Raw genomic sequence first — 1,080,189 nt, 5'->3', positions numbered from 1 at the left:
TTCTAGTGTAGAAATGCATGTGAATTCACTTCAGGCCCCACGTAATGCTATCATGAACCTAGAACAATAGGAATTCAATAAAAAATGTACAGTTTTCCTAAATAAAAGTTTTTAAACAAACCTGCTTTATACCAATTTTCACCAGTTTAGTTACTTACATAATACAACATGTGACAGTGTTTGATTCACTTAATATTATATTTTATTTGAGGAATATAAATGCAAACAAAGAAATCATATTCCATAAATAACCCCTTTTCAGCAATCTGATTTGCACTGTTTTTTTTTTTTTTACTTATGTCACAACAGGGACAAAACTGCTTTTCCCCAGTGTGTCATCTATCACATTTAAAAAGTGTAGGAAACACATTTTCACCACTTTGTCCTATGTAAATATAGCAAACATAATGTGAAATCTGTGGCATTTTGGTCCTGGAGCAAATATCATTTATTCTATCCTTTATTATTCTAGTAAAAATTGCTATTGCTCATGCAGGCTTACATATTTATGTGGGTGGTTAGTCAAAACTTGATAGGCTCAGAGGAGTTCGGGGAACAGCAGTGTACTTTACCCAGGTCCGTAGGAATCTAATTCATGGGTAAATAGAAGGGAGCGGAAAGAAAATTTGGAACGTTTGGTTTTTGATGAGAATTGTGGAAGAGCCAGAAGATTTTCTGTTTCCTGGCAATTTTCATATGAACACGATATTGGGCAAGCCACCAAAAAAATTAAGTGAAAAACAATAGAAATTAATTGTTTTCGATGTACAGTGATAATATTTATTTGCAGCCTGCAAGAAAATAGAAAAATGGTGGAGACTTTATTTTAAACAACTTCATGTAGGTTTTGATCACAGAGACCTATCTCTTTTGACATTAAATTAAGGTTCAAATATTCAGGACACGTTTTGGAATGCACCATTATATATTGATAGTTCACAGGATGAACGTCTGTCATTTCCAGTTTTACAAATGTTTGTACAGCATATTTTCCTCATATATTTAGAGGCGGATAACATTAAACATAATGTTGAACGCTTAATTATATCTGCCACTCGGACTGAGCTGCTTCTATTCCACCTCTCCCTTCTCATATATGTTTTAAATTGTAGCCATGTTTTTAGAGTTTGTATACTGTACCTTTAATTACAGCCAATATTCTTTTTTGTAAAACTATCAGATGTTTAAGATAAATATTTAAATCAAGAAATGAGTTCCATATATTTGGGAGAAAATTGATAAAACGTATGGTGGTTGTGACAGAACACATGAAAATTCTGGGCTTTGGAAACAAGCTGGTCTTTCTTCTAACAGTTTATGGCGGGAAATATTTTTTCAGAGAGAGAATACAATATGTAATGTACAGGATATTGGACCAGATGCACAGTGTTTTTTTCCATAAGTAGTTGTGTTTTCCTTTATTCATATCTTGTGTAAATTACTCATGAATATACAATTCTGAGTCACAGAGTACTCCCTAAGAGTAATTGTGTCATAAACCAGGCTTAGATGTGACTCATGTTTTCAAGAGAGAGACATGGGTGCTCGTGGGAAACATTTTGTAATTCACAAAGTTTTTTTCCACTACTGTATGAATGCCTTTCAAACACACTGGAAATTCAGTTGTGAGACATCTGTTTTACGAATTGTGTTCAGTGAAGCAAAAATGTATATAATAGCGAGGCAGTGAGACAAACAAATAAAGAGGAATTTTAGATGTGTTTATTTTCACTACTGAAAGGTTCTGTAACATGGTCTGTTTGCTATGGAGACTACCTTGGATGTATGTGTTGCATCCTTACATGCTGTGATGAAAGGACATTAGTTTCGGAATCCACATAATCTGTTTTAGCTGTAAAACAGATTAGACCGCATACCCTCTGCAAAGTCATGCCTGGCAACACTTGGAGGAAAAAGGACCAAAGGCACAACATACTTCTAAATTGCTGAGTCCCAGTTGCAGGTCCATTCTTGCAAAGCTGAATCTTTTGAAATTTCTAAGACCAAAGCTTGTACTTTCAGGATTTAGACAGAAGTGGAGCAAAAAGGAGAATAGAGTGTAGTGTTGTGTTGGATAGGAATGACGCAACTCTTTTAGTTCCTAATGGACTCTATAGAAATGTAATGTAAGTGTTAGAGCATGGTTAAGTGAATGCAGGTTTAGAATGTTGAGTTCACAGTTACACGCAGACAAATAAAGAAGTGTAATACACAGCTCCATGTGAGGTGTAGTCATTGGTAGGTAGACAAGATGCTACAACCGGAGACGCAATAGGGGATTGCTCAAGAAATAGACTATACAACTTCTGTAGGCAATATATTTTAGGTTTATCAAAAAAAAAGCCGGTAGGTCATTCAGCTCCATGGAACTGAAAACTAAACTCAAACTTAGTGCACACAAGCAGTGTCTTATATAGTCTCAAGACCATATTTATGTCATACATGTGTATTACCATATTAAGTCGAGCACTTTCTCAAGCATCTTGTTATCGCTATAGTTTCAGCAAGAAGCAATACATTTGCCAAACCACAAGTTACAGAAAATAACTAATCCACAAGTTACAGGATGTGACCATAGTCGACATGTTATTGATACATTTCCATGTACTTCGCACCACCTGGGTCCTTGAACTGTCTTTTTCTTTGAAGCCTAGAAGCCTTGTCTTTCCTACGGGTCTGCTGTACTGCTAAGCTTAAACGTTCGCCAATCAAGTTTCCTGCGTATCTACTTTGAACTGTCTTCATCTACATATTTTCTATGCATGCTGTAACTTTCCATTTTGTGATGCTTATTAATTATGTATCTCTTTCTACTAGAACTTGTGTACTGCTTTTCCCACTAGAGCCCCACTCTGTCCTCTCTGTCTATTCTGGCTCAGTAAACATCCTGGTCCTGTGCTTTTCTTTGACTACATACATTTCTACATTTCTCCCTGCTGTTGCCTGCATTAGCATTGGTAGGCCTTCTGTGTTTTTGACATTCTTCTTACCATTTTCCCCTTTAGTTGATATTTCAACTATTTCCTCACCTTCCTTTCCAGTTGTAGACATCAGTATGTGTATATGTACTCCTCAACATCGTCCATTTTATTGACTACTCTAGTAGTAAGTATTGCTCCCATATTCTGGATAACCCTTCTGCAGCATGCTATCACTACTTGAAAGGCACAATGCATCACAAACAACACCACAATGATGGGCAGCAAAGCTTTAAATAGTCCTGACACCCAGGATGGTATCTAGTTAAACCACCCCTTGAACCAGTCGTAGGGGGCATCTCCCCATCCAGCTTTTTCTTTAGCAAGGTATGCAAAGTTTGTATGGCCTCTGTTATTGTTCCATTGTCTGCATCGTTGGCCGGGAAAGACGTACAGTAAGCAGTCCTGATTTTGGCACATACTCTATGGCTGTCATCACGTCAAGCACATACCTATGCGGCATGAGAATTACTCTCAGCTCGCAGTTCTTCTTAGAAGCCATTAAAGCCATCCTCAGTGGTGTTGATCACCTTCAGGAGTTCCCAATGAGTTATTTGCAGCCAATGTGCATTTGCTTTTGCCTGAACAAATGAAAAGACACTTCCGAAGAACATCTGGGCATCAGTGAACCACTGTACTCCTGAAGGACGCCCTTCCAGGTTGCAGTGCCAAAATACTCTGCTGTTGTTTTGTTCCAGTGATGATGAAGCAAGGTAGTTAGACGGCTCACGGGATGGTCATGTAACTTTGAAATGTCCACTTCTGGAATCACCAGGGAGGGGATGTGCAACGTGACCAAAGAACAGAGAGCACTCCAAACTGAAGGAAGTTGCGGGTATAGCCACTCTCCGTATGGCAGTAGTCATTAAGTTGGAGGTGCCCAATTGCAATTCAATGTTATCCATTGTGGTACTGAAATTGATCTTCCCGACCTTTCTTCTGAACCACAAAGCAAAAATAATTGGTTTTCTACCTGCTCGGATGGTCGTAGGTGTTTCTACTAAGGTTAATCTGGATATATTTTCATCCCTTACTGACTGACACTTCTTTTGTGTACTATTGTCACTCTGGTTTCTGTTCCACAGAGAAAGAGACCTGCATGTGAATGTGGCGCCATGGTGTCGGCGATCATTAACATATACTGATCCATTTACTCAGAAATATGGTCTCTCTTGACAGTTGTAGGGCCGAGGTATTGCTGTGTAATTTTTACAGAAAAGTGTGGGTCTAGATACTCCTAAAAATCCCTGTTGCAATATCTTAGCTTTTCACGTTTCACCCCTTGGTTTTATTTCAAGGGCTGATATTTCGAACACCATATCAGGTTTTTCTGTAGGATCCAAAGGCCTGCCTGGTATGAATAATAGCTCTTTTGCTATTTGCACTGTCACCCCCAGTAGTGTTGGTGTGTGCACTATTAACACATATATGCCACATAAAAAGGCCTCTGTGTCCACAGGAATTGATCTGACCAGTTGTCCCATGTCCTTATGAGCTATCAGTGTCAGAAACCTTCCTGGTGTTATACTGCGTGTGTAACATACCATTGACCCATCTTCCAGAAAGGAGATGGTCCTATTCAACTTATTCATTAGATCTCTTCCGAGAATGTTGACTGGTGCCGCTGGGGAATACAACAATGGTCCTTCAATTTGTGTGACTCCTACAGTCGTGCTTACTGACTCAGTAAATTGAACCCTCCTAACAGCCCCAGAAAACCCCTTTGTGTCCATTGACTTGTGAGAGGGTGGTAGTCTTCTTTCCTTTATACATGATTTGGTGGCCCCAGTATTGATTAGAAAAGTATATGGGTGACGTTCTATGGCTACGGTCACAGTGGGCTCCTCATCTGACCTGTGGGTTACAGATAGTATTGGATACATAGTGGTTGTCTGTGGGCATTTTCATTGAGTATAATTGCTGATCGGTGTCCCTCCAGACATCTGAGGTTGTGCATAGAAGGGATTACGTCCTTGCACCATTACTTTTCCCATCTGGACCTGTGTTGGTCCTCCTGCAATATTTCAGACAACCTCAGGTACATTCTGTGGTAATTGCCCCTGTTGTGTGGTCCACTAAACCTGTGGCAAACCCTGTGTTACTTGTTAGGGAGTCCATTGCATCTGTTGTGGCCTCATCTGCCTTTGCAGGGTGATCCATCCTTGCACTTGCTCATCGTTCTTTTTCATTCTACATTCCCTCGCAAAATGACCTATATTTTTGCAATATTAACACTTTTTTCCTATCCTATTTTCTCCTTGTCTTCTTCCCTGCGCCGACCCTTGGCCCCCTGAAAAACCTCCTCATCCCTTTCCCTTGTACTTGCTTGCTGCCTTCCTGGTGCCTGCACTGGCATTGCGACAGCCATTAGTGGTACTATAACAAGTGCCCCCCTCTGTAGTTGCATTTTTGGGTTTCTGTTGCACCAACTTAGTTGTGGCCCTCTCTGCCTGCTCTGTCCTTTCCTTGTCCTTATCTTGTTTTTACCTGAGATATTGTATTATATGGGCTTGTATTTCTGGCCACGGTTTAGCCTTTATTCCCACTACTCCATCTAATCTTGTCTGTATTTCCGTAGGCAGGCCCTTTTTCAACACATTATAAAATAATATTACATTTACCCCCCCCCCCCCATGTTTTCCCAGTTACATCCTACTTCCTGTACCCATCGTTCTTTCATTCTGGTGATGAATTCTGCAATGTCCTCAGTCGGTTTTATGCTTGCTGCCATAAGAGCTCCAATGTCCGGTCTGTCTGGATATGTTCATTGGTGTGCCTCCCAGACATATTGACTGACGTTGTTAAATGAGGACCTGTCAAACTGTGTATCAGTCAATGTTATTTGAGGGAACCATGCTAGAGTAAAATTAGTATTCACTTCATCCCCCACCAAGGAACTTATCAAGCTTTTAACATCACCTAATGTGAGGTTCACTCCTGCAGTGTGTTTTTCAAAGCATCCTATCCATGTTTCTACTCTCTCAGGCAGTGAAGGCAGTGCCCTCTTTAAATTCTCTTTATCCATTTGTGTCCACGGTACATAAGTTGGCACTTGCCCACCTTTGAAAAAAATGAGGGGTAACTGAGTTATTGGTTGAGGGTTTACTGGTCTTGGGCATAACTTTTGGTCTGTTCTGTTACTTCGCATAACTTTGGTTGATTTCTGTATGGCATATTCCTCTCAGACTGCGAGACACTGCTGCATGGAGGGGTAGTTCCAGTCTTGGAATAAAGTCTTCGGCAGTTGCTAAGTCGAAGGGGTGAAAAGACCCTTGTTGGGGTCTGTATGAGCCTGGCCTGGTTTGTAGTAGGTATTTAAGGTTCTTGGAACACACAAGAACACGAGAAAGAAGATTATGCAAGAACCAGAAGAGACTGCAAGACACCAACAATGGATTCCTGGACCTGAAGACCTGTGGAAGAAGGGGACCAAGTCCAAGAAGCACTGAAGAGTCCAGGGAGAACAGGAGCCCCTGCTAACCCGCATGAAGGTGCAAAAGAAGAACCACCGGTGAAGAACAGTGAGTACTGCACCCAGGAAGACTGATGCGGGTTCCTGGTTGGTGCAGATGATGCCCCATGCCGGAGAGATGATTGCAGTCTGGTTTGCGTTGCTGGATTCCCCCAACAAGCACACGCAAAGCTCGCGGTTAGCGGAAAATGGTGCTGCCTGGGACCAGGAGGAACCAGGGGGACTCTACCCAGGAGGGGAAGTCAGAGGGGGCTCTCGGCAACTCAGAGAGCCCTCAAAAGGCCAGGCAGCACGCACAGGAGTCCCACAGCATGGGGACAAAGAAGGTGCAAAAGGAGGCCCACACAGCACTACATAAAGGGATCCCCACGCTGCTGGAGAATCACTCGGGAAGCTGTGCGTTGAAGGAGGGAGTGCTGGGGGCTGGAGCTGCACGGTGCATGGAGAACTTCGTTGAAGGATGCCAACAAGCCTTGGCAGCTGCAAAACACGCAGTGCACTGGGGTACTGTCTTGCATGGGGAGGCAAGCTCTTACCTCCACCAAAGTTGGACGTCAGGACCACTTCAGTCCACCACTGGTGTTGCTGGATCCACACACTTGGTCAGGAGAGGGGACCCACGCAAACCGTCGTCGCTGCAGAGGGGTGCCTGCTGAAGCAGGGAAGTGACTCCTTCACTTCAAGGGAGATTCCTTTGTTCTTCTGGTGCAGGCTGAAGACCGGCAGTCCTCGGACGATGCACAACCTGGAAACAGTTGCAGTTGCTGGCAGGAGCTGAAGATACAATGTTGCAGAAGTTGTCTTTGCTTCTTTGGAGCAGTTTGTAGAGTTCCTGGAGGGTCCAGATGCAGTTTCTTCAGTGAGAAGGTGAAGTGAAGGATGCAGAGGATTCCCGCTGGAGTCTTGCAAACTGAATCTGAAGACCACCCAAGAGAGAGACCCTAAATAGCCCTGAAAGGGGGATTGGTCAGCTAAACAGGTAAGCACCTATCAGGAGAGGGCTCTGGCCACTCAGATGCTCCCAGAGTGCCCTGCAAACTTGGAATCCAAGATGGCAAAACCCAGGGACCCTCTGGAGGAGCTCTGAGCACCACCCCTGGAGGTGGTGGTGGACAGGGGAGTGGTCACTCCCCTTTCCTTTGTCCAGTTTCACACCAGAGCAGGGACTGGGGTACTCTGGACCGGTGTAGACTGGATTATGCAAGGAGGGCACCATCTGTGCCCTTCATAGCATTTCCAGAGGCTCTGGGAGGCTACACCTTCCAATCCTGTAACACCTATTTCCAAAGGGAGAGGGTGTAACACCCCTCTCCCAAAGGAAATCCTTTGTTCTGCCTTCCTGGGCTCGAGCTGCTTGAGCAACAGGAGAGCAGAAACCTGTCTGAGAAGTTGCAGCAGCTGGGGCTGCCTGGAAAACCTCAGAAGGCTGTAATGGCAGTACTGGGGGACTGGGGAGCCCCCAGAGTGCATGGAATCATACAATCAATGCTTGCAAAAGCCTTGGTGTATGATTCTAACAAAACATGTTTGATACCATACATGGCCATATTCGGTGTTACCATTGCGGAGCTGGATATAGGTAGTGATTTATGTCCAGTGCACCGTAAAAGGGCATCCCCGAACTCACAAAGTCCAGGAAAATGGTTCTGGAGCTCGTGGGGGCACCTCTGCTAGTGCAGGGGTGCCCTCACACAAAGGTACTCTGCACCCTGCCTTCATGGATGGAAGGCCTACAATAGGGGTGACGTATAAGTGACCTGGTACAGTGTAAATGTCAGTGAAAGGGTGCATGCACCATTTCGCCCAGGCTGCAATGGCAGTCCTGTAGAAGCCTTTGCACGGGCCCCATATGGGTGGCAAAAGAAATGCTGCAGCCCATAGGGATCCCCTGGGATCCCAATGCCCTGGATACCTAGGTACCATATACTAGGGACTTATAAGGGGGGACCAGTATGCCAATTTGGGGTGAAATACTGGGTTACCAGTATGCAGTGACAATATTTAGAGGAGAGAGAGCATAATCATTGGGGTCCTGGTTAGCAGGATCCCACTGAACACAATCAAACACACTGACATGAGGCAGAAATTGGGGGTAACATGCCATAAAGAGGATACTTTTCTACAGGGTCATGGCCTTCTCCCCTCCTTTTTAGTCCAACTTGCCAGTTTGTCCAAAAAGGGTTAGCAATAATAACTACCCTCCTTTTGTTTTATTATCTCTATGGGTCTTAAATCTAACTTACTAGCTTTTAAAATTGTTTTTAGAATTGAATCCTTCCTTTAGGTTGATGTGTTTCCCACTGACATTTGTAACCTCTGCATAGGGCATGGATGGAAATTATATGGTCTCCGGTTTGTTTCCTGTTTATCTACACCCTGTGAGGCCCTTCTTCCCACTCCCCTCCTTTCTCTGCCCCTGCTGTATCTGGTGTCTCATTCGGGGTTCATTATACTGAAGCGTCTCTGCCCCTTTCCCATCCTCCTTCTTTTTTTATCCATTTCTTAGCTGCCTCTTTCAGAGTCTCTGCAGAAATTTCTCCCAGCCCAAGAACAACATGTCCCGTAGAACATTGTCCTCGGAGTGGGGGCAGAACTTCTGGGTCTTTCTGCCTGTCTCACAGTGTGCTGCAATTCATTTATGAGTCTGTCTCTTCGGTCCAGTTCTGGACTGGTCCGAGGAGTTGTAGGGGTGGGGTCCAAAGTTGCCTTGTTTCCCTGAGGTTTTTGTCACTTTTCCTTAGGCACAATTCTGACGGGATCCTGGTACACAACAGCTGGCAGACTGGGGTAAATACCATACAGCGGGGGTTCCTCTGCAGGCTTCTATTGGGGCAGTGTTATTGCCTCTTCGGCTGTTGATTTCAAGTTTTAGTGTCACAGAATACCGCCATAGTGACAGGGCGGCTTCCCTTTTCTGTCTTTACTTCCTTGTGCAATTAGAACATGTTGGACCTGGCCCTTTTTGCAGGACTATCCCCAAACGTTTTGCCTTCTTCCTCATATTTTTTCCTGACCTGTTTCTGTTGGATTTAGAACTCTGGGCACTTTACCACTGCTAACCAGTGCTAAAGTGCATATGCTTTGGATTTAAATGGTGTTGGTGATTGGTTTCTACATGATTGGCATACTTGATTTACAAGTAAGTCCCAAGTAAAAGTGCACTATGAGTGCCCAGGGCCTGCAAGTCAAATGCTACTAGTGGGCCTGCAGCACTGATTGAGCCACCCACATGAGGAGCCCTGTAAACATGCCTCAGGCCTGCCATTCCAGTGTCTGTGTGTGCAGTCTCCTTTTACTACATGTAAGTCACTCCTAAAGTAGGCCCAAGGCAGCCCCATGTTCAGGGTGCAGTGTATATAAAAGGTAGGACATGTACTGATGTGTTTTACATGTCCTAATAGTGAAATACTATTAAATGCGTTTTTCAGTATTGCAAGGCCTATCTCCCCCTTTGGGTAACATGAGGATTGCCTTGAAATATCTTTTAAGTGTAATTTCCCGTTGGGAGCAGATAGAGCTGTGGGGGTTTGGGATCTCTGAACTCACAATTTAAAAATACATCTTTTGGTGAAGTTTGTTTTCAAATTGTGAGTTTGGAAATGCCACTTTTAGAAAGGGGGCATTTTCTGGCTCAACTATTATGTGCCTCTGCCTGTCTGCCGAATACACGTCTGGGTCAGGATAACAGCTGGGCTGTTTGTGAATTCGCTCTAGACAGTCACACAAAGGGAGCTGAGGTGTGCCCTGTATATTCTGATGAGTCTTCCTGAGCTAGAGTGGTAGGAGTAGATAACGCTCCTAAATAGGGCTGTGCCTGTCCTCACACAAAGCAGTCTCCAACCCCCTGGAGTGCCTGGGGCCAGGGCAGGGAAAGGCATGGTCTTGTGCACTAGAAAGACTTTTCTTTGACGAGTGCCTACTTCAAAGACAGACATGGGTATAAGTACAAGACCTCTGACACCACACTGATAGAATCCTTCTGGACTGAGGACATTTTTGCCAGGAAGAAGAGCTGGATGCTGTAGAAGGGACTGCCACTCTGCCTGTTGTGCTGGCCTCCTGATCCTGTCCTGAGAGTGAAGGGACTGGCCTTTGCTTTCTACATCCTGTTTCCAAGGGTTGTTCAAGTGCTTAGACTGAGCTTCCCTCCTGTTACGAAGTCTCAGGGACATCAAAGGCTTCACCTGCCAGAGTCTGGGACTTGCCAAGTGGTGCTAAATCCAGTTCCTGGGCCCTTGGAAGTGAGCTGTGGTGCAACCATAAAGAAATCAAATACATCGAGTCCAGTGCAACCTCTGAATGGGCACCGCTGTCCGACTCTGTGGCACTGCCTGCACAGGAGCCGTGGTCCCCGCTGAGTGCAACGACCGTGACCATTGCTGCCACAGCACCTCCGAAGTCCCACCACAGCGTGAGTCCACAGTACTGTGTCACGACATCCGTAGCATTCGACTCCACTGCAGCACCTGCGGCCTCGTGGTGTGATTGAGACATCGCAAGTTGACACCTCACGTCTTGACCTGTTGGATTCATCGACCCTCGCAATGTTAAAAAGAACCAGCGCCTCACCGCCAACGTCGCACCGCCTCCCCTGCAACCATATGGAACTGACGCCTCAACTCCCCTGCCTAGCAGTAAGTATCCGACACAGCACCGGTTCCAGTCTGTTTCCTCATCGTCTTCCAAGGTACTGTACCCGGGGTTCATTTGACACCATGACTGGCCTGCACTCCCTCGCGAGTGGTGCTGGACTGTTAGAAACAACTCCGTCAAGATGTTGTGATAGCCCCAGTTGAAGCAATTGTGTTTCTAGGTGCTATACTAAGAGTTAATCTTTGAAAATTCATATCATTGCTTGTGTATGTTGGATTTTTTGTCATTTTGGTCTTGTTGTACTCAGATAAATATTGGCTGTTTTGCTAAACTGGTGTGAAGTACGTTTGTGGTGTTCTCACTGCATTACTGCATGTGTACAAATACTTTACACATTGCCTCTGAGATAAGCCTGACTGCCTGACCCAAGCTACCAAGGGGGTGAGCAGGGGTTATCTTAGCTGTGTGAATCCCTTACCCAGACTATAGTGAAAGTCCCAACTTAGACAGGGTGCAAATCACTGCCAACTAGAGACCCCCTTTCTAAAAGAACGAATGTAAGTCAATGCATGTTCAGTTATTTCTTCATTGAACGTCACTTCCTTTGGCTGCAGCTGAGCGTGATCCTTGGTACCTTTATACCATTGTTTACAGTACTTTTGGATCCTCTTCTTGTCTGAAGGGAAAGTTTTTATCATGTATTCCAGAGGGGTCTTGATGGTCCACTGAGGATGTGTGTTTCCTCTGTGTAGTTGAATTGTTACTTTTAATCCCTTGTTTGTTCAATCACTGTCTTATGCCCTTCTTGGACCTCGTCTCCTTTACTAATATATTTGGCTTTTATTAATATTGCAAACCTAGGGCAGTGGTAACTGTGTTGATCTCATGCAGTGTTACTTGATTTCACATATATTGTTGTGAGACCAAATCGGTGAACATCAGACATACTTATCGCTAGCCTGTGTAACACTTCTTCCATTGTTATATCTAGAGCGGGTACGTTTATGGGAGATCCAAGTGGATTGTCACTTGGCGCAATACGTGTTGCAACTTTATTGTGAACATGAATTACTATTTTCGGCGCTTGAGGATGCGGTCTCCCACTCATGTCCTATACTCCTAAATTCTATATTGTTGCGAGAAATACATTAGGAAGGGCTTCTAGTATCACAGGTGACTATTATTTCAAAATGAGGGGCGACACAAGGGGTGTCCATGGGCCCCCTGAAATATTAATTTTAATTCAATATCATCTGTTACCTGCCGCTGTGTATCATCAGCCTCACTCACAGGGAAGTACTTATTAATCTTTAGACCTGTCTTGGGATTTTTTTAGTTTGGGCTTTTGTGTTTTTATGAGGGATAATGTTTCCCCATTTCCAGGGGTTTCTATTTGAATATACAAAATATTGAAGAGGTCTTGTTGTGTTTCTTCCTCACTTATATTAGACTGTATGACAATTGGCTGTGAACCCTGCCACTTCTCTATCCTTTGTCTTTTATGATTATGGAAAGATGTATTACTTATGTTATCCTCCTTATTCACTGAGGGATATCCACTGTCATCCTCCTTATTCATGGAGGGATACCCACCTGCAATTAATGCACATTTCTGGTTTGCAGCCAAGGGTCTGACTGTGCTCAGGGTAAAGTCAATTAACACCAACCATCCGATTGTTCTCTTACCTAAACGCCCGACTCTTCACTGATGCCTCTGTCATTTTTCCCTTAGAGACTCCTTTCAGATATACTAAATCTGGAATTAAGGAGCCAGGCATCTGACTTACTCAGAGTAAGGCCTGTTGGCGCCGATCAACTGACCTCTTTATCACGTCAGACTTCACACTTGTTACCCAGTCCCCGTCTCACTACTTCTACTCTATCCTTCTGGATCTAACCTGGACGTCCGTGGCCACTACCCGAAGGAATGTCCCTTCCAGGAGCTTTCTTCTTGGTAATACACTACTGTTTGCTATTCTTCCCTTTTAATACAACAGGGATCCACTCTATCTAGTCTTCCGGTCTAACCCGGGAATCACCACACATCATTTACCTGACCATAACATTTCATATTAAAAGATACTCATGAATCATGCATGCATTTTCGTATCCCTCCATACTATAATTGTCAAAGAATCATGCAATTAGAATTTTAAGGTATGAAGTGTCGGACATTTTCTCATCTTTTTGATGGCAACCTTGGAGCCTACTTGCCCATATGAATAGGCAGAACTTTAGTGTAAAACTTGGTGTCTGCTTACCTGATTTGTTTGCACAGTAATCTATTCAGTCAGGGCAGACAGCTTCTCCATCGGTTTCTGTCCAGGTAGGCGAGATGGACTCCTGGCTGGTTGTGCCAAATGTTGTTCAAGAAATAGAGACAACACGACCTCTGTTGGCAATATAGTATAGGTGTATCAAAACACGGTTGGGCGGTCACTCAGCTCTGTGGAACTGAAAACTGAACTCAAGCTTAGTGCATGCAAGCAGTGTGCCTTATATAGTTTCAAAACCGCAATGTGTCATTCATGTGCATTACCATCTTAAGTCAAGCGCTTGCTCAAGCATGGTACTATCTCTATAGTTTCAGCAGGCAGCAATAACTTTTGACAAAAATAACTAAACCACAAGTTACAGGAGGTGACCCCAGTTGATGTGTTATGGATACATTTCTACGTACTTCGCACTACCTGTGTCCTTAAACTGTCTTTTTCTTTGAAGCTTAGCAACCTTGTTTTCCCTCTGTGTCTGCTGTTCCGCTATGCTTAACCACTTGCCTGTCTGGTTTCCTGTGTATCTACTTTGAACTGTCTTTATCTACATATTTTCCCAGAAACGTGTCCTTGCACTGTGAGTATGTGGTGCATGCTGTAACTTTCCATTTTGTGATACTTATTAATTATGTTGCTCTACTAGTACTCGTGTTCAGCTTTTCCCCCTAGACCCCCACTCTGTCCTCGCTCTCTATTCTGTAAACAGCCTGGGCCGTGCTTTTCTTTGACTATGTACATTCCAACATTTCTCTCCACTGTTGCCTGCATTAGTATTGGTAGGCCTTCTATGTTTTTGATGTTCTCCTTAACAGGATAAATAACCCAAAGATCGATAGTGCTGTCCCAGAGAGTTTGCTGTGGACCAAGCAGACTGCATGTACGTGCCACATGTGCCTCCGTCGAAGTACGGAATCAACATTTGACGTTTGTGGAGTCTAAGTGCAACTCCAGCCGGGGTGAAACACTTGAAGATAACAGTTTCACTGGCAAGATTACATATCTTTGGACAAAAACCTGTTGGCAAGGCCAGAAAGAGGTACTGTGCTATTACACAACATAAAGCTATAAATCATATGGAGTTATAATGCTGAAGGCAGATACAACCAGGTTTTGAAAGTGCAGCAAATAAAGCCAACAAAGATAACGCTGTGATCAGAAGCTGAGGGAGGTAGAGATCAACCAGGCATCAAAAAGCACAAAAGGACGCCTAAAGACAAAGCCATTCAGACACAAGAAATCGTCATCTGCTTACCAGAACAGATTATTGAGAGTCATTATACTACAACACTGGGGAAGTGGCCCAAGGAGAAGTGACCAGTGTTGTGCTAACAAAGCATTCATATATGAAGTGCCACACCACTAAAGCTGCCGGGTGGTGGCTCAGAGCAACTCTAGAGGTCTCCAGAAAAGTGAAGGAGACTAATGCAGACTGAGAAAGAGGCCACAGTTCCTCAGACTGTCCAAGATGACCCAGAGGCCAGCTCATCACAAGGCCTTAGACATGGCACGGAAGAAGAGGGTCCTAGTGGACAGCAGACATTATTGGAGAGAACTTCACTGTCAATGTCATTCAATCCTTGAAACCGTTATAATGACTCCACTTTCCTGAAACCACCACCATTCGATACCACCAAAATGCAGAATATTGGCGACAATCTCAAATTTAATCCAGTGCTGAATGTAGATTACAAAAGGTATATTTTCAGTCAGGAATGAAAGAGAGTTGGTGAAACAATAGACTAATTTGTTGAGAGACAATACGCCCATCAAACACTGTAAGTCCAACTAATTTAATGATGAGCAAGCAATACTTCTCAGAGTTATTGACGGATGCCTGTCAGATTCATTCAGATGAATGCTGAGGGAAACTGTTAGTTCTCATGGCTGCCAGAGCTGAAGAGTGTGCCAATCGACAGTTTGCTGGCATGGAGGCCACAGGTACCCACAGTAAGTCAGTATTGAACATGAAAAGTAAGCAGAAGCACAAAGATGAAGGTCATAAAGTGATGTCTCCACAGAAAAAGAAGTTGTTTCAGATGTGGATTTTTGTTTTCACACGAAGGTAAATGTCCCGCCGTTGGACAGCTATGTAAAAGCTGTGGGAAGGAGAGCCATTTTGTAATGGTTTGCAAGGCACAGGAAAAAGTAAGTGCATCACAGCAAGAACACAAAATGGCCGCCTGAACGTGTTCCAGAAGCGCTGTTCGATGCACGACCACATGGCCAAACAACACCACCAGTTAAGACAAATTGACCCCAAATGAAGTTGATCGTCATCTAAATCATTGTCAATAAGTTCTTCAGTATTAATATCAAGTAAAAGTGAAGAAGAGGGTTGAGCAATGTCGATGTTTCCCTCAAAATAATGTGCACATGTTGGACCGGCCGCATGTCAAGAAAAATACCAGTCAAAGAAAAGCTGACATGAAAAAGCACCAAAGTAATTCAACATTTTCCAAAGATTACATTGAAAGTAAATGGTTGTTCAATAGCTTTCATGATCGAAAGTGGCACATCGATAAACAGTATGCCTGAGGAGAAACATAATGAACTATCTCCATTGCCACAACTGACACCATCAAAAACTAAAATATATAAATAGGCTGCATCAATGTCATTGAAAAGTCAAGGTTCATTTATAGCGACGATGAAACACAAGAAGACAAAAGTGCAAGCTCCCATTCATGTGCTTCAAGGTATGGTGTCAAGTGCCTGTTCACTCAGTTTCAGCAGAGCTGCTGATATGGGACCGATCTCAGTGAATTACAGCATGAATGTTCATCACACCATAGTAAGTCAGGTCCCTTCATTGTTTCATGGGTTAGGAAAATTTAAGACTATGAAAGTACAATTACATATGAATGAGACCGTCCATCCTGTTGCTCAAAGACACAGACGAATTGCATTCCAATTACAACAAGCTGTTGAAAAGGAACTCGAATCATTACTTAAACACGATATTGAGAGTTCTACTGGTCCAGCGCCATACGTTTCTCCCATAGTGGTAGTACCCCAATGTAATGGTGTGTGAAAAGAGGATTAAGATTTGGTTTGCCCAGTCAGTGGTATGTTGGTTTTCATTTCGACTTTTTTAAAGCAGTTCTTCATTTTATGTTTTTGTTCCACAAGATGGTTCTCAGCTGACATATTTTCAGATTTTAGCTGTTTTGAGATTGGCTTTAGGTAGGCTGGGAATTTGTTCAGGGGATTGTGGCACAAAGTATTTTCAGATGTGAGCTGCTACCACAGCGAAACAGAGTCCTTTCAGAAGACATGGTAAGGAACATGGGTAGATACAGGTTGAAATGTTATAAGAGATATATTTGTTCTGATTTGGTTTCAGGTTCTAAGTATTATAGGAGTGCTAGTTAAGTACATGCATGTTCCATTTGGGTGGGGGGGGGGGGGGTTGTTAATCTTGTGTTTTCTTTTCTAGGTTGTGTTGCGGGGCCATACAATAGTCTTTCTATGGTATGGACTGTGGAACATTCGTTGGTCCATTGGGTGGCAAAGCAGGCGGGTCCTGGATATTTGGACGGCAGCTTGGATTGGATGGGGCCAGGATAGTGGTTTGCTTGGGGGGGGGGGGGGAAATCGCAGGAGATTGGGGTGAGCTTTTGGGTACACTTTCAAAGATGTTGATGGGGGTTATTGTCCTGGTTTATTGGTATTACATCTTAGAGAGAATGATCTGGTTGCTTTGGGTTATTGAAACCAATGAAGTTGGATTTAGAGCAGATCAAATCTAGGTGAACAGGTACACACATTCTTTGGTCTGAGTTACTGGCTAGGAGATTTTGGAGAGGTGCAAGGAAGAAAGCAACTATTGAAAGATTGTGAAAGAAGATTAATAGGGAAAGGAGAGGTTTTTTTGTACAATGGGTATTTTTGTTTTGCAGCACCTAGACGTTGTGTAAGAGGATAGGTTGCTTTTTCAGCAGGATGGTGTGCATTTATCTTTTTTAGGCAACAAGTTTTACATGATATAATAGTGGAGCTTCTGAGTGGGAGGTTGTGTGATTGAGGTCAGGTTCCAGTAGGTTTTTCCTTTCAGTGGAGCAGGAAAATACTGCTAGATAGAAGACATTTGTTGGATGGGAGGGCATTGGAAAGGCAGAGCAATGAGAGGTCAGTGATATTGGACAAGGACCAAAGGGATTGACAGGGCAAGGGTAATAACTTAAGGTTGCAAGCATGTCAGAGGGGTACAGTGTTTGGGTGGGAAGGGTCACCCCTGGGGGTAAGAGCTCTTAGAGGGGTAAATTGGGTGTTATAGTTGTTCAATGTTTTACTGAGGTTATTTTGTATGGCATTTGCAGGTGTATTGACATTACAATTTAGGGAACTTTTCTATAAAAGCAGCCTTTAACCCCTTACAACATTTTAAAATGCCAAGAAGTGTGATTCAACAAAGAACAGGCTTTGCTCTGACAGAGAGGTTACACTCCACGCCCCCATTCAATTAAGAATCTGCTTCAGCTCCAGCAGTCAGACACAAGCTGAAACAAAGTCGCAGTTGAATGTCAAGGTCTTTCATACCCGGGTCCCCGCCAATTGACATTTATGCAGCTGACCTAACAAGCTGGCATAGATAGGTCCGATTCGGAAACCAGTGTGAGGTCCACTGCTGTCTTTTTTCTTCACAAGTAGTATTGGGTCCTCGCTCAGTCCTCTTTCTATGGCCATTAGGGCGCACGGTTGGTTATAGGAATCTTTAACTACGTAGGCAGGCCGCTCCCCCAGCTCCCACCAAGCAGCCGGAGTAGCCGAGCACCGAACGGCAGCTGTGGTCGAGCGTCAGCTGCCGGTCTGGAGCCGGGCCGTGGAGGCAGCGAGCGTCACCGAGCCACCTGTAGCGGCGCACCCTAAGGCCGCGGGGAGTGAGGCGGCCATGCGGAGCCCTGGGCGTGCGCGCTGATCTTGGGCGCTTAGTGTGGGCTCGGCTAACCCCGCGGGTGCCTATTGTGACCTGGCGGAGGGCTGAGCCCCGGGGAGGAGAGCTGAACGGCACTGGGCGGAGAGCATGGCCAACCAGCCCGTCATTCTCAATGTGTACGACATGGTGAGTGGTGCGAAGTAGGGTGGACGGGTTAAAAGGAGAGCACGGGATCGACATTCCACAGTAATGTACTGTAATTGCATTTACAGAGCACTTTACACTACTGATAAGATGACGAGGCCATGTGTGTAATTGGAGCTGTGCGTAGTGGGAGATCATAGGAAGTGTCTGTAATCAGTATGCATGTTTGTGTCTAATTAGATGACTAGTATGTGTATGGGGGTCATAGATCGTTTGTGTGGATTTTTTGTGGGTAAATGGTAGCTGTGTATGGCGTAGCTGCAAGGTGGGCGATATCGGGTGCATCGTGTTTTTAGTTATATCTGGCTTTTTACTCAGTAAGCCTGGACGCTTAATGTTAATCTCATGCAATTATAGACCTAAAGAAACCAGAACTCACAGTTTCATTGATCTGGCTCACCTTGGCATGCATGTATTGAATCAGTTTGACACATGGAGGAGAAATGTTTAAATGATTTGGTCTCGAGACGTGTTACTTGGCATGAAGCTTGAGTGTGTGCATGGGGATTATAGATGTATGCGTTAGCTTCGAGGTAAATTTTAGAATAGGCAAATTAAGTCCACAGTTGTTGATACAGTGCAACCCTTCATCCGAACTACCTTTTGAATGGGCCATTCTGTTTCAATAATATTTTGTGACTTTAAATACGAAATAACTAGTTAAACATATTTATACGATATGAAAGGGGCAAATCTATGATGTGAATGATATTGCACTAAAAACAGAGAAGGCCACGCCGTACCAATAGTACTCGGCCTCGAATGCCTGCTCAGATAAGAGATTCCAAGCCCTTTCTTTTAGCCGAACGTAAGTATTCTGTATCTTCCATCAGAGGTGGTACGAAATCAGCATCTGCGAAGGATCTTTCTTTGTCAGTTCGTCAGAAAATCACACTGCCTTCTTTATTGTATGAGGTTAGGTGTATAGGAACCGGTGAAAGGGCAGACAGCAGTTTTAAGCTGTTGATCTGCTTCAAGTTAGTACCTGTTTAGAGAAGGGAGTCTTGCATTTACGTGGCGGTCCTGAGGCTGACGAAGAGATGAGTCAGAAGAACGAAATTTGCCAATAGTGAATGAGTAACCCGTTTAGCTCTTGAACTAACGTGTTATTTTCCTTCCATAGAAGGTAGTTTTACTCTTGGTACTCACTGCAGGCATTTCTCTTTTACAAAATAATGCATTGGTTCTCATCGGTTTAATTTCAACATATTGCTGATAATTGGTGAAATCATTGAATGTAATTAATGCCTGCGACAGCACATGACCCTCACTCATCGTATTTCTTTATATGACATTTCTATAAAAATTCCTTGTAAAAGTACACGTTATCACAGTTTCAAAAGAAGTGTAATGTGTCCTAAGTGATAAAAAAAGAAACCACAACAAGGAGACAGTATAAGGAAGAAAAACAAGAGAAATTGTGTTAATAACAAGCTACTAATCAATATTAAAAAGTCAATTGGCAAAATTTGCCTTGTTAAAAAAATACAATGAAATAAGGTAAGCAATGTTCAGATTTGCTGTCGTAAGTATTAGTTACGTGTAGTGATTTCATTAATTATCAGAAATGTGTTTAAATGATACCAATGAGAACCACTGTTTGCTTGATATAATTGTATTGCTCTTGTTGCTTTAATACAATAACACTAGAACATAGAGCCCTTCCTAGAGTTGCATTATTTGAGTTTTCATACTTTTTTTTTTTTTTTTTTTTTTTTTTTTTACTGCTTTTCCACTTCGAGCTACAACCATGTTTTCGGAATTCTATCCGTTAAGCGGGACTCCTTTTATTACTATTATTAGGTCTTGGAATGAAATAATTAAACTAGTTACTGTTTGGTGATTGCTCATGTGCTGCATACCCGTCTCTTCAGTGTGCAAAGAAGAGAGCAGAAGTGTAGTAAGGGAGAAGTGATTAAAAACAAAAAGGTTGTCCAGCATTTTTTTTTTTTTTTTTTTTTTAACAGTCACATTTTTGTTACAGTTTTATCAGGTTGCACCTAACGCGGATGATGGGCTTCTCCCTGGAGGGCCATGTAGCCACAACATGGTTAAGTGGGTAGGTTCTCCCTTACTTTGCCATTTGGTTCTTGTTCGGAGTTGTAGGAAGCCTGTAAAAAAAAAAGTTGGCTTGATTATTAGGCGTCTTTGTTTTGTTTTTTTTTGGCAGTGCAGCTGTCAAATGTTATTGCTAAAAAATAAAGGTGGCGTGGACTATCGGTCTGCCTCTTCAAACCTTTGACTTTCTTCAACCGGTCTCTTTCGGCTGTTGGCATGAGACTTTATCAATTCCCTCTCAGCTTAGTCCAGTAGAATATTTCTCATTTAATTCTGTTGGCTATTTGGGTGCATCCTTCTGCCTCCAAACAAGTGGTTCCATTGAACTGAATGAGGGACTGCTTTATAGCTACCTTTTCAGGCATCTCCTGTTTGGTGATAGTCTGCATCGCAGCAAATCAATACAAAGGGTGGAACAAACGGAGCTTCTGGGCTGTGGCTTGGCATGCTTCAATGCGCTGTGCAAGCATATTCCATCCTTTGGTGTGTGTGTGCAGTGTTTGAGGTAATTATGATTAGTAACTAAGGATGCACCCTACACCTTCAGCTAACAATTGGTCGAAAATAAATGTGTATATTCTTAGTGGTATTGTTCATTCAGAATTGACTTCTCCCAATCTTCAATGTTCTCGTAAGCATTAAGTGCATCAAGAGTACTTAACCGCTTGAAAGCTTAGGTGTTTGTGCTCTCCTCTGTCAGACACATTCTCTGGGGTTCTTCCAGGCACTGGAGAGGCACTTCTCTTAATGCTTGTGGCTGGTCCCTGTGATGGATGTGTGTGCATGTGTGTATAGATCTATATCATAGTGATGTTTTCGGCGCATCACTTTATGACATAGTATATATCACTACAGCAGTCACGGGGTTTACAGGAGTTAAACACTTGTTTATGTTGTGTCATACCTGGACTTACTGTACCGTGGGTGGGTTATATTTATTCGTTCTGGCTGGGCAATCAAACGCAGCAAGGCTCAAGCATATTAAGGTGGGAGCACCCTTTAAGTTTTGATGTATGTTCCTATCACACAGGTCTCTTAGTGTTTTGTGCACCTCAGTTCTCTGCTGCCAGCGTTAATAATGATGAGCAGTTTGCCCACAGTCGACTTTGTTTCTAGGTCTTGGCATAAGAGAAGAAAATGTACAATCCGTGGTTTTTACATACAGACAAGAATGCTACATCCAATTAAGCCATGTTCTTGTGCGAGGTGAAAGGATCTTCTGCGGGTGCCACTAATGAAGTGACCTATAAGGTTGCACATAAAATGATTGTCAACCTCTAGCATCATATTATAATTAATTTCTGAAGACTCCTCTTACTGTGAGTCATCGGAGTTGAAAGCCAGTTGGCGATTACGCAGATCTGTTAGGAAACTCGCATGCATTTTGACCTCATTCTGTTTCTGAAAGTAACAGCACTTAAAACAGTGCCAACCATTTGTGCTTGTAGGCTTTTTAGGATGTCTTTGTTTTTGCATTCAGTTGGTTTAGTGAGTGTGTGGGTGAATACAGTTTGGTTAGGCGTTGTGATCTCTAGTATAGGAGAGGTGACAAATGCAGAAAGAGAACACTACTTGTGTGCCTCTGCTTGAGCACAGTTGTATGTTCGAATTCAGATGATACATTGATGTGACAGGCGAAGGAGTAGTTAGAGTTAAAGATTTGGAGAATAGCACATGCGTTTGGGCTCTCCTTGCAAAACACAAGACGGTTCCTGTATTTGTTCTTGAATTCCATACTACCAGTTAATAGTTAAAGGCTTGTTTAAAATGCCGTTTTCGGGAGTTTCTTTAAGAATCGATTTTTTCTCAGATTGGATACGATTATTTCTTAGTCTGTATTCATGTACTTCAAGGGCCTGTCCCTTTGCTGCTTTGACAATTGTTAGTCTGTCTTGGGTAGGACCATACTTGCCTGGACGTAATCGTATAAAAGTCCAATTCTTGAAGTTTAGCTTTGCTCTGGTAAGCCCTGTACATATGCACAGGAATTTGAACTTATTCAGCACTTCCACATGATTTTGATATTTCTTGTTATGACCTCTTTGACTGCTTGTTTCCAAATTTTGTGCAGCTTGTTTATGGGCGTTTCGCGAGTCAGGGTTGTGAAACATCGCACTAGTCTGTATGCTTTCTCACCACAGTTGTAATGAACGCCATTTGGTTATTTATTTATATTTTTTGGTATAAGTGGTAACATATTTTGGAATATGAAAAGTTAGGAGTCTAGACTTTTCACGTCTCAACTTGGTTTGTGGGGTTGGTAGTTATGTTTGAGGCCAATATATCTAATTATCCAGTTCCTTAATCTTTTCTTGTAAGCCCTAAGGCTGCAGCTCCCAAGAAAGGTAACTTGGCATCTGTGCTTTCCTGTACCAAGATCTTCATCTAAGCAGATACCTTTTTTCTTAAGCAGCTGTAAACCACACCTGGGCAGTTTTATATTACATTCTGCTATATATTACCTGATGCAAATAATAATATATATGAAAGTAGATAACCTCAAAATTCGGTTTTACTAAATGAGTTCCATGATTTAAAAAAAGTAGGAACAATTAATCTTGAATACAGTTTAATTATTTGTTTTCTTTGACTGGAAAAATCTACCGGAATTAATGACATCAACTTTGGTTTTCCCCCATCCTGCAATTCGGACAATGGATTTCGACAAGGCTTCTCGAGAATGATTGCATGGTGGGTATTGTTCTTATCTACCGATTGGGAAGCTCTCGAGATGGTGCCAGAATTGCTGGCCAATGGTCACTATATTTTTGGGAAGAATTGGATTTCATTATTTTACTTAATTAAGAATTTTTTTAATGTGCTTACCGTTTAACCTTTTGGTGCACAGGAACAATTTTGTTATGTTATTTCAGTTCTATCCATAGACTCTTCTAGGTGGTCCCCATATTTGTGGAAATCAGCTTGATCATACACCACAAATGATGGTTGTGATGGTAGTTATGTTAGATATGTTTGTAGATGATTCTGCTGCTTATCCTTGGGAGCATTTGGGGCTGATGTGGCTCACTAAGCTGAACACTTTATTGGGACATTAGGTAGTAGTCAGGCCTATGGGTGAGGGCAATGGGAATGGTCCCTCTAACTGGAGATCCTGCTTGAGGGCTAATTTAACAATCCTATTTTTTTTTTAGATCTCTCCTTATTATTTGACAGTGTGGTTGGTCCCTAAGAGATTGGACAATGTTGTGCCTTTAGTGTCTTCTGTCTTTTCCCCAATCTCAACTTCTGTGGGAGTGTGGCGGGAACAAAATGGCATGTGAGGACGTAAGTTATCTGGTGAGTTGATGATCATATTAATTTCACCACCGTTGTGGGTAGCACATAGAATTAGAATATTTGCTACTGCAGATCCAGTGCAGTGTCTTCTGGAAAGAATTGCATGATAGTATGAGGTTGAATCACAGTTTAGCCATGTTGATTTTTATCCGTTTATACTTTGCATCTGTTTTCATCATTGTTATGGATATGGATATTGCTGTGACCAAGAAGAAGGGAATCCATATGCTGCTTGGGTCGTGCTGTTTAAATCTTGGGGTGATAAGAGTAATTTTGCTGGATTTTCACAAAGGAGAGCTTCTTGGTGCTGAGACCACACCAGATTGTAGAGGAATGGAGGCTGGTTTGATACTTGAATTAACTTTTTTCATGCTAGATTTGAACAGGAAGCTTTTGGAACTTGAATATCATTTCATTTTACCTCTTTACTGAGTGCATGGCTATCATGGGTTGTAACCAAGGGCTGCACAAAATGACAAACGGCCAGAGTTGAAGAAAAAGAATTGGAGAAACTGTGAAAATTTGTGTAATAAAATGATGTTATCAAAAATGAACACCAGAGGAAAGATAAAGGGATCTGTTGCATGTGTTGGACTGTTTAACTCAGGAGACCTAATGGCAGGTTGGGGATGAGTTAACAAGGGAAGGATAGTCTGTGGTAATTTTTACCTATACTCAATGGCCGGTTGATGGGGAAGCAGGCATATTTGGTCATGCAACTGAGAGATGTGCAGTTTTTGCAACAAATGTGATGGTTGACATACCACATGTGCCTTATGGTGATACAGTAGTGTGCTCTGGACTGTATTTAGTAGTATAAAGGGAATTAGTATAACACAACTGTGGTCAAAATATAGATTTTCCTAGTAAGTTATGAAGGAAAGTCTTAATTTTATTAAAGACACAGAGGCGAGTAGTATGCTTTCTCTTTTCTTTATTTTTAAACAGCAGCTGCAGTCAAACTACAAAACCCATAAGGCAAACGACAGTAGCAAATGGGAAACGATTAGTAGTTCATGAAAACACACCAATGACCATCGAGCTGACCCAATAATACATATCTTGACTGAGAACAGCCCTCTTTTCTTGCGCAAGCTTAATAAGTAACGAATAAAGAAAAAAATGGTACAACAAATACATATAGCCATTAGAATGGATAACATCTCCTGAAGAATCAACAAAGGTCCAGCAACAGAGTTCGGAAGAGTCTTTGGTTGTGGGAGTTGAGAATTCCAGGAAGAAGGATAGGACGGAAATCCAGCCGGTGGAGAAAAGAAGCGATCCTTAGGCAGAAGTCTGAGTCGTTGAGGAAGCTGGAAGGGAGGGAATAAACACAATTGTGAGAATTGTAGAGGTGGGCTAATACTCGCCTCAGTGTCTTTAATAAAATTAAGACTTTCCTTCATTACTTACTAGGAAAATCTACATTTTATGACAAGATCGGAGGCTCCTATTATGCTGTTTTAAAGCGAATTGACAACTATTAATGAAGCATGGTGATTTAGTTTACAATAAAACACTCTAAAAACATTGCCATTAGACCAATCAGCCGATCTGAGAATGTCCTCAAGGCGAGAACCGGCCCAAATGGCTTTAGAAGCCATAGCTCCTCTGGCTGAGTGGGCACCAAAAATGGAGGTATCCGTACCAGCAAGGGACATAACCCAATGGACCCAACGGGCCAAAGTGGGAGAGGAAACAGGATTTAAAGGTTTTCTAAAGGATATAAGGAGTTGGGAAGAAGAGGAATTCCTCAAATCAGCTGTCTGGTGTTCATAAGCTTTCAAACACTGGCCCATACATAACCTGGGGTGATCAGGGAAGAAAGGGTAAAAAACTGATGAAAGGTTGGTTTTGGTACATCTATAAACATTAAAAAGAACACCTGTTGGAGTAAACTGACGAGCTGTAACATCTAACGCTCTAACATCGGATAAACGTCTAAAGGAAACGAGACATAGTAACATGGTAAGTTTGGTGGACAATTGTTTTAATGAAAGCATTGAATTATCAGGCCAAGAAATAAAAAGATGTAATACAGCATTTACATTCCATAAAGAACTGTATTTGGGTTTAGGAGGATTAGAAAACTTTACTCCCTTTAACAAACGGCAGACCAATGGATGTTCTCCAACCGGTTTTCCATTGATGTAAGAATGGTTAGATGAAATTGCTGATCTGTACAAATTGATAGTATGAAAGGAATTACTTTTGCTGGCTTCCGCCACCAAAAAATTAACAATCAAAATTACATTTGTTGTAAAGGGATCAACGTGTTTTCCCACACACCAGCTATTCCAGAGCGACCAAGCTGATCTATATGCCTTTTTTGTTCCTGGAGCCCAGGCCAGATCGATGAAGTTTGAAGCTTCCAACGAAATAGGAAGGATAGATTGGGGTTCCCTGAGATTTTCTTGGCTGAAAGAGAGAGTAGGTTCTGAAGAATTAGACGGTGGGGGAGGCCGAGGGGATTGGTCAAGAGATCTGGAAAGGAGGGAATTAAGAGAGGAGCATCTATTGAAAGTTCCAGGAGGGTGGGGAACCATACCTGGGAATGCCAGAAAGGAGCTAAGAGAACTAATGTTGCCTGTTGACGTCTGACTTGAGCCAGCAATCTGGAGAGCATGATGAACAGAGGGAAGGCATAGTTGAGGGTAGAAGACCAATTTTGAGAAAAAGCATTGAAGGCTAGCGCTAGAGGATCTGGGCGCCAGCTGAAGAATTGAGGGAGCTGTGCATTGAGACAAGGTGCAAAAAGATCTATGGAAAAAGGACCCCATTTGTGCTGTAGAGTTTTGAATACTTCGGGATGGAGCTTCCAATCTCTGGAGTCTCGAAAATGGCGAGAATGCCAATCTGCTGCGGAATTGAGACTGCCCGGAAGGTATTCCGCTTGCACTGAGATCTTGTTTTGAAGACAAAACTCCCAAAACCATTTTGCCAATTCCGCTAAAGGCTTAGACTTTGTGCCTCCTAGGTAGTTGATGTCATGAACTGCCGAAATGTTGTCCATTCTGAGAAGAACCGAACAACAAACTCTGTCTCGTGCCAGGCTTTTGATTTTGATTTGATTTGAAGGAGCTGGCAAGCATCTCTAAACAGTTGATGTGCAACCTTGACTCCCCTAAAGTCTGTGTGCCTCCCGTCGAGATTGGACCGGATCGGGCTCCCCAACCTAGCAGGCTTGCATCTGATTCTAACACAAGATCTGGGGCTGATGCGAAGATAGTCCTGCCGTTCCAGGCATCTAAATGGTCTATCCGCCACTGGAGTCCCAAACGGGAATCTTGGTCTAAAACGATGGTGTCGGAAAAGGCAAGACCTCTTTGGAGATGACAAATTTTTAATCTCTGAAGAGCCCGATAATGTAGTGGCCCTGAGAAGATGGCTTGAATTGATGATGAAAGGAGGCCTACAATCCTTGCCAGAGATCTGAGGGAAAGGAGAGAACTGCAAAGGATCAGAAGGATTTCTGATTTGATAGATTATATTTTCGCTGACTGAAGAAGGGTAGCAGAGTCTGAATCTACTAAAAAAAACCTAGGAACTCAACTCTTTGAGCTTGGTCTAGAAAAGATTTCTCGTAATTGATAACGAAACCTAGATCTGAAAGAAGGGTGCAAGTGAGATGACCGTGAGATAGAAGAGCCATGCGGTTCTGGTTCATGATGGAGAATGTCGTCCAAGTAAATAATCAACCTGATTCCTCTGTCTCTGAGAAAAGCCACCACTGGTTTCATTAGCTTTGTAAAGCACCATGGGGCTGACGACCGGCCAAAGGGTAGGGAAGTGAAGTGGAAAGTTTGGTGGAGCCATTGAAATTGAAGACATTTTTGAGACTCTGGGTGCATGGGGACTGAGAGGTACGCATCCTGAAGATCGAGACGCACCATCCCCTCGCCCTGGAGCAAAGAATCTCTGAGGTGGAGAATAGTCTCCATCTTAAAATGGCGATATACAACAAATTGATTGAACTGTTTTAAATTGATAACAGGACGCATCTTTTTATTTTTATTTTGGACCAGAAAGACTGAGCTGACGAAACCCGAGGGATCTAGGGAACAAGTGGTTGCTTGTTTCAGTGACATCAATTGAATTTCCAGGGAGATCAATTCCGATATTTGAACGGAAAACTGAGGAGGATGTGGGAATGATTCTTGAAAAGGTTCTGAGTAGAGCTCGATAAGATAACCTTGAACGGTAGTTAAAACCCAAGGATCTGCTGTTAGATCTCACCATTTTGGAAGGTACAGAGCAATGCGGCCCCACACGACAGGAGAACAAGATATTCGACTTACCGGGTTGAGAAGAGAATCTGGTGTTACGATTTCCTCTGTTCCTGAACCCCCTGTTTCTTTGGGGGTCAAATTGTGGCCTGTACTCCTGGTAACTGTTGTTGGTGTACTAGCCACGGGAACCTTGGTTGGTTGGAGTAGCCACAGCTGGCAAATCTGTTCCTGCCTCTGCCGGCCCTGGAGAAAACCTGAGATGAGAAAATTTTCCTCAAGGATTGGTGAGGTTTGTCCAAGGATGCGAAAGTATCAACGTATTTGCTCAGTTCCTTTTATAAATGAGTCACCAAAAAGAAGACCCTCAGCCTTGGTGCCTGGATCAGAACCTGCAAGGTTGACTAACTTGGGGTCCAGTTTAAGCAGGAGACCCTTCCTCCGTTCATGAGTTATTGCCACATTGGCGTTGCAGAGGAGACATAAAGCGCGCTGAGCCCACAGCGACAATTCCATAGGATCAACTGTGGCGTGTTCCAAACGGGCAGACTCGGCCATGTCGAATATATACGGGTCAAGGGCCCAACAACGTCCAAGAGTTTATCTTGGCAGCTAGACCAAGCTTTGTCCACATCCTTACGAGGGTCTTTCCCAAATTTTATAAAAGAACGTAATTAGAGAAGAGTCACTAGTGGGAGTAACGGTAATCTTAGAGGGTAAAGCAGGACGTGGGCATTCAGACTTCAACTTTGCACGTACTTGCTTGTCTAAGGGGGTACGTAACCTGGAGGTAACATAATCTGCCACATGATCAGCAGGTAACCACTCAATAGAGTGTGGGTGCTGAATATCGTTGGGGTCAAGCATTAGAATCTCCTCCGCATCCATTATTTTGCATGATCCAAAGAGCTCTTGGCTCTCACGTTTAGATTTCTTGGGAGGAGGAAAGTAAAAAACATCTCCGTTGTCCTTATCAGAATTATCCGAATCCGACTGACGATCATGCAATTCATCATTTGTGTCAAGAATTTTTGTAATAATAATCGGGGAAGACACATGGTTAGATTTGTTAAAAACATTTTTTAGAAGGTCTGGATAAGTTTAACCCCTCCTTTGATGGAGGCCTTTGAGGAGCCACGTCCTCTGTCCAGTGTGAGGAAACCTTACTTCCCAATAGTGTCGTTTTTAAATCTTTTGAAGTACTAGGACGCTTTCTGCTATCCCCCGCAGATTGGGCCATCATGGTTTTTTAAACCAACTTAACTACACAATTCACTAAGTTTTTAGATAATTTGTCCCAAGAAGCTGAAACAGCTTGCTCAACTGAAAAATGAATAAAATCATTTAAAGTGTCTTTAAGGACTTCTTCCTCCTCCTTCTGGACAAGCTGAGAAAAAGGGGAGCTGTCCATGGTAGAAAAATGCAGTATTAAATAGTAAAAGAGCAAAAACAGGATGGAAGGGGTTAATTTTCCTCACAGGATAGGCTAGGCCCCGCCTAAGGGCGTGTACAAGCTGATTTGAGGAAAGCTGAGGCTCATGTGAATGAAAGAGCACACTCTGCTGCCGGAGGGTAGATGGAAAACACGCTCTATGCCGATGGAGCAGGTCCATCGAAAACAACAGCGGTAAGGTGGCAAGACATTTACACATTTCCCCTCAACTGCCGGTCAAAAAGGCCACTGCGCATTGAGGGGAAAACATTAAAAACAAAGGAACGGGGAGCGCACGATGCTGGGCACGAGGGTATAAATGCAGCTACAAGCCGACTTCAGAGAAAATAATCGCGCGAGAGCAAAGTGCTTAATAATAATCAAAACACATAATGCAGAGCACCACATAATAGTTTAAGAAACAGATAATTCTTATCTTGACTGCAAGCAGCTAGAAAAGAGGGCTGTTCTCAGTCAAGATACGTATTATTGGGTCAGCTCGAAGGCCGTTGGTGTGTGTTCATGAACTACTAATCGTTTCCCATTGGCTACTGTTGTTTGCCTTATGGGTTTTGTAGTTTGACTGCAGCTGCTGTTTAAAAATAAAGCAAAGAGAAAGCATAATAGGGGCCTCCAGTCTTGTCATAAAATTATCTGCATCTATGCCTAAACGGGCAGCAGCTTGTGGAAGAGCCAAAGGTGACCTTAAAACTGTCATAATGGCATGTATTAAAGCAAAGGCGAACATTTCATTTTTAAGAGGATGACAGAAGTGTGCACTGTTTAAACAATCTGAGATATTGGTTTAACAGTCCATAAGTCAGTTGTGAAATCATTCAGTCTTGAGTGGCACCAAGACAGTCCACCAGGAGGTGAATGTTTCCACAGACAACTGGGAGAATGTGCCTGAGCCTGCACTGGGTGCCTGATCACCTCCATGTAAATGTTGGTGAGCGGAGAGACCTGCAAGACACTCCACACTCAACAGTGATTACATTGGACCCAGGTTAGTCGGCCTGGTCAAATTGGCCGGGGGTGGGGAGTGCAGGGGAAATCCTGGGCTCTGCCTCTCTCCCTATGTGGAGATGATGGGCAGAGGTGATTCAAAATAACCATGCCAAACATTGCTGAGAAGTTCATCATGAGTACAAATTGGTCTGTGCTTCCCATGATCCAGTACCTGCCTAGAGTTGCCCACCAAATGAAAGGTAACTGTTAATGCTGCACCCATAATAAATGTGTGACATAATAGATTTAACATATGATAGGCTCTTGGCAATTGGTGATTGTTTTTTTTTTTTTCCTTTACCTTACTTTTAATTTTGCAAGCAGATGTAGACATAGGCGTCACCAGCATACGTTTGTAAATACATACGGTGCTGTTGCTTACTTGTGGTATTTAGCAGTTATCATTGCCTTCTAGCAAGCCGTCAGGAAGAAGCCGAAGAAATGACTTCTTTACATTAACACCTTGAAAGCAGTAGAGGTTTTTTTTTTTTTTTTTTTTTGGCATCTCCTCTTTATTTTCATTTCAAAGTATACCTTTATTTTACATACTGGTATGTTCATTCTTGACAGAATGTATTGATGTGTTGTCACGTTTTCATTTTGAGGCAGGACTAGTGTTGCCATGCTCTTGCCTTCTACAAATATTTGCCACTTCCGTTGTCAGCAGTTTTGGCTGGATCCAGTTGAAAATTTGGTGATAATGAATTCTATGCTGTACAAAATGGGATCTCTTTTCTTATAGTGGGCCGAATCCTTTTGTCAGAATGAATAGATGGCTGGGGTTGAGTCTCATATAAAGGCGTCTATTCACTCTAGTTATATTGTTTGAACCATTCTTTTGCTGAAGGATTTTGTGGTGATACACTCGGGAACAGTGCGCTGGTCTTGGCCGCTATCGATTGTTCATTGAATTGTGTAATTGTGCTGGATTTCTTAGGAGTTGGCCGTTACGTAGTCATATTTTGATTGAAGGATTCTTTTGTTTGTCCACTTTGTGTGCTTTTTATAACATATCCTCAAGGTTGTTTCTTTGTCACAGTTACTCGGAATGCATGTTACATGTTGGACAGTGCCAATCTGCAAATATTGATGCAATGTAAGTCACCTGTCATTTCTGCTTGTCCTTTTCGGACGTCGGTATTTAAAATATATTTACTTTTAAAACGTTTGTATTGGGGTAGGGACTTCGTTGTTCAAGGTGATGGGAAGCATAATGCTGCTCAAGTATCTTTCCTTGGCCATGGATTTATAAACCTTTTGAGAATTTACAATTCATGGGACTGTCAAAGCATGAACAAATGTTTTCACTGTTTCACCTATGCATTGGTCAAGCATGGTACTTGTCCATGGACGAATTTATCGGCAAGTTCATGGTTTTACGGCCTATAAATTCACAAGGTATACTCCTGGAAGAGCTTTAAGCTGTCTTTGTTTTCTACTAACAGTACCTGGGACTCGTGCAGTGGTTTCGGAGATCGTGCTTTCTCCGTGGCTTCAAGAGGTTGGAATGCTATCCCTTTGTATGGTCACAGTGAAACTAAGATGCTTATATTTAGTAAGCTCCGTAAAGCCTGGACTTTCACCAGTAAATGATTAATTTTAATAGTCTTAGTGTTTTATTGTTTATCATGAGGTAGAAGTTTCTGGTAAATTCAACAGCATTGTCGTAAAAAAGCTTCACTGCAATGTTGCACTTTGAAATATTAAGGAATATAACCTCTCGTGGATACTGGTCTCAAGCTTCATTCGTAATGTATGAACTTCTTTTTTTGTTCACCTTTTATCTTTTAAACATTGTGTTAGTTCCGAGATGTCCTGCGTGTGTAGCATGTCCATGCTAGCAGCACTATGGAAGCCTCCTGCTGTGCAGCTGCTTGAATTATGTATGAGAAGTTTGTTGTGCAGAGTGATAAAACACAGGAATCTCATGAATCCTAGGTACATTGGCTGCCAACACCAAGGGACTCAATTGGGCTCAAAATATCAACGATTTCTTGGCAGGTTTTGCGCAAATGCAGTCTTGTCGATCTGTGAAACCCTTGTCCACAATGACTGGATGCATCCTTGAATTCACTCAGGATAGTGCAGAAGGCTGTTAAATGGACATGCTTTCCTCGCAGAGTTTGAAGTGGACATGAGTGGGAGGAAATAACGCACGTGAAATGCTAAGCTAATGACTGTGCTATCGTATTGTGAAAACATAAACGCAAAAAGTGGCACTAAAAAACAGATGCAGCACGTTTACTAGTAAGGAAGTCTCCTTTTTGTATCAAAAGTACCTTGGGCCTTGATGTTACAGAGGAAGTTTTCAGTTGAGTAGTTAAAATACAACCATAAGTGTGGCCCAGTGGACTCCTCGCGCTCCTGGGCCCCACTGCGACTGCACCTGTTGTACTATTAATAGCTATATCCCTGCCCCCAATCCACAACACTTAAAGCCAGATTATGACCTTGGCATATGGAATACTGTTTGTGACGGATATCCTATCTGCCATATTAAAAGTTCCATTGTGTTCTATGGAACTTGTGAAACGGCGGGCGGGATATCCATCCGTCAAGATCGTAATCCGCCCCTTAGTGTCATGTCCTTGGCCTTTGTTGATTCCAGTGGTTGTTGGTTTGATGAATGGTCTGGGTAGGAACACATTTAGAAAGAGGTTCTCTGTTAAGGCACCTCTTCATCTCAAGTAAATCTAATAGTTCAATATTTTGTGTCTGGCATTTTTATAGTACTGGGTTCTTCACGCCCTTACAATAACACAACAGCATGACATAACTAGAAATCTAAATAGACTAAGAGTATCTGTGTATTTAAATATTACTTGGTACTGTGTGGTGAACCATTTGCGCCATAAGGTTTTGTACACATTATCAACACAGTACTGTGGGGAGAGGTAAATAGCTAGTTGGGTTTTCCTAGAGGTCAGCAGAGAAGGGGGTTTAATATATTCATTTTATGTTGCCACCCCTTTTTGAAATACATTTATTGAGACCCTAGTGGAGTCTGCCAATGACTGTGACCGGTACAGTTCTGAGCGCCCCCGTATATTGTTTAAAAGTTATTTACAGCCTTGTAACATCAAAATGTGAGGCATGGGGATACTTGTTCACTTGAACTTGGCTTACAAAGACAAATGGTGTCACGCTCATGAATTGAACCAAAAACTTTCCTTAAACCTGGGCAGGAGGAAATTCCAAGATGCCTAAAGCTACTGTAGTTGGAGGTTGGTGCTTACTAAATCACTCATTATTTCATGTTAATTTGAAGATGACATCATAAATAAATAACTGTTTTTCTCTCATACCTCGTCTTTGAATTACATGTAAGACCATGAAAATAGCTTTCAAAAGGATTCTGGAATAATGACTTTGATACAAGGACCAAGCATAGGCAAGGCATGTGTTTTTTTTTTTTTTTTGTTTGTTTGCTCTGGGGTGTTCTATTAATATGTTGTTTGGCCACTTTGCGGATGCCTTTGTTATAGGTTTGACACCAAAACTAGGCATCGTCAAACAGATATTCTTGGACCCTTATTGTTGATGTCTTTGACATGAGATTAGATGGGAGGACAAGGTTTTTACCTCTCACTGACTCAAACGTAATAGCTGGAGCCCACTGGGGGAGATGCACAGAATGCACCGCCCCTCCCCTTGTTTCCTTCCAACCTTTCTTGAGGTGAGCTTGAAGCGAGCATGGATGTGAAACTAATACCCCAGATCAAGTCTTAAATGTAGCATCTGTACTTGTGATGTGAAAGGTGAGCTTTCTGTTGGCTTGCCAGCAGTCCAGGGCAGAGCCGATGAGAGAGGCGTCAGGGAGTGTGTTGGAGGAGCTCTGCCATGCGTTTTATAATGTGCCGAACCTACACTTGGGGGAAGTGCATTGGTTGGCTCAACAAAGCGCGTCAGCTGTGCGGTGCCACAGATATGGGTAACAATGAATATTATAAATGTTCAGAAACGTGAATGAGAGGTAGTTGTTTATTTTCAATGACTCGATATTCCTCTTTTTTTTATTTTATTTTTTACACTTGCTAGGACAGGAATGTGTTGGCTTCACGTAGATGTATTGCTCAGGCTCAATATGCTTTTATTTCCATACAGAGCTCTTTTGCAGGAAGGAAAGAAATGCCCATTCGACTTTTTTTTTCCCCTTGTGATGGAGCTGTGAATTTATAGTGTCCGGGATAGTACAACGTTTGCTAAGGTGTCATACGTGATACTTATGATCCCATTGTATTTGAATACCCAAACGTAAAAGTCCCATTCGTATGCTTTGTTGATATTCTGTGGTTACTAACTCGTGATTGCCCCATTTGAGAATGCTTGGAAAATAAACAAGTATAAGGGAACGTTTTCTTTGCCAGAGTTTTTTTTATTGGACAGTGGGTCAGCCCTCTTAATCCTTTGATTAACCTCCCAGTAAGTAATAGCATTCTGCCCTTTCTCATAGAGCACATCCACACACAAGTAGTTCCATTAAGAGCAAGGGACTACTAGGGCAATATGTGCGTTGTGATCAAAAAATATTTCTGAATTTAGCAGGTGTCCACAATATTTAGATTGACAAGGACCAAGCAGCTTTGCCTACAATAATGTTTTGTAAAAACATGACCCAGTTGAACAAACATTGTCCAAAGCCAAAAGGCCGGGAGCAAACTCTAGGCTTTTTGGCCTTGTGAATACTTGTTTTTGTGTGTGGCAGTTCTGATGCTATCAGAAGTGACATTTAAGAACTGCTGCCTCACAATCTGGTGTTTTTCTTGGGGATGGGAGTAGGTGGTGGCGGTGGATGCCCTGACATAAAAAAAGTGATAGCTGAAATCTTTGAAATAATCTCAACCACTGGTAATTATTCAGCTGCATCCCAGTCCATCGTTTTTTTTTGTTTTTTTTGCATTCCATGCCATCTCAGTTTAGACCCGCCATATGCTGATCAGTATTCACCCTGCTCCAGTAGGAAGGTTGAGGTCAGCTCCTCCTTGAACCAGAACACAAGCATACAAAGACCAGTTTCACCTTTATTAGGGCTCATCACTGATTCCAGTGCTGGCACAGTTGAGGCCCCTCCAGTCTCCCACTCTTATTAAATGTACTGTAGTTGTGCAGTACAAAACCTTTAAATAATCCTGATATACTCCTGTGTTTAAAAAAATAATAATAATAATTGTCCAGAGATTTTCATTTTAGATTTGTGTTTTTACATCATTAGAGAAGTAATTTAGCTTCGGTAGACATTGCGAATCCGGACTGCAGTTTTCTGGACGACATTTAAAAAAAAAAAGAAAGTGGTGGACGTGTTGAACTGATGTAATATTTAGGGAACTAAATGGTAATCGGGTTTTAAGAGGAAAGGGTAATTTCCAGGAATGGTACTCACCTAGAGGATTAGAACACTGTTTATGCAAAATAATGCCCACCATTCCCCAAAGGATTTTTTTTTTTTTTCTTTCAGTTGAACTACAAAAATATGTTTTCACACACTTTATTTCCTTTCATCGAGTGTCAAGAACAAGTCTGTGAAATCAATGGAAGGAAACTTATAGATTTTCTTGCAGCCTATTTCATTTTAAGGGTTTGATAACCATGGGCCAAATTCACTTAACATTTTACTCACCAGAGTATAATTTAGATCCTCAAAAACGTGTGATGTGTTTGTAAATTGCCAGTCCTGATTTTCGCTTCCGGATTTGTGGAATAATACATTCAGAACGTATACTGATGAGTGTGGTGGAATTACTACATCACAGCTTCGAATTTAGGGACGAAATTGTTGGTGTTTTGTGGTGCACTGTACAAAAGTAAGTGAACTCCCACAGCGTCATATGTTTGTGGGTTTTCACATACCTCTTGCTGGTAGTGTTCAACCTTCTAAGCACAAGCACATTTTATTTTTTTAAATGCGTTCTCAGTGTGGAAATGGGAAGAAAACCGAATCTTTAAGTTTGTAGGTGAACCGGCCTTTCCATGAGAACTGTTTTCCTCTTGGAGAAACAAATTAATATGCCCCTGCACTCGTGCGTCAAGTAAGGTTGCAGAACTATCTGTCTACTTGGGAATCCACATGAGTAAATTAAAAACACGTTGGAGTACTACAGGAAATCGGATTTCTTTGAGTATTCCTGGAATCATTATGTAAATTCCATAAATATTAGTCTGATCCAAAAGTAGAAATAATTATTCCCGTGAATATTAGTTTGATCAAAAAGTAGAAATAATTTATATAAATTCCAGGCTTTTCTTTCCTGGGCTTTGGTGAATCAAACCCTTTATGCTTGAATGCAGTTTGAAAAACCCATGGGTCTCGACCTGAATGGGTTTACCAAAAGGCTATGATGGATGTACATAGGTACGGTAGGATTATATGTTACAACATGGCATTTTTTTTTTAATGATTGCACCCTTGGGTCAGTTGATCGGTTTTAATCATTATGCTAAAAAACAAAATATATTACTTTGTCGTCATCTTAAGATACATTAGGATAGGTACATATATTCACTTCTTTTTTTTATCAGTGGTCTCTGTTATATGGTTACCTGTTTTTTCTAATCAGCTTCATCTATATCAGCCTGCATATGGGCATATTTGTGAAATGTTTTTATTGTTTTTGTTTTTTTGTTTTTTTTGTTTGGTGTAATAATAGATTGTCAAAGTCAGTACAGAAATCACTTAATTTTCCCAGCTGTTTAACAATAGTTAATGTAAAGTTGGTATATGATCCATTAAAGACAATGCAGCATCAAACCTTTTTGGTACACTTGATGGTCTCTGAAGTGTGGGAGTAAAATATCTTTTCCCTCTTGTCTCCCTCTGACTCTCGCATACATTTACATTTCCCCTTTCATGACTGCCCAAGACGTCAGGACCAGCAATATCCATAAAAAGACTATGTGAAATCTCCAGAGACAGCCCCTGCTTTAGTACGTCACTTTTCATCCCCCAAGTATAGGTCCATGCTGTTTTGCCACTCTTGTTTCATAGTTATAGTCTTGGAACCCCATCTCAAGGGAAATCCACGACATTAAAGATCCCCAGAATTGCAAATTGAAGCTGTGGGAAGTAGTGGGGAATTTAACTTTTTTTTTTTTGGATGTGCTGCAATTTGTATAGAATGATGTTCCTGGATTCCTGTAGGTTATTGCATCACTATATTGTCTGCAGAAAGGTGACCTCCTCTATTTCACTTTTCAAGAAAATATAGTGATTGGGCCCATCCATTCTATAGAGACAATGTTTATTGTAATAATATAGCTTATGAAGGATTTTCAGCTGGATCAAGAGCATGGCATCTTCCCAAGGTGCATCAATGTGGCCTCCCAGTCTTTATCTTCCATTACCCCCAAGTTGCTCTCCCACCTGGTACTCAAATTCGGTAGCTCATCCAGCAATCCACCCTGCTACAGGAGGATTACATTGGCTTTTTCCTAGCTCCTACATGGACACACTGTTTTAAAACTGAGCATATTCAGGGATTTCAACCTAGTCCGGTCCTCGGCCTGCAGGCCATGCCTTAACTGTGTGTTAGTTTGGATCAAGCTATATATATTTTGCTGACTTGAAAATGGTTTAAGTTGCCCTTCCCTTCCCTCAGGTCACCTAATTTGAAGTTTCCAATACCATTCCTTGAATTCTTATATGGAATTATTTTAGCACAGTCCCTTTCCACAGCAGTGTTTCCTTTGTGACACCTTACTCTTCCATTCCAGACATCATGTACCTCTGTCAGTCAGATGCAATTTGTAAAGCACAGGGCTGCCTCAGATGCTGCATCCTGGTGCTCAAAAGCAGAGTCTGAAGAATGAGACTTGCTTAAAGAGTTAGGTTTTGCGATCTTTCCTGAAGTAGAGCTCGGAATCGGCCGTACGGAGGTTAGTAGGCAAGGAGTTCCACAGCTTAGCCCTCAGTAACGAAAAAGACCTGCCACCCCTACGAACTTTGGGGAAAACTTGGAATGTGCAAGAGTCAACAATGATTAGATCTCAAGGATCTTACCTGTTGGTATCGGATAAGTCGTCTTCTCAGGTATCAAGAGCCTTTGCCCCAGTGGCTCGAAACACCAAATTTAGGGCTTTTAACTCAACCCTCTTAGCAACCGGAAGCTCATGAAGCTGTTTCCGGTGAGGAGAGATGTTGACAGAAGCGGCCCCGTTGTATCTCCTGGGTGCTGCATTCTGTATGGTCTGGAGCCTATGGATCAGGCAAGCAGGAAGACCAAGATATAAGCTGTTAGTGTAATCCAAACTTTGTCAAGCGTGGATTACAATTTTTTGGATCTCTTCCAAAAGTAGCAGCAGTAGCTTCCTGACTGACCTTAACTTTGAAAAGCAGGAAGATGAGATCTGCCTGATATGGGTAGCGAAAGAAAAGTCGGAATCAAACATGATCCCTAAATTTCTTGCTGATGCCGACAGTACAGGTGATGGGTTCAGTTCAGTGGGCCACCAAATGCAAACAGGCGGCGTAGCCATCTGGCTGAAAAAGAGCACTTTATTTTCTTACGTGTTCAATTTAAAACAGTTAGCCTACATCCAATTGGCAATGCCTTTTAAGCCCTCTGTAAAATTGAAAAGGCTGTTTCTCCATGTTCAAGAACGAGAAAACGAGAACAACAGTTGCGTGTTGTCCGTGTAGGATAACCTCCTTCTCTCCCCAGTTTTAAACAAGGGTGGCCAGAAGGGCCAGATAAAGGTTAAAGAACAGCGGACTGGGGGCAGAGCCCTGAGGCACTCCACACACCAGAGGTTTTGGAGAAGATGAAAACAGGTGAAGGAAAACGTGCTCAGAGAGTCCATCCATAAATGAACAAATCCAGGTCAGCACCGTGCCCTGAAAGCCAAAAAGGCTTTCTGTTCTGCAAAATGGAATGTGGCACAGTGTCAAATACTGCTTATAAGTCAAACAGTACCACCATGTCTGAGGCACCGCAATTCAGTGATTCCTTGACTGTGTCCGACACTTCCAATAAGGCAGTCTCTGTGCTATACTCTGCACAGATTCTAGATTGTGTCATGAAGCAGATTGCAAGCTTCCATGAACGATGAGTGATGGCTGTATACCAGCTTTTCCAAGATCTTTGCTGGCTCGGGCGTTAATGAGATGGGCTAAAATTGTTGAGCACCCAGTGGTCAGCATTGTGTTTCCTTAGAAATGGCAGCAGGAACACCTGTTTCCAGATAGCTGGAAAAATCCCTGTTTTTAAGGAAGCATTGCAAATGCTATAGAGAAGATGGTTTATTGTCGAGGCAGGAAGTCCAAAAACTGGGTAGGGTAAGGGGGACACGGGTCCACCCGGGAGCCTGACTTGCAGTTTCATAGCTCCATAGGCTCCAAGGCTGCCAGTGATGACTGGGTGGCTGGTGGAAGTTTTTATTTCTTCCCTTTACACTGTAAATGTAGTGCATAACTGAGGGCGTTTCCATCATCTATCTTTCTAGTCTAACTGAAGGGTCAATCATTTATTGGTAAAACCTGAATAGCTCAGTAATAGGGTCCTCTATTTGGTAAAGCGATCGATCCATTGTATGTGAACCTACTAAGCATTTTCATTGCTGTTCTCTGGGTGCCTCCATCCTCCAGTAGCTTCCGCAGTTATCTGTCTAGCCAGAGGAAGATTGCCTCTAGTATGGGGAAGGGCGTATTTCCTATTACATAGAATAGTTTTAGCAAAGTGACTGTTTTGAAGTTCACAGCTTGTCCTGTTATTGTGAGTGAGAGGGATCTCCAGTAACTTTCATCTGTCTGGAAATCCACCAATATCTTCTGTTTCTTTCTATAAATAGGACTGCCCCATGTGGTATATTAATCCCCAGCATGTTTGAACCCTTCTTCGGAGACTTTAATTCCCGGGAGGAAGTTCTCCCATCATATCCCAGCCACTGTTTTTATGTATAATGGACTTCTTCCAGTTAATTTTACGTCCAGCATGCTTGTCATACTCTTCGAACAAATGGAAAATATTTGGTCTGGTTCATGAGGTTGTGCAGTATAAAGCAAGAACTCACTGGCATACAGTGAAGTATTTGACTCCGCATGCTAGTGATTCTACATACAGTGCAAAAAAATGCGGGAAAAGCAGGCACCCTTGTCATCCTGTCCATAACTACTACAGATGGATCCAGATATAAGAGGGCCACACAACTGCAGAGTGTCTGGCCAAATTCAAATCTTTGTAATGCCGAAACCAGAATGGCCAATGCCGGAATCAGATGCTTTTTCTGCGTCTTCAGAGATTATCGCTTGCGGGTTCAGTCGTGGATTGTATTGTAGCAGCCAGTTTTGTAATCTTGCAAGGCTGAGCCTGAAGGAATGCCCAGGCATAACTCCTGGCAGATCTTTGTGTATGATCGCGTTTATAATTCCCAGCATTCTGGTTGTCAATATTTTCATTTCTACGTTTAATAATGAAATTGGCCACTAAGAGGCATGTTTATCTTTGGGTTTACCTTCCTTATGGATCACCGTGATGACCACATGCCCAAGATCTGGAGACCAAGTCCAATTCTCCTTAGCTCCTCTGTATCCATAATGCAGCAGCTGGGTCACTGTATTGCTGAGTTTTCACATTTTTTTTGTTGGTATAATTGCTATGATATCCAGTTTGGACCAGAGGTTTTCCACTTTTTATGTGTTGATAGCTTCTGTGACGTCTTCTGACTTTACATCACTTAACATCTTTTCCCTATCCTCATCACTTAATGTTAGTATGTGCAGTTGACTCAGCCATTGTTTAATTTATTCCTCCCCAGTCAAGTTTACTGCTTCATAGAAGGCACTATAGTGTTGTCAGATGTGCATGCTATTTCTCGTTGGTTTCTATTGTCTGCCTCATGCCCTCTATTAACACTCTTACCCATCTGGCTTCTTCCTCCTTCTTACTATCTCGGAACAAAAGTCTGCCCTCCTTGTTCCTCCACCTCATATAATCTATGCTGCATTGCCAGGAATTGCTAACGCTTCGTGTCTTGCACCACATTTTGGGAGTCTTGTTTAAGTATCTCGAATAGCCTCACCAGCTGTGGGGTCAGTCTAGTGGTCTCTGTTATTCCAACTTGAAGATCTTGGACTCTGGCACCCTAATTTCCTCTAGCTTGCATTTCTTATTACGGGTAATGGGCTGCATTTATGTCCCTGAGTGTACTACCTTGTGTTCCTCACAGGGCTCGAAAAATTATAAAAATGTTACTAGACCTGCAGGTCGAGTATCTTAAATAATCTGCTTGACCTAACTGTAATGTACTTGACCCGTAAACAGGTCTCGAATTGTGCGATCCTAGTCAAATAGTTTACATAGTTGCCTTTTTCCTAATTCTCACATATGATTGCACCTTCAAATATGTGAGCTCAGCATTTCTGCAGTTCAAATAAATCTCTTTTGTTTGATTAAGTAGACTAATGTTTGCTGCATGCATCACAATAATCTAGCCCACAAACCCATGAGGTCTAGCCCACATAACCTAGGACTTCTTTTAGTTTACAAACAACATTGCCATCAGGGCAGGAGTGTTTCTCAGTTTGTTTAAGCACTCAATTTTAATAAACATATTACTAAACCATTATGTGGTAACATATTGTCATCTACACACAGTAACTTTCCAAGAAATGTCCAAAATCCTCTCCACTAACTTGCAGCTTTACTGATGAAACTATATAGTGTATTAACAATCTGTGAAAATTGGGTTTCAGAGAACATAGCCTTTGCACATCAACACGTAAAATATTCTAAATTGTTTTCATCCTATTAAAATATTTTTTCATCACACAGAAATATAAAAAAAGGTATTTCACAACTGCTGAAATGTATTTTGAAATGTTTGCACAGTTGACTGTCATTTAAATGTTGTGTGTTAGGAAAAATCTGACACCCTATATTGTTTTATTTTACATTCTGAGCAGCAGGTCACACAGTTCACCTTACAAAGTCCTGCAACTCTGCTCTCAGAAGGACAATTAATTGTAAGAAAAACCAACTTTTGACCTCTGTCTGTGAACACAGAGCAAATGTGACATAAGAACAAGATTTAAAGGTTTATTGCCCCTCCACTTTTTAACTGAATAGAACACCTGTTCAGTGTCTACTCGCCAGAAGGGAGGAGTGAAAAATAGCTCGACCTGATCAAGTTAGACTCGCCAATGTGAGTGGTCGAGTGGCTTTTTCGAGCCCTGACGGTGCATCACTGGGGAGTCAACAGTTACCTCATTCTCTTCGAAGTATAAAAGGGGTCCGCCCTGATCGATGTCTTGATTGGTAGGCCTTTTAGCTCCCATGCTTTGCTCTCATATCAGAGGAATTTCCACCATCAGGATAATTATGCAATCTCATCTGGAGAATGTTTTATGTAGACCAGAAAAATATGAGTATTGTTGTTTACTAAGGTGTTTCAGCCTCCAAACATATGTGAAGCCATGGCCCTAGCAAATTGTGAGACTGAGAGGTGCAGTAAGTGAAGTGTGCCTTTTAGTGTATGGACTGTTCTATGTATTTCAGGTAGCATAATGCAATTGAAATCCCCTCTCAGTCCATGCAGTAAGGAATTGCCTTCAATAAGTATAGCACCACCTTTTCTAAAACACTCTGCTGTCATTTGAGTGGAGCATAGATGTTCATTGTTAATTGCTGTGCTGTTTTGCCTCCTTCACATTCCCTGTATCCCAGTATAATATCCTTTAGATCAAGCCATTTTTAGCTATTTGAAAAGTTTCCTAGGCCATTTATACTTCAGGAGTATTTTTTATTTATTTATTCTGTGTTGTGGTCTATAGGAGTCATTTTATAGGGTTCCCTTTCTCCTGTGCTGTACCCCAGCCTCTCCTGATATCATTGTCATGAGCACTGGGTGATATGAGAACATAAATTATGAATTGTAACAAACATTCCCAACCTCTTTTCCCCATCCCACTTTTCGTTTTTGTTCCCATGAGCTGTAGAACTGCACGTATTCCAATTCTGGGAAAGTTTGGTCACCCCGCCGCAACATTATTTCTCCTTAAATCCAAACCAACACGGTCCCACCACTTTACCACTCCTCTGTTTTCTGTAATAGCAGTAATCCAAACCACTAATCGGCGGACAGGGATGCAGATTCATGCAGATGCATTATTGCAGGTGTTTTTTTCCTGCTGTCCAGAGCCCTGGAGAGCTGAATATGTGCTCCCAAATGATCATATCTCTGTATCATACCCACTTGACTTAATCATGAGTTCATGGGGACAGGCATGCTGTATAATCTATTTGAGGTGCAAATGCCTTCATCTGGTGTTCCTTGCCTCGTCTCTCTTCTTGCTTTGACCATGCTTGTGACTGGATGTCCTCCTTCCGGGTCCAATGAGACTTCTCCTGAGTGTCTCCTGATATGTTAATAATTTTGAGTACAAAAAGATTGGGCAGGTGGTGGGGGGGGCTCTGGGTCATCTTTGTCAGACCCTAAAATATCTATACACTTGTATTTGTTTAGGGTTTGGCCTTACTACCAGTGATGATGATGGTCTTTAGTCAGTCATGATCCATCGTCCCTCACATTTAAGGGATCATCCTTCAATCCATGCCCTGTGCATCCTCTGACTTTTTGAAGAAGTGGGACTGAAATATCACCTTTAACTAGGGAGGATACAGCGGCATATACTCAAGTACAAGGCCTCTTATTTTTTGATTCCCCCGATCATGTTTTGTATTGCACCATTTCATATAGTCTGGTAAAGCCACTATTTTCATCAATATGATGGTCTTTTGAGGCACTCTGTGTGGTTTCAGTGATAAAGCTGAGCAAGAAATATCTATGGGTGAGGCCATCCAGATTTTCAAGAACTCCTCCTGATTTTCCCCTTCTGCTCCCTCTTGAAAACTGATAAATTGGAGATACGTTTCTTTGTATGCCTCCTTCTGCATCTTCCACTCGAAGTGCTGAGTCCTTGGTGGATGCTGACAGGTGTATCACAGTGTTATTGTGCTCTTTGACTGTATCCTCAAGCTCACAGATTTACATTCTAAAGCTTGTTGTGTCCTTGTAGCTGACACAGGTCAGCCAACTAACCTTTGGAGTTATTCCATTTAGCCTTGGGTGAAGGCAAGCAGGTTTAGTCTTCCTGCTCAGGCAGCAAGGCTGTCCTCTAACTTCTACAGGTTCAGGAGTGTTCTGATGAGTGGCTCTGGAGTTCCAGTATTTATACCTGGTGCTAGCCTTTGTGTGTGGGGAACTCCCTGCCTTACCACCAGTACTGATTGTGAAAAGTTTGCCTCCTTTTCCTGGTCGAGTCTCTAAACTGTCTGGGGTTACAAAATGCAGGGCTGGCATGGTGTCAGGTTCCTTTGTGTGTAAGGTCGGCAAACCCTTATGAAGTGTAAGTGGGGTTGGGTGCAACTCGTCCTCTAGCCATCCTGTCCACATCTATGCCCCATTTATCTTAATGTCTGGAAGCAATCAACAAACTCCAACAGCCGTTCACATTCATATTCATGTGTCCCAATATACTGCCAGAACGGCACAGTTGCTTGGGACAAGAAAATGCCAACTTTCTAAAAGTGGCATTTTCAGAATTGTAATTTAAACCAACTTTACCAACCAACTTTACTGAGGCTTCTGTGTCAGGACCCAGAGGCGAGGATTATGCTGTTCTTTCTTTACTTTTATTAAACAGCAGCAGTTAAACCACAATAACCACGAAAACAAAACTTAATTTACCAAGAGGCTTATGTAAAGGAAGAGAAACAACATCAACAAAAATCCCTGCAATCCGTGTCCATCGTATTCCCCCAAGAGCCTCTGTAGACCTTTTCCCCCTCTTTCTTTGGTGCTCCAGCATCCGGCAGTTGAGTACTCCTATTTTATATTTCTTTGCCTGTCTTGCTTTGTAGTTACTTTAGTTCTTGTGACTGAAGTGTTGCAACGCAACTGCACTGCTTATCTGCAGTGCGCTTTTGCCTTGTGCTAGCTTCTGTGCTTTCCCGTTTTTTCTTTCAGGCTACCAAGGAAACGCTCAGTCGCTCCTTGGCAGCCCCACCTCAGAGTTCCTTATGGTGTGATCAGGGCTTTCGGATCCACATGAGGTGTGTTCAGGCTCTTGCATTGAACAGTCTTCTCACCGCTTGAGGGCTTATTCCTAACAGACCTCGTGGAGCTGGTCCTCTCTACCAAGGTGGCTGACCTGCTCTGTGGCCATTTCAGCATGAAGCTCGACCGGCCACCATTCTCCCTGCAGGTGTTTCTCGGTTTTTCCAAAACTGTCGCTTTTGTTGGATCTGCCGACTTAAGTCACAACTACAACCCACCCCTTCACACTCACTCCTCTCAACATTCCCCGTAACTGATCATCTGTGTTCGGAAGAATGGACACACATGCCTAAAGTGGTAGCCTACATTGCGGGGTGCTTAAGAAAGCCAGTTGGCAAGATGGTTCGTAACCGCCTTGTGGCAGAATGCTTTCGACCTTCCTTTGAGGGCAGAGTAGCATTGATGCCAGAAATCGATACACGGATCACCATCTTCCTAAATAAGTACATTAGAGACCCTAAAATAGGCTTAAACCGGTTGTGGCGCCATGCCGGTATAAGCTTTTGAATGTGGCCCGAACCTCTGTAAAATTTTGGTCATGACTAAAGTCGCCAAAGCACCCTGGGCCTTGATTTCCCCAGAGGCCTTATCTAACTAGGCTCAACAAGCTGTCATATTTTTGGGAAATGCAAACCCTGCCATATCCTTTCTAGTTGAGATTAACAAAGGAATCTATTCAGAGACACTTTTGTCAGGGAACTAGGTTACTTTGTTGCAACCTTCGACTCCCTGGACAAAGCCCAGGCATCGGTCAAGAGAATTTTCACCCCCTGGGTTTTCCCTGGCGCTGCCTGTGGCATGGGGAGCTCAGCCGGCCGTGCTTCATTCCAATCCTCCGTCCAGGGTTCTTCTTGTCGTGGAAAATGGCAGGACTCCCCCAAGTTTGGCTCCTTCTACCCCACAAGAAACCAACCTCGCCACTGGGCGCACATGCATTTTATCAAGGCACATGTGCACACCCTGCAGCAGGTGCATTTAGGGGACAGATTGAGAGAGTTTGTTCACAACTGCGAGGCTGTATTACCTCAGACATGTTGGTCTTTCAATCTGTTCTGGGTTACCACAAAAAGTTCTATGGGTCCCCCCACCAACACATCAAGCCATGCCCTCTCACCTTCTCCACTGCGCAGGCTGCCCTAGTGGACTCTGAGGTGGAGGACCTCCTGGCGAAAGGTGCGATTGTTCTCACTCGGACCCCCCTCGGGTTTCCGCCGCAACTTGTTCTTGATGGACAAGAGGGGCAAGGGCCAATGTCCTCCGATCGGCCTACAGGAATTTAACGATTGGTTGGTATTTAGCCACTTCAAGAGGCAGGTGATCCATCTTCTCTGATCTTTTGCAGGTGAACGATCAGATGATGCCCCTGGACCTGAAAGATGCATATTGCACAGTCCTGATCTACCCTCCTCTTTCCTGTTTTCTCCAGTTCCAGTGGCATGGCCAGACATTGGAATTCACAACACTCCCTTTCAGGCTCTCTTCGGCACTGTGGTGTTTCACAAAAATCTTGATGCCTGTGATGGAACCCCTTCTGGCCAGGGGTATCAGCCTCATGGTCTACTTCGACATCCTCTTAATGGGTCAATGTCTTTTAAAACCTACAGAACATCTGCAGACGATGGTAAACCTCATGAAGTCTCTAGGGTTTGTCATCAGCAAACACAAGTCAGTTCTATCACCAACCATCTCCTTGCTTTTCCTGGGTTTTGTGGTGGATGTGGTTAAGCAGACCCTCAGTCTTCACTCTCGGAAGTTGTTGAAGATCAAACATGAGCTCAGACGGACAGTGGACGGACCCTTCACATACCTGCAACATATCACTAGTATTGTGGGTCTCCTGTCCTCCATCATACAGGCCATAGCCAAGGCCCCTTGCACTACTGTGCCTTACAGCCTCTTAAGGCCTTTTACCTCCGGTGCAGCCTCACCTATGTGCAGCAGGTTCTGCTGTATGAGGAGGCCAAGGAGAAACTGAGGTGATGAATATCGCATGTTGAGGCCTGGAACGGCCAGGCTATCTTTGAAGCTTAGCCCAATATAGTCATCCAATCTAATGCCAGCACCAATGGATGGGGAGCACTCTGGGGGGCGTTCTCCGCAGCAGGAAAATGGTCCCCTTTGTGGCCTAATAAATATCTGTCTTGTAAATAAATGTCAGCAAAACTGGTTACCTCGTAATGCCTCATATCATGTAGGAGGGTTTCAGATGTGTTGGGGCCCTCGACATAACAAGTAGAGTATTTAACTCAGATGGGGTTACTTGCCATACTTCCCGGAGAACTAAATGCAATTCTCATGTGGTTTTGTTTCCTAACTTCTGTGAGGGTCCCTAAGTTGTGCGTGGTACAACACATTTGCCCTCAGGAGGAGCGCCAGCACCTCATTGTCCTGACGAAGCCCCATAGGGGGAGGTTTCTTCACCCTCCATTGCTAAAGGGGTCATGCAGAAAGCAGGGATTCACATTTGGAGCGCATTCAGCGCAGGGTTCTATGGCCTCCAAAGCTTTTATGCTGGAAGCACGCCTTGATGACATTCTTAATGCGGTGGATTGATCTGCAGACTCCATCTTTTTAAGCGGTTTTATTTTAAACCAGTCCATGATACAGTGTCTCTGGTTTTCGTGAAGCTTTGAACAAGCATAATCCTCACCTCTGGGTCCTAATGTACTGTGTAAAATTCCCTAGCTATTGTAATGGAGAGTTTTAGTTCTAATAAGGGCACAGAGGTGAGAATTATCCACTGTAACCCACCAAGACGGGATGGTCATGTTTAATTACCAACTGTGTAAACATAAGTAAACTCTTTTCTTCTTTGGTTTCAATCATTGGCGCCTTGTTCTTGCATCTGAAAGCTTGCTTTTAAAACGTTCAACTGTTTCTGCCCTTATGCCAGACTGTTAGAATTCAACTCAATTTATGTTTAGTTTATATGGAAAGCTAGACTTTCGATGCTAAGGGCACATTTTTCTTCCAAGGACAGCGTCTTCCAAACAGGATTGATGTGTACCTTCACCAACAGGTGTCACTGAAGAAAAAGGGGGAAAGAAGGTCTCCAGAGGCTCTTGAGGGAAAACGATGGACACTGTTTGCATGGATTGTTGTTTCTCTTTCTTTCCATAAGCCTCATGGGAAATGAAGTTTTGTTATCATAATTATTGTGGTTTCTTAATGGCTGCTGGTTAATAAAAGTAAAGAAAGAACAGCATAATCCTCGCCTCACTGTCCTTAATAGGATTGAAACTTTGCGTTACAAGAGCTAGGAAATGTTACATTCTGAATTACAATTTAAGTGTAAACAGCGTATTTCAATCCAAATCAGAGTTAGCACTTATTAAATGTAATAGAGTAACCGTCATTGTGAGAGAGGCACTGCAACAGTATAAAATGACCATAGGAGTTTTTCACTGGCAGGGCATGTAAAACTGAACGATACGTCCTGCTTTTTAAATACAGTGCACCCAGCCTTATGAGCCTTCTTTAGGAGTGATTTATATGTTTTAAAAAGGACGTTTTGGGACTAGGGAGAGGTTTATTTTGCCATGTCGAATTGGCAGTTTAAAACTTGCCTGCAGTGGCAGGCCTGAGACATATTTTAAAATGCTAGTCTGGTGAGAGACCCAATGAGTGCTACAGGCCCACTGGTAGCATTTAATTTACAGGGCCTGCTTACATGTAGTACCATTTATTAGGGACATACAAATAAATGAAATGTATTAGCTGGGCATATCGTTATTATACTATGTTTTAAGGAAAAAGCACAACCACTTTACCACTGGTTAGCATGGAAAACATGCACAGAGTCCTAATGCCGTCAAACTGGTACAGCAACAGACAGCAAAAAGCCTGCAGAAAGGGCCAGGCCACACATCCCTTATGTACTGGAGTCATTGGATCAAGATCTCGTGATCAGTAATGTTGAAAGATTTTCATTGATCTAGTATCACTTGCAGTGATGCTTTGCCTAGTTCAGACTAAGGCAGGAATCGTTGTCCGTCATCTGCCAATACTCCTCAATCCATGTGTGAAGAAGAAAGGCAAGTTCACAGTTGTTCAAAATGTTTTTTAAAGAATTTGTACTGTAATTCTTTTCTGAGTTTTTGTGCAAAGAAAGAGCCTTGACAATTGTCTAAAGCTACAGATAGCCCTGTAGTCTCTTTAAGAGAAGCTTTTTCAGTTAAGAGTGTACACTAGCTGGCTTAAGCTCCACCTCTAAGGTATCCTATGCAAAGGAAGTGTTGTTAATTTTCCAGAAAATAGGGACATATTCCAAATGTCTTTAAAGATCAATTGTGTTAGCACAAGCTCCCCTTCAAAAAAAAGTTCTTCTTCCGGTTAAAAGACCTTTTATTTGATCAAATCTTGTAGGACTGTATTGAAAAATATTTTCCTTAGGGGCGGCTTGTGTACTATCAGGGCTATTAAAATTTACAAGTGTCTCACCTTTGTTATATTGGATTTTAAAAAGACAGTTTTAAGTTTTGCAAATATTGGTATTCAGGAAAGTTTGAATACGTTGCAAGCCTTAGTTGATTTGTCTATTCTTATTTAATTTGGGTTTATCTCATTTTCAAATAATTCTATGCACTGGGATCCTTTTGATCTAAATTATTTTCTTGCACAGTACCTCTATTCTGAGCAAGGATGATTTTGGTTGTAAACCTAATCCTTACGTTTTTATTCTCAACTATGCTTCACATTCTATGATTTTTGCCAAATGTGTTCTGTTTTACAGCTGTGTGTAGGTTGCTGATAACCAGACAATGTTTTAATTTGTGATGTCACACTGTAGATGTTGTAATTTACATTAGGTAAATCTGTCTGTGCCCCGGGCACCTTCAGGGTGGCCCAAAATCAGCACTTCCTGTGGTCATTACCACTTAGATATCACTTCTGTCTTGAAACACTGATGTTGCTTTGTTTTGTACTCCATCACCATACACCTTGCTGCTTGCTTTCTGTTATTTGTTACAAATCACTAGAAGGTTTATGTGCCTACTTTGATATGACTAGGTATTTTGTTTGACATGCAAATTGAACAAATAATGTTTGTTCAGTCTCTCAGTTTACTACCTGTGTTACAAAAAGAAATTCCAATTGTTTTGAAAATACAATCAGGGACCATCCTCTTTATTCTTCTATTTCAGTATTGGATAAATGAATACACCTCAAATCTGGGAATTGGAGTTTTCCACTCAGGAATTCAAGTATATGGCCGAGGTATGTATGAGAAATCTATGTGATTTGTTAAAACAAAGACACTCACTCACAAAGTGTGAAGAGCTCACTGCAAGTCCCCTTGAATTGCTTTTTACACTATGGGAATAAATACCTTTTTGGGTATTGTCTTCCTAATTACAATAGATTTCTGGAATATCTGACTTTTGAAGCGCCTGTTACAGAGATCTATTTATTAAATAAAAAGTGGTGTACATTTATTGCAAAAATTGTCTAGGATTTACCAATACAGGACCCGAAAAATCATAAAAATGTTTCTGGACCTGCAGGTCAAGTAACTTGAATAATCTACTCAACCTAACTGTAATGTACTTGACCCGTGAAAGTATCTCAAATTGTGTGATCCTAGTCAAATATTTTATTTTGCAGTTGCCTTTTTCTTCATTTTCACATGAGTGCACCTTCAAATGTGAATTCAGCATTTCTGCTGTACAAAAAAATATTTTGTTTGATTTAAATAGAGTAAACGTTTGCTCCATGTATTGTAAGAATCTAGTCCACATACATGGCACACATGATCCATGACTTCTCTTAGTTTACTAATAAATAGCATTGCCATCAGGGCAGGAGTGTTTCTCAGTGTGTTCAAACACTCACTTTAAAAAAATATATATATTACTAAAACATGATGTGGTAGCACACTTTCATTTACAGACAGTAAAACTCCAAGAAATGTCCAAACACCTTCCCACTAACTTGGAGCTTTACGTATGTAGACAGGGCAAGCCATTATGTGGCAAAAGGAAAATAAATATAAAAAAATGCAAAAAATAGGATTTTTACAAGCCCATTAATTTAGCACCAAATACACCAATTATAATGAAAGGAAAAGAGAACATTATTTGTTAAATAATTTTTTTTCTCCATATTTGACTATATTATTGTGCATTGAAGTGTGAAATTTACATAGACTCTGGCCCAAAAAGATTAATTAAAGCTGTTGTACCAAGCCTCAAGAGTTTTGCACAGCCATTACAATCTTTATAAAGTATTCATGTGGAGGTTATCAGTGTGACCAAAAATAGGACAGAAGGGCATATAATAAGCAATGCACATTTGCTCATGTGAAAAAAATGACTATGTTATAAAGCCACAGTATAACCAAACAAGAACATAGACCAGACTCTCCGGTTAAGAATGGGTATAATAAAACCTTATAGGATTTGAATTGTGGTCATACAACCTTCATCTGTATTCCATAAGCAGTTCAAATGAATTGATGTGAAATTTCGGAAAAGTGAAAGCCATAATAAGGTCACCTGAGAAAATAGGACAAGAAATAAAACAATAAAAAAACAAAACTGGGGTGGTGAGAAAAAAGTAAAGAAAGCAATGATGCCATTCTTGTACAAAGTGATTGTAATCATATCAGTAAGATACCAGGCCATTAGAAATTCCCCTGGATCACTGAATAATAGAGAAAAAGTTGGTGTGTTAAATGTTATTCTATATTTAGGCCAGGATTGTCCATCATGATAGTCAAAACGACCCACAAACATAGTAGAGGAAGTATGGCTCCATGTTTATAGTTTCAAATTAAAGTCACAGCTACTAAGTAACATACTCACAACAACGATGTGCATAAATGCAGTAATAGTGATGAGAAAGGCCCGGTTTTCAAATTACTTTTGAGGCATTCGAGCCCTGAAGAAAACCTGTTCTTTACTTGCCAAGCGAATTACAGAAAACAAAGCCCACAATAAAAATTGTAAAAAATATATATATATATGCGAAGGGGGATTTAAAACACTATATTGGTTATACTCGGAGAATTTTGTGCAACCCATATGCCACAGTAGAAAAGTTTATTTTAGCACTCTTGAGCTGTTCAGTAAGCAAGCAATGAAAGTAAATTTTACATTGGTGGAATATTTTCATTGGCGTACAGGAATTTGATTTGTGTATCTGATTAAATGCTTATGCCGTAAAAATCTAAGAGCGATTTTGTTTTTACAATAAATTCATACATATTGTAAATCTATATATCTCATTATTGGGTATTACCAACTCAGTCATTTGGTTCATATTTCTCACAGCGGGAAGGTGACTGGTGTGTAAGGACTGCCCTGATGCCGGACACGGTTTCCCTATTCACCTTTATATTGTATCCTAAATTATAAATATCTTGTTTTCTAATCTTAATTTTAATTCTTCCTTCAGCTGTCCGTCCCACCTGCTTGATTTGTAATGGTGTTGACCCTAATTCATTATTCCTTCTAGATGTCTGTCAACATAGTAAATGTTTTCTTTCACTAAAACCAGTGCAAAGGATATTGGAAGTGTTTGAGTAAATGCTGTGGTTCGCGTAAATGCTGTGGTTCGGGTCAATGTAGACTTTATTGTTTCTGGTGCTTAAAATGGAAGTTAAATTATTATTGGTCTCTCAAGCACTGAATTCTGTATGGTATGTATACTCGCAGATTCCTCAAGTTGTGAATCTCCCCAGATGACAGACTAGATCCAGAAAGTCTTGCATTGGCTCCTGCGTGCCGGCAGATGGCATCATCAGCTTCTGTTGCTACTCCAACTCCGCTTCCCACATGCTGTCACAGAACCACATAAAAACTCCAATTGTCCTGATGTCAGTTCTTGTTTATCCACAACTGAAGACTCGTATAGTGAGCTCCGCTCTTAATGATTAAGGTCATCCCTACCACCCCACACAACCCCACCCAAACTAATCATATTGTATTTTGGCAGTTTGCATGAATTTCTCTCCTGAACACGACAGGAATAAACCTGTGCCACAAGCACATTTTAGTTACACACCTGCATGATGTCCTCTTATACTTGGTCCCGAGTCATTCATGACTCCTAGTCCTGTCCTGTTGTAAATGTTCCCTGATGCAGCTGAATGCCTCCGGGAATGAGAGTCCAAGCTCTGTAATACATAATATAAGAAGTGGGGCTGATTTCAGTCAAGGTTGTCCTTGACAGGTTAAGTTTAAGCCAAAGTCTAGGGACAAGTCGAAAAAAAAAACCCACAAATTGCATCCAAAGCCCCTAGGCATTCCAGACACTCTGATCCATAGAGAGATCACACAGTAGGTAGACATCGGACTCAGACTTTAGCCTTAATTTGCAGCTGATGTGTATCAAATTACCTGGCTGTTTGTCTACTCTTCAGCAAATTGAGGACTTGGAGGCCATGCTGCAAATATTTAAAATTATTCTATTCGTGATGGTTTATATAGTGCATGGCTACTGGAGGCCTCCCACTGCTGCCATAGACACTGTGGGTGGTCAGAATAGTGCTGGCGGGTGGGATTCAGATGCCAAAAACCCAGGTCTTTAAAACCTTGCCTTGCAGAAAGGAAGCTCACACACCAGAAGACACAGTTCCAGGGGTAGAGTGTTCCAAAGTCTGGGGGGCAAAAAAGAAGTGGATCTGCCAATCCTGTGGACATTAAGTAGATGGACAGATGAAGATCAAAGGGCTCTCCCAGTACCCCCGGCCCATGATATAACTCCTTAAAAAATTGTTGTCCATAGATTTAAATTTTTGATTTGTGTTTTGGATCATTAGACAAGTAATTTAGCTTGGGTAGACATTGCTAATCCAGGCCACATTTTTCTGGATTACATTTTTAAAACTGGCAGATGTGTTGCAGTGATGTTGTAATATTTCAGGAACCATGAGACCTACATACTTCATTTTGGTATCAAACTATACAAATAATGATTTTTAATTTGTTTATGTATAGAACAAACAATGTTTATGATCTGAATATGGAAAAAAAAAGTTTATCACTCCTGTTTTAGACACATTTTCATAGTTCACTTTAATTGTTTCAGCAATCTCTTGTGGCATATTTGAAGAATGTTGAACATTTGAGAAGAGCATATTGGCAGATGTCTTTTTGTAGCACAGATTTTGCAAGTACATGTATGTGTAAGTTCTGTGGGTAGAGGCTTTAAAAATGTTGTAGGATTTCGCACCCCATCAATATTTTCCCAGCAAAATTGACATTGATATTTCTCTACATATGCATGATTGAAAACATTTACATATCTTCTGATCAAGTACAGCACTCTTTTAATTAGAAGAACATCAATGGAAGGTCACTTAGCAGGATTGATCTCTTGAACTCGCTGTACCAAAGATAGTCAAATGTGTGACAGTCCGACTTCTTTAAAGTCAAATTTTTCTTCTGTAACAGCAAATCCTTTTAGAAACTTCACAGGTTCAGCAGTTAACGCTCCAAGCTTTGTTCCAAATTTGCTCATAGTGTCATTACCTGTAAGAACACTGGGCATGTCTGGGTCAAGATTCTTCTACAGAATATGAAGCAGAATTAGGTGTCTTTTTATCACCTGTTCTATAACGTATCCATAACTCTAATCTTTGACTTATGAACAATGAAATAAATCTAAGTAGCACAAAAATATCCGTCATTTGGCAGTACAATGACTCAATTGGAACCATTTCGAACAGCCCACTTGACATGTGGCACAACACGAAGTTCAGCTTCCTCCAATTTGCTGTTAAGTTATTTAACAATATGGCCCGGACTTTTTGAATGTTATCTCTGCAGGCACCAACTCCTCATTGACGATCGTCCCACTTGCAATAATTGGAATTTCAGTATTCACTGAAACATCAGCAATGTTTTGGCAAGTTAACATCTCCAAGTTCATCTTGTTTGTTGTTGATGACCAGAATTAATCAAGTTCCATAGGTATAGGTGTCGAATTTTTTATGCAGCAAGGTCAGTTGTTCCACTTGTAGACATTCGTCTGATTCTGTCACATTCTTTCAAGATAACTATCAAAGACAATGTGCAGTTCTTGCAAGGCGCACACTGACTTTGATATCTGTAGAACAGTCAGATCAACCTCTCGAAAGTTTTGCATGGATGAAATCTTGACTATTCTCAATTGTGACATGTGATCCACAGCAGCAGCAGTTGTCAATGAGGACACCTTTTCGAACAGAAATTCTTCAAGGTAAAGTTTTTTTTTTTTTTTTTTTTTTTTTTAATTTAATTTTTTAGCTTTTGTACAAGTCTGTGCTTCACTTGTTTGGCTGCAGCATCTAAATCAAATAATGCGTTTGTTGGAAGAAGATCATACAGCAGAATGTCCTTGATAAAATCACCCCTTTCTTTTGCTATATCGATCTCTGTGTGCTTGCAAAAGGTGTTTTGTAACCTGTTTTGTAGTGGCTGGTTGGACAAAACTCATTCTGTGGCAATTAAAGCATGGTAGTTTAGCTTTAGTGATTATGTCAAACATCTTTTTCTCTTTCAATAAAAATTTCTACTGCCTCCATTCTGCGTATAGTTTGGATCCATCTTCCACGACATCTAATAGGTGGGACTTTATATCGTTATCCACATATTGTTTGGTCACGAAGTTGTGTAGTCGCACAGGCTCAGTCATTTCAAACGGGTTTCTTTGCTGCTTGAAATGAAGAAGGCTGTCAGCATGTTTATTGAAACATTTTCCTCTTTCCCACCAGTTTGCGGTGAGGAACAGTTTCATGATGGTCCACTAATTTTGAATTTGTCATCTATCTGAAAATATTGCAAATAGAAAGGACTGCATGGTAAACTAGCTGCCATTGAGCAACATATTCACTTTTATGTGCCTTACCAACAATTACCTTGGCGCGTTTCTGCAATCTCTAAATCATCTGTTCCAGTTTCATATTTGGAGCCACAGCATTGAACCTTCCCTCTCTGTCTTTCACCACAAAATGTCTGTAGCTGAATTTTCTGTAGAGGTACGGTTTTTCCACCTCTAGCTTCTTCACTCTTTCCAAATACCAGGACCCATATCTCAGATAGTTTATGCAGTTAAATTTGCAAAACACAGTAATTGGTGACTCCACAATCTTCATGTGCAGCGCCCAATCACCTTCCCGATCAACATGTACCAAGGTTTGCACTACACCTATCATGTGTAAAACATTTCCTGAGTACTTGCAAAGTTCTGATTTTTCTTCACATTCTTTGACAAACACTACGAACTTGGTTTTCAGGCTTTCTGTTTTTGAACTTGGTGTTTTGAACATTGCCTGGCTTTGCGTTATTATTTTTTTTTTTTAAAGAAGTGCACCCTGTACCTTGTTTACTTGTGAGATAAGGTATGCAAAACCTAATTTGTAATTCTTGTTCCAGAAAGCATTCAAGGGCAATGTTTCTATAGCCTCAGATATGATGAGCATACCTTTTAACAAACAAACTTAATGAGGTCTGCTCAACACTGACTGGACAGTTTTGCTTCCAAAGATTTCAGCCTCAATAAGTGCATTGTCTATGCCACATCCACTGAGAGAACTTCCTGCACACGGCAATGCAATTTCTGTCATGTGGAAAACACCCATCATTGGATAGAGATCATTAAATTCTACTGGATTGCTCTTAAAAATTTAAGCTACAATACAGAAGAAACCTTCATTGCATAAAATTGGCAGGATAGGCTGGTCTTCAAGGTGAGCAGTTACATTTTAGAATTTTTTCAGAGCTTTATATACTGTTGTGTAGTTTTGTGACTGTAGGTGGTATTACTGGTAAAATCTCAACCTTCAACATTGGGACAGTATTCTGGGAGATCAGAGCATGAATTCCAGCCCACGGAGGATCTGGCTTTTTTGCATCCTCCAGTCTGCACCGAATAAGCAATATGATCAATTCAGTTAAATCAGATTTGCGGACTGCAGCATTCATCAAAAGAAGATCTATGTCCTCAGCCACTTTTGAACTTTCTGGTAGACTGGGACGTGTTGATGACTTGCAGTGATTTTGCATATGTTGGCAAGGCAGTTGGGTTATAAGTTTTCAGCTTTGTTTATGCCTAGAGCTGACAGAGCTGGTTTTCCAGCAGCTCCTTTATTGGTGCCGTCTTGAAAAAGCACCATGCCGTGGATGTTCCAGATAAAGAAGAGGTGTCTTCAAAATTAAAATGATCAAGACCAGCAATTGTAAATCCTTTCCTAGTAAAGTGACTTAGAAGTGGTGTGCTGTCAGATTCTCAAGATTTTACAGCATGAGCTGCTAACAAGTTCCTGTTCCGTACTATGTCATTATAACTTGTTGATACACCAATTCTATTCATTGAAGTGATTAGCGTTCTACTTTTGCACTCGTCATAGATTGCGTGGGCAGTCATCATTTGTAGGGAAGTTTTCTTTTTGCCATAATGTAGTTCATAAAACATGATTTGGAAAAGACTGTACATTTGCACTGCATAAGCCTGTTGGTTCATGGGATTGTCTTCCACTCTGCTTATATCTTCAAAGCCATCATCAATGTTGTCGGCTTCTGTTCTGAACTCAAGAACTTTGGTTTGTTACAGTTTTGCTTTGCTGATATTAAACAGTGGTGTAAAAAAATGTTAAGACAACATCGGGCGTTATTGTTGACTCCTATGATTTGCGGAGCTCTGGAGCATCACAAAATCTGTCATTAAGTCCAAAATCTAAATCTTTCAGATCGTTTCTTAAAATGGTTCCTGCTGATTTTACTGCATTCTGTGATTTTACTTTGGCAGCAAGAATTTTGTTAGACTGATAAAATCGCATTCTGTCATTTTATGTTCTCACCAGAAAAATCTTAATTTATTATTATGGAGCAATATAGTTTCATCAATGTTGACCATTAATTCTCTGATCGCATTGAGTGTGAACCCATAGCCAGCCCCTTGCGTGGCTTTAAATCTTAATTTGCTTTTTCAAAGAGTGCAAACTTAACTGAAAGCTGGCGGTTACGTTGCTGCTGGAAACTCATTCTAAATTCATATTTTTGAATGTATGCACACATGCAGTTCAGATGGGCATACAAATCTGTTGCAGATATATTCACCTCGCTGTTTAGATCAGCTATTCGGCTGAAAACGTAATCTTGGAAAAACGAGCTGCAGATAAAAACATGTTTGCCCTTTGAGACTCTCATACTGTATAGTTTGGTCAGTCCCTTTGGCCCTTGCTCTGGCTAAAACACAGGTAACACATTGAAGAGCCTCTGCTTTCTGAGCCATCAATCTTCTAAGTGGATAGGCATTGGGTTTGTCTGTCTTCACTTTCTCAGAAGACTCTGTTTCTTCTTGTGATTCACTGGTTTCCTCTATTTTTTTTTTTTTTTTTTTTTTTTACAAATTTGTTTCCAGGCTTTTGTCCATTGTGTAAGACTTGTAGCACTTGTATTTACACAATGATAAAATATTTGATCCTCTTCACCCAGTAGCTTCAATCTTTTGTGAACTTTGTCTTGCCGTATTTCTGCAGCATCTCAGACTCTCTTCTGTCTAGCCGCAGTTGATGTTAGCTTTTCTTTCAGATTAATTTGAAATATGACACATTTTTCTTTGTTGAGGGAGTCCTCAGATTTTGTAGTTAGCAACATTGTCAGGAGATAAGGCTTCTCTACTACCACCTCCTTTGCTCTTGTTTACAAATTTGAATCGGTGAAAAACAATATTAAAATTACCAATATGATGGCTTAACACATCATTATAGAGCTGCCATTTTGGAAAATGGCGCAACATTAGCTTTGAGAAGTTAATTTCTGTCTCTCTAAGACTACTTGAGCCCCATAACCTTTGTTTTGACACCAGATTGAAGTATGTAGATCTCATGGTTTCTGAAATAGTACATCATCACTGCAACACGGCCACCATTATTAAAAATGTTCTCCAGAAAAAGTTGGCCCGTATTAGCAATGGTGTACCTAAGCTAAATTACTTATTTAATTATATAAAAACACAAATCAAAAATGAAATTCTCTGGACAACATTTTTTTTTACAGATGTGTATCAAGGGACCAGGTCTACAGGGAGATATCGGGAGGCTAAAGATCTTAACATTGAGGGGTCCTAATTATTGACTGTGCTATGCATGCAGCAGATGGGCTTGAACTGCACTCAGTGTTCCACAGTAATCCATTGTAGGTCTCTCAAAGCCCTGGTGTCCGAATCATGTTAAGGAACGTTCATCAAGAGATGTGCAGCAGCATTCTGCACAATCTTCAGCTTCCTGACAACATAACAAGGTGAGCTTAACAGCAGGGCATTCCCATAGTCCAGATGGGGCGACACAAGGGCCTGAAGGACCATTCTTCTGGCTGTAAATGGAAGGAGATAGAAAACCTTCTGCAGCAATGTCAAAAAACGGTCACAGCTGGCAGTGTTTTTTTTTTCATTGAATTTTTGGGAGTGAGCAGTTTACTCAGACAGTCTGAGAACCAGATTACTGAGATTGTTGCCCAATAACAAAACTTCTGTTTTGCCTTTATTGAGTTTTAATTTGCAACCAGACATCCAGCTGGCTAATTCCTGAAGACAAGAAGTCAAAGATAAGTGACCAGAGTTTAAGTCTGGGGAAATTTATATGACCAGCTGGGTGTAGTCGGCATAAGAAAGCAACTGTTACCTGTGCGATCCAACTATAGCAGCAAGAGGGCTTAAATAGAGATTAAACAAGATGGAGCTCAGGGAAGAGCCCTAGGGCACTCCACAACATGGCGGAAGGCTGGCTGAGAGGACCTGAAAGGAGCAATTCTGTAAGGAGGAGGAGAGCCAATCCAGTGCTCTGCCCCGATACTGACTTTAGAAATTCTCTGCAAGAGAGTAGGATGGTCTACGGTATCGTAGGCTGCACCGAGATCTAACAGGATAATGTCTGCCGATTTTCACCCCCCCTCCTCTCTCCCTCCCTCCTCCCCCCCCCCCCCCCTCCCTCCCTCTTGATCAAGGAGGCGCCGGAGTTCCTCAATGACTGCCAACAGGGCTGTGTCAGTACTATGTAGCAGTCAAAAGCCCATCTCGGTGGGGTAAAGGAGTTACTTTGATTCAAGAAAGGTAGAGAGATTTTATTTAACATATTTTTCTTGCAACTTCAGGTAACAGGGAGATTGGCCTATAATTACTTAGATTAGAAGGGTCTTTGAAAGTGCCATAACCATTGAATGTTTCCATTGCTGAAAGATCAACCCACAAGACAGGGAGAGATTGAATAGATCTGTCAGTACTGTAGCAGTGGCATCAGACCCTTGGTAAAGAAAGTGAAGAGGAGCAGGATCCAGGTGCAGGCCTGATTTTACAGTATTTAAGGGATCCTTAACCATGCACACGGTAAGATGTGGAAACGGCAAAAGAGAACACTCTTGAGGGTCCTGAGGTTGTTTGCTAGGGTAAGAGTCTGCCGTATTAGAAGTATTTGGGAAGGATTATTAGATGTCCATGATTTATTTTTATTTTATTTCCCTGAAAGAAACAAAGTCAATACGTCACAATGTTCAGCTGATGCCATCGAAGTAGGGCCAATTGCAGTAGGCTCAGTGATAACTTCAAGAACCTTAAAGATTTCGTTTGAGGAGCTGGAGTTTTGGAACCCTTTAGTGTGCCTTTCCTGCCCAAATGATCTGTCTGGGCCACCAGAAGGGCGTTGACTTATGGGCCTTGCACAGGCATCAACTGACCTCGAACAAGATCAACTTCACGTGTCAACTTCTCTGCCCCAGGCCTTATTGCTTGATCGTCTTGATAATCTGTAGGGCCCATGTCTGGCTCCAGTGAAACCAATTTTATATCTGTAGCTCCAATCTCTGATCTGGCAAGTGTCTGTCCAATGTCAAGGTACACTGTCACCAAAGCTAATCCTCAAGATCCCAAGGGCTCTCCTCGAGTCCCTGCGGCTGGGCAGCAGTATTTCTGAATGTTGGCAGACATGATTGGATCACATTCTGACCCCATAGAAGGCCTTCTAACATGTTACTACGGATAGGATAACTATGAGGAGTAAAATATTGCCCCCCCCCCCCTCCTCACTTCACTGATGCTGCCATTTATCTTGAATTGGAAAATGTCAGTAGCTTTAATACTTCTGTGGAGTCTGCCCTGGATTTGCTTTGCACCTCTCTACAGACGAAAATGCTTCTTTTGCAGTAGTGGTGCAGGGCTTCAGAAGTTCTGGAAATGCCATTCCTTTCTGAGGAGACTGGAACACTCCTTGCAGAAATTCTGTAACAGAGACTACCCACCTCTGAGCCCTCATTATCTTTCAATGAAGCCCTGTCTGACCCAATCCTGTCAGTTGCCCGAAGCCATTGTGTGTTTTGGTGGTGGCTCCCCCAGTTGTAAGAAGTCACAAATTAACACCAGATAACTCTGAGGTCTTGACACAGTGTCAGACTTCAAACAGCCTTGTTATGTACATCTCCAGAGGTAACACAAATTATTTTCTGACTACTCATCAGACAGGATGTCTAAAATAATTGATGCAATGGCCAGAAGTCTGTGTTTTTCTGATAGTTGGCTTTGTACATATTAGATGCACTTTGCCCCCCTGGCTTTCAAGATGTTGCCTGTCTTGCTAGAGGATATGCAGTGTGTTTGTTCATGCAGTACAGGATGCTGCTAAGTATGTTTTACATTGAACACTACAGATTCTCAGTGCGATGGACAGCAAAATTATTACCCAGAGATTGCCTGGCTTTCCTCCATCAGCATCTCTGGGGACAGCCAAGCCTCCTTAATGGGAAAAGCTGTTCGGATGATTTAGTCTTTTCGATGAGAAAGATGATGCAGGCTTAAAGAGATTTAATGATATAAGATCTACAGCTCGTCGACTGGCTACCCACTCCCACTTGCCATTTCCATTTCGAATTCAGAAGGGACTTGAGGGGTCTTGTGTATCACCAGCATCAACCCTCAGGTATCACCAGCATCAACCGTCAGCTGTACAGCAACCGATGCAGACTTTTCATGGTTGCAAGGGTGGTGCCAAATAGTTCTCAGAAGGACTCCTACAGAAGCACTCTTCGCCCTCAGTCTCCAGGCACCACTGCTATACCAATTTAGTTAGTCCTCCAGGCACCCTATAAGGTCAGTAGGCAGCAGTATCCATCACATCAAATCTATGGGTCCTTTCTGTTTTCCAGTTTGGCCTTGCCCTTCGTTTTCTGGATATTCCTCTCTACATTCCCCAGTTTGTACCTGGCCATTGGTGTATCATGCAAATATTCTGTCCAGTGAAGCTTTGCTAATGCTTGCCATAGGATTTCTTGAATTCATGCCTGAGGTAGAGAGAGGGCTGGGTTGCGACTGTGTACTTTCTTGTTCCCAAGAAGGAAGTTTGGCAGAGATTGATTTATTGACCTTCAGATTCTTGGATTTTTTTCCCCAAAAACGAGCTGTGCAAAATAGCAGTTGCTCATGTGATTAAGCTACATCTTCACAAGTCAGACGTATACCTATTCTTGTACCTTGATTACTGGCTGCTGAAGGCGACCTATCTTAGCTAGGTAATAGTCAATATCGTACTCTCTGGGATTCTCTTTAAAGTCCAAATCCCATCTCCAGTGCTGAGCAGCAGATTGTTTTTCTTTTTCAGGCTATTCTGATCACAACTGCTTTCTGCAGCAAGTCTGAGACATTTAGGCTACAATCTTGATTTTGTAGGTGAGAGTTGCTGTTCCACCCTTGATGGTTCTGAGGCTTCTAGAATTCTGGACATCATGCGTCCTTCTGACACCTGCTGGCAAATGCAGGCTTTTGAGCTGAGTTTCTTGTTTCAGCTTACTCATTGGGGATTCCTGTTGCACAATAACCATGTGTTAGATACTCTGGACCTTTTAGTGGTGGATGAATGATGGCAACTTGACCTGTAGCAGTCTTTTTTTTCTTTGCCCTCTCTAGATCTTACAGTAGTGGTAGTCTCATCTCTGGGATGGGGAGGTCACCTGTACAAGGTGAAGATCATAAGTCTCTGGTCCAAGACGAAACAGCATCACCATACATATCACCTGAAGCTGCCGGCCATCCAATTTGCCCTAGAGGCCTTACTGCCTTCGGTCAGGGGCAGGTCGGTTCAGGGGCTGCTGCACAAAACTACCTGAACATGTTAGCGCAACAAGCAGTGTGGAGTGAGGAGGTGGCTGTGGGTGGCACATGATTGTCAGTCACCGTGCGGGATCCCACAACAGCAAATCAGATGAGCTCAGCAGTCTCCATCTGTCTGTTCATGAATGGATTCTGCACCTGGAAGTAGTGCAGAGTATTTTTGCCCAATGGGTGTGCAACCTCAGTAGATCTATGTGCCACTTCTAAAAACACTCCGTGTCCAGTCTTCTGTGCTGTAGTTTTTCCTCTTTTGGGGTTTCTAGGAAACCTATTCAGCCTTTGGTGGAATCCCAGCCTCCTGTACACATTTCCACCTCTGCTGTGGATCCCAGAGGTCCTGAAGAAAGTAGAGTGGGACCAAGCACAGCCGATTCTGGAGGGCTGAGTGGGCCAGGAGACTTGGGTACACCGAAATGCTGATCTTGAGCTTCTGCCACGCCTTTCAACTTCCTCAGGATCTAATTTCCCATTTGCAAGACATATGTGGAGATTGAGTGGATTCATTTGCAAGGTTTTACTGTTGGAGGTGGTGGTTTTTTTTCTGGCTCATTGTCATACTTCTGCCAAATCTATTTTTTCGGGCCACTTGTCCACGTTTGTTGCCTGATGTGAGTAAAATCGGATTGACTCTACATGCTAGATGATCCAATGTTTTTCTGTTTTGATTATATTTGGTCTAGAACGACTTTGCTGTGAGCACCAAAAAGGTGACTTGTCAGCTTTTTCAGTGTTTGCCTGACCAACAGGAAAGACAGATCTGGCTATCCCTACAGCGTGCCAGTGCAAGATGGACATGGGTGCGAGGTCAGGTTGCCATATACTTGAAGGGAGCCTGGCCTCATAAAGAGCTACTAAGCTGACAGCGTAAACGTTTGCAAAAATAAGGCTAGTCTGCCCTGTATTGCCAAGACATTCTGTAGCCAGCATCTAACAGGCTGCAGACTGCCAGCTGTGTGGAACACTGAGGCGACAGACAGGGAATGGAACTATTGAGGAAAGAGGAGCTGAACAGTGAACGGGGAAAGGGAGGTAGGACATGAGCTGCGGTGGAAGAGGGTTGCTTTAGCTGATGAAAAGAACAGCTAAAACCTGAAGGAGGGAAAAGGTTAGTTGTGAAAAGACAATAGAACCTAAAGTAGTGAAAGTGCTCAGAGAAAGGAAAGAATTATTGGGTGAAGTGACAGGCCATCATATGAAAGAGAGAAGGTGTGTCACCATGAAGAAGGGAGATAAAGCAAAAGGATTGTTAAAGTAGTTAGGCTAAATTAAAGGGGCTGAAGTAAAGGGAAAAGGAATAAGGGGTGCGGGAGGTGAAGAGCAGTGACAAAACGGGGGTCAAGTAAGGAAACGGGAGCTGAAAGTGGCACATAAATGTAGCCATTAGCCCTAATAAATGCACAGAAAAGTACCGCCAGTGGTTGGGTAGTAAAAGAAAGCCACAATTAAGGGGCAATAGTCCCTTACTTCCTGGGCCCTGGTGCTACTGGACTTGCTGAACTAATTATAGGTATACCCTTTAGCAGCAGAGTCAACAAGAGGAAAGAAGGGTGGGGATGAAGGAGGGAGTTAAACGCTAGCGCAAAGAAAGGTGAGTGTAGTATTTGCTGAGCTACATCTGGCAGAGGAAAAGAATATGCAGAGATAAAGGAAGATGAGAGAGCTGGGGTGAATTGGAGTAGGAGAGCTGAGTCCAAACACTCTCCCTCATACCCACTCTCCACTAAGCTTGGTACGGAATTCAAGCAGGACTGTTAATCCTGTTGGCACATAACAGCAGGTACTCTGTGGTTCTTAATGGTTCTTACTAGAACCCTGTTTCAGCTTTACTCTGGACTGGCCGTACGCGGTATTCCCAAATGTCTTAAGTTTGTTGTATTTTTCTAATTTCTATGGTGCATATTCAGTTTAAATTTCTTCTAATGAACAGATGGAAATACTTTCAAACGTTGTCACTACTCTTAAGAGAACGGTTACCCTAGGAGCGTCTGCCCACTTCTAAACACATCATTGTACAAGCAAAAACTGTTATGTATCTATAGGGCTGAGGTATGCAAGGGAAAGAAATGAGAGGCATTATACTTACTAGCTGAATGTGCTCCAAAATACTATTTACTAATTACTAAAAGATTATTTCAAATAAAAAAAAAAACACCATTATCCCCCCACCCACCCAAATTAAGGTGTCTTTCCATTACATTCACTACCAGCTCATTGATACTGACAAAATTATATGAACCATTTTTGAAGCAGTGCCTTTGCATTTCTGGTTACATTGTCTTTAAAATGTATCTATTTCTAATGTCTCTAAAGTAGCCTTTAAGCATTATTTGTTATGGCTCACACTATTGGCTAAGGTGCTTTAAAACATTTTCACACAAATTAATAATTTTTCATGTAACATAGTCTTTAAGCGATCTCATTTTTGACCATTGTGACTATTCTGAAGAGCCTGATAACGCATTTCTGACATTTCGCAGCTTCAGCTACCTGTACCTCTGCAACCACATTTCTGTCTTGTAAAGTTGACAGAGGTGCTTTGATATTTTCATTTGAAACTGTGTCAGACCTAAAACCTTATTCTTGAAATTCCCACTCAACTGCCCCCAGCCCCTAAGTCCTATCCAGTCCCTTCCAAGCCATGGTCACTACTTCCATTCATGGCCAAGCAAAACTCCAGTTAAAACAGCCCACATCAAAGCCCCACCCCCCCCTTCAAGCTCCATCTAGACTACAGCTCGCTGGATATATAACACCACATTGGCATGATATCACTAATTCCACACTATTGCATTTTTACTGGAAATGAGAGCTTAAAAATGTGTGCAGACACTTATAAGAAGTATTACAAAATACTTTCACAGTCTATCAGCCTTCCTACTCACCTCGCTTTTTCAAATGGGCACTGTCTTCATACACAGAGAACAAAAGAAAGCTGCAAAAAAGCCCAACTGCTTTAAAAAAAAAAAAAAAAAAATATAAGAGCTAAAAGCACACAAAAACAAGACCTGAAAATCCACAGAAGAAATTGACTGGGTTTCATTGTTGTGGGACTCTTGCAGCCTCATTCTGATGGCTCCAACCCCGCCTACATCCAAGCAGGTGTGCCCCACAGTTTGTTGACCACTGTTTTAAACATAATTCCCAAGCCCTATGTTATAACTTTACTTGTGTCTACACTAGATTATCTGGTAATCTTCCCAACCCTTCTTTACCTTCTCCTTGGGCCTTCAGGAAGGAAGGTAATTTGTATGTAATACAAATAATCAGCTAGGAGGGTGCTTGGTGGTGCAGCCAAGATGGGTGTAGGTGTCAAATTTGTTTGTCCTGTACTTAAGGCCTCTTTTACTTTTGGGCACTTCTGCCAGTAAATGATTGGAAATCTTCCTGCTCCTCTGTGAACAAGATTACCATTTTTGCAATATATTAGTTAGTTTCCACCCTCTTCTACGAGAGGGGTAAAAACAGAATAATTAAAAAGTGGAACACCGACAACTAATCTGAAGACATACGTGCATTCCAGCTGTGGTACCTAGTTGGGCTAGTGACGCCTTTCCAACTGGGCCTATGATCAAAGTAAGGGAACACCTTTAGTGGAGGATGCTTAAATTTCCAGATGTTTGTGTAAATTGCTGAGGCAGCCTAGGTGAAATCTGGTCTTTGCCTCATGAGGCCGCATAGGTGTTAAGGTCTCAAGTGATTCTAGCTGCTAATGTGCAGGAAATGGGGACATTTGGTTGATAAAAGTGCATGGTTCTAGTCCCAACAGCAAAGCAAAATAACTGAAGGAAAATATGTTCTGTCCTCAGGAAATCACTGCTGAGGAAGTGTTAGTACACCCTCTAGATGCTGGTTCTCTGTGAAGGTTGGCTGTAAGATGTTATTTCCCTCTCCTTTAACTGACAGAGCTGGATGCAGGTGTAGGGAAGTACCTATTGTTCACAGGTGGACCTTTGGGATTGGCGAAGAGTCTCACATTTCTGTTAGAAGGCCTTGGTTTGGAACCTTGTCCAAGTCCCCCTCTCCTTTGTTGCGTAAGCATCTAGACTCTTCATGCATCTTTGGAGCATAGGATGTTATGCTCAAGCATCAGAATGATGATAGCTGGATTTATAAAGAGCTGAGTACTAAGGTGCAATATGCGAGCTCAGAGTCCCTGCTGATCAACTTTGAGAGGAGCCTGGAAGCTGCCTCCAGCTGGACAGAGGCTTTCACTGAAGCACGTAGCTGGTAGAATGGTCCCCTGATTCCCAAGCTCTGTGACTTTTGAGCCTAGGTAAGTACTGGAATTTCTGAATTAGACTTCTAACCCCAGTTTCCATACCGTAGCATATTCCCCAGGCGTCCAATTAGATCTGGAAAGTATTGAGCAGTACCACTGTAAACCAGTAGGTGGCGGCAGGAGCTCCACTTTGTCAATGCCAGGTGTGACAGGCATGGTGCTTATGCCCATAAAGGCACACCGGCCCTCCCCAATACCACCACCTGACCCCAGCGCACTGACATTTCCTTTCCTTCTGCTTCAGCAGTCACATATCCGAAGAGATACCTCAGACACTTTTTGACCAACCGTTTCACAACTTTTATCAAGCAATTTTATTTAATTGTTTCCATTGTGCTAGGGACATGCCATCTTAACCTATGGGTTTTAAGCTTTGTGGGGAATGTCCGAGACAGATGCACATGACTGATCCCACTTGGTTTGTCTGTGGTACTTGAGGTCTTCCTACGACTCCAAGTTTTGCTCAGACTGTCTCTCGATGCAACCAAAGGTGATTCGGGAGAGGGTGATAAAGCTCCTCACAGCTTGGCAAAAAAAAGACCCTACAATGCTCCCACAGCCATGGGGAGGTCTAGGTCCTGCAGATGATCTGTGGTCCACTCCTGGAGCCATTCCCACAACCAGTCATCCTCTCTACGTCATAGCCATAGTTGGGTAAGTCTCTGTCAAAGCTCCTCTAGACTGCCCTGCGCCCTACCACCCCTTGAAGGAGTGCAGGACTGACCTCGTGCCTCTAGGATTTGCACGCCACCTACGGAACTGGCACGACCCATTCTGTGCCTCGTCGAGAATCCTGGTGCCAGTGACCCCTGCCTAACTTCAGTTTTATGTGGTGAAGGCCTGCATCTTAGGGCAGCCAACTCCCTCTGGCACACGTTCTGGCCCCCAAAGAGCCAAGAAGTGTTCCACCTAGATTACCCTCAGTGGGCTTTCCACTATGCTGGTTGAACCCTGTGGACCCGTTCCTGTATTTGTGCAGACTCTGGTCCAGAGTTTCATTCCAGCTCCACAAAACTTGACAGAGTTCAGTCACTCTATGCAGTTACAGGCTTCACAGACACCCCACAATGGCAACCCTATTCTGTCCAACTCCAGGACAACGCCGCAACAGCCTCCTCAGAGGTCGCGACTGGCGATGACCAAGTCACAACAACCTTCAGGTTCGGATACAGTGCCCATGTCTTTTGGAGGGCCTAGATTTAAGGGCAAAGCAGGAGTATGGGGCCTTTGACCCCACTGATGATATAGCTTAATCTTTCCCTGAGCAAGGAGTTCGGAAATACTGGCGACTAGCCACCTCTCCAGACTCCAGTTTGGTCTCTTCACCTGGTCAGGCCCCTGAGGGGAGTGCGTAATTTGCTATTGTCGTGAGGAGGGCAGCTGGGGCCCCTGATCTCCAGCTCCATCAGTGAAAACTAAAACTGTTTTAACTGAACTGCTTCACCCGGGCAAACCAGTTTGGAGCCCCTGCTTCTATTTAACAAAGCCTTCACAGATGTCCAGATAACCATTATGAGAAGTGCAGTGGCTACATGCCCCAACGTCCATCACCGATCGTGTGAAAACAGCTCATACGGAATGTGGTCTACTGTGTCCACTAAATATTAAGTACTGCAAGAAGCATCACTTGAACGAGTCGAGCTAGTACACATGTCCCTACATTGAATCCCACATGCAACTCTTGTACACCCATGCTTGTGAATGGAATCTAAGAAACGTAACATGCAAAAACATGCCAGCATCTAATAACACTTACTATTCAACATGTAGATGACAATGCATCAATAGACCCTAACCATGGGAACTTTCGTACAAATGCATGCACCCAGAAGTGAAATACAGAAGCTAAAGGGGTAGTCCTGTTACTGGCCAGTCGACAGCCTGCACAGCCTTAAAGGGATGAACAATACCATTGAGATGAATGTGATGTACTTGTTTGCTAATTATGACAATCTGAATAAATTGTTGCCTGCAAATTATGACAATGATTATATAAAAACAATGAATGTACAATGTACGAAATGAGACGTAAATTAATGCACGTATCCTACTGTCTGTAGAAGATGTTAGGTATATGAGGATCATATGAAACAACTATGGTGTCTTGTCATGTATTACCCCTACTATTCAACAATTACATCACCGCACAAGGTGAAGTCCCAAAGTTCTAAGTTAGAGAATGCATTTCCACCACCTGGAGTAGAATAGTAAAAACACAAAGAAACGCATGTATTCCAGCTTGTCATTCATCTCATTAGGTTACATGGTATCCAGCCATTTAATCCATTAGAATTCCATTTGTGAAAGCTTTTTGTTATGATCTGTATCTGCCCTCTCTTTGACAACTTTCAGAACCTGGTATCTTAGTTGAGAAATGTTGTGACCAGCTTCCACTCTTTCCTAGTTGATTTCTTTGATGTTCCTTGATCTGCTGTGTGAACAAAGGTCTATTGGTTCATTTTGGTGTATTTCCCATCTTTTGTTAATAATTCTTTTGAAGGAATGAACATTTGTTGAGTATTTTAGCACACATACCATCCTCTGGGGGGCCTCTTTCTGAGTTTTTTCACCAGGTTTTTTTCTGTGCAATTGTTCAGCTTGGGTTATGGATCGATCAAGTATGTGTTGGGGATAACCTCTGTCTGAATCCGGCCTTAAATTCATCATGTGATTTTAATAAAGCTTCAGGGTCTGAGTTAATTCTTTTTGATCTGATAAGTCGTGATAATGGTAGGTGTTTTTTTTTTTTTTTTTTTAATGCCGGTTGGTGAAAACTTTTTAAGTGTAAACTGTTTCTGTCAATGGGCTTAGTAAAAATCTTAGTTTGAACTCCTGTGGAGGTAATTTTTACCTTTACGTCCAGGAAGTATATTTCTTGTTTGTGGATTTGATCAGTGAACTTAATGTGATCACTTATAGAATTGAGAGTATAAACATTCTCCGTAAGTTTGTGTAGAGCCCACTCCACTGCATCCAGTCCTTCATTGTGTGGCATGGACGTATATAATGCATTGACGTCAATAGTACATAGCCACCAGTCGGCAATGTCATGTGTGGGTAAATGCGTTTGCTATTGTTGTACAAAAGGTTGACAAAAATGATGTAATTAACCCCCTAAGATTCATGTCTGGATCCGTTTGATGAAACAGTCTGTCTGAATGGTGGATAGTGGGGATTTTTGTGTATCTTCAGGATCATATACTGTTTGGGTCTCTTTGGGTATTCAGTGAACAGTTCAGCCTTAGTGCGTTTGCTGATCCAATCCATGTCAGCTGCATTGAGGAGAATCTCTTTCAGGATCATTTGAAATGTTTCTGTAGGATCTGAATTCAAAGGCATGTAAACGTTGATGTTGTTTATGTTGTTTTCACTTTTTCCACATAGTATTCAGTATCCATCATCACTAAAGCTTCACCTTTATCAGCGGTTTGAAACGTTAATCTGGAATTATTTGCCAGTGACTGTAAAGTGCTCTATTCATTGTATGATAGGTTCATTGGAACTCTTGCATCAAAATTCAACTGGTTCGTGATATATATAATCTCTCACATAAGGTCCAATTAAGGCGAGCTCTTCACGTCGGTGCCCACACCAGGGAAGGACCCTATATTAATCATCACACAACTTTGACACTCGGTCAACGACGCTGCACTCACAGGATTGTTGAATACTTCTTTTAATGTGCAAGATGATACCTCCAACACCAACGCGTTTTAACCTACAAGGTCTTGATCTTGGTGATACATTAGTCCATCCTGAGCTATATACAGGGAGTGCAGAATTATTAGGCAAGTAGTATTTTTGAGGATTAATTTTATTATTGAACAACAACCATGTTCTCAATGAACCCAAAAAACTCATTAATATCAAAGCTGAATATTTTTGGAAGTAGTTTGTAGTTTGTTTTTAGTTTTAGCTATGTTAGGGGGATATCTGTGTGTGCAGGTGACTATTACTGTGCATAATTATTAGGCAACTTAACAAAAAAAAATATATACCCATTTCAATTATTTATTATTACCAGTGAAACCAATATAACATCTCAACATTCACAAATATACATTTCTGACATTCAAAAACAAAACAAAAACAAATCAGTGACCAATATAGCCACCTTTCTTTGCAAGGACACTCAAAAGCCTGCCATCCATGGATTCTGTCAGTGTTTTGATCTGTTCACCATCAACATTGCGTGCAGCAGCAACCACAGCCTCCCAGACACTGTTCAGAGAGGTGTACTGTTTTCCCTCCTTGTAAATCTCACATTTGATGATGGACCACAGGTTCTCAATGGGGTTCAGATCAGGTGAACAAGGAGGCCATGTCATTAGATTTCCTTCTTTTATACCCTTTCTTGCCAGCCACGCTGTGGAGTACTTGGACGCGTGTGATGGAGCATTGTCCTGCATGAAAATCATGTTTTTATTGAAGGATGCAGACTTCTTCCTGTACCACTGCTTGAAGAAGGTGTCTTCCAGGAACTGGCAATAGGACTGGGAGTTGAGCTTGACTCCATCCTCAACCCGAAAAGGCCCCACAAGCTCATCTTTGATGATACCAGCCCAAACCAGTACTCCACCTCCACCTTGCTGGCGTCTGAGTCGGACTGGAGCTCTCTGCCCTTTACCAATCCAGCCACGGGCCCATCCATCTGGCCCATCAAGACTCACTCTCATTTCATCAGTCCATAAAACCTTAGAAAAATCAGTCTTGAGATATTTCTTGGCCCAGTCTTGATGTTTCAGCTTGTGTGTCTTGTTCAGTGGTGGTCGTCTTTCAGCCTTTCTTACCTTGGCCATGTCTCTGAGTATTGCACACCTTGTGCTTTTGGGCACTCCAGTGATGTTGCAGCTCTGAAATATGGCCAAACTGGTGGCAAGTGGCATCGTGGCAGCTGCATGCTTGACTTTTCTCAGTTTATGGGCAGTTATTTTGCGCCTTGGTTTTTCCACACACTTCTTGCGACCCTGTTGACTATTTTGAATTAAACGCTTGATTGTTCGATGATCACGCTTCAGAAGCTTTGCAATTTTAAGAGTGCTGCATCCCTCTGCAAGATATCTCACTATTTTTGACTTTTCTGAGCCTGTCAAGTCCTTCTTTTGACCCATTTTGCCAAAGGAAAGGAAGTTGCCTAATAATTATGCACACCTGATATAGGGTGTTGATGTCATTAGACCACACCCCTTCTCATTACAGAGATGCACATCACCTAATATGCTTAATTGGTAGTAGGCTTTCCAGCCTATACAGCTTGGAGTAAGACAACATGCATAAAGAGGATGATGTGGTCAAAATACTCATTTGCCTAATAATTCTGCACTCCCTGTATACTGGTTATCTCAACATGCCTTTACGTGGCATTCTGGGATACGTAGTTCATAAAATTTAAACTTGTGAATAAAGAAACCCCCAAATCATAACGAAAACTTAAGTGCAATCTACATAACTCTTGTATACATTTTTTTTTTTAAAAAATAAAAAAAGGGGAAATAGGAAATCTACTTATTGTTTGTTCTAGTCACAACATCTATTGTTATATGCTGCTATCTCCATGTACAACACATATATTGTCCACAATAACATTATTCCATTTGTCACATCATTCTTCTATTTCATACCCATTATTTTACTATTATATTTCTTGGTCGGATTTGCATTACAGGTCTAGTACCCAGTCAACATACATCAAATTAATTTCTCCTATGTTGTAACTAATATCAGACCTATTCTCAACAATTGGTGCAATTAATTCTTTATATCTCATCACTTTTCTATACATATTTACAGGTGACAATATAATTCCTCATCGTCATTAATCCCAAATGGAATCTTTGTTTTTAGTCTGATGACGTACCTAGATTCTAAACATCTCAATTTCTGAACTCTGTCCCATCCACGTTCTTGTGTTTTTTATTGTTGCAATGCTGTAATATCGCATATGTAACCAATCTGATTCTGGATGACTTTTTAGATGTTTGGTTCTGGCATAGTTGTAATCATCGTTTTGTACCACCCTGATGTGCTCCAAAATACGCTTCTTCAGGGGGCAAATGGTACTGCCTACATATCTTAACGCCTCAAACATTCTAAGACATATACAACAAAAGTGGTTTTGCATGTAATTCTATCTTTAATCGGGATCTCCTTTCCCCGAAAATCTGTCACTATCTCCTTGTTGCAACCAATTTTGCATGCTTTGCACTTGTTGCAACAATAGAAATCCTTATTGCCATCTACTAACCAATTAGAAATTGTCAGGGTCTCAAAATGACTTCTCACTAATATATCTTTCAGCTATGGCACTTTCCTATATGTAACTGATGGGCGTGTACCAATTATTTGTCTAACATCACCATCCTTTTTGATCATATGCCAATGCCTATTTAAAACATTCAATATCTGTTGATTCTCTTTACTGTAAGCCAAGCCAAGTCTTATCTTATCAGTTTCTGTCACTGTCTCATCTGGCTCTTTTTTATTTTTCACCAATACCTGTGCTCGTGTTTTTGATCTTGCCTTTGCCTCTCCTTGTTTCACCTCTCTCAATTTATATCCTCTTCAAGAATCTGTGTTCAGTTTCCCTAAATTTGATATCCATATCTTGTTCATTTCAGCAATGTCTTTTGATTCAAACAAATTCCCCATATGAAATGCTTTTTATAAGTGACTTAGGGTGAAAGCTTGATCCATGTAGGGTACTACTGGTTGCTGTAGGCTTTCTATGTAAAGTTGTCTGTAATACATTGTTTTCTATGTACACCATTACATCTTGAAACTCTATGGAGGCCTTACTTGTTTTACATGTAAATTGAAACCCAACATTGTTCATATTTAATCCAATGAAAAATTCCTTAAACAATTCTACAGTACCATTCCAGATCAAAAATAGGTCATCTATATACCGTAACCACATCACTACTTTTCATGTATTTCTCATTCTCCTGACCCCAAGCTATGCACTTTTCCCACCAACCCATCATGAGGTTCGCATAGCTTGGAGAAAAGGAAACTCCTATGGCTGTCCCACAGGTCTGCTTGTGAATCTGATGGTTGAATATGAAAACATTATTCCTTAAACACAATCCTGTCATTTCCAATAACATCTCAGAATGTTTTAAAAAAATGAATACTTATTTGTTGTAAGAAAGATTTCACTGCATTCATACCCAATTCATGCGAGATTGAGGTACATAGGGAAACATCTATAGTAACCAAGAGGTAGTCAGATTGCCATGCCACTCCATATAGTAGTCTGAGAAAGTCCCCTGAATCTTGTATGTACGAGTTCAGATCTTTAACCATGGGTGCCAAAAAGTAATCCACATACTTGGACACCCCTCATACAATGATCCACAACTGGAGATAATTGGTCTACCTGGGTTTTTTTTTTTTAGGGTCTTGGGAATCTTCGGTAAAAAGTATATGGTCGGCATAATCGGATTTTCATTCATCATGAATGTTCTTTCATTAAAACTTATCAGTCCTTCTGAGTATCATTTTTCCAAACTCTCATTCAAGTACAACACTAACTCATTCATAGGATTCTTAGTTAGTTTACAGTAGTTTGTCTCTATATTCAATTGACTGTATGCTTCAACCATATAAGCATCTCTTTCCCAGATTACTATGTTTCCTCCTTTGTCCGCCGGTTTGGTTATTATTAATTGATTTTCCATCAGACCCTTGAGTGCATCTTGTTGGATTTTGGTTAGTCTCTTTACTTCCTTTACTATAAACCTGTATCCTTTCTAAGTCATTGATGACAAGATCATAAAACTCATCTATTTTGTTTCCAGGTGACAGGACTGGACAAAACTTAGATTTAGGTTCGAATTTAGTATATTCTTTTTGCCCTGTATCAATACCTAAAGTAGATAATATTTGTGTTTCCGTCATTTGATCATCTTCCAAATGTTGAGATAAACAGTATATATAGCTCAGAATGGACTAATGTATCACCGTGATCAAGACCTTGTAGGTTGAAACGTGTTGATGTTGGTGGTATCATCTTGCACATTAAAAGAAGTATTCAACAATCCTGTGAGTGCTGACTTGTTGACAGAGTGTCAAAGTTGGGGGGGGGGGGGGGGCGGGGCCTGCCCATACCTCCCAGAGCTAGGGACTGGCCCGAAGGCAGGGCTCTGCCGACTTCGATTTATCATTTGTGGCACTTGGGGAGTGCCACGCAATGAGGGAGTTTGGGGAAGCCCACGGTACACTACATTGGGCACCTGCCCTGCTGTATCTGGACACTGATTTCCCAACCCCAGTGGTGCGAGGACACTCCAGAAAACTGAGGAAGGTCTGTAATGGGGGTTTGAAGGTAGGGTGTCTCTTTACATATACGTACTAGTAAGACCTCTCTGGCAGGCCCTGGCCCCCTCAAATTTTAACCTCGCTGGGCACCCTGACCCACCATCATACTGTGACGAGGGATGCAAAAGATTGTGGAACCCAGCCCCTAGGGGCCTGCGGGACATGCGCCCTCTGGTTGCCTACTGGCTGTTTATGGGCTTCCTTATTTCCTGTGACATGTTCAGGATCCAGTCACACAAAGTGCATAGACTAAAAGACCCTGGTTGAGAACACTACAGACACACTACTCATCAACAGTAGTTTTGTCAACAATGAGCAAATTAGATGCTAGACAGGCCAAGCTGCACTTTGAGGCAAAAAAGGCGAGCATCGCACAGTCTGTGGAAAGAACATCCACCAGACAAGTAGTAGACATGTACACACTGAGGCTCCGCATAAAAAAATAAAAAAGTTTCCCTCAATAGACACCAAGATACACTCTCCAATAGAGTGGAAAAGCTGAAAGTGCCCTTTATAACAAGAGAGTACATCACTATGGTGGAAGGCCTATCTCCCAACTAGAGGATGACACATCTGGCTACAGTAAAAAGTTGCTAAATGTGAGTAGGTACTCAACATCATAAGAACAATGAAAGAGGACCTGAAAGTAAGATTGCAACATAACCTATTCATAGTAGGCCTCTCCAAATCAACAGACCCTGGAAACATGGGCAACAATGTGGAAGCCCTCCTACAAAATCTGCTGGATGCTGAAAACCTCTTCCAAATTATTGCAATGGAAAGCGCGCCCAATAATAGCTGGACTCTTTAATCATAAAGATAGAGACTTAGCTCTATGGCTCACCTGAGAAAAAATGTGAGCTGACATACGGGGCGGTGGGATCTGCGATATCTGTTTTTTTCCAAACATTAGCTTGATGGTTCAAGAAGCTTGTTGTGAATACCTGCCCATCAAACAGAAGCTGCAACAGATTGGAGTGCAGTATGCAATGCTGTACCCAACACACCTGAAAATCACATACAGGGAGAATGTTGACATCTTTGCCACACCCCAGAAAGCTGAACCGTTTGTTAAATGACTCATCAATAATTCAAAAGAGTCCATGCACAACAAATCAGACGTCAGAGGAAGGTGCAAGCCTCCTAGTATGAGGGAATCCTATTCATTGCCACGAGTGGCTGGAGGCCATGTCATGCTGTCCTTTGAGTAAACACAAGCCGGTACACACCAGAAACATTCAGACTTGATGCTGAGGGGCACGCACTCCTACCAATAGGATGTCACTCGTTATTCCTAACTTTCACACAGGGACCTCCATATTCAGATTCCATCTAGGGGTAACCCCATACCAGATCACAGTAAAACTGATAATGTTGGGTGTTATATATGGGTTAGGATGCAGATGGTTCAATGTTTTGAACTGGGTATTTTCACTTGCAAGTTGGGGTGGCTGGCGTAGAGGGTTAAAGGGATGTTCCACATCTTTGTTGACCGATTACTGCAGAACCAACACAAGCTTAAATGACAAACTATAAGTCAGTTCCAGCAGGTACACAGGCTGGAGGGGATATGCTGCTGTTACGTCTCTCTTCACCGTACAGCCTGAAAGAATAGCTCATCCTAGCACCTCCCTCTCCTCCTGCTGATGTGGAACGTGAGCGATTTGGTTTTAAAAACCCTTGTGAGATGTGACTGGTGTTGGCATATCTCGACCGTCACAAAATAGATCTCGCTGTCCTACATGAGACACACATTCCAACACACGCCCAATCCCATCTAATATCCAGGTTGAGCACTCGTTACTTTTCCAACTATTCATCATATGGCCATGTGGCGGCCATCCTGGTGCACAGAGGACCACTCTTGATTACTACATGTGGTAAAGGACACCCAGGGCAGATATAACATCCTACTTGGGGGAAGGGATGGCGCATAATTCCTTACTTAATTCCTATGGCCCTGACACAGACTACACCGATTTTGTTCAAAACCTATGGAGTAAATGTTGTACCCTGGCTATCCTCTCAAGTCCCACAGACGCATTCAGGCTATTATCCACCTACATAGGGAAAATGGTACCACATTATATGATGCAAGCAATATATTAACAGAGATTGTTGATTACTACTCCACTCTATATGCTCTACAAGTCTCCCTACAGGGCGACTAATATACCTAATATCTCAAGTGTATATGTCTGGCCTGGATCGAGGGACCACGTAGATAGTTCTTGGAAGAACTGTTCATCCTGTAGGAGGTTCGGGTGGTGATAATGGGGCTTCCAACATGTAAGGCACTTTTGAAGACCGTTTCCACGTAGAATTCTACAAAACATATGCAGCGGTTCTAGCCCCATAGCTCCTACAAGTTTATAATAATGCACTGAAGTGGGGGCACTCCTCCCCCTCACCCTTTCCAGTGCACAGATCTACACTTATTATCTTCCTTAAGCCAGGTAAGCCACCTGAGAGCACACACTCTTATAGACCATTACCACTAATAAATATTGATGCTAATAACCTGGCCATGGTACCTGCCAGCATACGGAGTCGTCTTTTACATAAACTGGCCCTTCCAACCCATTCAGGTTTCATCTCCGGCAGCTCCACAGTGCACAATTTAAAAACTCTATTGCCCTTATATACCAGTTCAGCCCTCATGCTGGAGGTGGCATCCATCTCCCTGGATGTGTCCAAGGCCTTTGAGTGGCAATACCTCTTTTCTGTTGTGCCAAGTATGGGCAGCCGGCATTATGACTGCTGTATGCATCTGAGTTCCCGTATAAGACAGGGAGCCCTACTGTTGTAGTCCTACTGTTGTAGCCCTACTCTAGATAAGCCTGCCCACTGTCACCCATACTCTATGCCCTTGCCTCTGAGCCGCTGATGTGTGCAGTTGGATAACTGCATGGGCAACATGGGTGGCATTCTCTCCCTGGAAATTAAGTGTTGCTTTACGTAGATCAGTGGTTCTCAACCTGTGGTCCGGGGTCCCCTGGGGATCCGCGATGCCTCCTCAGGGGTCCGCGACTGCTTAGAAAATTAAATAATATTAACAGTTTAGTTCCCCAGCTTTCAGTAATGACTCAGTCAGGGGTCCCTGGATTCCAATAAAGAATCAGTGGGGGGTCCCTGGGCTCCAATAAGGATAAAGTGGGGGTCCACAGAAGTCAAAAGGTTGGGAACCACTGATGTAGATGGTATCACAATGTACCTATTGGAACCAGTGCAAAGCTTAAAGGCGGTCAAACAGAAATTCACCCTCTGTCTGGCGATTTTGGTGATCGCTGCAAACTAGAATAAATCTACAGTTTTTCAGCTTACACCAGACAGGCTCCCCAAAACACTGGACTTCCTACTATCCAGGGTTACACACTCAATTAAATCCCTGGGGTTTGGATCCACCAGGATAAAGAGACAGTAATTAGGGACAAATACGGGACTGCTGTGCATCTCATTGACTAGCAGGTCTGCCGCTGGGCATCCCTTCCACCTTCACAGACTGGGCGGATAGCACTCATTGAAATTATCATACTGCCTAAGCTGCTTTACTTGTTCAACAAGATCACCAGACCATTGATTCAACACTTCTTTAAAACCTTCAAATCACATTTCATTACACTGGCTTTGGTGGTCCAATAATCGTGAGTAACAGGGGAATTTTTGACACTAGGAAATGAAAGAGGCAGCCTCACGGCCCCTGGGTTTGAGCTCTACTAATACATGCAAGCTCACTTTGCATACTTCTGGTATAACCCCCACCCCATATATTGTGCACATAGCAATAGAACATGATGGTACACACACCCAAACTGCTTGAAAGTGCTCTTGGGCCAGGCTCTGATGTGCAATCGAGCCGAGATGGAGACAGCGTACCGTATACAATGAGCTCGGATAAAGATCCGGAAACTATTACATTCACCGATTCTCTGTGCGCCCAAACAATCACTAACCAAATTTTCTGTGATGACCCTCACATGTAACAAAACACTCTCTCAATGGATACTTACGTGGGAAATAGCTGCTCTAGGCAACCTCTTCTCCGGCGGTCAGTTTCTGGGCTGCCTGACCGAAGTAGACTGTGCTACACAGTCTCCACTGGACATTTTGTGCATATCACTTTCATGCTGTGTGTAGAGCTCCACCCAGCCTTTTCTCAAGCACCTCCGGTATCCAATACGATGTTGATGTTCTTGGCTGGCCAAATGGACAGACACATGGTGACCAAGCTATATTTTCTATTCAGGCTGAGACCCCAACACCCGTACCTGGCACCAGAGCACAATGGGATACCAACTTAGAGGCTCCCATTTCCGATGTGTAATAACCATACCTCTGTGGACAAATAGGGGTGACTGTACCCAAATGGCAGATTGAGTCTCATCCATTTTAAATACCTCCACATGATCCACCACGTCCCTCAAACTATTTTCACTCAAACTAAGAACATTCCCTCTGCGTTTGGTGTGGTGAGGTAGAGACCAACTTTTTACACCTTGCAGGGATCTCCTGAAGGGTTGCAGAATACTGGAGTGGAGTGAGCAGGGCCATATCAGATATGATTATGGTAGACCTCGATCTGACGCAGATTGCAGGATACACGAAAGGGGTGCCACTCGCTATTTGATGCTTTGCATCAGTGGCGCTACTACTGACCAAGAGGTGGGTGTACTGTGTGGGGATAGGGGAGACAGCCACGAAGGTGCAGGGCTGGCTGCATGACATGTTGTAATTTAATGACCAGAGGGAAATCTGTTATTTTATGATACCTCCGACGCATTGTCCGAAGAACATTTAGGAACCTATCCAGACATACCTGCTAAGCCACAACATCGAACCGGTCTAGAAAGCCAGGGTGAGCAGAAGAGATAGGAATGGATACATGATAATCCTGTGACTCATGAATGGTGGGTCTGCATTGGACACGATGCAGATGTGTTGTGTTTTGCTGGGAGAACCCAATTGGCATTTTGTGCCACATGTTTTTTGGCGACTGTGAGTGATGGTCCCACCCCTGAGTAGATCGAGAGATCACTATTGAAATCCCACTTACACAGATACTTCCTGTGCCCTATATACATTGTTAGGCCGTTTTGCGGTGTTCTGTTTTGTCTTTTTTAAGATGTACGATTACAAAATGCCAATAAAAACAATGAAAACATTTTATTTTAAAAATGATTGCTGGGTGACAACCCACTAATTGTGATTTTTTGCCAACTGCATTAATCCTTACATCCCTTTTGTGGATATGTTAGGACTTTATCCATGCCAATACCATCTATACCCACAAGGCCAGCAGGCTTCCCAGCCTTTGTGTCCATAGCAGAGGCTCCAAAAGACCTCGAACAGTAGGGGCACCATACTGCCTAGTCCTCAACCCATCCTCCCGCCACCACGATGTGCACCCTCCTCAACTCCCCGGCATCCAGTAGGAGGCAAGATCCAGCACTATTTACCAGAGTAGAAGACTGTCACCACAGACAAGTGGACGTTGCTGACTGTTCGTCTGGTTTACGCCCATCCATTCCATGAAACCCTGCCCTCTATGCCACTGTCCTTACAATGGCTGTCGAAGGGCCAAATGTCCTTGTTACGTCAAGAGGCTAAGGGACCCATCAAGAGTTTTGACACCAGAGCTAGGTTGTGTTCAATGCTACTTTCTAGTGCGGAAAAAGGACAGAGGCGTCACCATATTTTTGACCATTTCCCTCTAAATGCCTTCCTGAGAAAAGACTGGTTCAAGATACACACCCTTGCCCAGGTTCCGTCTGCTCTGAATCCTGTTAACTGAATGGTGGCATTGGACCTGGAGGATGCTTATTTTCATGTCTCCTGTTAGATCTGCCATCTTTTTGGTGTGTCTCCCCTTTGTTTTTGCCTTCTTGCCTCCTGTTTTTATGGTATACTGGACTCTGTTTTTTTTTTATTGTCTCTGCACACTTTACCACTGCTAATCAGTGCTAAAGTGCAAGTGCTCCCTATATAAATTGTACTGTTGATTGGTTTATCCATGATTGGCACATTTGATTTACTGGTAAGTCCATAGTCAAGTGCACTATAGGTGCCCAGGGCCTGTAAATCAAATGCTACTAGTGGGCCTGCAGCACTGATTGTGCCACCCACATAAGTAGCCCTGTAAACATGTCTTAGACCTACCACTGCAGTGTCTGTGTGTGGCGTCTTGCACTACAAATTTGACCTGGTAAGTGTACCCACTTGCCAGTCCCAAACCTTCCCTTTTACTACATGTAAGGCACCCCCAAGGTAGGCTCTAGGTAGCCCCAAGGGCAGGGTGCAGTGTATGTTAATGGTGGGATTTGTACTGGTATGTTTTTCATGTCCTAACAGTGAAATACTGCCAAATGCAGTTTTCACTGTTGCAAGGCTTATCTGTCTCATAGGTTAACATGGGGGCTGCCTGTAATTATCGTTAAAGTGCAGTTTCCCTTGAAGAGCAGATAGAGATGTGGAGTTTGGGGTCTCTGAACTCACAATTTAAAAATACATCTTTGGTAAAAGTTGTGTTTTAAATTGTTTGTTTGAAAATGCCACTTTTAGAAAGTGGGCATTTTCTTGCTTAAACCATTCTGTGCCTCTGCCTGCTTGTGTATTCCACGTCTGGGTCAGACTGACAATTGGGCTGTTGTGACTTCCCTCTAGAGAGTGATGCAAAGGAAGCTGGGGTATAACCTGCATATCCTGATGGCCATCTGGGCTAGAATGATCACTTACACCTGAAAGGGCTGTACCTGCCCTCACTCAATGCAGTCTCCAACCCCATGGAGTGTGTCATGGGCAAGCCCTGGGCAAGGCAGGATCTTGTGAACACAGGAGACTTTCCTTTTGAAGTATGCCTACTTCAAAAGCAGAAAGGGGGATGAGTAGTGGACCCAAAACCCCAGACATTTAAAATCTTTCTGGATTAAGAGGAAGTTCTGCCAAGGAGAAGAACTGGTAGAGGAGTACTACCCCTTTGCTTGGTTGGCCTGCAGATGCTGCATCTGCCTGAAAAGTGAGCACAGGATGAACTTTGCTGTGTATCCTGCTTGAGAAAGTTCTTCAAGGGCTTAGAGTAGAGCTTGCCTCCTATTCGAAGTCTCAGGGACACCAAAGACTTCAGTTTCATCTGCCTACAGCAATGGGAACTGTGTGTTTTGTGTTTTTCAGGAAGAAAAATCACTGCAACGCTGCCAATGACGCCTCTGGCCTGCACCATGACCTGCCAACGCCACACAGAGCTGCACTGCCCCGCTTTGCACCGTAACCCTGGTCTCACCGATGCAGCCATCTGACGCTGCCACTGTCGTCACCAGGCGTCTCTGCCTGCACCGCGACCCATAGATGCTGCACGGAGCCTGTCTTGCGCCACACAGACTGCATTTTAGCAACGTACCCGCACTGTGACCTGGTGACATTGCACCACCCTGCTTCACACCGCAGCTCTGGTCTGACCAACGCCGCTGGACGCCGTCCCCGAGCCGCTGCATGCACCGTGAACTGTGGACATCACACGTCGCATCGTCCCGCTTTGCACTGCAGCCTCCACGCCATCCACGCCAGCGCTCCTCACTTAATCAGCCCGGAGCTCGATCTGCAACGCGTGAGACTTCAAGGGCCCAACTACCTCTGGAACCAATGCCTGCGACGCCGCTGTCCAGATACCATTGCAAGGATCACAATGCTCTGCATTTCCAAGGTATTGTTTGCGGGTCTTCCCGACCCCGTAGCTGGACCGCGACCGCCCTTCACTGTTGGTTTTGTTGAGCACAATGCCGCAATAGCCCCAGGTGGAGCTATCACCGTCAAGGAACTGCCGTGAACCACAGGTAACATCTGTGGGTCTGCAAGACAGTGATGTTAGAAATGGGGTCTCTAGTTGGCAGTTGGTTTGTACCCTGTCCAAGAAGGGACCCTCACTCTAGTCAGAATAAGGGAGATACCCAGATCAGATAATCCCTGCTCACCCCCTTGGTAGCTTGGCACGAGCAGTCAGGCATCCCTCAACAAAATCTCTATGTGCCTGCAGTTGGGATAAGTTTGTGGCATGGTGCTCAGACAAGTTGACTTTGTTCATGCCAAACTGTCTGAGGTGTTAATGTTTGTGTTTTCGTTGGCCTGGCAAGGTCTGGCTCAGGGTGATGCTAAAGGGTATTTGTCTCTTCTCTATCTCTTCTTTTCTGTGACTTTCGCATCAGCCTTCCCTGTTTGTCACTCTCTATGACTCTGTTCTTGAAGGTTGCAGCTTATCTCCACCTTGCCTTTTCATTATGCTCCAGTGGGACTTAAATTTGTTTTGACTTATCTGATATGTTCTCCCTTTGAACGCATGCATAGCTTGCCCTCAGACCTTCGACTCAAGTTTGTCTTCTTGGTGGAGGTTATTGGCCCACAGGCAGAGCGCGCTTCGGGCCCTCTTGGTTAAACCACCGTATTCTACCTTCTACCAGGACAAACTGGTTCTTTGAACATGTGTGTCTTTTCTACTTAAGGTGATGATCTCCTTTCACTTAAGTCGGACAATCACCCTTCTGAAGTTTTTTTGTCACCCCTCTTAGAAGAGAGGCTTCCTCGTTTGGATTCAAAGACAGCCCTTAGTTTTTATATCTATTGCAACCAGGAACACCGATCAGACGATCATCTTTTCATCAGATTTCCCAAAGCAAAGATGGCTGTGCAGAAGAGGACCATCTCTTGATGGATTGTACGCTGCATAAAAATGCTTCATATTAGTAAAGGGCAGCCTCAAGAAGGCTCGAAGTGTCATTCCACTCGAGTCAACGCTGTGGCTACTGGGTTAGCACATGGGGTGTCTGTCCTCGTCATCTGCCAAACGGCTATTTTGTTGTCGCTCCATACGTTCACAAAGCACTGTTGCCTGGGCAGTCATGTGGCCATTTGCTCATTCTCTCCTGCAGGGCTTTTTCACTGTTCACAGTTCATCCTCCAAGGAGGTTATTGCCGTGGTATATATTCTAAAGTAAGAAATCTGTGGTTAGAAGTCTGTTCCGGAAGATCAAGTTACTTACATTCGGTAAAGCCTTTTCTGGTCGAGACTCTAATCGTAGATTCCTTACCAACCCTCCCTTCCTCACCACTCTGTGAACTTCCTATGGAGTCCTTCCACTGGAACGTCCTCCTTAGATTCAGCACACTGGTCACAACCGTTCTGACATGGCTCTGCATCTGTAGGCACAGAATGTGTGACCCAAGAAACTGACACCAGCACACTTGGGTGGTGCATATATAGGCACTGTCACCACAGAGCCTTCTGCTCCACTTGCTGGCGTGCAAAGGTACTGCTCAAGATTTTCCCAAACCAGTCTAACGCCTGGGAAATATTCTAAGGTAAGGATTCTGTGGTTGGATAGTCTCTACTAGCAAAAGCGTTACCAATGATAAGTAACCTGTTCGTTTGCTGTTGCAGAGAGTAAGATTGTACATTTTTAGAAGGTGCACTGAGGAGTGTGATACGAGGCATGCACCCAAGAATCGGGGAAAGTGGAATTATGCAATAGCAAATTCGAGGTTAACAACAAAAAGACTTATAAGATGCTCTGGGAGTTGAAGTCTTTTGAAGATAACTAATTTGAAGCACCAGGGCAGCTGAAAAGCCCAGTGAAAACTTTGGATGGAAAATCAGAAATTGATGGCCTTAATGCTTTAGAATAAGTGGCAAAAATTATGTAATCTGAGTTTCAAGAGAAGGAGTTTGCTGCAGGAAATATTTTATATATCGTGAGAAGTGATTTAAGTCGGCTTTTTTGGAATCCGAGACTCAGTTGAAAAGACCAGGAGATGTTAAAACAAAGCACACTTGATCAATTCATTGTTAAATAAGGAGATTGTTCTAATCAATGCTGTAAAACGATGAGATTCTTTATTTATTAATTGGATATTGTATTGAATTTATCAGGGGTGCAAGAAGGTGGATACCAGCAGTGGTCTTAGATTCTACAGTTTTGAGTGTTGCTCTTTTGAGGTTATTCTGCTTTGGGAACGGTTTAAGGTGAACTAAGAGAATTGCACACAGCTTCCAAAGGACTAGGGTGCTGTTTGGGTTTTGTAGGAAGTTGGCTCTGTATATACTATTTCAAAATCTGAAATAGTGTGCACAGAGTCCAAGGGTTCCCCTCCGAGGTAAGATAGTGACAAAATTAGACAGTTCTAATGCTCTATTTTGTGGTAGTGTGGTCGAGCAGTAGGCTTATCAGAGGGGAGTGTTAAGCATTTGTTGTACACACACACAGGCAATAAATGAGGAACACACACTCAAAGACTTACTCCAGGCCAATAGGTTTTTATATTGAAAAATATATTTTCTTAGTTTATTTTAAGAACCACAGGTTCAAGATTTACAGTTAATCCTTTAAATGTAAGGTACTTCACTTAGATACTTTAGGAACTTTGAATGAAAACAATATCATGTACAGTCTTTGTAAAAATTGCAATAGGCTATTTTCAAAGTGGACACAGTGCAAAAATCAACAGTTCCTGGGGGAGATAAGTAAAGGTTAGCTTAGGAGGTAAGTAAAACACTTACAAGTCTCAGTCCTGGGGCATAGGCAGCCCACCGTTGGGGGTTCAAGGCAACCCCAAATTTACCACACCAGCAGCTCGGGGCCGGTCAGGTGCAGAGTTCGTCTGCCAGCAGGTAAGTACCTGCATCCTCGGGGGCAGACAAGGGGGGGTTTTGTAGAGCACTGGGGGAGACACAAGTAGGCACACAAAACACACCCTCAGCGGCACAGTGGCGGCCGGGTGCAGTATGCAAAGCAGGCGTCTGGTTCCAGGTAGGAAACAATGGAGGGACCCGGGGGTCACTCTGGCGGTGCAGGCAGGCACAGGGGGGGGCTTCTCGGTACAGTCACCACCTGGGCTAGGCAGAGGGTCGCCTGGGGGTCACTCCTGCATCAAAGTTCGGGTCCTTTAGGTCCTTGGGGCTGCGGGTGCAGTGTTGGTTCCAGGTGTCGGGTCCCTTGTTAGAGGCAGTCGGAGTCAGGGGGAGCCTCTGGATTCTCCCTGCAGGCGTCGCTGTGGGGGTTCAGGGGGGTCGTCTCTGGTTACTCACGGGCTCGCAGTTGCCAGGGAGTCCTCCCTGAGGTGTTGGTTTTCTGCAGATCGAGCCGGGGGCGTCTGGTGCAGAGTGTAGAGTTTCACGCTTCCGACGGGAAACGGGAACTCCTTGGAATTGCTTCTTTGTTGCAAAGAAGTAGCTGGTTTTGAACAGGGCTGCTGTTCACAGGAGTTTCTTGGTCCTGTAGTCCAGGGCAGTCCTCTGAGGCTTCAGAGGTCGCTGGTCCCTGTCAGATGCGTCTCTGGAGCAGGTTTTTGAAGTTGGAGACAGGCCGGTAGGGCTGCGGCCAAATAAGTTGTCGTCTTCCTCCTTCTCTGCAGGCTTGTAGGTCAGCAGTCCTTCTTTCTTCAGGTTGCCGGAATCTGATTTCCTGGGTTCTTGGGTGCCCCTAAATACTAAATTTAGGGGTGTGTTTAGGTCTGGGAGGGCAGTAGCCAATGGCTACTGTCCTTGAGGATGGCTACACCACCGTCTTTGTGTCTCCTCCCTGAGGGGAGGGGGGCCCATCCCTATTTCTATTGGGGGGATCCTCCAAAATCATCAAGATGGAGGATTTCTACAGGCAGGGGTCGCCTCAGCTCAGGACACCTTAGGGGCTGTCCTGACTGGTGGATGACTCCTCCTTGTTTTTCTCACTATCTCCCCTGGACTTGCCACCAAAAGTGGGGGCTGTGTCCAGGGTGCGGGCATCTCCACTAGCTGGAGTGCCCTGGGGCATTGTAACACGAAACCGGAGCCTTTGGGGCTCACTGCTAGGTGTTACAATTCCTGCAGGTGGGGGAGGGGTGAAGGACCTCCACCCAGAGCAGGCTTTGTATCTGGCCTCAGAGGGCACAAAGGCTCTCACCACATGGGGTCAGAAACTCGTCTCTCAGCAGCAGGCTGTCACAGACCAGTCAGTCCTGCACTGAACACTTGGGTAAAATACAGGCGGCATCTCTAAGATGCCCTCTGTGTGCATTTTGTAATAAATCCAACACTGGCATCAGTGTGGGATTATTATTCTGAGAAGTTTGATACCAAACTTTTCAGTATTCAGTGTAGCCATTATGGAGCTGTGGAGTTCGTTTTTGACAAACTCCCAGACCATATACTTAATATGGCCACACTGTACTTACAATGTCTAAGAATAGACTTAGACACTGTAGGGGCATATTGCTCATGCAGCTATGCCCTCACCTGTGGTATAGTGCACCCTGCTTTAGGGCTGTAAGGACTGCTAGAGTGGTGACTTACCTATGCCACAGGCATTATTTTGTGTGCATGGCACCCTGAGGGGGATGCCATGTCGACTTTGCCTTTTTCTCCCCACCAACACACACAATCTGCAATGGCAGTGTGCATGTGTTAGGTGAGGGGTCGTTAAGGGGTGGCACAACACATGCTGCAGCCCTTAGAGACCTTCCCTGGTCACAGGGCCCTTGGTACCACTGGTACCTTTTACAAGGGACTTATCTGTGTGCCGGGGGTGTGCCAGTTGTGGAAACAATGGTACATTTTAGGTGAAAGAACACTGGTGCTGGGGCCTGGTTAGCAGGGTCCCAGCACACTTCTTAGTCAAGTCAGCATCAGTATCAGGCAAAAAGTGGGGGGTAACTGCAACAGGGAGCCATTTCCTTACAGGTTTGCTGAGCATACAGTGACACTGGCTGGTCAAATAGAACTTCTGACTAGAAACTGCCGAAAATACAGAACGTCTGACTAGAAGCCTCTGAAAATGCCCATATTGGTTCCCAATCTTCCTTATTGTAATTGGGTACAACATGTTTGACAGATGTCAAAAATACTCTTCCTGACCCATCAAGTCCAAAGTACACTGGACTTGCAAAATACTGATGAACATCTAAATCTAACAACAGTTTTGGGTGGAATGCTTGTATTAATCTCAGCCATTGGTATTTGCTCTGGCCCCACCCCAGTCCATTATTTTGTTAACAATTTCACCTCAGAATAGACCCAACTATATGCAAATCAGTGTTGGTCTTGCTCCAATCAGAACAGTTCAGCCTAAACCGCCAAGCCAGGGCCTCTCAGAATTGGAACACAAGCAACCCAAGACTGGTTTTGCACTAATTGGGACTCATTAGTGAGTTGCAGGTAGATACCAATGGCACTCATTTGGTTTATGAAAACCTCTTATTCTGTATGTTAACTAGGCTGACTCTTCTGTTCAGATCCTCCGATAATGTCACTTACAATCCCCTCAGAGTTTTATGTTGTGAATTATTTCATGTCTGTGGCCTGCAGTCTGATTCACAACAGTGAGTCATCATAAACAACAAAGGAATGGATGCTTTTCGTTCTGATTTCACAGAAAAGGTAGCGGGCGTGAGCAAATGTTAATTATACATAGATTCATATTATGCTCTTTAAGAGGGCAGTGGTATGGGGGAGTTGCAGGTTGAGGATTTAGGAATGGAATCATGAGGTTTTGAGACAATTGCAGCTTTGCTGTGGACGTTAGACTGAGAGATCAATCCCCAGGGACATTGGTGAACAACAATAGTTTCCCCTCTGGTTTTGTTTGAAAATGGTTTATTTCAGGTGTATACACATAAAACATTGACATCATAAAAACATATAAAAATTATAACAAAAAAATACACCATATTGTATATTGTTTAAAAAATAAAAATATACAATGTCATTAGACCTAATCTGAAACACAACTGGATGAAAGGTCTATTGGATGTGAGCATTGTCTTTGAAATCCATAGTACTAATGAGCGTAAAATGCAAAGTGCCCAGGCCCTTTGAATGCCACCACCTTTAGTACTAGTATTAGATAATATGTTGTGAATATTCTTCATGGACCAATCAGATAATTTAGCCTGACTTTCCAATGCCATAAAACGAAGTAGGAAACAGCAAAAATGATAGGATTAGATTTATCAGACTTATTAATATGGTGCACAGTCTGATGATTCTTTATGCCCATATTCCTTAGTAATGAAACAAACTATTTTACTGATGTTCACAAAAAAGTGGGCAAAACAACAAAAAGTGAACCTCTTTAACTCTGTTACAAAACAGGCAGTATATTGAAGTTGCTTTACTTGTGGGCCACTTGGACGTAAATGTAGCCAGTGGCGGAATGCCTATTCTAAACTGTATGTACAGATGTTTAGCAAACTGGGGTTCAGAAGTGCCTAGGTGTACTTCTTGAAACTAGAATTAATTTTTAAGTTTAAAAAAAAAAACCTTGATAGTCCAGCACATCGGGCCTCCATCCGAATGCGAAACAGGATATATTCCTATGATATACATTTTTTTTAAACACAGATAGAAAGGAAGAGTTCAAAGAACCCGGCTGATACCAAAAGGTGGCTAGGCCCAATGTGTTAAGTCTATGACATATAATGTTAAAAATGGTGTTGTTGGTTGACTGGGGTGTGAACCTTAAGTCAAACAGCAACCACAATCCTAGTTGGAGGTAAGTGCACTGCAAAACCTAAGTTAACCTTTGCCGCGTTTTAGGCAAGCTCCGAGCCCTGCTGAAAATCTGCCAAATCCCCCTGGCATCGGCCTGAGGGTTTTAACGTGGACTTACTGGGACAGACTGGGATCCGACTGGACCGGTCACCTGGAAGTGGTGCTCCTCCCTCCTCTCCCCCGCCTTATACTTGAAGTGCCTCACCTCCCCCTCCACCCTGCAGGGACCATGATGTTGTGGTGGGCCGCCAAGAGGGCACCTGTGTTGAAGACCAGACAGCTGGTAGCTGTCCCCTGGACTGCCTCCAGGCTGGTGCTGGTTGCTGCTGGTGTTTGACCGGCACCGTTTATCCTCCACCCTTTGGCCTGGAGAGACGGGCTGCCTGGCCATGGCCCGGACCAGGCCATCACCACCCGCGCAGACACCGACAAAGATCGATCAATATACAATTCTCAACCCTGCTGCGGTTGATACTGCTGGAGCGGCTGGTTCCTCCCTGGGGCCCTCCGCACCACAGCCGGAACTCAATGCCATCCTTAAAGCGATTGTGACTCAAGGGAGGCTGTTGAACACAAGGTTGACAAACTCTGTATAGACCTCTCACTGATCCTTCAGGGCGTGCGGGGTGGACATGGAGGGACGCCGAAATCAAGGAAGAAGCGATTCCGTTTGTGGAAGTCGCAAGCTGAGGGGTGGGGAGCTGAATGGTCGCCCAGAGGCCTCACTGCTGCATGAGGTGCAGACGGAGATTGGCCTGGATGCTGCCCTGGTGGCCATCTCCCACCCTTTTTGGCTCAAGGGAGGAGATGCTGATTCCTTCAGACTGACTGCAGGTGCTGTGGGCTGGGCCAGGAAAGACCTTCCCGGTAAAATGGGGCCTGGGCCGGACTATAAGGCGGCTGATGGAACTGGGGTGACTGTCACGGCCTGGGTGACAGGAACTGCTTCTTGTTGCTTAATATGTTGTTGTCAGGTGACCCATCTGTATCTAAGGCATCATTTAACCGCAAGGACTCCCTAAACTGAGTTGTTTTAGCTTGCTGGTTTGCAAAATGTATTGGGATGGGGCGACAGATGCTTTGGGGGTAGAAGTTTGGGGTGGCGGGTTCACAGGAAGTTTTGTTGTGTTGCTGTTTGTGTTAATAGCTTGTTCTCTATGTTAGCTGTGTTCACTGTAAGTGTCCTATTTGACAACATGTTGACCCTCTGCCTGTGGCAGCCCACGTGCTCAGCAGCTTTGCTCTTATGAGGAAGCTTGGCTGAGCCCACCACATTCATACATTCTAAAGCCATGACCTCAGTGCTCTCTTGGAATGTTAAGTCTGCTAGACCGCATTAAGAGATCAGATGTTCTGCGATATATATCAAAAGATAATGCCCTGGTGTTGTTCTCCTGCAGGATACCCACATAGTGGGTACCCACCTTCATTTATAGGTTGTTTTGGCCATGACCAGGTGTACCATGCTGGATTCTCTAGAGGCTCGAGGGGGTAGCCCTCATGCTTTATAAGTCATTGCCCATGTTGGTGGCCAAGATCCATGCTGATCCTCAGGGGGAGGTATGTTGGCATAGAGGGCTGGTTGGCCGGCAAACAAATCAACCTGGTTGCCTGTTATGTCCCTTCACAGTTGCTACACCCCACTCTGAGGTGCAGAGCTTACTGTTGACCCTTCCACGGGGTACTACGATCGTAGGGGGCGACTTCAATGCTGTTCTAGATCCTTTCCGAGACCCATCTGCTGACCCTCACCAAGGTCAGTGGTCTAGATCGACATGCTTGTCAACATGGGCGGACTCCTTGGGCCTATGCTATGCGTGGCATTTCTGGCACCCGCATCTGCAAGCTTTCACCTATCAATCCGTGGCCCACCACACAGAGGCATCGATAGACCTGATATGCATCCTAGGAGTGGCTCTTCTGGCCTTGACTTCGGTCCAGATTCTCACCTGTGGTATCTCTGACCATGCTCCTATTCTGATGAGTTCGGTCACCCCCTCACAAACCTAGCTCCTGAAGTGGTGCTTCAGCACATGGTACCTAAAAGACCCTGAGTGTGTTGACTTCATAGACCAAGCTCTAAGGTATTAGGTCAGTGGCGTCAGCAAGGACCATCTGGGCGGCTCCCTGAGGAGAATTATCAAAGAATATGTCAGGAGGCGAGAAGCCTGGCAAGCGTAGCTGATAACTGAGTTAGGGAGCAAGATAGTGGACCTGGGGCGTCTTGATCTGCAGTCAGAAGGGGAAGAGCAGGGTAGACCGCTGGTGCTTCTACGCGCAGAGTTTCGATAGGTGTCTCTTTCAGAGGCTAGACAGTGCTGGCAAGCCTCGACACAAAGTATATGTGCTAGGTGACAAGACCGGGAGCCTGCTATACTGGTTGGCTACCCGCGATGTCCTGACCCAGGTGGTACCGCTCTTCAGGAACCTGGCGGGCTCTGTACAGGAGGAGCTGCAGGCGATCACCCACACTTTTGCCTCCTATTTTAAGGACCTACCCCGGGATCAATGTTCATCTTATTGCCCTATTTCACTGATCACCGCAGGTTTAAAAATATATGTGAAGATTCTGGCGACCCAATTGGCCAGCACATTGCCCTATTTGATCCATCCTGATCAGTGCGGATTTATGCCAAACAGGAGCACGTGTCATTGTATAGGGCGTGTACGGATTTATGTCGAACAGGAGCACACATCATTGTATAGGGCGGGTCCAGGTGACGCATCCGCAGAGGGAAACTGGAGGGTGTGAGGTTTTTGATACCCTGGCTGGGAACTTCCTAGAAGATGTCCTGGTGCAAATGGGCTTTGGCCCGACATTTCGAAAAATGGTCCTCCTTCTCTACCATGACCCATCGGCGCAGGTCCAGGTTAATGGCATTATGTCCTATCCCTTTCCGATTCAATGTGGGACACGTCAGGGACTTTTCTCCTCTACTATTTCCCCAGGCCATCGAGCCACTGGCTTGTCTTCTACCCTGTGTCCCGTGTAGCAGCAGCTGGAGATGGGGGATCAGTTATGAAGATCGTGTGTCCCTATACGCTGACATCCTGGTGTTCCTGGGGGAGCCCCAGAGCTCCACACCCCGTTGTCTGGAGCTCTTGACGCTATATGATGAGGCCTCTGGCTGCGACTGAATCCCAGGAAGCTGCTACTAATGGAAGTACGAGGAAGTGCGGCGGGCAGTGTCTGGGGTCCAGATATGCAGATACTTGGGAATTCACCTTTCCCCGCTCCCAGAAGTGGCTTGGCAGTTAAACTTTCAGCCCCTATTCCGGGCTCTAGATGGGGACCTGACCCACTGGCGTCTCCTGCCCCTGAACCCATTAGGCCACAATGTCCTCTTCAAGATGATCTGTCTCCCTCGCTATCTGCATGTCCTAATAAACTTCCCATTTTCAGTGCCTCATACCTGGTTCCGGTCCCTCACCTCCAATCTTACCTCCTTTATATGGGTGAGAGGGCGACAGAGTGGCTTTTTGATCCGCAAGGAAATCTCCCTACGAGGGTGGACTGGGGATACCAGACATCTATATATATTATCTTGCTGCTCAGTTGGTACCGATCATTGAATGGTTCAATGGTGGGTGGGACGATCCGGCTTATCGTCTGGAGCTCTACCACCTGGGATTTGATGGCCTACTGGACTTGTTGTACAGTGGTCCGAACCCACAGGCCACCCCTGACTGCACGCGTGTGGTGTTAAAGGGCGGCCCTACGACTAACTGGGTGGGACCGGCGTTTTACTAAGCTGACGCCCTTATGGCAGGGCACAAGGTTGAGACAGGTGTCCCAGTTGATGGGCTTTAGGCAGTGGGACAACATTGGGATTATCTACCTGAGGTACGTGTATGATGGTGACCACCTGATACCTTTCCAGCAGTTAAAGGACTACTAGGCCCTGGCCAGTACCCAGTTCTTTCGCTTCCTCTAGCTGCGCCACGGCCTGCAGGCCCACCTGCTGTCCAAACTATCCCTCCGGATCCTAGCCCTCTTGAGGCAAAACTTCTTACGGGCCACCTGGGGAAGGGAGCTATTACTCAAATTTACTGTTCGTTTCTTACCAATGCCACTGACGGCCTCGCCAGGCTGCAAGACAGGAGGACGGCCAGGGTGGGGGAGCTGGGTGAGGATGACTGGAGAGAGGCTTACCTTGCACCCAGAGAACTGGCTTATGGATTATACAGATCATTTAATTCCACATGACATATGTCCCCATTGGACCAGCAATGCATATGTCCATTGACACCTGTTGGCTGTTTGAGATGTGGTCACCTGGAGGTGCACATTCTGCACGTAGCATGGGAATGTCGGGAGAGCGTCCCTTCTGTGAGGCGGTGGAGCAGGAAATTTCTGAAGTTGTGGGGTGACCAATTGAGCTGACTGTTAAGGTGGCACTGCTGGGGCTTCTGGTGGAGTTAGGGGTGGTGAAGAGGGGGGGCAACAACTGATCAAACCTTTGTGGGCGTAGCATGCCTGGTGGCCAAAAGAGACATTGCACAATTATGGAAAAGCCCGGTGGCACCATCCATGTCTAATTGGCGGGCTGGTGCTCTCAAGTACAAAAGGCGATATATGAAGCACAAGAAAATTTGGAGGAAATGGTGAACTCATCATGGATTGCCCCTTTTGAGTGAGATGCCTTTGTGGGGAAACAGGAGAAGGGGATGTCTTCAACTGTATTGATCTGTTTCAACGGATTGAACTGTTATGGGCTCACTGTCTTGTCTTACTCCCAAAAGAAATAAAATTGGTTGTATAAAAAAAAAAGTAAAACAGTTAAAGCATCACACCAAGTTAGAAAAATAGTTCTGACTTTAATAAATGAAACAAGATCAAAACGACAAAAAAACAATAAGTAAAAAATGATATTTTTACTTCAAAGGGTTTTGAATGAATATAGCGCTAGGAAGCGTAAAACACTAAAATGGGTTGTCTGATTGTGCCAGACCGGAAGTAGTGGCAGTCGTTTAGCAGCACAGCAGTTCCTCTTCCTGGTAGTATCTGCACAAGTCCAGAAAAAATACTGAAGTTGTGGTGTTAGAGATCCTTTACTAATACCCAATTGTGTCTTTGAAGTAGGGGACACTTCAGAGACATGTCTTTGAAGTGCACAGAGTCCTTGCCCTTTCTGCCCTGGCTCCAGACTCTCTAAAGTAGGGTATGCAGCCCTTTGTGTGTGGACAAGGCACAGCCTAGTCGGGTGTAAGTGAGGCTGTGCCCTGCTCTTCCCTCCCGTCCAGTAAAGATGGCCCATCAAATCGCACCTAGGCTCCCATTGAGTTGGCTGTCTAGGGAGAATACATGGAGTTCAGCGGTCATCCACTCCAGACTTGTGATCAGAGACAGCCAGCAGACACCAAATGGTTACAGTACGAAAACGCCAGCTTTCTAAAAGTAGAGTTTTCAGAGTTTCAATTTAAAATTCAACTTCGCCATGGGTTGTTATTTTAAATTGTGATTCCGGAGACGCCAAACTCAAAGTATATCTCTTCCAAATTGTGAATTACACTCGTAAAATGTAATAAGGTGATGCCAATGTTATCCTATAGGAGCAAAAGGCCTTGCAGTAGTGGAAGACTACTTTGGGAGCATTTCACTACCTGGACATGTAAAACTTAAAAGTACATGTCCTGCCTTTTTACATATATTGTACCTCTGGGCTCTCTGGGGCCTACCCTTTTGTTGACTTACTTGTATGAAAAGGGAAGGTTTCCACCTCGCAATAAGGTTTATTTTGCCAGGTCGACATGGCACTTTAAATCTGCACACACAGACCCTGCGGTGGCAGGCATGAGACATGGTTAGAGGGCTACTTAAATGGGGTGGCACAATCAGTGGCGCAGGTCCACTGGTAGCATTTAATTTATAGGCCCAGCAAGGGTGTGGAATTTAATGAAATATCTACTTGTTCATGGGAAATTTTGCTTTATAAATCTACTTATCCTAAAAAAAAAAATGTTACTTGTCCCTTTGGTGCCATGTAGTGCAGCAACAAATTATGGCAACAATCTCATTATATTAGAGCTCCAATAATAGCCTGTCTGATTATGCCAGGGCTAATACTATTGTAGGGCTTGAATACTAGCAGTGTTCTTATTTTGCCACCTATCTGAAGATCTACATACTGGCGCTGGAGGTAACAGTAAGCAATCGTTCCAGGGTTGGAATGCCCTTTTCAGTCTGTGCAAACCTACTAACTTGAATGTTTTAATTAAGGGTTTCCACAAGCTCTTCTCTAATCTTTTCCCATACTGAGAAAGGTTGGAAATTTACATCTTCTAGGGATGGTTAAAAAAGTGGTTGGAGCAAAAAGTGAACTTGTAAACGCTCAACAGTTTTTCGTATGAGCAAATCTACATGTTCATACATGCTTGTGCTAAAATACAGGTCACAGATATTTTGTAGGAGTACGATTTTCTGTCTACTTCTGTAAATTCTTGTGCATTCATCAAATACGTAAATGCGCACTAAAGCAAAGACATATACCATGGGTCTTTTCATGTGACTTTAAGAACTGGGCCCCTAGTGTGCTTTTGAAACCAAAAAATATTTTTGCCTTTTACCAATGTTTGTTACAATGGTGAGGGCCCGACATAGTCCATAACAATAAAGTGCTACAAAAGCCATGTCAAAAGAAAACACACACTGACAAAACAAAAAGGCTGACCTCCATTGTGGGATTGGCTTTGCCCATGCATGTATATTTCCGTGTTTACCATAATCTTGTGGTAATTGGTTACACTGATTTTCCATTATGAATATTTTTTGGTATGCATTAACACATCTTACTGAATAATTCTTCAAAGAAATGGTGCCTAAAATTTCACAGTAATTTAGCAAAACATTTTTCCCCAGTTGCATTCTTTTCTGAACATCTTATTTTAAAAGCAAAGGGTCATCAATCTTTCTTTCAAGCGTCTGCAAATATTTGCTTATAACTAGAGAGCCTTCTGGGAGCATTATACGTAGTCTAATATTGTTCAACTCTGCAAACGTGTGCATTTTTTTTTTTCTTACTGGAACCACTGTCAGTAGTGCAGTCTGAGCTTACAACATTTATTTATAGAGGTCGCCTTAGTAATAAAGGCTTTGTTTTAATGAATCATAAATACAAGTTCGAACAGCATTGATATGTGGACACATATTAGAGACAATTGCCTTATATGCTCCATAATGTGGTACTATAATCTGGGAGCCAAAGGGTTTATGCTGAAGGAGGTTACCCCTACGTGTCCTAAGGACAACAAACATGGAAACGTGTTATCCTCAACCCCAAACAGAATGTCCCGGGCCATAGTGCACTTTACCAGCGACTTATAGGTAAATTAAATATGCCAGTTGGGTGTGATCCAGTGATGTCATGTTTAAGGGGAAGAGCACAAGCACCAGGTCTAACACATTCATAATTAAACCATGGTAAGGTGTAGGTATCCATTACTGCCAAGACCTCTCTAGAGTTGTTTTTAAAAGGCTTTATGGAAGTACTCTGCCAGAGGCGAACCCAATATAAAGGTGGTCTTTGTTGTAATATGATCAATATTCTTCTTCCCCAAATCTAAGAATAAGAAAACAATTGGTGTGCTTAAAGTTAAATGTAACAGTGACTTTAAAAAAACAAATACTGAAGTTTTCAGTCCTCTGCCTCTTCCCTCATGTTTCAGGGACTCCCAGTCAACAAAGTGCTGCTTATTGGTCTTGAGCTCTGTATACCTTAGTGGAACGCGAAACAAGCAGTGGTCCTAACTGTAGGAGGCTGGACTGGCTTGTAGTGAGTACCTAGGGGTACTTGCACCTTGCACCAGGCCCGGTTATCCCTTATTAGTGTATAGGGTGTCTAGCAGCATAGGCTGATAGATAATGGTAGCTTAGCAGAGCAGCTTAGGCTGAACTAGGAGACGAGTGAAGCTCCTACAGTACCACTTAGTGTCATATGCACAATATCATAAGAAAACACAATACACAGATATACTAAAAATAAAGGTACTTTATTTTTATGACAATATGCCAAAAGTATCTCAGTGAGTACCCTCAGTATGAGGATAGCAAATATACACAAGATATATGTACACAATACCAAAATATGCAGTAATAGTATTAGAAAACAGTACAAACAATGTATAGTTACAATAGGATGCAATGGAGACACATAGGGATAGGGGCAACACAAACCATATACTCCAAAAGTGGAATGCGAACCACGAATGGACCCCAAACCTATGTGACCTTGTAGAGGGTCACTGGGACTATTAGAAAATAGTAAGGGTTAGAAAAATAGCCCACCCCAAGACCCTGAAAAGTGAGTGCAAAGTGCACTAAAGTTCCCCAAAGGACATAGAAGTCGCGATAGGGGAATTCTGCAGGAAAGACACAAACCAACAATGCAACAATGATGGATTTCCAGTCGAGGGTACCTGTGGAACAAGGGGACCAAGTCCAAAAGTCACAAACAAGTCGGAGATGGGCAGATGCCCAGGAAATGCCAGCTGTGGGTGCAAAGATGCTGCTACTGGACAGTAGAAGCGTAGGTTTCTGCAAGAACGACAAGGGCTAGAGACTTCTCCTTTGGAGGACGGATCCCTCACGCCGTGGAGAGTCGTGCAGAAGTGTTTTCCCGCCGAAAGACCGCCAACAAGCCTTGCTAGCTGCAAATCGTGCGGTTAGTGTTTTTGGATGCTGCTGTGGCCCAGGAGGGACCAGGATGTCGCCAATTGTGTCAGGGGACAGAGGGGGCATCGAGCAAGACAAGGAGCCCTCTCAGCAGCAGGCAGCACCCGCAGAAGTGCCAGAAACAGGCACTACGAGGATGCGTGAAACGGTGCTCACCCGAAGTCGCACAAAGGAGTCCCACATCGCCGGAGAACAACTTAGGAGGTCGTGCAATGCAGGTTAGAGTGCCGTGGACCCAGGCTGGACTGTGCACAAAGGATTTCCGCCGGAAGTGCACGGAGGCCGGAGTAGCTGCAAAAGTCGCGGTTTCCAGCAATGCAGTCTGGCGTGGGGAGGCAAGGACTTACCTCCACCAAACTTGGACTGAAGAGTCCCTGGACTGTGGGAGTCACTTGGACAGAGTTGCTGGATTCAAGGGACCTCGCTCGTCGTTCTGAGAGGAGACCCAAGGTACCGGTGATGCAGTTCTTTTGGTGCCTGCGGTTGCAGGGGGACGATTCTGTCGACCCACGGGAGATTTCTTCGGAGCTTCTAGTGCAGAGAGGAGGCAGACTACCCCCACAGCATGCACCAACAGGAAAACAGTTGAGAAGGCAGCAGAATCAGCGTTACAGAGTTGCAGTAGTCGTCTTTGCTACTATGTTGCAGGTTTGCAGGCTTCCAGCGTGGTCAGCAGTCGATTCCTTGGCAGAAGGTGAAGAGAGAGATGCAGAGGAACTCGGATGAGCTCTTGCATTCGTTATCTAAGGAATCCCAAGAGACCGAGACCCTAAATAGCCAAAAAAGAGGGTTTGGCTACCTAGGAGAGAGGATAGGCTAGCAACACCTGAAGGAGCCTATCAGCAGGAGTCTCTGACATCACCTGATGGCACTGGCCACTCAGAGCAGTCCAGTGTGCCAGCAGCACCTCTGTTTCCAAGATGGCAGAGGTCTGGAGCACACTGGAGGAGCTCTGGGCACCTCCCAGGGGAGGTACAGGTCAGGGGAGTGGTCACTCCCCTTCCCTTTGTCCAGTTTCACGCCAGAGCAGGGCTAAGGGGTCCCTGAACCGGTGTAGACTGGCTTATGCAGAAATGGGCACCATGTGTGCCCATGAAAGCATTTCCAGAGGCTGGGGGAGGCTACTCCTCCCCTGCCTTCACGCCATTTTCCAAAGGGAGAGGGTGTAACACCCTCTCTCAGAGGAAGTCCTTTGTTCTGCCATCCTGGGCCAGGCCTGGCTGGACCCCAGGAGGGCAGATGCCTGTCTGAGGGGTTGGCAGCAGCAGCAGCTGCAGTGAAACCCCGGGAAAGGCAGTTTGGCAGTACCAGGGTCTGTGCTACAGACCACTGGGATCATGGGATTGTGCCAACTATGCCAGGATGGTATAGAGGGGGCAATTCCATGATCATAGACATATTACATGGCCATATTCGGAGTTACCATTGTGAAGCTACATATAGGTAGTGACCTATATGTAGTGCACGCGTGTAATGGTGTCCCCGCACTCACAAAGTCCGGGGAATTGGCCCTGAACAATGTGGGGGCACCTTGGCTAGTGCCAGGGTGCCCACACACTAAGTAACTTAGCACCCAACCTTTACCAGGTAAAGGTTAGACATATAGGTGACTTATAAGTTACTTAAGTGCAGTGTAAAATGGCTGTGAAATAACGTGGACGTTATTTCACTCAGGCTGCAGTGGCAGGCCTGTGTAAGAATTGTCAGAGCTCCCTATGGGTGGCAAAAGAAATGCTGCAGCCCATAGGGATCTCCTGGAACCCCAATACCCTGGGTACCTCAGTACCATATACTAGGGAATTATAAGGGTGTTCCAGTAAGCCAATGAAAATTGGTAAAATTGGTCACTTGCCTGTTAGTGACAATTTGAAAGAAATGAGAGAGCATAACCACTGAGGTTCTGATTAGCAGAGCCTCAGTGAGACAGTTAGTCATAACACAGGTAACACATTCAGGCACACTTATGAGCACTGGGGCCCTGACTAGCAGGGTCCCAGTGACACATACAACTAAAACAACATATATACAGTGAAAAATGGGGGTAACATGCCAGGCAAGATGGTACTTTCCTACACTAACCTTTTGGCAAAGCCCAATTTATTATTATTATTATTATTATTATTATTATTATTATTATTATTATTATTATTATTATTATTATTATTAGCCTTGGTTTCAGTTTAATACTTGTATCCACTTGTTTCAGCCATAAACAATTAGTAGACAACCAGGTGCCAAAATAATATAAATCATAAACCCTCTCCAATCTTATTTTCTCCAAATAGATGGGACGATTAAAATGTCTAGGGGGATTGTACAGGATACATTTTGTTTTGCTACATCTTTGAAAGTCCTTAGATGCATCAGATTTCAGAAAAGGTATTTAGGATATTTTGAAGACCGATCAGGGATTTGGAAAAATGTAATGAGCAAATAGGAAAGTGCCAACTCCCTCACATGCCAGAGCCAGGTGCATTATGTACATAATTGTAAAGAAAACCATCATCTCCGTTTACAAAGAAAATAGAGTTGTACTAAAACACAGCCTTGGAATACCTCGATTACTAGGAATTCAGTTTTTGGTTCCTATCTTGCATCTGCACAGTTATTTGTATGTAGGTGAATGATTACATTTAAAAGGTTTTCTGGCCTATTTTTCACATTTCCCCTCTGCAAAAACAAGTACCATTTCAATTGCTGAGTTTAAATCTACCAACACCGCATACAGTCTGCTTCCTCAAGAAAAATGTACTGGACAAGTAATCAGCTCTTGTAGCAAGGGATGAACTTGGGTAATGTAGCCTCACCTATAGGAAGCTGACAAGCAGAAACGAGCGCTGTTTGCACAGCAAGTCCTTAGAGCACTCTGTGTAGCACTCCTCTTATTGATACAAGAGCATTGAGCTGGATCAACAAATGGGTCAGTGGGTCCCACATTTATACAAAAAATGCAGACTGAAGTTGGATCCACTGTATGCACTTCCAGGACCAGATTGGGGTGGTTCTCCACACTGCTCTTAGGAGCTTGCCTTTGAGGCTCCTCATACCAGAGTGGTGCCCAGCATGGAGCACCCACAAAGGCTCAAAGAGGTCAAGCTTTCTACATCTTTCTGTCATCACCCTCACTGAAGAGTGATCAACAGAAAGTCAAAAGTCTGACCCCCAAGGTGCCTTTTACCTAGAACAGCAGAGACTGTCTTCCTGCCTTCTACCTAATGGCAATTCTTCAGGACGACTAATCGTCGAGTCAGATTGTGTGGCAGCTTCCATGCAGCAGGGAAAGTTTGACCTACCTGTTTTTATTCCTCAAAGGCAAGAGGCAAAAGTCAGGTGCCGGTTGCGCAGAGTCCAGGCATTTAGTTTGTCTGTCTGTTTTGCATGTGTTGGCACATTAGAGACAGACCTATTGATTTTGACTATTATTATTATTATTATTATTATTTTTGACATTATGCCATCTTGCACTGTCAGTCTTTTCGCCTCATTGAGATATGTGCCCAGTTTTGTCCCAGACAGACTAAGATTTCATAGCGAACTTGTAGTGAAGGGAAGGGCTGGTTGTTAGCATAGAGAAGATGGGAATTGTGTTTCTCTGCTTTCTGGACCAGTATTGTGCATTGAAGCCGCCACCTGAGGTGTTTTTTTTTTTTTTTTTTTTTTTTTTTTTTTTTAAATAAGATGCACCTTTTAAACGCTGTGTAGTTAAAGTATGTGGCATTGTGGCAAAAGCTGCCGACTTTGGAACTTGGTAACCAGGTTTGAGTCTTGGCATCAGTGTAACATCCTGTGATTCTTGGCAAATTGCAAATTCCTTAATCTCTTTGTGCCTAAAATAAAATTAGTATAGCCTTGTGTACTTTAACTGGTGCTCACGTAAAGTGCTCCAATACCTTTGAGTCAAGTTTGTGTTATATAAATCCTTAAAAACAAGGTTACCTACTATTTCTGTTAAACAGATGTATCTTTTTTGTCTTTCAGAATTTGCATATGGTGGTCACCCCTATCCCTTTTCTGGTGTCTTCGAAATCTCACCCGGCGATTCTACTGAACTAGGAGATACCTTTAAATTTAAGTGAGTGTGGTTGGTTAGAATGCCTATTCCCAAAAAAATCTGCATTCCATTTTAAATGATTGCAAAATGTGGAAGTTCATTGTTGAAAATCATCAAATTTGGCGGTACAGTATATTTTAAAACAAATACTCACCTATCCTACTACTATATCAATGTACCCACTATCTACGTGACCGTATCCATTTCCTCATCCTTAATTCTGTTGCTAGTCTGTGTCCCACGTGTTTCTCATAATTATAAGGTTATTGCACTCTGGTTTAAAACCGGTCAATATGCTTCTGCAGTACAGCTTCCATTCCATCTTGGGTGACTGAGTGACTTTGTTACTCGATGTTTTTACGTACGATTGGATCTCAAGCAGAGAGGATAAGTTCTATTGTATTATAGCACGTAGTTAGCACTTTATACCCCAGATGGGGCAGAAAAGAGCTATTTACATCAGGTTCCTGGGTATTTTATATCACTTGAGCTTACTTGAAAGTTACTGGTTGAGTTGTGATATATACATACACATATACATAATTTGGGCTATCTTTTTTGGGGGGAACAGTATAGGAACAAAGTATGGTATCACATTTGCTACTATTTATTGAATTTATTAGCTTTCTTTTGTAAATCAGCATCTTCAAAATAATACTGTTTTTAAAAACTTCAGCTAAATCACTGAGTGGCATGAGTGACCATCCCTAAATTCGGATTCCTGAGTACATGTTTTTAGCTTTGTTTCGGGCCCAATTTTTGTTCATTAGACTTTTCGAGAGATGCGTGATCAGTTCGCAATGAAAACTCTTTGTAAGCCACAACTCTATTTGGCTCTGGGTGTCAAGAATCTCTTCACCTTACAATACTTTCAAAAAAGAACTTTGAGTGCTATTATTTAATTGCACTTTCAACGTGGGATGCTCACCAGATGATTACTGCAGAAACGGAAATCGTATCGTCTAATGGAATTCCAAACAGACTGAGTTACTTCGTTATTTATGTTTTACAGAGGTAGAAATTGTTTTTCCCTTTATGTGCTTCCAATCTCAGAATTTCTCTCGATAGGTTACTGTTACTAGTTGCCTATTTGCTCTGGTATATGCTGCTCTGAGACTTTTTGTGTCTGGTTCACTTTATTCAAACCGGAACACAAATAATTGTAAGTAAATACTAATTGTTGGACGAACTGAGCGAGAGAGTTGTGACGGACTTGAGGATATATTCGTTTGAAACTCTTCCTACTGTACTTTAACTATTTTTTTTCAGTAATTAGTTTTTGGGAAAACCTTGGGAAACCTTTACAAACGACGCCTTTCTGAATTTAAAGTCCGTCCTTTTTCGGAAGTGCCTAGCCCTCTAAGTTCATGCATGTTTTTTCCTGAAAATCGTGTAAATAGTGTAAGTGGCTAGATAGTGGAAAAATAGAAAATTGCTTTGGAAATTACAATAACAATGATGAAAACAATAAATTTTTGAAAGTTGTGAATAGTGATCATTTATGTTGATGCAATTTTTGGGGGAAAAAGGTCTTCCACAGTGTTTTTTCCTTATCGTTTTTTTTAATTAAAAATGTTGCCCAGCCTTGACTCTTTTTAGACCTGTCTATGAAGAGTCGCAAACCCAGGGTACCTTTACAATCCCCAACATGATTTGGGGTTGAGGGAAAATGCATACCTGGCCTGGGTATCATTTCTAGAAAAATGTTATGGAGGTTTACGTGCAAACTGTCCCAAATGTCTAACACAACGGTTCAGCTCCGTGAGGACCATTAGTGTATAAGTGGTTAACTCTCTAGTATTGCCACTTCTAAGCATGAATGCAGACAGGTCACTGTGAGGGATCGCTGGCAGAGGCAAGATTAAACACAGCATCCAAGGGCATGCCAGGGCTTTAAAAAAAGCGTTGAGGAGTATTTGCACCCAGGAGTAACAGTCACGTTTTCTGAAAAAAACTATTTTACTTTCCTTGTTTAAGGTGTCAGTATGCAGTCTCTAGAAGGTCATTTAAGAGTTGTGCTTCCAGTAATTGCCAATTCCAGCCATCGATTTTTTTTACTTTTCTCTTGGCTAATTCGGCCTCTGGTTTTCAGGGATTTTTTTTATTTGGTAGGTCAAAGCTTGGATTAAACCTGTGATGCAGTAAAGGTCTGAAACCAAAGCCTACATTCTGAATAACATGGGCAAGCCACTCGTAAGCCTACTCAGTGTTTAAACCACATGTACATTTAACAGAGTGAGCGGTTTGGAAAATGTGTTGTTGTTTCACCTGAAAATAGGTTTGAATTCACATGGGAATCAAGGTCAATCAGTCAGTTTCACCACATTTTCACATCCAGTCAAGGAAAGTGAGACATGATGCCACGGTTTAAAGAGAATACTTTTTGGAGTGGGAGTGTGTGGGTAACAGTACATAAGCCATTGGAGCACACTGGCAAATTGTTTGCATGGATTGGGGATTCTGAAAGACAGCAGTGAGTATCTGGAAGGTCACTGCAAGCATGGTGCTTATACGTTCTACTTGTAGCCTAACTGTTTTCAAATTGTTCTGTTAGTCTTAATAATGACTTGTTTTTTTATCACAATTCTGTCATTTCTAAAGCCAAAGGTTAAATACAAACATTTATAGGACAATGGATAGGATTAGTCATCCTTTCTAGAGCCAAGTGAGGAAACAAAAAAACACTGTTAATATGTTTGCACCTGCTGTAGACCCTTTGAACTCTATTATGACTTTAAGTGGCTGAGTCTTTCTGCTGCCAACAGTAAAGTCCACAATTGAGGCATGCAACTGAGCGTCTCTCTCCTTTTTGGAAATAATGTCCTTTTCCCAAGGTAGAAAGAATATTCTGCCCTGGGTGACAGAGCCAGATAATTCTTCCCAATAAGCCACCTCAGCCAACAAAATGTTAGTCACCTCTCAGGCCCTACATCAAACCCGGTAGAGGCACTGAATTTATCTTGTTGTGATATCATCTGATGCTGTGCAGCTAGGAGGCTTCTTAGCTATTGAGCTCCCACCCTTGGGGGAAAAAGTACCAAATTTCGAACTCTTTCTGTAGTAAGTTATTACAGGGATGGACTGCAGAAGCACTTCTGCACAAGATGCACACAAGAAGCACAAGAAAAAGGAGAGAAGTGCAGCTCTACAAGCCTTGCTCCCAGGCAGCAGACTGGTGACAGCATAACTGAACAGGGGACTCAGCAGCCATTCTTCAGGACATGGAGCAACTTACTGACTATAGCACACCACTGATTGAAATTAAATACAGTAAAGCTACCCTAGTAGGTGAGATGGATTCTTCCAGCATATAGCTGGATTTGATGCGAAAATGAGTTGACGCTGTTACAAGTAGCTGGAGAAATGGAAGAAGAGTTAGTTCCAGGAAACAGTACGTATGTTCACTAAGGAACTTGGTGGCAGGCGTATGATGCAAATCATAATTTGCAAGATTTACAGAATCGCAAATTAGAAATCGCTGTTTGGTATGTATGATAGCGTTGGGTAAACATTTACCGAATAGATTAGATTTGATTCACATTCTCTATTTACTAAATTGCATTTTGTGATTCAGTAAATTGCAAATTGAGTTGCAGATACCGAAAGTCGCTTTTTGGCATTGACCTCCTAACAGGAAGTAGTAAATCACATGCTCTGTCAAGGACTGGAGAGCCCTCAAGTTAGAGGATGATTTCACAATCCTTCAAATATCTTTCATAGCTTGAGCCATCCACTCTTGTAAAACATCAAAATGTCTCAACAAGAACTCAAGAAAGATGCAGGAGGCAGAAAAAGAAAATTGAAGTTCTCTAAAAGGAATCGGAAATCCCTAGAGATGTTTGTTGCACGTTATGAAGACTTACTTGGGAAAAGATTACTTCCTGTGACGGATTACCAGAAAAGGAAAATTTAGATTAACTCTGTTGGGGCAAAACACAGAACTATTGATAAAATCCAGATGAGATGATTTAATCTATGATTAAGGACCAAGGAGAAGGTGACAACTTGGCTAAGTGAGGCCTGTGCAACAAGAGGAGGACTGCTCCCTCAACCACCAACAACCACTCTTGAGGAGTTGATTATATCAACCCTGGAACATAAAAGTGTCTGGCTTCAGCAGCATAGGCACACCTACTGCATCAGAAATGTCTCAAGGTAGGTCTTGTAGATTGCAGTTCTCTTTTTCTAACACATAATTGATAACATTCATGTTTAGATGTGCAATTGTTTGGCAATTGCTGTTTATAATGAAGTATAAGGTATATTGTATCAACTGTATAACACATGTTGTTTATTTTAATAAGGTGGGAGATGTAGTTCCACGTACCATGTAAAGTCCTCCAAAACATACATTTATTCAAGCTCAAAAGTAAAGTCCATGGTTTAATTGTGCCCTTGGACTGAACAAAAAAAATAAATCTTCAGCTTCTGTTTTTTTGTAACTAATAACACATCATTATTGAGCTAAAATTATGAATCACCACTAGTCCTGAACATTATATAGCCAGTGCAAGCTGATCCAGGACAGATGGTTGAATGAGAAATACCTGTAACAGAATTGGTTAAAAATTACGTATTAAGAGGTTTTCGTTTTGCCTTCCCTTATCTTTGAATGTGTCTGCCCTAACTCATTCGATATTGCTCCAAGCTCCATAGATTGACCGGGTCTCCTTAAGAAACCAATACAGTTAGAGATGGGTTTTTTCGTCTCAGTGCCAGAAGTTCGCTATCTCGGGTGTCCCTGTATAGCATGCCAATTTGGTATTAGTCGGATTGAAATTAGCCTATGTCAGTGGACTCTGGTTTCCTGGCAATTTGTTTGGGTGACATTTATGCTTCAGAAAGCAGCTTCAGGTGCAGAATGTAGCTGTCACTATGTCAGTACTGTTGACATCCATTAGAGAGGTGACTTACAAATGGGATCCTCAGTCTAGTTCATCACAAGCTCTATTGCTAAACTTGTCCATTTCTGCAACAACAACAAAAAACGGGCGAAACAGGTGTTGTTTTTTTGCCAACTAGAGCATTACGGACTTCCTCGTGAGATTTGGTTACAGTTCCATTTTGGTCTCTGACTCAGATGGGTGACCTCTCCTTTTTAGTTTCTGTGTTATGGTTTTTGTGGCACTCGTTGCACCCCGATGCTCAAAGACAGGCACACAGTCTGTTCACCCTGCATCAGATATTGAACACGCACTAGATCTGTATTTTCAGACAGATACTTCCTCCATCAGTTATAGGAGCCCTTGAGTGACAGTAATGCTCGGCCAATCTAAACGTTTGCATGGAGACCCGACTCTGAAATGTATATTCTTACTGAGGGTCTACCATCAAGTGTCTGACTTACATTAATCTCTTTTGCACAGTGGACCTGGGAAAATAGCTAAAAAGTGGTTGCCAAGCCATTATGGAATACTAAGGAAGTGTTGCCAGTTGGAGCATTACTAAAAGTTTGGAAGTGTACTCACTGTAATGTTATGGCACCTGAAATTATTCTAATTGGCCATCATGGGATTTGGAACGCATGCGTAAAGCTAACATTGTGAAAGTTTTTAAAGTGGGCTAACATTAGAATTTTGGAAAACTTCATAGTGAATGTTAGAGCATTACTGATATAACCTGAGCTACAGTTAAGTTAAGAGTCGGCAAGAGCCCTTGATGGATAGAGCCTTTCAGCCAGCTGCAGGGGTCTTTTTCACACAGGCATTACAACGTAATTCCTTGACCATGCATTGCCTCATGTTTTTACCACGCTCTCTGAATATATATATATATATATATATATATGAAAACAAACTGGTCCTGCTTCTGGCGCGCTCTTTCATGTTGGTGCAGGTGTGAGGAATGGACCATTTCCTCTCATAAATCCAAAAACAAACAGTTGCAAGCAACTTCACCACCGCACTCCAGGAGGAAGTTATTTCTTTTTATTGCAGTCAGGATAAAATCACCAACCTTCACCACCGACGAGTTTCGACCTACTGGTCTTGATCACAGTAACTTAGTCCTATCTCCATGTCCCCTATTTATAGTGTCTCACCTATGAACCCTATTAGTGCATTGTGGGACATGTAGTCTATTAACCCCTTAGCTGCTGGGCCGTTCTCTCTCCCCCCCCCCCCCCCCCCCCCCAAAGTGCTGAGCCCTTTTTTGGCTATTTGGGGTAGTGTGAGCTTAGGCCTTCATAACTTTTTGTCCACATAAGCTATCCATGCCAAATTTGCGTCCTTTTTTCCAACATCCTAGGGATTCTAATGGTACCCAGAGTTTGTGGTTTCCCCTGGAGGAGACCAAGAAATTAGCAAAAATACAGTGAAAATTTAGTTTTTTCCAAAAAATAATGGGAAAAAAGGGCTGCCGAAGAAGGCTTGTGTTTTTTTTTTCCCTGAAAATGGCATTAACAAAGGGTTTCTGGTGCTAAAATCACCATCTTCCCACCTTTCAGGAACGGGCAGACTTGAATCAGAAAAACACATTTTCAACACAAATTTGGCATTTTACTGGGACATACCCCATTTTTACTATTTTTGGTGCTTTCAGCCTCCTTCCAGTTAGTGACAGGAATGGGTGTGAAACCAATGCTGGATCCCGGAAAGCTAAACATTTCTGAAAACTAGACAAAAATCTGAATTCAGCAAGGGGTCATTTGTGTAGATCCTACAAGGTTTTCCTACAGAAAATAACAGCTGAAATAAAAAAATATTGAAATTGAGCTGAAAACAGCCATTTTTCTTTATGTTTTACTTTGTAACTTTTTCCTGCGATGTCAGATTTTTGAAAGCAATATACCGTTATGTCTGCTGGACTCTTCTGGTTGCGGGGATATAAACGGCTTGTAGGTTCATCAAGAACCATAGGTACCCAGAGCCAATAAATGAGCTGCACCCTGCAGTTGGTTTTCATTCTATACTGGGTATACAGCAATTCATTTGCTGAAATATGAAGAGTGAAAAATAGGTATCAAGAAATCTTGAGCTCATTTTGGAAATGCAAAGGTTAAGGTTTTGAGGAGCAGGGGGTATTTGCACATCTCTAAATTCCGGGGCGCCCATACTAGCATGTGAATTGCAGGGCATTCCTCAAGTAGACATCTTTTTTTACACACTCTTATATTTGGAAGAAAAAAATGTAGAGAAATAACACTTGTTTTGCTATTCTATGTTCCCAAAGTCTCCCGATAAAAATGATACCTCACTTGTGTGGGTAGGCCTAGAGCCCCTGACGGGAAATGCCCCAAAACACAACGTGGACACATCCCATTTTTTGACCGAAAACAGAGCTGTTTTTTGCAAAGTGCCTACCTGTAGATTTTGGCCTCTAGCTCAGCCGGCACCTAGGGAAACCTACCAAACCTGTGCATTTTTTTAAAACTAGAGACCTAGGGGAATCCAAGATGGGGTGACTTGTGGGGCTCTGACCAGGTTCTGTTACCCAGAATCCTTTGCAAGCCTCAAAATGTGGCTATAAAAACACGTTTTCCTCACATTTCGGTGACAGAAAGTTCTGGAATCTGAGAGGAGCCACAAATTTCCTTCCACCCAGCGTTCCCCCAAGTCTCCCGATTAAAAATGATACCTCACTTGTGTGGGTAGGCCTAGCGCCCACGACAGGAAACGCCCCAAAACACAAAGTGGACACATCACATTTTTTCATAGAAAACAGTGCCTACCTGTGGATTTTGGCCTCTAGCTCAGCCGGCACTTGTGGAAACCTAGCAAATCAAACCATTTTTGAAAACTAGAAACCCAGGGGAATCCAAGATGGGGTGACTTGTGGGTCTCTGACCAGGTTCTGTTACCCAGAATCCTTTGCAAACATCAAAATTTGGCCCAAAAAACACTTTTTCCTGTCATTTCGGTGACAAAGTTCTGGAATCTGAGAGGAGCCACAAATTTCCTTCCACCCAGCGTTCCCCCAAGTATCCCAATAAAAATGGTACCTCACTTGTGTGGGTAGGCCTGGTGCCCGCGACAGGAATAGATCACACAACGGTCAATGTTGGTCCTTACATGAGGCAGCTGTTGACCCTGGGGTGATCCATTCCTGACGCAGGCACTAGGTGTAGGCACTCAAGTGGGGTAGTGTTTTTATCAGGACAGGTGAGGAATCACTGGGTGGTAGGAATTTTGTGGATCCCAGCATATTCCTGTAGTTTGTATGACAGAAATGCGAGAAAAATAGTGTTTTTATTCAACATTTCAGCTTTGCAGGGTATTCTGGGTAAGAAAACTTTGGGGAATCCACACAAGTCACACCTCTGTGGACTCTCCCGAATGTCTAGTTTCCAGAAATGTTTGGGTTTAGTGTGTTTCTCTATATGGCCGCCGAACCCAGGACCAAAAACACAGGTGCCTGCCTTACAAAACCAGTTTGTTTTGTGATAGATAATTTTGATGTCTCCACAATACGATTTGGCTGTGGAATTTGGGGCTAAACTAAATTGGGGAGCTCCCAAGAGAGCACTCGCGCTCTCTCTCTGCTTGCCGTCGCACTCACCTGCTCTCTGGGTTGGGCTAACCCACTATTACCCAGTTGCACAGACTGCTTGCGAAGGGACAGCAGGACTGTCCTCATCACCTCCCTCATAATGTACTGGAAGAGGAGTTATCGAATGGGACTCCTCCGACTGAAAAATCACTCCCAGGGTCTGCACCATTGTCCTATCCCTCAGATGCTGTCTCAGTATCTGATATCTCAGTCTCTGATCCTATGTCAGAGCTGTCCTCTATAACCCGAGTGACGGCAGCAGTCATCCATCAAGATGCCTTCTCTGCTATTGGCTAAACTGTTGCTCTAAAACACTAGCCTACGTAGACAGTCACAAAATTGATGGTGTGTGTGAGATACGTGCAACAGTAGAGGCCACCTTACCTGCGCTTCTTCCCTCAATCAGCACGTTCTTTCAAGACACTCAAAAAAAACCTTGTCACATACCATTCGTCACAGTCTTTAGCACCTCCAACCCACCAGTCCAACAATCATTATTGGTGCTCCCACTCCCTCCTCCTCGGATTCCCTCATTACCACCCAGCCAAAGTGCCCTTCATCTCTCCATAGCCGCCCTCCACCCCGCACATACATTTCATTTGTATTATAGCGCAGGTAATGGCTGACTTTACTAATGTACTCGGCTATTTACATAAAATACAGATTTGCTCTTTGCAGTAGGCATATAAACCTTCTGCGCTTCTTTATGGCACTAAAACTGCCACTAGACAAGTCTGACCCTTTTGTAGAAGAAACATAATCCCAATACTTACTTGACTTTTTTATTGCTGCCTAAAAGCTACAGTTGCAAAGCGTCAGTTGAAGTATTTGCATTGCTTTGAAGACGCAAGCTGCAACTGCAAGACAACTGGTGATATATATATATATATATATCACTTTTATATGTGGGTCTGGTTTTCCTGGGGGCCGATCGCAGCCCCCAGGGAAACCACACACATATTGACAAAAGTGATCTATATATAGATCTATCTCTATATATATTTATATATATATCTATCTATCTACATAGATATATCTATAGATAGATCTATATACATACATATTTATATCTATATATATCTATAGATATGTACATCGATATATCTATATATATACATATATATATATATATATATTTTAGTTGTTGTATGGTTTCCTTGGGGGGCAAAATTGCCCCCAGGGAAACCCTACAACAACTAAAAAAAAAATATTGCCCCCACAGGGGGTCGCCCTGCCCACGGGCGACCCCCTGTCCATTTTTTATTTTTTGAAAATAAATTATATATATATATAGCCCCAGAGGGGGGGAGTCACGGTTCATAATACAGCTCAAAACCAAAAGCCCGGGGGGTCTCAATGGGGATGAAGAATTGCATTATCATCTGTAGGTTGAGGATATATAACGCTCTTGCTAACAGTTATTAGATAAGATTACCTGTGGATGTGTGGATAGAGGACATTTATAGATAAATATCAAGGAGAAAATGAGGTAAATTTAGGATGTATATGAGAAAGTATGAAAACAATAATAGATAAGTGCACCAATCTATTATCCGGTATATATAGCAATCACAGAGGTAATTGCATCAAGTAAGGTTAATAGTACCAACAGAATAGAAATGGACATAATGATTGTTGTGAATAGAGATATTCTTTGCACATATTAATTTAGACAATTTGTGTAGCGTTGGGCACGTTCTGTGGTGGTGGGGAGCTTGGTTTTTAATGCACAACATTTAATTTATTTTCAATAGACTACATGTCCCACAATGCACTAATAGGGGTCATAGGAGAGACCCTATAAATAGGGGACATGGAGATAGGACTAAGTTACTGTGATCAAGACCAGTAGGTCGAAATGCATCGCTGGTGAAGGATGGTGATTTAATCCTGACTGCAATAAAAAGAAATAACTTCCTCCTGGAGTGTGGTGGTGAAGTTGCTTGCAACTGTTTGTTTTTGGATAGATATATATATTGCCACTCCTCACAGGCATTGAAAAAACTGCACTCCAAGGTTTCAGATGCAAAGCAAATTTTAATGGCGACGCGTTTCGATCAACAGATCTTCCTCAGAGCTATGCCTGTGAGCAGTGGCAGTTTCTTTGTTATAAAATAACTGATGCTGGTGACTGTGATCTGCAACGACCCCGAGAGGCGAAAGTAGCTGGGCAGACACCGGGATCATTTTATTATATGTATGTGTGGGTGTGTGTGTGTGTGTGTGTGTGTGTGTGTGTGTGTATATGTATATGTATATATATATATATATGTATGTATATATATATATATATATATATATATATATATAACTAGCTACAGGTACACCATTGGATGTGACTGTAAAATGTTATTGACATCTGAAAGCTCCAAAATTCCAATGCCATATCTTTGTTCCAATGACGATAAAACAAAGTGAGACCAGGGGTGGAGATGCTGAACAAAGCACTGCTACAAGGGTCTGTCTTTTTTATTTTATTTTAATTTTTCATACAAGGTGACCTGAGAATTCGAGCACAAAGGAGATAAAGGTAACAGATGACCAAATATCCAGATTTGGGTGGGGTGAGGCAGCTATTTTTCTCCATACCTCTTTTTACAGAGTGACTCTTAGCATAAACAAGCAAAGGGAAAGTTGCTTCTTTGTTTTGATACTACTTGAAAACCAGGGAGGAATCTGGACTGTCCTCATTCCCCTAAGGCATCGGTATTAAATGAAAATCCTAGCTGTCTAGTGTCTGTTATTCGACTAAAAAACATATGATAAGCTGTCGGCTCATGTACAGGTGGAGGAAAAAAAAATCAAGAAACTACATTTGCAACTGAGACTTGTCTATTACCAGTTTATCTCTGGAGGCAATTGCATATTTCTGTTCCCAGACGTCCCCTTGAGTGTTTCAACAGCAGGTGGTGTATGTTTAATTCCATTCCTATTATAAACGTATGAACTGCCTAAATCCTAATCTAAAGTGATTTATAAACCTTCAGAGGTCACTACCCACGAAGATGTGTACAAGTCCACAGAAAACGTCAAGAATAGAGGGATTTGGAGGATTCGAGGTCCAGTGTATGTCCTCCTATATAAGTTACTAATAAAGTGATACACTGTTCCTGAAAGAAAACATATCAGGGGACTGTAAGGCACGTGTTATGGGGTCCTATTAGTTAGGAGCATGAGTCCTCACACACCCAGTTGGGTGTCATGCTTCATCATCGGACAGGCTCCTCGTCAGACTGGCGCTGCAATGTCTGACGGGCACCACCCAACGGGGGGCTCTTTGCCGGAGATCTTTTCTCGATGATGCCACACTCACCCTAAGGAGATCAAGGGGAAGACACTGAGGAGGGTTGAAAAAAGAAACTAAAATTGGTTCAGAACCCTAGCTATATATTTCACTTTATTCGATTTGTATAGGGTGGAGACCAAGATTAAAATATTAGTTACGAGAGTTGGACAGAAATAATGACCAGCCACTCTCTGACTAACTGTCTTATTATGGGGGTCAAGAAACTACAAGACCCACCTCAACAATCGGGTCGACATGTTTCGCGTCTTAGCGGTCCACACGGATCCAATGACGCTTCCTCAGGACCTAGTATAAAGAAACTCCTCCTACTAAAAGCTGAGTAAGCTATTAACATATCAAATTTGACAGTCAAAAAACAGGTAAGTAACGTCAGTCACTTACATCAGTCCATTATGACCATTGGTTTGCTGCCTAATCGTCACCCCTTCTAATTCAAGTAAGGGCTTCCTGGGATCACGCAAACTTTCGGGAGCGCGACCACGGGTAGGTGTAATCCACCCCCAGCCGGAGAGCTTCAACTTGCTATATGAACCTGGCTATAGGCTTGCGTGATCCCAGGAAGCCCTTACTTGAATTAGAAGGGGTGACGATTAGGCAGCAAACCAATGGTCATAATGGACTGATGTAAGTGACTGACGTTACTTACCTGTTTTTTGACTGTCAAATTTGATATGTTAATAGCTTACTCAGCTTTTAGTAGGAGGAGTTTCTTTATACTAGGTCCTGAGGAAGCGTCATTGGATCCGTGTGGACCGCTAAGACGCGAAACATGTCGACCCGATTGTTGAGGTGGGTCTTGTAGTTTCTTGACCCCCATAATAAGACAGTTAGTCAGAGAGTGGCTGGTCATTATTTCTGTCCAACTCTCGTAACTAATATTTTAATCTTGGTCTCCACCCTATACAAATCGAATAAAGTGAAATATATAGCTAGGGTTCTGAACCAATTTTAGTTTCTTTTTTCAACCCTCCTCAGTGTCTTCCCCTTGATCTCCTTAGGGTGAGTGTGGCATCATCGAGAAAAGATCTCCGGCAAAGAGCCCCCCGTTGGGTGGTGCCCGTCAGACATTGCAGCGCCAGTCTGACGAGGAGCCTGTCCGATGATGAAGCATGACACCCAACTGGGTGTGTGAGGACTCGTGCTCCTAACTAATAGGACCCCATAACACGTGCCTTACAGTCCCCTGATATGTTTTCTTTCAAGTCCACAGAAAACCAGCACAAACAAATTGAAAGTTGTGGCCCCTACATTCACCTTATAAGTAGCTAATTAAGCTCAACTCAAAATATGGAGCTATTTAAAAACCAAATTATGTAGGCCACTGATACAAAGATGAGGAGCACTCATTGCTATTGTAGTTGATACATACAGAATCATGCAGTATTGTCCTGTGTGTTCAGAGAAACTGAATATTAGTCTAACTGAGTAACAAGGTGTGGAGGAATATGTTCAGGCCTGTGGGCCTTATGAAATTGAGAAGAATCTGCACTGAGGAGTGGGGTGGAAGTAAAGGCTGTGGTAATCTGTTGCGTAAACAACAGAAAACCTGCCAGAGCACCTATGGTTGAGCAAAGTTCTGAGAGTGAAAACTTCACCCATAAAGAAGTTAGTGATTTTTTTGCTACGGTATTCTTCTTCCTTCCCCAGTGTGCATGTTCATTTTTCTGTGTACATCCCAAATGTAAATCCCTTTTAACAATGACCTTGGTGGATGTCTTGCATGCAGATGTTCTTCATTTTTGGAGTAGTCTGTGCCATACAAGTTTTTATCACATAGAATTTGGAACACTTGAGGACTGCCCAGAGGCACAAAGGGTGCTTACATCAGGAAGTTCAATTGTACATCAACTTTAGCTTATGCACTGTGGAGTCTACCTAAAAGCATCAGAGAAACAAAGCATAAGAATTGCTATTATAGTGCAAGCCATTGTATGTGTTCTGTGAGGACCCAAACAGCTAAGTCTGGACGCACCAAGTAGGAGTGAACAGTATACAGCCAGTTGTGATTTTTTTATTTTGTATTTATTTTATATTTTTTGGGGCAGGGGTTCTACTCGGGAAACGGCACAGAAGCAACCATTATACAGCTAGCCATGATATATGCCCAAGAAGACCATCGGTGAGCAGCTACAGGCAACCCATAGAAACGGGCCATTTAAGAACCAACCTTAACATTTGGCCTGAGGAATCCACCTAGAAGAGACATAGGAGCACCTGTAGGAACATCCAGTGTAAAACCAGCCACGGTGTAGACTCTGAGCATTGCATAGGAATAGGCAGTGCGTAACTAGCCACTGTATCCAGCCCAACCTGGACTAGCGGGAAGCAACCCATAACAATGGAATGTATACAACCAGCCATGTCACGTACCAGGAGGAGTACAGCAACGAGTAGCAGAGGAGCTATCCTTAGGAATGAACAGTGTGCTACTAGCCGTGGTATGTGCTCTGCGCATTCCTCTCATGAATGTTGGGGAGCAACCCATAGTAGTGAGTATTGTACAGACAGCTGTGTGGTATGCGCTCCAAGTATTCCACTCGGGAGCAGGGGGTGTAGTTTTGATACACACAATCTAATATGTCAATAATCGTCCCAAGGTGGCAAAGGTGGAATTACTGTGTATGTAGTACAGCTGTCTATTAGGAGTCAAATGCCATGGAGAGAAATGATTAGTGTGAGTTGAAGAAGGGATTAAGGGAGGAGAGGAGTTGACGAGTGTAGAGTGAATCCATCCAGGAGTCCGTCGGTGCCTCACACAGTAGTAGCTACACTAGCCCTTTCAGGGCCGCACACATGACATTGTAGCGCAATTAAAGTGCTTTAGATGAGTAGATCATTTTTGGTGTTTTCTCTGGCAGCAGCACAGATTGGAGAAAGGCAGTCATAATTAACCCGCATGTTTTTTTAGGTCTGGCTTGACAGTGCAACTATCACATGACCTTTTAAACCCTGCTAATATTATTCTACAATTCTTTGGCTCCATACAAATACATATCAATTTCCTTGCTATTTGCTTGCAGTGCTTCACTTTTCCATACGACTTTCCATTAAAGCCAGATCTATTGGCATTGCCAATGTGTGTTTAAAATGTATTTATTATTTTAGGCCTAAATTAAATAACATTGACTCTTAGGACTTGTGTGAATAGTGTTGATGTAGTGCATATATTGATGGAGTGAGAATGGAGGAAACCAAAGTGGATGTCTTTTTAGCTATCTGATGTCAACTGTGGGTTCATAGCAGCAGGGCCTAACTCATGAGGCTCTCCTCTATTAGCTGCAACATCTTCTAGCATACTGGTGCTTTTGTGAAAGGCCCTAATCATTAGAATTACCATGGAATAGAGCACCAACCATTTTGTCATATAGTACTTTAGGGAAAGATAGAAAGGCAGGATCCCTATTGTCTGCGTCCACTGTGCTCTCCATTGTGACTCCTATTATTGTAATGTTTGGCTTCTGTGAGTCCAAGAAGCTCTCACATTCACATATATTGCACTTGTAACTTTTGTCCAATTCTTGTGATGTAACTTTAAATTATAATGAGGTAAATATTCATGAAGTGTAACTGCTCTCACACATAAATTTTTGTAAAGCTAGGTGGCCTGTACATTTTGCCTATATGGCTGGGTTTGTAATCAGGGTGAGCTGGATCCTTAATGGTAATTGCATTGTTTGCTATAAGAGCTGAAGAAATGAGCTGAACAGTCGCCGGTATCGGAACTATAGTGTTGGGTGAGTGCGCATATAAGCAGGCAATCTGGCTAAACGTCAGAAACCCTCACACACATTACACACACAGTGGCACAATTCCCCCCCCCCCCCCCCCCCCCACACACACACACACACACACTTCCCTACATTCATGGTAACAGCCCTGCTGGATAAACTTCTATTTTTACTATGTTTTCCTCATGCACACCATATCCCTTTCTTCTGGGTTCTGCAGTCTTTGTCTTGACTAAAAGGGTGCCACAGGCGCGAGAGCTAATAATTTTTATCGCGGTGGGGCTCTCAGAAGGTATTTTTTTGGTTCTGGTATTTCGGCACAATGGATGAAGTGCAGAACCAGGTCGGATACCCGATTGTGTCAGCACTATTGTTAGGGGACGGTTCTGACCATCAGGACTGCCCTGATTTTTCGATTTTTGACCACCTGGTTTTTGACTGTTTACTGTGAGGAAGCCTCCTATGAGGTGACTACCACACAATAAGCACATGGTAAAATGGACTACACATGTTTACCGCTGGTGTCGCCGTGCTAAGGAAAGGCTGCTGTGGCTCAGCAAGGCAGGAGGCCCCAGGCAGGTTACATGTGATCATGTGTGCGCATGGATGTGCACCCATGTGAGGGCTGTGGGAGGAGGATTCCTAGTGTGCGCAGCCCTAGAACTGCGCCTAGATAGTCCTGGTGCAGGAGGAACTATGCAGAGTGGGTGGTGACCTGGAGTAGGTCTCATGAGAGGGGTGTATACATGTGAGGGAGAGTCAGTGTGCTTACTGTCTTTTCACTGTAGGGACACCCAGTTCAATGCCAATGTCAGGGTGCTTAAGGTATTTGCATTGGGGGATACTCCATTGAATGTCAATGGGAAAGGAGGGCCTACTCCAGTTCTCTGGGGTCCACCGAGACCAGAGTCACACCAAAGTACACTGTAACCTGTAAGAAAAGAATGATGCAGTAGGTTACAGGAGCATAGTTGTACAACTTATGGGTCATCCAGGGATGTCATATTTCTCTGCCTCAGCTCAGGATTAGGGCCAATTACTGCTCTGTCCAGTTGCTGGAGCAGGGCCTAGCATCAATCAGCCAGCTGTCATTCAGTGCCAGGAGCAGGCTGGAGAAGCCCTGCGAGGAATGTCAGGTAGGAGGGGCTGAGACTTTCAGAGCACATGTGGCAACTAACTCCTGGAGGATGCCATCTTGAGCTATCCCAGAAGACTGTGCAAGAAGGAGGGGATGGGAGCAAGGAAGTGATGTGGCACATCTGGATAGGCCAGAGGTGCAGACCTGCTGGACACTTCCGCCCCCACTTAAAAGGCCCTGCACAGGGGAGAGCTCTCTCTCTTGGCTGTGCTTCACTGCTGGACACTGGGACTGCAGACGGGCGTCATGGACAACTGGAAGGGAGAACCTCCTGACTGCCCTTGGGGCAGGGACTCTGCCCCTGAAGGATCCCAGGCCAGAGAGGCGAATGCCAGGGCCAGGCAAGCTGGCCCCCTTACCCCCCCAGAGGACTAGTTGGGGGAAGGACTGGGCTAGCGCAAGGAGAGCGCGCTGCCCAGAAGGAAAAGAGGGAACCCAGAGGAAAGAGTGGCGCAGGAGTCAGTGGGACTGGCTCCCTGATGATCTGGGACCCTTCCAGGCCAGGCGGCCTAAGGAGAGTACTCCTGGTGGCAAGCGCTTGTCACCAGGAGCGGAACGACACAAGAATTAAGAAAATCGGCCCTTGGGGGCCCGAGATATCACAGGACAAAGAATGGGGACCTTTGACCTTTTTGAAAGCAGCTACGAAGCGCATGGAGCTCCGCAGCTGCTTGAGACTGTGCCCCCAGGGTGGGCCAGGGCCTGGGGGCTGCCCAGGAGAAAGAGGAGCAAGGGGGGTGCCGTTGCACTCCCCCTCGCAGAAGAGAAAGGGACCCCGGACCCCATCCCGGGGCCCCGTGAAGCCTGGTCCATTGGAGGTTTAAGAAGGGGGGGTGCCGTCGCGCACCCCTCTGCCGCTGTGGCCCCGACAAGCCGGGGAGCGCCGTTGCGCTCCCCGTGAAGAAAGGGTGAATGGGGGAGGCGCCGTCGCGCACCCCCCAGCAGAAGGGAAGTCGGGGAGCGCCGTCGCGCTCCCCGTGAAGTCGGTCGAAAGGGGCCCCGGACCCCATCCCGGGGCCCCGAGAAGAGGCGGGAGTGGGGGTGCGCCGTCGCGCACCCCCAGCCGAAGAAAAGTCGGGGAGCGCGACGGGCCCCGGACCCCATCCCGGGGCCACGCGCAGAAGAGGGCCTGGGGGAGCGCCGTCGTGCTCCCCCCTACGAAGGAGAGGGGCCCCGGACCCCATCCCGGGGCCCCGAGAACAGGAGGACTCCGGGGAGCGCCGTTGCGCTCCCCGTCGTGGAGAGGAGGGGCCCCGGACCCCATCCCGGGGCCCCGACGACGGCAGGATGAAGGGGGAGTGCCGCTGCACTCCCCCCGCACGGCCCGAGCGGCCGCCAGCATCCCGAGTCTGCCCGCTGGAGTGGGCAGACTCCAAATCAGCTGGCCGGCTCCCGCGGCAGCACCCGGAGGTGCTGGCCGTGCGGGGAGCCGGCGGGGGCGGCCAGGGGTGGGCTCCCTGAGCCGCCCTCCCCCGAGGGATCCTTGTTCTGGCTTGGGGGGTGTCCGGGTGGGACCGGCACCCCCAAAAAGCAAACGAGAAAGGGCCAAAAGGAAAAGAAAAGGAATTGCAGCTCTCCCCTCGCAGCGGGAGAGCCGCTCATCATTTATGCAGCCGCCCCAGCATGCTTTGCGGGGTAGGGGCTGCTTTTTGAGCCCTTAAAACGCCTGTGGTGGTCCCATTGAGATGGGGGCCACCACCAACGGAGGACTGGGAGACAGGGGGAGCTGCAGGAGCAGCGCAGCCTCCCCCCAACATCTGTTGGTGTCCCCACCCTAGGTAGGGTGGGACACCTGAGAGATAACCCCTCCAGGGTTTGAGGGATGTTTGAAGCACAAGCTTCAGTGAACTTTTGTTCCTGTTTGTGCAGGGGTGCCTACCATAGGTGTAGGTTGGTAAGGCCCCATGTATTCTACTGTTATTTTATGGTTTAGTAAGAGTAATCCAAAAGTAATCAAAAGTAATCCTAAAGGTTATAATGCTAGAATTTGGTCTCTTATGTTCCCTGATTATGCTAATTTGAATAATCATACTGACAGTCACATCTTGGCAGGATGAAAATATTTATTCACAAATGTAGGTGTCATAATTGCACTGTACTGTTGAATACCGTCGCAAGGGGGGCACTGGGATTGTTTTGCCATGTGGGTTGTTGGATTATATTCTCCCTTAAGGAGACCTGAACGATTACATACTGTTGGTCCAGAGTGATTTTATCACTTTGTATATATTTGTAGATTGTTGCATAGTATTGAGTAGTGTGTGTGAATAATAAATGTACTTTTGCTTTATCAAAAGAAAAAGCACAGACTGGACATTCATTTATTAAGAGTCATGCTTGCGTGCTTGTGAATGGGGATTACTAGCCCACACCACCTCCCTTGAGTAAGCCTTGGACTGCTCTGCAACGCTACCCTATGAGAGTCAAGCGCTACAATGGGGTGTTTGGTTCCCAGTGGCGGTCGTGTGCGGACTCGTTACTTGTGCAGGCCACACAACTAATGACCCACCTTCCAACAACTATGTATAAAATGTGGTAAATGATTGCTGACGGATGTGCACCATATAGCCTAACGTAAGGAGGGGGCAGCAGACCTAACTCGAGGCTGTAAACAAAGGGGTCCTGGCAAGGCTGCATATTCCTGAGCATTGCAGCACGGGGTACGCCCCACCCCCATTGATTCGTAGCAGTTATTCTTAGGCAAAGCAGCTGCATCCTCTGTATGTATACAGGTGCTAAGGGAGAGCACGCGCAATAGTGAGAAACTGCACAATCCTGATTGCATAACATGGGTGCTAAGGGTAACTGCGCTGAGAACACTGTAATGTAGCACCGGGGTATCAATGTCGGTAATAATGCAGCTTTGGCTGATTCGGTTAGTGCTGCTGGGGAGGTAGATTTCAGAAATGTGGGTGCGGTTTCCCTGAGGGAATAAGCACTGCAGAATTGAGGTAAAGGAGGCTTGGGGGCACATATGGATTGACTTTTAGTATATTTTTTCCCTTAAACCTACCATTTAGGAAAGAACCGTAGTTGTCTACAGGCGGAAAACAAAACCAAAACGACATTACTTCACTTTCCAGCCCTGCTGCCTTTCGTGAGCTATGCAGTTATTTTTTGCAGCAAACTCCGCAGTGCCGCTGTCTGTGTTCGTTAAACACTTAAACATTTGCACTGGACCCACCCAGGGTACCGGTGTTATGAGCGCCCAATCGAGGGGAGCCAGCTGAGACGGGGTTAGTCTTCCAAATGGGTGTGAACGCCCCTAACAGCAGCACATTAGTTCTCTCATTTCAGAAGCATTTCGAAACTAATTTGATGTTGTGAGAGGCCTAAAATGGATCTTCTCTACAGAGAATAGAAGTGTAGTATTATAAGACTTTACTTTATTTAAATTGCTTGTGCCAGTCATCACCTTGGCCTGAATTCTGTCGCAGTTCGCACGACGATCTATAATTTTACGGCTTGTGACGCAACAAGCTTTCTCAATAAAGGGATGTAAAAGGAACATATTCCACTCTTCAGCAATCAGTAGAGCTCAGTGAACTTGCAGTCCTCTTTGCAGGGTTGAGTTGACAGGCGATGGGCGTTTTCCATGTTTTTCTCTTCATGACTTCAATTCTTGTCTTTTAGAGAAGCCATAGCCTTGGGGAGTACGGATTTCACAGAGAATGACATCGAAAAGATAGTGGAAGAGCTTGGAAAGGAATTCAAAGGGAATGCCTATCATCTAATGCACAAAAACTGCAACCACTTCTCTTCGGCACTATCGGAGGTAATCCTGCTGGCATCACTCTTGCATTTCATATTAAATGAGAACATGTTATTTATTTAATACTCTAGGAATTCTTTTTTTCAGCTTTTCGAGTTCATATTTTGTTTACATTATTTAGTATTTTCGGCCACATTCTGTTACATAACCCTAGCAATATTGCTACGTGTCAATTACCAACCAGCTATGCTTTAGTAATAACGTACGTTTTGGGTCACTTCATTGCATTTTGTCGTCATTTCTGTAAGCAGCCACTGTGCCCTTAGCGTAGGTTTGGAGTGCAGTCGGCGTAAAGGAATTGCCGTTCCACACAATGACAGACATTTTGGCGCTTTTAACTAACCGTTTTACCCTTTTTTGTAGGCTAGTCAGAGCATCACTAACAAAAGCTACATCTAGGTGAATATAATGTTTTTACCCCCGATTTATAAAATCTGCTCCAAATTTCTTTTAAAATACACAAATACAGTGCTGCATTGAACCAGCAGTATGTTTTTTTTTTTTTTTAATGTTCACTGGCAAGCTATGGCGTGTCTTTATTTCATTGGAAAATGTTTTGACGCGCTGTGGACCTCTGGTTCCTTCAGAGCGCTGTGCCCAACGTCAGCACGGTGCGAAGCTGGGGGAGCTAACCGAGTGAAACAAGCTGTTTACCTCTTTATCTTCTTTGAGTTTTACCTGCTGTGAATGTGCTGGGGCTGCTGGCCCAAGTCTCCTTGCTATATTAGAAGTAGTCATTTAATGTGCGGATTCATAAAGTTCTGTAAAAGAAAATCCTTAAACCCGAAGTTCCTGTAAGTAAGATTCTAGAAGATTCCGACTGAACCCTGTGAACAGAAATGTATTACTAATAGAACACTGTGGTAACGGACGCGTCAACGTTAAATACTTTTCACCTTATTATGCAACATTTTTAGGTCTCAGCTAGACAGCACATGCGCTGTCTCTTTGAGACATTGTTTACGTCAGTGAGCTTACAGCCCTCCTGTAACTTACCGTTTGTTAGCTTGAAAGTTGCTGTCAAATCCTTCATTCCAATTTGTCTTGGCATTCATGCTCCATGCCTGTTCTTGTATTTGACACGCCCCTTGACCATGAACCCAGTCCTTGTGTCCATCCACTGCTTCCGTTTTTGGAGCAACTTTTTGATTTGTGTTTAAGCACTCCACGAGTGCTCGTCTTTCCAGTCGCCCCTTTCCCCTCTCACTTGTCCCCCATTCCTGTTGCAAGCTAGGGCGTGAAGCACTCTCCAGTCTCCCCTTTCCCCTTGTGCTTACTCGTGCCCTTCCTCCTTTCTCTTTCTTTCATGCAACACCCCAGATACTTTGCCTTTCTCTGTGTCATTTTTTTAATAGAGAGCATCACCAGAGTTCAGAAAATATGCAACTGCGAAATTGTCACTATCCGCTAATGCATTATTATTCACTTTTGTGCATACAAGGTGCATCTGGATAACGCAGTTTGCTGTAGAACCCTATTTTCCAGTTATACAAGGCAGGTGAAACAAACATTGTTAGTTTATGAATGACTCGCGTACAGCCCTGTTCTTTCGTCACAAGAATCATACATTCTGGAACTTGTAGTGCAGTTAGTTCAAGTGCAGCTTTAACCCCTTCGCTGCCAGGCCTTTTCCCCTCCTGTGCAAGCCTTTTTTTGGGGGGCTATTTGGGTTATTTTGCACTTAGGCCCTCATAACTTTGTCCATATATGCTATCCGTGCCAAATTTGCATTATTTTTTTTCCAACATCCAGGGGATTCTAAAGGTATCCAGAGTTTGTGGGTTCCCGTGGAGGAAACCAAGAAATTAGCCAAAATACAGGTACAATTTGGTTTTGTTTTTTTAGGAAAAATGGGGGAAAGTGCTGCAGAAGAAAACATTTTTTTTTTCTGCAAATGGCAACAACAAAGGGTTTGCAGTGCCAAAATCGCAATCTTCCCAGCTTTCAGGAACAGGCAGAGTTGAATCAGAAAACCAATTTTTTTCTATAAGGTTTTGGCATTTTACTGGGACATAAGCTATTTTTACTATTATTTTGTGCTTTCAGCCTCCTTCCAGTTGGTGACAGAAATGGGTATGAAACCAGTGGTGGATTCTAGACAGCGAAACATTTCTGAAAAGTTGACAACATTTTGAATCCAGCAAGGGATTATTTGTTTAGATCCTTCAAGGTTTTCCTACAGAAAATAACAGCTGAAATAAAACAATTTTGAAATTGAGTAAAAGAAAAAACAGCCATTTCTGTCTGTTTTCTTCTGTAACTTTTTCCAGCTATGGCAGATTTTTGAAAGCAATATACCATTACGTCTGCTGGATTCTTCTGGTTGCGGGGATACATAGGGCTTGTAGGTTCATCAAGAACCCAAGGTGTCCAGAGCCAATAAATGAGCTGCACCTTACAATAGGTTTTTGTTGTATAACAGGTATAAAGCAATTAATTTGGTAAAATATAAAGAGTGAAATATAGGTTTTCAGGAAACCTTTGTTCCAGAATGGGCACAAGATAAGTTGTTGAGAAGCAGTGGTTATTTGCACGTCTCTGCATTTAGGGGTCCCCATACTAGCATGTGAATTAAAGGGCATTTCTCAAATAGACTTCTTTCTTACACACTGTCTTACATTTGGAGGAAAAAATGTAGAGAAAGACAATGGGCAATAACACTTGTTCTTCTATTCTGTGTTCCCCCAAGTCTCCCGATAAAAATGGTACCTCACTTGTGTGGTAGGACTACTTCCCGCGACAGGAAATGCCCCAAAACGCAACATGGACACATCACATTTTTACATTGAAATCAGACGTCTTTTTTTGAAAGTGCCTAGCTGTGGATTTTGGCCTCTAGCTCAGCCGGCACCTATGGAAACCTGGCAAACCTGTGCATTTTTTTTTTTTTTTTTAAACTAGACACCTAGAGGAATCCAGGATGGGGTTAGTTATAGGGCTCTCACCAGGTTTTGTTACCCTGGATCCTTTGCAAACCTCAACATTTTGCAAACAAAAAACACACTTTCTCCTCACATTTCGGGGCTGCAAAGTTCTGGAATCTGAAGAGGGCCAAAAACATCTTTCCCCTCAACATTCCCCTAAGTCTCCTGATAAAAATGGTACCTCACTTTGGGTAGGCCTACTGCCCGTGACAGGGAAGTGTCCAAAACACAACATAGACACATCAAAATTATCTATTACAAAACTACCTGTTTTTGCAAGAGGGTCATCTGTGTTTTTGGTCCTGGGCTCGACAGCCATCTAGGGAAACCTACCAAACCCAGACATTTCTGAAAAATAGACAACCGAGGAAGTCCAAGGAGGTGTGACTTGCGTGGATCCCCTAGTGCATTCTTACCCAGAATCCCCTACAAACCTCAAATTTAGCTAAAAATCATATTTTCCTCAAATTTCTGTGTGGGACCACCGCACTGGCACAAATTTCCTACCACCCAAACGCCCCTCTGTCTCCCTATAAAAAATGATACCTCACTTGTGTAGGTGGGCCAAGTGCCTGTGACAGGGAAGAGCTAAAAACATGTAGAAATTGAAAGGGAACCAAAGCGGGTCCAAAAGGGCAGTTTGAAGAAAGAAAAAAGAAACTTTTTAGGCTGACAAGTGGGGCAGAATTTTATTTATCCGTATAGATGCGATAGGTGGTAGAAATTTTGTGGGTTCCTGCTAATTCCAGAAGGTTCCATCTAAAAAATGTAGGGAAAATGCGTGATTTCAAACAAAGTTGGAGGTTTGCAGAGCATTGTGGGTAAGAAAATGGTGATGGGTGCATGTGAAGCACACTACCCTGGACTCACCCATATGTTTTAGTTTTCAGATTTGTCTAAGTCTGGTAGATTTTGATAGGTGGCATCGTCCCAAAGTCTAAAAAGTGCAGCCGCTCACCATTCCAAGTGGGGACGGTATTGGGAGTTAGCCAAGCTCTCTTGGCACAAATGTAAAATCAAAAGCCAAAATAATCATATGTCCTCTTGCTTGCCGTTAGGATGTGATGCTTTAGTTTTCAGGGGGGCTGAAAGACTGTTACCCACTTCAGTTGGGGTAGGGGCATAACCATGCCCATACTGGTTGGCAGCCCCAATCCCTCTATTTTTTTTTTTTTTAATGCACTGGCATCTAGCAGTCTTTCTGCCCCCCCCCCCCCCCCCCCCAAACTCCCAAAGGGGTGAATTGGGGGTAACTACCCCATCTTCCCACTGGTGGGCAGAACAAGTTTGTCCCCATTTATTTGGGGTGGGAGTATGACCTCTTTTATTTATTTATTTGTAATCTTCCCTGGTGTCTAGTGGGCTTTCTGTCCTTCTTGGGGGCAGATGTGCCTTACAGAAATAGGCTGATCTGCTTTAAAGAAATAAAACCAGTTGTATTATCTTTCCAAAACATACACAAATGACATTTTGGAACCTTGTGAAAGGCTTTCTCACAATAAGGAGAGAAGGCTGAGAACAGAGAGCCAGTACGTCTGGTGTACTTAATTATTGCCATGGCAAGGTTTCTACTGGTGTTTTGGAACTAAACGCTACTTTGGAGTTAAATGATCACTCGGGGGTAGCAGAGTGAACCAGTTCGGAGGTGTTGTAACTTGGCATTGAACAGTTGTTGCACAGCAAAACTGTCTTTTTAGAACGTGCTGGAGGCAGCTTTAACTGAATCACAAGAGCTTATACCATCTTTACCAAGAATGGGCAGCAGTTCAGCCCCTCTCAGCCTTTAGTTGCTAAAAGTGGTGTTCATTTATTGATCAGCTAATATCAATCGGCTTGATTTTAGTTCAGCCTTGGTGTATTAAGTATTTCCTACTTATCACCATCAGTTTACTTAGGGGAGAGGCAAGCAATACAAAAGAAGCAGCGTCAGAAATGCAGCAGCCTTGTTAACAAAGGGGACAACATCTGTGGCGCTGCCTCGCACTTAGCACCATTAAACTGTGTGCATGTTAGGAGGTAGAAACAAGTGGCTGCAGAGACTGGCTTGGAAAAAGAGGAGTCGCCCACTACACATTCTTAACGAAATTGCACTGTGTACTGTACATACATGAATTCTAACTCTTTATACTGCTGTAAAAGCAAATAGCGTGTTTCTGAGCTGCACTATCAGCAACTCGTGCTTCCACTTGTAGAGATGGAGTTGGTACGTGTGTTCCGAGGGAAGGCATCCTGTAGTAAAGAGCCACTCTCCAGAGACCTGCCGGGCCGCCACATGCGGGCCTTCCTAGGAGACTGCGCTTAGGGACACAGCCAATGAGGCTGGAGACGCCCCCAAGCTCTCCATTGGGGTGAGCCATCAGTGACACTATGTGACGTGTTACTGCCAGACCCGTACTGGCATCATGACGTAGAAACAAGCACACAGTAGAGAGTAGAGCAAGGACCCTATCGTGATTTCACTATTCACCCTTGCACAGCTGCGGATGAGGGAGGCGAGTGGTAATGCTCCATTTGTTTTATACAATTGCGCTGTCTCGAGCACGGGTGCAGAAAAGAATTATGGTGCAACCAAAGGGCAGAGTAACCAAGGCACCCAAGACCAATAAAGGGCAGTATGCAAAGCGGTAAAGGCAACTCCGAGGTTTGCCATTTCTTACTGCCCACGTGTCAGATCCACATTTTAAATCCCAGACTCTGAGTGGTTGTCTGAGTCATTTCTCAGAAAATAGGTTGCAGAGGTACATTGTTAAGTGTTTTTTCATCTTGTGCCCTGAATAATTTATTTACTCATATTGCTAATACGTCTTATAAAGCACAGTTAAACCACTTTTTCATTGTAAATTGTGTGCTTTCTTATTTTATCTCTGAGTTGGGGTATGAATGGATGGTGACTGCAACTTGCTTTCTTTTTGTCTCATTACCTCTATTGCTCTGGTGACTTTATGAACTGAAATATCTCGAATGACTTCGCAACTGAGTTTAAAGAAGCACTGGGGAAATGTACAATAGCCTCGTCTTCAACTGGAAAAAATAGTCTGTGTGTCTTAAGCTAACCAATAGTTATTTTGAACACTGAGAAGCTCAGTATAGTTGTTCTACGTTCTCGCTTCAGATTGTGATGACAAATAATGACTTTGTTCCTCTGTAGATCCTTTGTGGAAAAGAGATTCCTCGTTGGGTGAACCGCCTTGCATACTTCAGTTCGTGTGTGCCATTTCTGCAGAGCTGCCTGCCCAAGGAATGGCTGACTCCTGCGGCGCTTCAGTCCAGCATCAGCCAGGAGCTTCACGATGGATTTGAGGAAGCGGAGGATGCAGCTGCGTCGGCTTCCTCGTCTACCTCAAACACAACACTGCCCAGACCGGGACGCCACACCAAGCTCTAAACATCTCCATAGGGTTACTCATTCAGAACTCAAGTCTTTAAAGTTGTCCTCAACATATGGCTACAGTACACAGCATCAAATGGAGAAACATTTTAGTATTCCTTTTGATGTAATAAGAACTCTTCCCCCCACCTGGTTTCTTGCACTCAGGATTATATTTCTAATTGGCGGAATCGGTGGAGGAGGTTGAGGAATTTCAAGGAAGCACCCCTTTTCACCTTACTTACTCAGTAAATTGTTTACCTTTGTTCAATTGTTTGCGAGATCTGTAATGTTTGTAGTATTTTGGATTGTTGTTTACAGGCCATGCACCACAACCTTCTGAGGGTGGGAAAACACGAAGTATCGTTTCAGAAAAAGCAGGATACACGTTGTTTACCTCAAGCAGCTGTCTTGGACATGGCTGAATTGATTGTATACTGCCTATCGAGAAGGTGCACACTAACACATTTCTGCAGTCGCTGTCACAGGAAGAAACAAGAGAAAGCCAACTAATTCTAAGGACAGGGTATTTAAGAGATTACAGGGAGAGGTTGTAGTTCAATATCACAGGACATATTTAACGACAGATTGGCAAGGCCTTATGGTGGCTCAGGTGTCTGTCTTTTGTTGCCCATAGTGGGGATAGAGTATATTGCACTTTGTGTTATGCATGTCATTAAGACCAGAGATTAGATTCCAGCAAGGGCATTATATTTTCACAGTTGGCATGTTCTGTTTGTTCCTCCTTCGTTGAAGGCTGACGTCCCCCTCATTTCTAGGGTCAATGAAGAAGTCTTTGAGGATTCACAGAATTTTGGCAAGGCTCTTTGTTGGCAGTTACAGGTGCTTAAGTTTTAAATATGAAAAGTTGGTCTATGTTAAAATCAAAATCCACCTGGGTAGTTATTCCACTACTGTTTGCAGGGATTCTTTTTTTACTAAGTGGTTTGTTATTTTTTTAAATACACTGCAAAGTTAAAACTGACTTGTGTACTTCCACTTTATTTCTGAAATCATGTACGTGTTATCACTTATATACATGTTATTTTTCCAGGATTTTTTGCATCGTTGTGCTATTTGATTTGGTAGCCACGTCCAGAAGAAGGTTTAGATTTCGGATTCTCGTCTTGAAAGCAATAGCAGAACTTCATAACTGTCCTTCCCCATCCAATATGAAAGACGTACCACCACCATCACATGCTACCAGCTGTGTGTGTACCTAGAAGGTGGTTTTATTGAAGGGAATCATTTTTACAGAGGCGTGAGAAGGAAATGTAATTATTTTTAGGAAAGAAATTCACTACTTCTATTTGACCTGGTAAGCTATGCAAATATCACCTGCGCAAATAACAGGTGACACAATCTGGAGGCCATATGCACTGACATTTTTAGGGAGATATTTGAGATTTGCTTTCATTTCTGTTTTAAAAAAAACAAATCACCAGTTCGAGTTATGTGGACAACCTTTTCATTAAAAGCAATTCATGGTAAGGGTGTATTTTTGCTTATCCTCTTGTGTATTCACAATGGGTGTGTGGGGGCTTCCATCAGGTTTTGTGAGGTTAGAAACTTTCCAGCATTTGGCAGCCCTGCCCTTCTGTGTCTCATTTTTGTGTTCAATCCGAGAGTTTATTGACGTTCTTATGAATCCCACTCTTCTCCCTCAAAATTAGACTCTTGGGAGCCCACAAACATACCACTAAAACCATGTGCATTTCTGGTGCCGTGGTTTAGATCTCTGGAGCATAATGCATAGCCTTGTTTCAGAAATGGTTATTAAACTTCAGATCTTTTTTTACATGAAAATGTTGAATATTTGATTCTGGGAGCTTTTTAATACGTTAGTTCTATCAGACAAGCTCGTCGGACGATGTAATGAGTGATTTTGTACTATGCCTATTCTATGTACATGCCCCATACTGTCAAGAATGTACCCATCCAGGCAAATAACGATTTTGCGTCACACTGTTGTGATATATTTGAAGTTAACCATTAGTTGCAAAAGTGCAAATTCCGTCACCACACTCAGTGACTGAGGCAAGGTAAATAAAATTAGAGAACAACGCTACAGCAACATATTGGCCCTCCAAACTTACTGATCAACAGTGTTGGCTGACGGGGGACGTAGGACAATTCTCAAACACTGCCTATAATCTTTGCAGCCTATGATTAACCCAATCTTTTCTCCATCATTTTGATTGAGAACAATCACTGCTGCTGTGCTAGCATCGAGGTAAACTGTTAAGAATATACAGAAGATAATCTTTCCTCTCTCTGAATGAACCACTTGATATATATATATTTTTTTTAAAAAGCCGTGCGTGTTGCAAGGTGGCAAGGACTAAGTAGTAGATAGATCTAAATGTTATTATGGCCTAATGCATGTATTGCAATGGTTTTGGGGTCTCTGGCGTAAACAATGAGAACATTGACTGAAATTTTGCTTACTTTGCATGCAACCTATTTGGTTGCTGAGAGATGTTTTGCTTGCTCATAGTAACATCCCCTCTAGCATTTTAGTTTTATCGAAATAAGTTATTGTTTGTTATGTGCTGGCATGCCATACATTGGATTTCAGGAACATCATTGTGCACACTTAATGAGTAACCAGGTCACGTAAGTGCAAGATGTCAGACATTTGTGGCCTTAGAATTTTCTTCCACTGGACGAAAGATATTTACCTGTTTTTTGCATCTGCAATAAGACACTAATTTATTTGATTTGAGTCCCCTTAGCTTCATTCATGCAAGATATTGCAGGTACAGCGTAATGTCATTTCACTAAGACATTTCAGTGCAGTAGTTTCAAGGAGATAGTTTTAAAAATACGTTTTAAGTGTTAACATATTTAATTTTTAGCATACTTCCTAATTGTAAAACATTGTTGGCTATCTGTTTAAGAACAATTTTACAAGTAAGGGTGACATTTTTTACACTGTATATCAATTGTTTATAGTAGCAAAACAACTAACTACACTTAGTAACCGAAACTTGTTCAATCTCTAAACTGCAGGTTTTTGCACCTTAAACTACAAGCAAGATTTTTACTAACCCTCTTTTTTTTATATTTGTGATGCATGAGTCTGATTTTTGACATGAGAAATGAGTGCTTAAACCCTTTTTCCTGCCCCCAAGTGAAGAGTTAGGTTTTGGGCACCTGATTGTCCCATAATGATTCCCACAGTTACCTTTGGCTACTGTGTCTTCAATGCAAATATTTTTCAGCAACGAACAGTATGGGTCAGTGGGACTTTGCCATGGAGTTACTTCAGTAAGAATGCATTAGAGTAGTAGGGCCAAATGATAGATGATAACTACATCCTTTCTACTTGAGCTATAACTTCATGTCACTGACTTTGGTACTTATTGGTGTCCCGCAGATACATTGAACACCCCACAGTAAGTAAAAATGAATTCACAGCCACCCCCAAGTCTTTGCTCAGTTAGCCTTCACAGTGTACCAGTACATTTCACATAAGAGTTTTGGGCAAAACACCACGATTTGGTGAAGAAAACACTGTATTTGATAGGAATATTGTCAAAGGCTAGATAGGTGGGTTTACAATTTATCCAATGTTTTGGATTTTGTTGCTCTGCAGCAATAAAAACGACAGCACTCATTGGTATCCCTCATCAAAATCTCCATAGTGCATGATCCTGTCTTTTCAAATTCTTATCAAAGGATGTTACGATTTTTATAGAAAAACATCCTTGTTTGGCCAGTTAGAGAAGAGCTTGGGTGTACCACATTTAACAATGTAATGGTGAAACCACTGCTTTCCTTGCTAATTTACCATGCTAATTTTCTTAAGCAGAGCGCCTCCTTTCTGCATCATGCAGATGTGTATAATGTGTTTCGTATTGGTGAGACACCAATTCATGTTAGCAGAATCAGTTCCAGCCTCCATAGAGTTTATGGCAAATTATAATTTCACATCCTTGCTATTCAGGGCTTCTCAAGGAATGAATGCATGTATTTTAAAGATCTTCAGGAAACTTGTGGGAAGTATTTCCTTCTCTATGCTAAGCATTTTATGAGAAGGCCTACACGTGGCTACAAGACACCTTCAGTACTTTTATTTTGTAGCATCTCTTTTGTTTATTTCCAAAGAAACATGAAACTTGAAAATATGAGTCAGCATGCTGCACCATACTGCACTGTTGCCAGGTGCTGGAATATAACACATTTAAAGCAGAATTTTTTTGTTATTTTCTTATTTTTAAATCTTACCTTGAAGTTTCTAAATTTCTACCTGTGATCTCCATCTGGGTCTTGAGCACCAAAACTGCAACTCACTTTACCTTCTGCATAGCTCTTTTCTGAGCTTTGAAACCGTACTTGATAGGCTCCCTCCTGTCACTTATCCTGCAGGATGGCTTTGTGACTGTTTGATTATTTGCTCTGCTTCCAAAAACACTTCTTTCTAGAACGGTGGCTGTAGCTTTATGCACCCTTTAGTCATTACATTTTTAGTAATCAATTTTTCTGAAGCGTACCTCTACTTTCATCGCCTTTGTTGTACTTTTGATTGTTTGTGAAATTTTTTAAAGGACTTCAGTAACTCCTTTGTGTTCTTTCACTTCCAGATTACCATTTCTCACGATCGTCAACAAAGACATTATACATTTTGTATTTTACGTGCCAGCTTTTTTAAGGGAACGTGAGGCATCTACATATTACTTCAAAGCCAATCCAGTTCATGGAGATCTTAGCCTTACAGTGTTGGTGCCATTGGGTGTTTATAGAGTTGTGTTATACCATGCTGGGTAGAGAGGAGCAGAAGGACCATCCATTTCAAGCAACTGATCTTTTTTGTGTTTGTGTTTAAAATGTGTGTAACATCTTCGAGAACATTTGGGGATTTCATTTTTACTAAAGGTTTTGACCCAATACATTGCACCTGTGGTCAGTAAAACACTGTATGCAAAGTTTGGTAAGTGGGTGCACTGCTTTCAGCAGATGTACTACGTAGCCACACGTGCTGGTCTCTAGTAGTCCAGTTAGCCATACACATACATGTATTATTTAAACTTGATCAGTACTTCCAGTCCTAGGGGAGCCATAATTTAGAATAGCACTTCACATAACTTGTGCTATACTGGTCTGCCTAAAACTGATGCTGGGGTCCGCACCCAGGCCTTTTAACAAAAGTCCAGATGTTTTTAGATCTAGTGTGTTGAGCTTACAAAAGTAGATTTCTGTCTTTGAAAGAAGTATGCTCACTTCCCTCAGAAATCCTAAAAGTGACAGGTCTTCTATAACTCCTTGGTACCTCCCCATATTGTGTGTATATTTATAGGTACACACATGCTCACATATTTCCTCAGCGCTTACCAAGATACCACTAACAGTTGCCTCTAAAAATTTGCCACTTACCCCTACGGTATTTGTTTCTCAGCATTGTCCTTTTGTTGCCTTGCAAATTGATGATAGATTTGTGGCTGCTGAAAACAGATGGGTTCCTTCACATGTATAAAATGCCTTCTCCAAAGAGGGCGATCCTGAATGTGCCCTGAACATCCTTCTAAGTGAATGTTTTAATGAATTAATTGGAATTATTTTCATCATGTTGAAGTACACGTTTTCTAGTTCGGGTGGGGGGGGGGCTGTTGAGAGCTAGCTAGATGAGCAGGCTATATCGTTCTCAAGCTTTGTTGAAGTGATAGGCATGCCAGTGTAACTTACATTAAAGCCCCCTCTCTGATCTGCCATTATATTACACTCCGAGGGGACTGCGAAAGTGTGCACACACACTATGCACTTGTTGACAAGCCCCATTAGTTATCAGGATTACTAGTGAATGTGCAAGTAACAATGATGTTTCCCCTTGCATACTAAATTGAGATTAATGTAGTACACTTATCTAGAACTTCCTACATCTTTTGATGGGAACCGGTCATTACATTTCAGTCTACTTGAAGAAGGTACCAAACTTGAGGCCTAGTTGAATTCGTGCCCAATGCCTTTTTTTCATTTCGTTTTGTTGCAAAATGTATCGAGCATTTTGGGTACCAAGTGTGCTACTAATGTCCTGTTGGCCCAATAACTCTGTTTCACATATCTGGTGTAGGTCAAGTGAAATGTATGCTTAAACAAGTGAAGTCGCAGTAACTGTAAGCCTTTAAATAATCACAATGCAGTGTGTGGAGGTTGTTCCCTTTACCTTGATAGAACATCCACGCCTTAAGAATACAGTACTACATTTTGATATGTGCAGATGTTGGCCTGGTGTAGAGACCAACCTCAACAGGAAATCACAATTTCTCTCCTTTCTTAAGGCTGCTGGGAACTGAAGGCTCTTCTGACCAGTTGGTGGACTGGAACTTTTATTTTATCCCTACTTAGAACTCAAGACACTAATGTTGAAATTTAGGCACAGTTGACTAGAAGTTGAACACTAAAGCTAATCGGTTTGACCGAATTGTTCAGTAGAATGATTAATGTTGGTGTAGCATTGCCAGTGGTCATGTTTGTATCTTCTTTGCTAAATACCCTGGTTAGCACTAACGCCAGTGTATAACTTTCATCAGATGTGTAAACTGTTTACTTGAGGCCTATCTGAAACACGGAAATAACTGTCCTGCTTTAGCACTTGCTTTTGGTATAGATTTGCTTCACACATCAATCTGGTGGTGACTATTTCCAATTTGTTAATTCTGAGACTTAGTACTAACACATGCACAAAAAGTTCAACAGTGTTCCATTATTTTGAGCTCTTTTAACTCTCCTGCTGGTAAAGACATTTTACGACCTGTAGTTAAGAATAAAGCTTAAGTCCATAATGCTCCATTACATTATGCATCAATTATGCACCCGACTTCATTGTATAGGATGCTGCTTCCAGGTTTGCGCAACTTCTTATTAAATCTTTGGAAATAAAAATATCTCTGCTTTTTCGACCATGGGAAGGGATTTGCACCAGCATTTTTCTATAGCTAAGATAAATAATACTGAAAAGCACTGATATGTAGCAAATGCAAGCTGACAAGTGACTACATCCAGACCAGTGAATTATTTCCGTCCTAATAAGAGTCAAAAGTATTCAACTGCTTCAGGGTACAAGGAAGTTTTATGACTCCTTCCATAAGCTGTTCTTTAATATATTTTGTACTTTTGATACTTAATGTATTTTCCTTTTTTAAATCGTTCTTGTTTAAATAAAATAAATGCAGTATCAATAAGCCGATAACCTTATGCTGACAGCGTGCTAACATCATATGCTTTGAATGGATTACATGGATCATGAAGTAGGAGTGTTTGAACCCCTTACTGTGCTGTTGATTTGAGAGATGTGTATACTTGCTTTGAGGTTTACAGTATTTCTGTCTTGGTACTAAATGTCAATTCCTGTTATTTCCTTCTGTTTATTAGGAAAATGGACTGTCTTTGCAGTAGGATTCGAAACCATACGACTAAATGTCAGTTTGGCTGCACTTCTAGTATTTTGCAAACGTTTTTAATCTGACTCTGTATTCCCAGAAAATATGGTTTAAACTTTCTCTTAGTTATGTCGTTTCCTTTCCAGAAGGTGTACAAAAACTTTCCTTATTTTATAGTAGGTAACTCTGAGCAGAAACCGCCTGTTTAGACTTTTTTTCCACAATGAATTTTGTATTTTTTTAAGTAAAAAAAAATACTTGCGTTAAATTAAAAAAAAAAAATAAAAAAAAAATCAAGTTGTCACTCATTTGAATTTCGTCATTGGCTTAATTGTTAAGCGCCTTCAACGTTCACTTAGACTTGTTCTGTAATTACTAAATAAATTAAATACATTTTGTAATGGAATAATTTAGTTAGGCTTTTGCTATGCAATTTGAAGAATTTCAGAAATATTCCTTTGAGCTGTGTTTAGACAAACAATTCAAACTCTTCTAGTTAGGTAAGCTGTTTCAGCAGAGATGAAAGCTTGACCCATGTCGTAACCTTGTATAGTTCATAAATATTTTTCTTACAATTCGTACTTAGTATTTACACAAATCGAACTAATACTGCAGATGCTATATTGGTTTCCTCATGCAAATGTTGAGTGTAGTCATCTAAACTGCGCTCGTGGATACAGTTACTGCATCAAAGAGGTCGAGGGATGACGGGGCGGGGAAGAGAAGGAAATAACCTCAGTGGACAGTGATTCCTCATTTAACAAACTGTTCTACTCAGCATAGCAAGGACAAAGGGTTGTCCTATAGAACTCTCGGGCTGGTGCGAAAAAAGAGTTACTAGGGAATTAAGAGTAGTTGCAGGATGTTGTATTGACGGGTAAGATGCACGCTGAGTTCATGAGCTCGATATAATGTAAAGTGAGAGAAATGTTACATTCCATACGTCTTTCAAGCACATGAGCCGTATGCACCCAAATGAAGCCCCTCTCAAGCCGGAGTCTTGCCCGCCCCAGCCTAGCATGGTAAGCCTGTAACTTCCCTCTCCACGGGTTCCCAAATGTCGACTTTCATCACTTTCAGGAACTCATATCGTGCATTCAGGGATGGGTCAGATTGGGGGGGGGAGGGTGTGTGTGTGTGTGTGTGTGTGTGTGTCATTTCGAGGTAAGGTATGGAGTGGTCAGGGTAGTGTCCAGGATTAGAGTGCTACCAGTCAGCACAAACTCTAAACTGGGTCCAATTTAATCTGATCCAAAGAATGGCAACCATGTTTTTTTGTTGGAAAGTAGGCATTTGATATTACAGTCTAACGTATTGTGCTTGTCAGACACCATCTTGTCCACCTTTATCATGCATTCCCGAGTATTGAAGGTGTGGGGCAAGTACCTTTATCTCAGTATACATACATACACAGCCACCTTCCTTGGCACTGAGGTGTCTTAGGCATGTCCGAAGTATCATGCAGCAGGGCTCATCTTTCAGACTGTAATTTGGGGAATGTAGGTGAGTCAAACAATGTGTCCCATGAAGGTCTGGTCAAGACCACCATATGTGTTTTGGATCGCAGTTGCACAGCACATGCTTCCAGGACTGTGAATCCCCCAATATATTGGCTTCTAAAAGAGTTTTGGATGACTAGTATCATTTGTGCCGCATTCTGTAGTGTATACATTTTAAGTAAGCTTCGCAGTAAAGCCCATCTTAGGTGATTTTAGGTTTTTGGACCAGTCACCCATTCTGAAGTCATGGTCAAGGGCAGTTTGCCAAGCAAAGTGTAGGTTGTCTCCCACTGGGTTTTGAAAATGTTTTGTTATGATGCCTTTATACAGTCTCTGCTCACTTTCCTGTATCAGCCTCATTTCTCCAGGTAATTCAATATTGGAGACTTTGGTAGGGCCAGTGGGGGAGACCCTAATCTGTTCTAACACAATGTGCATGTTGCACTCGTCGTCTCTGGTAACTATGTCTTGATGGGAGCAAAACTTCTAATTTCACCCTCCACTATGATTTAATCAATTTTTCATTATGCAGCACTATCCAGGTCTACCAGCAAAATGGTACTGACTCTGTTGCATATTGCAGATTTGTTCCAAACTGAAGCTTTTATTTCGTGGAAACAGTTCCTTTTTCAAGGACTTGTAGGTGGATTTCCATATTCACTATGTCACTCTGGCTGATGGTTTAACTGCCAGCTGGAATGGTGAGTAGTGGTCATACAGTAGCAAGAGGCCTTTTAAGTTATGGATAGCCGGCGTCTCCAGTAATACTCATAGCAGGGTTGCTTTGGAGTGTGGGATGCTTGGTAGTAAGATTCTATATGTTTCAAGCTCACTATGAGTTTTGTGATTTTCAGGCGAGGTTGCATGATTAAGCACATGAGTGTGATGCCTTGGTTTATTTTGCATAGTTTTTGCGTCTTGGATGGTTGCATTCCCGGTGCGTAATTGAAATGCAGTGACATCTTAATTATCAACACCTCGTTCCACAGCTACATTTGCAATTGCAACCACCTGGCATAATCATCATCCATCTTCGCAAGAAGCAGACTTAGGTTGTCATACGCCGTTCATTCAGTGCTATGTTGAAGAAGCTTCCCAGGTTCTTCAATTCCTCTCTTTTGCACTGGAAAGTGTAACCTGCAATGGGCACTAGCTCAGTGCCTCAGTTTTGCTCCAGTTTACTCTATTCCCAGCAAAGGAAGAAAAGTCATCATGACCGTTGGTAGTGACCAATCCGAGGTCTGTCAAAGTAAGAAGAATATCATTCACATACAGTAGAATTTTGGAACACCTACTATCCTTTTATCCTGCTTGATTGCTGCTGCCAGAGGTTCAAGGGCTAGCTAGAACAAAAGAGAGGGACAGTGGATACTCTTTCCTTATGACTCAGTGGATGAGGAACTTGTCAGCAAGCCACCACAACTCAACTGGCCCTCCAGTTATTCGTACAGATATTTCACTTTTGCAATAAAGTGATGATCCAGGCCTGCTCTTTCAAGCCTACGGTACAAGTGCCCGCTCTCTGTGCTGTCAAACACTGTTTAGAATTAAGAGACAGGCAGGTTTTTTTTTTCCTTAGGGGGAGTTTGTGGTTAAGGTAGGACAGCATCTGTGGATTATTACATATGCAGCTGGGGGCAAATCCCCTTTCCGGTGAGTTTTTTTTTTTTTTGCCAGTATTTTCATACCCACGTTCATTAATGAACTACAGTAGTAACTCTAGTAGTGTAGTCGACTGTTACGAGGCTTGGGAATGACTGAGATCATGGACCTATTTTAAAGCATTGGCAGTGTGCCAGTGTCTTTTGCTTTCTTGTGAGTATCATGTAGGAAGTGTACCAGAGTCACCTTGTTCGATTTTGTAAAATTAATTAGAAAGCAATTCATCCCACCCACCCCCATTACCCTGCCCCAAAATCTCTCAAGGTGTGTTAGAGGGCAGAGCCACCGTGGCAACCGGGGATTCATCCTTAATCATCCCATCCGCCAGGAGATCACATCCTTCCTGCTACAAAGTCACAAGAAGAACCTCACTTAATCTTGCGTTGTTTGTGCCTCTGAGCTGGATTGGCTCTTTTAGCAGAAGGCAAATGTGCTCAACATTGCCTGTGGGGTCACTGTCTGTGTCTCTTCATCATATATAGCCAGTATCACAGATGCTGCCGTACTCTGCTGAAGGTGAGCTGCCAGTAGTCCGTTTGCTTTCTTTCCATATTCATAGTGATGGCCCTTTAGGTGATAGACTTATTCAGCTATCGAATAAGGAGGTGAGACAGAGCTTGAATTTCTCAAGTGCTCTTGCCAAACTCAAACAGCACCACCAGCATTCTGGTCAACCCCTATTAGGGGACCATTTGGAAAACGGGGTCTATTTAACTACAATCATAGTGCTTGGGGTAGTTTGCCACTGGCTTCCTGGGGTGTGTATTATATGGCTTTGCAAATTGGGCTAAGTATACGCTTTTCTGCATTTGATCCTCCAGATAGTAAAGGTGAGCAGTCAAAGGCTTCTCAGGAATGTACTGTGGGAGCAGAGACTCAAAACTCAACAGACCACTATAAATCACTTTCTAGCATAGAACTTGACTTTTTTTGTTAAGCCATATTATGCAGTTTGATAGGTGTTAATAACTACAACGTTAAACTCTTACCCAAGGGCTCTTAAAGAAGCACTGTACCGGCTATAGAGCTTCCTCCAAATTTTGATGTGTCCCTCAATGTCTGTGGTAATCTCCCTCCAAGTCTATTTAAAAAAAAAAAAAAATAGGCATCGGTGCAGGTTTCTGTAAGCTGTTGCTACCCTGGTAAGTTGTAGGTCACTTTGAACAGTTCAAACCCCAAAGTGTCTCACAAGAAGAACCGATCCATGTTGCATCTTATCTTTGTTTGTATTACAGTCTCTGGTGGTGCTTTGCATTTACCTAACAGAGATGTGGTTAGGCTGGCGCGGGTGAGATTTTACGCATTGGGTTTCTTTGTTACTTGACCGTAGTGGTAGTCTCAAGTCTCGCTTATAGCCTGCGGCATGTCTTTGGCTGCTGTGGCCTCTGGGCAGTTCTCTTGCTTCAATGGTGACAGTCCCTCTAAGTTTGTCCCTTATGTTGGCAGAGCCAGCACAAGTCATTCGGGCTACAGAGATGCTTGATGTTACATTGTTGTTTGCTTTAAAAAGTTTTTTGCGCAGTTATCCACAAGAATCACACTCTTGGAGACAGAAGAACCCCTCGCAACAGATGTTGATCCTGGTGGCACTGCCTCTTGGCAGGCTGCTTCGTCTAGGTGTCCCACACACCAGGGACATGGCTTGACTTCTCTTGGAAGTCTCTCTTCCTGCAGTGTTAAGTACTTTCCTCACCTCTGTAAGTAGGCTGGCAGGCATCTAGGCATAAAGTACACCCACAGCTTCTCTTGTTAGTTGAGCACTCTTTAGGTGATGTCCTCTCACCTCTGGGAGAATGGCATTCAGATATCGTCCCTGGTCTCACAGCAGCTTTTGAGTATTCTGCAGAACATTCCTTTCATTGGTCAAAAAAGAACATGACATTGAAACATATTGAGGTGGTTTGGGTCCCACTTTTTATATTTATTTTTCAAACAGGAGGATGTTGAACCACTGTCCAAGGCTCAGGAACCAGTTTGGGGAGTTTCGCTTTCAAATTTAATTTTGTACCTCTAGTCCAGAATCAGCTTTTGTGTAAGGTGATGGCTCCCACAGCAGGTACTGATGATAATGGCTCAAAACAGTGGTATCCAAAACATGGGCACAATGAAGTGTGAAGACTCTTCACCTGGCTGTCATCAGTGTTTGTGAACTAACAAACAGACAAAAGGACAGCTTCCCCACCTTTATCAATGGAATTTGCTGATTCTCCTCTCCTTGACCATCTACCAAGTGGCAGTGTGGAGGAATATCTAATCAGCAATCTCTTGCTAAAAGGTCCTTGCAGAATTTCAAGGGTAGCCATCTCTTTGTCCTCCTGTTCAGTGACTAGTTATCTACCCTCTAGCTTCAGTACTGCAAGTCATATTCTTCCACTGTTAGTTAGGAGGAAGCTGTATCTATCCTGTAGCTTTTGCCATTCTAACCTAGGGACAATCCAAAATGGAGCCCAATGGTCCTGGTAAACATTCTCCTATTGCACACAGCAGCACTCCCTTGTATATGTCACATGTAGACACTGAACACTAACACACTCTACACACAAACTGAATGTCAAGGGCCTCGGGACAAATTAAAACAAAAGGTTTACTTTAGCAGGGCCAGTAGGCCACACTCCTTTATGCCACAGGAAAAAAGTGCTGTATGAATTAATGTAATTTGCAAAAATTGGTATGCTGCCACCACTGCTTTAGCTCAACAATCCAGGACAAGGACACTCGTCCCATGTGGACAAAAGAAGCCATGCTTTATGCATCCCCCTTCAGGTCACAGAACTATTTTTGGTCATTGGCATTACCAGGAAAAGGCTGAGGCCGCAGCAAGAACACCTGATTAGTGTGTTAGGTGGGTCTGAAAAATGTCAGGACAGCAGATTTACATGCAGTTGGATCATTTTGGGCAGGTGTACATGCCGTTACACCATGCTGAGGTCATTACCTTCCAGTTTGTCTTGATATTATCCCTTAGCAATTGCTTCTTGATCAGTAGCTTGTACTTTGAAGTGTTCATGTACCACGGTTTGTGAAGTAGCCTGTTTAAGCCCCACTCCATGTGGAACACTGCAGGTGCATGATCAGACTGGGCCATCTCCCACTCCATCCTTTGCACCAGACTCCACGATGTAAGCATCCGCGGCAAAGCACAGGAATGGATTTAATCTTTCATGACCAGAAGAACCCAGAGTGTCAGACTCCCATCATACACTTTAGCACCCAAAGCAACCTACTGTGGAGTGCCCTAGGGATCCTCACTAAGCCCTACCCTCTTCAACAACTACGTGGGCTAAACATTGTCTCCTATGTTGACGATGCCCAACTAATCCTCTCCCTGACCAACGACCCATCAACAGCCAAGAGAAACTTTCACAACAGTATGAGTGCAGTCGCTGCCTGGATGCAAGTGATGAGTGAATATTCTGTACGAAAGGGAGCTCGTGCACGTACATGACAAGATCTTAAAGGAAAGGTCTTGGCCAATCGGGGCAAGAGGAGCAGAGGCTTAATGGCTAAAGTGCTTGGTGCCCTGCTCTAGGAATGACCAAGACTAAGTTTTGAGATATTCCTCGTACACAAATGGATACATCGAGTTCACAACACCTAGGAAGGACGAGGAAATTTAAAGCTGCTATAATCTAGTCAAAATACACATAAGGGATATAGGATGCATCAAGGATTAAACATCTGGAAGATCAAGCTATTCTGGCTACAAATTTAACCAAGCCAAATCTCGGATTTTGTTAGCAGGAAGAACGCATTCATCTGACCAAAGGGTGGCAGTGATAAGAAAATGTTTGGGAGTGACACTGACCAATGAAGAAACCGATATTTTTAAAGTGAAGTATGACAATTATATGCTAGTGATTAAGCGATAAACTCAGGAGCATACTTCCATAAGAATGACCCCTTAATTGATGTGCCCAAAGTTAAAAGCATTAAAATGGCCTTTACCAGTAATAACTTGTATATGCTTTCCAATCTGTTTATTGTAAGAAACTTCCTTTGGTAGAAAGACACACACGCTTAAGTGCAGAATCTCGTGGTTTGGAGACCCACCTTCAAAAAAGAACTATGAAGTAAGACTTTTCTGCAGATGCCCCAAAGTATGGAGCCCCATCCCTATGGCTATGAGGGCAAACTTTCCCTATTACAATTTTCAAAGAGATCTTAAGGATCTCCTTTTCCTGCTGTATTTCTAGATATAATGGATGCCAATTATCCCTCTTTAATCTGAGATGAGAGAAGCTGAAGTTCTGTCATTTTTTTAAAAACATTTTTTTTAATAGCTATCTGAAGACGTCCGGGATACTAGACTGATCACTGAGATCTTGTGTTTGTTTACTGTACTAATCTTATAATTTATCATAGGGTAACATGAAGATATGTTTGCCCTTCTTGTATTACTATTTGAGAATTATCTTGTTTGTCAGAGCTTGAATTCCCTTACACATTCGCAATTTTCCCCAGAGAACAATCTGTATTTGTTTTCTTTGCATTATATCCTACGCTTTTACTGCTGGACTGTATTTGTTTGGCGTCTGCTGTCCTATTTAAAGCACTTTGCTACCCTGGTGTGTCCGGTTTGTATTATATAAAATTACTAAATAATTAGTAATAAACTCCTTGGGACGCTATTAATTTGTATGCACCATACATGGCTTTCCCCCTCCCTCTATGGAAATACTCCCTTGCCAGTTTCATTCTTTTCATTGAATTAAGCCAAGCAGAGCTTGCGTCTTCTGCAGTTTCCCATGCTGGGCTGTAGCCTCTCGATTTTTTTTTTTTTTCTTGTTGTTTTTCTCACACTTTCCATCTTCCTTCAAATCCAGTAGGTAATGCAGTGACTTCAAACCACACTTGCCTTGTCACTGATCATTTACAGTATTTGACTAGTATTACAACTGAACATCTCCCCTTCTAGTCAGTTACTCAGTGCGTGCCACTGCTCTTTGTGCTACCTTTTATATGTGGCCACTATGGAACTACCTGGTTTGCAGAAAGGGCACATGTTTGCATGATCCACTTGAGACTTTGGAATGAATCAGCAGGAAGTATAATATAGAGGCGAGTACAGGGTTCTGGTCAGTGGTGGGACATAGTGTCGGTGATGTAGCAAAGCACCCTACCAAGGGGTCCTCCATTATACGGTTCATCCCCACTGGCCTTATATAAGAATGTGAAAGCGCTCTGTCATACAGACATTTTCGGGTGATATTAGACATTGTTTTTGCTGGATTTGGTTGTCAAGGTTCATAGAACGGGCTCTGAGCCCACATGAGCTGGCACCATTTGGAGAAAACAACTTCTTTTGGTCTAGAGTCTCATTTGCACCAAAGGATTGGGCAGAGATCCATTTCTAGCTGTGGATATTCCACCTTCACACCATGGAATTTACCCAATTTCTCTTTCAAGCTATGGTGCAAAAGGCCTATCAAATCAAGAAGGTGAGCAAGCCTGCTTCCCATGCATGCTTTGGGGAACTTAGGCTTGGTTCTGTCCACATGCTTGTAGCAGAAAGTAGAGCTCAGTTTGTCATGTGGTCAGTTTGCCGCACTAGGCACTTCCCTTCTCTGTTGACTCCCCGAGGCACATATGTTCTCCAGCATGGAACAGGTGGACATTGAGAAGGATGGTGCTCCTCAGTCATTGAGTTGAAAACATTGTCAAAATAAAGGGTGGGCACGTGCCTCTTTCATTGTTTGGGCTCATCACTTCTCTATGCCAAAACAACAGCCACAGGAAGAAGAGGAAGCATGAGGCGATAGAGAGTCCTCACCTTAGTCTGGCTGACAGCTACAATTTTCTGGGGATGTCCTGGCACTGGACTCAGGACAATATTTGACCCACAAGCCTTCCTGTCACTCCACATCTTTGAAGAGCAAGACTTGGCATCAATCTTTTCTGGTGAAACTGCAGCCTTTGTGCTCTGAGGAATGTCTGCCAATAGGGGCAGTAAATTTCCTTCTGGCTATGTTTTTGTTTGGATTCTACCATAGCTCCCTCCCTCTCAGGAAATGTAAACTCCACTGGGCAAGTCAGACTTGAGTGGGTCATCAACCAGAAACAGTTGGGTGTGGAGTTAACTTTGCTGACTCCCCTTGAACCAAAGTACAGGTTTTACCTTTGTCTTGCCCTCCACTGTTAGTGGTAATTCTTTCATGAATACTCCTAATGAAAAACTAAATGCCAAGGAGGCCTTCCCCACTCAGTGTTTGGTGCCCAAACTGGAACTCTTTTGCACACGAATAGCAGCCCCTGGACCCTCTTTATCTTCTGGCACAAACAATAACCAACTCCCCATGTGCCTGCCCGAGGCCCATTCCTGGCAATTCATAATAATTCATTACAGGTGGCGAATGCTCCCTTATATTCATCACCTAGGCTGCTTCCTGCCAAAGGTAGTGCTTGGACGATTCTGCACACTAATGTTGAGGCTGGAGACCACAAAGGCCTGTACCCAACCAGGCATAAAGCTAAGGCCAGAACTTTGGGAGGCTCTGTACATTGAGGAACCATCAAGCTAGGAAACTAAAAAAAAAAAAGATGAAGGTATTTATGCCTTTAGGACAGCTGTGGCTCCCCCGAATAAACTTAGTCTGACCTTGGAGCAGTAAGTCTTCAAAAAGGCTGAAGATCTGGAGGATGCCATAGTTCGGTCTGACCATCTCAAAGTCACTGAACAAGTATTGGGATGATGTGTTTTTGTTTAAGAGAATGTCCACCTTATTGTATGGTGATGATAGCCTCTTTTCTAAAGGGTGAAGCTGTGTCCTCCAATATTGACGGTGAGCCAAATCATTCAGTTACATTTGGGAAAATTATGTGCCAATCATGTAGTCTCTCCTTCATATAGGCAAGTAGCATCCTAGCATCATAGTTAACTATGATGTTTATTAGTGGCACAACCTCGAGCTATATTCTTTGCTGCTCTGAGTATATGATGGAGGACAAAGACCATGTCATGTCTTGAGACCTCATTGGTACTGCAGCCAGGAACATAAACATATTTCTTTCTGTAAGCATCTTTAGCCTCTGTACCGCAAGATAGAAGCCCATGATTAAATCATCACACTCCCCTTTGAAGGGAAGAATTCTTTCAGTTCTCCAATAGACTGGCAAAAATAGGCAGTCACTGTCAAATCGCAGAAGCATCTTTAAAAGTGGTCACACTGATACCCAAGTCTCACTTCCAACCAATGAAGGCTTTCTGGTTTTTTGAAGGCCTGAGCTCTAAGCATCTGGTAGAAATCTTCTTTTCAAGTGTTACATGCCAGCCAGGAGTAGACATTTCAGGGGGAAAGAAGTAGTCTGCCCAACTGCATGAGCAGAGGCCAAGAGGACCCAGTTACTTCCTTAAGGAATCCTTGTTCACCTTTCGCCCATTACAGATGGCACACTGTACTCCAGCTAAGCACGCGGTGAGCTTTCAAGCAAGAGGTGCAGTTCTCCCTTCAGTACAGTCAGTGAACCCATATTACCCCAGGTGCATTGGGTCCTCCTGGTTCAGAACATCTGTGCTTTACAGCTACTTCAACAACTCCAATCAAGGTCATCTCTTTCTCACAGCATCCAACGAACGTCTGAAATAGACAGAGGCTTCTCCTGTCAAAAGCAATAGAGCCAGTCCATTCCTCTGAAAGTGAGCAGGGAATTTAAACCCACAACGTCCTGTTAAGGAAAAACAGGTAGAGGACTCAGCCTCATTCTTGATTTTAACAATATAGATTAGTTCCCTCCACTGTATAAGTCAAAAAATGTTGAAGTTGGTTTTAAGTCCTGGTATCCATTTAGTAGTAAAAGCAGGAACACAGAATGGCTGGTTAAAACCAACACTTCCAATACAGACTTCTTCCCTTAGGTATGAAATATGCCCCTAGGTCTTCACAGAGTTTCTGGGAATGGTTTCTGACTTTCTCTGCAGCTATATATCCTCTTCTGCTATTTCTTTGAGAGCAGCTACCGCCTCAGGGCAGCGTCGTCTAGAGACTCTTGGATGTATTCACTATTGGGTTCTCTGTGAAATACCATAAATCCTTCCAAGAACACTTGGTTTGTCAGGGCAATTATTCAACAAAGAAGACTGCCCCATAGCGTAGGCTAGTTTCTACCAATAAGACTATTTCTGTATGATGCCTGATGCTTCTGGGACTATATTCCTCCTTCAGAGTGATGGTCCTCTATGGTAAGTTGTACATGTTTTACTCGCACCTCGACATGGTGAGGGGGGTCATTGGTATCAGTTGAATAGGGAATTGAAGCCTGCCCCAGTGCTTTGACCTTTGATTCCAATAATGTGATGATGACATACACCCCAAACCTCATAGCGGGCTGCACAGGTGACAAGTCATGGTCTCAGTCTACTCTTCGTAATATGGGTAGGGCTGTCACTGAGGGGAACTTCTGCATCAACACCTTTCAAGAACAGAAAATGCATCTCTCTCCTCATAAACATGTTGAAGCTGAAGGAAATCACAGTCAACAAGACCTCCACCTGCATGAGAAAACAAGTAGTGTTCACTCCTAACAAATCTATTGTGTGGAACTGGAGCTGTGGAAGTGAGTGATTGAAAGCACGCTGTGTTTGCTAGTCTCTAAATTGCAGAAGCCTGTCACCATATCAAGGGTCATGAGCAGGTATTTGTACTCTGCTCCTGTGCATTGACGAGGTCTGGCGATGACTGATAGGCATCATTGCCACTCATCTGAACTCAAAATGTGACCCGTTTCTCTCCCAGATTGATAGTGGTACCTGTGGTCCTGGGAGATAGCTTGATGCTGGACAGGAACTCCTTTGAGTCCTCTCATCCCAAAGGTCCTGCAAAAGATCAAGGACGGTTCAGAATGTTCAGCCCTTCCAGTGGTTCTATCCTGACCGTGGCTTGCCGCCTTAATGGCTTCAGTGTGGGCCTCGGCCACTGGCCGACACCAGCACTACCTCCCGGGTTCAGGTCACGACCAGTGACCGACACCAGGGAGGGGGTTTAAAAAAAAAAATTAAAAAACGGGAGACATGTATTCTGTGTCTACCCCCCTCCCACCCTCCCCACCCCTGCCCCTTTGTGACATCAGCACACCACGAGGCCGCTTCCTGCTCTGGTGGGGCAAACAGACCCAAACGGGCCTTCCCGACTTTCTGGAAGGCCTCGTTTGAAAGGGGACATTCTCCCCTTTCAAACAAGGACTTCCTGAATGCGATCGGGGGCCAAGAACCACTAGACACCAGGTATTTCACTTGGTGGGGGGACGGCCCCCTCAGAAAACAGGCCACTTCCCCCGTGCAATTTTTGCTAAATGTCATAATTGTGTTAAAATGTGGTTTTCTGATTCAAGTTTGTCTGTTCCTGAAAGCTGGGAAGATGGTGATTTTAGCCCCTGCAAACCCTTTGATGCCGTTTTCAGGGGAAAAAAAAAACATGCTTTCTTCAGTGGCCCTTTTTTCCAATTTTTCTGGAAAAAAAAAAAGCTGTATTTTGGCTTATTTCTTGGTTTCCAGGGGAACCCACAAACTATGGATACCTTTCGAACCTCTTGGATGTTGGGAAAAGGATTCAAATTTGTGGATAGCTTATGTGGACAAAAAGGTATGAAGGGCTTAGGAAGGGGGGGCAGCAGCTAAGGGGTTAAACTGTCTCCATGTGTTGCCAAAGGGATGATCTTAGCTTTCCCTGGAGGAGGCACCTTCTGTCCACACAAAGAAGGGAATGTGCTACATGTTTCATAGCCGTGGCTCAACTTAAGTGCACGGCTGTTGAGAAGTTAGCCTGCACCTACTGTGGTCTTTCTGCAGAAAACATGTGTGCCCTGGTGGCTGAAAGAAAGTTCTCCACCACTGACCAATACAAAAGGAAATGGCTGTGGTTCTGCTGCTGTATTTTGCCAGATGAGTTCTACCCATTCACTTGCTTTGTGAATGATTTTATGACATTGTCATGGGTGCATGCAGATCCCTACAGAACACACTTCAGTTATTGGGACCCATTAAAACAGACCATAGTTTTCCTTTTCTTGAACCACTGAGAATCTCAAGGCACCTGAACGGCTTAATGCACCTGCTTCCACAGTCTGGGAACCCTGTGATACCTCAGTGTTCAACCTGGGCCAAGTCAGACTGATGCAAACGTGGTTTGAGCCTCTTCCCTTGAGAAATGAGGGTCCTTTCCCATACACGTTTTATTTTTATTTTTGATGGCTGTGGTATCCACTAAGTGTGTACATTTGATGAAAACCCTCTGCACTAGAGAACCATTCACTGGAAAAGGTGATACCTTTGTCCATAATGTGATGATGGAATTTCATTTGATGGCTGATGTTTTCCCTACATTTTCCTCCCATCTGTCTGCCTTCTCAGTTAGAGAAACTTCATATTCTGGGTGTGTCTTCTACTGATCCACGTTTGTGACCCTTAGTGGCAATCATGGTGTCTAAGTAGTTGCTAAGGCCACAATTGCCATGTGGATAACTTTGTGTACCATCTTTTGCTGCAGTTTGCATGGTGCTGATACCTCCACCCGGTGTCTGGGCATTCTGCACCAAAGCCAAGAATTATTCTACGGCATTATCCAGGCATGTGACTGTTGGAGAGAAGGGCTGTTCCACAAACAATGCCATCTTCTCTGCTGTGGATTAAACACACGTATTGAAAACAGACAAGAGCCAGGCAGTCGAATGACCTACTATTGACTCAGTTACTCGTAGTCCACAAGCTGTAGACTAGGAATAACCCTAAAGATATCTTTATCCCTTTTCCCTTACTCGAAAAATGTGTTGCTAGGGGAATGTGTTGTTTGTAGTTAGTTACAAACCTACGTCACTACATTAAAAGGCAGGGGAAGCTGCCAGAAGTAGAACTTTCCATTAGGACTAGGAGGGAAAATTGTGCTGCGGTGCTCTGTGGAAAGAGAAAGTGTGAGATGAAAATATTGTGCAGTAATCCCCAGGCAAATGGCGAGGCTCGACTAAGAGACACATTTCTCCACATGGCGGTGTGAAGGCTTGGCAGGGGGGGGGTGATGGGGGCGGGGTCCTGTGCCAGAGTGAGAATTCTTGTATCTCAAATGTCAAGTACAGTCATCAAATAACTCTTGTCATTGGTCATAGGTACAAGAATGTTTGTTGGACGACAAGGAGAGGGGTTGAGGAGCTATCATTTACATTAATTACCAGAACATTGAAGACCAATTGGGACTTCACAAGAATTAAAATTAATTTAAAGGAACACATTTTTCAAACAAATCAATAGTTTATTAAGTACTCAATCTTAACCATTGTTTACAGATCCAAATATTCTAAAAGTCGATATCTCGTTTATGCAGCAGGTTTGTTCCATAAAAGAAAAACCCTGATCTAAATGAAAGAAGATTTGGGCGAGAATTACATTTACATTCGGTAAGGAATCGGCTTCAGAAAATTTAAGGTTTCTGATGAGAGACTCTGATGAGAGACTAGCAATGCATAGGCATGAAACCTTAGAACCTAGGCAGTGGTGATTTGCAGGGACTAGAGCAGTTTTCTCAGCTTGAAGTCAGCTGACATCTCTAAGAACTGCTTCCTCTAATCTAAGGAACACACGCTATTATAATTCAACGAAAACTCTAGTTGCAACATTTCTGCCCATTTTGACTCCTGTGAGCCAGTCAGTTTTCACCAAACTCTGAGAGCAGGGAAGACCCTTAACTTAGAAAGCCGACCTGTGCCAACTCCCAGTTCCCATTAGAGCCCAATAGCCCCAGAGGAAGACAGAAGTTGACTGGAAGAAGAAATAGAAGATACTCTTTAGAGGTGATGTCCAGGAGCCAGGAAAAACATAAGGTTTCTACCAAAGAGAAAGTGTGAAAAGGGGGCTTCTACAGACTCACTGAGAATGTCAAAATGTAGAAATTCACAGAGGTGAAAAGCTTATGCTGAGTGGAGCACAGCCAAAAAACATGGAGAGAAACTCCATTACTGCAGAGTACTGGCCAACTCAGGACCCTATCTTGATATTTAAAAAGAGGAATTGCAGAATTTCAATAGTTGCCACCTCACTTCACGGTTCCAAATGTTATGGGCATACACAATGAGATATTGCGATCAGCGAAACAGTCATGCTTGTTAAACCTTTATGGCATCTTTTTTGCCATGTGTTCCATGACCATACAGTTGTAAGGGAGAAACTGATGCAGGATCAAGTCATGGTAAGTTGGAATGGACAATCTAGCTCTTTGGTGGGGGAAGGGAGGGGGGGGGGTCACTGTTGCGGAGCTGCCAGGATTTAAGAGGATGCATGTTATTTACAGGGATATTTTAGAGTGGATGGTCATGTTCGTTCATGTGAGCACCACATTTATTGGGTCTTACCTGAATTTTACTGTTTTTCACTTGAAATCTTCAGCTAAACTTGTTCAACAGTGGGGTACTCATTGATTTTTCCAGTCTCATCTTTCACTCACATATCAGTGCAACCTGTTTCACTCTTGATTCCACATGACTCCTTAATGCAATGCCTGACTTTGGTGGTAGTGAGGGACCTTTGTTTCACTTCACACAGCCTTGTGAATGAAGGAAAAGGCCGGATAATATTTGCTGTTAAGCAGACAGCCAGAGGCATGCCACCAAGGCAAGTGAGAAAATGACAGAACCTCTCAGGTCTAGCTCATAACCTGGCTATTTCTGTATTCTCAATATCTTTTAGATTTTAGTTTTGAATAGTAAGATAAAGACCACGTTGCAGTTGTCAAGTTTAGAGAAAGTGGTGAACTCCACCAGATAGTTTATCTTGACCAACAAGAAAGCTTTCCATTTTATGTAGAGCTAGGCATTTGCTCCTTTACACCACTGTGTTCCCCTGTAGGCCAATTGTTATTTTGACATCAATACACACCCAGGTATTTCAGGGTTTTGCTTCAGCACTGTTGTCATGGTCTGCGATTGAGGCAATTGTGGGGAGTTTAATGGGATTATGCCATTGAAAAGGACTGTCAATTTTTCTCCAGTTTAAATAAATGTAGGTTTTCCTTAATCCAGATGAAAATATGCTTCAGGCAGTTTGGAGTGATGGTATGCGGATCTAAAGAGCGGGAATAAAGCAGAATCCCACAACAATGTTCTGCCATTGAATTACAATGTGTCACTGTACATGATGTTAGTTTTCAAGAATGGACCTGATTCTGGATCCACATCCAGTGCCAGAAAAAAAAACAACAAAAAAAAACACACACACACTCTCTGACTCGGTCTCTCTTTCTCTCATACAAATGAGCAGAATCTAATGGTTTACTGTCAACAGAGGTGGATTTAGAAGGACAACATTCGCCGTGGGGTTTTTGTCTAGGGTTGTGAGACTTTTCTTTTTAATTTAGACAAACTTTATGGCTCTACCAATTCTTAATCACTATTAGCCAATCATGAAATATATTGTGGATCTCAAGATGCCCTCACAAATGCTTCAAGGCCTCTCTTTTCAAGACTTTCCTTGTGACTGTAAAGTTCAGTTTTCACTGGGTATTGGAAATGGTCTTGGGATTTACTGAGAACGTAGACAAGGTAGGTTTTTACTGCATGTTTGAGCTCATTGACAATAGATCCTTAAAGAAGTGCATTGTTCTTACCTCTGATGTTGAGCACAAGTGTGAGGAAGAACTGTCATTGATCAGCATTAGTGAGCAGGGATATTTTCATTTTCATCTGACAATCTTTTGTTCTTGTCATTGAGTAATTTCATGAAATGTATATTTGACACAGTTGCTGATGCTTGGGTAACTGTGGCTACTTTCTACCTAATCTTTGACTCAAACAATGACATGAAGCCCCCATTCAGTTCTAGTGGGTGATGGATACATTCTTCATAAACACTTATAATGAATGATTTCACTGAAGATGTTACTTTATTCGGAGATTTAAATGTCTCTCTGATCTGCTTAGCAAAAAAAATTTCTTGGATCCTATGATGGCTTTATAGTATCATCTGTGGATAGTGCAGCAGATCCTGCGCATCTTGTGTACTGATTTGTACAAGCTGTGTTCTAGTTTGCAGCCCATTATATTCTGGGTGATGGGTCTGTAAAAAGAACCTTTTGTTGGGTAATTTAGATTGATATGTATGATTGCTCGTCTGGAACAGGACAGCTAGATCGAGTGTATTTGAGATATTGACAAATATGCACTTCAGAATTTGGTGGGCTCTCTTCCAGAATGGTACTCAGGTGAGTGTTGCTGGGATGGATCTGATTTCTATCTAAATCTTCTAGTCTTTAACTGAAGCCATCAGAGCTCTGAATCCGAGAAAATTATGAGCTGGTTCAAAGTAAGATGGTTTAAAAATGCTGCCTTTGAAAAGAAAAAAAAACTTTGCTTAGCATGGGGCAGAACAATGATGGTGCTAAATTAAGATGATATACAATAGGTATCCGTGTTCAAGATGTCAGCTAAAAACGCTGATGGGAAAAATATGAATTTGAAGCAGAGGAATATGATTAATTTAAAAATATCATAGCGAAAGGAGTGGTTCTGAAGCCATTTGTAGGCCTTCTGTAGGAGGTCTTATAACAAAGAGACCACAACAGAGCCTCTGTGAGGAATCCCTTGCAGTTTTAGGTTCTATAGAGATACTGTATAGCCTGCACTGGTGCAAAATGAAGAGGCAAAACTGAATAGGATTCAGAGGATAACTTAGTGGATTGCAAGTACCTGTCCCAGACCACTCAGTGGAAGGAAGGACACTGACACATCATGCTGAAGCACAAGAAAAGACATTACTAAAAAATAATGGCATAGTGAGCACCCGGTAGTACTAAATTCTAAACTAGTAGGAAGGAGATACTTCTTTTTTAGGAAAAGAAGCTGTCACCCCCTATCTTGTGGCATGCTTCATCACTGGGATTTTCCCACATCCAGACACATTCTTGTGTTTGGAGGGGCTCAACCATGTAGTGGGAGCTCGAGATATTATAATTAGGGATCAGATTATTTCAGGTATTTTATAGATTAAAACTGCCTAGGGTTCACGCCCACACCATAGTTTTAATTTCGGCTGTCCTTCCAGGCCCACAGCAACCTGTTTTTAACTGTCTCCATCGGGAACCTGGTGTCCCCGTAAGGTGCAGTTTGGGCTCTTGTGGGACATTTGGGGTGCATTCTTTGGAGAAGGTTGTTTTTTTCTACCTGTTTCTATTTGCACGGACTTTTGTGCATTTTTTTCTTGACAGCCGCACCAGTGGGCCGACATCCACAATGACCCTCTCTCTCCTGGACAACTCTCTCGTCCTGCTTTTGCTGGGATGGGGCCCATATTTGCCAGCGAGCTGATTGGGCACAAGGGAGCCTACAGAGAGTTTGTTTACCCGAATCCCCCTCTTCTCTTTGCTCGTTTCAGGTAACAGTGATGGCCACGCTCCATGTGAGTATTAGTGTGGAGGAAGTTGATGCACGTTGTTGTGGTCTTAAGAGCGCATTACTGCAGCATCTGTGAGGGCCCGGTACTTTAAATTCAGGATCCCGGGGACTGACCAGGCAGAGTGGTACTGGGTTTCCCCAAAGCTCTGACGTGATCATACTGAAAGGATCAGTAGAAATGCAGAAAAATGCACGATGGAAACAAGAAATTCAAGCAAACAGTCCCTTGTGAAAACAGATCATGGTTGGTAGAAAATACCTTACAGCACTAATAAGGAAATGAAAAATAGAATACTTTAGTAAACGTCGACAGAGAGGAAAATACTTGTGAGAAGCAGTATTGTGGAAGTGAGCAAGAAACCACACATCACGGTGGGTAAGTCATAGGCGAAAAATACTGCAGTGGAAGTACATGGATGACCAGAAACACATGCAGGGGACACACCAGAAACAACCATCTCTAGCACATTAGGGAACATGTAGGGACCAATAACATTATCCTTTTTTTTTATTAATGTTTTTTATTGTGTTATAAAAAAGTACACGAAAAGAAAAACAAGTAACCAGCAACAATACCATAAGCTCGTGGTGGTCATTCCACACAGCATCGGCATTTCCCGAATAACTGCATTATGCATATGTGACTATATATTAACACAGCAAACCACGATTCGAACCACAATCACCTAATTGCGAGGTAGAACATTGTTCCAATGGATCAGGAGATCAGAAACTTCAGGGAAGAAGTTGAGACTAGAGATGTGACACAGGGAGGGTTATCTACTTAAAAATCCTTCCTTCTTAAAGAGAAAATAGTCACTGAAAACAAGGTGCAGCTAAAATATATGGAGAGCGAGACTTTTCTCATCCATGCAATGCTAATGCATAGAAAATATATGAAATGGGCTGAAAAACAGGACAGAAACAGAAAAACAAAAAGAGAGAGAGAAATTTGCAGAATGTGAATGTGCTTAATTTACAAGCTCTTCCATAGAAAGATTGGCAGCTGGAAATAACACTGAAAGGTGATAGTAGCTTCTCATGGTATGTCAGATAGAAATAGGTTAAAGATGTCCTGATAAATTAGAGTAAACCGGAAAGAGAACGTGAACACGTTAAAAGAAGCCACAATGATGATTTTCCTTGCTATCTTGAAGAAAATTCTAGATTTTATTAAAGACACAAAGCAAGCATCATGCTGATCTATATCTTTTTTTTTCTACCGACGGCATCACTGAAAAAATACGTTTCCCATCCACCCCTGGAAAGATGGCTTAAAACTAAAATTACAAGACCATATTAGCCAACAGAAAAATGTCTTATTGTATATTATCATAAGCACCTATTAACCAACAATTTCTTTGTAATGCCAATGGTGGTTAATTCAAAACGCAACGTCAGTCCTCCGATTTTAAATAGCTTCGTGTCTACTCCTGAAATAAAATAACCCATGTAAGGGTGGGTCATTATTATGCATTATAATCTGAAAAGAATGTGTGATAGAACCACCATCCCCTAATAACTGTTCATTATTGAAAGCAGAATACAGCATAATAGGAGTTGAAAAGGAATAAATTCAATTAAGCCCGCCCTTAATAGAATACAGAATTTGCTTAAAGATACCTGTGAAACTTTACATTCTGAGGCCGAACAGGAGGTGAGCAGATCCCGTTTTAATGATTACTCCCCACTGATGATGCCATATGAGGAATTGGTGCAAAGTAAAACCGCTTTAAAATGTAATGTCACAGCCAAATCTCCATCCTAAAAATATTTTCCGATCTAGCCATAGCAAGGAAAGTCTGAGAGGCCATAGACCACGTGGTAGAACATGCCACAAAAGAAACGATATTACCAGTTTCCTACATCACTCATCTGACAATTCTAGCAAGGGCCGTAAATGAGAAGACAGGTTTCCTAAACACAATGAAAAGTGGAGTATGAACTGGGGAAACCAGCAAAGAATGATGTCTGGCACTATGGGTGTTCTCTCAGAGACACACCTTTAACCCCCCAAAAAGTGCATTAATTAATTGTATATTTGATAACTCATTGAAGGTAGCTAACACACACACACACACACACTGCATCATACGAGTTATATATGTTCTTTACTATGCCTTTACGGGCTTGATCATTAGTGTTAACATGACCTTGCAAATAATTACCATTGTTTTTGCAAATTTCAATGGTCATTCATTAGCTAAATTTGGGTTTTCAACAGCCAAATAGCAAACACATATTTCAAGGATTAAACCGGATTCTTCTTTCTCGTGGCTGTAGAGTTTGGATATGTAGTTTATAGTTCCAGTCTGGTCCCATCCAGAAGGCTTTGTGTTTTTATTGTGGTCTGTTTGTGAGCTAACATTTCCATGTGGAACTAAACATTATCGATGATAGCAAATCGAGAAACCCCATGATACAGCCTATAACTAAATTCAATAAGGGTGCCAGTAATCCCCAAAGCTATGGTATCGTCATTTTGTAGTCTGCGTATTTGTTACCTTACTCTCTATCACTGGATGGGGACATTCCACCCAGAGACAATAAACCACCTTGTTATCCCGAGGTCACTGAAGTCTCGTCTAAAAAAAAAAAAATATTACATAATTGGCCACCGTTGGTGATGGCATCAATTCTGACAAACCAGATGTTTTATCTTATCCAGGTCAAGTTTGGGCACCACGTCGGTTGGCTTCTTTTCAGGGCTACCAAGGCTGAAATAATATATCACCACCTCCATTTCTAATCGAAGGACCCCTCAGTTTGGGCCAGCTGTTGCTTAGAAGGCCTTGCACAACTCACGAAAATGATCCATGACCTTGCCAGCCTTCACTAGGGACCATCGGACGGAGGCGTGCCTATTTTTATGACATGCTAGAGCTTCTACTTGAATGTCCCCTTGTAAATAGGTTTGGCTTCAGCTGCCCCACCACACTCCTGTGACTGTGACCTAGGGAATACCCATAAGGGAGTCCAAGGGTTGCTCCAAGCGAGCTTGCGAACAGACTGCCAAGTACAAATAGATTTCATTATGCAAGCCCCCAGTTTAGAGTAATTTGCCTTTTTGTAAATTTAGCTGAGAAGCCTATTCCGGGCAATTGTCAAGACACTGACTATTAAAGGAAAGGAAAACTTGCAGCATAATGACAGAGTGGCAAAGGTTGCTGGATGTTGATGTAAATCTCATAGCACCGTCTCTGTGATGTATAATTTTGTAATGATTGTGATTCTTACACAAATGTGCTAAATAATGAATGCCTGTGTCTTCCTTTATTATGAGGCAAAGCAATTGGAAGTAACAATACTAGACACAGGCCTAAACAACAAATACTTCCTGGTAGCACTGTTCCATTTAAACTAAAACCTACAGTAAGTGACATGCCATCCTTACAGGTCAAAACTCTTATCTCTTTTTCACTCTAATATGAATTGAACTTTAAAATATATGCATTGCATAAGGCAACAAAAGACTATTTCAGCCACAAGATAATTTAAAACAAATCATAATTTGGCACATTGACCACCTTCTTGCTTGTGCTCGCCTAGCTTGTGAGTTATGCTAAACTAGCAGACTGCTCGCTACTAATGAATTTTCTTATGTGGTGTGCACTGCTAACATATTCTAATATAGACAAACCCAATAACCTAGTCAGCATGATTTGCCAACATCATCAATTCTTTCGAGGGGGAAACAACAGACACACAGTCTCATGTTGCTGAGGTCCTCAATGTGGTCACATAACCAGTCAACTGTTGACCCTTTCTGGTCATAGTCCTTTAACAGGTGATGTCCAAAAATTTACAAATTGTCTGGTGTATGTATGGCATGGAATTTGGAACGGTTGTCTGGACCATTATTTAGAGTGAGACTACCATCTCAAACTTCACCATCTTCTAGACACAACACAATCAGGATTCAGAAAGAACAGCAGCACAGAAAAGCACTCATTGTGGCCTCCAGCGACATTTGAAACATCCTGGGCTGAGGAGAAACAGTGGCCCTCATTCTGCTCAACATCTTCACCACCTTTGATGCTGCTTCCCACAACACCCTCATCAGAAGACTCCACAAGACTGACATACAAAGATCTGCTCTCAAAGGGATCTGTTCCTTCCTCACTCAAAGAACCCAAAGGGTAGGCTGCTGCCCTTCATATCAGAGGCTAGGAAACTGATATGGGATGTCCCATAGGGATCATCCCTCAGCCTCACCCTTACCCTTTTCAACATATACATGACTCACCAACATCATCCGATCACAAGACATCACTGTCATCTTCTACACCGATGACACCAAACTCATCCTGTCCCTGACGGCAAGACAAACACCACAAGAACCAGCTTCACCAACTGCATGACCATGGTAGCAAGCCTAATGTAAACCAACAGCCTGAAGCTCAACTCTGACCAGACCAAAGAACTGGTCCTGGGCAACAAGACCTCCCTATGGGATTCCACACGATGGCTGTAGGAGCTAGGACCAACACCCACAGACCATGTAAGAAATCTAGGGATCTTCCTAGGCTACAATCCCAACATGACAGCTCAAGTCGAAGCAATGTGCACATCCAGCTTCCACATCCTACGCATGCTGCAAAAAATCTTGAAATTGTTGCCTCAGAACACCAGACAGACCGTCATGCAAGCACTCATCAACTCCAGACTGGAGTACGGCAACACTCTCTACACCGGAATCTCCAAACAACTCCTACACAGACTTCCGACCATCAAGAACCCTGTCGCAAGATTCGTACTCGACCTCCCATGCTGCATCTACATCTCACCACACCTTGTATATATTTGTAAATATCACAAGTGCACTATAAGTTCACTCATTCACTTTCACTGTGTGATTATTCGCTTCAGGAGCACATATATAAAAAAAAATTATATGTATACTTTTAATGGTTTTATTTTTTATATGATGTGATGTTGGATTGATAATGGACGAACCAGGCATGAGGAAATTTGCTTTTGCATAGGCTGAAAATAGTTAATAATAATTTATTTAAGCCTACCATGGGGGGCTTCATTTAGACTATTGCTGTGGAAGGTGAGGCCTGCACTTCCCCTGCAGGGACTATTTTGGAGTTTTCAGAGCTTCCTGCTTTACAGTGTCCTGTGGACATTCTGGAGCAGAAATGTGCACTGCCTGCTGCTATCACTACATGATATCAGGCAACCAGCACACACCACCCCACCCACCCGCACTGCCCTTAGAGGCTTTTTAGTACCAGCAAAAATGATTCCTGCTGAAGTGAAGGGCCTGTTGAAGCTGCATTTTTATTATAATTTGCAAGCTTCATGTTTCTAATGATTTGTTTCTACTTTTTGTCTAGATTAAGTTCTCAGACTTGGGCACACAAATCACTCAAGCATGAGAATTCTTTGTGTTTGCACCCAAATAAGATCTCTGGAGTGTTGTAAGAAATATCGGAAAATGTAAGTGAAGTTTTTTGCCTTCCCCTAACTGTCATAAAAAATAATCTGCAAATTAGTTTTTAAATGTTCCTTTTTACTACCTTCCCTCTAACAATGCAAACCCCACCCCAAAATAGTGCAGGCATGAGCACAACAAGCATTTGCAATGCAATAGGTCTCCCCTTTGCTTGTGTTAGAGCTATTATCATTGTAAATTCATAATTGGACTTTTCTTGCCACATAAATTTGTCAACCCTGCCTCATAATTTCTTTTTTTCCAGCCATATAATTCCAGTGGCCCTGCATATAACTAATGCACAAAAAATGAAAATGTTGCCATTTAGCATCCTCATTTAAATCTGCCATGCTAATTCCAGTAGAATACCACTTTCACCACCACACCATCAGAGTTGCTGCCTGGCTAACACAATTCCCCCCAAAAAGACATAAGACAGCCACAGAGGAGAAATAAACCAAAAGGGTCACCCAAACATTTAAAGAGTGTTCAAAGAGTCATAGTGTAATAAGGAAGTAAAGTTGGCCTGAATCATCGCCATAATCGTAATAAGGAGAGCTTATTAAAACAATACAATGATATAAACCTTTATCAGAAAATATTGGCATTAGACTGTAATGCTCAAAACAGGCTCTAGAGGGCACCATAACAAAAATATAATTTGTATGAAACATGGTCATGTAACAATACTGTTAGCCCTTAGAGGACATAACCCCATGGAAAAAAGGAGGAGAAAATAATGCAGTGTAACCATATACTTAGCCCCTAGAGGGCATTTTTAGGGCTAGCAGGCCTTCTGCAATGATATTGCAAACAAGGCCTCGAAAACAAAATTCTACCAGCTGTAAAACAAAAGTTATAACCATGTGAAAGTTTAAAATACACTGATTGGTAGGAGGGGTTATTATTTTGGGGTCCCTATTAACCTAGTGTGGGGATCCAGAGATAATGTACACAGAGCGTTTTAAAGGTGGTCCCATTGTCGTAGGACCACCACAGGGTGAGTTATGACCAAAAAGGTTTTGTGAAAGTAATGCCCTGCAAAGTATTATGGGGTGAGTATTTTTGCTGCAAATATTATATGTTGACCGCAATGCTCAGAACAGCCTCTAGAGAACACCATAATGAAATACCATTTGGAAGAAACATGGTCATGTAACCATACAGTCAGCCCTTAGAAAGCATAACCACATGAAAAAAAAAATGGGAGAAAATAATGCAGTGTAATCAAATAGGTAGCCCCCTAGAGGACGTAGTACATTAGCCATTTACAAGGATAATAGGGCTATTGCAATGATATAACAAACAAGGACCATAAAACATAACTTCTTCCAGCTGTAAAACAAAAGCACCAACCATAAGAGAGTTTAACAAGATATTGAATGATGGTAGGGGTTATTATTTTGGAGTCCCCACTAACATAGTGTGGGGACCCAGAGGTGATGTAAACTGAGCACATTGTGTTCAATGTTTTGAAGGTGGTCCCATTGTCCTAGGACTACCACAGGGTGAGATAGGAGCAAAAAATGTTTGTAAAAGTAATGCCCTGCAAAGCATTATGGGGCAAGTTTCAGTGCTTTGCATATTTTAGTATGTTGCTATGACTGTAACTCTTAGAACAGCCTCTAGAGGACACCGCAATGCAAATAGCATTTGTAGGAAACATGGTTATGTAACAATCTAGTCAGCCCCTAGAGGGCATAGCCACACAAAATGAAAATGGCAGAAAGTAATGCACTGAAACCATATATTTAGCCCCTAGAAGGCATAGTACATTACACATTTTCGGGGGAAGCAGGCCTATAGCAATGATTTTAGAAACAAGGTCCTTAAAACAAAAGTTATTCCCTGCTGTAAAGCCTCACGGTGCTGACATCACAGATGGGCGGGAGGGTGTCAGGGAGAGACTCAGAAGCGATTGCGCCTCTCCCCTCAGGAGGGGGGAGTGGAATTCTCCAGTGCTTTGCACCAGATGATTTTTTAAAGCCCTATCAATGGCCATCAGACGCACCACGGAAGGTGTGCGTCTGATGGCCATTGGCCGTCAGATTCACTAAAGGAGTTAACTGCACCATGCATTCTGATACATGTAATTCACAGTGTTCGCATTAGCGTACAACCAAGCCTGTGTTGTATGTAACATTAAAAAAAAAAAAACAACTGTGTGTGTGTGTGTGTGTGTGTATATATATATATATATATATATATATATATATAAATAATTTACCTTCTGGCGATAGCCAGTAGATATAGTTAGGATCCAATTTCTATGGGAATTTTTTTTTGTTTGCCTATAACTTTGGCGCTGTTTGAGGGATCGTTACAAATTTTTCAAAACTAGAACACTAGTCACTTTAGTTGGTTTGTGGGACGTTTTGGGGTGATGTGTAAAACGGGGGCTGAGAAAAAGGCAGGGTCTCAAGACGTAATTTCCCCATGCAATATCCTGTAGAGATTGTAGACACGACTACAGCCTGAACCACTGGAAGGAAATACATCAAATTTGGCAGAATGCTAGTGCTTGGTCCAGAAAGAGCCTTTTTTGTAATTTGGTGTAAATCTGTTCAAATGTTTTGGAGTTATTAAAGGAGAAAGGAATAAAGATATCTGGGGACGCAGATCCTTCACGGATTCCCTGGTACCCATGGGTGCCCACGGATCCAAAGCCCAATAGGGGAAAAACCTCATCCCTTCACACACCATGCCCCCTGACACTGGCAAAGACCGTGCGCAGTATGGGGTTGTGTGCATGTTGGGAGGCGGAGGGGGTTGGCTGTGCATTGCTATTGGTTGGTTGTATTAACATACAGTATGTATATATTACATTTCATTAAAAAAAATAGAAATTCACTGAAAAACCAAGTGTTTCAGGGATGTTATAATTAGGTTCACATTTTACCCACAAAAACCATAGAAATTTAGCAGTTATACTTCTACTTATAGTTCTACTTCTGTGAAGAAACTATAACTCATGCCGTTAAGTAACTTTAGTCCATGAGTGATAGTTTCCTAACATAACTATCGCTATAAGTATAACTATAACTGCTAAATTTCTATGATTTTGTGTGGGTAGAACGTGAACCTAATTATAACGTCCCTGTAACCGTTGTTTTCTTCAGTGAATATATATAATCTTTTTGTCGGTAAACATTCTTGTTATGAAAAGACATTAGAAAAGGCAAAATCAGTATAAAGCTTTATATAAGATAAGTTACAACTCAAAATGCCCAGTGTAAATTGGTCTTGATTCTACATCGAGGAAACCTAGCTGTAAATTGAAGGACCTTCATTTGCTAAGGGTAGTGGAAAACCAGTTATGAGGGCAGACAAGGGGACCCCTGTTTATGACGTAAAGTGTGAGTCCAGTTATGTGTTTGTGGTGTTTTGGAGGCATAATGGAAGGACGCCGGAAATGACACAGTGGTGTTTAGGGCAGGGAAGATATAGCATGATGCCAGGTATAGTGCTGTGGTGTTTGAAGGTTAGGGCACAGCACCAACTATAGGACAGTGATGTTAACAGAGGTTATGGCATGATGCCAGATATAGAGCTGTGATGTGTAGGCTCTGTGGCAAGGCACGAGTATGTATTGTGACCTTTGGGTTAGAACAGGATGCCAGGTTTTCAGAATGTTGTGATTCATTAACCGCATATGGACCTGTTCAAGGTGGGGTTGCAGGGCAACCAGACAGGTATGTGATATTTTAAGGGTGGAGATGGCAGGACATCCATGTATGGGACATTTTTAAGCTTCATTTTATGAATGGATTTCTGGTATGACAGCCAGGTCTGGTAATGCTTGAAATAAGGGACAGGCAGGCCTCTCTGTATTGGGGTATACCGACTACCTGTGATATTTTGCTGAATCTGTTGCTGTCTGCTTTGTCTAGACTTTAGGAAAGTTTTCATAAAGGGATGATTAACAGAATCCGCTCTTGTTTTTGTTTCAACATGTGTATTTGAAAGTGCGATATTGTGCTGGACTGGTTAGCATTCTTATAAGAGTGAAAACTGCACAACTAACGGATCTAAATAAGATGCTCTAAAATAATCCAGTAGCGTGCCACAAAATGTAATAAGATGGACTACTACATTTGTGGCAACTCACCTATCTAAATCCACAAGAAGAAACTGCACAATCCCTAAAAAATCCAATCAGAAACATCCCAGACACAGTGGCTGTCCCAATACCAGGGAGATTAGATTTTTTTTTGTCGGTACGATAGCCCGCTGAATGTCTTGCATCAAGTTGCTCACCGGGGTTCAGAGCACACAAGTTTGTTTAATTGTTTACACCCTCTTCGATTTTACACACTAGTGCAGGGCTTCTGCGTAAAACTAAAATAGCAAATTATTCATGAAATATTGTGTAATAAGCCACCTGGACTGTTACTGGTGCCCTGTTGACCTGGATATGTATCTCACACATCCTCTGGCGTGGCGTGGCCAGAGCCTATAGATAAAAGGGCCATGGACCACACAAGGTATTTACGCCTATACCCGCATTCTAGTGTCTGTGTGTGTTTTGTATCCGCTCCTCCCGCCCACAACCCCTGCATAGTGCACCCATCAGAGAAGGCCCATGACGAGGCCCCACCACACTTGGAGACGAGGGTGCACACATCCTGCTTGTCCACCGACCTATCCAGCTCCAGCATGCTTCTAGGAAGCCACTGCAAGCCTCCCCTACCTCACCATGCCCCTGCCATGACCGATGCCACATCGGAGATCCGGTGCAAATTCCTGACCGCAGCTGATCACCTGGCACCGCAGTCATCTGCAGCGTCACACCTCCATATGCCCGCTTCCTGCTAAAGATGCCCAGCCTTGCGCTGATCTGCAGGGCTTGTCGCACAGCAGTTACACGGCGCACCCTAGCAGCTTGCTGGCACCATTACACAATACAGCAAACAAGAGGGCAAGCCAACCAGTGCTCGTAGAGAGTCAGTCAAGCAATCAAGTGAACGATTAGAGGGTATGCAAGCTATAAGACAACTAAGAAAATAATAAAACAAATACACAAGTGACATTAGTGTCAAATCCTTTGCCTAAACTCAGGCCTATGTACTCTGCTGCACCCACCTGGTAGACATAAAGATCGTACCCCCACATTTCAAGTAAGTTAGATGTGCTGCTCTGCAGTAGTCCAACGTACCTCCAGCCTATTATCGACCCCCACAGCCACCTCTTTTGCTTGGGGCACACCATTTGAGAGACATCATTGCACTATTGACACTATCCCAGTGCACCCTGGGACTTCAACCAGCCCACTCGTAGCAGTGCATCACACCACACTGCTGCCCCTCACAGGCCTTGCTGTAGACTTAACACAGTAACACAATGGCTGATTACACAAATGCACCCGTCCAGCCTGTGCAGCAACACGTCAAGATCCTGCCCCAACATGAGCTCATTGGGGTCATGTAGCCTTTCAGCGAGCTTGCCAACCCAGTCATAGCCACACCCCTAAGGGTCATTTGGATAGAGAGATGAGACAACTATTTTATGACAACTGGAGAGACCAACTGAGCTGTCAAGTGCTCCCTGCTGCTTCATCATGTTATGCAGGAAATCTATAAACCATTCAAGAACCTTCCCAACACTGGTACAGCAAACAATTAGGAAGTGCAGCATGGGCACTCAAAGCTTATTTTGACTCCCAATTAAATCCTAACTTTGAACGCTTCAATCTCCGTCAAGCCCACAGCATAAAGGTGAATCGATTGACTCTTTTTATGCGCCACTACATGAGTTGCCAACACATGCACGGCCGACGACGAGCCCAAGGAGATAAGAGAACAGTTAATTCAAGGTTGCCACAACAAGAAAATCAGGGGCCTCATCACGACAGCCCAATAAGAGTTTAGATGACATCCTCATGATGGCCAGATCACGCAATCTCTCAGCCACAAGGGCCTCTGAAATGGACTTAGCTATCACTCAAGCACCAGAAAAGACCCCTGCCATAAAAGTGGAACATGCGGATGTAATGGCCACAAGAGGGAAGCCCAACAAACCCAAAACTTCTACTGTCACCACATCAAGGCCTCACTGTGGTCACGAGGAACACCCCCAAATGACTGCCCTGCTGAAGGACACACATGCTCAAACTGTGGAAAAATCAACCACTTTGCGTTTGTATGCCGAGGGAGACAACAAAGCAGAAGACCAAGAGGAAGACCTGCCCCAACCAAAGCAGTACAACAGCTGTTGCTAGGTGAACCCGACCCACTGGAGATGCCAAACATCCGCAGAGATTCCAACAACAACTTGATGATTCACAATCTGAAGATGAAGTCTTTCTCATCTCCTTCACTAACGAACTAAAGAAACACCACAGCCCACATGCTTGATAGAAATAGCTGGTTCCGAGGTTAAAGCTCGCATTGACACAAGGCCTCTGTTAACATAATGGGCATCCAGCAATACCGTCGCCTCAAACTTAAACTGATGCTCATACCCTTTCACACCAAAATATTAATGTATGGCAGCCACGCTCCCCTACTTCTCAAATGTTGCACTACCAGGAGATCCACACGACATTCTATGTAGTCGACAGAGAGGCCGACACCCTGCTCAGGAGCCATGCAGCTGAAGACCTGGGGCTCGTATCATTCACAGGCAGCGTGAAGGCATGTCAGATGGACGAACTGCTGCAGCAATTCCCTGGATTCTTTGAAGACCTCAGATGCCTCTAGACTCCCCCAGTCAAGTTGCATATCGACTAATCTATCAAACCAGTGGCACTTTGCCACCAAAGGGTGCCCTTCCACCTGCAACCCCTGGTGGAGAAAGAACTTGAGAGACTCGAGAGTCTAGCAATGATCAAAATAGTCTCAGTACCAACACCGTGGTGTCTCCCATGGTGATTGCACAAAAGCTTAAACAACCTGGCATGTTAATCTACCCAATAAAGGTATCAAACGAGAGACCTATCACGCTGACAATAGACATTATCGCTGATCTCAACAGGGCATGATGATTCTCCAAGATGGACCTGAACTCTGGTTACTATCTGCTGCTCCTGTCAGAAGAAAGAAGATGCATCATGTGCTTCTCAACTCACCTAGGCCTACGACAGTACACATGGCTAAACTTTGGAATCTATTCAGCAGCTGAACTATTCCAAGTCGCGATCAAAGAAACTCTCTTGGGGCTCCGGGAGTTATGAATAGTAGCAACAATATCCTGATCTTCCCAATGATGGTGGAGGAACTCCACAAGCACCCGTGGGCGACTCTGAAACGCCTGTGGGAACACGTTACCCTGCACTGAGAAAAATGCTCCTTTTTCCGGATCTCATTTGAATTCTTTGGCTATGTATGCAACCAAGATGGAGTGCAAGTTGACCCTAGGAAATCATATGCCACCAAGCCAGCCCCGGCACCCGCCACCATCATATCGGTCCGCAGCTTCCTTGGGATTGCCACATATTGTGGCCGATTCATCCCTAATCTCGCAATGATTGCTGAGCTGCTGAGAGCCCTCATGAAGGCCAACGCTTGCTGGAAATGGGACCAGCCAGAGGAAGAAGAATTTCAGAACATCAAGACCTCCCTGCTGAACAAAGCAAAAATGGCTTATTTTGACCACAAGAAACAGACTGAACTACTTGTAGATGCCAGCAATGCAGGCCTCAGTGCTGTGCTCACCCAAGAAGTCGAACCTGGCAGAATGGCACCACTGGCATTTGCCAGCAGAGTCTTCACCCAAACCAAGATGAGATACGCACAAATAGAGGTCGGCCTTGGCCATTCAGTAGGCTTGTGCTCACTTCCACCTGTACCTCTGTGAGAGACCATTCACAGTCATTACCGACCACCAGCCACTGGTACCACTGTTCCGAGGCACCACCTAGGATAGAGCCCTGGGCCCTTCAAATCCAACACAACAACTTCAACATTGCCTACCAGCAAGGTTTTAGTGCTCAGCCTCGGAAATTAGGACGCCAAGTCATCTGAGAAATACATCTACTTGGTGACACAAAGTGCATTTCCGAGAACAAGGAGCCTGAGTGAAATCGAAGAAGCCACAAAGGGTGATGCCCTACCGACAAAAATTACAGAGACACTGCAGCAAAGCTCATGGCAAAACTTCCTCAGTGATGCCAGCAGCTGGCAAGGAACAGACCGAGAAAACCTCATACAATTATGGAGAGTCCTAGACGAACTCAGTGCCACTCCCAATGGCTTCACACTACAAGGTTGCCAGTGTGTAATCCCAGAGAGCCTACCACAATGGTCAGTGCTACTACCCATGAAGGACATTAACGCACAGCAAAAGTTAAGTCACACCTTCGGGCAAAAATATGGTTCCTAAACCTTAAAGCGATTATTGACGATCTAGTGCAACGGCGCCCAGCCTGTCAACTCACCAGCTCTCAAGAGGCCATTATCACTGAAGAGCCCTGCACCGCCCCATGGTCTAAAGTGGGCATGGATTTCGGGAGTCTTCCTGATGGTAGAATCACAATGGTCCTAGTAAATGACTATTCTAAGTACCCTATACTGGATGTCATTGATTCAACAGCATTTACCAATGTGGCACCAGCCCTAGATCTTTGCACTATTTGGACTACCAGTCGAAATCAAGACAGACGATGAGCCCCCGTTTCACGGAACAGAATTTAAGGAGCTCCTTGAACACCTTGGAATCCGATATCAACGCATAACCCCCCAGTGGCCGCAGAACGTTTCATGCGCACTCTCAGCAAGGCCCTAAGGACTGCCACTTTAGAGAAAAGTGACCCCGAACTCGGGTTCCTGCGAGACTATAGAGGATCTCCGCTCTGTACCACACAACAAGCCCCATGGACCATGATGCTCAAACGAAACAGGAGAGATACCATCCCATTCCACCCTGATTGGACCCTACTGAGTTATGACTCTCTGTGGGCACAAGTCAGGTGCAAAAAGAACAACACACATGTAAGTGTGAAAAGGCAGGCATTTTACGAGGTGACAGCGTGATATTCAAAAATCGAAGGCCAGGGAAGAAATTCCAAATGTATGTCACAACCACGCATGCCTTAACAACGTGATCGGAACCACAACCATGTCTTTCCCATGCATGCCTTTACAACGCATGCCTTTGCAATGAATTTCACTGTAAAAGAATGCTTAGTAAAGGCATATGTGGAAGCCGCATGCGTAGTTGTGTCATACAACCCCCCCCTTAACTTAAAAAACTACCTCAACCCCCCCATCTGCCCTGAGGCCCAAAACTACCCCCACCCCTAAAAACCTCCCCTCCAAAAACCCTGGCTGCTGTTTACATAAACAAAACCTAACCTGACCCACCACCCACCCTCAGCTCTTAGTCCTCCCCCACCCCTAAAAACTAAACTTCTCCAACATACCCAGCCCGCCCTGAGCTCTAAAACCTTTCCCCACCCCTAATAACTAAACTACCCAAACCCCCACCAAACCTAAACCCTAAAAAACAAACTACCCTGACCCCCCAATGTTTTGCTTCACTAATGACCGAGCTGAAACACTCATGCACTGACAAAAATCTATGGAATGTGCTTCTTAGTCTAAAGAAGACATTTTATACACTTCGCAAGGTTCGTAAAGGAAGGTCAGCATTCGAAAAGCACACGTTTAAAAATGGTCACAGCAATGAAATGAGAACATGTACAAATGATTCTCCACTGCCATATACACAGCAAATATTAATGTGCAAAATACAAATACCTATATTTGGATATATATATTCATACACAATGCAAAGCAAATAATTAGTAAATATTCATCACCGTGGGGCCTATCTGGCACTTCATCTTTCTCCTGCCAGCAAGTCATTGACCCTGGTTCGACTGCAACGAGAAAGAGAGATCTACCCTCATGGGAAATATATCAGGCATTCAACATCTCAATCCTGATTGAGGTCTCTGAATCTCCCCACCGTTGACCAGGGTCTCTTATATATATTCTTTTAACAAAGAGAGGAGAATTGTAGAAACTCCCTCCCACTGCATAAGTATTACAAAATGCTGGCTACTTGAGGTCACTTTTGAAAAGAACACGTTGAAAATTGGCCAAGGTCCCAAGGTGCCCTCCCTCAAAACAAAACTGTTCCCTGCTGTACCGTCAGTCTAGTCAATTCTTATCATCCTAAGCCCTTGGTGAGAAAGAACACGCAAACATGCAGAATATAAACATGAGCACACTGTATAACGTGTGCATGGAAAATTACTTGCAGATTTTAACGTGGCGGTGGCTAATGCTAAAATAAAGTCAATAAGCACAATGAAGTTGGTGATCACTAATGTGACGATGTGCTGCTAGGCTAAGAGCAACGTGGAGTCAGTGGTCAAAACACAAATATCATTACACACTACCCTTTTGACAAATTACTCATATACTCTATAGTCCTAAAATCAACCTCTTTTTTTTCTTTTAAAACATTACAAGCAAATTAGGTATGCATTGTACACAGCAACATAATGAATAAATACGAGCAATCACTATAAAGCAATAGAAGTATAAATAATTTTTTTTAGCCATTAGACATGCTAGCTTATTGATCATTCAGATATTATGAACATCTAAACCAGACACACCTACAATAGAAAGACTTAAGCTTAAATATTGTGATTGGGATAATAATTGAATCACCGTCTTCACTTAATTGAATAGTGTCTGTAGGATAACAAGTCAGTATAGAGTTAGATGGAAACATCATGAGTCCTAATCATGTAAAGGTACACGGTTCACCTGTAATATTTGCTGGAATGTAGGTAAAAGTATGGTTCCCAAACGAGAATAGCAAAGCAAAATATAAACGCTGTGGGATAGCGTAACTGGATGGACGGAATGCGGAACCAATCAAACATTCACCCCCAGTCACAGATCTGGGTTTAATCCATCCATTATTTTGCTCACCATGCCACCCCAGTTTGAACCCAGCCATATGCAAATCAGTCTTGACCCTGTTCCTCATGGGAACAGTCCAGCCCGAACTGCCAGGCCAGGTTCTCCCTGGACCGGAAACAAGCATCCTGGGACCGGTTTCGGGGTTTCACCCCTCATCAGCCAGGCTAGCTTGAATAGTCAGCCAACTGGCAACTTAAAAAATGCTTAATGTGACTGGCAGCAGACACCAGGTTATAACAATCCATGTGGTTGGTTCTATTAGAATTGCAATCAAACAGGTTGATAGGACATCCATGGTACTCTGCATTATTCCCAGGCAGAACGTTGATCTGTGAAGCACAACTTGCGCCACATGGATCCATAGGTATTGCCCTTCAAAAGCAGCAGGGATGTTGCACAACATGATTGATCAATCAGGTTCAGGTTGGGGGTGGTGTCCCCCCCTGCCCCATGCGCACACACCTGAAGGGAGACCACACAGCACACTCATGGTCAAAGGCAAGTCGTAGTATGACCTGTAAAAGAAACAAGTATGATCTTTCTTGCAAATAACATTTGTCAGCTGAAATGTGCTCCCATTTTCCTTTCCTAGTTTTATGATCAGGCGGACATTATTGGGGCACTTTGCTATAATTTCTGCAGGTTCTGGAGGGCCATTTGGGCATTCCACTCATACTTTAGGGTTTTTGCCAGTTGAACTAAAACCTCCCTTTACTTGTACTGTCAGAAGGGCTAGGGCAGTCCCCTTCCTCACCAATGCTCCATACACTAGATAGAATTATAACAAGTTGGGCAATTTTGTAAGCATGTAGGTCAAGACCTGCAGATTCTGGTGTGGCTCTGTAAGGATCTGAATCTCCAGGTTTTATTTCCCAGTACGCAATGGTGTTGGTGGCCACATTTGGTTGTATCAGGGGAGTTTCAGCATTTTGTAGTGAGCTGTTATTCAGAATCTGGAGGGCTTCATTTAAATGCTTTCTCCAGTTTTTCAGAGTTCCATCAGATAATTTGTTAGTACAGAATCCCAGGGACATTCCTGTTCTTCTCTGCTTTTGCCACCTGCTCCAGTCTACTTATTGTCCCTGGATAGTTATGTGCAACACAATATCTCCTTCCTGCACTGTCCACAAGTCTAAAGCCTGTTGAATTGCTTCTTTGGCCAAATCAAAAGCACACTTCTGCTCTTCACTCCATTTAAACTCATGTTTTTTTCTGGTCACTTTGTACCAAAGGGTTAAGATTTTACTCAGATGAGGGTCATGCTGTCTCCAAAAATCAAACAATCCCATGAATCGCTGTGTCTCTTGCTTAGTGCGAGGAGTAGCAAACTCCAAATTCTTTTGTTTTGCCTTTAGCAACACCTCTTGATCTCCTGGATTCCACTGAATTCCTAGAAACTTCTCATTTTGAGATGGTCCCTGTGTCTTATCTGAATTAATGAACCACATTTTACTCTGCAAAAGCTCAGTGAATATATCTTTAACATCCTTAACTTCTTGCTGGGTGTAATCTTTTAAAGAATGCATTTTGGTGGGCTACTCTGTATTTTTCATCCCAATATTGGCTGAGCACAAACTACGTTCTGCTCATGTTGCTGACACTGGCCCCCACCTTTTTTAACCTCCTCATTACTGGAATGTGAAAAATCAGCTTTCCCTCTGACCGCTTGGTAGATATCAACCTTATTTTGTAATGACTTATTCTGACAAGACAGCATAGTTACAATGTTTATTGTGTCATCAAGTTGTTTCTATAAGTTCTTATTTTCATAACTGCTTACACCTCTCATGCATTTCTCTGTAAGCAGACAAAAGTATCCAAACCACCCTGTCAAGAACAAAAGGGACATCATCCCATTCAAAAAGCACCTTTTTAAAACATGCAAGAACAGTAAATAATTCTGTTTTATCCCAGCACCCATCCCAAAATTTAGAAAGTCCTGATAAACAAGAAAATGCATTTGCCAAGACAGTATAAGGCATTTTAATTTCACATGCATTTTCAGAAATGGTTTGCGGTGCTTCCTTTAACTCTCTGCCACACATATTTTCAATTTTAAATCGTACAATTTCAACCTCCAACCTCCCTTTAGACTCTCTGACCTACGCCAAACTGTTTTGTTTCACTAATGACCGAGCTGAAACACTCATGCACTGACAAAAATCTATGGAATGCACTTCTTAGTCTAAAGAAGACATTTATGAATTCACTTCGCAAGGTTCATAAAGGAACGTCAGCATGCTAAAAGCACACGTTTAAAAATGGTCACAGCAATGAAATGAAAACATGTACAAATGATTCTCCACTGCCATATCCACAGCAACTATGTACACGCAAAGATACAAATACCTATATTTGGATATATATATATTCATACACAATGCAAAGCAAATAATTAGTAAAAATTCATCACATTGGGACCTATCTGGTGCTTCATCTTTCTCCTGCCAGCAAGTCGTTGACCCCGGTTCAACTGCATCGAGAAAGAGAGATCTACTCTCACGGGAAATATATCCTGATTGAGGTCTCTCAATCTCCCCACTGTCGACCTGGGTCTCTTATATACTTTTAACAAACAAGAGAGGAGAATTCTAGAAACTCCCTCCCACTGCCTACGTTTAATATTAAAAAATGCTGGCTACTTCAGGTCAGTTTTGAAAATAACATGTTAGGAATTGGCCAAGATCCCAAGGTGCCCTCTCTCAAAACAGAACCGTTCCTTGCTGTACCATCAGTCTAGTACATTCTTATCAGCCTAACTCCCTGGTGCAGAAGAACATGCAAATACACAGAATAAAAACATGAGCACAATGTGTATAACATGTGCATGGAAAATTACTTGCAGCTTTTAACGTGGTGGTGGCTAATGCTAAAATAAAGTCAATAGGCAAAATGAAGTTGATGGTCACTAATGTGATGGTGTGCTGCTAGGCTAAGTGCAACGTGGAGTCAGTGGTCAAAACACAATTATCATTACACTCCACCCTCGGCCCTAAAAAATAAACTACCCCAACACCCTCCACCTGTCCTGAGCCCTAAAACCTTCCCCAACCACCAATAACTAAACTATCCCGACCACACCCCACCCTAAGCCCTAAAAAAAAAAAACTACCTGGACCCCCTCACCCACCCTGAGCCCTAAATCTTCCCCCACCCCTAATAAGTAAACTACCCAGACCCTCTCACCCACCCTAAGCCCTAAAAAATAAACTACCCAGACACCGCACCTACCCTAAGCCCAAATCTACCCCAACCACTAAAAACGAACTCCCCAAACCATGCCCCAGGCCCACTTACCTCACTGCGTCCTCTCCCAATCCTTCCTTCTCTCCTCTCCGCCGTTCTCCTGCCCTTCCTTAAACCTTCCCCTAAAAAATAAAATACCCCTGACCCCCCTCACCCACCCTAACCCCTAATAAATAAACTTCCCCAACCCCACCACCCCACCCCTAAAAAATAAACTACACTAAAAGCCCACCCACACTAAGCCCCAAATCTGCCCCTCACCCCTAAAAACTGCCCCAAGCCCTGCCCCAGCCCCACTTACCTCACTGCATCCTCTTCCATTCTCTGCCTTAACCGCGCATGCGTGGTTTAGGCACATGCGTGTTTAAGGTAGAGAAAAAAGCAGTTGTTGTTTAGGCAAGCGTTGTTCCACATGCGTGGGAAACATCCACGTTATTTAAAATGTGTTGTTTATGACATTTTCCATTCTGAACACCAGGAGGCTGGAGGGTAGTCAGAGTAGATGGCACAATGGTAAGAGCATGCAAGGGCCACAAGACTGTTCCAAGGAATGTCTCCTGGTTCCACAAAGTGATAACTCCCAAATGCCAGAAGAAATGGCACATGATACAATACCCTATGGACAGTTTCCCTATGGATGAAAGGAGCCATAGCATACTGCCAGGAGAAGACATTCCTGAACAGAGCCAGAAGATGGAACTCAGTAATCAAGACTGTCACACTGAATTGAACCGGGAGAGAAGGCCTGACAGCACACACCATCACAGATCTATTCTGAGGCCAAACCCCACTCCGAGCCAGTGACTGAAAGACTATCTAAGTTAGATTCAAGTTTAGGGTTCAGTACCAAGGTGGGGAGGGATGTAATGAGCCACCCAGACTGTTACCGGTGTCCTGTTGATCCGGATATGTATCTCACACATCCTCTGGCCAGGCGTGGTCCGAGGCTCAAGTGACCAGACATCCCAGATTTCCCCAGACAATCCCGGTGTTCTGATGCTTTTGTTAATTTTAAATAAATGTCCCGGTTTTTGAGAGGAAGGTCAGGTCATGCTGCAAAGCAGAATTGAATGGTATGCATTTCTTTCCACAAGCCCCGCTAAAGTCTGAAATTATTTAAGTAATATATCTGTTTCTGTCAGGCAGCACAGGAGGAGCCTGATCCTAGCAGAAAGATAGAGTGAGCATACAAGGGCAAAGGGTACAGGTCCTGCCATTGCTAATGTTCAGTTAACATAGTCTTGTAAATGTGTCTGTGTGTACATATATGTACTTGTAAATGTGGGTGTATATATGCACATATTTACAAGATTTACAACCCTAGTGCCTATGTATGTATGTATATATATACATACATATATATATATATATGTTCCCAAACAATGTACTTTTGAAGGATCCCCCTAGTATACCCTCAGCTCAGTGTCAGCTGAGACTCTTATGGCTTTTCCAGACCTTACTGTGAACCTTCTCACGGATATCCTCAGCTAATAAAATCAAGGTAATCTCTTGACCCAACCCCCTTCACATCTCAAAACTGGGATCAGATAGCATAGCCCCAGTATTGGCAGACCTACTCAACCTTTGCCCCATTAGTGGGCAGGTTCCTTTACACTGTAAGCATGCAGTGGTTAAGCCACTCCTAAAGAAATCTGGTCTTGACCTTCTGTGTCTAAGCAGCAATAGGTCTATCTCCTTGTTGCAGAGTGTTTTGAAGCTTCTAGAAAAACATGCCAACAAGCATCTTTCGGATGTTTTTGGAATCGCACCACATCCTACACTCTACTCAAATGGGGTTTTCACCACAGCATAGTATGGAAAGAGCACTGCTGGTAGCAACAGAGGAAGCTAGACAGCTGTTGGACCAAATGAGGGTAGTAAGGGTGAGAGGCGCCGCACCTCTAGGCAGTAAACAAATAGTTTTAACAAAGTAAAGAAGTACGAGCGAAGTTCGGTGCAAAGCGGCCCAGTGCCTTACTACCCGGTAGGCACCAAAACGGGTAATAGAAGTACCCTAGAACAAAATGGGACAAGATGACCACAGCACACAGAGAGTAATGTCCAACAGTAAAACAAGAATAGATATTCCTGGTGTCGTTCTGTAGGTTGGGAGAAGTATGAAGTCGAAACGAGTCTCAAATCCTGTTTGCAGATGGTGTCTTTATTTGTAGGTGTTTAGAAATCATCGAGTCATCATGGAGATACAGCCAACACGTGTTTCGTCACACAGGTGACTTCATCAAGGCTTAGTACAGTCGTAAAGCTGTAATTAGTATGGCTGCGCCAAGCAGCTGTAGGTGCGTAGGTAGAGAGCTTGTGTGATACTGCAGATAGAGGAGGCCCTGATAAGCCTGTAACCATAACCAGGAAGAAGAGTAGCAATGAGCTTGAAGTAGTCGCGAGGTCGTGTGACACGTACACGAAACACGTGTTGGCTGAACCTAAGGAGTAAGACTAAGAAGCTCCTCGCACTGAGTGTGAACCAAAAATAGAGCTGTCTATACCTGCTTCCAACAAACTTCATTTAACCCAATGAGCTAACGTGGCGAAAGACACTTGTTGAAAGGGTTTTTGAAGGTCAATCAAGAGTTGACCACTGTTGGACTGTCAAAATTCTCATGTGTGGTCTTTGTACTCTTTTAGACAATGTGCAACACAAAGTTTCTGGTTTTCATGAGAGCAGTTGATGTGCAGTTGGGATTCCTCTTGAGACCATGGAGATGTCGCCGCATCTGGCACCCCAACCCCACCAACTAGTGTTCGATTCCAGAACTACATCTAGTTGAGAGCCAAAGATGGCCCTGCCATTCCTTGCCGACATGTGTTTTTGCCACCACTGAACTTCGTCTCTTGCCTCTGAGTTGAAAGATATGAGATCTGAGTACCGTAATCCCTTCTGGAGGTGCCTGATCTTCAATCGTTAAAGTGCCCTGTAATATGGAGGGACAGGAAATATCGCTTGGATCGAGGATGACAGGAGACCCACAATCCTGGCTAGGGATCTGAGGGAGATTTGATTTTTGTGGAAGACAGAGTTTATTTCTTTCCAAACAGTTTTCAGTTCTTGAGGAGGGCGAGAGAGAAGAGAGGACTGAGAATTGATCTGGAAGCCTAAAAACTCCATGCAACTGGAGGGAAAAAGGACCAATTTCTTCTCGTTGATAAGGAAGCCTAGATCCTGTAACAGCGGAACTGTCCAAATCAGGTGGACCATGAGTGTGTGAAACTGTTGGGCCATTATGAGGAAGTCATCTAAATAAATTATGAAACAAATGCCCCGGGAGCGAAGGGTCTCTACCACCGGTCGCATTACTTTGGTGAAACACCAAGAAGCGGATGATAAACCAAAAGGCAGAACTTTGAAATGGAACCACTGGCCCTTCCATTGAAATTGAAGGAATTTCCAGTGAGGATGCCAAATTGGAATCGAGAGATATGCGTCCTTCAGACTATCTAACTCCCCCATTGAAGGATATCCCTCAGAATATATATTCCCTCCATTTTGAAATGGCGATAGAGCAGCCAACCATTGAAATCTTTCAGGTTTATGACAAGACAGGAACCTCCTCCTTTTTTCTTCACTACGAAAATGTTGCTGCAGAAGCCGAAGTTTCCGGAAGGCAGTGGCATATTGCATTTTTCAACAAGAGCTGATCTATTTCCTGTTGAATAAAGATCTGATCTGTTTGGGGAGATGGTGGAAGGGTTGGGGCTACGGTTGGCGAAGAGTCCGGCAATCGACCTCTGTAACGACCGGCCTTCTCAAAAAGGTGCTGGTTCAACACCTTCTGGATAGAGCTCTGAGCCTTGTCTAAGGTTGTACAGGTGTGAACAAACTTTCCTAGATCTTTTACAAATTTGTCGCCAAAGAGAAACCCATTGGCAAGGGGTCTGGGTTCTGCATGTGCTAGCTCTGTCAGTTTGGGCTCTATGCACATGAGCACTGATCTTCTGTGCTCCACCGATAATGTGCAGTTTGCATTGCCTGAAAGGCAGAGAGCGCGTTGAGCCACAGCCATGTCCAGGATTTTACATAATGGGCCCTAGATGTCTAATAACTTATCCTGGCAGGCCTTCCAAGATCTGTCAGTCCCCTTCTTAGGGTCTTTTACGGAACATTTAAGAAAGGTGACCAGGTTTGCATCAAGCTCAGGTGTCTCAGTGACCCTGTGTGGGATGTCGGGACGGTGACATTCAATTTTAAGTCTGTTGTGGACTTCTTTGTCAAAAGCCTTACAAAGTCTGTCATGGGCATATTCAGCAACAGGTGGAAGAGGAGACCCGTGGGAAGAGGGTGGATGGACAATATTGTCCAGGTCGAAGACAAGGGAGGAGCCTTGTGGATAAGGGGAGTCTAAGGGAGATGGAGTGTGATCTGTGGGTCTTGTTTGTGACATTTGGCGACTCTGTATGAGTCAGCATCGTCTGAGTCCAAATTGTTGGAGTATGAGGCTCCTGTGTTACAATCTGGTTGGAGGTCTTCAAGGGAGGCGGTGCTGGTGGATGCTTTGGGATTGGAATAGGCATGCTCTGAGGCAAAGGCCTGGGAAATACGTGCCATGGTCTTGTCGTGAGGCCAGTTGGAGGGGTGGGGAGCTTCGTCTCTCTGGGAAAGGGAAAGGGGGAATCAGGTTAGCATCATAAGGAGGCACAGAAAGAGCATATCTTTTCAATTGGTGCGCTATGGGTTGAAGAGCGACCGCCAAGGCTCTATTTACAGATTGTGTGACAGAGGCATCTACGGCATGGACAATGTCACCTGCAAGGAGTAGGTCTTCATCGGTCTGGGGTAGATTGTCTGTAAGATCTTTTTGGGACATGATAACAGGCAAAATGACAGACAAATAACCTATCAGAAAGTCAAGTGGGGGGCAGTCCACTTAAATATATATGTGTCGCTATGGGGGTAATAAGCAAGTGTAACAAAAACAATCCCAGCTGCAAAAAATTGCAGGCTTATAAGATATATGCCCCTCAGGATCAACCTGTAATTACCTGTACTTGCCCTGGCATAGGGCATAAGGGAGACGTTTCTAGGCTGCCAAGATTTGATCTATTTATGGTGCTGGCAGATGGCTCTCACTAGCTGAGCCTCAGCGTGTGTAGCTCGCGTCCCGATATGCCCAAGGGACCGCCTGCCATGAGGAGGACATGCAGGGGGAGCTAAAAATAGGACTGGACGTCTTCGCGCTAGAGTGCGTCGTCTCCTAACCCCAGGCGCCCAAGTCGGGTGTCGGCAGCGACTTGGCGAGCGGAGCACTCGCCCGGATACAAAATAGTCTGTGAATATCCTAACAATAAAGAATTCAAAAGGTCGAGAAAGTACTTATCTTTTCCTCGTGGAGCAGCAAAGAAAGAGGAGGAATATGGCCCTGGTTTAAGCACTTACAGGGCAATTCCCGTCATTGGCGCAGTGGACTTGACGTCATGTTTATGGAAAATGTAGCTTACAAAAAAGTTTATTTTGATTGGCTGCTGTGTTTTTTACATATAATAAACAGCAAAGAAGGAAAGCATAATACGAAGCCTCCGGTCCTGACATAGAATACAATTGGTTAAGCTGCCTGTTATAAACATATGTATTACAGATGAAAATCTAGACACGTCATTTATGTGCCCACTATATGGCAGAATAATACATTGGTGCCTGATTTCGAACAAATACTATGTGCTTAAATGTTTTTAAGCTGATGAGTTGTTAAAAAAGTTATAAAATTGCCCTTTTGATAATTTGTGTCTATATTTGTGAATTTTGCACATAATATAAAATGTGTACGTGTCCTGTTAATTTTGGTGCATATACTTCAATAAAGAGAAACCCAACATCCTAGAGTGCCTGAGTCCCTTGTTTTGAAGTATCCGACTGTGGTGAGATGCCAAATATCACCTTGGTTTTCAACAGGAGCGATATGATAATCATGAAGTGTGTTCCTAACTTCCGTCATCACCACGACAGCCCAACCATGTCAAAGCCAATTCCTGGAACAAGGGGGAAGAAGGGAGGGAAGAGAAAGAAACACGGGTCAATGAAGGTATGTATGTGTTACACAATTCTTTTCTGCATGACTTCCTGAGTAAATCCCCCCTTCAGTTTAGCAGATGTGAAGTTGATTGGTAAGAGATGGGCAGAATCTTATTGCTTTCTGAATCAAGCACTTGAAAAGAGCTCTCGTAGTTTAAACAAGTAACCTCCTTATAAAGTCCTCTGTACTTATATCTTTGCAGTTTCAGATCCTGTTATATATTCACAGGATTTCTTCTGTTGTGAACAAACTCAAAATAAGTCATAGATACTACAGAATGCTGACTTCAGGTAAGTAATTGTGCACAATGACCACAAATGCACAACATGTGACCTCAACGAAAATGTTGATAATAAAGGGTCTATTTGGGTTCTCAATGATCCTTTTCTTTTTACAGGAATTAAAGAGAAGAGGTGAAACAGCAGAGAAGTCCCAGGAGAGAAACACTGCTTAGATAAGTATATGCACCAATATAAATCACGCTTGCAGCGCGAGTTACCGCTATGTAGATGTGAAAATAGCGATTCTTGTTTGTCCCTTGCTTTCCTCAGGTTCAGAACTGGGAGAATAGCAGGAGCAGCTTCCAAGTAACCAGGATGAAGAAAATGAAGCTGACGAAGAGAGACGACGGCGAGGCAGAGAGTGGCGTGTGACTCGGAAGCAGGAACGGTGAGTAAAGCTGTCAGCAGGAAACACTAAAATGCCTAGCAGTTTCCTGCAGTCAGAAACGTTGTTATGCCTGCTACGCTCTGCCTCCGCTCAACCCGTTAACGGCAAGCACGACATGCGGCTGCTGGCATGTCCCGGTTTTTGCTTCTCAAAATCTGGTCATCCTACCAGTAGCTATAAATAAAAGGGTCGTAGACCGCACAAGGCCTTTACGTCCATATCACTATTCTAGTGTCTGTGAGTGATTTGCATCATCTCCTCTCGCACACAACCCCTGCGTAGTGCACCCACTCAGGGAAGGCCCGTCCACTTATTGGACAAGCCTCTCAGAACCGCCCCAGCTCTTTACTAGCCGAGTTTGTCTACCCTTTCACTTGTCAAGCTCTAAGGCAATAGCTGAAGGGCATGACGTGGCGTGGTTTTATTGCCACCTAGTGGAAGTTTGTACCATTATACTATAAGACTAGGTCTTGGTGGTCATCGCCTTTTCTGTTTTGACTGCAGAGGAACTGCCCATACGCATCTTCCTCATTCTAGCCAACAGGCCTCACGCCTTAGTGACCTCCATTGGCAGAATTACGAATAGTAAGAGTACCTACCCCCTAACCGGTGCTTTCCAATGAGGTCCAACAGCATCACCAGAGATTTTCGGAACTGCGATACCACACCTGGATCTATGCACAGCATGGATACAAGGCACTAAAGCAAGGGATACGTACACAACACTAGAAACATTAAATCAATGTAAAACTTTTCATTATATATATCAATAGCACGTCCTCAATGACCAGCATCATTCACTGTACTTACCTGCCATTAGCAGCCAAGGAAAAGGCGGTCCTGTTACCTGCAAAACATTATGGAGTAGTAGGGGGGAAGCCGGGCGAAAAGATTCAGCGTTAATTTTATTACAAGACCGGAGGCTCATATTATGCAGTCTTTTCTTGCTTTAATTTCTAATAGCAGCCAAGTAAAAAACTACAACACCCAGTGAAAATAAAACTACAACAATGACATCATAGCTGAACAGCCAATAGGATATCGAACACCAGTATTAATATCTTAACTGCGAGCAACAAGTCCTCTTTTCTTGCTGCTCGCAGTCAAGATAAGTACACATATTTTTCTCCGCTTTATTATCTTGTGAGAAATGTATTATTATTATGTTCCTATTTAAAGTTGTCAGTATGTATGTCCTTGTACGCGCGTTTTATTTTTATAAGCGGCGCGTCTTTTAAGCAGCGCTCAAGCAGCGCGTCTTTCAACGGTCTTCGGCCGTTGGAGACGCGCGCATTCTACTGCATTCCTCTCATTCCTGACTGACCTGACATCGCGTCGCGTCACAAGAACAGTTCAACAGGAGTATTTTTCGAGCGTATTTCCGCTCGTTTTTCTCTCCCCTTCAGCCAGCCTCCGCATTTCGAGCTGTGCAGCTCCCGGCTTCCACTCGTTTCCTCCCAGAAGTTTGTCCTTTCAGGACCGCCCCTAATCTTAGCTCCTGCCCCCCCTTGGCCACTCCCTCTCCCCTTTGCCTCGGAATTAACCCATATTCGACCAAATCTTATTTAAAATCATTTATAAAGCCTTAATACATTTACTTTATTTAAAATGTATATTTATCATTCTTACCTGTTGTCAGCAATATGGCTGAGGAAGAAGATTCCCAGGTTTTTCAGGAAAATTTAAAATCTTTTATCAAAGACTCAGTTCAGCAAGCAGTGGCTGTCTCCATGTCAGACATAACAAAAAATTTAGAGGCCTCCTTTTCTAAAATAATGTCCACTTCTAAAATGCCTTCTAACAAAGGCAAGAAACGTTCGGCTACCCTCCCGGTGCCTTCAAAAGGCGTTTCTGCTGGTCCTTCCACCCGAGAGGTGTTGAAATCAGGTCCCTCACCTTCCCCAATCCATATTACGCAGTTGAGAGACACTGATGATGACGATGATGACTCTCCTAGCCATACTGACTATATGGACGGGTCTTCTGATCCTTTTTCGTGTGGGCCTTTGGAGAAAAGGCGTAAAATTTCTCCTAGTGACAGTGGTGACGTTCACCCTGTGTCTCATATTTTGGTGGACCATGCTGGTGAACCTTTATTTGACCCTTCCCTCATGGTTCATCCAAATTCAAAGGAATGGTACCCGTCTGATCATGTGGCTGACTATGTCTCATTCTTTTTACGCCACCCCCTCGACAAGGCTACCGCAATAAGCTTAAGTCTGAATGTCCTCGTCCCTCTTTACCAGACAACATTACTTCTACCCCGATTATTGATCCCAATATGCTTATGTTTTTTACCAAATTTGGCAAGGATCCTAAGAAAGGCGTTGATAGAGCTTGATCAGGTTGTCAAGACAAGCTCCTGGATTTGGTGGGCCCTCTCACCAGAATTTTTGACTTGGCGGAGGAAGCCAAAATGGATAACAGTCCTATAGACCCTGAAGTTCTCTCGAACTGGGCGCAACGCGCTATCTGCATGCTGGGCAATGCCAATACTCAGCTATCTATTGAAAGGAGGAAAAGTCTCCTATTGAAAATTGATCCTAAGCTGGCTTCTTTAGCCTCTAAGGATGATGGCCCATCTGCTAAGGGCCAACTTTTTGGAGATTCTTTTATTAAAGAGCTTGGGAAATATGTGTCCACCTTTGCCTCCCTGGACAAAGCCCAACTTTCTATGAAGAAGATCTTTTCATCTCGGGTTTTTGCCAGGGCCGGCAAAGGCAGGAGTCGCTTTGCCGGCCGTTCCATCAGAGGTCAGTACGCCAACAGAGACTCCCACAATCAGCAAGCCCAGCTTGAGACCTACACGGCATACAAGCCAAGATTCTATCCCCGTCGATCAAGAGGCTACCGTCACAGAGGCTACGCCAACAGGGGAGATCAAACCTCCGGTAAGTCTTTCCAATTCTGGCCTTCCTCCAGTAGGAGGCAGATTGGCTCTGTTTCTAAATTCATGGCTTTCTCTCACTTCAGATCCCTGGGTAATTCAATCCATTCAAGGTTACCCGTTAGAGTTTTACCAAACCCCATTTCAATCCCGCTTTCCTCTACCCCTAGTTTTTTCCCAAGATCAATCCGAGCTTCTGTACGTCGAAATCCAGTCTCTCCTTGTCAAGCGTGCGATCAAACCCGTCCTGTTCGACCCTTCTGGTTTCCTCATCACCATATTTCTTGTCCAAAAGAAAAATCAGAAATTTCGTTTAGTGTTAAACCTAAAAGCTTTCAACAATTTTATCATTTACCAGCACTTCAAGATGGAAACTATTCTCCATCTCAGGGACATTCTGCTTCAACACGACTGGCTGGTCAGATTAGACCTGCAGGATGCTTACCTCACAGTACCGATTCATCATTCACACAGGAAATTCCTTCAATTCCAGTGGCTAGACTCCTTTTATCAATTCAGAGTTCTTCCTTTCGGGCTTTCTTCCGCTCCTTGGTGTTTCACCAAAATTCTCAAACCCGTCGCGGCCTTTCTCCGCTCTCACGGGGTTCGCCTAATCCTTTATTTAGACGACTTTCTTTTGATGGCTCAAGACAAACGTCTTCTTCTAGACCATCTTCAACTTTGTCAGAACCTTCTTCTCAGCTTGGGCTTCCTTATCAATTTTCAAAAGTCGGTCCTAATTCCAACTCAAAAATTGGAATTTCTCGGATTTCTAATAGACACTACTCAGTCAGTGCTGCAGCTTCCTCAACACAAGGTATCCTTGATCAAAAAAGAGATTCGTCAGTCCCTATCCCTTCCTCATATCTCCCTCAGAACTCTGGCACGTCTGGTAGGACTTCTGGCTTCCTCTATCCAGGCCATATTTCAGGGTCCTTTACACTATCGCTCCCTTCAGCGGCTCAAGATCCGCCATTTGCACAAGGGTCTCGCTTATTCGGATCCCTTGGTCCTAGACGCTGAATCCAAGGAAGAACTTCTATGGTGGTTGACGCATCTAGACGCCTGGAATGGCAGAACTATCTTCTCTGCCGCCCCAGATCTTGTATTAGAATCCGATGCAAGTCGGACCAGTGGTCAGTTCTCGACTGGAGGCGCATGGTCTCTGAAGGAGTCCTTCTTGCACATAAACAGTTTAGAGATGCTTGCAGGTTCCTTTGCCATCCGCACTTTTGCAAAAAACAGAGTAAGTTGCACCATCCTTCTAAGGATGGACAATTTGTCCGCGGTCAGGTACATCAACCATCTTGGCGGTACCAAGTCCAAGATTCTCTCCACTCTGGCAAAACATCTTTGGGAGTATTGTCTTCCTCGTCGGATCTCGGTCAAAGCAGTATTTCTGCCGGGCAAGTTGAATACCGTAGCAGATTGGTATTCCTGACATCTTCACGATTCCAGCGATTGGCAATTGCACCCTTCAATATTCAAGCATCTTACTTCCATCTTTGGCGAAATGTTCATAGATCTTTTCGCTTCTCGCCTCAACTCCCATCTTCCTTCCTATTTCAGTTGGAGACCAGATCCGCAGGCACTAGCCACGGATGCTTTCCTTCAGACTTGGCCGTCATCCCTTCTTTACGCCTTTCCTCCTTTCCTGTTCATTCCTCGAGTCCTAGCTCAAGCACGCAGACAATTATCCTCTCTAGTACTTATAACTCCCTTCTGGCAGGCTCAATCTTGGTATCCAACTCTATTGGAGTTGGCAATCGATCGCCCCGTCTGGCTTCCTCATTTTCCCAACCTCCTCCTGGATCCCCGGGGCCAACAGCATCACTTGATTCTCAGCGGTTCCTTGTTCCTCGTAGCCTGGAGGATTTCGGGTCGTCCTGGAGAACCCCAGGAATTTCGGAAGATGCTGCTAAACTCATCCAGCAAGCCAGGGCCCCTGGTACCTCCAGAGCCTACAAATCCGCATGGGCCCTTTGGAGCAGCTGGTGTTTGGACAGTAATTCAGATCCCTTTTCAGCTAATGTAGTTTTGGTGGTAAATTTCCTGGCTTCCTTAGCCTCCCAAGGGAAAGCCTATCGCACTATTAATATATACAGATCTGCCATCTCTGCCGAACATCAAAGAGTCAATGGCAGGCCAATTGGTGAACATCCTCTCATCTGTCAATTATTAAAGGGAGTAAGATAAGTTTTTCCACCATCTCCTAAATATAATGTCATGTGGGACGTTAATCTAGTATTACGATTTCTCACCACTTGGCCAGATAATGATCTACTCTCTCTCAAACAACTTTCGGCCAAGTTGACCATGCTTTTGTGTCTAGTCTCTATCAAACGTGTCTCAGATGTCAAAGCATTGGATGTTACTTCCTTTTTCTTCTCCCCCCTTGGTGTTTCTTTTCAGATTAAGAGACGTACTAAAACGAATTTAGCTTGTGTTAATTATCCATTTTTTCCATCTCAACCCAAACTATGTGTTGGAAATTGTTTGAAAAGTTATGTGACTCGTACTGCAGATTTGAGATCATCCTCTGCCTCCCAATTGCTTATTTCCTTTCAGAAGCCCCATAACCCTGTTTCTTCCCCTACTCTAGCTCGTTGGGTTAAATGGGTCATGTCCCTGTCTGGCATTGATATAGAATCTTTCGGTGCCCATTCGGCTAGAGGGGCTATGGCTTCTCGTGCCTTTTGGGCAGGATCCTCTTTACAGGATATTCTCAAATCTGCAGATTGGTCTAATGAAAATACGCTTAGGACTTTTTATTGTAAGCCGATTTCTCTTGTTTCAGATTCAGTCATTGCTATGCTATGCTTTGAACATGCATAATATGAGCCTCCGGTCTTTTAATAAAATTGAGATTTTCCTAGCCTTGGTGTCTGAAAGGCTAGATTTTATTAAAGACACAGAGGCGAGTATTATCCCACCATTTTTGTAACCCGCCCTGTATCTTTGTTTCAGTGCCAACTCCCTCTGCCAGCGTTGGCTCGTCATAATTCACACGGACAACTCATACCGTCTTTGGATTCGGCCTTCAGGGACCAATCTTCCCAGACTGCGCTCCACTTTCGCTACCTAGGAAAATCTCAATTACATTGAGACATATTTTTTGTAAGTGGTGACTTTTATTGTGCAGCTATGTACTAGTCTCTAAAGAGAGGTCTTCCTGAAGTGCAGGAAGGGTTGCTGCAGTTTTTGTTTCAATGTGGATGCGTTTCCAGATCCAGGTGGGCATTTGGGCAAGGTTTTGTGTACTAGTTTTCTATTTTTGCACACTCTTAACCCCTTAGCTGCTGGGCCTTTCCCCCCCCAGTGCTGAGCCCTTTTTTGGCTATTTGGGGTAGTTCGCGCTTAGGGCCTCATAACTTTTTGTCCACATAAGCTAACCACGCCAAATTTGCGTCCTTTTTTTCCAACATCCTAGGGATTCTAATGGTACCCAGAGTTGGTGGTTTCCCCTGGAGGAGACCAAGAAAATAGCCAAAATACAGTGAAAATTTAGTTTTTTCCAAAAAAATGGGAAAAAAGGGCTGCCGAAGAAGGCTTGTGGTTTTTTCCCTGAAAATGCCATCAACAAAGGGTTTCTGGTGCTGAAATCACTATCTTCCCACCTTTCAGGAACGGGCAGACTTGAATCAGAAAACCAAATTTTTCAACACAAATTTGGCATTTTACTGGGACATACCCCATTTCTACTATATTTGGTGCTTTCAGCCTCCTTCCAGTTAGTGACAGGAATGGGTGTGAAACCAATGCTGGATCCCGGAATGCTAAACATTTCTGAAAACTAGACAAAATTCTGAATTCAGCAAGGGGTCATTTGTGTAGATCCTACAAGGTTTTCCTACAGAAAATAACAGCTGAAATAAAAAAATATTGAAATTGAGCTGAAAACAACAGCCATTTTTCTTTATGTTTTACTCTGTAACTTTTTCCTGCGATGTCAGATTTCTGAAAGCAATATACCATTTTGTCTGCTGGACTCTTCTGGTTGCGGGGATATAAAGGGCTTGTAGGTTCATCAAGAACCCTAGGTACCCAGAGCCAATAAATGAGCTGCACCCTGCAGTTGGTTTTCATTCTATACTGGGTATACAGCAATTCATTTGCTGAAATATGAAGAGTGAAAAAGAGGTATCAAGAAAACCTTTGCATTTCCAAAATGGGATCAAGATAAGGTTTTGAGGAGCAGTGGTTATTTGCACATCGCTGAATTCCGAGGTGCCCATACTAGCATGTGAATTGCAGGGCATTTCTCAAATAGACGTCTTTTTTACACACTCTCTTATATTTGGAAGGAAAAAATGTAGAGAAAGATAAGGGGCAATAACACTTGTTTTGCTATTCTGTGTTCCCCCAAGTCTCCCGATAAAAATGATACCTCACTTGTGTGGGTAGGCCTAGTGCTCGCGACAGGAAATGCCCCAAAACACAACATGGACACATCCTATTTTTTTTATAGAAAACACAGCTGTTTTTTCCAAAGTGCCTACCTGTAGATTTTGGCCTCTAGCTCAGCCGGCACATAGGGAAACCTACCAAACCTGTGCATTTCTGAAAACTAGAGACCTAGGGGAATCCAAGGAGGGGTGACTTGCGGGGCTCGGACCAGGTTCTGTTACCCAGAATCCTTTGCAAACCTCAAAAAGTGGCTAAAAAAACAAGTTTTCCTCACATTTCGGTGACAGAAAGTTCTGGAATCTGAGAGGAGCCACAAATTTCCTTCCACCTGGCGTTCCCCCAAGTCTCCCGATAAAAATGATACCTCACTTGTGTGGGTAGGCCTAGCGCCCGCGACAGGAAACGCCCCAAAGCGCAACGTGGACACATCAACATTTTTGGAAGAAAACAGAGGTGTTTTTTGAGAAGTGCCTACCTGTAGATTTTGGCCTCTAGCTCAGCCGGCACCTAGGGAAACCTACCAAACCTGTGCATTTCTGAAAACTAGAGACCTAGGGCAATCCAAGGAGGGGTGACTCGCGGGGCTCGGACCAGGTTCTGTTACCCAGAATCCTTTGCAAACCTCAAAAAGTGGCTAAAAAAACAAGTTTTCCTCACATTTCGGTGACAGAAAGTTCTGGAATCTGAGAGGAGCCACAAATTTCCTTCCACCCGGCGTTCCCCCAAGTCTCCCGATAAAAATGGTACCTCACTTGTGTGGGTAGGCCTAGCGCCCGCGACAGGAAACGCCCCAAAGCGCAACGTGGACACATCAAAATTTTTGGAAGAAAACAGAGGTGTTTTTTGAGAAGTGCCTACCTGTAGATTTTGGCCTCTAGCTCAGCCGGCACCTAGGGAAACCTAACAAACCTGTGCATTTCTGAAAACTAGAGACCTAGGGCAATCCAAGGAGGGGTGACTCGCGGGGCTCGGACCAGGTTCTGTTACCCAGAATCCTTTGCAAACCTCAAAAAGTGGCCAAAAAAACAAGTTTTCCTCACATTTCAGTGACAGAAAATTCTGGAATCTGAGAGGAGCCACAAATTTCCTTCCACCCGGCGTTCCCCCAAGTCTCCCGATAAAAATGATACCTCACTTGTGTGGGTAGGCCTAGCGCCCGCGACAGGAAACGCCCCAAAGCGCAACGTGGACACATCAACATTTTTGGAAGAAAACAGAGGTGTTTTTTGAGAAGTGCCTACCTGTAGATTTTGGCCTCTAGCTCAGCCGGCACCTAGGGAAACCTACCAAACCTGTGCATTTCTGAAAACTAGAGACCTAGGGCAATCCAAGGAGGGGTGACTTGCGGGGCTCGGACCAGGTTCTGTTACCCAGAATCCTTTGCAAACCTCAAAAAGTGGCTAAAAAAACAAGTTTTCCTCACATTTCGGTGACAGAAAGTTCTGGAATCTGAGAGGAGCCACAAATTTCCTTCCACCCGGCGTTCCCCCAAGTCTCCCGATAAAAATGATACCTCACTTGTGTGGGTAGGCCTAGCGCCCGCGACAGGAAACGCCCTAAAGCGCAACGTGGACACATCAACATTTTTGGAAGAAAACAGAGGTGTTTTTTGAGAAGTGCCTACCTGTAGATTTTGGCCTCTAGCTCAGCCGGCACCTAGGGAAACCTACCAAACCTGTACATTTCTGAAAACTAGAGACCTAGGGGAATCCAAGGAGGGGTGACTTGCGGGGCTCGGACCAGGTTCTGTTACCCAGAATCCTTTGCAAACCTCAAAAAGTGGCCAAAAAAACAAGTTTTCCTCACATTTCGGTGACAGAAAGTTCTGGAATCTGAGAGGAGCCACAAATTTCCTTCCACCCGGCGTTCCCCTAAGTCTCCCGATAAAAATGATACCTCACTTGTGTGGGTAGGCCTAGCGCCCGCGACAGGAAATGCCCCAAAACAGAACGTGGACACATCAAATTTTTTCATAGAAAACAGTGCCTACCTGTGGATTTTGGCCTCTAGCTCAGCCGGCACCTGGGGAAACCTAGCAAACCAGCACATTTTTGAAAACTAGAAACCCAGGGGAATCCAAGATGAGGTGACTTGTTGGGCTCGGACCAGGTTCTGTTACCCAGAATCCTTTGCAAACCTCAAAATGTGGCTAAAATACCACGTTTTCCACACATTTCGGTGACAGAAAGTTCTGGAATCTGAGGGGAGCCACAAATTTCCTTCCACCCAGCGTTCCCCCAAGTCTCCCGATAAATATGATACCTCACTTGTGTGGTTAGGCCTGGTGCCTGCGACAGGAATAGATCACACAACGGTCAATGTTGGTCCTTACGTGAGGCAGCTGTTGACCCTGGGGTGATCCATTCCTGACACAGGCACTAGGTGTAGGCACTCAAGTGGGGTAGTGTTTTTATCAGGACAGGTGAGGAGTCACTGGGTGGTAGGAATGTTGTGGATCCCAGCATATTCCTGTAGTTTGTGTGACAGAAATGCGAGAAAAATAGAGTTTTTTTTCAACATTTCAGCTTTGCAGGGTATTCTGGGTAAGAAAACTTTGGGGAATCCACACAAGTCACACCTCTGTGGACTCCCCCGAATGTCTAGTTTCCAGAAATGTTTGGGTTTAGTGTGTTTCTCTATATGGCCGCCGAATCCAGGACCAAAAACACAGGTGCCTGCCTTACAAAACCAGTTTGTTTTGCCATAGACAATTTTGATGTCTCCACAATATGATTTGGGTGGTGGAATTTGGGGCTGAACTAAATTGGTGAGCTCCCAAGAGAGCACTCTCTCTCTGCTTGCCGTCGCATTCACCTGCTCTCTGGGTTGGCCTAACCCACTATTACCCAGTTGCACGAACAGCTTGCGAAGGGACAGCAGGACTGTCCTCATCACCTCCCTCATAATGTACTGGAAGAGGAGTTTTCGAATGGGACTCCTCTGACTGAAAAATCACTCCTAGAGTCTGCGCCATTGTCCTATCCCTCAGATGCTGTCTCAGTATCTGATGTCTCAGTCTCTGATCCTATGTCAGAGCGGTCCTCTATAACCCGAGTGCAGGCAGCAGTCATCCATCAAGATGCCCTCTCTGCTATTGGCTAAACTGTTGCTCTAAAACACTAGCCTACGTAGACAGTCACAAAATCGATGGTGTGTGTGAGATATGTGCAACAGTAGAGGCCACCTTACCTGCGCTTCTTCCCTCAATCAGCACGTACTTTCAAGACACTCAAAAAACACCTTGTCACATACCATTCGTCACAGTCTTTAGCACCTCCTGCGCCCAGTCCAACAATCATTATTGGTGCTCCCACTCCCTCCTCCTCGGATTCCCTCATTACCACCCAGCAAAAGTGCCCTTCATCTCTCCATAGACTTTACTAATGTACTCAGCTATTTACATAAAATACAGATGTGCTCTTTGCAGTAGGCATATAAACCTTCTGCGCTTCTTTATGGCACTAAAACTGCCACTAGACAAGTCGGACCCTTTTCCCCCCAGGGAAACCACACACATATTGACAAAAGTGATGTATATATGACAGCCAACCACCTGAAACTCAACTCAAGCAAAACTGAAATAATCCTCTTTGGCCCTCACCAAAAAAACCTGGGACCCCCCATGGTGGCCCACCACGCTAGGCCCTGCACCCACCCCCGCCAACTACGCACGCAACCTCAGCATCATCCTAGACTCCTCCCTCTCTATGACCCAACAAATCAACGCTCTTACCTCCTCATGCTTCAACAAACTCCGTATACTGAAAAACATTCAAATGGATCCCCACAGAGACCAGAAAAACTGTCACTCACGCACTCATCAGCAGCAGGCTTGATTACAGAAACGCCCTCTACGCCGGCACCACTCTAAAACTCAAGTGCAAACTACACGCATCCAGAACTCAGCAGCACGACTCATCCTCGACCTCCACCGACACGAATACATCTCTCCACACCTCAAATCCCTCCACTGGCTCCCCATTGACAAAAGGATCACCTTCAAGATCCTCATCCTCACACACAAATCACTCCACAACACAGGCCCTGCCTACCTCAACGACAGTCACCTTCCACACCCCCACACGAAACGTCTGTTCAGCTGACCTCTCTCTCGCCTCTGACCCCCGCATCAAACACACCACCACCGGGGGCAGATCCTTCTCCTACATTGCACCCAAAACATGGAACGCACTCACAACCCACATTCGCAAGACCCAAAACCTACTTCTTTTCAGGAAGGGCCTCAAAACCTGGCTTTTTGAACAGTGAACCTCCTAGCCCCTTTCCCTCCCCCCCGTAGCGCCTTGAGACCCTCACAGGTGAGTAGCGCGCTTTATAAATCTCTTTGATACAGATCTACCTATATATATATATATATATAAATATATATCTACATAGATATATCTATAGATATATCCATGTACCTAGATATATCTATCTACATAGATATATACATATATTTTTTTTTAGTTGTTGTATGGTTTCCTTGGGGGCCAAAATGGCCCCCAGGGAAACCCTACAACATCTAAAAAAAAAATTGCCCCACAGGGGGTCACCCTGCCCACGGGCGACCCCCTGTCATTTCATTTTTTTTTTTTGTATTTTTTTTTTGAAAAAAAAAAAAATCCCCTGGGGGGGGGGCGCGATCGCGCCCCCCCCAGGGGGCACCTACCTTTTTTTTTTTTAAAGAAAATTATGCCGGGGGGGGGGGCGGCCCGTTTTCCGGGGGGGGCCGCCCCCCAAAAGTGAAATCCCTGGTGTCTAGTGGGGTTTCCTGGCCCCCGATCGCAGCTGTGCTGCGATCGGGGGCCAGGAAACCGTTTCAGAAGGCCTCATAAGAAAGGGGAGACTCTCCCCTTTCTTACGAGGCCTTCTGAAACTGTTTCTGGCCCCCGATCGCAGCTGTGCTGCGATCGGGGGCCAGAAACAGTTTCAGAAGGCCTCGTAAGAAAGGGGAGAGTCTCCCCTTTCTTACGAGGCCTTTTCAAAATGTTTCCTGACCCCCCCGATCGCAGCTGTGCTGCGATCGGGGGAGCCAGGAAACCTGAAAGTGTTTCCTGGCCCCCGATCGCAGCACAGCTGCGACCGGGGGCCAGGAAACACTTTCAGGAAGGCCTCGTAAGAAAGGGGAGACTCTCCCCTTTCTTACGAGGCCTTCCCGAACGTGTAAAAGGCCGTTTTCCCCATGAAAGCAGGAAGCGGCCGCAAGGCTGCTTCCTGCTTTCATGGGGAAAACTCCTTTGCAACGTCAGCGCGCCTCGCGGCGCGCTGACGTCACAAAGGGGCGGGTGGGGGGCGGGGGGAGACACGGTAGCTTCCGTGTCTCCCGGGGGGGAAAAAAAAATAAAAAATAAATCCTCGGGTGCGACGCACCCGAGGATTTATTAATGCCCTTCCTGGTGTCGGCCACTGGTCGTGACCCGCACCAGGGAGGGTGTGTGGGCGTCGGCCAGTGGCCGACGCCCGCACTTAAGAGGTTAATTACTAGTTGTCAATGTCATGTTTTCTTTTATGGTGGTGTACGCCTGAGATAGTTATTTTCTTGTAATATACTCTTGTAATATACTACAAATGCTAAGAACACCTGTGGACGAAGACCATCAGCCCCTTGGGTGAAATAGAATGCCGCAACATGTTGGCTAGATAAGGTGGATAGATGATTTTCATTTACAATCCACACATACTTTGTTTTTAACCATATATAGGGTATACAGTTATTAATAGGGAAACCTCATATGTACAGTCTGAGATATTTTTAGAAAAAAATAGCTGGATCCCTGCTCTTGTCCAGAACCATTTACCAGGAACCCCTGAATAGTGCAATAGTCCGTCTTGGTGGTAGCTATCTGCCATGGCGCGGTTAGGTCACCAGTGATGAAGGAAGCATGCTAAAAACTATGGATGAGGTGTCCTATCTAAATCTTTTTGTATTCTGGCAATTATACAAGGCTAAAAAAAAAAAAACTCTTCTGGTGTAGAGATCTTAGTAATTGTAGTGTCTTTTTTTTTTTTGAAGGCTGTCTATAGGCCTATAACCTCTCAAACTCTCTAAGTGAATATAATTATTTTGTTGGTCGGGTGGGCAAGGGTGCCATTTCTGATGGCCTTGTATATGATGCAGATGACCTTGAAGATGCCACAGGCATTTCTGAGGAGCCTATGTAGTTCTGTGAGGGTTGGGGTAATGTGGTTAAACTTCTTCAGTCCTTTAATGAGGCATACTACTTATGTAGTATACTTTTCATGGACCCAATATGGTGTCTGAGAGATTATAGCACATGGTGCTGCCTCTGTCCACGTATGAGAAGACTAAGGCTTAAACTCTTTTTCTGAATTTGGTTTCAGTGATTTGTGGATTCACTGGGGGGGAGCGGGAGAAGTGAGATCATTCTGTCTTTATTTCTTGGGCATGTGTGGTTTCAGGTTGGTGTCAAGGGTTAATCCAAGTGATTTTGCATTGATTGTCAGCTGGGAGTTGATACTGTCTAGGTTTATTTTGGAGATCTAGGCTTGAATTTGTAGTTGTTTTTTGCTATAAGGGAAGAGAAGGAATTTTGTTCTCATGGAGTAGAGTCACTTGACATCAAGCTCTGAATGCGATCGAGGCAGGTTTTGAGTCACTGATTGTAATGAGCAGTGGAGATTGTTAGGCAGAATTGCATGTTGGCAGCTTCTTGTGGATCTTGATGTTGCTGTCCATGAGTAGGGTCCCAAGTGATTCCATTTTGAGGTTAATGTCAGTGGGCAACAGGATGGAGCCATGGGGTACTGCAAAGGAGACACTGAGGGGGTCATTCCGACCCTGGCGGTCGGTGTTAAAGCGGCGGCCAACCCGTCAACAGGCAGGCGGTAAAAAAAATGGAATTCTGACCCTGGCGGGAACCGCCAACACAGCCCGTCACTTTAACACTCCGACCGCCACGGCGGGGCAAACAAACAGCGCGGCGGTCACCGCCAACAGACAGGCGGCAGACAATGTACCGCCCACCCTAACACGACCCACCAATCCGCCACCTTTTCCGGGGCGGGAGCCCCGCCGATAAAAACACGGCGGAAAAAGACCACGAACGGGAAAACGCTCACCTTTATACACTCCACGAGCAATCTGGACAGCATGGAACCCGAATTAAACATCCTACCAGCGATTGTCTACCTTCTCCTCTACCAGGAGCACGAACGCCGCCGCAGGAGACAACGGTGAGTACTGCACCTACGACACAGGGGAGGGGGGAGGAGAAAAGGTAACGGGCACACACATACGCGACACACCCACCCCCCCCCAAATCCCCACACACCAAAGCAGAGCAACAACTCAGATTTACACCCCCCAAACCCCCCAGAATAATTCAAAGACACAATAAAATGATCATTAAAATAGAAGTATATTAAAGCATATTTGAACTGAAGTGAAATATGAGATATTTAAAATAAATAAATCACAACATGAACAATGTATACATGGTTCCGAAAGTCCGGCACATATTGGGTACATGCCATTGTTCGTGGGCCAATGTGCATTAACACATGGGGAAAGCCCACACACGAGACCCGATTCCATTGGAGAGAACACTGCTGGGGCATCAGATAATAAAACCACAGGCACCTCAGGGGGAAGGGAAGGGGGGGCACCTCAGCCACATGAGTCCACGACGCCAGATCCACGAGGGGCCTCCATGCCCACTGTACCATCCTGGGGAGTGCAAAGTCACAGTCTCTCAAGTCTCTACAGTGGGTGGCTTGCCCACTGTACCATCCTGGGGAGTGCAAAGCCACAGTCTCTCAAGTCTCTACAGTGGGTGGCTTGCCCACTGTACCATCCTGGGGAGTGCAAAGCCACAGTCCATCTGGTGGATTACAGACTCCACTGGTTATGGAGAAGGCATGGTGCCCAGAGTGCTTCGTGAAGCCCTGCCCGACACAGATCCGGCCCTGCCAATGGGCGAGCGGTGCTTGAGATGAAGGGCCTAGCGGAGCGGTGCTTGACAGGAAGGGCCCAGCGGAGCGGTGCAGAGACGGCGGGGCCCAGCGGAGCGGTGCTTGAGATGAAGGGCCCAGCGGAGCGGTGCTTGAGATGAAGGGCCCAGCGGAGCGGTGCTTGAGATGAAGGGCCCAGCGGAGCGGTGCTTGACAGGAAGGGCCCAGCGGAGCGGTGCAGAGACGGCGGGGCCCAGCGGAGCGGTGCTTGAGATGAAGGGCCCAGCGGAGCAGTGCTTGACAGGAAGGGCCCAGCGGAGCGGTGCAGAGACGGCGGGGCCCAGCGGAGCGGTGCTTGAGATGAAGGGCCCAGCGGAGCGGTGCAGAGACGGCGGGGCCCTGTTCAGCGGTGCTTCTCTTGGCGGGGCCCTGTTCAGCGGTGCTTCTCACGGCGGGGCCCTGTTCAGCGGTGCTTCTCACGGCGGGGCCCTGTTTAGCAGTGCTTCTCACTGCGGGCCCTCTCCAGCGGTGCTTCTCACGGCGGGGCCCTGTTCAGCGGTGCTTGTCTTGTGTTCCTAGGGAACCAGATCTGGGCAATCATTCCCGCACAGTCGCCATCCGACCTATCGCTTGCGGGGCCCTCCTGTGCAGGACTCCTGGGCCCGTGGGTGTCCTCCGTCACACCCCAAATGGGGCTGGTGGGGCCCTCCTGGGCAGCTCGCCTGCTGCCAGACTTGTCCGCCCTGCTGCCCTTGCCCCCCTTGGCGGAATCTCTGGGGCCCTTGCCTCCCTTTGTGGATGGGCCAGGTGACGGTGCAAGGGTGGTGTCCTTGGGGGCAGCCGTCTCAGGCCTGTCGCGCCGGCTCTTCCCTTTTTTGTTTTTTTTCCCAGGGGGTGGGCTGGCTGTCCCCTTGCTGCTGGCCGATGTTCCTGCCCTAGGAGCTGGTGGACTCCAATAGCCCTGAACGATGGTCCTAGTAGGTGCAGGGCTTGTGGTGGCTGAGGTGCTGTTTGGACTCTTACGAGATGGAGGGGGTGGGTCAGGTGATGCAAAGAGGTTAATTTTGGAGAGGAACAACCTTTTAGGAGCAATGGGAAGGGTAGGTGCAGTGGGTATGGGAGTGGAGGGAGAGGACGTGGTTGTAGGAGAGTCAAGTGTGCTGTGTTTGGGTGCAGGTGCTTGTGCTGGAGGCTGTTGTGAGGTGGATGGCTGTTGGGTGGGTGACTGCCTGCGTTTGTGTGGTTTGGAAGAGGGGGTGACAGACATAGTGGGAGAGGACACAGGGGACGTGTAAATGACAGTGGGGGTGGTGACTGCACGTGTGCGGACTGTTCTTGTGGGTTTGGTGGTGATGGACGTACTGGCTGATGGTGGTGTGCATGCAGGTGTGAGTGGAGACGTCACAGGGAGGGAGGAGGGAGACGAGGAGGAGGGGGACACAGAGGAGGCAGTGGCTGTTGGCATGTCTGCATGTGGATGTTGCTTGGGTGAATGCTTGTGTGATCTGTGGTGCTTATGTCTGGATGAGCTGCCCTTGGGTGTTGAGGTGTGTGCAGGCTGGTCTGTAGGTGTGTCTGGGATAGGCAGAGGAACAGGGGAGTGGGACTGGGTTGAGGAAGTTGGAGGGGGGAGGCTAGACACAGGGACAATTGCTGCCGTCAGTGCTGAGGCCAGAGCGTTGAACGATCGCTGATGGGCAGCCTGACCCGAATGAATGGCCTCCAGGTATGCATTGCTCCGATGCACCTCCCTTTCTACCCCCTGGATGGCATTCAAAAGGGTAGACTGCCCAACAATGAGCGTCTGGAGGAGGTCAATGATCTCCGCACTGAGGGCAGCAGGGGTAACTGGGGCAGGACCTGAGGTGCCAGGGGCAAAGGAGATGCCCGGCTTCCTGGCCGAGCGGGCATGGGGCGAACGCTGAGGGGCTGCTGGGAGGGCGGGGCTGGTGCGCTGGGTGGCGGCTGTACCTGTTGTTGCGGTGGGCACGGGTGGTGCCGCCACCACAAGGGAGCTCCCTTCCGAGGACGTGTCGGTGTCGCTGACGTCTCCACGGGTCCCCGTTGTGGAGTCCCCCTCGCCCTCCGTCTCACTGGTGTACTCTGAGTCGGTTGCATGGCCCTCCCGGGCCATGTGAGATGCAGCTCCCTCGTGCGCCGATGCCACTTCTCCTCCGCCTGAAGATGCTAATGCACACATGAACAGGAAAACCAAAAAAAGGGGGGGAGAAGAAAGAAAGACATGTTGAGTGCATGCATTGGCGGCACCGTTGGCGGAGAGGACAGACACAGAAGCCCCCTGCACTACGCCGCGCACTCGGGGTACACTACTCAATTATTGTGACTTGGCCTACAAGTCAATGGACGACAAATGCACACATAGGTGAGGCCCAACCATGGATATCTGTACTTAGCACCCTACAGAGGTGGGGGGCGGGGGCACAGGGCCATGCCTAACGGAGGGGCCTAGCCTACAGAAACCGCCCTGGCCTAGAGATAGCCACAGCCCTCCTCCCCCACCCAGACACCTCCACTGTGCGCTAATATAGCAGAATGTGCTGATACTCACCCCCTTGTGTCTGCTGTGATGTCCTCACGCGCCCATCCAAATCGGGGTAGGCCACCGCCAGGATCCGGGACATCAGGGGGGTCAATTGCCGTGTGGCACCCCTCCTAGGTTGGGAGGCCATCCCCAGCAGAGCCTCGGCGGTCTTTCTGCTCCCGTGGCGGATGTCCTCCCACCTCTTGCGGCAGTGGGTGCCCCGTCTGTTGTGGACCCCCAGGGCCCGGACGTCCTTGGCGATGGCACGCCAAATGTCGATCTTCTGATGGGCGCTGACCTATGTGACATGGACAGGATGGAACAAGAAATATCACTTTCCTGCATGGTCGATGTGAGTGGCCCCCCCTCCCCAACCTTGCCATGTGGCACATGCTCTCATCTGTCGTGCGTTGCACTCCCCATTCGCACCCCTCCCCACCATCTTACACCCCACACTCAACACAGGCATAGCCCATACTACGTGCTCCCTGTGTACTTACCTGTTGGTCTGGAGGACCGTAGAGTAGCGCATACTGGGGGAGGACCCCATCCACAAGTTTCTCCAATTCCTCAGATGTGAAGGCAGGGGCCCTTTCCCCAGTCGCAGCAGCCATTGTATCTCCCAGACCGGGGTCACAGCAGCACTTGCAGTATAGGTCCTCTCCTGTGGATGATCAGGTCTCGAGTGATTAAGCAGTTAGAAAATGGCGGTGCGTACCGCGGCGGTGCGTACCGCGCCCGCCGGTGCCCATCGTCATTGGCTCCTGAGACCCATAGGGTTCAATGTTAACCAATGCTGCTTTGCACCGCGGTCTTCGACCGCCTACTGCCACGGTGTGCCACGCCAGCGCATTGACCTCACATCCCACTGTCACACTTCACAGGTCAGGCAGCCGCTATTTCAAGGGCCCACATGGCTTAATTTGTACTGCGTCACTCAGGCCTAGGCCTTGCATTGCCACTCATACAAGCCATTCAATGCATAGCGAATCGTGTTTTGTGCAAGCTGTGGTTACGTACCTGTGGGTTGCTTGACTCTGTGCTCCATGTTGTCCTTCCTAGGCACCGTCCGCTGGGACTTGCGAGGAGATGGAGGAATCCTCCTGTGTACAGACCACTGGTGGACCTGTCGACAATGGAAGAACGACATGTCATACTTACATACAGACTTGACCGAGCCACTATACAGGAACTGTGTGCCCTGCTGGAGCCAGACCTGATGTCCCCCATTCGCCAACCCACAGGGATTCCCCCTCTGGAGCAGGTTCTGTCAGTACTCCATTTTTTGGCAAGTGGCTCATTCCAAACAACAGTGGCCATATCATCAGGGATGTCTCAGCCTATGTTTTCTAAGGTTTTGTCCAGAGTGTTGTCTGCCCTGATGAAATACATGCGGAGCTACATTGTTTTCCCTGAGGTGGGCAATTTGGCTACAGTGAAGGGTGATTTCTGTGCCCTTGGACATATCCCCAACATCATTGGTGCCATTGATGGGACCCATGTGGCTTTGGTTCCCCCCAGTGGAAGTGAGCAGGTGTACAGGAACAGAAAAAGTTATAATTCGATGAATGTCCAGGTGGTCTGTTTGGCTGACCAGTACATCTCCCATGTAAATGCCAAGTTCCCTGGGTCAGTGCATGACGCTTACATCATGCGAAATAGCAGCATCCCTTATGTGATGGAACAGCTACAGAGACACCGTGTGTGGCTAATAGGTGACTCTGGTTACTCCAACCTGTCGTGGCTACTTACCCCAGTGAGGAATCCCAGGACAAGGGCAGAGGAACGCTACAATGAGGCCCATGGGCGAACTAGGAGGGTTATAGAAAGAACCTTCGGCTTCCTGAAGGCCAGGTTTAGGTGTCTGCATATGACAGGTGGATCCCTAATGTGCTCACCAAAGAAGGTGTGCCATATCATCGTGGCCTGCTGTATGCTTCACAACCTGGCTTTGCGACGCCAGGTGCCTTTCCTGCAGGAGGATGGTCCAGATGGTGGTGTTGTAGCAGCTGTGGAGCCTGTGGAGAGTGAAGAGGAGGAAGACGACGGGGAAGACACAGACAACAGGGACACAGTGATTCAACAGTATTTTCAGTAGCACACAGGTACGATTCAACCACGCCATTTTACATTTACTTAAAGTCTCCTGCCTCTCTACTGTCTGAGTTCCCCCCCAGTTCCTGTTAACTGAGTTGTGACTTTCCCTTCCGTTTTCAGAGCTGTGGGCCCCACTGCGTGACCTCTGCTTTGTTTGCCCATGGACTACAGCTGTGTGACAGTGGTATGTTGTCATCACAATGTAACTGAACATTTTGGCACTGTTATGTCTAATACATTTGTTCAAAATACAAGCAGACTCCAGATTTTTTTAGTGCAAGAAGTGATTTAATTCAAGTGCTAAATTTAAGGAACATGATTGTCAAACGGGGATGGGTGATGGTGGAGTAATGTCCATGGCAGAGTCCAGTTCTCAGTCGCACAGGTGCATTGTCCATATGCCTGTGGAAGGATGGAGCAGGGGCAGTTCAAGGTTGGACAGGGTGACAATGTGGGACAGTGGGATGACATCGGGGGTATCGTTTGCTGGCGGGGGTCTTGGCATCCTACTCTGTCTTCTTGTGAGATCTCAGGTTCCGCTTGCGGGGTGGTTCTTCTTCTGCAGGAGGTGGGGTTCTGGTGGCCCGTCGTTGTGTGGGGGCCTCCTGTCCACTAGCGCCGGCGGAGGTGGTAGTCTGTTCCTGGTCCAGGCTAGTGACAGGGGCCCTTTGTGGTGCCACATGGTCCCGCAATGTGGTGACTATCTGGGTTAGGGCCACGACGATGGTCCCCATTGCGGAACTAATGTTCCTCAGTTCCTCTCTGAACCCCATGTACTGTTGCTCCTGCATGACCTGGATCTCCTGGAACCTGGCCAGTACCGTAGCCATCGTCTCCTGGGAGTGATGGTATGCTCCCATGATGGAGGAGAGGGCCTCTTGGAGAGTGGGTTCCCTGGGCCTGTCCCCCCCCTGTCGCACAGCAGCCCTCCCAGTTCCCCTGTTTCCCTGGGCCTCTGTCCCCTGGACGGTGTGCCCACTACCACTGCCCCCAGGTCCCGGTTGTTGTTGGGGTGGTGGGTCAACCTGGGTGCCTTGTAGTGGTGGACACACCGCTGATTGACGTGTCCTGGAGACAGAGGCATGGGCCCGCTGGGTGGGAGCTGTGCTGGTGTTCCCAGAGGGGGTTTGGTCTGGTGTAGCCTGTGGCTGTCTGTGGGGAACCGACTGTCCCGAGGTCCCCGATGGGCCGGGCTGGTCATCAGGGTCCAGGGAGACAGAGCTGCTGTCATCACTGGGGGCCTCTTCTGGGGGTGGGATGGACATCTCTGGACCCTCCTGGGCGGTGTGGTGGCGTTCGGGTCCTGCAGGGGTATAAGAGTATGGTTATTGCTTCTGTGTGTGGCATTTCGTGTAATGGGTGGGTGGCCATATCCCCCAGTGCTGGCATTCCCTTGTGGGGGCTTTTGTGACGGTAACTTGTGGGGGTGATGGGTGTGTGCAGTGGGCATGCTTTGGGAATGGGTGTCCATGCTTTGGGGACGCACGCAGGGCTAGGTTTTGGGATGGGTGGGATGTGATGGTGAGCCATTTGCAAGGAGTTGGTGTGATGGGGGTGGGGGTGAGGGTGGGGGTATGATTTGGCATGCAGGTGGGGTGGGGGGAATGAAGTAGTGGAGATTTGACTTACCAGAGTACATTCCTCCGCCTACTCCTGCGAGGCCCTCAGGATGCAGGATATGCAAGACTTCCTCCTCCCACGCTGTGAATTCTGGGGGAGTAGGTGGGGGTCCGCCGCCAGTCCGCTGTACCGCGATGTTGTGCCTTGATACCATGGAACGCACCTTCCCCCGTAGGTCGTTCCACCGCTTCCTGATGTCGTCCTGATTGCGTGGATGCTGTCCCACAACGTTGACCCTGTCCACTATTCTGCTCCATAGCTCCATCTTCCTGGCAATGGTCGTGTGCTGCACCTGTGCACCGAAGAGCTGGGGCTCTACACGAACTATTTCCTCCACCATGACCCTGAGTTCTGCGTCAGAGAACCTGGGGTGTCTTTGGGGTGCCATGGGGTGGTGTGGATGAGGTGAGGGGTGGTGTATGTGTTGTAGAGTGTGGTGAGTGTGGTGGTGTATGGTGTTTTGTGCGTGGAAATTGTGTGGGTGATGTTGTGATTTGCCTCTGTGTGATGGTGTACTCTATGCTGTGCTCTCTCTCTCTCTGTCCTTCACTCGTAATTGTGGTCGTAGGGGTTTGTGGGTGATGTGGGTGTGTGTTTTATAGTTAATTGGGTGTGTGGGAGTGGTGTGTGTATGTGTCTCAGGTGTGTGTATTCTGAATTATCCAATGTGGTAGTGTTTTGTAAAGGTGTGTGTATTTTGAGCGCGGCGGTGTGTACCGCCAATGGAATACCGCGGTTGAAAGACCGCTGCAGGGATTTGCGGGTCGGAATGGCATGGGCGTATTTCTGTTGGCGTGACGGTGGAGGTTTGGTCATCGCCAGTTTCCCGCTGACCTTTGGTGTGGCGGACTTTTGTGGATGTCGGGTTTTTGGCGGTTTGCCAGTTGCGGGTCAGAATGACCGTGGCGGTTTCCCGCGGGCGCGGCGGTGTTATGCCGGCCTTCTGGCCGGCGGTAAGCGACTTCGGAATGACCCCCTGAGTTTCCTGGGATCTTGAGGTTTCTATCGACACAAGTTGGAGCCAGTTAAAGTAGGAGGTGAACCACTGCAAGACTATACTAGAAGTGTATGCATGTTTGAAGTGTACTTGGTTGTAGACTGTGTCAAAAGCTGTGGGGAAATTATGTAGAATGAGATAGGGTTCTTTCTTCTCAGACATTAGGGGGGCATTATCTACTAGATGAAGAGTAGTTATGCCTATGCTAAAGCATGATCTAAAGCTGGGTTGGTAGTCCTGGAGAAAGGTGTTTTACTGAGCTTTGGGAGTAGTTAAATTGAGAATGATTCCTCAATGGTTTTTGCTGCTGTGTTGAAGCAGGTGATGCTGCAGTAGAAGGCAAGATTGTTTAAGTTCTTTAATACGTTCCATACTAGACATCCTTGTTGGTGATTTTCATGTCTCAACAACAAAATCAAACATGTGCCAGTCCTGCAATTTGGCAAGAGACGTCCCTGACATTCAGTTGTTCTAGAAGACACACCCGATGAGCAAGAAATGCCAAGTTTTGTGGCAGTCATGGATTCCACGTAGCTCATTCAGCATTGACGTGGGAGAGGCAATAAAAGTGAGCAGGAAATCCCCTCTGCAGATTGAGGAGGATGTGGTATGAGGGGCTGAAAAAGATTCTCTATGGAGGGACCTTAGTGATATTGAATGCTCGTATTTTAGCTCCTATGAGTAATGTGTTGGCAAAGGAGATTCAGGAAGCGATACAACAGAGACATCTGACTGATGGGGTCCTTAATGCAATAATGCAGCGGAATCTGTAGGTGGATAAGCAAAAACAAGATGCACACAAGAGAGGACTTCACTGGGGCATAAGGTTGTGTGGAGTGAGAGGCACCCTGGGGAAATGTCAGTACACATCTTACTCCACATTGTGCTGCTAATTCTCCTGGTTACTTTGTTGTGCATGGCACAGATCTAAATAGAGTGATTGATATGGGAAGTCTAACTCTTGCTAGAGGTGTACCAGGACAGTCCTTCACTGGCATTGTGGTGGGTCATGTTGTGAGTGTCTGATTTGGTGTATTTGAAGGGATTAGAAAATACTTCCAAAGGAATTAGGATTTGGTGCAATCATAGATGGTTCTCAGGGAGGCAAGACTTGAATCCATACTTTTACAATTAAAAAGAGAACAACTAGAGGATGATGGGACAAATTTCCTCTGGAAATTAGTGACACAAATGCAGCACAAAGACTAAATAATTTTTACAGAGCCATGCAAAGCCACTTTGCGTGGCTTTGAATGACCTCATAAATATGGAGTAAGGCAAGGTAGCGCAAATTGCTGCATTTCTTTACTCTGTGCTAGAAAGGTGCTCTATGGGCGTTATGGTTGGTGATCCCATGTAACACTAATGGATTTTGACACATCCCCTGATTTACAAGACGTTTTAGACCTGAGGTACACCAACACCTTACACCTCCCCAAGGAGGTGCAACGAGGAGAAATATCTTTATTCTGCCTAGTTTTTTCCTCTTTCAATGTGTGCACACAGAATGAGAAAAAAGCCTCCCAGGACTGTTTTTGTGAAGAAAGGTGCCCATTCCTGCACAAAACAACCCTGCTTGCAGTGCAGGCAATCCCATGGTGCAAGGGTACCTGCTTTGGCAGTAGGCCGCTAAAACGGCACCTGCGCAGGGGGAAAGGACAGGAATGTGATATACTTGTTAAATACAGTGCATTCCTTTCCTTTCCCCTTGGCGCAGGGCACCCCAGCAAGGTTACTTGCTGCGCTGTGCCACTTCCCCATAAGTGTGCCCCGTAGTCTGGTGATTGATTGGGCCTTCAACCATTTGAGCAGCTTTTTTACTTTGTTTATACATATTCTTCCCATATAATAAGGTAACCTCCTGAAATATGATAATAGCTTCTGACACTAGTTCAATATAAACAAACGAAAAGCCATAGGTTAGCGGACAAGCGCATACAGCATAATTTTGTGTTGATATATACAATCAGGGGCCCAGGCTCTGTGTGAACCACTCGGTGGTAGACACTGACCAAGTCTAATTTTGTGAAGGTTTTTTGGTTCTCCCAATGTTAATACTGTCTTATGTAGACAGCAGTGAAAATACACCCATATGCACTCTCTGAAACTCCTTGCATTCGCATGCAGTTTTGATAGGTCATTGGCTTTTTTAGCTAAAACTGGTTGTGAAAGCTACTCTGATAACTCAGTTGCTTTGATGAGACTTTTCACAATTCGACAAATATATGAGCAATTCCTTTCTAATTTGTAGTAGGCTATGAAATGTCTAGAATTGTTTATCTGCTTCCAAAGTTGAGAATTCCAGACATGTCATAGCCACAAGAACCAGGGTACAGCCCCACAGATCTGGACCACATGTTCTTTGAGTGTGTTAAACTGATCCCACAGGAACCAGGGTACAGCCCAACAGATCTGGGCCACTAGTTCCTTGAGTGCGTTAAACTGATCCCATTAAGGGAGCATATTGAGGATTGGTGGCGTAGCTGTTTAAGGAGAAGGCTGTTTTTACTTTACCGCAAATGCTTTCGTGGGTAGACTCTTCCGTTACAGGGGACACAGGGCAATTATATTTCATGTTTATCTCCACAACTGTGGCACGTTTACTAATAGCAACTGCCTGGAAGGATGAGGAGCCACCAACTATACAATGGTTTTCCAAGGCAGTTGGTATTAATAAACAGCCTTCTTCTGCCTACTTGTCAATAGCCTTTCTTTTACGTGCACAAAGAGGCTCCTCCATTTTGTGAATCGGTCACCACCTCCTTTGAGGTGTTTGTAACTTTTCAACATTTTGTGGCTGGATTTTGGTTGCAAAACATTTACACATAGCATACTGATTCTGTATTTGGAAGGACACCTACAACGTGCCTCTTCTAGATACCAAATCAGTATCCATTCTCACTTTAATTTTATGATCAGAAAAAGTTTTCTGACTCTAAAATGGAATTAGTACATCTGAAAAAGCATTCTTACAGCCACAAACACCAAATCGGACTATTTGCAACTGTAAAAATGCTTAGTACATTGTTGTAATCAATGGTGGAGGCTTGTAGGTTATAAGAGAAGTAGGTTTATTTGGCTTAGTTGTACATTACAGATAGAGCCCCACCAGGAGCAGCATCCTGCTGCTCAGCCCTTCTCACTCCAACTGTCCACTCATCCAAGCACAAACACTCTCAACACTCCAACCATACATTGACCTCACTCACTGGCTGTGCAGCAGGAAACATTAAGACTGTGGGGAGAATGCATAAGATAGGAAGAGGCCACAACACATCCCCCTCTTATGAAATCAATAGAAAATTCAGCAGACCAAAAGATTGCAAAACACTCCCCACAAAACATCCTTCAAAACTATAAGTACCACCCCAATTAAATAAGCAGAAAAGGTTAAACTACCACTCTCTGCATTACTTCAATGCTCCAATGGGATGTAAGATGGTGAAAACACAGACAATCAGTATGTTCCACAAATTTACAATACACGTATACAAATAACCCAGAACTTCCCTGTTCATCCAACAGAGAACACTAACTACCTGTTCCCCTCCACATCACATACACTCTAACAGAACCAGCCCATTGCCCTCCACAACCCAACACTCAAACAGGACTAGGGCTTCTTCCACACTCTATTGCTTTTGGGTGTAACCACGTGTCCCAATCACCATACTCTTAAACAGAACCAGGGTTTCACTGAGAGCAGCATCCTGCTGCTCAGCCCTTCTCACTCCAAATGTCCAGTCATCTAAGCACAAACACTCTTAACAGTCCAACTGTACGATGACCTCACTCACTGGCTGAGCAGCAGGGAACATTAAGACTGTGGGGAAAATGCATGAGATAGCAAGAGACCACAACATAAATCTTGCCCTAATTTCTGCACAGGACCTCAAAATGCTGAAGAAAATGCAGCAGTCAATTCTAAGTCCTGTTCTAGATTTGAGTTCCATAGAAAATTGATGGCCTGTAGAAGAACCTGTAGTGCTATATACAATTTAATAGTGTCACACTCCATAGTCTAATCGAGTCACTTCATTAAAATTTGAAAGTAAATCTAATTATATACCCACAATGTACTCCAGAAAATATCTTCTTTTTGGTTCCCCTTCCGCTACACTCCATGCTTGCCCATCCAATTGTCCTGTATGTCATTTGATAAACATTGAACAATGATACTTTAAAATATTTTTATAGCTATATCGTAAGGATGATGAACGTTTAACCTATGTCTCGAAAAATGTCAACAGCTTTGTCATTTACCCTACAATAATTGCATAATGCAGATATATCTATGTCCTTTGTACACCATCAGAACCAAATTGCCCATATGATCCTCATATCATTCACAACAATGCCTACCTTTCTACTTTGCCTGATTTTGCTTACCCTTGTGAAATACCATTTGTGATTACATACTTTTGACATCGTACGCCAAACAGGATGTACTTTGAAAGATGTTGTATCTTATGTCTCCAACTGTTATACCTCAAAGACACAGTCATCTTTGTCTGTATTCTTTCTTTATACCTTCTAATTTCTTTACATTCACGATGTCATCATAATTAAAATGTCTTTTATACTCCACTAACGTGCTTTTCTTCTTGCACTTTCAGTATGCATTTATAGTGCATTGCTGCCCTTAGTGTGGCCTTGAAGCACTGTTAATAGGTACTCAGAAGGCATGGAGGTGCACGTGTGTCGGGATGGGAGTGATTTTGTTTATTGTGAGTGTTAACGCAGGGAAATCCTATCTGTTCAGTCATGACAGACCAAACAGCAGATTTCATCCCCTAGGTCGACGGACCGAACCCTGTTTGCTTTAAAGAAAACGACACAATCAAAACGTCATAAGCAATAAATAATAACCATCAATAATTAATTAGTGCTCCAATAACCACACCAATTTAGTAAAAAGTTAAAGATTTATTTCCCTATATTAACAACGCTAAGGTCATGAAAATCATTCTCAGGGACAAATGATACATATACAAGAACAATGGCTGACACAATCTACGCATGAATCTAAGTTTAATCAATGCAATCAAACACAATATCTAGCTGATTATTACACAGAACCATAGCAACAGAATTTGAGCAAAAGTAATTGAATACATTGGATTCAACAAAGAGAATACATCAATAATCCCCAAGAATATGAAAATAACCTCACTAACCACTAATTACCATTAACATGTTGGACTTCATGTGAAAAGAATTTAGTAACACAAATTTAGAAAAAACATCTTGCTAAAGAGCTATCACAAATATAGCAGCAGTATTATTTCATTAGCAGCTGGTACCTGAAAAACAAAAGACAAACAAAAATATGCATTTTCATACAATTACCCATTCACTAAGGAATTCAGCAATAACGTCTACTTCATCAAGGGGACATCACATCAGACATCAGGATCGGAACAGGAACTACATGAGGGATATGGTTTAGAATTTGGACTTTAAGATTACTAAACCATTAAAGCATTTGATCAGTATTGAACAGACTAAGCAAACTCAGAAAATAATAAACATTAGCTAAGGCAAATAATGCAAACAAACTTCCCAAGTTGTCTAGGAACAATAACTAACCCCGAATCAATGGTGACTAAACATTAAATTAAACTTACTAAAACTCTCTGATTGGTTTAAAGAAATATGCTGAGAGAAGTATGTCCCATCAAAACACTAACAGATATCAAAATTATATAGAATGTTAACTCTAAACCTTTATATTTGCTTTTATTCCATTGAAGAAACTCAAACTAATACATTTGTTATTTCTTCTTCTGTTGCATCTGTAGACCCTTTGTTCAAAACTCCATTTACGTAATCTTGTCACTCTTTGCCGCTTTTCTCTCGAGGAAAGAACATAGATTAGTAACATAACTACAAGCAAAATATACAAATACAATGAATGAAGTCAGTCAGGCACGGAAACACAACTCTTGAATAGAACACATTAGAAACCTTTATTCTGATAACTTCTACAGCGACCTTTGTTTATGCGTCTGCTTTTCTCCAGCAGGGGCCACTAAATACACACTAATTCTAACAATTGTTTTAGTAAAGAAACACACTCTCCTTGAAAAGACAAAATAATTCAATTAGCTTAAGTTAGCAAATAAAACGAAAAGTAGGCCTTGCATATGATGGTGGCCATTCAGTTGATCACAAAACTCGACTTCACATTAAAATTAGTAACAATGATTAATATACCATAATATGAGTATTGTTACTTATGTGAAAAATAAACACAAAAATCAAGGCTCTTACATGAGCTTTAAGTATGCCTGGGGTAATATGTAGTGGAAACCTGAGAGGCCTGCCAGTAGTGTCACAGAGGGTGTATTGCAGTATAATGTGTGGTAAGACTGCATGCAATTGAAATTTTTGGGGTCTTTATGTGTTTCTGATCTAATGCATACTTAAAGAAAGTGGATCGTCAGGAGGAGTAATATGCAAAATTAGGTTGAAAAGCAGAGTGAGACCCTTGACGAATGTGACTACAAGGCTTCTCTCATGTATTCTTCCATATAGTTTACTTAACCTTAGGCAAGGAACCTCATGGGCCTTATGAAATCAACCCATTTCCTTCCGGCAAAAACATAGTACTGGTACTGAATGTATCTAAGCTGGTGGTGTATGGTTGCAGTCAGGGAAATAACGTAGGGAGACAAAGGGATCTTGTTTCTGATGAATGCCCATGATCCCCAATGGGTGCCAGATGGAGAGCTCAAACATGTTGACCTATTGGATGCAGGAGCAATACTCTCTCTTGCACATCCACTTGTTTTTAATGATCTCACTGCCATTCCACTATTAAACGGGCAGTTCCATAGGTAGGTTTTTGAGATTTGAATTTCTTTCTGGATCCTCTTTCCTCATTTCCTAATTTTCCTGCAAAAGTACCCTCTAATTAACAAGAGGGCCCGCCAACAGTGGATTCTCTGACAAGCGAGGGATGACCAATGATGAAGCATAACACTCAGGCCGGTGTACTAGGTCATCCCTTACATTTTTTATTAATGTCCGGGTTTTGTGTATGACATTAGAACATATTTGGTTCCTTACAAAAAAGGGAACTCCTCAAACTGAGGACATTGAGGACTTATAATTGCATGTTGACTTATTTGCCTTGTGTGGTTTTGATAATTAGCTGGGAGGGTGCAAATGGAGACAGACTATTTTCTCCTCTCATTTCTCCGATCCCCCCAAGCAAAGGGTTTATGTATGTTGAAATATTTGTTTCTAATCAAATATACAGGTGCACTGTTCCAAGGAGAGAAAAATAGAGCCTAATCCTACAGGAGTGAGAACCCTCGCACATCACATTGGATGACTAGCATCATCATCGGGAAAGCTCCTCGTCAGGCCGGTGCTGCAATGCCTGACGGGCTCCCCGAAGGGGGCTCTTAACCATATTGCTCTGAATGTAGCAAAGAAAAACAGGTCATATAGGTGAACTACCTAAATCTGAATACCTGAGCAATAGGGAGAGAAGAAGAGTTAAAACTGGTTACTCATCTTGAACGTACATCATAAGTTTAATCAGCAAACAAAAGATGAGGACCAAGGTTAAAATCACAGGAAAGAGTACATGGGTGAGTGGTGATGCTCACTTCCTCTCTGTAAGAACACAAGAGGACCTAACCAATTCTGGTGCCTCACTTCGTGGGTCTACATGTTTTGCGTCTAGTGGTCCAGCCGGATCCATTGACGCTTCATCAGGACCAGTACAAAAATAACAACTTCTCCAAACAATAATTTAATGCCAACCCTAATAGGGAGGTCAAAAGTAAAGAGCAGTCACTTACTTTAAGTCTACCTGCTACGTCAAAAAAGGTCGCCCATCCCCAGTCTCAGGAAAGAGCTCCATGGGTAACACGTCAAGAAGCGGAACTACTATGAACAGGGACGCTGTCAGGAGGGTAGGTGAATCGGCCTATTGCAACTGCGGGACTCAGATTGTTTGTTCCGCTTCCGCAAAACATGTAGACCCACGAAGTGAGGCACCAGAATTGGTTAGGTCCTCTCGTGTTCTTAGAGAGAGGAAGTGAGCATCACCACTCACCCATGTACTCTTTCCTGTGACCCCTGCGATAGGGCTGGAGTTGTGCTGCGATTGTGGCTCAGTGTGCTGCGAGAAGTTTTGGTGGAAGAGCGCCTTGACACCTAGCAGTATTCAGTGGGAATTGTCTTGGTTCCATGGGTTGCTCCTCCACAATGGCAAAAGAGCTTCGCCCCACTGGCTCAGAGCCAGCAGCTGAAAAATAAAATTATATTTAATTATCCTTTTATTTTTCAGCTGCTGGCTGAGCCAGCATGTGCAGGGAGGGGTGGGGCTGGGGCATGCGAGGTGGGAGGAGGAGTGGAGTGAGTGCACTTAAAAGTGCGCATGTCAGTTTGGCCAGCTGTCTTAGGCTGGCAAACTGACATGCGCACTTGGGTTTCTCCACCCTGGCTGTTTGGCACAGCCGGGATAGAGAAACAGCACAGACTCTGGTACACTGTCTGAGCGACAGACCAAGTCATTCAGACCAATCCTGACCATGTTGTAATGCTAGGTAGAGCATGGGAGCAGTGCCAGGATTGCATGGGGATGTGATGGTGTTCCAGGGACTGCTGGGACACCAGAACCATCAGGAGAGGAGCGAGGCGGCCTGCAGCTGAGAGGTAAGTTTATAAAATATATAAATATATTAATCCCTCCCCCTTGCCCCCCTCTCCTTGAGATTTGCGGCAGCCGCCACTGCATGGTACAATCCATGGAATAAACTGTGGTGATGGTGAAATCACGTTTTCGAGATCGACTATGTGTTAATTGTGATGTGGAAGAGAAGAATTCAGAGTCATCACTGCTAGACAGTACGTGCTACTTCCGTACCGATAACTAATTTGCTCAGGTTAATTATTGCAGGTGGCAGGCATGATTAGAATCCATGCAATAGCTAGCCCACTGACACAGGAAAAATTCATCCCGATGAAAAGGATAGCATTTTGCGATTAGCATGCAGATTCAGAACAGATCAACTCCCAAGTATCATAAGTGGTACCCAGATGATATTCAATCAATGACACCCAGATGGGTTGAGGATAAAATAACTCATAGGTAGCACTTAGATTGGAATGAGGCCTGAGAGATCACCAGTGGCTGAGATTTCTTTTTTTATTTAAGCACCTTGGTGTTTTCCTCAGTGCAACTGCTATGCAAAAACCTCACCCCACATTCAGTGTTCCACAAGACGCACACTGCATCTCACTGATCAGCCAAAAATGCAGAAACGCTCCGGGGTTGCTTGTTTTCCTGTTCAAAGGGGACTGGGCATTGCCATTCGGGGTGGATCAGAACAGGACTGTCTGATTTACTTATGGCTGGTTTCTGTCTGCAGTGGGGAAAATGGAGTAAAAGTTGGATGAGGAATAACCAGTGACTTGCAAATATTACACCCACCGTCTTTGTGTTTTCCTCAAGACACATAGGAAGACATGCAATGTGTTTGTAGACTTCATAATGAGAGTGACAGTTCATAAAAAACGTCTAAAAAAGACTTAGAAACCAGGATACTGTTTAGGGTTATAGTGCGCTTTGCAAATACACATAACATAAGAGACAGTTCACATGTGGTACTAAGATGCAGGCAAAGCAGTATTGCACTTACATGTATACGCATGGCAGGCAGCACCCATGTGGAAGTCCACGATCAGCTATGCACTGTGAGCTTTACATTCAAGGGATGAGAACCCATCCACAGCATGGTCTGTGGCAGCGCTCTCTATGTACTGCACAGTACATTCTTGACGGAATACACACAGGGTTTGGTTTCTAGTGCATAGCATGCACATACATATTCAGCATTGTGTATTTAGAGCAGGGCCTTCTACAAACCTCACACATGATATCAAATATAAACACTATCAGACCCACTAAGAAAATTAGTTACTCACTCTCCGATTTAAGTTCTTGACAAGCAACCCAATCATGCAGTCTAGTTTTTTTATCCACCTTCTAAGTATTTACTCACTTGCACATTCAGACAATCACTATTCCAACCAATAACTTGTCCAATCAAGCACCCACCCTTAGGGGCTCATTTATGAGAACTGAGGCATCGCTTTGGCAAGTCAGCGATGCATCAGAAAAGTTGCTGGTACAACATTTCCAAACGCCATGGAAGAGACATATTTAGGGTTCAGCGCACCATGTTGTAAGGTCCCAAGGTGCATCAAAAAAAAATAACACATCTGTGGGATGGATGCCACAGAGAAAAGTGACACATGTGCAGCCAAAGTGACTTGAAGCTCCTTTGCGGATCATAAATCAACGCGTACGTGCCACAAATCACCATTGCGTCACAATGGAGTGTATCATGCATCAAAAATCCCATAAAAAGTGACACATTGTATAAAAAAAATGTTTACAGCTCTAAAGGGAAAGATGGAGCAGGCAGCAGGAGACAGCAGCAATCAAGGTAACAATCCCAACAACCCCAACTCCATCCAGAATGTCCAGACAACCCCAGGAGAAGAGGAAGAATAATTTTAGTGAGGATAAGAGTGAAATACTAATAACAGAAGTGACAAAACACGAACATCAGTTCTATGTCACCTCCAAATAGCCACTAGGTAAGAAAGAAACAACTTGGCAGTCCATAGGGAGAAGATAAAGAGTGCAGGGCAAACTGAAAGGACAGTGCAGAGTGCAAGAAGTGCTGGCATGATAAGTGTAGGGCCAAGGAGAAACTGGCCAATAACCTGAGGGCAGCTATGCAGACCAGAGGAGGACCTGAGGACCTGGAGGAGCTGGACCCATTGGAGAAGCAGGTGGCATCAGTCATCCCAGCAGAGTTGGTGGCAGGAGTGGAATGACACAACAGAGCTGCAGTTGAGGAACAGCAAGATGAACAGGGTAAGTGGCGACAAAGGACAATATGCATAAAAATATCATACTGTGCAGCGCAGAAAGCTATGTTCCTGTGCTGTACTTCGTTGTGTGCCAGGGAAATGGCAGGAATCACATGTTCTGTCATACATCACATAAATGTCATGCTGCTTAGCTACATGTTGTAAAGCCTAGTCCAGCTCTGTCAACTTTGTCCATTCCATGTGTGATGCGCAGCACCAGTCCAGGTTTACCTTTGAATACTGGGACTTGTAGTGGAATGTATAGCAGGTGTGACCAGGACTGCAAGTCCCACACTAGAAAGTAAAAATACCTGTTCTGGAACAGCACATCATACATGGATTCTTTGAACCCTGCCCAACCTGACTTTGACAATGCAGGCCCCCTTGCACCATAAGACTAGTGTGTCTTTCTTAAGCCCATGCTGTTAAATCTACACTGTAAAGCAATAGAATGGAATGGGGTTGTCAGGTGATTAACTCCTCACCTGAGAGTGCCATCAGGTGTGGCTAATGAGATGTTTCACCATGTAGGATTAAACAGAGCTACATGTACAGTCACTAGCATGAAACTACATTGAATGTTGCTGTCATGATGTTTAGGATGAGAGCACAGTGGTGCTGTCTGAAAATGGTAGAGACCACACTGACTCCTGTCATCTACAAATTCATACTTCGATTGGGAGTGAATGCAAGTGATGCACACCAGAGGACCTTGAGTGTTTGTTGGAAGAATAGATGGATGTGAGCCTGTTGTGCCCCTGGAAGTGTAGTGCAATGTAGGTGTGGCTGAGCACATTGAACTGCCACTGTGTCTGAATGGGGAGACATTGCATAGCAAGGAGGTGAGTTGTGACATGTGTATTGCAAGGTAGCCTGATCGATACTCACATACTGCTGTGTCTGATAGTGTCACACTTGTGTTGCAGCTGTGACGGGATGCAATAGAAGAAGGTACCGGTGTCCTACATGGAATGTGGACATGGATGAAGATGTATTGCATGTGGGAGCTGTACAAAAAAAGTCTGATTATGACACATATGTCAACACAGGAAGATGTGAAACCAGGAGTAGTGAAGGGACAAGATGAGATAGGTTCCCATGATGATGGGCAGTTTTTAGGGATGTTTGGATGGTGAACTGTATGGGCCTAGTTGTGCGGCCAACCCGGGCACGTATGTGTAGCAGAATATCATTACTACTAACATCTGGGGTACAGATTAAAGCCATAGTTATCAAATTCAGGTAGCCATGTTGGTTTCTTGCATATGGTAACTTGAATTGTTGGTATTGGGGTCACATGAGAGTCATTGTATGATCGGGGTGCCATCACTGTGTGACAGTAAGTTGAGTCACTGTGTCTAAATGAGGATTGCCAGAGGGCTCATGTACAGGTACAAGTAAGCAGGGCTGAGTTAAGAGATGTGCGATGCTCTGCAGATAACCAACTCTTGCAATGATGAAATGGGGTGAGCGTCAGTGTTTGAAATTTTCTTAGATTGACTGGGCATGTCCCCTCAGAGTTGTGGCACAGTGCCTACTCTTCTGAACTATGGAGACAACTGTGTGTGTAATGAATTTACATGACTACATATGAAAAGGTAAATCCATTGTAAGTACATGCTCTTACACATTAATTCCCAGCTAGCAAGGTTGCTAGCTGGGTAGAGTTGTGTGGAAGTGTGTCAAATATGAGCCCTTGGTGCCATGAATGCACAATGTTAATGCAAGACAGCAAAACATGGCAGACTGGCATGGTGTACAGTGTGTAAGGCAGACTGCAGGATCAAATCAAACACAAGAAAAATCCTACAACATGTTTCCAGGAGATGTGGGCTGAGTAGTGGCTAGAGAGAATGCAGGCACCCTGCTGACTTTGTGCAATTTGCACAGTAGTGGTGTCAATGAGTGAATCACTAATGAGTATAGCCATCATGGAAAATAAAGATATTCAACAAGGCAAAAGTGGACAGTCCCCCAACCTACCTTCACCACCTGGCAGGCAGGCCAGAAAGCTGTGTAACTGTGTTACAAGGTGTGGTATGACACAAAATGTCATCCTTGTCACACAGTGGTCCTGTAAACAATGTAGAGATATTGCCATCTGAAAGGCAACTACAGTGAAACTTGGCCTCAATTCCTAAGAGTAACATATGTCCTACACATCAATGCTGAACTGAAAGTGAATGAGAATTACATCTGTATGTCAACCAAACTTATGTCAACATCTAGCATAGATCACCATTAACATATTCCAATTTCATTGCAGAGGGAGAAACAACACTTCCTGACCAGCAGCCTGTCCTGGATGACCAATATGTTCACAACAACATCCTGTTCCCCCATGGTCAGTGATACCTTTCAGCAACTCCTGAACTCCATTAGAATACCTTCTGCAGTCCCAGCATCGCTGGGTCTCCAGAGGAACTGCTTACCACAGAACATGCCCCATCTGCCAGCCAAAGCCCAACCCTGGACTCAGGTGACCCCCAAGTCGTCTTCCAATGGTGAGCGGCAACTGGTAGATGATGTGTGGGCGTGGATGGAGACCATCACGGGCACCCTATAGCTAGTTCGTAGGTGCATCAGTCCCAATAAGGACACCTCTGAGGCAATCAAAGGCACCTACACTACGCTGGGACTGTCCCTGGCTGAGCTTACTGGTTCCACGAGGCAGAGGTAACAACAGCCCTGCCAATGAGACACCAGTGAGATTGCCACCCAGCTGGGGGCCATTCGCACCATCCTCCAATCTATGGAGCAGAAGCAGAACTCTTATATTGCAACTGTGGGTGCATTCCACCACAATGTTGTTGCTTTGCTGACAAGCCAGTGTGGTGCTGCCCTCCTTGTCACAGACAAATGCTTCTGGGGACAATGGAGCCACATTTTCAGCCCCTGATTTGTGTATGCCTCAGATGTCTCCTGCACAGACACCACCACCATCAGGGGAGGCACAACACACATCAAATGGTGAAGATGTGGACTACACTATTTTCCAGCAGCAAACTGCCCATTAACATTTGTCTGTGCCTCTTGGCCAGTTTCCCATTGGACATGTACTACGAAAGAGTAGGTGAAACCACCCAAATTTAGATGTTAAAATAATTCCTGGATGATGCATTTAGGAGCAATTTAATCAATTTAGATGTTCAAGAGCAATCAAAGCATGGTTGCAGTCATATTGTTCATCCAAATTTCTTTTAATGCATGATTTGATAGAGACAGCCAATGTGTTTCACCACTTACATGGTTGAAAACCTGGGTCTTTCTTAAGGCTTTGTAAGATCTGTCATTTCCAAGAGTCCAATCAATTGAAGCAAATATTTCTTCTGAGTAAAGTCGTGGTCCTGGGTTGAATCCTGTGCTGCCATGGCTCAGACCTGACAGCTTTGTAGTCGCTGTAGTCCGTGTTTATCATCATTCCACCTCCCTTGTCACGTGGTACTGTCCCTTATTTGTATGCCCACTTGTTAATCTGATCCATTTGTGGACTATTGATGATGCCTACCTTCCTTAATGGCAATTTTGACCTCTTTCTCACTTCAATACACCTCACTTTAAAATGTTGCATGGCATGTATCCCCTATGAATGCTGTCTGGACATCCTTTGGACTTGAACAATGTTAGGGTTGTTGCTGCAAGGACTGCTACTTTGGAATAGACTATGTACACACCTGTAAATAAATGCACTATCATGAACTAGTGTGTTGTCTGTCTGTGGCAGATAGGATAGGACTACTAGATCATGGTGAGTGTGTCAATACAAAAGCCGTTTCTTATCATCTCAAGGTAATTGTGCCACAGTGCCTATCACATGCTCTGGGTGGACATGGGCAAGCATCATGTACATCCATTGCCCGAGCATTATGTGGAAAGTCCCATTTAGCTATTGAACGTCATGGTGAGACAATACCCATGAGTAACTTTACTGGCACACAGTGAAAAAATGAAGCTAATCACAGAAATGCCTACCTGCACAAAATGGTCCTGTGAGACATGTGAGCCACTAACACAGTTTCACAGAAGCACAGATATCTTGCTCAATGATCACAACAACACAATCACACACATATGTCAGCCTCAATGCTTACATTGAAGATATCTCATAAGTACTATAATAATTCATGCACTGACAGCATGCAGATACTAATGCCAGACTCCTTCCGATTTTCTATCATAATTATCCTATTGAAGGATGTTGAAGCTCAGTGCTACACCTTGGATTTCACTAAGCATTAACTACAACAACTAACTATTGGTGGTCCTGTGTCAACTGATAAATGGTGTCATAAGACACACGCGGATACGTAGGGTCAATGTGTTCCTCTGTCCCTGAGAGCTCTGCCATGCATTGAGTGTGAGTGTAGCTTCACATACAATATACGCACATAACAAACATTAGGAGCCATGTCACAGACCCATGAATCAAGCTGCACATCCCTAGGATAAGAAGAAACAGGAGACTTATGGTTTACTAACTTAGCAAGTTGTTGCTTGCAGCAAATCCTCCACTTAGCAAGTACGCAATCCCAAGGATGCTTGACGTTTGGAGGCAGCTATAGACTACATTCATGGCAACTAACCAGCTAACAACAAGGACCTACCAGTACAATGGTGCAAGGGTGAGTTTATAAGTCACAGGCGCCAGTGTGTGTGTCAGCACAACCAGGAAAGGGGACTCTGGAGTCACAGAACCATCTCTACTATACATACAGCATTTCTCATACACACAATGCTACAGCAGATGGCTAACTATGTTGGGCTGTGCGTCAAGTCACACGAAGAGAACTGATGACAGTGCCTAAAGAATTGTGAAGAGCCCTCAAGTGATTCAATTGTGAGGTAGACTGACTATTGTTCATAGGCCTCTCAGTAAGTAACACTCGTGAAGAGACACACAGGAATAATGCTAAACGACTGTAGCTGTTTTTAAGAAGAATCTTCTAGTTTTAGTAAACGTCCAGAATGGTATGTTTCACTTGCAATGCCTGTGGGGAATCCTTGAAGAACGTGCAAATGGAAAAGCGTTTAAATGTATGCCGAAGCAGTACATGCATTTCTTGTATTGATTGTGGCAAAGACTTTTGGGTTGATGATTTTAAGCATCATTTGAAATGCTTAAGTGAAAATCAGAAATATTGTGGTAAGGGCTTCGAAGCAAAAGCTAACAAAGCGGAGGTGAAACAGCTGCAATGGATTCAGAAAGTCCATGAAGTCATGAAAAGCCTAATACTGGTCCAAGCCAGAAGGACATTTTAAATGAAATGAGTACTTATGACACTGTTCCCAGGAAGAGTACAACATTTCAGAACTGGATGAAGAACAGTTTGAAAATGTATGATCAAGGCACACTGGAAAACGTGTGGGAGATTTGTTTTGAAGCAAACAGCAGTAACAATGTAAATCCCCAGGAACAACAGCTCAACAAAATAGAACCACCCCCTGTTGAACTGAATGAAGAGACTCCTGAAGGTCCTGAGAAGAAGAGTAAGAGGGAGCGCAAAGAAGAGAGGCAGAAAAACAAAACAAAAGGGAAAAATAATCAAAAGACATTTTGCATGGGTATTTTCAAATTAAAAAAGACAAAAAGTGTAGGCATGAAATTGAAGAAACTGTTGAAGAATAGGAACCCCAAGAAGTTGCTTAGAGCAATCGAAAGGAAGGCAAAGAAAGAAAATAAATCATGGCAAGGAGAGCAGCGGGGATGTGGAAGTGACTGAGAATGGCCATAACATTGAAACAACAGAGTATAGGAAAACCAAGGACAATCTCAACAAAAGAATACACTGTGGGTCTGAAGATGAGCCCCATAACAAGCAAAAGAAAAATTAAAATGGCCTCATTTCTAAAGTGGAGGAGAATGAAGATGCAGATGAGAGTGTGGGAGTGTAGCTTCTTATACTCAGAATTAACATTAAATGTTTATGAACTAATGCATAATAATGCCGCATAGAAAATGTATTAATGTGTTATTGCTAAACACGCGCTTGAAATGTGCCCACGGGGAGTGGCCACCAATATATACAATGACTAATGAAGCTGACTAATAATGAAATAATTATACGTTATTGTATGATTTTACACTAATATTAAGAGTTATATGTTAAGGTTTTGCTAATAAATCAATAGGCCTTAGTTAGCATGAGCCGAGGTTGTTGGTGATGTACGGACCCGGCGTGGTCTAAGACTCCGGAGTATATTGATAAGTGTATGACACACTTGGTTTATGTTGTAATTTGGGCAGTTTAATAGGTCAATCGGGCGTGGTTGACAAGTCGAGTTTGAGTCAAATTGTGTGAGTGAAACTTTGATGGAGATTTGGCAAGTTCTAAAGTGCACTAGAACGAACCATTGACAAGTCGAGAGTAGAATTTGCGGGTCGAATTCTGCTTGCGGGTGCGGGAGCTGAGAAGGAGAGAGTAGCGGCCGAGGTTTCAAGTGAAATCTCTGTAAAGTTCTGAAGCAATTGTGTTACCCTTCCCATAGTAAACCGGCAAAATTTGGGTTTTTATTGTTAAAGGTGCTCGCAATATATTGCATTATTTTTTGTGTGAGGAGGACAAGCCGCAAGACTTTGTCAGCCGCAGTGTGTGTGAGTGTGACGTCATTTGAGCCGCGCTGGGATAGGTCAGTTGCTGAGAAGGGTCACGCACGGATTGTTAGCCATCCATGAGAGGCAATTGGTTGAGAAGGTAGGCGAAGAGTGTTCTGGGAATTAAAGTCACTTCCTGATTAGATTCTAAACAAAATAAAAGATGCAAAAATGAAGTTTTTCAAGGCTCTGAAGTGTGTTTTGAGTAGAGATACATACATTACAGCAAGTGTGGGGGAGCCTACACCACCAGAGGATACTCCGGCTTATATCGTAATGGAGGAGAAGGGAGTCGCGCCATGTCTTTGGCTAAAGCAGTGGTGCAAACTGACAGAGAAGGAGGGATGTTTAGCGTTCCCGGAATACGGAACGTTTAATATAAGGATTTTGGAAAATCTGCAAAGGGTGCTAAGTGAGCAAAAGCCGCCCCCCAGACCAGCTCAGTATGAGGCATTATCAGTCTGGGATTTAATGGCCATACAACATAGGCAGCAGAAATTTATGAGGAGAATGAAAAGAGCAGAAAAGACTCTAGCGGAGGCTAAATGGGATAGTGAGACCAAGATGTGGAGAAGGGGAATAGTTGACGGAATTAAGATGTTTCCGGCAATAACTCAAGAAGATGAGGCACAGGGAAAGAAGGCCACTTGTAAGACAGACAAGGGCTCTAGTAAGCCAAAAGATACTCGGAGGTCTTGGGCAGATGCGGATGATTTAGACGATGAAGAGTTTCTTAATCAGTTGTTACATGATTGCCCGCCACCACATGCCATAAATGATAATGGACAGAGTATTAATGCGGGTCTTGAAGATCCGGCACAGAATAAGGGAATCACGAATACAGTGCAGACAAGTGATACAGTTTTGATACAGAATGGTGTCAGTGTACCCACTGCACCAGACACACAGATACAGTTACAGCCACCACAAATTCAGAGGCTCTATCCTGATGTCCCAGCATTAGAGACTACTACGAGTTTGAGGGTGCCGCCTGATCCAGTATACACAAGATCAAAGTTAGTGCAGATTGAGCCAACTCCACAATTGCTGCCCCAGCCGCAGCAACAGGTGGTTTGAGTTACACTTCTGTTGCAGGACCGCAGTCAGTAGCTACAGCACCCATGATGAATCAAGCTGTGGGAGTTAACGCTCCACAGGGTTTGGGAAATGGACAGTCTCCAGCTGCTATATCATTGCCAATTACAGTTGGTCCGCTAGTACCGCTGTATGCTCAAGCTAAGCCTGGCGTATGTGATCAGGGAGTAATGACCCAAGAGGCAATAAGAGGAGGGTCTACTGGAAACTTGCAAGGAATGACACAAGGAGGACAGACAGCCGAAAGGTCTAGATCCTTGTTGAACTTTAGTCCGATTGGGGTTCCTTTGGAGACAATGAGGCAAGCAGGGTTGGGAACGCTAACCCCACAGGTAATGAGTAAAAATACGACGCAGACACCAGTAATGCAGTCTGGAAATGTTTTGTTGCAAGGCTTAACAGCGCAACAATTGAATGAGTGGTTAGATAAGCTCAACACTCCGCAGACTACTTCAGTGACCGCAGAGAGGTCAGAGAGAGAAGAATATCTAAATTTTGTGAGACTGGGTGTAGAAGCCACAGAACTAGTAGAAGGAACGATGGGGGTGAACAGATTAGAGTCATACAAGGAAGCAGAGTTGAGGTATCTGTGCCCCAAAATAACCAAATAAGTGAGCAGGGTACATCAGAGATTGGCAAACCTAGCAGACAAATACGGCATAGACATAGAGAATACTAAGCATTTGAAGAGGGGTTATAGGTTAGACTTTGAGCCTAAAGATTTCGATCATATGAGATCTACCGGAATGAAGGCACATCTTAAAGAGATACTGCAGAGTGCTCAAACTTGGGGAGCATTAGAGAAGTGGGAAGGCAGATGGGCAAAGAAGAGAGATAAAGAGAAAGGTGACGGCCCAGAACCAAAGCAGGCGAAAGCTGCACCAGACACGGGGACAATAAAGATGTTACCAATGAGAGAAACAGCTGGAGGAGTTTTAGTCCATGTACCATGGTCTAGGGGTGACATCCTGTCATTTACAAATGATTATCCCAGGTTGAGGGAGAAGCCGATAGAGTGGTACCAGCAGACGGACAGGTTTGTGAAGCTTGCGAAATGTCTCTGGGAAGACTTGAATACCCAGTTTGAGATAATAGTTCCAGCTGACTTATGGCTTGATTGCAAGAAAGGTGTGGATTGGCCGACAGAGGAACCGGCAAGGGACAAGGTTACTGGAGCACCGTCTTCTGAAGTGATGAGGTATTATCATAAAGTGATTGAGTTTTTGAAGCAGAAAGTGTCGCCGAAAGTGACTGTTTGGCAGAAAATTGATCGAACGTCACAGGAGGGCAAATAATCGATACATGCTTACTATGAGAGGTTGCTGAAGGCATTCAAACACTATAGTGGCACTGAGGTCATAGAACCGAAAGACATGAATCACCTCGTGTTCAGGTTTGTTGAAGGGCTCAGACCAGAGATTAACCAGATGATTAAGAATCATTTGATCTGTTGGCAAGCGAAGCGGATTGATGAGGTGTTGCAGTATGTGAAATACTGTAGTGATGAGATTGAGCTGAAACAGAGAAAGTTGAAGGAGAAAGTGATGTTGGTGCAAATTAAGGCAGCACAAGCAGGGATGCAGGGAAATGGAATACAGCAGATGGTCCAGCAGCAACCGCAGGGAAATGGAATGTTTCAGGCACAACCGAGAGGACAAGGTCGAGGAGGTTTTGTGAACCGTGGTCCAGATATGAATACCATTGTGGTTCAAAATGATGTGCAGGGGATGAAAAAGATGTCACCATGTCACGCGTGCGGGGCGTGGGGCACTGGAAACGGGAGTGCCCAATGGTGGTGCAGGATGGTCTTATTCTACAATGCAATGATGTCGGCACATATCAAAATGTGAGGGGTTCAAAAGTGAGGGGTCAAAATCCGAACTTCCAGAATAATATGGTGCAGATGCAGGGTCTTCAACCCATGCAACAAATGCAAATGCCACGTGTTCAGCCAGCACAGATGCAGCAGGTACAGCAGCAGATTCCCATGGTACCTAGACAGCAAATGCAGATACCATTAGCTCCAATGGAACAGCAACAGGTGATGCTTCCTCAACAGGTCACAGGTCAAACAATGAGTCAAAATAATACAGCACAGCAGTTCCCATTGTGTGGTGAGGATGGAATAAACGATGAATGGTCAGTTGATTGTTCAGATAGTGAGGAGTGCAGGCTTGTAGCGTCCCTAGAGGTAGATCAGAGGGGTCCTTACATAGAAGGAAAGGTGATGGGTCATAAGGTTTCATTCCTGATTGATACAGGAGCTACACGCTCTACAGTCAGAAGTGCAGAGGTTCTGAAATTTCCACTTTCGGCGCGTACTATAAGGGTGGTAGGAGTAGCAAATCAGTTCCTGACAAATCCGATTACAGATCCGGTCCAACTTGAGATTGGTACCTTCCAGGGATTACATAGATTTGTAGTCTGTGACTCGAGTCCCGTATCCCTACTGGGAAGAGACTTACTGTGTAAAACAAGGTGTTCGATCATCTGTTCCAATGAAGGGATTGAGGTGCAGACTAACAGTGATGATGAAGGGGACAATGGTCAGATCTCAGAGTCAGAGAAGGAGACCGCAAATGAGGAGTACCTTTTGATAACCTTATTCCTGATGTTCACAGTGACTGATTTACCAGCCAAATTACAGGGAACAGTGAGAGAAAAGGTGTGGGACCTGACAGGAAAAGAAGTGGGACTAATAAAAGGAGTAGAGCCGGTCAAAGTAGAGGTAAAACCAAATGCAGTGTTTCCCCAGGTGCCGCAGTATCACATGGTACAAGATGTTCTCATACAGGTGACGCAGATAATTGCAGACTTTGTAAAGCAAGGGGTTCTAAAAGAAGTGATGAGCAGCCCGTGTAATTCACCAATAATGGGTCTGAAAAAGCCTTGTGGGAAAGTTCGAATTGTTCAAGACTTGAGAAAAATCAATGAAATTGTGGTAAAATGTTGTTCCATAGTGCCAAATCCAGCCGTGATTATGTTTCAGGTTCCGTGTGATTCTTTTCGGTGCCTATTCATGGGGATAGCCAATTTGTTTTCAGTTTCAAATTCCTGGACAAGGTTTACAGTTGATGCCGAATTCCTCAAGGGTTTTCTGAATCACCTTCCATCTTCAATCAGATATTGAAGAAGGACTTGGAATCATTAGAATTGCCTTTTAGTTCGACTCTAGTACAGTGCATTGATGATTTGTTGATTGCATCCAAAACAAAAGATGACTGCAGGTATGATACTATTGCCTTACTGAATCACTTGGGAAAGAACGGACATAAGGTGTCCCCAAAGAAGCTGCAGTACTGTCAGAAAGAGGTGAAGTACTTAGGTCACCTGATTGAAAAAGGGTCAAGGAAAATATCCAAAGAAAGGGTGACAGCCATATTGCAGATGAATCCTCCGTCAACCAAAAGAGACGTTAGGATGTTTTTGGGAATGGTGGGCTACTGTCGTCAGTGGATTGCCAACTTCTCGATTATCTCTAAACCTTTGGTGAGATTGACTGTCAAGGAAATTCAGGATGGCCCGGGTGCCATAACCATGTCCGAGAAAGAGATGAAGGCATTCATGGAACTGAGGGAAAGCATGTGCAGGGCACCAGCTTTAGGTATGCCTATTTACACAAAGCCTTTTGTACTGTTTTGTCATGAACGTGATGCTTGTTCTTTGTCTGTCCTGACACAGGTCCATGGAGGTGCAAACCGCCCAGTAGCATATTTTTCAGCTACTTTGGACCCAGTTGCAGCAGCCTTACCAGGTTGTTTACGTGCAGTTGAAGCAGTTGGTCAAAGCCTCACTCAATGTGAAGGTATAGTGATGGGACATCCTTTAAAAGTAATGGTCCCGCATTCAGTTGAGATCCTATTGACCCGAACAAAGACTCAGCATATGACAAATGCGAGACTAACTAAGTATGAGACAATTATACTGGGGTCACCAAATGTATCCCTGAAAAGATGTACTGTGTTGAACCCGGCAACTTTGCTTCCTATTGAAAATGCAAACATTGATGTTGCTGAGGAGGTAGAGCATGATTGTCTTGAGGTAACAGATCTGTGCACCAAACCAAGACCCAACATTAAAGATACTCAATTGGAAGAAAATGATTACATTATCTTTGTTGATGGTTCATGCCTGAGAGACTCAGTAGGAGTACTGAGAGCTGGATATGCTGTATGTACAGTCAATGGTATCTTAGAAGCATCCTGGCTTGAAAGAGTATACTCTGCTCAAGAGGCTGAATTAATTGCTCTTACTAGGGCATGCCACGCAGCCGAGAACCTGAAAGTCACTATCTATACTGGCAGCAGATACGGATTTGGAATTGTACATGATTTTGGCCAACTGTGGTCACAGAGAGGTTTCCTGACCTCTTCTGGTTCACCAGTGAAAAATGGCAAGAAAATTAAGGATTTGTTACACGCGATTCAGTTACCTCTTGAAATTGCTGTGGTGAAATGTAGTGCTCATATTAAATCACAAGACTTTGTGTCAATGGGAAATGGATATGCAGATCAAGTCGCAAGTTTTTTTGCATTGAACTGTATATCGTTTCAAGACCAATGGGAATTGTTACTTGAAACTGAAAATGAAACATGCTCAGGGTATGCATTAAGGGTGGTTGACACACTAGATGAGTTAAAATTGTTGCAGGGACGTGCCAGTAAAGAGGAGAAACGTTCTTGGCTCAAAATGCAATGCGTACAAAGATCTGATGATTTGTGGGTTTCAGAGGAGGGGAAATGGTTTTGCCAAACAGCCTTTTGCCACAGTTTGCGAGGTTTTACCATGGTCAAGCACATGTCGGGAGAGACGCAATAATCAGGTTATTCAAAGTCGACTGGTTCAATCCAAAATTCAGACAAGCTGCAGAAGTCATCTGTCACAGGTGCATCATCTGTCAGCAGATGAATGCAGGGAAAGGGACCGTGGTGAATTTGAGCCAAATTGGGAGAGCAGGAGGTCCATTTAGCAGAATGCAGATGGATTTCATTGAGATGCATGTGTGTGGAGGTCTGAGGTACGTGTTGATGATTGTGTGCATTTTCAGTCACAGGATTGAAGCTTATCCTACACGTAGAAATGACAGTCTCACAGTAGCAAAGCTGCTGCTTAGGGAGTTGATACCACGTTTCGGGTTTCCGATCCCTTTAGAATCAGAGAGGGGAAGACACTTCAACAATGAGGTGATTAAGCTCTTGTGTGCTGCATTGAACATTGAACAGAAGTTGCACTGTAGCTATCGCCCTGAAGCATCAGGACTAGTGGAGCAGATGAATGGTACCTTGAAGTCGAGAATAGCAAAAATGTGCGCAGCTACCAATTTGAAATGGCCAGATGCATTGCCCTTAGTGCTGATGTCAATGAGAAACACACCCGACAAGAAAACAGGACTGTCTCCTCATGAAATTCTTATGGGCCGAGCTATGAGATTGCCCGCAGTGCCTGCAAATGTTCTTGTGAATATCACAGATGATATGGTGTTGGACTACTGCAAGGGTCTGGCTGACGTGGTCCGCTCTTTCTCTCACCAGGTGGAAGCTACCACATTGCCACCGATAAGTGATCCAGGTCACACCCTGAAAGCCGGTGACTGGGTTGCTGTCAAGAAACACGTGAGGAAGTCCTGTTTGGAGCCACGTTGGAAGGGGCCATATCAAGTAATACTGACAACTACTACTGCTGTGAAATGTCCAGGACTTCCAAACTGGATCCATGCCAGTCACACAAAGAAGGTGACGTGTCCAACTGATGAGGAACTTGAATTGGGTAAAACAACAGCTGCAGAGAAGGAAGTCTCAGGGCCAGAGAGTAATCAAAGGGGAACTGAGACTGAAGGAGAGCCCGTTGAGGACGGCTTAGTCACTCAAACAGCAAACGAGATCCAGGGGGGTAACAGTGAGCCTATCTCAGCTGAGGCATCAGGGTAACCGACGCAAAGAGAGGTTCTCCCAGAAGCAGACGGATACAGGTTTAAAGTCGAGCCTTTGACAGACCCTGAAGGCGAAGGAGGGGAGGCAGAAGGAGGTCAAAGTGTTCCGACTCCTCCTGAGTCGCTTGCAGGTCAATCAAGAGAAAACACCATAGCACAAGAGGAGGGCACTGTTCAACATCCTGAAAGGCCGAGCGGAAAGAAAACACTTAAAGGAGATAATTGGCCGGAGCCACAAGCTGCAAGGGAGAAAGTGATCCCTAACGAAACAATAGAGGAAGAAGTCGACACAACCAGGAAAGAAGATCTCAGTGAAGGAGAGTTACAGGGTGATCGCAGACTGAAAAGAAAGAGAGTTGCAAACAGAAGGTACGCAGGTCCTGAATGGGCGTATGCAACATCAGCTGAATGGCAACAAGAATTCTTGGCATTCTGTTTTGATCAAGAAATTCCAGGTCAATATTACGGTACCTGAATTCAACCACAGAAAGAAACTGTGATAAAGCTGAAATTAAATAAATAGAGAAAAGAACCTGAGAAAAGAGGCTGATAAATTATCGGATGTGACACTGTTAACCTGAACTGAAAACTGAAAAAACGATTATGACAAGCTTCTAACCTGATTTGACAAAGGGTCCTGGGAGTGAGTGAAACGCTGTAAATACTTGCTAAGAGAGAGACTTTGCACAACGAGAAAAAAAAAAAGAGCTTTTAAATCTTCCTCAAAGTTGATTGTTTGCTTTATCTTATTCTGCTCTCTGATTCTTTACAGATCATGAGTAACATTAGAAATAATGATAGGGGTAGGATGCTTGGTTGGTTGAGTGTTATTCTGGGTATTGTATGTGCAATAATAATTATAGGTATGATTGTGGGAATGCCATTGGTGGATAAGAATGTGACTAACAATGCTCCAACTCCTGAAACTGCTACACTAACACCATGGGAGCGGTTTGAGCAGGATACGAAGTACTTGCATGAGGGAACTAATTCGAAAAGGGAACTATCTACTAATGTCTTCTATCGCTTGTTGAATGAGTATGTTGACACAATGGATGCGAAAAATTGCAATGTGTGCACAAAGATTCCTTTGTCAGTACAAGAAGGGGTTACTTACCATAGTTTGCTGCTTACTTACGGAATAAGCTGTAGTTTGCTATTAACAAGATTCTATGATAAAGAACATGTCCAATACTTCTATTCTAACCTAGATGTAGTGTTTTCCTTTGTGCCTGTAATAGAATTTCTAAATAAATTAAGGAACTTAGCATAAAAATAGTTAGGGGTTTCTTTGAGCTAACACTGACATTTGGGACCCCTTTTGCGCACCGAAATAATCTAACCTGCTTACTAACGCCTGTAGAGAAGAACATCTTAGATCACACTGATGATAGAAGAAAAGCATTAAAGGAAAGGCTAGAAAATGAATTAGAAAAACGAACGTTTGCAAATTATTACGCTTATAGTGAAATAAAGACACAGGGAAAATTAGCTATAGATGCATTACATGTAGGAAAGCTTTGTATATGTAGGCCAAAATCTGATCATGACACTTTATTTGTGGGAACGAGTGAATGCAGACATGTGTTTTTGTTTCAGAGTAAATGGACGTTCATGTTAAATGGACAGGATCCAGCGATCCCTGGGATCTATTATATATGTGGGCTTACTGCTTATTACCGTCTTCTAAAGGGATGGTATTGGACATGTTATTTGGGAATAGTTTTCCCAAAGATCTACCAAATTTATGACTTAAAGCAACTTCCTAAAGCGTCTGAATTACATCGTACTAGACAAAAGAGCGAGACAGCGGCTGCTGTCGTAGGTGATATATTTGGAGCCATAATTCCTTCAGTAGGGGTTATCTTAAACTCCATAAAGATTCGAAAGTTGTCTACTATTGTGGATAACATGCTGACAAACTTCACAGGGGCTATACTCCTGATGGATACTGAACTTGCTGCGGAGAGGGCTGTGACTCTTCAAAACCGGCTTGCTTTAGACATTCTTTTAACGAAGAGTGGCAGAGTCTGTAAGATGCTTAATGAGCTCCGCAGTTTTGCATTCATTCCAGATAATAGTAATAAGATTAGGGGTATGCTTACTAACCTAACAAGAGACAGTACAGATTTGAAGGAACTGAAGGAACCTGGAGTTTGGGAAAAAGTTGGAAAGGGAATTGCTAAAGTAGGGAATTGGTTTAGTAGTATTTGGAATGGGGTACTTGCGAAAATAATAGGGGGTATTTTGATTGTTCTAGCTTGTTTATTCGGACTATGGTTATCATGCAAAATTAGTAAAAGAATTAAAAGAAAATTGGCAAAACACAATAAAAGGAAAGAGGAAAAGAAAAAGGAGAAAATGTTCAAAGAAATTTGGGAAAAATCAAGAAGGGGTGAAGAATATGAATTGTACGAATTAAGAAAGTGAAAGGTTGTGAAGGGAAAGGTTTTGTGTGATGACAAGTGTCATCAGAGGAGGGACTGAGGGAGCGTAGCTTCTTATACTCAGAATTAACATGATGTGTTTATGAACTAATGCATAATAATGCCGCATAGAAAATGTATTAATGTGTTATTGCTAAACACGCGCTTGAAATGTGCCCCCGGGGAGTGGCCACCAATATATACAATGACTAATCAAGCTGACTAATAATGAAATAATTATACGTTATTGTATGATTTTACACTAATATTAAGAGTTATATGTTAAGGTTTTGCTAATAAATCAATAGGCCTTAGTTAGCATGAGCAGAGGCCTAGCTGCCCGGTTTCATATTAAATGTGTTTTTTTTAACGTGCAGTGTGCTGACTTGCTGAAGGACATGTACCTGTACTTTTCCAAAGCTAGAAGATGAGTGTAACCGTAGTGGATCCGTTCTCACGAAATTCGACTTGCTCAAAGAAACATTTTTGCTGAATGCCACAGTGTAGACTGGTTACAGGTACAAGGTCGCCTAAACCGGTACAGACAATGGACCTACTGACTGAGGATGCGAGAGGACCACAAGAGTATGAAATCATAACGGACATTCTACCCGCTGGAGACGTCAATCACAAGAACCCATAAACTACGTGAGAACTGTTATGGGGTGACAAATTTGATAGCACCCTTGGAAACCCATTGGATGGAGATAGTGGGGTGCCAACCCTACCCAATCAGAAATTAGGGGACTGTACAACAGAAAAGGGATAAAAACCTTTGACACGAGGAGCCATTGAGAGATGCAATTGCGAACCTTTGCTATGACCCAGACACTTTGCCAATCTGCATAGAGACTTTGCTGTTTGGTTCTTCAAACCATTCTTGCCCTTATCTTGCCCATCCTATACTTCTCCTCCTTATGAGGGAAGTGTCCCTTTTTACCCGTCTTGCTGAATTCCCTGGCTGATGGCGAATCAACTTATGTCCTGAGGACGAAGACTGACTCTGTATGCTGACCCATTACGGAGGGTAACTATATGATGATGAAATTGTAATTGTCTGTTTGCCTTTCCTTTCTAGGTACCAACTGCTTCTTTTGACAGAGACCATAGATAGATGTTTTCTAAATTTGTGTTACCAAATTGTTTTGCATAAAGCCCAACATGCCAATGCTAATTCAAGGTTAGTTAAGGGGTTCACTAAACAGACGCAAATAGACAAATGACAGAATCAATGCTTTGTTGAATGATGCACTAATGATACTCTGCTAAGGTTAATTCATGTTGACGTTGTGCTATGTTCTAATGTTCGTGATCTTTGCTTTGATGAAATCTTATTCGAGTTGCCATATTATGACAATGTTGATGTGTTTCATGGATTTAAGACTAATAAACTTGCTAGTAGAATTGTAATTAATGGGTAATAAATATCACAAAATCGTACGAAACTGGTGTGGTTATTCATGACTGAAAGGTCATGGTGGTTTCTGAGTCTGATTGATAACGTTATTGACTTGTTGATTGACATGTTGATCAGTTATCTCGTCCTAAGGTGTCTTCAATCAGGGTCAAAAGATTTATTGGCCTAAAACGAATCCCAGAGTGAATAAATTAACCAGATTGGGACGCGTTATCAAGAGCATAGTGAAAGTGAAATTTAACTGTAAGGGAACCAACAAAGCTTAATTAAAAGAAGCTCCTGAAAATGAAATGAGTATTTAAAAACTATGGAAAAGGGTGCTGGCTGAGTATTATTCTGTTGTTACGGAACATCATAAATCTGAAGAAGATATTCTAGTTACATTCAAGAAGAAAATTAATTGCAATCCTAAATTTAAGATTTTAAAAGAGAAAGTAAAGCTTGTGAGACAGAAATGTTAAAGAAATAATAAAGCAATACTAGAACCTGATGCTGAACACTACTCTGGGCTCAAGTGCTTAAATTACTCTATTGAGTTGAAGGGAGGCACGTGAGTTGGCATGGGAATCTCAGTTTTTTGAGACTTTGAATTTTTTGTTCTTAAAATTACTGTGCAAGACAACTTGATAAAAGAAACCACGGTTCATCCTAAAATCATCAGTCTGGTCTTCTCATTGTTCTCTTATCATTGTTTTAGTAATCATAGTTCTTCTAAAGATGGCATTCACACCATAAATGGAGGATGGGTAGCTACCTCCCGTTAAACCGACATGTTGGTCACTTCACCAATACTAATTCTGGAACATTAACGCATTGCTTATGGTATATGGTTCTAGAAATACCACGTTGACCCTAACATATCCTAGTATCTGTACACATGTCAGCACGGCTGTTTTCCTTGATGCACATTAACAAAAGGCTATCCATGTCATGAGTGTGTGCATGCATGCTGCAAACATATGTGTACAAGTACTTTGTGCTGTATCAAGCAGGAAACCTTCCACTATGAGTTAAGGGTGATAGGGTGGGTGCTAGCCAGTAGAAGTAACACTACCAGTAGGTGAGCAGTGTAATGGGCTGTTTTCTGCTGACACAATACAGAACTGCATGTTGTCCTTTCCACATTGCGTCAAAATCAACAACTCCGGCCAAGGTATGAATGTTTCCCAGAAATAGGACATTTGGTATATAAGACAATTAGCAAGGCTTTTAACTGTATTTCTATGTGCAGAAAGGTAACGTACCACATGTACTCCAGCCAAATCTTTATGCACTGAGGTAGGATTCCTTAGATTATGTCATGACCTGTCAAGCCATATGCCCGTACCTTGCAATGTGGACATATACGCTCTCCATTTTCATTAGATAGGCAGTCTGAAGATTAATTTTCCAACACCATGGTAAAATAGAGTTGCTGTCCTACATCTTTACATCCACCATGGCATCTGTGTAATCGTTTCTCTGTCACCCCATTTCACATATGTGTGATATGGACCACTCTGGGGGTGCTCAGATCTTCCGAGGCAGGATTACAACTGTCATACCTCAGGTCAACAGTGGCAACATTGGTGAAACAGATTGAATGATTCCTACTGACAATGCACATACACTGTTACAGAGACACGTCAATATACCATATGTCCGCTGTGATGCCTCTAATCAATGATTAGGAATAACTTTGCCCGCTCACAACAACATATGCAGCACCTAACATGGGAAGGATTGTTGGCTTGTGATGGCTGGCCTGCTGACACGGTCACACAAGTTTGTCTGAATGTGAAATTTGACACCACAAATAGCTAAGGATCACCAAACATTTTAGTTGTTGATCAGCATGAACGTCTGATCATGCCTATAGTATTACCCACTCAACTCATTTTAGTAGCAAGGTTAAACATATACTGCATGTATGAACATAGTATGATGCTAAACAACAATGGTATAAATTATATTTTGAAAACCATTTTTACTGTAAATATGATTCCATGACACTTTAATGTTGATTTGTGTTAATGCTGTCTGGGACATGTGTTACACATCACCAGCACCTGTCTCATGCTCCATTATGAATATATGCAAGCATACCGTGTCCAGACAAGCTCAGGCAAGCTCATTCCACTTTCCTGCAACATTTGTTGAACCGTAGTTTGTTACGTTTGTGCCATGGTATTGGTGTAAGACATGTACATGTGTCATAAGCATCCACAAAGTAGGTGGGCAAACATCACCACAGCAGGTAAAGAAGGATGAATCATGTAGGCCTGCATACATTGCCGCTACATGCACACCGATACATGTTCTTGTCCATTTAAATGTTTACTGTGTGCAACTTCAGTTGTGATTTTACATGTACTGTAATTTGGTTACAGGTGAATGATGCTACCCCATACACATCACAATGCTATGACTATCAGAGATCACACACAGTCCTTACAGAGCTACACACATTTACTATTTACACTCACTGGTAGCACTGGCATCCCTGAAGGTCTCCACTTTGCACCTGCTGTATGGTGCAGGACAACCTACAAGACAAAAACTGGAACATTGCTTAGTGAATAGCAAATACACACTCTACATATGACACACAGAACTAAAAAATCACAATAATCTGGTATATTCAGCATGTTGGACACATAGCATGTGGCAAAGTAGAGATGGAATAATAAAGGGCAGATGTACGGCGTATGGAAGATTTCAAGGTCACTGGGGCACAGAATGCAGAGTGGGTGCAAATCATGCTACCTTGCAACCTGGTGCAAGGGAGAATGCCTTTGATGGCTATATCAAATTCCTATCCTGAAAGTAATTACATTGTTAGGGATGTGTCCATCTCTTCATGTGTGCTGAAGAATGCAGCACACATTAGAAGGTCAACATGATAGGAGATTGATCATCACTTTGCTCCTTACATGTCATCTGTGAAAAGTATTTCAACATCAACCATTCATGCTTTGTACAGGCACGTATGTGAATTCAGGCCATGTACACAAATACATGCATGTGAAATAATTTGATGAGACCACAACACCTTGTCCAGCCAGTGGCCTTATGAAACATGAGGGGGCCCCCACGCAATGTACATTGAGTGGGGACCCAGTCATGAGCTCTCAGGTCAGGGACCCACTGTTCCTGCACAATGCCGAAGGGGGCCCCCTGGAGGTCTGGGGCTCCTCCACACTGTGGTGGCTGTGCCGGCTATTGTTAGGCAACTGGAACAGCTCCCTGGTTCATGGTGTTACAATATGACTGATTTACCCTGTATTGTGACATCCTACCCCTCAAATTATCTGCCCTTTAGTGATGGGAAGTACATTTTAAATGATTTGGATACACAAAACTACATACAGATGGTAAATACATAAATATGTACTTACCTAAGGGGTCACCAACTTCCATGCCAAGGTGGTCTAGGAGACCGGCCACAGGTCACAAAATCCGCCGATCGGTGCCTGAGCTGGTGTACGCTGCGGTCGACACCAAACACCTTGACCATGTGCTTTCACACTCTCTCCCTTAGCTCCTTGGTGGGGTAGCCCTGGTTGTCCCTATCACTTGAAACAACCATGTTTGGCACATAATGTGCCAACAGTCAAAGAAGGTCCCCAAACTCTCCCTCCAGCAGGTTTTTGGGTCTCCCCTTTTCCAACGTGGCCCAACCCACTCTAGACCCCCTTAGCACCATCTAAATACACCTTAACTTTACCTCTACCCCTAAAATATGAAACCCCAAATGGACAAATGTCCAACAGAACAATGACAAAAACACTACAATGAACTAATACAATGCACAATTAATACAGTTAGCACAACGCAGGAACAGGACAGACCGCAACAAGACCAAAATACTCCTCACTCACGAATCCACTCCACAAAACACCTCCAACAGCCAGCACAGACTAACAGACTGAAAGTGAAAGTAACTTCACACTTCCTAGTTTGCAGCCTTCCACAGCCATTGCATAATTTCCTGGGTGTAATCTGCCCGTTTTCATCAATTGTGTCATTTTTTTATGATGCACTGGTAGTTAAACGGCCAGTGTGTCATTCTTACATGGCGCATTGGCACTTCTGCTGTCATTTCCACGCATTAGCATGGATGCACGACTACCAATCAATGCAATTGTTGGAATGCGTGTGCAACAGGGACAGTGCGCCGGTTGTGACCCACGCACCTGAGACAATGTGTTGTTCAACTTTAGAGGTACGTGTGATGCTGGATCAGACACCTTGGGCATCCTATGATTGGGGCAGGACTGGGGTGGCAACATTTTTCTGCTCTGTGTGACAGAGAGCAGTGTACATGTGGTTAATCAGTGGTTACGTTCGTCATGTGCCAGTAACGTCATGACAGTGGGTCAGCATTTACAGGTGAGGCAACAGATTGACCATGGAGTCAGCATGGGGCCAGGAAATGCATGGGCATTCCCTATCATCATGCAACAGTAAACAGTAGACTGCATAGCAGCTCTGCAAGACAGACAAAATGATCTGTGAGATCACGCTTCAATTGTCAAAGCCATTACCAAGGGAAACACCTGGATATCAAGCACAGTCATATGTGCATTTAAAGAATGTTCCTGGGGCCTATGTGCAACGCTATAGTATTCCAAAACCTGGCTAGGCTTTCACTTCATTCCATGTGTGGGCAATTCATCCTTGTGATGTGCCACAGATGCAACACACACTTAGAGAAGCACAAGGACAGGCTGGTTCACCGCTACTATAGTGTATGTCCCACCAGGATGGATATTTTCTGGATTTATGGACACAATCATGTGTTATTCAATTTTGCAGCATAGTTTTGTGTAGGCTTAGGTCTCAAACTCCGCTCAGCTCGTGGAGTGTGCATAAATCGGCAACTCCACGTTCTGGGGAGAACGCAGAGTTACAATAGACTCCGCACTCCACAACGGAGCAGAGTTTTTCCTGTTGGCACGCTGTTGATGCCATTGCATGGGAAGCTCAACAAGAGATGTGCTAGGCAATCGCGAGCTCTAATGAGATTTTCTAGCCACCCGTGAGATGTTGTGGCCATGCCGGCAACTTCCGGCGCTTTTGTGACTTTGGTGAGTGCAAGTGAGTGCGATCAACTGCGGCTGCAACTTGGAGAAGATCAAGGAGCTAAATCTCCTCACTAAGACAATTTGGAGTTAAAAACCATCTCTATTGGACCGTTTGTTTTATTTTTTGTGCAAGGAGTACTTTTTTAATTTACTTTATTTTCAAGTGCCCCAGTGATTCCAACTTCCTGTTTCCTGTCCAGCAGGCTCCTTTCAGTGCATTGTCCATCTCATGGTCACATTTCACTTGGGATTCAAGCAGGAAGGATCACTCTCTTTGTCTCCTGGATGTATCATTGGATTTAACTCAAGGACTTTGTATTTGATATTTCACAAGTAAGTTAAAAAACTCTTGTATAAGGGTGTTGTACATCGTGTTTGTTTGATAGAGGGAAAGCCCCAGGATTTATTTGTACTTTTATTCGATTTTTTAAAGTTATTGTGGTGGGTTGCCTGCCATTTCTGTAGTGGTCTAGTTATTGTTTTACTTGTAATTTTTCTTCTATAAAGGAAGAATGTTGCGCAGTTTAGTACATTTTCTCCATGTTTTGTAATAAATGTGCAATATTCATTTAATTCACTATGTGGCCTAGTCTGACAATGGGCCTTTCAGCTGTAGGCCTAGTACTAGTTATGGGCGCATGATGAAAGAACTGTTTTTGTGGTGTGTGTTGAAATGAAACATCATTTAGACCATGGATGGCATTGGATTAAAATGTTATGTGGCTATATTTCATGTTTTCTTTCTGCAAACAGTGTATTGTGGTGTAATATATTTCATGCCTTTGTAGGATGTGTGTTGTTGTTGTAAAATGTACTTTTTTAGCCCATTTAATTTTCGTTTTTGGAATTGCTGACTTAATGCTGTTTTTTTCTCCTGTATTACCATTGCCTCCTTTGTCTAGCCAGTGTGTGAGTGTGTTTGCCATAGGCCACCATTTGTCTTTGTTCCCCTTGCCACATGGCCAAGGGCCCTTTTTTTATAGTCAATCATAGGCCTATATGTATTTTTTATTTTCCATTCATCGTGCTTGTTGTTTCACCATGTGGCTGCCGGGCATTTTGTATAGGCAGCCAGTGTGCTTTTGCCATAGGCCTACATGTGTTCTTTGTTGTTGTGGCCATTCCTCCTTGCTGGTTGTTGTTGCTTTTTGACCATGTGACAGGTGACCATTTTGTTAGGCAGCCAGTGTGCCTTTAGGCCTTCGTGTGTTCTTTGTTATGGCCATGCCTCCTTGCTGGTTGTTGTTGTTGCTGTTTGACCATGTGGCTATCGGACATTTTATGTAGGCAACCAGTGCGCTTTTAGGCCTGCATGTGTTCTTTGTTGGGGCTATGCCTCTTTGCTGGTTGTTGTTGCTGCTGTTTGACCATGTGGCCATTTGGTGTAGGCAGCCAGTGTACTTTTAGGCCTGCGTGTATTCTTTGTTGTGGCAATGCCTCTGTGATGGTTATTGTTTGACCATGTGGCTGGTGGACATTTTGTGTGTTATGCTTGAGTCCTAGCAGCTCAATGCTAATAATAAATATACTTTGTTTGCTTATTCCAACTGCACCACTCATTGCCTTCCAAATCTCAATGGTTCCTCATGGTAGTTCCCTTCCCCTAGTACATGAACAATTATATTTTTTTTATTTTTATTTTTTAAATCATGTTTCCACAAACGTTTTTTATTTAATGTATTTAATTAATAATAATCATTAATAAATTATTTAATTTATGTTTTTCATTTTTTTGTTTATTTTTTTGTATTTTTTCTTAATTGTTTGTACTTAATTAAAAAAAAATGTTTTTCCCATTTTCCCCATCATTCCCATGTCTGCCATAGGTGCACAACTGCACAACATTTTCTAAGGGTTATTCCATTGTCACCAGCACCTCACTAAATGCCACTTGCCAACTTGATGCACATAAAGCTAAGAGTTACATCTGTATGTTGTAGTTGTTGCTCTTTTTATCTTTCCTGAGTGTGCATGATGATGAAAGTTTATGTTGGTGTGGTTTTTTACGAATGGATACACTATATTGTTAATTATTTATAATTTAAGTCACCACTAAATTATATTGTTTGTACTAGTAATTGAACTGCAACAATGCAAAGTTTCACTGATGTTTGCTTTTGGGTGCACAAGAGAAGAGAAAGAGACATAACCCACAGCACTGCCAGACAGAAGGCCTGTGCACACCGTGACACGTGACCACACTCGTGACATGGACATCTCTTCAGTTTGTGAAGCTAGATGCTACTGCCAACTGACAGCTTCAAGATGGGCTCTAAGAAAGGTGCTTCCAAGAAAACGGCAAGTGATAAGAAGGAGCTTCCTACCACTGCTATGTCGCCACAGACCTTTTTCAGGCCAAAACATGTTCTTGCAGCACCAGCATCCGGTGAGCAAGCTGAGAGCAGTACTCTCGCATCAGCGGCCCCACTCCAAACTAGAACCAAGTCCATGTCTGGCATAGAGGCAGCCACTCTTATCACAGCAATGCCGATGAGCAGTGACGTTTAATTGGACTTATCTTTTTCTCAAATTAGTGCCCAATTGTTGCCAGAAACTCAGCTCAATGGACAACAACAGCGCAGCCAGCAATAGTAGTTCCTCTCGAAAAAGGACCACATCAGGATATTGAGATTCATGCTGAGGAAGTCGAAGAAGCCCCTCTTTCACAAGATCCACTGTCATCCAGATCGCCTCCAACTTCTTCTTCAAGCTCCCCTTTTGATGATCAAGACTACTCTTGAATGCCACATCAGTCTGAGACATGTCAGGAGAGGCAAGGAGTGAAAAGGCAGGTTCCTAAAAGCCTTAGATTTATGGATGAAGAAGAGGAGGGTGACAAGTCTGATGTCAAGCCAGTCATCATGGATGTTAGCCCAGCCCCAGTGGAGTCCGACATTATCTAATCTTCTCAAACTCCTCTGAGGAATGTGGCACAGATACCACCACTGCTAGCTTCCATATTTACAACAAGGCCCCGGCTGCGACATACATCCACAGACATCTCAGTAAAATTAGGTACTGCAGAGAGGCAAACATCATCAAAACACCCACAAACAGCCACTTCTTCAGGCATCAGCAGTGGCACCAGTGTCAGAAAGTTGACCTCCCCAATTTGGAACTTCTATACTGTTAGTGAAAAGGAGCCGAACACTGCCATATGCTCCATTTGCTAAGTGAGTGTTGGTTGGTGTAAGCTTGAAACTATGGTACTGGAGGCCAAACAACCAATTTGAGAAAACACCATCCAATCCTCTGGAAGGTGCACCTTAGCAGCGAAAACCCTGCAAGTGGTGTTGGTGAAGGTGGTAGAAGCAGGGAATCTGATATGATCATGGTGGAAGGTGAAGATGAGTGTGACATTTTCGTTACACAAATCAGCCCTGTCCCCAGCAGTGCAGTAATATTGTCGCCCACATCAACAACATCGCAATGGCACAAGATTCAGAGTCAGGTCGAGACACCTAGGCAAGAACATACAGTGACTGCCCAACTGAGACGCACATTGACTCTACCACCACCTTCTGCTTTCAAGAAGTCGTCTGCATCAGTGGCACCAATAAAGAAAAAAATCTAGGCTACTATTACTGGCATGTTTAGGCAGGAGGGGCAGTACGAACGCAACCACCCAACAGCACGTTTGTACAGTACAATGGAAAGCTGGCTAAAATGTTAGAGCTGGACCTCTTTTTCTTTTGTGGAAGGAGTGGGTTTTCTAGAACTTGTGGCGGCCATCTGCCCAGAATGGAAGGTTCCCAGCCAAACCTATTTTGACAGATTTTCTCTTCCATAGCTACATCATGATGTGCTGGAATTGGTTGGACAAGCTTTGCAGCAGAAGGCTGTCCATACAATCCACCTGACGTCAGATATTTGGACTAGTTACCATGCAACTCATTACATGTGCATCACTACACACTGGATCTGTTTTGTGGGTGTTAGAGAAATGATATCTTCAGGTGTTGACACTTTTAGCAGCGGTAGCTATGTTCACCATGGAGAAATCCCATACAGCTGCAAACAACTTGGATGATTTTAACAACAAGGTCTTCGAATGGCTGCTCCCCAAAGGACTTAACATTGGATTTGTTGCCATGGACAATGGCAGTAATATAGTTAAGGCCATGTCAGATGGTGGCTATTTCAGGGTCATGTCTTTGGCGCACTGCATCAACATCATTGTACAAGACTTTCTCAAAAAAGAACTCGGAGTCAGCAACTTACTGTCCACATGCAGAAGAAGCGGCACTCATTTCAGCCATTTTTTTAAAGCCTGGAAGCTGTTGTGGATTATCCAGCGTGATAATAGAATGCCAGTTAAAGCACACATACAGAGGTGTCAACACGTTAGAATTTAACTTATTACATGTTGCAAGGTCTGTTTGAACAGTACAGACCAATCAACGAATATGTCATGCAAAGAGGGGATGCAACTGTGAAAGGCATGATCATTGAGATAGACCAATGGGGCCTGGTCAAATGCCTGACAAAGATGCTGCTTCCTTTCAAAATTTTCATACGGGAAGTCAGCAAGGAGGACTGTACCATGGGCCAAGCTATCCTATTGTTGCATATGCTGCAGAAACAGCTAAATGAGGTATCTGAGATGTACGCAGGTGTGGATGAAAAAACAGATGCGCAGGAGTTGACAGAAAGCTTAATCATTTGTTTATCTGTTAATACGAGATGGCAAAGAGACATTGTGTCATCCAAACATTATATCTGTGCCACAATTCTTGATCCATAGTACAAACAATTACTAGCCACTTTAATTCCTTTTTCAGACGGGGATGTTTCAACCTACAAAAGGTGAATTGCTGAGCAAGCAGCCAGCGACCTAGAAAAAGAATTGCAGGGAATTAGAGGCCCACTCAAGGGTAGAAGTTCTTGGGTGCAGCTTACAACTTCCATAGAGCCTGCAGACAGGGCTGTTCACAGCAGCAACACCAGCAACAACAATAACAGGAGCAGCAGCCCCAAAATCTGCATTTGATTGGTTTCTAAAGGCAGGGCTTAAGACCAGTGCAGAGACAAAGGCAAAAGAGGTCCAGCAAGGTGGAGCACCAATGACTATTGAGAGGATGGACCTGGATGACCCAACGGAGATCTATCTGGATCAAAACCCACAGGTGTATTGGTATGGGGAGAGACACCAATGGCCAGTGCTCAGCAGGCTAGCAATAAAGTATCTGGCTTGCCCTGTAGCCAGTGTGTCTGATGAGCGTGTTTTCAGTCCAGCTGGTACAGTTGTCACAATGAGAAAGACCAGTCTCTCAGCCCAATACATCGAGAGATTGACCATGATCAAAATGAATCTGCACTTTATACACCTGAATTACAGCATATCTGAACTACAGCAGTAGGAGGTGACTCAGGTCATGGTAGTGTGTTAGCTAACCAACTTCTGGGAGAACCACCTGAGTTTGAGGATGAACTCTACTCCCCTGACTACTGAGTAGACCTGGGCCACCATAGAACTTTATATCAACGAACTGCTTTGAAAAAAAAGAAAAAGAAAAAAAGGATAAAGGTAGCTCGGGTAACATTATTATTTTGTTTGTTTGTGTCTCACTGACTAATGAACTGCCACCGTTTTAGACATATGTATAACCGGATTGGAGTTGGACCAGTGTGCAGTGAAGAAGCCTCCCCCTCTCAAATCCCTTTAAGGACATTGGAGAGACAATGCCTGCCTCCATCCCGTGCCTATCCTTTCTTTTATCCCCTAGCAGGACTGCCCCAGAATATTTGATTTACAACTTAGTCTGGCCAGTGTGTGTTTCGTTTCTTGAATTAAGGAGAATCAGCAATGTACCACCCTGCTTGATTGGAACAGATAAGTAATGCTATGCACTAACGAGTGATATATGAGTGATTCTTGTTTCAATGTTAAGATGATTCAAGTGGTGGCAGACAGTGAGAGTGGGTGTTTATTGTTTAACTATAATTATTATGCTTTATTGTGTTTGTGATTGATTTACAATGTTGGTTGTCTAAGGGGTGATCGTTTTGTGCCTGAAGGTGTTTTTTTCCTTCCCCTTTGACCCTTAGCATGATTTGTTTGCCGGTTTCACACTGCTTTGTTTTCTGGTTCACACTCCTCAAAGTCCCGACCAGTCCATTTAGCCAACAAACACAAATCTAGTCTACACAAAAAACAACTCAAAGTTTATTTTGTTGTTCATCACAGAATTGCACCACAGGTCGCTCTCTCACAATTGGTTTGGGAGACTAGGACTCTTGGGAGGAGTTGACACGGAGTTGGACATAATCTTTAATTGGAGTCAGGAGGATGATGGAAGGACTCAGAGCACGAATTGACAACTTCAATAACTGCCAGAAGAAGGAAGTTATCAACTTCATGGAAAACAACATGGATGATGACTCTAAGAGGCCTACTCAACTCTGTGGACCGGTGAGAGGTGCATGGATTACTTGATTTAAGAAATTTGCGATGCTGCTGTGTGTGCTGGCTTCCTCAAATTTGAAGTTATGTGGTTGGGTGACGGCTTGTTGTTGTGGGTAACTGGAGACAGACGTGATGGATGATATCACATCTTCCCATTATGCACGTGCTCTAGGCTAAATGTTACTATTGTAATTGTAGTTATATAGCGCTTACTACCCCTGATGAGGCGTCAAAGCACTTTTTGGCGAGTAGCACGCCACTCCGGACCCCCAAGAGGAATTAGTGTCACGGTTTCGGGTGGGTCTGATCACGACGCTGGTTGGGACACCCCTTGAGGTCGCCGAATATCCTAAAGAGGTAGTGTACTGGGGCAGAAGAGCAGCTAAAGGCATACACAGAAAGGACAGCTATGGACAGGCCCCAGAAACAGGAAAGTAAAAGCAGAACAACCCTTGTGTGAACGAACAGGAAATGGATTACTAATGGACAAACACACTGGGGTTGTACACCGAGTAAGGCGCAGAACCTCCCACAGTGACAGGGAATGTCAATGCCTCTGTGCAGTTTGCTCTTACAGATAGTCACCCAGCCAGCCCCACAGAAAGGAGGCAGCAGAAGTGATTCTGTCTCTGGACCCTAGAGCACAAACAAGGATAGTACTTACATACACAAGACAAGCTCTTGTGGGTCCAGCTGGAAACACAGTGGCGATTCCTGGAAAAACAGCAATAGCACACTGTCACTGTTAGGGACGAAAGACAACATATAACACTACACAAGGTTGGGGGCTGGAATTGCCTTCTGAAACCCAGGAGCCAACCCCAGTACAAAGAAAGACACATACACTGGTGAAGACTGATAGAACAGTTACCAGACAAAAATACCAAGAGAAAACAGAAACAGAAGGGACAAACTAAGAGACAGAGGCAGGAACTGGGAACAGGCTCAGGGTGAAGCAAAGGCAGGACTAGGACTGGAAAACAGGGTGCAAACTTTTGGCTGGATCAACCAGAGACAGGACTGGGAAACAGAGTGCAGGCTCTGGCTGGAACAGGCAAGGACAGGGCTGAAATACAGGGAGTAGGAATAAGCCGAAAACAGGACTTGTAAACAGAGAGCAGGTTTAGACTGAAACAAGACAGTAACAGAACAGAGAAACAGGGAGCAGGCACTGGAATAAACAAACAGGTACAAGGCTAAGAGATAGGGAGCAGACTCTGACTGGAACAATCAGGAGCAGGGCAGAGAAACAGGAAGCAGGATCAAGCTGGAGCAGAACAGGAACAAAACTGGAACACCTTCCGATAAGGAGTCTGTAACACAAAGGAATCAAACTCCAATGCACGATGGGGATCTTGAGGAAATGGCTGCATATAAGCAGTTCCAAGCTGCAGAAAACCCCAGGAGAAATCACATGACTGGGCTGCACAGGAGAGGTCTCAGGTGTGTGTGTAGTTTCTTGCAAGTCCTGGAGGAGAGGATGCGGTGAAAAGGAGCAACTGGACCTCTGCCATAGAAAACAATGGGAAACAGAATCCAGGCTTTCCTGACTACCAGGCTGTGCATTATGGGATTTGCAGTCCCAGAAAGCAAATGTAATGCCACAAAAGTATACCATGGCAAAAAGAGAAACAAATGGGGGTCAGCAAGGGACTCTAGATAAGTGTTCAAGGTGATTCCCATGCTTCTGACAGTCCCCTTATAGCACCCCCTAGAAATGGGACAACAGAGTCGTAACAATTAGTGGTGGATTAGTATAGGGAAATATGAGTACAGTATTAGCATTAGCATGAGTTAATTTGAGCAGAGGATATGTGCGTTTATTAATTAGATTGACTACAGTAATGGAGGGATAGAGGAAGGAAGAATTCAGAAGTGTTAATTGGGGATTTACAGTAATGGGATGAGGCTTCGGATGAGTAAAGGAGAGATGGAGGAGGGAAGACTCTGTGGAAAGTGTTTAGGGAGATCATAGTAGCAGAATTGGTTTTGGATGAGTCAAAGGTGAGATAAATGAGGGAGAGTTTAGTAGAGTTGTTTGGGAATCATTTTTTGCTTGAATCTTTTTATTATTTTAAATTTCTTTCCTTGTGGTTCCAACATTTGAAATTACAGTACAGGTACATAGTACTGCTACATTGCCTAAAGATTTGGATACAGTGCAGAAGAACTGTCAAAAGAAAATTCACAGTGCAAGTGGGTTATGTCAGCAAATATTAGCAAGCCTCAATTAGATTTTACATACAACAACAAGTATAAAGAGGCTGGGATTAGGGTTAATTTCAGCATCCTTCACTCAGCAAGTGTCCTCCCACAGGTAACAAGTCTCCGTGGGGCACCTATATAATAACCAGTGTTGGACTTTTTTGCTTATGCAGGGTCATCCCCAATCTTTTTTGCCTCCTGCCTCCTATTTTGTCTGACCTGTTGCTGTTGGTTTTTGAACTCTGAACACTTTACCACTGCTAACCAGTGCTAAAGTGCATATGCTCTCTGTAAATTGTAAGGTTGATTGGTTTATCCATGATTGGCATATTTGATTTACTAGTAAGTCCCTAGTAAGGTGCACTGGAGGTGCCAGGGCCTGTAAATCAAATGCTGCTAGTGGGCCTGCAGCACTGGTTGTGCCACCCACATAAGTAGCTCTGTAATCATGTCTCAGACCTGCCATTGCAGTGTCTGTGTGTGCAGTTTTTAACTGTAAACCTGACTTGGCAAGTGTACCCACTTGCCAGGCCTAAACCTTCCTTTTTCTTACATGTCAGACATCCGTAACGTAGGCCCTAAGTAGCCCCAAGGGCAGGGTGCAGTGTATGGTTAAGGTAGGACATTTAGTAATGTGTTTTATATGTCCTGACAGTGAAATATTGCTAAATTCGTTTTTCACTGTTGCAAGGCCTGTCCCTCTCATAGGTTAACATGGGGGCTACCTTTAAATCTGATTAAAATGTAGATTCCCTTTGGGAGCAGATGGACATGAGGAGTTTGGGGTCTCTGAGCTCACAATTTAAAAATACATCTTTTAGTAAAGTTGATTTTAAGATAGTGTGTTTGAAAATGCCACTTTTAGACTGTGGGCATTGTCTTGCTTATACCATTTTTGTGACTCTGTCTGTTTGTAGATTCCCTGTCTGGGTCAGTTTGACAGTTGGGCTGGTTGCACCTCACACTAGACAGTGACACAAAGGGAGCTGGGGTGTAGCCATATCCTGACCAGCCATCTGTGCTAGGAGGGAGGGGAGGAGTGGTCACTCACACATGAAAGGGCTGTGCCTGCCCTCACACTATGCAGTCTCCAATCCCCTGGTGAGTGTCTGGGGCCTGGCCTGGGCAAGGCAGGATTTCAAATTCAAAAGAAACTTTACATTGACTTTAGAAACACTTCTGGAAACAAGAGGGACCTCTGCCTGGAGAAGAGCTGAAGAGCTGAGGAAGAAGAGCTACCCTGCCAGTGACTGTGCTTTGTGGAGCTATCCTGCAGTTGCTGCTTCTGCCAGAGTAAGAGGGCAAAGGCTGGACTTTGTGTGTGTTCCATCTTGAGAAGAACTCTCCAAGGGCTTGATTTAGAGCTTGCCTCATGTTGTTTGAAGTCTCAGGGACAGCAAAGACTTTCTCTGCCAGCACCTGAAGCCTCTGGAGAGACTCCTACTCTGCCCTGTGGTGCCCATCCAGTTCCTGGGACCCTGAAAGGAGAAGCTGACAGCCTAAAGAAAAGGAAATCCACGCACTGTGTGGGGAAAAGATCAACACAACTCCAATCTGCGGCTGGAGAAACGACGCGCCACCGGTCTGCGGCTGAAAATCGACGCTCGCCTGAAACGCGACTGAAGAATCGATGCACGGAGCAGGAGAAACGATGCTCAGCATCGCTGATGGAGGCTGGGAGATTGCAACCCGCTCTGCGTGGTTTTCGGATAATCGTGCGGCTGGATTTCTGACGCAAGTACCGCTGGGCATGTAAAAACAACGCAAGGCCTGCACAGACCTGAGAGTGCTGACCGGATCGATGCATCGCTCTCCTGCGGAGAGAAGAAACGACACGCCCCACCTGCCGAAAGGAAAAACAACATAAGGTCCCGCTCGTGAGTGGAATCGACGCATCACAAGCCATTTTTGACACACACTCACCCATGCGGGGTTATTTTTGATGCATCCAAGGTACTTTTTCACGCTAACAGTGTTATTGTGTTTTTAAAACTACTTAAAGACTCTTTTTGCATTTTTATTGATAACTTGACTTGTGTATTGTGGATTTTTGTCGTTTTGGTCTTGTTCTGTTTAGATAAATATTTCCTATTTTTCTAAACCTGTGTTGTGTCATTTTGTAGTGTTTTCATTAAGTTGCTGTGTGTGTTGGTACAAATACTATGCACTTAGCACTCTGAAGTTAAGCCTACTGCTCTGCCAAGCTACCAAGGGGGTAAGCAGGGGTTAGCTGAGGGTGATTCTCTTCTACTCTGACTAGAGTGAGGGTCCTTGCTTGAACAGGGGGTAACCTGACTGTCAACCAAAGACCCAATTTCTAACAACCGGTGTATACAGATAACAGCTTCTAAATGTGAAGATTCAGCATTGACATTATATAAAACTGTAAGGTTACTAAAACAGTTAACAAACTCGGAGTCCGGTTGAAACGCCCCCACCCCATGACCCAAGAGAGCCCACCACCATGCCAATGCGCATGCCACCTCATTCGGCATCAGGGTCCGCCGTCAATGTAATTCGTAGAGAACCTGCCTGAATCAAAGGCAACAAATGCAGGGAATCACGCCAGTAAGGGCTCAGTCTGCAAACCCAGTGCATGGACTGCCTATTCCATCGCCAACTCTATAGTGTGGGTGTCTGCATCCTCCATGTCCGTACCATGCTCCGGTTCACGTAGTCTATTCAGCATCGCATCTCAACTGGCGGACAGGGGGTATTTACACAAGCCCAAGGTGTCCTCCCTTCTCAGTGCCACTCCCTCGGCCCCTGCCCATACCAGGAAAGAACCCTCCCATGGCTTTATGGATGGAGGGTTCAGGGGCCCTCCATCTCCTAGTAATTAAGCGCTTGGCCGTCAAGAGGCCAAGCTCTAGGAATCTTGTCGAAGCTCTGTGCTTTTTAACTTGCGGGAAGAGACCCAGGATACAAGGATCCCAAGCAGACAACCGTGGACGTGACGTGCAAGCTTATAGGCGTGTTATCACACCTTGCCAATAAGTGCTTAAGGAGGGAGAAGACCACAGCATATGGAGGAGTTCTGCCCCTATCAACTTACAGCGGGGTAGGCAGCATCTACACAGCCGAAGTACCTGTTGATGTTGGCTGTTGTGAGGTAGGCACTGTAGATAATATATAAACCTGGATGAGGCAGAATCTGAAGTTGCAGGGGACGTTAGTGTTGCTGGATAGTGCTGCATCCCATGGTTTATCAGTGCAGGACCCAAGTAAATCGCCCTCCGAGCTGGTACGCCGCGCAGTGCAGGTGTATATTGTGTACATTCTGAGTGCATCAGTGAACCACCGTATCAGGTGTTTGCCCCATCCCATAATCTGCATGTACTGTACTAGTAAGTGTGTTGTGGGCTCAGATGCCATATCTCCCCAGCGATGGGACAGTATGGCTATCAGGGAGTTGTATAGCATAAACTGCTCTGCTGGTAGGCCTGTCTCTGCTGTTAGTCCGTCAAATGGAGTGAGTTTGCTCTCGCTATAGAGATCGCCCAGTGTGTGTAAATCAGCCGCATGCCAGGGCTCCAGTTCAGCAGTGGTGTTGTTTGGGAATCATAATAGTAAACTGAGGTTTGTTGTGAGCTAGATGAGGTAGAGGAGGGAAGAGCTTAGGTAGGGTTATTTTGGAGATCAAAGTAGTAGTATGGGTTTGGGATGACAGAGTGGGGATGAAGGATAGATTGATAGACACACAGGGTGATGGGGAGACAGAGTAAAGCTTATGAGAGAGTAACACTTATATTATTTTTGATGCATTTATTTATTTATTTTAATTATTTAATTTTGAATTTTATTTATAGATTTTTTTTTTTCTCTAGTACAGTAGGACTAGAGTAATAAATAGATATGTAAATACAGAGTGAGGAAATATATGTGCAAGGAATATAATAATGGTATAATAATATGAGAAGTAAAGTTGTATTGTATAAACACAGACTTTTAAGATTTGTAATATTTGATGTCAATTGATAAGTGTACGTTTATAACATTCATTTTTCTTTCCTCAATTTTTCAATAGCGAAATGCTTGCTGTTATATAGTTAAGATAACATTTGCTCATTGTGATATAAAAAAGAAAGCAGGGATTCATAAGTATCTAATATAACAACTCATCTAGGAGCTATTCAATGACCTATGAGCATGTTAAGCATTGAATAAAAAACACAAATTTATGTACATACACACATATATATACACACATGCACACACAAATATATATATATATATATATATATATATATATATATATATACATACATATATATATATATATTCCTGAGTAAACATACATTTGTTAAACAGGCTTAAAGAGTATGTGTATAATTATTTACTATTATGAAATATATAGAATAGAATATACACATAATCAGATTATAAATATTTATCAACACAAGCATATGCAGTCCATTGCTGTTTGAATATAGTGGTTATGAAGGAAAGAGCCAACTCTTGAGTAGTCTTCTGAAGGCAAGATAGTTATCTGTGGATCGTATATTTGGCGGTAATGAATTCCATATTTTGGCTGCTTGAGTAGAGAAGGATGTACCTCCTATTGTCTTTTTCTTGTATGGTGGTGTATTAAGGCAGGGTGCCAATCGAGCAGAGGTTTGCTTGTTGAATGTATTTGGTTATATTGTTTCTGATGAAAAGCGGTCCTGTTCCATGTATAGCTTTGTGGGTGATACAAAGCAGCTTGAAGGTGGATCTTCTGGGAACTGGGAACCAGTGTAGTGCTCTCAAGGCAGGGGAGATGAGAGCTTGTGGTTTTCCATGTAATAGTAGCCTGGAAGTGGAGTTCTGAATACATTGTAGTTTGTTTCATAATAAATAGAGATGTATGGTAGAGGCCATTGGCATAATCCAGTGTAGGTAGTGCAAGAGAGATAGTAGCCTGCACCTAGTGTGGAAATCCGAGGTGGGGGAAGATGCGTTGCAGAGTCTTCAAGGTGATGAAGCTTGATCGTGCTAATCTGTCCACTTGGGCATTCATTGTTAACTTGGAGTCCATGCTAATTCCAAGGTTTTTAATTCCTTGGATACTTGAGAGGTAGTCCCAGATCGTCAGGCCGGGCGCACAGTGGGTCATAATTTTTCCAGTCACCACATGTGAGTATTTTGGTTTTGGAAGCATTCAGTTTGAGATGGCTCCAAGTCATCCACTGATCAACGGCTCTGAAGCAACTGAAGATTTGTGAGTTTTCAATGTCTTTGGGGTATTCCAATTTCTGTAGTATTTGTGTGTCATCTGCATAGCTGTAGCATGTGGGTTGAAAATCATTGATCAATTCTGGTAATGACATTATGTAAAGGTCGAAAAGCATAGGTGAGATGGTTGATCCTTGGGGGACCCCTGTAACGGTTTTGATGCTGAAGAAAAGAAGATAGACTAAGAGGAGCTAAGATGGCTGCCTGAGCGGTCACATTATTTCGCAGCTCTGACTAATTACAGATATTGGATCCCCCCTTAGCTCCAAACATAGGCGCAAGGGTGCCAACAGCGAGCAAAAAGTAAGCCAGTAGGGAGAGACACTGACCCCAGCAAAGGCGAAGTGAAGCATGGGGAGGAACAGCAAGCCAGGCCTTGAGGGACGAGACTCCGAATAACGGTTGCCGCACATGACGCGATTGAGTGGGAGCACCCTCAGGAACAGAGGCAGAGGCAGCTTCGGTGGCACAACAGCCAGAGGCCTAATGAGGCCTCCAGTGAGTGCGGGTGCAGGTGTCACCTACAAAGTGAGCGGGGAACTCTGTGGGCCTTTGCTGATGATCAGGAGCTGAGAGGCAGCTCAAATCGCACAGGGAAGATGCAGGGAGAGATCTGGGAGCAAACGGATGGGGAGGGTTGCACGAGAAGAACCTGCACGGAGGTCGCAGTTGCCCTGTAGATGGTGGTAGCCGTCCCCCGTGCCCCTCCCGCCTACTACTATAAAAGAGACCCACTTTAAAGAAGCCTGACTAAAAGGAATTAGAAGTGAACCGTTCACTTGATGCGAAGAGGGGGAAGGCTTAGGAAAACACTGATGGGCATAGGGAAACTGTAACCCCCCTACCTGGACTAACTGACCCACAGGGAGCAGCTGCAAGTGGATGACATCGGGGGAAAGAGCAGTGCAAGGCATCAGCGGCCTGTGGAGAAAAGCTGATGCGTGGGGGTCGCTAGGGCTCTCCCTGACCCAACGTTCAATTTACCTACTGGTGCACTGCATAGATGAGGAACACCTAGCCTGGATCTAGTGAACCGGTGGAAAGCTGAGGATACACCTGGCTCGATCAGCTCGCTTTCAGATAACACTGGGCAGAGGCAGACCACTGGGTGAAGTACGCAACATATGAGGAACTGCCCTCCTTAATACAAAACTTTGAAAGGGAGTGAATCCATATCACTGCAGAGCCCCCTGGATCTACAAAAACATGCCACTGGGTACAGATGCAGTCCAAGGGAGGTTCAGGCTCGGCCTCCAAATTGCAACATACAATCGAAGAAGGGCTGGCTATAATGGGTCAGAGCATGTCTCCTGATGAGGAGCAGGATATGGGGGAAGCTGCAACACCATCCATGCTCAAACTCAAACATTTGATCTTGGAGGGAAACAAGGCCATCACTGAAAAGACTGATAGGGTGGCTATCACAGTTGTGTTGCTTAGGGTGGATATGGACAAGATGCGGGAGAGGGTGAAGACCTGGGCTCCAGAGCGGATGGAATGGATGAGATCGTGGAGTGCACTCAACCCAACTGTCTAACCATGAACGCCACCTACAACTGCAGGAAGCCAAACTAGCAGATTTGGAGGACAGGTTCTGACATAAAAATGTCTGCATACTGGGACTACCGGAAGGAACAGAGTCTATACCAGTGAAGCAATTCCTGGAGTCTTGGTTGCCTACCGTTATGACAGGTCTGGAGAGTGAAGGGGGCCTGCAGGTAGATAAAGCACATAGAACCCCCCTGTGGCAAACCAAAACCGGGCGCACCGCAGCGTATGGTAATTGCCAAAATGTTGAAATATCAATATAAAATGAACATATTGGTGGCGGCACGCACACAGGGAGATGTGGAATACAATGGACATATGATCTTCTTCTATCCGGACTATGGTGTGGTAACTCAAAACAGGAGCAAATCATTTGTGGAGGTAAAAAGAAAGCTTTCCGAGCATGGCCTGGCATTTGTGTTGATGACCCCAGTGAGACTCCAGGTGGTCATACAAGGGAAGAGACATTGTTTTGACCACACTGAGGAAGCTATGCAGTTCATAGAAAGTCATTGAATAGAATGGCGGCGGACACAAGAGTACAGGCATAGCTGCGACTGAAAGGGTGGGGGGTATCAAAGATGATCTGTACTACCGAGGGGGGGGGTAAGTACCAGCTGACTGACCATGCTTCGAATGTCAGATCCAAGGAGATGGTATATAGCTATCACAGCAGTCTGTGATGTGTGCATGTTTAATGGTAGCGCTGCCGGGAATCGCATGAGCAATGCACTGTACTGGGGAAGTTTGTTTGTTACACTGGGGGAATTGGGTTGACACTAAATGTGCCAATTGTGAAGGCCAGGTGAGGGTGGGCCACGCAGGTGGGGGACCAAGAGGCAGTAAAGTTTTTGGGTGTTGAGAGGAGGAGTTCATGTTATGAGCAAAGCAGCTATTTCACAATGGATAAGGTGTACCGGACAAAAGTGGAATATACATTACCTACATGGGGGTGCTAGTAACATCCTGGAATGTTAAAGGGATGCAGAATCTAATTAAGCAACAGCGAATATGGTCATACATATGCAAACGACAGGTGATGCATGTACTACCACAAGAGCATAAGAAGATCTGCACTAAGTGGGGAGGCCAGTTATGGTATGCCAGTTTTACCTCCTCTGCGCGGGGGTTCTGTTATGTGTAGATGCTCATATACCTCTTAAGGCAGAGATGGTTTTTAAGGCAGCCGATGGCCGCTACATTGGAGTGGTGGGGGGAACTGGGTGGTAAACACACAATGCTGTTAAACACCTATGTACGGAACATTGACATACCAGATTTTTACGAGGGAGTGATGCGTCTCCTCACACCATATGCACATTATAACATTATCTGGATTGGGAACTGCAATTGTGTGTTAGACTGGGACCTAGAAAGCTCGAGGCCCGCTGCACGACCATTGGGTAGGTAGGACCTCAAGGGCGCTATTGGAGGGTATCGATACACTAAACTTAATGGAACTGTGGCAGCCATGCCATGGGCAGACATGGGGTTACTTATTTTATCCAACACCACATGGGATGCTCTCCAGACTTGATTACATGTTCATACACCCAGAATAGGCAGCACAGTTTGGGGAAGTGCAGTACCTGGATCTCATGCTCTCGGACCATGCCCGCTTATGGCTGAACTTCGGAAATAGTCCTATGCTGCAGTAGTGCCACAGTGGCACTTCCAGTCCCAGGCAGTACACGTTCAGGCATTTAGGGAGGATATTCCTGAATATTTTGCTCTTAATATGGGAATGGTCCAGTCTGCCAGAATAGTGCGGGAGGCCTTCAAGCGGGCCATTAGGGGAAATGTTTGGCTGCAACATATGGGGTGCTTAGATCACTAGCAGACACAGTCAGGTCATATGATTAGAACAACAGATAGCTGACACAGACAAACAGGCTCCACACACAGATAAGGTATGGGAAGCGAGACAAATTACGATGTGATAGATAAAGCCCAAGACACATTAGGGAAACATGATTACTGCACATACCAGGAAAAACACGAGCAGGGTGATGCTGCTGGTGGGATACTGGGGCTGGTAAACAGAGATGGAGGGGGGAAATGCGGTGGTAGCCCTCCGAGACGCGAACGGTGAGATACTGCCGGCCCAAGATGCTATCCTGGATCGTTTAGCTGAGTTTTACTCAACAATATATACAAAACAAAAACAGAGAAATGAGGCAGGAATGGAGGTACTTCTTGATGAGGCGCAACTACCTTGAGTAGGCGAGGGCACGAGGGCCCTACTGAATGCACCAATAGATGAAACAGACATTAAATGGGCTATCAAACAAATGAATACGGGGAGGGTGCCGGGCAATGACGGTCTGACAGTAGAATTTTATCAGATATATGTTGACTTGCATTATGATGATGATCATGACAGTTGCGAGTTTGATCATCCTGATACACCTGTCTGTGATTGTTGGTTGTTGTAATTGCTCTCACTTAATTCATTGTACATCAGTCATAAAATGAATGATTGCAAAGGATTATGCTCCTGCTCTGCCTCTTCTGAGTCTTCTAGGTAAACTACTCCTCATGAAGCTTAGCTTCCGTTCTATCCTTCTTGATTCTACAATATCATGATGATCATTTCTGTTTTACAATCCGCAGGCCTTCTCTTCTCCTGCACAAATGGCAAAAGCACCATAACACTCATGCTTACCTTATGGGACCACTTCAGCCAGGCATGATGGAGCAATCCAAGAAGAATGCAGATGCACCACCCAATTTTGCAATACAGTATAATTTTTCTTTTAATAATCTTTTTTTAGAACTGTGTGTGTGTTCCCTTCACACCAACACTATTTTATTTATTTACTATTTTTCAAACCTAGGTGACAGAACATTTAGATATATAACTTGGGTCTCTCTGGGGCTGACAGACTGTTTGCAATGCATTTAAGTTAACTGTGTCATACTCATTCCTTTCTACTCCTTCCATAAAAGGCTGATGATCATTGCCCACATGAATATTGTGTTTGTGTAGTGTTTGTCACACCTTTCCCTGAATCCTCTTTCCCATCCATTCATCACATCCCTAAACCTCTTCCCCAGGACTGTGTGATTTATTGAGGTGTGACTTAATAATTTACACCATTAATTGATCACACACTTGGTGGGACGGATGTGGTGAAAACAACACCAACTCAGTGTGCAGGTTCTGCTGAAGGTGATGGTGCAGGATCTTCATTTGAGTTCACCTAGGTGGGAGTGGGACCGCGCTTCTGATGCCTTCTCTGTTAGTGCACTAGCATGTGACTACTACCATCACTATGGCACCTTTGGAAACCATTCACCCCTCGCTTCATCTATTCAAGTAGGAGAACTAGGGAGCATAGGCAATATAATAGGCAATGGCAAATCTCCCCTTATGGGTCAATATAGTTGCAGATGCAGTGCAAAAACTAGGAGAATAGTAGGACAAGGGTACATAACTGCATAACTAATTGTTATACACCATCAGCAGATTTTTTAAAAATGCTGTGCTAAATCGCAGCAGTGTGAACTAAAACAGCCCAAAAAAAGATTTGAGGCATAAATAACATTAAATAGTTAAAACTAACAAGAATACACAACCCATCCCTTCCACCCACAACTGGCCTACCCCTCTCCCCAAACAAATCTCCCTGTCCCCAACCAATGTCCAAAAAACTCAACTGCGCATAATAAAAGAAAAGTCCAACTGTCTTGGTCCCAAAAACCCACATTTCCACCCCTTCCACCCACAACAAGTCCCACTCACTAAAACAAAGGGTAAAAAAGGGGCAGTAGAGGGCACTAACGGTGGGCCAGGAGCTTTTTCAGGAGCCTCCACCCCATACGTGCCTGCCTGGCTTCTATCCATGCAAGCCTTCGCAAGACACAGCGTTTAATTGCGCTGTCTGAGGGGGGCAGCAGTGATGGAAAGCAGGCGGGTGGCTGCCAGCAGACTGTGGTGCCGGTGTTGAGAGGCTGGAGGCACTGGGAGCTGGTTGGGGCCCTGGGCATTGCTCCAGGACCACCAGCCACTGATAATCAGCCCTGATGGCCTCTAGCTTCTGCTTCCGCAGCCGGGCTGCTATTTCCTGCCTGGAAGGTGTACCAGCAAGAGTAGCTAAATCAGGAAAGAAAAAAAGACACATCTTACACAATGCTCTGTGCAAAAACCTTGTTTAAAATTGTGTAGTGGCACAGTAGCAGTATATTTGCTGGTCACCTCAGGCCATTCGATTTTGATGTGATTACAGTCACAGCTATTATGCACTATGGTGTACAAGTATTCTTCTCTCTCCTGTTGTATTAAATTAATGAAGGCATGCTAGCTCAGCTGGCACCCTTGTCATACTTATTAGTCATACTTTGCTACTGTCTGCAGCTAGGGCAGCTGTAATAGACAATTATCTTATTCCAATGGCCCTGCTGTTCTCCAAAATGCATTTCAATTTTACCCTAACTACAAGGCAGATTAATTCTATGAATGATCCACATCCCACACTAAAAAATCAATCATACAGACATCCTGTCTGTCGTAAGTAGATGTCGGGAAAAAGCGATGCACTGCAATACAGGGAAGGGATTAAGAATAGGGATATATAGATTGTATTTAGCACATTCATCACAGACTATCTCATTGGCAAAAGTCAAGGTACTTACTTAGTCCCACTTTACTCCTTGGCCTCACCCTCCTCCATCACACTTTGTAATTATTTTTTTCCAACAAAATACATTTGCTTTGAAGTAAGGAAACAAATCTTAACTTACTCTGCTACAGGGTAAATTAGAGGGGATTAGGCTTTGTAGGTAGACGCCTTACTGATCATCATCATTATCATCATGTGCCTAAGGTTTGGCTAGTAGTGAGTCACTGTGGTTGGCAAATGTTGAAAGGGAATAGTTTGAACAGATGTAAGTCCGTTATGGAAGCCAAAATAAAATATATCACTTGGCTAGAAAAATGCGGTGCAAGCAAAGAATGGATTTTTCAATTTTTTTGGAAGGCTGGGACAGAACTTAAGAAAGATTAAAAGAGTGAAGTACTAGGAAGTGTCTGAGAGGACACTAGTAGGGAAGGGAAACACACCTTGTTTTTGCCTTGCCATGCATTGAAAACTTTGTAAATGAATGACACATTAACTTAACTTAAGCAGACGCACATTGCACAGCCAACACTTGCAGTGCCGAATTGAACCATGCAGCTGTTAGGTCATTAGCGCTGGCACTGGTAAAATGCCATAGATAGGGAAAGAAGTGATGATTGATGATGGGTGGGATAAATAATAACTTCCTCACTTGAAAAATACTGTGAGTCAAGGGAGTAGTCAGAAATACCACCCCAACCCTTTGAATCAAAGCTTTGATAAAACCATTCCAAGCAAGTAAAGTAGGTGAGAAGAACACCCCTAGGCAAGAGAGCTCCCTTGTTTCTTCATTCCAAGTATTTATCCATTCATCATTGCATTGTTATTCTAGTATTGTTATTCTTTATCCAAGGTTTTGATACACACCATTTAAGCTTTACATTCTCACATCCAGTCTTTCCCATCGAAAACCATCTATATCCATCCAAATTCTAAACAGGGCTCTCAACGAACCTTTCACCAATATCAAGTTACCCAATACCCACGCATGCATCCTTTCACCTATTCACCCTTCTAACCCACCCGACTATTCCTTTCACCCATTCAGGCAGGCATCCTTTCACCCATACCCTTTCACCCACCCAGGCAGGCATCCTTGCACCCGTATACCCTTCCATTCATCCGTCACCCACCCATGCATCCTGTCATCCAACTATATGCACTCTTTCTCTCACACATCCTTTCACTCATATTGTGTTTCACCCATCCTTTCTCCTTCTAGCCTTCTTTCCCTTTTTCATCAACCCATCATAGTTAAAGTTCATTATGAACCTTTGTCTGCTCAGTTGCATATAGAAGAGGACATTAATACTCAACTCCCTCTGTATCTGCTAAAGCGGGATGCTCAAAAGTGAGTCAACACTAGTACACCCTTGCAGTGAGTATAATACTAATTGTCAATAAGCAAGCAATATGACTTACCACCGTCCACCACTGCTGCTGATAGTGAAACTCCCCCTTTGACCGCTTCTGCATCTGCTGCTGTGCTGGTGCTGTCACTGTTGGCTCAGGCACTGGAGGTTGGTGCGGCTAGAAAACAAATTACACATTTCAGATGCCAGATACACATCCTCCTATTGTTTTTTGGATAGCAAAAGCAAAACACAACCACAAAACATCACTACAATCTGGTTGCAGTATCTTCTATCAAAATATCCGTTGGCCAATTTTTAAAAAGCCAGGTAGTCAAGACAAACAAAAACGTTTTGTAATGGAGGGGCAGAGCTATTGATGAATTTGAGTTTTTGAAGAGTTTGCAAGGATTGGTCAATGAAGGACATATTGTCTTGTTGGCAAATGCAATGGGGCCTTCCTCCTCATACTTAGAGCCATGGTGCACAGTAGTCAACTACGGGTACACTATAATAATAATACATACACAACATTGTAGGGTCCAGTTACATGACCATGTACAGACACTCTTTTTTTTACTGATTGAGCAGGAGACTTCTCAATAAACATGCGAAGAATAACTTACCTTGGCATGCAGTCTTCACAGTAGAATACCTGCCGTAAAATGGGTTCTCCGAGTCTTACAGTACCACCAGTCCACAAGATGTATAAGGAGAGAGGTAAACCTTACTGACAAAGCAGAAGAAAGCAAGCTGCAGACAGACTAGTACAGACAGACGGTTCAAAGTAAAATACAGAAACTTGAAATGTAGAAAATAAGTGAACATTATAATGCAGGGATAAGAAGAATTTAGGAAATAGATAAATCAAAGAGGAGTTGGAAAGAAAATAGGAGACAGGCACAGCAAAAGGGTAAAAAACAATCTCAAATGTGGAGCAGTAAAAGTTAGGGAAATAAATATTAATATTAACAACAGAAGGACTTGCTGGAGCCTGCAGTTCCCTCACCCGCCTGACAAGCCCTATTCTTGCTCCTAGATGCTGATGCAGGAAATAAAAAAAATAAAAAATTAAAAAGGAATAGTGGTACAGTTAATAATCTCTCTAATAATATTTTGGGCAGAAAAAGGCAAATGCAGTAACATTTAACTTTTCTAAATTAAATCACCTGTATTGTTGACCATCCTATTCCAAATTTCCTAAGCCTAACCCGATACCAAATTTCCTAAACTACATTTTCAAATTGCTAATAACTTGCAATGAATGATTTTTGCTTCTCATTCTCAATCACTCAACCCCCTTTGACAGGTCAACTCAGTCTGCATTTTTAAATGAATACGTAATATGCATGCATGCATACTACACATCACAAATTGCTTGGCACTGTACGAGCTACAAAAAATAAAGGCACAGAGAAGTAAGAGAAAGCAATAACTCACTAATACTAATAACTATTACTATCTTACTGACAGGGCAGGGCACAGGAGACTCTGCATTACTTCTTAAATAATCAGCCCAAGCGAGCACCAACAAGTACGATTAGGTATTGCTACACACTTGTCTAGATGATGATCACATAATATTTGTAACATAAACTTAACTTAGCTGCATGTGAGCAGCATTCTTGCTATTTGGGAAAAAATATTAGCACTGAACACAAGTAATAAATAATTATTAGGTACTCACTGAGCCCCACAACCTCCATGTCTAGCAAGTTGAGCAGGTTTGTCTCCCAATCTAGGATGTCAACCCATTGGTGCGTCAGCTGCTGTTGGGTGCGCTGGACCCCGTAGATGTGGCGCGGAGCACGGTGCACCCTCTCCTGGGCTTGACGCCTTCTGACAGGGTGGAGGTGAGGTGGCGCTGCACGTAAAAAACTAGTGCTGCTACCGCCACCTCATAAAAAATGGCATGGGGCTGCAGCCCATTGCAGCACCGCCACCCGCAAGGAAGGCGGCTGGTGGTGGTGGTGGTTTGGGGCGGTCTTGCACTGCCACTCCCCTGCTCTACCATGGCACTGGGCAGTGGGGGAGAAGATAGAAGAAAGGAAAAAGATGGAAGAAAGAAAAAAAATAAGAAAATGAAGCAAAAAAATAAAAAGCTCAAAAGACACACAAAAATTCATCAAAAACATAAAATACACAAACACCAATAGAAAAGGTAAGATAATGAATAAAAATGAGGGGAAGATAAATTGTATAGCCGTAGGATGAAAGAGATTAATGAGGGATTAAAGAAGTAGGCTCAAGCACGATAAACAGAGCAAAAAGAAAGATGGGCGCTTATGCGAACCTAGTGGTGCAGTTCGGGCAAGAGTTCCAGCGTGAGAATGCACTTCGCGTTGCCATTGATGTAAAATGTCATGCGAGCGGGCGCGGCAAGAAACTCCACCTGCTCATGAAACTCCACGTAGTGACGCAGTTATTTTATCACTTCGTCGAGTTCCGCGTAGCATGACTACGTGAACTGCAGCCAGGCCTAGTTTGTGCATCAACCATGTCTTACACACAGAGAGAGGCAACGTACTCCATTTTATGTAGCGGTAGAGTGACTTCAGCACTCAGGGGGAAATGTATGACCTGAATTTTTGGGCTCAATCACAATCCAACATGGTACATCTGCAATGCACATATATTATGATATCATCTCTCAAAACCAAGGCCACATTGCATGGCCCTGTGAGGGCTGATTCATCTTATGTGATTCTTTTGAAGTCATTGCATTGCTTTAGTCAACATCAGAGAGAGGTTCCATGACCATTGCATGGATGAACCCATGCAACATCCATGCGTTACAAGCCATGCCTAGATGCCACAAACCAGGAAAACCTGGTAATGCCCCAATAAGTGATACCTTCCCAGGAGTGCAGTAACAAGGTGTACTACCTTAGGTTCTCCTTCTTACTTTAGCATAATGTGTGCAGCATTCTGCACATGAGTTTATCATGCACTCATATTTCTATATACATCATATTGGTCAGGAGTGGATGTGAAGCACATCAACTGTCCTTTATGAGAGGTAATCTGTTCTTCCTCCTCGCTCCTCGTCTGTAATCTTCTTCTGTACTCTTCTTTTCCCCGTCTTCTCTCTTCTTCTCTTCTTCCTCATCTTCTTCTGTGGCCTTCTACCTTCTGTTCTTCGTTTTCTGTATCTTCTTCTGTGTTCTTCTGTGTTCTTCTGTGTTCTTCTGTTCTTCCTTTCTTCTGTTCTTCCAGTCTTCCTTTCTTCTGTTCTTCTGTTCTTCTGTTCTTCTGTTCTTCCGGTCTTCTGCTCTTCTGTCTTCTGTCTTCTATCTTCTGCCTTTGGCTCTTCTGCCTCCTCTGTCTTCTTCTCCCCGCGCCTGCCCTCCTGCTCCTGCCTCATCCCCCTCCCTCACTCGCCTCCCCCCTCTCTATCACCCCTATCTAACCCGTTCAATATCTACCTCCCTCACTCCTCCTATCTACCTATCTCTCTATCTCTCTATTCCACTATCTAACTCCCTCACTCTCCACCTCCTCCTATCTACCTATCTCTCTATCTATCTAATTCTCTATCTATCGATTTCTCTATCTATCGATTTTCTCTATCTATTTCTCTATCTCTCCCCCCTTCCCGCCACCCCCTCTATTACCTATCTTCCTATCCTCTCACTCTACCTCTCACCCTCACCCACCTCTACAACCCCCCCTCCCCTATCTTCACAACCCTACTCCTATCTTTCTCCCTAATCTCCTAAACCTCCTAACACTCACCCCCTCCACCCTTAAACCCCCCTCCCCCAGCTCTTCTCACTCTACCTGTCCCCCCCTCCCTCGCGCTTTCCCGCCGCGACCTCCTGCACGCCCCGCCCCCCAGCTCCCATTCGCCCCCAGCTGACCCCTCCCCCCCTCCTACCTCATATGGCGGCCGCTGCGCGACAGTGGTAGCGACCCTTGACCCAAGGGTGGGTCGCTCCCCCTGCCGCTGCAGCTCCTCCAGCTCCTCCAGGTTCCTGAGTTCCTGAGACCCACCTCACAGTAAGTACCCCCACCTCCCAGCCCCTCGCTCTGCCCCGCGCTACTCACCCTCTCTCCTGCTCCTGCTTCTTTTCTTCTTTTCTTCTTCTCTGTTCTTCCTTCTCGCTCCTCGTCTGTAATCTTCTTCTGTACTCTTCTTTTCCCCGTCTTCTCTCTTCTTCTCTTCTTCCTCATCTTCTTCTGTGGTCTTCTGCCTTCTGTGCTTCGTTTTCTGTATCTTCTTCTGTGTTCTTCTGTGTTCTTCTGTGTTCTTCTGTTCTTCTGGTCTTCCTTTCTTCTGTTCTTCCGGTCTTCCTTTCTTCTGTTCTTCTGTTCTTCTGTTCTTCTGTTCTTCCGGTCTTCTGCTCTTCTGTCTTCTGTCTTCTATCTTCTGCCTTCGGCTCTTCTGCCTCCTCTGTCTTCTTCTCCCCGCGCCTGTCCTCCTGCTCCTACCTCATCCCCCTCCCTCACTCGCCTCCCCCCTCTCTATCACCCCTATCTAACCCGTTCGCTATCTACCTCCCTCACTCCTCCTATCTACCTATCTCTCTATCTCTCTATTCCACTATCTAACTCCCTCACTCTCCACCTCCTCCTATCTACCTATCTATCTATTTCTCTATCTATCGATTTCTCTATCTATCGATTTTCTCTATCTATTTCTCTATCTCTCCCCCCCTTCCCGCCACCCCCTCTATTACCTATCTTCCTATCCTCTCACTCTACCTCTCACCCTCACCCACCTCTACAACCCCCCCTCCCCTATTTTCACAACCCTACTCCTATCTTTCTCCCTAATCTCCTAAACCTCCTAACACTCAACCCCCTCCACCCTTAAACCCCCCTCCTCCAGCTCTTCTCACTCTACCTGTCCCCCCTCCCTCGCGCTTTCCCGCCGCGACCTCCTGCACGCCCCCACCCCCCAGCTCCCATTCGCCCCCAGCTGACCCCTCCCTCCCCTCCTACCTCATATGGCGGCCGCTGCGCGACAGTGGTAGCGACCCTTGACCCAAGGGTAGGTCGCTCCCCCTGCCGCTGCAGCTCCTCCAGCTCCTCCAGGTTCCTGAGTTCCTGAGACCCACCTCACAGTAAGTACCCCCACCTCCCAGCCCCTCGCTCTGCCCCGCGCTACTCACCCTCTCTCCTGCTTCTTTTCTTCTTTTCTTCTTCTCTGTTTTTCCTCCTCGCTCCTCGTCTGTAATCTTCTTCTGTACTCTTCTTTTCCCCGTCTTCTCTCTTCTTCCTCATCTTCTTCTGTGGTCTTCTGCCTTCTGTTCTTCGTTTTCTGTATCTTCTTCTGTGTTCTGTGTTCTTCTGTGTTCTTCTGTTCTACTGGTCTTCCTTTCTTCTGTTCTTCCGGTCTTCCTTTCTTCTGTTCTTCTGTTCTTCTGTTCTTCTGTTCTTCCGGTCTTCTGCTCTTCTGTCTTCTGTCTTCTATCTTCTGCCTTCGGCTCTTCTGCCTCCTCTGTCTTCTTCTCCCCGCGCCTGCCCTCCTGCTCCTGCCTCATCCCCCTCCCTCATTCGCCTCCCCCTCTCTATCACCCCTATCTAACCTGTTCGCTATCTACCTCCCTCACTCCTCCTATCTACCTATCTCTCTATCTCTCTATTCCACTATCTAACTCCCTCACTCTCCACCTCCTCCTATCTACCTATCTCTCTATCTATCTAATTCTCTATCTATCGATTTCTCTATCTATCGATTTTCTCTATCTATTTCTCTATCTCTCCCCCCTTCCCGCCACCCCCTCTATTACCTATCTTCCTATCCTCTCACTCTACCTCTCACCCTCACCCACCTCTACAACCCCCCCTCCCCTATCTTCACAACCCTACTCCTATCTTTCTCCCTAATCTCCTAAACCTCCTAACACTCACCCCCTCCACCCTTAAACCCCCCTCCCCCAGCTCTTCTCACTCTACCTGTCCCCCCCTCCCTCGCGCTTTCCCGCCGCGACCTCCTGCACGCCCCCGCCCCCCAGTTCCCATTCGCCCCCAGCTGACCCCTCCCCCCCTCCTACCTCATATGGCGGCCGCTGCGCGACAGTGGTAGCGACCCTTGACCCAAGGGTAGGTCGCTCCCCCTGCTGCTGCAGCTCCTCCAGCTCCTCCAGGTTTCTGAGTTCCTGAGACCCACCTCACAGTAAGTACCCCCCACCTCCCAGCCCCTCGCGCTGCCCCGCGCTACTCACCCTCTCTCCTGCTCCTACTTCTTTTCTTCTTTTCTTCTTCTCTGTTCTTCCTCCTCGCTCCTCGTCTGTAATCTTCTTCTGTACTCTTCTTTTCCCCGTCTTCTCTCTTCTTCTCTTCTTCCTCATCTTCTTCTGTGGTCTTCTGCCCTCTGTTCTTCGTTTTCTGTATCTTCTTCTGTGTTCTTCTGTGTTCTTCTGTTCTTCCTTTCTTCTGTTCTTCCGGTCTTCCTTTCTTCTGTTCTTCTGTTCTTCTGTTCTTCTGTTCTTCCGGTCTTCTGCTCTTCTGTCTTCTGTCTTCTATCTTCTGCCTTCGGCTCTTCTGCCTCCTCTGTCTTCTTCTCCCCACGCCTGCCCTCCTGCTCCTGCCTCATCCCCCTCCCTCACTCGCCTCCCCCTCTCTATCCCCCTATCTAACCCGTTCGCTATCTACCTCCCTCACTCCTCCTATCTACCTATCTCTCTATCTCTCTATCCCACTATCTAACTCCCTCACTCTCCACCTCCTCCTATCTACCTATCTCTCTATCTATCTATTTCTCTATCTATTTCTCTATCTATCGATTTCTCTATCTATCGATTTTCTCTATCTATTTCTCTATCTCTCCCCCCCTTCCCGCCACCCCCTCTATTACCTATCTTCCTATCCTCTCACTCTACCTCTCACCCTCACCCACCTCTACAACCCCCCCTCCCCTATCTTCACAACCCTACTCCTATCTTTCTCCCTAATCTCCTAAACCTCCTAACACTCACCCCCCTCCACCCTTAAACCCCCCTCTCCCAGCTCTTCTCACTCTACCTGTTCCCCCCCCCTCCCTCGCGCTTTCCCGCCGCGACCTCCTGCACGCCCCGGCCCACCAGCTCCCATTCGCCCCCAGCTGACCCCTTCCCCCCCCCCTCTTACCTCATATGGCGGCCGCTGCGCGACAGTGGTAGCGACCCTTGACCCAAGGGTAGGTCGCTCCCCCTGCCGCTGCAGCTCCTCCAGCTCCTCCAGGTTCCTGAGTTCCTGAGACCCACCTCACAGTAAGTACCCCCCACCTCCCAGCCCCTCGCTCTGCCCCGCGCTACTCACCCTCTCTCCTGCTCCTGCTTCTTTTCTTCTTTTCTTCTTCTCTGTTCTTCCTTCTCGCTCCTCGTCTGTAATCTTCTTCTGTACTCTTCTTTTCCCCGTCTTCTCTCTTCTTCTCTTCTTCCTCATCTTCTTCTGTGGTCTTCTGCCTTCTGTGCTTCGTTTTCTGTATCTTCTTCTGTGTTCTTCTGTGTTCTTCTGTGTTCTTCTGTTCTTCCTTTCTTCTGTTCTTCCGGTCTTCCTTTCTTCTGTTCTTCTGTTCTTCTGTTCTTCTGTTCTTCCGGTCTTCTGCTCTTCTGTCTTCTGTCTTCTATCTTCTGCCTTCGGCTCTTCTGCCTCCTCTGTCTTCTTCTCCCCGCGCCTGTCCTCCTGCTCCTACCTCATCCCCCTCCCTCACTCGCCTCCCCCCTCTCTATCACCCCTATCTAACCCGTTCGCTATCTACCTCCCTCACTCCTCCTATCTACCTATCTCTCTATCTCTCTATCCCACTATCTAACTCCCTCACTCTCCACCTCCTCCTATCTACCTATCTCTCTATCTATCTATTTCTCTATCTATCGATTTCTCTATCTATCGATTTTCTCTATCTATTTCTCTATCTCTCCCCCCCTTCCCGCCACCCCCTCTATTACCTATCTTCCTATCCTCTCACTCTACCTCTCACCCTCACCCACCTCTACAACCCCCCCTCCCCTATCTTCACAACCCTACTCCTATCTTTCTCCCTAATCTCCTAAACCTCCTAACACTCAACCCCCTCCACCCTTAAACCCCCCTCCTCCAGCTCTTCTCACTCTACCTGTCCCCCCTCCCTCGCGCTTTCCCGCTGCGACCTCCTGCACGCCCCCAGCTCCCATTCGCCCCCAGCTGACCCCTCCCTCCCCTCCTACCTCATATGGCGGCCGCTGCGCGACAGTGGTAGCGACCCTTGACCCAAGGGTAGGTCGCTCCCCCTGCCGCTGCAGCTCCTCCAGCTCCTCCGAGTTCCTGAGACCCACCTCACAGTAAGTACCCCCCACCTCCCAGCCCCTCGCTCTGCCCCGCGCTACTCACCCTCTCTCCTGCTCCTGCTTCTTTTCTTCTTTTCTTCTTCTCTGTTCTTCCTCCTCGTCTGTAATCTTCTTCTGTACTCTTCTTTTCCCCGTCTTCTCTCTTCTTCTCTTCTTCCTCATCTTCTTCTGTGGTCTTCTGCCTTCTGTTCTTCGTTTTCTGTATCTTCTTCTGTGTTCTTCTGTGTTCTTCTGTGTTCTTCTGTTCTTCTGGTCTTCCTTTCTTCTGTTCTTCCGGTCTTCCTTTCTTCTGTTCTTCTGTTCTTCTGTTCTTCTGTTCTTCTGCTCTCCTGTCTTCTGTCTTCTATCTTCTGCCTTCGGCTCTTCTGCCTCCTCTGTCTTCTTCTCCCCGCGCCTGCCCTCCTGCTCCTGCCTCATCCCCCTCCCTCACTCGCCTCCACCCTCTCTATCACCCCTATCTAACCTGTTCGCTATCTACCTCCCTCACTCCTCCTATCTACCTATCTCTCTATCTCTCTATCTCTCTATCCCACTATCTAACTCCCTCACTCTCCACCTCCTCCTATCTACCTATCTCTCTATCTATCTATTTCTCTATCTATCGATTTCTCTATCTATCGATTTTCTCTATCTATTTCTCTATCTCTCCCCCCCTTCCCGCCACCCCCTCTATTACCTATCTTCCTATCCTCTCACTCTACCTCTCACCCTCACCCTCACCCACCTCTACAACCCCCCCTCCCCTATCTTCACAACCCTACTCCTATCTTTCTCCCTAATCTCCTAAACCTCCTAACACTCACCCCCCTCTACCCTTAAACCCCCCTCCCCCAGCTCTTCTCACTCTACCTGTCCCCCCTCCCTCGCGCTTTCCCGCTGCGACCTCCTGCACGCCCCGCCCCCCAGCTCCCATTCGCCCCCAGCTGACCCCTCCCCCCCCCTCCTACCTCATATGGCGGCCGCTGCGCAACTGCGCAGCGGGCGCGCCGCTGGCGCGCCAGAGGCAAGCCCATCTGCGACCGTCTGCGCCTGCGCCGCGTCTGGCCCACGCCCAGCGCCACGACCCCTGGTCCCCAGCTCTCCCAAGCCCCGCTGATCCGCTACGACCCCACCACCCTCCACGCCCTCAACCCAGGACGCTCCAACACCTGCTTCCAAGCTCACCCCAAACGCACCCATGGACCCTTCGCCTGCAACTCCTGCAAACGCATCTTCCACCACGCAACTACCACGACCACAAGCCCACGCGCCATCAACCACCTCAAGTGCATCCTGGTCAACGCTCGTTCCATCCACAAGCACGCCGTTGAACTGTGGGACCTCCTGGACTCCACAGCCCCGGATGTCGCCTTCATCACGGAGACCTGGATGAACGCCTCCTCTGCTCCAGACATCGCCACCGCCATCCCCGAAGGCTACAAGATCTCCAGAAAAGACCGCACCAACCAAGTAGGAGGAGGTATCGCCATCGTCTTTAAAGACTCCATCAGCGTCACCACCTCCACCGAAGACACCCCTCTCGCCGCTGAACACCTGCATTTTCAGATACACACCGACCCGAGGACCACCCTCAGAGGATCCCTCGTCTACCGTCCTCCCGGACCGCGCGCCCCATTCAGCGACGTCATCGCCGACTTCATCTCCCCGCACGCCCTCGCCTCACCGGACTACATCCTCCTAGGCGATCTCAACTTTCATCTGGAACAAAACAACGACCCCAACACCACCACCCTGCTCGACAACCTCGGCCTCAAACAACTGGTGAACACCGCCACCCACATCGCCGGAAACACGCTCGACCCTATCTTCTTCGCCAGCAAACACATCTTCTTCAGCCACACCTCCGCTCTACACTGGACCGACCACAGCTGTGTCCACTTCACATTCCGACGCGAGACCCGCCACCTCCGCACTCAACCCATCCCTTGTCGACAGTGGAACAAGATCCCCGAAGAGCAACTCTTCTCCGCACTCGCCGCCAACCAACCCACCCTCACCACCGACCCCAACGACGCAGCCCTCAGCCTCACAAACTGGATCTCCAACTGCGCAGACAACCTTGCTCCCTTCAAACGCACGCATCGACAGACCAACACCAAAAAACCTCTCTGGTTCTCTGACACCCTCAAAGAATCAAAGAAAACTTGTCGCGCTCTCGAGAAGGCCTGGCGCAAGGACCACACCGCTGACAACATGACCGCCCTCAAGAACGCTACCCGCGAACACCACCACCTGATCCGCGCTGCTAAAAGGAACTTTTTCACCGACAGACTGGACAAAAACAGCCACAACAGCAGAGAACTCTTCAGCATCGTCAAGGAGTTCTCCAACCCCAACGCCAACGCCAACGCCGTCACGCCCTCACAGGATTTGTGCGAATCCCTCGCCACCTTCTTCCACCGCAAGATCAGCGACCTCCACGACAGCTTCGGACACCAGACCCAACCAAACACCACCGAACCCGCACCCCCGACCATCACCCTCAACAACTGGACCTACATCAACACTGAAGAAACCAAATCCACCATGAACTCTATCCACTCCGGCGCCCCTTCGGACCCCTGCCCTCACTTCATCTTTAACAAAGCCGACGACATCATCGCCCCGCACCTCCAGGCCGTCATCAACTCTTCTTTTTCTTCTGCTACCTTCCCCGAATGCTGGAAACACGCCGAAGTCAACGCCCTACTAAAGAAACCTACGGCTGACCCGAGCGACCTGAAAAACTTCCGCCCCATCTCTCTCCTGCCTTTCCCAGCCAAGGTAATAGAGAAGACCGTCAACAAACAGCTGACCACCTTCCTGGAAAACAACAACCTGCTCGACCCTTCACAAACCGGATTCCGAACCAACCACAGCACTGAAACCGCCCTCATCTCAGTCACAGACGACATCAGAACCCTGATGGACAACGGTGAAACAGTCGCCCTCATTCTCCTCGACCTTTCGGCTGCCTTCGACACCGTCTGTCACCGCACCCTAATCACCCGCCTCCGGTCCACCGGGATCCAAGGCCAGGCCCTGGACTGGATCGCCTCCTTCCTCTCAAACCGTTCCCAAAGAGTTTACCTCCCTCCGTTTCGCTCAGTACCCACCGAGATCATCTGCGGCGTACCCCAAGGCTCATCACTCAGCCCGACACTCTTCAATGTCTACATGAGCCCCCTCGCCGACATCGTACGCAAGCACGACATCATCATCACCTCCTACGCCGACGACACCCAACTTATACTCTCCCTCACTAAGGACCCCGCCAGCGCCAAGACCAACCTACAAGAGGGTATGAAGGACGTCGCAGATTGGATGAGGCTCAGCCGCCTAAAGCTGAACTCTGAAAAAACGGAAGTCCTCATCCTCGGCAACACCCCGTCTGCCTGGGACGACTCCTGGTGGCCCACGGCCCTCGGCACCGCACCGGCCCCCGCAGACCACGCCCGCAACCTCGGCTTCATCTTGGACCCTCTTCTCACCATGACCAAGCAAGTCAACACCGTGTCCTCCGCCTGCTTCCTCACCCTCCGCATGCTCCGCAAGATCTTCCGCTGGATCCCTGCCGACACTAGAAAAACCGTGACCCATGCCCTCGTCACGAGCCGCCTGGACTACGGCAACACCCTCTACGCTGGGACCACAGCCAAACTCCAAAATCGCCTGCAACGCATTCAAAACGCCTCGGCCCACATCATCCTCGACGTACCCCGCAACAGCCACATCTCCGCACACCTGAGACACCTGCATTGGCTCCCAGTCAGCAAAAGGATCACCTTTCGACTTCTCACCCACGCACACAAAGCCCTCCACGACAAGGGACCGGAATACCTCAACTGACGCCTAGGCTTCTACGTCCCCACCCGCCTCCTCCGTTCCTCTGGCCTCGCACTCGCTTCCGTCCCTCGCATCCGCCGCTCCACGGCGGGTGGGAGATCTTTCTCCTTCCTGGCGGCCAGGACCTGGAACTCCCTCCCCACCAGCCTCAGGACCACCCAGGACCACTCCGCTTTCCGGAGACTCCTAAAGACCTGGCTTTTCGAGCAGCAGTAACCCCCTCTTTCCCCTAGCGCCTTGAGACCCGCACGGGTGAGTAGCGCGCTTTATAAATGTTAATGATTTGATTTGATTTGTAATCGAGTCAGTAGCCCTCACTTCAGTGGGCCAGAAACACATAGGGGGTCATTCTGACCCTGGCGGTGATTGACCGCCAGGGCCAACGACCACGAGAGCACCGCCAACAGGCTGGCGGTGCTCTCAAGGGCATTCTGACCGCGGCGGTTTGGCCGCGGTCAGAAAGGGAAAACCGGCGGTCTCCCGCCGGTTTTCCGCTGCCCTATGGAATCCTCCATGGCGGCGCAGCTTGCTGCGCCGCCATGGGGATTCCGACACCCCATACTGCCATCCTGTTCCTGGCGGTTCGCCCGCCAGGAACAGGATGGCGGTATGGGGTGTCGTGGGGCCCCTGGGGGCCCCTGCAGTGCCCATGCCAATGGCATGGGCACTGCAGGGGTAAGAGGGCCCCACAAAGAATTTCAGTGTCTGCCTAGCAGACACTGAAAATCGCGACGGGTGCAACTGCACCCGTCGCACCTTCCCACTCCGCCGGCTCCATTCGGAGCCGGCTTCCTCGTGGGAAGGGGTTTCCCGCTGGGCTGGCGGGCGGCCTTCTGGCGGTCGCCCGCCAGCCCAGCGGGAAACACAGAATCACCGCAGCGGTCTTAGGACCGCGGAGCGGTGTTCTGTCGGGGGAACTCTGGCAGGCGGCCTCCGCCGCCCGCCAGAGTTGGAATGACCCCCATAGTCATGTTCACAGCTGCAGTTCAGTTACCATCATGCTGCCCAACCAACTTTCATTCAGTATCAGTCCTGTCAAAGGCAGTGGCAGTGCACCTACTCTGAGGGCAGCCCTTTATGTGGTCCTCCTGATCTAAGAAGATAGCATTCTCTGTACACAGAATGTATGTAGTGGCATACACTCGAATGTGATTTACAAGTGAGATGAAACAAGATTAGCTAATCCCTCAACAATGCATGTGTACACTCACGGCAGGGGTATACTACTCTAGCCACGCAGAGGTATGTGTTTATCCAATTTCCTCAACCACACCATGTTCAATGAATATGTGTGTGTAAAACATAGGATTTTGTCTGACTTTTCACATGGACAGATCACACTCTTGATATCTTTATATTCTTCAGGTGTAGTGATGTTTGCTAAACATGCCTCCATTGTCATTCTTTTCTGGTTAATTCTACATAATGTTGTGTTATAGGACTTTGCCCTTCATCACATGACTGTGCAATGCCTGTGTGTTGTGTATACTGACCAATGTGTCCTGAAGTGTTTTGTATGACAAATATACCAGAAATTGAATTACATTTGTAGTGTTTGGAGGTTAGCCAGACATGCATGTATGCATCCTGTAACAATACATTCTTGCACACATCATACTTGGCCTTTGTCCATGACAAATGTCACTCGTGATCTGTGAAGGTGTGTGGTGCAACTTTGCCTATTGCAACATGCAGCCATTCTGCATGCTAACACATTGGTCAGACACACTACACAAAGGAGCAGCTTGTCTCATCTATGTACATATTGGTTGGTTTGTGTTCCAACCCTCGTTCAGTGACATCAGAGACACACTTTGCTGCTGCAGAATACAGCAAGACTCCTAGGTGTGCAGCACTGCACTGCTCCAGTGCACAAGGACATGAATTATCATTTTGGATGTGGATATGCGGCATGCCTGGCCTAATCCTTTAATGCAGTGCCCTGCATCACACTGCATTTCTGCATAGGTAGATTGAATAATGATTGCCATGACCCCATGGTGTGCAATGAGTCAGATGACATGATTGTTACATGTAAGGCCTAATTTAAGGTGAGGAGAAGTGAATGATTGATGTTTACAGTGACTGTGACATGAAGTTGAAAAAACAAAAGTGGGTACAAACATTTATTTACAAGTTGCTAAATTCAGCCCATATCTGAGATTTGGTCCATCCACAAAGAGGAAAATTATGCAAAGACATTCTGCACAATGTAGGCGCATTGCCGCCCTCCAGCCATTGTGCATTGGATCGCTCCCCGATCATCATCTTCCTCTTCCTCTTTCCCCATTGGTTTATGCTGCTTATGGTCTACAGTCCACTGGACATTTGTCCGTACACATATGTTGTGGAGGATGACACATAAAAATATGATCTTGCACACCATAGAGGGAGAGTATAGCAATCTCCCCCCAGACATGTCTAAACAGCGGAACCCGGACTTCTGCACCCCAACTGTCCATTCAACAATGTTCCAGGTCTTCGCCAGTGCCTGATGGAACTGCTGTTCTGCCTCCGACTGGGGATGTGCAAATGGGGTCATGACTCATGGGTGCAGACCATATACTTGGTCAGCTGAAATAGAAAAAAAGAATACCTTCAATGATTATGCTGATTGTTGCAGCCACATTCCTGTCCATGTGTGTTATGTGTACTGAATGACTCATGCACATTTCTTACAGTATTGGACAATATAAGTTACATATTGATTTGCCCATTGTTCTACAGATGTATCTTCCAGTTCTCTGTGTCATAACAAAAGATGAGCATGCCCTGATACTTTTGGACACTTCTACATACAGACATTCATGTTTGGCCAGTAGCTTACTGTAATAGATCTTCTGCAAGGTTCATAACCACTCTGTGTTATGTGAACTCACTGCATGTGTGAAGTGACAGAATATTGAAGTAAGTTTTGCCCTTTTGGCCATACCTAGTTAGGCTGTGACAGTGCCAACATGATTGACAATCACACATACGTATGTCCCTGTGAAACTACTGATGTTGTTGCTGTCCTACATAACAACAGCACAGTCTTTCAATTGTTCACTTACATTAGCATAAGAAATTTGAGCGTACATGTGATGCATTTCTGACATTACCTGGATAGGTATAACATGTATTGTCAGCCTTCAGCTGTTGCTTTTCTTCAGACAATTTGTCAGGGTGCACTTGGATTGAGACATAGGTATTGGTATGTGGGACATCTCTACGTAGAACGCAATAATGTTGTCACAAGTATTTGTCTGCCACAGACCTGAATTCAATACTTTGGTTATCACATGTATGTGTATGACTGTAACTTGTAGGTAATTGTGTACTTCTATGCTTTGTTTCTTTCATCATTGCTGTGCCACTGTATATTGACAATGGTATCCAGAGTACACTGTAGTGCTTTGTCCATGTTGCAATTACATCTATGTTCATGACTGATGTATGACATGCTTACCAGCATTGTGTTAGACTTTGTGAGTTTCAGATTGCAGTATTCATGTGCTTTGATTTTGGACAATTTAGACCACAGCACACTTGAGGCTTCACATTGATTACATATCTCAATACAGCTTAGAACCTGTATGTATGTGTGTGTTTACATTGGTTGTCAGTTTGGCTGAGACATAAGTGTGTATTGTACTGTTGGTGTCATGTCATCCAGTATTAACATTTACACGTCTGTGGCCTACACCAACATTGCATGCCACATATGACCTTTCCAAATACTTCTTCCTGTGTTGCTTCTGAAAGCTGTCAGCATACAAGTATACTACCATATGCAATTCACTTTGTTCCACAGCAGTTGTTATCACATCATTAGAATTGGTGATCCTTGACTGACTTTGACATCTCACACTTATCTTTTGGGTTGCTTGTGTACTCATGTTGGCTTGTCTGGCATACAACGTGGTTTGTATTGTTACTCAATAACCAGTGCAGATGATGTGGTTCCATCCATTCACACAGAGTGAAATGACACATTAATATTCACAGATGTACTGTGGCTCCTGTCATTGACAGATTACTGAGGGAATGTCAATGTGCTAAATCATTGACTACATGTTGCAGTATGTTGTTACCACTATGTGCACATGACACAAGGGCCCAGGTAATTGATAAAGTGACACTGTGGAGTTCAACAAGTCACCTATCTGCACTGCACTGCATCACTGAGAAAGGTCAGTGTCCCACTGTATTTAAGCCATATAGCTCATCGCTGGCCTTTCAACAAGCACTGGCACACAATGGGCTGCCTAGCACATACATATACACCCTTGCACCATGGTGCTAGGGTGCTTAGATTGCATGCGGAGCTGTCTTTGTGCAGGAAGGGCCAACTTCCTGTGAATAACGAACCCTTAAGGCATGATCGTCTACGTATATGTGTCACAGTACATTTGTACATTTCTGCATACAATATGTTCTATGTTAAATCTCTAAGGGGATTGTCCAGTTTGGCTTAGACTACTCTTTGGAGTCCTGATTATGGTCTTGTGGGCTGTTGTGCATTGGGAGACCGAAACACCAACATCTTATCCTCTCTCACATAAATTAGTCTACCTCCAAATCCACTTTATACCTATTAGGAATGGACTTTGTGTAAAAGAAGTGCTTGATATATTAGATGGATACACAGTTCCCCATTGACGATTTCAAACACAGAAATTGATTTATTTGTATGTTCAGTGTGGGACGCTATTATTTTTGAAATATTGTATCATGAACCCTGATTGTGTTTAAAAGAAAAAGATGGAATAATCTATTGTAATTTATGACTATTCTGAAAAAAAAAAAAAGCTTAAAATATTTTTTTTCACTAAAGTCTTTCATGTTTCTGTTGGTATGCATGATTGATATTTATCTCAGTTCAAATCTATAATAGTTGCATTATTATACCAGTTGAATTGTATATACAAGTGACTCCTTCAGGAACATATTGTTGCATTAGAATGCTTATACCCAGTTTCCTGGGGGAACATTTGGTTGCCCTATAGAATTTTAATATTCTAAAAGTGGTATTTTCACAATTGTGAATTAAAATTTGATTTTACCATTGAAGAGGATTTTAAATTACAATTCAGTAGACACCAGCCAAAAGTCCGAGTTGTGAATACAATATCGCAAACTCCACCAAAGGTGTGTCGTGCACTCAAAAAGTGAAATCTAAATGTGTCTGCCTAAAATCAAAATCAGTGCCTCTGTGCATCGAATAAACCAAGTTGGTAATGAAAATGCTTACCAACAACTTGTCACCAAATAATATCTACATAGAAATAAGACCAATCAATCCAAGACTCCAATGCTGCCTAATATATATTTCCTATGTATACCAACAATGCCTAAACCAATGTATGTCAAGTAATATATTACAAATCCTCCTGAACTAATCAGAATCTGTAAAAAGTAAACAAATGTTATTTACAGCGAAGTCCAGTCAACAAACTGCAACCACCATAAGCATCCTACACAAAGAACGTTACCACTTCTACGCATGTGCGGTCCCGGAATACTTGGACCTCCCTGGCTCCCTCACCGAGTTTAGGAAACTGGGGACCATACTTTTAGCCTGTGCGTCGCTCTTGCACCACGCAGCATGAAAGAGCAACGTAAACCTTAAATGAGATTTATGAAGCCATGCAAGGCCATCTTGCGTGGCCCTGCATGGCTTCATAAATATCGAGTAATGTAACGCAGTGCAAATTGCTGCATTACATTATTCAGCGCAAGGGAGGCATTTCCCTGGGTATTGGGTGGGTGTTCTCATGCAACATCCATGGATTTTGATACTTTCCCAGATTTGCAAGAACTTGTAAACTTAGGAGTGCACCAAAAAGATATGCCTCCAAAATCCTCTCAGGATTGCTTTTGTGCAAGAAGGTTTTCCTTCCTGCACAAAAACATTCCCTCATGCACCACAGGCACTCTTTCACCATGGTGCAAGGGTGCCTGCATTTGTGCTAGGCTGCCAAAAAGGCACCAGAGCAGGGAAAAAGGACAGGAGTGCGCCATATTGGATGAATGCGGCACATTCCTGCCCTTTCCCTGTGACGCAGGGCAGTGCAGCCGGATGATCTGCTGTGCTGCCCTAAGCCACAAGCCCACAAATATGGGTCTAAGTAGCACCATTACTCAAGCACTGAGCTAACCAGTGATAAGTTAGGAGGCAGTTAGCGCCATCTTAGAAAGGTGAAAAGTACATCAAATCGTTCCACTTTGAAACTTAAAAGACAATGAATTTTGAAGCGAACTACTTTCTTATTCAAATTGTAGTACAACTATACAAGCCAATGTCATTGATATTCTAAATCATCCAGACTTACAAGTGTATATTCATCGTCAAGCCCTGGATATATAAGATCATGTGGTAAGTTAGGAACTGTTCAGCTCTATTTTAGAAATGTGAGAATTAGATCAAAATCCTTTCATTTTGCTACTTAAAAGACAACAAATCTCAAAGCAGACTACTTTCTTACTCAAATTGTATTGTAACCTTACAAGCCAATATCATTAATATATTAAATCATTCAGACTTACAAGTGTATATTCATCATAAAGCCATTGATATATATGATCATGAGATATATCAAATGTGATAGGTACCATCTTGAAAGTACCAGACTCCTTTTATTGTTGAAATGCAATATGATCTTCATACACCACAATATCATATAGACTAACAGATGTCAATGTATATTAGTATAAAAATGTTTTTGAACATCCAGACTGGCTGTAATCCGACTCTATGTCCCATATAATGTAAATTTCTGACTTAAATAGACATGTAATCCCATCTGCCTCAAGTACGGAGAATTAGTCTAAAACATAATGTATAGACACCAATCCTCTAATAAAAGTTCTGTATCAATCCAACAAAAATACTAGTATAAATTCAACAGAAACAATAGATAATTTGCAGTGTTGATAGAGAATACCATTCCATCTGTTGATTGAGCTCTTGCTTAACAGTATCAGCTTGCCAAATCCACCTATCCTCCTTTAATGTGAGTAATCAGTCCACATCATGTCTTCTCCCTGAGTTCCCAATTGCTTCAAACAATTTCATTTAATTAGCAGCATGTTATAATGATTTGTATTGTTCAACTAATAAAGCATTGTTGACATTACATCAAATTCTTTTTTGATGTTGTAAAACTCCTTTACGGACCTCCTGAGTGGTTTTTCCAATATAATGCAAAGTACATAGACACTCTATGCAGTAGATGACATTCTTTGGATGACAATAGTAAATTGTTTAAATTGCCACATTCTTCCATTCAAAACATAAGGTGTGGCATTACTTGTGGTAGAATATGCTGTACAATTCCGACATGGATGGTGGCCAACAATGGATCTGAGACCCTAAAGTTGGGTTAATGTTGTAGTTTCAAGTTCTCTGTAAGCTCTGACCCATCTGTCTCTTATTTGCTCTTTCAAATTTAAATGTGCCGGAATCCAAAATATGCCAATTATTTAATATGATCTTTTCAATCCCTTTGGATTCAGTTCCAAAGGTGATAACACATGCCAAGCAGAATTCATAGGTTCTTTCTTTAACATTTAAAAGTGTGTTTCTATCATAGTACCATGCTCTTTTCAAAGATCTTTTAAAAAGACGGTGAGGACCCTCTTGCCACTAATTTGGACAATAAAAAGGTTGCGTCAGTGAAATAGTCATCTTTTGTTACAGTTCTGTCTAATACATAAAAATTGCCCTAATGGTAGATTGTCTTTTAAATTCCTGGGGTGATGACTATTAAGCAAAGTATTTCTTGCCGTAGGTTTTATGTATTGGCCTGTAAATAATGTGCCTGAATAATTTTTAATCATAAGGTCCAAACGGTTCAAGTTGTTATACTCCAATTTAAACTGTAAATTGTCATTCTGATTGTTCAGCCACTGGTGAACTTTTAGTAGTTTGGATATAGGACCTTTCCATATTAGGAAGACATTGTCATTATAATGATAGACATTTTTTAATGCTTGTCCTGTAAGGATTATATGCATTGTAAAACATTTTATCCTCAAAGACAGTAACATAAAGATTCTCTCTATCCAGAGCTAATATTGCTCCCATGGCAACTCCTTGTATTTGGGCAAAAACTCTCTATTAAAGGTGAACTAATTAACTCTCAAGTGCTATTTTGGTACATTCAGTAATAGAACTTGTTGGTATTCGATGTGGTTTCAAGAACACGATCTATAATTTCCAAAGATTCACACTGAGGAATGCCTATATATAGACTCTCATTGTCCATAGTGACAAGAACATCATCATTTTTATTAAAAGGTTCTCCTTCAATTTGTGTAATCACTGATAAACTGTCCCTAGTGTAAAATTTTGTCAAGGGGGAAAAAAGGCTTTATGAAAAAGTCTACATATTCTACCAATGGTTGAAGAATGGATTGACAACGAGCCACAATTGGTCATACTGTTGGTTTAGTTTCATCTTTATGAATTTTAGGTAGCATATAAAATGATGGGATAGTGTAGTCTTTTTTTACTTAAACACATTTCCATTAATCCTGTTGTGGATAGTATGAGAATATATTTCCTGATTATCATGGTAGGATCGCTTGTAAGTTTTTTTTTTATAGTAATCGGGTTATTCAGATGTTGCAAAACTTAGTTATCATAATCATCTTTTTCTTGTTCTATAATACTACTCCCTTTGCAGGTTTAATTACAAAATCTCTGCTTCATGATAACATTTTTAGTGTGGTATTTTGGCCTTTTGTCAAATTGTAGTTAACATATTTGTGTTGTTTGAATAGATCAATTTCTGTTAATATCACATTTTCAAAAGTTATGATTTCTTTAAAAATCATATTGGATGTTGGATAAAAAGTGATGGGTAATGTAGCCCTGTAGTATCTGTCCTAGGTGTATTTTGCATGTTAGAATATTTTTATTTTAATCTGATAGCTCGAAAAAAACCAAAATAACTCAATATGTGTGGTAAAGTCATCATTTTTGTAAGTAGGTACATACATGTCTGAACTCAAAACTTCTATTTTAGCCAGATTTAACAAGTGTGATGACAGACTGAAAATTGGAATAATATGAGAATTATACCCAGTTCAATAATGATTCCTGGTTTCCCGGTATCCCAGTGTGTACAGATTCCTGTACCATGCTCTCCTGGTTTTCCTCCCTCTTCCTCATTGTTGTTTGGAATCCTTCCATATAAAAGATTCCGTTAAGGTTGAGGGCTGTGTACTAAATCCTAGGTTAGTGTTCTCCTGATTATTATAGTCACTATCCGAATCAGATGGGGAATCTGAAAAAAGTGACTGTCTTACTTTTATAAGGTCCATTAAGATTAGAAGTACCTTGTTGGTAAAACTCTTAAGTATGGATAAGTATGTTCTTTATCGTATTTTTGTATATCTTTCAGAAGGTTATGTGTTTTTTAAAGAATATTAGCCTGTTTAAATTCTGTGACTGTGCCTTCTAAATTCTTTAAACAATCCTTAGCATTTGATACACTCTTATCGTCTAGGAACATCTTTTCCAATTCAGCAATTACAGCTTTGATCTTTTTCCACGTGTTTGAATGCAGTGTCAGTGTTTAGTACCATTCAACTCTGTGAACATTTGTTAGCTATGTAACTAAAATGGCTTTTGAATTCTTTGTCATCAACAAATATAATATGTTTCTTCCGTACCTGCAGACCGATTGGAATAATATTGGCATTCATACAATCAGTAAGAAATGTATCATGCAATTCAGTTATAATCAATTTTGTTATATAGTCACTTTAGATTTGATAATATAGTGTCTCATTGTATATTAGTGAAGGATTTTTTGCCCAAGAATAGATGGGACACCAGCTACTTTAGCAATGTAATCATCGGTGTACAATATTGTTTCTTGTTCAGACATTTCTCAATGTAAAGGCCCCAAAGAAGGCCTAACAAATTATACAGAAATACTAAGCCACTTCAAAGAAAAGAGGGCCCTAACTCTGTGCTTACAATATCAACATTCTACAGGGCAACTCAATATTCCCCCAGTAAACTGGGTAAAAACACTCTAATACAACAAACTGTTCCTGAAGCAGTCATTCAAATATGCTTACAATTCAGCTGGTATGATAATCCAGGTATTCTAGATTTAAATAGAGAAAAACATTAATCAGGCGTACCAACAGAAATTCACAAAGCTCTTTAGTAAAAAATATATCTTGAACAACTTTTTTTTCCTTTTTCAGCATAGTCACAAATTACAATAGATTATAACATCTCTTTACAACCAGAGTTCATTATACAATGTTATCGAAAATAATACTGGCCCACACTGAACATACAAATTAATCAGTTTCCATATTTGAAATCTTTAATGGGGAATAGTGTCTCCACCTAACATATCAAACACTTCCTTTATACAAAGTTAATTCCTAATAGGTAGAAAGTGGATGTAGAGGCAGACTAATTGATGTTAGACAGGATAAAATGCTGACGTTTCGGTCTCCCAATGTGCAAGAGTCAATGAGACCATCATCAGGACTCCAGAGAGTATTCTAAGCCAAACTGGACAATCCCGACAATCCCCTGAGAGATCTAACATAGAATACAAAAAGTCAAACGCACTGTATAAGAAAGCATTCAATAGTCGCATCCTAGCACATATTATTACTGCATTAACACCCAAAGAAGCACCAGAATATTGTGAGTCATACCAAACAATATTTCTTATAAACACAGATATAGTGATTCTAGCTAAAATAATAGCATTGTGACAGCAGCCTCTCCTCTCCAGCTTCATACAACCAGATCAGTCTGGGTTTGTGCCAACACAATCCAAAACACATAACCTGTCCACCGTCTTTGTATTGCTTCATCAGTTCAACCCCAGCCTAAAGGCGTCAGCGGTCTTACTACACGCTGCCAATGCCTTCAGTTCCTTTGAGTGGGAATATATGTTCGCAATTTTGAATAGAATGGGAATGCCCACAAGTTTTACAGAATAGATTAGGCTTTTATACACTGACCCAACCACGAAAGGTCGAGTAAATGGGACCACCTCTGCTGTGATATATGTCAATAGAGGGTCAAGGCAGGGGTGTTCTCGCTCCACGGTATTATTTGCACTTACCACAGAGCCACTAGCATACATCCTTCGTCAACAATACTCTGCCTCACCTCTGCAATTTACACTTCGGCCGCTGGGCATCTCAATGTATGCAGATGATATGATAATACATGTGAAATACCCAACCACTCATTTAGTGCCAATAATGTGTGAATAAATAACATTTCGGAAATACTCTGTATTGAGTATAAATTGGAATAAGTCTATCTTTTTTCCACTGACCCCAACCACCAAACCAAGTGGTTTGCAGTTCCCCTTATAGTGGAGTGAACACCCTTTGAAATATTTAGGGATTTGGATCCATAGAGACCCTGACTTGGTGCTTAAATATAACTATGTCAGAACCATATCACAGCTTGAAGATCAGTTGCAAAGGCGTGCCAGACAGCCATTCTCTGTGGCAGATAGAATAGCCTTATTGAAAATGATGATATTATCCAAATTTCTCTATCTCTTTATCATCCCCTTTATTCTGTCACAGCAAAGCAATTAAAATGCATCTGATAAAATTGGAATGGGCTTGGAAGCAGCCCAGAATAAAGTGGGAGACACTCACCTTACTATATGTGCAGGGCGGCTTTAATGCTTCAGTCCTGGAACTATATTATTTGTATATGCAAGTACACTTCACACACTACTGGTATCTCCTTCATGCCTATATCCAACACATAGTGATAGAGAATGATAGCGCTAGTCCAGTTCCATTGAATGCCATCCTTCCACAAAGGAAATCACATTGCAAGGACAGAGTTTACCATGATACACCGCACCACGGCAGCCTGGCACCAGCTAGGGGTGCGAGCCAATAAAGAACCCCTACACTTACCATATTTCCCTCTATTATAATACTCAGCATATTAGTAACATACTAACCCAGGGCACTGGAGATTCTGTATTAGGCAAATTTAAAGACTATGATGGCTAAATACCCTTGTGGGACATTCATAGCACTGGAAGACATACCTGAGATACACCATCACACCACACTGCTGACCTTCATATACTACAGACTCACAGCTGTGGTAAGAACACATTTTCCTCCATTTCTGAGTGAACCTCTCACCTTACATGCACTACATACACTCCTGACCAGGGCCACACAAAAAAGGGCTTATTAAGCTGTACAACTCCATGCAGGATGGGAGATCATCAACACCTGACGTGGCACTAGAGAAATGGAATAGAACACTGGCCCAGCACCTGTCACCAGCTGAATGGGTATTCTGTTGCTCCCAAACAGATAGACTCACATCTAATTGCAATTTACGTATATACACTGTAAGTATCTACATGAAATGTATCATACCACTGCAAAATTGTATATGTTTGGATTAAGAGAGGATGCCAAGTGGGTGAAATGTGGGGCACCAGACACAGACTTTATGTACCTGGCGTGGACTTGCCCTCGATATGTCAGCATTAGACGCAGATCACTAAAACCCTATATACCATGATATTGGAACTTATAGCACGACAACCTCATATGTGTCTCATTGGTTTGGGGAAAGAATTGCAACCAGCAGTGTATAGACTAACAACAGTGGCACTATTATTGGCTAAGAGACAGGTATCGATTTGCTGGGGCAAATTGATGACACCTACGAAACAGCAATGGATTTCGGACTTGGTCTGCTGTAAAGAACAATTACAACTATACGCCAAGGGAGTACCAGAACTTTCATGTCTTAAATAATATTGGGGCCACCTATTTGTTAACTACTCTGGACTCCTCCTAAAGGTAGACACATAGACTATGGCACAACAAGTTGGGGAATAACACTTGGTGTTGTAACTCTGTGACCTGTGGTGTGGCTGATTGTATATTTAATCTATAATGCTGTGGTTTGTTTGTTTTTCTGTTGGTTACTCTTTCCTTTCTGTTGCTGTCAACACAGTATGCAGGAGCAATACGATCTCAATAAAATTATAATACTTTTAAAAAAACCAACATACCATTCCCCACGAGGCAAGAAAAATGGACCAGATTGGATCCTTAAAAGTGATAAAAATTGGTACAAAAAATGATAAAAAGTGGATTCACAGAGGCAGTGTGGCACCAGAAACATAGTAAAGTTAGCCAAATGGTAGACACGTACTCACTAATTAACGCTGGTTAAATATGCCCAACAATGGCAGAGTCATAAGTTGCATTTTGACCAGTTTTTCATTAATTTCTTTCATTAATTGTTTTTACCCATGATTGATTTTGTTGATCCAATTCAATTGATTTATGTATTTGCTTTAATTAAACACTTGATTTTGTTAATTCTTATGATTCAATTCAAGGTGGCATATATCATAGGTGCCTAAATATATGGACTATGTATACTCTTTTATGAATTACCTCTTCTTGGCCATTGACTTCAGTTGATTGTGTTATCCAAGCTCGCGTGGGCGTATTGTGTTGCCCTTCCTTTCTAACACATTTCTGCAATAGGGCTGCCACCTCCTGCTTCAGTGTCTGCATGTGGTCCAGCAGATTAATGAACTGCTGGTGGCAGGGTTGGGTAGGGTGTATCCCTTTTCAACAATTTGAAGACCCCAGGCCTGTTAAAAAAAAAAGAGACCCAACCTCACACAAGCACTATTGCCCAGATTTAACAAAAATGACACACAACCGCACTAGTGCAGCTGTGCATCAAAAAATTTACAGCGAGCTAATGCCATTCCCTACCGCCATCTGTGTGCCATATTTAAAAAAAATTACACACAATGGCGCTAAGGAATGGTTAGAGTAAAAAAATTACACTAACCACTGCGACATGCATAAGAAAAAATAGCACTAAAGCTGCAAAAATTAAGTTAGACCGTTTGTGGCACGTTTTTTGACGCATAACGGGTTAGCGCCATAATTAACAGCATAAGCGTGAAAAAAAAAAGTGCAAGCAAGCTGGAGAATGCAGGCCAGGAGAGGTACCAGGGAGATCCCAAACAGCCAAGTAGCAGCCACGAGGGTCCAGAAAAGTTCCAGGAGAAGGAGAAGAAGAAGCAGAAGTGTCACTTTACTGAGGAGGAGCATGGCATCTTGGTCAGAGTGGTGAAGGAGCACAAACACCAGCTCTTCATCACCTCCAAATTGCCAACAGGTAAGAGAGAGGCCATATGGAAGGCATTAGTAGATAAAGTTGTCACGTAAGTTCTCATTATCCTAATAAGACTACTGGATTTGGGCGGCAGAATCACCTGTACTGCGGGGGACTGAGTCTGATACCACACCATGTGACACCTGTAGGTGTAATCCAGGTTTGTTCCGGCTAACTCCACCCAAGAGCAGGGATGATTGGGGCAACCGGGCGCATGACATACATGACTCCTCAGGGGAATCGTGGTCACTCAGATGTCATCTGTTTCTCTCAGTTACATTAGTCTCACATATGCAAGGACAATCAGAGGCAGACTATAGATCAATAAGGTTTTATTGAATAACTGCATCTTAGATAGTAAAGCATGTGTTGCAATAACTAGGACGATGGGGCACAATAAGATTAGAATTGTGATAAGGAGAGTAAAACACAAGAATAACGCTATCATACTGTCACTAATGTTTGTAGGGATCACTTTCAAATACAGTAAAATACTGCAACCCAGACATCATAAAATCAACTGCTTTCACATCCCAATCATCAGAAACAACTCTGGGTATTATTACATCATTCATAGAAAGTGTAAACACATATGGAATTTGAATGACCTCCGTCAGGCTGTATATATCAAATGTGACTTTATCCCAAACAATGCCATCAGGATTTGGTATAGCGGAAATGTTCACGAAAGACGAGTCTCTGCGGACCTTGTGAGAAGAGAAATGGGGTTTCAGGATCTCATCTCCCATTTCAACTGTTGGTCCTTCAGGAAAGTAATGACCATATATCAGTAGGAAGACAGTAATAACAAAGCCAATCCAAAGGAGGAAAGCTAATACTGTACAGTCAAGGAAAGCCACAGATCGTTCCATGGGAAAATAAAGTAATTTGTTTTGAGCCAAATTTTCAGCTTATGTTTTTTTGACAGTTCAGATGCAGAAGAGGCAGATGAGTCCGAGAAAGTGTCAGTGATGTCGGAAAAGTATCCAGAAACAGTTCATGCAAAAACTGGAGCCATATGAAGAGGAGAACTAACAGTGGTCTTCCACAGCGGTTCGTAATAGTTGATGTCATCCGTTTGTGTGGAATTTGAAAATGATCGGTCAACATTTTCTGCATTACTTGTTGTAAAAGATGCTAGTGGAACTAATGAAATATCATTTTCCACTCTCCCCGCGCTCAAAGAGGTGTCACCGTTGATGCTCAAAACTTGCAGATGGACATCTTGACCAGTAGGGAGAGGGATTCGGTTACTACTGGTTATTTCTCTTGGTCTGCTGTGCAGGATCGGCCACATGGTGTAGCTTGACATTGTCGATAGAGTCAAAGCGGTTTTCTTTAGAACCAGGCAGCAGTGGTAGAATAGCAGTTCTGGTACCGTGGACCAAACTCCATTTTCACAGCAACTTTTTCACATACTAGATCCCCAACCTTTGGAATCCAGCCGGTAGATGTTATTGGTACATCCTTAATTCCTAAGGAGGCAGCACTGGCAGAAGCGTTGTCGTCACAAAACTGTTGTAATTCCTGCAAGACAGTGACATGTTCACTTATGTCAAAGAGTGTTTCTGCTGCTTCCAAGTCAGGACCATCAAGATCTGGAAAATACATTTGAGTTCCAAACAGGCACTCAGTTCGACCCCCCAGGGACCTTCAAGGCAGAATATTAAGTGCTCTCTGGACTCCATACCGGTGATTAAGCCAACTACGACCCGTACCTAGTACTCTGGCTGTTAAGAATTGCTTTAAATCTCAGTTTTGTCGCTCCATGACACTATTTCCCTCAGGATGAAATGGAGACGAGTAATGGAGTTGGACCCCTAACAAAGCCATAGCGTCCCTGAATGCCCTTGAGGCAAAAGCAGGGCCCTGGTCCGAGTGGAAAGTCGCAACTGCATACGTGCCGATAAAGACTTGCAAATCTTTAATAACAGTCCGAGCGTGAGCTGAGCATTGTGGCCACACCCATAGAAATCTGGAGCAGGAGTCAACAGCCACTAAGATGTATTTGTATGCACTAGGTCTTTATTAGGAATCACTCGAACTCCCACGCCTGGTATTTTTACTTCTGCATCAAGCATGCCTTCCATCCGGTAGGAATATTTAGTGGGATATCCTTTTCAGGTAAAGTTGTGCTGTCAGCCAAGGCTTTCACAGCAGCCAGTATCTCATCGTCCGGTTTTCATCCTAGAACGAGTTACTGCAGCAACAGAAGCCATAGCTACTGCTGATTTGGCTGCTTCTTCAGCTAGTGTATTCCCAGCAACGTGTATTCCAATGCGCTGGTGTCCAAGTGTATGTACAACATGGGCATTTGGTAGCGTTTACTTCAGATCTGCTATTTTCCCCCACAGGAGCCTGTGTTTGATGGTGTTACCTTTAGAATCCCTGAACCCATTCTGGTTCCAGTAATGCAGGTATTCATTGAAGGACTGAACACAATAGTACGAATCACAGACAATCAGTGTTAGCTGGTCAGGATCCGTATGCTCCAGTGAGATCACCAGAGCCTTTAGCTCTGCTAGTTGTGCAGTGCAATCCCCTAGGGTTTGTGTAAAGGTATGTTATGGATAGAATTTACTACCCTCCATAAAGCCGCTTACGACTGCGCAAGCAGCGGAGTATTGATGTTTTGTGCCTATAGCAGGTTGTGCTGAGCCATTGGTGTACATGACTCTTTGATATTGAGTTTGTAACTTTGGGTCAAAAATATAGTCAATATCATTGGCTGTCAGAGACTTTGCCCATTGGATCCAACGTGGATGTAATGCTTTAGCGTTTGGAACGTTCGCTTTGGTAACAACCTCAAGGGCTGGGATTGGAGATACGATAATAATGCTTTTCCCCTGGGCTAGTGGTCTCTCTTTAATGACATCCATCTGAACAGCAGTGAAAATTTTCTCAGTGGAAGCAAAGCATTGTTCTGCTGTTTAGTATAAGTGGGATTTGTATGAAATCGGGACTGTCTCACCCTCATTGAATGTTACATAGATGAACCCAATGGCACCAGCAATTACTCTGATGACCAAATGTTTTTTATTGTCCCTTGTGTGTAAGTGTTATGCTGCAAGCATGTCTTGTTGTAATGCTCTGAGGATGCGTGTGTTTGACTCTCCAGAATTTACTGGAAAAGTCAGGACGTATCAAGTCATATAAGGTTTAATGTGTGATGCATAATCTGGAATGTATTTTGTGCCAAAATTTAGAAAACCCAATAGTAATTGGAGTTTTTTAATGGTATTTGGAGGTTGTAATTGTGCTCATTTTTCTAAGAATAGTGGCGCTAGGCTCTTTCCTTCACTTGATAATTCGTATCCCAGAAACAGAACGCTAAAGAAGGCTATTTGTGTTTTTTTGAAGTTGAATTTATAGCCGAATTCGGCAAATCCTACAACAATGCAGGCTACCCGTCTTAGATGTTGCAGTAATTCATCGGCCGTAAGGTAGATTTCATCTACATAGGACAATGCTTCAGGGTCAATGTCGTGCAATATTGAAATTACACGAGCCGCGAACAGACCTGGACTGTTCTTGCACCCCTGTGGCAAACTACAGAATTTTTGCTGGGAGCCTAGTGCACTTAAACTTGTTAGGTCTCTACTCTCAGGTGCTATATTTTGGCAGAAGAAGCCATTGGAAATATCCAATGTTGTTTTGTATTTTTTGCGCACATGTTGTTCATGAGTGCTGTGCTATGAGAGTTTTGTAAAGCATATGTGTGTGTATGACTATTTAAGTGTCTGTAGTCTAAGACTATTCTGTATGAATGGTCTGGTTTAGATACAGGGAATAAAAGATTTTTCATTGGTGAGGCAGTTAGATCATGCCCTGGTACTCTAGTTCAGTGAGGATTTCCCTCACAGGTGCTTTAGCATCTTGTTTTTCTGGGTATTGGGGGTTGGGTTGGAATTACATGATAGGGTGAATCTTTATCCCACCCTATGTGGTTGCAGTATAACGTAGGTGCCTGTGCCAATGCCCAATCAGTGGGGTAGGATTCTACAAGCTCGTCGGGAAAAAAAGCCGAGAAAGAAGGTTTGATAACCTCTTCCCCATATGGGCAAGTACGGGCAAATTAAGGTGGCCAATCCTTTTTGGTCAGTAAACTACCATAAATGTTGACGATGCAGTCCCAAAAGATTGTGTCAATTGTGTGTTCAATGTCTCCTTCTAACTGTATTGTTACTTTGTACACCCTGTCAGGCGTGGAGACACTCATGTCCAGAATTTCAACTTGTAAGAGGTCATCGGTTGCTTTCACCTCCAGATGCTCTTGAAGATTCCGGCGAACTATTGTGACCTCTGCTGCGCTGTCTAGCAGAGCTAGTGCCCACGTCTTGTTCTTCAATAGAGCCCTCTTCCTGAGTGGCAGGACGAATCGCAACTGCTGTCACTTTTTTCTTTTTAAATTGGGGTTTCTGTCGGGGAAGCTTTTCTTCTTTTTTAACAGAAACTATTGTAGAGCATTGTGATTCCTGTCTGGGTTTCACATACTAAGGGCCATATTTATACTCTGTTTGCGCCGGAATTGCGTCGTTTTTTTTGACGCAATTCCGACGCAAAACTAACTCCATATTTATACTTTGGCGTTAGACGCATCTAGCGCCAAAGTCCATGGAGTTTGCGTCATTTTTTGGCGTGGACACCTACTTTGCATTAATGATATGCAAGGTAGGCGTTCCCGTCTAAAAAAGTGACTCCGAGGCATGTGCGCCGTATTTACACTCCTGGGCAAAAATGTCGCCCGGGAGTGGGCGGGTCAAAAAAAATGACGTCCAGCCGCTTTTGCGTCGTTTTTTAGCGCCTGGTCAGGGCAGGCGTTAAGGGACCTGTGGGCTCGGAAGGAGCCCAGAGGTGCCCTCCCATGCCCCCAGGGATCCCCCCTGTCACCCTTGCCCACCCCAGGAGGACGCCTAAGAATGGAGGGACCCATCCCAGGGAACATAAGGTAAGTTCAGGTAAGTATTATATATTTTTTTTTTTGTGGCATAGGGGGGCCTGATTTGTGCCCCCCTACATGCCACTATGCCCAATGACCATGCCCAGGGGACAGAAGTCCCCTGGGCATGGCCATTGGGCAAGGGGGCATGACTCCTGTCTTTGCTAAGAGAGGAGTCATTTCAATGGGGGTTGGGAGTCGAAAAAAATGGCGCAAATCGGGTTGAGGCGATAATTTTGCCTCAGCCTGACTTGCCCCATTTTTTGGCGCCCAAGCTCCATATTCCCCTACACCGGCGCTGTCTGGTGTACGTCATTTTTTTTCACGCACACCAGGCAGCGCCGCCGGCTAACGTCATTGAATAAATACGGCGCCCGCATGGCGCTTCAGAATGGCGTTAGCCGGCGTTAGATTTTTTGACGCACAACTGCGTTGGCGCAGTTGTGCTTCGAAAAGTATAAATATGGCCCTAAGTTCTTCGCTCTGACTGCCTGCCTCTCTCACTGCGTTTTTCCGGTGTGTCCTGAAAGGAACGAGATTGGTGTGTATCGGTATATTGATATCTGTCAGGTGTTTTTATATTATCTCTATTTCTGAGATTATATCTATTCTGAGGGGTCTCCTTATGCAGAGATTCTCCCCCTTCTTTTTTAGGTGTTTGGTATTTTTTTATCCCAGTGTATTTAGAATCCTCAGGTACTTGCTTGGTAGAATCTTTATTAGATTTACCCTGAAACTGTGGTTTTATGGTTCTGACCCCTAGACTATCTCGACCAATACTCGAATAGGTCTCCGTAATAATCTTTGGCAGCTCACGTTCTTAATCCTGTGCAGGAACGTCCAGGAGCTGCATACACACTGCTAGTGCTACTGCTTCCCCTTTAAGGTTACTTAATATAATGGAAGATACAGTGGCAAAATCACCCATAAGTTGCATCCCCAAGTCCAGGGCAGCCCCGTATTCATCTTGAATTTGTTTCAACACTTCCAGAAGATTGGCAACAATGTACCATGTGCGGTAGTATAGAGCTTGGCTAATACCGTGCCCCGAATATTGCAGTTATCTACTGTGGGAACCATCCCAAATGGCAAGCACATAGTTAATATTCCATGCTTATCCTGAGGTCCCATATGGGGAAATACTGCTTACAGTGCATTTATTTTTTTAATTAGCCGAAACAGAATCTCTTCCCGTTTGGTGAGTACCTTACCCATGATCGAATGTACAGTCGCAGGATTAATGCCTGGTGTTGCTGCATGTGGTTGTACCGGGGTAGCACGTGCTGGGTTTGTATTTAATGTTTGCATTACAAACTGTACTAATAGTCCGTATATTGGCATAAGCTTAGAATATAAGTAGCGAACCTCAGCTACCGCCAAGGTTGCTGCATCAGGGTGCGATGTATATGTGGCCAACAAAAGTCAGGTAGGACCATTATTACTTTGAGGATCTAACTTCCCATGTAGGTTTGTATGTGGTAGGGTGCCATAGAGCCAATTAATATGGTTTTGATAAGATAGAGGTATTTCTAAGTATGCATAAGCTCTATATTGTGCAGGTATGTCTGCAGGTGTATAGTGGTGAAACATATTTGTGTTCCCATCAACTGCTGGAAATGTGACCCAAGACATTTTCTGTTCTGTATGCTACATGAGCTTCAACAACAAATGTAACTGGACCCCCCTGGGCCGTTAGGCCATGTGCCAATAAAAGTGCAATAAGGGGTGGTCACGCATTGACTGCAATTCCTACCCGTTGCGGGTTCACCATGGTAAATGGTAAATTTTGTTCAGAGATAAGCACACCAAATGGGGATCATCCTTTTAGGGTTCAAGCTTGAACAACCTACAGCATTAGTTAGGTACTCCCTGCTTAGCTGAGGAGGAAAAAATCCTCAATACCACGGATGCCTCCGTATATAGTACTGAGGTATCCTTTGGAGATAGTGAGACAGAGATACTCAGGAGGACCCGAAAACTAGTGCCTGACCAAACGTTGGCAGCACCATGTCGCGTAAGTTCTCATTATCCTAATGAGACTACTGGATTCGGGTGTCAGAATCACCTGTACTGCGGGGGACTGAGTCTGATCCTGCACCATGTGTTACCTGTCGACCTAATCCAGGTTTGTTCCGGCTAACTAGCAGTGCATCATCTCCACCCAAGAGCAGGGATGATTGGGGCAACCAGGCGCATGACATATATGACTCCTCAGGGGATTCGTGGTCACTCAGATCTCATCCGTTTCTCTCAGTTACATTAGTCTCACATATGCAAGGACAAGGCAGAATATAGTTCAATAAGGTTTTATTGAAGTAACTGCATCTTAGTAAAGCATGTATTGCAATAACTAGGACGATGAAGCACAATAAGATTAAAATTGTGACAAGGAGAGTAAAACACAAGAATAACGCTACCATACTGTCACTAAGGTTTGTAGGGATGGTTCCTACCTAAGCTATGTTAGAGCATAGAATTGTAAGCTCTAATTCTGCCTTTCAGGTTCTCCATGGGAAGACATCATACCTCTCACCTGAGCATGAGGCCTGAAGTCTACATAAGCAGCTGTAGCAAAGCAATCAGCCATCAGCATACAGTCATGGTCATCTGGCTGGAATCTCTCTCTAACTTTCATGGGTCAAAGTAGTGTTTTTATAATAAAACAGCTGATGTTCCAAGAAAGGATCCCCACGTAAGAGTGTGTATGTTTCTGTGAACATTGGAGACAAAGCGTACCACTTTTGCCGGCAACCTATCTTTCTGCAGCCTTGAGAAAAGCACAGAGTGAAAAAAATGTCTTGTTTAAGAACGCAGTGCTGACTTAGGCGAAGAACAGCTAGATCGAGAAAATAAAACAAGACCGCAAATGTGGCTAATGTTAAAATAACATAATGAAGCTAAATAAAATATATCTAGGTTAAAGTGCACAATTTGCTAAAATAATGTGTATAAAACTATAGCTAAAATGGCTACACAACACAGTCAACAGTGTGGCAGAGGTGAAGAAGACTGTCACTAATTGCAAGAAGCGCTGGCACGATTGCAAGCGCAGAACGTGGAGAAACTGGCCAGGAACCGAAAGGCAGCACTGCAGACTGGAGGTGGAAGTCCCACACTCCAGGAGGGCCCGGATGAGATGGAGTAGATGGTGGCAGCAGTCATCCTCGAGGAGCTGATCACTGGAATTGCAGGACAGGACAACACAGACTACCAAGAACTACTACAAATGCAGGGTAAGTTGCAGGGGGGGTCTATCTGGAATCTTTTTAATGTTTTTATAAATATAGAAACCCATACATAACACCTCCACCCAACCCCCTAAAAAAACAATTTCTAAAAGCCACTCCCCAACCATACTTACTCTGACCTAATCTATATAACTAACCTATCACTACTCACCTAAAACCCACCAAAAAAACCTCTAGCAATATAAAACGGGAGAAAGGAAGGAACTGGGAGGCTGTGCAACAACATGTTTACATCTTCTTAAGTGTTTTCTGGCAAAACGTCAACAACTTGTAGTTTCTGGCATTGTCCTTTTCAAGTTGGTCCAACCTAGACATCATGGCTGCCATGACCCTCCTCATGTCCACTGCTAAGGTTGATGATGAGGCTGTTGCAGGTGTCTGTTGCGGTGCCTGAGTACAGACAGTTGCAAATGAAGTGGAGGGGGTTGGACCAGCAGAGATGTGGGCTGCACAGCTGTAGCCTGAAGAGGAGGTCCCCCATGTTGGAAGGCAAGCCATGTCCCTGAAGATTTTTCCCGGCGATACTTCCTGCCCATCTTATGGTACCTGGCCTGTACCTCCATTATGTGGAGAAAACATTCTTCCCCTTTTTCAAAATCAAATTTCTGTGCTGTGGACATAGTGGCAGCTAAAACATGAGGAGAACATGGCATCAAATACAGCATTGGGTAGAGGTTGCACAAACATGCAATTTACACAGCATCCTCAGATGACACATGCTGTCCACCAGACTTTCCACAACAATGTCAATCTCCAAATCAAGACTAAACTTTCTACCAGCCATCTACGTAATCATGTACATGTCACTGGGTCAACGGCTATCCATTGTTGACCATTAAGGCCCAGAGGTAAGTGGAATACTGGGTCCTTGCACAACATTTGAGTTAGACCTGACAGCCGTAGTGTGGTCACCCCCCTCCACTTTTCTGACACTGTGCTGGTTTTAGGACTCTGTGCACTCTACCACTGCTAACCAGTGCTAAAATGCATATGCTCTCTCCCTTCAACATGGCAGCATTGGTTCATCCCCAATTGGCATGTCTGAATTACTTATAAGTCCCTAGTAAAGTGACGTACTTGTGCCCAGGGCTTGTAGATTAAATGCTATTAGTGGGCCTGATTGTGCCACCCACCTAAGTAACCCCTTAACCGTGTCTCAGGCCACTGCAAGGCCTGTGTGTGCAGTTTCACTGCTAATTCGACTTGGCATTTAAAAGTACTTGCAAAGCCCTAAACTCCACTTTTTCTACATATAAGTTACCCCTAAGGATGGCCCTAGGTAAACCATAGGGCAGGGTGCTATGTAGGCAAAAGGCAGGGCATATACTCATGTGTTGTATATGTGCTGGTAGTGAAAAACTCCTAAATTCGTTTTCCACTACTGTGAGACCTGCTCCTTCCATAGACTAGCATTAGGTCTGCCCTCATTTACTTTTTGAGTGGTAGATTCTGATCTGAAAGGGGTAACCAGGTCTTATTTAATATGGCCAGAATGATAATCGAAAATCCTGCTTACTGGTGAAGTTGGATTTTACATTACTATTTGAGAAATGCCACTTTTGTAAGCATTTCTCTTCACTTAAAAACCATTGTGCCTTCCAGCCTGTCTCCAATCAAAATCTGGGCTGGGCTGGTTGATAGCTTCCTTGTTCATTTCACTCAGACAACCACAAACATAGGACACTCAGTCACATCTGCACTCATCTGCATATTGAATGGGTATTCCTGGACTGGACGGGAGGAGGGCCTGACACCTATATTACAAAGGCTAGTGGCCTGCTCTCACACAATGGACTGCCAAACCCCATACTGGGACCCTGGCAGACAGGATTGCACTGAAAGGGGGAACTTGTGCACTTCAAAACCACTCTTTGAAGTCTCCCCCAGTTTCAAAGTCATCTTTGGTTATATAAACTTGGACTCTGACCCAACCAACTCAAACACTTCTGGAACTACACCTACATCCTGTCAAGAGGAACTGCCTGGCTGCCCAAAGGACTCATCTGGACTGCTTTGCTGTGAAGGACTGCTGCCCTGATGTTGCCCTGCTGCCCTCTGACTTTGGTGAGAAGGACTCTGCCTTCTCCAAAAGTGCTATCCAATGGCTTGGATTGAGCTTGCCTCCTGTTTTCTGAAGTCTCAGGGCAAAAAAAAATTCATCTCTACAAAGAAGTTCCTTGTGCGTCGAAAATCACTGCAATGCCTGCCAGAAACTATGCAATGCCTGCCTTGCGACTGAGGAATCGCCACACAGCTGACCGGAACTTCACAGCCAGACTTTCCGAGTGGAAATTGGACACAGCACCTGCCTTGCGACGAAAAATTTGATGCATCACCTACCATACCGACACAACGCCCAGGCCTTCTTCCAGGGCATAAAGGATTTTCCCTGCATCGTCCCTGGGCATCCAAAAATCCCTGCATCACAGTGAGAAACCAAGACCGCATGCCGAAAAACAGCGCAAGCTCCTCGTAGCGAGAAAAGAAACAACGCATCGTCTGTGGCGCACCGGAAAATTCGATGCACACCTTATTTTTCCACGCATCTCCTCCTCTCTGCACGTCATTATTTTTTACGCATACCAGGTACTGTGTGTAACAAAGAGACACCTGTTTAATTTCAAGGATCATTTTTACCTTATATTATTCAGATAAATATTATCTATTTTTATAAACCTGTGTGGTGTATATTTGTGGTGTTTTAATTGTGTTTCTGTATGATTCATTGCAGAAATACTTTACACATTGCCTTCTAACTTAAGCCTGATTGCTCAGTGCCAAGCTACCAGAGGGTGGGCACAGGATGATTTGATTGTGTGTGACTTACCCTGACTAGGACTGTGGTCCCTACTTGGACAAGGGTGTATACCTCTGCCAACTAGAGACCCCATTTCTCACAATTTGTGCCATCATACTAGTGAGGATCAAGTGGCCCAACAAGTCCCAAATCCCTGTGTAATAGTCAAAAAGCAGCGCAATGTATGGAAGCCACCACTTTCACACCCCTAGCGCTACATCAAGCCTTGTCCAGGCATCATAGATGCAAGGTGAGGGTTCATCCAGTGGGGGGACAGGTAAATTGGCACTAGGAATTTAAAGGAATCCAAACGCATCAACCATGTGTCCTTGGGTTAACACCTCCTCAGAGCACACGTTACAAGGGGGCACACCATTGCTAACAATAGGTCCCTATGTACAGTTCAGGGTTAGTGCCGATATAGTTTGCCCTAAGCCTGAACAGTACATCCATATTGTCTATGTATTTTGTACCTATTGCCCCCTACCCTGTGGCATGGTGTGCAAGATATCTAATGCGGCGCACACATGGTGGCTGTATGAGTGCCCTAAGGGGCACATGAAAAGTGGCACTGCACTGGGTTCAGGTACAGTATACCTTCTTATTGAACTACCTGTGCACATGCATGTCTAACATCTCTTAAGTACAAGGTATACACTCAGCATTCACATTCTATGCACACGTGATGTGACCAAGCTCACTCACAATTATCATGATGGGTAGATCATGTTGGTAAATCTGCACACATCTAGTTTGCTACAATCCGTAAACATGTCCCACATACATCGGGGGCAGAGCTGTATTCTCATAGTGTACTCAACTGACTGTTGCCAAGCACATAAAGGCTCCTTGCACGGCCACTGCCTCACTGAAATTATGGAGAGTAGTGAGGCACTGGTGGTGCAAGTGTCTCCTACATAAGCCCCCTAGAGACCTCAAAACATGTACATCATCTGTATATTTCCTGACTAACTGACAGCAACGTGTGGCACACAGTGCTGTGACAAATATGTTGACAACAGGCATGCTATAAACAGCACCTCTGACATATATCTTGTTTGACATCACTGTGTATGCGGGCATGCTTTCCTTTTCATAAAACCCACAATTCCATAGCAGCACATGTTGGCACTTGTGCAACAATCAACTCCTCAACATTGCACCAGATATGATGTCCACATCATAACTCAGTTGATATAATCTCATCGGTCACACATTATATTTTAACATTGCATTGCACACATCACACCCTCTCACACCAAACCCTGGAATGACACCTATGACGCACTAGGTGACACTTACTGGCTGCATCTGGGTCTTCCAATTAGGACACTTCTCCAACGGTGCAAGGTGGAGGCCCACCTGCAAGACAAGGACAGAAACACTTAGCTTAGTGATTTTGGAACATTTATGTGCATTGACAACTGTTACACATTCAACTTGTTAAGCTGAGTAAGCAAGTCAACTTTGTGGTAGGACTGAACAACTGCCAAGCATTACAAATCTGTCAGTGAGACAAAGGGCCAGATAATAGAGGCCTTGGCACCACTAAAGCGTCACTTTCCCTGACGCTCCAGTGGTGCATTTCACTGCACCATATGTACAAGGATTTGTCATGCAACTTTTTGTAGCGTTACACCCCCATGCACATATGGGGCAGCATAACACAGTATTCTGCTTCAGAAGGGCATGTAATTGTTGTTGCAGTGGCTGTCCCATTGCAACACCCATTGGTTTTGACCCTGCCCCAGATGTTGAAGTCATCTTACTCATTATCAGCGCCAAAAGACTAACAACTCCCCAGGGGTGGTGTAAGCATAGCAAAGTGTTGAGGAATGCATTGATACTTCCTTGTTTCTTGCTTCCTATATGTATGCATTTGAAGGCACACACAGTAGAGCTAAAATGACAAAGATATTTGCTTATGTGCACATAAGTGTCCCTTCCTGCACATTAACAAAATAACATAATGGATGTCTTGGCACAACTGTGTGGGCAGCCACTGCAGCCATTGAAGACTGTTTATGTTGTGGAGGGGTTAATAACCTGCACATACACACTCCCTCAACACAGACACACTTGCACTGTGGTCCAAGCCGAAAAACATTGCTCCAATGGTCCAGCCCTCTCTTTTAATGGAATGCCCTTTTCATCCAGTTGTGGGCTACCAAATAAGGTATGGACCAATTTACCTCAATGGAAATCCTTTAGACTGCAAGAAAGAGATTGTTAGGCCCACCATAAATCCAATATGTACGTGCAAATCTTCACACTATCAAAATGTTTTTGATTGATGCGCTGAGTCAAGTCAATGAATCCAGTGATTATTTATTATAATAAACTTGAAAAGCGAGAGCCGGCACGTGTTTCGCCCCCTAGGGTGTATATACCTGGGGTTTTCTCAAGGCTATCCAAATATTCAGAAAGATGTTCCAATTTTTGGGTTTCCAAGAAGATATGTAGGTGACCAAAGTAATAAATCTGTGCGGTCAAAAACAGATTCTGTGAGAGATTATCTGCTAGTCTCTGGTTAAATCCCTAACATCGGTGGTGTGGTGAAAGGCCTGGTGTCTTAGTCCAACTCCATATTCTGTGGTCCAAGTATGTCTATGTTAGTGCAGCCAGCTGAGTTATGTGCCAGTGTAGGTGCAGACGCAGGCCTGACCCATACTCTTGGTAATACGGGGCAGGCCTGAGTTACAAATTCAGCACATGTGTGTCTGATATTTGACACTTTATGGGGTTTATGTGATACACAATGTACACAAAGAGGAATGTGCAAGTAGTCTGCACCCAGTGCAGAGCTAAGCTCCCTTGAATGCTGTTTGCTTAAGACAAAAGAGGCAGATTTAAGAAAAGTGGCGCTGCATCTAGTGCAGTGCCACTCTCCCTGCACCTCTTAGCGTCCCTCTACTGCCACCATGTGTGTGCCGTAACTACAGTACAGGGTAGGGGGCAATAGCATCAATCTTTTTTGACACTATTGATGTACTCAGCAGGAGTACTGCCATTAACTTGGCACTACACCTGCAGAGTAAACACCTGTTCTGAGCAAGCGTTAAAAGTGCGAAAAAATGGCGCAAGGAAAGCTCTTAGATTTCCTAGTGGCATATTTTTTGGACCCCCTATTGGGGGAGCAGCCCCCTTGCCTTCATATTGGCTGGCACAGGGATGATGTGCTGCAAGTGTTTACAAAGCGACCCAATGCATGCATTGTGCTACTATGTAATGCCTGTCCTGACCCTTACAAAACATGCAGCAGTCAGCCTTATGTCCCCCTGTCATGCACATGCAAATGAGATGTTGCAATGCAAATCGGGCACTTACCAACTGTTCCACCAATCTGAATACCCAGGTAATCCAGTAGATCTTGCTCTCATGCAATCAGGTCTGCCTAATGGTGTTTGATCTGGTGGTCGGTGCGCACTACTCCAAATATCTATCTTAGGTGGTGGAGCACCTTGGCCCACCGCAGCTTCCGTGCCTCTGTTGGGTAGCCCGTTTGACCCAGCCACTCAAAGTTAACATCATGGGGAGGTAATGTCTCACCAGCCAGATGAAGCCTCCCAGTTCATCAGTCCACATCCTCTGTGCTCTTCCTTTCCCAGACATTTTGCAGTTTCCCCTCACTACAAATCAAATAGCCCCTAAAAAATATAGGAACATACCCCACCTAACCCCAAATACTCTAACAGACTATGCTATCCCAAGACAAACACCCTACAATACAATAACAGGACAAATACACTACACAAGACTCAGTAAAATGAAAAAATGTGCAGGACAGCAACAGGACACAGTACAAAACTCTCAATAACTACCACTCCTTGACCTGCAACAACTCCACACACCCTCTCACACTCACAGACAAAAAGACTGTAATGTAAAAGTGAAAGTGAAATCACTGTACCATGTATGCAGCAAGGAAGTCCTGTTTCATCACTTCCTGGGCGTGTGTGTCATTTTTTCTGATATACGTCATTTGTTTTGATGCATGACGGTCATGCGTGTTTTTTTCCCCATTAAGGCTGACAAAACCTGGCGACTTGCGATTGATACGCAGGGGCCAGGGTCATTTTTTGGAATAGCGTAGTATGGAGTATTGCCGTTTGCGTCAGAAATTGTGATGTGTGGTATTCCTTCCCATGAAGGCTGACAAGGCCTGTCGACCTGCAACTGACGTGCAGGAGCCAGGCGTCATTTTGTGAAATAGCATAGTTTGCAGTATCGCCGTTTGCACCTAGACTCACATACCATGTCACAGGCGTGTATGTAGTCAGTATAGTATGGTTACGGGTATTTGCAGTCATATAGTAACTGTAACATCCAAATATGTTACCATATGTTTGTATGTGTGTGTGATGCATGTGATGATTGATACTGTCTGCATATGTGCATGTGTTGGTAAACTTTTTCCACATACATTTTACCAAATGTGTATTGGGAGTGTACATATGTGATGTAACACATACTTGTGGGTCTACCACATTGTCATGTCTTATTTCCAGATGTACCTTTGACAACAACATAATAGATATAATGGGGTCCCCTGGCTGTCACTGGGTATGTTGGGCTTGTTTGTACTACAAGGTTCGTGTGTTGTTTGTGTAATGATTGGTATGGTGGCTTCCATACGAGTAGGCCATTGCCATATTTCCCATCCTGGAACCGCTCATTGATGGTGGAGTAGCGGAATATGTAGGCATCATGGACGCTGCTGGGATATTTGTCTAGGATGTTTGTGGTGGGCCCACGGCGGTCCACAATGGCCTGCACATTTATAGAATGGGTGTGTTTGCGGCTCCTGTAAAGGTGTTCCGTTGCAGCAGGTGGCACAAGTTGGACATGAGTGCAGTCCATTGCACCCAGCGCATGTGGGAACACTGCAGTTTGGTAGAAACCATGCTTGGTCTCCTGCTGCAGTTGCTAGGAGTGGTGGAATCAGCTGTGGTGGGGTGTGAGGCAGATTAATGCGTCCAGTACCTTTGGTAGGAAGGCCAAGAAGGATGGATGGGAGGTGCCAGCCCCTTATGCCGCAGTTGTCTGGAATGATCCTCACGCCAACATATGGAGGACAGCCAGGAGTCTGGTCATGGGTGAAATAGCTGTGGGAGTTTTCACCCTTGCTGTGATGTCTGGCTTCAGTCAGTAGGTTCTGATGACATCTTGTTCCCTGAGTGCAAAGATGGTTGTGCACTGTCGAAATATCCTCTCCCGCCTTCTGCGCTGCCTTTTTGGCTACTGTGGTGGTGTCTTGGAGTGCTGCTGGTGGGACCTGTTGTCGTTGCTGCCATCTGTGTTGTGTGCCATGCTGGAGCATTAACAGTTCCATGTTGTCGAGGATGTTGCCAATGGCCCGTCTGTGTGTTTTCTTAAGTAGTAGTGTGTGGGCCTCATTCTAATGCCTGGTCTCACCAGGCATTAAAATGTGATGCTAATCAGTCTTCGCGTCATTTTTTGGGACTGGTTCCTTAATATGCGTTGTTTTTGCGTTGGGCAGTAAATATGGCGCTGGAAGGCTAGTGTCATTTTTTGGGAGAAAACGCCTACCTTGCATATCATTGTGGTTAAATGACGCAAGGTAGGGTATTGCTCCCAAAGAATGATGCAAACTCAGATATTTTGACGCTAGACAGGTCTAGATACAAAATATAAATATGTAGCTAGGTTAGCGCCGCTTTAGTGTTAAAAAAAAAAGGTGCAAAGGAGGTGCTAACTTTTCTTAAATATGGGCCTATATACTTCTAGCATGAACTACAGCGACTTCCCTGGTGGTGCCGGGAAGGAGGAGGAGTAAGGCTGGCTTTGGCTGCCTCTGCCCTAGCCCGTGTTCTGCAGCTCAAAGTGTTTTTTCTGCAGTTGGGATGGCTGGTGGTGTTTGCTTTGGGCACTCTTTGAAAACCCCTTTAAAACTCCAAAGGGGACCAATGTCCCTGGAAGAGGATTATGGTCCCAGAGATCTGGCTGTTGCTCTTCTGGCCTTAAATCTTTCTAAGACTGCATTTGTGTTGTTCATTAAGAGATGTTTACCATTGAAGGGCATTTCCATCAGGGTATTTTGAACATCCCCTAAAAAGCCAGTTGAGCGCAGTCAAGCATGAGGGTGTAACGTCATGTAGGACCCTATCGCAATGGCCACAAAGGGGCATATGTATACCCTGTTTGCACAGAATAAGCGTATTTTTTTTAAAACTCTAATTCAGTGCAAAACTAACTCCATATGCCTACTTTTGCGCTAGACCCATCTAGCACCAAATTTATGGAGTTAAAGTCATTTTTTGGATATGGAAACCTACCTTGCCTTAATGAGATGCAAGGTATGCGTTCCTGTGCAAAAAATGGCTCTATGGCCTTAACGCAGAGGTCTTCAAACTTTTTTATGCCAGGATCCCCTCTCAAAAAGTTTTAGGTGTAAGGACTCCCCTTCTGACAAAAAATTATAGAACCTGGTACTCTTCATCATCGACAATCAGAAACATCCCCAATTCCCACAGCAAATCATTTTTATGGTGAGGAAATAATATTAAACAGTGTTTAGCAAGCCAAAGGTCAGTGAGTGTGGGGGTGTGGTTAAAGGTGTGGTTAAAAACAAAGGTCGTAATTTATGAGGAATTTCCGTAGTGCAATGTCTCAAGTATTCTTGCTACACTGCCCTACGCCAATATAAAAGGGCAGGTATGGACCGTATTTATGAGATACAGTGCATTCCTGTCCTTTCCCCGTGCGCTGGTGCACAAATTGCTGCCTAGCTCCAACAAAGGCAAGATTGTTTTTGTGCAGGAAAGGGTACCTTCCTTGACAAAAACAATCCAGAAGGGCATTTTTCTCTTTCTATATGTGCGACAGAATGCAACACACATGGAAAGAGGAAAAAACTGGGAGAAATTAATTTTTTTTCCTAATTATGCCTGCTCTGGGGAGGAGTAACGTTTTGGCACTGCTCCAGTTTATGTGATTTTGTCAATCTGGGGCAGCGTCAAAACCCATGGGTGTTGCGTGGGAGCACCCACCACAACGCCCATGGAACGCTTTCTTGACCCAAAGTAAGGCAACACAGCGATTTGCGCTGATTTGTCTTACTACATATCTATGAGGCCATGCAAAGCCATGCAGGGTGGCTTTGCGTCGCCTCATAGGTATGATTGAGAGGCTTGTGCCACCAGAGTATCAAAAAGAGTGATGCTATGGGGAGTGCAAGCCTCTAATAAATAAGCCCCAAAATATTTTGTACGTTTTTTTAGGTCTTTTACTATCAGGTAGTTAAAAGCAAGCTTAAATGAAAAATACATTTAAAAGTTGTTACTCTTTGGGAAATGCACTGTAATGCATTATGAAACCGCAATTTTTAATACACTGCAGAGGTCTGTGTGTAACCGGAGAGCAACAGAATTAAATCTTGGTTTGTGCAGTGGAGAATAGTGACTTGTGTATTTTTAGTGTCACGAGGTCCCAGCCTGTGACAGAAAGCACTGTGAATATGTAAGGCATTATTTAATACTTGCATTACACACAGTATAAGATAAGCCACTACAAAAAAGTTTAAGATAGACGGGTGCTTCCAAAATGTAGATTTAAGTAATACAAGACATATGCGAAACCATTTTTTGATAGCTGTCCCTTCAACACCTCCAGGTGAATTAAGCACTATGTAAATACAATTACAATTAAAAGCACACACTTCACAGAGCAGTTGTTAACTCTTTGCACTACCACTCAAAAAGAAGAAATGTTTGTCATCACAAAACTTTGAGAAAGCCATAACCAGCATCTTTTACAATTGCAGACTACCCCTTACATTTGCAGATCTACTTGTAGTGCACATTTGCATTTCATTCAGGAAGCAAGAGCCCTGGCACATCTTTAGCTGTCTGTGTGGCTTCGTTTCACAGCACATGGAGACTCAATAAATCAAAGTTCAGATGAGGAATTTTAATGATTGGATGGACAAAATGAGGCTGGGGGAATGCACGACCCCCTGCCCAGGACTCTACGGCCCCCCTGGGGGTCACAACCCACAGATTGAAGACCTCTGCCTTAATGCCATATTTATACTCCTGTGTAAAAATGGTGCCCGGGAGGGAGGAGGGGTCAAAAAATTGTGCAAACCTTGCCCTGCCCCATTTTTTAACGCCTGGGTCAGGGCAGGCGTTAGGGGACCTGTGGGCCTATTTCCATGGTGGAACACCATGGAATAAGCCCACAGGTGCCCTCCCCAGGGACACCCCCACCCACACCAGAGGAACAGCTGAGGATGGGGGACCCCATCCCAGGTAAGTACAGGTAAGCATTTTATTTTATTTTTTAAAATGCCATGGGGGGAAACAACCTGAACAACTACGTTAGAACAACTACTTGCCTTAACAACGAATCCTGAACAACTACAAGGTCTTAACAACGAAGTTCAGAACAACTACTGGCTTAGCAACGATTTTGCCTTAACAACGAATGCCAGAACAACGAAATTTAAGGTAAGTGCTTTTTTAACAACTAATTTTAAGGTAAGTTTTGTGTTTTGTATTTTATTTGTTTAGATTTTAATTATTATGGTGGTCATTCTGACCCTGGCGGTCAAAGACCGCCAGGGCGGAGGACCGCGGGAGCACCGCCGACAGGCCGGCGGTGCTCCAATGGGGATTCCGACCGCGGCGGTAAAGCCGCGGTCGGACCGGCACCACTGGCGGGCTCCCGCCAGTGTACCGCCGCCCCATTGAATCCTCCACGGCGGCGCAGCTTGCTGCACCGCCGCGGGGATTCCGACCCCCCCTACCGCCATCCAGATCCCGGCGGTCGGACCGCCGGGATCCGGATGGCGGTAGGGGGGGTCACGGGGCCCCTGGGGGCCCCTGCAGTGCCCATGCCACTGGCATGGGCATTGCAGGGGCCCCCGTAAGAGGGCCCCTACATGTATTTCACTGTCTGCTGCGCAGACAGTGAAATACGCGACGGGTGCAACTGCACCCGTCGCACAGCTTCCACTCCGCCGGCTCGATTCCGAGCCGGCTTCATCGTGGAAGCCTCTTTCCCGCTGGGCTGGCGGGCGGTCTGAAGGCGACCGCCCGCCAGCCCAGCGGGAAAGTCAGAATTACCGCCGCGGTCTTTCGACCGCGGAACGGTAATCTGACGGCGGGACTTTGGCGGGCGGCCTCCGCCGCCCGCCAAGGTCAGAATGAGGGCCTATGTGTTTAAATTATACTTGGGTATTTTTTATTTTTTTTAAATCATTCTGTGGATTTAGGGGTGGGATATGTGGGATGCATGGGTTACGAGTAGGGATGGGTATTATTACTCAGGTATTAAAATATGTATTTGAGTATTTTTTTTATGGGGTGGAATGCTGTGGGTTAAGGGACGGAATATGTGGGATGTAGGGGTTATGGGTGGGGAAGTGTACTAGTAACTGGGTATTAATTTATACAGTTGGGTATTTTTTTAATTTTGTGAAATATGGGTGGGGGAGTGTATTAATACTTGGGTATTCTATTAGGAATTTGACTATTTTTTTATATTGGGATGGTATTATTACTCAGGTATTAAAATATGTCTTTGAGTATTCTTTTTTTTTAATGGGGTGGCATGCTGTGGGTTAAGGGGCGGGATATGTGGGTTGTAGGGGTTATGGGTGGGGAAGTGTACTAGTAACTGGGTATTAATTTATACAGTTGGGTATTTTTTTGTGTGAAATCTGGGTGGGGGAGTGTATTAATACTTGGGTATTTTTTTAAATATTTTTTTAAGGGTATGCTGTGGATTAAGGGATGGAATGTATGGGTTGTAAACGTTATGGGTGGGGAAGTGCATTAAAGGTTAGGTATTAATTTATACAGTTGTTTTTTGTTTTTTTTTGGAATTTATGTTGTGGATTTAGGGTCGGAACATATGGGATGTAGTGGTTATGGGTGGGGGAGTGTATTAATACCCAGGTATTAATTTATATGCTGGGATAAAAAAATTCTTGTAATTTTAAGAATGTATGTGGGTAAGGGGTGGGATATATGGGATGCAGCTTTTTATGGGTGGCGAAGTGTATTAGTAGTTAGGTATTAATTTATACTTTTCAAATTGTGGGATAAGGGATGGGATAGATGGGATGGGGGTGTTATGGGTGGGATAGTTTATTAATACTTAGGTATTATTTTAAATACTTTGGTACATTTTTACTAATTTAAAAAAAATATTATATGGGGTAAGGTATGGGATATATCGGTTGTAGGGGTTATGGGTAGGATAGTTTATTAATACTGAGGTATTAATTTATAGAATTGGGATTTTTTTTTTATTTTTGGACAATTTGCTGTGGAGTTAGGTGCGGGATATATGGGATACAGGAGTTATGGGTAGGGAAGTGTATTAGTACTTTGGATATTAATTTGTACACTTGAGTAATATTTTATTTGTTTTTTAAAAAGAAGCTGTGGGATAACAGATGGTATATATGGGATGTAGGCGTTATGTGTGGGAAGTATATTAATACTCAGGTATTTTTTTATACACTTGGGTCATTTTTAATTTATTTTAAAAAAATAAACTGTGGGATAAGGGACGGATAGATTGAATGGAGGGGTTATGGGTGGGGAAGTGTATTAATACTCAGGTATTAATTTATATACTTTGGTAATTTTTATTCTATTATCAAAAATATGGCGTGGAGTAAAGGATGGGCTTTATCGGATGCAGGGGTTATGGGTAGGGCAGTGTATTAGTAGAGTGGTATTAATTTGTACACTTGGGTAATATTTTCTTTGTTTTTTTAAAAGAAGTTGTGGGATAACGGATGGGATATATGGGATGTAGGGGTTATGGGTGGGAAGTATATTAATATTCAGGTATTATTTTATACAGTTGGGTAATTTTTTATTTATTTTTTAAAAACAAAGTGTGGGATAAGTGACGGGATAGATGGGATGGAGGGGTTATGGGTGGGGAAGTGTATTAATACTTAGGTATTAATTCATACAGTACAGTACATTTTTAATCTGTTTTTAAAAATACGCTGCAGAGCAAGGGATGGGATATATTGGATGCAAGGGTTATGGGTACGGAAGTTTAATAATACTGAGGTATTAATTTATACTTTTGGGTATTTTTTTGTTGTATGTTTTGAAAACATGGTGTGTAGTTAAGGGCGGGATATGTGGGATACAGGGGTTATGGGTGGGGAAGTGTATTAATACTGAAGTATTAATTTATACACTTGAGTAATTGTGCATTTATTTTTTTCAATTATGTTGCAGGATAAGAAGCAGGATATATGGGATGCAGGGGTTATGGGAGGGGAAGTGCATTAGAAATTGGGTATTAATTTGTATAGTTGGGTTATTTGGTATTTGTTTTTTTTAAAACAAGCTGCTGTATAATGGATGGGATATTTGGGATATAGGGGTTATGGGTGGGAAGTATACTAATACTCAGGTATTATTTTATATACTTGGGTAAATTTTTTATTATTTTATTAATAATATGAGTAGAATTAGGGGCGGGATATAGGGGATGTAGGGGTTATGGGTGGGGAAGTGTATTAATACTCCGGTATTTATTTATACCCTTGGGTATTTTTTATATTGGTGTAATTTTTTTTTTTTTTAGGGATGGGATACTTTTTATTAAGGGATCATGATTTGGGAGTGTATTGATACTGATATTTTATTTGTAATAAAGGTGAATTTATTTGATTTTTAATGGGTTTTTTTGTTTTGTTTTGCTTTTCGGTGTTAAAGATGTTTATATTTTTTAATTTCAAAATAGTTATGTATTAATATTTATATTTAGATGTTTATTATAATAGTATTTTCTAGAGTAGAATATTGATTGTAAATATGTAAAACTTTATTATATAAAATAAGTTTTTATTTTTTATTTATTGTAGTTTGTTTTTATCATTTTTAAAAATTGATAAAAATTTTTTTTATTTTATTTGGAAAATGTTACATTTGTTTTCTGGTGATCTAAAATTGATTTGATTGTTTTATTTAAAAAATTACTATTTTTGGAAGTATAGTTTTAAATATATATTAAATTGAATTATTATTATTTTATTTAAATTTATTATTTAATTACAAATTTTCAGAAAATACATAGATATATTTTTTTTATTATTTTAGGTGTTAGAATTTCTTTCAGCCACAAAAACAATTTTTTATATGCAAACCTAATTTTTAAATAATAAAAACACATTTTGGCCCATATTTATACTTTTTGACGCTAAACTGCGCTAACGCAGTTTAGCGTCAAAAAGTTTTGCGCCGGCTAACGCCATTCTGAAGCGCCATGCGGGCGCCGTATTTATTGAATGGCGTTAGCCGGCGCAAGCAGACCGGCGCTGCCTGGTGTGCGCGAGAAAAACCACGTACACCAGGCAGCGCCGGCGTAGGGGGAAAATGGCGCATGGGCGTCTTAAAATGGGGCAAGTCAGGTTACGTCGAAAAAATCGTCGTAACCCGACTTGCGCCACTTTTTTTCGACGCCCATCCCCCATCAACATGACTCCTATCATTGTAAAGATAGGAGTCATGCCCCCTTGCCCAATGGCCATGCCCAGGGGAATTCTGTCCCCTGGGCATGGTCATTGGGCATAGTGGCATGTAGGGGGGCACAAATCAGGCCCCCCTATGCCACAAAAAATAAAAAAAAAAATACTTACCTGAACTTACCTTAATGTCCATGGGATGGGTCCCTCCGTCCTTGGGTGTCCTCCTGGGGTGGCCAAGGGTGGCAGGGGGGGTCCCTGGGGGCAGGGGAGGGCACTCTGGGCTCATTTTGAGCCCACTTGTCCCTTAACGCCATGCCTGACCCAGGCGTTAAAAAGCGGCGCAAATGTGCCGTTTTTGGCCACGCCCACTCCCGGGCGTCATTTTTGCCCGGGAGTATAAATACCACGTAAAGGCCTGGGAGTCATTTTTTAAGACGGGAACGCCTCCCTTGCATATCATTAACGCAAGGAAGGGGTTCACGCTAAAAAATGACGCACACTCCGGGCACTTTGGCGTCCGAAGCGTCTAACGCCATAGTATAAATATGGCGTTAGTTGGCGTTAGTTTAGCGTCGAATTTGCGTCGAAAAAAAAGACGCAAATTCGGCGCAACCAGAGTATAAATACGGCCCTTTATTTTTTACTTTTTTTTTATTTTCAGCATAATAGAGTTTAAAAAATGCAAAATAGTTTTATTATTTATTATTTAACATTTACAGATTTTTAAACATTTTTTACAAATTTATTTACATTTATTTAACCATTTTTCATGATTTTCCTTCTTTTTCCTATTGTACTCTATGAGTGAAATAGTCTGTTTTCTATTTTTAGTGCTCTTCCCTGTTTACGTTGTTTGATGTCTTCTGTTTTCAGTCGGAGGAGCATCGTGGTCAAGACAGGACGGAAGCTGAGACCTCGTTCGGGTAAGTGGAATTATAATTTTTTTTACAGTATGTTTTAGGGTATTTTTCTTACAGAAATAGTTGTCGGAGGTAGTTCTAAGGTAGGCAGTAGATTTTCGATGTTTGGAATGTTTTTTATGATAAATCTTTTCTTCTCGTACAGTTTTGTATACAATAGTGGTATCGTTTAAAAAAAAATGTGTAGCAGTGTTTTACCTTTAGAGTAATTGTACTGCTTTTCTAATAAATACAAACAATTGTCTTTTTGCTTGTGATTATTTTGTTTTAGGGCTTTATAAGCAAGGCAATTGTTCGGTTTTTGAAAAGAATATTTGGTTAATTGTAACAGCCTTCGTAATTATTTATTTCTTTTGTATTAGTAGTGTCCTTTATTTCGTTTTCATGTCTTTTTGTTGATTATTAATATTTTATTTAATGCTGATGCTTTGGTAAGTATGTGATTCATTTTTTTAATTTTTTGGGGTAAAAAATGTTCTTGGGGTGTTTTTAATATTTGTTTTTTTGTTATTTGTGGTTTGGTAAAATGTTATATATTCTTTTTTTTCAACTTTTTATTGTATACAGAGTTGTTTTTTTTATCATCCATTTTGTATCACCAATTTAATGTTTTTTTTAGGATGATTAATGTTTGTTTTTTTATTCTGCAGTATAAAATGCTTCTTCTGTATTAATGAAGAATATTTCTTCAGCAACACGTATTTGGATGAAGACATGAAAACTTCAAAGGTAGGAACAGTTTTGGTTGGATTAATTTAGTGTAAAAATAATTTCAAAAATGCCAAATTAATAATGGTCTTTTTTTTAAAACTGGCAAGTAATTTCTGAGTAGTTAGTGGTTGTTAGTAATGTAGAATATATGCTAGACTGTCTAGGTAGTCTGATGCCGTCATTGTATGGAATTCTTGTATTTTTACCAAAATTATTTCTGTGCTTTTTTGACTTGTGCGTGGGTTCAGGCTACCTGAGAGTGACTGAGAAAGTCTAATTTCTTGGAAACTTTGCTCCTTCTTCAAAATGTCCATGAAATGATACAGGTTTGGGTGGGGTTTCCCTATTGCTTTATTGAAGGAGTTGTGCCATCCCTCTATGGCATTATTAGTCTTTGCACCACCTTCTAAGCAGGTCTGGTAGCAGTTCCACCATTCTATTGGAAATCTTGCCTTTCTTCTGCGACCAGATCTGTTTAGGTGTCCAATCCAGGTTTCTTTGAAATAATTTAGTAAGGGTGCCAATTTGTCTTCATTTACTGTAAAATAGTTAGAATCTGTTATTGTTGTGTAATACTCATCTACTTTTTCAGGTGGTACAAAGCATAATGCTGTGAGTTTTCTTAATTCAAATTGTAGTATGCAGTCTGAGAAATATTCTCTACTTAAGGATAATTTTTTTATTCTACGCCAATATGCCTGTGAAAAGTGGAAAAAGCATCCTTGAATTTGGGTTTCTGGATATATTTTCAGTATTGTGTTTATCATTGATAATTTGAAATCCAGTATCACTTTTCTAGGTGTTTTATTTAGTGTTTTGTTTCTGATTGTTGATAAAAATTCAGTGTAAGTAGAGGAATGTTTATCAGGCAATAATGCATACACTAGGGGGACTGTAGTGTTATTTGTTGTGGCATGTATTGTGTAAATTTGAGTGAATGGATGGGGTGTAGATTTAAATGTTCCATCCATCATCCAAATGTCACTATTTTGTGGGATTAGTAAATTGCAGGTTGTGCTAAATATTAAAATTATTTTTTTAGGGTTTTCGTTGTCATGCATGAGAAAAGTTTCTTTGGAGAAGGTAATTTTTAGTTCTGTGGGGATGTTAATGTCTTCCTAGGAACGTGGTGTTACATGTTGGGGGCTACTTACCAGTTTTTCTCGTTGAAACATTCGCCTAAGGTTTGGTATAGAAGGCATGCTACCTGCAATCTGTATGGGAATACTTTGTACTACTTCCCTTAGAATCTGTCCGCAGGAGTCATTGGAGGAGTGTGCAATATGTTTTATTTTTTGTACGTTTTCTCTAATCTCTATTTCCATTGCAGAGGCAGAGTGGTTGTGCTCTGTTGTCCTAACAACGGTGTCTTCCAGAGTAACAGCTCTGCCTCTGTAATATGAAGAGTAGAATTGTACACACCTCCAATGACTCCTGAGGTCGACAACCTTGTCTCTGCAATAAAGATAACCCTCATACTTTAGTAGCTGGTGTCCTGCTCTTGAGGTGACGTAACTTGCTTCTCCTTGCAATGCCATTTGTAAAATATCTGTAAATAAAATAAAAAAATATATATTATAAGAACTATTTAGTTTTTAATTTTAAATACTTGGTGGAATTAGTTTATAAAATAGTAAGTTAGCGTATACTGCATGCTCTTTCTAAGTGTTCGGTGTAGCTGGAATGTTAACTTTTACATTTGGTGATTGTGTATCACCTGTGATGAGGTAAGTAATTTGTGGATTTAGAATTGTAAATGTGGGTCTGTTGTGAGGTAAGTACTTTTTGGAGTTGTGATAGTAAATTTCATTTATGTTCACTGTCCATTTTCTGAGCTGATGTAAATATGCAGTGGAGTTGGAGTACTAAATTTGCTATTTATTCAATGTCTTTTAGTTGCCCTGAGGTAAGTGGTTGGTGAAGTTGTAATAGTTAATATGTTATTAAGTCACTCTCCAGTACCTACCGTCATGTCAGTATGTGGGGATTTTGTAATGGTAAATTTGGATTTTACTGAATGTTTGTAATTTGCTCTGAGGTAAGTACTTGGTGGAGTTGGAATAGTAATTTTAGTTCTATTTAGTGCCCAGCACCTGCCCTGAGGTAAGTACTTGGTGGAGTTGTAATAGTAAATTTGTTTTTAAGTCAGTGTCCTGCACCTACCCTCATGTAAGTATGTGGGGAATTTGTAATGGTAAAATTAGATTCTATTGAATGTCTGGTATTTGTCCTGAGGTAAGTACTTGGTGGAGTTGGAATACAAATTTTAGTTCTATTTAGTTTCCAGCCCTTGCTCTGAGGTAAGTACTTGTAATAGTACATTTTCTTATAGTTACTATTTAGCATCTACCTTCACGTAAGTATGCAGTGAAGTGGGAATGGTTATTTTGGAATGTACTGAACGTTTGTCATCTGCAATGAGGTAAGTACTTGGTGGAGCTGGAATAATAATTTTAGTGCCATTTACTGTCCAGCAGCTGCTGTGATGTAAGTACTTGGTGGAGTTGTAATAGTAAATTATTTTTATAGTCACTGTCCAGCACATACCCTCACGTAAGTATGTAGGCAACTTTGAATGGTTCATTTGCAATGTGCTCAATGTGTGACATCTGTCCTGAGGTAAGTAGTTGGTGGAGTTGCAATAGTAATTTTAGTTCTATTTAGTGTCCAGCACGTGCCCTGAGGTAAGTATTTGGTGGAGTTCCAATAGTAATTTTAGTTCTATTTAGTTTACAGCCCTTGCTGTGAGGTAAGTACTTGGTGGAGTTGTAAGAGTAAATTTTCTTATAGTCACTGTATAGCACCTATCTTCACGTAAATATGCAGTGAAGTTGGAATGGTTATTTTGGAATGTATTGATTGTTTGTGATCTGCTATGAGGTAAGTATTTGGTAGCGTTGGAATTCAAATTTTAGTTATATTTAGTGTTTGAGATAATTTGTTTACTGTTGGTGGATTTAGACCCTCCCATTACTTACTATTACTGGGCCTCAAAGTCACTCTCCATTGCTTGCTTCCTGCTGGAGAACTCTGCAGTCAGCACATTACTGTTCTTGCATGTGACTATGCCCTAGAGCATTAGCCAAGTTCTTGTGTGCTTACTGTTTGCACTTTTGAGACATATTGTTTTTTTTTTATTGAGCCACTGACTGTATGTTTTCTAGCTTTTTTCTCTGTGTTTGCTTGTTCCCTATCACTCTATCTGACTTTTGTGCCCCTGCCCTTGTTTATTTAGCTTTCACCTCTTTTTTAACTTTATCTCGGCCCCATACATACTGTGTTTTTTAAGCACTTTTAATTTGCCTCACTTTATGTGTGTTTGGAATGACTGTAAGGGGACCTTGCACATTACTGTTTGTTTAGTTTTATCACATTAGAAGAACTGTTTGCCTGTTATACATATAATGTTATACTTACTTTAATTTTTTATTTTTGCTGAGCTTCTTTTTTTACAAGTTGAATTATTTCTATTTACGTCTCCTGGTGTTTTTTTTTGTTCCTTGAAGTCTAAAAGAAATAATAAAGAGTGTATTATTTAGTTTTGTATTTTGTATTATTAATGATTTACTTTGCTTAATTTAGAAAGTATTTTTTTTCTCTAGCCTTGAATTTTGAGGTGAGTAATGTCTTGCATTTCGCTTAAATTTATTAGGTGAAGTAAATTTTTTTACTCTTTCGCACATGAATTGTTTTATAGATATATTTTGTTTGTATCATAATTTTTTTTTAGTTATCTTATACTCATTTTTTAACAATTGTTTTTAATACAATTGATAACGGTTTAATCAAATAGTTTCTGAGAAATGGAAATTGTTTACCTTTGATAACACAGGTGTTGTGTTTATTTTTTGGTCACTTTCCTGAAATATACGCCTGTAATACAAAAGTGAAAAACTACCTTAATTATTTATTTTTTTAGTTGTGTTATAGTTTTGCATATTTATTTATATTTATTTTAAGTATATTTTACCTTGCAATGTCAGTAGATGGCATTGTTGGATAAAATATAGATAATTTTCTCTCCGTAGTTGTTTACACGTCCTCTCTGTAAGCTGTTCGGTGTAATACTGAATACAAAATGGAGGTCGTTGGTATATATATGTGTTTTTGTAAGTAATGTTATCATTGTAAATGAATTATGTTTTGGACGTTTTTTTTATTCTGTACTCGTTTGTGAAAGAACATATATATAATTTTTAAGTATATTTATAGCGTAGTTTGTATTTTTTTTCTCTGTTAGTCATCGTTTCTTGAGAAGAAGAAATACTTCCTGGGTGATGTAGAAACTGTTGTAGAACTATCGTTTTATACAGTGTTTTTTTCGTTAGTGTTCTACCCTTTTTATGTTTGTTTTAAAACGATTTATTTCACATTAAAACTGTGTTTATATGTTTTCGATTTGTGCTGATGTTTTCTTTGTTTTATGTAGGAAAAATATTGCTGTTTGTCGATTTCGCTGTTTTTTTAACGTAGTACTGTAGTGGTTCCCATATTCGTTATATAGGTGGTCGTTGTTTAGGCATAATGCAGTTTAAGTGTTTTTTTCGTTGTTTAGAGTTCGTTGTAACAAAATTTGTTGTTTAGTGTTGTCGGTGTTGGGCAGTCTTTGTTTGGGTAGTCGTTGTTTAGGCAGTCGTTGTTTAGGTAGTAGTGGTTCAGTGGAATATTTGTACTGTAGTGGTTCCCATATTCGTTATATAGGAGGTCGTTGTTTAGGCAGAATTCAATTTATGTGTTTTTTTCGTTGTTTAGACTTTGTTGTAAAATAATTTGTTGTTTAGGCATTTTCGGTGTTGGGAAGTCATTGTTTAGGTAGTCGTTGTTTAGGCAGTAGTGGTTCAGTGGCATATTCCATAGGGGGCCCCGAAATGGGCCCCCATACATGGCAGAGGGTGCATTGGCCATGCCCCGGGGACCCTTGTCCCCTGTGCTGGCCATTGGGGTGGTAGGCATGACTCCTGCCTTTTCTAAGGCAGGAGTCATGTGGAATGGTAGGTTTAGTGCCATAAAATGACTCTAATCTGGTTAGAGTCATTTTTTTTTACTCTAGCCTGCCTAACGTCGTTTTTTGGTGCAAAACCCCCTTCTTCCATACCGCCAGCCCTACCCGACTAAAGTCATTTTTGTTGACGCTAGCCTACCCTTTGCACCGGCTTGCACCATACCATAAATATGGTGCCCGGCTGGTGCACAGAAATGGTGCAAGCCAGTGCTAAACTTTTTTGTGCAAAACTGTGTTAGTGTAGTTTTGCACCAAAAAGTATAAATCAGGGCCAAAGTCTGCAGAATCCAGCCCGCTTTGATTATGCTTGGATGCATCCTGACCAATCCAAATCATCTCAGTAAAATGGTGATGAATATGGTCATGAATGCTGGGCACCACCATGGAAGCCATGTCATGCAGCGTTGAGGGAGCACAGTGCCAAACAGCCTAAAGAAAAATCTTTTTGCCTACCCTTTCCAGTTCCCTATCTGGTGGATAGACAGGGAAGGATCCTGGACTCAACTTTGCTGTAGTGGAGGACTGCACTAGCTCACTTTTTGGGGAATGGAGGATCAACACAAATGCTGGGTCTTCATTGATTGACCGGTGACACCTCGCCACCCCTCAGCTGACAACATGATTTTAAGTTGGCTTCAGCTTTCCAGTGAGCGACTCTAGCAGAGCTTCATTGAATGGGAGCATCAGCTTTGTCAAAGTTGTGGCTAACTGGAGAAAGTCATTCATGATTTTTGGTCTAATCTTGAACGAAGGAAGGGGCTATTCCAACAATTCCTCAGCCATTTTTAGGATTGCATGAAATGATGCCATCTTCCCTGAAGCAGGGACCGTTGTGTAGGGCACGCAGATCTCCAGCCTTAAACAAAATAATGGGCCAATGGGCTTCCATAGTCAGGGTCTTTATATGTTACAACACGCCTATTTGTAAATCATCTGTTTTGTCATCCTCTTTTCCTACATCATGAATGAAATCATTTCCTTATTTCTCCTGCCATAAAATCCATTATTTCTAATTGGAAACCTGATAATGTTTTATCAATATATTATTGGTGGTCATAGATTATCCAACAAAGGCTCTAATTTCTTTTTTGTTGGTATATTTAAAACGCCCTTTGTCAGTCAAGTATTTTGAAAACCTCTAGATGTCTATGTTGCAAGTTTATCTACTGAGAAGATATTTCTTATTTATATTTAAATGTTACTTAACTTGCATTTTTAGTTATATAACAAGTCTAAGAAACTTTCCAAAAGAGTTCAATTATCCTTGTAGTTCATGATGCGTAACTTCCAACAACACTACAATAACATTTATAGAATTTGCTATGATTTCTGAATTTCTGCCCAGCCCTCACTCACCAAGGGGGTTAGTTCTCACTATTAAATTCATGCTACTACTGCCATCAGTCCCAGATAAGATCATGTTCATGCAGGCATCCTCACTCTTTGTAAACCTGTTTCTCTAGAACTCAAGTCCAGCTCTCCATTTTGTAATGTTTGGAGCTTCCATTGCTCACCATGTTTATGCATTGTCATATACCTACTGCTATCTAGTATGTCCTTGATGTTTAATGAGGCTAGGTGTGGGCATAGAACTACAATACCTGTGTCACCATTTGCAGGGTTCTCACAACATTCCCCAATATCCCTGTAGCATACATCATTCCCAGACTGAGGACCTCATTTGCAAGGCATGTGGCACAGGGTGGCGTAGCAAGTGCCGCCCTGCACCACTAGGAAAGGGCAGAAATATGTCATATCTACAAGATACAGCACATTTCTGTTTTCTCTCTCTGCGCTGGCACACAAATTGCTGCAATGCAATTGTGGGGATGATTGTTATTGTGCAGGAAGGAAAACCTTCCTGCACAAAAACAATCAAAAGAGGTGTTTCCATCTTTCTATGTGTGCTTCAGAAAGCAGCACACATAAGGGCTTATTTGAAAGCCCCTTGCGCCGCCGTAGCATCATTTTTTTCTGACGGTACGGCTGCGAAGAACAGTCCCCCACCCCGCCCCGTATCTACAAACTGGAGCAATGGTACCACTGCACCAGTTTGTAAACCCTTACACCACATTATGCCTGGTATAATGTATGCAAGAGAGGTGTTCCCCCGCTAGGAGGCCCTTAGGAATAGCACAGTGAAATCTACAAGATTTCACTGGCATTCTAGCGTCATTTTTAACGCCTGCTCATGGCAGGCGTTAAAGTGAGGCTGTACTTTTTCTATGGACCTCCCCGGGCTTTGCTGGACTTGTGTCCAACTTTTTGATGCTAGCCCAGTAAAGTGCCACAACTGCATCAGAAATTCTGATGCAGCTGTGCTAACGAGCGCAATGGTGCGCTGTATTTACAATACAGCGCTACCATGGTTTTGTTAAGGGGGTGCATGGTGGCGCAAGCAAACCGGCGCATTGTGATCAATGCACCAGTTTGTAGAAAAAGAGGCCCTTAGAAAGAGGAAAAATGGGGTGAAATAAATAAATTTCTCCCTGATGCGTCACTCTTACGCCACCGCTGAGTTGGCGTAAGAATCTGATGCATTCTCAGACTTGTAAATCTGGGAATGCTTCAGTTTCCTTTGGGTTCCATGGGTGTTGCTTGGGAACACCTGTCGTAGTTGGACTCTCGCTCCCTATCCAAACTGCTGGTTTAGTAATGATAGCACTTTTGTTTGTAGGTGACTGAATCACTTCTACAACAAGTCACAACTGTCAGCCCAACACTTCCGGCTGAGTACCTGACCGAAACTAAGAGAGTAAAGGTGATTTGTGGCAGCCTTAGCATGGACTCTAGATTGCGACTTTCTCAGGGAGTCGTTGTGGAACGGAAGTTACCCTTTTCGCTCGTTAGTAATCAGTCTAAGTCACACACAGGCAATGAAGGAGATGCAGGAGAGTTTTCAATATATTTATTGAAAAGACTGCAATCTATGATAAAATGCATGGGCTGCAATGATTAGGGTAATAAATAATAATAAAAGCAAAGTTGTGAAGATGAGAGTTGTGAGTATAAAATCCCCCACCATCTTGCTATAAACATGAGATCAAAAAATTCTTATGCAAGGAGAGCCTAATCTCTATCCTAACGAGAGCTAGGTGTGATAAACCTAATCTGCCAGTACCATGTCCATGAGAAACGCCCCCAGCCCTCATCATCTTGGAGTGAGGGCTGTAGGTCAGACTCCATCGTGACACAAAGGCTGAGTTCTGCAGCAAGGTGACAAGCAGCAAAGATGGCATCTGGAAGGAACACCTCTAATGACCTTGCCCATGTGAAGTGCATTTATGGAGATCATGTAGGATCACTGTTGCAGGTATGTTCCTAAACAACTGATAATGTGGCAGACTTGTGTCAGCAATTGCATAAACAATCCCTAACAAGTACGCATGATGTTCCTATCACACGTAAGTGAGAAAGGGAAATGATGACAATACCTACGTACATCACTTATCATGATGCTGATAATGTCGACTTTTCTCAATGGCACTGATAATGAAAATCAAAACATTCTTATAAAATATAAACAGAAGGCAAAAGCTAAAAGAAATAATGAAATAAAACAGAGCATGCTAAGTAAGTAAAAGGTCATTAGGTGACGGGGCAACAGGCCTGCAAGCCAAAGGCTAAGCTGACTCCTGTGTCCCAAGGAAACTAAAATGGATTCACCACACACCCCAAGCAACACCCATGGAACGCCCCTTTCACGCAGTGTTATTCAGGAAAGGGGTCCATATTTACAAGGCCAAGATGGCTTTGCATGCCCTTGTAAATATAGGCTAGCACACTGCGCCACCGGAGCGTAAAACATAATGATGCTCCAGAGATGCAGTGTGCTGCTGGGGCCTCGTAAATGAGGCCCTGAGTGTAGGAAGTCACCCCTCTCTATTTGACATCTTATGCAAACAGGTGATGTTTCCCTCCTCATGCATCTGAGGAACTTTCTAGTGCAATACATACGATGTTGACACCACAAGTTGGATTAATCTGTGGTGTACTTAAATCGTGATTACCCTTCAGGCCAAAAGGGCTACCTAACAATCCTCATCATCAATTGGATCTAAATCAAGGCTCCCAGTCCTTTCTGAGATTTAGGGGTATATTTGGAGTGTTATTTGACAAGTGTTTTAAAGGCCTGTGAAATATTTTTCTCAGAGAGAGGGGACGCAGAGGCTTTTGCTTCTTGGTGGCTCGGGGAGAGGGTACACAGAGGCTTTTGCTTCTTGGAGCCTAAATTCGTGGAGCTCCTCGAGGTGGTCTAGATATGGCATTAGAATGTGTTTTACCTAGAGATATCCCTAGTGGAGACACTAGACATGCCCCAATCCGAGAATCTCTCTAGGGTCATTGCCTCTGGTAGGAGTGTGCCAGCCCAAAATGGGCTTCTGTTTTATTAACTTCTTATGCTAGCCCATTTCCCAAAGCTCATTGTTTCAAGTTCTGAATATTGATTTGGACCTGGGGGTTGGCAATAGGCATCATGTGATGGGTGCCCCTCATATAGGTAGAGTATCCTCTCATTGTGCCCCATTGCTCATCTTTTGCTGTTTCATTCTGGGTCGGGCCTAGTATAAATAATCCAATAACGTATTACTGCTAGGTAGAATGTACAATAGTATAACAGAAAATTCAACATTCCTGAACCTCTAAGAGCAATTTACAGTACAACATTTCTCCATATTGACTTTTGGACTCTTACTGAACCTCTGCTGATCATCGAAACTAAACGTGTAAAGAATTGTGTTAGACCTGGCATCCTTGGCGTGGTCTCCCCTAACTTTTTGCCTCTACTTCCCAGGTTGTTGCTATGTGTTGGACTCTGTTTTTGCTGCTTTTGTTACCCTGGGCACTTTACCTCTGCTGACCAGTGCTAAAGTGCAAGTGCTCCCTATGTGAAATTGTATGTGTAACTGGCTTTTCCATAATTGGCATATTTGATTTACTAGTAAGTCCCTAGTAAAGTGCACTAGTGGTGCATAAAACCTGTAAATCAAAAGCTACTAGTACGCCAGCAGCACTGATTGTGCCACCCACATGAGTAGCCCTGTAAACATGGCTCAGATCTGCCACTGCAGTGTCTGTGTGTGCAGTTTTAAACTACCAATTCGACTTTGCAAGTGTACCGACTTGCCAGGCCTAAACCTTCCCTTTTTATAGATGTAAGGCATCCCTAAGGTAGGCCCTAGGTAGCCCCATGGGCAGGGTGCAAAGGAGGCACAGAACTTTACTGATTACCATTTCTGCCCATTAGGGCAGATTTGCCTATTATTTTAGGACCACCTGCCCCCAAGGGGGGCAGAAGCATCAAGACACCTGGGATTTTTTAAAGTTTTTTTTTTGTGTGGGGGAGTGGTCCCTTGGGCAAAGGTCGCCTCAGAAGGGGGGCATAGAACTGTTGGCCATTTCTGCCCTCCTTGGGGGAAGATTGGCCTATTTTTTGTAGTCCCATCTGCCCCCCCAACCCCCACTTAGGCACCAGGGAAAATTTAGAAATGCTTGGTAGCGTGGTGTTTGTCAACGAGCAAAGTATTTGCATTTGTGATTATAACTGTTTATTTCTCCTTTTTGTTTTTGTTTGTTCTAGCTTTTGCTTCCTTTGCTGTGGCTCCTTGCGGTTTTGGCAGTGGTTGACCTGCAGTTTGCCTAGTTGCATGTTTTAGGTAAGTAAAAACAATTTACTCCAAAAGAGTATTGTTGCCATGCATGAATGACATGTTTGAAGGTGGTGTACTATATGCAGGATTGTATGTGAAATTGTCCTTAGATTTGTGCACAATGATATTTGTGTTGTCTTATGTCTAATTTCCTTTTCCTTTTTCTTTTTAGTGGGATATCATTGGTGATTGCTATGTCTGCGCAGAGTAGTTGCTAGTGAATCTCGCTTTTTCAGGCAAGTGAGTGGTATAGTACATTGAGTACATAACTCTTTGTGATAAAGCCATACTTTGTTTATTACTTATTTTAGACAGTTCTGGTTGTTGTTGGCACATTTGTCAAGTTACAGTTCTTAGAAAGGATCATGGCTAGCCACAGAGTGACCGCTCAGCAGGTTGTTGGCATGATTTTTTAGTCGTCTTCTGACCATGATTGTGAGACTGACTGCACCTGAGGCAGAGAAAGAAGTGAGAGATTCTGGCAGAGAATTTTATGTCCAAGAGGAATCTTCTGATGAGTAAGCCACTCTGCAGATGAAGGGCCTGTTTTAGAGGAGGACACTGATGTGCCAATAGTGCAGCATCCTGGGGCTGAAAGGTTTCCCATTGGAAGACCTGAACTCTGGATTGCTCCAAATACGGAGTAGCCACAGATGCCTACCTTTACTGGTCTCCCATGGTGTAGAATGAATACAGAAAACTTTTTGCCTGTTAATTTCTTTCAGTTGTTTATGGACGATGTATTTTTGGAAGAGATTGTTGAGCAGACTAATTTGTATGCGGAGCAGTATTTGAGGGACAACGCTGCCAGACTTAGGCCTCAGTCTAGAGTTACCCAGTGGACTCCCACAAATCTGGAAGAGTTGAAAAAGTTCCTGGGTTTGACTTTTTTGATGGGGTTGATAAGGAAGCCGTCACTGGCTTCCTATTGGTCTACTAGTCCCTTGATGGCACCGGCTATATTTCCTGCAACCATGACTCGTGATCGGTATTTGCTTCTTCTTCGGATGCTGCATTTTGTTGACAATGCTTTAGCCTTGCCACAAGCTCACCCTCATTGTGACTGTCTTTTTAAGATTAGGCCTGTCCTTGATCATTTTGTAGATCAGTTTTCAGAGGTCTATGTTCCAGGGAAAGAAATATCTGTGGATGAATCTTTGGTCCTGTTCAAGGGGCGTTTGGTTTTTAAGTAGTACATTCCTAGCAAGAGGGCACGGTATGGAATTAAGATGTATATGCCGTCTAAAAGTAGTACAGGATATGTGTATAATTTCCGGGTCTACACTGGTAGGGATTCCAGTATTGACCACCCTGGTTGGCCGCCCAGTTTTGGAGTTAGTGAGAAAACTGTGTGGGAACTTGGTAGACGACTGTTTAACAAAGGTCACCACTTGTACGTAGATAACTTCTACACTGGAGTGCAGTTGTTCAATGAATTGTTCAGAGTGGACACTATTGCCGGTGGCACAATCCGTTCTAACCGGAAAGACTATCCAAGGGAGCTTTTCTGTAAAAAAAAAAACTTGAGAGGGGACAGTGCAGTGTCTTGCGTAATAATGAGCTGCTAGCTCTGAAATTTGCAGACAGGAGGGATGTGTACATGCTTACTACCATCCATGAAGAGAGTACTTCCCCTGTGACTGTTTGGGGTCAGGTTGCCGAAGTGTGCAAAGCTGCGTGCATTTTGGACTACAATAAGCACATGGGTGCTGTTGATAGAGTAGATCAGAGGTTGGAACCTCACACTGCTGTTTGTAAGTCTTACGTGTGGTATAAAAAGATGGCCATCCAGTTGGTTCAATTTAGTAACTTTTAATGCTTTTGTGGTGTTCAAGGATTGTTCCCCTGAGTCAAGGATGAAATTTGTTAAATTTCAGGAGTCAGTGATAGAGAGCCTTATTGTGGGGGAACAGGCAAGAGTTCCTAGAGAAGCAGTGGTGAAGGATGTCGCTAGATTGAAAGATTGCCACTTAACTGATTACATTCCTCCCACTCCCAAAAAGGACTTGCCCACTAAGAAATGTAGAGTCTGTGCCCGACGAGGTATCCCAAGGGAGAGCCGGATGTACTACCTGGATTGTCCTTCATAGCGTGGGCTGTGTGCGGCTTGCTGTTTCAGGAGTTACCACACCATAAAGAATTACTGGGAACTACCGTGAGTGTAAACTGCCTGTTTTATATTTTCATATGTTCAGTTTCACGGTTGGCATTACTGTCATGTATTTAGTTAGAGCTTTTGTGTTTGGAGTTTTGTACTTATGTATGATTAGTTAGTGGTTACATTGTTGTTTAAAAAAAAGCGATGGTGGTATGAGTGGAGTGCTGCTTGGCTGGGGTGTGCGTGGAGTGGCGCTTGGCTGGCGGTGTAAATAGTGACTTGCTGTTGGCCACCGCAACACACTGCTAGCCAAACACCAGTCCACACATACTCATCAGCGGGTGTGATTGCTGTATCAAGCATGGGGGCGTTTGAACGTGATGGGACCTTGAATGATGCTGTCTGTTGATGTGAGTGTTGTAATGTGCTGGGCCCGTGGCTAGCGGAGGTGATTGGTCTTGTGCATGTCATATATGAAAGGTGTTTGAATGGACAGCAAAGCAGTTGGTGCCTTGACGCAGCTTTACGGCTCATGAGCTGTGAGTCATTGGTTCATTTTTTGGGCCTTTCAGTTATTAATAGTGCATTTCATTTTTGTGAAATCTCTTGTTAATAAAATTTTATCTACTGAACCATCACTCACCCTCGTGCCAAATCTAACCAGTATGTGTGGTAAAAATGACAAAACCTGCTCCGCTGTAATCAGGGGTCGAAGCAAACCCGTAACATGCAAGGTGTCTCGGGTGGGACCCTGATGATGAACCATGCCACCAGCTTGGTTGGTGGGTGATGGGTCTTTTTAACATGACCTAAGTGCATTTCTTTTCACAATGTTAGTGTTTGGAACATCACAGAAGGATGTGGATACATCAAATGATCTATTACAACAATGCCTCTTTTTTTTGGGGGTGGCTGTGTTTTTTGGTCCCAAGTGCAGCAGTCGTCTAGGGAAACCTACCAAATCCAGATTTTTTTTTAAACTAGACACCAAGGGAGTCCAGGGAGATGTGGCTCACGTGGATCCCCCAGGTGGATCTGGGGGAACACAGAATAGAAGAACAAGTGTTATTTCCCCTTGTCTTTCTCTACATTTTTTCCTTCCAAACGTAAGATAGTGTAAAAAAAGACATCTATTTGAGAAATGCCCTGTAATTCACATGCTAGTATGAGGATTCCGGAATTCAGAGATGTGCAAATAACCACTGCTTCTCAACACCTTATCTTGTGCCCATTATGGAAATACAAAGGTTTCCTTGATACCTATTTTCGACTCTTTATATTTTACCAAATAAATTTAAAAACATGGAGAGAAATGGCAGTTTTTTCCCCTCAATTTCAATATATTTTTTTATTTCGCCTGTTATTTTCTGTAGGAAAACCTTGAAGGATCTGCACAAATGACCCCTTGCTAAATTCAGAATTTCGTCTACTTTTCAGAAATGTTTAGCTGTCCGGGATCCAGCATTGGTTTCACACCCATTTCTGTCACTAACTGGAAGGAGGCTGAAAGCACACAAAATATAGTAAAAACGGGGTATGTCCCAGTAAAATGCCAAAATTGTGTTAAAAAATGTGGTTTTCTGATTTAGGTCTGCCTGTTCCTGAAAGCTGGGAAGATGGTGATGTTAGCACCACAACCCCTTTGCTGATGCCATTTTTAGGGAAAAAGCCACACGCTTTCTTCTGAAGCCCTTTTTCCAATCTTTTTTTTATGAATTTTCGCTGTATTCTGGCTAATTTCTTTGTCTCCTTCAGGGGAACCAACAAACTCTGGGTACCTCTAGAATCCCTAGGATGTCAGAAAAAAGGACACAAATTTGACGTGGGTAGCTTATGTGGTCACAAAGTTATGAGGGCCTAAGCGCGAACTGCCCCAAATAGCCAAAAAAAAAAGCCTGGCAACTGAGGGGGGAAAAGGCCTGGCAGCGAAGGGGTTAAAAATTCATAACTTTGCTTGTGTATGTTGGATTTCTGTCCTTTTGGTCTTGTTTGGGTAAATATTGGCTATTTTTCTAACCTGGTGTTGAGTCATTTTCTAGTGTTTTCACTGTATTACTGTGTGTGTTGGTACAAACACATTGTCTCTGGGTTAAGCCTTTCTGCTCATGCCAAGCTAACAAGCGGGTGAGCGGGGGTTAACCGGGTGTGTTACTCTTTTGCCCCGACTAGAGTGAGGGTCCTTGCTTGGACGGGGGTAACCTGACTGTCAACCAAAGACCCCATTTTTAACAAATTGTTTGGGTTTTTTGTGGGTGATTATAGTTGCATGACAGAGTATTGTAGGGAGCGTAATTATTTTAATTAATGCAGTTCTACTCATAAGGCATATGGGCTGAAGATTCAGTGTAGCATATATTTCTCTACTTCTTCGTCTTGCTGAGTTATTTCTTTCCCAGGACTGCGGCGGGTTCTCTGAGATGTACATTCACAAATATTTAATCCCTCCTGTCGCCGTTCTCAGCGAGGAGAACTGTGGGCTCGTGTCCCACCTTCGTTACCCATATAAGACACAAACTAGAATCGTTTCAGTAAACGTGAAGGCCTGTGAACCTGCCAAATTCGTTTAGTATGTGCATTCCAAATTGACCAGATGTTTCAGGCTATTTTAAATATGCGAGTACGTCGTCTGCGTATAAAAAGACATTTATGTTATTAACATTTATTTTAAAAGCTCACCATGTTTTTCTCTCTTCTATAATTTAATTTATTTGTATTTACTGACGTTTTTTATATGGTCGTTAATTACCATAAAGTGAAATAATTTTGCAACATAAAGGTGATTCACTTTGACACCCCCAGATTCTTGAGAGAAACACCATTAAAATAAATGTGCAAGCTCTAAAACGTATTTAGCACCACCAACCACATTTTGAGCCCCAATGCGCCAGGCAGGAAGGGCTTGGGAGCGGGAGGTTAGAGGGGTGGGGGGTGTTTGCAGGGCATGGACTACCTAAGTAGTTTACCGAACAACTTCAAGCCCTTCTATTATGGCCAATAATATAGGAAATAACGAGGTGCCCACCTCGTCCCATCACCCACTCGATTTTCCATCCAGGGTAAGTACTTACTCGGAAAGGGAACATAAACAGAGATCCAAGGCCTAAGCCCGCTTTTACAGAGTCGCTCCCATAGGCATGAAATCATCTAATTTTCTTTATATAAAAAAAAGAGGCCGAGCAGCATCCTCGACCATCTTCGTCCTCAAGCAGCCCCAGATCAGTCGAGCAAATGTTCACCTTCTTTTGAGGCCGGAAAGTCCAAAGCAAGACGGTTGCCATATTAGGCATCGTTTTACAGGTGGTATATCATCCCTTCCAGTCAAAGACTGAGACTATTGTATTGTAATTCCATTATAAAGCGCGTACTTCCCCTGACAAGGAGTTCAAGCGCTTTATGCCAGGCAGCACCTTATTAGGGAACCCAAGGTTAGTGGTTAGAACAATGTTATTGGTTATTATTGATTACTGGGCATATTCCTGTTCACGCAAACAATCCATTTAATGCATTCTCTTCGGTCTTTGTGGTACATTAAAGTAACAGGAGCTAGGTGTGATTATTAGTCAGAAAAGGGGGATATGTGAGTTCATGCAGATGTTTGGTGGGGTTAGCAGATGAGCCAAAGAAGACTCGATCGTGATAGGTTATAGGGGAATCACTTCCTAAAAAAAGAGAGGTTGTGATCTTTGAAATGAGTTGGGAGCAATTTGCAGAAATACATAACAAGATTATAGCAGCATTCCTGTGAATTACAGATGGATGTGTTCAGAGAAGAAGCATGCCGAGGATGAAAATGAAGTAGAGAGACATTTAAAAGGTGACCATCAGAAGTTTTAAGTAAAGATAATTTTTTTCATGCCAGATTTTAGGATTATAGAGGATATTTTTAGATTGAGCCTTTTTGGCAGTGCATGCACTGTCTTTTGCAAGACACATTGTGGCTTACCAAGAACATAGAAGGGCTTGGAGCCCACCCATTGCTTACCGTTAGTTTGCTTTCCTTGCCACTCTCATTTGCCTGCTTATTATTTGTGTTCCAGGCTGTCAATCTTGTGCTTATCCCTGCTATGGAGCACTGCCTTTTTACAATCTGACATCACTGCTTCCTTTTCAAGCACTGTTTTTTTTTTATCCTTTGAGTGAAGCGGTCCATCAGAATGTATGTGTTTTCGGGTATGTCTCTCCTTCACCTTGCGTTTGTGTCTCCACTGGCATCCGTATTGTTTTTGCATCCCCTCCCATGTTTCGCATCCTGCAGGCCTTGCCTCGTTGCTCCGCTAATTGACCCCACCCCAACTCCCCCCACCACGCCAATTCTGCCTCACCATTCCTCCGTGCTCCCCATGTTGCTTCTCCTCCCAGCCCACCCACTTAAATAAAGGCTTTAGCACATTTTTTTCCTTTTGGCTATTGATCCAAAAAAAACCTCCCAAGTTACTTTGTATGCAATAGCATGTTGAACAGCATCACGACGCTGTGCAGTGTGGCTAAAAATCATTGACAAAGCCAGCACGTCACAAAGGTGAGGCCTATTGGCTTTGCCAATGTTTGTTTGATATAGCATGTAATTTGAAGGTGCAAAACTGTAAAAAAAAAAAAAAAAACATTATTTGCAGGTGAAGATAGTGCCATTTTAAGTAGTGATCATAGGCTCTAGAGGTAAGGCAAAGAAGATGTCTACTGCTATGTTAAAGGTAGATGTTGAAGCTAGGAGAGATGAGCAGCTCACAAAGTGGAAGCATAAAGTAATGGCTGGATGAAAACAATGAAAGGAGATTCTGCAAATTATGGAGTGGATGTCCACTGATGTTCAGCTTCAGGTTTGGCTCACAGTTTTAATTTTAAAAAAAAAGTACACAAATATATATTTAGGAGACCTCTGATTTGACATGGCACACAATGGAGGGTGTGAACAGCGTTCTCAGACAGTGGGATTGTATTACCTTTATTCTTGTGACTGGAAGATGGAAATCTAGACAACAAGCAGAGGACAGGTGACAGTGCACGATTTAAAAATTCAATGAAGGCTTTGTAAGCAAGGGCTGCTAGTTAGAATTCCGAAAGCACTGCCCTTTGCCAGATGGTTTGGGAGGGGGCGGGGACTGCAATGTCTGTTGTGCAAGGTGAAGGGGTCTCTTTAGGTGTGGCTCAGCCTTTCTGTTCCTTAATCATACTTTGCCCATCTGATGACACAAGTGCAGCAACCCCACTTCTTTGTGCTTCTGCTGTGGGCACTCGAGACAAGAGACTACCACGCTGTGATTGGCATCATTACACAAAGGCTGCATCCAGAGAGCAGCCTGGAAAATACATTTAAAAGGAGAACTATCCCAAACTGCTTCTGAAACAAATACCCCACTAGAAACATTTATCACCGGAAAGTAAATGTCTTTATCATCAATTCACAATAGATCATTCATGCAACTTTTATATGTTATCATTTATATCTTTTATGGTCATTGAACAAGAAATAGTGTGCGGGGATGTGTATAGATCTGAGATAGTATCTTTACCCTGAAACTATTTGAAAAGCTTGCATTTACGAACAAATTTAAACAAACTTATATGCAGTTGGGTGAAGTTAGGTAATGATGTGGGAACGAAACCTAAACCTTTACTCAGTATATTTTTTTGTTGTGAAGTTAGTTCAAAATTGGATAAATTAACGATAGCAATTTCGTTTTGGGCATCCATTATGCTCTGTGTACCAGTGATTAGTGCTTCGGGTTGCGGGATATTGATCTCGTTGTAACCCCCTCTCGTTCTTTCTCTGAGTTTGCGGTTCTTATTTTTGCCTCTCCTGACCGTTTTCCATGTGGGTCTGCCCTTATGCGTGATTGCTTCTGTCCTATACGGTACCTTTCCAGTTCTACTAAAAAAAAGAGATTTATGTGAGGTCGTGTCCTCGAGCCGCTGTGCAGAGTCACTTATCTCTCCACTAGTAATACTAGAAATACTGGATATTTCTGTGTCACTATTCAAAGTGATTGAGGCTAAAGAGTCATGAGCCACATAATTCATCTTTTCTTTAGGCGTATCATGGCCTTATTTCACAGTATACCCTAGGAAAACCAACTGATACTCAGTTTTTTTAATTAATTCTGCTAGCACTACGGACGCTACATCTCTATTACTCAAATTTCTTCTTGGACTTCATGGATTATTGGTGACCAGTACTACTATGCGTTAATTCTCTGCTTTGCAGGAATGTTAAACTATATTAACTATATACAACTCTGTTTTCTCCGTTTGTCCATATCACCTACCTCACATTTGGTGGCACTAAAAGTACAATTTACTTTTATCAGAACAAATCATTATTCACCAATTTTCTGGAAACATCAGCAATTCTAGCCTCAACAAACCAAATGGAAATGGCTTGGCACTCTCACGACAAATTTGAACACAGAGAAGCACAAATACGAATATCATGAACTCCCTCTTTTTCTTCGCTGTTTTACCTTTTCTCGCTTTAAACTTAAAATCTACACTCTGTCAAATATTGAGATACAATACCTGCCATCTTTGCTTGCAACATCCCTATTGACACACTCTATTTCCATTGATTCGTTTCACAGCCTTGAAAAAGTCAAGTGTGACAAAACACGTGTTGGCTGTTTTGGATGTATCAGACTGATTGGATTTACCTCTGTTTATGCAAGAATAAATCTCAATTGACTACTGTACAAATTCTTGAACTTTGAACTTATTCTTTCACTTTGGATGATACGACTTGCACTACAGTGGTGTGCCCTGGTGTATATCTAATTCTGTTCAGTTCTGTTTGGCTTCACTAACCAGTATCTATACACCCGCGGTGGTTGGGTGTGACACCAGGTTGGCACCCATGATATTTGTCAACACACCAATTAATTTGTTATAACGGTTACTTATATGATTGGAACTGGATGTGCGAACTGTAAGGCGCTAACCACCTGGAGCTTCATTTTTGTATGACATATGTTGAGTGCATATAAAGTGGTAACTTATCTAAGTTATAGGACATCTACCACCAAGACACATGCTTTCCAGCACTGGCTAGTGCAGGAGAATGTGAGTGGATGTGCAAAAAATTCCACTTGTAATCAATTCAAATTCACAGTGGCCGTGGGGATAGTGGGGTACAAAGAATTTGCTACCCCCCACCCAGAGCAACCTTGAATTTATTACTCCCTTTTTAGGGCATTAAAGTCATTGGGATGCCAAACAATATTGCATTTTATGTGACTCCCCCCAGAAACTGAAGCATGCAAAAACAGCAGCAAGGTCAAATTGTCTGTGCCCACTAGCCAAATAGTACCAAAAACTTAAACAAGCATTGATAAAGGCATTTCTTTTTTAGTTTGGATCCAGATTTAGTTTTTACCTGCAGCAACATTCCATGTGGAATACAGTGTATAGTCAGCTTGTGATTCCTATTGCAGGAAAAATGTGCTATGGGTTACTTGTCTGATGTTTAGTACCCTAGTTTATAGTATTAAAGTAAGACTTATGCACATTGCCCTTCAAGTTGTAGCTTTAGTTTCTGAATATTTGTAATCATAAATATATACCCTTTCACTACTGGCATTCTTGCTACAAAAGTGGAAATTAAAGCGCTGCTCTGAGGATTACCTAATATCTTTGTCTAATTAATCTTCCCCTGCTTTGTCCCTCTTCTCTGTTTTTATGTGTGCACTTCTCTGGCTAGATGGGTCCCAGAGATCCTGCCTAGTAAAATAAATGAAACGCGCAGGATAGAGGAGATGGAAAGAAACATAGAGAACAGTTTAGTGAAAGCCATAAAGTATAGGAAGATGGGCTTTACCATAGAGATGATGTATAAATATGTGTAGGTTAGGGTGAGAAGTAAACTAAATAGAGAAAGCTGAAGTGACCAGAAGGAAAAAGATAAGGAGAGATAGAAAGATAAAGATTTAGAAAGGGAAAGATGCAGAGAAATAGATACAAGTGGTAGAGAAAGACATAGACAGGGAGAAGAAAGTGTGGACAGAGGCAGAGAAGGGCAGTACTCCAAAAGGTGAGGTAGAGAGACAGGCAATGTTGAACAAGGTAAATTAAAGAGAAGTAAATGCAGCAAGAGAGAAACGTAGACAAACACAATGTAGGAAAACCAAAAAACGCCAGACGCAGCAAAATGAGAATCATTAAAAAATGGGTCAGATATATAGAGTGGGTTAGGGGAGATAGGTAGAAAGGAGGTGAAGGGTAGGAAGATAAATGTGGTGAAGAGCGAAAAGAAGAAGCTGAGAGGCATATGTGCAATACAGAAAGAGGGGCAGGTTTGTACAAATGTAGAGAGTTGTGAGAAAGAAAAAGAGAAAGATGGTGAAATACAGAGATTCATAAAGAAAGAGGCTGAGAGAGCTAGTTGAGATGGAAGGAGTGAGGTGAAATCAAGAAAAGTGGTCCAGAGAGAGATGTTGTTGGCATGAGAGAGGGGAGAGAAAGAGAGACCCAGATGAGTTGAAAAAGAGGAAAAGGGGTAAAGGTAGATAAATAGAGAGGCACTGAGTGGAGTAAAGTGTTGTAGAGTGGAGTGTCGTACAGCCACATTTATTAAACAAGCATTGGCAGAGCCAATATCTCACATCTATGCAAGAGTTATTGGGTTTGCCAATGTGTTTAGCCATGTTGTACACCAAGGTAGCCGCTGTTCTGTTTGGCTAAAAGTTAGTGGTGTAGAATGGAGTGTCACAGAGACGAGTAGAGTGTTGTAGAGTGGAGTGGCTTTGAGTGGAGTATGCATGGCGTATTATCACACTGCCATTACAGACAAGAAACTTTCAAATAAATGACCATTGCATTTGTGCATACAGTTTTAACAATACAACTATACAGTGCACAATAATGTGTTGAAATTGCACCACCTGGCATACTGATTTGTTTAGATCATAATAAATGATTTGTTTCCAATACAATTCTGAGTTATAAAAAAGTGCTCCATTTATGCTTTCGTCATTCTGATATCTTATAAAATATTTGCAGACATGGGCATATTTATGAGCCCGTAGCGCCACAGGAGTGTCACTTTATGTGACGCTCCGTTGGCACTATGCCCTGCGCCGTATTTAAAAGGTGGTGTTAAGCCACTTTTTGTGGCTTAGCGCCACCTTGTAAACACGCCCCTTCACACGCATCACTTTGCGTAGAAGGGGCATGCAATGGGTGTTGCTGTGGGTGTGCTATAGCAACACCCATTGCATTTTGACTCTGCCCCAGATTTATATGTTTTTATAAACCTGAGGCAGCGCCAAAATCTAATGCCAACCCAGATGTGGCGTTAGCAAGTCACAACGAGGAGGAATACTTTCCTCCCAGTTTTTTTATTTTTCCATGTGTGCTGCATTCTGCAGCACGCATAGAAATAGCAAATTGCAAGAAATGATTGTTTATGTGCGGGAAGGTGTCCCTTCCTGCACATAAACAATCATTTAAAAATTACTCTTTGGCACTTCTGTGAGTGCTGCAATGTGCAGCACACACAGAAGTGCCAAATCGCCATTAGTGGATTGTTTATGTGCATGAAGGGACACCTCCCCGCACATAATCAATCAAAACCATCAACGCAGACATCCTTGCACGATGGTGCAAGGATGCCTGCATTGGCGCTAGGCAGCTCAATTTAGCGCCAGCGCAGGAGTGCGCCATATTCTCATAAATACGGCGCATCCCTGCATTTCTAAAGGGACGCAGCATGGCGCTGCCAATTTTGGTGCAGCACCGCGTTGCGCTACTTTTTAGTAAATCTGGGCCTTAATTTACAGACATTTAAATTTTGTTGTGTGCTAGAAAAAATAAATTATTTCCCAGTACTCAGCAAGTGTGACACGTAAATCCTCTGACTTATAGGTCGGAGAAAGAAAAATAAATAGCAAGCTTCCTCATCCTCTTTGAATGAACAACAAATGTGACAAGATAAGAATACAATTTAAAGGCCTATTTACTGTACAGTAAGTGAGGGCTCATGGAATAATAGAAGGAGCAATAGTGAAAAAGCTTTGCTCTGCTGGAGGGACAACGGCATGCTTGTTGGACAGCCTAAAACAAATACAGCCAGCAAACAGAAAGCCAGAAAATGTGAGTTACAAATTACAAAGCCAGTGGTAAGCAATGGGTGGAATGCATTCACAGAGAAGCTTTCAGAATGCCCACAAGAAGTCTTTTCGGAACAAGCCAGCTGCGTTTTCTGGTAGGCTTTGACCTAAAAATGGCCTGCTGCCGTTTACAACCCCTGCGCTGGCACACAAACAGCCTGCTTAGCATCATGCACAATCATTTTACCATGTTCCAGGTGTGCGCTTGATGACTACCATAGGTTTGTACTGCAAGCATAGCCTTCCAATACAAAATCTTATGCCTGGACAAAACCTGAAACATTCCACACATTCTTAGTGTGCTGTACAGTGCAAAACACATGCAATGTGTAGAATATTTGGAGAAATGTAAGCATTTCTCAATTTTAGCACCTGCTTCAAGAAGGCATTTTTTTAGATTTAGAATCGGGCTTTGCATAAAAAACTAGGGTGCGTGGCCTAAATGCTGACGTTAAACCAAAGTAATGTCTCTTTGACGCAAAGTGGCACAAAGCAGAGCAAAGTGCTATTTGCGCTGAGAAAAGAGCACCTTAGCAGAGTGAAATACTTTTTTTCCTGGAAAGTACATGCCTTAGCAAGATTTTGCACTGCTCTGTGTCATTTTGCATGACTTTGCCCTAAAGCAAGGGTCTCCAAACTACAGACTGCGGGCCACATCTGGCCCTCAACAAGATTTTATTCGGCCCGCAGCAACTTTAGCATAAAGGGATATAGGCCCATATTTATACTTTTTAACGCTAAACTGCGCTAACGCAGTTTAGCGTCAAAAAGTTTTGCGCCGTCTAACGCCATTCTGAAGCGCCATGCGGGCGCCGTATTTATGGAATGGCGTTAGACGGCGCAATCAGACCGGCGCTGCCTGGTTTGCGTGGGAAAAAACCACGTAGACCAGACAGCGCCGGCGTAGGGGGAAAATGGCGCATGGGCGTCTTAAAATGGGGCAAGTCAGGTTACGTCGAAAAAATCGTCTTAACCCGACTTGCGCCATTTTTTAACGACGCCCATCCCCCATCAACATGACTCCTATCATTGTAAAGATAGGAGTCATGCCCCCTTGCCCAATGGCCATGCCCAGGGGACTTCTGTCCCCTGGGCATGGTCATTGGGCATAGTGGCATGTAGGGGGGCACAAATCAGGCCCCCCTATGCCACCAAAAAAAAATATAAAAAATAAAAAATTATACTTACCTGAACTTACCTGAATGTCCCTGGGGTGGGTCCCTCCATCCTTGGGGGTCCTCCTGGGGTGGGCAAGGGTGGCAGGGGGGGTCCCTGGGGGCATGGGAGGGCACCTGTGGGCTCATTTTGAGCCCACAGGCCCCTTAACGCCTGCCCTGAGCAGGCGTTAAAAAGTGGCGCAAATGCGCCGTTTTTAGCCACGCCAACTCCCGGGCGTCTCTTTTGCCCGGGAGTATAAATACCACGTAAAGGCCTGGGAGTCATTTTTTAGACGGGAACGCCTCCCTTGCATATCATTAACGCAAGGAAGGGGTTCACGCTAAAAAATGACGCACATTCCGGGAACTTTGGCGCTATTCGCCTCTAACGCCATAGTATAAATATGGCGTTAGTTGGCGTTAGTTTTGCGTCGAAATTGCGTCAAAAAAAACGACGCAATTTCGGCGCAAACGGAGTATAAATATGGCCCATAGTATTTAGCCAAATATTTAGCTACTAATAGATATATGCAATTCCTTTGGCAGCCTGTAGATGGCAACAGAGCCTCTTGAATCTTCTCTACTATGTATATTGATATTATATATTTTATTATATTATTTATATATCACTTACATATTACTATTAGGTCTATATTATTATATATGTTGATATTTATATATTTATATATTATGTTTATGGTAATTCTTTATTATCCCAGTTTAAGAGTGGCATTGTTTCTTTGTAGTTGTCACATTTCTCTTTTGTTCTAAATCATAGCATGCTGATTACAAAAAAGGTCTAAGTAGACCTTATTCATTCATTTGAATTTTATTAATTCATTTATAAAACAAACTTTTTTGTCCAATATACGATGTGGCCCTTGTACTGAAAGGTTTGGAGATCCCCTGCCCTAGAGAAAACCCTTAGTAAATCTGGTCATAAGAACCTGTTAACTCTGCTTGGTTGTCAAATTAGCAAAGGAGCTATTCTTTATGAGCAACATTATTATAGCAGGAATTTTGACTTTTCCACTCACTTTACCAATAAGGGACCCTTGGAAGGTGGTGACCCTAGGCAATTGCCCACTTTGCCTATGCCTTACAACTTCTCTGAGTGGCTTTGAAGTAAAAACATATTCATTTTTCCTAAAATGGATAAAAGCACTTGTTAGGCCTGGCATCCTTGGTGTAATTTTCCTCTAACTATTTGCCTTCAGGCCTCCTGATGTTATACATTTTGCTGAACTTAGGACTCTCCACACTTTACCACTGCTAACCAGTGCTAATGTGCTAGTGCTTTCTCCTTAAAACATGATAGATCGGCATATACCCAACTGGCATATTTAATTTACTTGTAAGTCCCTAGTAAACTGGCACTATCTGTGGCCAGAGCCTGTAAATTAAATGCTACCAGTGGGCCTACAGCACTGATTGTGCTACCCACTTAAATAGCACTGTAAACACGTCTCAGGCCTGCCATTGCCAGCTTTCTGTGTGCAGTTTTAATCTGCCATTTCGACCTGGCAAAGTAAACCTTCTGCCAAGCCTAAACCTTTCTTTTTAACAATAGATATAAGTCACCCCTACGGTAGGCACTGGACAGCCCAAAGGGCAGGGTGCAATTTATTTTAAAAAGTAGAGCACGTATGTTTACGTTTTACGTGTACTTTTACATTTTACATGTCCTGGTACTTAGAAACTCTTAAATTAGTTTTGCACTACTACAAGGCAAACCTCTCCCATAGAATAACATTGAAGTTACCTTTTTATAATAAGTGTAATTTCTAAATAGGAATAGGTAAGCAGCTAATTTTTGGTGTTTCTGGAATCATCATTTAAAATCTTAACTTATGAATTCAGATTTGAAATTACAATTCTGAAAATGCCCCTTTTAGAAAGTTGGCTTATCTTGCCTTGTCCATTTCGTGCCAGCAGCCTGTCTATCTGTCAAGATTGGGCGCAGTTACGTTTTGTGTATTCCTCCTAAAAAGCCACACACACTGGGGAGCTTAGGTGTGACTGGATGGGCCATCTCTGGAAGGATGGGTGGGAGAAAATGAGCACAGTCCCACTTATTCTTGAATAGGCTGTGTCCTGTCTCCACACAAAGGGCTGCATACCCACTGTAGTTAGTCAAGGAAGGCAGGACATGTGCACTAAAAAAAAGGCATGCCTCTACTTCTCCCCTACTTCAAAGGCACAGCTGTGTATAAATATCAGACCTCCGGCGCCAACTCTTCAGTTCACTTCTGGACCTGCAGATACTATGCCAGGAAGGATTGCTGTGCTGTTGAAAGTACCGCCACTCTGCTGGACTGCTGCTCTGAAGGAACTGTTGCCCTGCTGTGCTGGCCTGCTGCCTTCGTGTCTGGGTGAGAAGAGAACTGGACCTGCAATGTCTTCCTTGAACCCAGGACACCCGAGTGACTCCAAAGGCTAGCCTGCTGGCCTCCTGATCTGAGCCTCAGGATCATAAAAGGCTCACCAACATCCTGCACCAGCCCCTGGACTCAGCTGCAGTGAGTTCCTGACTGCAAAGTGGTGCCTCTCAGGTCCTGGAACCTTGGTATGGCTCAAGGGAGCTGCATTCAAGCTTTTTGGCCTCTTTGGGCCTGTTCACACTAAGACCTTGCAGCTTGCACCACGATTCACCGTGAAGCTCCAGCATCCACCTTTTTGTGCTACAGCACTGACCGCTAGCAGGTGACTGACTGCCAATGTGAAGATCCAGTAATATCCACCTGCTCTGTGTGTCACACCAACAGCCTTCCACAACATTCTCCCTGCTCTTCACGGCCCCCTCCATCGCAAATGAGACTCTTCTCACGGATTTGAGAGGGTAAACTTCAGCAGGTCCAGCCTGGTGACTGTAGCCAACTGGCGCTCCATCGTGGTCAGCCTGAAAGTGTGACTCTGACCTGGTCAAGTGCGACCAGATATCCGTAGTTAGCACTTTGTGCATTTCGGCACTATTTACACTAAAATCCTTCAAAATTCATAACTCCGGTTCTATGGACTTGTGTTCTGTCATTTTGGTCTTGTTTCATTTATTACATTTTACTCTACGTTTGCTAATGCAGTTTGGGATTTTTTTTGTGTGGTGTTTCACTTCATTACTGTTTGAAGGGTTGCACAAATACTTTACACACTGCCTTTAGGTTAGAACTGACTGCTCTGTACCAAGATACCAGAGGGATGAGCACAGGTTAATTCAGGGTTGTCTTGTGCCTCATCCTACTGAGGACTGTGATTGCTGCTTGACAAGGGCTCACACCTCAGTCAACCAACAATCCAATTTCTCACATGCTGATTTTTCCAAACAGTGTCCCATTTCCACCATAAGCAAGCACTAGCACATTTTCTGCAGTGCGTGGTTTACACAAATGAACTCAACGTAAAACAACAAGTTCTCGCTTCATGAGTGAGAAAAACACAGGCACCTAAATCAACTAATCCAGGCAGAAAGCAGACTGTTCAATGGTAAGTATACAAAGTGCACTTTGAAACAGGGATTGGATGGCCAAAACGTCACAATACGGAACACTGCTTTAACTGGATGGACAGACAGTGGGCCCCAATATGCCACAAAACAGTGCCTAGGTGCAGTGATTTTCTACTTGTGCACCTGTTGCATGCTACTGAGCATATCTGCAAAGTCATTGTCCATCCCTGGTAGGTATTCTGCTAGGAGGTGGATGTTGTGATGGATGCCCAATGTGTTAGACTTTTCATCCTTAGCGTGGTCTCCCTTAAATTTTTGCCTCTGTTTCCCAGGTTGTTGATGTGTGCTGGACTGATGTTTCTGGTTTTGTTACTCTGGGCACTTTTGCCACTGCTAACCAGTGCCACAGTGCAAGTGCTCCTTTACAAAATGTGTATGTAATTGGCTAATCCACGATTGGCATATTTGATTTATTAGTAAGTCCCTAGTAAAGTGCACTAGAGGTGCCAATAGCCTGTAAACCTAATGCTACTAGTGAGCCTGCAGCACTGGTTGTGCCACCCACATAAGTAGCTCTGTAATCATGTCTCAAACCTGCCACTGCAGTGTCTGAAGTTGTAACTGTACATTCGACTTGGCAAATGTACCCACTTGCCAGGCCTAAACCTTCCCTTTTCTTACATGTAAGACACCCCTAAGGTAGGCCCTAGGTAGTCCCCAGGGCAGGGTGCAGTGTATGGTTAAGGTAGGACATATAGTAATGTGTTTTATATGTCCTAACAGTGAAATATTGCTAAATTTGTTTTTCACTGTTGCAAGGCCTGTCCCTCTCATAGGTTAAGATGGGGGCTACCTTTAAATCGTATTAAAGTGTAGATTCCCTTTGGGAGCGGATCAACATGTGGAGTTTGGGGTCTCTGAGCTCACAATTTAAAAATACATCTTTTAGTAAAGTTGATTTTAAGATTGTGTGTTTGAAAATGCCACTTCTAGGAAGTGAGCATTTTCTTGCTTACACCATTTCTGTGACTCTGCCTGTTTGTGGATTCCCTGTCTGGGTCAGTTTGACAGTGGGGCTGGTTGCACCTCACACTACAGTGACACAAAGGGAGCTGGGGTGTAGTCTGCATTTCCCGAGGTGCCATCTGTGCTAGAAGGAAGGGGAGGAGAGATCATTCACACCTGAAAGGGCAGTGCCTGTCCTCACACAATGCAGTCTCCAACCCCCTAGTGAGTGTCTGGGGCCTGGCCTGGCCAATGCAGGATTTCACAATCAAGAGAGACTTTGCTTTGAAGTAGGCCTACTTCAAAGGAGAAATTGGGTATAAGAAGGGCACCCAAAACCACAGACTTTAGAACACTTCTGGAATCCAAGAGGAACCTCTGCCTGGAGAAGAGCTAAGGAAGAAGAGCTGCCCTGCCAGTGACTGTGATTTGTGGAGCTATCCTGCAGTTGCTGCTTCTGCCAGAGTAAGAGGGCAAAGACTGGACTTCGTGTGCCTTCCATCTTGTGAAGATCTCCAAGGGCTTGATTTAGAGCTTGCCTCCTGTTGTTTGAAGTCTCAGGGACAGCAAAGACTTCTCTCTGCCAGCACCTGGAGACTCTGGAGAGCCTCCTACTCTGTCAAGTGGTGCAGGAGAAGCTGGCAGCCTAAGAGGAAGAAATCCACGCACAGAACGCTGTGCGGGGAGCCGGCTTTGTGGCTGAAAATTGGCGCTCGCCTGCAATGCGACCCGAAGATCGACACCCAGGGCTGGAGAAATGACGTGCAGCATCGCTGACGGAGGCCGGTGAGATCGAAACCCGCGCTGCGTGGTTTTCGGATCATCGTGCAGCTGGAATTCCGACACAAACACCACTGGGCGTGTACAAATAATGCAAGGCCTGCCCGGACCCGAGAGTGCTGACCGGATTGATGCATCACTCTCCTGCAGAAAGAAGAAAATGCACCCGACCCGGCGAAAGGAGAAACGACGCAAGGTCCCACACGTGAGTGAAATCGAAGCATCGCAAGCCCTTTTTGACACACACTCGCCAGTGCAGGGTTATTTTTGAAGCACCCAAGGTACATTTTCACGCTAACAGTGTTAGTGTGTGTTTAAAACTACATGAAGACTCTTTTTGCTTTTTAATTGATTACTTGACTTGTGTATTGTGGATTTTTGTCGTTTTTGGTCTTGCTTTGTTTAGATAAATATTTTTGTCATTTTATAGTGTTTTCATTACGTTACTGTGTGTTGGTACAAATACTTTACACCTAGGACTCTGAAGTTAAGCCTACTGCTCGTGCCAAGCTACCATGGGGGTAAGCAGGGGGTAGCTGAGGGTGATTCTCTTTTACCTTGACTAGAGTGAGGGTCCTTGCTTGGACAGGGGGAAACCTGACTGCCAACCAAAGACCCCATTTTTAACACAATGCAATATGCGCTCCACTATCCATGACAGATGTATGTAGTATGTGCCGCCCTGTTCCTGATTGTAGTACATGGCTGTCATGTTGTTGGTGCGGACTAGAACAACTTTGTAATGACGATGTTGCTGAAATACTTTGAGAGCTAACTGAATCATAAGAAGCTTTAGGTGATTGATGTGTAGATATTACTGCACTGAAGACCACTGTTTGCGAACTGTGAGATCTAGCTTATGTGCCTCCAGGCTTGTAAGGATGCATCCGTTGTAATGGCCACTTGCGGAACAGCTGCTTTGAAGGGCCGACCCTGCAACAGATTATTGCTGTTTCACCACTGCAGAGATCGATATGTTGCTGGCCCTATCAACACTAGATCTTGTAGGTGCCCTTCCACTTGAGTTCATTGTGATTGTGGGCGTTGTTGCGGGTGCATGTGGTACTATATAGATACACAAGGCCATCATACCTATAAGGCTCATTACTGTCTTGACTGATGTAAAGATGTGGTTAAAAAAGAGGCAGTGCAAGATGTATCTTTTGTGCTCTTGCTGGACTGGGATAAGCTTTTGCTAAAATTGCGTTTAGAGCAGCACCTAAGAACGGCTGCACATGTAAGGGACGTAGGTGGGATTTTATAGCATATGGCGTGAAACCCAGTCTGTGCGGAAGGGTAATTACTTTGTGAGTGCCCTGCAGACAATTCTGCTTGCTTGCAATCAGCCAATGATCTAGGTAGGGGAACACGTGTGTGTGTCCTTCTGAGATTAGCAGCTACTACTGCAAGACATTTTGTGAATACTCTTGAAGCAGTCACTCTGAATGGCAACACTTTGGAAATGATAATGTTGGCCACCTACTTGAAAATGGAGATATCGTTGATGGGCCGGGTGCATTGGTATGTGAAATTATTTGACCTGGAGGTCTATGGTTGGCATGAAGTCTCCTTGCTACAGTACCAGGATGACTTCTTGTAGAGTAACTATGTGGAAGTGCTCCAATAGGATGTATTTGTTGAGTGGTCTGAAATCTAGTGTAGGCCTTAAAGAGCCATCTTTCTTTGGAAATAGGAAATACAGTGGGTACAGTATACCCCGTGTACCTGGTGTTGCTCTGAGACTAGCTCTATGGCCCCCTTTTCAAGCAGAGTTTGAATTTTATTTTTGTAGGAGTGTTGTTACTTTGACATAGCTTGGGCTCGAGGTGGGATACTGGGTGAAGAAGATGTGATTTCTTGACAATATCCATCTTTTATTATTGAGCGGACCCACTGATATTAGGTCATTTGTATCCAATATGCGTGGTAGTCCTGCAACCATCCCCCCACTGGTGTTAAGTGTGGGGGGAGTGAAGGGAGTGACAGCTTGGAGGAAGTGGTTCCTTTGCAAGTGGATTCATGTCCTCAACCCCTGCTGGTATTGCCTCTGAAGTGTGCTTTATAGATGCCCCTGTGTATACTGTGATTGGTTGTGGCTTTGTGGCTTTTGAGAGGTACCTGTGACTGTACAGGAGGTAGCTTTGCTCGCCCCTCTGTACTAACCCCTCTGAAAGGACCGTCTGTGTTGCTATGTTTGAAGAGCACCCATGGCTTTGGCAATGTTGGGTGTCTTTTTAATCCTAAGCATTTCCAGCATTTTGTCCACTTGTGGGCCAAAGACCCGTTCTCCACTAAAATGTAAATTGAAGAGGTATTGCTGGACATCAGGTTTAAAACCTGACACTCTTAATCAAGCATGGTGTCTGATGATAATCACTGACTGCCACCGCAAATCTCAAAGGGAAGGGCGGGCGGGCGAATACAATTTTTTTTTTTTAAAAACACCTTTTGCCACTGCCTCCTGCTGCGTTGCTCTTCTTCCTTCCCTCGATGTGGTATTGCAGCATTCACTGGGACACCAGTGCAGGCTCCCCAGCAATCCTGGCACTGCGATCATGCTAAACATAGCATGAAAGCAGTCGCAGGATTGGTCTGAGAGGCTTGGACTGCCGTTCAGACACAACCTTGGGGTCTGTGCAGTTTCTCCAGCCCAGCTGTTCACTGCAATGGGAAACGTTTGGAGGGGTACAGATCTGTATCCCTTTGTGGATCTGCATTATAATCATATCAGTGTCGATCAAGATCATCTGCATCACCCTGTGGGTTTGGAAAGTATGGAGTGTAGCAGTGGGTCATTATGTTTCCCAGTGCTGTGTTCCCCTAGAGAAGATGCGGTAGGTGAACCTTGTGGGTGAGCATCAGGGGGAGAGTTGTGGTGACACTGGCAGAGGTGGAGGTGTAGTTGTAGTTGCCATTGGCAATACAGGAAGAGTAGGTGGAGGAGGTATAGGTAGCGGTGGAGGAGTAGGTGATAGAGGACGTGGAGATTCAGGTGAAAACTGAATGGAATTGGTGCTCCTGCCCTTATGTGTTTTGTGAGGGGGCTTCTGGGGTTGTAACCCTATAATTTTTTGTGTTTTTGCAATGTATGTGTAGGTGGGAGAGGTGGTTTGGTTACCACCCTTCCTGTATCTGGGCGACCATAACCTTCTGCCTGACATCAAGTTTTTCCTATAGCTTGGTAAAAATATACTGAACAGCCGTTTTTTTGGTTGTGTGGTAGTTTGTGTGGTTTCAGCACCAAGACTATTTTAGGCCTCAAAACCTTTGAAACCAAATAGTTTTTAGATATGGATGTAGTTTTCGGCGTTTATGTTGGCTTGGGATGTGGAGTCTGAAGGCACCCTGGGTTTTTCTGGCCCAGATTTTCTCTCTGAAGGCTTCGAACGCACTTCCGGCACTGATGCTTGTTTTTTTTTTTTTTTTTTACGCCAGCACTGAAACTTGCTTCAACTTTGGATCAGTCATTCCTTAGTTTTCTCAGTGGCCTTTAAGGATTGTTTCAGCAGAGGGACGAAAATCTGTTCCTTTGACTTGTGCTGGACACTTCCATGGCCCAAGGGCAGAGGGAGTCCGTGAGCCTGAGTTTGTACCTTTGTTTGTGGCTGGGAGGTGGAAGAACTTTCCACAACCTAATGCAAGGGTAGTACAGAGATTCCCCACACAAAGGCAGGCACCAGGTATAAATATTGAAATTCCACAGCCACTCATCAGAACACTCTTAGACCTGTGGAAGTAACAGAAGGACTGCCCTGCTGCCAAAGTACTGCTCTGCTGCTTGAAGGACTTCTTTGCAGTCTGAGATGAAGATTGCAGCTGGTTGCCTTTATCCTAGACTATGCAGTGACCCCAAGGGTCAGTTGGCAGACCTCCTAAGTGAGCTACAGAGACACAATCTATAGATGCCTCCCTACAACTGCCCATCTGACCTATTGCAACTGGATTTGCTAAAGCCCTGCTACTGGTCTCTGCTTAAGTGAGTTTCCTGATCCCCAAAAGGTGCCCACCAAGTCCTGGACCGTTGGCAGGTATCAGAGTGTACTCCTAAACAAAAGGTGAAAACCCGGGTGACTGGCAATGGAAGACAGGCACTCAAAAATGACAGCCAGTGATGACGACCAATGTAAAGCTACATTAACAACCGCCCACGATGCCTGACCTGCTACATCGATGACCGTCGGCGATGCTCAGCCTCCTCCTCGCAGCCTCCTCCAATGCAAACTAAACTGTTTGCGCTGGACTTGAGAAGGTAACTTTTCAGCTGGACTAACCTGGTCCCTGTGTCTGGCCTGTCTGAACTTGTGACTTCACCCAGTCTAGAGTGACCAAATGACGGCAAGTATCACTTGGTGCTTTTAGGCACATTTTTCCTTTCAAATTGAATATCTCTGGTTCTACTTATTGGATTTTTGTCATTCTGGTATCACTTTTTCTATAAAATTTTACTCTATTCTTCTGAATTAGTTTGCTTTGTTTTTGTGTTGTGCTTTCACTTTATTACTGTTTAAGTGCTGCATAAATACTTTGCACCTTGACTCAAAGTTAAGCCTGACTCCTTTCTGCCAAACTATCTGAGGGGATAGCACTGGTTGATTTAGCAATGTTTTGTGGTTCACCCTGATAAAGATTGTAGCTGCTGCCTGAGTGGGTCTTACACCCCTCTCAACAAATAGCCCAATTTTGTACAGTACAGGGGAGTTGACTGAAGATTTTTTAAACCTGGGTAAGATGGTGAGGGAATGTGAGAAACAATGCAAAAAAAAAACAAGAAAAGAAAAACTTGGAAAATGGTAAGGGGTTGGGCAGGGTGAAGATAGCATTAACATAGTTTTTCTAATACTGAACAAAAGAATCAGAGACAAATCTGGCTTTTCTACTGGAGGTTACTTGTATCAGGTGGTTTGGTGTGGTGAGATTGTATGGAGAAGAGGGATAAAACTTGTGGAAAGGGAAAGAATTGGGTAGTTTAGTGTCATAAGATGAGAGGCTTTGTATTGGCTAATGGTGGATGTTGCCCCACTTTGTGGAAGACGTCTGCTATTGTATTTTGTTAGGGAAGTTCTTGCAATGCACTTTGTGGAAGAAGTCTGCTATTGTATATTGTCATGCGATGGGAGGGCTGGGCTGAAGGTTTCAGTGAATTTTCATTTAGATGCATGAATAATTAATTTATGTTTGAGATGCAGACATTTCACACTGTTTTGCTGTTCAGCGTACCAACTAGCCTGTTTCCAATTTCTGTAGTAGCTGTATGATCTGAATAGTCTATGCTAATGTGTGGTGGAATGTTTTACAGAGGCAATAGGTGTGGGCATTTGTCCTGCTATTTGATAAGTTTTGTTTTGACCAATGACTTTGTGTTTCACCACTGCGCATATTAGTTGCTCAATGTTCACCAGTAGCACATGGTATGTTTTATTCAGTTTAGCCGTCTATGGGCTTTGACATTGCATTAGCCATTACATTCTGTATTCTGCCTATTGGCTTTGACATGATGTATTCAGTTTAGCTGCCTATTGACTTTGACATGCTATTAGATATTCTGCCTATTGGCTTTGACATGATATCATATATTACATTTTGTATTCAGCTCCGCTGCCTATTGGCTTTGACATGATATCATATATTACACTTTGTATTCAGCTTAACTGCCTATTGGCTTTGACATGATATTATACATTACACTTTGTATTCAGCTCCGCTGCCTATTGGCGTTGACATGATATTATACATTGCATTTTGTATTCAGCTCAGCTGCCTATGGGCTTTGACATGATATAAGACATTGTATTTTGTATTCTGCTTAGATGCCTATTGGCTTTGACATGACACTAGACATTACATTTGATATTTAGGTTAGCTGCCTATTGCCTTTAACATGACATTGCATTTGATATTTAGGTTAGCTGCCCATTGCCTTTAACGTGGAGTTCTGTATTTTTCCAAGCTGTGTTTTTGCACCAGAGAACCAAGATGTTTTGCTCTCACAGTAGACTAGACCTGATAAGAGAGAGTACATGGGCGTCGTTTCTCTTCCCTTGAGCTTGGGAACAGGAGTAGTCTTGGAGACCTGGCCAGTCTCCAAAAGGCTTGCTCAGTTTCCCAGGTCTGAGAGGAGGGGGCACACCTTTGTAACGAATGTAACAGGCTGCAGAGAGTCAGATTCGAATCTGCCGGACCTCGTGCTGGAGCTTGGCGCAGGCTGCCAGCAATCCCGTGTGGGTAGATGAATCTCTCTTTCTCGCGGTTGACAGGGGTCCTCAGCTTGCAGACCTTAGAAAGATGAAGCTGTGAATAGTTCCCACACGGTGAAGTATTTGTTTTGCTTTGCATACAATATCTTATAAATATAACCTGCTGTGTATATTGCAAACTGATATATTTTGTTTGATTAACGCGGACTTGAAAGCTACTAATTCGTCATTCATTCATAAACATTGTGGTTGGGGAAGAATAAAATAACAATAAAAGTCTTCTTTGACCTCAGAAGTGCATTTCTGTTGTGTTATTTAGTTTCTAAGCACTAACATAAGAGGAAAGCACTACAATTGGTACCAGAGGTCGTGGGGCGTCGGTCATTAAGAGGTGATTAAGAAGGGGTTTGACGAGTTAGTAGATTTCTAAGTGCACACTTTAAAAGTGTAATTGTTTTTTTTGTTGTTTGGAGAATTACAGAAATTGTTTTCTGTTTGGAGAATCACAGTAGCACGGCAGACCATGTCTGAGAATACATGTGTTGATGAACTGCCTGATGGTGCTAAGAAAAACTGTGAATTGTTTTCTGTTTGGGGAATTACAGAAGAAAATGCATGTGTAGCTAAAAGGCCTGATAATGTTTTGAGAAATAATTCCCGTTGTATATATGTAGAAAACGTGTGTTTTGGAAGTAATGATGACAGAAAGGTCTGGATACCTTTATCTGCTTACAGAGAAATGCAGGAGAAATGTAGGAAGTTGGAACATGAAAATAGGAATTTACGTGAGCAAATTAGCCAGGATACAATAATTCAAAATAAGACTGAAAGTTATAAAAGGGCTGTTTTTGAAGAATCTTTCTTGTCCCATTCCAGTAATGAGGGGGTTAAGACAGCTCCGAGCTGCACTGAGTTTTCGTGTGAGCCAGGGTTTTTGGCAGCCAAAATGCATTCCTTAACTGATAACATGGACAAGAGAGACCAGAATGTGATTTACGAGTTACTGTTGCAAAATGCACAAGTAAAACGAAGGATTTTAGAGCAAGACACCCCGAGTTTCATTAGCTTGTTTGTATTTTGGAAAAAGAATAGCCCTCATTTGAGAGAAATCCTAACACTTTTGTATATGGTCACTGTGAAAAATAATATGCAGCTGCGCGCTTGTGATTTGGCAATTGAAATAATGCAGACTTTAGGTTTCTGCGCAGTGCAAGAAGGAAAAACTGATGTACATGTAACTCAAGAACAAGGAAAGAAAATAGTGCCCCTAGAGAGAATCATACAATGGATCTGGTACTTGCAAGACAGGGCTAGAGTACCACAGATAAAAGAATTACCGATGAAATTGTGTGCACCATTTGAATTCGTGTCTACTGAAGATAAAAAGCATGTTTGTTTTACTAATGATTCATTGACTGAAATGTTGCTTTCTGGCACCGTAGAAGGAACAGCGTTGTATAATGTGTGTCAGATTTTAAAGCAAGAGCTACATGAGATGTGTCATTTTTATGCTGATTTTTGGTTCTTTGATAATGTTTTAGCACCTAACTGGTTCAATTACCTTGCAGATGTTAATGAGAAAAATGCAGAGAGAGAAGTGTTCACCCAGAATTCTGCCTTAGTGGGGATGGCTATGTGGGTGCCCCAGAAATGTGAAAAGGCCACTTACAGGTGGGCAGAGATGAGAGAGATGCACATTCCCCTAAATTTGATAAAAACTGTGCAGCACGCACAAAAGCAATCTGTCATGCAAGCAGTCACAGAGCAGTTGGGGAGAGGAAAGTTACCAGAACAGAAATGGCAAATTGATCAGGTTTTAGGGAAAGTGATTGCTGCAAATTACCAAGGAAAAATCGAAATTATGCTGATACCTAGAAAAGAATCTGATTCATTCATACAAATTGGAGACAGAATGGCCCAAATTGACAAAAGTGCAGTGAATGGAGGTTTGGTAAAGAATGAGTCTGCCCCAGCCCTTCTGACAGTGCAAGAAAAAGGAAGCTGTGGCGCAGCAGATAAAAACCTCAGTGCTGATGTGTGGGCTGAAGCCCCAAGTGACCCTCCAGAACCTGCAGAAAATATAACAAAGGGCCCCAAAAACGTCCTGCTGATTATAAAACAGGGAAAGAAAGAGGAAGGGTGCAGTTTAAATGAAAAATGTTATTTGCAAGAAAAGTCATACTTGTTTCTTTTGCAGATCCTACCACGTTTCGCCACTGTCCCTGAGTGTGCTGCGTGGTCCCCCTTCCGGTGTGTGCGTGTGGGGTCGGGGAAGGGACCGAATCCCCAACCTGAACCGGGCTGAGTAAAGTGCCAGCACCATGGATCCATTTTGCGCAAACTGCGCCTTCAGTTCAAGTTCAACTTGTTTGCTGTGTTTTTTTTTTTTTCCTCTCGTATGGAACTCTGACTTTTGCTTACCTTCCAGAAAACCTTTCAGGTGGACCGTGCCTCTTTACATGAGCAGAACTCATGCCACATCAAATTGCTAACACTGTTGAATTAGAGACTCATTCAGAGAAAAAAATAATAATTGCCCAGTCTTTTCTATGTAGATGTATCTGATGTGAAAGGTCATGAAATCAATGTGTTAATTCACTTCTATTGCTTTACAGGGATTGCTTTGATCATAATGTTTTTTTTTGTGCTGATGTTTTTTTTTTGTTTGTTTGAAATATGAGATATGTGAAACAAAAATTCATTGGTCAAAGGGCGGAATGTCCTGCTATTTGATAAGTTTTGTTTTGACCAATGACTTTGTGTTTCACCACTGCGCATATTAGTTGCTCAATGTTCACCAGTAGCACATGGTATGTTTTATTCAGTTTAGCCGTCTATGGGCTTTGACATTGCATTAGCCATTACATTCTGTATTCTGCCTATTGGCTTTGACATGATGTATTCAGTTTAGCTGCCTATTGACTTTGACATGCTATTAGATATTCTGCCTATTGGCTTTGACATGATATCATATATTACATTTTGTATTCAGCTCCGCTGCCTATTGGCTTTGACATGATATCATATATTACACTTTGTATTCAGCTTAACTGCCTATTGGCTTTGACATGATATTATACATTACACTTTGTATTCAGCTCCGCTGCCTATTGGCGTTGACATGATATTATACATTGCATTTTGTATTCAGCTCAGCTGCCTATGGGCTTTGACATGATATAAGACATTGTATTTTGTATTCTGCTTAGATGCCTATTGGCTTTGACATGACACTAGACATTGCATTTGATATTTAGGTTAGCTGCCTATTGCCTTTAACATGACATTGCATTTGATATTTAGGTTAGCTGCCCATTGCCTTTAACGTGGAGTTCTGTATTTTTCCAAGCTGTGTTTTTGCACCAGAGAACCAAGATGTTTTGCTCTCACAGTAGACTAGACCTGATAAGAGAGAGTACATGGGCGTCGTTTCTCTTCCCTTGAGCTTGGGAACAGGAGTAGTCTTGGAGACCTGGCCAGTCTCCAAAAGGCTTGCTCAGTTTCCCAGGTCTGAGAGGAGGGGGCACACCTTTGTAACGAATGTAACAGGCTGCAGAGAGTCAGATTCGAATCTGCCGGACCTCGTGCTGGAGCTTGGCGCAGGCTGCCAGCAATCCCGTGTGGGTAGATGAATCTCTCTTTCTCGCGGTTGACAGGGGTCCTCAGCTTGCAGACCTTAGAAAGATGAAGCTGTGAATAGTTCCCACACGGTGAAGTATTTGTTTTGCTTTGCATACAATATCTTATAAATATAACCTGCTGTGTATATTGCAAACTGATATATTTTGTTTGATTAACGCGGACTTGAAAGCTACTAATTCGTCATTCATTCATAAACATTGTGGTTGGGGAAGAATAAAATAACAATAAAAGTCTTCTTTGACCTCAGAAGTGCATTTCTGTTGTGTTATGTTAGTGCTTAGAAACTAAATAAGAGGAAAGCACTACAGCATTGCAAGTAGCTTCCAGGTTAGTTTCCCTGGTGAGGAGAAAATGTGAGGTGTGTCGGTAAAAAGTACTGCTAGCCTGTTTGGTGAAAAAAGAAATTGGGGTACAGGTGTGTATATCTGAGCTGTATGATTTGGTAGGCAATCCCGCTGTGGTAGAAGGAGAAGGGGTGCAGGCCAGAGTGTCTCTAGGTTAATGGTGAGGCAGCAAACAAGTTTATTTTTCTGATGTGCAGAGTCTGGGAAACTGTCAAAAGACAGCTACATGGAGGAGAGTGCAGGTTTTGAAAAGTGGAAATGTAGAGGACCTCAAGTGTGGAATTGTGTAATAGAGGTGTTTATTTTAGTGTGGGTTCCTTGTGTTGAGAAGTATGTAGTAGTGTGTTTTCCCAAATGATGAGATCTGAATTCACTGGTCCTGTTCAACAGGTTGCTTTGAGTTGAGGGGAATGTTGCAGTGTGAGATGTGTATGGATGGGTTAAATCATGACTGCTTCTTTGCATTCCAAGTGTGTGGGAAGTAGTGTGTACATGTTTGAATCGAAAGGAGGCTCCCTGTGATTGCTTGGGTGTTTGACGTAATATTTTGTGTGGTTTGATTTGACTTCTACTTGTGCTCAGGGTTATGGGTAACATGATGAGTGGGTGTAATAGAAGGAGGGATTCAAAGTAACCTGGCGTGGCTCATATAAATGCACACAGGTTTGACTTTGACAAGTCTTTCAGAGTCGCGGCTCACAAGGGCTACAAGGGGCGGTTTGGCACGGGGGAAGGATTGGAGGGGTTTAAATAAAAAAGAAATAAAAAAAATACATTAAAAAAAAACATGCCGCCACTCCTGTGTCCTCAGCCAACCCTGACGCTGCTCAGAGCAGTGTTAGGATTGGATGGGAGCGCCCAGCCAGGGTGCTCCCAGGCAGACTGGGAGCCTTGTGCCTGCTCTCTTCAACCCGGCAACACAGAGCCGGGCTGAAGAGACCACAGTGCGCATGTGTGTTTAGCCGGCCCAAGACAGCCAGCCAAACACAAACGTGCCCTGAGGGGAGTGCACTCCCCTTGTCCTGTCATCCCCAATGCCCTGACCCTTTAACAATGAAAGGATATTAAACTTGGTTTATTATCCTTTCATTGTTAAAGGATTTGCAGCGGATGCTGCTGGCGGGAGGCGTAGCTTCTCTGCCATAGCCACTGGTCTTTCGGCTAGGAGACGGCAGAAGGAGCAACTATGGGTCCTATCTCATTGTACAGTGCAGTGGGTTGGGATCTGGGATTTTCTAATCCTTATATAATGACATCACTAAAACTGTGACAATGCTGTTGAGGCTTTCAAACATAATATTTATTTTTACTTACCTGCTTAAGGTGTAGGTGATTAGTCAGGCTTGGGCAAAGTAAAATTACCATAATCAAGACAGGACTAGAGCAGTAAATGTGTCTGACTGCGTGCTGGTGAGAATAAGTAGAACATTCAATCGCAGTTTCACACAAAATGTCTGTTTTTTTTATGAATTGTAAACCAAAGTCTTTCAAGCTTCTTAAACCACCCTTGCTTCATTATTTTAAGTCCTCAAGTAGTCATCCTTTGTAATAACTAGAACCTTACCTGTAAATTTGTAAAACCTTTTTCTAGCTCAGAAAGTATATACAAATACATTGTTAAAATTGTAAACAACACAATAGGACTAAGTACTAAAACGAGGTATGGGGGGATGCAAAGTCTATAAAGAGGAAATTGGATACAGATCAGATTAATGTTTTTTTCTTAACCAAAATACTAATAGTCTCCTCATGAACGGCACTCAGAGTTTCGAATGAAGGGTGCCAGTTTTCACAACCATGCACATCTGAGGAACCCAGAGAAAGAACTGAATCTATCGACTGTGCTGCACAGCAGAGGAAAAATAAATAATACAGTAAACATTAATTCTTTATAATTTATTTACTTTTTTAACAAAAGTTAATATCTATAAAATTTCTTAATGTAACAACTGCATCAAGATTATCTTCGGCACCAAAATCAATATGCAGCACTGTTCATGCTTGTGGAAAACCAGAGCAGAGCTTCATAAATACTTATGTAGATATCTATACAGAAATTACAAATAAAACCCTCTAAATCTATTGACAGAGAACGAAGAAGGAAAGAAATTGCACTTTTAGGCTGTGCTAACTCTCAGCAGCGGGTTCACATAGTTGTCCAAGACAATATTGCCTAAGAACCATCATCTAAGAAATCTAACCTTAGCCATTTTCTAAAAAGTGTTTTGTAAAGGACAACAAAAAAACCTGCATTTCAAATCGCACAAGAGGTTCGTTTAGCTGGCTTGAGGCAGCACTAACTAGTGTAGAAACAAATTTCGATTACAACCATAAAACTACCACAATAAATGTGGCTTCTACAGATGTCTGGTAGTTCACATCACAATGCATTAAAATGCAAGGTCTTCTTTTGGTTAGCACTTCTATTTCAATCCTTTAGCACAACAGTTACTACTCCATTATGAGATATATTAGTGGAGTGCTTAGCTTGCTCACTTTATTCAGATAGTGCTTAAATTGGGCACTTCATTCTTAGGCCTTAAACCAGTAAGTTTAAAAAAGGTCATTTAAAACAAACACAATGTCATTAACACCATCCTTCTCACATGTAAAATGTTACAATTTAAAAAGTCTTAAAACAAAACCTAGAAACGTATTTGATACAAATTTATTTGCTATATTTGCTTAAATTATATACATATATATGCGTAATACAGACCACAGGCATAAGGAGGGTACTGTACAAAACATTATCCCCCACAGCCCTTTGTGTTAAACTCTGTATCATTCTAAACATGAATGAAAAGTAACAGTACAGCACATTCCCACCAATGCCTCAGACACCAGTGTACAAGGATAGAAAGTAAATATATAACAAAAAGATGGGATAAATCAACAAAGGCTTCTTAGTCTTGAATTCTTCTCCAGCTAGAAGCGAAGCAGCACTGTATGCAGCCCAAAACACACCAAAAAGCTGTTAAAAAATACAAAAAGCAGTAACTGTGAATGCACATTAACATAAAATCAGACCAGTCAAAAATCTTAAATCATTTCATTTACTGTATGTAGACATTTCTATTTTGTTAAATAACTTAGATACCAACAACGTATTGCTCGTTTGTTTCACGGGCCTTTTCATAGTACATTTCCTGCTCAATTTCTCATGTTTAGCAATATCTTTACGCGATTTTTCATCTGTGAGTCGACTGTAACTATTTTAGTTGCTTGATAGTGAGACAATATCTTATGGCTGCCTTTTTGTGATTGCTACTGTACAACTGAGAGAGGGACTGCCTTAATTTGCTACCTTGATCTCTAAGTCTTGGGATATTCACTTGTCTATTTTAAATGGTGGGCAAAGCAAGAATTGCAAACATGCAACAAAGCTAATGCTTATTTAAATCAATCAATGTTTTAGAAACATTAAGGCTATAGGTGAAGCTGCCTAACCATTGCTCACCAACTTTATCTGAAGGGTAAATAAATACGGAGGGGCGTAAAGGAAAATTTAAATATCCCACCCACTGACAAAGAGACTCAACAGTCAAAGTCACAAAGAGGCAATTCAAAACAAGACATTGTATTACAACTCCTTGGTGTATTTGGTTATTCTGTAATTTAATGATTAGTAACTGATTAATAAGAGTTAGTAAGGTATTTCAACCAGACACTGATTGCCTTCTTTGGGATGGCAGAAACGAGATCCTATGGCCCACACATTAACTTAAAACTGCAGAAATCAAAGAAAAAGGCTACCTCAGAAGATCAGTTTACATTTTAGAAACACCAGCTATTACATTTTTACGTACCAAAATCAGACATAATGATTGATTAGAGGCGATGTGAAAACTGTATCCATTAACTATCTGCAACACAGCTAAATGCTGCTGAAGATGTTGGGATTCTGCACACTCACTACCACTTGATTTTCAACAAAGAATTGTTTATAACATGATAGCACAATGCAGTTTTAGATATACTCTGGAAAAGGAATATTGACATGATTAAAAGGGCTAATTCAATACCCATCATGTGAATTGTAATATCGACTGATATAAGGTGCTCCGGTTTGGATAGTATTTCACAAGTCATACATACATAGGAAGTGTTTAATAGTTCTACATTATCTAAGAGGATACTAACAGGTACAAGTGGTTACCCAAAAAAACATGAATGAAGCATCTAGTGGATGTATCCTAAGCATCTTTATACCTAAACTGCTAAGAAATAGTCACCCTTGCCAATATTCCCAAATAATGTAATCTACACACTACAGAGAATATTTCATATTGTTCTGTAGTTTCTCAGCCAACAGCACGTTTAGTGAAGTTTTCTGATTCAAGGGAGCTGACAAGATAAGGGGAGAGCTACTAGACAATGATTCATATAAAACCTTTTCAGGACATTATGATTCATTCTGTCAGCAGCAAGAAAAATGGACACAACGTATCAATGAAACAGCTACTGTAAACAAAAAAAACACATTTACTGAGTTTTAGAGAGTGTAACAAATCAGGTTAAGCAGAATCGATGAAGACCATACAGATAACATATAAAGAGATTTAATTAAAATCTGTAACTGCAAGAGTACAGCTATGTGAATGTGCCCTTTAAATGTGTTAGTATGTGCAAGACAATAATACACAGAAGTGCACAGAAGCTAGCACCATGAGTTTTAAACATATAACCTCGCACAATTAACAAGTAACAGCTTAGATGAGTTTTTATGTAAGAACGGATAACTTTCACATTTTCAACAAGCAATAAGGAAGGATTGTACAATACTTAACAACGTAGTACAAAATGCAATTAACATCCATTCTATTATATAAGCAATTCTAGGCATGGGGAGCCAGATTATGGGTCTCAACCAAAAGGCATCACAAATACAGGGGCCGCATTAGAACATCATTAGTTAGATGGAGTGCCAAGGACACCCTGCTTCTCAGTGTAATATGCACAACCCAACATGTTAAATCTGTTATTGAAAAAACAGATCAATGAGGCCTAGTGTCATGTCCATTTAGGGTTTGTAACTCAAGCTACATTTTGTCCCATGACTCACTTTGGGATGCTTTCTATGGTCCCTGGCCTTTTCTCTGTCGAGGGCCACACTTTCCAGCTCAGACCACTTTTCAGTGCTTGGACAGCCACTGTATCAGTTAAGGGCAAGGGGCAAGGGTTCTTTTCCTTTTTCCCTGGATTACTTTTGTAGCAAGTAATGGTTAAGTCCAGGAATTTAGAGTCAGCTCTCGAGATTTAGAAGGCCTACAGAGACCCACCAGACCACATTCAATCCCGCTACGGTTGCCATGTCCAGTAATATGTAATATGGTACTCAAAAACGTAGGGCAATGGGTTTTGCCCACTTAATCTGCCCAGAATTTTCTTCTTTTTGATCACCTGGTTTTGACCTTTTTACTGTGGGTGAGCCTCACAACTGTTGACTCACCCCACAGTAAACATACTGTAAATTGGCTGCACGCGCTTACTGCCACTGTCCTTCTTTTAAGATGAGGCCGCTGTGACGCAGCAAGGGTAAGGTGCACTTGACTGGTTACAATGAATATGCTTGCTCATGTGTGAGGGCTGTGCGTGTGAGACTTCTGTCACGCACAGCCTGGTAACTGCACAGGTGGGACTCTGCAGGACAGGATATTGACCTATGGTAGGCCGCAAAATGTGCACATATAAGGAAAGTAGATATGGTATACAATCTTGTCTGCAGTGGCACTCCATTATACATATAGGAGGAAGACTGCCTTAGAGTGCACTTTTGCTTTGCTTTTTGCTATAGAGTCCAGTGACGTATCAAAACAGGGTGGAACATGTATGCCAAACCAAAATCTGAGAGTTCCAAGAAGATATCGGTACAGCTCATGAGTCATCCAGGATCGTCATAATTCTCTGGCTCAGTTCACAATCGGAGCCCAGGCCTTTTGTCACACTGCTGTGCCCAGTTAATTAAATTTCTCTCCAGCAGCAGGAACAAAGGCCTCGCCACACAAAGGGAGCAATTAACAGTGCTTCATTCAACTCCTGAGGAGGAAAGGGGGAGGGTGAAGGATCTACATCCATCAATTAGCCGCCACCCTGTACCAGGGATGGGCCAGCCCAAGTCCACTAAACAAAGGAGGGGGCTCTGCTTTGAAGTTTCTCTTGGAAAAGGCCCTGGTAGTTATGTCAGTGAGGTGTGGAGCTGAGGTCCCCAGAGGAGATGTGGCCAGTGACTCCTGAGTGACAATTTTGAAACGTCCCAGTATGCTGGGCAGGAAGATTGAGACAAGGGTGGAGAGGTGATTGGTCCCAAACTTTCAGAACTTATCGTTCCCACATAAAAAGTCTTGTACAAGGGGGATAGCTCTCTCTTGGTTGTGCTCTTTACTGGGCACTGGGACTGGAGGCAGCAGCCATGGATGACTGGAAGGAGGAACCCCTATGATATCCATTGGGACTAAGGACTCTGATGCTCTCCCAAGACAAGGGAAGCTGGTCCCTTTAAACTGCCTAAGGAGCAAAATGAGCCAAGGATCGAGCAAAATGACTCAATGGGACGTGAGATACAGAAGGAAAAATTATATGACCTGTGACCCCCTCCCTCCCCCAATGCTCCACCCTCCTGCCCCCACCCAGCATGGTCATAAAGCATGTGGAGGTCCACTGCATAATTGTTAAATACCCCAGGGTGGGCCAGGGCCCAGGGAGTGAGGCCCGCTCCCTGGAGCTCTGAGGGCCCAGGGATCACACCTCTGGGCTAGATTTAATTTACGGGGCCCAAGACCCCAGACTCTGGCCGTTCCACCACAGTAAAAGAAGCGGGGAGAGTTGCCACACTCACCCAAGATTTCAGAGGTGGGGCCTAGGATCCCCCACACCAGGCCCTGATGTGCACTGCTGCCTGAAGAGATACCACTGTGCTCCATCAAATGAAGGAGGAGGGGGCCTGAGACCCCCATGTCCTTGCAGTGAAGGGACGGAAGGAGGACCATTAGAGGTGGGCCTGCCCTGCTCATTGTGCCAGTGTCTGGTGGGAGCGAGAGGCCACCACAAGAAGCAACGCTCTTCCAGATAAGGAGAAACTGCAGGCACCTGCAGCAGCATGGGGGTGTGCTGCTCACACTGGGAGCTGGCGAGGCAGCAAGGGTGGGCTTCCTTGGGCTACCCCAATGTTGGAGCACCCTCAAGCTTAAAACAAAATAAGTAAATAAAAACTAAAACAAAGAGGAAACCAGCAAGCTGTGTGGTTCGAGGCCACATCACACATCAAAAGGAAGCGGCTGAGCCATTCAATAGAAATGCAAACATTCTCGGAAGAGAACGCCACATAATGCTCTGGTGGTCTGTACTAAACTTAAAGTTCTGGCAAACATGGTGGCCCCCAGGATGGCAGGGACACCACTAATGCATCAAAGGAAATGTGGAGGGGGTGCTCAAGGAATGCAGCAGCATTCCATAATGCCTAAAGGAATTTACAAAAGTGATAACCCTAAGTGTCTAGGGTCCACAAAAGAATGACCACCCTGAGCTTTCCCTAGGGTATCACTCACACCCAAGGCTGGAGCGTGGGCTATCCAGCTGGGAGTTCAGCAACCTCTAGGGCCTGAGTATATGGCTGCAGGTTGTGTGGCCTAAAGACGGGTAAAAAAAGACACAGAGACATGGTGGATGTTCGGAAATCATTTATTAAAAAATGATTGGCATATGGATTTGAACAATTATTTATTGATAAGTGTTCTTCATGATGACCTGGCAATGCCGTCTCTATAAGTATTATTCACTATGGGTTTAAACAATGCTTTATTCAAAGATATTAATGACGGTTTTATCTCAAAGGCTGTTGATATTATTCACTATGAGTTTAAATAATGCTTAATTCAAAGATATTACTGACAATGATTTATTTAAAAGGCTTACTTATATGCCTGAAAGCCTGCAAAATTGTATTAATGATTTCAATTCCTGATTATTCTTAGTAAGTGCCGAGGAGGCTGTTATGCTTTATTACTGATAATGTGGGCACATGATTGTAATGCTTGTTTATTCATAATACGAGCAGAGGAAGTATGTTTACTGAAGTCTGTGACACGTAACTGTAGGCTTGAAATGGAATACCATTGACTGGATGTTGTTGCTACCCCATATATATGGTTATGTGCTGTACTGTATAAGAAAAGAGGTACTATGAATTCTGGGCCATGACCCTCTAGGGGTCGAATATAATGTTGCAAAAGGTGTTTTTTCACCAGCCTTGTGTATGTTTATAAATTACTGCATAGTATTGAGTAGTGTGTATAATAAATGTACTTTTACTTTTCTAAAGGAAAAGCACAGACTGGAACCTTATTTATTGATCGTTAATATTAAGTGTCAGCAAGTGGTGATTACTAGCCCACACCACCTCCCTTGAGTAGGCCTTGGACTGCTCGGTTTTGCTACCCTGAGAGAGTCAAGTGCTACAATGGGGTGCTTGGTTTGCAGTGGAGGGTGAATGTGGACCCATTACGTGTGCAGGCCACACACTTTATAGCCTGTTTACTTACATTAACCTTACTCAGAAGGCAGTCATTTGCGGACAATCCCAAAACATGTTATCAGATAAATGTCATCTATGGCATTCAGAGTTAAAGTTGGCAACTATTTTTCAGTGGTTTGGGGGTCAGGTAGGCCTTACGCAATACAATTAAATGAATATATCTGAATCTTGAATTAAGGAAAGTCATATAAAGGTATTCCAATGTCCTGCCCCATTCCTTTTCACTGAATGTTATGCCTACGTAGGATTCCCAATTGCCCCTCAGTCTCTCCATTTTAATGTGAGCAGCAGTCCGAACACCTTTAAAAAGTCAAGTAATGAGTCTTCTGTCCGATCCCATAAAATACAATGTTTGGACATGTGTGTGCACAGCGGCCTCAATGACTAATACCCCAGTGAGTGCACACCACAGCCATTAGTTTCATATGTTAGCAACTGCCCTGTGTGTAAGCCATATTGTTTCATAAAGTATTTTGTAAGGAATTGAAGATCTGTCTTGCAATAACTCCCCCTAATGACTGCATGCCCAGCTACTCCCAGGACTATAAAGCTGCCTTTGGAATGTCCTAATTGGGATCCGATATACTATAGAAACAAATACATGATACATTGAGAATTTTATATTTACTAATGTCTAAGCCCTCTTTTGCAGTGTAGTGCCAGTAGAAGTAGGTAGTTAGATTTCCTAGGTGGGATAGAGGCAGCTAAGAAAAGATGTAATTCAGTGAGTTGCCCATCAGACACAGAGAGACCCATTGAAGCAGGGCAGCCAGGTAATAGGGCCCCACAAACCCCTTTGACTTGTGCGCAGTTTGAATTTGGCTAATAACACCCTATGCCTGCCAGAGCCACAAGTCAGATCACCAAGGAGCACTTTCTGCTTTCTGAAGAAGCTCCTTCGGAGCTGGAGTAGTAACTTCGAGAAGTAGAACCACAGACATGGTAGCGTAACCATTTAATCTAAAGCAATCCCAAGAATAGTAGATATAGGAACTGTCTTTTGTGATCTCTATGCTGCTACAGCCTTACTGAGATTGCCACTCAAGAGTTCATGATCACAATGGAAAATCTTAATGCCAGGATACCAAAATATTGGTCCCCATGTAATTGTGTAAGTGGGAAGCAATGAGAACACAAGGTTTTAGTTCAGCTGATCCGACCTAAGTTTAAATTCTTCTATAATATGGGAAATAAAACAGATGTCGGCCCATACATCCCTAATATACAATGATACGCTTTCTGCATACAAGGATACCAAATAAGTGATGTCTGTAAGTGGGATACATCAGTCCTCTCCTCAAGCAGCAATGTTTTGAGGCTAATGTATTCATGGCAAAGGCAAACAAGGGGGACAAAGGCCACCCGTTGTGTGCCTTTATTAACCTTAAATATGGCAAATTAAAGAGCCCATTTTGACCCTTGCACTTGGCTCTGTAATTTAATCTATTGGATCATCTTATTATCCATGCCAAATTTGTGCTACATAGCAAATATATACAGCTGCAAGAGTATATTGAAAGCCTTCTCCATGCTTAACACCAAAAATGTTGAATAAAACCAAATGTGTGGTGCTCTATCTAATATTTGGTGTAACCCGCAAGTAGTAAATGTAGAATGGATCTCTCTTTTTGTGTAGCCTGTGTTCTCAAAGGAGAAGTGGATGGCTATTAGAGGAGCTGCAGATTTCTGTGCTTACTGGTTGAGCTAGAAATAATCTATCAGAGCTATCTGATTCAGTGTGGGTGTTAGCTAGTTATAATCCTGATAACACAACTTCTCCATTATTGAAGCATGTTTCTTCTTGGCCTTGGCAACAGCATGTCCACTATCTACACTCTCTGCAGCATCAATCTCGAACTGCCTCAAGAATAGTTCTAACTTCCCCAACTCGTGGTCTATCATTTGTTTAGCACTACCATGGATTACATGCATAGTCCCTGGATTACTACTTTAAATGCCTACCACTCAACCCATGCGGAGGCAGTGGAGCCTGGTCCCTTTTAGTTCGATGAGGTGGGATTATTGAATAAATATGATATGCACACTCCTGCACCTGACACAGGGGTATATGTCTCTTGCTCAAAGTATGCATGCCCCAGAAATTCCAGGTTATTAGGATCAGTTGGTTACTTAGAGCCATTGTGAAACCAATATTATACAAAGGAGAGCGAATATTAAAATCAGCTGTGAGACACACCATGCCATTACGAGAACCCCATTGCTCTAGTGTTGCTGGTGATGTAAGCTCAATCCTGTTTTAAGATAACTGACTGCCCATCCCAGGGCAGATTGAAAATATTCAGCCATCCAAACTGAAATAGACACAGGCATGTAGAACAAAGCAATTGCTTTCCTCAGTTATGGGGTGGTGAAGCAAGGCATTGTGCAGGCCATCAAGGTATGCATTATACAAGTGGAGCTGCAAATAGTGAGACTGGTACATTTGACAGTAACTGGGTGAAAAAGGGTAATACGTAATCCCTGAAATACAACTGCAGTCACCAACGGTAGATGATCGGGAGTGTTGCCGTGCAGATAACAAAATTCTATTGCTATACTGGCCAGATTTCGAATCATCTGCTAATAGGCCATCACATTGGTGTGAAGCTGCTTCCGTAGCCAGGGCAGCCTGTTTACTTCCACAGACTTGTAATACATTGGGGTGAAAAGGTGGGTTTGTTGATTCATCAAAATTGTCAATTCTGCAAGGAGGATGAAGGTGTTTTGCAGGCCTAGTAAAATTTGGGAAGAGTATTATATTATTATAAAAAGCCAAGAAGCAACCAGCTTTTCGGGATCACTGTAGAATAAAGACTCAGACCAGATAATTTAATAGTTTGCAACTACTGGTTTTGGATGCACTGGAACAGAGTCCTCTACTGTAAAATAGCTTAGATAGTCTTTTCGGCAGCACCTACTCAGAAAACCACTTTTCGATGAAAAATGTTTAGGGAGTGAGCACTTTAGCACTGGTTAGCAGTGGTAAAGTGCACAGAGTACTAAGGCCAAAAAAAATGAATTAATCAGAAATAGGAAGGGTGAAGGCAAAAGGTTTGAGGATAAACCTGCAGAGAGGGTCGGTCCAACAATTAAGCTTAGCACATTGCTACAGAATGAAACTATGTATTTCAGATGCCTGTGTTGTTTTCTGATTTGTGTAAAACCTGCCTCTCTGCTGCCTCTGTTTGAGTGGCCTTACAGCATATGCTTGAAACTGGAGAGTTTGGAGGGTTTCCAGCTGTGTAGACTGGAAAAGTTTGGTATGTGAAAAGTATGTTTTGGCTGATATTTTAATAATGATTTCTCCTGCCCCAATGTTTTCCCCTCTTCTTCCTCTTGTATCCTTTCCCGTAAGTCCTTCACTTCATTTTCCAAATTGGCGATAGTTGTCTTGTGTTTCAACTAGCTTCATTAGCACACCCCTATGCAACTAAGGCCTGTTCTTCAAATAGGGCTATGGGCTCTTTACTACTTGGCCTTAATCTTTCTTTTAATGAACACACAGTTTAGTATGGGTCATGACTACTGCAGAGTTCAATTGTTGGGAGCGGGTGCATTATCCCAAAGAGGAATTGAGGAGTGCAGAGAGAACTTTCCAGGAGCCAAGTTTCTAATCAGCCAAAGACAAATGTGGGGATAATCCTATCAGATGTTTTGAAACTAAGGCATGATCTGTGAAAGACCAAACAGTAAAGAAAACAAGGAATGAATAATTTACTTCTACAGTAGCCTGAAGTAAGTTTATCGACAAAACCAAGCTGACCAAAGATCACAGATTCAAGAGGTAGGTGTAGTCTGGGGGGATTCAGGGAATAGAATTATTGAGCTTATACATTGTTCTGGATACTGTTATTTGCCTTTCTGGAGTCAATATTTGCCATTTGAATGTTTTCATTCTCCTTAAAACCCCGGCTCCTTCCTCCCTGTGGAAGGATAGTCCAAGGTGCGTCCTCAGCTGGTTGTCAATGTGTTTAATTTTGAGGTAGGATTGTATATATTTGACTATAAAAATTGTTAGGCAATACCTCTAAAGAAGTTACCACCTGTGATGAAGGTCATCTCTTTTCAACAGGACCTATCCCAGAGCCTCTTCCCTAAAACCCTTCTCCTACACCTTACTGTGGTCTGTTGGAGTAAATACAACATTACAACGTACATCAAGGAGCCGTAGGTTACATTCTGCTCCCACAGAAGTATTCAAGGGCCTTGACAGGAATGGTGTTAATATTAGTTAACATTTTTAAGGAGTTATACATTAGTTAAATGCATTATCTGTCGCCTTAACGTTCTTTGTAAGAATTGAAAATGACTATATTTTTATCCCTTTCTCCTGAGGTACTGGCCTTTCATCAAGTCATCCGAGCCTTATTTAAATATATCATTGGTCTAAACTGAACATGCTTCTATATGAGTGGTTTGAAATTATATTGGATCTCTTGTAACAGTAATTGATTTAACATGACAAATAACCTCCAATAATGCTTTGAAATATAAAATATATGCCATGTTTAATATGAATGCACAAACACGTATTTCTTCAATGTCCAGCCATTGGGGCTTCTAGCTTTCTGAAAGGTCAATGAACAACAATGTGGTACATTGACTTGAACGCATATTCGTTTCGGAAACTGGAAAATTAACTCTATGATGCTCCTCAAATTCATAAAGCTTTCACAGAACTTTGTGATGAAAAAGTGAATATCTATAAAAGACAGATACTATTGTTTATATTAACACATCAGTATTTTCATCATTACATCTTACTCCTATCCACCAATATAAATGTCAAGACATCACATGTAATTGGTCTTTCAGTTGAATCCACATTAGGAATGGTGTCCACCAGAATACTGATTAATCTGTTTTGTCCAGGTTAAGTTTTTATTCCAAGATCAATAGAAAACTCATGATTTTGAATTAAACATCCACTGACAACGAGGAAGCTGACAGCAGATCCAGAAAATTATCTGCAAACGTGACTATTCTAAAAGCGCTATCTTCATCAGGCATATGTTTGATAAATTCAGAACCACTGAACACCTTGGCCCACTTGTGGGATACTACAATACTTTAATTGCCTATCATAACACATTGTATATTTTATCTTTTTGTAGAACTAATCATATAGTATGGAGTTGGGCTAGAGCCCTTTAGTTACGATTATGTAGCGCTATACAATATAAATACTGTGCATTTTTTCATGTAACTTGAGTGGTATTTGCTAAATCTACATGACATTTAACACACACTTTGTTACTCTAGCTGATGTCCTCGGTGTTAAATTTCATGCCGATTGGTCAATGTTGGGAAAACTGGATCCCCCAAATAAAATTAATCATTCCCGTAAGTAGCTGTGTTATGTCCCATATGCATTTCTGCTCTCCCTGTCAGCAAAAACTGCCAAACGGAATTACACCAAACAGGACATGAAGACATAACTTTACTTAGAACAGGTCCGTTTTATTTGGTGTAAATCTTTTCAGTAGTTGTTTTGTAAGAGAGTTAATCATATATCTGAACCATTAACTTTGCAAACTAAACAGCTCACAGACCACATTATAACATAAAAAGTTAATTGGGGAGGAGGGATTTCCAATTCTCCATTGATACGCCACCCCCATCTGGCAGTTACAACTTAAAACTAAAACCTCCCCACTTAATTGCATGATAGAAAGGTTTTCAAATGTGCGTAACAAAAAGATAACTTTAGAGTAGCCTAAACTCCAGGGTATCGGGACAAGAAAAAATGTAAATTCCAGGTCATGGTCCTTGAAGCTAGCTTCTGAATCATGAACCACTCACACTTTGGTTTTTGAACTTCAAAAAAACTATTTAAAAAAAATTAACCAACATATAAAAGGACTGAGCACACTGCATGGCATGCCACATGGCATGTGCCCTTGTGTCTGAGGGCCAAGCCGTCTGAGTGTGACAAAATGAGACGGCCTACGCTAACAATCAATATTGAATGGCCGAAGTCATTTCTGCAGCAAATACATGCATGGTACATGGCATCACCTAATGCCCTGCTCTGCCTGTGCAGCCTTTTCTGGGGCCACATGCTCTGAGCTCCTGGTTGTGCCAAGGACTCACAGAGCACAGCTGAAGGATGTCTCAAATCCACTGCATATGGTAGAAACCCCATAAAGGGTGGTAGCCTTGCCAAAGGTCACACCCTTTGACTAGAGCCCAGTGCAGAGTGTGTTATGGGGTTCTTCTTGGCAGAGGACATGGCTAAATTCGGAAGTTGAAACTGTGAACAAAGAGCCCACTATGCATGACTAATAACGTGTTCTAAGTTCATGAATACTGGGCAGATATGTGGCCACATTTATAGACCAAGAGCCTTATGTGCAAGGGCAGAAAGGCACAGGCAGTGAGTGCTAGGGGCTACACCGTTTAGATGCAGGACATGTCCAAAAGTTGCCCCCGATTGCACATGGCTAACTTGCTGGACCCACGTGGTCAAGGCATTCAAGGGCCATGGCCATGCACAAAGTCTGTGGAGCACGATCCAAGGCTAAAACAAGCAGGCTTCGGAACCATGTGATCTGGGTGCAGGGCCCGGCTGTGAGCCAGGCCATGGGGGTAAATGTTCACAGCCAAATGAAAGCAAACAATTGGTTCTGGTGTCTGCCTCTAGGCTAGTGATTTTGAAATGGGTGGGATGCACCTTTGAGGCTTTTTTGGCTACGTGGCTGATCAATGTGGTTGGTCATTGTTTCAGAGCATTTAGTACAGTTAAAATAACAACTGAAACAGATTTGGGGAAGCTCATTGATAGGGTATGTGCATCCTCCTGGTTATCTGTATCGAGAATTTGATGGGTCTGAGCAGGCTCAACTTACGAAGTGCCTGAACTGGAAACTAGTTCCTGCGTCACATCTTGAGAGAGGTGACTGCAACTATTCACACCATTGCGTGAGACATTCAGTATTTTATCTTCTGTGTTTTTATTGCCTTGCACACAAACTGCATGCAAAAGTAACACAGCTGTCATTTTAATCTTGTGTGGGTAAGCAAAGTACACACCTTGTTTTGATCTACATACTAGTATAAGTAGTATAGATGAGGACAACTTAGGCAAAACTTACATGGGAATATTTCCTTTTCTTAGAAAAATAAGAGAAATCCATACATTGAATACATTTGAGTCATTATATACAACCTGGTAAGGGGCAGATTTCTGATGCACAGAACCACAATTGCTTAAGTCACTCTGGTCTCCAATGAGGTGCAGTTTCTATTCTTTGGTCCTGTCAAATCACCTTGCGGAAACTCAGAGGTGGAAAAACACCTAATGTCTACAGCATGGGACATTGTGCATTTCAGAGTGACATAATCGTAAGTAATTGGGACTACGACTATAGTTGATGTCCATAAAAATGTATTAAAAAATGCTTCTCCAAAAAAATACACTAGATAGCAGGATGAGGTCCAGCATGTGCATCTAGAGTACACTTGCTCTACAAAATCATATTTTCAAAGGGATGGACTATTAGATAGTAAATGATGGTTACAAGATGTAGGAACAAAGCTTTGTCTGAACTTCCCGGAGTTTCTCTTCAAGTTACATAATTAAAAGCATTCCAACATTCTTTAAGCAAACAAGGAAAGTCACAGCTTTCAACAGTTACCCAACCAAATATATTTTTGCATTCATGCTACCCCCAACCACCTCGATAAGAGCTATTGATCGCAGTCTGTGGTAATGATCACACAGACTGCTGATATAGTAGATCCTTTTCACTACTGAAAAGTGGCACAGTTATTGGTAATGGTACATGATAACAGACTTGCCTAAGACATGGGTACGTGGACCAAACCGACTTTATGTGTGCTAAGTAATTTGCCCTTTCCACTGTCCATCCGTTAGGGTACAAGAAAGGTAAAGAAAATCCTGAAACAATACCTATTACATGAAAGATGGCGAAAACATATTCACGTTCCTGAAATGAAATCTGGTTAGTCAAGCTCATGATACACTGGGCACAATTGTTACACAATTCACCAGCAGATCAGGTTCGTACCAAGAAGATTATGCTGGATGCATGTTGGTTATCCAGAGATAGCTGACAGAGTTGTTCCCTCCCATAACCAACCCTTTTTGCTATTCGTATGGGACTGTTTCGCTGTTAGTTAAGCAGCATCACAGTGGCTATGGGGTCCATGCAATAGAGCAGAACAGCAAAACTGTTCCAATAAGCAGATGATATTCTCTTGACTTTGCCCTACCCAGGTTGTTAGTTTCGGTGGTCCTAAGCAGTAAAGAAGCATTCCAAACAGTAAAATGTATTAAACTTTAGGTTTAACGGTACCTGCATATTCTCACTTCTTGGATCAATACCAGCCAATATAATAATGCCACTGAGATGAATTGAGACCATATTCACACATCTGTGTGTTCATAACAAATGAAGCTGCATAAGGTACGTGCGACTATTCTGGCAAAAGTAAATGGTAGTGGCAAAGTCTCACTCCCCCGGGTTAACAACAGTATTAAAGATGATCTATCAAAGCTATAATTTATATTACATACACACTAGGGGGTGCCATACTTAAAGGAGAGGAATACTCTAAACAGGTGAAACTATGATTTATATTTGTAGCTTGAGAAACAGTACTTTTTAAATCTTCTAGCAAATGTAATGTTGGGATGAATATGTGCATAGGTAAGATAAATGTAATTAAAATGTATTTGTATCTCCTTTAGTCTATCTGTCCATTAGATTTTCAAGAAATTGCTAAAACATGTTTATTTTCCATCCTGGTACAAATCCTTCTGTTTGCAAGCAAAAATAATTTTAATTTTAGGTTTGCAAAAGTTCATTAGCTCTTGAGAGAAATGAAACGACTACTACTATGCCTGAAGTATCAGCTGAGGCAAAAAAAGTTAGCATAAAAATATGCCACTTGGATAACGTAAACAAACAAGTTACTTACCTTCGGTAACAAATTATCTGGTAGAGACATATTCTAATTGCAGATTCCTTACCTTACAATTTCCCTCAGGCGTCAAACTGGATCTGAAGATTTTTCTGCGAGCAGTACCTTTGCATGCCCTCAGGTGGCGTTGGTCGGCTCTGCATCTGTCATTGGCACCGTGATGATGTTACATATAGGCATCACCCCGGCATACTGACATCAGTTTCTTTTCACGACTTTCCACGCCAGAAGCGTGGAGCCATGAAGAACTGAGATGGGTGTGCCAGAACTAGGGCCCTCAAAGAGAGTCTCTGTCTCTAGAAATCAGCTTGCAGAGTGGGGAGGATCGGTGGGTCGGTCGGAATCTGCAACTAGAATATGTCTCTACCAGATAATTTGTTACCAAAGGGAAGTAATTTGTTCATCTGATAGAGACTTCGAGTTGCAAATTCCTTACTTTACAATAGATGCCCAAGCAATACCATCCTCAGAGGTGGGTCTGTGAACCAAGATCATACCAGGAATTCCTGCAGGGCCGAAACTGCCAAAATCGGCATTACTGCAGACTTGCCTGTCCAGGCTGTAGTTTGGTGAACGTGTGCAGGGATGCCCACGATGCTGCCTGGCAGATGTCCAGGACTGGAGCTCCGCATGCTAACGCAGTGGTTGCAGCTGTTGCTCTTGTGTAATGAGCACACAAACCCTCTGGGGGTTGCTTCTTAGCCAAAGCGTGGCACAGTTTGATGCAGAGAGCACCCAATCTATGGATGGGTTTCTTCTGCACCTCCCGTCCTTTCTTCGTACCCACATAACCCACAGAGTTGATCGTCCACCCATAAGTCTTTGGTATGATTGAGTTAGAACGGCAATGCTTTTTTTGGATCTAGACGGTGGAGCCTCTCCTCCTCTCTAGAAGGATGTGGAGGCAGATAAAAAGTAGGCAAGGTGATAGATTGGCATACATGAAAGGGCCTGACCACTTTAGGGAGGAAAGAGGCCCTAGTATGAAGCACCACTTTGTCAGGATGGACAGAGACGAAGGGTGGCTTTAAAGGGAGAGCTTGTAGCTCACTCACTCTCCGTGCAGAGGTAAAGGCCACAAGGAAGGCTGTTTATAAGGTGAGGAGCCGAAGAGGACAATTATGAAGAGGCTCAAAAGGAGCACACATGAGGAAATTCTACTGGGGCAATAAGAACGGGGTAGGCGAGAACATGTGGATAAGACTTTTAAGGAATCGTGCCACAATGGAAGATCTAAACAAGGAGAGTTGATTAGGAAGTCTGAGGTAAGCAGATATTGCAGACAATTAACCCTTAAGGGTGCCCAAAGCAGAACCCTGCTGGGCATGAGAGAGAATAAACAAGAGGACCTCAGAGAGAGGTGTAGAAAAGGGATCAACAGTTTTGTTGGTACACCATGCCACAAATTTATGCCAATGACAGGCGTATACCGTTTTGGTGGAGGGATGCTTGGGTGCCAAGATAACATTACAGACTTTGGGCTGAAGGTCGAAAGCTGTCAACTGCTGCCGCTGAATCTCCACACAAGAAGAGAGAGACTGGAGAGGTTCGGGTGGAGAACCCCCCCCCCCATGCTGCTGTGACAGAAGATCCTCCCGAAAAGGCAGTCTGTGAGGAGGATCGATGGTCATGCTCAGAAGCTCGGGATACTATACTCTCCATGCCCAGCTCAGAGCCACAAGAATTTCATGGGCCCAGTCATTCTTGATCTTCTTGAGAACGTCAGGAAGAAGTGGTATTGGCAGAAAGGTGCACAGGAGGCCAGAGTTCACTTGAGACGAAAAGCACCACAGGGAGTGCCACCTTGGAAACTCTAAAGTGCAAAACAGCTGACATTGCGCAACAGATCTAACTAAGGCTCTCCTCACAGCTAAAAGAGACCTTTTGCCACCTCAGTATGGAGATGCCATTCGTGATCGACCATGCATTGACGGCGGAGTTCATCTGCTCGGTGTTCAGAGAGCCCGCCAAATGTTGAAGCACCAGGGATATTCTATGACGTTCCAGCAAGGTCCAGAGACTCAGGGCCCCTTGACAAAGGGTCCACGACCCCACTCTGCCCTGCTTGTTGCAGTACCACTTGGATGGAAGAAATGCTTTCAATGCCAGCCTGACTGCCATGAGCTCCAAAAGGTTGAAGTCAAGCCCGGACTTCGCCGCAGACCAGATGCCTCGGCTCCCCACCTCTCCCATGTGGCTGCCCCTTCCCAGGAGTGATGCATTTGTCACTACTGTCTGACCTGGTTGGGGAAGGGAGAGAGATCTGCCTCTGACTCAATTTCAGTTTGTCAACCACCACTGCAGATCTTTCGCAATTCCCTCTGAGATATGGCCCATGTCGGATAGATTCCCCTGACACTGTGCCCACTGGAACTTCAGGTCCTACTGCAGAGTCGCATATGCCATCTGGCATGTGTGACCAGCAGGATGCAGGAGGCCATGAGGCCCAGAAGCTTCAGACTCATTTGCATCGAAACCCAGGATAGAGGCTAAAATATAGGTATCATAGCCTGAATATCCTGGACTCGCTGCTCAAGAGTATAAGCCCAAAATTGCACTGTGTCCAGAACAACTCTGATGAAAGGGAGCATCTGACAGGGAGTCCGGAGTAATGTCAGCATGTTTATAGTGGAGCTCAGAAAAATGCAGGAGGTCCGACATAGTCTGAAGGTGGCAGCCTGGGGTGAGCCTGCCCTCAACAGCCAGTCATCAAGGTAGGGGAAGACTGAAACCCATGGCAGGCGCAGATGAGCTGCAACCACGCCATCACTTTCGTGAACACCAAGGGGTGCTATTAAGGCTGAAGGGGAACACGGTGAACTGAAAGTGCACATGACCTACCACGAACCTCAAGTAACGTCTGTGGGCAGGCAGGACAGGATTATGGAAGTAAGCATCCTGGAAGTCCAGCACTACCATCCAGTCTCCTGGGACCAGGCCAGAAAGGACCTGAGCCACAGTGAGAATTTTTAACTTCTCTTCTTGGGAAAGGTATTGAGGGCCCGGAGGTCTAGGATAGGATGAAGGCCCTTGTCCTTTTTGGGCACCAGAAAGTAGCAGGAATAACAACAAAGACCTACATCTGGCACAGGAACCTTCTCTATGGCTCCCTTGTCCAAGAGAGCTGTAACCTCCTTGCGGAGAAGTGGCAAGTGATCATCCGATCATAGGAAGGTGGCATGGCAGGAGGAGTAGTCTCGAAGGGGAGGGTGTAGCCCCATTGCCGATTTGCTAAACCTAACTGTCCGCCATGATGGATTCCCAGTGGGGCAGGTGATGGTGAATCCTGCCACTAACTGGTCCGCGATGGAGCAATGGACTAGGAAGGCTTGGAGGCTGCAGAGGAGAGGGGGGGACTGGGCCGACCACCGACTCCCTGATCCATGGGACGTGGGTCCTCGGCCATGCAGAGTCTGGACAGCAAGTGCGGCACTGTGGCTGGAGGGAAATTGACGTGGTTGGGTGCCCATTCCATAGCCACAAAAGGGGTGAAAGGCAGACTGAGTGGGGCGAGGTGCAACTGCGATGCCAAGGGATCGAGCTGTAGTCTGGGACTCCTTAAAGCACCCAAGAGCGGAGTCTGCTTGGTCTCCAAAGAGACGGGTGCCATTGAAGGGCATGTCTATAAGTGATTCCTCGACATCCCCCGAAAAGCTAGAGGTCCTCAACCAAGCGTGGTGCCAAAAGGCCACTGTTGATGCAGTTGATCTGCCCAGTGAGTCCGTGGTGTCCCGTCCACATTGAACCGAAAACTCGGCTGCAATTCTCCAGTCAACAACAGCTTGGAAGAAAATGGCCCGGGCCTCCTTTGAGACCAGTGGCAGCAACTGAATTACTTTATCCCATAAAGTATGGGTGTAGAGGCCCAAAAGGCATGTAGTGGTCACGGACCGCAATGTCAGACTGGAGGAAGAGAACATTTTCTTCCCAAGTTGGTCGATTCATTTTGATTCCCTGCCCGGGGGTGAGGAAGGGAATGCGACAGAAAAGGAAGAAGAATAAATGACTAAACTCAGGCGTAGGGTGCAGGGTCAGGAATTCAGGGTTGTTAGGCGCGGGCCTATGGCAGCAGGCAATTGTCTTGTTGGCAGGAGCTCCTGTGCTGGGTTTAGACCATGTCCCCAGCAGGACATTACTGAGGGCCTCATTGAAGGGCAAGAAGGGTTCTGATGTAAAGGCCCCAGGCTGAAGCACCTCAGTCAGAAGGTTAGTCCTGATCGCCACTGAAGGCAACTCGAGTCCCAGGACCTCAGCCGCCCTCCTATCGCCCGACGCCCGGGACATCTTGTTTGGGGTCAAGGGCTACAAGTTTTTATGTTTACTTTGTCCTTGGGACAAGTAGGCCCAACCCCCTGCAGCACAAACCCTTTGGTTGCCTGATTACAGAGAGTGGAACTCTCTGCAGTTGAGTTAATGTGTTTCCAAAAGATAATGCTGTTCGAACTTGTATTTATGGTTCATTATTTGAAAGTCTTCATTATTAGGGTGAGTGCTGTAAATAAATGTTTTAAGGTCACACTTCACTACGGACGTTGGTTCCAGTACAACAAAAAAAAACGTGTATACACATGTTTGAAAAGTTTAGGCTATGAGGCTAAGTATAATGCTCCCAGAATGCTCTCTGATTATATGCAAATGAAGTGTCATTTAGTAAAATGTGTTGATGCATGCTAGTATTTCCCAAAAATATTTCTAATGGAAAATCAGTGTAACCATTTTCAACACGATTATGGGAAGCATGAAAATAAACAAACACTGACAAAGCCAACTGATCTGACATATTTTTATAAGTCTTTTAGTTTCATCAATGCGTGTCTTGTTTTGACATGGCTTTTGTAACACTTTATTGTTGTGGGAGCTACCAGGCCCTCAACATTGTAACAAACCCTGGCAAACCCCCCCCAAAAAGTTTTTGAACTCTCTAAAAGCACACCAGCGGCATAACAAAGGCCCCGCAGCCGCCCTCCAGGGGGCCCCTTCAGCATAGCACCTGCCCTGAGTGAGTCTGGAGAGGGGGCTCCTCCATGTTCTTTACAAAGGGGCACCCTCCAGTTTAGTTACGTCACTGATTGCCACTGTAGTTCCTGACACTGAACAAAACTACTTTGTGTGGCAATATGCTCCTTGTGGAAGAGCAGAATGCGATCACTCACAGTAAAGCCGGCCGAAAGAGAGAGAAATAGAAGTTTAATAAAAACTAAATGTCTTTGTTAACACCAGACCTAATTAGGGACCAAGACCCACATGTAGGTAGCTTTTTGCATGTCGCAAACAGCGACTTTCGCTGTTTGCGACATGCAAAAAGCACACTGCGATGCACAAACCCAGTTTTGCGATTCGGTAACCTGGTTACCGAATCGCAAAACGGGTTTGCGACTCTCAATTAGTAAGGGGTGTTCCCTTCCTAATTGCGACTCGCAGTGCAATGTAGGATTGTTTTGTGACCGCGAACGCGGGTGCAAACCAATCGCAGTTTGCACCCATTTCAAATGGGTGCTAACACTTTCGCAAAAGGGAAGGGATCCACATGGGACCCCTTCCCCATTGTGAATGTCACTGTAAACATTTTTTCAGAGCAGGCAGTGGTCCTGTGGACCACTGCCTGCTCTGAAAAAATGAAACGAAAACGTTTCATTTTTCATTTTTGTTATGCATCTCGTTTTCCTTTAAGGAAAACGGGCTGCATTACAAAAAAAAAACTGCTTTATTGAAAAGCAGTCACAGACATGGTGGTCTGCTGTCTCCAGCAGGCCACCATCCCTGTGAGGGCCGCCATTCGCGAGGGGGTCGCAAATTGCGACCCACCTCATGATTATTCATGAGGTGGGCATTTGCGAAGCCCTTGCGAATCACAGATGGTGTCAGGGACACCATCCTACATTCGGATTTGCGACTCGCAATTTGCAGGTCGCAAATCTGAACCTACCTACATGTGGCCCCAAATTCTTAAAGAAAGTCACAAAAGTGCACCCATGGTATATGTTGTACCCTATAAAATATTTGTGAACTGTATTTTAGCATGGGTAAATACGATGTGTAGATTTGCTCATGTAAAAATCTATTGAGCATTTGCAAGTTCATTTTCCCTCCAGACACTTTCTTCCCAACCCTGGAAGAAGTTCTAATTCTGCCATTGTCAGGAGTAAATGTCCAACCTTTCTTATTATGGGACAATATTAGAGAGAAGCTGGTAAAAATCTTTAAAACATGCAGATTAGTAGGTTTGCAGACTCAAAGGCATTCCAGCCCTAGAACTATTGCTTACTGCTTCCTCCAGCCCCAGTATGCAGATCTGCAGAAAGGTGGCAAAATAAGGAAATTGTTACAGTAGGGATTGAAACTGCAAGTATTTAAGCCCTACTATGGTAGTAGCCCTGGCATAATCAGAGAGGCTATTATCAGAGCACTTACATAATGAGATTGCTGCCATAATTTGTCGCCACACTACATGGCACCAAAGGGACAAGTAGATCTTTTTACAGGACAAGTAGATTTGAGAAGCAACCTGTCCACTGGACAAGTAGATATTTTAATAAATTCCACACCCCTGAGTAGGAGGCTCCCTCCTCCGTAGCCACAGTAGGGGGAGAAAGCATGCAAGAGTCAGGGGAAGTGTCCAACCCAGTGGCTTGACCCAATTCCTTTACCCAGTCCAAATTATGGTCTTCAAGCTGGTATTCTAGAGGGTCCAGTGACCACTCCATACTCTCACCGTACCCATACCAATAGGGTATGGGTACGGTGAGGATCCAACATGGGGAGTGATGTCCCAGTCAAAGTCGCAATTGGTGTCGAGTGACGTTGTTCCGCCTTCAGGTCAGAGTCGGGAATAAGTATAGGATCAATGTCGATTGTGGGCCTAACTGACGTCAGAAGCGTCGACTTCTGCACCGGCAATGGGGAAGGTCACAATAGCACAACTGCCGTCTGGTCGGATCCGGAAATGAATCCTGGGGTGACCTCTGGACCGGAAGCCGCTGGTATGGAACCCGAGGGAGCCCCCATTACCCTACTGGGCTCGAGGGCATCACAGGAGGGTTGGTATGCCCATATATGAGGTACATGGTCTCATAACACTCCCTGAGTTGGGCAGAGGTGGCTCCAGGTCCTGGAAACTCGGGGAGGTGAGGAGCCGAACACAAAGCAGGCTCTGAGGACCGAGGACTAGAAGGCAATGCTCCTCCCAGTCGCATCGGTCGAGCGACGGGGTTAAGTCGAAGAACGCATGTTCTTCTTCAAATTTTTTTTTCTTATGACCCGAATGTCCTGAGAACTTGGAGTGGGACAAGGACAAGTGGTGATGGCTTTGTGAACTAGCTCGTGGCCTTCCTATCGAGCAAGTCCGGGAGCGACTTGGAGCTGACCGCCGGGCTGCTATGAGCTTCAAAACCTTTGGTTCATGGCCTGGCAGTCAGAGCCCAACTTCAGGTCCTGGTTAAGCTCCAGATTTCACAAGCACACGAGGTGCGGATCCGTCACCATGCGGTGACATTAGTGACACGGCTTCAATCTGGTATTACGGGAAAACATCTTGATGCACCAAGAAGTCAAAAAGTTCAACAAAGGGGTTGAAAAGTCAGTCAAAAAGGGATTGAAGGTAGCTCTTTTCCAAATCTGCACGTAGGCTGGCAGAAAGAAAAGAACTGACATCCGCGTGCTAGGGTGGTGCCTATATATGACCAGGACGTCATCATGGCGACCACTATGCCAATGACAGACAGTTGACGAACGCCACTTGATGGCGCAGAAGGGTACTGTATAGGAAAGTGCCCCTTTTGGCATGGTTACTCCCCCCACTTTTTGCCTGGTATTGATGCTAACTTGATTGAGTATGTGCTGGGATCCTGCTAACCAGGCCCCAGGACCAGTGTTCTTCCCTAAAATGTACCATTGTTTCGACAACTGGCACACAACTAAGTCCCTTATAAAAGGTACCAGTGGTACCAAGGGCACTGTGACCAGGGAGAGTCCCCAAGGGCTGCAGCATGTATTATGCCACCCTAAGGGACCCCACATCAAACACATGCACACCGCCATGGTAGATTGTGAGTGCTGGCGGGGAAAAAAAGGTAAAGTTGACAGTCCTCCCTGGGGGCGATGCCCACAAACCACTGCCTGTGGCATAGGTAAGTTACCCCTCTAGCAGGCCTTACAGCCCTAAGGCAGGGTGCACTATACCACATGTGAAGGCATAGCTGCATGAGCAATATGCTTCTACAGTGTCTAAGTTCATTGTCAGTGCAGTGTGGCCATATTGAGTACATGGGCTGGGAGTTTGTCATTACGAACTCCACAGCTCCATGATGGCTTCACTGAAGATGGGGAAGTTTGGTATCAAACATCTCAGCACAATAAACCCACACTGATGCTAGTGTTGGATATATTGTAAAGTGCACACCGAGGGCATCTTAGAGGTGCCCCCTGTATTTTCCCTAACCCTTTAGTGTAGGACTGATCCGTCTGTGCCAGACTGCCACTAACAGACAAGTTTCTGACCCCATGAGGTGAGAGCTTTTGTGCTGTCTGCGGTCAGAAACAAAGCCTGCTTTGGGTGGAGGTGCTTTCCACTTTACCCCGCAGGAACTGTCAGACTTGGCAGTGAGCCTCAAACACTCAGTCTTCCTGTTACAGTGCCCCAGGGCACTCCAGCTAGTGAAGATGTCCTCCCCCCCCGGACCAAGCTCCACTTCTGCCGGCAGGTCTGGTGGGAAAATTAGGTAAAACAAGGAGGAATGCCCAATAAGCTAGGACCACCCCTAAAGTGTCCAGAGCTGAAGTGACCCCCCCCTCCCTGCAAAATCCTCCATCTTAAGGATAGGGACCAATGGGGTTAGGAATGTGCCCCCCTCCCCAAAGGGAGTAGGCACCAGATGGGTGCAGCCGCCCTCAGGGACAGTAGCCATTGGCTACTGCCCTTTGACCCCTGTAACGCCTCTAAATCTAGTATTTAGGAGCTCCCCTGAACATCACTCACCAGATACCTGGCGACCTCAAGAAGAAGAAGAAATAAGGAGGACTGCTAAGCCGACACCAGTAGAGAAGCCTCCAGATGACAACTGACTTGGCGCCAGCCCTACACGGCCTGTCTGCAGCTTTAAAGACTCCTGCAACTTCAAAGATTCCTGCAGGTGATGCATCCTACAGGACAAGCAACCTCTACAAACCCCATGAGGGCTTCCTGCCCAGCATAGGACCATGACCTCCGAGGACAGCGGCCCTGTCCAAAAGAAGTCTCTAAAAGGACTCCAGAACCAGCCCGGATCCGCAAGTCCTTTCTACTTTGCACACAACACCCACGGTCTGAGTCAGGTGGCCCATCGGTCCAGAGAAGGTCCACAGGCAATTCCGACCTCAAGTCCATCCTGGGTTGACCCTTCCTGGCCAACTCAACAATGCCTGCAGCCTGAACCTGGAGGATCCCCCCCCCACCCGGATCCAATGAGGATTTCTGACACCCAAGGAGACCCCTGCACTCGCAGCCCCCTGGCCTTGGGGAGCCCGACCAACGATCCAGCAACATCCAGTGGACTCCTGTCCTGCCTGTCCAGCCTTTGGTTTCCCGGAATCGACCCTATGGACCCAGCCTGCAACATCTTTTGTAACCCCCTGGTGCTTCCCACTGAAAAGCATTGGGCGCCCAACTCGGTGTTTGCACCCGGCCACCCCTGTGCTGCTGAGGGTGTGTGTTTGGTGTGTTCCTGTGCCCAAACCCCGCACCACCCGGTGCTGCCCTAAACTCTCCCAAGGCCTGTGTCCTGAAACCGCGGATACTTACCTGCAATCTCCTTTCTTCTAAGTCCCCCCAGTCCTCATAGGATTCTATTACAAACTCGACGTTGCTGCTGGTGCACTTTTGGGGTCAGCCTAAACTTTGAACTGTGGACAACCTAACACCCATAGACTGGAATCATAAGTTGTGTACTTACCCGTTATCTGTGCTAACACTTTCCCACCTGCTAGGACTTTAATGAGTCCTATCAACGGTTGCATTGTGCCAACTTTTGAAATAGAAGAGTGTTACTTGTAAACTGCTTTATCTGCTAAAACCAAACAAAATACATTTTATAAATATGCTTGAGACCTATTGACAACTGTACTCTCTTGCAACAAAGTTCTTCGGATTCTAGTAATAAAGTAACAATATATTTTTGCTATGTAAAAACAATTGGCCTGGAGTTAGTCACTGAATGGGTTCCTCGTTTCTTTACTGTGGGTGTACAACAAATGCTTTGCACTACCCTCTGATAAGCCTAACTGCTCGACCACATTACTACAAAAAATAGCATTAGTATTATCGACTTTAGCCTCTGGGGAACCCCTCGACTGTTTGCACACTATACCTAATTTTGGTATAGTATATACAGAGCCAGCTTCCTACATACGGCTCGAAGAAAAATCTCCTGATCGGACGCCTGTGGGAAATTCTAAGGTAAGGAATCTGCAACTAGAAGTCTATATCAGTTAAGTATATTTAGTGAAATAAGTGTAATAACCTGAATAAAACATTTACAAACATACTTTTATTAATGTTGACGCAGCTTCAAATGATCCAACCACCACAAGCAGTGGCGCAATTACAATAAGTGGAAGCAGAGAATATCCAATGACTCCAAGGACCTGCCCATAAGCGACCTAAGGAGAAAAAGACAAGTACTTTAGCCATGAAAGATAATAAGTCTATATTTTTAAAACACCAACAGCCCCAGGGTTACGCAAATATACCTACTACCTCAATATTATGTATTTCTGTCTACATGACAGACACTTTACACATATTCCTGCAGCACAGCCCCAAAACAGTGTGATTAATCTTAGTGCCTTAACATTCAAATGTTAGTCACTCTTGATTTATTTTAACTATCAAAACTTCTATTTGGTCAATACAATTGTAGAACTATTTCAACTTGCCATGAATATATTTGTTACTACACTGTTATCACAGTACTGTTTTCGGAACAAGCATTTTTTTGTGTTAAGAGACTAAGACAATGACAGCATCTATTTCAAAAAGAAGGTTTTGAAGGACTAACACTAAACCGAGAAATAAAGTAACAACAAATATCTACTCATTTCACTGTTACACTCCTAGCTTTGTTCACTAATATTTGAAGTTTGTCTTAGTAAAGAGTGTTTGTGAACAAGGGATCCCTAAAATTAATTGGTGAGGAATAGATAAAGCAACCAGGCACAGACTGCTGGATCATATCAGTTCTAATTAATGTTTTATTACTGTGAATTGACATTTGACGTACGCATGTGGCCAATGCATTTTAGTCTTTTCAAAGCCCTCTCAGAGAAATGTAAATACTATATTTGTGTAGCAAAACAACCTCAGAACATAATGCCCATGCGTAACCCATTACTTATTTTGCATTACTCTCCGAAGACACTGGAGAGTCCACAAATATAGCCTGATATACCATCCAATCATCTCTACCCTCCATCTCTTGACATGTTTCTAAGGGCCTACTCTTGCTTTGTCTGTAGGAATTTCTAGGTTCATGCAGCTGTGAATACCCTTTGCTCAGTATGTTAGCTTTACCTTGCAGTGCTTATCATGTAGGTAAGTACCAGGCAGGTAAGCATATATAGCAGGTTTTGTCCTTTACCATGCGTCCTTTACCCTGCAATACTTTACCACAAAAGTAGGTATATGTATATTAAATAACATTTTTATGGTCTTGTAAAAAGAGGGTTTGGGTGAGGGCAAGGGAAGGAAAGGGACATTATACAATTTAGTGGTGGAAAGAGGTAAGGGTGATTTTAGGGTTTAGGAATGGTTAGAGATAAAGGGAGGAAGAGTGTATTTAGGGTTTTGTGACTTGCTGTAAATCCTTTTAGCAGTTGTTGAGAAATGAAGGTTCAAAATGAATGTATATATATTATGCTGCAGAGCAGACACCAGATTGGATGCCACAACATCAACAAAAATGCAGCAGGAGCCATTTTAAGATTTGGGAACTCAGTCCTTTGTTCTGAAAAAAATAAACAAAAATATGGTGGCAACGTGGGGTACCCTGCCCCGCTGCACATGGTAGGAGCCAAAAACAGTAATCTTTTTTAGATATGTACCACAGATCAGTGATGCAGATATAACAAATGGCAGGCTCCCTCCCTTTTTTTTTTAAGCCCTCTGATGTGGGCCAGGGCCTGAGGGGAGCACAAAATTTCTATTTATCAGGGAACAGGGCAGGCAGCCCTACTCACCAAGCCTTTTTAAGGCCCCAGAGCCCCATCTCCCTGGGCTGCAATAGTTTTTAGATGTGGTGGGTGTGAGCGAACCCCCTCCTAAGCTGTACTATGGCCCAGGGACCCCCATCCCACGAGGGCCAGTTTTTGCTTTTTCTTTTTTTAATGTGGGGGGCATTCTATCCCCCTCGCAGAGTACTACTATGGCCCCAAGGTGGCATCCCCTGGGCCTTGTTGTATGGCTCCCACCTTCAGAGAAAACATTTGCTTTTTTCTCTGTCAAGCAAGAGCAAAGTGATAATCTGCTCCTGCAGGCCGGGAGCATACTTGTTGCCAGCTCCCGTCAGCAACCAGGATGACTGGCTGGCTGGGGAGCAGACAGTGGCCCTGGGTCTACCAACATCGTCCCCCAATTTAGTTCAAAGCTGTGGACTCCCCAGGTGCGCACCAAGGCACCTGTACAAAAAAAATAATAAATGAGCAGCAGGATTCATTCATTTATTATTCACTGCTGTGTGCAAGCAACGCCTCATAATGCCCTAGGGCAGTATGTCTTATGTTTTGACTTCTGTGGACCATCACTTAATCATTACTGGAATCCATGGAACCTCACTGAATCACTACTGGAATCCGGCCACTGAATCATTACTGAAAGCTGGGGACACCAGCGCAGGCAATGTTGATGATCTGATCCTCATAACAATGCACAAATATACAGAAACATTCAAACAAATACACAAATTCTGAAATACTTTATTTAATTCTCAAACCAATATAAAAATTATCAATAATTTAATGGGAAGGTTATAGCTTTTCTAAATTCAAAAGAGGCCACCCCTCACCCATACTGCATTCTGTTTGATACACTTGCATGGATACCATAGATCTGAGCATACCAACTTAATTTTTAGCCTCCATCTTCTCATTCTTTCAAATTTACACAATACTATATAATTTTCAGTTTTTAAATTGTGCTTCTTTACTTATACACACTTTATAATTCTGTTAATATGTATTATTTAATTTTCTAGCAGTCAAAGACCCCCTGAGTGGGCATCACAAACCCCCAGAGCTCCCCTGGACCAATGGGTAAGAACCACTGACCTAGGGCTTTTTAAATTATATATCTTTATCTTGGTGGTGCCCCTACAAGGGGAACCACCAAACTTTTTTTTTAATGTTGTGGGGTGCTGCAGGGAGTAAAGCAGCCATCCAGCAATATTAGAAAAAAAAACACAGTAAGTCTTCTGGGTCACTGAATCCGTGACCTCAGGAGAGCTTACCATATTTTTAAAAGCACCCGAGCAGGAGCTGTATACTCTTCAGCTGGAGTGCAGGGACCCCTTGTGGTGGGTTCTTGGGTTGCATTTTGTGGCCTGAAAAATGTTTTAAAAAAACATTCTCAGACAAGATGTTTTCTTAATTTATTATTCACATTTTATTACAATTATTGGTGACTTTTTCACAAGGACTATAGGTCTGCTTTTTATATGTTGATGTGCTGACCAATTGATAACACCAATAGGCTCAAATTTTATATTTTGGTGTTCTGACCCTTTGACAAAGTCAGTAGATCTTTTTTTTACTTAAAATGACATCCTTTATATTGCTGCATCACATAGTCAGCTGCTTGTGCCCGTGGGGGTTAGGGGTGGGTGCAGCAGCCAGGCCCTGAACCCAATCCCATGCTGCACAGGCCAACAGCTGCACGCGGACAGGAAGCTTGGGTGTCTGTGTGGGTTTGGGCTCAGGGCCTGCGTCCAATCCAGTGCCGCAAACGGCTTAAGTTATAGTTATTTTATAATTGGAGCCCTAAAGTAATTATAAGTTGCACCCTCGCCATGCACGAATTACCTTACATAATACATCACTCATAAAATGCCCTATGACATCATTGATAACATCACTGCAACATCTCCAATTACATCACTGAAAACAACACTCGATGGTGGAGCGTCAAGTTAGTTACTTTAGAGCACGAGTTACAGATACTTGAGATACATATGATTGACTAATTTCAGTAGTTTTGTTAATTTAAAACGGTATATTTTAACTGACATTTTCACCCAACTATAACGTTCCTTTAACCTGTGTTTTCTTTCAGTGAATTTCTAAGCTTTTTTTTTAATATAAAGATATTATTTCTTACAATTGGTTAATATGATGTCACTTAAACCAGTTTTTTCAGTATATATATATATATATACACATACACACACACACACATCTATCTACAGTTCAGTATAAAAACACACATAAAAGAATATCACATCTTACAACAAACAATGAGAGGTAAAGGCATGCATTCTAATGCCCCAGGATGTATTACAACACATTGTAAAGGGTAATGGGTTGTAATGTCCGTAGGGTAAAGACCTGCATTTCAATGGCCAATATTATCTTTCCTCTTTCTCCAACACTAGAGAGGTTGCTATCTCACCAATTCTTGGTGATGTGTCTTTTGACCAACACTAATCCATGATGGATCAGACATTTTTAGGTCGAGCTTAAGCCTTCAATCTTTTGTATACTTTTTAAGGATACTTATACTGTGGGTTCAAAGCGATTTTATCTGTTGGTTAAAGTGTCCTTTAAAACTCCTTGCTTGCTAGTGGTCATTTCTGCCTCTTTATCCTGCCTTTTTCTCTTTGGGAGCAGGGACCCACTACTGAATAATTATGCTATGTCCCATTTATCTCTTCTGTGTTTTTTTTTTTTGCCTGTTCATCTTACACTGTGGGTGTGTGCGTTCCAAAGCAGCCACGCTTCCTCGGGAAAGTCCCTTCTCCCCCACAGCTTCCTCTGCAAACATAAAACCAACAACGAAGGAGGGCTTTTCCAGGGCTAGTTCGCACTCGTTTTTCTTAGTTACCACGCTTGGCTTGGAATGACAGTTTTCATTTCCTTGTTGTCTCTGCCATTGCTGGAAAAGACCAACTTCTGTGCTCTAGAGCTGCTTCAAGGTGAATGCTCTGCTGATTAGTGATCGCAGGTGTGATGTTTGTATGAGCATGATCCCACGAGCCTGCATTTAAATACAGCGAAAATGCAACTTACAGTTTATTTAGACAAATTAAATACACTGTAAATAATGAGAAACAGGCACAAAAACATACACAAAACAGTGCAAGGGCAGCTCTGGACCCCACAAGGCTATAACTGGCACTGCCTCTAAGGGGTCCATTGAAACAGTCATTGCTCTCTTCGTGTTGTCCTGGAATAATTCATAGCGCATTATAATTACCTATTTTTCTTCAGGGCTCTGTGCTGTTTTCCTTTTGCACGTACCTATCACTTTTGCCTGAATATATGATTTATCAGAGCGAGGGACATTTCTGTTAGGAGGATGCTTGCGCCCTGCCTACCGCCTCTGGGATTCAGATATCCGTTTCTTCCCAAGGGATGGAAGAAATGCGTGGGGTGCAAGATGGATAGCGTAGTCGGGGGTTTTCACATAAACCACACATCTGCTGGGAGTGAAAAACAGCAACAACTGGCCACACTGCATGCGGAGACGCTTGGATTGTTTAACAATGTGTTCAGTGCTTCAGATCAGCCCTATGTGGATGTTTTCAAGGCCAGACAAAGACAGCAAAATAACACTCAATGTGGTTTGAATGCAGTTTCTTTAAAATATATCTAAAATATATCTTTTAGCCCCCCACCCCTTTACTCTGGCCTTTTATAACCGCTCTGTGGGTCTTTAACCATACCCACTCTTGATATTCGTTGTTTGTTTGCTTGTTTTAAATGGTTTCAATGATTCATTTTTATTGGTGCACTTTGTGAAATGTCCCTCCTTAGTGTGCGGATTTCCCTCCTGAACATTTTTGTTGGCCATCACACTACGTCACGCTTCCTCCTGTTACAGCGTATGATAGCCCCTACTCCGGTTTTGGTTTGCCTTTCATCCCAGCCGAGTTCCTTTCTAGACATTCAAGCAGGGAGCCAATAACTTTTGCGCTCATGCCCATGGTGGCGGTGGCTCTTTGAAGCAGCTTGCTTCGGTCAACTATTTTACTTTTAATTTTTTATTTATGTGGCAAGAAAAGTCCAGTTAGGAATTTACAACGCTAATAGCTCTAACTCGAGCAAACGCAAGACCCATTGCATTGCAAATACTTCTTATTTGTTGGTGTCTAACCCTGTTGTGGAGTAATACCAATTTAAGGCATTCCTCAGTAATCCAGAATGTTACTTTCTGGAATATGTCACAAATTCTACTCCAGAAACAAATACCCCTGTTGACTTCATATCTGGCTAACGTGAAGCAAATTACTGTATTTCTTTCTCTACTGGTAAATGCAACTTTGTGTAAAAGTTCAGATTTCTGAGAGTCATGGGCTCCAATTTAGTCACATATTGTGCCTCTGAAGAATACATAAATGCCTCCTAACCTGCAGTACGTGGCTCCAGAGTCACAATTTAGGGCAATGTAATTATCAGGTTCTGTGTTAATTTAAGTTTTAAAAACTGCATCTCATAAACGCCAGACACTTAGCCGCCAACCAACCCTTCTACAAATGCCCCCGCCCCCTCCACCAGCTAAGCACCATTTCCACTGGGAAATTGTGATAAATATCTTGCACACAGTTTCGTGAATTTAATACTGCATTAAGTTCGGCGTTGGGCACAAAAAATAGACCAGTCTAGAAAACAACTTGTGTGCGGCCGAATGAAAGGTGTATTTCCTTAGATCGGGGTGAAAGGGACACCACAGATCAACCAGTCCCAATGCCTCAAGAAAGCAGGCAAGACGTGTCTCCTCGAAGTGCGTGTGCCCGACCATAGCCTATCTTTTTCCCTATACAACAACCCATTTAAGTCTTCTACAGTAACCAACGCCTCCAGAGGAAGTTGCACAATTAGAAGTACACAACTGGAGACTCCTTAGAACAAGACACACAGGCAGGATGGTTGTATAGTTGACGATTTACTCTAGAGAGATATGGTTGATGTAGTAGGAAAATGTATGTACAATTAAAGGACTTCTTAAAAAGAGACCCAGCCAACGTGTATTTCGGTGGAAACGACTTTTTAAGGTTCAGTCCACTGATAGGCAAGTCAAATCAAGGGCTGTTTAAAATATACAGACATGTTCAAACGTAAAGAAAATATTTTGTCTCCATTATAGGCACTGTCTTGAGAATGGTGTCTGGTTATGTATCTCTTGAGCAGCAAGAATACAGTCCGAGAAAGCACCTTTCCGACCGAGCACCTAATGGGTTGCCCACCTTAGCACCCGAGGCCCAGGGTTTCCCCCTATTAGCGGATTGGCTTTATCTCAAATAGGGAAGCGTGGCCCACCTTCCACCATTGTCAGCCAGTAGCCGTGCTCACCTGCAATCCGCCAGCCAAGAAGTCGTCCATTCCGATGTGGGCTCCAGAGGGGGCAGGCTGCCAGCCCCAAACAGTTGTTGTCGCACAGTCGATGGGCACTCCTTGCACTGTGGCAAAGGCTTTGATAGGCATGGGGGGGGGGGACGACGTTGGTTGAGTAATTCCTTGTCACCTGCGTCAGGTGTCCAGTCTTTTGCACTCATAAGTCTCCATATGGCATGAAGTCAGACGAAGCCTCATCTGTGCTCCATCTGCACAGACTGTCTCGGGTAAAGACCCTCCACCATCTTGGGCCTGGGAAACCGATTCCATCCTCTCAGGTTCATATCTCTTTCATTCGATCTTCACAACAGTCAGTCCCCGCAACAAACCAGTACACAGTAAGTATTCTTTATTTTAATGTCTCCATCTGTGCCGTTCATTCTGCAGGAAGACAGGATGCTGAGGTGAGAACATGGTTGCCCACGATGCATTTCGAGCCACGCCCCAATAGTAAACGAAACTGAAAGTGCGCGAAAGTTTCCCTCACATAGAGATTACAGCACTGTTAACTACACAGACAGACTGGGCACTGAACTAACAGCAGTACTACAAGCTTTACTCACACACAAAATATGTCAGTATTAGTACAAATGTTTCATTCAATGTCAATTTGTCACATCATGCCTAATTTGGATTTACCTCAGAGTATGCACCTAATGAACCCAAACCAGCTGCATTTCAATTTGCCATTCCTTGCCCTTAAAGAAAGTATCCACCCCGGCATCACGATAAGCCGTGCTACCATTGCCCCGGCCTCCCTTGAAAGATGTCTGCCACATAATCTTCCACAGAGAACACATGTTCAGCCTATTCCTCATAGCTGCTTATAAGATGTAGGGAAGGAGAGAGAAAGGCAAATGTTTAAGTTTGTTGTGTGTTACAATGTTCAAGGTATATTTTGTTTCCTGCAACCTACAATTACTAAGTCGTTCATTGACTCCTATTAAGTAATTTGATCATTTTTTTAACCTTTTCATAACACATATTTGGGCCACAGGCACAAGTGTGATAACAATGTTTAACCTATCGCTTAGGCCCTTATAAAGAGTGCCTCAGAAAATGGGATAGTATTTACCTACCACCAGAGTTACGGTTATCGGAAGTACTGAAAACATCAGAGGTGCAGAAAATATTGGCCATAAGGAGTTGGACACAGAGGGCCTCCTATTAAATGAAGTTGGGTCTATCTCCTAGTTGTTACTAGTGATTAGGTTTAGATGAAATGGCTCACTTAGGACTGCCTAGTTCTAGATTACATATTTGTTGGCATAATGTAATTTGTAAGGCTGTTCTAATTTTTTTATATAGACAGTATGGAGGAAAGCTATCACTTTTTCCTAAAATTTGTGTTTACATTAGATCACAGTTCTGCCACTACTAAGCTGTAAATTGGAACTCAGACTAAAGTGAGAGGAGGCAAGAGCACAAAACTGGCTATTCTTACTTCAGATAAAAATACTAACTGGCTTTTAACAAGTGAGTTTTGTGAATAATTGGACTGCAGAGTTTTTTTTATATAAGGCAGCTGCATGATATTCACTAAACAGACATCCGTCTATGACTGAATAGGCAAAATGGTTACAGTGCCTACCTGTTAAGATTCAGAAGCCACCTGGAATGTGGACTTTGACACTGGACTATTTAGTTTGTAGAGAGAGCTTGGCTTGCCTCTTCAAAACAAGACTTAACAGACAACTATATTTTATGAAACTATATGAGGATTATTAAGGCAGAAGGATCTATAGATTTCTGTAGTTGGTGACGGGCAAATCTACCAGGTAGACATAAGAAACATGGTATTTTAATTAAGGAACATCTATGCACTAATTTCAACCAACAAGTGTTTAATTTCAATGTGTCATTAAAGGGTAGCAGGCTTTGAAGAGCGAAAATGGACACGTGCTGCATCCTGATGTAATGTTCTTTAAAGAGGTGTGTCTACAGCCATAGAGTGGATGTCTGTTTATTGACGATCATGCAGGACTGGGACTGTCCTGATGTACAAAGGTGCTGTTCCAAATCAAGGGTGCATAGACTGAGAAGGCATGTTGCTTTTTTTTTTTTTTCTTTTTGCACATATTTGTCTTTAATCTGATGATGTCCTGGATGAGGGTGTGCAGAGCTGCAAGAGACAGAGGTTGTCAGACCTGGAGACATGGGTGAAGGTTGTGTTGGCATTGAAGTTGATGCAACTGATTTTGATAATAGTGCGTGTGAGCCAGAGCAGCCATTGGGATTCCATCCAGGTGGGGGTGATGTGGTCATATTTCTTCAGGCCCTTCAATGAGGCCTGCTGCTGCTTTTCGATGCCCTAGAGGGGGACCAGCGTGCGGTCTGGGAATCTGTGGAGCATGGCATGACTCCATCTGGATGCAAGATTACGAGGGCCTGAATTGCAGTACAGAAGTCATTTTGTGGGCGGAATGATTTCATTTTGTTTACTAGAGAACGGTGGTCCTGGAAAGCCTTAGTTTTCTTGGTGATGTATTACTTGAGGGTGAGATTTGAGTCCAGGGTGAATGCAAGAGATTTGGCATTGGGTGAATGTTGGGGTTTGAATTAATTCATGTTCATGTCGACAAGCAAGGTTTGAACTAGATGTACTAAGCAAACAGAAGGCATTCTGTTTCGGTGGAATTAAGCTTCAGGTAGGTGCTGGACAGCTGATGAGAAAAAGCTGCGTTTGAGATGTTGGGTGTGTGCAGCTGAGGCCTTCAAATGAAGGTGTGTGTGGTTAGCATATTGATCACTTTTGATGTTGATATCGCGGAGTAGAGCCCAAAGAAGCTTTATGTGAAGGATGATGGTGACAGGGGCAGGATGGAAACCAGGGGAACTCGGATGGTGACAGGAATCTTCTGGAACCTGGTGGTGCCTATCTGAATGAGTTAGTGCCAGTTGGGCAGTCCGCAGAAACAGTGATTGATGTTTTCTGTGAATCTCATCTGAGACTTCAAGGTGTGCATGAAGGTAGGGTAGTTGAAGTTTTGAAGGACGTTGAGCGGTCTCAGTAATATAAGGAGAGCCAGTAATTTTTATCTGTGGTCAGGAAGGCATCATCTATGATTTGTAACGTAGCTGTCTCAGAGCGGCAGCGTAATCTGAACTGATAGTTGTGCAGGAGATGGCTGTTACTGATGGGATCTTTAAGTTATGCATAGACTGTTTTTACCATGATTTTGCCAATGCATTGGTGGTATGTAATGGGCCAGTAGATGGTAAACAAATCTGAATCTAGTGTAGGTTACTTCAGGAGTTGGAGGATCTGAACTTTTGTGGGAGCTTCAGGTAAGATGACTTGAGTGATGGAGGCATAGGCAATCATGGGTATGGGCGAGTAAGCGTCTCCAGAAAGAGCTTTGTTAAAGGATGAAAGTAAGATATCATCTTCGTAGGTGGTGGCTTTGAGGGAGTTAAGGAGGTTGGAGAGGTGTTTAATGGACAGGGTTTTGAAAGATGACCATAGCAGCAAGGAGGAGATGGTGTCAGTGGAGAGTCAGGTTTCGGGTTGGCGATGTGCAGTCAGATCTGCAAGTTGTTTAGGTCGACGCACTTGTCCTTAACAAGTGGAATAGGATGCAATGCCTGAATATTGGTGTGTAGGTGTGCATATGGTTTTTGCGGAAATTAGTCAAAGTTGTTTGGAAGGCTATTGATGTCAGACGTGAAATTCGCAGAGTGAGAAAGGAGTTTGAGCTGTAAGTAAAGGACATTGTAAGTGGCGAGGTCTTTGAAGAGCCTGAAGTTTTACTGTTCCCTTTAAAGTTGACCTCAAGGTGATCGCTGGATGCTGAGTGATAGGTGACAAGGTCTATGAAGTCTGAAGCGTGGGGTACTGCAGAGCATATATTTATAAGCATGAGACAATGTGTTTTGATAGGTCAAGGGTGTGGTGGTTAGAGGGATGTGCATGAAGTTGGATTTATGTGTTGTGAGTATTTGTGTGGTCTAGGTGTGACTGCTCGGATTGGTAGCATCGTGTGCTGGCTGTCCCCTTATGAGTTATTACCCTGAAGGCTGTATTAGAGCAGGGTGTCTGAATGTTCTCTGTGCTGGAAAAGTCCAGGTGGTAGGCTGTACTGAGGAGTGGACTGAAGTAATTAGAAATCAGGAAGTGGTGTCATTTCCTGTAGAGACCGAAGCTAGGATCATTATTGATGTCACTTACTGGGGACATGAATGCTAGGGAAATATCTCTCTATATGCCCTGCAGTCAGGATGAAGTTTCAGGTTTGGCACTGAATTAATGGACAACAGGTGCTGACTGGCTTTTTCTTAGCATTTACATCTTTGTTTGGTTACTCACATTTCTTTCCGAGCTCAAAATAGATGAGTTCGTGAGATAAAAAGAAAGGGGCGCAGTTTATACACACAATCTTTAGTAAAAGGAAAATAAATGCTTTCTGCAAATGAAAATTAACAATCTACAGAAAACAACGATTTAGATATCTGAAAGTGAGGCACTGTGTGAGGCACAAGTTGGTTAAACATGCTACCATGAGAAGCCCTACTCCTTTCAAAAATTGTTGCAGGAAAAAGTAGGTTCAGCTTGTGCAATATTCCTCACTTTTAAGATACTGATCACCACCGAGAACCAACCTAAATAGAAATTTTCTATTGCACTGGAGAAAAAATTGGCGATAACGTAGAATGATAGCCAATGAAATTAGATAATGATTTGTGCTAACAACTCAGTAAACCATGCAAATGGAAGTAACTCCATGGATGCGGCAAAGCCAGAGTGGTCCTGGGTGAGAAGAGGTTAGGAGCATTACACAAATGCTGTGGTCATGCTCGAGTCTACAAACGTTTTGAGGTCCAGAAAGGAAGGACAGAAAAAGCAAAGGAAAATTATCAGTTTTGTACTCCTAAAGCCATCTGACTAGGCGTATCAACACTAGGAGCCAACCCACTAACTAAATAGTGGGAAAACTACATTCCTGGTAGCAAATCAAATGATTTTAGGACTGTGGTGTGTCAGACACTTGAAGAGATCAGATCATAAGCGGTGTATAGATAAGAAACTATGGAGTTTAGGGGAATTAAGGGAGTTGGGATTTTTCTAATAGGATGGAAAGGCAACAGGTGGGAACAGATAGTTGGGATGCATTTTCACATATCGCCCTGAATTACTGAATCCGTACTAACCTTGTCTTGGGAAAAAACATTAACACTTATTGGAGCCCAAATGTAAAACTAATGAAAACACTGTAAGTAAGAACTAATAGAAAACACTAAAATCTACACTGCATCTGGCCTATATGCAACTGCTATCTTTGTCCCTAAATTGAATATATAAATGTGAACTTAATGTTTACCTAATACGGCAATGACAGGAACAATTTCAGGACCACGGCAAGGGAACATATTGGTTGAAGTTAAACTAAAAATGGAACTGCAAACTGCCAAAGTAACTATCAGCTTATTGCCCGTCTAGCCTTCTAGACCGAGCTATTATTGCTACATCTAGGGGAATGGGAAGCACACAGTCAAATCCACACAGAACAAGCTGGATTAAGAGTAGTACCATTCACTGTAAATAAAATTCTGCTATTGAGCATGATAGCAAAGTGCTCACTACTGCTTCGTTAATATACACTGATTTTTAAACAAGTAGAGAGGAACGAGTTAAGAAGTAACTTGGCTAAAATGGAGATTGAACCATCACTGATGCACATTATGAGGACCCTGCCCTCACACACGTTGGTGAAGATGAAATATGGAAGGGTGGGTCCAGAGTACAAAAACATATTAAATAAATATTCAAGCTGTGTCCTTCCCATACTTCTATGTATGCTGTTTCTCTAGTGCAGAAATTAAGAGGCAACTGGCTCAGTGACTTCATTTCCTTTAAAGATGATGGAGGAATATGATCCTCATTTAAGTATTTTGAAATTCTGATCTCTGTATTGCAATACCATTTTTATAGTGCTCCATATCCCCAACTAAACAACAAGCAACACTGAAAGACTGAGGGCAAGCTATACTGTGAAGCAGTGCTTGGTTGGAAAACTATTGAATTCCAGTGCTGCCTATATGAGAAGCATTTGGTTCCGTGCTTCAGTGACCAAAATGGTGCTCTTATCTGGCCTTGGGTTGCTGCGCCTAAGAGAATGATGGTGGGGACAGGAGTTAGAGACAGAATGCATCTATATTACTTCATTGTTTTGCACTATTGTGAGGGTCTCTGGAATCCACCGAGTGACATAGTAGAAGCCCACAGCATGCAATGGACAAATGGAACCACAGCAGATATTCTATGTACTCCCCTGGAGCAACAGTGAATGACCCTCAGATATGGCCGGAAAAAAACAGGCGGCCACAGTCAATCTCCGTCCAGCCAGGCACAACGAACAGTAACCTAAAGGCATGCAAAGGGCAAATACAGTGCTATCTTCGAGTAACAGGGCAGTGATTCAAAGAAGTGCAGTGGTTATAGGCAATGAAGATAACTACTCCATAGAACGCATTCCGGAGTTGGAGAGCATTGCCCATGGCATGCACTAGTTACCGCCAGCCTAGGTAAATGCCACATTGGATCATGCCAGGAGCAACCAAGTAGTGACACATCAGAGTACTCTAACTGCAAACGGCCAGGTTCTGCTCAATAGGGTTTTCCTGAGGAGTGACAGGAGAGTAAGCCTGTAGCAGGGATTGGATAAAGTCAGCCAGCATAAATGATTGAAAAAATAGTCTGTCGAAGAGAATACTCTTTTGAAGCTACCCCAAAGTGACGGAGTTGCCACAGGTATGCACTGGTTACAGGCAGATCAGAGTTTGGAGTGCAGACCCACTAAGAGTTTAAACAAATAAATGGAGAAGGTCACAAAATAATGATGGCCTTTATTGACTTGCTAATACAAATAGCATTCAATACTGCAGAGACCATCAGGAGTAATAAGTAGTACCCCAAGGATTACAGCAGGAATCTCAGTAGACACCATACTGGGTTCCACCAGAAGCAGAGAAGACACAACCTAATGAGAGTAACAGACACCACAGTAAGGGGAGCATGGTTAAGGTGGATTAAGCTCCTGCATAACACGCACATGGCAAGTGTCAAGATTGGAAGAGCGATTTTGCAGCCATACTGACTCCACCGTAGGAATAGCAGGCTGCCTCCTTTCCCCAAAGCTTTTTGTGCTGGCAACAGACCCTTTGTGGAGCGTATAAGATAGGGGAATAGGGACAAGGGATTTCTGCAGACAGATGGGGCACGCCATCACAGTTTAAGTGAATGGTATGCTTCTGTTTTTGAGGAGTGCAAAAAAGGGCTGCTGCCCATGATTGGGTATCTTTAGAAGTTTGGTAGGTTGTCGGGTTTGCATGTTAATTAGCCAAAGACATGCATGATTGCCCTCAGCCAATCCATGCCATTGGGTCTGGGAATCCTGGGCACCTGGGGATCATTTGGGAGAAGCACACATTCAGATACCTCGGGTGATGACATATCACAGACCGAATGACCTCTTGGCTGTAATTTAGAATAAGCAATGAGAAATCTGAGGGGCAGTGCAGAGTTCTGGAAGTCCCTGGAGCTGTCTGTGATGGACAGAATGACAATGGTCAAAACTGTGGTCCTGCCAAGTTTACTCCACTAGTTTGGCATGTGGGTGCTGATTGGCTGGTTCAGGACTCAAATGATTTTCTTAGGGACTTTACGTGGGCTAGGAACAGGCAGAGGGCGGTTTTAAGGATTTTGCAGGTGTTCCTAGCAGATGGAAGTATGGGACCTTTTTTTTTTTTTTTTTTTTAACTGTACTACTTAGCAGCGCCTATCAAAGGGAGAGAGGTGGCTAGATGGTGGGTTCACTCAGGAACTGGGTCAAATGGGAACAGTGTAACCAGAACCGAGCTACTGGCACACCTTTCCAATACCAGAGAGAGTGGATTTGAGTGTCAAATGCATGGTCATTGCCCTTAAGATGCGAGGTGAGTATGAAACAGCAACCAGACTACGATATGCACCCAGCATCCCACTGGTAGGACTCCCAGATGGTGTGGATTATTGTGATTCAATCCATAGAGGTTGGACTCCTTATGGTGGGTGCATATCAGGACCAACAATTACTCCACTTTACCAGATCAATAGGGGACCTTAGCCTTCCAGCCTCTCAATTTATGACCTACAGGACAATAACTCGCAACATTAGACACAGGTGAGAATCTATTTACGCTGTGCCAGACACCCACAAAGTCTTACAATCATGGTTTATCGCAGGAAGTGGTCGTAAACTGGTAACTTGCGTTTATAGGTCCCAGCTGGAAAGTCGAGCTGTAGCAGGCCAAACCCAAATGAAAACACAAACTAGACAGGGCATTCAGTAGCAGTGAATGGAAAGGCTCCCTTGCGCACACTCACTAGCTCTTTAGGAACGTGAGACCCAAATACACTCAGTTCAACTATCTTCATTAGACCTATAGGTCCCTCAGTAGAGGTAATTTAATTCTAGGGAAGGAAGACATCACTTGCCCCAGATGCACACACTACAATGCAGATTTCTACCAGATAGTGTGGGTGTGCCTGAATGTCCATTCAGTTTATAGGGGGCGAGTCAACAGCTACATATGTTATTAGATAGGGAAGGATTGCATTCTCCTGAGGTGTGCTTGCTAGGGTTGCCCCCAAATATATAAATACATATAGCTATGAACTGGAAGTTTGGCTCTCCTCCACAACTGACAAATGAGGTGGGGAATTTATATGGCCCAACGCCCGTGACATGAAGCTCTTCCCTGGGGACAAGAAGTCTTAAAGTCAAGTTTGTCCGATGGACAACTGGGAATTAAATTAAGTAAAGAAAAGGCAGATATGTAGCAAACTCGTGCTCACAGCCAACCAGGTTGGCCATAAAAAAAAGTCCCATCACAAGGGAAGATGTATGAAGGTCTGTGATTGCATGACTTTACTCTTCTCCATGATTGGCTGTGGGAATCCTGAGCCCTTTCCCCTGAAAACCTTTTCATCCTACCAGTGAAGATAGCCAGGATGTGGCCTCTGTCGCATGTACTCTGGTGCTGTTGGCTGAGGAATTTGATGGTGTGTGTCAGAACATTAGTTTCTGTTTGAGTCTCCATTAGAGTGAGGCTACAAACACTCAGTGAAACTGGAGAAAATACAAGTGCAGTCGGTGGAGAATTACTATCCTGGCCCTCTTATCTCTGGCTCCCGCTTACCAGGTGCCACTGATACTTCCCTCATTAAGCCCTCAGATGTGCAGTGCTTCTGTGATAGCTTTGTCGATGGCTCTGTCGTAGGGATTGAAGTATGCACAGGTTGGTTATTTATAGTCTGTGTGGGACCCCTCCTTTTTTCCCCGACACAATCTTTGTGTGCCAGCCTAGTATGGTCTCTCCGAGACTAGCATTTCATTATTTACTTCTTGCCTCCATCTGATGCTGCCGGAGTCTTTTCTTACCATTAGTGTCTGAATTAGTGAAAAGTTGCTGTCAATTTAATCACAATACAGCCCCTTTCATTTAATGCCTACAATTTGCCTACTTGCACTTGTTTGCACGTAATCTATTAAGATTGTGTTCGGACATTGTTCCTTCCTTTAAGTATGGCATAGTGGATCAACTGAAAATCAATGAACAGAGGAAACATATACCTTTCTGCAGTCCTGTATTATATCTTCATTTTATGGCATTTATTGTCTTTCACACTGAACTGCGCTCTGCTGGATCTGTATAATTGCCTCTCCTCCATTCATAAATGCAGAGCTACTCGTGCTCTGTCCATCAACTAACAACAATACCTGCACTTGCCTATCTCTTCCATACGGACAGTCTCTGCACTACCCCTCATCTCACAGCACCTCTTTCATGCAGGGAGTTTAAACACCCAACATCCCCACCCGCCTAATGTCGCCTCTCCTCCATGCTTTCTGTTGGAGCAAGTGTTAGGATGGTGTGCGCCTACAGAAACAGTGTCTTTGCAGCATGCGTGGGTGTGTCTGGAGGGTGGATTTATTTATCTGTGTGAGATGTGTTTTTTCTTTCAAGGATTATGCCTGTGGGGTCGGCGCACTACTTTCCAGGACAACATGTCTGTGATGGTAAAACCTGTGTCACTATAAAAAAAAGTATGCAAATGCAGTGGAATGTAAATGTGAGTGAGAGGTTCAAAGGCCCCCAAAATGGAGTCTTTTAGAATCACACAGTCGTGCTGGGATGTAGTTACCTTGCGTAGAGCCTCTTGCAATATTACTATACCTCTGAATGGCTGTATGTGTGTGACTATGCAAGGTTATGTATGCCTGGGTGTCCGGCAAGGAGAATGTCATGCTGGAGAACTCAGGATGAGTGAATGTATGTCTGTGTATAGGGTTATTTCTCTGCGTGTGTGTGTGTTTTTGTGTTATTCAAGATGGATATGTACTGTGGGTTTGCTTGCCCGTGAAGAATGTGGGTTTGCCCTAGATACTTTTACAATAGGAGTATCTGCAGGCGTGCGTGGGGCTCCTGGGCAGTTTCTAAGCCTCCGTCTTCTACTGACCCCTTTATCATCGTGAGCTAAAACTCAGCAGATCGGTGAACACGATTATAATCAAGTTGTCTATTCACCAGCAGGCGCACCCTGCACTAAGGAGTATGCATGAAGGGAAAAGAGAAGTATAGAAAAAGATGGGGAGAAGGGGACAGAAGGAGTGTTATTTAAAAGTATTAAAAAATAAATAGCTTCCTCGACTAAAAATGTGAATGAGATGACAACAATCCTTTGTGAGATAGTTCTGTGAGCTACTAACGGACTGCAGAGTCTATAGGTCACTGGTTCTGACCACAAAACACAAAAGTATGGGTAGATACACATAATACAAATATGTATTACTACACTGCAAGTCAAATATTCTCTACCCAATGAGAAAGCTCAGTGGATTCGTTTTTCCAATGTATAATTTTCTGTAACTGGTCACAAGTTTAAATCCTTGTCCTAGAAAAGTGGATTAATTCACCTACAAAACAGAGCTGCATGTAACCTATTCCAGTCTCGTGATTTAGCCACCTCCCATTAGTGACTGACAGTTTGTTCTCTATATCAGGAGTGACTAATGGTTAAAATGAGCAAACGTAATCAACTGCTCCTATGTCGCTTCCAAGTGTCCCAAAAGGACTCTTTCCTGCAAACATATCTTTGCAGCGAAGAAAAATAAAAAGAATCAGTATACTTTTATTACAAAAGGTTTCATTTTGTTAGGCCCATTCAGTATAGCAAAATAACAAGCATTTTCAATGCAACAGGTCTTGCATTTGCTTGAGTTAGAACTATTGGCATTGTAAATTCATAACTGGACTTTTCTTGCCACATAAATTGGTCAACCCTGCATAAGGAGGAAAATAAAAGGAAAGTCAGCTGTTCTGTGAGAACCAAGTATGATGTGAAGAGACACTGGGCACCTGAAAAAGAAAAAAAGGACTGATGATTGGGAGTTTCCCGTGACACTGCCCTAGAGAGCGCATATACTCATGTCCAATTTATTTTTTAGCTTCGAGATCTGTTGTATACACTTTATGGGTTTACAGCTTGGCCACTAATTTTATTTGTTTGTTTCAGTGTTTATCAACATTTTTTGCTTGCTAGTGGTCAATCTTTCCTCTTTGTCCCTCCTTTGTGACTTTCCTTTCCTCCCAAGGAGCAGGGACCAAGTACTGTGTCTTTATGCTTTGGTTCTTTATCTGTTTGTTAGGGAAGCTATTGTTTTACTTTTTTTTTTCCTGCTTGTGTTCAGAGCATTCATCCTTCCCACCTCCGCACATGTCACTGACATTCTTTTGCAATCATCCTGCTGTTATCCTCACATCCCTGCAGCTCCTCGAACATCAGCTCCTTCATTAAACCCTAACAAAAGGCAGCTCCCTGGCTTGGCCTGGAATGGCGAGCAATTTGCAATAACTGCACAAACACTGTGTGAGCTGTAACAAGGGTGGAGTACAGCTGTGCTGGCACACAGGGCTCTGACCAGAAGGCTGTTCTGTAATGTGTTCAACAAGGTAATATGCAAATGTTTAAGAAAATCTGCAAATGTAAAGGACAAGCCAATACTGGCTTTAATTGGTCAAATCACTCGTGAGAGACTGTTTCCAGGAGCTGTCGTCGAGTTTATGACAAGACCTGGTCTAGTCATTTACAGAAGTGGGCAGTAATTCTCCAGTAACTTGTGTGTGGACAACTTGGTGGACACGTTGTGGATTTCGTTGGGAAGGGCGGTGGGCTCCTGATGACGTCACTGATTGACTGGCTATTTCTTTGTGTCCGGACAAATGTAGTTTAGCTCATTGTAGCATAAATTAGAATATTAGGAGTATCAAAATGACACCAAAGAGGACTTTGTGAGATGCTCACACCTGAAGTGAAAAAACACTTCCGATCGCCTAGAGTTCGATGCTTCAGAAAATTCCCAGGTGTAATAACACCAAACCTGTGCAGTTGTTTGGTGCAGTGGCATCTGCGTGGCTGAGAGAGAAACCAAAAGGAGCCCCATCCAGACAGCAGCCCCATCTGATCCTGCAGCTCCAATCAGAGGCATCAGCACTTCGGGCTAAACATGACAATAGCAGGATGATGTAAGCAAAGGGAAAAAAAGTGTAGGGCAAAAAATAAAAAATACAAAAACCTCTAAGAGCCTAGGAGGAAAGGTGTCTACCAGCAAGGAGATCCCCCCACCCCCCGGAGCACTGGGAGGGGAGGACTGCTCTGATACCAACACCTGGCATCAAAATGGCATTGCTCCGGAGATCTTTTTAATTTCTGTGCCTATTGTATTTTTTTGTGTCCTACTGGATACCTCTGCAGGGCTTTTGGCAACTTACAGTGCCTTTCGGGTAGACTGGACATGGGCAAAACCAAAACACAAAAGGGGGGAGGGGCTACTGATGCTGCAGAATGGTAACCAGGAGATTACCCACAGAATTTCCTTTCATCTGATGTGTCGCATCCTTCTGCTATTGCACTGTAGACGCATCTGAAACTTACCTGTGGCTGGGAGGGGTTTTGCGTTCTGCTTCAGTCGGAGGGCGAGAAAAGTAGGAGGTAGTGTGGGGGAGATAGCTGTGCTGATTTATGCTGAATGGATTGTGAACTTGGACTCACTTTACGTATTTTTTATTTATTTTCTGAGCAGTAGCTCAGCAGTAGGAATACACCTTTCTCTTGATATCTAATCAGAATAGCTTTCTCTGGATAGACTAACAGGGGGTGTCAAGCTGCCAAGTGATCTCATGTCATGTGACAGAGACAGCCAGCCAGTTGAGCCTTTCCAGCCAACAAACATATTGCATTTTGGATCTTGTAGTTTCAATTTTAATATGGCATGTGTGGGCTTTGAAACTTCCTGCATGCAATGTGCTGAAAAACCAGGACTGGTGTTAAGTGTTCACATGACATGCACTGATCCATTTGCCATATCTGCAATTGATTATTTATGTTGGAGGCAGGTAGCCTGCAGAAGCCTTTTTCGTTCACATCCATCACGTGACAAGCAGTGTGCAGATTTGCAAATCTGAAGATAAGTTTCACTATGTGAGCGTTCAGAAAAGGCGGGGGGACATGGGGAGTGGGGCTTTGGACAGCCTTCCATGCAGTGCTTTAAATAGAAATATAGACATATAGGTTGTCTCTCTTTAGAGTACCTGGTTGCTGCTGGGGCTTGCCAGTATTGTATCATTAGATGCATTGCAGCAGTGCTGAGATGTGCAGGTATTCATCCTTTCAAATGAAAGTTGTGCAGGTACTCAGTACCGGCGAGTACATGACAATTTAAAGCACTGCTTCTCTACCTAAATTACTCCCATTTGAACACCTCCCCACCCCTCGCTCGAAGTACCATGTGGGGGGGAAATATAAAATAGAGTCCTGCTGTGCAAAGCATTCATACCCGACATGGAAAGCTATTTTATGAAAGAGGTACTAGCCCCACCCCCTCCCCCTTGTGATAGTGCTTCTTTCCCAGGTCGCCATGTGTGAAATCGTGTCACACAGCGGCAGCCACATGTGAGCTGGCAGGCCTGAGGGTGTAAAATGGCTTTTAAAATGGATAGATTTTAATTGTTTTAACTTATGTGGGTGAATTTTGTAGTAGATAATAGGCCTACCTTGAGTTTTTTTTTTTTTTTTTTTTAGCAGGCGGGCTCAAATCGAACTGGATCCCTGCATTAAGTTACATTGTATTTCTTTTGTGCAAATAGATTTAATTGTATACTCGGTGCAATAATACAGTCCTGCCAATTTAAAGCACATCATTGATTGTGGCCCAAGCAGTGCTTTAAATGGACCAGTGCCCACTGGTATGGAGTACTGGCAATTCTTAGTGTTCTCTCCTTGAGTACCGGACTTCTCTGTGTTACAAGAGAGTACCGGTACTCCTAGTAGGAAAGCTGGGGTCAAGCTCTGGGGTATGGGCACGTGCAGTCCAGGTGATGCTGAATGCAATGCTTTCAGATGGAGCATGTCTTTGAGGCGCTCGGACAGTGAATGGAGAGTGTATTCCAGCGCTAGGTTGCTGTTGCAGCCTTAAACTTTGAGTGAGCGCGTAACAGGACTAAGGAGATGGCTAAAGCTGCCGTACAGGACTAAGGAGATGGCTAAAGCTGCCGATATTGGAATTATCCAGCTGTCAGTTATAGTGTAAGGTTGCAGCACTGGAATACAGTCGTCACTGACTGTCAAAGGGCCTAATGCCCTTTGGGCAAGTTCAGCTAATGTGTGCAGTGCAATTGGTACATTTTTTGCAGTTATATATAGGCCAAACTTGGTACAAAGGCATTAAAGCGACTTACATGAGAAACAAAAGTTTTATATTAATGCGTACTTTTTTGTTTTTATGACAGAGAAAGGTGAAATCCCAGCGTCAGCTAAACATCCTGTGATTCTGGGCAAATCACTTAATTTTCCCGTGCAATGAAACAAAAAAAATATGCTTTTATAGAAAACTTCTGCTTCTCGTGTAAAATGCTTTAATGTCTTCTGGCCAAGTTCGAGCTATATAAAACTGCAACAAATACTAATTACACCCTGCACTAATCAAACTTGGCAGAAGGGCACTTGGACGGTTTATATTAAAGAAGAAAATGCTGATATTTTTAAATGCCTGCCTAGAAGCCACGTCCCCAAACACACCCCTACCAAAACTCAAGACCCACCTCATGAATTCGGGGAGTACCAGCACTTCTCTTTTTCCATTTAAAGCACTGGGCCCAAGCCAAGTGTCATTTACTCACACAGTCTGTTTTGAGGTCAGAACCTAGGAACATTCAGAAAACTAACCTAGGAATGCATTCTGACCGTTGTTTGCCATTGGCTTTGTGGTTTGTAATGAAAATGTCACTTACCCAGTGTACATCTGTTCGTGGCATCAGTCGCTGAGATTCACATGGTCTGCATTAGCTCGCCATCTGGTGTTGGGTCGGAGTGTTACAAGTTGTTTTTCTTCGAAGAAGTGTTTTCGAGTCACTGGACCGAGTGGCTCCTCCTTCTGTGCTCATTGCGCATGGGCGTCGACTCCATCTTCGATTGTTTTCCCCGCAGAGGGTGAGGTAGGAGTTGTACTATAGTGCCCGCGCAATGAAATGTGTAAGTATGTACCTATTAAAGGTTTAAATAATATATATACAAATGTACAAAATTGAAGGTAACTTCTGAACTGCTACAGGCTTCCGGGGAGGTGGGTGGGCCCATGTGAATCTCAGCGACTGATGCCACGAACAGATGTACACTGGGTAAGTGACATTTTCAGTTCGATGGCATCTGTCGCTGTAGATACACATGGTCTGCATAGACTAGTAAGCAGTTATTTCCCCATAAGCGGTGGATTAGCCTGTAGGAGTAGAAGTTGTCTGAAATAGAGTTCTTAATACAGCTTGACCTACTGCGGCTTGTTGTGCGGATAGCACATCTATACAGTAGTGTTTGGTGAATGTGTGAGGCGGAGACCATGTGGCTGCCTTACATATTTCATGCATTGGGATGTTTCCTAAAAAGGCCATTGAAGCACCTTTTTTCCTGGTTGAATGTGCCCTGGGAGTAATGGGCAGTTGTCTTTTTGCTTTAAGGTAGCAGATTTGGATGCATTTAACAATCCATCTGGCTATACCTTGTTTTGATATTGGGTTACCTGCATGAGGTTTTTGGAATGCAATAAATAGCTGTTTAGTCTTTCTGATGTTCTTTGTTCTGTCAATGTAGTACATTAATGCTCTTTTGACATCTAATGTATGTAGTGCTCTTTCAGCCACAGAATCTGGCTGTGGGAAAAAAACAGGTAGTTCTACCGTTTGATTTAGATGGAACGGTGAAATAACTTTTGGTAAAAATTTTGGATTAGGTCGTAGGACGACCTTATTTTTATGTATTTGTATAAAAGGTTCCTGTGTTGTGAACGCTTGAATTTCACTTACTCTTCTCAGAGATGTAATGGCGATGAGAAAGGCAACTTTCCAGGTTAGGAATTGTATTCCGCAAGAGTGCATGGGTTTGAAAGGTGGGCCCATGAGTCTTGTTAGGACCACGTTTAGGTTCCATGAAGGAACAGGTGGTGTTCTTGGTGGTATAATTCTTTTAAGACCTTCTATGAATGCTTTGATGACTGGTATCCTATACAAGGAAGTTGAATAGGTAGTCTGCAGGTATGCAGATATTGCTGCAAGGTGTATTTTAATAGAAGAGAAGGCTAGCCTTGCTTTTTGTAAATGGAGCAAGTAATTTATTATATGTTTTGGAGTTGCGTCTAGTGGTTGTATCTGATTATGATGGCAGTAACAAACAAATCTTTTCCACTTACTTGCGTAGCAGTGTCTAGTGGATGGCCTTCTGGCCTGCTTTATGACCTCCATACACTCTTGGCTAAGTTGTAAGTGTCCGAATTCTAGGATTTCAGGAGCCAGATTGCTAGATTCAGCGATGCTGGATCTGGGTGTCTGATCTGTTGGTTGTGTTGCGTTGCGTTAACAGATCTGGTTTGTTCGGCAGTTTGATGTGGGGTACTACAGAAAGATCTAGCAGTGTTGTGTACCAGGGTTGTCTTGCCCACGTTGGTGCTATTAAAATGAGTTTGAGTTTGTTTTGACTCAATTTGTTCACTAGATAAGGGAGGAGAGGGAGAGGAGGAAAAGCGTAAGCAAATATTCCTGACCAGTTCATCCATAGGGCATTGCCTTGGGATTGCTTGTGTGGGTATCTGGACGCGAAGTTTTGGCATTTTGCGTTCTCTTTTGTTGCAAATAAGTCTATCTGAGGTGTTCCCCAGAGTGTGAAGTAGGTGTTCAGAATTTGTGGGTGGATTTCCCATTCGTGGACTTGTTGGTGATCTCGAGAGAGATTGTCTGCCAGTTGATTCTGGATCCCTGGAATAAACTGTGCTATGAGGCGAATTTGATGGTGGATTGCCCACTTCCATATGTTTTGAGCTAATAAGCTTAACTGCGTTGAATGTGTCCCTCCTTGTTTGTTTAGATAATACATCGTTGTCATGTTGTCTGTTTTGACAAGGATGTATTTGTGGGTTATGATTGGTTGGAAAGCTTTTAGTGCTTGAAAAACTGCTAATAATTCTAGATGATTTATATGCAGTTTTGTTTGATGTATGTTCCATTGTCCTCTTATGGTGTGTTGATTGAGATGTGCTCCCCACCCTGTCATGGAAGCATCTGTTGTTATTACGTACTGTGGCACTGGGTCTTGGAAAGGCCGCCCTTTGTTTAAATTTATACTGTTCCACCATAGAAGCGAGAGGTAAGTTTGGCGGTCTATTAACACCAGATCTAGAAGGTGACCCTGTGCTTGAGACCACTGTGAGGCTAGGCATTGTTGTAAGGGCCTCATGTGCAGTCTTGCGTTTGGGACAATGGCTATGCATGAGGACATCATGCCTAGGAGCTGTAGTATTGTTCTTGCTTGTATTGTTTGATTTGGAGACATGTGTTGAATGACTCTGTTGAAATTGTGAATTCTTTGTGGAGTTGGCGTTGCTACTCCTTTTGTCGTGTCTATTATGGCTCCTAGATATTGCTGTACTTTGCTTGGCTGAATGTTGGATTTTGCAAAGTTGACGGTGAACCCTAGTTTGTAGAGGGTTTGTATGACTTGATTTGTGTGGTTTGAGCATTGTGTGAGCGAACTGGTTTTGATTAGCCAGTCGTCTAGATACGGGAATACATGTATTTGCTGCCTTCTGATGTGTGCAGCGACTACTGCTAGGCATTTTGTGAATACCCTTGGAGCGGTTGTTAAACCAAAAGGCAATACTTTGAATTGGTAATGTATTCCTTTGAATACAAACCTTAGATATTTTCTGTGTGATTGATGTATTGGTATATGGAAATACGCGTCTTTGAGGTCTAGGGTTGTCATGTAGTTGTGTTTTTTGAGCAATGGTAACACTTCTTGTAGTGTGACCATGTGAAAGTGGTCTGATTTGATGAATGTGTTTACTACTCTGAGGTCCAGAATTGGTCTCAGTGTTTTGTCCTTTTTTGGTATCAAGAAGTACAGTGAATAAACTCCTTTGTTTATTTGTGTGCTTGGTACTAATTCTATTGCATTTCTTTGCAGTAGTGCTTGAACTTCTATCTCTAGAAGCTGTGAATGGTGTTTTGATAAATTTTGTGATTTTGGTGGTATGTCTGGAGGGAATTGCAGGAATTCTATGCAATAACCATGTTGGATAATTGCTAGGACCCATGTGTCTGTAGTTATTTCCTCCCATGCTTCGTAATATTGACCTATCCTTCCCCCCACTGGTGTTGTGTGGGGGGGGTGAGTGACGTGTGAGTCACTGCTTGTTGGTAGTGGTTTTGGGGCTTTGAAATCTTCCTCTATTCCTAGGGAATTGCCCTCCTCTATACTGGCCCCGAAAGCCTCCCCTGTACTGTCCCTGGTAGGTGGACGGTGCGGACTGTGAGGTACTGGCTTGTGTGGCCTGACCCCGAAACCCTCCTCTAAAAGGTGTTTTGCGGAAGGTGGTATAAGATCCTCTGCTCTGCGGGGAGTAGAGTGCGCCCATGGCCTTGGCAGTGTCAGTGTCCTTTTTGAGCTTTTCTATGGCTGTGTCGACCTCCGGACCGAACAGCATTTTTTCGTTTACTGGCATGTTAAGTACTGCCTGCTGAATTTCCGGCTTGAATCCAGACGTTCTGAGCCATGCGTGCCTACGGATGGTAACCGACGTATTAATGGTCCTTGCGGCTGTGTCTGCTGCATCCATAGAGGAGCGTATTTGATTGTTGGAAATGTTTTGACCTTCTTCAACAACCTGTTTTGCTCTTTTTTGTAGATCTTTTGGGAGATGTTCAATGAGATGCTGCATCTCATCCCAGTGGGCTCTGTCGTATCGCGCTAGCAGCGCTTGTGAGTTTGCGATGCGCCACTGGTTTGCTGCCTGGACAGCGACCCTCTTCCCGGCTGCATCAAACTTTCTGCTTTCTTTATCTGGGGAGGTGCATCCCCAGAAGTGTGTGAATTTGCCCGTTTTCTGGCAGCCCCTACCACCACAGAATCTGGTGGCAGCTGAGAGGTGATGAATACAGGGTCCGTAGGAGGCGCCTTATATTTTTTGTCCACTCTAGGCGTTACTGCCCTGCTTTTGACTGGCTCTTTGAAGATCTCCTTTGCATGGCGAAGCATGCCTGGGAGCATAGGCAGGCTTTGGTAGGAGCTGTGGGTGGAGGAGAGGGTGTTAAATAAAAAGTCATCCTCTACTTGTTCAGAGTGTAGTTCCACATTATGGAACTGAGCTGCTCTAGCCACCACTTGTGAATAGGCTGTGCTGTCTTCAGGTGGTGATGGCCTAGTTGGGTATGTGTCTGGGCTGTTATCAGACACTGGTGCATCGTACAAGTCCCATGCGTCTTGATCTTGGTCGTCGTGGCTCATGGCGGTGTGAGCTGGCGAATGTGACGGGGTGTAAGTTGGTGAAGCCGGAGTTACAGGTGGAGGCGAGGGAGGAGGTGTTACCGTCTTTGCTGTTTGTTGCTGAGGAGCCTCTCGTGCTACAAACTGAAGTGTTCTCTTTCTTTTGACAGGTGGAAGGGTACTGATCTTCCCTGTCCCCTGCTGAATAAAGATACGCTTCTGCGTGTGATCCACTTCAGTGGATTGCAGTTCCTGTTCGAATCTGTGTCTTTTCATTTGTGAAGACATAGAAAGTTCTTCAGTATAGGAGCCTGAAACTGGGTCTGTTGGTGCTTTTTTCGGCTCCGAAAACCCTGTTGTTTGTTTTTTCGGCTCCGAGGTAACCTTCCTCTTCTTTTGTGCCGAAAAATCTTGGCCTCTATGATCTTCGGCGCCACTGTCTCGGCGTCGATCCGTGTCGACACCGAACTCTCGGTGTCGATGCTTCTCTTTAGCACTCTCTCGGTCCCGAGGAGGCTGCGTGCCGGTGTCTCGACCGGAGTCGGACGATCTCGACACTGAATGGGCCTTTTTCGGTGCCGATTGTTGGTCACCGTGAATTTGGGTTGAGCCATGGCCGGTTGGCAGTGGCGTCCCCTGGGCCTTTTTGCCTTTTTTAATTTCTGATCTCGACGTCTTACTCACTGTTTTTGGATGGTCGAGTTCGTCGGAGTCTGAATCCTGGATGGAAAAGGATTCCTCCTGTTCCTCTTCTGTCTCGAACTGTCGATGCTCTTTTGGCGTGGACGCCATCTGCAGTCTTCTCGCTCGACGGTCGCGCAGAGTTTTTCGGGACCGGAACGCCCGACAGGCCTCACAGGATTCTTCGCTGTGCTCGGGTGACAGGCACAGGTTACAGACCGAGTGTTGGTCCGTATAAGGATATTTGTTGTGGCATTCAGGGCAGAATCGAAACGGGGTCCGTTCCATCGGCGTTGTTCTCCACGCGGTCAGGCCGACTAGGCCCCGGCGGTGTGCCGAAATCTACCCCGAAGGGCACCGAAGCGCTTCGATGTTCAATGCGTTGTCGTATGTGTTTATCTCGAACCGGATCGCAACGATACCGTCGAAAATCTTCCGTTTTCAGCTATCTTTCCGTTCCGAAACTCGGAGCGACAGGAACACGTCCGAACCCGATGGCGGAAAGAAAACAATCGAAGATGGAGTCGACGCCCATGCGCAATGAGCACAGAAGGAGGAGCCACTCGGTCCAGTGACTCGAAAACACTTCTTCGAAGAAAAACAACTTGTAACACTCCGACCCAACACCAGATGGCGAGCTAATGCAGACCATGTGTATCTACAGCGACAGATGCCATCGAACCTCATATTTTCCTGATTTCCGTTTGCTGGCTTTATTTGTTTTAAGCTGTCCATCTTGAGTTTGTACCTTCCCATGTCCAAATCTTATTTACAGTATCCTTCTGCATTCTTCCTATCTGTAAACAGGTCTGTAAATCTTGTTCTCATCTCGTCACATTTGCTGTGCATTCAAAGATCAAGCTCAAATGTCAGGCCCTGTCTTCCGAGTGCGCTTGTTTACTTTTCTTTCTCCAACTTTAAAGTGAGAGGATCTGTGTGACAATCTTGCTGGATACTGGGGTTAGGAACGATTTTTTTTCTGACAACATTTAAATTAACTGTGTATTTCAGAATATATCAGAATTAGGAACACAAATGAAACACATTTTTTGTTATTTATGGAGTGTGTTAGAAAGAAATACTTTAACATGATAAAAACAAATTATTACACTAGGTGATGGAATTTCCACAGATTTTCGTCTGTGCACTATATAGTTTTATTAGTAGAACTGCAAGTCTGTGCAAATCTAATGATCATTTCAAATGAAAATGTGTTGTCTGTAATGGCAGAGTGCTATCACACTATTAATACTCCACTCACCCACTACTCTGCACCACTCCACACCATTGCACTCTACTCTGCACCACTCCATTTTCCACCACTCCACTGCATTCTTCACAACTGCACTCTACAACACTCATGTCTAGGCCACTTCAATTTACTCTGCACAACCCCACTCTTCGCCACTGCACTCTATGTCAATACACTTTACTCTATTACACCCATCTCTATGTGCTGCAATCTACACCAATCCACTGTAAACCACTGTAATCTACTCTGCACCAATGTACTCTGTCACAACACTCAACACCAATTTACAGTTTGCCTCTGCACTCCATGCCAGTATGCAACTGCACTCTACCCTGCACCACTCCACTTTATGACACTTCACCCTAATCTGAAACAATTTACTCTACACCACTTCACTCCATCTGCGCCACTCCACTTTATGCCACTCTACTCTTAACCACTGCACTCTAAGTCAGTGCATTCTACACAACTGAACACTATGTCACTGCACCCTACTCTGCATCACTGTATGCCACTACTCCCTGTGCCACTGAACTCTGCCACTCTACTGCACAACTGCACTCTCCACCACTCAATTCTCTGCCACTCTACCCAGCAGTACTCAACTCTGAGCTTCATAGGCTAACATTAGGGCTGCCCTCATACAGTACTGAAGTGGTAGCTGCTGATCTGAAAGGAGTAGGAAGGTCATATTTAGTATGGCCAGAAGGGTAATACCAAATCCTGCTGACTGGTGAAGTTGGATTTAATATTACTATTCTAGAAATGCCACTTTTAGAAAGTGAGCATTTCTTTGCACTTGAATCTTTCTGTGCCTTACAATCCACGTATGGCTGGGCTTGGTTGACAGCTCCTTGTGCATTCACTCTGACACACCCCAAACACAGGTTACTCAGCCTCACTTGCATACATCTGCATTTTGAATGGGTCTTCCTGGGCTGGGCTGGGAGGGTGGAGGGCCTGCTCTCACACAAAGGACTGCCACACCCCCTACTGGGACCCTGGCAGACAGGATTGAACTGAAAGGGGACCTGGTGCACTTCTTAGCCACTCTTTGAAGTCTCCCCCACTTCAAAGGCACATTTGGGTATAAAACAGGGCCTCTGCCCTACCTCATCAGACACTTGCTGGAGAAGAAACCTGAACCAGAACATGCATCCTGCCAAGAAGAACTGCCTGGCTGACTAAAGGACTCACCTGACTGCTTTCTACAAAGGACTGCTGCCTTGCTGTTGCCCTGCTTCCTTGCTGAACTCTTGTCTGGCTGTAAAAGTGCTCTCCAAGGGCTTGATAGAGCTTGCCTCCTGTTCCCTGAAGTCTCAGGACCAAAAAGACTTCTCTTTTTCATTTGGACTCTTCGTGCGCCGAAAAGTTTGACGCACAGCTTGCTCTGCGGCGAGAAAATCGCGCACACAGACGCGACACCTCCGGGACTGTTGGAACTTCGATGCACGGCCTTGCAAGGACAACGCCGCCTGACTTCCAGAGGGGAAATCGACGCGACGCCTGCCGTGAGACCGTGAATTCCACGCACAGCCTCCCGGAACAATGCGCAGCCGGAAAACAAGCCGAAGAATCCACGCACAGACCCCGGGACATTTGGTAATCCCGTAACCCACAGAAAGAGACTGTCCGCGCACCAGAAATCAACGCACAACTTCCCCGCGTGAAAATAACGACGCAAGTCCGTGTGTGCAGAGGAGAAATCGACGCACACACCATTTTTCCACGTATCTCTCCTTCTGCGGCCCTTTGCGGAGATTTTCCACTTTAAACCAGGTACTTTGTGCTTGAAAGAGACTTTGTTTGCTTTTTAAAGACTTAAGACACTTTATATCACTTTTCAGTGATATCTCTACAATTTCACATTTCATCTTTATTCGTTTTGACCTACAATTATCCTGATAAATATTATATATTTTTCTAAACACTGTGTGGTGTATTTTTGTGGTGCTATATTGTGTTATTGTATGATTTATTGCACAAATACTTTACACATTGCCTTCTAAGTTAAGCCTGACTGCTCGTGCCAAGCTACCAGAGGGTGGGCACAGGATAATTTTGGATTGTGTGTGACTTACCCTGAATAGAGTGAGGGTTCTTGCTTGGACAGAGGGTAACCTGACTGCCATCCAAAAACCCTATTTCTAACAGCCATGTTTAACAGCAGCCACTCTGGTGTAAAACATGGCAAAAACACATAGGGCAAAGCCAATAGCTCTTGCATCCAATGCTTGTTTACTCTATGCTTGCAAAATATGTGGCTGGGTGCCTGGCATGGTGTCAAGACACACCATGATAATGGAGAAGGGGGAGTGTATATACCTTAACAGTAAGTCAATAAAATGGGAACACTGCAGTATTATAATACTTCACACTACAGCATTCTAATACTATGACAAAAATCTTCTTAAAAGTCACCCAGCTAGCCATTTCTCCTGAACATAGTACATAGAAATGAAGGATCTGGTATACATTGTGAAAGATCTTCCACAGAAAAGGCAATATGAGGATTTTAAAAAATAAAATAACTTTGGCACAGCCTGAAGAATCTGCGCGAAACTATTCTAAAAAAGTGAAGTGCATCTAATATGGGGTCTTCAGGGCACGTTTTGTGCAGATCCAATGTTTAAGTGGTGGACAAGGAAAACGGGCTGCATGGGTGCCAAAGTGCCATTTTACATTTTAATTCCTATAGAATACTTTGGTCTCCGCAACAGACAACACATTTGAACAGGCTTCCACAGAGGGTTCAGCGCACGGCCTGCCACATAACAGCCATGCAAACCATAACAAACACAAAGGCAATTCTTATACCAACAAATAACAAAACCTAAAAACGTAATGCAATTAAACAACAGTACAAAATCAAACCAATAAGAGACATTACATTCAAAGTCGTATCATGGCAAGGTTAATGTGAAGTTTAACGTCTGTGAGACAGTTTACAACATTTATAGTTGCAGTTGTTTTGATTTAGGTCATAAGCACTTCATTTGGTCTACAAATTATGGTTTGCATGGCTGTTTTGTGAATTATGGATAATGCACCTAACCGCAACTTGCAAAGTACTCAGAAATTACACTTTACCCTTCTCCGTAATTAAGTATGCCGATGACGCGGGTATAATGATGCACTCGTTATGGCTCAAATGTCAAATAAATCCCATCAAAGCTTACAGAATCACAAATGGAATGAAAACAAACATCCTGAAGTACAAACATCAAGTACAAAATAAAAAATCATAGCTTTCAGCCTTGTTTATGGGTAACCAAAGTGTAGAGATTTGGAACAGTTCATATATGTAGGCAGCACAGACGATTTACACAACAGAACAAATAGGAAAAACAAACCAGGGTCAAGAATACAGCAAATGAACTCATTAGGTTCACTCCAATTTCAGACGCTGCTCTCTCCTATCATCCTTAAACGACCTTTGATGCAGGGAAGGATGCCTTGGGCTTCACGTACCAGCGTCAAATATGCAGACAACCTCTTCACCCAGTTGGGTTTTCAAGGAACCACACACACTCTCAGAGCCTAAAACACAGCTGAAGTCCTCTTCTAAATCTGCTCAAATGTTTACACCCACTACAACAGCCCATAGGAAATAGTATCTTGAAGTAAGGCACCAACCGGATATGGCAACCAAAATATTGAAGACTGTGAGAAATTGGGTATTTGGTTGCTCAAACAACAGTCATAAAACTGCAATGTGACTCGACCTATTTTACATGACATTTTTCTGTTCTTTGTGGACACACGCTGACAAAACTTAAGCTTAACCTTAAACCACCTTTTCATGTCTGCTTGTAGGTAAGACTAGAGGGGAGAAATATGCTCTGTTGCCTCACCCACCCTCTGAGTTATTGGTCTGGGATCTCAAATTTGTATTTACCAATGTACACAATTTTGTAAAGATCCACTGAAGTCTTCTTAAAAAGACTGTTAGTTCTGACCTACCTAAACCAAGACGAGGATTAGAAAAGTGCACCGTACGAACATATGTAGCTACTTACATCACCACCGAGAACTCTGGCCAAAAGAAAAATGGTCAATGATCCAAATATCCAAATTGTAATAATCCAAGAAACCACCTAAAAAGTAAAACAAATCGTCAGTTATAAACAGTAAAAGTTTATAAAATGTACTGAAAAGTGCTATTATGAAACCAGCCAGAAAGTCATGAGTTACAATTAGACTCTGATATTTTAACAGAAAATATATAAATTATGATCTCAAGTAGCATTTAGACAGTGTTTTAAAATGGATTCTTTTATTAGAGAACCAGCAGTTCCAAAAATATAAATTTGTTATAAAAAGACAAATAAATACATTCATTAGTGCACAAATACAGAACAATATTTTCCCAAACCAATGCTAATCATTTCGCTTAAATATGTAAAAGGGACACACTTTTGGTCTTAAAGAAATTTGCAGAAACCTAATGTCAATGTGTGGATGTTTGTTGTAGAGATGAATTTAAAGTAAAAATCTCGGTTACACAACATAGATTAATAGCTCAGGTTCTTGATTATCATGATTTAAGACACAAAATAGTTCCAAAGAAATGGTTACAATACAAACCCAGTTATGGTTAGGTAACCTTTCCATCACTCACAAGCCCGCCAAGCACTGCTTATCACCACACATGACATTAATCATGACATATTAAATTACATCACTAAAGAGATATCAAATAACATGACTGAACACATCATCCAATAGTACTAACGCTCAGCCATCGGCCATGTACAGTGCAGATAACTGCACACCCTGAACTCGATCCTTTTCAAATATCCTGAACCTGGTGCTTATGGCCAAAGGCAATTATTTCCCACTTAAATTAAATTAGGTGTTCCCAGAGTAATTTAAACAGCACCAATATGGGTAATGTCATCAGTAGTCAGCACTGCATGACGAGACAAGTTATGGTTTCCCAACCATAAGTGGTGAATTTCAATGGTTTCCATATTGCATGTACGGAACTTCAGGCTTTGGCTTTCAGCCACGGCATTGTGCTCAAGCAGCTGCAGGGCCAGGCAGTGCATCCAGCCAACCATGGGTAGGCAACCCACGCTGCACCGAGCCTTTATCTGTGTATTGCAGGTTAGTTAAAGAGTCTCATACACCCTACTACAAGTGGCCAAAAAACCCTGCTGCATGCTGCCAAAGTGGGCTCTGTGTGTCCAGCGCCCACTGCACATGACCATGGATAGCTGCTGGGTCTGGCTGCCAGCCAGACCTGCATCCATTCTTCAGTGGGCAGTGAAATAAACCCCCCCCCCCCACATCACAAACACTTGAGAATAATGAAGCCATTGTTAATACTTTTTTGTATGCTTTCTTGAATTTGACTTTTCTTTTAGCTTTTTAAAATAACTTTTGTAATTTTTGTTGATAGGTTTTATAAAGGAAACTAAAGACAAAGTCTTTTCATTTGTTTGTTTCAGTGTCATTTAATAATCCTTGCTAGTGGTCAGTCTTGCCTCTTTGCCTCTCCCTGATTCTTTGGGAGCAGGGACTAACTACTGTATAATTAAGCTTTGTCACTCCTATCTGTTCTTTGGGGGAGATTTTTTCCCCCTTGGTTTCCTGCTTGGGTTCGACAAAGCTTCTCTTTTCATTTCCACAGCATTCTTGCTCTCAGTTAACATAACCAAGTTGTTCCTGCTTATATTTGACATGCTTTACTTAATCTAGCATTCTCTGTAAGTGTTTGCTTTTTTCAGCCAGCATATTACTTTTGTCTCCCCTCCCTCATAACCTGGCGGCACAGCATTAAACTTTTCACAAAACGGGCACCACGCTTCATTTTTCAGCACGGCGCCCAAAAGTCATAGGGGATGTGCTCAATTCATGATTGCATGGTGCAGTACCTTATGTGGCCAAAAGAAGACCCAAGGAACAGACTGCGTTACTGCACCCTTTTGCCTGCTTTGTGCACATTGGAACAATTCCAGGATTTTTCAGCCAGCATATTAAAAGTGTAAAAGCGCTAACGTGACCATGTTGTTCCTGGTTACATTTCACATGCTTTACTTAATCTTTGGTATTGTTTATGCCACATTGCTGCTGTAGAGACAAGACGCCATCAACGCAAGAAATCTTCGGTGAGCTTGTTTTAATAGGTTTAGTATTGTATTTGAAGCAGTGGTGTGGCTCGGTCTGAGAGAGGAAATATGTAATCACTGATAGCCACAACCACCTTTGCAACGCCTCTTCAAAACACCCTGTGTAGGAAGCTGGCTCCGTATATACTATATCAAAAGGAGATATAATGTGCATAGAGTCCAGTGGTTCCCCAGAGGCTTAACAGACGCTAAAGTATATAATACTAACGCTCTCTTTTGTGGTAGTGCGGTCGAGCAGTTAGGCTTATCAGAGGGTAGCGCAAAGGATTTGTTGCACAAACACAGAAAATAGAAAAAGCACACACTCAATGACTTAACTCCAGACCAATGGTTTTTATATAGCAAAAAAATATTTTCTTAATTTATTTTTAAAACCACAAGATTCAAGTTGCAGGTAAGTACTTCAATAGATTCGTATATCACACACGTATCAACAGTACTGTGTTTGAAATCGATAAGTTATACCGTTTTTTTAAATATTGGCAATAATCCGTTTTAAAACTTGCCAGTGCAATTTTCAGAAACAGTTCCAGAGGGGAAGAAAAGTTAGATTGTTTTACAGGTAAGTACAACACTTACAGTTTCAGTCTCTAGGGGTTAGGAAGTCCACAGGTCGAGGCGCAAGTTAACCCCAAACACCCACCACCAGCAACACGGAGCCGGCCAGTGCAGAGTTCAAAGTGTAGGCAAAATTAATGTGGCTCCTATGGAGACTGGGGGAAATCGGTTTCAGATCTGAAGGCAGATAAGTACCTGCGACTTCAGAGGGCAGACCTTGGGGGGTTTAGAGGAGCACTGGGGGCCCAAGTAGGCACCAAAAATACACCCTCAACAGCACTGGGTTGGCCTGGTGCAGGGTGCTAACAAGATGTCGGGTCTCCAATGATTCTCTATGACAGGACCCCAAGGGTTACTCAGGGGCTGCACGCGAGGTCTAGGGGGTCGTCTTGGCAAACCACAGGCTGGACAGGGAGGAGGGCAGCCTGCTGAACATTGCTGCACCAGAGGTTGGGTTCCCAAGGGCTGGGGGCTGTGGGTGCAGTTGTCCTAAGGCATCTGATATCTTCGTCCAGAGCTTCGGGGTCAGGGGGATCCTCAGGATTCCCTCTCCAGGCATCGTCGTGGAGAGGTCAACCAAGGCTGGGCAATTGCTCAGATTCACCAGGGGATCCTCTCTAGCTGGTTAGGCCACCTGGACACCAGCCGAGGGCCTCCGGTGCAGAGTGGTTAGGAATCATGCATTCAGAGTGAGGTTGGAGTCCTTAGTTGTTGTTTCTTCTTGGACAGGGCCGCCCAGGGCAGTCCTCTGGAGCTTGGCAGAGGTCACTGGTCCCGCTGGATGCGTTGCTGTTCTTTTATAGGTTCTTTGAAGCAGGAGACAGGCCGGTAGGGCTGGGATCAAATCAGTTGTTGTATTCCTTCTTATCTGCTGGGGGTTTCAGCTATGCAGTCCTTCCTCTTGTCAGGTCGCCAGGAATCTGGGTTCAGGGAGGCCCTTAAATCCTGGATTTAGGGGTGTGACAGAGGTCAGAGGGCAGTAACCAATGGTTGCACCCTCCTTGTGCCTACTCCCTTTGGGCAGGGGGGCACAACCCTAATCCTATTGGTCACTGTCCTCCAAACCAAGATGGAGGATTCTGCAGGGTTGGGGGTCACCTCTGCTCTGGACACCTTAGGGGTGGTCCTAACTGGGGTGGTCACACCTCTCTGTACCCCCCTCAGCGCCTTGAGACCCTTACGATGACTAGTGCGCTTTACAAATTCTCTGATTGATGGACTGATTGGTTCCCTAATTTTTCCACCAGACTTGTCGCCAAAAGTGGGCTTTGTCCGGGGGTGGGCAACTCCACTAGCTGGAGTGCCCTGGGGCATTGTAATCAGAGGCTTGGCCTTTGAGGCTCACTGCCAGGTGTTACAGTTCCTGCAGGGGTGAGGTGCGAAGCACCTCCACCCAGGACAAGCTTTGGTTCTGACCACCGAGAGCACAAAGGCTCTCACCTCATCTGGTCAGAAACCTGTCTGAAAGTGGCAGGCTGGCAAAGACCGGGTCAGTCCTACACAAGGAGTTTGGCTACCATACAGGGGGCATCTCTAAGATGCCCTTTGTGTGCATTTATCAATAAACCCCACACTGGCATCAGTGGGGATTTTTTGAGCTGAGAAGCTTGATAATAAACTTCCCAGTATTCAGTGAAGCCATTATGGAGCTGCGGAGTTCGTAATGACAAACTCCCAGACCATATACTCATTATGGGTACACTGCACTTACAATGTCTAAGAATGGACTTAGACACTGTAGGGCATATTGCTCATGCAGCTCTGCCTTCACCTGTAGTATAGTGCACCCTGCCTTAGGGCTGTAAGGCCTGCTAGAGGGGTGTCTTACCTATGCTACAGGCAGTGGTTTGTGGGCATGGCACCCTGAGAGGGGTGCCATGTCGACTTTGCCTTTTTCTTCCCATCAGCATACACACAAGCTGCAAACGCAGTGTACACATGCTTGGTGAGGGGTCCCCTAGGGCGGCATAATACATGCGGCAGCCCTTGGGGACCTTCCCTGGACACAGGGCTCTTGGTACCATGGGTACCTTTTACAAGGGACTTACCTGAGTGCCAAGGGTGTGCCAACTGTGGAAACAAAGGTACAGATTTTGGGAAAGAATACTGTGCTGGGGCCTGGTTAGCAGGATCCCAGCACACTTCAAATCAAAGTTGACATCAACACTAGGCAAAAAGTGGGGAGGGGTGGGGGGGGGAACCATTCCAACAGTGGCACTTTCCTACACCCTTGCAAATACAAAACCTGAATGGGTTTGCAGCCTTGCCATAGCGCCAGGCCGCCTGTTGTTTCCTCACAGTCTGCAACAGTCTCTCCGTCACCTGCGCTTCACACTTCTCAAACTGTTTCATAAAACAAATGTCAAATCACAGTGCTTTTTTCTTTATGTTCCTATCCCCGAGGAATAATTTGTCCTGCGGTTGCAACAGAAACAGAAGAAACAATAACAACTCATGGCGGCTTAGGACCTCCAGATCATAAATAATGCAAAAAATAATCTATACATTAGACAGTCACAAGAGAGAAAAAAGTACGTTTTGCTTTATTCATTTCTTATTTATTCTCCCTGGCAGCAGATCCCAGTGAGGCAATTAAATATCAGCAGCCTTCAAAGTGATACAGTGTATTGATCTAAGTCATCATCGGACATCATAATCAAGTACATGTTTTATGACTGGATGACATGCCAGCTCACATCTTGCTGCCTACAGAACGTTCAGTGGACTAAGGTCATCCATAACCTAAAGATAATCTACACAACTGATAAAAATGTTAATGCTAACCTGGATCCCAATTCACTTTTCAATTAAATATTCTTAACGGGCTATCCTGTAATTTTCCGGCTCAAATTAATCCTGTACAAGATTTGTTAATGAAACATCTTACAGAGTCTCCCCTGATGCCACGAGGCTGGTCAAAATTCAATGCAGCAGTGAAAGGGGTTCAGTTTGTGTCCGCTTTAAACAGATTCAATACAATTACATACATATGATCTACCTTTCCCCAAAATGCCTACGCGCTATATACCGCACAAGGGATCAGAGATGCCTGAGATGTTCTGCGGAAGTAGCAGATTTTATTCATATGGTATGGTACTGTGCTACACTACAGACATACTGGACAGATGTCCTTCCCCAGCTGCGGGAGCCACAGGATGGGAGATGCATCAAACGATTATGAAATACCTCCTTCTACTGACCCGGAAAAAAAAAATTGTAGACGTTATGCCTTACTGGGCCTTATTGTGGCAAAGTGCCACTTGGTAATCCACTGGTTGAGTCCACAAGCCCCAACCAGAGAGGCATGGGAGTCAGACATGACCGAGTTGCAAGGTGCAGAAGAGGCTCATATGCAGAAAACCAGAAAAGATGCAAAGGCGGAAGATGTGTTGTTGGCATGGGCAGAAATTATGAGTCCTGCTTACATATGAAGATTCACAGAGGACTGAACCGTCTCTCCAGCAAGAAGAGGATGGGTGACAGAAAACATTGATAAAAATACTGAATAACAACCACACCTCTTGTGACTGCAAACACTAAAGGTAACGCATAACAGGGGAAATATAGCGGCGAACCCTCTTTGGAAGCTAAGAGGAAGGGAACGTAGGGTAGGTAGGGAGGGACAATCAGTTGAGTATTCCGTTTACTTGTTCTAGTTGATGGGAGATTTATAGCAATGTATACTGATCACTTGCCTTTGCTGGTCCAAGTTGGACAATCACTTACAAATATTTGTCTGATGTATACAAAAGCTACAGTCTTGTTTAATAAAAATAAATAAATACATTTGAAAAAAGATATTTTATTGAAGTACCATGCTATTGCGTTTAAGATGCCACTTTTCACCGTTTTGAGGTTACATGCTTTTGGGCATAGAAAATGTGCTGCACACGAGTTTAGCGGCTGGAGGTGCATTCTGGCTCATTTGGGTGTGCTCACCGCAGTGTGTCCCATCACATGGTCCCTTGGAGCCAGACTGCGCACTCCCCCCAAGGGATTCTCTTCCTCTGATGATAATCACACCTCACAAGGTATAATGACAATGGGCTCATGTGCTAGGCTTGCAGGCAACAAGAGGGATTCTTGAAATATTTATTACTGAATTTGAAAGCAATTTTATTGCAGCTATGAATAAGAAATCCATAGGTACATTACAATATGATAATTTCTACCTGTGGGCACCTGTTATTGGATAACATTGGCTTCTCTCTCAAGACTCGCAATATTCACGCCTATGCTGCTCAGGAGGCGCAGCGATTATTCAATAAGCGGGGTCCCCCAGGGTATTTATTAACATATAGTTGGGGTAAAACAAATCTGCTGTAGAGTCACTGAGTAGATATAAGGAAATACTTTTTATAGGGAATATAAACAGTTTAAGATAAATGGTTACACTGCATTACTTTCTGCCAGTCTGTTTTCATATCATTATGCAGACTATGTTTCTTGCATTGCATTGTTATTTTTATTATGGTGTCTTCTAAGGGCTATTCTGAGCATTACAGTCAAGACACTAAAATATGCGCTGCACTCAAAAAAATTGCCTCAATGCTTTGTGGGGCATTCCTTTTAAAACAACATTTTTGTCCATAACGCATCATGTGGTGGTCCAAGGACAATGGGACCACCATCAAAATGTTCAGCACAACACACACTTTCTGTCTAGGGTGTCTTTGGGTCCCCACACTAGGTTGTGGGGGGAACCCCAAAATAAAAAACCCTCCCACCAGTCAGTGTCTATTTAAGTTCTCTCATGGCTGTAACTTTTGTTTTACAGCTGGAGTAGTTTGCATTTTAAGGGCCTTGTTTTAATATTATACTAGTAGGCCTGCTAGGCCTGAAAATGAGTAATGCACTACGCCCTCTACGGGCTAAATATATGGCTACACTGCATTACTTTCTGCAATTCTTTTTACATGTGGTTATGCTCTCTAGGGGCTGACTATATGGCTTCATGGCCATGTTTCTTACAAAAACATGGATTTTGCAATGTTTAGACACGGCTACAGTCCGAACTGCTAAATGGAATTACACAAAATTTGGCAGAAAGCTAGATCTTGGTGTAGAAAAAGCCCTTTTAGTAATATGGTGTAAATGTGTTCAGTAGTTTGGGAGTTATTAAAGGGAAAAAATATAGATATCTAGGGATGCGGTTCCGTGGGTACCTGCAAATCCAAGCAAAATACAAGGCCCTGATTGGCTGGCCACAACCTGAAAGGAAAGTTGCCGCTGCCAGTTTGTTTCTTGGCTGGGCCCCCGGGGAGAAAACCTAAATAAAAACACACGTAAGGAGTCATGATAGCGGTATCATGACCCCATAGGACACATGGAGGGGTTGGTCTCTAAGGACCCCTCATCGGCAAAAAATTGCCCAATTATTTTGGCCAGTCTGCAAATTCATTGTGGCGCACAGTATGACCCCCAGTGTAAATCCACGGATCCGAAGCCCAATGGAAATATTTTTTTAAAACCTCACACACCACACTCCCTACACGTACGGCCAAAGGATGTGTGCAGCGTGGGGTTGGGTGCATGCGGGTGAGGGGAGGACGGTTGTTAGTGGGGGGGGGGGGGGAGGTCAGTGGCACGCCCTGGCCCAAGGTCAGGCCATGCAAAGGTTAGGGGGACGTTATAGTTAGGTTCACATTTTACCCAAACAAAACCTTCAAAATTCAGGAGTTATAGTTATGCTCATAGTTCTATTTATATAAAAGAACTTTAACTTGTGGCATTAATTAAGTTTAGGCCACAAGTTATAGTTTCTTAACATAAGTAGTACTATAAGCATAACTATAACTGCTGAATTTCTATGGTTTTGTGTAGGTAAAACGCAAGCCTAACTCTTACATCCCTGTAACATTTGTTTTTTTCAGTGAATTTCATACATATACATTAAACTTGACTTATTTTTTCAGTGTTCAAAATATTTCTTTATTGTACTTCTTAAGGTATTGTTTCATCACTCTTGAGTGGACTTGCTGGTTTTGTTCTTGTCGCGTATGCAGTATGTTGGGAACATCTAAAGTTGAGAATCAGATTTTGACTGATTGTATTGTAATTTCAGTAGCAACATCTTCCTCTTACTACTCTTGCTCCATGCCTTGTTCTTTCAGCATGGGAGAATTCACTGGGATGTGCACCTCTTGAGATATTTTCTCATCTCTGTTGTCCCAAAGGAGTACATGCCTTGATATCTTTTTTGTAGTACCTGGTCATAATGTGTGCAAGTTACCAAGCGGGCATTTTCTTTTTTTTAACCTCTTGGGTATGTGAAAACTTCCCAGGCCAAGGATTCTTTTTGTGGCTGCCCACGTTGACTCAAAGGTGTTGCCATTTCTTCATCTTTCTCCAGATATTGTAAGTCTTTTGGGTCCTGGCTGTGCTATTCTCTTTTCCTTGGAAATGTTTGTTTTACAAGACGTCATGCTTTCCAGTTTTTAATCTCTTTCTCTAGGCACAGAAATGGTGCCTGGAAAAAAGAGGGTTGTGGGATACCTGGAGGACAATTAGTGGTCCTCTTATCTGCTCCTTATGTCCAAGTGATTAGAGAACCATTGATTGTTTTTTAATCTCAGCATAGGCAACCAGAATAATTTGCTCAGCTTCTAAAGTGTTGAACAGGTAAGTTTCCTGCCAAGATATTAAAATAAAAAAATCCCCACCAAGAACCCTTAATATCCGAGCCCATCCATATTACCAGTGATAGAGTTTAGATGAGGGGTAATCTGATGATGAAGAATTCCACTTAGACGGCTGGCGTGTGTGTACTTGGAAGAAAAAGATGTATCTAGTATAGCAATGACAGATACATCAGTGGCTGGTGCTCCCCATTATTTGGATGAAAACATCTTATGAGGTCACATAAGTCTGTAGTAGTTTTGGCTTTGGATATGAGATCTGATCTGACACATTATGTGATGAGCAGTGCTTTGTAGACTTTAGTACTTCAGGTAGATAAAAAAGTAGTCTATCCACTGTAATATTCACTTTTGTTTCTCAGGTGTTCAAGATCGCTCCTAGATACTTAATGGTCAGAATCTGGACTTCGTTGAGTTGAAATGGTTGATGGTATTTTCCAGAAGAGACACTGTCATTTGCGAGTCTGAAAGCCTCCTGTCATCTGGAAGCCTTGATGAGCCAATCGTCTAGCTACTTAAATTAAGACGGCTTCTTTGTCAGATGCACTACCATGACTGCGAAGCATTTGGAGAAGGATTGTAGGGCTGAAATTACAAAGACTATATGCAACTGGGATGCAGAAGTATGGTTCTTCTAAATTGTTTGCAAACATACAGTCTTCTTGATGAAGTTGGGGCTTCACCTGTTGAAGGGCCTGACATCCTGATTTTATTTTCCTTTTTAACTAATTATTTTCAGTCTTCAAGCAGAGACTGGGTATGAACTCTTGTTTGGATCATTTTTTTCAAAACATTAAGTAACTATAGTACATTTCTCCCTCAACAACTTGTTTTCCATAAGAATTTGAACATCTCCTTTTACCCATTCCTGATCATTTTAGGTGAACATGTTTGTGCATGAATTATCAAAGGGGAAGAGGAAGATTATAACCTAAATCCATAGCTATTTTTTCACAATTCAATTCAGCACTCCTCGGGCTTTTCTTTATGAGTTCATGCCACAACTGCATAGGATTCACTAGGTTTCCTCCTCTACAGTGGTGGAGTGGAGGAATAAGGCATTATTTGCCTCTAGCGCATGGTCTTTACTAGGGCTGCGGATAGTTGCTGATCATCTCTTTTTCTTGCATTAAGCTGTATTGGCTGCTTACATTACGAATGATGACGTTGATGGCACTGACAAGTTTCAACACCTCAGTGCCATGAGCGCTGTTAATGGTAATTTAACACAGTTGTAATGATATCTGCTAAATACTTTCCTCATTTTTTAAAACCCCAAAGCTTTCCAACTACCCACATCTGATTTCATGTAATGCATCTCATCATCAGACATCTCACCCAAAGAGAGTACTTTGTGTAAAACCAAAGATGTAAAATCCTCAATCAGGTGTGCTGTTTCAAGCTAGTAAGGCAAAACAATGGGACCATTTAGGAAACAGGCAACAGCACTAGTGTTGACATAAGATTTGAGGAACTTAATGCTGTTGACAAACTAGTTGAACATCAAAACACCCTCCTTCAGCATTTCATGAAAATACTCTTATCTGCAAACCTCTAGACGGCCTACTACAGTAAACATATATATATTCCCCATAGTGCAGTTGCCTTTGTAGCATTTACAGATGTAGAGGAGTCTTGCATAATCCCCTGCCCAATCTCATATACCTAAATAATAGTAATTGGCAGTATAATCTAAGAATATTCAACTTGAGAGACTGGAGTAAAAAGATTGCAGATCCTACACAGAGAAATTCAATCTTAATCTCCTGCATCTTATTTGAAAGTGACGACATGAACATAATGGCACTGTAATACAAACTGAGGCAAACAATTATTTTGAAAGCCTTGCATTATCATCTACCCATTGCAATGTATGCAGTAGATAAAGAGGGAGCATCTGTTTTGTGAGTGAAGCAAATTATCTATTCATCACTTTTGGCTCAAGAGACTGTTGATAAATATTTTAGAGATGCATAGTTGACTCTGAGACTTGTGATACAATTGCCTGCGCATTGACCCTTTACTATGAAGATCTCTAAACAAAATCATGTCACAAAATCCTTTGTAAACCAAAGGACCTGCAGACATACCTAGACATAAACCAAAAAGAATGCTTAGAAACTCTTAAAAGATGAGAACAAATGTGCCTGTTTTTGTTTTTCTCGTGCAGAGATCAATTCATCATTGTTCATAAATGGTTGATTCATCACTGGCGTTGAGAAGATGGGTGCCAGGCAACTCCAGATTTCGTGCTGCAGTTGACAATCCTATTGAATGTATAGGATAATATATGCTTAATATTTTATGGCTTTGCAAATGTATTTGTCTTAATGCAAGATTCACCTATGCCATATTGTGTTTCTTCCTTTAACTCCCTGTTAGTCACAAAGATGTGTATTCACCTTGATGGGTTGCAAAGAATAATTTTGATAAAGAAAGCTAACTGGGTAGGCCTTGGTAAACGGTCCACTATCCAGAGATACTCCTGTCCCTGCAAGTGAAAAATTAAATTAAGATGCAGACAAGAGGCTTATGTTTTAGACATTTAAGAGCAATGCTTTTTAAAGCAAATCTTTAAAATATCCTTTAACAAAAATGTGGAAATGTGTAACAGCAAGTTCCAGGATCCAATGTTGAAGAAATGCATCTGCTCATATCGTTCTAAACATGCTGGAACTGTGGTGCCAAGTTGGAATGCTATGCTACACAAAGATTATTATTGCCAAAGTGAACGGTGGCACCAGCAAGGAACGTTAAAGAGTTTACTTTCAAACAACACATGGTGATGTACTATCATGGTACACACTGTGCAGATGCACATGTTAAATCGCTGTATGTTAATGTGAGGTCAATGCTTTTCATTATCATCTATTGTTTGATTCTCAGCAGCAGAGCAAAACTTTGCAAAACCAACAAACACAACAAATCCAATTAAAACCGGCAAGTCTATCAGCTCTACCATAAAAATCATTTAAGGCCTAGTAACTGCTATACTCAGGCCTCCAATCTGCACCCACCTAAGACCTTTCTCTTTCTTTGCTGCACACTCTAAGTCCCATGTTATCATTCTCCCAAGCCCTGCACCGGTGTCCCACAAATTTATGCCCAATTGAACTTTAAGTTTGAATAGGGCATATAAACTCTAGATTCTGTGTTTTACATTACCCGTTTATCTGTGCGCAACTAATTCATTCTGCAATAGGAGGCAGGACCCTGGTTGCAGATTTTTCAGCAGCCTAATCTTTCCTACCTACCACAGAGTGGAGACATACCAAACACCTTCTGCTTGTTTTCCATGCCACCATATAGTTGGCGATTGTGCTGATACCTACACATCCATCCAAACAGCTGCTAGACATCTCGGATATTTTGAGTGTGGCCAATAGCGGATTCATTCATGCAGGGGAAAAGTCAGAGGAGATTTCTTGTAGTCACAGTTTGGCTAGATATGCACCATCAGATATTTTTATTAACCTACACACTTAAAACGTTCCTAAACCCTTTTTTAACAAATGCATGTGACAGTTGTGTGGTCTTGAATCATGAGGATTTGCTTGATAGGTAGTCTCTGCCTTCACTTGTTAAGATGGAACATTTTCCTTTTTTGGGGGGGGGAGGAGGGGTGACAATAGTCTTTGTTTTAAAATTGTTTTATAGGGCCCTCAGGTATTAGTGGACAACAGTGCGCTTGACAATTCCAGAGACAAGGGTACCACTTTACTAGAGACTGGAAAGTTTTGCATTAGGTGACTTACCTTCTGATCAAGCTTAGCAGTAGGGTTATGGCCAGGCAATGTCTTGGCAGTGGTCAGATATGTCAATCAGGTTGACAGTACCAGAAGCTGGATCCTGGCAGAACTCAAACTATTTCTATAACTTCTACCTAATAAGATATATATTCAAGAAGACCTACTGATGTGTTGGCCACTAGCACTCCTGACATGTAATGAATGCTTAAAAATGCAAGACTTCACAGCTTTGACAGATAACCTGGAATGTCAGGTTCCTCGTTATTCAGATTCAGAGGCTGTAGGTTTAGATGCTTTTTCCAAGAATGAGGTCAGCATTGACCTGTGCGTTAATCCTCAGGCAGTTGTGTCAAGCAAACATGCAAAAGAGTAGTCTGTAGAAAATAGTTACGATCATGGCTCCCAAATCTACAGAAACGTTCTGCAGAGTTGCCAATCCCACTTTCCAGTGATGAGATACAGTGACAGATCCTGCAAGTTGATCTGATCCTCTGCTGTAGATGAGTGGCTACCCATTGTAACTGGGAGCATTTCAAGTCTTGCTTGGGAACGTCTGGCCTTTCTCAGAAGGTTGTAATTTCTTACCCCTAGGCAGAAGCAGACCTTATAGGCTGGCATGGGCATAGTAGTATGATTGGTTTCTGGGATGCGAACTGCATCTCACTGTACCATCCTTAATGCATGTCCTCATTTTATTTTTGAAATTGACTCAGGTGGCTAAGACCTTTCAGGGCAGACAATACATAAAGATCTGCAATCTCATTCACATGTAAGCATATGTATGCTCCCTTTATTGGTGTATTGCTGCTATGAGAAATAAAGAGTGGTGCTGCCAAAGACCAGCCATCCACCTCTGAGACGTCAACACGGAATTTCATTTGTTTCTAGGGTGGACAATAATAATCGGTGTCTCAAAGCTTTGTTAAGGAAGCTCACCATGTAGTTTTGTCATATTTCATGTAACAGTGTTTCTGAAAGTAAGGCTGTCAAATCTATGTCATGGAATTTCACCCCTGAAAGAGTGCCTTTTGTAATCAAGCTTTAACCTACCAAGCCAGCAGGACTGTTGGCATTTATGGCAGGCCAAACGTGAGCTTAATACATGGCCACAATTCTTGCGTTGAGAGAATCAGTGGTGTCAGAATGACTTGATATGACTCATATTCGTGCGTTCTCTAACACACTAACAAGGTTGGCCACGTTGGCAATATAAGAGGCAGGCATCAAACAGTTATCCTGTGATGGGGAAGTGAAAATAAAGTCTTTCGAGAAAGGTGTCAGGATGAAAAAAGTTTAAGGAATGTGTAGGAAAGAAACATGACTAAACAACGACTAGGTGGAAGATCTCTGAAGTAGTTAATGAACTGAAAACAAGCTCAATAGGAACACTGTCACAGAATAACATCTTTCTATACTAATGTACAAGAAAGTGCAAATAATATTAAAGAGACCGAGGCACGTTTTAGCCAATCTGTTGGTGTTAGTAAAGTCAACAATTAATAGTGCTATCATTTTCATATCACATGACATTATGCACAGCGTTGCCAAAGATATTATCTTTATCTTGTTGACAGATACACTGTGCCTTTCTAAAATACCTAAGCTGACAATTTATTACAAGTATTGTTTCCTTTTAGTTACTGAGCTGAATTCTGTGCGGAGGGGATCATTCGATAAAGGTCCTAAAACTATAATAAAACAATGCTAAGTGCTATACTTTGTCACACAGAAGGGGGTAGTATCCGAGCAGGAAGCAGTTGCTTGATACTGGATCTGCATATGGAAAAGAAAATGAACCAATTCTGCCTTTTCGACTACACTCTTTCACATGTATTTAGTGTATGCAGACTATTACAATAAAGAGAAGCATGCCTCTATATTTCTGCCTGATGATATATTTTGCTGTACTTTAATATACACAGCATATAGAACATTGTTCATCTAGGAATCAAAAACACAGTTGTTGCAATGCTTATAATTGTGGTGGGTAGAAAAGTGTTTTAACCTTTAGTCTCTACGCCTGAAACATCAATGTCTAACAGAAGTTGTTACTTAACAGGCCTATCACTGTTATTTTGAGAGATACATCTACTAATTTCCAAACGTAAGAAAGGTACAATTTGTTGGGCTATGGTTTAAAAAAATTAATGGTTGGGAAACAGCTAAAAAAAGGCTACTGACGTGTTACTATACTTACCCTGAATTGCCCATATAGGGAGATCATTGAGAAGAGAAGGACGATTGCCAACGGACCCCAAAAGTCAGGATTGTCTCTCACAACTTGTCTGTTAAACCCAAGCGATGGCATTGGCATCAACACACAGCGGATTTTGTAGTAAATATCCTTCAGGTCTATGTCCAGCTCTTCCCTAGAAGTTCAAAACGAAATGTTTTCTTGAAATGAGATGTTATATCAAGCTCACACTCATATACTTAAAGAAGAGTGAAAAAGGACATATTTCAAAATTCTAAACATGTTGTATTTCAAGCATTAGGATATCACAGGGCACATGCATGATAAAAAGTACTTTGAGCTCCAAAAAGCAGCTACATTAATCAATATTAGACTTAACAAGCAAGTGTGTGTTCAACTTCTATTTGCATTACCCAAAAGTAGATGAAGACTTGCCCACCTGTCAACTCTTCAAGTGTTGATGTCTAGACCGGGTAAAATCACCTTCAATTCTACTGGTAGATGGGGACATCTATGAATTAATACTATTCTTTTCCAGGAGAATATACCAAGGATTACCCAGAGGTGGCATACTGCAATCATATATATGGATTAACTGCAAAGAGGGATGGAAAGACTCTGGAGCCGAAGGTTGTAATTTATGCTTGACATGAGCCAAAAGTGAAAGAATAAAAGCCTCTATTCTACTCTTGAAACTAACGTCTTTTGATTAGAGCAAAACTATTTCTTGCCAGCAGCAAGGTAAGTGATAAGCGATAGCAGATGTAGAAATATGGCCATTGTGCAGATCAGGTATGTGGGAAAGCATTAGCCCAACTTTTAGGACATGAATGGTTCAATCCAAGCATAGCATGACTGTGGAATCGCCCAGCTCCTGCTGTTGTCAACAACGCATGCACGTTCAAGCGTTTTCATCAGGAGAGTCATACTCGTGGCAGCATATGGTAACAAAGTGAGCTACATCTCCAAAGCAGTCTAACTACTGCAGCGTAATAAACCGGATATGTGCTTAAAAAATGGATTTAAATTGTTCTATGATGGGGGCTGGAAAGAGGGTACACAAATCATGGCTACCGAAGTGTTGAAACCATGTTGCTCAAGTTCTGGGTAGGTGATAAACTATGAATAAAAGGCTCTGGGAGGAAAGAGAAGGACACGCGACGCACTGGAAAACAAGGAGAAAAGAATATATGCTGTAAACTAAATGTGGCTTTAAATTTTAAATACGTTTGCTGACGTGGCTGTTTTATTACAGATGTTTTGGCATGACAAGTCTTCAAGCTGTGCCATGCATTTTACTATTCGTTTTTGGGTCGATGGCACGAAAATATCACCACCTAACCAAGCACTCATATCAAAGGAAGTTACAGTGTTACACCGTCCAATAAGTATTTTATCAACTTTAAAAAGGATAGGGAAAAAATTGCAATCTAACTGAAGTGCAGGCAAAATAAACTACTGGAATTTAAAATTAATTAAAAAAATAAATAGAATAATGTGAAACATAGTTTAATAGATCACCCTAAAGCTCCTCTATGTATGTATATTAAGTATGTTTTTCTAGGAAAAACAATAGTCTGGCAAGACAGGTAAAGCAGTCTCAAAGACAGACCTAATAAAAAGAAGAGGGTTCATATCAGTGGTAGGACTAACATCTATATTAGGGTCTTCTACTAGATGTATTAATTATATAGCTCAAACACTGTCAGAAAGCACTGTACTTAAATATGGCATGAGGGTGGGGGAAGGGGGCCGGCAAACTTATTATGTACATCCAGTGAGGATTTAACACATGGATCCCACATTCAAATTTCACATAGTTACACGTGTATTACATTTTGCAGAATAAAAATAATAATAATTTAAGCATTTTAAGAACAGGGAAATAAGTAGCGAGTTCAGCCACTAGACTGGGGCTGGAATGATTTGTGCCCGAGTGCCGTCCTAATACTGCTTGTATGCGCTAGAGTAGGCAAAATAACAGTTTCAGAATTCTGAATGCCAGCTTGGTATAAAAAGGGAGCACGTGACTTCCATTATTCATTATTTGTGCCAATCAAGACCAGTAGGTGCTTTCCATTAAGCGATTGGCTGTACAGTAGATGCCATAATAAATATCTAGATTATAACTGAACTTTTTGGCCAATTGACAGATTCAGGATCCTTCAGCTATAAAATTTGAATATTTACTACATGAGCTTTCACTCATCTTAACTTCTGCAATACATGCTTTGAAAAAGCCAAATTTTGATTCATAATTCCAGAATGTTTACCCTGTGAGTAACCCCGTGCTCACACTATTTATAAAGGCAAAGGGCAAGTTAATTTAACATAAGCAGTATCATGATTTCAGAAACACTTCAGACCCCATCTATCCAAGTTTCAAGACCCAGCATAAAAATAAAAGCGCAGTCATGGTGGCAGCGCTGAATGAGCTTTAGGATATTACGGATGGTGAGGAATAGGAACAGGATGTGGAATCGGAAGCATGTTTACTGCTAAATTCAATGATCCCAAAACTACATGGGGCACTAAACCAACGGAGACCGGATACAGTTCTTTCAGGGGACTCCAGACTTGTTATGACAAAAATGAAGTTTATTCAAGAGGCAATGGTACACTAAAAAGCAGAAGCCTTCTTCCATTAACTTGGATGTTAAATAATCAACCACTGGACGACAGACAACCCCTCACCTCCCCTCTACTGTCAAAAGAGGGTCAGGCTTGTGCAGGTTATCTGGCACTAGAGGATTATCGTACTGAAATGAGCCTTTTAGCGCCCTTCAGCACCTGAGACCCAGGCTCATCCTCCAATGAAGGGGCAGGCATCTCACTGTTAAGTAGACACAACTAAGTTAAAACCAGTACCAAGGCATCATAAACAATACATCAATGGATAATGTTTAAGTATGCATGTATTGGTATTCATACAGCTTATGTACAAGAGAATTATAATATGGTGGCCTGGGGTATTCTGGCAGCATTTCTCTCCGGGTGAAGCCACTAGCCTGGAGGTGCTAGGCCGCCACCAGCGCTGGCTCGCACAATGCATACTAACTTGCGTTCTTCCTCTAGAAGTATGCAAGTACAATGGAAGTCAAAGGGAGAGAAGCGTACAAAAAATGTTGCGCTATCCAACAATTACCATAAAAGCAGAAATGAAACAAAACTGTAAGAAACAATATGATGAGCTTTAGCACGCTCATCAACGTTTTTCATATGGAGACTGCGATAGAGAACCCCTCTCATCAGCGCCAAAGGGATCTGCCTGCCCGCTAGTGGACACATAACAGTGATCTGATTTCCAGCAGTTCTGGAAAAATTGCACAACTATTGCTAAGCAGAGAGAGGCTGGTGCTATTCCAGAAACAAAATGCAAATGTTCTCATGGGACGATTTAAGAAAGGGTTTTGGTAACGGATTACTGCAGCTTTTCATCACACCAAGGCATGATCTGAAACCAGGCTGCAGTGTCCTGAATATGCAAGGAGAAATAGGGTGCAACATGCGAGATGAAACAAGGTTAGTGCAGTAACCCCACAACACAGTCATAAAAGATACTCACTCACAATGGAAAAGAATTGTGTTTTTGTTGCGGGTGGAGTGTATTGGCTAGCTGTGGATGAGATGGTGAATGGATTGTTGAACAGATTATGCGATGCACTGGTTAGAAAGCTGGAGGATATTCAGTGGGCGGAGATGGAGAAGTGAATAGGTTAGCTGGTTGCTAGAATCGTATTGCAATACCAGTTTCTAGACTGTTCTAGAAAATAAAACAATGAAGCTTCTTCTGCAGTATTAGCAGTGATGATCCCATACACATAACTGGCTAGCTTGCTCAATGCTCCAAGCTAAGAAAACACAATCCCCCTCAAACACACATACCCAACTCAGGCAGACACTACAAATATAGCTGTATGCATCCAAGGAAACATCCATTCAGGAGGGAGCACACTGGCAACCAGACAGGTGCAGCTCCTTATTCACACGCTCACAGACCTGCATGAATAAAGACACATAACAGGCAATAGCAAGGAGTCGGACAAATCCAGGCAGGCATTCACGCAGGCAGACCCATACACCGTACCACACACTTACAAACAATCACCAACAAGTGAAGAGACTTCTCTCTTTTGGTGGGTGACACTGAGGTGGCACATCCGATATGCTGCAGACCTGGGGTTGATTCAGGAGGCAGAAATGTAGCACATGGTCAGCAAACAACGAAAGGCAGCTCAGTTGTTCCAAAGGGCAGGGTCTGGCCTATGCAGATATACTGCTGCATCCCATCAGACCCAGGGCCTGTTTGCTCAGCCAGTGTATCCTTCTTTTTTTGTAAAATGTTTTAGTAATTTTAAACAAAAGCGAAAAATAGACAACAATGTCCAGAAAGTGGCATGAGCAGTGGAGCTACAGAATCAAACAAAATGTTTCAGAGCAGTGGGAGCTACTGCAGAGGACCAAAAATAAGCAGTGAACATTTCACAGTAAATCCCATAGCATAAAACACCTATCCCATACAGCCCCACATGGCAGGATGACAATGGTTCTTGATTCGTGCTGTCATAGTTTCACCTCTTCCTCACGATTGTTCAGCATGGAAGTCGTCTCTTTCCGGTCGCTGAATATCATCTGTCCCAACCCTAATCATGCACACCTTTTCCGTAACTAGTCATTGTCTCAGATCTCTTTTTCATAGATGGAGGGACGGGCCAAAGATATATAACCAATAAACAGTGTCTCTTGGCAAGGCTATGAGATGTGACCACAAATGTAAATACAGCTTTTTCTCTTTTTTGTGTCTGGATGTAAACCACAAATACAATGTGTCAAGGAGATAGTTGGCAGAGTACCTGCAGTGGCCTGTAAATGTGTCGTCACCACCACCATATTCACTCACACCTGGCCACGACCAAATAACATATGAAATCACCCACCCACCCCCTTGAGTCAACATCTCGGGCAGTCATCGATCCGAGGCAGGTACGTTTTACATAGAATCACGAAGTACGTTGGACTCTATGCAGGAATTTCAGCTGCAAATTAAGAATTTTCTGTTACACTTCACCATTTTACTATAGGCGAGCATCTTACTCCCCTTAGTATTTAATAGTTAGCCTCTAGTGTTCCTTTCCCACCTAGCTCGAACCAGTCAAGGCGTCCAGGCCCTACAGAGGGCGCTGTGGAGCAGCACACCCCCTTTAATGCCCTCTCATCAACGAGCCATGGATACAGATTACACTAGTGCCAGCTGAGGCCAGAACGCTGAGACATATCATATTCTCTGCGCTCCCAGGGTCCTTTGCCAAACAGCTAAAGCAGTTCACATAACGTGTTACATTTCGCTCCAAGGTCCTGCTTTCCAGTGGAGGCCCCACTGAGAAGTGGGAGGTGTACAAGTGTCTCGGCAAGACTTTTTACAGCAGTATTCTTTGTCAGTGCTGACCACCGTTGTGAGATGTGAAGGATCGACAGCATATCCCGAATACATTCCTTTGTATTATTAATCTTACCCCATCCATGTTTTATTAAAGTGGCATTTTTTGGGATGGGAGTTCATTTTAACTACCCTTGCAAATCCCCCCTCCAAATCTCTATACGCAGTAACACTCCCTCCTGGTGGAGGTATTACCTACCTGGACTACTCCATGTCCAGGTAGGAGACCCGATGATGATGCAATCCGCTACAGGTACATAAGTGGATATCATCATATACACCACTGATAGAAACTAGTGGTGAGGTTCTCCCAAATTGTTTTTTATGAGACTCTACAATCTAGAATGGTGCAGTTTAGTTCCCACCAAAGAACAACTGCAACATTAAAATGACCTACAGCGTGCATTCCTTAGAAAAGAAGAACAAAATCACAAAGAAAGCTGCATGCCACAGGAGGGCCTGGTATTTTTGTCAGCAAAAAAAAAAAACACCTATTAAAAGCTGCTGCCCTTACTGGTCAAATTCTAAAATACTAGAGAGGCTCTAACCTCGGACAAAAAAACATCAAGTCCACTTACTGCCACCCGAAAGAAGACGGGGAACGTGCAGTAGAGGCTGGGCTGGCTGCACGGAAAGGCCTGCATGGCTGGTAACGTGAGTTCAGGTTTGTAACAACACTCGCAAGCATCAACAAACCACAAACATGATAACACCAAGTGCAACAAAGTTAGGAGAAGGAGAAAACTAGATTCAGTAGGGATACAATTACAAATCCCAGGCCTTTCACTATTTTTAGTAGTACATTTGTGGAGGAAATACAGGTTATGGATACTTGAACAGCAATAGCTGCGATGCTTTGCCACAAGAGTAATTCAAACTTTGAGAGAAACTACTTTAAAAATCAATGTAACATGACTCTGAAATGCAAATGTAATATAGAAGTTCAACTGTATTCACCAACACTCCGCAAACAATGCTTATTAATCGTTCCCTATCACTGTAAGTAAGGTTTAGTCCTAAAACTCAAGACTCTGGGCTCCTTTATATCAAAAACCAAAAGGGTCCATCTGGAAAAAATAATGAGCTATAGCTTCATTACTAGAGTGATAAATGGTCTAAACTGATTGATAGACAGTTCTCCTGCTCCCTCCCCGACCCCATCCCCAAGGGCTGTTTTTCTTTTTTAAAGGGGCAGGGGGCACCGTATAGCCTCCCTTTCGAGCCTCATTTGGCCCTAGGGACCCCAAGGCTATAATATATATATATATATATATATTTCTTTTTTTAAAGGTGCAGGGAGCGCATGATCCCCTCCTCAAGCCACATTAGGCTCCAGGGGACCCCCTCTGCAAGGGCTGTACTGCTTTTTTAAAGGGTAGGGGGGTCCACGTGGATCCCTCTTCCCAGGCCTCATTAGGTTCTGCGGACCTCATCCCCAGGTAATTCTTTATTTTAAAGGGGAGGAAGGCAACGTGGCCCACTTCCCCAAGCCTCATTAGACTCTGGGGACCGTACTCACAAGGGTGTAGATATATATATAAAAAGGGGGGCCATGTGGTTGGCCTTCCTCAGACCTATAACAGCTGAGGGAGGCCCCACGGCCCTTCTCCCCATCAATTAAAAAAAGCACCCCAGGGGAATGAGGTCTCTGGGGCCATAGAAAGCTGACTCCCACAGGAACAAATTGGCTAAAGGAAGAAAAAGCTCTCTATGCCAAAAGGAATGCTCTATTTTTTAACTGGGCCTCAGGAGAGAGTCTCATATGAGACTCCTGTGGACCCAACTGTCCAGATATACAAATACTTTTTAATCTTAATTTCTACAAAAATACTGAATGGATTTAGACCAAATCATAAAAAGCACAATCTGCAAACCAAGATCTAGCTTCCTGCCCAATTTGGTATAATTTGTTTCACCAGTTTTTGAAACTTTCAAAATATATACAGTTTTGGGGTGATCCGTCAAGTGGGGGACGAGAAAAAGGGGGCTCAAAAAGGTTGCATTTCCCGTTTTAATTTCCACTGGATTCTTTAGACACAACTACAGGTCGAACCACCGGACGGAATTACACTAAATTTGGCAGAAAGCTAGCTGTCGGAATGCAGATTACGCTTTCGCTTATTTGGAGTAAATCCATTAAGTAGTTTTTGAGAAATTTAGGGAAAATCAAATTTGTATCTCTCTGGCCGTGAAGTTTTCGCAAACAAAGACGAGATTGTGCAGGAAAATGCAAAAAGCTTCCCTGCATTGCCAGTAGCCCAGCCTGTAAAGGGTGTTTAAAAAAAAAAAAACATTAAAAATATGTATCTATAGGGACTGCGGGGGAGCCCATAAAGGGCTTTTGATTTTTTTCTTTTTCAATTATTGTAAACAAATAATATGAAAACCCATAAAGGGCTAGAAAAAATAAAATAAACCCCATAGCTCAGTGTGAAGGTCGCACACCTTCACACTGAGCTACGGGGATTTGGGTCCAGCTGGACTCATTTTCATTTTTTTTTTCTTTTTAGGAAAAAATATTATAGTTAAAAAAAAAAGATGTATATGTTGTTATTTTACATTGGCGACAAATAACTCATTCTAAGTATATCAGACAAAGTCTAAAAAAACTCTCTCCCTCTCTTTCGATCAATTATCCCACTCACACATCCACTCAGATTCACAGACCCATTCAGACACTCATGCACCTATTCACAGACCCACTGAGACACACGAACCCTCTCACAGACCCACTCAGACACTCATGCACCCACCAAGACCTTAATTCACTCTTTCAAGTATCTAAAACTGGCACCCTAACATAACTATAACTCGCGCCTTCGCCATGCACACCTAATTACTCCATGTAACTTTATTGATGACATATTCTATGCCATGTTTCATATTCTCACTGCAAAATTTGAAACAAAATTATTGATGAGACAGCTGTGCTTGGCGAGGGCAAGGGTTATAGTTACCTTAAGGCGCGAGTTTTAGTTACTTGAAAGAACTCTAACTATAACTGCTGAATTTCTATGGTTTTGAACAAGTAAATTCAGAACCCAACTATAACGTCCCTGTAGGAAGTTGGCTCCGTGTATACTATCTCAAAGCGAAAAATAGTGTGCACAGAGTCCAATGGCTCCCCTTAGAGGTTGATAGTGGCAAAATGAGATGATACTAATGCTATATTTTGTGGTAGTGTGGTCGAGCAGTAGGCTTATCAGGGGGTAGTGTTACGCATTTGCTGTACACACACAGGCAATAAATGAGGAACACACACTATTAAAGACTTAACTCCAGGCCAATAGGTTTCACATAGAAAAATATCCTTTCTTAATTTATTTTAGAACCACAAGATTCAAGATTTGAGGTAAGTACATAAAATGCAAGGGACTTCACACAGGTAAGTATAGAACTTTGATTTAAAACAGTAGCACACACAGTTTAAGTTAAAATGGCAATAAGCTATTTTAAAAGTGGACACTGCAAAAATCAACAGTTCCAGGGGAGGTAAGTTTGGTTAGTTTTTGCAGGTAAGTAAAGCACTAACACAGTCAGTCTCCTGGGCATAGGCAGTCCCCCGTTGGGGGTTCAAGGCAACCCCAAAGCCACAGCACCAGCAACACAGGGACAGTCAGGTGCAGAGGTCAAAGGAGGGCCCAAAACACATAGGCGCCTATGAAGAACAGGGGTGCTCCGGTCCTAGTCTGCTTACAGGTAAGTACATGCGTCCTGAGGGAGCAGACCAGGGGGGTTTTGTAGAGCACTGGGGGGAGGGAGACACACACAAGCCCACAAAACACACCGTCAGCGGCACAGGGTTGGCCGGGTGCAGTTGGCAAAGTAGGCATCAGGTTTGCTATTGAAAGCAATGGACGGACCCGGGCGTCAATTAGGCAATGCAGGCAGGGCACAGGGGGGCTTCTCGGGCCAGCCACCAACTGGGCTTGGATGAGGGCCGCCTGCTGGTCACTCCTGCACTGGTAGGTGGTTCATCTCGGCCTGGGGGATGCGGGTGCAGTGCTTGGTCCAGGCGTTGATGCTTGGTCCAGGCGTTGGGTTCCTTTGTTACCAGGCAGTCGCGGTCCGGGGGAGCCTCTGGATCCTCTCTCCAGGCGTCGCTTTGGGGGTGCAGGGAGGTCGACTCAGGGTGTCCACTTCATTGGAGTCGCCTGAGAGTCCTCTCTGTGGTGTCTGTTGTCCTGGACTCGAGCCGGGGGCGTCGGGTGCAGAGTGTGAAGTCTCCCGCTTCTGGCAGGAAGTGAGAGTTCTTAGAAAGTTGCTTTAAAGTTGTTGCAGTTTCTGAACAGTGTTGCTGTTCTCTGGAGTTTCTTGGTCCTTTAGGTGCAGGGCAGTCCTCTGAGTCCTCAGAGGTCGCTGGTCCCGTAGGATGCGTTGCTGTGCAGGTTCTTGGAGTCTGGAGACAGGCCGGTAGGGTGGGGCCAAGTCAGTTGGTGTCTCAGTCGTCTCTGAGGGGGTTTCAGGTCAGCAGTCCTTTCTTCAGGTTGCAGGAATCTGATTTTCGGGGTTCAGGGTTGCCCCTAAATACTGAATTTAGGGGTGTGTTTAGGTCAGGGGAGCAGTAGGCAATGGCTACTGTCCTTGAGGGTGACTACACCCTCCTTGTGCCCACTCCCAGAGGGGAGAGGGGTACATCCCTATTCCTATTGGGGGAATCCTCCAAACTCAAGATGGAGGATTTCTAACGGCAGGGGTCACCTCAGCTCAGGGCACCTTAGGGGCTGTCCTGACTGGTAGGTGACTCCTCCTTGCTTTTCTCATTATCTCCTCTGGACTTGCCGCCAAAAGTGGGGGTTGTGTCAAGGGGGCGGGCATCTCCACTAGCTGGAGTGCCTTGGGGCATTGTAACACGAAGCCTGAGCCTTTGAGGCTTACTGCTAGGTGTTACAGTTCCTGCAGGGGAGGGGTGTTAAGCACCTCCACCCAGTGCAGGCTTTGTTTCTGGCCTCAGAGAGCACAAAGGCTCTCACCCCAGAGGGTTAGAAACTTGTCTCAGTGGCAGGCTGCACTGACCAGTCAGTCCTGCCCTGAAGGATTCGGTAAAATACAGGGGGCTCTGTGTGCATTTTTTAATAAATCCAGCACGGGCATCGGTATGGGTTTATTATTCTGAGAAGTGTGATACCAAACTTCCCAGTATTAAGTGAAGCAATTATGGAGCAGTGGAGTTCGTTAGACACTGTAGGGGCATATTGCTCATGCAGCTATGCCCTCACCTGTGGTATAGTACATCCTGCCTTAGGCCTGTAAGGCCTGCTAGAGGGGTGACTTACCTATGCCACAGGCAGTATTTTGTGAGCATGGCATCCTGAGGGGGATGCCATGTTGACTTTGCCTTTTTCTCCCCACCAACACACACAATCTGCAATGGCAGTGTGCATGTGTTAGGTGAGGGGCCCCTTAGTGTGGCACAACACATGCTGCAGCCCTTAGTGATCTTACTTGGTCACAGGGCCCTTGGTACCACTCGTACCTTTTACAAGAGACTTATCTGTGTGCCAGGGGTGTGCCAATTGTGGAAACAATGGTACATTTTTAGTGAAAGAACACTGGTGCTGGGGCCTGGTTAAAAGGGTTCCAGCACACTCCTCAGTCAAGTCAGCATCAATATCAGGCAAAAAGTGGGGGGTAACTGCAACAGGAAGCCATTGTCCTACAGTCCCTGTAGTCCTTTGTTTTTTCAGTGTGTGTGTGTGTATAAAAATATATATATTTATATATATACATATATATACATATATACATATACACACACACACACACACACACACACACACATATACAAGTTGCGTCCACCTAAAACTTGGGAACAACCTAGAGTTCCTGCTTTCTTTTTTCCTAAACTTATGCATCACTCTAAGCATGAAAGGGTATTGTCTTGACTTCAACTGGGTACTCTTTGTGTCTGGACAAAGCTATACCTCTCTGAAGAACTCTAATAAGAGTGAAACACATTTCAGGGGTTGATGTTATTACTTCCAGGTTGGTTTGGGTGGTATTTGATCAATCCAAAGCTGTAAGCTTGTGCCTGTAGTGGTAAAAGGCATTTGTCATTTTTCAGCTCAGCATGAATGGCACTAGCTAATCCTATGCTTGAAGGTGTTGCTGGAAAAATGGCAAAAGGCTTTGTCGCTTCCTAGATGGGCGTGGATGGCACTGTGCTAATGCCAGGATTAAAAACTTTGCTACAAAAAGAGACATTTGAGGTGAACAAATTCAGAATGTTAGTGGTGTTATTGGGTGCTCCACCTAAACTTGGGAACTACCCAGAGCTCCCTGCTTCCTTTTTTGCATAATTTATGTACCACTCTAAGCCTGAAAGGGTACTGCCTTGATATATATATTTGCCGGATCAGCCAAAGCCACTCCCTCACCTACTGTGCAGTGCTCTGCAGCAAGAAGCAAGTGTTGGACCCCACTTACGTATCTAAATTACAAGATCCTCTCTCCTCCGAAAAGAAAACCAGCACCCCAGTAGTACTTTCTGTAACGTCCTTTATTTAACCATATTCTGACACGTTTCAGCAAAACCTGCCTGTGTCAAACCAAGATGTCCACCTCACAAATTTGAAAAAACAAAATGCCAAACAAAGAAAAAACTCAACAGTTCCTCGCAGCAAGTATACCATATCAAGTCAAGTGATGAACTTTACAATTGGTCACATATAAAATAAATAGATTCAATAGTAAACACACAATAGTAAATATACATTGAAATATTATTAGTTTCTTTAAAAATAAAGTCTCATATTAATTGTAGATCACTTCTCCTCACATGATTCCGTAGGAGACATGTTACAAACACCCTGCATCAACAAAGAGAGCGGACTCAATTCAAACTTTAAATTCAAATTGATCACCTTCCGTTACATTCCGTCATGGTTGGATGACATCTCCTATTCAATCCTCCTAAGGATTCATTTGCAACATATCTGGGACAAAAGGCACTGCTATAGAGAGAGGGCTACAATAATTTTGTGGTACATAGCGATATAGATATAAATATATATATATAAAAAATAAAAGGAGTCCTGCTGTTCTTCCTGCGCTCGCCTATCGAGGTGGGTGCTCGGACAATGGGCACAGGACCCATTCAATATATGCTGCACATAAAATTTGAATGATGGCACTCCCCATGCAGATTACTGTCCTTAATTTATATCCAAAATTTCATATCAATCCATGTAACTCAGAAATCACAGATTTAGGGCGACACGTTTCAACCATCACGGTCTTCCTTCTTGGCCCTCCAAGTATTCAAGTCATGTGACCCATTCTATTCTTTATATAACCACTGATCCATTGCATAGACCTAGAAAAAAACTTTTTTTTTTTTTTTAATATATTACCGTGTGCATTCTACGTCTATTTTGATTTTCAAATATTAATTACCCAAGTACCCAAATCATCTCTAGTATTCACCATTTTTCATCCAACCTTCAAAGTTAACCTAATAAACAATGTGTCAATATATTTAACATTGTTTTCGAACTGGTGGGGTGATCACATGACTTTACTAACAAAATTACAAAATAATACTGAAAAATACAAAACTCTGACCCAATTCTTAACACTATCTGAATATCCAATATGAACATGAAGTTCTTCATCCTTATTCAATCCCCAGGGGAAACGACAGTTTAATCGAATAATGTATTCTGAGTCTAACTTCCTCAATTGTTTCTCTCTGTCACCCCCCCCACCCCCTTGGGGTACCAACTACCCTGTTAATACCAAAAAATTGCATCTTATCCAATTTTCCATCATGTGCTAGGTTGCAGTGACGCGCTACTGGGTATGTGGGGTCCTTATTCACTATTGCTCTCCAATGTTCTAAAATACGTTTTTTGAGGGGGAAAAATTGTGCTTCTAACATATTGCAGCCCACATGGGCACTCAATAACATAAATAGCAAAATCTGAAGTACAATTGATAAATTTCTTAATGTTCTCTTTCTTTCCCGTGGGTAATGTATACTGTTTACGACTGGTGCTATATCTGAATGCTTTACATTTGGAACATTTGTAGAAACCTAGAAAGAGGAGATCAACCTTTTATTGGCTAACAAGACTTGAATGTAGTGATCAGTGCAAGGTTTTTGGAAACAACTACAAATTATTTTATTATATTTTTTTTTTATGCTGCACTCATGGATATATATTAAGTGTATCTTTTGAGGTGTGCCTGTGATGAGGGTGGTTAGGGTTGGTTGATAACAACCCAACATTAATTAAGTACTATTGTCAACGATACAACAAATGTTTGTTATTTACAACAATCACATATACGGCATAATTTTCAGGGGATTTGACGCGCTGCAAATATGAGTGAGGCCATGCGCCAGAGGATGGAGGAGGTACGCAATCTATTTGATGAAACTGCGACAAGTACTGGATCTGAAATGTATGGCAACAATACAATACAATACAATATATAAATAAAGGACAGTAATCTGCATGGAGTGCCATCGTTCGAATTTTATGTGCAGCATATATATATATATATATATATATATTATACTTCACTTTCAAACTGACTCTAGGTTTGGGGAACGTGTGTTGTAGCTGGCTACTAAAGAAGATACCCCATTTTCATTCTTCCTATTGTGTGTCAATCTTCTTACCTGGGATATGAATCGCCAATTCCTTGTCCTCCAGACATTTCCATAACATCTCTAGATGTTATGAAAATGTCTGTGTTGTAACATATACAGGCTTGCTACACTAGGAGGGTCAAACATTTTTTTTTTTTACTAGAATGAATCATTCAGACCACACACAGGGGTAAAGGAAAAGAAAAAGGCCTATGTACTTTGTGAAACACCTTGCATCATGTAATAAGAAATGCTCCAATGTAAAGAATATACTTGCTCTAGACCCCAATATGAATAGATGAATGTTTTCTATAGTAAAATTACAGTGACAACCAGTAACATTTCCTTTCAGTACAGACCATGTAAAGCAACAGAAGCTATGGTAAAGAAAACAAGGATATTTTTTGTAAGTGCGAAAAGAAATAATTCAAATCAAAATAGTATATCACACATTTACCACGGCATGCAACAGATAAGTTTAGGAAAACACATTAGTAAAACAGGACTGCAAAAAGAATGGCTCTAAATCTACTAGAGGGCCTTAATGGTTGAGTAAGAGAACAGCAACTTACAGAAGTGGTTTGATATCTTCAGGATCATTTTCATCTACTTCTAGCAACCAGCCGTACCCTCTCTGTCTAAGAAACGTAGTTGCTGTGGATTCTTTGGTAAATTCTCCCTCAAGATTAAGTTTAATATCAGGGGATGCAATGGTGCCACTCAAATCTGTAAATGAAAAGAAACAGGTATTAAAGAAAGAATCAACTTCACAAAGAACAAAATGATGAAGGCGTCTAATGAGTACATTAAGGGTTATATTGTTATGTGTGTAGCATTTGGAAGGACAGTGAATTTGAACCCCAATTTGATGCTCCAGTACTGAAAAGATCTGTCCAGAGAAAAATAAGGACCATTGCTTTGAGTCTTTATGACCTTTATAGGAAAAAATAAACTCTCATCCACCCTTTGCTTTAACTAATCTAGACAAATTCCAGCATCATGCGACTATCATTTCACTTTCTCTTATGCTGTAGAAGTGTAGAGGGTAAAATATTTTTCACAAATTCTTATACATTCTCTGATCATCAGGATATGGGCAAAATGGTTTGAGGACATACCACACTTGGTGCAGTGTATTTCAGATAACCTCTCAGATCCTTATCCAAATGCTTCAACAAATTATACTTGATCTTCACTGGGAACATCGATAACAGGGCATGTGAAAGATAATTTTCGACTTCTACTACAAATGTACTCAATTTCAAACCCAACTATCCTGTCTTCAAGAAAATGGTATTATTTGATTTTGCTCATACCTACCAGTCATTACCATTCTTGGGCAGTTTCTGATTATAAGCTGTTTAGGTAGCCCAAGGATATTTGCTCACCTGATTACCTTCATGGTTGCCTATCCTGTAAGTGTTTCTCTGTCTTTGTGGAAACATGGAAAGTTGTATACATAAAAGGATATGCCGAAGCATACTGTTTCAATAATGTTGTACTGCTGTTAGTTTGACTATATTTACTTATCCATACCTGCACTTTCTTTCCTTTACTTCATCGTATCTTTTCATCATCCACCATTCCAGACAGCAGAATGGACCCTTCCTTCCCACACCTTCACTTCAGCTAGTATAGCCAACATACAACTTTCTATTTATTCACATTTTGAATGTGTAATTAATACACTAGATATAATGATAAGAAGTAACATTTCTGTACAGGGCAAGCCCTAAGACAAACATATAAGTAATTGAACAAATTGCGTCATCATAGTACCCTACCCCACGTGGGATGTCTGAGAGGAGACACACACACACACACACACACACACACACACACACACACACACACACCACCCCCCATACTGTCATGTGAGGCACAGATAAGACAACATTCAGTTTTACAATAGTTGTAACCATTTGCCTAATCTTATTTTAAATGTAATTACATTAAACGTACTCTTAACATAATCCTAAATTAATTTAGTATTTTTGTATTAATTTAAATAACTTATAATACCTTATTAGAAGACTATACATAACTACCATCTAAAACTAATAAACACACATGTTCTAGGATAATAAAGTATAACCCAAATTATAACAGGGCTCACCTTTAGGTGATTGGTGTATTTACCAATTGTGAGACCGCAGGTGCTTTTCGGGGGGTAACATAGGACCACGTTTTGGGAGGTGGGAGGAAGATGAAAGCAGCAAAGAGAGGAGGAAGGGGAGGGAAGCACGGGAGGAAGAAAAAAACATGGACAAAAGAGCAACATGGAGTGTGGAGTGGTGGATAGAAGTACATGGACAAGAAAAAGAGAGCAGCTTAGGTGGGACAAAAGCAAACAGAGGAGAGAGAACAACAGAAGTGGGAAAGAAGCACACAAGTGAGATAAGTTGAAAACACTTGCTTTTGGGGAGTGCTTAAGCAAAAAAACAAGCTAGCACAGTGAGGGAAGGCAGACAGACAAGACAGAGCAACATAAAGCAGGAGCGGGGAGAGAACCAGAAGAAGACAGCTGGACAACACATGCACTCTTGTGGAGTGCTTAAGAAGCACACAAAGGAGAAAAGCACAGGGGATGGGGTGAAGCACACAAGTAAATAAGCTACATGGAATACTGGGGAGGCAGGAGGTTTGGCAGGGGGAGAATCACATGTGAGTGACCTTGACAGGAAGGAGACACCCACAAAGAGTGCAGGGGGCAGGGGGCAGGTATTTGGCAGAAGGGAAAAATCACAAAGGGAAATGCTTGCCAATGCCTATTTTACTTTCTGCAGGATGTAGCCATTTACCTCTTTGTAGTTGCCCAGGGAGCAGATTTGTGGGCCTCCAAAAGTGTCATTCTAAAAACACCTTCTGCCTCAGATGCCCGTTGAGTGCAGCAGAACGACCATACCCTAGTGCCATAAAATACTTTTTGTGTCAAATCTTGTGCTTCTGTGCAATATGTGGAATGAAGGAGATAAAACAAAACAATTCTTAAAGTTTGCCTTTCAGCCATACCCCAGCAAAACCACCCCCACTGCTGTGCTTTTACAGACAATCTGGTAAAGGTTGGGAGGAAAACAGTGTGGAGCGGTACTTGAGGGGTGAATCAGCACACAAGGGAGAGAGCTAGAAAACACATGCCCCCTAATGGAGTGCTAAACGAAAAAGAAAAAAAGTAGTCCCTTAATTGTGAACAGTAGAAGGATACAAGTCAGGCAATCAAAAGAATCATAAAGTGGTTAAGCTCTAGGGGAGATGCAAGCACAACAAGAGAAAGGCAAGCCACTGAATAAGAAGAAGTAAACAAGAGTAACAATAAAGTCAACCAATGCTATGCACTGCGTACACAGCAAGCTCATTATAAGTTCACAATAGGTGTTTCAGCAATCAGACTAAGGCTGACCCAAAAATTATCATCTACAATTCTAACTGGTCATAGGGAACATAAAAACCCTGACATCCTTGAGTATCTGGATTAGTGTAAGGGAGAGAGGGGGCATTTTTTTTAGCAAAACAGGTGAGAAAAAGAATGATGTGAACAAGAGAAGACAGTGTAGGGGAGGTTAAGTTTATGAGAAGGCAAAACAAGTGGGGGTTGCCAGGGAAAAGGGAATCTGAAAGACTAAATTGAATGTGTACAAGATTTATAGGAGGCGTGTATGGACAGAGAAGAGGGACTTTGAGAGAAGGGTGTAGGAAGATATGATAAAAAAATATGTGACAGGAATATGTGAGAAATTAGTGTAGGAGATATAATAGTGAGATGACTGTCAAGACGAATAGTCTGTGTGTACTTAGACTGAGGGAAGTGAGAAAGAATACAGAAAGCAGAGGATTAACAGATGAGCATGTGAAAAGAAAGTGTGAAAAGGGGGAGGAGACTTTGTGAAGTAGAGATAGGGAGGTGGAGTGTTGAGAAGAGAAAGAGTGAGACTCATTTAAGAAATATGAGGGATGAATGATGAAAAACAAGTTCAAGACAGTAGCTGTGGAAAGACAGAACAGTGTGAGACATGCGAGCAGGGACAAGTTTTGGGGAAGAGAATACTAGGCGGACGGATGCACTGCCAACAGCAGGGGGGGGTCATATTCCTAGTACTAGCAGTAAATGTAGCACCACTGCTAGAACGGGTGGTACTGAAATCTTGAACAAGGGATGGCATACATTCTTATGCTGAACCTAGGCGGTACAGACGGGGATAAAAGTAGTAGAGGCAAGTAAGAAAGAGAAGGAGTTATGTAAGATATAGTGGCGGTGATAGTACAAAAAATTGGAGAGTGTGAGTTATGTAAACAGAATAAAAATTGTGATAGAAGAGGTCGAAAGACAAACAGATATGAATGATAAGCGAGAGGATGCTGAGGATAACAGAAAAGGGTTAGGACAAACGAAGCTGAAACAAGAGACAATGAGAATAGACAGAAATGTAAGTCAAAGAGGCATACATCCACAAGAGGGAAGAAAGAATAAGAAAGGGTAAAGTTTTTTTCTTTTTTGCTATTTGCCTCTAATTGGGCAATCCTGGGAACATGCTGCTCCCTTCATCCCTTTTCAAACCATGGGTAGAGAAGGTCTCTGTACTGGTATAACAAGGCCTCAGACAGAGGTTTAAGGTCCATTATCAACATGCATGTGAATGGCAGCAGACTGATCTAAAGAAAGTGACAGCAGCAAGATTATAATTTACAGCAGAAACAGCAGGTCTCAGACTGAAAATTGCATGGCTTTCAGGGTGCAGAGAAAACATTCATCACTCTCATATTCTTTCACCTACACATTCTTCTCTGTGAATTAAGCACCTCCTGCACAGTTCGGTCTTCATGACACTCATTCGATAACTGCATTTTCTGGAAGCCAGGAAAGCTTATATTAGGTTGCACTGCTGAATCTGGTCTGCAGGAAATGGAAGATTGCACTTGCTGCAATTTGTAAGAGAAGGAAGCTTACTTTGCTACTGCCACTCTATACCTATTATTTGAGAAGCAAAGCTTGCACTACTGCTGCCTGATTTGTAAGTATCCTGTAAAAGGGAATGTTTGTGTTGCTGCTGTCAGAAGAACAGAAGGATATTTTTTTTCCTCCAATGTCTGCCAGTCAGTAATTATCATTTGAATAAGTGTGAAAAAGTTGTGAAACGCCTCCCAGGAGCAAACAATAGACTGACCTGAATGAGCAGACTCTTCTGAACCTCACAGAACATGCCAGATGGGTGCTGTGAGCATCTTTTTTGCTCTTACAGTATGAAACACTGCTTGACAGGTATTGAAAATGTCACTTACCCAGTGTACATCTGTTCGTGGCATCAGTCGCTGTAGATTCGCATGTTTTGCAATAGCTCGCCATCTGGTGTTGGGCCGGAGTGTTACAAGTTGTTTTTCTTCGAAGAAGTCTTTCGAGTCACGGGACCGAGTGACTCCTCCTTTTGTGTCCATTGCGCATGGGCGTCGACTCTATCCTCGATTGTTTTTCCCCGCAGAGGGTGAGGTAGGAGTTGTACTGTAGTAATAGTGCCCATGCAATGGAGTGACTAAGTATGTACCTATATAAGGTTGAAATGATATATATACAAATAGTTGAAGGTAACTTCCGAACTGCTACAGGCTCCCGGGGAGGCGGGTGGGCACTTGCGAATCTACAGCGACTGATGCCACGAACAGATGTACACTGGGTAAGTGACATTTTCAGTTCGATGGCATCTGTCACTGTAGATACGCATGTTTTGCATAGACTAGTAAGCAGTTATCTCCCCAAAAGCGGTGGCTCAGCCTGTAGGAGTGGAAGTAGTCTGAAACAATGTTCTTAATACGGCTTGCCCTACTGTGGCTTGTTGTGCGGATAACACGTCTACACAGTAGTGCTTGGTGAATGTGTGAGGCGTAGACCATGTGGCTGCCTTACATATTTCTTGCATTGGGATGTTTCCTAGAAAGGCCATGGTAGCACCTTTCTTTCTGGTTGAGTGTGCCCTTGGTGTAATGGGCAGCTGTCGTTTAGCTTTAAGGTAGCAGATTTGGATGCATTTAACTATCCATCTGGCTATACCTTGTTTTGATATTGGGTTTCCTGCATGAGGTTTTTGGAATGCAATAAATAGTTGTTTAGTCTTTCTGATGTTTTTAGTTCTGTCAATGTAATACATTAATGCTCTTTTGACATCTAATGTATGTAGTGCCCTCTCAGCTACGGAATCTGGCTGTGGGAAGAACACTGGAAGTTCCACTGTTTGATTTAGATGGAACGGTGAAATAACCTTTGGTAAAAATTTAGGATTAGTCCTTAGGACGACCTTATTCTTGTGTAGTTGTATAAAAGGTTCTTGTATTGTAAACGCCTGAATCTCGCTTACTCTTCTTAGGGAAGTAATGGCGATGAGGAATGCAACCTTCCAGGTTAGGAACTGTATTTCGCAGGAGTGCATGGGTTCAAAAGGTGGACCCATAAGTCTAGTTAGGACAACATTTAGGTTCCATGAAGGAACAGGTGGTGTTCTTGGTGGAATAATTATTTTAAGGCCCTCCATGAATGCTTTAATGACTGGTATCCTATAAAGGGAAGTTGAATAGGTAGTCTGCAGGTATGCAGATATTGCTGCAAGGTGTATTTTAATGGAAGAGAAAGCTAGGTTAGATTTTTGTAAGTGAAGCAAGTAACCCACTACATCTTTTGGAGTTGCGTGTAATGGTTGGATTTGATTAATATGGCAGTAGCAAACAAACCTCTTCCATTTACTTGCATAGCAGTGCCTGGTGGATGGCCTTCTGGCTTGCTTTATGACTTCCATACACTCTTGTGTAAGTTGTAAGTGTCCGAATTCTAGGATTTCAGGAGCCAGATTGCTAGATTCAGCGATGCTGGATCTGGGTGCCTGATCTGTTGGTTGTGTTGAGTTAACAGATCCGGTCTGTTGGGCAGTTTGATGTGTGGTACTACTGATAGGTCTAGCAGCGTTGTGTACCAGGGTTGCCTTGCCCAAGTTGGTGCTATTAATATGAGTTTGAGTTTGTTTTGACTGAGTTTGTTTACCAGATAAGGAAGGAGAGGGAGAGGAGGAAAAGCGTAGGCAAATATCCCTGACCAGTTCATCCATAGGGCATTGCCCTGGGACTGCCTGTGTGGGTATCTGGATGCGAAGTTTTGGCATTTTGCGTTCTCTTTTGTCGCAAACAAGTCTATCTGAGGTGTTCCCCAGAGCTTGAAGTAAGTGTTCAGAGTTTGGGGGTGAATTTCCCATTCGTGGACCTGTTGGTGATCTCGAGAGAGATTGTCTGCGAGTTGATTCTGAATCCCTGGGATAAACTGCGCTATTAGGCGAATTTGGTTGTGAATTGCCCAATGCCATATCTTTTGTGCTAACCGGCTCAACTGCGTTGAGTGTGTCCCCCCTTGCTTGTTTAGATAATACATTGTTGTCATGTTGTCTGTTTTGACGAGAATGTATTTGTGAACTATTATTGGTTGGAAAGCCTTTAGTGCTTGAAAAACTGCTAGCAGTTCTAGGTGATTTATATGCAGTTTTGTTTGATGTACGTTCCATTGTCCTTGTATGCTGTGTTGATCGAGGTGTGCTCCCCACCCTGTCATGGAAGCATCTGTTGTTATTACGTATTGTGGCACTGGGTCTTGGAAAGGCCGCCCTTTGTTTAAATTTATATTGTCCCACCATAGAAGCGAGAGGTAAGTTTGGCGGTCTATTAACACCAGATCTAGAAGGTGACCCTGTGCTTGTGACCATTGTGATGCTAGGCACTGTTGTAAGGGCCTCATGTGCAGTCTTGCGTTCGGGACAATGGCTATGCATGAAGACATCATGCCTAGGAGTTGTAATATAATCTTTGCTTGTATCTTTTGTGTTGGATACATGCGTTGTATGATGTTGTTGAAGTTTTGAATTCTTTGTGGACTTGGAGTGGCTACTCCCTTTGTTGTGTTTATTATGGCTCCTAGGTACTGTTGTACTTTGCATGGCAGGATGTTTGATTTTGCGAAGTTGACGGTGAACCCCAGTTTGTAGAGGGTTTGTATGATTTGATTTGTGTGGTGTGAGCACTTTGATAACGAATTGGTCTTGATTAGCCAGTCGTCTAGATACGGGAATACATGTATTTGCTGCCTTCTGATGTGTGCAGCGACTACTGCTAGACATTTTGTAAAGACTCTTGGTGCTGTTGTTAAACCGAAAGGCAATACTTTGAATTGGTAATGTATTCCTTTGAATACAAACCTTAGGTATTTCCTGTGCGATGGATGTATTGGTATATGGAAATACGCATCTTTGAGGTCTAAGGTTGTCATGTAGTCGTGTAGTTTGAGCAATGGTAGCACTTCTTGTAGTGTGACCATGTGAAAGTGGTCTGATTTGATGTATGTATTTACTATCCTGAGGTCTAGGATTGGTCTTAGCGTCTTGTCCTTCTTTGGTATTAAGAAGTACAGTGAATAAACTCCTGTGTTTATTTGTGTGTTTGGTACTAATTCGATTGCATTCTTTTGCAACAGTGCTTGAACTTCTGTCTCCAGGAGCTCGGAATGATGTTGTGATAAATTTTGTGCTCTTGGTGGTATGTTTGGAGGGAATTGTAGAAATTCTATGCAATAACCATGTTGGATAATTGCTAGAACCCAAGTGTCTGTAGTGATTTCCTGCCATGCTTTGTAATAATGACCTATTCTTCCCCCCACTGGTGTTATGTGGAGGGGATGAGTGACATGCGAGTCACTGCTTAGTTGCAGGGGTTTTGGGGCTTTGAAATTTTCCCCTATTCCTAGGGAATTGCCCTCCTCTGTATTGGCCCCGAAAGCCTCCCCTGTACTGTCCCTGGTAACTGGACGGTGTTGCCTGTGAGGTGCTGGCTTGTGTGGCCTGACCCCGAAACCCCCCTCTAAAGGGTGTCTTGCGGAAGGTGCCGTAGTTTCCTCTGCTCTGTGGGGAGTAGAGTGCGCCCATTGCTTTAGCAGTGTCCGTGTCCTTTTTAAGTTTTTCTATCGCTGTGTCCACTTCTGGACCGAACAGTTCTTTTTCATTGAAAGGCATATTGAGAACTGCCTGCTGTATCTCTGGTTTAAACCCAGACGTTCGTAGCCATGCATGCCTTCTGATGGTCACGGATGTATTAATTGTCCTTGCAGCTGTGTCTGCTGCGTCCATGGAGGAGCGTATCTGGTTGTTTGAAATGTTTTGACCTTCCTCAACCACTTGCTTTGCCCTTTTTTGTAGGTCTTTGGGTAGATGTTCAATGAGGTGTTGCATCTCATCCCAATGGGCTCTGTCATAGCGCGCAAGTAGTGCTTGAGAGTTGGCGATGCGCCACTGGTTTGCAGCCTGTGCTGCGACTCTCTTTCCAGCTGCATCGAACTTGCGGCTTTCCTTATCCGGGGGTGGTGCATCCCCAGATGTGTGGGAGTTGGCCCTTTTCCTAGCTGCTCCTACAACGACGGAATCTGGTGGCAGCTGTGCAGTGATGAAAACAGGGTCTGTAGGGGGTGCCTTATACTTTTTTTCCACTCTTGGTGTGATTGCCCTACTTTTGACCGGCTCCTTAAAAATTTCTTTTGCGTGCCGGAGCATACCAGGGAGCATAGGCAGGCTTTGGTAGGAGCTGTGGGTGGAGGAGAGGGTGTTGAATAAAAAGTCATCCTCGACCTGTTCTGAGTGGAGGCTTACATTGTGAAATTGTGCTGCTCTAGCCACCACTTGAGAATACGCAGTGCTGTCTTCTGGTGGAGATGGCTTCGTAGGGTATGCCTCCGGGCTGTTATCTGACACTGGGGTGTCGTATAAGTCCCATGCGTCCTGATCCTGGTCACCCTGGCTCATGGTGGTGTGAGCTGGGGAATGTGATGGAGTTTGTGCTGGTGAGACGTGAATTACAGGTGGAGGAGAGGGTGGTGGAGTAACCTTTTTCACCACCTTTGTTTGTGGTGTTTGTTCAGTTTGGAACTCCAGTCTTCTCTTTCTTCTAATAGGGGGAAGGGTGCTTATTTTCCCTGTTCCCTCCTGTATGAAGATACGCTTTTGCGTATGGTCTACATCGGTAGATTGCAGCTCTTCCGCGAACCTATGCTTTCGCATTTGGGAGGTTAGTGAATGCTCCTCTGTATAAGAGCCTGAAACTGGTTGTTTTGGCACCGAAACCCTGTCTGCATCTTTTTTCGGCTCCGAGCTGACTTTTCTTTTTTTCGGGGCCGAAACCTCTCGGCGTCGATCTTCGTCGGTGCCGCTGTCTCGGCGTCGAGCCGTGTCTACACCGCTATCTCGGTGTCGATGCTTGTCTTCAGCACTTTCTCGGTCCCGAGAAGGCTGCGTAACGGTGTCTCGACCGGAGTCGGACTGTCTCGGCACTGTTTGGGCCTTTTTCGGTGCAGACGGTCGGTCACCGAATTTATGGGTCGAGCCATGGCCTGGTGGCAGTGGCGTCCCCTGGGCCTTGTCAATCTTCTTATGTGTTGTTTTCGACGTCTTACTCACGGTTTGTGGGTCATCGAATTCCTCGGAGTCCGATTCGTGGATCGAGAAGGTACCTTCCTCTTCTTGTTCCTCGAACTCTCGGTGGGCTGTCGGCGCGGACGCCATTTGAAGTCTTCTGGCTCGACGGTCTCGGAGTGTTTTTCGGGACCGGAACGCACGACAGGCCTCGCAGGTGTCTTCACTGTGCTCAGGTGACAGGCACAGGTTACAGACCAAGTGTTGGTCTGTATAGGGGTACTTGTTGTGGCATTTGGGACAGAAACGGAACGGGGTCCGTTCCATCGGCGTTCTTCAGCACGCGGTTGGGCCGACCAGGCCCAGACGGGGGATCGAAAAACTACCCCGAAGGGCACCGGAGCTCTTCGATCTTCGATGCGGTGTTGAATCTAACTACGCCGATCCCGAACGCAACAATACCGACGAAAATCTTCCGAATTTAGCTATCTTTCCGTTCCGAAGCTCGGAGCGACAGGAACACGTCCGAACCCGATGGCGGAAAAAAAACAATCGAGGATAGAGTCGACGCCCATGCGCAATGGACACAAAAGAAGGAGTCACTCGGTCCCGTGACTCGAAAGACTTCTTCGAAGAAAAACAACTTGTAACACTCCGGCCCAACACCAGATGGCAAGCTATTGCAAAACATGCGTATCTACAGCGACAGATGCCATCGAACACTGGGGTTATATAACACTTGTGGGGTGCACTTAAAAGGCAGAGAATAGGATGGCAAGACATTTCTCATGTATCCAATATCTCAATGATGATGTACCCTGTTCTACTAGAATTCTGTCTGAGCTGTTTGGGGGCACAGTGGCTGTTTCAAACTGGATTTTCGTGTTACTATGGCACTAGGAGTACCATAGTACACTCTTTACACACACAACCAGCCCTTATAGCCAAAGTTAAGTGTGGCCGAAGACTTTTGCCATCTTATAAATGCCCAAGGTCCGCAGGGATGGCCTGGAAACTTTTACACTCTTAGTTAGGCATGCCCAGGAGTCATTCACACCCACTAGTCCATGTCAGGCTTAAGTGTGGCATACCCAAGCAGCCACTTCAGAACAATCTTGGACCGGAGGAAGACTAGAAGGCAATTGAAACTGCTGTCCGTGACCCGAGGACAGAACCTCTCCCCCCCCCCCCCCAAGGACTGGACCTGTTCTTTCTTGCAACCAGGACAAAGAAATGGACTCAATGGTCATAAGGCTAACCTTCTGTTCAAGCTACAGGGATACAACAAGCTACAAGAGGTCTTTCTTGCAATTGCCCAGCTGACCAGTGGCAACTGAACCTGGACTGGGCTGGACCCTGCGTTGGCCTGTCTGATATCCTGTTAGTTTCTAAGTGGACCTCACACACCATCCCCTAGAGTTCCTGGTGAACTTTAGAAGCGTGCTTCTGTTGTGGATTAGAACTTAACAACGTCAGAAGGTAAAATCTTTGACCATGATGAACCTGGTTGGTGTGTCCAAACTGCTCTCCGTCGCGGCCATCCTCAAATTGCGCCTAGGTCCCAGACTACAATGACAACTGACTACCACTGGCACAGTATGCTTCTTGGCGCTATTTCTACTTAAAACATTTTAAAATTGATACCTCCTGTCCCGCTTATTGGATTTTTGTAATTTTATTTATTATACTTTATTCTCTTTTCCTAACTGGGTTTAGAATTTTTATTATTTTGGATTTTGACTTTATTACTCTTTTGGTACTGCATAAATACTTCACACACATTTCCCTAACTTAAGCCTGTCTACTCTCTGCCATAGCTACCAGGTGGTTGAGCTCAGGTTAATTTAGTTGTGTTGAACTCTGGTGCTCATAGGTCCTTCTTCAGGCTGGATTACTATGTACCCAATTCAGAAATCGATAAGGTGACTGGGGCGCAAATTCTGGAGATGGGCTTGTCAGGCCATTTACCATCAGAACGCGTGTAGATGACGGACAAAGTGGCTGGAGGGCAGAGTTGCTGCTTAGACACATGACTTCTGGCAAATGCCACCCGCAGGGGGCACATGGCTGACTTTGCAGGCTCCTACTTTTGCAATAACATGTCCTACCGTGACCTCCTCCGGGATCCTGTGGGAGGCATTTAAGGCAACCCTGAACGGGGAAATCATCAGGTATGCTGTGGAGCTTAAACAGCAACGACAGGCGGTGCGGGACCTAGAAAGCCAAGTGGTCAACCTGACAGCTGCTTATCAGACCGCACCTTCAGAACCTGTCCTTTAGAATTTGGTTTAAAGCCAAGTGGTCCTTAAACAATCACAACTGGACAAAGTTAGGCCTGGTGTGCGTTTCAAACCAGTATATACCAATGGGGCAATAAAGCTAGTAAAGCTTTAAACTGTCTCTGTACTCAGAACTGGATGAGTGGAGCTGGGCTGTTTCCATGCCTGGGGATACTGTTCCTGCTGTTCTGCTCTCCTTCCCTCTCTCCTCCTCTTCCATGCTTCCTCCTTTCCCCTCTCCTCCTTTCTATTCTTGTTGTGGGGTAACGGAGGCTCGGGCGGTACGGGGCGGGGCCAGAGTGGTGTTCATAAGTTACCTTTCCCTCTCTCCCCCCGCCCCCCCCCACCCTGGCTTTGACCAAGGCTAGCATTGTCTCATTAGACTCCCCTTTCTAGAGGGGAGAGTCACCTGTTGTGGCTAATCATTGTAGTGATTAACACAGTGATGTGGGTACTGTTGTGCGAGGCCTGGATAGTCAGGTGAGGGGAGTGGGAGTACAGTGCTGACTTTGTCCAGGCCAGTTCCTCGCTGATGAGCGGGGTCAGCGGCTGCTCTCTATCTTTTGGACTCTGGGATGGATAGCGTGGCGCACACACGGAGTGGGCAGACACTAGTTGAGGATGGTGTTTACCCGGGGTGGAATGGGGGTGTTATTGTTTTTGGTTTCTAGTTGTTGGAGTTCTGTTTCATGAACTGAATGTACCGTATTTCCTGAGACAGAGAAGAGGCTCGAACCCCCACTGTTGAGAATGCAACGGACTGGAGAGCTTGGTTGGGGGGGCTGCGGGTGGGGGGGTTGGGGGGGATTGGCTGGGTTGGGGAATGATATTTGGCATAGAACATGGCAGGTACACTAATGAGAATGGTTACGTGGAATGTGAGGGTGTTGAACTCTTTTGTAAAACGCTATAGAGTGCAAACATATCTTAGGAGACGGGGTCCATATTGCTCTGCGGCGCCAATTATACTTGGCAACATACTCATCCTATGCCAGGGTGTGTCAGTATGGGTGGCTCCAGGGACACCTTTCCAACTAAAAAGCCTTACAGCAGATGTGCAGGGCCAATATATCTTTCTAAATGGAGATTTGGATGGCCGTGAGCTCTGCATTTTAAATATATACACCCCCAACTCAGACAATGCAGAGTTCTTCCAAAAGCTCCAGTGGGAATTAGTACCCTATACGGGGATGCCCATCATTTGGGTTGGCGATTTTAATTGTGTTTAAGATGGGGCCTTGGGTAGAAGCCCGCCAAGTATGGGCACTAAGCCTAATATGACTGCCAAACTCTGGGAAATCATGAATAACCTACACTTAGTGGATATATGGAGGGAGATGCACCCCACTTCCACAACATTTTCTTGTTACACTCCCCCACATGGGGCATATAGCAGATTAGAAAGATTTTCACTTGCGAATGACGGGACCCTAGATGTCCATCGAGCTGTCTACCAGGTCAGATTTCTGTCAGATCATGCCCCTCTACTGTTAGAATGCGGTACACATACACCTAGACTAGTGATGCCCCTCTGGCGCATGATGCCGGAATTACTTGGCGACCATGAGTATAAACAAGATATTCAGGAGGCGCTGACTGGTTATTTTGGTGAGAAGTGGACCACAACCCAGAGCGGCGGCATAGAATGGGAGGCCCTTAAAGTTGTTATACAAGGCGAAAGTCTTACTGAAATATACGGTATTAGGAAGAAGCTAGATCAGGAACTGGCTCAGCCGGAGGATGCCCTAATTACCCTCCTGTGTCAAAATGACAATGGTGTCGCTTCGTAGGCTGAGAGTCAAGTGGCGTATGGGTGCATAGGTGCCCTGTGGAGTAGACTAGATAATTATGTCTGTAAGGACTCCAGACAGAGATTGTATCGGGAAGGTGATCGCTCGGGCGCATGCTTGCTTGGCTGCTCCGACATGAACAACCCACCCCCTTAACCCTATCTCTCCGGGGTCCAACTGGGGAAAAGTTTTTAGGTCAAACACGTGTGAATACCCATTTACGTGAGCACCTGAAAACCATATACACCTCTCTGAAGTGTGACTATAGTTATCAAATACAAGAATACCTGGATAGCATTCGGTTGCCCCGGCTCACGGATGCTCAGGTGGAAGAGCCGGAAGGGGAGATGTCCCTAGAGGAACTCCAGGAGGCCTTGGGAGGAAAGCACCGGGCCGTGAGGGCCTCCCGGTCGAGTTTTATTGTGCTTATTTAACAACACTACTCCCCAGACTGCTGGAAACACTTCATGAGTCACGTAGAGAGGGCCTTTTGCCACAACGGATGAGAGAAGCGATGATTGTTATGCTACCTAAATCAGGGAGGGACACTGAGGACCCAGGCTCCTATAGGCCGCTTTCTATGTTAAATATCGATGTGAAACTCCTCGCCAAGGTCCTGGCAATGCGATTAGGACGTGTGGTGACTCATTTAGTGGGAAGAGATCAATGTGGATTTACAGGGAGTGCAGAATTATTAGGCAAATTAGTATTTTGACCACATCATCCTCTTTATGCATGTTGTCTTACTCCAAGCTGTATAGGCTCGAAAGCCTACTACCAATTAAGCATATTAGGTGATGTGCATCTCTGTAATGAGAAGGGGTGTGGTCTAATGACATCAACACCCTATATCAGGTGTGCATAATTATTAGGCAACTTCCTTTCCTTTGGCAAAATGGGTCAAAAGAAGGACTTGACAGGCTCAGAAAAGTCAAAAATAGTGAGATATCTTGCAGAGGGATGCAGCACTCTTAAAATTGCAAAGCTTCTGAAGCGTGATCATCGAACAATCAAGCGTTTCATTCAAAATAGTCAACAGGGTCGCAAGAAGCGTGTGGAAAAACCAAGGCGCAAAATAACTGCCCATGAACTGAGAAAAGTCAAGCGTGCAGCTGCCATGATGCCACTTGCCACCAGTTTGGCCATATTTCAGAGCTGCAACATCACTGGAGTGCCCAAAAGCACAAGGTGTGCAATACTCAGAGACATGGCCAAGGTAAGAAAGGCTGAAAGACGACCACCACTGAACAAGACACACAAGCTGAAACGTCAAGACTGGGCCAAGAAATATCTCAAGACTGATTTTCTAAGCTTTTATGGACTGATAAAATGAGAGTGAGTCTTGATGGGCCAGATGGATGGGCCCGTGGCTGGATTGGTAAAGGGCAGAGAGCTCCAGTCGACTCAGACGCCAGCAAGGTGGAGGTGGAGTACTGGTTTGGGCTGGTATCATCAAAGATGAACTTGTGGGGCCTTTTCGAGTTGAGGATGGAGTCAAGCTCAACTCCCAGTCCTACTGCCAGTTCCTGGTAGACACCTTCTTCAAGCAGTGGTACAGGAAGAAGTCTGCATCCTTCAAGAAAAACATGATTTTCATGCAGGACAATGCTCCATCACACGCGTCCAAGTACTCCACAGCGTGGCTGGCAAGAAAGGGTATAAAAGAAGGAAATCTAATGACATGGCCTCCTTGTTCACCTGATCTGAACCCCATTGAGAACCTGTGGTCCATCATCAAATGTGAGATTTACAAGGAGGGAAAACAGTACACCTCTCTGAACAGTGTCTGGGAGGCTGTGGTTGCTGCTGCACGCAATGTTGATGGTGAACAGATCAAAACACTGACAGAATCCATGGATGGCAGGCTTTTGAGTGTCCTTGCAAAGAAAGGTGGCTATATTGGTCACTGATTTGTTTTTGTTTTGTTTTTGAATGTCAGAAATGTATATTTGTGAATGTTGAGATGTTATATTGGTTTCACTGGTAATAATAAATAATTGAAATGGGTATATATTTGTTTTTTGTTAAGTTGCCTAATAATTATGCACAGTAATAGTCACCTGCACACACAGATATCCCCCTAAAATAGCTAAAACTAAAAACAAACTAAAAACTACTTCCAAAAATATTCAGCTTTGATATTAATGAGTTTTTTGGGTTCATTGAGAACATGGTTGTTGTTCAATAATAAAATTAATCCTCAAAAATACAACTTGCCTAATAATTCTGTACTCCCTGTATACCTTGGAGGGGGACTCTCATGAACCTACGAAGGCTATTGCATGTCATGCACGAGACGCGTAAACTTGCTAGCCACGCAGCCTTGGTTCCCTTAGATATAGAGAAGGCATTTGATACTCTGTCCTGGGAATACTTATGGGCAGTTCTGTACAGGATGGGCTTGGGACCATACTTCTTATCATGGGTGCGTCTACTCTACTCATTACCGCGAGCCCGGGTACGTACCGGGGCACTGGTGTCTGAGATATTTGATATTGAGAGGGGCACACAACAGGGTTGCCCCCTATCCACGCTGCTGTTCGCTCTGGCCATGGAGCCCCTAGCTACACAGCTGGGGACACGACTGCGGAATTGGGGCATACAGGTAGGGGCAATGACACACACTATATGCAGATGACGCTCTGGTGTATGTTACCGACCCGGAGAGATCGGTCCCACTCTTATTAAAGTTGATGGACGATGTTGGTAATGTATCAGGACTCCGAGTAAATCGACGGAAGACGGTATTGTTCCCTATGGCAGGTCTGTTGGCGGTGGTGAAGTCGGAGCTGCCGCGGATGGATCTGGAGTGGGATACGGAGTATTTTCGGTATCTAGGCATGCGGGTGTCACATTCCCCTCAACTACAATAGGACTTAAATATAGGTGGAGTGATAGACAGCCTCTGAGCCTCGGTCCAATTTTGGACATCCCTCCCACTGTCGGTTATGGGCAAAGTTGCACTCTGCAAAATGATTTTACTCCCAAGATGCCTGTACATACTGCAGAACTCATTCTGTAAAATACCACCTCCTTTTTTTCGACAGCTTGCTAAATTAATTCTGTCCCTGGTCTGGGCGGGTAGGCGATCCAGAGTCCGCATGGAGGTGCTGAAGTTGGACCTGGTTAACGGAGGGCTGGGCCTGCCTGATTTGTACCTATACTATGTGGCGGGCTGGCTGCAGTATGCTGCCATGTGGTGTGACGACAGCCCCAATTGTGAAAAGGAACTGTTAGAAGGCTCTGTTTGTGTGTCTCGTCTACCGTATTTGCTGATGGATGGCTCTAAGCTCCCGTCTGAGGTCCCTTTACTGGTAACGCAGTTGTCGCGGGTTTGGGAACAGGCTGTTGCGAGGGTGTTAAGTAGAGCGCCATATGCGCCTTTGCTACCGCTCTGGTGGCTACGTCCCTTTGCCAATGCTGCAGAAATACTGGATTTTGGGAAGTGGCGAGACGGCGGATGTAATACTGCAGGTGATTTATATCACAACAATACGTTTATCACCCGTGAGGAAGCGGAGTCCCTCTTTGGAAGGTCAATTTCTGCAATACGCAGGTTGATTGCAAATAGATTGAGAGATTTTGACCTTTTTCTCCACAGAACCGGTTGAATCTCACCTTACGGCGACTCTTGTTGACCCTGATTGTGACGGTGGTTTCCTTTCCCTACTCTACAAGGCTCTAAAACAGGACAGGCAGATAAACATAACTGGGCCTAGAGATCGTTCGGATGCAAATCTGGATACTCCGCTCACGGATGGTGAGTGGACTAGAACCTGTTCCCTGGTGCGGGATACAACTAACAATGCAAGATTTAAACTGACACACTTACTGTATATACACAGGGCTTACCTGACGCCACACCACCTACATAGAATATTCTCAACACACCCGGACAGATGTGCTCGCTGTGGTGGGGGCCTCTGCTACTTTTGAGCACATAACATGGGTATGTAAGCATGATTCAACCCTTTTGGCACCAAATAGAGCAGACACTGAGGGAAGTGACAGCTGTTAACACGCAGGTAACCATGAAACACTGCCTGTTGGTATTAATTCCCTACCCCCAAAAAAGGGTGCAAAATGACATACAGATTCGCACAGTTGGGGCTCATCTTGGCCAAGCGACGCATTGCGATCCAATGGGCGAACCCGGCCCCTCCATTGCATGATACATGGCTGGCTGATCTCGTTGACTGCGGAGGAATGCCTACTACTTAAAGTGCGCATGGATGAGCACGCTGAGCATGATCTGGAAAGGTGGAGAGGCATGATAAATGGCCTGTTAGGGGAATCTGTAGGGGTTGTTGAGGACTCCACAGAGGGGGCTTCCACTAGTTGAGCCTGGATGTTGCCTGCCTGGTTGGTTAACCCGTGTGGGTTGTGACTGAATGGTCAGGGGTGGCTGGGGGATGAGGCTCTCCCTACCCCCCCTCCGCCTGTTGGTTGCTGCTGTGTGGTGGATGGCCCACCCTTTCCCGTTCTTGAATGGGGGACCCTGCCTGGGCCCTGGGAGTAATGTCTGTGGGCCTGTGTGGGTGCCTCCCCAATAGACTCCGATAGTTTGGTCTGTCTGGCTGGTGTCTGTAGCTCTCTCTCCAGAATTAGAATTAGCGTATCAGCTTGGTGACAGTAACGCACACTGGTTCGCTCTGATAGGTCATCCACGCTGTAACACTTATAGTGTATGTTGTTCATTTCTCTGATGCCCATGTATTACATGTCAAGTGACAATTGTTTCTTCAATTGCATTGGATTGTTTTGTTCTACCTCCCCCCCCCCCCCCCCCATGCGTGGGTAACACCTTATGTATAGCTGGAGACACTGCTGCGGACGTGATGCAGGCATATTAACTGAGAGTTTGAACTTTAATGGTGTGCTGAAGTAATGTACTTCATGAATGGTGCAATTCACATGTTTGTTATTATACAGTGAATAAATAAAGTTTAAAAAAAAATATGTCTCTGTACTAATATTGTACACCCGTAGCCATTCTGATAATCAACGCGGTGGACAGCATAAAAGGGGAGGTGAACCTCGCCCAGGAATTTGCAATTTACTACAAATATTTATACATCTGTGAGGAGCGATTTGACAAGGAAGTCCTGATGGACTTTGTACATGACCTTCTAATGAACCGACTCAGCCCTGCAGAAAAGGAGTTACTTGATAAGGAACTCTAAGGAAGCTTGGGGGAACTGGTGGAGGCCCTTCAGCAGCTTCAATCTGGAAAGACCCAGAGACCTGAATGGTTCCCGGTAGAGTTCTTTAAGGCAGTCTCATTGGCCACACTACGCCCCATATGTGGGATGCTTTAGGAGGTGGCTGCTGTGGGTACGCTGCCACTGGACCTCCGAATGTAGGAACTGGAGGTGATTCCTGAACCGGGACACCCCCAAAACACTATTCCTCTTATTGCCCAATTTCTCTATTAAATGTAGAAATCAACCTACAGTGAGTGACCTACAGTGGTCCGGTCCCCAACTGATGGAGATCCTACACATTTTTTAGAGCTATTCTGGGTTACATTTAAATACTATGAAATTCACTTTTCTTCTCATAGGTGCCCTGCAACCTGACATGACTTGTTCATGCGGCTTGCAAGTGGCAGGGATGGGGGAGTTTGGGGGGAGGAAAGAGGTTCGATATCTAGGTGTGTTTATTTCATTAGATCCCCAAAGGGCTTAGTTTGCTAATATAAAGCCCCAGTTAAACAGACCTACAACCAATATAGCTTTTTGGTCGGCATCCCACCTCCCTCTTGGGTCGTGCTGCCATTTTTGAGGTAGATGCGCTGCCAAGGTTGTTATACCAGTTAACAAAATTTTCCCTACACTGTTCCTCTTAGCTTTTGTTTTTAAATAAATTTAACTCTACTCTGAGGAGCTGTCTCTGTCAGAACTGCGTGGTCAGAATCGTATTACAGAAATGCTTCAAATCTACATATGATAGGAGTATGGCAGCAGCAGACACAGCCTCCTATTACAGAGCGACGCACCTAGTTGTCCTTCACCTATTGTGGTTCCAGTCAGATGGGGTCCTAGCATACGTATCTGAACGTTAGGCAATGCTTGACACAAAACCGCTTCACCTTCTTTATGAATATGCAGCACATTTATACCCTCTCACCCCCCACCATGAGGGTATTGAAGGTCTGGCACAATATGATCATTACGCTCCTGGGATGGCGTAAAGTGCTTACTCACCTAACCCCACTGCGGGCTGGCAATAGACTCCCACAAGCCTCACGGTTGTCCAGGTTCCGATGATGGGATCTGATTAGGAAATAGGCACTGGGGGATACGATGAAATAGACCCACATGAAATCCTTCACTGAGCTCCAAACTGACTTCCAGCATTATTGTAGACAATTCTTTCAATAACTACAACTTGGGCACGCATTGACACTATAATACAGCAGTAGCAGAGACCCCAGACTTCAATCTTGTGTAACCTAAAGTGCTACTCGAGGTACTACAGGGGTATCCCCAGTATTTATAAATCGTTAGTTGTCAACTCAGCGGATTCCTTCCAGAGACTAGGAGAAGCCCTGGAAACTGACCAAGGCACTCTAAAGAATGATGACTGGAGTGAGGCGATTACCGCTCCCGCGAGAATCGGCGAACGTTTACCAATTTCATGGTGTTTACACTGCACGCATTTCAAGAGACTGCAGTTTGAAGACGATAGGCCTCCGGAGATTCAGAGGGCGACCTGATGCACACACTCTGGAGCTCCAGGATCTTGTTCCAAATAGGGGATTCTGTCTACAGTAGGTAGTGGTTAGCAGCTCCAGCAGGATCCTAAACTGGTCCCCCTGCATATCCAAACAGAGCTGGACGTAAGCAACATAAAATCACGCTGCTGGATTGTGGTATCGGGTGGATTAGAGAGGGGTGTGGATCGGAATTATATCATATCTAATAACCCAGCTATATGCGTGCTACCTGGGGAGAGAGAGAATGAAAGAACTTGAGCGAGAGAGTATGTGTGTGTGTGTTTTTTAACAACGGAAATTATTTTTGTGACTTTAATGGTTCACCGTGACAAGAGTTGTAATTACTTCTTGAAATGGGCAGTCACACACCCCTAATAATTATCCAATTTCCTACAAAAAGGAAATAACTGAATACATTAGCATAACATGCCTTAGAAAACAGTGAGGGGGTTATTCTAACTTTGGAGGAGTGTTAATCCGTCCCAAAAGTGACGGTAAAGTGACGGATATACCACCAGCCGTATTACGAGTTCCATAGGATATAATGGACTCGTAATACGGCTGGTGGTAAATCCGTCACTTTTCCGTCACTTTTGGGACGGATTAACACCTCCTCCAAAGTTAGAATAATCCCCCGAGTGTTTTACAATACCTTATATGAGCTTTCAAGGCCTGTAGTCTTGAAAAAGTCACCTCTCCTTATAGGCGAAATATGGGAGCGGTGGAACAAGGTGACAGAAAAGAGAGCATCACCCTTTGCCTGATCCTCCTGTTTTTAAACTTGTGAAAGGGAAGCATCAAATAAAACAAAAAGTTTTATCTTTCACACACAAATTTAATAGATATCTGAGAGTAACAAAGGGAGAACATAAATGTTGACTTGATGGACATAATCTCACCCAAACTAAGGAACCCATAACTAGTAAACTGCACAACCAGTAAACAGTAGTGCTTGTGAAAGCCTCCCAGTGCTAGGTATGGAACCTATAGAAGAAGCATATCACACTATGTATGTGAAGATTCATCATCCTATGTGAGTAAGTGAATGTATGGTAATTAAATAACACGATTTGCTGTTTCGTCCAGGATTGTTGTTATATGTTTATGGAATTCATACACATCCTTTAACTTGTCTCACTACCTCTTTAGTGCATTAGCTACTGTGTTGAACCTATTCTGTATGAATGAGTGAACCGTGTGATGTCTCTCCTGCTTCTGTAACCCGTCTTTTAAGTATTTGTTTTACAGGGAAAGTTGTTTGCTGCTTCCCATGTTGAACTTTTCTGTGACGTGAAACTTGGTATTAAACGTTCCCCTACAGCAAAGACAAAACAATGTCATTTCCAATGCCTGTACCAATGCATGATATGAATGAGTCAATCCTCACAAAATATCTGAGCAGAATCTATTTTTGGTTTTAGGTGCGAAACAAGCACTTTTTAAAAATGGACTAGATGACTGTAAAAACTGAAACATAGTTTACAAGTGATTTAATGCCATGCACACCACCTTAAGCATTGTTGCCAACAACATTTTGCATGTTTGGGGTTTAAACCCATAATGGTAGCTCTAGAATCAAAACAATAAGCCCACAATGCAACACTGTTGGCTGAAAAGCCAGGAATAGCATGATAGTATTATATGAAAGGACACTGGAATTATGCGGCAGTGGCTACCACAATTGTTCTGCTATGAATGGAAAATTAAGTGGCGAAACATAGCACATTCAGTAGCAGCATTATTTCGTTATTTTGTCACTTTAACAAATATTAACTGTCTTGGCAAAGTCACACCACATCAGTACAAGGTCAACATCGTAATATAGTTACCAGGGGGGCGGAGCCAGCAGCCATGCTTGCGGACGAGGCAACAGAGCTCCTCGCCACCCGAGATCTCCCCAGCCTTCTACAGCAGCCATAGTCTCCCAGCTTTCTCTCCGGAGGCTCTCCGGCACGAGCAGGACTTCGTAGGTGCACCTGGATTGCGCCAGGGGAGCAAGACCAGGTTGTGGGATCACTGCCTTGTTCCAACTCCAGTTTAGACGCAGATTAAAATGGCGGCCCAGCTTTGAGTCACAGGGGGTTGCTTTGTTAATGGTTGGGGCGGTCAACCTCTGCAGGAGGGGCACCCCTTTTCAGTGGACACTTTGTAGGGGCCCACAGATCCGGGTGTCACCCTGCCCTCCACCCTTTCGCGGCCAGCATACAGGAGGCCTTTCTGTTGGGCTACAGAGCTTGCATTGATATTTGGCCCCGCCCAGCTCATTGTGACCATTTTTGGATGAACCAATGGCCACAGTGGGTGTGTTCTTGCAGGATCAGTGCCCCATTTTCTTATTTCTGCTGGGTGGGGGGTGTGGACTGGTTGGTTGGCCCTCAGCCCCAGGAGCCCTCGCTCAGTGTTTTGTTACTGGCCCCCTCCCTACTGGGCTATTGAAGTGAGCTGACATCTGAGCACTGAGGGCCCAAGCTGTTACTTTGTTGGGGTTAGCACGCGTTTAAGTGACTTTTAATGGGTGCCCTCCACATGTCTGGAGATCCTCCTTCGCTATCATTGCTCTGACTGCAGGTGAGGGACTGGCATGCTCCCTCATGGGGTACCAGCCTTACTTCATTGGTTCTGGCCTGGGCCCTGCCTGGTTTGGGGGCTCCTACTTTCCATTTCAACACCCTGGTCTTGTGCTGATTTGTCCCTCTTTGTTTCACCGGGGGAGTTGGGGACCATTCTTTTTGCTCTGCTTTTTACACTCCCTCCGGGCCATAGCCCTGTCTTGGTGCCATTATAGGGTGCACCAACGCTCTAAGGATGATACAGATGCAAGCGCCCCCCCCACCCTCTCCCCCACCGGAGATCAAGCAGGGCACTAGTAGCAGAGACACACATATATGGATAACAAGTTTGATAAACTGTTGGCTGACATTGATGATTCTGGGGAATGGGTGGATGGCAAAATCGATTCTCTTTCTGTTGAGCTGGGACTTATCCTTGAGGATTCGTGGAATGTTTTGGGAAAGACTACTGTCCTGAAGACCAAAGTGCAGACGCTAACGCCAGCAGTTCAGTTGGCAGATAATTGTATTACAGCTCATGAGTCGCTGCCTGGCCACCCACTTGGATGATCAGGAGGGTCGGGATCGCCGTAATAACATCCGTGTAGAGGGGCTACCTCAGCGTGCTGAGGGGGGACTCCCTGTTGGCTTTCCTTGGGACCTAGCTCCAGCAGGTTGTGGCCCATGAATGTCTCTCCAACTTCTATGCCTTGGAACATGGTCACAGGACGCCAGCACCGGAGCCTCGTCCTGGGGCTCCGCTGCTTCCTGTGGTGGCATGCCTTCTGCATTTCAGGGACCGGGATCATCAACTACAGCAGGCCCGTGCCCAAGGCCCATTTGCGGTGGAGTGTGCCAAGTTGTCTTTGTACCCTGACTTTTGGGTTAAAACGCAGAGGGCATCCTTCATGGCAGTGAACAAGATGTGCAACAAGGGAATGCTGTACTCCTAGCTTTTCCCTGCTCACCTGCAGGTCCAGTCTGAGGATAAAGTGCATTGTTTCACGAATCAGTCAGTAGCCTGGAACTGCACTGAACTCTATTGACAAGGGCATTGTGCGACCTGAGATGTCCAGGCCTAACAAATGTTTGAGCCCAAAGGGCCAACGTTGTCAGTGGCAAGGGGCGATATGCCCTTCCAAGACACAGGTGGCGCTGGAACAGTTGTGGGCACTTGAGAATGCTGCCACTTTGGGATCTGGCGGGACCTCATGCGACCACCATCTCCAGTGAGCCATTCCTCCGCTTCGGATTCAGAGGACTTCACTACGCCTGGTCTCGAAGACATTTTGCCTTGAGTCACTCCTGGGTCTGTGGACGAGTTGATTTGAAGTGCTCCAATGGGCTTGTCCAGGGTGTTATGCCTTATTTATATACAGTATTTCTACGGCAAGTTTGTTTGCTGGCTGTTTGTTAATGTTTATTTATTTTTTGCTCCTACTTCAGGGGTTTGGGGGGGGGGGGGTTCTGGGCGGGGGGCTTGCGGGACACGTTCTATTGCTCTATTGTCTTCTTTGAAGGTCGATTATGGATCTAGATGGTCTTCTGGCCTTTAGTTGGTTCCTCTCTGGGGCCACTGTGTATGGTTGTTTGGACAGAATGGTTGTGTGTCTCATGCCTTTAGTTGGGGACGATTTGGCAGAAATTCTGGGGTTATTTTGTGTTCTGTGTGTGTTTGCCGGCGGTGGTATGTATGAGGCTGTGGCAATGTGTGTTTGGTACATTGGGTCCTGCCTGGTTCTCTGTGGTTCTGCTGCCAGTGGTTCTTTTTCTTCCTGGTTTGCAACTTATGACTACACAAATTAAGTTGCTTACATGGAATGTGCGGGTCTCTCTTTCTCCTTTAAGTGTTATAAGGTGTTGCCTGACTTGAAATGATGGGGGGGTCCATATTACATTTCTCCAGGAGACCTACCTAATGGAGTCTGAGTGTCGCAGCCTACGGGGACACTGGCGGGTCCAGCTCTATGCTGCTTCTTGTTTTGCCTTTTCTCGGGCGCTCTTATTTGGATAAGGCCTGGGGTCCCTTTCTGCTTGCACAGGGTACTTACAGATGCAGAAACTTGTTATGTCTTAATGCTAGGGTGCCTGAATGGCAGGGATAGTGCCCTAAATATTTATGCACCGAATGTGGATCAATCAAGTGCTTTCACTTATGGTCCCCTACTAGAGAGTGGAGGGGGGGCGATTTCAACTGTGCCGAGGATTTAGGTCTGGAGCGGTCTCATATGCCTCTATGTAGGGCGCCCGCAAGCAGGCTGGTAGCGGAAGCCCACTTGTGGTCCAAATAGTGGAACTTAATAGATTGTTGGCAGGTTCGTCACCCTGAGGCTGTGTGTACTCCTATCGCTCTGGCCTACATGATCTCGAGGTTCACCTTGACAGGGTTTATACGTGTAGATCGCTTTATGGCCGAGTGGTCGGGCTAGAATATTTGGCAAGGAGGTATTCTGATCATGCTACCGTGCTGGGCACGTTCCTATGACCCTCATCTAGGCCAAGTGTGCCTACCTGGTGCTTTGATCTGCCTCTCTTGGACGAGTGGGCTGTCCGAGTATTTTTGGGGTAGTACGTCTCTCAGTACTGGACTAATAACGCTGGTTCGGCCTCGTTGGTCGTGGTGGGATGGGAGGCTACGAAGGAGACGATTTAGAGGTATTGTAGCTCTAGCAGAGTGAGGGTTTGCACTCAGCCCCTTTCGTATATTCAACGGCGGGAGGCAGTGCTGGATGGTCTTCTGGGTTAGTTGGAAGAGACCCCAGTAGAAGAGCCTGCTGGAAGAACAGGAGAGGCTGTTTAAGCTCGTGGAGCGCCTTTGGCGCTTTGATTATAAGGCGTATGCGGCACAGAGCAGAATAAGTCGGCCAAGATGTTGGCATGGCTTTTACGAGATGGCAGGGGTGATCACTCTATATTTCATTAAGGAGATCCTTTAGGGTGTGATATACTTAGATGGAAGGAGATCAATGCGGTGTTACTGCGGCATTATAGCGAGATATATACCTCGGGGAAGGCGAGAGATGAGTGGGGAAATGCTGAGCTATGTTGCAGATGCCTCTCCAGTGTCCCTTGAGTAGGCAGTTCAACTGGGTTTGGATGTTACCGAGCAGGAGGTAGGAGTAGCGATTAAAGAGATGGTTAGAGGTAAGGTGCCTGGTCTCAATGTTTTTCTATAGAATTTTAAGCTGCCTTCGCGTCACACCTGGTTCCTAGACGTGTGGCACTTTTCAATGATTCCCGGCAGTGGGGCCAGCTCCCGCCCTCACTCCAGTCAGCAGCCATTGTATGTTGTGTTAATTTAATATGGCGCACATATCACTCCCAGAGGGGTATCTCGGTGCTCGGCCATAAAGCAGGAACAAATAGAACACTAAATTAAAACAAGACCGTCTTAAGCAATTTGAGGAATTTTATATGGTCAGTACAAATGCGGATGTAGTAAGGTAAGTTATGCCAATAGGAAGGGGCTAGGTAAGAGAAAGACCTGCCTCCGCATCTTGTCAGTCTGATAGGGGGGATGGTGAGTAAGCTTTGTCCACAGATTTCAAATTCCTGACGGGCAGTAATTTGAGCTTCTGATGTAAGTAGCTAGAACCTTCCACTATTAAAGATTTGTGCGTATGTTAACAGATTTTGTAGATCATTATTTTCCTGACTGGCAACCAGGGTAAGACTCTCAGAAGAGGTGCGGAAGCACAGCCAGAAGGGAAATTACAAATTAATTGTGCTACCGTGTTTTGTACTACTTGCAATTTGGACATCAATGTCTCATTTCCTGAAGCAAGTAGTGCATTTACATAATCTAGTCTGCTAATAGTCAGTGCCTGGGCTACAGTGTTCCTAGCAGAGAGAGGATAAAAAGTAAATGCTTTCCTCAGCAGGTGCACTGTATTAAAGCAGGTACCAGTAGTGGATATAAACTGTCCTCTCATCGAATGAACTCAGTAAGAAAGATAAGGACTCTCTTCTTCTTGATTCTTTCTACCCTTGTCCATGCATAATGCAGATTACAATATTTTAAGTAAAATCTTGGTGACTAGGTTACTTCCTCATATGTGCACTTTGATCTATCAGGATCAAACAGGCTTAATTTCTACACGTAGCACTACGCCCAAAATCTAGTAATTGTTCCTGGCATTAGACGTTCGGGAGCACCTGCCACTGGAAGCACTGGTTATCTTGGTTGACATTGGGAAGGCGTTTGACTCACTCCTCTTGGAATTCTTATATTCTACTATGCTTAGCATGGGCTTGGGTTTCCCCTTCGTCAAGTGGACATGGCTCTCTTACACTGGTCCACAGTCCAGGATATGTACTGGTAGTTTGAGATCGGAGGCCTCTACAGTGAAGCGGGGTATTTTGTAGGGTTGCCCCCCATCACCTTTGTTATTTGCGTTGGCAATGGAGCCCTTTGCCTGCACAGTTCGCTGGGGACTACAGTATCAGGGCCTGAGCATTGCCTCTAACTGTATCTGTTTCTCTCTCTCTCTCTGTGTACACAGATGACATCTTAATATATCTTAAAGGGGCAGCATTGTCAGACTTCAGGGTTCACTCTAGACTTGAGGTCAACTGGAACAAGTCATATGTCTATCCCATGTGGGGGGGATGCCCCTGAGTGTGGTCCTATCTCCACGGCCCAGACGTTGAGGTGGGACCATGATATGGCTCGGTACCTCGGAAGGGCTGTTTACCGCTCCCTGGAATTGCTGGCCAGCCAGGCGTGTGTTGGCTGGGCTCCGACGCTCAGTTGCCTCCTGGAATACCTTGCCTCCTGGACTACCTTGCCTCTGTCAGTCAGTGGCTGTGTAGCCATTTCCAAGATGATTATATTGCTGCATCTTCTTCATTTGTTTGCAGCACTCCTGTTGGAGTTGCCCCCCAATTAGTTTTTGTTTCCGGAAGCTGGATGGTCTGCTTCTCTTGCTTTACTGGGGCAACTTGCATCACTGTGTAGCCCTCTGGAAGTTGCAAATTACTTAGCCGTGCAGCTCAAATCGATGGTGAGTTGGCAGGCCTTTCTATGGGACAGTGTGGGAGCTGCTGAGTGTGGCTCTCCTTTCAAGGATTTGCTTATTGACATTTCTACTGAAGTAAACTCCAGCTTCCAGAGTACAGTTCTCGAATATCCTGATAAGGAATGTACTTTACGTTTGCGCTCATGCCTTACCGTGGACTCGTACGCCGACCCTGTACTCCTGTGACCTTCCTCTTTAGGTAATTTAGCTTTAGGGCCACCCGGGATGCCATCGTGTTAGCTTGTCTGCAAACTGATGGAGGGGGCCAGGTGCTTGTGGATGTTTTTTCTTTTGGCAGCTGCACACCGGCCTCGGATACTGGAAAACTGAGTTTGGCCTCATCTGGCACTTCTTCACTGCTTGTCCTCTTCTGTTCCGAGTGGGGGAATCCTGGGATCTGCGCATAGTGGGTATTCTGGGAGGGGGAGGTCTTGCCTGAATACTTATATAATTGGTGCAACTTCTTCCTATGGGCTTCCTAGCCCTTCCTATGAAAGTGCCTCTCCTCCACTGGGTATGCTGATGCTACTGCTGTCACTCACTGTATCCTCATTACATTATAGGACTCCTGATGTCTTGGTTCAGAGTTAAGCCTGCCAGCATTTTTGTTCTTATATATGTGTTGCAAAAATGCAATAAAAATACTTTAGGAAAAAAATCTTGATACAATTACCAGCCACTGCCCGGTGATCAGTTAAACTTTACTAAGGATCTGCTACTGCTCAAATTTACATGTACAGCTTTTTGTTTAATAGCATTTGATTTGCTGGAGCTAGAAATATTACTTTTAGGTGAAATATTATGCAGCAGATGGTGCATTAGCTGTCAAATGATGAAAATCCATTGTGAAAATGCATCTGTAGAAAATCATCATTCTAATGGCCCTGATTATACATCACAGTGCCACTTGGCAGACTTCTGAAGTGCAAAATAAAATGTAGTTCCTGACTTTCTGCCTTTTTTTCTTGTAAGCAATCCATGGTTAATAAACCTAGAGGGTGAGAGTGCACAGGCAACCTTTCAAAAGATGTGAGCTCTTCCTTGCTCTTGGGCTATATTTACAAACCTGTGCAAGCTAATAAGATATTTACCAGAACAATGCACATAGCTAAAATGTCTGTATAGACAGGGAGAAAAGGAAAGCAATGTGCTTGCACACCTCTTCCTGAACCCATCCTAGACCTAGAGGTTGTGTGAGAAATGGGGACTGCAGATACAATTTTTAAAACTATACAGAACTATAAAATATCAAAGGACCTTGGAGTGTCTGCAGGAGGAAGCATAACGGAACACAGGAGTGTACACCAATTTAATGCTGGAAAGAAACAAAGGAGAGTGTAGAGATCTAATGTGCCCGAAAAAAGAAAAATCACACAAGACGTACTGCACTCAGGAGGTAATCTTTATTCATGTCTTCATGTTAGCAGCACCAGGAATAACTGTCACTGCTTCAATCATTAACATTCCACCTAGGGAGATGAAATGTAGAACCCTCCCTTAGGGGTGTGGAATTTAATACAATATCTACTTGTCCATGGGACAGGTTGCTTTTTAAATCTACTTATTCTGTTAAAAAAAAAAAAAAATCTACTTGTTCCTTTGGTGCCATGTGGTGCAGTGACAAGTTAAGGCAGTATTATGTAAGAGCTCTGATAATAGCCTCTCTGATTACCCCAGGCTACTACTACAGTAGGGCTTGAATACTTGCAATTTCAATCCCTACCTTAGCAATTCTTTTATTTGCTACCTTTCCACAGTTCTTACTAACTTGCATGTTTTAAGGATTTTCACCAGCTTGTCTCTAATTTCTCCCATAATGAGAAAGGGTGGAAATTTACTCCTGACAATGGCAGGAGGAGAAATTCTTCCAGGGTTGGGAAAAAGTGGTTGGAGGGAAAGTGAACTTGTAAACGCTCAACAGATTTTCACATGAGCAAATCTGCACATGCATATTTGCTTGTAGTAAAAGACAGGTCACAAATATTTTCTAGGTTTACAATTTCCTGGTCTACTTCTGTACCTTCTTGTGAATTCATGAAAGCCACTATTTCAAAGGCATTACCATGGGTGCACTTTTGGGACTTTCTTTAAGAATTGGGTCCCTAATTAGGTCTGGTGTTAACAAAGACATTTAGTTTTTATTAAACTTCTAGTTCTCTATCTATTTGCTGGCTTTACTGTGAATGTTCACACTCTTCTCTACCTCAAGGAGCATATTGGCACATAAAGTAGTTTTGTTCAGTGCCACGAACTACTGTGGCAATCAGTGGCATAACAAAACTGGAGGGGGCCTGCAAAGAACATGGAGGCCCCCCTGACTCACTCCAGGGAAGTTTTGTGCTTAAAGTGCCCCATGGAGGAGGGCTGCAGGGCTTAGTTATGCAATGTGTGCTTTTTGAGACAAAAAACTTTTTTTTAATTCTCATTTTGCCAATGTCTGTTACAATGGTGAGGGCCTTGCGGCTCCCACAACAATAAAGTGCTACAAAAGTCATGTCAAAACAAGACACGCATTGACAAAACCAAAAGTCTCACAACAAATATTGGATCGGTTGACTTCGCCAGTGCTTGTTTATTTTCAGGCCTCGAAAAATCATTAAAATGTTACTGGACCTGCAGATAGAGTAGCTTGAACAATCTACTCGACCTAACTGTAATGTGCTTGACCCAGAAACAGGACGCAAATTGTCTGATCCTATCCAAATATTATATTTTACAGTCATCTTTTTCCTCATTCTCACTGATGAGATCACCTTCAAATATGCGAGTTCAGCATTTCTGTTGTAAAAAAGTCCTCTTTTGTTTGATTAAATACACTAAACATTTGCTTCATGTATAATAAATCTAGCCCACATATAGGCTATGAACGATCCATGCATGACTTGCCCCTTAGTTTACTAATAGCTTTGCCATCAGGGCAGGAGTGTTCTCAGTTTATTTTTTAAACACTCACTTTTAATAAGTATATTACTAAAGCATGATGTGGTAGCGCACTGTCATTTACAGATAGCAAAGTTCCAAGAAATGTCCAAAAACCTTCCCACTAACGTGCAGCTTTACTGATAAAACATATAGTGTATTAACAATAATCTTTCAGAAAAAATATTTATCTTTTGCACATCACCAAGTAAAGTGTTCTGACTTATTTTCATGCTATTACAATATTTCTTTCATCACACAAGTACATAACATGGTCTTCCACAGCCACTGAAATATATTTTGCAATGTTTGTTAAGTTGACTTCTTATATAAATGTTGTGTGTTAGGAAAGGCCTGATACCCACAGCCTTTCATTTCACACAGGTCAGACAGTTCACCTTACCAAATCCTGGAACTCTGCAGTCACAAGGAAAAGTATTTGCACTGCAGAAGACAACCTGCCTTTTGATCGCTGTCTCAGAACACAGAGAAAATGTAAGAAGAATAAGATTTAAAGGCATCTTAATTGCTCATTCAGTTTCTGTCTGAACAGAGCACCTGATCCTTGTCCACTGCCAAAAGGGGCGAGTGGTGGAGTAGATTAGCCCTGATTTTCATGCTTTCCATTGTCTTGTTGTAAATACTTACATTGATTTTTCCATTAATGATATTTTTTGGAAATACTAGCATGCATCAACACATTTTACTAAATGACGCTTCAAAGAAATAGCACCTAAAATTTCATAGTAAAGAAACATTTTATTTTGACAGCAAAGAGTCATCACTCTTATTTATAAGCTTCTGCAAACATTTGCACCTAATCAGAGATCATTCTGGAAGCATTATACTTAGCCTCATATTGTTAAACTTCAAACTTGTGTACACTTTTCTGATACTCAAACTACTGTCAGTAGTACAGTGTAACCGTAAAACGTTTATTTACAGCACTCACCCTCATAATGAAGGCTTTTCATTAATGAACCATAAATGTAAGTTCGAACAGCATTAACATGTGGACACACATATTAGCTCAACCACAGAAAGTCCTCTTCTCTGTAAACTGGTAGCCAAAGAGTTTGTGCTGCAGAGGGTTAAGCCTACTTGTCTCAAGGACATAATAAACATGAAACCTTGTTGCCCTTGACCCCAAACAATGTCTCTTGCAATAGGAATTCCACATCCATGCTCCCTTGACATTCCTAAGCGTACGTTGCAATAGATCACCACATATCTCCCCCTTAAACATGGTAGCTGAAAACTTTAACTTAGATCTAAGCACATATATATTAAATAATAAAATACACAGGACTTTAATTAACAACCATAAATTTGTAATAAGTGACCCAACAATATTGCTATACAATTTGATTTCTGTAAGTCTAACTGGAAGTCAATGGATACCTTCGAACAAAACAATCATGTGTTATGATTTATCATGTACAAAACAGTATTGGTTTCCTTATAAACCCCTTCTCTCTGGTCATCACTTTACACTCTCCACATTCCTTCCCAGTGTTCTGTGTTTGTGACAACCTCTTATTTCCTTGTTCCTTGTTTGTGTACTCAATGGTAGTGTCCACGTTGGAATGATTAGGGTTAACTTACACTACTTTGGTGAGATTCCACCACTCATGCCCTTGCACTCTCACTGCAGTGCCTTTCACAGTTTCTACTACAACAGGATCTTTAAACCTAATGTACCTTTCAATATGTGGGACAGTTCTCCAATACGAACACAATCCCCCTCTTGAACTGAATGATTTGTTTTACCAGTTTCATGTTTCTTTTTCTTGTCAAAATACTCTTTCATTTTATTCTGAGATTGCTCTACTTTAGAACGGATTTCAACATCTATTTTCCGTTCATGTTCAGTTTTCGGCCTCCATCCTTTCAATCATGAAGAACACATCAGAAGGGAAGGTAAACAACACCTCAGGATCTCAAAAGGTGTTTTGTTTGTCACATTATATGGTGTTCCACGGTGTGAAAACAACATTCCCCCAACCGCTTTACGTACATGGATCCCATTTTGAACAGCCCATTGGACACATTCCACTAACGTACACTTCACTTATTCACTTTTTGCTTTGGGAACCCTTCCCCGATTAACATTTTGTATAAAAAGGATATTACTACTTTAGTGTTCGGTTCTCCAACAAATTCAAGCTCCCACCATTTCCTACAGTAGTCAACAATCACCACAGCATGTCTCCTATTCTGCGTCAGAACCCTAAATGGTCCAATAAAATCATTGCCCAATTTGGACCATGGCCCACCTGGTAGTTCAATCAGATGAAACGGAGGAATACTGTTTTTTAATGACTTAACACTTATGGCACATATCACACATTCACTAACTTTTTGAACTATCTCAGCATCCATACTGGACCATCTATAAACTGATCTAATCTTTCTCTTGGTCACTTTCTATCCTAAATTACCTTTATGTTCTGCACATATTATTTTGTTTTGCAAGAACCTTGGTGGTACAAACTTGTCCTTTTTCATTACCATATTTATTTCCAAAGTGAGTTTATCCGCCACTTTAAAATATGGTTGTATGTTTAACGGTAATGATTTCTCCTTTGGCCACCCTTCTGCCACATAATTTTGTACAAGTTTAAGATCTTCATCTTCCATCAAACCACTCTTTTTCATCAAATCCACTCTCACAAACACATCAATTGCAGCAATGAGACATTCTTCATCTTCTGTTTGTTCGGAACCTACACTATCACACGCTTGTGGTGCTCTTGACAAATAATCTGCCCTCACATTTTTGCTACCCGGTATATGCTGAATATCAAATTTGTATTTGAGCAGTTTTTGAACTCTACCTGGCTATTCTCGGTGTCTGATCCTTGATCACATCCCCACTGGATATGTTTACTAATGGCTTGTGATCTGTACAACAATAAGAATTTACATCCCCAGATAAAACACTTGAACCGTTCAACTGCCCAGCACCATGCCAATAACTCCTTTTTAATGACAGAGAACATTTTCTCATTATCTCTTAATGTCCTAAAGGTGAAACGAATAGTTCTTTCCACGTTCTTAGACCTTTGAGACAATGTTGCAACTAAATCACAATTAATGGCATCCACTGTGAAAACATTGGGCATTAGGTTCAAAAGGTGCTAAAACATTGGCTGAACCAATTACTTGTTTCAGAGATTCAAGTTCTACTCTATAACTCTCGTTCCACTCAAAAAGTTTGTTTTTCTTGAGTAACACTCCCAGATTATGTGTTATGTCTGAAAAATCCTTAATAAACTTAGAATTGAATTCACAAACTCCATCAAAAGATGAAAACTGTTCCTTTGTCTCTTGAACAGGAGCCTGTCTCAGAAATTACATGCGCCAGATACTCCATGCTAGATTTAGCAAAAACACACTTCCTAATGTTTACAACTATACCAGCTGTTCTTTCAAACACCGTTTGTAATATCATATCATGCTCTTTGACATATTTTGCTGCTATCAGAATGTCATCCTGTTACGTGACAACACATTTTATCCCTTGCATGATACGCTGAAAGACGGATGCAGCCGACGCCAGCCCAAACAGCATCCTCTTACACTGGAATGTGCCAACTGGTGAAACAAATGCTGTAAAATATCTTGTAGAGGGGGCGCGGTCTAGGCGTCAAGATGGCAATCGCACTTTAGAAGTGCTTCCGGTCCCTCTGCCATCTGCCCTAATTAATGCCCTTCTTGCCCCAAATATTTGAGCTGAAAACATCCAACGTACTCCAGGGAGATCCGAAGCAGCTGCTAGGACTGGGAAAACGTTGTGCCAGAAGACGCAGATTCTCTGAGGGTTAGGCCGCCCCTCAAAATGGCAGCCACCACCAGACGTGAATAAGGAGCCGAAAAGCCTGTGGCAGAGTTGTCCAGTGAAAGACTGGACTGGGGTGAGTGTGGCGGGGTGCACTTAGTCTGCCCTTGTGCCTGTTGGCCTTCCAGACCTTTTCGCTAGCCGGCCAGTGGAGGGTCACGCAGATACGGAAACCATCGGAGAGTGGTTTAGACTTCCCTCCCGGTGTCCATTCGCACCCATCGATCGGCGAGATATGGAGCCCCCCCCTGCCTGCATTATATCCTACAAGGGCCACAAGAGCGCTTCAATACTTGCCCCCACTTATTTAATGGACCGCATCAGAGGAGGCATACATTCAGGAACGAGGGTGTGGAGTCATTTTCAATCATCCGCAGTCACTGCGTGGCGTTGCCCAGGGAAACAGAGTCGTGCCCTGGGGATGTAATCTGGGGGCCACGTGGACGCGGCTGGCATGAAGGGCACTGCCTAAAGAAGCTATGCATGGAGTCCAGGTCAGTCAAGGACCGGCGGAGAGACGGTGAAACGAAGGAGGCCCAGGTACATATGGTGAAGTGCAGGGAGCAGGGTGCAAAGGTGTCCTCCGTTTTAGACATTACATCCACCCAGCTCATGGAATGTTGACGGGGGATTCTGGCCACAGCTCTTACTTTAACAGACTTGAACAGACTGGTGGTGGTCCCCCAACCGGGCTTGGCCGGTGACCTGGGGTGGCAGACGGAAGGCCTCAGAAGCACAGAGACTTAGATATCCCTGGGAAGACCTTATACAGCACTGACCTTGCCTGTCTGGTGGCGTGGCTCCCAAGCGCTGCCTAGGGTGTCCTGGAGTGCGACAGAGGGACGCCCTTTGGCTTTAGCCGAAAAGGTGCTCTTCCTCCCAGACGCCACAGGTCGCAGAACAACGGGTGGTATCGTAATGGGCAAGGACAAACCAGCCAGGTCAGCCTCAGCGCAAACGTGCATGGATCAATTCACCACGGGCATAGGCATGATGTCTACCGGGGAACTGGGGCCGAGTGGAAAGACCCTGCCATTAGGAGATTTGGCCACCATTCTCCAAGCAATACACTCTTCTCAGGAGCAGTAGAGACAAAAACTGGGGAAGTCAGAGTTGATGTGGCACTGCTGTGCCAAGACCTCCGCAACTCGACAGCAAGGATCACCAAAGCTGAATCCAGATTATCCAATGTGGAAGATGAAGTGAGCGCACTTAAACCTCAAGTGTCTAAACTTCTAGTCCAGATGTCTGAGCTACATTGCAGAGCCGAGGATGCCAAAAATCGCTCACAACATAATAATATCCGAATAATAGATGTCCCCGAAAACACAGAGACCTTACCTTGGCCTCTTTTCTGGAGGACTGATTCAAAACCTGGGTGCCGCCAAACCGCCTTGGTTTGCAATAGAACATGTTTATCGGGCTCTGAAGGCCAGGACTCCTCCTGGATCACCAACACAGCCAGTGATACTCCGATTCTTCAACTACAAAGACAGGGATGCAGTGTTGCAGGAGGTCCGCTCTCGGGACAAGTTGTACTGCTATAGAGCTAAGGTCCTTGTGTTACTGGATTACAGCAGAGAAGTCCAGCAGCGACGCAGATCCTAAGCGGACGTTAAGCATAAGTGAAGGGCAATGGAGGTGCCCTACTGCCTTCTCCAACCGGCTCGGCTCAGAGTGGTTCATGCCAATAAAACACACTTTTTCAATACCCCCACGGCGGCCTGGACATGGCTAATGGATGAGAGCCTGATGGCTTCCTCCAATCATGGCTTCCTGCGAGGCTGTCTCATAACAAATCTGGATAATCATCTATCAAGGACCAAGAACCAACAAAAACGTACTTGTTCTATCTGGTGCAGTACGCAGCACAGGTCTGTGTTAGGTTCCCCCCTTATTTCTCCCTCAAGGGTGGGACCTTCCGCAGCGATCCACCAGGGGGAACAGCAGCACACAATATCCAAGGGCCTGTGGCAAAGCTGCCGGAAGGAGGATCAGCACCTGATCCTCCCAGCGACTCCGACATGTCTCGAAGTCTGGCACTGTGACATTTCCTCCTCAAGAAAGTTTGAGGAAAGGGCGAGTAAATCTTAAGTCTGCTTATTTGTTGTTATGTATCTGCTTATTGAACAATGACTTTTCTAATCCTGTCTCATGGAGGGGTCCACCACTGCTCATTAGTTTAGGTACCAAATGTAATATAAGAGCTACAGATGCTTCGGGGTGGGGGAAGTATGGGGTAGGTGCGAGTTGGGGGCTATATGGGTATGTGCTATGTGACGAAATGAGACATTGCAACTAACTGGAACTCTTCTAACACATCTTCCCTCTCGAAATGGAGGCGGGAGTAAACTGGTGTGTATGACAGGAAAAATAAGTTTATGAAGCGTGGGGCTGCCCTTTCAAATACACAAAGGTATGGGGGAAGTGATCAGGTATCTTACCATGAACATCCACGGGTGTAAGGTGTTTGATGTTTCAGTAACATTGGGCTGTAATTGTGTTTGGTCGTTGTACCTGGAGTTGTACAGTTGCCTGTATATCGCTGGTTCAATTCCGGAGAAATGGTGTGTTTTTACTTGTGTCTCCTTTTCCTTACAAAAAAAAAAAACAAAAAAAAATTGTTTATAAAAAAAAAAATGTCTTTTACCAAGGTCCAACTTGACTTGGTGATATGCTGATGCTAAACAAATCTTACTGAAAATCTTTGACACCAAGATAATATTGTCGAGAAGTGGTAGTGGATGAGAATCAACCACTATCACTTTATTGAAACTTCTCAGAACTAAACAAATTCTCAGTTCCCCATTTTTTTTTTTTAACCACTAAAGGTGATAACCACAATGAGGGTTCTACGGGTTCAATCACCCGATCTCTGGTCATTTTCCTTAACATTTCAACTAATTCTTCTTGAATACTGAAAGGTACATTCCTCATATTATGTTTGATGGGATCACGCCATCCTTTACTCAGATCCTGTGTTTGAACCATTTGATTTTTCCTTACCTATTTTTAAACACACCTTTAAATCATTCTCCCCATACACCCCCTTCTCGATTTAAACTTTTGGTGAGCATGTAATTTTGTTCATTCACTAATGATACTTGTATTTTCTTTCCAGGTGTCAGTGATTCCAAATAATTATTGGTGATACAAACCTAAAATGTTTAAATCTTTTTTAGCTACATATACTTTTCCATCAATTATTCAGTCTTTAAATTGTAAAGTTAGTCTATTTCCTTTCCATCAAACAATACTTGGTACCGGTCAGATGGTAATAAATCCTTTTCTCCCTATGTTTTATAGACTAGGTCTGCTGTAATAATTGTCATTATCGCACCAGAATACACCAAAAAATTCAATTATTTCCCCATCAACTAACACTTCAGCATATAGTTCAATCTATTCCAATTCTTCGCCTTCATGCACCATTAAGATCATATACTTAGTATTTTCACATAATTATTTCCACTCTTCTTCACTGTCATCATGAGTTACTACACGTACCCTGTTCTTGTTGCTCGGACGTACTTTTGTGAAATGTCCTATTTTGCCACAGACGTGACACTTTACATTCTTTGCCGGATTCTGCAGACCTTATGGTGTATGATCGGAATTCCCACATCAAAAACTTTTTTGTTTGTTTAAAAAATTATTTCATTTCTTTTCTGGTTTGTTACCTTCCTTTTTGGTACTGCATCTTGTTTCGATGGATGGTTTCTCTTTGTGTTTTTCTCTATCACCACACTCACCCTTTGGTTTTCCTTCCTAACCAACTCTTCTTACGTTTTGTATGAAATTTCTCTACTTGATACAATGTCAATAGTTTCTGTCAAAGATGGATTTTCAAAATTTAGTAATTTTTCTTGGATTTTCTTGTCCCAACACCTCACAACAATTTGATCTCTAATAAGTTGCATTGTGAATTCTCCAAATTCACAGTACACAGCTAACATTCTCAAAGCTGCAACATGTGTCGATTGACTCTTCCTGGTGCTCCTCATGTGTGAAAAATGATGTTAATTCACAATTAAACTAGGTTGTGTCAAACCTCTAATTTTTGTACGGCCCCTACGGGAGGTAAATATTATGCTCTAATAAAAATCCTTTCCTTTCAGGACAATGTCTGTTTCCTTCAATTGCCCCCAAATACTTCGTAAATGTCCTAAACCTTGTTTTCCACATAATAGGAAGCACACCTGGCATCTGTAAAAACAGCAGAGGTGCATTTACACTCTTCATAGCAGCCATTGCCTGTATGTTTAATTTTTTTTTAACAAAATAAATGCAATGCCAGAAACAGTTAATTTACCTAAAAACTACACAACGCAGTAACAGTTTACAATACTGCTCAACACATTAAGCTTTGTCAATGTTTTATGGGGAATAACTGATTTATGTGTAAATTGGTTATTTGAAGACAAGCGTGCACATCACTGAAACGCACAATGATTCAGCCAATTTCAAAACAGTGTGCAAGTCACTGTGTGCTAGCTTGAGATCCAGCCAAATCCAAAACAATGTGTGTGTGTCAATGTGCGCTGGTTGGAAACACACAGACAGCACCTGTGCCATACTACGCTCCACGATTCTCCGTGGCATCCAACCAAATCCAAAACGGTGAGTGCATTACTGTGCGCTAGTTGGAAACGCCTGGAATGTAGCTGTACCGTTCTGATAAGTGTGCGTGTCACTGTGGGTTGCGACACTGTTGAGATCCTCTTCCTAGTCTCATTCAGAATTCACGCCACTGTGCTCGCTTGTCAAGTCACACTGACTTCGGGCTCCTTTGTATTACCCAACTCGCAGCTCCCAGTGTTGAGCAGGTCACGCACAGAGTACGTCACGTACTACCACTAGTGTTCTTTTGGATGCATGCCACCTCTTTGCCCTCGTGCACTGCTCGCCCTGAACTAACGGGACCTCTCGTGATGACAAACACCCCTTTGTGCACTTTAAGGTGAATGTTGTGCTTTTAGCAATGTTAATATTTGTTGCACACATCCATTAATTTGATCAAACTGTCCAAAAGTGCATTAACGCAAACATGCTTGTGTGCCAAATATCTGACGTTTCTCAGCGCCACACAAAAACACATCAGTTGTACTTGTATGCCAATTCTACATGTGACTCCTTTGTCGTGATTAGTTTGGTTTGTAAACACAATCTGTTGTGCCACTTCTGTTAATCGCAGCTCAAACGTAATGTTGCAGCTCAACGGTCATGTACTCACAAAACTGTCATCCTTCAATGTGGTATTTGTTTGTCCAGATACACCACCGCTCACGTTTAGTCCGTTCAATTCGTCACCAAATTTGTATATATCTAATGTGCCACACGATCACACAGGACATACTTAATTCAGGTGGTAATCTTTATTCATGTCTTCAAGTTAGCAGCAACAGGAGTAACTGTCACTGCTTCAATCATTAACATGCCACCTAGGGAAAAGAAATGTAGAACCCTCCCTTGACATTGCTAAGCTGCAACAGATCACCACAGAGAGAAATATATACAAGGGATTAGTCTGAATTACAGCTGGACAGAAAAGTATAAAAGTAGGACTTACTAAAACAATCCTACACAGAGCAAATACAGGTCTGCAAAACAACATACAATATTGAGAAGAAAAATTAAGTTATTAGTGCGCATTACAGCCAAACGTAAAAGCTTGCATGCATGATAAAGCAGTGAGCGAAGGGTGCAAAACAAAGCGCATAGGGGCAGGTTTTTAAAGCTAGAACAGAACACACAAAGGACTTACAAAAAGGAGCAATAGCGAGCATATGTCAAAGCTTCAATGTAGAACCACAGAGAAGCAGTAAGCAGGAGAGATGGGGCAATGTATGAAGTGTGTCAGGGAGGAGGAATAAACACGCAATGCACGCTGTGTATGAGCATGTGTGTATTTATATGTGGAAACTAGTGACTAATGGAGACACTGAAAGTGTTGTCTGAAGCGGCAAACAAATGTTAGCTTAAGGTTGCAGGCACAGACAGCAGAGGGGAACTGAAACTACCTAAAGAATGGGGTGTGGAGATAGAATGTTCAAGCCTGTATAGGTCTGTAAAATACCAAAGGATGGGGGAATATCAGTGGGAGGGAAGGAAGGGGATGGAAGGTTGAGGAGGGGAGGGTTGTGGGAGGGAGCATCACTGAAGAAAGGGGTGTATGGCAATTTAACGTGGAGCGCACAGAGCACAGCTGGAATATATGAGAAGGCAATGTGAAGTGGATGCAACACAGCGCATAGGATCAAGTATTTAATATTAGAAAAAAAACACACAAAGGACTTCCAAAAATAGGCAACCCACGTTGCTCAGAATAAAGCTGGAAAGTCTGACGAAGCACCAGGAAAAGGACTCAGCACAAGGCGTATGGGGTGCTTGTATTAAATTGACAGAAATGAACACGCTAAAGAGAGAACAAAAAACACAAGCACAGTCAAAGAAAAATAGTTCCCTTAAAGTGGGCATTCGAAGGACAGAAGGCTGCCAATCACTGGTATGATAGAGAAGCTGTGTTCCAGGGAGATAGAAACATGGCTGACAAGCTGGGACACGAAAAGCCAATGCATAAGAAGCAGTCAAATGTAACGCCAACCAATGGTAAGCAATGGGCGGGCTGCAGGCCTTTGGATTTATAGTAAGTCCACAATATGTCTTTTGCTTGGGCTGTCTGGTAGGCTCGACCCAAAAAGCGGTTTCCTAAAAGTGATCAGTGGAAGGACACTAGTAAAGAGGATAAGCTCCAGAGAAGAGACAAACACATAATAGACAAGGCAATCCATTGAGCAAGAAGCAAGCATATGAGAATTACAAACTCTGCTCCCCTTTCTTTGCTCTGCTTTCCCTCTTTCTAGCCTTGGTTTTGTCTGTGTGCCCTATCTACCCCCTTTCCCCCTTGCATCTGAACTCAGAGGCCCTTGCTGACTATCCGAGTCTACTTATCAGCTCACTAGCTATGTACACCTCAGAGTAGAATCAAAAGGCTTTTAAAGTTACAGATCAACTTTGTTGGTGACAAATTGTGCTTCTATTACTTATAAAAGTTTGTTAATTTTGAGTAATTCAGCCCCCTAAAAAAAGAGTTTACAACTGCAAAGATTCAGTTTTTTGCTTCCCACTTCCTCCATTCCCCTCTTCCCACCTGCTCTCCCAGACACACCCTGAAAACGATATACCTGGTGCACTCATTTGGTGGTTGCTCCTTAATGAGAGGAGTTGTTCTGCATGGCTTAAACAAGTACTGTCAAAGCCAATAGGACTTGCGTGCGATAGCTTTTGGCTTTCCCAATGTCCTTTAGCCATGCTGTACAGCACTGCGGCAACCAAAGGGATCGGCAGGGTGGCTGTTTGCCAGCAACCACTGCTGATGGGCGGGGGCCAGCAACCACAGCGAGCGGGTGGGCGGGGGCCAGCAACCACAGCGAGCGGGTGGGCGGGGGCCAGCAACCACAGCGAGCGGGTGGGCGGGGGCCAGCAACCACAGCGAGCGGGTGGGCGGGGGCCAGCAACCACAGCAAGCGGGTGGGCGGGGGCCAGCAACCACAGCAAGCGGGTGGGCGGGGGCCAGCAACCACAGCAAGCGGGTGGGCGGGGGCCAGCAACCACAGCAAGCGGGTGGGCGGGGGCCAGCAACCACAGCAAGCGGGTGGGCGGGTGGGGACCAGCAACCACAGCGGGCCAGCAGGTGAGGATCAGTAACCACATCGAGATGACCAACAACCACAGCGAGCGGGCGAGGGGGGCCGGCAACCACAGTGAGCGGGGGCCGGCAACCACAGCGAGCGGGCGAGGGGGGTCCGGCAACCACAGCAAGCGGGCGAGGGCCAGCAACCACAGCGAGCGGGCGAGGGCCAGCAACCACAGCGAGCGGGCGAGGGCCAGCAACCACAGCGAGTGGGCGGGTGGGGCCAACAGCAGCCGCAAGTGGGTGGGGCCCAGCAACCACAGTGGTAGGGCAGGCAGGGGCCAACAACCACAGCGGGTGGGGCAGGGGCCAGCAACCACAGCGGGCGGGGCAGGGGGGCCAGCAACAACTGCCCAGCAACCATAGCAGGGGGGGGGCCGGCAACCACAGCGGGAGGGCGGGGACCAGCAACAACAGTGGATGAAGCAGGGGCCAGTAACCACAGTGGGCGGGACAGGGGCTAGCAACCACAGCAGGCTGGGGCCAGCAACCACAATGCCCAGGCTGGGGGCCAGCAACAACAGCGGGCCAGGAGGGGGCCAGCAACAACAGTGAGCGGGCGGAGGCCAGCACCCACAGCGAGCAGGAGGGAAGGGGCCAGGAACCACAGCGAGCAGGAGGGAAGGGGCCAGGAACCACAGCGAGCAGGAGGGAAGGGCAGGGGTCAGAAAACACAGATGGTGGGTGGGAGCCAGCAACCAGAGCTGGTGGCTGGGAGACAGCAACCGCAGTGGCCAGGGGAGGGTGAGGGGCCAGCATCCGCAGCGGGCCGGGTGGGATGATGGGGGGGCAGCATTCGCAGCGGGCCGGGTGGGATGGTGGGAGGATAGAGGACCAGCAACCGCAGCAGGCCGGGCGGGGGCCAGCAACCGCAGCAGGCCGGGCGGGGGCCAGCAACCGCAGCAGGCCGGGCGGGGGCCAGCAACCGCAGCAGGCCGGGCGGGGGCCAGCAACCGCAGCAGGCCGGGCGGGGGCTAGCAACCGCAGCAGGCCGGGCGGGGGCCAGCAACCGCAGCAGGCCGGGCGGGGGCCAGCAACCACTGCAGGCCAGCAACCACAGCGGGCCAGGAGGGGGCCAGCAACCACAGTGGGCAGAAAGGGGGGGCCAGCAACCACAGTGGGCAGAAAGGGGGGGCCAGCAACCACAGTGGGCAGAAAGGGTGGGCCAGCAACCACAGTGGGCAGAAAGGGGGGGCCGCAGCAACCGCAGCAGTGGCGGAGGGAGGGTGGGTGGGCCAGCAACCATAGCAGGGGCGGGAGTGTGGGTGGGTGGGCCAGCAACCATAGCAGGGGCGGGAGGGTGGGTGGGCCAGCAACCATAGCAGCAGCGCTGGGCCAGCAACCACAGAAGGGTTCTAGCAACCGCAGCAGAGGCAGGTGGGTGGAGGCCAGCAATCGTAGCAGTGGCGGGAGGGTGGGGGCCATCAACCGCAGCAGGGGCGGGAGGGTGCAGGGCCATCAACCCCAGCAGGGGCGGGAGGGTACGGGGCCAGCAACCGCAGCAGGGGCAGGAGGGTACGGGGCCAGCAACCGCAGCAGGGGCAGGAGGGTACGGGGCCAGCAACCGCAGCAGGGGCAGGAGGGTACGGGGCCAGCAACCGCAGCAGGGGCAGGAGGGTACGGGGCCAGCAACCGCAGCAGGGGCGGGAGGGTGTGGGACCAGCAACCGCAGCAGGGGCGGGAGGGTGTGGGACCAGCAACCGCAGAAGACCCTCAGGCCAGCAACCACAGCGGGCCAGCAAGCGCAGCAGGCTGGGTGGGATGGAGGGGGCCCAGCAAGCGCAACAGGTTGGATAGAAGCCCAGCAACCGTACCGGGCCGGGTGGAAGGGTAGGTGCCCAACAACCACAGTGGGCTGGGAGAGAGGATGGGGGCCCAGCAACCACTGCGGGACGGGAGGGAAGGTAAGGGCCCAGCAACCACTGCGGGCTGGGAGGGATGGTAGGGTCCCAGCAAGCACAGCGGGCCGGGCGGGAGGGTGGGGGCTCAGAAACCACAGCAGGCCAATGGGGCCCTGGCAACCTCAGCAGGCCCTGGCCAGCAACCACAGCGGGCCCTGGCCAGCAACCACAGCGGGCCCTGGCCAGCAACAACCCAAAGCTGGGTGGAAGAGTGGATAATGACAAGCAACAAAGCAGAGCCAGATGGGAGGGTGGATTGGGTCAAGCAAACAGATGGATCAGAACAAGAGGGTGGGTGGCAGCAAGCAACAACACAGAGCAGTAAGCCACAATACGCCTCGCAACAGATAGAATATGAGTCTTCCAAGACTATCTAAAAAAAGGTGCAAAAATATTTTACTGAAGTAGGCAATAAGTGATGGATGAAATGTTTGAATTAATCACATCCACTGGTAATTATTTGAGGCCGCATCCCAGTCCAATAACGATGGATTGTATACTTCAGTGAAACACTCTGTGACAGGTATGCCCAGATGTGAGTCCTGTGCAAATTGAGCTACTGGAGCCAAGCTATTCCAGACTTGTAAGACCTAATAAGGGTGAATCAGGTCACAGGTTGCTTGTGTTCAGGGTGCAAATGGCCTGTGAGTTCAGGCTGGACTGTTCCTATTAAGACAGGGGTCAATAACGATTTGCATATGGCTGAGAGTGGAAATAGTCTTATATTAACAGTAGTTATAAATATTGTGAGCCATTCATTTTTATTTATTTGAAGTAAAGCATGTTTGCTGGAGCATCTTAGCTCCAGGAGTCTTAAAGGCAACTACCAGCTATTTAACAGAGAAGAGGAGTTTTCAAGTTCTTTTTTAAATTAATAAAGTTTGCGGGGTGACCGAGATCCGGTGGAAAGGTCCTGTGACCAGGTTTTGTTAATTACCATCTGAAAGGTGTGTACAGACATTCAATGTAACATCTTTGCATAGGGAAAAACATTTTTACTTATAACATGAAAATAATACTGAGAAGAGATGGGTCTTCTTAAGGTAAAGTAGTCCCTTAAGAGATTACAAACATATGTTCTCACTACAGGAGATTCAATCAGACATTTATCCTAGTCTTAAATCTGAGCAGGAGAAAGCCAACCCCAAAATGTTAAATATGTTATGTTATGAAATCTAAGGTGGGGACAGCGTCTCCCATGAACAGGATAAGACTTCCATACAGTGGCGGCACGTCCTTTAGGGCGGAGGGGCCAACCCCCCCCCACCTTTTGCCCCTCATGAAGAGTGTCTGTCAGGCTGAACAAAGGCCAGCCTGACAGACACTCTTCATTTTCAGACAGCCAGGAGTGAGCCAAGCGCAATTTGTGCAGACTCCTGGCTGCCTGAGCTGAACTTTGCTGGGCTGAGGAGGTCACAGCTCCTATGGGCGTGACCTCCTCGGCTCAGCAAAGGTGCCTCGAGGCCCTCCCCTGGGTGACGAGGAAAGCGTCACCCATTGACATTCGCCCTGGGCGCTTCAGGTTTAAGCCCTGAAGCGCCCAGGGCGAGTGTCACAGAGTGGGATGGGGTCAGCAGTCTCACTGACCCCCATCCCACTCTGTGACGAGGCTGGGACTGCTGCCTTCCCTCATTGGCTGACCTAAAGTCATCCAATGAGGGAAGGCAGCAGTCCCAACCATCCTGGGACCTGGAGGCTGAAGGTAAGTGTGTGTGTGTGTGTGTGAGATGTTTTAAATTGAATGTTTGGGGTGGGCGTGCATGTTTGAGTGTTATGAGTGTTGTTAATGGATGTGCGTGCGTGTTTGTGCGTGAAAGAATGTGTGTGTGTGTGCACTCCCCGCCCGCCCTCCTCCCTCCTAAAGCTGCCGGCCGCCACTGCTTCCATAGTATGGCAACCATTGTGAAAAAAACTGCTGCGAACAATCAGTTTACTGCTTAATTTTGAGGTGCTCCATCTATTTTGAGTAATGGTGAAGGAAGATTTGTTCAGGCTATTAAGGTGGAGATTTTGTTTAAATGGAGGGATTGACATACTTGTTGAGTGCCCATGCATTGCGCATTTGTAACATGAATCTGATTGGCTGTTTACGCAGCAGGATTCCTGGAGAGTTTTTGGCAATGTGGAAGGCCCAGATGGGATATGTTTACTTGACTTAATCTGGACAGTCACAATGCCTCTACAACTTCGATGGAACCATCTGTTATTCACTTCTGAGCATAGTACACATTCTGAATTCAAAAGCTGTTGCTTCAACACAGATGCTTCCCAATATTAAAATGTGTAAAATCCAATTAAAACTTCTTCAAAAGATGTATGAATTCGACTTGTGCATACAGATAGGGCTTCTGTCCATTCAATACATGTTATGATTGCACAAACGTTCCATGTCTGAGATAAAATTAAGCTCAAGGCCACATTGATATCGCTGACCTCACACTGATTTACCTCCAGTGAGGGACATAGCAATAGTAAACAGTTTTATCATACAGGAGGTTACCAGTAGCTGGAGCAACATGGGGGAAGAGTGGAGGAGATGACAAAGCAACATGAATTAGGGCTAGGGTACTACAAAGCTACACAGGGAAAGGCGACGAAGCAAGGACGGGATGGACAAAAAAGCAACATAATGGAGGGTATGAGGGATGGGACAGCAACAGGGATGTGCGAAAACAACAAAAAGGGCAGATGGGGGGGCCAGGGCAACAGAGAGAAAGGGAACACAGACTGCTGGACGGGAGAAGTATATCAAAGAAGACAGCAAAAACACATGCACTCTCATGGAGTGCTCAATGCTAAAGAAAACAGTATTGGCAATGCCAACATGTCTGTCTTTAAAGGAATGTTGTATGGTAATGTGAAGCATTACATGGGAATAGATGTGGGAATAGATTTGTGTGGAAGCAAAGAACTGTAGAATAGAGTTGGCACAAGTAAAATCTCCAGGTGACAGTTGCACTGTCAAGCTAGACCTAAAAAATCCATGTAGAATATTGAACAGCCCCCTCCCATCTATGCTGCTGTCACAGAAAGACAACATAAATGATCTAGTTGTCCAAGACACTTTAATAGCACTCCAATGTCATGTCTGTGCCCTGAACGACCCATGTTTGTTTTCCTGAAAGTCCAAGCGTAGACAAATAAATAAAGAAAATGATTACAGTTGTGGATGGCAATCACTTTTTTGTGGAAGCACACCACTTCTGCCCAATCAAACATGTACCTCTGGCTCCCAACGTGGGTGGAACCAAAGCCCCTCTCTAGTGATGCTCACATAATTGTCTGGCGACCCCAGCGCTTTCAAACCAGACCATAAAAATAGTGCTTTTAAGAGCAAGCAATGTGAGCAGAGATGTAAACAACAAATCAAAGCAATAGTAAAGAGGGAATGCTCCATTGGAAGGATAAATACAAGATTGACAAGCTGGGCACCAATTAGAAGCAGGCTAATAAGAGTGACAAGGATAGTCGAACAATTGCAAGAAATGGGCAGGCTTCAATTTCCTCTCTGTTGATGGTAAACCATAATATGCCTTGCAACAGACAAAGCATGAACCCGCCTGAACATTCTTGTGCAAACTTATAGAAACAATAGCTTACACTCAGATGTCACAGTTCATCGAATATATCAATATGGGTGCATGCTTCTATGGAGATTGGAGATATACATAAACAATTACATATGTCATTGTATATTGATAATCTATGTGTAGTTGAGCGTCTGCATATGGGTTGTGCTCTTTCCTATGATAATCCATATGTGCCAGAGTAAGTCAATATTATAGGGAAGATACCTGCAATAGTATAACAATATATTTTAAACATATTTTAGATATTATAAAAAAACATGTAACTGTATAGGTTTAATTATGACCAATATATATGTGTCTGTTTGACTGTGTAACTACCATTACATGTATGTACATATGGGTATAGCTATATATATATATAGGGCTTAATTGAATCAACAGAAATAATATTACGTGCAAAGCATATATGCTAGTATGTATACATATATATCATTTTATTTATATACTTAGATCTCTAGGGTTGTCTGAATAGATGTATACACTGCTCTGAAGTTAGCCAAAAAATATATATATAATCCAAAAATAATATATATGTTTATGCTTATGCTTAACACGTATACGTATGTTGTAGTACTATATAGGTAACATAAATGCATGGCTGTGTATATAAGCTTAAGTTTCTTTCTATAGTACTATATAGGTAACATAAATGCATGGCTGTGTATATAAGCTTAAGTTTCTTTCTATGATTATATTCTCTCTCTACCTCTCTCCCTCCCTCCCTCTCTCCCTCTCTCCCTCTCTCCCTCCCTCCCTCCCCTTCTCTCCCCCCCCCCCCTAGTGGCGGTTGCCACTAGGTAGTTATAGTTAGAACCTAGTTTCTATAGAAAAAGTGTTTTGTTTTGCTAAAAACTTTGGCGCCGTAGGATGAATCTTCACGAAAATTTCCCCAGAAATATGATGCACACTTTAGCTGCTGTCTGGAAAGTTTCAGGGCGATCCTTCAAACATGCACTGATAAAAAAGTTTGTTTGGGGCAGAGGAGGAATTGGGGGGGGGGGGGGGGGGGAGGAAATCCTAAAACACTTTTTCCCCCAATGCATTTTTCCATGGGGATTTTGAACAGGAATAGCACCCGAACCACTGGACGGAATTACACCAAATTTGGCAGAAAGGTAGCTCTTGGTTCAGAAAGCGACCTTTGTGTGATTTGGTGTAAATCTATTCAGTAGTTTTTAAGAAATTTAAGAAGATACAAATATGTACATATAGGGATGCAAAGGTTCCGCATACCTTCCAGATCTTGTGCTGAGATGTGATTGGCTAACAAAACAAGCCCCAGAAAAAAAGCTAAAAAAATTAAAAAAGGGGCCAGGGTAGGTACACCCTGATTTCTTAGCTCTGATTCTGGGGTCCAAGAGGGACCGCACCTAACCCCATCTGAAAATAGCAAAAAAACAAAAAAGTCGCTGAGAATCTGCAGATCTGGCGACAATTTTTTTAAAAAGCCCGACCACCAGTGTATGTTATGTTAACAGCCCCTGGGTTTGCCAGGTCCTGGGGGCATTAAAATTTTGAATGCTGGGGGGGGACCTGGAGCACCCGCCGCAGCCACCTCCCTGGGCCAAAAGATAGAATCAAATGTGGGGTGGGACGTTGCCCACCCCCCACCTCTCCTCCACAGCCCTGGAGAACGCCACCTCCCCAGGACTAAATTTAAGTAATCTGCAGACCCCCAGCCCTGGAGACGACCACCTCCCTGGGGCTAGTTAAAATGTTGGAGGGGGCAACGTGGCTCCCCTCGTTGAATCAATAATGCCCCTTGGGACCACCCCCCCCCCCCCCCGGGCCAGCTCCTGCTATGTTCCAGGGTGCCCGATCCCGGGTCATAGCTGTTTGCTCTGACTTGGTGGGAGCTTTGACAGCTTCCGCCAAGTCAGAGCAAACATTCCGGTTCCAGCAAGTGAGAGCTGTCAAGTAGCTCTCACTTGCTATGAGCGGACGTTTCCTCGGTTTCCCTGCCCTCAGAGATGCAGGCAGGGAAACAGAGGAAACTATTGCTCTCACAGACAGGAAGCTGCATGTTTAGCAGCTCCCTGTCTGTGACAGCAATGCCTGATCCCCCAGGATGCAGGGAGCCGGCTGGGAGTGGCTCTTCAGGCTCCCCCTGGCGGTCCCCAATGGTGGTGACTGGGTTCCCTGAGGGGCACCCAGGGTACATGACTGGGCCCTGGGGGATGGGGTCCCAGGGGCCAAGATCGGCCTGGGTAGGGGGGGCCCCATGGCCCTCCTCCACAAAAATAATTTACAAGGCGAGGCCCCAGGGGATGGGGTCCCCGGAGCCACGATCGGCCATGGGAGGTCCACGCAGTCCACCCTCCCCAAATAAAATGTTTAGGCTGGGGTCACCGGGGCAGAGATCGGCCCGGGAAGGGGGACCATTGTGGCCTCCTCCCCAAAAAGAAAAACACATATTAGCCTTGGGGAATGGGGTCCTGGGGCTAATATCGGCCAGGGGAGGGGGGACATGTGGCCCCCCCCCTCCCCCGGAATATTTTTTTTTTTTAGAAGGTCAGGCCCTAGTGGTTGAGGTCCCCGGAGTCGAAATCGGCTGGGGGAGGGGGACCACGCAGACCTGCTGCCAACTCCCGCTGAGCATGGCCAGAGGCCGTGTTGCAGCATGGGGTTGGGTGATTGGTGAGGGGGGGTTGGTCACAGGGACTGGCACTCTCGCCATGCACTGCTAATTACCCCATAAATTACGGCACTCATGACATCTTTGATAACATCAATGTAATATTTGCAGTACATTTTTTGACAAAAAAAAAAAACTGCATGGCGGGGGCGCAAGTAACCGTTACTTGAGGGCATGAGTTACAGTTACCTGAGATGACTCTAAAAGGTGAATTTCTATGGTTTTGTACTTTTAAATTGTGAGCCTAACTATAACGTCCAGTAACCTTTGGTATTTTAGAGTGAATTTCTATTTTTTAAAATTGTTATTCTATTTCCTAACTATAATGTCCCTATAGTTGTGGGTTTTTTCAGTGAATTTCTATTTTTTTATAAATAGATATAATCAAAGTATGCACATACAATTATATGTAAAGTATCTTTAAGTGTCCCCTACACGAGCCCGACACTGCCTACTTTGGGGGCCCAGTCGCCTCATCACTAGGGGTACACTACAGACTGGTAAGACCAAGCGGGCCACCCCTGAGGACCGAGCCGCGCAGAGTACAAATAGCGCTGGTCACAAAGGCAAGATGGGGGACTGAGTTAATTCTACAGGGCTCGTGGCACTCGTCACTCCCCGTCGCACCTTCCAGCCCAAATGGGAGTTGGCTAGGGAGTTGCACATTGAGGGGCTGGTGGCTTCTCACCCACCCCTCAACTATTTCACCCGACTCCTGGAGCATCACCCTCATTTCCTGGAAGTGGCCCGTATGGACAGGTGGGGCTGCTGGGGCCTGTGGCGAGACATAGCTGTGAACTGCCCAATTGCTGCCCCCTCTGCCTTCCAGGGACGTCATACTCTGTGCTGGAGTCAGCCACTAGATGTATTGCGGCCTCGGCGCATAGCATTGCTGGAACTTTAGGACCTTGTGCCTGGGAGCATATGATGCTGGCATAGTGCTGGTGAGTGAGTAGTCCCTGAACTTGTCTACCTCCCTACCTTACCCCCCCTTCTTTTGCTGGTTGGCACTTGCAGCCACCCTCCTGTGTACCTCATCAGTGCCCTAGACGGACTGGGGAGCCTTAGTGAGGAGATTGCCAGAGTGGTGAGGGAGTGCCACACTCATCGGAGGTTGCTTTCCTTCCTGTTGTCCTGCGTGGGGGAGATGGTGGCTGGACAGTGGACCTCTTATTTATTTTATATTGCACTGGTGAGTGGATGGCTGTACTCTGGACTGTGGGTGGCACAAGTGGTCCCCTGCGTGGTGCGATCCAGGATGGTTTTTGAAGAGTGCAGAGTGTGAGGGACGCCTCTGCCCATGCCTGTCAGCAGTAGCACCCCACTCAGACCACGCTGGCCCCTGCTATATTCCCTATTCTCATCATGGACGCTGTGGTGGTGCTACATGTGGCCGTGCTCAGTTGCTTGTCCTTGTAGTTGGCTGACTCCCCTTTTACTGCTACTCCATGGGCCACTCCCAGAGAATATGAGTTGATGCCTCGATGTGCACCTGCCAAGAGGGAATGAATCAGGGCACCAGAGGTGGTGCGACGTCACAACTTGATGACAAGTTTGACAGCTGCTACTGGGGAATCAATGCTACTTGGGAGTGGTTGGAGGGCAAGATCGACTCCATAGCAGTAAAGAAGGGTCTCATCAGGAGGGCTCGAAGAAAATGTTAGCACTGGTGTCTGCCCTAAAGGGAGGCTTCTGTCCAGACCCAGCTGCCAGAGACGGTAAGCACAGATCGCCACCTCACCAACCTGGAGGCACACACTCATCGACTGGAGGCCAAGCTTGAGGAACGGGCGGGGAGGGCTCATCAAAATAACATTAGAATTGTCTGCCTGCCGGAGAAAGTAGAGGGCGAGTCCATGATTGGCTTCTTGGAGGACTGGCTACAGGAGGTTTTGGCTCCGGAGTGCTTATCCCGGTTCTATGCATTGGAACACACGCATAGAGTCCCTGCCCAGTTGCCCTTGCCAGGGGACCCACCTCACCCAGTGATAGCCTGTCTTCTGCATTTCCAGGACAGGGACTTCCTTCTTCAGCTTCTATGCAACTGCAGCCTTTTTGATGTGGAGAATGCTAGGGTCTCCCTCTACCCAGACTTTACCATTCAGGCTCAGACTCGGGGGGCCTCTTTCACTGCTGTGAAGAAGCGGCACCGGGAGCTGGGTTTGCCTTATCCACTGCTGTTTTGGGTTTGTCTGAGGATGCAGGAGGGGACAAGACCCACTTTTTCACTGACCCCTCCGTGGCATGGGACTGACTGGAACTCTGATGAAACAACCATGCGACCGGCTCCTCCCCCGGAGCAGCTAGGGCTGCAGCGACCGAGGCAACAGAGATCCCGTAGGCAAGGGGCACCTCGACCAATGAAGCAGCAGGCACCTGTGGAGCGGATGAGGGCAGTGGAGGTGGCGGCCTCATTGGGATCTGGAGATGGTTCACCATCCTATGGGTCGCAATCATGCAGGGCGTCTACTTCGACTAACTCAGTGATACCGGGCCTTGAACACAGCACGGCACACAACCTCATTTGCTTGTGGAGTTGGTTTGCATCTTGTGGACTGGATCATAACTGCAGTACTGTATTCATGGGCTCTGGTTTATCCTTGTATAAATTGCTTTCTTCTTCATGGGGTTGGGTAGGAGCTGAATGTGGGCAGGGAGCAAGCAATATGTGGGATTTTGTAATGGATATTGCTTTCATGGACAATGTTGGGCTGGCAAGACCCTTTCCCCTGCAGAACATTCCGTAAAGGAATCTGTTACCCCTTGTGAATGGGGTTTAGTTTGTGGGGCGTTGCCTATTTTTGTTTGGACAGGATATGTTTATATTTCAGGCCGGAGTGAGAATTGTAGATATTTAGTCGGTTAGGTATGTTTTTTATTTTGCTTTTTAGGGTCGAGCCTGCGTTGCATGCGCTCGCGCATGCGTATCGCAGCGAGACGCTTTAGTTATTAGAAAAGGGTTCGGAGCCCTGTCGATGTCACGTCAGTGTGTTTCATTGGTTCGTGGGCTTGCCTAGTAAAATCTGCTTGCTTTCATTGGTGGAAGGCATGCACACGTCATGCCTTTTCCGGTGGTTAGCCCTCCTCGAGCGCAGCGACCATGTACAGAAAACATGCGATGCTCGCTGTTTTCTGTCGGATCGTGGACTACTTTTTCTCTATTTTCCTAGCGCGATTTTGCTTGGCAGAAGTCGAGCGCTTTACACAGTTAATTTCACTTTTTCGGGTTACGTACATAAAAGCACTTTTGCCGATAGATGAAAAGTCGGGTTAGGAGTTTACAACGCAATCAGCTCTAACATGAGCAAACGCGAGACCCGTTGCATTGCAAATGCTTGTTTCTTTGTGGGTGTGCATGTGGTGGATAAGGTCCTGGTGGGCTGACCCACACACTTTCATATGGCAATGTCAGACCGAATTCGAGTGATTACTTGGAATGTGCGGGGACTGAATATACCAGCAAAGTATTATAATGTTCTTACATACATAAAATGTAGAGGGGCTCAGACATTGTTTTTATAAGAGACCCACTTGATGGTAAAGTTGCCCCCTCCACCTCTAAAAGCGGTGGAGGAGGCAACTTTACTATACAGCCAATTCTGCGTTCGCACGAGGAGGTGCCTTGATTTGGATTAGGCCTGGAGTGCCTTTCTAATTGGATAAGATAATGGTGGATCCTGATGGATGCTACGTTCTGGTAGTGGGCAGAGTGGATTGTACTGCTTAATATTTGTGGCCCAAACACTGACCAACACTCTTTTTTGACTAGCCTGACACCCTTGCTGACAGCCGCATTGCCGTACTCGAAGATAACTGGAGGAGATTTTAATTGTGTATCGGACCCCCATTTGGAAAGTCTTACCACCCCATTGCCTACATTTTGGATGGGACACTGGGGGCTCATAGATTGCTGGGGGGCACAGAACCTATGGGACCAAGACTGCTCCCTCCACTCTGGATAACATGGATTAGACGTTTGTTTGGATTAAAATCTTTGTTGTGATACGTTGTGTGAGTGAGTGGTGGATGCAGGGTATTTGGCAAGGACATATTCAAGCCATAATCTCTTGCTTTGTACTTACCTTTGGACACCCCACAGGGCTAGTGTCCCAACCTGGCGATTCAATCCCACCCTCCTGGAACACCCAGCGTTTCTGGCATCAATTGGAGAGATGATTCATAATTACTTGCTGCAGAATATTCACCTTGTATTTTACTACACACCTTTTTCTTAGCCTAATTTTAGGCAATTATTTTAATACAGACACTCACTATAACCAAATTATATTAAACTACAAATAAAGTAATTACATTTCTAATTATAACACAACTCCTATTTCTTCTTAAGTTTTATTAAATGATGTTTCTGTTACACTAATCCTAGCCCTAAATTCAACAATACAAAAACATTAACTAGATAAACTACATATGTTTTCATAATCTCTTGTGCTCTTCAAGACCTACAGGATCTAAACATCAAATTTTCTCCTTCTGAGTTCCCCATTGTTGGAATATAAAATCCATGCCCATTCGCACTAGACTGAAAACATAATTTCCAAGAAAAATATTAAACAAGCACTGCCATAGCCAATAAGTTTCACCTTTGGGATCTTATAGGTGTTTAACCCTGCAGCATAATATCTTGGGTGCTATGCTGCCAGGGATTTAAGAGCTATACAAATGCTACACACAACCCTAAAAAAACACCAATTATCTTGATCTTGGAGAAAGGATGTGGCATAACATTTAGAGCTGCCGACTTTGAAACTGGGAAGACGGGTTCGAGTTTTGGAAAACAGCAGCTCAAAAAAAAACACAAAAAAAAAAAAAAAAAACTAAAATGTACATTTCAATCCAAAGAGCATTTAATTGAAAAAGAACAATAATATGAAACATTGAACATGGAGCCGAGCCGCGTGTCCTCCAAAAGGGTATCAGGAATTAAAGTTGTTTACACCCGCATACACGGCTACACTCTGTTTGTGAAATAGTGTCAGCTGAGCACGTTCTGTGGACACGAGCCAAGTGCCCCAGGATACGGAGCTGAACATGAGCAGGAAACTAACAAAAATGCTGAAGCAAAAGAAACGAGCATTGTAATTCAATGGCTCTCGCGTTTGCTTTAGTTAGAGCTGTTAACGTTGTAAATTCTTACCTGGACTTTTCTTGCCCCCTAAATTGATAATGAAAAGTAAAACATTTGACATAAGCGAGCCAATTCAAAGCGCCATGACCACCACCATGAGCATGAACGTGAAGGAGAGACACAAAAGGAAAAAAGTTTGTTTGCAGTCAAACGTATCGGGAATCGTGTAATTATCCATGTAACAGGGTCGATGTCCAAGATGGTAATGAAACTGCCCCAAGGAGGAGCAAACATAAAGCATTTACCAACGATAGCAAAAGAGTTTTGAAAGGCAAGCCCACAAACGAGTGACAGTGATGAGAGTGTGGTGCGTGTGGTTAAAAGCCCACAGATAGATTACAACAGTTCAGGGTGCTTGCACGCTCGACCTAAAAAGTAGTGCGCCCACACTAATGTATATGGACGATCATGCAATAATCCATGCAAGAGGGTCAGTCTCCATGGAGGGAACAAAAGAGCCAAAAGGTGGGACAAAAGCAAAGCATTTACCAAAGAAACCCAAGGAATTTTGAAAGGCAGGACATGGAACGAATGAAAGTAATGGACGTGGTGCAAGGCCACAGATGTAGATTACAGCATGTCGATAGACAGCGCATGTACGCTGCCTAGGCGCAACATACAAATTGTCATTCTGATCTACACATGCAACTTTTCTACAAGGTGTTTCACTTTCTTCAATACTTCCACAAGGTTATTTCATTTCCAAGGGCACTATTGCTACATACCCACTGCTCCCATGCCACCTAGACAACGGTTGCTAATTAAAACCCCACAACATACACGCACAGCATAATAGCACAACATAATAACAAAACCCCGGAGTCACCCTTCCCTGTGATGTAGAATGTCAACAGTCTTAGCGACCACACATTAAATGAGAGGTTCTATGTTTGCATATTATGTATGATTTTTTGGGAAAACAATACCCTGTGATAACATGGTACATCAACAGTCTGAACAACCACACATTTAAAAAGGGGATCTATTTTTGCATATTATAAATCAATCAGAATTTATAAAGTGCAGCAAATGATCCAGAAGGGTCTTAAGGTGCTGGAGTTGCTAGCTGCTTCACTGTGCTCTGTTCATTTGAACAGCCATGTCTAGGTCATTTTCTGAATTCCCAGAGCGATGCGGTGTTCCTGAGGTACAGGGAAAGGTTGTCCCAGACTTCGGCCGCAAGGTGAGAGGAGTGTCCTTTGCTGTTCAATTGGCAGATCCATGGGGTGTCTGCAAAGAAGAGGGAGGCGGATTGAAGGTGTCTGGTCAGATGGTGGAAGGTCATGCATGGATCAGCATCTTAAATTGGCATGTCTTCTGGATAGGGAGTCAATGTAGCTTCTGGAGGTGCGGGGTGATGTGAGTCCATCTGGGGAGGTCAAGGATGAGTCTTGCAACTGAGTTTTGTACTGCTTGTAATCTCTGCAGAAGGCATGCAGTGATTCCTATGTAAAGAGTGTTACCATAGTCCAGCCTGCTGGTCACGGGGGCATGAGTGATGGTCCTTCTGGTGTTGATTGGGAGCCACCTGAAGATCTTACGGAGCATGTGTAGGGTGTGGAGGCAGATACCTGTTTCTGCATAGCTAATTTGCTGTCCAAGATGATGCCAAGGTTGCAGGTGTGGTCTGTAGGGACAGGGAAGGGCTAAGTTCAGCAGGCCACAAAGTATTGTTCCATGGCAATGTACTGTTCCCAAAGATGAGGATTTCTGTCTTGTCTGTGTTGAGCCTGAGACAATTGTTCTTCATTCAGTCAGCAACATTCAGCATGCATCTGTGGAGGTTGGTTCTGGTGCGGTCTTCTGACAGCAAGAGGATGAGCTGGGTGTCGTCTACATATGAGATGATGTTGAGTCCGTGAGATCTGACTGTGTTGGCCAAGGGGGTCACGTATGTGTTGAAGAGGGTGGTACTGAGTGACTATCCTTCTCGGATGCTGCAGATGATCTTCTTGGATTCCAAGGTGAATGGTGGGAGACTGATTCTCTGAGTTCTTCCAGTGAGGTATGAGGCGATCCATTTGAGGGCATCCCCCTAGATTCTGATTTGATCAAGATGTGGTGGAAGGCTGTGTCGAAGGTGGCTTATAGGTCCAGGAGGAGGGCTGCTGTTTCACCACAGTCTAGGAGGACCCTGATGTAGTTGGTGGCTGCCATTAGGGCTGTCTCTGTGCTGTGTTTGGCTCGAAATCCGTACTGAAAGGGGTCCAGGAGGTTTGTATGACTTTTTAGAAAACCAATAGTCTGACAAGACATCTAAAACTAATCTAAAGGATCTCGAATGCAAGACCTAAAAAATGTTTGGTACAGTCCAAGTCAGCATTTCTAGAGATGTTTATTTAAAGCAATCAACAGAGAATCTTGCAGCTCATTTTGCAACAGGCTACCTTATACAGTGCTTTAAATGGGAATACAGGAGTGCAGATACTCAGTATTTAGGGTGCCTGTTTGCTTCTGAGAAGTGCCAGTACTCTCCCATTATATGTACTGCAGCAGTGCTCAGAAGTGCAGGTACTGTCCCTTTCAAATTAAATAAGCGCAGGTAATTAGTACCTGACAGTACCTGCCCATTTAAAGCACTGATCTTACATGTATACAGCCTATTTTATGCTGTGTACAGATAGCTTTAACTGGGGCAATCTATCTTATACTGTGTGTAATATATTTTTTAACAATGTCATACGTTCAGTGTTTTCTTTTAGAAGCCGGGACCTATTTGCAAGATTAAATGCATTTTATTATTTCCCAGTGCACCTTCGAGTATTCAAATAAGGTGACCCTCTGGTTCCACAGACAGACATCAGAAGTGATTACATTAACAAAGCTTTCCTACCAAAACAATGCATTTCCCACACTTTAACTTGTGTGTATTTTTAAATGTATATACAGGTTACCTGTAAGTGAATTCTATTGCAGGGCCAGAGTCTTCGGATTATGCTATATCTTTCTTTATTGTAAAAACACAGCAGCCAATCAAAACTTTACAACTTTAAAACTAAGTTTCCCATAAATAACAGTAGTCCATACACTGACCAATCCCATGTCAGTCCCACTGTATATATGTCCCTGCCAACACAATCCGTCCTCTGTTTGCTGCTCGCAGTCTAAATTAAGTGAACATTTTATAATACTAATTAAGAGTGTTTTACCTTATATATTTATTCTTGTTGTCAGCATGGAGTGGGAGTGAGGCTGACTGAAGCAGTCATTGAGGACTTCGTCCTCTTTTTGCCTGGGATAGCGGTGCCGATTATCACAGTTTCGTGGGCCTTATCGCCCTCTTCTGACTTTCAGCACTGTGGTGCTTCTTGATCTGCTGAATGCCCGACGGGGCGAATAAACATTTAAGGGTTTAACCCTTTTCCTAGTCTTACCCGTCCAAGTGTATTGGACGCGGGGAGACAATAGGATGTACCCCGTCCTTAATCCCTCTTGCTCATCCAGCTATGGCATACTACGCCGGAGAGGATGATTACTACCAAGACACTCGTGAAGTGCCTACGTAACATCAGATGGAGGAGAGACTAGTGGAGGCCCTGGGAAATCAAGTCCAGGACTCTGTCAATCAGGCTCTCATAATGGCTGTGAAGCCATTTACACAACCCCTTATGCGATTTGGGAAGCGTGAACTGTTGGGGAGATCCCCCTCCAAGAATGCAGCCAGAGATGGCCAGCTACCAGATGTGGGCGTAGCCCAGAAAGCCCATATGGGTCATGCTTCTTCCGCCGAAATCCTTGCACACAAGGCAGCTTTTGTGCTCACAGACCTCAAGTACCGGCACTAGTCTCGCCTAGATTCCTCTGGGTCTTTTTTTTTGTTTTTTGGCATCGTCACTGGCCCGTGAATCTTCCTCTTCTCATTCGGCTGAATCTGATAAAGAGCGTGAAGACCCAAAGCCGGCTAAACGGAAGAAGAAAACAGACCACATGACAAAAGTCTCAGGCACTGAAAAATCTATGCTTTGATCCAGATAATATTATTCATCCCCGTTCAATGGAATGGATTCCCTGTCCGACAGTTGCCCGTTATGCCCAAGACAGATTGCGCAAGGGCTTTGACAACAATATACGCAGTATGCTGTGTTCTGAGTGTCCCCAGCCTGCTATCCTAGGTAAGGTGGCCGATACCCCTCAATTAGATCCTAGTATGGAAAGGTTCTTAAAGAAATTTGCCAAAGACCCTAAGAAGGGCCTTGACAGAAGTTGGAAGGGATGCCACGACAAGCTTCTGGACAATGCAGGGCCACTTTCAAACATTCTCGAATTAGCGGCACAGGCAAAAGAGTCCTAGTCACTGTTGGATCTTGAGACGGTCTTGGAATAGGCTCAAAGGGCCATTTGTATTCTCGACAACACCAATTGCGCAGTGTCCACAGAAAGACGAAAGTCTTTCCTCATGTGCATTCATCCGAAGTTTGTGGAACTGGCCTCTGTGGAGGCTGGCTCATTGGCGAATGGTCTCCTTTTCGGCGACAAGTTTGTCAAGGACTTGGGAAAATACATCGCCACTTTCTCAGCCCTGGATAAAGAACTGACATCTATAAAGAAAATGTTCAGTGGGGGCCTTTTTGCCATGGCCGGATGCTATAGAGGTCGAATGCCAGGCCATGGAACATTCCAGGCCTCTAGTGGCTATCCCAGTGTCCAGGGCAGCTATCAATCCTCCCCAACCTTCTACCCCACCAGATCCAGGAGAGGTTGTGCACAAGCTTATAGAGGTGGTAACCGAAGCAGCTTCAAAGTGACAGATGCAGCCCAACAGGTGAGAGTCAATCCCTTTTCAGAGGTAATTCTAGGTGGGAGGATTCAGTGGCATCTTGTGGCATGGTAAAGTATCTCTCAGGACCCATGGGTGCTCCAGACAGTTCAGGGGTACAGGTTGGAATTCTAATCCACCCCTCATCAGGTTGCTCCTTCTCGTCCCATGCACATTCACCAACCAGACAGCGGTTTCATAAACAAAGAAGCAAAAACAAGCGATTGCCAGGACGGCTCCCAATCCCGGGGGTTTGTCAGCATGATTTTCTTGATACAGAAGAAAGGCGGAGCTCCCATCTGATTCTCAACCTAAAATCTTTAAATTCTTGGATAGTGTACTGCCACTTCAAGATGGAGGGTATCTATGTTTTACGCAATCTCTTGCAAGGGTTGATTGGTAGGTACGCTTAGATCAAAAAGACACTTATCTAACAGTCACCAGTTACGCCCCCCACCATCAGTTTCTACAGTTTTGCTGGCAAGACCAATAGTTTGAGTTTACCGTCCTCCCATGCAGCCTTTCATCAGCCCCTTGGTGTTTTACCAAACATATGCGGATGGTGGTGCAGTCCCTCACGGAGAAAGGGGTACACCTAATCATTTATTTAGACGATTTTCTCATTATGGCGCAAAGCGAAGGCACAGTTCGTTCACATCTGTCCTGGACCATCCAGATTCTTCAGGACTTGGGGTTCCTGATCAATTCTGACAAATCCAGCCGTTCCCTGTCGCTCTCTATAGAATTCTTAGGTTTTCAAGTAGATTCAGTTCTAGCTCAGTTGAGTCTACCCCTCTCCAAGCGGAGATCGATCAAGAAAGAATTGAGGAGAGCCCTTGTGTCTTCAACAATATCACTGAGGACACTTGCTCACCTAGTTGGTCTTCTAGCGTCCTCAATTCAGGCAATATTTCTGGGACCCTTGCATTATCAGGCCCTTCAGAGTCTCAAGATCTAGCATCTTTACAGAGGTATGGCGTACTTAGAGCAGATTCCGCTATCGAACAAAGTTTGAGCGGAGATAACATGGTGGTTGAACCATATGGATGTGTGGAATGGCAGGGCAATTTTTGCGTCCTCACGGGAGGTTGGTGATAGAATCAGATGCCAGCCAGTGGGGTTGGGGTCCACGTTGGGGATCAGTAGATACAGAGGGGACCTGGTTGACAGAGGAGTTGAGTCTCCATATCAACTGCCTGGAGCTTCTGGCAGCGACATTTGCAATTCTGTCATTGTTGCCCCGCAAAGCGACCTGTTGTATATTGCTTCGTATTGACAATGTCTCAGCCGTCCGTTATATCAATTGGCTATTGGGCACCAGGTCGTCCCGAGTACTAGCGGAGATTGCCGAGGAGTTCTGGAGCTTCTGGCTTCAGCATCACATAGAAGTGACAGCAGAATATATTCCGGGACATGCCAATATGATAGCAGACTGGAACTCTCAATTTATGAGGGATGGCAGCAAATGCTGGATCGCAAAGTGTTTCTCAGTCTCAATCAGCAGTGGGGTCCTTATCTGATAGACCTCTTTGCATCTCGCCTGAACTCACAACTCCTGCTGTTCTACAGCTGAAGACCTGACCCTCCAGCGGCAGGATCTGATGCATTTCTGTAGACATGGCCAGACAGTCTTCTTTATGCCTTTCTCCCTTTCACCTTGATTCAGAGAGTACTCTGGTCGGCGGAATTGGTCATGATGAAAACTCTTTGGAGGGCTCAGCCTTGGTTTCCAGTGGCAATGTCCTTGACATGTGCCCTCCCGATTCGGATCAAGTCTTATCCGTCTCTACTCTTGGATCTGTCAGGCCTTCCTTATCCATTGGTAATAGCTAGGCACTTGCCCCTCCTAGCGTGGAGACTTCCAGGCGACGTTGGCAGGTGCCTGTCGTTTCAGAGGACGATATGTTTTTCTTGTCCCAATCCTGGGCCCCTTCCACTCATAAGTGATATATGTCTGCATGGAAGAGATGGGCTGGATTGTGTGGAGAAGGGTGTGTTGATCCCTTGGGGGAAAGCCTTAACACGATTGTTCATTTTCTTTCCGATTTAGCGTTGCAAGGGTTAGCATACAGAACCTCTATTTTGGCGTGTCATATGCATTTAGAGGGGGAACATACTTTGGTTTGCAAGCAGCTTCTTAGAGGGATAAGAATGGTGCAACCCCCACAACCCAGATATTCAGATTTATGTGATGTAGATGTTGTTTTACGTTTCTTACGGATGTGGCTTTGTAATGAAGACTTGTCTTGTAAGCAGTTACCATCAAAGCTTCTTTTATGCCTCATATCCTATAGGCGTGTGTTTGATGTACGAGCTCTGGATTTATCAGGTAGAGTATTTACTCCTTTTGGAGTCTCTTTTTTCTATTTCCAGACGTACCAAAACTGCATCATGTTGCATTTCTTACCCAGCGTTTCCTCATAATACAAAATTATGTGTGGTACAATGTTTGAAGTCATACGAAGCTTTGACCAGAGAGTTTCGTAGAGACACCCAAGGTCAGTTGTTAATCTCATTGCAGAACCCATATAAGCGGGTGTCTTCTGCCACTTTGGCAAGATGCGTAAAGTGGATTTTAGGGGAAGCTGGAACTGATATTACTAAGTTTGGTGCGGATTCTGTTCGAGGAGCCATAGCATTGAAAGCTTTTTGCATAGGCTCTCATTTAGAAGACATCATGGCCGCAGCAGACTGGTGTTATGCCATTAATTGTGTTTGACCAATGACTTTGTGTTTCGCCACTTCGCATATTAGTTGTTCAATGTTCACCAGTAGCACATTACATGTTGTATTCAGTTTAGCTGCCTATTGGCTTTAACATGGCATTAGACATTACATTTTGTATTCAGTTTAGCTGCCTATTGGCTTTAACGTGGAGTTCGACATTGCAGTTGAGACATTGCAGATGAGCTGTGTTTTTCCACATGATAGACCAAGATGTGTTTTTCGTATTTTGAATTCACACCAAACCCTAGCGTGATTAGAGCGTATATTTTGTGTTTACCTCTCTATCCAGCCTGGGAACGAGCAAGCTTGGAGACTTGGCCACTCTCCAGCTTGTTCTTTTCCGGCTGAGATTGGAGGAAAGGGCCTGTTAGCAGGCTTTTTACGGTGTCACTGGGCAGCAGCAAGGGTACATTTTCCAGGACTTCAGTCAGGAGCGGACGTCAGCTGCCTGACCTCCCATTTGGGTGGAAAATCTCTTTCTCGCAGTTGAACAGGAGTCATCAACTTACAGGCATAAGAATGATGAAGCGGAGCGATAGGCCCTACGGTGATGACATTTTGACTTTTATTCTTTGCTTTGAAGTTATGCTATAATATAATCACATGTATTTGCTGTGCACATTGCAATTGAGAAGTACTTTGATATATTTTGCTTTCATTGCTGTGACTACTTTTAAACGTGTGCTTCCAACCTACTAATCTCGTCTCTCAGGAACCTCTTGGTGAAGTAATAATAATAAATGTCTTCTTTAACTAAGAAGTGCATTCCAGAGACGTTTTGTCAGCTCGGTCATAAGATAAGGAAAGCAAATCAACTGGTCTTCAGATTCTACCTTTAAGGTATTTTATCATAAGCCTATTGTCAATGTGGCTTCAGCAGTGGTTAATCAGCTTTAAACTAGCATAATCCAAAGCCTCCGGTCCTGCCATAGAATAATTTTTTTTTTTATAGCTGTTGAGTCAAGAATTTTCAGTTCTATTAAGGACACTGAGGCGAGGAGTATCCCACCCATTTGTATTATATAAATATGCATATAATGTTATGATGATGTGATGTTAAATTAGAATGTTGAATTTAAAATGCCCACCTGTTTGATTTCATGATTATCAAGCATGGTGTTATTAGCACGTCTATTTGTTCCTAGGTTCGGACAATAAATGAAGGGACAGCAGTTTTTGTCTGAAGCAAGAAGTTCTGAACAAAGTTTCGGAGACGAATTATGCATCTGGAGGTATTTTTGCGCTACGCTGTGGTTCCAGTATGGTTGGAGATCCATGTTGTTAACTTGTTCTATGGTGTGCAAAAAAAGAGGACGGACTGTGCTGGCAGGGACATATATGCATTGGGACTAAGATGGGATTGGTCAGTGTATGGACTACTGTTGATCATGAGAAATGTATTTTTAATGTAAAGTTTTGATTGGCTGCTGTGTTTTTACAGTAAAGAAGGAGGCAGCATAATCCTTGCTTCCATGTCCTTAACGGAATGCCAAGTTTCCTAGCTATCGTGAATGAACGTTTCAATTCTATTAAGGACAAGGAGGCGAGGATTATGCAGTTCTTTCTTCACTCTTTATTAAATAGCAAGTTCAAAGTTCAAACGAAAAACACATAACAAATACAAGTCCCATGAGTCTGTTCCTATAGCAACCACTGTCCAATGAGACTCTGATCCTGTAGAATGTATAAATGCCCTCGACCATGTCATTCTCCCTCGACTTCACTGCAAAAAGGAACACTGAATCCTCAAGTGGCTGCCACCTCAGATCCTATGGAGAAACATGAAGGAATAATCCGGGCATAACCATGATCCGTCATTAAACAATACCTGAAAGAACCTGTTAGAACTAGAAACATTCTACGCATCCTAGACCATAAATTAGCAAAAAATGAAAAATGTAGAGTATTCCAGATATTGTCACTCACAACAATGATCAATACTGAAAACTTATATACATATAGATAAAACCACCCCAGCACAAGCTCCAAAGGACCTCCGGGTGGGAGAACACGTATCCCGTGTATGGTGGGACAATCCTCGCCTCCATGTCCTTAATAGAATTGAAACTTTCCTTCACGATAGCTAGGAAATTTTGCATTCTATGTAAGGAGGTGAGGATTATGCAAGTTCAAAGCTTACTCACCACCAAAGAGGCTGCCTCGTGTATCGGTTTAAAATATATTTTTTTTAAAGTAGACTCAGAAGACCAATCTGCTGCATTCATGAGTTTTCTCCAACCTACCACCCACTTGGATGGCCCTGGAGGCCATGGCACCTCGAGCAGAGTGTGCCCCGAACACCTGTACATTGATGCCTGCTTCCGCCAAGATCCATCTGATCCACCTGGCGATGGAAGTGGAGGAAACCGTCTTAAGAGTTTTCTTCAAGGAAATTACCAGCTGATGCTCCCCAGGAGGATGAAGTTGAGCTGTTACCTCCTCGTAAGTCTTTAAGCATTGCGCTACGCAAAGTTTAGGGGCGAGAGGAAATGCAGGGTACGATACTGACCTAGTATTGCATTTGGTTCTCAGAGAAACTGTGAAAGTTACTCCTTTCGAAGAGAACACTCTATCCGAAACATCTAGGACTCTGACCCTTTTGCACGAAATGGGACACAATAACATAGCCAGCTTAGCTGACAATTCTTTCCTAGAAAGATACTGATTGTCCTGCCACAAGGATAACAGACGAAGAACTAGGCTGACATCCCATAACTCCGAGTACCTAGGCTCCGGAGGTCTGGAAAGTCTGATACCCTTAAGAAGTTTACACACACAAGGTGCTCCCCCACTGGGTGGATATCGAGATGGGGGTGACCCGCCGAGATGGCCGATCTAAAGGAATTTACCATACAATAAGACAAACCAGTTTCCGCTAGTTCAGCCAGAAAATGTAGGATATCCGTAATTTGGGCCCCCATGGGATCGGTATGCCTGTCCACACACCAGCGAGTCCATCTAATCCATGCGGACCTGTACCGCTTACCTGTCCCTGGAGCCCAGGCCTGTGCAATGAAGTTCTTAGCTTCTTGTGAAAGTCGGCAGTCCTGCCAGCGAGTCCTGAAATCCTCCAGGCCACTAGCAATAGATATCCCTAAAGGACCAGAGGATGGAAGTGTCCCGTCGGATCCCGAAGAATTGAGGAGAAATCCGGAAGACGGATTGGAAAGTCGCACAAGAGCTCCAAAAGGGATGGAAACCATGCCTGGGATCTCCACAGAGGGGTTATTAAGACCACTGTTGCTTCCTGGCGACGTACTTGGGCTGATACTCTCAGAATTAGAAGGAAGGGGGGGGGGGGGGCGCATACCCCTGGTGTGGTCCCCAGTACTGCAGAAACGCATCCGCTGCCACTGCCCCCGGATCCGGGCGTCAGCTGAAGTACAGAGGTAGATGGGTGATCCACCTGGACGCAAAGAGGTCCAGTGAACAAGGACCCCAACGTTCCATGATCGCCTGAAAAATCACCTGATCCAGCTGCCAATCGCTGGAGTCCGACAAGAACCTGGAATTCCAGTCCACTAGAGTGGTATGGGAACCTGGGTGATACTCCACCGTGACAGAGGTCTGATGTTGGAGGCAAAAGTGCCAAAAATCTTTCGCCAGCTCCACCAGGTCCTTCGACCGAGTGCCCCCAAGGCGGTTTATATATTGCACTTCTGACACGTTGTCCATTCGGAAAAAAACAACACAGGAGATTCTGCCCCGAATCAGGGACCGGATCGCAAAACAAGCCCATGAGGAGTTCCAGACAATTGATGGGTATGCTGTGCTCCCGAGGGGTGCAACGTCCCCGAACAAGATGTCCCCGCATCGAACTCCCCATCCATGACGATTGGCATCCGACTCTATGACCAAGTCTGGAGAGGCCCCGAAAATGGCCCTGCCATTCCAAGCCTCCATGTGGTCTAGCCACCACCACTGCAACTCCGTTCTCGCCTCCAGGAATGAGAGAGACCAGTTTGGAATATGTCAGACCGCGCCGAAGGTGATGGGCTTTGAGGCGCTGGAGAGCCCTGTAGTGAAGAGGGCCTGGAAAAATGGCCTGAATTGATAGGAGAGCAGACCCACCACTCTGTCAAGCTGCTGTAGTGAGATCCTGTCGCGACTCAATACTTTCCTTAACTCCTTCTTGATCTTGGAGATCTTTGGAGTCGGGGGACAGAGATGCCAATTAGGAATCTATGAGAAACCCCAGAAAAATCATCGACTGCGAAGGCAGAAGTTCCGATTTCTGTGGGTTGATCACAAACCCCAAGTCCTGAAGGAGTGCAATAGTCGTGTTTGCATTGGATATAAGTTGGGACCTGGATTGATCCATCAGAAGGAGATCATCCAGGTAAATGATGAGGCGGACCCCCCCCCCCAGAGGAATTCCACCATTGGTTTGAGAAGTTTGGTAAAACTCCAAGGAGCCGACGACAGTCCGAATGGGAGAGAGGTGAACTCGAACACCTGACCTTTCCACAGAAACTGTAGGAACCTGTGACGAGGAGGGAAAATTGGAACTGTGAGATACGCATCCTTGAGGTCCAGACGGACCATCCAATCTCCCTGTAACAGGATATCCCGGGGCATGTGGATACCCTGCATTTTTAAATGTCTGTAGATCACCCATTTGTTGAATGATCGGAGATTGATCACCGGTCGAAACCCCTTGTCCTTCTTCTCCACCAGGAAAAGATTGCTCACAAAACCTCTGGGGTGGAGAGCAGAGTTGCATTTTGCTCCTTTGCGAACGAGCTCCTGAACCTCTGAATCTATTAGGGCGGAATCCGCTGTTGAAAAAACTAAAAGCGTGGGAAGTTTTTCCTGGATTGGAGTTCCCAAAAACTCGATGTGAAAACCAGACACTGTCTGCAACACCCAAGCATCGGAGGTTAGGAGCTCCCAATTGCGTCTGAAAAAACGTAACCTCCCTCCAAGTTTTTGAGGGGAAGAAGGGATAATCCTTACCCGAAGGCCTGCCTGGGGTGTTCGCTGCTCCCCAGGCGATCCTGTTCGCTCTGCCCTTCCCCTTCCCTCTATTGGGGAAAAAGGTTCCTTGGCGACCGTCTCGCCATCCATTGTTCCTGTAGGAACCGGGGCCTTGTTGATACTGGCAGATGGATGAGCGACCCTGCCTCGTCCGGCCACTCCAAAAACCTTGCCCGGGAATATCTTCTTAATCGAAGACTGCGCCTTGTCGAGTGCCGAGAATTTGCCTAACTCCTTAACAAAAGGATCACCAAATAAGTTGCCCTGGGCGACCCGCCCCTGCCTCCGGGGAAGACAATTCCCCCAATTTAGGGTCTATTTTAATGAGCAAGGACCGGCACCTCATGGTTGAAATGGCGCAATTGGCATTGCCCAGGAGACACACTGCCCTCTGGGCCCACCCAGCTATGACGTCCGTCGGTAGGGGCGTATTCGACTGCTTGGCACAATCCACCAGTTGAATGATCTGTGTCAGGGGACCCAACACGTCCAGGAGTTTGTCCTGGCACGCCCTCCAGGACCGATCAATAACCTTCTTGGGGTCTTTAATGTACTTTGCGAAGAAGGTACACATTTTGTGGTCAATATCTGGCGTAGCAGCTACCTTGTCAGGCAAGGTAGGACGCGGACATTTGGCCTTCAAGCGAGCCCGAATCTCCTTACCTAGAGGTTGCCGAATTTTGCTCGCTACGTAATCGGCCACTTTCTGTTCCGGCCGCCACTCTGATGAACGAGGGTGGTATATCCCCTAAGGCTCGAACATATCAGAGTCTGAGTCCCCCAGATCCTGTGGGTCTGGTAAAGAGGCCCCAAGGCAGCCAGATTCCTCGTCCTCCACCGAGGAGGAGTCCCCATCTGAGTCTCCTGTGATGCCTTTAGGTGACCCCACGTCGAGGACCAACTGGTGGTGAAGCTTTTCACCCATTACGCCAGGTAGAGAACCCTCCTGGAAGGCTATGCGCTTATGCGCGTGCGCACTCTTACTGGAGACATCAGCGGTAAGCTCAACGTCTTCAAGGTGCCCTGCATCGCGCTTGCGTGATTTCCTGGGTGCTGCCATACTCTCAACACCTGTCGCCCCAAACATGCCAAGCCCTTTAGACACTTGCTCCGCAAGCTGCGCCACGCTCTCCTTGATAGGGGCTAGAGCTTGGGTGATAGCCTGCAAAAGCAACGCATCCACCCCAGGGGGTAGTACACAGTGAGAAGGTCCCTCACCAGGGGATGTGAGGGACAAAGAATCGTGGTCCTGTGAAGGCTGCATCACAACTCAGGGGACAAGTGGACAGAAGATACACTCAATGAATAAATAGGGTAGCCCCCCTCACTTTTCTGTCACCAAAACAGCCACAAGAGAAAATAGGACCTGAAGAAAAACAGGGTTGCATCCAATATGGCCTGAGAGCGCTCTTCCCGCTTTGGGTTATATACTGACTGCCAACGCCGGTGTAAGTGGGAGGGGTAAATGGAGCCAAGGCTCATCACAAGACCCCTAGCAAAGCAACGTGAGCGCAAGGAACGCGCAATTAGCACAGACGCGTGCCCTCTAGCGGGCCCGACAAGTCACTGCATGCCGAAAGTGTGCTCGGGCTAAAAGCCTACTGCGTTAAGCCAATGCGACTTAGCAACGCTCGTTGCTACAACTAAACTTCACACAGAATCAACGAATGTGCACAAGCGTAATCCAATAAGCAAAAACACAGCAAGAAATAACGGCAAAAGCACTCAAGACGCAGAAAGGGCACTTATCTGTCACTGTGAGCAGTGAAGAAAGAGGGAGAATGACGTGATCGAGGGCATTTATACATTATACCGGATCGAAGCCTCATTGGACAGTGGTTGCTATAGAAACAGACTCATGGGACTTGTAGTTGTTATGTGTTTTTCGTTTGAACTTTGAACTTGCTATTTAATAAAGAGTGAAGAAAGAACTGCCTAATCCTCGCCTCCGGTCCTGACATAGAATACGAAATTTCCTAGCTATCGTGAAGGAAAGTTTCAATTCTATTAAGGACACGGAGGCGAGGATTATGCAAATCTTTCTTCACTCTTTATTCAACAGCAAGTTCAAAGTTAAACAAAACATGAACAGAAAAACTACAAGTTCCATGAGCCCGCCGCCATGGTAACGAGTATCCAATGAGGTGCCCTCCTTCACGTCAGTATAAATGGCCCGAGACACGTCACACTTCCTCGACTTCACTGCGGAAGGAATCCTGGTAGAGTCAATTGGTCGTAGTTTCGGAACCTAAAAAATAGGTGTAATTAGATGCAAGTCCGATAGAACACAGGAAACCTACCAAAGGCAACAAAGTTATGAACCCTAAAACACATATAAATGAAAATATATCTGAATCAAGTGTTTACCTGAAAAATTAAAATATGAGCAGAATAACCAATAAACAAAGGCATAAACGCAAGTATACCACCTTGCTACGCAGATAGATGTAATCGGGAGGGAACATATCCGCGAAATGTATGTGGGTGGGATAATCCTCGCCTCCGTGTCCTTAATAGAATTGAAACTTTCCTTCACGATAGCTAGGAAATTTCGTATTCTATCACAGGACCGGAGGCGAGGATTATGCAAGTTCAAAGCTTACTTACCACCAGTGCGGCTGCGTCGTGAATTGGTTTAAAGTAAAACGTCTTAAAAGTAGACTCTGAAGACCAATCAGCAGCATGCATGATGTCCTCCAATCTGCCCCCCACTTGTATGGCTTTGGAAGCCATAGCTCCCCGAGTAGAATGAGCCCCAAAAACTCGAATATCTATACCTGCCTCAGAGAGAATCCACCGAATCCATCTGGCAATGGAGGGAGAAGAAACCGCCCTAAACGGCTTCTTAATAGAAAGCAACAATTGAGTCTCACCTGGAGGTCTACAAGAACTGGTTACTTCCTCATAGACTTTGAGACATCTAACCACACATAGCCTCGGGGAATCAGGAAAAACGGGATAGGACACCGACCTGGTATTATTCTTTGTTCTCCTTGCAATAGTAAACGTGACTCCTTCTGGAGTAAAGACTCGAGCGGAAACATCCAGTGCTCTGATATCTGACACACGCTTACAGGAAATGAGGCAGAGAAGCATGGCTAATTTTGCCGACAATTCCTTCATCGACAAATATTGGTTGTCCCGCCAAGAGGATAAGAGATTAAGAACCAAGTTCACATCCCAGAGCTCCGAATATCTAGGTTGTGGAGGTCTGGAGAGTCTAATACCCCTAAGAAGTTTACAAACCCAGGGATGCCCCCCAATCGGGAGATTATTCAGGGGAGGATGGCCCGCAGAGATGGCCGAGCGAAAAGAATTGATGGTGCGATACGCTAAGCCGGATGCAGCTAATTCCGCCAGGAAATTGATGATGTCGGCAATGCTGGCCCCCATGGGATCGCAGTGTTTGCCCACACACCAACTAGACCACCTATTCCATGCTGATCTATATCGTTTGCATGTACCAGGGGCCCAGGCCTGTGCGATGAAGTTATTAGCTTCCTGCGAAAGCCGGTTGTTTTGCCAATGATGCCGGAAATCTTCCAAGCTATGAGGGGAAGATGACCTTGAAGGATTAGAGGGTGGCAGAACCCCGACGGATCCAGGAGTATCGAGGGAAAATTCGGGAGGCGAAGAGGACACTCGCACGAGAGTTCCAGCAGAGTCGGGAACCATGCCTGTGATCTCCACCAGGGGGTTATTAGAATCACCGTCGCCTCTTGGCGGCGAACTTGAGCAGCAACCCGCGGGATAAGAAGAAACGGGGGAAAAGCATAACCCTGAAGAGTGCCCCAATGTTGGAGAAACGCATCTACTGCCATCGCTCCCGGATCCGGACGCCAGCTGAAGTATAGGGGAAGCTGGGCATTCCAACGAGACGCAAAGAGATCCACTGAACAGGGACCCCAATGATCCATGATCGCCTGAAAAACCGAGCAATGTAGTCGCCAATCGCTGGGATCCCGGAGAAACCGAGAATTCCAGTCTGCCCACACATTCTGGGTTCCCGGAAGATACTCCGCTGTGACTGAGATTTGGTGTTGAAGGCAAAAATGCCAAAAATCTATCGCTAGCCCCGCTAGGGCTCTTGATCTTGTTCCCCCTAAACGATTTATGTATTGCACTGCCGATACGTTGTCCATCCGTAGTAGAACTACGCATGAGACCTTGTTTCTCGTGAGGGACTTGATTGCAAAAGAACCCGCCAGGAGCTCCAGGCAGTTGATATGCATGGTTAGTTCCTGCGGGGTCCAGCGTCCCCCCAACGAGATGTCCCCGCAACGAGCCCCCCATCCCTGGCGACTGGCATCTGACTCGATCACCAGATCCGGGGCCGCCCCAAAGATGGCCCTGCCATTCCATGCCTCCATGTGGTCCAGCCACCAACACAACTCCGTCCTTGCCTCTTGAGACAGGGAGATCAACTCGGAGTACGTCACCCCTCGGCGAAGGTGAAACGCTTTCAAGCGTTGCAGGGCTCTGTAGTGTAGGGGACCCGGAAAAATGGCTTGAATCGAAGACGAAAGCAGGCCTACTACTCTGGCTAACTGGCGTAGAGAGATCTGGTCCCGTTGCAGGACCTTTCTCAGTTCCTTCTTTATCTTGGAAATCTTCGTCGCCGGGAGACTGAGAGACGCTGAGTGGGAATCCACTAGAAACCCTAGGAAGACTAACGATTGAGTCGGAGTAAGTTGCGACTTCTGTTGGTTGATCACAAAACCAAGGTCCTGGAAAAGCGCAATAGTTGTGTTCAGATTGAACATCAACCGAGACCTGGACTGATCCATCAAAAGGATGTCGTCCAGATAAATTATGAGGCGAATGCCTTGTAACCTCAGAGTTTCCACTACTGGTTTGAGAAGTTTTGTGAAGCACCACGGCGCCGACGACAGGCCGAAGGGGAGTGTGGTGAATTCGAACACCTGGTTGTTCCATAAGAATTGCAGGAATCTGCGATGGGGTGGAAAAATAGGGACCGTGAGGTACGCGTCCTTGAGATCTAGACGAACCATCCAGTCCTCTTGTAAGAGGAGGTCGCGGAGCATGTGAATACCCTCCATTTTGAAATGTCTGTAAACCACCCACTCGTTGAAAGCACGAAGATTGATAACGGGACGAAACCCTTTGTCCTTCTTGTCCACCAAGAAGATGTTGCTTACGAAGCCTGTGGGGTGAAGGGCAGTAAAGGAAATGGCACCTTTGTGAAGAAGGGCCTGAACCTCTAAATCTACGAGTTCTGAGTCGTCTGCCGAGAACGCGATGGGCTGAGGCAGTTTCTCCTGAAATGGGGTACCCCAGAATTCTATTTGAAAACCTGAGACAGTTTGCAGAACCCATGCGTCGGAGGTAATGCGCCTCCAATTGTCCCTGAAAAACCTCAATCTCCCGCCAAAATTTGTTGGGGAAAAAGGGATAAGCCTCACCCGAGGGACCTCCTGGGGCATTATATGCTCCTCGTGCATTTCTGGAACCTCTGCCTCTTCCCCTGCCTCTGTTGGGGAAGAAGGTTCCCTGTCTGCCGTCCCTCCAACCGTTGTTGCGGAAGGAGCTGGGGCCTTGCTGGAAAGGACGGCCGGAAGAGCGACCCCTGCCTCGCCCGGCCCCGCCAAAAACCTTGTTGGGGAAAACCTTCTTAATCGAAGATTGCGCTTTATCCAAAGCTGAAAACGTAGTCACAAATTTTCCCAACTCTTTCACAAAGGGATCGCCAAATAAATTGCCTTGGGCAACAGCCCCTGCCTCCGAGTTAGACAGTTCCCCTAACTTGGGGTCGATTTTGATCAATAAAGATCTGCGTCTTTCTGCAGAGATGGCACAGTTCGCGTTGCCCAGAAGACAAACAGCTCTCTGAGCCCATCCCGCTATGACGTCCGTCTGAAGGGGAGTGTTTGCTTGCTTGGCCCGCTCCGCCAATTGAATAATTTGTGTGAGGGGACCTAACACATCAAGAAGTTTATCCTGGCATGCCCTCCAGGAGCGATCAATCCCTTTTTTGGGATCCTTGGTGTACTTGGAAAAAAACGTACACATTTTTGGGTCAATAACTGGCGTGAAAGCGACCTTATCTGATAAAGACGGGCGTGGGCACTCCGCCCGTAGACGAGCGCGCACCTCTTTGTCCAGAGGTTGCCTAATTTTACTGGCGACATATTCAGCCACCTTGTGGTCTGGACGCCACTCCGAGGAACGCGGATGGTAGATACCCTCCGGCTCAAACATATCGGAGTCAGAATCGGCGTGATCCGAAGGATCTGGTAGGGTAGCACCCGGACGCCAAGGGCGACCCGAGTCGTCATCTAGAGATGATGAGTCCTCATCTGAACCTCCCATGAAGCCTTTGGGGGATCCCCGATCAGGGTTCCATAGGTGGTGAAGCTTGTCACCCAGTACTCCGGGCAAACGGTCCTCCCGGGAGGGTACGCGCTTATGCGCGCGCGCACTCTTGGGATTGGGTGAAAATACACCATCCCCCAGGTGCCCCGCGTCGCGCTTGCGCATTTTCCTGGGGGCTGAAAGGGTAGAGGAATCACCCTCTGCTCCCGTCACACCAAACATGCCCGTACCTCTGGACACCTGTTCAGTAAGCTTAGCTACAGTATCCCTAAGAGGGGCCAAAGCGTGAGAAATAGCCTGGGAAAACAAAGTGTCCACTCCGGGGGGAAGGGTACGGTGAGAGGGACCCTCACCTGGGGACATGTTGGGAAAAGGTTCATTCTCTTGGGAGGAATGCATAATGAGGACTATGACAGAGTGTACACCCAACAAAAAAATATACAATATATAGGGTAAAATCCCTACCCTCTCTGTCACTGATAGTAAGTCAAGAAGTAATGCCTTCCCTAATGGGGTAATTCTTACCCAAACGGGTGTCAGGGTAGGGAAGAGAAAAAATGCACCAGGGTGGCAAACATGCAATAGAGGAGAAACCCTCAATCCTGGGAAGAAAAGCAAAGTGATTAATGCAGATATGCCTGCTAAGAGACTGAGTGTGTCATCTGGCAGGCCTGGAAATTGAACCCTGCTTGTCTGGGTGAAAGGCAGGAACCTAACCCCCTGGACAAAACAGGTTTCCCTAAAAAAAGCAAACGCGAAGCGCGAGCCACGCGCTGAAAAGATGCACGCTCTTCGAGTACGAAGAACACAGCGCGCGCTCCCTCTGGTGGGCCCGACGTGTATTAACACGCCGAGGGCCGAAAGGAAATTAAACGCTCGAGCGGCCCGTCCGTTCCGGACCGCTCGTGGCGAGAAAGCTGCTACAACAACAGAAAGCCCCGCAAAACAATTGAGCGGCAGCGCGCCAAGTTTAGGAAAACAAACTCCCAACGGAGGCAGAAAAGGCACTTATCTGAGCAGTGAAGAAAGAGGAAGTGTGACGTGTCTCGGGCCATTTATACTGACGTGAAGGAGGGCACCTCATTGGATACTCGTTACCATGGCGGCGGGCTCATGGAACTTGTAGTTTTTCTGTTCATGTTTTGTTTAACTTTGAACTTGCTGTTGAATAAAGAGTGAAGAAAGATTTGCATAATCCTCGCCTCCGGTCCTGTGATAGAATTGAAAAATCTAGATGCGACAGTTAGAAAAAAAAAGTACTCTCACTCAAATAATTAGTGTATTTTGCTATTTTAGCCACATCTCTAATCTCCTCTCAAACAAACTGAGCCGCCCCTCCTTCAACCCCCCTGGTCGTAATCCACATTACAGTTCTCATACCTTTTACGCACTACGACTACGACCCCCCTGATCTAGCCCCCGACTGTTTAGCATGAAAGGATTTAGGAGACGTGGAAAATGAGCCATTCGCACCAGGTATTTCCAAACGATAGTATACCACGTCATTAGTAAGCAAGTAGTGGAGTACAGCTCGCCTGCATTGCTTATATGTATAAATAAACGGAGAAAAAGATGACATTAAAGTTGATAGGGCTTTGCTGTCTGTCAGAAAGACTAGTTGGCACAACGCACCCAACTAGAACTAACTATTGCGTTGCAATCACTGACAGTCCCCCAAAGACATCGCCGTATTGTAACAAACCTAGTCACACACCAGTTATGTTTCGGAAAGGAAAGTGCAGGCCGCACTCCTCTCGTTCCGCCCATAAATGGGTTAACATGACTCTTACAAGCAAGAAACAGAGAGAAATGTAAAACATTAATGGTACAAAGGAGTTCTTAAAAACACAGGCAAAGGGCCGGAGGCGCTGGCTCTCGCACAACTGACTGGTTGGAAACTGATCCCAGGTGGTAGGTACTGAGCTGTCCTCACCTGCAGCCTCTGCTGATGACACAAAGGTAAAGTCCCCGTTGTGAGGGGGGTAGGCAGGGGGCTGCATGATGTCCTCGGGCTCCACAGCCCCTCTCTGCAGCTGGGGGCTCGTCTCCCTCCCTGGCTCTGTCGCTGCGTCTCCCAGTGACGTCAGAACAGGGGCGGGTCTCTGTTGCTCTCTTCTTCCGCCTGCATTCTCATCTCCACGTAGCGACAATATAGTTTGGCTTTATAAGGGCGTCTAAAGATATTTTGGAGGATGAGACCCACAGCATATGCAGTATAGCATTTTAAATGATTGGTTACAAAGAGATAGATTATTTTACCATACACTATCCCTCCATTGATCTATGTGAAGGGGAAAATAAAATCAACTCGCCTTTCATCACGCATTGGTTCCTTTCATATTGACTTGCACTTAACGTGTTTCAGCCGTTCCGATGAGTGACAATATGCACCTCTTAAGGGTGGCAGCTCTCATACGTGATATGATTCGCGTTGTCCGTTTTCTGTTTCAATGGCGAGTGAGTGTCACCCAGCTTTTTCACGGTTATGAATTCCTTCACTTTAAGTCTGTTTCTTTTCATTATTGATAACTCGGACATTTATGAAAGTGACTTTATCAGTCAGACATTACACGTCTTTTCGTTCCAATATAAACAAATACATGATATAATCTAAATTGGCTTACATTAGGCTGATTCAAGGTGCCAGCTTAGCATGAAATAGGCCACATCGAAAGCTTTATGTACAGTAGTAGAGACTAAGATGTAAAACAGGGCGACACTGTATAGAAACGTAACTGGCATGCACAATGTAGATTTTCCTAGTAACTTATGAAGGAAAGTCTTAATTTTATTAGAGACACAGGCGAGTATTATGCAAATAGTCTTTTCTTTATTTTAATAGCAGCTCCAGTCAAGATCAACTACAAGTCCCATAAGGCAAACAACAAACAGCCAATGGGAAAATAAAAGTAGTTCGTAGTAATGCACCAATCACTGCTGTATCCATGTAATAATACCCATCTTGACTGTAAACAGCCCTCTTTTCTTGTGCGAAACTCATTGAGAAGTAAACAATGGTATAGTAACATTACAAATACAAAATGCCAAACAGAGCGATAAAACTTCTTGAAAATAGAAAAAAAGTCTCTGGAGGAAGACCGGCAGGTTTTGACGATCCGTCCCTTGACAGTCCTTGAAAGGAAACACCGGAGAGAACACCGTACATAAAGAATCTCTATAAAGAGGTTTGCTGTGTTGAAGTAGAAGCTAAAAGGGAGGGTAACAAAATCACAGAGTTAGAATTTGTAGCGGCGGGATAATACTCGCCTCCGTATCTTTAATAAAATGAAGACTTTCCTTCATAAGTTACTAGGAAAATCTACATTTTATGACAAGACCGGAGGCTCCTATTATGCAATTTTAAAGCAAATCAATGACATTTAAAGAGGCATGTTGAACTGGTTTACAATAAAATACTTTAAAGACATTATCATTAGACCAGTCAGCCGACCTGAGAATATCCTCTGAACGAGAACCGGCCCAAAAAGCTTTGGACGCCATGGCTCCTCTAGCTGAATGCGCTCCGAAAGCAGAGGTATCAATACCAGCTAAAGACATGACTCAGCGGACCCAGCGGGCCAAAGTAGGAGAAGACACAGGATTGTAAGGTTTCCTAAAGGAGATTAACAATTGGGTAGATGAGGAGTTTCTCAGATCGGCTGTCCGTTGTTCATAAACTTTTAAACATTGACCCACACAAAGTTTGGGATGATCGGGAAAAAAGGGGTAAAAAACTGAAGCGAGGTTAGTTTTTGTACTTCTCAACACATTAAACAGAACTCCCGAGGGGGTAAAATAGCGAGCAGTAACATCCAGAGCTCTAACATCAGATAACCGTTTGAAAGACACTAAACATAACAGCATAGCCAGCTTAGATGACAACTGCTTTAAAGATAACAAAGAATTGTCAGGCCAAGAAACAAACAATTTTAGCACTGCATTAACATCCCATAAAGAACTGTATTTAGGTTTTGGCGGATTAGAACATTTTACTCCCTTTAACAGACGGCAGACCAACGGGTGTTCACCAATAGGCTTTCCTTGAAAGTAATCGTTAGCAGAAGAAATTGCCGACCTATGTAAATTATTAGTACGGAAGGACTTACCCTTACTGGCTTCCACCGCCAGAAAGTTGACCATCAAAGACACATCCGCTGTAAAGGGATCAACTTGTCTTCCCAAACACCAGCAACAACAGAGAGACCAAGCTGATCTATAAGCCTTCTTTGTCCCAGGAGCTGTAGCCCGGTCAATGAAGGTTGCAGCTTCTGCCGAAATAGAAACGCTAGATTGGGATTCCCCCGAAATTTTCCAAGCCGATAAGATCAGGGACTCTTGAAGAATTAGACTGTGACGGAGGCCTTGGGGATTGGTCAGAAGGTCTGGAAAGGAGGATATCAGAATCGGGGTTTCGATTGACAGTTCCAGGAGGGAAGGGAACCACACCTGGGAGTGCCAGTAAGGGACTATGAGGACTATAGAAGCTCGTTGACGTCTGACTTGTGCCAGTACTCTGGGAATCAAGGGAAAAGGAGGAAAGGCTTAATTGAGGGAAGACGACCAATCCTGATTAAACGCATCGAAGGCTAGAGCTAGAGGGTCCGGATGCCAGCTGAAAAATCGTGGAAGTTGAGCGTTTAGACTTGATGCAAAGAGATCTATATGGAAGGGTCCCCACTTGTGGAGCAGGACGTTGAACACCTGAAGGTTGAGCATCCAGTCGCTGGAATCCCGAAAAAAACGGGAGTACCAGTCCGCTACTACATTGAGGTTGCCCGGAAGATATTCAGCTTGAACAGAGATTTTGTTTTGAAGACAGAACTCCCAAAACCCTTTCGCTAATTCCGCTAAAGGTTTGTATTTTGTGCCTCCTAGCCGATTGATGTAGCGCACTGCTGAAATGTTGTCCATTCTGAGCAGAACCGAACAAGAAATCTTGTCTCTTGCGAGGCTTCTGATTGCAAAGGAGCCGGCAAGCATCTCTAAACAGATTATGTGCAATTTTGACTCCTCTAGAGACCATGAGCCTCCAGTCGAAGTTGCACCACACCGGGCTCCCCAACCCGACAGACTTGCATCTGACTCTACTACAAGATCTGGGGCTGATGCGAAGATAGTCCTGCCGTTCCAGGCGTCTAAATGGTCTATCCACCAATGGAGTTCTGCACTTGAATCTTGGTCTAGAGCTATAACATCTGAATAAGCTAGACCCTTTTGGATATGACGAATTTTTAGCCTTTGTAACGCACGATAATGCACAGGACCCGGAAAGATCACTTGAATTGAGGAAGAAAGCCGACCCACAATCCTTGCTAAAGATCTGAGGGATATACAAGAACTGCGAAGGATCAGAAGAATTTCGGACTTTATGGATTTGATCTTTGATGACGGTAGAAGGAGAGTAGCTGATACGGAATCTACTAAAAAACCTAGAAACTCGATTTGTTGAACCGGATCCAAGGAAGATTTTTCGTAATTTACGATAAAACCCAGATCCTCCAACAGAGTGCAAGCAAGGCGAACCTGAGACAGTAGCAAGGAGTGAATCTGACTCATGATCAGAATGTCGTCTAAGTAAATCACTAGACGGATGCCTCGAGCTCTGAGAAAAGCCGCCACTGGCTTCATTAGTTTTGTGAAGCACCAGGGGGCGGAGGAAAGGCCGTAGGGAAGAGAAGTGAAACGAAAGTACTGACCTGTCCAGTGGAATTGAAGAAACTTCTGGGAAGTGGGATGAATGGGGACCGAAAGGTAAGCATCCTGAAGATCCAACCTTACCAACCAATCTCCTTGTAGTAGAGTAACTCTGAAATGAAGAATGGTCTCCATCTTGAAGTGACGATATAGAAAAAACTGATTGAACTGTTTCAGATTGATGACTGGACGCATCTTTTTGTTCTTTTTCTGAACTAGAAAAACGGAGCTGAGGAAACCTGAAGAATCTAGTGAACAAGGAATAATCGCCTGTTTTTGCAAAAGAGACAGGACTTCTAACAAAATTAAATTTGTCATTTTAAGCGAAAATTGAGGAGGAGGAGGAAAATTCTCTTGAAAAGGTTCTGAAAAGAGTTCTATAACATAACCTTGTACTGTATTTAAAACCCAAGGATCTCTTGTAAGATCTTCCCATTTTGACAGACATTGAGCAATGCGACCCCCCACCACAGGAATACAGGTAGTCTGACTTACCGGCTTGTGCAGCGTATCTGGTGTTACAGCCTCCCTTAGCCCTGAAGCCCCTGCTTCTTTGGGGATAGAATTGAGGCCTGTAGTCTTGAGAAGTGTTATGATAGGGACCGCGGGAACCTTGGTTGGCGTAGGATCGGCTGGCAAAGCGGTTCCTACCTCTGCTGGCCCTGGTGAAAACCCGAGAAGCAAACATCTTTTTTAACGATTGCTGCGCCTTGTCCAACGAGGAGAAGGTAGCCACATACTTGTTGAGCTCCTTGATGAACGAATCACAAAACAGCAAGCCTTCCGCTTTTACACCGGGACCTGAACCAGCTAAGTTAGCCAGTTTTGGGTCCAGCTTGAGTAGGAGTCCTTTTCTCTGTTCATGAGTAATGGAAGAATTAGCATTCCCCAACAGGCAAACAGCACGCTGTGCCCATAGAGAGAGTTCCTCTGGGTCAATGGACACGTGTTCCAGCCGAGCTGATTCCGCCATATCAAATATGCGGGTCAAGGGAACCACAATGTCCAAAAGTTTATCTTGGCACGTGGACCAAGCTTTACCTACCCCTTTACGGGGGTCCTTGCCGTATTTAGTAAAAAACGTAAGGAGTGAAGAGTCAATCGCCTGTGTCGCTGTTCTTTTTGAAGACAAAGCAGGGCGGGGACACTCTGATTTCAGTTTCGCCCGGACCTATTTATCCAGGGGGGTTCGGAGTCTGGCAGTCACGTAGTCCGCCACATGATCTGAGGGGACCCACTCTGTGGAATTTGGGTGTTGAATATCACAAGGGTCAAACATAGGAACCCCTTCTGAATCAAGAATCGTGTTGGACGCTGAGGAATGTTTGTCTTTTTTGTGTGGAGGAGGGGAGAACAACTCTCCAACGTCCTTGTCGGAGCTATCCGCATCCGAGTCAGGGTCGTTCATTTTGTCATCTGTGTCCAAAATTTTTGTTATTTTAATAGGGGACGATATGTGTTTAGATTCAGCCATGCATTTCCGTACAGACTTAGCTATTAACCCTTCATTGTTAGGAGGCCCTTGAGGAACCACGTCCTCCGCCATGTGTGAAACACTGTCACTTCCAGTTAGCGTCGCTTTTACATTTTTTGAAGGGATTTGACGCTTTCTGCCTTCCCCCGCAGAATGGGCCAGCATGGTCTTGGACACAATATTTACCACAGAGTTCTCTAAATTTTTTGAAAGTTTTTGCCTAGAGGCAGCCATAGCCTGATCCACAGAAGTCTGAATAAAAACATTTAAATGCTCCTTCAGGACGTCTTCCTCCTCCTCTTGAGATAAGTGTGAATGAGTGCTGTCCATGGTGATGGCTGAAATCAACAAACTTAGTATAGGGCAGGCAAGGGTTAAGCCTCTCTCAAAGAGAGGAAAAAGAGGTGTCCGGCTCTGCCTACAGGCGGGGTTTATTGAAAATCTGAGCCGGGAGCTCATAGAGCAAAAAGTGAGGAGACCGGGTTCAATTGAGCACCACAACAACCGAGGTCTGGAGCGCAGGAGGAGACTTCCAGCATACGGACCGAGGTATGCGCGAGTGTCTCCTCAACGCGCGAAGGCTAAAAATGCCTACGCGTGCTGAAGAGAGAAAACGGTCAAAGTGACCGTTTACCGAGCGCGCCCGATGCAAGCTTTGTTAAAAGAATGCGGCTGACGAGCCGACAACCAGGCATATTAAACATTTGAAATATGCAAACACCCAGCGCATGAATGAAACGCGCTAATACAGTAAATAAACAAGAAGAAAATAATACTTATCTTGACTGAGGAGCAGCAAGAAAAGAGGGCTGTTTTCAGTCAAGATGGGTATTATTACATGAATACAGCAGTGATTGGTGCATTACTACAAAGTACTTTTATTTTCCCATTGGCTGTTCGTTGTTTGCCTTATGGGACTTGTAGTTGATCTTGACTGGAGCTGCTATTAAAATAAAGAAAAGACTATTTGCATGACAGGAGCCTCCGGTCTTGTCATAAAATTACCGATTGCCATCGCACACAACTAAAAAAATCCGGATGTCTCGCCCTAGCACATTTAAGTAGCATACTAGGAATTTTGTCTTAATTAATATAGAATAGTTCGCTCATTTAAAACTTTATGTTGTAACGAATTACTAAACGCGCTTTTATATGGTTTAACTAAAACCGACGTTTAAAGCCAATATTGTGTGCAGCTTCCGGGTTATACCACTAAGAAATGTCACGAATTACACAATGATTTACGCGCGCTAGTTGTTACGCGATATTCTGAGGCTAAATGCTCTTCGTCTGTTCCTGGCAGAGCATTCCAATTTGGAACTGGTGTCCTTCGTTTATGTCTACATACTGTTAAAATATTCTAGCCACTTTACATCAGTGCACCGGGTGAATGGGTTTGGCTGGCTTTGAACAGGGCTTTCAGTCTTCCTCAAGGGGCGGGGTTTGGCTCTTGTTGTGGAGGCGTGGTTTCGTTCCACGGGGACGAGCTGATTCGCAATCCTGTTCTCTGTTGCTCAGTAGGTGTTCATTGCTGGCTTTTTGTATCTCTTCTGCATCATGTCTCCGACCATCCATGAAGTACATCACGGCTGTGGCCGAGCTGGTAATGCCCGCGCCTGCTTCATTCATTGCTCGAACGTGTGTGTGTGGATCAAGTTTGTTATGCTTTTCTCTCAGTCTTACTCTGCCCCTGCCCCCACACGTGGACTGCAGCTGCTATTTGCAATCACTTTCCGGAGAGGAGGGTGGCGTGTGTGCTCGAAGCTTTCACTCTTTCAGAACAGTGCTGAACATAGGCATGAGAGTTGTGTTTGGGCGGAACGGGAGCATATTCTACTCTACGGCTATGTATTGATGAACGCCTTATATAGTTATGTAATTTAATTTATGGACCAGAATAATACTACAACAATAATACTCCACATGAGACACAACTGTTACCAGAGATCTCCATCTCCTGTAGTGTACAGACAAAAAAAAAAAAAACGGGCATCACCAAATAAACAGTAATGTAATAACTGAAGAGATCTGTCGTGCACACTTCTGAACGATTCTGAAGGCTTTAATCTAGTCCACCAGTGCATATCCCAAGTATCTATACACTCTGGCTGATCTCATGATGACACTCAGATATTGGATGATAGTAAAAATGCCCATCCCAGCAAATCTGTCCTCTTCTCTCTCCCTCCAAACATGTTAGCTCAGGACCATAAAATCACAGATTAAACAACTGTACTAAGCTGCTAAAAAGATTGTAATCATAAGGGATATCATAACGGGACTTGCAGAACTGTTCAAACCGGCCGGAATACTAAAAACCTACATCTGTACACCTGTCACTCATACTTCATCATCCAACTCACTACTCTGCGCTTTGTCCCATAACATAATAAACACACCTAGTTGTCCTCACCTATGACATCCCAATACGTCCTATCAAGGTAAAACAACGAGAACACCATTTCAACCAGACACCATACAAGGCGTAGCTTGCTACAAATAAGGAAGGGTATGTGCCTCAGTGCCCCGAATAGATCGTAGTAAGCACTACGTTATTTTTTAGATGAGAAGTATGCCAACGAAAATTGTACTTAACCAAATGTAGGCTCCGTTTACTAGGAGAACTTTTACAGAGATTTTAAAACAACATCATGTAAGCTTGAATAGCTTGTCCAATCGTAATCTTTGAAAAATAAAAGCAAAACTACAAATTCCAGAATAGTAATAGTATTCCAGTATCTGCAGTTGTGATATTGACTCGCCCGTGCACTTGGCCCACGATCCTGGGCCCTTCCATCCTCGCTGGTTATCTTGTACCTGAAGAAGTGTGGTCACCTCAGAGGGGAGATGTTTGGCTTCTATGGCCTCCTGACCCATGATCTGTATTCGGTGCCACTGTTATATATTCTGTGCACCAAATGGCAGGCCCGCATCCAGGTGGAATACGAACCCAAGGACTGAGCTGTGCACTTGGAAGCCCTAAGTGGCAGAACCATTGATACATGGCTGAAGTTCTGCCTCTTCAGATTGCTTCACACCTGGCACTGGACTGGTGAAACTGCAGTTGGCAGGGTTGCTACCCTACTCCAACTGTCGGCACTGTGCCAAAACAGCCTGTGACCTGGTCCTTGTCCTCTGTGATTGTCCCACCGTTCACCCCTTTTGGGAGGCAAAAGACATCACACTTGGGGAGGTGTTGTCATGGATCCCCCCAGCACTGTCTTGCCCCACAATGCTTCTTCATGATTGCATAGATTTCCCAACCCTCTCCAGGTGTGAGCGCCAGCTGCTCCACACTGTGCTGGCAACAGCTAAAAACGGTGTCCTACGACACTGGTACTCCATCCATCCCCCCCACACATGATGAATGGCTGATGGCCATGTATCAGGTGGCCTCCTATGAATGAATCATTTACAACCTACAAGATAACGTTGAGACCTTTCTTCGTACTTGGGCACCTTTCCCTCCAAGGACTGGCAACTGCTTGGGCTAACTGCCCTGCGCTGCCGACATGGCCGGCACCCTGGCAGTACTGTCAGGCCGCCGGGTTCTGGTGCTGTGCCCTGAGCTTACTTCTCGTCCTCCCCCTAACTGGGGCCTCGCTCAAGGTCCTGCACTCCCACCAGCATCAACTTCAACCTCTACATTCACCCACACTTCCTCTACACTCTCAGCTAACTCCCATGTTTGCTCCCTCCCCACGGTCCACTCTGTTCCCACAATTCCTTTCCTGTACACCATTTCTCTTCTTTTCAACTTTTTGTTCTCTCCTTCTCCTTCTCTCTTCTTCTCCTCCTATTTCTCTCCATTATCTTTCCTCTCTCCTCTACTTTTCTTTCAGTTTTTGCCCTTTCCCCACCTGCCCCCCTTTCCTTTGTCTACTTGCACTCTTTTTTCTGTTTTCTTTCTCTTTTTACCTTTTTACTTCCCACATTGCTGCCTCCTGCCTCCTTATCCCCCCCCCCCATCCTCTGCCCCGTCCCACCCCACTCTACTCACACATCCTTTCCTAACTGCTCTGGGCTTGGACTGGCCTGTTGTACTTTGCTCTTTGTATGTAGCATGTGAACTTTTGTATTTTCAGTCTGCTATGGGCAGCCAGTGTGGAGCATTACAGTGCCTGTTGTACCCTGCTATCGTATCCCTCCCTCCCTTCGTAAACTTGAATAAGGAATTGTGAAACAAACAAAAAAGATTATGTAACCTTGTGATATTAATATAGTCATCACAGTGTCCACACTAGCATGGGGTAGACCTAAATCATCATCGGTAAGATAGATATCATCAATGTATGCCAGTACCTCGGGACCTGGTCGTAAGATTTCCATGATGCATGTGGAAAATAAACCAGGGTGTTCTTGTAGCACATAGGCAAGAGTTGGGACGAAAACTGCACCCCATCGAAACAGAAGGCGGTTAGATACTCGCTTTTATGTGCTATATTTTGACAAAAAAAACTATTGGAAATATCGAGGGTCGCTTTGTATCTTTTCTACACCAGAATGGTCTCTAAACCCGTGCTTTGCACATTTTGCGTCGCATAGGTTCACGTATTGGAATTCAGATTCCTATAGTCCAAAACTATTCTTTAGGAGCCTTTTGGTTTGGAGGCTGGAAAAAGGGTGTGTTCGTTGGTGAAAGACAAGGCACTATTATCCTGTGATATTGCAGTTGATCTAGTATTGCTTTTTTACCACGTTTTCCTTCTGATTTTAGAGGATGTTGTGCTTGTGGTGGAGGTTTGCTGCCTAAGGTAATGATGTGGACTTCTGAGTTTGTCCATCCCAGCTTGATTTTTGTATAAGGCTGGAGTCTGTCTTACAATCTGAATGGACCCGCTTCCAGTCTCTGACATATAGGCAACACTTAAGCTTCTCCCTTAATATTGCGTAGGATGATAGAGGAGAATGTAGAAAAGTTCCCCATTATCTTTATTCATAAATCCAGAGCTGCTACAGCTCTGTGTTCAATTTGTACCTGCTTAAGTACATCAGAAAGAACTGCCATGAAGGCGTGCTGTGCATGCTAGTGTAAATGCACACAAAGATGCTTCCCCAGGTATTACATTTCTCTACTGGTGACACCACCCCAAGAGGAAGACACATAATTATTATTCTGTGTTTGTCCTGGGGCATAGTGTATGGGTACACTGCCTCAAACTGGTTGGTGGTGCAAGCAGTCCTGAAGGCCTTTTCATCACACTTCATGGCCACTTTTCCCATGATAATGATAATAGTCTGTGAACTTTTGGTTTGTACTTGGGTAGAAGCGGCTGGTCCTGCTGCAGGCGCATTCTTAGAGCACAAAGTCCACTGTTTAAACTGTACAAACCTGTATAAAGTGACTTTATAGTGTAAAACCGACCACCTCAGCAAATATTAGATTGTTGGGATGAGGAATGGGCTTTTAGCCAGCCAGGACCAGCCTGCAGCCCCTTCATTGCTCAGAGGCCCCAAACAGACATTTCTGTGCCTATGTGGTAATTGACCAGCAAACAAGTTCTGGTGTTCCTGGTAAGTCAAAGGTATTTCCAAATCTTGGTAAACCATACAATGCGCAGGCGGATCTACTGCTGTATATGAACAATACTGCCCTACGGCAGGATCAGTAGGCTCAAACTCCACCCATGAGTAAAATGTCCCATAGCCATATGCCTCATGTGGAACAATTACAAAATTAACTGCCATCCACCCCACACAACCCCACTGGGGACACCTCAAGCTTTCAGGTGCCAAGTAACTGCTTCCCTGTAACTGACCCCTTTCACAATAGGTGCCACCATAGTGAATGGATCAATTGATTTGGAATCAAGGAATTAGTAAACCTACAGAATGGAAAACAACCTTGTATGAGTCAAGCTTGATAAACCTATGGAACTAGGGGTTCCTCCACAGGAGGAGGTAACCATGATTACTACGAAAATCTCCATAATGATGTAATAATGGTTCACATGTGTGTGTGAATAGTGAAAAACAACTCCAGGCATAAATATAAGACTCAAGCCCAATGTTGGGCACCAACTGTTGTGTAAATTTCGAATTTGGTGTAGTTCTACAAGGTTTGCTTTCCCACCTATTGGGTGACACAAGTGAACTTATTTCAGTTCAGCAACGCTGAATGTGAAAGTAGGTTATTGTAGCCCTCAGAATCCTACTTAATACATTGTTGAAGTTGAGTTATTGCTTTTGGGTTACTAAAAAAAATTCAATTCAGACTTCACTATTTTGGCTGTTTGACTGTACTTGCTATGATTTGACCTTGACATGGTAATAAATAGACACTTGTCCCCAACTGATGACGCATAAGGTGTTATATCTATGTCTTTTAGTCGAATGACCTGACACTTTGACAGTTCATAGAAAGATAAGGTCAGACATCATCTCTGTCAAATGGCAGAGATGGCAATGATCCTGCATAAATCAAGAAACATGGCAACCTCCATTGTCTAAGATGGTGACCTCTATTGTCTAAAATAGTGACATCCATTGTCTAAAATGGTGTGGGCCATGGGGGATGGCTGGGACGAGGGGAGTGCACTGTGCACTCCCATCGCACTGTGCTCTCTCCAGCCTGGCACTGTGTAGTGGGCTGAAGAGAGCAGGCACAGGCTCCCAGCCTGCCAGGATCACCCCGACTGGGTGATCCAACCAATCCTAACACTGCTCTGAGCAGCGTCACGTGCTGCCTCACCCCTTTTAAACCGTGCGAGCTGTGACTGCCCTTTCACCAAACATCGAAACATACATACCAGGTGACACTACCAATCGCATATCTTCACAAGCCAAATGAGACCCTGAGTTCTAATAGAAACCTCCCGCCTATTAGAAAGTTATCCCTGGGCAACTGAAAGTGCTGCAGTGCCATGTCAGTGTTAGATCGTTAGCAATACAAATAACATAATATCACATATTGCCAAACGGAGCATCTGAGGCAAAATGTACAGTCAGATAACCAGTCCACGTAACCAATTTTTCCCACACTCTGCTCCGAAAATGTATCTGGTGGACACCCAGTCACAGAGGCAGGAAGACGAGACCAGTAGATCAGTTTTACCTGCAGGTACCAAAACAGTATGTTACAGAGCAGTCACAGTACAAATAAGAGAATGAACACCAAGTGTCATAAATAGGGCTCCTGTTTTTATGGTATTTGTTTATTTTGACATTTCCATCTAAATTTATCTATATTTAGTTATTTTTTGCTGATTGTATCTGTATTTATTTTGGCGCTTGTGAAAAATGACGTTGAAACTAGTATATTTCCACATTTATGTAACCCATAATTGCACACTCGTGCTTGAATGCCTGACAGATTTCAATGAGATGAAAACCCAGATGATACATAATTGTGATTCTATTAAAATATGCAAATTTTAGTATCAACCTTGTGCATATCTACTGCTGTTTAAGCCTCTTCACTAAAATTCCTTTATTTGTTTTAACTCCCGTACCTGTCAATCCACACTGACGTTGGCCTGGCAATCATGACTGACTGCATTTAGTATCACTCAAAAAGCAACCCAATTTCCATTTTTATCCACATTTAGAAATAAATAGCGAGAGGAAAATATAGGATTCTACATAACTAACTAGGGATGCCAAATGTAATACAAACCCCGTACAGTACAGGTTTGAAACCTATTAAACAAGCCTGTTAAAATGCGCTGTGAACATTTCTATGTGTTTTCGAAGGCAAACAGTGCTTCTTGTTTCATATTTGAAGCATCTATGCCTTACTTTCTTTCCCAGGAACCTCTTGTCTGCTGTCTTAGATTTGAACATAGAAAACTCTTGCTCCTGTAAGAAGCATAGAGAAGCAAGATAAGATATTTTGAAATTCCTATTAAAACTTAAGCAGGGCGTTGCCCAGCAAGGCAAAGGAAATGTTTTTCATGGAAACTTTTTGGTTGTGATTCATGCCTATGACTAATAAGAAAACTTGCCAGGTCGGTAGGTTCAATTTGTGAGACTTGATTAAATTATGTGTTTCCTTCTCTGCAAATCTTTCTTTTACCCACAACCCATTAAGGTTCTGGCTTTAGTTACACCAGGAAAAATGCCTAGTCGCTTCAGAAAAGCTGATTGTATGCAACTATAGTGAACCAAAGACACCCGTACAGACTTCAGACATACTTCTCTGCAAGCTGTTAAAAAAAGCACTATCAAAAAGTAGTTCTTTGACAACAGAAAGCCCTGCAGTAGATGTGAGACCAATGGCTTGATCTCCTGCAAACTGCCACAAAGCTGAGAGAACACCTGCAAAGCTTACCACTGAACCGTGGGAGACATTGTCAGCCCTTAGGAAAACCCTCAGCATAAACCAGATGTAAAAAACTGGGTTATTGGTTGTAGGGGGTGGAAGCCTCACTCAGTCAATAACCACAATTCTTGGCAGAGTGAAGCACAAAAAGTCACTAAATTATCCTGTGCTTAATCCTCTGGTTGCTTGGCAAAAAGCAGTCAGGCTTAACTTAGAGGCAATGTGTAAAGTACCTGTGCAGTACATAAACAGTAATTAAGTGTAAACACAACACACAGAAAAAAATCCCAACCCAATTTAGATTTTAATAAATAGAATGATACCAGAACAACAAAAATCTAATTAGTAGAACTGGAGATATGTAATTTCAAAGTTTTATGTAAAAATAGCTTTTGGAAGCACAAATCGCCGACTCTGGGTGTCAGGTTGTGCAGAACTGGCACAAAGTCACAAGTTAAGGCTGACTGCAATGGAGTGCAAGCCGGGTACAGGGACAAGGTTGGTCCCGCTGAGAGTTGTACCTTATATCCTTGATGCAAGGTTTTGCGTCCCTTGGCGTCGGTTCCGATCAGGAGCTGCATGGTGCTGCGATGAGAAATCATGCGTCAAATTGCACTGTACTGCATTGTTTCTGATAAGAGCTGCGAGGGCTGTGATGTGCGGTCATTCATTGAGTTGTGTTACACTGCATGAGCTCTGATGGGGAGCTGCAAGAGGTGCCACGCGAGTTCCTCAGTCGAGTTGCATTGTGCTCTGTCCGTTCTGTTAAGGACCTGCTAGGGCTGCGATGTGAGGTCCTGTGTCGAGTTGCGTCGGTTCTGATGAACACACAGGGACAGGAAGGAGTACACGCTGATGCCAGCTGAGGGTTCAGGACCTGAGGGACTTTTCTTGGGGATCAAGACTCACTCCAGGTAGAGGTCAGCAGCAGGCCTCAGGCAGGCCCAGTACAGGTTGTGGCAGATTCAGTGCCTTACCTGGGCAGTTAGAGGGAGGCCTTTGGAGCTTGTTGCATCTCTGAAGCTCACACAGGAGGACAGCTAACTGACCTTCGAAGTCACACAGGTTATCCTGGGAAGAAGGTAAGCAGGTCCAGTTTTCCTTCTCAGACAGCAAAGATGTCCTTCAAGCAGAAGGACATTCCTTCTTTAATGTCCACAGGTCTATGAATGATCTGAAGAGAGGCTCTGGAGGTATAATATTTATACCTGGAGTCGGCTTTGTATGAGAGGACACACTGTCTTACTCCCACACCTGGTTCTGGAAAGTTCTTCCTCTCTTCTTCCCCTGTCAAAGCTCCAAATTGTCTCAGGGGATAATAGCAAGGACAGACCTGTTGTCAGGTTGCTTTGTGTGTACAGGGGACAAAGCTGTTTGAATTGTAATCAGGGTTGAGTACAGCTCCTCCCAGCCATCCTGCCAGAATGGCCCATCATTTGCACACCAAAGCCCCCTTTGTGTTACTGTGTATATGCAATGCACAACCCCCAACAGCAGATCCATCCACAGTCATGTACTCCGAAAACTGGCAGAGTGCACAAATGGTTAGGGCAAGAAAATGTCAACTTTCTTAAAGTGGCATTTAAGGATTGTGATTTAAAATCTGACTTTACCATTAAAGAGGATTTTAAATTACAATTCATTTGAGTGTAAACAGCATACCTCTATCTGCGCCCAGTCTGAAGCTATTACTTCTTAGATGTAATAAGGTAACCTATTGTTAGTCAATGAGAGAGATAGTCCTCACAATAGTGAAAATGATTTTAGGAGTTTTTCACTGTTAGGACATGTAAAACTTAAGAACACATGCCCTACCTTTTCCGTACAATGCACCCTCACATATGAGCCTTTAGGAAGTAAGGGTTAGGTTTAGCAAAAAATGTTTATTTTGTCAGTTTGTAATGGCAGTTTAAAACTGCACTACAGGCTGCCCTGGCAGGCCTGAGGTACATTGTAAAATTCTTCTTTAGTTGGTGGAACAGTGAGTACTACAGGCCCACTAATAGCATTTCATATACAGCCCCTGGGTCCAGGTAGTACCATTTACTAGAATCTTACAAGTATAGTAAATGTGCCAATAAGGTGTAAGCCAATTTTACTATGTTTGAACGAGGAAGAACAAGCACTTTAGAACTGATTAGCAGTGAAAAAGTGTGCAGAAATCTTAGTGACAACAAAAACGGGTTTAGCAACAGAAAGCAAAACATAATCAGGGAGATCCTGCACAAAGAGCCAGGTTCAACATCAGAAAACCAGAGTAGACTTACCACTAAATGCTACACCTGTTTTATTAAATTTCAAGTCTGAAATTATATCCAGTGGCAAACAAAGGCGTTAAGTGTTACGAACACCTGGTCTTTTGCATGGAGTGTGCATCCTCATGGAACAATTCCAGCCTTTGTAGGCCTAGACTTGCATCTTCCAAACTGTCGAAAAAACCGGGGCCAGGGTCAGAATTGAGAGGCAAGAAGAAATTAAGGGGGCATGACAGTAAGTTTTTTCTGTCTGTTAATTTGCATTGCTGTGTGCCTCAGGTGAGGGAGTTAATGCGTTTCTCTGTTACAAAATGAGAACACCTGAAACACCTTCTGATCTTGGTGAGCAAATTTAGATCGAAGGAAACTAATGAAACTCTTAAAGTAGAGCTTTCTACCAGCAGCAGGAAAGAAGCACAAAGCCCACTTGCATGAAAGCAACATGGTCCTTTCAAGATATGTAGATCTCCCAGAACAACTCCCTGGACAACCAAACACCTTGGAAATACTGGAATATCCTTCCAATTATGCCTGTGTTCTTTATGCTAGTGTCCCAGTTTCTACAGACTACAGTTCATGCTGTGATTTGCTCAATATGTTTTCAGACCAGTGAATTAAGCTGTTTTTGGATCCTTCCAGTCGGAGTGTTTTATAGAATGCCTGCTGACTAGTGCCATCAGACATGCCTGCTAACGTCCGTCATCATTGAAGGAACCATTTGAAGTAGCAGGTATACTGTTTATGACCACCATGAGACGTGCATTTTGGGGTTTCTGAAACTGGAAACATACTTTGTACTCTTTGGATGCTGGGCTTGGGTGATAAAATGATTGACATGAAATGGTCTTCATTCAGAGTTGTGCCCTCTGGACCACTTAATCAGACATTGCTGTGGCTACCTGTAACCTGAGCCAGTAAGCCAGGACTGGTTATTCTGGATAGTGCAAAAGATATTCATGCCTCTCTCTGAGATTCTGTATGTGAACAGCTCAAAGTAACTACATAAGATTGAAGGGCCCAGAAATTAACTCCCTTGTCTGAACTGGGAAAATTCTAAGATTTCTTTTGATGTTTTTGTTCATTTTACACTAAGAACATTTTCTTTGTGGGATTGGCCTTCTGAATTGAGGAAGAATAATGTATCAACCACTCATCTTGCTGGAGATTAATGGAGATGCCTTCTGCATTTACCATTCCCTAGGTAAGAGACATGAGATTCATGAATATTGTGGTCGCAATTTGTAAATCAAACAAACATCAGGAACTGATGGTGCTGCTCTTGCTGGTGAACTGGAGAAACCCCGGGCGATAATGGCTTACTAGTTCATGTAGGCATGAATCCTGAAGAATCAGAGACAACGTCTAATATTTCCATCTTGAAAATTGATATTTCTTCATCATATATTGTTTTTTTTAGACCTCCATACTCAGAGACCACCTACAGAGGTTCTTCCCAGAAAAGATGCAATTGCTTGCTTGAATAAAAGATGGACAGTCCCTCCTTAAGACCTGGTCCCTGATTGGATCACTTGCTGACAGTGATTTCAATGTTCTGAACTCTGCAATAAGAGCACTGACATCTATGTGATACCCATTCTACACAGTGACTCCCACCTGTGCATCTGTACTGCAGCATTCCTAGATGTGCAGGAATCTCTTGTGACCACCGAACTGGGCAGTTCATTGTTGGGACAGAATTGGAATAGTCAGAAATACTGTTCCTTTATCTGGTATGGCTCCAGTGCCATCACAGATTTGACCTCACGATACAAAGTTAGAAGCCACAGGAGGCCTATTATGAGACTGTAATGGATGAGTCCTGGGCTTTTGTTTGTGGGTGAGGGATTAAACGTGTCCTGAAAAACTGGGCATGTTTAATATGGCCAAAGACATTTTCACTTCTTTGTTTAGGTATGGTCTGAATAACTTGTACAGCAGACCCTTTTTGGGCTGCATCTGTTGGCCAATTATGGGCAAACACATGTCACCTAAGTTCTGTCTGACATTTGACAAAAACTGATAATCATTAACTGGCAACAGGTCCAACCACTTTACTTTTCCCCCAGCGCTGCTTATTTTTTTTATATTTGACTTTTTGTAAAGCACTACAAATGGCAAAACAAGCACTGGCAAAGCTCTCAACTTTAAGACCTTTTTTGCCAATGCATTTTGCCAACACTGTATAGCGTAAAAAAAACATTTTGTCAGTGCTATGCAGGATAGTCTAAAGACAAAAATACAGTTGTGTCATTTTGTAGGCATGTGCATGCGCCATCACGTACACAGGCACCATTTTTTGTTATGCTCATCCCAAGAAATGATTGGTAATAAAAAAAAAAAGTAGTAGAACAAAAGCACGTTTAAAATAGAAAAAAGTGTGGGGGCGGTGGCTGCATTTTTGCTGCCAATCCTTCCAAAGGAAAGGATGGTGGAGGGGAAGCGTGGAGGCAACAAATGAGCAGGGCAGAACCCCCTCCCAAAAAAGAAATAATCCAGGTGTACGGGAAAGCAGCACACAGCGAGAGAGAGAGAGAGTGCAACGTGGAGGGAGTGGAGAGAAGGACACAACTAAATGAACAATTTGGGATGATGGAAGAAGCCTGTAAGAGAAAGAGAGAAACAGGGAACGCAAGGCATGGGGGAGAAGCATGTAAGAGAGAGATCTACACAAGGGAGAAAGCAAAACAAGGTGTGGTGGCGGTGTTGAGAAGAACATGAGGGAGATAGCAGGAAAACACAAACGCTTTCATGGAGTACTTAGCCACACATAAAAAAATAGGTCCCTAAAAGTGAGCAGTGGTAAGTTACAAGTCAGCAGATCCTAAGGATGGTAAAGGGGCTATGCTTCAAGGGAGGGAGAGCACAAGAACAAGCAAATGAGAGTGACAATAAAGACAGCCAGTGGTAAGCAAAGAGAGAACTCTAAGCCCACCCTAAGTTCTTGGTAATCCCTCAAAAGGTCTTGCACAACCTTAATGCTGTCTTGTAGGCGAGACCTGAAAAGAGCCACCTCTGAACACTTCAGGAGGATTGAGCTGGAACAAATGTAGAGAAAGCAGCCTTAAAGGCAGCTGTTTTGTGCCATTTATTTTATTTTATGTAATACTTAATAGAGCGATATGCACACAAAAGGTTCCTATTGCTATTGAATTCAACATAACCACAGAACAGAGAAAAATAAAAAGAATCCCACAAGTTTCAGGAAACTGATAGAATATAATAATTAATAATGAGGGTATTTAGTTGTCTGTAACAACCCTGAATGGAGGAAAAGTGACTAGTGCTTAAGGGGCGATTGTTCTGAGGCTTTACTCCTGCTACAGAAAGGCCCAGTCACCAAACAAAAAAGCCCTTGTCTTACGTATTTGAAGTTACCTTTGTCCTGTTGAAAGCTGGGTGCGTTGTGGTGTGTAAAGTTAAAATGCAGCACCCTTGAATTCTTGGGAGGCACTTGTATTGCCCAATAAAAAAAATATTGCTTGATATAGATGTGTTGGTGAATCGAAGACTAGAAAGAGAGCTAAGGTTAGGAGAAGTGTGATCTCTTCTCCTGGTCCTGGTCAGAGGTCTGGCCTCTGCGTTTTGGACGAGTTATAATATTTTTGTCAGTTTGTGTACGAGTCATATATATTGAGTCACCACTTCCAAGGTAATTTTGAATCTAAACATTGACTAGGTGAACATGCTATTCTTTATTGGTCAAATTGTCTTTAACAATTTTGTTTTGCCAAAATATGGGCCAGTAATTGTGTTGAATCTTATTTGTTGGAAAAGCTTTTAAAGATGAAATCCGCATGGCATAGTCACCTGCATCCATATGATCAGCACACACCATGAGAAAGTGAGTGGTCTAAACAAATCCTAAGGTGGTTTTACTTATTCTGAATGGAAGAGACCTCTTAAAAACTACTCTGATTTTTTGTGATCTGTTCAAGTCTAGGGGAGAAAATGAGGGAATTCCAAGGGTCAAGCCATGTACAAGGAGCCATCTTCCCCTAAACCTTTTCTTAGTTTACTTACCTAGCTCATGAGTTTGTAGGGGATTGTCTTAGGTGCTTAAATGGTTGTTAGGGCTGGAAGACTGGAGGTACTTACGGATGATGTACAGTCTTGAAGTAGGATCTCTTTGATCCAGAGGCAGTGGAACTTGGATCTGGAAATAGACATAATTCCATGGTTATTGTATTATCAGGATAAACCTTTTTTAATGGAACACGGAAATGACAGTTTAGCAGCATATGGCAGCTGCTACTTGCTAAAAGAGTCTAGGTCCTACTGCTGATACCCTGACATTTACTGCTGCATGCACAATGTATGTCCTTTTTGAACCCTATATGTTTTCTTACATCAGTCAAGTTGAATATTTATCAGGCCTTTATCTGTGCTTAAAGTGATATCTTCTCATTTGTTATATATAATTAGCCCAACAACTTTGTCATTCTTGGGCTCTAGTTGTGACCATGAATTAGGCACACAAATGAAGCCAATTTTTTTTTATTTCTGAAGTGTGTTGGAAACAAATACTTTTTCTTAAGAACTTTACTTTTAGTTTTGTATAACATAAACATGGCAGTCGAATAAGTCACAAGCCGGGTGTAAATTGTATGAGGCGGGAGGCCCACCAAATTCATACAGTTGTGAAATGTACACATTTCAGGTATTCAAATGATGGGAATCAGTCGCTGACACCTGTAATGCAAGCCCCCACTTCCACTCTGATCAGAGGGCTCTCCTGCCCACTTGTGCCTTGTTATCGCTGTCAGAGGCAGGCGTGTCCCACTTTCCCCGGTTGTCGTGTCATGGTCAGAGTCCAAGAGCTTATCACTCAAGTGTTGCCATGTCTGGATAACCTCCCCCACCTTATCATCATGTCTAGTTAGTTTTATATGGGTTTCCTCTGCTAACAACGGTGTAAGAAGTTATAATGTACTAGTTTAAAGCAGGCATTACTGGAAACTGTCTACATGAGCCCACATATATGCACCAAGTCCTCATCCCATAAGCGTGTCTTGAGGTCCGTATCCCAGGCCACATGGGCCTGCGACTGTGGTCCCGTTGCATCCCCTCTCAGGGCTCTGTAAAGCAGGGAAATCAAGTGCCTTCCTGAGCTGCATTACATATGGTCCCCAGGATCAAGGAGGCCACCGAAGGAGCAGGATAAGAGGGCCTGGTTTGTTTGGCTATTTCTGCCAGGGCGGCATCATGCAAAAAGTGGCACGGTCCCATCGCAAACTCTGCCTGTGTTTCTTCAGAGGTGATGAAGGTTCCAGGATACAGATTCCCTAGTAATTCACAGCCCCCTTCCTTCCATGCCTGGAAGGACATGTGCATGGCCAGCTGTTGGACCGGCACCATTATCTATACCAGCAACTTCCTGTGAAACGGAGTGCATTTCAACACTGCAGTGACAAGTCGCTGCCATATTTGTGCCGTCTGGCACACCACATACAGTGCAATTATTGGTGCTCCTGCTACCCCCATTAGAATCTCCAATAGTTGATCTGCCCCAACTAGCCCCGCAAGCAGATTTTTTTCTTAACTATCCCATGGGCTCCAACCAACGTGCTGCATGCTGCATGTGGGGTATGTAGTAGTACAAATCCAGCCGTGACGCTTCCAGTCCCCACTCCACATATGGTCTGGTCAGCCTGGACAAGGCTACTTTGCTACGTGTACCATCCCAGAACAGGATACAAGTATTGAGACCAGCTGCCTGAATATTCTAGATGGCAGAGGGCAGTGAGAGTTTTGAATGACATACAGAAAACATGGCAGAAGCACCATCTTAGAGAAGGCTAGTCTGCCCATCAGTAACAACAGGAGCATGTTCCAAAAGTTGATCGGAGCCTTTTACGCAATCAGTACCCTCCCCATGTTCAGTTGCAGTTGTTATGTCCATGGTGTTTGCCACCATAATCCCTAGGTTTCTGAATTAGTTCCCAGTGTAAATCAATGTCTGCAACTGCTCCAAGGGGGCTCTGACTAGAGATGCGAGAGGAAACAGTAGGGACTTGCATCTATTGATTCGGAGCACCGACAAGGACCTGTAATCATCCAGCAAGCGCAACAGAATTGTCAGGGAGTCCCAGAGAGAGCCAATATAAAAATGTGCGTTGTCAGCAAACAATATGACATGCAGAGTGTTCCCTTATGTTATTCCCAAGTCCCTCAGTTCCCGACTAGCCCAGACCGAACGGGGCTCCATAACTAGCGCAAAGGGAAGGAGGTACAGGGCAGCCCTCGCGCATCCCCCTGCCCAGGACACACCTTTCGGCTCCCCATCTGCACCCTCACTCTGGGTTCGTTGTGTAGCAGTTGTACCCCACCCCGGAATTGTGGACCAAACCCCATGAGCTGCAGCACCTCGCACAGATATCCCCAATCCAATGTGTCGAAAGCCTTTTCTAGGTCAATGGAGACCAGGGCCATGTCATCTCCACAGTTCTCGATCTCGTGCATTACATTGGATAATTGCCAATAGGTAATTACTGTGTTGCGACCTGGGATGAACCCACATTGGTCCTCATGTACCAGACTGGTCATCTGGGAATTTAGATGACTGGCCAGCAGCTTACACAGGACCTTGACGTCTCAGTTAATCATGGTGGCCTGTATGCCGAGAGATCGCACCACTGCCTGGTTTCAATAACATACAAATGTCCCCCTCTCTTATAGTGCGTGGCAGCAACCCCATTTCTCTTGCCTCACGGAATATCTCGCAGTCTCCGCTTCGCTGTGGCAGAGAGATCCTGACTCAATAGGAAAGCCATCGCCACCCAGCGCCCTGGCACGCAGCAGCATGCATATCGCTGAGCACAATTTTTCTAGCTCAGTGGGTGTATCTTGTTCTGTGTCAGCCTGCTCGCCAAGCACCAGTAGCCCCACACCCTACAAGAAGGTCCTATATCTGTCTGGGGTGATCCCAGGGTCTGGGTTCTACACCCGCTCCAGATGTTCCCAAAATGCAGACACTATACCCGCCCTGGTGGTACCGCTAGAGCCGTCCGGGGTCACCAACTGCATCATTGTGCCATCCCCGTGGAGCATCACTCTCTGAAAGTCCACGGGCACAGTATTCCACTGGTCCCCCACTGGGCATTCTCATGTGGGGCCACTCCTGGGGCCTAGAACTTCTGTTCCTCATTGATCCACCTCTGGGGTGAAGAGCCATGGATTTATCCCAGAGCTCCAGGCATTCCCAGACCTCTTCAGGAAGGTTGAAGAAGTGTGCTTTCCCCTGTGACATGACTTTCAGCAATAAAGGGGTATAGGAGCATGTAGTTCAAGTTGCATCGCTCTCGGCTTCTGCTTCATGCTCAAGAAAGATTTGCCCTGTTCCTGTGCCTTGTTGGCATAATCCGGATAAATAGCAGTTCTTGAAGAGGGGCACCGCCTGCTACAGAGGATGCACCCCCTGTCACAGTAGTTTAGGATTTTAGCAATGAATGCCCTCTGGGGGGGAGGAGCCAGGACCCTGTGCGCCCGTTCCACTCCAAAGACATCCGACAGTCCCTGGGACCAGAGCTCCTGCCTCACCCAGTTTTCAAGGGAGCTTTCTGCCGGAGATCTCTCAGGGAACCCCAACACTTGGACATTGCTACACAGTGATCGGCCTTCAGTGTCTTCCATGTGGCGCTCAGGCTCTCCAGGGACCGTGGTCATCTGTTGCTTCAAAGTGGCGACCTCTTCCTGCAGTGCTTCAGTGTTGCCTTCTGCCGTGGTCTATCACTTTTCTTAGGTTGGTCAATAGAGACCGTTTCTGTTTTGTGCTCGAGCGTGGCTTGAAATCCCTGTATGGCTGCCAGCAGTTCCGCTCTGGTTGGCTCCTGCTCCCCATCCGGTGAGCTCTCCAACATTATTGTTCCACCCTGTTGTGTGATTTTCCTGGGTTGCTGGCATGTTGTCATGTACTGTGTGATGGTGTTCTTGTGATGTGAGCACACTGGCCTCTCCTTGCCCATTGTTGGATCTCCTCGGCACAGGTTATTGCCCCAACGCCCCGTACCTGGATCTGATGTAACCAGCAATTACAAATCTGGTGAGCTGCTGCTGCCAGGCCACATTGAGGAGCATGCAGACTCAACCCCACTGAGAGACTCTGGTTTCTGTCAGCTATTAGCAGACTGAGATCTGTCATCCAAAGGGGTGGATAACCAACTGTCTCTAGTGTAGGGCAGGACTGGTAAGGCAGCCAACGTCATCCCCCACATTCAACCCTTTTCCAGTTGGGAGGACAGATCATGTTGCCGCAGAAGGTTTATTACTCTGCTGCTTGTACGCTCAGCAGCGCTGGGAGGAAAAGTCAGCAGCGCCAGTGCCCTACATGGTTACATGTTGAGGCATACCAGCACTCCACTCTTTGAGGGCAGTCCGTCAGTGCATGCTGTTGAAGCAAAATGTCTGAAGCACTGCTGCCACCTAGCAAAATCTCCTTAATAGTTACCAAGGAGCCAGCAGCCCATTCCCCGTGAGTAGGCAGTACCCACAGTTGAGTGCGCTGGGAGTCTCAAAGTTCCTTATTTAGGTGACTCAACCACTGCCGACCGAGAGAGCTGTATGAGTTGTCATCGCCCTCTGTCTGTAGGTCCCATGCAAGGTGACCCGATCCAGGGCCTTGACAAGTGTCCTGTGGCTGCTGTGTGTATCAAGAGGTGGGGCCTAGAGCAGGCCTCAAACTGTGGCGGGGAAGTTGCTATTACTCTTGTGCGTCCTGTAGTGTCACACTTGTGAGGTACTGAGCTGCGGACACTACCATCATAGATGTGGAATGTGAGGGGTGGGGTGCCTACCACATTTTGTTAACCTTGCAGTCTTGTGATGTGTAGTCAATAAATGGGGTATGGATGGTCGGAGCGAGAGGGAAGAACGTGCCCGCCGGTTCACCGCCTGAAATAAATCCATGTGTGCCAGTGTAATTATTAAATGATAAACTCATGATTGCCACTAGGGTACCACCCACCTGTGATGCCCTGACATGGCATCCGCGAGCCCTGACACAAGGCAAGCGGTGCTCGTGTCGCGTCCCAATCCTCCTTGAAAATAAGTTAGATCAGAGCCCACCCGATCATTCTAGCAGCACCGGAGGTGTGTCTCAGCGTGCCTCATCAGAGGCAGCAGCGTTTGGTGTGCCTCGAGGGGGCGAAGCCACGCCTTGTCTTATAACCGGTGAGTCCGCACTAGCCATGCCCCCTGCCTGCAACAGTTAGAGCTTCTTAAAGGCACAGTGACTTTTTGGAGAGCCCCAGATCGTATCGTCCCTTCAGCAGCCAAGCATCTCACAGTAAATCTACAATCTGATGCTTTTAGCACTTTCCAAGAAAAAAAGCTTACAACAAAATAAATAATTAATATTCTATAGACGCCTGAAAAAAAAGGGAAACATCATCTCTTCAAACACCCCAATTAAAGCAAGAGAGGCTACCTCGGCACAATAAACACCATACCTCCCATTGAGCCATTCATAGTGGAAGACACACCTTCGGCCAGGCATCCCGGCGCACCTTCGGCCAGACATCCCAGTGGAAAGACTGGGTGGAGAGAGTAATGCTATTTTTTGAAGCTATGAACATTAAAAACGTGCAGAAGAGAGCCATGATATTGCATCTGGGAGGGAAAGATATACACCACATATCTAAAACAATCGCTGAAGCTGAATCAAATATGCACCTGACCCTCATTGGAGCCCTGAAAGTCTACTTTGAACCCATGGCCAATGTCGATTACCAGAGATTCATATTTAGGCAGGCCTGACAACTCCATGAAGTCTATTGATGCATTCTACATGAGACTCAAGGAGTTAGCCAGCACTTGTGACTTTCATAAAGAAAATGAGGAAATCAGAGGTCAGATCATCCAAGGATGTGCCTCATCCAAATTAAGGGAACGCATCCTTGAAGAATCAGGACAGTCCCTATCAGACATCTTAACTTTGGGGAGAGCGAAAGAACTTTCGAAAGTGAGGGCGTCCCACATGGAGGCATTGCGTCAGAACCCGATCAAGGCAGAGCAGGTCTCTGCAGTGGTGTCTGCGCCCAATAAACCTTGACCTAGGAAGACAACGCAGGTGCAAAGAACGTGTAGTCGCTGTGGAGGGCCGTCCCATCCCATGTCTGACTGTCCCGCCAGAGGAAAAAAATGCACAGAATGTGGTAAACTTAACCACTATGCAAGGATGTGCCGATCAGCGAGAGGCATAACAACCCAGACCACTGTGAACACCACTCTAGAGGTTCACGCCTGAGGCAGTGATATGGACGACGATGCAGAGGAAACGCAAACCATGCAATCATTCTTCACAGTCAGCATCGCTGTGCAGGAGAGCGGAAGGCTTCCCAAATGCAAAATACTGGTAGAAGGGTGTTCTGTCCTTGCCATCGTGGACACCAGAGCGTCCATCAATGTTATGTCGAAGGCCACGTACCAAAGTCTCCAGCCACCACCTCCCCTGATGCCAACACTGATCAAAGTATTTGCATATGGACAGGTCTGACCGCTGACCATGGAAGGAAAGTTCCAGACTTAGATATATCACTGTGCCAGCCAAATAGAAGCACAGATGTACGTCGCTAAAGAAGGCCAGGGCACTCTCCTAGGGTGCCACACCACAGAAGCTTTAGGCATCGTGACCTTCACATTTGGGGTCCATCTCGAATCTCTTGATGACATTCTAGAGGCCTTCCCACGGGTGTTCGAAGGAATAGGCTGCCTCAGAGACAAAGAAGTCACCCTCCACCTAAACTGATCAGTACAACCAGTAGCCCTCCAAAATCGATGGATAGCCTTCCACCTGAGAACTCTTGTGGAACGAGAACTAGAGAAACTCGAAGCTGCTGGTATTATCAAGAAGGTAGAGGGTTCAACACCATGGGTCTAGCCAATTGTAGTGGTAAAAAAAACATAAAAAACCTGGAGGGGTCAGAATCTGTGTGGATATGAGGCTACCTAATGCAGCAATAAAGAGGGAGAGACACCTCATTCCCACCATAGATTAAGTTATCAGGGAGCTGGGTGAAGCCAGGTGGTTCTCGAAACTATACTTACGATCCTACTATCACCAACTAATCCTTGCTGAAGAATCGAGATACATTTGGCATCTCCAGTGCTGCAGAGGTATTTCAGAACACTGTACGCTAACTCTTAATAGACCTCCATGGTGTCATCAAGGTCACTGATGACATCTTAATCCATGCGAAAACCATCTAAGAATACCATACACGACTGAAGAAGGTCCTAGAAAGAATACATGACTCTGGACTGACCCTTCAGGAAGTGCGAATTCCTAAAGAACAAGATACCGTTTTTTTGGCTACATATTCTCGGCAGAAGCAGTTGCTCCAGACCCAGAAAAAGTGAGTGATATAAAGAATGCACCGCCGCCCATGAGCATGACAGAGGTTTGGAGTTTCTTGGGTATGGTAAATTACTGTGGGGGATTTATCAAGGACCTTACACTCCTAACTCAACCCTGAAAGACCTGACTAAAACCACAAATGCGTGGTCATGGGGCCCAACTCAGATGAGTTTCTTTCAAGCAACCAAGGATGCACTCAACGGACACAACCCTGCAATACTTTGACCCTAGGAAAGACACCAACATCGCACTCAATGCCAGCCCGACCGAGTTGGGGCAGTACTAATGCAAAAGGTTAGGGCTGAAGAATGGGCCCCAGTAGCCTACGCTAGCCGCTCCCTTACTGAGACTTAGCAGAGGTACTCACTAATTGAAAGAGAGGATATTACCGTTCACTGGGGGTGCAAACACTTCCATTTATACGTTTATGGACACTAATTCACTGTTACTACTGATCACAAACCGCTCATTCCCTCATTTAATGGCACCGCCTCCAAGCCGCTGCTCCGAATAAAGAAATGGATGTTGCAACTGCAGAATTACAATTACAGAGTAGAATATCTCCCAGGATCAAACAATCCTGCAGAATACTTATCAAGAGATCCCAGGCTAATCACAATTGCCGAAGCCAAAGAAGCGCAAGAAACAGAAGAATATGTGAGGTTTGTAGTCGATAGATCATGGCCTCTGCCCATCTCTTTGGAGACCATCCAGAGATCCACTAAAGAAAATGAAAACCTGCATAGAGTCATGCATGCAGTCAACACAAACCAGTGACATGCCATACCAAAACAATGGCATCACCTCACCCCAGAGGCCAGATAAGCCATGGAGAGTCTACATCATGTCCGACAAGAACTAACTGTCTGTAATGATGGATGCCTCCTTCGAGGACACATAGTGGTGATTCTGGCCAGCCTCGCAGATAGAGCAGTACAACTAACCCATGCTGGCCATCAAGGCATGGTGAAAACGAAGAGCAGGTTACAAACCAAGGTATGGTTCCCAATGATGGACAAGAAAGTTGAAGTGTTTGTGCGCTCATGCCACTGGTGCTAAGTGAGTCTCTATTATAACTGAAAAGCAACCTCAGAAACCTTGGGTTTCAGACAGTCTCGATTTTGGAAGTCTTCCAGATGGCCGCCATATGCTAGTACTGATTGACGATTTCTCACGATACCCAGAAGTGGAAATAGTCAAATCACTGACCACGACAGATGTGATACCAAAAGTAGACAAAGTACTTGCCACCCAAGGAATGATCTAAGAGATTCGGACTGACAATGGTCCTCCTTTTCAAGGTAGAGAGTTTGCTGAATAACTGAACTCTCTCGGCATCCGACACCAGAAGATCACTGATTTACAAGTGGGAGATCACGTCCTGGTCAATGATCGATTTCCGGGTAGCAAGTTCCGGTTACCGTTTGAGAGCCGCCCCTGGGAAATTATCAGGCGTCAAGGATCCCTAATGTGGCACTTAGAGGGATGGAACAGATTGCTCGCAACTTCTCCTGGTTCAAATGTTTTCAAACTCCTGCCCCCACAACCACTTTGGAAAACAGATCTACTTCCATCAACTCAGATGCTGAAGTGATGTCAGAAGATGGATGGTCAGAAGGGTCATTGCCATTGCGTGGTGCTGCTAACTACGATGGTGAGTCGTCAGAACAGGTTAGAGGATCGGTCATCAGTCCATGCTGGCCCACATTGCCAGTCAGTCGTACTAACTGCTCCCGGTACGAGTTGCGGTGCAACCCTGCACCTTCGATGAGACTGACAGATCACCTGTTGTGACTGGCGAGTAGAGGAAAGTGAGATTCTTTTTGAGCGATAGCTGTATCTGTGCTTTTCATTGGTATTGATGTTTTTATACTTCGGTTTGCAGACTGTGCAATCTGTCAATATTTCTCTTTGTGATTTTTGGGAGCAATGTAGTGTTGGACTCGTGATGCAAAGAGCTACGGACACTACCATCATAGATGTGGAATGCAAGGGGTGGGATGTTTACACTCCTACCGCACTTTGTTAATGTTGTGACCTTGCGGTCACGTGATGTGCAGTTAATAAACGGGGCATGGACGGTGGGTGCGGTCGGTTGGAATCGGAGCAAAAGGGAAGAACATGCTGCCGGTTCACCGGCCAAAACAAATCCGCATGTGCCAGTGTAATTATTAAATGATAAGCGCATGATCGCCAAGAGACATCACACATCCTATGCCGCACATAGTGGGCCCCTGAGAAGTGGGGCATTTCCAGCACCAGGCCCCCGTGCCACGATCAGGCACACATCCTGACACAGGGATTGTCCTCAAACTCCCTCTGTCAGCTTGTGGCGTGCGACATTCAGTGCGTTTCCCCCATTCACCCTGTCCTCATGTACAGGCCAGGCGGCAGCCGCAGCAACCATGGTCCCCGACAACCGCACCACCAACAGGAGCCACCTCCTTCAGGTGAACAGCAAGCCCTGCTCACTGTTTGCCCTTGCTCAGAGGCACATCGTGATTCCACTCCAAGGCTGCACCATCCACGCAGCCACGAGCAGTTCCGCTCCATCCGTCACCAAGCAGCCACTAAGGTGTTGGACCACCGCTTCTTTGCTCCTCATGCTCTGCTCCAACTGACAGGATCAGGCCAAGCCGGGTCATCTCACAAGGCAATGCTCATTCGCTGGGCCAAGGATGGTCGATCTCCTTCCACTGCCATGCTGGCCCAAGCCTCCTGGTCACTGGGCCTTTCAAGCCATCTCACTTCCCCAGAAGTGCAAAACGGGCAGTCCCGAAGTTGACCTCTTCCCACAACTGTGCCATCGGGAGTGGGGTGTGTTTCGGCGCCATGATGTCAGGATTACATAAGATTAATCAGGATTTATTTGTGGGCCAACCGGCAGCTCAAGAACTCATGTCTTGTTGGTCATGTTGCTTGACCAAGTCCACTTGGAAACAAACACTTTAATATGATCAAAACTAATTTTTACACTAGGTGATACAATTTCAACACATTGTCCTCTGTGCACTTTTTAGTCTTATTAGTAAAACAGTATGTCTGTGCAACTGTAATGGTCATCTCTATTGAAAATGTGTTTTCTATAGTGGCAATGTGCTACCACACCATGCATCCTCCTCTCTGCACCACTCCACTCTAATCTGCACCACTCCACACCACTGCACTCTACTGTGCACCTCTTCACTTTACCCAATCCACACCACTGCACTCTGCATCACTCCACTATATGACACTGCACTCTATGCCACCTCACGCTACACCTCTTTGCTCTACCATGTACTGTGCTACTCTATGCCAATACACTCTTCGCCACTCTACACCACTGCACTCTACACCACTGTACTTTACACCACTCCAGTCCAGGCAACACCAATCTAGTTTACACATCTCCACTCCGCACCACTGAACTCTACATCATTCTGCAAGATTGCAGTCTTCGCCACCTCACTCTATGCCAATGCACTTTATTCTGTAACAGCTCTATGGCCCTGAACTCTATGGCACTCTACACCAGTCAACTGTACCCCACTCTAATCTACTCTACACCACTGCACTCTGTCACTGCACTCTACACCACTTTACTCTATACCATTACACTTTATGCCACTCTATGTAATTGCACTCTACCCTGTACCATTGCACTGTATGCCACTTAAGTCTTCTCTGAAACAAACTACTATACGCAACTACACTCTCTGCCATTCTATTCCACTGTGAGCCACTCCACTGTATGCCACTGCACTCTATGCCAATACACTCAACACAACTGCACTCTGACACTGCACTCTACACCACTGCACTCTACATCACTGTATTCTATGCCACTAATCTAAACCCCGCTGCACCGTAGATCACTGTACTCTACACCACTACTCTCTACAGCACTACACTCTGACACTACTCTGCAACAGTGCACTCTCTGCTGTTGAACTCTGACACACTACTCTGCACTACTCCACTCTACGCAACTCAACTCTATGCCACTGCACTCTACGGCACTATACTCTACCCTGCACCACTCTTTTACTCTTCTCTGCACCATTCTGTACCATTGCACTGTATCCCACTCGACTTTACTCTGCACTCTGTGCCACTGCACTCTTTGCCACTCAACTCTACTCTGCGCCTCTGCCCTCTGCATCACTTACCTGTGCTCCTTTCTACTCTGCTGCACTCGACGCCACTCTACTCTGCACCACTCTGCGCCACTACTCTCTGTGCCTATGCACTCTACTCTACACCACTCCTGTCTGTTCCACTGCACTCTTTTGCTACTCCACTCTGCACCACTGCACTCTACTCTGCACCACTCTACGCCACTACTCTCACCACTCCTGTCTGTTCCACTGCACTCTTATGCTACTACACTCTGCACCACTGCACTCTACTATGCACCACTCTAAACTATGACACCGCTTTCTGTGGTGCTGCATTGTACACCACTGAATTCAATGCCTCTGCTCCCTACAACACTGTACTCTGCAATACTGTACACCAATCCACTCCACTCCACTCTGTGCCACTCCAGTGGATGCCACTATTTGCGACTCCACCCTATTCCACCCCAGCACACAATTGTAAGAAGCTGGCCTGGTGTGTGGTGAATACCTGTGGTGTTATCACCTTATACAAGATATCTCCTATTAGTGAAGTGTAGGCAGTGTCTAGGAAGCCAGGGCTCTCTAGAGGTAGCTGTGGATGAGCAGCCAAAACGTAACTAGGAGACATACAAAGCTTATGCAATACCACAACAGTCACACAGTACTTACACATATGAAAGAACCACACAGTGTTGCAAAAATAAAGGTACTTTTTTATAGTAACACAAATACTAAAATACTGTATAGGCACTACTGCCCTAAAAGATGAGTAAGCACACTATTATATACACATTAGAACTCAGGAATTGGCATAGAAAACAGTAGAAGACAGCGAAATAGCAGAATAAAATAGAGACCCTAGGGGGAGTCCAAACCATATACTAAGTAAGTGGAATGTGAAGGTCAGTTCCCCCACCTAAGGAAGTAGAATCTGTAGAAAGGGAGCTGGAGGAACTAGGAACCCCAAAAGGTAAGTACCAGAGTGCCTGCCCAGCGACCAGGAGAGAAGAGGTAAGTACCTGTTTTTTCCCCAACCCCACAGGTAACCTTTGGAAAAGAACTGTGCAAGACCCAAGAAGAGACAAAAGGTGGATCTTCACAGAAGAGGACCTGCAAATGAAGAGGACCAAGTCCAGTTTGAGTTGGAGTGTCAGGTTGGGGCAGGAGCCACTACCTACCCTTCTGGAGATGCAGGACCAGGTCGACGGTGAAGACAAGGAGTCAGTTATGCAGCGCAGGAGAAGACTTCCAGAAGTGATGCAGACGATGTCCCACGTCGGAAGAAGAGCTGCAGTCAGTCAGTGGTGAGGAAAAATCACCAACAAGCCTTGGCAAAGGCAAGAGTCGCAGATGATGAGTTGCTGAGCTGCTGGGGACCAAGAAGGTCCATGGGGACTCATCCCAAGGAGGGGAGTCCTAGGTGGCCCTCAGCAGTGAGGCGAGTCGGAAAACAAGGATGCAGCCCCCGCAGGTAACCCACAGGCAGCAGGCACAGGAATCACATTGAGGCCCACTAAGCACACTTGGAGAGGAGGCCTATGTCGCTGGAGCAGCAGGCAGGAGACTGTGCTTTACAGTGTAGAGTGCTGGTGGCCCGGGCTACACAGAGCCTGAAGATCCCTTGGAAGAAGAGCCAACAAGCCTTGGTAGCTGCAAGAGTCGCTGTGCACAGGGGTACTCTTTTGTAAGGAGAGGCAAGGGCTCACTGTCTCCCAAGTTGGACAGCTGGTAGAGAGGACCGAAGGGACCACTCCAGACCACGACCTGTATTGCAGAATCCATGCAGTTTTGCAGGAGAGACGATCCACGCAGCCGGACGTCGTCGTGGTTGGTCCATACGGATGCAGGAGAGTGACTCCTTCACTCCAAGGGAAATTCCTTCTTGCTTCTTGTGCAGGCTTAAGACTCGTCACTCTCAGAGGACGCACAGCCAGGGAAATGTTGCACTTGCTGAAAGGATCTAGAGAAACAATGTTGCAGAGTAGAGTCGTCGCTGGAGTTTCAGATTATGGGTTCCTGGAGGGCCCCAGTTGCAGTCCCAGTGGCCAGAAGACTAAGTAAATGATGCAGAGGGGTCTTGCAGAATCTTGCATGTCAAATCTAAAGACCTGCCCTGGAGGGAGACCCTAAATAGCCCTGGAAGAGGGTTTGGTCACCTAGGAGGGTGACCACCCATCAGGAGGGGGCTGTGACGTCACCTGCCTGACCTGGCCACTAAGATGCTCCCAGAGGCCTCTGCCCACATTGGATTCAAGATGGCAGAATCAAGAGGCCACCTGGCGGAGCTCTGGGCACCACCCCTGGGGTGGTGATGGATAGGGGAGTGGTCACTCCCCTTTCCATTGTCCAGTTTTGCGCCAGAGCAGGGAACGCGGGTCCCAAGACTGGTGCAAACTTGTTTATGCAAGGAAAGCACCAAATGTGTCTTTCAAAGCATACCGGTGGCTTGGGGAGGCTACCCCTCCCAAGCCATGTAACGCCTATTTCCAAAGGGAGAAGGGGTTACCTCCCACTCCCAAAGGAAATCCTTTGTTCTGCCTTCCTGGGCTTGAGCTGGTCAAGCAGCAGGAGGACAGAAACCTGTCTGTATGATGCCAGCTACGCGCGCTGCCTGGGAAAACCCTGCAAACTGGTAGGAGCAAAGCTGGGGGTCCTCTAAGGAGCCCCCAGAGTGCATGGAATCATACAGCAAATACTGGGAACAGTATTGCGGTATGATTCCAACATGTTTGATACCAAACATGTCCAGGTTCGGCTTTACCATCATGTAACTGGACATAGGTAGTGACCTATGTCCAGTACATGGGTAAAATGGCTTCCCCGCACTTACGAAGTCCAGAAAAATTGAACTGGAGTTCGTAGGGGCACCTCTGCCCATGCCAAAAAGAGGCTACTTTCCTACAACAACGCTATCTGCCACTCCACTATACAACTCCCTTCTCCACTCTTTGCCATTGTACGCTACAATACTCAATTCCACTAACATTTAGTCTTGCTGAACAGCATTCAAACCCAATACCTCTTCCATAGATGATACCTGTTGGCTTTGCCAATGCTTGTTATTATTTTTTCTTTCTTTTCTTTTATTTTAGAGAGGTATACAGAATTGCACCTAGGTAATGTACTTTCTACCAGGGGCCTATCGGTTTGATTCTTTTTCTATGCTCAATTAAAAGTGTTACCAAAATATTCTCAAGTTTACTAGCAACAACACACTTTAATGATACTAATTTAAAATTGTCCATGTTTGAGTGTTGTCTGGCTTGGAGCGGAGTGTTTGACTCTGGTGTACTCCTTCGTAGAAATGGATACAGTCAAATCCTGCTGCTTCTGTGTGCGCATTTTAGAAGACACTTCACTATCTCCAACTTGTTAAGTCGGTCAACGAGAGTCTCTTCCAGAAGATTAACGGACTGATAAATGACGAATCCACACTGAGGGCCCAACAACTAGCTCAAACTCCACATACCGCTTCACATTGAATACTTGCACTCCAGAGGTGAAATCCTCGTTTCTCTATTTCCCCACAGTGAAGGGTATTTCCCTCTTAAGTGAAGGGTATTTGCTTTCAGTCACGGTGTATATGACTTATTCTAGCCGTTTCCTCCCCTGTGGCGAGTGTTTTCCTGGGCGGGGCCCCCCACCGCCGCTCTTATGTTCATCTTTTTTTTGCCCTGAAGAAGGTGATGACAAATATTGCGATTTATATCACCGAAACTTGCGTCGGCACCGATGAAACAATTGTCCGGAGACTATTACATGAAGGACAAGAAAAGACGTATAGCTAAGCGTTACATGCATTGAAAGCATTAAACGTATAGTCATGTTACTGCTAGCCCATAATGCTGTGAACAGCAACTGTTAAAATCTACTGAGTCATATATTTTAACAACCATTGTTTATATTCTTTGAGTTTCATATTTCCTATCCAAGTCCTATTTGTAACATCTCAGTACGGTGTATGCGAGCTTGGTCTCTCACCCATGTGGTTCTTTGACCAGTCATTTTGATATGTTTTTAACATGTATAAGCGGATGTGAGGGGAGACTGTCTGTAGTATGATTGGAGCATGCCAGTGAGTGAGCAAGCAATTTTAATGTGTGGTCGGGTATGAGCGGTTACTGCCATGGGAGTTTTCGACTAAACATTATGTTAAGTTGAGATAGGTATACCCTAAATAAACAAGAAGACAAATGTAAAGTTTATATTTTTGTGAAAATGTTATGTGTATAGGTTATCAAATCATGTTCCAAAAATGCATGGGAACGATTGTGAAATAAATTGTTTTTTATAAAAATTATATGTCTGACAAGCATCATTATAACTGGGTGGCTCGCATTAGACAAGTGGAGTATTTATATTTGAGTTATACCACTGTGAAAGAGTGTGCAGGTTTTTTGGTCACTTGTTATAGCCTCTATTACACCTACCGTGGCTCTCGTCCTAATTTGGTGTCTGGTTGCAAGTGTGTGCTTACAAGTGGATTAAACTTCATTGGTGCTCTCGTGGACGTCATTTAGGGGTCGCAGCTGCGACCCCTGGTTTGTCCTTTGCTACCCCTGGCACTGCCTTTGTGACCCCTGCTTGGCCCCAAAGGCAGCTAATTCAGTGCCAGGAACACTGTGGCAGCTCGTCCTTATGGACGTCAGTTGATGCTCCGCAATCTTTGTTTTTTGTCTAATAGTGCATTTTAACGCACTATTCACTATTAGTGTAATAGAAATGGGGTACAGTTAGCTGGAATATGCCCTTCCAATGCAGCTGAGGGAATGAAAAATGCTTATAAATGTATGTTGTGTGCGTGCTTGCGGGTGAGAGTGTGTTTATGTGAGAGTGGGTGTGTAAGTGTGAATTTGTGTGTATGTGTAAGTATCTGTGTGTGAGTGAAAGTGGGGGTCAGAGGGTGCGTCATGTCGCTTTCGCCACCCCTGGCATATTGTGAATTGACGTCCATGGGTGCTCTGCTTATCAATACATCTCATACGTGGCCAAGCAGCAAGGAGTGGCGATGCAGGTTGGGTCACCATTCACTTCCCTTCATCTGCCATGATCCCTTGAGGCCTGCAGGCAGGCTTCTTGTCGCCATCTTACAGAGACCAGTTAGCCGGCTTAGATAGGCCAAAGCTATTAGTTCTAGGCTAGGGTAATCTATGTTAATTATCTGATCTAACCATATTTCACAGTTTTGGTGCCACACCATCTAATTATAAAGAAAATTGATCACAAAAATCAAGTTTTTCATGTTTCTTTGTTTCATTTGTTTTACAGATAGCCATTTGAGCCTGAAAGATGAAATTGAATCCATTTTGCGGGAGCGAATCATGGTTTTGGACGGTGGCATGGGCACCATGATTCAGCAGCACACTCTGACAGAAGCAGATTTTCAGGGGCACGAATTTGAACACCATCCCAAACCGCTGAAAGGAAATAATGATCTTCTGAGCATTACCCGTCCTGATCTCATCTACAAAATTCACAAGGTATTCAGTTGTTTATTGATTTAAATATGAATGTGAGTACAGACTAGAACTTATTCAAGTTTCTTAGTATATTTTGGACCAAACATTTCCACCTTCCTTCATGCCAAAACATTTATCTTACCATCCTGCCTCTTCCACTGCTTAATATTTTACTCTACTTTCCCCTGCAGTCTTCTGTACTGGACATCCACCTTTCTCATTTGATGAGCAGTTTACTCTTTGTTCCCTCCGACCCTCCTGTCAGACAATGATCCACCCCCTTTATCACAGTTCTTTATTTCTCTTCAGCTAGACTGCACTTTCTCAGTCTTTTTGGCATTGTATATGCTCTTCTTCCCTCAGCTGTTTTACAGTCCTAACTTCTTTCGGTGCAGTCTGATTATCCCTTACTGTTCTTTCTCCTTTCTTTGACCTTTAAATTCACAGAAGACCGATTACCTCATAATATGAAGATTTGATGCTTCATATTCAAAAGACTTGTTAAATACTAACATGAAAATGTATGTGCGCATTGCAGACGTAAATGGAACCCCCTTTGCAATTGAAGATACAGTTTGCCTTATCAATGCAATTACATCGGAGGGCCTGTCAGTAAAGTACATTATTCTCTGTTTAAAAGTTCCAAAATACTATGAATCCACATTTAATTTAATCCTCAAGCTGGCGTTATCTGTTTTATATGAGTAAATGAGTTGCATAAAAGTTCACACACTGGAGATTATTTGAGACCACTTGAAATTGCAGTAATTGTATATGAACCACTAGGGACAGTTTTTGAGAAAGTAAATGATTTATTTATTGGTTGGCTCTACGAATTGATTGAACTTAATCTTCAATGCAATGTGACCTCTCTTACGACTTAGTAGCTATGGAGTCCCTATTATCTGAATCAGAATGATATGCTGAGTGTATTGGACGTAAAGCAAATTGGATTTCTAGCTGTTGTGCCTTTATACTGCCAATCTTGTTAGTGACCCACGGTTTCCATCAAACCTATCCACTAGACATGAAAGAGACACACTGTGTCTCACTGTTGGGTGTTGACAGTAACTGTTGCTCAGGTTACATGTTGGCACAACCTCTTCTTTGTCATCCTGTTGTTCGGGTGAGGCCACAGTCTCTATTGTTCTCACCTTCAAAGCATAGTGATTTATGTGTTAACTCATTTCTTGGTACATGATACCTATGGAAGTGCTGGGAATCTCTGGGGGACATTGTGGGCATCTACAGTCACGCATTGTGAAAATTCTAGATGGGTTCTGTATGGAATTCGCTAATATCTTCCCCTTTTTCTAAGAAATTATTTTATCAGAAAGACCTTGCATGATTAAAGATTATATGAGACCTATCCAAGATGGCGGCCATACCTCTTGGTGGAAACTTCCTGTACAGCACTTTTTAAGGAGACAGCACCAATTTCTTTATGCATCATAATGCAGTCAGAGTATTTTTGTGGGAGGTTTATCACCTGCAGTGTTCTATTTTTGCCTTATTTTTCTTCTCTTAGATTTTGTACCTGAATTTTCTTCCTTCTCTTAGATTTTGTACCTGAATTGTCTTCCTTATCTCTTCAGAGGTTTAATACCTTCTGCCTAGTTGTTGTGTGCCCTGTATGCTGTTACCTTCTGCCATATTTCACAGCTTTGGGAATTATAGACCCTCCAAGAGGTTTTTGTTATGAAGCAAGACTTTTCCCCTCCTAATTAAGTGGCCCCTCCTTGCAGATTCATACTTAGTATACATTAATTCTACTGTTTAAGTGTATAGAGGCTAGCCGGAAGGGATTACTGGTACTTGAGGCAGGCCAGAGACAAGCGCCTGGTAAACCTGCCCTTTGCTTCTTTATGGTATATGTAACATTGTGTAAAATATATTTGCAAGGCATATATTCACCCATAACATATAGCTATAAAGTTAAATAACAGATATGTTTTTTGCCCAGCTCAATGGTACCCATTTTATTGACTTTAGAAGAAAGAAAGGATGAGTGGATTTACTGGGATTTTAACCGATGGCCATGGGATTAATTACAGATCCCAGTAGTAGACGTAGTAATCCACAGATGCTACACAATGAGGTCATTCTGTAGTAATTTGCAGTCTGGATCACAAGTTAAAACATATATGAAACCTTCTATCAAACATTCTAGGATTTTGTATATCAATACCTAGAAGTGACCCAACATAATGCAGTAGATTTTTAACTCACAAGATTTCTTCATGGCAAGTGGAATGCACCTCTTGCAGCTGTGCTAATAATAAGCTACTTGGTGTCTATAATATCCAACGCTGCTGCTGTAGTAGACGTCATGCATGTCTCCCTAAGCACTCCGATGTGGAAGAACACTTCTGTTGCACAAACTGATAATACATACTCCCGGACACGTTCTCCAAGATCTCTTACTGTATGAATAACCCCTTTTCACCCCTAAATTGTCAGATTCTTAAACCTCTCTCTAACACTATCCTGCTATATTTCCGAGTTGTTAATGAGTTATACTTGTACATCCATTGAATCAATAAGGGTACTGCTCATTCAAGCACCAGATATGTTTTAAGGCTATTGGGTAGTGCTTCTGTTTAAAAACATTCACATGTCTCTGATGTTTTTTGGTTCTGTTTGGTTTTAATAATCCAGAACCTTTTAGTTATCCACGTACCAAAAACATCTTAATGAACGGCCATAGATGAATGCAGAACAGTGCCCTTTTACCCAATACAGCAAGACACTCCTTTCATCAGGACAAAATATGTCAGCCAGCCTGCTAAATGTTTCTGTTGCTAGCCTTGTTGTTGCACGTGAATAGTGCTGCCTTATGTGTGTGAATAAAAAAGGGTAAGAACTATTTTAATTGTGAACATTTTTATTTTTGTAGGAGTACCTGATGTCAGGCGCTGATATAGTTGAGACAAACACATTCAGCAGCACAAGCGTTGCTCAAGCAGACTATGGCCTTGAACACCTGGTAAGCTCTTTGAGATTTTTTTTATTTTCAGATACAACATTATTTGAACACTGTCTCTCTTGAAGTTAAGGCTAAAATACCTTTTGATTATAAGTTTTGTGAGCACAGTGAGTCTGAGCTAGGCTCTGGTGATTGCCTGAAATTCCCATTTGACAGCTTCCCTGTTTTCCCTGCTAGGTGTGTGCTATATAAATACCAAATACTGAATACCAATACATGCCTAAATGTGACCGAGTATAGGAAGTTAAACATACAAGCAACCTTTAAAATTGTAAAAAATAAATAAAAAAATGTTAATAATTCTTGTCACTTTCACATGCATCAATATAATTGAATAGGGTACTGGAATCATTTAATTGGCTTGCTGTCTCATTACGATCTTCTGCATTTAAGTTATGTCGGTAAAACCTGTGGGTCAGCCCGCACTGTTGCTGCTTTTAGGGCCTCTCCTGTCTATGGGCTTGCATATAGAGAGTATTGCATGAATGTATTTATTTGACACATTTCTGCAGTACCCAAATACTGGAGTAGTATTCAAATATTTTGTGTGATGGTAATATTCAAGCTTTCAGATGGGGGATAGAAAGGGAAAGAAATAACATACGTGAGGTAGCTAATTAACAATATGTTTTGCAGAAGTGTTGTCTAGTGTAGCGGGGTATACTTCTTAGTCTGAAAGTGTGTACCAGTTTGTGGAGTCTCTACAGCTGAAATGATGTCCTCCCTGTCACGATTTGTCAAAGGGTGGGGTGATCAGTTAGTCATGATTTCCAGATGATAGGGGGTTTTGCATTGCAGTATGTAGTCTTGCAGTCATTAAGGGTTGAATTTCCACAATATGTTTGTAAGGCATAAGGTTTCGAAACTGATCCTTCTTGAGAAGTGAAGGTAATGGAGATCTTAGTTATGATAATGGAGTTCTGGGTAATGGTGTCACTTACCTTTCTATTTTGTGGATTATGATCCTGATGGTTTATTTTTTTCTGAAGAATGTATTGATAATTACTTGGTTACCCGAGTTGCATAAATCAAGCTTTGGAGGTATGATGGCTCCGATAAAGTGCTTCCTTTGTTAAGTTGGGTTTAGAGAGGAGATTTCTGACACACCAAATGACTATTGCTTGTTAAGATTGCACTGCATTCAGGGAGGAATGGGAGATCTTTGTTGAAGGTTATGGTGGAATGTTTGGTTGTATATAGTGCAGATGGAAGGATGCCCAGGGGCTCGCGTCAGACAAAATTAATGGAAGGGGCTGATTTTCTTCTTTGTCCCAGCTGGAATCTGTTTCTGAGAGATAATTAAGACAAGGATGTTTTTATTACTTCAGGGTGACAATAGTGATTTCATTGAGAGACTGCAAATCTTTTAATGCTGATATGCAGCTGGTAGAAGACAGCAGTGTTCCCTCTAGTTAATTTTTGTTGTGTACACTTTGCTTTATCATTTGCGCATGCAAATGAGGATGGCAGGCACTACAATATTTCTTATGTGTTTGAACACTGGGTTCATCATTGTGTTGTTTAGTAATAAAAGTTCCACCCCACAATTCCGTTTTTCTCCAAGAGAAACTTCATGTTATTTTTGTATTGAGGCTTCTCCATGAAATGGACATGACCATTTTGCCTATTTTACAAAGCAAGCAGTTTATCTCATGTGTGACTAATGATATTTTTCAAGACTGTATGAACACATTTGCTATTGTTTCAGGCATACCGCATGAATAAAGTTTCTGCTGAAGTGGCTCGGAAAGCAGTTGCGGATGTAACCGCTGACACAGGTGAGTAGCTCATTTTTCTGTTCTACTTTTTCTTTCTTTAGTTTATTTGGTAATAAACACTTTGCACATTGAGAGCTATATAAAATTAGAGAGTCAAGTTACAACTCTTTAGGTTTTCATATCATTTCAGACTGGTAGGAGGGAATCCGAGAAAGCTTTGCCTGACGTTTGCTCCACGTAAATCTACTTTATTCTTCACTTTTTTAGGGTGTAGTACCCGAGCGTGGAAACATGGTGCTACTACTCAAGAAATCTAATCTGGAGGTTACAGACTGGGTTAATTATTGACACATTTCGCTTTTGGAAACGCTTGCAAAAGTTCTTGAAAAACATCTTAACCAACAATTGTCAGCTTATTTGGAGACTATTTGCATTCCTCACAATCAGGATTTAGGTCAGAACATAGCACTGACACTATGTTTGGAGGTGTAATGGATCATCTCAGATCGCAGCTTCATTTAGGAGAATACTGCTGCTGTCATCTTGCTGGATCTAAGTGATGCATTTGATACCGTTTTCCATCCAGTGCTTTTACAAAGGCTAGCTGATCTGGGCATCCAAGGCCTGGCGTTGATGTGGCTCTGTTTTTTTTGCAAGATTGTTCTTTTTTATTTTATTCTAAAGCTCATAAATCTTTGACTCAGTTGCTGCCGGATGGGTTTCCTCAGGGCACCTCCTTGAGCCCCAATTATTTCAATATGTATGTTTGCCTGCTGGCAGACATAGGTGAAGGGCATGGCCTTATGCTTTTTTATTATGCTGATGGCACACAAATTATTGTGTCTTTAGCTTCAAAGGACGGCCGCAGGCCATCTGACCTAAATTCCTGTCTTGTCAAGGTGGTAACCTGGATGAGGAAAAATTCCTTAAAACTAAGTGGGAACAAGGCTGAAGTTTCATTGATTGGCAATCAAACCCAGGTTTGAGGCCCTCATTTTTGGCTGAACGAACAGGTGCCTGGTCCTAGTCCTAGCCAGGCAATTAGGGACCTAGGCTTTCGGCTTGAAGATAAGATTATCATGGACCAGCAAATCAGCAAGGTGGCAGACTGTTGTTTTGGCTTTCTCGGGCATTTTAGGTAAATACTTGGGCTTTTATTTGTTTCCTGTCAAAGAACAATTGTGTAAGCTCCACACCTGCCAGTCACTTCAAATGGGGGAAAAGCATAGTTGACTTCAGTCCCTCCAGTATACTTCACCTTCTTCTTCACAACCCAGTTTCCAACTTTCTGTGTTTTTACTTCTAGATGTCTCTCCACTCCCCTCATCTTATCCCAGCCAAAATAAACTTGTCCTTTTTTTCTGGGGTTCTAACTTGTGCCTGCACCTCCCTGTCTGTGTTCTTCTTTCTTGGTCTGACATCCTGTTTGTCTTTGTTCACAACTTTGACTGTATTCTTTTTTTGTTACCTTGAATCTCATTGATATATCTAAAGGCATCAACTTAATAAATTGCTCCCCTTTCACATTTCAGGCAACCTAAAACCTGATCATCACTCTAATCCTTCCATGACTACCTTTTTGCTCATCTCTCCTTTTAAGCCTTCCTATCTGTGCTACTCCCCCTCTATGTATGATCTTTAATGGTTGTCTTTGTATTCATTTCAAAATCTTCTCTGATCACATTTCAGCACTTTATCTTCTGTATTTGGGTCTTTTTCTTTACTTTCTGCCACTCTTTTGCTGAAGTTGTGTTTTCATTCTTTGTAAAATATTTTTTATAAAGGTCTTTATGAATGATAAAAATTAAAGAGAGATTATAATTATATTTGGTTATTTTTGTATCTATCATAGTCTATAAGCATTTGGAGGCACTGCCTCGTGGCCTAAAGAAATTCTAATGCAAAATCATAACAAACAATAATATATTCATTTACAATTTGATAGCATGTGATGAAAAAAGCACAGAAAGGAACAAGTGCAAAATCGAATACAAACTTATTTTAAGCACTTCATGTAGGCAAAGAGTGCCAATAGAGGGTAACAAACAGTGGAGTGAAGAGAGATCACATAGCAAAATGTGTTAAATTCTGGCCATAAATTGGGAGACCAAGTGTCCCAGCATTAGTGTCAAGAAATCTATGCAGTTACAAATCTAAAAATATGAACAGTGTAGAATGCTGCTGAGGGTGTTTCATCACACATTGGGGAGTAACAGTGAAATGGTAGGGTATATAGATTAAATATTAGTAAAGACAGAGGCTACTGACCAAAAGCATTGTTAATATTGCCTTTATTTCACATTTTCAGCCACTGTTCGTGAGTATTCCACCTTGTAACCACATGGCACATTTAGCGATAGTACAAAAACACAAATGTGATCATTTCAGACCCATGTTAAGTTTTATAGAAGAATCGTGTACCTGACGCGTTTAGGGTCCCTATTTGCACATCAGCACAAAAAATGAAAACTCTCTCCCCCCCCCCCCTCCTCCTGCATGCCTTCCCAATGCCCCCCTTCGGATAGGGCCAGAAAACTAGCCTAGAGTAGCCTCATTTCTCTTCATCTTCATTGAGGTCCTCCATATATTTTTTTGTTTGTTATTTGCACGTGTATAATGGTATCACTGAATGTGATGTACAGTGCTGTCCCATCAGAGAAGTTCAGGTAGGATCCAAATCGCAGTGCAGGCTTGTGTGGGCTGTACAGGGATCCTTGTCTTCCTTTGTGAATATTGAGAATACCTAAAAATGGCATTTCTGAAACTAGGTCATTAAGTTTCTTAAACGCCAAACTTTGGGTACATCCAAGACCGAAATTTCAAAATTGTGAGATGTGTATTTTTGCAGCGCACACAATTTGACAATGTTTTGCCTTGTCAGGTATCAAGAGATATGTTGCTGGTGCCATGGGCCCGACCAACAAGACACTCTCTGTTTCTCCTTCTGTGGAACGACCAGACTACAGGAATATCAGTAAGCACAAATTAAGTATCTAGTAAACAGGTGCACAGAACCGCATGTTGTTTGAAAAGATTAATAAAAGTTGTGTTGGGAGATTACATTTTACTTTGGAGATCATGTTTATTTAACTCGTGAGACCCAATTTATGCAATTGTTTCTCAATGAGTGAGAGGGATTGGGAACGGAAGTCAAATAATACAGTTCTTGTAACTTGTTACTCTGGATTCCCGTTCCTTCTATATTGCATTTGTTCAGTTTCTTACCTATTTCTATCAGTCTTTCTTACTGTGAATAACTGCCAGTCCAGATGTTGGTTTATTTCAGGGACCTCCAACTCTTCCTACATTGAGAGCTACTTCTGATTAGTGAAAACCATAATGAACTACTGTGCTATTTAAGGATTAGCTAAGAACACATAAAGGCCAAACAACTAAAATGTTGCCCCTCCAGAACCCCAGTTCTGTCGCAGTGACCAAGTAGCAGTAACTGTGCAAGATCTGTATCTGGAAACATTTACCTCGTGGTTCCCAGGGTCCCATTTTGCCCTTTAACTCTTGTTTATGGATTACCTATGAAAAGAAAGTGTCTCAATGGATCTGATGATCTTTTTGCAGTACATGGGAATGACATTTTGGGAGCCAGATCCCCGAAAACTCCCATTAGGTGAATAATTTACCTGAAGTCTGTTGATTGATATACACACAAACTAAAAAATCAAAAAGTTATTTTTTCACATATACTTTGCACTTTTAACTAGGACCAATAGTAACAACCCATTCTGTGGGATAGATACAGACTTCACAGCTCACCCTTCAAGTGAACATCTCCCTGCAGCCCCCCTAGGCTCATGTATGACAGGCACTTATGACAAAAATGAAGAGATGGAAGGGACTATGGAAAGTGGGAAGTGAGTGCAATAAGAAAGGAACAAAGAATGAAAAGCTGAAAAAAATAGGAAGAAAATGTGAAAATGAGAGAATGATGAAAGGCATGAGGAAGAAGGAAATGCGAAAAAAGAAAAAAATAACAGAATGAGAGAATTAAATGGGAGGCAAAAAGGTGAGCCTGAGAAAAAGAGAAGCAGAGAAGAAAAAGAAGAGAAGGAAAGCATAAAAAGAAGGAAAGTGTAGAATAAAGAAGTGAGACAATTGAGAGGAGAAAGAGAGAAAAGAAGGGAAGGAGAGAAGGAACTGAGAAATGGGAAAGAGGACAGAAGAAAAGACAAGAGAAGGAAAAGAAGGGAGAACACGAAAGTATGAAAAGGAGAATGAATAAAAAATTAAGGAGGCAACAATGAGAAGGAATGGGTAAAAGATAAAAGAAGAGAAGGGAAGGACGAGAGAAGGAGAACAAGTGAAATGTGATAAAGGGTGGTAAGGAAAGAGAGAAGAGAGAAATAGAGAGCAAGGGGAAAGAGGATGAAGGGTGAAAGAGGAGAAAAAGCGAGACCGAAAAGGGAAAGACGATAAGAAAAGAAGAAACTTAAGAGGAAGAAGGCAAAAAAGAAGGAAAGATAAGAGAATAAGAGCAAAAGAAAAGAGTAAAAGAGGAGCTAGAAAAGAGAAAGAAAACCTTTCCCCATAAGGGCTGCATGCAGGTGTTGAGTGAGCAGTTCTACAAGGATGAAGGTTTGTAACAGCTGCTTCATTCATAGTACAGGCTAAATGCCACCCTGGATCCATGAATGAAGAAGCTTAAGCGCAACAGTTTTTTACAGTGAATTGGGCTAACTTCACCTGCATTGTGTGCTTGCCCACCCTCATAGAGCTGGGTGCAGTTTTTTTTTAATGGGGTGCCTTTACAGGATGGCAGGTTGAGAGGCAGTTGAAGGTTGCAAGCTACTTAGAGCCAGCCTTCCAGGGACTGTTAGCTGGCAATTGATTTGTTAGAAACAACTAGTTCATTTCTGTGCAGAATAACAGGCAATATGGGTGCATTGTCACAAAATATTTTCAGTGTGTACCACACACTGGGAACATCCCCTTACAATGTAACAACTACAGAAAAAAAAAAAAAAAGAGATTCTTAAGTGCCTTATAAACATGGGAATGGGTAGTGACAGGGTGGGTTGCGCTTCTGAAAATGATAGCCCTACCCCGATTGCTATACTTCTCCACCCTTCCGTTATGGATCCTGAGAGCCTTTTCAAGGAACTAAACTCGATGCTGGTCGGCTTCTTGTGGGGGTCTGGCAGACAGCGATTGATACTCGCTATGCTATAGAGACCGCTTGCAAAGGGCGGGCTGGCCATCCATGATTGTGAGTCCTACTATTTAGAAGGGCAGCTACAGTGGTTGGCCTGGTGGATGGCTTGCTGTACAATGCCCGACAGGGAGATCACCCCTTTTACCCTGGAACTTCAATCGTTGGCCAGGGTGGTCCTACGTTTAGGCCCGCCAATTGCTCCCAGCTCCGATGAACTGAAGGTAGTGCACAAATGCTGGTTGCACTATCTTCGTCGTTTGAAGAGTGTCACAACTTACACACCAGAAATTCTGTTACAATGTTTGCTGGCGTTGCCACATGGGGGGGAGGGGATTGGAGGAGACTGTCTAAATGGGAGACAACCAGGACGACATCCATGAGCACCCTGTACGAAGTTAACTCCCTCTTACCGTTTGAAGACTTCCGTAGTCGATACAGTCTCCCTCCAGGCCACTTTCTTCTATACAGAGCTGTCGCCTGGCGATTGTAGTCCATGGGCAGGTCGGTCGAGCAGAACCTCCCCTATCGGAGATGTGTCATTATCTGACGAGTGCCATGGGCACCTACAAAGCAGTGACCTGCCTTTACAAGAAAATAAGGAAACACTATGCAAACCACTCATAACTCTTAAACAGAAGTGGGGAATGGATCTAGGCACCTCAATTACAGATGAAGATTGGGAGGAAATCTTAACCCAGACTCCCAAAGCCTCAAGAAATTCTCAGTTCAAGCTTTTAAACATATATGTCCTACACAGGGCATATTTGACACCAGGAACACTTAGGAGACATTTCAGGGTGGTAGAGCCAAGATGTGGTGATGTAGAGGCAGAATTCCTTCACATGTTTTGGATTTGTCTGAATATAGGGCAGTTTTGGGTGCTGTTAATAACTCCTTAGTGGACGCATTCGAATGGAAGGTTCCCAATGACCCCCAGACACTGTTTGCTCAGGGGGGAGGGATATAAAAACACGACCCGTCATAAAGTGACCGACCAGTTCAGGGATCTGGCCCTGTTGCTTGCTCAAGGAGAAATAGCAATGAATTGGAAGGCGACTGAGGGCCTCCGGAAGGGATCATGGAGAAGGGAAGTACTGAAATGGACATGGGCAGAAGAAACAGTGATGTACAGGGAAGCCAGGCAAGGTCCGGGGTTGATGGAGAGAGCACGAGCCTGTGGAACCCTGGTATATGATTGGGAACGACTGAGGGACACACCCGGGATGCGGCATCATCTCCTTAAGAAATGTGAGGCAGCACATACCACAGGGTCCAGGAGACTAATCCCCCGCACCTGACAAATATACAGTGGTATGAGAGGAAAGGGGAAGAGAGGAAATCCGACTGAGGGACATCCACCACAGCAATAGTCATCAGGAATACTTAGGTACCCTCAAACAGCTAGGCACACAAGAGGGAGGGGGGGCCAGTTACCTGCATGGGAAATCCACCCTTGAGTGAAGATCAGACAATAACAATGCGCTCCAAGATTGAAAATAGAAGTTGAGATACATAGAAGTTGGCTACAATGTTGAACACAACATTATGCTGCATGTGCAATATCTGTATCTATACAACCGGTATGAATAATGTTGTCTGTAAGTGCAAAAACAATTGATACGAAATTATAATGACGGAAGGGTGGTGCACGCAAAAGGTACGTCTAAATATCAATAGAATATGTTTAAAAAAAACAAAAAACATGGAATGGGTGATATGTTTGTCACAATTTCCAGTTTCAGTGGGTACATCCATATTTCTTTTAGTAGATTGATCACTTTATAAGGCAGGAATGGCTATAGATCTCAAGTTTATGGCTCTACGTTTACCGCTGTATAGTACTTGAACCTAAATAACAGTTGTACCCAACAGGTGATGAAGATATCCTCAGGTCTGAGCGTCCACAGAGTATGAATAAAACCACATGCCTATGATCATTGTTGAAGGCACTCACCTCTTAGCTCTACTGAGTTACTGCATGCAGCTGAAGCCTCTCTTTTTACAGAACACAAAAGTCTAAGGCAAACATGAAGACCCTAGGTATTTGGGTTTTGTATAGCAGTCAAGCTGTCTACAGCAGCGTACAAAGGATTCCACTGGGTTCTGAGAAATAACCATGACTAGTACATCTCCGGTGACACACATCTGCCTAATCAAGGTCAAATGTTAAGGGAGTACAGCTTGTTTCCTCTGTATTTCAGGAGAGCCGGGAATGTCATTTCTCTAGTGCTTGTACATATTTGGTTGACGTTCAGCATTATATCGGGTAACACTGCACTCCTATGGGCACAGTATTCAGGCCATAATTATAGCAATCCTCATCTTGTCAAACCTTGAAAGATTTGCATTGGGTCTGTTCAAGTCCTGTGGACTTTTACTCCTCAATTTCAAAATTGAACATGTCTCTGCATTTTGATAAGGTGCACTTCCTTCTTTGTCTTCCCTCCCACTTCATAGGTACTCTTCAAACAGCATGCATGAGCCTCCCTCAAACATTCAGTGTCTTTTGTGCAGAACAGAAACCAGTGAGAGTGAGTATTCTCCCACAAGGAAAATTTAGCACCTGCTTTGTTCATCCAGGCAAATTGCCAGCGGGTATATGCATATTGTAGGAAGTTGGCTCTGTATGTGCTATTTCAAAGTAAGGAATAGCATTCACAGAGTCCAAGGGTTCCCCTTAGAGGTAAGATAGTGGCAAAAAGACATAATACTAATGCTCTATTTTGTGGTAGTGTGGTCGAGCAGTAGGCTTATCAAAGGAGTAGTGTTAAGCATTTGTTGTACATACACACAGGCAATAAATGAGGAACACACACTCGGAGACAAATCCAGCCAATAGGTTTTGTTATAGAAAAATATCTTTTCTTAGTTTATTTTAAGAACCACAGGTTCAAATTCTACTTGTAATATCTCATTTGAAAGGTATTGCAGGTAAGTACTTTAGGAACTTTGAATCATTACATTAGCATGTATACTTTTTACATAAAACAAAATAAGCTGTTTTAAAAGTGGACACAGTGCAATTTTCACAGTTCCTGGGGGAGGTAAGTTTTTGTTAGTTTTGTCAGGTAAGTAAATCACTTACAAGTCTCAGGTTTGGGTCCAAGGTAGCCCACCGTTGGGGGTTCAGAGCAACCCCAAAGTTACCACACCAGCAGCTCAGAGCCGGTCAGGTGCAGAGGTCAAAGAGGTGCCCAAAACGCATAGGCTTCAATGGAGAGAAGGGGGTGCCCCGGTTCCGGTCTGCCAGCAGGTAAGTACCCGCGTCTTCGGGGGGCAGACCAGGGGGGTTTTGTAGGGCACCGGGGCGGACACAAGTCAGCACAAAAAGTACACCCTCAGCAGCGCGGGGGCGGCCGGGTGCAGTGTGCAAACACGCGTCGGGTTTACAATGATGTTCAATGAGAGATCAAGGGATCTCTTCAGCGTCGCAGGCAGGCAAGGGGGGGGCTCCTCGGGGTAGCCACCACCTGGGCAAGGGAGAGGGCCTCCTGGGGGTCACTCCTGCACAGGAGTTCCGTTCCTTTATGTGCTGGGGGCTGCGGGTGCAGGGTCTTTTCCAGCCGTCGGGAAATGGAGTTCAGGCAGTCGCGGTCAGGGGGAGCCTCGGGATTCCCTCTGCAGGCGTCGCTGTGGGGGTCAGGGGGGACAACTTTGGTTACTCACGGTCTCGGAGTCGCCGGAGGGTCCTCCCTGAGGTGTTGGTTCTCCACCAGTCGAGTCGGGGTCGCCGGGTGCAGTGTTGCAAGTCTCACGCTTCTTGCGGGGAGTTGCAGGGGTCTTTAAGTCTGCTCCTTGAAACAAAGTTGCAGTTCTTTTGGAGCAGTGCCGCTGTCCTCAGGAGTTTCTTGTCTTTCTTGAAGTCAGGCAGTCCTCAGAGGATTCAGAGGTCGCTGGTCCCTTGGAAAGCGTCGCTGGAGCAGGGTTCTTTGGAAGGCAGGAGACAGGCCGGTAGGACTGGGGCCAAAGCAGTTGGTGTCTTCTGTTCTTCCTCTGCAGGGGTTTTTCAGCTCAGCAGTCTTCTTCTTCTTGTAGTTTCAGGAATCTAAATTCTTAGGTTCAGGGAAGCCCTTAAATACTAAATTTAAGGGCGTGTTTAGGTCTGGGGGGTTAGTAGCCAATGGCTACTAGCCCTGAGGGTGGGTACACCCTCTTTGTGCCTCCTCCCAAGGGGAGGGGTTCACATCCCTAATCCTATTGGGGAATCCTCCATCTGCAAGATGGAGGATTTCTAAAAGTTAGAGTCACCTCAGCTCAGGACACCTTAGGGGCTGTCCTGACTGGCCAGTGACTCCTCCTTGTTATTCTCATTATTTCCTCCGGCCTTGCCGCCAAAAGTGGGGGCCGTGGCCGGAGGGGGCGGGCATCTCCACTAGCTGGAGTGTCCTGCGGTGCTGGCACAAAGGGGTGAGCCTTTGAGGCTCACCGCCGGGTGTGACAGCTCCTGCCTGGGGGAGGTGTTAGCATCTCCACCCAGTGCAGGCTTTGTTACTGGCCTCAGAGTGACAAAGGCACTCTCCCCATGGGGCCAGCAACATGTCTCGGTTGTGACAGGCTGCTGGAACTAGTCAGCCTACACAGATGGTCGGTTAAGGTTTCAGGGGGCACCTCTAAGGTGCCCTCTGGGGTGTATTCCACAATAAAATGTACACTGGCATCAGTGTGCATTTATTGTGCTGAGAAGTTTGATACCAAACTTCCCAGTTTTCAGTGTAGCCATTATGGTGCTGTGGAGTCCGTGTTTGACAGACTCCCAGACCATATACTCTTATGGCTACCCTGCACTTACAATGTCTAAGGTTTGGCTTAGACACTGTAGGGGCACAGTACTCATGTACTGGTGCCCTCACCTATGGTATAGTGCACCCTGCCTTAGGGCTGTAAGGCCTACTAGAGGGGTGACTTATCTATACTGCATAGGCAGTGTGAGGTTGGCATGGCACCCTGAGGGGAGTGCCATGTCGACTTACTCGTTTTTGTTCTCACCAGCACACACAAGCTGACAAGCAGTGTGTCTGTGCTGAGTGAGGGGTCCCCAGGGTGGCATAAGATATGCTGCAGCCCTTAGAGACCTTCCCTGGCATCAGGGCCCTTGGTACCAGGGGTACCAGTTACAAGGGACTTATCTGGATGCCAGGGTGTGCCAATTGTGGAATCAAAAGTACAGGTTAGGGAAAGAACACTGGTGCTGGGGCCTGGTTAGCAGGCCTCAGCACACTTTCAATTCAAAACATAGCATCAGCAAAGGCAAAAAGTCAGGGGGTAACCATGCCAAGGAGGCATTTCCTTACACATATTATAATTAGATTTTCATGAGATGCCTAGCATCGAGAGTTGGCCAGTGACTGAAGTAAAATACAAAACATCAGCCTCTCAGAAAAACCATACGATATCAAAACGTCATTATACCTTCCAAATATGAGATTAGCTGCATATATGATGCCTACGTCTAGATAACACACTGCACTTCCAGTAGGCTTGGTGTGCCAGCTGTGTGAAGCTCAGGACAGAGATTTGGATGGGGTATTGTGAGGGAGGGGGATGGATTTTTAAACCATTTCTCCAGATTCACTTTTGAAGGTCCACAATTGACAAGACTTAATATACTGCCACTCTGTAAACACAGCAGACGGTTACAGTGCACTTTTAACAAAAAAGAAATACATTTCACAAATACAAGCCAACTGGTCAGTAAGTGCAACACCAGACCTGGGCTAAAAGTGAACCAGACTGGTGACAGGGTAACCCACTGTACACAGATAAAGTTGTATAAATTGGACGAACAAGCCCCTGTCCTTAGGAGAAGTAATTACAGAGTAGAGGTAAGCAGTACTGCACAGGTGACTGAAGGGATTTGCTACAATGCCTGCATAAACCCTGGTAAGCTATGCATGTTGTTTCATTGGATAGCTGCTCATTAACAAAATTGTAAGGGATTCCACATCATTTATTTGGTTTTATCATTCATGCTCTTAATGAATTTAATCAAATTAACTTGCAACCTCAACGCTTTGTTGAATTCTCATTTTTAACTCTTGGGATCAAGTCTGTGATTGGTAGATCTGTGGAGGGTATTGCATGAATGAGAACTTCATTACATATACTATCCCAACTAAGGCTTGGTGGGCAAAGACTGTCCCAATTCAATCATCAGACTATGCCATTATAATTGAGTCTTTGGACTTTAAGGCATCAGCACCCACAGATAGGAAATAGAGGCTCAGTAAATGTCTTCTGAAAGAGGCAGCCAACAGAGTGGATATTATGGATGGCACGAAGACGTATTTGGTGGATGATAAAACCTGGGACACTGGGCTGACTCCATGAAGTCTAGTGCTGAGAGGTAGACATATCACTGCCTCTTTAGCATGAGCATAGAGGTGAAGATGTTTGGTCAGAGTTTGGCTTGAGAAATGACTGGTCGGGCAAGAGAGGGGTATTTGACCACTGAAGACACCCAGAGAATCTTTTGCCCTATGGTTGGGCTTAGCGAACATCTAAATATTTTGCTGGGAGGTCGGAGCCTAGTGCAATATGGCAGCAGACACCAATTTGTGCTCCAAATCAGCCACACGGGGAAGGAAGGCAGGTGCCTAGCCCCATGTTCATATCTTAATGCAGAGATGTGGCAGTAATCTGGAGAGGGCAAACCAGCAGGTAAATGGAGAAATCCAATAAACCAGGATCTGCTGAGCTGCACAACTTTGACCCGCTGCAGGAGCAGTCTGAAGAAAAAACCATGGTGAAGGAATGGTGATGTGGCCATGACACATGAAGTGGAGGCTTCCCAGTTTCGCTTGGTGCAGTGAGTGGAGTCTGCTTTGGGTGGGTGCCTTTTGTGGCATGGTCCAATGGTTTAGAACTCTGCCTAGGTGACCGTGCATTGAACATGCCAATTGTGGGAAAGCAAGAAGGTAGTGGCTTGGCAATGAAGAGGCCTGAGAGTCACCAGCAGCCTTCTTGGTGTGAAGGTGAGTTGAATGGCCAAGTAGTGTCAAACTAACTGAAATATCAGGGGTGCTTGCTGGGACAGAGTACTGTTGTTGTTGCTCAGTTTGAAAGCCCCAGAGGTGCTGGGGCACTTTCTTAGGCCCCAGAACAGAAACCACTCAGGGAGACTTAACCATGTTACTGAGCACAAAGAGGAGCTGAGGGATTAACAGATTGTTTGAATTTACAAGATGACCCCCCTCCAAAAGTGGCGAGCAGACAAACACAAAAACACTTGGAATACACCTGCAGAGGAACTAGTAAGGCTGAGGGAGGTAAATTGGGGGTCTTGAACTGGACACAACAGACCTACCAGATACGTTGCAACAAAATAGGGGAATGGAGCTTCCCTCTTGCTTTAAGTGGCCAGCCATTAGCTGGGAGGACAGACAGAACCATATCTGATGGAGGTGATTTGGTGGGGTTGTCTATTGGACATCCCTTAGAGAGTGGTACCCTGCCAGGTGTGGCTGAGGTAGAGGCACATTAGCATCTACCAGGGTATTGATGTTAAGTGCATACTGCGATGCATTGGTTGACACATGAGGAGGAAAGAAGGACTCAATTATAAAAAAACAATCCTAGAGGGGAACAAGCCAAAGCGAGACTGGGAGGCACAGAGAGCAGTAGGGTGAAAAAAAAAACTCTCCAAGAAGTGCCTGCAATGGTTGACGATCGATGAAACGATTATCAGAAGCTTTATGAAAGCTTTTTTCCTGGCCATTAGGTCAAAAATAGGTGTGATCAGAGAGAAGCTGAGACAAAACTTTAAAGGAGTGGACAGGTTTATATCTCAGCTGGGGTATAAAATGCACTCCATAGAAAAAATGCTGGATGGGAAAGCCCTTAATCAGGAGAAATATAAGGACCAATGTCTACTCCAGAAAGAATAAACTATGTTGTTCCAAGAAAAGCAAGAACATTTAGAAACAAGCTGATACTGGAATAAAATATCAATCTGAAATAATATACAAATCAAGGGTTCGCCCAAGAGGAAGGCAAGGTCATTCAGCTTTTCATACAAAAAATACTAGAAGCCATCCTGAAACGTCTGATTGGTGAGCCCATGCACCTTTAACAGGGCACACAGAGGTATGTTGAAACCATTTAAGACAGCAGTCCCTTCTGCTAGCCTGTCATGCATTCACCACTTTGTGGACAAGAAACAAAATATTAAATGTATACCTTCTTCTAAAGCATTTTTATATAATGGCATTTTCAGGGGAATTTTTGAAGAGCAATACCTCTTAACATTGCAGACATGTAGAAACTTCCTCCCAGTGACTTCTAAAGAAACAAGAGATAAAATATAGATAGGGTTATCTATTCTGCTTCATCTTCAGATGCCAATATTGTCTGTAGGCGATAAAATCCCTCACTGATAACTACTGGGCTTTGAGGTGGAGGAGGGGATGCAGAGCGGGCTCGCTATTACATTAGGCTTGTCAAGTAGACCAGTGGTTTCCAACCTGTGGTCCGGGGACCCTTGGGGGTCCCTGAAGCCACCTCAGGGGGTCCTCGACTGCTTAGAAAATTAAATAATATTAGCAGATTAATTCCCCAGCTTTCAGTAATGACTCAGTGGGGGGTCCCCAGATTCCAATAAAGATTCAGTGGGGGTCCCCGGGCTCCAGTAATGATAAAGTGGGGGTCCATAGAAGTCAAAATGTTGGGAACCACTGACGTGGACCCTTCCAAATGGCAGAGAGACAACCAGGAATTGCAAAACAAACCTTGAAATAATGAGAAAACCATGGCAGAGCACAAGGAGGGTAGCAAACTACTATAGAAAGTTAGCACTGCTTGCTCAGTGGCCCCTACATGCTTGGAAAACAAGAAATTACAATTTGAGTGCACAAGGCTGTCCAACAGGGAACATGGTCAACTCATCACAGCCAGGTTGTAGGAAATTAGGTTGCTGTTTGAGGGGGGGATACCCTACTCAAGCTGAAACCACAATCCTTGTCAGGGTGAAGTCACAAGCAAGCTCCAAATTAACCTGTGCTGAACTCCCTGGTAGCTTGGCACAGTGTGTAAGTCTTAACTTAAAGGCAATGTGTAAAGTATTCATGCAGCACTTCAGACAGTAACACAGTGAAAACACACCAGAAAAGGATCCCACAACAGATGTAGAAAAATATATTAATCTTCAATAAATAAACCAAGACCAAAACAACAAAGGTCCAATCAGTAGAATTGGAGATATGCAGTTTTAAAGATTTCAGTGAAAATAACGGCAAAAAGCACAAAGCACCAACTGTGGACATCTGGCCACGCTGGACTAGGACAAGTTCACAGGTTCAGGCCAACTGCAGTAGAGCACAGGCTGGCTACAGGGACCCAGTTAAGCCAGCTGAACAAAAGTAGCTTAAATCCTAGGTGCAGAGCGATGCAAGGTTCCATGCCAAGGATGTGTCATGCAGCTGAGGCGATGCGTCGGTTCTGAGGAGCTGCAAAGCTGCAATGCAAGGGCCTGCATGGTCATTGAGAATCCCGTCAATGACGGCTTGCGATGCCAAGTCCGGAGTTGAGTATGTGTCATGCAGTCAATGTGATGCATTGTTTCTGAGGAGCTGTCAGGGGCCGATGCTGAAAACCTTCGTCATCATCAAGGGTGCTGTTCATGAGGGATTTGTGATGCGAGGACCTGCGTCTGGAAATCTTTGCACAGGTGGCGGTTCCAATGCATGCTACATAGTCGATGTGGAATCCTTGCCCTGAGAGAACCCTTACAGCTGAGGCGACGTGTAACTTCTGCTCGGGGCTGCACTGCACAGCAGAGGAGATGTGCTGGTTCTGTGGGGTCCACTGATGGCCTGGCAGAGCACCCTCAGACCCACATTACATTTCAAAATACACCATACATGAACTGGTTACCTGTTCCCATTTAGAAGTTAATATAAGTTACTTATTAAATATAGTATGGAAACTCCAATGTTATCCTAATATGAAAGGTTTGGGCCTGGCAAAAGGTTTGTTTTGCCATATCGAAATAGCAGTTTACAACTGCACACACAGGCTGCAGTGGCAGGCCTGAGACATGCTTAAAGTCGGTGGCACATTCAGTGCTGCAGGTCCATTAGTAGCATTTGATTTACAGACCCTGTACACATGTAGTACCACTTTATTCGGGACTTAGAAGTAAATTAAATATACCAGTTGGGAATAAGCCTATGTTACCATGTTTTAAGGAGTGAGAACATGCATTTTAGCTCTAACAGAAAGTCTCTGACAAACTGGGCCAAGGGAACGTCTGCTATGGTTGGAAACTGGAGCCGCACCACTCATTGTACACAAAAGTTGAGCAGGGATTGACTGTCTAATGGTAGATAAACTGCTCCTGATGGGATGTTCCTTCTTGCCGTGTATGCTTAAGAATCTGGTCTGGGTGAATCGTTTGTAGATATGTTTGAGGCAGGCCCTGCAGCTTCATAAGCAAAGTTGTTAGTCACTGTTTATTTTGAAGGGCTGTGCCTGGGTAGAGAAACAAGAAAATGCTTTCTGCTTTCCCAGATATTCTGTGCAGTGGCAGTGGAACCTCTGGCTCCTAGTGATCAAGACAATGTAAGGATTAAGGGTGTCAACAAAATCTCGGTCTTTGCAGACAATGTGATTCTGTCCCTTAGGAGTAAGGTCTCTCTCTGAGTTGGTGGAATTTATGGGGAATACATTGAGTATCAGGCTTTAGGGTTAACAATGACAAGATGGCATTGTTACCTCTCAGCTTGGGTCCCAAGGAGCTTGTGATGATATGTGGGATTTGCTTCAGATTGAAGGAGAAATGTATCAAGTACTTGAAGGAGGTAAGGACAGACTTGGGGTGATGACAGACGGTGTATGTATCCTGGTGGGACTGCACCTTAGTGTTAATGCATGCTTTTCAGCTTTATGTTTACATAGCACTATCAATTACAGTTAATAGGAGTGTCCTGAATGTGTTTCAAGGTAATTACTTATGTATGTCTCGCATGGTAAACCTCCAGGATTATTGGAGTCAACTTCAAGCTCATAGGGCTAAAGGGGGTCTAGGATTTTCTGGAATAGAAGTCCTTGGCGAGTGGGTGCAGAGATTGTGATAAAAAGTGGACTTTTATGGATCATGCGCTACAGGGAAAACCCTGTAGGAAGTCTTGTGGCTGCCAAAAGAGGACAGATTAGCCAATCTCTACTAAAGCCAAGTGACCAGTATGTTTAATGTGACAGTGATAACATCTTTTACAGAATGCATGAGTCCTAGTTCCACTCAGGGGTTGAAGAGTTGCAGCCACAAAGGAAAAACATCCTTCAAGTCCTTCTTTATTACATCTTCCGTTCGAACCGGTTTGATCTCTGCACTGAATGACATTTTGATTACACATGGATTGGCGGCCAGATGGGAATATGTTAAGATAGGGGAAGATCTGGGGTGATACAGTCACCTTTCAACAGAAGCTCTGATAAAATATTGGAAAGGACTAGGGGTGTGCGAAATTCACATACTTTGCTTATTCGTAATTATGCAAAATGTAGGGGAACAGTATGCTTAATTATGTGAAACGCAGCTCTTCATTTATTTAGCATTATATCTTAGCTTGAAATGCATCCTTGTATCAGTTTTTGACGCAAGTACGCATTTTGCTGTAAAACAATAGGGCGAAAAACACAAGTGGCATGAGAAGCAGTCACTTGCATTCTGGCCATTTGTGTTATTTCGGCGTGTTTGCTGTAAATATTTCCTGCTAACGCAAGTAATCACATGGTGTACATTTGAGAATTACGCATAACACAAAATTCCCAAAATTACTCTGACGTTAGATATATATTTCCCCTGGGCCCCATTAAATTGCTGAGCCATTCATCGTAGAGAACTTGTTTGTAAGGTTATGTTGGAGTGATACCTGGTGAGGATAAATTAAATAGAATGTTAAAGGACACGGATGTTGTGGAGGCGCTGTGGGAAGGATGTCTTCCCTACGCAAACACAGTTGAAGTGCATTGACATTTCCAGCGTAAGAGACCAATGGGGTGAAGTTAGTGAGCGGAATGGTCTGGGGATTTCATGCTGAAAACTGGTAGCGGGGCTATTTTAATCACTACTGTGTGGGGCTACTTTAATCGTTACTGTGTAGAAAAAAGACTCCATGTCAGTAACTGTACTTTAGTACAATGTGTGTAGATAAATAGAAATCTGACCAATTATTTGTTTAACATATACACTGAAGACAAATTTAAAATCTGTGATTTTCATGAATGCATAAATATAGGCAGGCCACTGTGCTTATAATTGTTGATGTGTAGTCTCTTTTCTGTGTTTAAATAGCCTTTGATGAGCTAGTTGAAGCATATGCAGAACAAGCTAGAGGACTCTTAGATGGTGGAGCTGACATCTTACTTGTGGAAACAGTATTTGATACAGCTAACTCAAAGGTAAGGACATCTACAATTATGAAATATCTCAAACAGTGGGTTGTGTTGTCACATGTGGGCTGGATTGGAAGAGAAAGAGCAACTAAAGAGCTTCTTTCAGTCATTTGCTGTTGACCTTAAGTGTAGCAAATTGGTTTTAAGGATAGGTATTCTCATACAACATTTGTTTATTTTAGCATGGGAGAAAGATAGCCAAGTCAGTAACAATTCCACTTCATCTGACATACAGGTGTACTAGCTCAAAGACAATGTTTGGGTCATTCATTAATTAATGTATAGGGTTGAGGGGAAAAATCCTAGTACAGTTATAGATAACTGTACGTTCATACAACTATTTTGAATAGTACCAATGTGTGCGTGCTTTCTGCAGGTAGATGTGAAATGGAGGCCTAAATTGCCATCCAGTGTTGTCATCTACCAATCAGATCTGTGCGTTTCTCCTTGCCAGTTTTTAGGCTATAAAATATAAACCATGTATACCTGGAGAAGAAACATACATGAACCTTTAAAAATAATGTATTATTATGAAGTCTTATTCACAGTTTCACCCAGTGTTGCACCCATAAAATAGTTTCTGAATATTTTTTAAACCCTTAAAGGTCACACCTTTGAGTATAATGAACTGGGAGGAAAGGCCTACACCAGAAAAGGAGAGGAAGAGGAAAAGCCTGTTGCCAAATGGAAGAGGTGAAAAGTCAGGAGAATCGTTCATAGATCAACTGGTTACAGTGCATTAGGAATGAACAGTCACTCAATAATTCACCTTGTTCAATTTGTAACTTCTCAAAGATTAACACATTTGCTTCATACATTTTGGAATGTCCTTCTGGCACACCATATTGTTTTCTTTTCTTTAAATCGATAACACAACTGGTGATGAGTGTTGATCTCCCTGAATCTATTGGTGTTGGAGACCAAAGCAGTGTCCCCAGGGACCAGCTTACTGGCCAACCACAGGATTAGGCTGAAAGTGATTTCCTTAGTCCCCAACTCTGCCCTCTCGCCCTCCTCCGTTTCCCTCCCTACACACTATCTTTCGTGAGGTCTGGCAGACATGCAGGAACCTTTGCCATTAGGAATGGCAAACCTAGGACATTACTTTCCACTCTCTTAGGTGGAAATGAATGTTGAAATGTTGAAGGACAATGATTTTCAGTAAACAAAGGAAATTTATTTGGCAAAACACTATCACACTATTAAGGCCAGGCACCGAAGCTCCAACTGACTCCACGGATACTAAAATAAACAACTATGGAACATGGTGACAGCAATATTTGGAGCATCATTGCATATTCAACATTCCTCTGGATTCAAGTTACAACAACGTTCCTCTGGATTCAAGTTACAACAATGAAGCACAAGGCTGACCTCGGTCCATATTGGAGTTTTATCAATTAACCCTCTTTAGGCCCTAAGAATCATTCAAGTAAGTTATTTTTGGATCACAACCCCCATCTGCTTTCCAGCTTGAAAATTGTGAGAAATTGGTGATTGTTAGAAATTAGGTCTTTAGTAAACAGGTGAATGCACCCTGGCCCAATTTATAACCACAATCCAAGTCAGGGTAATTCAGTTTCACAACCTAAATTAACCTGTGCTCACCCTCTGGTAGCTTGGCGCAGAGCAGGCAGGTTTAACTTAAAAGACAATGTGTAAAGTATTTGTGCAACACACCCACACACAGCAACCACAATCTAAATACCACAAAGGTTTAAGAAAATAGAGGTTATTTATCTGGTAATAATAAAACCAAAACGAGAAAATTCCAATCTAGCAGATCATGAGATATTCACTTTTTAAAGTCATCATAGCGGTGCTTTTAGCAAGTTACGTGGTTTAGAATGATACATTGATTTCTGCAATGTGAATGTGTTTCTTTTAAGTAAATTACAGTAATACCTCTGGTCATGCTCTTCCCTGTAGAGCAGCAGGCCTGCACTTTGAAAAGTCTCAGCGCGTAAGAGAGAGCTGTCGCATAGGCCTTGGGGATCAACAGTAAGTTATTGGTAGTTCTTTTTTTTGGGTAATCAGGCCGTGAGTCCCCTGCACCTTCTTGGATACTGGTGGTGTCAGAGGAAGGCACTCACGTTGATCGGAGCTCCTCTCCAGAGTCCGTAGCGAGGAGCATGGTTCTCCTGAAGTGCTGCCCAGAGGCGGCTCCTGGTCAAGAGGGCAACTTTCCGAATGAAGGGTGTTATGAAGAGGTTACGTCGCACTTGTCTCGGCGGGGAGAGAAGACAACTCAGGAAGATTTTCTCTGACTCCGATGGGCTGCAGAGTTACGGGCACCCTCGGCGTGGACTCGGTGATAGCACCTGGTAGCCCAACACACTCCAGCCAAGAAGTGCTTGCTTTGCAGTCCGGCTCTCGATGGATGAAACTAAATGAAAGGAGTGAGGTCTTTGATGACCCTGGGACCTTGCAATGCACCGGGGTAAGCCAACAAACCCTTGGAGTGGTAGTTCCTCAGTCTTCTAGCAGAGCAGCGGTGTAGGAAGTTGGCTCTGTATGTGCTATTTCAAAGTAAGGAATAGCATGCACAGAGTCCAAGGGTTCCCCTTAGAGGTAAAATAGTGGTAAAAAGAGATAATACTAATGCTCTATTTTGTGGTAGTGTGGTCGAGCAGTAGGCTTATCCAAGGAGTAGTGTTAAGCATTTGTTGTACATACACATAGACAATAAATGAGGTACACACACTCAGAGACAAATCCAGCCAATAGGTTTTGTATAGAAAAATATCTTTTCTTAGTTTATTTTAAGAACCACAGGTTCAAATTTAACATGTAATATCTTGTTTGAAAGGTATTGCAGGTAAGTACATTAGGAACTTTGAATCATTTCAATTGCATGTATACTTTTCAAGTTATTGACAAATAGCTATTTCAAAAGTGGACACAGTGCAATTTTCACAGTTCCTGGGGGAGGTAAGTTTTTGTTAGTTTTACCAGGTAAGTAAGACACTTACAGGGTTCAGTTCTTGGTCCAAGGTAGCCCACCGTTGGGGGTTCAGAGCAACCCCAAAGTCACCACACCAGCAGCTCAGGGCCGGTCAGGTGCAGAGTTCAAAGTGGTGCCCAAAACGCATAGGCTAGAATGGAGAGAAGGGGGTGCCCCGGTTCCGGTCTGCTTGCAGGTAAGTACCCGCGTCTTCGGAGGGCAGACCAGGGGGGTTTTGTAGGGCACCGGGGGGGACACAAGCCCACACAGAAATTTCACCCTCAGCAGCGCGGGGGCGGCCGGGTGCAGTGTAGAAACAAGCGTCGGGTTTGCAATGTTAGTCTATGAGAGATCAACGGATCTCTTCAGCGCTGCAGGCAGACAAGGGGGGGCTTCCTCGGGGAACCCTCCACTTGGGCAAGGGAGAGGGACTCCTGGGGGTCACTTCTCCAGTGAAAGTCCGGTCCTTCAGGTCCTGGGGGCTGTGGGTGCAGGGTCTGTTCCTGGCGTCGGGACTTAGGTTTCAGAGAGTCGCGGTCAGGGGAAGCCTCGGGATTCCCTCTGCAGGCGGCGCTGTGGGGGCTCAGGGGGGACAGGTTTTGGTACTCACAGTCGTAGAGTAGTCCGGGGGTCCTCCCTGAGGTGTTGGTTCTCCACCAGCCGAGTCGGGGTCGCCGGGTGCAGTGTTGCAAGTCTCACGCTTCTTGCGGGGAGTTGCAGGGTTCTTTAAAGCTGCTTCTGGAAACAAAGTTGCAGTCTTTTTGGAGCAGGTCCGCTGTCCTCTGGAGTTTCTTGTCGTCGTCGAAGCAGGGCAGTCCTCAGAGGATTCAGAGGTCGCTGGTCCCTTTGGAAGGCGTCGCTGGAGCAGAGTTCTTTGGAAGGCAGGAGACAGGCCGGTGAGTTTCTGGAGCCAAGGCAGTTGTTGTCTTCTGGTCTTCCTCTGCAGGGGTTTTCAGCTAGGCAGTCCTTCTTGTTGTTGCAGGAATCTAGTTTTCTAGGGTTCAGGGTAGCCCTTAAATACTAAATTTAAGGGCGTGTTTAGGTCTGGGGGGTTAGTAGCCAATGGCTACTAGCCCTGAGGGTGGGTACACCCTCTTTGTGCCTCCTCCCAAGGGGAGGGGGTCACAATCCTAACCCTATTGGGGGAATCCTCCATCTGCAAGATGGAGGATTTCTAAAAGTCAGAGTCACCTCAGCTCAGGACACCTTAGGGGCTGTCCTGACTGGCCAGTGACTCCTCCTTGTTGCTTTCTTTGTTCCCTCCAGCCTTGCCGCCAAAAGTGGGGGCCGTGGCCGGAGGGGGCGGGCAACTCCACTAAGCTGGAGTGCCCTGCTGGGCTGTGACAAAGGGGTGAGCCTTTGAGGCTCACCGCCAGGTGTCACAGCTCCTGCCTGGGGGAGGTGTTAGCATCTCCACCCAGTGCAGGCTTTGTTACTGGCCTCAGAGTGACAAAGGCACTCTCCCCATGGGGCCAGCAACATGTCTCTGGTGTTGCAGGCTGCTGGAACTAGTCAGCCTACACAGACAGTCGGTTAAGTTTCAGGGGGCACCTCTAAGGTGCCCTCTGGGGTGTATTTTGCAATAAAATGTACACTGGCATCAGTGTGCATTTATTGTGCTGAGAAGTTTGATACCAAACTTCCCAGTTTTCAGTGTAGCCATTATGGTGCTGTGGAGTTCGTGTTTGACAGACTCCCAGACCATATACTCTTATGGCTACCCTGCACATACAATGCCTAAGGTTTTGTTTAGACACTGTAGGGGTACCCTGCTCATGCACTGGTACCCTCACCTATGGTATAGTGCACCCTGCCTTAGGGCTGTAAGGCCTGCTAGAGGGGTGTCTTACCTATACTGCATAGGCAGTGAGAGGCTGGCATGGCACCCTGAGGGGAGTGCCATGTCGACTTACTCGTTTTGTCCTCACTAGCACACACAAGCTGGCAAGCAGTGTGTCTGTGCTGAGTGAGAGGTCTCCAGGGTGGCATAAGACATGCTGCAGCCCTTAGAGACCTTCCTTGGCATCAGGGCCCTTGGTACTAGAAGTACCAGTTACAAGGGACTTATCTGGATGCCAGGGTCTGCCAATTGTGGATACAAAAGTACAGGTTGGGGAAAGAACACTGGTGCTGGGGCCTGGTTAGCAGGCCTCAGCACTCTTTCAATTGTAAACATAGCATCAGCAAAGGCAAAAAGTCAGGGGGCAACCATGCCAAGGAGGCATTTCCTTACACAACCCCCCCCCAAACGAAAGAGGATGAGACTAACCTTTCCCAAGAGAGTCTTCATTTTCTAAGTGGAAGAACCTGGAAAGGCCATCTGCATTGGCATGGGCAGTCCCAGGTCTGTGTTCCACTATAAAGTCCATTCCCTGTAGGGAGATGGACCACCTCAACAGTTTAGGATTTTCACCTTTCATTTGCATCAGCCATTTGAGAGGTCTGTGGTCAGTTTGAAGTAGGAAGTGAGTCCCAAAGAGGTATGGTCTCAGCTTCTTCAGGGACCAAACCACAGCAAAGGCCTCCCTCTCAATGGCACTCCAACGCTGCTCCCTGGGGAGTAACCTCCTGCTAATGAAAGCAACAGGCTGGTCAAGGCCATCATCATTTGTTTGGGACAAAACTGCCCCTATCCCATGTTCAGAGGCATCTGTCTGCACAATGAACTGCTTAGAATAATCTGGAGCTTTTAGAACTGGTGCTGAGCACATTGCTTGTTTCAGGGTGTCAAAGGCCTGTTGGCATTCCACAGTCCAGTTCACTTTCTTGGGCATTTTCTTGGAGGTGAGTTCAGTGAGGGCTGTCACAATGGATCCATATCCCTTCACAAACCTCCTGTAATACCCAGTCAAGCCAAGGAATGCCCTGACTTGAGTCTGGGTTTTTGGAGCTACCCAGTCCAGAATAGTCTGGATCTTGGGTTGGAGTGGCTGAACTTGGCCTCCACCTACAAGGTGTCCCAAGTAAACCACAGTTCCCTGCCCTATCTGGCATTTGGATGCCTTGATAGAGAGGCCTGCAGATTGCAGAGCCTTCAAAACCTTCTTCAGGTGGACCAGGTGATCCTGCCAGGTGGAGCTAAAGACAGCAATATCATCAAGATAAGCTGTGCTAAAGGACTCCAAGCCAGCAAGGACTTGATTCACCAACCTTTGGAAGGTGGCAGGGGCATTCTTTAAACCAAAGGGCATAACAGTAAACTGATAATGCCCATCAGGTGTGGAGAATGCTGTTTTCTCTTTTGCTCCAGGTGCCATTTTTATTTGCCAGTACCCTGCTGTCAAGTCAAAGGTACTTAAGAATTTGGCAGCACCTAATTTATCTATGAGCTCATCAGCTCTAGGAATTGGATGAGCATCTGTCTTGGTGACAGAATTGAGCCCTCTGTAGTCCACACAAAACCTCATCTCTTTCTTTCCATCTTTGGTGTGAGGTTTGGGGACTAAGACCACTGGGCTAGCCCAGGGGCTGTCAGAGCGCTCAATTACTCCCAATTCCAGCATCTTGTGGACTTCCACCTTAATGCTTTCCTTAACATGGTCAGATTGTCTAAAGATTTTGTTTTTGACAGGCATGCTGTCCCCTGTGTCCACATCATGGGTACACAGGTGTGTCTGACCAGGGGTTAAGGAGAAGAGTTCAGGAAACTGTTGTAGGACTCTCCTACAATCAGCTTGCTGTTGGCCAGAGAGGGTGTCTGAGTAGATCACTCCATCTACTGAGCCATCTTTTGGGTCTGATGACAGAAGATCAGGGAGAGGTTCACTCTCTGCCTCCTGATCCTCATCTGTTACCATCAACAGATTCACATCAGCCCTGTCATGGAAGAGTTTCAGGCGGTTCACATGGATCACCCTCTTGGGGCTCCTGCTTGTGCCCAGGTCCACCAGGTAGGTGACCTGACTCTTCCTTTCTAGCACTGGGTAAGGGCCACTCCATTTGTCCTGGAGTGCCCTGGGAGCCACAGGCTCCAGAACCCAGACTTTCTGCCCTGGTTGGAACTCAACCAGTGCAGCCTTTTGGTCATACCAAAACTTCTGGAGCTGTTGGCTGGCCTCAAGGTTTTTGGTTGCCTTTTCCATGTACTCTGCCATTCTAGAGCGAAGGCCAAGTACATAGTCCACTATGTCCTGTTTAGGCTCATGAAGAGGTCTCTCCCAGCCTTCTTTAACAAGAGCAAGTGGTCCCCTTACAGGGTGGCCAAACAGAAGTTCAAAGGGTGAGAATCCTACTCCCTTCTGTGGCACCTCTCTGTAAGCAAAAAGCAGACATGGCAAGAGGACATCCCATCTCCTTTTGAGTTTTTCTGGGAGCCCCATGATCATGCCTTTTAATGTCTTGTTGAATCTCTCAACCAAGCCATTAGTTTGTGGATGGTATGGTGTAGTGAATTTGTAAGTCACTCCACACTCATTCCACATGTGTTTTAGGTATGCTGACATGAAGTTGGTACCTCTGTCAGACACCACCTCCTTAGGGAAACCCACTCTGGTAAAGATACCAATGAGGGCCTTGGCTACTGCAGGGGCAGTAGTCGACCTAAGGGGAATAGCTTCAGGATACCTAGTAGCATGATCCACTACTACTAGGATGTACATATTTCCTGAGGCTGTGGGAGGTTCCAGTGGACCAACTATGTCCACACCCACTCTTTCAAAGGGGACCCCCACCACTGGAAGTGGAATGAGGGGGGCCTTTGGGTGCCCACCTGTCTTACCACTGGATTGACAGGTGGGGCAGGAGAGGCAAAACTCCTTAACCTTCTGGGACATATTGGGCCAGTAGAAGTGGTTGACTAACCTCTCCCACGTCTTGGTTTGTCCCAAATGCCCAGCAAGGGGAATATCATGGGCTAAGGTCAGAATAAACTCTCTGAACGACTGAGGCACTACCACTCTCCTAGTGGCACCAGGTTTGGGGTCTCTGGCCTCAGTGTACAGGAGTCCATCTTCCCAATAGACCCTATGTGTTCCAATTTTCTTGCCCTTGGACTCTTCAGCAGCTTGCTGCCTAAGGCCTTCAAGAGAGGGACAGGTTTCTTGTCCCTTACACAGCTCCTCCCTTGAGGGTCCCCCTGGGCCCAAGAGCTCAACCTGATAAGGTTCAAGCTCCAAAGGCTCAGTTCCCTCAGAGGGCAGAACTTCTTCCTGAGAAGAGAGGTTCTCTTTTTCTGACTGTGTTGCAGTTGGTTTCCCAATTTACTTTCCTTTTCTCTTGGTAGGCTGGGCCATTTTTCCAGACTCCAGCTCTACCTTTTCACCCTGTGCCTTGCACTGTGCTCTTGTTTTTACACACACCAGTTCAGGGATACCCAGCATGGCTGCATGGGTTTTTAGTTCTACCTCAGCCCATGCTGAGGACTCCAGGTCATTTCCAAGCAGACAGTCTACTGGGATGTTTGAGGAGACCACCACCTGTTTCAGGCCATTGACCCCTCCCCATTCTAAAGTTACCATTGCCATGGGATGTGCTTTAGTTTGATTGTCAGCATTGGTGACTGTATAAGTTTTTCCAGTCAGGTATTGGCCAGGGGAAACCAGTTTCTCTGTCACCATGGTGACACTGGCACCTGTATCCCTCAGGCCCTCTACACTTGTCCCATTAATAAAGAGCTGCTGCCTGTATTTTTGCATGTTAGGGGGCCAGGCAGCTAGTGTGGCTAAATCCACCCCACCCTCAGAGACTAGAGTAGCTTCAGTGTGGACCCTGATTTGCTCTGGGCACACTGTTGATCCCACTTGGAGACTAGCCATTCCAGTGTTACCTGGATTGGAGTTTGGAGTGGAACTTTTCTTGGGACAGGCCTTGTCTCCAGTTTGGTGTCCAGACTGACTACAGTTTCGACACCAGGCCTTTTTGGGATCAAAGTTTTTACCCTTGTACCCAGGATTGTTTTGTGAAGAGGCTCTGGGCCCACCCTCCTGTGCAGGTTTTTGGGGGCCTGTAGAAGACTCTTTACTATTTTTATTTTTGGCTGTCTCACCACCTTTCCCCTGGGGAGGTTTTGTGACCCCTTTCTTTTGGTCACCCCCTGTGGAAGTTTTGGACACCCTTGTCTTGGCCCAATGGTCCGCCTTCTTTCCCAATTCTTGGGGAGAAATTGGTCCTAGGTCTACCAGATGCTGATGCAGTTTATCATTGAAACAATTACTTAACAGGTGTTCTTTCACAAATAAATTGTACAGCCCATCATAATTACTTACACCACTGCCTTGAATCCAACCATCTAGTGTTTTTACTGAGTAGTCTACAAAGTCAACCCAGGTCTGGCTCGAGGATTTTTGAGCCCCCCTGAATCTAATCCTATACTCCTCAGTGGAGAATCCAAAGCCCTCAATCAGGGTACCCTTCATGAGGTCATAAGATTCTGCATCTTGTCCAGAGAGTGTGAGGAGTCTATCCCTACACTTTCCTGTGAACATTTCCCAAAGGAGAGCACCCCAGTGAGATCTGTTCACTTTTCTGGTTACACAAGCCCTCTCAAAAGCTGTGAACCATTTGGTGATGTCATCACCATCTTCATATTTAGTTACAATCCCTTTAGGGATTTTCAACATGTCAGGAGAATCTCTGACCCTATTTATGTTGCTGCCACCATTGATGGGTCCTAGGCCCATCTCTTGTCTTTCCCTCTCTATGGCTAGGATCTGTCTTTCCAAAGCCAATCTTTTGGCCATCCTGGCTAACTGGATGTCCTCTTCACTGGAGTTATCCTCAGTGATTTCAGAGGTGTTGGTCTCTCCTGTGAGGGAACCAGCATCTCTGACTATTATTTTTGGAGTCAGGGTTTGAGAGACCCTGTTCTCCCTAGATAGGACTGGTAGGGGGGAATTTTCCTCCAAGTCACTATCCTCTTCCTCTGAGTTGCCACCCTCAGAGGGGTTGGCCTTTTCAAACTCTGCCAAAAGCTCCTGGAGCTGTATTTTGGTAGGTTTGGGGCCCATTGTTATTTTCTTTATTTTACAGAGTGACCTTAGCTCCCTCATCTTAAGATGGAGGTAAGGTGTGGTGTCGAGTTCCACCACAGTCACATCTGTGCTAGACATTTTGCTTCTAAAAGTTGGAATACTTTTTAAGAATCTACAACTGGTTCTAGAATCTAATTCAAACTTTTACAAACTTTTAAACTCTAAAAGAAATGCTAAACAGGATCTAACACAAGGCCCTAGCAGGTCTTTTAAGAATTTAGAAAACTTTTCAAATTGCAAAAATCAATTTCTAATGACAATTTTGGAATTTGTCGTGTGATCAGGTATTGGCTGAGTAGTCCAGCAAATGCAAAGTCTTGTACCCCACCGCTGATCCACCAATGTAGGAAGTTGGCTCTGTATGTGCTATTTCAAAGTAAGGAATAGCATGCACAGAGTCCAAGGGTTCCCCTTAGAGGTAAAATAGTGGTAAAAAGAGATAATACTAATGCTCTATTTTGTGGTAGTGTGGTGGAGCAGTAGGCTTATCCAAGGAGTAGTGTTAAGCATTTGTTGTACATACACATAGACAATAAATGAGGTACACACACTCAGAGACAAATCCAGCCAATAGGTTTTGTATAGAAAAATATCTTTTCTTAGTTTATTTTAAGAACCACAGGTTCAAATTTAACATGTAATATCTTGTTTGAAAGGTATTGCAGGTAAGTACATTAGGAACTTTGAATCATTTCAATTGCATGTATACTTTTCAAGTTATTGACAAATAGCTATTTCAAAAGTGGACACAGTGCAATTTTCACAGTTCCTGGGGGAGGTAAGTTTTTGTTAGTTTTACCAGGTAAGTAAGACACTTACAGGGTTCAGTTCTTGGTCCAAGGTAGCCCACCGTTGGGGGTTCAGAGCAACCCCAAAGTCACCACACCAGCAGCTCAGGGCCGGTCAGGTGCAGAGTTCAAAGTGGTGCCCAAAACGCATAGGCTAGAATGGAGAGAAGGGGGTGCCCCGGTTCCGGTCTGCTTGCAGGTAAGTACCCGCGTCTTCGGAGGGCAGACCAGGGGGGTTTTGTAGGTCACCGGGGGGGACACAAGCCCACACAGAAATTTCACCCTCAGCAGCGCGGGGGCGGCCGGGTGCAGTGTAGAAACAAGCGTCGGGTTTGCAATGTTAGTCTATGAGAGATCAACGGATCTCTTCAGCGCTGCAGGCAGGCAAGGGAGGGCTTCCTCGGGGAACCCTCCACTTGGGCAAGGGAGAGGGACTCCTGGGGGTCACTTCTCCAGTGAAAGTCCGGTCCTTCAGGTCCTGGGGGCTGCGGGTGCAGGGTCTGTTCCAGGCGTCGGGACTTAGGTTTCAGAGAGTCGCGGTCAGGGGAAGCCTCGGGATTCCCTCTGCAGGCGGCGCTGTGGGGGCTCAGGGGGGACAGGTTTTGGTACTCACAGTCGTAGAGTAGTCCGGGGGTCCTCCCTGAGGTGTTGGTTCTCCACCAGCCGAGTCGGGGTCGCCGGGTGCAGTGTTGCAAGTCTCACGCTTCTTGCGGGGAGTTGCAGGGTTCTTTAAAGCTGCTTCTGGAAACAAAGTTGCAGTCTTTTTGGAGCAGGTCCGCTGTCCTCGGGAGTTTCTTGTCGTCGTCGAAGAAGGGCAGTCCTCAGAGGATTCAGAGGTCGCTGGTCCCTTTGGAAGGCGTCGCTGGAGCAGAGTTCTTTGGAAGGCAGGAGACAGGCCGGTGAGTTTCTGGAGCCAAGGCAGTTGTTGTCTTCTGGTCTTCCTCTGCAGGGGTTTTCAGCTAGGCAGTCCTTCTTCTTGTTGTTGCAGGAATCTAGTTTTCTAGGGTTCAGGGTAGCCCTTCAATACTAAATTTAAGGGCGTGTTTAGGTCTGGGGGGTTAGTAGCCAATGGCTACTAGCCCTGAGGGTGGGTACACCCTCTTTGTGCCTCCTCCCAAGGGGAGGGGGTCACAATCCTAACCCTATTGGGGGAATCCTCCATCTGCAAGATGGAGGATTTCTAAAAGTCAGAGTCACCTCAGCTCAGGACACCTTAGGGGCTGTCCTGACTGGCCAGTGACTCCTCCTTGTTGCTTTCTTTGTTCCCTCCAGCCTTGCCGCCAAAAGTGGGGGCCGTGGCCGGAGGGGGCGGGCAACTCCACTAAGCTGGAGTGCCCTGCTGGGCTGTGACAAAGGGGTGAGCCTTTGAGGCTCACCGCCAGGTGTCACAGCTCCTGCCTGGGGGAGGTGTTAGCATCTCCACCCAGTGCAGGCTTTGTTACTGGCCTCAGAGTGACAAAGGCACTCTCCCCATGGGGCCAGCAACATGTCTCTGGTGTGGCAGGCTGCTGGAACTAGTCAGCCTACACAGACAGTCGGTTAAGTTTCAGGGGGCACCTCTAAGGTGCCCTCTGGGGTGTATTTTGCAATAAAATGTACACTGGCATCAGTGTGCATTTATTGTGCTGAGAAGTTTGATACCAAACTTCCCAGTTTTCAGTGTAGCCATTATGGTGCTGTGGAGTTCGTGTTTGACAGACTCCCAGACCATATACTCTTATGGCTACCCTGCACTTACAATGCCTAAGGTTTTGTTTAGACACTGTAGGGGTACCCTGCTCATGCACTGGTACCCTCACCTATGGTATAGTGCACCCTGCCTTAGGGCTGTAAGGCCTGCTAGAGGGGTGTCTTACCTATACTGCATAGGCAGTGAGAGGCTGGCATGGCACCCTGAGGGGAGTGCCATGTCGACTTACTCGTTTTGTCCTCACTAGCACACACAAGCTGGCAAGCAGTGTGTCTGTGCTGAGTGAGAGGTCTCCAGGGTGGCATAAGACATGCTGCAGCCCTTAGAGACCTTCCTTGGCATCAGGGCCCTTGGTACTAGAAGTACCAGTTACAAGGGACTTATCTGGATGCCAGGGTCTGCCAATTGTGGATACAAAAGTACAGGTTAGGGAAAGAACACTGGTGCTGGGGCCTGGTTAGCAGGCCTCAGCACTCTTTCAATTGTAAACATAGCATCAGCAAAGGCAAAAAGTCAGGGGGCAACCATGCCAAGGAGGCATTTCCTTACAAGCGGTCATCAGGCAGCAGGGCAGCCCAGTCCAGCAGGGAAACAGTTCTTCAGAACAGTCAGCCCCAACAGGAAAGTTATCCTTCAGCACAGGAGCCTCTGCTCCAGCGTAGTTTCTTCCAGGTCCAGCAGTGTAATGATTTATAGGGGGTCAAAGACCCAGTACTTATACCAAAAACTGCCTTTGATGTGGGGATGACTTCAAAAAGTTTCTCACAGGTCCCCTTTCAGCCCAGTCCTGTCTCCAGACTAGCAGTGGGAGGTATTCAGCCCTTTTGTGTGGGCTCAGACCACTTAGAGGAGAAAGTAGGAGCCCTTCCCAACTTCCTCTCCAGAAAGACCTATCAGTATGCTAATGAATGCAGATGCAATTGAGTATCATGTGTTCTGGGTGTCTGAAGGGACTGCACAAGTGTAGCTGTCATCTAGCCCAGGCCTGGTGTGTATTGGAGACAGGCTGTAGTCACACAGGGCAGTGAGCACAGGGCAGTGAGGACAGAGAAATGCCCACTTTCTAAAAGTGGTATTTCTAAAATAGTAATAATCAATCTGACTTTATCAGTGAAGAGGATTCATCATTAGAATTCCAGTGATAATAAATATGATGTGGCTACTCCTTTCTGATCAGGGATTACAGTTTAAAGGTATTTTAAGGAATTCCAAACGCTGGAGAAGGGCAGGTCTCGCAGAAACGAAAAACGTCTTTGAAAGTTCATTACTAGGACAAGTAAAACCAAAAAGTACATGTCCTGACTTTTACTGACATGGCTTCCTGCCCTGTGGGCTGCCTAGGGCCTACTTTAGGGGAGACTTATATGCAAGAAAGGGGGAGTTTAAGGCTTGGCAAGAAGTTTTCAATGTAATGTCGAAGGGGCAGTCAAACGGCACACACAAGCTTTGCAGTGACAGGATTGAGACATGTTTACAGGGCTACTTAAGTGGGTGGCACGATCAGTGCGGCAGGCCCACTAGGAGCGTTTTATTTACAGGCACTAGGCATATGGTATGCCAGTTTACAAGGGGCTTAGAAGTAAATTAAATATGCCATTTGTGGATACCGCAAAGTTATCATGTTGTGGGGAGAAGCACATGCACTTTAGCACTGATTAGCAGTGGTAAAGTGCTCAGAGTCCTAAGGCCAACAAAAAAATATCGCAAAACACAGGCAGTAAAAGGCAAGTGTGGGGTAAGCCCACCCTAAGGATGCCAGGTCTGACAATGATTATCTGTGGTTTTAACCTAAATGATGCTTACTTTCATAGTATGGCTCACACAAAGGAATTTCCTGCAGTCTGTAAAAGGGGTTCACACTACTAATTAAAGGTGTTTCCCTGCAAGCTAAGCTCAGTCTGCCAGCATTGACCAGTCAGTCTCTTCTGTCTGCAGGGCTAGTTATCGCCTGACACTTTGATTACTGGTGAGTGCTGGAGCACTGGGCCATCCGGTTCGCAATTAGACATTAGACGACATTAACCAGGAGCTGTGTGTAACTTAATTGATCATCACAGTTTTTCTAATCTTATTCTTAGTCATTAATGAGAGTCTGATGAGAGTTTAAAAGCATTATTGATAAGTCTCTTTATATACTTATCTTTATTAATTCAGTATCAGTTACATCAGTAATGCAACAGTTAATCAGTAAACAGAGTAAGCACTTGGTATTTTATAATCAAATGCGTAAATCTTGTTCCATAAAGGAAAAAATCCCTGCTCTAAGAACGAGGATGCTTAGAAGGGATGAAGCATCAAGAGAAGGTGTCATTTAGAACCCATAAAAAGTTCTATATCGAGAGATCAAATCATAAAGCTTCAAATTCAAATATCAAAATCAGAGCAGAATTTCCCATAAAGAGTGGCTTGAGAAAAAGTTAGTATTGTCTCAGCCTGAGATGCATAGACTCGGGCAGGGAAAATGGGAAGTGTGAGATCTCGAATCTTGAGTCATCCGAGCTACCCTACGAATACGCACTATTGGAGAAGGTACAATCGTAAGCTTTTGCAACATGTTTCTTCTTCAATCATCCAATCAGCTTATGAGCTTTCTTGGGAATGGAACACTCCTTCGTCTCTTCTCCAGATACAGTACCGCAAATGGCAACATTAAGTAACCACAGCCATCTCTTATCATCATGTGTCCTTATTTTTCTCATTGTATGATTTGGTCTTGGTTCAGAAAAATGCATTTTGAACACTCAGGTTTATTCTTCTAAATATCTACTCTTGTTCATTTAATCAGCTGTTATTGTCTGTTAGGAATATGTACATTGTTTTCCAAGATACTGTGTAAATTTGCGTCTAGTTCTCAACTTTGATTTGCTTCAGGGGTATGCATTTTCATGTTTAAGCTTCTACCTTACCTCACTAATATACAAGGTTTTTATTCATCATTCTACAATGCTTGTTGTTTAATCAGAAACATTTGTAAGGTCACATGTCAGCAATTCACTCAATTAAATACATTTGATTGAAACATGTTCCTATGTTAAGGTCAGGAAAACATCACATTTTACATTCTTGAAATAGATCAGTTGTCAGTAAAAAGTAATAAATGCAGCTTCCGCTTTTTAAACTAAATATGGGTGTCTTGTGCGTGATTTTCTGTTCTGAAGCTTAACCTCTTACCTGCTGGGCCTTTTCCCCGCCAGTGCTGAGCCCTTTTTTGGCTATTTGGGGTAGTTCGCGCTTAGGCCTTCATAACTTTTTGTCCACATAAGCTATCCACGCCAAATTTGCGTCCTTTTTTTCCAACATCCTAGGGATTCTAATGGTACCCAGAGTTTGTGGTTTACCCTGGAGGAGACCAAGAAAATAGTCAAAATACAGTGAAAATTTCGTTTTTTCCAAAAAAATGGGAAAAGAGGGCTGCCGAAGAAGGCTTGTGGTTTTTTCCCTGAAAATGCCATCAACAAAGGGTTTCTGGTGCTGAAATCACTATCTTCCCACCTTTCAGGAACGGGCAGACTTGAATCAGAAAACCACATTTTTCAACACAAATTTGGCATTTTACTGGGACATACCCCATTTTTACTATTTTTGGTGCTTTCAGCCTCCTTCCAGTTAGTGACAGGAATGGGTGTGAAACCAGTGCTGGATCCCGGAAAGCTAAACATTTCTGAAAACTAGACAATATTCTGAATTCAGCAAGGGGTCATTTGTGTAGATCCTACAAGGTTTTCCTACAGAAAATAACAGCTGAAATAAAAAAATATTGAAATTGAGCTGAAAACAACAGCCATTTTTCTTTATGTTTTACTCTGTAACTTTTTCCTGCGATGTCAGATTTCTGAAAGCAATATACCGTTTTGTCTGCTGGACTCTTCTGGTTGCAGGGATATAAAGGGCTTGTAGGTTCATCAAGAACCCTAGGTACCCAGAGCCAATAAATGAGCTGCACCCTGCAGTTGTTTTTCGTTCTATACTGGGTATACAGCAATTCCTTTGCTGAAATATGAAGAGTGAAAAAGAGGTATCAAGAAAACCTTTGCATTTCCAAAATGGGATCAAGATAAGGTTTTGTGGAGCAGTGGTTATTTGCACATCTCTGAATTCCGAGGTGCCCATACTAGCATGTGAATTGCAGGGCATTTCTCAAATAGACGTCTTTTTTACACACTCTCTTATATTTGGAAGGAAAAAATGTAGAGAAAGATAAGGGGCAATAACACTTGTTTTGCTATTCTATGTTCCCCCAAGTCTCCCGATAAAAATGATACCTCACTTGTGTGGGTAGGCCTAGTGCCCGCGACAGGAAATGCCCCAAAACACAACGTGGACACATCCCATTTTTTGACAAAATACAGAGCTGTTTTTTGCAAAGTGCCTACCTGTAGATTTTGGCCTCTAGCTCAGCCGGCACATAGGGAACCCTACCAAACCTGTGCATTTTTGAAAACTAGAGACCTAGGGGAATCCAAGATGGGGTGACTTGTGGGGATCTGACCAGGTTCTGTTACCCAGAATCCTTTGCAAACCTCAAAAAGTGGCTAAAAAAACAAGTTTTCCTCACATTTCGGTGACAGAAAGTTCTGGAATCTGAGAGGAGCCACAAATTTCCTTCCACCCAGCATTCCCCCAAGTCTCCCGATAAAAATGATACCTCACTTGTGTGGGTAGGCCTAGCGCCCGCGACAGGAAATGCCCCAAAACACAACCGTGGACACATCCCATTTTTTGACAAAATACAGAGCTGTTTTTTGCAAAGTGCCTACCTGTAGATTTTGGCCTCTAGCTCAGCCGGCAACTGGGGAAACCTAGCAAACCAGCGCATTTTTGAAAACTAGAAACCCAGGGGAATCCAAGATGAGGTGACTTGTGGGGCTCTGACCAGGTTCTGTTACCCAGAATCTTTTGCAAACCTCAAAATGTGGCTAAAATAACACGTTTTCCTCACATTTCGGTGACAGAAAGTTCTGGAATCTGAGAGGAGCCACAAATTTCCTTCCACCCAGCGTTCCCCCAAGTCTCCCGATAAATATGATACCTCACTTGTGTGGTTAGGCCTGGTGCCCGCGACAGGAATAGATCACACAACGGTCAATGTTGGTCCTTACGTGAGGCAGCTGTTGACCCTGGGGTGATCCATTCCTGACACAGGCACTAGGTGTAGGCACTCAAGTGGGGTAGTGTTTTTATCAGGACAGGTGAGGAGTCACTGGGTGGTAGGAATGTTGTGGATCCCAACATATTCCTGTAGATTGTGTGACAGAAATGCAAGAAAAATTGAGTTTGTTTTCAACATTTCAGCTTTGCAGGGTATTCTGGGTAAGAAAACTTTGGGGAATCTACACAAGTCACACCTCTGTGGACTCCCCCGAATGTCTAGTTTCCAGAAATGTTTGGGTTTAGTGTGTTTCTCTATATGGCCGCCGAATCCAGGACCAAAAACACAGGTGCCTGCCTTACAAAACCAGTTTGTTTTGCCATAGCACCTACCTTTTTTAAAATAAAAAATATGCCCCCGGGGGGGGCAGCCCGTTTTCAGAGGGGGCAGACCCCCCCAAGTGAAATCCCTGGCGTCTAGTGATGTTTCCTGGCCCCCGATCGCAGCTGTGCTGCGATCGGGGGCCAGGAAACACTTTCAGAAGGCCTTGTAAGAAAGGGGAGACTCTCCCCTTTCTTACGAGGCCTTCCGAAACTGTTTCCTGGCCCCCGATCGCAGTGCTGCGATCGGGGGCCAGGAAACACTTTCAGAAGGCCTCGTAAGAAAGGGGAGAGTCTCCCCTTTCTTACAAGGCCTTTTGAAAGTGTTTCCTGGCCCCCCGATCGCAGCTGTGCTGCGATCGGGGGGCCAGGAAACCTGAAAGTGTTTCCTGGCCCCCGATCGCAGCACAGCTGCGACCGGGGGCCAGGAAACAGTTTCAGGAAGGCCTCGTAAGAAAGGGGAGACTCTCCCCTTTCTTACGAGGCCTTCCCGAACGTGAGGAAGGCCGTTTTCCCCATCGAAGCAGGAAGCGGCCGCAAGGCTGCTTCCTGCTTCGATGGGGAAAACAACTTTGTCACGGCGCGATGACGTCACAAAGGGGCGGGTGGGGGGCAGGGGGCAGACACGGAAGCTTCTGTGTCTCCCGGGAAAAGAAAAAAAAAAAATAATAATCCTCGGGTGCAACGCACCCGAGGATTTATTAACACCCTCCCTGGTGTCGGCCACTGGTCGTGACCCGCACCAGGGAGGTAGTGCGGGCGTCGGCCAGTGGCCGTTGCCCGCATTTAAGGGGTTAAAGCACTAGTTAATGTTAAATGCATTGTTTTCATAATTTATAAAATCTGTTCCCCAAGGAGTGAGAATAATTAATGCAAGGCACTCATGGTATCCCTAGACATAGTTTGGTCCCTCTTTTTTCATAGTCTTCCTGAATCTAAATGTAGGAAATATCTTTTCACTCAAACACTGAAGCTCTAATTTTTTTAAAACAATTCTAGACACCTAAGTGGTAACTGTTGCCCCTTTATGAGAGCGTACCTAACTTTCAAGCCTGGAACATTTTTTGAGTTAGACCATATGTTGCTACATTGAGGTTCTATAGAGCTCTGACTTTGTAGCTTTCTTGTCCCAGCAGGTGCCCCTAGCCCATTTGAGAATGCAAAGGACACAGAAACTTCTCACTCCACTTCTGTATCAGGACATGGAACCACCTTTACTCTTAGCCTCTTGCTCATAGGATGTTCGGCAAGGTTTGTTCTATGGAGCTCTGTGGGTTAGTCTCTTAGTGGGCCTGTCCTTCAGTATTCCTTATCTTTAAATGTCATCCACCACCAGTAGGTTGGCATGTATTCGGGTTGCTGCCATGAGTCCCTTTCATATGGTTGACCTGCAGGTCTTCTTAACTTTGTTTTTTTATTTCCATGCTTGTACTTTACAGATTATAATAGCCTTGAAAAAGCTCTGGTTGTGCCTGCCACAGGGGTTGAAACACATGTTGGTTTTCTTTGTGTTTTACCTCATATAGTTCAACAACTAAAAATGCAGATAAAAAGATGGAAACAAATCAAAGGATTCTCGGATATCAATTTCCAATTTCGGAATTAAACTTATTATACTTACTACTCTTTCCATTATTTCTTGTCTTTGGAGCTTTCCTGTCCTTCTAGCACCGCAATAGCATTACCCATCAAGGGCACCTATCAAAAAGCATGTGGCACGATTCGCACCAGCTCTGCTGCCTCTTAATAGATCTGTAGAAGTAGTCACCGTCTATGGTATATTACTGCAACCTTTCTGCCTGCCAGAAAGACTTTCTGAGCAGGCTGTCACAAATTCTTCTTTAATTAAAGCTAATTGACTTGACTGTCTCCATTCTATTTAGGCAATCAAGGAGCTTGGCAATGGTCATTTTGTTTTCCAAAACAACAGAAAGAATGCTCTTTACCTTCTGGAAGGTCTGTGATCTTTTAAATAGCTTGTGAATCTGTTGGTGATGGTCATCCCATCCTCTTTACCCTCCAACCGCTTCCCATATGTCCATACTTTGGTGACCCCTCTTTGTTCTGCTTTCTTACTTTTTGGACCATATCCAGTGTCCTCCCGTTATTCACTCAGATTAGCCTATTCTTAACTTGAGAGTCTGATGCATGGACATTTGGGGTTACTTGATTGAACATCAGTCTTATCTGCCTGGCGATCTAGAACGTTCTGTTTCTTTAAGATTATTTCCTTGGTATGTTCAGCAAAAATGGCAGTTTAATCCACTTGCATTGCTGGCATCCAAAAGGAGCTGAGTTCCAAAAAACCTAACTGAGGAGGTAGTGTCCATATCAACTTTTTTCATGTCTGCTATGTGGAAACTAAAAATAGGGATGCAAGTTTGCAGCACTGTTACGCCCTGTATTCCGCTAAGGCACTTTATCTCTGTCCCTATGCAATAGTTTTATTAGATCTGTATCACAACCCCAAGTTTTCATTCTTACAATTTGACCTCTGATTACAAATGGTTTTGTCATTTTAGTTTCAAAACGTAATTTGGAGTTTTGTATAACTGAATCATCATGCATGTCACCAATCTGGCATTTTCTGAGAAAGAGTTTTGAATCATCAGTTAACTGATAACATGGCAAGGTGACTCTCAGTAACTTATGCTACCATAAACTCTAGTAAAGGATTGATGTATATTACATTTGTCTGTGATGTTTGTATGATCTTACCAGATGTCACTCAGTGGACACGTTCACAATAAAGAGGTTTGCATTGTAAATGTGAAGTGCATTTTTCACCTTTATTGGTCAAATCAAGTTCCTGGAGGAGACCAAAATTGCATCCTTGTCCATCCAGTAAAAAGAATGAAACTGTAGGAAAGCTTGGATCATGGCAATATTTGCAACATAGAGGTATATTACACAAATTAAGCTTTCTCAAGGCAATTAAGTTTAGCTGTGCAGGCTTGCAGTGGGTGGAAGCTTGACACGTTGTATGCATGTTTCTGTTCTACTAAATGAAAGTAATGTGATAAGAGTTGCAGATACATGCAGTAGATACATATAAGCTGTGCTGCCATCCCAATTAGGCATGATGTTGGTAATTCATACTAAAAAGCTCATGTTTATTTACCCTTATTTCTTGTTTTATTACTTACAGGCAGCTCTTTGTGCAATCCAAAAATTGTTTGAAGACGAGTATGAACCTAAGCCCATTTTTGTGAGTATGTGTATACGTATCCTGTTTACTCACCTTGCATGTTGAACAGCAGCTCAGAATTCTTTGTACCAGGCGAAGTCTTAGCCATGACTTCTCTGGTGAAATTAGAAATCAGGATGGAGCACTTTTATTGGTTTGTAATTGTACTTGCAACCTGTTATATCCCTGTGTGCTTTGCTACTGTCAAAATGTAGTGTTTAGTGAAAACAAGTACTACAGATTGATAGTAGAACCACAAAGTAAATGTTGGCTTGAAAATACCAAGGGAAATAAACCAATTTGGATATAGCATAATCCATTCAAGGGAATGAAGCTTTCTTAGAACAAACTGCATGTGATTTTTAAGTTTGATACTAGCATCCATAATGAATGAAATTACAATGATTTAAAATATTGGCAGAAGCAATTTTCTTGAAAGGAAATGCCTAGGTCTCGACTGAGGGGCATTTCTTTCTTTTCAAAGGAGATTGGGGATTGACCAAAAAGAGACAAAAGGTAGAATGGAATTTCTAAATATCATTTTAGATCATTGCTATTAACTTTTGCCACTACCAGTTGAAGGTGACTTGGTAAGTGGACAGGGGGGTGTCCCACTATTTACAAAGGGATTGTGTGGCTATGACACAAGAAGGTTGTTTGTTGCAGACAGAATTGTCACTCCGCCGTGACTCTTTTTTCAAAATGTTATTTCTAAAAGTATAGAAATGTACTGAAGATCTAGTACAGTATTGACTATAAATGCAAATAAGAGAGTACAGTGGGGATAATTTATACTACTGTTCTTCCAAATTAGCTTTATCTGAAAACACTTGGTTACTTTTTTATCAATATATTTTTTCAGATTTCAGGCACAATTGTGGATAAAAGTGGACGTACACTTTCTGGCCAAACTGGCGAGGCATTTGTCATTAGTGTATCCCATGCTGAGCCTTTATGGTAAGAAAACATGTTATATTTAAGTAGTGAGGCCTTTGTAATATTTGAAGTGAAATGAAGGCAAGTATGCAAATTCAAGGTAAAGGTTTGTTCCCAATTAGGTTTTCAGCTCTAAGCTTATCTCTGTTTAAGATCATGCTGAAAGACAAGCAAGCATTGTCATAGCCAGTAGGTCACCCTTCTTGAGCATGCATTTTTTTTATTTATATGTTTTCCAAACATATATGGAGTATGCAAAAAATAAATTAGTAGAAGTATAAATAAAACTGAGAAGGGAGCCCAGGACTTCATAAGGCAGATGTGCACATGTGAACAGGTAAAATGCTGTCACTCACAGAAGACCAAAGCCAGTGGATTAAATGGGCTGACTTACTTACCCACGCTATATGCCTTAGTGGGTTGAAACTGAATGAGAATGGCTCTTGAACTGATTAGTGGAAGGAAAGGGCTGACTGAATTACCCTATATTTATGCATATATGTCTGTATTGTTAGTATTTCTTTTTTGGAAATATGAGGCTGATGAGAGTTGCTAAAGCTATCTCTAGGCTAGAACTAACAAAACAACATATTAAACGACCAGCTGAGTCACAGGATTAAATTACATATGATATATGTCATATATGTGTGAGATATATGTGACATACATGTAAAATATATGTGATTTATGTGGAACTTCGAGTGAAGTCATAAAGCAGACGATAACAAGCAAATGTAGGTTCTAAGGAGCACACATGTTGCAGAACAAGTTAGGTTTGTAGCACTTTTAGTAAAATATGTAAAATACGACAAATTTCAGTACAGAAACCAGGATTACCACCACATACCAAATATGCAATCAATAATATCAAGGCCTTTAACAAATACTTCTCTCTCAATTGCAGATACATCTTAAAAGGGATCATTTAGCTTGCCACCCATAAAAGCCCAAAGTTTGTGGCATGTGTAGCTGTAGATACACATGCTGTGCAGACTCCTTCCATCTAGTGTTGAGCTCGGATGTGTGCAAGTTGTTTTCCTTCAAAGAAGCGTTTCGTGCCAGAAGGTATAGTGACTACCCATTTCTGGTAATGCACATTGGCATCAACTTTATTGTTAGATCATTTTTTCTCCACCATCGGGTCCAGACGTGTTCCATCGTGCTCTGGTTTAGTGCCACATGCTGTTCTCGCTGGACCCACTCGGATCTATCCTACTTGACAGACAAAGTAACAGTACATTTCATCGTCTATTCCAAGCGTTGAGTTCCCTTTCTCTTTGGCTCTCCGGTCTAATTACTTTGATGTCCCGTATGAGGCCTGGCCCCTTTAGGGCTCCTTCAATTCCTCAACAGTCAAGAATTTACTCATGGCAGAAAAAACTCCATTCTGGTACTGCCTGCAATACAGAACTCCATCAAATGTGTAACCTCTGTCTGTCCCTGAACCACCAGCCCTCCTGCTCAGCGTATCTCGCATTCAGGAGCAAGAAAACCCTCTATACTCTGGAGCTGTCCATAGAACAGAGCACCGTGTGCGAGCAGCAGCCAGAGGCTTTTGGCGCAGAACAAGTGTTGGCAATAGAGGAAAGCTCCAGCCCTTACACTGAAGCGGACAAGCCCCACCTGCACAGCGTCCAGCTATGAAACCGGCCGCAGTGAGTACTAGTATACCGCTTCCCACCCCTCTACACCACTTGGAAAGCAAGCATCGCCCTTGAGGGGGGTCAAGCATCGAGCTTGCAGGCCCGTCACAAGGCTTCCAGTCTACCACTGCCACAGAGCTATGGTCAGCCCCGAACTGCTGAGTCAGATCTGATGCCTGCCCATCTCTTATCGCAAAAGCCCGCCTGCTCCCCTCCAAGCTATGCCCTTTGACTTGCACCAGTTCTTCTTCTCTGGCACCGGAGACACCTGCAAAGCTAGCCCTGGAGTCCAGACCTTTGGAGTCCACGTCAGGCTTGGTGCCAGCAGGCCAATGGACATCCTCTACTCTGAAGACAACGGTGTCCAGGGCAGCTAACTCTGTCACTTCCAAGGATCAAGACCAAACCATCCTCCAGAGCCTTCAAGAGAAGCTCGATGCTAGACAGCAGTGCATCCACATCCATCCCGAGACCAGATGGATTCTAACCAAGCCTGCTCTCCAAGCAAATTACCCTGTTTCTCCCAAGAGGAAACTGTCTTTCCAGAAGGCTGTGAATCCACCTTCGGAGGCAACACCTATAAAGCCTCGACATCATGACAAAGGCACCTCCCCACTGCATTGTTTGCCTTGCCTTGCTTACCTCCTCCTCACCCTTCTCCTCCTTCTTTGCCTTCCTCTCCACCACCTCCAAACCCCCCCACCCAACCACTATCAGTGGACCCTCTGCCAGACTCATCTCAATGTTCCCCTCTTTCTGTATTTGGCATGATAGGCGAAGGTCACCCTGTGCCCATGGGTGACACTGACCCTGACCTCTATCCACCCAGCCCTTCCCCGCTGGATGGCACCACTCATACCATGAAATATTACCACGGGTAGCTGCATTCCACAAGGTGGAGATGCACATGCAACCAGAGGAGGACGGCTTACACATGGAGATGCTCTCCACCACCCTGAGGTCTATGGAATACTTGCCCAAATGCTCAAACCAGCCTCTGACATCTTCAAGGAGCCAGTCAAAGCACAAGTCATCGAGCCTAGGGTCGACAGTAAATATAAAACGTCTCCTTCCAACCTTCTTCACATCAGTGGTCATCTTACCACCTGACTCACTAGTTGTGCACATGGCCCTGAAACATGTCAATTCTCTGGGCTTGGGGGATAGCCCGCCGCTTCCAGCGTGGAGAGTAAGAAGATAGACACGGCAGGAAAATGCTTTGCTGCCCAGTCTGCTGTCCATTAGGGTATCACCTATTCTGTGGGTTTACACTCCTGGTACGATAGGGCCCTATGGGATGAGATGGGGGGGGGGGAGTTGCTTCAATACCTCCCAGATGAGCATATGAAGAGTGGCCAGGAATTGGCAGCTGAGAGGAACATCGTATCAAGCACAAATATTCTATGTGCCGTAGACACAGCAGACACAGCTGTTCGTGGGATAAACACCAGTATCCTTCTCTTCAGACTCGCCTGGCTGCATGTTTCTAGCTTTAAGCCAGAGGTCCAGCTGCATCTGGTTAAATTCCCTTTGATGGCGAGAATCTATTCAAACCACAAGTTGACCAGATGCTGGGTAAGATCAAAAAGGATACTAACACGGCTACAGCCATGAGTGCCCCACAGATCCCATCTGCCTCCAGCTCCTTTTGCCACACACAATATCGTGGAGGGGTTAAAACCAGCCCCTCCTCCTTCCCTGCAAAGGCATCACCTCTTCCACCTTTCCAAGGCAACAGCAGCAGCAAACACCCTCTCGGGGTTACTACAGGGCAGGGTATAAACACAACAATGGTAGAGGTAGGGGGAAAGGCACAGCCTCAAAGGGGTTCTATACTTCACAGACAGTGACCCTCTTCCCCTTCCCCTGACCATTTAATCCCTGTCTGACGAAGACTGAAAGCATTTTCTTCCTGCGAGACAGAGATCACCTCAGACAAGTGGATTCTCAAAATCATAGCAGAGGGGTACTGTCTAGAACTCACGCAAATATCACCAAACAATCCCATCACACACACAAACTTTAACCACAACACCAGCATCTTCTTGAAGAGGAGATGCATGTATTACTCAGCAAAGGGAGCAATAGAACCCGTGCTGCCACAACACTGCTGCAAACTGGTATTCTCCCTAACCTTCCTCCTTCCCAAGAAGGATGGGTCACTAAGGCTCATTCTCGACCTCAGGACCCTTAATAGGTACATCCAATCAGAACACTTCCACATGATGAAACTTCAAGATGTAATTCCTCTACTACAGCAAGGCGACTTCATGACCTCCCTCGACCTGAAGGACATGTACTTCCACATCCCCATCTACTCTGCACATCAATGTTTCCTCCAGTTTGTGGTAACTGATCAGCATTATCAGTTCAAAATGCTGCCTTTTGTAGTGAACACAGCTCCCAGGGTGTTTATAAAGTGCAGTGGTGGCCGCTTACCTCAGAAGGAATGGTGCCCACATCTTCCCTTACATAGACGACTGGCTGATCAAGAGTGCAACAAAACAGCAATGCCGAGCACCCACCCAAGCCACCATACCTCTGTTGCACAGCCTAGGTTTTAACATAACGTAAGTGCCTCCAAATCTTATCTCTGGCCCCTTCACGTACAGTCCTTTCTCAGGTCATACTCTACTCTTGCGCATGGAAAGCATACCCAAGCCCTGCAAGCATCCAAAGGCTCCAGGCGCTGCCCCCTCTTTTTCAGCCAGGTCATCAGGTGACGGTCAGAAAGGCGTGTCCATGATGGCCTCTTGCATTGTAGTAGTGCTCAGTAGCACAATAGTCACAGGCAGAAGGTCATTGGGAGGATATAGTGTTGATTTGGGGCTGTACGCCATGGTCTCTGCATTGGTGGAATGCCAACAACCTGTTTCATGTCTGGCCCTTCTTGCACCTAGTGCCACAGACGACCATTACAGTGGGCACCTCTCTCCCTGGCTGGGGCACATTTACAGGAGCTGACTATGCAGAGGTGTGAAAGACCAAGCTACAGGGTTTCCACATCAATCATCTGGAGTTGCTACCCATCCAGCAAGCATTCCTCTCTTACATCCAACACAAGGTGATACTAGTTTGGAAATTTGGATGGAAAGCATGAATCTCATGTTTTACTTATAGAAACAAGGGGGCACCCACTCCCTTCACTGTCCACTCTAGCCCAGGACATTTGGCAATGGGAAATCCATCACTGAGTCCATCTCCTGATAGAGTACATCCTGGGGGACAACAATTTTGCTGGCCTTCTCAGCAGGATGCAACAACAAATCCATGAGTGTGAACACCACACCCAGGTTCTACTCCCGTACTTCTAACGGTGGGGATTTCCCCACATAGACCTCTTTGCTACTGCAGAAAACACAAAATGGCCAGGGTTCACCTCCAGGTTTCCACTCCCACAGTCCATGGGCTATGCACTATGCATGAACTGGTCCCGGATATTTGCCTATGCTTTTCCACCTCTCCCACTTCTTCAGTTCGTTGCGCATAGGCTTCGGCAAACATGCCTCACTTTCATCTTAGTAGCCCCAACCTGACCCAGGAACCCATAATTCACCACCCTCCTCAAACTGTCTCTAGTGCCTCACAAGAAGCTTCCCAACCAGCTGGATCTTCGCTCTCATAATCAGGGCACACTCAGGCTCCCAACCCCTAACAGCTCAATCTTGTGATTTTGCGCCTGAAATCCTAGATGTTGGATACCTCAGTCTGCCTTAAAAATGCGTGACCATTCTTAAAAAGGAACACTAGCCTACAACCAGAGCCTGCTGCACTATTTAATGGAACAAGTTGTACACTGTATACTCCTAGATGTATTGACCCTCTCCAAGCAGCAGTTTGGGACCTTCTCGGTTATCTTTCCACTTGCAGAAGTCAGGCCTTGCTTACACTTTTATCAGGCTTCCTCTGGTGGCTGTCACCACATGTACCTTCAAAACAGACAGGGAACACACGTCCCTTTTTAGAGTTACTATTATTTAAACTTTTGCAGAAGGGCTCAAAAGGACTATCCCACTAAGGGTCTCACGTGCTCCTGGGTGAAACCTCAATATTGTCCTAATATGACTTATGGGCCCTCCTTTCTTACCCTCCACTGGTGTACTCTGCAGTTCCTTCCCTTGTAAGTAGCTTTCTTTGTAGCTATCACTTTCCTTAGGCATGTCAGTGAGCTTTAGGCTCTGAAAGAACCTTTTTCCAAGTTCACCATGATAGGGTAGCCCTCAGGACAAACCCCATGTTCCTTCCTAAAGTGGTGTCTTTGCCTGTCACTACCAGACCCGCCTCAACCCGTAAAAAAGGAGTTTCTGTGGCTTCCTTTGGTAACATTCCTATAGCTGATATCTGTAAGGCAACTACTTAGTCTACTCCTCATACATTTACTAAACATTAATGTGTGGGTGTTTTATTTCGCTAACAAGCTAGTTAGCCATGCTTTCTTAGGCACACTTTTTCAGTCTTCTGCAAAATCCTTGAGCTAGCCAACGCTTTAAGGGAGGACTGCTTTACAGTCCATGCACAGCATGAGCATCTGTCAGCTACACATGCCACAAATGAAAAATGTTACTTACCTGGTAAGCATCTGTAGATTCACATGTGCCTGTCAATCAATCAAAAAATCAGTGTAAAAATCCAAATCATGGAATACCCATGCATAAAAGAAAGTTGCTAGGTGGTTTTTTATCTCGTGTGGACCACAGGGTGGGGTATGTGTTGTGCAACTGTTGACACGTAAGGAACTTGCCTGGTGAGAGGTTGTGTTCTGTCTGAAGTTTTTAAAAGTGTCAGAAGATGGCCTGCAAAAAAAGAGGTCCCCAGCCGAGGTCAATGACCATTCCTGCCAGTGTCTCGGGTCTGGAGCGGAATATGTCCCCGAGTAATGTGGGAGACACTGCAGTGGGAACCCCGAAGCATACGTTGTGATGCGTCACGTGAGGAAGCACTCCCTAATGATGCATTTGCGGGCTATCGCTACTTGTAAGGAGCACTCGGGTAATAGCTGAGGAAACCCCAGATGATAGCAGCTGTGCGGGTTGCACATTGTGATATGTTTTCTCCAGGTAGCGATTCGCTAGCCACCTGGCCAACCACTGTAGCTGGGCTGCCAAGAAGTAAGCCTCAAAACACGGGGCACCCAGACCGCCTCTCCCAACAGGTCACTTTAATTTCTTCAGGAATATCCGGCGGCAGCCGTTGCCCCATATGAGTTCCACCAACAGTGTGTCAAGTTCGTGGAAGAAACTACAGGCCGGTATCACAGGTAGGTTAGTGTAATAATATAATAAGGGGACAATACTACTATTTTGGACAAGGCAATCTTCTCCGTAGTGGCTAGTGGAAGTTTTTTCCAAAATTGAACTAGTGACTTCATTGCCATTAGCACTTGGTGGAGGTTGCCTTCGCGGAGGTCTAGTGGAGAGTGGGGCCCCACATAGGCAGATCGTCCGCGGATGTATGTTGGGGTGCAGTGGGTAGACGGATGATTTGTCTCAAATAACCGCCAGACCACTGCACCTAGTAAATGAGCAGAGTGTGTCCTGTATGGGGATTAATACAATGCGTGTATCCTGGAGGTACAGCACAAGGTCATCTGCATTCAGTGACACTGCCTGTCTGCAAGTGGAATGCCCCAACCTTGTTTGTCTCTCTGCAGTCAAATGGTCAACAGTTCCATGGTGATTGCTCATAGCAGGAGGGAAGAGGACACCCCTGTTGAGTGCCACGTTCGATCGGGAACAGGTCTGAGATGTAGTGTGCCAGCTTAATCTGGGAAAGATGCTTAGTGTACAACAGTTGTGTGTAGGCTGTAAGTACACTTTCCAGTTGCAAGGACCCAAAACAATGAGTCCCGGTCGAGTGAGTTGAGCACCTTTTCCAAGTCCAGGATTAAGCATGGCCTGTGGGAAGCGTTCCTGAACCTGATCCCACAAATGGTGAAGATTGTATGATGTGCAACATCTCGGGACGAATCTGTTTTGGTCAAGGTGTATAAGTTCTGGAGGATTTTTGCATATCAGGTTGTCGGGACTGTGGCCAATATTTTATAATCTTCCTACAGTATGGCAATTGGGTGGTGTGAGGAGGTGTTGCTGGAGTCCTTGTCAGGTCTGGGGAGAGATACTAGTAAGGATTCCCAGAGGGAGGGTGGTAATTCCCCTAGGCGTAGTGCCCCATTGAACATTGTGGCCAGCCGAGGAGCTAGGCTACTCGCAAAAGTGCTGTAGTATTCTTGGGGCAAGCCGTCTAGGCCAGGGGTCTTGTTCCCTGCACAGTTCTGTATCGCTTGTTTGAAGTCTGCTGAGGTTATGACTGCATCTAGGGCTGCTGTGCTGCTCTGTGGTAAGGGCAAATGCGCGAGAAAAGAGTGTTTGTCCCTACGCCGTACATGTGCAAGGGTTGGGTATATTCCTAAGTAGTACCTGTGGAATTACCGGAGGATGTTGTGTTGCATGTTTAGGGCTATGTCTGTGGGGGATCAGTGTCTCCCTCAGCTCTTGGCGGATCAGCCAAGCAAAGAGGCGGTCAGATTTGTCACCTTCCCTGTGGATTTTAGCAACAGAGGCGGTAAGGTTAGAACCTCAAAGACGCTCTGAAAAGGCTGTGTGTTGATGCTTTGTCACCAGTAATGCAGGTCGACCTGCTGAGTTACAGTCCACCCTCTGCTCCAGCAGTGGTAGACGTTTTTCCATCTCTGAGATTTCTCTATCCAGGGTCCTGTGAACATCTACAATCTCCTGAATACACACTCCATGGATTACCACCTTGAAGGCATCCCATTATAGTGTAACATTAGACCCTGTCCCTTCATTCTCCATAAAGTAATTTTATAGTATCCCGAAAGGTATTCCCGAGGTAGGTGCCACGTGGGGGTCAGAGGGTGTGGGGCACCCCACAGCAAATCTAGTGTGTGGGCATTGTGGTCCAATACTATGTGGCCCATATAGTCCACGGCTGGAACCAAGGGTAATAGGGTGAGGGAGCACAGAATTCAGTTGTGGCGTACATGTAGGTCATGTGGCACTGAATAGAAAGAGTAAACCCGGGAGCTGGGATGTATGGTCTGGTATGGAATGCATCCTGTTTAGAATTTGGGGCATATATGCTCCCGAAAAGTACCGGTGTACCATCAAGGTGTCCCTCTAGGAATACATATCGCCCTTCCCTATCAAAAATGGTATTGGCAATTTAGAAGTGGGTGCTCAGGCGGAACCATATCATGGCCCCTCTAGTGAAGGCAGAATAGGTAGTAGCGTGGATTGACCCTTGCCAGTGTTTCTGGAGGTGTGACAGTTGTGCTGCTGTGGTGTGTGTCTCTTGAAGGAAGATAACTTGCACCCGGTGCCTCTTAAGGTATGCATAGATGTAAGGAAATGCCTCCTTGGCATGGTTGCCCCCTGACTTTTTGCCTTTGCTGATGCTATGTTTACAATTGAAAGTGTACTGAGGCCTGCTAACCAGGCCCCAGCACCAGTGTTCTTTCCCTAACCTGTACTTTTGTATCCACAATTGGCAGACCCTGGCATCCAGATAAGTCCCTTGTAACTGGTACTTCTAGTACCAAGGGCCCTGATGCCAAGGAAGGTCTCTAAGGGCTGCAGCAGGTCTTATGCCACCCTGAAGACCTCTCACTCAGCACAGACACACTGCTTGCCAGCTTGTGTGTGCTAGTGAGAACAAAACGAGTAAGTCGACATGGCACTCCCCTCAGGGTGCCATGCCAGCCTCTCACTGCCTATGCAAGTATAGGTCAGTCACCCCTCTAGCAGGCCTTACAGCCCTAAGGCAGGGTGCACTATACCATAGGTGAGGGTACCAGTGCATGAGCATGGTACCCCTACAGTGTCTAAACAAAACCTTAGACATTGTAAGTGCAGGGTAGCCATAAGAGTATATGGTCTGGGAGTTTGTCAAACACGAACTCCACAGCACCATAATGGCTACACTGAAAACTGGGAAGTTTGGTATCAAACTTCTCAGCACAATAAATGCACACTGATGCCAGTGTACATTTTATTGCAAAATACACCCCAGAGGGCACCTTAGAGGTGCCCCCTGAAACTTAACCGACTGTCTGTGTAGGCTGACTAGTTCCAGCAGCCTGCCACACCAGAGACATGTTGCTGGCCCCATGGGGAGAGTGCCTTTGTCACTCTGAGGCCAGTAACAAAGCCTGCACTGGGTGGAGATGCTAACACCTCCCCCAGACAGGAGCTGTGACACCTGGCGGTGAGCCTCAAAGGCTCACCCCTTTGTCACAGCCCAGCAGGGCACTCCAGCTTAGTGGAGTTGCCCGCCCCCTCCGGCCACGGCCCCCACTTTTGGCGGCAAGGCTGGAGGGAACAAAGAAAGCAACAAGGAGGAGTCACTGGCCAGTCAGGACAGCCCCTAAGGTGTCCTGAGCTGAGGTGACTCTGACTTTTAGAAATCCTCCATCTTGCAGATGGAGGATTCCCCCAATAGGGTTAGGATTGTGACCCCCTCCCCTTGGGAGGAGGCACAAAGAGGGTGTACCCACCCTCAGGGCTAGTAGCCATTGGCTACTAACCCCCCAGACCTAAACACGCCCTTAAATTTAGTATTTAAGGGCTACCCTGAACCCTAGAAAATTAGATTCCTGCAACTACAAGAAGAAGGACCGCCTAGCTGAAAACCCCTGCAGAGGAAGACCAGAAGACGACAACTGCCTTGGCTCCAGAAACTCACCGGCCTGTCTCCTGCCTTCCAAAGATCCTGCTCCAGCGACGCCTTCCAAAGGGACCAGCGACCTCGACATCCTCTGAGGACTGCCCCTGCTTCGAAAAGACAAGAAACTCCCGAGGACAGCAGACCTGCTCCAAGAAAGGCTGCAACTTTGTTTCCAGCAGCCTTGAAAGAACCCTGCAAGCTCCCCGCAAGAAGCGTGAGACTTGCAACACTGCACCCGGCGACCCCGACTCGGCTGGTGGAGATCCAACACCTCAGGAGGGACCCCAGGACTACTCTGATACTGTGAGTACAAAAACCTGTCCCCCCTGAGCCCCCACAGCGCCGCCTGCAGAGGGAATCCCGAGGCTTCCCCTGACCGCGACTCCTTGAATCCAAGTCCCGACGCCTGGAAAAGACCCTGCACCCGCAGCCCCCAGGACCTGAAGGACCGGACTTTCACTGGAGAAGTGACCCCCAGGAGTCCCTCTCCCTTGCCCAAGTGGAGGTTTCCCCGAGGAAGCCCCCCCTTGCCTGCCTGCAGCGCTGAAGAGATCCCTTGATCTCTCATAGACTAACATTGCGAACCCGACGCTTGTTTCAACACTGCACCCGGCCGCCCCCGCGCTGCTGAGGGTGAAATTTCTGTGTGGGCTTGTGTCCCCCCCGGTGCCCTACAAAACCCCCCTGGTCTGCCCTCCGAAGACGCGGGTACTTACCTGCAAGCAGACCGGAACCGGGGCACCCCCTTCTCTCCATTCTAGCCTATGCGTTTTGGGCACCACTTTGAACTCTGCACCTGACCGGCCCTGAGCTGCTGGTGTGGTGACTTTGGGGTTGCTCTGAACCCCCAACGGTGGGCTACCTTGGACCAAGAACTGAACCCTGTAAGTGTCTTACTTACCTGGTAAAACTAACAAAAACTTACCTCCCCCAGGAACTGTGAAAATTGCACTAAGTGTCCACTTTTGAAATAGCTATTTGTCAATAACTTGAAAAGTATACATGCAATTGAAATGATTCAAAGTTCCTAATGTACTTACCTGCAATACCTTTCAAACAAGATATTACATGTTAAATTTGAACCTGTGGTTCTTAAAATAAACTAAGAAAAGATATTTTTCTATAACAAAACCTATTGGCTGGATTTGTCTCTGAGTGTGTGTACCTCATTTATTGTCTATGTGTATGTACAACAAATGCTTAACACTACTCCTTGGATAAGCCTACTGCTCGACCACACTACCACAAAATAGAGCATTAGTATTATCTCTTTTACCACTATTTTACCTCTAAGGGGAACCCTTGGACTCTGTGCATGCTATTCCTTACTTTGAAATAGCACATACAGAGCCAACTTCCTACATTGGTGGATCAGCGGTGGGGTACAAGACTTTGCATTTGCTGGACTACTCAGCCAATACCTGATCACACGACAAATTCCAAAATTGTCATTAGAAATTGATTTTTGCAATTTGAAAAGTTTTCTAAATTCTTAAAAGACCTGCTAGGGCCTTGTGTTAGATCCTGTTTAGCATTTCTTTTAGAGTTTAAAAGTTTGTAAAAGTTTGAATTAGATTCTAGAACCAGTTTTAGATTCCTAAAAAGTATTCCAACTTTTAGAAGCAAAATGTCTAGCACAGATGTGACTGTAGTGGAACTCGACACCACACCTTACCTCCATCTTAAGATGAGGGAGCTAAGGTCACTCTGTAAAATAAAGAAAATAACAATGGGCCCCAAACCTACCAAAATACAGCTCCAGGAGCTTTTGGCAGAGTTTGAAAAGGCCAACCCCTCTGAGGGTGGCAACTCAGAGGAAGAGGATAGTGACTTGAAGGAAAATTCCCCCCTACCAGTCCTATCTAGGGAGAACAGGGTCCCTCAAACCCTGACTCCAAAAATAATAGTCAGAGATGCTGGTTCCCTCACAGGAGAGACCAACACCTCTGAAATCACTGAGGATAACTCCAGTGAAGAGGACATCCAGTTAGCCAGGATGGCCAAAAGATTGGCTTTGGAAAGACAGATCCTAGCCATAGAGAGGGAAAGACAAGAGATGGGCCTAGGACCCATCAATGGTGGCAGCAACATAAATAGGGTCAGAGATTCTCCTGACATGTTGAAAATCCCTAAAGGGATTGTAACTAAATATGAAGATGGTGATGACATCACCAAATGGTTCACAGCTTTTGAGAGGGCTTGTGTAACCAGAAAAGTGAACAGATCTCACTGGGGTGCTCTCCTTTGGGAAATGTTCACAGGAAAGTGTAGGGATAGACTCCTCACACTCTCTGGACAAGATGCAGAATCTTATGACCTCATGAAGGGTACCCTGATTGAGGGCTTTGGATTCTCCACTGAGGAGTATAGGATTAGATTCAGGGGGGCTAAAAAATCCTCGAGCCAGACCTGGGTTGACTTTGTAGACTACTCAGTAAAAACACTAGATGGTTGGATTCAAGGCAGTGGTGTAAGTAATTATGATGGGCTGTACAATGTATTTGTGAAAGAACACCTGTTAAGTAATTGTTTCAATGATAAACTGCATCAGCATCTGGTAGACCTAGGACCAATTTCTCCCCAAGAATTGGGAAAGAAGGCGGACCATTGGGTCAAGACAAGGGTGTCCAAAACTTCCACAGGGGGTGACCAAAAGAAAAGGGTCACAAAACCTCCCCAGGGGAAAGGTGGTGAGACAGCCAAAAATAAAAATAGTCAAGAGTCTTCTAAAGGCCCCCAAAAACCTGCACAGGAGGGTGGGCCCAGAGCCTCTTCACAAAATAATCCTGGGTACAAGGGTAAAAACTTTGATCCCAAAAAGGCCTGGTGTCGAAACTGTAGTCAGTCTGGACACCAAACTGGAGACAAGGCCTGTCCCAAGAAAAGTTCCACTCCAAACTCCAATCCAGGTAACACTGGAATGGCTAGTCTCCAAGTGGGATCAACAGTGTGCCCAGAGCAAATCAGGGTCCACACTGAAGCTACTCTAGTCTCTGAGGGTGGGGTGGATTTAGCCACACTAGCTGCCTGGCCCCCTAACATGCAAAAATACAGGCAGCAGCTCTTTATTAATGGGACAAGTGTAGAGGGCCTGAGGGATACAGGTGCCAGTGTCACCATGGTGACAGAAAAACTGGTTTCCCCTGGCCAATACCTGACTGGAAAAACTTATACAGTCACCAATGCTGACAATCAAACTAAAGCACATCCCATGGCAATGGTAACTTTAGAGTGGGGAGGTGTCAATGGCCTGAAACAGGTGGTGGTCTCCTCAAACATCCCAGTAGACTGTCTGCTTGGAAATGACCTGGAGTCCTCAGCATGGGCTGAGGTAGAGCTAAAAACCCATGCAGCCATGCTGGGTATCCCTGAACTGGTGTGTGTAAAAACAAGAGCACAGTGCAAGGCACAGGGTGAAAAAGTAGAGCTGGAGTCTGGAAAAATGGCCCAGCCTACCAAGAGAAAAGGAAAGTCAGTTGGGAAACCAACTGCAACACAGTCAGAAAAAGGGAACCTCTCTTCTCAGGAAGAAGTTCTGCCCTCTGAGGGAACTGAGCCTTTGGAGCTTGAACCTTATCAGGTTGAGCTCTTAGGCCCAGGGGGACCCTCAAGGGAGGAGCTGTGTAAGGGACAAGAAACCTGTCCCTCTCTTGAAGGCCTTAGGCAGCAAGCTGCTGAAGAGTCCAAGGGCAAGAAAAATGGAACACATAGGGTCTATTGGGAAGATGGACTCCTGTACACTGAGGCCAGAGACCCCAAACCTGGTGCCACTAGGAGAGTGGTAGTGCCTCAGTCGTTCAGAGAGTTTATTCTGACCTTAGCCCATGATATTCCCCTTGCTGGGCATTTGGGACAAACCAAGACGTGGGAGAGGTTAGTCAACCACTTCTACTGGCCCAATATGTCCCAGAAGGTTAAGGAGTTTTGCCTCTCCTGCCCCACCTGTCAATCCAGTGGTAAGACAGGTGGGCACCCAAAGGCCCCCCTCATTCCACTTCCAGTGGTGGGGGTCCCCTTTGAAAGAGTGGGTGTGGACATAGTTGGTCCACTGGAACCTCCCACAGCCTCAGGAAATATGTACATCCTAGTAGTAGTGGATCATGCTACTAGGTATCCTGAAGCTATTCCCCTTAGGTCGACTACTGCCCCTGCAGTAGCCAAGGCCCTCATTGGTATCTTTACCAGAGTGGGTTTCCCTAAGGAGGTGGTGTCTGACAGAGGTACCAACTTCATGTCAGCATACCTAAAGCACATGTGGAATGAGTGTGGAGTGACTTACAAATTCACTACACCATACCATCCACAAACTAATGGCTTAGTTGAGAGATTCAACAAGACATTAAAAGGCATGATCATGGGGCTCCCAGAAAAACTCAAAAGGAGATGGGATGTCCTCTTGCCATGTCTGCTTTTCGCTTACAGAGAGGTGCCACAGAAGGGAGTAGGATTCTCACCCTTTGAACTTCTGTTTGGTCATCCTGTAAGGGGACCACTTGCTCTTGTTAAAGAAGGCTGGGAGAGACCTCTTCATGAGCCTAAACAAGACATAGTGGACTATGTACTTGGCCTTCGCTCTAGAATGGCAGAGTACATGGAAAAGGCAACCAAAAACCTTTAGGCCAGCCAACAGCTCCAGAAGTTTTGGTATGACCAAAAGGCTGCACTGGTGGAGTTCCAACCAGGGCAGAAAGTCTGGGTTCTGGAGCCTGTGGCTCCCAGGGCACTCCAGGACAAATGGAGTGGCCCTTACCCAGTGCTAGAAAGGAAGAGTCAGGTCACCTACCTGGTGGACCTGGGCACAAGCAGGAGCCCCAAGAGGGTGATCCATGTGAACCGCCTTAAGCTCTTCCATGACCGGGCTGATGTGAATCTGTTGATGGTAACAGATGAGGATCAGGAGGCAGAGAGTGAACCTCTCCCTGATCTTCTGTCATCAGACCCAAAAGATGGCTCAGTAGATGGAGTGATCTACTCAGACACCCTCTCTGGCCAACAGCAAGCTGATTGTAGGAGAGTCCTACAACAGTTTCCTGAACTCTTCTCCTTAACCCCTGGTCAGACACACCTGTGTACCCATGATGTGGACACAGGAGACAGCATGCCTGTCAAAAACAAAATCTTTAGACAGTCTGACCATGTTAAGGAAAGCATCAAGGTGGAAGTCCACAAGATGCTGGAATTGGGAGTAATTGAGCGCTCTGACAGCCCCTGGGCTAGCCCAGTGGTCTTAGTCCCCAAACCTCACACCAAAGATGGAAAGAAAGAGATGAGGTTTTGTGTGGACTACAGAGGGCTCAATTCTGTCACCAAGACAGATGCTCATCCAATTCCTAGAGCTGATGAGCTCATAGATAAATTAGGTGCTGCCAAATTCTTAAGTACCTTTGACTTGACAGCAGGGTACTGGCAAATAAAAATGGCACCTGGAGCAAAAGAGAAAACAGCATTCTCCACACCTGATGGGCATTATCAGTTTACTGTTATGCCCTTTGGTTTAAAGAATGCCCCTGCCACCTTCCAAAGGTTGGTGAATCAAGTCCTTGCTGGCTTGGAGTCCTTTAGCACAGCTTATCTTGATGATATTGCTGTCTTTAGCTCCACCTGGCAGGATCACCTGGTCCACCTGAAGAAGGTTTTGAAGGCTCTGCAATCTGCAGGCCTCTCTATCAAGGCATCCAAATGCCAGATAGGGCAGGGAACTGTGGTTTACTTGGGACACCTTGTAGGTGGAGGCCAAGTTCAGCCACTCCAACCCAAGATCCAGACTATTCTGGACTGGGTAGCTCCAAAAACCCAGACTCAAGTCAGGGCATTCCTTGGCTTGACTGGGTATTACAGGAGGTTTGTGAAGGGATATGGATCCATTGTGACAGCCCTCACTGAACTCACCTCCAAGAAAATGCCCAAGAAAGTGAACTGGACTGTGGAATGCCAACAGGCCTTTGACACCCTGAAACAAGCAATGTGCTCAGCACCAGTTCTAAAAGCTCCAGATTATTCTAAGCAGTTCATTGTGCAGACAGATGCCTCTGAACATGGGATAGGGGCAGTTTTGTCCCAAACAAATGATGATGGCCTTGACCCGCCTGTTGCTTTCATTAGCAGGAGGTTACTCCCCAGGGAGCAGCGTTGGAGTGCCATTGAGAGGGAGGCCTTTGCTGTGGTTTGGTCCCTGAAGAAGCTGAGACCATACCTCTTTGGGACTCACTTCCTAGTTCAAACTGACCACAGACCTCTCAAATGGCTGATGCAAATGAAAGGTGAAAATCCTAAACTGTTGAGGTGGTCAATCTCCCTACAGGGAATGGACTTTATAGTGGAACACAGACCTGGGACTGCCCATGCCAATGCAGATGGCCTTTCCAGGTTCTTCCACTTAGAAAATGAAGACTCTCTTGGGAAAGGTTAGTCTCATCCTCTTTCGTTTGGGGGGGGGGGTTGTGTAAGGAAATGCCTCCTTGGCATGGTTGCCCCCTGACTTTTTGCCTTTGCTGATGCTATGTTTACAATTGAAAGTGTACTGAGGCCTGCTAACCAGGCCCCAGCACCAGTGTTCTTTCCCTAACCTGTACTTTTGTATCCACAATTGGCAGACCCTGGCATCCAGATAAGTCCCTTGTAACTGGTACTTCTAGTACCAAGGGCCCTGATGCCAAGGAAGGTCTCTAAGGGCTGCAGCAGGTCTTATGCCACCCTGAAGACCTCTCACTCAGCACAGACACACTGCTTGCCAGCTTGTGTGTGCTAGTGAGAACAAAACGAGTAAGTCGACATGGCACTCCCCTCAGGGTGCCATGCCAGCCTCTCACTGCCTATGCAAGTATAGGTCAGTCACCCCTCTAGCAGGCCTTACAGCCCTAAGGCAGGGTGCACTATACCATAGGTGAGGGTACCAGTGCATGAGCATGGTACCCCTACAGTGTCTAAACAAAACCTTAGACATTGTAAGTGCAGGGTAGCCATAAGAGTATATGGTCTGGGAGTTTGTCAAACACGTACTCCACAGCACCATAATGGCTACACTGAAAACTGGGAAGTTTGGTATCAAACTTCTCAGCACAATAAATGCACACTGATGCCAGTGTACATTTTATTGCAAAATACACCCCAGAGGGCACCTTAGAGGTGCCCCCTGAAACTTAACCGACTGTCTGTGTAGGCTGACTAGTTCCAGCAGCCTGCCACACCAGAGACATGTTGCTGGCCCCATGGGGAGAGTGCCTTTGTCACTCTGAGGCCAGTAACAAAGCCTGCACTGGGTGGAGATGCTAACACCTCCCCCAGGCAGGAGCTGTGACACCTGGCGGTGAGCCTCAAAGGCTCACCCCTTTGTCACAGCCCAGCAGGGCACTCCAGCTTAGTGGAGTTGCCCGCCCCCTCCGGCCACGGCCCCCACTTTTGGCGGCAAGGCTGGAGGGAACAAAGAAAGCAACAAGGAGGAGTCACTGGCCAGTCAGGACAGCCCCTAAGGTGTCCTGAGCTGAGGTGACTCTGACTTTTAGAAATCCTCCATCTTGCAGATGGAGGATTCCCCCAATAGGGTTAGGATTGTGACCCCCTCCCCTTGGGAGGAGGCACAAAGAGGGTGTACCCACCCTCAGGGCTAGTAGCCATTGGCTACTAACCCCCCAGACCTAAACACGCCCTTAAATTTAGTATTTAAGGGCTACCCTGAACCCTAGAAAATTAGATTCCTGCAACTACAAGAAGAAGGACCGCCTAGCTGAAAACCCCTGCAGAGGAAGACCAGAAGACGACAACTGCCTTGGCTCCAGAAACTCACCGGCCTGTCTCCTGCCTTCCAAAGATCCTGCTCCAGCGACGCCTTCCAAAGGGACCAGCGACCTCGACATCCTCTGAGGACTGCCCCTGCTTCGAAAAGACAAGAAACTCCCGAGGACAGCGGACCTGCTCCAAGAAAGGCTGCAACTTTGTTTCCAGCAGCCTTGAAAGAACCCTGCAAGCTCCCCGCAAGAAGCGTGAGACTTGCAACACTGCACCCGGCGACCCCGACTCGGCTGGTGGAGATCCAACACCTCAGGAGGGACCCCAGGACTACTCTGATACTGTGAGTACAAAAACCTGTCCCCCCTGAGCTCCCACAGCGCCGCCTGCAGAGGGAATCCCGAGGCTTTCCCTGACCGCGACTCCTTGAATCCAAGTCCCGACGCCTGGAAAAGACCCTGCACCCGCAGCCCCCAGGACCTGAAGGACCGGACTTTCACTGGAGAAGTGACCCCCAGGAGTCCCTCTCCCTTGCCCAAGTGGAGGTTTCCCCGAGGAAGCCCCCCCTTGCCTGCCTGCAGCGCTGAAGAGATCCCTTGATCTCTCATAGACTAACATTGCGAACCCGACGCTTGTTTCTACACTGCACCCGGCCGCCCCCGCGCTGCTGAGGGTGAAATTTCTGTGTGGGCTTGTGTCCCCCCCGGTGCCCTACAAAACCCCCCTGGTCTGCCCTCCGAAGACGCGGGTACTTACCTGCAAGCAGACCGGAACCGGGGCACCCCCTTCTCTCCATTCTAGCCTATGCGTTTTGGGCACCACTTTGAACTCTGCACCTGACCGGCCCTGAGCTGCTGGTGTGGTGACTTTGGGGTTGCTCTGAACCCCCAACGGTGGGCTACCTTGGACCAAGAACTGAACCCTGTAAGTGTCTTACTTACCTGGTAAAACTAACAAAAACTTACCTCCCCCAGGAACTGTGAAAATTGCACTAAGTGTCCACTTTTAAAGTAGCTATTTGTCAATAACTTGAAAAGTATACATGCAATTGAAATGATTCAAAGTTCCTAATGTACTTACCTGCAATACCTTTCAAACACGATATTACATGTTAAATTTGAACCTGTGGTTCTTAAAATAAACTAAGAAAAGATATTTTTCTATAACAAAACCTATTGGCTGGATTTGTCTCTGAGTGTGTGTACCTCATTTATTGTCTATGTGTATGTACAACAAATGCTTAACACTACTCCTTGGATAAGCCTACTGCTCGACCACACTACCACAAAATAGAGCATTAGTATTATCTCTTTTACCACTATTTTACCTCTAAGGGGAACCCTTGGACTCTGTGCATGCTATTCCTTACTTTGAAATAGCACATACAGAGCCAACTTCCTACAATAGACAAAGAGTATAGTTTACGTTCTGTGTGCATCCCCCTCACATTGTGTACGAAACCTAGTAGTAGATTGGGAAGCCATGTTGTGTTTGGAAAGCATGTGGAGTCTCTGCGCGTGGGGCAGTGAGTGCCGTCTTCAAGTCATGCCTGGTCCCCTGCATTTTGAGTGTTTGTTTGTGGAAGTCTGCCTCCCTGATTCCGGTGAGGGAGAGAGTGGGTGATGGGGGAGAGATTGTAAATTGAAACTCATAGAGCCTACTGCAACCAGCACTACACCCAAACTGGACTATTAAAATAACTAACGTTATGATGTGGGGGCTAGCCTTGTAATGGAGTGGGTGAGAGCGGTTGTGACTTACCCCATATGTCTGCATTGTGTTTTAGTTGGGCTCGGCAGTAGGGATTTCATCTGGCAGGGAGGTAACCCTCCTGGGTTGGCTGCTCACGCAATCCGGGCGAGAAGCCTTGTGGGTTGCCGACCAGCAGAAGGGTCAGCATGCGATTGGCCAGTTGTGGAGTGGTACCCATGGTAAACTATGTGTAGTGTGGTGTGTCTGTTAGATACCCGCTAGAAAAGTCAATGGGACTATCCAGCCAGAAAGATTTGCCTCTGATAAGAGGCAAGGGGAGGAAGGGAGAAGAAGAAGAACATAGTATGACTTATTCAATGTATATGACATTAAGGAATCACATGTAGTTTGGTGTCAAATAACATTGCATTACATTTATACTATAAAGTTAGTATAGAAAACACAAAGACGCAATTAAAGTCCAAAGTCTGCGAATGCCACACAGTGTAAATGTACAAAGCACTACCAAAATTAAAGTGGTTGCAATTAGCACAGAAAACGAAAAGACACATGCAAAACGTGTCAATATAGACACACTATGGACGTTGCTTAAACAGAAGCAATGGTAGTGATCATATAAAGCAGGACTCACCCCCATCACACCACTCGCTAACTTGACCTCTCATTATAATGTCAAAAATCTGTACGTGAACTTACAGAAGGTCAGTGTGCTGGATATTTCCCCTAACACTGGGATGGTTTCCCTCCGTCTTGGCCCACCAATGGAGGAAAGTGCTTCTTTTACTGTGATTAGACATGTGGGGGTTTTGGACCTACAACTCTCTTCTGTAGGGGTTCAAAATAAATGTTCTCACGTAGGTGGTAATGCCTGGACAGGCTTCCTTTGAGCCTTTGCTACCATCCACTGAGGTCTCTGCTGACAAATTGGTGGGCAAAACCTTCTTCTTGCCGTTTTGTAAACAGACTAGTTGCCAGGCAGCATGGGATGGCATAAGGCAACCCTGACTTTCTGACTCAAGAGTGCCACAGAGTCAGCTGATTCATGATGCCGCCTGGAAGGTGAATCGCATTTTGTTTCCTGCAAACCACAGACGGAGAGTCAAAAAGATATGAGATATTTGGAAACATATGTTCTCATCAGCTAGGTCTGACCTCAACACTACCTTTTACTTGGATCAGCCATTTGCCACCACGAATGTGGTGCTCCATCACTATGCTTGGATCACATCTATGGGCTTTTCTGGGGATGTCCTGGTGTCCCTTACAGGTGTGCCTTTTGATGGCTCTTCTTGGTATCATGAGAACATAGATTCGTCCCTGGAATACTTTAAGGAAAAACAAACCACAGCTTGTTCCCTGGGCCTTTCGATGTTTACCAAGCTGTTTATCCAACAGTTCAGTTCTTTTTGAGAATGCTCCACAGAGAGTTGGCGTACAGGCAGTGCCAGGTGCTTCCACTCTGCATCAGACACCCCAGTCCTTTTGACGTCAGGGATCGGGGTTGAGCAGGCGTCGTTTGAGTTATCAAGGGCAGTTATCATCCCTTTCTCCCAACCCTGCAGCATCAGTCACTAAGCTGCTTTACTTTTCAATTAGTTGCACATGACCACCTAGGAGGCCAGGTCCAGCGCTTTCTTCAATGGTTGCAAAAGATCATGTCCGACAGATAGGCCTTCTGGATCTTTCAACGGGGCTGTGTCTTTCCATGTCTTTACAACCCACCACATCTTCTCCCATCTTCAGAACAGCACCTGGTCATTTTGTTGCAGGAGGTGTAGACTCTCTTGTCCAAGGGGCCTATAGGGAAGGTTCCAGCTTTGGAAATCGGGAAAAGTTGTTACTCCTGCTATTTCAGTATGCCGAAGAATGCAAGATGCTCACATTGTATCAGGTTCTGTCTTCCCTTCATCCTAGCAACTCAATTGGGGCCCGCAAGACTCATATTTTCAAATATCCATCTTGCAGTCGCACAGTTACCTGTGGTTCAAGGTAGGCTTTTTCATTTTAACATGCTCTCCTTCAGCCTCATGAGTGACCCTTGAGTATTCATGAAAGTTATGGTAGGGTCGCTGCAAAGGGGATTCCAGTTTTTCCATGGCTGGATGACTGACTGTTGAAGGTTTCACTCAGTAGTGGACCACTTCAAGATGACAGCGAAACTCCTGACATTGTTTGGTTTTGCAGTCAGTGTGCCAAAATCACTCCAGACTTTGCAGAGGCTTTCTTTCATTGGAGCCTTCTGGGATATGGTGCAGTTCAGAGCCTTCCCTCTATCAAAAGAAGTCCAGGACATTCGGACTACTATCCCGATTTTTCAGCCTATATCCTGGATATCAGTTGAAGTGGTTCTAAGGCTTCTTGGTTTCCTGGCCTGCAGCATCCTACTTGTCAAGTATGCCAGTTGCAATATGCAGGCTGTGCAGTGGACCCTGAAGTCTCAGTGAGCCCAGCACCAGCGGAACCTGTTGGATTCCATCCAGGTTTCAAAGGGACTGCAAAGGCTCTGTAGTGGTGGCGGCTTGACCTCAACTGGACCAGCGGCAGACCCTTCTCCCTTTCCCACTCATAGGTGACAGTGGTGATAGATGTGGCCCTGCTAGGTTGAGGAGGTCACCTGGGAGAGGTGGACTCTGGTCTCTGCCGAAACCTAACTCTACATAAACCTATTGGAACTGCAGACCATTCGCCTGGTGCTGAAGACTGCCCTACCATCCACCAAAAGGAGGCTGGTATGGATCTTCATGGACAACTCCACCGTCATGTGGTAATGCCACAAGCGGGGTGGTTTGGGGTCCTGAGTTCTGTGTACAGAGTCTCTTTGCCTCTGGAATTGGCTCGGATGTCAGGACATTTCCTGGTTGTGAATCACCTGGAAGGATCTTTGAACGCCAGGTTTATGAGCTCAGCCAACAGTGCCTAGAGGATCATCAAAGGTGGCGGCACCTCGAGATGGGATGGGACATCTTCCAGCAATAAAGAGAACTGTGGCTGGATCTTTTCACCACTGTCGAGCACGGTGAAAATGTCTGCGCTTTGTAGTTCCCAAGAGCACTTTGTCCCAGAGATGCATTCATACTAGAGTGAAGCACAGGAATCCTGTACTCCTTTCAGTCCCTGCCTTACTTGGCCTGTGTACTGAAAAAAGATCAGGACCAACTGTCCCAAGTCAACCTAGTGGCTTTGGATTGGGCCAGGCAAATGTGGTACCCAGAACATCAGGGCATGAACTGATCAGACTACCACTCGGAAGGAACTTTATCACAGCAGCAGGAGAGGTTCTGCATTCAAGCCTGCATGATCTACACCTCCATAGTTGGAGATTAAGCAGTGGCAGTTGACCATGTTTGCTTTCCCTTCTGAGGTTGTGGATGTTATTCTTGCTCCATGGAACCCCTTTACAAAGTCCATTTACCCAAGACTGTGGGACAAATCTGTGGTCTCTAATGTCTTATTGTTGGTTTTGTCTTTGGCCCAGAAAGAACTAGCAGCGACCACTATTAAGGGTTACTTGTTGGCCTTTTGAGTCTTTTTGCATTTGCTGGACCAGCCATTCTTCTTAAAATCATCTGTTGGGATGTGATTTCTGAAAGGTTTAACACACATTTCCTCCCAAACTCTTTGTGATGCCACAATAAGATCTCAGTTTGGTCTTGACTTTACTTAATTATATTCCATTTGAGACGATGCACAGCTGCTTGTTGTGTGCACTTTCTCTCAAAACCACCTTCCTAAATGCAGTCACCTCAGCTCATTGCATGAGTGAGCTCTAGGCTCTCGGTGCACCTGCCCTATGCCACCTTTTTCTCCAGATAAACTGATGTTCAGGACCAAGGTAGCCTTTTTTCCAAAGGTTGTAACTCCTTTTCACGTAGGGCAATCCATCACCCACCCAACGTTCTTTGCTCCACAATACAATTTGAAATATGAGAAGCAGCTACTTTGACTCGACTCCACAGGAGCTTTGCGCCTTACTGCAATCCCACCAAAGACCATTGGTTGGACAATCAGGTTTTTGTGGGGTTCTCTGAGGCAAAGGAAGGCAAGCAGGTGCAGAAAAGGACTCTGTCAATGAGGATATTCCTTTGCATTAAGATCTGTTTTGCAGTGTCCAAAAAGCAACCTCCCCAAAGATTGGGGGCCTATTCCACCAGGGCCAAGGCTACCACTACTGCATTGGCATGCAGAGTGCCTGTTCTGGATGTCTGTCAGGCTGTAATGTGGTCATCTGTGCACACATTCATGAAGCACTACTGCCTTGATGTCCAAATTCGTCAGCAAGGACATTTCACCTGTTTGGTCCTGAAGCACTTTTGGTCTGAGCCCACTCAGACCTTCCACCTTGGGAGGTACTGCTTTGGTATCTGTTCTAAAGGTGAGGAATTTGCAGTTAGAAGTATCCATCGTAAGACATGTTACTTACCTTTCGTAATGCTCTTTCTTGTGGATACTGTATCCAACTTCAAATTCCCTACTGCATTCCCACGTCCCCATTCGGTGGAGGGGTCTCTTTTTACCATATACAAAGGTTCCAAATAATAGCTATGCACACTGGTACCAGCAATTGTTTGTGCTCTGCATCCGATGGTGTGCAAAGAGTAAAACAAGAAACTTACGTCCCTGGCATTTAGGGAGTATTTGAAAGGTGAGGAATATGCAGTAAGATAGAGTATCTAGCAGAAAGAACTTGTTCAACTCCATGTTGTACTTCCAAAAGAATCCGCTTCTTCAGTAGAGTTACCACTCATATTTTAGGGAATATAGTAATCCTTAATGGCTATTTAGTATCACTACCCCCATTTTCCTCTAAGAATTATGTCCCTGTCTTCCGGTGGCCTTAAAATCAGCATCACAATACCAATACTCTTCTGTGCATACAAGGCTTTTAGTAGGCAGTCTCAAACAAAGCTTTGCGTGTACTGATTCAGAGGCCCTGTTTTAGGGCAGCTTCTGGCACCAGGCATGCCATTCAAGGAATCTAGCACATCCGTTTTAGTCACCCTATGTGATCAGTGGGCGGAGGGACATTGAAAATTCTTATGAGTAGTTGAACCCCTTTGTCACACCTAGAGAGCGATAGTGCCCTCATTGTCCTTATAGCTTTAAATAAAGTATTCTCATGCATACCCAAGTTCAAGAATGGCCCGTTAAAAGCTACTAGATTCTCCCTGTTTTTGCTTGTCTCACAGCACTAGAGGCTCTTTTGCTCGGAGAGTCCTTGAATCCTCATCTTTATATATGTGGATTCATCCCACCATGTGAATGTATCTACACAGCTGCATTTACAGCACTCCTCTAGCACTTCGTTAAGCTTTTCTAAAAAAATTCTTTAATAAAAGAGCAAAGCTATGCGAAACAGTTATCCAAAATGTGTTTGATAGGTGTTTTGAAGGGTGTTTTGATCTTGGTTAGCAATTTTCTACATGATCCTTTTGTAGGTAAATTTATGGCTAGATGTATTATTATCCCGGTTTGCATTTCCTAAATAGCGATTTTTACGAAATTGCTATTTAAGAAATGCAAAATGGGATGTATGAAAATTGTGATTCGGTAATAGCAATTTCTTAAAATTCACAATCGCTATTACCACATCGCAATTAGAGAATGGGACTCCATTCATCCCTATGGGCCTGTAGGCCCATAGGTGTGAATGGTTTTACATTTCCGAATTTGTGAATTCCTGTTAGGAATTTGCAAATTAGGTTATGCAAATCCCAGGGTACTGGAGGCTTGAGGCCCCCTTTGATGCACCCGAAAAAGATATCAGTGGGCATGTGACGCGCACACATTTTTAATGCATTTTTAAAATTGCACATGGTTACCACCAAATTGGATTTGGTGGTAATTGCTTTTCAAAAATGCCCTATTTGCATTTAGGAAATGCACAATACATGTGCTTTGGAAATGGCAAATATGAATTCCCTATTTGCGATTTCCTATTTAGAGAATGGTAATTTGCGATTCCCTAAATGGAGTCGCAATTTCAGGGAATCGCTACTTTAGTGATTATAGTGGCACTGAGAATGCCTTTCATAAATCTTGAAAGGCATTTTTGCATTCGCAAACAGTGGAATTTTGCGATTCGCACAGTTTGCGAATCCAAAAATCTTTGCTACATCTAGCCCCTAGTTTCTTTTTTGAGATTAATTTGTGTCAGTGGAAATTCACAGAATATTCATGAGGTGTTTGGTAATGGTTTTTAGGAAAAACACTATTTTGATAACTTCTGGAGGGGCAAGTCATTTCTTTTTTCAGATACATTTGCATTTGTGGAACTCCACAAACCAAAACATTCATGAGGTGTATGGCGGAGCCTTCAAAAACAAAACCACAATTTCATTAGGAATCTCTTGATACCTGGGCGGGTCTGCCCTCGCCCCCCCCCCCCCCGCAACACCTCTCCCCCCCCCCCTTTTTTTTTTCTCTGCTCATGGGCTGTCGCTGGATGGTAAATGCCCGTCCCCCCGCCTGCCTGTACGGTAGCAACTGTATGTGATGCTCGGAGTTGTTGTGGGGCTGGATGGTTGCTCCGTGGTGTGTTTTATAGGCGGGGTGGGTCTAGCCCAGGTTTGTCCATACCATTCTGACTCGGAAATTCACACTACCTCAGCGACAGTATTGCACACTGGGTTGTCCCTGACGTGACTTCCATGTTGCAGGTCATGTGGCGCTTGGTAAGATATCATACCGTAGTTCAGTTGATGCATGTCTGGCTGCAATTGTTGTTTGCAGGCACATCGATTGGTCTCATCTCCTGTCTTCTGTATGGGTATCGCTTCGGGCGTCACCACAGTTCTTGCTGGGGACATGTTGCGGACACTATGATTGTTAATTTGGTCTGGAATGCTGAGGTGCTACTGTGTATCAAATGAACAGTGCAGTTTTTGGGTTGTTATTATAAAAGCAATAAATAAAGTTTACAAAAAATAAATAATCTCTTGATACCTTCATCAGAATGTCCTTACGGTGTTTTTATTGTGTCAGTTCCATATTAAGGAAATCAGCACAGCCTAGACCTAAAGCTTTGTGTCTTCAGCATAGCTTCTAAGCTTATAGTGATAGAATTATATTTGGGCACTGAGTATTTTTAATTTACCGATCAAAAATGCTGCTAGCTGGTACAGTTGAGCTTAGGAAGGTGTGTTTTAATAAGCTCTGCCGTGTGCTGTTGCAAAGTATGTTGTGGGACATTGACTTTTCTTTCACCAAGTTAAAGTTGGGGATGGATAAATGGGCTGGATGGATGATGGAGCGAGCGAAGTGTTCAGATATGTACAATTTTATACATTCATAGTAAAAATTACTGTTAATTACGTTTTTCTCCCCCTTCTAAGCATTGGTTTGAATTGCGCATTGGGGGCAGTTGAAATGAGGCCCTTCATAGAAGCCATCGGAAAGTGTACAACAAGTTATGTCATTTGTTATCCAAATGCAGGTGAGTAACACAGAACAAACTGTTTTAAAAGTTGTTTAAAACAAAAAGAGAAAAATAACATCGATGCTTTGAATTTGAAACAAGGCAACTTTCATAGTTTTGAAAGGGAGAGCTATTCAGATCATTGTGGTTTGATTTAAAAAATCATCATGAAGCATTGCTATGTGCGTCTCCAACAGTGGCCAGATTATGCATACAAACACTTAGGAGACAGCATGGCCTTCCACAGTGGAGGAATGGTTGACGACTATGGCAGACATAGCGTCACACAAGCATGTGATATGTAAAATCAGAACACCACGCTAAACATTTTTTTAAGACACATGCGGTGCCTTTTTGTATTAAGCTTCTATACCTGCATAGGGCTATCAATTTCCACTTGGCTGTGATGAGTATCTAATGCTTATGCTGATGTTTTGTCCCCTTAATTTCTCCTTCCTCTATCTTTCCAAGGGGAATATGGGCTTTCCACCACTGATAAGTGTCCCCTCCCTTTCCCTCTCCTCCACCTTTCTGTTCATAGCCTCTTCCCTTAGGAGGCCAAAGGATAATGTATAGCCTCTATTAAGGACAGATCAATAGAAACTGTATACAAATTTGCATATATGGAAATAAGGCAGACTGCTGTGGTGAGCTAGTGGTCTGTACTAGGCCCTGAAATTATCTTCGATTTTGCCTTGGCTGCGTTCCAAGCATGCAGTGGCTGTGGGCTGCACAGGGATGTCAACTCGGGTGAACTTTGCTGGAAAGCCATTGGACATTGTTGAGCTAGTTTCTGTACTGGCCTGAACCTCATTGAGTTCCGAGTATGGCTGGCTATATAATGTGCTTGGATGGCCATTGAACAGGTCTGTACTCCGGGCAAGGCAGGTTCACGGACAAGGCAATTCAGCAAGATGTTCACTACTATCATATTCAACCCATCTTGAGTTTGCGGCTGTCTTTTAATAGATAATCAACCCCCCCATAAACTTGCTGGTGACTGGGTTCGATATTTGGATGTCTGCTCAGTCTTCGATTATTTCAAGATTAGTAAATAACTGAGTATCATTGAGACGCACAACAAAACCTATGTGTGTGCCCATTATATCGTAAAATTAATGTTGAAATTAAAATGGTCAGAATGCCTTTCAGGAATGTTTAATGGTTTGAGAGTTGATGTTTCTACCAACCTGTATTAATTACCTTTAAAACAACTTTTCAGCAACTGGCTTATGCTTAATTCTGATAGCTGTTTAAATCACACGTGGCTTTGACAGATATGGGGTGTATGAAAACATTTGAAGATGTCTTGTCCTTTCGGACAGTGACAGTGGGCACTGTATTGACAGCCTGTTGGCACTTCTGTAATGTACAGACACTACTAGCGCTGTAAACTGAGGCATTTGGAAGAGATACCCGTCCCTGTCTTGCAGCAATCTGGTTCCTTCAGGACTCATAACTCCCATTCCTTGCGTGGAATTAAGACCTCCAAGGAATTTTCCATAGTTCCCCTTAGATGTATCCATTTCTGACTCAAGCAGTCATCACTTTCTTCACTCACAATCATATTGTTGGCTTATTCAAAAGTCACTTGGGTTTGGAGCACAAGTCATTCCCATTTAATATCTTTCAGGCAGATAAGGACTGCTGCACTCTGCCTATTTTTAGTACGCTTCTGTTTAAACTGAACTAAAGCACTTAACACCATTTCAGATAAGCATTAGCAACGCCAGTCGGTCTCACCTTTTAATGTGAATGCTAAGCATTGTCAAAAAGAAAAAATCTAAATGGACGGGTGATAGGTTGCAACACATGCTAATAATATAAGCATAGTCTACCAGCAGAAGCATTGTTTCCACTTTTCCATCAGACTCAATGTCCTCTGCCATTTCACACAACGTGCATGTTTGCGCAGAAAATTGCAGCTGAAGTATAAAACCACATCATAGCACAATACCGTAGCTACACAATGGATAAATCCACTACAACAACACAGGACAACTGAAACAGCAAATACCAACATAACAGCACAACAACAAGCCAAAACAAAAGCATATTACAGCTTACTACAATGACTTAACACACCAACAGTACAGAAGAACATTGTGATTTAACATTAAAATGCAAGGTAGCAGTACAATGCAGCACATCATGCCAATAAAGGACAGATATCGACACACCACCAAAACAACAGCACAGCATCAAAATGCAACAGAACACCGCAATATGACAATTAACCAGCACGACACACCACAAAAATACAAACAAGCTAAGGCAACACCTTATACCAACAAGGCAACAATGCAATGGCACACTAGAGTTGTATTATTGTATCAATTTATGTTTTTGTGTAATGAAGTTGTGTTGTGTGTTGCAGTCCTTTGTTGTGTGATTGTTGTGCTTTATATTAATCTAGTGTAGCAATCTGTTTACAGTTGTGTTTTTTTTTTGTGGTACTTTTTCATTAGTGTGTTGTTAGATTGAAGTATCTTGTCCTTCTTAGATCAGTTGTGTTATACTATTATGGTTTTACATTGTAGCGTTAAAAAATTGACTTAAGCAAATGATTGTACGTTGCCAACTAAAATCTGCACTTAAATCACAAAAACAAAAATATTTCCCACCATAAAATCTAGAAAGACACCTTTGATTAAGCTTTACATCTTTATAGGTCACTTATCTGTCTGAAGCCATGCCCGGAATCCTATAGTGATATAGCATGCCCAATGTTCATTTTAATGACGGTGGAAAAGGGAGTGCTGATTGTAAGAGCCTAAATTCTAGCATCTCCACTTGGCCAAATTGTGTAATCTTTGGCAGATCAATTCATTTGTCTTGGCACGGGTTTCCTTATTTGCCAAACATTAACTGCAGTCACGAGCAGCCAGAAATGAGATTCCCTTTCACCTGGATAGATTAGGCGCTACCTTGGCTGCAGTTCCAGGCTCTGCAGTGAATGAGCCAGTGTTAAAAAGGAGAGTATGTATGGTACCCACTGGTCTGCATATGGATGCGTCTGAGGTGGCAAAGCTCAAGAAGAGACATAAACTAAAAGAGAAAGGATCATAAAATAAGAGAGAACAGCATGAAAAAGGGAAAGGCATTCACTGTAATCAGGAAGACACCACATACGTAGATTAGTGAACATGATTAGGAGAAAAAAGCCAGACAGGATGAGGAGGGGCAGCGAAAGCAACAGCCGACCTGGTGGGAGGGTGGAACATCATGTACAGCACAGAGCGAGGAGAGAGCGTAGATTGTAGTAGGGAATCAGCACACAGGGGAGGGCGAGGGTGAAGTGGGAGCAATTGATAAGCTGGGCCTAGGGTAGAGGGCGGAGCAACACAGAGCACACCTGGCAGTACTTGTGGAGGATAGAGAAAACACCACACAAGGGAGCGAGAGCTAGAAAACACATGCACACTCATAGAGTGCCTAACAAAACAGAAAATGTAACTCATTAAAGTGAGCAATAGAGGGATACAAATCAGCCAGCCATTAGGACTATCAAGAGACTATGTTCCACCGTGGGGCAAACACAAGAAGAGGAAGTCAAGCCATCAAATAAGAACAAGCAGTTGAGAGTGACAATAAAGCTAACCATGGCAACCGAATGGTAAGCCAAACAAAGGGGGGATATTGAGCCCATTTAAGTTTACAATAGGTTTTTCACAACAAAAATATTTGTGATATCTGGTACGTGAGACATAAAAAGATCAAACAGGAGCATAATGGGGCAATCAAGGATCATCTTAAAAAATAAGAGGTATGTATGGGAATGAAATATGATACATACATAAAACTCTATTGGTAGAAATGTAAGATTCATGTCCATTAGCCTACTGTGTTTCAAGGTTATGTGCTCTTGAAGGAAAGACAGGTGAATACTTTTAATGAGTGTACACATTTATCAAGGATGAATGAACAAGCTTGTTGACAGACAGGTTGAAAACTCTGATGTCATGGAAATTACTTTCTCATGGAGACATTAACTAGAAGTGAAATACAGTAAAACTGAAATGAGGGCACACATGACTAAGGTGCCATTTAACTGTAGGTCATTTGTTTAAACAGTCAGACTGGAGGCCTTAGTCCTTTTCTCAGTGAGCATGTGCTCACTTCTACTAAAACCACCAACTAGTTTGGACACTGTTCTGCACCTTTCTTGGCAGCATCAAGCAGGGGACAAAACGTTATTGATTGTGTTTGAAAGGGAAAGCTGCAAGGGTTAGGACTCCTAAGATGTTTGAATATTATAGAAATTGTTAGGTATTCGAAAGTATTTGGAAGGACGCTTATCTTGAGCTAGAAATAGTCAAAAAGAATGTTATTAGAAGTTGGGTGAAACATGCACCAGTGTTTGCCATGGCATCAAATGAAAAGATTTGACTTATTTTTTAAAATCTCTTGACGTGATGCTTTTTCCAGTGCTGGGCACTCTAATGGGCTATAAAGCATTGTATGTTCTTTGCTTTATTTTCACCATCTTTGCCCTTTTAATCCAGTGCTTTGGCTATGAGCTCGAAAGAGGTTTGACAAATATTTGACCTGATGATCACCTGGCGGAAGGTTTGCTTAGGTATGTCAAGGGTGATGTCCATGGGCCTGTGTAAGGAAAGGCTCCTTCCTCCTCCTCGTCTAAGGTCTGTCTTTGATCTATGTTACCATCGCAGATTTTAAGGCCTGATTAAGAACATTGTTGGGTTAGGAACTGCTAACTTGGTCAGTTGCACCCACCAAACACCCATTCCTGACCTTCTCATAAAGAGTCTATAAATGCTACGGGTTTTATAGGAATGTTTTATTATCATTCATTCTTGTGTGCTCTCTATTTCTCCGTTATCAATCGTGTATTTGTGATCTAGAAGTTTGCCCTTCTGTGTTTTTTTACCAGTTGGATTCTTGAGTCACCTCGTGAATATCTTGTTAAAAACTGTTTGAATAAAGGTGTATTCAATTTAAATCGAATATGATATTAAATTGACAGTACACAATTTCTATTTGTTCCAAGCACTGAACATATTTAAATGTACAAAATATTGATAAGCACCTTACTTGCAGCTCAGTAGCTACTTAGAAATGGGCAAAAATTGAACATGTTTAAATAAAATACTGTTGATCTCTAGTGTTCTTTGTACATAAACTTCAACATCAGCTCATTTACAAATGGGTTACATTTCTTAAAGTTATACAGAAATTGAACTTTTTTGAAGATGGCTTATTTTAATGTGATGCAAATGTCTTATAGGCCTTCCGAATACCTTTGGAGGTTACGACGAAACTCCTGAAGTGACTGCTAAACACATAAAGGTACCTTATATTCTTTTTAATTTTAGTTCACTCAGAACCATCAATGTGTTTCCTTAGAATGTATAATAATGTGCAATCCCAGTAGAGACCAGGATTCTCACGATGGCAAAACATTTTTATCTGTTCAAACTCACCTGTCTGTACTTAGGGAAATGGGGACTCAAAATACGTTCCTAATTAGTTTATTGCTGTTAGCTATTACTAAGTAAAGCATCACCAGTATTCATTTGGATCACCTTGACACCGTAAGGTATCTTTAAGCAAGCATTAGTGACATCAATATGTGTGGCATATGTTAGATTTATGCGTTCTTTGTTGTTAGTGTCATAGGTTTGCTGATACGTTTGGATGGCCAAACAGAATACAGTTATACTGGGACCCACATACAAACAGATCACCAAGATGCAAAAACAAACACACCCTCTCTCAGAACACACATATTGGCACATGCAGGTACAGGTGAATGTTGGTGAGGTTGATATACTGATGGCTTGCTGGTGGTTGTTTACAAGAATGTAAACATTATTGGATGGCTTTTGCATACAATGATGAGTGAACCAATGAGTGCCTTTGCTTAGCTATATGGATGCAAGTGTGAGCGATAAACATTTGATGTGGTTTGGTAGATGCTTGCTTCGATGTGGGTGGATGGTATGTGCCTACTAGTGAGGATAGCTGCTTCATTAATATGGGTCACTAGACAATACGTATGGGTAGTTGTGTGCTTTTATAGCACCATTGTACCAGTTAGAGATTGTCTAGCTTTTTTCACTTCAGAAGTGGTAGAGGTAGTTCATAGGTAATGCTATAGAGGTCAATATTAGAATGCTCCATTACTTTGGATGGGTTACAGTATGGCCTTATTCTTTATAGGTCAAGGCGTCTAGGGCCTTTTTTTCAATGTTCTTGATGTTTCAAATTATGCAATTCCCATTTTGCATGGGAAGGGTGCTTTAAAGTAAGGAACTGAAAAGAAGGAAGACCATGCCTTACTAATCCAGTTTGAGACAGTTAGAGATTTGCATATTGTGTTTTATTACGCAATGCATCTCTTGTAGCACCCTTATTTTGGGTACGGAAAGGTTAAAGTTGCATAGGTTTTTGTCTGATAGAAAATATTTAAAGATGAGCTTGTGAGTTTCTTTTTCTTCTCCAGTACAGGGTGCAATATCCCAGGAAACTCTGATCACAAAAGGAGATGAGCTGAGCAGTACATGAAACCATTAAAGCACTATTTGTATTGCCAGATAGGCAGTTCCCATGTTCAGCTTGAGTGGATTAGGTATTGTGTTTGTAATATCCTCAATGGGGCATTCAAAAACGTAGGAGTTTGAGTTAATTAGTATTGTAGGCAATCCTTGTGGACAAGCTCACCCACACCAGTTTTGTCTGCTCTGTGGAGATAGAGGATTTCTACCAGTGGTGGGATATGATCAACCAGTGATACAGAGCAGTGGTTCTTAACCTGTGGCCCAAGGACCCCTGGAAGACCGCAACTGTTACCAAATTAAATAATGTTAAACTTAATACATTAAAATTAATAAAGTATTGAGTGGAAATGGGGTGTATTATATGGTGAGTTTATGCAACCTTACCGTGTAATACACTTACCAGCCCCTTTAGGACCCTTTGGTTTTGTTTGTGAAATCTTCAGCTCAACTCTGGGTATAACTGTCTCTGAGCAGCAAGGCTTACACAAAGGAAAAAGTGTAAAGCATTTAACAAGCATCAAAATAGTTGAAGACGAAACTGACACGACACTTAAAAAATGTGGGTAAGAGGTGTTTATAAATGACTTTTTTTTTTTTTATGTAGCCAACAAATCAGAGGGTTCCTAAGCTATGGAATTTAAAAATAATAATGAATCAAATAATTTTATTCAACCATGAACAAGCACAACACAACCACAATACTTGTTAAGGTGAACCATTAAAGTCACTAAATTAACTGGTGCGTGACCCTCTGGTAGCTTGGCACAAAAGCAGTCAGGCCTAACTTAAAGGCAATGTGTAAGGAATGTATGCAGTCACAAACAGCAGTAAAGTGAAAACACAACACAAGAAAAATCCCAAACAAATTTAGAAAGTAGTACAGAAAATTTTGAATAAATAAAATGAGACAAGAATAACAAAAGTCCAGTCAGTGGAATCAGAGATATAGAATTTTGAAGGTTTAAATAAAAATAGTGCCAAGAAGCAGAAAACGCCACTTGCAGTTATCTGGGCACACCAGATTGGGGGAAGGTCATAAGTTCAGGCTGACTGCAGTGACTACGGGCTGGGTACAGTGACCAGGTTAGCCCTGCTGAAGAGTTTCCTTTTAAAGTCAGGCACAAAGAGTTCCATTCACATTGGAAGAGGCTGCGTGGAGAAGGTTTTCGGTGTGAAGAGCAGGTCAGGTGTCGCAAAGAGTCCGCATTTCTGGAGTTTCACCTTTTCCATGAAAACTAGTGCACTTTGATACCATCCAAGGGTCTAAGACCCAAGGAGGCGCCTCTTGGGGATCAGGGACGTACTCTAACAGAGCCCAGCAACGGATATGAAATTTCAAAGGTTTTGTGAAAATGAAGTGATAAAAAGCCAAAAAGCTCCAAACGGTGTTATCTGGCTGTAGTAGACCGGGATTAGGTCTCAAGTGTAGGCCAACCGTGATGGAGTCGAGGCCAAATACAGGACTGAGTGAAATCCACCGAAAAGTATCTTGTGGCTTGGGTGGCCTGGGTGTTGAGATGCGAAATCCATATGTTGAGTCATGTGTCCCGTCAATGACGTTGATGAAGAGCAGCAATGAGAGGAAACTGGTGGGGGTTGTGGATACTGTGCTGTGTTGGTGCAGGGTATGAGATGCGTTGCGCTGGCCCGGTGTTGGGTTCAGTCAAAGAAGCTGCTGGGGCTTGCAAGGACTTGTGCTGAGATGCATAGGCGGCGAGAACGAGTTGTGTTGCTCTGGGCTAGAATCAATGGTGTACTGCGTCGTGATGTGTGGAGATGCGTTGACAACGAAGATGCCTGTTTTGTCCTTGTGTTTGACATACAGCAGATGGGTTCCTGAAAAAAATGGGGGCTGGCTCTACCAGGGGAAAATGTCAAACAACAAACAGGAGCCACCCCTCAAATTAATATTACCATGTATTGTCCCACAAATTTGCATAACATGAAATCTGATACACAACTCCCATTTATTAAACAAAATACAGAAAATTATATCAATAAATGATCTCTTTGTTCCCTCACCACAATACACACACTAACTTAGGATGCTTTCCCCCAATTACATATATGTGTCCCTGTTATTATAAATCTGGTGCATCCCAATCACTCACAACCATCCATCTCTCATACTCACTCACTGTTCCAACAAACCATCCAACTCATACATAAACATATTTGTCTGCCCCTTAGTTCACTGGGTTCAACAAAATAAAATCCTCATCTCAGAAATCTCAAAAACTGATATCCTTCATTTCTTCCCTATCTCCTGAGGGGATAATAAACCAGACCAATGCCATCAATATAAATAGCAACATATATTGTTGTTAGGCACAATAGGTTTCTGTTTAGAGTGTTTGTCTAAATTCGGTCTAATACATGATCCTATTTATTTAGACGCAGTTGAAGCAATGTCCATGTCTTACGTCCGTCTCACATACAGTGCTGATGCGCATTTCGGTGAAACCCAAAGATGGAAACCACCTTAAGACTCGAGTTAAAACACCTAATTAATAAAGGCCAAATGAATGAAAAGTAACAATGTTTCGATAACAACAATCACCATATGTCACAAGCTAGAACAGGCTCCCCAATTGTACTATTGAACTTCATACTCATAAAGAAAAATACCCCTACAGAAGGCCCCGAACCAATCATTCTCACATTCTTAGAAGTTCATGTATAAGTAAGAACCAAGAGAGAGAGAACTTGAAGAAATCACAGAGGCCAGATTCCAGTAGCATGATACACACAGATAAAACCAAGGAACACATGCCCCATTCTCTCTGTAAAGTGCCTGAATGTAGACAAAGGTAGACAGTATTTACTGTTAAGAATTAAAAATGATGGTAGATCAAATTATATAGAGATATGGCGACACACGTCTGAATGCCTGAAAAAGGCCTGGTGTTTTACCATACATGACCTTGTCGCTTGGTACAAATCCCCTTATTGATGGGGGGGGGCAGAGAGGTAAACAATTCTTCAAAGGGGGCATCAAAAAGGTGCCAAAACCTACCAAAAACAAGCATGAAAGGTATTGATAAACTGAGTTGGAAAGTGTAGCTGGAACCCATAATGACAAAGCCTCGAGTGTACTCACTCGAATATATTGGAAGAAAGAACTCAATGGTGCAAAATTGTGCCCTTGCTGAATACAGAGAAATTCTCACACCTGATGTGAAAACTCCCAAGGGAGGAAAGCACTAAGAAGCTTCCTGTGTCACACAACAGAGCACACCTATAGCATGGGGGAATTTATGATTTTTAGACTTTATGGAATCCTCAGATTGTGCTTTAAGCCCAAAAGGGGCACTTTTATGTATCCTTCTCACTATTTGTTCCCATTGCTACTATGCTAGTTGAACTACAAAGGCTAGAATGGAGTGCCTGGGATCCTGACTATGATAGATAGTTCTGTGATTGTGTCATACCCATTCCGGAAAATAACTGCTGATCTATTCCTGTTTCCTCTGAAAACAAAACTACCACAAAGCGTAGTTGTGCTTGCAGATAGTAACACTCCATGTCCGGTATGTGAATGCCAACCTCCATGTTTCAGGGTGTATAGTTTGACTTTCTCTGTGCCCCTCCCTATACAAAATGCTGGAGTATTCCACTGAGGTCTTTAAATACAACCTAAAGATAAAGGACCATGTACTTTTGAAAACTGTAGATGCTTTGCATTAATGGCACCATCTTTGCCAGTGCTATTCAGCCCATTAGCCACAAAAGAAGCATTATTCAGAAATAAAAGGAAATCCAATTTTGTATTACTTTGTCTAGATTCATCCTGTAATGTGTATCAAAATGTATGAACCTCATGCTCAGATATCAAAAGATACCATCTCTTATTGAGACTGTATCTAATTTCCGGAACCTCTGAGTGAGACAATTGGGAAAAAGATTTGTCCCAATTAATTTTATACCCGAGACTGGGTCAAATATCTCAGCACTGTCCAGTTGCCGGTTCACTGAATTTTCTTGGACTTAGTGATGTATTTCCATATCATCAGGATCTAATGATACAATATGTCTTCTATTCACTCCTTGTAGCCCCATTATGGAGAATAATTCCAAGAGGCTCTATTGGCAGAGAGGATCAGCAAAAGCTGAAAGTCCCGTCTTGCACCTCTCTCCAGTTTTCCAGCTATCTGAAATCATTGAGGGTGGTTGTTAGTGGATATATAGTGTTTTTACCTGCTCCACCAATTTAGGGTTAAAATGAATGTGCCACAGGACACCAAATAGCAAATCACAGTTTGTATTGAATTCTTCTCAGGATACCATATCATATTTCTGTGCTCTGCAGGAGGCCTCTTCCGTAGTGTACCATCCTACGCTGATTGAGCTCCATCCTCCTGTGCCATAAAATCGCATTAATTAATGTGGAATAGATCTGTAACACCTTCAGTAGCTTGTTTCGAAACAGTCTACTGAAATGTTAATGTGCATGTTAAGCACGGATAAGTGGAGATATGAATTCTGTTCATTAGGGTCCTGTTTTCTTGCATTGGGGTAGGGAGAATACCAGTAGCTGACATCTCTTTTAATACTATTTGCAACTAGTCATCCAGAGAGCATTGCAGGCCTTTTAAACCTTTGCATAGTCCACCGCCACTGGAAGTCTTTCTGTTGTCAGCCTCTTCACAGCTATAAGAGCTCCTCCTTGCCCATGGCTATGTTGAAAACGGGCATCTTTACAGTGGTGTATCCCCATATTTTTGCCTTGGCTGTTTTTGCTGGCTGTAGAACTCTGGGCATTTTATCCCTAATAACTAGAGGTAAAGTGCTTGTGTTTCCCTTTTTAACATGATGAAATTGGCATACCGCTAATTGACATATTTAACTTCCCTATACATCCTTAGTATAGGGTATAAAATGTTCCTAGGACCTGCACGTTAAAAGTCACCAAGTAGATTGCAGCACCCATTGTATAACCCACTGCAGTGAGAGTGCAAATATGACTGCAGGTCTACCATTGTAGCCTGGCTGTACAGTTTTAAAACTGCAAATTTGACCTCTCCTAAACCTTCCTCTTAAATATTAAGTCACCTTTAAGTGGGCCTTACTTCCCATAATGCAGAGTATGTGGTATTAAAAAGCAGGACATGTAATAGTTTGATGTACTTAGAGAGGAAAATACCCCAAAGTTGTTTTTGCTGTAGAAGGGCTGGCTGTTCCATAGGAAAGCATTGGAATACACTACTACACTTAGTAATGTTCTCTCCAGCTAGGAAGCACCTACTGGTGGACTTGGCTGTTCCTGCAGGGTCATCTCCACACTGTAAACCAGTGCTGAAGTGCTTGTGCTCTCTCCTTTAAAGATTGTAAAATTGGCTTGCACTTTATTGGCACATTTTATTTACTTGTAAGTCCCCAGTATACTGGTACTACATGTACTCAGGGCATGTGAATGAAATTCTACTAGTAGGCCTGCACCATTGCTTGTGCCATCTACGTTAGTAGCCTTTTAAACTTGTCTTAGGCCTGCCATTGCAGCCTGTGTGTGCAGTTTACGCTGCCATTTTGACCTGGAAAACTAAACCTTTTGCCAGCCCTAAACTTTCCTTTTTATTACATATAAAACACCCCTCTGGTAGGCCATGAACAGCCCACAGGGCAGGGTGCACTGTACTTAAAAATGTGGACATGTACTGTTAACTTTTACATGCCCTGGTGGTGAAAATTTCTTACATTTGTTTTTCACTTCTTCAAGGCATACCTCTCCCATAGGAGAACATTGAGTTACCTTATTACATTTAATACATGTTAACTTTCAGTTGGGAGCAAGTAGGAATGTCAAGTCTGGTTCCTAAATAATTGAACGTTAAACAGGACTTAAGTCCCAATTGTCAAAATGCCACTTTTAGAAAGTAGGTATTTTCTGCCCTAACCATTTGATGCCTGCAGCCTAAATCCTGGATTATATGACTAGGTATAGCTGGCAGTTGGCCTTTGCCTGTTTGTCTCATATAGTGAGACAAAGGGAGAATGTGTGTGGCAGGAGGGGCATTCTCTGACTTGTTGAGGGGGGGGTGCTGTCACCTACCACACTTGCATATCTCAAATGCTCTGCCTTGAGCACACTCACAAAGGATTTGATGCTATTCTTTTGTGACCCCAGATAAGCTGGGACCACAGCAGGAGACCGGAAATGCCAAGCACTTCTCCTATTCAAAGTAGGAACCCGGTATAAATATTGGACCCTCAGACCCAACTCTTTAATATACCTCTGGACCCATAGAAGACTCCGAAGGACTGCTATGCTGCTCTACAAGAAGGACTACTACTCTGCCACCCTGCTGCCTGAGTGAAAAGGACTGGACCTGCATCTTGACCCCAGGACCACCAAAGTGATTCCAAGAGCTAGAGGGCTCAACCTCAGGGAAGAAAAAGGCCATAACCACCTTGAACCCAGCACTTGGATGCTGCCTGCTGTGAGTCCTACTCTTCATGTGCCACTCCAATCCTGGACTCTTCAAAGTGGGCCTGAAGGTGCTCTGCCAGCCTAGTTGTTGTTCTGTGGGCAGATCTGACGCAACCTCTCGCTGCTCCGCTCTGCATCCCTGACAAAGGACTTTGCACCGCAGCCTCCTCTGGAACCATTGCTGCGCTACGCAACCTTGATGCAGGCCTTAGCAACACAGGCCTCTCTTCAACAGCATCCTCTGCAATGACACAGGACTTCGCATTGCAACCCTTCAGCTTCCTCATGACCACCACTGTGATACACAGCCTCAAGTCCCTAGTAAAGTGGTACCCCATGTACTCGGGGCCTGTGAAAAAATGCTGCTAGTGGCCCTGCAGCACTGATTGTGCCACCCACTTCAGTAGCCCTGTAAAACATGTCTCAGGCCTGCCATTGCAGCCTCTGTGTGCAGTTTATACTGCCATTTTGATCTGGCAAAATAAACCTTTTGCCAGGCCCAAACCTTCCTTTTTAATACAGAGGTCACCCCTAGTGTAGGCCCTGATAAGCCTAGAGGGCAGGGTGCAGTTTATCTAAACTACTGGACATGTAAGTTTTACATGTCTGGTAGTGAAAAACTCTTAAATTAGTTTTTCAGTACTGCAAGACCTACCTCTCCCATAGGATAACATTAGGTTTCCTTATTACATTTAATAAGTGACAACTTCCAGTTGTAAACAGGGAGGCAGATCCAGTTTGGTGTCTATAGAATTGTAATTTCAAGCCCTCTTTAATTATGTCGGATTTTAAAACCACAGTTCTAAAAATGCCACTTTTGGTATTTTCTTGTATCAACCATTAGGTACCGGCAGCTTATTCCTGGATCACATGACTAGGTGTAGCTGGCAGATGATCATTGTGTATTGCTCCCAGACAGTGAGACGAAGGGAGGGTAGGTGTTGGCAGGATAGGCTACTCTGACTTGCACATCACAAAGGCTCTGCCTGAGCATTTTCAAGAGGGTTTGTCACTAGTCTTTTGTGTCCCCAGATAAGCTGGGGTTAGGGCAGGGAGGAAGAGGATGCCTGACACCTCAAGTGGGTGGAAGCCTGCAGAAATTTTGAAAGTGGTCACCAGGTGTAAATATTGGACCTCAGACTCTAACTCTTCAGTACACATTTGACCTGTGGACACCTCAGAAGAAAAACGGCTGTGCTGCTTTGCTGCAAGGACTGACATTCTACTGCCCTGCTGCCTGAATGAAAAGGACTGGAACTGCATCTTGACCTCCAGACCACCAGACTGACTTCAAGGGCTAGCTGGTTGGCCTCCTGATTCACCTCATAGACAGAAAAGGATGCAACTACATTCAACCCAGCCCTTGGAGTCTGCCTGCTGTGAGCCCTACCCACAAGTGGTGCCACCCCAATCCTGGACCCTTGACAGTGGGCCTGAAGGTGCTTTGCCAGTCCAGCTGTGGTCCTTTGGGCAGAACGGACGTATCTTCTTACAGCTCCGTTTTGCATTCCTGACAGAGGACTTTGCATCACAGCCAGCAGCATCCTCAGAACCACTGATGCACGGCATATCCTTGATGCAGGCCTTCTCATTGCAAGCCCCTCATAAATGGCATCCTCGAAGATCAAGCAAGACTTTGTATTTCATCCCCTCACTTTCCTTGGAACCGCAACTACACAATATACCCTTAATGTGGGATCTTGCAATGCCCTGCAACCAGGATTTAATGCACTTTGTTCAGCGGGCATAATTTGGCCCCAGTATCTGGCCTGCATTCCATTGTGGTAGGCCTGAACTGTGACTTTGTCCTGGTCCGGTTCAACCAGAAAACCACAGCTGGCACTTTGTGATTCTAGGCACTATTTTTACTCAAATCTTTGAAATACCATGTGTCAGGTTCTACCTATTGGATTTTTGTAATTTTGGTCTCAATTTATTTTTACCATATTTTTCTAAATTGGTGTGTGAATTTTCTTGTGTGGTGTTTTTACTTTCTTACTGTGAAGGGTTACAGACATCCTTTACACATTACCTCTAAGTTAAGGCTGAAGTCTTTGGCGCCAAGCTACCAGAGGTTGAACACAGGTTAATTTGGGGTTTGCTTGTGTTTCACCCTGACAGAGATTGTGGCTGTTATTTGAGTAGGGTTGAACCCCCATGCCACCCCTCACACCCCTCAACCAGTAGCCCAACTTTCCACAACTCCAGATTACATTTTTTGACTTTTTGACATATTTATTACAAACCCAATTCACTGGTAAAGTCAGGTTTGTAATACATATTTCAGAAAAGGTACTTTTAGAAACACATCTGTTCCCTGCCTTAAGCCTCTGGAGGCCCATTTTCAGGAGTGCCATCTGTCACCCAGGAGCTGAATGACCTGGTTGATAAGACGTGAACTAGCTCCCAAAGCTGAGACAAAGGACTTGGGTTTGAGAAGGTGTTCTTTTCTTTGGCAATATGAATGTCTGGGCTGTGGCCAGGAACTTGATTAACTTCAGTGAGGCCTACCCTGTCAAAGGCAAATGTTAGCTGACACCTGGGTAGGGCCCCTTTTGTTTCCCCATTCACGTAGACACCACACCCAGTGGGAGAGGTGCGGTCGCCAGAACTGGTTTATAGTGACCATAGAGGAAGGGTTGCTCATTTCCCTGTCAACACCTCTGGGATGACCGCAAAGACTCTGCACAAGGGGAGAAAGGTTTCACCATCTTGGATTTAGGCAGAGGGGGCACTGTGGGATTGCTTGCAGTAGGGAACACAGGATACATTGCAGAAGTGTGTAGGATTGCCCTTGGAGTACTCAGGACAAAGAAATGGTCTTCAAGCGTCATAAGGCTGACCTCCTGTTCAAGCCACAGGGACACACAATGCTATAAAGAGGCCTCTTGTGCAACTCCCCAACTTGCCAGTTCCAGCTGAACCTGAGCTGAACTCTATTGCTGGCCTTTGCTGGAGTGAGCCTTCATCCCCAAGTGCTGTTCCCAAGGACCTGGACTCTTGGCTGGTATCAAAGTGTAGTCCTCCTAACAAATCCTGAAACTCAGGTCTTAGAAACCTTTTGTCTCCAAAGACCTCCGGATCACTGGGACCAACCTACCAAGCCAAGATGCGTTGCCACTGGGCCACAAATGCAGGTTGCTCACACGCAAAGCTTTTCTGCAGCAGAAAATCAGATTAAGCAGGACCTTGTTTATTTACATCTCTTCGACTGGATTATAGCAGTTCCTGCCCTTTGCATATTTCCCATACTTATCCACCTATCGTCTGTGCCTGGCTGTGACAGCAGGAATTTTTTGATGGACTTGGCAGTCCCCTATCAGAGAAAGCCCAAAGTAAAGGCACAAAAGAGCAGAGGCTTCCCTGCTTAACCACCACTTAACCTGATGGGGACCTGGTCAGTGCACTGCTCTGCCTCCCGTGGCTCTACCTTGCAAATAGAGCCCTTTCCCTGGCTCCTCTGAACTCCTGACCCCTGTCAGGAGTTTGGGGCCCTCCTCCACCCGCATGCTTCTGCCTGCACCTCACTCCTGGTGTCTAGTGGGAGAGCTCTGCGTTCCTACTAGTCTACCTTCTGCCTCTCTTCTCCTTTTCTTCTCCTTTCTCTGCTTCACTTTTGCTCTCCCCCCTCTCTCTCTCTGCTGCCCCCGTGGTCCCACCCCCTTTTTTGTGGTTCACCCCCTTTTTCGCGCCATTTTTTGTCCCCGCTCCTGCCTCCCAGCTGTCCTCTCCCCTGCTCCACCTCCTTACTTAATGGCGGCTGCTGTGTGGTAGGCTGAGCAATACCACTGACCTGGTCAGTGCACTGCTCTGCCTCCCGTGGCTCCACCTTGCAAGTAGAGCCCTTTCCCTGGCTCCTTTGAACTCCTGACCTCTGTCAGGAGTTCAAGGCCCTCCTCCACCCAGAGGCTTCTGCCTGCGCCTCATCCCTGGTGTCTAGTGGGAGAGCTCTGCTTTCCTACTAGGCTGCTTCTGCCTCTCTCCTCCTTTCTCTGCGTTGCTCTCTGCTCTGCTTCACTGCTGTCCCTTTGTGCTCCTTTTGCTTCGCGCTACTCTCTTCCTCATTTTTCTTTCACTCCACTCTCTCTCTCTCACTTTTGCTCTCCCCCCTCTTTCTCTCCCCTGCCGTGGTTTGCCACCGCGGCCCTGCCCCCTTTTTTTGCAGCCCACCCCCTTTTTCGCACCATTTTTCGCTCCTAGCTGTCCTCTCTCCCCCCCCCACCTCCCTCCTTAATGGCGGCAGGCTGGCACGCCAAAGGCAAGCCCACCTGCGCTCTTCCGTGCCTGGACTGTGCCCAGTGCCCACACCGCCGCCACTGACATCTTCACTATGATGCTGCCACCCTCCACGCCCTCAAACCGGCCGCTCTCCCGCCTGCCTTCAAACCTCCCCACGGACCCTTCTCCTGCTGGAACTGCACCTTCACCAGCATCCACGCCAACGACCCACCCACCAAGGCAGGACACAACCATCTCAGATGCATCCTCCTCAACACCCGCCCCGTCCACAAGCACGCAGTAGAGCTATGGAATCTACTCGACTCAGCCTCCCCTGACGTTGCCTTCCTGACCTGGATGCACCCCTCCTCAGCTTCTGACATCGCCATAGCCATCCCGGACTGCTACAAGATCACCTGCAGGGACAACTCCAACAAACCAGGAGGAGGCATCGCCATCATCCACAAGAACACCCTCAGGATCACGACCAGCACCGAAGACACCCTCAGCACCTCCGAACACCTGCTCTTCCAGATCCAGACTGACCCAAACACCACCCTCCGAGGGACCCTCATCTCCGCGACAGCAGTTCTGCAACTCCATCACCGTTGTCATCAGCACGCATGCTCTCACATCCACTGACTACATACTCCTCGGGGACTTAAACTTCTACCTTGAGAACACCAACGACAATAACACCGCCACCCTGCTCAACAACCTCTCCAACCTCAGCCTCAAACAGCTCATCATGACACCGACCCACTCGCAGGACACACACTCGACCCTATTTTCTCCGTCTGCAATCACGTCTCCTTCAGCCACGCTACCGAACTCCACTGGACAGATCACTGCTGCATCCACTTCTCATTCAAGAAACCCTCAACACACCACCACCACCAACGGATCCCCCACGCAGTTGGAACAAGGTCACCGAAGACCAACTTATTGCGACCCTCTCCTGGAACCCACCCATCGACACCACCGACACTGATACAGCTGCCCGCAACTTCAGGCAATGGGTTGACACCTGTGCCAATACTCTCGCCCCAATCAAGAATACCTCCAACAGACGCACCGACAGAAAGGCCTTCTGGTTTACCGCCTGTGAAGCTATTAATTGTGTTTGACCAACGACTTTGTGTTTCACCACTGCGCATATTAGTTGCTCAATGTTCTCCAGTAGCACATTACATGTTGTATTCAGTTTAGCTGCCTATTGGCTTTAACATGGAGTTAGCCATTACATTCTGTATTCAGGTCAGTTGCAGTTTAGCTGCCTATTGGCTTTGACATGGCATTAGCCATTACATTCTGTATTCAGTTTAGCTGCTTATTGGCTTTGACATGACATTAGCCATTACATTTGCTATTTAGGTTAGCTGCCTATTGGCTTTAACATGGGGTTAGACATTGCAGATGAGCTGTGTTTTTCCGAGCTGTGTTTTTCCACATGGTGGACCAAGCAGTGTTTTTCATACCAGACCTTAGCTGATAAGAGCACGTAGATTTTGTGTTCATCTCGCAATCCAGTCTGAGAGCGAGTGAGCCAGGGAGAATTGGCCACTCTCCAGGGTTCTTCGGTTCTCCCACTGAGTTTGCTTTTAAGGATGACTCTGGGCTGCAGCAGGGGTAGATTGAATCTGCTTGACTTCAGACAGGAACAGAGACGTCAGTTGCCTGTCTCCCGTTTGGGTAGAAAATCTCTTTCTCGCAGTTGACCGGAGTCATCAACTTGCAGACCCCAGAAAGATGAAGCTAAATATAGGCCCTACAGCCTTGCCCATACGGTGCTGAATTTTGACTTTTATGCTTTGCTTTGAAGTTATGCTATAATATAATCACATATATTTGCTGTGTACATTGTAACTGAGAAGTACTTTGATATATTTTGCTTTCATTGCTGCGACTACTTTTGAACGTGTGCTTCCAATCTACTAATTTTGTCTCTCAAGAACCTTGCAGTGAAGAAATAATAACAATAAATGTCTTCTTTAAACTCAGAAGTGCATTCCAGAGAGGTTCTGTAAGCTTGGTTAGGAAATAAGGGCAGGAAAGTAGAACACCGCCGACCTCCACAAATCTGAGCAAACCTTCCGAAGACTCGAAAGAAAGTGGCGCCAAGATCAGACTCTGTACAACCACACAGCCTTCAAGAACGCCATCCGCAGACGACACCAACTCGTCCGAGCCACCAAGAGAACTGCCTTCAAAGACCGAATCAACAACGCACTCAGCCACAAGGAGCTCTTCAACATCGTCAAGGAACTCTCCAACCCCAGCTCCAAAGCCAACGCCATCCCGCCATCCCAAGACCGCTGCAACTCCCTAGCCTCCTACTTCCACAGCAAGATTGGAAATATCCACAACAGCTTCATCACCCAGACCCCTCCGGCAACCACCAACACCACAGATTCACCTCCGACCAACCTCCTGCTCTCCTGGAAACCCGTCAACGACAACAACACCATCCACTCCGGCTCTCCATCTGACCCCTGCCCTCACCACATCCTCAACAAAGCAAGCTGTTTCATTGCACCCCAACTACGGAAGATCATCAACAGCTCCTTTGAGTCTGTCACCTTCCCAGAGAGCTGGAAACACACCAAGATCAACGCCCTCCTTAAGAAACCCAAGGCGGACCCAAAGGACCTCAAGAACTTCTGGCCTATCTCCCTGCTACCCTTCTCGGCCAAGTCATCGAGAAGGCTGTCAACAGACAACTAACCTGCTTCCTCAAGGAGAACTGCACCCTGGACTGTAAAGAAATGGCTCCCTGTTGCAGTTACCCCCCTCACTTTTTGCCTGATACTGATGCTGACTTGACTGAGAAGTGTGCTGGGACCCTGCTAACCAGGCCCCAGCACCAGTGTTCTTTCACCCAAAATGTACCGTTGTCTCCACAATTGGCCCTACCCTGGCACCCAGGTATGGCACCCAGGTAAGTCCCTTGTAACTGGTACCCCTGGTACCAAGGGCCCTGATGCCAGGGAAGGTCTCTAAGGACTGCAGCATGTCTTATGCCACCCTAGGGACCCCTCACTCAGCACAGACACACTGCTTGCCAGCTTGTTTGTGCTGGTGGGGAGAAAACGACTAAGTCGACATGGCACTCCCCTCAGGGTGCCATGCCAACCACACACTGCCTGTGGCATAGGTAAGTCACCCCTCTAGCAGGCCTTATAGCCCTAAGGCAGGGTGCACTATACCACAGGTGAGGGCATAAGTGCATAAGCACTATGCCCCTACAGTGTCTAAGCAAAACCTTAGACATTGTAAGTGCAGGGTAGCCATAAGAGTATATGGTCTGGGAGTCTGTCAAAAACGAACTCCACAGCTCCATAATGGCTACACTGAATACTGGGAAGTTTAGTATCAATCTTCTCAGAATAATAAACCCACACTGATGCCAGTGTTGGATTTATTAAAAAAATGGACACAGAGGGCATCTTAGAGATGCCCCCTGTATTTTACCCAATTGTTCAGTGCAGGACTGACTGGTCTCTGCCAGCCTGCTGCTGAGAGACGAGTTTCTGACCCCATGTGGTGAGGGCCTTTGTGCTCTCTGGGGACAGAAACAAAAGCCTGCTCTGGGTGGAGGTGCTTCACAATCCCCCCTACAGGAACTGTAACACCTAGCAGTGAGCCTCAAAGGCTCAGGCTTCGTGTTACAATGCCCCAGGGTATTCCAGCTAGTGGAGATGCCCGCCCCCTGGACACAGCCCCCACTTTTGGCGGCAAGTCCAGGAGAGATAATGAGAAAAACAAGGAGGAGTCACTGGCCAGTCAGGACAGCCCCTAAGGCAACCTGAGCGGAAGTGACTCTGACTTTTAGAAATCCTCCATCTTGCAGATGGAGGATTCCCCCAATAGGGATAGGGATGTGACCCCCTCCCCTTGGGAGGAGGCACAAAGAGGGTGTAGCCACCCTCAGGGCTAGTAACCATTGGCTACTGTCCTCCCAGACCCAAAACACACCCCTAAATTCAGTATTTATGGGCTCCCCAGAACCTAGGAAACTAGATTCCTGCAACCTAAGAAGAAGAGGACTGCTGAGCTGAAAAACCCTGCAGAGAAGACGGAGACACCAACTGCTTTGGCCCCAGCCCTACCGGCCTGTCTCCCCCCTTCGGAAGAAAACTGCTCCAGCGGCGCTTTCCCCAGGACCAGCGACCTCTGAATCCTCAGAGGACTACCCTGCTCTAAAAGGACCAAGAAACTCCCGAGAACAGCGGCCCTGTTCACCCAAGACTGCAACTTTGTTTCCAAAGAAGCAACTTAAAGACAACTGCATTTCCCGCCAGAAGCGTGAGACTTGCAACTCTGCACCCAACGCCCCCGGCTCGACTTGTGGAGAACCAACACTTCAGGGAGGACTCCCCGGCGACTCCAAGACTGTGAGTAACCAAAGTTGTCCCCCCTGAGCCCCCACAGCGACGCCTGCAGAGGGAATCCCGAGGCTCCCCCCGACCGCGACTGCCTGACTCCCAGATCCCGACGCCTGGAGAAGACCCTGCACCCTCAGCCCCCAGGACCTGAAGGATCGGAACTCCAGTGCAGGAGTGACCCCCAGGAGGCCCTCTCCCTTGCCCAGGTGGTGGCTACCCCGAGGAGCCCCCCCCCCCTTGCCTGCCTGCATCGCTGAAGAGACCCCTTGGTCTCCCATTGATTCCAATTGAAAACCCGACGTGTGTTTGCACACTGCACCCGGCCGCCCCGTGCTGCTGAGGGTGTACTTTCTGTGCTGACTCGTGTCCCCCCCGGTGCCCTACAAAACCCCCCTGGTCTGCCCTCCGAAGACGCGGGTACTTACCTGCTGGCAGACTGGAACCAGGGCACCCCCTTCTCCATTGAAGCCTATGCGTTTTGGGCACCACTTTGAACTCTGCACCTGACCGGCCCTGAGCTGCTGGTGTGGTAACTTTGGGGTTGCTCTGAACCCCCAACGGTGGGCTACTTTGGACCCAAACTTGAACCCCGTAGGTGGTTTACTTACCTGCAAGAACTAACAATTACTTACCTCCCCTAGGAACTGTGAAAATTGCACTGTCGAGTTTTAAAATAGCTATATGTGTTTTATTTGAAAAGTATATATGCTATTGTGATTATTCAAAGTTCCTAAAGTACTTACCTGCAATACCTTTCATGCAAAGTATTACATGTCGAATTTGAACCTGTGGTTCTTAAAATAAACCAAGAAAAGATATTTTTCTACACAAAAACCTATTGGCCTGGAATTGTCTTTGAGTGTGTGTTCCTCATTTATTGCCTGTGTGTATGTACAACAAATGCTTAACACTACTCCTTTGATAAGCCTACTGCTCGACCACACTACCACAAAATAGAGCATTAGTATTATCTCTTTTTGCCACTATCTTACCTCTAAGGGGAACCCTTGAACTCTGTGCATACTATTCCTTACTTTGAAATTGTGCATACAGAGCCAACTTCCTACATTGGTGGATCAGAGGTGGGGTACAAGACTTTGCATTTGCTGGACTACTCAGCCAATACCTGATGACACGACAAATTCCAAAAATTGTCATTAGAAATTGATTTTTACAATTTGAGCTATTTTTCTAAATTTTTAAAAATCCTGCTAGGGCCTTGTGTTAGTCCCTGTTAGCATTTCTTTTAGAGTTTAAAAGTTTGAATTAAGTTCTAGAAATAGTTTTAGATTCTTAAAAAGTATTCCAACTTTTAGAAACATAGTGCCTGGTGCAGAAGAGAATGTGGTGGAGCTCGACCTCACACCTTACCTCCATCTTAAGATGAGGGAGCTAAGGTCTCTCTGCAAAATAAAGAAAATCCCAATTGGCTTAAGACCCTCCAAACAACAGCTCCAGGAGTTTTTGGCAGAGTTTGAAAAAGCCAACCCCTCTGAGGATGACCTCCCAGAGGATGATGTTAGTGACTTGGAGGAGAATTCCCCCCTTCCAGTCCTAACTAGGGAAATCCGGGACCCTCAATCCCTGATTCCAACTGTGATAGTCAGAGATGCTGCTTCCCTCACAGGAGGGGCCTGCACCTCTGAAATCACTGAGGATAGCCTCAGTGAAGAGGACCTCCTGTTAGCCAGGATGGCCAAAAGATTGGCTTTGGAGAGAGCAGCTCCTAGCCATAGAAAGGGAAAGACAAGAGATGGGGTTTGATCCCATCAATGGTGGCAGCAACATAAATAGGGTCAGAGATTCTCCTGACATGTTGAAAATCCCAAAAGGGATTGTAACTAAATATGAAGATGGTGATGACATCACCAAATGGTTCACAGCTTTTGAGAGGGCTTGTGCAACCAGAAAAGTAAACAGATCTCACTGGGGTGATCTCCTTTGGGAAATGTTCACTGGAAAGTGTAGGGATAGACTCCTCACACTCTCTGGAAAAGATGCAGAATCCTATGACCTCATGAAGGCTACCCTGAGTGAGGGATTTGGATTCTCCACTGAGGAGTACAGGATTAGGTTCAGGGGGGCTCAAAAATCCTCGAGTCAGACCTGGGTTGATTTTGTAGACTACTCAGTGAAAACGCTGGATGGTTGGGTAACTGGAAATGAAGTGCATGACTATGTTAGGCTTTATAATTTGTTTATGAAAGAACACATTTTAAGTAACTGCTTCAATGAAAAGTTGCATCAGTATCTGGTAGACCTAGGTCAAATTTCTCCCCAAGAATTGGGAAAGAAGGCAGACCACTGGGTCAAGACTAGGGTAACCAAAACTTCCACAGGGGGTGACCAAAAGAAAGGGGTTACAAAGCCTCCCCAGGAGAAAGTGGGTGACACTAGAAACAAAGAAAAAGAGTCCTCTGTAGGCCCCCAAAAAACAGAACAGGTGGGTGGGCCCCAAGACACAACCCAAAACAAAGGTGGGTACCATGGTAAGAACTGGGATGCCAATAAGGCATGGTGCCAAAACTGTAGACAGACAGGGCACCACACCAAGGACACTTCTTGTCCCAAAAACAAACCCCCTAGCAAAATCCCAGGGGTGACCAGTGTAGCCATTGGGGATGACTCCTCAGATGAGGAAGTCTTCATAGCCTTCAACTGGAAGAAGGGCCCAACAGGTGAGTTGGAGATTCCAGAGGGAAGTAGACACTTCCACCACCTACTGGTGAATGGAATCCCAGCCACTGCCCTGAGAGACACTTGTGCCAGTCACACTATTGTGCATGACAGGCTGGTGTTCTCAAACCAGTACATCCCAGGTGAGACTGCCAGAGTAGGAGTTAGCCCAGACAGGGTTACTGATAGGCCTGTGGCTTTTTTGCCCATAGAAGTGGGTGGGACTTTTAGCTGGAGAAGGGTGGTAGTCAGTACAGACCTCCCCCTTGATTGTCTCCTTGGAAATGACTACCCAGAGGTTAGTCAGAGCCCAAGAGAGGAACTGGTCCAGTGCCAGTCCACTCCCAAGGATTCTGGAGGTGCTACCCCTGCAGTAACTGCAAGTAGGCCCCAGAAGAAAAAGAAAAGAAAACAGTGTAGGAAGGGTGGACAACCTTTAGCTAAGGTTCCAGCAAGCCAAGGAGATTCTGCTCCAGTAGGGTAGAACTCCAAAAGTGGCACTGGTAACGTCCAACCTGACCCACAAGAAGTCCTGGCTAGTCAGGCAACTGTTAAGCCTGAGTGGGTGGCTCCTTAGCTAACAGAAGAAAGAGTGGAAGAAGGGTGTTTACTACAAGATGTGGTAACCCCCCACTCTAATACAGCAGACAGGCACCCTGAACCCAAAGAAGCCTGTAACTTAGCCCCTTCCCTTGTAGGTGAAGAGCTAAAGGTGTGGTTCTGGGCACTGACAGCTGTCAGTGGCCTCTGCTGGGTGTTAGCCTTTATGGCTGCACTATCCTTGGCATGGTAGTCTGACCCCAGGCCAAATAGCAAGTTAGGCCCCTTGACCCTGTTGGTCATGGTGGGGTTACTCCAGCTCTGGGTAAACTCTTTGGGTAAGCTAGGGGCGACCCTGGCTAAGATAAGATTAGCAGAGGTGGATACCTCTAACCCCAAAATAGAAAGAATGGGTGGAGACATTAAAGACACAGACAAGAGGCAATTCAGACTAGGTCCTATCACTGTGGAAGTGGGTCAGGTCCCCAGAGGGAATGACCTGAACAGGAGGATGTAAGGCAGAGTAGGCCCTGCAACAAACCAGCCTATTTCCTCTACTCTTCCTCGCCTGACAGACTAGGAAGGCTCTCCCAGCTTTGGCTAAGTCTCCTGGCCTGTGGGCTGGGGGGGGGCTTGTGTAAAGAAATGGCTCCCTGTTGCTGTTACCCCCCACTTTTTGCCTGATACTGATGCTGACTTGACTGAGAAGTGTGCTGGAACCCTGCTAACCAGGCCCCAGCACCAGTGTTCTTTCACCCAAAATGTACCGTTGTCTCCACAATTGGCACTACCCTGGCACCCAGGTAAGTCCCTTGTAACTGGTACCCCTGGTACCAAGGGCCCTGATGCCAGGGAAGGTCTCTAAGGGCTGCAGCATGTCTTATGCCACCCTAGGGACCCCTCACTCAGCACAGACACACTGCTTGCCAGCTTGTGTGTGCTGGTGGGGAGAAAACGACTAAGTCGACATGGCACTCCCCTCAGGGTGCCATGCCAACCACACACTGCCTGTGGCATAGGTAAGTCACCCCTCTAGCAGGCCTTATAGCCCTAAGGCAGGGTGCACTATACCACAGGTGAGGGCATAGGTGCATGAGCACTATGCCCCTACAGTGTCTAAGCAAAACCTTAGACATTGTAAGTGCAGGGTAGCCATAAGAGTATATGGTCTGGGAGTCTGTCAAAAACGAACTCCACAGCTCCATAATGGCTACACTGAATACTGGGAAGTTTAGTATCAAATTTCTCAGAATAATAAACCCACACTGATGCCAGTGTTGGATTTATTAAAAAATGCACACAGAGGGCATCTTAGAGATGACTCCTGTATTTTACCCAATTGTTCAGTGCAGGACTGACTGGTCTCTGCCAGCCTGCTGCTGAGAGGCGAGTTTCTGACCCCATGTGGTGAGGGCCTTTGTGCTCTCTGGGGACAGAAACAACAGCCTGCTCTGGGTGGAGGTGCTTCACACCTCCCCCCTACAGGAACTGTAACAGTGAGCCTCAAAGGCTCAGGCTTCGTGTTACAATGCCCCAGGGCATTCCAGCTAGTGGAGATGCCCGCCCCCTGGACACAGCCCCCACTTTTGGTGGCAAGTCCAGGAGAGATAATGAGAAAAACAAGGAGGAGTCACTGGCCAGTCAGGACAGCCCCTAAGGCAACCTGAGCTGAAGTGACTCTGACTTTTAGAAATCCTCCATCTTGCAGATGGAGGATTCCCCCAATAGGGATAGGGATGTGACCCCCTCCCCTTGGGAGGAGGCACAAAGAGGGTGTAGCCACCCTCAGGGCTAGTAGCCATTGGCTACTGCCCTCCCAGACCTAAACACACCCCTAAATTCTGTATTTATGGGCTCTCCAGAACCTAGGAAACTAGATTCCTGCAACCTAAGAAGAAGAGGACTGCTGAGCTGAAAAGCCCTGCAGAGAAGACGGAGACACCAACTGCTTTGGCCCCAGCCCTACCGGCCTGTCTCCCCCCTTCGGAAGAAAACTGCTCCAGCGACGCTTTCCCCAGGACCAGCGACTTCTGAATCCTCAGAGGACTGCCCTGCTCTAAAAGGACCAAGAAACTCCCGAGAACAGCGGCCCTGTTCACCCAAGACTGCAACTTTGTTTCCAAAGAAGCAACTTAAAGACAACTGCATTTCCCGCCAGAAGTGTGAGACTTGCATCTCTGCACCCGACGCCCCCGGCTCGACTTGTGGAGAACCAACACTTCAGGGAGGACTCCCCGGCGACTCTGAGTAACCAAAGTTGTCCCCCCTGAGCCCCCACAGCGACGCCTGCAGAGGGAATCCCGAGGCTCCCCCCGACCGCGACTGCCTGACTCCCTGATCCCGACGCCTGGAAAAGACCCTGCACCCTCAGCCCCCAGGACCTGAAGGATCGGAACTCCAGTGCAGGAGTGACCCCCAGAAGGCCCTCTCCCTTGCCCAGGTGGTGGCTACCCCGAGGAGCCCCCCCCTTGCCTGCCTGCATCGCTGAAGAGACCCCTTGGTCTCCCATTGATTCCAATTGAAAACCCGACGTGTGTTTGCACACTGCACCCGGCCGCCCCCGTGCTGCTGAGGGTGTACTTTCTGTGCTGACTCGTGTCCCCCCTGGTGCCCTACAAAACCCCCCTGGTCTGCCCTCGGAAGACGCGGGTAATTACCTGCTGGCAGACTGGAACCGGGGCACCCCCTTCTCCATTGAAGCCTATGCGTTTTGGGTACCACTTTGAACTGTGCACCTGACCGGCCCTGAGCTGCTGGTGTGGTAACTTTGGGGTTGCTCTGAACCCCCAACGGTGGGCTACCTTGGACCCAAACTTGAACCCCGTAGGTGGTTTACTTACCTGCAAGAACTAACAATTACTTACCTCCCCCCAGAAACTGTGAAAATTACACTATGTCGAGTTTTAAAATAGCTATATGTGTTTTATTTGAAAAGTATATATGCTATTGTGATTATTCAAAGTTCCTAAAGTACTTACCTGCAATACCTTTCATGCAAAGTATTACATGTAGAAGTTGAACCTGTGGTTCTTAAAATAAACCAAGAAAATATATTTTTCTACACAAAAACCTATTGGCCTGGAATTGTCTCTGAGTGTGTTCCTCATTTATTGCCTGTGTGTATGTACAACAAATGCTTAACACTACTCCTTTGATAAGCCTACTGCACGACCACACTACCACAAAATAGAGCATTAGTATTATCTCTTTTTGCCACTATCTTACCTCTAAGAGGAACCCTTGAACTCTGTGCATACTATTCCTTACTTTGAAATAGTGCATACAGAGCCAACTTCCTACATGGACCCTTCCCAATCCAGATTCCGTAGCAACCACAGTACCGAAACCACCCTCCTCGCCGCCACCGACGACATCAGAACCATACTGGACATGGCGAAACTGCGGCCCTCATCCTGCTGGACCCCTCGGTCGCGTTCGACACCGTCTGCCGCCACACCCAACGCTCACGCCTCAGCAATGCAGGAATCCGCAACAGAGCCCTGGACTGGGACCCCTCCTATCTCACGGGCAGAACCCAGAGAGTCCGCCTTCCCCCATTCCGCTCCGAGGCCACCAAAATCATCTGCAGCATACCCCAGGGTTCGTCCCTCAGCCCGACCCTCTTCAACGTCTACATGGCCCACTCTCTAACCTCGCCCGATCCCACAACCTCAACATCATCTCATACGCCAACGACACCCAGCAGTTCCTTTCCCTCACCAAGGACTCCGCCAAGACCAACATCCACGAAGGAATGAAGGTCATCGCCGAATGGATGAAGAGCAGCTACCTCAAACTCAGTTCGACATCTCCGCTCCGCCGACCTCGCCCTCGCAACCGTCCCACGCGTCCGCAGAACTACAACCAGCAGTAGATCATTCTCGCACCTTGCCGCCAAAACGTGGAACACTCTTCCCACCCACCTGCGCCAGACCAAAGACCTCCTTACCTTCAGGAAACTTCTCAAGACCTGGCTGTTCGAGCAGTAGCAGCACCTCTGCACCCCCTTCTCCCCCTCCCCTCCTCAGCACCTTAAGACCCTCATGGGTGAGTAGTGCGCTTTACAAATTCCTGATTGATTGATGGGGAGAATACTTTTGGGAAAGAAAGAGGCAGCAATTAGGCTAGGATTTTTCCTACCCTACAAAGGTACTCTCTCTCTCTCTCTCTCTCTCTCTCTCTCTCATGTCCTTCATGTCCTCAAGCCTGGTCCATTTCAAAGGGCCCCAGAAGTGTTCGGGAGACGTCCAGCAATTCAAATTGCTGTCTGGGGCTCTCTCTAAGCCGTCATCTAAAATGCCACTGTAGTGCAGGAAATCAAAAGAGATTCCTGCACAGCCAAAGGTCACAAACGATCTTCACACACAGTTTTTTTTGTAACCAGTACACATAAAAATTATCTATGTCCCGCATGGAGGGAATTACTATATTGCAGATGAATGACTAACTGATCCAAAAACATGAGAGAGGCCCTCAATCAGCTCTTCTTGGCAGGCAGCAGGTAAAAACACCTGCCCTTCCTATTTAATCCATTGCTTCCAACACTCTCTATCCCCTACAGCTTATCGAGTTGATGGTAGTCAAGCGTAGAAGAGGAGGGTGCACATAGTGCACTGCTCTGAATTGTATTTCTTGTCAAGTCACTCCCAGCAACATGTGTAATTGTTATTATGTACTGAGGCACAAAAAAGTCAAAACAACACAGAACTTGCTATTGAGAACTTGAGGCAGGGACACACGCTCTGCTGAGCAGGATAACCTTTTCCATCTCAATAAGGACTGCTTACTATTCTAGCCCTTCACCTTTTCAGTCATTCCTTTGCATTCAGTTGGTCTCTGATGGCCATTCACTGCTGTATGGAGACTAGCTTTGCAGTTTCAAGCGCAAGAACGGTCATACTCTTGTCCCTGTATTGTGTCCTATATACAAGATTCTTCTGTTCAGCCTGAGGTGGGCACCAGTGGTCCTACGTAACATGATTAAAGGGGTGGCTATGCCTCCGAGGCTTGGGACAGACTTATTTACTCTTGAATTGCTGGTGGGTGGGGGGCTTTTCCAAAGTCTGGTGTCCTCCTGTGTTTCTGACTGACATCCTTGCTGCTCTTCTATGTGTGGCTATCAGCAGAGGTGAAAAAGTCCTCTTTTTGCTGGTGCCTGGACATTGTGTCCTTGGGCTCTTTAACATGCAAGGTTTTTGAGTATGGTTCTTTCTGAGAAGGCAGTAATTGCCCTTGAAGAGATTGATTGATACATCCTGTGTTGACATGGGTCTCTCCTTGCCATTTTCAAGGAATTCTAGTCTTGTCTTCTATCTCCATGTGGTCCAATGTGCATCCCTGAATAAGTGTTGGTCAACCTTACCTGGAATTTATTTGAAAGCAAATGTCAAAACAGCAATCCCTGGTCATCCCATTTCCAGATTTTGTCGAGTGATCTTAACTGGTCATATGATATGATGGAGATGCATTTGGTTCCCTGGATTTAGGGTCTGAACTCGTAAGGCCTATTTTCTGGGTCTCTCAATAGTCTATGGTACTTGACCGGTATCTGTGGTATCTACTGTCATTTTCCACTGGTGTCCAAGGGCACCAGCAAGGGCAGCTCCTCCGTCATAGCAGAGGAGTGCCACTCTCCTGCCCAGAGTCAGGCAATGAAAAATAAAATCACAATCAAACAATTTTATTATAATTTTATTTATCACTGTCTCGCTGACAGCCATGGAATATAGGGCGGGGCGGGGCCAGGCCATGGTAGGGAGGAATGATGGGCACTGTGAAGTGCTCATGTCGGTTTGACCAGCTGTCTTAGCACGACCAAACCGTCTTGCACACTTACATTTCTTCAACCCAGCTATGTTGCACAGCCGGGTGGAGAAATGGCACAGGCTTCCTGTGCCTGAGCAAGCATCAGACCAGTCTGCTTAGGCCAATCCTGGTGCTGCTCTCATGCTTGGTATAGCAGTGTCTGGATTGGGAGCCTGTACGTTTGTGCCCAAGTGACTGCCGGGAGGAGAAGAGCATTGAGGCTGCTGGCAGTAGGACCGGGAGTGGCAAGTAAGTTTTTTTTTGTTTTTTTTTTACACCCCACTACTTTTGATTAGCGGCAGCTGCCTCAGGGCACAACGCACTGTTGCTAGTATATTGGTTAAAAAAGTCACTCTCTTTATATTCATGACTCTCCAAGGGTGGCACATCTTGTAGTCAAGGCTCAAGTCCAGGAGGAGATAGAGGTTTTGTAACTCCGATACTATAGGAAGTGTGTAATTGTACCTAACCCTCTCAGTGTCAAGACAGCACCATAGCTGTGAAAAGTAACATGTTTACTTGCTTGAAATGAGGGCTGTTAAAATAAGAAAAAACACAGAAAAACCTGAAGGCCTGTCTACCATGTGGGTCACCATGTGAAATAAGATACGTCCCTCATCACAGTGGTAGCACTTGTGTACTCAGAAACTAAAATTCCCGTACTATAGGATGCCAATGTAACCTTTGGGAAAAGTTTGTAATCCTCCTGCTGTTTTGAAGAACTTTCAGATTTTACGTTTTAACTCTCTTTGGTGATTGCCAAGAGGGGTAAAGTGCCAACAGAGTGCTACATTGTATCAAGATGGCTATCACATCTGTTCATGTTGTCATCATTTCTCAGTGTATGCGCATGCAAGAGTGGTACACCTGTGGGTTTGAGCAGCACAAGTGCCTTCAAGGCCACAGAACAGTCCCAAAATGTTAAGTCAGCCAACGATTCTCCACCTGAAATGAATAGTTGTTTCACCCAGTGGCCAAAATTATAATTTTAGTGTACCACGGGTTAGTTTTCCAAGTCGCAATTAGTCCACAATTAGGCACAGTTCGGGAAGGAATAGTTAGTGGTAAGAATGATTCCACAGTCAAAACCAAATACAGCTGGATCCTGAAAATCACTGATTATGATTTAGGCTTCAAGTCCAACTGCAAATTAAAATGTAGCTATCACTTAACCCATAAGGAATAATATTCAAGCGGTCCCTTGATCAGGCCCATTGGCTGAGCCAAAGAAGTGCTCCCCCTGTATTTCTCTTTGGTTTAAAACAGTCAGACCTGGGCACCTGCAGACGCTGAGTCGATACTGGTCAGAATAACAAAATATGAAATCCCTTAGACATAAGTAGGCCGCATATCTCCTCTCGTAAAAAGGCGCTAAAACATCGGAAGCAAAATACACTCTGAGACTGCAAGCAACAAGTTTCAAATCCTGACTCGGCCATGACAAAAAAAAAAAACTGTTGGTGTTATTTCTTCAGATTCTCAGTTTTTGAGATGTCAGGAATACATTTTCTTATTGTGGAAAAAAATATAAATCTTACATGTTGACCTAAATGGTTATATTAATTTTCCTCCTTCTTACCACCCTATGAAGGTCTGATCTTTATTTGAGATAATCTTCCTTCTCTCAAGGCCACCCCCCTCTTCTTCTGGTCCTCCCCTGATGTTTCCATGTTTTAAATTATTTTGGAGACCACAGTCCTTTCAAGGCACACTGACACCCTCAGGAGTAAGAGCAGCACTATATAAGAATGGTAAATAATGCAGGTGCACCACACTTTCAGCCCAGGAATGTTCCCGTAGTTTCCCTATCCTTTAAATGACAAATGAGCCAAGTATCTATCTTGCTTTAGAGGCATTGATGTGAGGCCAAGGTCTACCATAGTCCATGTTTTTTCAACATTTATATACTCATCATGTGTGTTCAGAGTGAATACGACAGTTTCTTTTTTACCTTTCTGGGATCTCTGAAAGAAGGAGTTCTGTTTAGTTGCAACTGGTCAAGTCTTCTGTATTAGCTTTTACCATAACCAGGCTTTTTTTTTGAGAAAGTCTCATGATAACAGTGGGCTTGTGGACTGATAGAGTACAGCAACGGGATGTGTATGTGGTCTATCCATTCACTCGGACATTTAAATGGTCTTGTTTGGAATGATCCGCCAGGGATGCCAAAGGCAGTTCCACTTTATTACTTTTCAGATGACATTTGGGTTTCTTGACTTGTAATGCACCATATCAGTCAAAATCAATCTCTTTATTGTGTAGAAGTTGATTGATAATGAGGTCGATTTTTGTAGGTTTAATATACACTTCTGTGATGTTAGTAGCTATGTAAATTATAATTTATATGGTTAGACCTCATTTTCTTACCACCAAACAAATGGTTTGATAACTAAGTTCTATTACAACTTTCTGTTGCATTTATTATTTTTCTGCCAGCTTGGCTATTCCTACTTGCTGCTTTATGACAAGTATGTGTGAAGATAAAAATCGAGTCAGGGAACACTGCGGCACTAATTATTTGAGACAAGGTAGCACACAGTGGTTTGGACAGTGGCCTTTGTATGCTTAAATGTTTATAACGTGTTTGGTTCAAGTAACGTTGCTTAGTAATCATATTCAAATAAGAGATGCTTCATATTCTTCCTCCTTGCCTTACATCACTCCGAAGTAGAACTGATGTCAATTTTTTGCAGGTTGCCTCCCTTGTAGGTCTCTCAAAGGCAGCGCATGTGCTGCCTCTGCGAGGCATGATGCATCTCATCTGTGGGTTTAGAACACGCCCACCTTTTGCAAATTGTTCCTTTGCGTGCCCTTTGAAAATACTTGCTTTTCTGTGGGCAATTACTTACATTGGTCCCGCCTTTTAGTGTGCTGCTCACGCCCATGGGACTGGCCCTGTTATGCAGCCTTGAGACCATGTGTCGAAAGAAAGTTAGGCTGTGTTATGTTACGATGTATTTCACCATAGTGGCGACTGGCACACCCCTATTAATCTTAGGAACAACAGCATTTTGGCGTCTTCTGTACTTTTCCCTCATGCACTTCTGTCAGACTATCGTTCAAAGCCTGGAGCGGAACACAAATAACCGTGTGATAAGCACAGACAACGAGGCTAACACACCCGAGAGGACCTGATCTAATTATCGAGCCTCTGCTCGGCTCAAAGGCTTCTTGGACGGGGCTCTAGGGCTGTTTGTCAATGCAATATTCCTCGGGGCTTGCACGCTGATAGAATGTTTCACCTCCAGGCATCACCAAATCTGAATGTCGTGTTAACACAGATTATTGGAGTGACCAGGTGGGGGAAGGGTGTTGGGAAGGGGACTGCGAGGAGGGAGATCTGTGAAAGGAAAGCGTTAAACACAAATAAAAAGCATAAGCATCTCACTTGCCACCTGGCAAATGCAATTATGTAGGTAGTATTTTGATTCTCTGTTTCTTAGATCAACCCCTGAGAAACAAGGGTGTCTTACCTCTAGAACTCGTTTCTTGCACAAGTGTATTTTATTGTTCATAAAATGACTGTAACCTTCTTCCAATTCTTCCAGATTGGAAGTGTACTCTTTAAAGAAACAAAACTATAAAATGTGCAGGATCAGACATGGACTTGTGTACGGGTCGAACTGTTTAAGTGCACACTGAATATTTCAGCAGTGTGCTTTCACCACAAACACCAAATGCATACTAAATTCTTCAAGTGTGCACTTCTACAGTAACATCAAATGTGCACTGAATTTCTCTGTTGTGTGCTTCCACAATAATCTCAAATGCGCACTGAATTCCTATGTCGTGCGCTTTCACAATAACATCAAAAGCGCTCGTAATTTATCATGCGGTTCCACTAGGAACACCAAATGTGCATTGAATTCCTCAACTTTGCACAGCTACAACTACACCACATGCGCACGGAATTCGTCCACCGTGCGATTCAAGAACTAACATCAAATTGAATTCCTCGGCCGTGTGCTTCGATCTTAATACAAGGATATTAAAGTATCCGGAATCCTTGTGGCAACCCTCTTACCGCGCAGAGCACCGCCTGCTCTGAATGACGCGTTCGATCCGGAGCGCACGCATGGGAATCAAAGAAGAACTGCTACTCAGCTGCAGAACAGCTGAGATGCCGAGATAACCACTCCAAAGACAGCTGCACAGGAACAGCTGAGCCGGAGCGGAGGAGAAGTCTGTTTTCAGGCTACAGAGGAATAGTGAGCAAGTAATCATGGGAGGGGTCCATTTTATACATGGGCCCCGTCCAAGATGGCCACCACTGTAACACCTGGAAATTTTGTGTCAGTTTCCAACTGCACATCACATGTGCTCATAGTTACCATATTAACAACATTGCAATATCTGAATGTGAATAGTACACCAGTATCAACAGTGCAAAGTGAAATTACAGTTATGACATTTGTAATATTGGAATATAAATATTACAATAGCATCAGCAGTGCAAAGTTGAAGTACAGTTATGACCAAAATGTTCAAACTGAATTTATTCGGATAGCGAATGCACATGGGCACCGTAACCAGTATTTGGTGACCATGAGACCATGGTGCTTTTTGCCACAGCGTTTGCGAGAACAAACTTGCGCCTGGCATTCCCTACATGTCCTAGAGCCGCTATTTGCCATCATGACACCGTGTTGTGCAATTTTGGCATATGTAAGGAATGCCACTGACACGACATTAACCCCACGCAGCCTCTGTTGTTACCGATCACTCGGAAACTAAGACACATATCTGCCCTAGTGGCTCACCCCTGCTCAAAAACAATTATTTGAGCAGATTACACATGCTTTGCACATCCAGTTTTATGGCTTGCTAATTGTGCTAGCCTGTTTTCAAAGTGTTTTTAATGTTGTCAGATAAGGCAAGTATACACAAACTCGACTGTCAGTTTTACATTTTCCTGCCCCACTCCATCTTGAACCGCAAAAGACGTCCGCTGCAATTCATTTGGAACAGTCATCTAACCTCATGTACAACCTTTATAGCAGGTTGGGTGGTGAGGTGTGTAGTCATTCAGAACAGCACTGAATTTAGGTGGGGGAGTCTCAATTTTTTAACCCCAAAAAGTTGTATTATTTTATCTAGTTGCGCATATTTAAAGCACTCCGTTCTTGTATCACCTCAGCTCTATGTGATTTTCTCTGAGTAGACCTCCCTGCTTTTATGAACCATCCTAGTTTATCCCTTTATAAACCACTTTAATCTTGTCCTGATTCAGTCTACTACTTGGTTCCAGGAAGTGGGAAAAAAACTACAACTCCCAACATACATGACATTGTGGTATGAACACAAGAGGCCAGAACCGGATTTGTCTCTGTTAAAATTGTGTCCTCTAGTATTGACAGCTAAACGTATTTTTTCAAAAATTCTGGTGGCATGTTTTATTAACGCACTCAATTTTTTCAGTAAAATTTTCCACATGTTTAACTGTAAAATGGTGACATGCTAAACATGTGGTGCTGGAAGGGCTCTGCAACAGTGTCCCAATCTTCAAACAAAGCAAGAAACAGGACCCTATTACCTGAGGTGCCAAGTGCATTCTAGGCCTCTTTACAAACCTGGTGCTAGACAGCTGATATCACCCTACCGGACCAATCAGAGCACATTGCCTATTTTAAAGGCATCAGTCACAGACCAGCAAATTGAGGCAGAGGTGAACTGAACAGCATAGAACAAGCATGTTGCACAATCCTCATAAATAGCAACACTGACTTGTTTATGATTGTTAGAGCATAGCTGTGTAAAGCAGCGAGAGGACTGCATATCTTGATACTTGCTCATAAAGCACTCATGCACACAAAGAATCCTCTGTCACACCAATGGAATGGTAATGTGCTGGGCAACTTGAAGTGATTTTTGCAGTTGTGGAGGGCTAAGCGTGGTTTATGTGACCTCATGTTATATTCAATAAGTCACGTTCTCAAGCTTCCCTTATTAACAATGCGGAATGTGTGTGGTAAGCATTAAAATGTCTGGTGTTAATTTACTTTTTTTTCTGTTTACGATCAACTTAAGCTTTGTCCATCACTTTCTCTCGTTGCGTCGTCCCACCCACCTCCTCACCACTTCCACAACACTGGTTGCCCACTCCCACCACCACCCCTCCGAGGTCTTTGTTTATTTTTATGTACATTGATAGAGTAATGAGCGCTTTCCATGAGCACCAGTTGCATTACACAAGGTCATATTTATTTTCTATGCACAGGGAGATGAAGTGCTTTTTGTGTTATTTGGGGGGGCCTAGTTTGGTGTAATTTTGTACTCTGCATCTGCATCTTCTAAACAAAAATTATATTAGTCTGACCCACGTCGTTGCATGTTTTTAAATTGAAAACTAGTCAACGTTGTGCTCCTGATGTAGCATGCATCTGCTTTATGTTCTCATTTTATTTTATTGTAATTCTCAACGAGCACTCGATCAGCTTGGCACACACTTTACGGCTGCTGTGCTTTATCTTTCAGCATGGTGGCCGTGCGCCTTTCTTTTCTTCTTCACAGCGCCCACTTGTTTTATAACTCCTACCTGTGCTGGAAATTGGATTGTGGTTAATAGCAGAGCAACTTCTTTTGAAAGGTGGTTTAGTTTACTTTAGGAGATTAAATGTGGTGGTTTTGGCCCGCATTATGTTTCATTGCAGTCTGGTTTCTGGTTTTCCTCCCAGCACTGCTGTGTGATTCTGTGAAACCCCAACCTGTACCCCTATCACTCTTTCTTATCACCTCCTGCTTCCTACTCCTCCTCCTTTTTCGTATTTCTCCTTTTTCCCCCTCCTTTTTTTGCCCTCCTGCCCCCTCCTTCTCCACATTCCTTCTTTTTCTTCCTACCTTTTTTTTAATGTTCAATGCTAAAGCATGAAGTAGTTACGAGAGCGCTTTACATTAACACCAGTTGCATTGCACAAGGTCATATTTATTTTTTACGCATGGGGAGAAGTGCTTTTTTTGTTAGATGCTGCCTGTGCTGTATCTGCTGTGTATGAGGGAAGCTTGCACTGCTGCTGTGCGGTATCTGCTGTGAGGGAAGCTTGCACTGCTGCTGTGCTGTATCTGCGCTGTGTGTGAGGGAAGCTTGCACTGCTGCTGTGCTGCATCTGCTGTGAGGGAAGCTTGCACTGATGCTGCCTATGCTGTAACTGCTCTGTGTGTGGTGGAAACTTGTGCTGTGCTGTATCTGCTGTGTGCGAGGGAAGTGTGCACTGCTGCTGCCTCTGCTATATATGCTCTGTGTGTGAGTGAAGCTTGCACTGCTGCTTGTACAGTATCTGCTTTTTGTGAGGGAAGCTTGCATTGTACCTTCTCTGTGAGGGAGCATGCACTGCTGACTGCTGCATCTGCTGTGTGTGAGGGAAGCATGCGCTGCTGCTGCCTGTACTGTATCTGCTGTGTGTGAGGGAAGCTTGCATAGTACATTGTCTGTGAGGGTAGCTTGCATTATACTTTGAGTGTGAAGGAACATTACATTGTACCTTCTCTATGAGAGAAGCTTGCATTGTACCTTCTCTGTGAGGCAGGGCTCGAAAAGTCATAAAAATGTTACTAGACCTGCAGGTCGAGTAACTTAAATAATCTACTCGATCTTACTGTAATGTACTTGGCACGTAAACGAGTCTCAAATTGTGTGTTCCTAGGCAAATAGTTTACAGTGTCGCCTTTTTCTTAATTCTCACATATGATTGCACCTATAAGTATGTGAGCTCAGTATTTCTGCAGTACAAAAAAACTCTTGTTTGATTAAGTAGACTAAAGTTTGCTGCATGCATCACAAGAATCTAGCCCACATACCCATGAGGTCTAGCCCACAAAACCTAGGACTTTTTTTTTGTTTACTAACAACATTGCCATCAAGGCAGGAGTGTTTCTCAGTTTGTTCAAACACTCAATTTTAATATATAAATTACTAAATCATGATGTGGTAGCATATTGTCATCTACACATAGTAGCTTTCCAGGAAATGTCCAGAAACCTCTCCACTAACTTGCAGCTTTACTGATGAAACTATATAGTGTATTAACAATCTGTGAAAATAGGGTTTCAGAAAACATATCCTTTGCACATCAACATGTAAAGTATTCTGATTTGTTTTCATCCTATTAAAATATTTTTTCATCACACCGAAATATGAAAAATGGCTTTCACAACTGCTGAAATATATTTTTAAATGTTTGCACAGTTGACTTAGTCATTTAAATGTTGTGTGTTAGGAAAACCCTGACACCGTATATCCTTTTATTTTACATTCTAAGCAACAGGTCATACAGTTCACCTTACAAAGTCCTTGAACTCTGCAGTCAGAAGGAAAATTAATTGTAAGAAAAACTGACTTTTGACCTCTGTCTGTGAACACAGAGCAAATGTGACATAAGAACAAGATTTAAAGGCATCTTTTATTGTCCCTCCACTTTTCAACTGAACAGAACACTGGTTCAGTGTCAACTCGCCAGAAGGGACGAGTAAGTATTAAAAATAGGTCGACCTCATCAAATAAGACTCGCCAATGTGAGTGAAGTGGATTTTTCGAGCCCTGTAAGGGAATCTTCCATTGTACCTTCTGTGTGAGGGAAGCTTACATTGTACCTTCCGTGTGAGGGAAGCATGCACTGCTGCTACCTAGACTGTATCTGCTGTGTGTGAGGGAAGCTTACATGCACATTCTCTGTGAGGGAAACTTGCATTGTACCTTTTGTGTAAGGGAAGCTTGCAATGTACCTTCTCTGTGAGGGAAGCTTGCATTGTACCTTCTCTCTGAGGGAAACTTGCATTGTACCATTGTGTGAGGGAAGCTTGCATTGTACCTTCTGTGTGAAGGAAGCTTGCATTGTACCTTGCCTGTGAGGGAAGATTGCATTGTACCTTCCTTGTGAGGGAAGTTTTATTTAGCGATTCCTAGTGGTTCGCAAATTGACCTACCTCATGAATATTAATGAGGTAGGTCCCAATTCGAGACCCATTAGGAATTACTGCCATCACAGGAATGGTGGTCTGCTGAGGTCAGCAGACCACCATGTATGTGATTGTTTTTTAAATAAAGCAGTCTTTTTTTTTAATGAAACTTTTTTTCCCTTTTCTTTGTTAAGGGTTGACTCAGTGGTCCTGTGAAGCATCGCCTTCTCTTAAACAAACTTAAATTTACGTTCATAAATAGGAAGGGGTCCCAGAGGTACCCCTTCCCATTTGTGAATGCATTACCACTACACTTCAGTGGTCTGTAAATCATTAATGTTTTGCGGAATTCGGTCGCAAAACATCAATACATACCAATGTCCCTTCCAAGTACCGAATTGGTATTTGGTCGCAAACCAAAATTGCGATTCAGTAACATGCTACTGAACTTTGGGTTTGATACACACCAAAATGATTTTTTTGCAGTCACAAATGGGCTGATTTGCAACCGGAAAAAAGCTTGATACATGTGGCCGTAAATACTGGATAGAACTGTGTTAACTCCTCGCCATGTATTACAGAGATGCAAGGTCTGTAGCTGATCAGTTCAGAAGTATGTCTGTACTGAGCTATGGAAATAAAGTCCTTGCTGTCTTTTCAAAATCCACACTTCACTGTTGAATACATTGTTGCACAGAAAATGGGAATGCCTAAAAAGCATTGTTTCACTCAGTCACTCCATTTTCCATATGACTTCAATTGCAGCCATGGATACTGCTACAATTATTGGAAAAGCCTAATATATTGTGATAGCAGTGAATAAAAAGTGCATCTTGCCCAAAGGTCACCCAGATAGGGCAGTGGTGTCCAGCGAAGATTCGAGAGATTTTTGGGATGTCCACATAAGATACATTTAATACAATTAGCTCAAATGGGAGTTTATATTGTGGTTATCCTGAAGATCTGGCAGGGATATGGCATCTCTCAAACTTCGATTGACTCCCCAAATGGAGCAAAACTGAAATCAAGAACCATCATTTTTGTGTGAAATGTCATTGGTGGAAGTGAGTTAAGATAAACTGTAGTTCTGTAATGGACGCCATTTGCTCGATTTATGTCAAAGTAACTCTGAATTTTCTCCCACGTTAATGCTAAATAGTTGAAGCTGTTCACTCGGTGCTAACAATCTTTTTTTCATCAGCTTTACATGCACTCAATCTGACATAATACATTTTCCTTCCTGTTTTCAGGACTTTGCTTTGGATGGTTTAGTAAACATTGTTGGGGGCTGCTGTGGAACCACTCCTGCACATATAAGGTAAACTAACTACTGTGCTAAAAGAAAACTTCTGGAACATTGTGACAACTCAGGCGGGAGTATTGCTTGAAAAAATCTGCACTGAAAATGTGTTTCATGTTAGTTAGGGAACAGAATGCTGCATCACACCCACAATCCTATTTCCATAGTTTGAGTGTTGATGCTGGTCATACTTGGTGATACTTTGAAGATTACTGTAGTTCTCTAAAATAATATGAATTTAGTGTGTAGATTGTGTATGTGAAAGGCCATACCTAGCAAAACTGATTGATAAGTTTAAATAGGAACCATGTTGCAATATCCAAGCATATGCACTGTATACATTTATGTGCCCCTGGATCAGTTGTATTGAGAAACTTGGTGGAGAAGGCTGGGCTGAGCTCTTGACAAGGAGTATCAAGTTGTCAGTACTATCCTGAAAACGTGGTTCTCCAGATCAATCTTAAATGGAGAAAGGACAGAGATTTCTGACATGTATTCAGGGAGTGACTTGAATTTTTGATGCTTCACAGAGGGGATTGATGGGTTGTAAGTACATTTGCCAAACTCAGGTTGCTTGCAGATAAACAGCATGAGGGGATATCTTTGAGTTGTATATGGGAAGCCCAATAACTAATGTAGAATACTAGGTTCAACAAATTGTACAAGTCTGTGTTTTTGGCAGATAGCCAGTCAGTCTGGTGTTGTTTTGTGAGATGATTGCCAGTAGTTAAAAAGGCCTTGTGTAGCAAAGTTAGTGACTTTAAACATTAGCGGCAGTGTCACTGAAGAGGGCGTACCTGTGGCACTTGTTTGTGTCTGAAGCAGTGATTAGAGCCTCAGCTCTGTGGAATAGGAGGTGGATGCAGAGCTTTCATATATTGAGCAGCCCTAAAATGTGCCACGTGTGCCCACGGTGGTTATGAGGTTTTGTGTGCATCCTTGAACAGAGGAGCACAGCAAAGATTTTAGATGATGCAGTTAATATGTTAGGCAAAAATGATTGGGGTTGGTTAGGTAGTTACAGATGTGAGACTGGATGTCAGGGGAAAAGGATGCCACTGAAGTAAAAATCTGAACTGCTATTGATAGTGAAAGTCCTCATCATCATCATCATCATGAATCTTTAATCGGCCAGGTGCTGACCATAAAGGAAATATCAAAACAATAAATAAGCACTGCCGCCCCTGTGATCCACAGGAGGTTAGCTCACAGCTCAGTGCCTGATTATGGACTATAATGGCAACAAGCGATGCTCAACTCACACTGGAGCAAACAAAATCTTAAGTACCAACACTCTTTTAAGCTTTAAAATGAGTTCCTAAGAAGCTCAAATTGAATCAACTGGACAATGTGTATAATCCTTTTACGGATACTTAGTAACATCAGAAATGTATTTTTCTTTTTTAAATAGTGTATCTCCTTTTCTTTCACTTTTGTTATTGTCTTAAGTAACTTAACAATAAACCTTTTACCTTACATAGTAAAATTAATGACAAAGTCAGCTATAGCTCATGGCTAGATGCAATAGCAGCATTGATCGTCACTACCATATTAATGCTAAATCCAGCAACTGCACAAAACACACATATGAATACAAATCTGAGTAGTAAGCTAAAAGGAAAATACATAAAATTGGGCAATAAACTCGGCATTTCATAAGTGCGCCTGTCCTTGTCCTTGAGATTTAAAAAGCTGTGCCCTGGCCTGCCTTTCCATAGACTTTCTACCTCTTGCGACAGCATGGAGGAAGGAGCTTACTCTCAAGCATATTTCCTGGCTGTTTCACATGTCTAAGTGGAAAACCGCTTCTCTATATTTGAGGTGCCCCATCTTGTTCAACAACGGCTTAAGAAAGGTTCTGAACTGAAAATTAAAAAATTAGCAAAAGAACATAAAATGAAGCAATGACTGCTCCCCGTGACCATCACAAGTGCACTGCAGGACAGGATCTCCAGGGACAGGCTACTATCACCCGAAAGCACAGTAACCTCCACACTATACCTGCTCTGAAACGAAAGAAAAGGGACCTCTCCCAATTTGTGAGGGGTAAGGACATGAAAGTCAAAAGCAGATGCTGTTGATGCTAACATAAGCATGTCACTGAGAGGTTTAGTAGACTAACGATAGTGGATAGTCAATTGTGTTGGCCCATGACAATAATGCTTCGCTCTGGAGATAGCTGTTTCTTTTTAGGGAGGCTCCCAGAGACAGACTGAAGAGTGTTAAGGATGTTATGGTTGGAGATACTGCAGTGTGAAATTGTTGAAAACAAAAATGTAAGTATTTTTGGAACAAGGTAGACAAGGGATCAGGCGATAGTTGAGGGGGGGGGTGACTGACTGGCCAGTGCCTTGATTTTGGTTTGTTTTTTGCAAAAAGGGAGAAACGAAGCACTCATTGAGTGTGCAAATGTTGGAATCTGATGAGGTTTTGAAGACATAGAGCAGTGTTGTGGAATCTTTGAGAGCTACTGCTTAGTCATTGAGGTGCTTAGGAATCTGAGTGAGTACTTGTCTAAATTTAATATGTATTTATCCAGGTTGAGATGGTTACTGAGTTAAGTGGCTTTAGTTCGAGTGACCTGAAGATACAGTGCTTATATTGTTCAGATTACGATTAAGACCTCTGATAATAAAGAGGGTTTGGAAAAGAGTCCAGGATCGTGTCAAGTTCATCAAAGAATGGCGTAGTGCCATCTAGAGGGTGGTATGCCTTTGACATGAGCCTGGGAAAGGGGAAGAACAGTAATGGAGTTTGAAAGAAGAGGGAAAGAGTGAAATGGGGTTGATGAAGGCTTGGCTTATATATGTGAAATGTTCATGCACCCTATTTTCTAACCTCTTTCCTATTCCTTTCATGCTAATTTTTCCCCTTTCTACCTTCCCTCTTCTCTAGTAATCCTTGTTTCCCTCCTCCCATATTGTGTTCTTTCAGAAGTGTCCCTGAATATATCAGACCTAAAGGTCATCCGTCAGTGAAGCAGATAGCTGAGAGAGACTCACAGATGGTAGAGGGGTAGGAAATGCACTGAATAGTGTTGTTTCAAGCAACATGTTGGACACAACGTAGGACTTGCATTACTTATTCCTGGTCAGAGCCACAGAAACATACAGGCAGTCAACTGCACAGCTTCGACCTTCATATCTTGAAACCAATCATGTCTTGGATAGCCATGCACAGTGTCAAAATTCTGTAAATAACGACAGGTTTGAAGGTTCACTTTCTTTTGTACACTTCCTTAAAACCAGCGGAACCTGTATAATGAAGGTGAATGCTTGCTTTCTACCATATTCATCCTGCTACAGTGTTCAATTGCTAGTGCAGTTTTTCTCAAAAGCATGCCTACTAATTGGCCCACTGCTGTCAGTATGATATGCTGTTCCCAATTCCACTAGTATTGATACAAGATTAGTAGATCTGCCCTTACAGGCTATGTGCTTATTAATGTTATTCAAACGTCAGTACATCTAAGTTTTCATTTCAATTGAGGTTTTGTATGCCATAGGGTTCTCCTGTTAAGCCTTTGCTTTATTTAAAAATCTGTGTCTGGCTCGAAGGTTACTCTCACTCCTCTAAAAAATGTTCACTTTTACTTGTTTCAGGGAAATTGCAAATGCTGTGAAATCCTGCAAACCAAGAATTCCTCCTTCATCTGTTTTTGATGGGTACATGTTGCTATCAGGTATGCGTAAGAGATGTGAGAGTCGGTCTGCCTAAAGCACTCATATTAGTTTTGAATATGTATGATAGACACACAAATATTGTTTGAGTTGGGGATAGGTTTGACATGGGTGGATACTCGTAAGAAAGTGGAATATTGTTTGGGGTCAGCAACTGCCCACCACAAGGAATGCAAACACTTCTGTCAAGGTGAATTCTCAGTCACTAAACTAACCTGAGCTCAACCCTGTGGTAGCTATGGCACAGAGCAGACAGGCTTAACGTAGGGCAATGTGTAAAGTACAATGTAAAGTGCAATGTACCAAAACAGTAATAAAGTCAGAACTCTAAATAATAAAAAAAAACAATCCGATTAAGATTTAATAAACAAAATTACACTAAAATTACAAAAATCCAAAAAGGGTAACTGGAAATACGATTTTTTAAAGTTGTTAAGTAGAGCACAAGACCCAGTGATAATCTATGGGAGCAGTAGACTGGGACCTAGACACAAATTGAGGGTGATCAGAAGTTAGAAAGTTTGAAAAAGTTTCTAAGTACCACTTTGAAAAGGGACTTTGCCCCTTTTTTAAAGAAAAGCATTGAAGCTCTGGAGATTCCTTCCTGAAAGATTTCTAAATCCCATCACAGAATGGAAGTAGTGCTGGGAGCCATGAAGGAGACAAAGCTGAAATTCAATCTGATTCATGTAACAGTTGGTCAGATGCATTTCACAACATGTCCAGCTGAGGCTCTGGAGGAAAATTGTCAAACTTTCTTTTGGTGGCCAAACAACAGGAGTCACTTCTCAGACCCCCCCAGGACACCAGGGACCTTACTTTGAGAATCACAGTGTGCCAGGCATAGGCTAACAGCAAAGTCCATTCCAGGTCCAGTTTCCACTGGTCAGCTGGGGACTTCAGGAAAAAGGCTTCTTGTAGCTTGTTTTATCACTGTAGCCACACTGGAGTTCAGCCATCTGACCCTTGGAGTCCACTTCTTTGTGTTTCCGTACAAGAAGGAGCTGGCCAAGTCCTTCAAGGCTCTTCTCAGGTCACAGAGAGCAGGCCCAGTCCTTTTCTTATCTTTCACAGGCCCCAAAAATATGCTATGGTTGATGCCTTTGGTACACCATTATGCCTTGCTCAGGCTAGTGGGTGAGGATGACTCCTGGGCATTCCCTATTCAATGGGGTAGAAGTGCAGCAAACAATCTCACAGCACCCCTCGCTCTCAAAATCCAAGATGGCGAAACCTTTCTCTTCACTGTGCAGAGGATGTGTCCCTGCACAGAAGTGTTGCCAGGGTATTGAGGATTCCCCTCCTCAGTGGTCACTTAAAACCGGTTCTTAGGGTAGCTTTCACCCCACTACGTTTCGTGCCAACCTAAGAGGAAAAAGGCACGACCGGCTCCTTTGAAGTTAGTGAAGTTCCTGGGGTGTCCATAACTGGTCTTCCAGTAAGGGCAAGAACACACCACCCCATCCTCCCTCCAACACGCACATGCAGGTCATTGTCTGTGCTCTGGGAGCAGTTTTCACACCTCTTAAATTTTACACCTCTGTCAGGCCATGAAGAGGCTCAGCAGTGGCTGAAGAGCTAATGTCCATTAGCCCCCAACATCTTCAGGAAGGGTAAAGATAACTCTCTAAAATGTATATTTCCAATACATGAAATAAAAATCCAACTTAACCATGAGATTGGAGTAAAAAAAAAAATACTAAAATGTATTTGAATGGAATCTGTAGCAGGTACAGGTCAAAGTTATAGATTAGATTGGATTTTCATTCAATATAAAAACAAGTCTTTAAATGGATTTTGTAAATAATGGTACAGGTAAAACTGTATAGTTTAAAGTATATAATTACAGTCTGACCTCTGACAAAGTTGTTCTGGGCCTAATCACTGGGTAAATATGCCATTTCTAATGTCACACATGTTCCACTTTTAAAATGCTATGCACCCTACCTTGTGGGTCGCAATGTGTGCTTAGGAGTGCCTTAATAAATATTTTGTCACGATTGACTCGTCGCTTACCAGACTTGTCTGCAAGATGGTCTTGTCGCTTGTAGGTCCTGCCTTGGTCAAGATATGGGTGACCCTTTTTGGTAGCCAATGTGCTGCTGACAAGGAAACGTCAAGGCAGTCTGTGCCCTCCAAAAGGAGTCCCTGAGGAAAAAACCCAAAGGAAACAAAAAACCTCAAGGCAGGAACTCCCTGGAACAACAAAAGCACAGGCAACGTAAGGTGTCAAAAAACAAAAATATAACTGGAAAACCAGAAAGAAGCAGAAAAAAGGGACAGGAAAAAACCAGAGCGTGATCCCCACCAAAAAGAAATGTTGCAGCGCACGGATATCAAGTGTCTGAGTCCTTATATACCCAAAAACAGGAAGTGACATGGAGGGATGGAAAAGACGCCATGTTAGTTTGGGACAGCTATCATAGAAAATGTAGATGAGGACACCATGTTAGATAGGGATCTTGATGCATGCAGGAAAAAAAAAAATGTGGTGGGAAAAGGAAGCAAAAATATGGTTCCCCCCAAAAGAGATATAGACCATAAAAGAAGAACAAAAAACAGAAGAAAGAAGAAGAGAAATAAACAAAAAAACAGGTATGTGCTAAAGCGGGATAAATGGGGCCAAACTAATTCTTAGGCCATGCCGCCTCCCGAACTCGCTGAGGCCCGATGTGAAACCTAGGGCCTCGTGCAAGGAAAAAAAGAAAGCAGCATGCCCGGTGGCCGAAAAGAGGAACCGCGGCAACTACCGCGTTCTGAATTGGTGCCTCTGGGTGCGTCGCGGTAGGCCGCAGCGCAACATATTTATAGATGGGTTTTCCTACCTGTCAAAATGGTGATTTTTACATGTCTGTGCAGCAGGGTTCAATTGCTGCTGTCAAGCTACACAGAGTAGGCCTGAAAGGCATGTTTTGCTTGTCACTTTACTAGATAGCACAATAGGAGTTACAGTTCATAGGTGCCATTTTACTTTGAAAGCCAGGGGTGTGTTTCCGCACCATATCCTATAACCTAATAAGAAAGTTTATTGTGCCAACCAGGGTTAAGCCAATTTCCACTTATTTAAAGTGGGGCAATAAACACTTAACTCTTATTTAAGAAGGTTAACTGCATGGAGTTTTAAGTCCAGTAAAAATAGGGTCCATAAGAAAGTGAAAACTCTGTGGTGACCATGCAAAAAAAGTGAATTTCCTACAGTGATCTAAACATAATGCCACTTACGCTTACAACTTCCCAAGGAAGTAATACCAATTTTATAAAGGTGAAATAAACACTGCGCCTTTTCAAATTTAATACATCCTTAATTGTAATTCTGCATTATCTTCTTGCTTTTTTAATAGAATGTTCATCAGCCTTTTATTATTGTAGATCAGGAGCACCCCATTAACATCATATTCTATCTCCTCCATGTTTTCTATTATTACAATGTGAACTACAGGAGAGCACATGTTGTAGCTTGGACTGAGCCTCATAGTTCCTAGTAGCTGTTAACAATACCAGAGGAACCAGTACACCTGAGGCTGTTTCTATTGTAAAACATCCCCTACAATTTACAGAATCACAGTGGTGTTGTTTACTTAACCCTTCCCTTACTCCCTGCCCTTGCCCAAGATTGTCTGGGGACACAAAAGACTAGTGACAAACTCTTTGTGAGAGTGCTCAGGTATAAACTTTGTGATGTGCAAGTCAGAGTGGCCCATCCTGCCAAAACCTAGCTTCCGTTTATCTCACTGTCAGGGAGCAATGCACAAAGACCAAATGCCAGCTGCACCTAGTTGTGTGACCCAGGAACAGACTGCAGGCAGCAAATGGTTGGGACAAGAAAATGGCAACTTTCTAAAAGTGTCACTTTTCAGAATTGTGACTTAAAATCAGACTTTATCATTAAAGATGGCTTAAAATTACAATTATATAGACAGCAAACTTAACCTTTTTCCCTGCTGACATTAGGACGTTATCACATCTCAAATGTAACAAGGAAACCCAGTGTTATCCTATGGGAGAAGTAGGCAGTGTAGTAGAAAAACTATTTTTTTCACTACCAGGACATGTAAAACTAAAAAGTACATGTCCAACATTTTTAAATACACTGCACCTGCCCTCTGGGATGCTCAGGGCCTAACCAAGGGGTATTAAAAAGAAATGTTTGGGCCAGGCAGAAAGTAAATTTTTCCAGGTCCAAATGGCAGATTAAAAATGCACACACAGGCTACAATGACATGTTTTACAGAGCTATGTAGGTGGGTGGCACAATCAATGCTGCAGTAAAGTGCACAGAGCCATAAGGCACACAAAAATGAGATCAGCAAAAATAGAAGGGATGAAGGCAAAAGGTTTGGGGGAAGACCACTCGAAGGCAGACAAGTCTAGCATACATGCACAGTCATGGGAAACTTTACACTTTAAATGTAGAAACCATTGTTTTAGCTTGTTGTCCTAAGATGCAAGTCTGCACAGGAACACTTACAAAATATAGGAAAGTACCTTCTTTTGGGCATGGTTACCCCCACTTTTTGCCTGATGTCAGTATGTTTTGACTGTGTTTACTGGGATACTGCTAACCAGGACCTCAATGACTGTGCTTTCTCCCTCTAAATGTGGCTGCTTGGGACTTCACACCCCCCACATTTGGCATACAGGTGCCCCGATGTAAGTCCTTAGTCAATGCTACCCAGGGCATTTGGGCACCAGGGGTTCCCCATGGGCTGCAGCATGTAGTATGCTACCCATGGGAGCCCATGTAAAATGTGTCTGCAGGCCTGCTATTGCAGCTTGCATGGAAATGTGCCTGCATCCTTTCACTTCAGGTCACTGTAAGTCACCCGTATGGTAGGCCCTCCTAGCCCAGATGGCATGGTACAGGTACCTGTGTGAGAGGGCACCCCTGCATGAGTAGAGGTGCCCCTACGAACTCCAGCTCAATTTTCCTGGACTTTGTAAGTGCTGGGACACTATTTTACATGTGTACTGGACATAGGTCACTATCAGTGTCCAGCAACATAATGGTAACTCCGAACCAGGTCATGTTTGGTATTAAACATCTTGGAATCCTACCCCAATACTGTTGCCAGTATTGGTTGTATGACTGCATGCACTCTGGGGGCTACTTACAGGACCCCCAGTATGCTCCTACCAGTTTGCAGGGTTTTCCAAGGCAGCCATACAGACAGGTTTCTGCCCTCCTGCTGCTTGACCAACTCAAGCTCAGGAAGGCAGAACAAAGGATTTTCTTTGGGAGAGGGAGGCAACACCCTCTCCCTTTGAAAATAAGTATTACGTGGCTTGGGTGGTGTAGCCTCCCCAAGCCACTGGTATGCTTTGAAGGACACATCTGGTGCCCTCCTTGCATAAACCGGTTTGCACCAGTCCAGGAACCTCCAGTCCCTGCTCTGGTGCAAAACTGGACAACAGAAAGGGGAGTGACCATCGCCCTGTCCATCACCACCACAGGGGCGGTGCCCAGAGCTCCTCCAGGTGGCCACTTGATTCTGCTGTCTTTAATCCAAGGTGGGCAGAGGCCTCTGGGAGCATCTGAGTGGCCAGGACAGGCAGGTGACATCACAGCCCCCTCCTGATAGTTGGTCACCCTGCTAGGTGACCAGTCCCCCTTCCTGGGCTATTTACGGTCTCCCTCTTGGATGGGTCCTCCGATTCGACGTGCACGATTCCAGCAGGACTCCTCTGCATTGTTTACTTCACCTTGTGGCCACTGGAGCTGCAACTGGACCCTTCAGGAACCAACAATCTCTATCCACAGTAACAACTCTGCTTGCAACATTGTTTCCACTGCTCCTTCCAGCAACTGCAACATTTCCCTGGCTGTGCATCCTCTGAGGGCGAAAAGTCTTCAGTCTGCAGAAGAAGCACGAAGGAATCTCCCTTGAAGTGAAGGAGTCACTCCCCTGCATCCACAAGCACCAATTGCAACGCCAACCGGCTGCGAGGATATGCCCTCTTCCAGAGCTGCGTGGCTCCTGCATCAAGGGAGGTGGTCTGGAGGGGCCCCCTTGATCTTCCCTGCCAGCTTTCCAACTTTGGAGACGGTAAGCCCTTGCCTCTCCACACAAGACAGTACCCCCCTGCACCGTGTCTCTTTCAGCTACCAAGGTTTGCTGGCATCTCCTCCAAGGGATCTTCAGGCTCCATGTAGCCCCTGGCCCCAGCACCCTTCCCTGTGATGCACAGCCCTCTGTGTGCATCTCCACTGATGTGGGACTCCTTTCTATATGTGCTGCATGGACCTCACCACGACTTCTGTGCTTGCTGCCTGTGAGTCGCCTGTGATGGCTGCCTCATCTTCCTTTGACTCTCCTCACTGCTGAGGGTCACCCCCGACACACCTCTGTGGGTTAAGTCCCCCTGGACCTTGCTGGTCCCCGGCAGCTCTGCATTTCTTCTTCCACGACAGTTGCCTTTGCCAAGGCTTGTTGGTGGTTTTTCCACACCACTGACCTACTGCAATCCTTCTTTCAGCGTAGGACGTCAACTGCATCACTTCTGGAACTCTTCAGCTGCTCCAGTGCTGCACTGCTGACTGCCTTAGTTCACTGGCGACCTGGTCTTGCATCCACAGATGGGTGGGTAGTTGCTCCTGCCATGACTGGACACTCCAAGGTGAACTGCACTTGTCTTATCTGGGTCTTGCATTATCCTCTTTTGAAGTCCTTTTGATGGGTTTGGGGAGAACCGGATACTTACCTCTTTTCTCCTAGTCACTGGGAGGCACTCTGGTACTTACCTTGTGGATTTCCTAGTTCCCTCAGCTCCCCTCTACCGATTCCGTTTCCTTGGCTGCGGGCCCGACTTTCACATTCCACTTACTTAGTAATGGTTAGGTCCCGCCCTAGGGTCTTCAGTATTATCTATTGCTTTCATTGTTTTCTGTTGCTTCTTGCTAATCACTGACTCCTAATGTGTACATAATAGTGCGTCTACTTACCTCCAGTTGGGGTATTGCCTGTATAGTATTTTGGTATTTGTGTTAACATAATAAAGTACCTTTATTTTTGTAACGCTTTGTGGTTCTTTCATGTGTGTAAGAGCTGTGTGACTACAGTGGTATTGCATAAGCTTTGCATGTCTCCTAGATAAGGCTTGACTGCTCATCCACAGCCACCTCTAGAGAGCCCTGGCTTCCTAGACACTGCCTACACCTCACTAATAGAGGATACCTGGACCTGGTATAAGGTGATAACGCCATAGGTGCTCACCACATACCAGGCCAGTTCCCTACACGCTGAACACACAAATGCACAATATCCACACAGATTAATCACATATTGACATACCGGAGCACAAGTGATGCCTACTGCCCTGGTGGTACAGTAGAAACTAAAAGCTCCATAAAGTAAAGCATAACAATAATTTGAAATAGGTAACACTAAATGCTGAATACTCGCAGCACAACTTTATATTTATCACACAACACAGGCCGCTTTTGGCCGCAGTTCACACACTTATGTATACACGCCCATGTTGGTTTTAATCTTATCCTATTGCCATTTGTAAGCCTGCACACTTGTATACATAAAATGCTTTAATACCCTTTGAACCAGTAACATGTGCATTACCTAGATGAATCCTCACCAGGAGCAGTGTCTTAGCCCTACATTATCAATTGATCAAATTATGTTGCTAGGATGCTCTGTACAGCACTGCAATTCAATTCAATTCAAATTGTTTATTGTTCCAGTTAATTACAACCGTAACAATTACACAACCCTCATCTTTTCACAAATCCTTTCCCCACCAATAATTCATACGAAAATTACGATTAAGAGTATTAAATTACACTTACCCTACCAATTTAAAGTGTATGAGACAATTACAAAGTAAACATAATACACTAATTGCTGTAGTGTAACTGCTGACCTGGGGTACTTATTATAACGTTCAGTAATCTAAATTGTGTATAAAGTGCTTGTAAAGTCAGGTACAAGCTATCTAAAATACATGAAACATTTACAAACTAAAAACATATTTACTAAAAGTAACTATATGATAGCATCTGTGCTAAACCACTTGTTAAGACTTACAATAACCTAAAATTCCAGTTACTGAGGAATGCCAGAGGTTAGATATAATTAAGGCGGACCTGTGCAAATTATACCTACAATCAATAACCTAAAGTGCCTGAAGAGTCGAGTGCAAGCTATCTAAAATTCATGGGACATATACACATTAAATCATATTTACTAAAACTTATTATAATGTAACGACTGACCTAAAATACTTATAACAATGTACAATAACCTGGAATGCCTATAGCGTCAGGATCACCAGGGGACAGACATAATTGAGAAAAACTAATGCAGATTGAATGTGGTAGATGAAACCTCAGTTACGTTGCAACCCTAGAGCACCTACTTATACAACAGTTCATAACAGTGTTGTGGGAGGCTTACGTATACTATTGTTGATACACGATATTGTTTTCTTGCCCCTAAGATCCAAACATTGTAGCCACTTAAAATTAGTTTTCTTACCGCTAAATCCCACACATTATAGCCACTAAGAAAACAAATAAGTATTATCAGAGAAAAATTATGTTACACCAATCCTTTCTGCAATAATCTAACAAATGTACAGTTTAGCTGTGGGTCATGTGGGTTGAGGTACACTATTATAGCTGTCCTGTAGGACTGGATGAGTCTCTCGTTACAAGATCTTTTCAGAAACTTGCATCTAAGGTTAAGCAAAGCTGGGCAGATGCCGTCTGTATAAATGAGATCTTCCTTGTGCTGATTACAATGTCTGTATAGGACAATCGTGGTAGACCTCCATGACGGTAAATTTGCTGTTTTTGGTATAATGCCCAGGCATATCAACATTACCCTTTGCTTTATTCGCTTTGAAAAGGGGATGGCAAGATAACTTGCCAGGGCCAATTTAGATTAATACTTTAGAGTCATCCAGGAGTGGGAGCAAGAGCTAAACCTTGTTTTGTCTTTTATGAAAGACAGTAATTTGGCTGCTCTGTTAGCACCCTTTTTAAAAGAATCATACGAGGGGGCAGCCTTCCATAGATCTTGGAGATGTAGATGGTCAATAGAAGACTGTAGGTATTTGTTATACACATACAGATGATCTTTCTCAAGGGCTGACCAAAGAGCTTTATTCAAGACGTCTTCAGCCCACTTGATTTTATACCAGGGCTTTATCGCAGTAGCCTTCCTGTCATAGTCGTGCTGCATTAAGGCAAGTTCCAGACAAAGCTGTGCTGGAGAGACAAATTGAAAGAGAGAGGAAACATGCCTAAACACGCTAAGCTGGGCTTTATCTAAAAGTGGTGCGTGTAAACCGTGCAACGCCACACTGGCATATGTAATAGATGACAACAGCTTAGCCGCAATGACCTTCAGGAGCTGGAAATATGAAGGACCCTGCACCTGCTGAGCCAGACCAGCGAAGGCGTGTGTTAATGCTGTGGCCTGATTCTCTTTATATTGCTTCTGTTGCAGAAACGCACCTCATAGTTCCAAGTATATGCCTAGGTATTTATAATCTGAGACCGTGTCCAATTTTGTATTACTTAGAACTATTTTAGTTAGAGACGGGCGACCGGACCCAATCAGCATTGTTTTGGATTTAGCAATGTTTATCTCCAGCTGGTTGGAATTTACATAATCAGCCAGTGTATTTAAAGAACATTGTAGGCCCACTTTTGTGTGGCTGAACAGAACGAGGTCATCCGCTTATAATAAATGGGTCAGTCTGATGTTACTCAGATGCGGTAGGTGAAATTCGCCTCGTCCATGACAGAAGAAAGGTTAGCCATAAACAGTTTAAATAAATGGGGAGCCAGCATGCAACCTTGCTTCAAACCCAAATACATGGGAATTTCCCTCATCCATCTTGACCCATCTCCTATTTTGACTTGCACCCATGTATTTGTTTATAACAAAGTTATTGCCTTCAGCAGTGGATCGGGCAGATCCCTCAACTTTAGCTTTCTCCAGAGCAGTTGCCTATCTACCCGATACAAGGCGGCTTTGAAGTCAATGAACGCAAGATATACTTCTCTTTAAATGACTGCTCTGCTCCACAAAAAATGCAGACAGTAGTATGTTTGTTGTTGTACCTGCACCCTTTTTAAAACCAGCTTGATTTGGTGGTATAATGTTATGCTGAGTGGTCCAGTCTACTAAGTTGGCCAGAAGCAGCAAGGCATAATTCTTTGCTTCTGAATCAAAAAGGGGTATAAGCCTATAATTTGCAGGATTCGTTCTATCTATGCAATTCTAAAGTGGATTAATCATTGAACCACACCAATTTTCTGGTATTGAGCCACTCAGTGTGATTTCCTGATATAAACAACTTAGCACTTCCAATCAGAAATCTACTTCCTCCTTAAATATGGCTTGTGGTATGCCATTTGGGCTGGGCACCTCATCACAGCGGGCCTTCATCAGGACCTTCCAAACTGTGGCTGGGGTTATAGAGCAATTATTTGCCGGTTAAGGTGTAAACAGGTTTTGCCAGCGTCCTCGTCATCGTTATTACTGAAGTGGAGGGACTACTACTTAACAGTTTTATAGAGAGGGATGCTTTGAGACGGTTCACCCATTGAGCTTCTGAAATGTTTGAATCATTGATAGGTTGCCCCTTGATGTTTAGGCGGTTGACTATTTGCCAAAATTACCTTGAATTATTCTGCTTTGCAGTATACATTACTTTACCCCAGAAGAGATCCATTGCTTCCAACTTCTCCTTCCTTTTTTGATCATTGTATTCCCTCTTTGAGTTCTTCAGAGATTCCCACAAGAGGAGTTAGTAGACTCGCTCTCAGACGTCTCAGTAATTTCTTCTGCTCCATTTTGCGGCGTCTGCAGTTGGAGATTCGCACAGAGCCAGCTGTGGCAGAGTGAGGACGCTGCTGGGACTGTGTAGATTGAGTGTGTTTGTGTGGTAAGGCATTTCCAAAGTGGTCGCAAGCCTCTAGCATGTATTGGAAAGTGGTTAAACTTTCCATCATTATCTGTTTAGCTGATACAGCAATATCATGTTTTGATTCTAATGTCCAGCTCAGTCGCTTTAAATTCGCTGGTTCAGTGCTACCCACCTGGGTAGGGGCCCAAATGTGCACTGGCGGGAAAGATCCCAAAACAAGTAATTGACACAAATGATCACTTTGCGTAGTGTATTTTATCTCAAATCGTTGGACCAGCTAAATCAGTGGTAGAGTTACCACTGTGTAGTCAATAATTGATCTAGATTTGGGGCCCTGGTACGAGAAGCAGGGTGGAGAGTCACCTAGGAAGCTCCCATTTTTTGATATTCTAAGGAGAACACTAGATGTTCCCTTTGAAGGTCATAGCGTTTTGAACTCTGAATTGCCTGCAGAGAAACATCCCAATAGAGATTGTCAGTATTAAGAATTTTGTCATCTTCCACTTCCTACAAAAGTTTGAATTTAAGTCACCTGTAATTATTATATCCCAGTCGGGGGAGGATTGCCTGTAGTTGTCCACAACCTTCAGGAACATATCTATTACATCTCGTTCTTGGGAGGGACTAGGGTGAATATATAAGTTTATCAATAGCATGGGAGATCGTTGTCAAGATGCCCAGTTAGTAAACTTTTTAAGTTGAAAATCCTGATATGTTTGCGAAAGTTCTTCTGTGGTTGCTTTCAAGTGCAGGGCAATATAAACAGCTGGGCCCCCACTGGGCCTTCCCAGCTGCTTGTACTAAACCGCCTTGGTCTGGTAAGAGATGTAACTCTCTAAAGGCAGATCATGCTGAACCCAGGTTTCCTGGAGAGCTATAGTATCCATATCTTCCCAACTTTTTAGCGGAACACCATCAAGCAGCAGTGTCTTTGCGCCTCGTTTATATTTCATGATATAAGCTGCAAAGATTGTTGCTCTGAGAGTACATCAGTAGTCTTTCCTCTTCATGCCACAGACAGTTGATTTAGGACATACGGAAGCCAATCCCATTGGTAATCGTTACAAATCAGATTAGTTGTCCCAGTAGTTGGTGATTTTGTATAATTGACAGTGCTTGCTTTTGCATTCCCTAGTACTGAATGGCTTATCTTGGCCGGAGACTGATGGTACTTAGCTGCAGTTTAAAACAGTAGTGGGTATCTACCTAGTTGAGGTCTACTGAGGATTATTCCCCAGCTTTCAAAGATTAAGGAACAAATTCAAATTCGATCTACTATAAATTCCGACTTCCAGATAGCTGAGGTAAATTCAGGTACATTACTGCTAGACCCTGGCAGGAATTCAACTGTGATTAACTCTGCAGAAGTTAGTTCTTTTAGTGCTGGAATTTCCTTTAACAGACTTAATATATCACCCCTATTAATGACGTCATGTCACCCTTGCAAAATGTATTTGGGCTGGAATAGTAGTTTGGCCAATCTGCTTTCTTTTTGGAGTGGATAGATTGCGCCCACTGTAGTCTGAAAAGCTAGGCTCGTATTGGGGCTGGGTAGAATGAGATGGCCTCAATCTTAACCAGGTACCAGATGTGACTTGTTTCAAAGCCCATGGTTTCTCTGGACATGGTGTTGCTTTAGATGCTTTTGAGCTAGAAACTGGCTTTCCGTCAGGCTGCATGTGCACTGAGCAAGAGCTGCCGCTCACGATCACCGTCGGAGGGCTATGATGACAAAGATCAAAGTTAGATCTTTCACAAATGGGATGTGGGGTAGGGGTGATATTAAAGGTGGCAGAGTGTTGGCCTAAGCTCTGCGCCAATATCCTTTGCCCTACAAGGCTGGACTGTCTTGGTTCTTGATGACCTGACCATAAACTTGTGTTTCCTTAGCAAGCAAGACTAGAAAAATCTCCTGCAGGGTGCCAATCTGGGCAGTCCATGCCTTCAGTTCTCTCATTTGGTTTAAAGCTCCATCTCACTGGGCAGCCATTACTCCCAGCTTGGCATGCAGCACATGACATTGCATATCCAGAATGCTGTTCCAGCTGATTGATTGATTACGGTCCCTCTAGGGGCGGGTGGCAAGTAGCTCCCTGATTGTCATCCTTCCTGGGACAGTAGTTTTCTTGCTTTTTGCTATGTTGGAGAGGTGCGCCCTCGTTAGGAACGGCAAGGGATACTTTTGTTTGAAACAGATCACTATGAGATGACTGAGCAGACTCATCTATCTTGCCTGTGTTTTTGGAGAAAATTGGGCAGAAGTTCTTTCCCACTACAGCTTTTGATTGGGCCTGCGCATTTCGAGCTTTCCTTATATGCCTACGTTGTCTCTTCGTTAATTTTTGAGTCAAAGAACTTGCAGTAATATTACTCAGAGCATCATAATGAGATTCCTCTGCTTTTCCACAAGGGCGGGGCTTTGCTTGATCAACAGGTTTTGACTCCTTGCATATGGGGACCAGCTGGATCACTTTCCTTCCTTCATTGCTGGGCAAAGCAGCAGATTGAGCTCTCATGTTAGGATAATTTTTCCCTTTCCTGACTGAAACCTGGTTAACGGCAATGATGCTTGACAGGAGTTCCGGAAGAGTAGATAGTTTATTTTTTATTGGGCCATAAGGACATTGTACAGGGGATTGTGTATAGTCGGTTTGGGCTCTTTTGATCAATGAAGATAATAGCTCAATTTTTTGATTAATGTCGGCAGTATGTACTGCCATTACATTTATAATATCAATCTGAGCTTCCAGCTTCTCCGATTGGAAATTTAAAACTTTAATTGAGGATTGCAGTGAGGTTATTAAACTGTCCCATGAATGCGGTGTGATTTGTGCTTGTACTTTGTTTGTCTCTTGATTAGGGGCCTCCTGGCCACTTGCACTGTGTTGGATGGACATGGTGGAAGTTGACATAAAGATTCTTTGACATCTACCCTGGGGAGGTCACTGCCAGGGCTTTGTAGGTGGCCAGCGCTTCCTCTGCCCCTGGACTGAGGTCATTTGTAGAGTTATCTTTACTTTCATCCTCTCGTGGGGGATTCTGTGTATGATTCTTTCTTAAATTTGAGGCGGTAGCGTGTGACATTGCGCCAACTGTGGGAGTTCGCAGTTCCAGTAAATAGATGATCGGCTGCACTGTATTTGGTGTTTTGACTTCCAAAGCATGTATCACATCAGCATTGCTTGGAATGGAGAGCGAACAAGACCATGACCCATCCAAATGCGAGTCATTTGCCGCGTTGGGGAGCTGCTAAATCTTCACTGGCAGGCTTGGGACCTGTTACTGAGCTGACTGACCGATTTCTTGACTGCCTACATTTCCACAAAACCTTAGTGGTGGTAATTTTAGTCGGTTAGGCTGCTGTTCTTAATGGCATATGTATGCCCTTGCTGCGGCGGTTGTGGTGAAGGTTGTGGAGTTGCCAAAGATGAATTTCTACTTTCAAATATATGATATTCTGGTTGAGTTCGAGACATTGCATCTAGTATGTCTGTTTTAAGAGGGGTAATCGGACTTGGCAAGTCCGAAGCTCTAGCCATCAGGGCTTTCAAAAAGGAGAATATTGATTTGGCAGATTTCACAGAGTTCACTGCTACGTTGTTAAATGTAGTGACTTCCACTAAGCAGCTCTCATTTGCCTTTTGCCGCTTAATGGATATTGTTGGATCCTTGGAAGACGGTCTGTTACGCGGCTTGGTCATTACCGGCTGACAGGATTTGCCAGATCTCATTCTTCCAAGGGATTCTTGGTATACACGCCCCTGCTAGTGCTTGTATAAATTGCTGCATTATGACGTGATCTTCTCGTTCTTCTTGTTCGTTTATCTTTTGTTTCCCAGCAGGTACGTATTTTTCGGCCCTATGGGCACTCCTGGTTTTCCTGATTTCCTGGTTTTCAAGGTTATGGGGGTTATTGAGGTATGTTAGGGCATATTGTATTGGGGCATGAGCAAAAGGGGACTTTTCACCGCACCTGCCACAATTGAACAGCACTCTACGCCTCGTGCTTCAGGCCCTTGTGTAAACCCCCTACAATCTCACTGGTCCCACAAGACACTTTCTAACACTTTCCTGGCACTTCAGGATTGTCAATTCGTCACTGCACAACTTCACTCACCTTCTCTCCCCTGAGTCGAACCATCTGGCGACCAGGTGGCGACTATGAGGAGGGCCAGAAGGTTGATCGTAGTTTGGTGGTGATTTTATTGGTGTGTGGTAATCGGAAATGAGTGGGGCACGCCAGGAGCTCCTGCAAGATGCACTCGGTACTAACTGAGCTGCTTCCACAGGGCCCTGGGGCAAGCACTTCCGCTCACCCTTCATGGTAACGACCAGGTTCGGAACCCAGTGGCGAAATTGAGATTTTCCTAGCCTTGGTGTCTGAAAGGCTAGATTTTATTAAAGACACGGAGGCGAGTATTATGCCTTCTTTTCTTACTTTATTTACGAAGCAGCCAAGAACAACAAATCCCAGAAGACCCTGGGAAAGAACTACCAAACAACATCACAATGCAGGTAACCAATCATACATCGAGTGTGAGTGCAACTATCTTAACTGCAAGCAACAAGCCCTCTTTTCTTGCGAGACTCAGTCATAGTTATCTGAGAGCCAAAACATAACAAAATAGAAAGTCAGTAGTGCAGACAGAAAATCCATGAAGGAGTCCATGAAGGAAACGAGTTGAACAGGTAACCAAGAGGAACAATGAGACGAAATGGAACCCAGCAAATCTGAATGAAAATAAGCCGGATGTAGCAGAGCTGGTCGAAGGTAACGCGACTGTGAAGGAAACACAAAGGAGGATTATAACCAAATGCAGCGGGATAATACTCGCCTCAGTGTCTTTAATAAAATCTAGCCTTTCAGACACCAAGGCTATGAAAATCTCAATTTTATTGCAAGACCAGAGGCTTATATTATGCTAGTTTAAAGCAAAGAAATAACATTGTCCAATGGATGATCAACAGGTTTACAATAAAAAGTTCTAAACTTATTGACGTTTGACCAATCTGCAGATCTAAGAATATCCTGCAACCCAGCCCCTGCCCAAAAGGCGCGAGTGGCAGCAGCCCCTCTCACCGAATGGGCACCAAAAGAAAGGGTAGAAATGCCCGCAAGGGACATGAGCCATTTAATACAACAGTCCAAAGTGGGAGCAGAAACAGGCTTATGTGGTCTTTGAAAGGAAATTGGTAACTGGGAGGAAGAAACGTTTCTAAGATCTGCAGTTCGAGAAACGTAAGACTTCAAACAATTGCCAACACACAGCTTTGGTTGAGATGGAAAAAGGGGGTAAAATACAGAAGATAAGTTAGTTTTGGTACGTTTACTGACTTGGAAATAAACGCCCATGGCGGAAAAACGGAAAGAGAAAACATCTAAAGCTTTCACATCAGAAACATGTTTAACAGGAACCAAACATAAAAGCATTGTTAATTTAGCAGACAAGTGTTTAAGCGATAACTGATCATTATCTGGCCATGTAATAAAAAGACGAAGTACAGTATTAACATCCCACATAACATTGTATTTAGGAATTGGAGGTTTGACAAAATGTACTCCCTTCAACAATCGGCAGACTAAAGGATGTTCACCAATAGGTCTTCCATCCACTCTGACATGTTCTGCAGAGATTGCAGATCTGTATGTGTTAACAGTCCGATAAGCTTTACCCTGAGACGCCAAATAAGCTAGGAAATTGACCACTAAGGTTACATCCACTGAAACGTGATCTGAATTCCTGTCCAGACACCAGGCTGACTTATAAACTCTTGCTGTGCCTGGGGCCCATGATTGCTGGATAAAGTGGATAGCTTCCTCCGAAATTCCTGGGGCTCTCCAGGAAGCCCCGAAATCCTCCAGGCCACTAGATGAAGGGAATTGTCTATGATTAAGGGATGAGGAAGACCTTGAGGGTTCAGGAGTAAACTGGGAAAGGGAGGGATCAACACTGGAAAATCTGAAGCTAGCTCCAGAAAATTGGATACAAAGGCTGGGACTGCAAAAGGGGGATGATCAAGACGAGGGATGAACTCTGTCTGCAAACTTGTGCTAGAACCCGAGCAATAAGAAGAAAGGGAGGAAAGGCGTAAAGGAGAGAAGGGGGCCATGACTGAAGGAAGGCATCCGTGGCCATCGTCAAGGGGTCTGGTCTCCAACTGAAGAAGGAAGGGAGTTGGGAGTTGAGACGGGAAGCAAAGAGGTCTGTTGGCATAGTGCCAAAGATGGAAGAAAGGTGATTGAATACAGAAGGATGCAAACGCCAGTCGCTTGAATCGTAGATATGTCTGGAAAACCAATCGGCCACGACATTGAGCTGACCCGGTAAATATTCTGCCCTGACCGAAATGTTCCTCTGCATGCAGAATTCCCATAGGCTTTTAGCCAGGAAGGCCAGGGGTCTGGGTTTGGTACCTCCCAAATGATTTATGTATCTGACCGCTGACAGGTTGTCCATTCGGAGAAGCACTGTGCACCTGACTGTCTTTTGTAAAGGACTGGATGGCAAAGGAACCTGCAAGCATCTCTAAACAATTGATGTGCAGTGTTGACTCCTGAACAGACCATGAACAGCAGTCGAGAGTTGACCACATCTTGCGCCCCAGCCTGTCAGACTTGCATCTGACTCTAAGAGAAGATCTGGGGCGGCAGAGAAAATCGTTCTCCCGTTCCAGGCATCTAAATGACTGAGCCACCAAAGAGTTCCTCCCTGGATTCCGCGTCAAGAACGACGGAATCTGAATAAGCTAGGCCCTGACGGAGATGACAACTTTTTTGTCTTTGAAGGGCCCTGTAATGAAGAGGCCCTGTGAAGATGGCCTGAATGGAGGAAGAGAAGAGGCCCACTAGATGAGCCAAAGACCTGAGGGAGGTACGGGAAATGGATAAGGCTTGTCGAATCTCTTTCTTTATCAAATCTACCTTTAATTGAGGAAGTTAAATGATCAAATCTACTGTATTCACCAAAAAACGAGGAACTCCAGTTGTTGAGAAGGGATAAGAACTGATTTGATAGGATTGATGAGGAAGCCCAGACTTATCAACAGATTCTGGCAAAGATCCAGATTGACCAAAAGACGATACCTGTCCTGGGCCATAATGAGGAAATCGTTGAGATAGACTATGAGCCTGACACCCTGAGCCCTGAGAAAGGCAACCACCAGTTTGAGGATCTTGGTAAAGCACCAAGGGGCTGAAGACAAACAGAAGGGCAGCGTCTTGAATTGGAAGAGAGAATCTTCCCACTGAAACTGAAGGAACTTCCTGAAAGCTGGATGCACGAGGACCGAAAGATAGGCGTCTTGGAGATCCAGGCGGACTAGCCAATCGCCCTGAAGGAGAATGTCCCTGAGATGGAGGATCGTCTCCATCTTGAAATGATGACACACTACGAAGTCGTTGAACAATCTTAAATTTATGACTGGCCGATATTTGTTGTGTTTCTTGTGAACCAGAAATATAGTGCTTAGGAACCCAGAAGGGTCGAAGGAGACCCTTTCTATGGCTTGTTTCACTAGAAGGGACTGACTCTCGCCCTGTACCAACAGAAACTGATTGTTTGAAAAATGAAGGGGAAGAGGAAGGTGGGCCTGAAAGGGACGCTGATAAAATTCTATGCAATAACCCTGTACCGTCTGTAATACCCAGGGATCTGACGTGAGAGAGAACCAAGCGCCTAGACAATAAGCTAACCTGCCTCCTACTGGAGGAAGGCCAGAACTGGAAGTTCTTACCTGTGAGACTTATCTTGACTGCGAGCAGAAAGAAAAGAGGGCTTGTTGCTCGCAGTTAAGATAGTTGTACTCACACTCGATATATGATTGGATACCTGCATTGTGATGTCGTTTGGTAGTTCTTTCCCAGGGTCTTCTGGGATTTGTTGTTCTTGGCTGCTACGTAAATTAAGTAAGAAAAGAAGGCATAATATGAGCCTCCGGTCTTGTAATAAAATCCTGCCGACACCGCGACACCAGCATAGCAGAGTGAGTCAGATTAAGTCAGGAGGAGTGGCAGAGATGCACGGGTCTCTGGCTCCTTGCTCCCTGTGTGGCATCCTAGCATGGTTCCTAGCGTGCCTCTAGGCCACGCGGCTCTGGGTGGGAGATCCGAAAGAGAGCAGCACCTAAAACCTAACTCCTCCTACGCGTACGTCCAAGTCAAGCTTTCCGGCGAACTGAATATATCATCTTAACACTTCGTTATTCCGTCCGGGGTTCGCCTGCTTTCTGCGCTTACACCTGGGGCTATTACTGACAGTGACATGGAACAGCATAGCCACGCCAAAGTTTAACAGATATACGTGTGACTTCTGATCTTTGAGTAAGGATGCCGCATGTGGATGTGAGTCTTGTTATCAGCTAAGCAAGGGTGGGTTATCAAAGCTCCTCTACAAAACGGCCAGCAAGCTTACGTGATATCCAATTCCAAAGGGCACAGGGGCAGGGAAAACAGAAGCTTCTTAACCTAATTTCTCTCATGTTTGCCATTAAATCAGCCTACGGTATTTGTTACATAAACGTTACTGATGTCCACTTCATAAAATGGGCAAAAAGCTGGATTTTATCTGTGTTCTGTATGTTTATGAGCAAGCCAAAGTCTGCTCACGTTATCAATATGCTATGGCAAGGAAGACGCAGAACAGCTTCTTTTTGTTTTTTACTGCCCACTCTGGTTTTTCTAGCCCATAAAGTCTATATTTTTATTGTGGACAGGTTTACCGTCTTACAGTTCAGGGACTTTTTCGCAGCGGTCACAGTAGGCTAAGACAGCAACATGGCGCTTTTTTTTTTTTAAGGTTGTGTGCGTTTGCAACCACCTGCTCACTGGATCAAAGTTTTGGTGTACCCGTTTTCATACTGTATGTGGTATGACAATATTTTGTTATTCCTTTTTGAGATTTAGTCAACATTTCTTATAAATCCCACAGCTTGGAAGTACTGTTTACATACTTCAGAGTGCAGGTGGTCTTCAACTACTTTCAGCATTTAGGGCCAGAGGTAGGTAGGTATAAAATTGCAACTCACAAAACGAAATGCAGAAAGGTGTCTCAGACCCCATAGCGAGTCCATGCACTCACAGGGATGGTGGCCTGCTGGAGACAGCAGACCACCATGTCCGTGACTGCTTTTTTAATAAAGCTGTTTTTTTTTCTTTTTGCAGCCTGTTTTCCTTAAAGGAAAACGAGCTGCAAAAAGAAAAACTTCCGAAACCATTTGGCTTCGTTTTTTTCAGAGTAGGCAGTGGTCCATAGGACCACTGCCTGCTCTGAATTTTTTTTGGGGGGCATTCACAAAGGGGAAGGGGTCCCATTGGGACCCCTTCCCTTTTGTGAATGAGTTACCACCCACTTCAAGTGGATGGTAACTGCGAGTTGGTTTGCGACCGCATTCGCGGTCCCAAAGCAACTCAGCATGGCGATGCGGTCGCAAATAGGAAGGGAACACCCCTTCCTATTTGCGAGTCGCAGCCTCATATTGCGAGTCGGTACCGACTCGCAATTTGAGGTTGTGCATCGCGTTTGGCCTTTTGCACGTCGCAAACTGTGTTTTTCGCAGTTTGCGACGGGCAAAAGGCTTCCTACATCTGGCCCTTAGTCTTTTACTATTTCATGCATGTTGTATCTTTCCCAGCATCACTTGCTGGCTTTAATTGGTAGCTGGAAAAGGAGGTATTCCTTTTTTCTATCTTCTCTGACTTTTGGTAGTTCATACGGATATTGAAGGTCATGGAGAGCATCCTTCAATTCAACATTAGCGCATACAGCCTGCTCAGATGAAGTTGGAAAAGAGTAAATTAAGAGAGTAAAGGTTAGAGAACTCCTTTAATTTGGTTTGAACGTTCTTAGGTGAATCTGTGGTCCTTTCTTCACATTCTCCCTTGCAAAAATGGCAGTCGTTTTATTATTAATTTTCATATTAACTTTTTTTTCTCCTTAGGTCTAGAGCCCTTCCGAATTGGACCATACACTAATTTTGTTAACATCGGAGAACGCTGTAATGTGGCAGGATCACGGAAGTTTGCGAAACTCATCATGGGAGGACACTATGAAGTAAGCTTTTTAAAGCCAATAAGTTAGTCATTTTTGGATATGTAAATATTGTCCCCTGGAAAAGAAGCACAGTTTTCATAATGAAAAAGCCAATGCAACTTGTGAAATAAACAACTGGCCTGACCATATAAAGGCTCACCTATCACACTTCTACTATATCTTGAACATATTAATTTTAAATTGCAATAAAAATGTGGATCTCATGGATCGCAGATGCTCTCTCCAAGTACCTAAAAGCAGAACTGGAAAGCATCCTTTCAACAAAAGGAGCAGCTCCTATTTACCTTTTTGAAAAGTGAGGAACTTATTTAGGGTTTGGCATAGCAGGATAACACTGCAAACCAACAGTTTCTCACCCCACTAAACCCACGGTTCCCATGCTCTATGTAGAGTCAGACAAACTGCTGAGTTACTGTTCACATAGACTCACAAGTTGTAAGGAAATGCCTCCTTGGCATGGTTACCCCCTGACTTTTTGCCTTTGCTGATGCTATGTTTTGAATTGAAAGTGTGCTGAGGCCTGCTAACCAGGCCCCAGCACCAGTGTTCTTTCTCTAACCTGTACTTTTGTATCCACAATTGGCACACCCTGGCATCGAGGTAAGTCCCTTGTAACTGGTACCTCTGGTACCAAGGGCCCTGATGCCAGGGAAGGTCTCTAAGGGCTGCAGCATGTCTTATGCCACCCTGGAGACCCCTCACTCAGCACAGACACACTGCTTGCCAGCTTGTGTGTGCTGGTGAGAACAAAATGAGTAAGTCGACATGGCACTCCCCTCAGGGTGCCATGCCAGCCTCTAACTGCCTATGCAAGTATAGATAAGTCACCCCTCTAGCAGGCCTTACAGCCCTAAGGCAGGGGGCACTATACCATAGGTGAGGGCACCAGTGCATGAGCACTGTGCCCCTACAGTGTCTAAGCCAAACCTTAGACATTGTAAGTGCAGGGTAGCCATAAGAGTATATGGTCTGGGAGTTTGTCAAACACGAACTCCACAGCACCATAATGGCTATACTGAAAACTGGGAAGTTTGGTATCAAACTTCTCAGCACAATAAATGCACACTGATGCCAGTGTACATTTTATTGTGAAATACACCCCAGAGGGCACCTTAGAGGTGCCCCCTGAAACCTTAACCGACTATCTGTGTAGGCTGACTGGTTCTAGCAGCCTGCCACAACCGAGACATGTTGCTGGCCCCATGGGGAGAGTGCCTTTGTCACTCTGAGGCCAGTAACAAAGCCTGCACTGGGTGGAGATGCTAACACCTCCCCCAGGCAGGAGCTGTAACACCTGGCGGTGAGCCTCAAAGGCTCACCCCCTTTGTTCCAGCACCACAGGGCACTCCAGCTAGTGGAGTTGCCCGCCCCCTCCGGCCACGGCCCCACTTTTGGCGGCAAGGCCGGGGGAAATAATGAGAATAACAAGGAGGAGTCAATGGCCAGTCAGGACAGCCCCTAAGGTGTCCTGAGCTGAAGTGACTCTAACTTTTAGAAATCCTCCATCTTGCAGATGGAGGATTCCCCCAATAGGGATAGGATTGTGATCCCCTCCCCTTGGGAGGAGGCACAAAGAGGGTGTACCCACCCTCAGGGCTAGTAGCCATTGGCTACTAACCCCCCCATACCTAAACACGCCCTTAAATTTAGTATTTAAGGGCTTCCCTGAACCTAAAGATTTAGATTCCTGCAACTTACAAGAAGAAGAGGACTGCTGAGCTGAAAACCCCTGCAGAAGAAGAAAGAAGACACCAACTGCTTTGGCCCCAGTCCTACCGGCCTGTCTCCTGCCTTCCAAAGAAACCTGCTCCAGCGACGCTTCCCCAGGACCAGCGACCCCTGAATCCTCAGAGGACTGCCCTGTTTCAAGAAAGACAAGAAACTCCTGAGGACAGCGCCACTGCTCCAAAAAGACTGCAACTTTGTTACAGAGGAGCCGATTTAAAGACCCCTGCAAATCCCCGCAAGAAGCGTGAGACTTGCAACACTGCACCCGGCGACCCCGAATCGACTGGTGGAGAACCAACACCTCAGGGAGGACCCTCCGGCGACTCCGAGACCGTGAGTAACCAAAGTTGTCCCCCCTGAGCCCCCACAGCGACGCCTGCAGAGGGAATCCCGAGGCTCCCCCTGACTGCGACTGCCTGACTCTAAAATCCCGACGGCTGGAAAAGACCCTGCACCCGCAGCCCCCAGCACCTGAAGGAACGGAACTTCAGTGCAGGAGTGACCCCCAGGAGGCCCTCTCCCTTGCCTAGGTGGTGGCTACTCTGAGAGGCCCCCCCCTTGCCTGCCTGCACCGCTGAAGAGACCCCTTGGTCTCCCATTGAAATCTACAGAGAACCCGACGCTTGTTTGCACACTGCACCCGGCCGCCCCGCGCTGCTGAGGGTGTACTTTCTGTGTGGACTTTTGTCCCCCCCCGGTGCCCTACAAAACCCCCCTGGTCTGCCCTCCGAAGACGCGGGTACTTACCTGCTGGCAGACTGGAACCGGGGCACCCCCTTCTCTCCATTGAAGCCTATGTGTTTTGGGCACCTCTTTGACCTCTGCACCTGACCGGCCCTGAGCTGCTGGTGTGGTAACTTTGGGGTTGCTCTGAACCCCCAACGGTGGGCTACCTTGGACCCAAAACTGAGACCTGTAGGTGATTTACTTACCTGCTAAAACTAACTTTACTTTACCTCCCCCAGGAACTGTGAAAATTGCAGTGTCCACTTTTAAAACAGCTATTTGTGTTTTATGCGAAAAGTATATATGCTACTGTAATTATTCAAAGTTCCTAAAGTACTTACCTGCAATACCTTTCAAATGAGATATTACATGTAGAATTTGAACCTGTGGTTCTTAAAATAAACTAAGAAAAGATATTTTTCTATAACAAAACCTATTGGCTGGATTTGTCTCTGAGTGTGTGTTCCTCATTTATTGCCTGTGTGTATGTACAACAAATGCTTAACACTACTCCTTGGATAAGCCTACTGCTCGACCACACTAACACAAAATAGAGCATTAGTATTATCTCTTTTTGCCACTATCTTACCTCTAAGGGGAACCCTTGGACTCTGTGCATGCTATTCCTTACTTTGAAATAGCACATACAGAGCCAACTTCCTACACAAGTATACTGAGATTTAGGAACATTAATATGATTTTCTCATCTAGTTATGAAAATTCATTGGCACTGAAGGATTGAGCACCTTGTTCCTCTCTGTGGTGTTCTTTGACAGTGGATAGAATGTTTTGAATGGGGGTCAGTGTTGACAAAAACGTTTGCAATCCCATAAGAATCAACTGTGTGCACATTAGAATACTACAGATCGCTGTGAGACCTTGAAAGCATGGAGAAGTGTGGCTCAATGGTTAAAGCGGCAGACCCTGATGCAGAAATCTGGCCCGGGACCAGGGTTCAATTCCCGCCTCAGCGGGTCTTGGGCTCAATTTCCTCTGACCTGATAATTCTAGCATTGGTGCCTAATCTAATTCATGGGTCCCACTCTGTAACACTGGGCAATAGCTTGCTTAATCTCCACAACGGCCCCAACAGCGCTGGGATGCCTGGCTTCACCTTGGAGGTTGCCCAGGAGTGAGCACCTAACAGGGAAAAGCCAGGAGGGGTTCCACAGCGGTATGCGTACAGCGCCTTGAGACCCTAAGGGGTGAGTAGTGCGCTATACAAGTACAAAGTTTAAGTTTAAGTTTAATGCATTCGGCCAGTTCTTAGATGTTCCTTTAGCTAAGCCCAGACTCAATTTCTGCTAGATGGAATTAGTGTCACCATGTAAACAGTTAAGTAGAACAATGTCCTAGCTTTAGATATTTCTACACCTTTTCCCACAGTGGCCACTACATCACTCAAACCTTGTTTTTGCTATTTGCTCGAGTGCCTGCAAATCTCCAATCATGTCGATCTTTTTTTAACAGCATTGTTGAGTGTTAATTTTAAGATATTCTCTCCATGTCTAATCTTTTACCAAGTCTCCACAAACCTACCTGCCTCTTAACCATGCAGCCAGGCTATGCATGAGAAAGGCCTGACTTTGAGGAATTAAGTTTACAAGAACCTTAGCACCTGACCCCTGCACCGAGGGGACACCGCTGTTGTGTTTGAAATTCTCCCAGTTTCCTTGTGGTGTGCCCATACATAATCTGCTAAGAGGAATCTCGTTGGGGCCTCTTTACATTGGAATAATATCCACCTAGTTTTTGGGCCTCATGTTTGACCAAAACATCTTTTGGTCGGCCCAAAAGACGAATGTCTGACCCTAGCTAAAGTGGAACGAACATTAGTGATGCTAGATCTGTCACCTGTGATCCACAGGATGCTGCTACCTAAACAAACACATCCTGCTGTATTTATTCTCTGCATTGTGTCCACCAGTTGTCCTCGTGGTCACTAGTCCTTAATAAGTCTACTTGTAGATTACCGAAGTTTTATATTTATGCCTAGATCTACTGTTGAGTAAGTGTTAAATCTGAAGATTGTGGAAACATTATGGTTTTCCATTGTGCCGCTCAGAGCTGGTTTGCCCTGCAGTGACCAAGTCTGAGATTCTTGTAGTTTGAGAATGAGGAATATCCCCTAATGATGTCTTCCACATTGTACTTTTTTTCCAAAAATAAAACGAAGGTGGCAACAAAACACTAGCAATTTTTGGCACATTGTTCTATGCGTCATACAAGACGGCCCTGCCGTTTCTTCAGAATCAGTGAAGTTAATAAGAAATTTAGAAATAGAGTTAAATATTTTTTTTGTAATTTCCCACAAAGATTCCTTGGCGTAAAAACACTGGTCATAACCTCAAATTGCCACAAATATAGCACTCATATTCTCAAACAGCACATATATGTTTTGACCGTTGTGCTGTGGTGTAACATTAGCACCTGCGGGGGTGGGGGGGGATCTGAGTTCCAGGTGGCCCCCTCAGCAGCAGCAGGCATGCACTACACACTGGCCGGCACTGTGTATTGGTGGGTGGGTGGGTCCCTGGCCTGAAAGCTCCTCAGTGGATTCAGGGGGGTGGGGACCTCCATGTACTTTGCAAGTAGGCCCCACAAGTTTCATTACGCCTCTGAGTTATGGAATGTAGATTTTCCTAGTAATTTACAAAAGAACGCCTTAATTTTAATAAAGACACAGAGGTGAGTATTATGCTGTTCTAATCTTGCTTTAATCATATAGCATCAGTTAAACTTATAGAAAAAAATACAATTCCCATCAGGCTTTGGAACAAGTAGCCAATGGGAGAAGAAATGTAGTACAAATAATGACCAGTCGTATCACAGTACCATGAATAATACCTAACTTGACTGCAAACAGTCCTTTTTTCTTGTGCGAGAAGTTAGAGATAAACATTAAACAAAGGTAAAATCAAAAACACAATGGTAAGATCTAATGAAAACGTGAATAAATCTTGGCAGAAGTTTATAAAAATGTATCCCAGCTGGACAAAGAGAAAGGAGATTTAGGAAATTCAGGAAAATCTGTAGAGGGAGGAGATGGCATTGGAGATCCATGATATGTTGAAGGATCCATAGGTAGAAGTGGGTGGCTGTGGCGGGCCCGCTGTCAGGGTGGGAAACAGACAACAAGTTAAAGTTGCGTTGAAGTGGGTTAATACTTGCCTCTGTGTCTTTATTAAAATTAAGACTTTCCTTCATAAATTACTAGGAAAATCTAGATTTTATTTCAAGACCAGAGACTCCTGTTATGCTTCTTTAAAGCATATTAATTACCACAGAAGATGCAGTATGAACAGGTTTCCAATAAAATGTGCAGAAAACCGAATCATTAGACAAATCAGCTCATCTCAGATGAACCTCTAGACAGAAGCCGGCCCAGAAAACTTTGGAAGCCATGGCTCCTCTAGAAGAACAGGCACCAAAAATGGGAATATCAATACCTGCTAGGGACATGAACCACTTAGCCTAGCGAGCAATAGTAGGAGAGGATAATGGTTTATGGGGTTTTCTGAAGGAGATAAGCAGTTGGATGTCAGAGGAAGTTTCTTAGTTCAGCTGTGTGTTTGTATACTTTTAGACATTGTCCAACACAGAGTTTAGGATGGTGAGGAAAATATGGATTAAAAACAGAAGTTAAATTTGTTTTAGTACATCTGTGAGCTGTAAAAATACACCTGTAGGAGTAAACTGTCTCAATCAATCAATCATTATTTATAAATCACGCCTAATCCCCCAATAGGGTATCCAGGTGCTTGCAGGTCCCAGAGGCTTATTCGAACAGTTAGGTCTTGAGGGTCATTTGGAATTCTGGAAGTGAAGTGATGGTCCGGAGGTGTGTGGGGAGGCTGTTCCAGGTTGTTCCTGTGATGTGAGCAAAGGAGAATCTACCCCTTCTGCTTCAGTAAATGTGGGGATTATGGGCAAGTGAAAGGGCGTCAGAGTGTTGTCTTCTCGATGGTTGGTGGAAGTTCAGGTGGTGGTTAATGTACGAGGGTCCTTGGTTGTGTAGAGCCTTATGTGCGTGGGTCAGCAGCTTGAATTGGATTTTTTTTCTGGATGAGGAGCCAGTGGAGTTGCCGGAAGTGGGATGTGATGTGGGTTTGTTGGGGAAGGCTAAGGATGAGTCTGGCTGCAGGGTTCAGTATGGTCTGAAGTCTCTGTAGCAGTTGTGTGGTGATTCCTACGTAGAGAGCGTTGTCATAGTCCAGTCAGCTGGTGAAGAGGGCCTGTGACACAGTGCATCTTGTGTGTAGGAGTAGCCACTTGAATATCTTATGTAGAATGTGCAAAGTGAGGAAACAGGCGGAGGAGACAGCGTTGATCTGTGATTTCATGGTGGGATTGTCAATAATTCTGAGGTTCCTGGCGTGGAGGGAATGGGTGCGGGTCCTAGGTCCAATGGCCACCAGGAGTCGATCCATGTGTTGCTGTTGTTGCTAAAGATCAGTACTTCCGCCTTGTCTGTATTCAGCTCCAGACAGTTGTTCTTCATCCAGTCAGCGATGCTTGGCATGCATCTGTGGAAGTTGATTTTGGTGGTAGAGGGCTTGTCGGTGAGTGAGAGGATGAGTTGTGTATCGTCTGTGTAGGAAATTCTGTTGAGAGCGTGGAATCTGACGATTTTGGCCAGCGGGGTCATATATGCATTGAAGAGTATGGGATTGAGGGATGAGCCCTGGGGGACACAGCAGGTGAACTCCTTGGGTTCAGAGGTGAAAGATGGGAGTCAGATTCTGTGGGTTCTTCAAGTGAGGAAGGAGGTGATCCATCTGAGCGTGTCCCCTTGGATGCCGATGTGGTGGAGTTTTCGATCAGTGTATGGTGTCATACGGTGTCGAAGGATGCAGAGAGGTCGAGATGGATCAAAGCTGCTGTTTCTCCTTGGTCGAGGAGGGTTCGAATGTCATCAGGGGCTGCACTCAGGGCAGTTTCAGTGCTGTCATTGATGTGGAAGCCAGATTCGGAGGGGCTGAGAAGCTGGTTCTTCTCCAAGTATGTAATGTGTTGGTTGTTGATGATCTTTTCCAGTACCTTTGGTGGGAATGGGGTCAGGGAGATGGGCTGGTATTTTTTGGGTCCTCTGGGGTTGCAAAGAGTTTTTTGAGTAGTGGTCTGACTTCGGCATGTTCCCAGGCATCTGGAAATGTTGCAGTGGTGATGGGGGTGTTGAGCAGGTTGGTGAGTTCCAGACCAATCCTTTGATTTCCAAGGTTGAAGATGTGATGCGGGCATGGGTCTGTGGGAGCTCTCAAGTTGATGGATTTCATGGTGGAGGTGATGTCCTGGGTGGAGAGGATGTTACAGGTGGTCAGTGTGTGGTTCTTATTGGTTACAGTGGTGGCGTATCTGTCGAGGAAGACTGTAGGTGCGGGATGGGGTTCAGAATTTCTGTATGTGGTTGCAATCTTGTGGAAGAAGTGGGCGAGTTTGTCACACAGCTCCTTTGAGGGTGTGATGTTTTTGCTGGCAGCCTGGTTGGAGAATTCCTTAATGATGTTGAAAAGTTGCTCGGTGTTGTTGGCGCTGGTTTCGATGCATGCGGTAAGAGCAGTCTTCTTTTTTGCCCTCAGCAGGCAGTGGTAGAGGTTGAGGGAGATCTTGAAGGCTGCCGTGTCGAAAGTGTCCTTGCTGGCGCGCCATCTCCTCTCCAGCTGTTTGCTGTCTTGTTTTACTGTTCTGAGTTCTTGGGTGTACCAGCTGGCCTTTTTGGATGATTTTCTTTGGATGTTGCTGTTGATGAGGACGATGCTGTCGACATAGTTAGTGATCCAGGCGTTGAAGTTTTTCACTTTTTGTTTGAGGTTAGTTGCAGGGTTGGAATGTTGAGGGTATCCACCCAGCTGACTTCTGAGATTTTGACCCACACTCAGTGGGGGGGCTGGTCATCTTGTGGGTGGAGGTGCAGGGGACGGAGATGCTGAAATGGATGATGGAGTGATCAGTCCATGTGAGCTCTTTGACATTGCTCTATTTGACACGGTTGCTGGAGGTGAAAATAAGGTCCAGCATGTGTCCTGCAGTGTGTGTAGGGTCATGGACGATCTGCGTCAATCCGAGGCTGTTCATACTGTTGAGGAAGTGTGCAGTGTTGTTATCATTGGGGTCGTTGATGTGGAAATTTAAGTTGCGGCATCTAAGGCTAGGGGCGCAATTAAGTCTGCAATGATGTTGCAGAAGCTGGGGGTTGGTATGAAAGGGTGCCTCTGATGGTTGTTTTTTCATCTCTGTGGCGCTTGAAGTTGAGATGTTCCATGGAGGTGGTGGTGTTGTTGGTGGTGCATTGTATAATCTTTTTGTGGATGATAGCTGTTCCTCCCATCAGCTTGTTGGTGCAGTCCTGGTGAGTGATTTTATATCTGTCTGAAATTGATGTGGCAGTGTCTTGGGCGGATGTGGGGTTGAGCCAAGTCTCAGTGAGGAAGACGATGTCTGGTGCAAGGGTGGCGATGAGGTCCTATAATTCAGTGTAATGCTTGCATAGTAACCGTGCGTTGAGTAGGGCGCATGAGAGTTGGTGTTTTTGTTCAGAAGGTGTCTGTAATGTGTTTGCGATGGAGCTGGTCAGTGGGCTGCTGTGTGTGCTGTTTTCGGTGAAGTGGCAGTGAGTGCAGGTGAAAGGTCCTTACGTGGAGCGTGGGTCGGCGCAGTGGCACCGTTACTTGCAGCGTCCGGGGTAGAGGATGTAGAGCTCGGCGATGGCGTAACTTCAGGGGGTGGGAGGGCCATGGGTCATGGCACTGGGCGCAGTGTCACTGGATCAGTCTGGAACAAGCAGGAACTGGAAGCCACAGGCAAGTGGCATTCTAGGTGTCCAGATGCCTACTGATGTGGTTGCGCTGCGGCCTGCATTAAGTAGGTCCTGGAGTGGCCGGAAGAACGGTGAGTGGGAAAACCCGGTTGGAAAAACCCCAGCGGGAAAACCGAGGCAGCTTTGGTGTCACTGGATCCGTCTGGAACCAGTAGAAACCGGAAGCCACAGGCAAATGGCAGGCTCGGTGTCCATGTACCTACTTTAGCTAGAAGAAATATCTGTCTAAAAGAAATATATAAAGCTCTAACATCAGCCAGATGTTTAATGGACAATAATACGTTCAGTTTAGCTGATAAAATGTTTACAGAACGGTCAGCATTATCCGACCATGATAGGAACAAATTTAAAACAACATCCACATCCCAAGGTGCTATACTTTGGAGTAGGAGGATTACAAAACATTTTACTCCTTTTAATAGTGGACAAGCAAGCTGAAGCACTCCCACTGGTTTTCTGTTGATGTAAGGATGATAGCTAGAGATGGCCAATTAATAAAGATTTATCATACAGTATGTTTTGCCACTGCTAGCCTCAGCTGCTAAGAAATAAACAATACAGTATCCGCTGAAAGGGGATTGATAAATTTTCTCACACACCAGCTTGGCCATAAAGACCAAGCTGATCTGTGAGCTTTGTTGTTTCCAGGGACCCAGGATCTATCAATGTATTCTGAAGTGTCCTGCGAATTGAAAGGGAAAGATAGGGAGATCCTGCTGTTTTCACACTGACAGCAAGAGGGGTTGTGAGGAATACCGCAAGGATCGAGGAAAAGGTTGGGAAAGGATGGGAGAAGAATTGAAAAGTCCATGGCTTTTTCCAGGAGAGGAGGGAACGATACCTGAGATTGCCAGAAGGGAGCCACCAGGATGAGGATTGCTTGTTGACATCTGTCTTGGGCCAATACCCTGTGTATCATAAGAAATGGAGGAAAAGCGTAATTGACTGGTAGGGACCAGTCCTGACGAAAAGCATGTGAGGCTAAGGCTAAGGGATCTGGGCTCCAACTGAAAAATTGAGGAACCTGATAATTCAGTCTGGAGGTGAAAAGGTCTATTTGGAAAGGACGCATTTGCTAAGTAAAGACTTCAACACCGAAGGATGAATATTCCAATCACCTGATTCCTGAAGGTAATGGTAGTGCCAGTCTGCCACTGAGTTTAGATCACCTGGCAAGTATTCTGCGTGTACTGAAATTCTGTTGAGGAGACAGTCTTCCCAAAATGTTTTTGCTAGCTCTGCCAATGGTTTCAATTTGGTGCTGCCTAGATAATTGATGTAAAAACTGCAGAAATGTTGTCCATGCGAAGAAAAATGGAGCAATGAACTCTGGGTAAGATGTTCAAAGCTTTTTTCAGGTCGCGAGTGGGCCTAATTCGCAGAATCGCTTCGTTTGTGACCAGAAAAAAGCATTTTTGGATGTACCAAACCCTATTTAGCAATTCGGTAACCTATTAGCGAATCGCGAAATGGGTTAGCGAGTCGGTATTAGGAAGGGGCATGTCAGGGGCGTCCCTTCCTAATAGCGACTCGCAGTGATATATGTCTGTCTTGCGGCCAAAATGCAGGCTTCAAACGTTCGTTTGTTACCACCAAATTCAATTTGGTTTTAGCCCATTCGGATAGGGGATAACATCCCCTTAGTGAAAGGGCATAAAAATATTTTTTTCTTTAAGAGAAGATAGTGGTCCTGTGGAATGCTGTCTACTCTTCGTTTTTTTCTTCTTGTTTTACGCATTCCCGTTTTCTTTTAAGGAAGGCGGGCCACATTTAAAAAAAAAAAAGTTGCTTTATTGAAAAGCAAACACAGCCATGGTGGATTGCTGTCCCCAGCAGGCCACAGTCCCTGTGTTTTTTTGCGATTCCCAAGTGGTTGAAAATTGTGACTTACCTCATGAATATTAATGAGGTAGGTCTATTTGCAACCCACTGGAAATCGCAAATGGAACTCAGTAGAGTTTCGCAAATTGGAAATTGTGATTTTGGAATTGCGATTCGCAAGGAATCGTATTTAGGAAATCGCAATTCCTAATGTATGTACATGTGGCCCCCTTTTCTTTGCTAGGATTTTGATTACAAAGGAACCTGCAAGCAACTCTAAACAGTTGATATGCAATCTGGACTTCTCATGTGACCATGTACCTCCAGTCGAGATTTGTCCACAACGGGCCCCTCAACCCATCAGGCTTGCATCGGATGCTAACACAAAATCAGGGGCTTATGCAACGATAGTTCTGCGTTCCAGGCGTCCAAATGGTCTATCCCCTCACGGGTGAGTAGCGCGCTCTACAAATTTCTTTGATTGATTGATTGATCCACCACGTAAGTTCTGAAAAGGATTTGGATCTAAATTTATGGAAATGGAGGAAGTTAGGCCTCTGCGTAGGTGATGAGTCTTCAGTCTTTGAAGGGCCCGATAATGGAGTGGACACAAGATAATGGCCTATATGGAAGACGAGAGAAGACCCACTATTCTCGCCAGATTTCCAAGGGAAATGGTTGAACTGTGAAGTATTTCTGATTTGAAGGTCTTTATTTTCGCTGAGGGAAGGTGAAGAGTGGCGCTGGAAGAATTTATCAGGAAACCTAAGAATTCAATTTGTTTTGATGGGATTAGCATGGCTTTACTGCTGTGATGAGAAAACCTAAATCTGAAAGAAGGGTGCATGTACGTTCTGATTTCTGCCTATAGTGTACATATGTTTTGACCGATCAGAAGAATATCATCTAGATAGCTAATTAGTCTGGTACCTTGGGCTTGAAGAAAAGCAACAAACAACTTCATCAGTTTTGTAAAACACTATGGAGTTGAGGAGAGGCCGGAAGGAAGGGAGGGAAAATGATAAATTTGTTCTTGCCATTGAAATTGTAGAAATTGCTTGTGTTCTTGATGGATGAGCACAGTTAGATAAGCATCTTGTAGGTCCAACCCGACCAAGCAGTCATGCTGTAGGAACAAATTTCTGAGATGGATGATAGTCTCCATCTTGAAATGACGGTAAACGACAAACTCGTTGAATTGTCTGAGACTAATCACTGGTCTCATCATCTTTTAGTTTTTCTTTTGAACCAAAAAAGGAACTGAAGACACCTCATTGAATTGGAAGTCATAATCTGAATTGCCTGTTTGTGTAAAAGAGGTTCTATTTCCAGAGAAATGAGGTTGGACATTTCTGTGGCAAACTTTGTAGGGGAAGAAAACACGATTTGAAAAGGATTGAAGTAAAGTTATATAGCATAACCTTGAATGATGTTTAAAACCCATGGTTCTGAAGTTATGGACTACCATTTTGTTAGGAACAATCGAAGACGGCCTTCAACAGAAGGAAGGCCATAAGAGAGATTTACCCATTTGGGAAATGAATCTGGAACCTTTAGCTCCACAGTCGCAGAAACGTCTGCCCCTCGGGGGATAGAATTGAGGCTTGTATTCTTGATAGCTGGCATTGTAGGAGCCTCTGAATCCCTGCTTCTGGTAGTTAAAACTGGTAAAGTGGCTCCTGCCTCTGCCGGCCGTGGTGAAAAACACACTGGGGGAAAACCTTCTTGAGAGACTGTTAAGCCTTGTCGAGGAATGCGAAGGTCAATACATATTTGTTGGGTTCTTTTATGAAAAAATCCCCAAACAGTAGACATTCTCCTTTAATCCCCAGATCCATGAACACAAGATTAGCGAGGCTCTTTGGACCCACAAAGAGAGATCTCCTGGTTAGATAGAGGAGTTATCCAACCTCGCAGACTCTGCTAAGTCAAAGATAAGAGCAAGGGGACCAACAATATCCAATAACTTGTCTTGACACGTACACCAGGCTTTATCCACACCCTTGAGAGGGTCTTTACTAAATGTTGTAAAGAATGTGAGCATGGAAGGATCTATGGAGAGAGTTGGGATATTTTGAAAGACAAGAAGGTCTAGGGCCTAGTTAAAATCTGACTTCAACTTGGCCCTAGCTGGCTTATCCAAAGGTAAACGAAGTCTAGAGGCAATGTATTCCCCCACGTGATCAGCTGGGAACCACTCGGTGGAGTTGGGGTAGTGAATAAGAGTAGGGACTAACATATAAGTACCCTCAGTGCGTAAAACTGTTATGGCTGCAAAAGGGTCACAAGAATGTGAAGCTAATTTGGCTTTCTTGGGAGGAGGAGTGGAAAGAGGGTCAGCGCTCCTGTTACCATCTTTGTCATTATTTGAATCCAGATTACCCATGTTGTCATCCGTGTCATAAATGTGTGAAATTAAAATAGAAGACAATTTTACATTGATATGTTTAGATTTAGTCTTAAAGTTAGATGCAACTAAAGTATAGCCCTCCTCAACAGGAGACCTGGGAGGCACTACATCCTCTGCCAAGTGTTAGGGTACCTTACTATTTACCAGTGCAACATCAGATTTAGTTTTAGGTTTATTAATAGACACAGTAGGTACCTCATTGTTTTGAGCTTTCTGCTTTCCCCTGCAGAATGGGCCAACATCATCTAAGCCATGAGATTAACTACAGAATTCTCAATATTTTTTGTTGCTTTATCCATTGAGGCTGCAACAGCCTGCTCCAAGGATGCCTGATTAAAGCCATTCATATTATCTTTAATGATGTCTTCCTCTCCATCATTGTTTTGTGGTAAAGGAGAGCTGTTTATCTCCATGACAAGCTAAAATTAAACCAACCAGAAACAAAAGGATTAAGATATAAGGCAAGGAAGAAGCACCTAGACTCCTTCTAATGGGCATGTATTATGGACTCCTCCTAATGGGCATGTATTATGGGCGTGAAAGCTAAGGCCTGAGGAGAATGATGGCATGAAGAGGAGGCGGGAGCAAAGGCCACGCCTCTGTGAGGGAGTAGACTTATGCAAAGGAGTGTAGGCTCTGAACACCGCTCAAGGCAAGAGGGAATAGGCAACAGAATTACTGCAGGTGGTATGCGATGCTCGCTGGAGGTGAAGACGGGCTCAGAAGAGAAGCGCGTCTCAGACTGCAACATCAAAATGGTGAATGCAGTCTGAGACGCGCCGAGCATGAGATGAAAATGTGCTCCCGAGCAATGCGCCAACATGCCGACTGGGAGAAATCAAGCCAGGTAAAGCGCAGCTGAGAAACCAATGATTATTCAAATAATACCAACCTAATTATTAATAACAGAACTTACTTATCTTGATTGCAAGCACCAAGAAAAGAGGACTGTTCGCAGTCAAGCTAGGTATTATACATGGTACTGTGAGATCATTGGTCATTTGTACTATGTTTCTTCTCCCATTGGCTACTTGTTCCATAGACTGATGGGATTTGTAGTTTTTTCTAGAATCTTGACTTCTGCTATTTGATTAAAGCAAGATCAGAACAGCAAAATAAGAGCCTCCGATCTTGAAATAAAATTCTGCTTGATTACTCTCTATTGTCTGGCAAAAGTGCAAAACTTAGATCAGAGTTTCAAAAGCTAAAACCGGGACTAGCCAAACATAGAAGTAGGACTCGATAGTGATAATGAAAATTCAATGGGCAAATAAGTAAGAGCGCGCACACACACAAGAGTGTGGTGGTAGTGATCTTAAAACAATCTGAAAACTTCTGAAGGTTGCAGTTAAAGAAAATCCATACAAAAGCTCTGCTTCTATTACAAATGCGCCTTAACAGATGTCTTTGAGCTAATTTTACCTATAAAGTACTCTTGGTATCTTGATAAGTATTGAGAACCCAATGTATCCAGCATAATGACAGCCACCGTGGCATGACCTCATTAGTGCACCCAGTCCCCTACCTCTGTCTCCTGGGAGCAAGAACTGAGGCCCCAGCTGACCTCCTGTGACCTTGTTCAATGTAACTCTACTCAGTACTCTCCTCAGTAAAGTGCTTTAATACCAAGGCTTCAGATTGTGCCATTTAAAACATTATTAATTACTTAAATAGTTTAAAGGCATTTTTGGATGCAGATGAAACACTGGTTAAGCCTGCCCCCAAGCTCTGAAAGTTCTTGTAAGGCAATCGCTGGCCCAAAAAATGACAGTTTATGTCTCTTTTTCTCTCTCTCTGTTAGATGCATTAAAGTCTGAAACTAAAACAGTATATATCAACAAAATCTCAGTTGTACAAGTGCATCATATAAGCCAAGGTTATCTGACAGGAAGATTGCTGTGTTCAGGTATCATGTACATTTGTTCAATTGTTGAGTGCCAACATTGCCAGCATTGGGCGGACGTTATAGCAAACATTAAAAGTATCCATACCAATAAAACAACACAATAAAATTACAATCATTGTGCAGTAAAAAAAACAACCCAAATGCATAAAACAGATGTTTGATGAAAGAAAATATTTGACATGCACTGCAAATGGGCCAGAGATGGGCAGGATCGCCATTGTTCGAGAAATGACCCAAGACTCTTATTTACGTGCATGAAATACCAGGAGGACCTCTCCCAGACTTCAGCTGCCAATTCCAGTGGCAACTGATGATCTTTGCAAGTGAAGGGGCGATGCCTATTGTTTTGTATTAACGCCAGTGTGCCAGTCTTTTGTCAGGCATACCCCTTTAGCCAAGAGTTACTTACAGTATGCCTGCATCAGAACACCATATTCCATTGGTGACCTATGTTAATAAATTAACTCCAGTATTTCAGAGCCAGCATTTTTATCATGGCTTGCTTTCCCCAACCTACCCCTCCAGCCCCAGTATTCCATGGTTGCCCTCTCTGAGACCAAGATTTACCTCTAGTATGCCAGCATCAGAATGTTGCTGTAGATGTCCCTATATGTCAAGATTTACTTTGAGTATGTCCTGGCCTGCATTTTGCCACAGGTACCCTCCCTTATGTAAAGATTTACCTTCAGTATACAAGTGACAGCATGCTACCTCAAGTACTTCCATAAGCCAAGAATTAACTTGAGTATGTCATGGCATTGACTCACATGCATAAAACACTTGTAACACTCACACTCACTCAATTGTACTCACTTCCTGTCTCAGTCACTCTCCCCCCCTTCACTAGTTAATTATGCCAAATGTACTTGGCTCATTGAATGCAAACCCATTGAAGTGCCCAAATGGCAGCATGTCTGAAGTATAACTAAACTTGTAATTGGAATTCATCAAGGGGGCCACAGTTGGTTTTATAGTGAACCAAACATGGAGTGTATATATGCAATAACACAAGACTTGGTTGTTCTCTCCCTCCTCTTTCCCCTCCAATGTAAGCTTATGTTGCAACAGTACTGCATTGTTCTGTCTGACAAATCAAAGTCCCCCTAGTGCAATCATACGGATTGTTCTTGACTCTTGGGACTGGGTCCTGGAATGCAGCATTTTTGTTTTTAATATTAGTAAGGTGGAAGACTACAGCAGTGGGAAGGACAGTGTCAACAGCCTCAATTATGCTTGTTATATATGTAAGCTATAGCCAAATATCTCCTCTTGGTTATTCAATGCTGGAAATTTGTGGCACAGTAACCTCTTTGACATGAGCCGCGCACCCACTTTTCTTTGATATTAGCTTCAATAAGTTGAGGTTAAGGCATCCCTGAAGCCCCCTTTCTGCTAAATAGGTCAGGTGAGTCCTACAAGCTACCTTGCCTGAGTTCTCAATAAATTGTTGTGGAATGGGTGTTGCATCATAAACCTTATTGTCCATATTTTAGCCAGTCAGGTTTGGGTGCTGGATTTTGTAAAATAATGCACATTTTACATCTACCTTCTGTAATAAAAGAAATATACCTTTATTTAATATAGCCTTTAGTGTTAATATCTGAACCAAAATTCTCACTCCCAAACTGGTGAATTAAAAAGGAAGGGGTAGAAGGACGGTAGACGCTGAGTGATTCAAACATTGAAAAATATTTCCAAATAAAAAGTGAGAGTGAAAAGGTCTAAAGCATTCTCCCAGTTTGGACTCACAACCTAGCAAGATCCAGTCCCAGGAAGCACCACACTACTACCACTCCTTTTAAACCTTCACACTATCCATACAAGGATCACTAAAGATCAAGCAGACAGTCTCTTTGTGCCATTTTCCTCTTTGACTTTCTCCAGGAAGGCCTGTGCCATGCCTTCTTGAGAAAACATATACATTTTCTCAAGGGCCACCATTGAAGTTATGGCGGAGTGAATGATGTTGACAGAAAGCGCTAAAATATGCAGATATTTTTTCACTGCCATTGAAACTTTCTTACTGAAGATGGCTAAGATCAAATCTGGGAAAAACAGTATTTTCTTCCACCTCAGGTTTTCAGAACATACTTCTTCATCTTTGGAGATTGCACCAGCATTGTCCTAACTCCAGTATTGCCTGCCTTAGGCTCTCTCTTTGCCCCTCTTGAGCACTCTCATGATTACACAGTATGCCCACACCGCCATCATCTAGATGATCCTGAACACTAATGCCATCTTATTCCTCTGCAGTGTCTCCTCTACTAAGAACTGCTTGTCCTCCGTCACCTCGATGGTGATTCCGCACATATAGAGGTGGGCTTATCTCATTTCACCTTAAGACTTGTGCAGTGCATGGCTGGAACACCCCAACTACTGTAATGAGGGTTGAGTAACAGAACAGCAGGGGGTTGATGCATGGAAGACGTGCTCTTCAATTAAAAAATATAATAATTGATATCCACAATTTTGCCAATCAAGCCTTTAGTTTTAATTTCAACTGCTATGGTTGCCTGCTCTGGCTTATGCATAGTGGCATTTAGGTCTGGTTGTAGAGTGTTGCTGTTTCCTCCTGCACTTTGTGAGTCCACAGACGGAGGAACATTCAAGGCACCCAAATACTCACTTATAGGGCGAAATAATATGTCCCTCTAGCCCTTATTCTTTGAGTATGAGTAGGTAATGGAGACTGTCACTGTGCCATAACAACATGTATGATCCCATGTGTGGAGTGCTGTATGACCACATAACTAGACCACTATCCCTGCACTAACCTTCCTGCTCTCTCTTCACAAAAATGACCCTCTGCAGATTCCTTGTTTTGATGAAGAATCTAAAGAGTGTCACTCCCACACTCTCGGACATGGAACACTCCTGGTTTTCAAATCTAACAGTGTTGCATATGTGCATCTCCTCTCCCTCCATGGCTAAGCAGCCCAGTGGTGCTGCTTCGATTCTGTCGATGTGTGCTACTTTTCTATTAATGTACTGCTCTGGGTACTGCTTCCAGTATGTCTGTGACACTCCACAGACTGCCAGAAGGCCTTCAGGAAGTTTCAACAATTTCTCATCGGTTGTTTTTCTACTTTACCCAGGTGGGAAGGAGAGAGGCAGGACCTGGGTCAGTGCTCCACATTACAGCACTATATAGATGAAGATCAGGAGAGCAAGCCTCAGTAATGTGCAATGCTTTATTTCAATCTAGCAGGAACACATTTGGTGTACTGGCTGGCAAACTACTTTTTGTTTTGGTGTTTTTATGGGGAGAATCAGGCACATATGTGAATGTCTGGTTCCAACCGAATAAACTCACCATGGTTTCTTTGTCATATTCTGTTAGGTAAAAGAAAATCATAATAATTGGCAAATGAGATAAAACAAATCTAACATCTGCTGTGTAACGAAAGCTAAATATTTGCTCAGACTCCGACTTTAGTGACTATGGAATGGGGATTTATGACAGAGATTAATGTTTTTCCACTTCCCTACCTTTGTTGCTGAAGATCCATAGCAGTCTCTACAAGATACTAGACAAATACTTGTTTAGTAGTGGAAAAGTTAAAGATTTTTCCCTTTCACAAATCCTGCATTCCCTAGGAGTTGTGGTAGCCTTCGTGCATGGCAGCTTTACCCGAAAAATATGCAATATGTGACTGGGTGAATGGATTACCACTATAAGATAATCCCCTTTGGCCTGAACTTCATCACTAAAGTATTATCTAGGGTAAAGTAGCACTGAACTTGTTTGCTCATGTTTAGAACCAAGGGCTATTGTGAGTATTTGATCAGGCGTACTTGCTTTTTTCCTAACATTTGTGTAATGTTTGCTCTTCACCTGTTTTCTGGTAGCACCCATGATGGGTCATTCCTGGTCCTGACAATGTAGTTCAGTTTGCCCCTTACACACTGTAGGTAGTTCCTTCACCAAGAAAAGGTTCTGGCAGTAAAGGAGCAAGCTTAGTATTTCTAGCACATAGATGACCACACAGCAGTTCCAGAGGACTATATGAATGCATACGGTTCTGCTGGCCAATCTGTGAATGAAGAAAATCTACCATAACCCCCTTGCCTATCCCCCTTCCTTAAAAAAACAAAAAATGTAGTAAAGATGGATGAAAATGGGTGAGTGGTCACGGCTTGAGCAAGGGACGGAGCCACTAGTAGTCAACCTCCCTGATTATTACATCTCCTAAGCAAGATAAATGTACTTGCTGCCTACTCAGAACTTGCTTTGTATGCTTCTAAAAATAAACTATTTACACTTTTAGCTACCGTAATTCATGTTAAGTAGAATGACAGCAATGATAGTATTAGTGTTGATTTGTTGAAAGGGGGGGAACAGATTTTCTTTTTTTTTTTTTTTTTTTTTTTAAATGGTATCACTTTTAATACTGATGTATGTAATTAGTGGTCCTGTAAGTCCAGGGACATAAATGAAGACAGGCCTACAGCACTAATCATTCTCAATATATCTAATGTACTAAGACATACAGGAGTGTCAGTTTCATATGCTTGTGAGTTAGTAGTCAAATTACCTTCATTTGAATTGAATTCATCTTGTTGAACCAGAGGCTGTGCATCAAGCTCAGCTGTGCCCATCCACTTACATCTGGGTGCTGAAGGTTCCTTAATTGTGACCCCAACTATTTAATGGAAAATAATAACCTTTGTCACAACTGTAGACTCACTGTTGAAGTGTTTTCAAAAGTTCCAGTGTTGATGTTTGCATACAAGCCCTCTAATGAGGGTGCAGCTGTTTCCCTCCATCAGGAAACCCCTGGCTTCATATTTCACCTTCTCTAGGGAAGTGTACTGGGTGATGTTGGAAGCTACAACAGATCACTTGTTGAGATTAACTCACTATAGGACTAATAAAACGGCCACCGAATGGTCGAAGGATTCTACCTGCAAAACATTTGTATCTCAAGTCCATACCACTTCGCATGTTACATGAATTTAATGTCTGTTTCACATCTTTGCATATAAAGTAAGATTTTTTGTTGCTTTTGTGTAAGAAAATACACATTTTTTTGAAAGGTAGATCATATATATGCAATAACAGTTGCAGCATAGTGCAAAGAATTACATGCTAACGCTTCCTTTTGTTGTATTGTTTGTGCCTACTATGCTTTTACTTCCTACAAAATCTTCTAGTCTTTAGCTTGAGATATCTTACTCTCATAAATCTATGGCCATCAAAGCGTCATTTTAATTGCATACCTTTACTTTGATCTTTGTACTATGATTTAGACAGTAGATTCTGTTTTGTTTAATAAGGGGAACTTAAAGCAAACACACTAGTATGGAATCTGTATCCTGGCCTCAACTTTGAAGTGCACGTTACTCCGGTTAAACATAAGATAAACTGAACTACCTACACACTCTACTCTACTACTAGGAGCTTAGATATTATTCTCCTCAGCCTTTTGTGGTAACTGGGCCCTCATACTGTTGGGTCACTTCTGGTGGGCCTCCAGCTTTCTAACACCTCTGGGACCTGCAGCAAGGACACACAATGAAACAGATAAAGGATTCGAATTGAAAGGTGACTGTGGGCTAGAGGAGACACTAACCCATGAAGCCACTACTCGTTCCAGGGTAACCAAAGTCATAAGGTTAATCACTCAGATTAGCTCACAGAGGGTACTTTCCCAAGCAGCAAAGAATGTTTACCTCACAAGGGACTTAGGCTGTTATAACAGTCTGGTCTGATTTTGGCTGTACCCTATCATTCCTGACACTTAACCTGGCCACATGGCTTACCGTCATTGCATTGAGACCTTGTTGTGCTTACCTGAGTGTAAGGTTGCACAAAAAGAATTTAACAGATTCACAGGAATAGAGAAGGATTGACCAAAAAGGAAGGACTGTGATTCATACAGAGGTTTTTGTTTACGGTGTCAAACTCAGACGTGCCCATCATGGGTTTCCCATTGAGGATTAGTTTAATGGATATTGAACAGTTGTCCCACCCTATCCAGGATAGAGCTAGGATGGGAGAAGGGAAGAAGTTCATGAGATGGACTGGCTTTATTAGGGAGCTACCCAGTCAGTCTAGGATTTGTCATTGTGGGAGGCAGCTGTATTCTGACAAATGTTTCTCTTCTACAGGCAAGTACATGGCATTCATAAACGGAAATGAAGGGGGGATGTTAAAATAATTGATCATGGCGCAAGGCTGGTATATTCACATAACCTTATTTCCTCTCTCACAGGGTATGTTGGGCTGTAGCAAAATTCTTGTATAATATATCTGAAAAGCTAGTCATCATGTTTACGTGTAGTTAGTCGATAACCTTTGTTTATTCTGTGGAATGTGAATTTGCATGTAGTTCTGCACAGTTTGCCTCTGTTGCACAATTTTTGCTGCTATTTCAATTTGCCTTTCTTACACAATGCACTCTGTAGTACATACGCTGTATTTTTAGGTTCGGGATTGTGTTGTTCATGTAGTCTCGGGTACGGTGCGGGGGTGGGGATTATTTAGTATTTATTTTTTAAGATGTATGTGTGTACTACTTTTTAATCTCGAAATGTTCTGTTTCGCCTTAATTGGAAGTATTGATCCATATGTGATCATGAGTTGTTCTGGCTGGAGATTTTATGAATCTCTTTTTTTTTTTTTATTTTTTTTTTTTTATTATTGTCATGATTGAAGTGTGTGGTTTGTATTGTCTATTTGCCATGATACCAAACTAATAAAAAATCAGTCCATCAAAAAAACTCTCTCACAGATGAATGTAGTCATTTTTAGATGGAAGTGAAAGCAGAGGTGTTAAGAAAGTTGTCACAGAGGGAAGCAGGTGTATTCTGACAGCCTTCCTATTTGTTCCACAAAGGCGACTTTCACTCAAGGCTAAGCCCTTGGCTTCTGAGCACTAAATGAAAATTGCCCTTTAAGAAATTGGTTTTAGAGGCACTGCCCTTCCTAATTTGCTTTGATCCACTGATGGAAAGAAATCTGCTGACTCCTTACTTTCCTACATGTGAACAAACACATTAACCAGACCAAGGCACAGGGCATAACAGACATTATGTTGGCTGATAAACATCATGCATTTTGTACCTTGACAGTACTAAGGTTCTGTGATATAGAGGACAGTAAATTGTACATCTGCCTCTTAGATTTTCTGCTCAGAAATTATAGGCAAAATCCCATTTGTTTTGCTGAAGGAGAACAGGTCCCTTGTGCAGTACTGGATTTAAAATCACATGTGCAAGAGTGCTGACTTGCCTTGGTCTAGAGAGATGATCGGTAGTGACACAAGGGCTCTGCATATAGTTCACAGTATACCAGTGGCATTTCTACCTTTATTTAGAGAGTGAGAAAGTACCCAGAGTTCTCCGCTTCACATTGAAGAACAGGGTGCTACACAAAATGTGAAAGTGCTGACAGCACAGGCCCTTTAGGTAGTACTGTAGACCATCAGTCTAACTACTGCTAATCTTTATTGTTGGAGGTTAGCCAAAGGGCTAAGCACCAACTTCATTAACTCACCACTTTGCACACAGCCTGTCTTTTGTGTTTGTGATTTTCATTGCACCTTCCCTTTTCCAGTCAACAACCACTATAAAATTTTAAGTCTGTGATTTTGTTTTCTTGTTATAGGAAGCACTGAGTATCGCCAAAGCTCAGGTAGAGATGGGAGCACAGGTCCTGGACATCAACATGGATGATGGGATGTTGGATGGACCCACTGCAATGGCCAGATTTTGCAACTTTATTGCCTCTGAACCTGACATTTCCAAGGTTGTGGACCCGTATTGTGACTTTGTTTTCAGTATGATGTGTATGGGGATGAGTTCTTAGCCTTGAAGACAAGTGATTTTATGCATTGTTAAGAATAGTGGATGGTGAAACTATGAAGTGAGACTTGTCTGACTTTGGAAGGAAGTGGCTAAAAGAAAATATCTATTTATAATATGCTATGTACATTTTAGAAAAAAACCTCACGTTTGTGTTTGCGAAATTAAGGTGTTTCAACTTACTGATTTGCTCATTTATTAAATTCCTCAAATGATTGATGTCTTAATAGAGTTGATATGTTCAACACCTGAATTTTTTTTAATAATGACATGCATGCTCAATAATCGTTTGGCCATTGTGTACACTTATAATCACAATTAATGAACGAAAATCCCAGAAAAATGTAATCACTTTTTTTCTCCTTCAGTACAACATTTTTATAACAGCTACTGCCTCTATGAGGGGCACTGAAGCGCCAATATGGGCAGCATGCTACAAATTGTGGTGCATGTAATTGGAAGATTGTTGTCTTTGTTTTTGATCTTATGTGGGAAGTGTTGTGTGAGATGACCCCTAAAATGCAGTTATTGTGATGGGATGCAGTGCATAGCACTTTGATGGATGAAGCAGTGAGAAATAGGCATGCAGTTTATAGTTTTCACTTACCTGGCAGCTTTGAAACAGCTCTGCAGATCCCTTTATAGTATTTCTATTATCATAGCCCACTTAGCTGGTTACTGCACCTGTCTGTCTATTCTGAGATATTTTGTTTAACGTTTATGCCATGAGCAGACATAGGTTGGAGGGAGAAATAGTGAGGAGGTCTGCTGGGATGAACTTTGTTATTGTCATTCCATATCTGATTGTCATTGTAAGGTGTCTAGAAGTGGTCATAGAGTGTAACTAATTGAAACATGAAGTAGTGGGCTAAATTAGCGTCCACTGCTATACATCGGTATGAGGCAGATCTTTTTAGTTATTCCATCCCTGTTCAGTTGAGGATCGATGGTTTAATACTATGGACTTGTATAGCAGTTGGTGAGGAACATAGTCGGTAGGGTTTTTGTCTTATGTCAGTGTAAGAGAATCAAGCAGTCTTAGTAAAATATTATTTACCCTTTATGAACTACAATTGGCTGCTCGACCACTGATTGGTATGCTATTAGTTTTAGTGTAGTCCAGGAGAGTTCTATTTGAATTCTTCAAAGACTCCATCAGCGTCACCACCTCCACCGAAGACACCCCTCTCGCCGCTGAACACCTGCATTTTCAGATTCACACCGATCCGAGGACCACCCTCAGAGGATCCCTCATCTACCGTCCTCCCGGGCCACGCGCCCCTTTCAGCGACGCCATCGCCGACTTCATCTCCCCGCACGCCCTCGCCTCGCCGGACTACATCCTCCTAGGCGACCTCAACTTCCATCTGGAACAAAACAACGACCCCAACACCACCACCCTGCTCGACAACCTCGCCAACCTCGGCCTCAAACAACTGGTGAACACCGCCACCCACATCGCCGGACACACGCTTGACCCCATCTTCTCCGCCAGCAAACACGTCTTCTTCAGCCACGCCTCCGCCCTATACTGGACCGACCACACCTGCGTCCACTTCACGTTCCGACGCGAGACCCGCCACCTCCGCACCCAACCCATCCCTCGTCGACAGTGGAACAAGATCCCCGAAGAGCAACTCTTCTCCGCACTCGCTGCCAACCAACCCACCCTCACCACCGACCCCAACGACGCAGCCCTCAACCTCACAAACTGGATCTCCAACTGCGCAGACATCCTTGCTCCCCTCAAACGCACGCATCGACAGACCAACACCAAAAAACCTCTCTGGTTCTCTGACACCCTCAAAGAATCAAAGAAAACTTGTCGCGCCCTTGAGAAAGCCTGGCGCAAGGACCGCACCGCTGACAACATGACCGCCCTCAAGCACGCTACCCGCGAACACCACCACCTGATCCGCGCCGCCAAAAGGAACTTTTTCACCGACAGACTGGACAAAAACAGACACAACAGCAGAGAACTCTTCAGCATCGTCAAGGAGTTCTCCAACCTCAGCGCCAACGCCGTCACGCCCTCACAGGATCTGTGCGAATCCCTCGCCACTTTCTTCCATCGCAAGATTAGCGACCTCCACGACAGCTTCGGACACCAGGCCCAACCAAACACCACCGAACCGGCATCCACGGCCATCACCCTCAACAACTGGTCCCACATCAACACGGAAGAAACCAAATCCATCATGAACTCTATCCACTCCGGCGCCCCTTCGGACCCCTGCCCGCACTTCATCTTTAACAAAGCCGACGACATCATCGCCCCGCACCTCCAGACCGTCATCAACTCTTCTTTTTCTTCTGCTACCTTCCCCGAATGCTGGAAACACGCCGAAGTCAACGCCCTACTAAAGAAACCTACGGCTGACCCGAGCGACCTGAAAAACTTCCGCCCCATCTCTCTTCTGCCTTTCCCAGCCAAAGTAATAGAGAAGACTGTCAACAAACAGCTGACCACCTTCCTGGAAGACAACAACCTGCTTGACCCCTCACAAACCGGATTCCGAACCAACCACAGCACTGAAACCGCCCTCATCTCAGTCACCGACGACATCAGAACCCTGATGGACAACGGTGAAACAGTCGCCCTCATTCTGCTCGACCTCTCGGCTGCCTTTGACACCGTCTGTCACCGCACCCTAATCACCCGCCTCCGCTCCACTGGAATCCAAGGCCAGGCCCTGGACTGGATCGCCTCCTTCCTCTCAAACCGTTCCCAAAGAGTTTACCTCCCTCCGTTTCGCTCAGAACCCACCGAGATCATCTGCGGCGTACCCCAAGGCTCATCACTCAGCCCGACACTCTTCAATGTCTACATGAGCCCCCTCGCCAACATCGTACGCAAGCACGACATCATCATCACCTCCTACGCCGACGACACCCAACTTATACTCTCCCTCACCAAGGACCCCGCCAGCGCCAAGACCAACCTACAAGAGGGTATGAAGGACGTCGCAGATTGGATGAGGCTCAGCCGCCTAAAGCTGAACTCTGAAAAAACGGAAGTCCTCATCCTCGGCAACACCCCGTCCGCCTGGGACGACTCCTGGTGGCCCACGGCCCTCGGCACCGCACCAACCCCCACAGACCACGCCCGCAACCTCGGCTTCATCTTGGACCCTCTTCTCACCATGACCAAGCAAGTCAACGCCGTGTCCTCCGCCTGCTTCCTCACCCTCCGCATGCTCCGCAAGATCTTCCGCTGGATCCCCGCTGACACCAGAAAAACCGTGACCCACGCCCTCGTCACGAGCCGCCTGGACTACGGCAACACCCTCTACGCCGGGACCACAGCCAAACTCCAAATTCGCCTGCAACGCATTCAAAACGCCTCGGCCCGCCTCATCCTCGACATACCCCGCAGCAGCCACATCTACACACACCTGAGACACCTGCACTGGCTTCCAGTCAGCAAAAGGATCACCTTCCGACTTCTCACCCACGCACACAAAGCCCTCCACGACAAGGGACCGGAATACCTCAACAGACGCCTCAGCTTCTACGTCCCCACCCGCCTCCTCCGCTCCTCTGGCCTCGCACTCGCTGCTGTCCCTCGCATCCGCCGCTCCACGGCAGGTGGGAGATCTTTCTCCTTCCTGGCGGCCAAGACCTGGAACTCCCTCCCCACCAGCCTCAGGACCACCCAGGACCACTCCGCTTTCCGGAGACTCCTAAAGACCTGGCTGTTCGAGCAGCGATAACCCCCCCCCCTTTTCCCCTAGCGCCTTGAGACCCGGATGGGTGAGTAGCGCGCTTTATAAATGTTAATGATTTGATTTGATTTGATTCGATTTGAATTGACATTTCATATAATACTCAGTCTAGACATGGGTCAAACCTTCTCAACCGATCTAGACATAGAAAATTGTGTGCTGGTTGGGCTTGTCCATATCGGTGATGTATAGGTTGTAGATTCTACTTGAAGTTACAATTATTACTGTGGTTTGTATTCAGGGTTGAGCGATGATGTAATTGTCTTGCAAATAGCCATATTTTCACTTCTTTTGTGCAGTTCATATGTTTCTTAATGCTTTGAATCTTGGCTTGTTGTGAGTTCTAGAGGTTGGCAGCTTGTACTTAGAAAGCAGTGCCTCCTATGGATTTTGTCCTTTCAGTGGTATGATGATCCGTAGTGCAAGCCTAGAGCTTCGTGTCCTATTTTGTATGTATTGCTTGAATTTAACTTGTAGGTATTGCTGCCGTTTTTTTGGGATGGTCTGTGGACAATGGTGCAAGTATATAACTACCAAGCTCAAGTTACACCCCCTCACAGAGCACAATCTGGAAGCTTCTTTGTGGAGTTATGTAGAACATCGCTCAGCTGTTATGACCGTGTAGGACTTTAGTACTGTGAGAACATTACTGTAGGACCAGTGGTCCAACTATAACCCGCTTTATGCCGAGCCAGAGAAAAAGATGGCTCGGCATAAAGCGGGTTGACGGCATCAACCGGAACAAGGAATCCTACATCTTGAGATCCTAAGCGTGTCCTAAAATGTCACCTGCAATTGTGCGCTCTTACCATCGCTGCCACAAAAGAGTGGAACATTAGCTCTTGAACTGATCAATACCAGTTCGGAGTGTGACATGCTGAGAGAAAAAATGGCAACACTCCACAGTAACAGGCGGTGCTAAACCGTACGGAAATGCAAATTCATAATGATGGCCAGGTCCCCTTTTGGAAAACAAAGATACATTTTTAGCACAGTACCCCGTTTCTGCACCGTTTTGTTGCTGCAGCTTGTCGTCAGTGCACCTTTCTAGTAATGCTGGAGAAACTTTAAGTGACTTGGAGGTGGTATGATGCAAAATTAAGATAAGGAGTTCTGGGAGAGTTACCTTCTTGTGAAAACTTCTCTTTTGATTACTCTGACTTGAGGGTTCCTCCTCACTTTCTAAATGCCCACCCTTTTACCTTTCCTACTTGGCCAAGCTCATATTCCTGTCTCTATGCTTTTTATTCTAATCTTTTAGAACTACCCATTGGAAGTCTGAGGCTCATCAGAACCACAGTGAGTCTCATTTCTTGAAAGGAGGTACATTTGTCCAGGGGCCCACACATAATATCTCCTCTGGGAATCTGGACTTGTTTGAGGGCTTAACAATAGATTATACTGTCTGCTGGTGGAAATGGTGAAAGGCACTGACATCCCTGGTTGCCCGCTGTTATCATGCATTCTTTGTACATGCTTAAAGGTCAGTAAACATAGCTTTAAAAAAGAAAGCTGTTGTTAACCTTGGCTCAGTTTTGGCTGGGTGTATCTGTGTATACGAAATATTATGGATTACTAGTAAACAGTTAAAAACAAATGCCATTATGTGAGAATGCATGTTACTGTAGCTCACTATGTTCTTTAGTCCTGAAGGCTCCCCTTCCCTCTATCACCACAGTACATTAAGTATGTCCCAGTAGCGCTTCTGTGCTATAAATGCGTCTTATGACCAGCAGCTGACAGTAACCATGCACAGGCCATGTGAGAGGATAATCACACTTGCTATAACCATAGAGTAGTTTGGAGCCACAGTAATGTGTAACATATTAAAGTATGTTAAATTGTAGTGCTAGAGTGCTCACCACATGGCATTGACACTGACTACCAGTGCTGGTCAGGTTCTACAATATGCAGCTCTACAGCACCACTGTGAAAATAGTGGGTGTGGTTTGACTTTAGCCACATGCACCTGTGATAATGACATATATCCGCCTTCTCCACCAGTGCCTCCATGCTGACAGATCACCCGACTCTTGACAACAAAAGAGCACTATGTGAATATTTGGATAAGATAATGAAATCAAAGAGACAAGTTATCCATTTGGAACCAAAGCCCAACTATAAAGAGAGAGCCATTTTTGTGCAAATTTCTTAATTGTTACAAAGTCGATATTAATTTACAATGTGTTCGGAGCAGTTGACAGATATACAACGAAAAGCCATTGCAAGTATTGATAACACTTTCTGTTGCTCTACCCTCATTCTTTTTTTTTTTCTTTTTTTTTACGTTCTTATTGTTACGTCAACATTATAAGAACCGTTAAACCCAAAACCACCGGTAGAAGTCAAGCCGAGAATGTCATAGGGTGTCTCTGTTTACTGTCTACGTCTGCTGGTATTGCATGCAATATTTGTCATGTAGCTCCTGGTCCTCGTACGTGTAGGGCACTTATTATTTATGAATAGACATTGACATAGGTCAATTTATTTGGATGACCTAGGTATTCTTAGACCTTAACTGGGGCCAACCGTGGAGTACTCCCGCATCTGTGGATCTAGATGTATTCATGTTTGGGTCATGGCCTCCCACGCTTTCCGTACCTCCCCGCCCCTGCATCCCTCCCGGTTTTTCTCATATGTGACTCTTCAGCCCGGCCCATTCCAATAAATCTTTTCTCCATTCACTTGGTGTCAGGGGGTAAGCACTAATCCATCGTATGGCAATTCAAGGCCTAGCCACCACTAAGGCTAAAATTGTGTATCTTCTAGTGACTTTTCTTTTGGGATTGAATGGTAGGTGCCCTAATATACAGTCTGTGAAAGTCAGGGAGATGTTCCATCCCATCACCGCTTTTAAATGTTCTAAGATCTGTATCCAGAACTCCAATAATTTTGTACAGTACCAGACCATGTGGACAAAGTCCGCCCCAGCGATGTTGCATCTAGGACATGAGCTGGGTCTAGAGGGGTATATTGGGCTGAGACACTGGGGGGAAAGATATGTCATATGTATAAAGTTGTACTGAATTCGTTTAAATCTGGCTGATGTGGCCGCCCCACAAACCCCTTTGTGTACTTTTTTCCAGTCTGTCCTGCACTGTATCGTTGCCAAACCTGCTCAATTCTCAGTGGCTTTTGGTGTCTGTCAGCACAGAGGGCCAGATATATATTGGTAATAAAGCGTCTTCCCCCTGTCTTGGAGTGTGGTCAGCGTATAGGTTGGGTCTGGTGCACTGGGGAATGCAGGCCACAGTTGGCATGCTGTGGCGGATATTTTGGCATATTGAAGGAATTGCCCCCCTCCTAGGTGGAATTGTGTTTGTGCCTCCTGAAAGGATATAAATCGTCCCTCTCGGTTTAGGTCCGCTAACATTATGCAGCCCCATCTTGCCATTCACTTGGGGGATTATCCATAGATCCAAATCTAAAGCAAAAGGGGTTCTTTTTAGGACTGTTTTTACTGTCCGTTCCTAAATTCGACCCATAAGACATATTAGCTGCGGAAAGTGCTTAGGTATGACAATAAAAGTTCCCCCAATTGGTGACCTTCATATGATCCTTCCAGGAGTCATCTCTCCCAGTTCCACTCCCTATCTAGCCAAGATACAGCATGTTAGAGCTGGGCTGCGTAGTAGTACAGTTCCAGATCTGGGACATCTAAGCCCCCCTCAGCCCACCCACGCCTCAGGGTGGTCAGGCCAACCCAGCTTCCCTTTCCCTGCCAAAGCAACTCGACTAAGATTTTGTCGAGCTTGCGAAATACTCTCCTCGGAATTTCAAAATAAGAGCCCTGCACTATATAGAGATATTTGGGCAGGACAACCATCTTCACAAGTGCCACCCGGCCCAGCAGGGACAGCCCAAGGGAGTTCCAGAAATGGACAGAGGACCTTAGTCCCATCAACATTCTGGACATATATCTGGCATAAAATAAATCTTGATCTTGTGTTATGGCCCAAGTACTTAACTTTTTCTAATTCCCATCTGAGTTCAGTGTTGGGAAGCTCATCGCAGGGTACTCCTGCTAGGGTCCCAAGTGGGAAAAGGGTGGGTTTCTTCACATTGACCAACAGGCCCGACACCTCTCCAAATTCGTCCATCACGTTGAGCAGTAGGTGGAGCTATATATCGGGGCGATGGAGGTATATCAGTGCGTCATCCGCATATAAGGAAACTATATGTTCACTCCTCCCCACTTGAATACCCCATCCCTGTAGGACCTGGCGTAGTCTGCACGCCAGCGGTTCCAGCACTATAGCAAATATTAGGGAGTACAAGGGACATCCCTGCCTTGTACCTCTTTGCAATAAGATTTTGTCTGATACAGGACCATGGCCCTGGGCTGAGTTTATAATAATTTAATCCATCGGATGAACCGATGCCCCAACCGCTTTTTTCCCACCACTGACTAAAGTCCCAATTAAGGGAATCTTCCCAACATCCCCTCCACTCATAGGCAGTGGCCGCAACACCCTTCCAGTACCCAGTCACCAAGAGGGCCTGAAACCCCACGTAGCTCTCCAAAAAGAAGAGATCAAAACCTATATATACAGTATTAGAACATGTGATATTGAAGAATCCGTTCAGGACCTCAAGTGACCCTTCATTACGAGCTCAACCTAGGCTCAGCAACTCCGGTACACCCAGATCCTGAGCTGTCCTGTCCCAAACTATGACCTATCAGTCCCCTACCGCCCCCCATCGGAGGTCCAATCGTGTGTAAACGACCCAGAATTGTATTAATAGGGAAAGGATTTGTACGAATCCCCTCCACCCCCCCCCCCTCCACCCCCCCAAGCAGGACACGGTTCCAATGGACATACAGGAGATCTCCCCACAACGGGGGCGTCGGATGGGTCCATCACCAAGTTAGTGTCATATGTCCAAACAGTTAGAGTGTTGAGTATCTGTAGAGTGGGACGTGGGGAGGAAGAAGTTGGAGGTCGACTCTAGATCTCCCTCCATGGCCAGCGCCGCCCCCTCCATCTCCGTCAGTGTATGGGCTCTATCTGACGACAAAGTATGATTTTCCACTGCTGGAGCTCGAGCTGCTCAAGGAGGCCATTGGGCTCTGTCCCTCCCAGGTCTCTGCCATCCAGGAGCATGGTGTCCTTGCCACAAACCTTGGGTTTCCGTCCAATCAAATGCCTCCTGTGGAGTCTCGAAAAAGTGTGCTCATTTTCCATACTGTACTCTCAGTTTAGCTGGGAAAAGGAGACTGTACTTGATGTTATTGTCTCTTGGCTTTCTTTTAACCCCAAGGAAGTCCCTCTGAAGTTCCTGCACTTTTTCTTGTATAGTCCGGAAAAATAAGGATGGGCGTACCCTCATAGTTAGGGGGGCCTGAGTTTGCACATGTTAAAGGATTAAGGGCCTGATTGGAACTTTGGCGGAGGGGGTTAATCCGTCCCAAATGTGACGGATATCCCGCCCACAGTATTACGAGTTCCATAGGATATAATGGACTTGTAATACGGCGGGTGGGGTATCCGTCACATTTGGGACCAATTAATCCCCTCCGCCAAAGTTGTAATCAGGCCCTAAGTCTCTATCTCTGTGGTTAAAAAGGTGTGCTATAATTGCTTGCGATGGTGCACCAGGTTTCGGTGTCGGATCTAGGGCTCTATGCGCCCTTCCTACCGTGAAGAATTTTGAAAGCCGCATGGGCTGTAGGGCAGTAACCAATCAGTCCTGAAACAAAGTTCTGTGAATGACCCCTCCGCACGTTCCAGGAACCCCACCAGGCGGAGGTTATTACGGCGTGATCTGCCCTCTTTGAGTCGTTCCGAGTTATTGAATGCTAGTTTATTAGGTTCTGTGACCTTTGTTTAGAGCTCATTAATCATAGCACACAGCGTTGTTACTTCCTCTTCCTTGACCCTTTCCACTACCTTACGGAGGTCTAAGCAGAGGTGGTTTATGTCCATTGCCATAGTGTCCATTTGTTTGCCAGAGCTTCTCGGGTCCCTTTAATTGCCTCCAGAATATCTGTAGTGTCCTGTGAGGGCTGGGTTGGGGGCTCCTGCCCCTCCGCGGTACTCAGTCCTTGCCCCGGGGTGGTGTATTGCATGATCTTATTAGATTGGGCTCCTTTGTGCATTTTAGCACTTGAGCATAGCCCTCAAGCAGTACTTCCAGTCCAAGGGACACATTATGCTTGAAACCGTTCCTGATTTCCGGTAGACAATAGAGCACCAGGTATTCTGATTGTGAGTCCCTCGCAACTGCTATTATACACAGGCTCCGGAAAGCTGTTTGCGGGGGCAATAGTACGGTGTATCTGTGTGCCGCCTGGAGTCTGTGCTTCTCCCTACATCTTCATCCACTGGTGGGTCCTCCCACTCCCCCTGCCTCATACCTATGGCACGACTCCACAGTGCGTGGGGCCGTCTCCTTTCAAGAGGCATATGGGGGCCCGTTACACGCCTCTGTCTGGTGCCCTCTTCCAGTGCTTGCGGCAATACCCGGGCCACAGATCACGTCCGCTCCAGCACCCCCAGGCTCACCGTCTCATTGCCGCTCCATGTACGGAGGACACCCCCGCTGCAGCACTGTCACCTCGGGGGGGCCGTCCACCATTGCCACTGCTTCCTCTTTTTGTGCCGCGTGAGCAGGTGCCGGAGGAATCCAGGCCAGGCAGGCAGGACTTACACTGGCACGCCCCTCCGCTGCACTCTGCTCTGACTGGGCCCGGGCAGCCACCTCCTGGGTGCAGATGACTGTAAATAACAGAAAGGGGGCAGCACGGGGCCCCAACTCCGCTCCGGGGATAACCAACTAGGCTCCATCGGTGTAATTTCTGCCGCTCTAGGGGGGCTGGGACTGCAGGATATTGCTGGATTTTATGGCTTGAGACAGGAGCCTTCTCGTGGCGTGTCTAGGCAGCCATCTTGGTACGCCCCGCCTCCGAGAAAGCCATTTAATTGATAAATAATGTTTTCCCCAAAATATTTTTAAGAGACCTCTTAGAAACTAATCCAGACCATCCCAAGGATCATATACAGTAGTCAGGGTTTTTGATGCTTCAGTCCATTATGCATTACGGCAGAGCCACTAGTTCTGGCACAGATGTTCAGAATTATTGATCTGTTTTTCCAGTTTGGGTTCTTAGCTTTGTAAACTATTAAGTGTAATATTCCATTAGATTAGCAGAAAAAAGGTGTTGACCTGTAACAACTGTTCTCTAACTTTAATCCCTTCTATGGATTCATGTACGAACTATAATTTTTCTATAAGAATTTCTATTCCATGAATTCTCTGCTCTAAAAAGAAGATGGATTGGTTAGAGACTTTTGGACTTCACAGACAGCTATTGTCCTAGCCCAGGTGATTTTGGAAGTATAAACATGATTTTGGTATTGTGTTCCCATAACTCCCAACTTGTAAAATATGCCATTATTTGTTAGTAACTTTTTATTCCTGTGAAACACACTTTTTTGCCTGCCATTTTGTTTGATTTGATATATTTGGAGTGGGTTGGACCTGTTTATATACAGGTAGATATGACAAGCCTTTTTTATGATTGCAGGTGCCTCTGTGCATTGACTCATCAAATTTTGCTGTAATAGAGGCAGGCCTGAAGTGTTGTCAAGGGAAGTGCATTGTAAACAGCATAAGCATGAAGGAAGGTGAAGAAGACTTCTTAGAGAAAGCAAGAAAGATCAGACGATACGGAGCTGCTGTAGTCATTATGGCTTTCGATGAAGTGGGCCAGGTGAGTTCTCTTTTTCTCTCATTATAGTTAGCTGTCTGTTAGACAAACCCTGGAAAGCACATTATTACATCTCTTAGCTACTGATGTACACATTGTGTTTGCCTGTTATATGATGAGCTAGTTTATTGGGTATTTGGCAAGTTATGAACAGAATGTAATAAGTTTGTTATTGTAATCATTATAGCACACTGTAAGACAAAGAAATGCCAGAAAATGTGACATTCCCTGAAACCTGGAAACAGTCGAAGGGGAAGGTAGCTAAGATTTATTGAAGTCTCCAAAACCGGATTAAATATTTTACCTAAAGGTGTGGAACAAGGCAACAAACTGCTTTTTACATATGTTATGTACTGTCCATTGTCAGCATAATTTGCACAAACTAAAACCTTAAATTACTGTAAAATCATCAATTCCACTTTGATCAGAAGGACAAAGGGTGTGAAATTAACAAAGCTGTGATTTATAAACTGATGTTTGTATCTCAGGGACCATTTGGACTGAATGTGTAATTTAGAGTATTATGTGTTAGAATGTATTAAATTATGAAGGTCAAACACAGTTGTGTACAATAGTCAAATGTGTTTCATATTCGCTAGGCACATTTGAAAGGTATTAAGTAGGCATTGTAATAATTAAGTGAAATTCGGAGCAAAGAACGTGCTTTTGCGAGCTGGTATAAAGCAAGTGCTCTGTAGTGGGTGTAAGGCAGCATGCTAGCGTTTTTTGTAAAACAGCTCAATAAGCTTGCTTCTACATTGTTGCTGTGAACAGCTGGTATCCGTGAATCTCAAACCATATTATTAAACATTAGGAAAAGGAAAGGTTTGAAATAAGGCAGAGACATTGTCCAAATTCGACCATGTGTGGAACAGATAATTTACAACTCTGGTCTTACATAATGTAAGCATTTTGGTACTTCAACACAAGATTGTCCTTCAGTTAAAACATTTCTAATGTGAGTCTGCAGTTCTAGCTCTACTCATGATTTTAATGTAGATACAGTTAGTGCTGGTGTTTTAAAGAGTAAATTGATCACATAGCTGGCCTGTGGCCACTAAATGGATATTTTGCAGCTTATCAGGCGATACTCATGGCAGTGGACTGCAACAAACACCTTCTTTTTTCAGTTTGCTTGTATTGAAGTATAGCAGTACATATAGCTATACAACAATCAACTTTCCAATTGACTACTTCTCTTATGTTCTGAAACCAAAATGTTCTTGCAGTTTTGTAAAATATAAAATGTTCTATTTGAGTATAAAATATAGTTTTGAAAAAATATGTGGGACCAACAGAGCAAATATTTAAGGAATGAAAATTGGGGAAATGGTAGAGAATCCATTTAATAGGAGACCGAAATACAATAACACTAACTAGTCTAATAAACACAAAAATACATCTATTTTGAAATATTAAAGTCATCTTGCATTAAGGAGGTGTATGTTTTAGTAGGGAACTCTTTCTAAGTGGAGTGCAGTCCTCACCCATGGACGATAAGAATATATAGACAGTGAGTGACACATAGTATTCTGGCGTTCTCTTTATATCTAACCCATTTGAAAAAATACATTTGATAGCACCTGCAAAGTTATTTTGCAGTATTGACAACCCAATCCCCTTAATTAGGACTCTGAGGAAGAACCTCTATTTTACAATAAATGTAACTGTGGATCGTAATTTGAAGAATGTCTACCCAGCATTGAAAAGTCAGTCTGTTTTGGATATAGGGTAGTCAAAAACATCTGCAAATCTACAAGTCATTTGTACAAATCTTGATATTGGTTTAGTGAGTTAATGTGTCAAAGTAATTTATCTGTGGAGGACCACAATAGCTAAAGTGTGTTGCAGATTATTTAAAAGCTAATTATTTACAACTTTGCAGGTTTGTATCTTTTCCATTTAAAATGTCATTTTAATGTTTAGGAATGTTGTTCTTTTTCAATGTGGAAGCACAACCATTATTGTTAAGGTTCTTGGTAGGAAATTCTTTAATTTTTTCTTTTTGAGCCCACAACTAGTAAGCGTTTTATGGTATGACCAAAGTGATACAAGGTAGTGGTTTTAAAACAGCAGGTGAAACATGGGGTAGTATTGAGGAGGATAAGAATTGGAGGGGGTCTAGTTTCTGGTACGCTATATTTATTAATGAATGAAGATGTGTGTATCTGTTTATTATTGTAACCTATGAGCACATGATTTCTGGGTGACTGCGGTGGAGAAAGGAATTACTTAAGGCTTCAGAAATTACAATGTGGAGCAGTGTTAGCAGTAGTTAGAACTTCTTACCTTTCAGAAATAACTTACTGCCTGAATATGTTTATGCAGCGAAGTATTCATGTATTTTCATATTAGCGCTCTAACACTGTGTGTGCAGACATGCTGTATGCTGTATGAAACTGTTGAATAAATATACTAAAACAAATTTAGAGAGTTTTATAGCAGACAGACTCGGTGACAAACAGGCTGGCTTGGATGGCAAATAGAGTGAAAGTGTTTGAACTACGAGCAGAAGATGCTGAGAACAGGGCCAGGAGGAACAACATACGGATCATTGGTCTGCCCGAGTGCCTGTAGGTCCCTGGTGCTGACATGACTGCATTCTTGGAGACCAGGCTCCGAACTGAGATACCACCTGAGTGCCTATCACCGTTCCTTGAACTTGAGAGAGAGTTGCTTGTATGCAAAGTGCTGTTTATCTAAACCTATTTGAAAACACTGCATGATACTTTTTTAATTTATTTGTCACCAGGCCACAGACACAGAAACCAAAATCAAGGTGTGCACCAGAGCATATAACCTTCTGGTGCAAAAATTGAACTTCAACCCAAATGACATAATCTTTGATCCGAATATTCTGACAATTGGTACTGGAATGGACGAACACAGTTTGTATGCCATTAACTTCATTGAAGCAACTAAAACTATAAAGGTGAGTCATTACTAAATACATTTCATTGTATTTAAGTACAATATTAGTAGTTGCTTGCTATCATCTTGATTGGAAGATTTGCCACTGTCCTATCGCCATGCAAAGTTTGCTGTTTATAACCATATTGAGTTATTTTGCATTTCTATAATCTCTTGTTGTCAGTAGGAGAGTTGAGTTTCTCTATTTCAAATAGCTTTAGACAGTAGAATGAAGGGTTCAATACAGTGTCTTTTACTGAAGAGACTGTTGAGAGGCAAAAAATCATGTTCGGTGGCATGTGTAGCTGCAGATACACATGCTTTGCATAGTCTGCCGTCTGGTGTTGGGTCGGAGTGTTACAAGTTGTTTTTCTTCGAAGAAGTCTTTTCGAGTCACGAGACCGAGGGACTCCTCCTCCTTTGTTTCCATTGCGCATGGGCGTCGACTCCATCTTAGATTGTTTTTTTTCCGCCATCGGGTTCGGACGTGTTCCTTTTCGCTCCGTGTTTCGGGTCGGAAAGATAGTCAGAATCAACTGAAAATTCGTCGGTATTGTTTCGTTCGGTATCGAGTTAGATTAGAGTCGACACCGAATCCAGAAGAGCTCCGGTAGCCCTTCGGGGTAATTTCGATCCCCCGTCGGGGCCTGGTCGGCCCGACCGCGTGCAACATCGAGACTGATGGAACGGACCCCGTTCCGATTCTGTCCTAAATGCCACAGTAAATACCCCTATACAGACCAACATTTGGTCTGTAACTTGTGCCTGTCACCCGAGCACAAAGAAGAGACGTGTGAGGCCTGTCGAGCGTTTCGGTCGAGAAAAACGCTCCGAGACCGAAGAGCCAGAAGGTTACAGATGGCGTCCACGCCGACAGGACAACGGAGGTTCGAGGAAGAGGGAGAAGAAGAAGCATTCTCCATCCACGAATCGGACTCCGAAGAATTAGACGTCGAGGAAACCGTGAGTAAGACGTCGAAACAAACATCACAGGGAAAAACAGACAAAGCCCAGGGGACGCCACTGCCAACAGGCCATGGCTCAACCCATAAAGTAGGTGACCGTCCATCGGCACCGAAGAAGGGCGAGACGGTGCCGAGATCGTCCGACTCAGGTCGAGACACAGGCACGCAGCAATCTCGGGACCGAGAAAGTGCCGCAGAAAAGGGTCGACACCGAGATAGCAGCACCGAAGCTGCTCGGCACAGAGACAGCGGCACCGAAGCTGCTCGGCACAGAGATAGCGGCACCGAGAGGGTGCGACGCCGAAAAATAGAAAAATCTCGTCCGAGCCGAAAATAACAAAAGGCACGGTTTCGGTGCCAAAACGCCCAGCAACCGAACCGAAAGCCAGTTCCTATTCAGAGGAACAATCACTGTCCTCCCAACTACAAAGACACCGATTTGAGGAGGAACTAAAAGAAACAGACGTAGATCACACGCAAAAGCGGATCTTTATACAAAGTGGGACAGGGAAGATCAGCACACTTCCCCCAATCAGAAGGAAAAGAAAACTAGAGTTCCAAAGCCAAGACAAGACACCACAAGCAAAAGTGGTAAAGAAGGTAACTCCACCACCCTCTCCACCACCGACAACTCATATATCACCGGCACAGACTCCGCCACAATCACCAGCTCATACCACCATGAGCCAAGATGATCAGGACGCATGGGATCTCTATGATGCTCCAGTATCAGACAATAGCCCTGAGTCGTACCCTACTAAGCCCTCACCGCCTGAGGACAGTACGGCATATGCACAGGTGGTAGCTAGGGCAGCAGAGTTTCATAATGTACGCTGCACTCAGAGCCTATCGAGGATGACTTCCTCTTTAACACCCTGTCATCCACCCATAGCAATTATCAAAGCCTTCCTATGCTCCCGGGGATGCTAAGGCACGCTAAACAAATTTTTAAGGAGCCAGTGAAAAGCAGAGCAATAACTCCAAGGGTGGAGAAGAAATACAAGGCACCGCCCACAGACCCTGCTTTTATTACATCACAACTGACACCAGATTCAGTTGTCGTCGGAGCAGCTCGTAAAAGAGCCAACTCACACACATCAGGCGACGCACCACCTCCTGACAAGGAGAGCCGCAAGTTTGATGCAGCGGGGAAAAGGGTTGCAGCACAAGCTGCAAATCAATGGCGCATCGCCAACTCGCAGGCACTCCTAGCGCGATATGACAGAGCCCATTGGGACGAGATGCAGCATCTCATCGAGCACCTCCCCAAAGAATTCCAGAAACGGGCAAAACAAGTGGTTGAAGAGGGACAGAACATTTCCAACAACCAAATCCGTTCTTCTATGGATGCAGCAGATACAGCTGCAAGAACAATAAATACTGCTGTAACAATAAGGAGGCACGCATGGCTGCGCACATCCGGCTTCAAACCCGAGATACAGCAGGCAGTGCTTAATATGCCGTTCAATGAACAACAATTGTTTGGCCCAGAAGTGGACACTGCAATTGAAAAATTAAAGAAGGACACTGATACAGCTAAAGCCATGGGCGCACTCTATTCCCCGCAGGGCAGAGGCACATTTGGCACATTTCGTAAAACCACTTTCAGAGGAGGGTTTCGAGGTCAAGCCACACAAGCCAGCACCTCACAAACAACACCGCCTACCTACCAGGGACAATACCAAAGGGGAGGCTTTCGAGGCCAATACAAAGGGGGCCAATTCCCAAGAAACCGGGGAAAATTTAAAGGTCCAAAAACCCCTCAAAACAAGCAGTGACTCACAGGTCACTCAACCCCTTCACACAACACCAGTGGGGGGAAGACTAAGCCAGTTCTACAAATCTTGGGAGGAAATAACAACAGACACTTGGGTCTTAGCAATTATCCAACATGGTTATTGCATAGAATTTCTCCAACTCCCTCCAAACGTCCCACCGAAAACACACAATATGTCAAAACAGCATATAGACCTTCTAGGACTAGAAGTTCAGGCATTACTGCAAAAAGACGCAATAGAATTAGTACCAGGTCCACAAAAGAATACAGGAGTTTACTCACTGTACTTTCTAATACCCAAAAAAGACAAAACTCTAAGACCAATATTAGACCTCAGAACACTAAACACCTACATCAAATCAAACCACTTTCACATGGTGACATTACAAGACGTAATCCCACTGCTGAAACAGCAAGACTACATGACAACATTAGATCTAAAAGATGCGTATTTCCATATACCGATCCATCCCTTGCACAGGAAATACCTAAGGTTCGTATTCAAAGGAATACACTACCAATTCAAAGTGTTGCCATTCGGAATAACAACAGCGCCAAGAGTCTTTACAAAGTGTCTAGCAGTAGTAGCTGCACACATCAGGAGGCAGCAAATACACGTGTTCCCGTACCTAGACGATTGGCTAATCAAGACCAACTCGCTAACAAAGTGTTCACACCACACAGATTATGTTATACAAACCCTTTACAAGCTGGGTTTCTCCATCAACTATGCAAAGTCACACCTTGTGCCGTGTCAAACACAGCAATACTTAGGAGCGACAATCAACACAACAAAAGGGATAGCCACTCCAAGTCCACAAAGAGTTAAAAATTTTCACAAGGTGATACAAGCCATGTATCCAAATCAAAAGATACATGCAAAAATGGTATTAAAACTCCTAGGCATGATGTCCTCATGCATAGCCATTGTCCCAAACGCAAGATTGCACATGCGGCCCTTACAACAGTGCCTAGCATCACAATGGTCACATGCACAGGGTCAACTTCTAGATCTGGTGTTGATAGACCGCCAAACATACATCTCGCTTCTATGGTGGAACAGTACAAATTTAAACAAAGGGCGGCCTTTCCAAGACCCAGTGCCACAATACGTGATAACAACAGATGCTTCCATGACAGGGTGGGGAGCACACCTCAATCAACACAGCATCCAAGGACAATGGGACGTACATCAAAGAAAGTTTCATATAAATCACCTAGAACTGTTAGCAGTATTTCTAGAATTGAAAGCATTCCAACCCATGATAACCCACAAATACATTCTTGTCAAAACAGACAACATGACGACAATGTATTATTTAAACAAACAGGGGGGGACACACTCGACACAGTTGTGTCTCCTAACACAAAAAATATGGCATTGGGCGATTCACAACCACATTCGACTAATAGCACAATTTATTCCAGGGATCCAGAACCAGCTAGCAGACAATCTCTCTCAGGATCACCAACAGGTCCACGAATGGGAAATTCACCCCCAAATCCTGAACAATTACTTCCAAATTTGGGGAACACCTCAAATAGATCTATTTGCAACAAAAGAAAACGCAAAATGCCAAAACTTCGCATCCAGGTACCCACACCGGCAATCTCAAGGCAATGCTCTATGGATGAATTGGTCAGGGATATTTGCGTACGCTTTTCCCCCTCTCCCTCTCCTTCCATATCTAGTAAACAGATTGAGTCAAAACAAACTCAAACTCATACTGATAGCACCAACATGGGCAAGACAACCTTGGTATACCACACTACTAGACCTGTCAGTAGTACCTCATGTCAAACTACCCAACAGGCCAGATCTGTTAACACAACACAAACAACAGATCAGGCATCCAAACCCTGCATCGCTGAATCTAGCGATTTGGCTCCTGAAATCCTAGAATTTGGACACTTAGGACTCACTCAAGAGTGTATGGAGGTCATAAAACAAGCTAGAAAACCTTCCACTAGACACTGCTATGCAAGTAAATGGAAAAGATTTGTTTGTTACTGTCATAATAATCAAATTCAACCATTGCATGCATCTCCAAAAGATGTAGTAGGGTATTTACTACATTTGCAAAAGTCAAATCTAGCTTTCTCTTCCATAAAGATTCATCTCGCAGCAATATCTGCATACCTACAAATTACTCATTCAACTTCCCTATTTAGAATACCTGTCATAAAAGCGTTTATGGAAGGACTAAAAAGAATTATACCACCAAGGACACCACCTGTTCCTTCATGGAACCTCAATATTGTCTTAACAAGACTCATGGGCCCACCTTTCGAACCCATGCATTCTTGCGAAATGCAATACCTAACGTGGAAAGTTGCATTTCTCGTTGCCATTACATCTCTAAGAAGAGTAAGTGAAATTCAGGCGTTTACTATACAAGAACCATTTATTCAAATACACAAAAATAAGGTAGTTCTAAGAACCAACCCAAAATTCTTACCAAAGGTTATCTCACCGTTCCACTTAAATCAAACAGTAGAATTACCAGTGTTCTTCCCACAGCCAGACTCAATAGCTGAAAGAGCACTACATACATTAGACATCAAAAGAGCACTAATGTACTACATTGACGGAACAAAACTAATTAGGAAAACAAAACAACTATTTATTGCATTTCAAAAACCTCATACAGGAAATCCAATATCAAAACAAGGTATAGCCAAGTGGATAGTTAGGTGCATCCAAACCTGCTATCTTAAAGCAAAAAGAGAGCTGCCTATTACACCAAAGGCACACTCAACCAGAAAGAAAGGTGCTACCATGGCCTTTCTAGGAAATATTCCAATGAACGAAATATGTAAGGCAGCAACATGGTCTACGCCTCACACATTTACTAAGCACTACTGTGTAGACGTGTTATCCGCACAACAAGCCACAGTAGGTCAAGCTGTACTAAGAACTTTATTTCAAACTACTTCCACTCCTACAGGCTGAACCACAGCTTTTGGGGAGATAACTGCTTACTAGTCTATGCAAAGCATGTGTATCTGCAGCTACACATGCCACCGAACGGAAAATGTCACTTACCCAGTGTACATCTGTTCGTGGCATTAGTCGCTGTAGATTCACATGCGCCCACTCGCCTCCCCGGGAGCCTGTAGCCATTTGGAAGTAATCTTCAACATTTGTACATTTGTAAATATATTATTTTAATCTTCATTTTGTACATACTTATTCATTCCATTGCATGGGCACTATTACTAGCATACACAACTCCTACCTCACCCTCTGCGGGGAAAACAATCTAAGATGGAGTCGACGCCCATGCGCAATGGAAACAAAGGAGGAGGAGTCCCTCGGTCTCGTGACTCGAAAAGACTTCTTCGAAGAAAAACAACTTGTAACACTCCGACCCAAAACCAGACGGCGGACTATGCAAAGCATGTGAATCTGCAGCGACTAATGCCACGAACAGATGTACACTGGGTAAGTGACATTTTCCTTATTTCAGTTGTAGAATATGCTGAATTTGGAGGCATGGCTTGGTGTCAATGTGTTAGGGAGCTCCTGCAGAGCTCCCGGACGAGCTTGTCCATCAAGATCCAGCCGGCATCGATATGTCCGATCTTGCCACAAAATTTAATGAAGGAGACCCCCTAATTCACCCCCGCTGACAGCTGCCCTACTTGGGCGGTGCAGTGTCTTGCCAGTGCAAGAGGGAGTGGACCACACCATCGCTCCAGACAAAGATGGTGGCCGCCGAATCTGGCACCGTGCCTGACTGACAACAGATACACCTGGCTGTCCTTCCTGCGTGTCCTGGTTGAAGCCAAGGTCTTAGTTGGCCGTCAGACCTCACCGAAGGTACCTGGAGTGTCCCTCCCTCAGTGTGTGTAAGAAAGAAGAGCTAAGTGGAAACACCTGAGCCGTCGGTGGTGGATCCGCGGAATGTCTTACGGACAGTTGCCTGTCTGAGACTGTTCACCCAACCCTGGCTTCGCTGCTTTTGCATGGCTGGCCGTTTACGGGCCGCTCTCTCCCTTGGACAAAAGACTGACACTGTGGGGAGACGGTTGCCTTCGCTATTGCAGTCATGTAGCGGCCTGAGCCCACAGCAGCCATGAGGACCAGGACAGGTGAGGATGACGTGGCGGGAGCCGGGATGTGGCCTTGAGTGGAGGGGGCTTCCGGCTGCGTGCTGTGGCCTAGCAGAGAAGGAGATCTCATGAAGTGCAGAGTGGAGAGAGCCCGACAGGGTGCATGACACCCTGCAATTCGCACACAGCCCTGTGAGGGAGAGGACCTGACCTGCCCCTCTCAGGGGTGCTTGGTGTGGATTGCAAGATATGCTGAGGCTACCTGGAGAATAGGGGGTGAATCCCTCAGTGCTCGCCTTCTTCTATGCAGCGGGAACCAACCGCCTCTTTTTAGGACACTGCATGCCACCCTGAGAGCAATGGGCAGAGAGCTGCTCCAACCTGAACTGGGACCACTCATTACAAGGGCCCTTGCCCTAGATCCAGCAGGGCCTTGCACCACATTGCACGGCTGGTGTGCTGCATCTGCTCCAGCTGAATTCTGGGGCCCATGGTGAACCTTGGGCTAAACGGCGGGACGACTGTGACATCCGAGCCTGACCTAAGACACTTACTACTAGTGGCACGAGGCACACTTAAGGAGACCGCAGTGATCCCCTCACCAGTACACCACAGGACCACATCGAGATGGGCAAATATTTGAAGAAAAGAGATGCCAGAGACCCTGATCAGGATCAGAAAGCTATTGCCACTGTGCCAGGGACCATGGATGGGACTGGCGACCCTGACATGAAGGAACACCATGGCACTACACTGGACGATTTTCTTCAAGCAATAGCAGCGTCTAATGAGGAACTGGACCTCAATTAAAATACCATGGTCATAGGCCTGTTACTTCTCTGAGACGATCACAGATGATTAGCAGAGAGGGTTTAAACGACAGATCATACCTTGGAAAACATAAGTCCAGAGGTGACCTCGGTGACAAATAGGATGGCTGGGATGGAAAATAGAGAGAGAAAGTATTAGAACTGCGAGCAGAAGAACAGGACCAGGAGGAACAACATACGAATCATTGGTCTACCCAAGCGCATGGAAGGCCCTAGTGCTGACATGACTGCATTCCTGGAGACATGGCTCCGCACTGTGATAGTAGATGAGAGCCTGTCACTGTTTGCACTTGAGACAGCCCATTGAATGCACGCTAGATCTCCAGTCCCTGGAGCAGGACCTCGACCAGTCATTGCCAGAGTATTGCATTTTAAAGACTGAGACCATATCTTGCCCCAGGCCCAGCTAAAGGGAGAAATCACTATGGAAAATTGCAGTCGTCATCCTTCCCAACTTTACTAAGAAAGTACAACAGCAGAGAGACTCCTTTACAGATGCCGAATAGCAACTCTGGAAAATGAGCCTTACCTATGCAATGCTGTTCCCTGCCCAGCTCAGGGTCAACCATAACAACTCAGCACGCTTTTTCACATTTCCTGCTCTAGGTCTGGGAATGGATCAAACAATTCCCTCATCGAGAGGGTAGCCTCTCCCCAGACACGCAGCGTTGCTCCAGAGGGGCCAAAAAAAGGTGGCGAAACCACACACAAGGGTGATTCCCTCACGCTCCCAGGCCCTGCAACAGCGCCAAAGTGTGGTGGAGGAAGTGGCAGCTAGAAGCGGGGTGAGGTCCACTCCCCCATCGGAAGTGAGAAAACTGGCGGACTCGCACATTGCCTCGACATATCATGTGCCACAGATGTTTTCCTTCCACAGATTATATCCAGAGCAGCTAATCAACTGATTTTATCCTGGTCCAGTAAGGAGTCGACCATGTGCTGGGGGAAGAAGAATAGAATGCCCACTATACTCTGCAGTGCTGATGAATAGTGCTGGGTATGTGAACAGCTCTCTGCGCCAAATGTAACAAAGGCTGACCCTGAAGGGGAGGATGGAAGAAAATTCCAATCACATGATGTCATACAAAACTAGTGGGGCGAGATTGACCCACTTTGATTCTGCTTAGTATCTGGATGGCAGGTGGAAAGGCCAGGGGACTCCCTACAGAGAGAACACCCCCATCTTCTAGTTGTGCATGTGATGAATGCGCAAATGTTGCCTAGTTGACTGCTGGTTTGGATGGTGGTGCGTTTACTTCTCGTCCCGGGGTTGGGGAGATGGGATATTGTTGTGGTTTTTTTTTCCGGTTGTTGTTGCAGGTCCTCCCCCTCACCCCCGGCCTCCGCTACCTCGCTGTCTAGAAGATGGGCGAGATACGCTGACTCTCCTCTTGCACTCTCCCTTGGAAGGAGCTGCTGGAATGTTACTCTACACACCCACCATCGCCTCTCCCTTGACGTATACATTAGTTAGTTGGACGGTCAGGGGCCTAAACAGCTTGACTAAATGACACAAAGTGCATTCATATTTAAAGAGGCGCAGAGCTCGTATTGCAATCCTACTTGACAGGCCTGGAGAGGGAAGCGCTTCACAAATGCTGAAGGGGACAGATATATAATCCACGGCGAACTCTGCCTTTACGAGGGACATTCTGATCTGGATCCGACTGGGGTAACATTTAAAAAAACTTATGAACTCAAGAGGGTGCTTCACACCTCCCCCCTGCAGGAACTGTAACACCTGGACGGTGAGGCTCAGGACTCAGATTACAGTCCCCCAGGGCACACCAGCTAGTGGAGTTACCCACCCCCAGATAAAGCCCCATTTTTGGTGGCAAGTCCGATGAAAAAATTAAGGAAAACAGTGAGGAGTGACCACCCCAGCTAAGACCACTCATAAGTTGTCCAGAGCTGAGGTGACTACCTCCCTGCAGAATCCTCCATCTTGGTTTGGAGGACAGGGACCAATAGGTTTAGGAATGTGCCCCCCCCCTCCCCAAAGGTTTAGGAATGTGCCCCCCTCCCCTCAGGTACAGTAGCCATTGGCTACTGCCCTGTGACCCCTGTAACGCCCCTAAATCCAGGATTTAAGGGCTCCCCTGAACCCAAGTCGTCAGATTCCTAGCGACCTCACAAGAAAGAAGAAGGACTCCGGCGCCTAAAGACCCACTGCACCCCCTGCCCCCATGCCTTGGAGAACCCGACCTCTGGTGTAGCAACATTCAGCAGGTAGCCCTCCTCCCTGTCCAGCCTTTGGTTAGCCCGAGGCGACCCCCTGGACCTCGCCTGTAGCATCTGAGTGACCCCCGGGGCCCCTTCATTGAGAACCATTGGAAATCCGATGCCTTGTTTGCACCCTGCACCCGACTGTCCCAGTGCCGCTGAGGGTGCATGTTTGGTGCCTACTTGTGGACCCCAAGTGCTCCTCTGCCCTCGGAAGATGCTGGTACTTACCTGCCTGCAGATCTGATTCCGAGTGACCCTTGTCTCCATACGAGCCCACTTTAAATTTGATTACACTTTGACCTCTGCCCCCGCAGGCCTCGTGTTGCTGGGTGTTTGGGGTTAGCTTGAGACTTGAACTGTAAGTGTTATACTTACCTGTAAAACAATCTAACTTGTCTTCCCCTCAGGAACTGTTTTTGAAAATTGCACTGTCAAGTTTTAAAACAGATTATTGCCAATATTTCGAAAACTGTATAACTTATCGATTTCAAACAAAGTACTGTTGACACGTGTGTGAAATATGAAAATATTGAAGTACTTACATGCAGCTTGAATCTTGTGGTTCTAAAAATAAAGAAAATATATTTTATCTATATAAAAACCATTAGTCTGGAGTTAAGTCATTGAGTGTGTGCTTCTTCTATTGTCTGTGTATGTACAACAAATGCTTTGCACTACCCTCTAATAAGCCTAACTGCTCAACCACACTACCTCAAAAAAAATAGAGCATTAGTATTATCTACTTTAGCCTCTGTTAAGCCTCTGGGCAACCACTGAACTCTGCACACTATGGTGGTCGTTACAACCCTGGCGGACGGTGTTAAAGCGGCGGTAAGACCGCCAACAGGCCGGCGGTAAAAAATTTGCAATTACGACCATGGCGGAAACCGCCAACAAAGACAGCCACTTTAACACTCCGACTGCCACGGCGGTACAAACAAACAGCATGGCGGTCACCACCAACAGGCAGGCGGGAGACAATGTACAATCCACAGTATCACAACAGGCCAATCCGCCACCTTTTCCGGGGCGGATTCACTGTGGATAAAAAGACGGCGGAAACAGGAATTCCGAAGGGAAAACGCTCACCTCTCCACACCCCACGAGGAACGAGGACACCATGGACCTGGAACTCCAAATTCTACCTGCGATAGTCTTCATGCTCCTCTACCAGGAGCACGAACGCCGGTTTCGAAGACCACAGTGAGTACTGCACCTACGACACAGGGGAGGGGGGAGGGGAAAACCAGGGACATACACACGCAACACCCCCACCCACTACAACACACACACACTAATGCATATTAATACATCACAGTTACACCCCCCCCCCTTCGGAAAAATGCAAAGACAATAGAAAATGAGTGTAACCATTGTAATATATTAAAATCAAGTAGGCAAAAATATATATATATACACCATTTACAAAATATATACCAAGCATAGTAGTCCAGGTAGTGCTCCAATTAAGTCCGTGGAACACTGGGCCCACACGGTATGGGCGAGGCCCACACAAGATCCCCGACCATGACGGAGAGAGCACTGCAGGGGCATCAGACAGCAACTAAACAGGCAGCTCATGGGGAGGGAAAGGGGGGGCACCTCAGCCGCTTGAGTGCACAACGCCAAATCCACGAGGGGGCCACATGCCCACTGTTCCATTCTGGGGAGTGCAAAGACAAAGTCTCTCAAGTCTCTACAGTGGGTGGCTTGCCCACTGTTCCATCCTGGGGAGTGCAAAGCCACAGTCTCAAGTCTCTACAGTGGGTGGCGTGCCCACTGTTCCATCCTGGGGAGTGCAAAGCCACAGTCTCTCAAGTGGATAACAGTATCCACTGGTTCTGGAAGGGGCCTTGTGCCCAGAGTGCTTCATCCTGCTAAGGACAGAGGTAGTGGATGGATCTCTCCACTGGTTCTGGAGGGGGCATGGTGCCCAGAGTGCTTCATCCTCCTAAGGACAGAGGTAGTGGATGGATCTCTCCACTGGTTCTGGAGGGGGCATAGTGCCCAGAGTGCTTCATTCTGCCCGTGACGGACTCAGTAGCATCAGTGCCCTTGGCGCTCATGGGCCAGCGGCGCTTGAGGCGGCTGTGCCCTGTTCAGCGGTGCTTGAGACGGCGTTGCCCTGTTCAGCGGTGCTTGAGACGGCGTTGCCCTGTTCAGCGGTGCTTGAGACGGCGGTGCCCTGTTCAGCGGTGCTTGAGATGGCGGTGCCCTGTTCAGCGGTGAGTGAGATGGCGGTGCCCTGTTCAGCGGTGCTTGAGGCGGCGGTGACCTGTTCAGCGGTGCTTGAGGCGGCGGTGACCTGTTCAGCGGTGCTTGAGGCGGCGGTGCCCTGGTCAGCGGTGCTTGAGACGGCGGTCTCCATTGCAGGGACTCAGCTGCTGGCGGACCTTCATGGCCCAGCGGGGCTTTTGCTGGCGGTCCTTCACGGCCCAGCGGGGCTTTTCCTGGTGGTCCTTCACGGCCCAGCGGGGCTTTTGCTCGCGGTCCTTCATGGCCCAGCGGGGCTTGTGCTGGCGTCCTTCATGGCCCAGCGGGGCTTTTGCTGGCGGTCCTTCACGGCCTAGCGTGGCTTTTGCTGGCGGTCCTTCACGGCCCAGCGTGGCTTTTGCTGGCGGTCCTTTATGGCCCAGCAGGGCTTGTGCTGGCGGTCCTTCATGGCCCAGCGGGGCTTGTGCTGGCGGTCCTTCATGGCCCAGCGGGGCTTGTGCTGGCGGTGGCCTCCTGGGCAGCTGGGCTGGTGCTGGTGGTGGCCTCCTGGGCAGCGGGGCTTGTGCTGGCGGTGGCCTTCTGGGCAGCTGGGCTTGTTATGGCGGTGGCCTCCTGGGCAGCTGGGCTTGTGCTGGCAGTGGCCTCCTGGGCAGCGGGGATGATGACGGTCTTCTCCGCTGTGATGCTCTTCCCAGACTTGCTGGGTTTCTTGTGGCCCTTCCCCACCTTGGAAGGTGTCACAGCTGACTCCACACTCCCCCTGGGAGCGGCTTTGGTGGCTGGAGTATTCCCCCTCTCCCGCCGGGCAATGGGCAACTTCTGATGCTTCACAGGTGGGGGACTGTCTGTGCTGTGGCTCCGTGCCACACTGGCTGCCCTGGTGGCCGGTGCACTCCAGATTCTGGTGACTACTGGTCCCGGAGATGTTGTGGCTGAGGTGCTAGTTCGGGACCTATGAGATGGATGGGGTGGGGGAGGTGTGGGAAAGAGGTCAAGGTTGGACAGGAAAAGTTTTTTTGACACACTGGTACGGGTAGCTGGAGGGGGTTTGGGAGTGGAGGAAGAGGTTGTGGTTGTAGGAGGTGTTCGTTTGCTGACTTTGTGTGAAGGTGCATGTGCTGGAGGCTGTCGTGAGGTGGATGGCTGTTGGGTGGGTATGTGCCTGCGTCTGTGTATCTTCGGAGGGGACGTGTGAATGGTATTGGGGGTGGTGACTGCACGTGAGCGGGGTGTGTTGGTGGGTGTGCTGGAGAGGGACATAGTGGCTGTAGAAGTAGTGCATGCAAGTGTGAGTGTAGACGAGACCGGGAGGAAGGAGGGAGATGAGGAGGAGGTGGACACAGTGGAGGCAGTAGATGTTGGTGTGTCTGCATGTGTGTGATGCTTGCGTGAGTGCCTGTGGGATGTGTGGTGCTCATGTTTGCCTGAGCCTCCCTTGTGTGTTGAGGTGTGTGCATGCTGGTCTGTATGTGTTCTTGGGATAGGCTGAGGTACAGGGGATTGGGTCGGGTGGAGGAAGTTGGAGGAGGGAGGCTAGACACAGGGACAATGGCTGCCATCAGTGCTGAGGCCAGAGTCTGAAAAGCTCGCTGAAGGGCCGTCTGACCAGAATGAATGCCCTCCAGGAATGCATTTGTTTGTTGCAACTGCCTTTCTACACCCTGGATGGCATTCAAAATGGTAGAGTGCCCAACAGTGAGGGATCTGAGGAGGTCAATGGCCTCCTCACTGAGGGCAGCAGGGGTGACTGGGGCAGGGCCTGAGGTGCCTGGGGCGAAGGTGATGCCCACCCTCCCGGGTGAGTGGGCACGGGGCGAAGGCTGAGGGGCTGCTGGGAGGTCAGTGCTGGAAGGGGGGTGGCGGCTGTAGATGGGGAGGGGGCACAGATGTTGCCCCCACCACAAGGGAGCTCCCATCAGAGGATGAGTCTGTGTCCGTGGAGCTCCCCTCGCCCTCCGAACACTGGTGAACTCCGAGTCCGTAGTGTGGCCCTCCATGGCCATGTGGGATGCAGCTCCCTCCTGCTCCGGTGCCACTGCTCCTCCGCCTGGTGATGCTAATGCACACAAGAACAGGGAGACCACAAAAAGCGGGGGGACGACAGAAGAAAGACATGTTGAGTGCATGCATTACCGCTGCCGTTGGCGGACACGACAGACACAGAAGCCCCCTGCACTACGCCGCGCACTTGGGCTCCACTGTTCAATTCCTGGGAAATGGCCTACAAGGCTATGGACGACATCTGCACACATAGATGACATAGGGGCATGACTAGGTGTACTTGACACTCTACAGAGGTGGGGTGGGGTGCCACAGGGCCTGCCTTACGGAGGGACCTTGCCTACGGAACTCACCCTGGCCTAGGGAAACCCACAGCCCACCTCCCCCACCCAGACCCCTCCACTGCGCGCAAAGTCATCAGAATGCGAGTGTACTCACCCCCTTGTGGCTGCTGTGATGCCCTCAAGCGCCCATCCAACTCCGGGTACGCCACCGCCAGGATCCTGAACATCAGGGGGGTCATGGTGCGACGGGCACCCCTCCCATGTTGGGAGGCCATCCCCAGCTGAGCCTCCGCCGTCTTCTTGCTCCAGCGGCGAATGTCCTCCCATCTTTTCCGGCAGTGGGTGCTCCGTCTGTGGTAGACCCCCAAGGTCCGGTCGTCCTTGGCGATGGCACGCCAAATATGTTTTTTCTGGTGGGCGCTGACCTACATGATTTGTACAGGGGGAAGAGAAAGTTATTACCAACTGCACCGTCCAAGTGATTGGCCCCCATCCCTGCCCTTGCCATGTGACACACGCACTCACCGTTGTTTCATGCACGCCGCACTCTCCCCCCTTCCTTCTTACATAAACCCCTCTCCATTCAGGCATAGCCCATACATCATGCTCCTAGTGTACTTACCAGTTTGTCTGGAGGACCGTAGAGTAGTGTGTACTGGGGGAGGATCCTATCCACGAGTTTCTTCAACTCCTCCGATGTGAAGGCAGGGGCCCTTTCCCCAGACACTCGAGCCATTGTCTCTTCCAGACCGAGGTCACAGCAGCACTTGCAGTGTAGGTCCTCTCCTGTCGAAGATCAGGTATCGAGTGATTGAACAGATAGAAAATGGCGGTCACGTCTGCGGCGGTGCGTACCGTCACCGCCGGCGTACATCGTCATTGGCTCCTGGGACCCATAGGGTCCAATGTTAACCAATGCAGCATTGCGCCGTTGTCTTCGACCACCTACCGCGACGGTGTAGAACGCCAGCGCAGTTACCTCACATCCCATTGTCCCACTTTAGAGGTCAGGCAGCCGCCATTTCAGGGGCCCACATGGCTTCATTTTCAACTGCGTCACACATACCTAGGCCTAGACTCAACAAACATACAGGCCACTTTTTTAGTATGAATGGTGTTCTGTGTAAGCTGTAGGTACGTACCTCTGAGTTGTTTGACTCTGTGCTCGCTGTTGTCCTTCCTAGGCACCGTCCGCTGGGACATGTGAGGAGATGGCGGCATCCTCCGGTGTTATGACCGTTGGTGGACCTGTCGACAATGGAAGAAAGACATGTGATAATCACATACAGGTTTGACCGTGCCACAATCCAGGAACTGTGTACCGAGCTGGAGCCATACATGATGTCAGCTATCTTCAATCCCACAGAAATCCCCCCTCAAGTGCAGGTGCTGTCAGTGCTCCATATCCTTGCAAGTGGGTCATTTCAAACAACAGTGGCCATAGCATCAGGGATGTTCCAGCCTATGTTTTCCAACGTGTTGTCCAGAGTGTTGTCTGCCCTGCTGAAACACATGCGGAGCTACATCGTTTTCCCTTAGGTGGAGGATTTGCCTACAGTGAAAGGTGATTTCTATGCCCTGGGACATATCCCCAACATCATAGGTGCCATTGATGGGACACATGTGGCTTTGGTCCTCCCCCCACCCCCCACAGGAGTGAACAGGTGTATAGAAACCGGAAGAATTATCATTCGATGAATGTACAGATGGTATGTTTGGCAGACCAGTACATCTCCCATGTGAATGCCATGTTCCCTGGCTCAGTGCATGACGCTTACATCCTGCGGAATAGCAGCATCCCTTATGTGATGGGTCAACTCCAGAGGCACCGTGTGTGGCTATTAGGTGAGCACCTGGGAGCTAGTCAGTTGAAATGGTTGTCTGGGTCTGGGGATATCCCTCCAGGTTAGTGTGTGTCTAACAGTTGTCCCTTGTCATGTGCAGGTGACTCTGTTTACCCCAACCTGTCATGGCTACTGACCCCAGTGAGGAATCCCAGGACCAGGGCAGAGGAACGCTACAATGAGGCACATGGGTGAACCAGGAGGGTGATCAAACGCACCTTCGGCCTCCTGAAGGCCAGGTTCAGGTGCCTCCATATGACATGTGGATCCCTATTCTACTTACCAAAGAAGGTGTGCCAGATCATCATGGCCTGCTGTATGCTTCACAACTTGGCTTTGCGACGACAGGTGCCCTTTCTGCAGGAGGATGGTCCAGATGGCGGTGTTGTTGCAGCTGTGGAGCCTGTGGACAGTGAAGACGAGGAAGCACAGGAAGACGACATGGACAACAGGGACTCAGTGATCCAGCAATATTTACAGTGAAACACAGGTAAGAATACAAACCTGCCTACTACATGTACTTATACACTACTACCTCTCTACTGTCTGTCTTTTTCACCCAGTGTATGGTCACTGAGTTGTCACTTTCCCTTACGATTTCACAGATCTGGGTCGCACAGTGTGACATCTGCTTTGATTCCTCATGGACTAGAGCTTCGTGACATAGGTATGTTGACATTACAAATGAAAGTGCTTTTTGCCACAGTTATTGCTAATACAGTATTCCCGAAATCACAGGGGTCTTGGCATCGTTCTCTGTCTTGTTCCTGGATCTCAGGGACCGTTTGCGAGGTGGTTCTCCCTCTGCAGGGTGTGGGGTGCTGGTGTGGTGGTCCTGTGGCGGTGCCTCCTGTCCACTAGCGCCGGCAGAGGTGGTGGACAGTTCATCATCCAGGCTAGTGTCAGGGGCCCCTTGTAGTGCCACAGTGTCCCTCCTGGTGTTGAGTACTTCCTTCAGCACCCCTACGATGGTGCCCAGGGTGGAATTGATGGTTCTGAGTTCCTCCCTGAAGCCCATATACTGTTCCTCCTGCAGGCGCTGGGTTTCCTGAAAGTTGGCCAGTACCGTTGCCATTGTCTCCTGGGAGTGGTGGTAGGCTCCCATGATGGAGGAGAGGGCCTCGTGGAGAGTGGGTTCCCTGGGCCTGTCCGCCCCCTGTCGCACAGCAGCCCGCCCAGTTCCCCTGTGTTCCTGGGCCTCCGTCCCCTGGACCGTGTGCCCACTACCACTGCCCACAGGTCCCTGTTGTTGTTGGGGTGGTGGGTTAGCCTGGGTTCTCTGTAGTGGTGGACAACCTGCTGATTGACGTGTCCTGGGGACGGAGGTATGGGCCCACTGGGTGGGTGCTGTGCTGGTGTTTTCTGAGGGGGGAAGGTCTGTAGTGGCCTGTGACTGGGTGTGGGGAACCAACTGTCCTGAGGTCCCCGATGGGCTGGGCTGGTCATCTAGATCCAGTTGGACAGAGGTGCTGTCATCACTGTGGGCCTCTTCTGTTGGTGGTGTGGACATGTGTGGACCCTCCTGTCTGGTGACGTTGGGTAGGGGTCCTGCAGGGGTATAAATTCATGATTATTGCATCTGTGTGTGTCAAGGTGTGCAATGAGTGGGTGACCGTGTACCCCAGTGCTAGCATTTCTGTGTGGGACCTTGTGTGATGATGGTTTAGGGGGGTGTATGGGTATGTGCAGTGGGCATGCGTTATTGATGGGTGTCCATGCTTTGGTGTTGCATGCAGGGCTTGGTGTTGGGATGGGTGGTTTGTGATGTTGGGACATTTGTGAGGTGTTGGAGTGATGAGGGTGAGGGTGGGGTATGTGATAGCATGCAGGTAGGGTGGGGGATGTAATAGTTAAGATTTTACTTACCAGAGTCCATTCCTCCACCTACTCCTGCGAGGTCCTCAGGATGCAGAATCGACCAAGACCTGCTCCTCCCATGTTGTTAGTTTTGGGGGAGGAGGTGGAGGTCTGCCGCCAGTCCGCTGAACCGCCAGGTGGTGTTTTGAGACCACGGAACGCACCTTCCCCCGTAGGTCGTTCCACCTCTTCCTGATGTCCTCCCGATTTCTTGGGTGCTGTCCCACTGCGTTGACCCTGTCCACTATTCTTCGCCATAGCTCCATCTTCCTTGCAATGGAGGTGTGCTGCACCTGTGATCCGAATAGCTGTGGTTCTACCCCGACGATTTCCTCCACCATGACCCTGAGCTCCTCCTCCGAGAACCTGGGGTGTCTTTGCCGTGCCATGGGGTGGTGTAGGTGATGTGTGGGGTGGTGTGTGGGGTGATATGTGTGCTGATGTGTAGTGGGGTGTTGTGTGAGGTGCGTGGAAGTTATGTGGGTGATGGTGTTGTGTACCTGTGGATGCTAGTGTTGTTGATGGTGGTGTCTCTCTCTGGCTTTCGTTCGTGATTTGTGGTCGTAAGGGTTTGTGGTTGATGTGGGGGTGTGTTTCATAGTGTATTGAGTGTGTGGGAGTGGTGTGTGCATGTGTATCAGGTGTGTGTATTTTGAATTGTCCAATGTGGCTGTGTTTTGTAAGAGTGTGTGTATTTTGAGCACAGCAGGAATACCGCCAATGGAATACCGTGGTTGAAAGACCGCCACATGGATTCGTGTGTCGTGATAGTGTGGGCGTATTTCTTTTGGCGTGATGGTGGAGGTTTCGTTATCGCCAGTTTATCACTGACCTTTGGTGTGGCGGACTTGTGTGGGTGTCTGAATTTTGGCAGATTCCGAACTGTGGGTCATAATAGCTGTAGCGGAATTCCGCGGCCGCGGTGGGGTGTTGGCGGTCTTCTGCACGGCAGTAAGCGGCTTTTACCGCCAATGTCATAATGAGGGCCCATATCTCCTTTTGATATACTATATACAGAGCAATCTTCCTATAACTGCTCTGCACTGACTACTGGGACGGTCCCCTCGCACAGCCAAACATAAGATAACAACTACATTTGCAGACTTTGTACTAATCCTGGCAAACAGGAGTTTACAATGAAATGGAAAGCAGCCACAAGCCCTCTGGAATATGAATGGACAGAAACACTCACAAGGTGGGCAGGATATGAGTGAGCAGTACTGTTTCTGAATGTGAATAGAGGGCACAGCAATATAGAAGGAGCAAGGGCATGGGACGCCCTAGTAGAATGTATAAAAGAGCCAGATCCTGAATCCTCTTGACAGTTCCTTACTGCCTGCACAAGGCCATGGTACCTTGATACTAACCGGGATGGAGAAACTAACCGGGATGGAGAAGAAAGAGTACAACACTGTCTGGGAGAGCCCCATCGAATTTTATTTCTGTGGGTAACCTAGAGTGGTGGGGTGGTGAGGAGGGGAAAGATGTTAAAAGTTGATAGATTGGTTTTAAGTGTATGAGTGGATGTGACTAAAATGAATAGCATTACAGCATGTTCTATACACTGACCTACAATGTACAATTATATATGCATTTTGAAACTAAAATCTGAAGGTACTCCAGCCATAACTCACATAGCACTGTATGTTTATATATATAAAAACAATAAAAATCTGTTAAAAAAATGAATATGCTGAATTTAGGCCATAATTTGGCAAACATTGAAATTTAAAATGGGTAAGATTGCAATGTTCACAATATTGTACTTCGATATTGTGAGTTTTATTGAATTGTAGCTGGGGTGAATGTTTCTGCAAAAGCATGTTTTTTATTTTGAAAATCTGCCCAATCAAAATAAAGTTCAAAAACCATGTGTAATTTGCACTTACTTTCCCCAAGAAAATAAACAAAAATACTGACTGGGTAGGGTGTTTTACTTATGTTGCTGTAGTAAAGCTTTCTAACCTTTGCTGCAATGGCTATACCACTTCTTGAAAAATAATGTATTTGTTAATGTTTTATTCTATTGAGAAAACTAGTACATTATTTAGTATGTTTGTATTTTCCTTTGGAGGGTAATCTATTCCACATTTTAGTAAAACGTTCTACAACCTCATACAACTTTAAAATAAAGTTGAAAGTCCTTAAAATATCAACAAAGTACATGCAAATGTAGAATGCGATTGTGTCATTGTAGTTGTCAGGCAATTTGGCAACATTTGATATAGTAATATACAACCCACTGTAGGAAAATGCCCTGTTTTACATGGTCACTCCCACTTTTTGCTAGATTTCTTTGCTGTTTTTTGGACTCTGCCTACTGGGACGCTTTTGTCTAGTGCCCACTGCATGTGTGCTGATTCCAAAAAACATGTTGAAATTGACTGTCCTCCTAATTGTCAGATTTAACTTGGCTGCAAGTCCCTAATGTATTGTACAAAGTGTACCCAGGGCCTGTAATTTAATTTCATTAGAGGACATCAGCACACATTGCGCTGCCTCTAAAGTGACAGTGCAAAACATGACTACAGGCATGCCACCAGTAACCTGGGAGTGCAGGTTTAAAATGAAATTCAACTTGGCCTAAACCCTCCTCTTTTGTATAATTTCTTTTTTTTGTATGTGATATTAGTAAAGACCTTGAGAAGACATGATATGTCACCTCTAAGTAGGCCGTAATGTTCAATACAGCAAGGTTTATGATATGTAAAAGTAGGACATGTGAAAGTATAAAATAAACCATGTCCTTACAGTGACAAGGCCCCATAAGCTATTTTCTCCGAAGCAGGGTTAGCTGTTACATAGGAAGTCACTGGGATACATTATTATGGTTAATAATATTTTCTATGCCCAGGAACAGTTTAAAAAGTTAATTCTTGGACTTATTAAAATATTTATTACTAATCCATTTAATTGGCAAAGTCAGATTTGTGCTAAGTTTTCTACAAAATGCACTTTTAAAAAGTCATGTTTCCCTTCCTAAAGCCTCTAGAGGCCCAGTGGGAAAAGGACTGCCCCAGAACAGGTTTTTTGAGTGACCACAGAGGAGTGGTTGCACATTTTCCTGGCCATACTACTAGGATGAGCACAGGAACTCTGCACAGGCAACAGCATGTTCTGCCATGTTGATTTTCGGTAGAATGGAGCGCTGTGGGATTGTTTGTAGTAGGACACACATGAACTGCTGCAAAAGTGTGTGCGGTTAGCCCAGGGAACTTTTTTTCTATTGTTTAGTAAGGGGGCAGCAGATGCACCTACCCACAAGCTAGTGCCAGGTATAAATGTAGCACCCTCTCTAGAACACTACTAGACCTGTGGAAGGCAAAATAAAGGTTACACCTGCTGTTGAATCCTGTGAGGAGTACCCTAAGAGCTAGACTTGATCCCACTTGAACCAAGGGCAAAGGAGTAGACTCCAATGGCCAGTTGGCGGGCATCATTTTAAATGACAGGGATACAAACACTGCAAGAACCCCTGCTGACCAGTTTCAACTGGACCTGTCCTGGAACCTGCTGTGGTGGCCTTTGTTGGAGTGTGTTCTGACCCCCAAGTGCTGTTTCCGAGGTCCTGGAACCCTTGACTGGTGTAAAGTGTTTTCCTCCTGCCTAAACCTAAAAGCCTGGGACTTAGAAACTTTTTTCTTGAAGAACTGTCGAAGGACTGGGACCAGCCTGCCAGCTGATCCGCCATGGATGCATTTAAGATGGACCTGACTTTGCTGCAGCTCCCAACATGTTCTTCTCAACAGCAGGAAATCCATTTCAGTGGGCCCAGTGCTGACCAGCATCCAACTACATCAAACCCTCCTCAGCTACAGCCGGACCATGCTGAAAAATCTGATTTCCAGAAAAGAGTCTACGTTTAAAGGCAGAAAGCTTCACTGGGCCTGACAACAATCAGCATCCAATCAACATGGGTGACTTCCTGGACGCAGATTCGAAACATTTCCTGCACAGTGCATCTCCCACCTTTGCCGACGGCTTCACCAAGACCTAATCCTTCATCAACTTGTCATCGATGAGCCCGTGCTCGAGTTCAGCCCCACTGAAGACTCTCCATTCTCTGAACTTTTTTAGTTTGAAGGTTACTTTATGACCGGGACCAATGTGACCTGTATATCTAACCCACGCTCTGTCACTTTCTGCCTTAAACCTTATCCATGTCCCAATCCAGTGTTACCCACTAATAGCGCTTTGTGCTTTTTGGTGCTACATTTATTTAAAAATGTAAAAATTCATATCTTCCGTTCCCCTTATTGGCTTTTTATTGCTTTGTGTCATTTTGTTCATTAACACATTCTCTATTTTTATAAATTGGGGTGTGACTTTTATTGGATTGTGTTTTCGACTTCTTTGTAACTGTTGTGGTACTTTTAAATGCTTAATGTGTTTGCTTGAGTTAAGCATGTGTGCACTGTGCCATAGCTCAAAGGAATAGTGCTCAGGTTAATTTACTGAAACCTTTTCTGGATCTAACAAGGATAGTGACGTTATTACTTGTGGTGGACAACCATCCATCCCAACTAATAATCCACTTTCTCACACCCACATAGAAAGCATGCATGCTCTCAATCTCCCCTTTGAGATGGATAAACAAATCCGCCAGAATTGGAGCTTTGCCTTGACTCTGTGCATCTTTATTTAGCATACCCAATTGGGGTACCTGACCTCCTTCAATTGTTTTGGGAAACAATATGCTTTTGACTTGGGAGACTTCCTGACCTTCTTCTGGTGAGTGCTGACTGTTCAGTGAAGAGTTTCTGTGTTTTTTGCCAGTTTATGGGTTTATATGCCGTTGCATGGCTAGGGTGGGCTGTATCATGCTGCCTTAGTTTCTCAATGCTACTGGACTGAATAAAAAAGAAATGCAGTCTGTGCCTCATTTTCAGTCCCATAGTAATTCTAGTTGGGCCAATAACGGAAGATACTGTTCAAATCAAGGTTACAAGATTACCTGCATATGTCTGAAGTATTTCACTTACAGACTTCGTCTTGTGGAACCAGACAAGATCTCTTTATGAAAGACCAGAGGAAAGTATGTAAGAATTGATTGAGAAACACCAGTTCCTCAAAATCCACTAAGGTGGATTATATCATCCCCATCTCACCAGAATTACTGGTTTCAATAAATCCGGGTGTCAGAGGAATACTGGGTTGTTGTGTGTCAACCTCATAATTAATACTTCTGTCTTTTGCCTGTTTGGTCTAACACAATATGAACAAACCAACTCTCTGTTTTCACACTCCAAAAAATAGAATAAATAAATCCTGAATATGACCAAAGTCTGGCCATGTAAGTGCCCATTAAAATTAATGATACAACATTCAACGTAGAGGGCATTACATGTGTGAACTTAAGTGATGATTGTGTCTGAGCTACATTGTCTATTCTTTTGAGTCTTTTACTTTTTGTCAGTATAGCATTATACCTTGGTATTTATACAAATTGTACTTGCTTTGGCTTGCGTATGAAAATTGCTTACTTCATTTAATCCAGTGATTGATTCTAAAACCATGTGGATGACAATAGGTCCAGTGGCATCAGCAGTCTGTGTTCATCTGTGTGAAAGGGAAGCATATTGCATTCTAATTCAGTGAAAACACGTGACGCATTGGACAAGCACAAGCACTGTTTGTGTCCTATAAGAAAATGTTCTGATTTGCCAAGTTATCCCATTCTGAAAGGTACCATAGCCCATTCTGTACATGCCCAGCCCTCTAAAATGGCATGTTTGTGCATGCTTTTTTGTTGATATATTCGGAACTACCACCAGTTCTCTTCTTCTCGCTTACTGTAAACATTACTGCATTTGCCTCATATTGGGTGATGAAATCTCATTAGGATAATAGGTTGTGTTGCCTAATCAATATTTCCAGTGAGTAGTTTGACCAGATCCTCCCTCTGATATAGCTTTGACACTTGGTCAAGCTTTTGAATAGATGGAGGGTACATAATGGGAGCAAAAAAGTAGCTTTATCAGTAATGTTAATTCTCTTTATTTACCACTCAAACCATTTTTCCAGTGGGTCTCTAAGCTGACTGCTTCTTACTCTTAACACTGATGCAATATAATATATGGTATTAGATGCCCACAAGATGTAGTGGCCTCTAGCAAGTACAGCACAGGCACGTGTTTTACCAACAAAATACAAATTACAAAGTCTTATGTACAGTGATAGCGAATAATGGTAGGTGTGATGACTATGGATTCATAACTGTTACTATTTGAAGAACCTTACTAAACAATTTGCTATCCCTTTTGAGGTAGTCTGATATTGAAGCAAGTTTACCGTTAGTCCTTCAGTGAGTAAACCTTACTTGGTTGATATATTTTGTCACTGGGTTTTTTGTAGTGTGCATGTTTACATGTCAAAAAATAGTTATGAAAAGGACATTTATAGTCTAGGTAAGTAATGTATTGATCACCATTGTAAAGTTAAAATAAGAAGATTCATAAAACACCTTAAGGAAATGTATTTATAATTTGATTATTTAAAATGTTTTTAACTTGTGAGTATGAAATCAGTATATTTTGCCTTTATTGCTACTTTAGGAGACGCTTCCTGGAGCCAAAGTCAGTGGTGGTCTTTCAAATCTGTCATTCTCTTTTCGAGGAATGGAGGCCATCCGAGAAGCTATGCATGGTGTTTTTCTTTATCATGCCATTAAGGTAGGTGCTTGAAGACACTGGCATTTTCCTGCCATAAACAATTGCTTGTTAACAAGGTTGTGTAGAATTGTGATTCGTGTTCTACATGTTTTCTGTGCATTAATTACATAAGACTAATGGATCACTTTAATTGGGTACTGAATCAGTGTGGTATTTCCAAGTGGGACACTTTGTATAAAAATGATGCAGCCTAGCCTGAATCTTGGATTACAATTTTCTTCTTCTGCCAAATCTCATTTATAAAGAAATATTAAGATTTGATAACCTTTGTTTTTTATTTTTGGGACTTAATTTGTTTTCTGCACTTTTCTTGCCATTTTTCATGGTAAATGATCCTACACACCACCAGGCTCTGCACATGCTCAAGGAAAATGTTTAGTTTTTGGTCTGCGAATTATGAACATTTTGATAAAGAATAAGTTGAAAATCAAAAAGACAAATAATGGTAATTGTATTTATATAGCGCCTACTACACCTAATGAGGCGTCAAAGTGCTTTCGGCGAGTAACAAGCTACCCTGGCACCCAATCGGATTAGTTGTGGATTAATATAGGGAAATAAGAAGTTGATTTGAGTGATGGACATGTGAGTCTGTTAGCTGGATTGAATAGAATAATAGAGGGATAGAAGAGGGAAGAATCTAGAAAGAATTAATTGGGAGGTAATTTATTTGTATTTTTTATAACTATTTTTTGTTGTAGTTTTTTTTTTATTTTGTCTTTTTCTCAATACTTCAGTAGTGAAGTGCTTGTAGATAAATAGTGATAATATTTACCTATTTTGATAGATAAAAAAACAGAGACCCATAAGCATCTAATCAAACAACTTATATAACAAACTATGCAGTTATCTTTAAACATGTTAAGCATACAATAATATATATATATTTAACCAAAAGTACTGACAAGCCGACCTAACGAGTATCTGTATTTTTAAAAACCATAGTTATTTTGCAAATTTGTACAAAGAAATATACATATCTACATATTTACATATAATCAAATTATAAATGTTTACAGACACAAGGATATGGTGCCAATCTTGAGCAAAGGTTCCTTTATTGAATGTATTTGGTGATTTTATTCCTGATGAAAAGTGGTCTTGTTCCATGTATTGCTTTGTGAGTGATACAAAGCAGCTTGAAGGTGGATCTTCTGGCAACCAATGTAAGACCCTCAAGGCAGGGGAGATGTGGCCTTGTGGCTTTAAATGTAGAAGTAGTCTTGCAGCAGAGTTCTGAATCCGTTGTAGCTTTTTCATAGTTGACAGAGATGATCTGTGGGAGAGGCCATTGGAGTAATCCAGTTTAGACAGAACAAGAGAGTTAGTAGCCTGAACATAGTGTGTAAATCTCAGGTGGGGAAAGATGTTGAGCAGAGTCCATGGTAATTGCAAGATTTCGTACTTTCTTAGACACGTTAGGAGGTGGTCCCAGATGGCCAGTCCAGGTACAGAGTGGGTCATAATGTTTCCAATTGCCACATGTGAGCATTTCTGTTTTGGAAGCATTCAGTTTGAGATGCTCCATGTCATCCACTTATCAACGGCTCTGAGGCAACCGAAGATTTGTGAGTTTCCAATGTCTTTGGGCTTTCTAGTTTAAGGAGTATGTGTGTGTCATCTGCATGGTTGTAGCATGTGAGCTGAAATTCATTGATCATTGCTAGAAATGACTTCATGTAGATGGCGAAAAGCATGGTTGAGAAGATTGACCCTTGAGGCACCCCTGCTTTTGTGAAGTACGGTTTGGGTGGGAAAGTTAGTATATTGATACATTTGTTCTATTTTGAAGGTAGGATGTGATCCATTCGAGAGCAGTCCCCTTTATGGCGGCTTTGTAGAGCCTTTGTATTTGAATTTCTTGGCCAACTTTGTCAAAGGCAGCTGAAAGGTCCAAGAGATGTAGTGCAGCAACCCCATTGCAGTCTGCTGTGTTTTAAAGGTCATTCTAGATGGCTATGAAGGCAGATTCTGTGCCTCTTCCTGGGCGGAATCCAGTTTGGTAGTCTGAAAGCATGGAATTATCTTAAATAAATTGTGACATCTGAACACATGCTGCTCTTTTTATCAATTTGCCCAGAAAAAGGTCCATTTGTAATTGGTCTGTAGTTGTTGGGGTTAGGTGGGTCCAGATTTGTTTCTTTAAGAATTGGCATATGTATGCTTTCGTCTGGAAAGATTTCAATAGTTAAAAGAATTATTGATGATTCTTCTTACTGGTGTGGCAGCTGAGGTAGATAAAACAATAATGACAATGCAAGATAATTATCCTTGCCCGGCAGGTGTTGAACTGTATCAGAGATTCAAGTTACTACCACCTGATGCATAGAATTCGTGTATATAGAGTAGAGGGTAGAAGAGCAAGACCACTCCCCATTCAGCTATAAAAAGTGAAGAATTTCAACCTATTTAATGAATATTACCCATACCACTCACTTGGACCATTCAGAAAGTGATCCTGTTATAAAATGTAAAAAAAGACTAATTTGTGTGGTTTCTGACTTTTTTGTTGCCAAAAAAGTATGCCTTCTAAAGTTAGATTAAGTGGCAGATGCTCTGAGTAGCATTAGACTGATGCAGAATATCCCAGTGCACTGCCTTTTTAGCACCATATTTTCTGGGAACTAAAACTATTAAATCTCAGCAACATCTTTGGTATCCAATGCGAGCTTTTAAAAAAGCTGATCATAATTAAGGCTCCAAGTTTTCAGTTTTTACTGATTTTCACAGAAAAATACAGACAGAAAGCAATGTGTTTCCTGTCTATATTTATTTTTTAAAGCGGAAAAATACAGAAAATTGTGCTTCTTTTGAGTGATCTCCATGCTGTCTTCATGCATTCTAGGCCAATAGCTGAGCAGATAGGCATTAAGGGGAGTTAAAAACAGTATTACATTTCTGTAGTTACAGGCCTATGGTAACAAATATTTGTACATAACGCTAATATTTACTTGTGGGTGTAGTGTTTTGTTATATTTGGCTGCTTAGTTCATTAAAATGTGACAGGTATCAAAGTATTAGTGCATGTCAATTAAATTAATCCTGAAATGTACCCTTTTACATAAATAAATACAGACAGAAATGTAAAAAAAAGTAAATACCATGAAACTGAGGGCCCTCATCTTAATCGCCTTAACGGTGCTGTCAATCGTGACTGCCTGTGTTTTTCTTAAACATATTGACAGAAGACTTCTAATGTAACATTGACAGGTGTGGCAAAAGAGAGACCTCCTTAGCATGTACTCTGTTTGAGTTAACTGGAAGTAGGGGGAGATGATGCCCATCAAACAAACAGCAGTCAAGATTACATCATTTTAATCAGTTTTTAAAATTCCCTCCCAATCCAAACTGAGAATGAACCTCTCACAAAAACTGTTGATTTAACATATAGAAACCTCTTTCATTATTGAGTAGGATCGCAGCCACTAGTGTGTTCTGAACTGCAGAGATGTTGAGCAAATCAGTGACCATATTAATTAATATATTTCATTGTGTCTCCTCCTGGCACTAACCCATGCTGGACGGGGAGATGTGAACTCAGTCTTGGCTTTGAAGAGTCCCTTAGGTGATGAACAGATCATATTTACTTTATTGCCGGGAATACAAGCAGGAGTACAATATTTATCGGCACAGTGTGCATGCCCTTTGCTTGGGCAATATAGTTCTTGGTTATGGTATCGTGAAAGATATCTTTAATTCCTTTTTTAAAGTTGCAGTGATTTTATTGAAATTAGTTTGACATAAAAAACATCATTAAGCTGCCTAACACATTTTTTATCCACTTATATGGTTTAGCCTCCCCCACAAGCCTTCATCCTTGTCTGCATAAGGCATCACTTCTCATGTGGTGTTGTATTTCTCAAGGACATCTCACATGGATTGCCCAAATACTGTGCTCTGCACCTAGTGAACGTCTACACCGCCATATCTGTCAAATAAAGTGCTTTCAGTGTTGTGGGACAGGCCGAACTGTTGCAATCTTCATGCCGGAAGCGAAGTACAGCTGCACCCAGAAGAGAGAACCTTCTCTTCCTCTCCACAACTCTGCCATTTCATAGGTTCCCTTTTTAACACTTAACAGCAACCATAGATTTAGCAGGCACATGTACCCTATTACCTCAGCTTTTCCCTGCAATGTAAGCATGACATGCTTTAATGCTAGCAATAGGAATTATATTTTTTCCCTTATGTCCACAAAGCATTCTAATGGTTCACGTTTTAACACTTAACAGCAACCATAGATTTAGCAGGCACATGTACCCTATTACCTCAGCTTTTCCCTGCAATGTAAGCATGGCATGCTTTAATGCTAGCAATAGGAATTATATATTTTTTTCCTTCAGTCCACAAAGCATTCTAATGGCGCCCTCAAAAAGATCACCAATGGACTCCAAGCTAAGTCTGCACCTGTTTTAAGGTATATCCCTTGCAGTACCTGATTCGAGTATCATGACGGTTTTATGCAGGACCCTAGGACAAACGTTGTCATTCCCTTTTTCCTGCACTCCTCCTCATTCGCTTCACCTCTTATTTTCAAATGTGTGTAGGCCAGCAGAAGTGTAGTGCCACATGTACATTATTTTATCTAACATTTTCATATTATAATAGGTGAAGTTATTTTGCCCCTGGAGGCTATGGTCCCACTGATCGTATTCGATATTAATGTCTAGGTTTGTAGCATGTGCGGCTATATAACACATGCTCTGCATACTTCTCCCATATTGTGTTGGCCATGGAGGTAGTTTATCTTTGTTAAAGAAGTTTTGGATCACAAGACAACTTGTGACTTTTCTGAAACCCACAGTTCACCAGGACAGAGACTCTACCTCAGATTGTCTTTTCCCTTCTTTGAGTTTGGGCGTTCTTCTCAAGCTCAAGGACAGTCAAGCTGCTATCACTATCTGTTCAACTCCAGAGACTGGAATTGTGAGCTACAGTATTGAGAGAATTTTCCCTAGGGTTCCAGAGGTCATGTCTTAGTAAAATGACACTAGGGAAGGTAAGGTATGGAGAACAGGTCATTCAGTTTTTCCATAAATGTAATATGATATATATGGTGTCCCCATGGTTGGACCATCACCAACTCTGTATTCTTTGCTAACCTCAGGACCAAAAGGGATCGAACTGTTTGGCCTGCCAAGTTTTTAAAAACCAGTGACAATCCTCTAAAGGTGTGAGCATCACTAGGTACATTAAAAAATGCAGGGGCAAGAACCACCAGGGCTAACAGGTCTTCAGATCCAGAGACTTCGAGGGACAATACTATGAAGGGGACGGCCAATCCGAATTTTCCAGCAGGTCAGACTGAAGAGTCAAGTTATCCTCTCTTCATGTGGCACTGATGCTGAGCCCACACTCGGGACAAAGGCTACACCAAGGACACCCATAACTTGACCACAACTGAGGATTGACCCTTTGGTTGCATACATGGAAGCTGAGCACAGCTCTTGAGGGTGATAGGGACCAAGCCCCAAGACTGTGAGCAAGAGGCCTTGACAGTCCTCTTTGGCCACTGCCCCAGAGCGCGCCCAATGTTAAGAGCCTACACCAGCTCTGGCAAAGCCTCAAGTCAAGGACTGTGTGCCTCAAGGATACTTTATCGACCACAGGGCACTAAGCTTATACCTTCTGTTCTGAAGTCTGCTTTGTCCAACTCAGAGACACCCCTCAAATCCATCCTCGGCATCGAGTGATGCAACCCCGGCCACTGAATTTCCAGAGATGCCTGACCGCCCACTCAACCTCTAGAGCTACTTGATGTCAGACAACAAAAGCTTTACATCCATCCAAGTTTGGGAAATATCCTGGCTAGACCTGCACAACAGACAGCAACATACGGCAGACCCTACACCTCTTAAACAGAGGGGACTTATATTTTAAGATGCAATTTTGGAGGGGCTCCACAGTTACCTTTTTCTTAGTAAGTGCTGGGAGCAACACGTTACCCCAGTTCCACTGCCTTGCCATTCCTCCATCACTACAGTCACCACAAAGATCACTTCCATCACATGACTCAGTCCACACACTCTGTAACTCAGATCACGGGGTCATTTTGATGCCAGCAGATGGGGAGTAACTGTGGCAGTGCTATGATGTCAACCCTCAGGATAACAAAAACATAAACCCCTGCCCAATAAGTCCTTCCCCACCATATGACACAACTGCCTGTCAACCTTTTATACAAAGAGGGGCTGATCATCATAAAGATAAGCCCCATGCTGTGGAGGAAGACCTTTTGATTGAGACATTGTTGAAGCATTACCAGATGCTCCGAGCCAGCCATGTAAGGAAAGTCACACCTAGGGAGAAGAAAAAATACAAACTAGCTCCTTATGACCCACCCTGCATAAGGAGTCACGTTCTACCATATTCCTTGATCATTCTCTTAGCTCGCAAAAAAGGTAATTTACGCAATGCACTGGGGATGCAGCCCTTTAGATAAGAAGAGCTGCAAAATAGATGCTGCAGGAAAACACTGCCCTGTAGAGCAGCTACGTAGTGGCACATCACCAATTCCTATTTAGGGTGCGATGTGTATAATTAGAAGGAGATGCAGCATCTAGTTAAGCATCTCCAGGAAACGTATTGAAAACTTGGTGAAGAACTAGTCTAAGAAGGAAAAATAATCTCTGACGTGAACATTCATTGTGTGTTATATGCATCTAATCCTGCCTCCAGGAAGGTTGATACTAATATTATCATCCAGAGAGACACATGGCTGCGGGTCTTAGAATTTGACCAGAGGTACAACAGTACCCGATCACTGACCCCTTTGACTGTATGCAGCTTTTTGTCCCCATTTAGGCACAATATTTGAAAAGATTGAAAAAGAATCCAAGGCATGGGGGCATTACAAAGACAACCTGTCAAAGCTGAGTTTTGGTGCTAACAGGCACAGTTAGTTATAAACACAGCAACTTCACCTCAGCTTTCGGGGTTCTAGCAACAGTCTTTTCAGGATGGCCGTGCCAGAGGTCCTTTGCCTAAGGCAATTGCAAAGGCAATGGTCATGGAAAAGGTTGGGGTGAACCTTGAATGTCTTCCTTAACCTCTAAACAGTGACTTACCCACGTACATTCCCCCGATCATATAACACCTGTCGGGAAGAGAATCAGGCTGTTCCTTCCACTGTGGACAGAAATAATATCAGACAAATGTGTCTTGTCTGTTGTCCATCAAGGTGAATGCTTGGAGATCTAACTACACCACCACCAAGAACATAAGAGATTTCTGCAAGAGGAAATACAACTATATCTTAACGAAGGTGCCGTTGAGGGTGTCCCACCCCAGCGTGGTCAAGGGGTGAGCTCGCTGTACTTCCTAGCCAAAGAAAGAAGGTACCTTACAGCCTGTGCTCGACTTAAGGAAACCAAATCTTTAAAGCCTGTTGGGGCACTTCAAAATACTCACACTGCAAAACATCATTCCTCCACTCTGCAGGTGTAATCACTTGGCACCCCTTGCCCTCAGCGATGTCTACTTTCACATTTATCTGGAACACCATTCTTACCACTGTGGTAAGTGGACAGCACTATCAGTTCCAGGTTCTACCTTTTGGAGTCGTACGACCCACTAGGGGGCTTTACAACGTACTGAGATGTGGTCATAGTACTTCTGCGCTGCAGCCCCATTCATGTTTTAAAATATCTGGATAATTGGCTAATAAAGAGCAGCAATTGTCAGCAATGCTTAGCACAAACTTAGACATCCATTTTGCATCTGAATAGGGTATGGTTTACAGTCCACGCCAATAAGTTACATCTCTGCTTACAACAAATTCATCCCTTCTTGGAGCTCTTTCTACCTCAGTTACAAGCAAATCCTATCCCAATCAAAAGAGGGTGATGGCATTTCAAGGAATACAACTTGTTTTTCAGACATCACGTTCTCTAACATTGAGACAAATTAAGAAACTGGTGGGAATTCATCCTAGTTCTGCAGGCTCAGCCTCACATAGGCTCACAACTGGCCAGTCTGTCAAGGTAAGGTTCACAAGCGATGAGTCAGTGGAAACATATAGTGTAGACCGGAATCCAGCCCAGTCCTAAATGAATGGTGGAACTTCAAGAATTTGTTGCTGTGCAGACCATTTGTGGACACTCAGCTGCAGGTGACCATTAACGTAGATGTCTCACCCACGAGGAGTGGCAATCTGAATGATGTGACGTACAAGGCATGTGTACGCAAGGACACCCAATGAATCACATCAACTTTATAGACCTGACAGCAGTCCAGTCAGCACTTGAGGCATTTTACATGCTCATTAAAAACAAAACAGTCCTGGTAAGAACAGACAATATTACTGTCATGTATTGTATCCATAAACAATGGATTTCTCATTAGCCTTGCCAGTTAGCATTCCCAATTGTTTTGGCATGTGACTACCCATCATCAGGTCTAACTCCTAGTGGAGCATCTCCTAGGGCTGGCCAACAACTTTGTGGACTTGCTAAGCATGAGGCGTCCAACACCAGTAGGAGATGAATCCAAGTGTTACAAAATGCATCTTTTTGCATGGTCGCTCCCATTCTTTCCTGACTAGTATTTCTGGTTTTAGGAGTCTGCACACTGGGGTACTGCTGTCCAGTCTATGTTGAATTGACCCTGATCTCAAAAGCATATAAAATGTGGTTAATCCCCAATTGACATATTCTCCGGTAAAACCATAGTATATTGTGCAGGAAAATACATCAGTTGTCAGCGTCTTCCACATCGTATATGACGTCACGGGTGCTATATAGGTATCACCTGGAACGCTGATGTCAATTCTTTTCTTTCCATGCCAGCTAGCGCTGATTCGAAGAGAGCTAGCCCTCAGTCATTTTTTGACTGGCCTTTTTTTACTTTTTGTCAACGTTTTTTCGAGTTGTTAACTCCTGGTGCATCGAGGGATGTCATCATGGAAGACCGGGTTAAAGCCCTGTGGTTCTTGTCATTGGGCGATGTCTGTGACGGACCCGCACTTCATGTGCCTTTGGTGTAAGGAGCGCAGCCATGACCAAAAGTCATGCTCCAAGTGCCTGGCCCTGCATCCGAATACTTGAGTGAGCCGTCCCTGAAGCTGATGGCAGTATGATTCTCGACTCCGCACAAGCTGAAGTCCCAGTCGGGAGAAAGGTCTTGGGAGCGGTCACAGAGTCCTCTATTATCAGTCCTCCATCATTGTCGTCCCACTCCAAGTCATCAGGACGATCGGGTGAGTCAAAGCACAAGAAGAATTCGAAGAAAGCAAAACGTTCTTTGCCTTCTCCTCATCTATTGGCAACGAGATGAGGGAGCATTGTTGTTCTTGGCCCCCCTCTGCGGAGCCTGCATCTGGGCCAACTGATGCTCCCGGAACCACCCGTTCTTGGCCCCCCTCTGCGGAGCCTGCATCTGGGCCAACTGATGCTCCCGGAACCACCCGTACCCCCAGGCGGCGCTGTCCCCATCGTCATTCCCGACTCCGACATAGAGCCAGATAGGCCTTGCCTCCTATGTTGGATCCTGAGCCCCTTTTTCTTGGGCTAGGTTACGGTGAGGAATAGGTGGGGTCTCCAGACCCTTTGGTATACCAGCTGCAAGATCCTGTGAACTGGCATATGGACTTGGGTGAAGCCAATGGACTGGAGACCTCCCCAGATACTGGTGTGCTTTATCTCCTTACCGTGGCTACAGAGGAGGGTGCTTCCTAGTCTTCTGTGGTGTGAAGAGCACCTGTGGTCCTGGACCTTGAGTTGCTTTCGGTGGCAGCCAGGACTAACCTCCTGACAGAGGTTCTTTAACCTGGAACTTCATCCTCCGAACCCCTGCTCCCTTTCAATTAAGCCCTTACAGATGTCCTACTGGGCATCTGGTTCAAACTCAGCACAGAGGCTCCTGCCATCGCCCTGCTTTGGGCAACCCAAGTTTCCTTACGCAACACCCCACCCCTAAGAGCTTGGTTATCCAAGCCACCACCTCCCATGGCGCGTACCCTTCCACACCGCTGGATAGGGAATCCAAGAGGCTGGATGCACTTGGGAAGATGGTGTTTTCCGCCAGCCTGGGATCGTGGTCTGTGGACACCGCATGCCTTTTAGGCCGTTATTCCCACACGCTGTGAGATACGGTTGCACAAGTGCTGCCACAGGTCCCGGAAGAGACCCGGCCTGTACTATCCCAAGCATGATCGACTCAATGGACAGAACAGTTTTATCAACAGTGTCCCTGAGGTGCTAGGCCTGGTTGAGACGTCTGGCTTTTCGGGGGATGCCCAAGCCAGTCTTTCTTATGGACAAGCCCTTTGATGGCACCCATGTCTTCGGAGAAAAAGCAGACTCAGCGCTCTAGCGCTTCCAGGATTTTCATGCTATGGCCAAGTCCTTGGGCCTCGCGGCCACCCCTCACCCCCTCAGTCTGTTTTTAACCTCTTTTGTGACTACGGAAGGGGCACCCTTCCACATGCGTTCCCATCCAGCCACTGTGCCATGATGCTCACCAGCCTCTGCATGCCCGGGGAAGTGGGAACCTCCGACCTTGTGAATCAGGGAGCCAGCTGTCTGCCCAGTCCACCACCCCCCATCTGCAGCTGCCTCCAAACCTTCCTAGTCTTACTCTTCCCCACCAGGGACTAGTTGGAGGCAGGATTTGCCATCACCTGCTCCGCTGGCAATCCATCATCTATGCAGATCACAGGTTTAAGTTTTCCCATATCTTGACCCTGTTGAAAGTGGGCTTGCCTCAGGCTGTCGTCTCCCACATCCAGACTACAGCAGACCTGCATTAGCTGGGGTTCACTATAAACATGCCGAAGTCACACCTGACTCCCTCTTAGATCCTCCCTTTCATCAGGGCTGTTCTGAACACAGTGCAGTTTCAAGCTTATCTTCTCGAGCGGCGAGTCCAGGATATTCAGGCTATGATACAGATGCTTCAGCCTCTATCTTGGATTTCAGTGAGAATGACTCTGAGGCTGCTAGGCCTCATGACCTCTTGCATCCTGCTAGTGATGCATGCCAGTTGGCATATGCGGACTCTGCAGTGGGACCTGAAGTTCCAGTGGGCCCAGCATCAGGGGAATCTCTCTGACATGGTCCAGATCTCAGAGGGAACTGCGCAAGATCTGCAGTAATGGTTAACGATTGGTTCAGAGGCAGATCCCTCTCCCTTCTCCAACCAGATCTGACAGCCTTCTAGGCTGAGCTGGGGCGTCCATCTGGGGGAGGTGGAGATCAGAGGCCTCTGATCTCCAGCGGAGTCCTGACTCCATATGAACCTGTTGGAGCTCCATGTGATCAGACTAGCATTGAAAGCATTGTGCCTGCTATTTATAAGGAGATCTTATTGAGCCTATGTATTGTCAACAGAAGAGATAACCTTAGCATAATATTTGAGATGGTGTTTATTTATTCGGTCATTGCAGTTGTGATGAGAATGACTAAAGCAGCTGCTAAGTGTTTCAAGCTGACCAAGTTCAAACATCTAACTGTAATATATCTTGATTGTACCCGGGCAAACCATGTAGGCAAGGTACTACTGCTTCAGGGTAGTTCCGCAGATTGTGAAGTATCACTTTAATTCACAAGGTCCATATCATCCCACCTTTAGCTCAAATGCACAATTAAGACGTGGATCTTCAGAAACTATGATACTGAAGTGGCCGCTTAGTGGTTTTTTATGAATATCCAAACATTGTTTTGATTGGGACTCTGTTCACTATAAATCATACAGCATTTTGTGTGTGTATATATATATATAGTGTGTGTGTTTATGAATATGTGTGTCAAATTGCACTATGGGTGCTCATTTGTACAGAAAAAGGTTCTTTGGGAGGCCTACAGGGGGATTTTGCACACATGTTCATCACGACTCCAGAGTTTTTGCAATTATGAACACTTGAAAGGTTATTGAAGAGAAAATCTACATGCAAAGGGATCAAGTCTGAGTACGATGTATCTGTGAATTATGTTAAACACCTTTCCAATTCCAGTGCCTTGGCCTGGCACATAAACCTTTCCACAGCACTGGCCCTATTTTTCTTTAGAAATTGTTGCCTTGACACTCTCAAAACTGTCCTTTAGGCTCAGGCTTACACTATCTACTTATTATACCCAGTTCAAAACAAGCATTTGCAATGTGATGGTTCTCTAATTTTCTCGAGTTGGAGCTATTGGCGTTATAAATTCCTAACTGGGCTTTTCCTGCCACATAAGTTGAAGATGAAAAGTAAAACAGTTGACATAAGCGAGCTGATTCAGAGCGCCATGACTGCATGAGCATATGCGCGAAGAAGACACACAAAAGAAAAAAGAAGTTTGCTCAGTCAAGCATATCAGAAATCGTGCAGTTATCCATGTAACAGGGTCAGTCTCCAAGGCGGTAACAAAACCTCCCCAAAGCGGGACAAAGATAAAGCATTCACCATTGATTACAAAGTATTTTTAAAAGGCAGGCGCACAAACGAGTGAAAGTGATGGGAGTGAGGTGAACGTGGTTAAAAGCCCACAAGAGTTACAACAGATCATAGCGCTTGCCCGCTCGTCCTAAAAAATCTTGGTGAGTGAATCGCTCCTCCTTGGTGATCCCACCCTCTCTTTGGAAAGCTTTACTTTATTGCCTGTGCCAAACTGAATGTTGTTACAGATTTCAGAAAGCACTGGAAACCAAGGTCTTTTGTTGCATTGACTGATTAAACAGTAACTTTTACAGGGCCAGAAAGCAACGCTTACACTTTATAACTGTTCATTTATTCACTCTGTGTAGTGCGTTTCCACCATTTGTATTTTCCAAAACCCCTTTGGCAGCAGGTTATGGTTCTGGATTCTCATTGATCACAGTCTAGGGTGGTCTGTTAAAATTGCTTTGTTGCGTTTCATAGTCTTTTAGTGAATAGTCATATTGGATAGCAGTTGGGAAGTTTTAGTGTATTGTTTAGTGATGGATTATGCTGGACGAAGCCAGATTATGTTATGGATCTGTGTGGTGCTTTTAATAGGGATGTGTGTCAAAGGTCTTTGCCATTTGTTTTGTTCAGCTTGCTCTTACAGTGACTACCTTGGCTTGACCGCAGGTGGATGGAATGTTTCAAGTCCTCTTCACCCCTTGTATGGCTTTGAAGCCATTCATGTGTATTTGTCTGTCAAAGGTTTAACTTGTTCTGAATGGTTCAAATGTGTGCTGTTGCTGTGTGTCATTGGCTAACTATATGGTAAAGATCGATCCTGTGCATGTGAAAGAGTTATTTCTGTTGCGAAGAATGAGGTCTGAGTATAACTTGACTTAGATGTACTATTGTTGTGGCTAATGCGTAGCTAGGTAAATGTCTTTGAGCTATACTGTGCACATGATAGTGCCTGCTGAGTGTCTAATAAGTACTGTTGGCGTGACGTAGATATTTTTCTTTCTGTGGAATGGAGGGTGGTCCTGTTGGAGAAAGCACACAGGTGGAAGATCTGATCACAGAGCAACCAGTTGGCTAGACTCAAGATGTAATGGATGCCGTAAGCAGGTGCCAAATATGTAAATGTCCTGGTGATGGATTGTCGTTTTCTTAGACAGAGATGCATTTAGAGGAGAGATATCTGATATGTGGGACCAACCAGTCAGACAGAGGTGCCCAAGCCCCCACAAACCACACGTCCCTAAGTGTAGCTACCTCACAGCTCCGTGTCTGTTTGGGGTATGACAGTGGCATGGCAATAGTGGGTATCCTGGAAGGCTGGCAGTTAGCACTCTTCCAAAAGGACAGCATCCCCTCAGTTCCCTAATAGGGAGACACAAGCAAAGGCTAAATAAAAATATATCATAAACTGATATGAGCTACTGAATTATATTTCATACATCACCTAAGCGTACAATGAATTACTCTTTCCAATTAAGGGAAAACCATAGCGCATCTCTCAAACAATATTGTTTCAGAATGTAGGCCACTGAGAAGCCTACCCAGAGGTTTAGAGGAGACAAAAACGGGCTTCAAAACGAAAGAGTTGTAAGTAGCAACTAAAACAAATTGCAAACTTGAAGTGAGCAAAGTACTTCAGTGATACACCTCAAGTGCAGAAATCTACTCTTCCTGCTAGCAGTTTGAACCCTAAGATAGTGTACTGCAGCACAATACGAGTTCAGCGATTTAGTAGACAAGGGATGGTGATCACAGAGTTTACCAAGTGTGAAATTCCAAAATGTTTAAATTGGTGCGAGCAGAATTATGACAACTGTAGGTAAAATCTCATGTGTCTTTTAGATTCATATGCATTTTATTCATTTTTATATATTTTTTTAACACAGCCAGCTATTAGCTTGTTGTTTTTATATTTTAATTAACTGCCTCTTTCCAAGAAGAAAGAGTTGTTCTGCTGCACATTTTATCTGGCATTTGTACAACGTGCACTGTGTGTCCTGCTCAAGGCTATCATGTCCGATACGTGATATGCAACTTGTATTTACTGTCCAGGAGACAGTCATTACCTATTAGACCCATCAGTTCATCAGACCTGTTCTTAGAATCCTGTAAGGGTTTTTATATAAACAACCCACAGGCCTAAGGGGGGGCAGAGGGCATTAGTCATGACTGTCTGGGGGCCTACGCCATACCACAGACAGCTTTGCTGATCCTGATGCTGACTCTTCAGCTTCCTTAGAGGATTGTCAACCAGACAACAGACAGACCCCCTGCCACCCTTTTCAGGTATCATTTTGGGATTACTCCCTTAAATCGAGACAGACAGAAGTGTTGCCCCTACTGTGCTTTCAGTCATAGACATAGGGTGTAGGCAGAAATCTCTAGCCTCTCTAGAAACATACAAAATTATGGGGTTGTTTTCTTCTGTACACTGGTTGTAATGATGAATACCATACTATGTTTCATCTGCCTTATCGTAGCTTATGCTTTTTATACTAGTATGCAATTGCTTCAATGATTGTATTGAAATACAGTTTGCATCTCCGTTCCTGTCTTGGCATGTGTGAGTCACTGAGTAACAGTGCGAAAGGGGTATGATCTGTTTCCACAACTTCCTTGAGGAGTAGAAGTGTCAGGTTTAGGTTGCCATGAATCACCTGTTCCTTTTTAGGGTTGGGGAGGCACTGCAGGCTATCCAGGAGTTAGGACGACAGTTTCCAAAGTGGTGTTTGGCTAACTCAGTCTCCCACACTCGGTGGTGCGACCGCCCTAAACTTGCAGTCTTATTACTATATTAGGAACCTCACAACAGTATGTGGAACAAGGTTTGTGTTTTAATCGTTCTTTTCCTCATAAAGTGTCCTGTACACCATATCTTATAAGACAATGGAAGCCAAAGAGGGAGGAGCCATGGGACCCTGAGAATGGTTGAACTGAGGGTCTCATACTGGCCAAATCATGCACATATGCCTACAATTACCTGGTATTACCCAAAGGATTAGGACAATATGGACTAAGAGGTATTGCTTGCAGCAGGTTTTCCCAGTGGGCAGAATGAGTTTGGGGGTTTTATATTTGGGAGTGGAAGCTCAAGGGATTCAGATCTGGACATATAGCTTCTTAGAAGTACCAGATTTGGGTGCACATGTGCAAACAAATTTCTGATTTGAGTGAGACAGTACTGACAGGTTTCATGGAGTATGCTCACCAAGATACCACCGAGCATTTGCAGAGGTGTTTCAGAGGAGATTGTACCACCATTTTTAACAAACTGTCCAGTGTTTGTATTATATGGATCCCCTACAATGACAGCATCTTAAGATGAAATGGTAAAGCTTCCGCTGAGTATCTTCACTGTATTGATGAATTATGAGTGACACTTGATACTGACCACATATTAAGTTATGACTTGGATCATCCTTTTATAGATGTACAGCTTAAATCCTTGTTGATGTGTAGATGTGATGTCCTCAATGAACAATTATGATATACAATGTCTCTGTGTACTTAGATTGGTATGGATATGGGAATTGTGAATGCCGGCAACCTTCCTGTGTATGATGATATCGAAAAGGAGCTCCTGCAGCTTTGTGAGACCCTGATCTGGAACACAGATCCAGAAGCAACAGAGAAGCTGTTACATTATGCCCAGGTACAATTTTGAATTGCAAAAAATGACTTAAGTTTTATAGCTGTAATGCAGGATGAGTGCTTCTATTGATAAGGACTATAGGGTACAAAAGCAAACTCAAACACCACGCATCACACTTACCATGCATGAACTACAATTACACTTACTATGCGTTCTCATTCGGCACAGCCTTAATTACCATGAAATTGCAAACCAAGCACACATTAAACCTATATTATTAAAACATCAAAAATACCCCTGAACTCTACACACCTCTTAACCCTAAAATATCCTTACTAGCCCTCAGCACCATCTTTCCCTCAATCTAAAAACACTTTACTAGTCCATGCAGTATCCACCCCTGACCCTAAAACCCCCTTGCAATTCCTATAAACGACCCATCCCTGAGTCCTAAAACCCTATTGCTGCCCCTATGCACTAACTATCCCTAAACTCTAAAAGGGCCTTGCTACCCCTATAAACTGCCCATCCCAAAATATAAAATCCCTTTTCTACCCCTTTATACCACACATCTATATTCATAAAAAGCCTTTACTAATCACATAAACTACCCATCCCACCACATAGTACCTATTCCTGAACCCTACCCCTTTAGACCCATTCCTGAGCCGTAAACCTTTACTACCCCTAAACAGTAACCATTGGTGAACCCTAAAAACTTCTTGTTACCCCTATACACTACCTATCCCTGCATTCTAAAAACACCTTATTACCCTTATACACCACCCATCTCTGAACCTTAAACAAACACCCTTGCTACCTCTATGCATTACCTATCCCAGAACCTAAAAAACACTCCTCACTGCTTCTAAATTCTACCAATGCCTGAGCCCTACAAAAAACCCTCCTACCGCTATGCACCAATACCCTTAAGTGCGTTGTAAGTTACCTTATTGTAAGTTACACTTTTTGTTGTGGTAAATATATTGTTATAACTTTGATGTAGTGGTCATTAGTTGTAGTACTTCATTGTATGTTATAATGCCTATATGAATCTCTAACTCTGGCTCATGCAGAAAACTATCCTATCCAGTGTTTAGGAACATTTGACAGTGGAACAAAGACTTTTATTTAAGCAAATGTGTAATTAAAAAACGGTTTCAGAAACTGCAGAGCTGTAAACTGTAACAAGACTGTTTGAATCTATACTTAAATTGAAATAAAATGTTTAAAAGGGTATGATAATAGTTCTGCCAGGAAGATCTTCTATATGATTTGCTTTACCACATTGTGCATCATATTGGTGAATGAAGAATAAACCTGGCATGGGATTCAGGTGAATGGCCTCTCCTCAGATTTGCCAAATTTCGTCTGAATCCTGGAAAATACACTCTGCAACAACATTAGTTGTGTAATGGGAACAGTTCTGCACTGGTTTGTACCCTCACTCTCTGGTGGACACCGAATACTCTAAGCCAGATGTTGTGAAATAATGGTCTCCTGATGACCAGAAGAGCATTGATCTGAAAGATTCCACTTCTTACTGGCTCTCATGGGAACTTTGATATGGAAGTCGGGTGCCTGGAGTGAAGGTGATCACAACACTGAGACAACTGGTTAAAGTAGATGACTGCCCTACCATACAATGAGGCTATGGGTAGGTCATCAGCTGCAGAGGCGGTGAATAGGTAGAGCATTTCATAGCAGATGGTCTCTTGGCGACATAGTTCTGAATAGGTGGGGGCTCAGGGAAGTTGAACAGCAAGGATGCATCTAAACTGGACATAGGGAACAAGTGTGAACCAAACTCGTTAAGAGGTGCTGCACCCTGCATGTAGATATAGCAGAGGGTGTAAAGGACTGGTCTCCAAACTACGGCCTGCGAGCTACATCCGGCCTTCTACAAGACTGTATTCGGCCCTTCATAGTTTTCCAAAGCCTCAGATTCTGATGATCAAAGGGAAATATTTGTCCAGTTCCTTTTGACAGCTTGTAGGTGGCAGCAGAGCCTCTTTAATCTCCTCTATCATAAATTTCAGACCAGCAATGTTATGTATGCCTAATCTTTGAAAAACTAAGGTTCCTAGTGGGAATATTCCTTGCTGCAGAAAACTCCAGTTGCCAGGATTGTGTAGAACAGTATAGACTGAATTTAATTTTGTTCGTCTTTATTAATGGCTAAAGTTTATTTTGAATTTCTTTGCTTTGCTTAACTAAAGTTCTTTGTTGGAGTGTGTTTATTTTTCTTACTGTGTGCTACAAAACTGGACAAATTCTCATTTCATGTAAATTTGTAAATTTTCACTATTTAAAATTAATTAAAACATTAATAGCCCGTTTTTCCTATGTAAGGTTAAGTAATTGATTAGTTTATCAGAGCATTTGCTGATGTTTAACATCTTTTCTCATTGTATATGATTTTTCATTTGAAGCTCTGCATTGTTTCTCTGTAATTGCCACATTTCTCTTTTGTTCTGGATCATGTCATGCTAACTACATAAAAGATCCAAGTACACCTTATTCATTCATTTACATTTTATTCATTCATTAAATCAACTGTTTTATTTGGCCCATGTATATTTGTAAAATATACAACGTGTCCCTCATACTGAAAAGTTTGGAGACCCCTGGACTAAAGAACTGGGCTGAATCTAAATAAATCATGCTGAACCCCGCTTCCCCAAGATTGTACAGCTCCTTTCCAAGTAGACACAGCATGACACTAAGTGAGAAAGTGATTGAACTTGATTGCATAGGCCAACAAAGCAAACTTGTAAAAGCGGAGTCATGAGTATTTTGACAAATGGAGATCACCTCTTAGCACAGCCACAGCAGTGAATGACAAAATCCGGTCAGATCCCATTTTTTTTTCACAGAAGCTTCAAAAGACCCAATCACAGTAAGATTTTTCTGACGTCTGCAAAGCTCTCTGTTCTGCCTCCCATGCTGATTTCTGTGGTCATTTGTTTTCTTTGAGTCATCAAGCCTAGGTATGTCTAAGTCTGATATATGTAACTATAATGGTAATACATCGCTTCAGGAAAAGATTTGGGTAGAGTTGCTATGATTTTACAAAACAACAAAGATTCTGAAATTGTACTACCTTCATTTGGAATATTAGGGCCTTTTAAAATGGTGTCTCAACATTAAACCTCTTGAAGGTGACTTCCCAACTCATAAGGCATGCATTGAATCTGTGGTTTTAGGGGAGTTCTACAGTCGATGTGTGCATGACTTGGAACAACAAAGAGGATCATCTACTTTTTCTCCTAAACAAATATTTGATAAGGTCTCTCCAGTGTAATTCTTGTTTCCTTGACTGGTGTTGGATATATGTTCAGAGTACATGCTGTATAGACACTCATGTGTGGTTCATGAGTATCTGGAAATGAGAGTGGCTTTCCTTATGTAGTGGTATATAACACAGGACCAACCATTAACCCAAGCCGGAAGTATGGTAAATTAAATACACAGGTGCAGTATAACTGCATACCCTACATCAACTAATCAGCCAATTTGCGGACCTTCTGATAAATGTGTACAAGAACTTGCAATATGAAACAAAATTGCTCTATAATTGTGTCCCACAGTAAAGTAACACACCATATACAAAAGTGCAGACAGTGCTTTGCTCAAAATTGTACACAGCTGACTCTTCTTAAAATTGCACATATAAATCCTGGGTTGTCAAATGGTAGTTAATAGAGGAAGTCCATCATAGATTTTCTATTCTGTGCATTCACAGCACCAGGAGTATCATCAGTATTTTGACCCAGAAGCATTAGTCTGCATGTCTCATGAGAACACGTGCCATCCCTCTATGAATCTGTGAAGTGAACAGAAGGCCCTTAGAGTGTGCGATTGAGGTTATAGTATCTGTAGTGTACATATCACAACATCCATATATTTCATTCTCTAGTTTAATAAACCAGGATATGAACTTCAATTCACCAATGAATGGCAAGTGTCCATAATCACATCCAATTTTCATCATTAACAGTGTTTCACTGAGAGTTAACCAGGCATGAGAGATACTTATTAAATTATGTCTTCATGTAACCCACAATATACTGAATTACCAGAAATCTTGCTACAAGGTTCACACCGAGATACTACGGTGTGTGACAGTCATTAATTAGTAATCTATCTGTTTTAATGCATAATTTTATGAGAGAACACAAAAGTGTCTCAGGTGGCCGCAGTGTCACAAGATTGGCAGATAGATGTGAAACTCTGAATGAATCAGTAACAATATGTGTGTTTAATAATGAACAAATCACATAAATTATTGGCCATTACTATGATCATAATATTGTATCACCATACTTTTTAGGTTTTGGGCCAACTGAGCTAATTTATATTACCCATAACTGTCTCACAAATGAGTGATTAGACCTTTAGTCATAATGGAGCATGATAGTTCACAAGGGGCTACCTCTATCGCCAGTCCTCTTACCAGATTGTGAATTCTGCAAAACGCTTATAATAAAGGGCAGTTCTAAGGGATCTAAGTTGTTATTTCTATACCATCTAACTGTGTTATGTCTCCTTACAATCTTAGCAGGTGAGGACATGGTGTGACTCTGACAACAGAATAACAACATCCGAACAACCATGTCCACCATGTAGAGAACACTCTCTAGGTGCAGCAAGGGCTGTACACATAAGAAGTGTGTACGGCCCGTACCATTACGAAATACGCACATCCTTCACAGTGGAAAATACCCATGCAATTAGTGCTGATGGCACTAATATTGACCTATTGTGCTCTGCAGTTTTATTTGAGGATACTGATGCACTTACCAATATTTGATGCAGTGTAATGTCTGCTAGTGCAGAATAAACTTGTGGTTTAATTGAGTTAGATCACTATAGATTTCAGTGTACTTGCTGCTGATTTGAGAGTCAATGAGAGGAAGAGGCAATCAGTCCCGTGCAGCATGTCCTCCTCTCAATAACTGTTCCAATTCGTAAACTAGAACAGAAACCAAGCAGTATCGACGGCCATAGTGGTGGTGTAGTGAAGCGATTTGTCACTACAGTACAAGTATCAAATGAAAATAGTGCCAGATATATTCCCTATCATTTTTTTATTTTTTATGTATGTTCTATCGAAATTGCCATATCACAATTCAGTACGTACGCCCATCTTTCAGAACCCTTATGATCAAGAATTTTATATAAAAATACCACGTCAATAGATCCAAAAGATGGACCCTTTGCCCCAGGTTTTACCAGATGGAAATATTCCCCTAGCTGGTTTTCATTGGGCTTCGATCATGGTGCTAAGGACATAAGTTGAATAACCCTGCACAATTTATATTTGCTATTTTTTAAGCGTGAGCTGTCACACAAGGGTATGTAGACACTAAAGTTTATGAATGTCATTCGTCAACAGAAATAAAATGGTGAACAACAATGGCCTGGGCCATTAAGCACCGGGATATGGCCATGTCTTTCGTTGTTTTCAAAACCTGCGGAGAGATGTTTCCTTTCCCAAATTCAGAAACATACTGTTCCACAGTCTATCCACTTCCATGGAGAAAGCTCTCCCACCTTGAGTGACACATTGGAATTTTGGAAATTTGAAAAGACATGCTTCATCGGACCTCAGACTACAGTCATGTCTTTAAAGATGGAACGTTTTTACAAGTGGATTTCTACTGTGATCTTAAAGTGATTTATGGACTAGGCAGCGTGATTTAAATCTAATTCTTTGAACAACTAGAAGCCAATGCAATTTTCCCAGAGCTTGTGATTTGGACTTAAATGTCATCATGTCAAAGATAGGTCTAGCTGCTGCGTTCTGAATGAGATGGAGTCTGTTTCAGTTTAGCTGGAAGATCCAGATACAAAGCTTTACAATAATCTAGACTTGTCAAAATGAATGTGTTCATAATAATGATTCTTTGTGGAGGCGTAAACAGATTCTTTATGCACCAGAGAATTCATAATTGATAAAGACAGTTCTTCGTTACAGACTTTATTTGCCTTTCCATGTTAAAGTTAAATATTGTGCCAAATGTCACACCTAAATTCTTCACAAGTTGGAATGGACTAGGTTTTTGCCCAAGTGAGATTGGCCAAAAGTTATTGTTTCAGACTAATGTAGGATGGAAGCAGGCCAGAATCTCTTTCCACCATTCAACATTAGATGGCTGCTGGCCATCCACTGATGGATATTTGCCATACAGTTGCACAGATTTTCCGCCCTTACACAGGGTTCCTCCTCAACCACAAAAAGAATCTGTGTATCATCAGCATACATAAGATTAGTCCAGCCATGTGATTGTATCTTTAGGTCAGTGGAAACATATACAAGTTAAAATTAAATGTGAAGGGACCCTAGTAACCTGAGTGGACCGCTTAGTCAAAACTTTGTAATCATAAATGGAATGCAGCCCTGATACCACAGCCCTCCAGGTGGTCCAACAACTCCTGATTGCCAGTGGTATCAAAGGCCACAGACAGATCTCACCTGTTCCGTGCTGCCGGACCATCTTTGTAGCCATAAATGCAAAGTCATCTAACACTACTGTTACTACACATTCTGTGCTGCAGCTGGTACAGAAACCTGCCTGCATTGAATGTAACACTCATGAGATTCTATCAAGGCGGTAATCGGTTATAAACGTCACCCGTTCAAGTAGTTGGGCCATGAACCAACATTGAGATTCCCATCCGTAGTTGTTGACATAGCCCTGGTCTAATACAGAGTTGTAATAATGGTCGAATATAAGCCTTTTTTTAATTTGGCAGGAACACAGCCAGTCTTCAACAGTGAATTTATCATAATATGACTATGATGATATGAACTTGCCAGTAACGTTTTATGTAACTTGACAGGAACAACATCTGGTTACGAGCCCGATAACTTACTCCTCTTTAGCAAGCCCATACAGTCCTTGTTATTCAGTAGAGACAATTCTGTACATTCTGTTTTTTTCCACAATAACTAAACTGTTCTGCTCTGGGGTATGGACCGGGTTGTAAAGTAAGTATGCATATATGTCTACTATTTTCCATTCAACAAAGTCTGAAAATTCATTATATTTGACCTCTCAGTTATTTTCCATATCTTGACCTGAGGTTGCCTTCATTCTTTGATTGTTGAGAAAATAGCTTTTGATACATGCAATGCATTTGTGGGTTTCTTTATATAATATTCTGCTTTTGTTTCTCCTATTAATCTTTTGTATTTCTTGTTTAGAAGGAGCCAAGCGTAATTGGTGTTAATCTCATTCCATTTACCGAGGTTGATAAAAGTTTGTATCACCAATAGCACAGGAAGAACATTTGTTTATAACCAGCGGAATTTAAAAATAAAAAGAGGAATGAGATTCATTCTTACTTTGAGTTTATATACCATGACTGATTATCCAATTGTACACTGAATTTTGAGGGGTCAATATTTTTCCAAACTTTGTTTGTATGAGCTGCTCATCTTTAATTTGCTTTTACTGAGCCTGTGTTGTGCATTATCCCTTAATGATGTCATTGTTTTTGCATGGAATCTAGAGCAATGCAAAATACCCGGAGAAGTTGTTGCCATGTATTTTTCATACATGGCAGTGTTTATGTACATTTTTTCAATTGCTGCAATTATATCTTGTCTTTTTGTGAAAGGACAAGGTGCTTGAGAGAAATGTTCTCACTATTAACAAACAGTTATTATATGAGTTACCACTTTATCAACCAATTTTCTCTGTTGCAGACCAAAGCTAAAGGGGGTAAAAAAGTAATTCAAACTGATGAATGGCGCAGTGCTACAGTCGAGGAAAGATTAGAATATTCTCTTGTGAAGGTGAGTTGTTGCACTTTAAGAAGCCTATTTGAATAAGTGTGCCTATTTTTTACCTCAAAAACTACTGGGCATGGATTATCATTCACTAGTGTCTTCTACTTCTTGTTTCCTTACACCTGTCAGTTTAAAATTAAATGCACTATTGAATAACCACATCTCATAACTGTTAGTAGGTAATTCATGGTGATTTCAGTGGCTAATTTGTAAGGACACTGGGAAGCAAGTTAAAACACGCATTTAATCCAGTAAATAGATTTATGTTATTTAATCATAATTGCAAAAGAGGGATTCTCAATGCATACAGTGGAAACATTAAGTCTAAGCTCACTGATATAAGAATGTTTGTCAGAGGAGTCAGATCAGAAAAATACAAATTGACATGGTGGTGGGGTAATCAAGCTCCTGATTGGTTGCTTCTCCTTGGAACCACGGATGCAGTTTAGATGTCCATCTGCAGTTGACGGGACACGAAGGAGCACCAACAAGATAACACAAGATAGTAAAACTAAAGGGGCATCAGACAGTTCCTTGGTCCCAGGGGCTGAATACTTAAGAGTACAGATACCGTTTTTTTACCAGCTGGAGGTACAAACAAGATATTCAGTATAAATTGCATATTTAGGGAAGTCTTGTCTCTCTGGGGTAAATAATATGCCTATTGTTTGCTCTCTCCACAAGTATACGTAATGGGCTGAACTTGAGGGTCTATCCCAGTTTATTAGGGAATGATTAAAGCCTTCTGATCAGTCACCCAGGGTGACAGGAGAATATGTCAGTGAAGTAACAAGTGACTTTGAATGTTGACTACCTGTTCACACTTTTGGGAACACTGATGGTATTGTAACTTGCTACATGAAGGTCAGCAGATGTATCGTCATACAAATTGTTTTTTTGCAGTGAAATTAAACAACATAATTTATAATCTGTGGGCCCATAGATAATAATTGGAACATTGAAATCCTCTTTAGCTGTTTGTGGTTTGGAGGTTTTGCTGAATGTATTCACTGCTATCTATTAACTTTTTACATTTGCGTATATGAAAAATTGGCTTTTCAATCAAAACACACTCGTTTCCATCCATTCCACTATTGCCTCCATTAAGTTTGCTATAGGAAAATAAATCACCTTCACTAAGAAACCACTTCAGCGTTATACAAAAGGTCTAACTATTTTGTAAATGGTAAGAATGTTACATACTTATTTCGTTCTATATGTTGTAACCAATGGCGATATGAGTTCCTTCATCAGTACTGCCACGCTTTCTTCCAGTTCAACCCACATTGCCATTGGAAAATGAGAGAAAAACAGCCTTAGGCGAATGAGCCCCTCTCACTGTGATTTGATTGTTAAAGCACACTGCTCTGTTGAAAGGCTGTCCATGTGAAGCCTTGAATCGGAAACCAGTACTTGTTCTGCATGCAGTTAATTTAGTACCCTTACAGTCCTGTTCTCAAATGGGATTTGCAACACATACATGTGGGTCTGTATGCTACACATTCTAGATTTCTTTCAGTTCAGGCATAAAAGAAAAATGAGCAATAAACAATCTTGTCCTCATAACTTAAGGGCTTTCTTCAGTGGAATTATATGTAGTGAATATATATATATTTTTTAAAAACTTGTTTATAAGTATAAAGGATTAGCACTGAAGAATAGGCACTTGTCAATTTAAGGGAACTGGAAAATGTATAGTGGAGAACATGGTTTCCAGATTGTAAATTATGATATTTTGAATTATTTGTGATCGTATCTTCAAGATGGCATTGACATGTAATTGTGATAAAATGCATGGCCATGACAATAATCTGGTTAAAGGGTTTTTTAATCAAAGGATTTATTAATCTGTGAGTACTGATACAGATATTTGAGGAAAAGAGGGGAAAAAATGTCTAGGAAAAAATGCCTCAATATTTCTCTGAATGTTATTGATTGCATATAATGACGTCTGTCCCCTTTAAATAAATTGCTAGGAGCGGTGGGGCTCCAACTTTAAAAGCACTTGCACTTTGTTTGTTTCCATGGCCAGTTGAGGGCTACTGCCGAAGTGCATTGCCATGTTCTCAAGATAGAGACTTTTGAAAGACTTGGGAAATAAAAGAAAATGATTTAAAATAGAGAGAGCCGCTATCATCTGTAACCCGCACGTGGCAGAGGAAGCTTGTATGGGCCACTGAGGGAGCTGATGGTGATTACTTCGATATATTTTTATATCTTCATATAATTTAAGTAACATCAATAGTTTTTTAAGTCACAGTAAGCTCTGTGCTCGAGCCATAACTTTCAGGATTTCATTGGTTAGAAATGGTGGCGTAAAATAAGTGATTAAACTCTTTTGGAGATACCCACTTCAAGAGATAGTTCACATATTCTTCAGTATGTTCCAGTGTAGAGTCTGTATCTCTGATTTCTGACCATCTTTGTTTCCTATTTTGAAGCCCTAGTGAAACTAGAATTTACAATGAGGGCTTGTTTCCACATGCCCTGCTTAGTATGTCTTGTAAACAAATTTTCATTGCTATCCTTAAATAGGAATGTGACTCTGGAATAGGATTCATTTTTTAAAAAAAACATTAATTTTATTTTCTCCAATGATTTTAATTTTTTAACAGGGCATTGATAAATATGTGATTGAGGACACAGAGGAAGCACGACTAAACCATGAACTCTATCCTCGACCACTAAACATCATTGAAGGACCGCTTATGAGCGGAATGAAGGTGGTTGGGGAACTCTTTGGTGCAGGAAAGATGTTTTTGCCTCAGGTAATAGAAAACAACCAGACTCTTGCTTCTTAATCCTTTTTCCTGAGTCCCTTTTAATTAGTGAGATAGTGTGTTAATTAACGAGTGTAAATCATATTGTGTTGTCTTCAGTAAAATGAATGTTTGACAGTTTGATTTTAGGACTTTATTATGTTTCTCTGAATAATGAGAATCTTTTGTTGAGGCTTTAAATGGAGGAGCGAGGGTAAACAGACCAGACTTACTACTGGAGGGTAGTGTGTGGATTAAGATACAAGTATCACTTTTAGGGGGCACACAAATGGGACTGGTAGGCAACATTACACATTACATTTTATGTTATTTATAGAGCACTAAGGCTCACTGGTAGAAGCTTCAAAGTGCTGATCAATGCAAGGCTGGTGGATTACCATGAGGTCAGCTTGGGAGCACTGATTCCTCAAGTCATATCACATGGTATGAGCAGTTCAGTCTTTTAGGGCAGTCAGTTGTGATGTAATGCAAAGCTCTATTGTAATACATTATATTCTGGACATTCCTGGAACTAAAGAAGTCTGGTTCTGGGGGATGGTTAGAGGGAGTGATGCCCAGAGAGACTAGCAATGTCTGGAGAAAGCTTTACCTCCGAAACATTGATGAGCAGAGGATTTGTTTTATGGAGCAGGCGTTTGGCAGCCAGTGCAGGCACATCAAGGTGTTGTGATCTTGTCCGTGTGTGTTAAGGATGTGCTGACAACGATATTTTGTGTTGTTTGAAGCCTGACAATTATTTTGCCTAGTAAGCATCTGCAGATTTAGTTGCAATAAACAATTATTGAGATGACAACTACTTTCACAGGGGTGATTATATGAGTCAAAAGTAACCAGGGGATGTTTTTACAGAGGACTCATAGATGATAGAAGGTGTTTTTGGCAAGATTTTCATTTAGAGGGTCAGTGAGCTTTGGATGTTCCTTAAACAGTCTGATATGAGATGATAGTTCCCAGATTTGTTAGTTATGAGCATGTGTATCAAGGTGCTATGTGCATACATGAGAGAGCCCAACTCAAGCAGAAACCACAGTTCTTTGTTAGGGTGAAGTTGCAGCCAAACCCCAAGTCAGACTGTGCTTAACCTTCTGGTAGCTTGGCACAAAAGCAGTCATTCTTAACTTAGAGGCAAAGTGTGAACTATTTATGCAGCACTTTAAACAGTAATGAAGTGAAAACACAACTCAATAATAATCCCACACTAATTTAGAAAAATTGAGTAAAGTGTAATATATAAAGATCAAAACAACAAAAATCTAATCAGTAGAACCAGAGATGTGTGGTTTTCAAGATTGAAGTGCAAATAGAATCAAAAAGATAAAAGTGCCTACTGTGGTCATCTGGTCATGCCGGGCCAGGAACAAGTAATAAGTTCAGGCTGACCGCAGTGGGGTGCAGGCTGGCTACTGGGATCTAGTTTGGCCTGCTGAACAAGAGTACCTTAAATCCTAGTTGCAGGGCATTGTGAGTGCTCGTGTAGCAGATGCGTCTTGCAGCAGCTGTTCCGAGGTGGCACAAGGTTGTGATGCTTTGAGGATGCCGTTGATGAGGGGATTGCAGTGCGAGGACTGGCACTGAATACGCATTATGCACTGGATCCAATGCAGAGCTTTTGGGAGGTGATGCGTTGGTTGGGGCCACAGCTTGCCTGGTAGAGCACTTTCATGCCGATTTCTGAAGGGTCCAGGACTGGGGGTTGCAGCACTTGGGAGGGCAAGACTCATAGTTGGCAGACTCAAGGTTCTAGATTCCAGGTGGAGGAAGCCCGATCTGTCCCTTAGGCTTATGATCAGGAGGCCAGCCAACTAGCCTTTGGAGTCACTCTGGTGGTCCTCGATTCAAGATGCAGGTCCAGTCCTTCAAACTTGGGCAGCGCAGCAGAGCAGGCAGCAGAGGAACAGTCCTTGTTGCAGTTAAGCAGCACAGAAGTTCCTCCTCTGAGTCTTCCACAGGTCCAAATGAATACTGAAGAGTTAGGGTCTGAGGTCCAAAATGTAGATGAGTGCCCATTTATAAGTAAGAGAAGTTTCTAGAGGCATTCACCCTTCTGGGGTGTCATGGCTGCCCTGGCCTCTGCTTGTCTGGGTCAAAAAAGGTCTAGTGACAAACCCTTTGTGGCAGTGCACAGGCAGAGCCTTTGTGATGTGCAAGTGTGGTAGGAGACAGTTCCCCGCCTCCCCCTTGTTAAGTCAGAGTGGGCCATCATGCCAACTACTAGCTTCCCTTTGTCTCATTGTCTGGGCGCAATACATAAAGGCCAGCTGCCAGCTACACCTAGTCATGTGACCCAGGAACAGTCTGCGGGCACCAAATGGTTGGGACAAGAAATGCTAACTTTTTAAAAGTGCCATTTTTAGAACTGTGACTCAAATCTGACTTTACCATTAAAAAGGGCTTTGAGTTACAGTTCTTTAGACACCATACTCAACCTGCTCCCAATTAAAAGTTATTGCATATTAAATGTAATAAAGAAACCCAATGTTACCCTATGGGAAAGGTAGGCCTTACAGTAGTGAAAATGAATTGAGTAGTTTTTTACTGCCAGGACATGAAAAACTTAAAAGTATATGTTCAGCTCCAGCCTTTTGAATACAGTGCATCCTGCCCTCTGGGCTGTTCAGGGCCTACCGTAGGGGTGACCTATATGTATTAAAAAGGAAGATTTAGACCTAGGTACGGGTTTATTTTTAGCAGGTCAAAATGACAGTTTAAAACCGTTCACACAGGCTGCAGTGGCAGGCTTAATACATGTTTGCTGGGCTACTTACGGGGGTGGCACAATAAATGCCGCAGGACCACTAGTAGCTGGTAATTTACAGGCCCTGGGTACGTGTAGTACCACTTTACTAGGGACATAAAAGTAAACTAAATAAGCCAATTTGGTGTAAACCAATTCTACCATGTTTAAAGGAGAGCGCACAAGCACCATAGCACTGGTAGCAGTGGTAAAGTGCACAGAGTCCCAAGGATAACCAAAAAGAGATCTGTAAAAATAGAAAGGGTGAAGGCAAAATGTTTGGGGTAAGACCTTCCTAAAGCTGACAGGACAGGGAAACCTTAGGTTTCTTTTTTTGTGTAGGAGAGTCAGAATGTATTTCTTGGTGTACTGAAGTCATTTGTGTAGCAATTGTGTAAAGTGGTGTGGTGTGTGGCAGCAGCTGATAAAATGAGTCTTGTACTCACTAGACACAAGTGGCAATCATCCTTGGGTGTCAGGGGCACACAGCTGGCTTATAACAAAGTAAATGTTGTACAATGTTGTACAGTGTCTGAAGTGATGCAAACCCTGTGGTCGAGCAGTACAACCTACCCACAACTTGATGGGATGGTGACAGTGGTCTTTACTCATATACATCAATATTGTACTCAATAGTTTAATATGTCTAGCTACGACACTATAAAAAGGACTAATGAAAGCTGCTTAAGCTGCTTAGATCACTGCCAGCTTAGGTGCAATATATATATATATATATATATATGTGTTTGATGGCATGTATTGCTGCAGATACACATGCTATGCATATTCCTTCCGACATCTAGTGTTGGGCTCGGAGTGTTACAAGATGTTTTTCTTCAAAGAAGTCTTTTCAGTGCCACAGGATCGAGTGACTCTTCCTCTCGGTTGCATTGAGCATGGGCATTGACTCCATTATTAAATTGTTTTCTTCCCGCCGTCGGGTTCGGACGTGTTTCCTCTTGCTCTGAGATTTCGATTTGGAAAACCTTAGAAAACCTTCTTATTTGTCGGTATTGTTTTGATTGCGTGTTCCATTTAGCATAGAGCCGGTAGTACCCTCGGAACCTTCTTTTTCACCCTTCGGGGTGCGTGCGCCCAACTCAGGCTTATTCAGGCCTACCGTGTGGAAAGCCTGATGGATCAGACTCCATTCCGATTCTGCCCTCGGTGCCACGCGAAGTACCCCTATACAGACCAGCACTTGGTTTGTAATTTGTGCCTTTCTCCAGACCATCGGGAAGAAAATTGTGAGGCCTGTCCATCATTTCATTCAGAGAAGACTCTCAGAGATTGCAGAGCTAGAAGACTCGAAATGGCGTTGAAATCAGTAAACATCTCGATGTTGCTGAAGAAGAGCAGGCACAGACAGCAGTCTCCATCCGAGACACAGACTCCGAACAGGAATCGGAGGACGACACACCCATCACAGCTGGACAGTATGTGGGTACGTCTGCCCCTACACCCCTGCACAAAAGACATTTAAAGGCCTTGGGTACACCACTGCTGGAAGGCCATGGTTAGGCCCGAAAGAAGACTGTCACGACCGCCCTTTGGGGTCGGTGCCGAAAAAGGCCACTCCTCCGTCTACTTCAGAGTCGAGTAAATCTGTCAAAGGCTCCATTTCTGACTCCAGTAAAAAAAAAAAAGCCCATTCTTCGGAGTCGAAAATTTGGCAGTCGGCTTCGGAGCTGAGACCTTCCACTACCTTTTCGGGACTGAAAAACAACAAACTTCGAAGCCAAAAAAATCCTCATATACAGAGAAACGCGGACTTTCAAAAAAATCTAAAGAAACCCATAAAACCTCTGAGGAAGAGCCTAAAATTCAGCCCGTTTTGCAAATTATGGATGAGAGACAATCCAGATTACACATCCATAAAGAGACAGGAAGAATTGTCACTGCACCTCCTTTAAAAACAAAAAAGAAAGCTGGCTTTCCAAGAGGAACTGGACTCTGTACAGCCACCAGCAAAGGTGCAATAACAAAAGGAGAAGCCAATACCTCTTCATACTTCTCCTCCTCATTCTCCACAATTATCTGTCTCATCTCACACCAGCCCACCACCAATGCCTTCTTCAACACATTCATTAGATTCACAGGGAGATACGGCAGACCCATGGGATCTTTATGGCCCTGATCACATCCCAGATCATGACCCAGATACTGACCCATCAAAACCATCTTTACCAGAAGATACCACCAAGTCATATCCAGGGCAGAGGCTTATCAAGGGGGTAACCATGCATTCAGAGCCATTGGAAGAAGAGTTCTCATTTAATACAATATCTTCTACACATTCCAAGTACCAGTGTCTCCCAGTGTTAACAGGCATGGTAAAACACACAGACCAAATTTTTATCGAGCCTGTAAAAGCTAGGATTATCACACCTAGAATTGATTAAAAAGTATAAGCCTGCACCCTCTGACCCAGATTACACTACTCACCAGGTCCCTCCAGATTCAGTGGTGGTCAGTGCAGCAAGAAAGAGGGCAAATAGCCAGTCTTCAGGAGATGCACCTCCTCCTGATAAGGAGAGCAGAAAATGTGACGCAGCAGGCAAAAGAGTTGCTACACAGGCATCAGATCTGTGGAGAATTGCAAATTCTCAGGCACTTCTAGCCCGCTACGATAGGGCCCATTGGGATGAGATGCAGGATATTATATAGCATCTCCCAAAAGAGCACCAGAAGAGGGCACCGCAAGTAGTAGAAGAAGGGCAAGCAATTAGTAATAATCAAATAAAATCTACCCTTGATGCTGCTGATACAGCTGGAAGGAGCGTAAACACTGCCATCACAATCAGAAGACATGCATGGTTGCGCTCCTCTGGTTTTAAACCACCTCTTTGCCAAGAAGTGGACACCACTATTGAAAAACTGAGAAAGGACTTAGTTACTGTGAAAGCAGTGGGTGCTTTGTACACCACCCCATACAGAGGTTAATTTCGCAGGCCACAGTTTCGAGGAGGTTTTAAACCACAATCCTCAGAGGCTTCCACCTCCCAAACAAAGCAACCACAACAAACCCAGTATCAACGAGGTGGGATTAGAGGATCATATGGAGGTCAATACTTTAGAAATAGAGGTAAATTCCGAACCTCTTAACAAACAACACAACCTAAACAGTGACTTCCTTCCCCCCCTTCCACTCCACACATCTCCTGTGGGGAGAAGACTACAGCAGTTCCACTCGCATTGGCAAAATATCACCACAGACAACTGGGTATTATCAATTATCCACAGTAGCTATTGCCTAGAGTTGATAACCGCCCCTCCAAACATTCCACCAAGATATCCTAAGTTGTCCCCTGAACATACAGTTCTGTTTAAAAAAAGAGGTACAATCTCTACTGTTCAAACAAGCAATAGAATTAGTTCCACAGTCCCAACAAGGAACAGGAGTATACTCACTATACTTCCTAATTCCCCAAAAAGATGGCACCCTCAGTCCTATATTAGACCTCAGGCCCCTCCATCTATACATCTTGTCAGAGCTTTTTCACACGGTAACTCTGCAAGATGTTATTCCACAACTGCAAAATCAAGATTTTGTGACTGCTCTATACCTCAAGGATGCGTATTTCCACATACCCATCCACCCAGCTCACAGAAAATACCTCAGGTTTGTCATAGCAGGAAAACACTACCAGTTCAAAGTGTTGCCATTTGGCATAACAACAGCTTCAAGGGTGTTCACTAGGTGTCTAGCAGTAGTAGCGGCAATCTTAAGAAGACAACACATCCATGTCTTTCCATATCTAGACGATTGTCTAACAAAATCAAGCAATCTTACACAATGCCAAAAACATACTTGTTATGTGATAGAAACTCTGCACACACTAGGGTTTTCTATAAACTACCAAAAGTCACGCCTTCAACTAGCACAAGTACAACCGTATCTAGGTGCTATCCTAAATACTCAACTAGCTCTAGCGTATCCAAATATACAAAGGATACAAGCTTTTCAAAATGTAATACCACTCATACAGCCAAATCAACAATACACTGTAAGATTTATCATGAAGATTCTAGGAATGATGGCATATTGCACAGCAATAGTCCCACATGCAAGATTAAACATGAGGCCCTTACAACAGTGCCTTGCACAACAATGGTCACAAGCACACGGTCAACTTCAAGATCTAGTGTTGATGGACCACCAGACACATATGTCCCATCAATGGTCGAACCGCAGCAATTTAATAAAAGGGCGGTCGTTTCAAGACCCTGTGCCTAAGACCATAATTACAACAGGTGCATCAATGATCGGTTGGGGAGCTCACATAAGCAATCAAACCATTCAAGGTCAATAGGATGTCAAACAGAAATAGCTACACATAAACCACTTAGAATTAATAGCTGTGTTCCTTGCCCTAAAAGCATTTCAACCTCTTCTCAAATATAAGGATGTTCTCATAAAAACAGACAACATGACAACCATGTATTATTTCAACAAACAGGGAGGAACACATTAATCTCAGCTGTCCCTTCTATCCCAAACAATTTGGAAATGGGCAATTCATAATCAAATTGATCTACTAGCACAATACATTCCGGAAATAGACAATCAGTTGGCAGATCTCAGCAGAAATCACCAACAAACACCCGAATTGGAGATTCACTCCCAAGTACTTCAAAAGTACTTTCAAAGGTGGGGAACACCAGACCTAGATCTATTTGCAACAAGCGAAAACGCAAAATGCCAAAACTTCGCATATAGACACCCACATCCCCTATCCAAGGGCAATGCTCTATTGATCAATTGGTCAGGGATATTTGCTTACGCTTTCCCCCCTCTCCCACTCCTTCCATTTCATCAAACGAATTACATCAAACATCACTCAACATGATCCTCATAGCACCAACATGGGCACCCCAGCCTTGGTACACAACACTATTAGACCTATCTGTAGTACCTCACTCCAAACTCCCAAACAGACCAGATTTGTTAACACAAAACAAAGGTCTAATCTGGCATCCAAACCCCAATGCTCTCAATCTAGCGATTTGGCTCCTGAAGTCATAGAATTTGGTAATTTAAATCTTCTATCACAGTGTATGGAAGTAATTAAACAAGCACGAAAACCTACTAGACAGTGCTACGCGAGCAAGTGGAAAAGATATGTCTACTATTGTCAATCTAAAACCATAGATCCACTTACAGCATCTATACACGATATTGTATGCTATTTGCTTCATTTAAAGAAATCACCTTTGGCTTTTTCATCCATTAAGATACACCTTACTGAAATATCTGCATACTTATAAACTATTCAACATACTTCTCTTTTCAGAGTTCCTGTTATTAAAGCCTTCATGGAAGGATTAAAACGCATCAGTCCACCCAGAACACCACCTGTTCCGTCATGGAATTTAAATATTGTACTTACCAGACTCATGGGACCACCTTTTGAACCCATGCGCCGAATTCAATTTTTAACATGGAAGGTCGCCTTCCTTGTGGCTATTACTTCTTTAAGAAGAGTTAGTGAAATATAAGTGTACACTCTTGAAGAACCTTTTTTTCAAGTACACAAACATAATATTGTACTAAGAACAAATCCAAAATTTCTACCAAAAGTAGTATCTCCTTTTCACATCAGTCAAACTGTGGAATTGCCAGTCTTTTTTCCACAGCCAGATTCTGTGGCAGAAAGAGCTCTTCATACATTAGATCTCAAAAGAGCTCTTTTGTACTACATAGACAGAACTAAAGATTTTAGGAAAACAAAGCAACTTTTTGTTCCTTTCCAACAACCACATACAGACAATCCTATATCAAAACAAGGTTTAGCAAGATGGATTGTTAGATGTATACAAACATGTAATATCAAAGCAAAGAGTCAACTTTTGATCACTCCTAAAGCACATTCTACAAGAAAGAAAGTGCAACATTGGCTTTTTTTTATGAAACATACCAATGGTTGATAAATGCAAAGCAGCTACATGGTCAACCCCTTATACATTTACAAAACACTACTGTGTTGATGTGTTCTCACAGCAACAAGCCACTGTAGGCCAAGCTGTCTTAAGGACTTTATTCCAAACAACTTCAACTCCTACAGGCTAGCGACCGCTTTTTGGGAGAACTAACTGCTTTGTAGTCTAAGCATAGCATGTGTATCTGCAGCTACACATGCCATCAAACGGAAAATGTCACTTACCCAGTGTACATCTGTTCGTGGCATGTAGTGCTGCAGATTTACATGCACCCTCAAGCCTGTAGTCGTTTAAGTTTCTAACATTTGTACATATGTATATACATTTTCATGGACATCTCTTTATATTTCTATACTCTATCACTCATTTCTTCACCCTCTGCGGGAAAACAATCTAACAATGGAGTCGATGCCCATGCGCAATCGAACCGAGAGGAGGAGTCACTCGATCCCATGACTCTGAAAAGACTTCTTCAAAGAAAAACAATTTGTAACACTCCGAGCCCAACACTAGATGTCCGAAGGGATATGCATAGCATGCGAATCTGCAGCACTACATGCCATGAACATATGTACACTGGGTAAGTGTCCTTTTACATATATAATTCACTTTAAAAGACAAAGTTACAAGGTCTTTACATTATTTAGTATGTGCCTGGGGAGTTAGCCTCCCCGCTCATAATTCATTGTAGCCCCGGGAACGTGGTGGTCCGTGGGGTTGTGAGGGAGGCCAGATGGCCTCCCCCACATTTGATAAGCATTTTTGCCCTGGGGGGTGGTGCCCCCGCTCATAATTCATTATATCCCAGGACCTGGCCCACATGGGAGATTTCTTTAAAACAAGCAACTCCATCGCTATAAAATGTTTTTAAGAAAATACTTTTTTAGCCCAGTGGGGTGTCCCTTTGGGAGCCCAGAACCAGAGCTAAGGGTGTTGATACACTGATCCCTTTTGTATTCTTTATTCATTTTTTCTGGGACTCGGCTCAAGCAGAGTACCAAGATGGCTGCCAATACTTCCTGTTTGAAGTGTTGCCAGCCAATCAGATCTCAGCACAAGATTGGGAAGGGCACATATCTTTATCATCCCTAGATATACAAATTTTGATTTCCCTAAATTTCTCAAAAACAACTGAACTGATTTACACCAAATAACAACAAGCATTTGTAATGCAATAGGTCTCACATTTGCTCATGTTAGAGCTATTAGCGTTGTAAATGCATAACTGGACTTGCATTACTGGTCCTCTCTGCCATATAATTCTAGTGGCCCAGCATCATACCAAGTAATAAGGTGGATAACAGTGAATCCACTTGCTACAGCTCTTTGAAACTGGTATGAAACACTACATGAAAATATAGTAGTACTAGTAATAATAATAATAATAATGATAATTGTAATTGTTGCTTTTATTAATAGTAGTGTAAGTGTTCATATTATGAACTTATTTTTACTGATATCGCTCTGTTGTCTATGTCACATTCGAAAGAATAAAGGTGACCTAAAAATAAGTACACAATAAACTGAAGCCAAAACACACATATTTCATGCGTAGCATTCTACACTTTGGACATGACATGATGTTCATGCTGCCAGATTTAATGAATAGGTTTAAACTGTTAGATAGTCGGTGTCATGAAAATCATTAAATTAGCGCTCCTATGCAAGCTGTGATTACTGGTTACCTACACCAGCGACAGGGTGCAGTGTTCCTGAGCAAATCGGTCCAGTGGTTTTTGCGCTAGACCTCAGAAAACTGTTACCACTTTAGAAATAGAGAAACTTTAAAAACTCCTGATAGATATCAGTATACTGATACTCGCCCATTACTTTCCTTTCAGTGGTGAGAGAGGAGGTTGGTCCGATCACCGAAACGAGTATGTGAAGCTGAGAAAGGAGTCACAACTTTCTTCTGAGATTTTGGTTAAAAAGGAAGAGAAACGTCCATGAAAAACCCAATTTCAAAAAGAAAAAGGTTGTAGCTATTTTGGCTAAACATTATACACGTATTGAGAAAATTACTGGAGAACAGGACATGGACAGTGACTTTGCTAGACAGTGCAGCAGAGGTCACAGTAGTTCACCAGAGCTTTCTAGAACTTCTGGATGTGACACCAACAAACAACTTCCTTGAAGTTGAAACTGCAGACATGCGCATCTTCCCACCCAACAGAGTTTACAAAATAAGAATTCAAATTGAGGGGGACATGGAGTGCACCATTAAACTTATTTAGTGGGGTTAAGACATACTAGTGGTAGAAATGATTGGCCACCTGAATTTGTCTGTACTGTCCCACAAATGGAATAAGTTAATTTTGCCTTCTTTCTCAGTCCTTGTTTGAGGCACCGTAAAAAAAAGCTTACGTCGCAGATTTGGCATTGGTGCAAGCTCCAGTGCTGTACCGCAAACATGGGGGGTGAGAAAGGGATTCCCCTTACCATGTTATACCAATAGGAACCACTCCACAGACCTAACCTCAAATCCCATTAAACATGAGGCTAAACACCAGTGAGAGAAATTCTCTCACAGCATGAGTACCAGGGAGAAATTGAACCCTGTGTCTCTGCTATGAATAACCCTTTGTTTCCTATAGTTAAGTTGGATCGTTCATACAGAATAGTTCTAGTTTACAGACACTTATCCAGTGACATGCGCATTTGCAATGTAAAATTCACATGGTACAGCACTTATCAACAACATAATGCGCCAAAAATATAAAACAACCTTGGATATTTCCAATTATTATTTCTGCCAAAATCTACCACCTGAAAGCAGGGATTTAAGCGCCTTCTCTGTGCTTGGCTCTCAAAGAAGATTTTGTAGACTCCCTTGAGGGTACAAGAACGGTCCTGGATTGTTCTCAGCCCTTGTGGCATCAACAGTACATGATATTGATCCTGAGGCGTTGTCTCATAACGATAAAATCCATCTGACAGGTTATAATCTCGACATACATTTAGCCAGTGTGGATCACATTGTTTTAGGATTCGCCACACAGGGCTACAAATCCAATTTCAGGAAAACAAAAATAAAATTGCTTTTCTTAGTGTCCTATTCATAGGACATGAATTATCAAATGAAGGAAAGAATGTGGCACCACATTTCCTAGAGAAATGTGCACAATTACAACCTCAAAATAGCATTAGTAACCTCAATCATTGCTTAGTTTCTTTTACTTTGGTAGAACTTATATTCCAGAATTTTCACAATGCATAAAACCTCTGATTTAATCCGTCCAGACTTCTCAAGCAAACATTGGATGTCCCAACTCACACAAATTCTCATAGCATTACAGATCGACATGCTTGATGCAAAACATTTGCACACACTTGACAACAAAACAAATTTGGTAATCGGGCTCATCCCTTGTGCCATTGGGTTCACATATGTCACATTCAATGAAGGAAACACTGTACCCACAGCATACAAATCAAACTTGTACTCCAACACTGAACAGAATTTTGCACCAACAGAAAAAATACTGACTGCTGTCTAAATGGCTGTCATAAGGGAGAGACCACTAGCCCAAGTGAAAAGCATTATTTTCGTTAACCTTGAGGCTGGCACAAAAGCAAGTGTCCCGAACGCAAAAGCATTACATGCACGTTGAATTCAATGGGCTCCCTCCCTGACTGCCACTGATGTTGATTACATTTTTAATCCAAAACTCCAGACCCAAAAATTCCTTCAGTACAAACTTGTATACCCCATCTCCACCAGCATTTTGCCTCTTGGACAATATTGAATCATCATTTACACCAATGGTTCAGCTCAACCAGCTTTAGGTATTAAACATCAATACTCCGTCGCTTGTGCAGCCATTTGTGGGATATTGAGGGATGGTTAATTCCAGCCTCAACAACCCTACACTGGGGGGACTGCACAGCACAACTTGCAGATCCTACACCTCTAATTGCAGCACTGGAACACACGGATCATGAGCTTTCAACCTTGATTGTGTGTGATTCGTACTATTGTGTCCTTTAATGAATACTTAAACTACTGGTGCCTAAACGTGTTCAGAGACTCCAAAGAAAACACCATAAAGCACACATTTTTGTGGGGGAAGGTGGCAGACTTCAAGGACAAGCTGCCACAGATTCATGTGGTACATACCATGGGTTACCAGTGTGTAGGAAACACTTTGGCTGATGAAGCAGCCTAATGTGCAGTAGCTATGGCTTCTGTTGCCTCAACAACTCCTTCTCATGCGAGACTGGATGATGAAACATTGGCTGTCATGAAAGGTTCGGCTGATGGCAAGCCCTTACCAAAAGCATATCCTGCACAATGTTCCTACCACTTAAGTGCTTAAAAATTGCATTTGCTACAGTACCAGTGGTGGTTGATCCCCAACCAAGACCAAAGATTAGATCTTATCCAAGCAGCACAGGCAGGGGTTGCTTCTGCCCATACTGGTTATGGTGGCTACCATCTCCCTATTGCTAAAACATTAATGGTGACCTGGTCTATTCAAACATACCAATCAGTGTGTCCTTAATTGCGACATTTGCCAACAAATTAAAGGATCCACCATTAAACACCCACCGCAGTCATCCGTTTGAGTTTCAAACAAACCATTACAATGTGTGTACCTGGACCATTGTGTTCTCTTACAATTAGATGGTGCATACAAATATATTTTTGTTGCTGTTGATTCATGCTCCAGATTTCTATGGGTGTGGCTACACCGATCGATTGGCTGATGTTCGAACTGTTATTAAAGATTTGCCAGTCTTCATCTGGACATATGCAGTTGCCGCATTCCATTCGGACCAGGGCCCTGCTTTTGCCTTCCGTACATTCAGGGACACCATGGCAACAAGGGATGTTGAAGTGCATGTCTCGTCTCTCTATCATCCCAAAGGGAATCCGATTGTGGAGCAGAACAAATGAGACTTAAAGCAATCCTTAAAAGCTAGAGTATTAGGTTCAGGTCGTAGTTGTCTACATCACCTGTATGGAGGCCCGAGAAAACTAAATCTGCCCAGAAGGTCTTTTGACGGACATAACCCCCTTAAGACGTCCTGTTTGGGATACCTATGTATGTCTCAGATCTTGGTGGCTCTGGTGCGGTGGCGGCAGAAACACCTTTTGACATAAATGAACGTGTCACTGTCTTACAGAAAACACAACAATTACATGATGAAAATTCATCAGCAGATGCCACCACCTTCGGAATGAGAGATTTGCCACCAACCACAGGCTGGATTCCTAAAGTTGAGGATCTAGTTCGTGAAAAGATACCTGTGAAGAAGGAGTTGGCCCATCCTACGGAGCACTGGCTCCAATCCTGGGAATACACTGTAATAGAACGGTCATTCTACCACCACTGCCAGTTTTTTTGTTTGTCAAATTGCACGATGTGGCTGATCCTGCACAGTAGATCACGAGGACTCAAGGGTATTTCCCATACACCTCTCACTACAATCTAGGAGTTACCTCTTCAATCACTCAACAAAGCTGAAATTATTTCCCTGAGCTTGGGGGGGCAGATAATGAACATTTGTTGATTCCTGTCACCACTTCACCAACAAGAAATGTCCAGAATTTAGATTTGCACTCTTCAAATCCAACACAAATGGATGGAATTGTTATGACAATGGCTCTATCCCCAGTTCCCTTTCACCTGTGCCAACTTCACTTTTTGCACAGACTGCTTCTGGTTATTTTGCCGATATTGCTGACTTTTCCTCAAATTCTTCAGCGTGATCTACGGTACCTGTACCAAAAACATGTAGGCTCTACACGTGGCTTAAACATAACTATTTGGTTTGTCTATGATTTTATCTGTGGATAATTCTGATACTGCTTACCTTTCTTCTTTGGATTGGTTTTGTCATTGTTTTCTTTCTACTGATACATGATCATTATCTTCCAGAATGCTCTGCTGGTAAACTGGTAGATGAAGTTTTAAAACCCTAATTATCCTCACATAAGGTCTGAAGAGACTTGTCCCTTGTGAACATTTCAGCTGTTCCAGTTCCTGATGGGATTGTATGGGATAAAGTACCGTTTGATATCTTCAGCCTTATAGTCATGATTCCAATTCCATTTGTTTTTAAAGTATCAGTGAATTATAATATTACACCAGGGGTTGTTTCTGATGACTATGCTGGGATGTAAAGACAGTTGATTCCATGCTTTCTGAGCTTGAATATTGTACCTTATTTGAAAGTGAAGATGTTTACATGAACACTGCAGATTATGGGGAAATGTTCTGTTATCACCATTACAGAGATAATTTTCTACAACGAGCTGGTACCCCAAGAATAGTTTATAATTATACACATTGGGAACATTTTCCAGCCCCATCAGTGAGGAGTTCTAAAACATATGTAGAAAAGTTTTCTTATTTTACTGGGCATGATGTTAAAGATGCTGGGTGCTATTACTTTAAATTACCTCCTTCAAAGCCAAGGAAAATATTACTAACATACACCAAATAGATTTATTCAGATTCCTTTATTTCACAATTGGCTGTAGAAGGCTATGAGTACTGGGTGAAGTCGATTGGCTTAAAGAGTGTGTGGTGAACAAAAGATTGGCAAATACAGGGTAGGGAGGCTTTATTTAGAGTATGTCTTACTCTGTTACAAATTATATTTCTCCCCAACACCGTACAACAAACAACTGTTTTAGGATTGGCAAAAATAAAAGAAATTAATGTGGCCAGTATTCCCTCACCAACTAAATTTGATAATTGGCAAAACATTTTAAATGTCACTGAAGAACAGCTCAATGGTTGGGTTCAGAACGGTACCTTTAATTCAATACTTTCAGGTTCCAACGAGTGGGTATTGTGGCCAGTGGACACAAATTGTAGTCATGTACCTTTTGTTAACTCCACCTGGGGTTTTAGAGCGAGCAGACTGGACCCTCGTTACATCATCACATAATAATGTGGTATTGTCACATCATACAGCGTTGACAAACTTTGTCAACAGTGGATAAAATCTTCCACATTAACAGCTGTAAAATAACTCCTTTGACTCATTCCAGAACATGTAGACTTACAAGATTTTTTGTCAAGCCCCAGAACATCTTGCTCAAAGTATTTCTTATATGAAATAAATAATGAAAAATGGAACCTTTCGCAAATGGAGACTGCTGCCCTTTTAAGGCAAATAGATAAGGAGAATTAAAAGAAAGCTCTAGCCGTTGTCGATAATGGTATGAACACATTGTTCAACTGCATTTACACATTTAGTGACATTGTGTCTTCTGCAATTGACATTATTCAAAATGATATGACACTTTTACATCATGAACAAAGTCAACTTAGGTCCATTATACAGTTGACTTGGACATAACATGTTGTAAAAAATGGCCCCTTGATTGGAAACATGATAACTCTAAGGGGTTATTTGCCGCATTTAATATGGAAACAACAGATAATGGCTAAGAAAGAAGCTAGTTGCATCATGCTTCACATTGAAAAGTTGGACAAATTGCCTTTTACTGTGGTAGAAATACCATTGTCAGTGTGGTTAATACATGGAGTGATTCATCTGATAGAGACTTCTAGTTACAGATTCCTTACCTTAGAATTTCCCCCAGGCGTCAGACTGGAGCAATACCCTTGCGCATCGGTAGGTGGCGTTGGTCGACTCCACGGGCGTCGTTGGTGTCGTAGTCGCCGTGATGACGTTGGGAGTAGTACTTAGACGCCGCCTCAGCGCAGTGACATCAGTTCTTTTCTTTCTGCGCCACACTAAGATCCTTAGAGAGCTACCCTGGTCTCTTTTTGACCGACTTCGACCCTTTTGTCGAGTTTTCTGTGAGTTTTTTGCCGTGTCAAGCATGTCCCCGAAGACCGGTTTCAAGCCGTCCGAGGACTGTCACCGCATGATGTCAGTGACAGATCCGCATCAGGTTTGTTTGTGGTGCCTGGAGCGCGACCACGACCATGACCCTCAGTAATGCTCCGAGTGCCGAGCCATGCATTCGAAGGCCTTGAGGGAGCATTCTCTCAAGCTCATGGCAGCCAGGCTCTCGACTCCACGTAGGTCCCGGTCTCGCTCGAGAGGAAGGTCTCGAGAGCATTCGCGGAGCCACCACCATTCGTCTTCCTCCAAGAAGAAGGTAAGAAGAAAAAGAGGTTGAAGCGGTCCTGTTGCCCTTCGACTTTGTTCTGTTGTTCGGCTGATGCGACGTAGGAGGAGCATCGACGCTCAAGGCCTCCATCCTCGGAGCCTGCTTCTGGGTCCGCTCTGCACTTCGCCGAATTTCCGGGAGCCGGAGCAACCCCTGCCCAACTTAAAGAGCTCTAAGAGACCATGTGCCTCATTTTTGGGTGGTTCGACCCCGATATGGCGTCTTTGGGCCAAAGGGGTTCGATCGAGGGGCTTTTGGGCTCCACGCCAGCGGGTTTGGCGCTGGCCACCGAGGTCCCCCCCGGATTCGCTTGCGGATCCGCACCAACGCCAGTCGTAGTACTGAGACCTTCCCCGGCGGCAGTTCGATTGACGACACTCCCGACGTCGGTAGTTCCCTCTATCGACATCGACCTGATCCTTATCCCCGACAACTCAGAGTGCCGTCAGCTGACAACGCCTCCTCCTTCGATGGGGCCTACTCACCCCAGGTCAGATTTGGACCCTCTTCCCTATGGGTACAAATTTGGGGAAGGATTGGAGGGTTCCCTGGACCCTTAGGAATACCAGGATGACCCATCTTTGGACTGGGCACAGGAATTGGGTGAGGCCAGTGGACTGGACACTTCTCCAGACGCTGGCATGCTGTCTCCTCCTACCGTGGCTATGGCGGTGGGAGCGACTTAAGCTTTAGTTGTCAGTAGGGCGGCTGAGGTCCTTGGTCTTGAGCTACCTACTGTAGAGTTCAGGTCCAATCTCCTGACAGAGGTGCTTCAACCAGGGGCTTCCACATCTGAGCCCCTTTTGCCATTCAATGAAGCCCTCACCAATGTCCTTTTGGGTACTTTGTCCAAACCCAACACAGGGGCTCCTGTAAATAGGACTAAGCAGGCAGCCATCGGCCCACCCCGAACAACCCTAAATTCCTGTCCCAACACCCCACGCCTGAGAGTCTTGTCATCCAGGCTTCATCTTTCTCAGGCTCATTCCCTTTCGCACCCCAGGATAGGGAATCAAAAAGGATGGAACAATTTAGGAAGAAGAGGTTTTCTTCCTCCAGTCTCGCGCTGTAGTCCATGAACACTGCATGCCTTTTGGGCCGCTATACCCACTCTCTGTGGGATACGGCTGCGCAAGTTCTGCCACAGATACCAGAGGAGGCCTGTGCTATAGTCTCTCAAGCTGTCAATGATGGGAGAGATGCGGCGAAGTTCACAATCCGATGTGGGCTGGACACGACCAACTCTCTGGGCATATCGGTTGCCATGACGGTGGCTTTGAGATGCCACGCCTGGTTGCGTACTTCTGTTTTTTTGGAGGATGTCCAATAGTCTCTCATGGACATACCCTTTGATGGCTCCCGTCTCTTTGGAGACAAGGCGGACTCGGCCTTGGAGAGATTCAAGGATTCCCGGGCTCCGGCTCGGTCCCTTGGTCTTTCCACTGTCCCTCGCCCCCAGCAATCCGCTTTTCGTCCATTTCGTGCCATGGAAGGAGATTCCTGTTGCGTCCCCCACCCAGCCACCGTGCCACCCATGCTGTGCAGCTGCTTTGTGGCTGGGGATGTGGAATCCCTCTTGGGCGTGGGACAGGGAACCAGAGGTCTGCCCAGTCCACCACTGCCCCCGCTGCAGCCTCCAAACCCTCCTAGACCATCCCCTCACACCGATTCCAGTTGGCAGCAGGATTCGCCATCACCTGCCCCACTGGAAATCGAACATTACGGACAGGTGGGTTTTGCAGATAGTTCAAAAGGGCTATTCCCTCCCTTTTGAATCTTCCCCACTGGCCATGCCTCCATCACTCAGCCAACTTCCGGAGGATCATTTAGCACTTCTCCACCAGGAAGTCGCAGCTCTCTTGGCCAAGGGAGGTATAGAGAAGGTCCCTGTGCCAGAAGTAGGTCGTGGGTGTTATTCCCACCACTTTCTGGTGCCTAAAAAGGACTAGGGCTCACATCCTATCCTAGACCTTTGGGACCTCAACTACTTCCTCAAGAAGAAGAAATTCAGAATGCTCACCCTGGCTCAGGTTTTGTCTGCCTTAGACCCAGGAGACTGAATGGTAGTGTTGGACTTGCAGGACGCTTATTTCCACATCCCCATCCTGCCTGCCCACAGACGTTACCTACGATTCGTGGTAGGTCACAAGACAAGGTCAGTTTACCGTGCTCCCCTTCGGCCATACCAGCTCATTCTTTCCCAATCTCGAAGACTGGCTGTTGAAGGCGGACTCGCCCCGAAAGTCATTTCCCACCTTCAGACTATGGCGAGCCTGCTGCACACGCTGGGGTTCACTATCAACGTGCCGAAGTCACACCTGCTTAGATGCTCCCTTTCATCAGAGCTGTTCTGGACACAGTGCAGTTTCGGGGTTATTCTCCCCAAAAGCAAGTCCAAGATATTTAGGCTATGAGTCCGATCTTTCAACCTCTGTCTTGGGTTTTGGTGAGATTGACTCTGAGGCTGCTGGGCCTCATGGCCTCCTGCATCCTGCTAGTGACACACGCCAGATGGCATATGCAGGTTCTGCAGTGGGACTTGAAGTTCCAGTGGGCGCAGCATCAGGGGAATCTCTCCCACATGGTCCAGATCTCGAAGGGGACTGCAAAAGACCTGCAGTGGTGGCTTTCGAATCCACCTTGGGTCCATGGCAGATCCCTCTCCCTTCCCCAAACAGATCTATCTATAGTGACAGATGCATCCTTTCTGGGTTGGGGTGGCCTCATGGGAGAGGCAGAGATCAGAGGCCTCTGTGCTCCATAACAACCTCCTGGAGCTCTGGGCGATCAGGCGTGTGTTGAAAGCATTTCTTCCCTCTCTCAAAGGGAAAGTAGTGCAGGTGTTCACGGAGAATACTACTGCCATGTGGTACTGCAACAAACAGGGCGGAGTAGGGTCCTGGACCCTTTGTCAGGAAGCACTACGCCTCTGGACATGGCTGGAACATCAGGGCATTACCCTGGTGGTTCAACATCTGGCGGATCCTCTCAACGCCAGAGCAGATGAACTCAGATGTCGATGCATAGCCGATCACGAATGGCGTCTCAATCTGGAGGTGGCGCAAGGTCTCTTTCAGCAGTGGGGAGAGCCTTAGTTAGATCTGTTCGCCTCTGCAGAGAACGCGCAATGTCAGCTGTTTCGCGCTTTGGAGTTTCGAAGGCGGCACTCGCTCAGAGACCCTTTTCCTCTCGAGTGGAACTCCGGCCTCCTTTCTGCCTTTCCGCCTATACCACTTCTGCCCAGAGTACTCAAGAAGATCAGGAACGACCGGGGCCCAAGTCATCTTGGTGGCTCCGGACTGGGCACGGAGAGTATGGTATCCAGAGCTACTGAGTATGGCCATTGATCCTCCACTCAGACTGCCTATTCAGGCGGATCTTCTGTCGCAGCAGCAGGGGACGGTTCTCCACCCGAACCTTTCCAGTCTTCGCCTTCATTCGTGGAGATTGAGTGGCAACAGTTGGCGACTTTTGGTCATCCACCCAAAGTCTGTGATGTTATCATGGCAGCCAGGCGTCCCTCCTCCCTCCACCAAAATGGTATACGCCTGTCGTTGACATAAATTTGTGGCATGGTGTACCAACAAATCTGTTGATCCCCTCTCAGACCCTCTAGCTGAGGTTCTTTTGTTCATTCTTTCTTTTGGCCAGGAGGGCTCTGCTTTGGGCGACCTTAAAGGGTATTTATCTGCCATTTTGGCCTTTCTCAGGTTACCTGATCAGCCCTCACTCTTTAAATCTCCTATTGTGAGTAGATTCGTAAAAGGTCTCACCCATTTGTTTCCTCCCACTCCATTTATCATACCTCAGTAGGACCTCAGTCTTGTCCTTACTTATTTAATGTGTACTCCCTTTGAGCCGATGCACAATTGCCCCCTATGGCTCCTCACTTTCACGACTGTCTTTCTTGTTGCCATCACTTCTGCTCGCAGGGTGAGTGAGCTTCAGGCCCTTTCGTCCAAACCTCCATTCCTGTCTGTGCACGCTGACAAAGTGGTGTTGCTCACTAAGGCTTCTTTTCTTCCCAAGGTTGTTACACCTTTTCATGTAGGCCAGTCCATCACCCTGCCTACTTTTTACGCACCCACACATCCTTCCCATGAGGTGGAGAGACTCCACGGTCTGGACCCAAAAAGAGCATTGGCGTTCTATCTTAATCGTACCAAAGATTTACGGGTGGACGATCAACTCTTTGTCGGGTATGTGGGTGCGAAGAAAGGGAAGGCGGTGCAAAAATGTACCATCTCTCAATGGGTGGTACTTTGCATAAAGATGTGCTACGCTTTGGCCAAGAAGCAACCCCCTGAGGGCTTGCGCGCTCATTCCAGCAGAGAGACTGCCGCTTCCACTGCGTTAGCTCGTGGAGTTCCTGTCTTGGATTTCTGCCAGGCAGCTATGTGGGCATCCCTGCACACGTTTGCTAAACACTACTGCCTGGACAGTCAGGTCCGTTAGGACGGCTACTTAGGTTGTTTGGTCCTGCAGGACTCTCAATTATGATCTTGGTTCGCAGCCGACCTCCGAGGATGGCATTGCTTGGGTATCTATTCTAAGGTAATGAATCTGCAACTAGAAATCTCTATCAGATGTACAAGTTACTTACCTTCAGTAACGAAATACCTGGTAGAGACATATTCTAGTTGCAGATTCCTTACCGACCCACCCATCCTCCCCGCTTGCAAACTGATTTCTAGGGACAGGGATTCCCCTTTCAGGTCCTTAGTTTTGGCATACCAATCTCAGTGTTCTTAGTGGCTCTGCGCTTTGGCGTGGAAAGTCATTAAAAGAAAGTGACGTCACTGCACTGAGGCGGCATCTATGTACTACTCTGGACGTCATCACAGCGACTACGATGCCAATGACGCCAGCGGAGTCGCCCGACGCCACTTACTGACACGCAAGCGTATTGCTCGAAGAAAAATCGCCGGATCCAGTCTGACGCCCGGGGGAAATTCTAAGGTAAGGAATCTGCAACTAGAATACGTCTTTACCAGATATTACGTTACCGAAGGTAAGTAACTTGTACTTTTGCTCATTTCAGTTCACTTCTTATTTAAAATATTTTCCTGTAGGCAGATTTGAACAGGTAGGAGTCAGTTACGTTCATGAGGTGTGGAAGATGCCCTTCGATGACAAATGATTTAACGGCGAAATAGCGGATATGTGGCCTCACATTGCTGCTTATAAATGTTGACAAGCTGAGAAGGCTGAAAGCCCTTTTCTTTAAAAAATGTGTGGCTCTCCATTCAGCCCGTAAAACCTATGACCTCCAAGGAGCAAGGTCGTCCAGAGAGATGCAATCCCTTCTAAGTACCAACTTCCCAAAACATAGTTAATTAATATGTTGCATCTTTAATACATCTAACACCGCTAGGATTGTACACTTCTTTAAGGCTGTAGGTTCTGATTTTGGTAGCACTTTCCATACTGTGTTTGGATTTATACTTTCAGCAATCCACTTGCTCTTTTTGAGTGCTTTTGGAGGATTTCCAATTAGATTGGCTTTAATTGGCAGTATCCTGCTGTTACTATTTTTGATTCGCAATGGCTGCCCCCTCTCAAGAGACATGATGGAGCTTCCACCAGCCCAACTGTGTCGTGAAAGCATGATGTAGTATTTTGGAGCATCACTGTTGGAAGAACTAGACAAGAATTTGTCACTGTCATTTTGAACAGTTCTCATTTGTGTGCAGCCTGTCTTCCATTGCTTGTGGTGCCCCTAAGAACACGCACTGGAAGTGTGTCTTACACTTCAACATGTACCTTCTTTGGATGTACATCTGTTAGTGTTTCCGATGAGGGCTCATTGCCGGAATTGTCCATTGATATTGCGGTGGTTGCGGGATGCCTTCTGTGAGCTGCCTTTTGTGGAGTTAGTGGTGCCTGGTGCCTCAACATCTGGCACAGAATGGGGTGCTGCCCTCTGCCGGATCCGAGGCTGAAACTTTGAATTACATGTGCTCCTTCCACCTTTTGTCCAACGAGCTGGTGGATTTATCACCTGCCAACGTGGGGTCCAACAAGGATTTCCTTCCCATTGACACGCATGGAGACCTCCTGTGAGATCATGATTATTGTTAAGTTGGCATTTGGATATTTTTTCTAAAATTCTTCAATTGTCCTGTTTTGAATTTGGCTGCATAATTCAGCCTGGTCTGCTTGACAACTTAGACAGTTTTACCTCATATGTATATTTTTAGCCTGCTTTTAAGTAGTTAGCAATAGTGTAGTTCTTTTTATGTCTTGGACCCTGCACTCATGCACTGTCAATGGGAAGGGTGTTGTGGGTTCCTTTTAGTGCCTGGATTGGGCACCCATATTTTAGGTCCTAGGCAAATAGTCTGTGTCATTTTATTACATTTTAGCATAGCTCGCTTTTAGCTTGTTGTTTTATGTTTTATCAGCTACCTTCCCTAGAAAACATGCTTGTTCATGTTACACATTTATCTGTCCCTTGCACACATTTAGCACTGTGCCCTGCTCAAGGCTGTCATATTTATACATTTTAGTTTACTGGGTAATGCCGGTCCAGGAGTTACAGGGTCAACCTTCTAACCACAGACATATAATCACATCAGGCTTGTTCTCAAAACACAAAATGTTTTGGTATATAAAAACCACACAGGCTGAAGAAGGGTAGAGGGGACATTCCAACCAACCATCTTATGTTGTGCGCCACTTCATCCACAGCTTCAGCTATGGGGTCAAGTTCCTTCCATAAGACCGGGATGGGCTGAAGGGCTAACACTGCTATGCTCTGATGTTAGATGTTAGGGTGTAGGTAGGAATTCTTAGACTCATGATTATGTCAGGATGTTGGGACTGATTATCTGTTTCACTCTAATGGTCACAATCATAACTGTTATGTTTCATCCTTCTAATAATTGTAGCTAATGCCTCTTATCATAGAATGCAGCAAATGAATTGAAACATAGCCTGCGTTTCTTTGCCTTCGTATGTATGAGACTTTGTGCAACTAAGAGAAAATGCTACGATCTGTTCCACCATAGCTTCCCTTAGGAGCCCGAGTGTCATGTTTCTAGGCTGCCACAAATCACCTTTACTTTCTAGAGTTGGGTGTGATGCTGCTAGCTAGCCGATGAGGTCATGCAGGCAGCATTCAGTTGGGGTGTGACTGACTTGTCACCCCCACACGGTGTTGCTGCCGACCTAAACTCAGCAATCTTACCCCCATGTTAAGAGTCCTAAGACAGTCTCTCCTTGACATCCTATTCAGGGACCTCAGATATCACGATAAACTACTTGTTTCCTCCTCATATGAAAGGAAAGCAGAGTGAGCTGTTTTGAATAGGACCCAAATGCAACTAAGATATTCTGCCAACATTTTCACATTTCGGAAAGTGCTGAAAGCTTAAATCTATTTATATAACCTGTTTAAGAACCGTTCTAGAGACTAATTTTGTGTGTTAGTGAATGTTTTACAGATGCCATAAATCAGTCAATCTGTCAGGAAATGTGTTTTTCTCTCAAAATACTGTAATCAAGGACAGTTAGTGTTCTTCTGCTGTTTTCGTATGCCAGAGCAAAAACCACGAGGAGGAAGATAGGCATTCAGCACACCTCTCTTTATCATCTTACATTAGTGGCTTTGCCTTTACCTGCATTCTTTGTCAAGCAAGAGCAGTTTTTCCCTTTTTTGCAGACCAGATGCTGCTCTATTCAAACTGTCTTATACAATGAGTTAAGTACAAAGAATTCTTCCCTGTTCTGTCAAAGACTTTTGAGATCCAAACCAGACACACATTAGTCTGATTAATATTGTAGGCAGGCCATTGGTGCCTGTAGCCTTTGTATGGAGATGAAAGGACCAGTCATGATGACCTATACAGATTTACCAGAGAGGGTCCATAGGCACCCTCTCCAACTTTTTGCTGAGAAGTCCTCCAACCCATGACGCTTAATCAGCTATCACAAAACATACGTCTAGTTATGGTTTAGGGGGTCATTACGACCCTGGTGGCCGGTGGTAAACTGGTGGTAGCACTCCCAACAGGCTGGCGGTGTTCTGCCAGTGTATTATGACTGTGACAAATTAGCCACGGCCATACCGCCGGCCCCTCCACTTGACCGCCAGGCTTCCGTCATGCGGTCATAATCCCCAGGGCAGCTGGGGATTATGAGTCCCCAATCGCCAGCCTGTCCATGGCGGTAAACACCGCCATGGAAAGGCTGGAAGTAAGGGGGACTCGGAGTGGCATGGGCAGTGCAGGGGCCCCCAGGCACAGCCCCATTGCGCATTTTGAAATGCACGACGGGTGCTGCTGCACATCAACATTGCCACCAGCTCTATTATGAGCTGGCTGCAATGTTGATGTGACTTTTCCGCTGGGCCAGCGGAAATGTCAAAATAGGGAGCTACCAATACCACCAGCTCTGGCAGTATTGTGGCGGCCGCAGCTTTGGTGGTGTTTTAGCAAGACCGCCGAAGCCGTAATGAGGGCCTTAGTGATGACTACAGGAGACCCCATGTTAAAAGGAGGGTGACCTCCATCTTTATACAAATCAAGTGTTTTCCTGATGATCAGTCTACAAATCTTCATAACATAACTGCTTTTAGAACGTGTAAAATACTTGACTGGAGACTCTGGACATTGGGGCTACTGTGCATTAAACCTTACTTGTCAGTCAGAAGTGTTGAAATAGAAAGTATAGGATTATTGTGGCAGGGGCTTTTCTTCCTCTAACCCTATCCATATTTACTTAATTCTTGCATTTTGGGCATTTTGTGGTTTTGTTGTGTTCCCCAGTGTCTTTGGGGGGTGGGGGGCACACTGGTAAGTAAAAAGGAATTAATAACTGTTGTACCCTTTTCAGAGAAAAGGAGCGAGGGCAGGAGTCGCTCACTCCTCTTCCTAATGAATTATTCTATTTTAGATAGGGTGTATTGTCAGATGATCTCTCATCTGCAGAGGGTAAGGTGAAGCCTCACCATAGTTTCCAGAAACAGATTACACACACCAGTTGGTATTTTGCAATGATTAGTTATTTATTATGTATACATCGTCTACATATAATTTTTATCAGAATAATCATTATATTAAAAACCTGAGCCGTCATAACTAAAGTTAGGGCAAATCCTAAAACTGCCCCTCACACATTTAATCGCACATCCTGAAAGACATCTTACCTCTTAAGGTGTCTGCTCTTTTAGTTCAACCATACTTCATACTAGAACATCGTCAGTCGAGGTAAAGAACTAAGTATAAATAATTTTAGAGCTAATATATTTTGATGTCTAAATAGGCTCAAGTATGAGAGGCTTTGGCGTCCCCGTGGGAGACGCCGATTGCTTCACAGTCCGCCTCATTCAACTGAAGTACTTGCATAGAGTGTATCCCACCAGGGATAGACTGTGGAGAAGTGGTCGGTGACTTTCTTCATACGGTCTGGGGAAGCCCCATCCTAACCCCTTTTTGAGACTGTGTTTACACTTGCTTGGAGAAGGTGTTGCGTCTGCCCCTGTTTGTCTCCGCGATGTTCCATATTACACATTGATGGGAATCACTGTTGCCGAGCACTTTTGTGGTTGGGCCTTACGGTGGCTAAGCGTGAGATTGCCGTGACATGGAGAGAGATTTCGGCTCCCTCACTAAAGGCATGGAGAGAGGATCTGGGCCTGGAACGTCCTATGTACATAGCCAGGGGTTATCAAAGAAATGTTACAAAACTTGGGAATGATGGGCTAACTATCTAGTGATAAAACTAGAACCATGTCCCCAGCTAATAAGCTCTCTGGAAGATGAAATTGGAGCGTTTCCATCTTAAAGGCCGCTTGGGGGTCAGGCAGGAGGGTTTGGTGGGCTCTGAGGAGCGGTTCCCTACCCTCTGTCCCCCTTTGTGAAACCAGGTTCAGGGGTTGAGCCGGGAGTGGATGTTTTGTATTGTTTTGTAACTGTGATATTTGCTTAATGTTTTATTTCAGTTTCTACAATGTGATGATAATTATGATTAGACATGCGATTGAGCTGAATGACTTTGATATATTGTATCCATTTTATGGACATGACTTTTATCGCATCATCATTATTTTCATTGTATTATTTCTTTTTTCATGATGGCAAAACTAATAAAAAGTTGGAAAAAAATAGGCTCAAGTATGTGGCCTTTTTCATGTTTTGGAATCTGCCCTCGTTGAACCTAAAAACCCTTACGGCCGCTTATTGCTACCCTTCTGTGAACCCTAAAAAACCTGTAGTACCCTTTAACTGCTACCCTTCCTGGAATCCTAAAAGTACATGCCTACCCTTTAATGGTAACAGATCCTGAACCCTACAAACCATTACTACCCCTTACTGCTTCCTTTCCCTGAATACTAAAAATCCTTTTTAGTCCCCCGCCTCCTTCACCTCCACTGTAAATGCTATTTTGTACTTTAGAAGGAGGATACGCCCTACCATTGTTCCGGTACACCTACCCTTGCCCTACAAAGCACATTTTTCGATATTTTTTTTATATTTATTTTAAAGCCAAAACTTTTTTCTTTATATTTTGTATACAGACATTTTTGACACAATTGTTTTCAGTTTCTTTTTCCACCATGGTGTTATTTTACTTCCAACCGAAAAAGGCAACTCTCCAACAGCCTTATTTTTTGCTCACCTCAAATGTTGAAATTTGCTCCCAAATATATTGGTTGGCCAGGCTTAATTTTCAAATTCAATACTTCAGTCAAATCCTCTTTCCAAGACGGCCATGTCGTTCATGGAACAGCCCACGTAATCTTGTGGGACAGTGACAGTTTGCCAGCCACTATCTCGAATGACTCCTATTTATCTTCAGGTAGCTGGCAGAGTATTCAGAGGACTACAATAGCATGAATGCTTCCCACCGAATTCTCTAGGGTGAAGAGAAGTTTTCAGATAACATAGCATGAACGATAGCCCAGGGTGGTCCTTAAACCATGTCTCTGAAGCAGTTAGGTTCTCAAATTTGTCACCAGACAGCACAGTGAATAAATCATGACAGTGAACTGCTGTTGATCTATAAGTAATATAAGTTAATTAAAGTAAGTGAAAGTCTTTTATTCATATGAGCTACAGTGCTCTCCGTAGAAGTTCCAGACACATCGACATTTTCCTTCAAAGAGGGCTCTTGGGCCCCAAGTTTACCATCTGGTCTAATAGGGAGGTAATAATCCCACCTTAGTAACATATAAGACCACTTCATGGCAGAAACGATATGGTCGGGTTGTCGTGATGGGCCTGCTGCTTCATTTACTCTGGGTTTTTATATCAAAATGATTTTGACTTTGATCGTGTATAAAACTATGCATTGCAAACCGATTTGACCTGGTTGTGTTTGTTTAGTTTAAAAGTCAGGGTGGTCGCTTTGTTTTATACGCATTGTTTTAAATATGTTGCCGGTCTTTTTAAACACCTGCTCTGCTGTAAATCAAATTAGAGTAGTCAGTAAGATTTACTGCAGCCTTTTGAAAAGGTCGTCAACATATTACAGTGAAGCTCAACTACAGTATAAGTAAGATCATGCAGATAATAGTGCGCACAAATTGACCCATTGTCCGCTGCATATTTTTGAGGGAAAATATTTGAGCCCACTGATGCCCAGATTTTTCACTTCTGCACTTGAGCTGAGGATGTCCCTTGGGACAAGAGCAACATAAATAGAGTGATTTATTTGGCCTCTGCACCACTCAGTACCAGCATTCCCTCTTGGTACGACCAAGGCAGAGAAACCTTTGTTAGGTTGTTGCATTTCTCATTTTTATTTTTTAATTTAGGGTTAATCTTGGCATCATGAGTATAGATTGTAAATGACAAATCAATTTACCTTGGCCTATGAAGCTGTATAAGTGTTGAATAGCAGGGGTGAGAATAAGAACCCCTGGCTCACGCCATATAAACTTCGATTGAAGGTTTTCACATACAGATTTCTGGGGTTTTTTCTGTTTATTTGACTGCAATTGTGAGAATCCAGTGCAAGTTAGTACATGCCATTGCTTTTCACATTGTCCTTTATTATAATGTGATAGACAACGTGTGTAAGGGTATAGGAATTAATGCTGGTTGATGGATGGTCTCCTCCACTGTGATGAGGTATTCTCTGATGCTTGCTGTCATTCTTGCAGTTCCTCTCATGGATTTAAAAGCAGAGTGCTGATCATCTAGTAGATTGTGTTGTTTTAGGTGTCCAGTTATTGTTGTGTGTCAGTCCTTTCAAGGATTTTACTTTGATACAAAAATGTAGGGGTTTTGTCCGTAGTTTCCAAGGACATCCATCACAGCAGTGGGTTTCATCAAGAGTTAAGTAGTGACTGACTGTTTCATGAGGTTGCGATACTCAATTTTTTTACATTAATGATGACCAGGATATGGATAACCGTGGCGTGGCAGGGAGATATCCAGCCATGGTGGTATACGATGTCATTTTGGTGCAGATCTAATCTCCAAAAATGGGAAATGTAGTACGGCTGGGCCATCATCGTAAGCCAGAAGGCGCTGTTATGTTATGGCCACGGAAAACTACAAACTGAAAGAGGAAACCGCCCGGAACCGTTCCTGCTGTGGCCGCGCATTTTGTTGTAACTGAGCGATTAGATCGGCATCAAAAACGATGGCGTATAGCGAGATATCTTCCCAGCAACGACATCTTTGCCCAACCCTAGTTTCTAGGGGATGACACCATATTATTTGATTCATGTAAAAGCAAACTCCGGGGGCTATAGGGTATTGTAAGCCCCAGCTTCCCTAGCGACGCCACATGTCCACACACCTGGAAGCGCTGCATCATCTGTTTCTTCTTGCGTTCATAAGCTGCCTGGGCAAAGCCCTGCCTGTCCGGTGCCGGTCAGTGCCAGGAAGAGCCAGGGCAGGGCTGCCCTTCTTGGCTTTTTCATTACATACTACTCTTCGTCTTGGTAAGCCCCTTTGCTGATGCCTGAAGAGCTTTATCTGTATCTAGTCTAATTTTGAAGCTTATATTCTCTGTGTCACCCCTTGGCCTGTGTTTAAAAGCAAAATTCCTTTGGGCCAGATTCAGCATAGAAGTATCAACCTCCACCACTCACATCAACTATAATCCCCAGACTGCAATGGGTACCCAGGTGAGGCAACTCAATAAATCTCTGCCTCCTCCTTAATTATAGGCCGTAGCCATCTTTGCACTTGTATTTGTGACTGGGTAAGGATGGATAATATGTGCTCCTGCACGATTTACCCCTTGATTATGTGAGTATTTGGAAAATTCCTCTAGAAGAAGGGGTTACTCTTAACAGGCATTACTCCCCTTCTTTTACCACATATGTTTTTTCTAACCTTTTGTTGTCTGCTCATAATGGGCATCTACCTTGGGCATTATTAGGTGTATTTTATGTCAGGGTAGTACCCCGCAACAGTTTGGCAGATTGCGACTTAACCTTTTTTTAAATCCAGTCCACCAGGGGAGCTTTGTATGTGACATATGAAATTGCAGGCTGAGATATACAGACAAGAGAGTATTGTTGATAAACACTGATGATTGTCTCATACATTAAATTAGTGTGTGACTACAGCGGACGTCGTCCCTCATCCAGTGTTGTTATGTATGTTTATTCATCACTTTTACACATGTGTTCATGTGTGTTATGTGTTTTGCAATGTCTTTTCACATGTGACCCACATTTGAGGTCCTTGACCTCTGCATGTGACATGTGCCTCTATTTGTTAATACCTGGCTGTTAAAAAAAAAAAAAAAAGCCCCGATTTTTGTTGTGTATTGTTCAAGGTTTACTAGCACTAAGACCAGGTAGGATTCACTTTGGTCCTGCTAGTGAATGGTTTTGACTTTTTACTATTGACTATTTGTTAGTCTTGGTCAAAGGTGAAAACCCGGTTACCTCTTGGAACATTTTACTTTATTTGGATCCCCCTGTTTTGTCTTTGAAATGATCTTAATTAAGAACTCTCTCCAACAGGTTTACAAGAAGGTCGAGTCCACACTGGTGGTATTGTCCTGGTGGGGAGAGGCTGCCTATGATGAAGCATGTCACTTGTGACTAGGTTTCCTCTTCCAATAAGATTGGTCTTTCTTCTCCTTTTGGGCTACCGTTATCCATGCCAGAATCACTGTAGTTTAGTTATCAGTGATAAAAAATAGCATTGTATGAACAAAGCAATGGGGAAGACGCAGCTGCTGACCCCAAAAATGGTGCTTTAGGGTACATTGGAGGAACTGGAGGGTTCTGGAGCGGACCGGGCATTCGTTGGAACGGCCACACTGGTGGCAAAGAGGGACATTGCAGCCGCATGGAACACCGCCAGGGGTCCCTCCCTCCAGAAATGGAGCCAGGGAGTGGACTGGTGTGCAGCCCAAGAAAACGTTGTGTATGAATCAAGGGGGTGCCCCCGTAAGCATGAGAAGATCTGGGGGAAGTGGACTGGCTTATTTGGTTAAAGTTGAACCTGTGACTGTGTATACCTGCATTTTCCTTCTCTCCGCGTTATTCCGATATATAGCTTCAGCAGAATCCCGTGTGTTAAATGTCAAGAAGAGACAGAACAGATTTTGTGAACCCATCGACACAAGTACGGGCTGTATTGAGTGTCATCTTTTCATGTTTTGTATGTTTTTCATGAAAAGCAATAACAATTTGTTTATAAAAAGAAAAAAATAGCATTGTAGAAGCCACCATACCTTTTTGTGTTCTAAGTCTTTACTTTGGGAGGTCATGCGGTGGCATAAAACTCCTCCTCTCCTTTTGTATTTTGAGTAACCAAAACTTCTGGCCATGAGCATCGGTCCTCAAATTTGGTTGCCTCTTCGGGCAGATCTCCTGTCATAGCAGCAGGGTCAGGTTCTGCACCTGGGAGATTGAACAGCAAAAAGTGATGGTATATGATCTCCCTCCTGAAGTAGTTTTTGTAATTCTGGCAGCCAGACAATCCATCTACAAAAACTGTTTATGGTGGTTGCTGGAAGAAGTTTGTGGTGTGGTGTTCCTTCCGTCGTATCCAGCCCTAACAAGCTTTCCTGTCTGATAGTCTTTTGATTTGTTTGTCATTCGCTCAGCAAGTCCTTTACATTTGCCAGACCAGCCATCTCTTTTCAAATCACCCGTTGTGAGACATTTTTTGGGAGGCTTTTGATCCATATGTTTTCTCCAGTTCCGTTTGTAATGCCACAATCGGATTACATTTTAGTTTTAACCTATTTAATATATTTGCCTTTTGATCCTATGCACAGTTGGCCTTTACGATTTTTGACTCTGAAGACAATGTTCCGTATATCTACTACATCTGCTAGACAGATAAGTAAACTTTAGCCTTCAGCCTTTGTCATCAGTGCCTCCTTATGTTACATTTTTTACTGATAAATTGGTCCTTCGAACAAGGGTAGCATTCCTCCCAAAGGGAGTTAAACCCTTTTATATAGGACACTTTAGCACTTTCTCATCTTGTTATGCACCGCCTCATCCTTTAAAAGAGGAAGAGCAATTACATTGCCTTGATCATAAAAGGACTCTTAGGGGGTCATTCCAATATTGGCGGGCGCCGCCCGGCAAGCGGAAACCGCCAGTTGGCCGCTCCGCAGTCAGAAGACCACGGAGGCCATTCAGACTTTCCCGCTGGGCCGGCGGCCGCCCGCCAAGGGAGCGCCCGCCGGCCCAGCGGGAAAAGCCCTGCAACACAGAAGCCGGCTCCGAATGGAGCCGGCGGTGTTGCAGGGGTGCGACGGGTGTAGTTGCACCCGTCGCGATTTTCACTGTCTGCTAGGCAGTGCAGGGGCTCCCAGGGGCCCCACGACACCCGTTCCCGCCATCCTGTTCCTGGTGGTAAAAACCGCCAGGAACAGGCTGGCGGGAAGGGGGTCGGAATCTCCATGGCAGCGCTGCTTGCAGCGCCGCCATGGAGGTTCAGCCCAGCCAGGGGAAATCTGGCGGGAAACCGCCGGATCCCCTTTTCTGACCGCGGCTTTACCGCCGCAGTCAGAATGGGCAGGAAAGCACCGCCAGCCTGTTGGCGGTGCTTTCCGTCGGTCACGGCCCTGGCGGTTTTTACCGCCAGGGTCGGAATGACCCCCTTAGCTTTTACTTAAGAAAACAAAAGAGTTTTAACAAGATGAACATGTTTTTGTTGGATTTTCTGGAGTAAAAAAAGTGAAATGCAACCATAGATGGATTGTCTTATGTATTAAGATCTGCTTTGTGCTAGCTAGAAAACAATCACCAGTAGGATTATGTGCTCACTGTGCTAAAGGAAAAGCAGACACTACAGCATTAGCTTGGTGTGTACCAGTTTTGAATATTTGCCGGGCTGCAACATGGGCGTTGTTGCACACATTCAGCATCACTGTTGTCTGGACAACCAAGTCCGGAGGGGGTGGCATTTCATCTAGTCTATCATGCAAGATTTCCTAGTTCGAGCCATAACAGAGACCAACCACCTGGTAGGTATTGCTTTGGTATCTATTCAAAAGACAATTAACATGCAGCCGGAAGTCTCTATCAGTAGAACAAGTTACTTAACTTCAGCAATGCCTTTTCTGGTAGAGACACTATCTAAACACAGATTCCCCCAACTGTACTCCCACATCCCCGTTCAGTGGAGCGGTCTAATAAGGGTCTGTGGGTACTAAAATGCCACTACTGAACATCTGCACGATAAACATTTTTAATAATAGTTTCTGAAAGCTCAACGTTTTTTGACATGGACTGAGTGCAAAAAGAATCTGACACCAATACAAGCAGATGACGTATATATGCAGGAGCCAACGTCATGACCGCACGAGATGAAGTGGTGCAAGAAAGTGTGACGTCGCCTGACGCCACCTGTTGATGCTGGTGAATATTGCTATGCAAATGTTTCCGAATCCACTCTGATGCCTGGAGGTATTCAGTAGGTGAGGAATCTTCGGTTAGCTTGAGTCTCTACCAGAAATAGTGTTGCTTAAGGTAAGTAACACTCTTCTCCTGGTGATTCCTATAATATGTTTGTCTTTCTCACTGATACAGGAGTCCAATGACTATTTGTGCTGTATTTAAACGTCTGTTGTTTTTCTAGTCTGCATTAAATCTGCAATTGTGAAAATTGTCTAATACCATTGGTCCACCAAACCTCTCCCAGTATAGAGATTCCTATATCATCCCACCTCTTAAAACCTATGAGACAGTTTAGTCCCTGTAGTTTAGATCCCACCATAGTGACATTTTTGTGTCAGTTTCCCTTTACAGCCTACATCCTTGTTGAGTTAATGCCAGACTTTTATAATCAGCCCAGTAGTTGGCAGTAGTTTATTTGCCAATACAGTCCTGGATAGAGCAAAAAGTAACCTTTCCTGCCCAGTGCATGTCTATCAGTTTTCAAACTCGGATTATCCTTTGGGGTAAAGTCATATTCCCATACTCTCAGTAACTGAGTGTCTTCATAGTATTTTCTGACATTTAGAAGGCATTACCCTGTCCGCATACGTGCCTCTGTAATGTTATTAGCACAATCCTACAGGTGCCATATTTCCAAAGTACTTATGTTACGAAGGGGCTGGTGTAGAGTTTGGTGGAGAGGATACTTTATTGTAACTGTGACGGAGTACTCTCTCTGCCAAACTGAACTGTTTATGTCAGGTGATTGGCACATGTGTGACACTTAGACACCATGACTGGGTGAAATCTACAGGCTTCTCTGGGGGTACCCAGGCATCCTCATTGATAGACATATCATTTGATGTCTTGCTCCTTTTTGACGAGAAAGTGGGCTCAACCCTGGAATTATTTAAGGAAAACAAGGCCACTGCACATTTCTTGGGTCTGTCTGACTCCCAGACAATTCCATCAATTTCAGCCCGTCTTAGGCTTCAGTAGGGATGTTCTATACTACCAACACCAGACCATGGCGCAAACTTAACACGTCTCCAAGCCTTTTTGTGGCCCAGGCCGCGGTTCACAAAGGCAGTGCCTAGGGTATCAGGGACAATGTACAGCTCGGTCCCCTGTTTCTCCAGCCTCCACAACATCTCTTTAATATGTCACCCTGTCGGGGGCAGGATTTGACATTTCTTCCAAGGGTGGCAAGCCATCATGTCAAGTGGGTCCTCCAAATTGTCCACTGAAGCTATGCCCTCCCATTTCTTTCTACCCTGCTGGACCCTCCACCACTATCAGGTGAGCAGACAGAGGACCGCATGTCTGTCTTGCAGCAGGAAGTGCAGGCCTTTTTGGCCAAAGGGCCATAGATAGGGTTCCGGTCTCCAAAGAGGAAAATTGATTTTACTTTTGGCACATCCTTGTGCCTAAGAAGATCGAAGGCCCTTGCGTTATTTTAGAACTTCTCCCTCTCAATGCCTTGAAATGGAAGGACAAATTCAAGATGCTCATGCTAACCCAAGGTCCTGTCTGCCCTAGACCCCGTAGACTGAATGACATTGTTGGTCATGCATGTCCCTTATTTCCATGTCCCAGTCCTGCAAGCTCACAGGCCCTATCTGTGGTTAATTGTGGGCCAGGAGCATTTCAATTTGCAGTTGTCCCTTTTGGCCTCCCGAAGGTCAGGACCCCTGTCTTTCCTTACCTGAGTGACTGGCTGTTGAAGGCTGACTCACCCATGGCAGCCGTCTACCACCTCACAGCGTGGCAAACCTCCTAACATCGCTTGCGTTCTCTATCAATGTGCAAAAGTCATACTTGACTCCTTTGCAGACACTTTTGTTCATCAAAGACATTCTGGGCATGGTACAGTTTCGTGCCTTCCCTCTGAGCATAGAATCTAGAACATTTGGGCTATGATCCCAATGTTTCAGCCTTTGTCCTGAGTCTCTGGACATATGGCTCTGGGCTGCTTGGGCTGCGGACCTCTAGGATCCTGCTGGTGTAGCATGCCCGACTGCACATGTGAGATCTGAAGTCCAGTATGCAGAGTGATCTGCCTGATCTTATCCAGATATCAGAGAAGACTGCAAGTGACCAGCAGTAGTAGCTGCTGAACTGTGACTGGTCCAGTGGCAGACGCCTCTCCTTACCCCACCCAGGTTTGACAGTGGAAGCTGATGCATCACTTCTGGGTTGAGAAGGCCACCTGGAAGAGGTGGATATCAGAAGGACTGTGGTCTCTTGCTGAAACCCAACTGAATATCACTTTGTTGTAGTTGAAGGTGATTGCTTGGTGTTTAAGGCCTTCTTCCCCACCATTAGAAAGAGTCTGGTGGAGGTACTCACAGTGAATACCATGGGTGAATCAATGTTTGGGTGATTGAGAACACAAGTGTTCACAAGTGTTTTAGCTAGGATTTTAGCAACAGTATTAAACAAAATAGGCCGGTAGGGGGAGCAGTCTTTCCTTACTTATTCCACCTTGTAAATCTGAGCTGTCAATGCCATACTAAAGTTTTGTGGTAATATGTTTTCACATCTTGAATGTAGGAAAATATTCAACATCGGCTTGGAGATCAGTTTTGACTGTTTCCGCCATTACTCCATCAGCCATCACATGTTCACCTGTGTCATCTTTGACCCTATGACTACATCCAACATGTTTTCCCTCCATGCAAGCAGTTTCCCCGCCTTCTCACACTTTTTTGCAGTGTATGTGTCTCATTCAAATACATTTTATATTCTTCGCTCTTCATCTGTAATTACATCTCAGTTTGTTCTGTTAATTCCCAGTTTGTGTCGCCTCCAGATTCAGTATCTCAGTTTCGCAATATATTCTATCCACCATTTTCTTCCCTACCGAACCGGAGTATTTAATGGCCTTCTATCAGTGATTTGTATCCCTACCATATTCTTACAGTATAAAAGAAAGTGATGGATGAAATGCTTTTCCAAGTGCATCGTTATTTTGCACACGATGCCACCTCAGTTTGGACCCTACCATATGCAAATCAATTTGGACCCTGCTCCAATGGGAGCAGTCTAGCCTGAACCCCCTTGCCAAGTCCTCCCAGACCCGGAATAGAAGCAAACCAGGACCAGTTTCACCCTAGTGTACCAAGGGCAGGCCCATGGGCATAAAGATCATTGTTTTCTGTTTTTTCACAAACAGCTAAATGCTTGGGCATTTGACTAATCTTCCTCAAATCCATTCTAAGGAGTTACACTTCTATGGTCACTCTGCTAATGCTTTTTTTCCAAAACTGTTTCTGTATCTCCTATCACATACAGTAGCTCTGTCAACATAGTCTGTGGTGAGAAGGGTGTTGGTATTCTGCCACAACCTCCTGTGTTTGATCATTTATTTCATCTTGGGATATATTTCAGAGGATTTTGCTGTGTGAATCGAGAATTCTTTTTGTAGCCCATTTTCTCTTTTACATGTGTTGCTGCTGAGGCTGAACAGTTACCAAGACCTAGATATATTAACATGCCTCTTTGGGGTACTGTCCTTGATCCTTCCTGTTAAACTGGGTGAAGACACACAATCAACAAAATGTTATTGGTGCTATTCTGACTGATTTTTCTTCTTTCGGATTGCTCTCTTTCTGAGCATCCTCCAGACGCTGAATTGGATCAGAAAACCTTTCACCAGCCTTTGCTACCAGTGACCGCAGGTGATGCCATGTGATGTCAGTCACCCAGAATATAAGAATATCACTGGTGTCAGTTCCTGTTTTTTCTGCAGTTTAATAAAGTGGGTTGGGAGCTCTTTTCAGTGCTTCACTGATGAAATTCCTCAGCTTTTGACAATGACTACGTCAAACTTCTAAAATTAAAGCCTGTTACAGATTCCTTGTGAATGTACTCTTGTTGGACTCACACAACATTTACCTTTGTTGACCTAGACCTTTGTCCCAAATTTGTTCAATGGAGTTTTTTGTGGTTCAAGCCTACTCTGCTATGTGTAACCCAAATGTCTTTCCTACACCCGCTCCAGGCAGAGAATATAAGGGTCTTTGACCCTCTGGAAAGCTCACTTTTTGCATATTAAATTGTGGGTGCCTCCTATAGTACTATGTCCATGCCCCCGGAATCTGACAAAGTTGACTTATCTGTTTTCCTGACCTCATGGAAAAGCCTTTTTTCAGTCTGTTCAGCAGTGGTTTCAATGCTTTTAAACAGATGCTGAAGTATGTAGTGACTTTTTAGGACACCCTGGTTTGATCCATGAGCGCACCTGTCACCTTACGTCGCTACTCTTGGATTCGTTCCTTGGGTCCTCAGGGGAAGACCAAGTAACCTTCATTAACAGACTCTTCAGCTATGAGCTTTTGTTGATGGAGAAGGCTGTCGCCTTCGTGGAGTGCTTCAAATACAGGATAGCCAAGGTACTTTGCTTGCCCCCCCCCCGAACCACTTCATCAGGTGTAATCTACTTGTTTTTTCTCAATACGTGTATTGTTCTTTCGTGGGATTTGAATCGTATATTAACATTCTTCACTGGATTTTTAGTTGAGCAATGTTCAGTTGCCCTCTTTGACGTATGACTTTGAAACCTGTTTTCGTAATGGCATTGACTTTGCCCCTTAGGACTGGTGACCTTCATGCCCGCTTGGTTCAACCACCATTCCCAGTTTTCTACCCGGATAAAATGGTTCTTCAGACCTTCACATCTTTCCTGCCAAAAGTGGTATCTGCCATTAACATGGGTCAATGTATTGATCTTCTGTACTTTTACCCTTCATCCCTACCCTTCAAAAAGGAGGAGCAGCAGCATGACCTGATTCTAGGCAATGCAGTGCACACAACAGGGCAAAGTCGATGATCAGTTAATTGTAGGCCTTTCTGGATACAAAAAAAGAAAGTTAGTGATCAAGCTCATTATTTTTCACTTGGGTCCCTTTATATTAAGACTTGCTATGCATTGGCCAATAACGAACTCCGACTTGCATTTGTTCCCACTACACAGTCTGCTTCTATGGCTGTCACTAGAGGTTTCGGGGATTGACATCTGCCTGGCAGTCATGTGGTCCTTTTTGCATATTTTTGATAAACATTATTGCCTCAAAGCTCAAGCATGAAGTGACAGATTCTTTGTTGGATGATTACCTTTGGTAATTAGCATTACTCAATCCCACTTCTGAGAGGGCATTGCTTTGGGACTCATTCATAACATGAGAAATCTGTTGTAAGAAATGTCTTTCAGGAAAAACAGTTACCTTTGGTGACAGTAGTTGTGGTGGATACATAATCTTCTGCAGATTTGTCATCACCACCACTCCTCTATCGTGAGTTAGTGCTGTGATTAATTAGATTTCAAGGAATGCAAACATATCCCTTGCTGTATTGTTGCTGATGGTCTCGGTTCCTCTTTGTGTGCCTTCATGGGGCTCAGAAAAAGTACAGGGAATTGACCCCTGTTCCCCATTTGACTACTTATATATGCCAGTGTTATCAAATGCTGCCGGAAGGTTTCCAGATACAATAATCTAGATACCATGCTATGTAGATCTGCAGTCAGTTTGAGTCAACACTTACTGGCTGCAGAATAGTTTCTGTGCTCCTTTCACTGCATTCTACTTGCTATGGGTTTTGTGTTGGTTGAATAATGTGCACATTGGACCATGATAAAATACAGCAGTGCATTGGGGAATAAACTAAAATCTGCGTGTAGTGGACATGCATTAATAAAATTCCAATTAATCTATAAAACTCTATTTTACAAAGAATTTTGTTGGATGAAAATTACTTTGACTAGTATGGCATAATGGTTATTATGGCAGACAGAATTTGGCATCCTTTCGACATTGTATTGTGGAACACATTTCAATTACCACCAAGCTGCCCCATGTGCAAAGCAGCAGGCTTCAGTCACACCAGACCTCAACAAGACGGTACTGTTCAAGGGAGGAGGTGGTGCACTTTTTAATGGCCGCATTGACTCTGCGGATAGGACCCCTGTGATGGTATGTATCCCCTTTTTTAAACTTCCATTTTGTTCAGTTTTGTGCATTGTGGTCCATGTGGAACAGTCACACATGACTTAGTAGGGGCTTCAAAAGACGGATGGTAGATCACTTTAAGAAGGCATCCATCTTCATTGGCACCGGGTCACAGTCCCAGTAAGTTTCACTGTTGGAAGTAAAACATGGCATCTGATTTTCCATTTGCATAGAGAAAATGACGAAAACATCAAGAAGTTCATTGGTGAAAAGTACACAACATGCCACCTCCACACAGAAGGAAGCTTGAGACTCTGTTAGGCATCTCTCTGTGCAGTTGGAATATTTTTCAGTTTAAATAGGATGCCAGTGAAGGTAAATACAATGTGGAGTGTATGAATTCTTTTGTTTTTTCCTACACCAGGTAATAAAGTCTGCCCGAGTGATGAAAAAGGCAGTTGGGCACCTCATTCCCTTCATGGAAAAGGAAAGAGAGGCGGCAAGGCTTTTATCAGGTTCCTTAGAAGAAGATGTAAGTATATTTTTTCATCATGGGTAAGCACCTTACTTCTTGTTTGAAGGTCAAAGCTGTAAAGTGAAAAAGAAAGGGAACACCTGTAATACCTATACTGAATTCTTGTCATTCTTTTTGTGAAGAAAACTGCAAGAAATGCTTGGATGGCCACAATTATTTTGCCTCTCATACTCGGTCTCTAGGTTGTGCATTCCATCAATGAGCCAAACTGACACTGTTCTTCAAAGCTTTTCGGAAAGTTCAATCAGTTTATTCATCCTAGTAGTGTCTCATTTATATTTATTGAGCAAATGATTTAAACTGGTAACACAGTGTTTAGTACCAAACTGTACATGAGTCCTAGTGGAATGGTTGGAAAATGGTGGTGGTAATACAATAGTAGTAAAACGACACACCTATATGTGTAATAATAATTTTCCATACAACTTTTTTACAAAAAATGTATTTCAATGTTAACGAGCCTGTCCCTTTACAGCAGGTGGATAAATCATGCCTATGCTTAGGACTAAAGCTGTGAGTTTGTTGAAATTTGTATGAAAGAGAGAGAATTCAACTTAAAGCTCCCTAGGAAGGACCGTCGTGGTGACTGGAGCAAGTAATGCGAAGGATCTAAATGTAAGAGATGTGTTGTGTGGTTTATTTGGGAGGAAATGCTGTCGTTGATAGAGAATGAGAGCACATGTTAGGAAGCAGACTGCATGGGGTAAGAGTGCGTGAGGTGCTATGCATTGCTTTAAAAACTCAATGGGAATGTCCTCTTTTTGCAGACAAGAAGCTGGTTGATGGAGCTTGTGGATTTGTATTAGGTCAGGTGAAATGGCCATGGTGGGTTTGTGTAAGAGCCGGTGAAAGTTTTTATGAGGTAACAAAGTTAATGATTTTGTCAACGGCTTACGAAAATTACTATTCCAACTTGGAGGGTATCGAATGTATTTGACAGTGAAGAAGAAGGGTCATTTAGATGTCAGTAGTGTAACATATCAGCTTTGGCTGTTTTCATTATGTATTGTGTGTATGTACCAGTATTTAAATAGTGGAAACCCAGATGTGGAAAAATGATTACTGTACATCCTATGATTGGAGGCCGTTCGAGGGTATGCCTATGAAGTGGTGCTTCAAATGGATGCATTACACAGTTGTTTGTGTTAAGTAATATTTACAGGTTGAAGCAAAAGAAGATTGAGTGACTTGCCCTGCATCTTATATTTTGGTCAAGTGTCTACTGCAATTTACAGCTTAGGTTTCTTAGTTTCCAAAGTAACTAATTCAAGGACTGGACTACGTTTCTTCCTCCACTGGTAGTGGAGGAGATAAAAAGTGCCCACATCATGTTTCTGCCAAGTAGTAGGCTCAGTGTCCTGATAGTGGGTGTGTGTGCATCAGGTGAAGGGTGGTAAGGAGGAGATGGGAGTAGATATGGTAGTGAAGTTGATGGGTGCTGGGAATTTGATTCCTATTTTTAAGAAGTTAAACATAAGCAAGCAGCTATCTCTCCGGTGTCAGACAGCTGTCACTTTGAGCTTTTGATGTAAGGATGGGTGTAAAAGATAGTAAGAAGATTGTGTGCCATTGGGAAGGAAGTTGTGGAGTAAGAATCTGAAAGAGTATAATATTGCCAAGAGAGATGATGTAGTGAAGGAAAGGGAGGTGACCTAAGACTGACCCAGGGGATGGCCAGTGGCTGGAGGTGAGGGTATTGGAGTCAGGAGCACTAGGGCAGAAAATGAGCAATCGCTGAAGGTAGGGGGGAAACCCATTTAACAAAAGTCAATGTTTCTGTGAGAGGCCAGGATGGCTTAGCAGGTACAGTGGTTCATCGTGTGGAAAGCCACTAGTTGATTTATGATGAAAAGGGACTGTGGTAACTTGTGACAAATAATGGTTTGAAGGAGCATGGCAAGGAAGTTAAACACTTTTGAAAGTCTAGTCTTGGTGAATGGAGTTGATAAAATATGGATGATGATGAATCGACAGAGGTAGCAAGGCAGGTAGTTGATCACAATGTATTCAAGAGATCATGAGAGTAATGGAACTTGGGAAATGAAACAGTAGTTGAATGGAGAGTAAGGTTCACCTTAGTTTTTGTGAGTAAAGGCATAATCGCTTCATGAGTGATGAAGGCAAAAGAGCCCAGGAGGTAAAGGAGAAGGGAAGTAGGCTGGTGAGGAAAGTTGTTACTAATGAGACCGATTTTAGAGGATTATTAGAAATAAAACGTGCTGGCTGAGAGTGTGAATTGAGCTAGTGCTTTATAAAGCGTGGCAGGTGTAGGAAGTAGTTTAGCACAGTGGAAAGGCACTTGGGATGAGGCTGGAGGTAAAAGATTCCACTTGGGTAGTAGGTTTATTTTGCCAGATCAAAAGCTCTCGTGTGAGTGATAAGTTGTGTTTCACTTGGCAAGATTGGCTGTTTCGTTTTGAAGAAAAGAAGCAGCTATCTATGTATTTAGTTTTGGTTTTCTAGATGTTTTTGTTCAGATTTACAAGCATACATCAGAGATCATAAGATATTAAATACTCACCTTGGAAGAAGTGCATAATTACAATCCCATTTTGCATTCCCTAAATAGCGAATTAAAATAAATCGCTATTTAGGGAATGCAAAATGCAATGTAACATAATAATGATTCCCTAATCGCGATTCCTACAGAAACGCAATTGCTTTTAGGGAATGGCTATTAGGGATTGCAAGTCCATTCGTTCCTATGGGTCTGAAGGCCTGTAGGTGTGAATGGTTTTGCATTTCCTAATTTGTGATTTCCTATTAGGAATTTGCAAATTAGGAAATGCAAAACCAAGGGTGCTGAGGGCCTAAGGCCCCCTATGATGGATCCCCCAAAAAAATGTGTGCACATGTAAAGCGCATACACGCACGTGTGCGCTACACGGCACTTTAAAAAATATATTTTTTAATGCATTTTCAAAATTTCACATGGTTATCATCAACTTGGAGTTGATGGTAATAGCATTTACTAAATGCCCAGTTCGCATTTAGAACATTCTTGTTAAATGCGCATAGGAAATCACAAATTGGAATTTCCCTTTTTGCAATTTTCTATTTATGGAATCGCATAATGCGATTCCCTATTTGGAGTCGCAATTTTAGAGAATTGCAAAAAAAATTGTGATTCCCTAAAATGGGACTGAAATGCCTTTCATACATTGTGAAAGGCTATTTTGCATTCGCAAACTGTGAAATTACCCAATTCTCACCATTTGCAAATGCAAAATCTTTTGATACATCTGGCCCTAGCTTCTATTAAATAGGGTATGTGCCTGATAAAAAGATAAACTGGCACTTGTTCAAAGTACATCTGTTTTCTCTTTGCCTATTAGTAAATATAAGGATAACTAAGAAAGCTGGCTTTAATATCTATACTACTACTGCAGTGTTTACTGGTATTCTTTGATTTGGCTGAAGTGAAAATAGTTTGTCTCTCCAGTTATCTCCATATCCTCTCTAAACATTAAGTGCCTCATTATGAGTTCCCTAATAATTCAGGTGGGGCTGGTGATGAGGATTACTGTTCCATCGGTACTACAAGATCCACAGGAACACTGATTATCTGGTGTACTTCACTCTGACACTTCGGCTGCTGACAGTATATAAACTGTCTGGGAAAAACTATAGTGAGAAATGAAGAATAGCCAGATAGATATTATGCAATTTGTAGGAAGTTGGCTCTGTATGCACTATTTCAAAGTAAGAAATAGCATGCACAGAGTCCAAGGGTTCCCCTTAGAGGTAAGATAGTGGCAAAAAGAGATAATTCTAATGCTCTATTTTGTGGTAGTGTGGTCGAGAAGTAGGCTTATCAGAGGGTAGTTTTAAGCATTTGTTGTACACACACAGGCAATAAATGAGGAACACACACTCAAAGACAATTCCAGGCCAATAGGTTTTTATATAGAAAAATATATTTTCTTAGTTTATTTTAAGAACCACAGGTTCAAGATTTACAAACAATACTTTAAATTAAAGGTATTTCACTTAGGAACTTTAGGAACTTTGAATTAGCAAAATAGCATATACAGTTTTCACACAAATGGCAATTAGCTATTTTAAAACTGGACACGGTGCAATTTTCAACAGTTCCTGGGGTAGGTAAGTGTTTGTTAGTTTTGCAGGTATGTAAACCACCTACAAGGTTCAAAGTTGGGTCCAAGGTAGCCCACCGTTGGGGGTTCAGGGCAACCCCAAAGTTACCACACCAGCAGCTCAGGGCCGGTCAGGTGCAGAGGTCAAATTGGTGCCCAAAACACATAGGCTTCAATGGAGAAGGGGGTGCCCCGGTTCCAGTCTGCCAGGAGGTAAGTACCCGCGTCTTCGGAGGACAGACCAGGGGGGTTTGGTAGGGCACCGGGGGGGACACAAGTCAGCACAAAAAGTACACCCTCAGCGGCACGGGGGCGGCCGGGTGCAGTGTGCAAACCGGCGTCGGGTTTGCAGTGTAGTTCAATGGGAGACCTAGGGGTGCCTTCAGCGATGCAGGCAGGCAAGGGGGGGGGGCTTCCCGGGGTAGCCACCACCTGGGCAAGGGAGAAGGCCACCTGGGGGTCACTCCTGCACTGGAGGTCAGATCCTTCAGGTCCTGGGGGCTGCGGATGCAGTGTCCTTACCAGGCGTCGGGTTCTTAGAAACAGGCAGTCGCGGTCAGGGGAGCATCTGTATTCCCTCTGCAGGCGTCGCTGTGGGGGCAACTCTGGCTACTCACGGGCTCACAGTCGCCGGGGAGTCCTCCCTGTAGTGTTGGTTCTCCACAAGTCGAGCCGGGGGCGTCGGCTGCAGAGTGCAGAGTCTCATGCTTCTGGCGGGAAACGTGTGTTCTTTCAAAGTTGCTTCTTTGTTGCAAAGATGTTTCTTCTTTGGAGCAGAGCCGCTGTCCTCTGGAGTTCTTGGTCCTTTTAGATGCAGGGTAGTCCTCTGAGTATTCAGAGGTCGCTGAACCCTGTGGAACGCGTCACTGTAGCAGTTCTTGTGAAGTGGGGAGACAGGCCGGTAGAGCTGGGGCCAAAGCAGTTGGTGTGTCCGTCTTCTCTGCAGGTTTTTCAGCTCAGCAGTCCTTCTTCGTCTTAGGTTGCAGGAATCTAGTTTCCTAGGTTGTGGGGAGCCCCTAAATACTGAATTTAGGGGTGTTTTTAGGTCTGGGAGGGCAGTAGCCAACGGCTACTGTCCTTGAGGGTGGCTACACCCTCTTTGTGCCTCCTCCCTGAGGGGAGGGGGGCACATCCCTATTCCTATTGGGGGAAACCTCAAAAATCAAGATGGAGGATTTCTAAAGGCAGGGGTCACCTCAGCTCAGGACACCTTAGGGACTGTCCTGACTGGTGGGTGACTCCTCCTTGTTTTTCTCATTATCTCCCCTGGACTTGCCGCCAAAAGTGGGGGCTGTGTCCAGGGGGTGGTCATCTCCACTAGCTGGAGTGCCCTGGGGCATTGTAACACGAAGCCTGAGCCTTTGAGGCTCACTGCTAGGTGTTACAGTTCCTGCAGGGGGGAGGTGTGAAGCACCTCCACCCAGAGCAGGCTTTTGTTTCTGTCCTCCGAGAGCACAAAGGCCCTCACCACATGGGGTCAGAAACTCGTCTCTCAGCAGCAGGCTGGCACAGACCAGTCAGTCCTGCACTGAACAATTGGGTAAAATACAGGGGGCATCTCTAAGATGCCCTCTGTGTGCATTTTTTAATAAATCCAACACTGGCATCAGTGTGGGTTTATTATTCTGAGAAGTTTGATACCAAACTTCCCAGTATTCAGTGTAGCCATTATGGAGCTCTGGAGTTCGTTTTTGACAGACTCCCAGACCATATTCTCTTATGGCTACCCTGCACTTACAATGTCTAAGGTTTTGCTTAGACACTGTAGGGGCATAGTGCTCATGCACCTATTCCCTCACCTGTGGTATAGTGCACCCTGCCTTAGGGCTGTAAGGCCTGCTAGAGGGGTGACTTACCTATGCCACAGGCAGTGTGAGGTTTGCATGGCACCCTGAGGGGAGTGCCATGTCGACTTAGTCATTTTCTCCCCACCAGCACACACAAGCTGGCAAGCAGTGTGTCTGTGCTGAGTGAGGGGTCCCTAGGGTGGCATAAGACATGCTGCAGCCCTTAGAGACCTTCCCTGGCATCAGGGCCCTTGGTACCAGAGGTACCACTTACAAGGGACTTACATGGGTGCCAGGGTTGTGCCAATTGTGGAGACAATGGTACATTGTAGGTGAAAGAACACTGGTGCTGGGTCCTGGTTAGCAGGGTCCCAGCACACTTCTCAGTCAAGTCAGCATCAGTATCAGGCAAAAAGTGAGGGGTAAATGCAACAGGGAGCCATTTCCTTACACAAGCCCACCCCCAGCCCACAGGCCAGGAGACTCAGCCAAAGCTGGGAGAGTCTTCCTAGTCTGTCAGGCGAGGAAGAGTGAGAAATAGGCTGGTTTGTTGCAGGGCCTACTCTGCCTTACATCCTCCTGTTCAGGTCATTCCCTCTGGGGAATTGACCCACTTCCTCAGTGATAGGACCTAGTCTGAATTGCCTCTTGTCTGTGCCTTTAATGTCTTCGCCCATTCTCTCTATTTTGGGGTTAGAGGTATCCACCTCTGCTAATCTTATCTTAGCCAGGTTCACCCCTAGTTTACCCAAAGAGGTTACCCAGAGCTGAAGTAACCCCATCATGACCAACAGGGTCAGGGGGCCTAACTTACTATTTGGCATGGGGTCAGACCACCATGCCAAGGATAGTGCAGCCATAAAGGCTAACACCCAGCAGAGGCCACTGACAGCTGTCAGTGCCCAGAACCTCACCTTTAGCTCTTCACCTGCAAGGGAAGGGGCTAAGTTACAGGCTTCTTTGGGTTCAGGGTGCCTGTCTGCTGTGTAAGAGTGGGGGGGTTACTACATTGTGTAGTAAACACCCTTCTTCCACTCTTTCTTCTGTTAACTGAGGAGCCACCCACTCAGGTTTAACAGTTGCCTGACTAGCCAGGACTTCTTGTGGGTCAGGTTGGACTTTACCAGTGCCATTTTTGGAGTTCTCCCCTACTGGAGCAGCATCTCCTTGGCTTGTGGGAACCTTGGCTAAAGGTTGTCCACCTTTCCTACTCTGTTTTCCTTTCTTTTTCTTTTGGGGCCTACTTGCAGATACTGCAGGGGTAGCACCTCCAGAATCCTTGGGAGAGGACTGGCACTGGACCAGTTCCTCTCTTGGGCTCTGACTAACCTCTGGGTAGTCATTTCCAAGGAGGCAATCAAGGGGGAGGTCTGTACTGACTACCATCCTTCTCCAGCTAAAAGTCCCACCCACTTCTATGGGCAGAAAAGCCACAGGCCTATCAGTGACCCTGTCTGGGCTAACTCTTACTGTGGCAGTCTCACCTGGGATGTACTGGTTTGAGAACACCAACCTGTCATGCACAATAGTGTGACTGGCACAAGTGTCTCTCAGGGCAGTGGCTGGGATTCCATTCACCAGTAGGTGGTGGAAGTGTCTACTTCCCTCTGGAATCTCCAACTCACCTGTTGGGCCCTTTTTCCAGTTGAAGGCTATGAAGACCTCCTCATCTGAGGAGTCATCCCCAATTGCTACAAAGGTTACCCCTGGGATTTTGCTAGGGGGTTTGTTTTTGGGACAAGAAGTGTCCTTGGTGTGGTGCCCTGTCTGTCTACAGTTATGGCACCATGCCTTAGTGGCATCCCAGTTCTTACCCTGGTACCCACCTTTGTTTTGGGTTGTGTCTTGGGGCCCACCCACCTGCTGTGGTTTTTGGGGGCCTACAGAGGACTCTTTTTCTTTATTTCTAGTGTCACCCACTTTCTCCTGGGGAGGCTTTGTAACCCCTTTCTTTTGGTCACCCCCAGTGGACGTTTTGGTTACCCTAGTCTTGACCCAGTGGTCTGCCTTCTTTCCCAAATCTTGGGGAGAAATTGGACCTAGGTCTACCAGATACTGATGCAACTTTTCATTGAAGCAGTTACTTAAAATGTGTTCTTTCATAAACAAATTATAAAGCCCAACATAGTCATGCACTTCATTTCCAGTTACCCAACCATCCAGTGTTTTCACTGAGTAGTCTACAAAATCAACCCAGGTCTGGCTCGAGGATTTTTGAGCCCCCCTGAACCTAATCCTGTACTTCTCAGTGGAGAATCCAAAGCCCTCAATCAGGGTAGCCTTCATGAGGTCATAGGATTCTGTATTTCTACCAGAGAGTGTGAGGAGTCTATCCCTACACTTTCCAGTGAACATTTCCCAAAGGAGAGCACCCTAGTGAGATCTGTTTACTTTTCTGGTTGCACAAGCCCTCTCAAAACCTGTGAACCATTTGGTGATGTCATCACCATCTTCATGTTTTGTTACAATCCCTTTGGGGATTTTTAGGATGTCAGTATTCTCTCTGACCCTATTTAAGTTGCTGCCACCATTGATGGGAGCTAAACCCATCTCTTTTCTTTCCCTTTTCATGGCTAGGAGCTTCTTCTCCAAAGCCAATCTTTTGGCCATCCTGGCTAACAGGAGGTCCTCTTCATTGAGGTTGCCCTCAATGCTTTCAGAGGTACTGGTCTCCCCTGTGGAAGAACCAGTCTCTCTGACTATGATTTGAGGAGTCAGGGTTTGAGGGACCCTGTTCTCCCTATTTAGGACAGGAGGGGGGAAGTCATCCTCCGGTTCACTAATTTCCCCATCTGAAGGATTATCCTCAGAGGGGTGGTCCCTTTTGAACTCTGCCAAAAGCTCCTGGAGCTGTACTTTGGTAGAGTTGGACCCATTTTTTATCATTCTGATTTTGCAGAGAGTCCTTAACTCTGACATCCTAAGATGCAGGTAAGGGGTGAGGTTGAGCTCCACCACCGTCTCTTCTGCAGTAGACATTATTTCTCTAAAAGTTGGAATGCTTTTTAAGAATCTAAAACTATCTCTAGAACTTAATTCAAACTTTTACAAAACTTTTAAACTCTAAAAGAAATGCTAATAGGGACTAACACAAGGCCCTAGCAGGACTTTTAAACATTTAGAAAAATAGCTCAAATTTCAAAAATCAGTTTCAAATGACAATTTTGGGAATTTAGTCGGGTGATCAGGTATTGGCTGAGTAGTCCAGCAAATGCAAAGTCTTGTACCCCACCACTGATCCACCAATGTATGAAGTTGGCTCTGTATGCACTATTTCAAAGTAAGAAATAGCATGCACAGAGTTCAAGGGTTCCCCTTAGAGGTAATATAGTGGCAAAAAGAGCTAATTCTAATGCTCTATTTTGTGGTAGTGTGGTCGAGCAGTAGGCTTATCAGAGGCTAGTGTTAAGCATTTGTTGTACACACACAGACAATAAATGAGGAACACACACTCAAAGACAATTCCAGGCCAATAGGTTTTTATATAGAAAAATATATTTTCTTAGTTTATTTTAAGAACCACAGGTTCAAGATTTACAAACAATACTTTAAATGAAAGGTATTTCACTTAGGAACTTTGAATTAGCAAAATAGCATATAGTTTTCACACAAATGGCAATAAGCTATTTTAAAACTGGACAGTGCAATTTTCAACAGTTCCTGGGGGAGGTAAGTGTTTGTTAGTTTTGCAGGTAAGTAAACCACCTACAGGGTTAAAAGTTGGGTCCAAGGTAGCCCACCGTTGGGGGTTCAGGGCAACCCCAAAGTTACCACACCAGCAGCTCAGGGCCGGTCAGGTGCAGAGGTTAAAGTGGTGCCCAAAACACTGGAAAACAATGAAGATGGGGGTGCCCCGGTTCCAATCTGCCAGCAGGTAAGTACCCGTGTCTTCGGAGGGCACACCAGGGGGGTTTTGTAGGGCATCGGAGGGGACACAAGTCAGCACAAAAAGTACACCCTCAGCGGCACGGGGCGGCCAGGTGCAGTGTGCAAACAGGCGTCAGGTTTGCAGTGTAGTTCAATGGGAGACCTAGCGGTCTCTTCAGCAATGCAGGCAGGCAAGGGGGGGTTGCTCATCGGGGTAGCCACCACCTGGGCAAGGTAGAGGGCCACCTAGGGGTCGCTCCTGCACTGGAGGTCAGATCCTTCAGCACATGGGGGCTGCGGGTGCGGTGTCCTTACCAGGCGTCGGGTTCTTAGAAGCAGGCAGTCGCGGTCAGGGGGAGCCTCTGGATTCCCTCTGCAGGCGTCGCTGTGGGGGTTCATGGGGGCAACTCTGGCTACTCACGGGCTCACAGTCGCCGGGGAGTCCTCCCTGTAGTGTTGGTTCTCCACAAGTCGAGCCGGGGGCGTCGGCTGCAGAGTGCAAAGTCTCACGCTTCCGGCAGGAAACGTGTGTTCTTTCAAAGTTGCTTCTTTGTTGCAAAGATGTATCTTCTTTGGAGCAGAGCCTCTGTCCTTGGGAGTTCTTGGTCCTTTTAGATGCAGGGTAGTCCTCTGAGGCTTCAGAGGTCGCTGGACCCTGTGGAACGCGTCGCTGTAGCAGTTCTTTTGAAGTGGGGAGACAGGCCGGTAGAGCTGGGGCCAAAGCAGTTGGTGTCTCCGTCTTCTCTGCAGGTTTTTCAGCTCAGCAGTCCTTCTTCGTCTTAGGTTGCAGGAATCTAGTTTCCTAGGTTCTGGGGAGCCCCTAAATACTGAATTTAGGGGTGTGTTTAGGTCTGGGAGGGCAGTAGCCAATGGCTACTGTCCTTGAGGGTGGCTACACCCTCTTTGTGCCTCCTCCCTGAGGGGAGGGGGCACATCCCTATTCCTATTGGGGGAATCCTCCAAAATCAAGATGGAGGATTTCTAAAGGCAGGGGTCACCTCAGCTCAGGACACCTTAGGGGCTTTCCTGACTGGTGGGTGACTCCTCCTTGTTTTTCTCATTATCTCCCCTGGACTTGCCGCCAAAAGTGGGGTCTGTGTCCAGGGGGTGGGCATCTCCACTAGCTGGAGTGCCCTGGGGCATTGTAACACGAAGCCTGAGCCTTTGAGGCTCACTACTAGGTGTTACAGTTCCTGCAGGGGGGAGGTGTGAAGCACCTCCACCCAGAGCAGGCTTTTGTTTCTTTCCCCAGAGAGCACAAAGGCCCTCACCACATGGGGTCAGAAACTCGTCTCTCAGCAGCAGACTGGCACAGACCAGTCAGTCCTGCACTGAACAATTGGGTAAAATACAAGGGGCATCTCTAAGATGCCCTCTGTGTGCATTTTTTAATAAATCCAACACTGGCATCAGTGTGGGTTTATTATTCTGAGAAGTTTGATACCAAACTTCCCAGTATTCGGTGTAGCCATTATGGAGCTGTGGAGTTCGTTTTTGACAGACTCCCAGACCATATACTCTTATGGCTACCCTGCACTTACAATGTCTAAAGTTTTGCTTAGACACTGTAGGGGCATAGTGCTCATGTACCTATGCCCTCACCTGTGGTATAGTGCACCCTGCCTTAGGGCTGTAAGGCCTGCTAGAGGGGTGACTTACCTATGCCACAGGCAGTGTGAGGTTTGCATGGCTCCCCACCAGCACACACAAGCTGGCAAGCAGTGTGGCTGTGCTGAGTGAGGGGTCCCTAGGGTGGCATAAGACATGCTGCAGCCCTTAGAGACCTTCCCTGGCATCAGGGCCCTTGGTACCAGAGGTACCACTTACAAGGGACTTACATGGGTGCCAGGGTTGTGCCAATTGTGGAGACAATGGTACATTTTAGGTGAATGAACACTGGTGCTGGTGCCTGGTTAGCAGGGTCCCAGCACACTTCTCAGTCAAGTCAGCATTAGTATCAGGCAAAAAGTGGGGGGTAACTGCAACAGGGAGCTATTTCCTTACACAATTTTTCAAATTTTCCAGACAATTCCTAATTTCAGAATGTTCCCTCAGGGTACCTTCTAATGCCCCTTTTGCCCGCCTTCTGTATTTACTGCTGTCACCGATATTGCTAATTCTCATGGGATAACTTGTAATGAGCCCCATTATATTACTTAACTTATTATGTTTTAGAGAACAAAATTGCCTCTTTGGCAGCTGAGCGCATTACGATAAACAGCAGATATTGTTACACTCAGCAGAGATGTGTAAGTGATAGCAGAGAAAAATGCATTGTCACTAACTAGAAAACAATCAACTTTGTATAGGGGCTAGTGGGCTGAGGATCTTAGCAGTTTTTCTGTGATGTGTGTGGTCTTAAAAAGATGAGTTTTCAAGCCCCTGCAAAAGGCACGAAAGCTGTGGGAATGTCTGAAAGATTCTATCAACTAAATCCAAAATGTTGGTGCCTAATGTGTGTTAATACCTGAGTAGTTGGTTTTGATTTCCTTATTTTGGAGTTTTAAGTTCAGGATAGAATTTGCATCCTTTGTTGTACCAGCCACGTGCCTACTGTCTGTTGTCACGAAGATGGTTGATGAGAGTGAACTGTTACGTAAGTACTCACTGTACCATAGCTATGGGCTACATATAAAATAGGGGAGTGGTAGTTACTTTTGGTTTTTGTAGTGACGGCCTAACTCTTAGGAATGGGGTGCTGATGCACAAAATCTCCTGTAGCTCGGATAGGTGACTTGGATAGTCCTCATATGTAGGCCAAGAGAATGTTAGCTGGCTCCTCAGTCAACCAGTTGGTGGTGGAGAGTCATATCTTGGAGAGGATTTGACATCAGACAGGGCCCTATTTCCCACAGATGCAAATGACAAATGCTCTAAGTTCTGCTTATGGGAAGTTTAGTCTCCAATACACCTCCACTTCTTTCTTTCAAAGTCAACTGATTTTCACAAGGGAGACATAATCTTGATTGTATCAGAGTGGTGAAGGATAACCTGTTGCTACAATAATGTTGATTGTATTTTCTCTCTTCTAATTCAGTTTCTGTTGAGATCCCATTTGTACTCACAAAGGTGGGGGGGAGGGTAATATAGCACACAGACATGATCGCCATGACCTGGCAAGCAAGGAGGCTGATGTATTCCCAAATTAGCTGTTTTTCGAAGATAAGGTGGACATAGTCCTTGTAGATAAATGTCCTACCGAATCTGTCAACACCTACCTTCACAGAAGGTTTTCCTCTTGATGTTGTGACCATGATGCTGGCCCTTTCTTGAATAGAGTTCCGCTCATCAGGTATTTTGTCCTTTCCCTGGCTAAGGAGTATCTGAACTTAGGTATTGTAAAAGACTCCACACCTATACTCTTCACCTTTCACTGTTCCCTTTTGCTGTGGTAATGCTTAAGTTCCCTTTGCAGATACAAGCCATCACACCCAGGGCCTAAAAGTTATATGAAGGTAGTTCCTCAACCACGTATTATCCATTGCTTTGATACAGATTTGCAACAGGGTGTGGCAAGTAATTTGCAATAGCGGCGGGATCATTTTGGGTCCCGTTCCCATTTGTAAATGTAAAAAAAAGTTGGTTAAGAAGTAGGCAGCAATCCAGGGGGCCACTGTCTTCCACCAAACAAACTTTTAAAATGTCTTAAACTTTTTCTTATTGTGAGTCATAGTTTGTGACCTACTTCTTGAATATTGTTGAGATAGGTCTGATTTCGATCTGAATTATGTGAAACAACCAATTTGAACATAGGTTGGCTCTCAAAATTTCACATTGGTCACAAAATTACTGGTTGGGGCCAGTTTTGTGCAACCTCAGTTTCATACATCTGGCCTTTAGTCTTTTGCTATACAACTCAAAGTCTTCTAGTTGGTTAAGCCTGAAGCTATGCCTGATGAAGCCTCTTGAAAGCGAAAAACCATTGCTATGAGGTCACACCGAAATTTCAAAGAGCTTCAAATTTCAAATATTTTCGAAGTTCCAGCTTTCAGGTGTTCTGCGCCAATCCTGTTGGTCTATTCTAAGGCTTCCGGGACCTCAGGGACAGCGATTAGGAGCCAGGGCGCTCTCCAGCAGAATCCACTAGCAGGTCCCAGTCCAGGTCCAGCTACTACTGGTCAGCTGGGGCACTCCATAAAAAAGACCTCTTGCAGTATTTTATGTCCCTCTGGCCCAGGGGTGTGGAAATTAATCAAATATCTACTTGTCCATGGGATTGGTTGCTTCTTAAATCAGCTTGTCCTGTAAAGAAAATCTGCCTTTGGTGCCATGCAGTGCGGCAACAAATTATGGCAGCAATCTGATTATGTAGGAGCTCTGATTAAAGCCTCTCTGATTATGCCAGGGCTAATACTATAGTAGGGTTCGAATACTAGCAATTTCAAGCCCTACTATAACAGTTTCCTTATTTTGCCACATTTCCACAGATCTACAGGTATACATATGGGAGCTGGAGGAAGAAGTAAGCAATAGTTCCAGGGCTGGCATGCCTTTGAGTCTGTGCAAACCTACTAACGTGCATGTTTTGATGATTTTTACCAGTTTTTCTCTAATCTTTTCCTATACTGAAAAAGGTTGGAAATTTACTCCTGACAATGGCAGAAGTAGAAGTTCTTCCAGGGTTGGCAAAAAAGTGGTTAGAGGTAAAGTGAACTTGTAAACGCTCAATAGATTTTCGCATGAGCAAATCTACACATGCATATTTGCTTGTGCTAAAATACAGTTCACAAATATTTTCTTGGACTACAATTTCCGGCTCTATTTCTGTAAATTCTTGTTAATTAATGAAAGCACTAATGCAAAGACATACCGTATTTATCGGCGTATAACACGCACTTTTTCTCCCTGAAAATAGGGGGCAAATTATGTGTGCGTGTTATACGCCGATATAAATTTAAGGTTTTTTTTCCAGAAATTTCCTCTTAAAATGAGGTGCGTGTTATACGCCGGTAAATACGGTATACTATTGGTTCACTTCTGCAACTTTCTTTAGGAATTGGGTCCCTAATTAGGTCTGGCATCCTCCAGACATTTTGTTTTTATTAATATTATATTTCTCTCTCTACTTATCGGCTGGTTTTACTGTGAGTTATAGCATTCTGCTCTACCACAAGGAGAATATTGGCACCCAAAGTAGTTGTGTTCATTGCAGGTAACTCGTGTGGCAATACATGCTTTTTGAGACCAAAAACCTTTTTTGTTTTTGCTTTTTGCCAATGTTTGTTACAATGGTGAAGGCCTGGCAGCTCCCACAGCAATTAAGTGTTACAAAAGCCATGTCAAAACAAGACTCACACTGACAAAAGACAGACAACCAGTGTGGGATCAGTTGGCTTTGGTAGTGCTTGTTTATTTTTATGTTTCCCATAATCTACTTGAAAAGGGTTACACTGATTTTCCACTATGAATATTTTGGAAATACTAGCATGAATCAGCACATTTTACTAAGTGATGCTTCAAAGAACTAGCACCTAAAATTTCACAGTAAGTTAGCAAAATGTTTTCCTACTTTCCTTTTTTTCTGATCATTTAATTTTGAAAGCAAAGAATCATCAATCTTGACTACAATCTTCTGCAAACATGTGCATCTAATCAGAGAGCATTCTGAAACGTGTGTACCTTTTTTTAGGGTCAAGCGCAAAGCACTCTCTCCCTGGTGTAATCTCTCTATGGGCTTTTAACTACGCCCATGTCACGCCCGTCAGTTTGGTTGGTTCGTGAGCTTGCCCTTAAAAAATTTGCTTGATTTCAGTAGTGAAAGACATGCACACATTATGCCTTTTTTGGTGTGTAGCCCTCTTCAAGCGCACCGACCAACTACTGAAAATATTCGACGCTCGATGATTTCTGTATGGTTTTTGGTCGACCTTTTCTTTTTATTTCGTAGGCGGCAAGATCTAGCTGGACAGTAATCAAGTGCTTTGCATGACATCAACCCTTTTACATGGATAATTGCACTTTTGCCGGTTACATGGATAATTCCACTTTTGCGAGTTTCACTGCGAGCGAACTTCTGTTTCCTTTTGTGTGTCTGCTTTTCAGTTTTTAGGCCAAGAAAAGTCCGGTTAGGATTTTAAAACGCCAATAGCTCTAATTCAAGCAAACACAAATCCCATTGTATTGCAAATGCTTGTTTTTTTACTGGAACCACTGTCAGTAGTGCAGTGTGACCTTACAAAGTACATCAATAGCGCTCACACCAATAATAAAGTTTGCATTAATGAACCATAAATACTGTCCTTCCCGAGCTGATATGACTCACATAGCACAAATGCAGATCTTCCTGAAAAAATGCCTTACCTGTTGTTTCTGGTGTGGGAGCAGCACTGACAAGGGATAGCTGCTGGCAGCTCATGGTAATTAGCTTACTAGCAGTTCTAATGGACAATGTCTAATTTTTAAAAGTAATGTTTCCTAAATAATTATAAAACATCTGACTTCACCAGTGAATTGAATTTTACAAATAGTGTTTGAATCATTTTTGTTGCTTATCACAAACTGGAGTTAGCTGAGGTAGTATTTTATTTTGAACTTTAGTTTTTCTCAGTGAAACAACTGCAACCCTTTACTCTAAAAATAGCACTTAGGGGCTAGTCACAGTAGGTACAGGCCAACATTAAATTCTTGCATGTGCCACTTGTAGGATACAAGGCTTACTTAGGGTGATCTGTTTAATTTGAAAAAGTAGGGTTCCTTCCTGTTGAAAAGGGTTGTTTTGACAAGTTCACTTGCAGGTTTGAAAGCTGTAGCGATAGCCAGAACAGTCTTGGAATTTGCCTGCTATCAAAATATGGCAATTGTGCTCTTCTGGGTTCTGCACTCAATGTCCTGGCCAAGCTGGTTGGGAAATTAGCACTAGCCCAGTCCTTCTATAATGGTGTAATGCTTATGCATGCCCGATTGAAATGCCTTTTGATAAATTGAAACAATTTAGCTCACAATCAGATTAGTGTCTGGAGGAATTCCTGAAGTAAAGAGTGACAGCTAGGCTGCTTTGATCTGTGGATGCCAGTCACACTTTACTCCAAATACATTAGAAGTTTAGGTGGCACAGCAGGCAGTTCACATGCTGACAATGTCTGCAGCTCTCACATTTGCAGCTGCATCAGTTTCCAAGAGCTGTTCACATAATTTGCAGGTGTTCCTGTCCAGGATGTTTAGACCATTTATTCCAGGTCACAAACTGCTGAATATCGAAACGTGTTTATTAAAGGTGAGACCCCGTAGAGGTGGAAGGGCTTTCTGAGTCTAGGCAGCTTAACTATGGAACTTACTTCTCAATGATCGCTAGCTCTATATTTTCATACTGTCCTCTGTCGAATTACGCTAACTTCCCTTTTGAGCAGCAAACATTACATTTATGTTGTCATTACTTCTGGTGATGTCTACAGGCTGCTCCGCAGGACCAGTTTGGTGCTGTCTAGCACTCACGACTGAACTAGAACACTTCTGAATGCAATCTCATACATGCATGTATTTCTGCACGTGTTGTATTTGTGAAGAGATAGCAGGTCTGGTCAATAGTACATTATTGGGAGAAAATAACTTGTCCATCTACCTGGAGAAGATAAACCTTTGTGTAATTAGATCAAACCTGATAAGTCTTAAATCTTTCCCCTCATTGTCGCCTACAGCTCGGCTCTGTTCACACAGTCAAAGCTGTGGAGAGATCCATAGGTACAGGGTAAACAGTTCCACCTTCTGTCCATTGTGTACTTGTTCGCGTCTGGAACACATATAGATATTTCAATTAGTTCTTCCGATCTTTTAGAAAAGCCATATCAATATTGAATAGGATCAATAAAGGTTTACAGAGAAAGTTCACCATTCAGACTTGAAATTTAACAACCAGAGTCACCCTATCCCTCTTTTGAAAGCAACTTGAACAGTTATGTGTGTTTCCATGAATCCTGCCAGTTTACCTTCTTGTTGTAGTATGCAACTGCCTTCTCTAGAAGGGTACCCAAAATTCTCTAAATAGTCAAAGAAATCTAAGGGGTCTAATCCCCACCAAAGGATGTGAATGAAGCCCAAGATCTCAGAGTGATTTGTGCTAACTCTAAATTAACATGGAACATCATGGCACTATTCTCAAAATAGTAAGGCTAAAGGAAACACAATGGAGTAGTGCGTGTTTTTTATGAGAACCTTTATAAACTAATATTACAATAATTTAGTTATCTCCATAATTAACTCACTATAAACCATTTCCTTTACAAATGCCTTCATTTTAAATATTTATTTCTGTCTGTTTAGGATCCTTATCATGGAACAATAGTACTAGCCACTGTAAAAGGAGATGTTCACGACATTGGCAAAAACATTGTAGGTGTGGTTCTCGGCTGCAACAATTTCAGGTAAAGAATGAGCAGTTTTCTATAATTTTCTCTGTAATGTGCTTATTTAAAAAAAATCAGTTTATGTAAGTATAGCAGCTGTTTGCGTTCTGTATTTGATGGTGTGTCTCCAAGCCTTTTGGTATCTTTAAATCTTTCAGGATGTTCAATAGTGTCATATATATTAGGCACGTGTGACTAAAGGGGTCTCCTCACCTAGTTCTCCTTCTTCTTAAAACTGTAACTTTCAATAAAACATCAAGCATTTTGTCTTGAACCTCTACCTTATTAATTTGTTACTTTGTGTAGTAGTGTGCATATCATGAAAAGCCTTACTTCACCATCCTAAAAGGCTCACTCCAGCGACACTTTAAGCAGTGTTCTTAAATATAATAAATTCCCAAATAACCCTGATAGGGTAATCCCTGTGATGACGTTCATAGATAATTCCCTAAGAAGAAAGAGTACTTTCCTCACCTCATTTCTATTCCAGTAGTCTGGTTCTTCTTCGCAGCAATAAAGAGAAGGCATGCCTGTCAGTTCCCACTGTTCTACATTCCCACAATTGTTCCCTTTTCTCTTTGAGCAAGCTTGCCAGCAATAAAGAGGAAGAAAGCAAGCCTGCCCCTAATTTGCTCTCAATTCCATACTGAGCCTCCCTTTCCTCTTATCTCCATTCCACACTGATCCCCCCACTCCTCTTCTCTTATGTCTGTATTCAAGTAGTGATGGACAAGCCAAAAAATTAACCAGGAGAGACTAGGCAAGGGTTGTCTCTAGCTGTAAGAGCCTAGGCACAATCCGAACTGAAAATATTTGCTGTGTAAATCTTGCAACAACAATCATGTTACAACATGACATGGTCCCTCAAATTTTTTTAAAAAAAGTTTATTTCTTAACGCACAAAATGTTTCGCCTTAGTACATCATATTATATCTCTGCATTGAGCAATATATATTGAAAGTGTTTGTAAGCACCAACTGAGAAATGTTCCTCCTCTGCCGCCTGACCCCAGGACCCCCACTGACCCACCCACAACCAGCCCTGATGAAAATGCTTTTAGTGAACTCAGGGAAGATTTACTAATATCTTGTGCTGGATTTGCATCACAAAAGTGTTGGAAACTTGCACAAAATATTTATTTTAGATTTAACAAAAAAGTTACCAGAAAGTAACACAAACTAGCTTTGCACCGCTTTGGATTACTTTGCATCTGTGGCGTTCTATGGGTGGTACATTGCGCTCCCATGCAACCACTCATGGTTTTTGATGCAGAGCCCTATCTAAAATCAAAAGTAGACAGGGCTTTGCGGCAAAAAATAACACCTCTTTAAAGCTGGCCTTAATAATGATAAATGCTTTTATTTCTCCTAACGTTTCCCATTTTGCATGTGTTCTGCACTATAAAACAGGTTAAGAGTGAGACAAGTTTTATAGTCTAAGCATAGTATATTGTGCTGGAAAGGTACACACAAACCTATGCTAGACATGATGCAGAAAACTTTACACTTTATTGCAAAGATTTTGTGTGTGGAGCTGGGTACCTTAATAGTGCGCCAGTACTAGGGAAAGAGCAGGACAGTGCCATATTGTAGTAGATTTGTTCATTTCCTGCTCTCTCCTTCTCATGCAGCACAGCCACCCACATTGCATGATATCTTTGTAAATCTGAGCCTCAGAGGCAAGTCAGTTGTCATGTGTACCATACATGTAGCCTAAATTCTTATTATAGATGGAGCAAGATTGTAGGCTATTAAATCAAACAGAAGAGGTTTCTTTTTTACAGTTGACTTCCAAAATGTACATTGTTGAAAGTGCTCTCATAAGTGATAATGAACACAAATGGAGACTTAGTGAATTAAAGGAGGTGCCTATGATTGCACAATTTGGTTAAGCATGGAAGCCAGGATCAGTCCCCAGTTTTTCAGTTTCACACTGCAATTCAGCCACAATTAAGCATTTAATTGTTGGTCTGTGAGATTAGAGTGTTGGTGAAAAGCAGAAAATGCAATTTAGCGCAGTTTTACATAGCACAAACCTTGCCCAAGGGCATAAAGCGCTTCACAACAAACACACACAAAAAGTTACACTTTTTTCCCAGAGATTTGCCAGGATTCATAGGATGTTGAGCTGCCGAGGACAGGATTCACAGCTTATTTCCTATGTTTGGTCACCTCCCATAACAACTCAACTGTTTTGGACTCGAGGTTACAAGAGGACCTCTGGTTGAGCCACAGACAGGCATCAGGCTTTCACTTAACTCGAGCTTTCAGCTGCTCACCCAACTCTGCCTATGACCTCTGATTAGTTGGTATTAAGAAATGCTTTGACTTCTTTCTACTTTGGCTGGCTATAAGCATTTGCTGTCCCTCCTTCTAGCAGTTCACCTCTGGTATTTGATATGTTTTTACATGTTTTCTTGTAAAGAAGGCTCAGTAGATCCTTCTTGGCCCTCAGGCAAGCTTAGGTATGTACCAAGGTAGTTACCATCTTGATTAGAAGGAGCAAAGAGGCTGTGACCCACATATTTCCCGCAACTTACCTCGGGATGAGTATCACACAAACAATTAGATCCTGCCAAAGTCTGTCAGGAATACATTTATATTTCTAGTAGATTAATGGTTCTTTTTCCCCATAAGATATACGTACTCAAGAAATCCACATTGTTATTTTTAATAATCTTTATTAAAGCCCATTTTAGTGCATAATATGTGTAAAAGCTAACTGCAGATATACAAATTGTGATGAATAATATAAAGGCACAAATTGTGAATAATATGAAACTTGATAGCATAATGTGCAGTATGTTTTGATGGAGTCCCTTCTTTCCTTTTGCTAACTAATGCCTACGTTTGACCAGAATCATGTCATAAATAAGAGCGCTCTGAATGACAAGCACACATAGCTGTTAATTGCATATCTTTTTCCAGTGTGCTGTCTCTGCCCTTGATCTAGCAGTCCCATCTCTGTTATGCTGCTGGCCTCAATAGAATGGTATAGTAAGCAAGATAATGGGAACTTGGTGTACACTGTCATGGAGGCTTTCTCTAGACTGAAGCTCCATTCTGCTCTAGAGGCTTGTGAGCCTGATTTTTATAAGATTTTAAAGTTATTTTGAGAATCAGTAACCCATGATATGTGACATAGGGTGAGGATAGAGGCATGTGAATTTCCCTGCAAAATTATCCAGAGTCACTGTGCTGTTCTCTAAATGTCACACTTTAAGAATATATAACATATGACCTAGAATTACTCTATCAAATAATAAAAGCGTGTAAATGAAATAGCACACAGCAGTTATAGAAAATAAAATGTAACCAGTGATGAGCCTAGCAAGCAAATGTACATCGTGACTGGGCTCAAAGGCAAAAATAAGCAAAACATTTTGGCCCCTTCTTTTTGTTCCATCTTCTGCTGGTGTTGGGGAGGCCTTCTGCCATGTGACAGTTTGCTCCACTAGGACTCTGCTGCTTCCATGCCTTGGACTCAGCTGACAAGAGATGCCCAATATCTGCAAGGTAAACCCCAGTTCCAGCGGAAGCACACCCTCACTGCCTGACATTGAAACAACAAGATGTTCATTCGCACAACTAGCTTAAACTAAAATTTTGTTTTGCACTCTATACTAAGTAGCAATGTGTGCTGAGTCTAGAGCATGGGTTGGCTTTACCAGGAAGCTGTGGCTGTAGGGACAGGCTTCTTAGTGAGAAGGGCTGGTGAACGCAGAGCCTATTTTATATATTACTGCAAGGATCATGGAGAGGACAGCCTGAGGGACTCCGAGTCCCAACCTGCACTGGGGTGTCCGAGGAGGCGGCCCCTCATCGCCAGCTAGCAGCAGCAGCACCTGAGCACTAAAAAGTGCATTCTGCCCTCCCACGATGCGGGATCACTGCGAGGACAGCCTGAGGGATTTCAGGTCCTAACCTTCACTGGGGGAGTCCAAGGAGGCAACGCCTAACCACCAGCAGCAGCATCACCTAAGCACTATAAAGCACATTCTCCCCTCCTGTGACGCATGTTCACCATGAGGACAGCCTGAGGCACTTCAGGTCCCAACATGCTCTGTGGGGGGGTCCCAGGAGGCAGCCCCTCATCGCCAGCCAGCCACAGTAGTACCTGAGTGCAATTAAGTGCATTCTGCTCTCACGCGGTGCAGAATCACTGCGAAGACAGCCTGAGGGACCCCCAAGTTCCAACCTGCACTGGGGAGGGTCCCAGGAGGCAGCCCCTCATCACCAGCCAGCAACACCTGAGCGCTATAAAGTTAATTCTGCCTTCCTGCAATGCTGGACATGTGGGGGCCACACCCCCGCAAAGCCTGGGCCTAGAGTAGGCCCATCCTGCACCCGTTAGCAACAGGAAGAGGGAGGGCAGGGCCACCCCTTGGCTCTGGCCTTTTGTAACCCTTTGGATCTTTGGCATTGCTGGATTATTACTATTACTTCTTCAGTGGCAGCTGGATGTTGGTTGCCCCCTTTTCCACAGAGGTTGCCTCGACATAGAATCACCTAGTATGGGTAAACGCAAAGCGGTGGATCAGCTTCTCGGGAAACGGAGGAAAAGTTTGAATACTGCTCCTTCTGATGGTGCTTTGAAGCCTATCTTTAGCGTAATGCTGGAAGACATTGACACTATTATGGAAGAGGGCGAAGCTCTGTTAGGGGGGTCCAAAAGCGAGGAAGGTGGCAATAATTGTAAGGTGGATGGAAAGTTAGCCCAAATTTTTGTATCTAAGCAGGGGATTCGTCATCAGTGCTCCTCCCTAAACCGAGACAGGGCTAACAACATACAACCAAGCCTATCGGAGGTGAATCTGGGATGCTTCACAAATGGCACTTCCAGTCAAGGCCACGTTCCTTTAGAGCTAGTTAATGTCTGCTCTAACAGATTTGCTGCTTTGACTGTCATGCAGCAGAGTTCTGCATAATGAAGAGGTAGCCAAGGGGGATGATAGGGAAGGGTGCGCAGTTTATGAGGCCTATCGTGACTCCATAGTCCCAGGTGCAAAGGCAAGCCCTAATGAGGGAGTCGACCTGTTTCGAGCTATATCCCTAATTGAGTGGCCACAGGATGAGGTAATGGAGCGGAGTCCAAATGGTGTCTGTGGTGAGGGAGGTTGAGAACTTGAAACGAGCTGAAGTGGTTGTGAGTGGACAGCAGCCCCCACTCCCCCCCTAGTGAATAAAGCATACTGAAGATTGATAGATGATCAATACAAAAAGAGGGACTGTCCTTTAGCAACTAATCTCGCACCTACCCTGAGGACCCACATGATACAACCAACTCTAACTTACGCTTCCCAAAATTCTCCTCCAGCCAACCCTCTCCTCCTGGCCCTAATACGGCTCATGTCCAATAGTAGAGTAGCAAGAATCATGAAAAAGTGAAAGGGAGCAGTCTAGTGATGGGCATCTGCTTTCACATGGAGGCCAAAGGGGGTTGGTGCAGACAGTATGGACCAGGACGGAACTGGTTTGCATAGCTTCCTTCTGCTAAATGTCCCAAAGCTGGCTCAAGGGGTAAAGGAGGACGAGTCGTCCTAAATCAATAAGTGCATCCAGTACGTAAGGCATATTAGGAACTGCTATTCTGTAATCAGGGCTGATATTATTTAAACCAAAAGATTTCATGACCCATCCTGGTTAGGGGGCCAAACCGATTGTATTGAGCTTAGCTTGAAAAGTTTCAAGTTAGTGGATGGGCTTGTGTGATTGGAGTTGCAGAAAATCCCTCCCAGAAAGTACTCTTATGCAGTTTAAGTTTAAAGTCAACCCAGCACAAGCACCCCGGCCACTATGTGATTCTAGTACTGGCATTGGTGCAAATCGGCTCAGAAGAGATTCTGGGCTGTCACAGGTTGATTGACTCAGGGCCAGCACCCATTTTCTATGTAAGAACTGTAAGGCCCTCTAGATCAGAGGTCTTCAAACTTTGTGATGCCGGGACCCTCTCTCAAAGATTTTTAGGTCTAAGGACCCCCTCCTAACAAACATTTCTAGAACCTGGTACTCCTCATCATCGTCAATAATAAATGTCCCCATTTCCCACTGCAAATCATTTTTACGGTGAGGAAATAATATTAATATTAAACAGTGTTTAGCAAACCAAAGGTCATTGAGTGTGGGTGCGTGGCCAAAGGTGTCGCTAAAAACAAAGGTCCTCATTTATGAGGATTTGGTGTAGGACAGTGACAGGTCTTCTTGCTACACTGCCCTACACCAATACAAAAGGGCAGGAATGGCCCGTATTTATGAAATTCAGTGCATTACTGTCCTTTCCTCCTGCGCTGGCACACACATTGCTGCCTAGCACCAACGTAGCCAGGATTGTTTTGTGCAGGAAGGGGCACCTTGCTGCACAAAAACAATCCAGAGAAGCAGTGTACCTCTTTCTATATGTGCGGCAGATAGCAGCCCACATGGAAAGAGGTAAAACAAGGAGAAATTAAAACATGTCTCCTCATCATGCCTGCTCCGGGGAGACCTAAGGTTTTGGCACTGCTCCAGTTTACGTGATTTTGTAAATCTGGGGCAGTGTCAAAATCCATGTGTGTTGCGTGGGGACACCCACCATGAAGCCCACTGGACCGCTCCTTGACGCAAAGTAAGGCAATGCAGTGGCTTGCACTGCCTTGCTTTACTCCATATCTATGAGGCCATTCAAAACCACGTAGGGTGGCTTTGTGTCACCTCATACGTATGATTGAAAGGCTTGTGCCGCAGGAACATAAAAAAAGTGATGCTCCAGCAGCTCAAGCCTCTCATAAATAAACCCCCAAATATTCTAAGTTGTTTTTAAGTCTTTCACCGTCAGGTAGCTACATATAGAATAACATCCAGCTTTAATGAAAAATAAACAAAAGAAAGTTGTTACTTGTTGAGAAATGCACTGTAGTGCATTAGGAAACTTCTATCAGTTAATGCACACGCCGTATAAGATAGGCCACTACAAAGAGGTTTAAGATAAAACTTTGCTTCCAAAATGTAGATTTAAGTAATACCAGAGCATATGCAATACCTTTTTATTTTTAATAGCTGTCCCTTCAACACCTCCAGGTGAAGTAAGTGCTGTGTAACTACAATCAAAAGCACACACACTTCTTAACATTTTGCACTACCCCTAAAAAAGAATAAATGTTTGTCATCAAAAAGCTGTGAGTGATTTGATCAGCTCGCTCGCCAGCATCCTTAACAGTTGCAGATTACCCTTTATGTTTTCAGATCAGCTCGTAGAGCACATTTGCATTTAATTCAGGAAGCAGGCGCCCTGGTGTGAAGGCCTCCTTAGCTGTCTGTGGCTTTCACAGCACAGGAGACTCAATACATCAAAGTTCATCTCAGCCATTTTAACAATCAGCTGGGGGAATGCGGGACCCCCTTTCCAGGACTCCACGGCCACCCTGGGGGTCGCGACCCCCAGATTGAAGACCTCTGCTCCAGATTAATGCACCAGGCATATATCTGTGATAGTGGTCCCGACCTATGCAACCACCCCATCCATGTTTACAAAGAGAGGAGGATATGGTGGTAATAGATACCCATGCCCGGACCCTAAGTAATATTAGTATTTTATCCTGGAACGTAGCATGGATGAGCTCTAAAATGGGTGACGAACAGTGGGAAGCTTTTGTGGACCAATTTGATATCTGTTTGTTGCAAGAGACATAGAGAATGGGCTCCATCCACAGACCTGGCGTTGCTAGCTTTTTTGAGCCAGCAACTACCGTGGGGAAAGGGCGTCCTTCGGGTGGTTTGGTGATATCGACTCATAATTCCCTTAGTGCAGTAGTGTGTTCTTTACATGTTCCTTCTCCGCATATTCAGAGCATCAAAATAACAGGGACAAACACAGAGGTCTTACTGTACAATGTTTATAATAGGGGAATCAGAGGTGGCAGAGAGTCCATTACCCTCAAACAACTGAGGGCGCATAAAGAACAATGTGCCTCTTTTGATAGTCATCATTGCATGGGATTTTAATACCACCTTCGTATCCATGGTAACTGATGGACATGTACTAACTGAGGAGGAGGACAAGGAATGAGGGAGGTTCCCTCTCTTAACCTTCCACTGGTGAAAAGATGATCAGAGGATACTTATCAAATGCTCCCATTTACGTAAGCACATGGGATGAGGGCCTGTAATCGGTGCACTAGGTCTGATCTGCATACATCTCACACACATAATCATCCGAATTGTTCTAGCAGAATCACTTGTATTTTGGTCTCTCTGCCCATATGGAAATATGTGGATGACAGTATGATTATAAATAGGACTGATAGTGATCACAGTGCTCTTGTATGTAAACTGATAAATTTGTTGGGGCACCAAGATCATGTTTTCCTATCTTGTTCTATTATCTTGAACCCATCAAATGACAGGTGTAGGCGTAGATAGGATAAAATCTCATCTAGGCTGAAGGTCGGGGTGGTGACTGAAAGGGCTGTTAGAAAGGCCATCGAAACCTGGGAAACTGACGCCCCCAGACAGGCCCTATCCCAGGGAGTTATGGCGATTCATGAGAAACTTTTCTGTTTCTTGGGTGAGTGTTTCGTACAAAGACACCCCTAGCACAAGCTATAGGGTAATCTCTCAGTTACAGCAAGGTGGTTCACCAGGAATTGCTAGATTGCCACGGAACCTGAGATTAGCGGTGAAGACTGGGGATCCTGTGCATATTAGGCTGCAGAGGAAGACATACGAACTGATTTAGGCAAAAGCCTGCATCAATTAGGAAAGCCAGATTTGGGAGGAGCTTTATGAAAGTGGGGTATCTAGAGACACCAAACGGTTTTTGAACCTCATATCCAATAGGGGCAAGTGTGCCAGGCATCCGATTTCTTGTTCCATCCTGCCAAAAACATGGTGTAAGCATTTTTAAGACCTGTTCTAGCTTGCTGCAGGGTCTCTCGAGAGACTGTGCACTGGAGGATTTGGGCCTCCAGGCATACTCTTCATCACTAAGATTTGAGAGAGAGGAATCTGTATCTGCTATTAGCTGTGTTGCCTTGGGGAAAGTGTCAGGGCCGAATGGGGTTGCAGGGGATTTTTTTCAACAGGACCCAGAGACTTGGGCCACCTATATAAAGTTGCTATCTAATGCAATTTTAGGGGGTTTGAGATCTCAGATAGTTGGAAACAGCCTTGATTGTCCCTATCCACAAAAAGTGTTGTGGGGACACTCCTCTAAACTACATTCCCATTAGGCTGATTGATGTTATTCAGATTTTTTTTTGCAGCCAGGTCTTGGACAGACTGAAGGGATGGATTGATGAAGCTGGGGCCCTATCTAGTTTCCAAGTTGGTTTCCAGACAGACATCAGTACTATTGACCAGATCTTTGGATTCTTGGCCATCTGTTGGAAGATCGTAATCTTGCACTTATATTTGGTCTTTGTTGACCTAAAGTCTGCATTTGACCTGGTCCCGCGTTCCAATTTGTGGGCTGTCCTAAAGAATAATGGGGTACATGTGGATATATTAAGTATTCTGATGAGGCTGCACCTGGATACTTATGCACAGGTGGGCTGGGGCCCCTTAAGGGAACTAACAGAACGCATATCAATCCCCAGAGGGGTGCGGCAGGGTTGTGTCCTTGCCCCCACCTTGTTCTCCCTATACCTAAATGATGTGGTGACCACTCTTCGAAGTTGTGACAGTGATGACCCAAAAATTGCAGGTGGATTAATTTCCCTACTGTTGTTTGGGGATGACACTTTACAGGTGTCCAAAACACCTATGGGTCTGCAGAAACTGGTTAACAGGTTCAAGGCCTTTTGTAGGGAGAAAGAGGATTGATAATAAACCATTCTAAATCTAAGTTTATGGCCCTCAATCCACATGTCTTTTAGAGGAACAGTAAAATTGAGAAGGCACTTGAAAAAGTGTCCGAATTTGATTATTTAGTTATTAGGTTGACAAGTATTATGCAGTGGTCATCTCAGATAAACAAAAGCAGTCTGAACATATCCCACCATGTATCAGGAATACAGAGGGTGTTCCAAGCTTCAGAAACTAAGCAGTTATTTCCTGCACTTAAAGTCTATTGTGTTAAGATAGTAGGTGATGCCCTGTATGGAGCTGAACTTTGTGGTTCTGCAGAATTGTCAACCTTGGGAAAAGCTGAAAACATAATTTTGATGTCCTTGGTTGGTCTTCTTAAAAGCACACCATTGCTACCCCTGCATTGGGACCTGGGGGTCAAATCTATTATCCACAAGGCCCAACTAAGACCGCTGTAGTTTTGGAGGAGGCTGGGATCAACACCCGCCATGGCCACTTACAATGATGCCCTTAATGAAGTGGTAGAGCTAGATAAGAATCTAAATATTGGATGGTTATGCTTTGTTAAGGACACCTTATTTGAAATTGGCCTGGCAAACTATTGGTATGATACTGACCGCCCTTTGAATTTTGCCAAGAACACGATTAAACTGGACGTGTAAATGGGCCCTAGAGGTGAGAAGTAGTAGACATGGCCTTTTTTTTATTTAAAAATTCAATGCAGTTATGAGTCCTTTTTTGATTTCATAATGGTCCCATTAGCTAGGTGACTTTATGTAAAATTTAGGCATGGCACACTTCCACTCAGCTACTTCTGCAGTAACTGGAAACCCAATCAGAACATGGATTTTCCAGCATACCAGCACAGTAAGGAGAATTTATTGCACTTTTTCTTCATTTGCCCAGATACACCAAACTGAGGTCACAGCGGATCTTGCCAATTTGTAGTCAGCTGGAGGTTAGGCAATGTATGGTGGCCGGTGGCCCTAATGATTTTAAGAGCTGAGATCAAGGAGCACATAGTTTGTGCAGTTGCCAAATTCCTTCATTGGTGCTGGATTATTAGATCCAGTGCTTTAAGGCACTCAGCCAGTACTGTTTAAAGGGTAAGAGCAGCCCTATTTGTAGCTGACAGTTATTGTAAGATCTACTGTTTAGAAGTGGGTTGATGGTTTTATGATGAGTTTAAAGCACTGTATAAAGTATAATGACGTTTTATCAGTAACTGGGCAACATCACAATTTAATTCTTTTAACTTTTTAATGAAATGCGCCTAACTTGTGCATGTATTGTATAACTTTCAACCAGGGATGCCGTTTTATCGATGCTTGTTTGAAAACATGTCTTTTTACTGTGTTTGTTTGTATGTACTTTGGTGGCATATACACCGAATAAAGTATTTATACTTACCTTTATATATGACCAGGGGGCTCCGAGTCCAGATCCTGGCCTTTGGCCAGGCCACTCACATTGACCTTACACTCAGCATCTCTGCCCCTAAGACCTCCCTATCCTCCTGGCACTGCCATAGTTCATGCGTCTGCAAAACATCTGGCCTGAGTGGTGTGGAAGTGCTACTAAAGAACATATTAGTGTCTCCAGCAGATCAACTTTTGTCGATGCTGCTTTTCCTGATCTCATCTATGAGAATCTTTGGGAGGTCTTGAACAATACATGGGAAAAATATGGTTTTGTAATGAACCATAGGTAGTGAATTTACGGTGTTTTTAGTCTTTTGGAGCTTAACAATACTATCCCTATAACTGAAGATTATTTTTATATAAAGTAGGTGGCCCAGAGGTGATGAATCTACCCAGGAGCGGTCTTCATGGATGACTATCCTCAGGAGAGGCGGCAGCGGTTGTAGGAACGAAAGGGGTTAGAATTAGAGAAAGACTGACTGCACAACAGACAGGGAAAAAAGATTGAGGAAAGACAGCAGGAGATGTGCATAAAGACGAGAGTAAGATGCAGGACAGAAACAGAGAGGACAGATTACTTTGCTGTCTTGGCAGGAGGACCTTGGAGAGGATGTGGTGGAAGCCAACATAAGCAGAAAGACGGCTATACCTGGGAGATATGGTGGTAGCAACAGAGAAGCCAGGGCAAGGATCCAGAAGAAAACAGAATACATCTATTTACTCATACCCCAGCACATGGTGGAGGAAGGAGGACAGGTGGACTCAAAGAAAGTACAGACAGTAAGAAAATGAGGAGTCTCCCCCTGTTCAAAGGCACCATAGGTATAAGAACTAGACCCTACCACTTCAGTAGACTTCTGGACCTGAAGATACCCTGCAAGTAAGAGGACTGTTGTGCTGCTACAAGGACTGCTACTCTGCTGGACTCCTGCTGTGCTGTTCTGACCTGCTGCCCTCTTGCCTGGGAGTGAGAAGGACTGGACCTGCATCTCTCCCACCCAGGACCCAGAGTGACTCCAACGGCCGGCTGACTGGTCTTCTGATCTGAAGTCTCAGAGATGTAAAAGACTTCCAGCCAACCTACATATGCACCTGGATTCTGCCCGCTCTGAGTCTGCTCTGCTAAGTGGTGCCACCCCAGTCCTGGACCCTTAGAAGTTTACTTAAGGTGCTTGCTTCAGCAGAACGGACACATCATCTGTCAACCTGGCGCATCACCGTCACTGCTCTGATCTGAACCAGCTCACCTGCCCTGGTGCATGGCTCCGTACCGGTGCGTCACCTTTACACCATGGGTCGCCCTGACGCTCTCTGGTTTTGCAGGAACAGAACTGATGCATTGCCTTCGGACATGCCGCATCTTGGAACTGATGGAACGCCGCTCTTGCATTGAGGAAATCGACAGGTCCCCCTTTACTGCACGTAGAAAATTGATGCATCACCTTCTCCGCAGGGAGTGACAGCAGTGCATCTCTTCAGCTGCAACCCGCATCATTACCAGGATTAAGGTACTTTTGTTCAGCAGGCCTCACTGGGTCCCTTTATCCAGTCCGCACTCCATTGTGGTAGGCCTGAACTTTTGACTTTGTCCCAGTCCAGCTTGACGAAACCCAAGTGGTCTTCTTGTTTCTAAGTGCTACTTTACAGTTTATTCTTTAAGACTTCATAACTCAAGGTTCGATGGCATCTGTCGCTGTAGATACACATGTTGTGCATAGCCCGCCATCTGGTGTTGGGTCGGAGTGTTACAAGTTGTTTTTCTTCGAAGAAGTCTTTCGAGTCACGGGACCGAGGGACTCCTCCTCTTTGTCTCCATTGCGCATGGGCGTCGACTCCATCTTCGATTGTTTTCTTTCCGCCATCGGGTTCGGACGTGTTTCTTTCGCTCCGGGTTTCGGAACGGAAAGTTAGATAAAAATTCGGAAAATTACGTCGGTATTGTTGCGTTCGGAATCGGGATAGATAGAATCGACACCGAATCGAATCGTTACGATCGCCGTTGCCCTTCGGGGTAATTTTCGATCCCCCGTCGGGGCCTGGTCGGCCCGACCGCGTGACACATCGACGCCGATGGAATGGACCCCGTTCCGATTCTGTCCTAAATGCCACAACAAATACCCATATAGGGACCAACATTCGGTCTGTAACCTGTGCCTGTCGCCCGAGCACAGGGAAGAAGATTGCGAGGCCTGTCGTGCGTTCCGGTCCGGAAAAACACTCCGTGACCGACGAGCCAGAAGACTGCAGATGGCGTCCACGCCGACAGGACACCGAGAGTTCGAAGAACAAGAAGAAACCTTCTTGATCCATGAATCGGACTCGGACAAATTCGACGACCATGAAACAGTGAGTAAGACGTCGAAAATAGCACATAAGAAAGCTGATAAGGCCCAGGGAACGCCACTGCCATCAGGCCATGGCTCAACCCATAAAAGTGGTGACCGAACATCGGCACCGAAAAAGGCCGAAATAGTGCAGAGCTCGTCCGACTCGGGTCGAGACGCAGGCACCCAGCCATCTCGGGACCGAGATAGTGCTGCAGACAAAGATCGACGCCGAGATAGCGGTGCCGAAGCTGCTCGACGCAGAGACAGCGGCACCGAGGAGGATCGACGCGAGAGGGTTCGGCTCCGGAAAAAAGGAAAGTGGCCTCGGAGCCGAAAAAGAGCGCGGACATAGTTTCGGTGCCAAAACGACCCGCAACTGAACCAACTACCGGTTCCTATTCAGAGGAGCAATCACTGTCCTCTCAGATGAGAAAGCATACATTCGAGGAGGAGTTACAATCCACCGAGGTGGACCACACTCAAAGACGGATTTTTATTCAGAGTGGAACAGGGAAGATAAGCACCCTTCCCCCCATTAGGAGAAAAAGGAGACTCGAGTTCCAACAAGAACAAGCACCACAAACAAAACTGGTGAAAAAGATAACTCCGCCACCCTCCCCTCCACCTGCAACGCACTTTTCACCGGCACAGACTCCGTCGCATTCCCCGGCTCACACTACCATGAGCCAAGATGACCAGGACCAGGACGCTTGGGACTTATACGACGCACCTGTGTCAGACAACAGTCCAGAAGCGTATCCTGCAAAGCCCTCATCACCAGAGGACAGCACAGTATACTCACAAGTGGTGGCTAGGGCAGCAGAGTTCCACAACGTGTCCCTGCACTCCGAACCTGTCGAGGATGACTTCCTGTTCAACACCCTCTCCTCTACCCATAGCTCCTACCAAAGCCTGCCTATGCTCCCAGGAATGCTTAGGCACGCAAAGGAAATCTTCAAAGAGCCTGTCAAGAGTAGAGCAATTACACCAAGGGTGGAAAAGAAATATAAAGCACCTCCAACAGACCCTGTCTTCATCACCTCACAACTGCCACCAGATTCGGTCGTAGTAGGAGCAGCTCGCAAGAGAGCCAATTCTCACACATCGGGCGATGCACCACCCCCAGATAAAGAGAGCCGCAAGTTCGATGCAGCTGGGAAGAGGGTCGCAGTACAAGCTGCAAACCAGTGGCGCATCGCAAACTCTCAGGCGCTCCTAGCGCGCTATGACAGAGCCCACTGGGACGAGATGCAACACCTCATCGAGCATCTACCCAAAGATCTACAAAAGAGGGCAAAACAGGTGGTTGAGGAGGGGCAAAACATATCTAATAACCAGATACGCTCCTCTATGGATGCAGCGGACACAGCTGCAAGAACAGTTAACACAGCAGTAACTATAAGAAGACACGCGTGGCTACGAACATCTGGTTTTAAACCAGAAATACAGCAGGCAGTGCTCAATATGCCATTCAATGAGAAACAATTGTTCAGACCTGAAGTGGACACGGCAATTGAGAAGCTGAAAAAGGACACGGACACTGCAAAAGCCATGGGCGCACTCTACTCCCCGCAGAGCAGAGGCACTTTCAGCACCTTCCGCAAAACAACCTTTAGAGGGGGGTTTCGGGGTCAGAGCACACAGGCCAGCACCTCACATTCAACACCGTCCACCTACCAGGGACAGTACCAAAGGGGAGGCTTCCGGGGCCAATTCAGAGGAGGACAATTCCCTAGAAACAGAGGGAAATTTCAAAGCCCCAAAACACCTACAACCAAACAGTGACTCACATGTCACTCATCCCCTCCACACAACACCAGTGGGGGGAAGAATAAGTCAGTATTACCAAGCGTGGGAGGAAATAACAACAGACACTTGGGTCTTAGAAATTGTCCAACATGGTTATTGCATAGAATTTATACAAATCCCTCCAAACAAACCACCAAAAACGCAGAATATATCAAAACAACATTCAGACCTCCTAAAAATAGAAGTCCAAGCATTACTGCAAAAGAACGCAATAGAACTAGTACCAAAAACTCAAAGGAATACAGGGGTTTACTCACTGTACTTTCTAATACCAAAAAAGGACAAGACACTGAGACCAATCCTAGACCTCAGAACACTAAACACCTACATCAAATCAGAACACTTTCACATGGTCACACTACAAGAGGTGTTACCATTGCTAAAGCAACAGGACTACATGACAACCTTAGATCTCAAAGACGCGTATTTCCACATACCAATACATCCGTCGCACAGAAAATACCTAAGGTTTGTATTCAACGGAATACATTACCAATTCAAAGTATTGCCGTTTGGTTTAACAACCGCACCAAGAGTCTTTACAAAATGTCTAGCAGTAGTGGCTGCACACATAAGAAGGCAGCCAATACATGTATTCCTGTATCTAGACGACTGGCTAATCAAGACCAACTCACTGACAGGGTGCTCACACCACACAAATCAGGTCATACAAAACCTCTACAAACTCTGTTTCACCATCAACTATGCAAAATCACACATTCTGCCGTGCAAGGTACAACAATACCTAGGAGCCACAATAGACACAACGAAAGGATTAGCCACTCCAAGTCCACAAAGAATTCAAAATTTCAACAAGATCATACAACGCATGTATCCAACACAAAGAATACAAGCAAAAATGATATTACAACTCCTAGGCATGATGTCCTCATGCATAGCCATTGTCCCGAACGCAAGACTGCACATGAGGCCCTTACAACAGTGCCTAGCATCACAATGGTCACAAGCACAGGGTCACCTTCTAGATCTGGTGTTGATAGACCGCCAAACATACCTCTCGCTTCTATGGTGGAACAATATAAATTTAAACAAAGGGCGGCCTTTCCAAGACCCAGTGCCACAATACATCATAACAACAGATGCTTCCATGACAGGGTGGGGAGCACACCTCGATCATCACAGCATACAAGGACAATGGGACGTACATCAAACAAAACTGCATATAAATCACCTAGAACTGCTAGCAGTTTTTCAAGCACTAAAAGTATTCCAACCAATCATAACTCACAAATACATTCTTGTCAAAACAGACAACATGACAACAATGTATTATCTAAACAAACAGGGGGGGACACACTCAACGCAGCTGTGCCTTATACCACAAAAGATATGGCGATGGGCAATTCACAACCACATTCGCCTAATAGCACAGTTTATTCCAGGGATCCAGAATCAACTTGCAGACAATCTCTCTCGAGATCACCAACAGGTCCACGAATGGGAAATTCACCCCCAAATTCTAAACACTTACTTCAAACTCTGGGGAACACCTCAAATAGACTTATTTGCAACAAAGGAGAACGCAAAATGCCAAAACTTCGCATCCAGATACCCACACAGGCAGTCCCAAGGCAATGCCCTATGGATGAACTGGTCAGGGATATTTGCATACGCTTTTCCCCCTCTCCCTCTCCTTCCATATCTAGTAAACAAATTGAGTCAAAACAAACTCAAACTCATACTGATAGCACCAACATGGGCAAGGCAACCCTGGTACACAACACTGCTAGACCTATCAGTAATACCCCACATCAAATTGCCCAACAGGCCAGATCTGTTAACACAACACAAACAACAGATCAGGCATCCAGATCCAGCATCGCTGAATCTAGCAATCTGGCTCCTGAAATCCTAGAATTCGGACACTTAGACCTTCCCCAAGAATGTATGGAAGTCATAAAGCAAGCAAGAAGACCATCCACTAGGCACTGCTATGCAAGCAAATGGAAAAGGTTTGTTTGCTACTGCCATCATAATCAAATCCAACCATTACACGCATCTCCAAAGGATGTAGTGGGTTACTTGCTACACTTACAAAAATCAAACCTAGGTTTCTCTTCCATTAAAATACACCTTGCGGCAATATCTGCATACCTGCAGATTACCTATTCAACTTCACTATTCAGGATACCGGTCATTAAAGCATTTATAGAAGGCCTTAAAAGAATTATACCACCAAGGACACCACCCGTTCCTTCATGGAACCTCAATGTTGTCTTAACAAGACTCATGGGTCCACCTTTTGAACCCATGCACTCTTGCGAAATACAATTCCTAACCTGGAAAGTTGCATTTCTCATCGCCATCACATCTCTACGGAGAGTAAGCGAAATTTAAGCGTTTACAATACAAGAACCTTTTATCCAACTACACAAAAATAAGGTAGTCCTAAGGACCAATCCTAAATTTTTACCAAAGGTTATTTCACCGTTCCACCTAAATCAAACTGTAGAACTACCAGTGTTCTTCCCACAGCCAGATTCCGTAGCTGAGAGGGCACTCCATACATTAGATGTCAAAAGAGCACTAATGTACTACATTGACAGAACAAAAAACATCAGAAAGACTAAACAGCTATTTATTGCATTCCAAAAACCTCATGCAGGAACCCCAATATCAAAACAAGGTATAGCCAGATGGATAGTTAAGTGCATCCAAATCTGCTACCTTAAAGCAAAAAGACAGCTGCCCATTACACCAAGGGCACACTCAACCAGAAAGAAAGGCGCTACCATGGCCTTTCTAGGAAATATTCCAATGCACGAAATATGTAAGGCAGCCACATGGTCTACGCCTCACACGTTCACCAAGCACTACTGTGTAGACGTGCTATCCGCACAACAAGCCACAGTAGGTCAAGCCGTGTTAAGAACCTTATTTCAAACTACTTCCACTCCTACAGGCTGAACCACCGCTTTTGGGGAGATAACTGCTTACTAGTCTATGCACAGCATGTGTATCTACAGCGACAGATGCCATCGAACTGAAAATGTCACTTACCAGTGTACATCTGTTCGTGGCATCGGTCGCTGAAGATTCACATGTGCCCACCCACCTCCCCGGGAGCCTGTAGCCGTTCGGAAGTTGGCTTACACTTTGTACATTTGTAAATATATGATTTAAACCTTAAATAGGTACATACTTATTCACTCCATTGCATGGGCACTATTACTACAACACAACTCCTACCTCACCCTCTGCGGGGGAAAACAATCGAAGATGGAGTCGACGCCCATGCGCAATGGAGACAAAGAGGAGGAGTCCCTCGGTCCCGTGACTCGAAAGACTTCTTCGAAGAAAAACAACTTGTAACACTCCGACCCAACACCAGATGGCGGGCTATGCACAACATGTGAATCTTCAGCGACCGATGCCACGAACAGATGTACACTGGTAAGTGACATTTTCATTCTACTTATTGGATTTTTATTGTGTTTTATTTATTCAATCAAGTTATATTTTTGTAACCTTGTGTGGTTTATTTTTGTGTGGTATTTTCACTGTTTTACTGTATGAAGTTTTGCACAGTTTAATTGGAGTTTGCCTGACACTTACCCTGACTAGAATTGTGGTTCCTGCTTGATTTGGGCACATACCTCTGCCTACCAGAAACCCAGTTTCTAACAGGAGTTGTATGGGCCATTGATTGTCCTGCTTTCCTGCTTTGATTTTTTTTTTTGGCAACATCTGAGGTCTGACTTCAGAGACCAGAGTCATTGGAGTGACTTGGAAGTGAAAATGGATAAACAGTGTCTGAGACCCAAACACTGGAGTCAGGTCATGAAAGAAGCAGTGGTGAGGTGAATCTGCAGGTGGGGCACCTAATAGTACCTAAGATACTGGAATGAAAAAAGGTAGGAACCAAGGCTCTCCAATACCTAGCCTAAGGCACCAGAGAGGAAGAATATGCAGGGCATATTGGTAGAAAAAGTGAACAGGTGCGACGGATTCTGTAAGTGGTGCCAGTTTTATGGCTGTTGTGAGGTAATGTGTTTGGGGTTTGACTGTGCAGTGATGTGTGGAAGATGAAAATGTTGTCAGGATTTATGATTACCTGTGTCCCTGTTTTCACTTCTTGAATTTGTAGAGGCAGGTGGACCCTGATTAGGAACCGAAAAGCGTGGAGACTTTACCAACCCCATAATTACCTATACAGTGTATTACAAAATTCCCATGGAGGAAAAACCCATGATTTCCAGCATGGCATCTCCTGAGCTGCTTATATGTCTAGAGAATGAGATGGGCACAGGGTCAAGTAACCCATTAGACAGCCCTCACCTCTGCCTTAAAACATTGATCAGGCTTTTGAATTGGGTTGACTATGAGTGATTCCAATATTTTCTTCTGAGACATTGGGCATTGCACTGCCCAAACAAATTATTGGCCACAAGGGACAGAACTGGTTTTGAAAAAATATATCACTACACACATACATCAGGAGCTTATCTACAAGCTTATGTGTATTGATGTTGCTCTCAAACAATCAGCACCAGTGTAGGTACATGAAAAAATGGAACGTCATCCCAGATGAATCTATAGGATACTAGTCTACTTTTGGTGAAATGATATATCAATTTAATAAATATTTAACTCATAGGAAGTCTAAGCTGAAACTAATGACAGGATTGTACATGTCCACACGTAACATAACAAGCATGTCACCCAGGAGTCTGGATAAATGCTGGAAAGGATGCAGGGAACTGGGAATCTTACAGTTGACCTTAAATGGCTATTAAATGTTCTCCAGGTTGCAAGGGAGGGGGAGTGAGAATTGGATTTCTTTGTTTCTTTTGTGTTTACTCCATATATAGTCAATTTGATGCAAAATAAGATTACAGTGTGGCAGAATGACTTAGTCCCAACACACAAATGTCCCATACACGACTGAAATGTAAAACAATGAAGCGTATTGCAAAAAAAAAAAAAAAAAAAAAAACTAATCTTGACACTCCTCTCAGTACTGTCTACAGACATGGATTCAATTCACAACATCAGCAATCTTTTAGATCCATTCAGTACCAGAGCACCCTTTTAGCAATATGACAGATAAATTGGCATCTGTAAATCCCCCAGTAATGCCACAGAACAAGATTAAATATGTTCAGCATCATTCTACTACAGTTCTCTGTTTGACTGACTACTGCTTCAATTCCAAATCCTTGCTTCATACACCTCATTCACCCTTTTAGGTGTCTTTCCCAATATGTCAGGCAATATTTTCAGGTTTTAGACTTAATGCTTGACGTGTAATTAGCATCTGCAACCTTGTCCTTTTCTATTGCACATTCTTCGATAATTTGGAATTCTAAATCTGCCCTTCTTCAGAACTGAAGTTATACTGTAGTCTTGTTGCTCTTACACTGTGGAGCTGTCTGTGGCTTCCCCAACTTTATCCTTGCCCCCTGAAAACCCAAAAGCCATACTCCATGTGGGGGCAGCTCTTATTTTCAAAGACAAAGAAACACTGGTTCTTGCAACATTCCTCCTTTGAAAAAAAAAGCTAATCTACTCAGAGGAATATTTGCTATTTCTTGTCAGAAAGACATTTTTGATTTTCAGTTAAGACTCTTTGGGAATGATTACATCTGACTGGGAGAGGTTCCATTTTGAAACATAGTCCGACACCTTCAGATATCAAGTTTCTCAGCACCTACCACCATATACTTGGAAGCTTCGTGATGCAGGGCTTTTTCCTGAGGATGGAACTCTTCTCCTTCATGTGGGTAGCCCTGAAACTCAAAGGTGGAGAATTTGGCATGAAGGATTCAGCTGGCAATATTAGATCATTTGCAGGCAACATTACGCCTACTTGTCAAGATTGTTATGGACTCATCCAACCTTATGCTGTGCTGTAATCTGGAAATACTTCCTTCTTCATTTGGTCCTGGACTGCTCTTGACTGTTATTTTGCACAGGAGCTTCAGCTTTTCAAAAGACGTTCAGTCAGTACTGATGAACACTCTCTTCCAGTGGTTCTTAACCTGTGGACTTGGGACTCTGCGGCGTCCACAAAGCCCACTCAGGCGGAGGCGACTGCTTAGAATGTTAAATAATATTAACAGATTATTAAAATGAATATAAATAAAGAAAAATAAATGTAAAACGTTCTGTAAATGTGACGAAATTTGAAATCGGAGGCTAAACATTTTGTATCCTCAGATTTGTAGGGGTGTTGCAAGTGCATCAAATAGAATGTAGTATGAATAATGGTTGACCTTAATTAAATGTAGAAAAGTTCCAGTCAAAATGCAGATTTTTTAAAAATGTGTTTTATAAATAAATAAAAAATGCAATCATTTGTGTATTTATTTCATTAATGCGTATTTCTGTATTTTCTGTATTTTTTGTATTGTTTTGTGGCTCAGATTATTGCAGATACTTAGGTTGGGGTCACTGGATTTCAGTAGTGACTAGAGGGGATCCCTGGAATCCAATAAAGAATCAGTGGAGGACCCAAGGTTCCAGTAATGATTAGGTGGGGTCCAGAGAAGTCAAAAGGTTAAGAAACACTGCTCTGCTCATTTGGAAATAAACTGTTGAGAATGGAGACACTTTGCCTGAGTATCTCGGAGTGGTGCTGTGGCTTGCTTGTCAGAGCTACCTTGTCCCACAAGCCAGTTCTGTCAACAAAGGTTCCAGCCACCATGCCTCTTAGATGACACTGATCAAGCAACAACTGAACCTTTGACAGTACTTTTGCCTTCCCCACAAGAAAGATGTATTGCTTCATACTGTTTTGGACTTGTGCTTTTTAAAATGTTCATAAACAATCAACTCTTATATTTGGTGAAAGTGCATTGGTTCTCACATGTGCTTGAGTCTCAGGCCTGTTTAGGATCTTTGAATCAATAAGATGCATATTTTCACTCCAACATCAATTGCCTGAGATTTGCGGTTCCACCTATATCAAGTTTCAATTTGCAGCTTCTACATTCCGACGTGTAAATTATCTATCGTTATAAGACTTCTGAAAGGGGCATAAGTGAATTAAGACCATTCACACATGTGTTGAAACTAATAAAGTGAATACATTGGCATGTTTGTATTCTGTTAATGATATTTCCTCTTGTATTCCTTGTCTTAGAGTTATCGATTTGGGTGTCATGACTCCGTGTGATAAAATACTGCGGACTGCTATTGAAAGCAATGCAGGTTAGTCCTCTCTTTATTTTGCTGTTTTTTCACACTTTTATGAATGCTCCCTGCCCTCATTTTTTTTTTACAAATCTGAACATACATAGCAAGATGTGTAAATTATTAAATCTTACAATGTACATGTTATATCTGTAAGTTTAAATAAACCGATACTGGAACATTTTGGTAAGTAGCGCCAAGTCTCTTGGTTACTGCATGAAGCTGGAATACTGAACACTACTCTGTGTGGTACAATAAAAAAGACAGTGCTCAGGCTAAAATGTAAGTAAAACATTTCCAGTTTGTTCGGTTTTTCAACGTGAGAGCTAGCGGGTCAGTTTTTTTTTTTTGTATTAGTAGTAGTAAGGATAGATAAATATACTTTTAAAAGTACAGACGTGCGACTGGAATTAGTAATACAGAAAAAGTAGTTGCCTGTCATGGTAGTTCTAAATCTTGAATATCTTAATCATGTTTATACCTGCATTATTCCCAAGGTTCCAGCGTTATGTTGGAGCTCATTTTTGAAGATTAGAAAAATAAACCATAAAGTTATAGCTGTCAATGTTTGTCTTTTAATGAATGTAAACCACATTGATACTTTTATTGAATAGAACCCAGGAAAGTAGCTCATTTCCACCTGGGTTCCATTAAAGTCTAGGTGAATAGTAAAAGAAAAGACAAACGTGTTCTTGCAATGTCCTGCCTAATGGAAATGACGTCTGAAGAAAGTGAAATGGCAACAATGTCGGTTATAGAAAGTAGTCAGAATGTTTTTATAGCTGTCTAGCAACTTAATCATGAATATGTAAGCTAGGCATGCGTTCCTTAACATAAGCTTGTGCAAGTTATACAAACCCTGGTAATTTATTAATGTTTTTGCGTGTAGGTGTGTTGTGCACTGTGCTTTCTGGCCCTTTTTAAAGCAATCGATATTTTTAAAGTATTTTTTCTTTTTTCTTCGCCCCACCACTCCCCTCCCTAACAGATATCATTGGCCTATCAGGTCTTATTACGCCATCTTTGGATGAAATGATTTTTGTTGCAAAGGAGATGGAAAGACTTGCAATAAAGATCCCCTTGTTGATTGGAGGAGCAACAACTTCCAAGTATGTTTTGTTAAGGAATTAAAGTCATCAATGAAATATCGTATGCAGTGTATTGTGTATCCCATTTGTTGCTCTGGTCCATACTCGTCCAATGTTCAGATGATAAAAAATTGTTTTTTAAAAATTGATTTAGATGGCTCTTCAGCACCATTATTAACTCTATTTAATATGCACATGTAACAGCATGCCAAACAGTGGAGAAGCCTCTTATTCCATAGAGCAAGTACAATTTGGTAAGAACTCCAGCCACATCCAATAGACTCCATCATCCATCTTTTTATCTATCTGCAAACAACTACATAACCACAGATATACTACTGATTTTTCAGTGCATATGCCCATACACACTGCATAAGAATTCTTGAAATCATGGTGGAAGTGTTATAAACCCATTTGGCTCTGCATGGAATATTAATGTCATAATTCAGACTGTACAGATAATTCTATGTTATAAAGTTGGATTGTTTTTCCTAATTAATATGTCATAGTGTTATGTACAGTTCTTAATGCCACCCTTTACAAATCAGCTGAATAACCTTTGATACCCTCTTCTCACCCATGCTTGTTACACATCTTGTCTTTCTGAGCTGTATTATTTCTTTGAGACAGCGCCACCGACCACCAACTTGCTTGATGCTTGTATTACTGGCAACCAAAGTTGTTTCTAGATCCAGATTGATTCCTGTCACTTGATACTTCAACTTCACTTGAGAGTTGAAGCCAACCCGCCATTGTACCACACTGGCCTCAATGGCGGTAGCAGCTGCCGGGCTGGAGATAACAACCTCCAACCCGGCAGCCTCTACTGTCCCGGCAGCGGCATTATGATCCTGCCTGTTCCATGGTTTTCGCGGCGTTGGTATCGCCACGAAAACCATAGCGGTAGGCCCTACCAGTGACAGGGAAGTCTTTCCCTGTCACTGGTAGGATGCCCACCCCCCTCTAACACTCCCCAGACAACCCCCACCCTTTCCCATCCACACTCTCCCCCTTTCCAATCCTCCCCCACTCATACACGCACACTTGCAGGCACACACCACGCATTCACACACTCACTCACACAGGCATTCACACATGCATCCATCCATTCACGCACACATCCGTACACACATCCAAACCTACACACATTCACATTTGCATTCATACATGCATTCTCACACATGCACACACACACATATGCACACACACACAAGCAACACTACACACTCATTTGCATGCACGCACACACTCACACATTCATCCACACACCTCCCCATACACACACAACACCCCCCTACCGCCAGCAGCGCCCGCCAGCAGAACACCGCCAGGCCGTATTATTTTTCATAATACAGCTAGCGGCAGTCTAATAGCGTGGCGCTGCTGGTGGTAGCAGCGCCACCTTAACCCCATCTACCAGCATGCCCACAGCGGTTTTCCTCCCTTCTTGTAGCAGAAATCCGGCTTGGTCATGTTATGGCAGAAGGATGTTAGCCGCAGTGATGGTCTTTTGGCCGCCGTCGCCGTGGGGGTAGGCGGTACTCAACGCCAAAGTTAAAATGTGGGCCTATGTATCTTTATCATCATTGCTTCACTGAATACAACATGGCTTGCTGCTTCATGTGAATTTATCAGTCCTGATGAAGACCGATTAAACGTTTGGGGTCGAAACACCCTTGACAGTAAAGGCATATGGAATCCTTGTCACTGCACTCATTGACTGATTTATACTTAAAGGTACTCCAAGCAGCCTCAATGACTTATTTCTTGCTTCCTGTTCTTTTGTACACACCATTTTAATTGTTATTAATCACTGAGTGAACACTCACAAACACAGAGCACTGTTTTTAGCTATATAGTGGATCCTTGAGTTAGCACAAGACCACCTGGTCCAGTAGTAAGCTTGCCTCAAGAATTTCTGCAGTGGGACCCCAGTTAATAGATTAATCCATTTTGGAGATTGTCTGTTTTAATAGTACCATGACAATTGTTGATTTTGAATTTGATAAATGACTACTTATTTCAGTTAGGTATTAATCAAGAGTGACATGGTTTAAATGATCAAGGAACCTTCTTAGCAGCCATCCTGGTGCTGGATCTTGTGCAGTTTCTGTGAAGATGGCATTTACTTGCATTGTAATAAAATCATGAATGCAAATAGGGGTGAAGAAAATGTATGTCTTCAGGGTTTTTAGCATAGACTAGTCTGCTAGACCTTTTAGTGCGAGTAGTACTAAATGAGAGTGCATAGGGGAAAGTACCTTGCTTTACAAATGAGAAGCAGGAGAAAATAAATGTTCGATGGCATGTGTAGCTGCAGATACACATGCTGTGCACTGTTCCTGCTATCTAGTGTTGGGCTCAGATTGTTACAAGTTGTTTTTCTTCGAAGAAGTCTTTTCGAGTCACGGACTGAGTGACTCCTCCTTTTCGGCTCCATTGCACATGGGCGTCAACTCCATCTTAGATTGTTTTCTTTCCACCATTGGGTTCGGAAGTGTTCCTCTTCGCTTCGTAATTCGAATCGGGAAACTTAGAAAATCATCGAAATTCACCGGTATTGTTTACGTTCGGGACCGGTTTAGTTTCATCACATCGGCACCGACAACAAGACCGCTTTGGCGGCCCTTTGGGCTTCCGCACTTCACCAAGGCCTGGTCGACCCGACCACACCCGTAGTCGAAGACTAATGGACCGGACCCCCCTTCCGTTTCTGTCCCAAGTGTCACGCCAAGTATCCTTATACAGACCAGCATCGGGTCTGTAACCTGTGTTTATCGCCCGAACACAGAGAGGATACTTGTGAGGCCTGCCGAGCGTTTCGATCCAAGAAGACCTTAAGGGATCGACGCGCAAGACAACTGCAGATGGCATCGAAGCCGAAACAACATCTCGACGCCGAAGAAGAAGAGATGCGGATATCCATTCAAGGATCGGACTCGGATGAATCCGACGGTGATCCACCTTCGACGGCTGCGCAAAAAGTGAGTACACCTGCCCCGCCCCACACCCAAGGTCAGAGCAAAAAACAAAAGGCCTCGGGGACGCCACTGCCGGAAGGTCATGGCTCCACCCACAGAAAAGAAGGTGACCAAGTAACATCGGCACCGAAAAAGGCCAAGACATTGCAGAAGACTTCCGACTCCGGTCGAGAAACCGGCACCGAAAAATTTCGGCATCGAGTGCTCGAGGCGAGCAAGCCTCGAAAGAGCCTATCGGAACAGAAAAGACCATTTCGATGGGAATTTCAGTACCAAAAAAGTCGGCTTCGGAGCCGAAACGGACTTCCTACACGGAAGAGCAAGGGCTCTCTTTACAGCTCAAAGAAAGGCATAGATTTGAGCAAGAACTGGATTTAGAAGAGCATGATCAAACTCAGCAAAGGTTAGAAATCCAGAAAGACACAGGGAAAATACAAACCATCCCTCCGCTCAAGTCAAAAAGAAAACTGGCTTTTCATGAGACTGAAATGCAACCAAAAGCCAAAGTGGTTAGAGAAAGGTCACCACCCCCACATTTCTCACCACAAACGTCCCCACCTCAATCACCACAGTTGTCACCAGTGGGTACACCAATAGCACAGTCACCCACACATACTGGGATGACTCAAGACGATGCTGACACCTGGGATCTAAATGACCCACCAATATCGGACAACAGCCCAGAGAGTTATCCAACAAAACCTTTGCCGCCAGAGGACAGTATGTCCTACACGCAGGTACTGACCAGAGCAGCAACATTTCACAACGTGACAATGCACTCTGAACCTGTTGAGGATGACTTCCTGTTTAACACTCTGGCATCCACACATGCATCGTACCAAAGTTTACCAATGTTACCGGGCATGCTTAAACACACAGCAGGTCTTCCAAGAACCTGTAAAAGGCAGAGCCATCACGCCAAGGGTCGAAAAGAAATATAAACCGCCCCCGTCAGACCCAGTGTTTATTACTCAACAACTCTCTCCAGACTCAGTGGTTGTGGGGGCTGCAAGGAAACGGGCAAATTCACAGTCATCAGAGGATGCGCCACCTCCTGGTAAGGAAAGTCGTAAATTCGACGCAGCAGGGAAAAGAGTTGCATCGCAAGCAGCCAATCAGTGGTGAATTGCCAACTCACAAACCCTACTTGCCCGCTACGACAGGGCGCATTGGTATGAGATGCAAGACATCATCCAGCACTTGCCCAAAGAGCACCACAAACGTGCCCGACAAGTGGTTGAAGAAGGACAAGCCATATCAAACAACCAAATCCACTCTGCACAAGACTTTGCAGATACAGCGGCACAGACTATCAATACAGCAGTAACAATTAGAAGACATGCATGGCTGTGAAGTTCTGGGTTTAAACCAGAAATACAACAGGCGGTATTGAATATGCTGTTTAATCAACAACTTCGCATCCAGGTACCCACACCCTCAGTCCAAAGGCAATGCTCTATGGATCAGCTGGTCAGGGATATTTGCTTACCCTTTTCCCCCTCTCCCGCTCATTCCTTATCAGGTCAACAAACTGAGTCAAAACAAACTCAAACTAATACTTATAGCACCAACGTGGGCTCGCCAACCGTGGTACACCAGACGGTTGGACCTATCTGTGGTACCCCACATCAAACTACCAAACAGACCAGATCTGTTAACACAACAGAAACAACAGATCAGACACCCGAATCCAGCATCGCTCAACCTAGCAATCTGGCTCCTGAAGTCTTCGAATTTGGATATCTAAACCTTTCAAAAGAGTGTATGGAACTTATTAAACAAGCAAGAAAACCCACAACCAGACATTGTTACGCTAACAAATGGAAAAGATTTGTTTGCTACCTCCAGGCTAATCAGATTATGCCATTAGACGCCTCCACACAAAACAATGTAAGTTATTTACTACACTTACAAAAGTCCAATCTAGCCTTCTCTTCCATTAAAGTCCGTCCCACTGCAATATCTGCTTATTTGCAGATAAAACATACAAAATCGCTTTTTAGAATCCCAGTTATTAAGGCCTTTATGGAAGGACTAAAAAGAATCATACCCCCAAGGACACCACCAGTACCTTCATGGAATATTAATATTGTATTAACAGGACTCATGGGCCCACCATTTGAACCCATGCATTCTTGTCAAATCCAATTTTTGACTTGGAAAGTAGCCTTTCTAATAGCCATCACTTCACTTCGAAGAGTTAGCGAAATACAGGCGTTTACTATTCAAGAACCCTTTATACAAATACATAAACAGAGGGTGGTTCTCCGTACAAATCCACAATTCTTACCAAAAGTCATATCACCGTTTCATCTAAACCAAACTGTGGAACTCCCAGTCTTCTTTCCACAGCCAGACTCAGTAGCAGAAAGGGCATTGCATACGTTAGACATAAAAAGAGCGCTAATGTATTACATTGACAGAACAAAACAATTGTTCATAGCTTTCCAAAAACCGCATGCAGGTAACCCTATATCCAAACAGGGCTTTGTCAGATGGATAGTCAAATGCATTCACACCTGTTACCTTAAAGCTAAAAGAGATTTACCCATTACTCCAAGGGCACACTCCACTAGAAAGAAAGGCGCCACAATGGCTTTTCTTGGTAATACACCAGTGACAGAGATTTGTAAGGCAGCTACCTTGTCTCTGTCCCATACATTTACTAAGCATTACTGTGTAGATGTGTTAGCAACACAACAAGCCACAGTAGGACAGGCTGTACTAAGAACATTATTTCAGACACCTTCAACTCCTACAGGCTAACCACCACTTTTGGGGAGATTACTGCTTTGTAGTCTATGCACAGCATGTGTATCTGCAGCTACACATGCCATCGAACGGAAAATGTCACTTACCAAGTGTACATCTGTTCGTGGCATGTTGCGCTGCAGATTCACATGCGCCCTCCCAGGGAGCCTGTAGCCGTTTTAGTTGCATGTAAATTGTAAATATGTAAATAAATATTCCTTTACTACACACTATGTACATACATATCTACTCCATTGCATGGGCACCTCTGGTATCCTTACTTCACCAACTTCTACCTCAGCCTTTGCGGGGAAAACAATCTAAGATGGAGTTGACGCCCATGCGCAATTAAGCCGAAAAGGAGGAGTCGCTTGGTCCCGTGACTCGAAAAGACTTCTTCGAAGAAAAACAAGCTTTAACACTCCGAGCCCAACACTAGATGGCAGGAACAGTGCACAGCATGTGAATCTGGAGCGCAACATGCCACGAACAGATGTACATTGGGTAAGCAACATTTTCCATATAGAGAACACTTTTTATATGAAGAAAAGAAAAGAGAGTACCCATCAGAAAAAGAGCTAATCATGTAAGTAACTTTGTTTACGGTCTTACTGTTTCAAGCAGCAGAGGATACATTACTTTAATCATTGTGTGACTTGTGCAGTAGTGTGGATAGTGCTTTTTCATAGCTAATTCTCAGTCTGAAAGAGACATCTACTTGTAGATTCCTTACCTTAGAATCTCCCCCAGATGTCAGTCTGGAGCTGGAGATTTTTCTTGAACAGTACCCTTGCGTGCCGTTAGATGGTGTTGATCAGCTCCACGTCCATAACTGATATGATGTTGTGGGTCCTCTATAGGTGTCACCCCTGGCGCGCTGATGTCAGTTCTTTTCTTTCCGCATCTGCCAGCGCTGATCAGAGCTACCCCTTAGTCATTTTTGACTGGCCTTTTTTTTTTTTTTTTTTTTACTTTTTGTTGAAGTTTTTTCAAGTTGGTAACTCCTGGCACGTCGAGGAAGACTGATTCAAGCCCTGCAGATACTGTCACCGGGCGATGTCCGTGACGGATCAGCACCTCGGGTGCCTTTGGTGTTTGGTGTGCGACCACGACCCAAAATCGTGCTCAAAGTGTCAGGCCATGCATTTAAATGCTTTGAGGAAGAAGTCCCTGAAGCTGATCACGGCCCGACACTCGACTTCCCAATAGTCGAGGTAGCGAATGAGAGGAGTGGTCGTGGAGTCATCCATCGTTGTCATCCTACTCTAAGTCCTCAGTGCAATTGGGTAAGTCAAGGCACAAAAAGAAGTCGAAGAAAACAATAGTTCTTCAAGTTCACCTCATCTGTTGGCCGACAAGACGAGGGTGTGTGAGTGTCGTCGTTCTAGGTCTCCATCTGTAGAGCCTGTGTCTGTGGCGACTCCGCACCTCCCCAAGTTGCCAGGAGCCGGAGCGACACCTGCCCAGGTAAAACAGTTTTATGAGGCCAAGCGCCTCATTTTTTGGCAGTCCAACACCGCTGGAATGCCTTCTGGCCCCACAGAGTCAGAAGGGGCCCCTTTGCCCTTCAGGTTTCACCCCAGCGGCTTTGGCTCCAAGGGGCACTCATAGATCCATGTTTGGATTCAGGATGGCGTAGAGTTTACCATTTTGACCTTCCCCGATGACGGTCCTGAGGACGACACTCCTAGCCCCACCCATGCCCACATCCTCATTGTCGACAAGGACAGGGGCCTTGCCCCTTATGTTGGATCCTGAACCTTATTCCTATGGGCTAGGTTATGGTGAGGAATGGGAGGGGTCACTGGACCCTTTGGAATACCAGCTCCAAGAATCTATGGACTGCGTATGGACTTGGGTGAAGCCAGTGGTCTAAACACCTCCACAGATACTGCCATGCTTTCTCTCCCTACCATGGCTACAGAGGAGAGACCGTCATACTCTATGGTGGTGAGAAGAGCGGCCAAGGTCCTTGTCCTGGAGCTGCCTTCGGTGGAAGTCAGGACTAACCTCCTGACAGAGGTGCTTCAACCTACCACTTCATCCACCGAACTCCTGCTCCCCTTCAGTGAAGCCCTTAGGGATGGCCCACTGGGTGCCTGGGCCCTGTGAATCCTGTGAACTGAACAATTGCCCACTGCCCTGCTCCAGGCAACCCATGTTTCCTTACGCAACACCCCACCCCAGGTAGCTTGATTATCTAGAACACTACCTCCCATGGTGCATTCCGCTCCACACCTCCGGATAGGAAATCCTAGAGGCTGTACACACTTAGGCAGAAAATGTTTTCTTCTGCTAGCCTGGCATTGCGGTCCGTGAACACCGCATGTCTTTTGGGCATTAATCCCATACGCCGCGGGGAACGGTTGCACAAGTGCTGCCACAGGTCCCCGGAGAAAGAGACCCGGGCTGTACTTTTCCAAGCAGTTACTGATGGGAGAGGCACAGCAAAGTTCACTACACAACGTTGACTGGACATGTCTGACTCACTGGGCAGATCGGTTGCATCGACAGTGGCCCTTAGGCGCTATGCCTGGTTGAGGACGTCTGGCTTTTCGGGAGATCTCCAAGCCAACCTTATGGACATGCCCTTTGATGGCAACCATCTCGGAAAAAAACAGACTCATCGCTCAAGCGCTTCAAGGATTCTTGTGCTACGTCCAGGTCCTTGGGCCTCGTGACAGCCCCTTATCCCCTGTACGGAAGGGGCACTCAGCCACGTCCATTCCCATCCAGCCGCTGTGCTTGCTGCCCAGCCTCTGTGTGACCGGGAACATGGGATCCACCAGATAGTCCGAAGGGGCTACTCCCTTCCCTTCGAGACTTCTCCCTCATCCATGCCACCATCCTACGATCAAATAACAGAGGATCACTTGATACTTCTCCGAGAGGAAGTTACGGCTCTCTTGGCCAAGGGAGCCCTAGAGAGGGTTCCTGTGCCACAAGTAAGACGTGGTTGCTATTCTCATTACTTCTGGTACCCAAGAAGGACAAGGGCCAATGCCCTGTCCTAGATCTTTGGTCCCTCAGTCTCTTCCTCAAGAAGGAGAAGTTCCCTCAAGAAGGAGAAGTTCAAAATTCTCACTCAGGTTTTTTCTGCCCTGGACCCAATAGACTATATGGTAACGTTGGACTTGTAGGATGCATATTTCCATTTTCCCGTCCTGCCTGCCCACATATTTTACTTGCGGTTCATGGTAGGCCACAAGCACTTTCAGTTCACCGTGCTCCCTTTTGGGCTTACCAGCGCCCCTCGGGTGTTCACCAATGTGATTGCAGTGGAGCAGCTCATCTTCACCGATCAGGGATTTCATTCTCCACCCCTATCTTGTTGACCGGCTGCTGAAGACAGGCTCGCCCCAGGCTGTCGTCTCTCACCTCAAGACTGTGGCGGAGCTCCTGCGTTCTCTGGGATTCGCTATAAACGTGCCAAAGTCACACCTGACTCCCTCTCAGGCACTACCTTTCATCTGAGCTATTCTGGACCCAGTGCAGTTTCTGGCTTATCTTCCCGAGCAGCAAGTCTAGGAGTTCAGGCTATGACACAGATTTTTCAACCTCTATCCTGGATTTAGGTGAGTATGACTCTGAGGCTGTTGGGCCTCATGGCCTCCTGCTGGTGACACATGCCAGATGGCGTATGCAGGCTCTGCAGTGGGACATGAGGTTTCAGTGGGCACAGCATCAGGTAATCTCTTCGACAGGGTCCAGATCTGCAGTGCTGGTTAACAAACAATTGGGTCAGAGGCAGATCCTTCTCCAATGACAGATGCGTCACTCCTGGGGTGGGGTGGCCATCTGGGAGAGGCGGAGATCAGAGGACTCCACATCAACCTGTTGGAGCTCCATGCGCTCATGCTAGCATTGAATGCATTTCTTCCCTCTATCAAGAGAAGGGTAGTGCGGTTTTTCACCGACAACACCACTGCCATGTGGTACTGCAACAACCAAGGTGGGGAAGGGGTCGTGTATCCTTTGTCCAGAGGCTGTGTGCCTCTGAACGTGGCTGATACAACAGGACATTTCCCTGGTGGTTCAACATATGGTGGGTTCTCTGAAAATCAGAGCAGACAAACTCAGCCAGCAATGTTTAGTTGATCACAAATTGCGTCTCCATCCGAAGGTGCCGCAAGGTCTCTTTCAGTGGTGGGGAGAGCCTTGGTTGATCTGTTCGCCTCCTCAGAGACCAAGCAATGTCAGCAGTACTGCGATTTGGAGTTTCCAATGCGGCAATCACTCTGAGATGATTTTTGTCTCAAGTGAAACTCAGGCCTCCTGTACGCCTTTCCGTCCATACCCCTTGTGCCCAGAGTTCTCAAGAGGAACAAGAATGACTGCTCTCAAGTAATCCTTGTGGTTCCAGACTGGGCACAAAGAGTCTGGTATCCTGAGTTATTGAACATGGCCATCGATCATCCGATCAGACTGCCCCTTTGGGATGAGCTTCTGTCGCAGCAGCTGGGGAAGGTTCTCCACCCAAAACTGTCCAGTCTCCGCCTTCTTGCGTGGAGATTGAGCGGCAACAGTTAACAGCTTTTGACTTTCCTCCCAAAGTCTGTAACGTAATCTTGGCAGCCAAGCGTCTTTTCGCCAAAACGGTATATGCCTGTCACTGAGAGAAATTTGTGGCATGGTGCACAGACAAGCCTGGTGACCCCCTTTCCTCCTCTATCTCTGAGGTCTGAATGTTTATCCATTCTCTGGCCCAGCAGGGCTCTGCTATAGGCACTCTCAAAGATTATCTGTCTGCCATTTCTGCTTTTTTTTTTTGCAGTTGCCTGATCAATCTTCTTTGTTTTAGTCGCCTCTTGTAAATAGGTTCCTTAAAGGCCTTACTCATATGTCTCCTCCATCTCCAGACATTATATCCAATGGGATTTTAATTTAGTTTTGACATTTCTGGTGTGCGCTCCTGTCGAGCTTTTCCACAATTGTCCTTGCAAGCTTCTCACTTTGAAAACAGCCTTCCTTGTGCTATTACATGTGCCTGCAGGGTGAGTGAGCTACAGGCATTGTCATATAAGCCACCCTACCTTTCCATCTTTATTGGCAAAGTGGTGCTAGGGCTTCCTTTTTACCAAAAGTGGTTACGCCCTTCCATGTAGGCCAGTCCATCACCTTGCCTACTTTTTACGCACCCCCGCATCCTTCTAAGGAAGAGGAGACTCCCTTGCCTGAACCCAAAATGAGTGTTGGCGTTCTACCTTGATAGTACCAAAGAGTTCTGGGTGGATGATCAACTCTTTGTTGGTTATGTGGGTGCGAAGAAAGGTCCAGCAGTGCAGAAGAGAACAATCTCTAGATGGGTCGTACTCTGCATTAAAATGTGCTACATACTGGCTAAGAAGCAACCCCTTGAGGGTTTGTGTGCTCGTTCTACCAGTGCTAAAGCTGTGACCACTGCGTTAGCACGCGGAGCTCCAGTCCTTGACATCTGTCGGGCAGCAATGTAGGTGTCTCTGCACACTTTTACCAAACACTTCTGCCTTGACAGTCAGGTCCGTAGGGGCACGCACTTTCCCATTTGGGTCCTGCAGGACTTTCTAGAATGGTCTTAGTTTGCAGACCCACCTTCGGGTATGGCAATGCTTGGGTATCTATTCTAAAGTAAGGAATCTGCAACTAGATGTCTCTATCAGATAGACAAGTTACTTACCTTTGGTAACACCTTATCTGGTAGAGACAATATCTAGTTGCAGATTCCTTACCGACCCACCCATCCTCCCGGCTCTGCGAACTGATTTCCAGGGGCAGGGATTCCCCTTCATGGCCCTAGTTTTGACATACCAGTGATCAGTTTTCTTCATGGCTCTGTACTTCTGGGGTGGAAAGTTGTGAAAAGAAACTGATGTCAGCACACTGGGGTGGCACCTATATTGGTCACGCAATGTCATATATCAGGCAGGCAGACAACTATGACGACAGATGCGGAGCCAATCAACGGCATCTAATGGCAAACAAAGGTGCTGCTCGAGAAAAATCTCAGAATCCAGACTGATGCCTGGGGGAAATTCTAAGGTAAGTTATCTGCACTTAGATATTGTCTCTACCAGGTAAGGCGTTACCGAAGGTAAGTAACTTGTCCTTTACGTTTATTTACAATGGCGACTTAAATTTAGATGGGAAATCATTTTATTGTTATTCTGTGTTTTTTGCCTCTATCCTAGAACCCACACTGCAGTTAAAATTGCACCTCGGTACAGCTCTCCTGTGATCCACGTGCTTGACGCTTCCAAGAGTGTGGTGGTTGTGAGTTAAATATTTTTATATCATTCTTCTCGCAGATGTTTCATGAATTAATGTGCAAACATTCCACCAGTGTTTTATTTTGACCTTTTAGTCGGGTCTCATTCTTCATAATCTTTATTTCAAAAGTGTACAATTCCCATACAGCATACATAAAACAGATATTCACCCCATTCAGGACCAAACCAAGTGAACAAAAGATTCATAAGATACATAGGTATATATATGGTAAACTATTTTCCAATGCACCAACCAGTAAATAACAAGATGTGAAGTTATCGCGACTGGAAGCATGCATATACGTCTGACCACCATCTCTTTTTGCTGTAATTTGTTTTTATCTTTTGATGCACCCTGGCCTCTTTTGCACTGTCTGCAAAATTATGTTTTCTTTTTGGCCTAATAGCTGCTGAGTTTCTGCAAAATATGTGCGCTGTTAATTTTTATTTGTTTTCAACAGTGCATATTTTCTAGTTTTGTAGACAAAATGAAATCTCAAGGACTTATGAAGGTGTGAGGGATTTCAGTGTGGTGCTTCCAACAAAAATGTAATATATAATAGGCAACCAATCCTGCTTAGAGGTTATCTAGAGTGTTGGGGTGTACCAGCTTTGAAACATTAGGTCATATCCCAAAGATAGCTCTGCAAGTCAATTGTATTGTTCAATATATTATGATTGTGAGTTGCAGTAGGCAGCTTCTCATTGTGTTAACTTGATGAGAGAATTACCACAGGGGTTACCATTTTTTGACACAACTTTGTAATACTTTTATACGGTGCAGGATCCAGTTGTTGTGGTTGTATTAAAAATTAGGAGAGTTATGTTTTTCTTGAACAAATGGAGGAAAGTTTGTTAAGATCTTTTGAACGTGTTTTCTACTGTTATGCTCATGACACTCAGCTATTGGTACATATAACTTATGATACCAGTCAAAACCAAGCAAGTATTAGGTGCAATCTCTACCTGGATGGATGAAAACTCTTTGCTCTTAAATTCAGGCACGACAGAGATAATCTTTAGCAAAGACACCACCGAATGCTCGCCTGTCTGGTGGCTGTCTGATCTTGGCTGCCTAATCATATCTCCAGCTAGTGCTCACAGCGCGATTGTTATATTTATTATCAGTCTTTATTTTGAGGAGCATGCTAACAAGCTTACATTGATGTGCCTTTTCTTGCTTAAAGGTCTATGGGAGATCATATCATTGGTATCTCCACATTTCAGAAGGACAGTAGTCAAACCTTGTCTACCATCTAGACTGAGCTACATTAACTCCCTTTTTTGTCGATGCCACTCTATCTCAGTCAGAGGTTACGAGTTGTTCACATTCTGCAGTGAAGCAGATTCTGCGCCTAAATAATAGGACTTGAATTGCACTTTACTTACCTGCTCTCCGCTGGCTGTCAGGAAATTGATTTCTTATAATGCGCTCTGTATGACACACTGGGTATCAAATGGGCAGGGTTTGGTCTTCACTTATTTGTTCTTCCAGTCTTATTGTCCACACTGAGTTCTCGGTCAACCTGTAATTGCCTTTAAATCGCTCCCTGTGTTCTGAAGTCTTCGACCGAGTCCATTTCCTTTTCTTCTTTTCCTTCTAAAGCCTGGGTTGACCTCACTTGGTCCATCAGACAAATTTAGGACCACCTGAATTTCCGTCATAGGTTGAAGACTTTTCTATTCTCTTTTGGCTAAGTTAAATAGCTGCTCCATTCCTGAACTCTACTATCAAGTTGTACTAGCACCAAGCCACCTCCACTATGCTGCATGGTAACTGTCAAGCGTTTGTGAAATAAATGATAGTGATGGCCATAAATACAGACTTGCACCTACAACTCTCACATATCCCCAGAGTGATAGATAATTTTAGAGATGATTAAAGCTGAGATCAGTACAGTTGTGACAACCACGAAAGAGACATGTATCTCTCTGCCATAATGCTTAGCTCTCCAAAGACTGACATCTCAAATGTCTTGATTTTTGCAGAGCAATCTAACGGAATAGTGTTCTGTTTAATTACGTAATCTTCTTGGCCTTGCTTCTGCTTGTTGTGTTGCCTGATCTTGGTCCCTCCCAATGGATTGTTTCCTGAGCCCAGACACTGCAAGTATAGGTATGTATTATTTGGAGTGGTAAAAAGGGCAGGTGTCCTGGAAAACTCTCCCAAACATACCTTTAAAAAAATCCATGTTACTAACCGACAAACTGTCCAGCGACAACTGGTATATTTTTCTGGGTTCACCTCACCTATTTCCAGAGCCAGCCCATACACAGGACATTTGGACTAACATTGTTAGAGGGTTTAATAAGTGGCCAACATAGCATGAAGATAGCAGTGGCAAATACAGTTAAGATGCCAAAGGAAAAAATGCAGGACGTAAATATGAAGAGTGATACTGTATTCTGAGTTGTGTGGTATTTACAGCACTCGGTAACTACCGGGTGAATTACATAATGCACTCTTACATAAATTTGGACAGGTCAGGCCTTCACGAATTTAACAGGGGAAACAGTATGCTATTTACGATAACGTGGATTTTGGCAAAATAAGCCCCAAAACCTTCATATGTTAATCCCCATAATCTCGGGAGAGGTGCTGTTCATTGCACTCAATAAATTCCGAACCTTGGGATTTTATTTTATCGTAATGGTAGAAAGCACCTAATCCTTTGACATGCACTTAATCAGGCCTTTAGTGTTACATATGAGTATACATACGAAAAACACACTAGGCCCAAGCAAAACGCTATCCTGCAGATGAATGAATACTTGAACAATAAACACTCAAACATAAGCAGTACATGATGATACACAGTTATGCGCATGATGCAATAAAAGCAGCCAGCAGTAGCAATCAATAGTCGAGGCCTCGGGTGAATGATGGGCACTAATGCCAAAATAATGTGTAACGACACAACGCGTACACTGACAGGCATGTCTTTGTACAGGAAGTTGACTCCTGCTGTTTTGTGCCACAAACAAGATTCAGAGGGCCCTTGAGAGAGACTGAAATGTTTATTGCAAGAATCAACGGGAGGGACGAGGGCCTCCACAACCTAGCCGTGCACATGGTGCCTGTGTAGTCGTATGCACTAATATATGAAAAAGCATTCGTATTTTTCATACGTCTAAGGTTTTTCTTCGGCCAAAAGGGCTTCTTTTATTGAGAGGCAGTGAACGGACTTCTGCTTCACTTTCTTTGAAACAAGATAACGGTCGCCATATTCCAGATCTCACTGGCCTTTCCCTCTATTCCTACTGTCGGCTTATCTTGTGGCAGAAGGGCATTTTTAATTTAGAGGGGGTGTAGGTAGTTTTGCATTACTTTCCTTTGAGTCAGGGATGGCCGCTTCTGTATGCACTGGGTCAGTGGTTTTCCTTCGGAAATCCCTCATCCAGCATCTGCATGAGGGAAACTTGAATATTCCAGCAAGAGATTCTCAGTGTGGCCAAGAAGGCAATGTCCTCTAGTAAGTGACATTGAGCATCAGATAAACAAAATCGAAATTAGCATAAACTGAGCAGGGAGTGTTAGGTTAAGTAGGAATAAGATATCAGTTCTTCCCACCCGACTGAGCACTCGTGTACTGTTGGAGAACGAGTGGGTTAAGAGTACTGCTCTGAAAGTACAACTCTTTGTATAAAATGGCTGCCTTCAATTAGAAGGAGCGATTGGGTTTATGGGTCAGGCAAGTCCGGGCACAGCCACTGTGATGATCAAATCTGAGTGCGAAATGAGAGATAGCGCCTTCCCATCCAGCTTCTCATGTATCAGCCAGTATCAGTGTAGTGAGGGGGATCTTCTTCCAGAAGTGCAGCATATTTCACAAAACATAAGGACAAATCTGGAAAAACTGGCAGCATTAAGATGTCCACGTGCATGGCTTCATGCATATCACAGATTCGGACGCTGTGCTGGGCCCTGTCTCAAGTGGTAGGTGGTATCTTCCACCTGAAGGGATGTGACAGTACTTGAAAAAAAATCCTTGAGGTGTTGGTAGGTCGGTGGGTCTTGGGCCCAACAAATGGCTAACCCTAAAAAACGGAATATCTCTAAAGAGCTTTAAGTTGAAGGAGTGCTGAGCGTTGCTATGTTCCGATTTAAGCTGACAGCCATGTGAGCTTTGGTATTAGGCTGCATTTGGCAAGACAGGGGAATGGCATTTTATTTAAATACTAAACTGTGTAACTTTTCGAAGGTTCTATTACACATCTTGACATGTTCTGTATAATTAACAGTATCATAGTTAGTGGAGCACTGAGAATGACAGGAGAAAAGAGAAATGGTTGTGGTGGGCGATAGTGTGAATTTGGGTGTTTTCTGTTTTATTGGTGTACATCCAGTGAAAGCTGGTTTGTAGGAGAAGGCAGAGGTATTTGATGCTTAAATAATAATTGAGTCTGATAAGTGATTTTGAAGATTATATGAAAGAGGAAGAAGGCTGTCAACCGGTAGTTAAATGATCCCCTTAGTCTCCTGACGTTCTAAACATCACTTAAACAAAAATTAACAATGCTTCTAACTGAGTGGTCATTTTTTGCAGACCGCTAAACAGTAAGCGAATTCCAGAAAGTCTAACTGTTCATGGTACCAGTGAGTTCATGCCCACTGCATCTGTATTGCGGGTTATTTAGGGATGGAGAGCTGAAGCTGAGTAAAATGGTCTTTTCTACTTACCTTTGACGTGGACTGTACTGGGCATGGTCGCTCTGCACTACAGGAGCTTTCCAGGTGACACATGTTTTTCTGGATCCTGAGACGCAGTCAGTCCACACAGATGAGGCATTATTAGGGACACAATTTTGGTAAATTACTCTTTCGTCTGTTTTAGGATTATCCTGACATTCTTTCTAGCTACACTAGTGGTGGGAATTGTTTTTAGGGAACCAACAGTTTGTCACATAGATTAGTACCAAGAGCGTCATCACGTTTGATGGGTGTTGGAAAAAACTGATGCAACCCTTAATAACAGCCGCACAAGTTGAGAACCCCTTTTTAGGGACATCGAAAAGCTCGTTCTTGTGGAGGCTGTTCATAAGAACAAAAACATGAAATCGCATTATTGACTACATGCCCATATAATAGCCACACTGTCAAAGGACACCTTGTTGCTCCCTAGTTCTCTATAGTAAATTTTGTTATGTAATGTAATCTAACCATGGTACTCAGGGTGATTTATTAAACCTATGGACTCCAGAATGAGTGGGTTGGGGGCACATTGCTTCTTACTCCTTTCATCCTTCTGACTGTTTGACACTGCTTTAAAATGGTAGTAATGCCGTTTAGCTGATTTGCAAATCTGATATAACCTAACATGTAGTTATTGGTATAAACAACCAAAATGTAATGATTGCAACCGATGCAGATAGGTCGGCTTTAATTTATATGAGTTAAAGTCTCGTCTTTAAATCTAACTACGCATTACTCGTATTTATGCATTCTCCTGATTACTGCATTTTATAACCCCTCTTTCATTTCAGTGCTCTCAACTGCTCGATGAAAATATGAAAGATGATTTCTTTGAGGAAATAACAGAGGAGTATGAAGAGGTTAGACTGGATCACTATGAATCATTGAAGGTACGTAAATTATAAAGAACATTTGTATTTACCTCGTTTTGTACTTTCACCAACATTATTTCACACAGGCTTAGTATAGACATTTCAGCAGCCGTTCCTTCTCTACCTTTAACGTAGACCCTTTGTTCCTCTGGTTTCCTGGATTGTTGAACACGTGAGCTTGACCTGCTTGTAGAGGACCTCTCTCGTAACATATTCTATTCAGTGAACGTTCCCTGCCCCTTGTCTGAACCTCAGAGGAAATCATTAGTATGTTTGTGTCCATGACATGAATGCAGCTGAACATGAACGTAGTCTGCAGTCTCAAATGAGACCATTGAGAGAATTGAACATTCAAAATGCTAAAGCTACGAGTAGTTCGGGGACAAGCTAGAACTATCCTTCACTTCCTTCACTTGGCCATACACATATTATTACTGCAAATGCTCATCTCTGCGATGTTAGATGCAGCTGCACTTTATATGCAGCCTAAAAAAATCTTCAAGCAATGGTACTTCTCACCAATTTGCCTGAGAAAACGTTTAAACTACCCTTACCAAAAATCCTCATCTGAAAGTGGAGCGGTTAATCTCACAATTCTTGCTCCAGTGGTAGAGTGCCTCTAAGTAAACGTAAAAAGTATTGCAACTGTGTCACAGTCATATTTACACTGTTGCCAGAAAGACAGTTCCACCCAGAATTCTTAAGGTCCTGGACATGTATGTCAAGCCTCTGGAGCATAGGACCCTCCGCAGACCAAATCTTCTGCTACTCGAAACTCAGTTACACTGTCTGGTCAGTCCAGCTCACCTTAAGGGTGGGATGGTCCCAGGCAACCTTTGAACTGTAGGATTGAGTAGTCTATCATGCAGTGGCAGCCGGTAATTTTAGGAGGGAGGGGGCAGTGGGAAGCACACTCACACTCACACTTATTCATTCACACACGCACATCCATTCACAACACTCATCAACATTCAAACATACACGCATGTACCAAACATTCATTTAAAACACACACACACTTACCTTCAGTTCGGAGGTCCCAGGAAGGTTGGGACTGCTGCCTTCCCTCTCTGGCTGACATTAGTTCAGCCAATAACGCAAGGTAGCACTCCCAACTTCATCACAGAGTTGGATGGGGCCAGTGAGACTGCTGATCCCACTCCATGACGAGGTGTCACTGATTGACACTCGCCCTGGGCGCTTCAGGGCTTCAACCTGAAGCGCCCAGGTCGGAGTCAGTGGGTGCCGTGACTAGGGGAAGGGCCTCGAGGCACATTTGCTGAGCTGAGGAGGTCACGCCCATAGGAGCTGTGACCTCTTCAGCCCAGCAAAGTTCAGCGCAGGCACCCAGGACTCTGCACAAACTGCGCATGTCTCGCTCCTGGCTGCCTGAGCTGAACATTAAAAGTGTCTGTTAGGCTGACCTTTGCTCAGCCTGACAGACACTCTTCATGATGGTCAAAAGGTGGTGGGGGTGTGGCCCCTCCGCCCTAAAGGACTTGCCGCGGCTGCTGTCATGTTGGTTGTGGTGTGTTAAACTTGTTACACCAGGAGTAAAGCCTGTCTCTCTCCTAGGTCGCAGATCGAGGAACACAGTTTATTTAGCTTTTCTACAGTTACTGTGAGGCATGTGCTGGTGGTTGTTGAAAAGGAAGTGACTCTTTGGCCTCAAGCATGAAATGTCACTGCAAGAAGAATTAAAAAATGTTTGGCACATCATCTGTCTATGGTGAAACACAGGAAGCAGAAGCATTGAAAGGCACCACCCCTTGCTAATCTTTGCTCTTGGGTCAGGAGTCTGCAGTAGTCATGTTAAGAGATTGCTGGTGATGCATCTGACCCAGCAATATGTGTTCCTACCATGTTCCTACAGTCCTGACCCAGAGCAGGACTTGATAGTAGTATCTCTTGTGCAGTCACAGATCACCGGCTCTAAGGGTCTGCCAGTAACGGTTGCCTACTTCCGATTTAGTCTGTCCAGGTGATTCTCATGTGGGCCCGCTTTGAGAGAGGTTGGGTTGCATGGCAGATGTGGTGGGTACGTTTGACTTATCAGACAAGGAGCACTTGCTTCAGACTCTCCTTGCACTCTCTTGCAACTCTATGCTGTCCTTTATTCTGAGCTCAAACTAATTTCTAGAATTTTTGAGTACGTAGCCAATGGCTGGACAGTGTGCTATAATCTTGCTTCTGCAATTTACACTACCTCTCATGTAGGTCCTTTCAATCTGTCTTCAGCTTGCAGTACCAGTTGATTGGTTTCTTCCGGCACTGCTAATCATGCCACGACTATTTGTAATAGACTCCAGGATTATCCTTTTTTGTTAGGGTAGAAAACTAGTTGCATACAGCTGCATCAATTTATAATCACCATTGCATTAATTCATTAAATTTTTTTTATCCCTGTTTGAAATTTTTATAATGTTGCATAAACTAATTCTGTGGCTCAGCTTTACAAGGTTTGTTTTCACACCACATGTGAACAGCACTGAATGTAAAAGACTGGTTATTGTAACCCGCACACCCTACCCAAAACATGAATTAAGTGGTGTAAATGTCAGGAAGCAATGCTAATCAAAAGGATCCTTCATTAATGATTTACACACTCAGGATCAGTAGAAATGGAAAATATGTATTTCAACATATTTATTTTATAATGTTTATTGTAAAATGCCGAGATCTAGTGCACACAATATTGCTAACATTGCAGAAGAATATAATAAGCAGCTAAGCTTTCCAATAACAGTGAAAATAAGGAAGAATTGTAATATCACAATTTATATAGCCCAAACACTCTCACTGTGCTTCTTCTAAGCGCTATGCTAGTTCTAGCAGATGAATAAAGAACAAGCTTGAGTTTTGAAGGTAGTGCACATACCTGGACAACAGAGTTTGTTGTCCGTTTGTAATACCTTGTCAGCTACTTCAAGCACAAGGAGCTAGGAGCACGTGTCTATGAGAGAGCACCAATTTGTGAAGGCAGAATGGAATGCTTCCTCAGGAAGTCTTGCTGGAGGATTCTGTGGTCGAGATGAAATCTGGTGCCATGCTCCTCTGGATCTACAGTCTGCAACTATGACCTGTGGGAAGATTCTCTTATGACTAGGTGGTCAATTGGTAGACCTTATAAATTGTATCTTATCTAACTTGTAATTTGCAATGTCACCATAGTCAAATACATCAGTGGATGAACTAATAAGGTGAAATCTGTCAATATAGACTACATTATGTGGCTTATGGTTCTTATATAATCCAGAAGAAGTCACCTTTCCCATACTGATGTCGCACTGGAGTTTTTGTTGATGTCTATATCTGACAGTTTCACAGTTCTTGGAAAGATAGGCACAAACAACATCTGCTTCAAAGGCAGACGTGTTGATGATTCTTCATAATTTGATGAAAGATGGCAGCCTCCATTGTCGAAGATGGCAGCCTTTATTACCTATGGATGGATTCGTGGTCAAACGTAAACACGCTGGACAGGCTAACTAAAACGGAGACTGTAGTTCAAATGGAAGGTGTCCTATATGTGTTTAACAACCTTAAACTAAAGAAAGAAACCTAATAGCTAGTGATTAAAATAGATAAAGTAATAGAATTATGGACATTTCTGGAATCATTTCTAAGCGAAATAGTCAGTTTTTGATTGATCCTTTTTTATCAGACATATTCACTATACATTTAAAGAATAAAAGCACATGCTAGAAGCCTGCATTTGATGAGATATCAATCCATCACTTGTTACAAGTTCAGTAACACACATCTTTAAACTGAAAAAGGGGTCTCTTCACTGAGAGATATAATCCTTACAACAATATTAATTTTTAAAGCATACAAAGATTGGAATAGCATGACTGTATGCAGTATACCATTGCAGTTCTTAACTTTGGTACCTTCATTGATTTCTAATTTTGCATAATTGAAGAATGTGTGATTAATACACAAGTAAATTAAATAAAATTATGATTGTTGGCATGTGCAGCTGTAGATACACATGCTTTGCATACTCCTACTCCTGCCATCTAGTGTTGGGTTCAGAGTGTTACATGTTGTTTTTCTTCAAAGAAGCATTTTCGAGTCACAGGATAGAGTGACTCTCCCTTCTCGGTGATACTGCGCATGGGCATCGACTTCTTTGTTAGATTTTTTTCTCCCCGCCATCGGGTTTGGATATGTGTGTCTTTGTTCCGTCTTTCAACTCGCTCCTGTTCGAAACTTTTCTTTCAGTTTTCTCCTTTATCAGAGGTATTGTTCTTAATCGTGTATTTTCATCTTCGGGCTTGCCTCAACTTGTCGATCCAAGCATCGACAGCGCACCATCTGGGGCTTCATCCCTTGTTTGGGCCTACCTCACTACGCAGTACAGACCAGCACCCATTGCTGATGGAACGGACACCGTTTCGTTTCTGCCGTACCATGCAAAGAATCCACACATCAACCAACATCTGGTGTGTAACCTATGCCTCTTCCCGACCACCTGGAAGCTGCTTGTAGGAAAGTCACTCTTTTTGGCATGGTTACCCCCACCTTTTGCCGATCAGTGTGTCTGCTAACCAGAACCCCAGTGATTGTAAACTCTCATCTAAATGTGGTTGCTTTTGTACCCTTTATACCACACAATTTGCATACTGGTGTACCTCTGTAAGTCCCTAGTATATGGTACTTGGGTACCCAGGGCATTGGTATACCAGGGGTCCTCCATGGACTGTAGCATGTATTATGCCACCCCAGGGAGCCCATGCAAACTGTGTCTGCAGGCCTGCCATTACAGCCTGCCTGAAAAGGTGCATGCACCCTTTGACTGCTGGTCACTGTACCAGGTCACTGTAAGTCACCCCTATGGTAGGCCCTCCTAGCCCAGAGGGCAGGGTGCAGGTTCCTGTGTGTGAGGGCAGCCCTGCATGAGCAGAGGTGCCCCTATGAACTCCAGTTCCAATGCTCTGGACTTTGTAAGTGCGGGGATGCCATTTTACCTGTGTTCTGACCACAGGTAAATAATGGTAACTGCGAACCTAGGCATGTTTGGTATCAAACATGTCGGAATCATACACCAATACTAATGCCAGTATTGGTGGCATGATTCCATGGACTCTGGGGGCTCCTTAGAGAATTCCCCCCCCCCCACCCAGTATTGCTCCTACCAGTCTCCCAGGGTTTGCGGGCAGCCCACGCTGCTGCAGCCCCTCAGACAGGTTTCTGCCCTCCTGCTGCTTAACCAGCGCAATTAGGGGAAGGCAGAACAAAGGATTTTCTGTGGGAGAGGGGGGCAACACCCTCTCCCTTGGAAATAGGTGTAGGAAGTTGGCTCTGTATGTGCTATTTCAAAGTAAGGAATAGCATGCACAGAGTCCAAGGGTTCCCCTTAGAGGTAAAATAGTGGTAAAAATAGATAATACTAATGCTCTATTTTGTGGTAGTGTGGTCGAGCAATAGGCTTATCCAAGGAGTAGTGTTAAGCATTTGTTGTACATACACATAGACAATAAATGAGGTACACACACTCAGAGACAAATCCAGCCAATAGGTTTTTGTATAGAAAAATATCTTTTCTTAGTTTATTTTAAGAACCACAGGTTCAAATTTAACATGTAATATCTTGTTTGAAAGGTATTGCAGGTAAGTACATTAGGAACTTTGAATCATTTCAATTGCATGTATACTTTTCAAGTTATTCACAAATAGCTATTTTAAAAGTGGACACTTAGTGCAATTTTCACAGTTCCTAGGGGAGGTAAGTATTTGTTAGGTTAACCAGGTAAGTAAGACACTTACAGGGCTTAGTTCTTGGTCCAAGGTAGCCCACCGTTGGGGGTTCAGAGCAACCCCAAAGTCACCACACCAGCAGCTCAGGGCCGGTCAGGTGCAGAGTTCAAAGTGGTGCCCAAAAACACATAGGCTAGAATGGAGAGAAGGGCGTGCCCCGGTTCCGGTCTGCTTGCAGGTAAGTACCCGCGTCTTCGGAGGGCAGACCAGGGGGGTTTTGTAGGGCACCGGGGGGGACACAAGCCCACACAGAAATTTCACCCTCAGCGGCGCGGGGGCGGCCGGGTGCAGTGTAGAAACAAGCGTCGGGTTCGCAATGTTAGTCTATGAGAGATCTCGGGATCTCTTCAGCGCTGCAGGCAGGCAAGGGGGGGGTTCCTCGGGGAAACCTCCACTTGATCAAGGGAGAGGGACTCCTGGGGGTCACTCCTCCAGTGAAAGTCCGGTCCTTCAGGTCCTGGGGGCTGCGGGTGCAGGGTCTCTCCCAGGTGTCGGGACTTAGGATTCAAAGAGTCGCGGTCAGGGGAAGCCTCGGGATTCCCTCTGCAGGCGGCGCTGTAGGGGCTCAGGGGGGACAGGTTTTGGTACTCACAGTATCAGAGTAGTCCTGGGGTCCCGCCTGAGGTGTCGGATCTCCACCAGCCGAGTCGGGGTCGCCGGGTGCAGTGTTGCAAGTCTCACGCTTCTTGCGGGGAGCTTGCAGGGTTCTTTAAAGCTGCTGGAAACAAAGTTGCAGCTTTTCTTGGAGCAGGTCCGCTGTCCTCGGGAGTTTCTTGTCTTTTCGAAGCAGGGGCAGTCCTCAGAGGATGTCGAGGTCGCTGGTCCCTTTGGAAGGCGTCGCTGGAGCAGGATCTTTGGAAGGCAGGAGACAGGCCGGTGAGTTTCTGGAGCCAAGGCAGTTGTCGTCTTCTGGTCTTCCGCTGCAGGGGTTTTCAGCTGGGCAGTCCTTCTTCTTGTAGTTGCAGGAATCTAATTTTCTAGGGTTCAGGGTAGCCCTTAAATACTAAATTTAAGGGCGTGTTTAGGTCTGGGGGGTTAGTAGCCAATGGCTACTAGCCCTGAGGGTGGGTACACCCTCTTTGTGCCTCCTCCCAAGGGGAGGGGGTCACAATCCTAACCCTATTGGGGGAATCCTCCATCTGCAAGATGGAGGATTTCTAAAAGTTAGAGTCACCTCAGCTCAGGCCACCTTAGGGGCTGTCCTGACTGGCCAGTGACTCCTCCTTGTTTTTCTCATTATTTTCTCCGGCCTTGCCGCCAAAAGTGGGGCCTGGCCGGAGGGGGCGGGCAACTCCACTAGCTGGAGTGTCCTGCTGGGTTGGCACAAAGGAGGTGAGCCTTTGAGGCTCACCGCCAGGTGTGACAATTCCTGCCTGGGGGAGGTGTTAGCATCTCCACCCAGTGCAGGCTTTGTTACTGGCCTCAGAGTGACAAAGGCACTCTCCCCATGGGGCCAGCAACATGTCTCGGTTTGTGGCAGGCTGCTAAAACTAGTCAGCCTACACAGATAGTCGGTTAAGTTTCAGGGGGCACCTCTAAGGTGCCCTCTGTGGTGTATTTTACAATAAAATGTACACTGGCATCAGTGTGCATTTATTGTGCTGAGAAGTTTGATACCAAACTTCCCAGTTTTCAGTGTAGCCATTATGGTACTGTGGAGTCCGTGTTTGACAAACTCCCAGACCATATACTCTTATGGCTACCCTGCACTTACAATGTCTAAGGTTTTGTTTAGACACTGTAGGGGTACCATGCTCATGCACTGGTACCCTCACCTATGGTATAGTGCACCCTGCCTTAGGGCTGTAAGGCCTGCTAGAGGGGTGTCTTACCTATACTGCATAGGCAGTGAGAGGCTGGCATGGCACCCTGAGGGGAGTGCCATGTCGACTTACTCGTTTTGTTCTCACTAGCACACACAAGCTGGCAAGCAGTGTGTCTGTGCTGAGTGAGAGGTCTCTAGGGTGGCATAATACATGCTACAGCCCTTAGAGACCTTCCCTGGCATCAGGGCCCTTGGTACCAGAGGTACCAGTTACCAGGGACTTATCTGGATGCCAGGGTGTGCCAATTGTGGAAACAATGGTACATTTTAGGTGAAAGAACACTGGTGCTGGGGCCTGGTTAGCAGGGTCCCAGCACTCTTCTCAGTCAAGTCAGCATCAGTATCAGGCAAAAAGTGGGGGGTAACTGCAACCGGGAGCCATTTCTTTACACAAGCCCCCCCCAGCCCACAGGCCAGGAGACTCAGCCAACGCTGGAAGAGTCTTCCTAGTCTGTCAGGCGAGGAAGAGTAGAGGAAATGGCTGGTTTGTTGCAGGGCCTACTCTGCCTTACATCCTCCTGTTCAGGTCATTCCCTCTGGGGAACTGACCCACTTCCACAGTGATAGGACCTAGTCTGAACTGCCTCTTGTCTGTGCTTTTTATGTCTTCACCCATTCTCTCTATTTTGAGGTCAGAGGTATCCACCTCTGCTAATCTTATCTTAGCCAGGGTCACCCCTAGCTTACCCAAAGAGGTTACCCAGAGCTGGAGTAACCCCACCATGACCAACAGGGTCAGGGGGCCTAACTTGTTATTTGGCATGGGGTCAGACCACCATGCCAAGGATAGTGCAGCCATAAAGGCTAACACCCAGCAGAGGCCACTGACAGCTGTCAGTGCCCAGAACCACACCTTTAGCTCTTCACCTACAAGGGAAGGGGCTAAGTTACAGGCTTCTTTGGGTTCAGGGTGCCTGTCTGCTGTATTAGAGTGGGGGGTTACCACATCTTGTAGTAAACACCCTTCTTCCACTCTTTCTTCTGTTAGCTGAGGAGCCACCCACTCAGGCTTAACAGTTGCCTGACTAGCCAGGACTTCTTGTGGGTCAGGTTGGACTTTATCAGAGCCATTTTTGGAGTTCTCCCCTACTGGAGCAGAATCTCCTTGGCTTGCTGGAACCTTGGCTAAAGGTTGTCCACCTTTCCTACTCTGTTTCCTTTTCTTTTTCCTCTGGGGCCTACTTGCATTTACTGCAGAGGCAGGCACTCCAGAATCCTTGGGAGAGGACTGGCCCTGGACCAGTTCTTCTCTTAGGCTCTGACTAACCTCTGGGTAGTCATTTCCAAGGAGACAATCAAGGGGGAGGTCTGTACTGACTACCACCCTTCTCCAGCTAAAAGTTCCACCCACTTCTATGGGCACAAGAGCCACAGGCCTATTAGTGACCCTGTCTGGGCTAACTCTTACTCTGGCCATCTCACCTGGGATGTACTGGTTTGAGAGCACCAGCCTGTCATGCACAATAGTGTGACTGGCACAAGTGTCTCTCAGGGCAGTGGCTGGGATTCCATTCACCTGTAGGTGGTGGAAGTGTCTACTTCCCTCTGGAATCTCCAACTCACCTGTTGGGCCCATTTTCCAGTTGAAAGCTATGAAGACCTCCTCATCTGAGGAGTCATCTCCAATGGCTACACTGGTTACCCCTGGAATTTTGTTCTGGGGTTTGTTTTTGGGACAAGAAGTGTCCTTGGTGTGGTGCCCAGACTGTTTACAGTTGTGGCACCATGCCTTCGTGGCATCCCAGTTCTTACCCTGGTACCCACCTTTGTTTTGGGTTGTGTCTTGGGGCCCACCCACCTGTTCTGGTTTTTGGGGGGCTACAGAGGACTCTTTTTCTTTGTTTCTAGTGTCACCCACTTTCTCCTGGGGAGTTTTTGTAACCCCTTTCTTTTGGTCACCCCCAGTGGAAGTTTTGGTTACCCTAGTCTTGACCCAGTGGTCTGCCTTCTTTCCCAATTCTTGGGGAGAAATTGGACCTAGGTCTACCAGATACTGACGCAACTTTTCATTGAAGCAGTTACTTAAAATGTGTTCTGTCATAAACAAATTATAAAGCCCAACATAGTCACACACTTCATTTCCAGTTAACCAACCATCTAGTGTTTTTACTGAGTAGTCTACAAAATCAACCCAGGTCTGGCTCGAGGATTTTTGAGCCCCCCTGAATCTAATTCTATACTCCTCAGTGGAGAATCCAAAGCCCTCAATCAGGGTACCCTTCATGAGGTCATAAGATTCTGCATCTTTTCCAGAGAGTGTGAGGAGTCTATCCCTACACTTTCCAGTGAACATTTCCCAAAGGAGAGCACCCCAGTGAGATCTGTTTACTTTTCTGGTTACACAAGCCCTCTCAAAAGCTGTGAACCATTTGGTGATGTCATCACCATCTTCATATTTTGTTACAATCCCTTTGGGGATTTTTAGGATGTCAGGAGAATCTCTGACCCTATTTAAGTTGCTGCCACCATCGATGGGACCTAGGCCCATCTCTTTTCTTTCCCTTTCTATGGCTAGGAGCTGCTTTTCCAAAGCCAATCTTTTGACCATCCTGGCTAACAGGGGGTCATCTTCACTGGAGTTATCCTCAGTGATTTCAGAGGTGTTGGTCTCTCCTGTGAGGGAACCAGCATCTCTGACTATTATTTTTGGAGTTAGGGTTTGAGGGACCCTGTTCTCCCTAGATAGGACTGGTAGGGGGGAATTGTCCTCCAAGTCACTATCCTCTTCCTCTGAGTTGCCACCCTCAGAGGGGTTGGCCTTTTCAAACTCTGCCAAAAGCTCCTGGAGCTGTATTTTGGTAGGTTTGGGGCCCATTGTTATTTTCTTTATTTTACAGAGTGACCTTAGCTCCCTCATCTTAAGATGGAGGTAAGGTGTGGTGTCGAGTTCCACCACAGTCACATCTGTGCTAGACATTTTGCTTCTAAAAGTTGGAATACTTTTTAAGAATCTACAACTGGTTCTAGAATCTAATTCAAACTTTTACAAACTTTTAAACTCTCAAAGAAATGCTAAACAGGATCTAACACAAGGCCCTAGCAGGTCTTTTAAGAATTTAGAAAACTTTTCAAATTGCAAAAATCAATTTCTAATGACAATTTTGGAATTTGTCGTGTGATCAGGTATTGGCTGAGTAGTCCAGCAAATGCAAAGTCTTGTACCCCACCGCTGATCCACCAATGTAGGAAGTTGGCTCTGTATGTGCTATTTCAAAGTAAGGAATAGCATGCACAGAGTCCAAGGGTTCCCCTTAGAGGTAAAATAGTGGTAAAAATAGATAATACTAATGCTCTATTTTGTGGTAGTGTGGTCGAGCAATAGGCTTATCCAAGGAGTAGTGTTAAGCATTTGTTGTACATACACATAGACAATAAATGAGGTACACACACTCAGAGACAAATCCAGCCAATAGGTTTTTGTATAGAAAAATATCTTTTCTTAGTTTATTTTAAGAACCACAGGTTCAAATTTAACATGTAATATCTTGTTTGAAAGGTATTGCAGGTAAGTACATTAGGAACTTTGAATCATTTCAATTGCATGTATACTTTTCAAGTTATTCACAAATAGCTATTTTAAAAGTGGACACTTAGTGCAATTTTCACAGTTCCTAGGGGAGGTAAGTATTTGTTAGGTTAACCAGGTAAGTAAGACACTTACAGGGCTTAGTTCTTGGTCCAAGGTAGCCCACCGTTGGGGGTTCAGAGCAACCCCAAAGTCACCACACCAGCAGCTCAGGGCCGGTCAGGTGCAGAGTTCAAAGTGGTGCCCAAAAACACATAGGCTAGAATGGAGAGAAGGGGGTGCCCCGGTTCCGGTCTGCTTGCAGGTAAGTACCCGCGTCTTCGGAGGGCAGACCAGGGGGGTTTTGTAGGGCACCGGGGGGGACACAAGCCCACACAGAAATTTCACCCTCAGCGGCGCGGGGGCGGCCGGGTGCAGTGTAGAAACAAGCGTCGGGTTCGCAATGTTAGTCTATGAGAGATCTCGGGATCTCTTCAGCGCTGCAGGCAGGCAAGGGGGGGGTTCCTCGGGGAAACCTCCACTTGATCAAGGGAGAGGGACTCCTGGGGGTCACTCCTCCAGTGAAAGTCCGGTCCTTCAGGTCCTGGGGGCTGCGGGTGCAGGGTCTCTCCCAGGTGTCGGGACTTAGGATTCAAAGAGTCGCGGTCAGGGGAAGCCTCGGGATTCCCTCTGCAGGCGGCGCTGTAGGGGCTCAGGGGGGACAGGTTTTGGTACTCACAGTATCAGAGTAGTCCTGGGGTCCCGCCTGAGGTGTCGGATCTCCACCAGCCGAGTCGGGGTCGCCGGGTGCAGTGTTGCAAGTCTCACGCTTCTTGCGGGGAGCTTGCAGGGTTCTTTAAAGCTGCTGGAAACAAAGTTGCAGCTTTTCTTGGAGCAGGTCCGCTGTCCTCGGGAGTTTCTTGTCTTTTCGAAGCAGGGGCAGTCCTCAGAGGATGTCGAGGTCGCTGGTCCCTTTGGAAGGCGTCGCTGGAGCAGGATCTTTGGAAGGCAGGAGACAGGCCGGTGAGTTTCTGGAGCCAAGGCAGTTGTCGTCTTCTGGTCTTCCGCTGCAGGGGTTTTCAGCTGGGCAGTCCTTCTTCTTGTAGTTGCAGGAATCTAATTTTCTAGGGTTCAGGGTAGCCCTTAAATACTAAATTTAAGGGCGTGTTTAGGTCTGGGGGGTTAGTAGCCAATGGCTACTAGCCCTGAGGGTGGGTACACCCTCTTTGTGCCTCCTCCCAAGGGGAGGGGGTCACAATCCTAACCCTATTGGGGGAATCCTCCATCTGCAAGATGGAGGATTTCTAAAAGTTAGAGTCACCTCAGCTCAGGCCACCTTAGGGGCTGTCCTGACTGGCCAGTGACTCCTCCTTGTTTTTCTCATTATTTTCTCCGGCCTTGCCGCCAAAAGTGGGGCCTGGCCGGAGGGGGCGGGCAACTCCACTAGCTGGAGTGTCCTGCTGGGTTGGCACAAAGGAGGTGAGCCTTTGAGGCTCACCGCCAGGTGTGACAATTCCTGCCTGGGGGAGGTGTTAGCATCTCCACCCAGTGCAGGCTTTGTTACTGGCCTCAGAGTGACAAAGGCACTCTCCCCATGGGGCCAGCAACATGTCTCGGTTTGTGGCAGGCTGCTAAAACTAGTCAGCCTACACAGATAGTCGGTTAAGTTTCAGGGGGCACCTCTAAGGTGCCCTCTGTGGTGTATTTTACAATAAAATGTACACTGGCATCAGTGTGCATTTATTGTGCTGAGAAGTTTGATACCAAACTTCCCAGTTTTCAGTGTAGCCATTATGGTACTGTGGAGTCCGTGTTTGACAAACTCCCAGACCATATACTCTTATGGCTACCCTGCACTTACAATGTCTAAGGTTTTGTTTAGACACTGTAGGGGTACCATGCTCATGCACTGGTACCCTCACCTATGGTATAGTGCACCCTGCCTTAGGGCTGTAAGGCCTGCTAGAGGGGTGTCTTACCTATACTGCATAGGCAGTGAGAGGCTGGCATGGCACCCTGAGGGGAGTGCCATGTCGACTTACTCGTTTTGTTCTCACTAGCACACACAAGCTGGCAAGCAGTGTGTCTGTGCTGAGTGAGAGGTCTCTAGGGTGGCATAATACATGCTACAGCCCTTAGAGACCTTCCCTGGCATCAGGGCCCTTGGTACCAGAGGTACCAGTTACCAGGGACTTATCTGGATGCCAGGGTGTGCCAATTGTGGAAACAATGGTACATTTTAGGTGAAAGAACACTGGTGCTGGGGCCTGGTTAGCAGGGTCCCAGCACTCTTCTCAGTCAAGTCAGCATCAGTATCAGGCAAAAAGTGGGGGGTAACTGCAACCGGGAGCCATTTCTTTACAATAGGTGTTACATGGCTGGGAAGGGGTAGTCTCCCCACGCCACCGGCTTTCTTTGAAGGGCACATTTGGTGCCCTCCTTGCATAATCCGTTTTGCACCAGTCCAGGGACCCCCATCCCTGCTCTGGTGAGAAACCGCACAAAGCTAAAGCCGGTCACCGTTGCAGTTTGTGCCTGCAGATACAGGGAAGTGACTCCTTCACTCCAAGGGAGAATCCTTCTTGGTTCTTGGTGAGACTAAAGACTTGCCGCCCTCAGAGGATGCACAGCCGGGGAAATGATGCAGTTGCTGGAAGGGACGGAGAAACAATGTTGCAGAGTAGAACCGTCCATGTAGCTGCAGATTGTAGGTTTCTGTGGAGTCCAGTTTAGGTTCTACTGGCCAGAAGTAAACGTTGCAGAGGAGTCTTGCACGTCGAATCTGAGGACCCACCCAAGAGGGAGACCCTAAATGGCCCTGGAAGAGGGATTGGTCATCTAGCAAGGTGACCACCTATCAGGAGGGGGCTGTAACGTCACCTGCCTGACCTGGCCACTCAGATGCTCCCAGAGGCCTCTGCCCACCTTGAAGGTCGAAGGCAGAACCAAGTGGGCACCTGGAGGAGCTCTGGGCACCAACCCTGGGGTGGTGATGGACAGGGGAGTGGTTACTTCCCTTTCCATTATCCAGTTTTGCGCCAGAGCAGGGACTTGGAGGTCCCTGAACCAGTGCAGACTTGTTTATGCAAGGAGGGCACCAAATGTGCCCTTCAAAGCATACCAGTAGCTTGGGGAGGCTACCCCACCCAAGCCATGTAACACCTATTTACAAAGGGAGAGGGTGTTACCCCCCTCTTCCAAAGGAAATCCTTTGTTCTGCCTTCTTGGGCTTGAGCTAATCAAGCAGCAGAGGGCAGAAACCCTTCCGAGGCGTGTCAGCAGTGTGGGCTGCCTGGAAACCCCCAGAAAGCTGGTAGGAGCAATGCTGGGGGTCCCCTAAGGAACCCCCAGAGTGCATGGAATCATACAGCCAGTACTGGCAACAGTTTTGGGGTATGATTCCGACATGTTTGATACCAAACATGCCCAGGTTCGGAGTTACCATTATGTAGCTGGACATAGATAGTGCCCTATATTCAGTACATGCGTAAAATGGTGTCCCCGCACTCACGAAGTCCAGGAAAATGGATATAGAGTTTGTGAGGGCACCTCTGCCTTCACACACAGGTACCTGCACCTTGCCCTCTAGGCTATGAGGGCCTACCATAGGGTTGATTGACAGTGACCTGAAGTGAAAGAGTGTATGCACCTTTTCAAGCAGGCTGCAATGGCAGGCCTGCAAACACATTTTACATGGACTTCCATGGGTGGTGTAATACATGCTGTAGCTCATGGGGTACCCCTGGTGCCCAAATGCCCTGAGTATCTGGGTACCATATACTAGGGACTTATATGGGGACACCTGTATGCCAAATGTGGGGTGTGTGAAGTCCCAGCAACCAAATTTATAGGGAGAGAGCACAGACCCTGGGGTCCTAGTTAGCAGGATCCCAGTGAACACAGTCAAAACATACTGACATCAGGCAAAAAGTGGGGGGAACCATGCCAAAATGAGGGTACTTTCCTACATAACTCCCCTGCCCCCAAACGAAGGACAATAAGGCTAACCTTGTCCAGATGAGTCTTCATTGTCGTGGAAATATCTGGAGAGTCCATCTGCATTGGAGTGGCAACTCCCAGGTCTATGTTCCATTGTATAGTCCATTCCCTGTAGGGATACGGACCACTTCAAAAGTTTGGGATTTTCAGCTTTCATTTGTTTGAACCATAGAAGGTTCTTGTGGTCTTTTTGAACAAGGAAGTGAGTACCAAACAAGTATGGCCTCAGCTTCCTCAAAGCCCACACCACTCCCTTTCTATGGCTGACCAACACTTTTCCCTGGGAGTCAACCTTCTGCTAATAAAATCAACAGGTTGATCCTGGCCCTCTGTATTAAGTCATGATAGGACTGCCCCAAACCCTTTCTCAGAAGCATCTGTCTGAACTATGAACTTCTTGGAGTAGTCAGGGCTTCTTAAACAGGTGCAGAGCAAATGGCCTGTTTCAGATGCTGAAAAGCTGTTTGGCAGCTAGCTGTCCATAAAACTATTTTGGGCATCCTTTTTGAGGTGAGGTCATTAAGAGGGGCTACAATGGAGCCAAAGTTCTAAATGAACGTCCTGTAGTCCCCAGCGAGGGATAAAAAGGCTCTAACCTGGGTTTGGATAGTAGTGGGACTCCAATCCAAAATGGTTTGGATCTTCCCCTGCAGTGGTGAATCTGGCCTCCACCTACTAGGTGGGCCGGATATGCCACCTTCCCCTGCCCTATCTGGCACTTAGAGGCCATGATAGTGAGGCCTCCTTTTTGCAGGGCCTCTTAAACATTCCACTAGTGGACCAAGTGATCCTCCCTGGTGGAGCTAAAGGCAACTATATCATCAAGATAAGCTGCACTATAGTCTTTCAATCCTTGGAGAACTGTATTCACCAGAATGTAGCAGGTGCATGTGTTGCAGTCCAAAGTGCATCACTGTGAAGTGATAGTGCCTTCCAATGGTAGAAGATGCTGTTTTGGGTTTAATATGATTTAAGAACTTGATCTGCCAATATCCAGCAGTCAAATCAAATGTGCTTGGATACGTGGCAAATGCCAGTGCATCTATAAGCTCATCTGCCCTAGGGATAGGATGAGCATCTGTTTTAGTAAGAGTGTTAAAACCCCTGTAGTCTACTCAAAATCTCATCTCCCTTTTTCCATTTTGGGATTGGGGGTTTTGGACAAGTACCACAGGACTAGCCCAAGGGCTGTCTGTGGGCTCTGTTACTCCCAGGTCTAGCATCTTCTCAACTTGAGATTTGATACAGTCTCTGACATGGTCAGGTTGCCTGTAAATGTTACTTTTGATAGGCAAACTGTCCCTTGTATCAATTGACCCGGTGTCAGTGAGAACAGTTCTCAGAACTGTCCCAGGAGATTTCTGCAGTCCTCTTTCTGGGACTCGGAGAGGCAGACAACAAGTAGTATCCCATCAACTGAGCCATCAGCTGCAGTGTGGGAGAAGAGGTCAGGGAGAGGGTCACTCTCTTCTTCCTGTCCCTCATCAGTTGCCATGAGCAGGGTCAGATCAGCGTTGTCATAGTAAGGCTGTTCACATGAAGCACCCTGAGAGGGCTTCTGGGAGTGCCAAGGTCTACCAGGTAGGTAACCTTACCCTGTTTCTCCACAGTTGTGTGGAAACCACTCCTCTTGTCTTGGAGTGCCCTGGGAGCCACAGGCTCCAGGACCCATGCTTTCTGTCCTGGCTGGTATACAGTCATTATAGCCTTTTGGTCATGCCATTGTTTCTACAACTCCTGGCTTGCCTGAAGGTTTTTAGTACCCTTCTTCATATACTCAGCCATCCTTGATCTGAGGCCAAGTACATAGTCCATTATGTCCTGCTTGGGTGGCTTGATAGGTTGCTCCCAACCTTCTCTAACAAGAGGCAGAGGACCCCTAACAGGGTGCCCAAACAGAAGTTCAAATGGGCTGTAGCCAACGCCCTTCTGAGGGACTCCCCTATAGGCGAAGAGGAGGAATGGTAATAGGACATCCCATCTTCTAAGATTTTCAGAGAGCTCCATTATCATCCCTTTGAGAGTTGTGTTAAACCTCTCTACCAAACCATTGGTTTAAGGATGGTAAGGAGTGGTGAACTTGTAAGTAATGCCACACTCTTTCCACATGGTTTTTAGGTAAGCAGACATGAAGTTTGCATCTCTGTCGATACCACCTCTATAGGAAAACCCACTCTTGAGAAAATGCCAAGAAGGGTTTTGGCCACTGCAGGAGCTGTAGTGTACTAAGAGGAATGGCCTCTGGGTACCTGGTGGCATGGTCCACCACCACCAGTATGAACCTGTCCCAGAGACTGTGGGAGGGTTTAGGGGGCCAACAATATCCACCCCACCCCCTCAAAGGGTACCCCAACCACTGGAAGTAGAATTAGGGGGGGCCTTTAGGGTGCCACCTGTTTTGATACCGGCTTGACAGGTGACACAGGAGCGACAAAACTCCTTAGTGTCTTCAGACATGTGGGGCCAGTGAAAGTGAGGGACAAGCCTATAACCAATTCTTGCTTTGCCCTAGGTGACCTGCCAGGGGAATATCATGGGCGAAGGTCAGCAGAAACTCTCTATATTTCAAAGGGGCCACCAACCTCATGGTTGCACCAGGGTTGGGGTCCCTTGTCTCTGTATATAGGAGACTGCCTTCCCAGTACACCTTATGGGTGCCACTGATATCCCCTCCCTCTTGAGCTGCAGCTTGATTCATCAAGCTATCCAGTGTGGGACAAGTCTGTTGTTCCCTACTGAACTCCTCCTTGGTGAGCCCCTCTGCACCCAAGAGCTCCGCTGTGTCAGCTTGCAGTTCCTCTGGTGTAGGTTCCACCCAAGCAGTGGATTAATCTCCCTTAGAAGGTGAATTCTCAGTGGAGGTTTGAGGAGGGGGAACTTTCTTACCCTTCCTCCTCTTGGGTTTAAGAAGCTCTTGGGCCATTGTTCTAGGCTCCAAGGTTCCTTTTTCTTTCAGTTTTTTTGCCTGTGCTCTGGTAAGGGCAAAATATGCCCTGGAATGCCCACCATTGCTGCATGGGCTTCAAACTCCAATTCAGCCCAAGCTAAAGTCTCCAGATCCTTCCCTAGTAGACACTACAGGTAGGTTTGAGAAAACCATAACTTTTTTAGGACCAGTAACCCCTCCCCCCAGTTGAAATCAATACCTGCCATAGGGTGGCACAAAGTGTTACTGTGAGCATCAGTCACTTGGTGTGTGTGACCAAGTAGGTGTTGCTCAGTTTTTCAGTCACAGTAGTGACACTGGCACCTCTGTCCCTGTAGGCCTCGGCCTCAACACCATTTATCAGAGGATGCTGCCTGTACTTACCCATGTAAGGGGACAGACCGCAAGGGTGGCAAGGCCAATGCCCCCATCAGAGGCTAACACTGATGCAGAAAATTGGGTCCACAGCAGGGTGAATAGGAAAACTCACACATGGGGTGACCACAACAAGAAAGAATCAGGTATTTTCCTACAAACATCACTACGGACCAATAGGTTATTTTTATTGTCCAACATGGTTACTGTCGGGAGATCATTACCACTCCTCCAAACATTCCCCCTCGTACTCACAGACTATCCCATGAACACCTCACCCTTCTCAAGCAATAGGTACAGTCCCTTATTCTCTAAGGGGCCATCAAGCCTATTCCATTACAACACCAGGGATCAGGAGTATACTCCCTGCCTTTCCTCATTCCCAAAAAAGGACGGCTCTCTCAAGCCTATTGTGGACCTCATACCCTTAAACAACTACATTTTCTCAGAATACTGCCCCTTGATCACTCTTTAAGACGTTATCTCTCTTCTACCACAGGGTGACTTTATGACGACCCTGGATCTAAATAATGCATACTTTTATATCTCCATCCACACTGCAACATTGCAAATACATAAAATTAATAATTAGTATTTCAAGGTCCTCCCTTTTGGAGTCACCACTGCTAATAGGGTCTTCATAAAGTGCTTAGCAGTAGTGGCCGCACACCTCAGTAGACAAAACCTACACGTGTTCATGTACTTAGATGACTGGCTCCTCCTTGTTCAGAGTCCCAGTCATCAAAGCCTTCCTGGAAGGCCTTAAAAGGGTTATTCCACCCAAAGTGTTTCCTGCACCATCCTGGAACCTCATTATTGTGGTTGTCGGGCTCTAGGGCCCCTCTTTTAAAACACTTAATTCATGCCCTCTTCAGTATCTTTCTTGGAACGTGGCATTCTTAGTTGCTATCACATCACTCAGACGTGTTAGTGAGTTCCAGGCCCTAACCTTGGAAGAACCTTTCTTCCAAATTCATAAAGAGAAGGTGGTTGTTTGCACAAATCTGAAGTTCCTTCCTACAGTGGTTTCCCAATTCTGTATAATTAACCAATGGATTGAACTAACAGTCTACTTTCTGCAGCCTGACTCAGTTGCAGAAAGAGACCTACTCACTTAAGATGTTAAATGGGCATTAGTGTTTTACATTGACAGAACTAAAGACTTTAGAAAAACCAAACTGCTCTTTGTAGCTTTTTCAGTACCTCAAAAAGGCAGCCCAATATCCAAAAATAGCATAGCTAGCTGGATAGTAAAATGTATACAAACTTGTTATGCTAAACCAAAGAGACAATTGCCTGTCTCTCCAGAGCGTACACTGCTAGAAAAAAAGTAGCCACTTTGGCTTTCTTTAAAAACAAAGCTGACATATGTAATTCAGCTACATGGACTACACCACATCCATTTACAAAACATTATTGTGTGGATGCATTAGCACGCCAGCAAGCCAGTGTAGGTCAAGCAGTGCTACAAACACATTTCCATTCAATTCAAACTCCCACAGGCTAGCCACCGCTTCTATGGAGGGACTGCTTTACAGTCCATGCAGAGCATATGTATTTGCAGCTACACATGCCATTAAAAGGAAAATGTTACTACACAGTAAGCATCTGTTTGTGGCATGTCGTGCTGTGAATTCACATGCGCCTTCCCTCCTGTTTGGATGACTGTGGCCATTTCAGTTACACTATACTTGTATGTAGTTGTACATACCTAGTTACATTTGCATTGACATCTTTCTTCCTCTACACTCCTTTTCTCACCCGCCTTTTTGGAAACAGTCTAACAAAGGAAAAAGAGGAGTCACTCAATCCTGTGACTCAAACCCTTCTTCGAAGAAAAAAAACTTGCAACACTCCGAACCCAATACTAGATGGCAAGAGCAGGCAAACAGTGTGAATCTACAGCACTACATGCCACGTGCAGGTGCTTACTGGGTAAGTAACATTTTCCTTTCCCTGAGTGATCTTGTCCATTTTAATGCAAGATGGATTCTTGTAGTATTGTGTGGGGAACAACATTTGTAAAAAGCTGGCCTGGTGTGTGGTGGGTATCCATGCTACTTACACCTTATACCAGGTCCGGCTATCCCCTCTTGGTGAAGTGTAGGCAGTGTCTAGAAGCCAGGCTCTCTAGCGGTAGCTATGGATGAGCAGCCAATGCTTATCTAGGAGACATGCAAAGCTCATGCAATACCACTGTAGACAGAATTTACACACATGAAAGGAAGCACTCAGTAAAGGTACTTTATTTTTGGAACAAATCACCACAAAATACTAGACAGGTAACCCACCTTTAGGAGGTAAGTAATATACTAAATATATACACTAGCAATCAGAAATAGGCATAGAAAAGGTTAGAAAACAGTGCAAATAGCAATAACCAATAGTGACCTTAGGGGGGAGCACAAACCATGTACTAAAAAAATGGAATGCAAACAAGGTACCCCCACCTAGGTAAGTAAAATGTGTAGAGGGGAGCTGGGGGTACCAGAAAACCACAAAAGTAACACATTACACCCCAGCGACCAGGAATGCAGGAGTAAAACACTCGATTTTCCCCAAACCACCCAAAAGGAGGAAAAGAAGAAAAATAAGACACCTAGACAAGACTGTAAAAAAACCAGCAGTGGATTCCTGAAGAAAGAAGACCTGTGGAGAGAAGGGACCAGGTTCAAGAGTCATAGTGGAGTTCAGGCGAAGTAGAGGCTACTACGCACCCAGCTGTGGATGCAGGAGTTGGTTGACGGTGATGAAGAATAGGTCAGCACTGCAGCCCTGTAGCCGGAGAAGAGTTCCTGATGGATGCAGATGAAGCCCCACGCTGGAAGGAAGATTGCAGACGGATGTGGGTGAAGGAATTCCACCGACAAGCCTTGGCAAAGGCAAACCCGCGATTAGTGGGAAAGAGGTGTTGCTGGGGACCAGCAAGACCCAGGATGACTCTGCCCAGGAGGGGGAGTCACAGGGAACCCTCAGCATCGCCGAGAGTCCACAGGAGCAGAAGCAACACCAACAGAAGTCCCACAGGACGGAGACACAGGAGTCACAGAGGAGGCCCACGCAGCACTACAAAAGAGGATCCCACGCTGCAGTAGAACCACGCAGGAGGCTGTGCTTTGCAGGATGGAGTGCTGGGGGCTGGAGCTACACGTCGCCTGAAGATCCCTTGGAGGAGATGCCTTGGCAGCTGACCCGGTGCACTGGGGTACCGTCCCGCATGGGAAGGCAAAGGCTTACCTACACCAAAGTTGGACAGCTGGAAGAGAGGACTAAGAGGACTACTCTGGGCCACCACCTGTGATGCAGGATCTACACAGCTCAGCAAGAGGGGGGATCCACGCAGCCGGTCATAGCTTGTTGAAGGTGCCTGCGGTTGCAGGGGAGTGACTCCTTCACTCCAAGGGAGATTCCTTCTTCTTGTGCAGGCTGAAGAGGTGCAGTCTTCTGAGGATGCACAGTGAGGAAAATGTTGCAAAGCTGGCAGGAGCCCTGGAAACAATGTTGCTGAAGAGTCCTTTCTTCTTTGAAGCAGCTTGTCGGGACCTGGAGGTTCCAGCCGCAGTTCTGGATGCCAGAAGGCGAAGCATAGGTTGCAGAGGAGTCCTGCTGGAATTTTGCAAGCCGAATCTGAGGACCCACCCGAGAGAGAGACCCTAAATAGCCCTGAAAGGGGGATCGGTCACCTAACTGTAAGCATCTATCAGGAGGGGGCTCTGACGTCACCTGTCTGGCCTGGCCACTCAGATGCTCCCATAATTCACTGCCAACCTTAGAAACAAGATGGCAGAACCGGGGGACCCTCTGGAGGAGCTCTTGGCACCACCCCTGGGGTGGTGATGGACAGGGGAGTAGTCACTCCCCTTTCCATTGTCCAGTTTCACGTCAGAGCAGGAACTAGGGACCCCTGAACTGGTGTGGACTGGTTTATCCACAGAGGGCACCAAATGTGCCCTTCAAAGCAAACAAGTGGCTTGGGGAGGCTACCCTTTCCAAGCCAGTCACACCTATTTCCAAATCGAGAGGGTGTTACCTCTCTCTCCTAAAGGAAATCCTTTGCTTTGCCTTCCTCGGCTTGATCAGATCAAGCAGTAGGAGGGCAGAAACCTGTCTGAGGGATGGCAGCAGCTGGGCTGCCTGGAAAACCCTGTAAGACTGATGGTAGCAATGCTGGGGGTCCTCTAAGGAGCCCCCAGAGTGCATGGAATCATACTTGCAACAGTATTGGGGTATGATTCCGACATGTTTGATACCAAACATGCCCAGGTTCGTAGTTACCATTATATAGCTGGACATAGGTAGCGACCTATGTCCAGTACACGCATAAAATGGCGTCCCCACACTCACAAAGTCCAGGAAAATGGATCTGGAGTTTGTGGGGGCACCTCTGCTAGTGCAGGGGTGCCCTCACACACAGGTACCTGCACCCTGCCCTCTGGGCTGAGAGGGCCTACCATAAGGATGACTTATAGTGACCTGGAGCAGTGACCTGTAGTGAAAACGGGTGCATGCACCCGTTTCACGCAGACTGCAGTGGCAGGCCTGCAGAACCCTTTGCATGGGTTCCCTATGGGTGGCAGAATAACTTCTGCAGCCCATAGGGATGCCCTCGAACCCCAGTGCCCTGGGTACCTAGGTACCATATACTAGGGACTTACATAGGAGGACCAGTATGTCAATTGTGTGGATACAAAGTTACCAGCAACCAAATTTAGCGGAGAGAGCACAGTCACTGGGGTCCTGGTTAGCAGGATCCCAGTGAACACAGAAAAACACACTGACCAACAGGCAAAAAGTGGGGGTAACCAAGCTAGAAGGAGGCTACTGTCCTACAACATTGATATTATCTGTCATGGAGCTGACAAACTGATAATTTTCAACACAAAGGACGTTGAGTTGTAGGAAGGGCCCCAACATATGCCACTAGCCTCCCACAGTACTATTTTAACATCTGAAAGATTAGACTAAAACATTTGCATAGTACCTATTAGAAACCTTAAGAGTATAAAAAAGCATCCACATTTCATTAAAGTTAATACTCCTAAGGTTAGCTCCACAAAGTGATTGATAGCTGAAATTAGAGATTTCCATCCACAGTTTACTGGAACTTTTCTTCTCGATCTCTTTGCTCCATTTATTGAGAATCTCAGCTAATAAATCATCAATGGCATCTTGTGTGAGAATTTTCCGAGACCCTTCATTTGAACCCCAAATAAGAATTTAACTATTTAATATGAATATGGCTTATTGATATTCAACTATGGTTCTAGGAATGATTAAATATGAATAAAAGTTACCAAACATCAGAACAAATTAGTTTTAAATAGCCCTAGATCTGATCCCAAATTTTCCATGGGCCATCTAAAATAAAATCTTTGACGGTTCACGTGGAGCAAGAACACTTTCAGTTCCACAGTGGTCCCCTTTGGCCTCACCAGCACTTTTCTTGTGTTAAAAAAAGTGATGGTAGTGGTTGCTGTACACCTTCAGAGATTTGTGGTGCCTATTTTCCCCTACCTCGGCAAGTGGCTGCTAAAGCAGTTATCACCACTTCCAGACTATGGTGAACCTCCTAACATTGTTGCGGTTCACTATCATTGTGCCAAAATCACACCTGACATCTTCACAGAACTATTCTGGACATGGTGCAGTTCTGTGTCTTTCCCCCCGAGTGGAGAGTCTAGGACATTCTGGCTATGATCCTGATATTTCAGCTTCTGTCCTGGGTCTCAGTGAGGATGGCTCTGAGGCTACTGCTACTGGGATTGTTGGCGTCCTGCATCCTGCTGGTCAAGAATGGCAAATGACCCACAGAGACTGCAGAAAACCACACTTGCTAAAGTGGCAATTTTACTGGAAGTAGACTTCAGCTGTCACATACTAGGGGGAGAGTTCAATGATGTGATGGCCCCCAACATAGATCGCGCTAGTATGGATAGGAGAGGAATTGTAGACACAAACCTGGCAGAATTCGCCAAAACACTGTGCCTAACATATCTGTAGATTACATATTGGCCGAAGCTAGGGACGTACAGGAAATTGAGAGCGGAGAATATTTGGCCAGAAGTCTATTGGACCACTTGCCTCTTTGGATTACATACAATAGGTGCACGTAGCAGGGCACTGGCCAGTCGCCCAAGAAATTAAAGTTGACGCTGAGCTCTACTTTGAAGAAAATAAAACACCAGAGATATCACCTGTTACACTCTGGGAGGCTTATAAAACTGTACTGAGGGATAGAGCACAAACTTGCATAGCCCAAAAGAAGAAAAGAGAAACACAGGAGATGGAGGAAATAGACATAGACATCTTGCCCTAGAGAGACCGCCAGATGCCACGATCGATCCACACAGGATTCGCACTATAGTGCGAATTACAAAAGAATACCAAGCCTTAGCGCAAAACCAGGCCAAGTAACAATGGTTAGCCAAACAACATCATCTATACGATGCAGTAGATAAGGCCGTATGCCTACTGGCTTGGCTTGGGAAAAGGGAGGAGGAGGCCAGGTGGGTATGATTAATAATTTGTGAGGATGGCGCCACCTATACCATGGCGAGAGAGAGCGCAAATGAATTTGGGAGATACTATAAAAATTTCTAGAAAGCTCATACACAGGCAGATCCCCCCCAGTTAGAACAATATGTGGAAGAACTGCAAACTCTGACCTTAAGCACAGCAGATAGAGCATCCCTAGAGGAAGACCTCTCGCTAGCAGAGATACTTACAGTGGTGGGTAAGCTAAGACCTGGGAAGACCCTTGGCCCGAATGGCATCACAGCCTAACTCTTAAAGAGACAGGCGGTTATGGTGTGTCCCCATCTGCTAAATTTATAGAATGAGGCACAGAGAGAAGGGGTTCTCCCTCCGGATTTCAGAAAGGCCACAATAGTGGTCATACATAAGCTGTGAAAGCCAGAGGCGAGATGCAGCTCATATCACCCGATCTCTTTACTAAACAAAGAAACCGAAATCCTAGCCAAAGTCCTATCCAGTACACTAGTACCGATCATCATGTCATTGATACACGCGGACCAGTCGGGCTTTATGCCGAAGAGGTCCACAAGATACAACCTCTGCAGACTATCCAGTTGGCTGGAACAAGTGCGACATAAGGAGGACCTGCATATTCTTTTAACCATCAATGCTAAAATGTCCTCTGACATGGTTCATTGGCCTTTTATAAAGCAGGTCCTCTGGAAATTTGGATTTGGTCCCAAGTTTCATGCATAGATAGACCTACTATATACAGGACCGGTAGCCAGGGTTAGAGTGAACAGAGAATTCTTACAACAATTCCCAATCAAGAGAGGCACGAGACAGGGCTGCCCTCTCTCTCCTCTGCTGTTTGCCCTGATACTAGAGTCCCTCGCCTGTATAATTAAATTGCACGTGGAAATAGCTGATTTCAGAGGGGGGAAGAAGAGACGGTTGACAAGCGTATCTTACTATATGCAGACGACATACTTATGTACATTACACGTCCAATGACTACTCTCCTTATGATATTTCAGATCTGTCAAAGATATGGTGAACACAAGGGCTACTCTATCAACTGGAACAAATCCAGTCTATATCCTACCATCGAGGTACTCCCGGGACACCTGAGGGTGGAACATGTGGGATTTTGATACCCAGGCATATATATCTCACCAAACCAAGAAGAATGCCTGAGGCACAATATCAAGCGCATGGTGCAGGAGTTCCATAAAGAAGCAGCAATGGAAATCGCTCCCCCTCACGCTACTAGTAAAGGCAGCCATGTTTTAGGTGGTTTTGATTCCAAACTCCTATACGTGCTGCAGAACACCTATCATAAAATACCAGCTTATATATTTACCAAGATTGATGGTAAAACAAGAGACCCATTATGGAAGAGGGGACACCCAAGGGTATCACTAAATACTTTACAGCGCAACCAATATAACGGAGACATCTCCCTCCCAGATACAAGGGCTTACTATTAGGCAGCACATTTAATGGTGATAAACGAATGGGCATAAATACCACGGAACCATCCAACATATGCTTTAAAAAGAATACAATTTGAAACCTACTCTTTTCTGCACTATATATATGGAGGGAAAAGTAATGGCAAACTGCTACTGGCGACTCAAAGAACATTAGACGCCTGTAAAGAGGTGACAGAGTGGATGAAATGGAATGTGAAGGTTACCCGAGAAACCTCTCTAAGGGTGGGAACCCAATAGAAGGAGATTGGGAATTACAGGGCTTCACAAACTGGGAAAACCTAGGTATCTCCAAGGTAGAGAATCATATTGATAATGGGACTCTTGCCCTCTTTTAGTTGCTGCAGAGAGAATATCAACTTGCAAACACACAACAACACAAATACCTCCAGCTAAAACATGCATGGCAGAAAGAAGACATAGACACAGAACATTTACCTGGCTATGCACCCTTGGAAGGGAGATTACTCATGGGGGAAATAGAAGAAAAAGTGGTGTCATGGACCTGCAAGACACTCAACAATAATAGGCAAGACACACTTGTGAAACTGAGAGCACGATGGGTGGGAGATATAGGAGGAATGGATGATACTGACTGGGAGGTGGCATTGATGCACCCCAGGGAAGTTGCAAATAAATCTAGGCTATGACTAATTTAATTTAAAACTCTTCATAGAGTATACTATGATAGGAAAGGCCTTTATAGGTTTGGTCGTGTACCTTATCCAGAATGCCTCAGATGTGGAACAGAAAGAGGCACGTTCATTCATACGTTATGGGACTGTATCCACATTCAACAATATTGGGCCACCATAATTGGGGAATTAACCAAGGTATTTGAAAAGGACATACCAATGGACCCATAATATGTACTCCTGGGAATCCCCAAGAGTTTTATTGGGCAACCTGGGGCTTGTAGTTGCCAAAAGGGCCCCGAAAAGGACTTTTATTTGGGAAACCTGGGGCTTGTAGTTGCCAGAAGGGTCATAGCCAAATATTGGGGAATTCAGAGAAAACCCTCCCTGCAGGAGTGGAAGATAGGGATGGACGCATACATGACAACAGAAAAAGCCACCTATAAAGCCAGAGGCTGTCCCTGGAAATTTTATAAGATATGGGGCCCATGGGTCAGACACTATAACATAGAATTGGAAGAATGGGCGCCGTTACTCCAGAACTCGTAATGGTCAAAAAGTCTGCTTAGTAATAGACAAATGCAGAACTGAGTCTTAAGATGTTGTGGTAATAATTCTGTGCTTGTATGATACAGATGTTTTTATAACTCATGAATATGTCCATTTCCATGAAATCAAAGTTATATATTAAAATTTCAATAAAAATACTTTAAAAAGGAATGGCAGATGACATATATGTGCTCTGCAGTAGGATCTGAAGTACCAATGGGCACACCATCAGGGGGATCTGTCCGATTCTGTCTAGATTTCAGAGTAGACAGCGAAAAACTACTGTGGCAGCTGCTGGACCGTGACTGAGTCAGTGACAGACCCCTTTCCTTCCCCTGCCCAGAGCTGACAATGGTAGTGAATAAATCGCTATATGGTTGGGGAACCTATCTAGGAGGGTGGAGATTAGAAGAATCTGGTCTTTCGTGGGCACCTGGCTCCACATTAACCTGTTGTAGCCGCAGGCTACCCGTTTGGCTTTGAAAACTTTCCTGCCATCCATCAAAGGGAGGTTGGTACAGTTGCTTACAGAAACACCACCCCCATGTGGTACTACAACAAACCAGGGTGGGTTATGTGCTCCACGTCGGGAGGCACTACACCTCTGGAAGTGGCTGGATAATCTGAGTTTTTCCTAGTGGTGCACCATTTGGTGGGATTCCAGCTCAGACTAACTCAGCCAGTAAGGCCTAATGGATAACGAATGGCTGCTACATCCCTAAGTGGCAAGGGGTATCTTCTCAAGGTGAGAGATTCTTAGCTCAGTCTATTCGCCACTGCAGAGAATGCACAATGTCCAGTGCTTAATTTGTAAAAGAAAGAGAGCCGGTGCCTGAAGTTCTGTTCATATGCCCGCAGCCGATACAACTAAATGTTGGCACACAGAATGCCTAAGCTGGTAGTCTTAAATCCACCTAATGCCTCTTCAATCCACTTCCAGACACTCCCTGACCCCTGTCTCACTCATGCAGGTTCCTGCATTCTCCCTTTGTGACGGTTTTTCCCTCATTTTCTTCCTCCGTCTTTCAGATTTGTGTGTTTTTCCCTCTCCTGCTCTTTGGAAGTATCTAATGCGGGAACATAAGTGCCAATCTCCCAAAATAATTGCTGGTGCCCCCCACCAGCAACCATTGGCTCAGATTAAGCACTGGCAATGTCAAAATGTTTGCGTGTTGGATAAGATAAGACGGCTCTGTCTGGGAGATTCATTCGACCTGGCGTGCAGCTCGGAACTCTTGTACGCCTTCCCGTCTCTACCTCCTCAGGCCTGAGTTCTGAAGAGAATCAGGACAAATTAGGCTTGAGTTATCCTTATGGCACTGGATTGGGCAAGGAGAGTTTGGTACCTGGAACTCCAGGTCATGAGCATCTGTCCTTCAAACAGGTTGCTACTTCAGGAAGATCTTCAGAGCAAGGTCCTGTATCCAGGCCATGCACAGACTTCATCTCCATGTTTGAAGGTTGATTGCCAAACGTAGACTGCTTTCAAACCTCCAGTCGATGTTATTCCAGCTGGTAGGCATCTCTCCACAAAATCAGTTTACACCTGCTCTTGGGGCAAGTTTCTGGTCTGATGTGGTATTCTGCAGGTTGACACACTTCAAGCCAAACTATCCGAACTGTTAGTTTTTTTGCTGTCCTTAGCCCATCAAGCACTTGCTTTGGGCACAGTAAAAGGGTTATTTGTCAGCGTTTTCAGCTTTGCTGCAGTTGCCCGATCAGCTGTTGTGATGCGTTTTATTTTTTAAAAGGTTTGCAGCATGTGTTTCATCATGCCTCACTGAAACCTGAACATAGTGCTTGCATTATTAATGTGTACTCCCTTTGAAACGCCGTACAACTGTCCTTTGTAGCTTTTCACTCTAAAGACTGTTTCCTCATTGCTATAACATTGGCACATTAGATGAGTGAGATACAAGCCCTCTATATCAACCAAACATACACAACATTCTATCCAGCCCAGCTGGTGTTGAGGACACAAGCCTCCTTTCTCTTAAAATTACTAACTTTTTTATTGTCAAGCAAAACATTACTCTTCCGGCATTCTTCGTTCCACATTTCCCCTCTGAGAAGGAGAGCCTCCATCGGCTGGATCCCAAAAGAGCTCTCAGCTTGTACATTGATCGTACCAGGAAACATTATGAGGAAGCTCAGCTCTTAGTTGGATCCACTGGAGCGAAGGGTAGAGCAGTGCAGAAAAGGACAATTTCTCGCTGGATCGTTCTCTGCATCAAAATCTGCTATGCACTGGCTAGGACACAACCCACAGAGCCAGGGCTGCTACCTCTGCATTGGTACATGGAGTGTCTGTCCTGGACTTTTGCCAGACTTCTACACGTGCCTCACTTCATACTTCTACGAAGCACTACTGTTCGGATAGCCAGGTCTGATGAGAAGAGCAATTTTGCCTGCTCGGTCCTGCAGGACTTTTTGATCTGAGCCAGTTCACATACCCACCACCTAGGAGGTCTTGCTTTGGTATCTATTCAAAAGATGGGGAATAAGCACTTAGAAGTATCCATCAGAAGAACTAGTTACCGTCAGTAATGCTCTTTCTGGTGGATACTCTAGCTAATCACCAGGCAGCATGAAGGCGTTCATGGTTGTGTCACCCAAGCATTTAGTCCACTAGGAAAATACCAGAGTTGTTTAATGGCCAGTCCCACCCTGGCCATAGCTGGGACATTTGCTGTTTTACACCACTCCACGTCACTGCTGGTCTCTCCATATGGTCATTTAATCAGCCTGCTTTGACTTATGTCTAGCTAATCACAGATTTCTTACCAACCCTCCCAACTCCACATTCAGTGAACTGGACTCTTTTCCATCTCAAAGGATACCAAGTCTAGAGATCCACACCACTGCTCAGGAACCAATCTGGTGTTGGGCTCTGTGTCTGAGAGTGGGGACTGTCTCGAAAGCAACTGATGTGAACTTACATGGGTGGCACTTAAATGTTGCCCCATACGTCACTTCCGCAGCAGAACAGTGTTGGCGACCACAGGGGCACTGTTTCAAAATTTCTGGATCCTGTCTGACACATGAGGAATATTCAGAGAGTGAGGAATCTGCAGTTAGATAAAGTATCAACCAGAAAGAGAGTTAATGAACATAAGTAACATGTTCCGATGGATTCTTCTAACCACAGATTTCTTACCTTTAGAATAGATACCAAAGCAGTACCTCCCAAGGTGGCTGGTCTTTTGAGTGAGCTGAGACCTAAAAGTTCTGCAAGTTCGAATGGGTGAGATGCCCGCTGTCAAGGCAGTAGTGCTTCGAGAATGTGTGCACTGATGTCAAGAACAGGCATTTTGCTTGCCAACACAGTAGTAGCATCCTTAATCCTGGTGGAATGAGCTCTCTATCTTTCTGTGGAGGCTGCTTCTTGGCCAGTGCGTAGCACATATTGATGAGAGGAATGTAAACTATGATAAAGTCTTTTTATTCATTGCCTTGCCTTTCTTTGCCCCCAACGAACCACACAAAAAAACTTGTTGTCCACCCAGTGGTCTTTGTCTGATTGATATAAAAGCTTAAGCTTCTTTTAGGGTCCAGAAGATGGAGTTAATCATCTTCTTTAGAGGGGTTAGGCGTGGCACAGATGGCTGAGAGGGTCATGGATTTCCCATTATGAATAGGCGGTACAACTTTAAGCAAAAAGGCCACCCGGTACTCAACAACAGTTTTTTCTGGAAAAGAGTTGGAGGAAGGCAGCTGCACAGAGCCCAGAACTCACTCATGTTACATGCTGAAGGAATTGCGATGATGATGATAATTTTGAAGGTCAGATGATGCATAAACAACTCTATGTTGGCTCGAAAAGTTGAACACAGGAGGAATAGCTGGACCAAATTCGGATCCCACTGTAACATCACAAGTGAAATGGGAGGGAACTTGTGTACTTAAACTTTAATAAATCGCATCACAACAGGTGATTTAAACAAGAATGGTTGGTCCAGAAAGAGTCCGAAAGGGCTGACAAATAACCTTTAATGGTCCCCACTGCAAAACCTTGCTGGGCCACAGATAAAACAACAACCCATCTGCAGGGGGTCCTTATTTTGTACCCCACAGGGGGCTACAACTTTTACCCTGCATAAATAGATTTTGTAGACTGACACATGGCTGAAAGGAGAACATCCACCTCAGAAGGTAGATCAAATGCAGTCAGCTTCCTCCTCTCAGTCTCCATGAATGGATTTTTAGATTGTGCAGGTTTGCTGCAGAACCCTGCCAAGCATCTGTGACATAAGATTCATCAGAAGCTGTACTCTGATTGTAAGACAAATGCTAATTCCCAGAAGTTCTGAGTACCACAGCTTACTGCCACAATCCAGACCCACTAGGGTGACTTGGGCCCAGTCGTTCCACTGGAAAGAGAGTTACCAAAGGTAAGTAAGTTGTTTGTTTATAATTTAGTTGTTTGAGAATTAAATTGCTTTTATATTAGAAGTGAAAACACTGGATATTTCTTAAGAAATTTTGTAGGCTTTGTTGAATGTATTTTTAATGAAGCATTATGAAAGGATGGTGTATTTACAAAATCGACAACAATGTTTGGATATACATTTTTTTATTGTAAGTGAGAAAATTGTATTGTTCTTTTACCTCAGCGAAACCTCATAGCTCTTCCCTTGAGCCAAGCCCCACCTTCTCATCCACAGCTACCCGGAGAAGTCAGCTGGGTTGGGGGAGGGAGTAGCAATTGTCTCTCATAGACCAAGGGTTCTCTTTGCTGGGCAACAGTTGCAATGCCAATCTCACTGGGTCGTCCCTGCGACTGAAAATACGTGGCAAGGTGTAGGCCCATGGTACAAAGGGCCTTTCATTGTAAGGAGCCAGAATGGGTGAACTGAGTTAGCACACTGTCACCGACTACAAACGCAAGGTCAAAAGGATGAGAAGTTGACTTGTACTGCTCCTCCTGGCAGATAACCCACTGAAATTGAGCTCTCCTTTGAAGGCATACAAAATCGAAATCCTTAGATAGCTTTTTGGGGTGTGAAATGATGCAAAGTTATTTTGCTCACATCGTCGTGAAGCTTTTTTAAAACGTATCTTTCATTAGCTGAGTGAAGGTTGCACAGTTGTAATTAAAACAGAGAAATCTTGCACAGAAGGATTTGTGTGAGGAGTTTGACATAAGCACTTTAAACAAGAACTTTCTTGCTCTGGGAATGTTGGTGAAATTGATAACCGAATAATCTCTAAAAACTTTGCGATGTGTGAATTTTCCTGTGAAGCTAAGGTATGCATATGTTTTGCATATGTACTTCTCGTGATATTTTTTTCTAGTAAAGATCAGAAAGCATATGCTTTGAAATTTAGATTTTATTTGTATAGTGGTTATTCACATTCGTGTTTAAGAAAAGTAGTTCTGAATATTGCATATTTCGTTAATTATCACTGCATATAACATCAGTTAAATATATATCAATGACTCTACCCCTCTTGAACCCAAACCCATATTGAGCTTTTAGTACCACATAGGTGGTATGAGAACAACACTTTTTAGAGCACATTGTCTTGTTGATGAAATTCTTTAGTTATATCTGTGTTCGCCTCTCAACAAAAATTAACTTTTGCTTTCATAAAGTTACTATACCAAAACTAACTGGAAATGGATTGTTGTGATTGCAAGTTATTTTGCAACCCAGTCCTCTATAATTGTATTGACTAAGATGGACGTTGGTCCAAATCATGTTTACCATTGAATGTTTTTGGGGGAATACTTGGATTGTCGGTGTTTTATTTGGAAACACACTGTTAAGTCACGTTTTTTTTCTTTTCACTGAAGGTATTTTGTCTGTCTGTACCTGTTGTTTTTCTCTTTAATGTTTTGTGGTGGGCACGCTTTCTGCCTCCATCTACCTCATTTAATCCCTTAACTCGCTGTCATGTAAAGCACTATACATAATTTGATTTGCAGTGTTTCATCCCTGACTGAAGCTCTCTCGTGATCAACGTGGATACTCTCTCGTTTTGTTTTGGTGCTGGCCTCTTTGCTCTGTGCAGTGCATCTCTCCTTTGGATGTGCTCATTATCTGACAGTGCTGGAAACAGAACCAGCCTTGGCACAAGTGTTCAAACCAGCCTCACGTTGCTAGTCACTGTGGTCTCCAGGCAGCATGAAGGCGTTCATGGTTGTGTCACCCAAGCATTCAGTCCACTAGGAAAATACCAGAGTTTTTAATGGCCAGTCCCACCCTGGCTATAGCTGGGAAATTTGCTGTTTTACACCACTCCACGTCACGGCTGGTCTCTCCATATGGTCATTTAATCAGTCTGCTTTTACTTGTGTCTGGCATCCTACCCCATTCCCCTCCAAATCTCCACGAGCTCCGATTATAGCTATACCTCTATTTCAATGTTAATATTGCTACATTTAGATTATATTAATTGATAACCTGATTTAATACATTATTGTTTTACAGGAAAGAAGATATTTGACATTAGAGCAAGCAAGAAACAAAGGTTTATTCATAGATTGGACTTCCATACATCCGCCAGGTTAGTACGGTGTAGATCCTGAATATAGTTTATTAGACTTCTTATTCACTTAAATATATCAGTCACCCAACATACAACCTGCTAAAACAACTTACAATAAAAAGAGAAAACATTTTGTAAAAAACAGACAATAGTACATCTAAATGAATTAACAAAGATAGTTGTTCTTCACCTGCGAGCTGGTACAGATCTATGGGCCAAATGTACAAACTCATATTATTGATACAAACCCTGCAGTTCAGTAACTCCCAATGTGTTTTTCCAATGTACTAAGCCAATTTAGGGATTTTGTAACATGTTACAGAATCGCTGAATGGGTTTAAGAAGCTGTTAGGGATGGTTACATGTAAGGGGCGTTTTTAGGGCATCCCTTCCAAGTAGCGATTTCCTATTGTGAGTATTAATGTTTCACAACCTAAATCCGGTGTCGGAACATTAATATTTTACCAACTACTGCATGGTAATGGTAAATCATGTGCAATTAGGAATGAGTCCGTAAGGGACCCCGTCCCCTTTGTAAACAGTTTTTGGGGGAGTAGGCAGTGGTCCATGGGATCACTGCCTACTCTTAAACAATCGTTTTAAAAATGTTTCTTTTGTTTGTTAAACACATTTCTTTTTTCTTTAAGGATAAGGGGCTGCACTTAAAAATAAATTGTTTTAAGAACAGTCACTGATGTGGTGGTCTGCTGACCCCAGCAGGTCGCCATCCGTGTGATCGCAGCCAATCATAGTGTGTCGCAATGTGCATGAGGCAGGTCGAATTATGACCTACCGCTTTTTGATGTTTTGTAAACTGACACATTAGTACATAGGAGGTTTGCAAAATGCCACAGGAATTGCAAAACATTGGTTCACAAGTCCTTATGGAGTATACTATTACAAGTAACCCCTTGCAACGAAGTTCTTAGAATTTTAATCAACCTTCCTTAAACTTACTATCATCCTTACTTTAACCCTTAACCATACTATAGCCCCTACCTTAGCCATAGCCTCAAGTTTAACCTTAATCTTAACTGTTGTTCCTTTTTACAAGTTATTTGTAAACCAGATCCTGACCCTAATCCAGATTTAATCCTTACTAGAATCTTAAACCTAACCCTCAGCCTGACAGTAACTGCAACTCAAATCATGGTTAATCTCTTTTACCTTAATATATGTACAACACAAGAGGCAATTTATTTCAGTGTTATAAAGTTATTCTAATACCTTTCCTGAACAGTTCTTTCTCAGTTCTATATTGTTTTGTCATAAAATAGTCCTAACCACCAGAAGTTGTCTCTGTTGTGTACGAAGAGTATTCCTTTAATGCAGAGACTGCACTTTAAACAGACAGGCAACTGAATGGTTGGGGAAACCAAATGCAGTTTCAAAGTTTATCCTTATTTGAACCACTATTCTTTTCTGCCTTCCGTAGACTATGATATGTGCTTTGTATTCTTTACAGTCCAGCCTAAATTTCTTGGTACAAAAGTCTTTGAAGACTACGACTTGGAGAGGCTTGTGAGCTATATTGACTGGAAACCTTTCTTCGATGTTTGGCAGCTCCGTGGCAAATACCCCAACCGAGGATTTCCTAAAATCTTCAAAGACAAAACAGTGGGTAAGAGAATGTGTCTCTATTCCGTTTAAAAACGTGTCATTTTTTATTTTTTCAAATAAATAGAAAGTGCCATTCTTATGTAAAAACACACACACTTAAGATGGGTTTCATAATAGAATTATAAGATCATATAGAGGGGAATAGTGCTGTTCAGTGAAATTGGACTCTCCAAACCACAGAGGGCCCAGAGAGGTCTGGACCCCCAAAGCTAAACTTTTTAAGGCCTGATTTTGAAATCGTATTCCCCCTCACCACTTGCTCAACCTATAGAAGGGAACTGGAATGTAAGTTACAGGGTGTTTAATATGAAACGTCACTGTGCAACCTTGCTGTAACTCACCTTACATATTCATGTATATAGCTCCTCCTTGTCCAAGTAGGCTGATGCAGTTAGTCCCAGTTCTGTGTTACACCTGAACAGTTCTCAACAACTTTATTTCAAAATTCTGCCTTCATGTGGATTAGTGTCCAACATCTGTACTGTACAGCCTAGATTTTATGAAGCTGAGCACTACTGCTAAAGAGGATGTGTCCAGAGCTGTCGACTTTGGAACTGGGGAAAACACTTAGGCCTTCATTACGAGTTTGGCAGTCTCAGGACAGCCAAGTTGGCAGCGGCGGTCGTACCGCTGGCGGTGAAGACTGCCAAATTATGACAATGGTGGTCTTCCCATCAGAACACAGCCAAACTACCGCCAGTGCGGACAGGCCACCATGGAAGGCAGTAGGCACCTTCAGACCGTTGGAGAGCATGTTTCAGCTGGACACATTATGAGGCTGCTCACCAGCAGGCACCGCCACCAAAACACTGGCGGAAACCAACTCTATAAAAGGAAACACTCACCTTCAGGAACACACACCTGCCCGGAGCCGCCAGGGAGCCTGAACTCGAAGTCCTCCCACTAACCCTGAACGCACATCGACTCTGGAACCAGCGTCGATGACAACAACCATAAGTACACACACCTAGCACACACTGGAGGGAAAGGCTTTAGTACACACGCACACACAACACACACATCCAGGATGGCTTGCGACTGACACACACACTGAACCACACACCCATACGAACACACACAGAGACCTACATACGCACATGCATACTACACACATACACACCCAAACTACACACACAACGGCCAACACACACACGTGACATACACACATCAACCCGGACATACAGAGCACCGCCACTGTCTTACGCTATCATACACAATACCACCGACTTACACAGCGACATCACAACCGCAACTACACAAACGCTTTGCCAAGCACCCTGACTGCACACCTCCACATGACAACACATACATACAACAACACGTACCAACATCACACGACCAATCAACACCATCACACTGCCATACAACAAACCATTTGTCACACCATGCACATCCCACACACAACGCATAGGACATAGCCAACACCACACACACAGACGTACACACAACAACTACACAAGGGCACACAAAACCACCTTTCCACATGCCAACACAAACTATATGCAATTTGGCTACACACATGCATGTACCAAACACAAACATATCCAACACACAAAACACACCAATGACAGCGGGACTAATGGCCGGGCCACACACACACACACACATGCAGCCCAGGCACAACAGCTATCACAACCAACACATGCACACACATCGCACACAAACAAAATCCAAAGCCCACAAACACTAAACAGGCATGTAGAAAGAAAGGCAGGACAAGTAAGTTACCATCGAAGCCAGCAGCAAGTTGGCCCAGATGTATTAAAATACTCAGCTATGATATATAAACTATATATGAATAGAAGGCCAGTGGCCAGTCCAAAGTTTCAGGTGCCCAAGGCACAAATTGCACCTGACTGCGCCCCTACTTGACTCCTGACTGCAAAATGACCTCCACAGGGTAGGGGCATCAAGGGGGCAGGCAGGCACCTCAGGGATTAGGTGGGGGGAAGGGGTTGGCTTGGGCTGGGGAGAGGGGGTCCTTGGGTTTGGGCTTAGGATGGGGGGGTCCTTGGGCTTGGGAGGGGTAGACTTCTTGGGTGGGAGGGGCATGGGCACTAGCAGGGGGGCAGGGGAGGACTTGGAGGTCGAAGGGCTGGACTTGGGCAGGGACACAGAGTGCTTTGGGGTCTCACAGGGTGGGAGAGAGGTAGGAAACAGGGAAAACTCTGAGAGGAAATGCTTTTTAGACACACAGGGCAGTCACAGCAAAAGGGTTTGGGAGTGGAGGGAGAGGGAGTGGTTGTTAGATGTGTAGGTGTGGATGTCCTGGGTGCATGTGAATGTGTGGGATGCTTGTGAGTGTGGAGTGTCTCTTGGGTGGGTGAGTGTGGGCGTTTAGGTGTTTTGGGAGAAGGTGGGGAGGAGGTGCTGGAGATGCCGTGGTGGATGGGTGACTGTCTGTTGGAGTTTTGTCTGCAGGTATGTTAAATGTGCTGCAAGTGGGGGTGTCGGTGGTTGTGGTTGCTGCGGATGTGGTGACTGAGGTGGATGTCTACGGGTCTGCTATTGTGCTGACTGTGGGTAAGATGGGACTGCAGGTGTGTCTGGTTTAGGGCCTGTGAGGGAGGTTGTGATGGGAGACTCAGTGCAGGGAGTGGATGTTGGTGTGTTTGCAGGTGGGTGTTGCTTGTGTGCATGCCGGTGATGGGTCTTGTGGTGCTTGTGTTTGTCTGAGCTACCCTTGTCTGTTGAGGTGGATGCATGCCTGTGTGTTTGTGTGCTTTGGATGGGTATGGGTAAAGGGGGCTGTGATTGGGAAGAGGTAATTGGAGGGGGATGGGAGATGAAGGGACACTGGCCGCCGCCAGAGTGGAGGCCAGAGCCTCAAAGTATCTCTGTAGGCCAGCCATGGCACTGTGAATGACTTCCAGGAATGCATTACTCTGTTGAACTTGACCTGACAGTCCCTAGATGGCATTCACAATGGTCGTCTGATCCACAGAGATGTACCTCAGGAGGTCAATAGCCTCCTCAATGAGGGCAGCAGGGCTGACTGGGGCAGGGGCACTGGTGCCTGGGGCCAAGGAGACGCCCACCCTCCTGGGTGAGTGGGCACGAGCAACTGGGTGGGGAGCTACAGGGAGGGTGGTGCTAGCAAGGGGGGTGGTGGACACAGATTGAGCTGGCGCGGTCCTAGATGGGTCCACCACAGCCAGGGAGTGTCCATCGGAGGAGGATTCCGAGGATGAGGTGTTTGATCTGGTCTGCCCTGTGGCACTCCCCTCGCCCTCTGTCCCACTGGGTCCCTCAGTGTCACTAGTGCCCCCTTCCTGGGTCCCGTGGGCTGCTGCTTCCCCACTCACCTCTTCCCCTTCTCCTTCTCCAGACGATGCTGATGCACACAATGAGAGAGAGAGGGAGGGCGAGATAGGGGGCATAATGGTTAACATATACCTCCCATTGACACAGCTACACATATACATCTGCCACAATACATATCATTGCTAGGCCATCGCTTTTGCCAATACACATTACCTACATCATGTCATGACATGTCACTACTACCCACACCTGTCTGCCAACCCTCACACCTACATCAATACCTAAGTAGGACTGCAATACTAGACTCAACCGCATGATGTCAACCAAAGCCCTTTAGCTTGCCCTGTGTGCAGTAGCAATAGCATGCCTGAATCCACATCTTACATCTCCATACCTCTTTCACCCATTAGATGTGCAGCTGACTAGACACAAAATATCAGGCCTCTACAGTCACAACACCTGATTAGTTCATGTGCTCTGTAACATGTCCATTACTGTGATGACAACTCCACTCACAGACCACCTACCTTTCATTTTACAAGGCTGCCCACTCAGTATACTGATGACATTATGGAGGAGAACTCAGTTTTTGCCAAAACTACTCAGACAGCCAAATGTTTCATGTAGGAAGTTGGCTCTGTATACACTATCTCAAAGTGAGAGATAGTGTGCACAGAGTCCAATGGTTCCCCTTAGAGGTTGATAGTGGCAAAATTATATAATACTAATGCTATGTTTTGTGGTAGTGTGGTCGAGCAGTAGGCTTATCAGAGGGTAGTGTTTGTTGTACACTCCCAGGCAATAAATGAGGAACACACACTCAAAGACTTAACTCCAGGCCAATAGTTTTTATATAGAAAAATATATTTTCTTAATTTATTTTAGGACCACAAGATTCAAGATTTGAAGTAAGTACATAAAATTCAAGGTACTTCACACAGGTAAGTATAGAACTTTGATTCAAAGCAGTAGTACACATAGTTTTAGTTAAAATGGCAATAAGCTATTTTAAAAGTGGCTGCAAAAATCAGCAGTTCCTGGGGGAGGTAAGTTTGGTTAGGTTTCTCAGGTAAGTAAGGCACTTACACAATCAATCTCCTGGGCATAGGCAGCCCACCGTTGGGGGTTCAAGGCAATCCCAAAGTCACCGCACCAGCAACACAAGGCCGGTCAGGTGCAGAGTCAAAGGAGGGCCCAAAACACTTAGGTTCCTATGGAGAACAGGGATGCTCCGGTTCCAGTCTGCTAGCAGGTAAGTACCTGTGTCCTCGGGGAGAAGACCATGGGGGTTTTGTAGAGCACTGGGGGGGACACAAACAGGAACACAAAACACACCCTCAGCGGCACAGGGGCGGCCTGGTGCAGTGTGCTAAGTAGGTGTCGGGTTTGCTATTGAAAGCAATAGAGGGACTCAGGGGTCACTTAGGCGATGCAGGCAGGGCACAGGGGGGCTTCTTGGGCCAGCCACCGACTGGGCTAGGTAGAGGGCTGCCTGCTGGTCACTCCTGCACTGGAAGGTGGTTCCTCTAGGTCCTGGGGGCTGCGAGTGCAATGCTTGGTCCAGGTGTCGGGTTCCTTGTTACCAGTCAGTCACGGTCAGGGGGAGCCTCTGGATCCTCTCTGCAGGTGTCCCTGTGAGGGTGCAGGGGGGTCGACTCAGGTTACTCACGTTGTCGTACTCACCTGGGAGTCCTCTCTGCAGTGCTAGTTCTCTGGAGCTCGAGGTGTTGGATGCAGAGTGAGAAGTCTCACGCTTCCAGCGGGAAGAGAGAGTTCTTTGGAAGTTGCTAAAAAGTTGCAAAGTTGTTGCTGTTTTTGAACAGTGCCGCTGTTCTCTGGAGTTTCTTGGTCCTGTGGGTTCAGGGCAGTCCTCTGAGTCCTCAGAGGTCGCTAGTCCCTGTCGGATGCGTCGCTGTGCAGGTACTTTGAGTCTGGAGACAGGCCGATAGGGCTGGAACCAAGTCAGTTGTCGTCTCTGCAAGGCTTTCAGGTCAGTAGTCCTTCTTTCTTCAGGATGCAGGAATCTGATTTCTTAGGTTCAGGGTCCCCCTAAATACTAAATTTAGGGGGGTGTTTAGGTCTGGGAGGCAGTAGCCAATGGCTACTGTCCTGGATGGGGGCTACACCCTCTTTGTGCCTCCTACCTGAGGGAAGGGGGGCACATCCCTATCCCTATTGGGGGAATCCTCCAATCTCAAGATGGAGGATTTCTAAAGGGAGGAGTCACCTCAGCTCAGGGCACCTTAGGGGCTGTCCTGACTGGTGGGTGGCTCCTCCTTGTTTTCCTCATTATCTCCTCCAGCCTTGCCCCCAAAGGTGGGGGCAGTGGCTGGAGGGGCGGGCATCTCCACTAGCTGGGATGCCCTGGGGTGCTGTAACAAAAGGCATGAGCCTTTGAGGCTCACCGCCAGGTGTTAAAGTTCCTGCAGGGGGAGGTGAGAAGCACCTCCACCCAGTACAGGATTTGTTCCTGGCCACAAAGTGACAAAGGCACTCACCCCATGTGGCCAGAAACTCATCTGGTTGTGGCAGGCTGGCAGAAACTGGTCATCCTAGCACTAGGAGTTGGACTGGTAATCAGGGGACATCTCTAAGATGCCCTCTGGGTCTATTTTACAATACATCCCACACTGGCATCAGTGTGCATCTATTGTGCTGAGACGTTTGATACCAAACTTCCCAGATTACAGTGTAGCCATTATGGAACTGTGGAGTTAGTGTTTGACAAACTCCCAGACCATATACTCTTTATGGCTAACCAGCACTTACAATGTCTAAGGTTTTGCTTAGACACTGTAGGGGCATAGTGCTCATGCACTTATGCCCTCACCTGTGGTATAGTGCACCCTGCCTTAGGGCTGTAAGGCCTGCTAGAGGGGTGACTTACCTATGCCACAGACAGTGAGAGATGGTCATGGCACTCTGAGGGGAGTGTCATGTCGACTTAGTCATTTCTCCCCACCAGCACACACACACTGTGTGAGGGGTTCCCAGGGTGGCATAAGACATGCTGCAGTCCTTAGATACCTTCCCTGGCAACAGGGCCCTTGGTACCAGGGGTACCATTTACAAGGGACTTATCTGTGTTCCAGGGCTGTGCCAGTTGTGGGAACAAAGGTACAGATTAGGGAAAGAACACTGGTGCTGGGGCCTGGTTAGCAGGGTCCCAGCACCCTTTCAGTTTTAACTGGCATCAACAAAAGGCAAAAAGTCAGGGGGTAACCATGCCAAGGAAGGCATTTCCTTACAGTTCACATATGATGTGTACTATGTGAATCTGTGGTATAGCCATGAGAGTAGGCAGACCCTATCACAGAGCCAGAGCAGGTGACACACAACGCATGTATCACTACCCAGCATACTGCTAAGTGAATCTACAAAGGGCCATATACCTCATGTAAAACACATCTACTAAGTGTACTGTCTTAACAGATGTACCTCTGAAACACACATACCACATGATGGACCACTTCCAGTGCCACCACACATGCAGGTACACCAGTTGGACTACGCACCATGACAACTCCACCCTCACACACACCATTCCACAAAAGGCAAAACCTGACACTGAGCCCAGACAACACACATCTCAGGGGGGACATATTTGCATGCATTAGGCACACATGGACAAACACCTCTGCCAGTACACCAATTACACATCCCACTAGCACATAAGCAGCCTGAGGAGACTGAATACAGGATTTCCTTCACATCAACACGCCATGGGTGATGCAGTACCCAAACCCCTCCTATTCTGCCACTACCTAATAGCCAACGCATGCTGTAATAGTCACAGGCCATCAGATGTGCACCCAACTATCCATGATGACTTGATGTAGGCAGTCAGCAATGCAGCATAGGACTTGCTTTGTCCTACATGCCATGTACACACCATGGTGACAAATGAGGGATCTCCCAGGGCACATACCACCTCCAGTACCAACTCATTGGTTGGAAGGCCACATCTCCAGAATTATGGCTCCTAGGAATGCATTATCTGTGCTACCAGACCTCATCAGTTTGACATGTTACAGTATCCCAGCTTGCCTACCTACACATACCCTACAGTCAGCAGATCAGCTATATATTTTCCTGGTCAGCTATTAGGCCAGTACTCATGTCCCATAAAGACCAGTTATGTGGTGGAACTGTAATGGCAGCCCCTCAATTTATCAATACCATAACCAGTACATGATTAATGTAGTCCCGGGGATATCAGGAGAGTGACACTTGCTTGGCGATGACATGATCCCCTTCTTCTGATGGGCGTTGACCTGAATGGGTGACACAGACAGAAGGAGAAAGTTACGTAGACTGGCACCATACCTACAGCAATGGACTATAAACATCATACCCACCAAATGCCCACACATACATATCCTCACGGTTCACACGCCTAAACACCATGCCCTCTGTATGCATGTACTCCCTGACCAGAACACATAAACCATTCACCTTCACACACACCCCTATAATGCATGACTATGGCATTGGGCTCACCTGTTCCTCTGGTGCCCCATACAGGGGTAGGACCCTCTCCACCAGCTTCCACAGCTCTTGTAGATGAAGGCTAGGGCCCTATCACCTACAGGACATGGCATGATGGCTCCAAGAGACAGTACACAGCAGCTCAGCTCATGCAGGTCTTGCCTACAAGAGTGTCAGGAGTCAAATGAGCAAAGCTGGAGAAAATGGCGGTCACGGCTGCCGCATACAGGACCGTCACTGCCAGCGGTCTTGCCAATGGCTCCAGTCCCCCAAAGGCAGCAATGTTACCCAATGAGAAGTTGCACGGCGGTAGCGACCGCCTACTGCCATGACAACACAAGCCGGCGGACTTAGGTCACTTCCATCTGTCTAGAGCTACAGGAAAGGCGGCTGCCATTTTATGCTCATCTCATGCGATGAAAATAAGTGCGCCATACACTTTTTTCACCTGAATGCGGAGTAGGCCTACTTTTTGGCATCATGATTTGGCTTATACATGTGACATACATGACACAGTGGCCTTATATTGCTGGTTGTCATATTGTCGGCTCAAAGGCGGTGTAACCATATAGGTAATTAGCATGACTACATACATGCTCAGTGCAGGACAGCTCAGTTTACCACATATCGAACATGACACATGTGATGAGTGTCAGTAACTAGTGATCAGGGCCAGCAATGTGCAGCAAGGAAGCATGTCTACAGTGTTAGGTGTGTGCGATTATGATATGTTCTGCTAACATGTATGGAGTGCATATTACATTGTACATTCTCTTCTCTCTATCCTAGATACCCTTTCATGAGGATATTGAGACATGCACCAGTGTACCGTCCACTAGTGAACCTTGCAACTCTGGAGAAGAGGCATATCATTCAGACCTATTATCTGTATCGGTTGACCATAAAAGATCTATGTACCCAGTTGGAACCTGATCTATTGCCTGCTGTTAGAAATGGGGTTTCTAGTTGGGTGTCGGTTTGCACCCTGTCCAAGTAGGGGCCCTCCCTCTAGTCAGAAAAAGGGAGATACCCACTCAGATAACCCCTACTCACCCCCTTGGTGGCTTGGCACAAGCAATCAGGCTTATGGCACAAGCAATCAGGCTTATCTCAGAAGCAATGTGTAAAGCATTTGCACATAACACACAGTAATAAATGAAAACACTACAATACTTATCTGCGTAAAACAAGACCAAAACAATAAAAATCCAACATACAGTGTTAAAGATATGAATTTTGCAAGATTTATTCAAAAATACAATGCCTTGAAGTCGATAGCTCCACCTGGGGCAATCATGGTATCGTGATCAACAAAACCAACAGTTCATGCCAGCCACGGCATCGCGGGCCAGCTACAGTGGCGGGAAGTCTTGCAAACAGTATGTGTGGAATTGTAGGGCTTCGTGATCTCACGGTGAGCTCTGGAGCGCGGCGTCGCTAGCGTCATGGTGTTGGGTCCGGAGTCGGTGCGGGGGTCATCAGGCCCTTGAAGTCACATGCATTGCAGATCGAACTCTGGGCTGATAAAGTCAGGAGCGCAGGCTTGGATGGCATCGAGGCTGCAGTGCGAAGTGGGACGATGAGACGTGCAGTGACAACAGGTCACGGTGCAGGCAGCGGCTCGGTGACGGCGTCCAGTGGCGTCGGTGAGACCAGGGCTGCGGGGTGAAGCAGTTCGATGTGCAGTGTCACCAGGTCACGGTGCAGGCAGCGTCGTCGTCGTTGCTGACGTGCTGTCATCGGTAGGCCCAAGCCAGCAGTGCTGGATGGGACGATGCTTTGTGAGCCTCACGAGCGGTGCCGACAGGCCACGGTACAGGCAGGGGTGCCAGGTGACGGCACTGGAGTAGATGGTGCTGGTGTCGGTGGTCCAGGCCTGTGGTTTTGGACAGTGCTTCCTGTACCTCACAAGCAGTGGCTACAGGCCACGGTGCAGGCAACAGCGCTGGTGTTAGCAGGAGCGGTGTCTATTGGGGATTGGGGATGCCCAGGCTGCGGTGTGAGCAGGTGATGCCGGAGTGCGGGGCCCACAGGTCGCGGTGCGAGTAGTGACTCAGTGAAGATGTCCGATAGCGGCATTGGTGAGACCAGTCTAACGGTCCAAAGCGGGGCAGTGCGGCTCCGTGTGGCATCGGCAGGTCACGTTGCAGGCCAGCATCTTCGTTGGCGGCAGCGCAGTGGTTTTTTCTCTTGAACAGTACAAAACACACAGTTACCAGTGCTGCAGATCGAGGAAACTGAAGTCTTTGATGTCCCTCAGACTTCCAATAGGAGGCAAGCTCTAATCCAAGCTGTTGGAGAACTTTCTCAAGTAGGACACACAGCAAAGTTCACCCTTTGTACTCTTTTCAGGCAGAAGCAGCAACTGCAGGCCAGTCCAGCAAAGCAACACAGCAAAGGGACAGTACTCCTCCTTCAGCTCTTCTCCTGGGCAAAGTTTCCGCTTGATTCTAGGAAGATTCTAAAAGTCTGGGGTTTTGGGTCTTCTTCCTATACCCCATTCTGCCTTTGAAGTTGGTAAACTTCAAAGCAAAGTCTCAAGTGTTTGCAAGATCCTTCCTTCACACCAGGGGGTTGGAGACTGCATTGTGTGATGACAGACACAGTACTTTCAGGTGCAAGCGGCCACCCCTCCTATCTCCACTCTAGCTCAGATGGCTCATCAAGAAATGCAGGCTACACCTAGCTCCCTTTGTATCACTGTCTAGAGGAGAGGTGTGAACAGCCCAACTGTCAAACTGACCCAGATTGTGAATCCACAAACAGGCAGAGTCACAGAATGGTTTAAGCAAGAAAATGCCTACTCTCTAAAAGTGGCATCTTCAAACTCACAATCTAAAAACCAATTTCACTAAAAGATGTGTTTTTAAATTGTGAGTTCAGAGACCCCAAACCTCACATTTCTACCTTCCCTTAAAGGAAATCTGCTCTTTAATGTTATTTAAAGGCAGCCCTGTGTTAACCTATGTGGGAGATGGGCCTTGCAACAGTGAAACCCGAATTTGGCAGAATGTCACTGTTAGGACATGTAAAACACACCAATACATGTCCTACCTTTTAAATATACTGCACCCTGCCCATGGGGCTACCTAGGGCCTGTCTTAGGCGTGCCTTACACGTACCAAAAGGGAAGGTTTAGGGCCTGGCAAGTGGGTACACTTTGCCAGGTCGAATTGGCAGTTTAAAACTGCAAACACAGACACTGCAGTGGCAGGTCTGAGCCATGTTTACAGGGCTACTTATGTGGGTGGTATAATCAGTGCTGCAGACCCACTAGTAGCATTTGATTTACAGGGCCTGTGCACCTCTGATGCACTTTACTAGGGACTTAACAGTTAATCAAATATGCCAATCATGGATAAACCAATCAATAGTACAATTTACCAGGGAACACTTGCACTTTAGCACTGATTAGCAGTGGTAAAGTTGCCAGAGACAATAAACCAATAAAAGCAATTGTGGAAAAATAGGTGGACGAAGGCAAAGAGTTTGGGGATAACCCTGCGAAAAGGGCCATTTCCAACACCTGCCATACGTAATCCCTATGCCATTCCTTCCACAGTTCAAGTTCTTTGGGTGCTACATTTCCTTGCCACAGGCTCCTTTCAGATTACAGTGGACTTGGCAGCAGGGATGTCACAGCCCATGTTCAATCTTATGTTGAAGGATGTACAGAGTGCCTTATTGAAACACCTGGAGATCAGGTTCCCCTAATGAGGGAATTTGGTCAATGTGAAGGCAGACTTCTATGATGTGGGACGCATCCCTCATGTGATAGGGGCCATAGATGGCACCCATATAGCCTTGGTCCCTCCCAGTGCCAGTGAACAGGTGTATAGGAACAGGAAAAACTACCACTCCATCAATGTTCAGGTGGTGTGTGTGTGGCAGACTAATACATCTCCCAAGTGACAGCCAAGTTTCCTGAATCTGTGCATGACTCCTACATTCTGAGGAATAGCAATGTCCCCCACATGATGGCACGACTACAGAGAGAGAGGGCTTGGCTCATTGGTATGTATGCATTTGGATGTGCATCTCTGTTATGACACATTCTTCCCTGTGGCTGTACCTGTATTGTAACAGGTCCTACCTCTGTGCACATGGGTCCCTATGGCTATCCTAACCCTTCCTGGCTGTTGACACCAGTGAGGTACTCTGCCACTGAAAGGGAACTCCGTTTCAGTGAGGTCCACAGCAGGACGACATGTGTAATTGAAAGGACATTTGGCCTCCTGAAGGCCAGATTCAGGTGCCTGCTGCACTTCTCTGGAGGTGCCCTCCTCTACAGTCCCCAAAATGTATGCCAGATCATAGTTGCTTGCTGCATGCTCCTCAATCTGCCCCGGAGACTTCAGATACCTTTACTAACAGATGATGAAGAGGCAGCTGGACCAGTGGCTGGTGATGCAGAAGTGGAGGGTGATGAGGAAGCAGATGAGGAAGGTGCAGCTGACTCTAGAGCTGAGCTCATCAATCAGTATTTCCAGTAACATACCGGTATTCTGTGTGTGTATTTGAATGTGTACTATCTCAACAGAGTTTGCTGTCAGTGGTCCTCCTGATTTGGATTATCAGTTGTGGTGTAATATGTTCCTATCCCTATGTGTGTGTTGTGGAAGGTTACTGTATGCATGTAAGGTGCTGACTGAAAATGTGTCATCTCTACCATGTGTACCCTTTGCAGGTTGCAAGATTCACATCTCCTATGGACAGGCCCGTATTTGTTAATCCTTAGCTCTCCTACCTGTTGCTTGAGGCATTCATGTTTATTAGCCTTTGGTTACTGTTCACAGAGTAGAGTTTAGCGCATGTGACCTGTTTAGAGGGCAGGACAAATATGAACTGCATATATGCTTTGTGTGGCACCATGACTACTATCCTGATGGTAGTCTCTGTCATGTTCATTTGCAGTTTGGATAAGTGGATATACCCTGGTGTGTGTCTGTACTAGTGACTCCCTTACATCTACCCTAAGACAGATATGTTGTACTGTGTCTCCTGACGAGTATGCCTTCCTCTGCAGCCCTTTACACTGCCTGTTGGATTAGGGGGCCATAACCACATAACATTTTTGCAAATAAAGACACAAATACAGTAGCTGTGTTCTATAGTGTTTATTGTGCATACAGTGGCAAACAGGTGATGAGTGGTGTAATGGTAGATGAAATCCTCAGATTAGGTGGCACAGCTGTAGATAGCACAGTTCCAGTGTCCCAAGGGCCATGGGAAAATGGAGTAATGTCATTGAACAGTCAACATGGTGTCTCAGTGGCACACAGGGGAGAGTAATCAGGAGAGGCTCACTTCCTGGCAGTGGGTTTGTTCTTGGCATCTGCTCCAGCTGGATGTCTGGATGAACGTCCACGTTTGGAGGTGGTGGGTGTTCTTCAGCTACAGAGGGAAGGGTGCCTGTGGCCTGTGGTTCCCATGGCAGGGCCACCATTCCACTAGCAGATGTAGAAGGTTCTGATGTGATGTGGCTAGGGGCCTGCTGGTGGGTGGAGGAAGCACGCAGGGTGGTATTGATGTCCCTGAGCACCCCTGCAATGGAGGCCATGGTGGCATTGAGGGCCTGCCCCTGCTGCATGACCTCCTGGTGGTATTCCCTCCACAGCCTCTGGTTTCCCCCCAACATGGTTATGATCTGGCCCATCCTGTCCTGGGTTTATTGATATGCTCCCGGGACTTGGGAGATGGCTTCCTGGTCAGATGACTCCCTTGGCTGCCCCGTCCTCTGGCCCACAGGTGCTCTCCCACAACCCCTGGCCCCATGTGCCTGTGCCCCTGGCACGGTGTGCCCACTCCCAGTGTCATCAGGGCCTTCATTGTCTTGGGTGTGAGGGGGCGACTCAGGTCCCTGCACTATGGGGCACACAACTGATTGTACAGTCCTTGGGGCACAGGTTTGGGGGTGAAGGGTTGGCTGAGTTGGTGGTGCCACAGGGTGTGGGGGGTTTGATGTGGGCAGGGTGAGGCAGAGAGTGGTAGACTAACCAGGGGTCCCAGATGGGCCAGGTAGGTCGTCACTGTCCAGACATCCAGCAGGTTTGTCCTCACTGGGGCCTTCATCCTGAGGAGGGCTGTCTGTCTCTGGTATCCTCTTCGTGGTGGTAGTGGCAGTGGTACCTGTGGATGGAGTGAGAGAGTTAAATGGTGGAGGTGTGATTGGTTGTCTTTTTGTCTGATGCATACTTGACTTGATTCCCAGCAATGGCAATGACAAGTGCAGCAGCACTAACACAGTTTGTGGATAGTGGATTGTGGCATTTGTACCATGCTCCATAGGGGTTGTTGTGATTCAGGCTTGGTAACATCAGTTCGGTGGGTGGGTTCTGTTTTTGTGTTATGGTTCACATGACAGGTGTGGCCTGTTAGCTGGTGGCTCTTCTGGCTTGCCAGATATAAGTGGGAATGGCTGTACATTGCAGCATTGTGTCCATGCGGGATGAGGGTTTGTGTGTATGCAAGGTTGCTCGTCCTGTCTGTGCATGTTGTGCATGAAGTGTACCTTCTTAGTTTCATGCCCATGATCAGTCCATTTCAGGGCTGTTGATCTGGATAAGTGGCCCTTAGGTTTGGTGAAAGTGCTGTGTCTGTGTTTGGCGTTGTTTGGCATTGTGTTGTGCCATTGCATTGCTGTCATTGCCATGTAGTGGTCCTCAGTCGAGGCATACAGTTGTTGTTGCTAGTGCAATAGTCATAAATGCAAGAGATATGATGTGAAGTGCACATTGCAGGTTTTGATGTAGATGGGCTAGTGCATTGTGGGAGTCATAGTGATAGTAATTGGCTGTGCTATCCGTACACTTGGCAGGGAGTATGTGGGCATTGGGGCAAGGTGGTGGTGTGGCATGCAGTGGAGGGGTATTAGGTGATTAGATGGGATGTGTAAAGGGAGATGGGGTGAATTGGGTCATGTTTGGGTGGTGAGGAAGCATGCTGGCAGGTCGATTTAGTGCCAGGGGAGAGGTAATTACTTACCAGAGTCCAGTCCTCCGGGTATTCCAGTCACGCTCTCACGATACAGGATGTCCTAGACCACATCCTCCCATGATGTTAGCTTTGGCGGAGGAGGTGGGGCCCCACCGCCAGTCTTGTGCAAGACTATCTGGTGTGGTGAAGCCATGGAATGCACCTTTCCTCGTAGGTCGTTCCACCTCTTCCTGATGTCCTCCCTTGTTCGTGGATGGGTGCCCACTGAGTTGACCCTGTCAACTATTTATTCTCTGCCATAACTCCAATTTCCTGGCTATGGAAGTTTGCTGTACCTGTGCTCCTAAGAGTTGTGGCTCTACCCTGAGGATTTCATCAACCATTACCCTCAACTCATTGTCTCTGAAGCGTGGGTGCTTTTGATGTGATATGTTGGTTGTGTTGTGGCTGGTGGTGGGTGTTGTGTGTGTAGGGTGCTTGGTGGGATGAGGGTGTTTGGTTGTGAGTGCTGGTAGGTTGTGGTGTTTGTGTGTAGTTGTGATGTGTGTATAGTGTTGTTTGTGCAGTTGTGTGGTGACTGTGAAGTGTAAATGTGCCTATGGTGTAGTGTACCTAGTAATGTGATTGTGGCTTCTCTGTGTATGTAGTAGTCTTTTTCGTCGCAAAGGATTGTGGGTTGTGTGTGGGGGTGTTATATAGTGCAGTAAGTGTGCTTGGTGTGTGTATGTGTGTCAGGGTTGGGGTATTCGAACTGTCCAGTGTGGTGTTCTGTTCTGACAGGAGTGAGTTCGGAGCGCGGCGGTTTGTACCACAAATGATTTTCCACCATAGAAGAACCGTAGTGGTGATTTGCGGGTTATAATCTGGTGGGTGGAAGGTTGTTGGCGTGGCAGTGCTGGTGGTTGAACCGCCTCATTCTCGCCCTCCTTTGTTCTGGTGATGTCGGTTTTGTGGCTGTTTTTTAGCTATCTTCATATTGTGACTCTTAATACGGCGGTCGGATTACTGCCAACATGGAAGTCTTTTGGCCGCTGCCATTGCAGTGGTCTTGCCAAAAAACCACCAAAGTCGAAATGAGGGCCTTAATCTCCTTGTGCTAAAAAAAAAAAAAAAAAAAAAATGAATTTGTCCTTGTATAATTTAGCTGGTGCTCATGTAAAGTACTCCAATACATTTGTATTGAGTTCGCACTATAAAAAAAACTGCCCAAAAAAAATAATTGTAGGTTCTGTGCGCACAACGATGAACTCTGTTGCTTACTAGATGATAAAGTCTGGCTGGGCAATAGGACATATTGAATGTTTTTGATTAATGAATTCATTCCAAAATATGTATTTCGTTTAAAACACTTAAAACACTGTTCCTAAACCATCATAAAAATTATACATTTGCACAAAAAATGTAAACAGTGTAATTCTGGAATAGAAAATATGTTCAGAAACAGCAGAAATGCTGGTGCACAATTACAGTGGCCCATTTCAGTTAGATACCTCCTCTTAGGAATGTTATAAAACTTACAAAAAACAAAAACGTGTCTAAACCCCTCAGATGAAATTTTATCGCCAGGGCAAAGTATACCTAGTTTCTCCACTCCTCTGCACTTAGGAATACTCAACACTTCCAGCAATATCCTTAATCTCAACCTGACAATAACATTTATTTTGCTGATGTTAAAGACCCACTCTAAGCACTGCTTCAGCTCTGTAGAAGATTTACTAAGTGCACGACCCCTTACAGATGGTTTACATAACTCTATTGGTTCCATTTCTTGTGAAAGAGGGGTGAGAAGCAGTGTATCGGTTTTCCCCTTAAAGGATGGCAATATTTGTTTTCTAATTTCCAAAGATCTTACAACACCCTGTTATTTCTAACGTTGCTCTAATATACTCCAGCCATGGAATAGCATTGGGTACATCCAAGGCTATTGTATATATATATATTTTTTTATTTAACCATTTGAATACAGTGTATTGTTTCTCTACAGAATTCAAAAGCATCACAATTAAAAACAAAATATGTTACAGGGTAGTAAAAGTAAATGTGTATAGGTCAGTAACACCTATACATGGATAGAGAGGACAGTCTAATCATTGGCATGTTTACTGTCAAAAAAGAGGGTTTCACATGTTTAACTCGAAATTAGGGAGATGCTGAAATGTTGAAAAGAACTTTGGCAAAAGTAAAATTGCAGAAGGTGAAGAATGGCATTGGGTGTTGATTAAATGGAAGAGCTGGGCTTTCAGATTGGTGAGTGAGGTAGTCTGGTGCACAAGAAGTGGTGCCTGGGAGTTACAGATCCAAAAGCATGGTAATCAAAGAAAGAAGAGATATATAAGGGCATGTACGAAACAGAGGTTATGTTAGGAAGGAAACCAGTTGTTGCATATTAAATTACATGCGATTAACTCCAGATTTAATCGTGGCTTACTTTTGAATGTATAGGCATATGATTGGCTAACCCACTGAAACAGAGGCCTTAGTCACAATTCTCTTTCACCGTAAGAAGTCTTACTCTTCAAACTTCCCACCAGTGCATGCCGTGAGTCTTATTCTCAGAAAAGGCTTACTGAGTCAATCTGGGAAATTCAGGAGTAATTCACTCAAACAGAAAGAGCCCACAGAAAGCATGTGCCAGATCCCAGGTTTCAGAGCAAAGTATTTTGTTGACAAGATGAGTGGTTTAAATAAACTGCAGTAACTGAGGGCCATATGTAGCAAGCTTTTTTTCATTTGCAATTTGGCCGATTTACAGAATGGGCCAGTTTGTGACCACAAAAAAGCATTTTGGTATGTTTCAAACTCAGACTGCGACTCCGTAACATGTTACCGAATTGCAATTTGGTTTGTGACCTAATTTGGGGTGTCATTTCCAAATACCAAATCATAATAGTATGTATTAATGTTTTGTGACCGAATTCCAGTTGTAACATATTAATAATTTACTGACTGCAAACATTAGTGGCAACCCATTTGCAAATGGAAGGGGTCCCACGGGCCACCGCTGCATTAAAAAAAGCCATCACAGACATGGTGGTCTACTAAGCCAAGCAGGCCACCATCCCTGTGATGGCACAGATTCCTAGTGGGTCGCAAATTTCTGTTTACATTAAAATATTATCATAAGAGAAGGTGTAGCCAAAGGTGGCTTTAACCAGACATAATTGGAAATTCTTTGAACTTTAACCATCCTGCTCATGCTTGGGTTATGGATTGATAAGTACACTGCAGTTGAAATGGGATACCTGATAAAGACTTATAGCCGCAGATTTCATAACTTAGAATTACCCCCAGGCATCAGACTGCATCTGGATTCTTTTTTAATGAGCAGTACCCCTATGCTTCGCATGGCATCCGCGCTGGAAGTGCCATTTGCGGTACCTATATTGGTGCCATCTAATTACACTGACATCATTTCTTTTCTTTCCGTGGCAGTCAGTGCAAATCCAGAGAATCGCTGCCCCTTAGTCATTTTTTGGCTAACCTTTTTCAAATTTTGTCAACTTCTTTTTTGAGGTTTTTCCTCCTGGTGTGGCAGGGATGTCATCAAGAAAGGCCATCTTCAAGCCTTGCTGAGCCGGTCAGTGCTTGATGTTGGTGACAGACCCATATCTTGCATGCCTCTGGTGCCTGGAGCGCAACCACGACCAAAAGACCTGTGCAGATTGCCATGCCATGAACCCCAAGACTTTTAGGGAGCGATTGCTCAAGCTCCTGGTGGCTCAACATGTAACACCAAAACATTCGAAGTCCCATTGAGAGAAAGGTCACAGGAGCGGTCCCGGAGCCCAAGATCTTCATCGCACTCAAATTCATCAGGTCACTCAGGTAAGCACCACAAGAAGAAATCAAAGAGATCTTCGACTTCACCGCCTCTGTCAGCCAATGGGATGGGGGAGTGGTGACATTCGAGGCCTGGCTTTGCAGTAGAGCCATTGCATTGGACGTCTCTGTGCCTTCTGGAGTTTCTGGAAACCAGACCGGCTCCTTCCTCAGCAGCAGTCAAGCCCCTAGGGTCCACTTGTGAATCCAAACTGATGCCGGTTGTGCCTCCTCGACTTTCCCGGACCCAGTCACAATGTCAACATTCTCGGTACCCACCGGCTCTGCCACACCTATTTTGTAACACAACTCCAATACAGAGCAAGAAGGGCGTCGAACGACGTTGACTCCAGCACTGATGGGATCCCATGCTTTCCAGGTCGGAGCCTGAGCGCTCTTTCTATGGGCTAGGAATCGGGGAGGACTAAGAGAGGTCGCTGGACCCTTGAGAATGCCAGCTTACAAACCTGACATGAATGGGTGTGAGGCCATTGGACTGAACATTACACCAGATACTGTCAGGATTTCTCAACCTACCGTGGCTAAGAAGGAGGGAGCATCCATTGCAATGGTGGTGTGGAGGGCAGGTGATGCCCTCGACTTTCAGTTGCCCTCAGTGGCAGTCAAGACCAATGCCTAGACAGAGGTGCAACATCTGGGAGTAACCCCCTCAGAACCACTACCCCTATAGAAAGAAGCTCTCACAGGGGTGCTGCTTGGAACCTGGTCCAAGCCCAGCACAGGGGTTCCTATGAACAGGACAATTGCCCACTGCCATTGCCCCACTCCAGGGAATCCACACTTCCTCACCCAACACCGTGCCCCAGAGAACTTGGTGGTCCCAGCCCCTACTTCCCATGTAAATCCTGGCAGATTCCCTATCGCTCCCATGGATAGGGAATCCACAGGCTGGACACCTTAAGGAAAATATGGTTTTCCCCACTTCCTGGCACCATGGTCCATAAACAACGTGTGCCTTTTGGGCTGCTATGCCCACACCCTGTAGGATACAGTTGCACAAGTGCTTCCAAGGGTCCTGGAACAGGCCTGGACCGTACTCTCTGAGGCTGTTGCTGACGAGAGACACAGCTAAGTTCACAATACGATGTGAACTGGATTCCTTTGACTCACTAGGCAGAGCTGTTTCATTGATGATGGTCTTTCAGTGTCACGCCTGGTTGAGGACAACTGACTTTTCTGGGAGTGTCCAAACATCACTTATAGACATGCCCTTCAGTGGCTCCCGTATCTTCAGAGACGATGAGAATTTTGCGCGGGAGGGCTTTAAAGACAGTGGAGCTATAGCCAGGTCCTTTGGCTTCTCCATGACCCCTTGGCATCCACAATCTGCCTTTTGCTCCTTTTGTGGCCATGGAAGGGGCTTCCAACCATGCTTCTATTGTCCCAGCTGCCCCGCATGCACCCCAGCCTCAGCGTGGCTGAGGGAGTGCCGGTCCACCAGCCGCAGCCTTCAAACCCTCCTAATCTGTCCTCTTAGCATCATGGGGACCAGTTGGAGACAGAATTCGATAAAACACCTGCCCCACTACCGGTCCATAACATCAGAGAGGTGGGGTTTTGCAGATTGTCCAAAAGGGTTGCTCCCTCCCCTTCATGACTACCTCTCGCCCATGCCATTGACGTACGACAGGCTGACAGAGGAATATTTTTCCATTCTCTGCCAGGAAGTGACCGCTCTCTTTTCAAAGGGAGCCTTAGAGAGGGTGCCGATGCCAGAAATGTGTCATGGATGTCAATCCCACTACTTTCTGGTGCCTAAAAAGGACGAAGGCCTTTGTCCTACCCTAGACTTGTGCCCCCCACCAATTTCTTCCTCAAGAAGGAGAAGTTCAAGATGCTCATGCTTGTTCAGGGCCTGTCTGCCCTGGACTCGGGAGACGGGATGGTAGCGCTGGTCTTGCAGGACACATATTTTCACATCTCTGTACTGTCTGGCCATAGACGTTACCTGCGGTTCACAGTTGGCCACAAGCACTTTCAGTTTACCATGGTACGTATTGGCTTTACCAGCGCGCCTCAGGTGTTCACCAAGGTGATAGCGGTGGTTGCAGCTTATCTGCGAAGATTGGGGATTCTAGTCTTCCCCTATCTTGACGACTGGCTGTTGAAGGCGGTCTCACCCCAGGCTGTCGTCTCTTACCTCAAGACTACGACGGACCTCCTACACTCGCTTGGGTTTACTAACAACGTGCCAAAGTCGCACATGATGCTCCCTTTCATCAGAGCTGTTCTGGACACTGTGCACTTTCTAGCTTATCCTCCCGAACAGTAAGTCCAGGATATTCAGGCTATGATACCAATATTTCAGCCTCTATCCTGGATTTCGGTGGGATTGACTCTGAGGCTGCTGAGCCTCATGGCCTCCTGTCTCCTGTTTTGACACATGCTCGCTGGCATATGTGGGCTCTGCAGTGGGATCTGAAGTTTCAGTGGGCGCAGCATGTAGGAAAGTACCATCTTGCCTGGCATGTTACCCCCATATTTCACTGTATATATGTTGTTTTAGTTGTATGTGTCACTGGGACCCTGCCAGCCAGGGCCCCAGTGCTCATAAGTGTGCCCTGTATGTGTTACCTGTGTTATGACTAACTGTTTCACTGAGGCTCTGCTATCCAGAACCTCAGTGGTTATGCTCTCTCATTTTCTTTCCAAATTGTCACTAACAGGCTAGTGACCAATTTCACCAATTTACATTGGCATACTGGTACACCCTTATAATTCCCTAGTATATGGTACTGAGGTACCCAGGGTATTGGGGTTCTAGGAGAGCCCTATGGGCTGCAGCATTTCTTTTGCCACCCATAGGGAGCTCTGACAATTCTTACACAGGCCTGCCCTTGCAGCCTGAGTGAAATAACGTCCACGTTATTTCACAGCCATTTACCACTGCACTTAAGTAACTTATAAGTCACCTATATGTCTAACCTTTACCTGGTAAAGGTTGGGTGCTAAGTTACTTAGTGTGTGGGCACCCTGGCACTAGCCAAGGTGCTCCCACATTGTTCAGGGCAAATTCCCCGGACTTTGTGAGTGCGGGGACACCATTACACGTGTGCACTATACATATGTCACGACATATGTATAGCGTCACAATGGTAACTCCGAACATGGCCATGTAACATGTCTAAGATCATGGAATTGTCACCCCAATGCCATTCTGGCATTGGGGAGACAATTCTATAATCCCCCGAGTCTCTAGCTCAGACCCGGGTACTGCCAAACTACCTTTCCCGGGGTTTCACTGCAGCTGCTGCTGCTGCCAACCCCTCAGACAGGTTTCTGCTCTCCTGGGGTCCAGCCAGGCTTGGCCCAGGAAGGATGAACAAAGGACGTCCTCAGAGAGAGGGTGTTACACCCTCTCCCTTTGGAAAAAGGTGTCCGGGCTGGGGAGGAGTAGCCTCCCCCAGCCTTTGGAAAGGCTTTGATGGGCACAGATGGTGCCCATCTCTGCATAAGCCAATCTACACCGGTTCAGGGATCCCTCAGCCCTGCTCCGGCGCGAAACTGGACAAAGGAAAGGTGAGTGACCACTCCCCTGACCTGCACCTCCCCTGGGAGGTGCCCAGAGCTCCTCCAGTGTGCTCCAGACCTCTGCCATCTTGGAAACAGAGGTTCTGCTGGCACACTGGACTGCTCTGAGTGGCCAGTGCCAGCAGGTGACGTCAGAGACTCCTTCTGATAGGCTCCTTCAGGTGTTGCTAGCCTATCCTCTCTCCTAGGTAGCCAAACCTCCTTTTCTGGCTATTTAGGGTCTCTGCTTTGGGGAATTCTTTAGATAACGAATGCAAGAGCTCATCAGAGTTCCTCTGCATCTCTCTCTTCACCTTCTGCCAAGGAATCGAATGCTGATCGCGCTTGCAAAACTGCAACAAAGTAGCAAAGACGACTACTGCGACCTTGTAACGCTGATCCTGCCGCCTTCTTGACTGTTTTCCTGGTGGTGCATGCTGTGGGGGTAGTCTGCCTCCTCTCTGCACTAGAAGCTCCGAAGAAATCTCCTGTGGGTCGACGGAATCTTCCCCCTGCACCCGCAGGCACCAAAGAACTGCATCACCGGTCCTCTGGGTCTCCTCTCAGTACGACGAGTGAGGTCCCTTGAACTCAGCAACTCTGTCCAAGTGACTCCCACAGTCCAGTGACTCCTTGCCTCCCCACGCTAGACTGCATTGCTGGGAACCGCGTGTTTTGCAGCTACTCCGGCTCCTGTGCACTCTTCCAGGATTTCCTGTGTGCACAGCCAAGCCTGGGTCCCCGGCACTCTAACCTGCAGTGCACGACCTCCTGAGTTGTCCTCCGGCGTCGTGGGACCCTCTTTTGTGACTTCGGGTGAGCTCCGGTTCACTCCACTTCATAGTGCCTGTTCCGGCACTTCTGCGGGTGCTGCTTGCTTCTGAGAGGGCTCCTTGTCTTGCTGGGCACCCCCTCCGTCCCCTCGCGCAATTGGCGACATCCTGGTCCCTCCTGGGCCACAGCAGCATCCAAAAACCCTAACAGCGACCCTTGCAGCTAGCAAGGCTTGTTTGCGGTCTTTCTGCACGGAAACACCTCTGCACGACTCTTCACGACGTGGGACATCCATCCTCCAAAGGGGAAGTTTCTAGCCCTTGTCGTTCTTGCAGAATCCACAGCTTCTACCATCCGGTGGCAGCTTCTTTGCACCCACAGCTGGCATTTCCTGGGCATCTGCCCACTCCCGACTTGATTGTGACTTTTGGACTTGGTCCCCTTGTTCCACAGGTACTCTCGTCAGGAAATCCATCGTTGTTGCATTGCTGGTGTTGATCTTCCTTGCAGAATTCCCCTATCACGACTTCTGTGCTCTTTGGGGAACTTAGGTGCACTTTGCACCCACTTTTCAGGGTCTTGGGGTGGGCTATTTTTCTAACCCTCACTGTTTCCTTACAGTCCCAGCGACCCTCTACAAGGTCACATAGGTTTGGGGTCCATTCATGGTTCGCATTCCACTTCTAGAGTATATGGTTTGTGTTGCCCCTATCCCTATGTGCCCCCATTGCATTCTATTGTGACTATACATTGTTTGCACTGTTTTCTATTGCTATTACTGCATATTTTGGTATTGTGTACATATATCTTGTGTATATTTGCTATCCTCATACTGAGGGTACTCACTGAGATACTTTGGCATATTGTCATAAAAATAAAGTACCTTTATTTTTAATATATCTGTGTATTGTGTTTTCTTATGATATTGTGCATATGACACTAGTGGTACTGTACTGTAGGAGCTTCACTCGTCTCCTAGTTCAGCCTAAGCTGCTCTGCTAAGCTACCTTTTCTATCAGCCTAAGCTGCTAGACACCCCTCTACACTAATAAGGGATACCTGGGCCTGGTGCAAGGTGTAAGTACCCCTTGGTACCCACTACAAGCCAGTCCAGCCTCCTACACAGCACCAGGGGAATCTTTACGACATGGTCCAGATCTCAGAAGGAACTGCAAAAGATTTGCAGTGGTGGGTGAAGATCCACTAGTGGGTCAGTGGTAGACCCCTCTCTCTTCCCCAACCAGCTCTGACATTAGTGATAGATGTGTCACTCCTGGGCTGGGGCGGCCATCTGGTAGAGGTGGAGATCAGAGGATTCTGGTCTCTGGTAGAATCTGGACTCCACATCAACCTGTTGGAGCTCTGAGTGATCTGATTGGCATTGAAAGCCTTTTCTACCCTCCATCAAGGGAAGGCTAGTGCAGGTGTTCACAGACAACACCACGGCCATATGGCACTGCAACAAACAGGGTGGGGTGGGGTTGTGGACCCTCTTTCAGGAGGCTCTGCAACTCTGGACATGGCTGGAATGTCAGGGCATATCCCTGGAGCTTCAAAATCTGGCAGGCTCCTGGACACCAGAGAGGACCAACTCAGCTGCAGATGCCTAGCAGATCATGAATGGCATCTCCATCCGGAGGTGGCACAAAGTTTCTTTCAGCAGTGGGGAGAACCTTGGTTATATCTGTCTGCTACTGCTGAGAACACGCAGTCAGTAGTTTTTCCCTCTGGGGTTTCCAAGGCGTCTCTCGCTTGGGGTCACTTTGCATCTCCAGTGGAGCTTAGGCCTCCTGTATGCCTTTCCTGCCCATCATTCTCAAGAAGCTCAAGAACATCCGGGCCCAAGTCATCTTTGTGGCTCTGGACTGGGCACAGAGAGTTGGTATCCCAAGCTTTTGAGCGTGGCCATCTGATCAGGCTGCCCATTCGGGAAAATCTTCTGTCACAGCAGCAGAGGAGGGTCCTCCATCCCAACCTGTCAACTCTTCGCCTTCTTACGTGGCGAATTAATGGCGACAGTTGATAGCCCTTGACCTTCCCCCTGAAGTCTGTGATGTTATCTTGGCAGTCAGGCATCCCTCCACTAAGACTGTATATGCCTGTCATTGGCAAAGATTTGTGGCATAATGGTCAGGAAAACAAATTGATCCCCTTTCTGCCCCCCTTTTCAGGTTCTTTTTTTTTATTCTTACTCTTGCCCAGCAGTGCTCTGCTCTGGGAACTCTGAAGGGTGGTCTCTCCGCTATCTGGGATTTTTTGTGGTTGTCTGATCCACTATCCCTCTTCAAATCCCCAGTTATTAATTGGTTCTTGAAAAGTCTCAAAATATGACCATCCTTCACCCTCTATCATTCCTCAGTGGGACCTCAATCTTGTTTTGATATTCCTGACATGTGCTCCTTTTTAAGCTGATCCATAATTGTCCTCTCAGGCAACTTACCATCAAAACAGCATTCTGCGTGGGAAGTCTGCTCGGAGGGTCAGCACTCTTCAGGCTTTATCATCCAAGCCTCCTTATTTCACAATCAATTCAGAAAAACTGGTGCTTCACACAAGAGTATCCTTTCTTCCGAAAGGGGTCACTCTATTTCACGTAGGCCAATCCATCACCCTGCCTACTTTTCACACTTCACATCCCTCCAAGGAGGAGGGGTGATTCCACTATATGGACCCAAAAAGGGCATTGTTGTTCTACCTTAACTGAACACAAGAGTTCCAGGTGGATGACCAACTCTTCATAGGGTATGTCAGAGAAAAGAAAGGACGGGCCATGCAGAAGCGGACCATCTCCAGATGGATTGTCCTCTGTATAAAGATCTGCTACTCATTGGCCAAGAAGCAACCCCCTGAAGGCTTGCAAGCTCATTCTACCAGAGCTAAACCTGCGACCTCTATGTTAGCACTCAGGATTCCAGTCCTGGACATCTGCCTGGCAGCAACGTAGGCCTCATTGCACACGTCCACAAAACACTACTACCTGGACAGCCAGGTTCATCCCGATGGGCTTTTTGCCCATGTGATCCTGTAGAACTTCCTTGTCTGAAATTGGTCTGCAGACCAATCTCTGGGAAAGGTATTGCTTCAGTGTCTATATTAAGTTAAGGAGTCTGCAGCTAGAAGTCTCTATCAGATTGAACAAGTTACTTACCTTTGGTACCGCCTGATCTGGTAGAGGCTACATCTAGCCTCAGATTCCTTACTGACCCACCTATCCTCCCCGCTCTGCGAATGGATTCCTAGGGACAGGGCTACTTCCTTTTCAGGGCCCTAGTTTTCCACACCAGTTGTCCGTGTCCTTCGTGGCTCTGTGCTCATGGTGTGGAAAGTTGGGAAAAGAAACTGACGTCAGCGCACCTGAGTGACCCCTATAAGGGCACCATGAGCTGCACTTCCCACGTGGAGGATGCCGTGCAGACCTGATCAAGGCCACCTGCAGGCGTGTAGGGGTACTGCTCACGAAAACATTTCCAGATCCAGTTTGATGCCTGGGAATAATTCTAAGGTAAGGAACCTGAGGCTAAATATAGTCTCTACCAGATAAGGCGTTACCGAAGGTAAGTAACTCGTTTGTTAATCTGTATTTTCTTATCCATGCAGACGTTTGCAGAGTGGTATATGTTTAACATTTATGCAATACATTGCTTGTGGTTGCTTGCGTTAAGACCATTCAAGACTGTTTATGTCCATAGGAGAAGAAGCTAAGAGAGTTTACAACGATGCCCAAAGCATGCTCAAGACTTTGATTTGCCAAAGGAAGCTGCAAGCACGTGGCATCTTTGGGTTCTGGCCAGCTCAGAGTGTTCAAGATGATATCTATTTGTACGAAGATGATGCACAGCCACAATCTTCCAACCCAATTGCAATATTTTATGGATTAAGACAACAGGTGTGATCAATTATTTCCACTTTTGAATAGTACTTTTTTATTTTGTTCAAGAAGTATTAGACCTGTTATTAGTGTTTAAATGAATGCTCTTATTTGGGTGTGTAAATGTTCTCTGATCATGACTTATTTTTATAATGGCAAAGCAAATATACTGGTATTTGATGTAATTTCTTATAATGCTAAAAGACAGTCATCACTGTGTTCATATGGTTCACAGTGACCTGCTGCTTCCATGTTTTTATGATTAAACACTTTTAAGCACCAGATAGTTAGGAATCGTTATGGCTTATGTTTGTTTCCAGTATCTTAGATCTGCTGTATGTCTTGCATTGCTTTTATTTGGTGATATGATTTCTAGAACCACCCAGAATGAACTTGACCAGAATACTTGTATTGCAATAGTTGCCAGTATATGAAATGCAGCTCTAGATTATTAATTACCAGGTCTCATTTGTTGTCCATTCTCATAAGGTTACTGATAATATTCTTCTATAAAGGTTTCCAAGCCCTTTAATGTTTAATATCTACTGTTACCTGACACTTTGGATCTTGCACCCCAAGGTTATTCCACATAATTTACTTTCAGTGATGCCATAAATAATAACATTGCCATTGTAAAGAAATGTTTTTCACCCTTTAGGTTGGACTTTCTAGCATGCATGACTGAAACAAATCCAGAGTTCTGATGGCACACATTTTTCAGCTGAATGATGCAATAGTTAATTGCATTAAATATTCCACCATGCTTGTTTGCCTTTTCATTGTGGCCATATTAAGTAAGGGGCTTTCAACTTATAACTCAAATGCTTTCATTTTGACTGATTTGATCCAGTTCTGCCATGCTGTTTATCTTAATCGACCTCCATTTCTTAGCTGGTGACAGGGACTCTGTACTTCATGCCTTCACCATTCACTCAAACGCACAGAATTATATATATATGATGCAATGCTCTCTATATATAATTTAACCTCATAGATTCAATGTCATTGTTCTGAACTCAACATTTTGATCATTTTTTTCAGATTTTTAGGCAAAAGGAACTCTTTTTTTACTGTTAGGTAAATCTGAAGTATCTTGTCACTCAATGTTCGAAAATAAGTAACACCAAAAGTTCTAATGTGCAGCAGACCAATCTTAGAAAGTGCCACTGACTTAATTCAATTGCTGAAAAACCTAAGGTTGTTTATGCCTTACATTTGAAATTGAAAACAATATTGAGTTTCTTTCAAATGGATACTTCTAACAACAGATTCCTGAGTTTTAGAATATTTTCATCAATGCTTCTGTATGCTGCTGCTAGGTGGCGCTGTGTGGCTTCACTCTTGTATTTTATCACTCCACCCTTGCATGCTGACGTTAGTTACTTTTTTTGTGTGCTTTCCGGTGCTGATTTGGAGCTTAGGTTCAAATTTCGTTGGTCTTCCAACAACTTTCAAAACAAGAAAATCCAGTGTTCTAGGAAACGATATTCCCTAATGTTGCAGATTTCAGAATTTACCGAGATTGTCAGAAAGGTATGTCTTCATAGACCCTCTACAAGGTGTGTTTCTGGTGTTTGGCCTCAGGACACAACTCTTTAGTCATGGAACATGTCTGCCTTCTTGCACATGAGGGCGATACAAGAATGGAAATCAAAGTTGTACATTGCTAGACACAAGAAGAAGTTGTGCGCTTCATGTATTTCCCTCTCCTAGTCCTTAGGTCAATCCCGCAAATGTTCAACCTTGTGGTCAGATTACTCTGTTAAGTCAAACTGTACGCATAAATGCGAGAAGGCAAAGTAGGATTCGCCCTATCATGCCACACACTGTCTAAAGAGAAGTTGCGAGGGCATCACAGTGTCAGTTGGTCTCCCTCATAATCTCCAGTTGCGATGCATATTTCTCGGTTGGTCCTGGTTTGCCCCATATTCCCCAGGCCATTGTCATCACAAAAGGTCAAAGACTTTAAGGAGCTTATGTTACTAATACTTGGCATTCACTGAGCTCCCTCGGGTAGTTGTAGGTGCTGTCAGTTGGTTTACCACAATCTGATCTGTCCTCAGTGTTCTCTGACACCCATGGACCCGTTATGGGCTCTGTAGCAGCTCCGATAGGGAATTCCACCCAGGCCCTACAAGCTGCGTTGGTCCCTCCCTCATTGATGCCAGTACTGATGTCTCCTAAAGTGCAAAACACAAATGGACTTGGATGTGGCCCAAGTAATAACCAGTGGCTGAGATTAATTCAAGCATTCCAGCCATCACTTTTTGTATACTTCAATCTGTTGCCTTAAGTTGGACAGGTATGCCGAGACATGGATCCTGAGCACAGTGTCATTGGAACCAATCTGTACCCAGCTGATGAGCCCATAGCTAGAGCGAAACCGGTCGTGGGCTGCTTGTGTTTCGGTTCAGAGAGGACCTGGCTTGGCAGTTCAGGCTGGACTCTTCCAATTGGAGTAGGGTCAAGACTGATTTGACGATAGTTTAGTTCAAACTGAGGTAGCATGGTGTGCAAAAATAAAGATAAACTGGGATGCGGCTCGAATAATTACCAATGGCTGAAATTAATTCAGGCATTCCATCAATCCATTTTTTGGATTCAAGATTGTTGCCCTAAGTGGGAATGATATGCTTGGAGGTGGGTTCCGTGAACACTGTGTCACTGGAACCAAGCTGTACCTGGCTGTTGAGCCCATAACTAGGGCAAAACTGGTGTTGGGTTGCTTGTGTTCTGGTAGGATCTGGCTTGGCACTTCGGGCTAGACTGTTTTTTAACTGGAGCAGGTCAAGCTGGGCCAAACTGAGGTGGCATGGTATGCAAATAATGATGGACTGCGGCCCCAAATAATTGCCAGTGGCTGAGATGAATTCAAGCATTTCATCTATCACTTTGTTGTATACTTCAGTTGGTACTGACATCTCAAGCACTTGTGGAGGGATGTGGTGCTGGTTCCTGTGTCTGACCCCAAAAGTGACTTTAGCACAATCTTGAACAGTGTTGAACTAAGAAATTGCTACAGCGCAACCGGTCAGCCAGATTCCAATCCTATACCTCCTCTAGAGTGGACCTGTCCTAGGAGGCTCCATTGTCTTTCCCGCTCAGATTCATACCAAAGCTTGCCATCTCCTACAGATACTGGTGGTGGCGGTGGGAGGATTGGGGCGGGGATGGGGGCGAATTTACCCCCTCATGATGCTGATGATGCTAATGTTTACATTGAGTTACAAGAGGCCAGTGGGCTCAACACTTCTCCTGGTACAGGACTGAACTTGGGATTTGGACACCATTAGAAGTATGTGCTTCATTTGGAGCAATAAATTGACATGCAGCTAGGACTTACAACTACGCTCTATTAAGGTTAAGACAAATGTCCTTAAGGAAATCTTGTTGCCTGGGCCAGCCATAGCTGAACCTTTGCTCCCACCCAGTGAGGCCCTAACTAACATTTTAATGAGCATTTATTTAGTCAAAGGCCTGTTCTTGCTCACTTGTGGTTAGGCAGGTATCCAGACATTGCAGACCAGTGTCTGGTGATGCTGATTTAATTACTGAACATCCTACTCTTGGTGATTGAGGCTGCCTCCAGCAAGGATAACCCCAAGTCTTTCTCCTGGACTCATTTGAATATGAAGTATTAGATGATTGAGGCATTCAGATAACAAAACCTCTGGTTGGTTGGGAGGGTGGTTGGCACTAGCAAGGTGCTCCATCACCATTTGTGGATGTGTTCCACAGGATTCTCTGGAGAGGGACAGGTGTCTCTGATTGCAATGCCTTTTGATGGCTCACACCTGTTCAGTGAGAAAGCGGATTCTTCTTTGGAACGATTCAAGGAGAGTAGGATCATGGCACTTTTTCTGTGTTTTGTAACCTCTGCCAAACTGTATCCCCTCACTAGTTTCAGAAATTCAGAGGTTATTTTATGGGTATGGAGTATAGGGAGCGAAAGTCAGCCTCTTGTGCAATCACCCTAGTATTTTGGGGCATGCAGCATGCATGCAACCAAGGGCACATGTCTTCTCAGACCTCTTCCCTGTGGTAACCGCCTCCAGCACAGCTGCTTTAGCTTTCATTAGTGGCACACAACTACCACTGGGAGGCAGGATCCAGCACTTTCTCACAGGCCAGCTATCTTTCACATCCAAAGATGGGTCCTCCAAATTTTTCAGCGTGGATGTAACCTCCCCTTTTTTATGCTCCACCAAATCAAAGTGAATCTCTCTGTTGCAAGAGTTCCAAGTTTTACTCTCATAAGAGCCATTGAGATGGTTCCAGACTTGAAAATAGGAGAGGGATTCTACTGTTAGTATTTTCTTGTGCCAAAGAAAGATGGGGGCTTCGACCCATCTTAGATCTTTGTCCTCTGAATGCCTTCCTGTGGAAAAACAAATTCAAAACTCTCATCCTGGCCCAGCTTCCCTCTGCCTAGGACCTGAACGAATGGATGGTTCTCCTTGGACCAGCAGGATACATATTTTCATGTACCCATCTTGGCGTCCCACTGAGGTTACCTGCGGGTATTCGTGAAAGTAATGGCAGTGTTCGCCACCCATCTTTGGAGGTCGCCCTTACTTCGATGGCTGGATGTTGAAGGTGGGTTACAGTCATGCACCTACTTCAAATGACTGCAAGCCACCTGACATCTTTGGGTTCATGATCAACGTGCCAAAGTCACACCGACCCCTTAGCACAGGCTTCCATTTACTGGAGCTATCCTGGACATCGGTGAGCTCAGGGCTTTCCCTCTGTTGCTTGGAGTCCATGACATTAGAACTATGATCCCAATGTTTCGGCCTCAGTAATGGAGCTTGATGAGAACAGCTCTGAGGCTTCTTGGCCTTTTAGCCTAATGCATCCTCCTTGTTGAACATGCCAGGTGGCATATGCCTGCTGTGCAATGGAATCTGAAGTTCCAGTGGGCCCAGCACTAATGAAACCTGTCAGATGCCATTCTGATTTCAGGGGAAACTGCACATTATCTGGAGTGGAGGCTGACTGATCACAATTGGACTGACAACAGAGCCCTCGCCTTTCCCCACTCAGAGTTGACAGTAGTGACAGATGTGTCGCAGGTGGGTTGGGGGGGTCATCTGGAAGATGTGGAGATCAGAGGAAACCCAGCTCTATATCAGTCTGCTGGAGTCGCGGCATATTTGTCCGATGTGGAAATCCTTCCTGCCCTCCATCAAGTGGAGGCTGGGACAACTTTGTGTCCTAGTGTAGAGTCTGTAAGAAAGATCCCTTCCAAGAGGAATGGTCAGACGTCCTGTTGTTTATTTTGTCTTTAGCACTTCAAGGCCGTGCTGTGAGTATGATTAAAATTTATTTGTAGGCCCTTTCGGCCTTCTTATGTTTACCAGAGTAACTGTCCTTCCTTAAATAAACTGTTGTGATGCATTTTTTTAAAAGTTTGGCACGTATTTCCTCCCAAACCATTTGTGATGCAACAGTGGGACCTTAATTTTTGTCTTGACGTTTCTAATGTTTATGCACTTTAATCCAATTTGTGTCTTCTGACCTTAAAGTCTGTCTTCCTCCTTGTGTTCACTTCATCTCAGCGCTCGAGTGAACTTTCAGCACTTTTAGCAAAAGCACTCTACACCACCTTTTTCCAGACAACCTGGTGCTGATGACTCCGATGGCAGTATTGCCTAAAGTCATGAATCCTTTCCATGTTGGACAATCCATCACTCTCCCAGTACTCTTTGCCCCTCCTCACTCCTTGAAGGTAAGGAGAAGCTCCATCTTTTGGACCCCAGAAGAGCTTTAAGCTTTTTTGTTGATTGTACCAAGAATCATAAGCTTCTTGGTCAGCTGGTCCAGGGCGAAGAAATGGGAAGCTGTGCATAAGAGGACTGTGTTGAGGTGGATAGTCTTCTGCAATGAAATCTGCTATGGGCTGGCCAAAAAGTAGACCCCTGAAAGGCTTAGAGCCCATTCCATCAGAGCTAAGGCTGCCACCATTGCATTGGTATGTGGAGTGCCTGTCTTTGACATCTGCTAGGCTGTGACCGGGCCCTCAGTGCACCAACACATGAAGCACTAATACGTGGACAGCAAGATGTGACGGGATTGACATTTCGCCTGTTTTTATTTAAGGACTTTGTGGTCCTCATCCTCTTCTATGACTCCAGCTTTGGAAGGTATTGCTTTCATATCTGTTCCTAAGGCAGGGAACCTGGAGTTAGAAGCTATCCAACAGATGAACAAGTTACTTATGTTCATTACCACTCTTTTGGTGGGAACTCTAGTTTCATATTCCTCACTGTCCTCCCCACCTCTCTGTTCTGTGGAGTGGCCGTCTAAAAAGATCCTAAGTTAGCAATCTGGACACTGATACAGATGATTGTCCTGTTCCTCGCCTGAGGGCTCAGAAAGAGTCAAGCAAGAAACCAACGTCCGTGCACAAGGGTGGGGCTTATATGTGTCTCCGCACCACTTTCTGGGGTAGTACAGAGCCAGCGCCCCCTAGCTGCATGCAGGGGCATTGGTTTAAAGTTTCCAGCTCAAGTCTGAAAAACCTGGGGAATATCCTAAAGATGGGGCATCTGCATTAGACTGAGTATCTACCAAAAAGAGCATCGCCAAAGATAAGTAACATGTTCATTTTATCTTATTGCTAGCCTTGAAAGAGTACTGAAAACTGTTTGAAGCACATTTGGGTACGAAAACATGAATTTTTCATTTGATGCAAATTGACTGATTATAATCCTGGCCATCATACCAGGCGATTAACGTGGAAATCTTGAATAGCGTACAATTTACTTAAGATACATTAATTGTTATTGTATACATTTCAGTCTAACTAATTTGCATTTTACCTGACCAATCCTTGTGGTAGGTAATGGTTTGCAAAGTAGAGAGGGGAGCAAAATTAGACATTGTGTTTGTTTGTGCAATACACATAGTTGTTGTGAAAAATAAACATATTATGAAAAGTTAATTTCATTAGTTTGGGGTAAAATTGTATGGAAGGACATACTTCACGTCCAAAAATTATGCGAGACATCTGCTGGAGACTGTTTAAAGCACAGTGTTTCCCAGCTGTGGCACATCTGTTTCATAATTCCCCCAAGACATTTTGCTTTGTGCATTTTTCCTATATAAAAATTATGGCACAGCTTGATTTCTGTGGCTCAGGTCCCACGTCTGGATACACCCATCTTCCTGAAGAAAAGAAAATAGTGATGATGACCTAGACCAAGGTTGAATAGCCATACATGAAGACTAAGCAGTGAGAGAAATATAGTTAATTCCCTGTCCTCTGTGACAGTTGCCGAGCATATCCTTTCCTCTCTTTGTCTGAAGCTTTGCCACTGTTGGCCTTTCTTCCTTTCATTGGGTGTTGAAGATGTTGGAGGATCACACTTGAGCTTCATATTTGAGATGTCTCGTTTGCCTTCAGTGACAAGATTCTCAAACATGTTTTTTGCCATAAGAGTGATACTCAACACAGTGGGATATCCTGGAAAACGCACAGTGTGTCCTGGCATGCAATAGGATCATACTTTCCCACTGCTTTGAGGACATTTTCCTTGACCTGATAGGAGTGGGATTCATTAATATATTCCTTAGGCACACCTGTACACTCTTTTTAAGGAGGCCCACGCTTTGTACCCTGTCAAGGGAATTTTTTTCACAAGTGCCAGACCAGTGGATGAAGAGGTACTTTGTTACTATCACCTTTGAACTAGGGATACCAAATCAAACTTCAGCATCTTCGTAATTTTGCTCATTTCAGAAGTGATAAACTGCACTTCAAATGAAATCTTGTTATTCGTGTCAGTCTTTAAGTATTATAAGCAGGAGACAAGGCATTCTTTGATAACGCAGGGTCTCATATGTCGGTTACAAAGACAGTTACTAATCTAATCTGTCTTAACTTCTGTTAAAAGGACTCGTCAGTGGAGACAGTGTCTTGTCTTTGGTTCACAGTTGCTTCAAAGAGTGATTATGGGTGACTCCACTGTCATGGTGCCTGAGGCACTGCACCTCCAAATAGAGTTTTAGGGACCTCAGCTTTTATGACAAGTGAGTGTTGAAATGAAGCAGTTGTTGAAAACTAGACAATCTCCATCCTGGCAGTACAAGGACTGTACTACGTACTACATTACATCTGCTTAAAAGCAGGAATGGTGTGAGGACATCAAAACTTATCCCAGTGTTTGTAGATCATAAGCCATAAAAAGTTCAGAGAGAAACTGGTGCACCATCTCAGTGCGCTGCCATCAGTTTTTTTCTTTTCGTGCCAGTTAGCGCTGATCTGGAGAGAGCTACCGCCAGTCATTTTGACTTTTTTATTTTTTTTATTTTTTACATTTTGTCAAGCCTTTTTTTCGAGACTTTATCTACGAGTATGGTAGAAGGTCCGCTAAGAAACCAGTGCGGTTTAAACCCTGTAGTTCCTGTCACAGACAGGTGTCTGTGGCAGACCCCAATCTGGCCTGTTTTTGGTGCTTGGAGCTGGATCACAACCCCAAGACTTGTGAGTGCTCCTTGAAGCTCCTTATCACCTGACGCAGATCTCCTCCACAAGGCTCCGGGTTCCAGTCATGAGGAAGGCCCCGGGCCTGATTGTAGAGTCACTTCAGGTGCTCGTCTTTGCATTCCAAGTCATCAGGTAAGTCCCACAAGAAGTCAAAGAAGTCAAAGCACTCCTCAACTTGACTGCAACGGTCCATATCTTCAGATGAGACGCTGGAACGGCTTCACTGAAGTGCCCACTCCCACATGGAGCCTGTCTCTGGCTCTGCTCCGCACCTTCCTGGGTCTCCTGGAACCGGAGCGACCCCCACCCAACTTTGTAAATTTTATGAAGCCATGCACCTCATCTTTTGGTGGGCCGACTCCTATTGAGCGCTTTTGGGCCCCATGGGTTCGATGGTTGCCCCCACTGGCTTATTGCTGGCAGGTCCGCCCTCTGGCCCACTTGTTCTCGTTGTGGAACGGGAACGGTTCCGACCGCAAGACGTCAACCTTTCCCAAAGCCCATTCCACCAAGGTCGTCCCCACTGGTGCCAGTGCCCCATGACGGCATCAACCCCATTATCATACCTGTTAGACCTGTTAGTTTTAGTGTATTCTTCCCCCAAACCTTTTGTCTGCTTGCCTCCAATTTTGCTGAATTTGTTTTTGCTAGCTTTCGGACTCTGTGCATTTTACCACTACTAACCAGTGCTAAAGTGCTCATGTTCTTTCCCTAAAACATGGTTTGATTGGCATATACCCCATTGGCATATTTAATTTACTTGTAAGTCCCTTGTTGAGTGGTATAACATATACACAGGGCCTGTGAATTAAATGCTACCAGTGGCCTGCAGCACATATTGTGTCACCCACCTAGTAGACCCCCTAAAACATATTCCAGGCCTGCCATTGCAGCCTCAATGCAGTGTTACACTGCCATGTCGACTTGGCATTTACCACCCCTTGCCAAGCCTTAAACTACCCTTTTATTACATATGTCACCACCAAGGTAGGCCCTAGGAAGCCCATAGGGCAGGGTGCTATGCATTAAAACGTAAGACATGTGCTTTAATGTTTTACATGTCCTGATAGTGAAAAACTCTTAAATTCGTTTTTCACTACTGTGAGGCCTATCCCTCTCATAGAATAACATTGGGGATTCTTTATTACATTTAATAAGCTGTAATTCCTCATTGAAAGGAGGTGGATTTGTCATGCTTAGTACCTCTGGAATTGTAATGATAAATCCTCTTTAATTGTAAAGTCAGATTTGTCATTACCATTTTGAAAATGCCACTTTAAAAAAACTGTCTTTTTCCTGCTCTTAGCCTGGTGTGCCTGCAGTCTGTCTCTGATTGCAAGTCTCGGTTGGGTGACAACAGGGCCTTGTGTATTCCCTCTAGACAGCCACGTACAAAGGGAGCTTAGTTGAGACCTGATGGGCCATCCTGGGAGGATGGGAGAGAGGAGCTGTGCACAGCTTCACACTTACACCCGAATAGGCTGTGTCCTGTCCCTACACAAAGGGCTGCATACCCCCCTGTACTGGGTCTGGAGCCAGGAAATGTAGGGGAGGGCATCTGTGCAGTTCAAAGACCCTTCTATGAAATCTTCCCCACTTCAAAGGCACCACTGCATAAAATACTGTATCTCAGACTACCTCTTCAGTACACTTCTGGACTTGTGGATATCCTGCCAGGAAGAAGGACTGCTGTGCTGCTACAAGGACTGCCACTCTGCTGGACTGCTACTCTCCTGGATTCGTCCTTTGCTGTGCTGACCTGCTAGCTGCTGCCTGCTTTCTTGGGATTGAGAAGGACTCCACCTGCATCTCTCCAAGCCAAAACCCAAACTGATACCAAGGGCCAGCAGACTGGTTTCCTAATCTGAAGTCTCAGGCACATAAAAGACTTACAAACTAACCTGCCTCTGCGCCTGAACTCTGTCATCTGTAAGTCTACCCGATCAAGTGGTGGACCCATGAAAATGGACCAAAGGTGCTTGCTGCAGCCGAACCAACGCATCCTCCCAACCTGATACATTAACGTTGCTGCTCAGATCAGGACTGGCACATCACCCTTGTTGCGTGGATCGCACCCGGTGTACCCCCTCTAATGCGGGGATCAATTACGACACATCGCCGCTGTTGCAGGAACAGAACTGGCGCATCGCCTTCAGAACTGCTGCATCCTTGAACCGATGCATTGCTTCTGCTGCATGGAGAAAATTAACGCATCTCCTCGCAATGCATCTCCTCCGCCACTGCAGGGATCGAGACCAGCGCATCGCTTTGGCTGCACCCCACACCTTCAGCATGGGACACAACCAGGATTAAGGTACGTTTGTTCAGCAGTCCTCACTGGGTTCCTTTATCCCGCCGTGCTCCATCACGGTTGGCCTGAACTTTTAACTTTGTCCCACACTGGCGCGGTCAGTATCCATGGTTTGCACTTCTGCTTTTAAGCACTAGTTTCCAGTTTATTCTTTAAAATTTCATAACTCAAGTTCTACTTATTAGATTTTTGTTTTGGTCTTGTTTTATTTTTTAAATAGAGTTCTATTTTTCTAACCAGGTGTGGTATCTTTTTGTGTGGAAATTTTCACATTGCCTCTATGTTAATCCTGACTGCCCTGTGCCAAGCTACCAGGGTGTGAGCACAGGTTAATTTAGGATTTTCTGGACACTTGCCCTGACCTGGATTATAGTTCCTGCTTTAACAGGGTGCTTTTCTCTGCCAACCAGAAACCCAGTTTCTAACAATATTCCTAGTGGTTCAACATCTGGCAGGTTCTCTAAACACCAGAGCGCCCAAACTCAGCTGTCGATATTTAGCAGATCACGAATGGCATCTCTATCAGGAGGCGGTGAAAGGTCTCTTCAGAGATTGGGGAGAACCTTGGCCAGATCAATTCTCCACCACCAAGAGTGTGCAATGTCCGCACTTCTGCATGTTGGAGTTTCCAAGGTGAAACTAGCTCGGAGACGCTTATCATCTCAGGCATTCTGTACATCTTTCCGCTGATATCACTCCTGCCCAGAGTTCTCAAGAAGATCAGGAACGACCGGGCTTAAGTCATCCATTTGACTCCAGATTAGGCGGAGACAGTATGGCATCCCAAACTCCTGAGTATGAGCATTGGTCCTCTGGTGAGGCTGCCTCTTTGGGAGGATATACTGTTGCAGCAACAGGGCAAGGTCTTGCACCCGAACCTGCACATACTCCACCTTCATGCATGGTGATTGAGCAGCAGCACCCTCCAAAAGTCTGTGAGTTCATTCTTGCAGCCAGGTGTCCCTCAACCAAGACAGCATACACCTGCCAATCAGACAAATTTGTGGCTTGGACGTACTTCCTAAAAGGTTGACCGCTTTTTTGCACCCTTGTCTGAAGTTTTGTTGTTTGTTGTCTTGTTACTCCAGCAAGACTCTGCTGTTAAAGGGTACCTTTCAGCCATATTGGCATTGCTGTGGCTGCCTGATCAACCCTCCCCATTCAGGTCACCTGTTTTGACTTGTTTCCTATAACGGCTACAGCATATTTTTCCTCAGAAACCCTTTAGTTCGATGGCATATGTTGCTGCAGATACACATGTTTGGCACAGTCCGCTGCCTGGTGTTGGGCTCGGAGTATTACAAGTTGTTTTTCTTCGAAGAAGTCTTTTTGGTCACGGGACCGAAGGACTCCTCCCTCCTCGGCTCCATTGCGCATGGGCGTCGACTCCATCTTAGATTGTTTTTTTCCGCTGTCGGGTTCGGACGTATTCCTTTTCGCTCCGTGTTTCGGTTCGGAAAGTTAGTCAGAATCTCGGAAGAAAGCGTCGTTATTGTTCCGTTCGGTATCGGGATAGTTAGGTACATCGACACCGATCATCGGAAGACTTTGGGGTAGTTTCGATCCCCCATCGGGGCCTGGTCGGCCCGACCGCGTGCGACATCGAAGCCGATGGAACGGACCCCGTTTCGTTTCTGCCCAAAATGTCACAGTAAGTATCCTTATACAGATCAGCACTTGGTCTGTAACTTGTGCTTGTCCCCCGAGCACAAGGAGGATACCTGTGAAGCCTGTCGAGCCTTCCGGTCCAGAAAAACACTCCGGGACCGAAGAGCCAGGCGTCAACAAATGGCGTCCACGTCGACAAAACAACGTTTCGACGAGGAAGAGGAAACATTCTCGGTTCCGGAATCAGAATCCGGAGACTCCGACGTCGAACAACAGCAACAAACTGTGAGTAAGACGTCGAAAAGTAAATCCATCGACAAACCGAAAGCCCAGGGGACGCCACTGCCAACAGGCCATGGCTCGACCCATAAAACAGGCGACCCGTCGAAGGCGCCGAAAAAGGGCACGCCCATAGCGAAGACACCCGACTCCGGTCGAGGGACCGCCATGGAGCAACCTCGGAGCCGAGAAAGCGGCTCCGAGAGACAAAAACAAGATACCGGCACCGAAAAACATCGGCACCGAGAATCCATGCCGAAAGGAACAAAAATTCTGTCGGTGCCGAAACCGAAAAAAGATTCTCTCTCGGCGCCGAAAAATACCACACCTTCATCCTACTCAGAGGAAAAAGGAATAAGTGGCCAAATGCACAGATTTGGACAAGAGCTCCAAAGTGTAGAATCGGACTACACACAAAAGAGACTGTACATCCAGGGAAGATATCAACCCTTCCCCCAATCATGAGGAAAAGAAGGATCGGACTTCCAAAGGATGACGCACAACCACAAGCCAAAGTGGTTAAAAAAAGTCACGCCTCCGCCCTCTCCACCACAGGCATCGCCGGCACAAACACCGCCACAAATGCACTCACCAGCGCAAACTACCATAAGTCATGACGATCAGGATCAAGACGCTTGGGACCTGTATGACACCCCAGTGCCGGACAATGATCCCGAGTCATACCCCACAAAGCCGTCACCGCCAGAGGACAGTACCTCATACTCGCAACTGGTGGCTAGGGCAGCAGAATTCCACAATGTCCAACTGCATTCCGATCCTATAGAGGATGATTTTTTATTTAACACCCTCTCGGCTACACACAGCCGATATCAATGTCTCCCAATGCTACCAGGGATGTTACGGCACGCAAAACAAATTTTTGAAGAGCCCGTAAAATCAAGAGCCATCACCCCAAGGGTGGATAAGAAATACAAACCACCACCCACAGACCCAGTGTTTATTACTTCGCAGTTACCACCTGACTCCGTGGTAGTAGGGGCAGCTCGCAAGAGAGCAAATTCACATACATCTGGCGACGCCCCACCTCCGGACAAAGAAAGCCGAAAATTTGATGCGGCAGGGAAAAGAGTAGCATCACAGGCAGCCAACCAGTGGCGCATCGCAAATTCACAAGCGCTGCTGGCCAGATATGACCGCGCACACTGGGACGAGATGCAACTTCTCGTAGACCATCTTCCCCAGGAATACCAAAAAAGGGCGCAGCAAATAGTGGAAGAGGGACAAACGATCTCAAACAATCAAATCCGCTCTTCACTAGACGTAGCCGATACTGCAGCAAGAACAGTCAACACTGCTGTCACCATAAGGAGACACGCTTGGCTACGCACTTCAGGCTTCAAACCTGAAATCCAGCAGGCTGTCCTTAATATGCCCTTCAACGAGAAACAACTTTTTGGCTCTGAAGTGGATACAGCCATTGAAAAACTTAAAAAGGACACAGACACGGCCAAGGCCATGGGCGCACTCTACTCCCCGCAGAGCAGAGGCTCTTTCAGAAAAACTCCATTTAGAGGGGGGTTTCGTGGCCAACCCACAGACACTACCAGCCAACAAACAAGAACCACACCATATCAGGGTTCCTTCCAAAGGGGAGGTTTCAGGGGATATCGGGGGGGTCAATTCCCAAGGAGTAGGGGAAGATTCCAGACTCCAAAAACACCTCCACCTAAACAGTGACTTTCAAGTCACGCAACCCCTTCACTCAACACCAGTGGGGGGAAGACTAAGCCAATTCTACCAATCTTGGCAACAGATTACAACAGACAATTGGGTATTAGCAATAATCCAACATGGCTATTGCATAGAATTCCACAACTTCCCACCAAACATCCCCCCCAAAACACGCAAAATGTCACCACAACATTTAGAACTTTTAGGACTAGAAGTTCAAGCACTACTGCAAAAGGATGCAATAGAGTTAGTACCAGTACAACAAAAAAACACAGGAGTTTACTCCCTGTACTTTCTAATTCCAAAAAAAGACAAAACATTAAGACCAATATTAGATCTCAGGACACTAAATACCTACATCATATCGGACCATTTTCACATGGTCACACTACAAGACATCATTCCACTGCTCAAACAGCAAGATTACATGACCACATTAGACCTAAAGGATGCGTACTTTCATATACCAATACACCCTTCTCACAGAAAGTACCTACGGTTCGTATTCAAAGGAATACATTACCAATTCAAGGTGTTGCCATTCGGAATAACAACTGCACCAAGAGTGTTCACAAAATGTCTAGCAGTAGTAGCAGCACACATCAGGAGACAACAGATACATGTGTTCCCTTACCTAGACGATTGGCTAATCAAGACCAACACAGTAAAAAAATGCGCAAACGACACCACATTTGTCATACAAACCCTTCACAAACTGGGGTTTTCCATCAACTATACAAAATCACACCTAGAACCGTGTCAAACACAACAATATCTAGGAGCAACCATCAACACATCAAAAGGAATTGCCACTCCAAGTCCACAAAGAGTGCAGGCATTCCACAAGGTAATAAGTGCTATGTTTCCAAACCAAAAGATACAAGCAAAATTTGTGCTAAAACTTCTAGGCATGATGTCATCATGCATAGCCATTGTCCCAAACGCAAGACTACACATGCGACCCTTACAACAGTGTCTAGCATCACAATGGTCACAAGCACAGGGTCAACTTCAAAATCTGGTGTTGGTAGACCGCCAAACATACCTCTCGCTTCTATGGTGGAACAGCAAAAATTTAAACAAAGGGCGGACATTTCAGGACCCAGTACCTCAATACGTTATAACAACAGATGCTTCCATGACAGGGTGGGGAGCACACCTCAATCACCACAGCATTCAAGGACAATGGGATATACACGAAACAAAATTTCATATCAATTACCTAGAACTGTTAGCAGTATTTCTAGCGTTAAAAGCCTTCCAACCCATAATAACACACAAATACATTCTTGTCAAAACAGACAACATGACAACAATGTATTATTTAAACAAACAAGGAGGAACACACTCAACACAATTGTGCCTCCTAACACAAAAGATTTGGCAGTGGGCGATTCACAACAACATTCGCCTAATAGCACAATTTATTCCAGGAATACAAAACCAACTAGCAGACAACCTTTCGCGAGACCACCAACAAGTCCACGAATGGGAAATTCACCCCCAAGTTCTGAACAAGTACTTTCAAATTTGGGGAACACCCCAGATAGATTTGTTTGCAACAAAAGAAAACTCAAAATGCCAAAACTTCGCATCCAGGTACCCACACCGCGAATCACAAGGCAATGCTCTATGGATGAGTTGGTCAGGGATATTTGCGTACGCTTTTCCCCCTCTCCCTCTCCTTCCATATCTAGTAAACAAGTTGAGTCAAAACCAACTCAAACTCATACTGATAGCACCCACATGGGCAAGACAACCTTGGTATACAACTCTACTAGACCTTTCACTAGTACCGCATGTCAAACTACCCAACAGGCCAGATCTGTTAACACAACACAAACAACAGATCAGGCATCCAAACCCAGCATCATTGAATCTGGCAATTTGGCTCCTGAAATCCTAGAATTCGGACACTTAGACCTCACACAAGAATGCATGGAGGTCATAAAACAAGCTAGAAAACCTTCCACTAGACACTGCTATGCATCTAAGTGGAAAGGATTTGTTTACTACTGCCATGCCAATCAAATACAACCATTACATGCCTCTACTAAAGACATAGTAGGATACTTACTACATTTGCAAAAAGCAAATCTCGCTTTTTCATCTATAAAAATACACCTCGCAGCAATATCTGCTTACCTACAAACTACTCATTCATCGTCTCTATTTAGAATACCAGTTATTAAAGCATTCATGGAAGGGCTAAAAAGAATTATACCACCAAGAACACCACCAGTTCCTTCATGGAATCTTAACATCGTCTTAACAAGACTCATGGGTCCACCTTTCGAACCCATGCATTCCTGTGAAATGCAATATCTAACCTGGAAGGTCGCATTTCTCATTGCAATCACATCCCTCAGAAGAGTAAGTGAAATACAGGCATTTACCATACAAGAACCATTTATTCAAATACACAACAATAAAATAGTTCTAAGAACAAATCCAAAATTTCTGCCAAAAGTAATCTCACCATTCCATTTAAATCAAACAGTAGAATTGCCAGTGTTCTTCCCACAACCAAATTCTGTGGCTGAAAGGGCACTACATACATTAGACATCAAAAGAGCAGTAATGTATTACATTGACATAACAAAGCTAATCAGGAAAACAAAACAACTGTTCATAGCTTTTCAAAAACCACACATAGGAAATCCAATCTCTAAACAAGGCATTGCTAGATGGATAGTCAGATGCATTCAAACATGCTATCTTAAAGCCAAAAGAGAATTGCCTATTACACCAAAGGCACACTCAACCAGAAAGAAAGGTGCTACAATGGCCTTTCTAGGAAACATTCCTATGAGCGAAATATGTAAGGCTGCAACCTGGTCTACGCCTCATACGTTTACTAAACACCACTGTGTAGACGTACTAAATGCACAACAAGCTACAGTGGGCCAAGCTGTACTAAGAACATTATTCCAAACTACTTCAACTCCTACAGGCTAAACCACCGCTTTTAGGGGAGGTAACTGCTTTATAGTCTATGCCAAACATGTGTATCTGCAGCAACATATGCCATCGAACTGAAAATGTCACTTACCCAGTGTACATCTGTTCGTGGCATTAGTCGCTGCAGATTCACATGTACCCTCCCACCTCCCCGGGAAGCCTGTAGCCGTTTAGAAGTAGATCATAAATCTTAAACATCTGAACATTTGTAAATAATTATTAGAAACTCTTAACGTACATACATATTCACTCCATTGCATGGGCACTATTTATACCAAACAACTCCATCCTCACCCTCTGCGGGGAAAACAATCTAAGATGGAGTCGACGCCCATGCGCAATGGAGCCGAGGAGGGAGGAGTCCTTCGGTCCCGTGACCAAAAAGACTTCTTCGAAGAAAAACAACTTGTAATACTCCGAGCCCAACACCAGGCAGCGGACTGTGCCAAACATGTGAATCTGCAGCGACTAATGCCACGAACAGATGTACACTGGGTAAGTGACATTTTCATTATGCCACAATGCGATCTGTACCTAGTTTTGAGCTTCCTGATGTGCTCGCCCTTTGGACCCTTGCACAATTGTCCTCTACGCCTGTTATTCTCAAAAACAACCCTTCTAGTGGCCTTACTTCGGCCAGGATGGTTAATGAATTCCATGCACATTCTTTGCACCCTCCTTACATTACTTTTTTTCCCAGACAGACTTGTTTTAAAAATGTGCACCTCTTTCCTGCCAAAAGTAGTAAGACCTTTCCACGTAGGCCAGTGCATCCCGTTGGCTACCTTCATTGCTCCACTTCACACTTCCAAAGAGGAGAGACTCCACCACCTGGACCCAAAAGGAGCATTGTCTTTCTATATTGATTGTATCAGAGAGTTCCGGGTGGATGATCAACTCTTCATTGGGTTCGTCGGGGCAAAGAAAGGAAAGGCCATGCAGAAACATCATCTCACAATGAATAAAGCTCTGCTTTAAAATCTGCTATGCACTGGCCAGAAAGCAGCCCCCTGAGAGCTTGCAGGCTCATTTCACCAGAGCCAAAGCTGTGACCACTATATTAGCTCACAATGTACCTGTCCTGGTCATCTCTCAGACTGCAACGTGGACATTTCTGCACACAATTACAAAGCACTACTGCATGGACAGTCAGGCCTGTCATGATGGGCATTTTGCCTATTTGGTTCCCAAACACCTCCTGGTGTATATCTGTTCGCAGACCCACCTCTACAGGGGCATTGCCTGGGTATGTATTCTAAGGTAAGGAATGTGCGGCTAGAAGTCTTCATCAGATGAACAAGTTACTTACTGTTGGTAATACATCATCAGATACTCTATCCAGCCGCCGATTCCTTAACGACCCTCCCATCATCCCAACCCTGCAAACAGATTTCTATGTATAGGGTAGCCCTTATCAGATTCCGCCATGCTTCTGGTGCAGAAAGGTCGCAAAAAGTAATTGATGTCAGCACGCTGGGGTGGTGCCTACATAGGCACTACGCACTTTATTTCTGGTGCAGTTGATGCCAACAAAGAGCAAAACAGTGCCATCTGCTGGCATGCAGAGATACTGCTCGAGAGAGATTTGTGGATCCAGATTGACTCCTGGGAGATATTCTAAGGTGAGGAATCTGCAGGTAGATAGTGTCTCTACCAGATAAGGCGTTACCAAAGGTAAGTAACTTGTTCATCCAAGCCAGTAAAAAATTGGAAAAACAATTAAATCTGGTATTTTTTTACCTCATGAGACCTAAACCAAAAACAGTAAACCTGAAGAAATAATTTAAAAATCATTTCATAGCTGTTGAGATCATATCTAAATGAATACTAAAACCAAAGGATGATTGCTATGGAACAAAAGAATACTTTGAATTTTACGCACATTTTTTTTCATCTACAAGGAGTTGAGCTGCAGTCCTATTTTCCAGCGATAGAACTGCACATTTCCAGAATTCGATTCAGGGTACATGTGTCTCAATGCACCAAGACCAAATCACACTAGTAAGACAGATAACAATTTGCAAATTATCCCTTTTGCGGGCAGAGGTCTACGTGATGGCTTTGTAAATGAGTGTTGCTGTGCTGTTTTAGCTTTTCTTGGACCAGCTCTGTTTTCCAACAATGAACTCAATAATCCTCAACCCCACTGAAATTTCTTAGAGGCTAACCCTACATCCTTGCAAGTGTTTTCCCACATAATTTCCCCTAGGTAAAATCTGGTCAGTCATGCAGGCAAATAGTACAGATTCCATAAAACACAGGTGGCCATTTTGGATTTTGATCCAGCTAATGTAAACAAGCATTGGTAAAGCCATAGTGTGCATTTTTAAAAGTGAGACCTTATTGGCTTTTGCAGTGCTTTTTAGCCTCAGTTTATGGGCCTTCCCACCCAGGCCAATGTTGGCTGATTAGTCCCTGACACACTAAAGTAATACAAGCATTTGCAATGCAGTGGGTCTTGCGTTTCCTTGAGTTAGAACTATTAGCGTTCTAAATTCCTAACTGGGCTTTTTTTTGCCATATGAATTGAAAATGAAAAGTAAAATAGTTAACATAAGTGAGCCAATTCAAAGCGCCAAGGCCGCTATGAGCGTGAGCGCGAAGGAGAGACGCAAAAGGAAAAAGAAGTTCACTTGCAGTCAAACGCATCGGCAAACATGCAACTATCCATGTAACAGGGTCGATGGCCAAGGCGGTAACAAAATCGCCCCAAGGAGGAACAAACGTGAAGCATTTACCAATAATGATAAGGGGTTTTTGGAAGGCAAGCCCATAGGCGTGGGGTGGGCGTGGTTAAAAGCCCACAGATCGATTACAACACATCAGAGCACTTGCACGCTTGACCTAAAAGGGAGTCCTCTAGGGATTATTGGGATTTGTCTCCTAGAAATTATTTATGGATCATTAGGACAAAGTACTTGAATTATGTCCGTGCTGTGCCAGTTGCAGTGGGGAATCATATTCACAGGATATAATGAAATGGAGTACAGACTATCCCCCACTAGAGTAGCCTCCGTACATGTCTTCGGTTTCTGAGGTCTTGCAATTTTAAGACTGCTCTATCAGCTGAAAGAAGCTGTGATGATGAAAGCCACATTTTCTGCTTCACAGCTGATAGTGACGGTCTTGTAATGCCATATCTTCTGGGGCAATTGAGTTATCAAGATATAGGGCCTGATTTAGATGTTGGTGGTAACTGGTCCGCCACCACTATTTCGAGGGAAACCCTGTCCGCCAGCTTGGCAGTCCGCCTGCCATATTTAGGTGTTGGTGGTACCACAGACTTTACCCGCCCGAGTACCACCAACTCCGCTAAGGATTCCCTTCTACTGCGACGGCCCCAGAGGAAAAGAGGAAATTGTGGCTGGGGCAGTACTCCAACCACACATACCACCGTGCACATTAGGATGTGCCTTACTGCCAAGCAAAGTGTTGCGGTCTGACCTCCACTTCTGACTTGGTGGATGGGGAGAGAGGGAAAGGAGTGAAAACTCATTTTTTTCCCTATTCCTCTGCCGTTTCCGGCTGGACATGGCTGGACAACACCCTTTGTCGCTGCTGCCTCTGGACCACAGAGAAAACATGACCCCCTCTGTCACTGTACAATCCCCATTGTCTGTGTAAGTTGGGGGATCACTGCGCATGAGGGGACACATTGATACACAACACACATACACATCTGTCATTTTGGTGTCAGTATTCATTTCTGAATGAATGCTGGCACCACAGTGACGGGCCACTCACACCTTGCAACTCTGTCCATGTGTGCACAATGCAAGGGGACCTGTACCTGTCATGTTATGCTTCGAGTTGTGTGTGTGAGTCAGTACATGTATGTGTGTGTGAGCGATCGGCTGGTTGAGTTGGAGGGAACTGGAGTGGGTGATGTGGATGTGTGAGTATGTGTGCCACTGGCATATGACATTGGTGTTGTGTGTGTTGTGTTGTGTTGCTGGGTTCAACATTCAGGTGAGTTTTGTGTGGCGGTCGTTGTGATGTGTGTAGTTGTGATGTTGTGTGGGTGTATGTGTATGAGTGTGTAGTTATGTAGGATGTTGTGGTTCTATCGTGTGTGGGTGCAGTGTCAATAGTGTGCGTATGTTGTGTCATAGATTTACGTCAATGTGTGTTTGCGACATTTATTTGTTTTGGTGGAATGGCAGTGCCTAATGGTGTGTATTTGTTGTGTTGTGTGTGATGCAGGGAGACACATATGGCCTAGGTACAGTGTGTGTGTGTGTGTGTGTGTGACTTACCTGTATTCCATAGACAGTGCCATTGTCCAATGTCCCTTGGGTCGCACTATGTCCTTCTTTTGTAAGGAAACCACCGCCAGTACACCGCCTGCAGGACTGTAACATCTATATACGGCAGGTGGAACACCATCGACTTGACTGTCTTCTTAGGTCCACTGCCACATCGGTTTGACAGTAATACCGACAAGATCTAAATCAGGTCCATAGTTTTTTTAAGTTGCCAGACATCTTTCTTGACTGGTTAGCTCTACAGGCCTCGATTAGCTCTAACGATTGCTGGTGTTTGAGTATAAGAAAGTTTAATTAACTAGTATGCCACCTCTCATATCTATCAATAGCATGTTTTTTACTTTAGCGACTAAAACATAATGAAGACCAGTTGTTCCTACCACTTTGTCCTGATGAAGATTGATATCCGCTGTTGTGTTGAAAAATGTCAGCACATTCATATAAATAAGGGCCAAAATGTGTTTAATAAAATTACCTGATTTTCCATATTGGAGTATTGATTGTAAAATTATTCCTCGATTATTTGAACTTTTGTAAATGCTTACATTTATGTCTGTACATATCTGTGTGTTCACTTTGAGCACAGCACTGCACAATTGTCTGTACTGATCTCATATATTTGTTGAATTATTAAAATATTGTGATGAGTGAACTGTTTGTGTTTAATTATATTCATTCTCAGGTTGCAATTCTGTTTGATCTGTGTATTATGAAATAGTAAAGGAATACTGTTTTGAGTCTGCCTTGAGCGCTTTGGATTAATGGAAAATACCCCCTCCACAAGAGTTTCCTGTAATTGCTTAGGTCATTTACTGGCCAGTGCTACATTAAAACAATAAGAGACAAGCATCTAGGGCACCACCATCATGGGGGCCTTATTTGTCCCCTAGACACTATAGTTATAGATTGTTGCCACTTTGGGGGATGGAGCATTACAATGTCAATTAGCCGACTGTTACAGAAACTCATTCATCAGCTTGTTCATTGGTGAAATTCTAAAGATACAGCTACTAAATATTTTTTATTGCAAAACATATTTCTTTGTCCTAATGGTAAAGGGGTGATTTCACTACCTTGGGGAAAGGCTGCCTGGCATCCTCATCATGTGAAATTCCATCCAGATGCATTTTGTTAATTAACATTATTATCCTCATTTGTTTACAGATTGCAAAAAAAAGTTGTCTGAAATAGTGGGTGGCGAACATATTTTCCCTACTAATTGGTTCCTGTGTATTCTCTATAATGATTCCCTGTTACTCATGACAGTCATTAAAAGGCACATTATTATGCCATTGTTTACCGAAAGATGTTTTTGTTTTTCTCCAGTCTGAAAAAGACTCGTCTTGCACAGATCCATACTACTGCCTCTCTGACTTCGTAGCGCCAAAGAACTCTGGTGTTGTTGACTACATTGGCTTGTTTGCTGTCGCTTGCTTCGGAGTAGATGATCTGAGCAAAGAGTATGAGAACCAGTGTGACGACTACAGCAGCATCATGGTGAAAGCACTGGGAGACCGATTAGCAGAGGTATTGGAGCAGTGTTAAGTTTTCATTTTAGAAATACATTTTTCCTTTTGTTTTGTGGCATATCAGTGTGCTGATGCCTTTTTCATTGGATTGCTGTGAAATATTTGCTAGTCGGAATATGTTTATAATGCTTTGAAAGGTGATTCAGGTGTACATGTACAGTAGTACATGCTAGTAATTGTATCTGATAGAGACTTACAAGCTGCAGATTCCTTACCTTAGAATTTTCCTCAGGCGGCAGTCTGGATCCAGAGATTTTTCTCGAGCAGTACCACTGCATGCCGTCAAGTGGTGTTGGTTGGCTCCGCGTCTGTCGTTGGCATTGTGCGCACTGAATATGACGTTGCAGGTCGTATATAGGCGCCACCCCAGCGAGCTGGTATCAGTCCTTTTTTTTCCGTGCCAGCCAGCGCTGATCCAAAGAAGAGCTACTCCTCATTTGCTTTTTGACTGAACTTTTGTCGACTTTTGTTGAAACGTTTTGAGTGGTGGCACTTCTGGCACGTTGAGGATGTTTTTGCGTAAGCCCGGGTTCAAGCCCTGCTGATCCTGTTATCGGGCGATGTCCGTGACAGATTGCTTGTGATGTCTGGAGTGCGGCTATGACCCCAAGTCGTGCTCCGAGTGCTGGACCATAAATCCCAAGGCTTTGAGGGAGCTGTCCCTAAACTTCTGTCATCCCAGCACTCAGCTCTGGTTCGCTTTTGATCTTGGTTGAGAGAAAGGTCCAGAGAAGGGTCACGGAGCTCCCTTTCATCATTGCCCATTCCAAGTCCTTGGGGCAATCATGTAATTCGAGGCACAAGAAGAAGTTGAAGAAGATCAAGCATTATTTGACTTCTCCCCGTCCTTCGGCTGACGAGTCGTTGTTCGAGGCCTCTGTCAGTAGAGCCTGCGTCTCAGTCAACTCTGCACCTCCCCGAGTTTCCGGGAGGCGGAGCGACCCCTGCCCAACTTAGAGTTTTATTAGGCCATATGCCTTGTTTTTGGGAAGTCCAACTCTGCTGGTGTGCCTTTGGGCCCCGCAGGGTCAGAAGGAGCCCCCTCAACTTCTTTGCGGGCGGCTTTGGTCTCAGCTCCGGTGGTGGGGACACCCATGGATCCATTCCTGGATCCGAACCAGTGTCTGTTGTACCACCTTGATCTTTCCCGACACTGGTTCAGACTTCGATGCTCCCACACCGCCCATGCCTCCGGGTGGTGCCGAACCATCCTCATTGCTGACACGGAGCCACCTTGTTGTTGCTCGATGCCAACTCCAGTGCCGGTAGCGAGGTTCCCCCCATATCGGACCCTGACCCTTATTCCTATGGGTAGGGGTACAATGAGGAATAGAAGGCGTCACTAGATCCTTTAGAAAACCAGCTGGAAGACCCTATGGACTGGAATATGGACCTGGGTGAAAGTAGTGGTCTAGACACTTTCACTGACACTGGCATGCTTTCTTCTTCTACTGTGGCTACAGAAGAGGGAGTTTTCCTACTCCATGGTGGTGAGAGAGCAGCCGAGGTTTTGGGCCTTAAGTTGCCTTCAGTGGCTGTCAGGACTAACCTCCTGAGGTGCTTCAACCTGGGGCTTCATCCTCTGAACCCCTATTGCCCTTTAATGAAGCCCTCACTGATGTCCTGATGGCTTCCTGGTCCAAACATAGCACAGGGGCTCCTATGAACAGGACTATTTTCTGCCACCTCTGCTCGTCACCAACAGACCCAGCGTTTGTCACAACAGCCCACCCATGAGAACTTGGTTATCCAAGCCTCCACATCCCAAGGAATGTTCTCTTCCGCATCCCTGGACATGGAATCCAAGAGGCTGGACCAACATGGGAAGATGTTTTCTTCTGCCAGCCTGGCATTGTGGTCCGTGAACATCACAAGCCTTTTGGACAGTTATTTCCACATGCTGTGGGATATGGTTGCGCAAATGCTGCCACAGGTCCCGGAAGAGGACTGGGCTTTACCAGCGCAGGCGGTTGCTGATGGGAGAGGCACAGCAATGTTCACGATTTGATGTGGATTGGACATGACTGACTCACTGGGCAGATCAATTGCTTCGACTGTGGCCCTGCACTGTTGCGCCTGGTTGAGGATGTCTGATTTTTCGAGGGATGTCCAATCCACCCTTACGGACATGCCCTGTAATGGTACCGATCTCTTCATAGAGAAAGCTGTCTCTGCACTTGAGCGCTTCAAGGATTCTCGTGCTATGGCCAGTTCCTTGGGACTCACGGCTGCCCCTCACTCCCCTCCGTTCACTTTATGACCCTTTCACGGCTACAGAAGGGATGTCCGGCTAAGTCAATTTCCTTCCAGCCATGTGCTTTGTATGCTGCCCAGCCCCTGCTTGGCCGGGGATCCCACGTTGCCGTGGATCAGGAAGCCAGCGGTCTGGCCAATCCTCCGCACCCCTTCCACCCCACGCCCCCACAGAGGCCTCCAAACTTTCCTAGTCTGACCCTTCACCACCTAGGACCAGTCAGAGGCAGGATTCTCCATCACCTGCCCTGCTGGCAATCCATCACGTCAGACAGGTGGGTTTTGCAGATAGTCTGAAAGGGCTATTCCCTTACCTTCAAGACTACTCCTCCAGCCATGCCACCATCGTACGACTGAATGATGGAGAATCACTTGGTGCTTCTCCGCGAGGAGGTTATGGCTCTCTTGGCGATGGAAGCCTCAGAGAGGGTCCCTGTGCTAGAAGTAGGTCATGGTTGGTATTCCTGCTACTTTCTGGTTCCCAAAAAGGACAAGGGCCTTTGCCCTATCCTCGCCCTCCGGTCTCGCAATCTCCTTGTCAAAATGTTCCAAATGCTCTCTCCAGCTCAGGTTTTATCTGCCCTGGATCCAGGAGACTGGACTGTAGCATAGGTCTTGCAGGATGCTTACTTACACATTTCCATCCTGCCCGCCCACAGACATTACTTGCATTTCACTGCAAGCCACAAGCACTTTCAGTTTACTGTGCTCCCCTTCGCCCCTCGGGTGTTCACCAAGGTGATGGCGGTGTTTGCAGCTCATCTACGCAGGTTAGGAGTCTCAGTCTTTCCCTATCTCGACTACTTGCTGTTAAAGGTGGGCTTGTCCCAGACTGTCATCTCCCACCTCCAGTCTACGGCAGGACTCCTGTATTCACTGGGGTTCACTATCAATGTGCCAAGGTCACACCTGACTCCCTCTCAGATGCTTCCTTTCATCATAGCTGTTCTGGACACAGTGCAGTTTTGGGCCTTTCCTCCCGAAAAGAGAGTCCAGGATATTCAGGCTATGATTCCAATCTTTCAGCCTCTATCTTGGGTTTCAGTCAGACTGACTCTGAGGCTGCTGGGCCTCATGGCCTCCTGCATCCTTCCAGTGACACATGTCAGATGGTATATGTGGGCTGTTCAGTGGGACCTGAAGTTCCTGTGGACACAGCATCATGGAAATCTCTCTGACATGGTCCAGATCTCTGAGGGGACTGCGAAAGACCTGCAGTGGTGGATTTCAAATCCGCATTCGGTCAACAGCAGATCCCTCTCCCTTCCTCATCCAGATCTATCCATACTGATGGACGCATCACTTCTGGGGTGGGGTGGCCACATGGGAGAGGTGGAGATCGGAGGCCTCTGCTCTCCGACAGAGTATGGGCTCCATATCAATCTTCTGGAGCTCCGGGCGATAAAGCTTGCTTTGAATGCATTTCTTCCCTCTCTCAAAAGGAAAGTAGTGCAGGTGTTCATGGACAAAACTACCGCCATGTGGTACTGCAACAAACAGGGCTCCTGGACCATTTGCCAGGCGGCACTACGTCTCTGGGCATGGCTGACACATCAGGACATCACCCTGGTGGTTCAACATTTGGCAGGCTCTCTGAACACCAGAGCAGACGAACTCAGCCGTCGATGCACAGCTGATCACGAATGGCGTCTCCATCCGAAGGTGGCGCAAAGTCTCTTTCAGCAGTGGGGAAAGCTTTGGTTAGATATGTTCGCCTTCCCAGAGAATGCGCAATGTCTGCTGTTTTGTGCATTGGAGTTTCAAGGGCGGCGCTCGCTCGGAGACGCTTTTCGTCTCGAGTGAAACTCTGGCCTCTTTTATGCCTTTCCACCTATACCACTTCTGTCCAGAGTTCTCAAAAAGATCAGGAATGACCGGGCCAAAATCATCTTGGTGGCTCCGGACTGGGCACGGAAAATACGGTATCCAGAGCTATTGAGCATGGCCACAGATTCTCCACTCAGACTGCTCATTCGGGAGGATCTTTTGTCACAGCAGCAGGGGACGGTTCTCCACCCTAACCTGTCCAATCTCCGCCTTTTATACGTGGAAATTGAGCGGCAGCAGTTGATGGCTTTTGACCTTCCACCCGAAGTCTGTGAGTTGTCTTGGCAGCCAGGCTTCCCTCCACCAAAACGGTATACGCCTGTTGTTGACATAAATTTGTGGCATGGTGTACCAACAAATCTGTTGATCCCCTCTCTGTTCCTGTTTCTGAGATTCTTTTCTTCATTCTATCTTTAGCCCAGCAGGGCTTTGCTTTGGGCACCCTTAAAGGATAATTATCGGCTATTTCAGCCTTTCTTAGGTTGCTTGATCAGCCTTCTCTCTTTAAGTCTCCTGTTTATTTATTCCTTAAGGGTCTTCCCATTTGTTTCCTCCCGCTTCATTTATTATGCCTCAGTGGGACCTCAATCTTGTACTTACTTACTTAAGGTGTACTCCCTTTGAGCCAATGTTCAATTGTCCCTTACGGCTCCTTACTTACTGTTTTTCTTGTTGCCATCACTTCTGCTTGCAGAGTGAGTGAGCTTCAGGTTCTATCTTCTAAAGCCCCCATTTTTGTCTGTGCACCCTGACAAAGTAATGTTATGCACTAAGCTTCTTTCCTTCTATCTCAATCATACTAAAGATTTCCGGGTGGACGATCAACTCTTTGTTGGATATGTATGTGCAAAGAAAGGGAAGGTGGTGTAAAAACATACCGTCTCACGATTGGTACTTCTTTGCATCAAAATATGCTATGGTTTGGCCAACAAGCAACCCCCGGATAGCTTGCGCGTTCATTCTACCAGGGCAACAGCAGCTTCCACAGCGTTAGCACGCGGAGTTCCTATCCTGGATATCTGCCAGGCAGCAACATTGGCATCCCTGCACGTTTACTAAACGTTACTGCCTGGACAGTCAGGTCCGTAGGGACGGCTACTTCGGTCGTTCAGTCCTGCAGGACTTTCTAGAATGATCTTGGTTCGCAGCCCACCTCAGAGGTTGGCATTGCTTGGGTATCTATTCTAAGGTAAGGAATCTGCAACTAGAAGTCTCTATCAGATGTACAAGTTACTTACTTCGGTAACGATATATCTGGTAGAAACATAGTCTAGTTACAGATTCCTTACCGACCCACCCGTCCTCCCCGTTTGTGAACCGATTTCTAGAGACAGGGCTTCCCCATTCATGGCCTTAGCTCTGGTGCACCAATTTCAGGGTTCCTTGTGGCTCTGCACTTTGGCATGGAAAATTGTGAAAAGAAACTGATGTCACTGCGCTGAGGTGGCGTCTATGTACTACTCCCGACGTCATCACAGCGATTACGACGCCTGCGGAGTCGACCAGCGCCACCTACTGACGTGCAGGGGTATTTCACAAAGAAAAAATCTCAGAATCCAGTCTAACGCTTGGGGAAAATTCTAAGGTAAGGAATCTGCAACTAGAATATGTCTCTACCAGATATATCGTTACCAAAAGTAAGTCACTTGTACTTCAGCGAGGGTGTCCGGTCCCACCTAGGCACCCTCATGCTTATGTGAGATGGGCATTATTGGCAAAGCCCTATTAAGGCTTGTTGACATCCTGAACAGCCATACACAGATGATCATGCGGGGTTCATTTAAGTCGCATACCATTTTCATCAACAAGGGGTGCCTCAGGGCTCATCATTGAGCCCTACGTTATTTAACATGTACATGGCCCCCCTTGCCCAGATTGTGAAATGCTGTGGCACTGAAGTCACATCATACGCGGATGATACCCAGCTAATCATCCTGTTTGGCCAGGACATGGATGGGGTTAAATACTGTTTCAAAGATTGTATGAGAAGGATTATTGCCTGGGTGACAGCAAATTGTCTCTAACTGAACAGCGACAAAACGGAGATACTCCTGTTCCATAATTCTCATCAACTTTGGTCACCTGACTTGTGGCCGCTCAAATTCGGTGCATTCCTGTCTCCCAGGCAAGCTGTGAAAAATCGGGGCATCAAACTTGGCCAGGCCCGACCCATGAAAGATCATATCTCTGCAGTTTGTGTGGCTTGCTTTGTTACCATGCAGCTACTGAAGAATGTATTTCCATTACTACCATCCTCTATGGGGAAAACTCTGGTCCAAGCCCTAGTTATAAGGCAGTTGGGCTATGATAATGCTCTGCTTATGGCTGCAAATGACACCTTACTGTCCAAACTTCAGGTGGTGCAAAATACCGCTCCTTGCCTGGTTTGCAACATTCCGGACGGCTCTCCTTCAGCTCTGTAGGAAGCTGGCTCTGTATATACTATAGCAAAATGAGATATACTGTGCGCAGAGTCCAGGGTTTCCCCAGAGGCTTAAAAGAGGCTAAAGTAGATAATACTAACGCACTCTTTTGTGGTAGTGTGGTCAAGCAGTTAGGCTTATCCAGAGGGTAGTGCAAAGCATTTTTTGCACACACTCCTACAACAGAAGAAGCACACACTCAATGACTTAACTCCAGACCAATTGTTTTTATATAGAAAAAATATATTTTGTTAATTTATTTCTAGAACCACAAGATTCAAGTTGCAGGTAAGTAAATCAATAAATACGTATTTCACATATGAATCAATATTACTTTGTTTGGATTAAATAAATTATGCAGTTTAAGAATAAATGGCAATAATCTGTTTTAAAAGTTGACACTGCAATTTTCAGAAACAGTTCCTGGGTGAAGAAATGTTAGTACGATTTACAGGTAAGTACTTGACTTACAGTTCCTGTCTCTGGGGGTCAGGAAGTCCACAGGTCAGGGTTCAAGTTAACCCAAAATATCCACCACCAGCAACACGGGGCCTGCCAGGTGCAGAGGTCAAAGTTGAGGCAAATTTAACATGGGCTCCTTTGGAGACTGGGGGCACATGGTTTCAGATCTGGTGGCGGGTAAGTACCTACGTCTTCGGAGGGCAGACCTGGGGAGTTTAGTGGAGCACCGGTTGGGCCACAAGTAAGCACCAAACACACACCGCCAGAGGCACAGGGGCGGATGGGTGCAGGGTACAAACAGAGCGTTGGGCTCCCTATGCTTTCTTATGAGGGGACCCCCAGGGGTCACTTTGATGCTGCAGGCTGGATCCAGGGAGTCTGTGTCGGAAACCCACAGGCTTGACAGGTAGGAGGGGCGTCCGCTGAACGTTGCTGCACCGGAGGGCGAGTTACCCAAGGCCAAGGGGCTGTGGGTTCAGTGGACTTTTAGGCAACGGGTATCTTCTTCTGGAACTTTCATGGTCAGGCGGGTTGTCTGGATTCACACTGCAGATGTCGTCGTGGGGCAGGAGAAGTCAGCCCAGGGTGGGCATTTGCTTGGAATCGCCTGGGGATCCTCTCTAGTTGGTTGTGCCACCTGGACACGGGCTGTGGGCGTCGGGTGCAGAGTGGTCAGGACTCGCAGATCAGGGGAGGCTCTGGAGTCCTTAGATGGAGTTTTTTTCTGGACAGGGCCGCTGTCCATGGGAGTTCTTGGTCCTCTGTGATGAAGGCTGTCCTCTGGAAGCTTGGCAGTGGTTGCTGGACCCGCAGGATGTGTCGTCTTCTTTTGCAGATCCTCTGAAGCCAGAGACAGGCCGGTAGGACTGGGGCCAACTCAGTTTTTATCTTCCTTCTTCTCTCCTGGGGTTTCAGCTTAGCAATCCTTCTTCTTTCTTCTTTTTTCTTGTGAGGTTGCCAGGAATCTGACGAACTGGGTTCAGGGGAGCCCTTAAATCCTGGATTTAGGGGTGCTGCAGGGGTCAGAGGGCAGTAGCCAATGGCTACAGTCCCTGAGGGTGGCTACACCCTTCCTGTGTTCACTCCCTTTGGGGAGGGGGACACAAACCTAAACCCTATTGGTCCCTGTCCTCCAAACTAAGATGGAGGATTTTGCAGGGAGGGGGTCACTATAGCTCTGGACACCTTAGGGGTGGTGCCAGCTGAAGTGGTCACTCCTCCTTGCTTTTCCTAAGTTTCCCGGCAAAGAAAGTGGGGCTTTGTCCAGGGGGCTGGCATCTCTACTAGCTGGCATGCCCTTTGAGGCTCACCACCAGGTGTTACAGTTCCTGCAGGGGGGAGGTGTGAAGCACCTCCAGCCAGAGCAGGCTTTGTTTCTGGCCTCAGAGAGCAGAAAGGCCCTCACCCCATGGGGTTAGAAACTTGACTGCTAGTGGCTGGCTGGCACAGACCAGTCAGTCTATACTGGAGGATTGGGTAAAATACAGACTTTTTTGAATAAATCCAACACTGGCATCACTGTGGGTTTATTGTGCTGGGAAGTTTGATACCAAACATACCAGTATTCAGTCAAGCCATTATGGAGCTATGGAGTTCATAATCACAAACCCCCTGACCATATATTTAATATGCCCGCACAGCACTTACAATGTCTTAGAATGGACTTAGACACTGTAGGGGCATATTGTTCATGCAGCTGTGCCCTCACCTGTGGTATAGTGCACCCTGCCTTAGGGCTGTAAGGCCTGTTAGAGGGGTGACTTACCTATGCCACAGGCAGTGTTTGGTGGACATGGCACCCTAAGAGGGATGCCATGTCGACTTTGCCTTTTTCTCCCCACCAACACACACAATCTTTAATGGCAGTTGACATGTGTTTGGTGCTGGGTCCCATAAGGTGGCACAACACATGCTGCAGCCCTTAGGGGCTCTCCCTGGCCACAGGGCCCTTGATACCACTGGTACCTTGTACAAGGGATTTATCTGTGTGCCAGGGGTATGCCAATTGTGGATCCAATGGTATAGTTTTAGGGAAAGAATGTTGGTGCTGGGGCCTGGTTAGCAGGATCCCAGAACACTCAACAAAAGTGTGGGGGGGTGTAAGCTGCAACAAGTGCCAGTTTCCTTCAGGCTCCTACTCTGAAAGCCCTACATTGGTTTCCGGTTAGGAAGCAAACGGTTTTCAAGCTCTCCTGCCTCTTCCACAAGTCTTTGATGGGTAGAGGCCCAACTTACTTAACGGATAAATTGCGCCACTACCATCCCGCCTCATCCCTTAGATCTAGTGACAAAGTGCTTCTGACCACTTCCTGTATCCATACTTCCAGATTCGTCAGCAGAGCTTTTTTATTAATTGCCCCGTCTGCCTGGAATCAATTTCCTCACCATCTCTGCAGCTGCTCAAACTTTTTCTAAGTTTAAAAAACGTCTGAAGACCTGACTGTTTTAGTCTGTTGAAGGCTCCTGTGTTGGGCTAAGTGCTGAGATACACCTTCAGGTGTGCATCGCTTGTTATATTAAGTGGGAATAACATAGCATAACAATACCCAACACTTTACTTCTGATTTAAAAGCATAGGCAGTGTTTTATAAGCACAGGACCTTGGTAATAACATTAGTCCATATCCAAAGGATCCAGACACTCATGCCTTAGATAGAAACCCTTTTGTCTGGTAGATAAAACATTCTTTTACAGCAAAACATGATGACTGCATGGTTTCTGTACTTCTATTACAGAAGGGAAATTCACCTAAATTTAGCAGAAGTATCCATCTATTGGAAGCTAATGCCATGTCCCAGTACCTGTGTATAACTAGAAATGTGAATGACATTATGCATGACTGGGTCATTTTGAATAAAAGCTTTTTGGGGGAGCCAGAGAGCCCGAAGCATTGGTACAGCTCTGGTGGCTAGGGCCCATTAACTGTACATTATCACACCAAAGGCTGACATTGCTAGCTCAGACTTCAAGAAGGGGCACAACAGACTGTAGAGCTCCTGCCCATGCCACTGGCGAATGTGGTACAGGAGTGCTTAATCCGGAGCTTGCGTAGCCAAAGCGCCACACCGGCGGGGAGGCAAGATGGCGACCATGTAACTGCAGAGGCCCTTGTACAGAAGCGCCAGAGAAACTACCCTACTGCAGAGCTTGATATCGCTCTCTGATTTTTTGGTTGCACACCTGCCTGAGTCTGGCTTTCTGTGTTTGTGGCGACTCCCCCTTCAGATACACGAGGGTGAGTGGCTGCGTGTCTCGTTCGGTGTGCTGATTCCCTAGCATGGCGGCATGTGACGGACACGGGGAAGGAAGAAGCTGGGAGGTGCCTAGCACCTTCTCGTGCACCGCTATGCTTATGGGGGGCCTTCCTACCAACCTGAGTGGTGGCGGACCGCAGCTCTACAAAAAACGAGTCAGCATGTAGGTAGGTGCTGAGAACGGCCGGGCAGAAGCCGCAAGGGGAGGCACTGACTACTGGCGAGCCGCTGACGGAGGAGAGGCCCTGCGTGCGCCCATAGTGACCGGCTGTTCCTGGAGGGCCTGGACTGGCTAGGCACCACCACACTACAACCTGGCAAGCCAATTAATGGAGTTGGGCGCTCACTCACAATATTAGGGGAACCAGCCGCACGCTCACAACTTGTAAGAGATGAACTTGCCCAGTGGTGTGGTCCCCCAAAATCATTGCTCTTTCACGTCCGCCGCGCAGCCAGCCATACACTCAGGGCTGGGAGCATTTCTGGAAAACCGTCCCCCGCCAACAATGCAGGACCAGAATGCAACGGTGATGAACATCCACTGAGGTGGAAACGAGGGTACAGGGGGCTCCCGTGTACCACTGGCAATATCCCCAAAACGACAGAGGCTGAAACAGAGACGCCAGCAAATTTACAGCATTACTAGTGCATGGGACACAGGGCGGATTAGGGCTGCGCAACTGCCTAACAACTGCTCCGTTTGGCGGCTTCGTCCCTAACTGACTGTACTTAGAGGCATGAGAACAGCAGAACTGGGCCACAGACATAATCCTTCCCAGATCCAAGCAGGCATACAGTGGACTTCGAGATACCCTTGCCAATATGCACTGAACTCACTAACATATATTGCACCCCCTAACTTCCTGTAAGAATTGGCTCCTGAATCCCAGCCCACCACAGAACTCTCCCTAGAGGCCAGTTTAATGATGATGCAACAAAGCCTGCAATTAATTGATAGTAAAATTGACTCTCTTAACATCTGTATTTGACCATATGGCGGCCAGACTCGACAAACACACAGCGCGGCTATCTGCAATGGAACAACGAGTCTCAGATGTAGAAGTTAACCTGCAGTCTACCAGTTCCAAATACCAAGCTATGGAGAAGATGCTGGCAGTAATACAGGCCAAAAATGAAGCCCTTGAGGCGAGGTCCCACCGAAATGACCTCCGATTCACTGGCATACCAGAGTCGACCAACACAGGCCCAATGGACCGTTTTGTGGAGACTTTACTGAGGGAGATCTTTGGAGCAGAGAATCTGTCCAGTGTTCTGGTGGTGGAGGGTGCCCACAGGTCGCTGGCGGGTGAGCCCCCTCCAGAGGCGACCCAGCGTCCCATCATAGTGAGTATGAAAATTACTGGGACCGATTTACAGTGCTCCGCATGTCACATGAGACGGGAGAAATACAACACCAGGGAAACACAGTAGTATTCTACCGGAGTTTACATTGGCAGTGCAGGCTTCAAGACGAGAATTCACCTCAGTAAAAAATAAATTAAACCAGTTGGGAATCAAATATGCCATGGTATATCCAGCCAAGCTCTGAATTGAACATTGGGGCTGGAAAAAATAGTAGCATCTCCTAAAGCAGCCTTTAGACTATGTCAAAACTTTCACCGCCCATCGGAGAGATACAATAGCAGTGGACCTGGAAGACCCAGAGGACTAGCACAATTGAGGGGGAACTACCAAGATACTACCCAATATGGAACTGGTACATGAATGAAATAACGCTCCCCAACTCCATCACTCTGCAACACGTCCATATCTGCTTGACATAGCACTTGAATGACTAGAATTCACACTGCAGATCAGAAACGCAACACTCTCAGCCGAGTGGGGAAATAGTTGAATGGAGTGAGGACTCAGTGAAATACTTAAGGATATGGGTGCATAGAGACCCAAACCGAGAAACCAGGTCAAATAATGTACAGCAATCTTGAAGCTTGAAAAACAGATGACTAGATAGGCACGTCTTCCACTATCGTTGGCGGGTAGGATGACCGTAATAAAAATGATCACCCTTCCCAAATTTTTATACATGTTCGTTAACATACTCATTAAACTAACACAGTAATTTTTTAGAACACTCCACACACATCTCATAACTTTCACTTGGGCGGGGAAACAGCCCGGAATAAAGTGGGACACACGCTCACATATGACCAAGGCAGATTCAACGCTCCCGACTTTTACCTATATTACCAGCGTGCTCAAGCGCATTTTGCCCATTATTGGCTATGACAGCTGCGATAAGTCTCGCACCTGGCCATTGAAGCCGGTGATGTCCACCCCATCCCACGGTCGGTTATATTAACGCATCGGAGGCCATTGAAAACTCCAAAGGAGATAAACACAATGGACTGTATGGCAGTGGCTTGGAAGCACCTGGGAACCTGGGCAGACAAATTCCCACTCTATGCCCCAGCCCTGCCATTGCTATTTCACCCTGACCTATCAGTCACGCACGAAAAAGGCACAGTGACGCTTTAAAAAAGACCAATGGCTGAGGACAATGGGAGATCTATATATAAAAGGGAAAGTTATAGCGCTTGCCACAATCACAAAAGCAAACTGCGCTAATGCCTTTTACATACTTCCGACTGAGAACCGCCATGAAAGCTCTGTACCCATTGTTTCCAACAGAACCTCTTACACTATGTGCATTGCAGGCACTGCTAACTAGTTCCTTACCATACAGACTGGTAACCCAGTTATATACAGCGTCTCAAAAAGATATACAGTTGATAAACACCCGGCTTTCGAAAAATGGAACGAATTGTTAGACACACCCCTAAGCCCTGAAGAGTTGCAATCTTGTTGTGCATTTACAGGGATGCTCACAACCAATTGTAATCTAAGAATTATCCATTTTAAATACCTGCAACAAATATATTATACACCATTGAGATTATTCAGATATGACCTCAGGGAGAGCGCTGATTGTGTAAGATGTGGAATGGGAGATGCAGGGTTTAGGCATATGGCGTGGAGCTGTGTGAAAGTATGAATTATGGGAGCGAGTTATCAGGATACTTACAGAAATGATCTCTGAAAAACTAGAATGTACACCCAAACTGTGCGTGCTCGGTCTGACCAAATCTTTACACCCATCTAACTGCAAATTAGTGGCAACAGCCCCAATGCTGGCAAAAAGAAGAGTAGCAATACATTGGAATAATAGTATGGCCCATAAAGTGCCTCAGTGGCTGAAGGACTTGTCTTAATGCCGGGACCAACTGGAACAACATGCTGAGGAACTACCACAGAGCTCCAGGCCAAGGGATATCTGGGGTCCTTAGACAGTGTTCCTATTGGCTAGATGTATTGAAGAATAGAGATATGTCAAATCAGTAATATGCGATGAACTCTGTCTACAATAAGAAAATGACACCTGTCTGACTGACATAAGTCAATCTGTAAAGTAATGCACAATGCTATTGTTAAAATGTGAAGTGATGATGACCTAATACATAGTGGTAATTGTTGCATAACTGTGATAACATGAAAACCAATGAAAAGATTATAAAAAAAGAATATAAGCATCTCTATAGTTATTTATAGAAATCAATGGAATATAGATTCTGATTTTTGAATCCTACTGTCTCTCTTCTACCTTTAAAAAAATCTATTTCTTGGTTATGACCTCCTGCTGGGGTGTGTGGGAACTCTTCATTTGCATGCATGTTTCTCAAATAAAATCAAGAGTACAGTTCTCTTCAATGTTAAGTCATACATTTTCTTCGACCAATTGGTAATCACATACCATTTGTTTGCATTCAATTCCTTGTCATGCCATTTCCTCGTGGGTATTCCTTCGTGGACTGGAGTTTCACTGTACACCATCTAATCATTTGGCAGTTCATTGCAGTTCATGCAGTTAAAATAAGGATAAAGGGTTAGGGATACAGGGATTGGGAGTTAACAGAAAGGGGTTAAGTATAAAAGGATACGTGATTACCAGTAAGAGGTTATGGCTAAGGGGGTAGATGGTAGTGGTTGAATGATACTGATAAGGGGTTCAGGCTAAGTACTAAAGGTAGGTGTTAAAGGTAAGGCATTAAGGGATTAAAGGTAATGGATTCGGATAAGGGGCTAGGTGTAAGCAGGCAAGTGTTTAGGGTAAGAGGTAAATCGGATGAGGATAGTGATTAAAGATAAGGGGATATTAGTATCGGTAAAGGACTGAGGGTATGGGCTTAAGGGTTAGGAGAATGTGATAATGTGGTAAGGGTAATGGTAAGGGGTTTGGTAAGGATGCAAGGCATTAAGGGGTAAAGTATAAAGGGGTAATGTTAAGGGATGAAGCAAAAGGGGAAGAGGTTAAGAGCAAGTGATTGAGAATAAGGAGTGAGGGTAGTGGGGCAGCGCCTTATGAACAGGAGGTAAGGGTAAGGGCTAAGGGTGTGGGGGTAATGAGTAAGTAAATAAGGGTACAGGTAAAGCACAACATGTTAATGATAGGCAGGGGTAACTGGTTATGGGATGATTTAAGAGTAAGGGAACATGAGAAAAAGGCCAAAGATGTGGTAAAGAGTAAGAGAGGAAGGAATGAGGATAGTGGGTTAAAGGGAAGGAGTGAAGAGGTGTCAGTTGAGGTGACGGGTATGAGGTGGGGTTAAGGGTAGGAGTACAGGTTTAAGGATGAGCGCAAGTGAATAGGGGTAAAGAGGTTAAGGGTAGGGAAGCAGTAGGTTATGGGTTAAGGATAAGAGGTAAAGTGAAATGGGCTAAGTTAAGAGTAAGGATTTATGGGTGACAGGTAAATATGACAGAGTAAGGGGTTAACAATAATGGGTTTACAGGTAAAGCGTTACAGTGGTAGTAAGGGAAAGAAATTAGGGTAAGGAGTTAAGGGTAAGGGTTTTAGGTGGTTTAGGGATATAGATAGATAGGTTTAGGGGATTTGGTAACGGTAACATTATTTAAAAAATAATATAGCAGAATTCAATTAATTATTTAGAATAATCTAAGGAAAAGGTTGCATGATAAACATACAAATGATGAGATGGTAATGATTAAATAGTAAACATGGGCTTATTTACAGAAAGAAGAAGAAATGGTAAATGAGGAAAAAAAACTATAATGCGATTGTAGGCAAACAAGTAGTAGGTGAAGAAACAGTATGCATTCTCAGGTTTATTGAGCATGACATAAAAAGGAAATGAATTCAAACAATAGTATGTTCCCACAAGTTATTTAAGCTGGGAGTACTGTTTTTATAGTACAGACTGTTAGCAAAAAAAACTTGTGTATTCACAGCCAGGCACCATTAATTGTTTGCCTTGTGTTTGCTTTCATGGCAAAGGCATTTGCGGAGGAGCTTCATGAAAGGGTTCGAAAAGAGTTCTGGAGTTACTGCAGCAGTGAACATCTGGATGTTTCTGAACTTCGCAAGATCTGCTACGAAGGCATTCGACCTGCACCAGGCTACCCAAGCCAGCCTGACCACTCAGAGAAACTGACTATGTGGAAATTGGCAAACATTGAAGAGAAAACTGGTAATATGTCTGTCACTGACAGGACAAGTATAATAGATTGCTAATTTTCCATTGATTGCTAGTATTTATTGCCAAGTGGTCTAATGTCACGAGACCCACCTTGAGGCATTTCTAGATTTTTAGCCTGAAGAGCCCTTGCATTCTGACACTTATATATATATATTTTTCTCATTGTACTTTTGGAACTTTATGTCCCAATTTCAGTGGTGATGTTGGCTGGAACAAGTACTTTGAGCCAGTGGTTTCAGGTGTGGCCCACAGGCACTCTTTTTGGAAACAAGCACTTCTTTTCCTCACTAGACTGATCCAGAGCAAGAGAGAGAGAAAACACAAAAGGAGAAAAGAAGGAGGAAGAGAAAGACAAAAAATAGTGACAAAGGAAGGATGAATAAGAACCTGAAGGAGTGAGATAAAGAGGCAGGTTGTGTCTGGTGCTGAATTTAAAGAGGTTTAGGTGGAATGAAGACTACACAGACTTGGTATTTGCACCCTGATGTTCAGTAGTGCCGGCTATGGGCATTTCAGCAACACTTTGGGCCCCAGCACATATTCCTTTACAAATTAAGCGCTGGCTAAAGGTAACTCTTATGATGGCATGGTCCCATTTGGAGGCTAATCTACTGCACAGTGTATGAAGTATGTAAGCAAAGCTATATGGTTGTGGTTTACTTAATAACAAGATGGACTGTTGGCATTGAAGAGTCTCCTTACTCATTCAAATAATTAGTCAGTACAATTTAGTAACACTGAATCAAAAGCTTTTGATGTATACTCCTAATTGCAGATTCCTCATCTTTATAACATTTCCAGGGTGGTAAGCATGATCTGGAGGATTTTTCAGCATAGCTTCTGTGTACTGATAGGTAACGTTATATAGTTTTGGATCGACTCTTCTCCAAGCCATAAGTGACAACCGTGACTGTATATAGGTGCCACCAGATTGCGTTGACATCAGTTCCTTTCTTTCTATGCATTTGTACATAGATCTAGAGGTAGCTTCTATTTTTTTTCATCCCTTGACAATCTTTTTTCTTCTAAATTGTACTAGTGTGCAAGGGAATGTGTCCCCCTTCTAAGACTACAGGCTTTACAGCTTATAGCGACTGTCGCAAACAAGTGTCTGTGACAGATCCCTATGAGGCATGCCTCTGGTTTTGGGGTTGTGCAGAAAATGTGCCCTGATGAACCCAAACATGATCCAGGACCACAATGCCAAACTGTACATTACTGAGCACCGACAGAAGTGACTCAAAGACACGGACACGTTCCCGCTCTAAGGAGCAGTCATGCAACAGATCTTCATCGTGCTCCAAGTCTTCGGGTAAGTAGAAAAAAGAAAATGTAGCACATGAAGTACAGACGTGTGTCATACCAGCCTTGCCACTCTCTGCATGAGAAGTCTTGGGGATGTCAAGGTTCCCAACTGTCTCACTACCTGTTCCCCATTGAAAAGCTAATTCTGCAGTAAAATTTCGATATAACCAGAGTTCCCAGGTCTATCGGTGACACCAGAGCATAATGAGACTTTTAAGGAGGCTATCACGTTTTTGGCAACTTGTCAGTTCCGTCTGGTGCACCTTCGGACCCAGTGGCTCCTTGGGTGACTCCAACTGTATTACTGCCAGCAGGTCTGCTAAGCCGAATCCGTCTTGACCTTGGCCAAAGCTGCATGCTTGCTCAGTTGTTACGCACCTGGACCCATTCTTTCTGTCTCCAACAAGACACTACCTTTACCTAGAGCTCATCCTCCAGTATTTTAACAACGACTCTTGTGGTGGGACTCTAACCAAAGCCAGCCAGCCTTTGGTGATGTAAGTAATGATTGAGACAAATGGTCCCCACAATAGGATGATGACAGTTTTTACATGGACCTGCAAGAAGCTGGGTACCTCCCCAGACTTGGGTTTGGTTCCCCACCCAGTACAGCCACGGAAGAATCAGTTTTCCTCACCATGGTTAATAGAAGGGCATCCAAAGTCCTAGACTTACAACTGCCTTTAGTTGAAGTAAAAATTGAAATGCTCTGAGAAATGCTGCAATCTAGACAATCCTCATCAGAACTTCTGCTGCCATTCAACAAGGGCCTAACTGACACTGTCACGGACGTTTGGTCCTGGCCTTGCACTTGTCTGCCAGTGAACATACAAGTGGCTCATCGCCATAGGCCGGCTTCTGACTGGTGACCCTGGCTTTCTCACGCAGCATCCTGCTCCAGCGAGCCTGGGGGTTCAGGCCTCCACCAGGCAACTTAACCTCAGTTCCGTCACTACAACCCTGCCAGACAGTGAGGTGTAGAGAATAGAGGCTTTTGAGAAGAGGATATTTTCATTAGCTTTCTTTGTCCTCAAATCATTTAATAACAGTTGTTTGCTGTGACAATACTCCAGCACATTATGGAACCCAGTTGCAGAAATTTTACCTGCTGTCCCAGAGAAATTGCGAGCGAATTTTGGCACAAACCATTCACATGCAGGATGTGGCCAAGAATGCTCTGGCTTGGACACAATAGACTACTTGGACGGAGAGGTCCTTCGTATCATGGTGATCCGCATGGATGAGAGCGACGGCTCTGCAGATGATGTTAAAGCGTCACTCATTGATATGCTTTTTGACTAACCTCTTTGAAGAGCGGACTAGCTCTGCCCTGGAGCCCTTTGAAGAGAGCAGAGCAACATCATGTATTGTCTGTATTTTCAGACCCTTAAGACCGTATTGATAACAGCATTTCTGGCTTCTTTGAGGCATTGCTAGGGGTTTAGGCTTCAGGCAACGTCAAGGCCCGCCACCCTGCCAAATGTTAACCCTTTTCATTTGGACTCATGGTAGGAGATCTAGCAGGCAGCACTCAAGGACAACAAAGATCCCAGTCCCACAGTCCCCTGCAGCAGCTTCAAGCCACTTTTGTTTACCCTTAAACGTCATATGACTATTCTGTGGGAGGTGGGATCACTTATTTTCTCCTCGGATGACAAGCAATAACATCCAACAGTTGGGTCCTGTGTATAGTTAACGGGGCAACACCTGCCTTTCTATCCCGCCACCTATTCCACCTACATTACAGCAGCATTTGGAGAACCATTTGTCCATTTTACATCAGGAAGTCCAGGCTTTTCTGGAGAAGGATGAGTTAGAAAGAAGTCGGAAATGGGTGCTACTCCTGCTATTTCATAGTGCAGAATAAGGACAGAGGCCTTCACCCTATTTCTTCAACTTCTTCTTATGGAAAGACATGTTCAAGATACATTGGCCCTGGTTCTCTCTGCTCCTAATCTAGGAGACTAGATGGTGGTGTTGGTCCTGCAGGGCAACTGTTTTCCATGACTCCATCCTACAGGCCTACAGATGCATTTTCAGTTTGCTGTGCTCCCTTCTCCCCACTAATGCTCGATGGCACAAAGCTTTTGGTGGTGCTTGCTGCTTAACTTCTGAGGTCTTGAGTATTAGTTTTACCCTGCCTTCACTGCTGGTTTCTGAAAGCGAGCTCGCCTAAGTCAGTCTTAGACCACCCCCAGACAACAGCAAACCTCCATACGTCTTTGGAGTTCACGATCAATGTGCTGAAGTCATACCTCACTTCTTTGCGGAGGCTCCCTTTCATCGGGCCATTCTGCATACTGTGAATTTTCGAGCCTTCTCTCCAGAACGGCGAGTCCAAGACATTATTTATATAATCTTGATGTTTCTGCCTGAGTCCTGGGTCTCATTAAGGATGGCACAGAGGCTTCTGGGACTACTGGGCTCAATCATCTTTCTTATTGATCATGCTACATGGCATGTGTGGCCTCCACAGTGGGATTCTGAGTTCTCAGTGGTCCCAGCCTCCCACTCCAAACCACCTTACTCCAAGCCACACCATTCAAATCCACCCACACCAATCCAGTCCTTGCCACACCAATAAATCCAACCCAATCCAATCCACTCCACATATTCCAATCCTCCCCATGCCATTCCAATTCAACCCACTCCAGTCTGGTCCACCACATTCCAGTCCAATCCACCTCACTCCAAAGCGTTACACCCCAATCCAATGCACCTCATTCCAATCCACCCCACCCCAATTCAATCCACCCCAATCAAGTCCACCCCACTCCAGTCCAATCCACCCCACTCCAATCCAACCCTCCCCACTCCGCTCCAATCCACCAGACTCCTGTCCAATCCACCCTAGTTCAGTCCAGTCCAGTCAACCTCTCTCCAATACACCGCTTCACTCCAGTTCACCCCACCCCACCCCATTCCAGTCCACCCACTCAACTAATTTAATTCACCCCACTATAGTCCAATCTGCCCCACTCTACTCCAATCCCAACCCACCCCACCTTAGTTCAGTCCATCCCACTCCAATCCATCCAGCCCACCCCACTCCAATCCATCTACTCCACTCCATCTCATCCCATTCCACCCCAGTCCAGTCCACCCCACTCCAATCCGTTGAATCCAGTCCACCCCACTCCAGTGCAGTCCACTCCACTCCAGTCTACTCCACTCCAGTCTAAACGACCCCACAAAAAAAAAAAAATCCAATCCACTCCACCCTAATCCAATCTACCCCACTCTAGTCTTATCATTTCAGTCCATCCACCCATCCCAATCCAGTCACCACCCCACACCAATCCATCCACTATACTCCAATCCAATCCACCCCACCCACTACCTCAATCAACTCCAACTCACTTCCCCCTATTCCACCCCACGCACGACACTGCCACTGAACCATTGAACACTTCTCTCCTCCACTCAACTCTGCGACACTCTACTACCCCTACTCCGCTCTACAACACTCTACTCCCCCACTCCGCTCTATGAAACTCCATGCCACTAACTTTTAGCGATGCTGAACAGCAGCCACACTGATGTCCAACAAGGCAAAAACAGATTGCCAATAGCTCTAGTATAGGCGAGACCTATTGACTTTGCCAATGCTTGTGATGTTACAGTGCCCCTGAATGCGTAGAGATAATTTGTTGCATTTGGTTAAACCTTAAGAATTCTTTACCTAAGTGCATCATAGTTAAACCAGCAGATGTCCTCATGATATACTGATATTTTAACTCCAAGACAAGTAGTAACAAACATTGGCATAGCCAATAGGTTTCACCATTTCGACCTTATATGTGCTATAAATGCAATTAAAAACTCATATGGATAAAGTTAGTTATAAAATATTTCGTCCAATTGTCTTCTGAGGTCGTATTTATTGATTTAAAAAATTGACAAGACCTTTCGGAATTCTTTTAGATTATTATTTTTTGATTTGTGTCTTTTTATTTTAATGTGCAAGCAGGATGTTCAACTAGCAGCTATGATTGCATAGAACCACAAACAGCTAACTGAGGTTAGGTGGCCAGAGCGTGGTTGTAGGGGCATGGCTGCCTCCAACATTACCTCACATCCCAGCCGTTGTCTGTTCACAGGAAATGTGCAGTGTGTTGTAAGAGCCTGATTGAGTGGTGTGCACGATTGTGCTGGTGTAGGCATGTAGGCATCCGTGAAAAGTATGATGGTAATCAATATTAGTTAGTTGTCAAGCAGACCAGGCAATGAAAGGATGATGCTTTGCAAATATTTGAGCTTCTTACACAGGTTAACTTTTGCAAGCACTAACGTGTCTAAAGATGAGTACAGCACTGTCTCCAGGCAAGTAAATGTTTGGAGTTTGGCCGAGGCACAGCAGAGGGGGGCGGAGCAGAAGACCAGAGCGTGTTTTGTGTAAGAGGAGAGCCATGGCAGGACGTCATGCAACACTACGGACTGTGAAACGAGGGGCTTCAAAGACAGTGGCCCCAGCGGCTGGTGTCTGGTGTCTCTGCCCCCTGTCTGCTGGTACAGCGCAGCCAGGGGGCATGGGGGCATCAGTATTGCCAGGCAGCTTATGGAAAACAGGGCACTGAAAGGAAAGTGGGGAGTGTATAAAGAGAGCACAAGAGTGGTGAAAAGACACACACAGCAGACAACCAATTCATCAGCTTAATGCCACAAAGGTGCAACAGCGTGCCCGCTGTAATTGTTAAAAAAAAAATAATGAGCTGTGTTAAACTCACTGACTTTGAAGGGCAGTTTATTTGACATGCTGAAGCTGGTGCAGGAGACTGAACAGAGGCAGCATGGTGCAAATAGTACCTGGGACGGAAAGCGAGTAAAGGTGGGCCAGTTCCCTTTAAGAAGCCTCTTGTCATTTACATACAGGGCTGTTGGACACAAACAACAAACTTGCAATGCATTTACTCCGCAAGAGTATCTTCAGAGCGAGGGGGATTTGTACATTTAAAAAAAAGTACATGTGGAGTAGAAGGACACTGAGCGGTAGCCAATGGCAGTGACCGGAAGGAGTACTTGGTCCCGAATCCACCCGACTGCATGGACAGCAGGACGGCAAAGCAGCAGAGATCAGGAAGTGAAAACAGACGATGTACTGGCCAATCAGAAGCACGTAAACTAGAGCAACGCTGGATTAAGCCAGTGGTAGTTTCCGGTAAGTAAGGGTGGGTTCTAACACCTTTTTAAGATTTTTTTCATCAACAAAAAATTTGCAAGCACACATGCTGACGAAACCTAGAAAAGTGACATAACGAGGGTCAATCGGGCAGCTGTTTGTTATGATACAGAACTTGTGTCTTGCTTGAGTTAAGAAGATACCCAGAGGCTTTTCCAAATTTGGATGCTGTGTTTTCCATTGCTGGAATTGCAAGGAGAGATGTATGGAGTAAATATAAAAATATTATCCGCAAATGGTGCGAGTTTGCAAGGTTGACCATTAACACACAGTGGACAAGGGTGCGGAGACCCTCCTCATAATGGCAGCACCCGCCCTCTGTGTCAGCATCGCAGGCATGATTGGACCCAATTATTCCACCATTGGGGAGTGCACGGGGAAGGCACCTTCATAGGCTGAAATTCAAATCCTGAGCTGGTTCCTGCCAACGTAGGCAGACAAACTCAAACAGTGCCCCGCTTGAGCGCCAGCAGGTCCAGCTCCATTTCTGCCTCAGGGCTTGGGGAACCAGCACCTCCGACATCTACCCGCAACTGGACTGATCAGCTCAGCCCTTGAATGGATGAGGTGCACCAGGCCTCCTTCGGCACACCAGGTCGGTGGCCACAGCAACTTTTTCTAGCTTAGTCAAAGTGATAGGTGGGGGAAGGGAAGAGCATCACCCCTGGTCCTGCAGCAGGACTGTGGCAGCCCGGTCAGACTGCCCAAGAGAATCTTTAGGTTTCAGGTGGACCCACTGGAGTGTGTGACTTTTATTGTGGGACGTATGTGGGGCGGCTGCACAGATTCTTGGCCGGAATGCACGGTGACATTGGGCTCAGGATTCGCAACTCTATCACACTGCCTCGAATGGTCTGTCTGTCCAGATCTCATGTGTTTCAGCGTTGTCTGCTGGGAACAGGATGATACAGGGCTTATGCCAGAGCCCTCTCAAAATGCATCTGCTATATTGGCCCTCAAAGCCGTGTCCCCCAACACTTAGTGAGAGTGAGCCAACTACAACCCCCTCAATTTTCCCAGGGTTGAAGGTGACGAATTAGCCACCTTCCTCAATATTTCCAAAGTGTGCGGGACGCTTTACACCCCATGTCACCTTACCGAAGGCTGATGAAGAGGAATTTGCCCCTCACCTTGCCTAAGGGGAAAGGGATGCTTAATATCATTACAAGAGGTTCATCCATCCAAACATTAACAGTTAAATGCCAGTAAGTCCCAACTCCATTACAGTGCCAGTGAAGAAATGAGTGCCAGTGATCACCATCTGTACAAATTAGGTACTACATACTCCTCATTCCGCCCCAGCAACCCCTACCAGAATGCACTGCTCTGAACAGCACACATACTTTTAACATTTTGCATCATAGCAATAATGTTTTATATTTTGCATCATAACGATAATGTTCTTTCAGCTGGAGATTTTTGGGGCATTTAGTGTTTTTTCAAAGTGGTTGATCTCCGCGTGTGGGGGAAGAAGCTTTTCTGACCCCTTTTTCTTTTGCTGATGCGATCTGGAGTGTGTTATGCCCACTTTGGTGCTCCACAGGGGTGATTGACTTGTTACCTCCCAGCCTAATTATTGTGAACGTTAAATGGGTTGTAAGTTGTCTCTGCAGGGTTGTTTTGTTCACAGTGTGAATGCAGTTTTTTATGGCCCTCCACCTAAACAGTGTAGGCTTGATTTTTTTTTTTTCTTTTTGGCTCGTATTTTAGAGCACACCTGCTGACCCTCCCTTTACGGCGTTCTAGGGGGATTGTTGGGTGGGGAGCGATGTTCTACTCTAGGAAAATGATCTCCTAGTGCTTATTCTATTGTATAATCACATCCAACCTCAAGGGTGCCACCATTGTGGTGCCGGAGTCCCAGAGCCACTCCAACACCTCTTATGTAGCCACTTGCTATCTGGGTGCTCTTTCAGAAGGTGATGAATCTGCAGAGGAATGCATCAACCCAAAAGATGATTTCTAAATATCAGTCATTTGTTACTCAGGTCGCTGTTCACAATCAGCTGAACTTCACTTTGTTGCATATCAGCAAATTGTATATGATTTCCAGAAACAGCATGTTTTAAACATCTGAAATATAAACCCAACTTATGTTTTGTAGTAAGTACCCTGACCAGTCTCCTTTCCATTATCTCTTACAGGCATTGTGTTAACAGAGTCCCTTGCAATGACACCTGCTGCTGCAGTATCTGGTCTGTATTTCTCCAACCCGAAGTCCAAATACTTTGCTGTTGGTAAAATTTCAAAGGATCAGGTAATTTTCTTACAAATCAATTGATGACATAAAGCTGTAACTGTTTCTAGCTACATGTTAATGTATTTTGTCAGTGATGTGCTAATACCTCTGTAGCCCATCATTCTCCAGATGAAACCAAAATGTCACAATTGTTCAGCACTGCTATTTTATGTGTGTGTGTAATCGAAAGAGAAGGCAAAACCACGTGGTTAAGTTCAGCAAGGGGTGTTATTATTAGTAATGATGTATGCTATGGTAATGTAAAATAACTGTGAATTACGAAATCGACAAGGCTTGAAACATTGCACAAAAACCATTACACTATTCAATACTTTGTTTCATACCTAAAAGATATAGAAACTATGGGCTTTATTTAGAGATTGTCGCACATTACATTGTGTCACAAACGTGGCAGATATCCTGGCCACCATATTTCGAGTTCATTATAACGTATGGCCTTTAAAAACAGCAAACTAGATATTCGACACATTTGATGTAGTATCCCATCGCCAAACTTTAAATACTACCCCGTATCTTTAATTGCATTATCGTGAGACAGACATAAATGTATATTTTTTTTATTTATTTGAGTCCTTCCCCAACATATTTAAAGTGAACAGGGCCCAGTTAGTGATTTCAAAATATTCAAAAATGAAACGGACCACCTGCATCTTTCGGAATAAGCTTATGTGTAGGAACCCTCTGTTCTTCATTTCTCTGTTATTCCTTTTGAGACACCTGAAATAAGTATTTTGGTTCTTTGTAAGAGATCTCCATGTTCCCTTTTTGGCATGTGTAATATTACTTCAGTTCTTTGGGTCTTTCTCACCATATATCCTCCTACCTATTGAAGTTGTAAGAAGTGCAATGGGGAAGTTCACTCATGTTCCCTTCTTCCCAACATCCCTGTTGAGTGTGGTTCTTGGGGTGCAAGCATGATAATTCCAAGTACCAAGCCTGTGACATAGAGAGCAAGAAAGGTCTGGATGGGATTTAGAAGAAAGCGTCTCTGACTTATACCATTTTGATGCTTGGAGAGTGAGACACTCCTAAGGGACAGATATCCTAGTTAATCCTCAGATGATCAACATGCTCAGGGGTGTTTACCTCTTGATATATTTGATCCAGCATGGATTTCCTCCTTCTCTTTAATCAATTATGAGTAGAAGAATCAAAGTTGTCGAGAGTGGACCTGTGTTCCATTCGCACTGACCAAAAACCCCAGAGGCACTTCCTTGGCGGCCCTAAGAGTTCAGCTTTTAGAAAGAACATAATTGTGTAGCTCACACACAATCCTTACATATTTAAAATGTAAAGCAGCAAAAAGGATGCTTCCCTGCAGAGTCCTGGTGGACGTTATCCAGCAGATGCTACAAATATAAGTTTTGCAGCGGTTTAGTGCCAAATATTCAACTGTTATGAATATAACACACAACAAAGTACCAGTTAGGTACTACCCTCTTTGTTTAGCTACAGATCCTGAATCAAGGACTTCCATTGTTAGATACACCAACAGATTTTGAATTTGGACTTTGATAGTCATGGCATACACTCCCAAGCAGAGATGGTGTGGTAGGTTGCATATGAATCTACTGAGCATACAGACAGCATAAATACATTTCAATGCTGAGCTTTGCAAATTTTAGTCAAAGGTATGTTACACCAATAGTTGCTTTCGCTGTCTTCACCCTTGAAGACTCGTCAGTTGGGTTGGCAGCCAGGGTTCTTGTTATCTATGTGCAAACGATTTCCTTTGAAACTGTCTTTTTCTTCTATTGTGTTTTCCTTTGTAGCTGTTTTTTCTTCTATTGTTTTAGTCTAAACCACTGCTATGTCAACTAATGTGGTTTAATTCCCTTGGAGTCTATAGCCCTGTTTATGATGTTGTTAGGAAGACACTGAGAAAATAAAGAAAGATGAAAGGTTTAATAATGTGTAATTCTGGATCAGTAGCGTCTCCAATCTATTGTTCCAACAAATCATCAAGATATCCTTGGTGCCACCCTTCTGGTAGCTTGGTAGCACTCAAGGCTTAAACTAACCAAAGGTGCTGGGGATGCAAAAGTTAAGCACACACAGTATTGTTAAGATGTAACAAAATTAAGGCAAATTAAACGGCTGATATAAACACTATCCATAAATAATCATGGATAATGTTACTGCAGTACAGTCAACACTAGATATAAGAAGAATATAGAATTGGTCTGAAATAGACTTAACTATGGAATAGTGTTAGTCTTTTGGACCTTGAAGTAAGTATTATCAAAGCACATCTATTCAGGTTTCTGTATGAAAAATATCCAGAAATATTTCTGTCTAGTTTGGTAATTTTAATTGGTTGACGATCAGTAGGATGTGCAAGTTTGTTTAGCCTATGATTGAAGGCGATCGCCAAAGCATGTTCTGCTGCCTTCGATTGGCATAATAGCTTGATCAAGGTGGTTTGAATTGTAGACACACCTCTACATTGAGGAAAACGCCCCTAGATGCTGAGAGTTGGCTTTGTGTCTGCTGGATTCACTTAGTGAATGTGTTTTTGCCGGATGACCTTTCAATGAAAAATTACCTCCATTATGAAGTTTCTTAAGAGTGATGCACAAAACTCGGATAATTTAAAACCTACAGTTGAGGATGCTTAAGGTATAAAAAATAATTTGTGAGGAGGTACTGCCAAAGCTGGGGTGCATATTGCTCAGATCATTGCAGTAGCCGATTTTAGACTTTTTTCATTATACCCTCTTTGAGCCAAAGTAAAGTCATGCAGCAACAAGCTGCTCACTCTGTCTAAGCAGATTCTGTGTTTTGCAATCAGTGTTACTGGCTGGGTTTCAAATTGGAGCAGTGACTGGCATGAAAACCATTTGTCGCTTTTCATTTGGGTTCATTGCGCACAATTTGCCTTGGAACCTGCAAGCACATAATGGGCCAGCTGGCTTTTTGTTCCAAAGCCAACACCTGTTCCAGCTGTTTCTTTCATTTCACCTAGAATCAACAGCTGTGGGAGTTAGGAAGATTTTTATATGGTTTTCCGGGAGTTTGTGTCAGAGCAAGGTTGTCCCAAGGCACCCAGAGATGAGCAGAACGTCTTGCAGGGCCTGCCTATAATGTCTGGTCGAGTGTCAAACTGGTTCTTTAAAAGGTCTGTAATCCAACAGGAACGAAAACAAGGCAAAAAGCTCTTCATCTAGTAAGGAGCTCTGTTGCCCCCCAAAAGTCAAAGTGGTAACCAAATAGGTACAAAATTATTATTAGATTAGTGAGATTATCAGTTCCTTTAACTACTGTGGGTATTTATTACCCATTGCATCCACTAACCTTTTCTAGTTGTGCTCACCTCTGGAAATGTTATTTAAGTTGCACGGTTTAGTCCATGGTGGTTACTGAAAGACTGGCTTTTTATTCACATTAACCAAATGTTCCCTTAAACCTTTCTGTTGACAAATTGTGGCTAGTGAGTGCCAGGGAATGATGGACAGAGTTCCTGTTATCTTCTTACCAAAGTCGTGCAGTAGCTGTAGGTTGGTGCTGTGATACCCAAAGTGTTGACTTCATCTTGTATCTGCTTCAGAGCAATTAATTTCTATCTGGGTTAGTAAAATCCTTTTTATCAGACACTTCGAATATTTCATAGATACATCTGTTGTATTGTCTCTAGCCTTTCTAGTCCAAATAACCTAGAACTAGAAACATGTAAAAAGCTTTATTCCACAAAATACGCGTTCCTAGTATGTCAAAAGAACTGTCAACTTTACTTTTAAACATTCATGGAAATAACTTAGGGCCTGATTACAACTTTGGAGGAGGTGTTAATCCGTCCCAAATGTGACGGATATACCACCAGCCGTATTACGAGTTCCATAGGATATAATGGACTCTTAATACGGCTGGTGGTATATCCGTCACTTTTGGGACGGATTAACACCTTCCTCCAAAGTTGTAATCAGGCCCTTAGTCTCTTGCCCCCTGTACAGTCAATCACTCCAGCACCAACGACATGCTGGCAAACGCTTTGAAGACTTGCTCAACAAAGGCAAGGCAAATATCCTGCTGCCACACAAGGAATTACACTGCCGGGTAGATCCCTTCCTCACTGGTCAGTTAGCATAAAGCAGAATATCTGTTCTTGTTGAAGAAGAAAATTCACACCTTTATCAATGCTTTAATGACTTTCTAGCAAATGACCTTTTACAACACTCACAATACCCAGTATTGTCTTTTGTGTCTTCTACTAAAAGAGAGATGAGTTAAGGATTTGTAGTAATCACAGGGCATTGAAAAGGTAATGGTTAACAATGAAGAATCCTTAGTCCTTAATTCCAATGATTTTCAGTATAGTAAAAGATGTCCGTATTTACACCAAACTAAATTTGCAGGGAGTTTACTATCTTCTGTGGGTTTGGAGGGTGATGAGTGGAAGAAAGTATTTTCTATGAAATGCAGTCTATGAATGCACTCTCTCGCTGACTTTGTTTTTTTTATTCAAGTCTTGAGGGCCGTCCATAATATTTGATATATTGTGCATATTGCATATGTGAAAGCTATTATTCAGCAGCTATGATCCCATAGCTTGTAATACCCAATTGGAAAAATATATACCATATTACCCAGAGGAAGTCGTTGATTTTGTCACCTCATCCTCTTGAGTACATGTGGACCCAAAATGATTGAAATTATCCTTGCTAGGTGTTCTCCTTCTATTGTGAGGAGCAGTCAACATTATTTAGGGTTTGCCAACTTTCAGAGTTGTTTCATTAGTTTGTTTTAGGAGATAAAACGTCTTCCGCGGAAGGGATTAAAGTTTGTGCAGGATGATATGTTGGAAAGTCTTTTTCTGCACCTTGAAAGAGAAATCACAACATCTTCCATTATACGTCATCCCACAGCAAAGTTTGTTTATGGCTAATGCTCCTCCAAATGCAGCGGGGGATTGAATGCAGTTGTTTCTCCATGTCTCACACATCTCATAATTGCCAATGCCAAACCCTTGTTGTGTTTCCTGTCGTATGTTCCATCCTACCAGCATCACTAATTTGATTCCTAGAAACCAACATTTTGAGTTTCCTCTTTGAAGAGTGTTGTAGGTATGTGTCAGTAAATAGAATGATAAATACTAAAAAGTGTGGTCCTTTAGGCCAGTCATCCCAGATTATTCTATTTTCCAAAATGTAGTAATTGTAGGGCAGATGCATAGTACGTGAGAGATGTTGCCCTTTCTTCTGCATCTGTTGAGAATAGATGAGACATGTCTTATCAGTTCTCTTGCATCTGACTGATCTGTAATACTGCCTTTATGCTATTTACACTTGTAGACACTCTTAATACTGCAGTTTACCTGAAACTACCTATTTTACCATCCACATCACAATTATATTTCTAGTCCTTGATATGTGTATTCAGCTGTCTTGTGTCTTACTTGTAATTTCTTTTTTCTTGCTGCACTCAACCATTTTCTGGTTCTGAAGGTCAATCTTTGTAATCAGGATTCTGATGGATACTTCTAACCACAGATTCCTCACATATTGAATATTTACCCAGGTTTCAGACTGGATCTGTAAACTTTTCAGCAGTACCCGGTAGGTGGTGTAGTGCAGCTTTGCACCAATGTTGTTTTGCTCTGGAAGTAACATGTGGAGCCGCATAAAAGCATCAACTATGCATAATGACATTGGTTCCTTTCCTTCCACATCACCAGACACAAATCCGACTCTACTTCTTCGTCTCTGAAAATATTTATTTTCTCTAAAAATGACCTTAAATAGATGTGCAAGGGAACAATGTCACCTCCCAAAACTACAGGATTCAACCTTGCAAGGAATGTCACAAACAGATGGCTGTGATTTATCCTCATTAGGTATGCGTTTGGTTTTTGAGGTCGGAATACTACTCCGGGGCCTGCAAGTATTGCCCTCAGATGCATCCAAAAGCTATATGGGGCCGTGAAGTGAAGCTTAATGTCACTAAATGCCGAAACACTGCACGTCGTGATAATTCGAGGTTGAAAGGAAGGTCCTGTTCCTGAGCCTGAAGTCGTTCCTGTGGCAGATCATAGTTGCTGTCAAAGTCATCCAGCAAGTCATAAAAGAAGCACAAGAAGGCCCAGTGGGATTCTGTCCCTGTATGCCACTCTCAATCTCCAGAGAAGGCCATGTCTCTCGGTCCAGTTCCTGATGTTGAACACCTTTGGGCCTGATTCAGAGAACTGTCCTAATTCAGCCCAAATTTCTGGGTCCACTGGGTACGCTGCAACAGATTGAGGCCTTCCGTAAGGCATTCTGCATCTTGTTAGAACCCCACTGACTCCTTCGGTGCACTTTTGGGCCTCAAGGAACTGCCAGGACCTCCAACTTTACTTCCGCTGAGGGGCTCACCCTCAGCACCAGCTGGACTATCTAAACCTGTCTCGAATTCTCCACTGGTTTCAGTACTGACTTCGGTTTTAGCACCTGCGTTGGACCCTCACGCAGAGAGACTGATGCCGACGCTGATAATACCAGAGAAGGAATCACAGCCCCTCATGCCCTTCGACTCCAAGCTGAATTCATCTTAGCCTTGAACGTGGCCACGTCCTGACCCATTGGGCCACAGCCTTCCAGCAACCCATTGGTTTTAGATACTGCCCTTGCCTCATGGCCATGCCCAAGTCATTTACAACCTTGTCAGAATGGACTCAGACAATGACAATTATGCTGATGGGGATGGGTTTGTCCATAAATACGCAGAGGGCAACAGGAATGAAGAATTGCAAGTTGCATTTGTCTGGACACTTCTGCAGGCACTGATATGGTTTCAACCCCTGGTCTTGCCACTGAGAACAGTACCTCCTTCACAGTCAAATTGTGGAGAGCACCTAAGATTCTTAACCTACAACTACCAACTATGGAAGTAAAGACAAACATTCTAACCAAGGCCTTACAAGCAGGCCAGACATACTGAACTTCTTCTGCCTTTTAATGAGGCCCTAACAGACACTCAGCTAGATGCATGGGAGAAGCTATGCCCTGCACCATCAGTGAAACAACAGATAACTTCGTGCCATCTTCCTGCACTTCCAACTGATGGGTCATACAAGTTGTTCATCACGGCTACACCGTCCCCTACCTTTCCACCCCTCCTCATTTTACACCATTCTCATGGTGGCGGATGGAGGACCCTTTGTCTCTTTTGCAGCAGGAAGTGCAGGCCGTTTTGGTGAAAGGGGATATAGATGGGGTGCTGGCATAGGAAGTAGGAGCTGGGTGTTACTTCCACTACTTCCTGCTGCCAAAATGGATGGAGGCCTCCATCATGTTTTAGATGTCAACTTCTTAATGCCTTTCTGTGAAACAACAAATTTAAGATGCTCACCCTTGCCCTCATCCTGCCTGCCCTCAATTCTGGAGCTTGAATGATAGTGTTGGACCTGCAGGGTGCTTATTTCCATATCCCTGTCCAGAAAGGCCACAGGCACTATCTACGGTTCTCAATGGGACAGGCTCATTTCTAGTTTGCGGTGCTCCCCTTTTGCCTCACCGAAGCCATTCGGGTGCTCAAAATGTGATGGCGGTGGTCGCCCCCGGCAGTCATCAACCACCTTAAGACTTCCTGTGAACATTCTCAAATCATTCACTATCAAGGTTCTGATGTCACACCAGATTCCTTCGCAGATGATTCCATTCATTGGAGCTTTTCTGGACATGATGTAGGCCCTTGACTTCCTTCTGGAGCGGAGAGACCAGGACATTCAGGCTATAATAGTGATTTTTCAGCCTCTGTCATGGATCTCAGTTAGGATGACTGTGAAGGTACAGATTTCTGGCCTCCTGCAACCTTTTGCAAAAGTATGCCAGATGCCATATCTAGGCCCTGCAGTGGGATCTGAAGTCCCAGGGGGCACAGCACTAGAGGCACTGTCTAATCTTGTTCAGATCTCAGAGGAGACTGCAGAAGACAGTGGCAGACTTGACAGTGGTGACGGATGCATCACTCCTGTGCTGGGAAGGACATCTGGGAGAGGTGAAGATCAGATGAATCTGGTTTCCAGTGGAGGCCTACCACACATCAACCTGTTGAAGATGCAGGCCATTTGCCTGCCACTGATAGCCTCGCTACCATCGATCAAAAGAAGACTGGTTCATGTTTTCATGGACAATACCACAGCCACATGGTACTTCTGAGAAATTGAGCTTTTGGTTGACCAGGGAGTGAGCCCAGGTTAAGCAACAGCCAGTATGAACCACAAAAAGTCACTAAATTAACCTGTGCTTATCCTTGGTTAACTTGACACAAAAAGCAGTCAGGCCTAACTTAGAGGCAATATGTAAAGTATTTATGCAGCACATAAGCAGTAATAATGTGAAAACACAACACAAGAAAAATAGAGTAAATTTATTTTACACCAAAATGACAAAAACCCAATCGGAAGAACCGTAGTTATGATTTTAATTTTTGTTTTAATGAAAACTAGTGCCATAAAGATTAAAGTGCCAGTTGCGCGAGATGGGGTTAAAATTGAAAAATATGGCTGAACTCAATGGAGCACACTGGGATACAAGAAGTGGATTGAGCCCGGTCAACGCTTCAATTTAGACTAAGATAAAATTCTGAGAAGGTAAAATTCAGTAGGGCAAGGCTGCAGGAGGTGTCCAAAGAGGGAGGGTTGTCACCAGATCGCCTAGGGTCGAAGTTGTGATGAAGATTTCTACTTTCTAACTTAATCTTTGAAATGAAAGTTGAAAACCTCTAGGGGGACGAGGAAGAGGGCTATAACTGAATGCAGATCCAGGAGGTTGGATACCTCTTTTGCGAAGGACCACTGAAACGGATTTGCTGCAGCAGAGAAGAACGTGACTGTAGAAACCGCAAAGTCAATCCGACCGGCGATGCACCTTGGACAGACGGGAGAGTAGGTTGGTCCCTATCACCTCCTGGTTCTCAGAGCAGTTTTTGGCCAAAATTTGTTTAAGTCCTCAGTTTTAGGAATTGGCCATCTCGGTACTTTTAGCACCACAACCAAGGGTCCAGGATGGGTGGGTCAGCTCTTGGGGGTTCCGGTCTTACTCAGGCTGGGACCAGGTGTAGGTTCAAGATGGAGGGAGTCTTGAATGTCCCTGTGGCTTTGAACAGGAGGCCAGCAAACTACCCCTTTGAGTCTTTTCTTGTAGTCCTGGGTGGAGGTGTAGAGCTCCACAGCAGGGCTGGCCTCAAAAGGTTCAAGGCAGACTTCAGGAAGCAAAGCAGTCCTTCCAGGTACAGCAGCAGTCTGACAGAGTGCTCAGCAGGTCACAGCAGCAGGCAGTCCTCTCAGAGTCCTTCCACAGGTTCAGTGAATTGAGAGTGTATCTGAAGGTCCTATTTGTATACTTTTGTGCCCTGCGTTTGGAAAGGTTATTTGAAGTACATGGAATTTCTGACTCCTATGCCCTGGTTCCAAGTTGGCTGCAGTGACAATGCAGGGTTGTTAGGCCCTTTTTGTAAAAGCAGAGCACAGGCTATTCAGGTGTAAGTGGGGCTGTGTTCAGCGCTGCCCCCCTCCCAATCCTGTCAGCAGGTGGCCCATTGAGGCAAATCTAATCCCTCTTTTGTGTGACTTTCTGAGAGGAATTCACAAAGTCCAGCTGTCTGCTACACTTAGGCATGTGATCCAAGACAGGCTTCAGGCACCAACGGCTAAGGGCAAAAAAAATGGCAATTTTCTAAAAAATTGCATTTTCAAAATTGTAATGAAAAATCTGAATTTATCATTAAAGAAGGTTTAGCATCACAATTTCGTAGATACCAAACATGGTATATCTACCTGCTCTCAATTAGAAATTACAGCTTATTAAATTTAATAAAGAATACCCAATGTTATCCTAAGGGAGTGACAGGCCTCACAGTAGTGAAAAACAAGTTTGGGAGTTTTGCATTACCAAGGCATGTAAAAATGAAAAGTATACGTCCAACCTTTTAATTACACAGCATCCTACCCTATGAGCTACCTACGGTCTACCTTTAGGGGTGATGGATAAGTAATAAAGGGGGAGTTTAAGGCTTGGCAAGGGTCTTTTAATGCAAAGTCAACTTGGCAGTTTAAAAATGCATTCAGCCTGCAATAGAAAGGGACATGTTTTAAGGTGCTAAGTGAGAGGCACAATAAGTGCTGCAGGCCCACTACTAGCATTTAGGTTGCAGGCCCTGGGTATATGGTTTACCATTGTACAAGGGACTTATAAGTAAATGAAATATGCCAATTAGGTATAGGCCAATCAAACCATGTTTAGGGGAGTGAGCACAAGCATTTTAGCACTGGTTAGCAGTGTTAAAGTGCATAGAGTCCTGAGGCCAACAAAAACAAGATCTTCCTGCCACAGTTGAGAATGTACAGTGTCGAAACATTTGCACACTGGAGTTCAAGGAAGATTGTCTCGTAGACGCATTCCAGATAGAGTGGAGCACAGGACTTAGGTATGCCTTTCCACCACTTCCCCTCCTGCCCGACGTTCTGAAAAAGATCAGGAATGGCTAAGCTCTAGTCGTGCTATTAGCTCCAGACTGGGCATGGAGAGTGTGATAATTCAAATTCTAGGCATGGGCATCTGTCCTCCAATCAGGATACTACTTTGGGAGGATTTCCAGCCCCAGTGGCATAGCAGCATCCTGCACCCAAGCCTGTACTATCTGCACCTCCATGCGTGGTAATGAGTGCAGCAGTTGACCGCATCCAATCTTCCTTCCGAGATTGTGGATGTTATCTGTGCTTTACAGTGCCCCTGTGCAAAGGCAGTCTATGCCAGGCACTGAGGCAAGTATGAAGCCTTGTGTGCCATCCACAATACCAGACCCATTGCAGACCAAACTGTCAGTTGTTTTCTTATTTGTTTTATCCTTCGCCCAGCAAGGACTTCCTGTGGGCACAGACGAAGTTTATTTGTCTGCCCTTTCAGTCTTTTTACGTTTAATGGACCAGCTGTCCTTGTTCAAATCACCTGTTGAGATGGGGTTTCTAAAAGGTTTGACTCTATTGTTTCCGCTCACACCCTTAGTGATGCCACAGTGGGCTCTTAGTTTGGTCGTCATGTGCACACAATTTAAACCCATGCCCAGCTATCCATTATATCTCCTGGTTCTATTGACTGTCTTTCTGGTCACTGTGACCTTGTCTTGTCGGATGTGTGAATTCCAATTATTCTCAGTTCAGCCACCTTATGCCACCTTTTTTCCACTCAAAGTTGTAGTGCAGACCAAAGCAGCTTTTTTGCCTAAGATTGTTTGTGCTTTTCATGTTGGACAGTACATCACTCTTCCAGTGTTCTTTGCCTCAACTCTCCCATCAGAAGAAGAGGAGAGACTTCACTGGTTGGATGCTAAAAGAGCTTTGTTTTCTACATTGATCACACACGTATGCTAAAAAAGAGGACCCTGCTGTTAAAAGTATCCATCAGAAGTAAAGGTACTTATCTTCAGTAACGCTCTTTCTGGTAGATACTCCACCAACCGCAAATTCCTCACTGCCCTCCCACCTCCCTGTACTGTAGAGTCATCTATTTTTGCCATCTAAAAAGGTCTGAAATTAGAGATCTTCACACTGATACGTGAAAAGAGTCTAGCAAGATAATGATGTTGGCGCACATAGGTAGCGCTTAGGCAGAATGAAGCATATGTCCTGCTGCACGATGCCATCTAGTGCTGTGCAGGAGCACTGCTTTGAAAAGTTTCCAGATCCAATCTAGAGCCTCAGGAGTGTTATAAAGGTGAGGAATCAGTGATTAGATAGGTGCAAGAAAGACTGTTACAGAAGGTAAGCAACTTGTTCTTCAGTGCCAAATCCCGTGTGTGTGTTAGTGTACTCCCCAATCCCATTAAACACTTTTTCCATATCACAGTATGTTGGTCCTCCTGCTTTGTTTAGAAGCCTAATATATCAAATGTGCCCATTTTTCATTTTAAGGTACCCTCCCCATCCCCCAAAAAAGCTGCACTGGTCAGAATTAATTGGATTGGCTGTAATTGTCTCAAATCTGTAAGCCAAAATCTTGGTAAAATGTTGCATTCTCAGGGCTTCACTCTGCATAAGCCACAAAATCTTGTAACCCTAGTCAGTATATAAATAATGGTGATTACAACCTATAGCATGAACAGCATGGGGTTGTCTGACTTACTAAAATGGTTAACCATATTGGCAAGAAATTGCACTCAAGTAAGAGCAGTTGTCCTGTGGGAAAAGGAGACAAACGTGTCTGGCTGTTTGCATTTGTTGATTTTTGTATCCTTAGGTGAATTTATTTCCTTATTTTATTCAAGTGTCAGGGGCCCACAATTGTTTTTTGTTAATTGTAGAAATGTGTCCTTAGACCAGGTATATATCTTATTTCATTGCTTCTATGGGTACCATATTGTACAGTTACTGATAGTACTGGCTAAAGTGTGCCATCAACTTTCTCAAGCTTTATGTTTGTCGTAACCAGTGTCTGGTGTCCAGTAGACATCTTGTTTTGTTAGCCCCGATTTCTTTCTAATTTAGAGAGCTAGTGTTCTGCTTTATTCATCAGTTGTGTTCAGTTGTCCCCTGACATGACTTTACATATTTCTTTTGGTGAGCAAAACGTCTTGTCAATCTGACCAAGTTTCAATTTTTCTATAGCTCCCCCATTAAACATTCATACACTGCCTCCCTCATTCTTACTGCTGCTGAGAGTTGACTCCCAGTTTACCTTTATAATCTGTCAGCCATTAATTTTTTCATCCATTATTCAATCATTCCCCATTCCATCATCCATTGCGTCCATCCATTCATACATCCATCCTTTTAAGTACCCTTCACTCAATAAAGACAGACAGCCTTCCATCCATCCACACTCTGATTTCCCTTTACTTTGCTTTCCTTTCACTTGTCCATTCACTATCCATTCACTCATCCTTTCACTTATCCATCTACTCACTCATTGATCTGCTCACTCATCCATCCATTCTTCCTATCACCCTTCCTTCTACTCAGTATTTCTTCCTTCATTCTCTTTTCTGTCTACCCATATTTCTTTCCAACTTACTTCAGCTTGCTCTCCTGATGACCATGTGTTAGACCTGACATCTTTGGCACGGGCTTCCCCCAAATGTTTTGTTTTCAACACCCTCCTAATTTTCTGAATTTGTTTTTGTTGCCAACATTAGGACTCTTTACTACTGCTAACCTAGGGCTAAAGTGCTTGTGCTCAGTCCTTTAAACACTGTAACATGGGCCTACACCTGATTGACATATTTAATTTACTTGTAAGTCCCTAGTAAAGAGGTACTACATGTACTCTGGGCCTATAATTTAAATGCCACTAGTGGGTCTGCAGCACTCATTGTACCACCCACTAAAGAAGCAATTTAAAACATGTCTCAGGGCTGCCCTTGCTCCCTGTAATGCAGTTTTAAACTGCAAATTTGACCTGGCAAAATAAACCTTTTGCCAGGCCTAAAACTTCCTTTTACTATGTATATGTCTCTCAGTAGGTAGGCCCTAAAGGCCCATAGGGCAGGAGGCATTCTGTATAAAGAAATAGAACATGCTGGTTCACGTTTTACATGTCTTGGTAATCAAAACCCCCTAAATTAGTTTTTTACTACTGTAAGGCCTACCTCTCCCATTGGATTACATTGAGTTACTTTATTACAATTAATAAGTGCTAACCTTTGATTGGGAGCAGGTGCAAATACTATGTTTGGACTCAAACAAATTGTAATTTAAAATCCTCATTAATGGTAAAGTTGGATTTTAAGTCACAATTCTGAAAATGCCACTTAAAGAAAGTTGAAATTTTCTTGCCCTAAGCATTTGGTGCCTGCTAACAGTGTCCGGAGTCGCATGACAGTAAATCGCTCTGCTGTTGGGGTTGTTATATTACTGCCTGATAGTAAGACAGAGGAGACTGGGTGTTAGAAGGATGGTTGGGGGCGTAGCTGTTCTCTTCCCCACTTATACTTCAAAAGACTTGTCTCCAGCACACAAAAAGAAACCTGACACCAGCCTTTTGTCACCTCAAATGTCTTGGAGCCTTGGCAGGGGAAGGAAAGAACTTTCCACAACCAGATGTTTTATAGTACAGGATGTCCCCATACGGCTGGCACCAAGTATAAATTATGGAACCTCAGATCTACTTTTCAGAACACACCTGGCCCTGCTAAAGACTTCAGAAGGACTGCATGTGACCCCCAGAGGACTGCCCAGCTGCTACAAGAGGACTGCCCAGCTGCCAGAAAGCTTACATTGCTGCTTGAAGGAGAACTGGACCATCTACTGAACCCAGAACCACCAGAGGTGACTGCAAGGGCTAGTTGTCTGGCCTCCTGTGTGAGCTAAAGGAACATAACAAGCTCCCGGAGCCTTGAACACTGCACTTGCCCTGTTCTGGAGTTAGTCCTAATGCCCCCCCCCCCCCCATAACCTTTGATGTGTCTCCTATTCCGTTCATCACGAAATATTCCTTTGGTCGTCCATTCATTCCCTGGCTGTTCTAAGTTTTAGTAGAAAGTCTCTCAATCACCTGGTGTCAGTTTTAGGATCAGCCCTACCCAAACCTGTTGTTAGTGTGCCTGCTGTGTGGTCCAACACATTGAAACTAGTTGCCTTTCTGCGACTTAAGATCTGTATCCTAACTATTCCACATTTAAGGCTCCTACTCCCAGATGACGGTAGCTAACTTCTGTTTACACCTTCTGTTTGACTCAAAGTGTGAGCTGAGGTGCTCTCGATGAAGCAGAAGCTTTCCCAGCCCAGGAAATCTTCCTGCATGATCTGAAGATTCCATTTCGTGCCTATTTCCACCTAGATGTTGAGTTCCTCTGGAGATACTCTGTGTGATGAAGAGCCACACCTTAACATCCTGTGGCAGGGCTGCCACCTGAGGATCTGACCTACATCCAGCCTTGGATCCGAGCCACAACTTTGGCATGACCCACTCCTTGTGCTTCAGGGCTTCTGTATGCACAGGCGGCATTAGCTCTTGTTCTTTGTATGCCTCTCATCCTTTGTTGTATCCTTGGGCTACAGGTCTTGGATTTTCCCATAATCATCCTATCTGAGCTTGTCGGAATGGGGTGAATGTGGCTGTCCTGGGGAGGACGTACTTTTCATAGTTGATAGTCACAGTGTGATGGATCGTCACTGGCACTGATAGATGCTGCTTACGCTCTTTGACATTCTAGAGCAGTGTGATACACAGGAAGTGTCTTATCATAAATGGAGATGACCTCTGTATACATGCTCTCTGCTCCATTTGTGACAGTGAAAGGATCTGCTTACCTGCACCATCTGCCACTGGTTGGTTCTGTTTTTCTTGGGCCCTCACTCTGAGTGTCTTTGATTCCCCGAGATCTGGCCAAAGGAAGCTGCCATGTTACTTGTCAGTGTGCAACAGAAGGGTCCCTATTTTGGTATGGTGTCCAGCTACACCTTTACATCTTGTGGTAGGATGCCTCTACTTTTGATGCTTAAGGCAGACTTTGCTCTTCGGTGTTTATACATAGGAGTTAGCTCTGTTTTGCAATAAGACCAGGTGGATGCAAAGAAGACAGCATCCACTCCGTCCGGCATCCCGTCCATGTCTCCCGCTTTTAAAGGTGAGCCTGCAATATAATCCTAAATATTCTGTAGAGTGGTGAAATGCACTGCTTATAAAAATGATCTGCCTATGCCTCTTAAAATCTAATGTTGATTAACGATGTACAGATGGTCAGTATGCAGCTAAACACCAAGATTTGTTCTTTTCATCTTCAGGTTGAAGATTATGCATTGAGAAAAGATATGCCGGTGACTGAAGTGGAGAAATGGTTGGCACCCATCTTAAGCTATGATCCAGAGGAATAGAACACTTGTCTCCCATGAAAAATGTTTTACGATGTGAAAAGTACATAGCATCGCACTGTATTTTATCGTCAACAACTTTTATTTTAATTTGAAACGTTTTGTAATATACTTGCTGATGATTTTACTTACATACTGTTACCTATTAATTGCAATTTTAGATTTCAATAATGGTTTTAAGATTTGCTGAAAATATGATATAATATTGTCATTTGTTTGCTTGGTTCACATACTTGAATCTCAGGTGAACGTGCAGTCTTATTTAAAGGAGATACCCATTTGGAGGCAACTATTTATTTCTTGTATTTACGTTTCTTTAAATTTAAACAGCCTGCTTATTGTCATTGGAAAGCAGGATGCCAACACAGTTCTGTAGTTTAAAATATACTAAAAGTTACCTGATGCTGAATTGTATACCTTACCTACCTTACTTTCTATTGGAGAGTGAAATGTCTGCTCCGACTTATCAGGGAAATATTCTCATTGCTGACCAAACATATTTTCTAATGCTATTCTGATCCTCCTCTGGTGAAGGCTTTTGTTTAGGTATAAGTAGCTAAACAGGTCGTCGTTTGCAAATGTATTTTTTAAATTGGCAAACTAATGCTTTTCACCTACCTCCATTCTAACCTTTGGACCAGAACCACTGCTTGGCCCTTGTGAAAACTCCATGCAGTGAATTGAGGGAGCACATGAATGTTTGACTAGGCTGGCCAAGTCCTTCTTATTATGTGGCTGTAGCAGTCGCAGATCGCTTTGCTCAGAAGGGGCGGGTGTGGCGCCCAGGGATGGGGGTGGGAAGGGATAAAATTTTGATTAAAAAATTAAAATAAATAAATAAAAACGTAACTCCTCAGTTGCCGCTGCGGCGCACCTCTTTCCCTCGTTGTCGCTCCAAGCTGCAGACACAGGCTCCCAGCCTGCCCTGCAGCCAATCCTGACACTGCTCAGAGCAGCGTTAGGATTGGCTGGGAGCGCCAAGCCAGGGCACTCCCAGGCAGACTGGGCGCCTGTGCAGGCTCTTTCCAGCCCGGCAACTGTGTTGCTGGGCTGGAGAGACCCTACTGCGCATGTGTGTTTGGCTGGCCCAAGACGACCGGTCAAACATACATGCGCACTGAAGGGAGTGCAGGGTGTACTCCCCTCAGTGCTCGTCACCGCCGTGGCCCGCCCCTTTAACAAACAAAATGATAAACATAGTTTATGATCGTTTCGTTTGTTAAAGGTTTTACAGCATCTGCTGCTGGTGGGGGGTGACACTCCTCCGCCTTAATTGAGGAGCCGCTGCTGCATTCTAGATTCCATTTTAGCTGTTGCATCTCTCCATTTTGTGTTTCCACCTGTTTCTGGTTTATTGTGACACACATAAGTGAACTGCGCACTTTTCAAACGTAATTCTTTGCTCTCGGTTCATGCCACAGACAGCACGCCTGGAATGTGGCTGCTTATAGGTCAGTACTACACTGGGTCTGTGTTAACTGCCGCATCCGCATGTGTTTGTGACCTCTATTTCCTCTGGAAAAGGTACAGTTCGAGGGAGAGCTGCGATTATATTGATAGGCTGCAGAAATCCGGTTTCTATGTGCCTTGAATATCAGAAGCAAGCAGAACCATGTACCAAGTATGCTTTATACGTTGGCGTTGGCCAGTATCAGCATTCTCATCTATTTTTCTGAAAGGGAGGCTGGACCACTGTTAATAATGTTAAGACCATTCGATTGGTTTTGGACTAATCCTGTCAAATGGCATTCCATGTTCTTTACAGGGGCCACAGTACGCCATCTGCATAGACCTGGAGTATGAACTTCTAGGAATGGTACTGGGGTAGGTGCTCGTCTGGTATTTTGGAACCAAATATTGTCCTTTCACAAGTGTCTCATAAATACCTTAAGGGGGTGCAATTACAACAGCCTTTAGTCTTTATTATTGTGATGTCCCCCTGTCCCTTGAATTTGATCAGCCCCCAGAACATTAATTTCATTACTGACCACTTTGTAGATCAGTAGATAGAGGTTTTGAGAAAAAATGATTAGGGATTAGCCATCCTCTGTTCTCTGCAGAAGTTCAGTCCTCATGTAGAAGACATATCAGGAGAATGGTGCTTCGAGCCGGAAAGCAGCATCCTCAGTTAATATTTAAATGTTCACTGATGACCAAAAGCTCAGGCGAAAATGTGAATTAAATTTATGGAGACCACGCCACCGAACACGACTGCCCTACGTCTCACTCCCAGTAGAGCTGAGCGGTTGTGTGAGCCAGGTTCATAGACAAACCTTGGCTGTAGTTACAAAGCGATCCTTTTAACCTCTAAGAATGAACACCAGCCTACTGATGAACCCATGTGGGATTTGTGATTCTTAAAGGACACATTTGTATCTTATTTTCTGAGTCTTACTATGGATAGGAGTAATTTTGTATTATTTATGCCTGGAGTCGCTATTCTACTGCCACGTTTTTGAAATGCAAAGTTAATGGGAGCTTGTAACAGAGTTGAAAAGTCTTTGAAGTGTTTGTACTCTAGGACTGATAATTTATTTAAGGTATGGTTAGCTCCATTTTCAGTCCAAGAGCTGATTGCTCTCACTGAAATGGTACAATTTAAAGTTCTTTTGGAAAACATGAGTTAAGTTTTTTATCTTCTCTTGTATGCCTTTTACAAGTAAGGAGTGACCAAATAAATAGAATTTAATTTAATTTTGCAGCACACTGAACAAACGAGCCATTTTAAAAGGTACATTAAGATAAAAGGTTTTAACGTAGATGTGTAATTAAGAACACATGTATTGTCTGGTGTCATGGTAATACACATCTGCCGGTGGTACTGGTGTCATGATGGTGATTCACATTCGCCAGTGGTACGGATGTCATGATGGTAATACACAGTTGCCCTCGGTATTGTCTGGGCTCATGATGGTAATATACATTCACTGGTGGTACTGGTGTCATGATGGTAATACACGTTTTCCAGTGGCACTGGTGTCATGAAGGATATACACGTTCGCCAGTGGCACTGGTGTCATGATGGTAATACACATTCGCCTGAGGTATTGTCTGGTGTCTTGATGAGGAAGAGCAGAGTGGTGTACTTTCTGTCCGCATTGTTATGCTCCACACCATCGATAAAAGATGAACTGAGCCCATTGAATACCTAACGAGAAGAAGCAGAACAAGAACCAGGTTTACAGATACCAGTTATCACCCTTCTCAGCCCCACTAAACGCTGAAAACCATCTTGGCTATGACCACTAACACAAACAACTGTCCTCATTTTGTGAAAAGTGCCTTCATTGTTGGAAAAAAATGCCTATATTTGTCTCCGTTATTTGCATTTTTAGTTGTGTACTGATACAAAGTAGGCTTTAGAAATAAACGAGTTATTTTTTCGCCATACTGAATGAAGCAAATGCTTTTTTGTAACCATGAGTAACCGTACACCTGGAGCAGAAGCGCACAGCGCTGTGAAGCCCTGCGGCTGTAGGCTGCCACGTGAACAAGGCAGGTGACAGTTGGCTCCTTGTGTTAAAAGGAGTTGGTCCAGGAAGTGATCGGAAGGGAATTAAGGAGCAGGGCAATCTGTGTACTTGTATGACTGTAAAAAAAAAAAGTATGTTTTATTACATCTGAATGCTCGAAGAATTACTCTGAGAAAAATATAGCGCTAACGTGTTGGTGTAGTGCTTCTTTTCGAAATCCTTCAAGTGTTTCATGCCTTATTGGAACTCAGTGGTTTATATGAATGTTGAGCTATGTGCTCAATGAGATGCCCCCGTATTCCATATATGCAGCGTTGTTCAGAAATACTTGTCACGGGGCATGTTACTGCATAACAGTGGTCTGTTTTTTTCACTTTTACAAATTAGTAAAGCCTGACGGAAGTTGAACGTTTTTATGCAAGCTGAATGATGTCCATGCTCGTATATGTGTCCAACATACGTAAATTATAAAAATTAGTGATCAATTTCTTTTGTCCAGCTTTGTACGTACCAGCCTGGATATTCGCTGGGCATTTGTGGATTCATACATTTATCCTGGAAACACCTTGACCTACTTTTGCTCAGTTCTTCATTTCTTAAAATGTGTTGCAATGTACAAGTTTTAGACCATGCACAATTAGTTATCTCAGTCCATTCTATTTTCTTAATGATAATTGCAAAAATATTTCATCTCCTTGGTGTTGGTGAAAATTGTGGTAAAACGTGTCACGTGATTTACCAATGTGCAAGCCTTTACAAATTGTAAAATTGTCTAACTCTGAACCACTTGGTGGTACTCTGATGCACAATAAACCGTAATTTATTGAATACTTTTTTGTTAAGTCGTTTAAATATATTTCCTTTGGATGTAAATCACACACCAAACTCTAAATCTATCGGAATGTGCCTGTTACAAGAAATATGAAGAGACGAACCACAGAATGTTGGCATTGCTACAACTACCAGATTTAGGTTATTAGAGTTTGGGTAACATTTTCATGTTTGCAGTTGGTTGATGCATCCTTGGAAGTAGTTCCACTGCAATGCCTGAAGGTCTATTTTACATCTGAAAAATACACTCAATCAACACTCATTCATTTCATAATGAATTATATACAGGAAGCAATCCATTTGTTTGCTACTTTTTACCGGATCTTGACATTTTCAAGCAGTATGCCAGTAGATGGTGTAGTTCGCCTTGGCCTCATCCACTGCGAAAGCGGCGTACTCAGTACCTATGTAGGTGCCACCTTGTTCTGCTTTCCTTCTTATCTCGTATCAGAGCTTACAGAACATATCAAGAATGCACTTCTGAGTTCAAAGAAGACCTTTATTGTTGTTAATTCTTCCCCACCCACAAGTTCGTGAGAGACGAATTAATAGATTTCAACCACACGTTCAAATGAGCAAAAGTATTGCAGCAATGAAAACAAAATATATCACAGTACTTCTCAGTTGCAATGTACACAGCAGGCTATATATATAATGCAAAGCAAAACAAATACTTCACCGTGTGAGAAACTATTTACAGCTTCATCTTTCTGGGGTCTGCAAGTTGATGACTCTGGTCAACTGCGAGAAAGAGATTATCTACCCACACGGGAGACTGGCAACTGGCACCAAGTTCCAGCCCGAAGTCAGGCAGATTCGAATCTAAATCTCTGAAGCCCGAGTCATCCCTACAAAAGCATGCCCCCTCCTCTCAGACTCCGGAAAACTACGCAAGCCTTTGGAGACTGGCCAGATCTCCTAGACTTCTCCTCTTCCCAAGCCTGAGCAGAAAGGAAAACACCAAATGTACTCTCTCTTATCAGGTCTAGTCTGGTGTGAGAAAAACAGTTTGGTTCATCTTGTGGAAAAAACACAGCTTGGAAAAATACAGGGAGTGCAGAATTATTAGGCAAGTTGTATTTTTGAGGATTAATTTTATTATTGAACAACAACCATGTTCTCAATGAACCCAAAAAACTCATTAATATCAAAACTGAATATTTTTGGAAGTAGTTTTTAGTTTGTTTTTAGTTTTAGCTATGTTAGGGGGATATCTGTGTGTGCAGGTGACTATCACTGTGCATAATTATTAGGCAACTTAACAAAAAAAAATATATACCCATTTCAATTATTTATCATTACCAGTGAAACCAATATAACATCTCAACATTCACAAATATACATTTCTGACATTCAAAAACAAAACAAAAACAAATCAGTGACCAATATAGCCACCTATCTTTGCAAGGACACTCAAAAGCCTGCCATCCATGGATTCTGTCAGTGTTTTGATCTGTTCACCATCAACATTGCGTGCAGCAGCAACCACAGCCTCCCAGACACTGTTCAGAGAGGTGTACTGTTTTCCCTCCTTGTAAATCTCACATTTGATGATGGACCACAGGTTCTCAATGGGGTTCAGATCAGGTGAACAAGGAGGCCATGTCATTAGATTTCCTTCTTTTATACCCTTTCTTGCCAGCCACGCTGTGGAGTACTTGGACGCGTGTGATGGAGCATTGTCCTGCATGAAAATCATGTTTTTCTTGAAGGATGCAGACTTCTTCCTGTACCACTGCTTGAAGAAGGTGTCTTCCAGGAACTGGCAGTAGGACTGGGAGTTGAGCTTGACTCCATCCTCAACCCGAAAAGGCCCCACAAGCTCATCTTTGATGATACCAGCCCAAACCAGTACTCCACCTCCACCTTGCTGGCGTCTGAGTCGGACTGGAGCTCTCTGCCCTTTACCAATCCAGCCACGGGCCCATCCATCTGACCCATCAAGACTCACTCTCATTTCATCAGTCCATAAAACCTTAGAAAAATCAGTCTTGAGATATTTCTTGGCCCAGTCTTGACGTTTCAGCTTGTGTGTCTTGTTCAGTGGTGGTCGTCTTTCAGCCTTTCTTACCTTGGCCATGTCTCTGAGTATTGCACACCTTGTGCTTTTGGGCACTCCAGTGATGTTGCAGCTCTGAAATATGGCCAAACTGGTGGCAAGTGGCATCGTGGCAGCTGCACGCTTGACTTTTCTCAGTTCATGGGCAGTTATTTTGCGCCTTGGTTTTTCCACACGCTTCTTGCGACCCTGTTGACTATTTTGAATGAAACGCTTGATTGTTCGATGATCACGCTTCAGAAGTTTTGCAATTTTAAGAGTGCTGCATCCCTCTGCAAGATATCTCACTATTTTTGACTTTTCTGAGCCTGTCAAGTCCTTCTTTTGACCCATTTTGCCAAAGGAAAGGAAGTTGCCTAATAATTAAGCACACCTGATATAGGGTGTTGATGTCATTAGACCACACCCCTTCTCATTACAGAGATGCACATCACCTAATATGCTTAATTGGTAGTAGGCTTTCGAGCCTATACAGCTTGGAGTAAGACAACATGCATAAAGAGGATGATGTGGTCAAAATACTCATTTGCCTAATAATTCTGCACTCCCTGTACAGCTTGGATTCTCAACTGCAATGTCTAACTCCACGTTAAAGGCAATAGGCAGCTAACCTAAATATCAAATGTAATGTCTAATGTCATGTTCTAATATCATGTCAAAGCCAATAGGCAGCTGAGCTGAATACAAAATGCAATGTCTAATATCATGTCAAAGCCAATAGGCAGCTGAGCTGAATACAAAATGCAATGTCTAATATCATGTCAAAGCCAATAGGCAGCTGAGCTGAATGCAAAATGTAATGTCTAATATCCTGTCAAAGCCAATAGGCAGCTAAACTGAATACAGCATGTCAAAGCCAATAGGCAGAATACAGAAGGTAATGGCTAATGCCATGTCAAAGCCAATAGGCAGCTAAACTGAATACAGAATGCAATGCCAAAGCCAATAGGCGGCTAAACTGAATACAGAAAATAATGGCTAATGCCATGTCAAAGCCAATAGGCGGCTAAACTGAACAAAACATACAATGTGCTACTGGCACACATTGAGCAACTAATATGCGCAGTTGTGAAACACAAAGTCATTGGTCAAACATAATTAATAGCATCACACACCTCGGCATACTAATGTTATTTCTTTCCTTTCCACACCAAATACAGCAGATACATGAAGATCTATACCTCTGTCACTTTTTGCCAAACACTTTTACTTTGCCCTGGTGTGACAAGATATCTCCCCAAGAAACAGGTTGGTTTCAAACCATATGGCTTTTGTCACAGACAGATGTCTGTGATAGACCCCTACTTGTACTGTCTAGGGTGCCTCAAGAAAAATCATGACTCGAAGGCCTCCAAGGATTGCCGCGCCATGCACCTCAAGGTACTGAAGGAGCGGTTGCTGAAGCTCATCGCTGCCCGGCGTCTGACAACCCTGCAAGAATTAAGATCCAGGTCACGTAGAAGGTCCTAGGACTGCTTGCGGAGCTGCACCCTACAGTCATCATCTCAGTTGAAGTAGTTGTTGGGTAAGTTGCATAAGAAAAAGAAATCCAAGAAGTCAAAGAAGTCTTTGACTTCACCGCATCTGCCCAAATATCATAGGAGATGAGGAAGCGTAGGTACTCCAGGCCCCGCATACCTGCAGATCGCCAACCAGGGTGGGCTCCACACTTCTCCAATATTCACTGAGCCTGTGCGACCCCAGCCCAACTAAGAGAATTTATTTAGGCCAGTTACCTCATTTTAGGGCAGCCAGGCCCCTGTGGAGCACCTTTGGGCTCTATGGATTCAGGAGAGGCCCCTACTGGATTCCCACCAGCCGGTATGCCCACAGCACTAGTCACGCCCCTTGGATCCAAAGAGCTTTCCTCACTACTGTACTGATGCCCTAGGTGCCATAAATGCAATTGACAGTGCCATCCACATCATCCCAGACTCTGACATATTTTGGGCCAGCATCCCACAAAGCCGGTTCTGGCACCATCCGGAGCCATGCCTTCTAGGCTGGAACCAGAGCCTTTTGTCCTTGACAGGTCTGGTACGGGTCAAATGGGAGGGGTATGGCAGCTATTATAAATATGGTCCCCTTTTGGATGATACTGAGGCCACCTGGTATGAGGACCTGGAAGATGCCAGTGTGTTAGACACCTCAACTGACACTGGCTTGGTCTCCGCTCCTACTGTGGCTACGGAGAAGGGGTCCTCTTTTGGCTGTGGTGGTGAGTAAGGCAGCTTAGGTCTTAAGCCTTCAGCTGCCCTCAGTGGCAATCAAGACTAATGACCTGACAGAGGCGCTTCAGCAGGGGGCTGCCCCCTCCGAATTCATGCTCCCCTTTAATGAAGCCCTCGCTGACATCCTCCCCAGGGCCTGGTTGAAGCCCTGCACAGGGGCTACTGTGCACAGGACAGTTGTCCACCTCCACGCCTCCTCTCCAGGGGGTCATAGTTTCCTTACCCAGCACCCACTCTGAGAGCTTGGCAGTGCAATCCTCTACTTCCAGAATGAACCCTGGCATGTTCCCTTCCAATCCGCCATATAGAGAATCAATGAAGGGCTGTTACTCCGCACAATCTGGTATTCAGTTGTGCTAGTGCTGCCTTTGCTCTCGGAGAAGGCCCAAGCCATACTCTCTCAGGCTATTGCCAATGGGAGGAATGCAGCAAAGTTTGCCATGGCTGAGGACTACTGGCTTTTCTGGGGATGGTCAAGCATTGCTTATGGTCATGCCCTTTCACGGCTCCAGTCTCTTCACAGGAAGGTGGTCTAAGTGCTAGAGCACTTTAAGGGTTTCAGGACTACTGTCAGGTCCTTGGGTCTCTCTATGGTACCATGTCACCCCCAGACTGCCATTCATCCCTTTCGTGGCCATGGAATGGATTTCCAGCCGAGTCACGTTCCTCCCAGCCACCTCGGCCAGCAAGCTTCCACATCTTTTTGTGGCTGAAGACACGGTTGCCACAGACCATGTTGGACATGTAGCCAGAGGTCGACCAGTCCATCACTCTCCCGGCAGCTTCAGCCTCCAAGCCCCTTTAGTTTGCCCTGCTACTATAATGGGCATCCAGTGGTAGGCAGTATATGCGATCACCTGCTCCACTGGAGGTCAATAACATAAGATGATTGGGTAGTACAGAGTGTACAAAGGGGCTACTCTATACCCTTTGTGGCTTCCCCTCCACCCATGCCATCCACTTATGACCGGTTAACTGGGAACCATCTTTCCTTACTCTGCCAGACAGTGTTGGCTATCATGGCTGAGCGAGCTGTAGAGAGGGTGCCTGCATCAGAAGTAGGTTGCGGGTGCTTTCCGGTGCCCAAGAAGAACGGAGACCTTCATCCTAGCTTAGACCAGTGCCTTCTCAAACTCTTTCTCAAACCAGAGAAATTCTCAAGTTCTGTCTGCCCTGGATCTGGGAGCCCGGATGCTGGCGCTGAACTTGCAGGACACATATATTCACATCCTTTTCCTGCCCGCCTACAGAGGTTGCCTGCAGAGATCTGGGGTTCCAGTCTTCTCCTTTCTCGACGATTGGCTGTTGATTGCGGGCTTGCCTCAGTCAGTCGTCATCCACCTCCAGACTATGGCAAACCTGTTGCACTCTCTGACGTTCAATATCAACGTGCCAAAATCACATCTGACTCTCTCTCAGACGCACCTTTTCATCAGAGCTGTTCTAGATATTTTGCAATTTCAGGCTTTTCGGTTATGATACCGATGTTTCAGCCTCTACGCTAGGTTTTGGCCTAATAGCCTCCTGCATCCGGCTGGAGAAGCACGCCTGCTGGCATATGTGGAACTAGCAGTTTCAATGGGTGCAGCTCTAAGGCAGTCTCTCAGACAAGATCCAGATCCCCAAGGAAACAGCAACAGATTTGAAGTGATGGTTGATGAACCATGATTGGGTCAGTGGTAGACCCCTCTACCTTCTCCAGCCAGAACTGACAGATGTGTCACTCCTGGGCTAGGACTGTCACCTGGGGGAGGTGGAGATCAGAGGACTCTGGTCTCCAGCAGAGTCTGGACTCCACATAAGCTTATTGGAGCCTTGTGCGATTTGGTTGGCATTGAAGGCCTTTCTACCCTCTGTCAAGGGTAGCCTAGTGCAGGTGTTCACAGACACCACCATGTGGTACTGCAACAAGCAGGGTGGAGTGGGTTCATGGACCCTTTGTCAGGAGGCTCCGTGCCTCTGGACATGGCTGCAACACCATGGCAGCTCCCTAGTGGTTCAACACCTGGCAGGCTCTCTGAATCCCAGGGCAGACAAACTCAGCCATTGATGCATAGAGGATCAGGAATGGCATCTCCATCAAGAGGGGGTGCAAGGTCTCTTACAAGTTGGGGAGAGCCTTGAGTAGATATGTGCACCACCACCGAGAACACGCAACTTCAACAGTTTCGTACGCTGGAGTTCCCAAGGTGGTTCTTGATCAGAGACACTTTTTGTCTCAAGTGGAGCTCCGGCCTCCTGTACCTTTCCACCAATATCACTGCTGCCCATAGCACTAAAGAAGGTTAGGAATGACTGGTATCAGATTTTTCTTGTGGCTCCGGATTAGGAAGGGAGAGTCTGGTATCCATAGCTGATGAGCATGAGCATCGGTCATCCGATCAAGCTGCCTTTTCGGGGGATCTTCTGTCACAGCAAAAAAGGGAGGGGCTGTCATTGTTGGACTCTTGCTCTAGGCAAGATTGCTGGTTTAAGGATGACAGTACTTATGTTTGTAGGCGACTATGCCAGTCATACAACAAGTCGCAACTGTCGGCCCAACCCTCCCGGCTCACAAGCAGCACCTCACCAGAAACCCCAACAGTAAAAGGTGATTTGTGGCAGCCTTTACACATGGACTCAAGAGTGTGACATCTCAGGGAGTGTCATGGTTAAACAGAGATTACCCCTTTCACACTTTAACAACATGTCTCAAATACACAGGCAATGAAGAAGATGCAGTAAAGTTTCAATAGGTTTTATTTAGCAAAACTGCATTCTGCGATAAGTCGCATGTGCTGCAATGATTAGGATAATGAACAGCACAAAAAACAGAATGGTAAAGACAAGAGTCATTAATACAAGGACCCCCACCATCTTGCAATATCATGAAATGATATGAAGTGTGAAAATATGTCCCAATACCCTCGCATAGGGAGCCTAACCTCTAACCTAGAAGAGAGCGAGGTATGTTAAACCTAATCTGTCAATGCCATGTCCATGAGAAGAGCCCCCAACCCTCGCTACCTTGGAATAAGGTCTCTAGCTCAGACTCCGTAGGGACACGAAGACTGGGTCAGCGTCAAGGCGATGTGCAGCATCGATAGCAGCAATGGCATCTGGTCGGAATCCCTCTGACTATCTGTTAAAGTGAGGAGTATTTATACAGATCTACTTGGACCCCTGACGTAGGTATGTTCCTAAACAATAGAAAACAAGGTGTGCTTGGGACGGTAATTAATATAAAGAATTCCCACAAAAGCATGAAGAGGGAAAGTACCTAAAGTGAACACCTACAGTTTGTTTAATCTTTGCTGCTTGATCTTGATGCCTTGGTGCGGTGACACTGATAACGCAAACTAAAACATGGGCCTAACTCAAAATAAGGCAGCCATCTTAAAAGATTTAATTAAATAAATGTGCTTAAACAAAGCAAGCTAAGAAGGGTAAAAGTCACCGGGTGACGGAGGCACAAGTCTGCAAGCCACAGGCTAAGCTAACTCCTGTATCCCATTAAAACAAACTAGGATTCACTACAGGGCCTGCATCCAAGCCTGCACACTCTCTGCCTTCATACGTGGAGATTGAGCAGTGACAATTGACAACTTTCAACATTCCTCCCGAAGCCTGTGTTAGTATTCTCACAGCCAGGCATCCCTTGAAAAAAGTAGTATACTCCTTACACTGTGACAAATTTGTGGCATGATGTGTATTGAGGAATATTGATCCTCCATCTGCTTCTCTTTCTCAGGTCTTGGTATTTTTTGTTTCTTTGGCCCAGCAGGGCTCTGCTCTGGGCACAATTAAGGCCAGCCATTTCTGCGTTTTTGCAGTTGCCGGACCAACCTTTCTTATTTTAGTCACCTGTTGTGATGAAATTAAAAAAAACATTGCAGCCAGTGTTTCCCCCCAAGCCATTCATCATACTCCAGTGGGATTTTAGCCTGGTCCTAACATTCCTGATATCCACTCATTTCGTTCCATTCCACAACTGTCCTGTTCATTTGTTGACCATCAAACCACTTTCCTGGTGGCCATTACATTGGCCAGGAGGGTCAGCAAGATGCAGGCACCCTCGTTGCATTCTGCATGCACTACTATCTACTGTGACAAACTGGTTCCAAGCATGTGCCTCCTTGCTCCTGAATGTAGTCACTGCTTTGCACATAGGCCAGACCATTACCCTGCCTAGCTTTTTTGCCCTGCCTCATCCTTCTAAGGAAGAGGAGAGACTCCACCATCTGGACCCAAAAAGAACGCTGTTGTTTTGACTGCACAAAAGTATTCCGGGTGAATGACCAACTCTTCGTAATGTGCAGAAACCTCCTAAAGGATAGAGTTCTGCATAAAGATCTACTACACATTGGCCAAGAAGCAACCATCTGAGGTATTGCATGCTCATTCTACCAGAGCCAAAGCTGTGACCACAGCTTTGGCTCACAAAGTTCCAGTGTTGTACATCTGTCGGCTGCAACATGGGCTTCCTTGCACATGTTTAATATGTACTACTGCCTGGACAGTGAAGTCCATCTGGATGGGTATTATGCCTGTTCGGTCCTGCAGGACTTTCCAAGTTCTAAGTTGGGTTCACAGAACCGCCTCCGGGGGGGCATTGTTTGCGTATATATTCTAAGGTAAGGAGTCTGTGGATAGAAGTCTCTGTCAGATGATCAAGTTACGTCTGTGGATAGAAGTCTCTGTCAGATGATCAAGTTACTTACCTTTGGTAATGGCCAATCTGGTACTCTATCGAGATGCAAATTCCTTACCGATTCTCACCAGCTTGCAACTTGATTATAGGATGAGGGATTCCCCCAGATATGGAATCCAACAGTATTGATGATTTTCAGAAATATAGGGTTTCTTGTGCAAGCCTGGCCCTTACATCCGTAAATGTAGTTCCTTTACTGGGTAAGTGCATTCCTAATCTGTGGAACCTTGCCAGTGATTCCTGAGGATCTCAGACATTCTCTGGCTCAGACAGTACATGATGGTCAGTATGCAGCAAAGTATGTAATCTGTGCAGGCCTGGTTCCATAGATTCTGTTGGAGGGCTATCAGCACCCATGTCATGATTAAAAGGCATGCATGCATTGAGTTGACCGGATTTTATGATGATGCATCCTTAATGTATATGTACTTCGATGAGTCCAGAGAAAAAGCAAACCCAGCACTATAAAGATTTTAAGGCATCTGAGCCACTGCATATTCTTTGGGCTATTGACACCAGCTAAACAATTTCCCCATTAATTCATGAAATTCAAAGGCTATTTTGGGGACTAGCCTAAAAACTTTGACATAGAGGTGATAGTTTTCCCAACCAGCAATGCAGCAGACAGTCTAGTCCTTTCTGAGCCAGGGATGTGGCAGCGGCTTACTACCTGCAAGGCAACAGGGACATTGGTCCTTTAATTGCTCCTCCCCTGCTGCAGCAGTTACTAAACTGCTTTAGCTTCTCAACAGCTCATTTCAGGCTGATGAGTGGTGGTATTCAAGATTTCCTCCCCGACTGGGGATTAATTATGTCAGAGAAATGTCTATTTTGTTCAAAAGGGTTATGCCCTACTCTTCATTGCCTTCCCATCCCATCTACTGCCCACACAAAATGCATTTCAGAGGACCACTTGAGAATCCTGATGAGGGAGGCATACCTTTTATTCTCCAAGGGTGCCCTTGAATGTGGACTGGACTTAGAGAAAGGCGAGGGATGTTAATCACCTCACTTCCTTATTCTGAAAAAGGATATGGTCCTTAAGCCTATCCTAGATGTTCACCCATTTAATGCCTTCCTGCAGAAGGACAAATAGATACTGTTGCTGACTCAGATTCTAACTCCTCTAGAACCAATAGACTGTATGGGTTTTCTGGCACTTTAAAGGCGCTTATTTTTATATTTCAATCATGTAGTCTCACAAGTCTTACCTGTGGTTCAGGTTAGGCCAACAATACTTTATTTGCTGTGATCCTCGCCAGGGTCAGTTGTGGACTACCACTGGACAGTGGTGGATGTCCTAACATTGGTGTTCTCTCTAAAAAAGCAGAAATCTCACCTGATTTGTTCGCAGACTCTTCCATTCATTGGGCGATGCCTGGACATGGTGGAGTTCAAGACTTTTCCTCCATAGCAGCAAGTCCAGGACATTCAGGCTATGATCCCAATGTTTCAGGCTCAATCCTGGATCATGGTGGCTCTAAGATTACTTGGCCTTATGCATCCTCCTCGATTATGTCACGTGGCAGTTACATGCACTGCAATGGAAGTTCCAGTGAGACCAGCCTCGGAGCAAGCTTTCCAACCCCAGCCAGGATTTGAAGAAGATGGTTCAAGATCTGCACAGGTGGCTACTTTAATCCAGCAGTAAGTCCCTTCCACTCCATCAGTTTGCTGGAGCTGCAGCCCATTCATCTGGCTTAGAAGGCCTTCCTACAGTCCAGCAAGGGGAGGCCTGTGCATGTTCTCTCGAACAGCACCACTTCCATGTGGTACTACATCAAGGAAGGTAGAGTGGGGGGGTCTTCAGTCCTGCCCAAGAGCCATTGCCTCTCTGGAGGTGGTTGGAGCACCTGGGCATCTTCCTGATTGCAAACCACCTAGCAGGGTCCCTGAATGCCAGAGCAGATCACTGATCAGACATTGTCTTGCAGATCATGAGTAGTGTCTGATTCCCAAGGTGGTTGTGGGCGTATTCTGACAGAGGGGGTGAAATGTTTTCTAGAAGTCTAGTACATGGCTTGAGATAGTATTCTCTGGACACTGGCACTAACACTTAGTCAGTGGACCAACATGAGACAGAGAATCCTATGGACTGCAGCCCACTAAGCATTACACAAGTAAGGTGCCTATTATCATTTTTTAAAACTTTATTTTCATTTTATGTAATAACAAGACAGCATAACGTCAATCACTGGCGAGTTACAATAAACACATGAGCAGATAATACAAGTGCTCAGTGAACATGGCAGCCGTTGGGGTTTATCAAAACAGCACAATTGGTAACACATAGCAAGTACTGGTTAGCCACCTTTGCAGGGATTAAAACTCCAGTGACAACAGGCCGAGGGGATCCAGCATGCAACCTGCCTACCAGTGTCCACCAGAAAGATTTTTACCACAGGTAAGTAACTTTTTCTTCTGTACTACATACGGTTGTGGTCCACCAAAACATACTTGATGTTTTTCTTATCTTAACAGGGCCTCTAAGTTACGATAGGGCATATTATTAGCAGATGTTGCATCAGCTCTGTATGTATGAAAGTTCCCTTTGACAGGAACAACCGGGTAAAACTCCACCCATGAGTAAAATATGTTAACAGGGTATGCAACATGTGCATTTACAATGGGTATTCCACTTGCAGCATTAGCAAAACCCCTAACCAAGAAGTGTTGTGTAAGTGGCGGCACAAAAATCACCCTAATCAGAATAGGTTTCTGTGCCATCATAAAACTGATTCAAAATATGAAATTCAGAACTGATATCAAAATGTAGAACCAAGGGCCAGATGTAGCAAAAATGCAATTTGCGACTTGCAAATTGCGAGTCCCTGCGACTCGCAATTTGCAAGTCGCAAATTGCTATGCAATTCGCAATGGGGTCGCAATGACCCACCTCATGAATATTCATGAGGTGGGTCGCAAATTGCGGCCCCATTGCGAGTATAGGCACTCGCTAACATGGAGGCCTGCTGACGTCAGCAGGCCTCCATGTTAGCGACCTGCTTTTCAATAAAGCAGGTTTTTTTTTTTTTGAAGTGTAGCCCGTTTTCCCTAAGGGAAAACGAGCTGCACTACAAAAAAAAACGAAACCTTTAGTTTCGGATTTTTCAGGGCAGGGAGTGGTCCCTTGGACCACTCCCTGCCCTGAAAAAATAATATGGGGTCCAGTCACAAAGGGGAAGGGGTCCCATGGGGACCCCTTCCCGTTTGCGAGTGGGTTACCATCCACTTCAAGTGGATGGTAACTGCGACTCCATTTGCGACCGCGTACGCGGTCGCAAATGGAGTTGCATACCACTGCGACTCGCAAATAGGAAGGGAACACCCCTTCCTATTTGCGACTCTGAAATGCATTTTGCGAGTCGGTCCCGACTCGCAAAATGCATTTCTGCATAGCAAACTCAGGTTTGCGAGTCGCAAACGGCGATTTTCGCCGTTTGCGAGTCGGAAACCGTTTGCTACATCTGGCCCCAACTTTTTATTTGTCAAGTGCCCGACAAACCCACATGAAAAGGCAAATACTTGTCTGAACTAAGAGAAGAGACCAATATTATCACAAATGTTTCCGCCATTAGTAATACTTGTCTAAATCTTGTGTGTGTTATGCAAGATTACTCAAATATCGTGCCCCACATTGGGTGCCAACGATGCATTTTCTGGAATTCCGGAACACACCCTAAGAAGGGGTTCTGTGAACCCTCTGCCACTAAGGACTTACTCAATGTACCAACATGAGGCAGCAAACCTAATATACAACCCACTGAGCAATTAAGCTGTGTATTAGTTAATGATCAATCCTGTGAGACTCACAAGAATAGTTAGTGGAACCCAAAGCCTTTTTCATTATGGATAGGCACATCCATGAACATTAGGAAGCTGGCATATATTTTTAAGATGTACTAAAATCAAAAGCCCGTCCTAGTGCACAATATATTAATAGTACTTACAGTGAAAATAAACAAGATAGTCATAGTAACATTTGTTAAGTCAAAATCCAAACCGTTCCGTGGAGAGGCCTTTTTTAATACCTAAAAAGGTCCCAAGTAAGTATTATGCACACTGTTACCAATAATTGTTCATGCTCTATTTCTGTGGGCACAGAAAGTATGTCTGTGTGTGTGTTTTTATGGTATGAACCTAGACAAAAGCAGCTGAGTGCGATAGATGGCAAAAGTCCAGGATAAAGTCAGAGTGATAGCGGATGCTTTGTTGATGACGTTAACTGTGTTATGACGTACTCTTGTTTGGAGAGGTGCATCTTCAACTCTTTTCTAAACTGGAGCAGCATAGAGGTGATAGTAATGGATATGGGAATATTGTTCCAGGTCCTGGGATCATAACTGAATAAGGCCTGCTACCTTATTTTTTCTGTTCACAATTTTTAGTCTGCAGTCTGATGGTGTCCTGATTGTGGGTGTGCCGAGAACCACCAGAGATGGTGAGCCTCTCTGCAAGGAAAGAGGGTGAGATGGTGAGGTTGTCTGTCTACCTGTGGACGAAATGTCATGAACAAAAAGGATATATGAAGATACAGACTAAGATATATTGATGCTGGAATGTGCACCTAGCAATCATTCTCTACCTCCTTATACTTTAATACTGTATCCTTTAAATTAAATATGTGCCATCCTGATACAACAATAAAAGGGGGCAGCTAGTACAATAGGTCAACATCATAACCTCCTTTAAAGCACATTGGTAGCGCCTGACAAACTTATTTTCTTTTTCTTCTTTGTTGTTGCCTAACGCTTACATGTATTAAATCCTTTGGCTTCTGTAGCCTTTTTCATTTCTATATGACTTTGTTTAAAAAACCTGAGAGATTATCTCCAATATGGGGCTGGCATCGGGCCATGATTTCAAACGTCCTCTTTTTACCCTCCTTCAAAACTATTTGTTGTTTAATCACATTTGAACATGGCTTGATTTACAGGCCAGCCCTCTTCCTACCTTTACCAAATTAAATAAATGCCGAGCCCAGCACATATGTGATCCAGGCGATTACAGGCACTGAGGCTCACCATCGAAACAGTCAACTGATATTAGTAAGTCCCGCACTTTCCTCAGACACTAACTAGTTTAAATTTCATAATTTTCCATTAAGCAAGGGCCCATTTTACCAAATGTGACCACTGTTGCTACTATGCCCATCTCACCTTATTTTTCATACTTACAACACCGTTGTGGGCTCTCAGGTATGTCCCTATGACAACACTTGTTTAATCATTAAATACAGATCTGTTAGTCACGCCTAGGAGCTTCGATGAGCTACTAATCAGTCAGTTGAGTGTGTGTCATGGCAATAATCACATATAAAATGCAGTTTTTACTTTATACTGTAATGATGGCAATTTGTAACCATCAGTTTTGCATTATTGAGAATTATATTCACTAAAGACCACTTACTCATTTATCAGTCAGTGAATGCCTCTTTTTTCATGTTTTTGTTCCCCATCATACTGCCTAACTTTTAACATACCATTAGAGGTATGCAGCAAGTAAGTTTTCAAAATTCCACTATTAGTATTCATATTACACTAATGGGCATATCCCACTTATGGTACCTCTTAGACCTGTCAGCCTTAGGGTGGTCTTCCCCCAAACATTTTGCCTTCACCCCTCTTAACTTTTACATTTGTTTTTGTCTTAGGACTCTGTGCCATTTACCACTACTAACTAGTGATAACATGCTTGTGCTGTCTCCTTTGAACATGGTACAATTTGCTTGCAACTGATTGGTATGTTTAATTTACTTATAAGTCCCTTGTAGAGTGGTATACCATATACACATGGCCTGTAAATTAAATGCTACTAATGGGCCTGCAGCAAATTTTCTGCCAGCCACTTACGTAGCCCCTTAAAACATATCCCAGGCCTGCCATTGCAGCCTGAATTTAGTTCTAAACTGCCAATTCGACCCCGCAATATAACCCCCTTGATCAGCCTTAAACTCCTCTTTTATTGCGTATACTTCATTCCTAAGGTAGGCCCTAGGTAGCCCATAGGGCAAGGTGCATTGTAATTAAAAGGATGGGCATGTACATTTAAGTTTTACATGTGCTGGTAGTGAAAAACCTCTAAATTTGTTGTTCACTTTTTTTCACTTCTGTGGGACCTATTTGTCTTATTGGATAACATTGGGTTGTCCTATTACATTTAATAAGTGATAAGGTTTGATTGGGAACAGAAAAGCCTTTCTTGTTTGGTGTCTGAGAAATTGTAATCAAAGATCCTCTTTAAGGATAAAGTCGGATTTTATGTTACAATTTTTAAACTGCCACTTTTACAAAGATTGCATTTTCCTACCCTAAACTATTTGGTGTCTGCAGCCTTTCCAGGGTCAATTGACTGGGTGTAGTTAGCAGTTGTACTTTGTTTATTCTTCCCAGACAGACACACAATGGAGGGATTAGGTCCACCTAAATGGGGCATCAACTGGCAGATTAGGGTCTGGAACTCGGCATAGCCCCACTTGCAACTAAGTATGCTGAGAAATTCTAATTAAGGATCCTCTTTAACAGTAAAGTCTGATTTTATCTTGCAATTTTGAAACTGCCACTTTCATAAAGTTAGCATTTTCCTACTTTAAATTAGTTGGTGCCTGTAGTCTCTCCTGGGTCACGTGACTGGGTGTAGTTAGCAGTTGTACTTTGTTTCTTCTTCACAGACAGCCATACAATAGTGAGATTAGATGCGCCTTAATGGGTCATCTTCTGGCGGGATGGGATGTGGAGGTGGGCGCAACCCTGCTTGCAAGTGAATATGCTGTGCTCTGCCTTCACACAAAGGCCTTATCACCCCTGCATTGCTCATGCAGCCACCTTGGAGCCAGGGCAGGGGAGTAAGGAAACTTCAAACATTTCAAAAGGAATTCTCTAAAGACTTCTCATACTTAAAAGAAGGCACCAGGTATAAAAAGCAAAGAAGGCACCAGGTATAAGAAAGGAACCCTCAGACACAATCTTCAATACACCTGTGGACCTGTAGATACTACAGAATAAGGACTGCTGTACTGCTTTGCTCCCAGAAGGACTGTCACTCTGCTGTCCTGCTACTCTGCTCCTATGCTGCCTGCTGCCCTGCTTGCTGAGAAGAAAGACTTGGCTTACACCCTTCATCACAGGCTGACATGACTTTAAGGGTCATCCAACTGACCTCATGTTTTGAGCCACAGGTGCATAAGCTCCAAAGGCTCCCTGGAGCTGCGCTGCTGACCAGCTGCTGGGACCTGCCTTACCCTGCTAGCCTTTGCCGAAGGGAGTTCCTGATCCTCAAGAGGTGCCTCTCAGTCCTGTACCCTTCATGTGGCCTCAGTTGAGCTCTCTCCTCAAGAAAAGAAGAAACCATTAAGTTATGGGCTTTTTACAAATGTGCCAGTTCGTATCAAGATCTTGCTGGCTGTGCCGTCCGCCAAAGCGAAATTCCAGTGAACCCGACTCTTCGTGGCACTGCGCCTGCCAACAATACCCGGCAGCTTTACAGCACCAGGCAGCTCGAGATCTGCACTTCTCACTAGTGTATCTACAGCTCACAGTGACCACCAACATGCAGCTCCAGCTACAACCATCAGTGATGCCTGACAGAATATTCCCGCTGCAGTGACGATTGTCTGCGATGCCCAGCCTGCTATTTGTGCTAATTTGACAACCATCTGCAATTCTCTCCCTGCTCCTCACAGCCACTTCCACCCCAAATGGAACTCTTCATGCTGGACTTTGAATGTAACTGTTTCAGCTAGATTAACCTGGTACCTATATCCTGCCAGCACTTCATTGCGGCCGACCTGAAATTGTGACTTTCACCCAATGTCACATGGCTAGAAAACCGCAAGTGGCGTGTTGTGCTTTTAGGTGCTTTACTTACTTTAAATCTTCAAAATTGCATGCCTCTGGTTCTACGGATTGGGTTTTTCTCATTTTGGTGTCCAGTAATTTGTTAAAATTTACTCTATGTTTCTAAATTGGTGTTTGATTTCCTTTTGTGGTGTTTTCGTTTTATTAATGTTGGTGTACTGCAGAAATACTTCACACATTGCTTCTAAGTTAAGCATGACTGCTTTTGTGCCCAGCTGCCAGAGGTCAGAAGTTAATCTAGTGGCTTTTGATATGCTGATGGGGACTGTGGCTCTTGCTTGAGAGGATTTCACTCCCTAGTCAACCACCAACCCAATTTCTCAAAGTATCCCATGTGGTACTACTGTTACCAGTACCGCTGATAGAAATTCATTACTTGCTGCACTAGATTTAGGTTCTCATGACCGCACATGTGAAATCAAAGAAATCGGGTCACTTTTACTTTCTGCTGCATTCCTCTTACCTGGGCCATTGATACAGGACTATTACTTAGCCATTACACACTGGCTTTTTCCACTGCCACCAGTGTTGTTTATGTTATAATTGCTACTATTACGCTTACCAACCTTCATATTTCCAGACATCTAAACTTATATTATGCCAGTTTGAGGCTCATATGTTCCTAGGCCCCACCCCCCAAACTTACCTGTGTCCAGTCCTCTGACCTGTCAAGGCCTTTTGGGACTCAGCGCCCACTCCTCGAGGCACCCGCCTCGGTCTTGCTCTCTCCATCACTCACTGTCTCACACTCTTCTGTTCTCTCTCGCACCTCTAGTGCCTCACACTTACTCTTGTTTCCTCCTGTACTGTCTCCATTAGCATTTATGATTAGTGCTTCTTGCCATCTCTGTTTCATCTCTTTTGTCTTATGCTTTTAAATCCCATGTCTTTTTTGCTTTGTGCTCTTTTCCATTTTCACCTTCATGACATCTCTTTTGTCTTGTGCTCTTTTGCTAGTGTTACCTTTGTGCCATCTCTGTGTCTTTTTGCCTTGTTCTCTTTTGCCTCTTGTCACCTCTGTCCCATCTATTTTGCCTTGTGCCCTTTTGCCCCCATTAAGTTTTTGTGCCATCTCTTTGTGTCTTTTTCCTTGTGTTCTTTTTTCCTTGTCTTGTTACCTTTGTGCTTTCTTTGTCAGTTTTTTTGTCATACCTTTGTGACTCCTTTCCCTTTCCTCTTTGTGCCCTTCCTACACTCCTTTTCCTGCCTCCCACCTCCCACCTCCCCTAACTCCTCTCCCTGCACCCTACCAGCTCCTTCAAACACTCCGCTAAGCCCCATCCACTGCCCCTGCACTCTTCCCAACTCCCTCTTCCCAAGACCTATTAAATAGCACCCACACCGCGGACACACTATTAAGCAGGTGCCTAGGCCAAGCCTCTGACACAAATCTGCATCCCTGGGGTGGGGGTCTCTGCCCACTGGGATGTAGAACAAAGACCTTCCTGGGTGAAGGTGCTAAAACCCACTCCCTCAGGAATCTGCACTGCTCTTTTGATGAGCTTCAAAGGGCCTACTGCCTTTGAAACTCGACCACCAAGCCTGCTGCGAGCAGTAGATGGCTGCCTCCATTGCAAACCCCCACTTTTGGCAGGAGCAACAGCAGGAAACTCAAACAGTGGCCCTACCTAGCATGCACCACCTCTAAGGTGTTGCTTGTGAGGTGGACTCTCCATTTAATTTTCCTCCATCTTGGATGGAAGGAAAATAGCCAATCAGGTGTAGGGAAGTGGTCACTTAGTGGGTGTAGCTACCCTAGGATAGATGACCCCTTGGTCACCAACAGGTTCCCTCTAAAACGCCCAATAAACACAGTGTTTAGTGGGCATCCCTAGACCAAGAAATCAGGTTTGATGGGCAGAAGATGACCAGCAACAAAAAAGGTGCCAACCCTGCCTGCTGCACCTAGGACCCAACAATCGCCAATGAGGAGCTGTTGGACAACTGAAAAGAACCCTAGAGGATCTCCAGGCTTTGCACATTGCCAGAGAACTCGCTCCAGAGTGGAAGTACCACTCTAAATTCACAATGAACCAACAAGCCAGTGAGGTCCACTTCACCGACCGGATGGTAACTCTGGAACCGGATGCCGCAGGTAGACCAAATTTCACATCAATGACCATGAGGTAAACCCTGCCAGTGTTCCAATTTTAGTGGCACTAAGCCCTCTAGCAGTAGAATCCTACTAATACCCTGAGTATTGGTCACCTGACATCGGACACCAAGAAAAACAGCCCACCTGGGACTCTAAAAGGACCAGGAGGAAGCCCTAGTCAAGGGACTTAAGAAATAACTCAGACCTCCCACCAGGGTGTCCCTGTTGTCCTCCAAACGACCCTTGAACCAACCTACCTCCTGCTTCCGAGAGCATCCTTGTGCACAGCTCCTGGCTCACCGATTCGCTCTGCACCGGCCGTCCTGTGCCCTGCACCGAAGAACCAACTGTGCCCTAAGGGTCCCCCACCCCTTGCGACCTCAACACTCCAAAGGGACGCCGAAGATTCACCTTTAAACTTACCTGTGCAGTGCTTTTCCAAGTGGTCCCCCGGCAGTGGCCCTGCACCAGCTCCAGAGAATATTCTCGCTGCTCCTGCAGGAACCAGGAGTAGCCAGAGCTTCTCCAGCTGGCACAGTGTGCCCACCGATGACCTCAACCAACCTGCACATGAAGAACTTTGTAAACTTACAGTGTGATTTTATATGTATTTTTTAAAGGTTATTGTCCATTGATTCCTATGGTGCGTAGTTGCGTACAAATAGACTTTTTTTTTAATTAAACTTCATATCTTAAAAAGTACTTAACCAATTTTGACAATCTTGGCCAACAGCATGAGAACCATCCACTCAGGGGCACTGATGGACCCTTGTCCCCACCACATCTACAACATAGGCACCTCCTTGGTCAGTGAAGCACTCACCCACATCCTAAACACCTGCCTAGCCACTGACACATTTCTGAAAGCCTGGAAACACTCAACTCTCAACACACTACTGAAAAAGACTTCACAGACCCCACCCAGTTAGCAAAGTACCACCTGATTTCCCTACTACCATACCCAGCCAAGGACATGAAAAAACAGTCAACAAGCGCCTCACAACCACCTTGATCTACGCCAGCTCCTGGACACCACCCATTCAGGTTGCAGACCCAATCACAGCACCTAGACAGCCCTCATCACAGCAACCAATGACATCAAGATGATCCTTGACCGTGGGGAAACAGCCCCCCTTCTTCTTGCTAGACCTCTTGGTAGCATTTGACACAGTCTTACACTCCACCATGATCAGAAGACGTCACAAGGTAGAAATCCAAGGTCCCGCACACCAACTGCATCTGCACTTCCTAACTGTGAGAACCTAGAAAGTCACCATGCCACCCTACACATCGAAAACCAGGAACATCACCTGTGGCGTCCCCCAAGGATCATCTACAAGCCCAAAATTATTCAACGTCTACCTAACTTCACTAGCTGACATCACCAGGTCACAAAGCATCAACATTCTCTACTATGCATATCACGTACAACTGACACTCTCCCTTACGGAAAAGACACCCATGATGAGAACCAAATTCACAACCTGCATGACCACAGTAGCCCCTGGGATGAGATCCAACTGCTTCAAGCTCAACTTTGACAAGGTTGAAGGTGTGATTTTTTTTTTAAAAGAACAACTCCCTGTGGGGCTCTACCTGGTGGCCAATGTATTTGTACCTTCAGCCAGAAATCTGGCACATTGTTAGTTTGTCTTTTGAGTTTTCTGATGTATGTGATTTGTCTTAAGTGTAAACAATGTTTTCATATTTCAGGTTCTAGGTGTATTAAGCAATAGGCTATTGCGTGAATCTAATGAATTTATAATAATTATGTTCTAAGAAATTATTTATTGCATTTTCCTTACTAATTTGTGTATTCAATGTTGCATCTACGAATTTAGTATTTTTTTCTATTACAATCATTTTTTAGTGCATATAGTAACCTAGGAATCATCATCAGACAAACTTGACATTACAGCCTAGGTTCCTCTGTGACCGCCACCTGCTTCATTATCCTGAGGATGCTGTGAAAAGAGGCTACCAGAGAGCTCCAGAAAGTCAGTCACACAGGCACTCATTTTCTGCAAACTTGACTATGGAAACACACTCTTTGCAGGAATCACCAAACAGCTCCTGACCAGACTCCAGAGCATCTAGAACGCAGCTGCAAGACCCGTTCCCAACCTACCAGGCTCCTCCTATATCAGACCACATCTCAGAGAACTTCATTGACTCACCATGCACAAGAGCACTAAAGTCAAACTCCTCACATACGAAGCACTACACAATGTTATCCTTGAACTGCCTCATACAGTTCCGCAAACCTTCCAGACACCTCTATTTAGGTGGACTCTTACTTGCATAAGTACCTTGCATAAACAAAAGTAGAGAAGGAGGCTGCACCTTTTCATACATCTCTCCTAAATCTTAGATCAACCATCCACATAATATAAGAGCCTCCTCTTCGCTTCTTGAGTTCCACAAGAAACTGATGACCTGGCTCTTCGAATAAACTCCTGGGAGTCCTCCGCCTATCCACTTGCAAAGCACCTATATACCATCATAGGTGATTAGTGCACCATACAATATGCATAACATAACATTCTGACAGCACGGGCGTGGCTGGGCCAAGATGGGGGATGTGCTTTAACACAGCTCTGCGCTGGTAACCCCAATTATCCTACATTTATCTTGCCAAATATAAGCCATTGACCCTCCAGCTGGTTTATGTAATGGCTGCGACCCTGTAGACTCTCGGGGACCCGACCACTGTACATCACGAGGCTGCTACACACTGATCGGCTGCTGCGTGGTGCCTGGGGCCTGCTGCTAGTGCCACAGCCTTAGATGCAACCAGAGCCTGATAAATGTGGCAGTAGGGGTGCACCTCTCATATGCTGCCAAACGCGGCTGAGGGTAGGAGATGGCTGCCAAGAGAGAACACCTGCAAGGGCACCACCTCAGCACGAACCGAAGGTAGGAAAGTGCCAACCAGCATGGTGTATGCAGGGCTGGGCCCATAAACGGAGCAGAGAGCTAGCCCCCGCTGACAGTGTCCCTCACTCTTCTTCCTACTGTGAGTGGCAAAACAGCAGACTGACCAGGCCAGTGATCGGCCCTGCTTAGATATAGCATGCTGCATAATGGAGTTTGGAGACATGGGAGACACGCCCAATAGCTCCCAAACCTGCGCTCCTCCTCCCGGCCAAAAATCTGATGACCCCGCCATTCGGGGACAGAAATGGAGTACCATGAGCAGACAATCGCTATTAGTGCAAATCCCAGACCCGCATGATGACCTAATGCAGTTCACAGATATCTCCATCGCCAGTGACATATGTGAGTGTAATAACTAAATATAAACTCAGAAGTCAATCATGTGTGCGTGGTGTTGCCCCGGTGCATAGATTGCGAGCCGCAAACTGAGCACAATGAACTTATAACACTTCAACCAACCATACCCCCTTGGTTTGGAAGCCTAACTTCATTATCCAACCACCTTGCAAGAACCGAGTATGCACCTGATGGGCGCAACACAGGAGAAGTGTGGTACATTCAATCAAACAGACCGGACGGAACTTGTGGGCTACTCGTGCTTTTTTGCCGGAAACAATCACTGGCGATGACAGACAGGCCAGCCTTGTAGGGTGCTGGATTTTGCATGTTACATGCCACACAGACCAAAGCTAACCACCCTGTCCTAAACGTGGGCCACCTACCCTCCAATGCACCTAGGATGCTGGCACAGCTGTTTCACACCACCGGCTAGGTACGCATACCAGTACAACACAATCATCAACTCCAGGTGATAAACCTGACATGGTACAAGCAGCCATAGAACACCTGCGTACGTCACTGGAATCCAAAATCAACCAGATAGCAACTGACTTAATGCTACTACATTGTTGTGGGTAGACTAGCACATCCAAGAGCTCAAGTACAGTAAGATGATGTTGCTTGCAACATTCAGTCTTATTTGGGTATGTTTATTACATCCTTGGATATCAAGTTTGCAATAACCAAATCTTGTTAAATGTCTCATTTATTATAACCAATGTTCATTGATTCTGCACATTGTATCCCACCTGCTAAACTTGTGCAACTGCAACTGTAACTGCTAAAACATGTGCTCTTCACAGTGTGATCTGTATTGAACATGTGCCACAATCAGGAGGACAATTGCTAATTTCCTTAACAAGCAACCAACTGCCTTTCCACCTGCTCCAACTGTAACTTCCAAAACGTGCTCTTCACAAAGTGATCTGTATTGAACATGTGTCACAATCAGGAGGATAATTGCTCATTTCCTTAACAAGCAATCAACTGCCAAAAGGCAAATGCACATTTGATTATTTAAGGATACTTGTGAGTCTGAGGCTTTGCCTGGCTTTGCATCTATTGCTCTGCTCACCTGATTCCAGTCAAGTCAAGTTTCTTGTCCTCCAGCCTGCCTCCAGTTGAGTTCCAGTACAAGTCAAGTTTCTTGTCCTCCAGCCTGCCTCCAGTTGAGTTCCAGTACAAGTCAAGTTCCTTGTTCTCCAGCCTGCCTCCAGTCGAGTTCCAGTGTTCCTCATTCTCGGATCAGCTTCCAGTCAAGTGCCAGCATTTCCTGTCCTAAGGACAGCCTCTGGTCGGCTTCCTACAGAGTCCCGGCTTTCCTCTTCTGTCTTCTGCCGATTACCCCGTATTTCCTGTAAAAGAGAGAAAATAAGAAAGGTGAAAAAAAACAAGTAAATACTTTAAGACAATAAGAATTAGCGTAATTTATTGTTTGGGTGGGAATCCAAGGTACCGTTAAACTGACATTAAGAAAAGACGTATTTCTTGTAGGAAGCGCTCCCCTGAGAATTAGGAGATTGGAAATAAAGCAAGTTTGTCAAAACTATTATTGGAAAGAGATTACACCAAAACAGAAAGAAGCCTTTTAGTCAAGTTGATTGTTTTGAGTTTCGACATAGCTTCAGAGACTCTGAAAGTATTGTAAAAAGAAGAGTTGTTCAACCTTTTAGAAAGAAATGCTCAATGTGTCAGCAATAACTGACATTATGCAATGTACAATAGTTTATGCAAGTTCAGTGTATTAATGAAGTAATTATTTTTCCCAGAATCCTTAAAACCAAGAATCCAGTATTTTGAGAAATCAGATGTCCTGACGCCTAACATGACACACAGTTCAGGGTCCATCCATCCGATTCTGCAGAAGCTGGTATTTTCTCTTTCCAAACACCCCATCACCCTCAGGACTTGCGAGAGGGCAATGTACTCTACAACGCGGTCACGCTAGTCCTCACCAAGATTGGGGAATAGTCATCACCCCATCAGAACCCTGGATTCCAGGTGAGTGGCTCACACAGAACATACATGCAGACCATTGCAAATTGACAGATCGAGTCCAATCAACAGAATTGTCACTTCAAGACCTCCAACCTAAAGCAGACTGACTATTAACGGATCTGCAGACCTTTATGCAACACATTCAGAACTTGGAGGCGTGAGCTGAAGACTTAGAGGGGTGCACCAGGTGTGATAATATCGGCATACTAGGATTACGAGAAGGAGTGGAGGGTAGGGACACAGTGACTTACGTAGACTCCTTCCAGATTGGACACTTTCTCCGTTCTTCGCCGTTAAAAGGGTGCATTGCGTCCTGGCATGGGGCCCTGCACCTGGCGCTAACCCCAGACCTCTTATACTTCACCTGCTGCATTATCGTGACCTAGACTCCACACTAAGAGAGACTCAAAAGATAGGGGAAGAGGACCGCGACCCATAAACCACTATCGTCCACCATGTAAACCCTGCTAGCTAAAAGCGATGCCCGGCCTGGAGCGGAGGCTCGCTAAAAGGGACAAGCCCTGCAGGTACCCACTCAGCTTTTGGGCGCCACACCGAACATGGCTCCAGAATTCACGTCGGGGAAACAACTCCAGTGATGAAGACTCGTCCATGAAATGACCCAACCCAACAGAACACAGAGCTGTCCTGGATGTGACATCTCAAACACCGATCAAAATCATATAACTGGTGAAACAGGAAGAAACAGCTTGTGCTGCCGATCACTGTGTGTACACCACTACATAGCCCACCACAACTGTCTTCCTCTCCTACAAGATAAATCTCAATCAGCGCACTCAGTAATCCTCGCAACACATGTGCCAACTGCGAAGGCTCCCTCTTAGACACCGGGTGTGAATCTTTTGTAGGCTCTACTCACCGGAGGGCACCAATACGAGACTCTGATACCTACCCGTTATAGGGGGTTAAATACCCACCAGCACTGGGTTACTGGTATACGGACAACGTCTCAACCCAGCTCCTTCCCACTCTGCCCCATTTTTCCTCACACCTTTATTAATTATAAATTCCTGGCTCAAGATGGCCAAATGTTTGGGCAAACACACATTGCAGCTTTGCTCTATTGGTATTTTATATGTTACATTTTACTTAAGTTCTTGTTTTACTGCTTTATTGTGTTATTTCAATCCTACATCTCCTATGTTTCTAGGGAAGACACAGACACTCACCTTAGCTCAGTTGAACACCCACATGACGTCAACCAGAATACAAGGTAGCAAATCATCATTATGTCCCACACTAACTTAATGACCTGGAACGTGCGGGGCATGCATACACCCTCATGGCGATACATGGTATACTCCTACCTTAAACGCCATATAGTGCATGTTGCCTTGATACAGAAATCTCACTTAACACACCATGAAGCAATGAGACTGCAGCGCAGATGGCGTGGACAGGTATACGCCAACCGCTACTCCTCTTATGCTCGAGGGATGCTGATATGGGCCCGCCCTGGGAACCCCTTTGCTTCAGAAGAAACAAACATTGACCCTGAAGGCCGGTACCTATTTGTTAAGGGCCGCTTAAACTGCCATCAGATTTTGTTAGGGAACATTTACGCTCCCAATACAGACCAACACTCCTACTTACAAACCATCTCAAGGGCTCTGTCTAAATGAGGTGGAATCCAGTGGCTATTAGATGACTTTAATAACTCAGGTTAGGACGGAAAGCCTCATATCAGGACCGATCTAGATCCACAGGGATCCCCGCTCTCGCCCCTTCTGTTCTTCTTAGCCATTAAGCCTCTTGCGCTTGCCATGCTTTCCCAGGCTGTAGATTGGGGAATACCCATTGGGGATGGAACACACATGATCTTGCTATATGCAGGCGATCCACTTCTGTACATCAGAGATATCCACTCCATCCCTCAAACAACTGCACAAACTTTACCACAGTTCGCCCTCATATCCAGCCTTAAAGTTAAGTGGGCAAAATTATGTTTATTCCCCTTTACACCTACAACACCTGACCCACATCTTAAAATAGATAACACCATAGTGACCTATCAGCCTACAGTCTTCCACTATCTAGGCAATAGAATATATCACTCAGATACAGATCTATTTGATGGGAATATCACCAGAATGGTCACGTCCCTAAACTCCCAAATGACCTTTTGGCCTTCGCTTCCACTGTCAGTCGCAGGACGCATTGCACTCCTCAAAATGGTGGTACTGCCCTGTCTGCTCTATTATTTCTCAAATCTACCATTGTATACAACACCTGCATTTTGTAGGACTCTGGAAAAGACAATCCAAGGTTTCATCTGGAATAAAAACAGATCTAGAGTGGCGCTGCACTATTATATCTACCTTGCAGTGCCCAACTATGAGCATTATTATCTAGCATCTCAGTTTCAATGGGTTTCTCGCTGGCCTTCAGCTTGCAGATGCTACTAGATTGGAACCTTGGTGGAATCATACCACAATCCTCCACCTATTCCATCCATGCTCAACCCCACCACTGCCCCGTCCCAAGTTGTTACTTGTGGCCCACCTCTGTTTTGGCCTCTACCTTACTGGAACCATCACGCCATATGCACCAGCAATGCCACTACAAGGGATACCTAGAGGATGAGAAATAACTTCCACAACAGAGCTTCACACATGGCATACGGCGAACCTCGAAACACTAGGTGACCTATATAAAGATGAAACTACTGCTCTCTGCTGATGAAGGGATGAACCCAGAAACACATGTCCAGAGATATACAGCACTAGCTGCACCTACTAAGGTGAAAACTACAAAACACTTTAGGGAGTAAAAACGAATTTGTACTGCATTTACCATGATGCAGTGGGGAGGTAGGGTGCTCCCATCTGTTTCCTGTTTAAGAAGGCTTCCTTGAGCCAGGGAGTTGTCGACCTCTGGTTGAAGCACCTGTGTGCCAGTGAGTGGTACAAAAACCTGAGAGACTTTTGGCAGCACTTCCAGCAACACCACAGACAAAGCTGTTCTCTGCTGATGAAGGGCTAAACCCAGAAACGTGTACAGAGATTCATGAAACTATACAGCACTGGCTGCACCTTCTGAGGTGAAATAGTTCTGACTTTTTAATGGAGTACGACAATTTAATGAAGTAAGACAGAATTTGAACTACATTTATCATGATGCAATGGGGCTCACTGCATGCTGGGATGTCAGGCAGGGTGCTCCCATCTGTTGTACATTTAAAAAGGCTCCCTCGAGCCAACGAGCTGACGAGCTCTGGTTGTAGCACCCGCATGCCAGTGAGAGGTATTGAAACCTGAGATGATTTATGGAAGAATTTCCAGCACCCCAGAGATTAACCTACTGCTCTCTGCTGCTGAAAGGATGAACCCAGAAACATGTGTCCAGAGATATACAGCACTAGCTGCACCGACTAAGGTAAAAAACTACAGATTACTTTGTGGAATAAAAACAAATTTGTACTGCATTTACCATGATGCAATGGGGCTGACTGCATGGTGGTGTGTGAGGCAGGGTGCTCTCATATGTTTCCTGTTTAAGAAGGCTCCCTTGAACCAGCGAGTTGACGAGCTCTGGTTGAGGCACCTGCGTGGCAGTGAGTGATACAGAAACCTGAGATTACTTATGGCAGCACTTCCAGCAGCCCCACAGACAACGTGCTCTCTGCTGATGAAGGGCTAAACCCAGAAAGACGTGTCCAGAGATGAATGAAACTATACAGCACTGGCTGCACCTACTGAGGTGAAATACTACTGACCTTTTAATGGAGTACAACAATTTAATAAAGTGAGACAGAATTTGAACTACATTTATCATAATGCAATGGGGCTTACTGCATGCTGGGATGTCAGACTGGGTGCTCCCAAGTGTTGTGCATTTAAAAAAGGCCCCCTCGAGCCAAGGAGCTTAAGAGCTCTGGTTGTAGCACCGGCGTTGCCAGTGAGAGGTATTGAAACCTGAGATGATTTATGGCAGCCTTTCCAGCACCCCAGAAACCAACTGCTCTCTGCTGATGAAGGGATGAACCCAGAAACAATTGTCCAGAAATATACAGCACTAGCTGCACCTACTAAGGTGAAAAACTACAGAATACTTTTTGGAGTAAAAACGAATTTGTACTGCATTTACCATAATGAAATGGGGCTGAATGCATGCTGGAGTGTGAGGCAGGGTGCTCCCATCTGTTTCTTGTTAAAGATGAAATCTTTTTACCCTACTAAACCTTGAAGGCTGAAACAGGGATACCACCCAGGCACATTCTTGTTTAGCATTCCCTTGTCAGAACACTGAGAAATAGGAGGGTGATATAACAACAGAACCTCCAATGCATCTGACTATACAATATTTACATGTGATGGGCACAGGTTGCCACATCGCACGCCGGTTAACAAACACATTGAAGCACCACACAGCAATATCACTACCGCCTCTATGCAAAAAATGGGAGATGGACCTGATGCAGACGTGCACAGACAGTGAATGTGCCCCGCAATGCTAGGTTCAGGCTTATTCAGTATTATATAATACATAAAACATATCTGACCCTGGCTAAAATCACTTTGGTACTTTCACAGACTAGATGCAGCATGCCCTTGCTGTAAGTGCGTAGATGCCAATCTACTTCACTTGCTATGGGCCTGCTCTGCCCTCCAGCGTTACTAGCACGAAATAACTTAACATTTGTCCTTTTGCATGGAGAGACCAGTGCTACACGCTTGGGAAAACTGCCTCCTGGGCCTGTATGGCAGAAATAAAAAACATATCTCATACTGAATAGACTTAGGGGGTTATTACAACTTTGGAGGAGGTATTAATCCGTCCCAAAAGTGACGGTAAAGTGACGGATATACCACCAGCCATATTACGAGTTCCATAGGATATAATGGACTCGTAATACGGCTAGGGGTATATCTGTCACTTTACCGTCACTTTTGGGACGGATTAACACCTCCTCCAAAGTTGTACTAACCCCCTTAAACTTTTTTGTTGCCTCTTTGGTTATCACAAATAGGTTTTAACTTTCTATCAGACGTTTCTTGGTGTCAGGATTCTTGGTAAAGTGAAGACATTAACTCCAAAGGTAGTGCTGGTAATTAATTAAAGAAACTACTTACAAGATTATTCTTTTTCCAAAAGCGATAAGAAGCCAACTTGGAGACAGTTATGGTTAGCGTGGCCTCTCAAGATGGAGCCTGCTACTCAGTAGGAAGTTAACGGTTCATTATTTCAATTCAGTCAGGACCAGAGGCGAGGTTTATGCATTTCTTTCTTCATTTTTTATCAAACAGCCAGTTCAAAGTTCAACAAAGAAAAAACATAACACTACATATCCCATGGATCCTAACACGACTCCATGGTAACGGCTGTCCAATCCAGCCACATTCCGATTGCCCATATATATCTCCTGTTCTCCGAGTCCTTCCTCTTTCTTCATTGTTAGGAGTGTCAGTTAAGTCATACCTTTCTTATACTAATTAACCATATATTACAATTGTTTTTTCAGTGTGTGCTTATTTCTGTCTGACTCCGTTTTCGGCTAGTGCACTGTACATCAAGAAAACGATAGCGCGGCAGGCAGCAGCTCCAGTGCAGATTAGTTTCTCGATAACACGTCGGGTCCACCAGAGAGTGCTCTTTCATACCACTACTGTGGCCCGGATCACGTGCAGTGAAACTGATCGAGTCGCCGTGTGGCGCTCAATCGTTTCTACACCGTACTGAGGGGAAGGAGCCTGTCTGTGGCAGAGCTCCTGTTGTTTCCCCTTCCAACTCCTGCAAAACACTGCTTTTGCAGTCAGCATAGCCCGTCTGAGGGTCCGGCCCATATCCCGTAGCGGCTGAGCGCTTTCAGGGGCAAGTTTCTCTAGAACTGACTGTTGCGGAGGGGCTCCCCATAGTATCAACAGAGCTTTCTATCAGGGAAAAAAGTTTATCAGTGCAAGCGTCTGTGTACTCACACCCTCTAGCCATGCAGTCCCTGCAGGATCATGAATACTCCCCTAATATGCCTTCAGAGGAGAACCCTTGTCAGCTCCGCCTTCCTCCAGAGGTGGATGCTATATTGTTGCATGCCATTGCAAAGGCCCTGGCCCCTCTCCAGGGGAGCGTGGCCAAGCTGTCAGCCCAGGTCTCAATGGGGGCAGGCATGTTTGGTGATACAGGAGCTGGCCAGAGTGACAACAAGGCAGCAACTCCCAAGAAATCGTGCAAACGTGACGTGGGCACCAGGATGGCTTTGAACACCTCACTGAAGCCTTCCATAAGAGTGCACGCATGTTAAAGCGAGCACCCTTCTGGTGGGATCTATGCCCCGGAGAGACTGGTGATGATGTCAACTCCATATGGGATGGGATACCTGTACAGGTAGAGGGTGGGACAGATGACGAGACATCCTTGGACAAGGATCGTGACTCCGATTGGCCATTGTGCCCGTCTACGGCCACGCCATACACTGAGGAAGGGGACACGTTCACATGTTTGACCCGGAGGGTATATATCACCCCAGGTCTTCAAAGTGGTGACGGGACAAAAATGTTGCAGAGTATGTGGCCAGCAAGATCAGATAGCCTCTAGACAAAGAGGTTCGGACCAGACTGAGAGCTGAGTGCCCTCATCCTATTCTGGGGGGAAAACTGGCAGCTACGCCAGACATTGACCCTAAGCTGTGCACTTTGTTTGGAAAGTACACTAAGGACCCTAAATATGGCATTGATTGTTCCTGAAGAGTGTGCCATGAGGGGGGGGGGGGGTGTGGCTAACCGCCCAAGATGGCGGTCGTCTGATTGTAGAGCTCATGGTCCGGGCCTGCCAAAACGAAATAAATCCGTACTAAATCGGGGCCATCCATGGATAAGAGACCAATATTTACCTGGGGGCGAAAGCTGAGCACCCACTGAAATGGTGGCAGCCTCCCGATCTGTGCTGTGTGGGCGTCACAGAGCCTTATGTGGAGCCGGGCCTTGCAAGCGGAGAGACGAGCCTGGACACAACGGCCGTCGGGCCGGAGGCGTATTGCGGTGAGTGGGGGACGCGGCGACGGCGCAGCAGTGAGCAGTGCCGGCTGTAAGGGTCTGAGCAGCGGCACTGTGGCCTCCGTCGATTCCGGATGTCTGAACCCACCCCCTTCTCCAGCTGAGCGCTGCGCACGACGCAAAACAGGGTGCAGACGCGACTGGGACCAGTGCGGAGCTGGGCCTAACAGGAGGAGAGACAAGACTGGATGCGAGATCCATCGAACCAGTGACTTGAACAGGCGAGTGAGGGGCTTGCCGACGATACGGCCGCAAGCAGTCTTAGACGTGGGAGACTGGACTGCGGCACTGCGGCATTCTTCGCCCTGGATACCGGGACCTCCCCCCCTCCGCTTACGGTATATAGTGCAGAATGAAGCGTGGTACAGAGCTAGCATGCAAAGGACAAGAGGCGCTGGCGTCCTCATCTACCAATGAGCATATCAGGAGAAGAAACAGAGATCTGTCTCCAATTTTATAAGTGGCAAAGTCGCACATCACAGGCTACAGCGCAACCACCAATATGTGAAGGTTATGAGGCTAGAACCAGATGGGGCCTAGAAACAGTGCCAACGCCTATTTTTTCTTACCCCGGGATTCCCATCAAGAAGGTCAAGAAAACGGCTGAGACTCTGAGGTTAGTAACTCTACTAGATGAAAGCCCCTCTTTGAACTGGCTGTGAGACCGGAGGTGCTGACCCCCTGGATCGGTCACACGGCATATAGGCAAGAGCATGGGCCACACAAAGGGCAAACATCTTGAGGGTGCGGAAACGCAGGCGTCTGGGAATACAATGCCAGCTACACCAGCAGAAGGCCCGATGGATATACTGGACGTCATTCTACAAGAAATCAGGGAATCCTAAAAGATGATTAAAAAAAATTAACAGACAGACTAAAACAGACAGAAACAAACGTCACTGATATCCTCCCTGCCCACAAGGAAAATAAAAATGCTATTGAACACTTGCAACAACAAGTAGAAGCCTTGCAGGAAAGAGTCGAAGACACAGAAGGGCGATCTCGACGCAATAACGTCCGCATAGTCGGCCTTCCGGAGGGGAAAGAAGCACTAAACCCCACACAACATGTGGAAAACTGGCTGAAAACAATAGCAATGGACGGATTATTAGCCCACTTTACAATAGAAAGAGCGCATCAGATACCTGGCAGGTAGCCCCCACCAGGGGCACAGCCGCACCCCTTGATAGCCCGAGTTCTGAACTACACAGATTGTGATACCCTACTACAAGTGGCGAGAGAAACAGACCCCATCATCGTAGATAATACTCGAGTTTCCCTATATCCACACTACACGCTAGCAGTCCAGAGACGTAGAGCTTCCTTTCAATCTGTAAAAAAGCAGCTCCGAGCGGAGGGACTTTCATATGTCTTACTATTTCTGGCCCGATTACGAATCACTTATAATCAAAAGGCACACTTCTTTAAAACACCTGAGTTAGTATGCGACTGGCTGGACATGACCTTTCCACACCCAGGACCCGGGGGCCAAGGTGACGCCCTACCATTGAGACAGATCCGCCAACCCCGTAAAGACAAGCGAAATCGACAATACTCGCAAGCACTGGAGGGTCAAAATGATGCAATACAGTCAGCATACTCCATACAAAGTGTAGACTCTTCTCCTCATGGTGTTGCTTCCTCGGTGGATAGCACCGTTGCGTCAGACTCAGAGGGATGCCTGGCACTATTCCCCTCCATTACCCCACAGACAGCGCAGGAACTCTAACAAATAGTCCAAGCAGAACAGAACCTCTAATAGCCCACTCCAAATGCCACAATACAAGCAGTATGAACAATCACTAAATGCCAACATGGAACGGGCAGCAAGTTAAACTGATCAGCTCTAACACCACCGTCAGAACACTGACTACCTCAAGATGCAGAGTCTGGCTGCAAAGACCGAACTCTAAAGTATACAGACGAAATATCCACCTCCTTGTTAATGGATGTGTCCCCATCTACTTTGGGGATCTTATATCTCCCTACTAAGAGGCGGGCCCGGACGGTCGATCTCTGTGATCCATGTCTTACCTGGGAAACCTGTTAACCACGGGCAAGAACTACTAAATCTACATCTTGTACAACCCCCATTGCGTAGGCTTATTTGATAGTTTTCATAATAATGGTTATAAACCGACTAGGTTTTTGTTATGTATAAGTTTGGCAGAGTCTGGTTTGGCTCTGCCTATTATTGGGTTTCGTTGGAGGAACTGTTTATGTTTTTTATTTGAAAGTTTTGACATCAACAACCACAGCATGCATAATACATCTGGGGGGAGGTAGCTCGTCACGGATTGGAGGAGAGATTACTCTATTAAGGCCTCATAATGTTGTTGATACGTGATTACAATATTATTACTTGGAATGTACGTGGAATGGGATCTATCCACAAACGGCATAGAATACTGGCCCAATTGAATCGCCGTAAAACACACATAGCTTACTTACAAGAAACACATCTCACCACTCACGAGGCGGCGAAGCTCCACAAAAAATGGCGGGGACAAATGCTACACACATCATACTCTGCGTTTGCTCGAGGAGCGGCTGTATGGATACGGGCTGGGGTCCCCTTTGAAGTACTGGATACAAAGATAGATGAAGAAGGCAGGTACACCCTGATCGGAGGTAACTTGGATGGGAAACCTGTAGTACTAGGAAATAGTGGCCAGGACGCTTTCCTAGAACGCCTATCGATGGTACTCACACAATGGGCACACATACCCTGGCTGTTAGGTGGGGACTTTAATGCAGTGCTAGATACCACCCTAGACCGCTCCACCCCCCCCCACTATCAGGTGCTAATGCACAAAGACAAGCGGAGGCACTGTGAAATTGGTTGCAAGTCTGGGCACTTACAGGTGTTTGGTGGGCCAGGAATGCAGAGATGAAAGAGTACTCCTTTTATTCCCACCCACACAGAGAGCACATGAGACTTGATCACGTTTTATGCACCGCTTCTCTGCAGACGCAGATGACTCATGCTACATACTTAGGGAAAACACTTTCGGATCATAACCCATTAGAATTGACTATGATGTGGGTGAGGATATCTACACCGATCCCAACATGGCGTCTGCAGCCATCACTGCTTGAGGATGCGGTGTTGAAAGAGGAAATGACCGTGGTAATAACTAACTTCTTCACCGACAACACTGATACTGCGTCCTCTCCATTGGTGGAATGGAAGGCGTTCAAAGTGGTGATAAGAGGAGCAATGATGGGAGCAATGTCAGGAGCGCAGATGGTAATGTCAAGGGAGTTAAAACAAGTAGAAAATAGACTGGGGCCCCTAGAGAAAGAGGCAGTGTTGCAACCCCCCAAGCTCAGCAGTTACAAGAAGCCAGGGCCGAACACGCAGAGCTACTTGAACGCCTACGAAAAATAGACTATGCAAAATACAAGGAACATGCAGACAGTGTAGGGGATAGGGCAGGTTCACTCTTGGCGCGCCTCATAAAAGAAGAACCATCCCACACCCCAATTTTTACACATTAAAACACCACAACAAATTAACATAACTACTCAATTAGAGATCAACGTGGCATTTCGAGACTACTACATAACCCTGCATTCTGCCCCATCAATACTAGATCGGATGCACCTCAGCTTCTTCCTATCTGGCATTGAGCTACCAACACTTAATGATGAAGCCAAACGAATCCTGGGAGCGCAGATAACACAGGGGGATATACGGACGGCCATTAAAGATATGGTGCGTAATAAATCACCAGGATCGGACGGACTACCGGCCGAATTCTATTTCTTGTATAGCTCTAAACTAGCCCCTCAACTGGAAAAATTATACTATGCCTCGCTGACGGTAGGACATGTCCCAGATACTACTAAACAAGCAATAGTGACCTCACTGTTAAAGCCTGGAAAGACTGCAACAGATATTTCTTCCTATAGGCCCTTATCTTCACTGAACACAGAATATAAAATATTAGCACAAAGGCTCCTTAGCTTTATAGGCAACCTGATACATAAAGACCAATGCAGGTTTGTACCATCTCAAAATACCTCCTTAAATATACGCCGGCTATATTATATGATAGACTGCCAGAGAGAGATACCCCCAAGCGGGTTGTCTCTCCTTAGATCTTCGCCAAACATTTGACTCCTTAAACTGGGACTATATTTTCGAAGTGTTGAAACTATTTGGGCTTCCCCATGAGTATATACGTTGGGTCCGACTGCTTTATGCTGCTCCTACGGTGTAAGGAAATGCCTCCTTGGCATGGTTACCCACTAACTTTTTGCCTTTGCTGAGGCTAAGTTATGATTTGAAAGTGTGCTGGGACCCTGCTAACCAGGCCCCAGCACCAGTGTTCTTTCCCTAAGCTGTACTTTTGTCTCCACGATTGGCACAACCCTGGCACTCAGGTAAGTCCCTTTTAACTGGTACCAAGGGCCCTGATTCCAGGGAAGGTCTCTAAGTGCTGCAGCATGTCTTATGCTACCCTGGGGACCCCTCACTCACCACATGCACACTGCCTCACAGCTTGTGTGTGCTGGTGGGGAGAAAATGACTAAGTCGACATGGCACCACCCTCAGAGTGCCATGCCAACCTCACAATGCCTGTGGCATGGGTAAGTCACCCCTCTAGCAGGTCTTACAGCCCTAAGGCATGAGCACTGTGCCCCTACAGTGTCTAAGCAAAACCTTAGACATTGTAAGTGCAGGGTAGCCATAAGGGTATATGGTATGGGAGTTTGTCAAACACGAACTCCACATTTCCATAATGGCTACACTGAAAACTGGGAAGTTTGGTATCAAACTTCTCAGCACAATAAATGCACACTGATGCCAGTGTGCAATTTATTGTAACATACACCCAGAGGGCATCTTAGAGATGCCCCCTGAATACCTACCCGACTTCTAGTGTAGACTGACCAGTTTCTGCCAGCCTGCCACACGTTGCTGGCCACATGGGTAGAGTGCCTTTGTCACTCTGTGGCCAGGAACAACGCCTGTACTGGGTGGAGGTGCTTCTCACCTCCCCCTGCAGGAACTGTAACACCTGGGGGTCAAAGGCTCACCCCTTTTGTTATAGCAGCCCAGGGCATCCCAGCTAGTGGAAATGCCCACCCCTCTGACCACTGCCCCACTTTTGGCGGCAAGGCTGGAGAAGACAATGAGAAAAACAAGGAGGAGTCACCCACCAGTCAGGACAGCCCCTAAGGTGTCCTGAGCTGAGGTGACCCCTGCCTTGAGAGATCCTCCATCTTGAGTTTGGAGGATTCCCCCAAGACGATTAGGGATGTGCCCCCCCCCCACCGGGAGGAGGCACAAAGAGGGTGTAGCCACCCTCAAGGACAGTAGCCATTGGCTACTGCCCTCCCAGACCTAAACACCCCCCTAAATTGAGTATTTAGGGGCTCCCCAGATCCCAGGAAATCAGATTCCTGCAACCTGAAGAAACAAGAAGGACTGCTGACCTACAAGCCTGCAGAGAAGGAGGAAGACGACAACTGCTTTGGCCCCAGCTCTCCCGGCCTGTCTCCAACTTCGAAAACCTGCTCCAGCGACGCATCCGACAGGGACCAGCGACCTCTGAAGCCTCAGAGGACTGCCCGGGACTCCAGGACCAAGAAACTCCTGTGAACAGCGGCCCTGTTCAAAACCAGCTACTTCTTTGCAACAAAGAAGCAACTTCCAAAGACTTTACGTTTCCCGCCGGAAGCGTGAGACTCTACACTCTGCACCCACTGCCCCCGGCTCGACCTGCTGAAAACCAACACCTCAGGGAGGACTCCCCGGCGACTGCGAGCCCGTGGGTAACCAGAGACGACCCCCCCTGAGCCCCCACAGCGACGTCTGCACAGAGAATCCAGAGGCTCTCCCAGACCCCGACTACCTGTAACAAGGGACCCAATGCCTGGAACCAACACTGCACCCGCAGCCCCCAGGATCTGAAGGAACCGAACTTCGACGCAGGAGTGACCCCTGGGTCCCTCTATTGAAACCTATACAAAACCCGACGCCTGCTTTGCTCACTGCATCCGGCCGCCCCTGTGCCGCTGGTGGGGTGTTTTGTGTGCCTACTTGTGTCCCCCCCCAGTGCTCTACAAAACCCCCTTGGTCTGCCCCCCCCAGGACGCAGGTACTTACCTGCTGGCAGACTGGAACCGGAGCACCCCTGTTCTCCATAGGCGTCTATGTGTTTTGGGTACCTCTTTGACCTCTGTACCTGACCGGCCCTGAGCTGCTGGTGTGGTAACTTTGGGGTTGCCTTGAACCCCCAACAGTGGGCTGCCTATGCCCCAGGACTGAGACGTGTAAGTGTTTTACTTACCTCCTAATCTAACCTTTACTTACCTCCCCCATTGAACTGTTGATTTTTGCATTATGTCCACTTTGCAAATAGCTTATTGCCATTTTTACAAAGACTGTACATGATATTGTTTTCATTCAAAGTTCCTAAAGTATCTAAGTGAAGTACCTTACATTTAAAGTATTAACTGTAAATCTTGGACCTGTGGTTCTTAAAATAAACTAAGAAAATATATTTTCAATATAAAAACCTATTGGCCTGGAGTAAGTCTTTAAGTGTGTGTTGCTCATTTATTGCCTGTGGGTGTACAACAAATGCTTAACACTACCCTCTGATAAGCCTACTGCTCGACCGCACTACCACAAAATAGAGCATTAGAATTATCTACTTTTGCCACTATCTTACCTCTAAGGGGAACCCTTGGACTCTGTGTACACTATTTCTTACTTTGAAATAGTATATACAGAGCTAACTTCCTACATTGGTGGATCAGCGGTGGGGTCTAAGACTTTGCATTTGCTGGACTACTCAGCCAATACCTGATCACATGACTAAATTCCCAAAATTGTCATTAGAAACTGATTTTTACAATTTGAGCCATTTTTCTAAATTTTTGAAAGTCCTGCTAGGGCCTTGTGTGCGTCCCTGTTAGCATTTCTTTTATAGTTACAAGTTTTGTAAAAGTTTGGATTAAGTTCTAGAAATAGTTTTCGATTCTTAAAAAGTATCCCAACTTTTAGAAAAATAATGTCTAGTACAGAAGAGATGGTGGTGGAACTCAACCTCACCCCTTACCTGCATCTAAGGATGTCAGAGTTAAGGACTCTCTGTAAGATAAAAAATATAAAAACTGGATCAAACCCTACCAAAGTACAGTTCCAGGAGCATTTGGCAGAGTTTGCAAGAGACCACCCCTCTGAAGATTACCTTACAGAGGAGGAAACTAGTGACCTGGAGCATAATTCCCTCCCTCCTGTCCTAGTTAGGGAGGCCAGGGACCCTTAAACCCTGACTCCACAAGTAATAGTCAGAGATGCTGCTTCTCCCACAGGGGAGTCCAGCAACTCTGGAAGCATTGAGGGCAGCCTCAATTAAGATGACCTCCTGTTAGCCAGGATGGCCAAAAGATTGGCTTTGGAGAGACAGCTCCTAGCCATTGAGAGGGAAAGACAAGAGATGGGTTTAGCTCCCATCAATGGTGGCAGCAACTTAAATAGGGTCAGAGAGAATACTGACATGCCAAAAATCCCCAACGTGATTGTAACAAAATATGAAGATGGTGATGACATCACCAAATGGTTCACAGCTTTTGAGAGGGCTTGTGCAACCAGAAAAGTAAACAGATCTCACTGAGGTGCTCTCCTTTGGGAAATGTTCACTGGAAAGTGTAGGGATAGACTCCTCACACTCTCTGGTAAAGATGCAGAATCCTATGACCTCATGAAGGCTACCCTGATTGAGCGCTTTGGATTCTCAACTGAGGTGTACAGGATAAGGTTCCAGGGGGCTCAAAAATCCTCGAGCCAGACCTGGGTTGATTTTGTTGACTTCTCAGTCAAAACACTAGATGGTTGGATTAATGGCAGTGGTGTAAATGATTATGAAGGGCTGTATAATTTATTTATGAATGAACACCTGGGTCAAGACAAGGGTGACCAAAATAAAGGGGTCACAAAGCCTCCCCAGGGGAAGAGTGTTGAGACATCCAAGGGAAAAAGTAAAGAATCTTCTACAGGGCCCCAAAAACCTGCACAAGAGGGTGGGTCCAAAGCCTCTTCACAATCCTCATTTGGGTACAAGGGTAAAAACCTTTATCCCAAAAAAGGCCTAGTGTCGCAGCTGTAGTCAACATGGACACCAAACTCGAGACAAGGCCTGTCCCAAGAAAGGTTCCACTTCAACTACTACTCCATTTAGCACTGGAATAGCCATTCTCCAGGTGGTATCAACAGTGTGCCCAGAGCAAATCAGGGTCCACACTGAAGCTACATTAGTCTCTGAGGGTGGAGTAGACTTAGCCACACTAGCTGCCTGGCTGCCTAACATGCAAAATACAGGCAGCAGATCTTTATTAATGGGACTAGAGTAGAGGCCCTGAGGGATGCAGGTGCCAGTGTCACTATGGTGACAGACAAACTGGTTTCCCCAGGACAATACCTGACTGGACAAACTTATCCAGTCACCAATGCTGCCACTCAGACTAAAGTACATCCCATGGCTATGGTAACTTTCGAATGGGGAGGGGTCACTGGCCTGAAACAGGTGGTAGTCTCTTCTGCTATACCAGTAGAATGTCTGCTTGAAAATGATCTGGAGTCCTCAGCATGGGCTGAGGTAGAAGTCAAAACCCATGCAGCCATGCTGTGTAACACTGAACTGGTGTGTGTCAAGACTAGGGCACAGTGCAGGGCGCTCAGGGTGAAAACGAGGTGTTGGAGTCTGGAATAATGGCCCAACCCTCCAAGAGAAAAGGAAAGAAGACTGGGGAACCAGCTTCAGCACAGAAAAAGAAACAGAACCTCTCTTCTCAGGAAAGAGTTCTATCCCCTGAGGGAACTGAGCCTATGATATAGAACCTTACCAGGTTGAGCTCTTAGGCCCAGGGGGACCCTCAAGGGAACAGCTGTGCAAGGGGCAAGAAACTTGTCCCTCTCTTGAAGGCCAAAGGCAGCAAGCTGCTGAACAAGAAAAAGAAAATGTCAGTGGAACCCACAGGGTCTGTTGGGAAGATGGACTCCTTTACACTGAGGCAAGAGATCCCAAACATGGTGCCACTAGGAGAGTGGTAGTGCCTCAGGAGTTTAGGGAGTTCATTTTGACCTTAGCCCATGACATTTCCCTTGCTGGGCATTTGGGACAAACCAAGACATGGTAGAGGTTAGTCAGCCATTTCTATTGGCCTAATATGTCCCAGAAGGTAACAGAGTTTTGTGCCTCCTGTGCCACCTTTCAAGCAAGTGGTAAGACAGGTGGCCATCCTAAGGCCCCCCTCATTCCACTTCCATTGGTGGGGGTCCCCTTTGAAAGAGTGGGAGTGGATATAGTAAGTCCACTTGAACCTCCCACAGCATCAGGGAATCAGTATATCCTAGTAGTAGTGGATCATGCTACTAGATACCCTGAAGCAATTCCCCTTAGGTCCACTACTGCCCCTGTAGCAGCCAAAGCACTGATTGATATTTTTACCAGAGTGGGATTTCCAAAGGAGGTGGTTTCTGACAGGTACCAACCTCATGTCAGCTTACCTGAAACATATGTGGAATGAGTGTGGGGTGACTTACAAATTCACCACACCATACCATCCACAAACCAATGGTCTTGATGAGAGATTTAACAAGACATTGAAGGGCATGATCAAGGGACTCCCTGAAAAACTCAAAAGAAGATGGGATGTCCTCTTGCTATGCCTGCTTTTCGCCTACAGAGAGGTGCCTCAGAAGGGAGTAGGGTTTTCCCCCTTTGAATTTCTGTTTGGCCATCCTGTTAGGGGACCACTAGATCTTGTGAAAGAAGGCTGGGAGAGACCTCTCCATGAGCCTAAGGAGGATATAGTGGACTATGTACTAGGCCTACGTTCAAGTATGGCAGAGTATATGGAATAGGCAAGTAAAAACCTTGAGGCCAGCCAACAGCTCCAGAAGATGTGGTATGACCAAAAGGCTGCTATGGTTGAGTTTCAGCCAGGGCAGAAAGTCTGGGTTCTGGAGCCTGTGGCTCCCAAGGCACTTCAGGACAAATGGAGTGGCCCTTACCCAGTGCTAGAGAAAAAGAGTCAGATCACCTACCTGGTAGATCTAGGCTCTAGCAGGACCCCCAAGAGGGTGATCCATGTTAACCGCCTAAAACTCTTCCATGACAGGGCAGATGTAAACATGTTAATGGTTACAGATGAGGACCAGGAAGGAGTGAGTGAACTTCTCCCTGATATCTCCACTGACCCTAAAGATGGCACAATAGATGGAGTGATCTATTTAGACACCCTCTCTGGCCAACAGCAAGCTGACTGCAGGCAAGTCCTCCAGCAGTCTGCTGAGCTCTTTCCCCTAACCCCTGGTCAGACACACCTGTGTACCAATGATGTGGACACAGGAGACAGCATTCCTGTCAAAAACCAAATATTCAGACAGTCTGACCAAGTTAAGGAAAGCATCAAAGTGGAAGTCCACAATATGCTGGAGTTGGGAGTGATTGAGCACTCTGACAGTCCCTGGGCTAGCCCAGTGGTCTTGGTCCCCATACCTCACACCAAAGATGGCAAGAGAGAGATTAGGTTCTGTGTGGACTACAGAGGGCTTAATTCTGTCACCAAGACAAATGCTCACCCCATTCCAAGGGCAGATGAGCTAATTGACAAATTGGGTGCTGCCAAATACCTGAGTACCTTTGACTTGACAGCAGGGTACTGGCAAATAAGAATGGCACCAGGAGCAAAAGAGAAAACAGCATTCTCTACACCTGATGGGCACTACCAGTTTACTGTGATGCCCTTAAGCTTAAAGAATGCCCCTGCCACCTTCCAAAGGTTGGTGAATCAAGTCCTTGCTGGCTTGGCGTTCTTTAGTGCAGCTTATCTTGATGATATTGTTGTCTTTAGCTCCAGCTGGCAGGGTCACCTGGTCCACCTGAAGAAGGTTTTGAAGGCCCTGCTAGCAGCAGGCCTCTCTATCAAGGCATCTAAATGTCAGATAGGGCAGGGTACTGTGATTTACTTGGGACACCTTGTAGGTGGAGGCCAAGTTCAGCCACTCCAACCCAAGATCCAGACTATTCTGGACTGGGTAGCTCCAAAAACCCAGACTCAAGCCAGGGCATTCCTTAGCTTGACTGGTTACTATAGAAGGTTTGTGAAGGATTATGGATCAATAGTGATCCCCCTCACAGAACGTACCTCCAAGAAAATGCCCAAGAAAGTTAACTGGACCTTGGACTGTCAAAAGGCCTTTGACACCCTGTAGCAAGCAATGTGCACAGCACCAGTTTTGAAAGCTCCAGATTACTCTAAGCAGTTCATAGTGCAGACAGATGCCTCTGAACATGGGATAGGAGCAGTCCTGTCTCAAACAAATGATGATGGCCTTGACCAGCCTGTTGCTTTTATTAGCAGGAGGCTACTCCCCAGGGAGCAGCGTTGGAGTGCCATTGAGAGGGAGGCCTTTGCTGTCGTCTGGTCCCTGAAGAAGTTGAGACCATACATTTTTGGTCACTCACTTCATAGTTCAAACTGACCACAGACCTCTCAGATGGCTCATGCAAATGAAAGGAGAAAACCCTAAACTGTTTAGGTGGTCCATATCCCTACAGGGAATGGACTTTATAGTGGAACACAGAACTGGGAGTGCCCATGCTAATGCAGATGGCCTTTCCAGGTTCTTCCACTTAGAAAATGAAGACTCTATTGGGAAAGGTTAGTCTCATCCTCTTTCGTTTGGGGGGGGGGGGGAGGGTTGTGTAAGGAAATGCCTCCTTGGCATGGTTACCCCCTAACGTTTTGCCCTTTGCTGATGCTAAGTTATGATTTGAAAGTGTGCTGCGACCCTGCTAACAAGGCCCCAGCACCAGTGTTCTTTCCCTAAACTGTACCTTTGTCTCCACAATTGGCACAACCCTAGCACTCAGGTAAGTCCCTTGTAACTGGCACCCCTGGTACCAAGGGCCCTGATTCCAGGGAAGGTCTCTAAAGTCTGCAGCATGTCTTATGCCACCATGGGGACCCCTCACTCAGCACATGCACACTGCCTCACAGCTTGGTTGTGCTGGTGGGGAGAAAATGACTAAGTCGACATGGCACTACCCTCAGAGTGCCATGCCAACCTCACACTGCCTGTGGCATAGGTAAGTCAACCCTCTAGCAGGCCTTACAGCCCTAAGGCAGGGTGCACTATACCACAGGGGAGGGCATATGTGCATGAGCACTATGCCCCTACAGTGTCTAAGCAAAACCTTAGACATTGTAAGTGCAGGGTAGCCATAAGAGTACATGGTCTGGAAGTTTGTCAAACATGACTCCACAGTTCCATAATGGCTACAGTGAGAACTGGGAATTTTGGTATCAAACTTCTCAGCACAATAAATGCACACTGATGCCAGTGTGCAATTTATTGTAACATACACCCAGAGGGCATCTTAGAGAGGCCCCCTGAATACCTACCCGACCTCTAGTGTAGGCTGACCAGTTTCTGCCAGCCTGCCACACACCAGACATGTTGCTGGTCACATGGGGAGAGTGCCTTTCTCACTCTGGGGCCAGGAACAAAGCCTGTACTAGGTGGAAGTGCTTCTCACATCCCCCTGCAGGAACTGTAACACCTGGCAGTGAGCCTCAAAGGCTCACCCCTTTTGTTACAGCGCCCCAGGGCATCCCAGCTAGTGGAGATGTCCGCCCCTCTGACCACTGCCCCCACTTTTGGAGGCAAGGCTGAAGGAGATAATCAGAAAACAAGGAGGAGTCATCCCCCAGTCAGGACAGCCCCTAAGGTGTCCTGAACTGAGGTGACCCCTTCCTTGAGAAATCCTCCATCTTGAGTTTGGAGGATTCCCCCAAGAAGATTAGGGATGTGCCCCCCTCCCCACAGGGAGGAGGCACAAAGAGGGTGTAGCCACCCTGAAGGACAGTAGCCATTGGCTACTGCCCTCCCAGACCTAAACACACCCCTAAATTCAGTGTTTATGGGCTTCCCAGATCCCAGGAAATCAGATTCCTGCAACCTGAAGAAACAAGAAGGACTGCTGACCTACAAGCCTGCAGAGAAGGAGGAAGACGACAACTGCTTTGACCCCAGCGCTACCCGCCTGTCTCCAACTTCGAAAACCTGCTCCAGTGACGCATCCGACAGCGACCAGCGACCTCTGAAACCCCAGAGGACTGCCCTGGACTCCAGGACCAAGAAACTCCCATGAACAGCGGCCCTGTTCAAACCAGCTACTTCTTTGCAACAAAGAAGCAACTTCCAAAGACTTCACGTTTCCCGCCGGAAGCGTGAGACTCTACACTCTGCACCCGACGCCCCCAGCCCGACCTGCAGAAAACCAACACCTCAGAGAGGACTCCCCGGAGACTGCGAGCCCGTGAGTAACCAGAGACGGCCCCCACAGCAACGCCTGCAGAGAGAATCCAGAGGCTTCCCCTGATCGTGACTGCCTGTGACAAGGGACCCGACGCCTGGAACCAACACTGCACCCGCAGCCCCCAGGACCTGAAGGTACCGAACTTCGATGCAGGCGTGACCCCCAGGCAACCCTCTGCCTTGCCAAGGTGGTGGCTGTCCCGAGAAGCCCCCCTGTGCCTGCCTGCACCGCTAGAGTGACCCCCGGGTCCCTCTATTGAAACCTAGACAAAACCCAACTCCTGCTTTGCTCACTGCACCCGGCCGCCCCTGTGCCGCTGAGGGTGTGTTTTGTGTGCCTACTTGTGTCTCTCACAGTGCTCTACAAAACCCCCCTTGTCTGCCCCCTGAGGATGCAGGTACTTACCTGCTGGCAGACTGGAACCGAAGAACCCCTGTTCTCCATAGGCGCCTATGTGTTTTGGGGCACCTCTTTGACCTCTGCACCTGACCGGCCCTGAGCTGCTGGTGTGGTAACTTTGGGGTTGCCTTGAACACCCAACACCGGGCTGCCTATGCCCCAGGACTGAGACTTGTAAGTGTTTTACTTACCTCCTAATCTAACCTTTACTTACCTCCCCCAGGAACTGTTGATTTTTGCATTGTGTCCACTTTGAAAATAGCTTATTGCCATTTCTACAAAGACTGTACATGATATTGTTTTCATTCAAAGTTCCTAAAGTATCTAAGTGAAGTACCTTACATTTAAAGTATTAACTGTAAATCTTGAAACTGTGGTTCTTAAAATAAACTAAGAAAATATATTTTTAAATATAAAAACCTATTGGCCTGGAGTAAGTCTTTGAGTGTGTGTTACTCATTTATTGCCTGTGGGTGTGTTACTCATTTATTGCCTGTGGGTGTACAACAAATGCTTAACACTACCCTCTGATAAGCCTACTGCTCGACCACACTACCACAAAATAGAGCATTAGAATTATCTACTTTTGCCACTATCTTACCTCTAAGGGGAACCCTTGGACTCTGTGCACACTATTTCTTACTTGGAAATAGTATATACAGAGCCAACTTCCTACATACGGCAAGAGCGTGCACAGGGCAGAACATTTCAAGCTACTATCATATTCATGGGGTACTAGAAAGGGATGCCCACTGTCTCTCCTGCTGTTTGTCTTGGCGGTAGAACCCCTGGCGCACCGAATGAGACGAGACGGCGAGTCCTGGGGAATCAACATAGGGAGAACAATGCACTCGATATCACTGTATGCCGACGACATTATTTCATATGTGAGAAACCTCGGCCATAACCCGGCTACTGCTGCGCAGATATTTCATGATTTTGCACCATTGTTAGGGCTGGTCATCAAATATGACAAGTCCATAGCATTCTCCTTCTGTGAATCTAATATAGGAGACACAGTGGACTTTGGTGATAAGCGACTGCGAGTAGCCACAGACACCTTTCGATACCTACGTATACAGATTTACCAAACCCCACTAGACTTGCTGGAGGGCAATTTACGGAGAGCGATGACCTCTCTCAAACCACAGATTCAGTTCTGGATAACATTACCAATATCCACCGCGGGTCGACTAGCACTGGCTAAGATGGTGATGCTACCCGTGTCATATATTACTTTATGAATCTACCAGTGAAAGTGCCTGAAATGTATTTTAAAGCACTCCATTCTATGCTGCTCGAACTTATTTGGGGGCGGGGAAGGTGCCGAATTAGCTTGGCAAAGCTGCAAATGCCGGTGGACAGGGGGAGCATGGGCACACCTGATTTTAAAGCCTACTGTGTGGCGAGCCAACTAGAATGGCTCGCATACTGGCTAGCCGTACAAAATTTGCAGAAAATAGAGTTCACCCATGCAATGTTCGATAAGGGATGTCTCCACTCCCTGATATGTCCTGGATCCCGTACCCCTGAGAAAATGCTGCGAGTGGCCTTACAGTACTGGAAACGTGCGGTAAAATATACCGCTGGTACGGTCCCCTACGCCTCTAATATCCTGCTGATGGGACTTCCTGTCAATACTGGAACATTATCCCAAAGCCAAATACAAAGATGGACACAGGAAGGAGTGGACATGATTGGGTCGCTATTCAAAGACCATCACTTACTTACGCATACAGATTTCACACATGAACACAACCTACCAACCTCGCTATTCTTACTACATGCAAATATAATACATTACGTAAAAAACCATTGGACCCCAGACGGCATAGAACCCCCAACGCATGACCTCATACATATTGTGAATACCATAGGACATGGGAAGCACCTAATAAAATGGCTATATCAGGGACTTAGAATATACTTACTACAACCCCTGACAGCTCTAAAAGTCAAGTGGACGGCGGACGTGTGTAGAGAATTATCAGACAAAGAGTGGTCTTCCATCTTAGAATACCCTAGTCAGGTGTCCTGTAACACCAGATTTAAGTTTATACAATATGCTATAGTGCATAAAGCATATCTCACACCACGTAAGCTACATATATTGTACCCCGCATTACCATCAATATGTCCCAGATGTGGGGTAGAAGAGGCAGAACTACTACACATGCTTTGGAGCTGTCCTAATATCTCCCAGTACTGGCATGGAGTGGGTACCGTCTTGGAGAAGGTAACAGGAAGCAATATTTGGAAAACAGCAGAGGTATGCTTACTTGGGTTGTTTCCCCACACAAAAAAAGGGAGAGTGCCCTCTCGGTTAGCAGACTTGGCACTCTTATTGGCAAAACGCCTACTGACCAGGCTCTGGAAGGCCACACTCGCACCCTCTGTAGCTTAATGGATTATAAGGGCTGAGAGTGCAGCCCTCAGAAGGGAGGAGAGTAGAGAACTGAGAAGACTACCTATGGCTCTAAACTGGGATGAGATGCTGGACGATTTTAAAGCGGCATGCGAGGCAGAGGTGGTCCAGTTACAAGTGTAGAGTTGCCTGTGCTGAGCTACCATGCTCAGCAAGGCATAGCTGCTGATGATTTGCTAATAGCAGAAATATGTAATTGTAAAAGTGACGCCAGGCACAGATGTTCAATAGGATCTCTCCCGAACTAAAATTGAACAGTGACCATGCGTTGATGACAAATGGCTAAATGATGACACGCCATTGCTAAGTTTCCCCCATGAGAGCAAGATGTCAAACTAGAATGTGGAGGGAGGGGAGGAACGTTAACTGTTACGTGTTTAAAAGTATTAAACAGAACACAATCTAATTTGATGCGATACACTATGCCAAATAAGTACTATATATCCAAATGGTAGTCAATAATAAACATTGGCATAGTATTTGGAAACAAGACTATATACCAAACTACACAACGTAATACCGTGACACAAAGATAATATTGTTATGTATTATATGCTATAAAAAATGTTATTCTGAATCGTATTGTGAAAGCTGCTGTATGATGCATACCCAAATCAATAAAAATGTGTTTCAAAAAATTAAAAAAAACAAGTGTGCCATGACAAACCTTTAGATGTGTTGGGACCCCTGACACAGATTATCCAACTGACCGAGCAGGCAAAGCACACAGGCAGACCCCTGTTCACGGACATAGTGGCAGGCTGGGCCCAGAGGGCCCCTCAGACAGTTGGCCAGAATCGTGGGGCTTCTGTTGTCCTCGATCCAGGCCATATTCCCAGGGCCCCTTCATTACAGGGCACTGCATAGTTTGAAGATGCAGCACCTCAGAAGGGGAGTAACTTACTCAGAGTTGATATCCCTCTTTCAGGAAGCAAGGACGGAACTGCAATGGTAGACCACATGGAGGCCTGGAACGGCAGAGCGATCTTCGGATCCTCTCCGGATCTGATCATAGAATCAGATGCCAGCCACCAGGGCTGGAGGGCCAGATGTGGAGCGATTTCGATGGGAGGCCGTTGAACTCAACTGGAACTCAACCTGCATAAAAACGGTCTGGATCTCCTGGCAGGATTATTCGCGATCAGGTCCCTGACGCGAGACAGAATTTCTTGTTGCAGTCTTCTGAGAAAGGATAATATGTCCGCAGTCCAGAACATAAATCGTCTGGGCGCCACTCCCTCAATGGCACTGGCAGAACTGGTGAAGAATTTTTGGCATTACTGCCTCCAGCACCAAATCTCAGTGACAACAGAATATCTTCCGGGTACACACAATACCCTGGCGGACTGGAACTCCGGATATTTGGAGTACAACAGCAACTGGCAGCTGGACAGGAGCGTATTTGCGGCTCTCATGGGTCGCGAGGTGCCCATGTTCAGTGAATCTTTTTGGCATGTTCTTAATAGAATTGAAATTTTCCTTCTCGATAGCTAGGAAATTTCTCATTCACTGCAACTACGTATTTCGAGCAGTAAAACAGTAGTGTGAAGTGTGCGCGCAGCGTTCTGAGCGGCAGACTTCACTGAGGTAAATTCTCTTACTAGCACCCTGTGCTTCTACCCTTGTGTACTTCAATACTTAGGGGGTCATTATGACCCCGGCGGACGGCGTTAATATGGAGAACAGTACTGCCAACAGGCTGGCGGTACTCTTCTCCATATTAAGACATTGGTGGTTTGGCTAAAGCCAAACCGCCAATGTACCACACCGACCACCAGGCTGGAGGCCGTCACTTGCCCGTCTGTGGGATTATGACCCCGCCTACCGCCATGGTTTTCGTGGCAACCTTACTGCCATGGCAGTAGGCACTATCAGTGACAGAATCCCTTCCCTGTCACAGACTGGGGTCTTCCCCACACCCCACCTCCTACCCAGACCCCCCCACTACATACACGCACCTTCATGCACAGACAAACACATGTGTATACACACTCATACCCACATTCATCCATGCATGCATACAGTCATTCACACACACATCCACAGACTGACATACATACAAGCACACACGCATTCACACAACACAGCATACATGCACACACATACAGCACACATCACACACCTGCATACACGCACAGACATACAAACACACATCCCCACACACACACAACACCCCCCACCACCCTCCCCTCTTGGAGCACCCGACTTACCTGATGTCAGGGGGTCCGCCGGCAGGAGACAGGATGGGGAGCTGCTGCGTCTGCCAGCAGAACACCGCCAGGCCATATCATGGGTCATGATACGGTCTACTGGCGTGGCGCTGCGGCTGGCAGCAGTGCCACCTTACCGTCATCCGCCGGCATGGCCACAGCCGGACTCCCGCCATCCTTCTGGTGGAAATCTGTCTGATCAAAATCCAGCTGACGGCTGGTAGCCACAGCGACGGTCTTTTGTTGTGCATGTTCTCGATGGGAAGTTAGTTGCGTCTCATTTCTGCATTGTGTCCGGCTTCAGTGAGAGAAAAATAACGTTCTGTGAAGCCAGTTATTTTCTATTGAGTCAGTGTATTAGAAGATATTAGCTCTACCAGCTTGCCTAGTCAAGGTAAGTTATTAATTCTTAATAAGGCTGACGATGAGAAAGTTCAAGACTGAAGACTAAAAGAAAAAAAGACTACTTACCAGTTTCAAAGTCAACCATTCCTTTGCCTTGGTGTATGACGGCACAATCAGTCACGCAAGTACCTTTGCATGGGAATAATAAAGAGTGAATCAACCTTTTGTGTACTGTATATGAAGAGTTTTGTGAGCTAAGAACAGCATAATAAAAATCTGACTTTCACTATTCATACGAGGTCTGATAATTATCTCAGGTCGTTTTATTAGAAATGGAATATATGATGCTTAACAAGATATAGCACAGTTCAAAGAGCACATTTAAAAAAAAAAAAGAATTACAGAAGAGAAGCAGAAGTCTCAATCAGAAGGAGTGTGTAGGCAGAAAGATACAATAGATTTTAGAAATAAATTATGTTATGATCTATAGAGATAAAAGATAAAGGTGTTACTACCATTTTGTTTCTTTTTTCAGCTAATACTGCTGATAACCACAGCACCTGAAAAGAAAGACCAGACGAAGTGAATTGTAGCAGAGCCCTAGAAAAAGATGAGTCAGTCTCTTCTTTCTGTCTCCCATTCCTTCTCCCCCTTTACACTCCTTTTGGTCTCCATAGATAGTTCATTAGGATTTGGAGAGGGCTAGGAAGGACATTGGGTAATATCCTCATTTTGAACCTATGAAGACTGAGGTCCTCGTTATGACCTCGGCGGTCTTTTTGCAAGACCGCCGAGGTACCGCTGTGCTGAAGACCGCCAGTGGGGGCGGTCTTCAGTGCCGCATATTATGACTGCTGGCAGCCCTCTGTCCTTTTTCGTACGGAAAGCCGCCAGCAGCCATACTGGCGGTCGGTGGGAAAGTGGAGGCTGCTCAACCTCCACCGCCACGTCAACAGAACACCGCCCACAGAATCACGTCCAATGATTCGGTGTGGCAGTGTTCTGGTGACGGTGTGCTGGTGGCAGAGCTGCCCCCATGGACCCCGTCCCCTCCCGGAGGGCCAACGGAGAAGGTAAGTTGATTGTCCGTTAGGGGAGGGGGGTTCGGGGGGTGATGTGTGTTGTGTGCGTACATGGGAGTATGCGTGTGAGTGTGTAGAGGGGGGTGTGAGTGCGTGTATGCGTGCGGGGGGTGCTGTGTGTATGGGAAATGTGTGCGGGTCGGTCAGTGTGCATGTCTGTATGTGTGTGGGTATGTGTTGTCGTGATGTATGTGTGCATGTAGGGGTGCATGTATGTGCATGTTGGGGGTGTGTGCGTGTAGGGGTGTGTATATGTGTATATGTGCAAGTTGGGGTGAGGGTGGGGAGGGGGGTTGTGCTACCTTTGGGGGGTGGCAGGGGGGTGGGGGGAGGACTTGTGGGGGGTAGCGGGGGGTGGGGTTGACCCCTATCAGTGACAGGGAAGGAACTCATGGCTGGTTCCCAATCACTCGAAATCCATGGCGGTATGCAGGGTCCTGATACCGTTGGCGCTCTAGTGACGGCCGCCGGGCTGGAGACCGAAATCTCCAGCCCAGCGGTCATCACTGCCATGGCGGCTTTACCATTGACCGCAAGGGTCGTAATGAGGGCCTGAGAACCTAAAGTTACGTAGCTCCTGACAGAGTGAAGCTCACACGTCATTTCACTCACCCGAGCAGAATGGCTGGAAGTTTTGATCTGAAAAATTTAGGAGAGATCCTAGAGGTCATTCAAAAGCAGTTAGTGGTGGTCAGAGAAGAGAAGGAGAGTCTTAGGCAAGATATAGGCCCTCATTACAACCCTGGCGGTAAATGCCGCTTACTGCCGTGCCAACGGCCGCCAAGATACCGTGACCACGGTGGTAATCCGCCACAGGTATTATGACCCAGACAGAGAATACCCCCACAATACAGACACCCACACAAGACCGCCACACCAAAGGTCAGTGATAAACTGGTAATAGCAAAACCCACACCGTCACTCCAACAGGAATACGGCCACAGTATCACGACCCACAAATCAACGCGGTGGTCTTTCAACTGCGGTAAACCATTGGTGGTACACACTGCTGCACTCAAAATACACACGTACAAAACCACACCACATTGGACAATTCAAAATACACACACCTGACACACATACACACACCCCACACCCTCAAACTCATACCACTATAAAACACCCACCACACTACCCCTTACAACGAAAAAAAAAAGAGACCAAGCACAGAGAGACAAGCAAAGAACACACACTCAATCAGAGGCACAGAACACCATCACCCATACACCATCCACGCACATCCACACACATATCACTCACACCACATCCATGGCAACCCAAAGACACCCCAGGTTTTCAGAGAAGGAGCTAAGGGTCATGGTGGAGGAAATCATCTGGGTAGAACCACAGCTATTCGGATCACAGGTGCAGCAGACATCCATTGCAAGGAAGATTGAGCTATGGCAGAGAGTCGTGGACAGGGTCAACGCCGTGGGACAGCACGCAAGAACCTGGGATGACATCAGGAAGAGGTTGTAGGAAGTTGGCTCTGTATGTACTATTTCAAAGTAAGAAATAGCATGCACAAAGTCCAAGGGTTCCCCTTAGAGGTAAGATAGTGGCAAAAAGAGATAATTCTAATGCTCTATTTTGTGGTAGTGTGGTCGAGCAGTAGGCTTATCAGAGGGTAGTGTTAAGCATTTGTTGTACACACACAGGCAATAAATGAGGAACACACACTCAAAGACAATTCCAGGCCAATAGGTTTTTATATAGAGAAATATATTTTCTTAGTTTATTTTAGCAACCACAGGTTCAAGATTTACAAGTAATACTTCAAATGAAAGGTATTTCACTCAGGTATCTTACGAACTTTGAATCAACACAATATCCTGTACAGTTTTAGCAAAAATGGCAATAAGCTATTTTAAAACTAGACACCGCAATTTTCAACAGTTCCTGGGGAGGTAAGTTTTGGTTAGTTTTGCAGGTAAGTAAAACACCTACAGGGTTCAAAGTTGGGTCCAAGGTAGCCCACCGTTGGGGGTTCAGGGCAACCCCAAAGTTACCACACCAGCAGCTCAGGGCCGGTCAGGTGCAGAGGTCAAAGTGGTGCCCAAAACGCATAGGCTTCAATGGAGAAGGGGGTGCCCCGGTTCCAGTCTGCCAGCAGGTAAGTACCCGTGACTTTGGAGGGCAGACCAGGGGGGTTTTGTAGGACACCGGGGGGGACACAAGTCAGCACAAAAAGTACACCCTCAGCGGCACAGGGGCGGCCGGGTGCAGAAGTGCAAACCGGCGTCGGGTTTGCAATTGGTTTCAATGGGAGACCCAGGGGTCTCTTCAGCGAAGCAGGCAGGCAAGCGGGGGGCTCCTCGGGGTAGCCACCACCTGGGCAAGTGAGAGGGCCCTCTGGGGGTCGCTTCTGCACTGGAGGTCGGATCCTTCAGGTCCTGGGGGCTGCGGGTGCAGTGTCTTTACCAGGCATCGGGTTCTTTGAAGCAGGCAGTCGCGGCCAGGGGGAGCCTCTGGATTCCCTCTGCAGGCGTCATTGTGGGGGCTCAGGGGGGTCAACTCTGGCTACTCACGGGCTCGCAGTCGCCGGGGAGTCCTCCCGGTAGTGTTGTTTCTCCGCAGGTCGAGCCGGGGGCATTGGGTGCAGAGTGGCAAGTCTCACGCTTCCGGCAGGAAACGTAGAGTCCTTTAAAAGTTGTTTCTTTGTTGCAAGTTTCAGTCTTTGTGGAACAGGGCCGCTGTCCTCGGGAGTTCTTGGTCCTTTTAGATGCAGGGTAGTCCTCTGAGGCTTCAGAGGTCGCTGGACCCTGGGGGATGCGTCGCTGTTGCAGTTTTTCTTGAAGTGGGGAGACAGGCCGGTAGGGCTGGGGCCAAAGCAGTTGGTGTCTCCGTCTTCTCTGCAGGGCTTCTGGTCAGCAGTCCTTCTTCATCTTCAGGTTGCAGGAATCTGCTTTACTAGGTTCTGGGGGGCCCTAAATACTCAATTTAGGGGTGTGTTTAGGTCTGGGGGGTTAGTAGCCAATGGCTACTAGCCCTGAGGGTGGCTACACCCTCTTTGTGCCTCCTCCCTGAGGGGAGGGGGCACATCCCTAATCCTACTGGGGGAATCCTCCATCTGCAAGATGGAGGATTTCTAAAAGTCAGAGTCACCTCAGCTCAGGATACCTTAGGGGTTGTCCTGACTGGCCAGTGACTCCTCCTTGTTTTTCTCATTATCTCCTCCGGCCTTGCCGCCAAAAGTGTGGCCGTGGCCGGAGGGGACGGGCATCTCCATTACCTGGGATGCCCTGTGGCGCTGTAACAAAGGGGGTGAGCCTTTGAGGCGTTACAGTTCCTGCAGGGGGAGGTGAGAAGGACCTCCACCCAGTACAGGCTTTGTTACTAGCCACAGAGTGAGAAAGGCACTCTCCCCATGTGGCCAGCAACATGTCTGGTGTGTGGCAGGCTGGCAAAACTAGTCAGCCCACACTGGAAGTCGGGTATGTTTTCAGGGGGCATCTCTAAGATGCCCTCTGGGGTGTATTTCACAATAAAATGTACACTGGCATCAGTGTACATTGATTGTGCTGAGAAGTTTGATACCAAACTTCCCAGTTTTCAGCGTAGCCATTATGGGGCTGTGGAGTTCGTGTATGACAGACTCCCAGACCATATACTCTTATGGCTACCCTGCACTTACAATGTCTAAGGTTTTGCTTAGGCACTGTAGGGGCATAGTGCTCATGCACCTATGCCCTCACCTATGGTATAGTGCACCCTGCCTTAGGGCTGTAAGCCCTGCTAGAGGGGTGACTTATCTATGCCATGGGCAGTGTGAGGTTGGCATGGCACCCTGAGGGGAGTGCCATGTCGACTTAGTCATTTTCTCCCCACCAGCACACACAAGCTGGCAAGCAGTGTGTCTGTGCTGAGTGAGGGATCCCCAGGGTGGCATAAGACATGCTGCAGCCCTTAGAGACCTTCCCTGGCATCAGGGTCCTTGGTACCAGGGGTACCAGTTACAAGGGACTTACCTGGATGCCAGGGTGTGCCAATTGTGGAGACAAAGGTATAGGTTAGGGAAAGAACACTGGTGCTGGGGCCTAGTTAGCAGGCCTCAGCACACTTTCAAATCATCACTTGGCATCAGCAAAGGTGTCAGAGTCACCAGATCCTCGGGGTCTGCGCACGTTCCCAACACGTCCACAGCTCCAAGTCTCTGATAGATGAATCACAGAGGCTAAGAGAGTTCAGGAGGGGAAGAGGGGATTAGGAAGAGAAACAGCTGGGAAGGAGACCTGTAGTAAGAAAAAGGTTAGAACACACAATATGAAAATTATATCTCCTGAAATTAATACTAGACTATGATTCTAAGCATAGTAATTCTGAAAACTTGAACAATCTAAGAATTAAGTTTAAAATGACTAAGTTTCAAGATTGCCGGATACCTGTAAGGGAATCAAGATGGATTAAATGAAAACTTTCTTATTCAAGTACTTTCCTTTACATGAGAATCAGCAAAACGTTCTGACTAAATTTTAAACCAGTCATATAAATCCTTTTTTGAGAATGCATACTAGGACCATACAATATTGCATCTAGACACTCTGATCTTCTGTGTACTCTTAAAATGTTTCAACACAAATTGCGCATATTGTAGATTTTTATATATATATATATATATATATATATATTAAACACCATAAAAGGATTGTGCACCATGAATAACACAATATGGATTCAGGAAAAACAAATCACATAACTTGTCAACTCGAATATTACATGATAAATATCTTAGAATAGTGGCATACAATAAACAACATGAACTAAACTCGAGGAGAGAATCGTGCATCTTGCCGATTCGTAAACCACAATGTAAATGCCAAGAAATAACAGCTCACAATGAATAACAAGATCAAAGTACAATTAAACGAATTGCGCGTCTTTGCCGATTCTTAAGCCACCATGTAAATGTCAAGAAATGGTAGCGCTCAATAATTAACAAGATTAAATTATCATGAAACGAATCGCGCGTCTTGCCGATTCGCAAGTCACCCTGCAAATGTCACAAACACTCAAGCGCATATTTCACAAGTGCAAAGTACTCTGTCAAATCATAAAAGAATTAGGCCCAAGAACATGAGAGTTCTCGATAACGGCGTCGGGAGGCCAGCCCAACCACCGTCTTACTGCCCAGAACAAGGATCTCCAAATGAAGAATGAAAGTCAGACGTCTGGAAGATCAAATAGGCCACCGGGACAGGAGCTCAGGAAGTAGCTGCTGCTCTGCACCGGGACCTCTGAATAGTGAGCACTTGGAGCTGGGCTGGCTCCTTTTTATACAGTCTTGGCCCAGCCCACAACCACACCCAGGCATGTTGCAGAGAAAGTCTCTAGAAGGCCCTGGAAAGGGACCACACCCTAACACACTCTGAAAGCCTGCAGCAATACATTGCAAATGAACAGCATTTGTAAGCACATTAAAAATAAGTCTTCAGGATTGAACTCTGCAATGCAAAAGGTTAAACAACAACATATCAGCATAATGCATAAATTACGTTGTTTTGAGAGTGATCGGTTTTTGCATTCTAGTCGCCAATAGAGCACGCACTGCCCTGGTGTTGACAAAAGGCAAAAAGTCAGGGGGTAACCATGCCAAGGAGGCATTTCCTTACAGAGGTGGAACGACCTACGGGAGAAGGTGCATTCCATGGTTTTAAGACACCAGATTGCTGTATAGAGGACTGGCGGTGGACCCCCACCTCCTCCCCCACAACTAACAACATGGAAGGAGAAAGTCTTGGCAATAATGCATCCTGAGGGCCTTGCAGGAATAGCAGGAGGACTGGACTCTGGTAAGTCAAATCTTTACCATTATATCCCCCACCCTACCTGCATGCCCTCACATACCCCCCCCCCTTGTCCTCACTCCCATCACTCCACCAACTCACATATGCCACTATCACAACCCACCCATCCCAATACCAAGCCCTGCATGCAACAACAATGCATGGACACCCATCACAGACCTGCATGGACACACATCACCACAGCATGCCCAGTAGAGAGACTCACCCAGCCCACATAATCAGCACTCACACAAGGCCAAGGCAACAGAGAAAGCACAATTATACAGGGAAACACACCCATTGCACAAGATGGCACAAACAGATACAATAACAATGCATTTGCACCTCAACAAGACCCCTACCCAACATCACCGGAGAGGAGGTGCCAACAACATCCAGCCCCCCCCCCAGAAGAGGCCCACAGTGATGACAGCAGCTCTGCACACCTGGATCACAATGACCAACCTGGCCCATCAGGGACCTCTGGACAGTCGGTTTCCCTGCCACAGTCTCAACCCACCACAGAGCCTCCCCCCTCAGGAAACACCTGCACAGCACCCACCCAGCGGGCCCATGCCATTGTCCCCAGGACACATCAATCAGCAGTGTGTCCACCACTACAGGGACCCCAGGCAACCCCACAAACACAGGACGATCAAGGACCTGGGGTTAGTGGCAGTGGGCACACGGTTCAGGGGACAGAGGCACAGGACAGCAGGGAAGCTGGGAGGACTGCTGTGCGACAGGAGAGGACAGGCCCAGGGAACCAACCCTCCACAAGGCACTCTCAAACATCATGGGAGCATACCACCATTCCCAGGAGACCATGGGCACGGTACTGGCCAAGCTACAGGAGACCCAGCGGCTGCAGGAGGGACAGTACCTGGGGATCAGGGAGGACCTCACAAAAATCTACACCATCCTGGTCACCATAGCAGGAGTGCTGGCTGACATGGGCAAGACCATGCGGAAGGCAGTGGCACAACAAAGGGCCCCTGACACTAGCCAAACCGAGGAACAGCCTTCCACCTCCGCCGGCGCTAGTGGACAGGAGGCCCCACCACAGGACCAACAGGCCACCAGCACCCCGCCCCCTGCAGAAGGAGAACCACCCTGCAAACGGTCCCTGTGATCCAGGCAGAAGACAGAGAACATTGCCAAGACCCCTGCCAGGAAATAGGATTCTCCTGATTGTCACCCTTCGGTCCCACTCTGTCACCCTGTCCACCTTGAACTGCCATTACACCCCTTCTTATGCCCCATTGGACAATGCACCTGTGATAATAAGAGACTGGACTCTACCCTGGACCTTCCTCTACCATCACTCCAGGCCCTTGCACTTACCCCCATACTATTTAGCACAAAAAATAAACACCATTGAAATATAAACCATACTGGAGTCAGTGTAATGATTGGAAAGAAGTATTCTTACAACATTCTCAAAGCATTGCAACGTCTATGTTCATTGAATTATACCACAGTATGACAGTTGGTGGGCAGCAGTACACATAGCAGGAGCCAGAATGGAGTACACAGATCTGAAAAAAAGGAATCCAAAGGGAACAGTCAGAGGCCATAGACAGAGGGTAAGAGGCTGCCATGTACAATGTCCAAAAGTATACTGAAATGTGAAGTTGAGTTACAGTCTCTTACCTGTGTGTCACTGGAAGTACTGCTGTATAATGTTTGTTCTGTTGTCCACATCTTCTTCATCTGCCTCCTCTTCCTCACTGTCCACAGGCTCCACCGCTGCCACAAGACCATCACCAGGCTCATCCTCCAGTAGAAAAGGCACCTGGTATCTCAAGGCCAGGTTGTGCAACATACAGCATGCCATGATGATCTGGCACACCTTCTTGGGTGAGTAGGACAGCGATCCACCTGTCAGATGGAGGCACTGGAACCTGACCTTCAGGAGGCCGAAGGTCCTCTCAATAATCCTCCTTGGTTGCCCATGTGCCTCATTGTAACGTTCCTCTGCTTTTGTCCTGGGATTCCTCACTGGGGTCAGTAGCCATGAGAGGTTGGGGTAACCAGAGGTATCTGTAAATATCGGGGGACAACTGTTAGACACACTCTAACCCTTAGGGGCAACCCCATACTCAGACCCCAACTTATACTGTGTGGGGACCTTGGCCTCACCTAATAGCCACACCCGGTGCCTCTGGAGTTGCCCCATCACATAAGGGATGCTGCTATTCCTCAAGACATAGGTGTCATGCACTGAGCCAGGATATTTGGCATTCACATGGGAGATGTACTGGTCTGCCAAACACACCAATTGTACATTCATCGAATGATAGCTTTTTCTATTCCTGTAGACCTGCTCATTTCTGCTGGGGGGTGGGACAAATGCCACTTGTGTACCATCACTGGCACCAATTATGTTGGGGATATGTCCCAGGGCATAGAAGTCAGCTTTCACTGTGTCAACACGTTGGAGAACATTGGCTGAGACATTCCTGATGCCATGGCCACTGTTGTTTGAAAGGAACCACTTGCCAGGAAATGGAGCACTGGCATGGCCTGCACTAGAGGAGGGATTCCTGTGGGCCGGCGGATAGCTGACATCAGGTCTGGCTCCAATTGGGCACACAGTTCTTGGATTGTGGCACAAGCAAGTCTGTATGTGATTATAATGTGTCTGTCCTCCATTGTTGACAGGTCCACCAGGGGTCTGTACACCGGAGTATGCCGTCATCTCATCATCTGCCTCATCGGTTGTAGTCTATGGAGGAGAACGGTGAGCTAAGGCGTCCTGGCCTGCGTGCTGAGTGACAGCGATTCCTCCTCCGATGGAAGCTCCCTGGCTGTGGTGGACACCTCTGTTCCCACCCCAACAACAGGTACGGCCACCACCCCCACTACCAGCACCGCCCGCCCGGCAGCCCCTCAGGGTGTTTCCCGTGCCCGCTCACCCAGGACGGTGGGCATCTCCTTCGCCCCAGGCACCTCTGGCCCTGCCTCAGTCAGCCTTGCTGCCCTCAGTGAGGAGGCTATTGACCTCCTGAGATCCCTCACTGTTGGTCAATCAACCATTCTGAATGCCATCCAGGGTGTCAAGAGGCATTTGCAACAAACAAATGCATACCTGGAGGGCATTCATTCTGGTGTGGTGGCCCAACAGAGAGCATTTCAGGCTCTGGCCTCAGAACTGATGGCAGCCATTGTCCCTGTGTCCAGCCTCCCCCTCCAACTTCCACTACCCCGACCCAATCCCCTCTACCTCACCCTATCCCAAGCACACCTTCAGACCAGCATGCACACACATCAACACACAAAAATGGCTCAGGAAAACATAAGCATCACACATCATCACACAGGCACTCACACAAGCACCATACCCATGCACGCATACCAACATCCACTTCTTCCACTGTGTCCCCCTCCTCCTCTTCATCCACCTTCCTCCCAGTAGCGTCTCCACTCACACCTGCATGCTCTACATCTTCACCCACTACCTCCATCACCATCACACCCATCACAACATACCCCTCATGAGCAATCACCATCCCCACAACCATGCACACGTCCCCTGTGTTCTCTCCCATTGTGTCTATGAGCCCTCCTCCCAAAGTACACAAACGCAGGCACACACCCACTCAACAGCCATCCACCTCACAACAGCTTCCAGCCCATGCACCTTCACCCAAACTCAGCAGACGTACACCTCCTACAACCACTACCTCTTCCTCCACTCCCATACCCCCTCCATCTTCCTGTCCCAGTGTGTCAAAAAACGTTTCCTGGCTAACATTGACCTCTTCTCTACACCTCCCCCCATCCTTCCCCTGGGGCCAGGATGTCTAGAACCCAGGCCAGCACCTCAGCCACCAAGTCGGCGTCCGCTGTGGTCCCTGCAAGTCCGAGAGGATCAAAGGGGGCACCCGTCAGGGCTGGCAGTGTGCCACCTACCAATGCAAAAGACCAACCGATTCCCCCACCTGCCAAGGTTAAGAAGGGACCAGCATGCAGCACGGACAAGACGCACGACCCACCCAGCAAGGCCTCATCCAAAAAAAAAAGAGGACAGTGCCAAGTTCCCAGCAGCGTCTAACAAGGTGGGAAAGGGGAAAAAAAGCAAAGGCAAGGCACTTCAGGGCTCGGAGCCTCCAGGTGAGGGACTGGTGACCACCATTTGTCCTGACAGGCCAGCAACCTGTACCACAGTAAGCACCGCTGCAACGACCGCCACCTGCACCACTATCTGCACCGCCATCTGTACTGCCGCTGTCCCAATGACAGTCACCAGCATCATCCCAAGTGGGCAGCCATCCGAGGCTGCTGGAGACGGTCTGGTGTATCCCTCCACTACTACCATCACCTGCACCATGGGCAGCATCTCCGCTGCAGACACCGCCGCAGGCACTGCCACCTGCACCGCCATATGCACCGTCACATGCCCAGCCGGTGCCACTACATCGGACATCAGCAGCATCCCCAGTGGGCAGCCGTCCGAGGCTGCAGGAGACATCCTGGACCCTGCACCCACCACTTGAGGCACCACCACCAGCACTGGCACTACCAGCAGTTTGCAGCCTAAGTCGCCGCAGGATGGAGTCTGGCTCTGCCTCCATGGGGTATCATGCTACCTTTTACCTGCACATCTCGTGCCTCAGACACCCAGGTGAGGGAATGTGAACTGCCACACCCAGGGTGCAACATCACTAGGCACAAGGCCCCCTCCAGAACCAGTGGAGAGATGCATCCACTCCCCCTATCCTTGGCAGGATGAAGCAGACTGGGCACAAGGTCCCCTCCAGAACCAGTGGAACATGTCACCCACTTGAAAGACTGTGGCTTTGCACTCCCCAGGAGCAAGCAGTGGGCAAACCACCCACTTGAGAGACTTTAGAGACTGTGGCTTTGCACTCCCCAGGACATTGCTATGGGCAAACCACCCACTTGAGAGACTTGACAGACTGTGGCTTTGCACTCTCCAGGACCAAGCAGTGGGCAAACAACCCACTTGAAAGACTGTGGCTTTGCACTCCCCAGGAGCAAGCAGTGGGCAAACCACCCACCTGAGAGACTTGAGAAACTGTGGCTTTGCAGTCCCCAGGACATCGCTGTGGGCAAACCACCCACTTGAGAGACTTGAGAGACTGTGGCTTTGCACTTACCAGGACATTGCTGTGGGCATGTTGCCCCCTCCAGGAGCAGTGGCGTAGTACCATCTTCCGGCTGAGGTGCCCCCGCTCGTCTTCCCCCTGAGGTGCCTGGGTTTTTTCGACCTGATGCCCCTACAGTGTTCTCTCAGTTTTGAGGCAGGAGTCAAGTGTGGGCTTTGCCCATGATTTTTTGGGCTACTGGTCCACGGACATTTGCAATGGACAGTGTATGGTCCTCTGTACATATTGTAAATATTTATATACACTGTTGTTTACAAACGTTTTTCCAAATATCACCGATTTGACTCACTTCCTTTTGTCCTTGCATTCTTCCAGGGGGTTACAGGGTGTATCTGTAATGTTGTTGGATCTGTTAGTGTGTATGGCGTTGTGGGTGGGGGTGGGGGTGTTGCATGTGTGTGGCACTCTCTTTTTCCTCCTCCCTCCCCTGTGTGCTAGGTGCAGTACTCACCGTGGTCGTCGCTGCAGCCTTTGAAATTCCTGGTGTATTAGCAGATACACCAGCATAGGGAGGACCTGCAGTTTGGGCTCCATGGAGTCCTGGTTCTTCGTTGAGTGTCGAAAGGTGAGTGGTTCCCCTTCAGTGCACTGTTTCCGCTGTGCTTTTGATGTTGTTGGTACCGCCCCGGAAAAGCTGGCAGATTGGTGCCTTATAATACGGTGGGCGGCACATTTTCTTCCGCCTGTCTGTTGGCAGCGACCGCTGCTGTGTTTGTTGATAACGCCCTGGTGGTCGGAGTGTTAAAGTGGCTGTCTAAGTTGGCGGTTTCCGCAGTGGTCGGGATCCCATTTTTTTGTTCGCCAGCCTGTTGACGGTAGTACCGCCGCTTTATCACCGACCACCAGAGTTGCAATGAGGGCCTTAGTTGCTTCCAGAAAAGAAACATCAGAGCTAGCAACCACGATTGGAGTAAATTTAGTTTCTTCACCCATAGTCAGGCTTCTACTTCAACATCATTTACAAACCCCGGGTTAACCACTCAAGTTCTCCACTCTTTGTCCCCAGTAATTCCTTTAGCTCCGCCTGAAATTTTTTGTGGGGATCCACAAAAGGCTCAAATGTTTTTAACTCAATGTTCACTCCATTTTATGTGTCATCCCACTATTTTCCCTGATGCACAATCCGGTGTGGCCTTCGTGTTGTCCTGTTTAAGTGGAGACGCAGCAGCCTGGACCTTACTGTTAGTGTCAACCATCTTGGTCTCCATAAATAGTTAATTTGGATTTGGAGAGGTCTAGGAGGGGCATTTTGTAATATCATCATTCTGCTCCTGTGAAGACTGAGAACCTACATAGCTCTGACACTTGGCTTTACGCAGATTTTATGTTCTTATCATCTCTCCGCTCCTTCCATCGTCCTTCTATTGCGCGCATCACCTTTTCTAAATTCCCAGTTGCCGCTTCCTCTGGTTGCACATTGTTCATAGTTGCACATTGTGATTAACACTGTTACTGATGTCAAAAGCCTCCGCCATCTCCACAGAGAGGAAGGAAGTTGGAGCTGAGTGGATTGAGTTTGCTGTGTTGCGTCGAGTGCTGTAAGAGGGTCTGAGTCATTGGAGAGACATTGTTGGTATTGCTGGATGTAAGGGGTGGCCTGGGACATTAATTTTGGTTGTTGCCTCAGTTGGCTCCTCAGCACTTCAGCACTGTTTATTATCATCATAGCAGCCACTGCCAGCTTGCTTGCAAGTTTATCTGACTGACAGCATCCCAAGCTGCAATAGTGTACTCCTTCTGGCCATCATGTGCTGGACAGGTTTGGTTGCTCGAACCCCTTCATCATCAATTGTTGGTGCCACTGGCCAGTATTAATTATCTGTTTCCTTATCGTCTACATAAAACAAATTGTATCATTTTAAGACAACATATTCTGCATAAAGCAGCATAAGGCCACATAAGCACCAAAACAGAGGAGCACCTTAGGAGAGGAGCAATAGTAAGTTTAAGACGCATAGAAAAAGAAGTACCCTCAGTAGCCCAGTATCTAGGGCTAAGCACTCCTACTGGAAGAAAATCCTACTGTGAGCAGTCAAGATTTTCTATTGCGTAAACACTCCCAGAAGCCTTAATGTAATGAAGCCCCAAGACTCCAGGAGCAGGATTAATGGGTCTCTTACCCATAAAAGAAAATCAAGCGCCCCGGAAGGCTGAAGAGTGGTGATAACGAGACTGGACAGAGGTTAGCGTGGTTGTGGCATTAGGTCTACTGCCCTAGGGTTGAGCCGGGGTGGTGCAGAAGCAGCAGTGCTAAGTCTTGGTGCGACTTGCATCACTCTGTCTGCTCCCCTGCCGCCACCATGCCCCCTATCCCATGCCGAGGATGGGGAGAGGCTTGCAGGTTTAAGAGAACTCTCACCTACAATGATCCTCGCAGGTATCATTCTTCTCATACTATTCTTCTGCACTATTGTTCTAAGTTCTATCTGGTAAAAGTATGACAGCAAGAAAACTCAGCTCAGAAAGAACCTTTTCGACCAGACTGTGTCAAAAAGCAAAAGCCAACCCACTAAGAAATAGAATGCCTCATTTGGGGATTTTAAAAGGGAGTGGCATAATACCTGTGTTTTTCCAATAACAACCTGGATAAACTTCTATCCCAAGTCCTGTGATACAGAAATGCTGGATGGGAAGGCGATGACTGAGGATACTCATCTAATGGTTTCTGTAGAGGAGCTGCAGAGGCCTCGTTCCCCGAATCATAATCATCATCAAAAGCCCTTAGCTAGTGAAAAAAATAAGTCCATCTAGAGATTACTCATTAGCTGGCAGTTCATTTACCTGCTATGATAGGGATGCCTAACCAGTTCCTCTGGCCTCACAGTCTTCTATTGCATTGGACCATACCGTACCTGATATTTCACCTTTTCAAGCAGATTGTGTGGAGGTAAATAGGGGTATGGAATTACCTTCTGAAACACCACAGTTACAGAGAAAGTCTTTGGTATGTTTTCTAGTACCCCTGGTTTCACAACCTCTGCATTATCACATACATTGGTGTCCCCTGGCTTGTCGCTGAACCCACCTATCAATCTTTCAGTAGACTATGGGGGTCATTACGAGTTCGGTGGTCTCATGACTGCCATGTTGGCGGTGGCGGTTGTACCGCCAAACCGGCAACATACTGTCAGGGAAGACTGCTAAATTATGACCATGGTGGCATTCCCAACAGAATACAGCCAATCCACCGCCAGCACAGCCAGTGCGGTCAGGCCATCCTAGATGACGGTAGCCTTCTGCAGGCCAGCTGAGACCTTGTTCCTGCTTGACAGATTACGAGGTTAGACACCACCAAGGTTTCCGCCACAGTCGCTCCACCACGGAAATACTGGCGGAAACCAACTCTATAAAAGGAGAAACACCTTCAGGAACACATACCTGTCTGGACCCGCCATGGAACCTGAACTACACGTTTTGCTGCTGCTCCTGCTTGTCCAACGACTCTGGAACCAGCAATGACAAAAGCAACCCTGAGTAAACACACATCTGCCACTGTTGCAAAATGCCAATGTACCTACACACACACAACATACACATCTGGAAGGGATGGTGAGAGCGACACACACACACACGTCACCTCAGACTGATACACACACTCACAGACAGCCACATACACACACACACATACATAGTACACATACTTCGGCCATCACACAAACACACCAAAAACACACACCAACCTCTAAAGAATGTATGTTGGAACAAAGCCTGCCGGAACAACGAATGCCTGAACAACGAGGTCGGAACAACGACCTTGTTGTTACCACTAATGCCTTTACCACGAATGCCTTAACAACTATTTTTCATTGTAAAGGCATTCCTAGTAAAGGCATTAGTGATAGGCATCCACTGTTCCTGCATGCGTCCCCACTGACCCCCCACCTCTAAAAATTACCGCGACCCCCGCACTTCCCCCCCAAAAACCACATCTACCCCCCACTCTTGTCCCTAAAACTACCCCAATCCCCCACCTCCTCCCTAAAATTACTGCGACCCCCACCCTACCCCCGAAACCTAAAACAACCCCAACCCCCACCCCGAAACCTAAAGTACCCCAACCTCCACCCCTAAAACTACTCCGAGCCCCCCACCCTGCCCCTAAACCCCCCCAACCCCCACCCCACCCCTAAAATTACCCGACCCCCAACCTACCCCTAAAACCTAAAACCCCAACCCCCCTCCCTAAAACTGACCCCCACCCTACCCCCAAAACCTAAAACAACCCCAACCCCCACCCCATCCCTGAAACCTAAAGTACCCCAACCCCTAAAACTACTCCGAGCCCCCCACCCTGCCCCTAAACCTAAACCCCCAACCCCCACCCCACCCCTAAAACAGAAAATACCCCGGCCCCCCACCCCTGCCCCTAAAACTAAAGCCCCGACCCCCCACCCCGCCCCTAAAACAGAAAATACCCCGACCCCGCCCCTAAACTAAAGCCCCGACCCCCCACGCCCGCCCTGCCCCTAAAATGGAAAATACCCCGACCCCCCCACCCCTGCCCCTAAAACTAAAGCCCTGACCCCCCCACCCACCCCTAAAACAGAAAATACCCCGACCCCGAACCCCGCCCCTAAAACTAAAGCCCCGACCCCCCACCCCCAGCCCTAAACCTAAAACCCCGACTGCCCGCCCCCTGCCCCTAAAACAGAAAATACCCCGACCCCCCACCCCCGGACCTAAACCTAAAACACTGACACCCCACCCCGCCCCTAAAATGGAAAATACCCCGACCCCCGGCCCTCAACCTAAAACCCAGACCCCCCACCCCGCCCCTAAAACAGAAAATACCCTGACCCCCCACCCCGGGCCCTGAACCTAAAACCCCGACCCCTCACCCCCGCCCCTGCCCCTAAAACAGAAAATACCCCGACCCCCCACCCCCGCCCCTAAAACTAAAACCCCGACCCTCCACCCCTGCCCCACTTACCTGAGTCATCGCCTCGTCGCGTCGTCCTCCTCAGCCGACTCCCTTGTTTGTGCCTTAACCATGCATTGCCAAATCATACATATAACACAACGTAACCACACCAGAGAATGAACACACACAGTCACACATCCATACAATAAGGCATACGCCATAGCCCGCAAACACACATCACAACAGTTCTGACATACCAATCCCCACACACACTCATGCACAGTACAACCACACAAAGCCACAAAACACTGCAAATAACACGCCAACACAATCACAACACACAGTACCAACACAAACTCATGTCCCCAACTTATACATGCCCATCCCACAATACACACCCATCGCTGCGGGACAAATGCAGTGCACACACCCACACATGCTGCCCAGACACAACTGGTAGCACAACCACCACACACACAAACCTTACACACAAGAAAAAGCAGCCAAGACCTAAACAGCCCTAGGAAAAGAAAGGCAGGACAAAGATGTAACCTTGGAACCAACAATGGGTTGACCTAGATATATGTAAATAAATATGTATATAAAATATTTACACAGATTAAGGCCATAGGCCAGTCCAAACACATGTGCAACAAGCACATATGGCACTTCCAAGTGCCCCAACTTGACTACTGTCTGCCATGTAACCTCCACAGGTAGGGGCATCAAGGGGGCAGGCAGGCACCTCAGGGAGAAGGGGTGTTTGGGCTTAGGTCCGGGAGGGGTATCTTTGTGCTTGGGCTTGGAGGAGGCCCTCATTACAACCCTGGCGGTTGGTGTTAAAGTGGCGGTAATACTGCAAACAGGCTGGCGAAAAAAAAAATGGGATTACAACCGTGGCGGAAACCGCCAACATAGATAGCCACTTTAACACTCCGACCCCCACAGCGGTAGAAACAAACAGCGCAGCGGTCACCGCCAACAGACAGGTGGGAGACAAAGTACCGCCCACCCTAATACAAGAGACCTATCCGCCACCTTTTCGGGGGCGGAACCAACGCTATCAAAAGCACAGCGGCAGCAGTACACAGAAGGGAAAACACTCACCTGTCGACACCCAACGAGGAACCAGGACGCCATGGAGCCTAAACTTCATGTGTTACCCATGTTGGTTTACATCCTCTTCTATGAGGAGTACGATCAGCGGTGGCGACGACCACGGTGAGTACTGCGCCTACAACACAGGGGAAGGGGGGAGAAAACAGAGTGACACACACACACGCAACACCCCCACCCTCACCACCACACACAACAGACACACAAATCCATACAGCAACATTACATATACACCCCCCCACCCCCTGGAAGAACGCAAGGACAAAAGGAAATGATTGTAACCATTGTAATCAAGAAAAATCCAATATTCAAAAGTAAAAATTCAGTATATACAAATATGTACACCAACTACACAAGTCCGGATAGTGTACTAATCATTGTCCGTGGACCACTGGGCCCAAAATGCATGGGCGAGGCACACACATGATGCCTGACTCGATTGGAGAGAACACTGCTGGGGCATCAGATCAAAAATATACAGCCACCTCAGGGGAGAGGTAGAGGGGGGCACCTCAGCCTGATGAACGCACAACGCCACTGCTGCACGAGGCGGCTCCATGCCCATTGATGTATCCTGGGGAATGCAAAGCCACAGTCTCTCAAGTCTCTCCAGTGGGTGGGTTGCCCACTGCTTTATCCTGGGGAGTGCAAAGCCACAGTCTCACAAGTCTTTCTAGTGGGTGGTTTGCCCACTGCTTTATCCTGGGGAGTGCAAAGCCACAGTCTACAGCCTCTCAAGTCTTTCCAGTGGGTGGGTTGCACACTGCTTTATCCTGGGGAGTGCAAAGCCACAGTCTCTCAAGTATCTCCAGTGGGTGGGTTGCCCACTGCTTTATCCTGGGGAGTGCAAAGCCTCAGTCTCTCAAGTCTCTCCAGTGGGTGATTTGCCCACTGCTTTATCCTGGGGAGTGCAAAGCCACAGTCTCTCAAGTGGATAACAGTCTCCACTGGTTCTGGAGGGGGCCTGGTGCCCAGAGTGCTTCATCCTGCCAAGGACTGAGGTAGTGGATGTATCTCTCCACTGGTTCTGGAGGGGGCCTGGTGCCCAGAGTGCTTCATCCTGCCAAGGACAGAGGGAGTGGATGTCATTCTCCACTGGTTCTGGAGGGGGCATGGTGCCCAGAGTGCTCCACGTGCAGTTTGGCCGGTACAATTCCCTCACATTGGTGTGCGTGCCACGAGATTTGCGAGGTTCAGGTAGCATGATACGCCATGGAGGCAGAGACATACCCCACACTGTTGCGGCTGCGCCTTCCACCTGCAGGTGTAAACAGTGGTGGAAGAAATGCCTCATGGATACTGCCCAGGGTCCAGGAACTCTCCTCTAGCCTCAGACGACTGACGACTGGGGATGGTAGCCATGTCAGCGGTGGTGCCTGTGTCCGAGGATACTGCGGGGCTGGTGGCGGTACTTGCGGCAGTGCTGGCGGCGGTGCATGGGTCAGCACCTACAGAGGGACACAGCAGGACGTTTCCTGCAGCCTTGGATGGCTGCCCACTGGGGAAGATGCTGCGGACTGTCGCTGGGGCTGTAGAGATGCCGGGGCGGTGCAGGTGGCGGTGCTTGCAGTGGTGTCTGTTGCGGCGGTGCTTGCGGCGGTGCTGGCGGTGGAGCTGGCAGCGGTGCATGGGTCAGCACCTGCAGAAGGACACAGCAGGACGTTTTCTGCAGCCTCGGACGGCTGCCCACTGGGGAAGATGCTGGGGACTGTCGCTGAGGCTGTAGACGTGCCGGGGGCAGTGCAGGTGGCGGTTGTGGTGGCGGGGCAGCTAGCAGTGTTTGGTGTGGTTGTGGACAGAAAGTGTGACACTGGTCCCTCAGTCGGTGCCACCATGCCCTCTCCTGACCTGCTATTCAGCTTTTGGCCCTTCCCCAGCTTTGATGGTGCAGCAGTTGTCTTGCCACTATCCCCTTTGGTTTTTGCTGAGCCCTTAGTGGCTGGTACTTTCAGCTTCTCCCTCTGGGATGTGGGCACCTTTTTCACCTTGACAGTTCGCGGAATGTCCTTGCCTTCGCTACGTGGCACACTGGCAGTCCTGATGGGTGGCGCACTCCATGACCCCGCAGTTGCTGCCACCCATGTGCCTGGGGATTTGGTGGCTGAGGTGCTGGGCTGGGACCTGGAAAGCCTGGCAATAGGGAAGGACGGGGGGAGGTGTAGGGAAGAGGTCAATGTTAGCCAGGAAGAGTTTCTTAGACACACTGGGACGGGAAGATGGAGGGGATTTGGGAGTGGAGGTAGAGGTAGTGATTGTAGGAGGTGTACGTCTGCTGAATTTGGGTGAAGGTGCATGGGCCGGAGGCTGTTGTGAGGTGGATTGCTGTTGGGTGGGTGTGTGCCTGCGTTTGTGTACTTTGGGAGGAGGGCTCACAGACATACTGGGAGAGGACACTGGGGATGTGTGCATGGTAGTGAGTGCACGTGAGCGGTGTGTGGTGATGGGCGTGCTGGTGATGGAGGCAGTGGCTGAGGATATAGTGCATGCAGGTGTGAGTGGAGACGAGACTGGGAGGGAGGAGGAGGACGTGGAGGAGGGGGTCACAGTGGAGGCTGTGGATGTTGGTGTGTCTGCATGGGTCTGGTGCTTGTGTGAGTGCCTGTAGGATGTGTGGTGCTTATGTTTGCCATGTCCACTCTTGTGTGTTGATGTGTGTGCATGCTGGTCTGATGGTGTGCTTGGGCTAGGCTGAGGTACAGGGGAATGGGTCTGGGTGGAGGAAGTTGGAGGGGGGAGGCTGGACACAGGGACAATGGCTGCCATTAGTGCTGAGGCCAGAGCCTGAAATGCTCTCTGTTGGGCTGCCTGCCCAGAATGAATGCCCTCCAGGTATGCATTTGTTTGTTGCAAATGCCTCTCGACACCCTGGATGGCATTCACAATGGTAGATTGCCCAACAGTGAGGGATCTCAGGAGGTCAATAGCCTCCTCACTGAGGACAGCAGGGCTGACTGGGGCAGGGCCTGAGGTGCCTGGGGCGAAGGAGATGCCCACCCTCCTGGGTGAGCGGGCACGGGACACACGCTTAGGGGCTGCTAGGAGGGTGGTGCTGGTGGGGTGGGGGTGGCGGCTGTACCTGTTGATGCGGTGGGCACAGAGCTGCTC

General features: G+C 44.7%; 4 protein-coding genes and 1 pseudogene across 4 annotated transcripts; 4 read left to right on the top strand and 1 right to left on the bottom strand.

The window, feature by feature from the left end:
* Nucleotides 1-18,078: 18,078 nt before the first annotated feature.
* DESI2 (desumoylating isopeptidase 2) lies at nucleotides 18,079-137,773 on the top strand. Its single transcript, XM_069234456.1, has 5 exons — nucleotides 18,079-18,378; nucleotides 50,607-50,679; nucleotides 103,291-103,384; nucleotides 123,657-123,798; nucleotides 129,868-137,773. Exons 1-5 carry the CDS (start codon nucleotides 18,340-18,342, stop codon nucleotides 130,102-130,104), a joined length of 585 nt encoding a protein of 194 aa, XP_069090557.1. The 5' UTR covers nucleotides 18,079-18,339; the 3' UTR covers nucleotides 130,105-137,773.
* Nucleotides 137,774-220,575: 82,802 nt separating this feature from the next.
* LOC138297047 (cell growth-regulating nucleolar protein-like) lies at nucleotides 220,576-221,330 on the top strand (annotated as a pseudogene).
* Nucleotides 221,331-345,362: 124,032 nt separating this feature from the next.
* Nucleotides 345,363-350,169, top strand: LOC138295865 (uncharacterized). Its single transcript, XM_069234455.1, has 2 exons — nucleotides 345,363-347,904; nucleotides 348,431-350,169. The coding sequence occupies exons 1-2, from the start codon at nucleotides 346,757-346,759 to the stop codon at nucleotides 348,540-348,542; spliced, it is 1,260 nt and encodes a 419-aa protein (XP_069090556.1). The 5' UTR covers nucleotides 345,363-346,756; the 3' UTR covers nucleotides 348,543-350,169.
* A 1,931-nt stretch (nucleotides 350,170-352,100) lies between these two features.
* On the bottom strand, nucleotides 352,101-517,790 carry YIPF4 (Yip1 domain family member 4). Its single transcript, XM_069234454.1, has 6 exons — nucleotides 517,575-517,790; nucleotides 440,924-441,077; nucleotides 426,322-426,493; nucleotides 411,065-411,142; nucleotides 378,217-378,330; nucleotides 352,101-353,193 (listed from the first exon to the last, which is right to left on the bottom strand). The coding sequence occupies exons 1-6, from the start codon at nucleotides 517,639-517,641 to the stop codon at nucleotides 353,056-353,058; spliced, it is 723 nt and encodes a 240-aa protein (XP_069090555.1). The 5' UTR covers nucleotides 517,642-517,790; the 3' UTR covers nucleotides 352,101-353,055.
* Nucleotides 517,791-524,169: 6,379 nt separating this feature from the next.
* Nucleotides 524,170-1,009,167, top strand: MTR (5-methyltetrahydrofolate-homocysteine methyltransferase). Its single transcript, XM_069234453.1, has 33 exons — nucleotides 524,170-524,412; nucleotides 554,046-554,257; nucleotides 557,133-557,222; nucleotides 558,931-559,000; nucleotides 561,822-561,914; nucleotides 576,397-576,503; nucleotides 597,505-597,564; nucleotides 598,406-598,500; nucleotides 625,574-625,674; nucleotides 630,905-630,966; nucleotides 666,371-666,438; nucleotides 670,023-670,102; nucleotides 690,927-691,039; nucleotides 714,057-714,197; nucleotides 725,507-725,692; nucleotides 728,442-728,621; nucleotides 753,208-753,324; nucleotides 769,197-769,337; nucleotides 776,992-777,081; nucleotides 779,691-779,843; nucleotides 819,813-819,920; nucleotides 837,931-838,031; nucleotides 860,458-860,525; nucleotides 861,496-861,616; nucleotides 873,495-873,576; nucleotides 879,057-879,155; nucleotides 913,116-913,191; nucleotides 914,639-914,794; nucleotides 941,295-941,491; nucleotides 964,407-964,607; nucleotides 980,140-980,332; nucleotides 988,970-989,082; nucleotides 1,004,780-1,009,167. Exons 1-33 carry the CDS (start codon nucleotides 524,367-524,369, stop codon nucleotides 1,004,867-1,004,869), a joined length of 3,810 nt encoding a protein of 1,269 aa, XP_069090554.1. The 5' UTR covers nucleotides 524,170-524,366; the 3' UTR covers nucleotides 1,004,870-1,009,167.
* Nucleotides 1,009,168-1,080,189: the final 71,022 nt, after the last annotated feature.

This window comes from Pleurodeles waltl, chromosome 5, assembly GCF_031143425.1.
Source record: "Pleurodeles waltl isolate 20211129_DDA chromosome 5, aPleWal1.hap1.20221129, whole genome shotgun sequence".
In the NCBI taxonomy this organism is placed as follows: Eukaryota; Metazoa; Chordata; class Amphibia; order Caudata; family Salamandridae; genus Pleurodeles; species Pleurodeles waltl.
The sequence above is the reverse complement of the archived record's forward strand: the minus strand, read 5'-3'. Positions and strand labels throughout refer to the sequence as shown.

Bases quoted from the DNA above. Each gene is read 5' to 3' on its own strand.
- DESI2 (XM_069234456.1), top strand. From the start codon at position 18,340: ATGGCCAACCAGCCCGTCATTCTCAATGTGTACGACATG. The intron at 50,680-103,290 runs GTATGTATGAGA...TTTGTCTTTCAG, and splicing joins AATTCAAGTATATGGCCGAG to AATTTGCATATGGTGGTCAC. The intron at 123,799-129,867 runs GTAATCCTGCTG...GTTCCTCTGTAG, and splicing joins TCTCTTCGGCACTATCGGAG to ATCCTTTGTGGAAAAGAGAT.
- LOC138295865 (XM_069234455.1), top strand. From the start codon at position 346,757: ATGTCTGAGAATACATGTGTTGATGAACTGCCTGATGGTGCTAAGAAA. The intron at 347,905-348,430 runs GTGGGCAGAGAT...TTTCTTTTGCAG, and splicing joins TGTGAAAAGGCCACTTACAG to ATCCTACCACGTTTCGCCAC.
- YIPF4 (XM_069234454.1), bottom strand. From the start codon at position 517,641: ATGCAGCCCCCTGCCTACCCCCCTCACAACGGGGACTTTACCTTTGTG. The intron at 441,078-517,574 runs GTGAGGACAGCT...TTTCATTTACAG, and splicing joins GTCATCAGCAGAGGCTGCAG to ATTTGAGTGGCACCATTGCA. The intron at 426,494-440,923 runs GTAAGTTGCTGT...TTGAACTTCTAG, and splicing joins GAAGATATCAAACCACTTCT to GGAAGAGCTGGACATAGACC.
- MTR (XM_069234453.1), top strand. From the start codon at position 524,367: ATGTCTCCGACCATCCATGAAGTACATCACGGCTGTGGCCGAGCTG. The intron at 597,565-598,405 runs GTGAGTATGTGT...ATATTTTTTCAG, and splicing joins ATGAACCTAAGCCCATTTTT to ATTTCAGGCACAATTGTGGA. The intron at 714,198-725,506 runs GTTGTGGACCCG...TTATGATTGCAG, and splicing joins CTGAACCTGACATTTCCAAG to GTGCCTCTGTGCATTGACTC.